The 1,153,433-nt window shown below is 43.5% G+C and overlaps 2 pseudogenes; both read right to left on the bottom strand.

Annotated features, from left to right (window-relative positions):
• Positions 1-714,762: 714,762 nt before the first annotated feature.
• LOC141124184 (small nuclear ribonucleoprotein F pseudogene) lies at positions 714,763-715,029 on the bottom strand (annotated as a pseudogene).
• A 403,907-nt stretch (positions 715,030-1,118,936) lies between these two features.
• Positions 1,118,937-1,119,203, bottom strand: LOC141124185 (small nuclear ribonucleoprotein F pseudogene; annotated as a pseudogene).
• Positions 1,119,204-1,153,433: the final 34,230 nt, after the last annotated feature.

A 1,153,433-nucleotide genomic window follows, 5' to 3' on the forward strand; every position in this document is an offset into this window, starting at 1 on the left:
AAATTGAAGGAAAAATTGCCCCAAATATATGGACAAACCAGACATGCTGAATTTATGAATGCTAAGCAAGGGAAAGAGGAAGCAGCAGGGGCTTATAGGAGGCGGTTAAGTGATATGGCTGAGGAAGCAGGCATTAAAATAGAGAAAGAGAAGGCGGGAGAAACTGCAAGTCCATCTACACAACTGGTGAAACAAAGGTTTCTTGATGGTTTAATACCCCAGTTGAAAGAAAAGTTGTTCACAGCAAGGCCTGAGGCAGGCAATATGTCTATTCGAGACATCCTGCCTATCCTGTTATCCATAGAAAACAGGATTAACCAAAAAGACAGCAAACCCAAGGTAATGTACATGGGGAAGCAGAGAGGAAAAGGAAAAGGAAGAGGAAAAGGCAATTTCAGAAATCATGGCAATCGGGGACCAATTATATGCTACAATTGTGATGGGGAAGGACTCATAGCCAAATTCTGCCATCTTCCTGACCGTAGACTAGAAAAGAGCTTAGAGGCACCTCATGCTGATCCCAGTTCTCTGCCAAAAGCAGTGGATCAGGCATAGGAAAATGGCATGCCAGTATCAATCATGTTAAATAGGGGAGACAATGGTCCCGAGGCCAGAGTAAAAGTATTTTTACAAGAACTCCCCTATCCTTGAGGAGAAACAGAATTAACCTGTTTAATTGATACTGGTGCAAGCCGAAGTGTTTTTAATATGGAGGACTTACCTCCAGGATTATTATCTACAAATGTTATCTCTGGTGTTGGCCTAACCGGGACCTCTACTGATTTGGTTGAGTCCAAGCCACTTAAACTCAGGCTAGGACAGCAAACAGAAATTGTCACTAAAGTGTTAGTTTCAGACACAGTTCCTACCAATCTTTTGGGAGCTGACATTTTGAACCAAATTTTAGCAAACATAGACTACACTCCTACAGGAGTCCAAGTGGTCAGTAGTCTATCAGGAGAAGTTTTAAATTCTGCCTGTGGAGTATTTTTAATCCAAGACTCCACTCTGCCATTTCCACCAGAATTGAAAGTGTTTCCCACTGAATTATGGGCCACCAGCAAATATGATGTAGGTCTGCTGGATTGCACCCCAGTCATGATAAAAATTAAACCAGGAGCCCATCTCCCACAGATTAAACAGTACCCACTGAGTATTGCTCAGACTGAGGGGATAAAGGATCAAATCACTCAACTGAAAGCAGCAGGGGTTGTTGTACCAATTAAGTCCCAGGTCAATACACCCCTGTTCCCAATTGCAAAGAAGCCAGACAAGAAGGGTGGGCAGGTGACATATCGCATGGTGCATGATTTGAGAGCCATTAACAATATAATAGAGGCAGATACCCCGATCGTGCCCAACCCCCGCACTTTACTAAGTGGAATACCTGCCTCCAGCACCTGCTTTACAGTGATTGATCTTGCAAATGCTTTCTTTTCGGTGCCCCTGCACCCAGATTGCTGGCACCTTTTTTCATTTACCCATGATGCCCAAAAGTTAGCATGGACAAGATTGCCCCAAGGCTGTGTGAGTAGCCCCTCTGAATATAATACTGCGTTAAAGCAAGTATTGGACCAATGGTCCCCCTCACACCCAAACACTGTTTTGCTTCAGTACATAGACAATTTGCTTATTTGTTCTGATACAAAGGACATTTGTAGCAGAGAAACAGTAAGCCTTCTCCTGTTTCTCTATAACAGTAACAACAAAGTTAGCAAAGATAAGCTACAATACTGCCAAGAGAAAGTGATCTTCCTGGGTCACTGCATTTCACATGGAATCCGTCACCTAACCCCAGATCGAGTTAAAACTCTACAAAACTTTGAAAAGCCAAGAAATGTCCGGCAACTACGTGCCTTCCTGGGGTTAGTGGGATATTGTAGGGACTGGATTCCAAATGCATCAGAACTTATGGCTCCTCTATATGAGGCTACCACTAGAAACCCTTTCAAACTCACATGGGACAATGAATTGCAGATGAAGGAGCTTATTAAAATTTTGTCTGAAGCTCCCGCCATTGGACTTCCTGACTATACTAAGACTTTCTCGTTGTTCTGTCATGAAGTCAATGGATTTGCTGCAGGTGTACTCACCCAGCTACATGGAGACAAACAGAGGCCTGTGATGTATGTATCAGCCTCATTAGACCCTGTCATCAAAGGCTTCCCCAGTTGTATGCAAGCCATAGCAGCCTGCATTTTGCTGCTAGACAAAGTAACGGAGCTTGTACTAGATTCTGCTCTGATCCTGTATGTGCCACATGCAGTACAGGAAATCATGAATCGAGTAAATACTAGACATGTGTCTGCCAGTAGATTTGACAAGTACCAGTCTGCTCTTTTTGCTCCATCGAATTTAACAATCAAACGATGTGTTACTTTAAATCCGGCTACTCTTCTTCCTATAGTTGATGAGGAAGATGCAACAAATGGTACTGATGTAGAACCTGAGAGTTTTTCTTATGATTGTATGGCTCTTATGGAGGTAAAAAGGGCCTCTGTCACACCAGCAAAAGATGAGCCCTTATCAGATTGTGACACACACTTATTCGTAGATGGTTCCAGATTTTACACTGATGATGGTCAGCCACACACAGGGTTTGCTGTAACCACTACAGACACCATTTTACATCAGGAAGCATTGAAACCCCAGCTGTCAGCACAGGAAGCAGAGTTGTATGCTGTAGTCAAAGCATGCCATCTCCTAGAGAATCAAAGGGGAAATATCTACACTGACAGCAGATATGCATTTGGAATAGCGCACAATTTTGGGCCTATCTGGAAAGCACGGCACTTTCTGACTAGTGCAGGGAAGCCAGTGAGACATGCAAAACTCATAGAGCGGCTATTTGAGGCCTTTCAGAAACCAGCAGAAGTTGCCATCTTGAAGGTAAAAGGGCATGCAAGGGGAAGTGACATGACAGCCAGAGGAAATGCTTTAGCGGACCAAGTGGCAAAGGATGCTGCCCTTATGGTATTTGGAGTCACATCCACTGTAGGGGTCGCCCAGGTAGCGGGGACAGATTCCCCTCATCAAGAGCAGTTGGATGTAGAAACTCTAATTCAGTTGCAGAACCAGGCCCCTGATGAAGAGAAGGATAAGTGGATCAAATGTAATGCTACCCAAAATCAGCAGGGCCTGTGGAGCGCTGACAACAGGTGGTGTCTACCCAGGAGTTTGTACCCAGTTTTAGCACAGCTGGCACATGGCGTCAGTCATCTTGCTAAGGGCGCGATGGTGGCACTTACTGACTGCTATTGGATAGCACCTGGATTTAGTGCATTTGCAGCCAGGTTTTGTGCTTCACGTCTCACTCGTGCTCTGTACAATGCAGGGAGGCCTGTTCATGTTCCCCAAAAGCATTCTCCAAAGCCAGATTTCCCTTTCCAAAGAATTCAAATAGACTACATTCAGATGCCCAGAATAGGCACCTATGAGTTTGCTTTAGTGTGTGTTGACATGTTTTCAGGTTGGCCCGAGAGCTGGCCAGTAGCCAAAGCAAATGCAAAAACAACAGCAAAGAACATTTTGAATGAAATAGTTTGTAGATATGGAGTTCCTGAAACTATTGAGAGTGACAGAGGAACCCATTTTACTGGGGAAGTAATGAAAGAGGTAATGGAAGCACTTCACATACAGCAAGCTTTCCATACACCTTATCATCCACAAAGTAGTGGTAAAGTTGAGAGACTTAATGGAATTTTGAAAAACAGATGTGCAAAAATTAAAGCAAATACAGGAAAAGGATGGTTGGAAGCTTTGCCATTAGCCCTATATTCTGTACGAACTACCCCTAAACAACCACATGGGCTGTCCCCCTATGAGATTTTATTTGGAGGGCCACCCAAAACAGGGCTGTATTTTCCCCAACAGTTGCAGGCTTCTCACTCTAATCTGTTAGAATATGTTCAGATTTTGCAAAGAACATTGAATAAAATACATGAAGGTGTTTATAAATCTATCCCCGACCCAGATTCTGTTTCAGGTATTCACAGAATCCAACCAGGTGACTGGGTGGTGGTCAAGCGACACGTCAGAAAGCCACTAGAACCAAAATTTGACGGACCACATTTGGTGCTTTTGACAACCGGTTCTGCTGTCAAGTTGGAAGGAAAGCCCACCTGGATTCACGCCAGTCACTGCAAGAAAATCCTGCAAGTGATGATATCCTTTGAAAAAAAAAGATGATAATGAGTCTTTTCTTTTTGTTGTTTGTGAGAACTGAGACATGGAAAAATAACCCTTTCATCCAAATGTTAAAATTGTATGCAACCCATAGCAACGCTAGTAACTGCTGGGTGTGTTCTCACTTACATCCCCATACAGGAACAATACCCATGATAGCAATGCCTCTCAATTTCACTGATCTAAACAGGACCAGAATAAATGGCTCATACATAGTCTCCACAGCTAATGAGCACAGATCAGTAACTTTGATGGTTTCGAAACAGATAAACACTCCACAGATTTGTTTAAACATTACATGCCCGTTTAAGATTAAATGTACACGGATGGGCAATTCAGATTGCACCTGAGCAAAAATTACAGTTTATGGAGGAAACTATGGTCAATATTATTATATCCCAGATCCAGAACTAAATAGTACCCTTTATAGTACAAATTGCTCACAGTTTCCAATATGTGAAAATATCGGTTTCCTGAGATTCCATGTTATTGCTTCCAGTTTTTTTAGGAGCAGGCATACCGTCCATACGTAGAGGGTTATATTATATGTGGAAATAAAGCTTACGCCTGGCTTCTTACTAATGTTACAGGTACATGTTATATTGGGAAGTTAGTACCTGCTTTGGCTGTTCGCAAAGATACAGTGCGACCAGATCAAAGTCCAGAATACCCTTTAGTGTTCAAAAGAGAGCTGTTCGGGGGCAGGAGGCGGAGCCTAGCAGAGCAGACATGCATTGTTAGAGCACCACACCGCTGAGGAGAGAAGAGAAGGACAAAGAGGAGCCTGCAGGCTCAAAAGGTATCCATTTGAACCTTTTTACCCCAGGGAACAAACTGTGAAAGTTTGGGCAGGAAATATGGTACTGGGAGGAAGCCGTGGCAGAAATAAAAATCACCTCACAAAGAGCTCACAGGCACTCTCTGCAGCTGAAGCAGCTCCAGTCACCTCACAATATACAGCATCAGGGCGCTCTCACAGACAGAAAATGTCACAGCAAGACTCTCCATTTGAGTCAGATACAGAACAAATCCTCTCACAAACTTCTCCACAAGCCTCCTCAGAATCCCCAGTAATATTATTACAATTTGAAAAGATGCTTCATAAGGCTTTAAAACAAACCTCAGACCAAATAACAAAAAGCCTAACCAAAGAAATAAGAGAGCTGGGAAACCGCACCGCAGCCTTAGAAATAAAAATGGATGAAATTGAAATTACAACCCAAGAAAATATAACAGAATTGGAACAATTAAAAAAAGAGAATTTAATACTTCAAACTAAGCTCGAAGATTACGAAAATAGAGCCAGACGTTCAAACTTGCGCATAAGGGGAATACCTGAAACTGTGACAGACCTGCAATCTACTATTACTGCTCTATTACAAGAACTAAAGCCAGATATCCCTATTGAACGTTTAGAACTGGACAGAGTACACAGAGCCCTCACAGCCAAAAAGAAAGATGGACCCCCACGTGATATAATCACAAAATTTCATTATTACAGAACGAAAGAACAAATACTAATTGCTGCAAGAGAAAAAAACGAACTTAATTTTCAAGGACCCAATTATCAAATTTTTGCTGACCTATCCCAACTTACTATTACTAAAAGACGATCCATGAAACCCCAACTAATGGAACTGCAACGGCACAACATTATGTATCAATGGGGCTTCCCCTTTTCAGTCAGATTTAACTACCAAGGTACAATTTACAGAAGCAGATCAGCAGATGAACTACAACAAACCCTTTTAAAATTAAATCTGACAGAACCCACAAGCAGCAACACTCCCACACGCAGAAGAATGGCGTCATCTTCACCTTCAGGCAGCACCCAGAAAATTTCAGAACAAAATGGAAATCATCATTCTCACAAAAGAGGCCGTTATGCCACATCATCCATGGACCAAGAAGATTCAATGGACTGACATCCTAATTCCTGATACCTCTTCATTTATTATACTAAGAGATGGTTCTCTATAAAAAAACCTATATTTATAACTGAATGTAACTGCATTCTGATAGTCACACACTGTGTGGGATCATGTTACATTCCAGTTATATTTCTTATTACTTCTGATTCATATAGCCTTAGAATATATAAGTGAAATAAGGAAATTCTTGTTCAGTTATATATTATCAGGTAATAAAAATAGATTTATTACTTTTTACGACAAATATGTTCAATAATCCAGAAGTAATGGAAGCTTTTTCTTTCTTTTCTTAAAACAAATATATTATTATCTAACTAGTTCCTAGAATTATGTTTTTGTTTATTCTAATCTGAAGCAATACAACCTCAATTTTATGAGTTAACATATCAAAACAGTTGCATATGAATACAATATGTAATTGTTTACTCTAAAAGGGTTAAAATCCCAAAATAATTCAAACTATCTTCATCAATACCAAAGTTATTAACAGTACCTTTCTAACTGAATTATTTAGCCTAGGGCAAGACTAACCATATACAACCACCCTGGAATAAATAATTTCAACAAAAACTATATTCTGCACTCCAATTAATGAAACATCATTTTGATGTCTTTTGACATAGCACTTCTCTCCTGTAAGCGGAAGATCCGTGTACCCCCATTAGCCCTCCTCATTCTCCCAACCATATTATGTGGGAGTGTGACGAAGGCACTTATTCCCCTGAGAGAGATATTTATTCTCTTTCACGGGTAAATTGTGATTACTTGCAAAAAATAATTTATACAATGTATCATCTAATCTCATATGTTTTTTGTTTACTCTTTACTCCAGAATTCACTGGTTTCTTTTCTATCTATTCATCTCTTCAGTCCACACAGGTTGATCTGCGCAGTCAGCTCTGCATAACAAAAAGTAAGTCAAAACTATTTGATCTATTGCCATGGCACCACTGAATATACTTTCCCTGAATGTTCAGGGAATAAATGTCCCTCAAAAAAGGACCAAAGCCTTCCGTACTTTCCATAACAAGAAGGCTCACATAGTATGCCTCCAAGAAACACACTTCACCAAAGATTCTACTCCAAAATATATTTCTCCTTTTTATCAACAAATTTACACGGCTTCTGCCTGTACCAAGCAAAGGGGAACTCTAATTGCATTTCACCGATCCACACCATTCACCTTATCATCAGAAATTAAAGACCCAGAAGGTAGATACCTGATACTCATGGGTTATATAATGGATACAGCAATCATGGTGATTTCCTACTACGCTCCTAACAAACAACCTACACCATTCCTCTCACATATATTACAAGTGATTAATACACACAAAATAGGAACAGTGATAATGTGTGGGGATTCGAACCAGGTCCTCCTCCCATTTCTAGATAAATCACCTTTTACACCATCCAAAATAACCTCTAGATTACCTTTTTCTCAACTTCTTTCCAAATACAATCTGGTAGATTCATGGAGAGAAAGTAACCCAATGAAAAAGAAATTCACTTATTTCTCGCACCCTCATCAAACCTTCACCAGAATAGATCATATTTTTCTAACAATAGGAATGATACCAGAAATTATTGCATCAGATATAATTCCGATTCCGTGGTCTGACCATAATGCAGTATACACTACTATAGCCTCAGCCATACCAAAAGCGCATGACCCAACGTGGTACTTACCGGACATAATGCTCAAACACCCACTACATCAGATGGCCATTGAACAAGCTTTAAAGGAATACATATCAATTAATAATACAACAGACATCTCCCCAATAACACTGTGGGAAGCTCATAAGCCTGTCTTTCGTGGTACAATACAAAGACAAATGGCACTATTTAAACGGGAACGCAAAAATCTAGCAAAAAAACTAGAACTCAATTTTAATGCAGCCTACATATTATTTCAAGATAATCCATCTCAGAGTACAAAATCTCATCTGGAAAAATCTAGATTGGAATACGATCTATTTCTCACTGAGTCAGTTGATAAATCCCTCAAACGCTCCAAACACAATTTCTACATGAATACAAACAAACCAGGTACATATTTGGCTCGGGCATTAAATTCAACTAACAAATCTTTCAAACCAATACGTTTGAAATTATCAAAAAATGTTTACACTTGTAATCCAGTTAAAATAGTCCATAAATTTCACTCACATCTCGCAACTTTATACAAGACAAACAATGAATTTAATCCTACAGAAGCTGAATCCTTCTTCTCAAAAATAACCTTACCTGAGTTATCTCAGAATCAAAAAAGCAGTTTGGATGAGCCTATAACTATAGATGAAGTTGCTAACGCCATAAAAGACCTAAAACTTAACAAAAGACCAGGCCCAGATGGCTACTCGGCTTTATACTATAAAACATTCTCAGAAATACTCTCTCCCATTCTCACTGAAACTTTTAACAAACTTCTAGATGGACATTCTTTTCGGCAAGAAACACTAATGGCAATTGTTTGTATGATCCCAAAACCCCTTTTTGATGATACTTTCTGTGTGAATTATCGGCCTATCTCTCTGTTAAACCTCGATATTAAATTATTAGCAAAAATAATAGCAAAACGCCTCAATAGCATTATAGGAAAATTAATACATAGAGATCAAGTAGGCTTCATACCAAATAGACAGGCAGGCGATAATATACGCAGGGCAGTGTTATTGGCAGATATTGCTAAAAAACGGAAAATCCCTTTATGTTTTCTATCTCTTGATATTAAGAGGGCATTTGACACAGTATCCTGGCAATATATGCAATATTCATTACAAAAATTGAGTTTTGGACCCCACTTTTTAACATGGATCAAAGCATTATATAATAAACCCAAAACCTATATAAAATATGCTGGATACAAATCTGAAGCCTTTAATATCGAAAGAGGTACCCGACAGGGTTGCCCATTATCTCCCTTATTATTTGCACTTATACTCGAACCCATGGCCGAATACATCAGAACAAACCAAACTATAACTGGCATTGAAGTAGGAGGTATTACACACAAATTATGTATATTTGCAGACGATATATTACTTTTTCTATCATCACCACAGGTCTCTGGTCCTAACTTAATACCAGCTCTTGATGGATTTGCAGCCCTATCCGGCCTTATGATTAATCCTAAGAAATGCCTAGTGCTTAATATTTCACTCACAAACATGGAATTGATCCCGGCTAGGGCTGCACTCCCATTCACATGGGCAGAAAAATCAATCCCATATCTTGGAATTCATTTAACAGCATCTCATTCTGACTTATTCTCAACCAATTATCCTCCTGTATTAAGACAGATCGCAAATCTAATAAAACAATGGTCGCAACTTCCTTTATCCTGGATAGGGAAAATTAATGCAATCAAAATGACTATTCTACCCAAATTGCTTTATCTATTCAGAGTCCTCCCTATTCCAATTCCTTCCTATTTTTTGAGAATAGTACAAAAAAGAGCAACTTCGTTTATATGGGGCTCTTCTAAACCACGTATACCTATACACACACTACATCTTCCCAAAAATAAAGGAGGCCTGGGATACCCTAATTTTACTAACTACTACAGAGCAGCACATTTGGCCAGTCTGTCCAAATACCATGCAAAACAGGAAATCCCATTATGGGTATTCATAGAGGCTTCAGAAAATGACCCTCTATTAATATCAAATTTATTATGGCTTGATCCTAAAGACCGCTTTAAAATTCATAATCCCATAACTAACCACTTCTTATCTCTCTGGGATAAACTAAAAACCAAATATCAGTTACAATCTCCACACAATCCTCTCCTTTCTTTTATCAGAAATCCGGCCTTTTATCCGGCACGGATCTACCCAAATTCTTTTAAAGCTTGGACAACATCAGGCATTCAGACACTAAATGACTTCATAGCATCTAAATCATTCCTTTCATTCCCATCGCTTAGAGAAAAATATGATCTACCAAACTCTGAGATATTTAGATATCTCCAAATTAAAAATTTCTATACACCATTCCTAAAGGAGCATACACCATTATCCCAATTATCCATTTTTGAATCAATCTGTACAAAAGATCCATTTGCTAAAGGTACAATTTCATCACTTTATAATCAATTTTATGGAGTAGTAAATCTTAATAGACCCTCTTACGTTCAGAGGTGGGAGGAGGACCTGGGACGAACTTTAGAAGACACGGACTGGTCTAACATATGGCTCACATCTAAGTCATCTTCACCCAACATCTTGGCACTGGAGACAAATTATAAAGTCCTAACTCGCTGGTACCTTGTACCCGCTAGAGTGGCAAAATATTCACCTAATACCTCAACTCTTTGTTTTCGAGGATGCCCAGAAATAGGCACATATTTACACATATGGTGGACGTGCCCAGTAATCCAAACCTTCTGGAAGGAAGTCTTCGTGATTGCATCTAAAATATTTAAAAAAATAATACAACCAGATCCATATTTAACTTTACTTAATCTAAAACCGGAATGGTTAACACTCTCTCAATTCAAACTTATGATCCAACTAATACGGCTGCAAAACAAACAGTGGCCAAGCCATGGAAATCTCCTACATTGGTACTAGCAGAAACAATTCACAGAATGAATAATACAATGTCCCATGCTAAGATGGTAGCCATCGATCAAAATCAAATTCCAAAATTTGAAAAACTTTGGCATCCTTGGATAAAACAACAGTTCCTGTCAAATTTCAATGACTCTGTCCTGTTGCCATGGTAACAGATTAAATGACTTACAGAGACACCCATTCTAAGGCTTCAAAGAGAACTAAAAAGTATAATAAACTGACGAGCGGGACAACCTTGTGGACCATACCTCTACCTTTCAACCCTTTTTCTTCTTTCTCTTTCCTTTTCTCCACCTTACGATTAAAGTTCATTATCAGAATTTATTTGACCTATATACACTCTACTTGTAAACATTATGTATAGTAGGTATAAATCATTTAAATACCTACAAAAGTAACTAAGGAAATGATATATATCTTTAATTTAGGTTTACGTGAACCCAATGTTTAATATTTGAAATTTCATGATATTTACCTATATAAACCCTACTGTAAAACAATGAGCTTACTTTATAGATCCTTGTAAACTTACTTTATGTATCTTTATGTATCTTTATAACATTGTATACTCAATAAACTTCTTTTGACAAGGAAAAGAGAGCTGTTCACTGAAGGTGACATGGCATGGTCATGGTTCCCTTCCTGGACAGGATGGGGAATTGAAGCAATGAAAAGACTAAATAATTACACTAGAATTGTAGATGAGATTATTAACCTTACTACCACTGATATAGGTTTATTAAATGAAGAAATGGCTCAGCTTAAAAAAGTAGTATTAGAGCACAGATTAACGCTAAATTATCTCACTGCAGCTCAAGGTGGGATGTGTAAGGTATTTTGCACTGACTGTTGTATATATATTTCTGATAATGAGGACATTATTAAAGGGCATCTTGCTAAGATAAGAGAACTACAGAATAAGGCCAGAGATATTGCTAAAGATAGATGGAACCCCTTTCAGGGTTTAGGAGGTTTTGGTGATTTTTTATATGGCATAGCAACATGGTTACAGAAACTAGGAGCTTACATTGTGATGTTCCTATTTCTCATGTTTGTTATTTACTTCCTCATCAGGCTATGCTTCTGTGTGACTACCCGCTGTACCAACAAATGTACCACCAGCCCTGATGAACCCATTATTGTGAGAAAGCTAGGAGAGAGCTGAACAGGACGCCGTCTCTCTGCGCCAATGTAACAGGAGTTACCAGCAATCGGCTGAAGGTAACGCGGAGAAGAATGGTGTCAAATAAACAAAAGGGGGGAAATGACATGGACATTCATTGTACTGTTCATTTAAGCACAAGAGAATCCATTTTGTTCTCACTGTTGAAATGTGTTCTGTAACCTTCACCTAACACACAGACACTTCTCCTACTAAATGCTCTCTACTCCCCCCTCCCTTTTCAAGGTTTTACTTTTGCAATTGTTCTATTCGCTAGTTTTTAATAATATATTTCTATTTGTTAGCTTTTAATAACATATTGCTATTTGTTAGTTTTTAATAACATCTCACACCACCCCTTTCTTATCTATGTATAAAATAACATGTAATAATAAATTTTTCACTGAACGGACATTTTAAACACAGTGATTGAGTCCTGTGAATCTGTTCCTGCAGCTGCAGTATTAACTTTGTTTTAGAGTCCCAATCAGAAATCAGTCATATCACCACGTAATTTGCAAGTGATTTAAAGTATGTTTTGAAGAGAGTGAGGTGTGATGGAGAAAGTACTGTGCTGGCGGAAAGTCTGGAGTGAATGTCATCACCTGAGCTATTGTGAAGTGCTCTGTGGACCAAAAGGGTTGGAGTAGTGGGATTCCCACCATACATAGAAGAGTGTCCCAATGGCTCAATGGCAGCACCAGCAGCCATCGGGTATGGTTAGTTAAATTTGTGCAGCAAGGCAGGCATCCATTACTATCTAGTTTTCCTGAATCAAAACATTAAGGGACACTTGATGTACAGACTCTCAAAGTAGGTAAGAGTCCACGACAATGTAGCTGAATGGTAGAGGGAGTGAAGAAATTGACAAAGTTGGAGGTAGGTCCATGGGGTCAAGTGGACCTCAGGCTATTGGGTGACAATTTGATCATATTTGAGAAGTTTTTCCAGGTGGAATAAGTGGTGTGCACGTACAACAGAGTCTTGCTCTGCACCTGCCAGAAATTTGTTGGCCATCACAGGCAGAAAGTCCGGATTCATTCAGACAGACATCAGGAGTCTGGGAGTCCAGGACACAGTTTAGTGCAGACATCTTGGAAGCATGTCAATATTGGCCCAACAATAAGCGGTGGTCTTACAGGGAGTTGAGGATATGATGTCTTGTGAGCCAAGGAGTGGTGCTTAGAGGTGCATCAAAGAATGAGGCTTCTAAGCACACCCAGTCTTTCGCATGGGATAGGAGACATGCCCAATAGGTGACATGGCCAATAGTTACGTAGATCTGCTAGCCCTATCCCTCTTCTCTCATGGCATGGCCAGCTGCTTGTATCCAATTCTCAAATGACAATGGTGCCACAGAAAGGTAGTATTGAGCCTTTTATAAGAATGCATGAACATTTGGGGTAGTTGGATCAGGACTGCCTGAATGACATACAGTAGTCATGATAGCACATTCATTTTGATAATGACCACTTCTCCAAACCAGGAGAAGAGGGGTTTATTCCATTTTTGAAGGTCATCCATGCTCATGCATAGAATGGGCAAGTAGTTCCTCTCGTTTAGGACAGATAGGCGTGCAAGCAGTTGGATACCAGGGTAGCAGATGACTTCCGACTGCCATGTGAACAGGAAGTTGTTCCGATATCGCATGACCTGGGGCGCTTGTAAAGTAATGTTCAAAGCATGAAATTTACTAAAATTGATTTTGAAGTTTGAGATATACTGGAAGAGATTACATTTTTCAGAAGATAGGGGAATGTGATGTGCTGCTCCAAGAGAACAAGCAGAATGTCATTGGCAAAGTCCTCCAGTTTGTAATGCCACCCTGCTATTGTCTTGCCACGAATTGCCATTCGCACAAAGGCGGTGCAAGAAAGGTTCCAGAGTAAGTATGAAAAGCAATGGGGACAGAGAGTTACACCTTTTCATGTACCATTACAGATGGAGAAGGCATTCAACAGACGGCTGTTGACCTGATTTCACAGTACGGTCGACGTACAGGAACATAATGAAGTGAATCAGGCAATTCGCTAGGCCAGTTATCTGAAGAACTGCCGCTAGATAGTCCTAAGCTAACCTGTTGAATACCTTCGCCGTGTCAAGAGACAGAAAGAAGCCTTGATTTTTTAGACTCATAAGCCAGTGATGGATTTTCAGAGCTCTGGATGTTTAGACCCACCATTTGGTTCCCACAGAGCCCTAACTTAAGGTAAGCTGAAGCTGGGACTCCCAGCCACACTCTTTATATCCAAGCCAGGCATTTTTTATACACACAAAGGACTGTATTAACCACTTGACAACTGTGCACTTAAACCCCCTTCCTAACCAGACCAATTTTCAGCTTTTGGTGCTCTCACATTTTGAATGACAATTACTCAGTCATGCAACACTGTATCTATATGAAATTTTTGTCCTTTTTTTCACACAAATAGAGCTTTCTTTTGGTGGTATTTAATCAGAAAAAAGACCGAAAAATCTGTAAAAAAAAATACATTTTTCTTCATTTCTGTTATAAAATTTTGCAAATTAGTAATTTTTCTTCATATATTTTGGGCAAAATTTATACCGCTACATATCTTTGGTAAAAATAACCCAAATCGGTGGATATTATTTGGTCTTTGTGAAAGTTATAGAGTCCAAAAGCTATGGTGCGAATATCTGAAAATTGATCACACCTGAAGTACTGATGGCCTATCTAATTTCTTGAGACCCTAACATGCCAGAAAAGTTCAAATACCCCCCAAATTACCCCTTTTTGGAAAGAAGACAATCCAAGGTATTTAGAAAGATGCATGGTGAGTTTTTTGAAGTTGTCATTTTTTCCCACAATTCTTTGCAAATAGTTTTTTTTTTACTTTTTTTTTTTTTTTTCACAAAATTGTCATATTAGCAGGTTATTTCTCACACACCGCATATGCATACCACAAATTACACCCAAAAACACATTTTGCTATTACTCCCGAGTAGGGATGAGCCGAACACCCCCCGGTTCGGTTCGCACCAGAACCTGCGAACGGACCGAAAGTTCGCACGAACGTTAGAACCCCATTGACATCTATGGGACTCGAACGTTCGAAATCAAAAGTGCTCATTTTACAGGCTAATTTGCATGGTATTGTCCTAAAAAGGGTTTGGGGACCCGGGTCCTACCCCAGGGGACATGTATCAATGCAAAAAAAACTTTTAAAAACGGACGTTTTTTCGGGAGCAGTGATTTTAATGATGCTTAAAGTAAAAAAAAAAAGTGAAATATTCCTTTAAATATCGTACCTGAGGGGTGTCTATAGTATGCCTGTAAAGTGACGCGTGTTTCCCGTGTTTAGAACAGTCCCTGCACCAAATGTCATTTTTAAAGGAAAAAATCTCATTTAAAACTGCTTGCGGGTTTAATGTAATGTCGGGTCCTGGCAATATGGATGAAAATCAGTGAGACAAACGGCATGGGTACCCCCCAGTCCATTACCAGGCCCTTTGGGTCTTGTATGGATATTAAGGGGAACTCCGCACCCAAATTAAAATAAGGAAAGGTGTGGGGCCACCAGGCCCTATATACTCTGAACAGCAGTATACAGGCGGTGCAAACAAGACAGGGACTGTAGGTTTGTTGTTAAGTAGAATCTCTTTGTAATTTTGAACGGGTACATTTTTAACGTGTTTAGCTCCAGCCAAAAAATCTTTTTTAAGCTTTTTGGAAAACATAGGGAAGGGTTATCACCCCTGTGACATTTGTTTTGCTGTCTTTCCTCCTCTTCAGAAGATTTCACCTCACTTTTTGTCCCAATGGATTGGAAAGCATCAGTGGAAAGGAGAAATGTTTTTCCCATATTAACTCTTACAGGAGAGAATTTCCCTTCCTAGGGGTAGATTTCATCTCACTTCCTGTTGTCTCCTTCCGTTTGCAAGTAGGAGTCGTTTTTATGTTAGTTGTTTGAAAGTAGGGTCCTGCCCTATATACTCAGCAGAAATTTGGGCCTTAGGTGTTGCTGTGGCCACAACACTGTAAGCCCTCACAGGGCCCTGCTGTGAAATATTAGATCAAGAATTGTAATTACATGCCCCTGTTGAACAGGAGCTGAAAAATTAGGCCTTAGGCACTGGTGCTGGTGCCACAACACTGCAACCCCTCACAGACACTCTAGTTGGAACGCAGGAACGAGCCCTGCTGCAAAGTATTGCATCAAAAATTGTAATTACACGCCCCTGTTAAACAAGGGCTGAAAAATTGGGCCTTAGGCACTGGTGCTGGTGCCACAACACTGCAAACCCTCACAGACACTCTAGTTGGAACGCAGGAACGAGCCCTGCTGCAAAGTATTGCATCAAAAATTGTAATTACACGCCCCTGTTAAACAGGGGCAGAAAAAATGGGCCTTAGGCACTGGTGCTGGTGCCACAACACTGCAACCCCTCACAGACACTCTAGTTGGAATGCAGGAACGAGCCCTGCTGCAAAGTATTACATCAAAAAATGTAATTACACGCCCCTGTTAAACAGGGGCTGAAAAATTGTGCCTTAGGCACTGGTGGTGGCGCCCAGAACCAAAAATGTTCTTACAAGCTATCAGCGTGATGATTGAGGAGGAAGAGGATAATTACTCAGGGATAGTCACTCAGCATCAGCATAGGCAGTATTTGAAGGGATCTGAGATTTCAAAAAAAATTATTCGGTTACATCAGCATCAGGTGCTTGGTAGCTGGTGGTGATCCAAGACTGATTCATTTTTATGAAGGTCAGTCGATCGACCGAGTCAGTGGACAGACGCACCCTGTGATCGGTTACCACGCCTCCAGCAGCACTGAATGTGCGTTCTGAAAGAACGCTGGATGCAGGACAGGCCAGTAGCTCAATTGCATACTGTGCAAGCTCTGGCCAGTGATCCATCCTCAAGACCCAGTAACCCAGAGGATTTTCGGTGGGAAAGGTGTCCAAGTCTGATCTTGCCCCTAGGTATTCCTGCACCATGTAAAACAGATGCTGGCGATGGTTGCTGGAACCGATCATACCTTGGGGCTGCGGACCAAAAAATTGTCTGAACGCATCGGTCAGACGGCCACCTTCTCCACCGCTCCTTCTTTGACTGACCGAAGCCTCAGCAACACGTTGTCCAGAAACAGGAGTTTGTAACCTCCCAGTCTCTGGGAACGCGTTGCACAGACCTTTCTGCAAGGCCTCCCGAAGATGTTTCATCCTCTGCTCCCTCTGCGATGGCAAGATAAGGTCAGCAACCTTACCCTTGTAACGTGGATCAAGGAGGGTTGCCAGCCAGTATTGGTCCTTCTCCTTGATACCACGAATACGAGGATCCTTACGCAGGCTTTGCAGGATCAGGGAGGCCATGCAGCGTAGGTTTGCTGAGGCATTCGGTCCGGAGTCCTCTGGGTCACTAAGGACGACATGGTCCGCAGCCACCTCCTCCCAGCCACGTACAAGTCCATGTGTTTTTTGGGACTGGTCCCTTAAAGACTGCTGCTGATGCTGAGTGCCAGGCTCCACCTCCATACTGACACAATCTTCCTCCTCCTCCTCCTCCTCCTCCTCGTCCTCTTCCTGTGTGATCGGCGGGCACGCAGGAACACTGTCTGGATAAAGGGGTCCTTGAGAGCTAAGGAAGTCCTCCTCTTCCTGCCTCTGTTCTGCCTCAAGTGCCCTGTCCATTATTCCACGCAGCGTGTGCTCCAACAGGTGGACAAGGGGGACAGTGTCACTGATGCATGCACTGTCACTGCTCACCATCCTCGTGGCCTCCTCAAATGGTGACAGGACAGTGCATGCATCCCTGATCATGGCCCACTGGCGTGGGGAAAAAAAACAAGCTCCCCTGACCCTGCCCTGGTGCCATAGTCGCACAGGTACTCATTGATGGCCCTCTGCTGCGTGTGCAGCCGCTGCAGCATGGCCAACGTTGAGTTCCACCTGGTGGGCATGTCAGAGATTAGGCGGTTCTTGGGCAGGTTAAACTCCTTTTGGAGGTCCGTCAGCCGAGCACTGGCATTATATGACCTGCGGAAATGCACACAGACTTTCCTGGCCTGCCTCAGGATATCCTGTAAGCCCGGGTACCTGCCCAAGAACCGCTGCACCACCAAGTTAAGGACGTGAGCCAAACAGGGCACATGGGTCATTTGTCCCTGTCGGGGGGCAGAGAGGAGGTTGGTGCCATTGTCGCAAACCACCATTCCTGCCTTAAGTTGGCGTGGCGTCAACCACCTCTGAACCTGCCCCTGCAGAGCTGACAGAATCTCTGCCCCAGTGTGGCTCCTGTCCCCCAAGCACACCAGCTCAAGCACCGCATGACATCTTTTGGCCTGCGTACTTGCGTAGCCCCTTGAACGACTACGGAGCACCGCTGGTTCCGAGGAAGAGGCCATGGAGGAAGAAGAAGAGGAGGGGGTGGAGGAGAGAGGTGTGTCACAATCATTAGCATTTTGGAGGCGTGGTGGCGGAACAACCTCCAACACTACTGCACCTTGTCCTGCATCCTTCCCAGCTGCCAGCAGAGTCACCCAATGCGCCGTGAAACTTAGGTAACATCCCTGTCCATGCCTGCTGGACCATGAGTCAGTGGTAATATGCACCTTACCGCTGACCGCCCTGTCCAGCGAGGCATGGACATTGCCTTCCACATGCTGGTAGAGAGCCGGAATCGCCTTCCGTGAGAAAAAGTGGCGTTTGGGTACCTGCCACTGAGGAACCGCACATTCCACAAACTCACGGAAGGGGGCAGAGTCTACCAACTGAAAAGGCAGCAGTTGAAGTGCTAGCAATTTTGCCAAGGTAGCATTCAACCGCTGGGCATGTGGATGGCTGGGAGCAAACTTCTTTCAGCGGTGCAGCAGCTGGGGCAGGGAAATTTGCCTGGTACAATCTGACGTCGGTGTACCAAAATCAGATTGCCCACAAGTACTTGGCTGTGACACACCTAATTCTACACCTTCATTCCTCTCAGTGCAGGTCTCAGAGAGGACTGAAGGTCTAGTGGGGTTGGAAATCTCAGCTGATGAGGAGCAAGGAGAGGTCCTCTTTGTTCTTTGGTGTGGGTCTTTTAGATACGCTTGCCAACTAACTGCATGGCAGGTCAACATATGTCTGGTCAAGCATGTGGTACCCAAGCGGGAGATGTTTTGGCCACGCGAGATACGCTTGAGACATATGTTGCAAATAGCAGCGGTGCAATCTGATAAACTCGTCTCAAAAAAGGCCCACACCAAAGAACGTTTTGAATAACGCGCAGAGACTGCAGCGCCCTGCACATGTGGAGCTTTGGGGTGTGATGCAGTCAATGTGCTGCCCTTAGGCTGGCCCCTGGAGGGCATCCTGCCTCATTGGTGATGTGCCGCCTCCTCCTCCTCCTCCTCTCTCCTATCAGGCACCCACATTGAGTCAGTGACCTCATCATCCCCTCCCTCCTCATCACTGGAGCAAACCTGGCAGTATGCTGCAGCAGGGGGAGCATGACTGCCAGATTGCTGTCCTTCTTGGGCACCCCCTCTGTCCGTGCTCATGTTACTGCCTTCATCGAGCTCAGTATCATCATCAGAGCCTTCCAAACGCTGGGCATCCTCCTGGAGCATGTACCCAACACTGTGGTCAAACAGTTCGAGGGACTCCTCAGGAGGACATGGTGGGGCTAGAGAAGGAGTCACTGATGACATTGAGCCGAGGGAAGAGGCCGCTGCTTTGCCAGACAAAGTACCCTGGGCATGGGTGAGAGAGGATGAGGAGGATGAGGACGGCTTGGTCATCCACTCGACCAAGTCTTCCGCATGTTGCGGCTCAACATGGCCAGCTGCCGAAAAAAAGGCCAAGCGTGTCCCATGGCCATGTGCTGATGAGGATGCACCGTCTCCACGACCAGCACTAGACACAGAGCCTGCTTGCCCTCTCTTATTGGCTTGTGACTGTCTGCCTCTCCTTCTTGGCCTTCCAGACATACTAATGGCCTGTAGCTGCACTAAGCTGAGATATATATATATATATATATATATATGTACTGATACTGCAGCTAGCAAAATCAACTGCCTGCCTGTAGTATGAGAACACCACCAACCTTCTACAGGTAGCTTTAGCTGAACACTGTGAGGTGGACGCACCCCACTAACTTGTAGGTTTAGCTGAACACTGTGAGCAGGACGCACTGCACTAACTGTAAATAGTCTAGCTGCCTGACTGTGGTACTAATAGGATCAAAAGAACACCAGCAATTTTCTTCAGGTAGCTGTATTTACTGTAACAAGACAAGCCTACCTGTCAGTAAGAAGATAACAGAAACGGATCTAGCTGAACACTGTGAGCAGGACACACCCCACTAGCTTGTAGGTTTAGCTGAACACTGTGAGGTGGACGCACCCCACTAACTTGTAGGTTTAGCTGAACACTGTGAGCAGGACGCACCCCACTAACTTGCAGGTTTAGCAGAACACTGTGAGCAGGACGCACTGCACTAACTGTAAATAGTCTAGCTGCCTGACTGTGGTGCTAATAGGATCAAAAGAACACCAGCAATTTTCTTCAGGTAGCTGTATTTACTGTAACAAGACAAGCCTGCCTGTCAGTAAGAAGATAACAGAAACGGATCTAGCTGAACACTGTGAGCAGGACGCACCCCACTAACTTGTAGGTTTAGCTGAACACTGTGAGGTGGACGCACCCCACTAACTTGTAGGTTTAGCTGAACACTGTGAGCAGGACGCACCCCACTAACTTGCAGGTTTAGCAGAACACTGTGAGCAGGACGCACTGCACTAACTGTAAATAGTCTAGCTGCCTGACTGTGGTACTAATAGGATCAAAAGAACACCAGCAATTTTCTTCAGGTAGCTGTATTTACTGTAACAAGACAAGCCTGCCTGTCAGTAAGAAGATAACAGAAACGGATCTAGCTGAACACTGTGAGCAGGACGCACCCCACTAGCTTGTAGGTTTAGCTGAACACTGTGAGGTGGACGCACCCCACTAACTTGTAGGTTTAGCTGAACACTGTGAGCAGGACGCACCCCACTAACTTGCAGGTTTAGCAGAACACTGTGAGCAGGACGCACTGCACTAACTGTAAATAGTCTAGCTGCCTGACTGTGGTACTAATAGGATCAAAAGAACACCAGTAATTTTCTTCAGGTAGCTGTATTTACTGTAACAAGACAAGCCTGCCTGTCAGTAAGAAGATAACAGAAACGGATCTAGCTGAACACTGTGAGCAGGACGCACCCCACTAACTTGTAGGTTTAGCAGAACACTGTGAGCAGGACGCTCTGCACTAAATGTAAATAGTCTAGCTGCCTGACTGTGGTACTAATAGGATCAAAAGAACACCAGTAATTTTCTTCAAAATACTGTAACAAGACAAGCCTGCCTGTCAGTAAGAAGATAACAGGAACGGATCTAGCTGAACACTGTGAGCAGGACGCACTGCACTAAATGTAAATAGTCTAGCTGCCTGACTGTGGTACTAATAGGATCAAAAGAACACCAGTAATTTTCTTCAAAATACTGTAACAAGACAAGCCTGCCTGTCAGTAGGAATATAACAGGAACGGATCTAGCTGAACACTGTGAGCAGGACGCACTGCACTAAATGTAAATAGTCTAGAAGATAACAGGAACGGATCTAGCTAAACTGAATACAGTGTATATATATATGCAACACCTGGGATGCATATATATACACAATACACTTTAAGTGCAGCTAACTGACTGACTGTCCTGCCTAATCTAGCTAACTCAAATGAAATGACACTGTCTCTCTCTCTCTATTTCTCAGCACACCGGAACACACTGCACAGGGCTGCCGTGTAGGCGGCCTTATATAGTGTGGGGTGTGTACTAAATCCCCTGAGCCATAATTGGCCAAAGCCTCCTTGGCTTTGGCCAATTATGGCTCTCTGTTAAGGCGGCGCTGTGATTGGCCAAGCATGCGGGTCATAGTGCATGCTTGGCCAATCATCAGCAAGCAATGCACTGCGATGCCGCAGTGAATTATGGGCCGTGACGCGCCACACGAATTTGGCGCGAACGGCCCATATCGTTCGTAATTTGACAAACGATCGAACAGCCGATGTTCGAGTCGAACATGGGTTCGACTCGAACACGAAGCTCATCCCTACTCCCGAGTACGACGATACCACATGTGTGAGACTTTTACACAGCGTGGCCACATACAGAGGCCCAACATGCAGGGGAGCACCTTCAGGCGTTCTGGAGTGCCCAGGCCAATTCTGACATTTCTCTCCTACATGTAAAAATCATCATTTATTAGCTAGAAAATTACATAGAAACCCAAAACATTATATATGTTTTTTTAGCAAAGACCCTAGAGAATACAATGGCGGTCGTTGCAACTTTTTATCTCGCACGGTATTTGCGCAGCAATATTTTTAACGCTTTTTTTTGGAAAAAAAACTGTTTTGTGCTTTACAAAAACCAAAACAGTAAAGTTAGCCCAATGTGTTTTGCATAATGTGAAAGATGAAGTTACGCCAAGTAAATTGATACCCAACATGTCACCTTTCAAAACTGCATGCGCTTGTCGAATGGCGCCAAACTTTGCTACTCAAAAATCCCCATAGGCGACCCTTTAAAATTTTTTACTGGTTACATGTTTTGAGTTACAGAGGAGATCTAGGGCCAAAATTATTGCTCTCGCTCTACCGATCGCTGCGATACCTCACATGTGTGGTTTGAACACCGTTTTCATATGTGGGCGGGACTTACATATGCGTTTGCTTCTGCATGCGAGCACACAGGGACAGGGGCGCTTTAAAATTTATTTATTTTTTTTATTGTTCATTTTACTTTATTTATTTTAGTTTGATGCTTTTTTCCCCCAAAACATTTTTTTGACCACTTTTATTCCTATTACAGGGAATGTAAACATCCCTTGTAATAGGAATATGGCATGACAGGTCCTCTTTACAGCGAGATATGGGGTCAATAAGACCCCACATCTCACCTCTAGGCTGGGAAGCCTGAAATTTAAAAAAAAAAACAATCCTGACTTCGATCGTAGCGGTGAGTCGGTAGAAGCATCGGAGGGCGACGGGAGGGGGGGACATCCCCTCTCGCCTCCCGTAAGAATGATCAAGCAGTGGAACAGCCACTATGATCATTCCTATGGTGTAGGGAATCGCCGGCTGAAAAAGCTGATATCTGAATGATGCCTGTAGCTGCAGGCATCATTCAGATATCACCGCACAAAGTCAAGGACGTTGTATGACGGCCGGTGGGCAGGAAGTGGTTAAAACACATTATTTTTTTTTAACACAAAGTTATCCATTTATACAATATTTCTACCACATACCATGTACATACCAAAAATTACACCCCAAAATAGATTCTCCTACTCCTCCTGAGTATGGCGATACCACATGTGTGAGACTTCCACAGCCTGGCCACATAGAGAGGCCGAGTACAGCCGAGTATGGCTCAGCATGGCAGGGTATGGCGGGGTATTGCAGAGTATGGCGGGGTATTGCAGAGTATGGCGGGGTATTGCAGAGTATGGCAGGGTATTGCAGAGTATGGGGGGTATTGCAGAGTATCGCTGAGTATGACTGGGTATGACTGGGTATCACCAAGTATTGCGGGGTATGGCAGAGTACTGCGGGGTATGGCAGAGTACTGCGGGGTATTGCAGAGTATTGCGGGGTATTGCAGAGTACTGTTGGGTATGGCAGAGTACTGCGGGGTATTGCAGAGTATTGCGGGGTATTGCAGAGTATTGCTGGGTATTGCAGAGTACTGCAGGGTATTGCAGAGTACTGCAGGGTATTGCAGAGTACTGCGGGGTATTGCAGAGTACTGTGGGGTATTGCAGAGTAATGTGGGGCATTGCAGAGTATTGTGGGGGTATTGCAGAGTAATGTGGGGCATTGCAGAGTAGTGCACAGCATTGCAGAGTAATGTGGGGCATTGCAGAGTAGTACACAGCATTGCAGAATAATGTGGGGGTATTGCAGAGTAATGGGGGGCATTGCAGAGTATTGTGGGGGTATTGCAGAGTAATGTGGGGCATTGCAGAGTAGTGCACAGCATTGCAGAGTAATGTGGGGCATTGCAGAGTAGTACACAGCATTGCAGAATAATGTGGGGGTATTGCAGAGTAATGGGGGGCATTGCAGAGTATTGTGGGGGTATTGCAGAGTAATGTGGGGCATTGCAGAGTAGTGCACAGCATTGCAGAGTAATGTGGGGCATTGCAGAGTAGTGCACAGCATTGCAGAGCGTTAGGGATGGCTGAGCATGGATGGATGGATGGCTGGATGTCTCTGTGCAGCGCTGTGGGCACTACACATCCAGCCCACAGCGCTGCAGCCATCCATCCATCCCCCTCTCCGCTCACAGTGTACCAATCGGTACACAGGAGGGGAGGAGAGGAACCGGCGTCATCAGATGACGCCGGTCTGTTTACATGTGATCGCGCCGTCATTTGACGGCACGATCACATGGTAAACGGCCGCTATCAGCGGCCATTTACCGGGATCTGTGATGCGGACCCGGCGGTCACGGATGTGTTCGGGTGAGCGCTCCAGCGGGCGCGCGAGAGGGGAATTCTGGGAGGACGTCATAGTACGTCCTCCCAGAGTTATCCAACCGCCCTGCAGCTGTCATTCGGCTATGGGCCGGTTGGTAAGTGGTTAATTTGGTGTGATTTAACCCACCTATTTATTTTTGAGTCACAACTCCGGTTCTGTATATTCACTTTTTTTCTTTATTTTTATTGTAGATCTGTTTTCATTCATAATTTGACTGATACCCTGCAGTGTGAATTGGGGGGGTCCCAGTGTGGACCACTTGGGGCTCTGGGTCTTGAGGCACTCTGCAACATTTGTGGCAAAAGTGAACTCTGCTTTTATACCATTTACAGGTGTGTTATATGCTTCTGTCCATCTTGGATGGTATGTATGCTCTGAACTAGTTTACGATGGAGTTCATACCGTTATGATCTAATTTCTCTATTATGATTATTGTTATGTTTTGTCAGCCATTTACCTTTTCATTTATTTGTTTTTATCACCTATATCCCCTTCCTGCCGAGCGTACGCAGATGTGCGTACTCGGCTTTCCGGGGTTATACTGGGATAATGCCCACAGCTGCAGGTACTGTGTTTTAGAGCTGGCGATCGGCTATCCAGATATAACAACCGGTGCAGCTAAAAGCAGCTCGGCTGTTATACCGGAGGAGTGGGAGGGGATGTCCGTCCCCCCTCCCACCGCCTCCCGCCGCTCTTATCGGGCCTCCCGTTCCATCGGGAGACCCAATGATCAATCGGCCGCCTCCAGCGGCTGGGGACAGACTGGAACGCAGCCGTGAATGGCTTGGCTCCAGCTTCCTAATAGTAAACACGGAAGCGACGTCATGACGTCACTTCCCGTTTACTCGGCTGCCAATGGTTTAAAAAAATTACACAGTATTCAGAATCGCTGTTTTCGGTGATCTGAATACTTTGAAGTGCAAAGGAGGGATCAGGGGTCTTTTCTCGATAAAGAGTACCACCTATTACTGTCACAAGGGATGTTTACATTCCTTGTGACAACAATAAAAGTGATCAATTTTTTCTTTTAAACACAATTAATAAATATAAAAATAAATAAAATAAATACGAAAAAAAAATTAAAGCGCCCCCATCCCCGCGAGCTCGCACAGCAAAGAAAACGGCCATTTACCGGGATCTGTGATGATTACATCATTGGAATCTTTAATATAAGATGGCAGTTGGCACACAAGGGGTTGCAGGCAGTGGTCAATGTACATAGACAAACTATTACTAAAGCTATTCGTGCTTGCTACAATTGGTCTCCCAGGCGGGTCCACCAATGATTTGTGGACCTTTGGGAGATGGTAGAAGTAGGGGGTATTACATTCGGTTGGCAGTAGGAATTGTTTTTCTTTATTGGTAAGTACTCCATTTTGCCAAGCTTCCTGGACCAGCGACCTTAATTCCAGTTGGAACTTAGGGAGAGGATCGGACTGTAGTTTAACCACTTGCCGACCGGGCCATAGCCGAAAGACGGCTGCAGCGCGGTCGGCTACTTCTGGGTGGACGTCCATGGACGTCCTCCCAGAATACTGCTCTCGCACGCCCCCTGGGGCGCACACCCGAGAACTTCCGTGACCGCCGGGTCCTCTGATCACGGTATCACGGATCACGGTAAACGGCTGCTGATCCCGGCCGTTTACCATGTGATCGCTCCGTCATTTGATGACGCCGGTTCGTCCCTCCCCTCTCTGTACCGATCGGTACAGTGTGAGAGGAGAGGGGGAGGGATCGGATGGCAGCACCGCTGTGGGCTGCATGTGTAGTGCCCACAGCGGTGCTCAGTGACAATTGCTGTCACATCCATCCATCCCTCCATGCTCAGCCATCCCTGCAATACTCTGCATAATACTCTGCATAATGCCCTGCAATACTCTGCATAATGCTCTGCATAGTACCCTGCAATACTCTGCATAATACTCTGCATAATACCCTGCAATACTCTGCATAATACTCTGCAATACTCTGCATTATACCCTGCAATACTCTGCATAATACCCTGCATAATACCCTGCAATACTCTGCATAATACTCTGCATAATACCCTGCAATACTCTGCATAATACCCTGCAATACTCTGCATAATACCTGCAATACTCTGCATAATACCCTGCAATACTCTGCAATACTCTGCATAATACCCCGCACTACTCTGCAATATACCCGGCACTACTCTGCAATATACCCCGCAATACTCTGCAATATGCCCAGCAATACCCTGCAATATACCCTGCACTACTCCGCAATACTCTGCAATACTCCGCAATTTTTAACCAGTTCCCGCCCACAGTCATATGACGTCCTTGACTTTGAGCGGGGATATCTGAATAATGCCTGCAGCTACAGGCATCATTCAGATATCAGCTTTTTCAGCCGGGGATTTCCTACACCATAAGAATGATCATAGTGGCTGTTCCACTGCTTGATTGTTCTTATGGGAGGCGAGAGGGGACGCCCCCCCTTCCCGCCACCCTCCGATGCTTCTACCGACTCACCGCTACGATCGAAGCCAAGATTGTTTTTTTTTTTTTTATTTCAGGCTTCCCAGCCTAGAGGTGAGATGTGGGGTCTTATTGACCCCCATATCTCTCTGTAAAGAGGACCTGTCATGCCATATTCCTATTACAAGGATGTTTACATTCCTTGTAATAGAAATAAAAGTGATCAAAAATTTTTTTGGGGGGAAAAAAGTGTCAAACTAAAATAAATAAAGTAAAATAAACAATAAAAAAAAAAAAAAAAAAATTTAAAGCGGCCCTGTCCGTGTGCTCGCATGCAGAAGCGAACACTTACGTAAGTCCCGCCCACATATGAAAACAGTGTTCAAACCACACATATGAGGTATCACTGCGAACGTTGGAGCGAGAGCAATAATTTTGGCCCTAGACCTCCTCTGTAACTCAAAACATGTAACCAGTAAAAAATTTTAAAGCGACACATATGGAGATTTTTAAGTAGCGACGTTTGGCACCATTCCACGAGCGTGTGCAATTTTGAAGGGTGTTAGGTATCTATTTACTCGGCGTAACTTCATCTTTCACATTATGCAAAAACATTGGGCTAACTTTACTGTTTTGTTTTTTTTTAAAGCACAAAACTGTTTTTTTTTCCCCAAAAAACGTGTTCGAAAAATTGCTGCGCAAATACCGTGTGAGATAAAAAGTTGCAACAACCGCCATTGTATTCTCTAGGGTCTTTGCTAAAAAAAATATATATATAATGTTTTGGAGTTCTATGTAATTTTCTAGCAAATAAATTATTATTTTTACATGTAGGAGAGAAATACAAGAATTGGCCGTGCTCCAGAACGCCTGGAGGTGTTCCGTGCATGTTGGGCCTCTGTATGTGGCCACGCTGTGTAAAAGTCTCACACATGTGGTATTGCCATACTCGGGAGTAATAGCAGAATGTGTTTTGGGGTGTCATTTGTTGTATGCATATGTTGTGTGTGAGAAATAACCTTCTAATATGACAATTTTATGGAAAAAAAAAGAAAAAAAAAAATCTTGATTTTGCGAAGAATTGTGGGAAAAGATGACAATTTCAAAAAAACTCACCATGCATCTTTTCAAATACCTTGGAATGTCTTCTTTCCAAATAGGGGTCATTTGGGGGGTATTTGTACTTTTCTGGCATGTTAGGGTCTCAAGAAATTTGATAGGCCGTCAATACTTCAGGCGTGAACAATTTTCAGATATTGGCACCATAGCTTTTGGACTCTCTTACATGCACAAAGACCAAATAATATACACCAATTTGTACTTATTTTTACCAAAGATATGTAGCAGTATAAATTTTGGCCAAACTTTCCGAAGAAAAATTACTAATTTGCTAAATTTTATAACAGAAACAAAGAAAAATTCATTTTTTTACCAAATTTTCAGTCTTTTTTCTTTTATAGCGCAAAAAATAAAAAACCCAACGGTGATTAAATACCACCAAAAAAAAGCTCTATTTGTGTGAAAAAAAGCACAAAAATTTCATATGGGTAAAGTGTTGTATGACTGAGTAATTGTCATTCAAAGTGTGAGAGCACCGAAAGCTGAAAATTGGTCTGGTTAGGAAGGGGGTTTAAGTGCCCAGTGGTCAAGTGGTTAAGATACGTATCCGTGTCTGCTAACAATCTACTGGCCTCTTTGATGTAATTGGTGCGATTTTGTATCACTAGACTACCACCCTTGTCTGCCTGTCTGATGGTGATCTTAGTATTCGACATCAGTTCTTTCAGAGCTACATTCTCACATCTACTTAGGTTCCTATGTTTTCGCCTTTTGGAGTCATCACATAGTGATAAGAAATCTTTGTATACGGCTTGATAATAGGTTTCAATGTAGGGGCCCTTTGAGTTAGTTGGAAAGAAGGTTGATTTGGGTTGGAAGGGGGTATGCGTAACTGGTGGTTCTAGACAAGCGGGGGGTATAAAGCCTTCCATATACCCTTCGGCCCATAAATCTTCTAGGGCCTGTAGTGCAGCTTCGTCAAGTTCTGTTGAAGGTGTACATTCTGGTGTCGGAACCTGTTTAGACGTGGCCTCGTTTCTATCTTTTTTGTGTAAAGCCAGTGGGTTCGGGACATAGTAGCATTTTAGGGTTAATAACCGTATAAAACGATGTAAATCTTTAAAGAGACCAAACTTGTTTGGACCTATAGTGGGAGAAAAACCCAAACCTTTCCAAAGTAACATCTCTTCGGATGGAGTGAGAGTGTGTGAAGATACCAGAATGTACTCCAAAAGGCGGAAACATAGGAACCTAAGTAGATGTGAGAATGTAGCTCTGAAAGAACTGATGTCGAATACTAAGATCACCATCAGACAGGCAGACAAGGGTGGTAGTCTAGTGATACAAAATCGCACCGATTACATCAAAGAGGTCAGTAGATTGTTAGCAGACACGGATACGTATCTTAAACTACAGTCCGATCCTCTCCCTAAGTTCCAACTGGAATTAAGGTTGCTGGTCCAGGAAGCTTGGCAAAATGGAGTACTTACCAATAAAGAAAAACAATTCCTACTGCCAACCGAATGTAGTACCCCCTACTTCTACCATCTCCCAAAGGTCCACAAATAATTGGTGGACCCGCCTGGGAGACCAATTGTAGCAAGCACGAATAGCTTTAGTAATGGTTTGTCTATGTACATTGACCACTGCCTGCAACCCCTTGTGTGCCAACTGCCATCTTATATTAAAGATTCCAATGACGTAATCAAAGCTCTTCAGAGTTATTCTTGGGAAGAAGGCTATTGGTGGGCATCCCTCGATGTGTCTTCTCTTTATACCTCGATACCCCATGAAATAGGTCTGAGAGCTGTTCAACATTTCTTGACCAAGAGCAGGGATTTTAATTAGTTTCAATCACTATTCTTGGTTCAAGCTACTGAATTCTGTCTAAGGCGTAATTATTTTACATTCGGTGAACAATTTTATTTACAGCGCAAAGGAACCGCCATGGGAGCGAACTTTGCTCCGGTCTATAAGAAACAAATAGTTCCGCGCTTAGGCAAAAAAGGAACTGCAGCCCCCCCAGCACAGAATAACACCTAGGTGAAATCCTAAATAATATAAAATACAAAATTGGGGTGATTGGCGCTGTTCTACTGAGTCCCCTCTGATGTACAAAAACACATATGAGTGTAAAAAATCACAATAAAATATTTGTTATATAGGAATGATAAAATATCAAGCGTGTGGGAAAAACATTATTAGTGTATGTGTAAAAAAATATATATATCTACGATAAAGTGCAATGTGTGTTATCACATAAATAATAGAAAAAATAAAAAAATAATAAAAAAAAATAAAAAAATAAAAATAGAGTGATCCAACCTATATTATCCCAAAACAAGGTGAATAAGTGTATATAAAAAAAAAAATGATAAAAATACCAAAAATACTTAAAAAATCCTTAGTGATAAATCCTGTGCTAATGTGTACATCAATGGTACTAAAACATATTAATAAAAATGTTAAATAAAAAACATATATTCATGTGCATATAATAGTGTTTAAACCAAAAATGAATAATCAGTCCATAAAAACAAGTGTCCCCAAAAGAAAAAATCCATAGGAGATTCTTCTGTAAAATGCAATAATGAGTCTCTTCAATTACATAACAATATTCTTGATGGAATAGGTACTCCCAGCCTTCCAAAGAACCCCCCTTTTGTACCCTCACTCAGAATTCACCCCTGCAGGGGTATCGAGCCTATAAATCGTATCCCGCAGCAGTGGTCTGTGGTGACAGTCCTCCATCCTATTCTCCTCTCCTGGTATCCAGATCACCTCCAGTCACTCTCCGACATGAACCTCCATATGTTTACAAAACAAAAAGGAGCCCCATTGCGTGAATCCGATAAAAAAACTCAGCTTTATTGTAAATAAGATTAAAAAAGGGAAGCGAACAGTGCTCCGCTGGCTGATCACAGTCAGAGATGTGTGGAATGCAGCGCAGTGTAGCGTGCGTTCCACCGCCCGTTCCTCCACCCGATAACACACTTTGCTCCAGTCTATGCCAACCTCACGATGGGCTACTGGGAGGAGTACAACATCTGGGCTAACAATCCGTTCGCCGAGCACATTGTCTTTTTTGGATGATACATCAACGACATTGTGATCATATGGAGCGGGGGCCCCGAGTTGTTTTCCTCCTTCGTAGCCCATTGTAATTCCAATGCTCTTGGCTTGGCATTCACCCATGTTATAGACCCTCAGGAACTTGTGTTCCTGGATTTGGTGCTGTTCTATGATCAACACAGGATTCTCACTAGAAATCATGTCAAGTCAACCAGTGGCAACTCCTACCTCCATTTTGGAAGCTGCCATCACCCTTTATGGAAACGCAACATTCCTGGGGGTCAATTTAACAGATTCAGACGTAACTGTACAAGATTGGAGGATTATGTGGAACAGGGAACATTAATGAAAAAGAAATTCCAGGAGAAGGGGTATCCATCCGATCTTATTAATGAGGCCTTTCTGTCTCACCTAAACCCCCCCCCAAGAGACGGGTATCCGAAAAACGAATCAAGTATGAACCAGACAGTTAGATTTATCTCGACTATCAATGAGAATTATAAATTGATTACCAAAATAGTTAGAAAACATTTTGGTATTCTCCGTCTTGATCAACGTCTCGCTCCGGTATTACCTGAGGTCCCACAGGTGACGTTCCGAAAAGCACGCACTATAAAAAATCTGCTAGCACCTAGTAAAATAATAAATAAATCCTCGAAATCTCCTCTTGATATTAGATCTTACTTTCATGATAGAAAGGGCATATTCCAGTGTAAAAAGAGGGGGTGTCTTACGTGCCAATTTATTGCCCACGGCACCAAGACTATTACAACCAACACAGGGAAGCAGTATGAGATTAGACAATTCATCACTTGTTCTACTGACTTTGTTGTATATGTTTTGTGTTGCCCTTGTGGACTGATCTATGTTGGCCGGACCATTCGGGCTCTATGGGCTAGGGTGGGTGATCACCGTAGACTCATTTCCAAGGGGTGTGATGAACACAGTGTACTCCGGTATTTTTCACGTTTCCATGACAGAGACATTAGATTTCTGGAGGTCTTTGTGATTGAAACGATCCCCAAGGGGACGCTAACAAACAATTAAAGATTCTCTTTGTTGTGCAAGCGTGAGGTTTTTTGGATCTACATGGTCGACTCGCTTGCCCCTAAGGGGTTGAATGAAGAACTAGAAACATGCGTTTTTGTATAATTTTAATGAGAGGTGGTTTTCCCTTCAGAATAATAATGAAGATTTTTAACTAATAACTGGTTACTATGTTTACTACATTTTTAAAATTATAAAGGAAGATATGATTTTAAATCAATGGTAATTTCCAACTTAAACGTCTCTTGAGAGATCTTAAAAGGGTTGTATATAAGATTTCTAGGAGATTTCTAGATATTTTATTGAAAAGTATGAAGTGACAATTTCTTGAAAAAAAGTTTTGATATTTTTACGTCACAGTGCGTACTATATGCTCCCTGGACTTTTATTTTATATGTTTTTATATATATATATATATATATGTGTAATATGTTTATCCATAGTTGGGGATGTGGACGACGGGAGATTAACATTGGAGTCCATGTTTCTTTCCCACCCATCCCCACAATGGGTTAAAGTTTTGCCCCTTCCCCCTCCCCTCTCCTTTTTTTTTCCCACCCACCCTGTCCCCTCCTTTAATCCACATTCATCTATTTAAACCCTGTGAGTTGCCTGCACCCTTGACTATGACAAAGCGCTCATGTGCGAAACGCATCGTCAAGGCAACCAGAGGACTAAGGCTTCAGTTAGAGCCTTTCACTGTGAGCCTTCACTCATACATCCACCTTTTCTGTGAAGTCGCCATTTTACCAGCATTTTTTTTTTTGCCCCATCATTTTCACCATCTTATTGGGCTTTGGTACTTCCTGGACTAATTTAATTTATTTTTTTCCTTTTTTATCTTATTTTTATTTTTTATTCTTATTTAATTTTTATTTTTTATTTTTTCCCCATTTTTCATTGCCCATATGGTTTTTTGGTCACTTCATAGGCTGGTCAGGCAGATGTGAGCTCCATCAGCCTGCTGCCAGCCCCAATTTCCCTTTTCCTGACTCTCCAGACTCAGTTAGCACTCTAGTGCAGTGTCACCACACCGCATTCTAGAGGTTTCAGCCCTGTGGAGACACCTTCCAGCAGACCAGTGGCAGGTTCACTTCCATCGATGCTCCAGCGGCTTCCCTGCACTGACGTCATCCGTCTGAGACACGGAGCTCCAGCCAGGCTGCTTCCCGCACGGCGGTGTTATACATCTCTATGCCGTGGTCTCTCCACCACCTGCACGAGTAAGTGAAGCTACTTTCGGCGCGGCAGAGCCGCACACCCCCACACCGCTCTCATCTCACCATCTGACTGTGCAAGTGAACCCCCCCATACATGACGCCGACCTCCCCAAGGAATGAGATAGATTTGAGCCTTCCTTTTGTTTGTGACACTTTTTTTTCATCCCCTTCATCTTGCCTACTGTCATTCGTTTGGAGCCTGTGGTTTATTATTTACCCAGTGTTTCCTGTGGGTCACCAATGAAAGGATCTCCAGTATTAGTCTCTTGCTGTTCACAGCTGACTGTCCTCCTATTTTAGCACATGCTAATGTTAAGTGTAAAATATGTATATTCACCATTTCTACAACTGTGAGAATTTGATTGTTACGTATTAATACTGTATTATTGTGTGGTTTTGCATTTATGTTTTTTATACAACAGTGCTTTTTAACTTGGTTTCACTAGTAGTTACTACTGCTACCCTAGATTATCCTCATGACTGGTTTACCACTGGTCTATTAAAATATTCAATTTTATATGCCTGTTATGTTTTGCTTTTCAACAATATCTGGGGCGCTGGACCATATGTGTTGTTCTTGTGATTATCTGTTTCTACCAGTTACGGTTCGTCTGGCTGCACGGGTTATTTTTTGATAGTCTCCCCTCTCTACATTACATAAGGGCTGTGTGAAATACACCTATCATACATGTTATATAGCACATGTGTTGTTCCAAACTCTCCGGGTGGTCTATCACTGGCGCTGGGTTATTACTCTGTGTCTTTTTTGTTGTTTTTGAAAACACACTGTACTGTTCTACTATTGATACGTATACACTTGGCTTTTCAACCATGTTTCAAGACAAGGAATGGGAGGCATTAATTAAAGCATATTACAAGGGATATGGTAAAAAGGAGTCCCAGGAATCTGAACTCTCCTCCCTATTTTTTCAAATGAGGAGTGCAGTTGAGAAGAAAGCTGTATTTTTTTTGCATGCAGAAAGCTTTAAACAATATATTAAGGAAGAGATAAACCCCTTTGGTCTAAGTATACAAATGTTTCCCCTATTAGAAGAGGTTGATGATATCTTCAAAAAGAGATGGGAGAATAATATACAGCAATGTACAAAAATTGTGATGAAACGCCTTATTGAACAATACCATAAATGCTTTGTTGCACTAGATAAGGATATTGAATCAACTATGCTAAGCTAGAACATTTCAAATGCTCCCCACGATTTAAAGAATATGAGGAGGGGATTAAACCCCATCTTGACCAAGTGATGAGTGACACCTTGGTCATGAAGGAGTGTAAGTTTTGGAGGGATAAAATAGCCTTTCAGGAGAGAAATGCCTATAGATGGCACCATAGAAAACGTCAATCTAACCACAGAAGACGGTGTGTTTCAGCAATGATCAACACTACACTCCAGCACGCTGCTCGGAGACACGGGTCTCACCATTACCACAGAGAGTAGGAGATACCCTGATATTTTCTTTTCATGCCTGGCTGGTCTTATCATTTTTACTGCTTCACATGATTCAATGCTTATTGGCTTTTTGCTTGTTGTAAGTGCAATTATTAAAGGGGTGCTTGTTTTATGAGGAAATAAACACACTTTTTATACAGAATCACACTATAGAATTGTTTCTGTTTTTCCTGTTATGATTGGACACGGATACTTATGTGTATGATCAAAACCCTATAAAGTTGGTCCAAGGATATCAAACACCAAAACGAGTGTTAACCAGTGTCATATATCTGCTTACTATCTTACTGATTCTGGTAAGACTTTTATCCAGAGGGGATGTGAGTACTCCCCTTATCTCACACATGTGGTGGTGTCAGTGAAGGTTTAGCCATCTTTCTCTTAAAGAAACTGCACGTTGGATATCATATGGACTGCTTATAATCCTATTACGGACTTTGTTTTATTTGCATTTTTTATGAAATGTATTTACTCTTTGTATCACATGGTTATTTATGTTTGATATACAGAAGTATTTAGTTTTACACCATTTTTGGTATTTTTGATCACGCTGCCTACATTCATGTGTGTGTTTTTTACTATCTGTCTAAGCCTTGGCAGGCCATAAGGTAGCAGCTGTTTGCCTTAATTGGCCATTTTATTTTTGTATTTTTAATCTCACCCATGAGCGCTTGTTTATATAGAGACTAGGCTTTGATTCCTATATATTTTTAGTAAACTAACCACAGACCTAAAGGGTCAGTGGGAGCAAAAACTGATAGAGGGTCTAACTCTTGTCTTAATTTTTCTATTTTTTCCTCTTCACAGAATCCACACAAATGGTGGAATTCACAAATAAAATGTCTTTCGCCAGGTGATGGATCAACTAACCACAAGAAAAAATCTATGAAACCCACTTTTCCTTTGCACACTATCACTCCTCCCTCCTTCAGATCCTTTGGTACCAAGGGTACAGGTAGACCACATGGTGAGTGATATTAGCTGTCACCCATCTGGGCAATCGGGGAATGGTCGATCTACTTTAGTAGACACTGCCTCACTTCCCCTTGAAGGGGCTTCCCTCATTACCACACTTCCTGATACAGATTTTTTAGATCCTGCTCACAATACTCAACACGAAACATAGAAAATCAAGAAATAATGGGCACTATTCCTGAGATGATGAATTAACTTATCATTATCAATCTCTCTGACTACAAACTCTCCCCAGAGGAAGTCCAAATACTTTCAAAAGGTTTATGTTTCTGCCCAGATTCTGACACGGACAAATTTGAAATCTTACAAGACCTACACCTAATTGCAAGGAAACTCATACTTAAAAGTATGTATACTAAAAACACACAACAAGACCAAACTAGGGCACACCAAGATGAGGCTTTAGATAATCTATTAGCACTCTTGGAGGAACAACATCCTGCCGAACTGATTGATCAGTACGATATTGAATCACTCCTACAAGAACAGTTGGACAGCAAGGTAGATAGTACACCTATCACATCTACATGTAGAAAGAAAAAAAAAATCAGATACATTTCCTTTCCCAAACATCAATCCCAACTTAAGTGCCTTTTTATCCCTGACCACTAACGAGATTTAGAAGCTGAAAACCATTATCCCGTCAGCGAATCTCACGACCCAAGAAAAACAAGCTCTTAATAAATTGATTAATTGTCACTCATTGACTATTAAACCTTCTGATAATGGGGGAAACATTGTGATCATAACAAATATTTAATATAAGTTGATGTGTATGAAAATTAAAAAAAAAAAAAACTGGTACAGACCTATCCCCAAGTCCATGATTTTGTTTTTATCACCTATATCAGTGGATTTATACCTTTTTACATGGATGTAATAAAATGATATATTTTATATAAATTCAGAAGCAGTTTTTTGTGAATTGCCTTTAAAGTCCCATTAAGTACTTGGGGAATACTAACCTCTTTTCCATTTATCTATGGGGATGTTGACAACATAGATAAGGCTTTCTCTGGTGGATCTCCAATACTATATATAAAGTACAAACTACAACATAGAAAATGACTCCATGAATAGAAAATTACTCCATGAGTTACCCCTTTCACTTACAGGTAAATTTGCAAGTATATCATAATATGAAACTAAACAATCCCTACAAATTCTAATTGTAAATCGCCTTAGCAAACAATACAAACAGAAAACAATCAAGTAATGTCTTACTTTGCCTCTTTTCCATAAGATGGGATTACTCAGATTGGTAAGCATTTCAGGCACAAAGTCTGGTCTTATAATGGTAATTTCCTTATAGAAACAATATGTACTGTTAACATAAACCCAGCTTTCTAAAATAAGATCGGTTGGAACTTCTCTTCTTTCATTGAAGTAGATCTTGTCACGAGATGGTTCCATGTAATGAACATTTCTCACATATTTGTGCAGCTGTTCATGGAAGACAGAAATAAAAAGTTTACCATATCACCATAACACCAATTTAAATTAGAAGTTAACTTTTTTTTTTTAAGTTTAACATATTACAGATGCATCGGCCCCAATTTCCCCTGACCCCCATTTTGACAGCTAACAGGGCGTCTTCTCTCCCTGCTAGCTGTCACTATATAAAAAAAGTGGCCGTGCGGGGCTCGGCCTGCCCAGACACATCATTCATTCACAGTATTTTGTGAATGAAAAGACTATAAGTACCGACAGCCTCAGCAGCTGCCAGTACTTTCCAGGCTCCTGGGAAAGAATAAATAAATAAATGCATATTTTTTTACCTGCAAAAACGTGCATTTATCTTTTTATTTATTTTAAATATGAACTTATCCTTTAACTTTCCACTGAACAAATTCAAATTTGTCAAATCTACTAGTGGGATAAAAACAGATATTAACTGCTGTAAGGGAGTATGAGGAGAGGTTAATAACCTCAAAATCTCCCTCTGGTATGTTACCTTTTCATGGTTATTCCAGGGCCAATTTTCAGCTTTCAGCACTCTCACATTTTGAATGAAAATTACTCAGTCATGCAACACTGTACCCAAATTATATTTGTATCACTTTTTTTCCAAACAAAGAAAGCTTTCTTTTGGTGGTATTTAATCACCACTGGGTATTTTTATTTTTTTGCACTATAAATGAAAAAAAAAATCATACATTTTGACCAAGATTTTTACTGCTACATTTCTTTGGTAAAAATAACCCAAACCAGTGCATATTATTTGGTCTGTGTGAAGTTTATAGAGTCTACCAGCTATGGTAACTATCATTGAAAATTAATCAATCCTGATGTACTGACTGCTTATCTCATTTCTTGAGGCCCTAACATGCCAGGACAGTACAAATATGCCCCAAACTTTTGGAAAATAGACAGTCCAAGGTATTTAATAAGAAGCATGGAGAGTTTTTTGAAGTTGTAATTTTTTCACACGATTCTTTGGAAAATTAAGAACATAAATAAAAAGTGTTTTTTTTTTCACAAAAATGTCATACTAACCACTTGCTGATCGGCTCACGCCAATATACGTTGGCAGAATGGCAAGGACAGGCATATTAACGTACCTGTACATCGCCTTTAAGATGCGGCATTGTGGGCTCCGTGAGTGCGATTGCAGGTCCGGCGGACTGGATGTCTGGGGGGATACCCGCGATCATCTCACGGAGAGGAAGAATGGGAAAATGCTGATGTAAACAAGCATTTCCCCATTCTTCCTAGTGACAGGACACTGATCACAGCTCCCTGTGATCGGGAGCAGTGATCAGTGTCATGACGCATGTAGCCCATCCCCCCTGCAGTTAGAACACATCCCTAGGACACACTTGACCCATTCAGTGCCCCCTCCTGGTTAACCCCTTCACTGCCAGTCACATTTACACAGTAATCAATGCATTTTATAGCATTTTTGAAGCACTGATCGCTGTATAAATGGTCCCAAATGGTGAATGGTCCCAAAATAGCACCAAAAGTGTCCGATGTGTCTGCCATAATGTTGCAGTCATGATAAAAATCGCTGATCGCCGCCAAAATAAAATATTAATAAAAATGTCATAAAGCTATTGCCTATTTTGTAGACGCTATAACTTTTGTGCACGGCGTGATGACGTAGCGCGCAATACGCATCATGGAGGGAGAGAGGAGAGTGTGTCCACCAGAGGAAGGGGACGCTCCTAGGAACCCCGCCATGCGCATTCCTGGAACGGTGAGCCGGGTAAAACAAACCATGTACAGCTACAGAAGAGGAGGGAAGTTCCCCGCACGCCGCTGCTGAGTGAACTCGGGAGGAGAGGAGAGGAACGAGAAGCGCGTGCAGCTGACGACGAGCACAGGAGGTTCGGCCGCGATCCCACCCTCTGTCCCTGCACCTCTGTCTAAGCAGGATCGTGGTCAAAACAGAGAGGAATCAGCATTGAATATCCCAGTGTCCAGGAGTGAGTAAAGTAGAAGCATTTTTTACAATACTGTAAAACGGAAGATATGAGGCAATAAGGAGGTGAACGGAGGTTGGCAGGTGAAGTTATTTGATTATTTGATTTGTCTGCTGACTTAAGCAATAGAAACCTGTAAGTCACTATAATGCTGAAATATGGAAAATGCTGAAACGTGCCCTCTACAAATTGGAGATGGGTTATGAGCAGGAGAGGAACACACCGGGCATGCAATTCCTGTCTATTTCATTGTCTTAGAAAAGTAAGGCATTGAAGGGAAAACATACAAATTAAAAGGTTTGCATTAAGCTATGTAATGGAGGACTGTAAAAGGATATACACCTGGAAGGGTTAATAAAGGAGTAAAATGGGGAGTGACTGACCGAAGGTATCTGTAGAGGTGGAGGTGATGAGGAGGGATTCTATTGCTGGACAGAAAATTCCTACCCCCCGGTTTACCACAATTGCAGTGGGCAGAAGAGACAGGCCCGGCCGGTGAATAGGGCCCTGTGTGTCTAAGGGACCCCCTTGTGTTAAATCCACCCCCCTTTCTTTTCTTTCCCCCTTTTTTTTTTTTTGTTGTTGCTCTGCCCCTCTCTGGTGGCTCGCCCCACAGGTGGAGGGAGCAGGATAGATTATAAGCTGGGGAAAAAAAACAGGAGGGTCAAGAAAGAGGGGAACGATGAATAAAGCAGCAGCCAAGTCAGGAAAAGGGGGAGCACTCAAAACCCCGAAGGACAAGAACGCTGGTAGCACGATAAAACAATTTATGTCCCAAGGAGCTAGCCCAAGAAGTGGGGAGCATGAGGATCAAGGAGGATCAAGGATGGAGAGAAAAGGGGGAACCCCAAATAAAGTGGGGGATAAGACGGTTCAGTCAAGAGAGAATTCAATAATGGAAAGTGAGATGGAAATAAGTCGGGTGGAGGAAAGAAGAACAAGTGCCCAGATGCTTTCTAAAGGGGAATTGAGCGATATGCTCCAAAAGATGGAGAAATCAATAAAATCTGAAATAGGCCTGGTGAGAGCAGACCTGGGAAGCCTTTTGGAAAGAGAAACAACGGAGAAAAAAACAGACGAATTAGATCTGGAGCTGAGGAATCTCAAAGAGCAGTTAAAAATTTCTAAACAAAATCAGAAGAAAATTCTCTACAGGATCGAGGATCAAGAAAACCGAGAAAGAAGGCAGAACATAAGACTCCGTTCTGTTCCAGAAAAGAAAGGAGAAGACCTGAGGAATATTGTTTCCATAATCTTTGGCCCACTCCTTGGAGAAGGGGCAGCAGAGTTCCCCAAAATAGAAAGGATCCACCGAGTTGGAAGATTATATAATCCAGAATCCTTGAGGCCTAGAGATGCAAGAATTAGATTTAGATTCTATGAAGAGAAAGCAGCAATCCTATCCAAAATGAGAAGTAAACCCCCTCTAAATTATGAAGGATCAGAGATTCAAGTGTACACGGATCTCGCGCCCGAAACTTTAGCAAGGAGAAGGCTCTTGAAACCTCTGCTAGATCAGATGAGAGATCAAAATATAAAATATAGCTGGGGTTTCCCGGGCTAATGGGCTAATGGGCTAATGGGCTATAAAGATGGAAGGTCAGCAAGACTGAGGTTTCCTGAAGAATTGATGGATTTTTGTGATAGGCTGGACATGCAAGAGCCAAAGCTCCCGGGTTGGGTGGAAGAGTAATTTGGAGTATCCAAAATTATAAAGAGGGGGTGGGGGAGGGGGATGAGGGAGGGGTTGAAGAGGGGTAGGTGGAAGAAAGGGGAGATAAAGGAAAGTTAATAAGGAGGTTCGTTCGGGAGGGGGTCGGGGCAGCGGGGAAAGGTGAGGGAGGAGCCACCATGGATGCCGGCTTATCCCTTCCAGCTAAAACCATCTTGTGGGGGGGTAAGAGGCACACTCGAAGTCTCACCTCAAAATACGAGCAAGAGTAGTGGCAATAAGAATTGCAAAGGGGGTGAATTTTAAAGTTGAAGAGAGATTAACGGATCCAGGAGGAAGGTTTATCTTCCTGAGGGGCTCCCTTGAGGGATGGGAATGTACACTTGCCAATGTGTATGCGCCAAATAAGGAGTCTAGTGGATTCCTAGTGAATACATTGGAAAAATTAATGGAGTTTAGGAGGGGGGGTCTGATTATGATGGGAGATTTAAACCTTTGCATCGAACCGGAGGTGGATAGTACGGGAAGATGAACGTGAAACTGAGAAAGTTAAAACAGAAGCTACATTTTTGTCAACTGGTAGATATATGGAGGATTATGAACCCTTAGTAAGCAAGATTTTACGTTCTACTCCCCAGTGCACGGGACATACTCTAGGATCGATTACATTTGGATAGAGCATTCACTTTTAGATAGAGTTGTAGAATCCAAGATAGAGACCACAACCTTGTCGGACCATGCCCCGGTTAGTATGGAAATGCATGTCTCAAACACCCAAAGAGTCCCAGCAAGTTGGAGATTAAATGAGGATCTTTTACATGATGAAACAAACTTAAGGATAATAGAACAGGAACTAAAACAATATTTTCTAACAAATGATACAGGAGAGATCTTGGGGTTCTCCCTGTGGGAGGCCCATAAGGCTTATATTAGGGGGATTTTAATAAAAATGGGAGCAAGAAGGAAAAGAGAGACATAAGAGGAAATTAAAAAATTAACTGAAGAGAATAATAATTTGGAACAGGAGCACAAGAAAGGATCAGGCCAAGACAAGAGGGTGTATCAAAACTTAATCCTAAAAAGAGAAGAACTAAAAGTTCGAATAGATATAGAAACGAAAAAAGCATTTTATAAGGTGGCAAAAGAAAGATACCAGAATAGGAACAAGAGCAGCCGACTACTAGCCAAAATCCTGTGGAGAAAGAAAGCCAGAAACTATATAGAAAAAATCCAAAATAGCAAAGGAGTTATGGTTCATACAACAAATGAAATAGGGGAATCCTTTAGGAATTATTATAAGGACTTATACTCAGTAGGGAAAAATAGAAGTCAGGACGGAGCACATAAAATGAAGATAGTAGAATTTTTAAAAAAAGCAAATCTCCCCAAGATTACTGAGAACTGTAAGGACAATCTAGAAAGCCCTATAACGGTATAGGAGATTAATAGAGCACTAGGGGAGTCAGCTCCGGGGAAAAGTCCGGGTCCGGACGGATTTACTACTCTTTATTATAAAAAATGTAAAATATATTATCCCCAAGACTTTGCGAATATATGAATGGGTTGGGCACGGAGTTTAAGCTAAGTAGGGAGGCGCTGAAAGCTGAGATTACGGTCATTCCAAAAGAGGGGAAAAACGTAACGATTTGTTCTAGCTATAGGCCAATATCGTTGATCAACACAGATGTGAAACTGTACGCTAGAGTATTAGCAAATCGGCTGAAAGAATGGATGAGTGAATGGATACACCCAGATCAAGTAGGGTTCACTCCAAAAAGAGAAGGGAGGGATAATGGGGTGCGAACCCTCCTTCTACTGCAGAATATCAAGGATAGGGGGCCCCCAGGTCTACTCTTGTCTATAGATGCAGAAAAAGCGTTTGACAGAGTAGACTGGGGGTTCATGTTCCAAACTCTTAAATACTTGGGAGTGGGCCCGAAAATGATTAGCTGGATCTGTGCCTTGTATAATCATCCTACGGCCTTGATAAAAATTAATGGGTCCTCTTTGGCCTTATTCGAAATGGAAAACGGGACAAGACAGGGATGTCCCCTGTCTCCCTTGCTCTTTGTTCTTTCCCTGGAGCCTTTGATCGCTGTGATCAGGGGGGACCCGGATATAAGCGGTTTTTGGGTTGGGGATGAGGAGCATAAGATTGCAGCCTTTGCTGACGATGTGCTGCTCTTCATAACCAACCCGAGAATCACAATGCCAAACATACTGAAAGTTTTGAGACAATATGGAGAAGTGTCAAACTTTAAAATAAATCTGGCAAAATCTGAAATTCTAAATATTAACTTAGATAAAAGGGAGGAAAATAAGCTGAAAAAGGAATTCCAATTTGTGTGGAAAAAAGAAATAAATTATCTGGGTATAAAACTAGCAAACTCATTAGGGAAGATCTACAAACTAAATTTTATCCCATTGCTTGACAAAATAAAAGCTGAGAGTAAAAGGATAATATGTAAACCATTATCGTGGATAGGCCGCATTAATGCTATTAAGATGGCCCTGCTACCAAAAATCATCTACAAGCTACAGATGCTCCCACTGGCAATCCCACAGTTACATGTTAGAAAACTCAAATCGACTTCCGGTTCCGGCGCCACATGGAGTAGCTGCTCTTCTCATCAGCTCCCGCAGCTCGACTCCAAAAAGCAGCATATAAAACCGACAAACCCTCCAAAAAACACCGGCACTTGCCTCACGCTCTCCCCGGTCACAGGATGGACCGGTTTGTGGAGAATAACGGCCCGTGATCGTACGCAGCCGCAACGACGTGGACACCACAGCCGCAAATTGAGGCCCTGGCTTCGGCCTACACGGAGCCTCTCACAGACACAGAGCCTGACATGGAGGTAAGCGGCGCTGCGGCCCCCTCCCCACCTGCTGATGCAGCCACTCAACCCACAGGCACATCCAGCACTGAAAGGATAGCACAGGCTGTGGCAGCCCTCCTCTCTCCAATGATAACAGCCTCTGTGGAGAAGGCTGTCAGTGTAGGCATGCAAGAGCTCCAAGCCCAGCTAGGGGAACATGCCTCCAGGCTGAATGAAGCTGAGCATAGCTAACATTGAGGAAGAACTATACCACTCTCAATCCTCAGAACGGGCCCAAGACAAAACTAACAAATACATTCTTGAAAAGCTGGACGATTTGGAAAATAGATCCAGAAGGAGCAATCTGCGATTTGTGGGCATCCCAGAATCGCTGCAGCCTTCAGCTATCACAGACTTATGCGCCAGACGCATTCCCAAAGCACTAGGCCTGCCAGGCCCCTGCACAGTAGAACATGCACATCGCATGGGAACCTTTAGCTCAGATCGCAAATCGCCCCGTCCCATAATCGCAAAGTACCTCAATTACTCGGATAAAGCTTTCATCCTGCAAAAATTCAGGCAATCTAGATCTCTTCAAATCGACGGCATGAAAATCCTGATTTTCGTGGATTACTCTATTGAGGTGTCCCAAAAGAGAAAAGCCTTCCAACAGGTTTGGTCGGAGTTACATCATCAACAATTCAAATTTACTTTGGCGTTTCCAGCTACCCTCCGACTTAAAGCCCTGAATGGAGACCAACTCTCTTTCCATGACCCAAAAGAAGCTGAGGCTTTCCTACGATCACTAAGCTCAGGCCCCAACCTCAGCCCCTCTCCTAGAGCGGTTCCTGTCAACCGTGCTCTAGACCAAAGTAGCCCACGCAAAGACTCTCCAAAACGGTTTAGAGCCTCTGCACCGGACCACCACCGCTCCATACCTCGCTGAAGACCATCATCACGGTCCCACATTGTTATACCTCACCGCCTCGCCTCTAACGGCTATGGTGGCTCAACTTTTCAATGAGATGTGTTATTCAAGAGAAAAAGTTAAATTTTTTCCCTCAAGCTTGTTCTCTCTTCCTCCTCAGGCAAATCAGCTACTGGTAGGCCAAGCAGTACTCTAATGTTTTACATATTGTTTACATATTGTTGACTGGTTAACTTGATTTTGTTATACCTCAGGTGTTGATTTTCTCCCCTGGCTCTCCTATGTAACCCGCTCCTCCTTTAATATTGCACAACCCAAGCTGCCAATACACATCACCCCCTTGATTATGGGTTTTAAATACAGCAGTCTCTGGGTCTTGCGATGAGAGCTGGCCTACACGGTTGACTCCATGCGGAAAAAAGTGAAGTTTATTGAATATGTTTTGTTGTCTCTCTTCTCTACCCCCCTCCTTCTAGACCCCTCCCTATATTACGCACCCCCATCTTATGGTACATACGCCCTCAGTGGTTATACAAACCCTCGTTCAGACAAACTAAACCCCTCTAGAATCCAGCCTACTCTCACATCACACCACCACATATTAATCTGTGAAGACCATGTAATATCTGCACATACCCCCCCAGTGACCGCCCCTATATGAAACTGGTGTTCTGGAATGTTAAAGGGCTTCGTTCACCTAATAAGAGAATGAAAATCCTCACCTTAAAATACTCAAAACTGACATTGCCCTGCTCCAAGAAACCCACCTTTCCACCTCTGATTTCCACCGCATGAAAAAATTATGGGTAGGCACGGTACTAGGCTCAGATTCCAATGGACACAAAGCAGGAGTCTTGATACTCATACATAAAAACCTCCCATGTGAGGTCCTATCTGTTAAATCAGATTCACAGGGACATCTTATCTCAGCCCACATTAAATTAGGAACCAAGGATATGATAGTCTCAAACATCTATGCGCCCAATAACCCCACAAAGCAATTTTATAGTGAACTTTCAACATGGCTCCTTAATGACCCGACTCTCCCACATATAGTCGGCAGAGACTTTAACTCCACAGTTCACCTGATAGATGACAGATCCACTCCTAAGTGCACATATCTCCCCCCAGATCACGATTCACAAACTTTACTAGCCTCCACGATGGAATCCCTCCACTTACACGACATTTGGCGACTCCGGCACCCAGCTGACAGAGAATTTACTTTTTACTCCAACCCCCCACAACATCTTCACCAGAATTGACTATCTCTTCTGCTCAGACGACCTTCTACCACTGATATCCGACGCGGACATTCACGACATTGCCATATCCGACCACGCACCAATCTCGGCTACGATCGACAACCCTGAATTACACCCGAATCCTAAAATATGCCGTTTCCCATCTTATCTCCACAACAACTCTGACTTCTGACAATATATGGAAAATGCCTGGTCAGAATACACCTCGACCAATGCTGGACACTCTGATAACCCCAATCTATTCTGGGAAGCAGGCAAAGCTTTTCTCAGAGGCTGTGTAATCTCTTATGCTGCATCCTTTAAGATAAACACACTCAAAAAATACAAACAAGCCAGCTCCAGACTGCACCTAGCCCAACGCTCACTATCCATAAACGACTCCACTGACAATAGGAAGGCATGGCAGTCAGCAAAACAATCCTTTGACACTTGGGCCGAAACCCTAGAAAAAACAAAAAAAGCTTACATGGATGCCACCCTCCATAAATTCGGCAATAAGGCAGGTAAACTCCTGGCAAATTTATGTAGGGGACCCTATCGTCCGACACATATCACATCTCTTTGTGACTCTTTGGGTAACATAAAAACCATCCAAAAAGACATAAATGAAACCATGCTACAATACTATTCTTCCCTTTACGCACCAGACCCCATAAATGCTTCGACAGCACAATCTTTTCTTGAAAAGGTAACCCTCTCTCAAGTATCACCTCCACAGTTAGATGCTCTAAACGCCCCTATCTCCCTCCATGAAATTTCTACTGCAATTAAAATCCTAGCTCCTTCTAAAGCCCCAGGCCCTGATGGATTCACGGGAGAATTCTACAAGTCCTTACAACCAATGTTAGAACCCACACTCCACGAAGTATATCAACACATGGTCTGGGGGCGCATACCTACCCACGGGCAACCAAGCCATTATCAAACTGCTAGCCAAGAAAGGTAAAGATCCCCAAGAACCAGGCTCATACAGGCCTATTTCACTTCTAAACCTGGATGTCAAAATCCTTTCCAAAATTATTGCCACAAGAATAGCCGACATCATACCCTCTCTGATACACCCTGCCCAATCTGGGTTCGTGAAAGGCAGAACTGCCACCATGAACATCAGGAAGGTAATGATGGCCCTGGAACATGCCAAATGCAACTCAGAGGGAAACTATCATCACCCTGGATGCGGAGAAAGCCTTCGATAACGTCAGTTTCGAATGGCTTTCTTTGGTCATCTTATAAACACCATGTACACCGCCCCGGCTGCTAGACTGGTGGCGGCAGGCCTCCTATCAGAGGAATCCCGCCTCCATAAAGGAACTCGGCAGGGCTGCCCCCTATTACCACTCCTCTTTAACATTGCATTAGAACCATTATCTAGATATTTATCCCACGTAGCCCCACTAAATGGCATTCCCATTGGCAAACAGGAGCTTCGCACCTCATTTTTCGCGGACAATGTCCTTATATTCTCAGCAAACCCCTCCTCTGACATGCTCATGATTAAACCAATTTTTGACCAATTTAGACTATGCTCGAGCCTTCGCATAAACTATAAGAAAAGTGAAATCCTCCCCCTAGGCACCATGTCCAACCCTTCTTGGACACAGAACTCCATATTCTCGGTAGCACAATCCCACATCACTTACTTAGGCATAAAAATAGGAAAACTACCCTCCTCTCTCTATCACCTTAACTACCCCCCATTACTCAAAAAGATCTCTCAAGAACTAGTAAAGTGGATGGATATGCCTCTTTCGCTACTGGGAAGGTGCCATCTAGTGAAAATGGTCAGCTTCGCCCGCCTACTCTATCCACTACAAACCATTCTAATGTCAGGATCTACAATTTAGCCTGCCTCTTGAGGATAAGTTTAGATTGGGTAGCTCAAACATCTCGTTACTCTAATTTCTACCTGGAAACTGAAATGGTTCACCCATACTCCCTGGTAGCCCTCCTTCATTGCAAGTGGAAATCCATTCCTCCACCCCTTCAACATAACCTCCTACTTCGGGACACAGCAATTGCCTGGAGGGAGATCCAGAAAGGACCAAGACATGCTTCCACCACAAATGGGGAGCTTTTATGATCTCAACACTTACCCCCACGGATATAGTTTACATTGAGACTTTCTCCTTCCTATATCACGATCCCCCCCCACCTTAGATGGAATGCTTCTTCCAAACCAAGGATCTACAACATAAGGATTCCAACTCTCACCAAATACTACAACATAGTACATGACATCTCCGCGCTCTTCAAAACTCCATCTTCCCCCCACTTTGGAAGGTGGTGACCACAATGGCTACAAATGACATTAATGTTATTACCATAAAAACCATAGTTTTTTTACCTGTACTTTCTACCCACAGGCTACATTGTTCATCTAAAACATGAACTCGGTGCTCTTTTTCTCTACTCCCCCCCCCTGATGTATATTTTGTTTTCTTTCTGGATTTCCTCCACTCACCTCCCCCCCACCCCATGTGGGGTACATCCAGTAACATTCTTCTGGCAATCTCAGGGATCCCTCCCCCCCCCACACCTAGAGCCATCCAGTTTATTTCCTCTTTTTCACATAGAAGGTTACCTTATGACCCCACACCCCCAGGCTAATTATTTTTATCAGCTGTTCTGTATCTATACTTCATACCAAGCTGATGTTCTTTTGTTATTTTTGTAAAAAATACAAAATACAATGATACTTTTTTTTTTTATGTTATTACCTGTATGTTACATCTTTCAATAAAATCTATTTAAAAAAAAAAAAAAAAAAAAGAAAACTCAAATCAATCATAATGAAAACAGTTTGGAAAAATAGAAGGGCTAGAGTCTCTTTTGATATTTTAAAACAGAAAAAAAAGGGGGGGGTCTGGCGGTGCCCGACATCCAGGGCTATTATAAGGCAATACTGGTGTCAAGAGCGATCAAGTGGTTTAGAGAGAATAAACAGAAGAGATGGGTGAATATAGAAAATAATTTAAGTAAGGCACATTTAGGACACATAATTTGGAATTCCCCACATTATAGATTATTAGATGGAAATACACACACATTGACATAGGTGGTCCTTAGAGAGTGGGACACAATATATAAACAAATAAATAAGACATTTAATTCCCCCTTAATTTCACTTAGGGAAAATGATTATTTCGCATCGGGAAAAATGAATATAGGAGGTAACTGGATCAGGAATGAAAAGGCACAACTAAGAGACATAATAAAAGAAGGGAAGTTTCATTTCATGAGTTAAAGCACAATAAGGAAGCCTGGGTGATAGATAGATGGAGATACCTCCAGCTAAGTCATTTTGTCAATAGCCTGCCACAGCCAATAAGGTCGGGACAGAAGTTATCAGAGTTGGAAAGGCTGTGTTTGGTGAAAAGTACTAAAGGCATAATATCTAAAATTTATAAAATGGGGTTGACGGTGGGTAGTAGGGAGGTACCTCCATATATCACAAAATGGGAAAGAGAATTAGGATCGCAGATAGATAGTAACACTTTAAGGCAAATATTGGAACTGACACAGTATTGCTGAGATGAATTATAAGATTTTGACTGGTTGGTACGTTACTCCAGACAAAGCCTGTAAATACCAAAGAGTTAAAACATCGGAATGCTTGAGGGGGTGTAAAGGAGTGGGCAATATGGCCCACTTGTGGTGGGATTGCCCTGAAATTAAAAGATACTGGGTAAAAATCTTGGGGTTTATTAAAGAAATAACAAAGACAGAAGTAAAGGCAGACCCCTGGATAGTATTACATCATGGAATAGGAGGAGAGGTCAAAAAATACAAAGATTCCCTGGTGCCACACCTGCTAAATGCGGCTAAAAAAATCATTCCAAAAAAGTGGCAGACGGTAGAGTGCCCATCAACTTGGGAGTGGGTTGATGCAGTGGAAGGTATTCGCTATCTGGAGGAAGGGAGATATGGGAGTGAAGGCGGCAAAGCAGAGGGAAAAAACAACTGGCAGCGTTGGAAGGAATTTAAAAAATGGTGGAGTATTACTGAGGGTCTGAAAACCAGATTTGATTGTAGAGAATAAAAGTTAACCAAGTGTGCACAGATGCCGGGGTGGGGGGTGAGGGAGGGGAGGGGGTGTAGGTGGGAGGGGGAAAGAGGTGGGGGCCATATGGGGTAGTGCTGGGGTAAAAAGAGAAAGTAAGGACCTCTAGTATGAATCTGTATTTTGTATTTGTTAATAAACGATTTATATACCTGCAAACAAAGCTACAATGATGTGAAAATGAGAAGAGACATGGATGACACTGATAAGGTGGATTAAGTCTTTCATAAGAATCACTGAGGTGGCAAAAAAAAAACTTTTGTGCAAAGCAATCAATAAATACTTATTGCGATATTGTTTACCAAAAATATGTAGAAGAATATGTATCGGCCTAAACTGAGGAAAAAAAATGTTTTTTTTATATATTATTATTATAGCAAAAGGTAAAAAATATTGCGTTTTTTTTTTCAAAATTGTCACTATTTTTTTGTTTACAGCGCAAAAAATAAAAACCACAGAGGTGATCAAATACCACCAAAAGAAAGCTCTATTTGTGGGGAAAAAAGGATGTAAATTTTGTTTGGGAGCCACGTCGCATGACCGCGCAATTATCAGTTAAAGCGACGCAGTGCCGAATCGCAGAAAGTGCTCTGGTCTTTGGCCAGCCAAATGTTCCAGGGCTGAAGTGGTTAACAAGTTATTTCTTACACGCGGCATAGGTATACTTGCAACTACACCCCAAAACACATTCTGCTACTCCTCCTATGATGATACCACACGTGTGAGACTTTTTTACAGCCTAGCCACGTAGAGAGATCCAACATCCAAGGAACACCTTCAGGCATTATCCAGGCCTTCTTCTGACACTTTTTTTACAAGTAAAAATCTGTATTTTTGCAGGAAAATCACTTAGAACCTCCAAACATTATACTTTTTTAGTATTTTTTAGCATGTTTCATGATATTTGTGCAGTGGTTTTTCAAACGCAATTTTTTAGGAAAAAATACACTTTAACCATTTGACCACGGGGCACTTAAACCCCCTTCATGACCAGACCAATTTTCAGCTTTTCGGTGCTCTTACATTTTGAATGACAATTACTCAGTCATGCAACACTGTACCTATATGAATTTTTTTGTCCTTTTTTTCACACAAATAGAGCTTTCTTTTGGGGGTATTTAATCACTGCTGGGTTTTTTATTTTTTGCGCTTTTAATCAAAAAAGACTGAAAATTCGATTAAAAAAAATTCTTTGTTTCTGTTAAAATTTATTGCAGAGTATTGGCAAGTATTGGCAGAGTATTGGCGAGTATTGGTAGAGTATTGGCGAGTATTGGTAGAGTTTTGCAGAGTATTGGCAGAGTATTGCAGTATTGCAGAGTATTGGCAGAGTATTGCAGTGTTGCAGAGTATTGGCAGAGTATTGCAGTGTTGCAGAGTATTGCAGTGTTGCAGAATATTGGCAGAGTATTGCACAGTGTTGCAGAGTATTGGCAGAGTATTGCAGTGTTGCAGAATATTGGCAGAGTATTGCACAGTTTTGCAGAGTATTGCACAGTGTTACAGAGTATTGCAGAGTATTGCAGATTATTGACACTGACACTGAGCAGCGCTGTGGGCACTAAACATACAGCCCGCAGCACTGCTGCGATCTCTCCCCCTCTCCCCTCGCACTGTACCCATCGGTACAGAGAGGGGAGGGAGGAACCGGCGTCATGACGGTTTGTTTACAAGTGATCGTTCTGTCATTTGACAGAACAATCACGTGGTAAACGACCGCGATCAGTGGCTATTTACCGTGATCTGTGATGTGTACCTGGCAGTCATGGATTTTCCCGGGTGCAACATTCTGGAATGACGTCCCACGGACATCCACCCAGAATAAGCCGACTGTGCTGTAGCCGTCTTTCGGCTATGACCCAGTCGGCAAGTGGTTAATGAATTTTAATGCACACATACACAATTTAATATCCAATATTTGGTAAGACATATAGTAAGAAAAGGGAAGCAGACGTTGAGGGTTCGGACTTTAAAGGCAAGTTGGACCAACTCTTACACTGGTTGGCCTATGTGACCTATATTCTACAGTTCTACACATATGTGAATATATGTTTTTAAGTCCCATGCTTTGCTTTTGCAAACCTTTTTATATTGTATTTGTATTGTATATATGTAGATTTTTTTATACATTTCATGTGGTCCAAATTGCCTTTAAAGTCCGAACCCTCAATGCCTTCTTCCCTTTTCTTACACTCAAATATTGAGAATGTAGCAATGGAGTGATTTCAATATTTGCAATTGGTAAAACATATAATATGGTGTTGCACCAAGTAAATCAATACCAAACATGTCACACTTTAAAATTGCGCACATTTATGGAATAATGCCAAACTACGGTATTTAAAAATCTCCATAGGCGATGCTTTATAAGCCATTACAGGTTACCAGTTTAGAGTTACAGAAGCGGTCTGGTGCTAGAATTATTGCTCTTGTTCTGCTGTTCACGGCACTATAAAGCAGAAGTAGTAACCGGCAATGCCAACATCCATATAAATATCTATATTTCTTGCACAGGAGCAGATAAAATGCTTACATGTTTCGGCGAGTAGCCTTTGAGGACACTATAACAAGCACAGCACCTGTTTTTGGATTTCATGTGCAATTTACGTATCTGTTCCCCATTGTGAGTGCTGCTTTTCTTCCCTATTCGTTTGTGGCAATACCTCACATTTGTGGTGCGATTGCCTTTTACGTATGTGTATGAGACCAATTCATGAGTTTGCCTTTACACGCGAGCATGAGGGGACAGGGACGCTTTAAATTTTTTCTTTATTTCTTTTTTTTTTTCATTTTTACACTGTCTCTTTTTTATCACTTTCATTGGTGTCACAAGGCATGTAAACAGCACTTTATTCTCTAATAAAATAGGGAGTTGTTGTACACTGGGCACTCAGAACCAATTTATACATTCGGGACAACATGTAGCCCAGCTCTAAAATATATGCACACCATAATTCAAAAGTAGTAAGCGGGTCTGCTGGCTTTATTTGATGCTTCCACTTGTTAAACAAATCCACCAACTTTAACCATTGCTCTAGGGTCTGCATATAGTGCTATCACCTAACCCATCATCCGTTCTCTCAGGCCCATCTCCCTCAAGACTCTGACCATAAACTTCCACCCCACCCTATCAAATGTTTTTTCAGCATCCATTGAAAGTATTACACTTGGGGTCTGATTCGGTCCATTATGTATCCAGTGCAGTACATGAAGGGTCCGAATAGTATTATCTTTAGCCTCTCGGCCCTTCATAAAACCTGTTTGATTGGGGTGAATCAGTTTTACTATATGATCTTGCAATCTAAGGACCAAAATCTTAGCCAGGAGCTTAGTGTCGGAATTAAGGAGGGAGATGGGTCTATAGCAGGCACAACGCTGAGGGTCCTTCCCTGGCTTCGGGAGAACCGTCACATAAGCAAACAATGCCTCTGGGGGCAATGGGTTGTTGGCTGAGATGGAATTAAGATAAAAAGAGGGGCCAGTAAAATTGAGAAAACTTTTTATAATACATATTTGTGAAACCATCTGGTCCCAATCTCTTACCCATTGGCAAGGCAGCCATCACTCCACCCAACTCTTCAACAGAGATTGCTTTTTCCATTTCTTCCAGGGCCGCAGACAGGATGGCCTGCATTTCTGAAGACTTAAGATATTCCTGAATTCTATCTGCACGTCCATCCTCTGCAGCTCCTGTAGACATTGGCTCTATATTATATAGAGTCCTATAAAAGCTGTGTAATTCAGCTACTATTGCTTTAGTGTCCACTATCTGTTTATCATGAGCCTTTAGAGTGTGAACATGGCATAAATCTTGTTGCTTCTTTAATTGTCTAGCCAATAACATCCCACCCTTGTTCCTCTGTTCATAAAAACAGTGGGCAAAATACTTATGCTTATTCTGAACTTTCCGATCGAGAAAGTGCTTCAAGTCAACCCACAATTTCTCCAGTCTCTGCAGATCCCGAGGATCTAAATGGGCCTTATGTTTAATTTCAAACTTATGTATTTCCTCCAAAAGCTCTACCATTTCTTTCTGTGTCTCTTTTCTAATACGTGTACCCAATGAATTCAATTCCCCTCTAATAACCGCTTTATGGGCTTCCCATACCACTTGATCAGACACTTCTTCAGGTGTAGTATTTCAAAATATGATGCTAATGTGCGAGCCAGGGACTCAATACTCTGTTTATAATTAAAAATAGATTCATTAAATCACCATGTTCATTCCATACTACCCACAGATGCAGGACAAATTGTTAAACTTATAGAAGCATGGTCTGATATGGTGATTGACTCAATAGTTGATGAACATACAGAATTCAAATAATTCTGATCTACCATCAATGGATCAATCCTTGAATATGCATTGTGTGTTTTGGATTAATAGCTGAAATCCCTGTCCTGCTGCTTCAGCACCCTCCAACTGTGTACCAAATGCACAGAGTGTAGGAGCTGTTTAAAATGCCTTAAAGCTTTGTGGAACAAAAAGGTTTTCCCCAAAGAGGTATCCAAACTGGGATCCAGAGTGATATTAAAATATCTTCCCCAAAATATCCAGAGTTTTAGATAGAAATTTAACAGTATGGTTGTTGGGGGCATATATAGTAGCGAGGGCATAACACTGGCCCTGGATCTTACCCTTAACAAATAGGGATGAGCTGAACACCCCTCGGTTTGGTTTGCAGCAGAACATGCCAATAGACAAAAAATTTGTGCGAACACCGTTAAAGTCTATGGGAATTGAACATGAAAAATCAAAAGTGCTAATTTTAAAGGCTAATATGCAAGTCATTGTCATAAAAAGTGTTTGGGGACCTGGGTCCTGCCCCAGGGGACATGTATCAATGCAAAAAAAATGTTAAAAACGGACGTTTTTTCGGGAGCAGTGATTTTAATAATGCTTAAAGTGAAACAATAAAAGTGAAATATTCCTTTAAATGTCGTGCATGGGGGGTGACTATAGTATGCCTGTAAAGTGGCACATTTTCCCCATGTTTAGAACAGTCCCTGCACAAAATAACATTTCTAAAGGAATAAAAGTCATTTAAAACTGCTTGCGGCTGTAAGGTAATGTCGGGTCCCAGCAATATAGGTAAAAATCATTGCAAAAAATGGCATGGGTAACCCCCCCCATTACCAGGCCCTTTGGGTCTGGTATGGATATTAAGGGGAAACCCACACCCAAATTACAAAAAAAAAAAAAAAAAAAGACATGGGGCCCCCAGGCCCTATATTCTCTGAACAGCAGTATACAGGCGGTCCCTGGGTTACAAACAAGATAGAGACTGTAGGTTTGTTTTTAAGTTGAATCTGTTTGCAATTTGTAACAGGTACATTTTTTAAGTGTAGCTCTAGCCAAAAGATCTATTTTTAAGCTTTTTGGATAACATAGGGAAGGGTTATCACCCCTGAAACATTTGTTTTGCTGTCTGTGCCCCTGTTCAGAAGATTTCACCTCACTTTCTGTCCCAATGACAATTGGATTTTGAAATTTTTGGGTTATTAGGGAAACAAGGATTGGTGATAAAGCATCAGTGGAGACACCTTTTTCCCATATTAACTCTTACAGGAGAGAATTTACCTTCCTAGGGGTAGATTTCATCTCACTTCCTGTTGTCTCCCTCCGTTTGTTAGTAGGAGTCGTTTGTAAGTCGGATGCTTGAAAATAGGGGACCGCCTGTATATACTATACGGCCTGCCATATATACTCTGTGGAAAATTGGGCCTTAGGTGTTGGTGGTACCAGAACACTGTAAGCCCTCACAGTTACACTTGGTGGGCGCTGGAACGGGCCCTGCTGTCAAATATTATATCAAGAATTGTAATTACATGCCACTGTTAAACAGGGGCAGAAAAATTGGCAATTAGGCGGTGGTGCTGTTCTTGCCACAACACTACAACCCCTCACAGATACTTTTTTTGAGCACAGGAACGAGCCCTGCTGTTAAATATTTAATAAAAAATTGTAATTACACGCCCCTGTTAAACAGGGGCACAAAAATTGGGCCTTAGGCAATGGTGGTGGTGCCACAACACTGCAACCCCTCACAGATACTCTTGTTGATCTCTGGAATGCGCCCTGCTGTTAAATATTTGACAAAAATTGTAATTACACACCCCTGTCTAACAGGGGCAGAAAAATTGGGCTTTAGGCACTGGTGCTACAACACTGCAACCCCTCACAGATACTCTAGTTGAGCGCAGGAACAAGCCCTGCTGCAAAATATTACAGCAAAAAGGGGCAGAAAAATTGGGCCTTAGGTAGTGGTGGTGGTGCCCTGAACCAAAAATATTCTTAGAAGATATCATCATGAAGATTGAGGAGAAATAGGATAGTCACTCAGCATAGAAGGATAGTCACTCAGCATATGCAGTCTTCAAGGGATGCCATATCCATAGAAAAATCAGTTGGTTACATCAGCATCAGGTGCTTGGTAGCTGGTGGTCCAAGACTGATTCATTTTTATGAATGCAGAGTCTGTGGACAGGCGCACTCTGGTCGGTTACAAAGCCTCCAGCAGCACTGAATGTGTGTTCAGAAAGAACGCTGGATGCAGGACGGGCCAGTAGCTCAATTGCATACTGTGCAAGCTCTGGCCAGTGCTCCATCCTCAAGACCCAGTAACCCAGAGGATTTTCTGTTGGAAAGGTCTCTAAGTCTGATCTTGCGCCTAGATATTCCTGCACCATGTAATTCAGATGCTGACAATGATTGCTGGAACAGACCAGACCTTGGAGCTGAGGAGTGAAGAATTGTCTAAAGGCATCGGTCAGACGGCCACCTTCTCCACTGCTTTTTCTGTGACTGAACGAAGCCTCAGCAACACATTGTCCAGCACCAGGACATTGTAACCTCCCAGGCTCTGGAAACAAATTGCACAAACCTTTCTGCAAGGCCTCCCGAAGATGTTTCATCCTCTGCTCCCTCTGCAAAGGCTGGATAAAGTCTGCAAGCTTACCCTTGTAACGTGGATCAAGAAGGATTGCCAGCCAGTAATGATCTCTCTCCTTGATACCACAAATCCTAGAATCCTTTCGCAGGCTTTGCAGGATCAGGGAAGCCATGCAGTGTAAGTTTGCAGAGGCATTCGATCCTGAGCTCTCTGGGTCACTAAGGATCACATGATCCTCAACCACCTCCTCCCAGCCTCGTACAACTCCATGGGTTTCTGGGGACTGAAAACGATCCATTGAAGACTGCTGCTGATGCTGAGTGTTATCCTCCATCTCCATGCTGACACAATCCTCCTCCTCTTCTTCTTGCTGTCTGATCGGCGGGCCCGCAGGTATACTATCTGGATAAAGGGGGCCTTGAGAGGTAAGGAAGTCCTCCTCTTCCTCCCGCTGTTCTGCCTCAAATGCCCTGTCCATTATTCCACAAAACGTGTACTCCAACAGGAAGACAAGTGGGACAATATCACTGATGCATGCACTGTCACTGCTCACCCTCCTCGTGGCCTCCTCAAATGGTGACAGGACAGTGCATGCATCCTTGGTCAGTAGCCATTGGCGTATCGAAAAAAAAGCCAAGCTCCCCTGTCCTGGTGCCATACTCACACCGGTACTCATTAATAGCCCTCTGCTGCATGTGCAGCCACTGCAGCATTGCCAACATTGAGTTCCACCTAGTAGGCATGTCACAAATGAGGCGGTTCTTGGGCAGGTTGCATTCTCCTTGAATGTCAACCAGCCGAGTACTGGCATTATATGACCAGTGGAAATAACCACAGACTTTCCTGGCCTGCCTCAGGAGATCCTGTAAGCTTGGGTACCTGCTCAATAAAGGGTTAATAGATAAAGTGCTGACAGGGAGTGCTGAGAGGGGAGGGGATAGAGAGAAAAGTATGTGGGGGAGTGGTGATATTTAAGAGAGTGGTGGAGCCAGGCTGGGGACAGTGAGCTGATGAAAGAGAAAGGAGGAGGCAGTTTTTCTGACACTGGTCCTCCAACATGGCTGAGATAGATTTCATATCGACATGGCTGCGGGAGGCAGCGCCCAGCAGGGAACCAGAATGGCTGCATAGCCAGGTCGTGGCCCTGATAGAAGACCAAGTGGGTGGGTCAGAGCAGGGAGGTGAGGCATCCCCAAGCGTACGGAGGTCTCGGGCTCTGGCACGTTTTTCCCCAGGGCTTGCATCTAGGCCTGTATGGCATCCCAGGAGCCCTCTGGGGAACCGATCTGCTCCATCAGCAAAACGGAGCCAGCAGACCACCGCAGCGGGGCCCGGGCGGACTACACGCCACCAGCCTAGCTCGGTGGCTCCGCTTTCCCGCCCACGAATCACGGGACTATTGGATTATGGCCCCCCTGCCTTAACTGCTCAGAGGGGGGGAGGCTCGGTGGGGGAGAGTAGCAGGCGCGGCCATAGGGTTATTAACAGACAGGGCCGTCAGCGCCGCGGGTGGGCGTGGCCTACCTCGGCGGCGGGAATTGTGGCAAAATGGCGGAGGATGGAGAGAACAGGCCGGCCAGGGCCCAACATATGAAGGCCGGCGCGGAACCACAGCAGGGGGCGGAGCTTCGGGGCGAGACGGGCCCCACAGCAGAGGGATTCCACAGCCTCCAGGACCTCTTCACCTGGGGGGCTAACAATGCCACCGGTCCCGCTCCAGGATGACAGGTCGGAAGGTGAGGTGTCGCAGGAGGAGGAGCCACATGAATGAGAGCCAGCGAGGGAGGCAAGCGCCGCAGCTGTTGGAAGTGCTCCTGGTCAGCCCGGTAAGTCCACTAATGTTACTACTGTTTCTCTTTCAGATGCTCTGAGTAATTTGTTAGTGGTAGTAAAAGGGGGTGCATCAAGAGCAGCTGTCCCTCCACCGTGGACAGCGGGGGGGATCCCGGCCAGCAACTGGTGGGCAGTGGGCCAGTTCAGGGTCAGGGGCGCAGCTGCTGTATTTGTTGGAGGGCCTGCAGGCTTTGGTAAGCTGTTTTGAAGGGGAAAAGGGGCAGCCCCCTTAAATGGCCCCATGGGCACACACAGAGAGCGTGACCACGGGGGATTTGAAGCAGGAGGTCCGGGATAAGATTTGCAAGGGTGAGTATGTGGAGATCTTCTCGTTATTGCCCTTGAAAAAAGTTAACTTGGATAGGGTCAAACCTGACGACTCCAAGAAAGAGGATGAGAAGAAGAGGAGGTACAGGTTGATCCCGCGTACGTTAACGAACGTTCACTATTATGGTGAGTGTCATTGGTGAGAAGAACCCCAAACATTTTTTGGTGTTGTTCTGTTATATGGATGCTATCGGGGAGGTGCACAGGGTGTACGGGGGTTCTGCTTGGCTAAGGTATGATGAACAGTTTAGACAGTGCAGGGCGGTCTGTCCGTCTCTTCGCTGGGATCATAAAGACATTAGCCTGTGGATGCTGCTTATGTCATCGGCGAGGGCCTCGACTCAGTTTCCTCGGGGGGGGCGGAGGTACACCTGAAAAAAATGGGGGGTGTGTTGGCAGTACGAGGGCTCCTGTAAGTTCGGGGGGTCCTGCCAATTTAAGCACAAGTGTTCAGGGTGTGGGGGAGCCCATACATTGTCCCGGTGCTTCAAGAGAGGGAAGCGTGCCGGCGAGTCTGCTCACAAAAGGGATGACTCCAGTGAGGAGAGTAAGGATACAGCCTTTCCTAAGTAGGTACCCGGATAGGGAAGCGGCTACACTGCTTGCCTCGGGTTTTCAGGACAGTTTTAAGATCCTGTGTTCATTGGCAGCAGTTCCACCGATGGCAAGGAATTTGAAATCGGCATTACAGCATCAAGGGGTGGTTGGGGAAAAATTGGCAAAAGAGGTGGCGCTAGGCTGCATGTGGGGGGGGGGGGCGTTCGTGGTTAAACCTTTGCCGGACCTGGTGGTGTCTCCATTGGGGGTTGTGCCCAAGAAGGAACTGAGCAAGTTCTGCCTCATTCACCACTTATCTTTCCCAAAAGTGGGTTCTGTCAATGATTTCATCGACCCTGACGCATGCACTGTGTCCTATACTTCCTTTGATGCGGCTGTCAGGTGGGTTAGGCACTATGGAAAGGGGGCACTGATGGCAAAATCAGACATAGAATCTGCGTTCCACTTTCTTCCAGTTCTTTTGGATAGCTTCTGGCTGCTGGGATGCTGCTGGCAGGAGCAGTTTTACGTTTAACGATGCTTGCCCATGGGTTGCTCCATTTCCTGTGACATGTTTGAGGCATTCAGTTCTTTTTTAGAATGGATGGTTAGGGACATTTCGGGCCTTGATTCAGTCATACATTACTTGGATGGCTTTCTTTGCATAGGGCCCCCTTCCTCTGGTGTGTGTGTGAGATTCTACTCTCTATGTTGCAGCACATTGCAGGAAGGTTCGGAGTCCCATTGGCAGCCGAAAAAACAGAAGGCCCACCATCAGAACTTAGTTTTTTAGGCATTGTGATCGATTCGGTGGCAGTGGAGTGCCGCCTGCCAAGAGGTAAGTTGCAGGCCTTACAGAAGGAAATTCGGGAGTTCCAGGGAATGCACAAGGTACAGTTGAGGACTTTTCAGTCGTTGCTGGGTAATTTAAATTTTGAAATTAAAATTTTGCATGCAGGATCATTCCGATGGGTAGGCTTTTTTTCTGACGGCTGTCAGCTGCTACAGCGGGGGTTAAGGCCCCGACCATTTACCAGGGAACAGGCTTACCAGGGAACATCGGGAGGATTTGGTATGAGTTTTTGGACTCATACAACGGCAGAGTGGTGTGGATGTCTGGCCCAGTGAGTAATTTTGATGTGGAATTGGTCACGGATGCGGCGGGCTCCACAGGCTATGGGGCTTTCTTTCAAGGATGATGGAGTGCAGAACCTTGGCCCCAGTCCTGGGTGGAAGCGGGGTTCCTTCATAACCTGGTGCTACTGGAACTTTTTCAAGTGGTGCTGGCTATGGAGCTGTGGGGTGAGTCATGTCGGAACTTGAAACTGAGATTGAATTGTGACAACATGGGTGTGGTTCAAGTGGTCAACCGCATGTGCACATCATTACAACCCGTCAAAGAGCTGCTGCATCATTTGGTGGTGCGGTGCTTGCAATTGAACATTTTTCTTTATGCTGTTCATATCCCGGGCATTGACAACACGCTGGCTGACTCCTTGTCGATTTCAGTGGGACAAGTTCAGAGACCTGGCTCCGGCTGCAGAGGAGGAAGGAGTTCCTTGCCCAGGCTGGATCTGGGAGCTGGCGTTGGAGTCGCCGCTGGATGGATTTGTCAGTCAGTGAGTGAGTCCACATGGGTGGCTCACCTGAAGGTATGGAAGGAATGGTTGGTTTTGGTGCAGGAAGATGGGGTTGGCACAGAAGGTTCAGAGGTAAGGTTGCTGGTGTTGTACTTTGTTTCCAGGAACATGGAAAGCGGGGGTGTCGGTGTCTGCCATTGAGTGTAAGCTGGCCAGAGGGGTAAAGGGGTGGATGTGTTGTTGTTCGCATTGCCGGGGTCCAAGGTATGCCCTATGGAAGCGGTAAGGGAATTTCTAAGGGTTAGACCTGCTAGGGGGGCCGTTCCTGCAGCATGAGGATGGGTCCTATTTGTTGAAGTTCCAGTTTATATCGGTGTTCCAGAATGCCTAAAAGGGGCAGCGTTGGATTGGGCTGAATATGCTTTACACTCCTCCTGCATCGGGGTGGCTACTGAAGCTGCCAGATGTGGGTTGGATGAGGCGGCTGTGCGGAGGATTGGTAGGTGCGGAGGATTGGCAGTAAGAGGTAGGTTGGGTACCTCTGGACTACACTGGTCATAGCTCCTGTCCCCTAAGCAGACCAACTCAAGCACAGCATGGCATCTTTTTGACTGAGTGCGTGAATAGCCCCTTGAACGCCTATGTAGCACCGCTGGTTCAGAGGACAAGGCCATAGAGGAAGAAGAAGAGGATTGGGTGGAGGAGAGAGTTGTGGCAGAATCACCACTACTAGCATTTTGGAGGCGTAGTGGCGGAACAAGCTCCAACAATACTGAACCCTGTCCTGTAGCCCAGCTGCCAGCAGAGTTACCCAGTGTGCCGTGAAAGAAAGGTAACATCCCTGTCCATGCCTGCTGGACCATGAGTCAGCGGTAATATGCACCTTACTGCTGACCGCCCTGTCCAACGAGGACAAGACATTGCCTTCCACATGCTGGTAGAGAGCCAGAATGGCCTTCCGTGAAAAGAAATGGCGTTTGGGAACCTGCCACTGAGGTACCGCACATTCCACAAATTCACGAAAGGGGCAGAGTCTACCAGCTGAAAAGGCAGCAGTTGCAGTGCTAGCAATTTGCCCATGGCTGGGACCGAATTTCTTTCAATGGTTTAGCAACTGGGGTAGGGAAATTTGCCTGCTAAAATCGAATGTTGGTGTACCGCTAGCAGATTGGCCGCAAGTACTTGGGACACCTATTTCTACACCTTCATTCCTCTCAGTGCAGGTTTCTGAGAGGACTGGAGGTATAGTGAGGTTGGAGATCCCAGCTGATGAGGAGCAAGGAGAGGCCCGCCTTGTTCTTTGATGTGGGTCTTTTAAATGCTGTTGCCAATGGACTGCATGGGAGGTCAACATATGTTTGGTCAAGCATGTGGTGCCCAAGCGGCTGCTGTTTTGGCCATGCTTTATGCACTTCAGACATATGTTGCAAACAGCAACGGTACGATCTGCTGCACACATGTCAAAAAAGGCCCACACCAAAGAACTTTTCAAAATATGTGGGGAGTCAGCAGCGCCCTGCACCTGCTTAGCTCTGTGGTGTGATGCAATAGGGTGGCTGCCCTTAAGCTGCCCCCTGGAGAGCATCCTGCCTCATTGGAGATGTTCCTCCTCCTCCTCCTCTCTTCTATCAGGCACCCAAGTAGAGTCAGTGACCTCATCATCCCCTCCCTCCTCGTCGCTGGAGCAAGCTTGGCAGTATGCTGCAGCTGGGGGAACGTGACTGCCAGTTTCTTGACCTTCTTGGGCACCTCCTCTCCCCAGGCTCACGTTACTCCCTTCCTCAACCTGGGTACCATCATCGAAGTCTTCAAATCGCTGCGCATCCTCCTGCAGCATGTACCCAATATACTGTGGTTGAATAGTTTGGGGGACTCCTCAGTGCATGATGGTGGGGCTAGGGAAGGAGTGACTGTTGACATGGAGCCAATGGAATAGGAGAATAAGAAAGTGTAGGTGTGGCGCTGTTCCTCTATGCTAGGAAAATATCAAATAAAAAGTGACAAGTGCTATAAATAATATGAAACAATAATTATGGTGCCTCTGGAGCGTGTCTAATTAAAATATTGCTGTGTTAGTACGTTGGTGAAAATGCAATGGATCATAAAGTGCTGTAGGGGGTAAATCCCCTGCTGGTGTGTTTAAGTGGTGTTATTTAATAAAATAGCATAATATCTGTAATCCCACACTTAATTGATATGTACAAATTAACATCCACATTGAACATAGGGTCCACATTTAATATGTTATAACTGTTATTATAAACCAATAATAAAGTGTTAAGTGCTCTCTTATGCAACACTTAATGAATGTGTGCAAATTGACATCCGCATTAACCATAGAGTCCGCACATGAAACTTATTTAAACTTTGTGCTGTTATGAAACAATTATAAAGTGATAGGTGCTCAATAACAAAGTGTCCAGTGCTGGTTATCCAATAGGGATGAGCTTCGTGCGTTTGACTTGAACATCGTGTGTTCTGTCGTTCGCCGAATTCCGAACGATATGGGCCGTTCGCGCCAAATTCGAGTGGGGCGTCACGGCCCATAATTCACAGTGCATTGCTGGCTCATCATTGGCCAAGCATTTACTATGACCCGCATGCTTGGCCAATCACAGCGCCGTCAGGTACCGTGGTACTAATTCGGGGTACTTTGTCGCAGTAAGTGGGCTTAGCACTATATGACCATATAGTGTGACCAAACCCCCGTATTTTTTGAATATGTTCAGGTGTTCAGGTGTTTTTAACTAGCCCTTGCATTGTATGGTGTGCCTCCCAAATATGTTCTTGTATGTTGTAATAGGCCCTGACCAGGTTTTTGGGCTGGAGCACCCCTCCCCCTCCTCATTACCTCCTATTTATTGGCCACCAGTGTTTAGGATGTATCCCTTTTAGTTTTCCCACATAGAGTTCAGCTCCCATGGTTGAGACAAAGGATCTTCCATTCTATTACTAGTGTAGGACCCACTAATTCGGGGTACTTTGTCGCAGTAAGTGGGCTTAGCCTATATGACCATATAGTGTGACCAAACCCCGTATTTTTTGAATATGTTCAGGTGTTTTTAACTAGCCCTGCAGGAAATGTCATTCTTGTATGTGCGCTGTAAAATATTTTGTACTGTTTGTAGGTCTTATAGCAGCACCATCTTGAATTTAAGTGCATTGTATGGTGTGCCCCCCAAATATGTTCTTGTATGTTGTAATAGGCCCTGACCAGGTTTTTGGGCTGGAGCACCCCTCCCCCTCCTCATTACCTCCTATTTAGTGGCCACCAGTGTTTAGGATGTATCCCTTTTAGTTCTCCCACATAGAGGAGTTCAGCTCCCATGGTTGAGACAAAGGATCTTCCATTCTATTACTAGTGTAGGACCCACTAATTTGGGGTACTTTGTCGCAGTAAGTGGGCTTAGCACTATATGACCATATAGTGTGACCAAACCCCCGTATTTTTTGAATATGTTCAGGTGTTTTTAACTAACCCTGCAGGAAATGTCATTCTTGTATGTGTGCGCCATAAAATATTTTGTACTTAGTGACCCAGAGGACTCCAGACCGAATGCTTCAGCAAACCTACGCTGCATGGCCTCCCTGATCCTGCAAAACCTGTGCAAGGATTCTCGTATTCGTGGTATTAAGGAGAGGGATTGTTACTGGCTGGCAACTCTCCTTGATCCACGTTACAAAAGTAAGGTTGCAGACCTTATCTTGCCGTTGCAGAGGGAGCAGAGGATGAAACATCTTTGGGAGGCCTTGCAGAAAGGTCTGTGCAACGTGTCCCCAGAGACTGGGAGGTTACAAACTCCTGTTCCTGGACAACGTGTTGCCGAGGCTTTGGTCAGTCAAAGAAGGAGCGGTGGAGAAGGTGGCCATCTGACCAATGCGTTCAGACAATTTTTTAGTCCGCAGCCCCAAGGTATGATTGCTTCCAGCAACCATCGCCAGCGTCTGTTTTACATGGTGCAGGAATACCCATGGGCAAGATCTGACTTGGACACCTTTCCCACCAAAAATCCTCTGGGTTACTGGGTCTTGAGGATGGATCACTGGCCAGAGCTTGCACAGTATGCAATTGAGCCACTGGCCTGTCCTGCATCCCGCATTCTTTCGGAATGCACATTCAGTGCTGCTGGAGGCTTTGTAACTGATCACAGGGTACGCCTGTCCACCGACTCGGTCGATAGACTGACCTTCATAAAAATGAATCAGTCTTGGATCACCACCAGCTACCAAGCACCTGATGCTGATGTAACCGAATACATTTTTTTGAAATTTCAGATCCCTTCAAGACTGCCTATGCTGATGTGGAGTGACTATCCTGTTATGCTGAGTGACTATCCTTTTCCTCCTCAATGATCATGCTGACAGCTTGTAAGAATTTTTTTTGTTTCTGGGCGTCGCCACCAGTGCCTAAGGCCCAATTTTTCAGCCCCTGTTTAACAGGGGCGTGTAATTACAATTTTTGATGCAATTCTTTGCAGCAGGGCTCGTTCCTGCACTCCAACTAGAGTATCTGTGAGGGGTTGCAGTGTTGTGGCGCGGCCACCAGTGCCTAAGGCCCAATTTTTCAGCCCCTGTTTAACAGGGGCATGTAATTACAATTTTTGATCTAATATTTCACAGCACCAAGAGTAACTGTGGTGACTTACAGTGTTGTGGCACCAGCACCACCATCACCAAAGGCCCAATTTTTCTGCCCCTGTTCAACAGGTGCATGTAATTACAATTCTTGATCTAATATTTCACAGCAGGGCCTGTTCCAGCGCCCACCAAGAGTAACTGTGAGGACTTACAGTGTTGTGGCACCACCACCACCACCAAAGGCCCAATTTTTCGGCCCCTGTTCAACAGGTACATGTAATTACAATTCTTAATCTAATATTTCACAGCAGGGCCCTGTGAGGACTTACAGTGTTGTGGCAACACCAACACCTAAGGCCTAAATTTCTGCTGAGTATATAGGGCAGGCCCCTACTTTCAAACATCCGACTTACAAACGACTCCTACTTGCAAACAGAAGGAGTCAACAGGAAGTGAGATGAAATCTAGGAAGGGAAATTCTCCCCTGTAAGAGTTAATATGGGAAAAACATTTCTCATTTCCACTGATGTTTTATCACCAATCCTTGCTTCACTATAAACCCCAAATTTTCTAAAAACATTTGTCATTGTGACAGAAAGTGAGGTGAAATCTTCTGAAGAGGAGCACAGACAGCAAAACAAATGTCACAGGGGAGTTAACCCTTCCCTGTTTTACAAAAAGCTTAAAATTAGATTTTTGGGCTGTAGCTACACTTTAAAAATGTACTAGTTCAAAATTACAAACAGATTCTACTTAACAACAAACCTACAGTCCCTGTCTTGTTTGCACCGCCTGTATATTGCTGTTCAGAGTATATAGGGCCTGGGGGCCCCATGCCTTTCCTTTTTTTAATTTGGGTGCGGGGTTCCCCTTAATATCCATACAAGACCCAAAGGGCCTGGTAATGGACTGGAGGGGGTTACCCTTTCTATTTGTCTCACTGATTTTCAAGCATATTGTCAGGACCCGACATTACATTAAAACTGCAAGCAGTTTTAAATGACTTTTATTCCTTTAAAAAATGTAATTTTGTGCAGGGACTGTTATAAGCATGGGAAACACGCGCCAATTTACAGGCTTACTATAGACACCCCCCTGGTATGATATTTAAAGGAATATTTCACTTTTTTTCACTTTAAGCATCATTAAAATCACTGCTCCCGAAAAAACAACATTTTTCAAACTTTTTTGCATTAATACATGTCCCCTGGGGCAGGACCCAGGTCCCAAACCCATGCAAATTAGCCTTTAAAATTAGCACTTTTAATTTCAAACGTTCGAGTCCCATAGACTTTTCGGTCCGTTCACAGGTTCTGGTGTGAACCGAACCGGGGTGTGGGGGGGGGGGTGTTCGGCTCATCCCTATTATCCACAAATAAAACTGTTGTATCTACTCCTCTTAATAAAGAGCTTGTAGGGGGGTGATTAATTTGTGCTCTTATTCTGCATGCACTCATCGGATACCTCTTACCCCACCTGGGGTGCTGAGCAGCCACAGTATTTGCCACTGTATAGCACTCTGGGAGATTGGTCCTTATTTGTGGTATTGGCATTCCTCCATGGTTTAGTATGTAAAGAAGAGATAGAGCATTAACGCTTAAAAAACATTTATTATATTCCAAAAAGTGTTGAGATATATTCACATTTCATTAAAAACCATCAAACATGTATTGCTGACACAAATAGCCGAGGAAAAAAAGTCTACGGCCTCAAAACAGAAGCGACCTTAAGACGTACTGTAGCCCCGCGGGGGTGGGGGCGCACGGTACTGTGTACACCAGGGGTCTCAAACTGGCAGCCCTCCAGCTGTTGTGAAACTACAAGTCCTGCAAGGCATTGCAAGGCTGACAGTTAAAAGCATGATTCCCACAGGCAAAGGCATTATGGGACTTGTAGTTCCGCAGCAGCTGGAGAGCCACCAGTTTGAGACCCCTGGTGTACACCAACAGAAATGTAATAACAACTATGGGTGCATTGTATGTACTGTGTACACCACCAGAAAAGTAGTAGCAACTGCACTAGGGGTGGACGGTATTGTGTACACCACCAGAAGTCTAATAACAACTCTGGGTGCACTGTATGTATCATGTGCACCACCAGAAAAGTAGTAGCAACTGCACTAGGGGTGCACAGTATTGTGTACACCACCAGAAATCTAATAGCAACTATGGGTGTGCTGTATGTATTGTGTACTGTGTACACCACCAGAAAAGTAGTAGCAACTGCACTATGGGTGCACGGTACCGTGTACACCAACAGAAGTGTAATGACAACTATGGGTGTACTGTAAGTATTGTGTACTGTATACACCACCAGAAAAGTAGTAGCAACTGCACTATGGGTGCACGGTATTGTGTACACCACCAGAAGTCTAATAACTATGGGTGCACTGTATGTATTGTTTACACCACCAGAAAAGTAGTAGCAACTGCACTAGGGGTGCATGGTATTGTGTACACCACCAGAAGTCTATTAGCAACTATAGGTGCACTGCATGTATTTTGTACTGTGTAAACCACCAGAAAAGTAGTAGCAACTGCACTATGGGTGCATGGTACTGTGTACTGTGTACACCGCCTTAAGTATATTAGAAAAAGTAGACGAGGAATGGCCTGCAGTCAGATATAGCTAAACTGGATGCAGTGAATATATGGACTATATGGACTATACATAGTGGACTTAGTCCCTCTGAGCCATGATTGGCCAAAGGCACCCTGCCTTTGGCCAATTATGGCTCTCTTAGCTGAGGGTGCTGAGATTGGCCAAAGCATGCAGGTCATGATGCATGCTTTGGCCAATCATCATACAGCAATGCACTACGCTCCCGCAGTGCATTATGGGGCGCTTGAATTTGGCGTGAAAGCACCATAATGTTTGGTTTTCGATGTACGGGTGAACAGCCAATGTTCGAGTCGAACTCATGTTCGACGCGAACATAAAGCTCATTAACAAAGAGAAAATGACCTTAAGGGTCTACTCGTATTTATATGTGTACCAAGGGACATGATTTGTGGATAACAGTTGTAACTTCTTTAGATCTTGGAACAGGTGTTGGTGCATGGAACCACTGATTATATGGAAGAAGAGGCATAGGAGGGACCGACCCTGTCACAAAGTGCGTCTCCTGCAGAAACACTATATCTGCCTTCATGTGACGCAGTTCGTGCCAGAGACTTTTACCAGATGAGCAAAAGCTCTCTCACATTATACAATATAATCTTCATTCTACCTGTCATTATTTCAAAACATATAGTTCCATGGATCTCTTATTATACTGTTGCGCTCAATCAAAGTCTGTTCCAACCCTCTGGGTTTCTCCCCTTGGATGCATCTTTTGAGAGGAAAGAGAGGAGAAAAAAAAAAAAGACAAAATAACCCCCCCCCCCCACAAGCCACAACAAAAACTTCCAAAACAAATAACATGATATCCCACCATGTGTGGAACATCCCCTAAGGGAAAGATGAGTTTGGGCAGGGGTGTACCACCCGTGTCCAGAGTCTCCATCCCTTCTGCAATTCGGCAGAAAACAAAGTCCCTTGACTCAGGACCAACCTATTGGGGAAGAGATAGTTAAAAACATGAACAGAGTACCTCGTACTCTCCGAGATTCCTTTTTATTCCTTTACCATTATTAATCCATAAGACTTCAGCAATTTACATCAGCGATTTATTAAGTAGAAGAGAGAGGCAGAGGAAGAGAGATAGAAAAGAGAAAAAAAAATATATATATTTTCTCTCTCTCCTCCTCCCCCCATCCACATCCCTACAATCCACACAAAATCCCCTCTACCCATTCTTACTCTAGGCAGTTAACTCCTTTCCTATTAACCTCAAACCCTATTTGAGCATGTCCTTTTGGGACTAAATTATAATCCTGCCTATCCACATGATTTTTCTGTCGGCCTTTAGCTGGCACCTGTTGCCATTGTTCTGGTCATTGTAGTGATGACTTGCAGTTATTCAATCTCCAATCCGGAAAGTCCACCAAAGGTAGCTCCATTACTTCTATGAAATGTTGCAAGTCATCTTTAGTTTGAAGTGTTGCTGTTTTCCCATTCCTTGTTGCTATAACCCTAAAGGGGTACCCCCAACGATATTTGACATGGACTGCCCGCAGGGCTTTCAGCAGAGGTTTAATTATTCTTTGGTGCATAAGTGTTCTATGTGATAGATCTGGGAAGAAAGCTATTTGTGTGCTCTCAAAATCAACCGTGGGTTTATTGTGGACTGCTTTCATAATGGCTTCTTTCACTGGATACCTATGCATTTTACAAATAACATCTTTTGGTCTCTCTGCATTTTGTGGGGTAGGAGAAGACCATGGTGCACTCTATCTATTTCAATCCTATCCGGTGCAGATGTCCCCAGAATTGACTGAAACAGGCTGATCACTTTTAGGAGCAATTTGGTATGCTGCAGTGTTGCCAACCTACCAAGCTGAAATTTACTGGTGCAACACCCAAAATTTACTGGCACAGCCACCTTTTTACTGGCATTTCAAAAGTTCCAAAATTGCAGTTTTAAGTGCAAATTTCGGTATTTAATCTACAAACAACTACAATATACAGTTAGGCCTCTTTCACACGAGGGATCCGTATGTCCGTTTTTCATCCTTCCATTTTTGGCTGAAAAACGGACATACATGTATCCCTATGGAGCGTCGGATGTCAGCGGTGACATGTCCGCTGACATCCGACCCGCTCCGATCCAAAAAGTGTAACGGAGGAAAAACCTACTTTTTCATCCGATTTCGGATCGGATCGTGTGACGACGGACACTACGGTCCGTCATCATCCGATCCCCCATAGGGGAGAGCGGCGCTCTGACAGGTCCGTCGCTGCACAGTGTGCAGCGATGGACCTGTCATCTTTCTGCTCAGCGGGGATCGGCGGAGCGATTCCCGCTGAGCAAGCGGGTGTTCACGGGGCGGATCATCACTGATCCGCCCCGTGTGAAAGAGCCCTTACTAATGTGATTTCAAAAAAACATTTTTTTATATAGCAAGGCAGGTTATTATAACAGAGAGAGAGAGAGAGAGAGAGAGAGAGAGAGAGAGAGAGACTTTGCCCCCCCCCCCACAGAGACTGCTTTTGCCCCCACTGAGAGACACAGTCTTTGCCCCTCAAAGATAGACACAGCCTTTGCCCCCACACATAGACACAGCCTTTGCCCCCAACAGCAAAAGAGCCTCAGGCTGTAGTGCCCAGCAAACAGACTGCTACCCCTCCCGGGACAGGGAAAACAAGATATGGGCACACATGAAAACAACTGACTCTAACAGCACTTCAGCAGTGCAACACAGATGACTTCCATGAAAATGACAATCACCAGGCAGGCCTGGTCCCCAGCAGCCCACTCTTCCTGGCTCAGGGACAAGAGGGAAAGAATGAGCACACAATGAAGCTGAATTTGACTTGCAGCAGGCAGCACAGATGATAAAAAGCTCACCACCTACAGTGACAGTCTCTCTCCACCTCGGCCCAGGGCTTTGTTTTGAGCTGTGTCTCCACCTGAGAGCTTTGAGTCTGCAGGCTTGCCTTGCTTGTGTGCCTGGTCTGTTCATTGCCGTGGATGGTCCGACATTCTCCGTCCCGCAGACAGCATAATAGTCTGCCAGCCACTGTCTCCACCATGAAGTCCCCTCCGCTCTACTCATTTGGCTGATGGTGCAGGTTGGGGCACAGTGCTGTGGTGGTGGGAATCCCTTACTCCTCACAGTCTCCATCAGCCATAGTGTGGCGAACCAGGTTTCGGTCTCCTGCCCACAGCCTGCTCCACTGGTATATTGCCAAGACGCGCCGCCGTCCACTCAAAAATGGCACCAGATGACGACATTACGTCACTTGCTCATTGCGCATGTGTTCGCCCAGCCGAAAAAGGCTGAGTGTGTACGAGGCAGGCTTCAGAGTGGCAGCGCATGTGCAGTATAATTTTTGGCCCACAGCCATGTTTTTTACGGGCACCGCTGCCCGTAACGGGCACGGACAGCCCAAAAATGGGATGAAAATTACGGGCTGCCTGTAAATTAACGGGTGGTTGGCAACACTGTTGTTTTATTTCAGGCAGGCCCCTTATACGTATGTTCTGCCTACGGTCTCTATTTTCATCATTATTCATCTGATCCAACAAAGAATTCAGCATTTCATCATGATATTTTGTTATATCCTGGATATCAGCCACTACCTGTCTAATATCATCCTGACCTATCACCATTTCTTCCACTCTGTGTCCCACAGCCTGTTTGCAAGATGTTTCAACAGCAGTTATAAGTAACTGGATATCTTTCTTTGTTGGGAGTGCTTTTAAATGCTCTCTTAAATCCCAGTCCACTGTTAACTCTGGCTGAGATATAATTGGTTCAGTATTAATGTCAAAATAAAAGAGTTAACATACTGCACCTGCCCTGTAGGGCTGTCCCAGGTTTAATCACAAATCCTTTGTTGGTCTTTGTAAATTCATTGCTGGGCTTTATATTACTTCTTTTTTCTCTGATATGCACACTTTCCAAGGCTTCAGCTACCCTTCCTGGGGTTCCTTTCACCTCTTGGGGACTCAGATCCACTCCTATATGTTCCCAATCCGAGTCAACGGCTTGACAAGCGTGGACCATAGGATCTCTACCCTCTCCTGGGAGATCCCCTTCTGGGATTCTAAAGCTTTGCTTTTGGCTTAAGGGGGTTTGGCCAGGACTAGATGTTGTATTACCCCTTCCAAAGCCTGCCTCTCCTCGGCCCTGTGCAGAGGGATCGTGTCCGGCCATCATCGGTCCTCCCTTCAAGGTGGGGGAGCCTTGCTTCCTTCCCTCCTGAAATGGCGCCCTCTTTTCCGTACACCCAGGGTCCGCACTCTGCGCAGTGAGGTATGCTCTGAGCCAATTCACATGGCTCTTTCCACCGCTGAGCGGGTGTGCAGCTTTGCAGTGGCGTGTGGACATGCCTCTCTCAGTCCGGAGCCTGCCACACTACCGCTGCCTGTCTTCCTGGAGCCCGGGGATCATGGCATGCTCAGTCAGCGTCTCTGTTCATGCCACGCCCCCTCTACACCAGCTAGGCAGACAGCTATCTCTTTAATTGCACCTAATGTTAAGCCCTTCGTTACCAGTGTTATTAGTACAGAGACAGTGCATATTATATTAGCACTGATCACTGTGTTAGTGTCACTGGTTCCCAAAAAAGTTTCAAAAGTGTCAGTGTCCGATTTGTCCGCCACAATATTGCAGTCCCATTATAGTTTGTAGACACTATAACTTTTGTGCAGACCAATCAATATACACTTTTTTTTCAATACTCTTTATTATAAATTTTCCTTACATATTAATTCACATAATTTAACATTTTGTATCCCTATACAATTCTTCATATATTTCCATTTACCTTCTCTCCTAGCAATCACTCCATTCTCTCTCATCCACTTATGATCACTTTATACTACATTTTCAGGTATTCCTATGTCCATTGTTAAACATGATCTATTCCAAGTCTGCCCCCCCCCGTGCCCACATCTTGTTCATTTTGGTTCAGGCATTCTCCCCATTTTATACAGCCTGTTTGGTGCCAGGTAAGTCTGATGTATAATATTTAACTGAATTATCCTATTATTCATTGCTGGGTATACTTTCAAGTGGGAGGAACAGACTTCATCCCATTCCTGATCACTCATGTCTGGGATAGCTACCTGCCATTTATTCCTTATTCCCAATGGTTCCCCTCCTATTTTGCTCTGTAACAGATGTGAGTAGAGTTTGGCTACTAATCCCTTTGGTCCCTGCAATCTCAAAATACCTATAAGGGGATATTTAGATATTTTGAATTCCTTTCTTCTAAACAGTATCTGTAGCACCTGTCTAAGCTGAATGTATCTATAAAACTGTTTACTTGATAAATTATATTGTTTACATAGATTTTCATAGGGTACTATTATATTTTTATCAAACACCTGGCCAATAATTGTCACCTCATTATGTTTCCAGAATTTACTATCCTCAAATTTTTCCAGGTGCTCAAATGTTGGATTATTCCACAAGGCAGTTTCTGGTGGGATATCAGTAAATCCCGTTAGTTTTTTTGCTTCCTTCCAAATTGCTCTGGCTAGCTTTAGAAGGGGAATTTTTGATCCCACTCTCCTCAAATCCTTTATTTCTAGTCCTACAAGGAGATCTTCTACTTGCATTTTACTTAATAAATAATCCTCAATTCTTGTTTTTTTCTCCTGTCCTACCCAGGATCTTAAATGCTTCAGTTGCCCAGCCAGATAATATAAATATAAATCCAGCAAAGCCAACCCTGCTGCTGTTTTAAATCTTTGTAGCTTATTAAGTTTTAATTTGCATCTACCATATGCCCAAATAAACCTAGTTAATTGCAAATTTAAATTTTTAAATATCTGTTTAGATATTTTTACCGGGGAGTAGGGATGAGCTACGTGTTTGAGTCGAACCCATGTTCGACTCAAACATCGTCTGTTCGCCTGTTCGCTGAATTGCGAACGATATGGGCCATTCACGCCAAATTTGTGTGGAGCGTCACGGCTCATAATTCACTGCGGCATCGCAGTGCATTGCTGGCTGATGATTGACCAAGCATGCACTATGACCCGCATGCTTGGCCAATCACATCGCCGTCTGTAGAGAGAGCTGTAATTAGCCAAAGCCAGGGTGGCTTTGGCCAATTATGGCTCAGGGAGTTTAGTACATGCCCCACACTATATAAGGCCACTTGCACGGCGGCCCTGTGTAGTGTGTGTTCCAGCATTGAGAGACAGAGACAGAGAGACAGTGTTATTTGATTTAATTAAGATAGATTAGGCAGGACAGTCAGTGAGTTAGCTGCACTTTTTGTGTATAGATATGCATACCAGGATACCAGGTGTTGTGTATATATATATATATATATATATATATATATATATATATACACACACACACACACACACACACATACATATACATACATTGTATTCAGTTTAGCTAGATCCGTTCCGGTTATCATCTTCTGACAGGCAGGCTTGTGTTGTTACAATATCTACAGCTACGTGAAGAAAACTGCTGGTGTTCTTCTGATCCTATTAGTACCACAGTCAGGCAGCTAGACTATTTACAGTTAGTGCTGTGCATCCTCCTCACAGTGTTCAGTTAAAGCTACAAGTTAGTTTAGTGTGACCTCTGCACAGTGTTCAGCTAAAGCTACAAGTTAGTGTAATGCAACCTCTGCACAGTGTTCAGCTAAAGCTACAAGTTAGTGTAGTGCGCCCTCCTCACAGTGTTCAGCTAAAGCTACAAGTTAGTGTAGTATGTCCTCTGAACAGTGTTCAGCTAAAGCTACAAGTTAGTGTAGTGCGTCCTCCTCACAGTGTTCAGCTAAAGCTACACGCTAGTGTAGTGTGACCTCTGTACTGTGTTCAGCTAAAGCTACAAGTTAGTGTAGTGCGTCCTCTGAACAGTGTTCAGCTAAAGCTACAAGTTAGTGTAGTGCACAGTATGCAGCTAAAGCTACAAGTTAGTGTAGTGCGTCCTCTGAACAGTGTTCAGCTAAAGCTACAAGTTAGTGTAGTGCGACCTCTGCACAATGTTCAGCTAAAGCTACCTGTAGAAGGTTGGTGGTGTTATCCTGATGTTATCACTACCGCAGGCAGCTACATTATTTACACGTCAGTGTACTGCGACCTCTGCTCAGTGTTCAGCTAAAGCTACAAGTTAGTGTAGTGCGACCTCTGCACAGTGTTCAGCTAAAGCTACCTGTAGAAGGTTGGTGGTGTTTTCCTGATCCTATCACTACTGTAGGCAGCTACATAATTTACACATTAGTCTAGTGTGACCTCTGCACAGTGTTTAGCTAAAGCTACCTGTAGAAGGTTAATGGTGTTTTCCTGATCCTACCACTACCGCAGGCAGCTACACTATTTTAACATTGGTGTAGTGCGTCCTCTGCACAGTGTTTAGCTAAAGCTAAAAGTTAGTGTAGTGCGAGTGTAGTGTAGTTAGTGTATATCACAGCTTAGTGCAGCTACATCTCACTGCAGGCCACCATTAGTATGTCTGGAAGGCCAACAAGGAGAGGCAGACAGTCCCAAGCCCATAAAAGAGGGCAAGCAGGCTCTGTGTCTAGAGGCAACAGTGCTGGTCGTGGAGACGGTGCATCCTCATCAGCACATGGCCGTGGGACACGCTTGGCCTTTTTTTTCGGCAGCTGGCCGTGTTGAGCCGCAACATGTGGAAGACTTGGTCAAGTGGATGACCAAGCCGTCCCCATCCTCCTCATCCTCTCTCACCCATGTTTAGGGTACTTTGTCTGGCAAAGCAGCTGCCAACGCGGCCTCTTCCCTCGGCTCAATGGCATCAGTGACTCCTTCCCCAGCCCCAGCATATCCTCCTGAGGTGTCCCTCAAACTGTTTGACCACAGTGTTGGGTACATTCTCCAGGAGGATGCCCAGCGTTTAGAAGGCTCTGATGATTATACCGAGCTAGATGAAGGCAGTAACGTGAGCACAGACAGAGGGGGTGCCCAAAAAGGACAGCAATCTGGAAGTCATGCTCCCCCTGCTGCAGCATACTGCCAGGTTTGCTCCAGTGATGAGGAGGGAGGGGATGATAAGGTCACTAACTCAATGTGGGTGCCTGATAGGAGAGAGGAGAGAGGAGGAGGAGGAGGAGGAGGAGGAGGAAGCACATCACCAACAAGGCAGGATGCCCTCTGGGGGCCAGCCTAAGGCCAGCACACTGACTGCATCACACCGCAAAGCTCCGCATGTGCAGGGCACTGCTGTCTCTGCACGTTATTCCAAAAGTTCTTTGGTGTAGGCCTTTTTTGAGACAAGTGCATCAGATCGCACCACTGTTATTTGCAACATATGCTTCAAGCGTATCTTGCGTGGCCAAAACATCTCCCGCTTGGGCACCACATGCTTGACCAGACATATGTTGACCTGTCATGCAGTTCATTGGCAAGCATATCTAAAAGACCCACACCAAAGAACAAAGAGGACCTCTCCTTGCTCTTCAATAGCTGAGATCTCCAACCCCACTATACCTTCAGTCCTCTCTGAGACCTGCACTGAGAGGAATGAAGGTGTAGAATTAGGTGTGTCACAGCCAAGTACTTGTGGTCAATCTGCTTTCGGTACCCCAACATCAGATTGTACCAGGCAAATTTCCCTTCCCCAGCTGCTGCACCGCCGAAAGAAGTTCGCTCCCAGCCATCCACATACCCAGCGGTTGAATACTAGCTTGGCAAAATTGCTAGCACTTCAACTGCTACCTTTTCAGTTGGTAGACTCTGCCCCCTTCCGTGAGTTTTTGGAATGTGCGGTTCCTCAGTGGCAGGTAACCAAACGCCACTTTTTCTCACGGAAGGCGATTCCGGCTCTCTACCGGCATGTGGAAGGCAATGTTTTGGCCTCACTGGACATGGCGGTCAGCGGTAAGGTGCATATTATCACTGACTCATGGTCCAGCAGGCATGGACAGGGACGTTACCTAAGTTTCATGGCGCATTGGGTCACTCTGCTGGCAGCTGGGAAGGATATAGGACAAGGTGCAATAGTGTTGGAGGAGGTTGTAACGCCACCACGCCTCCAAAATGCCACTACTAATGATTCTGACACACCTCTCTCCTCCACCTCCTCCTCTTCTTCTTCTTCCATGGCCTCTTCCTGCGCTTTGTCCTCGGAACCAGCGGTGCTCCGTAGGCGTTCATGGGGCTAGGCAAGTATGCAGGTCAAAAGATGCCATGCGGTGCTTGAGCTGGTGTGGTTGGGGACAGGAGCCACACTGGGGCAGAGGTTCTGTCAGCTCTGCAGGGGCAGGTTCAGAGGTGGTTGACGCCACACCAACTTAAGGCAGGAATGGTGGTTTTTGCGACAATGGCACCAACCTCCTCTCTGCCCTCCGACAGGGACAAATGACCCATGTGCCCTGTTTGGCTCATGTACTTAACTTGGTGGTGCAGCGGTTCTTGGTCAGGTACCCGGGCTTGCAGGATGTCCTGAGGCAGGCCAGGAAAGTCTGTGTGCATTTCCGCCGGTTGTATAATGCCAGTGCTAGGCTGGCAGACCTCCAAAAGGAATTTAACCTGCCCAAAAACCACCTAATCTGTGACATGCCCACCAGGTGGAACTCAACTCATACTGCAGTGGCTGCACACGCAGCAGAGGGCCATCAATGAGAACCTGTGCAACTATGGCACCAGGAGAGGGTCAGGGGAGCTTGTTTTTTTTCCCCCATGCCAGTGGGCCATGATCAGGGATGCATGCACTGTCCTGTCACCATTTGAGGAGGCCACGAGGATGGTGAGCAGTGACAGTGCATGCATCAGTGACACTGTCCCCCTTGTCCACCTGTTGGAGCACATGCTGCGTGGAATAATGGACAGGGCAGAACAGAGGCAGGAAGAGGAGGACTTCCTTAGCTCTCAAGGCTCCCTTTATCCAGACAGTGTTCCTGCATGCCTGCTGATCACACCGGAAGAGGAGGAGGATTATGTCAGTATGGAGGTGGAGCCTGGCACTCAGCAGCAGCAGTCTGGATTTAGTATCCACCGGAGTAAATCCATATGTATGGAGAAACAAGCACATTTATTATCTCACGTTTTTTTGATTGCACACATTCACTATTAGCTCATTCCATTTTTTACAATTATATATCGTTTTGATTGATTCATTTAATATATACACATATTCTGTTTGCACTTATATATTTTTGATTCTCACAGTTTATGTCAGAGAAATTACAGAATTCTATGTCTTACATTTAATTAGATTTAATAGTTTTTATGTCACTTGGTCTATTTACATGTATCTTTTATGTCACTGGGCACGTTAGTGGGATTTTAAATGTTGATATATATTTTTCAATGCCACTTTTATCTATTTCTTATATTTCATATGTTTTTCATTAATTTTTTTCACCAATGGTAGTGATTTGCACACCCACATCCCACGTAATACATGCAATGGAATAGCTCGCAGGATTTTAGCAGGAATCTTTCACCTAGTTTGTTGTGGACTTTGGTGTACACCTTACACACATTGTCAATTTTCTTTATTTATTTCTAATATTTTTTCATTCAATTTTTTTTGTTTTTTCTATTCTGTGAACAGCACCATTCCCCTATTAGAATACATATGTTGATGCTGAGTGACAATCCTGTTATACTGAGTAATTATCTTCTTCCTCCTCAATGATCATGATGATAGCTTGTAAGAACATTTTTGGTTCTGGGCGCCGCCAGTCCCGCCACCAGTGCCTAAGGCCCAATTTTTTAGCCCCTGTTTAACAGGGGCATGTAATTACAATTTTTCATGCAATTCTTTGCAGCAGGGCTAGTTCCTGCGCTCCAACTAGAGTATCTGTGAGGGGTTGCAGTGTTGTGGCACCAGCACCAGTGCCTAAGGCTCAATTTTTCAGCCCCTGTTCAACAGGGACATGTAATTAGAATTCTTGAATATTTCACAGCAGGGACCATTTCTGCGCTCACCAAGAGTATCTGTGAGGACTTACAGTGTTGTGGCACCAGCACCACCACCACCAAAGGCCCAATTTTTCTGCCCTTGTTCAACAGGGGCATGTAATTACAATTCTTGATCTAATATTTCACAGCAGGGCCCTGTGAGAGCTTACAGTGTTGTGGCCACAACAACACCTAAAGGCCCAAATTTCTGCTGAGTATATAGAGCAGGCCCCTACTTTCAAACATCCAACTTACAAATGACTCCTACTTGCAAACGGAAGGAGACAACAGGAAGTGAGATGAAATCTACCCCTAGGAAGGGAAATTCTCTCCTGTAAGAGTTAATATGGGAAAAACTTTTCTCCTTTCCACTGATGCTTTATCACCAATCCTTGTTTCACAAAAAAACCCAATTTTTCAAAACATTTGTCATTGGGACAAAAAGTGAGGTGAATTCTTCTGAAGAGGAGCACAGACAGCAAAACAAATGTCACAGGGGTGATAACCCTTCCCTATGTTATCCAAAAAGCTTTAAATAGATTTTTTGGCTGGAGCTAAACACGTTAAAAATGTACCAGGTCAAAATTACAAACAGATTCTACTTAGCAACAAACAAACACTCCCTGTCTTGTTTGCACCGCCTGTATACTGCTGTTCAGAGTATATAGGTCCTGGGGGCCCCACACCTTTCCTTTTTTAATTTGGGTGCGGGGTTCCCCTTAATATCCATACAAGACCCAAAGGGCCTGGTAATGGACTGGGGGTACCCATGCCGTTTGTCTCACTGATTTTCATCCATATTGCTAGGACCAGACATTACATTAAAGACACATTAAAAAAATGACATTTTGTGCAGGGACTGATTTAAGCACGGGAAACACGCACCACTTTACAGGGATATTATAGACACCTCCCAGGTACAATATTTAAATGAATATTTCACTTTTTTTTTTTTTTTACTTTAAGCATCATTAAAATCACTGCTCCCGAAAAAACGTCCGTTTTTAAAAGTTTCTTTTTTTGCATTGATACAAGTCCCCTGGGGCAGTACCCGGGTCCCCAAACCCTTTTTAGGACAATACTATGCAAATTAGCCTTTAAAATGAGCACTTTTGATTTCTAACGTTCCAGTCCCATAGACGTCAAAGGGGTTCTAACATTCTTGCAAATTTTCGGTCCGTTCGCAGGTTCTGGTGCCAACCGAACTCGGGGGGGTTCGGCTCATCTCTACCGGAGAGTGTGCAAAAATGTATAGGCACTTGGGCAATATAATAGATTTATTCAGCTGAATTCTACCTGCCATTGATATTGGTAGTTTTATCCATATTCCCAATTTTATCTTAACATATTCTAGCAAGGGGAGTATATTAACTTTCAGGGCTTCCTCAGGGTCTAAAGTGATGTTTATTCCTAAACATTTAAATACTTCAACTATTTTTAATGGGGTCTGGGCTCTCATTCCATTACCTGGTCCAAGCAACATCAATGCAGATTTCTGCCAGTTTATTTTAAGTCCTGAAAATATCCCATATGTTTCTATTATTTTCATTGCCTCCCTCAAGGAGGTATGCACATCTCCCATGTATAATATGATATCATCTGCATATAAACCTAGGTGTTCTATTTTTCCCCCCACTTTAATCCCTTTGTACTTTTTTGATTATCTAAATCTATTTGCCAGTGCCTCAATTGCCAAGGCAAAAATCTGAGGGGACATTGGACACCCCTGTCTTGTTCCCCTATATAATTTTATTGTGGGAGATAGTATTCCATTTATTAATAGGTTTGAACATGGTTGTTTATAAATTATTCTTACCCATTTTCTAACTTTTTCCCCAAATCCATTTTTTTTCAATACTATCTGTAAGAACTCCCATTCTATGGAATCAAATGCCTTGGCCATATCCAACGACGCCAAGGCACTTGTTTCCGGAATAAACTCTCTCATCTGTACCATAAACTGGGTTCTTCTAATATTGATTGAAGTAGATTTCCCTGGCATAAATCCAGTTTAGTCATCCAACACAATGGATAAAATTACTTCATTAAGCCTTTTGGCAAGTATTTTTGCCAAACCTTTGTAATCTATATTCAATAATGGAATTCTCCCTGAAGAAATATCTCTCTATACATTTTGGTCAGGGCTGGTGCCATAATCTCCACATATCGCTGGTACATTTCCAGCGGTATACCATCCGGTCCTGGAGATTTACCCTTTCCCATAGAGAAGATGGCCTCTCGAACTTACTCTTCCTCTATATCTCTCTCCATCCCCACCTTTTGCTCCTCTGTTAATTTGAGGGAGTCTAAATCCTAAATTCCTCTATCTCTTCTCCTGTACAGGTCAAGGTTGATTTATACATATTAACATAATATTTTTGGAAGCTCATGAGTATCTCCCCTAATGAGTTAACTATCTCCCCTTTCTCGTTTCTCACTTCTGAAAATCGCCAATGATGGGGTCTGTTGTTTTATCAAGAAGTTCAGTATCCTATTAGCTTAGTGTCCTTGCTCAAATTTTTTTTGTTATTGCTGAAATTTCTTATGTTTAGCATTAATTATTAATTGGTTCTTATACTGGTGCTCTAAACCTGCCCATCTTATCTGATTTATATTTGAAGGACCGGTTATGAACTCAGTTTCTGCCCGTGCACACAACTGCTCTAATTCCTCTTCTTCCTATTAGTATGTTTTATATATGATATTGTAGATCTCGTTACACCTCCTATATACGCCTTAAAGGTATCCCAAAGCATACCCCTATTTTTCTATCCCTATGCGCTTCCAGAAACATTTCCAGCTGCTCCGGTATTCTATCATTTAATCCAATCTGGGTTAACCATCGAGATTGAATCCTATAACTCGGACATCTTCCTCTAGGCCCTATTTTCAATCAAAGGTCAATCCGGAGTGGTCAGACACTCCTCTAGGCCTATAAGTGGCATATTGCACCATTATCTCCTTATTCCCCAGAGCCAGGGCTATTCTAGACATGCATCCTCTCCCTGGTGCATGCCACGAATAAGACCTAGCATCTAGGTTTCTAGTCCTCCAAAGATCAGCCCATCCAACTTCCTTTATAAATTTTTCCAGCACCCTCGACCCTACTGTTCCTTTTTGAATATTCCTCCCAAACCTATCCATCTTTGGATTTAACCACTTGACGACCACCTCACGCCGATTTACGTCGGCAAGGTGGCACGGACAGGCAAAATCACGTACATATACGTGATTTGCCTTCCGCGGGTGGGGGGTCCCATCGGACCCCCCCCGGTGCCCGAGGCGGTCGTCTTTTCTCCCACGGCGATCGGAGATGAGGGGGAGGCCATCCGTTCGTGGCCCCCCCCTCGCGATCGCTGCCGGCCAATGAGAACATTCCTTTGCTGCTGTTTAGCATACAGGAAATGATGTCATCTCTCCTCGGCTCGGTAATTTCCGTTCCGGCCCGAGGAGAGAAGACAAGTGAGTGAGTGCACAACACACACACACACAGTAGAACATGCCAGGCAGACAAAACACCCCGATACCCCCCCCGATCGCCCCCCGATCCCCCCCCAATCACCCCCCCCTGTCACAAACTGACACCAGCAGTTTTTTTTTTTTTTTCTGATTACTGCATTGGTGTCAGTTTGTGACAGTTACAGTGTTGGGACAGTTAGTATTACCCCCCTGTAGGTCTAGGATACCCCCCTAACCCCCCCTAATAAAGTTTTAACCCCTTGATCACCCCCTGTCACCAGTGTCACTAAGCGATCATTTTTCTGATCGCTGTATTAGTGTCGCTGGTGACGCTAGTTAGTGAGGTAAATATTTAGGTTCGCCGTCAGCGTTTTATAGCGACAGGGACCCCCATATACTATCTAATAAATGTTTTAACCCCTTGATTGCCCCCTAGTTAATCCTTTCACCACTGATCACCGTATAACTGTTACGGGTGACGCTGGTTAGTTTGTTTATTTTTTATAGTGTCAGGGCACCCGCCGTTTATTACCGAATAAAGGTTTAGCCCCCCGGTCGCCCGGCGGTGATATGCGTCGCCCCAGGCAGCGTCAGATTAGCGCCAGTACCGCTAACACCCACGCACGCAGCATACGCCTCCCTTAGTGGTATAGTATCTGATCGGATCAATATCTGATCTGATCAGATCTATACTAGCGTCCCCAGCAGTTTAGGGTTCCCAAAAACGCAGTGTTAGTGGGATCAGCCCAGATACCTGCTAGCACCTGCGTTTTGTCCCTCCGCCCGGCCCACCCAAGTGCAGTATAGATCGATCACTGTCACTTACAAAACACTAAACGCATAACTGCAGCGTTCGCAGAGTCAGGCCTGATCCCTGCGATTGCTAACAGTTTTTTTGGTAGCATTTTGGTGAGCTGGCAAGCACCAGCCCCAGGCTGCGTCAGATTAGCGCCAGTACCACTGACACCCACGCACGTACCATACACCTCCCTTAGTGGTATAGTATCTGAACGGATCAATATCTGGTCCGATCAGATCTATACTAGCGTCCCCAGCAGTTTAGGGTTCCCAAAAACGCAGTGTTAGTGGGATCAGCCCAGATACCTGCTAGCACCTGCGTTGTGCCCCTCCGCCCGGCCCAGCCCAGCCCAGCCCACCCAAGTGCAGTATCGATCGATCACTGTCACTTACAAGGCACTAAACGCATAACTGCAGCGTTCGCAGAGTCAGGCCTGATCCCTGCGATCGCTAACAGTTTTTTTGGTAGCATTTTGGTGAACTAGCAAGCACCGGCCCCAGGCAGCGTCAGGTTAGCGCCAGTACCACTAACACCCACGCACGCAGCATACGCCTCCTTTAGTGGTATAGTATCTGAACGGATCAATATCTGATCCGATCAGATCTATACTAGCGTCCCCAGCAGTTTAGGGTTCCCAAAAACGCAGTGTTAGCGGGATCAGCCCAGATACCTGCTAGCACCTGCGTTTTGCCCCTCCGCCCGGCCCAGCCCACCCAAGTGCAGTATCGATCGATCACTGTCACTTACAAAACACTAAACGCATAACTGCAGCGTTTGCAGAGTCAGGCCTGATCCCTGCGATCGCTAACAGTTTTTTTGGAAGCTTTTTATTGAACTGGCAAGCACCAGCGGCCTAGTACACCCCGGTCATAGTCAAACCAGCGCTGCAGTAACACTTGGTGACGTGGCGAGTCCCATAAGTGCAGTTCAAGCTGGTGAGGTGGCAAGCACAAGTAGTGTCCCGCTGCCACCAAAAAGACAAACACAGGCCCGTCATGCCCATAGTGCCCTTCCTGCTGCATTCGCCAATCCTAATTGGGAACCCACCGCTTCTGCAGCGCCCGTACTTCCCCCATTCACATCCCCAACCAAATGCAGTCGGCTGCATGAGAGGCATTTTTATGTCCTCCCGAGTACCCCTACCCAACGAACCCCCCCAAAAAGATGTCGTGTCTGCAGCAAGCGCGGATATAGGCGTGACACCCGCTATTATTGTCCCTCCTGTCCTGACAATCCTGGTCTTTGCATTGGTGAATGTTTTGAACGCTACCATGCACTAGTTGAGTATTAGCGTAGGGTACAGCATTCCACAGACTAGGCACACTTTCACAGGGTCTCCCAAGATGCCATCGCATTTTGAGAGACCCGAACCTGGAACCGGTTACCGTTATAAAAGTTAGTTACAAAAAAAGTGTAAAAAAAATATATATATATATAAAATTAAAAAAAATAGTTGTCGTTTTATTGTTCTCTCTCTCTATTCTCTCTCTCTATTGTTCTGCTCTTTTTTTACTGCATTCTATTCTGCAATGTTTTATTGTTATTGTTATTATGTTTTATCATGTTTGTTTTTCAGGTATGTAATTATTTATACTTTACTGTTTACTGTGCTTTATTGTTAACCATTGTTAACCATTTTTTTGTCTTCAGGTACGCCATTCACGACTTTGAATGGTTATACCAGAATGATGCCTGCAGGTTTAGGTATCATCTTGGTATCATTCTTTTCAGCCAGCGGTCGGCTTTCATGGCTTTCATGTAAAAGCAATCCTAGTGGCTAATTAGCCTCTAGACTGCTTTTACAAGCCGTGGGAAGGAATGCCCCCCCCACACCGTCTTCCGTGTTTTTCTCTGGCTCTCCTGTCTCAACAGGGAACCTGAGAATGCAGCCGGTGATTCAGCCAGCTGACCATAGAGCTGATCAGAGACCAGAGTGGCTCCAAACATCTCTATGGCCTAAGAAACCGGAAGCTACGATCATTTTATGACTTAGATTTCGCCGGATGTAAATAGCGCCATTGGGAAATTGGGGAAGCATTTTATCACACCGATCTTGGTGTCATCAGATGCTTTGAGGGCAGAGGAGAGATCTAGGGTCTAATAGACCCCAATTTTTTCAAAAAAGAGTACCTGTCACTACCTATTGCTATCATAGGGGATATTTGCATTCCCCGAGATAACAATAAAAATGATTAAAAAAAAAAAAAAAATGAAAGGAACAGTTTAAAAATAAGATAAAAAAGCAAAAAAATAATATAGAAAAAAAAAAAAAAAAAAAAAAAAGCACCCCTGTCGCCCCCTGCTCTCGCGCTAAGGCGAACGCAAACGGCGGTCTGTCGTCAAACGTAAACAGCAATTGCACCATGCATGTGAGGTATTGCCGCGAAGGTCAGATCGAGGGCAGTAATTTTTGCAGTAGACCTCCTCTGTAAATCTAAAGTGGTAACCTGTAAAGGCTTTTAAAGGCTTTTAAAAATGCATTTATTTTGTTGCCACTGCACGTTTGTGCGCAATTTTAAAGCATGTCATGTTTGGTATCCATGTACTCGGCCTAAGATCATCTTTTTTATTTCATCAAACATTTGGGCAATATAGTGTGTTTTAGTGCATTAAAATTTAAAAAAGTGTGTTTTTTCCCCAAAAAAATGCGTTTGAAAAATCGCTGCGCAAATACTGTGTGAAAAAAAAAAATGAAACACCCACCATTTTAATCTGTAGGGCATTTGCCTTAAAAAAATATATAATGTTTGGGGGTTCAAAGTAATATTTTTGCAAAAAAAAATAACTTTTTCATGTAAACAATGAGTGTCAGAAAGGGCTTTGTCTTCAAGTGGTTAGAAGAGTTGGTGATGTGTGACATAAGCTTCTAAATGTTGTGCATAAAATGCCAGGACAGTTCAAAACCCCCCCAAATGACCCCATTTTAGAAAGTAGACACCCCAAGCTATTTGCTGAGAGGCATGTCGAGTCCATGGAATATTTTATATTGCGACACAAGTTGCGGGAAAGAGACAAATTTTTTTTTTTTTTTGCACTAAATGATATATTTTAATTTTGTCACTAAATGATATATTGCTTAAACATGCCATGGGAATATGTGAAATTACACCCCAAAATACATTCTGCTGCTTCTCCTGAGTACGGGGATACCACATGTGTGAGACTTTTTGGGAGCCTAGCCGCGTACGGGACCCCGAAAACCAAGCACCGCCTTCAGGCTTTCTAAGGGCGTGAATTTTTGATTTCACTCTTCACTGCCTATCACAGTTTCGGAGGCCATGGAAAGCCCAGGTGGCAAAAACCCCCCCCAAATGACCCCATTTTGGAAAGTAGACACCCAAAGCTATTTGCTGAGAGGTATAGTGAGTATTTTGCAGACCTCACTTTTTGTCACAAAGTTTTGAAAATTGAAAAAAGAAAAAAAAAAAGTTTTTTCTTGTCTTTCTTCATTTTCAAAAACAAATGAGAGCTTCAAAATACTCACCATGCCTCTCAGCAAATAGCTTGGGGTGTCTACTTTCCAAAATGGGGTCATTTGGGGGGGGTTTGTGCCACCTGGGCATTCCATGGCCTCCGAAACTGTGATAGGCAGTGAAGAGTGAAATCAAAAATTTTCACCCTTGGAAATCCTGAAGGTGGTGCTTGGTTTTCGGGGCCCCGTACGCGGCTAGGCTCCCAAAAAGTCCCACACATGTGGTATCCCCATACTCAGGAGAAGCAGCTAAATGTATTTTGGGGTGCAATTCCACATATGCCCATGCCCTGTGTGAGCAATATATCATTTAGTGACAACTTTGTGCAAAAAAAAAAAAAAAAAGTGTCACTTTCCCGCAACTTGTGTCAAAATATAAAATATTCCATGGACTCAATATGCCTCTCAGCAAATAGCTTGGGGTGTCTACTTTCCAAAATGGGGTCATTTGGGGGGGTTTTGTGCCACCTGGGCATTCCATGGCCTCTGAAACTGTGATAGGCAGTGAAGAGTGAAATCAAAAATTTACACCCTTAGAAATCCTGAAGGCGGTGCTTGGTTTTCGGGGCCCCGTACGCGGCTAAGCTCCCAAAAAGTCCCACACATGTGGTATCCCCATACTCAGGAGAAGCAGCTGAATGTATTTTGGGGTGCAATAACACATAGGCCCATGGCCTGTGTGAGCAATATATCATTTAGTGACAACTTTTTGTAAATATGTTTTTTTTTTTGTCATTATTCAATCACTTGGGACAAAAAAAATAAATATTCAATGGGTTCAACATGCCTCTCAGCAATTTCCTTGGGGTGTCTACTTTCCAAAATGGGGTCATTTGGGGGGGGTTTGTACTGCCCTGCCATTTTAGCACCTCAAGAAATGACATAGGCAGTCATAAACTAAAAGCTGTGTAAATTACAGAAAATGTACCCTAGTTTGTAGACGCTATAACTTTTGCGCAAACCAATAAATATATGCTTATTGACATTTTTTTTACCAAAGACATGTGGCCGAATACATTTTGGCCTAAATGTATGACTAAAATTTAGTTTATTGGATTTTTTTTATAACAAAAAGTAGAAAATATCATTTTTTTTCAAAATTTTCGGTCTTTTTCCGTTTATAGCGCAAAAAATAAAAACTGCAGAGGTGATCAAATACCATCAAAAGAAATCTCTATTTGTGGGAAGAAAAGGACGCAAATTTCGTTTAGGTACAGCATTGCATGACCGCGCAATTAGCAGTTAAAGCGACGCAGTGCCAAATTGGAAAAAGACCTCTGGTCCTTAGGCAGCATAATGGTCCGGGGCTCAAGTGGTTAAACACATATTAAAATCTCCCATAGAAACGACATGTGCCTCTGGATACTCTGACATAAATAACATTGCTTCCTTCAATACTCCCATCGTAGCAGGTGGGGGATTACCGGTATCTTGTCATTCTGAGTATTAAGGACCTTTGATTAGAATTGTTATAGATATACTGCGACATAATAATGAGACCCTTTCCCAGTGACATGTTTAACAATTTGAATGGTTACGCCCTTCAACCAGGTTGTCTGATTTGCCTTCTGCTAAATCCCACTGTGTGCGTGTATGAGCCTTCAAGTGTCCAGGGGGATCTTGTTGCCATTGCAACTCACCTCTAACTCCTTTTTACTGAAACTGTGTTCAGTTATACCAACCCTGATGGGCTGACCTTGGCTGGTGCAAAACTTTTGTGCATATAGCTCTGTCCTTGGCTACCATGTGTAGCTACTGTACGAGTCCTGCCTTTAGCAGGCTTCAGAAGAGGTAATAACTTTAAGAGGTCTCAGTGCAGATTAGGCAGTGTCTATGCTTTAAGGTTATCTGTGTTTCAAAGTAATTTGCCCAGTCTGGGTCCGCTCCCCCGTCCATGTTTGTGTATTTACCCTAAAATACAAAACTCAAAAACCATTAATAACACCTCACTGTCATGAAAGACGTCCTGCTAGTTCAGCCGTCGGCAGAAGATCGGTTAACAGAACTACTGTCAGTAGAGCAAGAGGACGCGTTCGGAGGTGCGTTGACGCGAACGGACGTATGCGGGTGCGCGCTAATACGAGCGGGTGTACGCGGGTACACGATGAGATGAACGGGCACGTACGATCGGTACTCGGGCGTGCACGTGTGCACGTGGCGCCGCGCAGACGTGCAGTGTGACAGCCATTGGCGCTATTAGGCCTATTTAAGGGTGCCTTTCAGCAGGCTTCCTTGCTGTCCGGTCTACAGCGTTTCCTGTGACCCTAAGCTTCCAGTATACCTGTTTACCTGATTCCTGTTACCCGGCTTGTTCCTGACTTCTCCTGTTTGCTGCCTGTCCCTGACCTCGGCTTGTCTGACGATTCTCCTGCCTCATCCTCCTGCCTGTCTATTGCCGACCCGGTCCGTGCCCTGACTACTCTCCTGATTCCGTTTTGTACCTGCTCTGCTTGCCTGTGTTTGACCCGGCCTGTCTGACTTTCCTAGTGCTTCAGTTGTACTACAGAACACCTCCCTGCTGCCTGCTTGTTCATGGGTTCCTGCTAGCTACAGTGCTTCTCTATCCAGTCAACAGTTCCAGTGTTCCTGCCAAGATTTCCGGTTGTTCTACCAGTTGTTCCAGTGCTTCAGTTGTACTACAGAACACCTCCCTGTTGCCTGTTGTTCCTGAGTTCCTGCCAGTGGATCCAGTGTTCCTGTCAGTCCTCCTGCTGCTGCACCAGAGGTCCGGATCAACTCTACACCTGCCACTTACCAAGCACTTGTGGCCCCCTGCGCTCTTGAGTCCCTGTCTTCTCTATCAGGGGCTCTCGAACCAGAGGCACACGAGAGGCTACTCCTTGCATTCTGGGCTCCACCACCAGGTACGTGACACTCACTCTACTCTAGTTCCTAATGGACTAAACCAGTAGTGGATGCTCGGAACAGACTTTCAGCAGAGATAATGAGTCCATCAACATTAAGTACAGTCAAAAATGTAAAGAACCCACCCACATATCTATACTCTGACAGACAAAAAATTATAGGAAAACTTGGTGGGTTTGTAAGTACTTAATTTTTTACAATTTGACACTGTGCTGCTTAACTGGTAATTGCAATGCTGTACCCAAACAAAATTTGTGTCCTTTTTTTCCCACAAATAGAGCTTTGTTTTGATGGTATTTGATTGCCTCTACAAGTTTAATTTTTTGCGATATAAACAGAAAAAGACCGAATATTTTGAAAAAAATTGATATTTTCTACTTTTTCTTATAAAAAAAAATTCAATAATCTATATTTTAGTCATACATTTAGGCCAAAACTTATTCAGCCACATGTCTTTGGTAAAAAAAAATGCCAATAAGCGTATATTTATTGGTTTGAGCAAAAGTTATAGCGTCTACAAACTAGGGTACATTTTCTGGAATTTACGCAGCTTTTAGTTTATGACTGCCTATCTAATTTCTTGAGGTGCTAAAATGGCAGGACGGTACAAACCCCCCCTCCCCCCCCAAGTAGACACCCCAAGGAAATTGCTGAGAGGCATTTTGAGCCCACTGAATATTTAATTTTTTTGTCACAAGTGATTGAAAAATGACAATAAAAAATTACACAAAGTTGTCACAAAATTATATATTGCTCACCCATGCCATGGTTATATGTGGAATTACACCCCAAAATACATTCTGCTGCTTCTTTTGAGTATGGGGATACCTCATGTGTGAGACTTTTTGGAAGCCTAGCCGCATACAGGACCCCAAAAACCAAGCATCGCTTTCAGGGTTTCTAAGGGTATAAATTTTTGATTTCACTCCTCACTACCTATCACAGTTTTGAAGGCCATAAAATGCCAAGATTGCACAAAAGCCCCCCCAAAGTACCCCATTTTGGAAAGTAGACACCCCAAGCTATTTGATGAGAGGCATGTTGAGTCCATGGAATATTTTATATTTTGCCACAAGTTGCGGGAAAATGACCAATTTTTTTTGCACAAAGTTGTCATTAAATGATATATTGCTCAAACATGCCATGGGTATATGTGAAATGACACCCCAAAATACTTCGCTAGAGTATGGGGATACCAGATGTGTGAAACTTTTGTGAGCCTAGCCATGTACAGGACCCCGAAAACCAATCACCGCCTTCAGGCTTCCTAAGGGCGTAAAATGGTGATTTCCCTTCCTCACTATCTATCACAGTTTTGGAGGCCATGAAATGAAATATAGCACAATCTCCCCCAAATGACCCCATTTTGGAAAGAAGACACTTCAAGCTATTTGCTGAGAGCCATGTTGAGTCCATTGGATATTTTATATTTTGCCACAAGTTTTGAGAAAATTTAATTTATTTATTTTATTTTTTTACAGACAGTTGTCACTAAACGATATAGTTCAAACGTGCATGGTTATATGTGGAACTACACCCCAAAATACATTCTGCTGCTTCTCCTGAGTATGGGGATACCACATGTGTGTGACTTTTTGGCAGTCTAATCACATACAGGACCCCAAAAACCAATCACTGCCTTCAGGCTTTCTAAGGGTGTACATTTTTGATTTCACTCCTCACTGCCTATCACAGTTTCGGAGGCCATGAAATGCCCAGATAGCACAATCCCCCCAAATGACCCCATTTTGGAAAGTAGACACCCCAAGCTATTTGCTGAGAGGTATGTTGAGTATTTTGTAGATCTCACTTTTTGTCACAAAGTTTTGAAAATTTAAATACTTTCTTCTTTCTTTCTAAAAATAAATGAGATCTGAAAAATACTCACCATGCATCTTAGCAAATACCTTGGGGTGTCTACTTTCCAAAATGGGGTCATTTGGGAGGGGGGTTGTGCTATCTGGACATTTCAGGGCCTCCGTAACTGTGATAGGTAGTGAGAAGTAAAGTCACAATTTTACGCCTTTAGAAAGCCGGTGCTTGGTTTTGGGGTCCTGTTAGGGTTGCTACCTCATCCCTTTAAGCCCAAACAACTTTTGAATTACACAGGTTCTGAGGCTAATTAAATGCAGATAAGGCACCAAGTGAGTTTAATTACCACCTTAATCAGCCACAGAACCTGTGTAATGTGTTTGTGTTTAAAGGGATGAGTTGGCAACCCTAGGTCCTGTATGCGGCTAGGCTCCCAAAAAGTCTCACATATGTGAAAACCCCATACTCAGGAGAAGCAGCAGAATGTATTTTGGGGTGTAATTCCACATATAACCATGCCATGTTTGAACAATATATAATTTCGTGACAACTTTGTGTAAACCCCCCCCCCAAAAAAAAAGTGAATTTTTCCTAAAACTTGTGGCAAAATATAAAATATTCCATGGACTCAACATGCCTATCAGCAAATAGCTTGGTGTGTCTACTTTCCAAAAAGGGGTAATTTGTTTTTTTTTAACTGTCCTGGCATTTTATGCACAACATTTAGAAGTTTATGTCACACATCACCCACTCTTCTAACCACTTGAAGACAAAGCCCTTTCTGACACTTTGTTTACATGAAAACATTTTTTTTGCACAAAAATTACTTTGAACCCCCAAGCATTATATTTTTTTAAAGAAAAGGCCCTACAGATTAAAATGGTGGGTGTTGCAATTTTTTTTCACATAGTATTTGCGCAGCGATTTTTCAAACGCAATTTTTGGGGAAAAAACACACTTTAAATTTGAATGCACTAAAACACACTATATTGCCCAAATGTTTGATGAAATAAAAAAGATGATCTTTTGCCAAGTACATGGATACCAAACACGACATACTTCAAAACTGCGCACAAACATGCAGCAGCGATAAATTACATACATTTTTAAAAGCATTTAAACGCCTTTACAGGTTACCACTTTAGATTTACAGAGGAGGTCTACGGCTAAAATTACTGCCCTCCATCTGACCTTTGCGGTGATACCTCACATGCATGGTGCAAGTGCTGTTTACATATGACACCAGACCGACGCTTGCATTTGCCTTTGTGCCTTTTTTTTTTTTTTTATTATTTATTTTGATTTTTTTTTTGTTTTTTGTTTGTTTTTAAACTGTTCTTTTAACTTTTTTTAATCATTTTTATTGTTATCTCAGGGAATGTAAATATCACCTATGATAGCAATAGGTAGTGACAGGTATTCTTTTTTGAAAAAAAATATTGGGGTCTATTAGTGTTAGAATATTAGAATTTATGAATGGTTGAGTTCTCATGATAATGATAATGATAATGATAATGATAATGATAATTGAATTATATATATATATATATATATATATATATATATATATATATATATATCTTCTATGTTGGGAAAAGGTGAAGTTATATAGGTTTTTATACTCATAAAAGTTTACGCTGGTATAGGCTTCGTATGCATTTCTTGGGAGAGATTCATCTCACATATGGATATAATTTAGTGTCGACCATTTCACCTCCCCCATCATAAGAGATAAGATTACAGTCTTTTCCAAAGACACAAAGTTCCAGTATGTTAAGAATAAGCCGTTTCTTTACATTACTATATTTCTTGATTAGGATATTAATAAGAACACTGCATTTTAAATATATGTATACTGGTATGTAGGGTTTTATATGTTTAACCACTTGAGCCCCGGACCATTATGCTGCCTAAGGACCAGAGGTCTTTTTCCAATTTGGCACTGCGTCGCTTTAACTGCTAATTGCGCGTTTATGCAATGCTGTACCCAAACAAAATTTGCGTCCTTTTCTTCCCACAAATAGAGCTTTCTTTTGATGGTATTTGATCACCTCTGCAGTTTTTATTTTTTGCGCTATAAACGGAAAAAGACTGAAAATTTTGAAAAAAAATGATATTTTCTACTTTTTGTTATAAAAAAAATCCAATAAACTCAATTTTAGTCATACATTTAGGCCAAAATGTATTTGGCCACATGTCTTTGGTAAAAAAAATGTCAATAAGCGTATATTTATTGGTTTGCGCAAAAGTTATAGCGTCTACAAACTAGGGTACATTTTCTGGAATTTACACAGCTTTTAGTTTATGACTGCCTATGTCATTTCTTGAGGTGCTAAAATGGCAGGGCAGTACAAAACCCCCCCAAATGACCCCATTTTGGAAAGTAGACACCCCAAGGAAATTGCTTATAGGCATGTTGAACCCATTGAATATTTATTTTTTTTTGTCCCAAGTAAAAAAAAAAAAAAAATATTTACAAAAAGTTGTCACTAAATGATATATTGCTCACACAGGCCATGGGCCTATGTGGAATTGCACCCCAAAATACATTCAGCTACTTCTCCTGAGTATGGGGATACCACATGTGTGGGACTTTTTGGGAGCCTAGCCGCGTACGGGACCCCGAAAACCAATCACCGCCTTCAGGATTTCTAAGGGTGTAAATTTTTGATTTCACTCTTCACTGCCTATCACAGTTTTGGAGGCCATGGAATGCCCAGGTGGCACAACCCCCCCCCCCCAAATGACCCCATTTTGGAAAGTAGACACCCCAAGCTATTTGCTGAGAGGCATATTGAGTCCATGGAATATTTTATATTTTGACACAAGTTGCGGGAAAGTGACACTTTTTTTTTTTTTTTGCACAAAGTTGTCACTAAATGATATATTGCTCACACAGGCCATGGGCCTATGTGGAATTGCACCCCAAAATACATTTAGCTGCTTCTCCTGAGTATGGGGATACCACATGTGTGGGACTTTTTGGGAGCCTAGCCGCGTACGGGTAGGGATGAGCCGAACACCCCCCCCCGGTTCGGTTTGCACCAGAACCTGCGAACGGACCGAAAGTTCGCACGAACGTTAGAACCCCATTGACGTCTATGGGACTCGAACGTTCGAAATCAAAAGTGCTCATTTTAAAGGCTAATTTGCATGGTATTGTCCTAAAAAGGGTTTGGGGACCCGGGTCCTACCCCAGGGGACATGTATCAATGCAAAAAAAACTTTTAAAAACGGACGTTTTTTCGGGAGCAGTGATTTTAATGATGCTTAAAGTAAAAAAAAAAAAAGTGAAATATTCCTTTAAATATCGTACCTGAGGGGTGTCTATAGTATGCCTGTAAAGTGACGCGTGTTTCCCGTGTTTAGAACAGTCCCTGCACCAAATGTCATTTTTAAAGGAAAAAATCTCATTTAAAACTGCTTGCGGGTTTAATGTAATGTCGGGTGCTGACTCCTGGCAATATGGATGAAAATCAGTGAGACAAACGGCATGGGTACCCCCCAGTCCATTACCAGGCCCTTTGGGTCTTGTATGGATATTGAGGGGAACCCCGCACCCAAATTAAAATAAGGAAAGGTGTGGGGCCACCAGGCCCTATATACTCTGAACAGCAGTATACAGGCGGTGCAAACAAGACAGGGACTGCAGGTTTGTTGTTAAGTAGAATCTCTTTGTAATTTTGAACTGGTACATTTTTAACGTGTTTAGCTCCAGCCAAAACATCTATTTTAAGCTTTTTGGAAAACATAGGGAAGGGTTATCACCCCTGTGACATTTGTTTTGCTGTCTTTCCTCCTCTTCAGAAGATTTCACCTCACTTTTTGTCCTAATGACAAATGTTTTTTGAAAATTTGTTTTTTTTTGTGAAACAAGGATTGGTGATAAAGCATCAGTGGAAAGGAAAAAAGTTTTTCCCATATTAACTCTTACAGGAGAGAATTTCCCTTCCTAAGGGTAGATTTATTCTCACTTCCTGTTGTCTCCTTCCGTTTGCAAGTAGGAGTCGTTTGTAAGTTAGTTGTTTGAAAGTAGGTTCCTGCCCTATATACTCAGCAGAAATTTGGGCCTTAGGTGTTGCTGTGGCCACAACACTGTAAGCCCTCACAGGGCTCTGCTGTGAAATATTAGATCAAGAATTGTAATTACATGCCCCTGTTAAACAGGAGCTGAAAAATTAGGCCTTAGGCACTGGTGCTGGTGCCACAACACTGCAACCCCTCACAGACACTCTAGTTGGAATGCAGGAACAAGCCCTGCTGCAAAGTATTGCATCAAAAATTGTAATTACACACCCCTGTTAAACAAGGGCTGAAAAATTGGGCCTTAGGCACTGGTGCTGGTGCCACAACACTGCAACCCCTCATAGACACTCTAGTTGGAATGCAGGAACGAGCCCTGCTGCAAAGTATTGCATCAAAAATTGTAATTACACGCCCCTGTTAAACAGGGGCAGAAAAAATGGGCCTTAGGCACTGGTGCTGGTGCCACAACACTGCAAACCCTCACAGACACTCTAGTTGGAATGCAGGAACGAGCCCTGCTGCAAAGTATTACATCAAAAATTGTAATTACACGCCCCTGTTAAACAGGGGCAGAAAAAATGGGCCTTAGGCACTGGTGCTGGTGCCACAACACTGCAACCCCTCACAGACACTCTAGTTGGAATGCAGGAACGAGCCCTGCTGCAAAGTATTACATCAAAAATTGTAATTACACGCCCCTGTTAAACAGGGGCTGCAAAATTGTGCCTTAGGCACTGGTGGTGGCGCCCAGAACCAAAAATGCTGGTGGTGATCCAAGACTGATTCATTTTTATGAAGGTCAGTCGATCGACCGAGTCAGTGGACAGACGCACCCTGTGATCGGTTACCACGCCTCCAGCAGCACTGAATGTGCGTTCCGAAAGAACGCTGGATGCAGGACAGGCCAGTAGCTCAATTGCATACTGTGCAAGCTCTGGCCAGTGATCCATCCTCAAGACCCAGTAACCCAGAGGATTTTCGGTGGGAAAGGTGTCCAAGTCTGATCTTGCCCCTAGGTATTCCTGCACCATGTAAAACAGACGCTGGCGATGGTTGCTGGAACCGATCATACCTTGGGGCTGCGGACCAAAAAATTGTCTGAACGCATCGGTCAGACGGCCACCTTCTCCACCGCTCCTTCTTTGACTGACCGAAGCCTCAGCAACACGTTGTCCAGAAACAGGAGTTTGTAACCCCCCAGTCTCTGGGAACGCGTTGCACAGACCTTTCTGCAAGGCCTCCCGAAGATGTTTCATCCTCTGCTCCCTCTGCGATGGCAAGATAAGGTCCGCAACCTTACCTTTGTAACGTGGATCAAGGAGGGTTGCCAGCCAGTATTGGTCCTTCTCCTTGATACCACGAATACGAGGATCCTTACGCAGGCTTTGCAGGATCAGGGAGGCCATGCAGCGTAGGTTTGCTGAGGCATTCGGTCCGGAGTCCTCTGGGTCACTAAGGACGACATGGTCCACAGCCACCTCCTCCCAACCACGTACAAGTCCATGTGTTTCTTGGGACTGATCCCTTAAAGACTGCTGCTGATGCTGAGTGCCAGGCTCCACCTCTATACTGACACAATCTTCCTCCTCCTCCTCCTCCTCTTCCTCCTCGTCCTCTTCCTGTGTGATTGGCGGGCACGCAGGAACACTGTCTGGATAAAGGGGGCCTTGAGAGCTAAGGAAGTCCTCCTCTTCCTGCCTCTGTTCTGCCTCAAGTGCCCTGTCCATTATTCCACGCAGCGTGTGCTCCAACAGGTGGACAAGGGGGACAGTGCCACTGATGCATGCACTGTCACTGCTCACCATCCTCGTGGCCTCCTCAAATGGTGACAGGACAGTGCATGCATCCCTGATCATGGCCCACTGGCGTGGGGAAAAAAAACCAAGCTCCCCTGACCCTGTCCTGGTGCCATAGTCGCACAGGTACTCATTGATGGCCCTCTACTGCATGTGCAGCCGCTGCAGCATGGCCAACGTTGAGTTCCACCTGGTGGGCATGTCACAGATTAGGCAGTTCTTGGGCAGGTTAAACTCCTTTTGGAGGTCCGTCAGCCGAGCACTGGCATTATATGACCAGCGGAAATGCACACAGACTTTCCTGGCCTGCCTCAGGACATCCTGTAAGCCCGGGTACCTGCCCAAGAACCGCTGCACCACCAAGTTAAGGACGTGAGCCAAACAGGGCACATGGGTCATTTGTCCCTGTCGGAGGGCAGAGAGGAGGTTGGTGCCATTGTCGCAAACCACCATTCCTGCCTTAAGTTGGCGTGGCGCCAACCACCTCTGAACCTGCCCCTGCAGAGCTGACAGAACCTCTGCCCCAGTGTGGCTCCTGTCCCCCAAGCACACCAGCTCAAGCACCGCATGGCATCTTTTGGCCTGCGTACTTGCGTAGCCCCTTGAACGACTACGGAGCACCGCTAGTTCCGAGGAAGAGGCCATGGAGGAAGAAGAAGAGGAGGGGGTGGAGGAGAGAGGTGTGTCACAATCATTAGCATTTTGGAGGCGTGGTGGCGGAACAACCTCCAACACTACTGCACCTTGTCCTGCATCCTTCCCAGCTGCCAGCAGAGTCACCCAATGCGCCGTGAAACTTAGGTAACGTCCCTGTCCATGCCTGCTGGACCATGAGTCAGCGGTAATATGCACCTTACCGCTGACCGCCCTGTCCAGCGAGGCATGGACATTGCCTTCCACATGCTGGTAGAGAGCCGGAATCGCAGGTACGAGAGCCGGAATGGCCGAGAGCCGGAATGGCAGGTACCCAAACGCCGAAGTGGCGTTTGGGTACCTGCCACTGAGGAACCGCACATTCCACAAACTCACGGAAGGGGGCAGAGTCTACCAACTGAAAAGGCAGCAGTTGAAGTGCTAGCAATTTTGCCAAGCTAGCATTCAACCGCTGGGCATGTGGATGGCTGGGAGCAAACTTCTTTCGGCGGTGCAGCAGCTGGGGCAGAGAAATTTGCCTGGTACAATCTGACGTCGGTGTACCAAAATCAGATTGCCCACAAGTACGTGGCTGTGACACACCTAATTCTACACCTTCATTCCTCTCAGTGCAGGTCTCAGAGAGGACTGAAGGTCTAGTGGTGTTGGAAATCTCAGCTGATGAGGAGCAAGGAGAGGTCCTCTTTGTTCATTGGTGTGGGTCTTTTAGATACGCTTGCCAACGAACTGCATGGCAGGTCAACATATGTCTGGTCAAGCATGTGGTACCCAAGCGGGAGATGTTTTGGCCACGCGAGATACGCTTGAGACATATGTTGCAAATAGCAGCGGTGCGATCTGATGCACTCGTCTCAAAAAAGGCCCACACCAAAGAACTTTTTGAATAACGCGCAGAGACTGCAGCGCCCTGCACATGTGGAGCTTTGGGGTGTGATGCAGTCAATGTGCTGCCCTTAGGCTGGCCCCTGGAGGGCATCCTGCCTCGTTGGTGATGTGCCGCCTCCTCCTCCTCCTCCTCCTCCTCTCTCCTATCAGGCACCCACGTTGAGTCAGTGACCTCATCATCCCCTTCCTCCTCATCACTGGAGCAAACCTGGCAGTATGCTGCAGCAGGGGGAGCATGACTGCCAGATTGCTGTCCTTCTTGGGCACCCCCTCTGTCCGTGCTCGTGTTACTGCCTTCATCAAGCTCAGTATCATCATCAGAGCCTTCCAAACGCTGTGCATCCTCCTGGAGCATGTACCCAACACTGTGGTCAAACAGTTCGAGGGACTCCTCAGGAGGACATGGTGGGGCTAGGGAAGGAGTCCCTGATGACATTGAGCCGAGGGAAGAGGCCGCTGCTTTGCCAGACAAAGTACCCTGGGCATGGGTGAGAGAGGATGAGGAGGATGAGGACGGCTTGGTCATCCACTCGACCAAGTCTTCCGCATGTTGCGGCTCAACATGGCCAGCTGCCGAAAAAAAGGCCAAGCGTGTCCCATGGCCACGTACTGATGAGGATGCACCGTCTCCACGACCAGCACTTGACACAGAGCCTGCTTGCCCTGATTGTACTGATACTGCAGCTAGCAAAATCAACTGCCTGCCTGTAGTATGAGAACACCACCAACCTTCTACAGGTAGCTTTAGCTGAACACTGTGAGCAGGACGCACCCCACTAACTTGTAGGTTTAGCAGAACACTGTGAGCAGGACGCACTGCACTAACTGTAAATAGTCTAGCTGCCTGACTGTGGTACTAATAGGATCAAAAGAACACCAGCAATTTTCTTCAGGTAGCTGTATTTACTGTAACAAGACAAGCCTGCCTGTCAGTAAGAAGATAACAGAAACGGATCTAGCTGAACACTGTGAGCAGGACGCACCCCACTAGCTTGTAGGTTTAGCTGAACACTGTGAGTTGGACGCACCCCACTAACTTGTAGGTTTAGCTGAACACTGTGAGCAGGACGCACCCCACTAACTTGTAGGTTTAGCAGAACACTGTGAGCAGGACGCACTGCACTAACTGTAAATAGTCTAGCTGCCTGACTGTGGTACTAATAGGATCAAAAGAACACCAGCAATTTTCTTCAGGTAGCTGTATTTACTGTAACAAGACAAGCCTGCCTGTCAGTAAGAAGATAACAGAAACGGATCTAGCTGAACACTGTGAGCAGGACGCACCCCACTAGCTTGTAGGTTTAGCTGAATACTGTGAGTTGGACGCACCCCACTAACTTGTAGGTTTAGCTGAACACTGTGAGCAGGACGCACCCCACTAACTTGTAGGTTTAGCAGAACACTGTAAGCAGGACGCACTGCACTAACTGTAAATAGTCTAGCTGCCTGACTGTGGTACTAATAGGATCAAAAGAACACCAGCAATTTTCTTCAGGTAGCTGTATTTACTGTAACAAGACAAGCCTGCCTGTCAGTAAGAAGATAACAGAAACGGATCTAGCTGAACACTGTGAGCAGGACGCACCCCACTAGCTTGTAGGTTTAGCTGAACACTGTGAGGTGGACGCACCCCACTAACTTGTAGGTTTAGCTGAACACTGTGAGCAGGAAGCACCCCACTAACTTGTAGGTTTAGCAGAACACTGTGAGCAGGACGCACTGCACTAACTGTAAATAGTCTAGCTGCCTGACTGTGGTACTAATAGGATCAAAAGAACACCAGCAATTTTCTTCAGGTAGCTGTATTTACTGTAACAAGACAAGCCTGCCTGTCAGCAAGAAGATAACAGGAACGGATCTAGCTGAACACTGTGAGCTGGACGCACCGCACTAACTTGAAGGTTTAGCTGAACACTGAGCAGGACGCACCCCACTAACTTTTGTAGGTTTAGCTGAACACTGTGAGCAGGACGCACTGCACTAACTGTAAATAGTCTAGCTGCCTGACTGTGGTACTAATAGGATCAAAAGAACACGATTAATTTTCTTCAGGTAGCTGTATATACTGTAACAAGACAAGCCTGCCTGTCAGTAAGAAGATAACAGGAACGGATCTAGCTGAACACTGTGAGCAGGACGCACCGCACTAACTTGAAGGTTTAGCTGAACACTGAGCAGGACGCACCCCACTAACTTTTGTAGGTTTAGCTGAACACTGTGAGCAGGACGCACTGCACTAAATGTAAATAGTCTAGAAGATAACAGGAACGGATCTAGCTAAACTGAATACAGTGTATATATATATGCAACACCTGGGATGCATATATATACACAATACACTGTAAGTGCAGCTAACTGACTGACTGTTCTGCCTAATCTATCTAACTCAAATCAAATGTCACTGTCTGTCTCTCTCTCTCTCTTAATGAACGCCGGAACACACACTACACAGGGCCGCCGTGCAGGCGACCTTATATAGTGTGGGGCGTGTACTAGATCCCCTGAGCCATAATTGGCCAAAGCCTCCTTGGCTTTGGCCAATTACGGCTCTCTGTTCAGGCGGCGCTGTGATTGGCCAAGCATGCGGGTCATAGTGCATGCTTGGCCAATCATCAGCCAGCAATGCACTGCGATGCCGCAGTGAATTATGGGCCGTGACGCGCCACACGAATTTGGCGCGAACGGCCCATATCGTTCGCAATTCGGCGAACGGGTGAACAGCCGATGTTCGAGTCGAACATGGGTTCGACTCGAACACGAAGCTCATCCCTATGTACGGGGCCCCGAAAACCAATCACCGCCTTCAGCGTTTTTAAGGGCGTGAATTTTTGATTTTACTCTTCACTGCCTATCACCGTTTCGGAGGCCATGGAATGCCCAGGTGGCACAAACCCCCCCCAAATGACCCCATTTTGGAAAGTAGACACCCCAAGCTATTTGCTGAGAGGCATGGTGAGTATTTTGCAGCTCTCATTTGTTTTTGAAAATGAAGAAAGACAAGAAAAAACTTTTTTTTTTTTTCTTTTTTCAAATTTCAAAACTTTGTGACAAAAAGTGAGGTCTGCAAAATACTCACTATACCTCTCAGTAAATAGCTTGGGGTGTCTACTTTCCAAAATGGGGTCATTTGGGGGGGTTTTGTGCCACCTGGGCATTCCATGGCCTCCGAAACTGTGATAGGCATTGAAGAGTGAAATCAAAAATTCACGCCCTTAGAAAGCCTGAAGGCGGTGCTTGCTTTTCGGGGTCCCGTACGCGGCTAGGCTGCCAAAAAGTCTCACACATGTGGTATCCCCGTACTCAGGAGAAGCAGCAGAATGTATTTTGGGGTGTAATTTCACATATTCCCATGGCATGTTTGAGCAATATATCATTTAGTGACAAGTTTGTGCAAAAAAAAAAAAAAAAATTTGTCTCTTTCCCGCAACTTGTGTCGCAATATAAAATATTCCATGGACTCGACATGCCTCTCAGCAAATAGCTTGGGGTGTCTACTTTCCAAAATGGGGTCATTTGGGGGGGTTTTGAACTGTCCTGGCATTTTATGCACAACATTTAGAAGCTTATGTCACACATCACCCACTCTTCTAACCACTTGAAGACAAAGCCCTTTCTGACACTTATTGTTTACATGAAAAAGTTTTTTTTTTTTGCAAGAAAATTACTTTGAACCCCCAAACATTATATATTTTTTTAAAGCAAATGCCCTATAGATTAAAATGGTGGGTGTTTCATTTTTTTTTTTCACACAGTATTTGCGCAGCGATTTTTCAAACGCATTTTTTGGGGAAAAAACACACTTTTTTACATTTTAATGCACTAAAACACACTATATTGCCCAAATGTTTGATGGAATAAAAAAGATGATCTTAGGCCAAGTACATGGATACCAAACATGACATGCTTTACAATTGCGCACAAACGTGCAGTGGCAACAAAATAAATACATTTTTAAAAGCCTTTAAAAGCCTTTACAGGTTACCACTTTAGATTTGCAGAGGAGGTCTACTGCTAAAATTACTGCCCTCGATCTGACCTTCGCGGTGATACCTCACATGCATGGTGCAATTGCTGTTTACGTTTGACGACATACCACCGCTTGCGTTCGCCTTAGCGCAAGAGCAGGGGGCGACAGGGGTGCTTTTTTTTTTTTTTTTTTTTCTTTATTATTTTTTTTTGCTTTTTTATCTTATTTTTAAACTGTTCCTTTCATTTTTTTTTTTTTAAATCATTTTTATTGTTATCTCAGGAATGTAAATATCCCCTATGATAGCAATAGGTAGTGACAGGTACTCTTTTTTGAAAAAATTGGGGTCTATTAGACCCTAGATCTCTCCTCTGCCCTCAAAGCATCTGACCACACCAAGATCGGTGTGATAAAATGCTTCCCCAATTTCCCAATGGCGCTATTTACATCCGGCGAAATCTAAGTCATAAAATGCTCGTAGCTTCCGGTTTCTTAGGCCATAGAGATGTTTGGAGCCACTCTTGTCTCTGATCAGCTCTATGGTCAGCTGGCTGAATCACCGGCTGCATTCTCAGGTTCCCTGTTGAGACAGGAGAGCCAGAGAAAAACACGGAAGACGTGGGGGGGTATTCCCTCCCACGGCTTGTAAAGGCAGTCTAGAGGCTAATTAGCCGCTAGGATTGCTTTTACATGAAAGCCGACCGCTGGCTGAAAAGAATGATGCCAAGATGATACCTAAACCTGCAGGCATCATTCTGGTATAACCACTCAAAGTTGTGAATGGCGTACCTGAAGACAAAAAAATGGTTAACAATGGTTAACAATAAAGCACAGTAAACAGTAAAGTATAAATAATTACATACCTGAAAAACAAACATGATAAAACATAATAACAATAACAATAAAACATTGCAGAATAGAATACAGTAAAAAAAGAGCAGAACAATAGAGAGAGAGAATAGAGAGAGAGAACAATAAAACAACAACTATTTTTTTTTATTTTATATATATATATATTTTTTTTTTTACACTTTTTTTGTAACTAACTTTTATAACTGTAACCGGTTCCAGGTTCGGGTCTCTCAAAATGCGATGACATCTTGGGAGACCCTGTGAAAGTGTGCCTAGTCTGTGGAATTCTGTACCCTACGCTAATACTCAACTAGTGCATGGTAGCGTTCAAAACATTCACCAATGCAAAGACCAGGATTGTCAGGACAGGAGGGACAATAATAGCGGGTATCACGCCTATATCCGCGCTTGCTGCAGACACGACATCTTTTTGGGGGGGTTCGTTGGGTAGGGGTACTCGGGAGGACATAAAAATGCCTCTCATGCAGCCGACTGCATTTGGTTGGGGATGTGAATGGGGGAAGTACGGGCGCTGCAGAAGCGGTGGGTTCCCAATTAGGATTGGCGAATGCAGCAGGAAGGGCACTATGGGCACGATGGGCCTGTGTTTGTCTTTTTGGTGGCAGCGGGACACTACTTGTGCTTGCCACCTCACCAGCTTGAACTGCACTTATGGGACTCGCCACGTCACCAAGTGTTACTGCAGTGCTGGTTTGACTACAACCTGGGTGTACTAGGCCGCTGGTGCTTGCCAGTTCAATAAAAAGCTTCCAAAAAACTGTTAGCGATCGCAGGGATCAGGCCTGACTCTGCAAACGCTGCAGTTATGCGTTTAGTGTTTTGTAAGTGACAGTGATCGATCGATACTGCACTTGGGTGGGCTGGGCCGGGCGGAGGGGCAAAACGCAGGTGCTAGCAGGTATCTGGGCTGATCCCTCTAACACTGCGTTTTTGGGAACCCTAAACTGCTGGGGATGCTAGTATAGATCTGATCGGATCAGATATTGATCCGTTCAGATACTATACCACTAAAGGAGGCGTATGCTGCGTGCGTGGGTGTTAGTGGTACTGGCACTAACCTGACGCTGCCTGGGGCCGGTGCTTGCTAGTTCACCAAAATGCTACCAAAAAAACTGTTAGCGATCGCAGGAATCAGGCCTGACTCTGCGAACGCTGCAGTTATGCGTTTAGTACCTTGTAAGTGACAGTGATCGATCGATACTGCACTTGGGTGGGCTGGGCCGGGCGGAGGGGCACAACGCAGGTGCTAGCAGGTATCTGGGCTGATCCCGCTAACACTGCGTTTTTGGGAACCCTAAACTGCTGGGGACGCTAGTATAGATCTGATCGGACCAGATATTGATCCGTTCAGATACTATACCACTAAGGGAGGTGTATGCTGCGTGCGTGGGTGTCAGTGGTACTGGCACTAACCTGACGCTGCCTGGGGCTGGTGCTTGCCAGCTCACCAAAATGCTACCAAAAAAACTGTTAGCGATCGCAGGGATCAGGCCTGACTCTGCGAACGCTGCAGTTATGCGTTTAGTGTTTTGTAAGTGACAGTGATCGATCGATACTGCACTTGGGTGGGCCGGGCGGAGGGACAAAACGCAGGTGCTAGCAGGTATCTGGGCTGATCCCGCTAACACTGCGTTTTTGGGAACCCTAAACTGCTGGGGACGCTAGTATAGATCTGATCGGATCAGATATTGATCCGTACAGATACTATACCACTAAGGGAGGCGTATGCTGCGTGCGTGGGTGTTAGCGGTACTGGCGCTAATCTGACGCTGCCTGGGGTGACACATATAACCGCCGGGCGACCGGGGGGCTAAACCTTTATTCGGTAATAAACGGCGGGTGCCCTGACACTATAAAAAATAAACAAACTAACCAGCGTCACCCATAACAGTTATACGGTGATCAGTGGTGAAAGGGTTAACTAGGGGGCCATCAAGGGGTTAAAACATTTATTAGATAGTTTATGGGGGTCCCTGTCGCTATAAAACGCTGACGGCGAACCTAAATATTTACCTCACTAACTAGCGTCACCAGCAACACTAATACAGCGATCAGAAAAATGATCGCTTAGCGACACTGGTGACGGGGGGTGATCAAGGGGTTAAAACTTTATTAGGGGGGGTTAGGGGGGTACCCTAGACCTAAAGGGGGGTAATACTCACTGTCCCAACACTGTAACTGTCACAAACTGACACCAATGCAGTAATCAGAAAAAAAAAAAAAAACTGCTGGTGTCAGTTTGTGACAGGGAGGGGGGGGGTGATTGGGGGGGGATCGGGGGGCGATCGGGGGGGGATCGGGGTGTTTTGTGTGCCTGGCATGTTCTACTGTGTTGTGTAGTGTTGGTGCACTCACAGTGATGTCTTCTCTCCTCGGCGCTGCAACGGAATACCGAGCCGAGGAGAGATGACATCATTTCCTTTGCTGCTGTTTAGCATACAGCAGCAAAGGAAGTAATCTGATTGGCCGGCGGCGATCGCGAGGGGGGGGCCATGAACGGATGGCCTCCCCCTCACCTCCGATCGCCGGGGGACAAAACGGGACCGCCTCGGGCACCGGGGGGGGTCCGATCGGACCCCCCACCCGCGGGAGGCAAATCATGTACATGTACGTGATTTTGCCTGCCCGTGCCGCCTTGCCGACGTAAATCGGCGTGAGACGGTCCTTAAGTGGTTAAAGGAAATGTATATATTGTAAGTTAAATGATTCTTATTTTAGGTATCTTCATATAGTTCATAGCCCCACCCTTAGGAATGTTGGGAGTAATTCAAATTTCCCAGTCTTTTCTATGGGACTATAACGATCCTTTTTTAAGCCAGCCTCTATGGAAAAAGGTGGGGGTTAATTGTAGGAGTACAGACAGGCTGTGGGAAAGGGACACATGCTTTTCAGTTCTCCATGAAGACACACACACAGACACACACACACACAGATCTCAAGACATTGAAGCTTTTACACACAGACATATCTGATTTAAACTTCATTTTAAGAATAATCTATTTTTGTATTCTACATTTTGACATTGTTTTTGTAACATTTTGCTAATTGATCATTAAATCAATTTTGGAGGTTTTACACGAGAACTTAACTGATTTTTCTTGGAACTTTTCTTATCAATATGAATTATTGAAATATAGTTATTAATACAGTAACTACTCTAATTCTACAATTAGACCCTAGATCTCTCCTCTGCCGTTATCTCCCACTGCTTTTAAAAGCAGTCTTGAGGCTAATTAGCCGCTAGCATTGCTTTTATATGAAAGTCGACCAGTGGCTGAAAAGAATGATACCAAGATGATACCTAAACCTGCAGGCATCTTTCTGGTATAACCACTCAAAGTCCAGCAACATACCAGTAAGTAGGGATGAGCCGAACACCCACCCTGTTCGGTTCGCACCAGAACATGCGAACAGGCAAAACATTTGTTCAAACGCGCGAACACCATTAAAGTCAATGGGACTCGAACATGAATAATCAAAAGTGCTAATTTTAAAGGCTTATATGCAAGTTACTGTCATAAAAAGTGTTTGGAGACCTGGGTCCTGCCCCAGGGGACATATATCAATTAAAAAAAAAGATTTAAAAACGGACGTTTTTGGGAGCAGTGACTTTAATAATGCTTAAAGTGAAACAATAAAAGTGTAATATTCCTTTAAATGTCATACCTGGGGGTGTCTATAGTATGCCTGTAAAGGGGTGCATGTTTCCCGTGTTTAGAACAGTCTGACAGCAAAATGACATTTCAAAGGAAAAAAAAAGTCATTTAAAACTACTCGTGGCTATTAATGAATTGTCGTTCCGACAATACACATAAAAAGTTCATTGATAAAAATGGCAGGGGAATTCCCAACAGGGGAACCCCGCACCAAAATTAAAAAAAAAATTGCATGGGGGTCCACCTCAAAATCCATACCAGACCCTTCAGGTCTGGTGTGGATTTTAGGGAGAACTGAGCACCAAAATTTAAAAAAAAAAAAAAAATGGCGTGGGGTCCCCCAAAAATCCATACCAGACCCTTATCCGAGCATGCAACCTGGCAGGCCACAGGAAAAGAGGAGGGGACGAGAGAGCCCCCCCTGAACTGTACCAGGCCATATTTCCTTAACATTGGGAGGGTGCTTTGAGGTAGCCCCCCAAAGCCCCTTGTCCCTATGTTGATGAGGACAAGGGCCTCATCCCCAAAACCCTTGGCCGGTGGTTGTGGGGGTCTGCGGGCGGAGGGCTTATCGGAATCTGGAAGCCCCCTTTAACAAGGGCACCCCCAGATCCTGCCCCCCCGTGTGAAATGGTAATGAGGTACAAAAGTACCCCTACCAATTCACAAAAAAGTGTCAAAAATGTTAAAAAAGACAAGAGGTGGCCTGCCCTCCGTTATTTAAGAAGTGTTAGAAGATGAAAAGCGTCACACAGCGGGAGCCTCCCATGAATGCGGAGTGGCCCGAGAACGAAGCGGGGAAGAAGACGCCGCGGAGGAAGATGTCGGGCGAGAACACCGGAGCAAGAAGCAGAGGATCGGAGGAAGAACCAGAGAAAGAAGAAGATGGAGGAAGAAACCAAAGGAAGAAGGAAGGAAGAAGACCCGAAGAAGATGGAAAGAAGAAGACTTGGGGCGTGGCCAGCCGGGGAAGCAGATGGACGCCTGATTCTATTGCTCTTTAGCCAGGGGAAACAATCCAGTGCCATCGGCCGTCAGCGATACTCCATCTGCACCCATCCTTGCTCCACACATCCAGGAGACAAAGATGATGTCATCTAGGAAAAGATTGACAGATCACAAGCCCCAAAAACTAACAGAATTCGCCTACAAGCCAGCGGGCAGGAAAAACCAAGATGGCGCCGGCCAGGCCGCGCCGTCCATAGCATACACGGACCTCCCGGATGCTCTTACAGGCGAACAACTAGACACAGGTACTGTGGACAACCTCTCCCAAACACCAGAAGGTGACCCTCTCCTTGGCAGCCCGGCAAAAGCTAAGATGCGGCTGGACGCACTGCCACAGTGGTCACAGCACCCGCAAATTGAGGCCCGGGCTCCTATCCCCTTCTCACTAGACTAGGCCCTGCACTCATCCATGTCCTCCTTCCCCACCTCAGGCCAGCCAGTCATGGACACCACTCTGAAGGAAATGCTCATATCCCTGCAGACCTCCCTCATGAATGATCTTTCATCCCTCTTTCACAAGATCACCACTGACATCCACTCACTGGATGATAGAGTGACCAACGCTGAGAGGGGAATATATGCCTGCACCTCCACAGTAAATGACACCATTGAAGCTTATGAAGCTGTTAAAGAGGAACAGGCATGGATGCGTGCCAAGCTGGCCAATTCAGAGGACAGATCTCGCAGGAACAATGTCAAACTGAGGGGTATCCCCGAGACTATACTACCCGCAGACCTGCCACGCTATGCAAAAGAACTGATGCACTTAGTTATCCCTGAAGCTTCACCGCGAGATGTCATTGTTGATAGGATCCACAGAATCGCTAAACCATCTCATCTGGCAGCCTCGGTCCCCAGGTATGTTTTGATGAGAGTCCACTTTTATCACACCAAAGAAAAACTACTCATGGGACTCAGAGCCAAATCGCCCTTACCTTCTCCTTATACAGGGATCCAACTCTTCCCTGACTTGTCAAAATACACCCTCCAACTGAGACGTCAACTGAACCCGATCACCAAAGGCCTGCAAAACCACAAGCTGCAATACAAATGGCGCTACCCCGCCACCATCCTCATCATATGCCATGGGTAAACCCACGCGATAGGGGACTCAGAAAAAGGCCTGAAACTTCTCCACTCCTGGGGTTTAATTCCAGAACCGCCTAACCCTGTTCCTCATGACAGAGGTCCATCCTCATCCCGCAGACAACTGGATCAAAACTTCAACAGAAAGCCACCACCTTCCATGATTCATGTGGCCGATAACAGTTATTATAGCTCCCCTGCGCTATGGCTAACTGCTAATCCTGCCATCTCCTCCCCGCGATAATAACACTCTGTACCCCCAATATAGAGGCTTCTATGGTGCTCAGCACCCCCTCTCAGTTTCTCTCTCTTTTTTTTACTGATATAAATATCATCTACTGTTCCGCAATATCCACCAATGGATCACCATCTAAGAATCTTTTCACTGTTTTCAGTTTTTTTTATATATCCATGGTCTCTGTTTGACTGTCTTTGTCTTGATACCTGACGTATTGCTCTATTCTCAGTCTCCTAGTCCATCCTCACATCAGCTCCTTGGCCAGCCCAGAACCTACTGCTACTGGACCTTCACCCGGAACGCATCAGACCCAAGCCTCGGATCTCCATAAACCTACCTCTCCGTCTCACCCCCAGGTACCTCCAACTCCACACTACAGTGACTAACCGTAAGTGTTGCGCACAACACTCACCAACCTCACACTCACAAGATGCCGTTCATGATACTTTCCCTAAACGCCAATGGGCTTAACCACCCCGCCAAATGACACTTACTCCGGAAAACCACCACGGCTCTCTAGGGTGACATCCTATGTGTCCAGGAAACTCACCTACTAGCCCCCAATACATCACTGTGTAATAACCGTCACTTTCCACATTTCTTCCACGCAACACACTCTACTAAGACAAGAGGAGTCTTGATCGCGATCAAAGATACCATTTGACTTCCAACTACTAGAAGTAGTCCTGGACCCTGAAGGTCGCTTTATTATCCTAGTCTGCACCATCAATAGAGTGACTTACTCTATAATCAACGTCTATGCCCCAAATTCATATCAAATGAAGTTCTTACATAGACTTATACGCACTGTCAAACCCATACGAAAGGGCCACACAATTCTCTGTGGTGACTTCAACCTGGTCCCAGATGTATCTATGGATTCCACCTCATCAACAAAAAGACGTGACTCACCTCTGAAGAAATTCATAATCTCCCAAGAATATACGATGTCTGGCGATGCCACCATAGCGCCAAACGCAATTTCACTTTTTTTCCCTCTAGGCACTGCTCATACTCAAGAATAGACCTGTTCCTAACTGATAAGCATATTTTACAAAAAATATCTCTGATCCACACCACAACATGGTCGGACCACCCCCCACCTCAATTACAATCCAAGATTCCAACCTACAGCAGAATACGTTTCTCTGGAGAGTAAACAACTCCATCATTCAACATGACAAATACACGCCAGAAATTTCAGAACAAATTTCAGATTTTTTCTCATTGAATAAAAGCTTGGTACCCGACCCTGCCGTGGTATGGAGCGCACATAAGGCGTATTTGAGAGGAATGTTAATTAAACTGAGCTCCTATCATAAGCGACAGAGGACACGGCATGTAGATGTATTAACATCTCAAATAGTGGCCCTAGAGATGAAACACAAATCTGACCCTCAAGATCCACAGACAAACCAACTATGATCCCTCAGACAGGAACTTAAAACCCTACTCCTCCACTCCTATGAATTCCTTCAAAGGAAATTGAAAGTGTCTACATACTCCACCTCTAACAAAGCAGGAAAGAAACTAGCTCAACGCCTCAAAGGTAGACGCATTAAAACTAGAATAACTCAACTCAATCACCCCCACACTAACACCCCATTGAGTAACCCATAAGACATTGCCGACACCTTCAGTGCCTACTATGAAGATCTATACAACTTGAAACAAGACCCCCTTACCCCCCAACCCACACAAGATGACACTGACCAATTTCTCCGCAAGGTAAACCTACCTAAATTGACCAATGACCAACTGACCGCCCTGAACGCCCCATTCACTGACCAGGAAATCAAGGCGACTATAGACTAGCTACCTAGTGGTAAAGCACCCCACAACTAATCCCATCCCAGCTGAGCTCTTCAATCATGCTGCCTCCTCTGCTAGCTTCTCGAAAGAGTATTTAAAAGCGTTGGTCATTACAATCCCAAAACCAGGGAAACAGTCAAATGCCCCCCAAAACTTTTGCCCGATCTCTTTACTCAACCTTGACATCAAAATTTACACCAAAAACCATAGCAACGAGACTACTTGACATCATGCCCACTATTATACATCAAGACCAAACAGGATTCACTAAAGGCAGACAATCCTCCGATGCCACCAGAAGAATGATTAATTCAATACATCATAAAACATAATACATCATGCTGAATCCACCGGAACGCCTTCTCTGCTCCTTTCCCTGGATACAGAGAAGGTGTTCAACAGAGTCCACTGGTCCTATCTAAAAGCGGTCCTCCAAAAATGTGGGTTCCAAGGTCAAATTTTAAAAGCCATCATGGCATTGTACTCCAATCCCGTGGCCCAGGTTTTCACAGAGGGCATGCTCTCACGTCCATTCCACATTACAAACGGCACTCGCCAGGAGTGCCCTCTCTCCCCCCTAATTTAATATGCTTATGGAACCCTTAGCGGAACACATATGCTCCCGCCCTAACATCTTGGGCCTTCAAATTGGCCCCTCCCATCACAAAATCAGTCTATTCGCTGATGATGTAATTCTCATTCTTACTGATCCGACTGTTTCCCTGGCAGAAGTACAAAAATTGCTTAACTGGTTTAGCTCGGTCTCATACTATAAAGCCAATGCGACCAAATCCTTCATATTAGATATAAATATAAACGCCACCATGGAAAACCTCTTACAACTACAATACCTATTCAACTGGACAGATACTGACATATCCTATTTAGGCATACAACTCCTCAAACAAATCCAATCAACTTCACAACAAATTGGAAAACATGAACTCTCATGGTCAGGTAGACTTGCGGCCTTTAAAATGATATGCCTCCCCCAAATACTATATTATTTCAGGACCCTACCCATCCCTCTGCCAGTTAGCTTTTTAAAATCTCTCCAAATGATATTCAACAAATTCCTCTGGAATGGAAAAAGACGGAGATGTGCCCACCACAGCCTAATTAAACACAAACTAGTCAGTGGAACAGGTTCTATAGATTTTGGGGATTACTACTTGGCAACAATCCTAGCCCAACTACCCTCCTGGTTCCAAAAATACCCAAACACACTCTGGGGACAAATTGAGAACTCCTCACTCACACAACCTAGTTTGAAAACCTGGCTACTTAGTACACCGCTGGGCACCACAATACCAACATCTCTATCTCCAACCATGAGAGCATCGGCACACGCTTGGATAAAATCACTAGCCCTACTGACATCCACACCCACCAAGCCACAATACTACATACCCTTAAAATCCTTACTACATATAGTACCTGAACTCTCGCTATCAACATGGACCAGCAAAGGCACATGATTCCTACAAGATCTAATACATAACAACCACATTAAAACATTCTCATAACTCCAATTCGAATTCACTCTACCAACAACCGACTACTTCACTTACCTCCGTATGCACCACTACCTGAATACTATTCCTCTTCCTCTCTACAATATTCACCCCAAGACCTGGGATTACCTCACCAACCCAGCCACTAAAACTAGAGTTATCTCCTACTTTTATAACATCCTCCACCAAAGATGTACCTTTTCCAAACTAAATTCACACCACAGTTGGGAAATTGACTTTGCCCATACCTATACCAACACTCAATGGCAACTAGCCCTCAAGGCTACCTATAAGGCCACTAAATGCGCGGCCCTATGGGAACTCACACAGAAAATCCCACTACGCTGGTATCTCACTATAGCCAGAACAACATCCATTAATCCACGAATCCTCAACAATTGCTGGAGATGTCATTCTTCTCCAAGCAACATATTCCATGTTTTCTGGGCATGTACTAAACTACATCAATACTGGGAAAATATCTTTCTCTTAATCTCGAACATAACCCACATCAAGGTTCCTCCCTCGCTGGCAGTTGCGATACTAAACCTAAATATAGAGGCAATCCCTCATCCATCCAGGCTGGTAGTCACTCATATCCTCATGGCAGCAAGGCTTAATATAACCAGACACTGGAAATCCGACACTCCTCTGACACTTGCCCAAGTCACTGACTTGGTAGCCCTCCACTACAGCTACGAGATTACAACAGCTACATACACTGGCCAGGCGACGAAAATGCACAGTAACTGGCAATCATGGACTGACTGGACTAAACACTGTGCAACACACACAATTAAGAACTGAAACATAGATCTTCTTTCTTGACCGAGTAATTCAAATTTCTGTACAAGAGCAATAAGACACATGCAACCGCTAGTACTAACTAGCTCATCTCTATTACCATAGGTCTATAGCAAACAGGTCCCCTTCACTCCTGTGGCACTAGAGTTCCCACATGGGGTGCAACACTAGTGAAGAGGACCAACTATATATATATATATATATATATATGCTATAGATCTCTGTATTTCTAGGACTGATTATGGATATACGTTCACGACTTATATATAATAGAATATATATATATATATATATATATATATATATATATATATATACATATATATATATATATATATATATACATATATATATATATATATATATATATATATATATATATATATATATATATAATAGATATAGATCCCTGTTAGCGGATGTTAATTCATACTTTGTATTATTTACTTTGTATCATTTGTCTAGACGTCGTTGCACGAAGTACAATGCTTAATTGTACATTGTATTTAGTAAGAAGAAGACTTTAAATAAAAAGTATTGTCAAAAACTGTCTCTTGTCATTTTTAACATTTTTGACACTTTTTTGTGAAATGGTAGGGATACTTTTGTACCCCATTACCATTTCACACAGGGGGGGTGGGATCTAGGGGTCCCCTTATTAAAGGGGGCTTCTAGATTCCCATAAGCCCCCCGCCCGCACAACCACTGGCCAAGGGTTGTGGGGATGAGGCCCTTGTCCTCATTAACATGGGGACAAGGAGCTTTGGAGGGGCTACCTCAAAGCACCCTCCTAATGTTGAGGGCATGTGGCTTGGTATGGTTCAGCAGGGGGGCGGGGCACTCTCTCATCCCCCCTCTTTTCCTGTAGCCTGCCAGGTTACATGCTCGGATAAGGGTCTGGTATGGATTTTTGGGGGGACCCCACGCCATTTAAAAAAAAAAAATGTTGTCACGGGGTTCCCCTTAATATCCACCAGACCTGAAGGGCCTGGTATGGAATTTAGGGGGACCCCCACACCATTTTTTTTTTAATTTTGGTTCGGGGTTCACCTGTGGGGAAATCCTATGCCATTTTTATCAATGAACTTTTATGTGTATTGTTGGACCGACAATTCATTAATAGCCACGAGTAGTTTTAAATGACTTTTTTTTCTTTGAAATGTCATTTTGCTGTCAGACTGTTATAAACACGGGAAACATGTGCCCCTTTACAGGCATACTATAGACACCCCCCCCGGTATGAAATTTAAAGGAATATTACACTTTTATTGTTTCACTTTAAGCATTATTAAAATCACTGCTCCCAAAAAAACGGCCATTTTTAAAACTTCTTTTTGCATTGATACATGTCCCCTGAGGCAGGACCCAGGTCCCCAAACACTTTTTATGACAATACCATGCATATAAGCCTTTAAAATTAGCACTTTTGATTTCTCCCATAGACTTTTAAAGGGTGTTCTGTGGCTTTCGAATTTGCCGCAAACACCCCAAATTGTTCGCTGTTCCGCGAACTGGCGAACAGCCGATGTTCGAGTCAAGCATGAGTTTGACTCGAACTCGAAGCTCATCCCTACCAGTAAGTTGCTGGACCTTGTTGGGTGTACATTGTAATGTTCTTTTTTTCATGCAGCCTGTGGGCTGAAGGAAAAAAAAGAAATTGATCGATGGGTATGCCCAACATTAGAATACCTCCCTTCATCCACCCACTTCTAATGATGGGCATGCGTGCATCATTTTTTTTTTAATTGTGGTGGTGAAATCACCTCCTACAGTGCTGGAGTCACTGATTTACGTATTGTGGGAGCAAACGCTGTTGCTGTCAAGATAGCTAAATCAGTGTTGCAGCTGAATGGAATATCTGCTAAGCGAATGATGGTTAACAATAAAACAAAGTAACATTACAGTATAACAGTAAGACATACCATACCTGCAAATCAAATACAATAAAACATAGTCAAAATAAAACATTTTTTAACGCAATCTGTGCCTAAAAATTATATGCCGAAGCATGGGGGAAATCCACCCCTAATGTTAGGGGCAAATCGCCCCTCCACCCCTGCCCCTATGCTTCGACATATATGCTCTTCAGCTGAATGGCGTACCTGAAAACAAAAAAATGGTTAACAATAAAATGGAATAAACAGTAAAGTATAAAAGAATTACATATCTGAAAAGAAAACATGATAAAACGTAGTAGCAATAAAACATTGCATTGTAGAATACAGTAAAAAAGAGCAGAACAATAGAGAGAGAATACAACTATTTTTTTTTTTTACTTTATTTTATTTTTCACTTTTATTAGTGTAACGGTTGTAGTGGTTGTAATGGTTTGGTTCCAGGTTCGGGTCTCCCAAATGCAATGGCATTTGAAAGCAATGTTAAAGAAAGTGTGAAAGCAATGTTAAAGATTAAGCCGGCCGGCTCTCTGTAGCAGCCCATAATTCCGGGACTTCCATGTATTGTGGTGACGTCAGCACGTCGCTCCTCCCTACGCATTTCGTCACACCTGACGTCGTCCTGGGGCACGGATGGCGTGCTGATTCACCACTATATTATATATTACATCCAACAAGGAAAAAACACACCTCACTCTGGGCTTTAGAAGACATCAATCAAAATTGGCCATATTGGAAGTGGGCTGATGCCCACAGTAAGCCGGACATGTTTAAAAGCAAAGGACAAAACCAAAAAATTAACACTTTTTTAATTATAGTATCATCCAACTCAGTATGTGATACTTCAGATGGAAAAAATAAATCAAAAATTGCTGAAGGACACTACAAAAAATAAAGTAAGCTACAGACATGTAAAGGATTTAGGTGGCGACATTATTAGAAACGTAGCCTATCCTTTCCAAGTGTCAAATCCTCCCACAAAGCACATACATTAAGGAATTGGAGTAGTTCTCAATGTTAGCCAAGATCTATGAGTTGAGAATAATCAGTAGACCACGGATATGCTTAAAATTTGCTAACCGGGGACACCAACACACAAGTGTAATAGTGGCCCCCTTGTGGTAGGGAAACAATTATATGTACCTATAATTTAAAAGGTAATAGGCTAAGTAATATCAAAGGCCATCCACCCTTGATCACCAACAGGCACATGACCATCACATAAACTCCACTCAGCCATCAAAGTAGCCCACGCTTCACTCCTAAAGTCTATAGGGCCTGCATTGCATCAAGGCAATGCCAGTCAAAATACCGGACTAGTCTGTGCAGTGCTGTACCCTATGCTTATACACCACTAGTCGGTGGAAGTGTTCAAAACATTCACCAATGCAAAGACCAGGATGGCCAGGAAAGAGGGACAATAATAGCAGGTGTCACGCCTATATCCGTGCTTTCTACAGACACAAAATTTTCTTTGGGGGTCTCGTTGGGTAGGGGTACCAGGGAGGACATACGGAAAATGCCTCTCATGCAGCCGGCTTACTGCATTTGTATTGGAAAGTTGGGCCACAGCACCATCTGGAAACAGAAGGGCTATGATGATCTCTTCCTGGAATTTAAAGAAGGATCCAGTTCTTCCTAAAGCTTTGTATAGCACATAAGCAATCAGCAGAGCCAATTGGAATATACAGACACTTTTTTGTACCAGCATCTGGCCTTACGGGCAACTAGGTACAGTCGAGGGAAAATCAGGGGGTGGAGACGTAATGGCAGTTGCTGCTACTGTCACTTCCCGTCTAAACCCCCCAAGATAAAGATGAGAGGTGGGACTATTCCAGTACTCGATAATACAGTACAGTGATAGATATACAAATGAGTTACAACCTTATAAAAAAATCAATTTTTAATAGTAAACAGTAAAAACAAATACAGACAACATAACTACATACAGTCATAAAAATAAAGGAGATATACCACACTGACTAAGCAAGTGGATGCCGCAGATTTTTAGATAAGGAGTGTATGTAAGGCTTTTAATGTCGACCGGTTTCGCGGTTAATACCGCTTCTTCAGGAGAAGCATATCTAAAACATAATATAAAGTAGCTTTAACATATACAATTGTATCAATACAATTATTGCAGCAAAACCATTCACAAAAATACCAAAACACATAATACAAATAGGGTAAAGATAAGGACAAGCTCACCCGCTCAGGCGGCTTCCGTAGGTATGTAGGACCCAAACAAATCCCCCCGCAGCGGGCACAGGGGATAACAGGCAGACTCTAGTGAGTAAATATTGAATTAAACAGATTGTAAACATCACGGTAATGATGATATAGTTAGGGGGTGTGCAGATTCCATAGAAATACCGTAGACCCCAGGTGGTAGTGTGGAACATACAGGGAAACAAATGGGGGGGGGGAGGTGAGAGGAGAGGGGGGAGGGGAAAAAGAGGGAAAAAAAAGGGGGGGGAGGGGGACATAGGGGAAGAAACAAGAAATAGTAAGAGGGAAGAGGGAGGAGGATTAAGGGGGGGAAAGAACAAGGGAGGAAAACAGAGAGAGGGGGGGGGGGGAGAAGAAGGAGTTTTTTCCTCCCTTGTTGTTCTTTCCCACCCTTCTTCCTCCATTTCTTATATTTTTTTCATGTGGACCTCATGCAATACATTCACTGTGGAACAACGATTGATCCTATTACCCTGGTGTGTGGTAAATAAGCGATTTTTGCCTTGCATGAAAGTGCTGGCAAAATAAGTCGGTGAGTGCAATTCTTGAGGGAGTGGAATCACTGCTCACGAGGGGAGAGGTGGAAGAGACACAGCATCACCTTTGTCTTTATCAAGAGTTATTGTCACCTGTTTTGGACACTTTTCTCATCACGTGTGATGTCACGTCTATCTTTGGACTGATTATTTTGAAGATTTGTTATGTATTACACTTTAGTATAATTTTGTACATACAGTAACTCCACATATTGATCACTGGAGATGTATAGTTATAAGTGTCTATATGTGTGTGTTGAAATACACACTAAGAGGGTCACACCATCACTGTGCTAAGTCCACTTGAACACCTATATGGTTGGTATATGTACACATATTATTATTTATAGTTTATAGATCTGTTCAGAGCCAGATCTGATATTGTGTTAGTGTATAGGACACATGTAGAGGGTCACACCATCATTGTGTTAAAGGCACTTGTACAATTTTTTAAAGCGCCTCTTATTTTTTCCTGGATGCCTGTGGGAGGATTGTGGTAGTTACAGGCATCTTTGATCAAATATTTAGTATATACATCATAAAATTTAAAGGGGCTGCTTTGCACTGATTGTGGAGAGATTATTCACCACACGGTTTATCATATTCACTTTTATCTGTAGAGGATAGGGAGCACGGTGGAGGTGTTTTGGTTTGTTTTGAAGGGCGGTTTATCAATCTAAAATACCATATTATATTTATGAATCCATAAGATGCCACATAGTGCAAAGTAATGTATTATTATGTACTTATCAAGTGTCAGAGTGAATTGAACATCACTCTAAGCCACAGGAAAGGAAAAAGAAACAAAAAACAAAATCCCTACAGTTTCTCCGAGTTACAGGGATTGAGATCTCTGTACACAGGTTATTTATTTGGCGGTATAAATGTAAACTGGTAGCAGTACTGAGCTCATTACAAACGGAAACAAAAATAAAAGCATGAGAGGTTAATGTGATCACATTTCTTATTGATGGCCATCCAACAATGGTGTGTACACACCCCTAAAAAAAAAAAAATCTTTGTTTACACATAGACAGTTCATGCACATCCATCACTCACACACACACACACACACACACACACACACACACACACACACACACACATTCATTTAGATTTTATCCCATATATTCTGGATAGAGAGACCTTTGGTAATTGCAAATGAATTGCTAGGCGTTTCTTGCCACTGGGAGAATACAAAAGAAAGAAAAAAACAATGGAATATTATACTTTACCTTCTGTTAGGTGTGTGTATTTATGCATATGTACAGCTACTATCTACATACAGCTGCTTTATATGTAAATATACATTCAGTAACTCACACCTGAAAAAAGATAACTTGTAGACAACAGATATTACTCTATCCCCTTTTTTTTTTTCTTTAATCTATTTGAAGCAAACAATACAACATTCTTACGTGGATATTGGTAAATGGTCAATGACATTCCCACTTTGATCTAGTGAAAATAAAATGCCGGGGGCCTATAGACCGGCATCCTTCTGCCTCTGACGGCCATGGTCCGCGGAGTGAGCGTGATCCGGACTACGGCAGTGGACTAATCCACCTCCGGAGGGCATCTGGCAGAGTGTTAGCCGAGAGACCGTAAGAGAGACCTCCTATTGCCGATCCCTCCTGCTAGGCAGGCTGGACGTTCTCAGGAGGCCGCCGGTCCCAGCAACAGATCTCCTGGGTTGCAGTGAGTAATACCACCCCCTGGGAGACAATCCTTGAAGTGCCTGTCCTTCTGTGTAACGGCACCTGTCCTTGGCTGGGAGTTTTGGGCCTCAACGGAGCGGATCTTACACACCTTAGGAAAGTCTGCGCCTTCGGCCTACTCCTGGAGGGTGGCGGCCATCTTGGTACTCCAGAGACTCTTAAACTAATTCCTTTTCTAATATTCGGCTGGCCGTTCTTTCATGGAGTTTTAAGTATCACCTGCCCTAATAATCACCCCCTCACAACCCCTACATAGGCCCACAGGACTATTGACCAACGACCCCACCATGTTTGATAGAGCCCTTTCTCTAGTTATGTAAAGCACGGCCTAAGAGGGGCGCATATGCGTGAGCGAAGGCAATGGACGACTGATTCCTCTGCTCCGCGCTGTCTGATACTGTTACCCGGCCTAATCTGACATAGAAGTTATGAGAAGGGGGCCGCTATACCCCACAGGATAGAGGAATTCCTGGAGCCGCAAGCGGTGATGTACCGCTCTACAAAAAACAAGCAAAATCGGCAGAGCGGCACCAAAACCCCAGCCCCAGGCAAGGGCAGATCTAAGATGGTGCCTGAGCCTCCAGAACCTGATGATGATACACAGCTCTCTGATCTGGGACAGGGTTCTCCTGCTGAAAGCCTCCATCTGTTCCCCACGGACCACATAAGTCCTCACCCTGCTGACTCTGATGCTATGCTAGCTAAGTTCCGCAGCATTGTTCGAGATGAGATAATCTCAAAAAATCTAGATCTAGTGGACATATGGCGGGAGTTTCATCCCGTGGGTAGGGACGACACCCACTATTCCCACCCTCACCACTCTCACTCTAGAATCGACCATTCGTTTGTGTTACGGAAACATCTCCCTTTAATAGACTCGGTATTGATCCCAGCAGTCCCGTGGTCAGACCACGATCCGGTTCTAACGGTTTGTCATTCTCTACTGAATAAATGACAACACGCTCCTTGGGTGATGAATGATTCACTTTTATCTTTCAAACCGATCCTCAGTGAACTTAAAGAAGCTTCTGTGGAATACTTTAGACTTAATGCAGGTTTGGTTTTGTCCCCAATAACGTTATGGGAGGCTTATAAGGCGGTCCTCCGAGGTCGTGTTATTCGAATAGCATCTCAACGCAAAAGATAAAGAATTCAGGCCCAACGCAAGGTAGAGCAGAACTTGGAGGACCGCTCGGCGGCCTTTAAATAAACCCACACCCCTGCTAATTGCAGATCTTTGGACAAAGCCCGTACAGACTTGGATCTATGTCTGTCAAATGAAGTGGATCGTACCTTACGTTGGGCCCGCCAGAAATGGTATGCTAAGGCAAACAAACCCAACGTGCAGTTGGCTAACAGACTGCGTACCTTTACCCCAAAATCTACCCCCATAACCTTGCGCACCCACCATAACATCCTCACGGGAAACCCCCAGCGGATTTTGGAAGAATTCTGTTACCGACTTACTAAGCTTTACTCCCCCCAAATCACTTTTCGACACAGGGCCTGAATGCTTTTTAAAGTAAACTATCTTTACCTTCCCTATTGGAATCCCATATTTCACTAATGGACCGAGACATACAGGTCTGAGGTTCTCTAGTGTATTAAGGAACTGAAAGTGGGCAAAAGACCAGGTCTGGATGGTTTCACTGCTTTGTATTATCAAAACTTTGCAGAGGTTCTGGCCCCACACCTAGCAGCTATGTATAATTCGGTCAAGGGGGTCATACATTTACACCAGACTTGCTGACTGCCAACATAGTGATGATCCCTAAGCCAGACAAGGATCATTCTTCCTGGGCAAACTTTTGGCCAACCTCTTTAATGAACATTGACATGAAGATATTGACAAAAGTTCGGGCCAACCGTTTGAATTCCTTTCTACCGCGCCTGATAAAAAAAAGGATCAGGTGGGTTTTGTCCCCAGCAGGCAGGTAGGAGATACCATTAGACAACTCCTTCAAATCCAACATATAGCACATGAAAGGTCCCTGGGGACAATGTTTCTTTCTTTAGATGTTAATAAGGCTTTCGATATTTTATCCTGGCCCTATTTGACACAGGTCCTCACACATTATGGTTTTGGCACCTCCTTTTTGGGTTGGGTCTCAGTCATATATCACTCCCCTCAGTCTAAAGTGCGTTATGGATATGAATCACCCACTTTCCCTATTAAGAGGGGAACCCGCCGGGGATGCCCGCTCTCCCCACTTCTATTTATACTAGCACTCAAACCCCTGGCGGAGGCCATACGCTCTCATTCAGATATATCAAGAGTGGAAATAGCAGGGACTGCACACAAATTGTCTCTGTTTGCAAATTACATTTTATTAACCATTACTAAACCCAGAATCTCCCTCCCCAATTTATTCTCTCTCTTAGACTCCTTCGCCTCATTTTCGGGCCTTTCAGTTAATCCGGCAAAATCTAAAGTGATGTCTATCAACCTTCGGGCCCCGGAATTAGAATCCCTACAATCGGCATTTTTATTTCAGTGGTTAACCTCACTACCCTATCTGGGTATTAAACTTACCCCGAAGTACTTGGGACCTCCCTAAATTGCTTTATTATTTTAGAGTTCTGCCAGTCCAAGTGTCCCACATATCATTCGAATACATCAACGTAAAATTATGCAGTTTATATGGGGCCCCAAGAGACCCAGGATCAAGAGAAAAGTGCTTTACGCGCGCAGGGTCAATGGTGGCCTTTCAGTTCCTAATTTGCAAGCATATTATATAGCTGCAGGTATCGCCCCATTATCTCACCTTCATGAAAAGCAACAAATGCCACTATGGGCCACCATTGATTTAGTCGACGCACACCCAACGCCTCTAGCTTCTCTTCCTTGGCTTCCTAAAGCACATCGCCCCCATACCATAGGTCCCTGTCTAGCTCACTCCCTTAAACTATGGAATGCGGTTAAGTACTCAGCAGGCCTAATTTCTCCTCATCTCCCACTACTTCGTCTCCTCCACTGCCCCTTATTTAAACCAGGTTGTGATAATCCACTGCAGTTTAAATGGTGGTCCGGTAATGGTTTCACAGATGTTCATTCGTTATTCACCCCAACCAAGATCGTCTCTTTCGCGGCTTTACGTTCCTCACACGATATCCCCCTTAGGGAGCATTATAGTTACCTACAAATTAGACATTTTCTCCAACAGCTTACAAAATCCCATTCTGCCCCCTTTACCATGATCCAATTTTAAAGCTTTTGTAGATCGCGACCCCAATCCTCAGGTTTGATTTCCCTAATATATATCGCTATAATTGAGTCTAAGACACCACCATTGAGACCCTACCATCTCCAATGGGAGGCCGAGCTTGGGAAACAATTAGACCCGGAGGATTGGCAAAGTATGACTACTGCGCTATCTAAATGCTCTAAGAATGTTCTCTTTTTGGAGAACGCTTACAAAGTCTTCTATAGATGGTATTATACCCCAGCTAGATTAGCAAGCTTCATTCCATCCTATTCTCCTCTCTGTTTTCGTGGGTGTTCACAGGAGGGCACGATGGCGCATATTTGGTGGACCTGTCCCAGGGTTTGCAGACTATGGGTCAGAGTATATACACTACTACGCAATCTTTTTAATACCAATATAAAGCGGGACCCTTTTGAAGCCCTTTTAAAGGAAAACAATTACATAACTTCTTTGTCCTGAATGCCAATTAGCAGCACATATTTTCACTGCAACTAAATTGACCATAGCAAGGGCCTGAAAAACTCCGAACCTTAGTTTTGAAGCAGTTAAAAACAGTGTGAATGATATCATGTTAAACTAGAAACTTATGGCCATATTGTTGGACACACATGACAAGTTCCTCAGGATATGGCAACCCTGGGTGACTTATAACCGCCCATCAAGATTTGACCTAACGCTCCTTTCCTTATAATGAGCCTCCGTTCCCCCCCACCCCAGGGTCCTTCCTTCCTTCTTTCTACCCCCTTCTTCTCCCACTTTAATTTTCTCTCTCCTTCTCCTCATTCAGGCCCTCAGGCCTAATTCTGCAGAGATTGGATATTTAATATAGCATACGAATTATCACATGCAGAGGTATGTTCTCCTCTTTGAAGTTATACAATTTAAGCTGATTTTATTTTGGTTCTTTTTGTTCCTCATTTTTTTGCATGTAACGTTACATATTGCAACAACATCTTGCTATGTATTTTTTTTAGTTATTCATGTGCGTTTACAAAACGAATACTCCGTGCTGGTATTATATCGCTATGCAAGTAAACGCGAGATGAGGATATGCCTTTGTATGTTGCCTGACCTCGGCTTTGAGTCGCCTGATATTAGGCTTAAATCTTTGATTATTAGCTTACCAGCAGCCATGTACCTGTTCATTTATGATGTATCCATCACTGTTTTGTACTTTTCTGTTGATAAATTTTCAATAAAAACCTTTGTGCAAGAAAATAAAATGCCATAGACCTCTAAAACATAACATATATCTTGTATTTCATTCCCAGTTTTAGTGTATTGATTTGGTTCCCGATGGACAAGTTATTCCCTCCATTTTTCCAATTCAAGGATTCAATAACATTTCTTTTAAAGGACTGGAATTCTTTCACAAACTCATCCCGTTCCTGTTTCATTTGACTAATCTCATACTGTAAAGCCTAATTCTCGGCCTTAATAGTTGAGGGAGGGATGTATGATCTTGTATTTTCATATTTATTACTCCTAGGCCCTTCACCCCAATGTGGTGAGTACACTTCCACGTCATGCCTCTTTGTTGTATATTGATTCTGTTTTAATATCTTTTCACCAGAAGACAAACAAAACCAAGCAAAGTGACCGAATAACCCACAGGTGTAGCATTTAATCCTTTGTAAAGCATTAAAGCGTCTCTTAACAACTGGTGTGGTTTTAGGCTGAGAATATTCAATGGCTAAAACCTGATTAACAACTTTTTCTGTCTTCATACAATCATGCACTTTCAAAAGAGCTCCCACCTTTCAATCAGTTGTTGAAACTAGCCCATACTCCAGATGGAGATAATTTCCTGTTGTATCTAGAAATACTCAAACCGGTTGCATTACAATCTATAGTATGTGGAGAATGCACAAGCTGCCCTGGGCTGGAAGATGTAGACAATTGTTTACATTTATGCCCCGTACACATGATCCGAATATCGTACAAAAAAAGTCATCCGAGGAAGGATCGTGCGATATTCGGATCGTGTGTACACTACTTTCAAGAGCCGATCAAGAACGTTCATCTGATATTATTTGAGCGGACATACCCAGAAATTTTCCTTTAACGATTCCAGATCATACGATTTTTCATTTAGTTAGTATAGTTGTCGTTCGAAAATACAATACAAATACATTACAACACATGACATCACTTCTGATTTTTTTGTCTGTCGTACGAGAATTTTCGTTATTTTACCTATTCAATTTCTACTTGCGACTATTAAGCGAGAACGGCCGTACACTCGATATTCCGATCAGGTGTACGGGGCATTATGGCCCGTACACACGATCCAAATATCGTACAAAAACGGTCGTCCGAGGAAGGATCCTACAATTTTTGGATCGTGTGTACACTACTTTCGACAGCCAATCATGACAGTTCATCCAAACTTATTTGATCGGGCATGCACGAAAATTTTCCTCGTACGATTCCAGATCCTATGATTTTCAGTTAGTCAGTATAGGTGTAGTCTGAAAATTCAATACAAATACATTACAACACATGACATCACTTACGATTCATTTTTCTGTCGTACGTGAATTTTCGTGACTTTATTTAGCTAGTCAATTTTTACTTGTGACTATTAAGCAAAATCGGTCGTACGATATTCGGATCGCGTGTACGGGCCATTACTTTATGCCTCCTTCAGCCCTCGTGCCAGCTGATCAGTTGGTTGCTGGTGGCTAGCATTCAAATTTGTCATAGAAACTCTTATGCTGCGTACATACGGTCGGAATTTCCGACAACAAATGTTCAATGTGAGCTTGTTGTCGGAAATTCCGACCGTGTGTTGGCTCCATCGGACATTTGCTGTTGACATTTCTGACAACAAAAATTTGAGAGCTGGATCTCAAATTTTCTGACAACTAAATCCGTTCTCGTAAATTCCGAGTGTGTGTAGACAATTCTGATGCACAAAATTCCACGCATGCTCTGAATCAAGTACGAGATAGAAGCGCTCGGTCTGGTAAAACTAGCATTTGTAATGCAGATAGCACATTTGTCACACTGGAAATCTCTTAATCTTTTAATGCAGCGCATTCTCTTCTTCTTTATAATGCTAGAATAATGAAGTTTTGCTGCTGATATTCACACAGTTCTGACAAACGGATTTCTTTATAATTTCTTGTGATCTCCTGAATAATCTTTATTTTTTTTTCGCCAGATCTCCAGAATAATATTTAGATTTTTTTATTGTGATCTAATTATTTCTTCTTTTTTTTTTCAAGATCTCCTGATTTTTTTTTTTTCTAGTGATCTCCATAATATTTTTTGTCATTTTGTGTGTCAAGTTACCACACCATTATTATCTTGCATTTTTTAACCTCAAGGAGGTTGGTTGGTGTTAGTGTCCCTTGTTAATTTGACATTGCATTTTAGAAATGTACCTGCCTACTCACAAACAAACTGTCCTTTTTAAAGTAAAACACATAGGCAAGCATTTGTGAAAAAAAAAAAAAATAGACATTTAATAGGGGTCATACCAAAATAAAGAGGAAGGCAACGCTGGATAAACTGCTGAAATTGGCAAAGCCTTTGTACCCCAGGGCACACAAACTATTTGACAGGCAAAATTAGTAGCCTGAGGAGTCAATTTAATAGGGAGCACAATCTGGTCCAGGACTCCAAGAGATCAGAAACAGCAGCAGATGACATATATGTCCTGAGGCTGTGGTCATACAACAGCCTGCATCTTGTCAGACCAGACTGAACCCAGGCCATCACTTTGTCTTCCTTCCACTTTTCCTTCCACTCTTGCTTCCAGGTTGTGGCTCTGGTGTTGGAGTTGTGGCAGGAGGTTTAGGAAGAGGAGGATAGTCAAACTCACAAACATGGCTTTTGCATGTGAGTTTGACCCTCAATTTAGGGCTTGGAAGATTACCTTTCTCACAGAAGAGGCGTTAGCCCACCTCCATTTTCTGCATTTTGCAGGCTGCTATGCAGGCATAGGCCTCTTGAAGATTGGGGGGTTCTGAGGACCGCAGAAGCCTGCCGAATTAACCCAAGTGCTGACTCCTCCACGTTCCTCACCTTCCTGGGCCTTTTTGATTGAAGGTGGAGGGGAGGGACCTGTGAGTCGGTCAGGCTACTGGGCCTGGCCACCTCCTGGCTGCCACTTTCCCACGCCACCTCCCGGCTGCCACTTTCCCCCACCACCTCCTGGCTGAGGCTTTCCCGTGTATAAAAAAAAGGGACATAGTTTTAGTTTTTGTCATCAATCAAATACAATTTTTAGCTCATGACTGTTGCAAATTGAATGTTAAAATAGAAAAGACTATCATTCTGACCCCAGCATTTTTCATTCTTGTCCCAATCATTTTTGGCTACTATTGTCTATTGATATGTAAACCACTTTGTTAAATCATAAATTAGTGATCAATAATAACATCTAGTTAACATCATTAATTTTTTGACAATAAATATGTTGTCCAATGCTATACCTGACACAAGCTGAGCTCATCCACATCTTATTCCTGGGTGGAAGGGCCAGGTTGGACTTTGGAAGCCTCAGCTGGGGTGGAAGGAAGTGCGGAAGGAATAGTGGAAGGAACAGTGGAGAATGATTGCCTGATTTCAGTCTGGTCTGACAGAAAAATTCGTAGTACCACAGCCTAGAGGCATAAACATCATCTGCTGCTGCTCCTTATCTCATGGAATCCTGGATCTTCTTGCGCTCCCTATTATATGTGCTCCTCAGGCCACCAATTTTGGCCTTCAAATAGTTGATGTTTGCCGTGGGGATCACCGGCTTCACCAATTCCAACAGTTGCTCCAGCGCTGCCTGCCTCTTTATTTTATGATTATAAAAGGGGTGTTTCACCTGCCACAGAAAGGGCAGCTCCCTGTACTTATTGATGAAAATGGGGAGGAAGTCGTGATTGTTGAATCAATCAATTTTATCTGCAAGACACAACACAAGACAAACCCTAATGTCAGGCTAAACTCTCCTAATCTTGTCCCAATATAGGCCTCAATCAATAAGCAGTATAGGCCACTGATGCACCAAGTTTAAATTGTACCTTCATTATCACGTTTCAATACTCCTTCCTCCACTGCTTACAGATCGTACATACGACACACGCGTGTTACGCTTTATATACACTGCTCATGCGTGAAACTCTGCCAGCCTGTGACCTTCTTTCTCCTATATTCCCTGCCCCTTCTCTTTTGGCACAGTGGAAGAGCACATGGTGGAGAAAGAGCAAGTGCATGCAGACAGCAGCATCGACGATGAAAGCCCGGAGCCACAAACGCCCCGATCCAGGAGGAGATATACGGCCTCAAATATGTCCTTTGTAGAGATGGTGGAGATGGTGGACATCTTGAAGAGGGCCGACTATGAAGGGAAGTATGGACCGTACCCAAACCCAAATGTGAAAAAGGCCAAGATCATGACTAAAGCTGTGAAAAGTCTGCACAGGAGTTTTGGGGTACGACGATCCAAGGAGCAATTGAGGAAACACTGGTCAAACCTGAAATTGAGGGAGCATGATCAGTATAGAAGGATCAGGAAAGTGCTTCTGAAAAGTAAGTAGTTGTCCTGTGTTCCTATTATTATTATTACTTTTGTGCTGCTCCATGTGCTTTTCTTTACTGTTGTACAGTTTAAAATAGCAACTTTCAGGTTTGTGGGCACAGTAATCGGTTGTAGTAAACATTGTTCGTTAGCCCACTAATACAATGTTTTTGGCAGATCGAGGTTAACTACTTTTGGTCATGCTTATTTGTATTAGAAGTTTATTATATTGTTATATTGTTGTCTAGATGGGTTTGTAACTAGAATGGAATGCAAACTTGAGTCAGTGTAAGGAGAGGACACTCAGCAGCTGTTTACACATCAGAAGGAAAAAAAAAAAAAAGAAGGAAAAAAAAAAAAAGGAAAAAAAAAAAGAAAGGAAAAAAAGAAAGAAAGAAGAAAGAAGGAAGAAAGAAAGAAAGAAAGAAAGAAGGAAAGAAGAAGAAGAAAGAAGAAGAAAGAAGAGCATCACTGATGTTTTAGGCAGAATCTAAAACACAAAAATTATACCGTTTTGTGCAATTTTTGGTTTTAAATCAACTTTTTTTATATAGTATATAAAAGAACAGATATAAAATTGTTACAGAATGCACAACATACTGATAATGAAGACATAATAACAGAAAAGAAAAAGAGATAGAGATATATAAGTAGTAGATACAGATGAACAATGTCCATAAATACAGAGCACAGGGGGTGGTCTGCATAGCTTATCAAAAGTATATAAACTAAACTACTCATAGGTGAATAATAAAACTCAGAACCAGAATGTTTTTTGTAAAGGTAAGAAGAAAACAGAGGTTTTTGTGGAGGGTATATGATAGATGACATAAAATCCAAGAAGGCACCAAGTGGTATACATAGAAATGGAAGGGGGGGGGGGGGATACAATCAAAAATAATGTAATGCTAATATCATTTAAGATGAGGCAGTTGGCATAGGGGTCCCATATTCTGATCGATCCCATGGTTCCCAAACCTTACCAAATTGGGAGATGGAATCATGCACAGAGGCCATCAAAACTCCATCCTCTGAATTTCAGCCACTAGGTGGAGGAATCTGGACCACGAAGGAGGTGTGCTGGACAGCCAGCACAGTGGAATAAGCCTTTTGGCAGCTAGTAAAATATAAGACATTTGCCGATTGACTTCTACCTGGACCGTGATAGGTCGGCACAATAAATGGGATTATCATCTCATATAGTGGTGTGTGGTCTTAGTAAGAGGGGTCGGCTCATGGAGGATACGGTGGATAGAGGATATTAAATGCAGTTGGTGGGGACCCTGAGCGCATAAATATTCAAAAGCAGTTGGTTTCTCAAGAGTCAGGATTAGAGATTTGGAGTGAAAGAAATGTCCAACCTGTAAAAAAAAATGAAAAAGGTGGGAGGGTATATCAAATCTTTCACATAGAGTATCCAAAGCATGTGATCTCCGCATGATAGGATGAACCAAATTCTGGAGCTAAAAAAGGGACATGCTGTCTGGTGTGATTGGCTTAAACAACACATTCACAAGGGGAGGGCAGGGTGAGGCAAGAGAATAACTTTTGAGGCATTTCGCCAAATGGTTAAAGTAAAGGTCATTGGAGCAGTGCATTGACGTTTAAAAATGGAATCCAGGGATGAGAGGGAGCCTCAAACTAAAGAGCATGGGTGAACCGGATATAACACTTTTCAATGGCAGTCCACTGATTCGGTGCATGTAAAGAGGACCATGAAGCAATAGCCCTCAAGTGTGAGGCATAATAATATTTAATAACGTCCGGGGCTCCCAAACCCCCCCTGGATCTTAGGGAAAATACCACTGAGCTCACTATGCGGTGAGCCCTGCCGCCCCATATGAACTTTAGAAAACTCCTCTGAAGTGTTTTTAGTTGAGAGAAAGGCATGGCAATTGGCAATGTTTCAAAGTGGTAAAGTAATCTGGGTAAAATAAATAAATAAAAATGGGTAAAAGACATTTTTAGGACATTAATCCTACCTAACATGGACAGGAGATATTTTGTCTAGGTTGACAGGGATTTGTTAATATCTGGAACCAGAGGTGGTAAGTTAGCAGAAGAGAGGATAGAATAAGAGGGGGTGAGAAGGACACCTAAATATTTGAGGGAGGTACTGCACCATTTATAAGGGTATGATTCTTTAAGCTGAGATAATAGGGATGGCGGGATATGTATGGGAAGAGCTTCAGTTTTGGAAGTGTTGACCTTATAACCGGAGATGGCACTAAAGGAAGCTAGTAATTTATGCAGCAAAGGAAGAGATACTTCAAAACTTGATTTAGGGTATTTTAAAAGCCACGTTTTGAAGATGCACACAGTGTGTCAACATGTGCTATCTGCCATCACGGGATATCAATGTATGTGTTTTGTGGGTGCAACCCCTTCCTCGCAACTCAAGTAGGTGAGAGGAAGGGGTTGCACCCCCAAAACACGTCCATTGATCCCCCATGATGGGAGCTAGCACATGTTGACATTAGGCATGGGATCAGGAGGGAAATCCTCATTTTGACTCCCAATTTGTGTGCATTTTCAAAATCTGGCTTTCACAGGGGTGACATCCCCATCTGATGAAGGCAAGGTAAACACAGTTTTGACATAATAATGTCTGATATTGCCTTCACTTTTTCAAAGTTGCTGAGATGTGTATGTTATGGTTTGAAACATGCCTGTTTAACCAAAAAAATGATATTTCTAATGTCAAACCTAAAAAAAAAAATGCTATACACCAAAGATGTTGATGTTGGTTTATTCAAAAACCCTTTTCTATACTGCACATGTGAATGTGCACAGAGTAAAATGTTTTCTACTCAACAATGTGTGGCTTCTTCTTTCAATGCTCAATACAAGTTTTTGGAGTAAGTTGGTGTTTACAGTGGCAATGGGGGTTATTTACTAAAGGCAAATCCACTTTGCACTATAAGTGCAAAGTGGATTTGCCTTTAGTAAATAACCCCACAGTGCTGTAAAATTTGACCCAATCAGGCCATTTTAGGGACTCAAAACAATTAACTCGTGGTGCTGAAAAGGATGATTATTTTTATCATTAATGCATTACATACATTAACAACAAAAACAATGTGTGTGTGTGTGTGTGTAGCAGACCCACAACATATTAGCTGAAGAAGAGATTGTCACCTCATGTATCAAATAAATTACGTTTGCACTATTGAAGAAAATGGCCAAACGAAAAGCCCATTGGAGAACCTAGGAGACAGCTAAAAGAAACAAGCAGTAAAGCAAATGAAATATTAGTTCAGTTTAATAAAAAGATTTATTTAAAAAAAATGTATCACACATTTGCTGGCATATCAAAGGCCCCCCTACCTGCAAAGTATTCCATATATTTTTGTCACACTTTGCGGGCGCTTTAGGGGGGCAAGCCAGGATGGCCAGCTTCCAGTTTCGTCAGGGTTTCTTGATCTGAAAATCCAGCCTCAGGCCCAACTGAGGCCACATAGTTCGTAGCATTTCTTCTTAGAAAGTTGTGCATAATGCAGCATGCAAGTACTATATGGTTTAGTTTATATTCCGCCATGTGGATTGGCGTCAGGAATAGGCGGAACCGGCTGGCCATTATGCCGAAAGCATTCTCCACCACTCTTCTGGCTCTGGCCAGCCGGTAGTTAAAAACCCTCTGGTCTGGGGTGAGGGTCCTCAAGGGAAATGGCCTCATTAGGTGTTCACCAAGCCCAAATGCTTCATCAGCAATGAAGACAAACGGAAGTCTTGCCACATTGTCTTCCACAGGTGGCAATCCCAAGCCACCAGTCTGGAGCTATCTGTAGAACTCAGTCTGGGCAATGACTCCACCATCTGACATCTGGCCATTCTTCCCCATGTCCATGGGCGGCACAGTGGTGTAGTGGGTAGCACTCTCACCTAGCAGTAAGAAGGGTTGCTGGTTCAAATCCCAACCATGACACTACCTGCCTGGAGTTTGCATGTTCTCCCTGTGCTTGCTTGGGTTTCCTCCGGGTACTCCGTTTCCTCCCACACTCCAAAGACATGCTGGTAGGTTAATTGGATTATGTTTAAAATTGTCCCTAGTATGTATGAATGTGAGTTAGGGACCTTAGATTGTAAGCTCCTTGAGGGTAGGGACTGATGTGAATGCACAATGTATATGTAAAGCGCTGCGTAAATTGATGGCGCTATACAAGTACCTGAAATAAATAAATAAAAAAAATGTCCACCACATACAAAACCTCATATGTCGCCGACACCACCGCCAACATCACTATACTATTAAACCAATTATAGTTGTAATAGTAAGACCCCGAGTTGGGGTTACTAGTGATCATTCTGCCACACCTCTCTCCTCCACCCCCTTCTCTTCTTCTTCCTCCATGGCCTCTTCCTGTGCTGATTTGTCCTCGGAACCAGCGGTTCTCAGTAGGCGTTCAAGGGGCTACGCAAGCATGCAGGCAAAAAGATGCCATGCGGTGCTTGAGCTGGTATGCTTGGGGGATAGGAGCCACACTGGGGCAGAGATTCTGTCAGCTCTGCAGGGGCAGGTTCAGAGGTGATTGACACAACGCCAGCTTATGGCAGGTATGGTGGTTTGCGACAATGGCACCAACCTCCTCTCCACCCTCCGACAGGGACAACTGACCCATGTGCCCCATTTGGCTCACCTCCTTAACTTGATGGTGCAGCGGTTCTTGGGCAGGTACCCGGGCTTACAGGATGTCCTGAGGCTGTCCAGGAAAGTCTGTGTGCATTTCCGCAGGTCATATAATGTCAGTGCTCGGCTGACTGACCTCCAAAAGGAATTTAACCTTCAATAGAACCGCCTAATCTTCGACAAGCCCACCAGATGAAACTCAACATTGGCCATGCTGCAGCAGCTGCACATGCAGCAGAGGGCCATCAATGAGTACCTATGCGACTATGGCACCAGGACAGGGTCAGGGGACCTTGTTTTTTTTCCCACACCAGTGGGCTATGAACAGGGATGCTCATAGCCCACTGGCGTGGTATCAAGGAGAGGGATCAATACTGGCTGGCAACCCTCCTTGATCCACGTTACAAGGATAAGGTTGCGGACCTTATCTTGCCATCGCAGAGGGAGCAGAGGATGAAACATCTTCGGGAGGCCTTGCAGAAAGGTCTGTGCAACGGGTTCCCAGAGACTGGGAGGTTACAAACTCCTGTTTCTGGACAACGTGTTGCTGAGGCTTCGGTCAGTCAAAGAAGGAGCGGTGGAGAAGGTGGCCATCTGCCCAATGCGTTCAGACAATTTTTTAGTCCGCAGCCCCAAGGTATGATTGGTTCCAGCAACCATCGCCAGCGTCTGTTTTACATGGTGCAGGAATACCCAGGGGAAAGATCTGACTTGGACACCTTTCCCACCGAAAATCCTCTGGGTTATTGGGTCTTGAGGATGGATCACTGGCCAGAGCTTGCACAGTATGCAATTGAGCTACTGAGCTGTTCTGCATCCAGCGTTCTTTCAGAATGCACAGAGGCTTTGTAACTGATTACAGGGTGCGCCTGTCCACCGACTCGGTCGATCGACTGACCTTTATAAAAATGAATCAGTCTTGGATCACCACCAGCTATCAAGCACCTGATGCTGATGTAACCGAATAATTTTTTTTGAAATGTCAGATCCCTTCAAGACTGCCTATGCTGAGTGACTATCCTGTTATGCTGAGTGATTATCCTCTTCCTCCTGAATGATCATGCTGTTAGCTTGTAAGAACATTTTTGGTTCTGGGTGCTGCCCGCCACCAGTGGCTAAGGCCCAATTTTTCAGCCCCTGTTTAACAGAGGCGTGTAATTACAATTTTTGGTGCAATATTTTGCAGCAGGGCTCATTTCTGCGCTCCAACTATAGCATCTGTGAGGGATTGCAGTGTTGTGGCATCAGTGCCTAAGGCCCAATTTTTCTGCCCTGTTCAACAGGGACATGTAATTACAATTCTTGATCTAATATTTCACAGCAGGGCCCATTCCTGCACCCACCAAGAGTAACTGAGGGCTTACAGTGTTGTGCCAACATCTATTTCTGCAGAGCATATAGGGCAGGCCCCAACTTTCAAACATCCAACTTACAAACAACTCCTACTTGCAAACGGAAGGAGACAACAGGAAGTGAAATTAAATCTACCCCTAGGAACAGATTCTACTTAACAACAAACCTACAGTCCCTGTCTTGTTTGCACCGCCTGTATACTGCTGTTCAGAGTATATAGGGCCTGAGGGCCCCACGCCTTTCCTTTTTTTAATTTGGGTGTGGGGTTCCCCTTAATATCTATACAAGACCCAAAGGGCCTGGTAATGGACTAGGGTGGGTACCCATGCTGTTTGTCTCACTGTTTTTTATCCATGTTGCCAGGACCCGACATTACATTAAAGCCACAAGCCGTTTTAAATGACTTTTATTCCTTTAAAAATGTAATTTTGTGCAGGGACTGTTCTAAGCATGGGAAACACGCTCCACTTCAGGTACAATATTTAAAGGAATATTTCACTTTTTTTTTCACTTTAAGCATCATTAAAATCACTGCTCCCGAAAAAACGGTAGTTTTTAAAACTTTTTTTTGCATTGAAACATGTCCCCTGGGGCAGGACCCAGGTCCCCAAACCCTATTTAGGACAATACTGTGCATATTAGCCTTTAGAATTAGCACTTTTGATTTTGAACGGTCGAGTCCCTTAGACTTAAATGGGGTTCTAAAGTTTGCGCAAATTTTCGGTCTGTTCTCAGGTTCTGGTAGGAAGCGAACTGGGGGGTGTTCGGCTCATCCCTATTTCCCATCGATTGCCCCTCCGTAGTTGGGAAAGTCGCACCTCTGGGCAAATTGGGAAGCCACAGTCTGCCATTTCTGTGGTGTTGAAGGAAACTGTGGAGTCAAACAAGAAAAAAAAAAAAAAAAAATAGTACTTTTGCACATAACATTGCAAGCAGATTAGACACAAAACATTCTTGGCCAACATCAGTATAACATTTATTTTAAGGAGTATTGAAAGTCAAAATATAAGGTACACTTATCAGATTCCTCACCCCCTCTGATGGCTCTGATCGGCTGCACCGATCAACCCCAACTGTCCTCTCTGTCTTCCTCCTCCTCCAGCGCCTGTGTTCTCCTCCACCCCCCTTTGTGTCCTCCTCATCTGCCCGCTGTGTCTTCCACATCCACCCCCCTTGTCCCCCGCATCTGGCTTACCTCCTCTCCTGCGGGCTGGGGGGGGGAATCTATCAGGATGGGGAGCAGAGAAAGGGGCCGGAATGTCATATACCGGCCCCTTTCTTTTCTGAATGGGACACAGTGAGCGTTCATTACCGATCGCTCCTGTGTCCTGTGATAGCTGAGCAGAGTAACCTGTGTGTTACTCTGCTTCAGTTTATGAATAGAGAGGAGCCTCTGTCTCCTCTCCATTCATCTTCAATGCAGAGAAAAGGACTGGGGAATATGGGAATTTGTGTCCTCTGTCCCTTTCTCTGTCTCAAATGGGAGATGGCAGGGGTCTCAGTTTAGACCCCTGACATGTCACCAGAGCCCCAACAGGGCTGATAAAAAATAAATCAATAAATAATTAAATAAATAAATAAATAAATATTAAAAAATAAAATTGTAGGAGGCGCATGCCCGCCAGCTTCTAAGATGGCCGCGAGTCACTGAAGCTCCACTCCACCACAGCCCTGTACTCACCACCGGAGCAGCCAGAGTGCTTTCCCAAGCCCCACACTGGGATTTTCGAGTGGGGGAGACCCCCGGGAACCTGATAAGGATAGCAGCTCAAGCCCAGAGGAGCCTTACGAGCCAGATGACCGCCGCGGCCGGCCCGGTCAGTTACGCCAAGATGGTGGCGGCTCCACGAGGCAACTGCAGCTATGGGGAGGAAAATGATTTCATCGCTGATCAGGAGGCAAGGTCACCATTCTCACCAGGTACCAATTTTCCCCCGTCTTCCTCTGGGAGCTTCTCCAGCATCTACAGAGTCACTGCTGAGCAGAATGCAAAACGGTCTCCCCTTCACCCCAATGCTAGACCCACACACAGGCCTGCTGTTATCAGTGCCTGAAGAGAACATGGCCTCCACTATTCCCACAGACTTTCCTTCCATGATGGAAGCTTTTTCTCAATTGCTCTCAAGGAGCCTGGCTCAGAACGCTGAACACATTATCTCCTCCATCCATGCTGACTTACAGCAGCTGGGTCAGAGAATAGATGTGATAGAAAAACTATCGGATCAAGCTGTGGCACGCATTAATCAAAATTCTGACAGAATATAAGAACAACTGGAAACAGCTTTTGCCAATATCGACGATCTCGAAAACCGTTTAAGACGTTACAATTTCAGAATACGTGGCCTCCCTGAAACAGAGAAAGATGTGAAAACGGCAGTAACAACCTTGCTGAAGGATCTTATACCGGACATAGCAGAGCATCGATTGGAGTTGGATAGAGCCCACAGAGCCCTGCAACCCCCACGCTCGGATGGTCTCCCAAGAGACATCATTGTAAAACCCCATTTTTTCTCCGTTAAGGAAGAGGTAATGAGGAAGTCCGGGTCTCTGGATAATCTAAAGTTGATGGGTCAAAAAATTCAAATTTTCGCAGACTTATCACCTTACACGGTTCAGAAAAGACGCTCTCTCAAACTGCTGCTACAGCTTTTGACCGAGAAAGCTATCTTATACAGGTGGTCATTCCCACTGAGATTGAACTTCTCATACAGAAATAAAAGTTTTGGCTTCTCCTCATTTGCAGAAGAAGAACGCTTACTACTTCAATTGGGCCTTATGCCACAAGATCCAACACACTCCCAGATGGGAAGAAGTACACCATCATCTACTAAATGCCCACCTCCAGCCTGCCTGGCTCAAGCAGAGTTCTAAATGCTCCAAAGAAAAAACATTCCCCCTTGAAGTCTGAACCCCCTTCGGAAACAAGTTGCAGTTACAGGACTCTGAGTCCCCCTTTGTGCCTTCCTCCTATCTGGTTGGATCTCTCTGGATCATTTCCCTGCCATCGTGATGGAATCACCAAAGAATTCTTTATCTCGTTTGACTGGAGTTCCCAACCCTCAATAGGTCCTCCAACCGATAGTACAAGAGGCTCCCAAATTTATTTTACTTTACCTTACTTCCTTGAGGGTTTGGGGTGGAGAGGGGAGGGTGAACGGGGATATCCCCGAGTTTTGCTCTGGTTCCCTTTCAACCAGTTACTCATTTATGGAAAGTTATCGTTTTTTCCTCAGTCACTTAACTCTCTGCAAATGTGTTGAACTGGGACTTATGGGAGCCAACAAGGTACCTAATATGTTGCGTGTTGTTTAGACAGGTGAAATATAATTCAGTTGCATAGATTTTAAGTTCATCTTAAAATCTTTCTTATTTCATCTTTGCTGGCTATTCCCGGTATCGGGTATTTTTTCTGTAGACAACCTATGAGGAACACCGAATATTAGAGTTTTTTCCTCACATAAAGTTCCCCTTCTCCCAACCCTGGGCCCCTCGCAAATTGGGGGGGAACCGGGATGGGGAGGACATTAACTGAAGAAATCTGGGTTAGTTAATAAGGTTAAGTTTTTTTTAGTGGGGACGTTCTGTGTTAATATCTGATTTAACATTAGTTTGCTATAAAGTAAGCATCACATTTTCAGTTTCATTACATTATAGGTGGCGGAGCCGTGGTGGCTTCAATGCACCTCCAGTTGGTTCCAGGAGCAACAATCTTGCACCTGGTCCATTGGCTGGTTACCCTAATATCAGGGTGCCAGTCCTCTCAGGATAAGGGGCAAGGTATGGCTAGACCATCCTTCCCGGGGAGTTGGGGGGGGGTCTGGGGACCCCCGAGTTTTTGGTTTAAATTGATTTGTTTGCTAGAATATGATACAAGATATTGCTGAATTACTGGTAATTGTAACAATTGCATGTTTTCTATTTCTCTCTTTCACCCCTTTTCTTCTCCTTTTTCTCTCATGGCTTCTGAGTGCTTCCAGGTTCTGGGTAAACCTACGTCTTCTCCGCCCAGGTCTACCAGTCGACATTGCCACATCATCTCATCTGAAAAGCATAATCCCCATCTTTCAGAAAGGTAGGAAACAATTATTTAGGTGCGGACTCACTAAATCACAATATGACTGAGCGGTCCAAGGTGAATCCAACCCTGAGGGTTATCTCGCATAACACACAGGGTTTGAACACCCCCATAAAGCGTAGAAAGATTTTCCAGCTCTATAAATCCATGCACGCTGACATTTTCCTGCAAGAGACCCATTTCCCCATAACTTATCAAACTAGATTCCTTCATCATCAATTCCCTCAATTCTTTCTTTCATCAGCCTCCAACAAAACAAAGGGAGTTGCCATTTGTTTCGCCAGACATGTCAGTCTCTCACAGCCAGAGACAGTATCAGACCCTATGGGTCGTTACATTTTGGTCACCGGGAACATAGATGGGGAACAATACACGTTCATCTCCTATTATGCCCCCAATAAAAGGTCAGAAAGCGTTTTTTGAATGAATGCTAAACAAACTCTGCCCACACCTTAACCACTTGCCGACTGCCTAACGCACATATACGGCGGCAGAATGGCACGGGCAGGCAGAATCACGTACCTGTACGTGATCTGCCTCCCGCGGGCGGGGGGTCCGATCGGACCCCCCCCGGTGCCAGCAGCGGTCGGCATTTGACTGGGAGCATCGGGAGGCGAGGGGGAGACCATCCGATCGTGGCCCCCCCCTCGCGATCGCTCCCAGCCAATGGGAATCCTCCTCTGCCTGTGTGTGGTTTCACACAGGCAGAGGATGTGATTTCATCTCTCCTCGGTCTTGCAGTTTCCGTCCCAGCGCCGAGGAGAGAAGACATGTAAGTGCACAACACACACACACAGTAGAACATGCCAGGCATACCTTACACCCCCGATCCCCCCCCGATCGCCCCCCGATCCCCCCCCAATCACCCCCCCTGTCACAAACTGACATTAGCAGTATTTTTTTTTTTTCTGATTACTGCATAGTGTCAGTTTGTGACAGTTACAGTGTTAGGGCAGTTAGTATTACCCCCCTTTAGGTCTAGGAAACCCCCTTAACCCCCCCTAATAAAGTTTTAACCCCTTGATCACCCCCTGTCACCAGTGTCACTAAGCGATCATTTTTCTGATCGCTGTATTAGTGTCGCTGGTGACGCTAGTTAGGGACGTAAATATTTAGGTTCGCCGTCAGCGTTTTATAGCGACAGGGACCCCCATATACTATCTAATAAAGGTTTTAACCCCTTGATTGCCCCCTAGTTAACCCTTTCACCACTGATCACCGTATAACTGTTACGGGTGACGCTGGTTAGTTCGTTTATTTTTTATAGTGTCAGGGCACCCGCCGTTTATTACCGAATCGAGGTTTAGCCCCCTGATCGCCCGGCGGTGATATGCGTCGCCCCAGGCAGCGTCAGATTAGCGCCAGTACCGCTAACACCCACGCACGCAGCATACGCCTCCCTTAGTGGTATAGTATCTGTACGGATCAATATCTGATCCAATCAGATCTATACTAGCGTCCCCAGCAGTTTAGGGTTCCCGAAAACGCAGTGTTAGCGGGATCAGCCCAGATACCCGCTAGCACCTGCGTTTTGCCCCTCCGCCCGGCCCAGCCCAGCCCACCCAAGTGCAGTATCGATCGATCACTGTCACTTCCAAAACACTAAACGCATAACTGCAGCGTTCGCATAGTCAGGCCTGATCCCTGCGATCGCTAACAGTTTTTTTGGTAGCGTTTTGGTGAACTGGCAAGCACCAGCCCCAGGCAGCATCAGGTTAGCGCCAGTACCGCTAACACCCACGCACGCAGCATACGCCTCCCTTAGTGGTATAGTATCTGAACGGATCAATATCTGATCCGATCAGATCTATACTAGCGTCCCCAGCAGTTTAGGGTTCCCAAAAACACAGTGTTAGTGGGATCAGCCCAGATACCTGCTAGCACCTGCGTTTTGCCCCTCCGCCCGGCCCAGCCCAGCCCACCCAAGTGCAGTATCGATCGATCACTGTCACTTACAAAACACTAACCGCATAACTGCAGCATTCGCAGAGTCAGGCCTGATCCTTGCGATCGCTAACAGTTTTTTTGGTAGCGTTTTGGTGAACTGGCAAGCGCCAGCGGCCTAGTACACCCCGGTCGTAGTCAAACCAGCACTGCAGTAACACTTGGTGACATGGCGAGTCCCATAAGTGCAGTTCAAGCTGGTGAGGTGGCAAGCACAAGTAGTGTCGCGCTGCCACCAAAAAGACAAACACAGGCCGTCGTGCCCATAGTGCCCTTCCTGCTGCATTCGCCAATCCTAATTGGGAACCCACCGCTTCTACAGCGCCCGTACTTCCCCCATTCACATCCCCAACCAAATGCAGTCGGCTGCATGAGAGGCATTTTCTTTATGTCCTCCCGAGTACCCCTACCCAGCGAACCCCCCCAAAAAAGATGTCGTGTCTGCAGCAAGCGCGGATATAGACGTGACACCCGCTATTATTGTCCCTCCTGTCCTGACAATCCTGGTCTTTGCATTGGTGAATATTTTGAACGCTACCATGCACTAGTTGAGTATTAGCGTAGGGTACAGCATTGCACAGACTAGGCACACTTTCACAGGGTCTCCCAAGATGCCATCGCATTTTGAGAGACCCGAACCTGGAACCGGTTACAGTTATAAAAGTTAGTTACAAAAAAAGTGTAAAAAAAAAAAAAAAAACACATACAAAAATATAAAATAAAAAAAAAATAGTTGTCGTTTTATTGTTCTTTCTCTCTCTATTCTCTCTCTCTATTGTTCTGTTCTTTTTTACTGTATTCTATTCTGCAATGTTTTATTGTTATTATGTTTTATCATGTTTGCTTTTCAGGTATGCAATTTTTTATACCTTACCGTTTACTGTGCTTTATTGTTAACCATTTTATTGTCTTCAGGTACGCCATTCACGACTTTGAATGGTTATACCAGAATGATGCCTGCAGGTTTAGGTATCATCTTGGTATCATTCTTTTCAGCCAGCGGTCGGCTTTCATGTAAAAGCAATCCTAGCAGCTAATTAGCCTCTAGACTGCTTTTACAAGCAGTGGGAGGGAATGCCCCTCCCCCCCCAACGTCTTCCGTGTTTTTCTCTGGCTCTCTTGTCTCAACAGGGAACCTGAAAATGCAGCCGGTGATTCAGCCAGCTGACCATAGAGCTGATCAGAGACCAGAGTGGCTCCAAACATCTCTATGGCCTAAGAAACCGGAAGCTACGAGCATTTTATGACTTAGATTTCACCGGATGTAAACAGCGCCATTGGGAAATTGGGAAAGCATTTTATCACACCGATCTTGGTGTGGTCAGATGCTTTGAGGGCAGAGGAGAAATTTAGGGTCTAATAGACCCCAATTTTTGCAAAAAAGAGTACCTGTCACTACCTATTGCTATCATAGGGGATATTTACATTCCCTGAGATAACAATAAAAATGATTAAAAAAAAAAAAAAAATGAAAGGAACAGTTTAAAAATAAGATAATAAAATAACAATAATAAAGAAAAAAAAAAAAAAAACAAAAAACAAAAAAAAAAAAAACACCCCTGTCCCCCCTGCTCTCGCGCTAAGGCGAACGCAAGCGTCGGTCTGGCGTCAAATGTAAACAGCAATTGCACAATGCATGTGAGGTATCGCCGCGAAGGTCAGATCGAGGGCAGTAAGTTTAGCAGTAGACCTCCTCTGTAAATCTAAAGTGGTAACCTGTAAAGGCTTTTAAAGGCTTTTAAAAATGTATTTAGTTTGTCGCCACTGCACGTTTGTGCGCAATTTTAAAGCATGTCATGTTTGGTATCCATGTACTCGGCCTAAGATCATCTTTTTTATTTCATCAAACATTTGGGCAATATAGTGTGTTTTAGTGCATTAAAATTTTAAAAAGTGTGTTTTTTCCCCAAAAAATGCGTTTGAAAAATCGCTGCGCAAATACTGTGTGAAAAAAAAAATGAAACACCCACCATTTTAATCTGTAGGGCATTTGCTTTAAAAAAAATATATAATGTTTGGGGGTTCAAAGTAATTTTCTTGCAAAAAAAAATTATTTTTTTATGTAAACAATAAGTGTCAGAAAGGGCTTTGTCTTCAAGTGGTTAGAAGAGTGGGTGATGTGTGACATAAGCTTCTAGATGTTGTGCATAAAATGCCAGGACAGTTCAAAACCCCCCCAAATGACCCCATTTTGGAAAGTAGACACCCCAAGCTATTTGCTGAGAGTCATGTTGAGTCCATGGAATAATTTATATTGTGACACAAGTTGCGGGAAAGAGACAATTTTTTATTTTTTTTATTTTTTTTTGCGCAAAGTTGTCACTAAATGATATATTGCTCAAACATGCCATGGGAATATGTGAAATTACACCCCAAAATACATTCTGTTGCTTCTCCTGAGTATGGGGATACCACATGTGTGAGACTTTTTGGGAGCCTAGCCGCGTACGGGACCCCGAAAACCAAGCACCGCCTTCAGGCTTTCTAAGGCCGTAAATTTTTGATTTCACTCTTCACTGCCTATCACAGTTTCGGAGGCCATGGAATGCCCAGGTGGCAAAAAAAACCCCCAAATGACCCCATTTTGGAAAGTAGACACCCCAAGCTATTTGATGAGAGGTATAGTGAGTATTTTGCAGACCTCACTTTTTGTCACAAAGTTTTGAAAATTGAAAAAAGAAAAAAAAAAATTTTTTTTTCTCGTCTTTCTTTATTTTCAAAAACAAATGAGAGCTGCAAAATACTCACCATGCCTCTCAGCAAATAGCTTGGGGTGTCTACTTTCCAAAATGGGGTCATTTGTGGGGGGTTTGTGCCACCTGGGCATTCCATGGCCTCCGAAACTGTGATAGGCAGTGAGGAGTAAAATCAAAAATGTACGCCCTTAGAAATCCTGAAGGCAGTGATTGGTTTTCGGGGTCCCGTACGCGGCTAGGCTCCCAAAAAGTCCCACACATGTGGTATCCCCATACTCAGGAGAAGCAGCTAAATGTATTTTGGGGTGCAATTCCACATATGCCCATGGCCTGTGTGAGCAATATATCATTTAGTGACAACTTTTTGTAATTTTTTTTTTTTTTTTGTCATTATTCAATCACTTGGGACAAAAAAAATGAATATTCAATGGGCTCAACATGCCTCTCAGCAAATTCCTTGGGGTGTCTACTTTCCAAAATGGGGTCATTTGTGGGGGTTTTGTACTGCCCTGCCATTTTAGCACCTCAAGAAACGACATAGGCAGTAGGGATGAGCTTCGAGTTCGAGTCGAACTCATGTTCGACTCGAACATTAGCTGTTCGCAAGTTCGCCGAACACCGAACAATTTGGGGTGTTCGCGGCAAATTCGAATGCCGCGGAACACCCTTTAAAAGTCTATGGGAGAAATCAAAAGTGCTAATTTTAAAGGCTTATATGCAAGTTATTGTCATAAAAAGTGTTTGGGGACCCGGGTCCTGCCCCAGGGGACATGTATCAATGCAAAAAAAAGTTTTAAAAACGGACGTTTTTTCAGGAGCAGTGATTTTAATAATGCTTAAAGTCAAACAATAAAAGTGTAATATCCCTTTAAATTTCATACCTGGGGGGTGTCTATAGTATGCCTGTAAAGGGGCGCATGTTTCCCGTGTTTAGAACAGTCTGACAGCAAAATGACATTTGGAAGGAAAAAACACATTTAAAACTACCCGCGGCTATTGCATTGCCGACAATACACATAGAAGTTCATTGATAAAAACGGCATGGGAATTCCCCCCAGGGAAACCCCGAACCAAAATTAAAAAAAAAAAAAAATGACGTGGGGGGTCCCCCTAAATTCCATACCAGGCCCTTCAGGTCTGGTATGGATTTTAAGGGGAACCCCGTGCCAAAAAAAAAAAAAAAAACGGCGTGGGGTTCCCCCAAAAATCCATACCAGACCCTTATCCGAGCACGCAACCTGGCAGGCCGCAGGAAAAAGAGGGGGGGACGAGAGTGCGGCCCCCCCCCTCCTGAACCGTACCAGGCCACATGCCCTCAACATTGGGAGGGTGCTTTGGGGTAGCCCCCCAAAACACCTTGTCCCCATGTTGATGAGGACAAGGGCCTCATCCCCACAACCGTGGCCGGTGGGGTGGTTGTGGGGGTCTGCGGGCGGGGGGCTTATCGGAATCTGGAAGCCCCCTTTAACAAGGGGACCCCCAGATCCCGGCCCCCCCCCTGTGTGAAATGGTAAGGGGGTACTTACCCCTACCATTTCACTAAAAAACTGTCAAAATAGTTAAAAATGACAAGAGACAGTTTTTGACAATTCCTTTATTTAAATGCTTCTTCTATCTTCCTTCATCTTCTTCTGGTTCTTCTGGCTCTTCTGGTTCTTCCTCCGGCGTTCTCGTCCAGCATCTTCTCCGCAGCGTCTTCTGTCTTCTTCTCCTCGGGCCGCTCCGCACCCATGGCATTGGGGGGGAGGCTCCCGCTCTTCTCTTCATCTTCTTCTTCATCCTCTTCTCTTCTTCATCTTCTTCATCTTCATCTTCTCTTCTTTTCTTCTGCGGGCCGCTCCGCATCCATGCATGGAGGGAGGCTCCCGCTGTGTGACGGCGTCTCCTCGTCTGACGGTTCTTAAATAACGGGGGGCGGGGCCACCCGGTGACCCCGCCCCCCTCTGACGCACGGGACATGACGGGACTTCCCTGTGGCATTCCCCGTGACGTCACAGGGAAGTCCCATCAAGTCACCGTGCGTCAGAGGGGGGCGGGGTCACCGGGTGGCCCCGCCCCCCGTTATTTAAGAACCGTCAGACGAGGAGACGCCGTCACACAGCGGGAGCCTCCCTCCATGCATGGATGCGGAGCGGCCCGCAGAAGAAAAGAAGAGAAGATGAAGATGAAGAAGATGAAGAAGAGGATGAAGAAGAAGATGAAGAGAAGAGCGGGAGCCTCCCCCCCAATGCCATGGGTGCGGAGCGGCCCGAGGAGAAGAAGATAGAAGACGCCATGGAGAAGATGCTGGACGAGAACGCCGGAGGAAGAACCAGAAGAGTCAGAAGAACCAGAAGAAGAAGAAGATGAAGGAAGATAGAAGAAGCATTTAAATAAAGGAATTGTCAAAAACTGTCTCTTGTCATTTTTAACTATTTTGACAGTTTTTTAGTGAAATGGTAGGGGTAAGTACCCCCTTACCATTTCACACAGGGGGGGGGGCCGGGATCTGGGGGTCCCCTTGTTAAAGGGGGCTTCCAGATTCCGATAAGCCCCCCGCCCGCAGACCCCCACAACCACCGGCCACGGTTGTGGGGATGAGGCCCTTGTCCTCATCAACATGGGGACAAGGTGTTTTGGGGGGCTACCCCAAAGCACCCTCCCAATGTTGAGGGCATGTGGCCTGGTACGGTTCAGGAGGGGGGGGGGCCGCACTCTCGTCCCCCCCTCTTTTCCTGCGGCCTGCCAGGTTGCGTGCTCGGATAAGGGTCTGGTATGGATTTTTGGGGGGGACCCCACGCCGTTTTTTTTTTAAATTTTGGCCGGGGTTCCCCTTGATATCCATACCAGACCTGAAGGGCCTGGTATGGAATTTAGGGGGACCCCCCCACGTCATTTTTTTTTTTTTTAATTTTGGTTCGGGGTTTCCCTGGGGGGAATTCCCATGCCGTTTTTATCAATGAACTTCTATGTGTATTGTCGGCAATGCAATAGCCGCGAGTAGTTTTAAATGAGTTTTTTCCTTCCAAATGTCATTTTGCTGTCAGACTATTCTAAACACAGGAAACATGCGCCCCTTTACAGGCATACTATAGACACCCCCCAGGTACGAAATTTAAAGGGATATTACACTTTTATTGTTTGACTTTAAGCATTATTAAAATCACTGCTCCTGAAAAAACGGCAGTTTTTAAAACTTTTTTTTGCATTGATCCATGTCCCCTGGGGCAGGACCCAGGTCCCCAAACACTTTTTATGACAATAACTTGCATATAAGCCTTTAAAATTAGCACTTTTTATTATTCATGTTCGTGTCCCATAGACTTTAACGGTGTTTGCGTGTTCGAGCGAACTTTTTTCCTGTTCGCATGTTCTGGTGCGAACCGAACAGGGGGGTGTTCGGCTCATCCCTAATAGGCAGTCATAAATTAAAGGCTGTGTAAATTCCAGAAAATGTACCCTAGTTTGTAGACGCTATAACTTTTGCGCAAACCAATAAATATACACTTATTGACATTTTTTTTACCAAAGACATGTGGCCGAATACATTTTGGCCTAAATGTATGACTAAAATTGAGTTTATTGGATTTTTTTTAGAACAAAAAGTAGAAAATATCATTTTTTTTCAAAATTTTCGGTCTTTTTCCGTGTATAGCGCAAAAAATAAAAACGGCAGAGGTGATCAAATACTATCAAAAGAAAGCTCTATTTGTGGGAAGAAAAGGACGCAAATTTCGTTTGGGTACAGCATTGCATGACCGCGCAATTAGCAGTTAAAGCGACGCAGTGCCGAATTGTAAAAAGTGCTCTGGTCAGGAAGGGGGTAAAACCTTCCGGGGCTGAAGTGGTTAAAGGCACCATTGTGTTCGGGGGAGATACTAACTTGGCATTTTAGATTTTCACAAAATTTCTCATTTCTTTAATTCTATTTGGACTAACAAGACAGAAATCCCTGCCATTACCCCGTAGGACATTGGTGCGCAAATATTTACAACCAAAAAGGAGGCATATCTGTGATCTACTCAGCGATTATGTCGAATCCAGACAAGCCAAGATATGCGAAGACCTGGGAGGAGGACACCAGCGGATCATGGTCCCCAAAGGAATGGTTCAGGGTTTGGTCCCGATCTTACAAAAGGTATTTGGAACATCTCTCTGATGGAGGCCAGCATTAAAATATTGGCAAGATGGTACTATGTGCCCGCCAGATTGGCCGCAATTTATCCTGGACATCTCCACTGTGCTTTAGAGGGTGTGAAATGGAAGGCACAATGTTTCACATATGGTGGTCCTGCCCCCCGTATCAGACCTTTCTGGAGGAAAATATTCCGAACCATAGGTACTATATTGAAAGTTTAGATAGCTCCTAACCCCCACATAGCTTTGTTTAATCACACTATACCCAATTTAGATAAAAGATCTCAAACTCTTGCATTCTTCATATTGCTGGGTGCCAAGCTTACTATAGCTAAAGCATGGAAGAGGCCAACAGTGTCTTTCCAATGCTGTAAGAGAAAAGTATCATGGATAATGTCCCAGGAGAAGATCGTGGCGAAGCCGCTTGATAAATTTGAAAGATTTCTTGCTACCTGGGAACCATGGGCAATCTATTGTAATATCCTGCTCCTACCTGGAATGGAGCCTGGAGCGGACAGAATTATGCTGGGTCCGTGACACTACACCTTCTCCTTTCTGCTCTTCTTTCTTTTAACACGTTTTCTCTCTTTTCCTTCAGGGACGAGCTGGTCCCTTTTACTCTCACAACTCATGTTGTTATGAAACATCTTCTGAGGGATGTTTTGGTGGGAAGGCTGTCGGTTCCACTGTTGGGACCCCAGGGGTCCCCCGGGCGGCACGGACTAGGTGGCCCCTCCATTGCAGTCCCATTGATCCATACAGTACGTAACTGAGGAACGAAATTACTTTTGTTGGGTTATTATTTTTTGACAGTTTTATCTCAACTTGCCTCAAATGGATTCAGACGTACAATGTTAAAGTTGATAGCTTAATAACTAACTATGATTTCTGTATTGACTGTAGTGAGAGGTTGGGGTTAGAAAGCCCCTAAGGTATGTATAATAGCGAACCTGTGGGAGGAGGCTGCGGCTCCCCTCGCTTTGACATAGCTAGTACCCAGTTGGGGTGTCTAGAGGGGGGGCAGCTCTTCCACCACGGAGGATTAATGGGTACACCTCTCCTCACAGAAAGTAGAGTTATATATTTTTCTCTTTCTTTGCTGGTTTTTCCTTTTGAAACTTCGTTCCCTTAAGAGAATTGTGGATTGACAGCCTATCTTTGTATTCTTCAACAATCTGTATTTTATATTTCTGCAAAACTTTATAATAAAAATCTGTAAAAGCTAAAATATAAAATTGTAAATCAAAAGCTACTGACACTACAACTGCCCCCCCCCCCCCTTACCAACACGGTCCAGAGCCCCAAGCCCCCCACCCACAAAAAGGATTGTTAAAAAAAAAAAAATAAGAACAAATTAACTTGTAAAAAGAAAATACATAAAAATAAAACACTACTAACACCGCCCACTGTCCTACTGACACCGACCAGGAACATCCAATACTGACAGAGCAGCAGAAGAAAGGAGTGGGGGGAGGGAATTAAAAAAAAAAGGAATGTCTTAGGCTGTCACTCACAGCAAGGGAAGGATTTGACAAAGTTTTTTTCTGTCAAGATTTATCTCACTAAACAATAAAAGAGGATTGCTCAGAGATGTATTAACTCTGTGTGCCAAGACTGGGCTCAAATGATAGGAAATGTTATACTCTACAGTATGATATAAAAATACATACAATTTTCGAGTTTACATCCAGTTTAAGATGTTTTTACACTATTGGAGGATCTGTCTCAATTTCTATCACCACATGTGGAGAGTGTCTTTATTAACCTGGATGGAGATTGGCATGTATAAGCAGCTCTTCAATAACATCTAATAAGGCAATATTTGCCAGACACATGAGTGAACGGTAACAGCATCTGGTGAGATTTACTATTAAGGGAGTGGAATTGGCACACATCACTTTGGTGAAGGATTTTGGTGAATCATGAAGATTTTGTTTCACTATCTTTTTACTTTAAGTTGGACTGTATTACATTATTGATTTACACATGTTGGAGCATATATATTTATTTATTTTTAAATATGCCATATGGACACTTTTCATTATGTATGGGTGTTTTATGTTGATCATTTCACAATGCTAATATTTAGGAGATTTGTAGATTAATTTAGTGTGCTACTATGGAATTATTTGTCTCTCTTTTTTACATTGACATTTGTTTCATCTCAATTGCAGGTTTATTGAATATTAAGTGGCAGCACAGATGTTTTTTATTAGAGTGGTGGACACACATATATGTACTATGACTGAAGCAGAGCATCAGAGACTAGGAGACCGGGCTTCAGGCAGAATGTGTCTCTTAAGATGGCATAAACAAAGCAATTAGTAAAATACCATCAACCCCACCCCCCATTAAAAAAAAAAAGAAACAACCATTTATTTATCTATATTTAAAACCTGTATAGAGAAATCAAAGATTTTGGGGATTGATGTTTTGCTGATTGCTAATTGGAAATTAGATGGAGGGTGGAGACAACTGTCCATTTACATAATTATTATAACATAGGATCATAGTAATATAAACATGTATTATACAACTTACTCTGTGCTGGAATCTACTTTGTTCAGATTTATTTTTCTTCATGTACATCCAGTGTAGAGCATTGGCCAGAACATATACAGCCCTGTATGCATAGTATGGCAGAGTTGTATAACCATCAAATGCCTTCCAATATTTTACATCTCTACAATGTTTTGCAGAAATGTTATAGAATGATTGAAAAAAGTCATTTTTCCGTGAGTGTGGGGAAAGGCATGAAAACAAATGAATCCAAATATCTTCCAGTATTGGGTCAAGAAGGCAACGAGGGTAGCTGACACCATATTCCGGATTATGGAATTGTACGTTTATTTTTTGTGCCCACACAAATATAAAGCTGCAGTTGATTGCTGTTAAGTCCTCAAATATGTTACTTCTTATCTTACTCCATGAAGGTGGGAAAATAAATGTAATATTTTCTAAAGCAGAGGGTATGAGCTGAGTAAAGTAATAAAAGTGCGATGTGAAAGTTTCACACACTATGACAACTTTAGCCTTTGATTGCCTAATTTTCATCAATCCTTCAGTATGATGTATATTATCTGGTGTCAGTTTAATGATATAATCTACGCAGATTCCATGTTGGCTCAATATTTTACTCAGTTCTTGGGATTCCTCATCACCGCTGCCATCATCTGATAGTATTATTCCAACCCAGTTCCACCAAAAATACTGCAAAAATTTTATAATAGCTGCATAACGGATATGATTGTCTGGTGTCATACGGAACACAGTTGGATACAGTTTTCCATCCCTCAGTCGAGTGTCGGTGACTCGATAACTGACCTGGTTGATATGTTGGGAAATATTTTAATGGGATATTACTATTCAGACAATGAACAAATGAGAAATGCAATTTATAAATGATGGACCAAGGTCTCTTCATCATATTTTTTTTCTGTTCTAATAAAAAAGTAGTACTTGTCAGAATTTAAATCATAGAGATTATTAATTTTTTTTTTCTCTTTATATACAGTGTCTTCCACATTTTGTCATGTTACAACTAAAAGCATAAATGTATTTTATTGGGATTTTATGTGATAGACCAACACAAAGTGGCACATAATTGTGAAGTGAAAGGAAAATGATAAATGTTTTTTTCAAAATGTTTTACAAATAAATAACTGAAAAGTGTTGCGTGCATTCAGCCCCCTTTTCTCTGATAATATAACAAAATGGGAGGGAAGGGAACCAAATAAATTGTGGTGCCAGCAAATACCCACCAATATTGTTCCACACACTTATATTAAAGCAGAGTTCCAGTCATATTTTTTTTTTTTTTTTTTTTTTTTACAGTATTCAGCAGTATTAAATATAAAGAACAACCTGTGGAATCTTTTTTTTTTTTTTTTTTTACTCACCTTTTCAGGTCTGTTGCGAGGGGGTCCCTTGTAATCTGCCTCTTCCTTTCCAAGGCGCCTGGCATCATTTCTCTCGGTGCCCATGCTCGCTAGTGCTCCTGGCAGATGTCTGTCATCATTTCCCAGGAGTCACTGGGCAGCTCCGAGGGCTTCATTGCCATCACAACAGGGGCGGGCACTTCAGACGATGCCGTCCGTTGTGATGGCAACGTCAGAAGTGTACGGCGCCGCACATATGACACATGCGCGAGAACAGGCGGTGCATGCTGGTTGCTCAGCACCAAAGCCCGAAAGATAGTGCTTGTGGGCTTCACATGCCCACAAGCACTATGGAAACTAGCCTTATTAACAAAAGATATGGTTCCTAAAAAAAAAAAAAAAAAAATTTACTGTGGGAACTCCGCTTTAAGCAGGACTTATGCCCCGTACACACGGTCAGATTTTCCGACTGAAAATGTGTGATAGTACCTTGTTGTCGGAAATTCCGTCCCTGTGTAGGCTCCATCACACATTTTCCATCGGATTTTCCGACACAAAGTTTGAGAGCAGGATATAAAATTTTCCGACAAAAAAATCCGTTGTCGGAAATTCCGACGGACAAAGTGACACGCATGCTCAGAATAAATAAAGAGATGAAAGCTATTGGCCACTGCCCCGTTTATAGTCCCGACGTACGTGCTTTACGTCACCACGTTCAGAACGAACGGATTTTCCGACAACTTTGTGTGACCGTGTGTATGCAAGACAAGTTTGAGTCAACATCCGTCGGAAAAAAATCCTAGGATTTTGTTGTCAGAATGTCCGAACAAAGTCCGACCATGTGTACGGGGCATTAGTGACAAAAAAGAGCATTTAGAAAAAAAAAAAAAAAAAAAAATTGTGCCCTGTCAGAAAGATGACTTACTGCAAAGTGTCACACAAAAAAAGTCCTGGGAATCAATTACTGGGCTGAAAATAAAATTGATAAACAAGGTAAAATTAATAAACAATTTAATTTATTGAAATAAGGTCAATAATAAAATTACAGCAGTTCCACACCTAACACTAGTGCCCCGTACACACGGTCAGACATTGATCGGACATTCCGACAACAAAATCCATGGATTTTTTCTGACGGATGTTGGCTCATACACACGGTCGCAAGTTGTCAGAATTTCCGAACGCCAAGAACGCGATTACGTACAACAAGACTATAAAAGGACAGTTCAGTACCAAGCGCAGCACCCTTTGGGCTCCTTTTGCTAATCTCATGTTAGTAAAAGTTTGGTGAGAGATGATTTATGCTTTTTCAGACTCGTGGTTTTCAGATCGTATTTCTGCTGTTCAGTTTGTGCTTGTGGGTTTGTATCTGGTCTTCAGTGCGTGCAGCGAGTTCCCATTGACTTGTCATTGTGTTCTTGTCCATTCATTACTGATTTTCAGGTCGCTCTTCACAGGCCTTGCTGTTCTTCAGCGCATTCTGTTACTTCGTTCTGACCAGCCGACCGTTTGCTAGCCATGTTGCGTATACATACTCCTCGTAGAGTTCGTGCTGTGCAGGGGCTTGGTGTTGGAGTCCTTACTTTGACTTTCTGTCATGCTCCATGAGATCTGTGAGAATAATCCTGACGATTTCAGAAACTTGATCTGGATGACGGACCCCGTATTTCACTGTTTGTTGGCTTTGCTGACCCCTTATATCAGCAGGCAGGATACCTGCATGAGGCAAGCCATCACTCCGGAGCAGAGGCTCATCACCACCCTGCGGTACTTGGCGACGGGGAGAAGTCTGCAGGCCCTCAAGTTCGATAGGCATCTCTCCCCAGGCTCTGGGGATCATTATCCCAGAGACCTGTTCTGCCATCATCCAGGTCCTGCAGAAGGAGTATATTAAGGTAAGATTTTTATCCTTTAACATCACATTTTACTGTATTTAATGTTTGATAATGTATTGTATTTCTTCCCTCATTCCCTAATTACCATGATTGGAATATGCTGTGAATGTCCCCTTTGTTCTCATGTATGCTGGATTTTTATGTAATTTTTTTTGTCCTTCATGCATATTTGCCTTCAATTATCTCCCCAGCATGCTCTCTTGGGCCTATATCCACCTCGCTTAGTCACTTAACAATGTATTTTGTCTGCTCCATAGTAGTGTTTTACCCTAAATACCCTCTAAAATGTGTAATAAAAGTGTGATTTGTGCTTTAAATTCAAACAGAGTGCCAGAGGCTTTTTTTTTGGGTCCCAAAATCATTTGGAACCCTCACCCCCCCCCCCCAACTGCTAACTCAGCTGATACCAATCCTCTATCTGCTGACTTTGCCAAACCCATATACACTATACCCACCTCTTTTGTGGTCAGATTTATGGATGAATTCCCCAAAGCATGTAGTGCAAGGGCCTGCTTGAATACTTTAAAATGGTACTGTTTAAAGTTTTTGTATCCTATTATCTTTATAGATAATAGCAGAATGTAAAAATGTGCTAAAATGTGTACAGTGTTTATTTATATCTTTGTATTATTACACTTTTACTAGGGATGAGCTTCGTGTTCGAATTGAACCCATGTTCGACTCGAACCCATGCTCGCCTCGAACATCAGCTGTTCGATTGTTCGTTGAATTGCGAACGATATGGGCCGTTCATGCCAAATTTGTGTGGCGCGTCACAGCCCATAATTCACTGCGGCATCGCAGTGCATTGCTGGCTGATGATTGGCCAAGCATGCACTATGACCCGCATGCTTGGCCAATCACAGCGCCGTCGGTAGAGAGAGCTGTAATTGGCCAAAGCCAGGGTGGCTTTGGCCAATTATGGCTCAGGGGGTTTAGAATACGCCCCACAATATATAAGGCCGCCTGGACGGCGGCCCTGTGTAGTGTGTTCCGGCATGCTTAGAGAGACAGTGTCACTTCATTTGAGCTAGCTAGATTATGCAGGACAGTCAGTCAGCTGCACTTACAGTATATATATATATATATATATATATACACTGTATCAGTTTAGCTAGATCCATTCCTGTTATCTTCCTACTGACAGGCCGGCTTTTCTTATTACAGTATTTACAGCTACCTGGAGAAAATTGCTGGTGTTCTTTTGATCCTATTAGTACCAGAGTCAGGCAGCTAGACTATTTACAGTTAGTGTAGTGCGTCCTCCTCACAGTGTTCAGTTAAAGCTACAAGTTAGGGTAGTGTGCCCTCCTCACAGTGTTCAGCTAGAAATAAAAGAAAATAGGGAGGAACCAGTGTTTGAGTTTTTCCAGGGGTCTCTGCCACATCCCATATATAAGGAAGAAAGCCAAAAGAGGGTATGTGCCCCAAGGGGGATATTATGGGCAGTACAACACTAGGAAATAATTATATGGTGCAAGAATAGAATACAGTAGTATTGTTTAAAAAGATTATCAAAGTTTTTATTGTTTACAAAATATCTACAAACATAGAATATAACACCAAAGAGATGGAGGAGGCAACAATCAATTGTGATCTAACTGCTATAGTGTTGTAATAGATCATCCCAGTAGACCCAAGGGTCAGCTCACTGGAGTGAAAATAAAACAGCACAGGACACTCTACATGTTTTGGAATAACATAGAAAGACTCGTTTTTTTCTATAGTGTATGTTTCCTTCCTCAGGAATTTCAAAGAAGCAGTTGATGTGTTTCTAAAAAGGGAAAAAAAAAAAAATATATATATATATATATATATATATATACACACACACACACATACATACACTCACAAAACATTTGTCTCTTCATTGTAAACATTGTACGTAGACGTATTGAGAGATGGGCTCCCAAAGCCTTGGGTCCAAGGGGTTAATTAGGTTTTCTAGTTACTGATACAAGCAGTAATTGTTATTGGAGAAGTAAGAAGAGAGATTTTGGGTACTATGCAGAGTTTGGCTTTGGCGTTGACCCCCAAAAAAAGAAAGACGGCAGGCCAGGGCTCACAAGAGCCACCACTGGTGGATGGACTTGGCATGTATCTAAAAAAAAAATCAATAAAAGAAAATACCTAATCAGGGACACTGAGCTTTCAAGATTCCTTCTTCTTATCTTATGATAGAAAGAGAAGGAGAAGGGTTTTGGTTTATAGGCATGTGCCATCTTGCAAAGAAACAAATGTCAAAATAAGGCATGGATATTAAAAAAGGAAAAAGGAAGGGAGATTTGAGTTCAATACCTGACCTTTGGTGGTTCGCTGTAATGACACACACTGCAGGGAAAGCAGGCTCCTCTCAGCTATGTAGCAGAGGAGTGTGTGTGTTAAGTTGGTATTATATACCCTATCTATTACAAGGTGTGTGATCTGCACAGCCAGTCAGTAGCACAGGGGATGAAACAAGCTCAGGTGAGAATAATAGGCTTGACTTGGAAGCAATCAGGGAGATGTTGAGATGTTGAAGACAATCAGCTGTGTGTTTGAATGTAAAAAAAAAAAAAAAAAAATGGCACAGCAGGTGTACAGACATGGGAACTCAGCGCAGAGATGATGGGAGCCCCTCATAATGGGCACAGCAGGTGTGCAGAGCACAGAACCTCTCAAAAAGGACATCGCAGGGTGCAGACCCCTCAAAATGGGTACAGCCAATGTTTAGGCTAAGAAACTCAGCAGAGGCATGGTAGGAACCCCTCATAATGGACACAACAGGTATTTGAGCTCAGAAACTCAGCAGGGGTATGGTAGGAGCCCCTCATAATGGGCACAACAGGTGTGCATACTCAGTAACTCAGCGAAGGATTGGTGGAAACCCCTAATGGACACAGCAGATGTACAGGCTCAGGAACTGCAGTGATCTTACATCACATAGATAGTCTCAGGCGGGATTGTCAGTTTTTGTAAAGTGAAATTCAGAATTCCGGTGGAGCTATGGGCATAAAGGATATATATATATATATATATATATATATATATATAAGGCAATCTGATGCAGCAGACCATTGCAATCGCCCCAGTGGTGTTATATGGTTTTCCCCAACCCCTGTAACTTTCTCTTTTTGCTTGATCTGCATGTAAACGAATAGAAAATAGAAATAATGCAACTATGGCATGCATACAGTATACTGAATACTATTATTACAGGTATTAACCTCATACAGTTACCAGAGTACAATATCTTTTAATATCTTTCCTTATAATAGGCCTTTAGAATGACAGCCAGTAGTTTCCCTTGAAGGGATTGCTAAACAGGTTGCCAGAAAATATTTCCCACCTACCCATCCACCATGTCATCTTCTCATCTGACACTCTCCTGACATATTTATACATAGATGTATAAAAAAAGGGGGCCCACCCATCGTGACTCCTCGGCCTGAGCGGCGTCTGACGCTGGCGCGTCATCAGGCGCGGTGACGTCACACGTCTATGGAGGCCGCCGACACGAAAGGGAAGCAGCCTGGCTGTGTGGAGATAGAAATTCACCCATTGCGCAGGAGCGGGACAGCTCGTCGGGCGCATGTGCAGCAGCACTGCTAGAGGAATGCCTCCGTCCCCAGGATAGGGAATCAGAGGCCTTTCCGTGTCGGGGAACACCGACGAGCCATCCTGGCGAGGACAACATCAGAAGCCACATAGTTTTAGACCCAAATATAAAAAAGTTATAACAAAAGAAGCTTGTATTCAAACGTAATAGAATAAAATGAATTGAGGAAAAGGTTATTAATTACAGAAGCCTGCTCAGTATATCCTGGGCTGTCCGGATGTGGGAGTCTCATCTTTACAGTGGGGGTACAGATGATGATCCCTAAAAAGGAAAAAGCAATCACAAACATATATGATATCTATAGATATTACAATACAGATGTACATTAGAGAGAGACAAATGAATTTGATAAAAATCAAGGTAAGCATATTATGTTCAACAGTATGATAGAGTATTGGATATCTGCTTTATCTAGGAGCATTTTTGTTATATCAAGGATAAACGTCAAATATAGACCCAAATCAAAGCTATTAAATGACATAATAAGAATAAGATTGACTTCCAGTTCCGGCGCCACATGAGGAGGAGGTAGGAACCCTCAGCTCCCGCCGCACTCTCCGTATATACGGCCATAAAAGTCCAGCAAACGCCTCGGGGAGATCCCCCCTTACACTGGGGACCAGAGGAGACACATATGGATTGCTTTGTAGAGCGATCGTATGCTCAAGCAGCATCCTCCTTACTGACACAGACAGGAGGGACAGAGACAGGCGCAGCTAAAATGGCGGCCGTGATTTCTTCAGAGGAACAGCTGCAGCCGCCTCCACTGCCTACACAGCCATCCTCACTGCACCCCTCAGCCCCAGGAACAGTAACCGCCGACCCTGCCTCTCCTGAAGGCATAGCCCAGGCAGTTGTAGCACTGCTGGGACCTACACTTGCTGCCACAGTAGACACAGCAGTGAACAGAGGGCTAGAGCTGCTCCATGTAGAAGTGCAGGCACAAGCACAGAGGATTACACACACAGAGGAACGAATCTCCTCTCTGGAAGATGAAGCTGCTGCTACATCTGCTGCAGTAGCGCGTATGAGCATTGCACACAGAGAGATTTGGGATAAACTCGACGATCTCGAAAATCGTTCGAGACTAAACATTTTAAGGCTAATAGGACTTCCTGGATCAATCACTACTCAACATCTAACAAACATATGTGCAAAGATCATTCCCAAACAACTGGGCCTCCGCATACCATGCATACTGGAAAGAGCGAATCGCATTGGGCAATACTCGAAAACGCATCTCAAACCCTGACATGTTATTGTCAAATATTTGAACTATGCAGATAAGAATGCCATTATGCAAAAGTTTCCCCGCTCCCGCTCACTAACAGTGGATGGAGCAAAACTGCTATTGTTCGCGGATTACTCTGTTGAAGTCATGAATAAATGCAAGGCATTTTCTCCTATATGCTCCATTTTGTACAACAATCAGCTCAGATTCTCCTTGGCCTACCCAGCAACCCTCCGCGTTCAAACACATGATGGGGAACAACTCACTTTCACCACGCCTGACGAAGCGGAAAAATTTGTCTCTACTCTAGGCACGGAAATGGAACATATCAACTCTACAGAGGACTATGCAACAACATCGATGATCCCTCCATCTTCATCCGCTAAGCCCCAACGTAGTCCAACTAAACCCCCATACAAGCGCCTTCATGCTACGCAAAAAGAGAATCGTTCGGGACACCGCTGATGGCCTACAAGGACCGGATGTTGTTACACCTATCTGGGAGATGGGTAGTATTACTCCCCCCACGTGCTCCCTTTCGTCCTTACTTGCGTTATTTTTACAACTTATATACCTTATATGCCTAAGCGAACTGCCGCAGTTAGTATTATAACATGCTGCTATGTTTAGACACAGTTATGTTTGCTCATTGTTTGCTCGGTTAACCATAGATATATGGCTCTGTAAAACTCGCACTATTTATGGGTTTAGTTGTTTGACCACCACAGAGGCTTCACTTACAGATCCGCTCCTCTGATTCCCCCTATTTCTAGTTCTAATTCACAAGATATAGTTCTTTATTGGCGCTGATAATATCCGAACGTGGAGACAAGCTAAGTGCACGTTTGATCTCTGGGTGGAACAACAGGAGGCGGCTAAAATGGCATACTCCAAATTGCATTTTCACAGGTATGGCAACAAGGCAGGCAAGCTCCTGGCTAAACTATGTGCAGGATCGAGACGACCCACTCTAATCTCTACCTTGAGAAATGCGGTTGGATCCCTAACTACATGTACTGATGAAATCAGCAATATAATTATGAAATACTACACAGACTTATATGCCGCTGACCAAACCAATCCAGCCACTACTGAAGCTCTCCTGTCCAAAGTACGTCTACCCAGACTTAAAACTGCACAATTAGAGGCACTCAATGCACCCATCACAACTGACGATATCCGGCGAACTATCAAAACTATGTCATCTAAAAAGGGCCGAGGTCCTGACGGATACACGGCAGAATTTTATAAAATGACCAACCATTTTCTCCCCGACACCCTACAACAGGTATACACAGCCATGTGGGATGGGGGACCATATCTTCCTACAGGGACGCAAGCCCACATCAAACTGATATCTAAAAAAGAAAAGACCCCCAACTGCCAGGTTCTAACCGCCCAATATCCCTAATAAATGTAGATGTCAAAATCCTCTCTAAAATCGTTGCGTCATGCTTGGCCCGTCTTCTCCCTTCCTTACTACACCCAGCCCAATCAGGATTTGTTTCAGGTCGATCAGCCACTTTAAATATACGAAAAGTGCTAATGGCGTTACACTACGCTAAAACACACCCTGATCAAGATGTCGCTATTATATCACTAGATGCCGAAAAAGCTTTCGACAATGTTAGTTTGTCCTGGCTGTTTTGAGTATTACAACAGTTTGGCTTCACAGGTCCTATTTTGAGTTTTCTTCAACAAATGTATGCATCTCCAACAGCATGACTTGTCACTCCTGACTTTGTGTCTGACTCGATCCCTCTGATTAAGGGAACGAGACAGGGCTGCCCACTTTCCCCCTTACTTTTTAACTTAGCCATAGAACCACTATCCAGAATACTCAACTCACAACATGGAGTCAGCGGGATCGAAATAGGAGACCAAGTTCTCAGATCCACTTTATTTGCAGACGACATACTGTTATTCTCCACTAATCCTCTTTCAGATTTTGACAGATTACGAGAACTTTTTGCGGCTTTTCGACTGAGCTCGGGCTTTCGTATCAACTTTGACAAAAGCAAAATTCTACCACTGCACCGATGATTTTCAATTAAATGGAAACATTTATCACCATTTGCTTTGGCAAACCGATATATCACTTATCTAGGCATACACATAGGGCGTGAACCCTCTTCTCTTTATGTACTTAACTACCCTCACTTAATAACTAAGATTGTGCAGGAGTTGGAAGCTTGGGTGGCCCTCCACCTCTCGCTCTTTGGGAGATGCCACTTATTTAAAATGGTGTCGTTTGCACGCTTGCTTTACCCAATGCAGACCATACCTTTATTACTAAAACTCTCAGATGTACAGAAAATTCATAAAGAATTAACAGCTTTTATTTGGTCTCGCAAAAAACCACGTATAGCGCTACAAAAACGATGCCTTCCGAAGACCGAGGGTGGGGCGGGTCTGCCCAATTTACGCTTTTATAATCTGTCTTGTTTGCTTAGGCAGGGTTTGGATTGGCTGAACGAAAAGTCCAAATATTGCAATACTCTCCTTGAAGGTGCAATGACCTCACTTCACGCACTGTCAGCTGTCCTCCACTCCAATCTCAACGCTCTACCACCTCACCTCAAGTCAAATATACTCATCAGAGATACTATAGTTGCCTGGAGAGAAGTACGAAAATTATTGGGGCTCCCATCAAATATTTCGAGACATTTACCCATTCAAGGAAACCCTATGTTTCTTCCATCCACGATGCCAAAGCCTTTGACCAATGGGGATCCAATGGCCTTACGAAAGTAGCCTCCATATACCAAGGCACATCGGGAGAATTTAAACCTTTCCAATCACTAGCAAGCAAATTTTCCCTACCATCAGCACACATCTTCTTCTACTATCAATTGATTGATTATTTGAAGTCCTGCTATGGGCCTAGATCTGATCCCTTCCAGAAATCTTTCATAGACACGGTTCTACAGCAAAATGACTACTCCATCACCAACTTATATTCCTACCTCATCCAACATCAATCAGCAAAATACCACCTCAAACCATTTCAAAAATGGTCTGTTATCCTAGGAGATGATGAACTGTCAGAAAAAATACTTGAAGGATACAGGCAAGTGCACAAACTTACGATATCTGGAGAGAAACCCAATTCAGGATTATACACAGAGCCTACTACCCTTTCTACTTCATCAAAAGAACAATCCAAGTCAAATGAAATGCCCTTGGTGTTCTGAACCATGCCCCACCTTATTGCATCGTCTTTGGGAATGCACAGCCATAACCACATTTTGGAATTCTATCTTAGATCACATTGGCAACATCAGTAAAGCACAAATCCCAAAGGATCAACTATTATGCCTATTTGGATACACGCCCCAATCATCCCCCCCAACAACCAGAGGACCTATGGATATTCCCCAATGGGCACATCTACTCCTTCTAGTGGCCCGCAGAACGATAATGAAACACTGGATTTCAACGACTCCACCTGCCCTACCCGAAGTGAAAAAAGCTATGATGTCACTTTTCTTTTTTTTTTTTTTTAATCCACATCAGCGAAAGTCACTAGAGGGCAGAATCAGATTAACGTTCATTAACTGTTGCCTTCGTCAGTTCACATCATTGTGGTATATATTTTCCTCTTCTGGTTTTATACTTTTTCTTAAATAATTTTGGTGTAAAACACACATACTCAAAGCCTACAACTTACATAAGTTATTTGGATTATTAACTAACAAACACCCTCGTGACTAGATATAGATCCCAATTGCGATAATTTTCACCCTTTCTTCTCCCCCCCTCTATTCCCCTACCCTCCCCACCACTATCATCCACCCATCCCCCTCCCACCCAAAGCCCACCCAGAATTGCCCTCCCCCTCCACCCCCAAATATTAAAATTTCCCGGAATATCATAAGTCCAACTAGTATCTTTCCTGTTCTATTCCCACAATCACATCGATATAATTTATCATCTAGCTTCATCGAAGTTTCAAGGGGGAACACCAAACCAGTCAAGCCATGGGCTCCATATCTTTGCGAATTTACCAAGGCTACCCCTTCTAGTATATGTTGTCTTTTCTATCCACACCAATTTGTTCATTACTTCAACCCAGTCTTCCGGGGTTGGGGGTGTAGCAGAAAGCCAGGACTGGGCTATCAGCTTCCTTGCCTGATAGAGGCACCTTCGCACAGCGATGTTAGTACTATTAGACCCTATGTTTTCGCTTATCAGGCCAAGGATACATACCCTGGCCTCCAATGCTAGTTTGATTTTCCATCTGGTTTCTATGGTCTTTATTATCTCTCTCCAATACCTTGCTAGTTTTGGGCATCTCCACATCATATGAATGAGATCTCCTGTGTCCAGACACCTAGGGCATTTATCGTCTAGCCTGCTACCAAATTTATGTAGTCTTTTTGGGGTATAATAGGCCCTATGTAATAGAAGAAGGTGCGAGGCCTGCTGCGATGGAGAGACAGACACCAACGGACAATACTCCAAGATTTTCCTCCACTGATGGTCCGCGATCTCCCCCACATCTATCTCCCACCTTGCCCTAACTCCCATAGACGACTGTGGGGTTAGTAGCTTTGCAACCAGCTGCCCATATACCTTTGCTATCAAGCCCTTGGTGCTATTTATTTTAGCAATGCTTTCAAGGAGAGAAACCTTACACCACACAGGCGGGCAGTTCCTGAATTGACTATCCAAGGCGTGCCTAACCTGTAAGTAATAGTAGAATGTTTTTTTGGGGACTCCGTATTCAGTCCTAAGCTCGATAAAGGATTTTAGCGTTTTGTTGTCTCCATATAATTGAGCTAGCCTACTAATTCCTTTGAGTTCCCAAAACCTATTTTTTTCCAGGGTCATCAGTTCCTGCAAAAATTTATTGTGCCATATGGGCGAAAATTCAGTGAACCCTCTGTAGTCCATAATCCGTTTAATCGACTGCCAAACTTTGTTTACTAGTCTACTTGTTGGAGGCCCGTCCTGCAATGACCCGGCCTCCAATGCTTCTATCAGGGATTTATGTGGACTATTCTGTAGCATAATTTCTCCACTAGTATATTTCCAGCCCCTAATCGCGCATCCCCTTATATGTTGCAGCTGGGCAGCCAGGAAGTAGTTATATGGTTGGGGAACTACCAGTCCCCCCTCCCTGGTAGGACGCTGTAGTGTCTGCAAGCTAATCCTTGCCTGCCCTTTCCTCCAGATTAGTTCTCTAAACAAGGTATTGATTTTTAAAAACCATTTCTTCCCAATCCAGATTGGCGAATTATGGAGAACATGCAGAAGCTGTGGCAGCCATATCATTTTAATTAGGTTGGTTCTACCTGCCATAGATAGGGGTAGTTTACCCCAAATATCACTTTTTCTTTTGAATCTTTCCAGCAGGGGAACCAAATTATCCTCGATATAATGATGGGGATCACTAGAAACCGTTATTCCCAGATACCTCATTTTCTCTGCCGTTTTTAGCCGGGGGATACAGCCAATCGGGGCACTAGCAGTTGGGTTTATAGGTAAGAGCGTGGACTTGCTCCAGTTCACTACCAGTCCCGATAGGTTCCCAAACCTTTCCACCAGCTGAATCGCTTTTTCTAATGATGGACCAGTATCCTCCAAAAATAATAACACATCATCTGCAAACAACGCTATCCTATCCTCCCCGTTGCTTCTCTTAAACCCCTGCACTCCAGTTGCTGTTCTGACTACCTCTGCCAGCGGCTCCATTGCCAAAGCGAACAACAGGGGTGACAATGGGCACCCCTGTCTTGTCCCTCTCTCAAGGGGGATCCATTCAGAAAGTTCATTATTTATTTTTAGTCTAGCTCTTGGGTAAGAGTATAGAGTTTTCACCCATTTTATAAACGTGGGACCAAACCCGAATCTCTCCAATACCCACCAAAGATAGTCCCATTCCATACTGTCAAACGCCTTGGCTATATCCAAGGATAGTATTGCCCTGGAGGCGTTTTCCCCTGTTGGAGATTGGAGGCACAGGTACGTCCGTCTAATATTTGTGCTAGCGGACCTATTCGAAATAAATCCCGACTGGTCCGAGTGCACCAGGCCTGAAATACATTTGTTTAGTCTAGTTGCCATTATTTTAGCCAGGATTTTGATATCAGAGCAGAGCAATGAAATTGGCCTATATGATGATACGTCAAGAAGGTCTTTCCCCTCTTTCGGTATCAGTATTATATTGGCCTCTAGCATCGAAGAGGGCAGACTTCCTTCCACAATTACCCAGTTCAGAGTTTTCAAAAGAAATGGGAGCAGTACTGCTCCAAAGTGTTTATAGACTTCCAAAGGCAGTCCATTCGGACCTGGAGTTTTTTGGTTAGGCATATCTGCTACTGCTTGCTTTAATTCTTCAAGGGTTATAGGGGATTCCAGTCCAGCCCTATCTGATTCAGAAAGAGTCGGCAGTTTAGCATTCTCTAAGAAGCTTTCCGCTGTCTTTTGATCTAGCCTGCCTTGCGATTTGTATAAGACCTTGTAATAATTAAAAAATACTTCCTTGACTTTCTGGGGGTCAAATGAGTTTTCTCCGTTAGGAGTCCTAATCGTAGGTAGTGATGTCGGGGAAGTGTTGGTATTGATGTCACTTTTCTACATGGAAGGGCTTGACACCATTACACTGAACTTTCGCTCTACTTCGCGCTTCTTCACGAGATGGCGTAAATATATAGAAGCCACATTAACCCAGACAGCTCTACAGGATGTCATGCGCCCATTCCGATACACGGACTGGTACCTGAAAAGAGATATCTCAAACTCTCTGGGCAACCTTAAAATAAAAACTCCTACTCAGACTGATCCCCCAAACTTCCAACCACCATAATTCTTGATAAGGTCATTACAGCTCCTTGACTTCCATGTCTACCGTATCTCTGACACGGTTAACTCTCACAGCTTACATTGTCACTGTCAGAGCATAATGCATCCCTATAAGACATTGTTGTATACACTTTGCTTCCACTCCTGAGGTTATAAAGATACAAGCACCCATTGTAATATGTAAAATGCTAGTTAGCTATTATTCTTTAAGTGAAATTAATCAGCTTGGCATACCCCCCCCTTTTTTTTTTTTTGTTATTTCTTGTTTACAAGTTAGTTTCTTTTTATTTCTACTTTATATATACTGAGAAATATGCATTTATATGTATGTATGTATATGAGCTAACCTGCCTTGTTATTAGAGCACTGTACATGTTTATACTATGTAAACCTCAATAAAAAATTTTTCAAAAAAAAAAAAAAGAATAAGATAATTAGACAAACAATACATGACAAAACCAAAAACCAAAAAGAGGGAGACAAAAAGGAGGAAGAAGGGAAAGGAAGAGAGGAAGGAAAGAAGGAGGGAAGGAAAGAGAACAGATGGCAAGCAATGCAGAAGACTTCTTTATAATTCCTTGTCATAGCCTCCTGTAGAGAAACCCGGAAGAAATGGTTTCAAGTTGAAGGCTTCATTCAGGCCTGGTGGCATTGTCGCGTCAAGTCTAGATATCTAGTGGAGTTCCCGTTGTAGGAGGATCTTATTAAAATCACCCTCACGGGAACTTGGATGCAAACGATCCAATACTAGTACAGAAATTTTGGGACAAATGCCACCATGTACCTGAATTGTTTACAATGAAGAGACAAATGTTTTGTAAGAAACATGTTTGTTCAGATTGAGATCCTATGATGTCCTGGTGCTTTGTTGGAAGTTAACAGTCTCTTAAATTCTCAGATGAATTTTTTTTGGTGACATACACTTACTCATACACATTTATATATATTTTTCCCTTTTTAGAAACACATCAAAACTGCTTCTTTGAAACTCCTGAGGAAGGAAACATACACTATAGAAAGAACTGAGTCTTTCTATGTTATTCCGAAACATGTAGAGTGTCCTGTGCTGTTTTATTTTCACTCCAGTGAGCTGACCCTTGGGTCTACTAGGATGATCTATTACAACACTATAGCAGTTAGATCACAATTGATTGTTGTCTCCTCCATCTCTTTGATCTTATATTGATTCTATGTTTGTAGATATTTTGCATATTTTGTAAACAATAAAAACTTTGTGATAATCTTTTTAAACAATACTACTGTATTCTATTCTTGCACCATATAATTATTTCCTGGTGTTGTACTGCCCATAATATCCCCCTTGGGGCACATACTCTCTTTTCACAGTGTTCAGCTAAAGCTACAAGTTAGTTTAGTGTGACCTCTGCACAGTGTTCAGCTAAAGCTACAAGTTAGTGTAGTGTGTCCTGCTCACAGTGTTCAGCTAAAACTACAAGATAGTGTAGTGCGACCTCTGCACAGTGTTCAGCTAAAGCTACAAGTTAGTGTAGTGCGTCCTCCTCACAATGTTCAGCTAAACTACAAGTTAGCATAGTGAGACCTCTGCACATTGTTCAGCTAAAGCTACAAGTTAGTGTAGTGCGTCCTGCTCACAGTGTTCAGCTAAAACTACAAGTTAGTGTAGTGCGACCTCTGCACAGTGTTCAGTTAAAGCTACAAGTTGGTGTAGTGTGTCCTCCTCACAGTGTTCAGCGAAAACTACAAGTTAGTGTAGTGTGACCTCTGCACAGTGTTCAGCTACAGCTACAAGTTAGTGTAGTGCGTCCTTCTCATAGTGTTCAGCTAAAACTACAAGTAAGTGTAGTGAGAACTCTGCACAGTGTTCAGCTAAAGCTACAAGTTGGTGTAGTGTGTCCTCCTCACAGTGTTCAGTAAAAACTATAAGTTAGTGTAGTGTGACCTCTGCACGGTGTTCAGCTACAGCTACAAGTTAGTGTAGTGTGTCCTCCTCATAGTGTTCAGCTAAAACTACAAGTTAGTGTAGTGAGACCTCTGCACAGTGTTCAGCTAAAGCTACAAGTTAGTGTAGTGCATCCTGCTCACAGTGTTCAGCTAAAACTACAAGATAGTGTAGTACGCCCTCTGCACAGTGTTCAGCTAAAGCTACAAGTTAGTGTAGTGAGACCTCTGCACAGTGTTCAGCTAAAGCTACAAGTTAGTGTAGTGCATCCTCCTCACAGTGTTCAGCTAAAACTACAAGTTAGTGTAGTGTGACCTCTGGACAGTGTTCAGCTAAAGCTACAAGTTAGTGTAGTGCATCCTCCTCTAAAGCTACAAGTTAGGGGTGTGCGTCCTCCTCACAGTGTTCAGCTAAAGCTACAAGTTAGTGTAGTGCATCCTCCTCTAAAGCTACAAGTTAGGGGTGTGCATCCTCCTCACAGTGTTTAGCTAAAGCTACAAGTTGGTGTAGTGTGTCCTCCTCAAAGTGTTCAGCAAAAACTACAAGTTAGTGTAGTGCGACCTCTGCACGGTGTTCAGTTAAAGCTACAAGTTAGTGTAGTGCATCCTCCTCACAGTGTTCAGCTAAAACTACAAGTTAGTGTGGTGAGACATCTGCACAGTGTTCAGCTAAAGCTACAAGTTAGTGTAGTGTGTCCTCCTCTCAGTGTTCAGCTAAAACTACAAGTTAGTATAGTGCGACCTCTTCACGATGTTCAGCTAAAGCTACAAGTTAGTGTAGTGCGTCCTCCTCACAGTGTTCAGCTAAACCTACAAGTTATTTTTTTGCGAGCTCTGCACAGTGTTCAGCTAAAGCTACCTATAGAAGGCTGGTGGTGTTTTCCTGATCCTATCACTACCGCAGGCAGCTAAATAAGCTACAAGTTATTTTTTGGCAAGCTCTGCACAGTGTTTACCTAAAGCTACCTGTAGAAGGTTGGTGGTGTTTTCCCGATCCTATCACTACCGCAGGCAGTTAAATAAGCTACAAGTTATTTTTTGGCGAGCTCTGCACAGTGTTCAGCTAAAGCTACCTGTAGAAGGTTGGTGGTTATCTCATACTACAGGCAGGCAGTTGATTTTGCTAGCTGATATATATATATATATATATATATATATATATATATATATATATATATATATCCCTGCTTAGTTCAGCTACAGGCCATTAGTATGTCTGGAAGGCCAACAAGGAGAGGCAGACAGTCACAAGCCAATAAAAGAGGGCAAGCAGGCTTTGTGTCTAGAGGAAGCTGGCCGTGTTGAGCCGCAACATGCGGAAGACTTGGTCGAGTGGATGACCAAGCTGTCCTCATCTTCCTCATCCTCTCTCACCCATGCTCAGGGTACTTTGTTTGGCAAAGCAGCGGCCTCTTCCCTTGGCTCAATGTCATCAGTGACTCCTTCCCTAGCCCCACCATGTCATCCTGAGGAGTCCCCCAAACTGTTTTACCACAGTGTTGGGTACATGCTCCAGGAGGATGCCCAGCGTTTGGAAGGCTCTGATGATGATACTGAGCTAGATGAAGGCAGTAACGTGGGCATGGACAGAGGGGGTGCCCAAGAAGGACAGCAATCTGGCAGTCATGTTCCCCCTGCTGCAGCATACTGCCAGGTTTCCTCCAGTGATGAGGAGGGAGGGGATGATGAGGTCACTGACTCAACTTGGGTGCCTGATAGGAGAGAGGAGGAGGCACATCACCAACGAGGCAGGATGCCCTCCAGGGGTCAGCCTAAGGGCAGCACACTGACTGCATCACATCCCAAAGCTCCGCATGTACAGGGCGCTGCAGTCTCTGCACGTTATTCAAAAAGTTCTTTGGTGTGGGCCTTTTTTGAGACGAGTGCATCAATCGCACCGCTGCTATTTGCAACATATGTCTCAAGTGTATCTTGCATGGCCAAAAGATCTCCCAATTGGGCACCACATGCTTGACCAGACATATGTTGACCTGCCATGCAGTTTGTTGGCAAGCGTATCTAAAAGACCCACACCGAAGAACAAAGAGGACCTCTCCTTGCTCCTCATCAGCTGAGATCTCCAACCCCACTATACCTTCAGTCCTCTCTGAGACCTGCACTGAGAGGAATGAAGGTGTAGAATTAGGTGTGTCACAGCCAAGTACTTGTGGGCAATCTGCTTTCGGTACACCGACGTCAGATTGTACCAGGCACATTTCCCTGTCCCAGCTGCTGCACCGCCGAAAGAAGTTCGCTCCCAGCCATCCACATGCCCAGTGGTTGAATGCTAGCTTGGCAAAATTGCTAGCACTTCAACTGCTGCCTTTTCAGTTGGTAGACTCTGCTCCCTTCCGTGAGTTTGTGGAATGTGCGGTTCCTCAGTGGCAGGTACCCAAACGCGACTTTTTCTCATGGAAGGCAATTTCGGCTCTCTACCGGCATGTGGAAGGCAATGTCTTGGCCTCGCTGAACAGGGAGGCCAGTGGTAAGGTGCATATTACCGCTGACTCATGGTCCAGCAGGCATGGACAGGGATGTTACCTAAGTTTCACCACACATTGGGTGACTCTGCTGGCAGCTGGGAATGATGCAGGACAAGGTGCAGTAGTTTTGGAGGTTGTTCTGCCACCACGCCTCCAAAATGCCACTACTAATGATTGTGTCACACCTCTCTCCTCCACCCCTTCCTCTTCTTCTTCCTCCGTGGCCTCTTCCTGTGATTTGTCCTTGGAACCAGCGGTGCTCCGTAGGCGTTCAAGGGGCTACGCAAGTACACAGGCCAAAAGATACCATGCGGTGCTTGAGCTGGTGTGCTTGGGGGACAGGAGCCACACTGGATCAGCGGTTCTGTCAGCTCTGCAGGGGCATGTTCAGAGGTGGTTGACGCCACGCCAACTTAAAGCAGGAATGGTGGTTTGCGACAATTCACCAATCTCCTCTCTGCCCTCCGACAGGGACAAATGACCCATGTGCCCTGTTCGGCTCACGTCCTTAACTTGGTGGTGCAGCGGTTCTTGGGCAGGTACTCGGGCTTACAGGATGTCCTGAGACAGGCCAGGAAAGTCTGTGTGCATTTCTTCCGGTCATATAATGCCAGTGCTCGGCTGGCGGACCTCCAAAAGGAGTTTAACCTGCCCAAGAACCACCTAATCTGTGACATGCCCACCAGGTGGAACTCAACGTTGGCCATGCTGCAGCGGCTGCACACACAGCAGAGGGCCATCAATGAGTACCTATGCGACTATGGCACCAGGAAATGGTCAGGGGAGCTTGTTTTTTTTCCCCACGCCAGTGGGCCATGATCAGGGATGCATGCACTGTCCTGTCACCATTTGAGGAGGCCACGAGGATGGTGAGAAGTGACAGTGCATGCATCAGTGACACTGTCCCCCTTGTCCACCTGTTGGAGCACATGCTGCGTGGAATAATGGACAGGGCACTTGAGGCAGAACAGAGGCAGGAAGAGGAGGACTTCCTTAGCTCTCAAGGCCCCCTTTATCCAGACAGTGTTCCTGCGTGCCCGCCGATCACACAGGAAGAGGAGGAGGAGGATTGTGTCAGTATGGAGGTGGAGCCTGGCACTCAGCATCAGCAGCAGTCTTTAAGGGATCAGTCCCAAGAAACACATGGACTTGTACGTGGCTGGGAGGAGGTGGCTGCGGACCATGTCGTCCTTAGTGACCCAGAGGACTTCGGACCGAATGCCTCAGCAAACCTACGCTGAATGGCCTCCCTGATCCTGCAAAGCCTGCGTAAGGATCCTCGTATTCGTGGTATCAAGGAGAAGGACCAATACTGGCTGGCAACCCTCCTTGATCCACGTTACAAGGGTAAAGTTGTGGACCTTATCTTGCCATCGCCGAGGGAGCAGAAGATGAAACATCTTCAGTAGGCCTTGCAGAAAGGTCTGTGCAACACGTTCCCAGAGACTGGGAGGTTACAAACTCCTGTTTCTGGACAACGTGTTGCTGAGGCTTCGGTCAGTCAAAGAAGGAGCGGTGGAGAAGGTGGCCGCCTGACCGATGCGTTCAGACAATTTTTTAGTCCGCAGCCCCAAGGTATGATCGGTTCCAGCAACCATCACCAGCGTCTGTTTTACATGGTGCAGGAATACCTAGGGGCAAGATCTAACTTGGACCTTTCCCACCGAAAATCCTCTGGGTTACTGGGTCTTGAGGATGGATCACTGGCCAGAGCTTGCACAGTATGCAGTTGAGCTACTGGCCTGCCTGCATCCAGCGTTCTTTCAGAACACACATTCAGTGCTGCTGAAGGCTTTGTAATCGATCACAGGGTGCATCTGTCCACCGACTCAGTCGATCGACTGACCTTCATAAAGATGAGTCAGTCTTGGATCACCACCAGCTACCAAGCACCTGATGCAGATGTAATCGAATAATTTTTTTTGAAATCTCAGATTCCTTCAAAGACTGCCTATGCTGATGCTGAGTGACTATCCTGAGTAATTGTCCTCTTCCTCCTCAATGATCACGCTGATAACTTGTAAGAACATTTTTGGTTCTAAGGCCCAATTTTTCAGCCCCTGTTTAACAGGGGTGTGTAATTACAATTTTTGATGCAATACTTTGCAGCAGGGCTCGTTCCTGCGTTCCAACTAGAGTATCGGTGAGGGGTCGCAGCGTTGTGGCACCAGCACCAGTGCCTAAGGCCCAATTTTTCAGCCCCTGTTAAACAGGGGCATGTAATTACAATTCTTGATCTAATATTTCACAGCAGGGCCCGTTTCTGCATCTACCAAGAGCGAGTGAGGACTTACAGTGTTGTGGCACCAGCACCACCACCACCACTAAAGGCCCAATTTTTCTGCCCCTGTTAAACAGGGGCATGTAATTACAATTCTTGATCTAATATTTCACAGCAGGGCCCGTTTCTGGCGCCTACCAAGAGCGAGTGAGGACTAATGCCCCGTACACACGGTCAGACTTTGTTCGGACATTCCGACAACAAAATCCTAGGATTTTTTCCGACGGATGTTGGCTTAAACTTGTCTTGCATACACACAGTCACACAAAGTTGTCGGAAAATCCGATCATTTTAAACGCAGTGACGTAAAACGCGTATGTCGGGACTATAAACGGGGCAGTGGCCAATAGCTTTCATCTCTTTATTTATTCTGAGCATGCGTGGCACTTTTGCCCGTCGGATTTGTGTACACACGATCGGAATTTCCGACAACGGATTTTGTCGAAAAAATTTATAGCCTGCTCTCAAACTTTGTGTGTTGGAAAATCCGATGGAAAATGTGTGATGGAGCCTACACACGGTCGGAATTTCTGACAACAGGATCCTATCACACATTTTCCATTGGAAAATCCGATCGTGTGTACGGGGCATTACAGTGTTGTGGCATCAGCACCACCACCACCAAAGGCCCCATTTTTCTGTCCCTGTTCAACAGGGGCATGTAATTACAATTCTTGATCTAATATTTCACAGCAGGGCCCATTTCTGCGCCCACCAAGAGCGAGTGAGGACTTACAGTGTTATGGCACCAGCACCACCACCAAAGGCCCAATTTTTCAGCCCCTGTTCAACAGGGGCATGTAATTACAATTCTTGATCTAATATTTCACAGCAGGGCCCTGGAAGGGCTTACAGTGTTGTGGCCACAACAACACCTAAGGCCCAAATTTCTGCTGAGTATATAGGGCAGGCCCCTACTTTCAAACATCTAACTTACAAACAACTCCTACTTGTAAACGGAAGAAGACCACAGGTAGTGAGATGAAATCTACCCCTAGGAAGGGAAATTCTCTCCTGTAAGAGTTATGCCCCGTACACACGGTTTGACATTGATCGGACATTCCGACAACAAAATCCTAGGATTTTTTCCGACGGATGTTGGGTCAAACTTGTTTTGCGTACACACGGTCGCACAAAGTTGTCGGAATTTCCGATCACCAAGGCCAGTTCAGAACCAAGCGCGCCACCCTTTGGGCTCCTTTTGCTAATCTCGTGTTAGTAAAAGTTTGGTGAGAGACGACTCGTGCTTTTTCAGACTCGTGGTTTTCAGATCGTTTTCTGCGGTTCAGTTTGTGCTTGTGGGTTTGTATCTGCTCTTCAGTGCGTGCAAGCAAGCTTCGCGTGACTTTCATTAGTCATTGTGTTCTTGTTCATTCGTTGCTGTTTTTCAGGTCGCTCTTCACAGGGCTTGCTGTTCTTCAGTGTGTTCTGTTACTTCGTTCTGAGCAGCCAACCGTTTTCTAGCATGTTGCATATACATACTCCTCGTAGAGTTCGTGCTGTGCGGTGGCTTGGTGTTGGGGTCCTGACCTTGACACAAGTCCAGTCCATGAACAGGGTGGGGAGGAGTTCATGGACCAAGAATTGGTTGCTTCAGCGTGAACAGTTCTGTCATATGCCTTTGCTCCGTGAGATCCGTGAGAATAATCCTGATGATTTCAGGAACTTTCTCCAGATGACGGACCCCATATTTCACCGGTTGTTGGCTTTGATGACCCCTTATATTAGCAGGCAGGATACCTGCATGAGGCAAGCCATCACTCCGGAGCAGAGGCTCATCGCTACCCTGCGGTACTTGGCGATGGGGAGAAGCCTGCAGGACTTGAAGTTCTCGACAGGCATCTCCCCCCAGGCTCTGGGTATCATTATCCCAGAGACCTGTTCTGCTATCATCCAGGTCCTGCAGAAGGAGTATATTAAGGTAAGATTTTTATCCTTTAATATCACATTTTATTATATTTAATGTTTGATAATATATTATATTTCTTTCCTCATTCCCTAATTACCATGATTGGAATATGCTGTGAATGTCTCCTTTGTCCTCATGCATGCTGGATTTTTATGTAATTATTTTTGTTGTCCTTCATACATATTTGCCTTCACTTACCTCCCCAGCATGCTCTCCTGGCCCTATATTCACCTCATGTAGTCACTTAACAATGTATTTTATCAGCTCCATAGTAGTGCTTTACCCAAAACACCCCTAAAATGTTATTAAAAGGTGATTTGTGCTTTAAATTCAGGCAGAGTGCCAGAGGCTTTTTTTTTGTGGTGTCCCCCAAATCATTTGGAACCCTCCCTCCCCCCAACTGCTAACTCAGCTGATAACAATTCTCTATCTATCCTCAATCATCTATCTGCTGACTTTGCCAAACCCATACACACAATGCCCACCTCTTTTGTGGTCAGATGTATGGATGAATTCCCCAAATCATGTAGTGCGAGGGCCTGCCTGTATATTTTCAAATGGTACTGTTTAAGGTTTTTCTATTCTATTATTATCTTGATAGGTAATAGCAGAATGTCCAAATGTGCTCAAATGTGTACAATGTGTATTTATATCTTTGTATTATGACACTTCTTACCTGTCTATTGGGCTGCCAATAGTGTAACTAAGGAGGGGCTGTTCAAAGTAATACACATTATTTAGGCATTCATCTCTCAATGAAGTGGAGAGGGTTACCTGTCCAAAAGTACCCCCCCTATAATGTTAGAAATGGCCCAGGAGAGGGGGGGAGGGGGAATATGATAGGTGTACCTTATATTTTGGTGTTGTAAAATTCCCCTTAATAACTGTTATCTTGATGTTGGCCAAGAATGTTTGTGTCTAATCTGCTTTCCATGTTTTAATGTGCAAAAAGACTCATTTTTATTTTTTTTCCTCAACAGTTTCCTTCCACACCACAGGAATGGCAGACTGTGGCCTCCCACTTTGCCCAGCGGTGGGACTTTCCTAACTGCGGAGGAGCAATTGATGGGAAACACATCCACATCGTCCCACCACCCAACTCGGGGTCGTACTATTATAATTATAAGGGGTTCAATAGTATTGTGATGTTGGCGGTGGTGTCGGCTAATTATGAGTTCCTCTATGTGGACATGGGGAAGAATGGTCGGATGTCCGATGGTGGAGTCATTTCCCAGACGGGGTTCTACAGGCGTCTCCAGAATGGCAGCTTGGACTTGCCACCTCCAGAAGACAGTGTGGAAGGACTCCCATTCGTCTTCGTTGCGGATGAAGCTTTTGCGCTGGGGGACCATCTTATGCGGCCATTCCCTATGAGGACCCTCACCCCGGACCAGAGGGTTTTTAATTACTGGCTGGCCAGAGCCAGAAGAGTGGTGGAGAAAACATTTGGAATCATGGCCAGCCGGTTCCGCCTATTTCTTACACCCATCCATATGGTGGAGTATAAACTGAATCATATAATCCTGGTGTGCTGTGTTCTACATAACTTTTTAGGGCAACATTCTGCCAACTATGCTGGCTCAGTTGGGCCTGAGGCCGGAATTATAAATGAAACAACCCTGACGGCGCTTGAAAGTGGCTGTCCTGGTTTGCCCTCCCTGAGCCCCCGTGATGTCCTTCTAAGATACCTTGAGTTCTTTGCGGGTAGGGGGGCCATCAATATGCCAGACAATTTGTGAAACCTTGATCAAATAAACAAAAAATTAAGACAATCTTTGGTGACATTTACTGCTTGTGTTTGTTTTAGCTGACCCTGACAGAAATGTGGTGAGTCCAGAAAATGGTGTGATTCTGTAACCTTACAAAGCACTGTTGGGTGTTATTTACTAAAGGCAAAGACACTTTGCACTACAAGTGCACTTGAAATTGCACTAAAACTGCACTTGTAGTGCAAAGTGGATTTGCCCTTAGGAAATAACCCCCATTGTCACAGAAAGCAGCAATTACATCACCACAAAAGTGTTGTAGCGTTGAGACAATAATCCACCACATTCTTGATTAATAACAATCTTTTTAATACCAGCACAATCACATGTGCATTTAGAAAAGGTTTGTAAAACAAACCAACATGTTTGTTGTATAACAATTTTTGGGGTGGCATTTTCAAAAATAGAAATGTCCATTTAAGACAAAACAGGCATGTTTCAAAACAACAAGAAAGACACAAATCTTGAACTTACAAAGTTCACATTTGGGAGAACTTGAAGGCAATATCAGACATGAATATTTAGGAACTGTGTTTGATATTGCGTTCAGATGGGGTGAAGTCACCCCAGGAAAAGCCAAATTTTGAAGATGCACACCAATTTACGAATGGCAACATGTGCTAGCTGCCATCATGGGGGATCAAGGGACATGTTTTGGGGGAGCAACCCCTTCCTCTCAGCTACTTTATTATTGAGGAAGGGGTTGCACCCCCAAAACGCGTCCATTGATCTCCCGTGATGGCAGATAGCACATGTTGACACACTGTGTGCATCTTCAAAATTTGGCTTTTCTAAAAATCGCAAAAACATTTTTAACATTGTAACACACCAAAAAACAAAGGGATTTGGAGGGGTTTTAAACTCTCCCCAAAACATCAATGATGTTATTTTTTTTAATAACATCATTGATGTTTTTCTTGAGGTTTTCCAACGCTAAAATTACAACCCATGATCTCCCCGATCAGGATCTGTGCACTTTCTGAGGTGAAATGCCCTGGATCCACAACATCACGATCACCTAAAAAGAGAGAAACCAAAAAAAAACATGTATTAAAAATATGCCGGCATCCATCTCTTACGTGAGCCTGTGGTCACAGACACTCACCTGTTGTGGTGACTAGTTCCACCACATCTTCTTCCTCCTCCTGCTCTGCTTGTGTTTGGGGGATTTCCCCTTCTTCCCGAGGTGGGGGGTCTCTGGTCTCCTCGGATGAGGGATGTCCTCCGAGTCTTTTCTCCTCTATGTGAAAAAAAAATAGGTATACTTAGCACACAGATATTTGATGGCAGAACTATAAATATGAAACATTGCTTGGAAGTGGGGTACAATTGTCTATTTTGGCAGAGTTCCAAGATGTAGAATTTTTATTGTCCATTGTCAAGCTGCAATACTTTACCTGTCTTGTACAAGCTTCACAGATGGAGACCCCCCTATAGTATACACTGGAGCACCTGTGTGCCCCCCCTAGTAAAAATGGTGTTCTTGTGTCCCACACTAGTGCTCCAGTGTCCAGATGTGAAAACAGCTGCTCAGTGTCCTCTCCTTACACAGAATCTAGTTTGCATTTTATTCTAGTAACAAAGCCATCTACACAACCAAATATTTTGCATCCAAGTAGGCCCTACAAAAATGTAGGAAAATGCATATGGCCTAAACAATGGTGTTTTAGAGGCCGAAAAAAAAAAATGTTTGATATGAGCGAATAATGGGCCCATGGATATTAAAATTGACATTTTAAACTGTACAACAAATAAGAAAAGCACATGGAGCAGCACGAACGTAATAAAGACAAAAAGAATAGGAACACAGCACAAATACTTACTTTTTTGCAGCACTCTCTGGATCTTTCAGTACTGCTCGTGTTCTCGTAATTTCAGGTCCAACCACCATTTCCTGAGCTGATCTTTCGATCGTCGTACCCGGTGCAGACTCTTGACCACTTTCGCCATTATCTTGGCCTTTCTGACATTGTGGTTGGGGTAAGGTCCAAACTTTCCATCATAGTCGGCCTTCTTCAGGATGTCGACCATCTCCAACATATCCCCAAAGGACATATTTGATGCCTTAAATCTTCTCCTTCTGGATCCAGCTCCGGGCTTTCCTCCCCCTCCTCCTTGTTGCTCTTCCCCCACTGTGCCGAACGAAAAGGGGCGGTGAATAGACTAGAAAGAACGTCAGGGGCGGGCGGAGTTACACGTATGCGCAGTGTGTATAAAGCGTAACACGCATGCATAGTACGTACGATCTGTGAGCAGAGGAAGGAGTATCGGAGGTGCCGATCATGATAACGAAGGTAAGAGCCAAACTTGGGCCTATACTGCTTCTAGATTGAGGCCTATATTGTAACAAGATTAAGAGAGTTTTGCCTGACATTAGGGTTTGTCTTGTGTTGTGTCTTGCAGTAAAAATGGATATCTTGAAAGATACCGACTTTATGGCAATCTTCATAGATATGTTCAGGGAGCTGCCTTGTCTATGGGAGATAAACCACCCACATTATAAGAACCAAAAAAAGAGGAAGGCAGCACTGGATCAATTGCTGGAATTTGTGAAGACGGTGATCCCCACAGCAGACATCACCTATTTGAAGATCCTAATTGGTGGCCTGAGGAGCACTTATCTAAGGGAGCACACGAAGGTCCAAGATTCCCAGAGATCAGGAGCTGCAGATGACATTTATGTCCCCAGGGTGTGGTACTATGACAGGCTGCATTTTCTGGCAGGTCAGACTGAACCCAGGTCATCACTCTCCAGTCTTCCTTCCACGCTTTCTTCCCCCCAGCTGAGGCTTCTGACGCCCAACCTGGGCCTTCCAGGAAGAAACATGTGGAGGAGCCCAGCTTGAGCCAGGTATAGCATTCCTCTAAATATTTCTGCTTGTCCAATCAATGATGTTAACTAGATGTTAGTTTGGAGTACTAATTTATGATTGTGATTGATGATGCAAAAACTAAAACCATGTCCCTTTTTCATACACAGGGAAGTTACGGCCAGGAGGTGGCCGGGCCGAGCAGGCTGCCTGATATCCAGGTCCCTCCCCTACACCTGCAAAAACAAAGCGGCAGGAAGAGGAGTACCCTGGAGGAGGCTGCCATAGGCCTCTTTTGGAAGGCTACAGAGGCCCTGAGAGCCCCCCACACTGTGGAGGAGGACTTTGCTGGCATAATTGCCTGCAAAATGCATCGGATGGAGGAGGTCCAACGACTACTGTGTGAGTCATTAATTTTGGAAGCTCTCAATAAGGGGTTGAGGGGCCAAATAACATCTGCTACCCACATTTGTGACTTCACACATGGTCCTCCTCCTCCTCCAGGTCCTACTACTCCTCCTCCTCCTCCTCCAGGTCCTACTTGTCCTCCTCCTCCTCCAGGTCCTACTCCTCCTCCTGCCACATCTCCAACAGCAGAGCCACAGCCAGGAAGGAAGCGTGGAATGAAGACCAGAAAGTGATGACCCTGGGTCCAATCTGGTCTGGCCAAAGATGCAGCCTCTTGTATGACCACAGCCTGGGGACACAGATGTCATCTGCTGCTTTCTGGATCTCGGAGACTTCTGGACCAGACTGCACTCCCTTAGATATGGACTCCTCAGGCCACCAATTTTGATGTTAAATAATTGATGTCTGCCCTGGGGGTCCAAGGCTTCGGCAATTTCTGCTGTTTCTCCAGCGTTGCCTCCCTCTTTGTTTGGTTCTGAGCCCTTAATAAAGGAATTTTTGTTTCAATTATACTTGCCTATGTGTTTTTTCCTTCAAAAAGGACAGTTTGTTTGTGTACATTTCAAAAATACAATGTGAAATTAACAAGGGACACCAACACCAAGCAATCTCCTTGAGATTAAATTATACAAGATAATAATGGTGTTGTGGTAACTTGACACACAAAACACACACAAAAATATTCTGGAGTAAAACTAAAAATTAAATAAAACAAAGATCAGCCTTGAAAAAAATACAAACCTAAAAAAAAAAAAAATTCTTCCTTTAAACAAAAAAAAAATAAAACAACCCAAAAATAATTTTGTCAGATGTGACAAATCAAAATATATTGAGGGAATCACGATAAATAATAAAGAAAGAAGTTTGTGAGAAGTCTGTGTGAATATGAGCAGCAAAACTACTTCATTCTTCTCACATTATAAAGAAGAAGAGAGTGCGCTGTATTAAACCATTTTTTACATTGCATCGTGATGAAAGTGCTGTATCCATTGCGAACGCTAATTTTACCAGACTGAGCTGTTCCGTCTCGGAATTTCTTCTGAGCATGCGTAGCACTTTGTGCGTCGGAACTGGCCACACACGGTCGGAATTCACGCAATCGGATTTTGTTGTCGGAAAATTTTATAGCCTGCTCTCAAACTTTGTGTGTCGGAAAATGTCCGATGGAGCCCACACACGGTCGGACATTTTCCATCGGAAAATCCGACCGTGTGTACGGGGCATTAATATGGGAAAAACATTTCTCCTTTCCACTGATGCTTTATCACCAATCCTTGTTTCACAAACAACCCCAAATTTTCAAAAAACATTTGGCTTTGAGACAAAAAGTGAGGTTCAATCTTCTGAAGAGGAGCACAGACAGCAAAACAAATGTCACAGGGGTGATGTTTTCCAAAAAGCTTAAAAAAGATTTTTTGGCTGGAGCTAAACACGTTAAAAATGTACCCATTCAAAATTACAAACAGATTCTACTTAACAACAAACCTACAGTCCCTGTCTTGTTTGCACCGCCTGTATACTGCTGTTCAGAGTATATAGGGCCTGGTGGCCCCACACCTTTCCTTTTTTTAATTTGGGTGCGGGGTTCCCCTTAATATCCATACAAGACCCAAAGGGCCTGGTAATGGATTGGGGGGTACCCATGCCATTTGTCTCACTGATGTTCATCCATATTGCCAGGAACCGAGCAGTTTTAAATGACTTTTTTTCCTTTAAACTGTTCTAAGCCCGGGAAACGCGCGCCACTTTACAGGCATACTATAGACACCCCCCAGGTACGATATTTAAAGGAATATTTCACTTTTTTTTTACTTTAAGCATCATTAGAATCACTGCTCCCAAAAAAACGGCCCTTTTTACAACTTTTTTTGCATTGATACATGTCCCCTGGGGCAGGACCTGGGTCCCCAAACACTTTTTATGACAATACCATGAAAATTAGCCTTTAAAATGAGCACTTTTGATTTTGAACGTTTGAGTCACATAGACATCAATGGGGTTCTAATGTTCGTGCAAATTTTCGTTCCGTTAGCAGGTTCTGGTGCAAACTGAACCGGGGGGGTGTTCGGCTCATCCCTACTTCTTACCTGTCCAGTGGGCTGCCAATAGTGTAAGTAAGGAGGGGCTGACTAAAGTAATACACATTATTTAGGCATTCATCTCTCAATGAAGTGGAGAGGGTTACCTGTCCAAAACATCCCCCCCCCTAAAATTTTTAAAATGGCCCATGAGAGGGTGGGGGGAGGAATCTGATAGGTGGACCTTATACCTTTGTCTTTAAATACTCCCTAAAATCAAATGTTAGACTGATGTTGGCCAAGAATATTTGTGTCTAATCTGCTTTCAATGTTTATGTGCAAAATGATTATTTTTTTTTTATTGTTTGACTCCAAAGTTTCCTTACAACCCACAGGAATGGCAGACTGTGGCCTCCCACTTTGCCCAGCGGTGGGACTTTCCTAACTGCGTTGTGGTAATCGATGTGAAACACGTCCACATCATCCCACCACCCAGCTCGGGGTCATACTATTACAACTACAAGGGGTTCAATAGTATTGTGATGTTGGTGGTGGTGTCGGCTACATACGAGTTCCTGTATGTGGACATGGGGAAGAATGGCCAGATGTCGGATGGTGGAGTCATCGCCCACACGGAGTTATACAGGCATCTCCAGAATGGCAGCTTGGGCTTGCCACCTCCAGAAGACAATGCGGAAGGACTCCCATTCGTCTTTCTTGTGGATGAAGCATTTGCGCTGGGGGACCATCTTATGCGGCCATTCCCTGTGAGGACCCTCACCCCAGACCAGAGGGTTTTTAATTTCCAGCTGGCCAGATCCAGAAGAGTGCTGGAGAACATGTTTGGAATAATAGCCAGCCGGTTCTGCCTATTTCTTACACCGATACACATGGCGGTGCTTGAAGCTGGCCATCCTGGCTTGCCCCCCCAGAGTGCCAGCGAGGTCCGTCTAAGATACATGGAATACTTTGTGGGTAGGGGGGCCATCGATATGCCAGACAATGTCTAAGACATTTTTTAAATAAAACATTTTTTTAAACTGAACAAATATTTGCTTGGATTTACTGCTTGTCTTTCTTTTGCTGACCATGACTGAAATTGGGGAGTCCTAAAAATGGCTTGATTGTGTAAAATTATAAAGCACTGTTGGGTGTTATTTACTATAGGAAAATCCACTTTGTACTACAAGTGCACTTGAGACTGCACTGAAACTGCACTTGTAGTGCAAAGTGGATTTGCCTTTAGGAAATAACCCCATTGTCACCGAAAACAACAACTTTACTCCAAAAGAAGAAGCCACACATTGTTGATTCTCAATCTTTTTAATCAAAGCACAATCACATGTGTATTTAGAAAAGGTTTTTAAAACAAACCAACATGTTTATTGTATATCAATTTTTTGGGTCACATTAAAAGTAGAAATTGCCTTTTAAGGTAAAAAAGGCATGTTTAAAACCAAAAAGAAATACACAACTCTGGAACTTACAAAGTTCAACTTTTATAGAAATTGAAGGCAATATCAGACATTTTGCACCCCCAAAATGTGTACATTGATCTCCCGTGATGGCAATTAGCACATGTTGACACACTGTGTGCATCTTCAAAATTTGGCTTTTCTATAATACTGTATGTCACAACATTTTCACAAAATTGCCAGAAAAACAAAAAACACAACGCACAAATAAGTTAGGGATTTCTAAGGGTTTTAAATTCGCCCTAAAACATCAATGATGTTCTTCATTTTGTTTTGAACATCATTGATGTTTTGCTTGATGTTTTCCAAGTCCCTATTACACCCCATGATCTCCCCGATCAGGATCTGGGCATTTTCACTGGTGAAATGATCTTCTTCCACAACATCACCTAAAATATATAAAAAAAATAAAACCATGTATTATAAATATGCCGGCATCCATCTCTTACCTGAGTCTGTGGTCGCAGACACTCACCTGTTGTGGTGACAATTTCCACCATGTATCCCTCCTCCTCCTCTGGTTGGGTTTGGGGGATTTCCACTTCTTCGTGAGGTGGTGGGTTCCATTGTCTCCACTGATGAGTGGTGTCCTCCGAGTCTTTTCTCCACCTATGTTAAAAAAAATTGGTATACTTAGGACTAGGGATGAGCCGAACACCCCCCGGTTCGGTTTGCACTAGAACCCGCGAACGGACCGAAAATGTGCACGAACGTTAGAACCCCATTGACATCTATGGGACTCGTACGTTCAAAATCAAAAGTGCTCATTTTAAAGGCTAATTTGCATGGTATTGTCCTAAAAAGCGTTTGGGGACCCGGGTCCTGCCCCAGGGGACATGTATCAATGCAAAAAAAGTTTTAAAAACGTCCGTTTTTTCGGGAGCAGTGATTTTAATGATGCTTAAAGTTAAAAAAAAAGTGAAATATTCCTTTAAATATCGTACCTAGGGGGTGTCTATAGTATGTCAGTAAAGTGGCATGTGTTTCCTGTGCTTAGAACAGTCCCTGCACAAAATGACATTTTTAAAGGAAAAAAAGTCATTTAAAACTGCTTGCGGCTTTAATGTAATGTCGGGTCCTGGCAATATGGTTGAAACTCAGTGAGACAAACGGCATGGGTACCCCCAGTCCATTACCAGGCCCTTTGGGTCTTGTATGGATATTAAGGGGAACCCCACACCCAAATTAAAAAAGGAAAAGTGTGGGGCCCCCAGGCCCTATATACTCTGAACAGCAGTATACAGGCGGTTCAAACAAGACAGGGACTGTAGGTTTGTTGTTAACTGGTACATTTTTAACGTGTTTAGCTCAAGCCAAAAAATCTATTTTAAGCTTTTTGGAAGGGTTATCACCCCTGTGACATTTGTTTTGCTGCCTGTGCTACTCTTCAGAAGATTTCACCTCACTCCTAATGACAAATGTTTTTTGAAAATTTGGGGTTTTTAGTGAAACAAGGACTGGTGATAAAGCATCAGTGGAAAGGAGAAAAGTTTTTCCCATATTAACTATTACAGGAGAGAATTTCCCCTCCTATGGGTAGATTTCATCCCACTTCCTGTTGTCTCCTTGTTTTTGCAAGTAGGAGTCATTTGTAAGTTGGATGTTTGAAAGTAGAGGCCTGCCCTATGTACTCAGCAGAAATTTGGGCTTTAGGTGTTGTTGTGTCCACAACATTGTAAGCCCTCACAGGGCCCTGCTGTGAAATATTAGATCAAGAATTCTAATTACATGTCCCTGTTGAACAGGAGCTGAAAAATTGGGCCTTAGGCACTGGTGCCACAACAATGCAACCCCTCATAGATACTCTAGTTGGAGCGCAGGAGCTAGCCCTGCTGCAAAGAATTGCATAAAACATTGTAATTACACGCCCCTGTTACACAGGGGCTGAAAAATTGGGCCTTAGGCACTGGTGCTGGTGCCACAACACTGCAACCCCTCACAGATACTCTAGTTGTAGCGCAGGAACGAGCCCTGCTGCAAATAATTGCATCAAAAATTGTAATTATATGCCCCTGTTAAACAGGGGCTGAAAAACTGGGCCTTAGGCACTGGTTGCGGCGCCCAGAACCAAAAATGTTCTTACAAGCTATCAGCATGATCATTGAGGAGGAAGAGGATAATTACTCAGCATAACAGGATAGTCACTCAGCATCAGCATAGGAAGTCTTTGAAGGGATCTGACATTTCAAAAAAAATTATTTGGTTACATCAGCATCAGGTGCTTGGTAGCTGGTGGTGATCCAAGATTGATTCATTGCTATAAAGGTCAGTCGATCGACCGAGTCGGTGGACAAACGCACCCTGTGATCGATTACAAAGCCACCAGCAGCACTGAATGTGCGTTCCGAAAGAATGCTGGATGCAGGACAGGCCTTCTCCACTCCTTCTTTGACTGACCAAAGCCTCAGCAACACGTTGTCCAGAAACAGGAGTTTGTAACCTCCCAGTCTCTGGGAAAGTGTTGCACAGACCTTTCTGCAAGGCCTCCCAAAGATGTTTCATCATCTGCTCCCTCTGCGACGGCAAGATAAGGTCCCCAACCTTACCCTTTTAACGTGGATCAAGGAGGGTTGCCAGCCAGTATTGTTCCTTCTCCTTGATACCATGAATACGAGGATCCTTCCGCAGCCTTTGCAGGATCAGGAAGGCCATGCAGCGTAGGTTTGCTGAGGCATTCGGTCTGGAGTACTCTGGGTCACTAAGGACGACATGATCCGCAGCCACCTCCTCCCAGCCACGTACAAGTCCATGTGTTTCTTGGGACTGTAAATGATCCCTTAAAGACTGCTGCTGATGCTGAGTGCCAGGCTCCACCTCCACACTGAAACAATCCTCCTCCTCCTCCTCCCCTTCCTATGTGATCGGCGGGCACGCAGGAACACTGTCTGAATAAAGGGGGCCTTGAGAGCTAAGGAAGTCCTCCTCTTTCTGCCTCTGTTCTGCCTCAAGTGCCCTGTCCATTATTCCATGCAGTGTGTGCTCCAACAGGTGGACAAGGGGGACAGATGTCACTGATGCATGCACTGTCACTGCTCACCATCCTCATGGCCTCCTCAAATGGTGACAGGACAGTGCATGCATCCCTGATCATGGCCCACTGGCATGGGGAAAAAAAACAAGGTCCCCTGACCCTGTCCTGGTGCCATAGTCGCACAGGTACTCATTGATGGCCCCCTGCTGAGTGTGCAGCATGGCCAACGTTGAGTTCCACCTGGTGGGCATGTCACAGATTAGGCAGTTCTAGGGCAGGTTAAATTCCTTTTGAAGGTCTGCTAGCCGAGCACTGGCATTATATGACACAGATTTTCCTGGCCTGCCTCAGGACATCCTGTAAGCCCGGGTACCTGCCCAAGAACCGCTGCACCACCAAGTTAAGGATGTGTGCCAAACAGGGCACATAGGTCTGTTGTCCCTGTTGGAGGGCAGAGAGGAGGTTGGTGCCATTGTCACAAACCACCATTCCTGCCTTAAGTTGGCGTGGTGTCAACCACCTCTGAACCTGCCCCTGCAGAGCTGACAGAACCTCTGCCCCAGCATGGCTCCTGTCCCCCAAGCACACCAGCTCAAGCACCGCATGGCATCTTTTGGCCTGCGTACTTGCGTAGCCCCTTGAACGTCTGCGGAGCACCACTGATTCCAAGGACAAAGCCTTCATGGAGGAAGAAGAAGAGGAGGGGGTGGAGGAGAGAGGTGTGTCACAATCATTAGTAGTGGCATTTTGGAGGGATGGTGGTGGAACAACCTCCAACACTACTGCACCTTGTCCTGCATCCTTCCCAGCTGCCAGCAGAGTCACCCAATGCGCCATGAATCTTAGGTAACGTCCCTGTCCATGCCTGTTAGACCATGAGTCAGCGGTAATATACACCTTACCGCTGACCACCCTGTCCAGCGAGGCATGGACATTGCCTTCCACATGCCAGTAGAGAGCCGGAATCGCCTTCTGTGAGAAAAAGTGGCGTTTGGGTACCTGCCACTGAGGAACCACACATTCCACAAGCTCACAGAAGGGGGCAGAGTCTACCAACTGAAAAGGCAGCAGTTGAAGTGCTAGCAATTTTGCTAAGCTAGCATTCAACTGCTGGGCATGTGAATGGCTGGGAACGAACTTCTTTCGGTGGTGCATCAGCTGGGGCAGGGAAATTTGCCTGCTACAATCGGACATCAGTGTACCGAAAGCAGATTGCCCACAAAGACTTGGCTGTGACACAACTAATTCTACACCTTCATTCCTCTCAGTGCAGGTCTCAGAGAGGACTGAAGGTACAGTGGGGTTGGAGATCTCAGCTGATGAGGAGCAAGGAGAGGTCCTCTTTGTTCTTTGGTGTGGGTCTTTTAGGTAGGCTTGTCAACGAACTGCATGGCAGGTCAACATATGTCTGGTCAAGCATGTGGCGCCCAAGAGGGAGATGTTTTGGCCACGCGAGATACGCTTGAGACATATGTTGCAAATAGCAGTGGTGCGATCTGATGCACTCGTCTCAAAAAAGGCCCACACCAAAGAACTTTTGGAATAACGTGCAGAGACAGCAGCGCCCTGCACATGCAGAGCTTTGCAGTGTGATGCAGTCAGTGTGCTGCCCTTAAGCTGGCCCCTAGGGGGCATCCTGCCTCGTTGGTGATGTGCCTCCTCCTCCTGCTCCTCCCTCCTATCAGGCACCCATGTTGAGTCAGTGACCTCATCATCCCCTCCCTCCCCATCACTGGAGCAAACCCAGATTGCTGTCCTTCTTGGGCACCCCCTCTGAGGATGAGGATGGCTTGGTCATCCACTCGACCAAGTCTTCCGCATGTTGCAGCTGAACACGGTCAGCTGCCGAAAAAAAGGCCAATCATGTCCCACGGCCATGTGCTGATGAGGATGCACCGTGTCCACGACCAGCAGTGTTGCCTCTAGACACAGAGCCTGCTTGCCCTCTTTTATTGGCTTGTGACTGTCTGCCTCTCCTTGTTGGCCTTCCAGACATACTAATGGCCTACAGTGAGATGTAGCTGCACTAAGCTAGGATATATATATATATATATATATATATACTGATACTGCAGCTAGCAAAATCAACTGCCTGCCTGTAGTATGAGAACACCACCGACCTTCTACAGTTAGCTTTAGCTGAACACTGTGCAGAGATCGCACTACACTAACTTGTAGCTTTAGTTGAACACTGTGCAGAGGTCGCACTACACTAATTTGTAGCTTTAGCTGAACATTGTGCAGAGGTGTCACTACACTAACTTGTAGCTTTAGCTGAACACTGTGCAGAGGTCGCACTACACTAACTTGTAGCTTTAGCTGAACACTGTGCAGAGGTCACACTGCACTAACTCGTGGCTTTAGCTGAACACCATGCAGAGGTCGCACTACACTAACTTGTAGCTTTAGCTGAACACTGTGCACTACACTAACTTGTAGCTTTAAAGAAAGGACATGTAAAAACGAATGTAATACCATGGGCCCCCTTTTTATTGCAACACCCCATGCAGGGACCAGTTAGACCATTTGTTGGTGACTATGTGCATAGTATCCATAATCGTGTGGTGGATTTGTTCCATGAGGCGGATGGTTTCCATCCTCTATAGCACCTGAGGCCAAAGAACTGACTGAGATCACCAATTTAGGGCTATGGCCCACTGAATAGCACAAAACAGGGTGTTAACCAGTTTCTGGGTAGGGGTAGGAGGGGGTAATTCTGGAATTGGTGTGAATAATAAACATTGGTGCTGTTATGCCCCGTACACACGGTCGGACATTGATTGGACATTCTGACAACAAAATCCTAGGATTTTTTCAGACGGATGTTGGCTCAAACTTTTTTTGCGTACACACGGTCGCACAAAGTTGTCGGAATTTACGATTGCCAACCACACGGTCACGTACACCATGTACGACGAGACTAGAAGAGGCCAGTTCAGAACCAAGCGCGGCAACCTTTGGGCTCCTTTTGCTAATCTCATGTTAGTAAAAGTTTGGTAAGAGACGATTCACACTTTTTCAGACTCGTGGCTTTCAGATCGTTTTCTGCGGTTCAGTTTGTGCTTGCGGGTTTGTATCTGCTCTTCAGTGCATGCAGTAAGTTTGTATTGGAGTTTTCTGTGCGATCTTGCCCGCTCGTTGCTGTTTCTCAGGTCGCTCTTCACAGGCCTTGCTGTTCTTCAGTGCGTTCTGTTACTTCGTTCTGAGCAGCCGACCGTTTTCTAGACATGTTTCGTGTACGTACTCCTCGTAGAGTTCGTGCTGTGCGGGGGCTTGGTGTTGGGGTCCTGACCTTGACACAAGTCCAGTCCATGAACAGGGTGGGGAGGAGTTCATGGACCAAGAATTGGTTGCTTTAGCGTGACCAGTTCTCTCATATGCCTTTGCTCCATGAGATCCGTGAGAATAATCCTGATGATTTCAGGAACTTTCTCAGGATGACAGACCCCGTATTTCACCGTCTGCTGGCTTCGCTGACCCCCTATATCAGCAGGCAGGATACCTGCATGAGGCAAGCTATCACTCCGGAGCAGAGGCTGGTCGCTACCCTGTGGTACTTGGCGACAGGGAGAAGCCTGCAGGACCTCAAGTTCTCGACAGGTATCTCCCCCCAGGCTCTGGGGATCATCATCCAGAGACCTGTTCTGCCATCATCCAGGTCCTGCAGAAGGAGTATATGAAGGTAAGATTTTTATCCTTTAATATCACATTTTATTTTATTGAATGATTGATAATATATTGTATTTCTTTCCTCATTCCCTAATTACCATGATTGGAATATGCTGTGAATGTCCCCTTTGTCCTCATGCAAGCTGGATTTTTATGTAATTATTTTTTAGTCCTTCATACAGATTGGCCTCCAATAACCTCCCCAACATGCTCTCCTGCCCTATATTCACCTGATGTAGTCACTTAACAATGTATTTTATCAGCTCCATAGTAGTGTTTTACCCAAAACATCCCCTAAATGCTTTTAAATGTGATTTTTGCTTTAAATTCATGCAGAGTGGCAGAGGCTTTTTTTTTGTGGTGTCCACAAATCATTTTTCTAAACCCTCCCTCCCCCCAACTGCTAAGTCAGCTGATTCCAATTCTCTATCTATCCTCAATCATCTATCTGCTGACTTTGCCGAACCCATACACACTATACCCATCTCTTTTGTGGTCAGATGTATGGATGAATTCCCCAAAGCATGTAGTGCAAGGGCCTGCCTGTATACTTTCAAATGGTACTGTTTAAACTTTTTATATCCTATTATTATCTTGACAGGTAATAGCAGAATGTCCAAATGTGCTCAAATGTGTACAGTGTGTATTTATATCTTTGTATTATGACACTTCTTACCTGTCCAGTGGGCTGCCAATAGTGTAACTAAGGAGGGGCTGTTCCAAGTAATACCCTGTATTTAGGCTTTCATCTCTCAATGAAGTGGAGAGGGTTACCTGTCCAAGATTTCCCCACCCCCCATAATGTTAGAAATGGCCCATGAGAGGGGGGGGGATATGATAGGTGTACCTTATACTTTGGTGTTGTTAAATTCCCCTTAATAAATGCTATCTGGAGGTTGGCCAAGAATGTTTGTGTCTAATCTGCTTGCCATGTGCAAAAATATTAATTTATTTTTGTTTTCCTCAACAGTTTTCTTCAATGCCACAGGAATGGCAGACTGTGGCCTCCCACTTTGCCGCGCAGTGGGACTTTCCTAACTGTGGAGGGGCAATTGATTGGAAACATGTCCACATCGTCCCACCACCCAACTCGGGGTCATACTATTTCAACTATAAGGGGTTCAATAGTATTGTGATGTTGGCGGTGGTGTCGGCTAATTACGACTTCTTGTATGTGGCCGGATGTCTGATGGTGGAGTCATCACCCAGACGGAGTTCTACAGGCATCTCCAGAATGGCAGCTTGGACTTGCCACCTCCAGAGGACAATGTGGAAGGACTCCCATTCGTGTTCGTTGCTGATGAAGCTTTTGCGCTGGGGGACCATCTTATGTGGCCATTCCCTATGAGGACCCTCACCCAGAGGGTTTTTAATTACTGACTGGCCAGAGCCAGAAGAGTGGTGGAGAACACATTTGGAATCATGGCCAGCCGGTTCCGCCTATTTCTTACACCCATCCATATGGTGGAGTATAAACTGAATCATATAATCCTGGCATGCTGTATTCTCCATAACTTTTTACGCCAACATTCCACCAACTATGCTGGCTCAGTTGGGCCTGAGGCCGGAATGATCCATGATACAACCCTGACGGCGCTTGAAAGTGGCCGTCCTGGCTTGCCCTCCCTGAGTGCCCATGATGTCCGGTTAAGATATCTTGAGTTCTTTGCGGGTAGGGGGGCCATCAATATGCCAGACAATTTGTGAAGCATTTAACAAATAAAAAAAATATTCTTTGGTGACATTTACTGCTTGTGTTTGTTTTAGCTGACCCTGACAGCAATGTGTGGAGTCCTGAAAATGGCGTGATTGTGTAACCTTATACAAAGCACTGTTGGCTGTTATTTACTAAAGGCGTATACACTTTTTATACTACAAGTGCTCTTGAAACTGCAATGAAAATGCTCTTGTAGTGCAAAGAGGATTTGCCCTTAGGAAATAACCACCATTTTCTCAGAAAACAGCAATTACATCACCACAAAAGTGTTGTAGCGTTGAGACAATAATCCACACATTCTTGATTAACAAACTTTTTAATACCTGCACAATCACATGTGCATTTCGAAACGGTTTTTAAAACAAACCAAAATGTTTGTTGTATAACAATTTTTGGGGTGGCATTATCAAAAATAGAAATGTACAGTTACTATAAAACAGGCCTGTGTAAAACCAACAAGAAACACAACAATCTTGAACTTACAAAGTTCACATATGGTAAAACTTGAAGGCAATATCAGACATGAGTATTTAGGAACTGTGTTTGATATTGCGTTCAGATGGGGTGAAGTCACCCCTTGAAAAACCAAATTTGGAAGATGCACACCAATTTATGAATGTCAACATGTGCTAGCTGCCATCACGCAAACCCTTCCTCACCGCTACTTTATTATTGAGGAAGGTTTTGCACCCCCAAAACGCGTCCATTGATCTCCCGTGATGGCAGATAGCACATGTTGGCACACTGTGTGCATCCTCCAAATTTGGCATTTCGAAACAAAGAAGTGCAAAGAAGGGCAACAAAGCTAATAAAGGGTCTGGAGGATCTTAGTTATGAGGAAAGGTTGCGAGCACTGAACTTATTATCTCTGGAGAAGAGACGCTTGAGAGGGGATATGATTTCAATTTACAAATACTGTACAGGTGACCCCACAATAGGGATAAAACTTTTTCGCAGAAGAGAGTTTACTAAGACTCGTGGCCACTCATTACAATTAGAAGAAAAGAGGTTTAACCTTAAACTACGTAGAGGGTTCTTTACTGTAAGAGCGGCAAGGATGTGGAATTCCCTTCCACAGGTGGTGGTCTCAGCGGGGAGCATTGATACCTTCAAGAAACTATTAGATAATCACCTGAATGACCGCAATATACAGGGATATGTAATGTAATACTGACACATAATCACACACATAGGTTGGACTTGATGGACTTGTGTCTTTTTTCAACCTCACCTACTATGTAACTATGTAACTATGAAACATCGCAAAAAAAATTAAAACATTGTACCACACCAAAAATTTTGTGGGGTTTTAAATTCGCCCCAAAACATCAATGATGTTATTATTTTTTTTTAATCACATCATGTTTTCCAATTCTAAATTACACCCCATTATCTCCCCGATCAGGATCTGGGCACTTTCTGATGTGAAAGGATCTCGATCCCTAACCTCACGATCACCTAAAAAGAGAGAAACCAAACAAAAACAGGTGTCAAAAATCTGCCAGCATCCATCTCTTACCTGAGCCTGTGGTCGCAGACACTCACCTGTTGTGGTGCCAATTTCCACCACATCTTCTTCCTCCTCCTGCTCAGCTTGGGTTGGGGGTATTTCATCTTCTTCCAGAGGTGGGGGGTCTGTGGTCTCCTCGGATGAGGGGTGTCCTCCGAATCTTTTCTCCCCTATGTAAAACAAAAATAGTATAATTAGCACACAGATATTTGATGGCAGAACTATAAATAGGAAACATTGCTTGGAAGTGGGGTACAATTGTCAATTTTAGCAGAGTTCCAAGATGTAGCTTTTTTAGTGTCCTTTTTCAATCTGCAATACTTTACCTGTTTGGTACAAGCTTCACAGATGGAGACCCCCCTATAGTATACACTGGAGCACCAGTGTGCCCCCCCTAATAAAAATGGTGTTCTTGTGTCCCACACTAGTGCTCCAGTGTCCAGATGTGAAAACAGCTGCTCAGTGTCCTCTCCTTACACAGAATCTAGTTTGCATTTCATTCTAGTAACAAAGCCATCTACACAACCAAATATTTTGCATCCAAGTAGGCCCTAAAAAATGTAGGAAAATGCATATGGCCTAAACAATGGTGTTTTAGAGGCCGAAAAAAAATGTTTGATGCGAACGAATAATGGGCCCATGGACATTAAAATTGACATTTTAAACTGTACAACAAATAAGAAAAGCACATGGAGCAGCACGAACGTAATAAAGACAAAAAGAATAGGAACACAGCACAAATACTTACTTTTTTGCAGCACTCTCCATATCTTTCGGTACTGCTCAGGCTCTCTTAATTTCAGGTCCGACCACTGCTTCCTGAGCTGATCTTTCGATCGTCGTACCCCGAAATTCCTGTGCAGACTTTTGACCACTTTCACGATGATCTTGGCCTTTCTGATATTGGGATTGGGGTAAGGCCCATACTTTCCATCATAGTTGGCCTTCTTCAGGATGTCCACCATCTCCAACATCTCCCCAAAGGACATATTTGTGGCCTTAAATCTTCTCCTTCTGGATCGGGACGTGTCCGGATCTGGGCTTTCCTCATCCTCCTCCTCGTTCCTGTAATTAGCACGCACCTGCTGTGACTCCGCCATGTGCTCTTCACCCACTGCGCCGAATGAAAAGGGGCGGGGAATAGACTAGAAAGAACATCAGGGACGGGCCGGAGTTACATGCATGCGCAGTGTGTATAAAGTGTAACACACATGTGTATTACGTATGATCTGTGAGCGGAGGAAGGAGCATTGGACGCGCCGATGGTAAGAACAAAGGTAAGAGACATACTTGTGCCTATACTGCTTCTAGATTGAGGCCTATATTGTAACAAGATTAGGAGAGTTTGGTCTGACATTAGGCTTTGTCTTGTGTTGTGTCTTGCAATGAACATAGATATCTTATTACAAGATAATGACCTCATGTCAATATTCATTGACATGTTCAGGGAGCTGCCCTGTTTGTGGGAGATCAACCACCCACATTACAGGAACCAAACAAAGAGGAAGGCAGCGCTGGATCAATTGTTGGAAATTGTGAAGCAGGTGATCCCCATGGCAGACATCACATATTTAAAGATCTTAACTGGTGGCCTGAGGAGCACATATGTAAGGGAGCGCCAGAAAGTCCAGGATTCACAGAGATCCGGAGCAGCAGATGACATCTATGTCCCCAGGATGTGGTACTATGACAGGCTGCATTTTCTGGCAGGCCAGACTGAACCCAGGTCATCACTCTCCAGTCTTCCTTCTATGCTTCCTTCCCCCCCAGCTGAGGCTTCTGACACCCAACCTGGGCCTTCCAGGCAGCAACATGTGGAGGAGCCCAGCTTGAGCCAGGTATAGCATTCCTCTAAATATTTCAGGTTGTCCAATCAATGATGTTAACTAGATGTTAGTTTGGAGTCCTAATTTCTGATTGTGATTGATGAAGCAAAAACTAAAACCATGTCCTTTTTTCATACACAGGGAAGTCTCAGCCCGGAGGTGGTCGGGCCAAGCCGCCTGCCTGATCTGCAGGTCCCTCCCCAACACCTGGAAAGAGAAAGTGGCAGGAGGAGGAGTACCCTAGAGTGCCATAGGCCTCTTTTGGAGGGCTACAGAGGCCCTGGGAGCACCACACACCGTGGAGGAGGACTTTGCTGCCATCATTGCCTCTAAAATGCAGAGGATGGAGGAGGGACAACAACTCATGTGTGAGTCGCTCATATTGGAGGCTCTCAATAAAGGTATGAGGACCCAAATTACATCTGGGACACACCTTTGCGAACTCACACATGGTCCTCCTCCTTCTGCAGGTCCTCCTCCTCCTTCTCCTCCAGGTCCTCCTAGTCCTCCTCCTCCTCCAGGTCCTACTCCTCCTCCTGCCACATCTCCAACAGCACAGCCACAGCCCGGAATGAAGCGTGGAAGGAAGACCAGAAAGTGAGGACCCTGGATCCAGTCTGGTCGGCCAAAAGATGCAGCCTCTTGTGGTACCACAGCCTGGGGACACAGATGTCATCTGCTGCTTTCCGGATCTCTGCGACTTCTGAACCAGACTGCCCTCCATTACATATGGACTCCTCAGGCCACCAATTTTGATGTTCAAGAATTAATGTTTGCCCTGGGGTTCCCGGGCTTCGCTAATTTCTCCTGTTGATCCAGCGTTGCCTCCCTCTTTGTTTGGTTCTGAGCCCTTAATAAAGGATTTTTGTTTTGAATTATACTTGCCTATGTGTGTTTTACTTCAAAAAGGACAGTTGGTTTGTGAGGATTCAGGTACATTGCAAAAAGACAATGTGAAATTAACAAGGGACACCAACAACAAACAATCTCCTTGAGATTAAATAATAAAAGATATCAATGGTGTTGTGGTAACTTGACACACAAAACACACACAAAAATAGTCTGGAGTAAAACTAAAAATAACATTAAACAAAGATCAGCCTTGGAAAAAATACAAACAAAATCTAAACGATAAATGGCTTTAAATAAAAAAAAAAAAAAAATTATGTCAGATGTGACAAATAACAATATATTCAGGGAATCCCAAGAAACAAACAAAAAAATAAGTTTGTGAGAAGTGTGTGTGAATATGAGCAGCAAAACTACTTAATTCTTGTCACATTATAAAGAAGAAGAGAGTGCGCTGTATTAAACCATTTTTAACATTGCAGCGTGACGAAAGTGCTGTATCCATTGCAAACGCTAATTTTTCCTGACCGAGCTGATTTTGTTGTCGGAAAATTTTATCTCCTGCTCTCCAACTTTGTGTGTCGGAAAATCCGATATGGAAAATGTCCGATGGAGCCCACACACTGTCGGAATTTCCGACAACACGCTCCGATCGGACATTTTCCATCGGAAAATCCGACCGTGTGTACAGGGCATTAGTGTGATCATGGATCCAGTAATCTGTGCTACTCTGGAGGCTGCTTGATTCCAAATGTGTTGCAGGTGAGGGCAACTCCAGAAAGTGTGAAGCAAGGTGCTAGAGGTCTGACAACCTCTGAAGCAAGTACCTGGCACACCATGATAGAATTTATGGACTCTGTCTGGAGTGAGATACCACCGTATGTGTAGTTTCACCACAGTCCCTTTCAAAGCTATAGAGCAGGTACGTTTGTGCATGTTTTGTAGCATGTCTAACCAGTCCTTTGTTGAAAATTTTGTGCCCAAGTCCGTTTCCCACCTGGTCATAGCTGATGATTTTTATGGAAAATGTAAGTTGTTAAGGTATTTGTATATAGTAGAGATAATTCATTTCTCTCTAGAGCTATCCTGACATATTGATTCATATTAGGTTATAATGGGAGTGTCAGTGAGCGTGAATAGAAAATCAAAAAAATGTCTGATTTGGAGAAACTTGTAAAACACTTCTCTTGGAATGTCAAACTGCTCCTGGAGTTGAGTGAATGAGTAGAATAATGTGTCATGTGTTAGTACTTTTAGCGTTGTGAGAGACTTTTGTTCCCACCAACGAAACTTTCTAGGTGAATAATAAGTATGTATCCCGTAAATGAAGCCAGGGGGTCTATCAGAACGAAGTTTGTATTTTTGGTGGTATAGCGACCATAGATGAATAGTTTGACCTACAATGTTGTTAATAGGGATGGGCCGAACACCCCCCTGTTCGGTTCGCAGCAGAACATGAGAACAGGCAAAAAATTTGTTCGAACACCTGAACACCATTAAAGTCTATGGGACACAAACATGATTAATCAAAAGTGCTAATTTTAAAGGTTAATATGCAAGTTATTGTCATAAAAAGTGTTTGGGGACCATGTATCAATGCAAAAAAAGTTTGAAAAACAGCTGTTTTTCGGGAGCAGTGATTTTAATAATGCTTAAAGTGAAACAATAAAAGTGAAATATTCCTTTAAATGTCATACCCCTGCTGGGTTGTGTGCTAGTATAAGGGTCTGCTATGGATTTTTAGGGGGACCACCACTCCATTTTTTTTATCTTGGCACAGGGTTTCGCTTAATATCCATACCAGACCTGAAGGGCCTGGTATGGAATTTGGGGGGACCCACACGCATTTTTTTTTTTAAATTTGGTTCGGGGTTCCCCTTAATAATCATACCAGACTCAAAGGGCCTGGTAATGGACTGTGGGGGAATCCCATGCTGTTTTTATCATTAAACTTTTATGTGTATTTTCAGGACCGACAATTCTTTAATAGCTGCCACTAGCGCTAGTACTTTTAAATGACTTTTTTTTTCTTTAGAAATGTCATTTTTCTCTTGGACTGTTCTAAACACAGGAAACATGCTCCACTTTACAGACATACTATAGACACCCCCCAGGTATGAAATTTAAAGGAATATTTCACTTTTATTGTTTCACTTTAAGCATTATTAAAATCACTGCTCCCAAAAAAACGGCCGTTTTTAAAAAAAATTTTTGCATTAATACATGTCCCCTGGGGCAGGACCCAGGTCCCCAAACACTTTTTATGACAATGCTTGCATATTAACCTTTAAAATTAGCACTTTTGATTGCTGATTGATTCCCATAGATTTTTAAAGGGTGTTCCGCGGCTTTCGAAACTCACGTTCGACCCGAACAAACAGCCCATTCCTAGTTGTTAAGTGCTCCAACCTTTCTAGGATTGAGGCCTACCTGCCAAAGAAGCCCCGGGATATAGAAAGGGTGGACAGAAGTGATCTAAAACTGAAGCCAGGGAATCCTATCTGGGGCAGCATGCCATTGGGCTGTCTGTGCTAATCTGGCCGATAAGTAATAGAGCCACATATAGGGTAGACCTAGTCCTCCCCGAGACATGTGCCTGTGTGTAAGTAGTTTGCCATATCTGGGGTGTTTGTTATGCCAAACAAATTTATTGACATCACGTTGGATCAATATTAAGGTTTGGTGGGACACATAAAGGGAAGGGCTCTGAAGAAATACAACAATTTTGGTAGTATGGACATTTTGATGGCTGTAACTCTTTCTAGCAATGAAATAATGAATGAGGACCAGAGACATAACCATTGTTTGACCATAGTAAAAGCCTGTGGGTAATTGGTGTTGTACATTGCTCGGAGTGAGGGGGCCAAGCGTACCCCTAGATATTGGAGGGCGTTATTTGATAGGGAGAAGCCAAATGCATCTTTAAGGCTAGAGGAGACATGTGAAGGGATGTTGATCGGGAAAGCCAAACATTTTGCTAAATTAAAGCCAAAACCTGAGTAAGTGTGAAATGATTTAAGCCTGTTTAGTAAGTTAGGGAGTTAAACAACAGGGTCAGGTAGGAACATCAGCACATCGTCTGCGTATAAACTTAATTTAAATTCTGTATCACCTTTTTGGTATCCTTTGATGTTCATGTTTGTGATGATTGCCCTGGCCAACGGTTCTATAGCCAAGGCAAAAACCAGAGGGGACAGAGGGCAACCCTGACATGTACCCCTGCTGAGGGAAAAGTACTCAGAGGAGCAATCGGGTAGTTTTATTCGGGTATGTGGGTTATGGTAAAGGGCTTTGAAGCTGTTCACAAACTCTCCAGAGAATCCAAACCTAGTAAGGACTGTGTCAATGTATGGCCAGAGGATGCTATCAAAGGCTTTATGTATGTCTAAGCCAAGGATGAGGACCTTGCGGGAAAAGAGATCAGCATCCTGGATAATATCGGTCGCCAGGCAAATATTTTCTGTGATCTGTCTTGTAGGAATAAAGCCAGTCTGTTCAGGGCCTATCAGAGTGGAGATGATAGGGGCTAGTCTATCGGCCAATACTCTGCCTAGGATTTTAATATCGTTATTGAGAACTGAAATTGGTCTGTAATTTTGTGGTAGGGTGTGGTCTTTGTTAAGTTTGAGGGTAAGTGTCATGTTCGCAAAGAGCATGTCGTCTGGAAGTTTATGGCCTTGTAAAATATAATTAATTACTTTGGTCAGTTTAGGAGCTACATGCGTGCAATTTTTTTTATAATATAGAGAGGTGTAACCATCAGGGCCTGGGGCTGTGGATGTTTTTAATGATTTAATGATGGATAGGATCTCTTGCTCTGTGCATGGGGCATCTAGGCTCTGTAATTGTTCCTCTGATAGTGATGGGATGTGCAGTGAGTTAAGCCATGCATCTAGACCATCTTGAGGTGGCGACCCGGGGGGGGGGGGGGGAATAGGAGAGATCGATAAAAGGATCTAAAAATTTGGAGGACCTCTTTAGGATGGGAGACTAGTTGGCCTGATCCATTCTTTAGTTTGTAGACATGGGTGGGTTGGAGTGAGTGGTGTAGTTTGCTTGAGAACATAGCTGATGCAGTATTACTATGTAAGAGGAACCTCGATTTAGACCAGCGGATAGCTTTCTCTGTCCGGTCCGAAAGGATCATGTCCAATTCGAGTCTTTTTTGAGAAATTTGTTGCAATATATCAGGGGAGTGAGTTTGTGGATGTATGTGGTACAATTTGTTTAGTTCTAGAGTAAGGGCCTTGATTGTAGCTGCTTTTTGGCGTTTTTTAATAGAGGCTAATGCTATCAGGTGACCACGGAGTACGGCTTTGTGTGCTGCCCACAGGACAGGGGGATATATTTTCTACGTCATTCAGCCTGAAGTATTCAATTAGATAGTCAGTCACCTGTGAGGCTATCTCCAGGTCTGTTAAGAGGGAGTCATTTAGTTTCTTATATGCATGGTATTGTCATAAAAAGTGTTTGGGGACCTGGGTCCTGCCCCAGGGAATATGGATCAATGCAAAAAAAAGTTTTAAAAATGGACGTTTTTTCGGGAGCAGTGATTTTAATAATGCTTGAAGTGAAACAATAAAAGTGTAATATTCCTTTAAATTTCGTACCTGGGGGGTGTCTATAGGGAATGCCACAGGGAAGCCCCCGTGCGTCAGAGGGGGGCAGGGTCACAGGGTGGCCCTGCCTTCTGTTATTTAAGAACCATCAGAAGAGAAGCGTCACACAGTGGGAGCCTCCCTCCATGCCATCATGGATGCGGAGCGGCCCGGAGAAGAAGATGAAGAGAAGACACCGAAGGGGAGATGCTGGACAAGAACACCAGAGGAAGAACCAGAAGAACCAGAAGAAGAAGAAGAAGATGGAGGAAGAAACCGAAGGAAGATAGAAGAAAGAAGAAGCATTTAAATAAAGGAATTGTCAAAAACTGTCTCTTGTAATTTTTAACATTTTTGACAGTTTTTTTGTGAAATGGTAGGGGTACTCTTGTACCCCATTACCATTTTACACAGGGGGGAGGGCCGGGACCTGGGGATCCCCTTGTTAAATGGGGCTTTCAGATTCCGATAAGCCCCCCGCCCGCAGACCCCCACAACCACCGGGCAAGGGTTGTGGGGATGAGGCCCTTGTCCCCATCAACATGGGGACAAGGTGTTTTGGGGGGCTACCCCAAAGCACCCTCCCAATGTTGAGGGCATGTGGCCTGGTATCGTACAGGAGGAGGGGGGCTGCTCTATCATCCCCCCTCTTTTCCTGCAGCCTGCTAGGTTGCGTGCTCGGATAAGGGTCTGGTATGGACTTTTGGGGGATCCCACGCCAATTTTTTTTAAATTTTGGTGCGGGGTTCCCCTTAAAATCCATACCAGACCCTGTAGGATCTGGTATAGATTTTGAGGGGGACCCCACGCCATTTTTTTTTAAAATTTTGGCCGGGGTTCCCCTTAATATCCATACCAGACCTGAAGGGTCTGGTATGGAATTTAGGGTGACCCCCCACGTCATTTTTTTTTTAAATTTTGGTTCAGGGTTCCCCTGTGGGGAATTCCCATACCGTCTTTATCAATGATGTGTGTTGTCGGACCGGCAATTCATTAATAGTTTTAAATGACTTTTTTTCCTTTGAAATGTCATTTTGCTGTCAGACTGTTCTAAACACGGGAAACATGCGCCTCTTTACAGGCATACTATAGACACCCCCCAGCTACAAAATTTAAAGGGATATTACACTTTTATTGTTTCACTTTAAGCATTATTAAAATCACTGCTCCCGAAAAAACGTCCTGTTTTAAAACTTTTTTTTGCATTGATCCATGTCCCCTGGGGCAGGACCCAGGTCCCCAAACACTTTTTATGACAATACCATGCATATAAGCCTTTAAAATTAGCACTTTTGATTTCTCCCATAGACTTTTAAAGGGTGTTCCGCTGCATTCGAATTTGCCGTGAACACCCCAAATTGTTCGCTGTTCGGCAAACTTGCAAACAGCCTATGTTTGAGTCGAACATGAGTTTGACTAAAACTCGAAGCTCATCCCTAGGGAGTGGTGATGGGGTGGCCCAGAGCAGAGACGGACGAGGAGTGGAGGGAAGTCTCGGAATTTGTTGTGGCTCCAAGAGGCCGAGTTTCACCAATATATCTTTACCTTCGGCAGCCGTGGTGGTAGTATAGGTGGTACCATTGTGAGGGATAATGAGCTTGAACAGGAAGCTCCATCTATAGGGAATCTGCGCTGATTGAAGCACCAAGGTAATCTCCTTCATCCTCCTCCGTTTCTCCAAAGTAGCCGGCCATATGTCCGGGTATATTTGGATTGTGGCTTCATCCAGCTGTATGTACAGGGTGTTGCGGGAGGCACGGAGAATTTCCTCCTTCACCAGGTAGTCCTTGAGGCACATCACAATGTCTCTGGGAGGCTTCTCAGGTGGAGGTTTGGGTCTCAGTGCTCTGTGGAGCCTGTCACAGACAAACAAGACCTCAGGCTGCTCTGGGAGAAGGGAGCGGAACAGTCTTTTGATGGCATCGGATAAATCTGTGACCGTCTCCGGGACCCCACGTACTCTGATGTTATTTCTCCTGTTACAATTGTCCAAATCTTCTGGGTGGTTTTGTAGTTGAAATACCGTATCTGAGAGCAGCTCATGGTCCTTGTGGAGGTCCATGTATGCCAGGTGAAGTTTGACGTGCTTGATCTCCAAAATATCCGTCCGGCCTCCCAGTGCTGCGATCCCCCACGACAGAGTGCTGGTTGACTTGTGAAGTTCTGCCTGAAATTTACAGGCTAGCTTGTCAAACATGGTAGATAGACAATCCTCCTGGTCTGCCTTGGTGAGTTGGGGTGAGCTCTCATTTTGTTCTGAGAAGGCTGTAGGAGAAGCCACTGGGTCAGGGGCTTCTGGCATGGCATGCTTCGTTAAGGTGCCATTTTGAGACATCTCTGTCTGTTCACGGACCCGGAGCAGGTTTTTGTGCGTGTTTTTGTTTGCTCTTCTTTGCCGTCGGCATGCACCACAGGTCCCACAGGGGAGTAGAGCTGTCCAAGCTAAATTTTTAATGTTAATTAGCCCTGGGGAGTGCAATGAAGTCTCCGTTACTCTCGGAGCTCCTACACTTAGCTTCCTGCCAGTTCTTTTTAAGCTGTATTTGTGCAATTCACCAACCTACAACTGAACTCAGCAGCTCCCACATCACGCTTTTATTCACCTCACCAGCTTCTAACCTCAATGGGAGCCTTCTTTCCACTTCAACGATGTAGGAACCCTCACACCTCCATCATCTCTATGGCACCCGATGGCAACAGAGGTCGACCACTATCTTGCCAATAATACTCAGTCAGCACAACTATGTTACCATATTGCAAAACAACCCACATGCCCCTCTTCAGTCATACGATCTATCCATAGTCTGCAAGTTATAGTTCTTTACAAATGTTAGCTACTCACCATTTGATTATTTGTGTCATTATAAGTCCCCTCTGGGTCACTGACCTCACCTGGTGTCACTGCTTCCCCCCAGGAGGTAGGAAATCAGAGCCCCTTCACAATTGCCTTCCCTTTCTCCCTCCTGGTTGGAGCTGAGGAGAGGTGATGTAAAAGGGATTGGAATAATATCTACCGTATATACTCGAGTATAAGTCGAATTTTTCAGCCCTTTTTTTGGGCTGAAAGTGTCCCCTTCGACTTATACTCGAGTCACCGCCGTCTGTCTGCATGATCAGCGTTTCATGCAGGCAGATGGCGGCCGGCTTGTGATGATAGTGTTCGGCGGCTATTCCAGCATTCAAAAGCCGCGCCTCCTGCTCGTCTGTGATAGGCTGAACAGCTGTCAGTGTACAGCCTATCACGGACATTCTCTCATCCTCGTCCATGGTATGAGAATGAGAGAATGTCCGTGATAGGCAGTCAGCAGTCAGCCTATCACAGACGAGGAGGAGGCGCGGCTTTTGAACTGTGGAATGGCCGCCGAACATTATCATCACATGCCGGCCGCCGTTTGAGGATGGAGATCGCCACAGGGAGGCTGCAGACTGCCACAGGGAGGCTGCACAGGACACAGGTAGGCTGCACATTCACACAGGACACATGCACACAGGACATGTACAGGACACATGCACACAAGGACACAGGAACACAGGGACACAGGACACATGTACAGGACACACATGTACAAGACACACATGTACAGGACACAGGACACATGCACAGGGTACAGGTAGGCTGCACAGGACACAGGGAGGCAGGCAGCTGCAGATGGGCATTGTTGACCCTCTGCATTTCTCACTCTCCTCTTATACTCGGGTCAATACATTTTTCCCAGTTTTTTGTGGTAAATTAGGGGCCTCGACTTATACTCGGAACGACTTATACTCGAGTATATATGGTATCCACTCCTTATACTTACTCTGTAAGGTTAATTGCCTATTACCGTATTTATTGGCGTATAACAGGCACAGGCGTATAACACGCACATTCATTTTAAGAGGGAAGTTTCAGGAAAAAAAACTTACATTTTTAATAAGGAACTTTGAAGCAAAATAAGGGTCAGTGCCCATCTGCAGCCTCACCATGCCATCAATGCAGCCTGATCAATGCCCATCTGCAGCCTCACAAGTGCCATCAATGCAGCCTCATTAGTCTACATCAATGCAGCAGCCTCACAAGTGCCATCAATGCAGCCTCATTAGTCTACATCAATGCAGCAGCCTCACCACTGCCATCAATGCAGCAGCCTCACCATTGCCATCAATGCAGCCTGATCATAGCCCATCTGTAGCCTAGAGGGGACAGGGAGGGGGGCGGGACAAGCGCCGACAGATTACATACAGTGAGAATTTCCTATGATAGACAGAACAGTGGTCCAATGGCCCAGGAGACGGGACTTTCTATTACAGAGGCCACCAAGCAAACAGGAGATTCTCACTGTATTTAATCTGACGGCACTCATCCCTGTCCCCTCAGAGGCAGCTAAAATTTAAGTATTGGCGTATAACACGCACACGCTATTTGCACCAGATTTTCATGGTGAAAAAGTGAGTGTTATACGCCAATAAATACAGTAGTTACTTCTTACCTAGTTCTTTCAACTTATATTTCAGAACCTGACCTGAACTTTGGCCTGCGCACGGAACATTAAGATTATTTGATTATCAGATTATCAAATCTTCAGTGTATATCTCCATATGATTTTTCCTGTTCTGTAACTTTATCCTATTCATGTTGGAAAATAAAATAAAGCATTTAAAAAAAAAAGAGCTTTGATGTTGTAAAAGCGACGGATGGTTAGGTTCCTGATGAACCTGTTCACATCTATGAACAAGGCAAAAAATAATTTCCTACAAAAGGAAAAACCTTCCAAATTCCTGACTTTTACACATGTTCCTCCGAATATGTTACATACTGTCTGTCATGCCCATGCAACCTGTTTTACATTGGCCAGGCCATCCGCACCATCAGGAAAAGTTTTGGAGAACACCAAAGGTTTGTGGAGGAGGGAATAGACAAAATCAGTGTACCCAGACACTTCTTCGAGTTTCACAATTAATCCACGGAGGGTCTCAAAGTGTTGGTCATGGAAGCCATCCCCAGAGCTTTCCCAGTGCTGATAGATTCAAGCATTTGTGCAACAGAGAGACTTAATGGATATACATGTTACATACTCTGCCACCAGAAGGCATGAATGAAGATTTTGAGATCCACAGTGTTCTATGATCCCTACCCTCCTCTGGGCCCATCCACTTCCACTAGTGCAAAACTTTACTCTCCTTGGTTGTTCATATTACATAGAACAAGATTTATTCAGCCAGTGGTGGCCAGAGGTAATTTTTTTGGGGGGGCAGCAAATATTATGCCACCGACCACCCCCCGGTCGGTCGGTAGCACTTACCCCATTGCTTCACGGATGGCTTCCCCTGCTTGGCGGAGGCACCTCCCCTTCCCCTTCTCTCTATGGGTCATCACGTTGGAGGTGGCTTCCGTTTCCTCCCTCAACTTTGGTGGCCAATCAGGAGTCTTCTCTTTTCGGCCAATCAGAAATATTAATTTGCTGTTGTAACACTCGGGTGGGCTCCGAGCGCAATGCTCTGCATCCAGAGCCCATCCTATTTTGAAGCCTATTAGAGCCTCTGGCTCTAATGAGGTGCTTTAAAAAAAAAAAAAAGCTACTGTAATTCATGCGCCCAGCATCCTGAAAGGGGTCCGATGCATGAATAGGGGGTGGCGGCCGTAGATATAGGGGGTGGGTGGCAGTTGTGGATAGAGGGTGAGGCGCCCAGGTGCCGCTAATAGACTGGCTGCCACTGTATTTTCCTTCTCTCTGTTGGAGGGTTCCACCACCCCTCCACTCTCATGACCTTGGTCTCCAACACATACAGCAAAAGGATTCATGCTAATATTTTGGTGATTTGTTTTAACTAAGTTGATATATATATATATATATATATATATATATATAATTCATATATTTATTCATATATATACCCTTATACTTCAAAGCCTGCAAAAGGCCCCTAGAATATGTGGCATCAAGGATAAGGATCATTATTGGTTGGCAACCCTCCTTGACTACCGTTACAAGGGGAAAGTCATCCTGCCCTTGCAGAGGGAGCAGAGGATGAAATATCTCGAGGACACCTTAAAGAGGAGTTTATGTACAGTAACACCTTACCAGACTCTGGTAGGTTACAGTCTCATGGAAAAGCTAGTTTTGAGGCTTCTGTTGGTCAAAGAAGGAGCAGTGGAGAAGGGGGCCGCCTCAGTGATGCATTTCAATTTTTTTTTAGTCCTCGGCTCCCAGGGCTTGTCAGCTTCAAGATCTTATCCGCAGCGTCTGCATCATATGGTGGAAGAATATCTAGGGGCAAAACAGACATGGAGAACTTTCCAGTAGAATGTCCACTGGGTTACTGGGTCATGGGAATAGACCGTCTAGCCAGAGCTTGACCTATATGCAATTGAGCTGCTGGGCTGCCCTGCATCCAGCGTACTTTCTGAATTGGCATTCAGTGCTGCCGGAGGTTTTGTGACATATAAAAGAGCACGTCTGTCCACAGACTCCATTGATTGTCTGACATTTGTCAAAATTATTCAGTCCTGGATTAGCAGCAGCTATGAAGTCCCTGCTGATGTTGCTGATTAAGTGTTATTGGGATCTCAACTCTCTGCAAGACTGTCTAGATTGTTTACCTTTGTTGGTGTTGATTTTATCTTGAATTCATTTATTGGTATAGGCATCAACAACACCCAAAGACCACTTTGTCCGCAACTGTTAGACCGGGGCATCACATTTAAATTTTTTACAACAAGGCCAATTCTTGCTCTCATCAAGAGTATTGCTAGAAGGTTACGGGGGGAAGGCACCACCAAAATCCAAAGACCAATTTTTCTGCAACTGTTTGACAGGGACATCAAATTTAATTTTTTTACAGCAAGGTCTATTCTTGCTTTCATCAAGCATACCTCTAGAAGGTTACAGGGTGAAGGCACCATGTCAAGATGCCACTGGTGTAAGCCCACAGGTGAGCAGGTGACATGGAATCCCCCAGGATGTGGAATCTGAGGGCCAGCCGGTATTCTGCCAGGGACCCCATCACAGGAGTTTGGACTGCGTGCTGACCCCAGATCATGACCCCCAGGTTCAAACTGCTCACGGGGAGAGTACCCAAGACACAGTGAAAGCACAGATGGATGGATGCAGCAAAAGGACAGCCAGATAATGAGCCAAGATCAGGGCGGGCAGCAGACAAATGTAATCAGTGGAACTAGCCGAGTCCATACACAAGCAATCGGTCCACTTGAAGTCAAATTAGGAAAGGTTGCATGGAAGGGGCTCAGGAAAAAGTGTTGCTTAAGCAACCAGAAACTGGTCTGAGTGGAATTTAAATAGGGAGACACATGAGAGGCTGGACAGGAAGTAGCAGGAAGGAAGGTATACTAACCATCATGTGAACCTGGCAACACCTATAGCTGCAAGTCAGTGCAGCAAGAGCAGAGCACAAGCTTGTGGAACCACAGGTGCCAGCAGACCTACATCATCAAAAGGTAAAAAATGTATGCAACCAGTAAGACACAGATCAGCTCCGCAGTTGATCTGTGACACACCACCATAACCCAAAGACCAATTTTTTGGCAACTGTTTGACAGAGGCATCAAATTTCAATTTTTTTACAGCTAGCCAATTCTTGCTTTCATCAAGAGTACCTCTAAAAGGTTACGGGGTGAAGGCACCACCAACACCCAAAGCCCAATTTTTCCGCAACTGTTTGACCGAGTCATCAAATTTTATTTTTTTTCAGCAAGGCCAATTCTTGCTTTCCTTAAGCATACCTTTAGAAGGTTATGGGGTGAAGGCACCATCACCCAAAGACCAATTTTTCTGAAACTGTTTGAACGAGGCATCAAATATTTTTTTTGTTTTTTGTTTTTTTTGCAGCTAACCAATTCTTGCTTTCATCAAGAGTATCTATAAAAGGTTACAGGTTGAAGGCACCACCAACAACTAAAGACCAATTTTTCTGCAACTGTTTGATAGGGGTATCAAAATTATTTATTTTTTTTAACATCAGGGCCAATTCTTGCTTTCATCAAGAGTACCTCTAGAAGGTTAGAGGGTGAAGGCACCACCAACACCCAAAGACCAATTTTTCCGCAACTGTTTGACAGAAGCATCAAATTTAATACTTTTACAGCAAGGCCAACTCTTGCTTTTTCATCAATAGTACCTCTATAGGGTTACCGTGTGGAGGCACCACGAACACCCAAAGCCCTATTTTTCTGCACCTGTTACTTCTATTCAAAGTCTGCGAAAGAGACACCAGCCCTAAAAAAAGGTGTTAATGTTGGCCTGAGTGTACTATAATTTGGCTTATTCACACAAGGCTTGCTCACTGTGGTGCAAAACTTTGTTATTCCCATCCAAATCTGCCAAAGAGACACCAGAATGTACCCAAAAAATCTCTAATCTTGTTCCAAGTGCACTAAATTGTGGCCTCATCATACAGACTGGCTCCCCAAGCTGTTGTTTACAAAATAAAGTCATTTTTAATTTAAAATAAATAAAGTTTAGCTGAAGCAGGTTCTATACACTGTACAAATGCACCACTTTCCAGGCAGACTAGGGGGACCCCTCAGTCACTATATTTAAAGGAATTTTTCATTTTTATTGTTTCACTTTACATATCATTAAAATCACTGCTTCTTTAAAAACTATCTTTTTTAAAAGTTTTTTTGCATTGGTACATGTCCCGCAGGGCAGCAGACGAGCCCCCATATCCTTTTTATGGCCAATAACTTGCATACAAGCCTTCAAAATGTGGACTTTTGATTTTTCAAGTTCGGGTCCCATAAACTACAATGGGGTTCACCTTTTGGGTGTGAATTTTTGCAATGTTAAAGGGTTCTGGCACAAACCGAATTAGGGGTGTTCAGCCCATCTCTAGACATCAATTATTTTTGGAGTCAAATTAAAGCGGAGTTCCACACAAAAATGGAACTTCCACTTTTTGGAACCCTCCCCCCCTCCAGTGTCACATTTGGCACCTTTCAGGGGGGAGGGGGGTGCAGATACCTGTCTAAGACAGGTATTTGCACCCACTTCCGGCATAGACTCCCATGGGAGTCTACGCCTCTTCCCGTCCCCACCGCGCTGTCTCCTGGGAACACACAGCTCCCAGGAGAGAGCGGGGACCACTTGGGATGCGCAGCGCGACTCGTGCATGCGCAGTAGGGAACCGGGAAGTGAAGCCGCAACGCTTCACTTCCTGATTCCCTCATCTAGGATGGCGGCGACAGCTGCCGAGAACCGAGCGGGTTCTCGGCGTCCCCTGCCGACATCGCTGGACCCTGGGACAGGTAAGTGGCCATGTATTAAAAGTCAGCAGCTGCAGTATTTGTAGCTGCTGGCTTTTAATTTTTTTTTTTTTTGGCGGTGTGGGTGAACCCCCGCTTTAAACTCCCAGTTCTGTCCCCTGCCCAACTAGAATCTCTGAATCATCCATTTACATATGGTGAAATAGCTCTATCGATAGAAGCTTTGCCTACTGGCAAGTCTCCAGGACCAGATAGTCTCAGTGCTTTGCAAAAATTGTATCCCAGTACATGAAACGACTCTTCTCGGAAGCAGCCACTAAAGCATCTGTTCTTATGAAGATGCTGTCAAGATGTTGTCACCCAATATTGTCACCTTGCCTAAACCTGGCAAGGAACCCACCACTCCTGCTAACTTCAGACTTATTTTGTTGTTGAACACTGTTGTAAAGGTTTACCTCAAACTTTTAGCCAAACACCTTATCAATGTCTTGATTAAGCCTGACAGGCTTTACCAAGGAAAGACAGGCATCAGATGTGATCAGACATGTCCTAAACATACTTAGTAATGCAGAATCAAGTAGAACACCCTCTCTCCTTATAAACATAGATGCAGAGAAGGCATTGTTCACTGGCTGTATGTACAAAGTGTATTGCTTAAATTTGGACTCTCTGGGAGTATTTTTTCAGCTATTATGGCTCTGTACTCCACTTTATCCGCACAAGTTTACTCCTCCAGCCTCCTATCTAATCATTTTCCCATCACTAATGGAACTAGGCAAGGGTGCCACTTACAGTCGGGTCCATAAAAATTGGGACATTGACGCAATTCTAAACTTTTTGGCTCTATACACCACCACAATGGATTTGAAATGAAATGGACATGATGTGCTTTGAATGCAGATTTTCAGCTTTAATTTGAGGGTATTTACATCCAAATCAGGTGAACGGTGTAGGAATTACAACAGTTTGTATATGTGTCTCCCACTTTTTAAGGGACCAAAAGTAAAGGGACAATTGGCTGCTCAGCTGTTCACTGGCCAGGTGTGTGTTATTCCCTCATTATCCCATTTACAAGGAGCAAATAAAAGGTCCAGAGTTAATTTCAAGTGTACTATTTGCATTTGGAATCTGTTGCTGTCAACTCTCAATATGAGATCTAAAGAGCTGTCACTATCAGTGAAGCAAGCCATCATTAGGCTGAAAAAACAAAACAAACCCATCAGAGAGATAGCAAAAACATTAGGTGTGGCCAAATTGACTGCTTGGAACATCCTTAAAAATAAAGAACGCAGAGCTCAGCAACACCAAAACACCCGGAAAACCACGGAAAACTCTATTTGTTGAGGTTTAAGATCAACCTTAGCATCTAAAGCTGTGTAGTGATCAGTAGAGTATCTTGTTGCTTAATGCTGGTATACAATGGCTCAATGTCAATTATTACTAGCAAAGTATCATCTTCAGGGATATCCTTCAAAATATTCATCAGATGTTTGCTATCTCTCAAATACTGTAGACTTATTTTTTAGTCTTGTTACAAGCAGCTCTCAACACATATTTTTTAGAATGGATTTCTTTATCTTTATTTTTATGTTTTATATTTTATTTCATTTTTATTTAGTTAACATTATTTGTGTTTATTTCACATTTATTTTAATATTGAGTATACATTGGTGTGGGGATATTGTATTAAGAAAATATGTGTAGCTATACTCATGATACTCATGAAGCCAACTGTACCCTTTACCCCTAACTCCACAATGCCCAACCAAGAGGGTACATATATAATATAAGAAAAGTTGCGCTACATTAAATATTTCTTATGTAAGAAATAGTGTGAAACAATACCATACAGAAAAACAGGGACACACCTGAATCAAGAGTGCATCCTGAGCATCCTAAACTCCTTCAGGTGACGTATACATAAATGAATTGTGAAATAAACAAAATAGTGACAGCTGAAAAAAATAATGTGCACATCAATCAATAAATGAAAAAACAATGTCCATAAGACCATTAGTGTCCATATTGTAATTACTTTGGTACGGGCACAGATTTTCTCACCTCAGTGTCAGTGCTTGTTGTATAAAAAAAAAAAAAACTTCTCCATCACGTCCTGGATGACTCTTGGGATGTAATCCAGGAAGTGATGGAGAAGTTTTTTTTTTAACAACAAGCACTGACACTGAGGTGAGAAAATCTGTGCCCATACCAAAGTAATTTCAATAGCTCATGAACATGTGAATAGATGATCTATTCAAAATTATCACACGATCAGCTAAAAGCAGTCCCTTTCTGTCTGCTCACTCGTGGCTGGGAGCCCGAGTGTGCTTCTCTTTTCAGATTGGGGACATCCAGCTGCTAAGCATTTACTGCTATCTGGTGAAAAGGCAACCAAAGGACTCAAGATAACAGAGGATTCAAGTGTCCCCACAGAGGGCTATATCTGTTTGCTCATATGACCCCGCTCTTTAGGGGGTCCACCGGTTCCAGGAAGGGTTATCACATACAGAGTTTACATCGAGCTGTCTTTCATTTGTGGACATTTTAAGGCTGAATATCTGGACCTTGATACCTGCTGTAGATTAAACTCGCATATTTTTTCTATCACATCTAAAGAAAACGCTGCTCATTTTATTTTATTTGTATATGGACATTAATGGTCTTATGGACATTGTTTTTTCATTTATTGATTGATGTGCACATGATTTTTTTCAGCTGTCGCTATTTTGTTTATTTCACAATTCATTTATGTATATGTCACCTGTTTAGGATGCTCAGGATGCACTCTTGATTCAGGTGTGTTCCTGTTTTTCTGCATGGTATTGGTTCACACTATTTCTTATATAAGAAATATTTAATGTAGTGCAACTTTTCTTACTTTGACATTTATTAGCACCATTAGGTATTAGATGGTTTATTGTTGCTGCTTTTTTGCTGATTTTGCTTTTGTCTTAGCGCGGTATTTACACTTTATATAATATAATATATAATATAAAATGGTCAGTGGGGCTCTAAAACTGTTACTCTCTGTATTCTGTATGCCCCTAACTTTAAGCGAATATCTTTTTTTATGGGATGTTTTTACTAAGATAGCTACCATTACACAAATGTACCTCCTCATAGGTGGGGATTTTAACCTCTTTTTACCTCTGACTCTGGATAGACTATCCAGGGAGAGTAAACCATTTCCCAGTGACAAACATAGACTGCACTTGAAATTTCAATGTCTTCTTAAAAAAAAAAACACCTCGCTGATGTGCGGAGATCTGTGAATCCCACTGGGAAAAGTTATACCTTCTATTCTCCGGTACACAAAACACACACTAGAATTGACCGCTTGGCTAGCTAATTTCTCCACCTTTCAGCATACTAAATCTTCAAATGTAGCATTTATAATTTATTCGGACCATGAACCCATTTTAATTCATTTAGCTCTCTCTAAACTGCCAATGGTGACTCAATGAATATCACCCTGTGTGTTTTCCAATTTACATTTTTGTTTTTCATTCAGTTTTTGCATCACTAATTTCACTAATTACACTGAATGTCATTGTTGTTGGCATTACAGGATAACTACGCTTCGTGTGTATTGCCTAATGTCTCAATTGTGTGTTTTTTTTCTTCCATCAGCAAGGGTTCCATAGTTCTCTTCCTTCTTATTTGAAAGTCACAGGATTCTGTGAGAAGGGGTTAGGTCCACTCCCATGTCCTGCAATAGTCGCATGTAATTAAACCAGAAGAACACTCACAGTTGTTAATCAACCGATGGAGTGGTAGGGTGGATGGAGATCTCTGCTCCATAGTTTTTTAATTTAATGTGACCCTTTCTTATTGATTTCCCCTGACTTTAATCCATAAGTGGGGCTTCTCTCAGTGACAACATGTATTATTCACATGTACACAGCTGATGACCGCCTAATGCTGTCACTTGATTGGTTAAATTGTGCTATATTTACTTGTACTATTTGGGCATTGCTTCTCAGCACAATAAATGGGTCCCTGTGCTGCCCTGAAATTCCATTCATGCTATGCCTCAGGAAACCAAGATTTTTACTGCAAGTACATTGATGTGCTGGATTCTACTTTATCCTCTGGGATGTGTGATTCCTCTGCTTCTGTCCACTCTTCCCCATATTAATCCTGCAAGTGTGGGATGGACTTTGTTTAAAGCCAAACTGGAAGTGGCCTGTTATACTTACCTGCTCTGTGCAGTGATTTTGCACAGAGCATCCCAGATACTCCTCTTCTTGGGGTCCCTTGCCGGCACTCCTGGCCCATCCCTCCTGCCTAGTGCCCCCACAGCAACCAGCTTGCTATGGGGGCACACAAACCGAGCCGCTGCTCTGTGTGTCCATTTAGACATGGAGCTGCAGCTCTGCCCCACCACCTCTCTCTCCTCATTGGCTCACTGACTTTGATTAATAGCAGCGGGAGGAAATGGTGCCTGCTGTGTGTCGCAGCCAATCAGGAAAAATTCCAGACAGTGGAGTCTCTCATGCAATATTGCTGCATCGGGATGGGGCTCTTGTAAGTATTAGGGGGGCTGATGCATGCAGAAGGTTTTTTATCTTAATGCATAGAATGCATCAAGATAAAAAACATTCTGCCTTTAGAACCACTTTAATTGTGAAGGAAGTCTACCTGACTACACTACTGAGCTAAATGATTTCCTGTACAGATCCAGCACATACAATACAGCGATGTTGGCAGATGTGCAGATACAGTACATACAGTGCTGACCAGTTTGAAGGCACTTAAAGTGTTTGTAACACCCCAAAAGACAATGTTCCCTTAAAGCATGTATAACAGCACAGTGCTTGTGCTGTGTAATTTGGCCCCTTGTTAAACATAAAAAACCTGGCTGATCCTGCCAGTTTTTGCCCTCCTCCTATAAACTGACCACGGTTCATCATGGCTACTGAGCACTGACACTGTGGTCAGTTTATGTGCCTCCATCATCCAGCTTTCCCTGTCCTTTTCTCCCCCTCCCTGCCTCTCACCTAGTCTGTGCCCCTTTCTTTTCTGCTGCTATAATATCTGTATTATAAACATCACATCCTCTCTGTTAGCTAACATCATCTGCCCTTGTGTCTGTGCTGAAAAAAAAGCCTATTTATACCTTATATTGGAGCATCTCTTGGCGCTCACGTGGCTCCTCGGCTTTCTCGTTCTCTCCACCCCTCCTCCCCAGCTGACATCAGCAGGAGTTCCCAGCCCCTCCCACTATAACTGTCAGCTGGGGAGAGGAGAGAGCCGAGGAGTCACGTGAGCACCGGGAGATAATTCTGCTTTATTTTTTTTAAGCACAGACATTGGGCAAATAATGTTAGCTAATAGAGGGGATGGTATGTTTATGATACAGTGGCTTCACAACCACTTTAAAAAATACTTTGTAGCACCCTCTACCTTAGGTAGGTGCTAGAGTCAGATTTTTTGGCCAGTTCAGGTAAATTTAGGCAGGCCTAGCTGAAATCTAGGCCTGTTTGTTTTGATCTGGGAGCTAGGGAGTGGTTTAGTGTAGGCTGGTAAATCATAGGCAGTGTCACTTCTTTTTTACCTCCCTCTGGCTCTCAGAAGATTCTGGAAGCAGAGGAGGGGGAGAGAGGTGGAGCTGTCTAGGGTGTGGTAAGGAGCCCTGACCAATCCCCATCTAGGATTGGCAGGGGGCAGGCCTCCTAAAATACCTTGGGTCAGCCCAGCTGGGGGGGGAGTTGTTCAGGTGGAAGAACTGAGTTTGAGTGTTAGGCTGTCAGGGCCTTGGAGGGAGCCCCCCTGTCTGTGGGGGGTGTCCTTGGTCCAGGACTCGGAGCTATGAGGGAACCCCACACAACCCAAGGGGTGTCCTGAACAGGAGCAGGAGAGGACAGCGGTGAACACTGCCGGGCAAATCTTCAGGGAGGATTTACCTGTTGTTCGGTGAGTGACAGGCACAGTTGGGAGATCCGGGAGAGGCATGCCAGGAGTGGCTGTAAAGCCAGAGGGAGAGACTATGATGTTACTGGAGTTGAAGTTTCCTGCTGCAGCCAGGAGGGCTGGCAGAGTTTGCACAGGACTGACTGAGACCATTAGTCCACCTAGATATAGCTAGCACAAAAAGGACATTTTCTATTGCTATTGGTTGCTACACCAGGGGGCCCAATGGTCCCCTGCCAGCAAATGGCGTATCTACAAAGTTAGGCCTAATTCAGAGTTGCACGTAGCCATATGCTAGCTACAATAGGAACCTAGTATTGCACAGTAGAGGATGTAACAGTTCATGCAAGAAGCGTTGTGCTGGAGGAGTCTGGGGCTTTAGGGACTGTGAACAGAGGTTCCAATCTACATTTTCATTGATTAGATGCTATTGATCTGGGCATCCCATATTCCCTTTACCACATCCAAGTTTAATCCCTCAATAAAACAAAAACAAAGCTGATGGACTGTTCATTGTCTGGAGAGTGACTGTAAGTGAATGCAGGACTGAGCAAGGTGACAGGTGTAACTACTACACTCAGCGGCCCCACAGGGGTACCGCTACATTTCGAGGTCCCACCGAGATCCACCTCATCACGGGTGAATTGCTAGTCATTGCCCCCAGCAACGGAGGCCGGGGAACTCTGTTTTGTTCTGCCATCATTGAGGATTAAACCCAGGGGAAAGGACTTGTGTGCTGGTCTAAATTTAGTGCTTAACAAGTGCCGTTGTCCATAGCAACCAACAAGGACTGTTGTTTAGTTACTGTTCCTGCTACCCAGTTACCCCAACCAGTGCTGGGACAGACTCTTGTACCAATCCTGCAAATCAATGACTGTTTATCATGTGCCGTCACCAGTGGCAACCATGGCAGGCTATTGCGCCCATGGATTACAAATATGTCCAGTGCTCAGTTAGGCTACACTGGATTACAGGAATCTTGAACTTTGCTCCAAGCTCCGGCTTAAAGACAGTAAAGTATGCCTGAGATTGTCTACTGTTGCCCAGGGTGATCGGAAGCAGCTGGTGGGTGCCTGTGGGCGGGAATAGGTTATATCAGTTCTCTACAGGGAGGCATTGGCTACTATCTTTGTTGTTGCTACCAGCAACCACAGGACAATTTAGCTATCATCTGCTTTCAGTTGCTTGGGCACAGCCGGTGCCAAGTGACAAGCCTGGACAAGTCCTGCTAGCATCAGCATGCTTGCAAACTTCAGATTGTCTAATAAGGGGTTACAGCAATGTGACCAGGGAGGAGTGTGCGTATCAGTTCATTTGGCACCAGTCTGCCTGGAAGCGAGGGGGCGGTGCCACGCCCTGGAGGAAAAGTTCCTAGCAGCAGACACAAGGCAAAGCAGCAAAATGACGGAGGTTAATCGGCTGATGCCCACCTTACAGTGGTTGCCTGAAATGCAGAAGCAGGCACTGGTGGACACTGGCGCCCGGCTGGAGACTCACGAAGGGCTTGCCTTGGGAGTTATTGACGAAGTGGAGTGACTCTGCCTGCTCTGTCCTGAGTGCCAGATTCTGACGGCGAAGGTGACTGCTTGGGCCCAGTGCAGCCATTGTGGGATGACACTTACCCGGCTGAGCAGGAGCGACGGTATTACAGCATGTACCTGCTATCAGTACTCTGTACACCCAACCCATGGAAGAACCGGAAGGCCTGAGAGGGCCAAAGATCACACTCTAAAGGCAGAGAGGTGTTGCAGCCTGGCGATCCCTCCTTGAATACCGAGGACAGTAGGCGAGAGACTGCCGAGATCTGTGGCCTGGCCAGGGGCCTGGTAAGCAAAAGTACTATATTACGGAAGCCCGAGGCTTCCCCTAAAGAGCCGTCAGCAGTAAGCCCTTCAGTCTTGTAGTCCGTAAGGAGCCTTTAGTGAGCCGGGTGAAGGGGCGAAGGGCCAGGTCATTGATTGGGGTTCCCCCAGAGTGCAGGCCAAGTTTGTGTCCCTAGAGAGGTTGGCGTAGTGGTCATCCCCTGAGGAAGATACTAATGAGGAGTGGGAGACTGGGGAATCCCATGGCCCTGACAGTGGGGATGGACCAGAGCCAGCATTGGAGCCCTTAACAGCCAGTAGGAACTCCAGTCAGCAGCATGCAGTTCTCAGAATCCAGGCTTTCCACCACCCAGACCAGGGAATTCTCCCATAGGCAGTAGGTCAGTGGGGCCCTTACTGCTTGTGTCCTGCCTGGAAAGTAGAACCCTAAGGAGCTGCCTAGGTTCTCCAGATTTCAGCGGCTGGTGCAGAAGAGAGTGGCCCTGTAGTGGGGCGTGGATTTCCCTTATGTCCTGTCCCAAATCATAGAGGACATCAAGAGCTCCCGGGGAGGATGGGAGGATGATATGATTTGGGACTACCTATGTGTCCCCAAGCCATTGCTGTTGCCAGGCGGTGCAGTCTGGGCTTGGTTCCTGGAGATTAAGGAGGAAGGGCGACTTGGGAGGACCATCTACAAGGACCAGGTGCTGATATGTAAGGCAGGTCGGCTTGCAGAAAGTCATTTGGTTCCCAGGGTGAGAGGAGAAAAGGGTTGGAAGAGACTACCCTTGGTTCTATGATTAAAATGTGGACATTTGAACTATGGGAGAGGCAGATTGTGTTCTTTTCTTTCATGACTCAGCAGGAGCAAATTAAGCCTGCCACCCTATGTGCCTGGCAGAGGCACTGTCTGTTACATAGAGACTTTGAGTGAAGTTGTTCCTGTTTTACCTCTTTGGGAGCCTGTTTGTTCAGGGAGGGGCCCTGCCATCAGGAGTTCTAAAGAGGACTGTTCACCTATTGTACATATGTTTTTTTTTATTGTGCTGTTGGTTATAATCCCCTTCTGACAGAACAAGACAAGGAAAATGTGTGTGCTTTTTTTGCTCAATATTCTCTGCTGAAAGGATGCTAACCCCTTTTCAGTAGAGGTTGTGTACAAATAAATAAATTGTTGTATGTGCCTGCCTAAAAACAACAATGCTCTACGCCTAGTACGATGTATCCAACAGTATATATGCAGCACATAAATAAATAAATAACATAGTGTGATACTGCTAAAACACTTTATTAACACATCCAAATATCCCCCTCAAGTGACATGCGTACCAGAGAATAATTAAAAAAGAGCAAAATAGAAAAGTGCACTGTGCCTGTTGCGTCCACCAATTGGAAAAAATGTCAGGAGCACTCGCTGTGTGTGACTACAGCCACACGCTTCCTGATTCCTCCCTGGTCATTGGAGCACATGCGTCACTTCCGTTGCGTCACGTCCCTGACTTTTCGTCACTTCCTGGACTTCTTCTGAGGGCGTGACACACCAGATGAGTGGCCGGTATTTATGTTTGTGACAGGCGCAGCAACCAATCGCCGGAGACATTAGACCGGGAGAGCCATGAAGCCCCGCCCATGTACCAAGTACCGTCAGCAGTGGGTGAAGCGGCTCACCTCGGCATATCTGCTCCTATGGACCGTGCTAAGCGCGCCAAATACCGGATTTTAGTGGAAGATGACACCATACATATAAACAAGTACCTAAAATACCTATAGTCAGTTAGTATGTATTCCGCGAACGTAAATCCGAAGCATATCTACTGAAGGAGTGAAAACCCCAGGCATTCATTAAAAATTGTATATATATTCACACACATGGTATAATAATTGATAATAATAAAACTGCATAGCAATTTTGCATCATACGATAGATATTTCAGTACAATGACATAATAATGATAGTAAAACTGCATAGCAATTATATGTATATTAAAAACCCCCATGCTGGGTTATATCCATAGACCAAATAGATGATAAATACTTGTACATCTAAATATGACCCAAAGTGGATATAAAAATATAAAAATATATTAAAAAATATATCTAGATAGCATTCAATAAATTACACTCAATGAATATATTTATGAATCAAAGAATGGCCATAAATAGAATAAAGAACAAATTAAAATAAATTAAAAATTGTAAATTAGAAAATTGTTGAGTGAATTCTACCATGGGGTGTAACTATGTATCACTAATGAAACAATTGATATCCAGTTCTATGTTGAGGCCCCTGGGAGAAATCACATCCACAGAATAAATCCAATGGGTTTCACATTTGGATAACTCACGGATGCGATTTATACCTCTCCAATGGGACTGGAGGTGCTCCACCCCCCAAAATTCTAAACCCGTCGGATCCATGTTATGTTTTAATTTAAAATGCAGTGAAACGTTGTGATCCTTATAGCCCATTTTGATATTGTGTATGTGTTCAACGAATCTCACATGCAATAGTCTTTTCATGCGGCCTATATAAATTAGACCGCATGGGCATTTTAATGCATATACCACAAAAGTGCTGTTGCATGTGATGAATTGCTTGATTTCAAAGTTGTGATTATTAACCGGGGAATTAAATCTGTCGATGCCCCTAAGAGGTCTAGACACCTCTCTGCAAGTTTTGCATTTCCTGCATGCAAAGAAGCCATTGCGATCCCAAAATGTCAGAGGGCGCTTAGGGGGGGGTCAATCACTTTTTTTACTACCCTGTCCCCAAAACTCGTGGTTTTCCTGTAAATAAACTGGGGTGCAGGAGGTAGTACAGTGGTGAGTTTCTTGTCCATCAAAAGTATATGCCAATATACCTACTATTATTACTCAAGGCTGATATTGGTTGGATTTCTGGTGAGTGCGTTTTCTTTGGGGTTCCCCGCACGTGGTGTATCACTTGGTGAAAGGAATAACTACCCTCACAGAATACAGCAATACCCACCAGTAGGACTCTAACCACCTGATTCATTGAACTTAATGAACTTAACTGAGAAGTGTGCCCTAGTAAATTTGGGGCATATAGCACTGCTGCAATATTGAAAAACTTTATTTATTTAATTTATTCTTTATTGCCTTGCATTAGAGGTTGTGTACAGTATAAAGTTAGGTGTAAGTGTAGGATGCGTGTTTTTTTGTCCTCTTTTAGGATCCTCATGGGATGGGACGGCTGTCCATCTTCATCTTACTGGAAAAACAAGAACTTCTGTGAATAGAGTATCTTTTCTGAGGAAGATATGCTCTGGCTCAAAAATGTGTATATGTTCTTAGCTGCAGGGACCTGTAGTTAGAAGTGTCTTACTCATTCTGTACAGATGGAAAATACTCATTGAAAATGTATACAGCTATTTTTGTATGTAATTTATTTGTACAGTTCCCCATCCAAGTTGTTTCCCTTTCCCCCATCCAATTTATTTTATGGCATGCCCTTGATCCTGGGCCCTGGAGCTATTTTTTAAATTTTTCTCAGCTGAAGGACCAGCTGATTCGTGGTGGGGGATGAGTGTAGCACCCTCTACCTTAGGTAGGTGCTAGAGTCAGATTTTTTTGGCCAGTGCAGGTAAATTTAGGCAGGCCAAGCTGAAAGGTAGGCCTGTTTGTTTTGATCTGGAAGCTGGGGAGTGGTTCAGTGTAGGCTGGTGACTCACAGGCATTGCCACTTCTTGGTCCGTCTAGCTCTCAGAAGATTCTGGAAGCAGAAGAGGGGAAGAGAGGTGGAGCTGTCTAGGGTGTGGTGGTAAGGAGCCCTGACCAATCCCCAAATAGGATTGGCAGGGGGCAGGCCTCCTTAAATATCTTGGGTCAGCCCGGCTGGGGGGAGTTGTTCAGGTGGATGAACTGAGAGATGGAGTGTTAGGCTGTTGGGGCCTTGGAGGGAGTCCCCCTGTCTGGGGGGATGTCCTTGGGCCGGGGCTCAGAGCTATGAGGGAACCCCACAGAACCCAAGGGGTGCCTAAACAGGAGCAGGAGAGGACAGCAGAGAACACTGCCAAGCAAATCTTCAAGAAGGATTCACCTGTTGTACAGTGAGTAACAGGCACAGTCGGGAGATCAGGGAGAGGCATGCCAGGAGTGGATGTAGAGTCAGAGGGAGAGACTGTGATGTTACTTTAGTTGAAGTCGGGCTGGCAGAGTTTGCAAAGGACTGACTGAGACCAGTAGTCCACCTAGATACAGCTAACACAAAAAGGACATTTTCTATTGCTTGCTACACCAAAGTAGCCTGCGGTCCTCTGCCAGCAAATGGCGTATCTACAAAGTTAGGCCTAATTCAGAGTTGGGCCTAGCCATGTGCTAGCTGCGCAATAGGAACCAAGTATTGCACAGTAGAGGAAGTAACAGTTCATGCAAGAAGCGTTGTGCTGGAGCAGTCTGGGGCTTTAGAGACTGTGAATAGAGGTTCCAATCTACATTTTTAATCGATTAGATGCTATTGATCTGGGCATCCCATATTCCCTTTACCCCATCCAAGTTTAATCCCTCAATAAAACAACAAAAACAAAGCTGACGGACTGAGTGACTGGAAGTTAATGACAGGCTGATCAGGGTGACAGTGGATATAAACAAAGAAAGAAAGAATTTCTCCTGTGCTTGTGAAGGCGCTGCTGGTATAGGGTGGTAGTACTTTCAAAGGCAGTGCATTAGTAGATGATCATGCGTGTCCCACTGCCTAAACTGACCAGGGGTGGTCTGAAGAGAGCCAGGTGAAGGAAAAAGGTGGAATGCGCATGATCTGATGCTTTGATCAAAAATATATACAGTTTATTCACATACAGAAATGATAAAAGCATATAAAAATTATCCACGTATTCATAAAAACAGGTTTGCATTTTTTTTGTATGTATGTATATATATATATATATATATGTATTATGTGTATATATATATATATATATATATATATATATATATATATATATATATATATAAGGATTCCATGAATGTTAATCGATTAAGCCTGTATCCGAGTGTGTAAAAATGTTGCAGCTTCAGAAGGCGGATGCTTCAGTGTGGGTCCTGTATGCTTCTTGTCAGAAAGTTGCCTTGTGCTGCCGAAGGGAGTATAGCTGTTTCAGTCTATGTGAGACATTGGGCATCGCATATTCCCTTTACCCCATCCAAGTTTAAACCCTCAATAAAACAAAAACAAAGCTGATGGATTGTTCATTGTCTGGAGAGTGACTGGAAGTGAATGCCAGGCTGATCAGGGTGACAGGTGGAACTATTACACTCAGCGGCCGCACAGGGGTACCGCTACAACTTCAACAAATGGCACCACTTGTTCTGTTTACCTGAATTATTAAAAGTTCTGTTCATTCTGATCTCTACTCATATTAGAAAAGTAAAGCTAAAAAAAAATCACCTAGACTGTACTTAGTGATCTATTGGACACATCATATTACATACATATAATACATTGAAGTGATCACTTACCTGTGTATACCGATACAGACTAAGTAACTGGGCCATTGCATGACTTGAATGGAAATGACTGTCACCAATAAAACCAGCCACTTCTCCATGTCCCTTACAGTAATAGTTAGGAGCTTCCTTTTCTCCAGACAATATCTTTGTAGCATATCCCAACGTTTTCTTTGGATCAGAACATGTACTAAATATATGATAGCCCAGGGTAACATTCGGCAGAAGATCAGGGTCCTTATTAATTTCCTGAACAACTAATTTCATCAGCAAGATGCTTTTGTACTCTTCAAGGTCAACACTGCAAGATATTGAGAGGTTTTTCAAACAACACCAAATAGTTAATTATGAGATTACAGTTTGGCCACATCCCACAAAACAAACACAAACTGTTTTTCACAGAAAACAAAGGAAAGAGAAAGGAATAGAAATAAATGAAAAACTAAAATTGATAAAGCCACTAAAGTGTGGATGTCCTGGTTTGGAAATCCCATAATGATGTGTCAGTTAAATGTTAGGTTATGGCCCAAAGTAAGGGACAAAGCCCACCTGATCCCCGTGTATCAAATTAGGTAGGTGTGGAAATTTTTGGTTCACTAAGACTTTGGTGTAGACCTTTAAATCAGCATGTAACCACTTTCCACTTGGCTTATTGTAATAATGCGGCTGGGCGGGGGGTTTTAATATTCTTTGCACTTGTACATGCCCCTGGGGGCATGAAGCACCATGATCTGTAATTGTTATATCCTTTGGACAGAGTTTATCACAAATCTAGGTAAAGGGCCAATCTGAGTGGCCCATTACCATGTGATCGCTGTGCCCAAACACAGTGGACCACAAAATGTACACAATGGCCGGTACTTGCTGTTACTAGTTCTCCTTACTCACACAGACCGCATGTGAGAGGAAGAAGAGAGATCTGTACCAGGATCTGTAAGTTTAGCAATTCCATCGTGATTTACTGTGATCTTTAAACTACCCTACATTACACTGTTACACACATAGACCCACCTGACAGTGCCCTGAGTGAAGCCAGTGTACCTGTCATACCAGTGCAGTTGTCATCAGTGCCCTGATCAGCCACATCAGTGCAGCTGTAATCAGTGCCCTGATCAGCCAGTGCACCTGTTCCACCAGTGCAGCCATCAGTTCCATGATCAGCCAGTGTACCTGTCTCACCAGTGCAGCCATCATCAGTGCCCTGATAGGCCAGTGTACTTGTCAGGCCAGTGCAGCCATCATCAGTGCCCTGATCAGTCGGTGTACCTGCCTCATCAGTGTGGCCATCATCAGTGCCCTGATCAGCCAGTGCTCACCAGTGCGGCCATCATCAGTGCCCTTATCAGCCAGTGCTCACCAGTGCGGCCATCATCAGTGCCCTTATCAGCCAGTGTACCTGTTCCACCAGTGTGGCCATCATCAGTGTCATGATCAGCCAGTGTACCTCTCACACTAGTGCAGCCATCATCAGTGCCCTGACTGATTTCAGCCACACCTATTCCAGTGTCACCAGCATACATCATGTCCAAAAACATATTCACCAGCAAAGAGGCCTTCCAATTTCTGGAAGAGAAGGAGAGAGGGGCAGTGTCAATCTAAGTGCAGCAATGATAAGACCAGTTTATTAAGGAAAATAATACACTCACTAGAATGTAGATAACATGGGCACATCAAAAGGTGGCAGCCTTGTGGTTAGCAGAGATCTGGAGAGGTAGCTGGAGAGTGCAGTATCATCGTACCCGATAGCGTCGGTGGTTCCCGGGGTCCCAGGTCAGAAGGAAGGGTACAGAAGGAAGCTGTGTCTGAATGAGAATGAGGCTGTGTCTGTGCACGCATTCAGAGATTGCCTGATGAAGAAGCATGCATGCTCTGAACACGTGCAGCCACGTTCTCATCCAGACACCGTCCTGACAGCTTCCTCCTGTGCCCTTCCTTTCTGACCTGGGACCTCTGGAACCACCGGCGGGTACAATGATATTGCACTCTCCAGCTGCCCCTCCAGATCTCTGCTAACCACAAGGCTGCTACCTTTTGATGTGAGTGTATTACGTTCCTTAATAAACTGGTTGTATCCTTGCTGCACTTAGATTGGTGCTGCCCCCTCTCCTTCTCTTCCAGTGTTTACAGAGTCTTTTCTGCTCTATAGCAGGCTGATAACTATCTGCAAGAGATGTTTATACCTGAGCGGCGGCTCCTAACAGGCATTTCCCCTTTACATGGCTACAATAAGGTCTATTATCTGTTTATATACTTCTGGACTACCAGCACTCTAGTTATTTTTTGAAACCCTCCAGAATATTCCTGGGATTTATATCCCTGCTGGGGGACATTTTTGTTCTAGTGATTTCTTACCCAGGAATCTTTTTAGTGCTGTGCCAGCTTCTAGGAACTGCTTCTATGACACCAACAGGCCCTTTGGTATATACCAGTTACCTCAATGTGTGATCTTTCCTGATTCTTTAGACACTTGGTGTTGTCAGGATTATCATTTTTTTCCTGTTTATCCATTCAATTTAACCCTGTTGCACTTAATATTGCTTCTACTGTTTGTGCAATATCGCCATGTCTACATAAGTCTGTTGATGCTCCTGAAGAAGCGCAAGGCGCACAACATCTAGAGCCCAGGATATTATTATCACCAAAACCTGTTACATAGCCTAACTCTGGAATTAAAACTTGACTATGAAATGAGTGGCCCTTCAATGCCAAGTTTTTACGCTAACTTCCTATGGCTGTGTACAGTATAAATTGTCTAACCTTATTGTATTGACTTTACTAATGCCAATATTTTTTTAATGTATTTTCTATGTATAATAAACTTTTTATGCAGTAATTACCCTTGTGGTCATGCCTAAAAAGTCCAAGCCTTCTATTCCAATTTTTCTGTTTCAAGTTATAGGATGTGGCACTGAGTATTTTAGAAGTATCCACAGGACCACTCTGTGGTGATACTATTAACTTTATTCAATAAGTGTAAGAAAATAATTGCAGTAGGTACAAAGGTGAGCAGTGTTGGGAAAGAGTCACAGGTGGAGGACATGTGAGCAGTGTTGGAAGGATGTTGCCTTCGCATAGGGAACAGAAGTGAGCAGTAGGGGAATAGGGTTGCAGAGAATGTAGAGTTGGTCAGTGTTGGAAGGGAGTGGAAGGGGGTCCAGAAGTGAGCAGTGTTGGAGAAGGGTTTCAGGTGGTGCAAGGGTGAGCAGTGCAGGAAGAGGGTTGCAGAGATGATTTATTTTGGAACAAGGTAGCAGTAGGAATAGTACATTGCCCCACTACTGTATATTACATATATATGTAAATTGCTCTGCATGTTACCCCCTTCTGACTACAAAACAGTACATCACATACTCCTGCTCATTACATTATGTTCATCAAATACTCCTGATCTTTACACTATGTACATCACATACTCCTGATCATTACACTATGTACATCACATACTCCTGATCATTACACTATGTACATCACATACTCCTGATTAGGGATGAGCCGAACATCCCCCCCGGTTCAGTTTGCACCCAGAACATGCGAACAGGCAAAAAATGTGTTAGAACACGCAAACACTTTTAAAGTCTATGGGACACGAACATGAATAATCAAAAGTGTTCATTTTAAAAAGTGTTTGGGGACCCGGGTCCTGCCCCAGGGGACATGTATCAATGCAAAAAGAAGTTTTAAAAATGGACATTTTTTTTCGGGAGCAGTGATTTTAATAATGCTTAAAGTGAAACAATAAAAGTGTAATATTCCTTTAAATTTTGTACCTGGGGGGTGTCTAAAGTATGCCTGTAAAGGGGCGCATGATTCCCATGTTTAGAACAGTCTCACAGCAAAATGACATTTCTAAAGGAAAAAAAGTCATGTAAAACTACTATCGCTAGTGCCGGCTATAATGAATTGTCGGTCCGGCAATGCACACAAAAGTTCATTGATAAAAACGGCATGGAATTTCCCCACAGGGGAACCCTTAACCAAAATATAAAAAAAAAAAAATGTGTGGGGGTCTCCCTAAATTCCATACCAGGCCCTTCAGGTCTGGTATGGATATTAAGGGGAACCTCATGCCAAAATTAAAAAAAAAAATGGCATGGGGTCCCCCTCAAAATCCATACCAGACCCTTATCCGAGCTTGCAACCTGGCAGGCCACAGGTAAAGAGGGGGTGATGAGAGAGGGCCCCCCTCCTGAACTGTACCAGGCCACATGCCCTCAACATTGGGAGGGTGCTTTGGGGTAGCTCCTCAAAGCACCTTGTCCCCATGTTGATGGGAAGAAGGGCCTCATCCCCACAACTCTTGCCCGGTGGTTGTGGGGGTCTGCGGGCGGGGGGGCTTATCGGAATCTGGAAGCCCCCTTTAACAAGGGGACCCCCAGATCCTGGCCCATCCCGTGTGAATTGGTAATGGGGTACAGATGTACCCCTATCATTTCACAAAAAAATTGTCAAAAAGGTTAAAAAACACAAGAGACGGTTTTTGACAAGTCCTTTATTAATTTCTTCTTCCATCTTCTTTCTTCTGGTCTTCCTTCAGTGTTCTTCTTCTTCCTCCACCATCCTCTTCTCCATCTTCTTCTTCCTCCGCTCTTCTCATTACCACTTCTTAGGACTCTCATACAAGATGTATGTCAATCACCATAACGGTCAGCAATACCCAATGAAGAAAGAATGCAGCCAATAAGATCAAATGTAAAAAAATTATTGTAGTAACTTACACTTCAGTTCACAGACAGATGCATCATAAAATCGAACGGCTGCAGTTCTCAGCATGCTAGTGTCAGCCCGCCTGACATGCTTTATCCAACCTGATTTTGTCAGAGGCGTGGCTACTTGACACTAGCAAGCCCATAAATGTCACCATCCAATGACGTCCATCCCGGGAAAGCCAACCACTGGGAGGACACGTCCATCGAAAATGGGGTGAGTGGAGCGCAGCGCACAATACGTCTGCGCTCCACTGACAGAGCCTGGTCATAATTCAGCAACCAATGGTGCGCATCCCAGGATTACCCACATGACGTGGTGTACACCGGAAGTGATGTCAGTGGAGCGCAGAGAGCACATTGCTTGCGCTCCACCGCCAGGAAATCTGATATAGAAGACAACACTTCAACAAGGGGATAAGCGGACATAGTGAATGGCCAGGCAAACCCACTAGAAATTTTAAAAATAAAACAAGTATATGTAATAATAATAATAAAAAAAAAATGACTGACCATTATCCAATACAACCATTAAAACCATTAGTTAATTAGAGGACCATCTAGTGGTAAATCAGAAGAAGAATACCTCATATACTGTAGATATAAAATGCTGATGATAGAACAAAACAAATATATCTAAATAACTAGTTCAGCAGTTATAAGAGTTATTCCAAACCATTAAAAACGCACTAAAAATAACAGTGCCATCGAATGATAAGTCAGAAAAAGATCCCATTATAAATATATAAAACATTAATGGAAACAGAAAACTACTCGTATCTATTGGACTCATTTAGCTATTATTATTAAAGCTGTTCATATCCCAATCGACATTCAACCCATAGGGCATGTAACATTTGAGGTCATAGATCCAGCGAGTTTCTAAACTCAAGATTTCTCTTTTGGTCAAACTTCCTCGCTAACGTGGTGTAAATTGATCTATGGCTATGACGGCAGTCCCTACTGGGTTTTTATTATGACATTCCAAATAATGCCGAGAGACAATATGTTTGGGAAACCCTTTTCGGATGTTTGCCAAATGTTCCTTGATCCTAACATTCATGGCTCTCATTGTGCGGCCTACATATTGTAGGCCGCATTTGTCCATGCAGCCTACATATTGTAGGCTGCATGGACAAATTAACAGATATACCACATTTTTAGATGTACAGGTTATAAAAGTATTGACATCATATACTCTAGCTGTAGTGTGGGATTTAAATTGGCAGATTCTTCTACCTTTATTTTTATTGATGTCACAAACGGCACATTTCTGACAAGGAAAAAAGCCCTTAGAATGTTGGAAAAAAGAGACCCTGTTAGGTGCATCCAAAATATTCGGAGACAATTGAAGTTTCAAGGGTGGCACTCCCCTATAGATCAGCTGTGGATGTTCAGGCAAAATTGGGCCTAGAATTTTATAATTCTTCAGCACTGGCCAATGTTTTTTCACAATCTTCCTGATATCATAATGTTGCTGCGAATATGTAGTAATCATTGAAAAGTTGTGAGCATTTTTCACATTTTGGATTTTCTTCTTACCCTTCAATATAGTGGCCCTATCCAAACTAGCCACCTCTTTTATCACTTCATCCAAATCAGTGGTCATGTAACCTTTCTCTAAAAATCTCCCCTTAAGAATTGAGGCTTGCTCCAGGTAATCCCTCTTCAAGGTGCAATTTTGCCTTAAGCGGACAAACTGGCTCTTGGGTGCAGATTTCAACCAAGTGGGATGACAACAACTCCCCTGACCAATATAGCCATTTCTATCTGTACTCTTGAAGAAAGTAGAAACCTTAAAGCCACCATCTTCTAATTCTATATTTAAATTAAGGAAATAGCCTTTTCTTTACTGGTTTCAACCTGTAGGGCAATACCCAAAGAATTCTCATTGAGCTGTTGCATAAAGGAAGTCAATGATGTCATGTCTCCATCCCATAGGAGAAGGATGTCATCTTTGTACCCCCCCACAGAAGACCAATTTGGGTATTCTGTTGGAGTAGATGACATCCTCCTCCCATTTAGCCATAAACAGGTTTGCCATGCTTGGTGCAAATTTTGCACCCATGGCAACTCCTCTGTTCTGGAGGTAATTCTAGGCCCGGTTTTGCCTGAACATCCACAGCTGATCTTTAGGGGAGTGCCAACCTTGAAACTTCAAGTGACTCCGAATATTTTGGATGCACCTAACAGGGTCTCTTTTTTTCAAAATTCTAAGGGTTTTTTTCCTTGTCGGAAATGTGCTGTTTGTGACATCAATAAAAATAAAGGTAGAAGAATCTGCCAATTTAAATCCCATACTACAGCTACAGTATATGATGTCAATACTTTTATAACCTAAAAATGTGGTATATCTGTTGATTTGTCCATGCGGCCTACAATTTGTAGGCTGCACGATGAGATCCATAAATGTTAGGATTAAGGAACATTTGGCAAACAGTCTCTCTACATTAATTGGAATGTCATAATAAAAACCCAGCAGGGACTACTGTCATAGCCATAGATCGATTTACACCACATTGGTAAGGAAGTTTAACCAAAAGAGAAATCTTAAATTTAGAAACTCGCTGGATCTATGACCTCAAATGATACACGCCCTATGGGTTGAATGTCGATTGGGATGTGAACAGCTTTATTAATAATAGCTAAATGAGTCCAATAGATACGAGTAGTTTTCTGTTTCCATTAATGTTTTATATATTTATAATGGGATCTTTTTCTGACTTATCATTCAATGGCACTGTTATTTTTAATGCATTTTTAATGGTTTGGAATAACTCATATGACTGCTGAACTAGTTCATTTAGATATATTAGTTTTGTTCTATCATCAGCATTATATATCTATATGAGGTATTCTTCAGATTTGCCACTAGATGGCCCTCTTATTAACTAATGGTTTTAATGGCTGTATCGGATAATGGTTAGTGTGGGCGGCCTCCTATATATTAATTATATCCACCTACATCAACTTAATCCAAACTATTTTATGTACAGTATATCTGGATTTGTGTATATACATTTTTTTATTACATATACTTGTTTTATTTTTAACATTTCTAGTGGGTTTGCCTGGCCATTCACTATGTCCACTTTTCCCCTTGTTGACGTGTTATCTTCTATATCAGATTTCTTGTCGGTTGAGCGCAAGCACTGTGCTCTCTGCGCTCCACTGACATCACTTCTGGTGTGCGCCGTGTCACGTGGGTAATCCTGGGATGCACGCCATTGGTTGCTGAATTATGACCAGGCTCTGTCAGTGGAGTGTAGACATGTTGTGCGCTGCGCTCCACTCACCCCATTTCCGATGGACATGTCCTCCCGGTGGTTGGCTCTCCCGGGATAGACATCATTGGATGGTGACATTTAAGGGTGTGCTAGTGTCAAGTAGCCACTCCTCTGACAAAATCCGGTTGGATGAAACATGTCAGGCAGGCTGACACTAGCACTGGTAAGCAGATTGAATTCCCACAAGGTGTGGTGTGCTTTTCTTCACATACTGAAGCTGGTGATGGGTTTTATCTACTCTTCCCCTTGGATTTCTAATTTTAGCGCTGCATGTGGACTTTTATATATTGATAGACTAATGATATTGTGCCAAAATCTCATTAAATATACTGTAAGAAGATTATTCATTATCATTTTTATATATATATTTTCATCATTTTTTTTTTAATATCACCATTTTCATATTATTGGACTACTTATTCAGCACATACTGTTTTATTGCACATTGTTATTTTATCACCATCATTGTTTATAGTTTGCAGCAGCACTATCACATTCCCTTCACATATAATGGTTGATTTACAAAAGGCAAACAGTTGCTCCAGATCTTAGTAAATAGGGTGAAACTTAATTTGCAAAGACCACCCAATCATCTGCAATGAAAATAAAAAATAATTTTTACTTACACATTTGGATGATAGAAGCCAGCAGAGCTTCCCCTCATTTACTAAGCTCTGGAGCAACTGCATTTGCAGAGTGAACTGTTTGTTTGCCTTTAATAAATCCTCTGATTGTCCACATCTATCCATATCTGATGCTCTAAAAGCTGAGCTCCACCCAAAAGGGGAAGCTTTGCTTGTTTGCACCCTCCCCCTCCACTGCCACATTTGGCACTTTTTTTTTGGGGGGGGGGTACCTGGTTTTGACAGGTACCCGCTCCCACGTCTTGGTAAGATCAGCAATTTCCATCATTTCTGACCCCTCCTCCTTCCCCCCACTGCCTTCTGGGACCTGTGTGTGTCCCAAAAGATGACGGGACCATTCAGAAAGTGCAGCCCAAATCGTGCATGTGCAGTAAGAAAACCGGCTGTGAAGCCTGAAGGCCTCACTGCCAGTTTCCCTTACTTGCAATGCTGGCACCTGCACCCACAGCCAATGGACGAATCGGCTTGGGGTGCCGACATTGCGGGATCCCTGGACAGATAACTGTCCTTATATTAAAAGTCAGCAGCTACAGTATTTGTAGCTGCTGACTTTTAATTTTATTTGTACAGGCCTTAACTCCGCTTGAGATGTACCTCTGTACACATCCAGAGCATGTGATTGGGTTTTCTTTGCAAAGTAAAGCTTCCCCTCATTTACTAAGCTCTGGAGCAACTGCACTTGCAAAGTGCACATTCTATTTGCCTTTAGAAAATCAACCCCCATTGCCCAGAAATCAGGTGTAATGAACATACACCCTACATAAATACATACACCCTAGGGCACAGCACCCACTATGATTCATTCATCATCATTGCATTCATAGAACAGCAATATCATGCTGCCTTAGCCTCTGCAACATTTCCAGAATATGCCCCTCTTTAACTAATGACACCACCAAGCTGCTAATTCACACCCTGGTCATCTCTCGCCTCGATTATTGCAACTCCCTCTTCATTGGACTACCTTTACATAGAGAGAAAGCCATAGGGGTGTCCTTGTGCGTCAGGGGGGGGGGCGGACTGGGTGGCCCCGCCCCCCTGATGCTACAGGGAAAGCTTTAGGGATGTCCCCGTGCGTCAAAGGGGTCGTGGTCACCCGTACACATCACTGGGAAACCCCGGTGTTTCCCCTTGTCAGAGGGAGACGGGGTCAGCTACATAAGAGCTGTCAAGCTGGTGCCGCGTCATTGGCTGGGTGCCTTCAGTGGAGGCAGGATCCTGTGCGTGTTCCTCGCTGGAGATCATCCATCGCTGGAGATCGATAATTGGTTTATATCGCTGGAGTGGGACCATGGATTTATTGGATTACATCGCTGGAATCCCTTTTTTATTTTTTTATTTTTAATAAAGGACTTGTCCCAAGCCGTCTCCTGTGGTTTTTAACATTTTGGCACTTTCTTTTTGTAAAATGGTAGGGGTACAATGTTCCCCTATACCAATTCACATGGGGGGGCCGGGATCTGGGTGTCTCCTTTTTTAAAGGGGGCTTCCAGATTCCGATAAGCCTTCCGCCTGCAGACCCCCACAACCACCGGGCAACAGTTGTGGGGGATGAGGCCCTTGTCCCCATCAACATGGGCACATCCTCCCCATGTTGAGGGCATGTGGCCTGGTATGGTTCAGGAGGTCTGGTATGGATTTTGAGGGGGACACCCACACCATTTTTTTTTTAATTTTGGCACGGGGTTTCCCCTAATATCCATACCAGACCCAAAGAGCCTGGTATGGAATTTGGGGGGACCCCCACACATTTTTTTTTTTAATTTTGGTTTGGGGTTTCCCTTAATACTCATACCAGACCCAAGGGGCCTGGTAATGGACTGTGGGAGAATCGGGACCGACAATTCATTAATAGCCGGCGCTAGCGCTAGTACTAGCTTTAAATTACTTTTTTTTCCTTTAAAAATGTAATTTTGCTCTTGGACTGTTCTAAACACGGGAAACATTTAAAGGAATACTATAGGCACCCCCCAGGTACGAAATTTAAAAGAAAATTTCACTTTTATTGTTTCACTTTAAGCATTATAAAAATCATTGCTCCCAAGAAAACGGACGTTTTTAAAACTTTTTTTTGCATTGATACATGTCCCCTGGGGCAGGACCCAGGTCCCCAAACACCACACATTATGGATTGTCACTTGCTGTATCACTTTCCTGCTGTGTCCCAGAGTCAGGCAGCAGATTATCAAGCAGGCAGCAGAGAGATAATGTTATCTCTCTGCTTCCCGTGGCTTACTGCACAGTGAGGGGGGAACTGCACTGCAGGGATGCTCTATGCTCCCCCACCCGCCAGCTCCCTGATTGGCCAGCCCACTCACCCACAAGCCACCCAGCTGTCTCACCAACTGAGCCACCTGACAGCCCGCGGAGCCGCCCGATCTCATCCACGGAGCCGCATGCTCTCACCCACGGAGCCGCCCGTCCTCACCGGGCCCCACTCGGCTGCAGGCCCCATAGCACCTGCATGGGTCGCTATGGCGCTCTCCCTCTTATGCCCACATACATGCACCAATATACATGCACACACTCACATACATGAGGTCAATGGCAGACACTGACACCCTTCCCATGGATGACCCTCTTGATTATTGGGTAACAAAGATGGACCACTGTCCAGATCTTGCCCAATATGCACCTGAGCTGATGGTCTGCCCTATAGCCAGTGTCCTCTATGAACCTACTTTTAGTGCTGTGGGGGTAGGGTTGCCACATCATCCCTTTAATCCAGGACACACATCAATTACACAGGTTCTGTGGCTGATTATGGTGGTAATTAAACTCACTTGATGCCTTTTCTGCATTAAATCAGCCTCAGAACCTGTGGAATTCATATGTGTCCTGGATTAAAGGGATGATGTGGTAACCCTATGTGGGGGGTTATGACAGAAAGACACAATGAGTTCACCTGTCCCCAGACACGGTTGAGCGGCTGAGATTTGTTAAAAAAAATAGGTCGCACACCATGGAAGGAAGAACTTCTGTAGAATAGTTACTTTATTGTCAAGGTGCCAAAGGACGTAGACAGGACGTTACAGGAACATTGGTAGACCAGTTTCACACGGATAACTCGTGCTTGTTCACAACAAAAATGTAGCCCCGAACCTGAGCTATTTAAATGCTCCACCCAAAAGTGATGCAACAAAAAAAGCCTGGTTTGATTGGCTGACCAACATGTATAGCAATTAAACACACCAGATAAAATCATTGAATCACAAAGTGTGTAAAAACTAGACTTGAAAAAACTAACATAATGAAGATAGAATGAAGAGTACAGCATGAGGAGAAGTGTATAAATATAGATACATAATAAAGTACCCCAAGCAGTACCTAAAAAAAACAGGAATAAAACCAAAACCAAATGAATATAAACCAATATACATTGTTTGGTTAGTTAACCCAGAACAGAAAACACAAGAAGCAACCAATGAATCTAAAAGTGAGAACATACGGTATATATATATATATATATATATATATATATTTTTAGAAATTAAAATTAACATTTTAATCAATTGAATTACGTTAAAAATATTAATTTTAAAAGGTTTAAAAATATATGTTTAAAATATGTATGGGTATTTTAATATTAGTATGGTCTGGACTTAAAGATGAATATATATTTTATACTTTTATAATATTTATAATATGGAGACGGTTTCTTGTTACTCTCATACTGAACTTGTGAGATGGCAAATAATATTGAATTTTATACATACTGGATTCAAAACTTAATAATTACTCAAAAAACACTTCAAATCAAATTCTTTATTCAACCCCCCCCCGGGTGACAACAAGCCTAACTGGTGAATCCACCATGATTTATGCTTACTAATATCCCTCACAAAGTTGGATCCTCTCCAGTGGCGTTTTGGTGCCTCAATGCCCCAAAATCGCATACCTTCTGTACTTTTATTGTGAACATCCCTGAAGTGTACAGAGAGGAAATGTTTATCAAATCCCTTCTCGATGTTCCTAACATGTTCCTCCATACGTTTCTTTAATGCTCTTATGGTTCTGCCCACATAGATTAAATTACAAGGACATTTGACTGCATAAACCACGCCCACTGAGTCGCATGAAATAAAGTCCCTGAAGGCATATGTTTGATTTGACTTAGGGTTGGAGAATTCCTTTATTTTCTAATACTAGTGGGGACTCTCACACAGCTGTAACACCGTCCACAGCTGTGAAAACCTTTTATGTCCCAGAACATCTTTGGCTTAGGAGACGGTGGTTCAACCACATTATGTACCAATCTGTCCCGCAAGTTAGGTGCCCTCTTATATACAATTCTGGGTGTTTTTGACAGACTTCCCTTGAGATGGGCATCCTGTTTAACTGGTTCCCGACTGGCGCCAGCCGGGAGCTCCGCCAGTTGGGTTGCGGTTCCCGCAGACTTGATCACCACGGGCATACCAGCGATCGCCTCACGGAGAGGACGAACGGGGAGATGCTGATGTAAACAGCATCTCCCCATTCTGCCTAGTGACAAGTATCACTGATCACTGTCATCGGGAGCAGTGATCAGTCTAGTGACACACATAGCCCAACCCCCCTACAGTTAGAAAACACTCTCCTAGTACTGATTAATCCCTCCCCGCTCCCTAGTGGTTAACCCCTTCACTGCCAGTGTCATTTACACAGTAATCAGTGCATTTTTAATCGCACTGATCGCTGTATAAATGACAATGGTCCCAAAAATGTGTCAACAATGTCTGACATGTCCGCCATAACGTCGCGGTCACAATAAAAATCGCTGATCGCCACCATTACTAGTAAAAAAAAAAAATATTAATAAAAATGTCATAAAACTATCCCCTATTTAGTAAACGCTATAACTTTTGCGCAAACCAATCAATAAACGCTTATTGCGATTTTTTTTTACCAAAAATATGTAGAAGAATACGCATCGGCCTAAACTGAGGGAAAAAATGTTTTTTTATATATTTTTGGGGGATATTTATTATAGCAAAATGTAAAAAATAATGCGTTTTTTTTCAAAATTGTTGCTCTTATTTTGTTTATAGAGCAAAAAATAAAAATCAAAGAGGTGATCAAAGACCACCAAAAGAAAGCTCTATTTGTGGAAAAAAAAGGCCGTCAATTTTGTTTGGGAGCCATGTCGCACGACCGCGCAATTGTCAGTTAAAGCGACGCAGTACCGAATCGCAAAAAGTGCTCTGGTCAGGAAGGGGGTAAATTCTTCCAGGGCTGAAGCGGTTAAGAACATTCCAGTATCTGTGGATAATTCTTTCCACCTCCTTATTTTGTAGATTAAAGTCTAAGATGATGCATGTGCCCATATCTTTATTAGTTCCTTCATTCTTGGTGTTGTTTTTGAGTAGATCTCCTCTATCCATACCTCTGATTTTATTCTTCTCTTTAGTCAGGAAATCATCACGGTAACGCTTTTGTTTGAACATTTTACTTAGCATCTCTGATTGTAGTTCAAAATCAGCATCTTGTGAGCAGTTTTTTCTTATCCTCATATACTGGCCTCAAGGAATATTGTCTAACCAGGGTCTAAAGTGACAACTCATAGTGGGAATATAAAAGAGTTGCGATCTCCAGGTCCAAGAAATGTATAATCTCCTTACTTATGTCCCATGATAAATTAATGTTTTGATCATTGTCATTCATGGTTTGGAGTAATATTTCCAGAGAGGTCTTGCTCCCCTTCCACATAATTAGCAGATCGTCAATGAATTGTCTGTACAATATGATTTTGTGATCTCTGTTACTTAGAACACCTTCAGCTTCCCATTTCGCCATGTAAAGGTTTGCGACACTCGGGGCAAATTTTGCGCCTATTGCAACACCATGTCATCAGTAGCCATCACCAAGTCATCATTAGTGCATTAATTTAATTGCAAGGTATGCTTTGTGTCTTTCAAAAAGGCATTCATGTTCCTTACTAAAGGTTGGAGGTAAATATCGATATATTCTCCTAATCGGGCTGTTAGGGAGTCAATCCCGCTCATAATTGGTCTGCCTGGGTAGTTATCTTAATCCTTATGAATTTTTGGTATGTAATGGATGACTGGAATTCTACTGTTAGTGGGGACCAGATACTTTTCTTCATGTTTGCTCAGTAATTCTCTTTCGGTGCCATAATGAATGATGAATTCCGATTCCTTTTTATATATCTTTGAAGGATCTGATTTTAATATCTGATAGGTGCTCCTGTCCTCCAGAATCCTATTCATCTCTGTTTTATATTGCTCTAGGGGCAACACCACAATCCCCCCTCCCTTATCTGCCGGGCGAATGACAATGTCTTTTCTACTCTCTAAACTTTTGAGGCCCTTCTTGATGTCCTTTTGTTCATACACCTTTTTGATTGGAAGTGTTTACAAGTCTGTTGTTACTAATTTTTTGAAAAGATTCACATATTTGTTGTTCGCTATCTGGTGATTGAACACCGAATTGTTCCTTAATTGAGTGATGTTATTCCCCATTGCTGCTTTCTCCACAGGGTTCTGAGCGTAATACTTTTTCACATTGAGTTTGCGGATGAATTTCTGAATCTCTATGTACATCTCAAACCCTTTTTTGGAGCGAATTTGATGCCTTTATCTAAAGTTAATGTCTCTTCCCTAGTAAGATCAATGTCACTTAGGTTATAGATGCCTTCTCCTAATCTTCCCGCCTTCATTTTTGTTGAAGCCTTCGTCCAGCTTGTCCCCCCCTTTTTCTATGTTTCTTCCATCCTATGTGGGGTCCATCCAGCCTTTCTCTAAAAAAGAGTTTCCATGTGCTGATTCAATCTCATCGTATGGGAGTTGATAACTATTGTGAACAGGTATTTCATATTGATCTGGAGGTGGTCTGTCAAATCTTGCTCTCTGTGGCTTTGGAGAGTAATAATATCCTTCCTCTTGAGTGGGTCCTCTGTAAGGAGGCGGTCCCCCTTGATGCTGATAATCACCTTGTGGTGGGCCTCTATATGGATATTGTGGTCTGCTCCTTTGTGGGGTTCTGTATTGATAATTTTGCAGATGTTGGTTGTACTGGCATGTCTGTGGGTTCTGACCATACTGCTGCGATCCCTTATAATAAGGTGCATTTCCTGTTTGGTTAGGTGTTCTATGTAACAGAGATCCCAACATCATGTTGTACGGACGATTCATTGAAAACCTGCTAATTATATGGAAGGGGAGCAAAGCCTTTCTGGAAATATTACTCCAAACCATGAATGACAATGATTAAAACATTAATTTATTCATGGGAAATAAGTAAGGAGATGATATATTTCTTGGACCCGGAGATCCGAAACACATCACAAGTTATTGAAAAACAAGAACTTATTTTAAAGTGACTGATTCTCTTATATTCCCACTATGAGTTGTCACTTTAGACCCTGGTTAGACAATATTCCTTGAGGCCGTATATGAGGATAAGGAAAAACTGCTCACAAGATGCTGATTTTGAACTACAATCGGAGATGCAAAGTAAAATGTTCAAACAAAAGGGTTACCATGATGATTTCCTGACTAAAGAGAAGAATAAAATCAGAGGCATGGATAGGGGAGATCTATTCAAAGACAACACCAAGAATGATGGAACTAATAAAGATATGGGCACATGCATCATTTTAGACTTTCATCTACAAAATAAGAAGGTGGAAAGAATTATCCACAGATACTGGAATGTTCTTAAACAGGATGCCCATCTCAAAGTCTGTCAGAAACACCCAGAATTGTATATAAGAGGGCACCCAACTTGCGGGACAGATTGGTACATAATGTGGTTGAACCACCGCCTCCTAAGCTAAAGATGTTCTGGGACATAAAAAGTTTTCACAGCTGTGGACGGTGTTACAGCTGTGTGAGAGTCCCCACTAGTATTAGAAAATAAAGGAATTCTCCAACCCTAAGTCAAATCAAACATATGCCTTCAGGGACTTTATTTCATGCGACTCAGTGGGCGTGGTTTATGCAGTCAAATGTCCTTGTAATTTAATCTATGTGGGCAGAACCATAAGAGCATTAAAGGAACGTATGGAGGAACATGTTAGGAACATCGAGTAGGGATTTGATAAACATTTCCTCTCTGTACACTTCAGGGATGTTCACAATAAAAGTACTGAAGGTATGCGATTTTGGGGCATTGAGGCACCAAAACTCCACTGGAGAGGATCCAGCTTTGTGAGGGATATTAGTAAGCATAAATCATGGTGGATTCACCAATTAGGCTCGTTGTCACCCGGGGGGGTTGAATAAAGAATTTGATTTGAAGTGTTTTTTGAGTAATTATTAACCACTTCAGCCCCAGAAGGATTTACCCCCTTCCTGACCAGAGCACTTTTTACAATTTGGCACTGCGTCGCTTTAACTGCTAATTGCGCGGTTATGCAATGCTGTACCCAAACAAAATTTGCATCCTTTTCTTCCCATAAATAGAGCTTTCTTTTGATGGTATTTGATCACCTCTGCGGTTTTTATTTTTTGCGCTATAAATGGAAAAAGACCGAAAATTTTGAAAAAAAATGATAATTTCTACTTTTTGTTATAAAAAAATCCAATAAACTCAATTTTAGTCATAGATTTAGGCCAAAATGTATTCGGCCACATGTCTTTGGTAAAAAAAATGTCAATAAGCGTATATTTATTGGTTTGCGCAAAAGTTATAGCGTCTACAAACTAGGGTACATTTTCTGGAATTTGCACAGCTTTTAGTTTATGACTGCCTATGTCATTTCTTGAGGTGTTAAAATAGCAGGGCGGTACAAAACCCCCCCAAATGATACCATTTTGGAAAGTAGACACCCCAAGGAAATTGCTGAGAGGCATGTTGAGCCCATTGAATATTCATTTTTTTGTCCCAAGTGATTGAATAATGACAAAAAAAAAAATTACAAAAAGTTGTCACTAAATGATATATTGCTCACACAGGCCATGGGCATATGTGGAATTGCACCCCAAAATATATTCAGCTGCTTCTCCTGAGTACGGGGATACCACATGTGTGGGACTTTTTGGGAGCCTAACTGCGTACGGGGCCCCGAAAACCAATCACTGTCTTCAGGATTTTTAAGGGTGTAAATTTTTGATTTTACTCCTCACTTCCTATCACAGTTTTGAAGGCCATAAAATGCCCAGGTGGCACAAAACCCCCCCAAATGACCCCATTTTGGAAAGTAGACACCCCAAGCTATTTGCTTTGAGGCATGTTGAGTCCATGGAATATTTTATATTTTGACACAAGTTGCGGGAAAGTGACAAATTTTTTTTTTTTTTTTTTTGCACAATGTTGTCACTAAATGATATATTGCTCAAACATGCCATGGGAATATGTGAAGTTACACCCCAAAATAAATTCTGTTCCTTCTCCTGAGTATGGGGATACCACATGTGTGAGACTTTTTGGGAGCCTAGCCGCGTACGGGACCCCGAAAACCAAGCACCGCCTTCAGGCTTTCTAAGGGTGTAAATTTTTGATTTCACTCTTCACTGCCTATCACAGTTTCGGAGGCCATGGAATGTCCAGGTGGCACAAACCCCCCCAAATGACCCCATTTTGAAAAGTAGACACCCCAAGCTATTTGCTGAGAGGCATGGTGAGTATTTTGCTGCTCTCATTTGTTTTTGAAAATTAAGAAAGAAAAGAAAAACATTTTTTTTTCTTTTTTCAATTTTCAAAACTTTGTGACAAAAAGTGAGATCTGCAAAATACTCACTATACCTCTCAGCAAATAGCTTGGGGTGTCTACTTTCCAAAATGTAGTCATTTGGGGGGGTTTGTGCCACCTGGACATTCCTTTGCCTCCGAAACTGTGATAGGCAGTGAAGAGTGAAATCAAACATTTACACCCTTAGAAAGCCTGAAGGCGGTGCTTGGTTTTCGGGGTCCCGTACGCGGCTAGGCTCCCAAAAAGTCTCACACATGTGGTATCCCCATACTCAGGAGAAAGAACAGAATTTATTTTGGGGTGTAACATCACATATTCCCATGGCATGTTTGAGCAATATATCATTTAGTGACAACTTTGTACATAAAAAAAAAAAAAAATGTGTCTCTTTCCTGCTACTTGTGTCACAATATAAAATATTCCATGGACTCGATATGCCTCTCAGCAAATAGCTTGGGGTGTCTACTTTCCAAAATGTGGTAATTTGGGGGGGTTTGAACTGTCCTGGCATTTTATGCACAACATTTAGAAGCTTATGTCACACATCACCCACTCTTCTAACCACTTGAAGACAAAGCCCTTTCTGACATTTTTTGTTTACATGAAAAAATTATTTTTTTTTGCAAGAAAATTACTTTGAACCCCCAAACTTTATATATTTTTTTAAAGCAAATGCCCTACAGATTAAAATGGTGGGTGTTTCATTTTTTTTTTTTTTTTCACACAGTATTTGCACAGCGATTTTTCAAACGCATTTTTTGGGGAAAAAACACACTTTTTAAAATTTTAATGCACTAAAACACACTATATTGCCCAAATGTTTGATGAAATAAAAAAGATGATCTTAGGCTGAGTACATGGATACCAAACATGACATGCTTTAAAATTGCGCACAAATGTGCAGTGGCAACAAAATAAATACATTTTTAAAAGCCTTTAAAAGCCTTTACAGGTTACCACTTTAGATTTACAGAGGAGGTCTACTGCTAAAATTACAGCCCTCGATCTGACCTTCGCGGTGATACCTCACATGCATGGTGCAATTGCTGTTTACATTTGACGTCAGACCGACGCGTGCGTTCCCCTTAGCGCAAGAGCAGGGGGGGACAGGAGTGCTTTTTTTAAATTTTTTTTTGCTTTTTTATCTTATTTTTAAACTGTTCCTTACATTTTTTTTAAATCATTTTTATTGTTATCTCAGGGAATGTAAATACCCCCTATGATAGCAATAGATAGTGACAGGTACTCTTTTTTGAAAAAATTGGGGTCTATTAGACCTTAGATCTCTCTTCTGCCCTCAAAGCATCTGACCACACCAAGATCGGTGTGATAAAATGCTTTCCCAATTTCCCAATGGCGCTGTTTACATCTGGCGAAATCTAAGTCATGAAATGCTCGTAGCTTCCGGTTTCTTAGGCCATAGAGATGTTTAGAGCCACTCTGCTCTCTGATCAGCTCTATGGTCAGCTGGCTGAATCACCATCTGCATTCTCAGGTTCCCTGTTGAGACAGGAGAGCCAGAGAAAAACACGGAAGACGGTGGGGGGCATTCCCTCCCACTGCTTGTAAAAGCAGTCTAGAGGCTAATTAGCCACTAGGATTGCTTTTACATGAAAGCTGACCGCTGGCTGAAAAGAATGATACCAAGATGATACCTAAACCTGCAGGCATCATTCTGGTATAACCATTCAAAATTGTGAATTGCGTACCTGAAGACAAAAAAATGGTTAACAATAAAGCACAGTAAACGGTAAAGTATAAAAAATTGTATACCTGAAAAGCAAACATGATAAAACATAATAACAATAAAACTGAGAATAGAGAATAGAGAGAGAGAGAGAACAATAAAACAACAACTATTTTTTTTTAATTTTATATATTTTTTTGTTTTTGTTTTTTTTTACACTTTTTTTGTAACTAACTTTTATAACTGTAACCAGTTCCAGGTTCGGGTCTCTCAAAATGCGATGGCATCTTGGGAGACCCTGTGAAAGTTTGTCTAGTCTGTGCAATGCTGTACCCTACGCTAATAATCAACTAGTGCATGGTAGCGTTCTAAACATTCACCAATGCAAAGACCAGGATTGTCAGGACAGGAGGGACAATAATAGTGGGTGTCACGCCTATATCCATGCTTGCTGCAGACATGACATCTTTTTTGGGGGGGTTCGTTGGGTAGGGGTACTCGGGAGGACATAAAGAAAATGCCTCTCATGCAGCCGACTGCATTTGGTTGGGGATGTGAATGGAGGAAGTACGGGCGCTGCAGAAGTGGTGGGTTCCCAATTAGAATTGGGGAATGCAGCAGGAAGGGCACTATGGGCATGACGGGCCTGTTTGTCTTCTTCTTGGTGGCAGCGGGACACTACTTGTGCTTGCCACCTCACCAGCTTGAACTGCACTTATGGGACTCGCCACATCACCAAGTGTTACTGCAGTGCTGGTTTGACTACGACCGGAGTGTATTAGGCCGATGGTGCTTGCGAGTTCACCAAAACGCTACCAAAAAAACTGTTAGTGATCGAAGGGATCAGGCTTGACTCTGCGAACGCTGCAGTTATGCATTTAGTGTTTTGTGACAGTGATTGATGGATACTGCACTTGGGTGGGCTGGGCTGAGCCGGGCGAAGGGGCAAAACGCAGGTGCTAGCAGGTATCTGGGCTGATCCCGCTAACACTGCGTTTTTGGGAACCCTAAACTGCTGGGGACGCTAGTATAGATCTGATCGGATCAGATATTGATCCGTTCAGATACTATACCACTAAGGGAGGTGTATGGTGCGTGCGTGGGTGTTAGCGGTACTGGCGCTAACCTGACGCTGCCTGGGGCTGGTGCTTGCCAGTTCACCAAAACGCTACCAAAAAAACTGTTAGCGATCGCAGGGATCAGGCCTGACTCTGTGAACACTGCAGTTATGCGTTTAGTGTTTTGTAAGTGTCAGTGATCGATCTATACTTCACTTGGCTGGGCTGGGCCGGGTGGAGGGGCAAAACGCAGGTTCTAGCAGGTATCTGGGCTGATCCCGCTAACACTGCATTTTTGGGAACCCTAAACTGCTGGGGACGCTAGTATAGATCTGATCGGATCAGATATTGATCCGTTCAGATACTATACCACTAAGGGAGGCGTATGCTGCGTGTGTGGGTGTTAGTGGTACTGGCGCTAATCTGACGCTGCCTGGGGCGACGCATATCAAGGCCGTCAGGGGGCTAAACCTTTATTCGGTAATAAACGGCGGGTGCCCTGACACTATAAAAAATAAACGAACTAACCAGCGTCACCCGTAACAGTTATACGGTGATCGGTGGTGAAAGGGTTAACTAGGGGGCAATCAAGGGGTTAAAACATTTAATAGGTATTATATGGGGGTCCCCGTCACTATAAAACACTGACGGCGAACCTAAATATTTACCTCCCTAACTAGCGTCACCAGTGACACTAATACAGCAATCAGAAAAATGATCGCTTAGTGACAGTGGCGACGGGGGGTGATCAAGGGGTTAAAACTTTATTAGGGGGGGTTAGGGGGGGTATCCTAGACCTAAAGGGGGCTAACACTAACTGCCCTACCACGCTAACTGTCACAAACTGACACCATGCAGTAATCAGAAAAAAAAACTGCTTGGTGTCAGTGTGACAGGGGGGAGGGGTGATCGGGGGGTGATTGGGGGGGGAACGGGGGGTAAAGGGGGGTGTAAAGTGTGCCTGGCATGTTCTATTGTGATGTGTGTGTGTTGTGCACTCACATTTCAGTCTTCTCTCCTCGGTGCTGGAACGGAAACTGCCGAGCCGAGGAGAGATGACATCACATCCTCTGCCTCTGTGTACTACACAGAGGCAGGGGAAGATTCCGATCGGCTGGGAGCGATCGCGAGGGGGGGGTGCGAATGGATGGTCTCCCCCTCATCTCTGATCGCTGACAGACCAAAGCCGACCGCCTCGGGCACCGGGGGGGTGGTCCGATCGGACCCCCCCTGCCCGTGCCATTCTGCCGACGTATATCGTCGTTAGGCGGTCGGCAAGTGGTTGAGTTTTGAATCCAGTAGGTATAAAATTCAATATTATTTGCCAGTTCAGTATGAGAGTAACAACAAACCAGTCTCCATATTATAAATATTATAAAAGTATAAAATATATATTCATCTTTAAATCCAGACCATACTAATATTAAAATACCCATACATATGTTAAACATATATTTTTAAACATTTTTAAAATTAATATTTTTAACGTAATTCAATTGATTAAAATTTTAATTAAAATGTATATATATATATATATATATATATATATATATATATATATATATATATATATATATATATATATATATATATATATATATATATATAAATATAAACATTTTAATATATATATATATATATTTTTTTATTTACATTACTCTCTAGATTTATTACATCATTATATCCCTTTTGCATATTTACCATTTCTATATTGATAGGAGGGTTCCTCCTCTTCCGATTTTTATGCAATTTTTATGCAATTTTATAGCAGTTTCTGATACCATTGGATTTATTCGGTTTATATTTTATTATTATGATATTTCCTGTTTCCATTTATTATATTATTTAAGCCGTATATTGTTATTATGGTGAGGTATCAATCAGATGTTGATCATCATAAGGGATGGTATGCAGGTTCCTCCGCGTTCGTCCTTAATATTATCATTTAAAATTTTTATGCTCTGAATGAAGGTGAAACATTTGGGAAATCGTAGGGTGCTGACAACATGGAGGATTTGGAAAGCTACTATTATTGATAGATGTATCCAAGCTGTAAATCTCCATATAATATTGTCTATAATATATTATATATATTATATATATAATATTGTATTAAAAACATTAATCACTAGAGTGTCCATGGGCTACAACAAAATGGCCACAGAGACCCTATATTAACTGACAGGCTAGCTGTCCATTTATTATAATTTCCCCCTGAAGTAGATATGGAAGTTCCCTGTATCCATATGCGTTGGGGAGGGGACAGAACGGACGTTTAGCAGGTGACCTGTCAGGAAAGAACTCCATACCATCCCAATACTGTTTCGGCATCTTTACATGCTGTTTGCTGTTTGCCTGATGTAGAGTGGCGCACTGATGCGCCTATACTATGTGAGTACCCCATAGGGGGGTTTTATGTGATTAATAAACTGTTAAAACGTTATTACTCCATCCAGTCCTTTTTTACTCAACTGAGGTATAGTGCTGACGGGTCCAGGAGTCTGGTTAAAACTGCAGAGCCCCAGAGGTGGTTCACATGCGAGTATAGACTGAGCTTAGGTGCAAAGTCACACTCTCAGAGGTGAACGTTTAATACCTAGGGGGGAGCACCGGAGTGTGATCACTGTGGCTTGTTTTGGATTATCTACACAGCAGTTTCCAAATGGCATGGACATTAGAAGCACTTTTGAATTGAAATAATTGGATGACTCATATGCACATAGAAGCACTTTTTATTCATCTATATCAGGGATCCTCAAACTACGGTCCTCCAGCTATTGCAGAACTACACATCCCATGAGGCATTGTAAAACTCTGACATTCACAGACATGACTAGGCATGATGGGAATTGTAATTCCGGAACACCTTGAAGGCCGCAGTTTGAAGACCCCTGATCTATATGTTTTAGTGGTTTGTGTCCACTATATGATTTTATGAACACTATATGATTTTATGAACAGTAATATTGATACAACCAATCACCATATGGATGCACGTTATAGCACTTAGTACTAGTGTGATTATTTATTTTCATTGATATGTTCATTTTTTTCATAATTATTTGTTGCACTATTGTCACTTTTTACAGTCACTAGTTACTGGATGTATCACTGTGTGTGATTTACACGCATATTTGCACTTTGGTTATCACATATATATAATGTAAAGAGTATATTTTAAAACGCAGTGTATATATTTATTCCATGTTGTATATATCATCACATGCAGACGTCTTAGGGATAGATTCATTAAGCATGTATCCAGTATTCTACTTTTACTTTTAGATAAATGTTTATATGAGTTCAAAAGAGGACTTTTTTCTGTTGTTGGATTTGCGATCTGATTGTATACACGTGTGTGTATATATATTTCTATATGGCTTTTATTTTGTTATGTGGTCTGCCTAACTCGCTCCTTTCGTCACTACAGGAATTAAATAGTTCCTACCTTCTTCCGCCATTGCCATCTTCTGCTCCCATGAACACACCTGGACACCAATAACATATCTTTCTACCACTCCTGGCCTGGCAGTGCTCACATCTACTGCCAGCAGTGTAGGCCTCTCCCCAGTGGCAAGTCATCCATAAGGGGCACAGAGGCGCTGCCCCCCATCCATGCATCTGGCCCCCTAAATTACATGCGGGGCACCGGACGCATGGATTCCAATGGGTTTTTTTTTTCTGAAGCACGTGATTAGATTCAGAGGCTCTAATAGGCTTCAAAAAAGGGTGTACCCGGGACACAGAGCATTGCGCCCCGAGCACACCCACTCGTGTGACAATAGCGAATGAATATTCGCTATTGTCACATTGATTCTCCTCCCGGCCAATCAGGAGACCCATCACCCAATTGGTTGAAAGGACAGGCAATTCTATTGGATACTTAGGAGGAGAAGGGAGGAGATGCATGTCGGAAGCTGCTGTGATGCAGAGAAGGAGGAGGAGGAGGAGATGCGATGGAAGCTTCTGCCCGACCGACCAACAGCCCGGGGGTGGAGGGATTTGGTGTGGGTGACCCGCGGGTGACCAGACCGACATTTTATGTAAATTTTAAGAGAGTCTGTCTGCTCTCTCTTTTCAATTGCCTCCTCTGTAAAATAGTTAGATTCTGTGCAGCTGTTCTGTATGGGTTACATACAGCGGTACCTCAACAGCGTTATATAACAGATAGGATGGTATAAATATAATATAGTGGCTCAGAGATCTGTGTGCTGTTTTAACTTAAATAAAAGCTGGCAATTAAATGTTGTTTGCCCACAATTTAATTTTTTTTTTTTTTTAATCATTTTTCTTAGCAAATGTAGCACACATCCCACAGAAAGAATGTGATTTTTTTTTTTTACTCTGAGGCAGAAAGAAAAATGCATAGCATATCTTAATCTGAGTATGCATCTTGGTTGACCAGGAAAGTGATGAATCCCCCTCCTAAACTATACCATACCTACTATACCAGGACCCCCCCCCCTACCAGGACCCCCCCCCACAAAGCATTTGTCCTGATATTGATGAGGAGAAGAGTCTCTTCCCCACAACCCTTGCCTGATGGTTTTAAGGGTTTGTGAATGAATATGGGGTACATAGTTCCCCCAGTCATTCACAATAAAGGGCAATGTAGTCTGGAAATAAAGACAGTTAAACGGTAAAGAATAGATTGATAGGTTCCCTGCTATATCTCTTCTTTCCTTTCTTTCTCTTTCTCCCTCTTTCTCTTCACAATTTTTATGTGTTTATATGTCTTTTTTACACAGACACCCAGTGCCCATTTTCTTCACCCAGTGATCCCCCCCACCCACACATCTGCTCTCATACTATGACCCCACCTGGGGGGTTCGTTGTGTTGGTCTCGTCCATCGGACCATGCCCCCTCAGTTTCGGGACGGGGCATCTATGGTTGGCGTGGTGCCCTGGGCCGCATCGCTTCCACGCAGACACCACTGTGAGTCCAGAACTACCACCAACAACTTGGTATTCATATCTTACATTTCTCTCTCTGCATTTTTTCACCATTCATTACCGCTATTTTCCCAACCCATAGGTACCACCTCGGTATCGCTCCTGATGAGTGGCTTTAAGGCCCCGAAACGACGTTACGACGTAGAGCTTCTATCTACCGCTAGGTGTACACTATATGAACCCATATGCATATAACGTTCCCATTAATATGTATCCATTGGTTTATTTCTGCTATTTTTTGATACGTTCCTATTAACATGTACCCATTGGTTTATATTTGCCATCTTTGATGCTTTAGTTTTCGAATATATCTTTTAATTTCCAATACTTTAGAGCCGAGTGCCAATATATGCAGAGCCATCTGCCTAATTATGTACTGTATGAATTTGCAAAACTATTTATGTACCATCTTTTATGCTCAATGATGTACTGTATGATCTTTTGTTAAATTTTTCTTATCATTAAAACACAAATTTTATCCAACTTATACCCTTGCTCCCATGTGCCTTGTTTAAAGTCCCACACCTGTTCTTCCTCTTCTTTACCATTTAATTGGGATGGAGGAGGGGTTTCGAATGGCCCCTATATCCTCATGCAAAGTCCCACCCGGTTGTTCTTACTCTTTTCAAAGACAGTTAAACATTATATAACTTCCTTAATAAGGATGAAAATCCCTTTTGTAAATTCATCATTAATCATGATCCTCGCTGACTCATTGAAAAGAAAACCCGACAGACCTACATGAGATGGATCCCGGCGCTACTCTTCACTAAATAACAGCTCCCTGAGCTTTCATCAGCTGTATAGGTGAAAGAGCGGGGATAGTGGTTACATCATTCAACAAATCTGGTCATGGCATGGGCATGTAAGACAATGTCCTGGTAATGTCAACCATTCCTAGGGAAGTGGCAGGTGCCAGCACCCTCTGCTTCTTTAGGAACCATTCACAGCTTGAATCTGTCCTATATAGAAGCTGTAGAAATACAACTTCTATTTGTGATGCTTGGCTCCAGTAGAAGAGGGGGCTAACCAGGCAAAAGTTCGGCCCAAACCTAGATTTCAACTGACCCCTTAGCTCATCCCTAGTGACAGCAAATGGTAAGCATGAGGAAAGAGCCATATTTATAAAGCAGTATGACTTTCACAAATGTTCACTGTTGATGAATCAGTCAACGCCATTTACAGTGCCTTGAAAAAGTATTCATACCCCTTGAAATTTTCCACATTTTGTCATGTTACAACCAAAAACCTAAATGAATTTTATTGGGATTGTATGTGATAGACCAACACAAAGTGGCACATAATTGTGAAGTGGAAGAAAAATGATAAATGGTTTTTCAATTTTTTTTTCAAATAAATATCTGAAAAGTGTGGTGTGCATTTGTATTCAGCCCCCTTTACTCTGATACCCCTGACTAATATCCAGTGGAACCAATTGCCTTCAGAAGTCACATAATTAGTAAATAAAGTCCACCTGTGTGCAATGTAATCTCACTATGAATACAGCTGTTCTGTGAAGTCCTCGGGAGGGTTGTTAGAGAACCTTAGTGAACAAACAGCATCATGAAGGCCAAGGAACCCACCAGCTAGGTCAGGGATAAAGTTGGGAGAAGTTTAATCACTTGCTGACCTGCTCACACAGATATACTGCAGTAGAAAAGGTATTAAATTTAATACCAGAGACTAGAGAGATCTCTACAGGCACCACCTTCCCTAAATATAATCAGAGAAATACCAGGAAACAAAATTGGGGGGTTTGAGGTGCAAAAAAATCAAATCAAATTGATAGTACAAATTTCATGATTTTATTTAACCATACATAGTTAAAAAATCAATAAAGTTTAAAACCAGAACATGAATAATCATGCGGTCACAGTACAAAAGTTGGTTGCCTCTACATGTTTCACCATAATCATGGCTTCTTCTGGAGCTTTTGTAGGACCTTTATAAAATGTCGCTAAGAAAATAAACAATAATTTTAATAAATACAAAGAAAGGGAAAAAGAAGAGAAGGAAAAGACACTAGTACATACAGAGACCGCTATGGAGGAATAATAGGTTAGTGTCAAAATCTTGGCTATGTTCAGCAATAAGCTGAAATCAAACTGCCATAATCTCACACAAGAGCAACTTTTTCACCTTAGATTTCAAATCCTGCAGGTACCATACAGGGTGACTGGCCACAGCACCATTGCCTCCACCCTGAAGTGTTTAAATATCCCCTTAATCCCAGCGGCGTCTGATGTCACCGCCGGGATACATTGGTTGGTTCCAAATCACCACAGCTGCTTCCCATCAAGGAGGAGAAGATGAATCACTAGCAGTGGCGTTCTGCGCATGCACAAACCACGGCCATTTTAGAAATTCCACTTTCCCTTACTACTTTACTCTCTCCCCTTAACTCACGGCTGCATTCCATGCATGCGCGAACCATTTTAGAGTCTCCTTTTTCACCTACTTTGGTTCCCACGCACTTGCAGTAGGATCGGGATCGCATTACAACACCACCCACTGTTCAAACCGGAACTGCAGTGATCTCAAGACCATGAAGGGGAAGAGCAACAATAATGAAGGCAAACTAACTCCTTTTTCTAATCAAACAACCTCCAGATGTTAAAACCACCAGACAGTGGATCCAGGTCCAAATACCTTAACAATTGCATGATGTCAGTGCAGATCACCTGAGGGGAAGAGGAAGAGAGACGGTCTTTTGATAGCGGTTGCATGATGAATATATATAAGACACTGTAATATATATAGACAAGAATAGAAATGGAACAACATCAAATTGGATGTGGTTCAGAAATGGGTATCATAACATAAGCGATTACTGAATTTTCTAAGGGAAAAAAAGAAAACGGAGAAAAAATGGGTATAAAAAAAGGAGATTACCAAAAAAAGAACAGAGGGAAAACAGAAAACAAAACAGCGACGCCCCCTGAAGGCCAGGCCACACACCTAAAGTTGGGTCCCAAGCATCCGGGATGGTGCCCAAGGTGCCCATATGACTACCTACTACCCCAGGCCCAAACCAGGCCACAAAGGGACACCAAGTACCCAAACCACATCAGGAATCAGAGTGACACCATCAGAGCAACTTCACAAAAACAATTAAAAAAATTTGTACATTTGAAATGCAGATTAACCATTGCCTAGGCCCCTTAATTCATAGATATAAGAATGATGGTTGGCAAGGGTAATAGAGAACCGAGACACCTTAGGGCTGTGAATCATTCCAAGGTTCTGGTTGACCCTATAAGAACGGCTTGAAACTTAAAAATCCATTTTGTTTCTCATTGTAGAAGCAACTTGTCTACATCACCCCCTTTCTCGATGCAATCCAAGGCAAAAAAAACTCATCTTAGTAACATCAAATTGGTGGTAAAGTCCAATGTGACAACTTATGGGACTCTCAAATTTCTTTGCATTTACCAATCCCACGTGATCCCTAATTCTGTGGAAAAAAGGTCTCTTGGTCTTTCCAACGTAAAACATACCACATTGGCATTCCATATAGTACATAATGCCTACCGATTGGCAATTAGCAAAAAAATTTGGTCCATACAACCTGCCATTGGGCAACAACATTTCCCGTGCCTCCCAAATATACTGACAGAAGTTGTATTTGCCACATTCGCAGTCCAGGGACCTCGGCTATGGAACTCTCTTCCGGCTCACATCCGCATGGAAGAAAACTATCAGGCCTTCAGGAAAAAACTCAAGACTTACCTCTTTTAAGAAGCTGACAACACAAAATGCATTAGCGCCTTGAGGCGATTCAGTTTGCATTTGCAGTGCTTTACAAATCATTCATTCATTCATTCAATCACATTTGGCAGTACCACCAATTTTGGGAAGTTCTTTCTTCCTAGAGTGTACATGGTGAGTGTGGACCAATTTATCTCTTAGGGATTCATATCTCTTAAATGTAATTTTTGGGTACTCTTTTATATGTTTGGCAACTTTTCTATCTGCCCTCAGAAGGTACCAGAATTTACTTCTTATTTTCCATACTTGACTCTGCTGCCGAGAATAAAGAGTACGGTAATTAATCTTACATTATTATTCTCTACCTTTTATTTTGATCCATGTATCAAGGAGTTTTTATCTTATCTATTGGCCCGCTGATATGCTCTCTTTAGTAGATTCTTTCTGTATCCTCTCTTTTTGAGACATAGTTGTAATGCTTTGGACTCCCTCACAAAATCTTCCTGTTTGGAGCATTTGCGCTTTAAGTGCAAGTATTGACTATATGGTATACTTGATACCAAAGGTGCCGGGTGGGAACTATTCACATTAAGGATAGTATTACCTGATGATGGTTTTGTATAGAAGGTGGAACCCAAACTCCCATTCTCGTTTTTGTAAATCTCGATATCTAAGAAATTAACTGCGTAAGGTCGGCTCTCCTGCGCGAACTGACGTACCTGTATGTCAGTCCGTACAAGGAGGATAGCAGAAGCGTGTCCGCGGGTCCCATGGACTCGATGTCCACCGGCGCCCCATGATCACCTTGTACACAGGCAGAACGGGGAACTGCCTATGTAAACAAGGCATTTCCCTGTTCTGCCTAGTGACATGACAGATCTTCTGTTCCCAGTGATCTGGAACAGTGATCTCTGTCATGTTCCTGATAGCCCATCCCCCTACAATTATAGCACGCTGAGGGAACACACTTAACCCCTTGATCGCCCCCTAGTGTTAACCTCTTCCCTGCCAGTGTCATTTTTACATTGATCAGTGCATTTTTTTAGCACTGATCAATGTAATAATGTCACTGGTCCCCAAAAAGTGTCATTTGGTGTCAGATTTGTCCGCCGTAATGTTGCAGTCCGGCTAAAAACCGCATATCGCTGCCATTACCAGTAAATACTAAGGATGAGACGAACACCCCCCCCCCCCCCGGTTTGGTTCGCAGCAGTACATGCTAACAGGCAAAAAATTCAGACGAACATGTGAACACCGTTAAAGTCTATGGGACACGAACATGAAAAATCAAAAGTGCTAATTTTAAAGGCTTATATGCAAGGCTTATATGCAAGTTATTGCCATTAAATGTGTTTGGGGACCCAGGTCCTGACCAAGGGGACATGGATCAATGCAAAAAAAAGGCCGCAGGAAGAGGGGACGAGAGAGCACCTCCCCTCCTGAACCGTACCAGGCCACATGCCCTCAATATGGGGAGGATGCTTTGGGATCCCCAAAGCACTTTGTCCCCATGTTGATGGGGACAAGGGCCTCATCCCCACAATCCTTGCCCAGTGGTTGTGGGGGTCTGCGGGCGGGGGGCTTATCGGAATTTGGAAGCCCCCTTTAACAAGGGGACCACCAGATCCTGACCTCCCCCCTATGTGAATTGGTAACGGATACACATAAGGGTCTGGTATGGATTTTGGGGGGTCCCTACACCATTTTTTTTTATTTGGCGCAGGGTTCCCCTTAAAATCCATACCAGACCTGAATACCATTAGACCATTTCTAATGGCTTTAGAAATGTCATTTTGCTGCATACTATAGACACCCCCGAGGTACGAAATTTAAAGGAATGTTTCATTTTTATTGTTTCACTTTAAGCATTATTAAAAATCATTGCTCCCAAAAAAAGTCCGTTTTTAAAACTTTTTTTGTGTTGATACATGTCCCCTGGGGCAGGGCCCGGGTCCCCAAACACTTTTTATGGCAATCAATTGCATATAAGCCTTTAAAATGAGCACTTTTGTTTTTTCCATGTTAATGTTCCATAGACTTTAACTGTGTATCGCGGCTTTCGAATTTGCCACGAACATCGCATAATGTTCGCTGTTCTACAAACAGGCGAACACCCGATGTTCGAGTGGAACTTACATTCGACTCAAACATCGGGCTCTTCCTTAGTAAAAACAAAAAAAAAGTCCCTAAATCTATCCCATAGTTTGTAGATGTGATAACATTTTTGCAAACCAATCAATATATGCTTATTGCCATTTTTTTACTAAAAATATGTAGAAGAATATATATCGGCCTAAACAGATGAATACATTTAGTTTTTTTATATAAATTTGTTTTTGGATATGTATTATAGCAAAAAGTAAAACAAATTGTTTTTTTTTTCAAAATAGTCGTCCTTTTTTTGTTTATAGCGCAAAAAATAAAAACCGCAGAGGTGATCCAAATACCACCAAAAGAAAGCTTTATTTGTGGGTAAAAAAGGACGTCAATTTTGTCTGGGTACAGCGTCAGTTAAAGCGTTGCAGTGCCATATCGCAAAAAATGGCATGGTCATTAACCACTTAAGGACTGAGCCTCTTTATGAGATTTGGTGTTTACAGGTTAAAAACATTTTTTTTTTTGCTAGAAAATTACTTAGAACCCCCACACAATATGTTCTTTTTTTTTCACCCTAGAGAATGAAATGGCTGTCATTGCAATACTTTCTGTCAGTACTTGCGCTTCACTTCACTTTTTTTGGAAAAAAATACACTTTTTTAATTAAAAAATAAGACAACTGTAAAGTTAGCCCATTTTTAAAATTTTTTTTATATTGTGAAAGATAATGTTACGCCGAGTAAATTGATACCCAACATGTCACGCTTCAATATTGCGCCCGCTTGTGGAATGGCAACAAATTTTTACCCTTAAAAATCTCCATAGGCGATGTTTAAAAAAATTCTACAGGTTGCATGTTTTGAGTTACAGAAGAGGATGTAAAGAAAGGTCCCCCAAAGAGGGTTGGGACTTTGAAGGCAACTAAATATAGGTAAAAAAAGTAAGGATGGGGAGGCATTTTGTCTACCCTGCCTATCTAGTACACGCCTTACCACCATATATATTTTTTCCAATTATGTGAACTGTTTTTTTTATTTATGTGTCATCTTAAATGGGGTCCTCTTTATAATGGTCTGACAGGTTGAGCTGTCTGTAGTATGGCCGTTAATGCTGACATCTACACTTGTTTTTTGCATATTTATTCATTGCCTGAATTACTGTATGTCCTTTCACTTTATGGCATTTGTGCTTTCTGTTCGGCTGATTTTAGCTTTAAATTATGATATTCCTTGTCATTACTGGCACTTATGCGCAATGTAATGGCAAGATTTGACTGATAGGATTCCTTGCTACCGCGCTCTTGCTCATTAAGCTCCAGCACTGGCATACAGTTGCCAGTCCTGGACAGACGTCAGCTGCTATATCGCTCGTGACGGCGCAGTTGACACTCCCAATTTTTTACCTGCCAAATGTGGTTGTCATGACGCTTTTGCATCGACGCACATGCACAAGGATCGTACTATTCGACACCCTTCTGCCGTGACACACATACCGCCCATCACTCTAATGAATTTACTACAGCTGAAATCAGGTCTGCACTGCACAGTTGCAGGCGTCCTTTCAATCCATATAAAGCTTCCTGTTTTAAATGTTCATCATCACTGCTGTTGCCTGACGGAAGGATGTCCTCACACAATGTTTTTGGCACCCTTAGGTATTTAGGTTGATTCCTTTGATTGAATTCTTTGTTTCCCTTTTTAACAGTCTGTAGTGTTATATAGCTGCTCTGACAGGATCAGAATTGTTATTGTTATATTTCCGCTTGACTTATGCCTAGATGTTGACTAAGCGGTCAGTATTACTATACTTAGTGCAGGACCTTTTGTAATATGGACTTTATTTTTAAGTCTAGATAAGATAGGATACAATAAAGAATATTGGGCAATGGTGGTTTTAACTTTAAGCCCTTACTGGAGGATAATCTTTAGTTGCCTCGAGTCTATATTTCGGTGGCTATTTGTCACCCATGCCACTCTTAATAGCTCATTTTACTTTAATAAATATGGGATTTCAATATAGATTAATTTAATTGCATCACAATTCATTAATTTTGATCCTTTTTTGTTATTTCTTATTGATCGAACAGTCACCACTCTTTCCTCTTTTGAAAAAGTATATGTTTCTTTGTGGGTTTTCCTGCATTAAAACAATTGACTGCCTTTTGGCAGTCAACATTTGAACAGTGTTACCAATCATTGCTTGATTCCACGGGACTGCCCTAATCTGACGTTTGGATTTTACTTTCTTCTACTCTCGGTTGACATCCAGCAGTGGATCTATTTTCCTTTGACACCAGGTTACATTTGTTTTTTATTTTTTTTTTTATTTTTTTGGCGGTTGGAGTGTGTATGTGGGTGGTGGTTTGAATGGTGACTGCTTCCCCGCCCTCAACGATACTCACTTTATGTCACTTGCTTCTATGTTTCACAACTTTAATGTATGTTTTTATTATAGATGTACACTGTTCTAAATAAGGGAATGCCCCTGAAGAAAGGACAAGACGCGTTGGGCCTAATTTCAAATTAGGAGACTATATCAGTGTTACTCTGTACTCTGTTTTTGGTTTGATATTGTTTTTAATTAGTCAATAATAGTGTTATACATACATTGACCTTTTTTATCACAATATTTAATAAATTAAATGGAAATTGTAGAACTCCCAAGGCTCCCCCGACTACAAATACTAAGCGCTCATGAGTGCGGATAAATGAGTGAATAAATAAATAATAAATACATAGATTGTGAAAGATAATCAAATCAAATCGCTGATGAGCGACATATAAAACACAACAAATATAATGCACCAAATTAAACTACGGATCAATATTGAAACGATCTGTAATCAACAGCTGCTGCCAAAAAAAAAACCCTTACTATAAGTAAGCACAGTAAAAATGTTGAAACAGTCACAAACTAAATATTGCAAAGGCAGCACTATTAGTGTTCTTTACACAGGAATCAGTCCGATAGTATCCTTCTGCTGATAAGTTCAAACTGGAATAATTGTCATCTATAATGCATAGTCAAATGATTAAAACATCCTTCCCAGTGTAGGATATGTGGGATCTCTGTGAGTAGATGGAAATACAATGTTAGAACAGTACATGTACGGTCCCTCAGCTTTCAATATATGTATAGATCGCTGTAGATGTACCGTTAGATGGCAGTAGTATATTGAGCTGTACTCTTGCTAGCAATAAGTTGACGGTTCCTTATAACCTCTTTGCACAGTTGATAAATGTTACTGTAAACTTCCGGGAGGTGAACCATAGGATATGTACAACATGTGCTCTGATCTGTGTTTTGTATATTTTTATGTGCAATAAAAACCTTTCTGATTAAAAAAAATATATATATAAAGGGTGAAGTCGTAACGTATAGCCACACCCTCAGATGATGTCCTAGATGAAACGCTTCAGGGTGTGGCTATACGACTGCCTGTGTAACTAATGTGTGAAGCTTGGACGCTATTTGTATGCTGCACGGCTCCGTAATTATTCATCTCCGCTGAGTCTTTTGAGACAGCCAGTGTGCAATATATGCTTGATATGCTCTTTTTATCAACTGTATTATGCTATAGAACCCTTTCTTGTCTTTGCACATGAATGAGCTAATCCGAGAGCAAGACCACCCCACCTGTCATCTTAAATGAACATCAATGGCCGACCGTCAGAGATGACAACTACTTTGGATGATCCTATTGGTCTTGCATGCTGTTTTACCCACCATGGCCTGGTAAGGTTTGAATCTTTAAGGGAATTTTCCAGTGTGCTACCAGCGATCTATACATGTATTGAAAGCTGAGGGACCGTACATGTACTGTTCTAACATTGTATTTCCATCTACTCACAGAGATCCCACGTATCCTACACTGGGAAGGATGTTTTAATCATTTGACTATGCATTATAGATGACAATTATTCCACTTTGAACTTTTCAGCAGAAGGATACTATCGGACTGATTCCTGTGTAAAGAGCACTAATAGCGCTGCCTTTGCAATATTTAGTTTGTGACTGTTTCAACATATTTAATAAATTGTTACCATAAAATAGTTTTTTGTACCTATATTTAGTTGCCTTCAAAGTCCCAACTCTCTTTGGGGGACCTTTCTTTACATATCTATGTATGGGATGGTGGCAATGCCCTAGTTCACTTTTGGTGAAACCTCTTTGAGTTGAGTTCCAGAAGAAGTCTAGGGCTAGAATTATTGCGATATCACATGTGTGTGGTTTGAACACCGTTTTCATATGTGGGCGCTACTGATGTAAGCGTTCACTTCTGCACGCGAGCTCGGCGGGACGGGGCGCGTTTTTAAAAAATTTTTTTTTTTCTTATTTATTTTACCTTTTATTTTTTATTTTTACAATGTTCTTTAAAAAAATGTGTCACTTTTATTCCTATTGCAAGGAATGTAAACATCCCTTGTAATAGAAAAAAAGCATGACAGGACCTCCTAAATATGAGATTTGGGGTCAAAAAGACCTCAGATCTCATATTTACACTAAAATGAAAAAAAAAATGGCCCTTTAAGAGCTATGGGCGAAAGTGATGTTTTGATAGCACTTCTGCCCCTCACTTGTCTCCATGTCTAGCCAGGAGAAGGACCTGATCGCCTCTGCCGCTACCGACAGCTCCGATAAGCGGCAGAGGGCACCGGTAAGCGTCGGAGGGCACTGGAGTGCGGTGGGAGGGGGGGTCCTCTCCCACCGCCAATAAAATTGATCTTGCGGCGCAGAGACCACTTTTATCTTGAAGTGGACTGTCGGCTGAACAAGAGGATACAGGGGTTATGGCAGCTAGCTGCTGCCATAACAACGATAATTCTCTTCAAAGTACCGACGTAAAACTGCGGCGAGCAGTACGTAAGTGGTTAAGGGGGCAAATCCTTCCGGGGCTGAAGTGGTTAAAGCAGGGTTAGGTTACTAAAAAAATGTCACAAGCTTTGAATATCTCACGGAGCACTGTTTAATCCATTGTCTGCAAATGGAAAGAGTATGGCACAACTGCAAACCTACCAAGACATGGCCGTCCACCTAAACCGACAGGCCGGGCAAGGAGAGCATTAATCAGAGAAGCAGCCCATTGTAACTCTGGAGGAGCTGCAGAGATCCACAGCTCAGGTGGGAGAATCTGTCCACAGGACAACTATTAGTCGTGCACTCCACAAATCTGGCCTTTATGGAGGAGTGGCAAGAAAGCCATTGCTGAAAGAAAGCCATAAGAAGTCCCATTTGCAGTTTACAAGAAGCCATGTGGGGGACACAGCAAACATGTGGAAGAAGATGCTTTGGTCAGATGAGACCAAAATTTTACTTTAACTGTCCTAAAAGTAAAATGCTATGTGTGGCAGAAAACAAACACTGCACATCACCCTGAACACACCATCCCCACCAATAAACATGGTGGTGGCAGCATCATGTTGTTAGGTTGCTTTTCTTCAGCAAGGCCAGGGAAGCTGGTCAGAGTTGATAGGAAGGTGGATGGAGCCAAATACAGGGCAATCTTAGAAGAAAACTTGTTATGCCGCGTACACACGGGCGGACTTTGACATACTAGGTCCGGTGGACTTTGACGGACTTTACGACGGACTTTACGATGGTTTTTCCTACACACGATCAAAGTTCGATGGATTTGTACATGATGATGTATGACCGGACTAAAATAAGGAAGTTCATAGCCAGTAGCCAATAGTTGCCCTAGCGTCGGTTTTTGTCCGTCGGACTAGCATACAGATGAGCGGACTTTGACCGGACTCGAGTCCGTCAGAAAGATTGGAAACATGTTTCATTTCTAGGTCCGTCGAACTTTGGGGAAAAAAAAGTCCGCTGGAGCCCACACACGATCGAATTATCCGCCGGACTCCGGTCCGCCGGACCAAGTTTGCCATAAAGTCCGCTCGTGTGTACGCGGCATTATAGTCTGCAAAAGACTTGCAACCGGGGTGGAGGTTTTTTACCCACAAATAGAGCTTTCTTTTGGTGGTATTTGATCACCTATGTTTTTTTATTTTTTGTGCTATAAACAAAAAAAGGCCGACAATTTTAAAAAAAAACAGCATTTTGTTTTACTTTCTGTTATAATACATATCCAAAAAAAAAAAATATATATATATATATATATATATATATAAAATAACAAAATTATTCATCAGTTTAGGCCGATATATATTCTTCTACATATTTTTGGTAAAAAAATTGCAATAAGCGTATATTGATTGGTTTGTGCAAAAGTTATCACATCTACAAACTGCAGGATAGTTTTAGGGACTGTTTTTGTTTTTTTGTTTTTTTTAAAGGTTTTTATTTTTAAATTTTAACCAACAGAAAAGAAACAAACAAAAATAGTACAGACCATTACATGCGCTCGAGGTGCGATTTAGCAGCATAAGTCAGACAATGTATAAAAAGGGTCAATTTAAGCAGTCTGCAAAACCTTAAGTACCCCAAAAATAATAAAACCACACCATTCACATACACACACACACATTCAAACACATAGCACATACGACCAAACATCTGCAATATAATTCCAAAACCCCATATACCTTAGAATTTTATATAAATTGAACTCCATCCATTTTATATAGACATTTACCAAGCAATGATCGCTGAATCACGTTAGCATAACACTCATTGAGAGAGCTGTGACGATAAGACATCCCCCCAGAAGTCCTCTGAAACATCTAGCTATGGTTGCCATATCTTAGTGAACTTTTTAGGGCATGCTCCTTTATATATCAATTTGAATTTGGGGAGGACCCCATGGACAATGCGGAAAAAAGTGTGGGCCGAAAGGGGGCCCACAGCCTTCCAATGTAGTAAAATGGTTTTAAGTGCAAAAATAACAAAATACGCAGCAGAGTCCTGGCATGAGTACGAGGAACGCGGTCATTCAGAACCCCTAAGATTCTAACTTCCGGGGTCTGAGGTATCGGTAGGTGCAATTTGTGGTTGAAAAATAACAAACAATTCTTTCCAGAAGGTTGATAGTCGAGAGCATGTCCAAAACATATGAAAGAAGTCAGCAGCAATTGTGTTACATCTAGTAAATGCAGTATCTCGGCCCAGACCCATTTTGACCAACCTAGCTGGTGTATAGTGCAATTGATGTATAAACTTAAACTGTACTGAAAGATCTGCAGTGCTAATGATATCCTGGAAACAGGTTTCTTTTGCCTCTTCCTAATCCTCATCAGAAAGCTCAGGCATAAACAGCCATTTATGCTGAGAATTCTGGAAGGGATCCGCTCCCATCACCTGAAGACGTCCATAGAAGGTAGTCACCAGCTTGGCAATTTCTGGGAACGACAGTAGGTCTTCAATAGAAGATTCCATGAGCTCTATGGTCAACAACCCAAACTGTGCACGGAAGGCGTGTCTTAGTAAAAGATATTTGAAAAATAATTTGTTGTCGAGACCATATTTTTGTCTTCGAAAGATAGTAGAGTATTCTCCTCAACTATATGGGAGATATGTGTGATTCCAAAACGGGCCCACTATGGCAATTCCGGAATTCAGGATTACGCCACAGAGGAGTCTGTGGCGAGACACCCAATGAGAACTGCGTCAGCGTTTCCCCCCCCCTCCCTCCAGGCCATAAAGCAAACCTCAACAGGGGAGAATCTGGAGCCTTCAGACCTCCTTGATCTATGCAATTCATCCCGTAGTGAGGTAGGGGGTTCAAATAGAGTCAATAGGAAGGCTGTGGCAGGAGTTTGGGTGTCAGAGTGTAGCCAATCATGAATATATGTAAGATGGGAGGTGAGGAAATAATGTCTTAAGTTTGGGCAAGCCAGGCCACCCACTGCCTTTGCCGTTTGTAAGGAGGACTTGGCTATACGGAGGTTGGCAGCCGTTCCATATAAAGGCGGAAAGGGCGGAGTCAAGTTTTGCAAGAAAATTTTTAGTGAGGAAAACCAGGGACCCTCTAAAGCAATAAAGACATTTTGGTAAAAAAAAATCAATTTAAATATATTTATGCGATCAATTAAATTAAGGGGCATCGATGACCAGATACGGAATTTAGCCGTCATTTGGCGAACTATAGGAGCGACATTAAGGTCTTCTTACCAGAGAGGTCAGCATGTATCTGAATACCCAAGTACTTAAAGGAAGATATAGATATTCAACAGGAGAGGGGGGACCAATGTCAAAAGCCTGAGACTTTTCCCAACCCACCTAAAGCCCCGAGACCACACCAAACTCCTCTAAAACCTGTAGTAATTTAGTAAAAGAGCTCTCTCTACCGTCCGCATAGAGAGAGATCTTCTCTTCCAGTGGGCCACATCAGATGCCCCTAATCTCAGATGTCTGCCACACCGCCAGAGCCAGTGGCTCAATGGCCAATGCGAACAGATGTGGAGAGTGGGGTCACCCTTGCGTGGTACCCCTCTTCAAAGAGAATGGTCCAGAGATATCCTTATTCGTTCTGACTCTAGCTTTCGGGTCTGCATATAATAAGCGAGCCCATTGGATAAAGTAAGAACCAAAACCCATCCGTGCCATAGTTTCCCATAGATAGGACCAGACTACAGTGTCAAAGGCTTTTAATATATCCAATGAGAGGAGTAATCCACTGCGCTTTGCGCGTGCTGCATCATGGATGTGCAAATACAATCTACAAATGTTATTGCATGTGCTCCTGCCAGGCATGAAACTGGATTGGTCCAGCGGTATGAGGGATAGAATGACCATCTGAAGTCTTATGCCGCATGCACATGAGGGGAATGTCCAACAGAAAAAGTCTGACAGAGTAGTTTCATTGTATAATCCCCTCATGTGTATCGGACCTTTTTTGTGTTTCGAAAATTCTGGCAGACCTAGAAATAGAACACATTCTAAATCTTTCCGCTGGAACCTATTCCTATCAGGAAAACCGCTCGTCTGTATGCTGTTCCGACGGACCTAAAACGACGCATGCTCTGAAGCAAGTAAGAGATGGAAACTATTGGCTACTGGTGATTGAACTTCCTTTTTCTAGTCCCGTTGTACGTGCTGTACGTCACTGCATTCTGGATGGATGGAGTTGGTGTGATTGTGTGTATGCAAGACTGTTTCAGCGGAATTCCATCGGAACTAGATAGATCGTCAGAGTTTAGTCCAACGGGAAAACCAGTCATGTGTACGCGGCATTAGGGCAAGTATCTTTGCTAGAATTTTTGCATCATTGTTTAGAAGTGAAATGGGATGGTAGGACCCACATTGCAGCTTATCCTTACCAGGTTTGGGAATAGCGACAATGAGTGCTTCGTTCATAGAGTCAGGAAGTTTCCCCAGTTTAAGCGAGTCTTGGAAAGTATTGAGGAGTCTGTGAGCCAGTTCCTCTATATGTGTCTGATGCCACTCTGATGGAAGGCCACCTAGGCCTGGAGTTTTATTGGAAGGTAATAAGTGTATGGTCGTAGTGGCTTCCTCCAGCGCAATGGGTTTATCTAGGAGAGATTGCTGAGAGTTAGTAAGTGCCGAGAGGTCAAGGAATTCGAAGAAGCCCATAAAGTCCGATTCTGAAGGGAGAGCACTCTCCCTGTACAATGTGCCATAGAAATCTGCAAAGGTTTGGTCAATAGTGCGTCAGATGTAGTCGACCCGTCTGGGAGATGAATTGTGGCAGTCGAGGCATCTTGAAAGTCTGCGTGGGCAAGATAGGCAAGGAGCCTACCATTTTCCCCCCCATGCTCATGAATACAAGAAGAGAGGTATAGTTGCTGTTTCCTGGTCAAGTCTACCATGTGAAGCTGTAGCGCCTTATGGGCATCTGTCAGCATGCCACGAGTCTCAGAGAAGGGAGCACCCGCATGATGAGTGCGGGCCTCCTCCAAAGCTTTTTGAAGAGCTTCCTGCGTCACCCGCCCAGCAGATCTGTAGCACTTAATTCATGAGATGTAGGAACCTCTGAACACAGCCTTAAAGGCATCCCAGACAGAACCCACCTCAGCAGAGTCGCATTGAGAGACCAGTAGTTGGCCATGTCAGTCAAGATGGCCTCAGAGATCTCTGGTGTAGAGATCCATAGAGGACTGAGTCTCCAGGTTGGGAACGACGGCCTATGTCCCACTGTCAAACCCACCTGTATCAGAGTGATCAGACTCCGTCTGGGGGAGATATAAAATTGACCAGACGTGGGGTAAAAAATCCCTCGGGGAGAGAGCGCATGCGCGGTAGCTCGCAAGATGGCCGCTGCCTTCTAGAGCTCCGCTCCACCACAGCCCTTTGATAGCCGCCGGAGCCCACTGAACAAACCCGCGAGCCTGTCACCAGGTGGAACGGGTGGGGGAGACACTAGGGAGCCATCCCATGTCCGCAGCACAAGCGAGGAGGAACCTGAGCGATCGGATGTGGGCGGCGGCCGTTCCCCTCAGCTATGCCAAGATGGCGGCGCGAGGCCTACACAGCACGGAGGACCCTGAGGTATCCATTGCGGATCAGGACTTTCCACTTCTACAATCCCCAGGTATCTCCTCTCCACCCCGGAATGGGCTGCTTCCCCTGCTTCAACAGAGTCCCTGTTAAACAGACTGAATGACGGCCTCCCTTCCACACCCATGCTTGATCCACACACAGGCATGCCCCTGTCAGTGAAGGAGGAAATGGCTGCCACCCCCTCTCCAAATGATTTCCCCTCCATAATGACAGCTTTCTCCCTTCTGCTTTCTAAAAGCTTAGCAGCAAACGCAGCCCAAATTACATCAACCATCCATGCTGACCTGCAGCAAATAAGATTGAGAATGGACACTATAGAAAGGAAAGCAGATCAATCAGTTGCGAGGATTAACCAGAACTCAGCCAGAATTCAAGATGTTCAGGACCAGCTAGAAGCGGCATTTGCAAAGATCGATGACCTCGAGAACAGGTCCAGACGTTATAACTTTAGACTCAGGGGGCTCCCTGAGTCTGAAAAGGATGTATGTGCTGCTGTAAAATCCCTGATTCAGGCTCTCATCCCAGGTATTCCTGAACACCGTTTGGAATTGGATAGGGCACACAGAGCCCTACAACCTCCCTGCTCAAATGGTCTCCCTCGGGATATCATTGTGAAGCCACATTTTTATTCGGTGAAGGAGGAGGTCATGAAAAAGTCCAGGCTATCTGAAAATCTAATGCTAATGGGTCATAAAGTCCAGGTGTTTGCAGATTTATCACTATACATGGTACAGAAGAGACATGCACTTAAACCGCTCCTGCAGATTCTGATGGAAAAAGAAATTACATATAGGTGGTCCTTCTCTCTCCGTTTGAATTTCTCCTACAGAAATAAGAACTATGCCTTCTCATCACTTGCCGAAGGGGAACACCTGTTTTTGCACCTGGGCCTAATTGTGCAGGAACCCCCTAGCACCAAGTCAGCCAGGGGATCCACATCATCCTCTAAAAGGCCTCCACCAGCTAGCCCGCTGTAACCCACCTGGCTCCAATCAAGCCACAAGCGATCCAAAGAAAATGCTTCGACATGATTCTCCGGTTATGTTCAGGACCTTTGATACTGACTGGAGACTTTCCGTTCTTCCCCTGTCCAGACACAGATTTCTCTTAGGAATTCCGTGTATCACCCCTCACTAGCTGGCCCACTTTGAACCATTCTCTTCACCAGCTCTGTCTAGGAGGGGAATTTAGTCCACGTTCACATCGGACCGGAAGTTACCTACACCCGTTGGTGTCAGACACTGACGTGGGGAAGGGGTGGGGGTAGTACACTCCTACAGTCTCCTTTAGTTTTCTTTCATTTTTGGTATTTTAGTTTATACATTTGTGATTTTCTATCTCACCTAGACCCGTAAGGGTAGGATTCGAAGTTTCACACATTATGGGACTCCTAAACAGGTTACGAGAGTTCTAAGTTGTTTTATATTTATTTCTATTTTTAATATCCTCTGATTTTCAGCATTTCTGTGGCTCCCGGCTACCCCTTCACGCGGCTGGCGATGGACACATCGCAGGCGGCATGAGAGGTGAGTCCCATGGGATCCAGTCTCCTTTGGCTTTACATTCAGAGCCCAGGATCTCATCTAGCTTGACGTCTGTTGGCTCTCCTGGGTTCCCAGCCTCATTGACTGGGGAAGGGGGCGCCGAACGGACAAGGTTTATCACACACAGTGATTCAAAAGGTTTTGAGTTGTAATCCCTTTTTGTTTGGGTCGTTCAGGGTAGTGTAGGCCTTAGATTGGCCCATAGTTATAAATTTTATACTAGGCTTCGGGGCTGTGGTGGACCCAGCACGCCTCCAGCGGAATCCAGGTTCACAGCAGGTGCACTTGGTTTCCTTTCCAGATCCCCATAGCTGGGGTTTCTGGTCCTCTTAGGATTAGAGGGTTGAGGTGGCAAGTTCACTTCAACCCAGGGGTGAGAAGGGGGTCGAGGACCCCAAGGTTCACTGTTATCAGGGAATATATTGGTTTCATATGTTTCAGACTAATGTAATGTTTTTGTCTCCCTTCCTCTCTTCTTTTCTTCCTCCCTTCTCTACACTTCTCTTTGCTCCTCTGAGCACTCCAAGGTTCCGGGCGGGTTCGTGGCCTCCCACCGCAGGTACGCATTATTTGGCCCAATAGTTCGTTTGGCTGCTTGATTTGATATCTCTGCTCAAAAGGGGTAAGTCAAAGATTCTTAATATAGAAGCACCTCCTCTGGTTCATGGCTGACGCTCATGGTTCTTCCCCCTCCCTTAACATAATATATCATAATACGCAGGGTCTCAATCCCCCCCGTAAAACGTAGGAAATTATTCCAATTATACCACTCCATGAATGCAGATGTCCTACTCATCCAGGAGACCCATTTTCCTTCTACATATTAGCCTTCCTTTCTCCACCAATGCTTCCCACATTTTTTTTTAGCCTCCGGAGATAACAAAACTAAAGGGGTAGCTATCTGCTTTGCCAAACACATTAATATCTCACAATCAGAGGTAATAATTGACCCTCAAGGCCGGTATATTCTGGTGTCTGGCCATATAGACGGGGAACTCTACACTTTTGTTTCCTACTACTCTCCTAATAAGGGACAAAAAACCTTTTTTGAATCACTATTACACAAATTAAAACCCCACCTGCGAGGCATGATCATTGTTGGCGGAGACTCCAACACAGCATTTGACTTTTCCATTGATAAGTCTTCTGGGGATAAGCCGACATCTAGACACCCCTCCAGACAGAGCGTCAAAATTGCGAGGTTGCTTCATGAGGTGGGACTGATTGATATCTGGAGAGAAACTAACCCACATATGAAAGATTACACCCACTTTTCGGCACCGCATAATTCCTATGCCAGGATAGACCACATTTTAACGCGTTCAGCATCAATCCCTCTGGTCAGGAGATCTAGGATAGTAGATACCCCCTTATCCGACCATTCGATGGTGACACTTCTCATGAAGAGGTCGGGGGGCGCTGGGGGCCCACCTCGCTGGCGCTTGCAGGAATCCCTACTGAGTGACCCGGTGCAATGCTCCTTAGTAGAAGAGGCCATCAACAAATACTTCCAAATTAACGCGACCTGTGAGGTTACCCCGGTAACGATCTGGGCAGCCCACAAGTCAATAACTAGAGGGAAACTGATACAAATGTCATCCAAACTTAAAGAAGAACACAGAGTAGACACAATCAGACTTACAGAGGAATTTCATAAAGCTACGAAGGAGCATAAACAAAACCCTACGCCTGAATCCTTGGAAAACTTGGATAAGGCCAGAACCGTCCTAAACCTACAGCTGACTACAGCAGCCGAAAAACACCTTAGATGGACGGGGGCTAAACTTTATTCTCAAAAGGACAAAATAGGGTCTAAACTGGCAGTCAAACTGAGCCCCAAACCCCGCTCTTCGGCATTTCTGAAAATTAGGCTGCCCTCAGGGGACTTGACCCAGAATCCCGAAAAGATCATGGCAGCTTTTCATAAATTTTACTCAGATCTTTACAAACCGAAATTCTCCTCCCCCGAAGTTCGCAGCATTCTTTCCTGGACTCCCTTACACTACCTACTTTGTCACCTGAACACAGGGAGCTCCTGAAGGCTCCCTTCTCAAACCAGGAAATTCTGGACACAATTAAAACATTGAAGGTGGGCTCCTCACCAGGTCCTGACGGCTTTTAAAATGGTTACTATAAGAAGTTTGGCGCTTGTCTAGCCCCCTATCTGATGAAACTCTTTAATACACTTCGGGAGGGGTCTCATCTCGATACTGACCTCAACTCAGCGTACATATCGGTTATACCAAAACCGGGCAAAGACACCAGCGAGGTGGGCAACTACCGCCCCATCTCGCTGATAAATATTGACATCAAAATTATGACTAAGATACTGGCAAATAGAATAGGGAGTTTCATCCCATTATATATACATGGGGATCAGGTGGGATTTATCCCTGGGAGACAGGGCCCAGACCAGATCCGCCGTTACATAGATATTATTTCACGGGGGGGGCGTGGCTTGGTGCCGAACGGGAATGGCTGCCTGAACTCGTCGCTCTGTCCCACGGAGGTCTTGCAAGCTGACTAAAGGAGCCCTTCATCACAGCGAACATGGGGAAACCGAAGGACAAAGCTTCACAGTCCCGGTCCCGATCCCCCAGAGGCACGGACTCGCTCTCTGGACACAGTGTTCCGGAAATGTTCCGGCCACGATCACGCAAGGCCCCGGGTTCAACTCCGGCCTACTCCGGAGCACGCTCCTCCAGCCTCAGCCCTGCCAGGAGAAGCTCTCAGTGCACGGAGAGAGCCCCTCTGCCGCCCGACCACTTAACATGAGTGATCTCAGATCGGTAGCAGCAGACATAAAAGACTCTTTTGCTGCTGCCTTTACAGATCTCAGGAGAGATATCCAATCGATGCATATGTGGATTGATGACCTAGAAACAACCACAACCCACCATGATGCCGCCTTACAACAGTTACAGCACTCATCTCAGATATACAATAGCCAGCTTAGAGACTTACACAGACATATGGAAGATCTGGACAACCGCGGACACCGCCATAATATCCAGGTAAGAGGCATGCCTGAGTCCGTTGAGCAGAACCACATAACACAGGCCACAATCCAGATCTTCAACGATTTGCTGGGCAGACCCCCTGAGACCCCCATCGAATATGAGCGTCTACACAGAGCTCTTAAACCTAGGAGCAGAGACTCAGATCCTCCCAGGGATGTGATATGCTGTCTAATAAATTTCAGATTGAAGGAAGAGATTCTGAGAAGAGCTAGGGAACGCCGCAGCCTGATGTACCAGGGAGCAGAAATCAAGATTTTTCAAGATCTGTCCCCCATAACCCTGCAAAACAGAAGAGACCTGCGCCCGTTGCTCGACCTATTACGCCATAAGGGGATCCAATATCACTGGAAATTTCCCTTTTGCCTCTCTGCATCAAATGCTGGACGCACTGCAAATCTGAAAATCCCGGAGGATCTCAGGGGGTTCTGCAATACACTACAGATACCATTCATTGAACTCCCGGACTGGTATAGAGCTTTTCGTACCCCCCAGCTCCAAAGAACCAACTCCATGGAAGCTATCCTGGTAAGAGATGAATTCCACACTAGAAGGCGCAGATCATCCTCTCCAAGACCACTTCCTCAGAGGGGTCAGCTGGATAGAGATCGACAAAGCCCAGCAGCATCCCTGGCCCACAGGCGGGCCAGGCCAGATCAGTCTTAATGACTCCCGTCCAAATACTTGGGAACAGCACAACTCATGTTCAGAGTTGCCATCTTTTTTAGGTCGCCACCCTCAACACAAGCCCCAGTGCCATCGAATCAGGACAGGACAAGGACCGGCGCCTGAAATCCATCTGGCAACGACCCATATAACACTCGGCTCGGACCTGCCCCTCCATATACAGATAGACACTACTGCAGTTCTACAAGTGTAGAAGCCCCTGAAGATCTCCTTACCAGTGCAACAATAGGACATCCTCACCGGAGAGATAACCCTCGTCCACAGACCCCAACAGAACTCAAAGTACACCTCTAAGAAGCAGAACTTAAGCCGAATCTACCACCAGTGGAACATTAACTGATTGAATAACTGGCTACCACGCGACCCACCAAAACCCTTATTTAACCGACAGCCTCTATTAAGCCTATGATAGATCCCCATCTTCCACACGAACTCCTCCGCTGCTGTTAATAACACCACTTGGGTTTCCTTTGTCCATTTCCTTCCCTCTCCCCCCTCTTCCCTCCCCTTCCCTACCCTCCCTAACCCCCCCACACAACCAGGTACCTTCTTCACACCAAAGATGATACACCAATGAGATGGACTGAGCACCCAAGACAAGTACAAGATAGATGCTTAACTTACGGTACTCCACTGTGCTCCAATGTACATATAGAGTTCTTTCTTTTCAGGGGGGGGGGTGTTGGGGGGGGGTTATACTTCTGAATATACTTGTGCTAAATTACTTGCTATGTATATCAGGAAGAAGGGGGGCTCGTCCCGCATGGAAAATGTTTCTCTCCTTAAACAGCGCATCCCTACCCACTGTACACATACCAGAGATTTCCATGTGAGACGAGCCTCCTATTGATGGACAGGTTCTATTGAACTAGCAACTCTAGGGCTAAAACTGCTGAGTTTTGTACTGGCAACTGAATACTCATAAAAGGCCGCTATTTACCTACTTCATTGATGATTATTAAAGTGAACAGCTATGGACCATTCTTGGGAAGCGCATCCGCTTGAGGTGAGGTTCTGTCTTAACCCACAGCCAAATTACCCCTCTAAATTATAGCGAGCTAACTTTCTTGAAGCTGTCCTACCTCACGCCCCCGTGAACCTCCATTACCAGGCACGAGGTCACAATTTGCACTAAGTCCGACTCATTATTATTATTGTTATTGTTATTAATATCATTATTATTATTAAGATATGTTTATAGACGGTTTAGTATTACAACTCTTCCTGTGCCTTTATACTTGCTGTCAGGGTGGCGACCTCCCCGAGTTTACTAGCATAGCGAGATATTCTCTCGGTACACAGTCTTAAGTTTATTGTTTCAATTGTCTATAATGTTGACTGTTAATGATACCACAAAATCAATCTGAGATCTTTCACCATGTCTTTTCCCTTTGCTATGAAAGCAGGCTCCCTCCATACAAGTTAAATAGACCTACGATGACCTCCCACGGACAGGACATCTCACAAACCTACCTCCGGACACTTTCCACTCCTCCACACAACAGGACAGTGACTATCCTAGTTGACACACACCGGACGCTTCAACCCTTAACAGGGTAAGGTAGCTGGACTACTTTTACCTCCGGTAAGTACATCTTACTCCTCGCTAAAAAACCTCACTTGACTAACTTCTTCCCTTCTTTCTCTCATCCCCCCCTTCCCATACCCCCCCTCCCCTCTCTATATCTGGGTTTTGCCCCCCCTGGTCTCCACCGTAGCATTCTCTACTGTAACGATCGAAATTCTTTTAAGGGCGTATAATTCTCCACAGATCCCATATACCCACACTGGTCACATTTGTAAACTGCGACCCCACCTCGTGACTAATACATCAACCGGGTAATACCCAAATACCATGGCCTCCCAACATTCTAATCCGCAACACAACACTCTCAAAGTGGTCTCTCAAAATGTTAAAGGGCTAAATATCCCTGAGAAGCGTAGTCAAATCCTCAGCATGATGAGTACAGTAAATTGAAAGCAGATTTGGTGTTTCTGCAAGAAAACCCACTTCCGCACGAATGACACCCCTAAACTCGCAAGCCGTATGTACCCTACATCCTTTCACGCCACTAACTCTCTAGCTAAAATGAAGGGAGTCTCGATATTGATCTCTAAAAACCTTCCTTGGCAACTGACAGATTCCCTAGCAGATCCAGAAGGCCGCTATTTATTTCTAAAGGGAGTCATTCATAATCAGACGGTCACTTTAGCAAATATTTACAGCCCCAATACTGTTCAGGTCAGTTTCTTCTGCTCTATCGCAACCACCCTCACAGGCTTTCAATCGGGAATTACGATCCTTTGGGGCGACTTTAATGTGACTCTTCAGCCCATCCTAGACTTCTCATCGGGGTCCTCAACCCTACCTTACAGAGCACTGAGACAAATTAGGATACAAATACAGGAACTCCTTCTACATGACACATGGCATACCCTACACCCGAATGGAAAAGATTACTCTTTCTTCTCCGCACCCCATAACAGGTACTCCAGGCTAGATTACCTCTTTCTCTCCCAAAAAGATCTTCCCTTCTTAAAAACTGCTACCATTGAACCCCTACTCCTCTCAGATCACCACCCGATAACCCTCTCCCTTACCTTCCCGGAAAGAAACTTGGTCACGAAGATATGGCGTCTAGACCCATCTCTCCTCACCTCAGAAATTGACACCAACCACATCTGCACTAGCTTAAGCAACTACTTCAGGGAAAATGACAACTCCGAAACAGCACCTCTTACCCTTTGGGAGGCACACAAGTGTGTCATCTGAGGGAAATTTCTCACGCTTAAGGCCAACCGGAAAAAAGCACAACAAACAACTATACGGGAACTAACCAACAAAATAAAGAGATTAGAACTACTTCACAAGCAGTCGCAGACACAAGGCACGTACCTAGAACTTACACAAACTAGGAAACTTCTCCTGGAAGTCCTCAACCGCAAAACCTGATGCAAATTTATGCTAAATCAAAAGCTATTTTATGAACAGGGAAACAAATGCGGGAGACTACTAGCCAGAGCTATCCAAACTAAGAAAGCTAGCACTAACATCCACACCATAAAAGACCCTTTATTACAGACTTCCTCAAAAAGTTCAGCCCCAAACCCATACCCAGAGAAGATGCCCGCGACTTAGATAACCCCATATCTGAGGAGGAACTCAAGAGAGCGATTAAACAACTAAAAACAGGCAAAAGCCCTGGCCCAGACGGCTTCTCAGCACCTTATTACAAGACATTTGTAGATATACTCTCAGCCCCGTTTCTGAAGACTTTCAACTCCCTAACCTCAACAACATTACCCTTTCACGGATTACTAGAAGCGCATATCATGGTCATCCCGAAGGAGGGGAAGGATGCCACATCAGTCACCAGTTACAGACCAATCTCCCTACTCAATGTAGATCTCAAATTATTTGCAAAAATTTTAGCAAACTGGCTCCTTCCCCTCCTTCCCACAATAATAGGGAAAGACCAGGTTGGATTTGTCCCTGGCAGAGAAGCCAGAGACAACACCATTAAGGCTATTAACTTAAACCATTGGCTAACCTCCCAAAAACAAAGAGGGTTCTTTCTATCCCTGGATGCTGAGAAGGCGTTTGACAGGCTGGCTTGGGACTACCTGGGGGCGGTTTTACGCCACTTAGGTCTACAAAACCGAATGTTCAACCTAATTATGTCCCTATACACCACACCAACAGCAAAAGTCAAAGTCAACGGCCACCTGTCAGATGCCTTCTCCATCCGGAATGGAACGAGGCAAGGATGCCCACTGTCCCCCATCCTTTTTATTTTAACCCTAGAACCCCTACTACGTTGCCTACGATCGAACGAGAATATTAAAGGCATATCCATTGCAGGACATACGTATAAAATAGCGGCCTTCGCCGATGACATCCTGCTATTTTTAAGTGATCCACTTACCTCGATCCCAAACCTGCTCAGAGATTTTGATCTATTTCGACAAATATCCAACTTCTCAAAATCCCATGCCCTCAACATATCTCTCCCGAAAGATCTAGTCTCCCAATGCCAAAATAACTTTCCCTTTGTATGGAAACAGAACGCCATTACATATTTGGGAATCCAACTGACCACGGACCTATACACTAAAAACTTCACCCCGTTGATTCGCACAATCTCAGATGACCTACGTAGATGGGATAAACCCCATTTCTCATGGTTCGGTCGTGCGGCCATCCTGAAGATGAACGTGCTCCCTCGTATCTTATATCTGCTACAAACAATCCCCATCAAACTCCCAGCGGCTTTCTTTCAAACAATTAAACAACAATCCCTGAAATTTCTTTGGAAACACAAGCATCCAAGGATAAGCTTCGCCCAACTCTTGAACCCAAAACTAAAGGGGGTATTGGTCTACCAGACCTGCAAAATTACTCACGTGCATGCCATCTGGGACGAATCGTAGACTGGTCAGTACACGAGGGGGTTAAAGACTGGGTGAGACTGGAAGGCTCTTTTTCCCACTTGTCCATCAGAAACACCCCCTGGATTCTCCCTTGCCATATTCCCAGAACCCTAAAAAAACACCCCCTAATATAAGCCACCCTCAGTAGCTTTAGGGAGGTATGTAAGAAATTCAAAATTTCCTCTAATCCAGGACCCCTTACACCTATCCGACTTAACCCAGCCTTTGTCCCGGGGATGTCCAACACTTTCCTCAAAGATACGTGGCCACACAAAGACATGTCAGCCCAACACTTCTTTAAGGATGGCAAATTTCTAAACCGTACTTCACTTCCAACAAATGCAGGGGGCGAACCCCTCCCGCTATGGAATTACTTCCAGATTCGTCATTTCCTCACAACAACGAACCGAAACACATCCCTATCCAGAGATTTAACCCCATTCGAAAATTTATGCTCCCAAACCACACCGCAACAACACCTGATTGCAAACACCCACTCTATGCTTAATGCCTTGACTTCCCCAAAAGACACTAAAGCTTGCCAGACCTGGGAAAGGGAACTTCAAATAGACCTAACGGAAGAAAACTGGGAACGAATTCTCACAATAGCATACAAAGGCTCCCTCAATGTCACGATACAAGAGAACAACTACAAAACCCTATCCCGGTGGTACCGTACACCTGAATTACTAAATAAATTTAATCCTGAGACGTCAAACAAATGTTGTAGATGCTCCAATGAAACAGGTACATTTCTACACATTTGGTGGTCCTGCCCTCTTCTCCAGACTTTCTGGAAACAGGTTCATGACATTACCTCCCTATTAACCACATTCCCTCTGGATTATACCCCAGCTAGGCTTATTCTCCACCATTCCTCCACTTTGGCCCACACATACAGAAAATCTCTGGGGGTGCATCTGATCAACGCTGCCAAATTATGCATCTCAGCTCACTGGAGATCCCCCCATACTCCAACTATGTCTGAATGGTTCTCTCGTGTGAGCAAAGTGGCTGAAATGGAGGAACTAATCCACATTGCAAAAGATTCGCCATCAAAATACTCCCGAACATGGGCCTGTTGGACCCACTTCTGCACCACAGAGAGATATACTTCCATTATGGGGACAAACCGTCCCGATTCCTCCTACAATGACTGACTGAAATAATCCAAATAACTCCTTTGAGAAACATACTTTCTCAACAAAACCCGCTGACCCGCCCATCCCTGCCCTAATGCGGATTCCGGGGGGAATCCCCTTCAGACAGGAATCTTCCCACGAAAACCTTCATACCCTTGAAGCTCAGTGGAGACTGGGGAAGGGATGCCCCAGTTCCCTCTTTCCCTTCCCCATGTTTGTCTCCCGCTCTATCCCTTACTCCCTCTCACTTCCTTGTCTTTTCCCCTTTCTACATCCCTACTCCAACCGATCAGAGGACGATAACCATTTATCTATCCCCATGACTACCCTAACTCATGTGTATAACTTGTCACTTACTCCTCACATCTTAAAAACGGACGAGACTAACTCCCCATACAGATACACCCTACCTTATAAACCCAATACTTCCACACATGCCCAGAAATAAACAAACGGACTTACATCTAAATTTATACTGCCACTTCTCTAACTAGCCCCTCACTTTTGAAACCATAATCAAAACGACATTTCTGTATTAGACAATTCTGGATCTCAGATGATGAGGTAAACCTCGAGTTCCAGACTGTTTAGCTTCTTTATATTTCTGTTTAATTTCATGATAAACATATACATGACTCGCTATGCTCCAATGAGATAAGTCATGTTAATAAGATTTATGTTGTCTATATACCTATTGTATGTAAAAACTGTGTAACAACATTTTGTTCACAATAAAAACTTTTATGAAAAAAAAAAAAAAAAAAAGAAAAAGATATTTCACTCCTGCAGTCTCAGTGGGACGGGGGAACTCCTCAGAAAGGCTTTCTCCTTTCAATTGACTTAAACAAAGCCGTTGACTCAGTGGACTGGGCTTACCTGTCTGGTATCCTATGGAGATGGGGTTTTGGTACTCATTTTTTGAACTTAATCAATTCACTTTACTCTAACGCTGGCCATAGCGATTAGATTGAATCCCGACATTAAGGGGGTGATGTGTGGGGGGCCAGGAACACAAGTGTGCGCTCTATGCCGATGACCTCCTTCTTTATATTACTTCCCCATTAATCTCTACGCCTATGATTTATAAAACGTTGAAGGAGTTCACAGCGATTTCCGGTTTAGAGGTCAATATGACTAAATCCATGGCTTTAAATATAACAGTACCTAGTGACTCTCTCACACACCTCTCGAACAACTTTGACTTTTCATGGGCACCGGCTGCACTTCCTTACCTAGGAATTAAACTAACATCGGACATAAATAATCTTTTTAAAGCTAATTACCCGCCTATGATTAATAAATGTAGAGCAGAGCTGACTAAGTGGTCTAGAAGTGGTCTATCCTGGCTAGGTAGGGTGCATGCGGTTAAGATGACGCTCCTCCCACGCCTCTTATATCTTTTTCGTTCTCTTCCGATTCCCATCCGGAAACGCTTCCTCAGTAACTTTCAGTCTGACATAATTGGCTTTGTTTGGGGTAATAAGGGTTACAGATGCCCTTCTCGCACTTTAGTACCCCTAAAATCACAGGGTGGACTGGGATTGCCAGACTTGTGGGGTTACTATCAGGCAGCTCAATTAGCATAACTGTCAATAATTTACTCCAGGAACTACAAACCGGATTGGGTTAAAATGGAAAGGAAAGCGATCCCTCTTAATACTATTGATTACCTTTTATGGTCAGACACCAGAAGTAGGCCAGCTATAATGGCCCCCACCTTATCCCACTCTATAGCTTTATGTACCAAGCTTTACACAAATCACTCCTTGATTTCCCAGCTGAAACCATTGGCCCACCTTTTTCATAACCCAAAGTTTCCTCCGGGACTTAATATACAGACGTTCCGCTGGTGGACAGACAAGGGTCTCTACCGCATAGGGCACTTCCTTTCCTCAAAGGGCCCACTTACTCTGGCCCAATGTAAGAAAAATCTAGGTATGCTGGATTCGGAAAGGTTCAGATTCACGCAAATTTCTCACTTTTTACACACTATCTGGTCTACCAGGAAGGACCCTCCCTTTATAACACCTTATGAGCAATGGTGCGCTGACTCTATGGACCAACATTACCAGAGGGTATCTCCCTGATTTATGCAGCACTTCAATCGAACTTGGATAAACCATCCTATGCTCGGGCCTGGGAGGAGGACACGGGCTGCGCCTGGAATGCCTCTGATTGGTTTCGGGTTTCGTTACGCTCATCGAAAGGTATTTGCAACGTATCATTAATTGAAGCCAGCTTAAAAGTTATGAATAGGTGGTATTATGTTCCTTCTAGACTGGAATTAATATACCTGGGAACATCCCCACTTTGCTTTAGAGGATGTGAGTTAGAAGGTTCTATGATTCATGTATGGTGGACTTGCCCTCGCATCAGATCCTTTTGGAAGAAAATTTTCCGCACCATTAGCTCCTTAACAGGAGAAACGATCGCCTTGAATCCTACGATAGCACTGCTTAATCAAAACATACCTAATCTGACTAAATATTTACAAGTGCTTTCTTTCTTCAAACTGGTGGGAGCTAAAATTACCTTGGCAAAAGCCTGGAAGAAGCCTTCGGTCTCCTTTCAGGCTTGCAAAAGGAAAATCTCATGGATTATGGCACAAGAGCTTATAGTAGCAAAACTGACCGATAAAATTGAGAGATTTAATACTACTTGGGAACCATGGGCCACGCTCTGTAATATTTCAATCTCCCCTGGTATGGAGAATACGTCATGAAACCTCTCCCCTCCCCACTGACCTCTACTTCTCTAACTTCACCTTCTTTTTCACACTTTTCCTCTCCTCTCTTTCTGGGCATCCTGCCCGTACCCCAACTGACAAATAGTCATTTCTGAAAGAGCACTACTGAAGTGTTTTTTTTTTTTTTTTTCTATGCGGAGGATGGACAGTCAGGAAGGTGATCTCCCCCTCAGGGATACCCGACTCCTACAGTTTAGGGAGTCGGTGCCTCAGTTCCGAGCCCATGGGAGCTCCCCAGACATCTCCACAGTATAGAGAGATTATAGCACCGGGAAGTAACAATTTAGATTTCTCTGTGATCACTTTCTGTGAGGGGCACCTCCCGACTGTCTCGACTCCCTATTTGATTGTCATTGCCATAGGTGTGCGCAGCCTATTGCATTAGGGTGTGCACCCCAAAGCTCACACACACACTACTCACTACTACTCACATCACTCACCATGTTCATTCAGAAAGGGAAGGGGCTGATAAATACATATTTACCGGCCCCTTCCCTCACTCATCCTAAAACATCTCCGCAGCAACAGCCGGCAGGAGAGGAGAGGAGGGAAGCCAGAAGTGCTGCAGAGGGAAGGAGTGGGGATCCAGGGCAGTAGGGGGAATCTGTGCTGCACAGGGTGATTAGGGTGTGCCTGGGCACACCCGGCACACCCTGTGCGCACACCTATGGTCATTGCTGAGTGACTTATACTTTATTGTGCAAAGTAAACTATGGCAAAACTTGTACATCTACAGTATATAGGTCCTTTGCTATCTGCATAGAAATGGCAATAACTGTTACAGGCTACAGTCTCTGTTAGTTTCCTATATGTTTTGGATTCTTTTTCTTAAATTGTATCCTACTGATTTTCAATAAACTTTTTTTAAAATTAAAAAAAAAAAAAAAAAAATCCCTCGGAGCCAGAGCATAGTCAATTCTGGAGAGGGCTGCATAGGACCTAGACTGTCAGGAGTACACTCTGACACTGGGAAAATTCCAGTGCCACAGATCTACATATCTGTAAGTGCTGCACCACGCACAAAACAGCTTGGACTCAGAAAGGGGCAGTACGTCCTCCTACATGGGTCAGTGCATGAAACCCCCCTCATTTTGGTCACGGTTTATCTCCCCCCCGATCACAGCTGCAGTGTTCTCTGAACTCAGTGTCCATTTTGCCACCTTGCCTAGTTGCCCTATGCTTATCCTTGGGGATTTTAACTCGGTCCTGCAACCAGATTTAGGTTGAAACCCAACCTAAATCTGGTTGCAGGACCGAGTTAAAATCCCCAAGGATAAGCATAGGGCAACTAGGCAAGGTGGCAAAATGGACACTGAGTTCAGAGAACACTGCAGCTGTGATCGGGGGGGAGATAAACCGTGACCAAAATGAGGGGGGTTTCATGCACTGACCCATGTAGGAGGACGTACTGCCCCTTAGGATCAAGCATAACTTGGTGACACACGAAAGGTAAGCCCTTACGGGTTAGGATTGCAACCCCCCCGAGCAAAGTTGGAATAGGTAGATTGGTAGTGATTGGCCACCTAGTATTTTTTGAGGGCCATCACTTTGGAACCCATGAGATGAGTTTCCTGGAGGCACAGGACATGGGGTTTACTATGTTTCAGGGCCTCAAAAACAGATGCTCTCTTAAATTTAGAGTTCAGCCCACGGACGTTCCATGAACAAACCTTTACCTCAGCCATGGGACTAGTGTTAAAAGTACTAGGTCTAGGAGGGGGGGAGGGAGAAGGGGGCCCCAGATAGCTCCCCATCCCCGGTCACAACCATTGAAAAAGATAGGGGTCGCAGTGCTAAATACACAGACATCCACACATACACCATACATACTAGAACACAACTATGTACAACTATGTACAATAACATATTCATTACCCAAGGAGGGCAATAATTCCCCTGCCCAGCTCCAAAAAAGGGGAGTGGGCCTATACCCCAAACTTGTACCATGCACAGGGCGCATGGCCTGCAACAGGAAGCAGGGAAAATGTCAGAACAAAATAGTCAGTGTGCAAAAACAATAGTTCCAAAAAACAAAAAGGGGGCAGGGTGAACCCCAAGGCAGCTCAGGCACGGTAGGGGACCGAAGCCAGGTCCTCTCCCTCTGGAGATAAGTATGATCAGCCATATTCAGCACATATTAGAGCAACAAAATTAAGTTTGAATGGTGAAAAACAAGGGATGAATAAAAAAAAGGAAAAAAAAAAGCCCAGGGGGAGGGAGGAAACTTCAATTTCAGCAGCAGTACCATCAAAATGTGGGGGTCATCATCAGGCAGGGGGCTTAGGAGGATGGGGTAGTGACTTCCACCATGACATGACATCTTGCGGGGACTGGAAGAAATGAGCTTTCCCCTGGTAGGTGACCCGGAGGGTAGCAGGAAAAAGCATGGAATATTGAAGATCCTGCTCCCAAAGCTTCTGCTTGACATGCTGGTAACCGGCTCTACGGTTGCAAACTGTTGCAGAGTAGTCAGGGAAGAGGGACACCACAGCATTGTTGATCAGGAGACTTCCTTTCCTCCTGGCAGCCCCCAAAATGGAATCCCGATTTCTGTAATTGAGGAGAGGGATCACCACAGTACACAGGGAGTGACCTTCAGGAACTCGGTGGGCCCTCTAAATGGCAAAGCAAGGAGATAGCTGCTTGAGGCCAAATTCTTGCTCAAGTCAGCACTCCAGGAAGGCTACAGGGTCAAATCCCTCCACCCGCTCCTGGAGCCCAACCAAGTGCAGGTTATTTCTGCGTAGGTGATTTTCAAGGTCATCGACCTTATCCCTCCAGGGTTGTAATCTTGCCCCCATATGTATTCAGTTTGGGTAGGATGGGAGTAACAGTGTCCTCCAGGTCACTAATACTTTGCTCAGTCTCAGTAACCCGGCCACGTAATTTGTGCATGTCCTGCCACATAATAGATAAGTTAATCTTAAGCCCATCCACCTTCCCCATAAGGTTTGTGTGGTTTACCTTAATGGTTGCAAGGACCTCAGCCAGAGTGGGTTCTTTAGTGACATCCACGACCACCGAGCCCGGGGTCGCTTGCAAGGGCACGTCGACGGGGTCCAGAATCTCTGGGGAAGGTGATGGGGAGACGTCCTGGCCATCTCCAAAGAGATCCGTGGTGGAGACTGGCGATGCGCTAGGCCCATGGACAGTGGTGTGGCGGCCATCTTGGCAGAAGCGCATGATGATGCTCATCTTTGCCGGGGTTGTTTCCTCCCTCACCAGTTTCCCATCCACCAAAACACCCCTGAAGATGCAGGAGACACACCGGAAGGTATTAGGTGAAAAATGAATTGATTGCCGGCTATAGTCGATCGGGATGGAGCAGGATTGCATAAGGAGAGACTGGAGCTACACAGGCACATGTCCGCTCACATCCCGTGGTAGCCCATGCCCCTTTATTGTTTTTACTAGGGATGAGACCGATGTTCAAGTCGAACGTAAGCGTACATTATGTGGTGTTCGCAGTAAATTTGAAAGTTGCGGAATACCGTTAAAATCTATGGGACATTAACATGAAAAAAAGCAAAAGTGATAATTTTAAAGGCTTATATGCAATTTATTGCAATAAAAAGTGTTTGGGGACCCGGGTCCTGCCCCATGGGACATGTATCAATGCAAAAAAAGTTTTAAAAACGAACGTTTTTTCGGGAGCAGTGATTTTAATAATGCTTAAAGTGAAAACAATAAAAATTAAATATTCCTTTAAATATTGTGCCTGGGGGGTGTCTATAGTATGCCTGTAAAGTGGCTAAGTTTTCCTGTGTTTAGAACAGTACCACAGCAAAATTACATTTCTAAAAGCAAAAAGTAATTTAAAAATGATCGCTGCTGTAATGAATTGTCGGGGCTCAGCAATAGATAAAACTCATTGAAAAAAATGGCATGGGTTCCCCCCAGTCCATTACCAGGCCATTTGGGTCTGGTATGAATATAAAGGGGAAGCCCAAACCAAAAATTAAAAAAAAAATTGCTTGGGGGACCCCCAAAATTCATACCCTTCAGGTCTGGTATGGAAATTAAGGGGAACCCTGCACCAAATAAAAAAAAATGGCATAGGGGTCCCCCCAAAATCCATACCAGACCCTTCAGCATGGGGAGGATGCTTTGGGGTCCCCAAAGCACCTTGTCCCCATGTTATAGCGCTGACTCCCTCTACAGGACAAAATTTATAAGACACAAAAATACATTAAAAAAAAAATCACCTATTCCCTACCTATCTGAGGGAACTTATGCGACAAATTACTGTATCCCTCCACACAACCTACCAAAGAGATAATTAAACTAATCTCAATGACAACCCTTTCCTGATCACATCCACATATTCCTAAGTCCTGTATTCTAGAGACTGTTAATGCAGATAGCTACCCCACAGTGCTAGAATATATACAAATAAAAAGAAAAGACACAAAGAAGAATAACAAAAAAAACAAAACAAAAGTAAATCCTTCAGACTGACTTAGACCTCGCACCCATACAGAGGGAGATTGCAGCTGATCGCCCTCTGATCCTACCATACTTTTCCCTCCAATTCCGACACGAGAATAAGGGAGAACACCAACACCATCTAGGGTAGAATAACTGGTCTAAACCTACCTCTGGTTCACTTACCCCCCTCTTTTTTCTCTGTCCCAATAATCCAGAAGGTAAAACTAAAGAAGTTTCAATTTTGATATCTAAACAGACTCCATTACAAGTACTAGATTCTATGCTAGACCCAACGGGAAGATTAATTTTCTTCAAAGGAAAATTAGGGTCAATTTTCCTCAAAGGAAAATTAGGGTCCCATTACTATAGCTAACATATATGTCCCAAACACAAAACAAGTAGCATTTTTTAGCAAGATAAGAGATCTAATCATGTGGGGATTTCAACATTCCCATCATTGACACCTCAAATGGCACATCGAGCCTTCCTTTTAGAGCATTGAAACAAATAAAATTACAATTACAAGGTCTAACGCTACATGACTCCTGGAGAACTCTAAACCCACAAACTAAAGATTATACATATTTCTCTTCTGTCCACCAAAAATACTCTAGGATCGATTACTTCTTCTTGTCACAATCCGACCTCAAATTATTAAAAAATTCAACAATAGAAACCATGACCCTTTCAGATCACCATCCAATTACCATGACACTGATATTCCCAGAAAAGAACATAATAACAAAATCTTGGAGGCTCAATACTACTATCCTTAAAGATCCAATAGACATTCAAAATTTCAATGATGCTTTAAAGGATTATTTCCTCCAAAATGAAAATGACGAGACTTCAATCTCTACCCAATGGGAAGCTCACAAATGTGTCATAAGAGGGGAATTTATAGCCAGGCTAGCAAAACTTTAGAAAGAACACCAATTAAAAATAAACACATTGATTGATCAAATTCACCAACTGAAAAAAAAACATGAACTATTGCACTTTCAACACATAACGAATTAACAAACGTTAGAACACAACTATCAGAAGAAATAAACATGAAAACTAAAAACACAATACATCTTAAGACATAAGATATATTACGAACAAGAATAGCAAGAATAGTGGATTGGAATATTCAAACGGTCAAAGACTGGCTAACTTTAGAACACATACAATTCCCCCAACATGTAAGGTTCCTACCGTGGATACATCCTAAATACCACTCCATTACTGCCAAATCTCACCCTTTATAGGCCCCACACTAGAGATCTTTGCAACACTTTTAAAGTTAATTACTCTTCACCCTGGCTTGGACCACTCATCCCATTAAGAAATAACCCTGATTTTCTCCCAGGACTAGAACAAAATTTTCTTGCAACCACATTGCCCCACAAAGACCTCTTGACCAAACAAATTTTTTTATTTGAAAATTGTTTCATTGAGTTTTATACACAAACAGTAATGTAAATGTACCCATTACATAGTATATGTGAGATACAGGGGTAAGAAAAACCTAATAAACATACATCTAGCTTTCTTGTGGTCATAGAAATTGCAATAAATTTTGTTTCCAGCAGACAAAGTTAAATACCTCCGCGGTGAGTGACTACAGGTGCCTACACTTGCATCCTGTGGAAGGAAGATCTCTCCCCCCCTCGGGCACCCCCTCAGGGTTCTTGCTGTGCCCACCTGGGATGACCAAAGGCTCCCCCCAACCGGATCCTATTCCCTGTATTATCCTTATAGTCACCACACCAATCTTGGTACTAATTAAGACCTAGAACTATGTTATGCTGATAAAGTATGTAAACTCGGAACAAGAGATCCCTGTCTTAACTTTATGTAACCTAAACATTGAATGTACAAAAAAGCATCTTATCTTGTTATGTGTCTCTCCTGTGTGCTCCGTTTTGTATATGTGTCTACTTCGCGTGTCTAGATATTGTCTACGGTATGGAATGATTAATTCATCCCTTCCGAAAAAAAAGGACAGTATGTTACCAGATTTCCAGTAAGCATAACCTATGGAATACCCCATCAGGAATGTGTCTTGATGCATATAACGTAAATAAAGGACCAAGAGAGGCCAGTGCATACCGAAGACCAAACAAATTTTTAAGAAAGGAGCACTACTATCTAGAGATGAAATAAACAAAGACTTCAACCCAAATCCGATCTCACACTGGAACTTCATGCAAATAAACATTTCTTGACCAGAAGAGAAATGGCGCATTCATGGATAAGACCTCCGACAACTCTAGAAGATTTATGTACAAGTCTGCTATTGAGTCTGCTATTAATATTTTTGGTAATTGTCTCCTCTCTCCTATCCAACTGTACATCCCTAGTGAACTGACTTTGCTGAGTCTGCTATTAATATTTTTGGTAATTGTCTCCTATCTCCTATCCAACTGTACATCCCTACTGAACTGACTTTGCTGAGTCTGCTATTAATATTTTTGGTAATTGTCTCCTATCTCCTATCCAACTGTACATCCCTACTGAACTGACTTTGCTGAGTCTGCTATTAATATTTTTGGTAATTGTCTCCTGCTGCCATATCTTTAAACTTCCATATTTACTGCTAGCTCTATAACAAACACACTGCAATAGCAATATTACTGGTGATTGATTCTCAACTCCATGTGGCTTGAGTGATCAAGAGAGGTAATTAGCTTTACGACCCTAGCTTGTGTCTGTAGCTGGCCTGGCCCTGGCCATCTCCTCCCCATATTCAGGTGTCTCACATCAGACCCAATAATGACCAACTGAGAAATGCATCCCAGCTTAGTCTCTCTATAAATTTATGGCAGCTTATGGGGTGGCGCAGACAGGGGCATGGCACAGACATCATGGCTCTGTCCTGAGTGGCTCTGTCATGAATGATGCGCAGTTTCACCAACGCAGTTTAACGAAAGCAGGATAACTAAAGCTGCATGAACAACAGGAACTCTGCTCCACTCTGTAAGACGACAAGCAAACCACCATTGAAATTTATTTTATATATATTCTCTATCCACTAACATGCTCCTTATTATCTTCCTTCTCATATTGATGTCTTCTATCCTCAAATTATCTTTACTCTACCCCTCCTCTCTTCCCTGCAGCATGCACATATCACCCTCACTCCTACCCTCTCCCTACTATGGCACCCATCATCTCCTGCAGTTGCTGCACCCACATGCTGACATAAACACCAGGGCCACTAGAGACGTGCGCTCATGCACATCCCACTCCCACCTTGCCTTCCTCACCCTCCTCCTTCTCCTAGTCTCAGGTGACATTTCTCCTAATCCTGGTCCGCCATTTTTCAAATGCAAGCCACATATCCAATACCCCTCCCCCTCTGGCAACCACCGCAATCCACTCAGTTTAATTTTTATCCCCCTGCTTCCTCAAAGCACCCCACCAATCTCATGTGCCCTTTGGAACACCCGCTCCATCTGTAACAAGCTAACATCTGTACATGACCTCTTCATCTCTCATGGCTTGAACATACTCGCCATAACAGAAACCTGGCTTCAAAATTTTTACTCAGCTTCTCCTGCTGCCCTCTCCCATGGTGGTCTCCATTGGACTCACTCCTCCAGACCCAACAGACAGAAAGGAGGTGGAGTTGGCTTCCTTCTGTCCCCACAAAGCACCTTCCAAGTCCTTCCTGTCCCTCCCTCTCTATCCCTCTCTTCTTTTGAGATGCACTGTATTCGTCTGTTTTCTCCCATTTCTCTGAGGATTGCAGCAATTTATAGGCCTCCAGGACCGGTATTGCGCTTTCTTGATGACTTTGCTGCCTGGCTACCCTACTTTCTCTCCTCTGAAATACCCACAATTATTCTTGGTGACTTTAACATTCCTGTCAATGTTAACAGCCCAACTACAGCTAAACTTCTCAACTTAACCTCATCTTTTGACCTAACGCAATGGATACATACTTCCACTCACTCCAATGGTAATACCCTTGACATTGTATTCTCCCATCTCTGCAACCCTGGCAACCTCACCAACACCCCCTTTCCTCTATCTGATCACAACCTCATTACTTTCACTGTATCCTTGCCTCCAACCACCCATCCCTCCAAGCAGCAAACAATTACTTGCAGAAACCTTCGCCACTTTAACCCTTCTCTTCTCTATTCTGCTACTGACCACCTATATGACATAATCTCTCCACTGTCCTGTCCTGACCTGGCCACTTCTGTCTACAACAGTTCACTCTAATCATCACTAGATGCATTTGCTCCTCTAACCACAAGCAGAATTAGGCCCCGACCGTTACAACCCTGGCAAACTGACAACACTAGAAATCTCAAGAGACATTGCCGTGCTCTTGAACGACTGTGGCTTAAAACCAAATGCCTGCAAGACTTCACCCTATATAAATCTGCCCTTCTAAAATACAATTCATGCCTCCATGCTGCCAAACAGGCCTACTTTGTCTCTCTTATTAATTCCTTGTCATCCAGTCCCCGTTGGCTCTTCTCAACCTTTAACTCTCTGCTTCGTGCACCACCCCCTCTACCCACTAACTCACTCACTGCCCAAGAGATTGCCAATCACTTCAAAGACAAGATCGATGCAATTCGTGAGGACATCTCCACTGTGCGTACATCTTCCCCACCCATCATACCTTGCCCAGCAGCACATTCAACACTCTCCTCTTTTGAATTGGCTACTACGGAAGAGGTTACAAAAATGTTCTCGAATGCCCACTTAACCAATTGTCCCTTGGATCCTGTTCCCTCACAACTACTACGGTCACCCTCTTCTTCTATCCTATGCTCCCTCACCCACATCTTCAATCTCTCCCTTTCTAGTGGCATTTTCCCCTCCCCTCTAAAACATGCGCAGATCACTCCCATTCTTAAAAAGCCCTCACTGGACCCTACCGACCTGAACAACTTAAGTACCATCTCATTACTCCCATTCACCTCTAAACTTCTAGAACGCTTAGTCTACAACCGTCTTAGCTCCTACCTCAATGAAAATAACCTTCTTGACCCCTTACAGTCTGGCTTTCGCTCGCAGCACTCCACGGAAACTACCTTACTAAAACTCACTAACGATTTACTAACTGCTAAAACCAACAGCCAGTACTCCATACTCCTACTACTTGACCTCTCTGCGGCCTTTGATACTGTTGACCACCTGCTCCTTCTCAATAAACTACATTCCCTTGGCCTCCGCGATTCTGCTCTATCCTGGTTCTCTGGCTATTTATCACAGTGCTCCTTCAGTGTCACCTACAACTCTGTCTCCTCCTCTCCATTGCCCCTTTCTGTGGGGGTCCCCCAAGGCTCGGTTCTTGGACCCCTTCTCTTCTCTATCTACACCTCCTCCCTTGGTCACTTAATAACTGCCCACGGCTTCCAATACCACTTATACGCTGATGACACCCAAATCTATCTGTCTACTCCTCACCTCACTCCTTCAGTCTCCTCTCGCATTACTAACTTACTAACTGACATATCAGCATGGATGTCGCACCGCTTTCTTAAACTAAATCTCTCTAAAACTGAGCTATTAATATTCCCCCCCGCCCGTGCCCCCCTCCATGACTTTTCCATCAAAATCAACAATGCAACCATCAGTCCCTCCCCTCACTCCAGGGTACTAGGTGTAATCCTAGACTCTGACTTGTCATTTCAGCCTCAAATCCAATCACTGTCAAAAGTTTGTAGAATTCACCTCCATAACATCTCTAAAATTTGCCCTTTTTTAACAAATGAAACCACCAAGCTCCTCATTCACTCCCTTGTTATCTCTCGCCTTGACTATTGCAACTCCCTTCTCATTGGCCTACCGATCCATAGGCTCCTCCCCTCTTCAGTCTATCATGAATGCTGCTGCCAGACTTATCCACCTTACCAACCGCTCAGTGTCTGCCAACCCTCTACTTCAATCCCTACACTGGCTCCCAATCACCCAGCAAATTAAATTCAAAATTCTAACCACAACATACAAAGCCATTCACAACTCTGCCCCAAGCTACATCACTAATCTTGTCTCCAAATATCACCCAAATCGACCTCTCCGCTCTTCTCAAGACCTCCTGCTTTCAAGCTCTCTCATCTCCTCCTCCCATGCTCGTCTCCAGGATTTCTCCAGAGCCTCTCCCATCCTCTGGAACTCGCTACCTCCATCTATCCAGCTATCCCCTATTCTTGCTACCTTCAGGCAATCCCTGAAAACTCATCTCTTCAGGAAAGCCTATCACGTCTCCAACTAATCTCCTACCACTTCCACCAGCTCATTCCCCACAGTTACAACCTTTTGTACCACCTGCCCCACCCTATTAGATTGTAAGCTCTTCTGAGCAGGGCCCTCTTAATCCTATTGTATTGTATTATAACTGTATTGTCTCCCTTTTATATTGTAAAGCGCTGCGTAAACTGTTGGCGCTATATAAATCCTGAATAATAATAATAATAATAATACAAAAAAAAACCACAAAAGACACATCATTTCCACCCTGTACACGTCATTATACGAGAGTAAAACAGATTTCTCCAGTAAGTCATGTCAAGCTTGGGAACAAGACCTGGATATAAACCAGAAGCTGACTGGGAAACAATATATATGTACTCACACAAAGGCTCTTTGAATGTAGCCACCGAAGAATGCAGCTTCAAGGTTATTACAAGATGGTATAGAACTCCTACTTTACTACATACATTTTCTCCCCAAATTTCTGATAGCTGCTGGAGATGTAAGCAAGAGGAATGCTCCATGTTACATATCTGGTGGTCGTGCCCTTTGATCCAGAGTTTCTGGAAAATGGTACATGAAACTATCTCCTTAGTCACAAAGGATAACTTAAAGCTCATTCCAGCACAATACCTTTTACATCACAACTCAATCCCTAAGAAACAATATCTAAAATCTTTATCTATGTTCATGATAAACGTGGCAAGACATTGTATTCCCCATCACTTGCAATCAAATATTACCCCAACGAAAAAAGAATGGTTCCGCAGAATAAACAACATTGAAAAAATTGAAGAACTCATTAGCATATCACAAAAAATAACCAATTTCACTTACACTTGGTACAACTGGATAGAATTTAAAAACTCTTTTGCCTATAAAGCAGTAAATGTATAATATCAGAACCCATTCCTTATAAACAAAATACTTTAATTCCTTGAGGGAACCATGAACAAAACCTTTCCCTAACCAAGTTTTTTTTTTTTTTATCCCCTATCCATTTTATACTTTTTTTCTGCTCTCCTTATCGAGATATACAGAACTCAATACAAATTAAAAATGAATACTCTGTACAAAAACAATGATATGACCTATTCAATACAAAACTCATAAAATGACATCAGTTCTAACTGTTATAATTATATGCAATAAGTGTATATGTGACTCAGATGTAAAATGTGATACTTTTTCAATGTTACATCAATGTAAATTCTTGACCACTACATTGTTATGTTGAATTATAATATTTGTTTCAATCAATAAAAGTTTTTGTAAAATAAAAAAATAAATAAATAAAAATAATTTGTCATTTTCTTTCCACTTCACAATTATGTGCCACTTTGTGTTGGTCCATCACATAAAATCCCAATAAAATACATTTATGTTTTTGGTTGTAACATGACAAAATGTGGAAAATTTCAAGGAGTATGAATACTTTTTCAAGGCAATGTAAAACACATTTAGCTGAAGTGAATATTCACCTGCATTTAATATTTGTTGAATGTCATATTGTCTACATATACAGTACCCATACGTTTTCACCAGGCTGACCTATTGCTATGCTGTGAATAGTCATTATTGTGAACAGCCATGAATAGTAGAAGATCACACACACAACTATTAAATGACAGCACACCTCCCTCCCTCTCTCCTGGCAGAAACAGAATCATATGGATTTTCAGTTTGCAGGTACTGACTATTTATCTGAAATCCCAGCATGGCCTGAAGACAAATGTTATGGAAGCCCCATGTATTCATTGTATATTGGTGAAACACAGACTGTAATTTAACAATGAGAAAATATATAGCACATCAGTAGAAACATTTGTACATTTTCAAAAAATATTACAGTGAAAATAAAGAATTATATTTCTCTTTGTTGAGTCATACAGAGAGAGCAAAGATGATAAAAAGAGACTTACAAGTCACAAACGGAAAAGCTTACAGGTGAATTAGGCCAACCAAACTTTCTCTTATTTAAAGTTGTATCAAATATGCTGTTCACGTGAGCAGAGACCAATCCTCCGATAATAACATCTCCCTCCTTGTAATATTCATACTCAAATAATGGCTTTTTGATATTAAGTTTACAACTATGTGGTGATCTCCAGGTCAATACCACTCCATAGGATGTGATAGGAATGAATAGTATCAGTAGAAAACAAACAAAGAACATCATAGAGCATTTCATGTCACACAGCTGATCCTCTCAGTCACCGGCAGCTCTGCTCAGGAAGAGACATCATCACCAGAGCTTTATACACATCGAATGACACCGATTTACACTACAGAACAAAAAACAGAATAATAGTAACATCAGTCTGAAAATATAACATCTATATGTGTAACTGATCTAATAAAGTTGGTTTATTCTCCTTTCCATATTCAGTACATTTTCAGTAGTTTAGAATTATATTTATTAATGTTTAAGATATTCTTCTGTAAAAATATAGATTTTTTGTTAATATATCTTTACATCACAGGATGGAAAGTGAATGTCCAATAGGGGTGAATAAGTCAATGCACCCATCAATTCTAAATACTACAGAGCTGCTTAAATAACAGTTCTATGCGCTACTTCTGCATTACCAATTTGGACTCATCTCAACATTTTGAACTACTCTCCTATACCAATCTATAACCTAATCTGGTCCCTCCAAAACTTCACCCTCCTATTGATGACCCTACTCTGCAATTGTCCCTAAAACAGTGGGACTCTACCAAATATTCCAGCAGATTACTATCTCCACATCTTCCACTAGCAGGTTTACTTAATAATCCTTTGTTCCCTCCTGCGCACAAAGATCCTTTAGCTTTTCTCTGGTGGTCGAACAAAGACATAAAATACTTCCGGTTCCGGCGCCGTATGGAGTAGCTGAGCCTCCTCACAGCTTCCACACCACGATCCGATAATCGGCTTACAAATACCTGCCCAATCCCCCCTTGATGCCGGCACTGCTCCGCGGGTGTTCCCTGCTCTCTTGCCGACTTCCAGAGCTCCAGATACCGGCTCCCTACTAGGCCGCGACGACCTCACCCAGCCCGGCCATAAATCGAGGCCCCGGTCTCGGCCTATGCGGCCTTCACGTCATGAATCGGGGCTTTAAAACAACCGCCCACCCCCCTCCTGCTGCCTGCAACCTAATCGAGGACCCCCCACTCCTCTACGGTCTCCATATCTCCAGATACCGGCCTCCTACTAGGCCACAACCACCTCATCCGGCCCGGCCACAAATTGAGGCCCCGGTCTCGGCCTACGCGGCCTTCACGTCCCGAATTAGGGCTTTAAAACAACAGCCCGACCCCCCTCCTGCCGCCTGCAACCTCATCAGGAACCCCTCACTCCCCCACGGTCCGATCATAATCTAACCAAAGGAACGGCCCAGCCCAGCTCCAAGTTGAGGCCCCAGTCTTGGCCTACGCAGCCCTCACGGCACAAGAAAGGGCTCAAATACAGCCGCCTGACCCCCCTCCTGTTGCCTGCCACCTCATAGGGGACCACATTCTCCCTTACGGACCGACTGTTGGCAATCAAAAGAACAGCCTACACTTGCCTGGCCCAGCTGCAAATTGAGGCCCTGGTCTAGGCCTTCATGGTGTTGAGGCACTACAACAGGACTTCAATATCAAGTGCTCACCCCCCTCCTGCTGCCAGAAGTCACACCGAGGCCCCCACAAGCTACCCTATGGACCGATTTGTGGAGAAAACCGGCATGCGCTCTTACGCGGCCGCAACAATGCAACCAGCCCAGATGCAAATCGAGGCCCCGGTCTCGGCCCTCCCGAATACCGCGCCTGACAAACCAGTCATGGAGGTGAGCGGTCCTACAGAACCCCCCTCCTCACTCCAATCTCCTCTCTCCCTGCATCCTGCCTCCTCCTCCCCATACCAGGGGGATAACAATACGGACCGTATAGCTCAAGCTGTCGCAGCCCTCCTATCCCCCATGATAACCGCCTCAGTGGAAAAGGCGGTGGATGCGGGAATGAGGCAAGTCAAGGCACAACTAGGAGAACATTCAACTAGACTTCATGAGGTGGAACACCGCCTTTCAAGCCTGGAAGAAGAAGTATATCAGGCACAAGCTATTATTATTATTATTATTATTATTATTATTATTATACAGGATTTATATAGCGCCTACAGTTTACGCAGCGCTTTACAACATTAGGGCAGACAGTACAAGTACAATACAATTCAATACAGGAGGAATCAGAGGGCCCTGCTCGTTAGAGCTTACAGTCTAGGAGGGAGGGTCAAGTTATACAAAAGGGTAATAGCTGTGGGGGATGAGCTAATGGAGAAAATAGTGCAGTTGTTAGATGGAGGCAGGATAGGCTTCTCTGAAGAGGAAAGTTTTCAGGGATCGCCTAAAAGTGGATAAAGTTGGAGACAGTCTGACAGATTGGGGTAGGGAATTCCAGAGGATGGGCGAGGCTCGGGAGAAGTCCTGGAGGTGGATATGGGAGGAAGTGATGAGGGAGCTAGAGAGCAGGAGGTCTTGGGAGGAACGGAGATGGCGATTAGGTTGGTATTTTGAGACTAGGTTAGTGATGTAGCTGGGGGCAGAGTTGTGGATGGCCTTGTAACTTATTGTTAGTATTTTGAATTTAATTTGTTGGGCGAGTGGTAGCCAATGGAGGGATTGGCAGAGAGGGGTAGCAGACACTGAGCGGTTTGTAAGGTGGGTGAGTCTGGCAGCAGCATTCATGATGGACTGAAAGGGGGATAGTCTGTTTAAAGGTAAGCCAATGAGGAGTGAGTTGCAGTAGTCAAGGCGAGAGATAACCAGGGGGTAAATCAGGAGCTTTGTGGTTTCATTGGTTAGAAAGGGACGTAGTTTAAAGATGTTGCGGAGGTTGAGGCGGCAAGCTTTGGAAAGTGATTGGATGTGGGGCTGAAAGGATAGTTCAGAATCTAGGATAACACCTAGCACCCTGACATGTGGGGACGGGTGGATGGTTTTGCCATTGCTCTTGACAGAGAAGTCAGGGGAAGAGGCACGTGGGGGAGGAAATATTATAAGCTCGGTTTTGGACAAGTTGAGTTTGAGGAAGTGGTGTGACATCCATACAGATATGTCGGTTAGTAAGTTAGTGATGCGTAAGGAGACTGATGGAGTGAGTAGAGGGGTTGAGAGATAGATTTGTGTGTCATCAGCATAGAAATGGTATTGAAAGCCGTGAGAGGCTATCAGCTGGCCCAGGGAAGAGGTGTAGATTGAAAATAAAAGAGGTCCAAGAACAGAACCTTGGGGGACCCTGACAGAGAAGGGAAGAGGAGTGGAGGAAGTAGAATTGTAAGTGACACTGAAGGTGCGTTGGGATAGGTAGGATGAGAGCCACTGAAGAGCACAGTCACAGAGACCGAGGGAGTGAAGTTTTTTGAGGAGGAGGGGGTGGTCAACCATGTCAAAGGCAGCTGAAAGATCCAGAAGTAGGAGTACAGAATAGTGTCCTTTGGTTTTTGCAGTTAGTAGGTCATTTGTGAGTTTTAAAAGAGCAGTTTCTGTGGAGTGTTGAGGGCGAAATCCAGATTGAAGGGGATCAAGAAGGTTGTTTTTAATGAGGTGGTCACTCAGTTGGTTGTAAACCAGGCGTTCAAGGAGTTTAGAGGAAAAGGGGAGCAAGGAGATTGGGCGTAGGTTGTTAAGATTGGCAGGGTCCAAGGACGGCTTTTTGAGTATGGGGGTGACCAGTGCATGTTTTAGAGCATCAGGGAAGATGCCAGAGGTGAGAGAGAGATTGAAGATGTGGGTTAGAGAGTGTAGGATGGGGTCAGAGGGTGACCGTAGCATTTGAGAGGGAATAGGGTCCAGGGGACAGGTGGTTAGGTGGGCGATAGAAAGGAGTTTAGCAACTTCATCTGTAGTAGTAGATTTGAATAGGGGGAGTGTCAGTTGTACCTGTTGACATGGGGTCTTAGCTGGGGGAGATACCTGTAGAATGGAGATTTCATCACAGATTGTATCAATCTTGTTTTTGAAGTGGTTAGCGATTTCCTGGGCAGTGAGTAAGTCAGTGGGTGGAGGCGGTGGAGGACAAAGTAGAGAGTTGAAGGTAGAGAAGAGTTTACAGGGATTGGATGAGAAGGTGTTAATAAGAGTTGTAAAATAGGTTTGCTTGGCAGTGTGGAGGAAAGAATAGTATTTTTGGAGGGTAGATTTGTATTGGTTGAAGTCTTCGAGAGACTTAGTCTTGTGCCACAGACGCTCAAGAGCATGACTACGTTTTTTGAGAATTTTAGTGTCATCTGTTTGCCAGGGTTGTAGGGGTCGAGGCCTGATTCTGCGTGTAGTGAGGGGAGCGAGCTTGTCCAGGGTGGAGGACAGAGATTTATTGTAGATGGACATGGCTTGGTTGGGGCAGGACAGGGGAGAGATTTTGTCATAGAGGTGGTCAGTAGCAGAATAGAGGAGAGAGGAGTTGAAGTTGCGAAAGTTTCTACGGGTGATGGTTAGGCGATTGGAGGGAAAGGTGGTGGAAGACAGGGGGAAAAAGAAACTAATAAGGTGGTGGTCGGAGAGAGGAAAAGGATTGTTTGAGAAGTTGCATGGAGTGCATAGGTAGGAGAATACAAGGTCAAGGGTGTTGCCATCAGAGTGAGTAGAAGCCTGTACCCATTGCTTCAGGTCAAATGAAGAGGTTAGACTAAGAAGTTTAGAAGTAGCAGGAGTTTGTATTAGCAGGGATGTTCAAATCACCAAGAAAGATTGTGGGAATATCCGAAGATAGAAAGTAGGGTAGCCAGGCAGAAAACTCATCAAGGAAAGTCGGTAATGGTCCAGGGGGCCGGTAGATCACAGCAATTCTTAGGGAAATAGGAGAGAATAGACGTATACAGTGGGCTTCGAATGATGAGAGGGAAAAAGAGGGAGGAGGGTGAAAAACCTGGAAGGTGCTCTGGGGGGATAGGAGGAATCCCACTCCACCTCCCTTGTGTCCATTAGGCCTAGGGGAGTGAGTCCAGTGAAGGCCACCCTGGGAGAGGGAAGCAGGAGAAGGGGTGTCATGTTCGTGGAGCCAGGTTTTGGTGAGAGCAAGTAGATGAAAGGAATTAGTGACAAAGAGGTCATGGACAGCAGTGAGTTTGTTGCAGATAGAGCGGGCATTCCAGAGGGCACAGGAGAGAGGGAGGCTGGTGTTGGGAAGAAGAGGAATGGAGACTAAATTGTGTAGATTGCGATTGCTACTGCCAGAAGGTGTAGGGTGATGGTGATGGTGATGGGTGTGTTGGGCACAGTTAAATAAGGAAGGCCCAGAGTTTGGGGAAATATCTCCAGCGATTAGGAGAAGCAGAAGAGTGAGGGAGGTAATATGAGAATATGATTTGTATGAGGGGACATGCTTTAGTATCCTGGGGGGTATGTTAGCAAGTGGGCTTAGAGTTAGAAAGAGGTGATGAGTGTAGTAATAGGGGGAGGGGAGAAGTGAGGGTGATATGTACAGATTGTATGGTGGAGCAGAGGGATGTAGAAAAGAGTGCTTGAGGAGAGAGGCTGCAATTGTGAAGAGGAGGAGAGGTAAAGAGTGCATGTTTCAGAGAAGGTGAGATAATATGAAAATGAGATCACCTGCAATCTGCTATGGTTTGCTTTGTGCAAATCGCTGAAGTGCAAGAGCAGAAGTGCCACTTATTTTAAGAACCCCACTTCTTTGGAAGAACCCCCTGTATGTGCAGCCCCTTGTATGTTCCCCCGTAAAGAAGGCCTTGTTATATACTGTGTTGGGTGTGGATAGAATCTGGCAATTAATCAATTAGGAGGGCATATTAGGAACACAGCAAGCAGGGCATAACTTTCACACCACAATCAAACTGCAAGGGGACTAAAAGGCCAAAATTGTAAAGATAAGGAAACCCATAATTTAGGTAAGACTTAATGGCTAAATAAACATTGAAATAATGTGAGCATAGCTACAGATGTAGTTGAGACAGCGGTGACAAACAGATTTACCAAAAATGTATATAAGGGGTCAGTCAATTTTCAGTTTGCAGGACATGGGAATATAAACGCAGATTACCAAAAATGTATATAAGGGGTCAGTCAATTTTCAGTTTGCAGGACATGGGAATATAAACGCAGATTACCAAAAATGTATATAAGCGGTCAGTCAATTTTCAGTTTGCAGGACATGGGAATATAAACGCAGATTACCAAAAATGTATATAAGCGGTCAGTCAATTTTCGGTTTGCAGGACATGGGAATATAAACGCAGATTGCCTGTGAAGAGAGAAGAAAATGTTCAGATGGATGGTGCAAGAGCAGAAGTGCCACTTATTTTAAGAACCCCACTTCTTTGGAAGAACCCCCTATATGTGCAGCTACCGAACAAGCACAGGAGAAAACCAATCAGTACATACTACAAAAACTAGACGATTTAGAAAACAGATCCAGAAGGAGCAATCGCAAATTCGTGGGGGTCCCAATATCACTACAGTCCTCAGCTATTACAGAATTCTGCGCCAGACGCATCCCAGAGGCATTAGGCCTCCCCTGCCCTTTTACAGTAGAACGGGACCACCGAGTGGGAGCATTCGCCCCTGATCACAAGTCCCCTCGGCCAATCATAGCGAAGTACCTAAACTACAACGACAAGACTGTCATCCTACAAAAGTTTCGGCAAATCAGATCTCTGCAAATTGATGGAATCAAAATCCTGATCTTCGCGGACTATTGCATAGAAGTCTCTAAAAAGAGGAAAGCATTCCAACACATCTGCACAGAGCTACACCAGCGACAGATGAAGTTCACCTTGGCCTTCCCCACAACTCTCCGCCTCAAAGCTCCCAACGGAGACCAGCTTTCCTTTCAGGACACCTCTGAGGCGAAAGCCTTCTTACGTTCACTGCGCGCTGAATCACACTCCGATTCCCCGCTCAAGGCCTCTTCAAGCAATCGACCTCTGGACCAGCGAAGCCCGAGGAAAGATTCACCAAAACGCTTCAGATCCTCCGGGCCTACCCACCGTAATACCCCCCCGCTGACAAGAAGATTTGATACCTTACCATATTTTCTTTAGGAGCTTATGTTTTGCTTGCTCCTCGGTTTTAAAGACTCCAATGTCTGTACACTCAGGTATATGGCTTGTTTAGGTTTGACTGTTTTCTTTTCATTATGGCACAGGTTTTCTTCCTTTTATACTACTTCACCTCCTAAAGCCTCACTTTGTATGGCCTCCTCCTGATCCTGCGCCCATGAGAGGTCCTCCGCCGCGGCCATTGACACCGAGTCATCCAGGGCGCGCACCCACTACAGCGACTGGATCGTTAGGGGAGCTGGCCTGCACAGTGACTCTATGCGGAAAAAAGAGAAGTTCTTCTTGTTATGAGATGTTTTTATTTCTTGCTCCTACCCCTCCTTATCCCTCCCCATTATTTGTACCCAGCAACACCCATCTGTCACTAGACTCTCAGCCACAACTCCTTCCTCATAGCCAGTCCACCCTAGTTAGCACTACCAGTTCAACTCCTCTCCTCAGGTCTACATATATTGTTAACAATTTACCGGCACATAACCTACCTTCAACCTTACTCACATGAAAGTCACCTCTTGGAACGTGAAAGAGCTTAGGTCCCCCGTTAAGAGACTTAAAATTCTTCATCACCTCAAGAGACTAAAAACCGATATTGCCCTGCTCCAGGAAACCCACCTAACCTCCTCTGACCTTGTTAGGTACCTGGTAGTTGAGCCTGACTGGTAGAAGGAGACCTCTCTTAAGCGCTGGTTCAGGAGCCACTGGAAGTGGGAACAGTGGTCTCTTGAGCACAGTGGGTAGGACGGCCTGATGCAGGTTCCAGCAGAAGCAGATAATGGTCTGGAAGGATGTCCCTCAGGGATGGCTGAGCTGCGGATGCAGGTAGGCAGATGCAGGCCGGAAGGCAGGCAGGTAGCTGAGAAGGCAGCGGCAGAATGCTTGGCAAGCAGGCTGGAAGCAGCGTCACAGGACACAGGCAAAGCAAGGTCAGACAGTCCGTTCAGCAGGAGATCAGGAAGGTATGAGCAAAAAGGGATGATCCAAGAATAGTCAGGCAAGCAGGAGTTCGGCAACAGGTAATCAAGATAATCAAGGTCAGACAAGCCGGGTTGGATTGGAGACTGGAGAATGGTCAGACGTAGCCGGGTCACTAGCAAATACAACAAACAGGCGGAATACAGGAACTCAGGTACAGAGCTGCAGACGAACAGCACCTGACAGAAGCACCTGTCATTCTTTTAAAGGGCCCTTGGCGCCAAAACAGCGATAGCGCGAACGGGCGCACGCACGGGCGCGCGCGCGCACTCGCGAACGTGCGTACGGGCACACGCGGGAGCGCTCCGGCGCCCCCTGGTGGGGAATTAAGCGGAATTGTCCTGGAAAGGCTCCTTGTGCACCGGCGGCCACTGATATGCCCCTGACATTGCCCCCTCCCAACGGGCAGCCTCCGGATGCCCAGAATACCCTTCTTTTCAGGATGAGCAGAGAAATAGGCATGAATCAAACGTTTGGCATGAATATTACAGTCAGGTTCCCATGAATTATTTTCCGGACCATACCCCTTCCACTTAATCAAAAACTGTACTTGCCCAGATCTCTTCCTGCAATCAAGGATGGCTTCCACTTCATATTCCTCGTTGCCGTCCACCAGAACCGGTTCAGGGACCCTGGTGCCCCTATCAGGAAAAGGATCATCTACAGCAGGCTTCAAGAGTGACACGTGAAACACAGGGTGGATCTTGAGTGAGTCAGGTAAACACAATTCATAGGATACCTCATTAATCTTCCTTTTCACAGGGAAAGGCCCAATGAACTTAGGAGCAAGCTTTTAGCAGGACAGGTTAATCTAATATTATCGGTAGACAGCCATACCTTGTCACCAATCTGAAGGTTTAGGTCTCCTCTTCTTTTCTGATCAAAGAACCTCTTGTTGTCCGCTTGTGCCTTGGATATCGCTTCCCGTAAGATTCGGTTATTATGACTAAGGAACTGCACTGTGTCCTGGACCGCTGGAACTGAGGATTCTGAAAGAAAATCTGGTAAAAAAGATACATGAAAACCATAGTTGGCAAAGAAAGGGGATTGACCGGTAGCAGAGTGGCTGGCATTGTTATAGGCGAATTCCGCTAGGGGCAGCAGAGATACCCAATCATCTTGCACAAAGGATGTAAAACACCTTATGTATTGCTCCAGTGTCTGATTTGTCCTTTCAGTTTGCCCATTTGTTTGGGGGTGGTATGCTGAGGACAGGGCTAGTTCAATTTTCAGAATTTCACAAAGGGCTCTCCAAAAATGTGAGGTAAACTGCACCCCCCTATCGGACACTATATTTGCGGGGATTCCGTGTAGCCTGACAATCTCCTTAATGAACACACGGGCCGTCTCCACAGCAGAAGGTGTTCCTTTTAGGGGCACAAAGTGGGCCATTTTGGACAGCCGGTCGACGACCACAAAGATCGCTGAACATCCTTCAGAGCAAGGCAGTTCAACTATAAAGTCCATTGCTATCATCCTCCAGGGCCTATCTGGTATAGGCAATGGTCTCAGTAGTCCCCAAGCTCTGTTCCTGGGAGTCTTATTCTGGATGCAGACAGAACATGAGTTGACATATTTCCTGCAGAATTCCTTCAGGTTAGGCCACCAAAAGGTGCGCTGCACCAGCTCAAGGGTCTTACGGACCCCAAAATGTCCTGCAAGTGGGTGATCATGCAAAAGTGTCAGTACCTTGACTTGGGCGCTTTCTGGTACAAAAATTTGACTTCCTCTCCACAATAGTCCATCACGAGGTGTTAAAGAGGATCCCTGGAGACTTGAAGGTTCTGGAGATGCTTCTCTGATCATGGACAGAAGATCTGTTTGAAGAAGAAGGAAGCTATTTGCCGGCAAAATAGTGTCAGGTACAGAAGAGTCTTTGGGGGGCGTGGCCTGGACGTGGCTGAAGATGGCTGCTTAGATCTCTCACTCCGCTACTCCTCGGTCATCTCTTAAGCAAAGAAGGAGAAAACCCGACATCACCATGGGCAAAACTGACAGGGATTCGTCAGCCTCCCGGTCCCGATCGCCCCGGGATCAAGATACGCAGCTCTCAGGCAATATTCCTGAGATATTCAGATCTCGAGCACGAGAACCGGCGCCGCCATCACAGGCCTCCAGAGAGGTAAGCTGCAGCCCCACGAGGCGAACGGGAGCACGCACCAGAGACTCACAATCCCCAGCCACTAGCAGCCTCAGCTTAGAAGACCTTAGATCAGTAGCAGCAGACATTAAGAACACTCTGTCTGCAGCTATATCAGAACTCAGATTAGACATGCAAGCGGTGGCAGGTCGCTTAGAAGAAGTGGAAGACATTACTGACCGCCATGAATCAGCCATTACTGCCGCACAACGCTCCCTGAGTACACATACCACACAGCTACAAGACCTGCAGAGACACGTCGAAGATTTGGATAACAGGGGTCGCCGTCATAACATTAGAATCAGAGGAATCCCGGAATTAATCGAACCAGATCACCTTCTCCAAGCTGTGACAAATGTCTTTAATGACCTCCTGGGACGCCCACCTGAAACACCCATAGATATGGAGCGCCTACACCGCGCACTTCGTCCCAGGGGTAGAGACACAGACCCCCCAAGAGATGTCATAGGCTGTCTCACAAACCTCAGGCTAAAAGAAGAAATCATGAGACAAGCTAGACTTAGGAACCACATTTTATTCCGAGGCACAGAAATTAAACTGTACCATGACTTGTCTCAAATCACACTGAACAAACGCAGAGCCTTACGCCCGATACTAGACGCCCTGAGGGATAGGAATATCCCGTATAGGTGGAAATTCCCTTTTTGCCTACAAGCTGGCTCTGGAGGAAGGACCTCCCTCCTAAGAAACCCAGAAGATGCACTCCTATTCTGTGAGACCCTGGGCATTCCACCAATATCGATCCCGGACTGGCATAGAGAACCGCGAATCGCCACTCCACAGCGGGAGGAACAGATGGAGGTCCATCACCGAGAAAACCCGTCTACAACCAGAAGACGTCGACTTTCTACACGTGTCTCACCTCCGCCAGCCAACCGCCGCTCCCCAAGAGAAGGCAGTGTTCCAGCATCACCGGCTCATAGAAAGGCAAGAAAGGATTAAACATGTCGCGATGACAGATTATTCTCTTCCTCACCCCTAACAGAGATATATGGACATACTATACCCGAAAGAACTCTCGGAGGGGTAAGTCTACCTATATTTTAGGATACACCAATATCAATCTGCAACATGCTGCCGTAGACACGACCTGGGGAAAAAGTTTTGTGACTTCCGTTATGAAGGTACGTTCGCACACCACGGCGCATGGATACGGGTATATGCTTTTCTTGAGAATATGGGACCCCACATAGACATTCTGCCCACAATCATATAGGCAGATCCCATATCCCTTCTCTGCAAGTGTCATGACTCTCCATAAGGCAACCACCTATAAAAAAAAAAAAAAAAAAAAAAAACAGATACTCTAAGCGCACCCCAACATCTGCAAACAAGGCCACTAGAGGCGAAAACAAGTTACTCACCATAGGTCGGACTTGAACAAACCATTTCAGGCAACAGTATTACATTTACCTCTCAGAGACAATGTATTGAGACATACGCCTGTAACTAGATACGCTGTAGATACATCCTGTCCTCCTGCCAGCTCTCAAATCTATTGCCCCCCCCCCTATGTATGGAGATACACAACCCAGAGTTTCTTCCACACCTCTAAAGTAGGTGCCAACAGGATACCTCCAAAGTTCATTTTATAGGGGGACAGGATGTATCTCCAATCTTTTCTCTTACTCAAAACGCAATGGTTTATGCTTAAACATAAGTTGATTATTATCATAAGTATATGTGAGCGGTTTAAACCGCAAAAGCGGTTATCTATAATACTTTAAAAGTTGCTGATGGTTAAAATGTTTAGTTGAATGTTTAGTTCAAGGATTTCAAAAGTTGGCCCCACCCCAACACACCCCCAATAGGGGTATGCACTACAGCATAATTAAAAAAAAAAAAAAAAAAAAAAACAAACGGCTCTACAGCCTAATGTATACACGGAACCACAAAAACACAGCTATTGGTTAACTTCCCAGGTTCTGTCATTAAAGTCGGATTTCCATACACACCATTTGTTCGTATGAGGATCCCCAATCGGAGCAATAATTCTTCCTCCGTCATGTGAATTTTACAACGAAGGTCAATCACACTAGCTCCACAAAGGGGAAACAATATGAAAGGTAAAAGGCATTATGACCTAACAGACAAGCCCGATCACCCTGGATATATAGGCCTGCAATATATATGTATATGTAGATTCTGTTTACTATCGTGTGTACCTTACCATATCACATGACAAATATCCTATCCCCCCCTAACAAATTTTATGACGAAACCCCCAACTCCATGTGATTCTTCACAAGGTCCGTATATCTCTAATTGACACCTATACAGACCCAAAATGTACTCAACCAACTCATTCTGAGACAGCTGCGACAACTAAACACCCCTGTAGATGACATATCTTTACCACTAATAACTCTCCTATCCATACCCTATCTAGCAGGATGACCGTACGAGTAGCCACGAGGTTAAGTACTCATACCTATCGTATATTTGATACAACTATCCTCACCAGTCCTACCATATCCTGCAACAGCACAGCTATAAAACCTGTGCTGACCTTTTCCGACACACTATTACCTAATTAAGGCAGGTTAGCGGGCCTATCCCTGCCGTCGGAACAACCTACACCTATACATACATAAATATCTTCCGCTCAGCAGAACTCTCTGCATCCCCCTGATTTACCCCATACCCCCCCCCCCCGTGCTTCTCTACTCCCAACCTCTTTGTTAGTCAGAAGAGACAAATCATACACCACCTATAACGCACAAACAGTGACACATAACAAACATAAAAATGCCCATAACGAACCAACCGCCCACGAAAAATAAACTCAAGATAGTCTCCCTAAATGCGAAAGGGCTTAATGTTCCAGAGAAAAGAGCACAACTCCTACTATATATGAAAAAAATTAAAGCCGATATAATCCTGCTCCAGGAAACGCACTTCCGAACTGACCAAATACCTAAGCTTTCAAACAGAAATTTTCCAAACACCTTCCACGCTACCAATCCGTCAGCTAAAACGAAAGGAGTATCAATCCTAGTAGCCAAACATATACCTTTAATAGTGACAGACTCACAAATAGATGACTCCGGCCGATATGTTTTTATCAAGGGCACAATATGGAACAGGCCTATCACGATAGCCAACATTTACAGTCCTAACTCGGGTTTTTCGTGAGATAGCTCTAAACCTAGCCCCCTTCCAGTCAGGCATCCTCTTACTCGGAGGAGATTTCAACGTTGCTCTTAACCCACTCGAAGACACATCCTCTGGAACATCTTCCCTTACATTCAAAGCTCTTAAACAGATCAAAGCCCAACTACAAGACTTACTCCTACACGACTCTTGGCGCACCTTACATCCCAGCGACAGAGACTTTACTTTTTACTCCAGACCACATGACCGACACTCCAGAATAGATTATCTGTTTATCACACAAAAAGATCTCCCACTCTTATCTGATGCAACCATCGAACCTACGTTTCTATCTGATCACAACCCCATCACAGCAACCCTAACACTTCCGGAACAAACACGACACACCAATATCTGGAGATTAGACGCATCATTACTCACAAACCCTGTACATATGGCCGACATTGCGACACACATCAAAGATTTCTTTGTAATGAACGACACTCCCGACACGTCATACATGACTCAATGGGAAGCCCACAAATGCGTGGTCAGGGGAGCACTAATCAAACTTGCAGCCATACGTAAACGTTCCCAACAGGAATCAACAAATGCCCTACTAAACAAAATACAGAAACTGGAACAGACACACAAACAGACCAAGGCCCGTTCCACACTACAGGAACTGGAACAAACACGTAACCTCCTCAAAGAAGAACTAGGGAAAAAGACCAGGAAAAACCTTATCCTGTCCCAAAAACTCTTTTATGAACAAAGCAACAAAAATGGTAAACTACTAGCCAGAGCCTTGCAAGCCAAAAAAGCAAACAGCACGATACATAAAATCAGATCGTTCCCTACCACAACGCTATCCAACAGTGACGACATCGCAAACCACTTTGCCCAGTACTACTCAGACTTATACAACCTTCCCCCTGAACAAAAATCGCACTCGGACAACAAAACACGTGAAGATATCATCACAGAATTCCTCATACAGAACAGTCCTAGTCCTATTTCCTCGGAACAAGCAAAACTAATAGATGGCCCCATAACAGGAGAAGAATTTCTCTCTGCTATAAAACAAATGAAGGCAGGTAAAAGTCCGGGCCCAGATGGGTTTTGCATGACATATTATAAAACTTTTTCAAATTCATTAACAGTCCCTTATTTAAGAGCCTTTAACCTGCTATCCCAACCCATTACAACATCCAACACATTGTTCGAAGCACATATATGTGTAATTCCCAAACCTGGCAAAGACAGCGAGTTAGCCTCAAACTACTGACCCATCTCCCTACTGAATTCCGACCTAAAAATTTTTGCAAAAATAATAGCCAATCGCATACTTCCTCTAATCCCAAATCTTATATCGACAGATCAGGTAGGGTTTGTTCCAGGAAGGGAGGCCAGGGACAACACCCTCAAAGCCATAAACATTCATCACTGGCTCTCCACCACTAAAACTCCTGGCTTTTTCCTATCATTAGACGCTGAAAAGGCCTTTGACAGGCTAGCCTGGGACTATCTCATAGCGGTATTACAGAAGCTTGGCTTTAGTGACCGCTTGGTAAACTTTATATCATCCCTATACTTAAACCCAAAAGCGAAGGTCCGAGTAAATGGACTCCTGTCAAAGACCTTCCAAATAAAAAACGGTACACGGCAGGGTTGCCCCCTTTCCCCCATCCTGTTTGTCCTCACACTTGAACCCTTCCTACGTAGAATACGAGATAACCCAGACGTCCATGGCCTTACTATAGCGGGAAAAAATTATAAGCTAGCCGCATTTGCGGATGATATCCTCCTATTCCTATCCAACCCCCTTGTTACTATACCTAATCTCCTAAAAGACTTCAAACTATTCCAATACTTAACCCACTTTAAAATCAACTTCTCGAAATCACACGCTCTCAATATAACCCTAACAAAACAACAGATCTCACAATGCAAGCAAAACTTTCCATTTATCTGGAAATCAGATGCACTGACATATTTGGGAATTCAACTGCCTGCTAGCTTACCAGACCTCTTTCTTAAAAATTTCCTTCCTTTGCTCAGAACTATCACAGATGACCTAAAGAAATGGAACAAATCAAATTTTTCCTGGTTCGGAAGAACGGCCATAATCAAGATGAATATTCTACCGCGCATACTCTACCTTCTTCAAACGATCCCCATTAAACTTCCAACAACGTTCCTGCGATCGATTTCCAAAATTATCAGAACTTTCATTTGGAACCATAAACACCCCAGAATTAGATACAGCCAATTAATAAAACCAAAAGACAAAGGGGGTATAGGCCTACCTGACATACAACATTATTATTGGACATGTCACTTACAACGGATTGTCGACTGGCATACGAACCAAAAGACAAAAGATTGGGTAACATTAGAAAATTCTTTCTCCCATCACCCCATTACTGGGACACCGTGGATCAAACACACCCTTATACCAAAAACCTTCATGGATCACCCAACGATAGGCCCCACGTTGGAATGCTTTGCGCAGTCCAATCGCACATTCAAGTTTACCAACACTCCAGGCCTCCTCACACCAATCCTGTTCAATCCACAATTTGCCCCTGGAATGGAACGCCACCCATTATCCAACACACAACCTGACATAGGCATACGTTTACATCATATCATTCACGAAGGCAAATTACTGACTCGGGAACAAATAGAGACGACCTGGACCACGAACAAATTAAGCATAATACACTACTGGCAACTCAGGCATTTTGTAGACAACATAAAAAGCAAGACAGACCTATACGAAACCCCTACCGAATTTGAAAAAATATGCCTTAGCAACACACCACAACGCCACACTATCTCCCTGATACATAACATGTTCTGGAATAACACCAAGACGGAGGAGGGAATAGCCTGTAAAGCCTGGAACAAGGATCTAAACATAACAATTTCAGGTAATGCTTGGGACACAATATACCGGATAACACACAAAGGCTCTATAAATGTTTCTACCCAAGAGACAAATTACAAAATAATCTCACGTTGGTATCGCACCCCTTCCATCTTACACAGGATTAATATATCCCAATCAAACAAGTGCTGGAGATGCCAGAAGGAAGTAGGTGACCTCCTCCACATTTGGTGGACCTGCCCTAGAATCCAAGTTTTCTGGAGTCAAGTCCATAAACTAATCGAAAAAATTACTACATATAAACTAGACTACTCACCTGCACTATTCCTTCTGCACCTTCAGCAACCAGATGTTACATCATATTTTAGATCTTTAGCTATGATGCTAGTAAATGCAGCAAAAATGTGCATACCACCGCTATGGGGCACTCCCAAAATCCCCTCTATATCAGACTGGTTTATAAGAATAAATAGAATTGCAGAAATGGAAGAACTTATTGCAATAGCCCGAAACATACCACATAAGTTCACCACGATCTGGGCCTGCTGGATCTACTTTAAAACATCTACAGAATACCTGCAAAAGATGCATATCTAAACACATGACCCTTTAATTACGAGAGCCACTAAACCATAAATCTATTCCAAAAACAATTCGACATGCTCAAACCGGACAATATCCTAGAGACGGCTACGGTACGCCAAAACCTCACAGAAGAGAACCCAATTGATTCTCCCTACAAAATCACATACACACAAAGATAAACTAATAGTTACCAATTAAAACCAAAACATTTTCCCAATGTCTTCTGACAACAACACAAACCCATTACCCCCCCCCCCCCCAACTCCTGTTACCCAGTGTCATTTTCCCATCCCCCCCCTCTCCTCTCAATTATCCCACAAACCAGGCTAAAAGTACAGAGTGTGCTGGACACACACATACACATATGAACCAACATACACACATGAGAACTAAAACGAACTAAAAACTCCCTAACTTACCTATATCACAATCGATGCGTACTTACCATCAATCTGGTATCACAAAAAGTCAAACCATCATTGTTAACACTCCTCCAGTTATAAGCTCTTAGTCTGTGAAACATAATCCCTCCCCTCCCAACAAATATCAGATTAATACTCTATACACTCAACTCCTTCACATTATGTCATCAACAGTGTCAATTTAATCCTGGCTTAGATTATTAGTTTGCTGTTGGACTATTCTTTATGTACTGGTTATATACTACTGTAATGATATTATACTTTCCCACTATTGATGATGTATCTGTATGTCTGTAATGTTTCCTTACAGTTAATAAAAATCTTTGGAAAAAAAAAAAAAGAAGAGTCTTTAGGGTTATCAAACATGCGCGACAGCGCGTCTGGTTTTACGTTTTTGGATCCAGGCCGGTAGGTAATGTGGAAACAGAACCGTGTGAAAAATAGAGCCCAATGGGCCTGTCTGGGTTTTAACCTCTTGGCAGATCTTAAATATTCGAGGTTCTTGTGGTCTGTATAAATCAGTACCGGATGGACTGCGCCTTCTAGCAAGTACCTCCATTCCTCCAAAGCTGTCTTGATAGCGAGTAGCTCTCGATCCCCCACATCATAGTTCCACTCAGCCGGTGAAAGTTTCCTAGAAAAGAAACCTACGGGATGCATCAGGTCCTTGTTACCTTGTCGTTGGGAAATAACAGCACCCACGGCCACTTCGGACGCATCAACCTCCAGGATAAAAGGTAAGGATGGATCCGGATGGCTAAGAATCGGAGCTGACGTAAAACGTCTTTTTAATTCTTCAAAGGCCCCCTGGGCTTCCGGGTTCCAATGGAAACGAGAGTTCTGCTTGGTTAGCTGTGTGATGGGGGAGATGATAGCAGAAAACCCCCTAATGAACTTCCTATAAAAGTTTGCAAACCCAATGAAGCATTGTTCGCCCTTTTTGTCCATGGGAGCTGGCCACTCTAATACAGCAGACACCTTCTGAGGGTTCATTTTGATGCCGGTTGGGGAGATCACTAGCCCCAGGAACTGAATCTCCTCCTGTTCAAATTCGCACTTCTCCACCTTAGCATATAGTCTGTGCAAACGGAGTCGGGTCAAGACTTTACGGAATTGTTCCCTATGTTGCTCAAGTGAACTGGAGAAGATTAGAATGTCATCCAGATAGACAATTAAAAAGATGTCCAGGAAATCTCTAAACACATCATTGACCAGATGCTGGAACGTGGCAGGAGCATTGCATAGACCAAAAGCCATGACTAGATATTCATAGTGTCTGAAACGGGTCCGGAAAGCCGTCTTCCACACGTCCCTGGCCCGAATGCGGACCAGATTGTAGGCCCCTCTCAGATCCAGCTTGGTAAAGATTGTAGCAGACCTCAGCTTCTGGAACAGTTCAGGTATCAGTGGCAACGGGTAGCGGTTTTTGACCGTAACTTTGTTTAACTCCCGATAGTCCACACAGGGGCGAAGAGACTCATCTTTCTTGGAGACAAAGAATATTCCGGCACCAGCTGGTGAAGTGGAAGGTCGGATGAAGCCTTTTTCGAGGTTTTCATTTATGTAAACCTTAAGTGCCTCTTGTTCTTTTTCGGACAGCGGAAAAATGCGCCCAAAAGGAATCTCAGCCCCAGGGAGCAGCTCAATTGGGCAATCATAGGGACGATGGGGAGGTAGGGCATCTGCCCCCTTCTTGCTGAACACATCCGCAAATTCCCGATAGACTTCTGGTACATCTTGGAGCAGGTCTGGATCAATGTCCATACAAAGTAAAGTAGCAGCAGGTTTAGAGCGTCCTGGTAGGCAATGTCTTTGGCAATAGGGTGACTGGAACTTGATCTCGCCCGTGGCCCAGTTAACAAGAGGGTTGTGGGCCTGGAGCCAGGGCATGCCCAAAATGATTAGAAATAGCGGAGATGAAATAACATCCAGGGTTAGGATCTCTTGGTGCTGAGATGAACAGGTGGCAGACAGAGGAAGGGTTTCTTGAGAGACCTGTCCAGATCTTATGTGGGACCCATCGGCCAAGAAAACTGAGAGTCTGTGTGTCTTGTTCTTTAAAGGCAGATTTTGTTGGGTGGCAAAAACAGAGACCACAAAACAGCTACATGCCCCAGAATCAACAATGGCGTTGACCTGGATTGTTTTTCCCTGGAGCTGTAATGAGAGAGGGAGAACGAGTTGAGTTGTATTGGCGGTTAAAGCGGATAAACTGGTCGGAGTAGAAGAAAAGCACTACGAGTCTTTACTGGACAGTTGTTCACATAGTGGCCCGTCCCACCACAGTAGAGACAGAGGTTTAACTGGCATCTGCGCGCCCATTCTTCTGGAGTCAGGGTAGCACGCATAAGTCCCAGTTGCATAGGTTCAGGGGCATCGGATGTTTGGGTGACTGGACTCGGGTAGGCAGAAGGTAGGTATCGGGAGGCAGGAACCGGAGCTCTTGCAGTCATCCACATAGGGCGTGTTTGTTGGGAAGAGCGTTCAGACCGGCGCTCACGAAGGCGTCGGTCAATCTGGATGGTAATGGTAATGAGCTCCTCAAGAGTATCAGGCATCTCTACCCGGGCAAGCTCATCCTTAAGACCTTCAGATAGCCCCGTGCGGAACTGGTGACGTAAGGCTGCGTTATTCCATTGAGTGTCCGCGCTCCAGCGTCGAAAGTCCGTAACATAGTCCTCGGCCGGCCTACGGCCTTGCTGGAGCGCGAACAAAGCTGCCTCAGCGGTAGCAGTCCCTTGAGGGTCCTCATAAAGCTGGGCCATGGCTTCAAAGAAGGCGGGCAAGGACTGGACCTGTGTGGCGTTGGTTTCAAGCAGGCGGTGGGCCCAGGTCTGGGGTTCCCCCTGAAGAAGGGATATAACAAATCCCACCTTGGTAGCCTCCAAGGAAAAAGTCCGTGGCTGTAGGGCAAAGTAGAGTTGGCAAGCGCTGCGGAAGGCCAAAAATTTGGTTCGGTCACCAGAAAACTTTTCGGGGGTAGGAACTCTTGGCTCAGGCGGAAGCATGACCACAGAGGGTGGTGCAGCAGCCTGTATTGGAGCGGCTGCAGAAGCAGGGACCACACTACCAGGGCCACTGAGGTTTAGTACTTGACCCTCCAGTCTGTTGTAACTGTCTTGTAAAGTCTGTACTGCCTGGGTGAGTGCAGCTAGGTGCGTACAGATCTCCTTGATGGGAGAGGTCTCTCCTGCAGGCTCAGTCATGGCTGTTCGTACTGTTAGGTACCTGGTAGTTGAGCCTGACTGGTAGAAGGAGACCTCTCTTAAGCGCTGGTTCAGGAGCCACTGGAAGTGGGAACAGTGGTCTCTTGAGCACAGTGGGTAGGAGGGCCTGATGCAGGTTCCAGCAGAAGCAGATAATGGTCTGGAAGGATGTCCCTCAGGGATGGCTGAGCTGCGGATGCAGGTAGGCAGATGCAGGCCGGAAGGCAGGCAGGTAGCTGAGAAGGCAGCGGCAGGATGCTTGGCAAGCAGGCTGGAAGCAGCGTCACAGGACACAGGCAAAGCAAGGTCAGACAGTCCGTTCAGCAGGAGATCAGGCAGGTATGAGCAAAAAGGGATGATCCAAGAATAGTCAGGCAAGCAGGAGTTCGGCAACAGGTAATCAAGATAATCAAGGTCAGACAAGCCGGGTCGGATTGGAGACTGGAGAATGGTCAGACGTAGCCGGGTCACTAGCAAATACAACAAACAGGCGGAATACAGGAACTCAGGTACAGAGCTGCAGATGAACAGCACCTGACAGAAGCACCTGTCATTCTTTTAAAGGGCCCTTGGCGCCAAAACAGCACTAGCGCGCACGGACGCGCGCGCGCACTCGCGAACGCGCGTACGGGCACACGCGGGAGCGCTCCGGCGCCCCCTGGTGGGGAATTAAGCGGAATTGTCCTGGAAAGGCTCCTTGTGCACCTGCGTGCACGCATATTTGCCCGACGGCCACTGATATGCCCCTGACAGACCTTCACCGAATGAAAATGGGTAGGTACTGTCCTAGGCTCAAGTGCACTCAGTCGCAAAGCAGGGGTTATCATATTAATCCACAAAAACCTTCCCTGCGAGGTACTGTCCGTGGAAACTGATAACCAGGGTTGTTTCCTCTCCACACACATAAAACTAGGTAACAGCAATCTAGTGATTTCTAACATATATGCCCCAAGTAATCCCGGCAAAAAATTTCTTAATGAGATGTCCTCCTGGATTCTACGCTCTCCACATCTCCCACATATAGTTGGGGGAGATTTTAACACCATCCTGCACCCAATAGATGACAGATCCTCTTCCAAATGAACGCGTTAATCCCCACGTCATCTGATCTCACACACTTCGCATCCACTATGGAATCTCTCCACCTGCATGACATCTGGCGGCTTTTCCACCCAGCAGATAGAGACTACACCTTTTATTCCAACCCTCACAACATCTTCACTAGAATCGATTACCTCTTCTGCACTGACAGTCTTATCCCCATTATCTCGAATTCTGATATCCATGACATAGCCATATCTGACCATGCCCCCATCTCTATCTCGCTAGATACCCCTGACTTACAACCTACTCCCAAACTCTGGCGTTTCCCCGCTTATCTCCAAAATAACTCAGACTTTCAATGCTACATGGAGAAAGCTTGGTCTGAATTCTCCGAGACTAATTCCCCCCATGCGGACAACACGAACCTTTTCTGGGAAGCTGGGATGGCCTTCCTCAGAGGCCAAATCATATCCTACGCTGCTTCTCACAAGAGAAACACTTTGGCAAATTATAAGATGGCCAGTGCCAACCTGCGCTTGGCACAACGCTCTCTCTATATTAGGGACCCCCCTGACAACAGGCTACACTGGCAGGTAGCAAAAAGGGCTTTTGATACCTGGGCAGATACCCTTGAGCGGACACACAGGGCACATATGGTAGCCACCCTTCATAAATTTGGCAACAAAGCTGGCAAACTGTTAGCAAGACTCTGCAAAGGCCCTTTCCGCCCGACACACATCACCTCCCTTCGGGACACCGCAGGCGACATAAAAACCTCACAACAGGAGATTAACAAAATTATGTTACAATACTATTCCTCGCTATACGCCACCGACCCCATCGACATGAACACAGCCAAATCCTTCCTAGACAGACTGTCTCTACCCACGGTTTCTCCCTCCCAACTTGAAGTCCTCAATGCACCTATCTCCTTACAAGAAATATCTAATGTCATCCGGAACCTAGCTCCCTCTAAAGCCCCAGGCCCAGATGGGTTTACAGGAGAATTCTATAAGGCCCTACAAACTATTACCGAACCCACTCTCTTTGCAGCCTATAATGGTATATGGACTGGCGGCCCATACTTACCGACTGGGAATCAGGCCATCGTCAAACTACTTTCAAAAAAAGGCAAAGACCCCCAAGAACCGGATTCGTACCCACCCATCTCACTCCTAAATTTAGACGTCAAAATTCTCTCAAAAATAGTAGCTTCCAGACTTGCCACCATCATTCCCTCTCTGATTCACCCAGCCCAAACAGGTTTTGTGAAGGGGAGAACAGCCACTATGAACATCCGTAAGGTGATGATGGCTCTGGAACAAGCCAAAATCAGCCCAGGGGGGGACCATGCCATCATCACTCTGGACGCGGAAAAAGCCTTCGATAATGTTAGCTTCGAATGGCTATCACTGGCCCTATCGAAAATGGGTTTTACGGGCCCTTTCCAACACCTCGTACTTGCCATGTATGCCTCCCCCGCGGCCAGATTGGTGGTGGCAGGCCTTCTCTCGGATGAATTCCGCCTTTACAAGGGCACGAGACAAGGCTGCCCCCTATCCCCACTCCTCTTTAACATCGCCTTAGAACCCCTCTCTAGATCCCTTACTCTAGAGTCCCCATTACACGGCATCAAAATAGGATCCCAAGAACTCCGCACGTCACTGTTCGCCGATGACATCCTAATTTTCTCGACCAACCCCTCTTCTGACATGTCCACCATCAAAACAATCTTTGATGAATTTAAACTCTGCTCAGGTCTCCGCATAAATTACATCAAGAGCGAAATTCTCCCCATAGGCACTTTATCTGTCCCTCGCTGGGTGCAACACTCACCCTTTCCAGTAGCCAAGTCACACATAACATATCTAGGCATTAAGATAGGAAGAATGCCCCATTCTATATACCATCTAAACTATCCCCCACTGTTGAAAAAAATGTCTCAAGAATTGGGTAACTGGATGGATCTGCCCCTCTCGCTCCTGGGAAGATGTCACCTAATAAAAATGGTCAGTTTCGCTCGATTACTTTACCCTCTCCAAACGATACCCCTACTTCTTAAACACGTAGATATCAAAAACTTAAACAAAGCCATCTCCAAATTTCTCAGGCGGAACAAAAGACCACGTATAGCCCTTGCTAAATTGTATCTTCCCAGACGCGAAGGTGGGATTAGTCTCCCAAATATCAGAGCAGACAACCTCTCTTGCCTACTCAGGATAGGCCTAGACTGGATATCGCAACTTTCTCGCTGCTCTAATTACTCCATGGAAGCTTTAATGGCCCAACCTTACTCCCTGGTGGCATTACTTTATTGCAGGTGGAAATCTACTCCCCCACCCATACAACACAATCTTCTCCTTAGAGACACAGCCATAGCTTGGAGGGAAGTACGGAAAGCACTGAAACTTTCGCCCTTTATGTCCAGACATCTCCCAATTCAAGGAAATCCCAGCTTCTCACCGGGTTTGGAATACAAACCCTTCACTATTTGGCAACAAAAAGGCCTCACAAATTTTTCCACCCTATGTGATCTGGAAACAGGACGCCCTCATAACTTCTCTGTCATTGCAGAAACTTTCTCCCTCCCTCCCTCAATCTCATGCTTTACACTGTGCACAATGCATCAGATTTATAAAAGACTCATGCAGAGAGGAAAGTAAGAGATTTCAGACATCCATCACAGACCTACTACTCCACAGTGACTCTTATAAAATCTCGGATATCTATAAACCTTTCTTGATAAAGACCACTCCCTCACTTGCTTCCTCATCGGTAGCAAACTGGGGAAAGGACTTTCCTGACTCAGACATAGTGGAAAAGGTTCTTCAAGGGTACAAGAAAACACTTCAGCTGACCCCCAATGAGGTATGGAGAGAAACTCAATTAAAGATTATGCACCGTGCCTACATACCCTTCATCTCGGAAAAACTGTCCAAGGTGCAGCCAATTGCCCCATGTGCCGCCAGCCAAAACCATCACTTTCCCACCGTTTCTGGACATGCCCCTCCATCTCCGCCTTCTGGAACCAAGTCATCTCCTACATCTTCAAAATAACGCTGCTAAAACTACCTAAAGATCCCCTACTCCTCATCTTCGGATACTGGGATGACCAACTGCTCCTGTGGTCCCCAACCACCCACCCTACATATAAGGACTGGGCCTTGATCAGTCTCTTACTGGCTAGAAGACTAATTCTACAAAACTGAACCTCCTCTCCTTGCCCACAGATCTCGCAACTTAAAAGGGAGCTTCTAACCTTGCTTCACAGAGACAAACTCAACACCGACTTCAAAAAAGAACTCTCCAACACACGTTTCTACTCAAGATGGTGGGCCTTCATGCAATCAACTCTGTCCCAAGAGGAACTACAGAACTTCGAAAATACTTCATTCGCTTACTATGACACTCCCATTACCACTCCTGAGGAGGAAGACGCTCCCGTTCTTTTTTTTTCCTGTAACTCTCTCGCTACTTAATACTTCAACCGACTGGTGTATGCTTACACTCCCCCCCCCATTCTATCCACCTCCCCCCCCCCCTTTTTTGTTTTTTGATACCAGTAGCTCCCGAAGGACCCACCCTGTTGATCCATCCAGTTATATCGTCATGATATGTCTATCTAAAAGTCTCACCATATATCCCACCCTGGTTATTTTGGTTCTTCACCCATATATAAATGTGCATAGGCTACTGGTATATATATAAGTATATATATATATATATATATATATGTAAAATGTTCAAAAATTTTGTATACCAACTATTGTGATACCCTGTATTGCACTTTCTTTCAATAAAAATCTATTGAAAAAAAAAAAAAAGACATAAAATATTTATGGTCGGAACCCTCCAACTGAGATAGATGTGAAACCACATAAAGACGCTACAAGACTCACAACATAACATAGACCTGAGTTGTGCTATGGTCAGCTGGTCAGTATGCCAAAAAGGGGCCATACCCAAGATAAGTAATGGTTGATTGTAGAAGAGGGATGTGAAGGAAGTGCCCTGTAAAAGGGATGGCAAGGAGGGTATCACGCAACCAACAAGGAGCACAGATGAGTGGGCTGCTTAAATACTCTCACTCCCGAGCCCCACCCATAAATTCAGGCCTCCATACTGGCCTTCTAATTTATGGTCGGAGCCCTCCAACCAAGATAGACATAAAAAAAGCCACAAGACTCACAACATAGCATAGACCTGAGGTGTGCCCTGGTCAGCTGGTCGGTACGCCAAAAAGGGGGCAAAAATACCAGTATAGGAAAAGCCGTTTTATTCGTATACATGAAATTTATTGGGCAAGCTTGATGAAGGCTTGCGACATCTCAACCTGGGCATTCAGAATGTACTGGGAGGTGACTGAGGCCTCTCCGATCCGGAAGGAGTGCCCAGAAAACTGGTTAGGGTTGAGGCCTATATTAGCCAGGAGGATGCGAACATGTCTGTTGAACTGGCTAGCTGTTATTGGGCTAGAAGGGAAAGGCAAAAAACTGTTACTGGACACTATTCATTGTGGGTCTGGAAGAATTTGATGTCAACCCCGGTACCGGACTGATGAGTTTTGGACACTGTCAGATGTAGGACAAAATGGTCTTGAAGGTGGGCTAGATGTCACCTGCATAGCGCCTGGCAACTGGGGCCACTGTAAGTGAACTCACTGGGCCGTAGGAAGCTGGAGAATGCCAGGTATATAGCTGCTTTGATTACCAGGCTGGGCAGCAACCCAAAAGGGGACCATGACAGGATGGCTGACATGTCCTGGAACGTGGAACTTGATATGGGCAAGCGTTACTACTGGCTGTGGGCTGATGTTTCTGGATGCCACGCAGTAAGGCTTTGACCACATGGGTCGCAAACACAAGTTTTTTTTGAAGGGCCTTGTAGGGAGAGGAAATGCTGGATGCCAGCTAGGTACAGTCTGACAGTGTGAGACAGGCTCAGCTGTGTGTGGCAGTATAACACGAAGGCTAGGAAGTGCTTGATGTTGCCTGTCCCCGAACCCGGGTCATGTGGCTAGAAACCTGCGGTATTTGTTCCAGGTGGCATGTTAGGCCTTCAGCGTGTTGTGAGGCAGTAGGGTTGCGTTGTGAAGATGGTCCTTCAGGCCATAGTCAGCTGCGACCAAGGTGGGATAGGAGAAGAAGTCAGTTTGGCTCTAGGTTTCTGTTGGAAACAGCAAATTAAGGCAGGACAGTGCATCCACTGCAAGATTGCACTTGCCCAGAATGTAGATACAGTGCACATTAAAATTGAAGTGAAGAGTGAAGAGATATCTGCACCAGCCTGGGTAGGAAGGACATGATGGACAGGGACTTGGACTTGTCTAGTTGGTAATTTCAGCCGTGGCTAGGTTGTCTGTGGAGCAGACCCTAGTCTGCCCTAGCTAGGTAGAGGAATGTCTGTCTAAACCCGGGGACCAAAAGGATCTCTTGTGGCCATGTGCCTGCGAACGAATGAGGGCCAAAAATTGTGGCAAAGCCTATGGAGGCTGCTGCATCTGTTACTACGTGAGGTGATGAGGCTGATGCCACTGGGATGAACACGGACAAGCCATTCTAGTTTTTTGAGGAACTTGTTCTACATTGCCAGATCCGCGGTCAGGGCCGGATTAACATAGGGGCTGGTGGAGCTGCAGCTCCAGGCCCCTCCCTCAATATAGGCCCATGCCAGTGACTTATGAATATCTGTGTGCCTTCCTGAAGGAAGAGGAGCCCTCCGTGCACACATGGAGGAGACAAGTGTTAGTCACTGCAGCCGAGTCCTGTCTCTAACAATGCCTGACTCCTATCACAGGATCTGTTCCACTCACACAGATCCTCAGTTTCTGGGAGCTGTCTGGGGGAGGGGCGCTGATGTCCTAACCAGCAGGAGCCCGGGAGGAAGGACATCTCCCGTGCTGTTGTTGAGATAAGGTTAGTACATTTGTTAGGGAGATGTTTTATTGTGCTAGGGGACAGACTGCTGCTTCCCCCCATGTAATGTGCTCTCTTGTGCCCAGTGCCCACCATGTCATGTGCATTGCAGTGCCCCCCATGTAATGTGCTGTGCCCACCATGTCATGTCATGTGTATTGCAGTGCCCCCCATGTAATGTGCTGTGCCCACCATGTCATGTGCATTGCAGTACCCCCCATGTAATGTGCTGTGCCCACCATGTCATGTGCATTGCAGTACCCCCCATGTAATGTGCTGTGCCCACCATGTCATGTGCATTGCAGTACCCCCCATGTAATGTGCAGTGCCCACCATGTCATGTAATTTGCAGTGCCCACCATGTCATGTAATTTGCTGTGCCCACCATGTCATGTGCATTGCAGTGCCCCCATGTAATGTGCTGTGCCCACCATGTCATGTGCATTGCAGTGCCCCCATGTAATGTGCTGTGCCCACCATGTCATGTGCATTGCAGTGCCCTCCATGTAATGTGCTGTGCCCACCATGTCATGTCATGTGTATTGCAGTGCCCCCATGTAATGTGCTGTGCCCACCATGTCATGTGCATTGCAGTACCCCCCATGTAATGTGCTGTGCCCACTATGTCATGTCATGTGTATTGCAGTGCCCCCATGTAATGTGCTGTGCCCACCATGTCATGTGCATTGCAGTGGCCCCCATGTAATGTGCTGTGCCCACCATGTCATGTCATGTGTATTGCAGTGCCCCCCATGTAATGTGCTGTGCCCACCATGTCATGTCATGTGTATTGCAGTGCCCCCATGTAATGTGCTGTGCCCACCATGTCATGTCATGTGTATTGCAGTGCCCCCATGTAATGTGCTGTGCCCACCATGTCATGTGCATTGCAGTGGCCCCATGTAATGTGCTGTGCCCACTATGTCATGTGCTGTGCATTGCAGTGCCCCCCATGTAATGTGCTGTGCCCAGTATGTAATTTGCTGTGCATTGCAGTGCTCACTATGTATTGTGCAGTGCCCACCATGTAATGTGCTGTACATTGCAGTGCCCACCATGTCATGTGCTGTACATTGCAGTGCCCACCATGTAATGTGCAGTGCCCACCATGTAATGTGCTGTGCCATGCAGTGATCCCACCAAGTAATGTACAGTGCCCACCATGTAATGTGATGTGCCATGCAGTGCCCACCATGTCATGTGCTGTGCCCACCCTGCCATGTGTTGTGCCCAGCATGTAGTGTGTTGTGCCCACTATGCAATGTGCTGGGCTGTTCAGCAGTGCCCACCATGTCATGTGCAGTTCCTAACATGTAATGTGCAGTTGCATTGACCACCATGAAATGTGCTATGCCATGCAGTGCCCACCATGTAATGTGTTGTGCCCACCACGTTATGTGCTGTGCCATGCAGTGCCCACCATGTAATGCGCTGTACTCACCACGTTATGTGCTGTGCCATGCAGTGCCCACCATGTAATGCGCTGTACTCACCATGTAATGTGCTGTGCCATGCAGTGCCAACCGTGTCATGTGCAGTGCCCACCATGTAAACTACTGTGCAGTGCCCACCTTGTCGTGCTGTGTTGTGCCCACCATGTCATGTGCTGCGCCATGCAGTGCTTACCATGTAATGTGCTGTACCCAGCATGTAATGTGCTGTACATTGTCCACCATGGCATGTGCCGTGCAGTACCCACAGTGGAATGCGCTATGCAGGGCTCACCATGTCATGTGCAGTGTCCACCAATTAATGTGCTGTGCTCACAATGTAATGTGCTGTGTCATGCAGTGCCCACCATATCATGTGGTGTCATGCAGTGCCCACCTTGTCATGTGCTGTGCAGTGCCCACCATGCCATGTGCAGTACCCACCATATAATATGCTGTGCCCACCATATAATGTGCTGTGCAGTGCCCACTTGTAATGTGCAATGCCCACCATGTAATGTGCTCAGCTGTGCCCGCCATGTCATGTGCTGTGCCCACCATTTAAGGTCCTGTGACCACTGTGTGCATGTGCTGTGTTGTGCCCACCATGCAATGTGCTGTGTTGTGCAGTACAAATCATGTCATGTGCTGTGCCCACCATATAATGTACTGTGCCTACCTTGTAATGTGCTGTACTGGGCAGTGCCAACAGTGTAATGTGCTGTGCCCGCTATGTAATGTGCTGTGCTTCGCCCACCATTAAATGTGCTGTATCCATGTATCCACCATGTAATGTGTAGTGCCAACCATGTAATGTACTGTGCTATTCCCCCCCCCCCCGTGTAATGTACTATGCTGTGCCCCCCACAGACTCACCCCCTCACTCCCACCCCCCCTCTCTCTCTCTTTCACCCCCTCTCTCTCTCATCCCCTCTCTTTCACCCTGTTCTCTCTCTCACCCCCTTCATCCCCCATTCTCTCTCTCTTGCCCCCTTCAACCCCCTCTTTCCTACCACCCTCTCTCTCTTTCACCCTCTCTCTATTCCCCTTTTTCTCACCTCCTCTCTCGTCCCCATCTCTCTCATTCAATGCCTTTCTCTCTCTTTTCCCCTTCCTCTCATCCCCTCTTTTTCAGCCCCCTATCTCGCTATCACCCCCCCCTCTCTCTCTCTCTCTCTCTCTCTCTCTCTCTCAACCACTCTCTCACACTCTCTCTCTTTAATTTAATTCAACAAAAAATTGTTTGCGTTTTCATTTTATTTATTTTCATAAAAAGGCCCACCAAAATCCTTAGCACCAGGCCCATGTTGCTCTTAATCTGGCCCTGTCCGCGGTAGCTACTTGGTCTAGCCTGAGGACTTGCTCGGGGTCCTGTGCCTGAGAAAGGAAAACCAGGAGGCGTGAAATTAAGGAATGCCCCGAGGGACAATGCTCATCACAAAATTGAATGGTGAAGGTGTAAAAAACCAACCTGATCTGGGACAATTTGTTGGGAGGTAGGCTGGCCTGCAAGGAGTGGGTGTCAAGAGTGATGCCTAGGAAGGTGATGGACTGGGCCGGGCCTTCCACTTAATGCTCTGCAGTGGGCACATTGAGGTTGCCAAACTCTACCCTTAATGTGTCTAAATCTGAGGGGGGCTCGCCGAGCCGTTCAATCAGCAGGAAGTCATTAATTTAGTGGATGAATACTGGCACTGCGCTTGGTGAGTTAGGAACCAGATGAGGGACTAAGCAAACATTTTGAAGAGCCGTGAACTTCCCTTAGAGCCGAAGGTCAATTTAGTGGCAAAGTAGAATGAGCCTTCCATTTGATGCCGTGCCATCGCCACAAGGACGGCTCGATGGGTAACAGTTTGAAGGCATGCAAAATGTCCGCTTTGGACAGCCATGTGTCCATGCTTGTGCTGATGAAGCACTGTATGGCTAAGTCGAGGATGTGGAGCAAATGGTATTGGCTGTACGAGGGAGAGCGTAGTTGAAATTGTTGCAAATCTGCGCTTCCCCCAGAGACTGGGCAGGCTGCCCGATTTGTCCAGCTGCGAATGCCGACTGGTGGCAAGCATGCCCTGGGCAGTACAGGAGGTGGAAGGGATAGTCAGGGGATGTCTGGAATCTGCGTTTGAACATTCATCCTATGTGTGGAGGATTGGCAGATGGGACAGAGCAGGGAACATAAGCCCGCAAGTGAAAAGTTTGGAGTCCAAGATGCCCCGATTGGAGCTGAGAGTGTTTGGCTGCTGCTGCATCTGTGAATGACTGATGGTAGTCATAAAAAGCAAAGCCTCCTATCTCTCAGAGACTGAGCATGCCATGCTCAGAATCCACAGGGGGTGTCAGAGGAACGGAGGCAAGATCTACGCTGTCAGTCCATGACATGACATGGACTGGTCAAGCTGAGCCCAACTGACCTGAGAGGGAAAAGACAGACATGTGAATGAGTGGTTGTGAACATGTGCCACTGGTAGATGAGTGGCCATAACCGTGCCACTGATAGACGAGTTCTAATGGCATGCTGCCTCAAACCTTGTGAGGAGGCAGAAAACAAAAGGAAGTAGAGAAACCGGAGCAAGTGTGGGGAGGAACCATGGACCATGCTAGTCATGTATCGTGATCGTATGTTGGTAAATGAGAACGGAATGTGCCGACTTGTGACGGAACTGTGAACCGGAGCATCATATGAGCTGCAAGTGTGTGCGAACATATGAGTGAGTGGCTGGTTGCTTGTGGCAGGTGCCTCGAGGGGGAGGCCGAGCTGTGGAAGCTTGTGATGTGTGTAAGAAAAACGTGTCATCTTGAGCAATAGATTAGAATCGCTGGGATTTGAATTGGCTGATGTATGTGTATGTGTATGTTTAAGAAGAGTCGGAAAGGTAAGAACAAAAGAGGAGAGATGGAGAACAAACATAGATGAGAAAAAGGTGAAGAAGAATAGCAAAGGAACAATAGTCACAGTGAAGCCATTTTGCATTCTGAAGCGTCGAACACTGTTGAGTGGAAATTTATATAACTCAAAAGAATGTGTGACATGAGGTGAGCCAGGAGGTGACTGGCCAGGTGACCAATACTCGGGTGCCTGTCTCCGCTAGGCACAAACCTGTGGACCAGAGCCCCAGGGTGTACTGGGGCGAGAAGCTGAAGTCTGGTACGGCCGAAGTAGGAATGTTGCATTCTGTAGTTTGTGACGTTTGTTCCGCCTGCCAACGCTTGTACTGTCTACAAGCCCAATGTTTAGTGGCCTTGTCTGCGTAGGTGAAGGGAAAACAGAATGTAGTGCAAAGAAACATGTGACACTAGCTGGCGCCTGATAAGCAGCCCAAATCGCGTATGTGAAGTGAACGTGGTGAAAGGATGCTGCAGAGTGATGTGAGGGTGGAACCCGTGTACTACATACCTGACTCAATGCCCTAGTTGTCCTGGTTGAGGCCGAGAAACCTAGTCAACCGAGAATCTGTAGAAAAGGTGACATAAGTGTCCAAGTTTTAACCTGGTATGGAATAAATCCTGACCCACCCCTCACATGTGACTTATCCATCTGAGTGAAGATGCAGACCCTATGTGTGTGTTTTTTTTTTTTTTAAGAACTTTTTTTTTCTTTTTGTGTTTTTTTTAACCACTTCAACACTGAAGAAATGGCTGCACTCCAAGATCCATCAAAATTGTTATTTAATAAACAAACATCAAGTGTTACAAACAGTTCAAATGTTGCAGTAGACACGTTTGACACACTAACAGGTGCACTTATTCATTACCAAACCACTTCAACCCCGGAGGATTAGGCTGCTCAATGACCAGAGCACTTTTTACAATTTGGCACTGCGCTGCTTAACTGGTAATTGCACGGTCATGCAATGCTGTACCCAAACAAAATTTATGTCCTTTTTTTCCCACAAATAGAGCTTTCTTTGATGGTATTTGATTGCCTCTGCGATTTTTTTTTTTTTTTTGCGATATAAACAGAAAAAGACCGAAAATGTTGAAAAAAAAGATATTTTCTACTTTTTGTTATAAAAAAATGCAGTAACTCAATTTTAGTCATATATTTAGGTCACAATGTATTCAGCCACATGTCTTTGGTAAAAAAAATTTCAATTATCATATATTTATTGATTTGCGCAAAAGTTATAGCGTCTACAAACTAGGGTACATTTTCTGGAATTTTCTTTCAATAGATTTTTATTGGTGGTAACACACAAAAAAATTTTTACAGAATGGTTGTATAAGGCATTACATGGTAGGAGGTTACAAAAGTACATAAGGAGCAAATTAATTCGAGGGGATGCCTCTTAATGCAAGATGTAAGAAAAAAAAAAAAAAGGGTCCTGCCTGCAAAAAGCTGTGTTACAGTGTAAAGTGATTCAAAATTATAAAATAAAATTATACAAAGAAGATAGATATGTCTCTGGCACTAGGACAGTAACAAATGAATAGTCTGTCAAACCATAACCCAACAGGGGTCATGTAAAACTCATTTACTAGGTTAAGTAAGGCGTGGTTGTAAAGAGTAAGAGAGACTTAAATCCAATGTTTGCAAGGGATCAGGGATCAGGAGAGACGCCCGCCACCCGCCCCATATGGGAGCTTACTGCGGGTTTGAGGCCACTCCCCCCCCGGATCCCCCACCCACTGGCGATTCTTGCCCATGGAGGGTAAACCAGTCTCAAAAGCTAAATGTAGTAAAGAGTAATGTCCTGTCCCGTTAGTGATTATATACGGATGGTAAAACCAACATAGGACCAAAGATTTCTCCTTAACGGGAGTAATGTAAACAGACGTGCAGCCCCTGGGGCCAGAGGCCCTGGGGTATTTAGGGCATTAACTTATCCATCCAAAAAATGGGCAAAAGGGAGGTGCCTAAATAATCTAACGAAATGCCAGTGGATAACATTTTACAAAGGAGGGCAATCAGAGGGTCAGGGGTACTAAAGGGAGAAGGTAGGGGGAAGATAAATGAGATGAGAAGCAAGGGGGAGGGAGTATTGTCACGCTTGATGAGGAATGGCAGCGGAGTCACTCAGAGAGCCTGTTGCCCTGGATGGGTAATGCCAGGGCGTAATGAAATATGACAGAAATTGGCCCAAGGTTCCCAGGTTAACTCAAATTTATTAACTTTATCTTGGATAATACTAACTATCTTTTCTTGAGCCATAATCCAGGAAATTTTATGCTTCACCGCTGTGAATGGGACTCTGTGTTTTTTCCAGCAAGAGGCTATCGTTATTTTGGTGCCCAGTAGAATGTAGAAGATCAGTTGTTGGGTATATTTATCAACCTTATCTACTTTCAGGTTCAGTAGGGCTATTTCTGGAGTTTGAGGAATCTGGGCGGAGGATATTTTGCGGATGACTGAAAATACTTTGTTCCATAATCCCCTTATCCGTGGACATGTCCATCAAACGTGGAGCAGAGTCCCTGTGTGATTGCAGCCCCGGAAGCACAGCGGGGAAGCATCTGGATATACCTTAGCCAGAAGATAGGGTACCCTGTACCATCTCATGAGCACTTTAATGCTGCCCTCCATGAGGGAAACATTAAGGATACCCTTAAATGAGCGAAGAAAGCAGTAAAACCATTGGTCACTATCCCAGGAGAAATCAAGGTCTTTCTCCCAGGATAAGGCGTATGGAGGCTTGGACACTGCAGAGGCAAGTGATGCATATATGGTGGAGATCCCCCCTCTCTGATCCACTGCACCCGTACACCATGATTCATAGTTAGTTATTGAGGGGGGTTCTGTTTTTTTTGGCCAAATGGAGTGAAGGAAATTGTGGATCTGCATAAAGCGAAAACGTTCGGCCGAGGGCATTTCAAGCTTACTTGTGCAGAACGCCAAAGAGAGTGGGCCTGAGGAGGAGAAATAGTTCCCTATTCTGAGTAAGCCTTTATTCAACCACCAACTGAACGCTAAAATGTTCATTCCAGGTGGGAAGTCCGGGTTATGAAAGATATGTGTCAGGGGTTTAAGGGGGGAAATCAGGGAGGGATTTTTATAAAGTCGGTCACACAGTGCAAGAGAGTGTGATAGTGTGGGGGCTAGAATGGGTGGTTTCAATTTAGAGGGGGGACCAGAGTAAAAAGTCAATCGTGTGATGAGGGACTGCAAATCGTTCCATTGATACCCAATCAGGTTTCTGGCCCTTTGAGTATACAATGGAGATCTGGGCCAATTGGGCTGCCTGATAATACCACCAAATGTTGGGTAGAGCTAGACCCCCTTGTAATTTGGGGCGGAATAGAACATGTTGTGCGCAGCGACTTCCCCTCGTCCCCCAGATAAATTTTACGATTTTGGATTGGGGTAGGTGAACTTGCGATTTATGGATAGGGATGGGCAGAGATCTGAATAAGTAAAGGATAAGGGGCAGGAGGGTCATTTTGACTGCGTTAATACGGCCTAGCCAAGATAAGTTATGATTGTCCCAAATGGATAGGTCCGAAATCAATTTACGAAAGGTGGGAGGGTAGTTGGCTGAGTAGAGAGAGGCTACATTTGCTGTAAGATTGACCCCCAGGTATGGGAGGGAGACCTCGTTCCAGGAAAACGGAAAGTGGTCTTGAAGGTTACTTAGAACATTGGGAGGGACCGAGATGTTCAGGGCAGAAGATTTGGCTACATTAACTCGCAGTCCCGATATCTCCCCGAACTTATTTAGCAAGGCGAAGATATTAGGAGTAGAGATTAGGGGGGAGGTCACGAAAAGCAACAAATCGTCGGCAAAAAGGGCGCATTTGTGCTCGCTTTCACCACATATCACTCCTTTGATGTCAGGGTGAGTTCTAATTGCGATAGCCAAGGATTCCATGGCTATGGCAAACAGGAGGCGGGAGAGCGGGCACCCCTGTCTAGTACCCCTTTCTATAGTAATAGGCTCAGAGTAGTAGCCCTGTAGTCTGACCTGTGCAGTGGGGCCAGAGTACAGGGCTCTAAGGATGTTCATAAAACGTTGACCAAATCCCCAACGTTCTAGTACATGGAATAAATAGGGCCAGGTGACTGTGTCAAAAGCCTTTTGCAAATCTATGGATAACAAATAGCCTTGTTGCGGGGGGCCTCCATCCCACTGAGATTTGAGGAGAGAGATAATGTTAATTGTTCTCCTGATCTGATCAGGTCCTTGTCTCCCCGGGATAAAGCCCACTTGGTCCTTGTTGATATAGGTGGCTATGCAAGAAGCTAACCGATTGGAAAGAACTTTAGTTAATATTTTTAGATCATTGTTGATTAAGGAGATAGGACGGTAGTTGGAGACCATAGTCGTATCTTTGCCAGATTTCGGAATGACCGAAATGAAGGCAAGATTGAGGGCTTTATCCAGGGGAGAGCCGGACCTGAGTGAGTTAAAAAATTTGGTCAAGTACGGTGTTAGGATAGGACTGAATTTTTTGTAATAACCCGCGGAAAAGCCGTCAGGTCCCGGGGCTGAGTTTTGTTTTAGGTGTTTAATCACCCCGAGTACCTCTACTTCTGAAATAGGATCATCCAGAAGGTCTGAATGTTCCGAAGCTAATTTGGGGAGTGATAAGCTATTTAGGAAGTCCGATATAGAATGGTCAGGTGTTGATCGTTCTTGTTTGTAAAGTGAAGTGTAAAAATTGTGGAGTGTTTCCATTATACTTTTAGGATTTTGAGAGAGTACGCCAGATAGAGTGCGGATTTTGGGGAAGGCAGCTGAACGAGGTCTTGGGGATAATTTGGTGGCTAGTTTAGTACCTATCTTGTCAGTCTGGTGGTAAAAGCGTGCACCTGACCACCGGAGCTGTTTCTCAGCTTCGGAGGTGAGGGCCAGGTTCAAAGATGTCCGGGCATTCTCGAGCGCCTCAAGCGAAGCCTTAGTGGGATTCTTCTTATGTGCTCTAGACAAGGAGTGAAATCTTAAGCGAAGATTATCAGTGTCAGCCTTGCGTTCCTTTTTAAGGTTGGAAGAGATTTGAATAATCTTCCCTCTGAGAACCGCCTTATGGGCCGCCCACAGCGTTTCCGGAGAAACTTCTCCCGTGTCATTTAAGCTAAAATATTCCTGAATCTCTTTAGTTATAATCAAGCATTGTATTGGGTCACTAAGGAGCCCTTCATTGAGGCGCCAAATGAATTTGCTTCCCTGGTTAGGAGATTGCTGTAGGTATAGGAGAACCAAAGAGTGGTCTGAAATGGGGGAGTCTCTAATAACTGCTCTTTTAACACTGGGGATATTTTGGGATTGTATAAAAATATGGTCGATTCTGGTGTAGAGGTGATGGGGGGCGGAATAATGGGTAAAGTCTTTGGACCTAGGGTTCATTTCTCTCCATATGTCCACCAGGCCCAGAGAATACAGAGCGGAAGCTATTTTAGTACTTTGCTTTGGGGGTTTTTTGGATCGAGAGGGTCCCGACCCTGATTTATCTAGGGAAATGTCAAAAGGGAGATTCGTGTCTCCTCCCATTATTATCTTCCCCTCGAGTTTTGGGCCTAAAGTGGACAACATGGTGGAGAAAAAGGAAGCCTGGCCTTTGTTTGGGGCATAGTAAGAGATAAAGGAATATAATAAGCCCTCAATCGTCCCTTTTACCAGTAGAAACCTGCCCGCCTGATCTTCAATTACTTCAAAGGAGGAAAATTTAAGGTGTTTTGCAAAACAGATGGCTACCCCCTTAGACTTATTTTCAGCATTGGAAAGAAAAAACTGCGTGTAATAACCGTGCAAAAAGGAGGGGTTATATGAGGCTGGGAAGTGAGTTTCTTGCAATAGGAGAACTGCAATTTTTTGTGATTTATAATGATTAAATAATTTGCGTCGTTTGACAGGGGAGTTCATGCCCTGTACATTATGCGTGGCTATACAGATTTGGGAAGGAGGAACATGTGTGTCAGGGTGCATGGATCAGAGGGGGGGGATGTGCGCTTCACATAGAAGGAGCCTACCTGAGACCTCCAGATTCGTGCTCGTGTCCAAGCCTCTGCTGCCTGAAGGTTTTGGTAACCGGGAAATAGCAAGAAAGTTAGGCCTCTGAGTGACACCGGGAGTAGGTGAGATGGGGAGGGTAGAAAGTTGGGGGGATCGACCCTGAGAAAGAGAGACAAAGCATATTAATAACAATGTAAAAAAGATGATGTAAGCGATCAGAGATTCTTAGTGTAATTAGATAACAAACCAAGAACCCTAACAGGGGGGTTGGCAGACAGCCACCCCCTAGAGAAAAAAAAAAAAAAAAAAGGTTTTCCCAAAAACGGGAACCCCGTAAAGGGGTTATGAAGGTGTTTCTGAGTGGGAGAAAATGCCACTCAGAAACTCGTGGAGGCGAAGTGCAGCCACTCCGGCCAAACCGCCTTAGAGAAAAGCAAAAAATAGAACCACAAAAAAAAGGCAAACTTGTAGGAGTCCTGAGAGAACCGGAGCAACAGAGAACAAAAAGCAAACTGCTCAGCATCAAGACAAGATCTGGCAAAAAGCCAGCCAAAGGAGAACGGGGGCTTGGGAGGTCAGCGTCCCATTGCCAGAAGGTTGACCAGGGAATCCTGGGGAGGAGAAGGCACTGTTGATAGCAGACATTCCGTTAAGGAGGGCGTCCATCTTTGGATCTCTTGGCTTGTTGTTTATGCCATAAGGGTTGGATGGGGCTCGAGGGTGGTGGTCTCTTCGCAGACTGAGGTGTTTTGGAATCCATAGCAGGAGAAGATGTTGGCGAGTGAGATATAAGGCCCAATTGCAGCAGCAAACGTTCCCCCTCTCCGAAATTTGTGAAGCTGTAGGACTTGTTTAGGTGGGCAAAGTTGAGGCGAAAGGGGAATGACCATCTGTAGGCGATCGCTTTTTGCGATAGGATATTCAGAAGAGGCTTTAATGATCTCCGTCTCTGAATCGTGAAGGGAGAAAGGTCCGCAAAAATTTGAATCGGATGTCCCTGGAAGGAGAGATTGTCAGATTCTCTAGCTCTGTGCATGACTTCTTCTTTGACTCTGAAGAAATGGGGTTTAACCACAATGTCTCTGGGTAGGCCGTCTTGGCGTGGAGGTTGCAAAGCCCTATGTGCCCGGTCCAGTTCCAGCCTGTAGGAATTAAATGTTTGATAAAAGAGCGAACGATTTTGTCCGTGTCCTTAAAAGATTCTGGAAGGCCTCTTAGCCTAAAATTGTATCTGCGAGACCTGTTCTCTAGGTCATCGAGTTTTGAGTAAGCCATGTCCAGTTGGTCGTGTAATTCTTGGATCCTATCAGTGTTCTGGTTGGCAACTGCAGCAATTTGATCAGTCTTTGATTCGATTGCTTCAATGCGTGCACCCAGCTGCTGCAGGTCAGCCTGTATGGTAGTGGTGATTTGTGAGGCATTGTGTGCCAAACCTCTTGTCAGCATGTTAGAGAAAGTGTTCATCAGGGCTGCAAAGTCGGCAGGGATGGGAGCAGAGGGATCATTCTGAGGGCTGGGTATGGATATGGGGCCGCTCTCCTCCATCTGGGATAGGAAGGGTACTTCCATGGGGCTACAGCCTAATAAATTCGTGGGGGATCCTGATAATAACCCATCCTGGGAGTTACTCACAGTTTGTTGTTTCATCGTGGCACTGGGGGAGGGCAGGGGTGGAAAGTCTTCCAGGGATGTCTCCGGATTCCCTGAGGAGCCTCGTGTGGCGCCGGCCACCGCCATGTTTGTGGAGGCCGCGGTCCGCGGGCCGGAGTAAAGAAACCGGGAAAGGTCCCGTCTTGCCGAGCCCCCAGTCATGCGAGGGGGTCCCTCAGGACTCCTGACGGTACGGAGAGGGTGCGATGGTCCGGTTCCGCCGCTGTTTATAGCTGTGGCGGGGATCGTAGGCCGGAGTGGAGCAGAGCTCTCAGAACGCGCGACCGTTCATGAGGCTGCCGCGCATGCGCCTCTATTTTCTGGAATTTACGCAGCTTTTAGTTTATGACTGGCCATCTAATTTCTTGAGGTGCTAAAATGGCAGGGCAGAACAAACTCCCCCCCAAATGGAGTAAGCATAACTTTTTTTGTATTTTCCAGGCAAATATAGTATTTTAAATATGAAATGCTGATGGCATACCTTGTCTAGAATAGCTTGTGATTTATTCTGCAAGGCTTTGGTTTAGCTGGAATTATTAATTATATTAGTTCCCCTCTGCAGCTGATTCCAGTCTTCCTGTTAGCGTGACCTGTGCTTGTTATTTCCTCATTGTCCCTGATCACGCCACCTTCTTGCTGCAGTTCAGATTCCCAGTCTGAGCCAATCACTGTTAATCATTATGAATAACACAGCAGGCTGGAGGGGGTGTGTCAGAAAAGAATCTCCAGCTATTGGCTGGCAGTCCCTGGACATGTTCAATCTCTGGCATGCCCCTAATGCATGCATTAACACTTTTCTCATGATGTTATACCTGTTATACCTCCTAGCCTAGACCAGGAGTAGGGATGAGCTTCGAGTTCGAGTCGAACTCATGTTCGACTCGAACATTGGCTGTTCGCAAGTTCACCGAACAGCGAACAATTTGGGGTGTTCACGGCAAATTCGAATGCCGCGGAACACCCTTTAAAAGTCTATGGGAGAAATCAAAAGTGCTAATTTTAAAGGCTAATATGCAAGTTATTGTCATAAAAAGTGTTTGGGGACCTGGGTCCTGCCCCAGGGGACATGGATCAATGCAAAAAAAAGTTTTAAAAACGGCCGTTTTTTCAGGAGCAGTGATTTTAATAATGCTTAAAGTCAATCAATAAAAGTGTAATATCCCTTTAAATTTCGTACCTGGGGGGTGTCTATAGTGTGCCTGTAAAGGGGCGCATGTTTCCTGTGTTTAGAACAGTTTGACAGCAAAATGACATTTTGAAGGAAAAAACTCATTTAAAACTACCCGCGGCTATTGCATTGCCGACAATACACATAGAAGTTCATTGATAAAAACGGCATGGGAATTCCCCAAAGGGGAACCCCGAACCAAAATTAAAAAAAAAAAATGATGTGGGAGTCCCCCTAAATTCCATACCAGGCCCTTCAGGTCTGGTATGGATATTAAGGGGAACCCCGGCCAAAATTAAAAAAAAAAAATGACGTGGGGTTCCCCCTAAATTCCATACCAGACCCTTCAGGTCTGGTATGGATTTTAAGGGGAACCCCGCGCCAAAAAAAAAAAAAAAAAACGGCGTGGGGTCCCCCCAAAAATCCATACCAGACCCTTATCCGAGCACGCAACCTGGCAGGCCGCAGGAAAAGAGGGGGGGACGAGAGTGCGGCCCCCCCTCCCTCCTGAACCGTACCAGGCCACATGCCCTCAACATTGGGAGGGTGCTTTGGGGTAGCCCCCCAAAACACCTTGTCCCCATGTTGATGAGGACAAGGGCCTCATCCCCACAACCCTGGCCGGTGGTTGTGGGGGTCTGCGGGCGGGGGGCTTATCGGAATCTGGAAGCCCCCTTTAACAAGGTGACCCCCAGATCCCGGCCCCCCCCCTGTGTGAAATGGTAAGTGGGTACATAAGTACCCCTACCATTTCACGAAAAAATATCAAAAATGTTAAAAATGACAAGAGACAGTTTTTGACAATTCCTTTATTTAAATGCTTCTTCTTTCTTCTATCTTCCTTCATCTTCTGGTTCTTCTGGCTCTTCTGGTTCTTCCTCCGGCGTTCTCGTCCAGCATCTCCTCCGCGGCGTCTTCTATCTTCTTCTCCTCGGGCCGCTCCGCACCCATGGCATGGGGGGGAGGCTCCCGCTCTTCTCTTCTTCTTTTCCTCTCTTCTTCTCTTCTTCATTTTCTTCTCCGGGCCGCTCCGCAATCCATGCTGGCATGGAGGGAGGCTCCCGCTGTGTGACGGCGCTCCTCGTCTGACAGTTCTTAAATAATGGGGGGCGGGGCCACTCGGTGACCCCGCCCCCCTCTGACGCACAGTGACTTGACGGGACTTCCCTGTGGCATTCCCCGTGACGTCACAGGGAAGTCCCGTCAAGTCACCGTGCGTCAGAGGGGGGCGGGGTCACCGAGTGGCCCCGCCCCCCGTTATTTAAGAACTGTCAGACGAGGAGCGCCGTCACACAGCGGGAGCCTCCCTCCATGCCAGCATGGATTGCGGAGCGGCCCGGAGAAGAAAATGAAGAAGAGTAGAAGAGAAGAAAAGAAGAAGAGAAGAGCGGGAGCCTCCCCCCCATGCCATGGGTGCGGAGCGGCCCGAGGAGAAGAAGATAGAAGACGCCGCGGAGGAGATGCTGGACGAGAACGCCGGAGGAAGAACCAGAAGAGCCAGAAGAACCAGAAGAACCAGAAGATGAAGGAAGATAGAAGAAAGAAGAAGCATTTAAATAAAGGAATTGTCAAAAACTGTCTCTTGTCATTTTTAACATTTTTGACACTTTTTTCGTGAAATGGTAGGGGTACTTATGTACCCCCTTACCATTTCACACAGGGGGGGGGCCGGGATCTGGAGGTCACCTTGTTAAAGGGGGCTTCCAGATTCCGATAAGCCCCCCGCCCGCAGACCCCCACAACCACCGGCCAGGGTTGTGGGGATGAGGCCCTTGTCCTCATCAACATGGGGACAAGGTGTTTTGGGGGGCTACCCCAAAGCACCCTCCCAATGTTGAGGGCATGTGGCCTGGTATGGTTCAGGAGGGAGGGGGGGCCGCACTCTCGTCCCCCCCTCTTTTCCTGCGGCCTGCCAGGTTGCGTGCTCGGATAAGGGTCTGGTATGGATTTTTGGGGGGACCCCACGCCGTTTTTTTTTTTTTTTTGGCGCGGGGTTCCCCTTAAAATCCATACCAGACCTGAAGGGTCTGGTATGGAATTTAGGGGGAACCCCACGTCATTTTTTTTTTTTAATTTTGGCCGGGGTTCCCCTTAATATCCATACCAGACCTGAAGGGCCTGGTATGGAATTTAGGGGGACTCCCACGTCATTTTTTTTTTTTAATTTTGGTTCGGGGTTCCCCTTTGGGGAATTCCCATGCCGTTTTTATCAATGAACTTCTATGTGTATTGTCGGCAATGCAATAGCCGCGGGTAGTTTTAAATGAGTTTTTTCCTTCAAAATGTCATTTTGCTGTCAGACTGTTCTAAACACAGGAAACATGCGCCCCTTTACAGGCATACTATAGACACCCCCCAGGTACGAAATTTAAAGGGATATTACACTTTTATTGTTTGACTTTAAGCATTATTAAAATCACTGCTCCTGAAAAAACGGCCGTTTTTAAAACTTTTTTTTGCATTGATCCATGTCCCCTGGGGCAGGACCCAGGTCCCCAAACACTTTTTATGACAATAACTTGCATATAAGCCTTTAAAATTAGCACTTTTGATTATTCATGTTCGTGTCCCATAGACTTTAACGGTGTTCGCATGTTCGAACGAACTTTTTTCCTGTTCGCATGTTCTGGTGCGAACCGAACAGGGGGGTGTTCGGCTCATCCCTAACCAGGAGTGAGTAACCTACCTAGCCTAGAACAGAAGTGGGGCTTATTCAACAATCAGTGGCCTTACAAAATTATCAACTTTAAAAAGTAGCCTGCTATATTTTTTTAAACAACTTTTTATTAGGTCATCCCAAATGCAATGGCTTGAATGGCTTCTCTTTGGTGAGTGTAATGTTAAAAGCTGGTATAGCTGATATGTTTTTCTGCAAGTGCAACTGATCTTCCATATTTGCCAAAGTCAGTCAGTCTGGATGAGGTAGATTAGTTAGCACTTAGGCGTCCATTACACCTGAAGATTTTCTCCAGCCGCCCGTGCGACCAAGCGGATAAAATCTTTGGGAGATTCCCCTTTACACTGCTTGATGTGTAGAGGGGAATCCCTTTGTACTCTGGCCGGGGAGGACACTCAGCTCCGCCCCGGTCAGAGTACAGTAAAGTAGTACTACACCTTCCTGCACAGCTCTGCAAACTTGGTATGATGCAGCGAATTGACACAGACACCACTATCTCCTACACACAAATTATTGATTAGGTGCATCTCACTAAATATCAAAAATGGAAAACTGGTATGGAAGTGAAAACATCTCAAGATGTTAAAGGATTGTCTACAAGGGCTGGGAGATCTTTGCCTTTACATAATGTTAGTGTGAAGAAGCCATGTGTATTGTATTATCTATCTATCTAATGTATTTTCTTTTCTTCACAGGTGAAGTCGTCATCCTTCAACTGCACCCTGTGGACGAAGGCCTGGACCTGCCCGCGTCTGGTTGGACTGACTGTCCTTCCTCTCCAGTGGTTTCTACAGGGCATGTTCTCCTCCACCCTTCATCAACATCCCCCCACCTGGACAGTGACACACCCATTGGTGCCTCCTCCCCAGTGCATCCTTCTCCACCCGCTCCAGAACAAGTACACATCCCCCACCCTCCAGAGCCACATGTGACTGATTATCTGCGGCGCATTGTGGAGGTCCAAGAGAGACAATATGCCTTAACCCGAAGGCTGTGTCAATCTTTGGCCCTCCACAATCGCCGGCAGCTCCGTCACTATGTGGCTCTGGAGAGGTACCAACGTAGCCTCAGGAGACACCTCGAGGCTATGTGGTACCTTGGTGACCAGTTGGCTGGGATTAATATGTCCCTACAGCGACTGGTCACCAGGTTGGGGGAGAATGTACTTTAATTTTTTTTTTTTTTTTAATTTTTTGTTTGTTTTGTTTATGTTAAAAATAAAAAAAATTGTTCAGAAATAATTGTTTTCTTGAGTTTTGCTTTCCTTGTTAGATTTGTGTGATGTTTATCTAAATGAACTAGTCCATATATTGTTACTAACTTACTAGAGGCCTTATAATTGTAGTTTTTCTACATTTAACCATCAGGCTGAACTTAGAAAATTGATGAGATTTCTCTCTACACTATTTCAATGTGCAAAGGGTAATCTCATGTATTGTGTCCAGTCACGCTGTTCAGCTTTCCCTCCACCAGAATACACAGCAGATAGTTACAGCAGGGGTTACTATACAGTCCTCAACAGTTCACAGGACATAGGTTGCAGGCTTGCAATCATAAGGGCAACAGTTAACCTGACAGAGGTCCACAGGCTAACGCAATCACGAGGGGCAACAGTTCAAAGGGCAGTGTCATGGTTATGCAATAGAGTTTGTCTGTCAGCATACCTGTCTCCATGCATTCATCTCTAGAGACCAGCTGACCCTCACCTGACTGCTTTTGTAAGCTCTCCTCTAGCATGGCTCCACCCCAGCTCCTATCAGGAAACCCTATATTAACCTGTGCACTGCAAGCCAGCAGTGCTGATCAACCATTGTGTGTTAGCTTTCGTGTGTACTGGCTGTGTTTCCTACGTCTGATTCCAGTTAACCGACTTTGGCCTGTTCTCTACTATTCCTGTCTGCTCGTGACCCTGACCTTTGGCGTGTCCCTGACCATCCCTGTTTGCCTGTGACCCTGAACCTTGGCGTGTACTCTGTTGTCCTTGTCTGCTTGTGGCCCTGACCTTGGCTTATCCCTCACTTGCTTGTTGTTCCAGCCTGCTGCCTCTTTCCTCTTCTCCTGTAGTCTACCGTGAGCACGAGCTGTGAGACCCTGGGAGCCGCGACCTGGAGCCAGACTGCAGCGCAGTCCATCCTCACCACTAGAGGCTCTGGTGAACACCTGCTGGCTCTTAGACTCCGCGCCCTGGGGAATCTATGCTCTAGCTCCCAGTGGGATCTGTGTTAGTGATCCAGTAGACCTACTTCCTAAGCCTCCCAGGGTTCAATCCACAGCAGTCAGTCCTAGGGTCCACTACCTAGCGGTGCACTTCCGATTCCTACAGAGTGCATCTGTCACCTAGCCTCAAGGTGACCTGACAGGCAGTCATCATTTCCAGGGCTTGAGTAACATGGCAGCAGGGTAGATTACTCACTCACACTGGTGACTTTGGACAATTGCAGATGGTCATGAACAGGCGGAGGATCAGAGAGGGCCCTGGTGTCCCCAGGGTCAGAGATGGTAAATGGGAGGGGTCCTGGGCATCTGGATGCAGCTCAGCAGTGACCAACTAATCTATCTTGCATAGAATCACGTTTCCAACTGTATGCTTCTTTGTGCTATGTTGTGTTGGTAACATATTCTGATCCTTGAGTTGACAGTCTCTCCATTAAGAGGAACTGTCATGCTGTTGAGGTCATCTTTAATCATTGTCTCTTATTTCCAGACCATCAAACAAAAATGGTTAAATTAGCACATGTTGCTATTTGTATTTACAAAGACAGCGACACATGAGCAGTAGTGCCACGTCAAGGCTTCAACCCTTGCTACTGTCCATTCACACAACATTCATTCATGCAATCACGTACACTCTAGTCACTCTACAAAACATTCATTACAAAAAAGGGTGATGGAAGGAATAAAGGGAAAAATTTGGATTGCTTAAAACAATATAATTCTATTTAAATCTTGGGGTCACACCAAAGTCAAGTAGACAACTGCTATTGTGTCAAGTTGTAAGAAAATACAAAAAAATGATTTTCCTCAACATTTGGATGGTTCCTCTGAGTCCCATCTATCTTCACTGTCCATTCACACAACATTCATTCATTCAATCACGCACACTCAAGTCACTCTAGTCCCATCTATCTTCACATGGTAACAATTATTCAGGTCTCACAAGTTAGGGGTAGGGTAACCCAGCTTGGGGAGGTTAAATTTGAGGAAAGTTATTTGTTCCATCAAATGGGGTGTTAGTTGTGAACGGTGTGGATTAAGGATATTCCCAGTAATAGAGAAAACTCTCACTTTGCACAGTGGTTGGAGGACAGGATAGTAGTTGCTGGGCATCCAGGCAAAGACCAGGCCACAAACTTTTCTTACTACCCCAATAGGCCAAAGGGTCCTCTGTAGGAAGCAAAGGTGCTTCATATAGGTAGGCCCTGACCATTTCAGAGGCACTGCTCTCCTCTCAATTACCTGCTGCTTGACCTGCATCCACCAGATTGTCAAGTGCCTCTACCCAACATGCACATGCTCCACTCTGTTGTTTTTGAGTGATGGTGCCAGGTCTTGGAATAGCCGACATGGCAGGTGAATCTTCCAAACCGGCCTCATCCGTCGTACATCTCTGTTGCTGCAAAGACCCTTTCAATCAATTTTTCTTTCCAGTAGGAGAGGCTGTTGTCTCTGAGTGCCAGTTTACCTTTTATCCAGGGATCACACAGGGAAGCCAGCATGAGTTCAGGGCTTTTGCGGACACGGTCATTTAGCCGATCTTTTAAGTTAGCTTGTAGCTTTCTGATGAAAGACGCTACATCGGCATGAAGTGGGCTGCCACTAACAGGCTCACTGTTTTCTAGGAGCAATTCCATCTTATCTATGAGATAGGTAAACAAGGGTATGACCTGTCCTAGGCTGGCATTGCTCTGACTCGAGTTTTCCGTCACATTCCGAAAGGGTTTTAAGACATAAATGAGCTGCCCAATTATACACCAGTCATCACGTCCCAGTGTGGAATCAATCCCGATGCTGTGGCGGTATGATAGATTGTGGATGGCTGTCTTTTGCTCCAAAATGCGTTCCAGCATTTCCGGGTATAGTTCCACCGGGTGCTGACATCTTGTTTCAGGCGATGAATGGGGAGCCCTGATTGTTCTTGCTCCTCCCTCAACAGTTGACTAGCCCCTACACTGCGGTAGAAATGCCCTGCAATCTTTCTGCAAAGGTCCAAGATTTGAGCAATCTTGTTGTCTTTCTCCACTGGGATTGCACCCTTGACCACTAAATGCAGTATGTGTGCAGAACAGCGCACACCGACAAAAGATCCATCTTGGAGAGCTTTAACCATGTTTGAACCTCCGTCTGTCACAATGAACTCAAGAGAGACATTGGTGACTGCCCGCTCTCCAAACCAATTGGCCAACATTGATCTAATTGCCCACAATATGTTGGCAGAGCTGGACTTCTGTGTGGAGCAGGAAAGCTTGATAACCCTGCTGGTCTTGCGCTGCAGACCTCCTTCCTGATGGAGTTTGAACTCTTACACCAGTGCCACCACCAACAGGCACAGTGGCCTGCCACCAGTGTGCAGTCAAAGACAGGAAAGCGTGTTGACTGCTGGGAGCTGTCCACAAATCAGTCAAATGAATTGTCTGACCCTCGCTTTGGCCATTTTTTCTTTCAATAATCCAACGCACGAGTGGTATAGTGCTGGAATAATCTTTCTGCTGAAAGTTGTTCGTGCAGGAACAATGTATCGTGGAGCAAGGGCATGCATGAGCTGTTTAAACGGCTCCCCTTCAATCATGCGAAAAGAGGCTCCTCCAACAGCAATGAATTGGCCAATGAGGTGGGTGATCTTGTTGGCCTGCTGTTTTGACATGCCCTTGGAACTAAAGCCAACAAAACTATCGAGGGTAGGCTGATGATGTCCTTGGGAGGATGAGGAGCCTGATTGGGTCAGCAGTGGAACTACTGCATGTGGACGGGTTGTATTAATTGAACTCTCTCTATTGCCTCCTGTGCTCTGAGTAAGTGGTGTGCTTGAGGAGGTACCACCAGTACAGTCAGAGTCCATTATGCTGCTTCCTGCGCTACCATCTTCTTTTTCTGCCTCTGCCCGCAGTAGAGTGATGGTAATTTTTAAGGTGTAGGATCATACCAGCATTGGTTAAATGACCTAACTTTTTACCCCTACTTTCTTGCTTCCCACACAATTTACACTTGGCAAAGAACCCGCTTTCCAATGTTTGAAAGTATTACCAAACGTTGCTGCGGTGGGATGCAGCCCCTTGACCCTGTTGATATCTGTTTAGGGCTGATATAGCTGCAGCAGGTAGCACACCAGTGGTGGAAGCTGTTGCCACTACAGTTACACTTGGTGAATTAGAACTAGTGCTGCTAACAGCAGGGGGGCTGGGGACTGGGAGGTCGGTGATATCATCACAGGATTCTTCCATAATAATAGAGGGAGAAGGGGAGTTAGCAGCAGATGAAAAAAGTGGACTGCTACCTGTCCTACGGTACATTTCTGAACTTTACAGCAACTGCAAGTCAGCAAATGGACTGGAGTGGAGATAGGGTATATAGAATCTCAATCTATAAATCACCCCCCACCACAACATGGGCAGCCTCTGAGGCTATCACAACACTAGCAGCAACACTAGTATCACTAGTCTATCAAGTTCACAACACAGATGTAGCTTGCTTCACTACTGTTCTGCTGATGTGCTTAGCTTATGCTCAAACGAAATAGTTCAGGTTCTCTGACAAAGTGACAATTCAAACGGACCAGCTAAGATTGACTGTTCTGAAATGAATCAGCGTGTCTGTCTCTCAGCAGTCTGTTCCCTCAGCTGAGCGGCGTGCGCCTCAGCTGCGCTCCACACTCTCTCTGGCGGAGCTACGTACTTACGTCACACACGGAAGTCGGAGAGAGTGTGGAGCGCAGCTGAGGCGCACGCCACTCAGCTGAGGGAATACATCCACGAGCTCCTCTCCGGGCTTGATTTCCCTAATGCAGTGTGATTGCCAGGCTCCTGTAGCAGGAGTTTGGAATCTTTTATATTTTATTTTTTATTCGTTTTGTGCTGGTTTAACTAGTGTTTTAAATAAAATCATTTTACGGTATCACACTACGGGAGCCCTGTCTCTTTCTTATGAGGACAACCAGGATCTTTGAAGGAGATATCATATCTGGAGGGGAACCCCCGGGGACAACTCTACTGAAATCCCAGATGCCACCCACGGCCTGATACTACATGCCTATTACCCCTGCAGGGGTGTAGGGAGCCGGTGAGTGGGGATCCTTGAGGGGGAGCACCGCAAGTCACTGGATACAAATTGGTGTTATCACGAAAGTCACTATTTACAGGAACCCTATTCATGGTGGAACTTCATGCAACTTTATGCAATTAAATCTATGTTGGAACTTTTTTAATTTGGGACTTTTCACACGATTTTTTCACTAGTATTGCACTTTTTTAATGTGATAGTATTGTATTTTGATTACACTCTCCACCTGTTCAGCCTTACGGGTGCATGTATATTGGTTAGATGGTTATTTTTGGATCAATATTATTTATACACAGGTATTATAATTATGAGAAGGAGGATTTGCATTTAGACATTTATCTATTTACTCCTCTTCACACACTAGAGGGAATGCTTATTGATTGATTTATTTATTAATTTTATTGGATCAATTCACACTTGGGTGGAAGGGTAGCTATTTATGCCCTAGTATCATAAGGCACTGGTCTTGCACACAAGTAGCACAGGATATTAATCCCACTGGGCACACACCCACTTTTATATTTTTATATATATATATTTTTTTTTTTCTTTAAATATTTTTTATTGAACAGTGTACAAGATATGATACATACATTTTTGTTCTGTTATCTTTCGTTCCATAGTACTGTAGCATATTACACATTTTTTCATTATAATAACTGTATGTTACATTATGTTGAGTAGATGCTATAAACCTGTTGTGGTGTTTATTCATGGCCTCTCTGTCTTTGGATTGAGCGATCTCTCAATATGGTCGCATCCTCCAACATGAAGCCATGTTTGCTGCAACTTGTTTTTTAGTGCTTCTAGCGGTTGCAAATACTGTGGCTGTCTACATTAGTAAGTTATCATATGCTTGTTCCCAGGGGCGGACTGACCATCGGGCAATTCGGACGCTGACCGAGGGCCCGTGGCCAGTAGGGGGCCCCATGGCAGCTTCCACTTCGGGACCCGATCTACCCGTCAGCTAGCTGTGATTGACGGGCTGATTGGATCCCTGCTCACTGCTAAGAGACTGCAGTGTATACACACACCTCGTGATGCGCTCCTCCTCCTCCCCGCCGTCCCCTCCTTCCCTCCTGTCCACCCCAGGTGCTTGTATCTGTCATCACCTCGGATGGACAGAAAAGAGGAGGGGCCGGCGAGGAGGAGCGCATCACGAGAGGTCTGTATACAGCCGCTTCCTGCGCTACTCTGCATGTAGGAAGGAAAGTGCAGCAGCTTGTACCACGTGCTGCTATTAGAAAGTTGCTGCACAGCTTCCCACCCATAGTGTCCCCCTGTGCCCCCACCTCCCCACAGTGCCCCCCACCTCCCCACAGTGTCCCCCTGTGCCCCCCACCTCCCCACAGTGTCCCCCTGTGACCCCCACCTCCCCACAGTGTCCCCCTGTGCCCCCCACCTCCCCACAGTGTCCTCCTGTGCCCCCCACCTCCCCACAGTGCCCCCCTGTGTGACCTCCACCCCCACAGTGACCCCCTGTGCCCCCCACCTCCCCACAGTGACCTCCACCTCCCCACAGTGTCCCCCTGTGCCCCCCACCTCCCCACAGTGTCCCCCTGTGCCCCCACAGTGTCCCCCTGTGCCCCCCACCTCCCCACAGTGTCCCCCTGTGCCCCCCACCTCCCCACAGCGTCCCCCTGTGCCCCCCACCTCCCCACAGTGTCCTCCTGTGCCCCCCCACCTCCCCACAGTGTCCTCCTGTGCCCCCCACCTCCCCACAGTGTCCTCCTGTGCCCCCCACCTCCCCACAGTGCCCCCCTGTGTGCCCTCCACCCCCACAGTGACCCCCTGTGCCCCCCACCTCCCCACAGTGACCCCCACCTCCCCACAGTGTCCCCCTGTGCCCCCACAGTGTCTGCCTGTGCCCCCCACCTCCCCACAGTGTCCCCCTGTGCCCCCCACCTCCCCACAGTGCCCCCCTGTGCCCTCCACCCCCCACAGTGACCCCCTGTGCCCCCCACCTCCCCACAGTGACCCCCACCTCCCCACAGTGTCCCCCTTTGCCCCCCACCTCCCCACAGTGACCCCTGTGCCCCCACCTCCCCACAGTGCCCCCTGTGCTCCCCACAGTGCCCTCCACTTCCCCACAGTGTCCCCCTGTACCCCCCACCTCCCCACAGTGTCCCCCTGTGCCCCCCACCTCCCCACAGTGTCCCCCTGTGCCCTCCACAGTGTCCCCCTGTGCCCCCCACCTCCCCACAGTGTCCCCCTGTGCCCTCCACCTCCCCACAGTGCCCCCCTGTGCCCCCCACCTCCCCACAGTGTCCCCCTGTGCCCTCTACCTCCCCACAGTGTCCCCCTGTGCCCCCACCTCCCCACAGTGCCCCCCCACCTCCCCACAGTGACCCCCTGTGCCCCCCACCTCCCCACAGTGTCCCCATGTGCCCCCCACCTCCCCACAGTGTCCTCCTGTGCCCCCCACCTCCCCACAGTGCCCCCCACCTTCCCACACTGACCCCCTGTGCCCCCCACCTCCCCACAGTGTCCCCATGTGCCCCCCACCTCCCCACAGTGCCCCCTTGTGCCCCCCACCTCCCCCCTCCCCACAGTGCCCCCCTGTGCCCTCCACCTCCCCACAGTGTCCCCCTGTGCCCCCCCACCTCCCCAGTGCCCTCACCTCCCCACAGTGCCCCCCTGTGCTCCCCCACCTCCCCACAGTGTCCCCATGTGCCCCCCACAGTGCCCCCCTGTGCCCTCCACCTCCCCACAGTGTCCCCCTGTGCCCCCCACCTTCCCACAGTGTCCCCCTGTGCCCTCCACCTCCCCACAGTGTCCCCCTGTGCACTCCACCTCCCCACAGTGCCCCCCTGTGCCCTCCACCCCCCCACAGTGTCCCCCTGTGCCCTCCACCTCCCCACAGTGTCCCCCTGTGCCCCCACCTCCCCACAGTGTCCCCCTGTGCCCCCCACAGTGCCCTCCACCCCCCCACAGTGTCCCCCACCTCCCCACAGTGTCCCCCTGTGCCCTCCACCTCCCCACAGTATCTCCCTGTGCCCTTCACCCCCCACAGTGTCCCCCTGTGTCTTCCATCCCCCCCCCATGGTGTCTCCCTGTGCCACTCACACACAGTGTCCCCCTGTGCCCTCCACCCACCTACAGTGTCCCCCTGTGCCCTCCAACCCCCCCCCATGGTGTCTCCCTGTGTCCTCCACCCCCACTGTGTCGCCTTCCCCCCTGATGGCTACCCTGAAAGACACTGTGTTAAGTCTGGAGGATCCCAGTGCTCTACTGTGTGCCCTGTGTTTTGGTTTGTGCCCTGCTATTTGCCCTACTGCGTGCCCCATGGCCTGTGATGTGCCCTGCTAGTGTACCCCCTTATGTGCCCTACTCTGTGCCCCTTGCCCTGTGATGTGCCTTGTGATGTGCCCTGCTGTGTACCGCCTGTTGTGCTCTACTGTGTGCCCTGTAATGTGCTTTGTGTGCCCCATGCCCTGGGATGTGTGCTCTGATGTGTACCGCCTGTGTCCTGTTCCCAAGGATGTGCCCTACTGTGTGCCCTGTTGTGTGCCCTACTATTTGCCACATGCCCTGTGATGTGCGGCATGCTCCCTGCTGTGTATCTCCTGATGTGCTCTGTGATGTGCCCCGCTGTGTACCCACTGATGTGCCCTGTACCCTCTGTGATGCACCATGGTGTGCTCAATAATGTGCCCTGATGTGTACAGCATAATAAACCCTGCTGGGTGCCCCATTATGTGTCCTGTGATGTGCCCTACTGTGTGCCCCATGCCCCATGATGTGCCCCGTGCTCTGCTGTGTGCCATGTGATGTGCCTTACTGTGTGCCCCATGTAAGTGGGGCTTTGTGTAGGTGCGGCTTGCATGTGGGCGGAGACACAGGGGGCCCCATGATCTTCTATTGCCCGGGGGCCCCATGAGTTGTCAGTCCGCCCCTGCTTGTACCTTCATATATAGAGTATCTCTAGTCTTAACAATTATTTAAGGTAACATAAAAAGAAAACAAGAAAACAAATACAGTTTGTCCCAACAGTCTAATTGCTTCCCCTGGTTAGATGTCTCAATTTAACTCACTTTTACTTTCAATAATTCAATCGTCTTGAGTACCATGTATTCCATGGTTCCCATAGTTTGGATATCTTCTCATAGTTCCCCATAGCTGATGCATGTAAAACTTCATATGTACCATAATTGTGAACTGTGGTTATTACTTCTGTAATGGATGGGGGCTCTGTATCCTTCCAGTGTCTAAGAATTGTAAGCCTGGTTACCAGCAATATGTGGGAAATTATCGTTCTAACCTGGTTCGGAATAGATTCTAGGTCTATTGATAATATAGCCATTGATGAGCTTAAAGGAGGGGTTTGGTACGAAAAATTTCGTATTATGCTTTCTATTTGCCTCCATAATGGTTTTATTTTAGGGCAATTCCATAGGATGTGGGATAGCGTGCCGCACTCTCCACATAATCTCCAACATTCAGGAGAGGAGTTGTGGTAGATTTTAGATATACGACTGGGTGTGAGGTACCACTTGTGGAATATTTTTTGCTGCATCTCCCTTAGGTTAGTGCTTTTAGTGGAGTTGTATATATTGTTGAAAGTTGATTCCCATTTTTCCACCGGATAATATCGTCCTATTTCCATTTCCCAAGCTGATATGTTTGGGGATTTGGTGCAGACCTTTTTTTCTTGGAGACCCAGATATAGGGTTGATATCCCTTTTAGTTTTGTAGTGGTTTGTGTTAGATATTGGAGTATCTTTGTTGGTAAGTTAGTAAATATGTTGGGGTGTTTTTTCAGGAATTGCGTAATCTGTACGTATTTATAGTATTCTGTGTGTGGTATACCAAATTCCTCCTGTATCATTTTGAATGATTTAATTGAGCTACCCTCTACTAAGTCCTCGATGTGCTGTATACCCCTCGTCTTCCATGTCTTTAAGTTAATATCTGGAATGATATGACTAAGTGCGGAGATCTGGAGCTTAAATGGAACCAATGTGCCCGTCCACTTTGGGTAATTTCTAAGATAACCCCATGCTCTTATTGCTGCAAGTATGGTTGGGGATAGCTTTACATCTAGGGAAAAGTTCATATGGGCTGTCATGAGAAAATCTTTCAGTGATTTATTTTTTATTTGGATTTTTTCTATCTCTGTCCACAGTGTAGACAGATCCTTCTCCGATGTCAACCAGTTTCTTGTTTGTGCTAGTATAGTTGCAAAGTAGTAGTCCTGCATGTGTACGTGTCCTACTCCTCCTGCTGTCCTGTGTTTTATAAGTTTAGTGAAGGCACATCTTGCCTTCTTTCCTTGCCATATATATCTATTTATTATAGGTTGCAGGGAATTAAAGAAAGAGTTTGGTAGTAGGATTGGAAGGGTCCTAAATAGGTAGAGTATCTGTGGCAGAATTTGCATCTTGAAAGCTGCAAGTGTGCCCAGCCACGAGAGTTCGGTTTTGCCAGTTTTTTTAGTTTGTCGGGAAGCTGTTTCAGAAAGGGGATGTAGTTGGCTGTCAATAAATCTCCAGGCTTAGGAGTTAGTGTAATACCCAAGTATTTTATTCCTTCCGTTTTCCATATGTATGGGAATTTTTGTTGTAGCTTGTGACTAACCTGTGGCGATATTCCTAGGTTTAATATATAGGACTTAGATTAGTTTACTTTATAGTACGATATTCTATTGAATGTTTGTAGGGCCTTATGGACTGATGGTAGGGAGGCTTCTGCATTTGTGAGCATCAGTATGATGTCGTCTGCGAATAGACTGATGGTATGGCTTCTTTGGCCTATCTGTACACCGGAAATGCCTGGGTGTGTTCGCAGATGGGTTGCCAATGGTTCCATTAATAAGTAAAAGATCAGGGGGGAAAGAGGGCATCCCTGCCTCGTCCCGTTCGTAATCTGGAACGGGGAGGATAGCGCTCCTGCTATGAGTACTTGTGCTGATGGATGTGTGTATAAGGCCATAATGGCTGAGTATATTGAACCCCCAAACCCAAACCTCTCCAGCACCTGAGAGAGAAACTGCCAATGGATTCTATCAAATGCCTTCTCTGCGTCCAAAGCGAGGAGCAGAGAAGGCGTTTTACTTCTGTCCACAATGTGGATTACGTTGATCAGTCTTCTTGTGGCATCTAAAGTTTGCCTTCCCTTAGTGAACCCTGATTGATCTATGTGAATAATTTCAGGAAGAATATGCATTAACCTATTCGCTAATAATTTTGCATAAGTCTTAATATCCATATTTAACAGGGATATAGGTCTAAAATTTTGTGGGGTATCCGGTGCCTTCCCTGGTTTAGGCAATGCAATTATGGTTGCTTTCAACATCTCAGGAGGGAATGACGAGGAGGCAACAGCAGCACCGAACATCTCTGTCATATGTGGGGTTAGTATATTGTGAAAGGCTTTATAATATTCCCCTGAAAAGCCATCAGGTCCGGGGGATTTGTTTATAGGCAGTGACTGTATGGTAAGACTGACTTCTGATTCTGTAATGGGGGAATTCAGTGTTTGAAGGTGTTCTGCAGTAAGTTTAGGTAAGTGTATATTTTGTAGGAATGTTTCTATATTTTCTATATTGGGTTGCGGTATAGTGGAGTCATTTTTAAGATTATATAAAGAGCCGTAGTAGTGGCTAAAGGCATCGGCTATTTCTTGTAGGTGTTGGTGTTTGATTTGTGTTTTTGGATGCGTAATATATGGTATGTGTGTTTTATGTCTGTGACCTTTTAGTTGATTGGCAAGTAATTTCCCTGCTCTATTACCGCTAGTATAGTATGTCAGTTTTAGCTTCCTGGAGGCCTTTTCAAAGTCCTCCAGTAGAGTTAGTCTCAACTCTGTACGGAGCATATTGAGTTGATCAATCAAGTTTTGAGAAGTAAATGTCATATTTTGCCTCTCCAAAATTTCAATTTGGTTTATGATTCTCGTTGTCTGCTGTTGCCTCATCCTCCTGGTCCTTGCCTCTTGTTGCATCAACACCCCCCTTACAAATGCCTTGTGGGTATTCCACAGGGTGAATGGATCTGAAACCGACCCCTTATTGAGTGAGAAAAACTCCTTCATCTGCTGTTCTATGTACAGCTTGGTCGGGTCATGCTGGAACAGCCTGGGGTTGGCTCTCCATATGGAAGTGTTTTTAATCTTAGAAGGTTTCCCCACTTGTAGCTCCACTGGGGCATGATCCGACCAAGCTATATTGTGTATTTTAGCATTTCTACATTTAAACAGCAACCGTTTATCAACCAAAAATAGGTCTATTCTACTGTAAGATTTATGACAGTGGGAAAAAAAAGAGTAGTCTCTTTCATTAGCATTAAGGCATCTCCATGCATCATACAATGAATACTTGCTAAGTATAGGTTGTAGAGTTGGTGGAGATCTTTTAGGGTTGGATGTTGAGTCCAGAGCAGAGTCAGGCACCATGTTGAAGTCTCCGCATATCACTGTTGCTCCTTGGCGTACTTGTTCAATCTTCTTGAGTACTGAGTGCAGGAATTTGGATTGCCCTGCATTTGGGGCATAAATGTTTGCCAAAGTGAAAGTTTCAGAGTTAATGTCACACACCATAACTATGTAGCGGCCTTGTGGGTCCAATAGGATCTTATGCAGGAGGAATGTTATTGTATCTTTAATTGGGATCATCACCCCTTTCGTTTTAGCTTTTGCGTTTGCGCAGAAAATATGGGGGAATCTCGGATGGGAGCATTTAGGTGGAGAGTCAATGTGGAAGTGGGTTTCTTGTGTGCATAGGATATCAGTGTTTTTTTGTATCGCTTCCTTCCATAAGGACTTTCGCTTGGCCGGATGGTTAAGTCCCTTTGCATTAATGGTCAGGAAATTCACTGCCATGTATTCGGTTTATGTGATGGGGTGTTTGACTTATATTATAAGTGTCACTTACTTCGTCTAGGTGCTTGGCCTGTAGGTTGATTTCTTGCTGGACGTTGAGACCTCCTGGAGATGACTTTTCTTGGTTGGTGCAACATCCTCCCAGGTGTGAAGCAATGGTCTTGACTGTTGGCGTAAGAGAAGAAGAAAAAAAAGGAAAAGGGAAAAAAAAAACTTGTAGGAACTGAGGTTCAACATTTGTGGCTGCATATCAGCTAGCAAGTAGAAACGTTAAAGTGTGACTTTCGGTCACTCAGGCAATAACTTGTGGGTAGTAAGTTTAAATAAACTTAACGGAGCGGTGGTGTGTACTCCAACGCGGGTCGTTGGTGGTGTGGGTTGCCCATGCTGGTGTCAGTAGTGAGTACGGGCATTCCTGCGGTCAACCGTACGCCATTCTGGACTCAGGCTTGCGTTGGGGCTTCTTGATCTAGGGGGTGTCTGATTGTCGGAGATTATCCCCCAAGAGCTGAGTAGTGCTATGCCTTTAGCTAGGGAATCCATCACATACTCCTTGCCTTCTTTTGTTACTATCAATTTGGTTGGAAAGCCCCATTTGTATCCAATCTTGTGGTTTCTGAGTGCTTTAGTTAGGGTCGTCATATTTCTCCTTTTTTGTAGCGTGTATTGTGATAAGTCTGCGTAGAATTGCAGGTTTGAATATGGCAATGGAATCACTTCCCTCTGCCTTGCAGCCGCCATTATTCTTTCCTTGGTGTGGTAGAAGTGAAGGCGCAGGATCACGTCCCGCGGTATGTCTTCTCCTAGGTAGGCGGGTTTAGGTAATCTGTGGATTCTGTACACCGTAAGATCTAATGTTGATAATTCTGGTAAAATGGCTGTGAATAGCTGGGTGGCATAGTCCCTCAAATCTTGTTGTTTAACGGTTTCTGGGACCCCTCTGATCTTCAGGTTATTTCTTCTGGATCTGTCCTCAATGGCCGCCATTTTGGCTTTGATCCCCTCTATATCTTCATCTTTGGCTTCATTAGCATCAACCAAGTTGTTTATTGTTGTAGCGTATTCCCCCATTTTATGTTCTATATGGGTCACTTTATTAGTCACCGATTTGATCTCATTACTAAATTTGTGCATACAGGAGATCATATCTGAGTGTAGTGATCCCCTCAGTGATACTAACATCTCTTTTAGCATAGTATCTATGACAGGCTGGCCGTTTGTAGGGAATGTATCAATGGAGTCAGGCAGCTCCCTGGTGTCATCACCTGAGTCAGGGGGAGAGCTCACCTCAGTGCTGTCATCCATGGCATCCGTCTTGAATCTGGACTTCTCCGGGCTCCCTGTTGATGGGGTGGCTGGGGGAGACCTTGAGTCTTTAGGAGGGCTGCTTCTTTTTTGTGTTTTCGATTGCTTGCAGTTGTTTTTAGCTGCAGATGTCGGCGTGGACGCCGGGCCGGCGCCATCTTGCCTGGCTTCATAGGAGTAAAACTCCATCAGTCTCATCGGCCGGTTCCCCTCCTTTTTCCTCCTGGTCATGGTATGGTTACGTTCCCTGGGTTCGTGCGGACCGGAACGCCGTGGTTTGGGGTCAGGATCGGTCCTGGGCAAGGTGCTGTGAGCCACGTTGTTCCCGCTGGTGATGGAGCTCTGCTCTTACACGTCCATCTTGGACTCCGGCTAGCTCCGCCCCCATATTTTTATATTTTTCTATACAAGCACACATCCAACCAGGTATCCAATACAGGTAGCGCCACTCGCCCCTATCTATAAATCTTGATACTATATCTCACTCCTTTGGGGGTGTGTAAGGGGAGGCTGCAAACCTTTTTTAGTCTGTGAGCGCGGAAACTCTTTTATACTATACTATGGTGGATAGACTATAGAGTTAAGGTTAGGCACATTCGACCACAGGCTCGATAGACACAAATTGTTATTGTTAGCGTCATGTCGAATCTCCTATCTATATCGAACTGTTGTTGCAACGAAAACAAAAATAAATCATTTGTTTATGTCGGATCTTTCGTTTTTTGGAATCTGCGCTTTCGTTATCGTTTGTTAAAACGATAATGAAAATACCTGAAATTCGGACGAAAATGCATTCAGATGAAAACAAATGCACATGTCTACTCTTCACTACTGTACCTTCAATTTGACATTTTGGTCTCTAAATTTACTGGTACACTAGTGAGACTCACAGGAAAAAGAGCTCCTGACTGTCAGTGACTGATTCAAACGCTACCAAAAAAACCTGTTAGCGTTCACAGGGATCAGGCCTGACTCTGCGAACGCTGCAGTTATGAGTGTTGTGTTTTTGTGACAATGATCGATTGATCCTGCACTTGGGTGGGCTGGGCTGGATGGATGTTCTAAACGCAGGTGCTAGCAGGTATCTGGGTTGATTCCGCTAACGCTGCATTTTTGGGAACCCTAAGCTATTGGGGATGCTAATATAGTTCTGATCAGATCAAAGATATTGATCTGTTCAGACACTATTCTACTAAGGGAGGTGTATGGTGCGTGTATGGGTGTTAGCGCTACTGGCACTAATTTGATGCTGCCTGGGGCAAAGCAGACCCTGACTGATGCTAAAACCTAACTGATATCACCCGCCGGGTGATCTGGGGTTAAACCTTTATTGGGTAATATAACTTTGGGTGCTCTGACACTATAAAAAACAAACGAACTATCCAGCATCACCCATAACACTAATACGGTGATCACTGGTGATAGGGGGTGAAAGAGTTAACTAGGGGGGCAATCGGGGTTAAAACCTTTATTAGGTAATATATGGGGGTAGCTGACACTATAATAACCTGACGGTGAAACAAATCAACTAACTGGCTAACTAGCGTCATCCGTGACACAAATACGGCGATCGGAGAAAAGATCTATTAGCGACACTGGCGACAGGGGGTGAAAGGGTTAACTGGGGGGCAATCAAGGGGTAAACCTTTATTAGGGGGGTTTAGGGGGGTACCCTAGACCTAATGGGGCCTACTTCTAACTGCCCTAACACTTATTACAATCACAAATGGCACCAATGCAGTGATCAGTGAAAAATCTGAAAAATGCAATCGACACAGTGACAGGGAGTGAAGGGATTAACTGGGGGGGTGATCGGTGGGTGGGGGTGTACCTGTGTGTACTGGTGTTAGTGTAGTGTTGTGCAACTCACTGTTAGACGTCCTCTCTCTTCTCACTCGAATCGAAAAGACTCCACGAGGAGAGATGACATCACTTCCTCCTGTCTGTGTTTACACTTACACAGACAGGGGAAGGATTTAATTTGTTAGGACCGATCAGCAGGTCCAGACCAGAAAACATTGGCCAGGACTTGAGGACTGATCGGTCCTCTAACAAATCTGACCGCCCCCCGCCTACGAGGAGGGAGGGACGTAATGGTACGCCCGTTTGCCCACCCGTGCCAATCTGCTGACGTACATTGGCGTGCGGCAGTCGGCAACTGGTTAATGAAAGTTTTGGGGTTTTTTTTACATTTTTTCCTTTTTTTTTGAGAAAACAATGTCCAACCTAGTGCAGGATGAACAACCTGAACTTGACTGACCTAATGGAGAAAGAACGAAATGCAGAAAACTTGAGTGGACGAGTTGTTTGCCACTGGAGACGAGCTTGCAACATGTGTTTCAAGAAAGTAGCCCCAAAGGAAGGCGAAAAACAAGCAGTAGCGAAAAATGGAACATGTATGGGGATAACCAAGGCCATGCTAACCAAGTGATGTAAATAAATGTGCAGACACTGAAATGAGGCGTGCTGAAGCATGTTGGCATCTGTGACCTAAGAAGTCATATGAGTGGTAAGTGTGGACGGGTAAATGAGTGGTATAAGTGGCGACAGAGCTTGTGGCAGGAACCTCAAGGGGGGGGCCATGTAGCAGAAGCTCGGGGTGCCTGTAAATGGGTAATGAGTGGTATTAGTGGCGACTGAGAGCATGTGGCAGAGAACCTCGAGGAGACCACGTAGCAGAAGCTCGTGGGACCTGTAAATGGTTAACGAGTGGTATCGCACACTGGACCCGACAAGGAACACAGGTGAGTGGGCTGCCTAAATACTCCCCCGGGCTTGAAGGGAACCACCCTTGAGTTTTAGAGAATTGAAACAAAGTATCATGGGAAACATGATTCACGAAAAGCTTACTTCTTTTCTTAATGATACGCACTTAAAATTCCTTGAAATATGGGCACCTTGGATAACATATAATGATGCTTATGACCTTGATCACCCATTACTTTTTATTTAAATCCTTAGTAACTAAGGGTAAAACAGATGTTAATGCCTGAACACAATTTTGCAACTTTTACATGTGTTAGTAAAATCAAATGTTGCCAAGAGCTGGCTAAATTGCCTGCGTTGTCAGGGGACAATTTACAGCATCTGCCACAGTGGGGCTGTTCCCTCTAGTGCTTAGCCCAGGACCCTGCTTTGTCACATCCTGAATGCAGAGTGAGTGAGAACTTACAGAAGAGCAAATGATCTTGGGATATGTAGTCTAGAGAGCCCAAATCTGCACTAGGGGTGGACCATTGCAGACTACATGTTCCAGCTGGCTGAAGAGGGAGAACAGAATGCTGGAAGAGGGAATAAATGGCTTGGATGGGGAGAAGTCAGTCTCTTGGGAACACAGCCTTCATCTGGAAGCAGTGACCCAGATGATCGGAGGAGAGCAAGTTGTTGCTGCAGCGTAAGCAGCAAGGGAAGCCTCGGCGGGAGTGTGTGGATGCATCAGTCATCAGCAGCTCCAGTCAGTCTGGTGACAATCGGGAAGTTGCCCTCACTGCCCCCAATACAGATCCAGCTGAATCAACATGCTGCAGGGTGTGTGAACAAGCACCCTTCTCTGATTACAGCACCAGCAGGAGCCTGTTTCAGGATTTTCTTGTCATTCCTTTGAGCCTGGTACCATCTGGATTGGTGAGCAGACAGAAGCCCACCCTCTTTGCACCCCAAGAGACACTGCATGAACTCACCTTTACTTTGCTTCTCTCACTAAAGCCCTATTACACTTTACATTTGCTGTTACAACATTGGATGCTCCTTATCCAGGAACTATACTGGGCCCTTGTTTAAACTAGCTGAATATACAGAACACCTGCAATAAAAAGGACTCCTCTGCCCCCCCCCCCCCCGCACCAAAGGGACATTTGTGTACCAGACCTGTCTATACCACTAAGGGACTCTTTTCAGAGACCAGGGTTTATATCTTGTGTATAGTCAGTTGAAACATTCTTGATTAGCTGTGTTTAAAGTGGGGCTGTGGTGTCAGGGGCAAGAAGGGAGTAGTCTGACACAAAATTGGTCATCCTCTTTGCCTTTTTCTTACCTGTGGCGATAGGCCTTATTCAGGTTACTGTTTGCTACTCTATTTCCCCATTGAAACTCTATGTTCATAATGGTTCTGTTTAATTTTACCTAAGCTACTTTTTGTTGATTTGTTTATCTACAGAAGTAAAATAATTACTTGATTACTGTGTGATACTTTGGTGTCTCCATAATTGTACCCAGAAATGTCAGAACCCAGGATGTCAAAGGTGTTGGGAGACTTGCAAGGTCAGGGCAACCATTGGGGTCAAATATCTCTAAGCGCCTTCATGGGGGTAGCACTACATTTGGGGGCTTGTCTGGGATACACCACATGGCTTGCTCTAGCAAATCGTGGGTTGAGTCAAGAGTGAACTGAAGGATGGACTTAGCCACAGCAGCTGTTTAGGGCCAAGAGCAAGGGGGCCGGTTGCAGTTGGGCAAGGTGGTAGAGACACCCGAAGTTGAGTGGACCAAGAGGGAGGTGTGGCAGTTGGTGAGAAAGGTTGTGCCAGAGCAAGGGGCCCATCTTGTGGATATGAGAACTGAGCCTGACCTAAGTTGCACATACTTTCTGTTGGAATGGAGACCAGCTATACCGACTTTTTTTTAAGAAGGATGTTGCGAGTTTGGCGGAAGATCAAGTGATACCATTGCTGTCAGCTGGAGACCTGGATGAGGATTGGGGTCAATAAGCCCAGCATCAGAGGAAACCGAAGTACCCACAGTCCATCTGCCACCTGCTTCTTTCTATGATGACATGAGCAAACTGGTTGAGAGTCTGGAGAAGAATAGTATAGTTTCAGCTCATCAAAGATACAGGAAGCTCCAGTTCTTCTCAGGACTTGAAAGGTGGATGGATCAGGCCATACAAGCAGTGGAAGAGTGGAGTGTTCCAGAGGTGGTAAAAAGAGAGCGTGACAGTGAAAACCACGGTGGATATCATTTGTAGTCTAAGAAGAGGGAAATCAGACTTTGTAGTGATGGATTACATTGAAGCCCTGTGCATGTCGATGGTAGAGTGGTGAAACTTCCTGATCTAATGTACAAGTTTTAACACACCCACCAGTACAAGGGATAGAGACTAAAAAAGGGGATTGATCCCCGCAATGCTGACAAAGTTTGGCTAGAACAAATCCTGCAGGGTGTTAAGCCCAACCATCCAATTGTGTTGAGACTGTTACTGGAAAACACACAAGTGGTTCCTAGTTATCCCAAGTTGGTGAATGTAGTGAGAGAAAAAGAGGTCTTGCTGGATTAAAAATATTAAGGGTATAAAGAACTGTCAAGATCTAATCTCAAGGCGGAGAAGGTGTCAACTTTAACTTTTTTAGAGAAGAGTACTCTTGAGGGGGACAACAATGAAGAAAGAAGGAGGCAGGGGAATACTCCACCTCTCTTATTGTCAAGTCTGTTATTGAAGCAGCCCCGGTTAAGTTACTTACACAGGCTGTTCAAACCCAAGATAAGATGCGGCAAGCTTTGATACGAGCAATGGAAGCCCAGACTCATAGGCAGATGGTGAAGTCAGACTCAAGGAAGTGCTTTAGTTGCAGAGAGCTGGGGCATGTCAAAGCACAATGCCCTCAGAAGTAGACTGAACCAGATGTCATGGTTGAAGTGTTGAAGGTGTTACTGAAACGTCTCTTTGCTCAAAAGGCAGGAAACGTCAAAGAGTCTCAGTGAGGGATCCAACTGCGAAATCCAGCAGAGCCAAGAGCTCCAAAGATGGAAAGAGTAAAAAGATTAAGCTGAGGTGCTGGAAGAGAGCCTCAGGATGTGACCCCAGCAGAAATGGCTGGGAGAGAAGATAACAATAAATCAAGAGAAGAGCTTCCTACTTCCTCTTAAATGTTACATCCTGTGTAGTAGAGAAGAGTCTGAGACCAGCTATCCATGTAAGAGAAGGTATTTTCCCAGAATTATTTTGATGTAGGGTGTGCGAAGAGTGCTCAGCATCAGATTTGGTTGCAGGAAGATAAACCGTTTTGAGAGAGGGCCAGACAAGTACCACTTAGCAATCTGGAAGATCTCAGAGAGCAGCTGGCTGAGCTGAAGAAGTTGGGAGTCATCCAGGAGTAGGGATGAGCCGAACACCCCCCTGTTCGGTTCGCACCAGAACATGCGAACAGGAAAAAAGTTTGTTCGAACATGCGAACACCGTTAAAGTCTATGGGACACGAACATGAATAATCAAAAGTGCTAATTTTAAAGGCTTATATGAAAGTTATTGTCATAAAAAGTGTTTGGGGACCTGGGTCCTGCCCCAGGGGACATGGATCAATGCAAAAAAAAGTTTTAAAAACGGCCGTTTTTTCAGGAGCAGTGATTTTAATAATGCTTAAAGTCAAACAATAAAAGTGTAATATCCCTTTAAATTTCGTAGCTGGGGGGTGTCTATAGTATGCCTGTAAAGGGGCGCATGTTTCCTGTGTTTAGAACAGTCTGACAGCAAAATGACATTTTGAAGGAAAAAACTCATTTAAAACTACTCGCGGCTATTGCATTGCCGACAATACACATAGAAGTTCATTGATAAAAACGGCATGGGAATTCCCCAAAGGGGAACCCCGAACCAAAATTAAAAAAAAAAAATGACGTGGGAGTCCTCCTAAATTCCATACCAGGCCCTTCAGGTCTGGTATGGATTTTAAGGGGAACCCCGCGCCAAAAAAAAAAAAAAAAAAAAAACGGCGTGGGGTCCCCCCAAAAATCCATACCAGACCCTTATCCGAGCACGCAACCTGGCAGGCCGCAGGAAAAGAGGGGGGGACGAGAGTGAGGCCCCCCCTCCCTCCTGAACCGTACCAGGCCACATGCCCTCAACATTGGGAGGGTGCTTTGGGGTAGCCCCCCAAAACACCTTGTCCCCATGTTGATGAGGACAAGGGCCTCATCCCCACAACCCTGGCCGGTGGTTGTGGGGGTCTGCGGGCGGGGGGCTTATCGGAATCTGGAAGCCCCCTTTAACAAGGTGACCCCCAGATCTCGGCCCCCCCCTGTGGGAAATGGTAAGGGGGTACATAAGTACCCCTACCATTTCACGAAGAAAGTGTCAAAAATGTTAAAAATGACAAGAGACAGTTTTTGACAATTCCTTTATTTAAATGCTTCTTCTTTCTTCTATCTTCCTTCATCTTCTGGTTCTTCTGGTTCTTCTGGCTCTTCTGGTTCTTCCTCCGGCGTTCTCGTCCAGCATCTCCTCCGCGGCGTCTTCTGTCTTCTTCTCCTCGGGCCGCTCCGCACCCATGGCATGGGGGGGAGGCTCCCGCTCTTCTCTTCTTCTTTTCTTCTCTTCTTCTCTTCTTCATTTTCTTCTCCGGGCCGCTCCGCAATCCATGCTGGCATGGAGGGAGGCTCCCGCTGTGTGACGGCGCTCCTCGTCTGACAGTTCTTAAATAACGGGGGGGCGGGGCCACCCGGTGACCCCGCCCCCCTCTGACGCACGGTGACTTGACGGGACTTCCCTGTGGCATTCCCCATGACGTCACAGGGAAGTCCCGTCAAGTCACCGTGCGTCAGAGGGGGGCGGGGTCACCGGGTGGCCCCGCCTACCCCCCGTTATTTAAGAACTGTCAGACGAGGAGCGCCGTCACACAGCGGGAGCCTCCCTCCATGCCAGCATGGATTGCGGAGCGGCCCGAAGAAGAAAAGAAGAAAAGAAGAAGAGAAGAAGAGAAGAAGAGAAGAAAAGAAGAAGAGAAGAGCGGGAGCCTCCCCCCATGCCATGGGTGCGGAGCGGCCCGAGGAGAAGAAGATAGAAGACGCCGCGGAGGAGATGCTGGACGAGAACGCCGGAGGAAGAACCAGAAGAGCCAGAAGAACCAGAAGATGAAGGAAGATAGAAGAAAGAAGAAGCATTTAAATAAAGGAATTGTCAAAAACTGTCTCTTGTCATTTTTAACATTTTTGACACTTTTTTCGTGAAATGGTAGGGGTACTTATGTACCCCCTTACCATTTCACACAGGGGGGGGGCCGGGATCTGGGGGTCACCTTGTTAAAGGGGGCTTCCAGATTCCGATAAGCCCTCCGCCCGCAGACCCCCACAACCACCGGCCAGGGTTGTGGGGATGAGGCCCTTGTCCTCATCAACATGGGGACAAGGTGTTTTGGGGGGCTACCCCAAAGCACCCTCCCAATGTTGAGGGCATGTGGCCTGGTACGGTTCAGGAGGGAGGGGGGGCCGCACTCTCGTCCCCCCCTCTTTTCCTGCGGCCTGCCAGGTTGCGTGCTCGGATAAGGGTCTGGTATGGATTTTTGGGGGGACCCCACGCCGTTTTTTTTTTTTTTGGCGCGGGGTTCCCCTTAAAATCCATAGTCTGGTATGGAATTTAGGGGGAACCCCACGTCATTTTTTTTTTTTAATTTTGGCCGGGGTTCCCCTTAATATCCATACCAGACCTGAAGGGCCTGGTATGGAATTTAGGGGGACTCCCACGTCATTTTTTTTTTTTAATTTTGGTTCGGGGTTCCCCTTTGGGGAATTCCCATGCCGTTTTTATCAATGAACTTCTATGTGTATTGTCGGCAATGCAATAGCCGCGAGTAGTTTTAAATGAGTTTTTTCCTTCAAAATGTCATTTTGCTGTCAGACTGTTCTAAACACAGGAAACATGCGCCCCTTTACAGGCACACTATAGACACCCCCCAGGTACGAAATTTAAAGGGATATTACACTTTTATTGATTGACTTTAAGCATTATTAAAATCACTGCTCCTGAAAAAACGGCCGTTTTTAAAACTTTTTTTTGCATTGATCCATGTCCCCTGGGGCAGGACCCAGGTCCCCAAACACTTTTTATGACAATAACTTGCATATTAGCCTTTAAAATTAGCACTTTTGATTTCTCCCATAGACTTTTAAAGGGTGTTCCGCGGCATTCGAATTTGCCGCGAACACCCCAAATTGTTCGCTGTTCGGTGAACTTGCGAACAGCCAATGTTCGAGTCGAACATGAGTTCGACTCGAACTCGAAGCTCATCCCTATCCAGGAGTTCAGAAGTCCTTACACTTCCCCTATTGTGGTAGTGAGAAAGAAGGATGGAACATTGTGGATGTGCATCAACTAACAGACTTGGGGTTCTACAGTTCAACAGGATGCTTTAGGGTTTGTCGGGAGCCCCAGCCATGTTCCAGCAATTGATGGAGCGCACTATGGGAGACATGAACTTGATTGAGGTCTTAGTGTACTTGGACAACATCATTGTCTTTGGGCAAACCTTAGAAGAGCACAAAGCAAGACTTGAGAAGGTATTTGCAAGACTCCATGAAGATGGGTTGAAGCTGTAATTAGAAAAATGTCAGTTCCTTCAGACTTCAATCATCTACTTTGGTCATGTTATCTCTGCAAAGGTCTTCACTGCATACCGTAGAAGTTGGAGGCAGTCACTACTTGGCCTCAACCAAAGACTGTGACAGAGTTGAGATCCTTCCTCAGGTTTTGCTCCTATTTCAGAGGTTTGTGGTGAACTTTGCAAGGATTACCCGACCACCAACGAGTTGCTTCAAATTGAGACAGAGGATGAATAAGGTAGGCCAAGTACTGTGAGACATGGTGTTCGGAAGGCAAGGGAGCCGATACAAGAACAATTGACTTCTCAATGTGAAGAAGCCTTCCAGCTTCTCAAGAGATGCTTCACCCAAGCACCAGTATTTGCTTATACAGATCCAGCCAAGCCTTATGAACTCCATGTAGATGCCAGCCAAGAGGGGTTAAGTGGAGTCTTGTACCAGGAACAGGTTAGTGGGCTCAGACCCATAGCTTATGTGCGTTTCTGTGCTCTTAAAGTGGGCAGTAGTGGACAAGCTAAGAGTTTATATGTATGGGGCCATGTTTGTGGTGAAGACGGATAACAATCCACTGACATACCTACTTTCCTCAGCCAGCTAGATGCCACTGGACACAGATCGCTGGTGGCCTTGTCAGGTTTTCAGTTCAGCCTGAAGTTTCGACCTGGGGCCGAAAATTGAGAAGATGATACCTTGCCCTGAAGGCCTCACAGATCAGTTTGAGAGTAAGAAGATTAGACTTATGTGACATCTGAAGATGCGCAAGCTCTGCATCAGGTCACTGCTCACAGGCTTAAAGGGGCTGTTGGAGTCGACTCTTGGAGCCCACACTTCGGGAGTACCAAGGTGCTATTGTGACTTAACTAAAGTGAGAAGCAAGGAGCTACCTCAGTTATTAAGAAAAACCTGACAGTGGATCAGAGTAAGGATTTGCTGTGTCACTTGATCATAGAAGCATTGACCAAACAAAACCCAGGTCTAATGCTGAAGAGTGCCATTGCTGGTTCCAAAATAGTACACCGGGAATGGAACAGACTACACCTGCAACAAAAAGGACTCCCCCCCAGCCCCACCAAAGGGACATTTGGGTACCATGTTCATACCTGTCTATACCACTAAGGGCCTCTTTTCGGAGACCAGGGTTTATATCTTGTGTATAGTCGGTTGAAACATTCTTGAATATCTGTGTTTAAAGTGGGACTATAGTGTCAGGGGCAAGAAGGGAGTAGTCTGACACAAAATTGGTCATTCTTTCCCTTTTTCTCACCTGTGGCCATAGGCCTTATTCAGGATACTACTCTATTTCCCCATTAAAACCCTATTTAAATAATGATTCTGTTTATTTGTGCTAAGAGTTAATAACTTCATATCTGCCTAAACTACTCTTTGTTGATTTGTTTACCTGCAGAACGCAAAGTAAAATAAATAAAATGAAAGTACTAATGCGCAAACCAAAAAAATTAAAAATGAACAAACTAAGTAGTTGCCAACATAAATGGTGTTCCCACACAGTACTAATAGTAAAGGTGATCAAGTAAAGTTTACTTGCTCCCCTTTAGTATCTTAGGTGATACTATTTGCAGATTTATCACGTTTTTTTTGAGTAAGCGCCACATTATTCATTTTAAGTAAAATAATTACTTGATGGGGGGGCGTGCCGACCAAGCTCCAACATGGCTGCTTAGCACAGGAGCTCCACTCTACCGTCGTGGGAATCAACACCTACGGCGCCCTCCACACACCCACAATCAGCCTTCCCAGGTCCCGGAACGCGGTCACAATGTCCAAGCGCCTCAAGGAGCACACGCAGCTGCAGAAAATGCAGGGATTCTTCCCCATCCGTACAAAAAGATCCACGACAAAATGGCAGCGGTGCCCACACCATGCAAACAGTCTCTGGTAGCCAATAGCGGGACCTCCTCAGGAAACCACAGCCCTTCCACCCAAAGCCCAGCTAAGTCCAAGTCCCGCAGGGACTCTCCTCCCGGACACCATGAGGACACAAGCATGGATGTCAGCAGGCCATGTGCATCCAGGAAAGGTACAGAGCCACCCAGAAACTACCCCATTTGCTGCCTTCCCCACCACAGGCCAGCAAGTATCAGACACCATGTTAAAAGACATGATGCTGTCACTGAGGGTTTCTTTGGTCTCTGACTTAGTGTCAAGTGCAAATCAATGCCATAAAGAAGTACAGGCTCTGGGGGACAGAGTGGACACTATAGAGAATACAATGGGGGATTATTCTGTCTCATTTACCTCCTTAATGGATGCTCACAATGCCCACACAGAGGAAATCACCTGGATTAAGGATAACATTGAAGATTTAGAGGACAGATCCAGGAAACACATTAAAGTCTGAGGGATACCAGAATCTGTACCTCCCCAGCAGCTGCAACAATTTGCCCTGACTCTATTTTTCTCTATGGCCCCCACTCTGTCAGCACAGGACCTTACAATTGACAGAATCCACAGGGTACCAAAACCCTCCTTCTTATCAGCTGAGATACCCAGAGATATTCTTCTGAGAGTACACTTTTATGATGTAAAAGATCTCCTAATGGGCACGTTTAAGAAAGCTGAAGGCCTTCCCGAGCACTACGCCAACATACTGCTGCTCCCTGACCTATCCAAGCACACGCTTCAACATCAACGCAACCTCGCGACCATCACTAAGGCACTTAGAAACCACAACATTCCCAAACTATAACTGGCATTGAAGTAGGAGGTATTACACACAAATTATGTATATTTGCAGACGATATATTACTTTTTCTATCATCATCACAGGTCTCTGGTCCTAACTTAATACCAGCTCTTGATGGATTTGCAGCCCTATCCGGCCTTATGATTAATCCTAAGAAATGCCTAGTGCTTAATATTTCACTCACAAACATGGAATTGATCCCGGCTAGGGCTGCACTCCCATTCACATGGGCAGAAAAATCAATCCCATATCTTGGAATTCATTTAACAGCATCTCATTCTGACTTATTCTCAACCAATTATCCTCCTGTATTAAGACAGATCACAAATCTAATAAAACAATGGTCGCAACTTCCTTTATCCTGGATAGGGAAGATTAATGCAATCAAAATGACTATTCTACCCAAATTGCTTTATCTATTCAGAGTCCTCCCTATTCCAATTCCTTCCTATTTTTTGAGAATAGTACAAAAAAGAGCAACTTCGTTTATATGGGGCTCTTCTAAACCACGTATACCTATACACACACTACATCTTCCCAAAAATAAAGGAGGCCTGGGATACCCTAATTTTACTAACTACTACAGAGCAGCACATTTGGCCAGTCTGTCCAAATACCATGCAAAACAGGAAATCCCATTATGGGTATTTATAGAGGCTTCAGAAAATGACCCTCTATTAATATCAAATTTATTATGGCTTGATCCTAAAGACCGCTTTAAAATTCATAATCCCATAACTAAACACTTCTTATCTCTCTGGGATAAACTAAAAACCAAATATCAGTTACAATCTCCACACAATCCTCTCCTTTCTTTTATCAGAAATCTGGCCTTTTATCCTGCATGGATCTACCCAAATTCTTTTAAAGCTTGGACAACATCAGGCATTCAGACACTAAATGACTTCATAACATCTAAATCATTCCTTTCATTCCCATCGCTTAGAGAAAAATATGATCTACCAAACTCTGAGATATTTAGATATCTCCAAATCAGAAATTTCTATACACCATTCCTAAAGGGGGATACACCATTATCCCAATTATCCATTTTTGAATCAATCTGTACAAAAGATCCATTTGCTAAAGGTACAATTTCATCACTTTATAATCAATTATATGGAGTAGCAAATCTTAATAGACCCTCTTACGTTCAGAGGTGGGAGGAGGACCTGGGACGAACTTTAGAAGACACGGACTGGTCTAACATATGGCTCACATCTAAGTCATCTTCACCCAACATCTTAGCACTGGAGACAAATTATAAAGTCCTAACTCGCTGGTACCTTGTACCCGCTAGAGTGGCAAAATATTCACCTAATACCTCAACTCTTTGTTTTCGAGGATGCCCAGAAATAGGCACATATTTACACATATGGTGGACGTGCCCAGTAATCCAAACCTTCTGAAAGGAAGTCTTTGTGATTGCATCTAAAATATTTAAAAAAATAATACAACCAGATCCATATTTAACTTTACTTAATCTAAAACCGGAATGGTTAACACTCTCTCAATTCAAACTTATCATCCAACTAATAACGGCTGCAAAACAAACAGTGGCCAAGGCATGGAAATCTCCTACATTGATACTAGCAGAAACAATTCACAGAAAGAATAATACAATGTCCCATGCTAAGATGGTAGCCATCAATCAAAATCAAATTCCAAAATTTGAAAAACTTTGGCATCCTTGGATAAAACAACAGTTCCTGTCAAACTTCAATGACTCTGTCCTGTTGCCATGGTAACAGATTAAATGACTTACAGAGACACCCATTCTAAGGCTTCAAAGAGAACTAAAAAGAATAATAAACTGACGAACGGGACAACCTTGTGGACCATACCTCTACCTTTCAACCCTTTTTCTTCTTTCTCTTTCCTTTTCTCCACCTTACGATTAAAGCTCATTATCAGAATTTATTTGACCTATATACACTCTACTTGTAAACAATATGTATAGTAGGTATAAATCATTTAAATACCTACAAAAGTAACTAAGGAAATGATATATAGCTTTAATTTAGGTTTACGTGAACCCAATGTTTAATATTTGAAATTTCATGATATTTACCTATATAAACCCTACTGTAAAACAATGAGCTTACTTTATAGATCCTTGTAAACTTACTTTATGTATCTTTATAACATTGTATACTCAATAAACTTCTTTTGACAAGGAAAAAAAAAAAAAAAGAAACCACAACATTCCACATAAATTCCACCATCTCAATATCATTCTTAGAGGAAGGGATTTCCACTCTACGTAAATGGGGCATCATTCCTGAAACCTCACACGTTTATTCAGTTATCAGCCACCTAGATCCACCAGATCCAGAATGGCAGATGGTGTCACATAAGCGCTCCGCTAAGCAACGTAACAATGGAGGCTCTGGCTCACATCAAGTACCACCCAAATCAATGTAATCCCCAGGTCATGATAAGGGATGTATTCTTACCACAAACCCCAAGATCAAAACAAGCAGCATGATCTGCACTCAGATCTACTGATAGATCCTCGTTTTACAGTTTCTACCTTAATAGTTGCAGGAACTTTTTTTTTTTTTAAATAACTTTTGTTTTGTTGCGCTCTTTGTTTTCCTCTCTTTTGTTCAGTACACAGTACATGAGTTAAGCTACCCAGAAGTTAACACTGGATGAACTATTCTCCACTGAACCATCACGTCATATCAATATATGGGTCAACAGGAGCGTCTACACCTGGTCTGATTTGACGCCCATTACACTACATACCAGGAAACCCACCACCAGCTCCCTGACAACAAAAGTGAGTAACACACTACATTCCACATCGTATCCAATAGAACAAGCACCATGACGATTACATGTCTTTCCCTAAATGCCAGGGGCCTAAATCCCCCCAGCGAAATGCCTCTTTATGTAGTCAGAAGTGACTAATTGCAAATCAGACATTTTGAGCGTACAGGAAAAACCCATTTCCAACTTGGTGCTACTCCCAAATGCTCCCATAATGATTACTCTAACATCTTCTTGGCCTGCAGGCTGCACCCAAGAAAAAAAAAAGAGTACCCCTAGCAATACGCAAATCCCTCGCCTTTCGACTCAAAGACTCCATCTTAGACACGGAAGGGCGTTACATCATTCTCACCTGTGACATTAAAGCTCAACCCTACACACTGGTTGCATTATATGCACCAACTTTTTTCCACAATCTCTTGAATATGATGGCGTCCCAGAAAGGCCGGTCTTGCACGCCCACGGGGGTGTGCAGTGTGGCAATCGAGGCAGCGACGTGTTGCTAGGACATGGCGCGACCCCGATCTCTGTAAAGAGCCACATCCGTGGCTCTTTAACCATGTGATCGGCTGTTTCTAATCACAGCCGCTCACATGTGAACAAGGTACCCCTTGCCTCACACTGTCAGAGTGTGTGGCGAGGAGAGCCAATCAGCAGCATTTCCACGTGGGGGGGGATGTGTAGGAATGTAATCAGAGCACTGATCATAAGTGCCATGATTACAGTATAGTAAAACAGTGTCATCATACAGTGCCCACCAATGCCAGCAATCAGTGCCCACCAGTGGCAGCAATCAGTGCCCACAAGTGCCACCAGTGTCCATTAGTGATGCCAGTCAGTGCTGGCAATCAGTGCCGCCCATCAATGCTGTTGATCAATGCCCATCAATGTTGCCCATCAGTGCCACCCATCAATGCCTATCAGTGCCCATCAGTACCGCCTATCCATGCCACCTATCAGTGCCCACCAGTGCCACCTATCAGTGCCGCCTATTAGTGCCCATCAGTGCCACCTATTAGTGCTCATCAGTGTCTCCTCATCAGTGCCCATAAGTGCTGCCTCACCAGTGCCCATCAGTGCCGCCTCATCTGCACACACCAGTGAAGGTGAAAAATTACTTAGTTACAAAATTTACTGACAAAAAAGTAAAAAACATTTTTTTTTCAAAATGTTTGGTCTTTTTTTGTAAAAAATAAAAAAACCAGCAGTGATTAAATACCACCAAAAGAAAGCTCTACTTGTGTGAAGAAAATTATAAAAAATGTGTTTGGGTACAGTGTAGCATGACCGCGCAATTGTCATTCAAAGTGCGACAGTGCTGAAAGCTGAAAAATGGCTTGGGCAGGAAGGGGGTGTACGTGCCTGGTAGGCAAGTGGTTAAACATATCTCCTATATCAAGTATGGCCACTTGCTAATGTGCGGGAACTTTAACCTGATGGTGGACCCACAAATAGACACCACATTCCCTGCCTCTGGTCACATTTCCTCTCTACGTAACCTGCTCCACTTGGAAGAAGTTTATGATATTTGGAAATGCCAGCATGCCTCAGAGAGAGACTATATGTACTTCTCTGGCAGACACCAAAGCTATTCACGTATAGACCTCTTTGTCACAGACAAATGATTACTACAAGTGTCATGACATCACGTGGTCTGACCATGCTGCCATATCCATAACAATAGAGGAAAAGGGTGTCTCCCCTCCTGTCTCCATCTGGCGTTGCAATATAAGTATATTACAAGACCCCACTAGCTCGCAAAAATAATAAAAAACAAGCTACAGGAATTCTTCCAGACAAATGCTAAAACAATCCCTATGCGGTATGCAATGCGCATAAGGCATTCATACAAGGCTTTTTATCCAACAGGGGGCTCAAATAAAAAATTGCTATAACTCCAAACTTAACATCCTCACATCGGAAATACACAAATTAGAAGCCTTAAACATACATAACCCCACACCAACTATCTCAAATTCTCTTCACAAGCTCAGGGATGACCTCAACATCCTCTTGACAGAACGCTATGACAATCTCCTAAAACATTTAAAAGCATGCACATATGCCAATGCAAACAAAGCTGGCAAACTCTTATGCCGCGTACACACGGGCGGACGTTTAAACCGGACTGTTCCGACGGACTTTCGTCTGACTTTTGACGGACTTCCAATGGACTTTTGAATGAATGGACTTGCATACACACAATCACACCAAAGTCCGACGGATTTGTACGTGATGACGTACGACCGGACTAAAATAAGGAAGTTGATAGCCAGTAGCCAATAGCTGCCCTAGAGTTGATTTTTGTCCTTCGGACTAGCATACAGACGGACGGATTTTTCGAACGGACTCAAGTCCGTCAGAAAGATTTGAAACATATTCCAAATCTAAATTCCGTCAGATTTTCAACCGAAAAAGTCTGCTGCAGGTCCGATGGAGCCCACACATGGTTGGCTTGTCCCCCGGATTCGATCCGTCGGACCAGTCCGGTCAAAAAGTCCACCCGTGTGTACACGGCATTAGCCAACAGAGTTAAAACTGGAAAAGCCAAATCCAGAATAGCTCACCTTATCCACCCTACCCTCAACCACAACCCCTAAGAGATTGCTATCCAATTTGCTGAATATTATGGAGATCTGTACAATCTCTGAAAAGATCCTCATACCCCCCAACCCACTGCAAAGGACATTGAGGAGTTTTTACACAAATTACACCTACCATCCCTATCTGACCTCCAATTACAAGCGCTAAACACCCCATTCACCCCTAAGGAAATAGAGCAAATCATAGCCACTCTTCCAAATGGGAAATCACCCGGTCCGGATGGAATTTCTAACGAATACTACAAATTATTTAGCTCCATCTTATCCATCCATTTGAACAAAGTGTTTACTGAGGCAGCATCTTCCTCCTCTTTTCCCCAGGAAATGCTCAAAGCATATGTCATAACTCTTCCTAAACCTATTACTCCAGCTAACTTTAGACCTATCTAGTCATTTAACTCAGATATCAAAATTTTTGCTAAATTTCTAGCAAAACCTCTAACAGACATTATTCTGTCTTTAACTCAAAAAGACCAGATGGGGTTCATCAAGGGGAGACAGACCTCTGACGCAACAAGAATACTGAATGTTGTGCACTACGCGGAAGGCTCACGAACGCCTTCTCTCCTACTTTCAATAGACGCGGAGAAGGCATTCAATAGGGTGCATTGGAGATATATGTCTATGGTACTATTAAAATTTGGGTTCACAGGTTCCATTCCATCGGCCATCTTAGCACTATATTCCCAACCTTTGGCACAGGTGTATACATCAGGTCTACTGTCCACACCATTCAAGATCTCAAACGGAACTCAGAGTTGTCCCTTATCTCCCACCATATTCGATCTAATGATTGAACCCCTCGCAGAAGCGATCAGGACTCACCCCCTCATCACTGGCTTTGAGTTTAAGTCATGACAACATGCCATCACCCTTTTCGCAGATGATATCATACTTACACTGACCAATCCGCATGACTCCCTCCCTGCAGCCCATCAAATCCTGTCCAAATTTAGTGAAACATTTTATTATAAAGTCAATTTTTCAAAATCCCTAATTCTAAACCTCGGCCTCAGCATTTCATTAAAAAAACTCTCTTTAGAGTGCTCTACCCATTAAATGGAGCACACAAGGCATCCCGTACCTAGGCATCACACTGACTAGTAAAGCCTCTGAACTACCCTCACTAAACCTACTCCCACTTATAAACAAAATCAAAGAGCAACTGAAACAATTCTCAACACGGGAACTATCCCTGGGCGGGTAGGCTGGCCTCCTTTACAATGATGATACTACCCCAAATTCTTTACCTATTCAGATCGTTCCCCATTCCCATACTAAATTACTATCTGAAAGCCCTGTCGAGTATCCTTAGTAGCTACGTGTGGTAGAGTAAAAGAGCCCTACGCTCCCAATCCCACCTGGTTTCCCACAGGTCAGTAGGAGGAGCAGGATGGGTAGATATTCAAGACTATTATCAGGCTGCTCACTTGGACCAACTTAAATTTTGGCTCCGCCACACTGACCTTCCATTGTGGACAGAAATAGAACTAGCCCTAGCTCCTACCACCAGCCTGCTCAACCTCCTCACCTGTGATTCCTGGAAACCATGGGGACATCTCCACTTAACACTACCATCCCAAGCATCGATTTTCCACTGAAAATAAATGGAAGGGACCATGGTTTTACCCCCTTCAAATCCTAGAAAATGTTATTCCGATGATCTCCACTAAATCTCTATGATGCCAAGGTATTGAATCAGTATTTGATATTATGCAAAATAACAAACCCAAAACAGTCAACACCCTTATGGCAGAATCCAAGCTCCCAGGGACTCTTATTTTATGTGCGCACGTATTGTACATTTTTTTTTATCCAAAAACCCTATTCCCACTATCCACCAGCCAACATATGGGACTTTTATTCCTCACAAAAAACAGCACGAAGTGGAATTTCTCTACTATATAATACTTTATAGAACAAAACTTCTTCCGAATAACAAATACGATGATGGTGGGAATCAGATCTTCAAACCCAATTCAATGGCGTACAGCCCTACACTCAATATACAAATCATCATGGTGTGTTGCACATTGGGAAATGACCATTAAAATTACTCACATGTGGTATTATACCCTCATAGATTAGCTACATTATCCACATCAACCTCCCCCCACTGCTGGAGTAATTGTGGCCAAGTAGGAAACCTTCTACACACTCTTTGGGAATGCCCCAACCTGACAAGCTTCTAGTCACAGATCTTTAAACACATAGCATTGGTCACAGGCATTCTAAACCCCCCATGCCCCAACCTAGCACTCCTTAATATTGGAATTGACACATACCCACCTTCCTTCAGAAGTGTGGCTACATATATTTTGCTGGAATCCCACCAGATAGTGCTTCGGAAATTGAGATCTGATTCCTCCCCAAATGCCACTGAAGTGTTATCCTTGGTCCAACAAAACAACAAACACTTATAAACATCTCCTAGCTTTAAACTCCCTTACCGGATATGCGTTTACCAAAAAAATGGGATATATGGCCTAAAACCCATACATGAATCCTTTTGTGTGCTACATCACTACTACTGTTTAGGTTTATGCTTTATGGTTAGGCTTTATTAAAAAGGTGTTAGAATAACCCCCAATCACCCTGTTACCAATCTAGGTACTGAATATGGTTATATCGGCAAAGTGTACCTCACTTCCTTTCCTTCCTACCTTCTTATGTCATTTTGTCTTTCATATTTCTAGTTATCTAATGTTACACCCAAATATATGAATCTCGGTTTCACAATGCATATCATTTCTACTGTACTGAACCAGAAAAAAAATATTAAATAAATGAATAAATAATGACTTGATTACTTTGTCATACTTTGGTGTATCCATAATTGCACCCAGACATGTCAGAACCCAAGGTGTCAGAGGTGTCGGGAGACTTGCAACTATTGGGGTCAAATATCTTTACGCAAGGGAAAACTGTCCCAAAATAGAAAAACATTTTTTTTTTTTAATTTAGCTGTATATTTCTTGCTTCTACCATAAACTACCACCAAAAATAAATTGGCCTGCTCCTGTAATTGCAACGATACCATATACACTATATTACCAAAAGTATTGGGACACCTGCCTTTACACGCACATGAACTGTAGCCTCCCTAATGGTATTCCCGAGTGTGGCTCGGGGTTAAATTTCAGCACCATTAGCGGTAACCCCGAGCCACACTCGGGATTACATCTCAGGATCCTGGTGCAGGTTACTTACCTTGTCCCCAGGATCCTGCGATGTCCCCCTGCGCTGTCTGCGGGCTCTGTCCTCCTCCGAAGCCTCTCTGTGCCGGGCTCCATTCCCTGCGAGCATCCCGATGCACGGGGGCGGAGGCTGGTGGCAAATTAAAAAAAATGTAAAATTCATAACACATAACACATAACACAATCTTACAGATTACAGTACTGTATGAAATCATTTCACTTCCCTTTTGTCCCCAGTGCTTTGGCCCATGCCATGCATGCAGTTTTATGTGATATATACTGTTCTTTCTGCCTGGAAACTTGAAATTGTCCATAGCAACCAAAATGTGTCCATTTACATCAAAAGTGGCTTTAGACCAGCTAGAAAACAGCGATAGTAAATTAGAACACTTTCAGGATTGAGCGATAGTGATTCGTGGGGAAATGTATTTTATTATTATTTTTTTTTTGATTATTTATATTTATTATATTATAATTTATGATTTTGTGTTTCAAACTTTATCATACCCGGGATGTCTACTGGACTCTTGGTGGACAGATTTAAGTGTGTTATTGTTAAGAATGACAGACCTACAATATAAAAACACCAAATTTCTATGCAAAATAATTGTACCGCTTTGAGACGCAAAAATCTGAAATAATCATACCGCCAGGGAGGTTAATGGCATCCCAGTCTTGTTATGCTATTGTTGAATGAAAAATTGATTTATACTGTGATGTGATCATAATGTCTCTTATCCTAATATCTATTATAAATCAGATGATAATATAGATGCATATTGAGTTTCCCTGAAGAAGCAGAGGTACAGCTCTGCAAAACACATCAGCATACTCTATGCACATTAATTAATCTACGTGTTTGCTGAAAATAATGTGTTTTGGCTTATTTTAGCCATGCAAATTATGCACATCAACATGTTTGTACTATATATATGTTTTTATGTTTTGTACAATAAATTAATTTTTAAATATATTTTTGTTAACTGTGTTCACCTTAGTGACAATCTCACACCCTTTAAAGTCCTACTTGTCCTTGGGTAGAGAGTTTTCTCCCATTTATTCCCATTTTTCTTTCTATTTGTATCCAACACAGGATATGGGTGTGAGATACGTCCCTGGAACTGGTTACATTTTATTTTAGTTTGGCATCCCAGTCTTAGTCCGTAGGGTTCAATATTGAGTTGGCCCACCCTTTGCAGCTATAACAGCTTCAACTCTTCTGGGAAGGCTGTCCACAAGGTTTAGGAGTGTGTCTATGGGAATGTTTGACCATTCTTCCAGAAGCACATTTGTGAGGTTAGGCACTGATGTTGAAGGAGACGCTCTAATTCATCCCAAAGGTGTTCTATCCGGTTGAGGTCAGGACTCTGTGCAGGCCAGTAAAGTTGTTCCACCCCATACTCTCTCATCTATGTCTTTATGGACCTAGCTTTCTGTACTGGTCCAAATCATTTGGTGGAGGGGGGATTATGGTGTGGGGTTGTTTTTCAGGGGATTAGCTTGGCCCTTTAGTTCCAGTGAAGGAAACTCTTAAGGTGTCAACATATCAAGACTTTGTGGGAACAGTTTAGGGATGGCCCCTTCCTGTTCCAACATGGGTGTGCACCAGTGCACAAAGCAAGGTCCATAAAGACATGCATGAGCGAGTTTGGTGTGGAAGAACATGACTGGTCTGCACAGAGTCCTGACCTCAACCCAATAGGACATCTTTGGGAAGAATTAGAGTGCAGTGAGCCAGGCCTTCTAATGTGCTTCATGGAAGAATAGTCAAACATTCCCATAGACACACATGTAAACCTCGTAGACAGCCTTCCCAGAAGAGTTGAAGCTGTTATAGCTGCAAAGGGTGGGCCAACTCAATATTGAACCCTACGGACTAAGACTGGGAGACTTTTTGGTTGTACGGGGCTCGAAAACCAATGCTCACTTTCAGGCTTTCAAAGGACGTAATTTCTTTATTTCACTTCCTCACTACCTACCACAGTTTTAGAGACCCTGAAATGCCAGGATAGCATTAACCCCCCATGACCTATTTTTGGAAAGTGGACACTCCAAGGTATTTGCTTAGAGGCATGGTGAGTATTTTGTCATGTATTTTCCCATTTTTTGTCTCAAAGTTTTGAAAAATAAAAAAATAAAAAATACATTTTTGTTTTTTCTTCATTTTCAAAAAACTTGTGGCAACAAATGAGATGTGAAAAATACTCACCATGCCTCTAAGCAAATAGCTTGGAGTGTCTACTTTCCAAAAAGGGGTAATTTGGGGGTGTTTTGTATTATCTCAGGGCTTCCAAAACTGTGATAGGTAGTCAGAAAGTGTAATATATCATTTAAGTGACGACTCTGTGTACAAAAAAAAAAAATGTAACTTTTCAAAACCTTTGGCAAAAAATAAAATCTTCCATGGACTCAACATGCTTTCAGGAAATAGCTTGGGGTGTCCACTTTCTGAAAAGGGGTCATTGGGGGGGGGGGGGTTGTGCTATCCTGGCATTTTATGCCCAACATTAGAAGCTTATGCATAAGAAGCACATTACCTACTTTTCTAACCACTTGAAGACCAAGCCTTTTCTGACACTTTTTTTTTACATGAAAAGATCTGTATTTTTTGCTAGAAAATTACTTTGAACCCCAAACATTATATATTTTTAAAGCAGAGGCCCTAAAAAAATAAAATTGTGGGTGTTGCAATTTTTTTATGTCACACAGTATTTGCACAGCGGGTTTTTTTTTTTTTTTGGAAAAAAAATACACTTTTTTTGAATTTTAATGCACAAAAACATAATATATTGTATGGAAGAGCCCTGGGGCCATCATAAAAAAAAAACTGAATTCTGACTTTGAAACTCAGAATTCTGAGATTGAAATTCAGAATTGTAAGTTTAAAAAAAATACAGAAATCTGAGATTAAAAGTCAGAATTCTGAGTTTCAAAGTCAGAATTCTGAGTTTCAAAGTCAGAATTCTGAGATTAAAAGTCAGAATTCTGAGTTTCAAAGTCAGAATTCTGAGATTAAAAGTCAGAATTCTGAGATTTAAAGTCAGAATTCTGAGATTATAAGTCAGAATTCTGAGTTTATAAATATAGTAGTCTCTATTAGGAAGATTTTAGGACCAATGAGCAATAATGTAGTAACACCCACAGATCATCATTCTGCAGACATACATGTCTTCTGCTCTGTATATGGATATGTAATTCTATCTTATTAACAGCACACAGTATAGGGAAGCAAGCAGTAGCTGAATTCTCTTGTTCCTCTGCTGTCTTATCCTTCTCTGTCATCTGCTCCAACATAAAGAGCCATGCTAAAACATGTGTATTGTGTGTGAGTGGGGGGAGACGACACAGCTTCCATAGATAACAGAACACAATGGCCAGCACAGCACAGCTCTGCACCCCAACTTATATGAAACATTGCACTTTTGCCCCTACATGAGGGAATTGTGAATGGCTAGATGGCAGCAGGACAATGTGTATCTATGATCATAACGGATTGATCATAGCAATTACTTATCTGGACTAATAGAGGTGTTTCACATACAATTAACCTCATATTAAACATAAAAGCAGAGCCAAACCACGACTGAGAGATAGTATAGTCTTTAAAGCAGCAGACTTAAATTGGTGAAGTTGTGGGTTCTAATCCAGGTGAGGGAACTTTTTTATATATATATATTTTAAAATATGAGATAGTGAGGGCTTAAATTGTATTTTATCAATATATCCAAATTGATTTCAAGTTCTATTAACAAAGACACACTGATATACTGAGCACACAGAGTTGTAGTCTATGCTGGCTACTATAAATTAGAGAGTAGAGATTTCAAAGAAAAAAGTGAGAAGACTTATAGTGTTGAAAGTTCTGGTTTGTATCCAGTTCAGAGCATGTTTTTTAATTATATATATATATTTTCAATATATTGATTTTATATTAAATATATTTTAAACTATAAGTTAGTGAGGACTTCAATTGTATTTTATGGATATATCCAAATTTATTTCAAGGCATATTAACAAAGACATATTGATAAAATTGTTGTATATGCTGACTACTATAAATTAGAGAATAGGGATTTTTTTTACAAAATCGGTGTATATATTGGGATGATTTTGGTGACATGGGGCCAGTTCTCAATTTCTGGAGATTGTCCCTGGAAGCTGCATGATAACCATCATGTCTTATAACTCAACCACCGATGCAGGGGCATTTTTTCATCCAATGACACCACCGATGCAGGGTCATTTTTTCCATCCAATGACACCGCTGATGCAGGGTAATTTTTTTCCATCCAGTGACACCACCGATGCAGGGTCATTTTTTTCCATCCAGTGACACCACCGATGCAGGGTCATTTTTCCATCCAGTGACACCACCGATGCAGGGTCATTTTTTCCATCCAATGACACCGCCGATGCAGGGTAAATTTTTTCCATCCAGTGACACCACCGATGCAGGGTCATTTTTTTCCATCCAGTGACACCACCGATGCAGGGTCATTTTTCCATCCAGTGACACCACCGATGCAGGGTCATTTTTTCCATCCAATGACACCGCCGATGCAGGGTAAATTTTTTCCATCCAGTGACACCACCGATGCAGGGTCATTTTTTTTCATCCAGTGACACCACCGATGCAGGGTCATTTTTTTCCATCCAGTGACATCACCGATGCAGGGTCATTTTTTCCATCCAGTGACATCACCGATGCAGGGTCATTTTTTTCCATCCAGTGACACCACTGATGCAGGGTCATTTTTTTCCATCCAATGACATCACCGATGCAGGGTCATTTTTTTCCATCCAGTGACACCACCGATGCAGGGTCATTTTTTCCATCCAGTGACATCACCGATGCAGGGTCATTTTTTTCAATCCAGTGACACCACCTATGCAGGGTCATTTTTCTCCATTCAATGACACCACCGATGCAGGGTCATTTTTTTCCATCCAGTGACATCACCGATGCAGGGTAATTTTTCTTCTTCACTACTGTTAGCCCCTTATGTGTGCTCCAGTTTTAAACTTACATACTGCAGATATATATATATATATATATATATATATATATATATATATATATATATATATATACTGTATATATATATACAGTATTTTGCTCTGCATGCCACTATTTTCCCAGAATCCCACCTTAGAGGGGGGAGAGGCACAGTTTGTAAACTTCCCCCTGGGTACTGGCAGAGGGCGAGGCGCTCAGTGATTGGGGGAGCTGGAGGGTTACGAGAGGAGGGTGGAGTAACAGTCTGGGACACATAGGAAGTCCTGTGCTGCACCTGCTTTCATATAATCGATCCCCATAGCGATACCACTGTTACCCCTGGCCTGGAGGAGGGGCGGCTCTGGCTGCTGCAGTTGACAGCCAGGAGATTGTGCTGCACTCGCGGGTGTCTGTGAGCCCCGCCATCAATTATGGGAGACTTGGGATGTCGGCATTGCCATCATATACTGCTGAATGGACAGAACTGCTATTACACTCTGCTCACTGCCCTGACCTGGCCTGCTCTGCCATTATATACTCTGTATCTGTATATAAATATATATTTGTAGTATGTAAGACCCCTTTCACACCGAGGACGTTTTGCAGGCGCTTTAGCGTTAAAAATAGCGCCTGCAGTCCGCCCTCAAACAGCTGCAGCATTGTCTCCAGTGTGAAAGCCCGAGGGCTTCACATTACTCTACCCGAGGACTTCACATTACTCTACCCGAGGACTTCACATTACTCTACCCAAAGGCTTCACATTACTCTACCCGAGGACTTCACATTACTCTACCCGAGGGCTTCACATTACTCTACCCGAGGACTTCACATTACTCTACCCGAGGACTTCACATTACTCTACCCGAGGGCTTCACATTACTCTATCCGAGGGCTTCACATTACTCTGGACAGCATACTCTAGAACTGGACAGCATACTCTAGGTGCGGCCGGACAAGAGCCTTGTAGAGTGGGAGAATTATCGTTTTATCTCTTGCGTTGATCCCCCTTTTAATGCATGCCAATATTCTGTTTGCTTTATTAGCAGCAGCTTGGCATTGCATGCCATTGCTGAGCCTATCATCTACTAGGACCCCCAGGTCCTTTTCCATCCTAGATTCCCCCAGAGGTTCTCCCCCCAGTCTATAGATTGCATTCATATTTTTGCCACCCAAATGCATTATTTTACATTTTTCTACATTGAACCTCATTTGCCATGTAGTCGCCCACCCCATTAATTTGTTCAGGTCTTTTTGCAAGGTTTCCACATCCTGCGGAGAAGTTATTGCCCTGCTTAGCTTAGTATCGTCTGCAAATACAGAGATTGAACTGTTTATCCCATCCTCCAGGTCGTTTATAAACAAATTAAATAGGATTGGTCCCAGCACAGAACCCTGGGGAACCCCACTACCCACCCCTGACCATTCTGAGTACTCCCCATTTATCACCACCATCTGAACACGCCCTTGTAGCCAGTTTTCAATCCATGTACTCACCCAATGGGCCATGCCAACGGACCTTATTTTGTACAGTAAACGTTTATGGGAAACTGTGTCAAATGCTTTTGCAAAATCCAGATATACCACGTCTATGGGCCATACTTTATCTAGATGGCAACTCACCTCCTCATAGAAGGTTAATAGATTGGTTTGGCAAGACCGATTCTTCATGAATTCATGCTGATTACTGCTAATGATATCGTTCTTATTACTAAAATCTTGTATATAGTCCCTTCTCATCCCCTCCAAGAGTTTACATACTATTGATGTTAGGCTAACTGGTCTGTAATTCCCAGGGATGTTTTTTGGGCCTTTTTTAAATATTGGTGCTACATTGGCTTTTCTCCAATCAGCTGGTACCATTCCAGTCAATAGACTGTCTGTAAAAATTAGGAACAACGGTCTGGCAATCACCTGACTGAGTTCCCTAAGTACCCTCGGATGCAAGCCATCTGATCCCGGTAATTTATTAATGTTAAGTTTCTCAAGTCTAATTTTAATTCTGCCCCCTGTTAACCATGGAGGTGCTTCCTGTGTTGTGTCATGAGGATAAACACTGCAGTTTTGGTTACTTAAGCCCCCCGATTCACTCATGAAGACTGAGGAGAAGAATAAATTCAATACCTTCTCCATCTCCCCATCCTTTGTAACCAGATGTCCTTCCTCATTCTTTATGGGGCCAGTATGGTCTGTCCTCCCTTTTTTACTGTTTACATACTTAAAGAATTTCTTGTGATTTTTTTTGCTCTCCTCCGCTATGTGTCTTTCATGTTCTATCTTAGCCATCCTAATTGCACCCTACATTTCTTGTTGCATTCTTTATAAAGTCTGAATGCTGAGGATGATCCCTCAACCTTGTATTTTTTGAAAGCCTTCTCCTTTGCTTTTATATGCATTTTTACATTGGAGTTAAGCCATCCAGGATTTTTGTTCGCTCTTTTAAATTTATTACCCAATGGGATACATTGGCTAATGCCCTTATTTAATATGCTCTTAAAGCAAACCCATCTCTCCTCCGTATTCTTTGTTCCTAATATTTTATCCCAAATTATGCCTTTTAGCAAGGTTTGTAGTTTAGGGAAGTTGGCACTTTTGAAATTCAGTGTCTTTGTGTTCCCTTCAAGTTTCCTATTTGTGTGCTTTATACTGAAACTAATTGACCTGTGATCACTGTTACCTAAATTGCCCCGTATTTCCACATCCATGATCAGGTCTGTATTGTTGGTAATCAGTAGATCCAGTAATGTTTTATTTCTAGTTGGTGCGTCTAACATCTGACCCATAAAATTGTCCTGCAAGACACTAAGGAACTGGCGAGCCTTAAATGAATGCGCGGTTCCCTCCGCCCAGTCTATGTCTGGATAATTAAAATCCCCCATTATGATAACACTTCCCATCCTTGCTGCTAATCCAATTTGTGATAGGAGATCTGTCTCCACTTCCTCCCTCATGTTAGGGGGCCTATAGCATACTCCCAGTATTATTTTCCCCTTAGCTTCATCCCTTTGGAGCTCTACCGATAAGGATTCCACCTCCTCTCTAGCTCCCTCAGTGACGTCATCTCTCACATTCGTTTGTATATTATTCTTGATATATAGGCATACCCCTCTCCCTTTTTTACCCTCTCTATCCTTGCGGTATAGGGTATACCCTTGAATGTTTGCCAGCCAATCATGAGAGCTGTTGAACCAGGTCTCTGAAATTCCCACAAAATCCAAATCCTCCTTGTACAACATATCTCTAGTTCACCCATCTTGTCCGCCATGCTCCTGGCACTGGTGAACATGCCACATAGTTTAGACCGGTCGCATATTGTCCTCGTATTGGGTGTTTCGAGATTGCAACTAGGACTTGCTACTATACTCACCTTGTGTTTTTGTGCTTCGGTTAACCTACCACTAATCCCCCCAATACTACCCTCTGGAATATCTTCTGCGCTGGCTATCTCTATCTCTGGACCCTCCCCCCATCGCCTAGTTTAAAAACCCCTCTAACTTTTTGGCCATCTTTATTCCCAGCAGATCTGCACCCTCCTCATTTAGGTACAGTCCGTCCCTTCTATAGTACCGGTTACCGACTGAGAAGTAGGCCCAGTCCTCCAGGAACCCAAACCCCTCCTTACTACACCAGCTCTTCAGCCACTTATTTACTTCCCTAATCTCCCTCTGCCTTTCTGGTGTGGCTCGATGTACCGGTAGTATTCCTGAGAATACTACCTTGGAGGTCCTTTTCCTCAATTTAGCTCCTAAATCCCTAAAATCGTTCTTAAGGACACTCCATCTGCCTCTAACTTTTTTATTGGTGCCAACGTGCACCATGACAGCCAGGTCTTCCCCAGCCCCTCCCAGTAATCTGTCCACAAGATCCGTTATGTGCCGAACCCGAGCGCCCGGTAGACAACATACTGTTCGGCGCTTCAGGTCTTGGTTACAGATTTCCCTCTCTGTCCTTCTAAGAATTGAGTCCCCTACCACCAGAATCTGTCTTTCCTTTCCCTTTGCTGCCCCCCCACTCTCACTGGAGAAGTTCTTCCCCTGGCAGCTAGGAGAGTCCCTCATCTCCAGCAGTGCTGGTCCCTGACTAGTTCCACCAATGTCACTCAATGGAGCGTATTTATTGGGATGCTCCAGTCCTGGATCGGCCTCCCTGGCACTTCCCCCTCTACCCCTCCTGACTGTCACCCATCTACTCTTTGCTAGTGCCTGCACCTCTTTGTCTCCACCCGCCTCTGTGCTGGCCCCGGCCGGCACCTGCTGTGTACGTTCCTGGATCTCCTTTAGTATGGAGGGACTTCTCAGTGCTGACAGTTGCTTCCCCAAATTCATAACCCGGGCTTCCAGGGAATCAATGTGCTTACATTTTGCACAGAAGTATTCGTACTCGATCAGATGATCAAGGAACGCATACATGCAGCAAGATGTACAAAGAGTCACCTCTCCACACCCGCTGGGCATCGTACCTATTAAATTTAGTGAGGATTTGGGGATTTTACCTTTTCCAAATTACCAGTTAACAGCTAGCTTCCTGGCACTAATACTCAAGACAATACACAGGTACACAACAAGACAATACACAGGTACTCACAGACCTACGTGCAATCGCAGAACAGTGGCAGACCTACGTGCACTCGCAATACTCAAGTATACAGTACACAATACACAAGTACTAACGATCCACACACACTACTCAAATGGATGGAAAAAAATAACCCTGCATCGGTGGTGTCACTAGATGGAAAAATGACCCTGCATCGGTGGTGTCACTGGATGGAAAAAAATGACCCTGCATCGGTGGTGTCACTGGATGGAAAAATGGCCCTGCATCTGTGGTGTCACTGGATGGAAAAATGACCCTGCATCGGTGGTTTCACTGGATGGAAAAATGACCCTGCATCGGTTTTGTCACTGGATGGAAAAATGACCCTGCATCGGTGATTGAGTTATGACACATGATGGTTATCATGCAGCTTCCAGGGACAATCTCCAGAAAATGAGAACTGACCCCATGTCACCAAAATCATCCCAATATATACAGAGGTTTGTAAAAAAAATCCCTACTCTCTAATTTATAGTAGTCATCATATACAACAATTTTATCAATATGTCTTTGTTAATATGCCTTGAAATCAATTTGGATATATCAATAAAATACAATTTAAGTTCTCAATAACTTATAGTTTAAAATATGTTTAATATAAAATCAATATATTGAAAATACATACATAATTAAAAAACGTGCTCTGAACTGGATAAGAACAAGAACTTTCAATGTTATAAGCCTGGTATTCTACCCACTATACTACCACTTACAGGTTCTAAAGAGCTTCTTTCTATGTTTAATATGAGGTTAATTCTCCGTGAAACAACTGTATTAATCCAGACGAGTGATTTATGATCGATTTGTTATGACCAGTCTCCTGAAAGTGTGAACTGCCCCCCAAGGGAAACTAATGATCCCTAATGATCCCACCTGATCACCCTAATAATATATATACACTTTTTTCTTTGAAATCTCTAATTTATAGTAGCCAGCATATACTACAACTTTGTGTGCTCAGTATATCTCAGTGTGTCTTTGTTAATATACCTTGAAATCAATTTTGGATATATTGATAAAATACATTTTAAGCTCTCACTATCTCATATTTTAAAATACATATATGTAAATTCCTTCACCTTGATTAGAAACCACAAACTTCACCAATATAAGACTGCTGCTTTAACCACTAAGCTATCTCTCAGCAGTTGTTTGGAGCTGATTTTATGTTTAATATGAAGTTAATTGTATGTGAAACACATCTATTAGTCCAGATAAGTAATTGCTATGATCAATCCGTTATGACCATAGACACACATTGTTCTGCTGCTTTCTAGCCATTCACAATTCCCTCATGTAGGGGCAAAAGTGAAATGTTTCCTACAAGTTGTGGTGCAGAGCTGTGCTGTGCTGGCCATTGTGTTCTGTTGGGATCAGTTTGGATATATTGATAAAATACAATTTAAGCCCTCGCTATCTCATATTTTAAAATATATTTATATAAAGACTATTGTCTCACCCAGATTAGAACCCACAACTTCACCAATGTAAGCCTGCTGCTCTAACCACTACACTAAGTCTCATTAGTTGTCCAAATTTGCTTTTATGTTTAATATGAGGTTAATTGTGTGTGAAACACCTCTATTAACCCAGACAAGTAATTGCTATGGTTAATCCGTTATGACCATAGACACACATTGTCCTGCTGCCATCTAGCCATTCACAATTCCCTCATGTAGGGGCAATAGTGCAATGTTTCCTACAAGTTGGGGCCCAGCACTGCCTGCTTCCCTGTACTGTATGCTGTTAATAAGATAGATTTACATATCCATATACAGAGCAGAAGACATGTATGTCTGCAGAATGATGGTCTGTGGGTGTTACTACATTATTGCTCATTGGTCCTAAAATCTTCCTAATAGAGACTACTATATTTATAAACTCGGAATTCTGACTTTGAATCTCAGAATTCTGACTTTGAATCTTAGAATTCAGACTTTGAAACTCAGAATTCTGACTTTTAATCTCAGAATTCTGACTTTTAATCTCAGAATTCTGCAGATTTTTATTTTTTTTTTTAAACTCACTATTCTGACTTTGAATCTCAGAATTCTGAGTTTCAAAGTCAGAATTCTGACTTTGAATCTCAGAATTCTGAATTTCAAACTCAGAATTCTGACTTTCAAACTCAGAATTCTGTAAAAAAAAAAAAATTTTTTTCAAACTCATAATTCTGTATTTTTTTTTTTTTTTTATGATGGCCCCAGGGCTCTTCCATACTTCCATAATATTGCCCACTTGTTTGGTATAGTATGAAAAAAAAATAGATGTTATGCTGGAGAAATCAATATCAAACATAGCATGCTTTAAAATTGCATGTGCAATGGAGACAAACAAAGTACATTTTTAATATCTATGGGTGACACTTTCAAAGCCTTTACAGGTTACTACTTTAGATTTACACAGGAGGTCTAGAGCTAGAATTATTGCCCTTGATCTGACGTTCGTTTGTCTCAGCACGCAAGCACGGGGGGACAGGGGTGCTTTATTTTATTTTTTAAATAATTTATTTTTTTTTATTTTATTTTTACACTGTACCTTCCATATTTTTATCACTCTTATTGTTTTCACAGGGACTGTAAATATCCAATTTGATAGCAATAGGCAGTGACCGTTACTCTTTTCTGAGAAATCTGTGGTATATTAGACTCTAAATCTCTCCTCTGACATTAAAGCATCTGATCACATCAAGATTAGTGTGAGGGACACCAAGATGGCCGCATAAGCCTGGAGCTCCTCACTACCTCAGCCAGTCAGCCGCCCTAGCGCCGTTTCAAAGCCTGCCGCAACCCCGTACATAGCGGGATCTGGTCGGGGAACTAGGCGGCATCTCACCTAATGCCAGGTAGCGTGGTCAAAAGGGATCTGGGACCCCGATTCGAGGCCGGAGGAGAGCAGGCCGAACCAAAGATGGCGGCCGTGCCTCAGACATGAGACACAGTCTCAGGGGGAATACCGGACAACAGGCATGTGATCGCCCCTGCTACATTAGCATTTCCTCCTCCAGCGATCTCTACAGCCCCCCTCAACGCATCCCCCTCAATGCATAGCACAGACACTCTGGATGATCACTCCCTGGCTACCCTCATGTTATCTCCTATGGGACATAACTGAACCCCCCAGCACACTAGCAACAATATGGGAGGCCCAGACCCCGACATGCCCCAGAATGCAGGTGATCTCTTTATTAAATTATCTGAGCTTTTGGAGCGGGGCTTAGCTAACATGGCCCACAAAATTACAAATGACATTCGCTCTGATTTCCAGAACCTGGGCAGCAAAATAGAAGCGATTGAACAGAAACTCGATTTCACAGTCGCAAGGGCCAATCAAAACACTGATCACATTCAGGTCATACAGGAACAGTTGGATGTGGCCTTAAATAGGATTAATGATTTGGAAAACCGATCGAGAAGGGAGAATTTTAGGGTCAGAGGCATTCCAGAATCTTGCACGGATGTCCCTACAGCGGTCCAAGCTGATCAAAACCCTCATTTCTGCTATTCCTACACATAAGCTGGCGTTAGACAGAGCCCACAGATCGCTGGGACCCCCCAGGAAGGATGGGTCCCCCAGAGATGTAGTGGTAAAGCCGCTCTACTATGGGGTGAAAGAGGACATTATGAAGCTTTCCCGTCAGCAAACACACATCTCCTTCCAGGGTCACGATATACAAATATTTGCGGACATTTCGCCTATGACGATCCAAAAGCGCAGAGCCCTCAAGCCACTTTTACTAATCCTGGCACAAAAGGAAATTAGATACTGGTGGTCTTTTCCCTTTGCTCTAAAATTCACCTACAAAGGTAAAACCCACTCATTCACCAATCTGCATAAAGGAGAATGGGTCCTCCTTTCCCTGAAGCTCATTTCTCAGGAATCAGAGACACGTCAAATATACAATCTGGATCCTACAAGAGACCCACACCTACCAGTCCAGTTTCCCCATTATGGAAAAACACCAAGAGCAGACGCTTGAGGGAACCGCTGCCCACCTGATTCTGACAAGTAACTTTTCATTATCATTCCTCATACTCTTCAGGAACAATTCCATGATGCTATTCTCCCTAAGAACACTACTTTCTTATATGGGGCCCCCCCAGACTCCCCCACATGTTTTGTATGACCATTCTATGGATCCCTGAGGGATAATAGAGTCCCCCATCTCCAGCCCACCTAATAACTCTGAGACCTCAGGCCTGAAAGGCTCCACCTATCCACAAGAATGACACTTCACGCAAAGCTAGCACTTCTGCTTGCTCCTTGGACCCTACACAAGCGGGTCGGACTACCATTGGCCCTCCCCCATCTTCAAGAGGATTATCCTATTCTCTATCTCTCAACTTTTCCACATGCCACAGAGAACTGGTACTTTGACCCCCATCCCCCCTTGGAATTATTCAACACCGGCTATTGGAATTGGAGACCGGGAGACGGAAATGAAAGAACATCTGAGGACTTCTAATTCATGCCTCTAACAACCCAGGGCTAGGAATACTTATCCCTTAGTAGCTTTAGATTCATCCATTCTCACAATCCTCCCCTTCATCCATCCCGTTCATCCCCCATTCCCCTCCTCTTACCTCCCCACCTCTCCTTTCACCCTCTTTCTTCCCCCATACCTCTCCATGGCTTCTTAGACCTTTTGTTGGAATAATTCAGCTGGCTGGCTTTGACTCATGCATTTTACAATGTTATAGTTCTTAATTGGTTTTCATCACAAGTTATAGAAAGTATTTTATACAGGATGACCTATTGGGTTGGCGCTGACTGGGGTAGCAGTCATGCACCTCCATCCATGCCACGATAATGGGTTCCCCATTTTCGGGAGATGGACAGTTAGCCCCTTGGGAGGGCTACGATTGTTTATTGTTTGGCGTCATTGGGAGGCACTTTTTGCCCTCCCGCTGCCGCAGGTTCTTTTTGGGCCACTTTGCACTACATCATCCGCTTTCTCTTTCTTTATATTTTTCCTTTCTTCTGTTCTTCTCTTCTAACCTTGTCTTCTTTTGTGCCAGTCCACAGATGATGCTGTTTCACTCCTCTCCTTCAGGTTCCAGGTTCTGCTCCATAACTCGAGAAACAACTCTCCACAACAACCCAGAGGAGGTAAGAAACATTGATCTTCACATGCTTTCCCCCCTCAGTCACCATGTCAAGTAACACAGTGCCCCTAACATCCATTAAATTAACATCACACAATGCCCAAGGTCTGAATTCAGCGGTAAAGAGACGTAAATTATTCCAGTCTTATCATGCCCAAAAAATGGCAGTAGTTATGATTCAAGAAACCCATTTCTCCTCAAGATATAACCCGACTTTTTTAAATGCTCAATATCCCCTATTCTTCCTAGCTAACGCAGAAGATAAAACCAAAGGTGTGGCAATACTATTTGCAAAAACCTGTAAATTCAAGCCCAGTCTGGTACACAGAGACCCAGAGGGTAGATTTATTATGGTAAAGGGTAGGATAGATGAGTGACTCTACTCGTTCATATCATATTACTCTCCCAACAAGGGCCAGACAAAATTCTTTCAAACAATGTTTCAAACTCTAAGCCCTCTATTGGAAGGAACAGTAATATTCGGAGGTGACTCTAATGTCGCTTTCGACCCAGGACTAGATAAATCTAAACCTCTTGCCGCACAACCAATCCGTCCCACGAAAACAAGTTCCAAGATTGCGAAACTAATTTATCAACAAGGCTTAGCCGATATTTGGAGAGAACATAACCCAACAAAGAGGGATTTTACACATTACTCGAATCCACACAGAACATACTCCAGGATTGACCACATCCTCCTTTCAGCGATCCATATCCTTTTTGTGGTCAAGGCCTATATCAAGGACACAGCATTATCAGACCATGCCATGGTGGTCATCACTTTACGAGGCAGTTTTCACAGACCACCCACTACCCAGTGGAGACTCAATGAAACTCTCCTTAATGATCCTATTTCAGGGACAGAGATTGAGAGGGAGTTGAAAGAATATTTTTTGCGGAATAATGTGGAGGGAATCTCGGCGGAGACTCTCTGGGCAGCTCATAAAGCTACCATCTCAACGGAAGAAAGAAAAAATAGTGGAGATAGAGAAACTTGAGAGAGACTTCATGGCCCTATGTAAACAACACAAAAGGGACCCTTCTAAGGTCCAAATAGCACAATTAGACGCAGCTAGAATAGCTTAAAACGTAGCTCACACAGTAGGGGCCGAGAGATCCCTTAAATGGAATAATGAGAAATTCTACTTTCAGAGAGACAAGATGAGTACGCTATTTGCAAGAAAGCTCTCCCCCAAATTCAGTAGCTTCTCACTTCCAAAAATCAGATTACAGGATGGCTCCACAACACTTAATCCTCCAAAAATCCTACAAGCATTTCAGTCCTTTTATTCTAAACTGTAGAATAAAAGGACTCTATACACAAAGACCAGGTAGGTTTTATCCCAGGAAGACAGGGCCCAGATCAAGTTAGAAGGGCGGTTGATATTGTCTCATTACTACAATCGGTTTTGGGATGGAGGCTCACTACTGGAAGGCTTATTATTGTCGTTGGACCTTCAAAAGGCCTTCGACTCCATTTCATGGACTTACTTATTTACAGTCCTGAGACGCTGGGGATTCGGGGAAAAGTTCATAGGTACTCTGACAGCTCTATACTCCACCCCTAGTGCCAAGGTCAAACTACACGGATACTATTTGGATCCCATTCAAATAGCCAGTGGTACCAGACAGGGGTGCCCCCTATCCCCTCTGATTTTTGCATTGGCTATAGAGGTTCTTGCCATTGCAATCAGGTCTAACAAAAACATCAAAGGTGTTAAATGTGGTCCGCACACCATCAAGTGCGCTCTTTTTGCTGATGACATCCTCTTATTTGTCACCTCCCCAACTACCTCCCTACCCAATATACCCAATATCCAACTCCTAAAAACCTTTGGGTCCTTGTCGGGTCTACTAGTCAACATGGACAAATCCCAGGCCTTAAACATTTCACTTCAACCGGTAGAAGTAGACAGGCTCAAGCCTTCATTCAAATTTAAATGGAGCAACTCATCGATCCAATATCTTGGGATAAACCTTACCCCAAGTTTGAGCAGCTTTATCAGGCCAATTTCCCTCCCATGTTCCACAAATTAGAATCTGACCTCCTGTCCTGGTCCCGTTACAATATATCCTGGCTAGGTAGAGTACATTCTACTAAAATGACCTTGTTGCTCAAGCTCCTCTATTTATTTAGATCACTCCCGATAGACATTAGAAAACTCTCAAAACGTTCCAAGGGAAGATTATAAAATTCATATGGGGTAAAAAAGGATACAGGCTAGCCCGAAATATTCTTTATAGTCCCAAAACCAGAGGGGGTCTAGGATTGCCAGACCTATATAGCTATTACCAAGCAGCCAGACTAGCCCAACTCTCACTGGTATATTTCAGAGTTGAGAAACACGATTGGATAAATATTGACAGACAAGCTGTCCCGACACACACCATAGACTACCTCCTCTGGCACCCCATGAAATCAAGGCCCTCGATACTATCTCCGGCATTATCCAAATCCTTTAAAGTATGGGACACCAGGAAACATTTACCAGCACTAACCTCATTCACCCACCCTCTAGAACACATTTTCCATAATCCCCGATTTGGTCCGGGCATGGACATCAAGTCCTTCCACTGGTGGCTGGACAAGGGGCTGTACCGTATTGGCCATTTTTTTTACTCTCTCTGGCCCGATACCGTTAAAACACTGTATTGATAAACTTGAACTCCCAGGCTCAGAGGGATTAAGATTCCTCCAGATTTCTCACTTCCCCTCCTCACTAACGAAGGGACAGGCGCACCCCCTGGAGTTTACACAATATGAGCGCTGGTGCGGCCAAGCCTTAGACATAAAAGGGGGAATATCTCTCATATATGCATCCCTTGTGGAACCCACCACCAAATTTTCTTACATGGAGGCGTGGGAGAGGGACCTGCAGGAGAACTGGAACCCGGAGGAGTGGCATCGGAGGGGAACTAGAGCCTATCAAGGTATTTTAAATATTTCTTTAATAGAAGCTAATCTAAAAGTGTTAATGAGATGGTATCTTGTACCCTCCAGACTGACAACTATGTTTTCTTCTGCCTCTCCGTTATGCTTCAGAGATTATCAAGCCCAGGGCTCCATGCTCCATATCTGGTGGGAATGCCCGAGATTAAGCGGTTTCTGGAACAAAGTGTTCACCATGTCTCGAAAAGTCTTGGACCTTCCTATTACGAAATCTCCCCAGATAGCATTACTCAATGCCCCAATTCCTAGGACAACAAAATATACACAAAAGTTGATAACCTTTATGCTGCTAGGAGCTAAAACTACCATAGCTAAGGCCTGGAAGCAACCCACGGTATCTTTTCAGGCAGCCAAAAGAAAGATTTTGTGGATCATGTCCCAAGAAAAACTAGTCAGTACTAGGGATGAGCTTCGAGTTCGAGTCGAACTCATGTTCGACTCGAACATTGGCTGTTCGCAAGTTCACCGAACAGCGAACAATTTGGGGTGTTCGCGGCAAATTCGAATGCCGCGGAACACCCTTTAAAAGTCTATGGGAGAAATCAAAAGTGCTAATTTTAAAGGCTAATATGCAAGTTATTGTCATAAAAAGTGTTTGGGGACCTGGGTCCTGCCCCAGGGGACATGGATCAATGCAAAAAAAAGTTTTAAAAACGGCCGTTTTTTCAGGAGCAGTGATTTTAATAATACTTAAAGTCAATCAATAAAAGTGTAATATCCCTTTAAATTTCGTACCTGGGGGGTGTCTATAGTGTGCCTGTAAAGGGGCGCATGTTTCCTGTGTTTAGAACAGTTTGACAGCAAAATGACATTTTGAAGGAAAAAACTCATTTAAAACTACCCGCGGCTATTGCATTGCCGACAATACACATAGAAGTTCATTGATAAAAACGGCATGGGAATTCCCCAAAGGGGAACCCCGAACCAAAATTAAAAAAAAAAAAATGACGTGGGGGTCCCCCTAAATTCCATACCAGGCCCTTCAGGTCTGGTATGGATATTAAGGGGAACCCCGGCCAAAATTTAAAAAAAAAAAATGACGTGGGGTTCCCCCTAAATTCCATACCAGACCCTTCAGGTCTGGTATGGATTTTAAGGGGAACCCCGCGCCAAAAAAAAAAAAAAAAAACGGCGTGGGGTCCCCCCAAAAATCCATACCAGACCCTTATCCGAGCACGCAACCTGGCAGGCCGCAGGAAAAGAGGGGGGGACGAGAGTGCGGCCCCCCCTCCCTCCTGAACAGTACCAGGCCACATGCCCTCAACATTGGGAGGGTGCTTTGGGGTAGCCCCCCAAAACACCTTGTCCCCATGTTGATGAGGACAAGGGCCTCATCCCCACAACCCTGGCCGGTGGTTGTGGGGGTCTGCGGGCGGGGGGCTTATCGGAATCTGGAAGCCCCCTTTAACAAGGTGACCCCCAGATCCCGGCCCCCCCCCTGTGTGAAATGGTAAGGGGGTACATAAGTACCCCTACCATTTCACGAAAAAAGTGTCAAAAATGTTAAAAATGACAAGAGACAGTTTTTGACAATTCCTTTATTTAAATGCTTCTTCTTTCTTCTATCTTGCTTCATCTTCTGGTTCTTCTGGCTCTTCTGGTTCTTCTGGTTCTTCCTCCGGCGTTCTCGTCCAGCATCTCCTCCGCGGCGTCTTCTGTCTTCTTCTCCTCGGGCCGCTCCGCACCCATGGCATGGGGGGGAGGCTCCCGCTCTTCTCTTCTTCTCTTCTTCTTTTCTTCTTTTCTTCTTTTCTTCTCTTCTTCTCTTCTTCTTCATTTTCTTCTCCGGGCCGCTCCGCAATCCATGCTGACATGGAGGGAGGCTCCCGCTGTGTGACGGCGCTCCTCGTCTGACAGTTCTTAAATAATGGGGGGGGGCGGGGCCACCCGGTGACCCCGCCCCCCTCTGACGCACGGTGACTTGACGGGACTTCCCTGTGACGTCACGGGGAATGCCACAGGGAAGTCCCGTCAAGTCACCGTGCGTCAGAGGGGGGCCGGGTCACCGGGTGGCCCCGCCCCCCCCGTTATTTAAGAATCATCATCCCCGTATAATCAAATTCCAGCGACGTACCAGTGGTCCTTGTTGGGCATATACAGTATGTAATATTCTTTTTTTTCATGCAGCCTGTAGGCTGAACAAAAAAGAGAACCTAATAGATACCTCCATGGACAAAGATAAATGTGGATAAAGAAATCTCTGCCAAAAAAAGTAAAAAAAAAAATATGTCGAAGCATAGGGGCGAGCCGTCCACTGACCACCCCAGGCCCCAATGCTTGGACATATACATTTTTCCTTTTAATTGTGGATGAAAAATCTCCTCATGCAGCTCTGCACGCACTGACTTATATTCTGAGAGCAACATCCTGTTGCTCTCAGAATAAACAGATTTGTGTCAAATAGGGATGAGCTTCGAGTTCGAGTCAAACTCATGTTCGACTCGAACATTGGCTGTTCGCAAGTTCGCTGAACAGCGAACAATTTGGGGTGTTCGCGGCAAATTCGAATGCCATGGAACACCCTTTAAAAGTCTATGGGAGAAATCAAAAGTGCTAATTTTAAAGGCTAATATGCAAGTTATTACCCTACAAAGTGTTTGGGGACCTGGGTCCTGCCCCAGGGGACATGGATCAATGCAAAAAAAAGTTTTAAAAACGTCCGTTTTTTCAGGAGCAGTGATTTTAATAATGCTTAAAGTCAAACAATAAAAGTGTAATATCCCTTTAAATTTCGTACCTGGGGGGTGTCTATAGTATGCCTGTAAAGGGGCGCATGTTTCCTGTGTTTAGAACAGTCTGACAGCAAAATGACATTTTGAAGGAAAAAACTCATTTAAAACTACCCACGGCTATTGCATTGCCGACAATACACATAGAAGTTCATTGATAAAAACGGCATGGGAATTCCCCACAGGGGAACCCCGAACCAAAATTAAAAAAAAAAAAAATGACGTAGGAGTCCCCCTAAATTCCATACCAGGCCCTTCAGGTCTGATATGGATATTAAGGGGAACCCCGGCCAAAATTTAAAAAAAAAATGACGTGGGGTTCCCCCTAAATTCCATTCCTGAAGGGTCTGGTATGGATTTTAAGGGGAACCCCGCGCAAAAAAAAAAAAAAAAACGGCGTGGGGTCCCCCCAAAAATCCATACCAGACCCTTATCCGAGCACGCAACCTGGCAGGCCGCAGGAAAAGAGGGGGGACGAGAGTGCGGCCCCCCCCTCCTGAACCATACCAGGCCACATGCCCTCAACATTGGGAGGGTGCTTTGGGGTAGCCCCCCAAAACACCTTGTCCCCATGTTGATGAGGACAAGGGCCTCATCCCCACAACCCTGGCCGGTGGTTGTGGGGGTCTGCGGGCGGGGGGGCTTATCGGAATCTGGAAGCCCCCTTTAACAAGGGGACCCCCAGATCCCGCCCCCCCCGTGTGAAATGGTAAGGGGGTACTTACCCCTACCATTTCACTAAAAAAAATGTCAAAAATGTTAAAAATGACAAGAGACAGTTTTTGACAATTCCTTTATTTAAATGCTTCTTCTTTCTTCTATCTTCCTTCATCTTCTGGTTCTTCTGGTTCTTCTGGCTCTTCTGGTTCTTCCTCCGGCATTCTCGCCCAGCATCTCCTCCGCAGCATCTTCTATCTTCTTCTCCTCGGGCCGCTCCGCACCCATGGCACGGGGGGAGGCTCCCGCTCTTCTCTTCTTCTTTTCTTCTCTTCTTCATTTTCTTCTCCGGGCCGCTCCGCACCCATGCCACCCGATGACCCCGCCCCCCTCTGACGCACGGTGACTTGACGGGACTTCCCTGTGACGTCACGGGGAATGCCACAGGAAAGTCCCGTCATGTCCCGTGCGTCAGAGGGGGGCGGGGTCACCGGGTGGCCCCACCCCCCGTTATTTAAGAACTGTCAGACGAGGAGCGCCGTCACACAGCGGGAGCCTCCCTCCATGCCAGAATGGATGCGGAGCGGCCCAGAGAAGAAAATGAAGAAGAGAAGAAGAGAAGAAAAGAAGAAGAGAAGAGCGGGAGCCTCCCCCCATGCCATGGGTGCGGAGCGGCCCGAGGAGAAGAAGATAGAAGACGCCACGGAGGAGATGCTGGACGAGAACGCCGGAGGAAGAACCAGAAGAGCCAGAAGAACCAGAAGAACCAGAAGATGAAGGAAGATAGAAGAAAGAAGAAGTATTTAAATAAAGGAATTGTCAAAAACTGTCTCTTGTCTTTTTTAACATTTTTGACAGTTTTTTAGTGAAATGGTAGGGGTAAGTACCCCCTTACCATTTCACACAGGGGGGGGGCGGGATCTGGGGGTCCCCTTGTTAAAGGGGGCTTCCAGATTCCGATAAGCCCCCCGCCCGCAGACCCCCACAACCACCGGCCAGGGTTGTGGGGATGAGGCCCTTGTCCTCATCAACATGGGGACGAGGTGTTTTGGGGGGCTACCCCAAAGCACCCTCCCAATGTTGAGGGCATGTGACCTGGTACAGTTCAGGAGGGGGGCCACACTCTCGTCCCCCCCTTTTCTTGCGGCCTGCCAGGTTGCGTGCTCGGATAAGGGTCTGGTATGGATTTTTGGGGGGACCCCACGCCGTTTTTTTTCTTTTTTTGGCGCGGGGTTCCCCTTAAAATCCATACCAGACCTGAAGGGTCTGGTATGGAATTTAGGGGGAACCCCATGTCATTTTTTTTTTAATTTTGGCCGGGTTTCCCCTTAATATCCATACCAGACCTGAAGGGCCTGGTATGGAATTTAGGGGGACTCCCACGTCATTTTTTTTTTTTAATTTTGGTTCGGGGTCCCCCTTTGGGGAATTCCCATGCCGTTTTTATCAATGAACTTCTATGTGTATTGTCGGTGTCTTGTCAAATACAGTCCCCTATCATATAGTGTCCGCCCTGTACTGCGCAGGCGCAGTACGGAGGACAAACGAGACGCCGAAAGTCTCCGAAGTTTAACAGCTGATCATAAGCTGTACACGGTGCCTGCGCTTTTATTCTCATCCTATGTCCAGGTTCATTCCCTACTATCCAAGTGGACATAGAGTGAGAATAAATAGTTGCCGAGCGCAGCGAGGCCGTGCCCGAAGCGTGCCGAGCGAAGCCAGCCCACGAGGGGCCCTCTTACACTGCCATCGCTAAGAAGTGCCGAAGCGCCGTGTACAGCTGATGGTCAGCTGATCAACTTCGGACACTTTCGGCATCTCCTTTTGCTCCATACTGCGCAAGCACTGCACCTGCGCAGTACGGAGCGGACACTATCCGATAGGAGGACAGTATATGTCAGAACATCGGCAATGCAATAGCCGCGGGTAGTTTTAAATGAGTTTTTTCCTTCAAAATGTCATTTTGCTGTCAGACTGTTCTAAACACAGGAAACATGCGCCCCTTTACAGGCATACTATAGACACCCCCCAGGTACGAAATTTAAAGGGATATTACACTTTTATTGTTTGACTTTAAGCATTATTAAAATTACTGCTCCTGAAAAAACGGCCATTTTTAAAACTTTTTTTTGCATTGATCCATGTCCCCTGGGGCAGGACCCAGGTCCCCAAACACTTTTTATGACAATAACTTGCATATTAGCCTTTAAAATTAGCACTTTTGATTATTCATGTTCGTGTCCCATAGACTTTAACGGTGTTCGCGTGTTCGAATGAACTTTTTTCCTGTTCGCATGTTCTGGTGCGAACCGAAAAGGGGGGTGTTCGGCTCATCCCTAGTGTCAAAGCTGATTGGCGTTCCTGCAAAGCAAACAACATTGGTTAACAGTAAATCACAGTAACAATAGAACATTAACTCAATAAAACAACAACTCTAAATTTAAATCTTTGCCAGATTCTTCTGTTCACATCGATTGTTGTGGATAAAGAAAACTCTGCCAGAAAAAGTGTGTGGCATGCCCACCATTAGAATATACCATCCTGCATTTACCCACTTCTAATGTTGGTCATACATGTACATTATTTCTTTTCATTCAGCCCATGGGCTGAATGAAAAAAAAGAACCTAAAAGATTCCGCCATTCACATTGATAAATGTGGATAAAGAAATATGTACCAAAAAAATGTAAAATGTATATGCCGAAGCATAGGAGCGATCTGTCCACTAACCATCCCAGGCCCCTAATGCTTGTTCATATACTTTCTTTTTAGAAATCTACCCCCGTAGTGCTGCTGCTGCTGTTAAAATAAACAGATCAGTGCTGCAGCTGATTGGAATTCCTGCAAAGCAAACAACAGTTAACAAGAACACAAGAACACACAGTAATAAATAACATTAACTCAATAAAACAACTTTTTTATTGAAATTTGTGCCAAAAAAAGAAAAGAAAAAATATTTGCTGAAGCAATGACCACCTCAGGCCCCTCATGCTTGGCATATATGTTCTTTTTTTTAACTATGGATGAGAAATCTTCTCCTGTAGTGCTGCATGCACTGGCATATGTATGCTGAGAGCAACATCCTGTTGCTGTCAGAATAAAATAGATCAGTGCTGCAGCTAAATGGTATTCCTGCAAAGCAAACAACAATGGTTAATAATAAAACACAGTATCAATAGAACATTAACTCAATAAAACGGCAACTTTTTTTTTGTAACTTTGAAGGACAGCCTCTGATTTTAGGGTCTCTCAAAATGCCATAGACAGTTTCCTGACTATTTAACATTTTTCAAGACCTTTGTGGAAGAATTGTGAAAATGTGTCCTAGACTGTGCCGTGTTGTACCCTATACTAATACTTCACAGGTGTGTGGTAGCGATGTAAACAGTCCTTGATGCAGCAACAAGGTTGGTCAGGACAGAAGGGACAAAAAAAGCTGGTGTCATGTCTTATTCCATGTCTGCTACAGACATGACTTTTTTTTGGTGTACTCTTTGGGTCGGGGTACCAGAAAGGACATCCAGACAAGGCCTTTCATGCAGCTGGCTCACTGCATCTTGATTTTTCTGGATACAAAAGGGCTGTGATGATTTCTTATTAAAATTTTAGTAAGGATCCACTTTTTTCAGTTGCTTTGTACATTACAAAAAGTGTTATATATACTCAATTAAAATAAATAGACACCTTTTTGTACCTTTTTGTGTTGAACTTTGTGGGAAACTAAGTACAGCTTCATCATCTGGTCATTAAAGTTCACCCCTCCCATATTAAGCCTGTAGTCGTGGACACAGAGGGGTTTCTCAACAATGCCAGATGCTGTGCTAATTTGGACTGTCATATCTGCGTGAATGGAACACATGACAAAAACATCCCAGTTGTCTTTCCACTTCACTGTAAGCAATTCATTATTTCTCAAGCAGGCTTTCTCCCCATTTCTAAGTCGAGTGTTTACAAGCCATTGGGGGAACCCCCGGCGATTATGTCACACAGTGCCACGTGAGCCAATTCCAAGGTTGTATAAATGTCTAAATAGTGGCACGCTTGTATAGAAGTTGTCCACCAATGTTAATTTAGTCAACTAAAACATTTTAGGCGACTAAATGAATACCTAAACAATTAAGATGACTAAAATACGATTAAAACTAAAAGCCATTTTAGTCAAAAGACTAAAATGAGACTAAAACTAAAATGCCATTTTAGTCAAAAGACTGACTAAAACTAAATTGCAACTACTGAAATGTTCCGGGCGATTTTAGTCGACCAAAATGTGGGACATTTTAGTCAACTAAAATGTACTGGAGATTTAGTCGACTAAATACGACTAAAACAATTGCAGAAGACTAAAATGGGACTAAAACTAAAATACCATTTTAGTCCTAAGACCAAAATTAACACTGTTGTCCACATATAAGTAGACGACACCATGTCTCATACTGCCTTGCCACTGCTCTCCATGTAGTCTGGGCAGTCGGGGAGCTCAACTCCACTGCCTTTTCCCTCATAACCCTAAAATGACATGTATAGCCTGTTGTCCTCTCACAGAGCTTACACATTTTGATCCCAGATCTGGCACGCTTGCAAGGGTGGTACTGTTTGAACGCAAGGCGGCCAGTAAAGTGAATGAGAGACTCATTCATGCAGATGTTTTGCTGGGGCATATACACATCTGCAAATTTTTCAGTGAGGTGGTTTATGAGATTTCCGAATTTTGTAGAGCTGGTCATGTTCAGGGTCACTCCGAGGACGACAGAATGTGTTATCACTGAAAGCGCATGAAGCGTGTTATCTCCAGGGCCGCTGATACGATAGTACAACTGGTCCTGTTCTACTGGGCCCAGGCCTCATCAGCTAAACAGGGGGCCCAAGGCAGCTTTATTGTTAATTTTTGCCTAAACGAATAAATAGATTTTACTACACCACACCCCCACTTCTACTTTCTTACCATGACTTAAATTACATTTCCCTGGGCCCTATCACATCAACAGAGGGGCCCAGGAGATGGGAGAAGAGAAGGGACTTGTTTTTTGTTTTCCACGTAGGCGAATAAAGTCCGTGCTGCCATTCTGCTGCACCCCTGGGGGGTGAAGGCGGGGTGGGGTTTCCCATTGGGTAGGCTATACGGGGCCCATGATTTCTAACAGCAGCCCTGATTATCTCATAGCTGTTCCTGGCAATGGCAGCAGAGAACACGAGCATATAATAAATCGTGTCTGTGGACCAATACGACTGCAACTCATTCTTTTTAGTAATGCACATGTTGAGGATTAGGCCCAAAAAAGTTTTAAATTCGGAAACCGAAATAGGTTTCCATGCAAATGGTCTGGAAAGAGCTGAATTTGGGTTGGCGGCGATATATTGTTTCGTATATAAATTACTTTGGCTCATACAAATCTTCAGTGAAAAACTGATCAAAAAAATTAGCAGTTTCCACCTGAATTCCAGGTTGGGCAATGAACTGGGGTATAATGAGCACTGCAGAATCTGTGGGCTGTAAATCAGAACACTATGGGCTCTATACTAGGCTGCTGGTGCTTGTCAGTTCACCAAAAGGTAGTGCGGAACTAGTACTGGCTCCCTGCTGAATATGAGACAATTCATGCATTCCTAGAACTCTAGCTACATAGGGTCGGGTTCTCCATTATCCTAGCTACCTGTTGGGGTGCTGCTGCTCTCTACAGGTTGATATTCTGAGGCGGATTCTGTCAGTGAGGCTTCCCCTTCACTCTCATCTGACATGCTCGGAATCCTGTAGACCTCTTCACTAGAGTACATTTTTGGGTAATTTTGGGCTCTAAATTTATAGGTACCTAGTGCAACTCACGGAAAAAAAAGAGCACCTGGCTGTCAGGGACTGCTTGAACAGCTACCAATAAAATGAATCTGCTAGTGCTAGCAAAGATCAGGCCTAAATAGGCTAATGCTGCAGATTTGTGTGCAATGTATCACATGTGACAGTGATCAGAAATTACACTGACACTGAACTTCTTGTTGGTGCTGGCAGCAAACGGGGCCGATCGTGCTAACACTGAATTTTTGGGACACTAATACTAAGGGGGTACTAGTATAGTTCAGTTTGTGATCAATATATTGATCCATATATTAGTAATGGTGGTGATCAGCAACCTGTCGCTTGAGTCAGATAGTAAGCGGGCAATATTCCTAGCTGACCTTGGCGGGGAGGAGCACTAACTGACCCTGACGCTATCTAACGCTGCTAGTGGCAGTAATGTACTAATGGCACTGGGTACCGGGGTAGATCAAAGGGTTAAAAATAGCAATCAAGAGGTAAAAATGTGTCTAACCTGTGGGTGCAAATGTGCTGCTTTTACTCGCGTGTGATATAGCTTTCTTCTCTCCTTGGAACAAAAAATAGTTCCAGGGAGAGACAATCCAACTAGATTTACAAATACAGGCACAGCTCTGCTTCTCCATTCGTGCTCCTGTGGACACACATCTCCCACCGCAAATAGAAGTACAAGTACTGCGGGTGGTCAGCAAGTGGTTAACTGGTAGATTTTCCCCCTTAATGACAAGGCCATTTTTTTTTTTTTTTGCGATACGGCACTGTGGCGCTTTAGCTGACAATTGCGCAGTTGTGCGACGCTATACCCAAACAAAATTGATGTCCGTTGCCATTTCTACCACTTCTATACATTTATCGTGGAGTAGGGTTTTATGGATGGCTATTTTTTTGCCTGTGGATTACTTAAAAATATCAGCAAAAAAAAGTATATTTTTGTCGTACGATAAACAATATATGCATTACTTTGTTATTACAAAGTTATTGCTGAATCAATAGGTTCATAGAGGAAAGTAAACATTGCTCTGGTCCATAGGTGGTGTACAGGTGTAAGAGCTGAAGTGGTTAAAAGGAAGGTATTTATCCTTGTACTGTAGATGCATTTAGTGAACAAAACTCCCATATTTTATTACATAACCTTTCTTCACAAAGTACATTATTCATAGTATTTATTGTAATTGTTATTGATATTTTATTAAACAGTGCATTTTATCCTTAATTATAATATGCATTTTGTCAATATTTTCCATGCTAATAACAATTACATTTATTTTTTATTTGGATCTGAATTTTAAATATAACATTGTCTGAATATCTAGCAAAAGAAACTACTTATCTTTATAACTTATTTCTCAGCATTGCTGATACTGGAAAGCAGTTCTTTAGTAAAGTATTATTAGACATCTTCTTCAGGGAACAGCCGGAGTTTGTTCTATTGGATGAAAGTTTCTGTACAATCTCTCAGGGGATGGAATCTGAATTTACTGTTCTTTACCTGATCATTGAAGTCACAATTAGAATGTTGTATTTCTTGTGTCTTTTACAGAAAAATCTTTTTATATCACTGTTGTGTTGGATTCCGCTGATAGGTGATATTCTGGAGGATGGTTACCATATGATGACAATATTTCACATTATGCAGCAGAATAGTAAAGCCATTTACTAATAATAATATTTAGTTATACATACAGTATCTTTTATAACTAGCATTATACAAATAACTGATAGGATTGTACGGTGATGGTCAATGTGTACATTGCAGCCCTAGTTTGCTATTGGTGTTGAACATCCAGTTATTGTTGCTTTTATGCCTTTTACCCCCATAAGGTGCCATACATAATAAAGATCAACACACATTACTTCACATAAATTCAAAGAAAAAATAAAATAAATAAAATAATGTGACTGGCTTTCTGTGCAGTAGGATGTTGTGTTTTTTTTGTTGTTGTTGTTTTTTTCTTTTTAAGGAGGAATGAATCTGCCTGGATTTGGTTTGCTGGAGGCTCACGGACTCCAACCTTATTGAAGTCTATGGGAGGTGAATGTTGATACTAAATTCATATCAATCATAAATCAGGAAGAGGGTCTTCTATTTTGACTTTGAACGCATAATTGAAAAGCACAAAACCTTTACATGACATGCTAGTGGGATACCCTAACCACTTATGGACCGCCCGCCATCGTTATATGTCGGTACTTTGAAGAGAAATGTCGTTATTATGGCAGCAGCTAGCTGCCATAACCCCAGTATCCTCTTCTTCAGTTGGTGTCTGCTTTCAGATAAAAGTGGTCTCTGAGGTGATAAACAAATTAAAACATGGTGCTGCGCTCATCCAACAAGAACATAGTACATAGAAATATGAATAAATATAAAACCAAAGTGACAGTGCTAATAGTAAATACACAATCCAATAATCATAAAATGATGCAAAATTACTCTAAAAGTGACAGTGCTTATGATATCATGCTAGTATTAAATGGTAGCTAGTAGCTGTGACATAACAGATAAATCAGCCCACATGTGAACAAAAAACATGTGTAAGATTTAACAGTGAATAAAGGTGCAATTAACAGCCCCAATCCCTAAATGAAATTCAAATGGGTGGACTGAATCTTGAAATGGGCTTGTAAAACAGTGCAAGTAATGTGCATGCCAAGCACACAACAAGCAGACAATAGACAAAGTGACTAGTGCAACCAAACATAAAATCTTTGTGACAAATAACTCAAAATGTCTTAAATAAAGTGCACATATAGCAGTCCTCCTTAAGGGGGTGAGGTAGCTGGAACAAATATACAGTGATATTTCCTCTTTGTGCAACACACCACACACTTATAAGTAGTGGCCCTTTACCTTCAGGTAATGGGGTAACAGCATAAACCAGTATTAGAAATAACGTCCCTTTCTCCCGGTGCAGGGGCTAGGTCCTTCCAGGTGACGGGGTACCAACGTAATACCAGTATTTGGGGGCGACAACCTTTAATCCTATGAATGACAGCCTCATGCGGGAGCTCAGTCCCTCCAGGGATATAGAGGGGGTCACCAATGATAAAAGAACAAAGGAAGGTCCCAAATATTATTATTATTATTATTATTATTATAATACAGGATTTATATAGCGCCAACAGTTTACGTAGCGCTTAACAACATTAGGGAGGACAGCAGTTTACGTAGCGCTTAACAACATTAGGGAGGACAGTACAAGTACAATACAATACAATACAGGAGGAATCAGAGGGCCCTGCTCGAGCTTACAATCTAGGATAGTGTGATATTGTCGGCTAAAAGCTGGGTTTTATTAGCATAAAAAGTACTCACATCAAAAACAAACAGAACGATGCCTTATCTCAAATGAGCGGCGAGCTCGTATCACCAGTCAGCATAGAGTGCCTGTCCCGTCCATACGCGTGATGTCACACACCACGTGACTTCATCAGTGTCTTTATATAGCTCACCAATAGACTGTAATGGGCGGCCATTTTCTTGGAGTCTATAGGTAATAGTGTAGCGGCCATTTTCCCGGAGGTAGACGGCGTGGCCATTTTGTTGGTTGTCAACCAAACAGCCGGGCAATCGTCAGGTGGAACAGAGGGCAGTATTTCATCTGGTCAGCTGAGCATAGGACAACCAATCAGCAATAATAATGACAGGGACTGTCAGCAGACGGGGAAAAACAGTGATGGTAACAGCACTACGCTGTATGTATAATATATTTGGGGAAATTTTTACTATTAAACGTAAAAATGTATACAAGGCAGAGTGCCTAGCTATACATACACAAATGAATTAATATAAATATATTTTTTGTTTAAAAAGTATCTAGACCCGATCGGCAGGGAAAGATATCTGTGCTGACAGGGACGGAAAAAAACAAAAGTAAAAAATATGGCGGTTGGAGGACACATATCTCCCAATCCCCATTACATATTAATGGCATTAGGTCAGGGGCAATCCTATAACCTAATTAGCAGAGTACATAGACAGAGTAAATTAGCAATAATAATCTCATAGGGGAGCATACAACCAGAAAACTGTTGGCAAATGAAAACAATACAAAATGAAATAAAATAAGAGTGGAATAACCCTCTAACTTGTGGGTGAAGGCCATACCGGGTACATCATAATATACATGGGCTTGTGAGCGCTTATAATAAATAAAATTAAAATTGCGGGTAAATACAAATGCTGAGAAAGAGGTGGCCAGACTAGACCAAGGCAATAGAAATATACATATATGGACGGATATACATATATAAAAAAATAAATATATAAAAAATATAGAAAGACTGAAAAATATTAATATTAAAAGTCACTGAGGAAACAATTGAGGTCAAATTCAATGTTCAGGCCTCTTGGCGAGAAAGTGTCTAAGGTAAAGATCCATTTAGATTCCAGCTGGCTGAGGGCCCTAACCTTATGTCCCCCCCGCCAGTGTCTAATGTATGGTTCGATACTCCAAAACTTAAGGTGGGAAGGGTCCTTATTATGACACAGCAGAAAGTGTTTGGATACGCTATGTTTATCATATTTATTTATAATGTTTTGATCATGCTCTTCAATTCGCACCTCCTCTGAGGTGGATTCACAGCGAGATCACTTTTATCGGGGCGGGAGAGGGCCCCCCTCTCGCTGCGCTCCGATGCCCTCCGCCAATAACCGGAGCCGTCAATAGCTGCGGAAGCGATCGGGTTCTTCTCCCTGTTCAGTATGGAGATGAGGAAGGGGAAGATAGGCCCCCACCCTTCTTCATACCATTGCAGGGCAGAAGCCAAGTCAAAACGTCACTTCTGCCCACAGCTCTTAAAGAGACTTTTTTTTTTCAAATGACATCACATTTTTCTTTATTTTATTGCATTTTAGTGTAATTATGAGATCTGAGGTGACCCCCTTTTTGACCCCAGATCTCATATTTAAGAGGTCCTGTCATGCTTTTTTTTCTATTACAAAGGATGTTTACATTCCTTGTAATAGGAATAAAAGTGACACTTTTTTTTAAAGAACAGTGTAAAAATAAAAAATAAAAGAAAATAAATAATAAAAAAAAAATATTTCAACGCGCCCCATCCCGCCAAACTCACGTGCAGAAGCAAACGCATACGTAAGTAGGGCCCGCATATGAAAACGGTGTTCAAACCACACATGTGAGGTATTGCCGTGATCGTTAGAGCGAGAGCAATAATGCTAGCCCTAGACCTCCTCTGTAACTCAAAACATGCAACCTGTAGAATTTTTTAAATGTCGCCTATAGAGATTTTAAAGGGTAAAAGTTTGTTGCCATTCCACGAGCGAGCGCAATTTTGAAGCATGACATGTTGGATATCAATTTACTTGGCAAAACATTATCTTTCAAAATATAAAAAAAAATTAGGCTAACTTTACTGTTGTCTTATTTTTCAATTTAAAAAAAATATATTTTTTCCGAAAAAAAGTGTGCTTGTAAGACCGTTGCGCAAATACGGTGTGATAGAAAGTATTGCAACGACTGCAATTTTATTCTCTAGGGTGTTAGAAAAAAATATATGTAATGTTTGGGGGTTCTAAGTAATTTTCTAGCAAAAAAAATTTAAATTTATCATCAATGCTTACTGTAATTTTCCTTTCCTGATGGACTCCCAGGCAGACTGTGTGGGTTAATCCCACCTCCTCTCCAATGTTATAGGACCCCACTCCCAAAAATTTTAGCTCACCATTAGAGACTGCATTTCGTTACTAGCCAACTCTTTGACCGATGGGTGGGAACTCCGTCTGCCATGGAGTCCATCAGGAAAGGAAAATTACGGTAAGTATTGATAATACATTTGCCATTTTCCTGACAGATTCCATGGCAGACTACGTGTGGGAAATAACTAGCAATCCACACGGGTGGGTATGCTGATCAAAATAAATTTAATTTAGCCCATCAACTGACAGGACTCTTAAACCAAAGTTCACAGAAGATAGAGATGCAGGCTCTATGCAATCATGTGACATAAAAGTATTCATGGAGGCCCATGAGGCTGCTTTACAGATGATGTCTGGAGCTACATGCCGGGCTGCTGCCCATGATGCCGCCATACCCCTGGTGGAATGTGCCCTCACCGCCTCTGGAGCAGTCAAGCCCTTGGTCCTATAGTCTTACTGGATGGACTGGATGATCCAGGACGCAATCATTCTGGACGAAGCTTGCTTCCCTTTGTTACTGCCTGAGTGCAAGATAAACAGGTAACAGGTAGACAGAGTGTCTAAAGGAGGAAGTAACTTGCAGGTACTCCTTCAGTATTTCGCCTACATCCAGAAGATGAACTTCAGAGGACCCGGGGTCCTGAATGTAGGTAGGACAATTTCTTGGTTCTCATGGAACACTGAAGTAACTTTCGGGTTTGAGCCGAGCATAGGGATGAGAACCACCCAGCCTAGAAAGAAAGTCAGGAAAGGTTCATGACCTGATCTCCGAAACCCTTTTGGGCATAGTGATCGCAACTAGGAAGGCAACTTTTGCAGAAAAAATCTTTGATAGAAAGTGGAGCAGATCCTGCTGTACTGAGACCAATCAGCTAGTCAAAAAACAAGAGGAAGATGCCATTTGGGGAATCTTGGTCTTTTGGGGCCTGAGTCTTGTCACCCCATGGAAGAACTGCCGGATTAAAGGGTGAACCGCCCATGATGTTCCGGAGAAGGCTGAGACTTGAACTCTGAGAGAGCTGATGTATAGAGACAGATCTAGGCTGGATTGGAGGAAGCTGAGGATATCCTGGACTCTTGGATCCCTGAACGATGTGCCCGTAGAGGATGAGGATTCGACGAGCTTGGCCCATATCCTCTCAGACTTTATTCGTGCTCACTTTTTTCAAGCTCAGGAGGGTGGAAATCACTCTTGAAGCACACCTGAAAAAGATTCCAGCCTTTCTCTCTATAGAACCAGACCATCAGTCTTAGTTATGCCGGACACAGGTGCAGAACTTCCCCCTAAGAAAGAAGATCCAGCCTGGTAGGAAGAAGCACTGGGTCCTGGAAGCTAAGCTGGGTCAGAAGGGGAAACCATTCGGCCAGTAAGGTGCCATCACTACCACCTCAACTGCTTCCGCTTGGAGTCTCCATAAGAACTTGAGGATGATCGGAAGTGGGGGAAAGGCGTATGCCCTGTTGAAGCTCCACTGATCTGCCAGTGCGTCTGCTCCAAAGGCCTGGCTGCAACAGCCCCTAGTGTAATACTTCTTGATTTTGAAGTTGCAGGGGGATGCAAAAAGGTCTACTTCGTGATTGACTCCCAAGGACAGAATCCGTTCGAACGTTTGCACATGAAGAGACCACTCGTTGTCTAACTGTGTGCGAGACAGGAAGTCTGCTTGGATGTTCTGGACTCCAGGGACAAAGACCGCTGAAATATTGGTCAGAACATGATAGGCTCAACTTCTTGGAGCAGCATGGAGGTCCGAGTACCCCCTTGCCTCTTCACATAAGAGACCACTGTGGTGTTGTCCATTTTCAGTAAAACTGACTCCCCTTTCAGGAAATGAGTGAAAAACTCAAGAGTACATCAGGATGCCTGTAGTTTCAGGGCATTTAAGCCCGGGTTGTGAAGACGTGCATCCTACTTGCCTCGAGCAAGTTTTGACCCGCAAAGGGCTCCCCAACCAGCACCACTGGCATCGGTCGTGACTGTGACCCATGAGAAGGGGGCAATTGAGTGGCAGATGAGCATATTTCTGTGCTGAATGGACTGATTGCTGTCTTCTGAGCTCCACTGACGGAGAAACCCTGTCTGGAAATGACGTAACCTCCACAGGGACCATTTGACCATGGGGTTCGTAGAGACCATCATGCTGATAATTTTTAGGCAATGTAAGGCCTTTAGGCATGAGGAGCTCAAAGCCCATGAGATTCTCCCTCAGATGACTGGAACCTTCTCCACTGGGAGGGAGATGGTGCTTCCCACTGTGTCGAACTGGGCCCCCAGGTATACCAGTCGCTGAACTGGTTCTAGATGGCTTTTCTCTAAGTTTAGAAGCCAACCAAACTCGTGCAGTGTGGTGATAACCTGTTCTCTGTGGATCAAAAGCTGCTTCTTGTCTTGGGACAGTAGCAGGAGGTCGCCAAGATAGTGGTACAAGCATATCCCTTTTGTTCCGATGAAGGCCACTACTGCCAGAAGGACTTTTTGTAAAGACTCTGGGTGAGGTTGTCAACCCAAAAAGGGAGGCAAGTGAACTGTAGATGTTCTTGCCTGACACTGAACCAGGTGTTTGCAGAATTCTTCTGCCACAGGCACATGAAAATAGGCATCTTTTAAGTCGATTGAGATTAGCCAATCGCCTGGCTGTACAGGTTGTTGAATGGTAGATAAAGACTCCATTTTGAATCTTTCATATTTTATAAACTTGTTTAGGTAAATTAGGTTTATCAGGGGGTGCCATGAACCATTTTTCTTCTGCACAAGAAAGGGAGGGGAGTATACCCCTTGAAACTCTTTGCTTTCGGAACAGGCACCGCGGCTCCTTGTACTATCAGTGAATCCACGTAGGACAATAACACCTGTTTCTTTTTTTCTGACCATAGAAGCAGGGTGGAGATAAATCTGGGGGGAGGAGTACTGGTGAAGGACCATGTGTGGCCTATAGAGAACGTCTTGGTGGTCCAGTAGTCTGAGACCGAGGCCACCCAGACGTGCCGGAAGAGAAGCAGACGTGCTCCCACCCGATCTGACTGGGTGGGCCCAATCTCAAAATGACTTAGCCAGCTCTCATCCATTGGAAGTCTGTTTTTAGCAGATTTTGGAAGGATGTTTGACCTCTGCTCCAATTCCTTCTGAAATATCAGCCGGGCCTGTAAGAGCGTGCTTCCCTTGGACTCTCAGTACTGAGTCTTCTGCGCTGAGGCTTATTTTGACCAAACAGACTCCTATTCTGGGGCAGGAAACCCGATTTTCCACCCATGGCTCAGGCTATGGCGCTATCCAGCCTATTACCAAACAATGAGGGCCCCTCAAAGGGGATCCTACACCAGGCCTCCTTAGATGCTGGATCAGTGAGCCAAGAGTGCAACCATAGGGCCCGTTTAGCCGTAACTGAGGATAGCATAGTCTGGGTCAACAGGCAAATCAGATCGATAGAAGCTTCCCCCAGGAAGGCCACTTCCAGTTTCAATTCCTGGACTGCCGAGCCCCTGGCCAGATCTTATGAAATGCCCTTGAGCACGGAGTCTACATTTTCTGTCCAGGCTTCCAAAAGCCTTGGACGTAGCCGCAAGGGCCAAGGCGGGTTTGCAAGCCATACAGGCTAGCCTGTAAATTCTCTTGAGGTCTTGGTCTATTCTCCTCTCAAGCCCGTCCTTGAAGGATACAGTGTCCTCTAAAGGAAGAGTGACAGTCGCATCAATGCTGCATCTACAAGAGGTGCATTTTGCAAATATTTCTGGCTTAAAGAGGTATAATCTGGATATTTTGCTTGACATAGAAGTCTTCTTGTCTATCTTATTCCACTGCTTGCAATGATATCCTTCAATTCGGAAAGGAGCAGGAAGATGGAACGTTCCTTCCCCAGGTGCTTAAAGAACTTTCTTTGCTTAGCCAGTGGAGTGGAAGGATCTTCTCACTTAAGGGTCTCTTTGACCACCTTAATTAGTAGGGAAACAAGGGTGAAGCCGAAGCCACAGCCAAAATCATCTCCCTCCAATTCACTATTTGAAGAGCTGGGGGAGCCATTATAAGGCTGCAATGGGCCCGGATCCTCCTGGGCATCGTCAGCCAGGGAGCCAGATAGAGTGGTGGACTGGCTCTGCGTGCGGGTTGTATCCCATTCCTTTAGGGATTGCTGCACCACACACACCAACAAGGGAGTCCATTTGTTGGCTTTCCATCTCTTTTTCCCCGATCGCCTGGCATAACATGAATCACCCTCCCAGCAGGCTCTGTGATCAGAGCAGCTGTCACAGTGGTGGGTGCGGTGATTGGAGGAGGAATGGGAACATCTCCTCTGCTGGTGGGCCTAGACGGAGAGTCACGTCTGGACCTGGATGAGGAATGTTGACGTTGCGGCCTGGCAAGGTCCCTGTCATTTTGGACAGTAAACTGACGGTCCGACCTGGAAGGGCTAAAAGGAGAAGGGCCAACAAAACATGACATTAGGGGATATGTCCATACCAGTGTGGACCTAGCCCCCCTTCTCACACCCCATGTACCTAGAGCGTGAGGGCTGGCTGCACAGAGGCGGTGACCTGTCAGACAAATAGGTGACGATAGGTGACGATCCTGCAGCTTTGTAGTAACACTCACGCGTCCTAGGAGAAATGAATGCAAAATGTAGTGTAGCTTCCCCTTTAAGAGCCATCTTAAACCCCCCTCAACCTGCACCATAGCCCTAGGCTGGAGCTTACCATCACCTGGAAGCCTGGTGCATGGAGGAGCTGTAGCAAGCCCACAGGAATCCCCAATATGACAGGGGTGGATAGGAATTTAAATTCCCAGCCGAAATGACGTCACGACCCTGCCCGGTCCTCGCCTGCACAACGGCAACCTGCTGTAGAGCGCCTGCGCCACCGCTGGGTCCCCGGCCATACTGCACATGCCTGAAACCAACCCTCGGTTTCGCCCAAGAATCACACATGTGCTGAAAAAAGCACCTGGCTGCAACCCGGAAGAGGGAGCCACGTCCTGGAATGCACCTGCGTTCCAGGTGCCACAGAAGCAAAAAAGCAAAAGAAACAAAATATTGCAGGGGACGTGAGCGGGAGACAGACGATCACATACAAAAACTTTCTGCCATGGAGGAAAGATAAATCTTCAGACCTGCCAGCCGATCCACCGCTTCCTCGCCTGGGCATATAAAAGGCTGTCCCCACCACTGGATATAGGGGCCTAGAGCCGCACACCCGCCCGCAGCGGGCCCTGGGCTATCTTTACACCGCTAGGACGTATACCCGGCAACAACCTTGATCGATTTGGATGTCTGAAAAACGTAAGTGCATTGTTTGCAGGTCCAAAGAGAAGGACAATAAAGGAATGCTTCTCTAGTGGTGAGCTCAAATTTATGGGAGTGGGGTCCTATAGCATTGGAGAGGAGGCGGGGTTAACCCACATGTAGTCTGCCATGGAGTCTGTCAGGAAAACCTGTTAACACCAAATCTCAGAAAGAGAATCGGTCCTTAACTACTTCCCACCCGGCCACTGTACATAAACGGCCGGGTGGGCGCTCTCTCCTTCTGAGTTCAGGAACGTCCCTCAGAAGGAGCGGGATTGCTCACGTGCCCGCGCAGCGGCGTGATCCTGATGCGCTCGAGTCACCCGGACGGCGCATCTCCGATCGGCAGGAGGGCTCTGTGATTGGCCCTCCTGATCACATGACGGCCGTGTCCAATCACAACCGTGATGTAAATACAGAGCCGGTTGTTAGGCAATCGGCTCTTCTCACACAGAAGTTGTCAGTGAGGAGAGGAGAGCGGATAGCTGCAGCCGGCTGGTGATCAGTGAGTATGAGCTGTTTTTTATAGCTTTTTACTCACTGATCACCAGTCTAGTGTCCCCACAGTATAAACACACAAAGTTAACACACTTGTCCCCACATAGTAAAAACACCTGTCCCCCACATATGTAAAAGTAAAATCACATGTCCCAATGATTATCTGCACACATATATCCGTGATCACCTGTGCACATTTGTACATGATCATTTGCGCACATGTGTCCGGGATCACATGAACCAATTATTATACACTTAACAGGATTTTTTTTTACCAAAAACCATGTAGCAGAATACATTTTGGCTTAAATGTATGACAAAATTCGATTTTATTGGATTTCTTTTAAAATAGAAAGAAGAAAATATTGTTTTTTTTTCAAATTTCCGCTCTTTTTTCGCTTATATCGCAAAAAATAAAAAACGGAGTCGTGAATAAATACCACCAAAAGAAAGCTCTATTTGTGTGAACAAAATTATAAAAATTTAATTTGGGTACAGCGTAGCATGACCGCGCAATTGTCATTGAAAGTGTGAGAGCAATGAAAGCTGAAAATTGGTCTGGGAAGGAAGGGGGTGAAAGTGCCCGGTATTGATGTGGTTAAAGCTATATGGAACAGTACCATTTTCATTATTGTATATTTTTATTAATGAATAAAAAGGTAACATGGGTATAATACAAAAGGTTAATATCACCTTACATATGTCATAATGATATAGAAGTATACATATATTGGCTTTGGATTTTTTTTTTTTTTACTGTTAGCTTGGCTCACACACAGTAGTTGCTCTAAAAAATTTAATGAGCTCCCCATTAATCCTCCAACCAGATCCTTATCTAGGCATGCACCCTGGGTGGCCAAAAAAGAGGAGACAGCTAGCGCACAGCCCCCATTTCCTATACCAGATCAGGTCACATACCTTTCAACATTGGGAGACTTTGAAGGGAGGGCAGCAAAGTCCTCTCTCCTTGCAAAGTACCACTTTCCTGATGTTGAGAAACAAGGGCCACTGCCCTACTTAAAGGGACCCCAGAATAAATTGGAGAATATATGTAAAAAAATATAGCTATGTTTTCAAAATTGTGCTCTTTGTTTATATCACAAAAAATACAACCACAGAGGTGATCAAATGCTACAAAATATGTAGAAGAATACATATCGGCCTAAACTGAAAAAAAAAAAAAAGGGGATATTTATTATAGCAAAAAGTACAAAATATTGTGTTTTTTTCAAAATTGATGCTCTTTTTTTGTTTATAGCGCAAAAAATAAAAACCACAGAGGCAATTAAATACCACCAAAAGAAAGCTCTATTTGTGGGGAAAAAAAAGGCGTCGATTTTCTTTGGGTACAACATTGCACGACCGCGCAATTGTCAGTCAAAATGATGCAGTGCCGTATCGCTTGGTCAGGAAGGGGGTAAATCGTTCCGGGGATGAAGTGGTTAAAAAACTGTGTAAGGCCCCCTTCCTTCTCTAAATCCAAATCAGTTTATTGTCAATTTTTTTCTTAATCCCTTCCCTCCAACTGCACACACACATTCGGCCACACAGAAGTGGGCTTTTTTCCCTGGGGCCGCATATATGCAAAACTTCCTTTTCTGCTAGGAGCACACCACACAACATGCTCCAAGCTAGGGATGAGCCGAACACCCCCCAGTTCAGTTCGCACCAGAACCTGTGAACGGATCAAAAATTTGCACGAACGTTAGAACCCCATTGACGTCTATGGGACTCGAACGTTCAAAATTAAAAGTGCTCATTTTAAAGGCTAATTTGCATGATATTGTCCTAAAAAGGGTTTGAGGACCCGGGTCCTGCCCCAGGAGACATGTATCAATGCACAAAAAAGTTTCAAAAACGGCAGTTTTTTCGGGAGCAGTGATTTTAATGATGCTTAAAGTAAAAAAAAAAAAAAAAAAAAAAGTGAAATATTTCTTTAAATATCGTACCTGGGGGGTGTCTATAGTTTGCCTGTAAAGTGGCGCGTGTTTCCTGTGCTTAGAACAGTCCCTGCACAAAATGTCATTTTTAAAGGAATAAAAGTCATTTAAAACTGCTTGCGGCTTTAATGTAATGTCGGGTCCTGGCAATATGGATGAAAATCAGTGAGACAAACAGCATGGGTACCCCCCAGACCATTACCAGGCCCTTTGAGTCTTGTATGGATATTAAGGGGAATCCCGCACCCAAATTAAAAAAGGAAAGGTGTGGGGCCCCCAGGCCCTATATACTCTGAACAGCAGTATACAGGCGGTGCAAACAAGACAGGGACTGTAGGTTTGTTGTTAAGTAGAATCTGTTTGTAATTTTGAACGGGTACATTTTTAACGTGTTTAGCTCCAGCCAAAAAATCTATTTTAAGCTTTTTGGAAAACATAGGGAAGGGTTATCACCCCTGTGACATTTGTTTTACTGTCTGTGCTCCTCTTCAAAAGATTTCACTTCACTTTTTGTCCCAATGACAAATGTTTTTTGAAAATGTGGGGTTTTTAGTGAAACAAGGATTGGTGATAAAGCATCAGTGGAAAGGAAAAAAGTTTTTCCCATATTAACTCTTACAGGAGAGAATTTCCCTTCCTAGGGGTAGATTTCATCTCACTTCCTGTTGTCTCCTTCCATTTGCAAGTAGGAGTCATTTGTAAGTTGGATGTTTGAAAGTAGGGGCCTGCCCTACATACTCTGCAGAAATTTGGGCCTTAGGTGTTTTTGAGGCCACAACACTGTAAGCCCTCACAGGGCCCTGCTGTGAAATATTAGATCAAGAATTGTAATTACATGCACCTGTTGAACAGGGGCAGAAAAATTGGGCCTTAGGCACTGGTGCTGGTGCCACAACACTGCAACCCCTCACAGATACTCTAGTTGGAGCCCAGAACCAAAAATGTTCTTACAAGCTATCAGCATGATCATTGTGGAGGAAGAGGATAATTACTCAGAATAACAGGATAGTCACTCAGCATCAGCATAGGCAGTCTTTGAAGGGATCTGACATTTCAAAAAAATTATTCGGTTACATCAGCATCAGGTGCTTGGTTGCTGGTGGTGATCCAAGACTGATTCATTTTTATGAAGGTCAGTCGATCGACCAAGTCCATGGACTGACGCACCCTGTGATCGGTTACAAAGCCTCCAGCAGCACTGAATGTGCTTTCCGAAAAAATGCTGGATGCAGGACAGGCCAGTAGCTAAATTTCATACTGTGCAAGCTCTGGCCAGTGATCCATCCTCAAGACCCAGTAACCCAGAAGATTTTGGTGGGAAAGGTGTCCAAGTCAGATCTTGCCCCTATTCCTGCACCATGTAAAACAGACGCTGGTGATGGTTGCTGGAACCGATCCTACCTTGGGGCTGCAGACTAAAAAATTGTCTGAACGCAACGGTCAGACGGCCACCTTCTCCACCGCTCCTTCTTTGACTGACCGAAGCCTCAGCAACACGTTGTCCAGAAACAGGAGTTTGTAACCTCCCAGTCTCTGGAAAAGTGTTGTACAGACCTTTCTGCAAGGCCTCCCGAAGATGTTTCATCCTCTGCTCCCTCTGTGACGGCAAGATACGGTCCACAACCTTACCCTTGTAACGTGGATCAAGGAGGGTTGCCAGACAGTATTGATCCCTCTCCTTGATACCATGAATACGAGGATCCTTCCGCAGGCTTTGCAGGATCAGGGAGGCAATGCAGTGTAGGTTTGCTGAGGCATTCGGTCTGGAGTCCTCTGGGTCACTAAGGACGACATGATCCGCAGCCACCTCCTCCCAGCCACGTACAAGTCCATGTGTTTCTTGGGACTGTAAATGATCCCTTAAAGACTGCTGCTGATGCTGAGTGCCAGGCTCCCCCTCCATACTGACACAATCCTCCTCCGCCTTGTCCTCTTCCTGTGTGATCGGCAGGCACGCAGGGACACTGTCTGGATAAAGGGGGCCTTGAAAGCTAAGGAAGTCCTCCTCTTCCTGCCTCTGTTCTGCCTCAAGTGCCCTGTCCATTATTCCATGCAGTGTGTGCTCCAACAGGTGGACAAGGGGGACAGTGTGACTGATGCATGCACTGTCACTGCTCACCATCCTCGTGGCCTCCTCAAATGGTGACAGGACAGTGCATGCATCCCTGAACATGGCCCACTGGCGTGGGGAAAAAAAAGAAGCTCCCCTGACCCTGTCCTGGTACCATAGTCGCACAGGTACTCATTGATGGCCCTCTGCTGTGTATGCAGCCGCTGCAGCACGGCCAACGTTGAGCTCCACCTGGTGGGCATGTCACAGATTAGGCGGTTCTCGGGCAGGTTAAATTACTTTTGGAGGTCTGCCAGCCGAGCACTGGCATTATATGACCAGCGGAAATGCACACAGACTTTCCTTGCCTGCCTCCGGACATCCTGTAAGCCCAGGTACCTGCCCAAGAACCGCTGCACAACCAAGTTAAGGACGTGAGCCAAACAGGGCACATGGGTCATTTGTCCCTGTCGGAGGGCGGAGAGGAGGTTGGTGCCATTGTCGCAAACTACCATTCCTGCCTTAAGTTGGCGTGGCGTCAACCACCTCTGAACCTGCCCCTGCAGAGTTGACAGAACCTTTGCCCCAGTGTGGCTCCTGTCTCCCAAGCGCACAAGCTCATGCACCGCATGGCATCTTTTGGCCTGCGTACATGCGTAGCCCCTTGAACGCTTACGAAGCACTGTTGGTTCCGAGGACAAAGCACAGGAAGAGGCCATGGAGGAAGAAGAAGAGGAGGGGGTGGAAGAGAGGTGTGTCAGAATTATTAGTGGTGGCGGAACAACCTCCAACACTACTGCACCTTGTCCTGCATCCTTCCCAGCTGCCAGCAGAGTCACCCAGTGCATGATGAAACTTAGGTAACGTCCCTGTCCATGCTTGCTGGACCATGAGTCAGCAGTAATATGCACCTTACCGCTGACCGCCCTGTCCAGCGAGGCATGGACATTGCCTTCCACATGCCGTTAGAGAGCCGGAATCGCCTTCCGTGAGAAAAAGTGGCATTTGGGTACCTGCCACTGAGGAACCGCACATTCCACAAACTCACGGAAGGGGGCAGAGTCTACCAACTGAAAAGGTAGCAGTTGAAGTGCTAGCAATTTTGCCAAGCTAGCATTCAACCGCTGGGCATGTGGATGGATGGGAGCGAACTTCTTTCTGCAGTGCAGCAGCTGGGGCAGGGAAATTTGTCTGGTACAATCTGACGTTGGTGTGCCGAAAGCAGATTGCCCACAAGTACTTGGCTGTGATACACACAATTCTACACCTTCATTCCTCTCAGTGCAGGTCTCAGAGAGGACTGAAGGTATAGTGGGGTTGGAGATCTCAGCTGATGAGGAGCAAGGAGAGATCGTCTTTGTTCTTTGGTGTGGGTCTTTTAGGTAGGCTTGCCAACAAACTGCATGGCAGGTCAACATATGTCTGGTCAAGCAGGTGGTGCCCAAGCGGGAGATGTTTTGGCCATGTGAGATACGCTTGAGACATATGTTGCAAATAGCAGTGGTGCAATCTGATGCACTCGTCTCAAAAAAGGCCCACTAGAAAGAACTTTTGGAATAACGCGCAGAGACAGCAGCGCACTGCACATGTGGAGTTTTGCAGTGTGATGCAGTCAGTGTGCTGCCTTAGGCTGGCCCCTGGAGGGCATCCTGCCTCGTTGTTGATGTTCCTCCTCCTCCTCCTCTCTCTTATCAGGCACCCACATTGAGTCAGTGACCTCATCATCCCTCCCTCCTCATCACTGGAGCAAACCTGGCAGTATGCTGCAGTAGGGAGAAATGACTGCCAGATTGCTGTCCTTCTTGGGCAACCCCTCTGTCCATGCTCACGTTACTGCCTTCATCTAGCTCAGTATCATCATCAGAGCCTTCAAAACGCTGGGCATCCTCCTGGAGCATGTACCCAACGCTGTGGTCAAACAGTTCGAGGGACTCCTCAGGAGGACATGGTGGGGCTAGGGAAGGAGTCACTGATGCCATTGAGCCGAGGGAAGAGGCCGCGTTAGCAGCTGCTTTGCCAGACAAAGTACTCTGAGCATGGGTGAAAGAGGATGAGGAGAAAGGGGACGGCTTGGTCATCCACTCGACCAAGTCTTCCGCATGTTGCGGCTCAATACGGCCAGCTGCCGAAAAAAAGGCCAAGCGTGTCCCACGGCCACGTGCTGATGAGGATGCACCGTGTCCACGACCAGCACTGTTGCCTCTAGACACAGAGCCTGCTTGCCCTATTTTATTGGCTTGTGACTGTCTGCCTCTCCTTGTTGGCCTTCCAGACATACTAATGGCCTGCAGTGAGATGTAGCACTGCAGCTAGCAAAATCAACTGCCTGCCTGTAGTATGAGAACACCATCAATCTTCTACAGGTAGCTTTAGCTGAACACTGTACAGAGGTCACACTACACTAACTTGTAGCTTTAGCTGAACACTGTGCAGAGGACGCACTACACTAACGTGTAAATAATGTAGCTGCCTGCAGTAGTTATAGGATCAGGAAAACACCACCAACCTTCAACAGGTAGCTTTAGCTGAACACTGTACACTACACTAACGTGTAGCTTTAGCTGAACACTGTGCAGAAGTCGCACTACACTACTAGTAGATGAAAGGCTCAGCAATGACATGCAATGCCAAGCTGCTGCTAACAAAGCAAACAGAATATTGGCATGCATTAAAAAGGGGATCAACTCCAGAGATAAAACAATAATTCTCCCACTCTACAAGACTCTGGTCCGACCGCACCTGGAGTATGCTGTCCAGTTCTTGGCGCCAGTCCTCAGGAAGGATGTACTGGAAATGGAGCGAGTACAAAGAAGGGCAACAAAGCTAATAAATGGTCTGGAGGATCTTAGTTATGAGGAAAGGTTGCGAGCACTGAACTTATTCTCTCTGGAGAAGAGACGCTTGAGAGTGGATATGATTTTGATATGCAAATACCGTACTGGTGACCCTACAATAGAAATAAAACTTTTTCCCAGAAGAGAGTTTAACAAGACACGCGGCCACTCATTAAAATTAGAAGAAAAGAGGTTTAACCTTAAACTACATAGAGGGTTCTTTACTGTAAGGGCAGCAAGGATGTGGAATTCCCTTCCACAGGCGGTGGTCTCAGCGGGGAGCATCGATAGCTTCAAGAAACTGTTAGATAATCACCTGAATGACCGCAACATACAGAGATATACAATGTAATACTGACACATAATCACACACATAGGTTGGACTTGATGGACTTGTGTATGTATGTACACTAACTTGTAGCTTTAGCTGAACACTGTGCAGAGGTCGCACTACACTAACTGTAAATAGTGTAGCTGCCTGACTGTGGTACTAACAGGATCAGAAGAACACCAGCAATTTTCTTCAGGTAGCTGTAAATACTGTAACACCTGCCTGCCTGTCAGTAGGAAGATAATAACAGAAATGGATCTTGCTAAACTGAATACAGTGTATGTTTTTATACTGGGATGCACATATATATATATATATATATATATATATATATATATATATATATATATATATATATATATATATATATATATATACATACACATACATACATACATATACACACACACACACACACACACACACAATACAATGTAAGTGCAGCTAACTGACTGTCCTGCCTAATCTATCTAACTTAAATCAAATGACACTGTCTCGCTCTCTCAATGCCGGAACACACTACACAGGGCTGCCGTGCAGGCGGCCTTATATAGTGTGGGGCATGTACTAAACCCCCTGAGCCATAATTGGCCAAAGCCACCCTGGCTTTGGCCAATTACAACTCTCTCTACAGATGGCGCTGTGATTGGCCAAGCATGTGGGTCATAGTGCATGTCTGGCCAATCATCAGCCAGCAATGCACTGCAATGCTGCAGTGAATTATGGGCCATGATGCGCCACTCGAATTTGGCGCGAATGGCCCATATCGTTCGCAATTCGGCGAAATATCAAACAGATGATGTTCGAGTCGAACATGGGTTCGACTCGAACACGAAGCTCATCCCTACTCCCAGCACAGGGATTGGCTGGGTCTTGTATGATCAGGACCTGGGACACTCGGTTCCGGTTCACCTGATCACTATGCTAGCCTCTGATTAGCTATCACAATGCTTAGTCACTGTGAACCCGCCCCTGTGCTTTTGAAAAAAGAGGAATATACATTGTATCTTCCTCTCCTTGTAGGAGAGGAAAATGGAAACAAACCAAAGTGTGTAAAAATAAACTTCACTTTCAATAAATTTTTCAAGGGCAACCCTCTCACATCTGTTGCAGAGGTATCCATCCTGGAGCTGTTGCTCCATTGTTGTATACATGTGGCACACTGTGCACTGCACAAAACCTTCAATCTGGCTAACCTAATTTTCCCAGTTATAATATTAATATTACTAACAGGAAATTGCAGATATTACTTACAGGTTTAATGACTCCTGTTATAATCTCCTGTTTTCAACTTTGGTTTTAAACTTACCACTTAGTCCAGTTCCACTTGGTCAGAGTTCCAGCAAGCAAAAAGATGGCAAGCTCAAGGATAAGAAGGCTCAGGAATGAGTTCTACAGAAAGTTATATAGGACCTCAAGCACCTGTGACCAATTAACCAATCCCCTTAATTAGTAGTCTGAAGTAAGGATGAGCTTCGAGTTCAAATTGAACTCATGTTCGACTCGAACATTGGCTGTTCGCAAGTTCACTGAACAGCGAGCAATTTGGGGTGTTCGCGGCAAATTCGAATGCCGCGGAACACCCTTTAAAAGTCTATGGGAGGAATCAAAAGTGCTAATTTTAAAGGCTAATATGCAATTTATTGTCATAAAAAGTGTTTGGGGACCTGGGTCCTGCCCCAGGGGACATGGATCAATGCAAAAAAAAGTTTTAAAAACGTCCGTTTTTTCAGGAGCAGTGATTTTAATAATGCTTAAAGTCAAACAATAAAAGTGTAATATTCCTTTAAATTTCGTAGCTGGGGGGTGTCTATAGTATGCCTGTAAAGGGGCGCATGTTTCCTGTGTTTAGAACAGTCTGACAGCAAAATGACATTTTGAAGGAAAAAACCCATTTAAAACTACTTGCGGCTATTGCATTGCCGACAATACACATAGAAGCTCATTGATAAAAACGGCATGGGAATTCCCCACAAGGGAACCCCGAACCAAAATTAAAAAAAAAAAATGATGTGGGAGTCCCCCTAAATTCCATACCAGGCCCTTCAGGTCTGGTATGGATATTAAGGGAAACCCCGGCCAAAATAAAAAAAAAAATGATGTGGGTTTCCCCCTAAATTCCATACCAGACCCTTCAGGTCTGGTATGGATTTTAAGGGGAACCCCGCACCAAAAAAAAAAAAAAAAAAAAACGGTGTGGGGTCCCCCCAAAAATCCATACCAGACCCTTATCCGAGCACACAACCTGGCAGGCCGCAGGAAGAGAGGGGGGGACGAGAGTGTGGCCCCCCCCTCCTGAACCGTACCAGGCCACATGCCCTCAACATTGGGAGGGTGCTTTGGGGTAGCCCCCAAAACACCTTGTCCCCATGTTGATGAGGACAAGGGCCTCATCCCCACAACCCTGGCCGGTGGTTGTGGGGGTCTGCGGGTGGGGGGCTTATAGGAATCTGGAAGCCCCCTTTAACAAGGGGACCCCCAGATCCCGGCCCCCCCCTGTGTGAAATGGTAAGGGGGTACTTTCCCCTACCATTTCACTAAAAAACTGTCAAAAATGTTAAAAATGACAAGAGACGGTTTTTGACAATTCCTTTATCTTCCTTCATCTTCTTCTTCTGGTTCTTCTGGTTCTTCCTCTGGCATTCACGTCCAGCATCTCCTCCGCGGCATTTTCTATCTTCTTCTCCTCGGGGCCGCTCTGCACCCATGGCATGGGGGGAGGCTTCCGCTCTTCTCTTCATCGTCTTCTTCATGTTCTTCTCTTCTTCCTTCTTCTCTTCTTCTCTTCTTCTCTTCTTCATTTTCTTCATTTCCACTCCGCATCCATGCTGGCATGGAGGGAGGCTCCTGCTGTGTGACTGCGTCTCCTCGTCTGACGGTTCTTAAATAACGGGGGTGGGGCCACCGCCCCCCTCTGACGCACCGGACATGACGGGACTTCCCTGTGGCATTCCCCGTGATGTCACAGGGAAGTCCCGTCAAGTCACTGTGCGTCAGAGGGGGGCAGGGTCACCGGGTGGCCCCGCCCCCCCGTTATTTAAGAACCGTCAGATGAGGAGACGCCGTCACACAGTGGGAGACTCCCTCCATGCCAGCATGGATGCGGAGCGGCCCGGAGAAGAAAATGAAGAAGAGAAGAAGAGAAGAAGGAAGAAGAGAAGAACATGAAGAAGATGAAGAGAAGAGCGGGAGCTTCCCCCAATGCCATGGGTGCGGAGCGGCCCGAGGAGAAGAAGATAGAAGATGAAGGAAGATGCTGGACGAGAACGCCGGAGGAAGAACCAGAAAGACCAGAAGAACCAGAAGAAGAAGATGAAGGAAGATAGAAGAAAGAAGAAGCATTTAAATAAAGGAATTGTCAAAAACAGTCTCTTGTCATTTTTAACATTTTTGACAGTTTTTTAGTGAAATGGTAGGGGTAAGTACCCCCTTACCATTTCACACGGGGGGGACCGGGATCTGGGGGTCCCCTTGTTAAAGGGGGCTTCCAGATTCCGATAAGCCCCCCGCCCGTAGACCCCCACAACCACCGGCCAGGGATGTGTGTGGGGATGAGGCCCTTGTCCTCATCAACATGGGGACAAGGTGTTTTGGGGGGCTACCCCAAAGCACCCTCCCAATGTTGAGGGCATGTGGTCTGGTACGGTTCAGGAGGGGGGGTGCACTCTCGCCCCCCCTCTTTTCCTGCAGCCTTCCAGGTTGCATGCTCGGATAAGGGTCTGGTATGGATTTTTGTGGGGACCCCACGCCGTTTTTTTTTGTTTTTTTTGGCGCGGGGTTCCCCTTAAAATCCATACCAGACTGGAAGGTATAATACTTGAAAGACTAATACTAGCGCTGTCCACCAAAATACGTACCTTAGAAGCTCAGCACAAACACACATTAGCACTCAAAACATCACAAGAACTGAAGGGAAACACTTTTACTAGAAAAACTTTTCAAAAGGGCGCGCCGGCGCAATGTCCTATCCGAAAAACACTTTTTTAAGCAGGGTAACAAACTAGGTAGGTTATTGGCCAGAGCCACTCAGCAGCGTAAACTGGCTTCCACATTCCATCGCATTGTAGACTCAGTCAACACAGCCCCATAGCTCTGTCATCTGATGAATCCCTGGCTTTAGAAGCTCCCTTGACCTCGTAAGAATTCCTAGAGGCACTTAAAACCACAAAACCAGGCAATAGTCCAGGTCCAGATGGTTTTACGGCCCTGTATTATAAAACCTTCACAGACGTCCTAACGCCGAGCTTCCTTAAAGCATTTAATTCACTCTTGTAGCTTGGATAGACTTCTCGAAGCCTCTATATCTGTTATTCCTAAGAAAGGGAAGGACCCTACTAATGTAGCCAGTTATCGTTAAATCTCCCTGCTTAACATGGATGTCAAGCTCTTTGCCAAAGTTTTGGTAAATCGCCTGTCTCACCACGTACCAGCCTGGGTGGGACTAGACCAGGTGAGGTTTGTCCCATGAAGAGAGGCCAGGGGCAACACCATTAAGGCCCATAACTTGCATAACTGGCTTACTACTTCCCGACAGGAGGGCTTTTTCCTGGCAATGGACGCAGAGAAGGCGTTCAACAGGGTGGCCTGGGACTATATGGAAGCAGTCTTGACCTCGCTGGGGCTTAGGCCCTGCATGCGGGCCCTCATCTTTTCATTATATGCTAAACCTAAAGCTAAGGTAAAGGTTAATGGCCATCTGTCGAATCCCTTCTCCATCCATAATGGAACTAGAAAGGGATGCCCCCTCTCTCCTTTGCTGTACATATTTACACTAGAACCCCTCCTCTGTTGCATTCAAGCCAACCCAGATATTAAATGCATAAGGATTCCAGACCGAAAATTTAAGATTGCAGCCTTTGCAGATGACGTACTATTGTTTCTTTCTTCACCACTTACGTCCTTACCCAATCTCCTGCAAATTTTGGAGCATTTCAAACTAATGTCCAACCTATAAATCAATTACTCCAAATCATTTGCATTAAATGTATCCCTACCCACGACACTGGCCAAACATTGTCAACTTAATTTTCCCTTTCAATGGAAAACGGGAGCCATAACCTGGGTATCCAACTTCCTACTGATCTAGCAGAGCTTTACAGCAGAAACTTCCTAACAGGTCTACAGAATATACGTAATGCCCTTGAAAAATGGGATAAATCCCCCATATCCTGGTTTGGGTGTGCGTCCATCATTAAAATGACGATCCTCCCCAGGCTGCTTTACAAACTTCGAACACTACCTATACGCCTACCACCATACCTCCCAACATTTTGAGATGGGAATGAGGGACACCTACTAGCAAAGGTATGTAGGCACAGGACACACCCCCTGCCACACCCCCTTAATGGAGAATTAACAAAAAAAAGTTAATTAAATCCACAAGGGTTTTTTTCTACCACTACTATTCCTTTATATTGGCTTTTAAAATTTACACAGGAAGCAATTTAGAAATTGGATGAAAGGTTTAGCGCTGGGAAATACTTTTTGAAAGATAAAAAGTGCATTTTATATACAACTATATAGATCAGACCAAAATGAGGGACAAATGAGGAGGAAAGAGGGACAGAGGGACATTGCTCCAAATCAGGGGGGGCAGTCCCTCAAAATCAGGGACAGTTGGGAGCTATGCTACCACCTTCCTTTTTTGAACTTTACAAGTCCACATGTAGAAGCTTCCTCTGGTATAATAAACACTCCCGGATAATCTGGAAGAAGCTGGTGCTTCCTAAGGCATGCGGAGGAATAGGCCTACCTGACCTGCAATGCTATTATCGGGCAGTACACTTAGCGCAAATTGTCGACTGGAAGGTGCATAGCAGATGTAAAGATTGGGTGACTGTAGAATACCTAACAGCGAACTCTGACTTATGCCACACCCCTTGGCTCTCAAAGGCGCATGTATCTCCAGTTGCTTTAACCCACCCTCTAATTGGTGTCACCCTTCAAGAGTTTGACAGGGCTTGCGCTGTTCACGCAGTTTTGGCTAAATCGTGCCCCATCACTCTGGTAAGAAACAATCTGGATTTTCCCCCAGGCTTATCCGGAGCCTTTTTAAAATCCGAATGGCCACAAACTGAAATGCTAGACAAACATTTTTTCAAAGGGGCCGCTTTATGCGGCAAGCTGATCTTGCTGAGCGCACTGACACAGGCTCATTCCCATTCTGGCCCTATATCCAACTGAAACACTTCCTAGATGACACGTCCCGCAAAAAGGGTTTCACAAAGACACCTACAGTTTTGGAGTCACTCTGTTCTCACTCCCAAAGTCCCCCAAATTCATGTCATATCCATGCTCTATGCTTCCCTATTCGGGGAGTCCTCTGCACTTTTAAGCTCAGAACGCTCCTATTGGAATTCTGTCTTGGGTGCTGAGATAGAAGAGGAAAGCTGGGACTGCATACACTTATACAAAGGTCCCTGAATGTTTCTGTTCAAGACAATGGGTTTAAACTGAAAACCCGCTGGTACAAAACCCCGGACCTGGTCGATAAATTTTCCCCCTCAGTCTCTGATCAATGCTGGTGCTGTGGCATAGAGTGAGGTACATTTTTCTATATTTGGTGGGATTTCCCAAGGCTCCAACCCTTCTGGCGTAAAGTACACAATTTGACAACAATGGTGTCTTTGCTCCCACTGGAATTTTGCCCAGCACAATATCTTTTACATCTAACTAACATTTCTAAAAAGAGGTACCTTAAGTCGGTTGTAATGCACATGATTAATGCTGCTAGGATGTGCATACCAGTACATTGGCAGTCTTCATCCCAGTCCTCCATGGCTGAATGGGTTACTCAAATTAATTGTGTCGCTGAGATGGAGGAACTGATCTACACTGCTTCAGATAATATTTCTAAATTCACTGCTATTTGGGAAGCCTGGACTACCTTTAAAAGCTCTCAATCGTACCAAGATCTTCTGGATAATGCAAACTAATACCGAACTGGGGCCATATTACCCCAGACTTTATATGCAGAGTCAGGCTCATGCTACTGGCATGACGCACCTTAGTTTTTTAACCACTGGATGCTGGAGAGGGTAGTTGGTGACTTCTGCATCCCGTCTCCTCATTAAGTCTTGTCCCCCCCCCCCACTTTCCCCTCCCCCTTCTTCCCCTCTAACACCCCCCTGCCCTCTTGTCTCCTCCTCCCTTTTATTCCCCCTCCCCCTTTTTTTTCTTTCTTTATTTTTAAACATATTCTATCTTTTATGTTCTGTTGAAATCTACCTGTATAACTTCCTGTTTGGGCTCACTGAATCATTTTTGTTTGCTGATGTTATCTGCAAATTTTTTCAATAAAGTCTTTATGGAAAAAAAAAAAAAAATTTACACATTTCATTTCTTAACCACCTATTACATTTTTGAAGGCCCTGGAGCAGCAGGACAACGGAAACGCTGACAAAATGACCCCATTTTGGAAAGCTAACACCCCATCGCATAATCTATGAGGCATAATGAGGCTTTTGAATGGTTTATTTTTTTCCAGAAGTTTTTGGAAAATGTGGCAAAAAAATGAAAACGCATTTTTTTTACACAACGTTGTCCGTTTATAAGATATTTCCAACACATAGCATTTACATAGCAAAAATGACACCCCAAAATACATTCTGCCACTCCTTCTGAGTATGGCGATACCAAATGTGTGAGAATTTTACACAGTCTGGCCACATACAGAGATCCAACATGCAAGGAACACCATCAGGTGTTCCAGGGACACATAGCATGCACATACCAAGAATTACACCCCAAAATACATTATGCTGAGCAAAGGGTAAACAAAGGATTACCTGTGGTTTTAGTAGTGCAGTTGTCCACAGGAGGATAGCGCTGGTCAAAGCAGCAGGCAGGGACTTGGTCAGCAACAGCGAACACAATTGTCCAGGCAGCAGGCAAGGATCCTGTCCATATACAGTTCAGGGTCAGTGCAGGCAGAGATATTATTATTATTATTATTATTATACGAGATTTATATAGCGCCAACAGTTTACTCAGCGCTTTACAATGTATAAGGGGGACAACACAATTACAGTACAGTTCAATACAAAAGGTACAGGAGGGCCCTGCTCATAGAGCTTACATTCTAAAGGGAGGGGGTGGTGGTACAAAGGTAATAGCTGCAAAGAATGATTTGATGGGGGTGGCTCAGGGACAGTTATGTGGGTGTGGGATAGGCTTCCCTGAATAAATGAGTTTTCAAGGATCTCCTAAAGGTGGACAGGGTAGGGGCTGATCGGACATACTGGGGCAGGGAATTCCAGAGGATGGGAGAGGCTCTGGAGAAGTCCTGAAGGCGAGCATGGGAGGAGGTAACAAGGGAGCTAGAGAGCAGGAGGTCCTGGGAGGAGCGGAGGGGGCGATTTGGGCGATATCTGCAGATGAGGTTGGTGATGTAGATGGGGGCGATGTTGTGAATGGCCTTGTATGTTATGGTTAGCATTTTGAATTTTACACGGTGGGGTAGGGGAAGCCAGTGAAGGGATTGGCAGAGAGGAGCAGCAGTCACGGATCGATTAGTGAGGTGTATTAGTCTAGAAGCAGCATTCATAATAGACTGAAGGGGGGATAGCCTGCTTAAGGGTAGGCCATTAAGCAGAGAGTTGCAATAGTCGAGGCGGGAAATAATCAAGGAGTGAATAAGTTGTTTTGTAGCGTCGTTAGTCAGGAAGGGTCGAATTTTGGAGATGTTGCGGAGGTTAAGGCGGCAGGATTTAGCCAGTGATTGGATATGGGGGCTGAAGGAGAGGTCAGAGTCAAGGATTACTCCCAGGACCCTGGCATGTGTGGAGGGACCAATGGTTGTGTTGTTGATATTAATGGTGAAGTCACAGGAGGGGGACCGTGAAGGAGGAAATATAACAAGCTCAGTTTTAGAAAGATTAAGTTTGAGGAAGTGGTGTGACATCCATACCGATATGTCATTCAGCAAGTTTGAGATCCGTGAGGAGATAGTGGGGGTGAGTTGGGGAGTGGAGAGATAGATCTGTGTGTCATCGGCATAGAGATGGTATTGGAAGCCATGGGAGGTGATCAACTGGCCCAGGGAAGAGGTATAGAGTGAGAAAAGGAGAGGCCCAAGGACAGAGCCTTGGGGTACCCCAACAGAAAGAGGAAGGGGAGCGGAGGAGATGGAGTTGTAAGTGACGCTTAAAGTGCGCTGAGATAGGTAGGAGGAGAACCAGGATAATGCAGAATCACGGAGGCCAAGGGAGTGTAATTTGCTGAGGAGCTATTATATTAATATTAATAGGAGATATTGTCAGCAGTGCCAAAAATATTGGTCCTGGTAGTAGGAAGGAACATGGTCCATGTGCTGTGGTCAGTGCGACAGGCAGACGCATGATGGCAGTAAGTCCTACAGGCAGCAGACAGAAGTAGGGCCTCGTTCAGGACAGAATGGGGACAGGGGTAGAGGCTTCTCCCACCCAAATTTCTTTGAAGCCTCCGAGTCTCCAGATCCTAATCTAAGAATGAGAAAACAAAAAAAAGTTTTATTCATCCAGAAAAACTATTCTGGAGCCCCTCACATATGTGATACCCCTGTTTTGAATCCCACTAGTCCAGTTGCAGGGCACAAGATCAGTCCAAGAGGCATGCAAATAACATGGTCAAACAGTCCAAGGTCAGTTTCAGATCAGGCAGAGGTATGTACAGAATTGTTAGGCAGAAGCATGGTCGAATAACAGTCCAGGGTCAGTTCCAGACCAGGCAGAGGTATGTACAGAATCCGCAGGCAGAAGCATGGTAGAATAACAAGCCAGGGTCAGTTACAGAGCATGGCAGGAACTGAGGCTTACGTTTACCATACTTCACTATTAATTTACTGAAGTATGGTAACGGTGAAAACGGTCACCTATGCAGAGGCCTGGTTGGGAAGGACAATGGGGACAATAATAAGATGTGTCTCTTCTGACTCCTCTACTGGTACACACCCTACATCTTTTTAGTTTTCAATCTTTTTTTTATTGAATAAACAACAAATGATTTACAGAAAAAATAACAATATACACACTTCTATTGTGGTGTATGAATAACAAATAAGTCTTATACGTTATGATTATCTATGTAACCAGTCTGTGTAAGTAAGTAATCCTGTGTAAGGATTAACTTTTGCATTCGGTGTAGAGACCTGTCAGCCGGCGTGGTTCACGAGATCCTTCACAATGGTCTCCCCGACCCCACCAGCCAACCCCCGTCCTATGCATACCTCTTTCGATTTTTTGACCAATCAAATGTTTCAAGATATTGTTGAAGTTTGTATATGATTTAAAGGAATTGGTTAGTTCCAAAGTAGTATTATTAATAACTTTTGTTTAGTAACATATTGAGAAAGTAAGAAAAAGATAAAATAAAAGTGAGGTGGAGAAGAGAAAAAAATAAAATGAAAGTAAAGTAAAGTAGAGTAGTCAGTCAGTTCATATAGTGATACCTCACATTAATGCTTCATTATCATTTTGTTATTCCACTGTTCTCTTGGCATACCATTTGTGCCATGGAGCCCACATTTTAAAAGCCATGTTGAATTTCCCTCTGGCAGAGTAGTGTAACATCTCATAGGTGCCGTGTGTGTTGACACATGTTATTACCTCTGCTATTGTTGGCGTTTCTGTATCTTTCCAATGTCTGAGAATGATAAGTCTAGTAGCTAGAATAATGTGGGATACTATCATTCTATATTGAGGAGGTATGGATTCCAGTTCTAGTGAAAGAATGGCCATTCCTGGTGAAAGCGAAAGGCTTGTTTGAATAATATTTCTTATGATATTTTCTGTTTGAGTCCATATTGTTGTGAGTTTTGGGCAACTCCATAACATATGTATTAGTGTACCAGATTCCCCACATAACCTCCAGCATGTCGGTGAGGTATTCTTAAGGAATTTGGAAATGCGGTTTGGGGTTAAGTACCATCTAAGGAGAATTTTTTGTTGCATTTACAGCAAATTAGTGCTTTTAGTGGATGAGTAGATTAGTTTAAGTGATTTCCTTCATTGGTCCAATGGATATTCCATTCCCATATCTCTTTCCCATGCTGTCATAGAGTCTGTCTTAACGCACGTGTTCTTCTCTTGAAGCCCTGAGTAAAGGATTGATATTCCTTTATGTATTGTTGGGGTATGTGAGTAGTAGATAGTTATTTGTTTGGGTAAGATTGTGAGTATTTGAGGCATTTTTTTAAGGAGTTGTGATAATTGTATATATTTATATTGTTCTGTATTTGGGAGATGGAATTCTGATTGTAGTGCGTGGAATGGTTTAATGGAGGTAGTATCTAATATGTCTTCCAGATAGTGAATCCCTTTGTTTTGCCATGATATTAGGTTAATGTCTGGAATTAGTTGATTGAGAGCAGAAATGGGAAGTTTCAAGGGTAACGTCGTGCCAGACCAGTGTTGATTTTTTCGGAGATGGGCCCAGGCTCGTACGGATGCTAAAATCATGGGGGATAGTTTACTATTTAGAGATGTGTTAAAGTGAGCTGTCATCAGAAAATCTCTTAAAGAGCCTTTTGGTATTTGTGTTTGTTCTATTTCTGACCATAGTGTCTTAGAATCTGGAATTAGCCATTGTTGGAGTTGGGCTAGTACAGTCGCAAAGTAATAATCCTGCAGGTGTACATGACCCATCCCTCCAGCTTTTCTATGTTTTACTAGTTTACTGAATATGCACCTAGCTTTTTTCCCTTGCCATATATACCTGTTCAATATAGGTTGTAAGGTATTAAAATATGAATTTGGTAGAGGTATTGGGAGGGTTCTAAAAAGGTATAATAATTGTGGCAGTATTTGCATTTTAAAAGCTGCTAGTCTACCTAGCCAAGAAAGTTCATTTCTGTTTATAACTTTTAGTTTGTTTTCTAGATATTTCAAGAAGGGAGTGTAGTTAGCAGCTAGAAGGTCTTCTGTTTTAGGGGTTAACGTGATACCTACGTATTTGATTCGTCTGACTTCCAAATGTAAGGGAATTGTTGTGCTAGTTTTTGTTTAGTTTTTTTCTGGGATTCCTAAGTTAAGTATATAGGATTTGGACTCATTTACTTTGTAATATGATACGCTTTTGAAGGTTTTTAACGCCTTATGAACCTCTTCCAATGAGGTATCCGCTTCCGAAATTATCAGTATTATGTCGTCTGCAAATAGACTGATGATATGTTGTATGGATCCTATGTGAATGCCTGTGATAAGTTGGTTTGAGCGTAGGTGTGAGGCTAGTGGTTCCATTAAAAGGTAAAATATCAAAGGGGATAAGGGACACCCCTGCCTAGTCCCGTTGCTTATTGTGAATGGGGTAGAGAATAAGCCTGAGATGAACACCTGAGCTGAAGGTTGGGAGTAGGGGGCCATTATAGCTATGAAGCCTTCGAATCTGAATTTTTGGAGGACCTGTGCCAGGAATTGCCAATGTATTCTGTCAAACGCCTTCTCTGCATCCAGCGCTAGGAGCAGAGAAGGCGTTTTTTGTTTGTTAGCTATATGTATCACATTCACCAGGCATCCGGTAGCATCTGACGTCTGTCTCCCCTTAGTGAAACCTGATTGATCCATATCTATTAATGTAGGTAAGATGTAGATCAATCTGTTAGCAAGTAGTTTTGCGTATATCTTTACATCGTTATTCAATAAAGAGACAGGTCTAAAATTCTGTGGAGATATTGGAGCTTTACCTGGTTTGGGCAAAGCAATGATAGTTGCTTTTAAAACTTCTTGGGGAAAGGAAGAAGAGGCAGCAGCAGCACCAAACGTACTCACCGAGTACGGGGATAGAATTTCACTAAAGGTTTTATAATATTCTCCAGTAAAGCCATCAGGTCCTGGAGATTTATTAAGTGGCATGGAGTTTATTATTTGTCTTACCTCTGGTTCAGTAATGGGTGAATTTAGTGAGAAGAGTTGGTCTTTTGTCAGTTTTGGAAGATTGACTTGTTTTAGAAAAGATTCTATAATGTCAGGTGTTGGTTGGGAAATTGTGGTGTCATCTCTTAGATTGTACAACGAACTGTAGTAATGGCTAAAAGCGTCAGCTATTTCTTGAGGGTGTTGATGTTTTGTTTGTGTCTTAGGGTGAATTATATGCTGAATTTGGGTTTTGTATCTGTATCCTCGCAGTTGCTGGGCTAGTAGTTTACCTGCTCTATTGCCGCATGTGTAGTATGTCAGTTTTAGTTTCCTGGATGCTTTTTCAAAGTCCTCCAGTAGTAGTAGTCTAAGTTCTGTTCGTAGTTGGGTGATTTGGTCAGTTAGTGTATTAGAAGTGCAAGTCATGTTTTGTTTCTCTAATGTCTCAATTTGATTAATAATTTTCGCGGAGTGCTGCTGTCTCATTCTTTTAACCCTCGTCCCCTGTTGTATTAGAATACCTCTGGCAAAAGCCTTGTGAGCATTCCATAAGGAGAATGGATTTGAGACCGAGGACTGATTGATTGTGAAAAATTCTTTGAGCTGCCGTTCAATATATGACCTGGTCGGACCATGTTGGAGGAGGCGAGAATTAGCTCTCCACACAAAAGTGTTTTTATGATTGGGTAACCCCTCAAGTTCCAACTCCACTGGGGCATGATCCGACCATGCAATAGCATGAATTTTGGCAGATTTGCATTTGAACAACAGTTGTTTATCTACTAAAAAGAGATCTATCCTACTATAGGTTTTGTGACAGTGAGAAAAAAAAGAGTAGTCTCTCTCATTCGCATTTAAGCACCTCCAAGCATCAAAAAGTTCATACTTCCGTATTAAAGGTAATAAGTATGGTGGAGGTCTTTTAGGTTTTGCTATAGAGTCACAAGATGGGTCAGGGGTAAGGTTAAAGTCTCCACACAGTAGCAATGAGCCTTTTTGGATGATGCAGATCTTCTTCATTAATTTATGGAAAAATTTGGGTTGTCTGACGTTGGGTGCATATAGGTTTACTATTGTAAACGTGTTGTCGTTGATGTCACACACCAGAATGATGAAGCGTCCTTGAGGATCAATGACGCTTTTGTGTAGTTGAAAGGCCACCGTGTCCCTGATAGCTATCATCACTCCTCTTGACTTTGATAATAGGTAAATGGGAATTTTGGGCGTGAACATTTTGGTGGTGCTGTGGAATGAAAATGTGTCTCTTGGGTGCATAGGATATCGCAGTTCCTCTGTAATGCCTCTCTCCACAAAGACTTGCGCTTGGCTGGATGATTAGGTCCCTTAGAGTTAATGGTTAAAAATTTCGTCGTCATGTGTTAAAGTGAGAAACGATAGATGGAGTCGTGTACAGTTAAAGACACTTACATTGGTTGAGGTTGTTGCAAGTAGACCATGTGAGGTTGAACCTTCCGGAGATTGCAGAAGTCCCAGTATTGAGGCAAGCTTCTTTTGCAATTTCTGTGGAAGTGAGGTATTTGTACTGACTGAAAAAACAACAAAGCAAAAAAAAATTGTGCACAAACATAAAGTCAACAAAGCTATGGCTGGTCGCCAATTAAATTGAAAGAAGAATTAGTGTGACTGGTTGTCACTCATGTTGTAATACACCCACCATGGTGTCAATTATGCAATCGGGCGTTTTTACGATCGACCGTGCGCCATTTCCACTCAGAACTTGCAGAGTAATTTCCCTGGTGAGGGTGTGCTTGAGGTTCTGGGATTATCCCCCAGGTGTTTAACAGTGCCATATCTTTTGCTACTGAGTCGATCACGTATTCTTTATCCTCCCTTGTAATGATCAATTTAGTTGGGAACCCCCATTTATACCCAAGCTTGTTGTTCCTGAGGGTTTTTGTTATGGTATTTACATTTCTGCATTTCTGCAAGGTGTATTGGGATAAATCATTGTAAAATTGGAGATTAGCATAGGATATGGGGATTTGTTCCTTTTGTCTTGCTGCAGACATGAGTCTTTATTTTGTGTGGAAGAAATGAAGTCTCAGGATGACATCACGTGGCACATTATTTGATAAAAAGGAAGGTTTTGGCAACTTGTGGATCCTGTCCACTGTAAAATCCAGTGCTGACAGATCAGGTAGAATTTCGGAAAGGAGCTGGGACACATAGTCCCTCAGATCCTGTTGCTTGACCGACTCAGGGATCCCCCTTATCTTCATGTTATTCCTCCTTGATCTATCCTCTATGTCCGCCATTTTGGCTTTCAGACTTTCTATGTCATCCTCCCTGTCTTCATTGGCATCTACCAAATCATTGATTGTAGTGGCAAACTCCGCCCTTTTTTGTTCCACGTGAGTTACCTTGTCTGATACCGAACGTATTTCAGTGCTGAACTTGTGCATACATGAAATCATGTCAGCATGGAGTGAGCCCCTTAATGATACTAGCATCTCCTTTAGCATTGTATCTAAAACCGGCTGGCCATTAGTGAGGAAAGCATCTATGGAGTCAGGCAGTTCCCTAGTATCATGCCCTGAATCTGTAAGGTAGCTCACCTCATGATTAGCATCCGCTGCATCCGCCTTGAATCTTTTCAGGGCTTCCTGAGGATGGTGTAGATGGAGGAGATTGTGATCCCTTAGGTGGGCTGCCTCTTTTTTGTGTTCTGCCCTGTTGTAATTTGCTAGACTGAGCTGCAGCTGCTGGCGTGGATGAAGAGCCGGCACCATTTTTCCGGGGCTTGAGGGGATAAAACTCCATCATGCGCTTAGGCCTGTTATTGTCCTTCTTTCTCCTCCGCATTTCTAATTTTAGCTCCCCAGATGTTTGGGAGCTGGATCGCCTTGTTTGGAGTAGGTAAGATGGACCTGATGGGTTGATAACCACCGCTGTGTTCCCGCTGGTACCGGAGCTCCACTATTATATGTCCATCTTGGTCTCCGGCTAGCTCCGCCCCTCCCTACATCTTTTTTTACGTCTTTTGCCTGTTGGTTTGGGAGGGATTTTTATCGGGAAAGTGGGGTTCAGAGAGTCCACTAAGAACATTTGATCGGATGTTTTCTGGTGGGCCGTTCGGGAATATAAGGGCAATTGTAAATTGTAACTGTATATGACCAATTGAAAAAAATAAATTGCTACTTTTTTATACCAATGGTATTTCCGTCTTGTGGCAAGGTATGGTTCGAGCATTTGGTTGTTGAAGTCGACTCCTCCCATAAACAAACTGTATTCATGTTTGCATGTTGGTTTTTGGATGGGGCCATTCCTTCTGGGGATTTCCACGTAGACACCCCTTCTATCCCTGCACTTCACTGCCAGAATCTCCTTGTTTCGCAGACTTGCCGTCTCTCCTCTTCTCAACTTCATATTGACAAGTCTTTGAGAAAAGCCCTTCCGGTTCTTTCTTACATGCCACATGCTGGTGAAGGTTGTGGAACAGGGGCAGACTTGTGTAGAAGTTGTCTACATACAAGTGGTATCCTTTGTCTAGTAGGTATATGAGGTCCCAAACAACTTTCCCACTGGATCCCAGTAGTCTGGGCAATTAGGGGGCTGCAGCTGGGTGTCCTTTCCTTTGTACACGTATGAAGGCATATGTGTACCCTGTGGCTCGGTCACATAATTTGTACACCTTCACCCCATAGCGGGCCCTTTTGCTGGGGATAAATTGCTTAATTTTAAGCCTACGGCTAAATTTAACAAGGGACTCATTCATACATATGTGTTGGTCCGGGGTAAAAAACTGGGGAAATATTTCTGAAAAATAATTTAGTATTGGCTGAATTTTGTAAAACCTGTCATAATTTGGGTCATTTCGGGGAGGGCACTGGGTATTATCACTGAAATGTAGGAACCTCATGTTAATCAGATATGTGGTTCTGGGCATTACCGCGGAGAAGATCGGCATGTGGTGGATGGGGTGGGTTGAACAATAGGAACGCAATTCATTTTTTTGGGTGAGTCCCATACAAAATGTGAGGCTCAAAAAAACCTTCAACTCCTCCACTGTTAGGTCTCTCCACTCGTAGGGATGGGCCTAATAGGATGTTGGATTTTTCAAAATAAATTGCTGTGCATACAGGTTGCACTGGGCCACAATTGATGCTAACATATCCTCAGTAAAAATTAAATTTAAAAAATTGATTGGGGAAAAATTCTTCATGTCCACCTGGACTCCTGGCTGGGCAGTGAAAGGGGGAACGTTAGCTTCTCCTGAATTAGGAGGAAGCCACAAGGGGTTCTGAAGGGCATAGGGAAGGCTGGCATGGGTCCTAACCCTTTGGGGCTGAGGTGACACCCCACTGGTACTTGGCCTTTCTTGCCGAGGTACTGCGGTGCTGGTGTATGGCACTGCAGTGCTGGTGGATGGCACTGTGGTGCTGGTGGATGCCACTGCCTCCTCACCAGAACGCCTTTGTTTGGCAGGCAGAATATCTTCTTCTTCTGAGTCTGTTAGTGTTCCACTACTGAGGACTGGCTCATAATTTACGTCAGACTCAGAATCCGAATTTGAAAGGGAATACGAAAAAGAGAGCTCCTTGTTGCTCTTGTCAGCCGTGGAAAGTATTTGGTATGCCTCCTCTGCGGAAAAACATCTTTTGGACATGGTTGCTGATGGTGATGAGACTGCACAGGTGTGCGCTAAGCCTGCATTGATGGGAAATGATGAGGCAGCACTGATAAGCACAGATGTGCACTGATGTGCACTGATTGATGGCACAGATGTGCACTGATGAGGCAGCACAGATGGGCACTGATCACACAGATGTGCACTAATGAGGCGGCACAGACGTGCACTGATTGATTGCACAGATGTGCATTGAGGCAGCACAGATGGGCACTGATGAGGTGGCATAAATATGCACTGATGAGGCTGCACAGATGGGCACTGATGAGGCGGTACAGATGGGCACTGATGAAGAAGCACAGATGTGCACTGATTGATTGCACAGATGTGCACTAATGAGGTGGCACAGATGGGCACAGATATGGAACAGACTATAAAAGGCAAAAAAGGAATCCTACATTATTGGTTAGTGAACCGTAGAGGTAAACTGACCCACCGATTCACCCTTTAGGACGGTATATCTCCCAGAAAGCATGCAGCTTAGGACATAAAAAGGGGAGGGGGTTAAAAGGTAACCCTAAGAAACAATCAAGGGAGATCAGCCACGGTATATGAATTAATTATTAGAAGCTTTATTGGTGAAGTACAAAATTATTAACAGTGTTCCAACCCAGGCGGAACAACCCTACCCTGGTTGGATAATGTTCATGTAATTTGCAAAAAATTCACGAATCACTAATAAAATCACATGGTAATAAAACAATATTGTCACAAATTAAAAAGTGCTAATGCATGACCCTGCTATATCAAGACTAATACCAAAGAGGAAGGATGGACTTGAAAGGAAATGAGTTTCCCAAGGGTGACACCAAAGGTAATTGTAGTAAAGGTGTCTCCAGCTTTCAATTAACTGCAGAGATCTGCTGTTTTCTGTGATTGACCAGTATAGGTCATTAAATATGCATTAGTTGAAGATGATTGACATCCTATTGGCTGATTCAGTCAAGTTTGAAGCTGGAACAAGGGAAACAATATAAGCACCCAAAGGTAAAGATTTTTCCATTTGTGTTTTGTCAAGTGTCCATAGTATATGTGTTTATCAAAATGTATACGGTCTCATGTAGATGACAATTAGACTGTTATCACTACAGCGGAGGAATCATCAATAGTAGAATATGTAGCACTTGGCTCATCTGTGGGCTCCAAAGTATGAATCGTAAAATGGGAATGTAATTGAACGATATTGGCCTGTGTATGGGCATCTTACCCCGATTGTATCCCTTGATTGTTTCTTAGGGTTACCTTTTAACCCCCCCCCTTTTTATGGGCACAGATATGCACTGATGAGATGGCACTGATGAGATGGCACAGATGGGTACTGATGAGGCAGCACAGATGTGCACTGATGAAGCGGCACAGATGTGCACTGATTGCACAGATGCACACTAAGGTGGCATAGATGGGCACAGATAAGCACTGATGGCACAAATGGGCACTGATGGGCATAGGTGGGCACTAGCTATAGATGCTAATTGTCACTATGGTACTGATTGGGTACTGAATGGTCACTGTTTGGGCACACTGTGGTTTTTTTTACTGTAAAATGACTCACAATTTGGCACAGAAGCTCTCCCTCCTCACACTCAATCTCTGTGTGAGGAGGGAGAGCCAGCAATGAGAGATGATCTCATATGTTTACATATTAGATCTCTCTCATTGGCCACACCGATCGAGCTGTAAACGGCTGCAGTGATTGGCCATTTACAGCGATCTGTGATTGGCTGTGTCCAAGGGACACGGCCAACACATATTTTCCCTGATGCGCGCTCACGAGAGCGCACGGGGAGTGAGGAAAGGGGAGGACGTCAATAGCCGTGCTCCCAGCAATGTAGAGCCGCGCTGTAGCCGTCATTCGGCTATAGCACGGATCTGAAGCTGTTAACCAACAGCTGAGCACAGAGCTCTGAGAAGGAAGGGCTGAGCCCAGCCCTGACACATTACTAGTTAACCGCTTGCCGACCAGCCACCTTCATTATACTGCAGCAGGTTGGTAAGGCTGCGCAAACCGTCGTAGGTGTCCATGTGACGCCAGAGCGGATGCACATGGCTGGCAGCCACAATGTCCACTGGTGGCCCGCAATCACTCCTCAGAAAGCCAGAATGGGGATCTGTCAATGTAAACAGACAGATACCCATTCTGACAAGGGAGAAGATAGAGATTTGCTGTTCCTAGTGATCAGGAACAGCGATCTCTCTCTACTCCCAGTCAGTCTACTTCCCCCACAGTTAGAAACACGTGCCCTTGATCGCCCCCTAGTGTTAACCCTTTCCCTGCCAATGACATTTATACAGTAATCAGTGGCTATTATTAGCTCTGATTGCTGTATAAATGTTAGTTATTATTAGTAAAAAAATAATAATAATAAAAATGCCATAAATACATCCCCTATTTTGTAGACGCTATAACTTTTGCACAAACCAATATATACTGTATATACGCTTATTGCAATTTTTTACCAAAAAATATGTAGAAGAATAGATATTGGCCTAAACTGATGATTTTTTTTTTTATTTCTTTTTTGGGATGTTTATTATAGCAAAAAAGTAAAAAAAATATTTTTTTTCTTTCAAAATAGTCGCTCTTTTTTTATTAATAGCACAAAATTAAAAACCGCAGAGGTGATCAAATACCACCAAAAGAAAGCTCTATTTGTAGGAAAAAAAGGACATCAATTGTCAGTTAAAGTAATGCAGTGCCATATAGCAAAAATTGGCCTGGTGGTGAAGGGGGTAACTCTCCTGGAGGTCAAGTGGTTATTCTATCTATGACTAGGGCTGAGTGGAATGTACCCAGGCTCTGTTCAGCATCCAGAATCTGAACCCCATGGGAACCAATTGGAACCAGATTTTAGAAATCAATAATGGCCATTTTCTAGGTTATTAGACACGGATTGTAATACCATGGGCATGGGGAGCTGGGGAGTGGCCTTGAGGGCCAGGCACCAACACGCAAAAAAAACCAAATTATTATTCATCTAGGAAGGTTTTTCAGGTGGCTTGAAGTGTGACACTGAAAATGCAAAAGTCAAGTTACATTCTTTTTTAATTAATATTTTTATTAATACAAAATAAAGCAAATATATTGTAGTACATATAGCTTACAAATTATAGAGACATCAAAGCATCCAAACATACCCCTAAGATTGCATACACTAACAATATTGTTCCTCTCATACACTCAAAACAGACGAACAGACAGAAGCCTTTTGCTTTGAAAACTAAGAAGGTATGAGTATCCTCATATTTCAAATATATAGAATTGAGCAGATTATGGTGAAGCCTTCAATAAATATATATATATATATATATATATAGATAGATAGATAGATAGATAGATAGATAGATAGATAGATAGATAGATAGATAGATAGATAGATAGATAGATAGATAGATATAGATATAGATAGATAGATATAGATCTATCTATCTATAGCTATATCTATAGATATAGCTATAGATAGATAGATTTATCTATCTATCTATCTATCTATCTATCTATCTATCTATCTATCTATCTATCTATCTATCTATCTATCTATCTATCTATCTATCTACATGTATATGATTTGCGACTGCCGCATCTCCTTCCATAGAAAGATAGATAGAGTGCCTTGCAAAAGTATTCACCCCCCCTTGGCATTTTTCGTGTTTTGTTGCCTCGCAGCCTGGAATCAACATGGATTGTTTGAGGATTTACATCATTTAATTTACAGAACATGCCCACAACTTTGAAGATGTTGTTTTTTTTTTTTTTTTTAGTCAATGTGCATAACTATTCACCCCCCTAAAGTCAATACTTTGTAGAGCCACCTTTTGCGGCTATCACAGCTCCAAGTCGCTCTGGATAAGTCTCTATGAGCTTGCCATATCTTACCACTGGGATTTTTGCCCATTCCTCCTTGCAAAACTACTCCAGCTCCTTCAAGTTGGATGGTTTGCGCTTGTGAACAGCAATCTTTGAGTCTGACCACAGATTTTCTATTGGATTGAGATCTGGGCTTTGACTAGACCCTTCCAACACATTTACATGTTTCCCCTTAAACCACTCAAGTGTTGCTTTAGCAGTGTGTTTGGGATCATTGTCTTGCTGGAAGGTGAACCTCCGCCCTAGCCTCAAATCACACACAGAGTGGTAAAGCTTTTGCTCAAGAATATCCCTGTATTTAGCACCATCCATCTTTCCCTCAACTCTGACCAGTTTCCCAGTCCCAACTACTGAAAAACATCCTCACAGCATGATGCTGCCACAACCATGTTTCACTGTGGGGATGATGTTCTTTGGGTGATGTGATGTGTTGGGTTTGTGCCAGACATAGCGTTTACTTTGATGACCAAAAAGTAAAATTTTAGTCTCATCAGACCAGAGCACCTTCCTCCATACATTTTGGGTGTCTCTCACATGCCTTTTTGCAAACCCAAAATGTGCCATTTTGTTTTTTGCTGAAAGTAATGGCTTTCTTCTGGCCACTCTGCCATAAAGCCCAACTCTGGAGAGTACGGCTTATTGTCGTCCTATGTACAGATACTCCAGTCTCTGCTGTGGAACTCTGCAACTCCTCCAGGGTTAACTTAGGTCTCTGTGTTGCCTCTCTGATTAATGCCCTCCTTACCCGGTCCGTGAGTTTTGGTGTGTGGCCGTCTCTTGGGAGGTTTGCTGTTGTGCCATGTTCTTTCCATTTGATTATGATAGATTTGATGGTGCTCCTAGGGATCATCAAAGATTTGGATATTTTTTTATAACCTAACCCTGACTTGTACTTCTCAACAACATTGTCCCTTGCTTGTTTGGAGAGTTCCTTTTTCTTCATGGCAGTGTTTGGTAATTGGTTGCACCAGAGTTTTTTATGGGCTTCATAGCAAAGGTGGTGAATACATACGCTCATGCCAATTATCAGTTTTTTATTTCTAAAAAATAGTTTTTTGTATATATTTTTCTAATTTTACTTCACCAACTTAGACTATTGTGTTCTGATCCATCACATATAATTCAGATTAAAAAAACATTGAACTAAAGGCTGTAATGTAACAAAATAGGTAAAAAGCCAAGGGGAATGAATACTTTTGCAAGGCACTGTAATTGAAAAGATTGGACAGTTTAGGTGAAAAGGTCCCTGCAAATTTCTTATAGTACATACAGTATATCCTCCAGGGCCATAAGCTCCCGGAAGAGATGCTCCACGCCAATATGACATTAATTCCAAAACCTAATAAGGAACCACTCAGTCCCTCAGAATTACAGACCAATATCGGTCCTCAATAATGATCTAAAGATCTTGGGTAGATTGCTGGCAGACCGCCTTGCCCCTATTATCTCCTCACTAGTAGCCCCAGAACAAATGAGATTTATCCCTATCAGGCAGGGACAAATGGGATTTATCCCTAACAGGTAGATCACAGGCAACATCCGACTGGCCTCTAACATCATACAGGATGCGGAATATTGAAAATTGAGCTGAGTCTTGATCTTGGGCCTAGATATTCATAAGGCCTTCGAAAGTGTGCCATACACACATGGGCCATACATGGACAATATCTTAGCTAAATTTTGATTCAGTGGGGAATTTGTACACAGATTTAAGGCCTTATACCACAGCCCCCATACCAGAATCAAGCTTCCTGGTTTCTCCTCCGACTACTTTCCTTTGGGTAGGGGTACAAGGCAAGGTTGTCCCTTGTCCCCCTTAATTTTGGCCTTGGCCATAGAGCCATTGGCAAGGGTGATTGGGACTAACCCAAATAATAAAGGGTTTCTAAAAGGGCAAGAGGAATTGAATTTAAGCATGTACGCTGATGATGTACTCATGTTCCTGCCAGACCTGCTGGTACCCCTCCCTAACCTGGTAACGGTGTTACGAGAGTTCCATAGTATCTCAGGCCTGGGAGTTAATCTGTCCACGTGCTCTGCCCTCCCGATAAATATACCCTATCACATATAGCTAACTTTAAAGACTCCTTTGGCTTCTCTGTAAGTGATAGTACTCTGCAATACTTAGTGGTTCACCTGGCTCCTTCACTAAGAGAGATGTATAATGCTAACTACCTTCAAGAATTTTCAAAAATTAAACAATGGCTGAGATTGTTGTCCATTTTCTCCATTTCCCTTTTGGGCAGAGCTACGGCGATCAAGATATCCATCCTGCCAAAGCTACTATATTACTTTAGAGCCCTGCCAGTCTTTGTTTCCCACCAGACCACTGAACAGATCCAAAGGGAGGTTAATCAATTTATTTGGAGGGGTAAGCGACCTAGATATGGCAAATTAATATCACATAGACCTCTCTCACAAGGAGGTCTAGGCCTTCCAGATATATGGCAGTACTATATGGTGGCCAGACTGGCACAAACGGCACCTCCAGCAAATATATAATATCCCAAGGACAGAAATCTTTAAATATCTCCAGGTCAGACACTTCTATAAATAATTATACCCCCTTAATGTTAGGCCCAGGTTTACGACATATGAATCCATATGTTCTAGTTCTGCCAGAGATAAAGGGATCATGTCACGGATTTACAGTTATCTAAATGGGTTGCACTTACCTGAAAAGTCTTAAGCAATGGTCAGGTGGGAAATGGTCATAGGTCAGGAATTTACATTAGAATAATGGTCAGATAGGCTGCTAAACATGCATAAATGCACTCGCTCCATGTCTATTAAAGAAACGGTAATGAAACTGCACACCAGATGGTACCTGACCCCTAGGAAGGTACACCTGTTCTACCCGACAGTTCCAGACAACTGCTTTAGGGGATGCCAAGATACAGGCTCATTTCTCCATGTCTTTTAGAGGTGTCCTGCCCTCCAACCAATATGGCAGAAGGCCGCCTCTAAAGTGACCCAAATAACAGGTTCCTTTGTCACCTTGACGTTACCAAGGTGCCTTCTTTTTGCGCCAATTCCAGAGGTCATGGCACCTTCCCAAAAATTAGCCCATACACTTTTATGCGCAATCCTATGGGCTATAGCACTGAATTGGTGGTCTCCTATGGTACCATGGCTGCAGATATTACAGAGAATGGAAACAATTAGATTAATGGAGCGAGTGCACCATAATATCATGGATACTATGCATATATTCAACCGCAAATGGACACACTGGGAACCATATGGTGGCTGAGTGGAGTATAGAAAAACGTCACTACAGCAATTTCCCCAATTGCACGGGCTCTTAGCCCTTTATAATACATAGCATATCTTTTTTGTTTTGTTTTTCCTTTTTTTTTTTTTTCTTTTCTCTTCCTCATTCTTTTCACCCTCTTTCTTGTTATAGCTATGATTGAGCTCAACAAGTTACAATATAAATTCCAAAAGTTAGGGATGCAAGCGTTCTGGATACAATTACCCTCTCTGTTTATGTGAATTGAACTACCATATATCTTGGCTAAAGAGACAGGGTACAGTATCTCACAAAAGTTGTAAGTATTTTATTATAACTTTTCAGGTGACAACACTGAAGAAATTACACTTTGCTACAATGTAAAGTAGTGAGTGCACAGCTTGTATAACAGTGTAAATTTGCTGTCCACTCAAAATAACTCAACACGCAGCCATTAATGTCTAAACCTCTGAAAACAAAAGTGAGTACACCCCTAAGTGAAAATGTCAAATGGCCAGTCATGTTCTTCCACACTAAACTCGCTCATCCATGTCTTTATGGACCTTGCTTTGTGCACTGGTGTGCAGTCATGTTGGAACAGGAAGGCGCCATCCCTAAACTGTTCCCACGAAGACTTGGTGTGCTGATGCCTTAAGAGTTTCCTGCACTGGAACTAAGGGGCCAAGCTCATCCCCTGAAAAAGAACCCCACACCATAATCCCCCCTGCGCCAAATGATTTAGACCAGTGCAGAAAGCTAGGTCCACATAGACATAGATGAGCGAGTTTGGGATGGAGGAACTTGACTGGCCTGCAAGGAGTTCTGACCTCATCCTCTGGGATGAATTAGATCATCTTGTTCAACATCAGTGCCTGACCTCACAAATGCGCTTCTGGAAGAATGGTCAAACATTCCCATAGACACACTCCTAAACCTTGGGGACAGCCTTCCCAGAAGAGCTGAACCTGTTATAGCTGCAAAGGGTGGGCCAACTCAATATTGAACCCTACGGACTGTCAGGGCTGGGCTCAGCCCTTCCTTCTCCGCTCAGCTGGCCGCTCAGCTGTTGACTAATTGCCAGCTCCTATCTCTTCACAGTTACTCAGCTATTGATGATATCCTGCTCGTCAGTCCTGCCTACTTAAGCCGTCCAGTCCAGAGGAGCTCTGCCTTCACCTTGGTCAACATCACAAAAACTCTCTCCTGCGATCCTGTTCAAGACTTGCTTTGCTGACATCCCTTCTGGCTCCAGATCCTGCTTGCTGTTCCACTACATTGATCCTTGACTTTTGGCTTGGCTAACTATCCGTTCTGGTTACTGAACTTTGGCTATGTTTTGACTACATTTGTTCTTTTTACTTTTATTATTAAACAAGTGTGATTTAACTGTACTTCTGTCTCTGCCTGATTTCATGGTTTCTGACAGTAGACGAAGGCCATGACTTCAGAGGATGTAGTCAATCCACTTGTTGGTAATATTGTTTCCAGAATGGATGAACTGGATTACCACATGGATCAGTTTACCATGGCGTTACGAACCCTCCTGAATCGCACGGCTTACCGGGAATCTCCCATTGTGGCCGCCCGGTACAACCTATGTTGCAGGCCAACCCGGCTGCTGCTCCAGTCTCTGTGCAGGCACCCGCCTCAAGTATTACCTCTATAACAGGTATGTCTGGTTCCGCTCCGCTTCCCCAGTGATTTGGGGATGATCCAGTCCAATGCAGAGGGTTTCTCAACCAGGTTGAGATATGCTTTGAGATGTTGCTCTAGGCATTTCCCACGGACAGAAGCAAAGTAGGTTTCGTGATATCTTTGCTTTCTGAGAGAGCCTTGGCCTGGGCAAACCTTCTATGGGAAATGCAAAAACCTGTTGTCTTGAGCTACTCCAAGTTTGTGGCTTCGTTTAAAAGTGCATTTGACATTCCCACATGCTCCACTTCTGCTGCCAAGTGCCTCGTGTCCATGGAACAGAGTATGAGAACTGTTGCCGACTACGCCATTGAATTTCGTATTCTGGCAGCAGAGGTTGCGTGGAACAATGAGGCCCTCGTGGCTGCTTTTTCTCATGGTCTTTCGGATACCATCAAGGATGAGATAGCAGCCCAAGATATACCCACTGAGCTGGAGAAGTTGATCACGTTTGCCATCTTCATTGACTCCAGACTCAGAGAAAGACTCTCTATTAAGAAGCGCTTGCAGAAGCCTCCTGTATGCTTGTCTCCGAGCTTTGCAGTCCCACCCGTGTCTCCCTTACCTCCCATGCCTCCTGGTACTGAGTCGGTCAGTGAAGGTGAACCCTTGCACTTGGGTTTCATGTGTCTCTCTGAAGATGAGAGAACCTTTAGGAGGAGGGAGAGATTGTGGCCAGGCAGGTCACTTTTTGAAGTCTTGTCCTACCCGTCCAGGGAACGCATGAACCTTGAGGTCCTGTCACGGACAGACCTTAGGTGGCGTGGTTTCATCCCCAGTTATCCAAAAGGATAAGCCCCTGGTTTCAGTCACCCTTTCTTGGGCTGAGTCGTCCGTCGAGATACAGGCTCTGATCGACTCTGGGGCTGCAGGTCTGTTCATTGATGCTGCCTTTGTATGAAAGCACTCAATTCCGCTGCAGCTACGTGACATTCCACTTGCCATTGAGGCTCTTGACAGAAGACCTCTACATCCTGCCCATGTGACTCATGAGACGGTTCTGTTGTCCATGGTCGTAGGGGCTCTTCTTCATGAGATAATTCAATTCCAAATTATTTCCTCACCTAAGTTTCCGCTGGTTATTGGTCATCCTTGGTTACAGAGGCACAACCCCTCTTTTGATTGGCTCCATCCTGAGGTTCTCTCCTGGTCACCACATTGCAGTGAGACATGCTTCCAGAAGGTAGACAAGGTCCTGTGCACCTCTTCACTCTTCTCTCTGCCGGAAAAGTACAGCGATTTTAGCAATGTCTTTGACAAAGGTCAAGCCGGTAGTTTGTCTCCACACCGGCTGTATGATTGCGCAATTGACCTTCAACCTGGTGCCATATCCCCTCATGGTCGGGTTTACCCTTTGTCGGTCTTGGAGGATAAGACCATGGACGAGTATGTTGCAAACGCACTTTCTCAAGGTTTCATGCACAAATTCTCATCTCCTGCTGATGCTGGTTTCTTCTTTGTGAAGAAGAAGAGTGGTGAACTGAGACCTTGTATTGATTATAGGGGTCTCAATCGTTTCATGATTAAGAATGCCTATCAGATTCCATTGATTACGGAATTATTTGCCCGCCTCAAGGGAGCAACGGTTTTCGCAAAGCTTGAGTTGATAGGGGCCTACAATCTTGTGACGATTAAGGAGGGCGACAAGTGGAAAATTGCACTTAATACCAAAACAGGCCATTATGAGTACCTCGTAAGGCCTTTGGGCCATTGTAACACCCCGGCAGTTTTCCAGGAATTTATTAAGGATGTCCTCCGAGATTTGTTGCAGTTATGTGTGGTGATTTATCTGGGCTCAGCCCTTCCTTCTCTGAGCTGGCCACTCAGCTGTTGGCTAATTGCCAGCTCCTATCTCTCCACAGTTACACAGCTGTTGATGATATCCTCCTCTTCAGTCCTGCCCACTTAAGCCGTCCAGTACAGAGGAGCTCTGCCTTCACCTTGGTCAACATCACAGAAACTCTCTTCTACGATCCTGTTCAAGACTTGCTTTGCTGACATCCCTTCTGGCTCCAGATCCTGCTTGCTTTTCCATTACATTGATCCCTGATTTCTAGCTTGGTTGACTATCCATTCCAGTTACTGAACTTTGGCTATGTTTTGACTACGTTTTTACTTTTATTATTAAACAAGTGTGATTTAACTGTACTTCTGTCTCGGCCTGATTTCATGGTTTCTGACACGGACTAATGCCCCGTACACACGGTCGGACTTTGTTCGGACATTCCGACAACAAAATCCATGGATTTTTTCCGACGGATGTTGGCTCAAACTTGTCTTGCATACACATGGTCACACAAAGTTGTCGGAAAATCCGATCGTTTTAAACGCGGTGACGTAAAACATGTACGTCGGGACTATAAACGGGGCAGTGGCCAATAGCTTTCATCTCTTTATTTATTCTGAGCATGCGTGGCACTTTGTCCGTCGGATTTGTGTACACACGATCGGAATTTCCGACAACGGATTTTGTTGTCGGAAAATTTTATCTCCTGCTGTCCAACTTTGTGTGTCGGAAAATCCGATGGAAAATGTCCGATGGAGCCCACACACGGTCGGAATTTCCGACAACACGCTCCGATCGGACATTTTCCATCGGAAAATCCGACCGTGTGTACGGGGCATAAGACTGGGATGCCATTAAAGTTCAAGTATGTGTAAAGGAAAGTGTCCTAATACTTTTGACAATATAGTGTATACTCAGGGCATAATATACTTAGTAAGGATCCCTAGGACTATTGCCCTAAATGAAAACTAGACCACCCCAACTTCACTAATCTGATGTGGTAATGTCTGATCATTGGAACTTACTGGTGGCGGGTCCTATGAAATATACACAAGGTGTTGGGTATACTTAGACAGCTCTTCCCTTCCATCTGCCTACTACATATATCCACTGTGGTCCCATGGACCAGTGGTGGGAGACAGGATTCCTCTTTATGCCATTGTTATAAATATACAATTAATTTAACTCTTTGACGTCCATACACAGTTTATAAACAGTCTGGGGTTTAAGAGGTTAAAACAAGCTCATGGCTGCAGCTGAATCTGTGAACATTGTATAATTTAGTTCTATCACACAAGGACTTGTTAGCCCCCTTGCAATAGCAATAAAGGTAAATGAAATAGTGCTAAAAATGTATGTCAATAACATATATTTAAAATCAACCTTGTCTCCCTGTGCGCACACGTGAATGCAAACGTATACAGTAAGCATGTGTATGTAAGCAGCAATTGCACCACATAACTTGTATATATAGTCATTAGGGATGAGCCGAACACCCGCCGGTTCGGTTCGCACCGGAACCTGCGAACGGACCAAAAATTCACTTGAACGTTAGAACCCCTTTGACGTCTATGGGACTCGAACATTTGAAATCAAATGTGCTCATTTTAAAGGCTAATTTTCATGATATTGTCCTAAAAAGGGTTTGGGGACCCGGGTCCTGCCCCAGGGGACATGTATCAATGCAAAAAAAACTTTTAAAAACGGCCATTTTTTTTAGGAGCAGTGATTTTAATGATGCTTAAAGTAAAAAAAAAAAAAAAAGTGAAATATTCCTTTAAATATCGTCCCTGGGGGGTGTCTATAGTATGCATGTAAAGTGGCATGTGTTTCCCGTGCTTAGAACAGTCCCTGCACAAAATGTCAGTTTTAAAGGAAAAAAAGTCATTTAAAACTGCTTGTGGCTTTAATGTAATGTCGGGTCCTGGCAATATGGATGAAAATCAGTGAGACAAACGGCATGAGTACCCCCAAGTCCATTACCAGGCCCTTTGGATCTGGTATGGATATTAAGGGGAACACCGCACCCAGATTAAAAAAGCAAACAGCAGTATACAGGCGGTGCAAACCAGACAGGGACTGTAGGTTTGTTGTTAAGTAGAATCTGTTTGTAATTTTGAACTGGTACATTTTTAACGTGTTTAGCTCCAGCCAAAAAATCTATTTTAAGCTTTTTGGAAAACATAGGGAATGGTTATCACCCCTGTTACATTTGTTTTTGCTGTCTGTGCTCCTCTTCAGAAGATTTCACCTCACTTTTTGTCCCAATGACAAATGTTTTTTGAAAATGTGGGTTTTTTTTGTGAAACAAGGATTGGTGATAAAGCATCAGTGGAAAGGAGAAATGTTTTTCCCATATTAACTCTTACAGGAGAGAATTTCCCTTCCTAGGGGTAGATTTCATCTCACTTCCTGTTGTCTCCTTCCGTTGGCAAGTAGGAATCGTTTGTAAGTTAGATGTTTGAAAGTAAGGGCCTGCCCTATATACTCAGCAGAAATTTGGGCCTTAGGTGTTGTTGTGGCCACAACACAGTAAGCCCTCACAGGGCCCTGCTGTGAAATATTAAATCAAGAATTGTAATTACATGCCCCTGTTGAACAGGGGCAGAAAAATTGGGCCTTTGGTGGTGGTGGTGGTGCTGGTGCCACAACACTGTAAGTCCTCACTCGCTCTTGGTGGGCGCAGAAACGGGCCCTGCTTTGAAATATTAGATCAAGAATTGTAATTACATGCCCCTGTTGAACAGGGGCTGAAAAATTGGGCCTTAGGCACTGGTGCTGGTGCCACAACACTGCACCCCCTCACAGATAATCTAGTTGGAACGCAGGAACGAGTCCTGCTGCAAAGTATTGCATCAAAAATTGTAATTACATGCCCCTGTTAAACAGGGGCTGAAAAATTGGGCCTTAGGCACTGGTGGCGCCGCCCAGAACCAAAAATGTTCTTACAAGCTATCAGCGTGATCATTGAGGAGGAAGAGGATAATTACTCAGGACAGTCACTCAGCATCAGCATAGGCTGTCTTTGAAGGGATCTGAGATTTTTAAAAAAAAAATATTCGGTTACATCAGCATCAGGTGCTTGGTAGCTGGTGGTGATCCAAGACTGATTCATTTTTATGAAGGTCAGTCGATCGACCGAGTCGGTGGATAGACGCACCCTGTGATCGGTTACAAAGCCTCCAGCAGCACTGAATGTGCGTTCCGAAAGAACGCTGGATGCAGGACAGGCCAGTAGCTCAACTGCATACTGTGCAAGCTCTGGCCAGTGATCCATCCTCAAGACCCAGTAACCCAGAGGATTTTCAGTGGGAAAGGTGTCCAAGTCAGATCTTGCCCCTAGGTATTCCTGCACCATGTAAAACAGACGCTGGCGATGGTTGCCGGAACCGATCATAGCTTGGGGCTGTGGACTAAAAAATTGTCTGAACGCATCGGTCAGATGGCCACCTTCTTCACCGCTCCTTCTTTGACTGACCGAAGCCTCAGCAACATGTCCAGAAACGGGAGTCTATAACCTCCCATTCTCTGGGAACGCTTTGCACAGACCTTTCTGCAAGGCCTCCCGAAGATGTTTCATCCTCTGCTCCCTCTGCGACGGCAAGATAAGGTCCGCAACCTTACCCTTGTAACGTGGATCAAGGAGGGTTGCCAGCCAGTATTGGTCCTTCTCCTTGATACCACGAATACGAGGATCCTTACGCAGGTTTTGCAAGATCAGGGAGGCCATGCAGCGTAGGTTTGCTGAGGCATTCAGTCCGGAGTCCTCTGGGTCACTAAGGACAACATGGTCCACAGTCACCTCCTCCCAACCACGTACAAGTCCATGTGTTTCTTGGGACTGATCCCTTAAAGACTGCTGCTGATGCTGAGTGCCAGGCTCCACCTCCACACTGACACAATCCTCCTCCTCCTCGTCATCTACCTGTGTGATCGGCGGGCAAGCAGGAACACTGTCTGGATAAAGGGGGCCTTGAGAGCTAAGGAAGTCCTCCTCTTCCAGCCTCTGTTCTGCTTCAAGTGCCCTATCCATTATTCCACGCAGCGTGTGCTCCAACAGGTGAACAAGGAGGACAGTGTCACTGATGCATGCACTGTCACTGCTCACCATCCTCGTGGCCTCCTCAAATGGTGACAGGACAGTGCATGCATCCCTGATCATGGTCCACTGGCGTGGGGAAAAAAAACAAGCTCCCCTGACCCTGTCCTGGTGCCATAGTCGCACAGGTACTCATTGATGGCCCTCTGCTGCATGTGCAGTCGCTGCAGTACAGCCAATATTGAGTTCCACCTGGTGGGCATGTCACAGATTAGGCGGTTCTTGGGCAGGTTAAACTCCTTTTGGAGGTCTGCCAGCCGAGCACTGGCATTATATGACTGGCGCAAATGCACACAGACTTTCCTGGCCTGCCTCAGGACATCCTGTAAGCCTGGGTACCTGCCCAAGAACTGCTGCACCACCAAGTTAAGGACGTGAGCCAAACAGGGCACATGGGTCATTTGTCCCTGTCGGAGGGCAGAGAGGAGGTTGGTGCCACTGTCGCAAACCACCATTCCTGCCTTAAGTTGGCATGGCGTCAACCACCTCTGAACCTGCCCCTGCAGAGCTGACAGAACCTCTGCCCCAGTGTAGCTCCTGTCCATCAAGCACACCAGCTCAAGCACCGCATGGCATCTTTTGGCCTGCATACTTGCGTAGCCCCTTGAACAGCTACGGAGCACCACTGGTTCTGAGGACAAAGCACAGGAAGAGGCCATGGAGGAAGAAGAAGAGGAGGGGGTGGAGGAGAGAGGTGTGTCACAATCATTAGTAGTGGCATTTTGGAGGCGTGGTGGCGGAACAATCTCCAACACTACTGGACCTTGCCCTGCATCCTTCCCAGCTGCCAGCAGAGTCACCCAATGTGCGGTGAAACTTAGGTAATGTCCCTGTCCATGCCTGCTGGACCATGAGTCAGCGCTAATATGCACCTTACCACTGACTGCCCTGTCCAGAGAGGCATGGACATTGCCTTCCACATGCCGGTAGAGCACCGGAATTGCCTTCTGTGAGAAAAAGTGGCATTTGGGTACCTGCCACTGAGGAACCGCACATTCCACAAACTCATGGAAGGGGCAGAGTCTACCAACTGAAAAGACAGCAGTTGAAGTGCTAGCAATTTTTCCAAGCTAGCATTCAACCGCTGGGCATGTGGATGGCTGGGAGCAAACTTCTTTTGGCGGTGCAGCAGCTGGGGCAGGGAAATTTGCCTGGTACAATCTGACGTCGGTGTACTGAAAGCAGATTGCCCACAAGTGCTTGGCTGTGACACACCTAATTTTACACCATAATTTCTCTCAGTGCAGGTCTCAGAGAGGACTGAAGGTATAGTGGGGTTGGAGATCTCAGCTGATGAGGAGCAAGGAGAGGTCCTCTTTGTTCTTTGGTGTGGGTCTTTTAGATACGCTTGCCAATGAACTGCATGGCAGGTCAACATATGTCTGGTCAAGCATGTGGTGCCCAAGTGAGAGATGTTTTGGCCACACGAGATCCGCTTGAGACATATGTTGCAAATAGCAGCGGTATAGAAACTGTATGGCCTTCCAAAGCAATTTCAGATATATCGGTGTAAATGTACCATCATCCAAGTAGTTTGAAAGGAATTATTTGGGAGTGTGGGCCCCACCCCAGACTCGCCAAGAACAAGAAGGCAAGTGGACTATTACGGTACATATAAGATGAGTATAGCCATAAAGTACAAATCATTCATAAAAGCACAGTATTTATTTATACAAAAGTAACAAATAAACAGAACAAACAGGTATATTAAAAGAATTTGGTGTTCTCAGATGACATATAACATTTCAACATGTTTCGTGGATTTACCGCTTCATCAGGATCATACATCTGTAAGTATAGATAAGAATATACAATTACATACCAAATAACAAATTTAGACATAATTGTGGACCGGTGAGAGTGGAATGAGATAATAAAACTCCTTACCTGAGCCCCAGAGTGTGTGGCGGGAGGGCTCTTCGGCCAGGTCTCCCCCGGCGATTGGGAAGGGAGATTATGGCACCCAACAGACTCTAGATGAGATGGTTACAAAAGTATGAACGGAATGATCGGCATAAAGGTAGATAGTACTAGGGCGTGCACCACAACCGTGTTGATCAAGGCATGCTATAGGTGACAAAATCACACCAGCATGACAGGGAAAAGGGAATAGGAAAAAGGGGAGGTAAGAAGGTATGGGAACTAGAAAAGCGACAAGAGAGAGGGAAGGTCAAGTGTGGGTGGGTGAGAAGAGACAGGAAACAACCCGGGGGGGGGGGGGAGGGGGGGAGTATGGGGACATAAGTGACCATAGCCAGATAATTCAAGAACTAGTGAAAACAAACGTGGTGAATGTGAACAAAACAATATATACTGCTGAAAAGTGCACGTGTAGAGAGAGTAAGGTGGTCAACTGAAACCCCAGCCAGTGAAAAGGGAGACTATCAAAGCCAGAGGTAAAAAATACCTGGGTAATAAAGATATTAATATAAGGAGCCCAGGAGTCTATAGTCAAAGAGACATGTGTACCTCATAGGTGTTCCATGAACCTGGGTGAACTGCGTCAAACATGCGAAGCAGCAGACACAGGAACCTTGGGAGCAAAATACAGAATCTAGAAAATGTGTATCTGAATATTAAAACAGAAAAAAACTAAGTTAAAAACAATGCAGTGTTAAAAGTAGCATTGTACATATACAATGCTACTTTCAACACTGCATTGCTTTTTACTTGCACTTTACACGTGCACTTTTCAGCAGTATATATTGTTTTGTTCACATTCGCCACGTTTGTTTTCACTAGTTCTTGAATTATCTGGCTATGGTCACTTACTCATGTCCCCATACTCCCCCCCTTTTTCCCCTCTCTTTCCCTCCCCCCGGGTTGTTTCCTGTCTCTTCTCACCCACCCACACTTGACCTTCCCTCTCTCTTGTCGCTTTTCTAGTTCCCATATGTCACGGAACGTCCCACACTCCGCTTGAGTGCTTCCGTCAATATACCGCTTCCTAAGTTCTGGAACAGAGTCCAATGGATCTGGCTATAGGAACCCCCAAGAACTTGACAACACCAGTCTTGGAGTACATCAGAACTACCTCTTTATTTGAGATCTCACACACATTTATGCACCAGGCTGACTCAAAGCTAACCTAATTAACATGAGCTAATTTACTAAAACATTTACCCAGACCGGATGACAGAATTGTGGGCACCGAGCTTCAAACAGTAGTATAAACACAATAGCTGGAGCTAATTACAATTAACAATACAAACAAAACCTAATTAACCTAATTAACATGAGCTCCAATAGGAGTCGTCCCATCTCCTACATTGTATAGAGGACAATGTGATCAGCTCATTCAATTAACATACATCTTGGGAGATATTGTGGACAAATATTACTGTCCCATTTTAAGTAGTCCAAGATATATTTTCTCACTCACCCTGTGCCAGGATGGCACAGGGTGACTTAGACATAAGATGTATTCTGAGTTCAACGGGCCCTCCCGTCACATCTCTCCCCTTTCGGCAGAAGACTAACACAGGAGGAGACCCCAGATGGGTTGACTCCGAAGTTAGTAAGTAGTTCCAGTCCTCTACTGCCTGTACCCACACAGTACCCCAAATAAATTGTTCCAAACAAAGCATTACTCACCCAGCCAACCTCTGCCTCTCTCAGAGAACATATCTGCCGCTGGGGAGAGGCCTGGACTGGCCCTTCTCCCTGGAGTCCTTTCTGCCGCTGGAGAGAAGACAAGGTGTCTGGGCTCACTCTGTCATGCTGTTGGGGATCTGGGCCCACTGCCCAGCATCCCTGGGGTATACAGGTGGAGACTGAAGTCCCATCCACCTTCACAGGAAATCCATCCTCTGTTAGTTGAGGGCAGAGTTCAGCAGTCCTCGGCCCTGTTGCCAGCCCTTCTGCTGGAAACCCCACACCATCTGTTCCAGCTAACTGTTGGGGAGGGAGGCCAACTGCCCCGCCTCCCTGGAACTCTGTAGTTGTTGCCGGTGCTGGGCAGAGGTTGGTAGCACTCTGCCCTGTTGCCAGCACTTCTGCTGGGGACTCCGCATCCTCCGCTCCAGCTAATCGTTGGGGCAGTAGGCTGGCTTCCTCCACTCCCAAACTGTGTAGCTGCCATTGGGGAGGTGAGCCGGCTACTTTCTTTTCCATTCTCTCATCTGGCTGCTGGGATGACATGTCGATGGTACTGTCTCCCAGGTACACAGATCTTTGCTGGGGAGGAAAGCCCACTTCCTCCACCCTGGCCAACTGTTGGGGAGGGACAACACACACCTCCTCTCCCTTCTCCCCCTGTATCTACTGCTGGGAAGTGATTGCCATCTTCTCACCCTGAGCCTCCACAATTGCTGCAGGTGTGGGGCAGAGGTCTTGGACCCTCTGTCCGGTTGCCAGCACTTCTGCTGGGGGTTTGCCAGGTGGTTCCTCCTCTACAGAAACGTCTATTAAATCCCCAGTCTCTGAAATTGGTAAAAGTGTGGGACAGAGGTCTTGGACCTTCTGTTCAGTTACCAGATCTTCAGCTGGAGAAGTTTGTTTTAACTCCATAGATGCTGCTGGCAGAAAATCACATGTCCCTGTCAGTGTTGTGGGAGAAAGGCTGACTACCTCTTCTCTCAAGAAGGCCAAAGCCACTGTTGGTGCTGGGCAGAACACAGTGAACTTTGGCCCTGATAGCACCTCTTCTGCTGAAGGCTCATCAGGTTGTTCTTCCTCAGCAGAAAAGTCTATCAAATCCCATGTCTCTGCAACTGATGTCTGGGGATAGAGGTTCACCATCTCCTGTCTATGGAACCCAGAAGATGCTATCATTTCTGGGCAGAGGTTAGCAGAGCTCTGCCCTGTTGTCAGCACTTCAGGTTTGGGGACGGCAATCTCCAGATTTTCCACTGCCGATTCTCTGGCATGCTGCTGAACTTGTTCTGGCAGTTTCCTGTATGCCCTTTCCAGATGCTGTTCCTTCCTTAGCAAATGGTCCAGATCAGGTTTGAGCTCTGAGACCCCTGCAAGACAGAGCATAGACTCTCCATATTCTCTCAGGTCCTCAAGGTCAGGTTCCCCTTCATCACCAAACATAAAATGATCTGTAAGGCTCTCCCACAGCAATCCAGGGCCTCCAAAGTCATATCCCTCCGGAGAGCATTCTGTTGTCTCCCCTAAATATCCCTCCTCTGCGTGCCATTGCAGAGCCCGATAACTATTGTCCAGCTCTATCTCCTGCTGGACCAGCCTGTCCAACTCAGTCACCCATTGCTCCTGGGGCCGCTCTCCCAGGAATGCCATCCGCAATGCCTGTTGGTCACTGGCCCATTGCTCTTGGGTTGGAAAGCACTAGCCCTGTTTTATACCAGCGAGCTGAAGGGCTCCAATCCAGAGCTTCACCCGAATCAGTTGCCTGAGCTCCAGGTATTCATCCTTAGACACAGTCCTGGTGTATGTTGAAAGGATGATCCTCAGCAGCCCCGGGAACTCTGATGCCTGGTCAATATTTCCGCTGGGGTGACTGAAGTCTGCTATCCTGATCTTGGATCCAGTTGGAGGTTTGGATGTCCCAGACTGCAGAAAGCTTTCCTGCTGCTTGCCACCAATGTCACGGAACGTCCCACACTCCGCTTGAGTGCTTCCGTCAATATACCGCTTCCTAAGTTCTGGAACAGAGTCCAATGGATCTGGCTATAGGAACCCCCAAGAACTTGACAACACCAGTCTTGATGTACATCAGAACTACCTCTTTATTTGAGATCTCACACACATTTATACACCAGGCTGACTCAAAGCTAACCTAATTAACATGAGCTAATTTACTAAAACATTTACCCAGACCAGATGACAGACTTGTGGGCACCGAGCTTCACACAGTAGTATAAACACAATAGCTGGAGCTAATTACAATTAACAATACAAACAAAACCTAATTAACCTAATTAACATGAGCTCCAATAGGAGTCGTCCCATCTCCTACATTGTATAGAGGACAATGTGATCAGCTCATTCAATTAACATACATCCTGGGAGATATTGTGGACAAATATTACTGTCCCATTTTAAGTAGTCCAAGATATATTTTCTCACTCACCCTGTGCCAGGATGGCACAGGGTGACTTAGACATAAGATGTATTTTGAGTTCCACGGGCCCTCCCGTCACACCTTACCTTCTTTCTTCCCCTTTTTTCTATTCCCTTTTCCCTGTCACACTGGTGTGATTTTGTCACCTATAGCATGCCTTGATCAACACGGTTGTGGTGCACGCCCCAATACTATCCACCTTTATGCTGATCATTCCATTCATACTTTTATAACCATCTCATCTAGAGTCTGGCGGGTGCCATAATTTCCCTTCCCAATCGCCGAGGGAGACCTGGCCAGAGAGCCCTCCCGCCACACACTCTGGGGCTCGGGTAAGGAGTTTTATTATCTCATTCCACTCTCCCCAATCCACAATTATGTCTAAATTTGTTATTTGGTATGTAATTGTATATTCTTATCTATATTTACAGATGTATGATCCTGATGAAGCAGTAAATCCGCGAAACATGTTGAAATGTTATATGTCATCTGAGAACACCAAATTCTTTTAATATACCTGTTTGTTCTGTTTATTTGTTACTTTTGTATAAATAAATACTGTGCTTTTATGAATGATTTGTACTTTATGGCTATACTCATCTTATATGTACCGATAATAGTCCACTTGCCTTCTTGTTCTTGGCGAGTCTGGGGTGGGGCCCACACTCCCAAATAATTCCTTGCAAATAGCAGCGGTGTGATCTGATGCCCTCGTCTCAAAAAAGGCCCATACCAAAGAACTTTTGGAATAACACGCAGAGACAGCAGAGCCCTGCACATACGGAGCTTTGGGGTGTGATGCAATCAGTGTGCTGCCCTTAGGCTGGCCCCTGGAGGGCATCCTGCCTCATTGGTGATGTGCTTCCTGCTCCTCCTCCTCTCTCCTATCAGGCACCCATGTTGAGTCAGTGATCTCATCATCTCCTCCCTCCTCATCACTGGAGCAAACCTGGCAGTATGCTGCAACAGGGGGAGCATGACTGCCAGACTGCTGTCCTTCTTGGGCACCTCTCTGTCCGTGCTCACGTTACTGCCTTCATCTAACTCAGTATTATCATCAGATCCTTCTACACGCTGGGCATCCTCCTGGAGCATGTACCCAACACTGTGGTCACACAGTTCGAGGGTCTCCTCAGGAGGACATGGTGGGGCTAGGTAAGGAGTCACTGATGCCATTGAGCCGAGGGAAGAGGCCGCGTTTGCAGCTGCTTTGCCAGACAAAGTACCCTGAGCATGGGTGAGAGAGGATGAGGAGGATGAGGATGGCTTGGTCATCCACTCTACCAAGTCTTCCGCATGTTGCGGCTCAACGTGGCCAGGTGCCGAAAAAAAGGCCACCTGCTGATGAGGATGAACCGTCTCCACGACCAGCACTGTTGCCTCTAGACACAGAGCCTGCTTGCCCTCTTTTATTGGCTTGTGACTAACTGCTTCTCCTTGTTGGCCTTCCAGACATACTAATGAGCTGTAGCCGCACTAAGCTGGGAGTAGCTAGTAGCTTTAGCTGAACACTGTGCAAACCTCTGCGGTAGTGATAGGATCAGGAAAACACCACCAACCTTCTACAGGTAGCTTTAGGTGAACACCGTGCGGAGCTCGCAAAAAACTAACTTGCAGCCTTTTTAGCTGCCTGCGGTAGTGATAGGATCAATAAAGCACCACCAACCTTCTACAGGTAGCTTTAGGTGAACACTGTGCAGAGCTCGCAAAAAACTAACTTGTAGCTTATTTAGCTGCCTGCGGTAGTGATAGGATCAGGAAAACACCACCAACCTTCTACAGGTAGCTTTAGCCGAAGACTGTGCAGAGCTTGCAAAAAAATGACTTGTAGCTTATTTAGCTGCCTGCGGTAGTGATAGCATCAGGAAAACACCACCAACCTTCTACAGGTAGCTTTAGGTGAACACTGTGCAGAGCTCGCAAAAAATTAACTTGTAGTTTTAGCTGAACACTGTGAGGAGGACGCACTACATTAACTTGTAGCTTTAGCTGAACACTGTTCAGAGGACACACTACACTAACTTGTAGCTTTAGCTGAACACTGTGCAGAGGTCGCACTACACTAACTTTTAGTTTTAGCTGAACACTGTGAGGAGGACGCACTACACTAACTTGTAACTTTAGCTGAACACTGTGCAGAGGTTGCACTACACTAACTTGTAGTTTTAGCTGAACACTGTTCAGAGGACGCACTACACTAACTTGTAGCTTTAGCTGAACACTGTGCAGAGGTCGCACTACACTAACTTGTAGTTTTAGCTGAACACTGTACAGAGCTTGCAAAAAACTAACTTGCAGTTTTAGCTGAACACTGTGAGGAGGCGCACTACACTAACTTGTAGCTTTAGCTGAACACTGTTCAGAGGACGCACTACACTAACTTGTAGCTTTAGCTGAACACCGTGCAGAGGTCGCACTACACTAACTTGTAGTTTTAGTTGAACACTGTGAGGAGGACTCACTACCCTAACTTTTAGCTTTGTAGTGCGTCTTCTGCACAGTGTGCACCTAAAGCTACCTGAAGAAAATTAGTGGCATTCTACTGATCCTACTAGTACCGCAGGCAGCTGCAGTATTTACAAGTTAGTGTAGTGTGTCCTCTGCACAGTGTGCACCTAAAGCTACCAGAAGAAAATTGGTGGTGTTCTTCTGATTCTATTAGTACCACAGGCAGCTGTAGTATTTACAAGGTTGTGTAGTGCGTCCTCTGCACAGTGTGCACCTAAAGCTACCTGTAGAAAATTGGTGGTGCTCTTCTGATCCTATTGGTACCGCAGGCAGCTGTAGTATTTACAAGTTAGTGTAGTGCATCCTCTGCACAGTGTGCACCTAAAGCTACCTGAAGAAATTTGGTGGTGTTCTTCTGATCCTATTAATACCGCAGGCAGCTGCAGTATTTACAAGTTAGTCTAGTGCATCCTCTGCACAGTGTGCACCTAAAGCTACCTGAAGACAATTGGTGGTGTTCATCTGATCCTATTAGTACCGCAGGCAGCTGCAGTATTTACAAGTTAGTGTAGTGCATCCTCTGCACAGTGTGCACCTAAAGCTACCTGAATACCATTGTCATTGTTCTGCTCCTATTAATACCACAGGCAGGCAGCTACAGTATTTACAGTTAGTGTACTGTGTCCTCTGCACACTGTGCACCTAAAGCTATATGAATAAAATTGGTGGTGTTCTTCTGATCCTATATTAATACCACAGGCAGGCAGCTACAGTCTTTACAGTTAGTGTACTGTGTCCTCTGCACAGTGTGCACCTAAAGCTACCTGAATAAAATTGGTGGTGTTCTTCTGATCCTATACCACAGGCAGGCAGCCACAGTATTTACAGTTAGTGTATTGTGTCCTCTGCACAGTATGCACCTAAAGCTACCTGAAGACAATTGCTGTTGTTCTCATACTAATAATACTACAGGCAGGCAGTTGATTCTGCTAACTGCAGTATGAGTATATACAGGGCCGGATTTGCCACAGGGCCACCGAGGCTAGGCCTTGGGGCGGCAGTGGTGCAGGGGCGGCGCCGCTCCTGCAGCGACTTCGCGGCTGCCCCCCCTTTCAGGCTGCCCGTTAATGTCCATCTTTTCTACGGGCACTGGTGCCCATAGAAAAGATGGCCGTGAGCCGCCCACTACTGTGCATGCGCCGCTCCGAAGCCGGCCGGGCTCGGGAAAGCTCGTACGCGCTCGGCTGGGCGGCTCATGCGCAGTAGCGTGATTGCGCCGCCCGGCGCCATTTTTGAAAAGATAGGTCTCCAACCTGTGTGCCGCAGCGCCTTTGCTGCCGCACTGCAGAGGAAACCAGTAATGTCAGCGGGGCGGTGGCGGGGGAGAGAGATGACATCTCTCATTGCCCACACCACTGTTCCGCCCTCCTCCATCTGGTGGCAGCCAGGCAGCGTGGCAAGTGACATCTCCAGCTGGTGGCAGGCATAGTGGCAAGTGACATCTCCATCTGGTGGCAGGCATAGTGGCAAGTGACATCTCTATCTGGTGGCAGGCATAGTGGCAAGTGACATCCCCATCTGGTGGCAGGCAGCGTGGCAAGTGACTTCCCCATCTGGTGGCAGGCAGCGTGGCAAGTGACATCTCCATCTGGTGGCAGGCAGCGTGGCAAGTGACATCTCCATCTGGTAGCAGGCAGCGTGGCAAGTGACATCCCCATCTGGTGGCAGGCAGCGTGGCAAGTGACATCCCTATCTGGTGGCAGGCATAGTGGCAAGTGACATCTCCATCTGGTGGCAGGCATAGTGGCAAGTGACATCTCCACCTGGTGGCAGGCAGCGTGGCAAGTGACATCTCTATCTGGTGGCAGGCATAGTGGCACGTGACATCCCCATCTGGTGGTAGGCAGTATGGCAAGTGACATCCCCATCTGGTGGCAGGCAGCGTGGCAAGTGACATCTCCATCTGGTAGCAGGCAGCGTGGCAAGTGACATCCCCATCTGGTGGCAGGCAGCGTGGCAAGTGACATTTCCATCTGGTAGCAGGCAAGTGAACCCCGAACTGATTGATCACAGTGTTGGCTACATGCTCCAGGAGGATGCCCAGCATTTTGAAGGCTCCGATGATGGTACCCAGCTAGATAAAAGGCAGTAACGTGAGCCCAGAGAGAGGGGTTGCCCAAGAAGGACAGCAATCTGGCAGTCATGTTCCCCCAGCTGCAGCATACTGCCAGCTTTGCTCCAATGATGAGGAGGGAGGGGATGATGAGGTCACTGACTCCACGTTGGTGCCTGATAGGAGAGAGGAGGAGGAGGAGGCACATCTCCAACGAGGCAGGATGCCCTCCAGGGGCCAGATTAAGGGCAACACACCAACTGCATCACACCACAGAGCTCTGCATTTGCAGGGTGCTGCTGTCTCTGCGCCTTATTCCAAAAGTTCTGTGGTGTGGGCCTTTTTTGAGAAGAGTGCATCAGATCCCACCGCTGCTATTTGCAACATATATCTCAAGCGTATCTCGTGTGGCCAAAACATCACCCACTTGGGTACCACATGCTTGACCAGACATATGTCGACCTGCCATGCAGTTCGTTGGCAAGCGTACCTAAAAGACCCACACCAAAGAACAAAGTGGACCTCTCCTTGCTCCTCATCAGCTGGGATCTCCAACCCCACTATACCTTCAGTCCTCTCTGAGACCTGCACTGAGAGAAATTATGGTGTAAAATTAGGTGTGTCACAGCCAAGTACTTGCGGGCAATCTACTATTGGTACACCAATGTCAGATTGTACCAGGCTAATTTCACCGCCCTAGCTGCTGCACCACCGAAAGAAGTTCGCTCCCAGCCATCCAAATGCTCAGCGCTTAACTGCTAGCTTGGCAAAATTGCTAGCACTTCAACTGCTGCTTTTCAGTTGGTAGACTCTGCCCCCTTCCATGAGTTTGTGGAATGTGCAGTTCCTCAGTGGCAGGTTTCCAAATGCCACTTTTTCTCACAGAAGGCGATTCCGGCTCTCTACCGGCATGTGGAAGGCAATGTCTTGGCTTCGCTGGACAGGGTGGTAAGCAGTAAGGTGCATATTACTGATGACTCATGGTCCAGCAGGCATGGACAGGGACATTACCTATGTATCACCGAGCACTGGGTGACTCTTCTGGCAGCTGGGAAGGATGCAGGACAGGGTGCAGAAGTGTTGGAGGTTGTTCCGCCACTACGCCTCCAAAATTCTACTAGTGGTGATTCTGCCACTCCTATCTCCTCCACCCCCTCCTATTCTTTTTCCTCCATGGCCTCTTCCTGTGCTGAGTTGTCCTTGGAACCAGCAGTGCTCTGTAGGCTTTCAAGGGGCTACGCAAGCACGCAGGCAAAATGATGCCATGTGGTGCTTGAGCTGGTGTGCTTGGGGGACAGGAGCCACACTGGGGCAGAGATTCTGTCAGATCTGCAGGGGCAGGTTCAGAGGTGGTTGACGCCATGTAAGCTTAAGGCAGGTATGGTGGTTTGCTACAATGGCACCAACCTCCTCTCCTCCCTCCAAAAGGGACAACTGACCCATGTGCCCTGTTTGGTTCACATCCCTAACTTGGTGGTGCAGCGGTTCTTGGGAAGGTACCCAGGCTTACAGGATGTTCTGAGGCAGGCCAGGAAAGTCTGTGTTCATTTCCACAGGTCATATAATGCCAGTGCTCGGCTGACCTCTAAAAGGAATTTAACCTGCCCAAGAGCCGCCTAATCTGTGACATGCCCACCAGGTGGAACTCAACGTTGGCCATGCTGAGGCGGCTGCACACACAGCAGAGGGCCATCAATGAGTACCTATGCGACTATTGCACCAGGACAGGGTCAGGGGGCTATGATCTGGGATGCATGCGCTGTCCTGTCACCATTTGAGGAGGCCACGAAGATGGTGAGCAATGACAGTGCATGCATCAGTGACACTGTCCCTCTTGTCCACTTAAAGCAGAACAGAGGGAGGAATATGAGGACTTCCTTACCTCTCAAGGCCCCCTTTTTTCAGCGTGCCCGCCAATCACACAGGAAGAGGAGGAGGAGGAGTTGGAAAAGTAGGATTGTCTCAGCATGGAGGTGGAGCCTGGCACTCAGCATCAGCAGCAGTCTTCAAGGGATCATTTACAGTCTGAAGAAACCCATGGACTAGTACATGGCTGGGAGGAGGTGGCTGCGGATCATGTCGTCCTTAATGACCCAGAGGACTCTGGATCGAATGCCTCAGCCAACCTATACTGCATGGCCTCCCTGATCCTGTAAAGCCTGCAGAAGGATCCTCCTATTCGTGGTATCAAGGGGGGGTGATTACTGGCTTGCAACCCTCCTTGATCCACATTACAAGGGTAAGGTTGTGGACCTTATCTTGCCGTCGCAGAGGGGGCAGAGGATGAAACATCTTCGGGAGGCCTTGGAGAAAGGTTTGTGAAACGCGTTTCCAGAGCCTGGGAGGTTACAATTTCCTGGTCCTCCTGGACAACATGTTGCTGAGTAGGGATGAGCTTCGAGTTCGAGTCGAACTCATGTTCGACTCGAACATTGGCTGTTCGCAAGTTCACCGAACAGCGAACAATTTGGGGTGTTCGCGGCAAATTCGAATGCCGCGGAACACCCTTTAAAAGTCTATGGGAGAAATCAAAAGTGCTAATTTTAAAGGCTAATATGCAAGTTATTGTCATAAAAAGTGTTTGGGGACCTGGGTCCTGCCCCAGGGGACATGGATCAATGCAAAAAAAAGTTTTAAAAACGGCCGTTTTTTCAGGAACAGTGATTTTAATAATGCTTAAAGTCAATCAATAAAAGTGTAATATCCCTTTAAATTTCTTACCTGGGGGGTGTCTATAGTGTGCCTGTAAAGGGGCGCATGTTTCCTGTGTTTAGAACAGTCTGACAGCAAAATGACATTTTGAAGGAAAAAAACTCATTTAAAACTATTTAAAGCTATTGCATTGCCGACAATACACATAGAAGTTCATTGATAAAAACGGCATGGGAATTCCCCAAAGGGGAACCCCGAACCAAAATTTTAAAAAAAAAATGACGTGGGAGTCCCCCTAAATTCCATACCAGGCCCTTCAGGTCTGGTATGGATATTAAGGGGAACCCCGGCCAAAATTTTTTAAAAAAAATGACGTGGGGTTCCCCCTAAATTCCATACCAGACCCTTCAGGTCTGGTATGGATTTTAAGGGGAACCCCGCGCCAAAAAAAAAAAAAAAAAAAACGGCGTGGGGTCCCCCCAAAAATCCACACCAGACCCTTATCCGAGCACGCAACCTGGCAGGCCGCAGGAAAAGAGGGGGGGACGAGAGTGCGGCCCCCCTCCCTCCTGAACCGTACCAGGCCACATGCCCTCAACATTGGGAGGGTGCTTTGGGGTAGCCCCCCAAAACACCTTGTCCCCATGTTGATGAGGACAAGGGCCTCATCCCCACAACCCTGGCCGGTGGTTGTGGGGGTCTGCGGGCGGGGGGCTTATCAGAATCTGGAAGCCCCCTTTAACAAGGTGACCCCCAGATCCCGGCCCCCCCCCTGTGTGAAATGGTAAGGGGGTACATAAGTACCCCTACCATTTCACGAAAAAAGTGTCAAAAATGTTAAAAATGACAAGAGACAGTTTTTGACAATTCCTTTATTTAAATGCTTCTTCTTTCTTCTATCTTCCTTCATCTTCTGGTTCTTCTGGTTCTTCTGGCTCTTCTGGTTCTTCCTCCGGCGTTCTCGTCCAGCATCTCCTCCGCGGCGTCTTCTATCTTCTTCTCCTCGGGCCGCTCCGCACCCATGGCATGGGGGGGAGGCTCCCGCTCTTCTCTTCTTCTTTTCTTCTCTTCTTCTCTTCTTCTTTTCTTCTTTTCTTCTCCGGGCCGCTCCGCAATCCATGCTGGCATGGAGGGAGGCTCCTGCTGTGTGACGGCGCTCCTCGTCTGACAGTTCTTAAATAACGGGGGGAGGCCACCCGGTGACCCCGCCCCCCTCTGACGCACGGTGACTTGACGGGACTTCCCTGTGACGTCACGGGGAATGCCACAGGGAAGTCCCGTCAAGTCACCGTGCGTCAGAGGGGGGCGGGGTCACCGGGTGGCCCCGCCCCTCCCGGTTTTTTTAAGAACTGTCAGACGAGGAGCACCGTCACACAGCGGGAGCCTCCCTCCATGCCAGCATGGATTGCGGAGCGGCCCGGAGAAGAAAATGAAGAAGAGAAGAAGAGAAGAAAAGAAGAAGAGAAGAGCGGGAGCCTCCCCCCCATGCCATGGGTGCGGAGCGGCCCGAGGAGAAGAAGACAGAAGACGCCGCGGAGGAGATGCTGGACGAGAACGCCGGAGGAAGAACCAGAAGAGCCAGAAGAACCAGAAGAACCAGAAGATGAAGGAAGATAGAAGAAAGAAGAAGCATTTAAATAAAGGAATTGTCAAAAACTGTCTCTTGTCATTTTTAACATTTTTGACACTTTCTTCGTGAAATGGTAGGGGTACTTATGTACCCCCTTACCATTTCACACAGGGGGGGGCCAGGATCTGGGGGTCACCTTGTTAAAGGGGGCTTCCAGATTCCGATAAGCCCCCCGCCCGCAGACCCCCACAACCACCGGCCAGGGTTGTGGGGATGAGGCCCTTGTCCTCATCAACATGGGGACAAGGTGTTTTGGGGGGCTACCCCAAAGCACCCTCCCAATGTTGAGGGCATGTGGCCTGGTACGGTTCAGGAGGGAGGGGGGGCCGCACTCTCGTCCCCCCCTCTTTTCCTGCGGCCTGCCAGGTTGCGTGCTCGGATAAGGGTCTGGTATGGATTTTTGGGGGGACCCCACGCCGTTTTTTTTTTTTTTTTTGGAGCGGGGTTCCCCTTAAAATCCATACCAGACCTGAAGGGTCTGGTATGGAATTTAGGGGGAACCCCACGTCATTTTTTTTTTTTAATTTTGGCCGAGGTTCCCCTTAATATCCATACCAGACCTGAAGGGCCTGGTATGGAATTTAGGAGGACTCCCACGTCATTTTTTTTTTTTAAATTTTGGTTCGGGGTTCCCCTTTGGGGAATTCCCATGCCGTTTTTATCAATGAACTTCTATGTGTATTGTCGGCAATGCAATAGCCGCGAGTAGTTTTAAATGAGTTTTTTCCTTCAAAATGTCATTTTGCTGTCAGACTGTTCTAAACACAGGAAACATGCGCCCCTTTACAGGCATACTATAGACACCCCCCAGGTACGAAATTTAAAGGGATATTACACTTTTATTGTTTGACTTTAAGCATTATTAAAATCACTGCTCCTGAAAAAACGGCCGTTTTTAAAACTTTTTTTGCATTGATCCATGTCCCCTGGGGCAGGACCCAGGTCCCCAAACACTTTTTATGACAATAACTTTCATATAAGCCTTTAAAATTAGCACTTTTGATTATTCATGTTCGTGTCCCATAGACTTTAACGGTGTTCGCACGTTCGAACAAACTTTTTTCCTGTTCGCATGTTCTGGTGCGAACCGAAGAGGGGGGTGTTCGGCTCATCCCTATTGCTGAGGCTTCGGTCAGTCACAGAAGGAGCGGTAGAGAAGGTGGCCATCTGACCGATGCGTTCAGACAATTTTTTTAGTCCACAGCCCCAAGGTCTGATCGGTTCCAGCAACCATCGCCAGCGTCTGATTCACATGGTGCAAGATCAGACTTGGACACCTTTCCCACCGAAAATCCTTTGGGTTACTGGGTGTTGAGGATGGATCACTGGCCAGAGCCTGCACAGTATGCAATTGAGCTACTGGCCTGTCCTGCATCCAGCGTTCTTTCGGAACGCACATTCAGTGCAGTTGGAGCCTTTGTAACTGATCACAGGCTGCGCCTGTCCACCGAATCAGTCGATTAGCTGACCATCATAAAAATGAATAAGCCTTGGATCACCAGCTACCAAGCACCTGATGCTGATGTAAACAATTGATTTTTTTTAATGTGAGATCCCTTCAAGACTGCCTATGCTGATGCTGAGTGACTACCCTGTTATGCTGAGTCACAATCCTCTTCCTCCTCAATTTTCATGCTGATAGCTTGTAAGAACATTTTTGGTTCTGGGCACCGCCACCAGTGGCCAAGGCCCAATTTTTCTGCCCCTGTTTAACAGGGGCGTGTAATTACAATTTTTGATGCAATACTTTGCAGCAGGGCTCATTCCTGCGCTCCAACCATAGCATCTATGATGGGTTGCAGTGTTGTTCAGTAGTGGCTAAGGCCCAATTTTTCAGCCCCTGTTCAACAGGTGCATGTACTTACAATTTTTGATGCAATACTTTGCAGCAGGGCTCATTCCTGCGTTCCAACTATAGTATCTGTGAGGGGTAGCAGTGTTGTGGCACCAGCACCAGTGACCAAGGCCCAATTTTTCAGTCCCTGTTTAATAGGGGAGTATAATTACAATTTTTGATGCAATACTTTGCAGCAGGGCTCATTCATAGTTACATAGTTACATAGTTACATAGTAGGTGAGGTTGAAAAAAGACACAAGTCCATCAAGTCCAACCTATGTGTGTGATTATGTGTCAGTATTTCATTACATATCCCTGTATGTTGCGGTCATTCAGGTGATTATCTAATAGTTTCTTGAAGCTTTCAATGCTTCCCGCTGAGACCACCGCCTGTGGAAGGGAATTCCACATCCTTGCCGCTCTTACAGTAAAGAACCCTCTACGTAGTTTAAGGTTAAACCTCTTTTCTTCTAATTGTAATGAGTGGCCACAAGTCTTATTAAACTCTCTTCTGCGAAAAAGTTTTATCCCTATTGTGGGGTCACCAATAGGGATGAGCCAAACACCCCCCGGTTCGGTTCGCACCAGAACCTGCGAACGGACCGAAAATTTGCACGAACGTTAGAACCCCATTGACGTCTATGGGACTCGAACGTTTGAAATCAAAAGTGCTCATTTTAAAAACTAATTTGCATGGTATTGTCCTAAAAAGGGTTTGGGGACCCGGGTCCTACCCCAGGGGACATGTATCAATGCAAAAAAAACTTTTAAAAACGGCCGTTTTTTCGGGAGCAGTGATTTTAAGGATGCTTAAAGTAAAAAAAAAAAAAAGTGAAATATTCCTTTAAATATCGTACCTGAGGGGTGTCTATAGTATGCCTGTAAAGTGACGCGTGTTTCCCGTGTTTAGAACAGTCCCTGCACCAAATGTCATTTTTAAAGGAAAAAATCTCATTTAAAACTGCTTGTGGGTTTAATGTAATGTCGGGTCCTGGCAATATGGATGAAAATCAGTGAGACAAATGGCATGGGTACCCCCCAGTCCATTACCAGGCCCTTTGGGTCTTGTATGGATATTAAGGAGAACCCCGCACCCAAATTAAAATAAGGAAAGGTGTGGGGCCACCAGGCCCTATATACTCTGAACAGCAGTATACAGGCGGTGCAAACAAGACAGGGACTGTAGGTTTGTTGTTAAGTAGAAACTCTTTGTAATTTTGAACGGGTACATTTTTAACGTGTTTAGCTCCAGCCAAAAAATCTTTTTTAAGCTTTTTGGAAAACATAGGGAAGGGTTATCACCCCTGTGACATTTGTTTTGCTGTCTTTCCTCCTCTTCAGAAGATTTCACCTCACTTTTTGTCCCAATGGATTGGAAAGCATCAGTGGAAAGGAGAAATGTTTTTCCCATATTAACTCTTACAGGAGAGAATTTCCCTTCCTAGGGGTAGATTTCATCTCACTTCCTGTTGTCTCCTTCCATTTGCAAGTAGGAGTCGATTGTAAGTTAGTTGTTTGAAAGTAGGGTCCTGCCCTATATATATAGCAGAAATTTGGGCCTTAGGTGTTGCTGTGGCCACAACACTGTAAGCCCTCACAGGGCCCTGCTGTGAAATATTAGATCAAGAATTGTAATTACATGCCCTGTTGAACAGGAGCTGAAAAATTAGGCCTTAGGCACTGGTGCTGGTGCCACAACACTGCAACCCTTCACAGACACTCTAGTTGGAACGCAGGAACGAGCCCTGCTGCAAAGTATTGCATCAAAAATTGTAATTACACGCCCCTGTTAAACAAGGGCTGAAAAATTGGGCCTTAGGCACTGGTGCTGGTGCCACAACACTGCAACCCCTCGCAGACACTCTAGTTGGAACGCAAGAACGAGCCCTGCTGCAAAGTATTGCATCAAAAATTGTAATTACAAGCCCCTGTTAGACAGGGGCAGAAAAAATGGGCCTTAGGCACTGGTGCTGGTGCCACAACACTGCAACCCCTCACAAACACTCTAGTTGGAACGCAGGAACGAGCCCTGCTGCAAAGTATTGCATCAAAAATTGTAATTACACGCCCCTGTTAAACAGGGGCAGAAAAAATGGGCCTTAGGCACTGGTGCTGGTGCCACAACACTGCAACCCCTCACAGACACTCTAGTTGGAATGTAGGAACGAGCCCTGCTGCAAAGTATTACATCAAAAATTGTAATTACACGCCCCTGTTAAACAGGGGCTGAAAAATTGTGCCTTAGGCACTGGTGGTGGCGCCCAGAACCAAAAATGTTCTTATAAGCTATCAGCGTGATGATTGAGGAGGAAGAGGATAATTACTCAGGGATAGTCACTCAGCATCAGCATAGGCAGTCTTTGAAGGGATCTGAGATTTCAAAAAAAATTATTCGGTTACATCAGCATCAGGTGCTTGGTAGCTGGTGGTGATCCAAGACTGATTCATTTTTATGAAGGTCAGTCGATCGACCGAGTCAGTGGACAGACGCACCCTGTGATCGGTTACCACGCCTCCAGCAGCACTGAATGTGCGTTCCGAAAGAATGCTGGATGCAGGACAGGCCAGTAGCTCAATTGCATACTGTGCAAGCCCTGGCCAGTGATCCATCCTCAAGACCCAGTAACCCAGAGGATTTTCGGTGGGAAAGGTGTCCAAGTTTGATCTTGCCCCTAGGTATTCCTGCACCATGTAAAACAGACGCTGGCGATGGTTGCTGGAACCGATCATACCTTGGGGCTGCGGACCAAAAAATTGTCTGAACGCATCGGTCAGATGGCCACCTTCTCCACCGCTCCTTCTTTGACTGACCGAAGCCTCAGCAACACGTTGTCCAGAAACAGGAGTTTGTAACCTCCCAGTCTCTGGGAACGCGTTGCACAGACCTTTCTGCAAGGCCTCCCGAAGATGTTTCATCCTCTGCTCCCTCTGCGATGGCAAGATAAGGTCCGCAACCTTACCCTTGTAACGTGGATCAAGGAGGGTTGCCAGCCAGTATTGGTCCTTCTCCTTGATACCACGAATAGGAGGATCCTTACGCAGGCTTTGCAGGATCAGGGAGGCCATGCAGCGTAGGTTTGCTGAGGCATTCCGTCCGGAGTCCTCTGGGTCACTAAGGACGACATGGTCCACAGCCACCTCCTCCCAGCCACGTACAAGTCCATGTGTTTCTTGGGACTGATCCCTTAAAGACTGCTGCTGATGCTAAGTGCCAGGCTCCACCTCCATACTGACACAATCTTCCTCCTCCTCCTCCTCATCCTCTTCCTGTGTGATCGGCGGGCACGCAGGAACACTGTCTGGATAAAGGGGGCCTTGAGAGCTAAGGAAGTCCTCCTCTTCCTGCCTCTGTTCTGCCTCAAGTGCCCTGTCCATTATTCCACGCAGCGTGTGCTCCAACAGGTGGACAAGGGGGACAGTGGCACTGATGCATGCACTGTCACTGCTCATCATCCTCGTGGCCTCCTCAAATGGTGACAGGACAGTGCATGCATCCCTGATCATGGCCCACTGGCGTGGGGAAAAAAAAACCAAGCTCCCCTGACCCTGTCCTGGTGCCATAGTCGCACAGGTACTCATTGATGGCCCTCTGCTGTGTGTGCAGCCGCTGCAGCATGGCCAATGTTGAGTTCCACCTGGTGGGCATGTCACAGATTAGGCGGTTCTTGGGCAGGTTAAACTCCTTTTGGAGGTCTGTCAGCCGAGCACTGGCATTATATGACCGGCAGAAATGCACACAGACTTTCCTGGCCTGCCTCAGGACATCCTGTAAGCCCGGGTACCTGCCCAATAACCGCTGCACCACCAAGTTAAGGACGTGAGCCAAACAGGGCAGATGGGTCATTTGTCCCTGTCGGAGGGCAGAGAGGAGGTTGGTGCCATTGTCGCAAACCACCATTCCTGCCTTAAGTTGCCGTGGTGTCAACCACCTCTGAACCTGCCCCTGCAGAGCTGACAGAACCTCTGCTCCAGTGTGGCTCCTGTCCCCCAAGCACACCAGCTTAAGCACCGCATGGCATCTTTTGGCCTGCGTACTTGCGTAGCCCCTTGAACGACTACGGAGCACCGCTGGTTCCGAGGAAGAGGCCATGGAGGAAGAAGAAGAGGAGGGGGTGGAGGAGAGAGGTGTGTCACAATCATTAGCATTTTGTAGGCGTGGTGGCGGAACAACCTCCAACACTACTGCACCTTGTCCTGCATCCTTCCCAGCTGCCAGCAGAGTCACCCAATGGGCCGTGAAACTTAGGTACCGTCCCTGTCCATGCCTGCTGGACCATGAGTCAGCGGTAATATGCACCTTACCGCTGACCGCCCTGTCCAGCGAGGCATGGACATTGCCTTCCACATGCTGGTAGAGAGCCGGAATCGCCTTCCGTGAGAAAAAGTGGCATTTGGGTACCTGCCACTGAGGAACCGCACATTCCACAAACTCACGGAAGGGGGCAGAGTCTACCAACTGAAAAGGCAGCAGTTGAAGTGCTAGCAATTTTGCCAAGCTAGCATTCAACCGCTGGGCATGTGGATGGCTGGGAGCAAACTTCTTTCGGCGGTGCAGTAGCTGGGGCAGGGAAATTTGCCTGGTACAATCTGACGTTGGTGTACCAAAATCAGATTGCCCACAAGTACTTGGCTGTGACACACCTAATTCTACACCTTCATTCCTCTCAGTGCAGGTCTCAGAGAGGACTGAAGGTCTAGTGGGGTTGGAAATCTCAGCTGATGAGGAGCAAGGAGAGGTCCTCTTTGTTCTTTGGTGTGGGTCTTTTAGATATGCTTGCCAACGAACTGCATGGCAGGTCAACATATGTCTGGTCAAGCATGTGGTACTCAAGCGGGAGATGTTTTGGCCACGCGAGATACGCTTGAGACATATGTTGCAAATAGCAGCGGTGCGATCTGATGCACTCGTCTCAAAAAAGGCCACACCAAAGAACTTTTTGAATAACGCACAGAGACTGCAGCGCCCTGCACATGTGGAGCTTTGGGGTGTGATGCAGTCAATGTGCTGCCCTTAGGCTGGCCCCTGGAGGGCATCCTGCCTCGTTGGTGATGTGCCGCCTCCTCCTCCTCCTCTCTCCTATCAGGCACCCACGTTGAGTCAGTGACCTCATCATCCCCTCCCTCCTCATCACTGGAGCAAACCTGGCAGTATGCTGCAGCAGGGGGAGCATGACTGCCAGATTGCTGTCCTTCTTGGGCACCCCCTCTGTCCGTGCTCATGTTACTGCCTTCATCGAGCTCAGTATCATCATCAGAGCCTTCCAAACGTTGGGCATCCTCCTGGAGCATGTACCCAACACTGTGGTCAAACAGTTCGAGGGACTCCTCAGGAGGACATGGTGGGGCTAGGGAAGGAGTCACTGATGACATTGAGCCGAGGGAAGAGGCCGCTGCTTTGCCAGACAAAGTACCCTGGGCATGGGTGAGACAGGATGAGGAGGATGAGGACGGCTTGGTCATCCACTCGACCAAGTCTTCCGCATGTTGCGGCTCAACATGGCCAGCTGCCGAAAAAAAGGCCAAGCGTGTCCCATGGCCACGTGCTGATGAGGATGCACCGTCTCCACGACCAGCACTAGACACAGAGCCTGCTTGCCCTCTCTTATTGGCTTGTGACTGTCTGCCTCTCCTTCTTGGCCTTCCAGACATACTAATGGCCTGTAGCTGCACTATGCTGGGATATATATATATATATATATATATATATATATATATATATATATATGTACTGATACTGCAGCTAGCAAAATCAACTGCCTGCCTGTAGTATGAGAACACCACCAACCTTCTACAGGTAGCTTTAGCTGAACACTGTGAGGTGGACGCACCCCACTAACTTGTAGGTTTAGCTGAACACTGTGGACAGGATGCACTGCACTAACTGTAAATAGTCTAGCTGCCTGACTGTGGTACTAATAGGATCAAAAGAACACCAGCAATTTTCTTCAGGTAGCTGTATTTACTGTAACAAGACAAGCCTGCCTGTCAGTAAGAAGATAACAGAAACGGATCTAGCTGAACACTGTGAGCAGGACGCACCCCATTAGCTTGTAGGTTTAGCTGAACACTGTGAGGTGGACGCACCCCACTAACTTGTAGGTTTAGCTGAACACTGTGAGCAGGACGCACCCCACTAACTTGTAGGTTTAGCAGAACACTGTGAGCAGGACGCACTGCACTTACTGTAAATAGTCTAGCTGCCTGACTGTGGTACTAATAGGATCAAAAGAACACCAGCAATTTTCTTCAGGTAGCTGTATTTACTGTAACAAGACAAGCCTGCCTGTCAGTAAGAAGATAACAGAAACGGATCTAGCTGAACACTGTGAGCAGGACGCACCCCACTAACTTGTAGGTTTAGCGGAACACTGTGAGCAGGACGCACTGCACTAACTGTAAATAGTCTAGCTGCCTGACTGTGGTACTAATAGGATCAAAAGAACACCAGCAATTTTCTTCAGGTAGCTGTATTTACTGTAACAAGACAAGCCTGCCTGTCAGTAAGAAGATAACAGAAATGGATCTAGCTGAACACTGTGAGCAGGACGCACCCCACTAGCTTGTAGGTTTAGCTGAACACTGTGAGGTGGACGCACCCCACTAACTTGTAGGTTTAGCTGAACACTGTGAGCAGGACGCACCCCACTAACTTGTAGGTTTAGCAGAACACTGTGAACAGGACGCTCTGCACTAAATGTAAATAGTCTAGCTGCCTGACTGTGGTACTAATAGGATCAAAAGAACACCAGTAATTTTCTTCAAAATACTGTAACAAGACAAGCCTGCCTGTCAGTAGGAATATAACAGGAACGGATCTAGCTGAACACTGTGAGCAGGACGCACTGCACTAAATGTAAATAGTCTAGCTGCCTGACTGTAGTACTAATAGGATCAAAAGAACACCAGTAATTTTCTTCAAAATACTGTAACAAGACAAGCCTGCCTGTCAGTAGGAATATAACAGGAACGGATCTAGCTGAACACTGTGAGCAGGACGCACTGCACTAAATGTAAATAGTCTAGAAGATAACAGGAACGGATCTAGCTAAACTGAATACAGTGTATATATATATATATATATATATAAATATATATATATATATATGCAACACCTGGGATGCATACATATACACAATACACTTTAAGTGCAGCTAACTGACTGACTGTCCTGCCTAATCTAGCTAACTCAAATGAAATGACACTGTCTCTCTCTCTCTCTATTTCTCAGCACACCGGAACACACTGCACAGGGCCGCCGTGTAGGCGGCCTTATATAGTGTGGGGCGTGTACTAAATCCCCTGAGCCATAATTGGACCAAAGCCTCCTTGGCTTTGGCCAATTACGGCTCTCTGTTAAGGCGGCGCTGTGATTGGCCAAGCATGCGGGTCATAGTGCATGCTTGGCCAATCATCCCTAGTCACCAGTACAGTATTTGTAAATTTAAATCATATCCCCTCTTAAGCGTCTCTTCTCCAGAGAGAATAAGTTCAGTGCTCGCAACCTTTCCTCATAACTAAGATTCTCCAGACCCTTTATTAGCTTTGTTGCCCTTCTTTGTACTCGCTCCATTTCCAGCACATCCCTCCTGAGGACTGGTGCCCAGAACTGGACAGCATACTCCAGGTGCGGCCGGACCAGAGTCTTGTAGAGCGGGAGAATTATCGTTTTATCTCTGGAGTTGATCCCCCTTTTAAGGCATGCCAATATTCTGTTTGCTTTATTAGCAGAAGCTTGGCATTGCATGCCATTGCTGAGCCTATCATCTACTAGGACCCCCAGGTCCTTTTCCATCCTAGATTCCCCCAGAAGTTCTCCTCCTATTGTATAGATTGCATTCATATTTTTGCCACCCAAATGCATTATTTTACATTTTTCTACATTGAACCTCATTTGCCATGTAGTCACCCACCCCATTAATTTGTTCAGGTTTTTTTGCAAGGTTTCCACATCCTGCGGAGAAGTTATTGCCCTGCTTAGCTTAGTATCGTCTGCAAATACAGAGATTGAACTGTTTATCCCATCCTCCAGGTCGTTTATAAACAAATTAAATAGGATTGGTCCAAGCACAGAACCCTGGGGAACCCCACTACCCACCCCTAACCATTCTGAGTACTCCCCATTTATCACCACCCTCTAAACACGCCCTTGTAGCCAGTTTTCAATCCATGTACTCACCCTATGGTCCATGCCAACGGACCTTATTTTGTACATTAAACGTTTATGGGGAACTGTGTCAAATGCTTTTGCAAAATCCAGATACACCACATCTACGGGCCTTCCTTTATCTAGATGGCAACTCATAGAAGGTTAATAGATTGGTTTGGCAAGAACGATTCTTCATGAATCCATGCTGATTTCTGCTAATGATATCATTTGTATTACTAAAAGCTTGTATAAAGTCCCTTATCATCCCCTCCAAGAGTTTACATACTATTGATGTTAGGCTAACTGGTCTGTAATTCCCAGGGATGTTTTTTGGGCCCTTTTTAAATATTGGTGCTACATTGGCTTTTCTCCAATCAGCTGGTACCATTCCAGTCAATAGACTGTCTGTAAAAATTAGGAACAACAGTCTGGCAATCACCTGACTGAGTTCCCTAAGTACCCTCGGATGCAAGCCATCTGGTCCTGGTGATTTATTAATGTTAAGTTTCTCAAGTCTAATTTTAAGTCCGTCCTCTGTTAACCATGTAGGTGCTTCCTGTGTTGTGTCATGAGGATAAACACTGCAGTTTTGGTTACTGAAGCCCCCCCGATTCACTCGTGAATACTGAGGAGAAGAATAAATTCAATACCTTTGCCATCTCCCCATCCTTTGTAACCAGATGTCCTTCCTCATTCTTTATGGGGCCAATATGGTCTGTCCTCCCTTTTTTACTGTTTACATACTTTTTTTTTTTTGCTCTCCTCCGCTATGTGTCTTTCATGTTCTATCTTAGCCGTCCTAATTGCACCCTTACATTTCTTATTGCATTCTTTATAAAGTCTGAATGCTGAGGATGATCCCTCCACCGTGTATTTTTTGAAGGCCTTCTCCTTTGCTTTTATATGCATTTTTACATTGGAGTTAAGCCATCCAGGATTTTTGTTCGCTCTTTTAAATTTATTACCCAATGGGATACTTTGGCTAATGCCCTTATTTAATATGCTCTTAAAGCAAACCCATCTCTCCTCCGTATTCTTTGTTCCTAATATTTTATCCCAATTTATGCCTTTTAGCAAGGTTTGTAGTTTAGGGAAGTTGGCTCTTTTGAAATTCAGTGTCTTTTTGTTCCCTTCATGTTTCCTATTTGTGTGATTTATACTGAAACTAATAGACCTGTGATCGCTGTTACCTAAATTGCCCCGCATTTCCACATCCGTGATCAGGTCTGTATTGTTGGTAATCAGTAGATCCAGTAATGTTTTATTTCTAGTTGGTGCGTCTACCATCTGACCCATAAAATTGTCCTGCAAGACATTAAGGAACTGGCGAGCCTTAAGTGAATGCACGGTTCCCTCCGCCCAGTCTATGTCTGGATAATTAAAATCCCCCATTATGATAACGCTTCCCATCCTTGCTGCTAATCCAATTTGTGATAGGAGATCTGTCTCCACTTCCTCCCTCAGGTTAGGGGGCCTATAGCATACGCCCAGTATTATTTTCCCCTTAGCTTCATCCCTTTGGAGCTCTACCCATAAGGATTCCACCTCCTCACTAGCTCCCTCAGTGATGTCATCTCTCACATTCACTTGTACATTATTCTTGATATATAGGCATACCCCTCCCCCTTTTTTACCCTCTCTATCCTTGCGGTATAGGGTATACCCTTGAATGTTTGCCAGCCAATCATGAGAGCTGTTGAACCAGGTCTCTGAAATTCCCACAAAATCCAAATCCTCCTTGTACAACAGTATCTCTAGTTCCCCCATCTTGTCCGCCATACTCCTGGCATTGGTGAACATGCCACATAGTTTAGACCGGTCGCATATTGTCCTCGTATTGGGTGTTTCAAGATTGCAACTAGGACTTGCTACTATACTCACCTTGTGTTTTTGTGCTTTGGTTAACCTACCACTAATGCCCCCAATACTACCCTCTGGGATATCTTCCGCGCTGGCTATCACTGTCTCTGGACCCTCCCCCCCATCGCCTAGTTTAAAAACCCCTCTAACTTTTTGGCCATCTTCATTCTCAGCAGATCTGCACCCTCCTCATTTAGGTGCAGTCCGTCCCTTCTATAGTACTGGTTACCGACTGAGAAGTCGGCCCAGTCCTCCAGGAACCCAAACCCCTCCTTATTACACCAGCTCTTCAGCCACTTGTTTACTTCCCTAATCTCCCTCTGCCTTTCTGGTGTGGCTCGATGTACCGGTAGTATTCCTGAGAACACTACCTTGGAGGTCCTTTTCCTCAATTTACCACCTAAGTCCCTAAAATCATTCTTTAGGACACTCCATCTGCCTCCGACTTTGTCATTGGTGCCAACGTGCACCATGACAGCCGGGTCTTCCCCAGCTCCTCCCTCCATTCCTGCGCTCCAACTATAGCATCTGTGAGGGGTTGCAGTGTTGTGGCAATTTTTTAGCCCCTGTTTAACAGGGGCGTATAATTACAATTTTTGATGCAATATTTTGCAGCAGAGCTCATTACTGCACTCCAACTATAGCATCTGTGAGAGGTTGCAGTGTTGTGGAACCTGTGCCTAAGGCCCAATTTTTCTGCCCCTGTTCAACAGGGACATGTAATTACAATTCTTGATCTAATATTTCACAGCAGGGCCCATTCCTGCGCCCACCAAGAGTAACTGTGAGGGCTTACAGTGTTGTGGAAACACCACCACCATCATCACCACCAAAGGCCCAATTTTTCTGCCCCTGTTCAACAGGTGCATGTAATTACAATTCTTGATATAATATTTCACAGCAGGGCCCGTTCCAACGCCCACCAAGAGTAACTGTGAGGATTTACAGTGTTGTGGCAGCAGCACCACCACCAAAGGCCCAATTTTTCTACCACTGTTCAACAATGGCATGTAATTACAATTCTTGATCTAATATTTCAGAGCAGGGCCCGTTCCTCCGCCCACCAAGAGTAACTGTGAGGGCTTACAGTGTTGTGGCAACACCAACACCTAAGGCTCCAATTTCTGCAGAGTATATAGGGCAGGCCCCTACTTTCAAACATCCAACTCACAAACGACTCCTACTTGCAAACAGAAGGAGACAACAGGAAGTGAAATGAAATCTACCCCTAGGAAGGGAAATTCTCTCCTGTAAGAGTTAATATGGGAAAAACATGTCTCCTCTTCACTGATGGTTTATCACCAATCCTTGTTGCACTAAAAACCTCAAATTTTCAAAAAACATTTGTGATTGGGACAGAAAGTGAGGTGAAATCTTCTGAAGAGGTGCACAGACAGCAAAACAAATGTCACAGGGGTGATAACCCTTCCCTATGTTTTCCAAAAAGTTTAAAAATAGATTTTTTGGCTGGAGCTACACTTTAAAAATGTACCAGTTCAAAATTACAAACAAATTCTACTTAACAACAAACCTACAGTCCCTGTCTTGTTTGTACCACCTGTATACTGCTGTTCAGAGTATATAAGGCCTGGGGGCACCACACCTTTCCTTTTTTTAATTTGGATGCGGTGTTCCCCTTAATATCCATACAGGACCCAAAGGGCCTGGTAATGGACTGGGGGGTGGGGGGTACCCATGCCGTTTGTCTCACTGTTTTTCATCCATATTGCCAGGACCCGACTTTACATTAAAGCCACAAGCAGTTTTAAATGACTTTTATTCTTTTAAAAATGTCATTTTGTGCAGGGAATGTTCTAAGCAGGGGAAACACACTCCACTTTACAGGCATACTATAGACACCCCCCCAGCTATGATATTTAAAGGAATATTTCACTTTTTTTTTCACTTTAAGCATCATTAAAATCACTGCTCCCGAAAAAACAGCCATTTTTAAAACTTTGTTTTGCATTGATACATGTCCCCTGGGGCAGGAACCGGGTCCCCAAACCCTTTTTAGGACAATAACTTGCATATTAGCCTTTAAAATTAGCACTTTTGATTTTTAACGTTTAATTCCCATAGACTTTAATTGGGTTCTAAAGTTCACGCAAACTTTCGGTCCGTATGCAGGTTCTGGTGCGAACCGAACCAAGGGGTGTTCGGCTCATCCCTATATACCAGGTTAAAACTTGGACTCTTATGTCACTTTTTCTACAGATTCTCGGTTGACTAGGTTTATCGGCCTCAACCAAGACAACTAGGGCACTGAGTCAGGTGTGTGGTACACGGGTTCCACCCTCACATCACTCTGCAGCATCCTTTCACCACGTTCACTTCACATACGCAATTTGGACTGCTCATCAGGCGCCAGCTACTGTCACATGTTTCTTTGCACTACATTCTGTTTTCCCTTCACCTGCGCAGACAAGGCCACTAAACATTGGGCTTGTAGTCAGTACAAGTGTTGGCAGGCTGAACATACACCATGAACTACTGAACACAAGATTCCTATTTAGGCCATACCAGACTTCAGCTTCTCGTCCCAGTACACCCTGGGGCTCTGGTCCACAGGTTTGTGCTTAACGCAGACAGGCACCCAAGTATTGGTTACCTGGCCAGTCACCTCCTGGCTCACCTCGGTTGCCACGCATTCTTTTGAGTTTTCTAAATTTCCACTCAACAGTGTTCAACACTTCAGAATGCAAAACGGCTTCTTTACTGTGCCCGTTGTTCCTTTGCTATTCTTCTTCACCTTTTTCTCATCTATGTTTATGTTCTCCATCTCTCCTCTTTTGTTCTTACCTTTCCAACTCTTCTTAAAAATACACACTCCACGTCAGCCAATTAGAATCCCAGCAATTCTAATCTATTGCTCAAGATGACACGATTTTCTCCTACACACATCACAAGCTTCCACAGCTCAGCCTTCCCCTCGAGGCCTCCCCCTCGAGGCACCTGCCACAAGTAATCAGTCACTACTCATAGCACTAACTTGTACATTCGCACACACTTGCTGCTCATATGATGCTCCGCTTCACAGTTCCGTCACGAGTTGGCATGTTCCATTCTCATTTACCAACATAAGATCACGATACATGACTAGCATGGTCCCTGGTTCCTCCCCACACTTGCTCTGGTTTCTCTACTTCCTTTTTGTTTTGTGCCCCCTCACAAGGTTCGAGGCAGCACACCATTGCAACTCATCTACCAGTGGCATGGTTATGGCCACTCATCATCTACCAGTGGCACATGTTCACAGCCACTCATTCACATGTCTGTCTTTTCCCTCTCAGGTCAGTTGGGTTCAGCTTGACCAGTCCATGTCATGTCATGGGCCGACAGCATAGATCTTGCCTCCGTCCCTCCGACACCCCCTGTGGATTCTGAGCACGGCACGCTCAGTCTCTGTGGGGTTGGAGGCTTTGCTTTCTATGACTCCCATCAGTCATTCGCAGATGCAGCAGCAGCCAAACACTCTCAGTTCCAAGCAGCCCCAATCGGGGCATTTTGGACTCCAAACTTTTCTGCCACCACTTGGGGGCTTAGGTTCCCTGCTCTGCCCCATCTGCCAATCCTCCACACATAGGAAGAAATGGGTATTCCAACGCGGATTACAGACATCCCCTGACCATCCACTCCACCTCCCGTACAGCCCAGGGCATGCCTGCCACCACTCTGCATTCGCAGCTGGACAAGTCTCTGGGGGAAGTGCAGATCTGCAACAATTTCAGCTACTCTCTCCCTCATACAGCCAATACGTCTGCTCCACATCCTCGACCTAGCCATAGAGCGCTTCATCAGCACAGGCATGGACACAGAGCTGTCCAAAGTGGACATTTTGCACGCCTTCATGGAAGGCTCATACTGCTTCACCACTAAACTGACCTTCGGCTCTAAGGACAGTTCATGCCTCTTCAAAACATTTGCTCGGTCCCTCATCAGGATCCTAACACACAGTGCCAGTATTCATCCACTAAATCAATTACTTCCTGTTGATTGAACGGCTCGGCGAGCCCCCTTCAGATTTAGACAAATTAAGGTAGTGTTTGGCAACCTCAATGTGCCCATAGCGGAGCATTAAGTGGAAGGCCCAGCCCAGTTCATCACCAAGAGTGCTAGGCATCACTCTTGACACCTGCTCCTGGCAGGCCAGCCTACCTCCCAACAAATTGTCCCAGATCAGCTTGGTCTTTCACGCCTTCACCATCTGATTTTATGATGAGGATTGTTCCTCGTGGCATTCCTTAATTTTACTCCTCCTGATTTTCCTTTCTTGGGCACAGGACCCCGAGCAAGTCCTCAGGCTAGACAAAGTAGCTACTGAGGATCTGGCAATGTGGAACAAGTGCCTCGAAAACTAGAATGGCCTGTCCATGTTCATGCCGGTGGCATCAGCCTCATCACCTCAAGTAGTAACAGATGCAGCAGCCTCCACAGGCTTCGCCAAAATTTTTGGCCCTCATTTGTTCACAGGCCCATGGCAACAAGAGATTGTTTTGGTCCCCGGGTTTAGCCAGACATTCTCCTTATTTGAGCTCTACCCCATCATTGCAGCAGCTCAGGTCTGGGGCCACAGCTGGGTAGGGCAGACCATGGTCTTCTCCACAGACAACCTGGCCACGACTGAAATTACCAACTACACAAGTCCAAGTTCCTGTCTATCATGTCCTTCCTACGCAGGCTGGTGCAGATATCTCTTCACCACAAATTCAATGTGCACTGTATCTACATTCCGGGCAAGTGCACTCTCGCATGGATGCACTGTCCTGCCTTAATTTCCTGTTGTTTCCTACAGAAACCCAGAGCCAAACCGACCTCTCCTCCTATCCCACCTTGGTCGCAGCTGACGATGACCTGAAGGACCACCTTCACAATGCAACCCTACTCAAAAACTGCTTACTGTCTCACAACACATTGAAGGCCTACCATGCCACCTGGAACACCTACTGCTGGTTTCTTGCCACTTTCCCGGGGTTAGGGACAGGTGACATCAAGCACGTCATGGCCTTCGTGTTACACTGCTACACACAGCTGAGCCTGTCCCACAACACTGTCAGACTGTACCTAGCTGGCATTGAGCATTTTCTCTCCCTACAAGGCCCTTGGAAACCCTTGTTGTTTGCGACCCATGTGGTCAAAGCCTTGCTGCATGGCATCCAGAAACATCAGCCCATAGCCAGTAGCAAACGCTTGCCCATATGAAGTTCCTTGTTCCAGGACATGTCCGCCATCCTGTCATGGTCCCCTTTTGGGTTGCTTCCCAGCCCGGTCATCGAAGCAGCATCTACCTGACCTTCTCCAGCTCTGGTGAGTTCACTTACAGTGGCCCTGGTTGCCAGGTGCTATGCAGGTGACATCTAGCCCGCCTTCAAGACCATTTTGTCCTACATCTGGAAGTGTCCAAAACTCATCAGTCTGGCACCGGGGTCGATATCAAATTCTTCCAGACCCACAATGAATAGTGTCCAGTAGCAGTTTTTTGCCTTTTTCTTCTAGTCCAATAACAGCTAGCCAGTTCATCAGACATTTTTGTATCCTCCTGACAAATCTAGTCTCAACGCTAACCAGTTTTCCGGGCACTCCTTCCGGATCGGAGCAGCCTCAGCCGCCTCCTGGCACGTGGGAGGCGGGTCATGTCATTAGAAGATTAGGCAGATGGAAATCCTCCTGCTTTACCCGGTACATTCTGAATCCCAGGTTGAGATGTCACAAGCCTTCACCTAGTTTGCCCAATAAATGTAATGTATACCAATAAAACAGCTTTCCCTATACTCGTATTTTTGCCCTCTTTTTGGCGTGCCGACCAGCTGACCAGGGCACACCTGAGGTCTATGTTATGGTGTGAGTCTTGTGGCATTTTTATGTGTCTATCTCGGTTGGAGGGCTCCGACCATAAATTAGAAGGTCAGTATGGTGGCCTTAATTTATGGGTGGGGCCCATTGGGGAGGGTATTTAAGCAGCCCACTGTGCTCCTTGTCGGTTGTGTTATACCCTCCTTCCCATCCCTTTTACAGGGCACTTCCTTCACATCCCTCTTCTACAATCAACCATTACTTATCTTGAGTATGGCCCCTTTTTGGTATACCGACCAGCTGACCATAGCACACCTCAGGTCTATGTTATGTTGTGAGTCTTGTGGCATCTTTATGTGGTTTCGCATCTATCTCAGTTGGAGGGCTCTGACCATAAATATTTTGTCTTTGTTCGACCCCCAGAGAAAAGCTAAATGATCTTTGTGTGCAGGAGGGAACAAAGGATTATTAAGTATACCTGCTAGTAGAAGATATGGAGATATTAATCTGCTGGAATATTTGGTAGAGTCCCACTGTTTTAAGGACAATTGCAGAGTAGGGTCATCAATAGGAGGGTGAAGTTTTGGGGGAACCAGATTAGGTTATAGGAGCAGTTCAAAATGTTGAGATGAGTCCAAATTGGCAACTCACAAGTAGCGTGAAGAACTGCTATTTAAGCAGCCTTGTAGTATTAAGAATTGATGGGTGCATTAACTTATTCAACCCTATTGGACATTCACTTTCCATCCTATGATGTAAAGATATATTAACAAAAAATATATTTTTTACAGAAGAATATCTTGAAAATGATTAAATATAATTCTAAACTACTGAAAGTGTACTGAATATGGAATAAATATGGAATAAAGAATAAACCAACTTTATTAGATCAGTTACACTGATATAGATGTTATATTTTCAGACTGATGTTACTATTATTCTGTTCTTTGTTCTGTAGTGTAAATCAGTGTCAGTCGATGTATATAAAGCTCCGGTGATTGTGTCTCTTCCTGAGCAGAGCTACCGGTGACTGAGAGGATCTGCTGTGTGACATGAAATGTTCTCCAGTGTTCTGTGTCTGTTTTCTGCTGATACTCATCATTCCTATCATATCCTGTGGAGTCGGATTGACCAGGAGATCAACACATCATTGTAGACTTAAACTGATAAAGCCATTGTTTGAGTATGAATATTATAAGGAGGGAGATGTTATTATCGGAGGATTGGTCTCTGCCCACGTGAACAGCATGTTTGATAGAACTTTAAATAACAGAATTTTGGGTCGGCCTAATTCACCTGTAAGCTTTTCCTTTTGTGACTTGTAAGTGTCTTTTTATCATCTTTGCTCACTCTGTATGACTCAACAAAGAGAAATATATTATTTTCACTGTAATATTTTTTGAAAATTTACAAATGTTTCTACTGTTTCTACTGATGTGCTATATATTTTCTCATTGTTAAATTACAGTCTGTGTTTCACCAATATACAATGAATACATGGGGCTTCCATAACATTTGTCTTCCGGTCATGCTGGGATTTCAAATAAATAGTCATGTCAGTACCTGCAAACTGAAAATCCATATAGTTCTGTTTCTGCCAGGAGAGATGGAGGGAGATGTGCTGTCATTTAATAGTTGTGTGTGTGATCTTCTACTATTCATGGCTGTTCAAAATAATGACTATCACAGCATAGCAATAGGTCAGCCTGGTGAAAACTTATGGGCACTGTATATGTAGACAATATGACATTCAACAAATATTAAATGCAGGTAAATATTCACTTCAGCTAAATGTGTTTTACATTGCCTTGAAAAAGTATTCACACCCCTTGACATTTTCCACATTTAGTCATGTTACATCCAAAAACGTAAAGGTATTTTATTGGGATTTTATGTGATAGACCAACACAAAGTGGCACATAATTGTGAAGTGGAAAGAAAATAATAAATGATTTCCAATTTTTTTTTACAAATATTTGAAAAGTGCGGCGTGCATTTGTATTCAGCCCCCCTGAGTCAATACTGTAGAACCACCTTTCACTGCAATTACAGCTTCAAGTCTTTTTGAGTATGTCTCTATCAGCTTTTCATATCTAGAGAGTGCCCTTTTTGCCCATTCTTCTTTGCAAAATAGCTCAAGCTCTGTCAGATTGGATGGAGAGCGTCTGTGAACAGCAACTTTCAAGTCTTGCCACAGATTCTCAATTGGATTTAGGTCTGGACTTTGACTGGGCCATTCTAACACATGAGTATACTTTGATCTAAACCATTCCATTGTAGCGCTGGCTCTATGTTTAGTTGTTGTATGTTTGTTGTTGTGCTGGAAGGTGAACCTTCCCCCCAGTCGGAAGTCTTTTGCAGACTATAACAAGTTTTCTTCTAAGATTGCCCTGTATTTGGCTCAATCCATCTCCCCATCAACTCTGACCAGTTTCCCTGTCCCTGCTGAAGAAAAGCATCCCCACAACATGATGCTGCCACCACCATGTTTCTTGGTGGGGATGGTGTTTTCAGGGTGATGTGCAGTGTTAGTTTTCCACCACACATAACATTTTGCTTTTAGGCCAAAAGTAAAATTTTGGTCTCATCTGACCAAAGCATCTTCTTCCACATGTTTGCTGTGTCCCCCACATGGATTCTTGTAATCTGCAAATGGGACTTCTTATGGCTTTTTTCAACAATGGCTTTCTTCTTGCCACTCTTCCATAAAGGTCGGATTTGTGGAGTGCATGACTAATAGTTGTCCTGTGGACAGATTCTACCACTTGAGCTGAGGATCTCTGCAGCTCCTCCAGAGTTACCATGGGCTGCTTCTCTGATTAATGCTCTCCTTGCCTGGCCTGTTAGTTTAGGTGGATGACCATGTCTTGGTAGGTCTGCAGTTGTGCCATACTCTTTCCATTTGCGGATAATGGATTATGCTCCGTGAGATGTTCAAAGCTTGGGATATTTTTTTAATAACCTAACCATGCTTTAACCACCTCAGCCCCCTTAGGATTTGCCCCCTTAATGATCAGGCCATTTTTTGCGTTATGACACTGCATCACTTTAACTGACGCTGTACCCAGACAAAATTGGCGTCCTTTTTTACCCACAAATAGAGCTTTCTTTTGGTAGTATTTGATCGCCTCTGCGGTTTTTATTTTTTGTGCTATAAACAAAAAAGGACGACAATTTTGAAAAAAAAAAAATTGTTTTACTTTCTGCTATAATACATATCTAAAAAAAAAAAAATATATAAAAAAAAAACAAAGTTATTCATCAGTTTAGGCCGATATATGTTCTTCTACATATTTTTAGTAAACAAATTGCAATAAGCGTATATTGATTGGTTTACGCAAAAGTTATCCCATTTACAAACTACCGGATAGATTTAGGGACTTTTTTTATTGTTTTTACTAGGGAAGTTTGAGTGAATGTAAGTGTTTGCGGCAAATTCGAAAGCGGAACACCATTAAAGTCTATGGGACATTAACATAAAAAACCAAAAGTGCTCATTCTAAAGGCTTATATGCAATTTATTGCCATAAAATGTTTGGGGACCTGGGTCCTGCCCCAGGGGACATGTATCAATGCAAAAAAAGTTTTAAAAACAGCTGTTTTTTCAGGAGCAGTGATTTTATCAATGCTTAAAGTGAAACAATAAAAATAAAATATTCCTTTAAATATCGTGCCTGGGGGGTGACTATAGTATGCCTGTAAAGTGGCACAGTTTTCCCATGTTTAGAACAGTACCACAGCAAAATGACAATTATAAAGGAAAAAAGTCATTTAAAACTGATTGCGGCTGTAATGAATTGTCAGGTCTCGGCAATATAGATGAAACTCATTGAAAAAAACAGCATGGGTTCCCCCCCCTAGTCCATTCAGGTCTGATAGCCCTTTGAGTCTAGTATGAATATTAAGTCCTCTGATGCCACGTGACATCAGATGTAGGTGGGGTCGCCCATTTACATTACTAAGTGGCCCCGCCTTCAGCTATATAACAGCTGTCACCTAGAAGAAGCGCCACTCGGCTGCTGTTGCAGCTTTTTTTTCTGTTTTCGGCTCGTCAGGCGACGTGAGATCGATCTACATCGCGGGACATTTTTATTTATTTATTTATTTAATAAAGGACTTGTCCCAAAGTGTCTCCTGTCTTTTTTACTATTTATGACACTTTTTTTGTGAAATTGTAGGGGTACAATGTACCCATTACCAATTCACATAGGGGGGCGGGATCTGGGAGTCCCCTTGTTAAAGGAGGCTTCCAGATTCTGATAAGTCCCCCACCCGCAGACCCCCACAACCACAAGGCAAGGGTTGTGGGGATGAGGCCCCTAAAAAAACACACAAAGCAACTCATGTCTCGGAACAAACCCCATTTTACTTCCACTATGAAATCCCTCCATTTCATAAACGTGTGACGTCTCTCCCACCCGGTGAACAGAGAATTCACTTTTTATTCCACACCCCACAAAGTTTTCACCAGAATTGACTACCTTTTCTGCACTGATCACATAATCCCAATGATCGCTGAGACAGAAATCCACAAAACAGCCATTTCAAACCATGCCCCAATCTCTATTACACTTGACATAGCAGACTCCAAATTAAACCTTTGCCTATGGCGTTTCCCAGTATACTTACAACAATACCGATTTCCAGTCATACATAGACCTGGCATGGAAAGAGTTTGCTACCACTAATTCTCCCCATACAGACAACTCTAACCTCTGTTGGGAAACAGGGAAGGCCTATGTTCATGGTCGGATCAAATCTTACGCAGTCTCTTATAAGAAAAAGGCCCTATCTAGCTATGAGACAACAAGCACCCGTCTTAGAGAGGCTCAACAATCCCATTCCCCTGAAAACAGAGAGGCGTGGCAAAAAGCAAAAAAAAACACTTTGACACATGGGCAGATGTCCTAGACTGACCAAAAGAGCACACACAGATGCCACTCTATACAGATACAATAACAAAGCAGGAAAGCTTCTTGCGAGACTCTGTAAAGGTCCTCACAATCCCACTCACATTATTGCCTTGGGAGACACGTCAGGTTCAATATACAATATACAAGAACATATTTGGGGGGCACACCATACAATGCGTTTAAATTGAAGATGGTGCTGCTATAAGACCTACAAACAGTACAAAATATTTTACAGCGCATACATACAAGAATGACATTTCCTGCAAGGCTAGTTAAAAACACCCGAACATATTCAAAAATTCGGGGGTTTGGTCACACTATATGGTCATATAGTGCTAAGCCCACTTACTGCGACAAAGTACCCCGAATTAGTGGGTCCTACTCTAGTAATAGAATGGAAGATCCTTTGTCTCAACCATGGGAGCTGAACTCCTCTATGTGGGAGAACTGAAGGGGATACATCCTAAACACTGGTGGCCACTAAAAAGAGGTAATGAGGAGGGGAAGGGGTGCTCCAGCCCAAAAAACCTGGTCAGGGCCTATTAAAATATACAAGAACATATTTGGGGGGCACACCATACAATGCGTTTAAATTCAAGATGATGCTGCTATAAGACCTACAAACAGTACAAAATATTTTACTGCGCACACATACAAGAATGACATTTTCTGCAGGGCTAGTTAAAAACACCTGAACATATTCAAAAAATACGGGGGTTTGGTCACACTGTATGTTCATATAGTGCTAAGCCCACTTACTGCGACAAAGTACCACGAATTAGTGGGTCCTACACTAGTAATAGAATGGAAGATCCTTTGTCTCAAGGGACGGATTAAAAGGGGAGTTCTACAAGACTCTCCAAGAGACAATCGAACCCACCCTATTCCGTGTCTATAATAGCATCTGGCCAGGTGGTTCGTACCTTCCTACAGAAAACCAAGCCATTATTAAATTACTGTCAAAGAAAGGAAAAGACCCCCTTGAATCGGACTCCTACAACCCTATTTCGCTATTAAATCTAGTTGTCAAGATCCTCTCAAAAATTGTAGCCTCCAGACTTGCCAATATTATCACCACATTAATACACCCAGCCCAGTTAGGGTTTGAAAAAGGGAGAACAGCTACCTTGAATATCCATAAGGTGTTAATGGTTTTAGAACATGCTAAAAACCACCCAGGGGGAGATTTGGTGATCATCACTCTTGATGCGGAAAAAACCTTTGACAACGTCAGCTTTGATTGGCTCTTGTTGGTCCTGACCAAGATGGGTTTTACAGGCTCTTTCAACCATCTTGTCAAGTCTATGTACACTTCTCCCGTGGCCAGACTGGGAGTGGCAGGTCTCCTTACCAATGAATTCCGCCTATACAAAGACACGAGACAAGGGTGTCTCCTATCACCCTTGCTCTTCAACCTGGTACTAGAACCCCTTTCTAGGTACCTAAACAACCACGCCCCTCTACACAGAATTCATATAGGTGAACACGGGCTGCGTACAGCCCTTTTCGCAAACGATGTACTAATTTTTTCTGCCAATCCCTCCCTCGATATGATTACAATTAAGAATTCCTTTGGTGATTTCAGACTTTGTTCGGGCTTCCGCATCAACTACAATAAGAGCAAAATCCTTATCTTAGGCTCCTTTGCAAATCCCTTTTGGGCATCACGCTCACCTTTCACTATAGCTCACATTACGTACTTAGAGATCAGGATAGGGGTAACTCCTTCTTCCATGTATATCTTAAACTATCCTCCTTTGATTACCAAAATCACTGAAGAATTAGAAAACTGGATGGATCTGCCTCTTTCGCTTCTGGGAAGATGTCATCTTTTCAAAATGGTCAGCTTCACCCAACTACTCTACCCACTTCAAACTATACCTTTACTACTAAAACATAAAGATATACAGCAATTGAATACAGCCATTTCCAATTATATTTGATGAAAGAAAAGACCACGCATAACTCTAAACTCCATCTTCCTAGAGGCGAAGGGGGCATTAGTCTCTCAAATATTAGAGCTTACAATCTAACCTGCCTACTGAGAATAGGCCTAGACTGGACCATGAAGGCTTCCCACTACTAAAACTTCTCCTCTGAATCTGCAATGGCCCACTCATATTCGTTGGTAGCCCTAATGCACTACAAATGGAGACTACAACTTCTTCGTGATACAGCCATAGCATGTAGGGAAGTTCGCAAGAGCTTAAATGTCTCCCCCTACATTTCCAGACACCTCAATTATTTATTTATTTATTTTTCTTTTTTTTCTTTTCCACTTCAGCGAAAATTTTCTGAGAGACGTTGTATCAACTTTAGAAATCAGATTTATCCCCTCTCATTTTTCACATCATTGTGGATTTATTCAAGATTATCTTTAATAATTTTCCAAGCATATATTTAATTTATTTAATTGCTAAAAATTAAAAATATATAACTACCGCAGTTGATCTATCCCTTCCTTGTCCCTCTATAAGTTATCCCCAACTTCCCACCCTCCCCCCTCTTGTATTTGGTTTGCTTCTTCCCATATTCCATATCATTCTAGCTCAGTGCCTATTCCTTCCTTAATCTTGTCTAAGTATATATCCGAGGTTTTAAATAATTTCCATCCCTCCCAGAGACTATTACACTTTTTATCTCTTCTCTCCCTGTTTCTCAGCAGATCCATTTTACAGTAATAGTCTATTTTTTCGTACCATTCTCTTTCAATTTCTTCCTCTTTCTTCTGCCTTCTTACTTCTTCCTTCCTACCTTCTCTTTCAACCACAGATACTTTATTCACTATTTATTTATTTATTTAATTCTTTGCTCTTGCTCCCCATTTTTTTCCCAGCACTTTTTCACCACTTACTTGTTTTCCTCCCCCTTTTCTTTTCAAGCCAGACCAGAAAAAAATGAGAGCATACTTATCTGTGGAGAGCAGGGGAGATTCAGAGGAGATACGGGAAAAAGTCCATCCACCGACACTTGCCGTTTTCTATCTCGTTGCCTCCTCTGTGTGCTCATTTGGATGTTTCCGAGTCTATTCGGTACCTCTTGGAGCTGCTCGCTGTCTTCTCTCTCTCCCCGTTGATTTCCGACCGCCGAATGCCTCAAATCGCCACGAGCGCCACGTACCCCAGCACAGCTCCACAGCCAGCAGCCGAAGACAGGGACGACGAACGGATAGTCAGCGGCGGTCAGCGCCTCGGGCCACCGCTGACAAGATACGGGATCACCGTCCCCCTCGCTTTCTCTTCAAGAAGGTAGGGACATCCAGGTTGCAGTATGATGGATAGAAGGAAGTTAGTACAGCAAACACTGTAGGGGGGGTAGGCAGGGGAGAGGCTGCTAATTCTCCTTCATCGGCTTGTCTTCCATTGCTGAGGCTGAGGGAGAGACCGTGAACTCCTCATGGCGTGCTGCGCAGCGCCATTACCAGACACCTCCCTCCATCACAACTAAGATTGGGGTGCAGACACCTGAATTAAAGGAAACCCCAGTTTCCCTCCGGGGTTGGAACGCCAAATATACTCCCTGTGGCAATGAATTGGCCTTGCTATGTTTGGCTCCCTCTGTGACATGGAAATGGGAGCACCCTATACCTTCTCAAGTTTAGCTGAAAAATTCTCTCTGCCAAATTCCCTTGCCTTCTACTTCTGGCAATGTGTCAACTTCATCAGCACCACATATAGGGAAAGCGGTAGGATCCAAGTCTACAATAACAGACCGTCTACTCCAAGAAGGTTCTTACACCAGCTCGTATGAGGTTCTTACACCATACTCCAGCTTGTATGATCCATCCAGTTATACTTGGTTCATGGTTACTATGTGTGATGCATTATCGTAGTTATGTCTCTTCTTAGACTTTCTTTTATTTTCGTTTAGTCATTGAACCCCATCCCCCTACCGGTCCCTGTTCATGGGAGGCCAGGGTAGAATAGATATACACCTTATATGTACACTATGATACAGCTTTTTACCACTCATTTACTACTAGCTTATTTCACTTAAGTACCGATGTACACATTCTCTAAAAGTGCTTTGCTGCACCCTTCTGGCAGGGTAATGCTTTTATTGTTGCTAAATTGTTAAAACTTCTAGCACTCTAAAAAAAAGTGTTCAGGTGACATGGAATTCCTCCTGTAACTCTCATTATATATTTGTATTGTTAAATCATCAATAAATTTATTTGAAAAAAAAAAATAAATAAATAATGAGCAGACTGATGATAAAGAATCTCTCATTCATGCAAAAATTATCCAGATTTGCATGGACTTAAAATGAGTCCCAAGCCACCTGCTTCACTAAATAGATGAACTGGTGCAGATTCCGGCTGCGTATACAGTTCTATGATAAGTGTTGGTGTTGTAGGGATGGGACTAATCCATGTCTGTGAGCACAAATAGTGTTGGCATCACTGATAAAGCTTGAAACTCCAATCCCTGTTCACTCTGCTAGGTCCAATCTGTGGAGGGAAGATCCCTCCGTCACCACAGATGGATCTGCTGTAAGGGATTGAGTTAGCTGTGGAGTAGCTCACTGACATGCAGCATGTAATTCATTTGCATACATCTGGTCTCACCACCTCCAGACCAAACCAGAGGGCTCCTCTGTGTGTGCTCCACTCTGTCAGCAATGCAGGCTTCATGTGATCACCGTGTGAGCTGTGCTGCTCAGGCTCAAAGCTGCATGCATAAGCTCACCTCTGCACTATGTGACCACCTGCTTTACTAGGTAAATGGCCTGGTGCAAAGCTCCGCTGTATGTAACCAACACAGATCAGCTGCACATAATCTAACAATTTTACAGAGGAGGCAACAAAGCTAATAAAGGGTCTGGAGGGTATTAGTTATGAGTAGGGATGGGCCGAACAACCCCCGGTTTGGTTCGCATCCAGAACATGCGAACGGACTGAAAGTTCGCGCAAACATTCGAACACCGTTAAAGTCTATGGGACTTGATTGTGAGAAATCAAAAGTGAAATTATATGGATGAAAATCAGTGAGACAAACGGCATGGGTACCCCCTCAGCCCATTACCAGGCCCTTTGGGTTCTGTATGAATATTAAGGGGAACCCCGCACCCAAATTAAAAAAAGAAAAGGTGTTAGGCCCCCAGGCCCTATATGCTCAGAACAGCAGTATACAGGCGGTGCAAACAAGACAGGGACTGTAGGTTTTGTTCGTATGTAGAATCTGTTTGTAATTTGGAACAGGTACTTTTTGTAAGTGTAGCTCCAGCCAAAAAATCTATTTTAAAGCTTTTTGGAAAACATAGGGAAAGGTTATCACCCCTGTAACATTTGTTTTGCTGTCTGTGCCCCTATTCAGAAGATTTCACCTCACTTTCTGTCCCAATGACAATTGGATTTTGAAAATTTGGGGTTTTTGAGGGAAACAAGGATTTAATGATAAATCAGTGGAAGAGACACCTTTTTCCCATATTAACACTTACAGGAGAGAATTTCCCTTCCTAGGGGTAGATTTCCTCTCACTTCCTGTTGTCTCCCTCCGTTTGTAAGTCAGATTTTTGAAAATAGGGGCCTGCCTGTATATATTATAGGGCCTGCCCTATACACTCTGTGGAAAATTGGACCTTAGGTGTTGGTGGTACCAGAACACTGTAAGCCCTCAAAGTTACTCTTGGTGGGTGCTGGAATGGGCCCTGCTGTGAAATATTAGATCAAAAATTGTAATTAAATGCCCCTGTTAAACAGGGGCATAAAAATCGGGAATTAGGCAGTGGTGGTGCTGCCACAACACTGCAACCCCTCACAGATACCTTTGTTGAGCGCAGGAATGAGCCCTGCTGTTAAATATTTGATCAAAAATTGTAATTACACCCTACGCCCTAAAACAGGGGCATAAAAATTGGCCCTTTCAGTAGGGATGAGCGGAACACCCATCCCCCCGCCCCCCCCCCCCCCGGTTCGGGTCGCACCAGAATCTGCGAACAGACTGAAAGTTAGCGCAAACTTTAGAACCCCATTAAAGTCTATTGGACTTGAATGTTCAAAATCAAAAGTGCTAATTTTAAAGGCTAATATGCAAGTTATTGTCCTAAAAAGGGTTTGGGGACCCGGGTGCTGACCCAGGGGACATGCATCAATGGAAATAAATAAATATCCTACCTGGGGGTGTCTATAGTAGTATCTATGAGGGGTTGAAGTGTTGTGGCAGCAGTGGCTAAGGCCAAATTTTTGTGCCCCTGTTCAACAGGTGCATGTAATTACAATTCTTGATATAATATTTCACAGCAGGGCCCGTTCCAGTGCCCACCAAGAGTAACTGTGAGGACTTACAGTGTTGTGGCTCCAGCACCACCACCACCACCAAAGGCCCAATTTTTCTACCACTGTTTGCCTGAGTGCTTGTGTAGCCCCTAGAATGCCTACGGAACACCGCTGGTTCCGAGGACAAATATGCACAGGAAGAGAGACGGAAGAAGAAGAGGAGGGGGCGGAGGAGAGAGGTGTGGCAGACTCACCACTACCAGCATTTTGGAGGCGTGGTGGCAGAACAAACTCCAACAATACTGCACCCTGTCTTGCATGCTTCCCAGCTGCCAGCAGAGTCACCCAATGTGCGGTGAAACTAATGTCCCTGTCCATGCCTGCTGGACCATGAGTCAGTGGTAATATGCACCTTACCGCTGACCGCCCTGTCCAACAAGGCCAAGACATTGCCTTCCACATGTCGGTAGAGAGCTGGAATGGCCTTCCAAGAAAAAATTGGCGTTTGGGAACCTGCCACTGAGGTACCGCACATTCCACAAATTCTCGAAAGGGGGCATAATCTACCAGCTGAAAAGGCAGTAGTTGGAGTGCTAGCAATTTATCCAAATTAGCATTCAGCTGCTGAGCATGTGGATGGCTGGGACTGAATTTCTTTTGCCAGTTTAGCAACTGGGGTAGGGAAATTTTCCTGCTACAATCGGATGTTGGTGTACCACTAGCAGATTGCCCGGAAGTGCTTGGGACACCTAATTCTACACCTTCATTACTCTCAGTACAGGTTTCTGAGAGCACTGAAGTTATAGTGGGGTTGGAGATCCCATCTGATGAGGAGCAAGGAGAGGTCTGCCTTGTTCTTTGGCGTGGGTCTTTTAAGTACTGTTGCCAACGGACTGCATGGGAGCTCGACATATGTCTGGTCAAGCATGTTGTGCCCAAACGGCTGCTGTTTTGGCCACGCTTGATACGCTTCAGACATATGTTGCAAACAGCAATGGTGCGATCTGCTGCACATGTCTCAAAAAAGGCCCACACCAAAGAACTTATGGAAAAACGCGCGTAGTCATCAGCATCCTGCACATGCGGAGCTCTGCGGTGTGATGCAGTCATTTGCATGCCCTTAAGATGGCCCCTGGAGGGCATCCCGCTTCATTGGAGATGTGCCTCCTCCTCTCTTCTATCTGGCACCCACGTAGAGTCAGTGAGTTCATCATCCCCTCTCTCCTCGCCACTGGAGGAAACCTGGCAGTATGCTGCAGCTGGGGGAACATGACTGCCAGTTTCTTGTCCTTCTTGCCTTGGGCACCCCTCTCTTTGGGCTCACGTTACTGCCTTCAACCTGGGTACCATCATCAGAGCCTTCAAAATGCTGCGCATCCTCCTGCAACATGTACCCTACACTGTGGTCGAACATTTCGGGGGACTCCTCAGGGCATGATGGTGGGGCTAGGGAAGGAGTGACTGATGACATTGAGCTGAAGGAAGAGGCTGCTTTGGCAGCTGCATTGGCAGACAAAGTACCCTAAGCCTGGGTGACAGAAGATGAGGAGGATGAGGACGGCTTGGTCACCCACTCTACCAACTCTTCTGCGTGTTGTGGCTCAACACGGCTAGCTGCCGAAAAAAAGGACAAGTGTTCCCCATGGCCACCTGCTGAGGATGCACCATGTCCATGACCAGCACTGTTAGCTGTAGACACAGAGCCTGCTTGCCCTCTTTTAGTGACCCGCGAGCGTCTACCTCTCCTTGGTAGCCTTCCAGACATACTGTACAATTAGATTAGCAAAACAGTGCCTGAAGTGTACTAAAAACAGTACTCCAGGAACGTCCTACAGTCAGATATAGGATTGGTTGGACTACAATGCAGTGAATATATATTTTATTAACTGCAGCTCACTGAGTCACCTGCCTGCCTGCCTGCCTGAAAGTGTCTTTGAACATGCACTTCAAGGAATGGCCTGCAGTCAGGTATAGGCTTGGCTAGACTATATATATATATACAAGTGATTATGCGCAATGGTGTATCAGCACTCAGCTATCATGCTGACAAACATGTGAAAATAAATAATTGTGAATAATAAAGTTCATAAAAATAAAGATCAGAAAAAATGGAATGAGCGAAAAAACAAAGAGACGGTGGGTTTCAAAAAAATATCAATAAAAAAGAAGCAAAAAGAAAAAAGAAAAAATCAATGTGATGGTCCCCTCTTCAATAGATCCAATTCCAAGCTTCAGTCATTTTTTTTTATTTTGGCGTGGGGTTCCCCTTAATATGTATTTTGAGGAGGATCTCCACGCCATTTATTTTTTTAAATTTTGGCACGGGGTTCCCCTTAATATCCATATCAGACCTGAAGGGCCTGGTATGGAATTTAGGGGAACCCCCACGCATTTTTTTTATGAATTTTGGTTTGGGGTTCCCCTGTGGGGAAATTCCATGGCATTTTTCTCAACAAACGTTTATGTGTATTGCCGGACCAACAATTCATTATAGCCGGCAGTAACGCTAGCACTTTTAAATTAATTTTTATTCCTTTAGAAATGTCATTTTGCTGTCAGACTGTTCTAAACACGGGAAACATGCACCACTTTACAGGCATACTATAGACACCCCCCAGGCACAAAATTTAAAGGAATATTACACTTTTATTGTTTCACTTTAAGCATTATTAAAATCACTGCTCCCAAAAAAACGTCCGTTTTTAAAACTTTTTTTGCAGTGATACATGTCCTCTGGTGAAGGACCCGGGTTCCCAAACACTTTTTATGACAATACCATGCATATAAGCTTTTAAAATTAGCACTTTTGATTTTTCATGTTCGTGTCCCATAGACTTTAACGGTGTTCGAACAAAGTATCTATATATATAAATATAATATATATATAATTTAATATTCAGGGTATTTAGTATATATATATATATATATATATATATATATATATATATGTATATATATATATATATATATATATATATATATATATATACATCCCTGCTTTGAATATGAAGTGGTACAGTGGTACCCCCGTAAGGGCTGCTGATTTGGTTATAGCAATCTGCCAATCACCCCCACTGCCATACTCCCCATCACCCATTAAAGCATAAAAAACAGTCAATCTTAGGTTTTCCGTTGTATTTATTTGCAGGATTGAACTTGGCTGGGGAAAGGATAACTTGAGATGCCCTTCTATTTTGATGCATTACATGTGATAACTAGTTGTTCAGTGGCTGTGGCTTTGTAGGAACACTAGATACACTCCTTTCTTCCCAGTTTCTTTTGGCTTGATAACTTTCTCTGCAGATTATTACTCCGACTTACTTCGACTTATATGCTAATCCTTAGTGCAATAACATAATAATGTCCTTTTATTTCCCTTCCAACTGAACAACAAGAGTCACTCTGAATAACTCTTTAGTTGTAGACTTTGATGGGATTATCCCTATGAGCCAAAGGCCAGAAACTGTCCCCGTTTCTTCCTAATGTTCTAGAGGATTAGACACCCACTCAGTCTTTGGAAGGCACTGTCATTATGCTAACCAGGCCAGAGATGACTTGGTATCCCCACACGATGACCTGACACATAACCGTGAATGGACTATTGCTTTTACTTAATCAAAAATTTAAAAAAATCCATACCAGACCCTTATCCGAGCACGCAACCTGGCAGGCCTCAGGAAAAGAGAAAAGAAAAGAGGGGGGGCGAGAGACGCCCTCCCTCTTGCACCGTACCAGGCCACATGCCCTCAACATTGGGAAGGTGCTTTGAGGTAGCAGCCCCCCAAAGCACCTTGTCCCCATGTTGATGGGGAGAAGGGCCTCATCCCCACAACCCTTGCCTGGTGGTTGTGGGGGTCTGCGGGCGGGGGGCCTCCCTGTGTGAATTGGTAATGGGGTACAAATGTGCCCCTACCATTTCACAAAAAAAGTGTAAAAAATGTTAAAAAAGACAAGAGACGGTTTTTGACAATTCCTTTATTAATTTCTTTTTCTTTACCCTTTTCATCTTCCATCTTCTTTCTTCTGGTCTTCCTTCGGTGTTCTTCTTCTTCCTCCATCTTCTTCTTCCCCCGCTTCATCCTCCGCTTCCCTCTCCGGTCTTCTCGTCTGGCATCTTCCTCCTGTTTAAATGGGTGACCCCACCCCCCTCTGACAACACAGGGAAAGCCATAAGGATATCCCCTTGCACCACCCGGTGACCCCGCCCTCCATTATATAAGAACTGTCAATTCAACAGAAGCGTCACACAAAGGAACACTCCCACTGAGGCGGATCATGCGGAGGACGAAGTGGAGAAGAAGCTGGAGGAAGATGCCACAACCACCGGGCAAGGGTTGTGGGGATGAGGCCCCTCTCCCCATCAACATGGAGACAAGGTGCTTTGGGGGGCCGCTACCCCAAAGCACCCTCTCAATGTTGAGGGAATGTGGCCTGGTACGGTTCAGGAGGGGGATGCTCTTTCATCCCCCCCTCTTTTCCTGCGGCCTGCCAGGTTGTGTGCTCAGATAAGGGTTTGGTATGGATTTTTGGGGGGACCCCACGCCATTTTTTTTTTTATTTTGGCACGGGGTTCCCTTTAAAATCCATACCAGACCTGAAGGGTCTGGTATGGATTTTGAGGGGGAGCCCCACGCCATTTTTTAAAAAAATGTTGGCGCGGGGTTCCCCTTAATATCCATGCCAGGCCCTTCAGGTCTGGAATTTAGGGGGACCCCTGGGCATTTTTTTTAAATTTTGGTTTGGGGTTCCCCTGTGGGTAAATTCCATGCCATTTTTATCAATTAGCTTTTATTTGTATTGTCGGGACCGACAAGTGCTGGCGCTCTAGCGCCAGCACTTTTAAATTACTTTTTTTCCTTTAGAAATGTCATTTTGCTGTCAGACTGTTCTAAACATGGGACACATGCGCCATTTTACAGGCATACTATAGACACTCCCCAGGTATGAAATGTAAGGGAATATTACATTTTTATTGTTTCACTTTAAGCATTATTAAAATCACTGCTTCCAAAAAAACGTCCTTTTTTAAAACTTTTTTGCATTGATACATGTGCCCTGGGGCAGGTCTCAGGTCTCCAAACACTTTTTATGACAATAGCTTGCATATAAGCCTTTAAAATTAGCACTTTTCATTTCTCCCATAGACTATTAAAGGGTGTTCCATGGCTTTCGAATTTGCCGCGAACAACCCAAATTGTTCGCTATTCGACGAACGGGCGAACAGCCAATGTTCGAGTCAAACTCATGTTCGACCCGAACATAAAGCCCATCCTTATATATGAAATACACTGCAGCTAACTGAATCAACTGCCGGCTCAAACTAAATGAAATTACACTCTCTCTGCCTCTCTCTGTCTCTCTCTTAACAACGCCACTAACACACTACACACGGCCGACGTGCAGGCAGCCTTATATAGTGTGGGGCATGGACTTAACCCCCTGAGCTATAATTGGCCAAAGGCACCCTGCCTTTGGCCAATTATGGCTCTCTTCGCTGACGGTGCTGTTCTTGGCCAAAGCATGCGGGTCATAGTGCATTTGGCGCGAACGGCCCATAATGTTCGATCTTCATCGAACGATCAAACAGCCGATGTTCGAGTGAAACTCATGTTTGATTTGAACAGCCAGCCCATCCCTAGTTATGAGGAAAGGTTGCGAGCACTAAACTTATTCTCTATGAAGAAGAGACGCTTGAGAGGGGATATGATTTCAATTTACAAGTACCATACTGGTGACCCCACAATAGGGATAAAACGTTTTTGCAGAAGGGAGTTTAACAAGACTCATGGCCACTCATTAAAATTAGAAGAAAAGAGGTTTAACCTTAAACTATGTAGCGGGTTCTTTACTGTAAGAGCAGCAAGGATGTGGAAATCCCTTCCACAGACGGTGGTCTCAGCGGGGGGCATTGACAGTTTCAAGAAACTATTAAATAAGCACCTGAACGACCACAACATATATGGATATACAATGTAATACTGACATATAATCACACATAGGTTGGACTTAATGGACTTTTGTCTTTTTTCAACCTCACCTACTATGTAACTATTTATATATACAAATGATAATGAATAATCATCTTACAGTATATTTAATGAGATTTTGGCACAATAACATTAGTCTATCAATGCATCCATTTTTTTTAAAACAATAAATTCAATTTTAGGTAAAAAAAACAGACTCATAGAAGTGTATTGGCTCTGGACTGTTTTACAACATGTTTACAACAGCCATTAGCAAACTCTGGCTCAGGGCCGGTACAATGGGTGGGCGGGAGGGGCGACTGCCCTGGGCGGTGTCTTAATCTGAGGGGAGGGGGGGCGCACTGGGAGCTTCGGTAGCTGCTCCTGCCTCACTGACAGGAGTGATTGTGTATTCACCGCATATCTACTGATCACCAGACTCCTCCTCTCATCCAACTCTGCCTTATCTCTGCTAATTACTGCTGCTAATAATCACTCTCTCCTCCAGCAAGCCACACTCCCGCCCTCAACTTGCTCTCCTTCCCGGGTCACTTCACCTTCTTCCCTGTTACTCTTACTATGGTCCGGCTCATCTCCGCTCCAACCCGTCTACACCTCTCTACCTTTTCTGCGTGATCACACAGTAAGTCAGCACCGATCCTCCTCCCTCCTCTTGTTCATTTTTTCCCCTTCTCCTTCTCTTATCTGCTGTCCTCTCCATAAATCTTCACTACACATATCATGCAGCCTCCTGTCTCAGCTCATTATTCCACACACAGATCTTAGGCTCCATTCACACTAGCGCGTTTTTTGATGCATTTTGCATTTTGCAGAAATGCACGGGAATTTTTTAACATGGTTTCCTATGGAACATGTTCACATCAATGCCTTTTTGTTTCTCTGCATTTTTGGAAAGGGTCTGGGACTTTTTTTCATGCAAAAATCAGCGTTTTGCATGTAATGGATTTCAATGGACAAGCATCAAAAACGCAAGTGCACCGTTTTTGCAGCGTTTTTGGTGCGTTTTTGGTGCGTTTTTGCCGTTTTTTTTTTTTTTTTTTTTTTTTAAGACTGTAAAAAAAAAAATGAAAAAAAAAAAAAGCAAAACGCAAATCGCGGCAAAAACGCGGCAAAAACACGGCAAAAACGCTACAAAAACGCTGCTCAAAAACGTGGCAAGCATGAAGAAAAAACCTCCAAAAACGCTCAAAAGCAACATGCATAGATGTGAATCGAGCCTTACACCCTTTCCATCCCAGTTTGCTTTTAGCTCTCGTAATTGTCCTATCCACACCATGCAGCCTAGCACAGTCTCTGCTCTCCATCACTTTGCTCTTCATTAGCACATACTTTTACCACCCCAACCTCCTTACTGATTCTCTCTTTTCTTATCTCTTAGCCTCCATTCAAATTGGAGCAATTTGTCATGTGATTTGACAAGTCACATACTATTCCTTGCAATGGCAGTGTTCAAACCAATGTGATGCCGACTTTGTGGTGCCGCATCAATTTGAAAAAGTAGTACATGCACTACTTTTTCAATTTAGGGTGCGACTGCAATAGACATCTGTGCATGAAGCCACACAGATGTCTTCAAAGTCACAACCCAAAGTCGCACTGACATGCAGCTTTGAAATTGTGCGATTTCAGGTGAAGTCGCACAATTTTAAAGACACAGTCAATGTGAACAGGTGTTAATAGCAGGTTCACACTGGTGTGCTGTGGTTTGGCCACAGCGCGATTGTATATGCAGTTTACCAACAGTTTTAGGTGCGCTCCCATTCAATTATATTAGACTGTTTTCATGAAAGCAAATCACAGTTCATCATTGTTGATGCACAATCAGAAAACACACAGTCCAATAGAATTCATCAGGAGCACACCTAAAACTGCAGGCAAATCACACATACAATCGCATTGTGGTCAAACCGCAGCGCACTAGTGGGAACCCGCTATAAGGCTAGGTTCACAAGCTTGCATGTCAGGATCATGCATGAAATTGTGGTTTTCTTGACAAACACAGAAGTGCACTGTCCTTTAGTAGATGCACAGCAGTGCCATTGATAGTTAAAGGCACCCCCACACATCTGTTAATGCACACATTTTCACCCACAACAAACCACATGGTGCCACCAAACCACATGGTGCTGCAGCACCATATGGTTTGGTGCAGGACATTTTTAGAAAAGGGTCATGGACTTCTTTTCCACATTTCCAAATTGATACCACCAACCACTGCCCCATATGTGTGCACCCATTACTTTCAGGTTGCTGCAGTGCAATACTGTAAGTACTATTATAGAGCATGTCACAAACATTACAGACCTTACACTTATATTAGGGTAATTTCATACAGGCGGCCCACCCGACGGACTCCGCTTTGCTCAATGGGGGATCGTTCCACTGAGCCCCGCTGAGCAGGCGAATGACAGGTCAGTCTCCGTGCACTGTGCTTAGATGGACCTGTAAGAGACCCGCTCTTCTCTATGGGGAGATCCGATGAAAATGGACCACCTGGCTGTTTTCATTCAATCGCCAGACAGATGGAAAATAGGGTTTCCATCCATCTGAATTTCACAGACAGGATCGGATAGCAGTGGGTGTCAGCGGACATGTCACCGCTGACATCGGCCACACCAGAGAAGTGAATGGAGGTTCCGATCAGGTCAGCCTGAAAAACTGACAGACAGACCTGATGGGAAAGCCTGTGTGAAAGGGGGGCAGAGGCGCACTTTGCCATCTTTGCCCTGGGGGCTGGATGACCTTGTCCCAGAAGTGATCTGGCTTAATTTACATTTATAATACTCTGATTTGCTTTTAACTTGGAATGTTTTAGTTTTATTTATCATACCTCTGCTTTTTGTTAAACATGTCTTCATCTGTTGTCACTTTCTCTGCTTATGACAATGAGTAATAAAGCTGAGCTGTTATTATCATCACATGCAGGAGTATATGATGTACATAGTGTAATGATCAGGAGTATGTGATGTACATAGTGAATGTTCAGGAGTATGTGATGTACATAGTGAATGTTCAGGAGTATGTGATGTACATGGTGAATGTTCAGAAGTATGTGATGTACATAGTGTAATGATCAGGAGTATGTGATGTACATAGTGTAATGATCAGGAGTATGTGATGTACATAGTGTAATGATCAGGAGTATGTGATGTACATAGTGTAATGATCAGGAGTATGTGATGCACATAGTACAATGATCAGGAGTATGTGATGTACATAGTGTTAGTGTAATGATCAGGAGTATGTGATGTACATAGTGTAATGATCAGGAGTATGTGATGTACATAGTGAATGATCAGGAGTATGTGATGTACATAGTGTAATGATCAGGAACATGTCATGTACAGACAAGTGTAGAGAGTTCTGTGGAGAGAGGGGGGTAACATGCAGAGCAATTTACATATATATGTAATATACAGTAGTGGGGCAATGTACTGTCCCTACTGCTACCCTGTTCCAAAATAAATCATCTCTGCAACCCTCTTCCTGCACTGCTCACCCTTGCACCACCTGAAACCCTTCTCCAACACTGCTCACTTCTGGACCCCCTTCCACTCCTTTCCAACACTGACCAACTCTACATTCTCTGCAACCCTATTCCTGTACTGCTCACTTTTGTTCCCTATGCAAAGGCAACATCCTTTCAACACTGCTCACATGTGCTCCACCTGTAACTCTTTCCCAACAACGCTCCCCTTTGTACAATTATTTTTTCATACTGTTTAGCTCTGCACCTCATTTTTCAGCACTAGTAACCAATGCAATCTCTGCAGCTCTCTTCCAACATTGGTCACCCCTGAGCCCCTCCATCCCTCTTCTAGTGCTGCTCATCTCTGCACATCCTGAAACCCTCCTCCAACATTGCTCACTCCTTCTCCCTCCACACCCCTCTTCCAGCACTGTTTATTACCAAAGACATCAATTAAAAAATCCACTAGAGAATGTCAGTCAACACGTTTTGTCCACGTTTTGTCCACGGCAGGACATCAGATTTCTTCATAGAATAAAAATCCCATATACTGGTGAATTTCATGCAGACATATAAAGGTGGCAGGGAAACAGCATCATGATCTCCAGGATTGCGGGCAGGTGTTGTGAATGAAGGACAGGACATGCACATGTTGCGTATTCCTTTATTTCAGGGCCAAAACTTCTTCATTCTTCAGCTCACTGACCCTCCTCTTAAAGCCTTTTGGCCGCAAGATTTTGTGGGAAGCCTTTAGTAGTTGTTTGTGCTGTACGACATGATAAAGTTTTCTGTAGGTAAAGGTGGTGGAAAAGGGTCAGGCTTGTGTAAATGTTGTCCACATAGAGGAATAATGGCAATGCAAGGTCCCACACAATTTTTCCACTGCTCCCCATATATATTAGGTTGGGTAGTCAGGGTGCTCCAGCTGGCTATCTTTCCCTTCATAAACATTGTAGGCATATATATACCCTTTGGCTCTCATCAAGTTTGTATAGCTTCACCCTGTATCTGGCCCTTTTACTGAGAATGTATTGTTTGATTCCAAGACTACTGTTAAAATGGATGAGGGACTCACCAATGCAAATATGCTTTGAGAAGTATACAACTGAGCACATTTCTGGGGGGAAAACAATAAAAAGTGGGCAAATATTGTAAAGTTTATCAAATCCATGGTGGTATCTGGGAAAGCACAGTGTATTCTCACTAAAATGGAGGAAGCACACAATCATATCAAAGTGTGTCCTTGACATAACAGATGAATATGGTGACATATGATGAATGAGGTTTGAGGATGAGTAAATGTGTACTTCATTTTGTTTGTAAGTCCCATGTTAAGTGTGAGGATCAAAAATATTTTGAATCCATTCACTGTAATAGGTCTCAACTCAAATGTATGGGCATAATATGAATTTGGGTTATTCATGATGTTTTGCTGGGCAAAAAGATTGCTCTGGTCCAAAATTAAATGGAATAAATTATTGGTGCAAAAATAAAGAAAAAAATTCAAATGGTGTAAAATGTTGGGTGTTGGCCTAAATGCCTGGCTATGCAGTAAAATAGGGGGATAGTAGCTGATGCTAGGTTACAAGGAAGCCATAACAGGTTTGTAGGTGCCTCTGGGAGACTTGTATGGGCTCTGATTCTTGGTGGATGATGTAACACCCCACTACTAGTACTATGGCTTTCATCCAGGGGAACTGCATTGCTGGTGGTCACCACTTCACCAGGATGATGTACAGTACTGCTGTTGGTTGCCTGCTCTTCAGAAAGCCTCATCCTTCTTCTAGGCATACTTTCCCCTGATTCAGTTATTGACCCACTGCTCTCCATGGGTTCATATTCCAAATCCAAATCTGACAGTGAGAGCTTCCCACTGTTCACATCTGTCATTGTCAGAAACTGGAAGGTGAGCAAACAATAATTGAAGCTCTAAAATATCTTTTGCTGAAGCAAGTACACCAATGGCTTAAATGGATCAAAGGACCAGGGATGTGGGGATAGGGGCAAGTCCTTATTATGTGTATTGGTCCATTGTTCCTAGGTTGTAACACACTTGGAAAGCAGCCCGCTATAGAACAGAAGAGACTCTGTGAACTCTGGAAGAGAAGGAGAGAGGGGCAGAGCCAATCTAAGTGCATCAAGGATACAACCAGTTTATTAAGGAATGTAATACAGTAACGTACAGTTGATAACATGGGCTCATCAAAAGGTAGCAGCCTTGTGGTTAGCAGAGATCTGGAGGGGCAGCTGGAGAGTGCAGTATCATTGTACCTGCCGGTGGTTTCCGATGTCCCAGGTCAGAAAGGAAGGGTGCAGGAGGAAGCTGTCAGGACGGTGTCCAGATGAGAACGAGGCTGCATGCATTTAGAGCATGCATGCTTCTTCATCAGGCAATCTCTGAACGCATGCATGGACACAGCCTCATTCTCATTTGAACACAGCTTCCTCCTGTGCCCTTCCTTCCGACCTGGGACCCTGGGAACCATCAATGCCATTGGGTACGATGATACTGCACTCTCCAGCTAACTCTCCAGATCTCTGCTAAGCTCAAGGCTACTACCTTTTGATGTGCCCATGTTATCTACGTTCTAGTGAGTGTATTACTTTCCTTAATAAACCGTTTGTATCATTGCTGCACTTTGACACTGCCCCTCTCTCCTGCTCTTTCAGAAACTGGAAGGCCTCTTTGCTGGTATATATTTTTTGGACATGATGTATGCTGGCTCTAGTGACACTGGAATAGGTGTGGCTGCAATCAGGCATACAGTGTATGGCTGCACTGGTGTGGCTAAATCAGGGCACTGATAAAGGCTGCACTAGTGTGAGAGGTACACTGGCTAATCAGGGCGCTGATGATGGCTGCACTGGTGAGACAGGTACACTGGCTGATCAGGGCACTGATGATGGCTGCACTGGTGAAACAGGTACACTGGCTGATCAGGGCACTGATGATGGCTGCACTGGTGGGACAGGTACACTGGCTGATCAAGGCACTGATGATGGCTGCACTGGTGAGGCAGGTACACTGGCTGATCATGGAAGTGATGATGGCTGCACTGGTGAGACAGGTGCAGTGGCTGATCAGGGCACTAATGATGGCTGCACTAGTGAGACAGGTACACTGGCTGATCAGGGCACTGATGGCAGCTGCACTGGTGGGACAGGTACACTGGCTGATCAGGGCACTGATGACGGCTGCACTGGTTGGACAGGTACACTGCCTGATCAGGGCACTGATTATGGCTGCACTGATGTGGCTGATCAGGGCACTAATGACAACTGCACTGGTGTGACAGGTACACATGCTTCACTCAGGGCACTGTCAGGTGGGTCTATGTGTGTAACAGTGTAATGTAGGGTATTGTAAAGGTCACAGTAAATCACAATGGAATTGCTAAACTTACAGATCCTGGTACAGATCTATCTTCTTCCTCTCACATGTGGTCTGTGTGTGAGTAAGGAGAACTAGTAAGAGCAAGTACCGGCCATAGTTTACATCTTGTGGTCCACTGTGTTTGGGTACAGCAATCACATGATAAAGGGCCACTGAGATTGACCCTTTACATAGATCTGTGATAAACTTTGTCCAAAGGATGTAACAATTATAGATCATGGTGCTGCATGCCCCCGGGGGCACGTACAAGTGCAAAGAATAATAAAACCTCCCACCCGGCCATATTATTACAAAAGGCCAAGTGGAAAGTGGTTACTTGCTGATTTAAAGGTCTACACCAAAGTCTTAGTGAACCAAAAATTTCTACACCTACCCAATTTGATACATGGGGATCAGGTGGGCTTTGTCCCTTGCTTTGGGCCATAACCTAATGTCAAATTGACACATCATTATGTAATTTCCAAACCAGGACATCCACACTTTAGTGGCTCTATCAATTTTAGTTTTTCATATTATTTCTACTCCTTTCTCTTTCTTTTATTTTCTGTGAAAAACAGTTTGTGTAATGGCGCCTACACACGAGCGGAATGTCCGACAGAAAAAGTCCGACGGAAGCTTTTCATTGTCTATTCCGACCGTGTGTATGCCTCATCAGACTTTTTTTTTCGAAAATTCTGATGGACCTAGAAATGGAACATGTTCTAAATATTTCCGACAGAACCAATTCCTATCGGGAAAACCGCTTGTCTATATGCTGTTCCGAAAGACCAAAAACAACTCATGCTCTGAAGCAAGTACGAGATGTAAGCTATTGGCTACTGGCTATTGAATGTCCTTTTTTTAGTCCCATCGTACGTGTTGTACGTCACTGCGTTCTGGACAGTCGGACTTTGGTGTGACCGTGTAGGCAAGACTGCTTGAACAGAATTCCGTCGGAGTTCTGTCGGAGAAACCTTCAGAGTTTATTCCAACGGCTTTAGTTTTGTGGGATGTGGCCAAACTGTAATCTCATAATTAACTATTTGGTGTTGTCTAAAAAACCTCTCAATATCTTGCAGCATTGACCTTGAAGAGTACAAAAGCATCTTGCTGATGAAATTAATTGTTAGGGAAATTAACAAGAACTCCGATCTTCTGCCGAATGTTACCCTGGGCTATCATATATTTAGTACATGTTCTGATCCGAAGAAAACCTTGGGATATGTCACAAAAATATTGTCTGGAGAAAAGGAAGCTCCTAACTATTACTGTAAGGAACGTGGAGAAGTGGCTGGTTTTATTGGTGACAGTCATTTCCATTCAAGTCATGCAATGGCCCAGTTACTTAGTCTGTATCGGTATACACAGGTAAGTGATCAATTCAATGTATTATATGTATGTAATATGATGTGTCCAATAGATCACTAAGTACAGTCTAGGTGACTTTTTTTTAGCTTTACTTTTCTAGTATGAGTGCAGATCAGAACGAACAGAACTTTTAATAATTCGGGTATACAGAACAAGTGGTGCCATTTGTTGAAGTTGAGTATAGTAGTTCCACCTGTCACCCTGCTCATGAACAGTCCATCAGTTTTGTTTTTGTTGTTTTATTGAGGGATTAAACTTGGATGGGGTCACACCCTCCCCACTGCCTGGGCTGAATTTGTAGAAACTAACGGGGCCCATCTTTTTACCGCAAATTTGTTCTGGGAGATGGGAAAAGCTTTTCTTAGAGGGTACATAGGGGGTCATTTACGAAAGGCAAACCCACTTTGCACTACAAGTGCACTGCAAGTGCACTTGGAAGTGCAATCACTATAAATCTGAGGGGTGATCTGAAATGAGGGGAAGCTCTGCTGATTTTATCATCCAATCATGTGCAAGCTAAAATGCTGTTTTTTATTTTCCTTGCATGTCCCCCTCGGATTTACAGCAACTGCAATTCCAAGTGCACTTGCAATGCACTTGTAGTGCAAAGTGTATTTGCCTGGCACACTGTGCCTTAACTCTAAACTACACTATAGCCAACTCACTTGCATGGCAAGCAGCCAAGCGTGCCTTTGACCACTGGTCTGTGCAGCAGGACACTATTAGGCAATCTTACTCCGCTCTCCAATTCCATAGATACGGAAATAAGGCAGGAAAGCTCTTGGCGAAGCTGTGCTCGGGACGCCGCTGGCCGACACATATTGGAGCTCTACGCTCCCCTAACGGAGACATTACTAATGCGCCCTCTGAGATTAGTGCCATCCTCACTCAGTACTATACCAGTCTTTACTCGGAAGAACCCATCAACGTAGAGGCGACAAACATATTGCTTTACGGCAATTAAAGTACTTACTAGGGATGAGCCAAACACCCCCCCGTTCGGTTTGCACCAGAACATACGAACAGGCAAAACATTTGTTTGAACACGCGAACACAGTCTATGGGACACGAACATGAAAAATCAAAATTGCTAATTTTAAAGGCTTATAGGCATGGTATTGTCTTAAAAAGTGTTTGGGGACCCGGGTCCTGCCCCAGAGGACATGTATCAATGCAAAAAGAAGTTTTAAAAATGGATGTTTTTTCGGAAGCAGTGATTTTAATAATGCTAAAAGTGTAATATTCCTTAAAATTTCGTACCTGGGGGTGTCTATAGTATGCCTGTAAAGTGGCGCATGTTTCCTGTGTTTAGAACAGTCTGACAGCAAAATTACATTTCTAAAGGGAAAAAAGTAATTTAAAAGTGCTAGAGCTAGTGGCGGCTATAATGAATTGTTGGTCCGGCAATACACATAAAAGTTCATTGATAAAAATGGCGTGGAATTCCCCACAGGGGAACCCTGAACCAAAATTTCAAAAAAAATGCGTGGGGGTCCCCCTAAATTCCATACCAGGCCCTTCAGGTCTGGTATGAATATTAAGGGGACCCCGCACCAAAATAAAAAAAAATAGTGTGGGGTCCCCCAAAAAATCCATACCAGACCCTTATCCGAGCACACAACCTGGCGGGCCGCAGGAAAAGAGGGGGGATGAGAGAGCATCCCCCCCCTGAACCGTACCAGGCCACATGCCCTCAACATTGGGAGGGTGCTTTGGGGTAGCCACCCAAAGCACCTTGTCCCCACGTTGATGGGGAGAAGGGCCTCATCCCCACAACCCTTGCCCGGTGGCTGTGTGGGTCTCTTTGGACGGGGGCTTATCGGAATCTGGAAGCCCCCATTAAAAAGGGAACCCCCAGATCCCAGGCCCCCCCCTTTGTGAATTGGTAATGGTGTACATATGTACCCCTACCATTTCACAAAAAAGTGTCAAAAAGGTTAAAAAACACAGGAGACGGTTTTTGACGAGTCCTTTATTAATTTCTTCTTCTTTCCGCTTCTTCTTCCATCTTCTTTCTTCTGATCTTCCTTTGGTGTTCTTCTTCCTCCATCTTCTTCTTCTTCTCCATCTTCTTCCTTTCCATCTTCTTCTTCCTCCTCTCTTCTCGTCCCACAAATATTAATTTTATTTAGTTTATAGTGGTATTATCTGTGACATGCACCATTGCCAAATATGGGTTACATTCATGCCTTTGGTTTAGCCCAGGGGTCCTCAAACTTTTTAGACAGGGGGCCAGTTCACGGTCCCTCAGACTGTTGGGGGGCCGCACTATAGTTTTAAAAAAATATGAACTAATTCCTATGCACACATCTTATTTGTAGTGCAAAAAAAAAAAACAGGAAAAAAAAAGTACAATATTTAAAATAAAGAACAATTGTAATCAATATGAACTTATCAGTATTTCAGACTCCCCTCATTACAGAACCACTCGCAATCACAGACCCCCCCTCCCCATCACAGACTCACCCCATAACAAAGCCCCCCCATGACAGATCCCCCATCACAAAGCCCCCCAACACAAACTCCTCTCCATCACAAAGCCCCACATAACAGATTCCCCCCATAACAGACTCCCCCATATCGCATACTTCCCCCATCACAGATCTCCCCATATCAGTCCCCCCCCATAGCACAGACTCCCCCATCACAGATCCCCCCATATCACAGATCCCCCATAACAGACTCCGCCATCACAGATCCCCCATAACAGACTCCCCCATCACAGATCCCCCATAACATACTCTCCCATCACAGATCCCCCCATATCAGTCCCCCCCCCATAGCACAGACTCCCCCATCACAGATCCCCCCATATCACAGATCCCTCCATAACAGACTCTTCCATCACAGATCCCTCCATAACAGACTCCCCCATCACAGATCCCCCATAACAGACTCCCCATATCACAGATCTCCCCATCACAGACTCCCCCTATCACAGACTCCCCCTATCACAGACTCCCCCATCACAGATCCCCCATAACAGACTCCGCCATCACAGATCACCCCATAACAGACTCCCCATCACAGATCCCCCATCACAGATCCCCCCCATATCACAGACTCCCCCATATCACAGATCCCCCATCACAGATCCCCCCCATATCACAGACTCCCCCATCACATATCCCCCATCACACAGATCCCCCCATATCACAGATCTCCCCATCACAGATCCCCCATATCACAGACTCCCCCTATCACAGACTCCCCCATATCACAGACTCCCCCATCACAGATCACCCCATAACAGACTCCCCATCACAGATCCCCCCCATATCACAGATCCCCCCATATCACAGATCCCCCATCACAGATTCCCCCCCATATCACAGACTCCCCCTTCACATATCCCCCCCATATCACAGACTCCCCTATATCACAGATCCCCCATCACATATCCCCCCCCATATCACAGACCCACCCATATCACAGATCCACCCATATCACATATCCTCCCCATATCACAGATCCCCCCCCATATCACAGATCCCCCCCATATCACAGATCCCCCATCACAGATCCCTCCATATCACAGATCCCTCCATATCACAGATCCCCCCCATATCACATATCCACCCTATATCACAGATCCCCCCCATATCACAGATCCCCCATCACAGATCCCCCCATATCACAGATCCCCATATCACAGATCCCCCCCATATCACAGATCCCCCATCACAGATCCCCCCATATCACAGACTCCCTTCATCAATATTACACTGCCGCCCCTTGTATAATGTCACAGCACTCCCACTCAGCACTTACCTGTATCACGCAGGACGCGAGGCATGGTAGGTCCGGATGGAGGGCGGGACATTGGAAGTGAGGGGCAGGTGATTGGTTCCTGGGATCGCCCCGATGCCTAGTAACCAATCACCTGCTTCTTAGCACAGAAGGTCCTTTGTCTGGGCCTGTCATGTTTCCCGTCCTGTGTGATGGAGGTAGCAGAGGGCAGGGGGAGTGCTGCGATGTTAAATTGGCAGTCCGCGGGCCGGATAAAAAACGCTGGAGGGCCGGATTCGGCCCACGGGCCGTAGTTTGAGGACCCCTGGTTTAGCCCATTCCATCAGGTCTGTGCAGGGGTTTTCTGTGGCTTTTCCATTCGTCCCCGGGAGCTGCGTCACGCATCGGGTCCTTCCCTTCCTCTCCAGATCTTATTGGACATGGTAGTACGGTCAGGTACTCTGCACGACGATGCCAAGCCCACACGCCACACGAGCAATGTCATGGATGACGCCACATGCTGGCGTGATTTGTTTTCTATCAGCATGTATCATGAGGAAGGTATTAGGCGTGTATTTTAGAGCATTATTTGCTCCGATGTGGGCATCTTCTCTCCAAGCATGCAGCTTGACATCGGTGGGGTCCTGCCGCAGACGTATCGGCTTTCACTATTGCACTTTGATGGACTATACACCTTACTTACCTATTGTCCTCTTGTGACAACTCTACACCTTTTTGGACTATGTTTTTTACTTTTTGTCCCAGGTAATCTTTAGTAGCATTGTTCTCACATTGGGTTTGTTGGGGGTACTTTACTTCCTTATCACTTACTCTGGTGTGACTTTTTACTCTTTCACTCTACACTCGTATTTTCTTTTGGACTACCGTTTCCTCGGTTTATGGCTACTTCCTCCTCTACCCACCACTTATGCTAGTCACCTCATTGACACACTATTATCATTTAATATAATTACAGAAACCCTATGGGCATTCACCTTATATTAGCACTACTAAAGTTGTCGACTGGGGATTTCTTTCCACTACATATCTTTTGACTGCCGGTTCTTGCCATGCTGTTGCCACAGCGCCACTACCTCAGCTCCCTCCCAGGGATCATGTTTCCACAGTACTTCCAGCCGCCAACATGGAGACTATGGTATACAGTGGGGATGGAAAGTATTCATACCCCCTTAAATTTTTCACTCTTTGTTATATTGCAGCCATTTGCTAAAATCAAGTTCATTTTTTCCCTCATTAATGTACACACAGCACCCCATATTGACAGAAAAACACAGAATTGTTGACATTTTTGAAGATTTATTAAAAAAGAAAAACTGAAATATCACATGGTCCTAAGTATTAAGACCCTTTGCTCAGTATTTAGTAGAAGCACCCTTTTGATCTAATACAGCCATGAGTCTTTTTGGGAAAGATGCAACAAGTTTTTCATACCTGGATTTGGGGATCCTCTGCCATTCCTCCTTGCAGATCCTCTCCAGTTCTGTCAGGTTGGATGGTAAATGTTGGTGGACAGCCATTTTTAGGTCTCTCCAGAGAAGCTCAATTGAGTTTAAGTCAGGGCTCTGGCTGGGCCATTCAAGAACAGTCACAGAGTTATTGTGAAGCCACTCCTTCATTATTTTAGCTGTATGCTTAGGGTCACTGTCTTGTTGGAAGATTAACCTCCGGCCCAGTCTGAGGTCCTGAGCACTCTGGAGAAGGTTTTCTTCCATGATATCCCTGTACTTAACCGCATTCATCTTTCCCTCAATTGCAACCAGTCGTCCTGTCCCTGCAGCTGAAAAACACCCCCACAGCATGATGCTGCCACCACCGTGCTTCATTGTTGGGACTGTATTGGACAGGTGATGAGCAGTGCCTGGCTTTCTCCACACATACCACTTAGAATTAAGGCCAAAAAGTTCTATCTTGGTCTCATCAGACCAGAGAATCTTATTACTCACCATCCTGGAGTCCTTCAGGTGTTTTTTAGTAAACTGCATGCAGGCCTTCATATGTCTTGCGCTGAGGAGAGGCTTCCGTCGGGCCACTCTGCCATAAAGCCCCGACTTGTGGAGGGCTGCAGTGATGGTTGACTTTCTACAACTTTCTCCCATCTCCCGACTGCATCTCTGGAGCTCAGCCACAGTGATCTTTGGGTTCTTCTTTACCTCTCTCACCAAGGCTCTTCTCCCCCGATAGCTCAGTTTGGGCAGACGGCCAGCTCTAGGAAGGGTTCTGGTCATTCCAAACGTCTTCCATTCAAGGATTATGGCAGCCACTGTGCTCTCAGTTTTTCTTTTTTAATAAATGTCAACAATTCTGTGTTTTTCTGCCAAAATGGGGTGCTGTGTGTACACTAATGAGGGAAAAAAATGAACTTAAATGACTTTAGCAAATGGCTGCAATATAACAAAGAGTTAAAAATTTAAGGGGGTCTGAATACTTTCTGACCCCACTGTATATGACTAGCCGTCATCTCATTTATAGTCCCAACATTACCTTCTCTTCCAAATGTTATTTTCAGTCCCAACCTTTTCCCTCCTCTTCTCTCCCTTTAATTCCCTCTTTTTTACAACCAACAGGGATGGAGACAATGGTCTATTATTATCTGTCCCCTCATTCAAAGTCCCAACATTATCTTCTTTTTTAAATACTGATCCCAGTCAGTCCTTTGCAAACTCTGCCAGCCCTCCTGGCTGCAGCAGCCCGACTTCAACTAAAGCAACATCACAGTCTCTCCCTCCGTCTCTACATCCACTCCTGGCATGCCTCTCCCAGATCTCCCGACTGTGCCTGTCAATCACTGAACAACAGGTGAATCCCTCCTGAAGATTTGCCCGGCAGTGTTCCCTGTTGTCCTCTCCTGCTCCTGTTCAGGACTAGGGATGGGCTAATGGTTCGGCTCGAGCATTAGTTCGGACCAAACTATGGTTGCTCGGATGTTCGGTGGACAACGAACATTATGCAGTGTTCGCAGCAAATTCGAAAAGCCTCGGAACACTGTTAAAGTCTATGTGACACTAACATGAAAAACCAAAAGTGCTAATTTTAAAGGCTTATATGCAAGTTATTGTCATAAAAAGTGTTTGGGGACCCGGGTCCTGCCCCCGGGGACATGTATCAATGTAAAAAAAGGTTTAAAAATGGATGTTTTTTCGGGAACAGTGATTTTAATAATGCTTAAAGTGAAACAATAAAAATGAAATATTCCTTTAAATATTGTGCCTGGGGCACGTCTATAGTCTGCCTGTAAAGTGGCACAGTTTTCCTGTGTTTAGAACAGTACCACATTAAAATTATATTTTTAAAGGAAAAAAAGTAATTTGAAACTGATCGCGACTGTAATGAATTGTCGGGTTTCGGCAATATAGATAAAATTCACTGAAAAAAATGGCATGGGTTCCACTCCATTACCAGGCCCTTCGAGTCTGGTATGAATATTAAGGGGAACTCCAAACCAAAAATTTAAAAAGAAATTGCGTGGAGGTCCCTCCAAAATCCATGCCAGGCCCTTCAGGTCTGGTTTGGAAATTAAGGGGAACCCTGCACCAAATTAAAAAAAATATGGCATAGGGGTCCCCACAAAATCTTATCCGAGCACCCTTATCTGAGCACCCAACCTGGCAGGCCACAGGAAAAGGGGGGGGACAATGGAGTGCCCCCTCCTGAACCGTACCAGGCCACATGCCCTCAGCATGGGGAGGGTGATTTGGAGTAGCCCCCCAAGCACCTTGTCCCCATGTTGATGGGGACAAGGGCCTCATCCCCACAACCCTTGCCCAGTGGTTGTGGGGGTATGTGGGTGGGGGGCTTATCAGAATCTGGAAACCCCTTTTAACAAGGGGACCCCAGATCCCTCCCATGTGAATTGGTAACAGGTACATTGTACCCCTAATATTTCACAAAAAAGTGTCAAAAATAGTAAAAAAATACAAGAGACACTTAGGGACAAGTCCTTTATTAAAAGATAAAAAAATAAAAAAATCCCACGATGTAGGTCCATCTCACATCACCCGACGAGTCAAAAAAAGGTGAAAAAAGCCACAACAGATCCATGGGAGGCTCCCGCCGAGTGACGCTTCTTTTCGGTGATAGCTGTTATATAGCTGAGAGCGGGGCCACTCGGCATCACTCGCCACCCCCTCTGATAGCACGTGGCCAATCTGTTGCAGGGTTTTTTCTTCTTTTGGCCCGCCTTGCATATCAGTACCCGGTCCTTGTAGGTGGTCCTCCCAAGTCGCCATTCCGCCTTAATCTCCAGGAACCCGGCCCAGACCGCACCATCTGGAAACCGCGATGACTTGGGGACACATAGGTAGTTCCAAATCATATCATCCTCCCATCCTTCTCGGGAGCTCTCGATGTCCTCCATGATTTGGGATGGGACGTAAGGGAAATTCAAGCCCTACTCCAGGGCCACTCGCTTCTACACCAGCCGCTGAAATCTGGAGAACCTTGGCAGCTGCTTAGGGTTCTACTTTCCAGGCAGGACACAAGCAGTAAGGGCCAGACTGACCTACTGCTGATGGGAGAATTCCCTGGTCTGGGTGGTGGAAAGCCTGGATTCTGAGAACTGCTCCCTGCTGACTGAAGTTACTACTGGCTGTTCAGGCTCCAATGCTGGCTCTGGTCCATCCTTACAGTCAGAGCCGTGGGATTCCCCGGTCTCCCACTCCTTATCAGTATCTTCCACAGGGAACGACTACTATGCCAACCTTTCTAGGAACCCAAACTCGGCCTGCACTCTGGGGGAACCCCAATAAATGACCCGACCCTCCGCCCCTTTGCCTGGCTCACCAAAACTTTCTAAAGGCTCCTTACAGACTACAAGGCCAAAGGGCTTACTGCTGACCGGCTCTTTAGGGGAAGCCTCTGGCTTCCGTAATATAGTACTCATGGTTACCAGGCCCCTGGCCAGGCCACATGTCTCGGTAGTCTCTCTCCTGCTGTCCTCAGTATTCACGGAGGGGTGGCCAGGCTGCAACACCTCTCCGCCTTTAGGGTGTTATCTTTGCCCTCTCAGGTCTTCCGGTTCTTCCACTGGTTGGGCGTACAGAGTCCTGATAGCAGGTACACGCTGTAATACAGTGGCTCCTGCTAAACAGATCTCACCCGGGTAAGTGGCTCCTCACAATGGCCGCACTGAGCCCAAGCAGTCACCTCCACCGTCAGAATCCGGTACTCAGGACAGAGCAGGCAGACTCAGTCCACTTTTCAATAACTCCCAAGGCGAGCCCTTCGTGAGGCTCCAGCTGGACACCAGTGTCCACCAGTGCCCACTCCTGCATTTCAGGCAACCACTGTAAGGTGGGCATCAGCTGATTACCCTCTGCCATCTTGCTACTCTACCTCATGTCTGCTGCTAGCAGGAACTTTTTAGTTTCCTCCAGGGCGTGGCACCGCCCCCTCACTTACAAGCAGACTGGCGCCAAACGAACTGATATGCACACTCCTCCCTGGGTACGCTGCTGTAACCCCTTGTTAGACAAACTGAAGTTTGCAAGCATGCTGATGCTAGCAGGACTTGTCAAGACCTGTCACTTAGCATCGGCCATGTCCAAGCAACTGAAAGCAGAGGATAGCAGTACAACAGTGAAGATAGTAGCCAATGCCTCCCTGTAGAGAACTGATATAACCTAGTCCCGCCTGCAGGCACCCATCGACTGCTTCCAATCACCCTGGGCAACAGTGGACAATCTCAGGCATACTTTACTGTCTTTAAGCCAGGGCTTGCACCAAAGTTAAAGATTCCTGTAATCCAGTGTAGAATGTCCAAGCCTAACTGAGCACTGGACATATTTGTAATCCATGGGAGCAATTGCCCACCATGGTTGCCACTGGTGATGGCACATGATAAACATTCACTGAATTGCAGGATTGGTACAAGTGTCCATCCCAGCACTGGTTGGGGTAACTGGGTAGCAGGAACAGTAACTAAACGACAGTCCTTGTTGGTTGCTATGGAAAACGGCACTTCTTAACCATTGAGACTGCCGCACACACATATACATTTATTTGACATATAGGTCAGCAGAATGGCACAGGCAGGCAAATGTACCTGTACGTCCCTTTGAATTTGACGCCTAACGCTCTCCGCAGGAGCATGCTTGCGGGTCCCGTGAACTCCATATTCACCGGCGGCCCACAATGGCGGCGAGGAGAGGCAGAACGGGGAGATGCCTATGTAAACAAGTCATTTCCCTGTTCTGCCTAGCTACATGACAGGGATCTACTGCTCCCTGTCATCGGGAGCAGTGATCTCTTTCATGTTGTAGTGAGCCCACCCCCCCAGTTAGGATCACTCCCTAGGACACACTTAACCCCTTGATCGCCCCCTAGTGTTTAACCCCTTCCCTGCCAGTGTCATTTATACAGTAATCGGTGGATATTTGTAGCTCTGATCACTGTATTAATGACAATTGTCCCAAAATAGTGTCAAAAGTGTCCGATGTGTCTGCCATAATGTTGCAGTCCTGATAAAAATCACAGATCACCGCCATTACTAGTAAAACAAAATTAATAATAAAAATGCCATAAAACTATCCCCTATTTTGTATATGCTATAACTTTTGCGCAAACCAATCAATATACACTTATTGCGATTTTTTTTACCAAAAATATGTAGAAGAATACATATCCACCTAAACTGTGGAAGAATTTTTTTTTTTTATATATATATTTTTGGGGGATATTTATTATAGCAAAAAGTGACAATTTTGAATAAAAAAAACTATATTTTTCACTTTTTTTGTTTATAGCGCAAAAAAAAAGCAGAGGTGATCAAATATCACCAAAAGAAAAAAAGGATGTCAATTTAGCCGAGGACTAAATAAAAAAAAATTGAAATGCATCACTGAGACGGCCCCCTTCTCCACTGCTCCTCCTTTGACCAACAGAAGCCTCAAAACTAGCTTTTGCGTGAGACTGTAACCTACCAGAGTCTGGTAAGGTGTTACTGTACATAAAGCCCTCTTTAAGGTGTTCCCAAGATATTTCATCCTCTGCTCCCTCTGTGAGGGCAGGATGACTTTCCCCTTGTAACGGTAGTCAAGGAGGGTTGCCAACCAATAATGATCCTTATCCTTGATGCCACATATTCTAGGGGCCTTTTGCAGGCTTTGAAGTATAAGGGAGCACTGCAAGTTTGTGGAGGTATTAGGAGTAGAGTCCTCAAGGTCAATGAGGATTATAGTGTCTGGAACTGCCTCCTCCCAGCCACGTACTACTCTTAAGGTTTCTGGGTACTGAAAACTATCTCTTAAGGTTTGACGTATGTCTTCCTCTGCTTCTATGCATTAAAAACTGCCAGAATCCTCCTCCCTCTCCTCTTGTGTGTTCGGTGGCATTGCAAGAATAGTGTCTTCATAAAGTGTGCCTTGAGAGGAAAGGAAGTCCTCCATATCCTACTATTGCTCTGCCTTGAGTGCCCTGTCCATAATGCCACGCAGAGTATGCTCCAGCAGGAACACAAGAGTTAGAGTGTATAACTGATGAATGCATTGTCACAGCTCACAATCCTTGTGGCGTCCTCAAATGGTGACAGTATAGTGTATGCATCCTTTATCAGCAGCCATTGGCATGGGGAAAAAAAGCTGAGCTGCCCTGAGGCTGTGAGGCCATACTCATGCAGGTACTTGTTGACAGCCCTCTGCTACATGTTCAGCTGCTGCAGCATTGTCAAAGTTGAGTTCCACCTGACGGCATGTCACAAATCAGGCAGTTTACAGGCAGGTGGAATTCCTGCTGAATTTCATCCAACCGAACACTGGCTGTGTATGACTGCCTGAAATGGCTACAGACTCTTCTGGCCTACCTTCTTGCAAGCCTGGGTACCTGAAACGCTGCACTACCATATTGAGGGCATGGCACATGTGTCAACTTTCCCTGTCGAAGGGTGGACAGAAGGTTAGTACCATTATTGCAAATCATAATTCATCGCTTAAGCTTCCATGGCAAGAACCACCTCTGGGCCTGCCCCTCGAGCTGAAAGAATCTCTGCTCCAGTGTGGCTCTTGTCCCCTAGACAGACCAGCTGAAGCACTGCATGGCATCTTTTAGCCTGACTAGCTGAATGGCCCCTTGAACACTTAGGGGTTACTGGTGGTTCTTAGGGCAATACAGCAGAGGAGATCATGGAGGAGGAGGAGGGAGTGGAGCTGACAGATTTTGCATCATCACCATCAGCTGTATCGAGACATGGCGGAAAATAAAGCTCCAACACCAAGCCCTGTCCTGCACGCTTCCTAGTTTCAAGCAGAGTTACCCTGTGTGGTGTGAACCAAATATATGTCCCTGACCATGCTTGCTGGACCACGTGTCAGCAGTAATGTGGACCTTGTGGCTGACTGCCTTGCCCAATGATGCCAGAACATTGTCTTCCATGTGGTGGTACAGAACTAGAATGGCCTTACATGCAAAAAAATAGTGACTGGGAACCTGCCATTGTAGTACAGCACATTCAGCAAATTTATGGAAGGGGGCCAACTTCACCAGATGGAAAGGGAGGAGTTTAAAGCCAGCAATTTGGACAAGATGGAATTTAGACACTGGGCATGTGGGTGGCAATTCGTTTTTTTTTTTGCTGCAACAGTCAGGGCAGATAAATTTGCCTGCTATACTCTACAGCTGGTGGTGTGCTTCTGGCAGACATGTTGCAAGGACCTGTGACACCCTTTGCTATACCATCATCCCTGTCAGTGGAGGCTGAGATATTGTGGGGGTAGACATGAAAGGTGAGGAGTGAGGAGGAGAAGAATTTTGCCCCCTTTATGTGACTTTCAGATACTCTTGTGGCTGATGATCTTCCGCACGCAAGCCAAAATTCTGGTCAGGCTCTGAAATATAAGTTGAAAGAACTAAGTAAGCAGAAATAACTAATAGGCAATTAACCTTACAGAGTAAGTATATGGAGTGGATGGATATTATTTCAATCCCTTTTGCATCACCTCTCCTCGGCTCCAAGCAGGAGGGAGAAAGGGAAGGCAATTGTGAAGGGGCTCTGATTTCATACCTCCTGGGAGGGAAGAAGTGACACCAGGTCAGTGAACCAGAGGGGACTTATAATTACACAAATAATCAAATGGTGAGTAGCTAACATTTGTGATGAACTATAACTTGGAGACTATGGATAGATCATATGACTGAAGAGGGGCATGTGGGTTGTTTTGCAATATGGTAACATAGTTGTGCTGACTGAGTATTATTGGCAAGATAGTGGTCGACCTCTGTTGCCATCGGGTGCCATAGAGATGATGGAGGTGTGAGGGTGGGGGTTGACGTAAAGTAGTACCAGTTCATAAGTTGTTGAAGTGAAAAGAAGGCTCCCATTTAGGTAAGAAGCTGGTGAGGTAAATAAAAGGGTGATGTGGGAGCTGCTGAGTCCAGTTGAAGGTTGGTGAGTTCCACAGATAGAGCTTAAAAAAACATAGATCTGCGGGGGGGGGGGGGTTCCAGTGGTTGCAGAAGAGGAGGATAGGGTACCAGGATGGTCAATAGTTGGTAGTGTTGTAGCGATGAAAGGAGACCATTTGCATTGAAAGTGGGGTGTTGGTCCACTCTTGGCTAGACATGTATCATGTTTTTCTTTGTCCAGCAGGGATATGAGTTAATTTTTGGCATCCTGGATTATAGTGGGGCTGGGAGAGGACCATTTTTTGAGTATCGCTCATCTGGCTGACATGAGGCATGTTGACAACCAGGCCTTGTTGTGCCGGTTAATTGCTTGCTGAGTTTAAAGCATTGTGAAGCAGGGGTTTCCAGATTACAAAAAAGCAGAGGGGAAATGTTATTTATGGGGGCATCCTGTGACTTTTAAGGCAAGGTCTTCGACTTGACTCCAGAAGGAAGAGATTTGAGGGCAAAGCCAAAGTCTGTATAATAGAGAAGGTCCTTCATGGCTGCACAGAGTACATTTGTGTTTGTGGGGTTGTTGTGTTGAAGGCAGGAAAGGGATGTATGCACGGTGCATTATTTTGAATTGTTGTTCACGCCATAATTCATTAGTAACAAATTTACAGGTAGAGTTATATCCAATTATAATGCTGCTCACTGCTTCTGAAGAGTTGAGGTCCGACTTCCAAGAAGTGACAGATGTTTCCTGTAGCGGCTTACTGAGGTGGGTATTGAGAGGTTTGTAAACGTTTGAGAGCCTAAATTGTTGCTGTCCAGTAAAGAGTCCAGAAAGGAATTACAGAAGTGTTGAAGATTGTTAGGGCATAGACTTATAACATGTTGTACAGCTTGATGAATGAACAAAAAGTGGTGGTGTGGGAGCTCAAAATATGTCAAGATTTGGGAGATCGGTCTAGCATTGCCTGTATTTGTGTCGAAAAGTTGATTAAAGTGTAGTAGCTTCCTGTGGGCCTAGGTTTTCAATCCAGAGTGAGATGTAGCAGGTGGGAAGGAGGGATTCTCATAAATTGGGAGGTATAGAGAAACCCACGGAGAAAGATGTAATTTGCATCTCACCTCTCGCCAGGCGATCTGAGTAGCAGGTTTTGGCGGTGGTGAGGAGGGATGGGCCACAGTTTTCAGTGAAGGAGAGCCAACAGCCAGTAAGGGGTAGCCAATTGGGTCATAGTTGGCATATCTCGAGGTGTGTGAGATCCAGTCTAGGCATTCTTAGGAGTCAAGATAAATGATACGCTCTAATATTAAGTAGGTTGGCTCCCCCCTCGCTCCTCAGGAGGACTAGTTTGTTAAGTGCAACATGGGGCACCCTCTCTGCCAGAGAAAGTGTGATAAGGCTTTTTGGAACTTTTGAATATCTTTGTGCCGTAGAAGCAGAAGTATTGTTTGAAGAGGAGATAGAAGTCTGGCAAAGCTGACCATTTTAAATAGATGGCACCTCCCGAAGAGCGAGATTATATAGGGATTAAGGAGTTTTTCCAATTTTTATTCCTAGATAGGTAATGTAACTCTTTGCTACAGAAAAGATGGAAGAGGTAGTCCATGAGGGAGTTCTAAAATGAAACAGGAAAGTATCTCACTTTTGACAAAATTGATACATAGACCCGAAAGTCCCCTAAACTCAGTAACAACTTCCTGAATGAGATGCCTGTCAGAAGCAGGGTTAGAGGAGAAAATGAGCATGTCATCTGCAAATAGGGCTTGGCGGAGATCATGTTGACCTATTTGGACACCATGTAAGGAGGGGTGGGAGAGGAGGAAACAGGAAAGTGGTTCGAGGGCCAGATTTAAGAGTAGTGGTGAAAGTCAGCTGCTACTATGTTTGATGATGGGGCAGCATACATTGTATCTCTTAAGTGGAGGAAGGGACCTGAAAAACCTAAATATTGCAGGATGGAGGACAACTAAGGAAAGCTGACATTGTCAAAGGCTTTCTCCGCATCAAGGGAGATTATGGCTATGTCTTTACTGATGTTAGACTTGGCATGTTCATGGGCTGTGAGTACTTTGCAGATATCGGAGTATGCTGATCGGCCTTGGGTGAAGCCAGCTTGAGCCGTGTGGATAAGGGGGGGGCATGATTCTGGCCAATCTATTGGCCATGATTTTGTAAAGGATCTTAGAGTCTAGGTTAAGTGGTGAGATGGGTCTGTAGGAGCTAGGTTCAGAGGGATCTTTACCTTTCTTGGCTATTAGCTTTACGTGTGCTTGATATCCTGATGGGAGATAATCTCCACCCTGGAGAATCATTTGGTAGACCCTCGCCAGGGTTGGGACTGTTATATGTGCTGAGAGCTTGAAGAATTTGCCGGTGTACCCATCTGGGCCTTTCCCATTGGCAAAAGAGCATATTGTTTTGTGAATTTCTGGCTCGGTGATTGGAGAATTTAGTTGATCAAGGAGAGTGGAATCAATTTGGGGAAGATAATTTTTTTGTTAAAAATGTTGTGCGGCGTCTGGGTAAGAGGGGTCTGGGCTATATAGAGTGGTGTAATATTGTTCAAGGGTAATCATTGGGATAGGAGCATAAGTTTCCTTGGGAATCTTTTAGAGAAGTTATGTGTGTGGGGACATGTGCTCCCTTGCACAGCTTCACTAGCAATTTCCCCCGAACTTATGGTAATGAAGGTCAGAATAAGATTTATGTTTACGTTCTTGAGCTTCCGCCCATCGATCAAAGTTTGTTTTGGCTTCTCACCAATTCTTACGGTTTGTGGTGGCTTCTCGACAATTCTTACGGTTTGTGGTGGTACTGCTACATGATAGCTGTCCTTGAGTGAGTCTGAGGCAATTACTGGCTTCACAGAACTTTTTAAGAACCTTCCTTTTGTACATAGTGGCAAAAACGATGATCCTACCACGTAGGATGGTTTTACCTGCATCCCATAACATGTTGGGGTCAGAGCATTGCAGGTCATTAGTCAACTCGTAGTCTGACCAGGGTTTTCTGTAGGTTTTCTGAAGGTCGGGATTTCGGGCCAAGAATTGGGGAAGCGCCATATTCTCCTGGGGCGTAGAGGGCTGAAGTTATGTAATTTTTTCGAAACGGGGCCATGGTCAGAGATTGCAATGTCATGGATAAGAGTTTCTGAGGTGTTGGTCAGTAGCGCAGAATTGCATAAAAGGTAATAAATCCTGGATAGCGTGTGGTGGTGGTGGGTGAGTAATAGGAGTATTCCCTGCCTTCCGGTTGAGCTAAGCGCCATGGATCACTAAGCTGAGGGGCTGTTGCAAAGGAAGTTAGTAGAGTTGTAGTGGATTGAGGGGGAGGTTAAAGGGTTGGTAGTGTCTTGAATTTGTCCTCTTGTGTATCCATCACAGCATTAAATTTGCCTCCTAATAGGAGGGGGTATTGTAGATAGGGGCTAGGTGTGCGGTGATCGCCTGAAAGAAGGGTTTGGTGGGGGAGTTGGATGCATAGATGTTAGTGTTTATGAGGTCTTTGTTGGAAATGCGAAGGTGAAGATCCATTTAAATCATGAATGATTAGGTCTGATGAAGCCAGATCTACATCAAATCCAGATATCAAGAGGGAAGTAAAAAGAAGAGAGAGGAGAAAAGGAGAGGGAGGATGCGGAAAAGGATATAGTTGTGGGACAGTGAATGAGTTTATGATGCTCAGTATGGACTGTTGTGTGTAGGGCCTGGTACAAATATAAAGAGCAATAAGGCATGTACGTGATTTTGGTGGGCATTAGAGAGTTGTGTTTAGTCAAGCTTGTGACATCTCAGGTCATTTATCCAGGGAGACCAGTTTAAGATATTTTTTTGTCTTTATCATTGCTTGATATAATATATAATCATTGTCATGTACTTGGGGTTTGTTTTGGTTTTGTGTTTTCCAATTTTGATTGTAAAATAACAATAAAGAAAATATTTCATAAAAAAAAAAAAAAAGATACATTTTGGAAAGGTTAGGTGAGCTTTAACAAACATGAGTTCCAACTGTGGTTGAATAGATGGGGGAGCAGTATTTTTCCATGATCATGTGATTGATAAGCGAGCCGCAATACTGTAAAGGTGTGTTTTAAAAAAAACATGGAAGAGGTTGGGCCATTCGTCCAGGCCCAGACCCAACAGAGCCAACTGAGGCATGATTCTTTGTGTTATGTCTGTAACACTTTCTATAAACACTTGCACATCTTTCCAGAAGGGTGAAAGAATTGGACAAGTCCACCATATGTGGGTGAATGATCCAATGCCAGATAGCAAGCAATTGTGGTGCAAGTTTGAAAATTACTTGCTAAGCTATTGCTAGACTTGCTAGGCTTCACAAGTTTGTTGCACAATTGCAGCAAGAGTATTCCCATTTCCTCATTGTTGGTAACTTCTGTGGATTAGATGGAGAGATCAGAATCTGATAGAAATGCAAGATTCTTGTGTGGATTGAGAGTGTACTTTCACAGGCCTGAGTAATGGCTGATGTCAATAAGGAATCCGACCATAGGACCGTGCTCATAGCATGTCTTATGTGGAGATACTTAAAAAAGTCCAGATGGGGAATTTTATACTTGGTGTTGCAGAACTTGAAATGTATGTATTCCGCCTTTGTTAATGATGTCTCCGATGGTGTCAATATCTGCAGATGTCCACTTGGAGATGGAATGGTCCTCACAGATCTGTTCTATAGTGGAAAGTGGTAGATGTGTTAGTGTCTGCTTCGATATGCATCTTGCTTGATGTTGGATAGCCCTCCAGACTTTTATGGTGGCAGATGACCACCAATGACTGGCTTCTGTCAATAAAGTGGCTTTGCATTGTGACTTAAAAACTGGTGGGCCTATTCTTCTAAAGCTGGAGTGCATAGAATGGATTGTTCTACTCCAGGGTGTTTGGTTTCCCAGATAAATGTGTTTAAAATTCATTGAAGAGTGGTGAGTAGAGATGGGCCAAACAACCCCATGTTCGGTTCACAGCAGAACTCTCGAACAGGGAATAAGTGCTAACCCGAATGGCGAACCCCGTTAAAGTCTATGAGAGCCGAACATGAAAAATCAAAAGTGACAAATTTTAAGGCTTATATGCAAGTATTGGCCATAAAAGGGGTATGGGGGTCTGGATATTGAACTGGGGGACATGTATCAATGAAAAATAAAAAATAAATAAATAAAACATTTTCAGAAGCAGTGATTTTGATGATGGTTAAAGTGATTCAATAAAAATGAAAAATGGCGTTGAATATATTGTGCCTGGGGGGTCCCCTTAGTCTGCCTGTAAAGTGGTACATCTGTAGTATGCATAGAACATTCTGCAGAAAAAATGACATTTCTAAAGAAAAAAAAACAAGTCAAATCACATTTAAATTGGCTTGCGGTTGTAATTGCCGGCATGCGGCTATTGAAAAAATAAAGACAGAAAAAAACAGCAACACCCCCCCAAACCCATACCAAACCCTTATCCAAGCATACAGCCTGGAAGGTCAGGAAATGTGGGGGTGGGTAGGCGAGTACCCCCCCTCCTGAATCATACCATGTCCTCAACATGAGTGGTGGGTGCTTTGGGGCAGCGGGGGCTCAGTCCCCCCCACCCTAAAGCACCTTCTCCCCATGTTAATGGGGTCAAGGGCCTCATCCTCACACCCGAGGTTGTGGGGGCATGCGAGCAGGGGACTTATCTTTAACAAGGGGGCCCCCAGATCTTGCCCCCCTATGTAAATGAGTATGCAGTACATAGTACCTCTACCTATTCACCAAAAAAGTATCAAAAAGTAATAAAAACAGGGAGATAGTTTTTGATATTTCCTTTATTAAAAAAAGTCCCCTGATGTAAACCAGCATCGGCAATCACTCCACCTGCTGCACCCAAAAAAAAAAAAAAAAATGATCCCGTTGTCCATGGAGGCTGAATGCCTACTGCCTCCTGCGCCATCTGACAGTTCTTATATAGGTAGGTACCACCCCTTGTGATGCCACTGACCAGTTCATGCTGGGTCAGTGATGTCACAAATGGGTGGTGCTACCAGGTGACATCGCCAAGTGGTCCGCCCTTGACTATTGATTAACTGTCAGACAGTGGAAGAGGCAGAAGGCGGTCAGCCTTCATGGATGGAAGGAGCATTTTTTTTCCTTTTTTGGGTATGGCAGGCAGTGTGATTGATGTGATGTGATTGGTGTGCGGGTGGTGTGATTGATGTGATTGATATGGCCGCTCGCTCGTCTGCTCCATTTTCTGACCTGCCGGGCTGCATGCTTGGATAAAGGTCTGGTAAGGATTTGGAGGTTTTTGGGGGGCACGCCTTTTTATTAATGTTTTTTTACTGGCAATTTTTTTTTATTATTCAGCTGTCAGTGTGGAAACCCATTGGCAGTTAATGAATCATTGGTTGTTGAGGATGCCACGGCCAGCTCCTAAACAACCAGCTTTTACTGCACCCTGATTGGGAAAAGCTTTGCCAAATCAGGGCATAGGATGTACTATGCATTGCAGAGTGTTCGGCGAGGCAAACACCATGCAAATTCGGGTGTTCCCCAAATGAGGTGAACAGCCAATGACTGAGCCGAACTCATGTTCAACAACAACCATTCGCCCTGGTCTAGTGGTGAGTTGGGATAAAAGGTCGGCAATCGGAAGGGAGTGAAAAAAATATAAAACATGGTGTAGTAGGAACATTTTTGTTAAAACTATTTTGCTTGCCCATGAGGCACAGATGGAGCATAAGTCATTGGAAAGGACCTGTAGTTTCTTGAGCAAAGTTTCATAATTTAGGCTTAACAAGTTACTAGAAGGAACAACCAGTTGTATCCCTAAGTATTTGAAAAGGGAAGCTGGGGCCCATGCGAAGTGCGAGGAACTTGAGAGGATTTTGTGGGTGTTACAATCTAGGCATATTCCAAGCATGCAGTACTTAGTACAATTAACTTTGTATAGGAGGATTTGACCAAAAAGCTTCAGGAGTCGAAGAGAGATTGGGTGGGGTTAGACATTGCCACAATCACATCATCCAAGTAGAGCCCAATTTTATGTGTGACTGCACCAATCTGTCCTGAAATTAAGGAGGGTACCCATATGGCTTCTGAAAGGGGTTCCATGACAATGGCAAATATTAGTGGGGGAGAGAGGACAGCTCTGACATGTTCCATTGGTAATGTTAAATGGATCAGACAGTATCCCTGAGGACCATACTTTTGCTGAAGGGTGGGAGTAAAGGGTGAGTACAGCATTGAGTATATTATCCGAAAGGCCACATTTTTGGTGCACAGCTCTAAGATAGAACCAGTGCCTTTGTTTTGACCTGTTTTGCCAGGAGAGCTCCTGGTTTGTTCCCAAAAGAGTACCAATTTTAACTTGCTTTTTGATGTGATAGTCAAATGTGGCTTGTAGGTAAGTTTTTAAGTCTTCCCTAAGTTGGCAGAGACGAAAGGTGTCCCTGTCATTGGGGGAGATTTTGTTTTTCCTCTCTAGACTCCGAATTTGGTATAAAAGGAATTGATCCTCTATGTTTGCGTACGCTCCTCTTGCGCCCCGAACTTAATGAAAGAACCACATATACAAGATTCATGTGCATTACATAATAAAGTGTCGCTTGGAACTGAGCCAATATTGTTAGCAAAATAGGTTTCTATATCTAGTTTGATCTTTTGCAGATAGACTGGATGTGTTAATAAAGATGTGTGTTCATACGCCATGAGGTATGCTGTCTGCTGCTTTCTCGCTTAGAAGATAAAAAGATAGAAACCTATCCTATTCAAGCTGTCTCTGAGGCTACTATAGACCAGGTGATGAGGCCTATAGTAGCCTCAGAGACAGCTTATAGGAGATTTATATTCAACAGGAAAAGATCAATCCTAAAAAAGGATTTTTGACATGTAGAATAAAAAGTTTAGTCCCTTACAGATCCATGTATACACTGCCGCGGGTCGTAAAGATCTTCCAGTTGAATAAAGGGAGGAGAGGGCTATGGGTCCTGATCTGCATGGGTCAGATGAGTCAAGGACTTTGTTTGCCACATTGTTGAAGTCCCTGCATATAATTATGCGGTCTGTTCGGTAGTGATCAAGTCTGTTTCGTACAGATCTGTAAAATAATTTGTGATGATTATTGGGTGCATAAATAATGACAAGGACTAAAGGTGAGTCATCCATAAAAGCATCTAGGATGATGTATCTGCCTATTGGGTCCACTTCCACATGTTTGAGCTGGATGGAAAGGAGTTGTGTATGGAAAACATCATGCCCCTGACTTTTTTGAGGGCATTGGTAAAAAATATGTGTGCCTTCCCTTGCATACATTTTTTTTTTTAATGCAAATGATGTCAGCCTTCTGAGAGAGGGCCTCTTTCCTTAGTCTGGAACGTTTGAAAGGGCTGTAAAGCCCCTTCGCGTTAATAGAGGTAATGTGTTATGACATTAGTTTCTGTTTCTGGTGGCGGTGACAGGGAACAGAGAGGGGATGCTACACAAGAATGTGATATGATGGAGCTGGGAAAGCGTAATATAGCAGAAAGGAAGATAAGGGGGATACCTGGATGAGTAAGATGTACAAAGCAATAAAATAAACTGGTAGGAATACTACTGGAAATTATCAATCGTTAACAAAAAGCTAAGAACAATAGAACGTAATGTGCATAGCACAGTGTGTAACTGGGGTGTGCGCACAAAGCCAATAGAAGAAAAAAAAGATCATCAAAATCCCTGATGAGAAAGGTATGAGAAAAAACAATAGAAGGCTACTGTGCTCCACTTCCCGGGTGATTGGTGAGAATTAAGTACCATGTCCCTGGAAATATGGCTTAACATAATGATAGGGAGCAGGACCAGTGATCTGGGTCATTTGAAGATTAGGACCTATCAGTCTGGTCTGGAGTTGGAGGACATTTGTTTGCGTGATTCATTAGATGGAGATGGAGATGTCAAGCCTCAGTTGTGGAGCTGTATGAAGCCCTCCTTTGGGGTCAAGATGGCAACCTGTTGGGTTTGGTGGGTAACCAAGAGCTGAGCGAGGAAGCCCCAGCGATAAATGATGTTATGTTCCCACAGAACAGCGGTGATGGGTGTAAATTAATTTCTTCTCTGAGATGTGGCTGCAGAGAGGTCTTGAGAAAAGAACAACTCCTGCATATTGTGCAGGTAGCAAGTGGGTGGTTCTAGCAGCTCTGAGAAGACACTCTTTGATGTGATAAAAATGTATCCTCGCTAAGACATTTCGGCTACAATGTCAGGGAGGTAAGCCGGTTTGGGAATCCTATGAGCTCTATCCATAAGGAGGTCACAAGGAGTATGAGCTTTAGAAAGAGCTATTTCAGATAGTGAATCAATTTGCTCTGTTTGATCACTTCTTGAATTCCCTTCAGGTTGATATTATTGCTGTGGGAGCGGTCCTCTAAGTCTGCCATCTTACGTTGTAATTTACAGGTATTTTCGGCTTGCTCTTCATGGGCATCTACCATATCATCATGCACCTTTACCATGACTTCTATCTGGGATTCTATGTAGTCTGTATGTTCCTCGACACTTTCAAGCCTGTCTTTGCTCCATCATGTGCTCTCCTCTGTGCGGGTTGCATGAAGTAGTCTGTGCAGTGGCATGGTCCCGATGCCCAGAATTTCTTGCGGGACATATGTGGGCTCCCTGTGTCTTGCACTCCCTGTTGGAGATGTTGCTGAAGGGATTGTCACTGTGAGTCGATAAAGCCACCTGAGAAAGAGGTGGGGATCAGACCTGAGCGGCCATCCCGGTCAGGAGCTAGGACACACCCCTATGCCCTTTGCATTTTTACTTGATGTACAGTAAGTACAATTGTACTCATTTATCTATATCCACTAAATGTATTAAACTATGAGAGGCTCCTCTATCTTTCTCCTTATGTGACTGAAATATATGCAGACTCTCTTAAAGGTGCAGGAGTGCCACTAAGTGCATGATATTGTCCATTTGTCCATGTGTATAGGATTCTACTATCAGATGAAGCAGAATGATGATTTCTATGGCCTGGTGTCAGAGATTGCCATTTGGGGACATATAAAGTGCTTTGAAACTTACTTTGAGTAATAGGGGTCATACATTTCCGGTGAGTGTGCTGTGCACCTGTTTGGTGAAGAGAAAGAGTGCGACTTTCTTTGGTGTCACAATTTTTCATCACCTTTGGTTTTACTTGCACTGAGCACTGTATTTGAACTGTTTCAAGGACAATTAATTCACATTTATATTTTAGTATATATAGAAATGTAAAATTATATTTTAGTATGTTTTGATGGCACTATTTTGTGGGTTTGTGAGAGGGCGGATAGTTCTTTAGTTTTTTTTACACCTGCTTTCTTGCCTATGTGAGAGGTAGCAGAAAATAATCTGGGATAATGCTTAGTAATAACATCTAAATTATCAGTTGATGAATAAAAAGTGACTACAGAGCTCAATCTCAGTCCCGTGAAGACTCACTCATGTGAAAACTGAAATTGAGCTCTGCAGTCACTTTTGCAGTAGTTGTCTTCTTATTCCGGGTTACAATCCAGCGCACTGTTACAGAGGTCCCAGCTAAGCGGGCACAAACAATTTGCCCTCTTTGAAGCTCAGTAAGCTCTGACATGACTCCATTACACTAACAGCACATACAGTGAATGACAAAAGTAAGGCTTCCCACCTGTTAGTTTGGTGTCTCAACACACAGTGGAAGCAAAAGAAAGGAGTTTAACCACTTGACCACTGGGCACTTAAACCCTCTTCCTAACCAGACCAATTTTCAGCTTCCAGTGCTCTCACATTTTGAATGACAATTACTCAGTCATACAACACTGTACCCATATGACATTTTTTTTCCTTTTTTTCACACAAATAGAGCTTTCTTTTGGTGATATTTAATCACTGTTGGGTTTTTTATTTTTTGCGCTATAAAAGAAAAAAGACTGACAATTCTGTAAAAAAATGAATTTTTCTTTGTTTCTGTTATAAAATTTAGCAAATTAGCAATTTTTCTTCATAAATGTTTTCCAAAATTTATACTGCTACATATCTTTGGTAAAAATAATTACAAATTGGTGTATATTATTTGGTCTTGTTAAAGTTATAGAGTCCAAAAGCTATGGTGCCAATATCTGAAAATTGATCACACCTGAAGTACTGACTAATTTCTTGAGATCCTAACATGCCAGAAAAGTACAAATACCCCCCAAATTACCCCTTTTTGGAAATAAGGCATTATAAGGTATTTAGAAAGATGCATAGTGAGTTTTTTTAAGTTGTCATTTTTTCCCACAATTCTTTGAAAAATCAAGATTTGTTTTCTTTTTTTTTTCACAAAATTGTCATATTAGCAGGTTATTTCTCACACACAGCATATGCATACCACAAATTACACACCATATGTGTGAGACATTTACACAGCGTGGCCACATACAGAGGCCCAACATGCAGGGAGCACCTTCAGACGTTCTGGAGCACCCAGGCCAATTCTGACATTTCTCTCTTACATGTAAAAATCATCATTTATTTGCTAGAAAATTACATAGAACCCCAAAACATTATATATATGTTTTGTTAGCAAAGACCCTAGAGATTACAATGGCGGTCATTGCAACTTTTTATTTGCGCAGCAATTTTCCGAACATGTTTTTTTGAAAAAAAAAAAAAACAGTTTTGTGCTTTAAAAAAAAAAAACAGTAAAGTTAGCCCAATGTTTTTGCATAATGTGAAAGAAATTATTTTTTTCGCTCTAACTTTCGCAGCAATACCTCACATGTGTGGTTTGAACACCGTTTTCATATGTGGGCGGGACTTACGTATGCGTGCGCTTCTGCATGCGAAGGGGTGCTTTAAATTTTTTTTATTGTTCATTTTACTTTATTTATTTTAGTTTGACACTTTTTCCCAAAAAAATATTTTTTGATCACTTTTATTTCTATTACAAGAAATGTAAACACCCCTTGTAATAGGAATATGGCATGACAGGTCTGCTTTACAGTGAGATATGGGGTCAATAAGACTCCACATCTCACCTCTAGGCTGGGAAGCCTGAAATAAAAAAAAAAAAAAGGACCCAGGCTTCGATCGTAGCGGTGAGTCAGTAGAAGCACTGGAGGGCGGCGGGAGGGGGGATGCCCCTCTCGCCTCCTGTAAGAACGATCAAGCAGTGGAACAGCCACTATGATCATGCCGTGAGGTCATGGATGTTTTTGGGTGCATGTCACAGGGGGCGCGTGAGAGCATGATTCTGGCAGGACGTCACTGTACGCCCTCCCAGAGTTATCCAACCGCTGTCATTCGGCTATGGGCCTGTTGGTATCTGGTTAACAAGACTCGTGGCCACTCATTAAAATTAGAACAAAAGAGGTTTAACCTTAAAGTATGTAGAGGGTTCTTTACTGTAAGATAGGCAAGGATGTGGAATTCCCTTCCACAGGCGGCGGTCTCAGCGGGGGGCATTGATAGTTTCAAGAAACTATTAGATAATCACCTGAATGACCGCAACATACAGGGATATACAATGTAATACTGACATATAATCACACACATAGGTTGGACTTGATGGACTTGTGTCTTTTTTCAACTCCACCTACTATGTAACTAATGTTACATTACTTCCGCTTTTAACGCGAAACACGTCACTTTCACACCTGCAAATCATGTAGTGTTTCCATATTTTTGTCCAATCCCTGTACAATGCACAAATGGCAAATCCACATAAATTAGGAAGAGAGGGGGGAAGGGTAAAATATGAAAAATGTGGGGCTTGGGAAATAAAGGAAGTCAGGGATGAGGAAAAGAAAGAAAAAAGAAGAAGTTTCCCAAAAGAATAGTGGCCATGTTACAGGAGACATATCGCCATGGTAATGTATGCAATATAAACATCATGGTCATAGGCCTAAGGTATCTGAGAGCTCTAGATAAATCCTTGCATAATTGATATTCTAGCAGCAGGGCAAAAAAAAAATAGTATGCTACTAACGAAATCCTGAGACAGTTGGAGCATATAAAGCTCATCAATTGTAGCATCATTAAAGTAACTCTTTAAGTGGGGGGTAGATAAAGATGAGTGCGGGTGCTTAGTAGAAATTACCTTTTGCAAAACTTGCGGTTCAGGCAGGATAGATGTTAGGGGTTCCCAGCCTGCAAGCTTGGGACAAGGAATGTACAGGTCCTTGTAATAGGAGGGAAGATCTTCAGGAATCCTGAGTATAGATTTTTTACCATCTCTTTGCGATAAGGCTGAATGGGAACCCCAATGGTAAGACATATCAGATTCCCTAAGAATTGCCAATTTTGGTTGCAAAGAGTGACTTTTGCTCAAAGTCAACCAGGAGAGATCCAAATACATTTGAATGGGAGTTCCATCAAATTTCAGGTTGCCCATATTGTGAGCCTTGTGCATAATGTCCTCAATAATGATATAGGAATAAATACTATAGATGACATCTCTTGGCTGTGAAGATAACCCACAGGGAGTAATGATCTATGATCCCCATTGAATTCAATTTTATGGGAAGCTGATTTCCACAGCATGTTATTAAAAATTGCTTCCAGAGTCTTCTTCTGATCCTCAGGGATAGTTGCTTTTAGTAGGCCTTAAAGCCTGATGTTATTTATACGCCCACAATTGTACAAGTCCTCTAGATTACATTGAATGTCTTTAATAGTGGGGTTTTGAGCTGCTATCATGGTATGAAGAGTATGAATCTAGGCATGGACCTCATCCTCTACCGTTTCCACATGATTAGTAAGGCCCTGAAAATTGTCATGCAGAGCAGTGATTTCAGTGTGTCAGGTGTCACATACCTCTTGTATAAGTAAGGGGGGAACAATGGGACTTTAAATGGGACGTGAGGGAAGGTTCACACCCCCATCCCTGGCAACATGAAAATGAAGGGGGAGGTTGGGACTTTAAATGAGGTGTGAAATGGTGGAACCAATCAGATTCACAAAGGTACAAACATGAATATGTTTATTGGTGAACCAATGATCAGCAATTACAACAAACAACGTAGCATAAGCAATGTATAAAAATAGAACAAATAAATAGATGCAACATATTCATGTTTGTACCTTTGTGAATCTGATTGGTTCCACCATTTCACACCTCATTTAAAGTCCCAACCTCCCCCTTCATTTTCAGACCTCTTGTATGAGCATGCTGAAATCTTTTTTTTGTAGGAATAAATAGATGGTTCCTAAGTATATGAATTAGAGATGGAGGACATAGGAGAGTGAAGCGGTGGTGCCCAGGGGATTTTCCACAATGGGGTGGAAGGGCACGATGGAAATTTCCGAGAGAAACTGCAGTGGAAATCAAAGCAGTAGTATGCACATTCTCCCATGGTTCCCACCATTATTCTGAGGGCAGGTCAGCTAATGCAGTCACTCTGAAGAGGTGTAGAAATAATGGTAGGACCCCCTACTTGTGGAGGCACACTAGAGGAGCAGGTGTGCAACTGATATAGTTTACATGTAGGCTGTCTCTGTTGCTTGGATGTATGCTGCAAAAATGTACGGTAGACTCTGCATATGGTAGAGAACATGTGGGAATGGTGGTAGTAGAGGCATGAGGCTGTTAGGGTACCATTGGCGCTGGACCTGGGCGTCGGCGTGCGCCTCTGCGCCGGCGCGCTCCGTTACGCCCTTTTCAGCAAGTCTCTGTTGTTCCCGGGCGTCAGCGCGGCGCTAGGGCGCGCGCGGGTATGCGGCGCTTATGCGCGCACGCGCGCGTGTGAACGTGCGCGCGTACGGGCGTACACGCGTTCGCGATAGCGCCGGTTTGGCGCCAAAGTGCACATAAAAGTCCCCCTGTGCCTCTGGCACATTGCTGCTTCGTCTCAGCTTCGTGATCCTTGTTATCTGAACCTGATTATTTGCTACTCATCTGACCCGGCTTGTCTGACCATCCGCCTTGCTCCAATCCGACCCGGCCTGTCTGACTACTCTTCTGTTGCCTGCCTGATGCCGTTGCCGATCTCTGCCTGCCTACCGACTCTGCCTCTGTCTGCTGTTTTGCCTGTCTCATATCCCTGCTGACCCGGACCGTCTGACCCTGCTTGTGCCTGCTGTTGTCCTTGCTGTTGCACCTTCAGCTTCAGCTCCAGTGATCTCTGCTTCTCCAAGTGTTCCAGCTTGCTGCCTCCAGTCTCACCTGATCTGCAGTCCAGCCATCCCTGTGGGATCTCTCATCACTTCAGCATCAGAGACTCCGCTCTTCAGGCACTCCTACCCCACTGTGCTCAGGAGACCACTGTTCCCACTCCAGTGGCTCCTGAACCAGCGTTGTATGAGAGGTCTTCTCCTACAAGTCAGGCTCTACTACCAGGTACCTAACAGAGGCACAGAATGCAGTGGCTGTTCACCTGCTCCCTGGTGTTCTGTGGCAGGAGAGGGTATGACACAGTCCAGGTGCTGTGAATGCAAGAGAGAGAGAGCTGGGAAGCATAGAGGAGCTGGCAGCTGGCTCTGTCTGTAGATCATGTGGAGAAACAGAAATGAATGCACGATCATGCTACGGGACCAGAGAGATCAAAGGGTGAGGCGCCAATAGAGACGGCAAGAGCTTGCTGGTCAGAGCAGGAAATTGCCAGCGGGTCTGTGGGAGAAGCATGTGGTGCCATCTTGAATATTTTATTGGGATTTTATGTGATAGGCAACACAAAATGGCACATAATTGTGAAGTGAAAGGAAAATGATACATGGTTTTCAACATTTTTTACAAATAAATAAGTGTTACGTGCATTTGTATTCAGCCCCCTTTACGCTGATACCCCTAACTAAAATCTAGTGAAACCAATTGCTTTCAGAGGTCACCTAATTAGTAAATAGAGTCCATCTGTGTGTAATTTTTTCTCAGTATAAAAACAGCTGTTCTGTGAAGCCCCCAGAGGTTTGGTAGAGAAACTTAGTGAACAGACAACATCACGAAGGTCATGAAACACAGCAGACTGGTCAGGGATTAAGTTGTGGAGAAGCTTAATGCAGGGTTAGGTTATAAAAGATATCCCAAGGTTTGAAAATCTCACAGAGCAATGTTCAATCCATCATTTGAAAATGAAAAGAGTATGGCACAACTGCAAACCTACCAAGATATGACCATCCACCTAAACTGACAGGCCGGGCAAGAAGAGCATTCATCAGAGAAGCAGCCAAGAGACCCATGGTAACTCCGGAGGAGCTGCAGTGAACTACAGCTCAGGTGGGAGAATCTATACACAGGACAACTATTATGCCCCGTACACACGGTCGGACTTTGTTCGGACATTCCGACAACAAAATCCTCGGATTTTTTCCGACGGATGTTGGCTCAAACTTGTTTTGCCTACACACGGTCACACAAAGTTGTCGGAATTTCCGATCGCCAACAACGCGGTGACGTACACCACGTACGACGAGACTAGAAAAGGCCAGTTCAGAACCAAGCGCGGCACCCTTTGGGCTCCTTTTGCTAATCTCGTGTTAGTAAAAGTTTGGTGAGAGACGATTCGCGCTTTTTCAGACTCGTGGCTTTCAGATTGTTTTCTGCCGTTCAGTTTGTGCTTGTGGGTTTGTATCTGCTCTTCAGTGCGTGCAGCAAGTTCCGCGTGACTTTAAGTAGTCATTGTATTCTTGTTCGTTCGTTACTGGTTTTCAGGTCGCTCTTCACAGGCCTTGCTGTTCTTCAGTGTGTTCTGTTACTTCGTTCTGAGCAGCCGACCGTTTTCTAGCCATGTTTCGTATGCGTACTCCTCGTAGAGTTCGTGCTGTGCGGGGGCTTGGTGTTGGGGTCCTGACCTTGACACAAGTCCAGTCCATGAACAGGGTGGGGAGGAGTTCATGGACCAAGAATTGGTTGCTTCAGCGTGACCAGTTCTGTCATATGCCTTTGCTCCGTGAGATCCGTGAGAATAATCCTGATGATTTCAGGAACTTTCTCCGGATGACGGATCCCGTATTTCACCGTTTGTTGGCTTCGCTGACCCCCTATATTAGCAGGCAGGATACCTGCATGAGGCAAGCCATCACCCCGGAGCAGAGGCTGGTCGCTACCTTGCGGTATTTGGCCACAGGGAGAAGTCTGCAGGACCTCAAGTTCTCGACAGGCATCTCCCCCCAGGCTCTTCTTTGTGGACATTTACTGCTTGTGTTTGTTTGAGCTGACCCTGACAGAAATGTGTGGAGTGCAGAAAATATCGTGATTGTGTAACCTTAATACAAAGCACTGTTGGCTGTTATTTACTAAATGCAAAGACACTTTTCACTACAAGTGCACTTGCAACTGCACTGAAACTGCACTTGTAGTGCAAAGAGGATTTGCCCTTAGGAAATTACCCCCATTTTCTCATAAAACAACAATTACATCACCCCAAAAGTGTTGTAGCGTTGAGACAATAATCCACACATTCTTGATGAACAATCTTTTTAATACCTGCACAATCACATGTGCATTTACCAAAGGTTTTTCTGACAAACCAACATGTTTGTTGTATAACAATTTTTGTGGTGCCATTATCCAAAATCAAAATGTGCATTTTATAGAAAACAGGCCTGTGTAAAACCCACAAGAAAGACACAAATCTTGATCTTACAAAGTTCACATTTGGTAGAACTGGAAGGCAATATCAGACATGAGTATTTAGGAACTGTGTTTGATATTGCGTTCAGATGGGGGGAAATCACCCCTGGCAAAGCCAAATTTGGAAGATGCACACAAATTTCACAATGTCAACATGTGCTAGCTGCCATCACGGGGGATCAAGGGATGTGTTTTGGGGGAGAAAGCCTTTCCTCACCGCTACTTTATTATTGAGGAAGGGGTTGCACCCCCAAAACGCGTCCATTGATCTCCCGTGATGGCAGATAGCACATGTTGACACACTGTGTGCATCCTACAAATTTGGCTTTGGGAAAAATCACAAAAACATTTAGCACATTGTAGCAGACAAAAGAAGAAAGTGATTTGGAGGGGCTTTAAACTCGCCCCAAAACATCAATGATGTTTTTATATTTTGGAATAACATCATTGATGTTTTGCTTGATGTTTTCCAATTGTAAATTACACCCCATGATCTCCCCGATCACGATCTGGGCACTTTCGGATGTGAAAGGATCTTCATCCACAACCTCACAATCACCTAAAAAGAGAGGAACCCAAAATAAATTAGGTCTAAAAAATATGCCGCCATCCATCTCTTATCTGAGCCTGTGGTTGCAGACACTCACCTGTTGTGGTGACTACTTCCACCACGTCTTCTTCCTCCTCCTGCTCATCTTGTGTTGGGTGGATTTCCCCTTCTTCCAGAGGGGGGGGGGCTCTGGTCTCCTCAGATGAGGGATGTCCTCCGAGTCTTTTCTCCCCTATGTAAAACAAAAATGGTATAATTAGCACACAGATATTTGATGGCAGAACTATAAAGATGAAACATTGCTTGGAAGTGGGGTACAATTATCTATTTTAGCAGAGTTCCAAGATGTAGCTTTTTTAGTGTCCTTTGTCAAGCTTCAATACTTTACCTGTTTAGTACAAGCTTCACAGATGTAGCCCCCCCATAGTATACACTGGAGCACCTGTGTAGCCCCCCTAATAAAAATGGTGTTCTGGGGTCCCACACTAGTGCTCCAGTGTCCAGATGTGAAAACAGCTGCTGAGTGTCCTCTCCTTACACACAATCTAGTTTGCATTTCATTCTAGTAACAAAGCCATCTACACAACCCAATTCTTTGAAGACAAGTATAGGGCCTCAAAATGGTGGCCAAATGCATATGGCCTAAACAATGGTATTTTATAGTCCGCAAAAAAAATGTGTGATCCGAATGAATAATGTGCCCATGAACATGAAAGTTGCCATTTTAAACTGTACAACAGTTCCTAAAAGCACATGGAGCAGCACGAACGTAATAAACACAAAAAAAATAGGAACACAGCACAACTACTTACTTTTTTGCAGCACTCTCCGGATCTTTCTGTACTGCTCATGTTCTCGTAATTTCAGGTCCGACCACCGCTTCCTGAGCTGATCTTTCGATCGTCATACCCCGAATTTCTGGTGCAGACTCCTGACCACTTTTGCCATGATCTTGGCCTTTCGGACATTGGGGTTGGGGTAAGGCCCATACTTTCCATCATAATCGGCCTTCTTCAGGATGTCCACCATCTCCAACATCTCCCCAAAGGACATATTTGAGTCCTTTAATCTCCTTCTGGATCGGGACGTTTCAGGCTCCGGCCTTTCCTCCTCCTCCTCGTTGCTCCAATTATCAGGATCCTGCTGTCTATCCGCCATGTGCTCTTCCTCCACTGCGCCGAACGAAAAGGGGCGGGGAATAGAATAGAAAGAACGCCAGGGGCGGGCGGAGTTATACGCATGCGCAGTGTGTATAAATCGTAACGCGCGCGTCTTACGTACGATCTGTGAGCGGAGGAAGGAGCATCGGAGACGCCGATCGTGCTAACGAAGGTAGGATCTAAACTTGGCCCTATACTGCTTCGAAATTGAAGCCTATATTGTAACAAGATTAGGGGAGTTTGGCCTGACATTAGGGTTTGTCTTGTGTTGTGTCTTGCATAGAAAATGGATGGGTTCAACGACCACAATTTCCTGCCCCTGTTTATTGACAAGTACAGGGAGCTGCCCTGTCTGTGGCAAGTGAGACACCCCCACTATAATCACAAACAGAAGAGGCAGGCAGCGCTGGAGAAACTGCTGGAGTTGGTGAAGCCGGTGGTCCCCACAGCAACCATCCCTTATTTAAAAGCTAAAATTGGTGGCCTGAGGAGCACTTATCTTAGGGAGCGCAAGAAGGTCACAGATTCCCAGAGGTCCGGAGCTGCAGCAGATGACATTTATGTCCCCAGGCTCTGGTACTATGAGAGACTGCGATTTCTGTCAGACCACACTGAAGTCAGGGAATCCCTCTCCACTCTTCCTTCCACTCTTCCTTCCACCACAGCTGAGGCTTCCGATGTCCAACCTGGGCCTTCCAGCCAGGAAGAAGTGGAGGAGCCCAGCTTGAGTCAGGTATAGCATTCTTCTACAGATTTCTGGTCAATAAATAAATGATGTTTATTAGATGTTATTATTGATCACTAATTGCTGATTGAAAAAAGTGTTTTACATATCAATAGACAGTAGTGGGCACCCAAAATTGGGACAAGAATGCAAAATGCTGGGCTCAGAAGGATAGTCTGTTATATGTGTTAACATTCAATTTGCAGCAGTCAGGAGGTGAAAATTGTGTGTGATTGATGAATAAAAAACTAAAACTATGTCCCTTTTTCATACACAGGAAGACCTCAGCCAGGAGGAGGCTGTGGAATGTGGCAGTCAGGAGGAGGCGGGGATTATTAGTGTCAGCCAGGAGGAGGCGGGGATTAGTGGCAGCCAGGAGGAGGCAGGGCTAAGTGTCAGCCAAGAGAAGCCTGGGACCAGTCGCAGCCTGACTGAGTCTCAGGTTCCTCCCCTCCGCCTGCCATACAAAAGGGCCAGGAAGGCCACTCCGAGTCCCGTGCAGGATTCAGCGTACAGGCTGATCCAGGAGGCTTCTGCGTTCCTCCGAGCCTTCCCCAGTCCTGAAGAGGCCTTTGCCTGCATGGCTGCCACGAAATTGCAGGGCATGCAGGAGGGCCAACGCAAGATTTCTGAGGACCTGATTTATAAAGTCCTACGTAAGGGGATAGTGGGGAACTGACACACAAGACAGATGTCATGGAGAGGGACGATCCTCCTCCTCCTCCTGCTGCCACAACTCCACCACCACAGCCAAAGGCTGGAAGGAAGCGTGGAAAGAAGACCAAAGAGTGATTGCCCTGGGTTCAGTCTGGTCTGACAGAAGATGCAGTCTCTCGTATGACCACAGCCTGGGGACACAGATGTCATCTGCTGCTTTCCGGATCTCTGGGACTTCTGGACCAGACTGCCCTCCCTTAGATAAGGACTCCTCAGGCCACCAATTTTACTTTTAAATAATTGATGTCTGCCCTGGGGGTCCAAGGCTTCACCCACTTCTGCAGTTTCTCCAGCGTTGCCTCCCTCTTTGTTTATAGTTGTGAGCCCTTAATAAAATATTTTTAGGTCAATTCTACTCTCCTGTGTGTGTTTTCATCAAAAAAGGACAGTTTGTTGGTGACGATTCAGGTACATTTCTAAAGTACAATGTGAAATTAACAAGAGACAACAACACCAAACAATCTCCTACAGATTAAATAGAACAACATATTAGTGGTGTTGTGGGAACTTGTCACCAAAAACACACACAAACATTTTCGGGAATACAAATCCAAATCACCAAAAAAAAACAAATAAAAAGAGAAACACAAAAAAAGATTCTACATTAAAGTAAAAAAACCTAAAAAAAAAAATATGTTGTCAGATGTGAGAAATCAAAATATATTGAGGGAATCCCGATAAATAGTAACGAAAAAAGTTTGTGAGAAGTGTGTGTGAATATGAGCATCAAAACGACTTAATTCTTGTCACGTTATAAAGAAGAAGAGAGTGCGCTGTATTAAACCATTTTGAACATTGCAGCGTGACGAAAGTGCTTTATCCATTATGAACGCTAAGTTTACCAGAACGAGCTGTCCCGTGTCTGAATTTCTTCTGAGCATGCGTGGCACTTTGTGCGTCGGAACAGGCCACACACGGTCGGAATTGACGCGATCGGATTTTGTTGTCGGAAAATTTTATCTCCTGCTGTCCAACTTTGTGTGTCGGAAAATCCGATGGAAAATGTCCAATGGCGCCCACACACGATCGGAATTTCCGACAACACGCTCCGATCGGACATTGTCCATCGAAAAAACCGACCGTGTGTACGGGGCATTAGTCGTATACTCCGCAAATCTGCCATTTATGGAAGAATGGCAAGAAGAAAGCCATTGTTGAAAGAAAGCCTTAAGAAGTCATGCTTGTAATTTGCAAAAAGCCATGTAGGAACAAAGCAAACACATGGAAGAAGGTGAGACCAAAATTGAACTTTTTTGGCCTAAAAGCAAAATGCTATGTGTGGCAGAAAACTAACACGGCTCATCACCCTGAACACACCATCCAACACACCATGGGAAGATGGATGGAGCCAATTACAGGGCAATCTTAGAAAAAAACCTGTTAGAGTCTGCAAAAGACTTGAGACTGGGGTGGAAGTTCACCTTCCAGCAGGACAATGGAATGGTTTAGATCAAAGCATATTCATGAGTTAGAATGGCCCAGTCAAAGTCCAGACCTAAATCCAATTGAGAATCTGTGGCAAGACTTGAAAATTGCTTTTCACAGACACTCTCCATCCAATCTGACAGAGCTTAAGCTATTTTGCTAAGAAGAATGGGCATACATTTCACGCTCTAGATGTGCAAAGCTGGTAGAGACATAACCAAAAAGACTTAAAAAAAGGCTGTAATTGCAGAGAAAGGTGATTCTACAAAGTATAGACTCAGGGGGGCTGAATACAAATGCACACCACACTTTTCACATGTTTATTTGTAAAAAAATTTGAAAACCATTTATCATCTTTCTTCCACTTCACAATTATGTACCATTTTGCATTGGCCTATCATATAAAATACAAATAAAATACATTTACAATTTTGGTTGTAACATGACAAAATGCGAAAAATTTCAAGGGGTGTGAATACTTTTTGAAGGCACTGTATGCTCCACTTCCCAGCCCAGTTAAGGGCCTGGGAAGCAATTTTGCATTTTTGATGTGTTTGAGGGGGCAGTTTCCAGTTCCTTGTGAGATTTCCTTGACAATCCCTTACCTATAGGTCTAGGAAAATACCATTTAATACATGGCTCACATTGACTTTAATGAGTTTCAGTTTGGCACCAAAATTTCAGCAGTGTTCATTGAACTTGCCTACGACCAAACCCAGTTATATTATGCCTATGCTGACTAGGAGACACTGGGACCATCAGGATTTTGATCTGCTTTGAGGGGTACTAACCTCAACCACCTATCACCTTTGGGATTTGTTTTTCCCACCTTTCTGTAGAGAGATCCCTTAACACCCCAATCCTACCAGGTAGAATGCTTCTCATTTAGTAATATGGTAGTTTTCTTCTTCTGGACATGGGCAAGAAATTATACTACAAGTGATCTTATCCAAAAAGTCCTTGGAGCCAAAATAGCTAGAAGTAAAACCAGAAAATATAATTAATAGTTTGCAATATGTTTCCATTCAATTCATCCCTTTTATGCCCACTGACCAAGTGTACATCCAGGACAACTGATTTACAGGATAGACACAACCCATAGTTATGGAGCCCTTTCTTTCATGTGAATACAGAAATATTAGGATACTTGGCTATCGCAGTGCATGGAAGCAACAGATTTATATAGCAGAGCTGACAGGTTTGTGGGTGGGGCCAGCTGCATGGTACCCAACTCAAGGGAGAAGCACACTCGGGGTCTGAGTCAGTTTCACGGTATTGTATTTAGTTAAATGCAAATCTGAAAATAACACTTCGATTTACAGGGCACCAATGTGAGCACTGGCAGTAATGGTTTACATAGCTTACAGTGGGGGTCATTTACTATAACTCCAGGAAGTACTGGGCACTATGGCAAATAATAGAGCCCATTTTAGCCAAATGGAAACAAAACGGCGAATTTGTGCATGAAAATCAGCGATATAAGCGGAGAACAAACGTTTGTAAATTCTAAAATGCCGCTAATTAGCGCTTCCGCGTATATACAAATGCCAATTCTTATCAAGTTGTTATATAGCACTGTACTGTAGCCATGATCCATGTATGTGAAAGAAACATTTTTTATCAGAGATGTGCTCTAGTTCCGGTGCATCTATTGATTTATATTGCAATTAGTATTCCTAGTTTTTTTTTTCCTTCTTTTGCTAACGAATGCAGTTCTGAATGATTATTACATAGTAATGTCTGCTATTCTGTAAAGTTACATGTATTAATCATTTAGGTTACCTATTTGTTGTATGTTGTTTTTTTCATGTTTTTGATTTATTATTTATTAATTTAGTTGACTATAAAGCAGTAATTATTTATGTTCATTTTTTATTAATACTACACTATTATGCAGGTCTTGTACAATGGCTTAGTGGTCTGCTTCTATATCTCCACACCACTCATGGTATGAGTTCAAACAACAGCCAACCTACCATCCACCAGCTGTGTTTATTTTTTCAGTGCACAAGTGAATTAAAATAAACAAACAAAGAAATGTAAACTGCCCTTTAGCTAGTGTGTGGTGTTTGGAATGTCACATCATAATATAATTGAATACTTACATACCATTGCATGGATTTAAAGAGTTAATACAATAAAAACTTTCATATTAAGCTGCATTGGCTACTTGGCAATCACCTATTTTCAGTAAACATATATACATGTGTATTTGTGTTGCTTTGGCTAATTGGCATTCTCTTTTTCCCACCAATGCAATCTTTTAGGATTTTTCTGTGGGATTTGAACCCATGAGTCTTTCAATACCTGAATGTTTGAAGGTAGAGGTGCTAACTGCTAGCCTATTGGGCTGAGCACAATTATACATACAAAATACTTTTACTAGTGTTTGATGTGTTATATACTATACAATATAGTTTATCAAATGTAAACTGCTTGTTAGCTAGTGTGTGGTGTTTGGAGATTCACACCATAATATTAGTGAATACTTATATACCATTGCAAGCATTTGAAGAGTTAATACAATAATATCAGCCACATTAAAGTGTATTGGCTACTTGGCATTCACTGTATGCTGCTTTGGGTAATAGTAATTCTCCTTTTCTCCACCAATAGTAATCTTTTAGGATTCTTCTGTGGGATTTGAACCCATGAGTCTTTCAATACCTGAATGTTTGAAGGTAGAGGTGCTAACTGCTAGCCTATTGGGCTGAGCACAATTATATATACAAAATACCTTTACTAGTGTTTGATGGTTTATATACCATACAATCAAGTTTATCAAATGTAAACTGCTTGTTAGCTAGTGTATGGAGTTTTGGAGATTCACACCATAATATTAGTGAAGACTTATTTATTTTTATTTAAGGTACTTCTATAGTGCCATCAATTTACACAGTGCTTTACATATACATTATACACTAATATGGGCCCCTACCCTCAAGGAGCTTACAATCTAAGGTCCCTAACTCACATTCATATACTAGGGCCAATTTAGACAGAAGCCAATTAACCTACCAGCATGTCTTTGGAGTGTGGGAGGAAACCGGAGTATGCGGAGGAAACCCACGCAGGCACAGGGAGAACATGCAAACTCCAGGCAGGTAGTCTTGTGGTGTGGTTGGGAATACGAACCAGTGACCCTTTTTACTGCTAGGTAGGGATGAGCAGACCCCCCCCCCGTTCAGTTCGCACCAGAACATGTGAACAGGAAAAAAGTTTGTTCGAGCACGCGAACACCGTTAAAGTCTATGGGGGTCATTTACTATAGTGCCAGGAAGTACTGGGCACTATGGCAAATAATAGCTCCCATTTTAGCCAAATAAAATTTCAACAGGCGAATGTGCGAATGAAAAACTAGCGCTATTAGTGAGAAACACATGTTAGTAAATTCTAGGCTGGCGCTAATTAGCGCTTCCGCGTATATGCAAATGCCAATTCCTACCAAGTTGTTATATAGTACTGCACTGTAATCATGATCCATGTATGTGAAAGAAACATTTTTATGTGAGATGTGCTCTACCTTGTGTGCATCTATTGATGTATGTTGCAATTAGTATTCCTAGTTATTTCCTTATTTTGCTAACTAATGCAGTTATGAATGATTATTACATAGTAATGTCTGCTATTCTGTAAAGTTACATGTATTAAACATTTAGGTTACCTATTTGTTGTGTGTTGCTTTTTATTTTTTTATTTAGGTGACTATAAAGTGGTAATTATTTATATTCATTCTTTAATCATACTACGCTATTATGCAGGTCTCATACTTAGCACAATGGCTTAGTAGTCTGCTCAGATGTCTCCACAGCACTCACAGTACAAGTTCAAATACCAGCCAACCTACCATCCCCCAGCTGTGTTTATTTTTTCAGTGCACAAGCAAATTAAAATGAACAAACAAAAAAATGTAATCTGCCCATTAGTTAGTGTGTGGTGTTTGGAATTTCACACCATAATAGTATTGAATACTTACATATCATTGCATGCATTTGAAGAGTTAATATAATAGAATCAGCCAAATTTAAAGTGCATTGGCTAATTGGCATTCACCTATTTTCATCATATGCTGCTTTGGCTAATTGGCTAATAGTCATTTGCTTTTTTTTCACCAATTCAATCTTTTAGCATTTCTCTGTGGGATTTGAACCCATGAGTTCTTCAAGGTAGAAGTGCTGACCGCTAGCCTATTGGGTGTAGCTCAGTCATACATAGAAAATACATTCACTAGTGTTTGATGTTTCTTCTCCCCGAGCTGTCTCTCCTGCTGCCACCATCTTCTCCCGCTGATGTGTTCTTCAGCGTAGCCGGTTACCCACAAATAATAAAAAAGCCGCTCTTCTTGTGGCGGTCTTCTGTGGCCATCCGATAATGTCACCTGGAGAGTCCGCTCCATGGCTATGTAAGAGACGCCACACAGCGGGTGACAACACAGCGGAGGAAGACCACCATGGAAGAAGAGCAGCTTTTTTTTATTAGCGGGTAACCAGCGGTGCGGAAGAACACAGCAGATGGCGGCAGCAGGAGAGACGGCTCTGGGAGAATACAGCTCGGGTAGAAGATGGAGGAGGGAGAGACAGCGTCTGGAGAAGATGGCTCAGGGAAGAAGACAGCTCGGAGCTATTCTACAATAAAGGACTTGTCAAAAACCGGCTATTAATTTTTTTTACATTTCACTGCTTTTTTTGGTGAATGGGTAGGGGTATAATGTACCCCATACCTATTCACATAGGGGGCAGGATCTGGGAGCCCCCTTGTTAAAGGGGGCTTCCAGATTCTGATAAACCCCCTGCCTGCAGACTGACAACCACCGACCAGTGTTGTCAGGAAGAGGCCCTTGTCCCCATCAACATGGGGAAAAGGTGCTTTGGAGCATGTGACCTGGTAAGGTTCAGAAGGGGAGGGTGCTCACTCATCCCCCTCTATCCTGACCTCCAAGCTGCATGCTCGGATAAGGGTCTGGTATGGATTTTTGGGGCCCCACATCGAATTTATTTTACATTTTGGTGTGGGGTTCCCCTTAAAGTCCATACCGAAGGGCCTGGTATGTACTGGGGGGACCCTACGACATTTTTTTCCTTGAATTTTGGAATTCCATACCATATTATTGAATAAGTACATACCATTGCATGCATTTGAAGAGTTAAAATATGGAATAAAGCAAGCTGATGTGCTTTGGCTAATTATGCTTCTGAGTACAATGCACACTTCCAGGAGGTGATGCTGTCAGTGGGATTTGAATTCATGGCTTGAACTTTTGGGGGCAGCAGGGTATACCGCTATGCTACAGAGCTGAGCACTTACCTACAGAGAAAATACATTTACTAATGTTTGATTCAATACAATAATGTTTTGCATTTCAGGCATTAATATTATAGTAACAACCATGCTCGTGCCAATGTGGCATTGGCTGATAGGCATTTGCCTCTTTTCAGCATATGCTGCTGAGTACAATGCAAGCTTTCAGTAGGTGATACCATCTGTGTGATTTTCAGCCATTTGAGCACAATTATATTGAGAACATATGTTTACTAGTGTTTGATGGTGGGACTACTTTATATTCTAGGTATAAAATAGTACTCAGCACAGTGACTTAGGCACCTTTCACACTTGTGCGACCTGAAAGTTGCGAGATTTTAATGCGACTTTAAGCAATGCCTGTGTAATCTTGAGGTCTATGGACGCAGGAGTCGCAGGGAAAGACACGCAACTTTCCCATGATTTTGTATTAGCAATTTTGCCGCAATTCCAGGGAATGCCTGTGTAAACTTGAGGTCTATGGACCTCAACTCGCATCAAAGTCAGACCAAAGTAGTACAGGGACTACGTTGAAGTCGCAAAGATATGAATGGTACACATTAAAAATCATGGGGTATGACTTGTCATACGACTCTGATGTCCAAAGTCGCACAAGTGTGACGCACACTTTCCTGCACAGATGTCTAGTGAAATCACATAGGTCCCAACTGTTCTTCTTTAAGAAGGTGTCCTATGCCTACCTACTTTTGCTAATAGGTGTCCCTTATACCCATCTCAAAAAGTTGGGAGGTAAGAAATCGCCCCCTGAAGTCGCCCAAAGTAGTGCAGGAACTACTTTTGGGAATCGTTGTGGCGTCGCACCAATTCGGACAGTTCCATTGCCATCAATAGGTGCCGATTTGGCCTACAATGAACATGGGTGAAGTTGCATAGATATTAGAGCTGCACAATTCTGGCCAAAATGAGAATCACAATTTTTTTGCTTAGAATAAAAAGATCACGATTCTCGCAACATAAAATCTTTCACATTATCCCACAAAAAATTGGGCTAACTTTTCTTTTTTTTTTTTTTTTTTTTTTTTTAATTCATTAAAGTACTTTTTTCCAAAAAAAATTGCATTTGAAAGGCGCAAATACAGTGTGACATAAAATATTGTAACAACCACCATTTTATTCTCTAGGGTCTCTACTAAAAAAAATATATATAATGTTGGGGGGGTTTAAGTAATTTTCTAGCAAAAAAAAAAAAAAATGATTTTGACCTGAAACCAACAAATGTCAGAAAAATGTTTAGTGTTTAAGTAGTTAAACTTTCCTCACTTACACAGAATTCTATTTAATTGACAAATTGTTACAAGGTTTCTAGTTAAGTTCACTGATAAAGAATGTTCTAATTCTTGGCAGACTTCCTGGTTTTTCAGCTGTGGCTTCAGAAGAGCAGAGAGAGTTCTTTGCATAGCAAGAATCGTGAAACTCTTTTTTCAAGATCGTAAAGGGGAAAAAAATCACGATGACGGTTAATCGTGCAGCTCTAATAAATATGATTAGAAATCAAGGAGGACAACTTTTCATGTGACTCTGAGGTCCAAAGCTCCATGAAGTCACCCAAGTGTGAAAGTAACCTAATGCGATTAATTGATAACACCTTTGAATAAGGCCCCATTTGCACTTGTGTGACCTTAAAATTGCACAGCTTTGTCATGACTTGAAGCAATGTCTGTGTAATCTTGTGGTGTATGGACCTCAAATTGCATCAAAGTCAAACCAAAGTAGTGCAGGGACGAATTTGCTACACCTTCAGGATGCACAAGTGACAATCGGGCCAAATTCAAAAGGTGTTATCCTTGAATCTCATTCACACTGCTGTGACCTGAAAGTCACACTATTTTGCTGCCACTTTGCCGCTGCAACTTGGCCCCAACTTCTGGGAATGCCTGTGTAATATTGTACCGATATACCTCAAGTCACACCAAAGTAGTACAGGGACTACTTTGAAGTTGGTGCGATTAAAAGTAGCACAGATATGAATGGTTGTCATTGAGAATCATGGGGTACAACTTGTCATGCAACTCAGAGGTCCAAATTTGCTGGAAAATTCGCCCAGCTGTGAAACAAGTCATATATATTTTAATAAAAGGAGCTCTCATTTATACTTGCATAGTCCTTACTGATTTACATCAGCAGAACAAATGCAGGAAGTGATGTGTGCACATGGGACGGAAGCAAATGTGTGGTGATGCCAAACAAATCAATGAACCCCACCCACACCAAATCTAACTATGACATCCACCCCCGCATTGATTAAGTACAAGTACATATCCTACACTTACCCGGCCAAGGAGCAGCACCTCCTCTTTGCTAAAGAGACCTCGCCATGTCCACCTAGATGGAGATCCTGACCAGCACAGAACTTCCGGGTGCATACAATGACTAATTTCCGGGTCAGAAGGTGAAACCACGCTTTTGATTGCAGCTGCGAATATTTGATCTCAACCATGATTAGTATTTTTTTATTTTCAGATATGCAAATCTGTATTTCTACATATATTTGAAGGTAAGCTTAAGGGAGTTTGATAAGAAATGGTGTCCCTGCAGGTGAATTACAAAGGCAAAAGGCCCAGTTTGAGCCCTGGTTCACACTGACAGCAGGAGGAAAGCGTTCAGCTGAATTCCCACAATTTCATTCCTGCATGTCAGTCCCGACTGTGGGGGCAACATCAGAGACATCAGTGCAGGTTTCTGCACCAATATCAATAAAAATCGCACCAATTAGAACAGTGCAATTGCCACCGATTTGACATGTCAAATCACACCAATGTGAACCAGAGCTGACACATTCAAACACTGCCTATCCACAACGGTTAATGATAAAAGGTGGAATCTTTATATATAACTTGCAGTTGTGCAGAAGCCTAGGTTTACATTGGAGCGATTGGTCATGCGATTCGAGAGATCAAATCGCATGACTATTGGCAATGGCACTGTTCCAATCGATGCAACATTTTTTTTGTGGTGCCGCACCAATTTGCTAAAGTAGTTCCTGCACTACTTTTGCCGATTTCAGGTGCGACTTCAATAGACATTTGTGTATGAAGCCACCTGAAATCACGCTGACCTTGCTACTTTGAAATCGTGCTACTTCAAGTGAAGTAGCGCAATTTCAAAGTAGCATGTGAACCAGGGCAAAGAGATTAGTTTTTTGGTGCACAAATACATATTGAAATAAAATCTAAGAGATATTGCACTTTCCCAAAACCACCACCCACAAAAACTAGAGAAAGAAAAGTAGGAGAAAAAAAAACAAAAAAAAAAAAACCACACACACACACACACACACACACACACACACACACACACCAAAAGCTCGATAATGTACTTTTATTTTACCAGCAGAAAAAAAAATAAATTTACATTTACTAGCTTCAAAAAAAATTTGGACAGGATATATGGTACTACATTTAGCAACGGAATTTTAAGGGCCCTGCTCATAGGAGCTTACAATATAAAATTAGACAAAACCTTAGAGTGGACACAGCTTTAATTTCCGTGTATCACGGGCAACACATCACATTGTTATCTGCAAGATTATAGAAACATACTCAACAGTCATTCTTACAAAGCATTCCCACATAATATTACAAAAGACTTATTCAAAACACCCACCACCAGCCCACAATCCACACATACATACATTGATGACCATGTTCTGCTGGAAACTGCATTTCGGTGTACACGATTAAACGAGATCAAAAAGAGTAGGTCAGCAGATGCTTCCAAACGATGTTTGCATGATCAGACAGGAAACAATACACACATAACATTGACAGCATGGCCACATAAACCCACTTTTGATTGAAAAAATGCACAAGAATTTCATCAAATCTCCCAATATCATTCCTTCTCTCCCCCCCCAACAAAAAAACCTGACCTTCTCAGGCCAAACGAACCCCCTACTGCAGGCCTTTATATAAGAGAGGTTGTATTGTTAGCACACTGACACACCCAATAGAAGTACACGCCCACTAGTATCTTTCAATCCATCTCTTCATGTATGTCTAAAGTGATTGCACCTGATGGGCAGGAACACATAATACTATTCACAACTGTGTTAGCCCTTGGCTATGTGCATCAAATCTCCAACTACAGGACAAAGATCAAAGTCCATTTGCATCCACATAAACAAAACAACAGTTTTCTAAGCATATGTACCCGTGCAGTGTAAACCCTAACATTTGAAATGTCCAAGTCTCTGGGCATGATTAGTGCTAATAAACATTAACATCAGTCCCTGGCTGCAATGAGCTTCCAATATAAAGTCCAATATTAACTTTCTTACATTAGAACCTATTTTGACAGGAGACAAATAAGATGCCAGCATGTCTTTGGATTGTGGTGAGAAACCCATACAGGGAGAACATATAAACTTCAACACAAGCATTAGCATGTTGGGGAACTGAACCAACATCCCAGGTGCTGCAGAACTGCTACCCACTTAGCCACCAGGCATTCCCACACAGGTTCTCTGCATCTCTGTAGTGTGAACCAGCCCTAAGTCCATAGCCATGCTCAGCGTCACAAGCAATATACAGTATATTGGCCTAAGTATTGGGATGCCTGCCTTTAAACACACATGAACTGTAATGGCATCCCAGTATTAGTATTGGGTTCAAAACTCATTTGGCCCACCCTTTGCAGCTATAACAGCTTCAACTCTTCTTGTCCACGAGGTTTAGGAGTGTGTCTATGGGAATGTTTGACCATTCTTCCAAGTGCATTTGTGAGGTCAGGCACTGATGTTGGACGAGAAGGCCTGACCTACAGTCTCCTCTCTAATTCATCCCCAAGGTGTTCTGTTGTGTTGAGGTCAGGACTCTGTGCAGGCCAGTCAAGTTCCTCCACCCCAAAATCACTCATCCATGTCTTTATAGACCTTGCTTTGTGCACTGGTCCAAATGATTTGGTGGAGGGGGATTATGGTGCAGGTTGTTTTTCAGGGGTTGGGCTTGGCCTCTTAGTTTCAGATAAGGGAACTCTTAAGGGGTCAGCATACCAAGACATTTTGGACAATTTCATGCTCCCAACTTTGTGGGAACAGTTTGGGGAAAGCCCCTTCCTGTTCCAACATGACTGCAAACCAGTACACAAAGCAAGGTCCATAAAGACATGGATGAGCAAGTTTGGGGTGGAGAAACTTGACTGGCCTGCACAGAGTCCTGGCCTCAACCCGATAGAACACCCTTTGGCTGAATTAGAGTAGAGACTGCGAGCCAGGCCTTCTCATCCAACATCAGTGCCTGGCCTCACAAATGCACTTCTGGAAGAATGATCAAACATCCCCATAGGCAGACTAAACCTTGTGGACAGCCTACCCAGAAGCTGTTCTAGCTGCAAAGGGTGGGCCAAATCAAATTTTAACCCTACGGACTAAGACTGGGCTGCCATTAAAGTTCATGTGTGTGTAAAGGCAGGTGTCCCAATACTTTTGGCTATATAGTGTATCTGGAAAAGACTTACAATGGTGGTGGAACCCTCCTACACAAAACTACTACATTTAGACATAATCATAGGACCTGGGAGATGAGACAACTTCTCTACATGAAGTAACATGGTTGGGATTTGAACCCAGACCCTCAGAGATACTAAGCAGAAGTTCTAACCTCTAAGCCACAGAGCTACCACATTTGAGACCCTCCTACACATAAATACACATAAATACTGCATTTCTATGGACATACAGGTGATGCAAATTATATTACTCAAGAGTTATTCTTCTTGATTTATTCTGTGATATTTGGTGTTTTTTTGTGGGTGAGAGTAGAATATTACCCTCAAATTTTTGGGAATTACATTTTGATTTCTGATGTTGGTACACATATCACATTTTTGGGGCTCAAATTATGAATATTTGGAAATAATAAAAAGCACAAAAAAATGTGATTCATTTTAAATTTGTATCAGCAATGTTATTGTTTGTGGATTGTAAAGACACCTGTGTGAGTTTGGGGTAAAGATTGTTGTGAGATGAAGAGTAACAAGTGAAAGTGACAGAGAAAAATATATTTTATCAAAACATCAAAACATTCCACATTCTAGTATTCTTAAAATCAAAATATTTTAAGTAGAAGCAACAATGTTGCAAAGGAAAATTTATTTCACAGAAAGATACATTTCATCTCAACATTAAAAGGTTTTTTTTGTGAAAGTTAGAATTGTTCCATTAGAATCAATGACTGAAACTTCATTTGGACTAAATTAGAGCAGATTTTAACTCCCAAAAAATGTTCTCTAATTAGCTCTCATTTTGGTATTTACTATACCTCCAGGTAAAAAAGACACTTGAGTTAAAATGAGAGTTATTTTCAGGTCTGAGCATGCTCAGTTGTGTTGGCACCTAATTGTCCAAAACTGGGAATTTTTCACTTCTCAGACTTGTAAAGATATTTCAGTGTAGAAATCACTTTTTCACACAGTTTAAAAGCAGATAATCTTTAAATAATATAACGCATATTTCAGTACTATTTAGGCAATTATATCATGCTCTAAACATTATTTCCATGTGCAATTCTCTAGGTTTTAGCAGAGTAAGGGTTTGGGCGCTATTTAGTTTCAGGGAGCTATAGTAAATTCGATTTTGGGAGTATTTTCTCACCAGCGCGAATTAGCGCCATAGCGCTATAGTAAATGACCCCCAGTATCTCTTGCATCAACAAGCTCAGTAGTGCCAGTAACAGGTTCAGTAGCTCTCAGTAACAGGTTTAAGAACAGGTTCAGTGATCGTCTCAAGAGCCAGTAAGACAACCACTCCATGCAGGCACAACACTGGTCCCAGATGAAGTATAATTATTATTATTATAATTATTATATTCTTAACCACTTGACTACTGGGAACTTAAACCCCCTTCCTAACCAGACCAATTTTCAGCTTTCGGTGCTCTCACATTTTGAATGACAATTACTCAGTCATGCAACATTGTACTTATATGAAATGTTTGTCCTTTTTTTTTTTAAAAAAAAAGAGCTTTCTTTTGGTGGTATTTAATCACCACTGGGTTTTTTATTTTTTTGCGCTATAAAAGAAAAAAGACCAAAAATTCTGTAAAAAAATGAATTTTTCTTTGTTTCTGTTATATAATTTTGCAAATTAGTAATTTTTCTTCATACATTTAGGGCAAAATGTATACTACTACATATCTTTGGTAAAAATAATCCAAATTGATGTAAATTATTTGGTCTTGTGAAAGTTATAGAGTCCACAAGCTATGGTGCCAATCTCTGAAAATTGATCACACCTGATGTACTGGTGGCCTATCTCATTTCTTGAGACCCTAACAAGCCAGGAAAGTACAAATACCCCCCAAATGACCCCTTTTTGGAAAGAAGACATTCCAAGGTATTTAGTAAGAGACATGGTGAGTTTTTTGAAGTTGTAATTTTTTCCCACAATTCTTTGCAAAATCAATTTTTTTTTCTTTTTTTTCACAAAATTGTTATATTAGTGGTTATTTCTCACACACAGCAAATGCATAGCACAAAGTACACCCCAAAACACATTCTACTACTCCGCGTGAGTATGGCGAAACCATATGTGTGAGACTTTTACACAGCATGGCCACATACAGAGGTCCAACATGCAGGGAGCACCGCCAGGCATTCTTGGAGCATAAATTACACATCTAATTTCTTGACTACCTCTAATGCCCCGTACAAAATGTCCGATCGGAGCGTGTTGTCGGAAATTCCGACAGTTTGTGGGCTCCATCAGACATTTTCCATCGGATTTTCCGACACACAAAGTTGGAGAGCAGGAGATAAAATTTTCCGACAACAAAGTACGGTCGCGTCAATTCTGACTGTGTGTGGCCTGTTCCGACGCACAAAGTGCCATGCATGCTCAGAAGAAATTCCGACACGGAACAGCTCGGTCTGGTAAAATTAGCGTTCGCAATGGATACAGCACTTTCGTCACACTGCAATGTTAAAAATGGTTTAATACAGCGCACTCTCTTCTTCTTTATAATGTGACAAGAATTAAGTAGTTTTGCTGCTCATATTCACACACACTTCTCACAAACTTATTTCTTTACTATTTATCGGGATTCCCTCAATATATTTTGATTTGTCACATCTGACAACATTATTTTTTTATTTTTGTTTTTTGGTTTTTAAGGCCGATTATTTTTTTTTGATTTGTCTTTTTTTCAAGGCTTATTTTTTGTTTTTGGGATTTTTAATTGTACTCCTGAAAATTTGTGTGTGTGTTTTTTGTGTCAAGTTACCACAACACCATTGATATGTTGTTCTATTTAATCTTTAGGAGATTGTTTGGTGGTGTTGTCCCTTGTTAATTTCACATTTTATGTTAGAAATGTACCTGAATCGTCAACAACAAACTGTCCTTTTTGGATGAAAGCACACATAGGAGATTATAATTTTCCAAAAAATAACTTTTATTAAGGGCTCACAACTAAACAAAGAGGGAGGCAACGCTGGAGAAACTGCAGAAATTGGTGAAGCCTTGGACCCCCAGGGCAGACATCAACTATTTTCAAGCAAAATTGGTGGCCTGAGGAGTCCTTATCTAAGGGAGGGCAGTCTGGTCCAGAAGTCCCAGAGATCCGGAAAGCAGCAGATGACATCTGTGTCCCCAGGCTGTAGTCATACGAGAGACTGCAGCTTTTGTCAGACCAGACTGAACCCAGGGCCATCACTCTCTTGCCTTCCTTCCACGCTTCCTTGCATGCAGTGGCTCTGGTGGTGGAGTTGTGGCAGCAGGAGGAGGAGTTGGATGGTCCAACTCAATAACGTCGGTCTTGGGTGTTAGTTCCCCACTCACCCCCTTAGTTAGGACTAAATAAGTTGCTCACACAGGAGGCGTTGACCCTCCTGCATGCCCCGCAGTTTGGTGGCAGCCATGCAGGCAAAGGCCTCTTCAGGAGTGGGTAAAGCTCAGAGGGACGCTGAAGCCTCCTGAATGTGCCTGAGTGCTGAATCCTGCATGGGAGTCGTCTTCCTCGCTTTTTTATATGGAAGGCGGAGGGGAGGAACCTGCGATTCAGTCAGGCTGCGACTGGTCCCAGGCTTCTCTTGGCTGACACTTAGCCCCGCCTCCTCCTGACTGCCACATTCTACAACCTCCTCCTCACTGAGGTCTTCCTGTGTATGAAAAAGGGACATAGTTTTAGTTTTTTATTAATCAATCACACACAATTTTCACCTCCTGATTGTTGCAAATTGACTGTTACCAAATATAACAGACTATCCTTCTGAGCCCAGCATTTTTCATTCTTGTCCCAATTATTTTTGCCCACTACTGTCTATTGATATGTAAAACACTTTTTTCAATCAGCAATTAGTGATCAATAATACACTCTAAAAACTAATGCCTTGGCTCAACAAAAAAAATTAACGCAACAGTTTGCATCAAGCTTTTTAAGTTATGACAATGTCAGGTAAAATTAAGTGGAAGCAACAACCTACATTGTGTTGAGGTAATTAGCTTTTCTTCTAGATATAAATGCATTTTTATTTACCACCCACTTAATTACTTGCATTATAAACATATGTTTTTAAGTTGAGTACTCACAAATATTAAGTTGCTCCAATTAGTTTTTCCAGTTTCTTCAATAAATTTTTAAGTCACATGTACTTAATTGCTACAATTATGAGCACACTTTCTTTAGCTTAATAAACAGCTAAAATCAAGTTGGTCCAAAGTTATTTTCTGTATTAGTGTTTACCTTTGTTTTTATACCAGCTTTCACAAATAAATTCATTCAACAACACAATTGTTAAACAATTAACTTTATTATACAAAACAGCTGAATTTTTTTTTTTAACATAAATATTAAAGTTAACATAAATAGAAAAGAAGTTTCAAACATAAAGATTTGTACCATGTATCAGGCCTAATATATTTAAAACCACAGTGCCAAATAAACTTAGGGCCGTCTCACACTGGGAATTGCACAGTAATGCGCTGTATGTTCACATGCGATTCACATACAGTTCTTTGTGGTGCATTTTCAGCCCATTCATTTAGGATGGGCTGAAATTGCACTGCACTAAAAGTCGTGTATCTACAATTGGAAACTCACTGCAACCGGATCACATGGTACTTCTGTACCATGCGATCCAGTGTGGGCAAACACACTGCGTTTGTAATCTGCATTTGGGGTGTCATTAGCTTAATAATGACACCCACTGCAGAACACAGTTGCAGTGCATTTTGAACATGGTGTGGGAAACACTCATGGAACGTGGGTTTCCTGCACTGCATTCTGGTGTGATCTGGCCCCAAAAGTACATATTTAATATTTTTTGTAATCTTTATTTTGTTTTATTAGTATGCAAACAATAAATAATATTATCAACATATACATTTCCATAAAAAGGCAAAAAGGCAAGTCATAATAAAGCAATGTTTGGGTTTTACAAAGCAGGATGGAAAAAGAATACCATCATACATATCAAAAGGAAATGTACAGAGCCCAACATCATATACATAAATGCAAGGGAAAGTAAGTAAGGCTACTTTCACACTGTGGCGCTTTGCAGGCGCTATAGCGCTAAAAATAGTGCCTGCAAAGTGCCCTGAAAGAGCCGCTCAATTCACTCCCTCGGGCTTTCACACTGGAACGGTGCGCTGGCAGGACGGTAAAAAACATCCTGCTAGCTGCATCTTTGAGGCACTGTAGGAGCCGAAAAAGGGTTAAAACTGGCCACAAAGCGCCGCTATAGCATCGCTTTTCCGGCGGAGCAGCACTGCCGGAAAAGCGCTGCTGTAGCGGCGCTTTGCCGTGCTTTGCGGCCAGTTTTAACCCTTTTCCGGCCGCTAGCGGGGGTTAAAAGCGCCCCGCTATGGGGCCGAATAATGCCGCAAAAACAACAGTAAAGATAGAGTAAAAATAGCCTCAGTGTGAAAGCGGCCTTAGGGTAAGTAGGAAGAGGGAAGAGGGGGAGGAGCATAAAAAAATCAAAAAAACCAAAAACAGACAAATAGGAATACCACAATAGTGGCCATAGATTGGAGGGGAGAGAGGAAAACTGTCCCTCCGACTCCAAGGAAAGAATACAATAAACAATCAGCCTATGGGGTTTATTTACTAAAGGCAAATCAACTTTGCACAGCAAGTGCACATGGAAGTGCAGACGCTGTAGATCTGAGGGAAAGATCTGAAAAGAGGGGAAGCTCTGCTGATTTTATCATCCAATCATGTGCAAGCTAAAATGCTGGTTTTTTTTTTTTATTTTCCTTTACTGCAAACACAGAGGGTTTTTTTTCTAAAGGCAAATCCACTTTGCACTACAAGTCCAGTCACTGTAGATCTGAGGGGGGCATGCAAGGAAAATAAAAAACTGCATTTTTGCTTGTACATGTTTGGATGATAAAATCAACAGAGATCCCCCTAATTTCAGATCTACCCCTCAGATCTACAGTGACTGCACTTCCAAGTGTATATGTGCAAAAATCTTTATTTTGACTGAAAAAAACATTTCCAATACAAAATGCCATCAGAGAACAATATGACAATGCTGTGGAATGCATAGGTTCTTCAGAATATACTATGCTTGAGATTCATTACTTTAGAACAGGCTTTCATTCCATCAAGTTCAAGAAACAATTTCTGAAAAACTTCAAACGTGTATTTAAGTTCCTTGGGATAGCAGAGATTCAGAGCATATATTATGCCCATCAGCATAGCACAGCATCTTGGGATGTTATATCTCTCCAGGATTTTGGTTCCCTCAACCAGAATGGTTGCTGTCTTATAGTCATATCCTGAGGTGGGTTGATAACCGATGATAGCAATTTTCATAATTTGCATTTCTAGCTCTGCTTCAAACGTTTCCAAGTCCTTGTAAAAGGAATTAAAACAAAGGTTAGCTTGTTAAAGATAATGAATTGTACAATTACTTCTGACTTTTTAGACTGTTTCACTAAATGACAAGTTGTTCAAATGAAACACCCGTTATTCTATTGTAAGTCTTAAGCCAGCCATAGAAAGTTGAAATCTTGTCCAGTTTAGCAGGAACTGGCTGAGATTCAAATAATCTATGGACAGGCTGAATTTACCAAAGGCAATCCTTCGATCGACCTGAGTAAAACCAGTATGTTGGATTTTTACATGCGATTACTGCCAGCAGTTTTAGCCACTACCAATAATCAGCAGGGACGGTTCCCTGCATCCCCACCAACCATCCCCCTTCCCCACAATAGCTCTGCGGGAGGGAAGCAGGAAAGAAAATGTAATCCTCTAGGGCAGTGACGGTGAACCTTGGCACCACCGATGTTTTGGAACTACATTTCCCATGATGCTCAACTACACTGCAGAGTGCATAAACATCATGGGAAATGTAGTTCCAAAACATGTGGGGTGCCAAGGTTCTCCATCACTGCTCTATGGTCTGCCTTAGACCAGCACACACACACACGCCCAGTTATTCAAATTGGCTAAATGAACAGGTTGCATCAATATATATGTGGGGAAAAAACTGTAATGTCGCGTACACACGAGCGGACTGTCCGGCAGAAAAGGTCAGACGGAACGATTCCACCGGCCATTACGATTGTGTGTGGGCTTCATCGAACCTTCATCTGACCTTTTCTGTCAAATTCCGATGGACATAGAAATAGAACATGTTTCAAATCTTTCCGACGGACTCGAGTCCTATCGAAAAATCCGTTCATCTGTATGCTAGTCCGACGGACGAAAAACGACACTAGGGCAGCTATTGGCTACTGGCTAGTCCAGTTGTACGTCATCACATTCAATTCAGTCGGACTTTGGTGTGATCGTGTGTAGGTAAGTCTGTTTCGTCGGAACTCCGTAGAAAAGTCCTTTGGAGTTCAGTCCGTCAAAGTCCGCTTGTGTGTACGCGGCATAACACAAACTTCAGCTAAGTTGGGGTTGATTTACTAAAACCTGGTGCAGCTCCTCATAGAAACCAATCAGTTTCCATTTTTTAAATCAAAGCTTAATTGAACAAGCTGAAGTTAGAAGCTGATTGGCACAAGATTCTGCCCTCTCCAGTAAATCAACCCCACAAAACTGGATACACACTGATCAAGTGAATGAACTCAGTTTAGTGAATAAGGTGAGACTGGGCTCATTTTATATACCCAATCATGTGCCAGTGAAATAAAAAATGTACAATTTATGCCTGCCTATGATTGGAGTGAGCACAGCTCACTCTCCGGTATTAGTAAATCAACCCCAATGTGCTTAAGCTAATACAGCACAAACAATTATACATTTTCCTGTCTTCATTGAATACTCCCACTAAACAGTCAAAGGTGAAAAATTAAGTGAACCCTTCGATCATCTAATAACTAGTTGAAGCTACCTTGGCATTATTTACGTTAAACAATTTCTTCCAGTATCTGCATATTGTTTATGAAGACCATTCTTCCTCACAGAGCAGCTTCAGCTCAGCCATATTCTTAGGATGTCTGCTGTCAATGGCTCCTTGAAGCCCCTGGAATGCCACAGCTTTTCTGTTGGGTATTAGCTTAAGCACATTGTGTTTGTCTATATTTGTGACTAAAGCTTAGTTTGTACGCACAGATTTTTCACAGGCAAAGCGTCAGACTTTTGTCCGAAGGACCTTGGCCAGGAACCTGTCTTGCATACAAACGGCACACAATTGTCGGCCAACAAACACAAACGTAGTGATGTACTACGTGGGTTTTCAGCTCTTTAGCGCCACCCATTTGGCACCTTCTGCTAATGTTGTGTTTGGTGAGCATTGCTTCCGAGCATACGTGTTTGTACTTTGGACTTTTGTCTGACAGACTTGTGTACACACGATAGGAAAATGCGACAACAGACCGACAAAATGTATAAGCCTGCCATCCAATATTTGTCGGCCGAAAGTTGGACAACAATTGTCTGATGGAGCGTACAAACGGTCAGATGTTAGGCCAACAGTCTGTCATTACACAATTCCCGTCGGAAAAAGATGATCGCATGTACGAGGCTTTAGATGAAGATTGTATTACATTATATGACCTATTTTTGTAGAAAACCAAGCCGTTCCAAATGGTTCTTAAGCCCCATACACACTATTAGAGTTTCTGCAGATATTTGTTTTTAGATTTGGCAAAACCATGTAATGGAAGGGCCGGCCTGATGCATACAAATTGAAACTCTTAAAGTTTGAGCTCATATTATATGGTTTTGGAAAATCTGAAGACAAAAATCTGATAGTGTGTATGGGGTCTCACTTTTGCTTTTGACTGTATGTACTGTGTTTTGATGGTTAATGCCTATAATTTACTCTGCTGACGAGTTCATATCTAAAACACATTTGCATTAAATGAAATTGATGAAATTACCCTGTTGTCCATCTTACCAGGCCCATTTAAAAATCTTAAAAAGGGTCTGCTCTGACACTGGTCGATAGCGGGAGATTGTAGTGATCGCCAATGTCATGGTTATTCCATGACATTGGCGATCACTACAATCTCCATCAGTGAATGAATGGGTAATGGAAATGGATTTTATTGAGAGGATGGAGACCCTCCTGGCACATGAATTGGATATATATGAAAAATGCCGCCAGACATGGGCTCCCTGGAGGATCTTCAGGGAATCAATAGGAAACTTGTAGGTTTAATGGGAACCAGAGTAGAACCTAAACGCAACATAATAAGGTTTTAATATATGATGTCTATGTGTTGCCATCTTTTGCCATCTCCCCCCCCCCCCTTTTTTTTGTTGTTGTTTGATGTTTTGGTCATGTTAGTTTATATAATATATTTGTAAGATGTTTTGATGGTATGATAATACCATTAAAGTATTTATATTCATCTATTTGTACAATAATTCTCCAAGAAAACTGAGATTGAAGAGGAAATGGAATTGATGGTTTATCCCAAAGTCTTAGTTTTGAAGTTTTGCCCATAATTATCATCGGTTGCCAAAAGGTACTCAGGCAACTAAGGGGCCTTCTGAGGTGAAGGGTAACGGGGGACAAAGGTATCCCAAGACTGGGTGGATGCTGCCTTTCTCAGATGGGGTGAACCAAGGGAAAATATGAAAAAGACAAAAATGGAAGGCGCGCACACCTAGTGCATTATCAATGACAATTTAATTTTAAAAAAATCCATAAAAAGTGGGTACTCACAAAGCACAAATCTCAATTGAGCCATAAAAACACACACAGTGTGTAGACATGTGCAGGAACACAACACAGGGTATAGCTGACAGGTTTCGGGGGCACACCCTTTTTCTCAGAGCTAGGCTGAGGAAGGGGGAGTGCCCCTGAAACGCGTCAGCACATGTCTACACACTGTGTTTTTTATGGCTTAATTGAGATTTGTGCTTTGTGAGTACCCACTTTTTATGGATTTTTATTAATTAAATTGTCATTGGTAATGCACTAGGTGTGCGTGCCTTCCATTTTTGTCTTTTTTGTAACTAAAAATTTTTTTTAAGTAATCAATAATTATCAGCTTAAGTTCAATAATTGAATATTTGAATAGATACAGAGACTACTGAGAGCGGTTCTTATACAGCATGTTTCAGTGTTTTCGCAATATGTTCTGTTTACTTACGCTAAACTCCTTGAAAAGGTCTTCCTCCCTCTCTCCAAGGTACACGATAAGGCAGCGGATGGCTACTTCTCTGCGTGTTTCAATTGTATTGTGCTAATGAAGAAAAATGGTGTAAAAAGAATCAGTGAAAAAGCCCTTAAAGTAATTGGACAGCTAAAATGTTTACATTTTTAAAATGCTGTAACAAACATGTTATACTTACCTGCTCTGTACAATGATTTTGCATAGAGTAGCCCCAATCCTCCTCCTCTTCTAGGGTCCCCAGCTGGAGCTACCAGCTCCCCCGCTTCTGAATGCCCCCATAGTAAAACCACTAGCTATGGGGGCACTCATGTGGGCTCGCTCCCAAGCCAGGCTCTTGCTCTGTGCGTCCATTGACACACAACTCGGCCCTGTCCCCGGTCTCTTCTCACTGGCTGTGATTGACAGCAGTGGCAGCCAATGGCTCCAGCTGCTGTCACGGAGCCAGTGAAGAGAGAGATAGAGAGAAGCCATGATGCTCTCACACACAGTGCTGGATCAAAATTGGGCTGAGGTAAGTATTTGGGGGGGGGCTGGACAGGGGATCTCATGCAAAGAAGGTTATTTTGTGCCTTAATGCAGATAATGCAGTAAGGTGAAAAAACCTTCTGTTTTTAAAACTACTTTAATAAATAAAATATGAATGAGTGACAACCAACAACCTTCAAGTAGTAAAGACTATGAAAAAAAAAGTTTCCCTCTGCAAGGCAATATCAAAATATGGTAGTATGTATTGAATACTAGCACATTATGAAAGACTTAACTTAAAACTAAGCCCTCCAGCGACGTGCTGTCAATGCTGCAAATGCTTCCATCCTCACCCGGTCTTCCTTCCTGATTGGCATGCCGTGATGGTATCACTCCCACGCACGTTTAGGAGATATTGATTTTACCTATAGGTAAGCTTTATTATAAGCCTCCTTGTAGGTAAAAATAAACAACAAGCATTTACTAACACTTTCTTTTAAGAGATAAATCTAAACAATTGCCATACCAGAAGAAGCATGTCTTTGATCTGCTTGATTCTCATTCCAGCAGCTCCTCCTCGTGATAATACTATGTTCATCAGTTTTGGGGTGCAATAGTCAAGTTTTGCCATAAAGGTGGACTCAAGGCTTTTGGCCGTAATTCTCTTGAATTCCTCATTTATCTGTTGGGTACAAAAGAGGAATGATTAAATGTTCCAGATCATTTGCTGTACACCACTAATTCATATCACAGCACAAGAGCTAAGGAGAAACTGCCCTTAAAGTGTTACTAAACTCTCTTTTTTATTATTAAAATAACAAACACGTTATACTTACCTGCTCTGTGCAGTGGTATTGCTCAGCATAGCCCTGATCCTCCTCTTCTGGGGTCCCTGGCATCGATCTTGGCTCCTCCTCTTTTTCTGCGGGACTAGCATAGCCAGCCGCTGGCTATGGGGAGAGGTAGTCCTCACACTCCACTTCCTCTGATTGACAGCAGCAAGAGCCAATGGCTCCTGCTGCTGCTCAAATGCAGTGTAAAGAGGAAGTAAGAGGAGAAAAGATGCAGCTGTTTACAGCGCTGATCTCTTCTCCCCTCTCTTCCCCTTCACACAGGGAAACTGAAAACATTTTTTACCTTAATGCAAGCAAGGCATTAAGGTTAAAAATGTTTTTAGGTTTAGTAATAGTTTAAATCTGTGTGAGCTCTTACACAGACTAAGTAGGGAACCAAAATGACGCCTTGTTATTGCCTGGCGAAGAGGTCAACACAGACTTTGACCTACAACCATTTAATTTAAATCTATGCATGCTTAAATATTATTACTTGCATGTATGAGGATTGTTATTACAAAACAAAGAATTATTACAGAACAACTGAAAGCATAAAGACATTAAGTACATTTGTAAACATTTACTGTGATTAATTACTTATCTGTATGTTTGGGTAATTTCAAGCTAATTTAATAAAAGTCTGATTGTGTAAACAATAACTGCCTACGGATGTGGTAATCAATATCAAATTTTAACTCAAAAACAGCAGAACTGTTTTTACCTGGGTAGCATCAAATAATGCAGGCCAGCGTTCCTTGAAATCCTTGATGGCAGGGGCCTCACAAATGACTTCTTGTCTGCGAAGAGAGAAAGTCTTGGCCATCTTCTCAGCAACCACCTGGCAATTACCTCTTTTTGTCACTTCATGTAGGAGGTCCACTCTCTCTCTTTCCAAACTATCAGTGGTTTCTCCTTTTGGATGAGGAGGTAGGTAGTTCACTTCAGCCTTTCTAGGTTTTTTAACATTTTTGGCAGGTGTTCGGTCATGTGCTTGTTTTCTCTTGAGTGAGTTCACCTCAATTTCTGGGCAGCCAAGGCCTCGAAGTTTGTACCTGAAGTTTTTCATTTTGAATTTGAGTCTCTGTATCCATCCATAACATCCATTATAAGATCCTGGTTCTTTAAGGCAGGGATGTATTTTGACCAAAGTCTCTGCTACCTGGCTTAGTTGAGCACTTGAAGGATAGGCAGTGTACTCATAAATTACCTCAGCTAATCTTCCAAGAATGTCTGGCAGTAGTGATATGAGATCTTTGATGCTGAAAAGAGTCCCAGACTTACTAAAGCTTTCATTGCCAGACTGAAGTAGCATCTCTGTACTGTGAGAGAAACGGGGAATTGTAAATTCTAAGGGCCAGCCCTTTAACCGCTGGGCTAGGTTTTCTTTCATTGGTTCTGGAGAAAGAATCAAAGTATCATTGGAGGACACCACTGAGCAGCTATCATCAGAAGCCTGAAGAGAACCCTCAATAATGCTTGAGAAGTAGTCATCTAATACTGTCAAAGTTACTGTAGTGCGTGTCTGGATATACACAACCTTGATAGTGTCCTTATCCTTGATGTCAGTGGTTGAGAGCAAGGAGAAAAAGTCATTACCAAAATCTGCATCCTTAAAATGCAAACAGAAATCGTCAGTGAGTCCAAATGTGTTTCGAACCACTAATTGAAGTTCTCCAACTGTCTCAGGAATTCCAGATGGTAATGTCAGTTTCTGGACATCATGGTCCGAAAGTATTACTCGTAGATGGGCTGGCTGTGACATTGATCAAGCTGTAATGAACAAAATGTTCAAAATATTTTAGTGAGTATCATAACTACAAATGTTGGCAAACCATGCAGAGAAGTATTATCTTATTCATTTAAACACGACTCAGTTTGACACGTCAAGAATTTGTTAACAATCTATGGAACATAAATGAAGTGTTTTAGGGTTACTATGCTTTTTCCACCAACAGTATATGGCGTTAAAGGTAATATATCTGACTGTTCTGTGGGATCTAGAACTTTCACAGTGCACGTTTTCTCTAGGACATAGATCCTGAGATGCTCAGCTGACCAAGCACTTAAGCATTTCACAATGAATGAGTGTCACCATTTTTTTGAGCTACCCTTTCATGCAACATAAAATCAAGGATCTCTTTCTGGTTTAAAACCTAAATGCAGTGACTTCAGGATAGGTACATACTGGAAGCTTCTGTCTTCTTCCTTACTAAATACATACCCTACTGGTTCCACCACAGCAAACTGTTCCTTAAAATACACCCTTCTCTTGTAGGCAGAAGAAAGTGGTCCACCACTGTTCAAGGCAGAGGTAAATGGATTGCCATCACAGAGATGTGTCACTATGTCTGACACAACAGCCTCATCGATCTCACAGTTATGCCTTTACAAACAGGACTGTAGAATATCTTTAATGATGGGACCTGCTGCTGAATGAGAGATAAAATTTAATTCTTCAACCACCTCATCAATGCACCTGTTTGACACATTAAAGATACTCTCCTGTTTTAAAAATAAAGCCAAGTTTTTTCAATGAGATTTGGTAGATCTCTCACATCATTATCATCTTGATCATCAGCAGATAGTTCACAATCCTGAACATCCTTATCACTGCAATCATCTATATTTGAAGAACTTATATACCTTTTTAGAAGGTCTTTAAAATCTTGCAGTGAGTGAGGAGTATACTTCTGTGGGAGGCAAATGTTCCATGAATATTAGTGCTAAAATTGCAGTTCTCATTTTTTTTTAAATGTTGACCAATGTGTTCAAAGAACTCTCTTTCTGTTAATATTGTGCTTGCACCACAACACTTGCAAGTGAAAGAGAGAATTTCAGCAGATTGGACTCTTTCCATACTTTCCTGAGAATGATTTCTGGATAGATGTGATCTAAGACTACCCCATGTTTTGAAGGAAGAAAAACAGTCATGGTAAAGACATGGCAAAGGTTGCCCACCATGATTATGGTGCAGCTTGTAATATTTAGAAGCACTGCTTTTGTAGAAGTTGTAAATGTACATATTTTGCAGCCCCAGCGCATGTTGCTGAATAACAGGACTATTAAAAACCTCTAATCAGACATACCCTCTAAGTGTAGATACATGTAGGGCTGGGAAATCCAATTATATGATATAATAATTCATACCTTCTCCTGTAGCAGTTTTTTTTGTCACAAAAGCAACACTGGAGAAACTAACAAGAGATCTGTGGAAAAATAATTAGTAGTTATTTTATGCATTACACAGATATGTCCAAAATACTATTTGGTCAATAGCACTTTGAGGTTGATTTACTAAAGGCAAATCCACTCTGCACTACAAGTGCACTTGTAAGTGCAGTGGCTGTAAATCTGAGGGGAAGCTCTGAAACGAGGGGAAGCTCTGCTGATTTTAGCTTCCAATCATGTGCAAGCTAAAATGCTGTTTTATTTTCCTTGCATGTCCCCCTCAGATCTGCAGCGACTGCCCTTCCAAGTGCACTTTTAGTGCAAAGTGGATTTGCCTTTAGTAAATAACCCCCTTTGTCTAAATTTTAAAACATGGTAATCTATGTGAATAACAGCAAATTTTAAACAAACCTTGAAGTCTTGAATGTAGTTTGCCATAGAAGCTAAAATCTATAATACACTGATTCCCCTGGCACAAAAAAAAAAAAAAACTTTTTCAAGCTTAGCATATTTCACAAATGGCACACTATCAAATCCTATCCACTGACATGAGGCAATGATGGTTAAACAAGGCTAAATACATCTAGCACTATATTAGGACAAAGCTTGTTCACTGGTGTTGCCTTTTAACCCTTACTTCTCTACCTATAGGCTATAAGGGATTACAAATTGTAATAGTTCAAAATTTCTTTGTAAAGCAAATTATTCTCACCTTTAAAAATGTATTTTATATCTCTGTGCAGCAGGTCTTCCTTCCAACATGCCTCGATTTGTTCTGTGTTAGGTTGGTGGGGGTGGAGACTTGCAATAATGCACTCAAGGTAGAACAATATTGAGTTACCAAGTCCATTTTATTAAGTTACCACAACTTAAATTTCCTTTTACATCAATGAATGCTGAAATGGTACTGTGCATGACACACAAAATTAAGTTGCTTTAATTTCCAACATTATAATATCAAATAAATATAATAATAATATTATTAAAATAAGTTTTCAGTGTAAAAAGTTTATTTAAAACAATAAATTAGAATTTTTACCTTGGAAATATGCATTTAATTAAGTGGTGGCAACAGGTCTCTCGAATTACTTTTTAGAGTGTAACATCTAGTAAACATAATTTATTTATTGACCAGAAATCTGTAGAAGAATGCTATACCTGATTCCAGCTGGGCTCCTCCACTTCTTCCTGGCTGGAAGGCCCAGGTTGGACATCAGAAGCCTCAGCTGGGGTGGAAGGAAGAGTGGAAGGAAGAGTTGAGAGGAATTCCCTGACTTCAGTGTGGTCTGACAGAAATCGCAGTCTCTCATAATACCACAGTCTGGGGACATAAACATCATCTGCTGCAGCTCCGGACCTCTGGGAATCTGTGACTTTCTTACGCTCATTAAGATAAGTGCTCCTCAGGCCACCAATTTTGGTTTTTAAATAGGGGATGGTTGCTGTGGGGACCACCAGCTTCACCAACTTCAGCAGTTTCTACAGCGCTGCCTGCCTCTTTTGTTTATTGTTATAATGGGGATATCTCACCTGCCACAGACAGGGCAGCTCCCTGTATTTGTCTATGAACAGGGGGAGGAAATTGTGGTCGTTGAAGCCATCCATTTTCTCTGCAAGATACAACACAAGACAAACCCTAAGGTCAGGCCAAACTCTCCTAATCTTGTTACAATATAGGCTTCAATTTCAAAACAGTATAGGCCCAAGTTTAGATCTTACCTTCGTTATCACGATCAGCACTTTCGATGCTGCTTCCTCCGCTCACAGATCGTACGTAATACGCACGCGTGTTACGCTTTATACACACTGCACATGCGTGTAACTCCGCCTGCCACTGATGTTCTTTCTAGTCTATTCCCTGCCCCTTTTTGTTCGCGCAGTGGGGGAAGAGCACATGGCGGACACACAGCAGGTGCGTGCTAATTATAGCAGCAAGGAGGAGGAGGAAAGCCCAGAGCCTGAAACGTCACGATCCAGAAGGAGATTTAAGGCCTCAAATATGTCCTTTGGGGAGAAGTTGGAGATGGTGGACATCCTGAAGAGGGCCAACTATGAGGGGAAGTATGGGCCTTACCCCAACCCCAATGTCAGAGAGGCCAAGATCATGGCGAAAGTGGTCAAGAGTCTGCACTGGCATTTCGGGGTACGATGATCGAAAGATCAGCTCAGGAAGCGGTGGTCGGACCTGAAATTAAGAGAACACAAGCAGTACAGAAAGATCTGGAGAGTGCTGCAAAAATATAAGTAGTTGTGCTGTGTTTCTATCCTTTATGTTTATTACGTTCGTGCTGCTCCATGTGCTTTTCTTACAAGTCTACATTTTTACATGGCAAATTTCATGTCCATGGGTACATAATTTGTTCGTATCAAACATTTTTCTTTCGGCCTATAAAACACCATTGTTTAGGCCATATGCATTTGGCCACAATTTTTACGTCCTACTTGTCATAAACTATTTTGGTTGTGTAGATGGCTTTGTTACTAGAATGAAATGCAAACTAGATTCTATGTAAGGAGAGGACACTCAGCAGCTGTTTTCACATCTGGACACTGGAGCACTAGTGTGGGACACAAGAACACCATTTTTATTAGGGGGGACACACAGGTGCTCCAGTGTATACTATAGGGGGGGCTTCATCTGTGAAGCTTGTACCAAACAGGTAAAGTATTGAAGCTTGACAAAGGACACTGAAAATGCCACATTTTGGAACTCTGCCAAAATAGACAATTGTACCCCACTTCCAAGCAATGTTTTATAATTATAGTTCTGCCATCAAATCACTGTGTGCTAAGTACATTTTTGTTTGACATAGGGGAGAAAAGACTCTGAGGACACCCCTCATCCGAGGAGAACACAGACACCCCACCTCTGGAAGAAGGTGAAATCCCACCAACCCAAGAAGAGCAGGAGGAGGAAGAAGATGTGGTGGAAATTGTCACCACAACAGGTGAGTGTCTGCAACCACAGGCTCAGGTAAGAGATGGATGATGGCATTTTTTTGATACCTTTTTTTTGGGTTTCTCTCTTTTTAGGTGATCGTGATGTTGTGGATCCAGATCCTTTCACATCAGAAAGTGCCCAGATCCTGTTCGGGGAGATCATGGGGTGTAATTTAGAATTGGAAAACCTCAATAAAAACATCAATGATGTTATTCAAAAAAATAAAAACATCACTGATGTTTTGGGGCGAGTTTAAAACCCCTCCCAATCCCTTTGTTTTTTTGTGTGCTCCAATGTTCAAAATGTTTGAAAGATTTGTCGAAAAGTCTAATTTGGAGGATGCATACAGTGTGCCAACATGTGCTATCTGCCATCACGGGAGATCAATGGACGCATTTTGGGGGTGCAACCCCTTCCTCAATAATAAAGTAGCTGAGAGGAAGGGGTTGCTCCCCCAAAACACGTCCCTTGATTCCCCGTGATGGCAGCTAGCACATGTTGACATTGGGAAATTTGTGTGCATCTTCCAAATTTGGCTTTTCCTGGGGTGACTTCACCCCATCTGATATCAAATCTGACTTCACCCCAATATCAAACACAGTTCCTAAATACTCATGTCTGATATTGCCTTCAAGTTCTACCAAATGTGAACTTTGTAAGTTCAAGATTTGTGGCTTTCTTGTTGGTTTTACACATGCCTGTTTTAGCTTAAATGGACATTTATCTGTTTGATAATGCTACCCCAAACATTGTTATACCACAAACATGTTGTTTTGTTAGAAAAAAAACTTTTCTAAATGCACATGTGATTGTGCAGGTATTAAAGAGATTGTTAAGCAAGAATGTGTGGATTATTGTGTCAACGCTAAAACACTTTGTTGGTGATGTCATTGCTGTTTTCTGTGAAAATGGGGGTTATTTCCTAAGGGAAAATCCTCTTTCAGTGTCTTTGCCTTTAGTAAATAACACCCAACAGTGCTTTGTATAAGGTTACACAATCACGCCATTTTCTGGACTCAACACATTTCTGTCACGGTCAGCTAAAACAAACACAAGCAGTAAATATCCACAAAGATTTTCTTTTTTTGATTTTTTATTTGATAAAGGCTTCACAAATTTGCTGGCATATTGATGGCCCCCCTACCCACAAAGAACTCCAGGTATCGTAACCGGACATCACGGGCACTCAGGGAGGGCAAGCCAGGACGGCCACTTTCAAGCGCCGTCAGTGTTGTTTCATGGATCATTCTGGCCTCAGGCCCAACTGAGCCAGCATAGTTGGCGGAATGTTTGCGTAAAAAGTTATGGAGAATACAGCACGCCAGGATTATATGATTAAGTTTATACTCCGCCATATGTATGGGTGTCAGAAATAGGCGAAACCGGCTGGCCAGGATTCCAAATGTGTTCTCCACCACTCTTCTGGCTCTGGCCAGCCAGTAATTAAAAACCCTCTGTTCCAGGGTGAGGGTCCTCATAGGGAATGGCCGCATAAGATGGTTCCCCAGCGCAAACGCTTCATCAGCAACGAACACGAATGGGAGTCCTTCCACATTGTCCTCTGGAGGTGGCAAGTCCAAGCTGCCATTCTGGAGACGCCTGTAGAACTCTGTCTGGGCAATGACTCCACCATCGGACATCCGGCCATTCTTCCCCACGTCCACATACAAGAAGTCGTAATTAGCCGACACCACTGCCAACATCACAATACTATTGAACCCCTTATAATTGAAATAGTACGACCCCGAGTTGGGTGGTGGGATGATGTGGACGTGTTTCCCATCAATTGCCCCTCCGCAGTTAGGAAAGTCCCACCGCTCGGCAAAGTGGGAGGCCACAGTCTGCCATTCCTGTGGCGTGGAAGGAAACTTTTGAGGAAAACAAAAATAAATTAATATTTTTGCACATAAACATGGCAAGCAGATTAGACACAAACATTCTTGGCCAACCTCCAGATAGCATTTATTAAGGGGAATTTAACAACACCAAAGTATAAGGTACACCTATCATATTCCCCCTCCCCCCTCTCATGGGCTATTTCTAACATTATGGGGGGTGGGAAAATCTTGGACAGGTAACCCTCTCCACTTCATTGAGAGATGAATGCCTAAATACAGGGTAGTACTTGGAACAGCCCCTCCTTAGTTACACTATTGGCAGCCCACTGGACAGGTAAGAAGTGTCATAATACAAAGATATAAAAACACATTGTACACATTTTAGCACATTTGGACATTCTGCTATTACCTATAAAGATAATAATAGAATACAAAAACTTTAAACAGTACCATTTGAAAGTATACAGGCATGCCCTTGCACTACATGCTTTGGGGAATTCATCCATACATCTGACCAGTAAAGAGATGGGTGTAGTGTGTATGGGTTTGGCAAAGTCAGCAGATAGATGATTGAGGATAGATAGAGAATTGGGATCAGCTGACTTAGCAGTTGGGGGAGGGAGGGTTACTAAAAATGATTTGGGGACACCACAAAAAAAAGGCCTCTGGCACTCTGCCTGAATTTAAAGCAAAAATCACATTTTAAAACATTTTAGGGGGTGTTTGGGGTAAAGCACTACTATGGAGCTGACAAAATACATTGTTAAGTGACTACATGAGGTGAATATAGGGGCAGAAGAACATGCTGGGGAGGTTATTGAAGGGCAATCTGTATGAAGGACCTAAAAAATGAATTACATAAAAATCCAGCTTGTATGAGGACAAAGGGGACATTCACAGCATATTCCAATCATGGTAATTAGGAAATGAGGAAAGAAATACAATATATTATCAATCATTCAATACAATAAAATGTGATATTAAAGGATAAAAATCTTACCTTCATATACTCCTTCTGCAGGACCTGGATGATGGCAGAACAGGTCTCTGAGATAATGATCCCCAGAGCCTGGGGGGAGATGCCTGTCGAGAACTTCAAGTCCTGCAGGCTTCTCCCTGTCGCCAAGTACCGCAGGGTAGCGACGAGCCTCTGCTCCGGAGTGATGGCTTGCCTCATGCAGGTATCCTGTCTGCTGATATAGGGGGTCCGCAAAGCCAGCAGCCGGTGAAATACGGGGTCCGTCATCCTGAGAAAGTTCCTGAAATCATCAGGATTATTCTCACGGATCTCACGGAGCAAAGGCATATGAGAGAACTGGTCACGCTGAAGCAACCAATTCTTGGTCCATGAACTCCTCCCCACCCTGTTCATGGACTGGACTTGTGTTAAGGTCAGGACCCCAACACCAAGCCCCCGCACAGCATGAACTCTACGAGGAGTACGTATATGAAACATGGCTAGAAAATGGTCGGCTGCTCAGAACGAAGTAACAGAATGCACTGAAGAACAGCAAGGCCTGTGAAGAGCGACCTGAAAAACAGTAACGAACGAACAAGAACACAATGACTACTTAAAGTCACGCGGAACTTGCTTGCACGCACTGAAGAGCAGATACAAACCCACAACACAAACTGAATGGCAGAAAACAATCTGAAAGCCACGAGTCTGAAAAAGCACGAATCGTCTCTCACCAAACTTTTACTAACACGAGATTAGCAAAAGGAGCCCAAAGGGTGCCGCGCTTGGTTCTGAACTGGCCTTTTCTAGTCTCGTTGTACGTGCTTGACGTCACAGCGTTCTTGGCGATTGGAAATTCTTACAACTTTGTGCGACCGTGTTTACGCAAAACAAGTTTGAGCCAACATCCATCTGAAAAAATCCTAGGATTTTGTTGTCGGAATGTCCGAACAAAGTCCGACCGTGTGTACGGGGCATAACACTTTTGAAGTCCCTGGAGCACTAGGACAATGGAAACACCAAAAATCTTAATTTTCGTTAAAAATAATTATGTATGAATCATTATTCCCACATAAATCCGCAAGCCCCACTCGACAACATCTGGAATCCATTCATAAACAAAAGATATATCTCGAATTTGCAACAAACGGCCAAGAAAAAAAATAGAAGAAAAAGACGGAAAATCGTGATCAGATGGGGAAGCATTTAAATGGTGCATGGAAAATGTGGGAAAACAAAGAGGGACCCTAAAGAAGTTACGTGAACATCTTTTTAATGGACTAGCTATATGTGCTAAATAACGTAAACTTCAGCCGGTGGTCCAAAATTCATAGAGATCTATAAATATTACCTGGATGGCTCAGGATGATGTGTATATTATATATTATTATATGTGTATGTGTGTGCAGTTACCAAGACATTATTGATAGTGCTGGGAATAGGATCATTGGTATTTCCACATCAATTTCATGTGTATGTTATTTTGCAATTTTGTATAGTTTCAGCATGTTTTACATTTTCATGAATTTTGTTTATCGTCATTTATACACAGGTTTCCTTTGGGATTATTTATCATTTACGATTTGAAAATCAACGTTGTTACTTTGTATTTTGTTATTTTTTAATATTCTTTTAGTATTTATCATGGTCTTTATCCCAAGGTTATGGATGTACACAATGGGAAAAGTTGAATAATGCGCATTGGTTCACTTAATAAACTTTTCTAGTTTGGTGGACCTTTACAGGCATTATTATATTGTCATATTATCTTGTCTTCAATCTTTGATTTAAAATTCAACTTCACATCCCAGGTGTCTCCTATCTCTTGGGTGTTGTTCTAGAGTTTGATTATGTGGGCAGGTCTCTATTTGAGACTGTTTTTGGATTGGCTATCAAAACCTGAAGTCCCTATATATATCCATGATCAAACTTTAATCATTTAGCTATGAATAAGCGCCATGATGGGGCGTGAAACTTGTTAGCTATTTTTCCTGTTCCTCCCTGTACATGAGGTGACTGCATTTGGATTTTATTTCTTCATATCAATAATGATGCCTTCTATGGTGTGCAGCCGTCCAGGATCTTTATCTTTCCTCAAGCTTGTGCAGAGCCAGCACCTGTGAGTTCTTTTAGGGCGGGTTTCTTGTTACGGATTGAGAGATTGGAGCGGCAATCTTTTGCCCAAAATAGATTCTCCTACTCCTCCTGAGTATGGCGATACCACATGTGTGATACTTTTACACAGCCTGGCCACACAGAGAGGCCCAACATGCAGGGAGCACTGTCTGGTGTTCTAGGGGCAGAAGTTTCAAATCTACTTTGACTACCTATTACACTTTTGTGAGGCACTGTAGTGGCATGGGTGTGTGGCATGGATGAGAACTGATGTGGCAATGGATGAACATGAATGGGGATGGATGAGCCGTGGATGGGGATGGCTGAATATGGATGGGATGACTGAGCATGAATGAGTATGGCTGAGTACGGCGGGGTACGACTGAGTACGGCTGGGTATGGCTGAGTATGGATGGGATGGCTGGGTATGGATGGGATGGAAGGGTACTGCTGAGTACGTTTGGGTACGGCTGAGTATGGCTGGGTATGGCTGAGTATTGCTGGGTATGGCTGAGTATGACTGAGTATTGCTGGGTATGGCTGAGTATGGCTGGGTATGGCTGAGTATGGCTGGGTACGGCCAGGTACGGCTGAGTACGGCCGGGTATGGCTTTGTATGGCTGGGTATTGCTGAGTATGGCAGAGTATGGCAGAGTATGGCTGAGTATGGCTGGGTATGGCTGAGTACGGCTGGGTATGGCTGAGTACGGCTGGATATGGCTGAGTATGGCTGGGTATGGCTGAGTATGGCTGGATACGGCTGAGTACGGCTGGATACGGCTGAGTATTGCTGGGTATGGCTGAGTATGGCTGGGTACGGCTGAGTACAGCTGGATACGGCTGAGTACAGCTGGATACGGCTGAGTATTGCTGGGTATGGCTGAGTATTGCTGGGTATGGCTGAGTACGGCTGGGTACGGCTGAGTACAGCTGGATACGGCTGAGTATTGCTGGGTATGGCTGAGTACGGCTGGGTACGGCTGAGTACGGCTGGATACGGCTGGGTATTGCTGGGTATGGCTGAGTATGGCTGGGTATGATTGAGTATTGCTGGGTATGGCCGAGTATGGCTGGGTATTGCTGAGTATGGCAGAGTATGGCAGAGTATGGCTGAGTATGGCTGGGTATGGCTGAGCACGGCTGGGTACGGCTGAGTACGGCTGGATACGGCTGAGTATTGCTGGGTATGGCTGAGTACGGCTGGGTACGGCTGAGTACGGCTGAGTATTGCTGGGTATGGCTGAGTATGGCTGGGTATGATTGAGTATTGCTGGGTATGGCTGAGTATGGCTGGGTATGACTGAGTATTGCTGGGTATGACTGGGTATTTCTGAGTATGGCTGGGTATGGCTGAGTATGGCTGAGTACAGCTGAATATGGATGGATGAACATGGATGAGGATGGATGGATGAGTATGGATGGATGGATGAGTATGTATGGCTAAGTATGGGTGAATGGCTGAGCATGGATGGTATGGATGGCTGAGTATGGGTGAATGGATAAGTATGTATGGCTGAGTATGGATGGATGGATAAGTATGTATAGCTGAGTATGGATGGATGGATGAGTATGTATGGCTGAGTATGGATGGATGGATGAGTATGTATGGCTGAGTATGGATGGATGGATGAGTATGTATGGCTGAGTTTGTATGAATGGCTGAGTATGGATGGTATGGATGGATGGATGAGTGCTGGAGTGGGCACATATAAGCACTGTGGGCACTACACATCCAGCCCACAGCGCTGCAGCACTTGATCTCTCCCCCTCTCCCCTCGCATTGTACAGATCTGTACAGAGAGGGGAGGGAGGAACCAGACGTGATATTGGTTTGTTTACATGTGATCGCTCAATCATTGACAGAGAAGTCATGTGGTAAATGGCTGCTATTAGTGGCCATTTACCATGATCCGTGATGCGCCGGGTCCTCAAGAATGTTCCCGGGTGCGCGCCTCAGGGGGCGCACGAGAGCAAAATTCTGGGAGCATGCCCATGGACGTCCTCCCAGAATAAGCTGACCGCACTGTAGCCATCTTTCGGCAATGGCACGGTCGGCAAGTGGTTAAAGGAGTTGTAAAGGCAGAAGGTTTTATTATCTTAATACATTCTTTGAATCAAGATAAAAAAAGCCTGTCTGTAACAACCTCCATAGCCCCCCTAATTACATACCTGAGCCCCATCTCTCTCCAGCGATGTCCTCTAGTGTCTTAGCCATCCAGGACTCTCCTCCTGATTGGCTGAGACACAGCAACGGTGCCATTGGCTCCTGTGGCTGTCAATCAAAGTAAGTTAGACAATCAGGGGACAGAGGGGGCAGGGCCGGGTCAGTTGGGGCTCCGTTTCTGAATGGACACAGGGAGCTGTGACTCGACTCGGCTGCCCCCAGAGCAAGCTGATGGCTGTAGGGGCACTTGAAAGGAGGGAGGGGCCAGGAACAGCAATGAGGGAGACTAATGTGTATATGCTGGAGGTGGATACTCACTGTTTGATCATTTAAATTTAACACTGGAGCCTTAAAGTGAAATTAGAACACATTACATTATAGAGGAGGATAGGATGTAGAATATAACTTTTATAAAAGTTCTATTTTAGTTGTTTTTTGTTCTGTAGATTTATAAGTACCTCAATTACTTTATATACATACTACAGGACAGTCAGCATCATAATTTCAATAGATTTTTACTGAGTTTTACAATTTACAAAAAGAAAAACAAACAAAATGTTATAAGACATAGCTTAATATTGTAGTCACATTCAGTTCACATCAGGTCGTAAAAGGTATACCACGTTTCTGATTAAACTAAGAACTGCTTCACCCGGTATTGGAGAGGCTAATTGTTAAGCCCACTCATGATTTCTCTTTAGCGGCCAGAGTGGCTGTATGTTAAATATATATATATTTTCTTGTCAATAATGTTCCATCAACTCATGTAACATATGGAAGGAATGTACTACCAATAAAGAAAGAAATGAAACGAAACAGGAGCATAACATACCAGTCACAGTAATAATGGTTACACCACAAAGAATACATGAAAAAAGGAAAACTGTGGGACTTTTAAGGTGTCAGAGAATAAAGAATATAGTGTTTTTTAATCATAAAAAATATACTTTATTTTTGCCAATAAAAACATTTTCATAAAAAATCCCTTGTTGCATAACAAATTCATTTCATATATTTGTACAGACACTAACGCTCTACATGTTTCGCTTCAAGTGAGCTTCTTCAGGATTATTCTAGAGTGCTGTATGAAATGATTTACTAAAGAAAGTAAAACAACAAATTGCTTTACAATTTATCAGTTTATCAAAATAAAGGTGCATGAAAATACATATATATATATATATATATATATATATATATATATATATATATATATATATATATATAATATTAAATATCATTAAAAAATATTTTACAATCAAGCATTAGTTGTTGAAGCATTAAAGGACATACCAGGTATACAAATTTTATACAATACGATGACAAGGCCACATCACAAACATTGCAGAACCTTTCAAGTCATGGGAAGAGGAGCCACATACAGTTATAGAATTATAAAAGACTTTATATACATGAATTCATAAAATAGAGCCTTCCGAGTACCATTTGAGCCACGGTGTCCAACACTGCAAAACTACCTCATATTTCCCAACAGCTGGTGAGAAAATGATCTCATAAGTGCCATCAGTATGGGTTGTTCGGATTACTTCTGCAATCTCTGGGGCTTTTACCCTTTTCCAGTGTCTGAGTATAATTAAGCATGCTGCTAGTAATATATGAGAAATTATGGTTCTATGGGATAAGGGAATAGAACTTAGCTCTAAGGATGGAATTGCCATTCCTGGAGATAGTTCCTGGTTTAGACCTGTAATTATGGTTATAATTTTCCCTATTTGGATCCATAATAGGTAGTAGTTTTGGGCAGGATCACAGGATATGAATTAGGGTGTTAGATGAACCACAGAGCTTCCAGCATTCTGAGAAGGTATGAGGATACATTTTAGATAATCGGTGCGGTGTTAAGTACCATTGCAGTAATATTTTTTTATGCGATTCCCAGAGATTGACACTCTTGGTGGAGGCTTAAATGATATTCAAGATTTTCCTTATACTATAATACTACTACTATATCTGGGTGGCCTTATTGCTTTAGGGTGAGCAACTGGTGTAGATGAATGAAAGTGTTTGTTATCCCAACATTTGATATTCCTGATATGTGTCTGTGGTATCAAGTACTTGTGTTAAAAAGTATCATGTTCTCTTTGTATTGCTTACTTTGTGTTAATTGCCCAGTGATCCTGTCAGTTCCCCTGCTTTCCTATTGAAGCTGACCACGCTAGGCATGAGAGCACATCCAACCCTGTATAGTCAGTTTACCGGTTGTTCTAGGAGATAAGCCTGCCTCTCCTCTAATGCCCAAGACTTGTACTGATACGCTCCCTTGCACAGCTCTGTACTGGGAAGATAGGCATTCTGCTGTATTTCTACCTCTGGCTGACACATCCCCTGCAGCTTCCACCCCCAGCTCTCTAAACTGCTTATGTAGCTGAGAACAGAAGTCATGTGACCACTTACAGTGCCTTGAAAAAGTATTCATACTCCTTTAAATTTTCCACATTTTGTCATGTTACCACCAAAAATGTAAATGTTTTTTGTTTTTTTTTTAATTTTATGTGATAGACCAGCACAAAGTGGCACATAATTGTGAAGTGGAAGGAAAATGATAAATGGTTTTCAAAATGTTTTACAAATAAATATGTGAAAAGTGTGGCGTGCATTTGTATTCAGCCCTCCTGAGTCAATACTTTGTAAAACCTCCTTTCACTGCAATTACAGCTGCAAATCTTTTTGGGGATGTCTCTACCAGCTTTGCACATCTAGAGAGGGACATTTTTGCCCATTCTTCTTTGCAATTTAGCTCAAGATCTGTCAGATTGGATGGGGAGCATCTGTGAACCAGGGGCGGATCCCGGGGGGGCAATGGGGCAATTCCCCCACCGAGACATTAGTGACAGGCAGGTAGGCGGGTGGATCAGTTAGCGGGGCCGGTGGGAGAGCCGGTGGATCAGTTAGTGGGCTGGCATGTGGGTGACTGAACAGGCCAGTCAGCAGGCGAGCGAGCAAGTGGGCAGGGGAGCAGAGAGATGACATCATCTCTCACCGCCCGCCCTGCATCACCGCTCTCCTTCCCTCACTGTGCAGCCACAGGCAGCATAGAGATTACATCATCTCTCTGCTGCCAGCCTTCAAGCTGGGACACAGCAAGTGAGAATCTGCACCATGTAGCTGTAGCAGGCAAGTGACACAGCAAGTGACAATCTGCATCTGGTGGCAAGGTGACATGGCAAGTGACACAGCAAGTGACAATCTGCAACGTATGGCAGGTGACGTGGCAAGTGACACAGCAAGTGACAATCAGAATCTGGTGGCAAGGTGACGTGGCAAGTGACACAGCAAGTGACAATCTGCATCTGGTGGCAAGGTGATGTGGCAAGTGACACAGCAAGTGACAATCTGCAATGTATGGCAGGTGACATGGCAAGTGACAAAGCAAGTGACAATCAGAATCTGGTGGCAAGGTGACGTAGCAAGTGACACAGCAAGTGACAATCTGCATCTGGTGGCAAGTTGATGTGGCAAGTGACACAGCAAGTGACAATCTGCAATGTATGGCAGGTGACATGGCAAGAGGCAATCCGCACCTCATAGCAGGCAAGTGACACAGCAAGTGACAATCCAAAATGTGTGGCAGGTGACGTGGCAAGTGACAATCCACAATGTGTGGCAGGTGACGTGGCAAGTGAAAATCTGCATCAGGTGGGAGGTGAAGTGGCAAGTGACAATCAGCATCTGGTGGCAGGCGATGGTGGCAAGTGACACGCTCAAGGCTCCCACTGATTCTGCATTAGGGTGAGTTGAACTATTTTATTTTATATTTCAATGTAATAATAGAAATAGTGCACTTCAATCATCCTGACACCATGACAACCATGGTGCCAGGATGATTGAAGTGCCAACACCAGCCATTTCCACAATAAATTGCCTGCAAAAAAAAACCTGGCAGTGCTCCTCACGAGACTAGACTCTGGATCCGCCCCTTCTGTGAAAAGCAATATTCAAGTCGTGCCACAGATTCTTAACTGGATTTAGGTCTGGACTTTGACTGGGCCATTCTAAAAAAATGACTGTGCTTTGATCTAAACCATTCCATTTTAGTTCTGGCAGTATGTTTAGGGTCGTTGTCCTACTGGAAGGTGAACCTCCACCCCAGTCTCAAGTCTTTTGCAGACTCTAACAGGTTTTCTTCTATGATTGTACTGTATTTGGCTCCCTCCATGTTGCCATCAATTCTGACCAGCTTCCCTGTCCCTGCTGAAGAAAGCTTTCCCACAATATGATTCTGCCACCACCATGTTTCACGGTGGGGATGGTGTGTTCAGGGTGATGTGCAATGTTAGTTTTCTGCCACACATAGCATTTTGCTTTTAGGTCAAAAAGTTACATTTTGGTCTCATCTGACCAGAGCACCTTCTTCCACATGTTTGCTGTGTCCCTCACATGACTTCTCGCAAACTGCAAATGGGACTCCATATGGCTTTCTTTCAACAATGTCTTTCTTCTTGCCACTCTTCCATAAAGGTCAGATTTGTGGGGTGTACAACTAATAGTTGTCCCGTGGACAGATTATCCCACCTGAGCTGTGGATCTTTGCAGCTCCTTCAGAGTTGCCATGGGTCACTTGGCTGCTTCTCTGATTAATGCTCTCCTTGCCGGGCTTGTCAGTTTAGGTGGACAGTCCTGTCTTGGTAGATTTACAGTTGTGCCATACTCTTTCCATTTTCAGATGATGGATTGAACAGTGCTCCGTGAGATGTTCAAAGCTTGATATATTTTTTTATATCCTAACCCTGCTTTAAACTTCTCCACAACTTAATCCCTGATCTGTCTGATGTGTTCATTGGCCTTCATGATGCTGTTTGTTCACTAAGGTTCTCTAACAAACCTCCGAGGGCTTCACAGAACAGCTGTATTTATACTGAGATTAAATTACACACAGGTGGATTCTATTTGGTTCAATGGTTCCAATAGATTTTAGTTAGGGGTAACAGAGTAAAGGGGGCTCAGTACAACTGTACACCACACTTTTCAGTTATTTATTTGTAAAAAATGTTGAAAACCATTTATCATTTTCCTTTCACTTCACAATTATGTGCCATTTTGTGTTGGTCTATCACATAAAATCCCAATCAAATTTAAGCTTTTAGTTGTAACATGACAAAATGTGGAAGGCACTGTATGTAAAGAAAAAAAAAATATTTAATAATCTCTATGATTTTAATTCTGACAAGTACTACTTTTTTGTTATAACAGAATATGATGAAGAGACCTTGATCCATCATTTATAAATTGCATTTCTCATTTTTTGATTTTCTGAATAATAACATCACATTAAAATATTTCCCAACATGTCAACCAGGTCAGTTATCGAGTCACCGACACTCGTCTGAGAGATGGAAAACTGTATCCAACTTTATTCCACATGACACCAGACAATTGGATCCTTTATGCAGCTATTATAAAATTTTTGCAGTATTTTGGGTGGAACTGGGTTGGAATAATACTATCAAATGATGGCAGCAGTGATGAGGAGTCTGAAGAACTGAGTAAAATATTGAGCCAACATGGGATCTGCGTAGATTATATAATTAAACTGAAACCAGATATTGTACATGATACTGAAGGATTGATGATTATTAGTAAATCAAAAGCTAAAGTTATCATAGCGTGTGAAACTTTCGCATCAGAATTTTATTACTTTTCTCAGCTCATGCCCTCTATTTTAGAAAATATTACATTTATTTTCCCGCCTCCATGGAGTAAGCTACCTAGTTACAAATTTGAGGACTTAACAGCAATCAACTGCAGCTTCATATTTCTGTGGGCACAAAGAATAAACGTACAACTAGAAAATCATGAATATGGTATCAGCTTCTCTCGTTGCTTTACTGACCCAATACTGGAAGATATTTGGATTCATTGGTTTTCATGCCTTTCTCCAAACACACGGAAAAATGACTTTTTTAATTGGTATTATAACATTTCTTCAAAACCTTGTAGAGGTGTAAAATATTGGAAGGCATTTGATGGTTATACATCTCTGCCTGTCTATGCATATAGGGCTGTATATGTTCTGGCCAATGCTCTACACTGGATGTACATGAAGAAAAATAAATCTGAACAAAATGGATTCCAGCACAGAGTAAGTTGGATAATAAGTGTTTATATTACGATGATCCTATCCTATATTATATAATAATTATGTGAATGGACCGCTATCTCCACCCTCCATCTAATTTCCTGGGCAATCAGGTAAACATTAATCCCCAAAATCTTTGATTTCTCTATAGAGGTTTTAACCACTTCCCGACCAGCCGCCGCAGTTTTACTGCAGCAGAATGGCACAGGCAGGCAAATTGCCGTTATGTTACGTCAGTCGCTAGGATCGAATTCAATCCAGAACCGATCAATTCCCAGGCCCAGGCCAATGAAATCTGGCCTGGACCCGGTGATCGCTCCTGGCGAATGAGATCCTTCCCCTGCATGTGTAAGTGTAAACACAGCAGGGGAAGTGATGTCATCTCTCTTCGTGTTGGTCTTTTCCATTCCAGACCGAGGAGAGAGAACATCTCACAGTAAGTGCGCCAAAACTACACTGACACCAGTTCACGTAGGTACACTTGCCACCCCCGATCACCCCCCCAGTTAACCCCTTCACCCCCTGTCACTGTGTCACCCAGTGCAGTGTTCAGATTTTTTCTGATCGCTGTACTGGTGTCATTAGTGACACTAATCAGTGTTAGGGTAATTAGTGGTAGGCCCAGATAGGTCTAGGGACCCCCCTAACCCCCCTAATAAAGGTTTAACCCCTTGATCACCCCCTATCACCAGTGATCACTGTATAAGTGTCACGGGTGACGCTGGTTAGCTAGATTTTTTTTATAGCGTCAGGGCACCCACCGTATATTACCCAATAAAGGTTTAACCCCCTGATCACCCGGCGGGTGACATCAGGTTTTAGAGTCAGTCAGGGTCTGCATCGCCCAGGCAGTCTCAGATTAGTTCCAGTAGCACTAACACCCATGCACACACCATACACCTCCCTTAGTAGTATAGAGTCTGAACAGATCAATATCTGATCTGATCAGAACTATATTAGTGTCCCCAGCAGTTTAGGGATCCCAAAAATGCAGTGTTAGCGGGATCAGCACAGATACCTGCTAGCACCTGCGTTTATTATATAGAACATCCTGTGAGCCTCAACTAACAATAATTGTTCTGTCCACCAGATGTCTTGCTGATGTTTTGTACTGGTTATTTGTACCTGTGTTGTTAAATTTAGATGCAAATGTGTAATTTACTTAAGACAATCATATGTGGTGTGCAGGCTCCATCTAGCGTTCCTTTTTGGTATTGCTGCAGTTCTATTTCTTTTTTTGTATGTGTAACTAAGGAAGTTGTCAGCAAGCAGGGAATTCTGGGTAGAATCTTAGCAGGAAGTGAAACAGCCACCATTTTGTGAGAAGACATTCAGGAAACAACACATATATTTCTCTATCTAACGCCATCACCCCTTAGAGAACTTAAAAAGTAAGTTTTTACTATCCCATCTTGTACTGTATATTGTTGTTTATGCAATGTATGCTGTATTGTATGCAATATTATACTTATTGAGGTCTATTTTTGTTATTTTGTAGTTTCACCTGGCTTGTTCTAATAAAACTGAGATCAAAGAAATATGGTATCTACAGTTATTGGAATGAGAAGGTTTATCTTTCTTCTCCTTGAGACAGAACAGTGAAATTTTTAAGCTGAAGGGAAGATAAGCCGACTTCGGAAGTCTGTACAGCCCGGGGCTACGCAGTATCCATACAGTCAGAAACCTTAAAGATACAGGCCTATGGCAGGCGAAGCAAGGAGCCACGCTACACAGAGACACGATCTGTCAAGCGGCATCGACACTAGAATGGTCTCTATACAGCAAGACAGCTTCTTCTTACATTCACGAGCAAGCTCATCTAAGTCATCTGTCACAAATGCAGCAGCTTTCGCCTATTCAAAAGCCGAAGCAGCAAAAGCCAGGGCCAAATTCGCAGACCAAGAGTTGCAGATGAAAAAAGAAAAGGCCCTCCTGGATGCAGAAAAGGTGAGATGGGAGCAAGAGAGAGAGAAGGAAAGAGTAAGCATTGAACAAAAGAGAGAGCGAGAAAGAGTACGCATGGAACAGGAGAGAGAGCAAGAAAGAGTATACATGGAACAAGAGAAAGAGAAGGAAATATTACACCTGGAAGAAGAGCTAGCCCAGCAGAAAGCATCTCTGAAATTGCAGCAAGCTTTCTTAGAAGCTAAAATGGAGAAGCTGGCAGTAGAAAGAGACGCTGCCGCTGCCATTGCAGAAGCAGAAGCTTTAGAAGCAGCAATCTACGATGAACCAAGAGTAAGCAGCAGCATACCGGGTCTAGAAGAGGACCAACAAGATTCTTCGCAATGCACGTCAGATTATGTCTACCAGCACTGGGACCCAAGCAGCATCCCACAACAAGAAATTAAATATGACGTCAGTGAGTCACATCAAATAAAGCAGCAACAAGACGACCTGGGAACCCAGCGCTACAAGCAAGAAAAATCTGACAGAGTTCCAGACTTTCCAGTTCCAACCAAACTTTCTACTCCACAAGCTACCCAGCCTTCATACAAGCTTTAAACACCAGTCTTCCCTCCAAAAGTCTATGCAACGAGCCAGTACAAACTGCCAACCTTAAGCAAGTTTGAACCCACCGCGCCTAAAGAAAAGACTTTTACCAGGTATGCCTTTACACCGCACCACAATACACCAGCAGCCTACCCCAATGCTAATCAGGCTACTATAGACTTTGCCAAGTTCCTGACCAAAAGAGAGTTAGTTACTCAAGGACTTATCAAATTCAGTGATCGCCCTCAACACTACAGGGCATGGCGATCCGCTTTCCAGAGTGTCATTCAAGGTCTAGATCTATCCTGCAGGGAACAGATAGAACTCCTCCTAAAGTGGCTTGGCAATGATTCTGCTGAACATGCCAAAAGGATCAGAGACATTAACATAAACCACCCTGAGATAGGCCTTGCAAACATCTGAAACAGACTGGATAGATGTTATGGCTCACCAGAGGCTATAGAGAGTACACTGTTTAAAAGGATAGAAGACTTCCCAAAAATACCTAGCAGAGGTTACCAAAGACTCAGAGAATTCAGTGACCTGTGTATGGAGTTACAAGTTGCTAAAGCAGAAGGAGACTTACCTGGCCTTTCTTATCTTGACTCTGCTAGAGGTATTAACTCCTTAGCACAAAAACTTTCTTATGAGTTACACGAAAGATGGATTACTCATGGCTGTAAGTACAAACGAAAAACACAATGTGCCTTTTCCACCCTTTAGTGAGTTTGTGGACAGACAAGCAGGAATGAAAGATGACCCCAGCTTCATTTTTCCAGTGTCTTATACCACTTCTTCTGGCCCTAAACAACTTAGAGCTCCAGTAGCAGTGCACACAACTAACATTTCTTCTCACAGATTTGCAGAGTCTCAGCCAGAGGATCAAGACAGAGACCCTACTAAGTTCTGCCCTCTACATAAGATGCCACATCCTCTTCTGGAATGCAGAGCCTTCAGGACAAAGAACATCCAGGTTCGCAAAGCTTTCCTCAAAAAGAACAACATCTATTACAAGTGCTGCTCTTTATCCACACATTTCGCCAAGGACTGTAAGGTCAGTGTCAAATGTACAGAATGTGACAGCACAGAGCACAACACAGCTCTACACCCAAGGCCTACTCCAAGAACTTTCCCACCTGTTCATAGAGACAAGGAGCAAGGCGGTGAGACCAAAGACTCTAGTACAGATGCCATAGCAATCACTTCACAGTGTACTGAAGTTTGCAAAGGAAGTACAGGTGGCAGGTCCTGCTCTAAAATCTGTCTTGTGAGTGTTTACCCAAAAGGACACAGAGACAAAGCAGTCCAGCTCTACGTCATCTTGGATGATCAGAGTAACAAGTCACTAGCTAGATCTATGTTTTTTGACATTCTAAATCTTAAAGGCCCCAGCAGCCCTTACTCCCTTAGGACTTGTGCAGGTACAGTGGAAACGGCGGGGAAAAGAGCTGACGGTCTACAAATTGAATCTATGGATGGTAAGACATGCCTACCCTTACCAACCATAATGGAGTGCAACCAGATGCCAGACAACAGATCAGACATTCCCACACCAGACGCAACAGCTCACCAAACTCACTTGAATCACATAGCACATCTCATACCGGAACTAGATCAGGCTCAGATAATCTTACTCCTAGGGAGGGATATCTTGCAAGTCCACAAAGTATGAAAACTGATCAACGGTCCTAAAAATGCTCCATATGCCCAAAAACTCGGGTGGGTCATTAGAGGTGATGTTCACCTGGGAGGTGCACACAAACCTGCATCTGTTAATATCCTGCTCACTAGTACCCTCGAGAATGGTCATCCTACTCCTTTCCAACCCTGTCAAAATCACATCCTCATAAAGGAGGTACCACACAACAACCCTGTGCCTCTTCCCTTCCTAAGTCCCCTCTGTGACAGCAGTACCTATGACAATGACCAAAGCAACTTAGGAAGCACAGTGTTCCAGAGAAAAAAGGAAGATAACCAGGTAGCAATGTCTATTGAGGATAGGCTCTTCCTAGAAGTTAGGGAAAGGAGTATGGAGAAAGATGGGACTAATAGCTGGGTTGCACCTCTTCCCTTTAGACCACAAAGATGACGTTTGCCTAACAACAGAGAACTAGCATATAAAAGTCTCACTTCCCTAAGACACAATCTTCAAAGGAAACCAGAGACGAAAGAACATTTCTTTTCCTTAATGGAGAAAATATTCCAGAATGGTCATGCTGAGATAGCCCCAAACCTCAAAGACTCAGAGGAATGCTGGTACTTACCCATATTTGGGGTCTATCACCCTAAGAAGCCAGGACAGATTAGAGTGGTGTTTTATTCCAGCGCCAAACATGAGGGTATCTCTCTAAATGATGTCCTGCTCTCTGGCCCTGATCTTAACAATAGACTATTAGGAGTACTTCTTCGCTTTTGCAAAGATTCAGTCGCATTCATGGCAGACATACAGCAAATGTTCTATTGCTTTCTTGTTAAAGGAGAACACCATAACTTTCTGAGGTTTCTCTGGTTCAGGGACAACAACCCCTCTGGAGACATCACAGAATACCACATGAGGGTGCACATATTTGGCAACAGTCCTTCCTCTACAGTTGCTATATATGGCCTCAGACATTCTGCTAGAGTGGGAGATTCAGAGTATGGGTTAGATGTCAGACAGTTTGTGGACAAGGATTTCTATGTAGACGATTGCTTGAAATCACTACCCACAAATGAAGCCGCAATCAGTCTCCTCAAAAGAACTCAGGCAATGCTTGTGTGTTCCAACTTAAGACTCCACAAGATTGCTTCCAACAGTAAAGAAGTTTTAGAAGCCTTTCCTGTCCAAGATCATTCTAACGAGTTAAAGGACTTAGATCTAGGCACAGACTCACTTCCAATGCAACGCAGTCTTGGTTTGCTTTGGGACTTAAGATCTGACACGTTTACTTTCCAAGTAAACACAGAAGAAAAACCTTTTACCCATAGAGGTGTCCTGTCTACCATAAACAGCCTGTATGATCCCTTATGCTTTGCAGCACCTGTCACAATCCAGGGTAAGGCACTACTGAGAAACTTAACCTGTGAGTCCCTAGATTGGGATCACCCTCTCCCCACTGACAAGAAGAACCTATGGCTAGAGTGGAAGGACTCACTAACAGCTCTATCCAACCTTAAAATTCCACAACCATATGCTCCTCTGTCATCTGCAGACGTTCAGATGCAAAGGCTTTGTGTGTTTTCGGATGCTTCTGTTAAAGCAAGTGCTGCTGTAGCTTACCTGAAAACCATAGATACTAAAGGACAATTCCATATAGGGTTTGCAATGGGGAAACCAAAACTTGCACCACTTCTCAAACACACCATACCCAGGCTGGAAAAGCAAAACTGAACATGGATCTTCAACCCACCTCACTCTTCTCACATGGGAGGTGTTTGGGAGAGGATGATAGGCATAGCCTGCAGAATTCTTGACTCTATCTTCCTACAAGTAGGAACTACAAGGCTTACTCACAAATCTTTAGTGACATTTATGGCAGAGGTTACAGCTATCATTAACGCCAGACCTTTGACATCCATTTCAAGTGACTCTGAAGATCCAGTGGTCCTCACACCTGCCATGTCACTCACGCAAAAGACTAGTCTTGCCAGTGCTCCAGCTGGAGAGTTTTGTGAGAAGGACCTTTACAAACGTCAATGGAGACAAGTACAAATCCTTGCCAATACCTTCTGGAATCGGTGGAGGGAACAATATATATATCTACTCTAGTGGCACACTGAAAACCCTAATCTTAAACCTGGTGATGCTGTGCTCATGAAAGATTGCCAGACACTAAGGAATATGTGGCCTTTAGGTTTGATCACCAAAGTACTGTGAAGCAAGGATAATTGTGTTTGTAAGGTCGAGGTCAAGATCTTTCAACAGAATGAGGTTAAAGTATTCTTGAGACCAGTAACCAAACTTATTCTGTTGCTTTCTACGGAGGACTCGGTTAGTGACATCACTTGATGTCAGGCGGGGAGTGTTCTGTTCACCAGATGTCTTGCTGATGTTTTATACTGGTTATTTGTACCTGTGTTGTTAAATTTACATGCAAATGTGTAATTTACTTAAGACAATCATATGTGGTGTGCAGGCTCCATCTAGCGTTCCTTTTTGGTATTGCTGCAGTTCTAGTTCTTTGTTTATTTGTATGTGTAACTAAGGAAGTTGTCAGCAAGCAGGGAATTCTGGGTAGAATCTTAGCAGGAAGTGAAACAGCCACCATTTTGTGAGAAGACATTCAGGAAACAACACATGTATTTCTCTATCTATCGCCATCACCCCTTAGAGAACTTAAAAAGTAAGTTTGTACTATCCCATCTTGTATTGTATATTGTTGTTTATGCAATGTATGCTGTATTGTATGCAATATTATACTTATTGAGGTCTATTTCTGTTATTTTGTAGTTTCACCTGGCTTGTTCTAATAAAACTGAGATCAAAGAAATATGGTATCTACAATTATTGGGATGAGAAGGTTTAGCTTTTCTGCTCCATGAGACAGAACAATAATAAACCAACAAATCCTCTTTGAATAAGCTGCAAGCAGTAAACATGTCTCATAAACCATGTAAAAGTACAAAAATCGCATTAAAAATGCTGCGCTATCAAAGGTATAAGCAAAAAGCCTCTATACTGAACTGGTAAAAATATATCCTCTACATAATAATAATAATGTATAAAATATATCATGAAAAATATATAAAATGACACGTGCTTAATAGCCAAATAATAAAGTGACAATTGATATAGTGATAAAAATTTTTTTTAAAAGCAAATAAGTCCATAGAAATTTAAATAGATCCAAATACTGGAATTATAAAAGTGCTTAAGTGCACTGTGTAAAGTTCAAATTGATCCAATTTACAGGTGCTCCACACTCCATGCAATTCAGTATGCTGTGAAAGTGATGCAATAATCAGACGCTGTGTTCTCACTCAGGTGCTCCCCCCATGTAATGAAGACTCACCTTAAGGTGTGTGACCTTGCTGTTAAGCTTGGTCAATACACGCTTTGGAACCACTACACGGTTCAACAGTGTGCCCGGGATCCTGGATCAATCGCCAGTGTGCCTCAGTAAATCAATGAAAAAAGGATCTCATAGTGTAGTATGTTTATGCGATTTATTGAACCAAAAATAATGACCCCCTGAGGAAGATACGAAATTCCCTTGTATCGACACATGTAGGGGAAGGGGACAGGATGGCACGCTTAGCAGATCAGCTGTTAGGAGCGATCACCACCATCACCTTACCGGCCGGGTTTCAACCATTCGTTTTTTTGCTTGATGCAGAATGGCGCACTGAAGCATCTGGATATTGTGAGTACCCTGTGCTGGACCTGTTTATTTTTGGTTCAATAAATTGCATCCCATATAACGAAGGAGTGTCTCCACAACAACTTTGTGACTGTTCTTGAATGGCCCAGCCAGAGCCCTGACTTAAACCCAATTGAGCATCTCTGGAGAGACCTAAAAATGGCTGTCCACCAACGTTTACCATCCAACCTGACAGAAATGGAGAGGATCTGCAAGGAGGAATGGCAAAAGATCCCCAAATCCAGGTGTGAAAAACTTGTTGTATCTTTCTCAAAAAGACTCATGGCTGTATTAGATCAAAAGGGTGCTTCTACTAAATACTGAGCAAAGGGTCTGAATACTTAGGACCATGTGATATTTCAGTTTTTCTTTTTTAATAAATCAGCAAAAATGTCAACAATTCTGTGTTTTTCTGTCAATGTGGGGTGCTGTGTGTACATTAATGAGAAAAAAATGAACTTAAATGATTTTAGCAAATGGCTACAATAGAATGAAACAAAGAGTGAAAAATTTAAGGGGGTCTAAATACTTTCCGTCCCCACTGTATATACAACACCTAGGATGCATATATATATACACAATACACTGTAAGTGCAGCTAACTGACTCTCCTGCCTACTCTATCTAACTTAAAACAAATGACACTGTCTCTCTGTCTATCTCTCTCTGCCGCCGCAACACACTACACAAGGCCACCACGCAGGCGGCCTTAAATAGTGTGAGGCATGTACTAATCCCCCTCAGCCATAATTGGCCGAGGCCACCCTGCCTTTGGCCAATTACGGCTCTCTGTACAGACATGATTGGCCAAGCATGCAGGTCATAGTGCATGCTTGGCCAATCATCAGCCAGCAATGCACTGCGATGCTGCAGTGAACTATGGGCCATGACGCACCAGTCGAATTTGGCATGAACGACCCATAACATTCGCAATTCAATGAACAACCGAACAGGCGATGTTCATGGGTTCGACTCGAACTTGAAGCTCATCCCTAATAAATTGAGACAGAGCCTCCAATAGTGTAAAAACGCCTCAAGGTAATCAGTTTATTAAAAGTAATAGCTAGAAATGCATAGCAACATTCACAAATATATACTGTACATCATAAAAGATTCAAAATCACCTTGTTAAAATTCCAAACATTCCAGGTGACTTAGTGTTGCAATATCCTCATAGCTTCCTTCATACATGTGGATTCACCGTCTAAGCGTTGCCATCTAGCCACGCCCCAACGTGTTTTGTCACTTCAGACTTCATCACAGGGTGTGGTAACAAAGTTTAAGTATTCCCCTCCTCATCACTTTAATTTATAGTGAGCAAATTTGGTGGACTTTTAAGTCAATGAACATGGACCACCACAATGTTGTCCATCTGTCCAATTAACTCACCTTCTGCCAGTTAAAATTGTAATTATAAAGGATAAAATATTCACAACCAGCTTCATGGTTAACAGTGGCATGCACGTTACTGTGTCTCACCATACTCCACCAATATAACACACTACTCATGTGGGAATGAAAATGGACTGACCTGATCTTCCAACTGTTCCATTAACCCCACATTGACTAAGAGTTTTGCTGCGTACACACGATTGGATTTTCCGACAACAAATGTTCGATGGGAGCTTGTTCTCGGAAATTCCGACCGTGTGTAGGCTCCATCGGAATTGAGAGCTGGATCTCAAATTTTCCGACAACAAATTCCGTTGTCATAAATTCTGAGTGTGTGTACACAATTCCGACGCACAAAATTCCATGCATGCTCTGAATCAAGTACCAGACGGAAGCGCTCGGTCTGGTAAAACTAGCATTCATAACGGAGATAGCACATTTTTCACGCTGCAAATTTTGAAATCTTTCAATGCAGCGCATTCTCTTCTTCTTTATTATGCTAGAATTATGAATTTGTTTTGCAGCTGATATTCACACAGAGTTCTGACAAACTGATTTCTTTATTACTTCTTGTGATCTCATGAATAAATAAATGATTTTTTTTTGCCAGATCTCCAGAATAATGTTTTTAAATTTTTGTTAATAGTAATCTCCTTTTTTTTAAAATCAAGATCTCCTGTTTTTTATTTTTTGTTCTAGTGATCTCCATAATATTTTTTTTTTTTGTTTTGTGTGTCAAGTTACCACAACACCATTATTATCTTGCATTTTTTAACCTCAAGGAGGTTGGTTGGTATTGTTGTCCCTTGTTAATTTGACATTGCCTTTTTAAAATGTACCTGCCTACTCACAAACAAACTGTCCTTTTTAATTTTAACACATAGCCAATGATTTTAGACAAAAAATATACATTTATTAGGAATCATAACAAAATAAAGAGGAAGGCAACGCTAAAGAGGAAGGCAACGCTGGATAAACTGGTGAAATTGGAGAAGCCCTTGTACCCCAGGGCACACATCAACTATTTGACAGGCAAAATTGGGAGCCTGAGGAGTCCATTTAATAGGGAGCACAATCTGGTCCAGGACTCCAAGAGATCAGGAACAGCAGCAGATGACATATTTGTCCCCAGGCCTTGGTCTTACAACAGCCTGCAACTTTTTACAGACCAGACCAAACTCAGGCCATCACTCTCTTGTCTTCTTTACATGCTTCCTTCCACGCTTGCTTCCAGGCTGTGGCTCTGGTGTTGAAGTTGTGGCAGGAGGTGGAGGAGGAGGATGGTCCAACTCACACAGGTGGGTTTTGCTTGTGAGTTCGCCCCTCAACCCCTTATTTTTTTTTTGCTAAATATTTTTATTCCTCAACACCTTATTTAGGACCATATATATCACTTCCTCACAAAAGAGGCATTGGCCCATCTCCAGTTACTGCATTTTGTTGGCAGCCAGGCAGGCATAGGCCTCAAGAAAACTGGGAGGTTCTGAGGGGCACAGAAGTCTGCCAAATTAACCCAAGTGCTGACTCCTCCATGTTACTCCCCTTCCTGGGCCTTTTTTGTTGAAGGCGGAGGGGAGGGACCCGAGATTTGGTCAGGCTACGGGGCCCGGCCACCTCCTGGCTGCCACTTACCCCTGCCACCTCTTGGCTGCCACTTACCCCCACCACCTCCTTGATGCCACTTTCAGCTGCCACCTCCTGGCTGCCAGTTTCCCCTGCCACCTCCAGGCTGCCACTTTCTACAGCCTCCTCCTGGCTGAGGATTTCCTGTGTATGAAAAAGGGACATAGTTTTAGTTTATTGTTCATCAATCACACACAATTTTGAGAAATATGTTGAACAATGCTATACCTGACTCAAGCTGGGCTCCTCCACATCTTATTCCTGGGTAGAAGGCCCATTTTGGAGGTCGGAAGCCTCAGCTGGGGTGAAAGGAAGAGTGGAAGGAAGGGTTGAGAGTGAATGCCTGATTTCAGTCTGGTCTGACAGAAATTGCAGTCTGTCGTAGTACCAGAGCCTGTGGACATAAATGTCATCTGCTGCTGCTCCTAATCTCTGGGAATCCTGGACCTTCTTGCACTCCCTATTATATGTGCTCCTCAGGCCACTAATTTTGCACTTCAAATAGTTGATGTTTGCCGTGGGGATCTGCGGCTTCACAAATTCCAGCAATTTATCCAGTGCTGCCTTCCTCTTTAGTCGATTTGTATAAAAGCAGTGTTTTGCCTGAAACAGACAGGGCAGTTCTCTGTACAAATCAATTAATTGGGGGAGGAAATCATGATCGTTGAATCGATCTATTTTATCTGCAAGACACAACACAAGACAAACCCTAACCTCAGGCTAAACTCGAATAATTTTGTCCCAATATAGGCCTCAATCTCTAAGCAGTATAGGCCATTGATGCCCCAAGTTCAAATTGTATCTTCGTTAGAACGATAGTCGCTTCCACTACTCCGTCCTCCGCTCACAGATAGTACATACGATGCAAGAGTGTTACGCTTTATATACACTGCGCATGTGTGAAACTCCGCCCGCCCCTGACCTTCTTTATAGTATATTCCCCGTCCCTTGTCTTTCGGCGCAGTGGGAGAGCACATGGTGGAGAAACAAGTGCATGAAGACAGCAGCAACGATGAAAGCCCGGAGCCACGAACGTCCTGATCCTGGAGTGTGGACATCTTGAAGAGGGCCGACTATGATGGGAAGCATGGACCTTACCCAAACCCAAATGTGAGGAAGGCCAAGATCATGACTAAAGTTGTGAAAAGTCTGCACAGGAATTTTGGGATACGGCGATCCAAGGATCAACTGAGGGAACGATGGTCAGACCTCAAATTGAGGGAGCAGGATCAGTACAGAAGAATCAAAAGAGTGCTGCAAAAAAGTAAGTATTTTGTTGTGTGTTCCTATTCTTCTTATTACGTTTGTACTGCTCCACGTGCTTTTCTTTACTGTTGTACAGTTTAAAATGGCAAGTTTCCGGTTCGTGGGCACAGTAATCTTTAGTAGTAAACATCATTTGTTCACCCACTAATACAATGTTTTTGGCAGATGCAGGTTAACTACATTTGTTCAGGCCTATTTGTATTAAAAGAAGTGTAGTACATTGTTGTCTAGATGGGTTTGTAACTAGAACGAAATGCAAACTTGATTCAGTGTAAGAAGAGGACACCCAGCAGCTGTTTACCCATCTGGACGCAGCAGCAATAGTGTGGGACACCAGAACAAACTTTTTTAGGGTGTCCCAAACAGGTGCTCCACTGGATATTAGGGGTGTCTCCATGTGTGAAACTTTACCCAAAAAGATAAGTATTCCAGCTTGAAGAAAGGGAGAAAATCACATCTTCAGCTTTGAACTCTGCCAAAACGGACAATTGTTTGACACTTCAAGATATTTTTCATATTCCTATTTCTTGCCTCAATATCTGTGTGCTAAGTATACCTTTTTTTATTCACATAGGGGAGAAAAGAATCGGGATGTCAGAGGACACCAGGGACCCACAACCTCCTAAAGAAGGGGAAATCACAAAACCAGAACCTGAGGATGTGGAGGAATGACAGGTTTATGAATTGGGTGAAATAGTGACCGCAGCTTCAGGTAATAGATGTATGCCTGCATACTGTATTTATAATACAAGGTGTTTTTTTTATTTTAGGTGATGTGGATGTTGTGGAAGAAGAATCTAATTTCACAAGTGCACGTGCACACGTCCTCATCGGGGAGATCATGGTATGCAATCGGGATTTACAGAAGATTAAGGTAGACATCAATGATGTTGAAAAAAGGCTCAAAAACATCATTGATGTTTTAGGCAGAATATAAAACACACCAAATTTTTTAAATTTATATTAGAACTTTTCTAAAAAATGTTGAAAGCCAAATTTTGAAGATGCACACAGTGTGTCAACATTTGCTATCTGCCATCACGGAATATCAAGGTACGCATTTTGTGGGTGCAACCCTTTCCTCGCAACTCGGTTAGTTGAGAGGAAGGGGTTGTACCCCCGAAACACGTCCATTGATCCCTCATGATGGGAGCTAGCACATGTTGACATTAGGCATGGGATCAGGAATAAAATCCCCATTTTGACTCCCAATTAGTGTGCATCTACAAAATTTGTCTTTCACAGGGGTGACATAACCCCATCTGATGAAGGCAATATCAACACAGTTTGGACATATTAATGTCTGATATTGCCTTCAATTTATCAAAGTTGAACTTTGTAAGTTCCTGAGTTGTGTATTGTTTTATGTTTTGAAAAACATGCCTGTTTACCACAAAAAGGATATTCCTACTGTCACAAAAAAAAAATATATATTACAAAAAATATGTTGGTGTGTTCAAAAACCCTTTTCTAAATGCACGTGAATGTGCACAGAGTAAAATTTTTCTACCCAACAATGTGTGGCTTCTTCTTTCAATGCTCAATAGTAGGGATGGGCCGAACAACCTCCTGTTCAGTTCGCATCCAGAACATGCGAACAGGCAAAAAATTAGTTCGAACACGCAAACACCATTAAAGTCTATGGGATACTGTTGCTTTTACAAACTGAATTATGATTTTATTTTATAGTCTATTTAAAATATCCCTATATCATATATATAATATATATATATATATAATCGTTATCTATAATCGTTATCTATATATAATCGTTATCTATATATAAATCGAGGGTTTGGGCTTGCCACTCCTTGCGCAAAGTGTCATTCTGGCAACAAGTGTTTAACACTTGTACATGGGCACTTCCTCTAACAAGACCACCTTGTCATCTCCATCATCTCCTCACCATGCCTTCTCTGCTCTACTCTTTCAGGTAACTGCATAGACCTTCCCTGCAACACAAAGTCACTCTACCTGTCTGCGATTTCCCACCTGACTCTTCATACCCTCTGGTAACTGCACAGACTCCACTCTTCTCTTATATACTGGACTGCATTGCCGAACTGAACTCTAATAGGGCGTACACACGGTCGGACTTTGTTCGGACATTCTGACAACAAAATCCTAGGATTTTTTCCGACGGATGTTGGCTCAAACTTGTTTTGCCTACACACGGTCGCACAAAGTTGTCGGAATTTCCGATCGACAACCACGCGGTCACGTACACCACGTACGACAAGACTAGAAAAGGCCGGTTCAGAACCAAGCGCGGCACCCTTTGGGCTCCTTTTGCTAATCTCGTGTTAGTAAAAGTTTGGTGAGAGACGATTCGCGCTTTTTCAGACTCGTGGCTTTCAGATCATTTTCTGCCGTTCAGTTTGTGCTTGTGGGTTTGTATCTGCTCTTCAGTGCGTGCAAGCAACTTTAGGTAGTCATTGTATTCTTGTTCGTTCGTTACTGGTTTTCAGGTCGCTCTTCACAGGCCTTGCTGTTCTTCAGTGTGTTCTGTTACTTCGTTCTGAGCAGCCGACCGTTTTCTAGCCATGTTTCGTATGCGTACTCCTCGTAGAGTTCGTGCTGTGCGGGGGCTTGGTGTTGGGGTCCTGACCTTGACACAAGTCCACTCCATGAACAGGGTGGGGAGGAGTTCATGGACCAAGAATTGGTTGCTTCAGCGTGACCAGTTCTGTCATATGCCTTTGCTCTGTGAGATCCGTGAGAATAATCCTGATGATTTCAGGAACTTTCTCAGGATGACGGACCCCGTATTTCACCGTTTGTTGGCTTTGCTGACCCCCTATATCAGCAGGCAGGATACCTGCATGCGGCAAGCCATCACTCCGGAGCAGAGGTTGGTCGCTACCCTGCGGTATTTGGCCACAGGGAGAAGCCTGCAGGACCTCAAGTTCTCGACAGGCATCTCCCCCCAGGCTCTTCTTTGTGGACATTTACTGCTTGTGTTTGTTTTAGCTGACCCTGACAGAAATGTGTGGAGTGCAGAAAATATCGTGATTGTGTAACCTTATACAAAGCACTGTTGGCTGTTATTTACTAAATGCAAAGACACTTTTCACTACAAGTGCACTTGCAACTGCACTGAAACTGCACTTGTAGTGCAAAGAGGATTTGCCCTTAGGAAATTACCCCCATTTTTTCATAAAACAACAATTACATCACCCCAAAAGTGTTGTAGCATTGAGACAATAATCCACACATTCTTGATGAACAATCTTTTTAATACCTGCACAAACACATGTGCATTTACCAAAGGTTTTTCTGACAAACCAACATGTTTGTTGTATAACAATTTTTGTGGTGTCATTATCCAAAATCAAAATGTGCATTTTATAGAAAACAGGCCTGTGTAAAACCCACAAGAAAGACACAAATCTTGATCTTACAAAGTTCACATATGGTAGAACTTGAAGGCAATATCAGACATGAGTATTTAGGAACTGTGTTTGATATAGCGTTCAGATGGGGGGAAATCACCCCTGGAAAAGCCAAATTTGGAAGATGCACACAAATTTCACAATGTCAACATGTGCTAGCTGCCATCACGGGGGATCAAGGGACGTGTTTTGGGGGAGAAAGCCCTTCCTCACCGCTACTTTATTATTGAGGAAGGGGTTGCACCCCCAAAACGCGTCCATTGATCTCCCGTGATGGCAGATAGCACATGTTGACACACTGTGTGCATCCTCCAAATTTGACTTTGGGAAAAATCACAAAAACATTTCGCACATTGTAGCACACAAAAGAAGAAAGTGATTTGGAGGGGCTTTAAACTCGCCCCAAAACATCAATGATGTTTTTATATTTTGGAATAACATCATTGATGTTTTGCTTGATGTTTTCCAATTGTAAATTACACCCCATGATCTCCCCAATCAGGATCTTGGCACTTTCTGATGTGAAAGGATCTTCATCCTCAACCTCACGATCACCTAAAAAGAGAGAAACCCAAAATAAATTAGGTCTAAAAAAAATGCCGCCATCCATCTCTTATCTGAGCCTGTGGTCACAGACACTCACCTGTTGTGGTGACTAGTTCCACCACGTCGTCTTCCTCCTGCTCATCTTGTGTTGGGTGGATTTCCCCTTCTTCCAGAGAGGGGGGGCTCTGGTCTCCTGGGATGAGGGGTGTCCTCCGAGTCTTTTCTCCCCTATGTAAAACAAAAATGGTATAATTAGCACACAGATATTTGATGGCAGAACTATAAAGATGAAACATTGCTTGGAAGTGGGGTACAATGATCTATTTTAGCTGAGTTCCAAGATGTAGCTTTTTTAGTGTCCTTTGTCAAGCTGCAATACTTTACCTGTTTTTTACAAGCTTCACAGATGGAGACCCCCCTATAGTATACACTGGAGCACCTGTGTGGCTCCCCTAATAAAAAGGGTGTTCTGGGGTCCCACACTAGTGCTCCAGTGTCCAGATGTGTAAACAGCTGCTGAGTGTCCTCTCCTTACACACAATCTAGTTTGCATTTCATTCTAGTAACAAAGCCATCTACACAACCCAATTCTTTGAAGACAAGTATAGGGCGTCAAAATGGTGGCCAAATGCATATCGGCTAAACAATGGTATTTTATCGTCCGAAAGAAAAATGTTTGATCCGAGCGAATAATGTGCCCATGAACATGAAAGTTGCCATTTTAAACTGTACAACAGTTCCTAAAAGCACATGGAGCAGCACGAACATAATAAACACAAAAAAATAGGAACACAGCACAACTACTTACTTTTTTGCAGCACTCTCCGGATCTTTCTGTACTGCTCATGTTCTCGTAATTTCAGGTCCAACCACCGCTTCCTGAGCTGATCTTTCGATCGTCGTACCCTGAATTTCCGGTGCAGACTCCTGACCACTTTCGCCATGATCTTGGCCTTTCGGACATTGGGGTTGGGGTAAGGCCCATACTTTCCATCATAGTGGGCCCTCTTCAGGATGTCCACCATCTCCAACATCTCCCCAAAGGACATATTTGAATCCTTTAATCTCCTTCTGGATCGGGACGTTTCAGGCTCCGGCCTTTCCTCCCCCTCCTCCTCCTCGTTGCTGTAATTAGCACGATCCTGCTGTCTATCCGCCATGTGCTCTTCCCCCACTGCGCCGAACGAAAAGGGGAGGGGAATAGAATAGAAAGAACTTCAGGGGCGGGTGGAGTTATACGCATGCGCAGTGTGTATAAATCGTAACTCGTGCGTCTTACGTACGATCTGTGAGCGGAGGAAGGAGCATCGGAGACGCCGATCGTGCTAACGAAGGTAGGATCTAAACTTGGGCCTATACTGCTTCGAAATGGAAGCCTATATTGTAACAAGATTAGGGGAGTTTGGCCTGACATTAGGGTTTGTCTTGTGTTGTGTCTTGCAGAGAAAATGGATGGGTTCAACGACCACAATTTCCTGCCCCTGTTTATTGACAAGTACAGGGAGCTGCCCTGTCTGTGGCAAGTGAGACACCCCCACTATAATCACAAACAGAAGAGGCAGGCAGCGCTGGAGAAACTGCTGGAGTTGGTGAAGCCGGTGGTCCCCACAGCAACCATCCCTTATTTAAAAGCCAAAATTGGTGGCCAGAGGAGCACTTACCTTAGGGAGCGCAAGAAGGTCACAGATTCCCAGAGATACTGGGGCTGCAGCAGATGACGTTTATGTCCCCAGGCTGTGGTACTACGAGAGACTGCGATTTCTGTCAGACCACACTGAAGTCAGGGAATCCCTCTCTACTCTTCCTTCCACCCTTCCTTCCATCCCAGCTGAGGCTTCCGATGTCCAACCTGGGCCTTCCAGCCAGGAAGAAGTGGAGGAGCCCAGCTGGAGTCAGGTATAGCATTCTTCTACAGATTTCTGGGCAATAAATAAACGATGTTTACTAGATGTTATTATTGATGATTAATTGCTGATTAAAAAAAGTGTTTTACATATCAATAGACAGTAGTGGGCACCCAAAATTGGGACAAGAATGCAAAATGCTGGGCTCAGAAGGATAGTCTGTTATATTTGTTAACATTCAATTTGCAACAGTCAGGAGGTGAAAATTGTGTGTGATTGATGAAAACAATACTAAAACTATGTCCCTTTTTCATACACAGGAAGACCTCAGCCAGGAGGAGGTTGTGGAATGTGGCAGCCAGGAGGAGGCGGGGATTAGTGGCAGCCAGGAGGAGGCGGGGCTAAGTGGCAGCCAAGAGAAGCCTGGGACAAGTCGCAGCCTGACTGAGTCTCAGGTTCCTCCCCTCCGCCTGCCACATAAACGAGCCAGGAAGGCCACTCCGAGTCCCATGCAGGATTCAGCGTACAGGCTGATCCAGGAGGCTTCGGCGTCCCTCAGAGCCTTCCCCAGTTCTGAAGAGGCCTTTGCCTGCATGGCTGCCACCAAATTGCTGGGCATGCAGGAGGGCCAACGCAAGATCTCTGAGGACCTGATTTATAAAGTCCTACGTAAGGGGGGAGAGTGGGGAACTGACACCCAAGACGGATGTCATTGAGATCGACGATCCTCCTCCTCCTCCTGCTGCCACAACTCCACCACCACAGCCAAAGGCTGGAAGGAAGCGTGGAAGGAAGACCAAAGAGTGATGGCCCTGGGTTCAGTCTGGTCTGACAAAAGCTGCAGTCTCTCGTATGACCACAGCCTGGGGACACAGATGTCATCTGCTGCTTTCCGGATCTCTGGGACTTCTGGACCAGACTGCCCTCCCTTAGATATGGACTCCTCAGGCCACCAATTTTGCTTTTAAATAATTGATGTCTGCCCTGGGGGTCCAAGGCTTCACCCACTTCTGCAGTTTCTCCAGCGTTGCCTCCCTCTTTGTTTATAGTTGTGACCCCTTAATTAAATATTTTTAGGTAAATTCTACTCTCCTGTGTGAGTTTTCATCCAAAAAGGACAGTTTGTTGGTGACGATTCAGGTACATTTCTAAAGTACAATGTGAAATTAACAAGGGACAACAACACCAAACAATCTCCTACAGATTAAATAGAAGAAAATATCAATGGTGTTGTGGGAACTTGTCACAAAAAACACACAAACATTTTCGGGAGTACTAATCAAAATCACCAAAAAACAAAATTAAAAAAGAGAAAAACAAAAAAAGAATCTACATTAAAGTCCAAAAAAAAAAAAAAAAAATATGTTGTCAGATGTGAGAAATCAAAATATATTGAGGGAATCCCGATAAATAGTAACGAAATAAGTTTGTGAGAAGTGTGTGTGAATATGAGCATCAAAACTACTTAATTCTTGTCACATTATAAAGAAGAAGAGAGTGCGCTGTATTAAACCATTTTTAACATTGCAGCGTGACGAAAGTGCTGTATCCATTGCGAACGCTAAGTTTACCAGACTGAGCTGTCCCGTGTCGGAATTTCTTCTGAGCATGCGTGGCACTTTGTGCGTCGGAACAGGCCACACACGGTCAGAATTGACGCGATCGGATTTTGTTGTCGGGAAATTTTATCTCCTGCTGTCCAACTTTGTGTGTCGGAAAATCCGATGGAAAATGTCCGATGGCGCCCACACACGGTCGGAATTTCCGACAACACGCTCCGATCGGACATTGTCCATCGGAAAATCTGACCGTGTGTACGGGGCATAATTCTGCCTTACTAAGAATTTGAATCTGCTGTCTATACTTGCTTTTTTAGTTTTGAAAGTGTCACTTATTTTGTATTATGCTTCCTTGAACCAGATCAAACATGTAACCCTATCCTGTTGCCCCCCCCCCCCTGCATTGCACTCTGTCCAGGCCAGTTGTAAACCCCACCCACCTACAAGCCTGGTTATATCAGCTCCTAATTGAAAAATTGTGAATCTTCCCCCCACACCATCCCTGTATAAATGTAGTTCATTTCTTGGGACGGCTGGCGAGGGTTTGGGCTGGCCACTCCTTGCGCATAGTGTCACTCTGACGACAAGTGTTTGGCACTTGTACACGGCACTTTGACTAAGGCACTGCTACAAAAAAGTAAGTACAGACATTAGTTCACCCTTAATCCTCTAACTTTCCTCAGCCTTCCTTCTATTCCCATCTCCCCACCCTCCAACATGCTCACACTAATCTTTGCTATAACGTCCTCTCTCCTCAACTCTCATTTCTTTACCCCCCTCTCCAGCCCCCAACCTGTACATATCTCTTCTGCCCATTCAATCCTCCCACACCCAATTCCCACCCCCATAATTGGCTGTCTACCTCCTCCAACAGTAGTGGTAACTCCCACCTTCTCATCCCAATTCCCGATTCCACAAGTCTGCCCCCCTCTTTCATGTGCCCTCTGGAATGCCCACTCAGTCTTCAATAAACTAGGTTCTGTCAATTACCTTTTCCTCTCCAAATCCCTTAATCTATTTGCTATTACCGAAACCTGGCTCCAGGAATTCAACACTACCTCTCCAGCTGCCCTGTCCCCCAGTGGCCTCCTCTGGACTCACTCCACCAGACCCAGTGGATGAAAAGGAGGTGGCGTTGGACTTCTCCTCTTCTCACAATGCACCTTCCTGATTCTTCCCACACCTCCCTCTTTCTTGAAGTGCCCTACATTTGTCTTTTCTCTCCAGCTTGTCTGAGGGTCACTGTAATTTATTGGCCTCCTGGACCAGTGTCACGCTTTCTGGATGACTTCTCTGCATGGCTACCCTACTTTCTCTACTCTGAAGTACCTTTCATCATCCTAGGTGACTTTAACATTCCAATCAATGTTAATACTGCAACCACTTCTCAACTGCTCAACCTGACCTCCTCTTTTAACCTAACACAATGGACACAAACCACCACACATTCCAATGGCAAAACTCTCAACCTCGTATTCTCCCATTGCTGCACTCCCTGCAACCTCTCTAACACCCCCTTTCCTCTCTCTGATCACAACCTTATCTGTTTCACACTCTCCTTGTCTCCTAGCTCCCATGCTGCCAACCCACAAACCACTACCCACAGAAACCTTCTCAACCTCAACCCTTCCCTTCTTCATTCTGCTATTGATGGCCTTTACGACAAAATCCCACCCCTGTCCTGCCCAGACCTATCCACTTCCATCTACATCAACATGCTGTCATTCTCCCTAGATGTACTTGCTCCTCTTTCTGTATGCAGAAGCAGGCCCCATCTGCCACAACCCTGGCAAACAGATGACACCAGAAGTCTCAAGAGACGCAGCCGTGCTCTTGAGCGAGCATGGCGTAAATCTAAGTCCCTGCAAGACTTTACCCTCTACAAATCTGCCCTTCTCAAATACAACTCCTGCCTCCAAACTGCTAAACAAACCTACTACAACACTCTCATCAAAACCCTCTCATCCAAACCTTGTCAACTCTTTTCTACCTTTAATTCCTTACTTCACCCCCCACTGCCCCCACCCACCAACTTGCTTACCACTCAACAGATTGCCAACTATTTCAAAAGCAAAATTGACACTCTCAAGGAGATATCCAGCCTTCAACTTCCTCCCCTACCAACACATCAGGTCCAACACCACACTCAATAATCTCCTCCTTCTGCTCAGTTACCACTGATTAAGTTGATAAACTCCTCTCCATGGCCCACCTCGCCACCTGTCCCCTGGACCCTGTCCCCTCACAATTACTGCGATCACCTTCCCACTCTATCCTAAACTCCCTAACCCACATCTTCAACCTCTCCCTCTCCAGCACCTTTCCTTCCCCGCTTAAACATGCACTGGTTACCCCCATACTTAAAAAACCCTGACTAGACCCCGCCTGTTTGAATAACTTAAGACCCATCTCCCTGCTCCCATTTGCCTCCAAGCTCATCAAACGCCTTGTCCATGACCGAATGAGTCGCTACCTCACGCACAACAACATTCTCGACCCCCTCCATCCCGGCTTCTGTCTACAACATTCCACTGAAACTGCTCTACTAAAACTCACCAATGACATACTAACTGCTAAAACCAATGGCCATTACTCCATACTCATACTCTTAGACCTCTCTGCTGCCTTCGACACAGTTGACCACCTGCTCCTCCTCAGCAATCTACACTCCCTTGGCCCCTGTGATTCTGCTTTATCCTGGTTCTCGTCCTACCTATCTCAGTGTCACTTACAACTCCATCTCCTCCGCTCCTCTTCCTCTCTATATTGAGGTATCCCAAGGCTCTATCCTTGGGTCCCTCCTATTGTCACTCTTTACGTCTTCCCTGAGCAAGTTGATAACCTTCCATGGCTTTCAATACCACCTCTATGCTGATGACACTCAGAATTATCTCTCCACTCCTTAACTGACCCCTCGATCTCCTCACGGATCTCAAACTTACTGAATGACATATCGGTATGGATGTCACACCACTTTCTCAAACTCAATCTTTCTAAAATTGAGCTTGTAATATTTCCTCCTTCCCGGTCCTCCCCCATGACTTTACCATTAAAATCAACAGCACAACCATTGGTCCCTCCACACATGCCAGGGTGCTGGGTGTAATCCTTGACTCTGACCTCTCCTTCAGCCCCCACATCCAACCACTGGCTAAATCCTACCACCTTAACCATCGAAACATATCCAGAATTCGACCCTTCATGACTAATGACACCACAAGGCAACTTATTCACCCCTTGATTATTCCCCACCTTGACTACTGCATTTCTCTCATAAATGGCCTACCCTTACGCAGGCTATCCCCCCTTCAGTCTATTATGAATGCTGCTGCTAGACTAATAAACCTCACTAATCGATCTGTGACTGCTGCCCCTCTCTGCCAATCCCTTCACTGGCTTTCCCTACTACACCGTATAATATTCAAAATGCTAACCACAACATACAAGGCCATCCACAACATCACCCCCAGCTACATCACCAACCTCATCTGCAGATATTGCCCAAATCATCCCCTCCACTCCTCCCAAGACCTCCTGCTCTCTAGCTACCTTGTTACCTCCTCTCATGCTCGCCTTCAGGACTTCTCCAGAGCCTCTCCCATCCCCTGGAATTCCCTGCCCCGATATATCTGATCAGCCCCTAACCTGTCCACCTATAGGAGATCCCTGAAAGTTCACTTATTCAGGGAAGCCTATCCCACACCCGCCTAACAACTGTCCCTGAGCCACCCCCCATCAAATCATTCCCTGCATCTACTTCCTTCTGTACCACCACCCCCTCCCTTGAGAATGTAAGCTCTACGAGCAGGGTCCTTCTGTCCCTTCTGTATTGAACTGTACTGTAATTGTGCTGCCCCCCTCTACATTGTAAAATGCTGTGTAAACTGTTGGCGCTATATTAATAGTGTATAATAATAATAATAATAATATCTCAGCTCCAAAAATAAAGAATAAAAACGAAAAAATATAAAGTATATCCTAAAAAAAATTTTCAAAATATTCAGTTAGAACCTGACTAATAAGTATTAATCATTAATAATCACTAATGAAGCAGTTAATATACAGTTCAATGTTTAACCCCTCAGGGATCATCGTCTGTAATAAATTAATGTACTTTGTTTGCCTTCTGGAGAGGTCTCTAACTCTATTAGAGCCTCTCCATGCAGGGATGACCCTATTCACACCCCAAAATTGGAGAGAAGAGGGGTCTTTTGCATGATAACACCTGTAGTGTTCTGAGACACTATGATATGTATATCCTTTTAATATATTGGTTATGTGTTCACCTACTCTTATTTTCAGAGTTCTTTTTCTATGTCCAATATACATCAGTCTGTATGGGCAGACTAGTGCATGTACGATATGAAGTTTTACATGTTATGAGGTCAGTGATTTCATACTTTCTACCTGTAGGGTTTTGAATAAAATGTGTATTGTTTCTTTACATTGTTTTTTGCAAACTGACATGCTCTACATTTCCTGCAGGCTACAAAATCCTTTCGACCCTGACAGAAAGATAGTTTGGACTGAGGTATATAGATAAAGAAAGGGCCAAGGGGGTACCACATCCATATGAAATTGCTAATAAAAAAAGGGGAAAGTTATAGGTACCAGAAAAGGAATACAAAATCTTATTAGAAAAATAATTAATTTATTAAACATAGATATATAAAATTGACAATATAGCATTAAAATCAGATAGTGTTGGCTTCCAATGGAATAAGCCACATATAGTATGTGTATTGCTCCCTGTTGCTGCTTCAATATGGCAGGTCAACATTTCGCTTTCGCTTCCTCAGGACCTATATGCCTGACACCAAGCAGAGGGATTCTGCATAAGCAAGGCTAAATAATCATATTTCAAATATGGACAATGGGTACAGATATACATATAAAAAGGTGAGATGTCCCAGAAAGACATATGTGTGATGCATAGAGGAAACCACTCACTTAGAACAGCATAACTCCCATAAGCATGACATGCCCCACGCCATCCCCGGGTGCCTGGATGGTACCAAGAATCACAAGGATACCCAGAGGGATCAATCAAAAATCTGCATAATATAAAAACTTGCATACTATAAATAATCCAAAAAACCTTGGTATGGAATTAGAAAAAATAAAAATAATAATAATAAGTAGCCCTAAATTCAGCAAATACTCACTTGGCTATGGAGATGTAAGAGTTTCAATATCAAGCCCAGCGGGTGTACGTGTACCAGACTGGACTCTAGATGAAAGGACAATGCCTGTGGGCTAAAGTGAAAAAAAGGCCGTCAGAATTATAGACGGCTAAAGAACCCCTGTAAGGTCTATCATTAAATAATGAACAGAGGTTACCCCAAAAGAAAATGATGAGGCCTCAGAACATATGCAGGAAAAATATCTCCATAGGACACAGTATGTGACCATCTATAGAGAAATATGACACAATTTAAGATCTCCAACAGGACAAAAGGGTAATATATTAGTAGGAATATGCCTAAATACAGACTCACCAAAGGTCTCCTGGTTAGTATATTCCATGGCCCTGTGCTGATAAGGCACAAACACTCATTAAGAAAATAGCCTGTAGCTCCAGTTAGAGAATCTAAAAAGACCATATATCTAGTGTCAGTTCCATAATGACAGCCTAGTATTGAAACATAAGTAATGAACAGAAGAGGATCCTAAGCAACAATGAAAGATTAATTTCACAAACCCGTCACAAGGAGTCCAACAGAGTTACACCGCTATAGTAGGCAACAGTAACAATGAGCTTTATTTAGTACCTTAAAAGCAGGCCAAATAGCTCCCCAGCAATTATTGCTGACAGCTGAATGGGCGCTACCAAAGAGATCACCAGCAGGGGGAACACACAGAGACAGGACACCAAAGAATAGAAGTGTCAGATTCCCTTTAGGAACAAATAATAAACTGCTCCACCGGCTATCTCAGATACAAATCCAGTCCACGTTAATGTCATAGTCGGAAGTGTGCATCTGCGCACTAGCATGTAATGGATACCTAGAAGCGTAATAGCTTGCTACACATCCAAAAACTGTACTCCTGAATAGATAAGAATGTAAATGTTCCTACCATACATTCAAGCTGAAGGGAAGTAATTTATTGGAAATATTAGTGATTAATCTACTGAGTAAACATACGTCGGCTCAAAATATGGGGGAAGATGTTATCCCCCCGACTCCTACCACCGCATCACCACCACCTAGGCCTTATAGTGACAATTAGTCACACTATAGCCGGACGTTTTCCATGCAGGGGTTCCCCCATTAAAGAGCTGACAAACACCAAACAGGAGACTCAGCACCAGGCCACCACTAGGGGGAGGCATGGGGCACGCCATAACTAATGCATCATATTTCAATCACCCCTGACAATTGTATTATGCAGATATCCATTGTCAAACCTTTCATTTTCCATTATAGAAACAATTCACTGGTATTTAATAAAAATGATGCTATTAAATTTCATAATTAGACCATGTAATTATCCGGGCCGCATACAGTTAAATGGAAAGGAGAGTATCCACAGGAATGTGCATTGGTGTCTTCTGTCCTCATCCATCATAGTTGGGGGAGAGAAGAGTTTTTTATTTGATTGTTTAGCCCAAAAAAAGCTTATAACTTAGAGCTTTGTTTAGGCCTGGAGGAGAGGTGGCATTTAAATTAAATATCCACCTAGCCTCCCATTGTAATAACTTTTTGTCCACATTGCCGCCCCTAGGATCTTCAGTAATTCTTTCCAAGACTGTAAACTATATCATCGAGGTATCTTGTCTATGTTGGAGAGAAACATGCCTGCCAATGGGGGTGTATAGAAGACTCCTCCTAATGTAATAAATATGGTCATAGATCCTCCTCCAAAGATTTCTAAAAGTTTTTCTTATATAAAAGGATCTGCATTTACATTTACAGTGCGATGTAAATTACACATTTAGTTTGTCAGTCCACATACTGTTTAATCCTATGTAAACACCCATTTGGCAGTAATAAAGATTATCCCTTTAAGATCCAGCCACAGTATTCACAGTCATCACATCTGAACATCCCCACCAAATTCTCAGCCTGTCCCCAGGATTCCTGAAAGTGGGTATGTACTATATGGTACTATATGGTCCTTTATTGATCTCCGTTTTTTATGTGTGATCTGGGGGTAGTCTGCAATGTATTTCTTCAGAATTGGGTCCCCTGTAAGGAGGTGCCAGTGTTTCTCCAGAGTTTGTTTCACAATCTCATGATTATTCAAGAAAGTGGTGACTATTCTTACTCTATCTTCCTGTTTGTTTCTTTTAGTACTGAATAATAATTCCTGTCGGCTTAGCCGGCAGGCTTTATTAAAGGCTTTTCTTAGGGTAGTTTTCATGTATCCCCTATCCAATAGCCTCATTCTCAATGCCTTTGCTTCTCTGGAGAAATCATCATCTTTTGAACAGTTCCGTCTGATACACTGATACTGAGAGTATGGTATACTCTTAATTAGAGATTTAGGGTGGGCACTGGAGGCAAGGAGGATAGTGTTTCCAGCCAATGGTTTTCTGTAAAGTGAAGTACCTAGATATCCATCCTCTTGTTTGAAAATATTAATATCCAGGAAAGATATGGGCACTGGATCATCATTAATAGTGAACTTCAAGTTGTAATTATTTTTTGACATTTTGTCCAGAAGTACCAGCAGGTCAGTTTTACTAGAATTCCATATCATAAAGATGTTGTCTATATATCTGGACCAGCATAAAATGCTGGGCAGATATACAGACAAAGAACAGTCAGCAAACAGAGTACACTCCCACCCCCCAGGTATAGGTTGGCATACGATGGGGCACAACAAGTCCCCATCGCAACCCCATGCACCTGGAGGTGGTGGGACCCATCAAAGGTAAAGAAATTTCTGGTAAGTATGTGTTGCAGTAGTTGCAGTATAAAGATGTTTTGAGGTTGTGTCACCCCATCATTCTTCTCAAGAAATTCTTTCACTACAGAAAGTCCACTGGTATGAGGGATACTGCAATACAGTGCCTCCACATCAATGGATACAAGTATATTATCTGCAGTTACAGTGACATTGCAGGGTTTTTAAGAAGTTCCCCAGTATCTTTTATGTATGATGGAAGTTCAAGGACGTGTGGGCATAGGAAAATGTCGACTAAACGACTCCCTTTCTCAGTCTTAGCCCCTATCCCAGATATTATTGGATTTTGCAATGTTTTTATGTGTCTTTGGTAGGGAATATAAAGAAGCCATTCTTAGGAAGGGATTTTTTAGGGCCTCATATATCTCTTTGTCTATTGTTCCCATTGCGAAAGCATTGTGTATCAACGTATCATATTCACGATTGAATTTTTGTGCCTTCTCCAATGATATAGAGGCATACCAATCCCTATTTGAAAGGATGGTCATACACATCTCGTGGTAATCAGTAGTGTTCATTAATACAAAGTTCCCTCCTTTATATTCAATCTTTATGGTTATGTCTCTATTATTTTGTAACTCATTAATGGCTTGCTGCTGACTAAACGTAATATTTTTTGCACTGTCAGCGCTAAAATTTTATTTCCTAATGTCTGCAGTCACCAGAGATAGAAACGTCCATATGTGGGGATTCATTTTCAAAGGTGGGAATTAGGTAGATTATTTTCTGAATCTGGAGTCCACCTCTGGAGCCAGTGGTGCAGGGAGGACCCCCAGATTGGAATCTGGAGGACCTGCCTCGCCAGAGTCTCCAGCAGTGGACTCATTCTCATCCAGCAGATCCATGAGATCCTTCAATGCCATAAAGTCGCTAACAGTAAAGCCCTTCCATTGGTCCTGATCGATATTTTCCTGTGTTTTCCTTTTTCTTTTCTTTATCGTACATATACTTGTTTATTAACTATGTTAGTTTTCTGGCGAACAAACTCATATCCTTAAGGAGTTCAAAACTCAACCCCAAAGGAAGGACCTGTGTCTCAGCCTGGGAGAGTATATCAGTGGATACATTTATGATCTGTAGCTGTTCAATATCTATTTGCTCCGTATACATACCGATCCAGACTGTGCGGGGCCAGCTTTTTGTTGGGCTGGTCCTGTACAGGAGGAAATAATTGAAAATAATTTTCTTTCATGATTTTTGAGACTGCAGGGCAGTTTGGGGGGACATAGTGGTACGATTTGGACATGTCAGGACATCTGACCCACTGGCCCCTCTTTCCTTTACCTGCATATCACCACGTGACCCATCACCAGTTTTAGTTTCAAAGCCTGCCTCTGTATCAGAATATTTATCATGAGCATGGTCTTTAGTTTTCTTTCCTTTACCACCACCAATATAACCGTCACACGTGTTGTGCCTTTTCCTAGATCCATGGGATCTGCCTCTTCCTGATGGCTGTGAAAAATGGGATAGATGTCAAATATTAGAGACATAAGATGAGTCAAAGTCAGTACCCTCTATGGTGTCAATCTCACTTTTGTATAAACCTTTTTTCTGATTGCCTCTACTCTTTTTCCCTCCCTGCTGAGGCCATCTATAGGCAAATTTACCATTGAATGTCATCTTGTCCCTAATGAATGTAATATCTTTTTTTGTATATCAGATCTTTATTAATTTTTTGCAATATGTTCTTTCAGGGATTTATCCTTTTCTTGGAATGTAGGATGGGCACATAGGGCCACATTCTGTCTCTGAAATTCAATAATATCCCTATCTATATTTCTGATATCCTCATTATAATGGCTAATAAGTGCATTCATCATCTTTATTGTGCATTCCTGTAGGTTAGTCTCCCATTGTTTTTTAAACTCTGGGTTAAGCTCCCATAGGTTGGGGAGCACCTGAATCCTCAAACCCTGTGGATTCAAGTCTTCTTTGATATATCTTTCCAAAAATTTGACCTGCCAAAAAAGATTTTATTTTCTCTCCAGTGCCTAAGTTTGTGTATCAAAACCTCAATTTCTAATTCTATCCCATGATCATCTCCACATTCTTTATGAATTTTGGACATCAGTCCTTCCCATTCTGTACCTGTATAGTTCGTCATAGTATCCCAAATATTGGTCAATAGTGCACTCAGAAAGTTTTAAATAGAGAGGGATTTTTCCTTTCTTTCTCACCTATAATAATGGAGAGAGATTTATCCTTTTCCCAGAAAGGAGGGTGGTGTATTATCCGCCTATATAGATATATAGATAAAGAAAGGGCCAAGGGGGTACCCCATCCATATGAAATTGCTAATGAAAAAAAAAAGGGGGAATGTTGGAGCAGACTTTTTTTTTTCAAAGAATTTTATTGAAGAGCAGTACATTACACTTTATGGTACGGAAAAGTCAGACGGTCGCAGCCAACCACTGTGATAAAAAACTTGGAAGGAATAACAGAATAGAATCTGACAATAATCCTATTTCTAACCGTATAAATATAACAAAGAGTCCCCGTAAAATAAATGTGAGCACCTAATGCTAGAAATAGTCTCGACACCCCCGACAGGAGCAAACTGTGTTGAGCTCAAATAGTTGCCATAGCTAAAGAGGTGTGTGTTAGACCTGTCTATGCTATTCGCACCTCCCGGGGGTCTACAGGTACCCGGGCTGTGCGAGGGGACCTTCCCAATTCTTCTCGGGCACGAGGCCAGGAGATCCGGGAAATCCAAAAAAAAAAATGTTTCCGAGGGCTACGATTTGGGCGTTAGCCACCGTGGGATAAGGCAGTATCTGGAGAACCAAAAAGAAAAAGCAAAAACAAGAAAAAAAAGAAAAACAGTCAAAAAACATTCAAAAGCGTAATGTACCTTTACAAGTCATGTGGGAAATATTATTGCTATAGTTAAATAAATTCAACAACTGAAGAAAGAGAGAATAGGGGGATATGGAGAGAAAAGAGAAGCATAAAGTAAGAGAGGATAGGGTATTGGGGGGGTGTCAGACTTCATAATAATAACCGTAAGAATTCTAACTTCTACTCCTGGTATGAGGGATATGCCTACATGCCTTGCCCAGGGTTCCCAGACTGCCACAAAAGCTTTATTAGAGTCCGCTAGTACACTCGCTAGTTTTTCCTGGGACAAGATCCACGAAATCTTTCTCTTAGCTTTTGCTAAAGAAACTCCTGGTTGTTTCCAGGCCTTTGCTATGGAGAGTTTGGCTCCTGTCAGTATAAATGAAATAAGTTTAGCAGATGTTTTGGGTATTTTAGGAATGTGACCGTTTAAGAGAGCTATCTGGGGGGATTTTGGAGAGAGATTTATCCTTTGCCCAGAAAGGAGGGTGGTGTATTATCCGCCTATATAGATATATAGATAAAGAAAGGGCCAAGGGGGTAGCCCATCCATATGAAATTGCTAATGAAAAAAAAAAGGGGGAATGTTGGAGCAGACTTTTTTTTTTTTTTCAAAGAATTTTATTGAAGAGCAGTACATTACACTTTATGGTACGGAATGGTCAGTCGGTCCGTAATTTTTCTTATCAAGTTAAAGATCTTGTTCCAGAACCCCCTGATTTTCGGGCAGTCCCACCAAATGTGTAGCACAGAACCCTGGGCAAGGCAATTTCTGAAACAGAGAGGAGACGAAGATGGATATATATGTGCAAGTTTGGAGGGGACCAGATACCATCTTGTGAGGACTTTCACATTAGCTTCTATTAGCGCGATATTAACCATACCTTTGTAGGCTATCGTTCCCATTTTGTTCCACATCTCCAGGTCCCAAGACTCTCCCAAGTCTCTCTCCCAATCTGTCATGTATGTAAGTTTGGAAAGGGGAGTAGAGAGAGCTTCATAGATCCGCGAGATGCCTCCTTTTTGCTCTGTAGCTTGTCCGCACCATTGTTCATAAGGAGTGAACTCTGGGGGATTTGATTTGTTTTTCCAAATTGTGTGTAGGAAATGGGAAATTTGGGAATATCTAAATTTTTCGGAATCGGGGAGCTCTAATTTTTTGATACATTGTTTTAAGGAAATTGGTCCGGAGGCATAAAAATAGTGTCTGATGCGGTACATCCCCTTGTCTAGCCACCATTGAAAAGATTTGATGTCTAGCCCTGGTTTGAAGAGGGGATTGTGGAATATATGTGAAAGAGGATGTAATTGTGAGATTAAAGAGGGAAGCTGGATCAAGTCATCCCAAAGTTTAAAATAGTGTGAAAGTGTGGGTGCCATAATAGGAGGTCTAGATTTACTGGGAGTCCAAAGAAGAAAATCTAATGTGAAAGTGGGAACCACTTGTTGTTCTATGTGAATCCAGTCAGGTTTTTCCTCCCTGAAATAAATAGATGATAGTTGGGCTAGTCTGGCTGCTTGGTAATATTTGAATAGCTCAGGGAGACCCAATCCTCCCTTCGATTTAGGGGCAAAAAGAGTGTTCCTGGAAAACCTGTACCCCCCCCCCCCCCCCCAGATAAATTTTTTTTTTTTTTTTTTTTTTCCACAAAAAAAGGAGTTTATTGAGAAGTTATCACAATTACAAATATAGACAGTTGAACAGATTTTGACAGGTGCTCCATGACATTTTATACAATAATGATACAAAAAGTAAAACTGTCACTGATGTCATGGGGTGTACAGACATATGGTGGGAAAATAAGAATGCATGAAAGGAGAACCCGCTAGGTACATTGCTATGAGACATTATTTGCATACAAGTCTTATAAAGATCATGAGTACTTTGCGTGGTTTAAGTATAACAGAATCCGGAACATAGTAGGTGGGGGTATGAGACTTGTGTGGAGCTAAAGCGGGAAGGTTTGTCTCTATTAGGTCTCGGACTGTGTTGTATTATCACAGTCTGATATTGCGAGAAGGTTACGTAAGGGCATGGGTAAGAAGGGAATATACTTTGGGTAATATGGGAGTAGTATAAAGGTTTAGAAGGGGAAAGTATGAGGATAGGGAAAAACAGAGGGAGGAAGAGGGAAAAGAGGGAGATAATAGGGGAATGATGTAAATACAGTGTTAGAGTAAGAAAGGGGGGATAGGATAGGGGGTAGAAGGGCCGCCCCCCCCTCCCGGCCAGCCCGTCTCGTTTTCAGGGGTTCCTGAGTATCCTCTCGCCTCCTAAGGGAGGGAGGATGTCAGATTGGGAAGTACGACTTGTAACAATTAGTGGTTTTAAAATGTGACCAGCAGGCCCATGTGTTGGTGAATTTTTGTATGCGATCTTGTGAAATATAGATCAATTCTTCCATCTCCTCAATTTTGGTAATCTTTGTCAGCCATTCTCTGATTGTCGGGGGGCTGGTTGAGCGCCATTTGACAGGAATGCATAGTCTGGCTGCATTTACCATATGCATGGCCAGCGATCTATGGTAAGATCTTTTAGGTAAGGTTGTATGGTGGAGGAGATATTGTGCTGGAGCGAAGTCTAGGGTGTAAGTAGTGACTCTTTGTATTATGTCGTGAACCTCCCTCCAAAAAACCTGAAGGATCGGGCATTCCCACCATATGTGGATCATAGAGCCTACGTCACCATTACATCTCCAGCATGTATTTGGGATCGAGGGCGAGAATTTATGTATGCGAGATGGTGTTCTGTACCATTTGGTAAGTATTTTGTACCCATTCTCTTGGATGGCAACATTTAGTGAGCCTTTGTGGGTATGAATATGTATGGTCTCCCAGTCTTCCTCAGTGAGGTCTAAGTGTAGGTCTTTGTGCCAGGATAAGTGAAAGGATTCAGTTTGAAAGTGGTGTGGTGTTTCTTGGAGGAGAGAGTAGATGGTGGATATTAGATGTCTTTGAGACGTGTTCTGGGTGCATAATGTTTCAAGTGGGGTTAATTTTCTCGTCCATGTGTTATTGGAGGTAGTAGAAGAGAGAAAGTGTGTCAGCTGTCTATATGTCCAAAAAGGAAAGTTTTTTGTAAGGGATAAGGATTTGAGGTTATCATATGTTCGTAGCCGGTCTGCGTGGAAGAAGTGGTGAGCTTGGACTTCTTCATGTGGCCATTCTTGTTTTAAGAATGTGTTTGACAACCCCGGGGGGAAATCTGGATTTCCCCTCAGGGAGGTCAAAGGCCCTGGTCGTGAGGATAGTTGAGAAGTTGTCATGGCAGAGGTGAGGGCGAGCAGTGATGGGTAAATGAGAGGGTGTTTCTTGATTGGTTGTGTCCAGTGTTTGGATGAAATCCAGGGGAGGTAATGTAAATGGCCAGGTACAAAGGAATTTTCCAGGGTCACCCAAGGTTTCCCTGATCTGGTAGTACACCAGTCCACTACTCTGGTTATATGGCAGGCTAAGTAATATTTGTAGAGATCTGGAAGTGCAATCCCACCTTTGGTCTTGCTAAAGGTCAGACGAGAGTATTTGATTCTTGGAGGGCTGCCCCTCCAGATAAAGGACGTACATGCCTTTTTGTAGGAATGAAAAAATGCAGGGAGTAAATGTATTGGGATGGTCTGCATTAAATATAGGAGGCGAGGGAGGACAATCATTTTAATCAAGGCCGAGCGTCCGAACCATGAAACGTTGAGCGTGGCCCACTCTTTTAGATCTGTCTGAATTTTCGAGAGAGCAGGAAGGAAATTCTGGTCATATAGGTCTGTAAGTTGTTTGGTAATTTGAATGCCTAGGTAAGTAATGGCGGTGTTTTTCCACTGAAAGGGAAAGGAGTCTTGGCAGTGAGTGACCACCTGTGGGGGAAGGGATATGTTCAGGGCGTGTGATTTAGGATAATTTATCTTAAGATTCGATAAGACCCCAAAGTGGTTGATGTCTTTCAATAAGTTGGGTAGGGTGATGTGAGGTGATTGGAGTGTTAGCAGGATATTGTCTGCAAAAGCTGCTACCTTAAATTCCCTCCGATTTATAGTTATTCCTTGAATGTCCGTGTTCGCACGCAGTCTATTTAGTCCAAAGATAATATAAAAATAAGAGGGGACAAAGGACACCCCTGACGGGTACCATTGGTTATTGGGAAGGCGTTTGACAGGAGGCCATTTGCTTTTACTTTCGCCGAGGGATTATCGTATAGAGCGGTGATGTAGTTATACATGTGGGGTGGTAGACCAATGCCCTTCAGTACTGCGCGCATATAATCCCAAGCCACCCTGTCAAACGCCTTCTCGGCATCGAGAGATAGTAGGAATCCCTCCGTTCCCGAGGAGGTAAGCCAGTGGTGTATGTTTAAGGTGCGGGTGGTGTTCTCTCTGGCCTCTCGTCCCGGGACAAAACCCACCTGGTCTGCTAAGATCAGGCCAGGAATCAGGGGTAATAATCTATTTGCTAGAATTTTTGCATACAGTTTGATATCCACATTGAGTAATGAGATGGGTCTGTAATTGGCCGCCAGGGATGGATCCTTATCTGCTTTTGGTATGACTGCTATATGGGCTTCAAGCATATTGCCTGGTGAGGTGGAAGGGACCGCTAGGGAATTGAAGGCCTTGAGCATTTGCGGTGAGAGCGTTTCTAGGAAGCTTTTGTAGTAAATTAGTGGTAGGCCGTCTGGGCCTGGGCTTTTGCCTACTTTCATTTGTTTTATTGCCAAACCCAACTCCTCTAAGGTCATGTGTCCTTCTAAATTAGCGGCTTGTTGTGGAGTTATCGGCTTAGGGCAGTATTGGGTTAGAAAGTCATGAATTTGAGATTGGCGAGGAGAGGTGTTGGGTGAGTCTAAATTATGGGATGGCAAATTATATAGTTTAGAGTAAAAGCTTTCGAAATGGGCCGCAATGTCCTCATTTTTAGAAATCACCGCGCCCCTGTCGGTGCGAAGGTGGTGAATTATGGAAGAAGTCTTGGCCGCTTGTATAGTGCGGGCAAGCAATCTTCCGCTTTTGTTGCCGTGTTCGTAGAACACTTTTTGTCTGAGTACATATTGACGCCTCGTGCGTTTTCCTAATTCCTCCAGTAGATTAGTTCTAGCATAAAGGAGGTCCTGTAGTGTGGATTGGGATGTGGATTGCTTGTGTGTTTTTTCGAGTCTATTAATGGTTTCGATGAGGGATGCAATATGGGCTTGTCTGATTTTCTTCTCTTTTGTTGCCAGGGCTATGAGTTTCCCCCTTATGACACATTTGTGGGCTTCCCAGAGCGTGACCGGGGTTGTCTCTGGGGAGGAATTTTCTTGAAAGTACTGTTGAAGTCGGGTGTTTATTTGTCTTATTACGTCAGGGTCTTTAAGGAGGGATGGATTAAGTCTCCATGTTTTGGTTCTAGTGTTGTAGTCCGGGAATGTTAGAGTGATCGTGATGGGGTGATGGTCTGATAGGAACATAGGTTCTATTGTGGCTTGGGAGAGGTGAGTTAAGTCTGTTTGTGATAGAAATATATAGTCAATTCTCGAGTATTTTTGGTGCGGGGAGGAGAAGAATGTATAATCTTTGTCCGTCGGGTGCATGGTACGCCAGGAATCATGGAGTGTCAAGTTCTGTAATTGGAGTTTAATTTGTCGCAGTGCCCGATAGGGGAGCGCAGAGGTTCCCGTGGAGGAATCTAGGTTTGGATTTAGTGGGACATTGAAATCGCCACCAAGAAGTAATATACCCTCTTGAAATGTGGAGAGGAGGTCACAAATTTGTCTGAAGAAAGTTACTTGGTGATCGTTTGGGCAGTACACATTAGCAATTGTAATTGGTTTTAATGCGTAGGTGCCTTTGATAAAAATGTATCTACCCTCTTGGTCAATCAGGGAGTCTTTCAATTGAAAGTCAGCGTGTTTGGAGATAAGGATAGAAACTCCTTTTGTTTTTGCGGTTGGGTTCGTGGAGTGGAGTGCATGTTTATATAAATGGTTCGACAGTTTGGGGATATGTTTTGCGCAGAAATGCGTTTCCTGTAGTAGGAGGAAGTGGGCTTTGTGTTTTGTCAGTGCTGATAATACTTGTGTCCTTTTTTCCGGGATGTTTAAACCTTTTACATTTAGTGATAGGCATTTGAGAGAGAGTTGTTGTGTAGAGGTTGCAGTTCTCTTCGACATTGTGGGTGTCTATAAATTCAAAGGGTACTTAGTTGAGCTAGCTAGTGTCGTGTCTTGCGCACGTATTGTAAGGTGGAACAAAGGGTAGATGAAGGCTGGAGGGGGGGAAGGAGGGGCGGCCCCCGTCTCGTAGAGTAGATGGAAGGTAGAGAAAGTGCAGAATGGACAGGAGGGGTTAGACCCAGTAGAGATAGTGGGGTGAAAAGGAGATGGGAGGGTAGGAGATAGAAGGAGCGGGAGGGGGAGGGGGAAGGGGGTAGGAGAGGAGGCAAAGGAAAGTCAAATTAGGTAGACTTAAAGTCTGGGGGGTGAGGGGACGTACCTCAAAATTAGAATGGGTACGTGAATAGGGTGTACCGGAGGTGGGCGAAGGCTTGCCTATCCACCTATGGGGTAGAAAACCGGATTAGTAGCTCTGGTCCGTGCGGACAGCTGTGTGGGGTAAGTGAGCTGTGGTAGGAATGAGTGCTACAGCACTATGGAGGACGAAACATGCTGAATGATAGTGGCTGGGGGCTTATGGACTTATGCATTAGACTACAGTGCGGGAGTCTATGTATGGGTGGTCAGGGACCATTGGACTGTTGGTTCAGTCCTGTGATTAGTATAAGTTGTGGTACCTTATGTGATGCTTCTGGTAATAATAATAGTATCCCAGGCTTCCTAAGGTTTAACAGTAGAGGGAGAAAGAATTCCCCTTTCAAAGCATAGTAAACATGTAGAAAGTAAACAAGGAACAAGAACAACCGCCTATGATAGCCTGACCTCTTGGGGGGCTCAATCATTAGGAAAGGGAGAGTAAACTGCTACTCATAAACTTCTGTGTCGTGTTGTAGTTAGGTTTGTTCAGTATTCCCTTACATTATGAATTTTTTGTTCCCCTTATCAAGGGGGCATATCTGTTAGTGTGGGAGCCTGGATCTCTGCACCAAGTGTAATAAAAAGCTTAGGTGTTGCAGATCTTAACTCAAAGGGGTGTTCGTATTGGTAAGGGTCTGCTGACAATGGGATGGATTGGCATCATTTCCTTCTGGTTAGTGATTCCGTAGAATTTCAGAGTGCTTAATATAGGTTCATAGGGCATGGATGAGGTAGGAAATATCATTGGGAGGGAGAATTAACTGCATGTCTGGCGAGTATAGATCTCCCCTACCCCATGTTTAAGCAAGAGTAGGGGGTTTAAGGATCCAGGCTCCCACTGTTTGTCTTACACGCACAGTCTTAACCATTTAAAACAAACAAAATAAGCGTTTTTAACATAACTAAAAAGAAATGGAGATACATCCCTTTGCTTTGAGCAAGAGGAAGTGGCCTATTCGGGCAGCAAATGATACACCTAAGGTAAGTGTAGACCTGGCATTAGTGTTAGTGCTGTGACAGAAGAAGATAACAGATCGGTCACCTCTGACTGAGGCGTTACTCACAAGTCCAGATAAGGTGGTGAAGTGGTTGCCAGGATTATGTATATGCGTCTCTTATCCGAGCAAAGGGTTGGCAGTGCTAGTCTTTGAGGAGGCTGGTGTTGCTTCTTCAGCTAAACGGAGAGGAGGATAAAAAAAAAAAAAAAAAGAAAGAAAGAAGAGAAAAAAAAAAGGGGGGGGGGAGGGGGAAAAGAAGTATGTTAGAAGGGAGGAAGAGTTAGAGTTACTGTGTAGAAACAATATGGTTAGTTCAAATGAAGGCGATGTCTTCTAGTGGTTCTGACGAGGAGTGCCTGCCAGGCCTGGGCTGCGTGCTGGGAGTTCACGGCGGGACTGACGATCTCCAGGCGAGGTAGGGTCCAGTCTGCGTCGTCTGGAACGATGTCTTTGGGCTTTGGGAGATGACTCGTATGAGACTGGCTTCCATGGATCCACAGGGAAATAGAAAGCATGCCACTCAGGTATGTCCATCTGAGGAATGTCCATTTGTTCGCAGAAGGCAGGTAGATCTTCCGGGGTTCTAAGAAAGGCAGTGCGACCCCTAGTGGATGCTGACAGGCAGAACGGGAATTTCCATCTATACTGGATGTTATGCGAGCGAAGTACTTCCAGCAGGGGGCGCAGGGTACGTCTGTTTTGTAGAGTGATTTGAGATAAGTCCTGAAACAATTTTACTTCAGTACCATTGAGTAATATGCGGCCTCTATCTCTTGCTTTTTTAAGAATCTCCTCTTTCAGGGGGAAGTTGACAATACAACAGATGATGTCCCTGGGTGGTTCATTGTCGCGGGGAGGGGGTCTTAATGCGCGGTGTATGTGTTCCATCTCTACGGGGGAGTCTGCTGGTCGGCCCAGTAAATCATTAAAGATGGAGCATACTGTGTGTTGTAGTGCGGCCTGGTCAATTCCCTCCGGGACCCCCCTCACTCTCACGTTGTGCCTGCGTCCCCTATTGTCCAGGTCTTCCACTTGTCTGTGGAGCTCAAATAAGTGTGGCAGATGCGCATCATACGTTTTCTGTACTTGCCTGATAGCAGTCGCCTGTGTACGCGTGTTCTCCTCCACTGTTGCGATTCGATCGTTCATTGAGTGAATGTCCGCCTTGAGATCTGAAATCGCCGACATCATGGTATGTTTGATGTCTTGGGCCACCCTCTGGAGGTCTCTTTGTAGGTCAAGTAGGCTTGGCAGCGGAGCTCCAGGGTCGTCTTCGTCCATAGTCGGGTCCGTGCTGCTTCTAATTGAGTCCGGGGATGAGGCCTGTATAGCGTGTGAGGCTCGTGCGGCCTGTGATGCCTCGAGGTGTGCCGTTTGTCTGGTCCGGAAAATCTCTGGGATGTTTCCGCTGATCTGCCTGGTTCTTTTTGTGCACGGGGTGTTGAGGTACTTCTGTTGGGCTTTCCCATCATGGGTGAGCGAAGTTAGAGCCCCAAATAAGGCGTTTGTCGTCCTCCAAGTGCGGGAGCTTCTTGTTTAAGCAGCCATCTCGGTTCCCGTCCAGGCCACGCCCCCCCCCCCAGATAAATTTTATAATCTTCCCCTGGAATCTTTTGAGGTGAGATCTATTGATCGGGATTGGTAGGGCTCTAAATAGGTACAAAATTCTCGGGAAAAGGGTCATTTTAATGGCGTGGATTCTCCCTAGCCACGATAATTTGTGGGATGACCAGGAAAGTAAGTCTTCTTCAAGTCTACGATACATGGGAGGGAAATTGGCTTGATAAAGGGCATCTATTCTGGGCGTTAGGTTTATTCCTAGATAGCGTATTGAAGAATCGCTCCATTTGTAGTTGAAGACCAGTTTTAATCTCTCAACTAAGGCTGGGTTGAGGGAAATGTTTAGTGCATGTGATTTGGCCATGTTGACTCTCAAGCCCGAGACGTCACCAAAGTTTTGAAGCAGGTTGTTGATGTTAGGTAAGGAGGTAGTTGGGGAGGTATTAAATAAAAGGAGGTCGTCCGCAAACAGGGCGCATTTATGTGAAGTCAAGCCGCAGTTAACTCTTTAATATTTGGGTCTGATCTAATTGCTATGGCGAGTGTTTCTATTGTGAGAGCAAACACTATAGATAGGGGGCAACCTTGTCTCGTGCCCCTGGCAATTTTAATGGGGGATGAGAGAAAACCTTGTAATTTAACTTTTGCTTCGGGTTCAGAGTATAATGATTTGAGGATTCCAATAAAGTTGTCGCCGAACCCCCAAAATCTAAGGGAGGCGAATATGAATGGCCAAGTCACAGAATCGAAGGCCTTTTGTAAGTCTAATGAGAGAAAGAGACCCTCCTGAGGTGGGCCTCCGTCCCAACCCGAAAGTAAGATGGATGCAATGTCTATGGCCCTTCTAACCTGGTCTGGGCCCTGTCTGCCATGAATAAAACCAACCTGATCTTTGTGGATGTATTTGTTGATAAATGAATTTAGTCTATTAGCATAAATTTTGGTCATGATTTTTAAATTATTATTTATTAGCGATATGGGTCTGTAATTTTCTACCTGGTCGGGGTTTTTGTCAGGTTTAGGGATGACTGTGATGAAGGCTGCATTCAGATGGGGGTCCATGGGGTCTCCCTTTCGTTTGGAGTTAAACAGTCTAGTTAAGTGTGGAGCCAAAGTCTAGGCAAAAGTCTTGTAATATAGGTTGGAAAGACTGTCAGGGCCTGGGGCTGAGCCCCCTTTAAGGTTTTTTTTTTTCTTTCAATAGTTTTTATTTGTTTTCATTGAAAGGCAGTAACATGTAGTAGCAATAAGTCGTTTAAACAGTTACACAAAGGATTAGAGTACAAGCATAAAGATAACTATGAGACCAGTATTTCAGGTCTAAATACCAGGGGTGGTGCAGGAAAGAACTTACAGAGTTAAGCAAATTCAAGGTTTACTAACAGTAATCGGGGTGTCCACGCTGTGGGCTGGGTCTTCTCTCCCTGGATCCCCATTGGGATCCAGTTTCATTGGAAGAGAGCTCAGCGTATTCATTGCTACCAGGAGTATTAGTAGGAGTCATCATTGGAGAGGGAGTAAACCAGTGTTGAGATACCAAGAGGACCAAGGAGACCATTGAGTAGTGTGGGATTGGACGTGTCCAGAGCTGGTCATCATGATCTGTTCATGTGAGCAGTGTAAATTAATGAGATCTATTACCTCAGAGACTTTTGGGGATATGTGGTTTTTCCAGTGTCTGGTTAGTGTTAATCTTGCCGCTAGAAGTATGTTTATGATGGTGTTGTGAAGTTTAGGAGGGTAGACCTCAATGCCAATGGAAAGTAGAGCGAGTGCTGGGTTAGGTGAAATTTTTGTTTTGGCAATGTCAGATATGATATTGAAAATCTCCAACCAATATTGAAGAATGTTGGGGCATTGCCATAGAACGTGAAGAAGATTACCGGGTAGTCCGCAGTGTCTCCAACACCTATCACTATGAGTTGGATAGAATTTGGAGAGATTAGCAGGAGTGATGTACCATCGCAATGTTATCTTAACAGTGAGTTCCCACAGTGTGGAACATCTAGTGGCTCTCTGAGTTATCTTACACGCCTTCTGCCACTGTAGAAGGGGGAAGTCTTGTTGTAAATCAATTTCCCACTGCCGGTGAGAGATAGATTTGGAGAATGAGGTTTTCTGTTGGAATAAATTGTAGAAAAGGGTGATACCTTTTTTCATAGGCGTACTTGACATTAAAAAATTGCATGCTAGAGTCGGTATAGTGTGATGGATGTTTGTTAGCTTCCTAAGGCAGTGCTTAATTTGCATATATTTGTATAGGTCTTGGTGAGGTATGTGATATTCTTTTTGAATGTCTTGGAATGATTTAAGAGCATTTGATTCATATATGTTGTGTAGGTGCGTGATACCTTTTCTAGTCCAGGTTGCGATAGATAGCTGGGATATGAGGTGGTGGAGAGCTAGTAGGGGAATTTTCAGAAGTGTATTGTGCTCATGTTGTTGAGTACTCCGTATTAGTTTCAGCCAGGTTTTGATTGAGGCAATCATTGTAGGGGAGAAGTGGGATGGTATTTTTGCTCCCAGGTGAGTGCTGTAAAGCCATATGTTCAAGGGGTGATGAGGGCTGTATTCTCTCTCAATGGATCCCCATAGTGTGGTTGGAGGTGTCAAAAACCATTCTTTGAGTTGTGTCAGTATAGAAGCAGAGTAGTAGTCCTGAAAATCTATATAACCTACCCCCCCGGACATTCTATGTTTGATCAGTTTGGCATGAGAGCACCTGGATCTCTTCCCATTCCAAACAAATTTTGATAGTAAGGATTGTAGGGATCTACAGTAGCTGTTTGGGATTGGTATGGGGAGAGATCTGAAGAGATACAGAATTTGTGGAAGTTGTATCATTTTGAAGGCTGTAAGCCTTCCCCACCAAGAAAATTCAAATTTGGCTGTTTTTTGAAGGTCGTTTTGGATTTTGGACCTTAGGGGAATGTAGTTATGTTGAAAGAGGAGGTTGGTGGATTTTGTGAGCTGAATGCCCAAGTAGGTAATACTGGAGTCTGCCCATATATAGGGAAATTGATTTTGTAGGAGGATTCTATTCACAGCATCAACTCCAAGATCTAGTATTTGAGATTTAGTTGTGTTTACCTTATAGTAGGAGACGTTGCTAAACCAGTTTAGGGTGTGTTGGACTGCTGGGAGGGATGATGTAGGATGTGTTAGGATCAAAATCACATCGTCCGCAAATAGGCTAATTTTGTGCGTTGTAGTTCCTATTTTGACGCCTGTTATTTTGGGATTAGAGCCTTTAAGGTTTTTGATGACCTCCATAGTTTCCTCTACTGTGATGGGGACTTCCATGATATCTTTATGGGACTTATGAATAGTGGGGATGGGCAGGTTTTCCAGAAAAGCGTCTATGGCTCGTGTGTCATTTTTATCATTTGTTCTATAGAGCTTTGAGTAGAAGGACTGGAAGGATTCTAGGATTCGTTGGGGATTTTGGGAGGACGACCCGTCCTGTAGTTTAATTTTGGGGAGTGCAAAAAGGCGAGTTTTGGGGGATAGTTTTGAGGCCAGCATCGTGCTCATTTTATCCTGATTAAGGTAAAATTTCACACCGTTCCAACGTAGTGAACCCTCAGCCTGGACCGTGAGTGCCATGTTTAGTTTAACCCGAGCAGCATCAAGCTGGTCAGTTTGAACCAGGGACGGGTTAGCTTTGTGTTTCTTGCGGAGGAGATGAAAATCTCATTCTAGCTTTAGGTTATCCATGGATCTCTCCTTTTTTAATTGGGAGGAAATTTGCATGAGTTTGCCTTGTATCACGGCTTTGTGTGCCGCCCATAAGGTTTTGGCTGAGATATCCTCCACGTTGTTCAAGGTGAAATACTCTTTTAGGGCCTTAGTTAGTATTGCAATCTGAATGGGGTCTTTAATAATGTGATCTTTGATGCGCCATATGGGGGACGGGGGTCTAAGATGTTGACTTTGTAAAGAAAGGAGGACCATGGAGTGATCAGAGAGGGTAGTATCCTTGATTTTAGCTGAGATAGCAGCCGAAATATGCATGGAGGACATTAGAACATGATCAATTCTTGAGTATACTTGATGGGGTATTGAGAAATGGGAATAGTCCCTTGTGGATGGATTGAGTTCTCTCCAGATGTCTGTAAGGCCCTGTTGGTGAATTAGTTTAGCGATTTTGGAACTGATTTTGGTGGGCCTAGAAAGCTGTTTAGCTGGGGGTTTAGATTTGTCTAGGGTTTGATTGAACGCGACATTCGAGCCCCCCCCAAAAATTACCGTTCCTTCCAATAGGGGTCCTAGGGTTTGGAAAAGGGAAGTGAAGAATACATTCTGTTCCTTGTTTGGAGCGTAATAGGAAATAAGAGAATAAATTTGGTCTGCGATCTGACCTTTCACTAGTAAGAACCTGCCCTCAGGATCCAAAAGGGTTTGGCTTACTTTGAATTGACAGTCCTTAGCAAATAGAATCGCTACTCCCCTGGTCTTGTCCCCAGCGTTTGCGAGGAAGAACTGGGGTAAGTGCGCGTGTAGAAATGATGGGGAGTATAGGGGAGGAAAATGCGTTTCCTGGAGCATTACTATTGATGCCCTATGTTTGCGGTAGGATTGGAAAATTTTTCTCCTTTTAATTGGGGAATTTAGGCCTTGGACATTGTGGGAAATAATTTTTATCTGAAAGGGGGGCATTGTGTTGTTAGGCATAATTTATGTGAATTAGGTGTGCTTCTGTAGTTGAGACACTTACCCAAATCTTGTTGAAGAGGAGGAGCATGTGGCGAGCGGAGAATCGAGCTTGGGACCTGGAGATGCTGGATGGGAAGGATCTGCAGCTGGTCTGACAACCCGGGTGGTATGGAGAAAAGGAGAGAAAAACACAGATGGGTTAAAGCAGAAAGACAAGAAGAGAAAGAAAAGAAGAACAAATTGGCCTAAAATAGGCTGGAGACAGAGGCCGTGCTCCAAAAAACATACTAAGGTGGACCAGAAGGAAGACCACCGGTCCATCGAATGATAATGGCAGATCCATTATCATGGGATGGATGAAGTCGCAGGGCAGCTACCACAGCCCAGGCCACCCTTATTACCTGTTACTTGCTGTTGAGCAAATTAAATAGCAAATAAAACAAAAAAATGACTAAAAAATTTAAACATGTGAAATTCAAACAGAACATTTTCTTTTTTTTTTTCTTTTCTTCTTCTTGAAGACTAGGAGCAAAGCCGTCAAATGATAAAGTTGCTACCTTCCGTAGAGACGTCGTGGGACCTACTATGAGGAAAGTGAAGAAGGGGGAGGTGGGGAATAGAAGTCAAACTGTGGACACAGCCGGTCTGCTGTGTGGGGAAATGGGTGTGAAAGCAGGTTGGCTCCTTGGAAAAGCCAATGCATGAGCTTAGGGTCCCCTGGAAGAAACAAGAATGGGGCCTTGTGTTCTTCTGATGCTGGGGGCTCCAGAAGGGATAATGTGGGTGTGTCACTCCGATCTGAGGAAGTCAATCTTGTAGGGGGTTGATGACTGCGACTGTGCGAACCCAAGAACGGTAATATAGGAATTTGACCGGAGAAGCATTAGATCTTAGGGGAATGTTAGAGTGGAACCCCTGGGGTGCCGAACTAGATGCTTGGAACAAAGAGCAAGAGAATGTGTGTTCTCTTGGAGGAACAAATCCTCTTGTTGGGAAATCCGTGCGGGGGAAAGATCATCTGGAGAGAGCCTGGATCCAGCGGCTCATAAAGAGGAAACAATGAGAAGCAAGGTTCTTGCATCTGATATCCTCAGGTTGGCATTTGTTCCCTTAGACGTCTGCTTTTGTTGGATTTCCAGGACGGTGAGATTGGGCTGTTAGGAGTTTGGTGTTTAGATGAGCCCTCATGAGTATTGGTCGCGTCCATCGCAGGGTCTAGTGAGATGAGTTTGAGTGAGAGGAGAACTCGTTCGCCTTCTGAAAAAGTGGTGAATGAGTGAGTTTTGCCTTTAACGGGTAAATTTTAACGCAAAGGGGAATGCCCATCAATATTTGATTTCCCTCTGGGTGAGAATTAGCAGAAGGGGCTTCAATGCTCTACGTTTCTGGATGGTTGTGGGGGATATGTCAGCAAATATTTGGATTTCCTGGCCTTGAAATAGAATGCAGGATTTCTGGCGGGAGATTTTCATTATCTCCTCCTTCACACTGTAGAAGTGCGGCTTCACGACTACATCTCTGGGAGATCCGTCTTTTCTAGGGGGGCCCAAAGATCTGTGTGCTCTGTCCAGCTCAAGTTTAGTGGGAGACAGCTCCGGGATAAGGGATTTAATTAAATCCTGGATTGCTTTGGGGACATCTGTTATTGATTTAGGGATTCCTCTCACTCTGAAGTTGTCCCTTCTTGACCTGTTCTCCAAGTCATCTATTCTGTTCAATGCCACCTCCAGTTGTTCTTGGATAACATGGATGTGCTCAGTGTTCTGGTTAGCTCTGGACACTGTGATGTCTAGTTTGTGTCCTATTGCTTTCATCCTTGCTCCCAGGTTTTGAAAGTCAGATCGTATCTCATTTGTGATTTTTGTGGCTGTGTTTGCCAGCCCCCTGTCTAGGAGGTCAGAAAGCTTGAGGAATAAATCTCCTGCATTGAAGGGGATGTCGCCCTCAGAGTCTCCTCTGGATGTCCCAGCTCCCTGGAGTAGTGGTGTGTTGTTCAGTGGGGACAGAGAGTAGTTCTCAAAGGAGCGCTCTAATAGGGATACTGTGGAGGCCGGGGAGGGAGTCCCCATCGCTTGATTGTGGGGTGCGGGTTGGGGTGTGAAAGCTAGTGTTGCAGGGGCTAGTACTTGCCTTGTGTCCGCGTGTCCCCCTGCATTAGGCTCCTTTGTCTGTGTTGCGGCTGCCATCTTGGGTGAGGCCCGGGAGGCCTCTGCTGTGAACTGCGGTCCCAGGTCCCGGCGGACAGGATTATTTAGCACGGGTCGGTGCTGTGAGGGATCCTGGCTCCGAATCCACGGGTATTGTGCGTCTTAACGGCCTTGCTCCGGCTCTCGGGTGGCTAGCTGGGCTGGGTAGAGCGGAGCTCCCGGCTTACGCGGCCATCTTGGGAATCCAAACGTTTCGTTGGAGCAGACTTTATAGGAACCAGCAAAGGAATAAAAAATATTATTAGAAAAATAATTAATTTATTAAATATAGATATAAAAAAAATGACAATATAGCGTTAAATACAGATAGCCAAGTGAGTATTTGCTGAATTTGGGGCTACTTATTATTATTATTTTTATTTTTTCTAATTCCATACCAAGGTTTTTTGGATTACTTATAGTATGCATATTTTTATATTATGTGGATTTTTGATTGATGCCTCTGGGTATCCTTGTGATTCTTGGTACCATCCAGGCACCCGGGGATGGCATGGGGCATGTCATGCATATGAGTTATGTTGTTCTAAGTGAGTGGTTTCCACTATGCATCACACATATGTCTTTCTGGGACATCTCACCTTTTGATATGTATATCTGTACCCATTGTCCATACTTGAAATATGATTATTTCCCCTTTCTTATGCAGAATCCCTCTGCTTGATGTCAGGCATATAGGTCCTCAGGAAGCAAAAGTGAAACGTCGACCTGCCATATTCAAGCAGCAACAGGGAGCAATACACATACTATGTGTGACTTTTTTCTATTGGAAGCCAACACTATCTGTTTTTAATGCTATATTGTCAATTTTTTATATCTATGTTTAATAAATTAATTATTTTTTTATTCCTTTTCTGGTACCTATAAAGTCCGCTTCAACGTTCCCCTTTTTTCATTAGCAGTTTGGACTGAGGATCTAGAATTTTTTTGAACTACATTGCCACCAAAATTGATTGTTTTTTGCACATCAATGCACAATGGTTTGATAACCACAGTTTTTATACACAGCACCATTTGGCACTTGTCACTTGTCACTTTATATTTTCTAATTAGTAGATTTATATATGTTATGTAATGGTGATGATTTAAAATTTGTGTTACTGCTTGCACACATAGTAGTAAATTCCCTTTATCACTAAATAAGGATTTTTCACTAATATACAGATACATTGATTTTTGGGAGTTTCATATTATAACATATTCCTTCACTTCTAAGAAGCAATTATATTACACACTAGAGCACTTGTTTATTTTACAGCCACACCCTTTGTTCTAACACAGCGCCACTCCCTATACTTTGATTTTCAGTTCACCTTTTTGTTCTCTTGCCCAAGAAATTAATGGTACCAGTGATGTACTGGTAGTCTAATTTAATATTGTTCTTATTATTGTTAAGATGATGCATAAACTGGTGAAGTGATTGTTCAGTGCCCTACCAGATGAATAGCAAATCATCAATGATCCTCTGTTAGAATTGTAATTCCTATCTAGATTCATGAAAAAAAATGATTTTCCCACGCGGCAATGAAAATATTAGCAAGACTAATAAATTAAAAGCAAGAAAAGGAAAATAGAACTTTTAGATGAAAAGATTAAGGATCTTCAATTAAAGTTAGAACCTGTTAAAGGTAAACCACATACTATTGAATTTAATGATACAATAAAAAGAAAATTAGATAAAGTGGATAAGAATAAAAGAATAAGAAAAAAAAAAGAAAAAGAATTAATAGAGACTTGGCAGATTTTAGGACCAACAATGCTTATGGATGGCAGAATATACCACTTATTATGGGAGCAGACCCCAAAGCAGGACAACTCCATTCAGATGGGGAAGAATGTATGGAGGTTTCCTGCACTATTAAACCACTGATACGATCAAATAGCACCATTGTACCTAACAATAAAAATAAAAGTAAGAATAAGAATAACCCCAATAAGGGAAGTGAAGGTATGATTTCACAATATTAAACTCAACGCCCTCTCACCCCAAATTGGAGTGTTCCTAAACATTCCACTGGATGTACATCCAGTCCGGGATGAGATTTTGGATGGCGAGGTCGTCCACAAAGAGGTCATCCTAGAGGATGACCACAAATGGGTCATCTTGGAACCCCTATTGGTGGGGGATATGATTTCCCTGAACCAATACCAACTTATAACTATTACCAACCCCTCTCAGACTATAGAGATCCTAATGATTACCCTAGCCATGACAATCCTTAGTTTTTAGGGAGAGGAAGAACAAGGAACAGACCATTCAATTATGCACATCAAGGAGAAAGAGGGAGAGGAGGAGATATGGGAAGACAAGAAGAGGTTGTAGAGCAGGAGAAAACTGCAATCCAAAAAAAACGCAGAATGGATTAGACAATAAAAATCAAGGTATTTTTAATTTCAGTAAAATTACTCTGACCTCAAAAGAATTACACATACTTGGGATTAAAATGTGCACCAAGGAGACCTATTAATAAGATTAACACTTATATTGATACGCATAAGTTTATTAGGAAAGTTAACCTGAAAAGTATTTACTTAATAATCCTTTAACCACTTCAGCCCCAGAAGATTTGGCTGCTCAATGACCAGAGCATTTTTTGCGATATGGCACTGCGCCGCTTTAACTGACAATTGCGCAGTCGTGCAACACTGTACCCAAACGACACTGTACCCAAACAAAATTGACGTCCTTCTTTTCCCACAAATAGAGCTTTCTTTTGGTGGTATTTGATGCAGTTTTTATTTTTTGTGCTATAAACATAAAAAGAGCGACAATTTTGAAAAAAAAACACAAGATTTTGTACTTTTTGCTATAATAAATATCCCCATTTTTTTAAAAAAAAGCTGATTTTTTTTTTTCAGTTTAGGCTGATAGGTATTCTTCTACATATTTTTGGTAATAAAAATCGTAATAAGCGTATATTTATTGGTTTGCACAAAAGTTATAGCGTCTACAAAATAGGGGATAGATTTATGGTATTTTTATTATATATTTTTTTACTAGTAATGGCGGCGATCTGTGATTTTTATCATGACTGTGACATTATGGCAGACACATCGGACACTTTTGACACATTTTTGGGATGATTGACAATTATACAGCGATCAGTGCTATAAAAATGCACTGATTACTGTATAAATGTCACTGGCAGGGAAGGGGTTAACACTAGGGGGCGATCAAGGGGTTAACTGTGTTCTCTGACTGTGTGTTCTAAGTGAAGGGGGAGGGGACTGACTAGAGGGGATGACAGATCATGGTTCCTAGCTATTAGGAATTCACAATCTCTCTTCACACAGAACAGAACAGGGATTTGTGTGTTTACACACACGTCCTTGTTCTGCCTCTCATGCCCGTGATCGCTTGTGGCTGACGGTCATTGCGACCATCGTCCATGAGCATCGGCACCCCCCGCAGTGCAGCGGGCGTGTGCGCAAGCCTCCGGCGGCACGTGCCTGCTATCTCGCTTAAAGCAGCCGACATATAGCTACGACGGCTCACGGGATCATGCCGACCTGCCGCCGTATAATAATGGTGGCTGGTCGGCAAGCAGTTAAACTCAATTAGTAGGAAAACTATAGACAGTGTAGGTACAGGTAGTGTATTGCGTAATTATTTGATTTCTAATCCACCAGTACCAGGTAATCAGTGTGTGGAGGTGTCTAAAAATTTGGTGTTACATGATCTGGAACAAATTGTACCAAAAAAGGGTGTTAATCAAAGACATATTAGAGAGGGAATTGATTCTCTTGAAAAATGTAAAGAGATTATTTGAGACCTGCAGACAAAGGGGGGGTGTTATTATCCTTGATAAAGAGTTCTACCATCAACAGATTATTATTATTATACATGATTTATATCCAACAGTTTATGCAGCGCTTTACAATGTAGAGGGGGGACAGCACAATTACAGTACAGTTCAATACAGAAGGGACAGGAGGGCCCTGATCGTAGAGCTTACATTGTAAAGGAGGGAGTGGTGGTACAAAATGTAATTGATGCAGGGAATGATTTGATGGGGGGTGGCTCGGGGACAGTTGTTAGGTGGGTGAGGGATAGGACAGAAATGCTTTCTGTTGAATGCTTGTATAACAAATTATGTAAAGATACCACATTAGCTTATAAAGATCAATTGACATGTTTAGTAGAGTATGGTTACGATGGGACTAGCAAAAGGAAGTTCAAGCCCCACTACACCACCCTTTGGGCTCCTTCTGCTAATCTCGTGTTTACCGCGTGTTAGTAGAAGTTTGGTTAGAGGCGATTCATGCTTTTCAGACTTCAGCTTATTTTCGATCATTTTCTGAGGTTCAGTTTGTTCTTCTGAGGTTTGTATCTGGTTTTCAGTGCGTGTTGGCCAGTTCGTAACCTGTATAGCAGGCCGATCTGGTCCGCTCGATCCTGATCTTCAGGTTGCTCTTCATAGGCCTTGCTGTTCTTCAGTGCATTCGTTTAAGTTTGTTTGATCAGCCGACAGTTTTGAAGCCATGGTGCGTGGACGTACTCATTCTTGAGTTTGTGCTGTGTGGGTGCTTGGTGTTGGGGTTCATACTTTGACCTGAGCCCAGTCCCTGAACAGGGCGAGGAGGAGTTCATGGACGAAGAATTGGCTACGCCAGTGTGACCACATGCCTTTGCTCCGTGAGATCCGTGAGAATAATCCTGAGGATTTCAGGAATTATCTCAGGATGATGGACCCCGTTTTTCAATGTCTGCTGGCTATGCTGACCCCTTATATCAGCAGGCAGGATACCTGCATGAGGCAAGCCATCACTGCGGAGCAGAGGCTAGTTATTACGTTACGTTACTTGGCGACTGGGAGAAGCCTTCAGGACCTTCATTTCCCTTTATTCTCCCCAGAGACCTGTTCTGCCATAATTCAGGTCCTGCAGAAGGACTATATGATGGTAAACTTTATCCTTTAACATTACATGATATGTCTTTAATGTTTGCTAATGTATTGTATTAATTTCATCATTACCTAATTACCATGCTTGGAATATGCTGTGAATGTCCCCTTTATCTTCATGCATGCGTGTTTTTTTGTTAAAACGTTGTTTGCCCTACATGCATATTTGCCTTCTCTAACCTCCCCATCATGCAATCCTGGGCCCATATACAACTATAGCCTAGTCCCTTTAACAATGTATATTGTCAGCTCCATTGTACTGATTTACCCTCCCCACCCCCTCAAATGTCTCCAAATGTCATGTGTGGTCTTCTACTAAATTAGAACCCTCCCCCACCCACCCACATACAAATTGATCAATGGGCCGTCAGAGGGGGTGAGTAATCTTATAAGTGGTCCTTATATTTTAGATTTTTTGAAATAATACTTTTAAAAAATGTTATACTGCTGTTGTGCAAGAATGTTTTTGTGTAATCTGCTAGCAAAGGTATGTTTAAAAGTACCTATATATTTTTTTATTGTTTGACTCCACAGTTTCCTTCCATGCCACAGGAATGGCAGACTGTGGCCTCCCAGTTCGCCAACCGTTGGAACGTTCCTAACTGTGTAGGGGTGATCAATGTGAAGCATGTTCGCATTGTGCCACCACCCCTTTCGGGGTCTTACTACTTTAATTATAAGGGGTTTAATAGTGTAGTATTGATGGTGATGGTATTGGTACAATTGGATTTTATGTTTGTGGACGTGGGGAAGAATGGCCAGATGTCGGATGGAGGAGTCTTCGCACAGATCGAGTTGTGCCAGCGTCTCCAGACTGGTGGCCTGGGATTGCCACCTGATGCCGAGAACATTGAGGGACTCCCCTCTGTATTCATCGCAGATGAAGCCTTCGCTCTTGGCGAGCACCTGATGAGGCCGTTCCCCCAAAGGTCCCTGACCCCGGAGAGGAGGGTATTTAACTACCGGCTGGCCAGAGCAAGATGAGTAGTAGGGAATGCCTTTGGGATTATGGCCAGCCCGTTCCGTTTGTTCCTCTCGGCCATCGATATGGCGGACTATAAAATCAATTATCTCATCATGTCTTGTTGCATTCTACATAATTTTTTAAGAAGACATTCACAAACATATCTAACTTCTGTTGGGCCTGAGGCCGGACTTAGTTCCAAATCTGCACTCACAGGCTTGGATCCTGGCCGTACTGGCTTGGTCCCCCAAACCGCCCATCAAGTGCGGGACAGATATGTCAATTATTTTAATGATAGGGGGGCCATTGCAATGCCAGAACATCTTTAAAATTTAAACTAATAAAACATTTTTTTGGATCAAATCTCGTTTTTATTCTTGTTTGATTTTATTTTTGGCTGTCTCCTAGTGCACTTGTAGTGGCAAATGCATTTCCCTTTAGTCAATAAGGCCCTTTGTCACTGTAAACACAAAAAATATTACAAAACTGGTATTGAGTATTGAAAGAAGAAGCCACACACATTGTTGTAGTAAAAACATTTTACTGTGCGCACATTCAAAGGTGCAATTTTTTAAAACGTCATTTACATTTTTATTATTTTTTTAGTTTTTTAATCAATCTAAATTTTTTTTGTTATTTTATGCATATTTTTTTTTTTAAATATTTGTTTATACAACTTTGTTTTTTACAACAGGGTTTTTTTCACACATAATAAAAAAACACAACTCTGGAAATTCAACAAGTCAAAAAATGTGCTGGTGATGTCACCCACGTAAAAGCAAAATTTAGCAGATGCACACGAATTCTGAGTCCAAATGGGTAATGTCAACATGTGCTATCTCCCATCATGGGGGATCAATGGACGTGTTTTGTGTGTGCAATCCCTTCCTCTCACAAACTAGCATTATGAGGAAGGGGTTGCAAACACAAAATGCGTACACTGAGATCTCCTGATGGCAGATAGCTCATGTTGACACACCGTGTGCATCTGCTAAATTTGGCTTTTACTATTTAACAACTTGAAAAACATAAAAAAGATAAAATGTTAAACTGAAATGAAGAACATGATTGATGTTTTAGGCAAAAAGTGATTATATTCTCCCCAAAACATCAATCATGTTCTTCATTTCCTGTTGCATGCTGTCCAGCCAATTTCTCATGCTGCCAATTTGTTTGCGCATTACATCAATTTGGCCATTCCAGGCCATTATCTGCCCAATGAGTCTTTGTGCACTGTCTGTGCTAAATGGCTCCGCCGCTTGGCATTCCACAACCAGAATATCACCTAAAATTTGAGGAGAAAAATGTATTTAGAAATATGCATGCCTATATAGATTACCTCAAGCTGGGGTGTCAGACACTCACTTGGTGGGGTGCAACTCTCGCCCAATTCCTCCACCTCTCCTTCCTCCAGATCCTCGGGTGGGCATGGTCTTGGGCTTGGACTTGGGGTAATTCCTGATTCAGGCTGGTGAGTTTGTGGGCTCCTGGGATCCTCTGACTGTTGTCTGAGTCTTCTCTCCCCTATGAGAATGAAACAAAATGTATACTTAACACAGTGATATTTCAGTCCAGAAATAGAACTATGAAACCTTTTAAGACATGATTCTAATTCCCTTTTAACAAAACTGCAATACTTACAATTTTTGTCCAAGTTTCACAGATGGAGACACCTCAAGAATCCCCTGGAGCCCCTGTGTGGATTACCCTCAAAAATGTTCTCTGGTGTCACACAGTACACTAGTGCTCCTGAGTCCAGATGTGGAAACAGCTGCTGTGTCCTGTCCTTACATTACACTGAATCATTTTTTATTAAGCATTCTAGTTTCAAACACATCTACACAACTAGATCCTAAACTTCTTTTAATACGACAAATTATCAAGACCTAAATGTATGTAGAACCCTGTACCATCGTATTTCTTGCCAAACGAACTACATTTTATTATAATCATATGTAGTTTCAAAAGAACAATCTTTAAGAACGATGCTGTATAAACGAAAAGCATATGGATCAGCATGCAAATTAAGTATCTCAACAGGAACACACGACAAGTACTTACTTTTTTAAGCACCTTCTCAGAAATATCGTTCTGGCTCCCTAGTTTTTAGGTCGGTCCAGCGTTTTCTCAATTGTTCTTTAGCCCGTTTAATTCCAAATTTTTGCTCAATAGTGGTGACAACTGAGGACATTATTTTGTCCTTCCACATATTGGGTCTGGTGTACGGTCCTTTTTTGCCATCATAGTCCTCCCTCCTCAATATGGCCACCATCTCTTCAAAGGCATGTTGGTGGCCTTATATCTCCTCCTGGATCTGGATATTTGTGGCTCCAGGCTTTCCTCCACGCTAATTCCTGATAATCTCTCCACCATCTTTATCTATATACTCCCACTGTGCAGCAAGGAGTGAAGGGATGTGGAAAAATCGTCCTAAAGAACGTCAGGGGTGGGCGACACAGGTGGAGCATGACACATGCGCAGTGTATATAAAGCTAGTACACTGGCCTACGTATGTCCGAACGGAAGTAGCGAGCGTCATAAATGAAGGTAACATTTAAACGTGGGTGTGTGTTTTGTGTATGTGTTTGGTGTGTGTGTGTGCACCCTATATTCTGATAAAAATAATACTGGGAGTTTAAACTGACATTATAGTTTTTATATTGTGTCTTGCCTTTCAGAAAAAATGAATCCCTTTAAGGAGGAGTATTTTTTGAGTAATTTTATTGACCTTTATCAAGAGAACTGAAACCTGTGGGAGGTCAAGCACCCCTTGTATTTCCTTGTTTGTAAAGACTCAAGTCCCCCAGGCAGACATTAAGTTAGTGGAAATAAAATTGGGATCTTGCGGAATATGTACAGGCGGGAACAGAAGAAGATATTGGATTCCCTCAAATCAAGAGCAGCAGCAGACAAGGTTTATGTCCCCAAGCTGTGGTACTACCCCAAACTAAAATTTCTGGAGGACCAGACAGAAGCAAGGCAATTGCTTTCGACCCTTCCCTCCACCCTTCCCCCCACCCCAGCTGAGGCATCCCAGGAAGAACCGGGCCCTTTCATTCTTGATGAAGTGGATGCGCCCAGCTGCAGCCAGGTATACTTTATTGGTAATTTTGAATTGTCTAAATATTAATGATGTAAACTAAAATGTTTGAATTGCTTAATCACAATTATTATTATGTATACATATCACTAGAGAGTAGTGGACAAAAATGTTGTTCAAAGATTGGTGAACAGCTAGAATAATGGTAAAATGATAGCCTTTTCTATTTGTTTAAAATTATATTTGCAAGTCATGAGCTGAAAATTGTGTGTGATTGAGGAAGCAAAAATTACAACTATGTCCCCCAGGATGAGCTCAGCCAGGAGGAGGCCATGCCCAGTGGTAGAGAGGAGGAGGCCTTGCCAGTGGTAGAGAGGAGGAGGCCATGCCCAGTGGCAGGCAGGAGGTGGCTGGGCCCAGTAGAAGCCTCACTGAATGCCAGGTGCCTCCCCTCCACCTTACCACCGATAGGCCCAGGAAGATGACCCAAACAGAGGAGTAATCACTTGCCCTCATTCGGGAAGCCAGCCAAATGCTGAGTAACTCCCCCAATGCTGAAGAGGCCTATGGTACTTATTTGGCCACCAGGTTGATAGAACTTGAGAAGGGGCAATGCCTCCTCTGTGAGGGGATTTTTTATGAGGTCCTTCAGAAGGGGTTGAGGGGCCAGCTTACTCAAACCAGCCATATTTCTGATGAAGCCCCACCTCCTCCACCTTCCACAAGTACACCACAAGAGGCACAGCCTCCAAGGAAGGCTTCAGGGCAGCGTGCAGGGAAGGCTCCACGGAAGAGTCGAAAGTGATTGCCTGGCTTCAGTCTGGTCTGACAGAAGACGCAGATTGTTCTCCCTATTATATGAACTCCGCAAGATCCCAATTTTGATTTCCACTGACTTGATGTGTGCCCTGGGGGACAAAAGGCTTCAGAAATTCCAAAAGTGCCTCCAGTGTTGCCTTCCTCATTTATGTTTTTTCCCAGAATAAATGGCTATTTTATTTACCTAAAATTATTTACTATGTGTTTTTATTCAAAAAGGACATTTTGCTTGTGAGTGGGCAGGTACATGTCAAAAAGACTATGGGGGTTATTTACAAAAGGCAAAATCATTTTGCAATTCAAGTGCAAACTACAAGTGCAAAGTGCACTTTAAACTGCACTGCAAGTGCACTTGTTGGAAGTGCAGTCGCTGTAAATCTGAGGGGAAGATCTGAAATGAGGGGAAGCTCTGCTGATTTTATCATCCAATCATGTGCAAGCTAAAATTATTTTTTTGGGGTTTCCTTGCATATGCCTCTCGGATCCACAGTGACTGCACTTCCAAGTGCTCTTTCAGTGCAATTTCAAGTGCATTTTGCACTTGTAGTGCTAAATGAATTTGCCTTTTAAAAATAACCCCCCTATGTCAAATTAACAAGGGACACCAACCTCCTTAAGGTTACTGAACAATACAATAATGTTATTGTGGTAACTTGAAACTCCTAAAAAAAATGACACATTTAAATCAATAGATTTTTTATAAATTTTCACAAATTGTAAAATATATATTGTTGAAATATAAAAATAAAAAATATGAGTCAAATAAATAATTTTCTACATTATTTATGGAGATCTGGCTTTTAAAAACTATAATATTACTCATGACATGAGGATAAATAATGAAGAAAGTAGTTTGTGAGAACTCTGTATGAATATAAGCAGCAAAACAACTTCAAGGGGTTGTAAAGGTAATTTTTTTTTTTTTTTTAAATAACAAACATGTTATACTTACCTTCACTGTGCAGCTCGTTCTGCACAGAGTGGCCCTGAACCCGCTCTTCTGGGGTCCCTCGGCGGCTGTCTCAGCTCCTTCCCGCAATAACTAACCACCTTAATGCGAGCTCTCTCGCATGGTGGTTAGTTATTGCGGGCGCGCTCCCGTGATACAGCCGGTGGCTATAGCCGCTCGCTGTATCACTCGGCCCCGCCCCCGGCGCACCATGTCATTGGCTGTGATTGACAGCAGCGCGAGCCAATGGCTGCGCTGCTTTCAATCCATCCACTATAGTCAATCAGCGACCAGGCTGATCGGCTGAATGGAGGTCGGGAGCGAGCAGCCGAGTTTCGAGGTGTCAGGTAAGTAAAACGGGGGGGCTGGGGGCGGCGGTATTTTCAAAAGTTTTTTCACCTTAATGCATAGAATGCATTAAGGTGAAAAAATGTATACCTTTACAACCCCTTTCATTCTTCTCGCATTATAAAGAAGAAAAGAATGCGCTGTATTAAAAGATCACAGAATTAGCAGTGTGAGGAATGTGCTAGCTTCAATACGAAGGCTAGTTTTACCAGACCGAGTGCTTCCGTCTTGTACTTGCTTCAGAGCATGCCTCAGTTTTGGTCCTATGGACTAGCACACAGACGAACGGTTTGTATGCTAGAAAGATTTCATGTTCATGCTTCATTTCTAGGTCCGTCGGACTTTTGGGAAACAAAGTCCGCTGGAGCCCACACATGATCAAATTATCCAACGGAGTCTGGTCCACCGGACCAAGTCTGCTGGAAAGTCCGCTCGTGTGTACGCGGCATAAGAATACCCAAAAAAGGTTACTTAGCTCTGCTTATAGAAACTTCACGATCTCCTTGGCAATGAGGACTCTTTGACGATTGCAGGAGATCGGGTGAAAAGCGTCTTCAGATTCTGTCAAAGACCTTCCTTGTTGTCACATCATTAAAAAGTCCTAATAGAGTCCTGTGTTCTTGCCTTTTATTTGGAAAGTTTTAAGAAGGCAATCCCACTTGGCATATCCTTTTCTGCCCCATTACACTGATGTCAAAAATAGCAAAAATTCAAGTTAGATAATTATAGTTGACCGGAACACCTGTATAAACAATGGTAGCAGAGAGGGGATCTTGTGTAAGCACTCCAGGACATCTGTTCAACAAATGTCCCACTACCAGAAAAAGCAAACAGCAAATTTCTTAGTGTGAGACTGGGATAGTCATATATATATATTACATTTTTCACTCTTTGTTATATTGCAGCCATTTGCCATTTTTTTCCTCATTAATGTACACACAGCACCCCACATTGACAGAAAAACACAGAATTGTTGACATTTTTGCAGATTTATTAAAAAACAAAGACTGAAATATTACATGGTCCTAAGTATTCAGATCCTTTGCTCAGTATTTAGTAGACCGTTTAGCACCGTTTTGATCTAATACAGCCATGAGTCTTTTTTGGGGAAGATGCAACAAGTTTTTCACACCTGGATTTGGGGATCCTCTGCCATTCTACCTTGCAGATCCTCTCCAGTTCTGTCAGGTTGGATGGAAAACGTTGGTGGACAGCCATTTTAGGTTTCTCCACAGATGCTAAATAGGGTTTAAGTCAGGGCTCTGGCTGGGCCATTCAAGAACAGTCACGGAGTTGTTGTGAAGCCACTCCTTCATTATTTTAGCTGTGTGCTTGGGGTCATTGTCTTGTTGGAAGGTAAACCTTTGGCCCAGTCCTCAGCACTCTGGAGAAGGTTTTCGTCCAGGATATCCCTGTACTTGGCCGTATTCATCTTTCCCTCGATTGTAACCAGTCGTCCTGTCCCTGCAGCTGAAAAACACCCCCACAGCATTATGCTGCCACCACCATGCTTTATTGTTGGGACTGTATTGGACAGGTGATGAGCAGTGCCTGTTTTTCTCCACACATACTGCTTAGAATTAAGGCCAAAAAGTTCTATCTTGGTCTCATCAGACCAGAGAATCTTATTTCTCACTATCTTGGAGTCCTTCAGGTGTTTTTTTTAGCAAACTCCATGCGGGCTTTCATGTGTTTTACACTGAGGAGAGGCTTCCGTCGGGCCACTCTGCCATAAAGCCTCGACTGGTGGAGGGCTGCAGTGATGGTTGACTTTCTACAACTTTCTTCCATTTTCTGACTGCATGTCTGGAGCTCAGCTACAGTGATCTTTGGCTTCTTATTTACCTCTCTCACCAATCACCCTGTGCTCTACAGTGATAACCTAGCTGTGGTTGTCAACAAAATGTCCTTTTATGGAAGACAACATCAATGTTTTCCCTACAGAGCAGAACTTCACCTCCCTTCCTGGCATCTCACCTTCACTTTGAGCATTTCACCTTACTACAGGTCTACTTCCTCAATGCAGGGATCCACAAAACAGGAGGGGAGGAGAAAAAAAATCTGGGGGGGACAAAGACCACATGCAAAGTGAAACAGCCCCCCATGTAACCCATGAAGAGGCCAAGGGTATTAAACCCCTCAATTTGAAGCTCACAGACATACTGTACTAATAAAATGCAAAGATATGCTGGAAGTGTACCATTGTATCCAACAAGTGGAGACTCTGAGTATAACGGTATGCTCTGCCGACTCGCCTTAAATTCAGATGTGGAGCCCTCTCAAGCCCCTTTTTTCCTGATTTAAAAACGTCACCAAGGGCTAGACACACTAAACTATTGATCCCCCTAAATAACACTCTGGGGTGAATTTAGAAAAGCTGCTGTGCCACTTTTCTGGCGATAATCCCTCTTTCCAAATTCATAAAGTATTTGTGACACTTTTAGCTCTCACAGCGACTCGTGCACCAAATTAAGATAGTTCTAAAATGTGCCACTTTTACATTTCATCACATTTAAATGCACAAAAAGTGGAGTTAATCAAGACAAACTCTCTTTTGGCGTACAAAGAAAAAAAAGTGGAACAGACAGCTAAAGCACTGAATAATTCCAAAATTCTTACTAACATACAGGGCATTAAAAACAAGGATGGAAAATTGGAACATATTACAGAAAAAATAGGCAAATAATTCCAACGTTATTACTATTATTTATAGATTCTACTGATTGTTCCAACTATAAGCCAATTTCATTATTAAACACTTACCTAAAATTGTTGGCAAAAATGTCTAAAACCCTATTTGACTAAACGTAGATCTAGAACAAGTTGGATTTATGGATTTATTTAAAGCACTGAACCTAATCCATCATAAATCTCATGGCACTGATGAAGGCCATCTCCTGTCTACTGTGCAGTCTGGTCAGTAGCCTAGGATTATATGAAAGCCACCTTATCCCATATTGGCATACAGCATAAAACGATGAGTATGATTTTCTCCTTTTACTAACAACCAATGGCAAGAATAAAAATCAATGGCACACTTTCATAACCCGTAATAATAAATAGCAGCATTAGACAGAACACCCAAATTTGCAGGTTGTTTGCTGGGTGTTTCCCTGACGAACACCCTGCAATGCACTGAGCGCTGCACAGTGCATTCTGCACCCATATTGGGCAAAGCTTTGCCGAATCTGGGTGCAGTGCAAGCTGGTTGTTAACCACTTCCCGCCCGGCCTATAGCAGAATGACAGCTGAGCGGTGGTTCAGTTATCCTGACTGGGCGTCATTTGATGTCCTTTGGGATAACAGCCGCCACGCGCCCGTGACACACCGCTACAACGATCTCGGTAAAGAACCTCCCGTGGAGGCTCTTTACCACATGATCAACCATGTCCAATCATGGCTGATCACTATGTAAATAGGAAGAGCCATTGATCGGCTTTTCTTCACTCGTGTCTGACAGACGCAAGTAGAGGAGAGCCGATCGTTCGCTCTCCTGACAGGGGGGGTCTGCACTGATTGTTTATTAGTGCAGCCCCCCTCAGATGACCACATTGGACCACCAGGGATGCCACTAGGACCACAAGGGAAGGGGGCAACATGTGGATGGCCAGGTATGTACCCCATGGCCATCCACATGTTCAAATGAATGCTCAATCTGTGCCAATCAGTGTCCACAAATGGGCACTGATTGGCACCAGTATGTACTAACACATGAGTGATGCCCAGCAATGCCACCCATCAGTATCATCAGTGCCACCCACCAGTGACATCAGTGCAACCCATCAATGCCACCTGTCAGTGCCCATCCATGCCCATCAGTGCCCACCTATCAGTGCCCATCTGTGCTACCTATCATTTCCACCCATAAGTACCCATCAGTGCCGCCTACAAGTGCCCATCAGTGCTGCCTATGAGTGCCCATCAGTGCCACATACCAGTGTCACCTATCAGTGCCCATCAGTGCTGCCTATCAGTGCCCGTCATCAGTGCCCATCAGTGCCACCTCATTGGTGCTACCTCATCGGTGCCCATCAGTGTCGCCTTATCAGTGCCCATCAGTGCAGCCATATCAGTGCCCATCACTGAAGGAGAAAACTTACTTATTTACAAAAAAATTTAACAGAAACAAAGAAAAACTTGTTTTTTTTCAAAATTGTTGGTCTTTTTTTATTTGTTGCACAAAAAATAAAAATCCCAGAGGTGATCAAATACCACCAAAAGAAAGCTCTATTTGTGGGAACAAAGTGATAACAAATTTGTTTGGGTACAGTGTAGCATGACTGCGCAATTGTCATTCAAATTGCGACAGCGCTGAAAGGTGAAAATTGGCCTGGGCAGGAAGGTGTCTAAGTGCCTGGTATTGAAGTGGTTAAGGAACGGGGTCGGAAAGCTGGCTGATGCATCCTTAACAAACGATGAGTCATCAGCTGTGAATGGGTTTCCCCACTGACACCTGAATAAAAAAAAATTAAGCGCTGGTTAAAAAATTAAGTAAAAAAGCGTTGTGGGGTTCCCCCAGTCCATACCAGGCCCTTTGAGATTTGGATTTGGATTTGGATCCTGGTTTGGATTTGGAGGAGAACCCCTTGACAATATAATCTGGGCATGCAGCCTGGCCGGTCAGGAAAGGGGGGGACCAGCAGGCCCTGAGTATCGGAGTATTGGGTAACTGGTACCTCTACTCTTTCACCAAATAAGTGTCAAAAAGTAATAAAAACAGGAGACAAGTTTTTGACACATCCTTCATTAAAAAATAAAAAAATTGTGGGGCAGGGCCCTCCTGCCCCAAAGCACCCAGCCCCCATGTTGAGGGCATGTGACCTGGTATGGTTCAAGAGGGGTGGCGCTGGTTCCCCCCCCTTTCCTAACCTGCCGGGATGCATGCCTGGGTAAGAGTCTGTAGCCAAATCACAGAGCACTAGTAATCACAGCTGTCATGAATGTAATCCGATCATGACAGTATAAAACATTGCTGTTACCACAGTTTTCATTCTAACAGCAAAGAGTAAAAAAATCCCCGATCACCCCCAGAATAATGTTACTATGGAGACACTGGACTGCTCTTATGAAAGTATGTATAAAAATATTTAAAAATATTTTAAAAACATTAAAAATTAAAATGTAAATTATTGAATAAAAATTATTATTAAAATGTATTTTTTTAAACATACTGCCTCCAGCCAGTATCCCTGAACACTGCCATACCGGTTATATGATGATGCTATACTATGCTGGTGATGTTGTATATTGTAATAAAATACATTCCATGTGTGACAACCCCACCCCTCCATCTATCTTGCGCTTTACCAATATTTCATAGCAACTACATGGAAAATGAGGTTTAATGTAGAAAAATGTAAAATAATGCATTTGGGTGGCAAAAATATGAATGCAATCTGGAGGAATCTAGGATGGAAAAGGACCTGGGGGTCCTAGTAGATGATAGGCTCAGCAATGGCATGCAATGCCAAGCTTCTGCTAAAAGCAAACAGAATATTGGCATGCATTAAAAAGGGAATTAACTCCAGAGATAAAACAATAATTCTCCTGCTCTACAAGACTCTGGTCCGGCCGCACCTAGAGTATGCTGTCCAGTTCTGGGCACAAGTCCTCAGGATGGATGTACTGGAAATGGAGCGAGTACAAAGAAGGGCAACAAAACTAATAAAGGGTTTGGAGGATTAGTTATTAAGAAAGGATGCCAGCACTGAACTTATTCTCTCTGGAGGAGAGAACCTTGAGAGGGGATAGGATTTCAATTTGCAAATACTGTACTGGTGACCCCACAATAGGGCTAAAACATTTCCGAGTAAGGGAGCTTAACAAGACACGTGGCCACTCATTAAAATGAGAAGAAAAGAGGTTTAACCTTAAACTACATAGAGGGTTCTTTACTGTAATGCCCCATACACACGGTCGGACTTTGTTCGGACATTCCGACAACAAAATCCTAGGATTTTTTCCAACGGATGTTGGCTCAAACTTGTCTTGCATACACACGGTCACACAAAGTTGTCAGAAAATCTGATCGTTCTAAACGCGGTGACGTAAAACACATACGTCGGGACTATAAATGGGGCAGTGGCCAATAGCTTTCATCTCTTTATTTATTCTGAGCATGCGTGGCACTTTGTCCGTCGAATTTGTGTACACACGATCGGAATTTTGTTGTCGGAAAATTTTATATCCTGCTCTCAAACTTTGTGTGTCAGAAAATCCGATGGAAAATGTGTGATGGAGCCCACACACGGTTGGAATTTCCGACAACAAGGTCCTATCACACATTTTCCGTCGGAAAATCCGACCATGTGTACGGGGCATTAGAGTGGCAAGGTTGTGGAATTCCCTTCCACAGGTGGTGGTCTTTGCGGGGGGACATCAATAGTTTCAAAAAACTATTAGATAAGCTTCTGAACAACCACAACATACAGGGATATACAATGTAATACTGACATATAATCACACTCATAGGTTGGACTTAATGGACTTGTGTCTTTTTTCAACCTCACCTACTATGTAACTATATACGAACCATCAAAGTCGGCCAAAGCACAATAGAGTAGTGAGTGGAAAAAGGATCTTGGTAACTAAATAGGAAGAGTTTGATAGAGACTAGGTATGGGCTGTCTGTTCGAGTCAAACTTGAGTTAGACTCGAACATCGGCTGTTCGATCATTCGATGATGATCAAACGTTATGGGCCATGCGCGCCAAATTTGAGTGGTGTGTCACAGCCCATAATGCAATGCGTCATCGCAGTGCATTGCTGACTATGACCCGCATGCTTTGGCCAATCACAGCATCGTCAGCGAAGAGAGCCATAATTGGCCAAAGGCAGGGTGGTTAGGTCCATGCCCCGCACTATAGAAGGCTGTCTGCACGTCGGCCGTGTGTAGTGTATCGGTGGCATTGTTAAGAGAGAGACAGAGAGAGACAGAGAGGGGTAGAGAGAGTGTCATTTCATTTAGTTTGAACAGGCAGTTGATTCAGTTGCAGTGTAATTCATATATATATATATATATATATATATATATATATATATATATATATATACAGTCAGTCTATATATAGATAGATATAGATCTATATCTAGATAGATAGATAGATAGATAGATAGATAGATAGATAGATAGATAGATAGATATAGATATCCACTGCATACAGTTTAGCTAGATCTCACTGCAGACCGTTCCTGGTGTACTGTTTCTAATACACTTCAGGCAGGCAGTTGATTCAGATAGCTGCAGTGCATTTAATATATATACAGGCTTGTATATATATATATATATATAATCTAGCCAAGCCTACAGTATACCTTACTGTAGGCCATTCCTGGAGTGCATGTTCAAAGACACTTTCAGGCAGGCAGGTAGGTGACTCAGCGAGCTGCAGTTCATAAAATATATATCTACTGCACTGTAGTCCAGCCAAGGCTATACCTGACTGTAGGACATTCCTGGAGTACGTGTTCAAAGACACTTGCAGGCAGGCAGGTGACTCAGTGAGCTGCAGTTCAAAAATATATATCTACTGCACTGTAGTCCAGCCAAGGCTATACCTGACTGTAGGACATTCCTGGAGTACGTGTTCAAAGACACTTGCAGGCAGGCAGGTGACTCAGTGAGCTGCAGTTCATAGAATATATATCTACTGCATTTTAGTCCAGCCAAGCCTATACCTGACTGTAGGCCATTCCTGGAGTACTGTTTTTAGTAAACTTCAGGCGTTGTGTTGCTAATCTAATTGTACAGTATTTCTGGAAGACCACCAAGGAGAGGCAGATGCTCACAGACCACTAAAAGAGGGCAAGCAGGCTCTGTGTCTACAGCCAACAGTGCTGGTCATGGACACGGTGCATCCTCAGCACGTGGCCGTGGGGCACGCTTGTCCATTTTTTCAGCAGCTGGCCATGTTGAGCCACAACATGCATAAGAGTTGGTAGAGTGGATGACCATCTCAGAGTACTTTGTCTGCCAATGCACCCGCCAAAGTGGCCTCTTCCATTGGATCAATGACATCAGTCACTCCTTCCCTAGCCCCACCATCATGCCCTGAGGAGTCCCCGAACTGTTTGACCACAGTGTAGAGTACATGCTGCGGGAGGACGTGCAGCATTTTGAAGGCTCTGATGATGGTACCCAGGTTGAGGATGAAGGCAGTAACGTAAGAGAGGGGGTGTCCAAGAAGGACAAGAAGCTGGCAGTCATGTTCCCCCAGCTGCAGCATGCTGCCAGGTTTGCTCCAGTGGCCGGGAGGGAGGGGATGATGAGGTCACTGACTCTACGTGGGTGCCAGATAGAAGAGAGGAGGAGGAGGAGGAGGCAGGATGCCCTCCAGGGGCCAGCTTAAGGGCAGCCACCTGACTGCATCACACTGCAGAGCTCCGCATGTGCAGGGCGCTGCTGACTCCGTGTATTTTTCCAAAAGTTCTTGGTGTGGGCCTTTTTTGAGACGTGTGCAGCAGATCGCACCATTGCTGTTTGCAACGTATGTCTGAAGCGTATCAAGAGTGGCCAAAACAGCAGTCACTTGGGCACCACATGCTTGACCAGACATATGTCGAGCTCCCATGCAGTTCGTTGGCAACAGTACTTAAAAGACCCACAACAAAGAACAAGGCAGACCTCTCCTTGCTCCTCATAAGCTGGTATCTTCAACCCCACTATAACTTCAGTCCTCTCAGAGACCTGCACTGAGAGGAATGAAGGTGTAGAATTAGGTGTTCAAAGCACTTCTGGGCAATCTGCTAGCGGTACACCAACATCCGATTGTAGCAGGCATATTTCCCTACCCCAGTTGCTAAACCGGCGAAAGAAATTCGGTCCCAGCCATCCACATGCTCAGCAGCTGAATGCTAGTTTGGCTAAATTGCTACCACTCCAACTGCTGCCTTTTCAGCTGGTAAACTCTGCCCCCTTTCGAGAATTTGTGGAATGTGCGGTACCTCAGTGGCAGGTTCCAAAACACCAATTTTTTTCTCGGAAGGCCATTCCAGCTCTGCAATGTCTTGGCCTCATTGGACAGGGTGGTCAGCGGTAAGGTGCATATTACCACTGACTCATGGTCCAGCAGGCATCGACAGGGATGTTACCTTTCTTTCACGGCACACTGGGTAACCCTGCTGGCAGCTGGGAAGGATGCAGGACAGGGTGCAGTATTGTTGGAGCTTGTTCTACCACAATGCCTCCAAAATGCTGGTAGTGATGATTCTGCCACACCTCTCTCGTCTACCCCCTCCTCTTCTTCTTCCTCTATGGCCTCTTCCTGTGCAGATTTGTCCTCTGAAACAGCGGTACTCCGTAGGCGTTCTAGAGGCTACGCAAGCATTCAGGCAAAAAGATGCCATTTGGTGCTTGAGTTGGTCTGCTTAGGGGACAGGAGCCACACTGGGGCCGAAATTCTGTAAGCTCTGCAGGGGCAGGCTCAGATGTGGTTGACGCCACGCCAGCTTCAGCCAGGAACGGTGGTTTGCCACAATGGCACCAACTTCCTCTCAGCCCTCCGACAGGGACACTTCACCTATTGTCATTGGGACAGAAAGTGAGGTGAACTCTTCTGAACAGGGACATAGACAGCAAAACAAATGTTACAGGGGTGATAACCCTTCCCTATGTTTTCCAAAAAGCTTTAAAATAGATTTTTTTGGCCTGAGCTACACTTACAAAATGTACCTGTTGCAAATTACAAACAGATTCTACATAAGAACAAACCTACAGTCCCTGTCTTGTTTGTACTGCCTGTATACTGCTTTTCAGAGTATATAGGGCCTGGGGGCCCAACGCCTTTTCTTTTTTAATTTGGGTGCTCGGTTCCCCTTAATATCCATACAAGACCCAAAGGGCCTGGTAAACACGCGCCACTTGGCAGGCATACTGTTGACACCCACCAGGTAGATCTTTAAAGGAATATTTCACTTTTATTTTTTCACTTTAAGCATTATTAAAATCACTGCTCCCGAAAAAACATCCATTTTTAAAACTTTTTTTCCATTGATACATGTCCCCTGGGGCAGCACCCAGGTCCCCAAACCCTTTTTAGGACAATAACTTGCATATTAGCCTTTAAAATTTGCACTTTTGATTTCTCACGTTTGAGTCCCATAGACTTTAACGGTGTTCGAATGTTCGTGCAAACTTTCGGTCCGTTCGCATGTTCTGGATGCTAACCGAACCGGGGGGTGTTCGTCCCATCCCTAATAGAGACATAAAACATGGGGTAAATACATCTATTTTATAAATTGCCATTCTACCCATCCAGGAATGTTTCCTGGTTAACCATGCCTACCATACCTACAAACAGTAGCATTTAGAGCAGGTAAATAATTCAGTTTGTGGGGGGGCAGAGCTAGCAGCGGACATGTGAGCAGCACTGTACAGGAGCTCCGGTTGGGACATTGTATCCTGCCAACATCCTGAGTGTCAGATACACGAATCCTACACAGCACCGATACCCCCACACTGCCTGGACCTTGCAGATCATCGTGGTATGGTTAAATACGGGTCAGCACTCATGGAACTGGCTGCAGACCGCCTGTCCCGCTATGCATGGGATCCCAAGATGGCGGTGAACACGAGGCAGCAGACCAAGGCCCCAGCAGTACACAGCAGAGCAAAGCTGATAGGTCACCCACACATTCTTGGAAGGTAAGCCTGCTGCCTCGCAGATCCCCAGGAAGGAGAAGAGGCTTGTCCCTAGACAGCATACCCCACAAAGATACAAGGGACATAGCCCTGGCAGAGGGGGAAGAGGAACCTTCACTAAAAAAATCATGGAGGCTATTTACACCTGCCAAACTACTTTGACTGAACACATTGATGGGATGAGGGCTGAAATGTCTTTCCTGAAGCAGGATGTACAGACCATTAGGGAAAGGGCCTCAGAAGCGGAGCAAAGGATTAGTGACCTGAAGGATGTGGTGCGCCCCATGGAAGATAAAGTACAAAATCTGCACAGAGAAGTAAATGCCCATACTGATAAGCTGGAAAACATGGAAGACAGACAAAGGAGGAACAGTGTCCGCTTTGTATGTTACCCTGAAAAGGCAGAGGGTAAACAGCCAGAGAATTTTTTGGAGCTATGGCTTAAGGATAATATGGCTGACACCACCTTTTAACACTTATTCGTCATAGAGCTCACAGGATCCATTCTAAACCCCCTCCTCCTGGAGCACATCTGCACCCAATTATTGCTTGTATTTTGCACTTCAGAGATCGTGAAATCATACTCAGAGCAGCCCGTACAGGGGGTGAACTACAATACAATGGGAACCGCGTTTCCATATGTCCAGATTTCTCTGAAGCCACACAAAAGCAAAGAGCAAGCTTCATTCATGTGAAAAAAGACTCCAAGACTTACAACTAGCCTACAGTATGCTGTACTCAGCAAAATTGAGAGTGGTGAGGGGCGTGGCTTGGCGCATGGAGAGGAAGGATGCCTAGTAGCTCGGCTCCTGCTCCCACCCTGAGAACGGCACACAGCACCTCCACCAGAGCGATCATTGGCCTCCCATATGAGCAGGAGAGGCTGCAGCAACACCCCCTGCACCCTGGGGACCCAGAAATCAGGGGAAATCGGCAGTTATTTCCCCGCGAGGGGACCAGACAGCAAGACCACGCTGGCTTCCAAGATGGCCGCGACCTGCTCAGCGGCAGCACAAGCAGCACACACCCCTCTCTCACTCTGGTCCCCAGAGTCATATACACATCGCCTAAGGAGTCCTTCACACTTCAAAAGCCCCTCTCCTCCTCATCGCAGTCAGGGGGACAGATGGAACATGGAGGCCTACATTAAGGCCCTACCTACAATGCGGGACATTTAATCCTACATCAGCAGGCTGGAGAGATCATACAGGAGAGAGAGATCAGTGATCTCCACAAGGACATAAGCCATCGCATAAAAGATATTGAGTCCACTATAGAGGAATCAGTATCCAGAATCTCAGAGCATGAACACATCTTGCAGGAACACACTAATCAAATCCAACAACTGTTTTATGGTCTGGATGACCAAGAGAACAGAAGCCATCGCAACAATATCCGCATCTGCGGAGTGCCAGAGTTGGTGGAAAACAAAGATTTAGAAATGGTGGCCACCTCTATGTTTAACCAGTTGCTGAATAAGCCCAAAGAGACATCACTTGAAATAGAGAGGATCCACAGATCCCTGGGGCCCCTCAACCCTAACCCAGCTTACCCCAGAGATGTCATTTGCCGCATACATTTTCAATGTGAAATCTGACATTCTGCAGGCAGCTCGTTCCTAGGAATCCATTTCATTCAATGGCACCCCTGTAATGCTCCTGACGGATCTGTCGAGAAAGACCCTGCTCATGCGGAAAGCCCTGAAACCGGTAACCTATACCTTACAAGCTAAGCAAATCAAATACAGGTGGGGGTTCCCTTTCCATCTTTCTGCATCCCATAATGGCAAGTCAGCTACCTTCCATACACTCGGGGACCTGGCTAACTTCCGCAAATCCAGGTTCTAGAATGGCCCCTCAGATCAGCAACTCCAGGCCTCTGGATGGGAAAAGCAATCCAAAAAAGAAACGCTCTCAATCCCGCACTTCCAAATCCCCCTCAGGATGAAATACCACCCTCCCCACTGGTCGGTGGGCATCTTATTCCCTCAAGTTAATCGGGACTTGATTTTTTCTCCCCTGGTTTTTGTTCCTTTTTCCCCCTCTGACCCGGGATCCCGGGTGAGGCGGGTAACCCCCATCGACGGTCGCTCTCTCCAGGAGGGAGGAAGAGATGTCAGCTGTAGTGGCTATTGCAGCTGCACTCAGGGTTTAGTTTAAATGTTCTTAACATGTTATCAGTTACTCGTTTTATATGTTTTATCTGTTTGTTATCATATGCACAGTTATCACATATTTGGTGACCCTGTGAAAACAGTGCTGTGTGAAATATTTGAGCAAAACTAAACACGATTAGGACGGGGCAGTCAGACCAAACATGTTCCCCACAATAGGGTTCACAGAGTCTTTAATGCCGCTGTATCTGATATTTTTTTTTGTTTTAATCTGTAGTGCCCACTATCTTTACCCCAAAATGGACACTAGAGGGAGCAGTCTCCCTATAAATAGCAACAACATGCTTAGTCATAAGCAATATATCAAACTGATGCACTGCTCCCTAAGACCCCTTTCCCAATTCTACTTTGTACTCAACATATACAGAGTATTACCATACTTATTACTGTCTCAGTACACACATCCCATACCTTTCCTTCTTCATTTCTTTACATATTCCCCCTTTTCTCCCCCTCAGCTTTACAGCTCAACATTAGACCCCTTCATCTCAGGACCCACAGACTTTTGCTTCACCGCATTAAATTGTCAAGGATTTAATACGCCCAAAAAACGCAGGCAGATACTACATCACTTTCACAAAGCCAAAATGCAAATATTATTATTACAGGAAACTCATTTTCGTTCAGACACAGTCCCACCACTTCCAGACAAACACTTTACAACATTGTTCCACAGCACTAACCCCATGTCTAGAACGAAAGGGGTTTCAGTGTCCTTCCACAGCCCCTTCACCCCAGAGGTACTCGATACTGACATAGACCCGAAGGGCAGGTTCTTGTTTTTGAAATTGCAATATTTACAGACAGTTTTCACAATTGCCAATGTTTATCTTCCAAATCAGGACCAGCTCCACTTCCTTTCCTCCGTGACAGCCTGCCTGAACATCTGCCATGAACAAATGGGAAACTTTGAAATGCGTGTTGCAAGGGATTTTCATTCAACACGGCTCCAGACTGAAAAAGGCCGCACAGAGGACATATATTGCCTCTTCTTTCAGATTGCTTCCCTCGAAACCACACACAAATGCACCTTAGATCCCCAAACACTAGTGGAACTCTCCAATACAAGGCAGGACCTACTGCATCTTTTTGCAGAAAGGTCTTTGACAGCCTGTAACAAGGGATGTCACGCTTACTATTCCCAAGCTAATACATGTGGGAAACATTTAGCAGGACCAGACGGATATACCCCCAAGTTTTACAAAACGTTTGCGCAACAACTAGCCCCAATCATGGCAAGAGCATTTGAGGAGGTGGGCTAGACATATCCTTTGCCATCACAACTCCTTCAAGCCCAGACAGTGGTACTACCCAAACCCGGAAAAGACCATTCACAATGCAGCAACTATAGGCCCATATCCCTATTGAATATCGATCTAAAGCTCTTCTCCAAAATTATAGCCACACGTCTAGCCCCCCTGCTTTCCTCCATAATCTATAGTGACTAAATAGGTTTTATTTCGGGCTGGGAATCTTGGGATAACACCACGAAAACCCTACACCTCATATCATACGCCAAACACCACAATATCCACACCTGCTTATTAGCGTGTGACGCCGAGAAAGCTTTTGATAATGAGAGTTGGCCCTTCTTACAAGCATTCCTTTAACAAATAGGCATAGGCCCACGGACAATGACCAAAATAATGTCATTATACTCAAACCCTTCAGCAAAAGTATTGGCCAATGGTGAGGCCTCGGAGGCCTTTGGGATAAGAAATGGCACAAGACAGGGATGCCCCTTATCGCCATTATTATTTGGCCCAAGCCATTCGCTGTAACGATTCTATTCACGGAATCCCCACACCCTCATCCCCCTGTAAATTGTCACTCTACACTGACTACACTGACACGGACAACTTGCTTCTATATGTCACCCAACCACAAGTTAGCATCCCTGCCATTCTTATGGAGCTTGACCACTTTGGAACACATAGAAACTTCAAATTAAACATTGCCAAAACAGAAGCCCTGAACATATCTCTGGCACCGAAAGAAGTAGCCCTTATTTGTGGAAAATGTCCTTTCCTTTGGCAATCACGCTCCGTTAAGTATTTGGGGACTGATATCCCTAAAGACTTACAAGACATATACGCCTTGAATTATAGCCCTATGTTGACAAAAATCCAATGCTCTCTGGAATCCTGGCATAATCTCAAGCTTACATGGTGGGGGCGAATGCATGTCCTCAAAATGGACATTATACCTAAATTGCTATACTTATTTCACACATTACCTATACTCCTCCCCAACGCATTTTTCCTCTCGCTTCGCTCCCTGGCGGTCAAGTTCATATGGCAACACCACCCTTCCAGACTCAAGCACAAAATTGTATGTACTCCCAAGATTAGAGGAGGCACTGGCCTCCCGGACTTTCAACTATATCATACATCTGCCATAATCTCGAGACTCCTTGAGTGGTTCCTGAGACCCATAACCAAACCATCCACGATTATAGAGCTAGACATGGCACAGGTTGACCTTCGGGCCCTTCTCTGGGGATCTCACCTTGGCCTCACCTGGTATAGCAAACTTAACAAACTCTCCCTATCCACTGACCCTGGCCCTCTCATCTCCCTATTCGACAACCCATTACTTCCGACCTATGTCTCTAGAGGACAATGTGGCTTATACAAATGGGAACAGTGGCCCACAGCCAGACAATTCGTTCACCCCACCACAGGTCAATTCCAACCGCTATCAGACAGACATTCAGTCAACTACTCTGACCAACAGGCTCTCCACTATATCCCTTACTCAACTTAGCAGGTCACTGCATCTTTCGGGACAGGTCCACAGACCACTCACGACATTTGAGGATATGTGCAGTCTATCTCGGACACACTCTGTTTCTGATATATAAAGACATACAATCCCACATATGTGATTCACTACCAAATTACACACAAAAGTGGTCCAGGGACCTGGGCATTGAGATATCCCCAGAACAATGGTCCATTTCATTCACACTTACACACAAATTGTCCAGATCAGGATTCACACAGGAGAAGAATTACAAATTGTTATCACATTGCTACAGAGATCCAGTCACGGTACACAGGATGTTTCTGGCCACTTCGGATACTTATAAATACAAGTAAATGCCACGCCAACTCCAAGAGAGAGAGAGCAGCCAACACAGCAATAAGACTAATGCCCTGTACACACGACCGGACATTGATTGGACATTCCGACAACAAAATCCATGGATTTTTTCCGATGGATGTTGGCTCAAACTTGTTTTGCATACACACAGTCGCACAAAGTTGTCGGAATTTCCGATCACCAAGAACGCGGTCACGTACACCATGTACGACGAGACTATAAACGGGCAGTTCAGAACCAAGCGCGGCACCCTTTGGGCTCCTTTTGCAAATCTTGTGTTAGTAAAAGTTTGGTGAGAGACGATTCATGCTTTTTCAGACTCGTGGTTTTCAGATCATTTTCTGCTGTTCAGTTGTGCTTGTGGGTTTGTATCTGGTCTTCAGTGTGTGCAGTGAGTTCGTATTTGACTATTCAGTGCGTTCTTGTCCGCTCATTGCTGTTTTTCAGGTCGCTCTTCACAGGCCTTGCTGTTCTTCAGTGCGTTCTGTTACTTCATTCTGAGCAGCCGACCGTTTTGTAACCATGTTGCGTATACGTACTACTTGTAGAGTTCGTGCTGTGTGGGGCCTTGGTGTTGGGGTCCTTACCTTGACACAAGTCCAGTCCATGAACAGGGTGGGGAGGAGTTCATGGACCAAGAAGTAGTTGCTCCAGCTTGACCAGTTCTGTCATATGCCTTTGCTCTGTGAGATCCGTGAGAATAATCCTGATGATTTCAGGAACTTTCTCCGGATGACAGACCCCGTATTTCACCATTTGTTGACTTTGGTGACACCCTATATCAGCAGGCAGGATACCTGCATGAGGCAAACCATCACTCCGGAGCAGAGGCTTGTCGCCACCCTGCAGTACTTGGCGACGGGGAGAAGCCTGCAGGACCTCAAGTTCTCGACAGGCATCTCCCCCCAGGCTCTGGGGATCATTATCTCAGAGACCTGTTCTGCCATCATCCAGGTCCTGCAGAAGGAGTATATGAAGGTAAGATTTTTATCCTTTAATCTCAAATTTTATTGTATTTGATGTTTGTTAATATATTGTATTTCTTTCCTCATTCCTTAATTACCATGATTGTAATATGCTGTGAATGTCCCCTTTGTCCTCATGCATGCTGGAATTTTAGGTTTTATTTTTGTCCTTAATGCATATTTGCCTTCACTTACCTCCCCAGCATGCTCTCCTGGCCCTATATTCATCTCATGTAGTCACTTAACAATGTATTTTGTCAGCTCCTGTCATGGGAATTTAGTAGACCAGACTGTGTGGACTGCATAGAAGGAACCAGAAACACAGGTAAGTGAAAAATAATGATGTTTATTAAATGGGTGACAAATAAACAGAATATAAACAGTGCAAAACAACCATAGACCCACAAACAAATGATATATATAAATGGATGGGAAATACCGTAATCGTAACAAAAGCCAGGCTGGGGTCATACACAAGGAGGTCAGTCAGATGGGAAAGAACGGGGAACCAACAGGACAGGGAGAGGATGGATGGATAGGCTGCAGGGCAGGGATCAGGGAATTCAGGAAACCGGAGGGACAGGTCCAGGATGGGCTCAGGATAGGGATCGGATCAGGTCAGGTCAGGACAGATGCAGGCTCAAGGTCAAGATAACAGGCAGCAAGATCAGGACAGAGGAAGAGAGACACCAAGGCCAGGATATGAGGGCTTGCCGGGTATTTATCAGACTGCAGTGATTTGACCTCACGTTACACCTGAGCACAGAGGGTGCTGTCTGCTCCACACTGCCGGAATACACCCGCTGGTGGACACCGGTACTACGGCCCAAGGATGCAACAGTGCCCTCAGCAGGTGAGTCCTCTTATTACAGGTCTTAAGTGTTGGAAAACACCCGCTGGTGGACACAGGTACTGCGATCCAGGAGACCGATAGCGCCACCAACGGGAGAACCTTTTCATGACAGTACCCCCCTCAAAGGAGCTGCCTCCGGACACTCCAACTAGATGAAATTGTCCAAAGTTCATGGCCTCAAACTGAACAACAGATGAGGGCACGTCAGGCTGGGCATCAGGCACCTTAGACTGGGCAGTGGATACATCAAACCAGACAGCAGGCACATCCGAGCAAACAGCGGGCACATCTGAGCAGACAGCGGGCTCCGGGTCGTCGAGCTGGGCAGCAAGCTCTGGGTCATCAGGCCAAACAGCAAGCACCGTAAGGGCAGGCTGGATCACAAGCACCGGCTCAACAAACTGGGTAATGGGCCCCGGTTCAGCGAGCTGGACACCGGGCACTGGTCCGGCAAGCTGAATAACGGGCACTGGCTTAACGGACTCCGGTTTAGCAGACTGGGTAACGGGCACAGGTTCAGCAGACTGGGTAACGGGCACCGGTTCAGCAGACTGGGTAACGGGCACCGAAACTCCAGGCTGACACACGGGCACCGAAACTCCAGGCTGACACACGGACACCGAAACTTCAGGCTGACACACAGGCACCGAAACTTCAGGCTGACACACGGGCACCGAAACTTCAGGCTGACACACCAATATCAAGACATCTGGCTGGAAGGCAGGCACCGAGACATCAGGCTGGAAGGCGGGCACATCAGACTGGAAAGCGGGAACAGACTAGAAAGTGGGCACATCAGACTGGAAGGCAAGCATCGAGACATCAGGCTGGAAGGTCGGCACATCAGACTGGAAAGCGGGCACAGACTTGGAAGCAGGCACATCAGACTGGAAAGTGGAGACATCAAGCTGGAAGGCAGGCACCGAGACATCAGGATGGAAGGTGGGCACAGACTGGAAAGCGGGCACATCAGACTGGAAGGTGGGCACATCAGACTGGAAAGCGGGCACATCAGACTGGAAAGTGGGCACATCAAGCTGGAAGGCAGGCATCGAGACATCCAGCTGGAAGGCAAGCATCGAGACATCAGGCAGGAAGGTGGGCACATCAGACTGGAAAGCGGGCACAGACTGAAAAGCGGGCACATCTGACTGGAAGGCAGGCATCGAGACATCAGGCTGGAAGGTGGGCACATCAGACTGGAAGGCAGGCATCGAGACATCAGGCTGGAAGATGGGCACATCAGACTGGAAAGTGGGCACAGACTGGGAAGTGGGTACATCAGACTGGAAAGTGGAGACAGCAAGCTGGAAGGCAGGCACCGAGACATCAGGATGGAAGGTGGGCACATCATACTGGAAAGCGGGCACATCAGACTGGGAAGCGGGCACATCAGACTGGAAAGTGGAGACATCAAGCTGGAAGGCAGGCACCGAGACATCCGGCTGGAAGGCAGGCACCAAGACATCAGGCTGGAAGGCAGGCCCTGAGACATCAGGCTGGAAGGCAGGCCCTGAGACATCAGGCTGGAAGGCGGGCACATCAGACTGGAAAGCAGGCACAGACTGAAAAGCGGGCACATCAGACTGGAAGGAAGATACATCAGGCTGGAAGGCAGGCACTGAGACTTTGAGCTGGAAGGCAGGCATTGAGACATCAGACTGGAAAGCGGACATATCTGACTGGAAGCTGGCACATCAGACTGGGAAGCAGACACATCGGACTGGAAGGTAGGCACATCAGGCTGGAAGGCAGGCACATCAGGCTGGAAGGCAGGCACCGAGACTTTGGGCTGGAAGGTAGACAATAAGACATCAGACTGGAAAGCGGGCACATCAGACTGGAAAGCGGACGCATCAGACTGGAAGGTAGGCACATCAGACTGGAAGGCAGGCATATCAGACTGGAAGGCAGGCACCTAGACTTTGGGCTGGAAGGCAGGCATCAAGACATCAGATTGGAAAGCGGGCACATCAGACTGGAAGGTAGGTACATCAGGCTGGAAGGCAGGCACATCAGACTGGATAGCAGGCAAAGGGTTGGCAGGTTTAGGTGGGTCATTAAGTTCAACTGGCATGAACGCAGGCTGGAACAGGTTGGTTGGTGTGGAGGCAGGTTGGGTTACTGTCAAGATGGTGTGGGTCAGGAAGAACTTTCGTTTCTTTTTTGGTTTAGCCACTGCAGCTTTGTACATAGGTGCAGGGTCGTAAGAAAAATATGTAACTGGGCAAAAGGAAGACCAAGGAACAGTGGCTGGAGGAGGGTTCTGTGGGGTTGTTACAGGTGGAGGAGAAGAAACAGGTGGATTAAAGGCAGGATAGGTGCAGCACTTGGAGACTGGGTAGTAGTATTTAGTAGGGAGCTGAGTAAACTGGACTGTAGCTGAGGTTGCCATAGGTGACGGGAGATAGATTTTTGGGAAAGCAGGTGTTTGATGGCAGGGCTGGAATGTTGAGGCTTAGCTAAGTGCAGGAGATCTGACCATGTCCGTAGCACAGGTTGAACAAATGCTGATTCACACCCGGCCTGACTAACCAGGGATTGCACTGAATGGATGCAATCAGACAACACCTGCTGTGAACAAGCACAATAATGTTCCATAAAAAAGGCTGGATCATCTTCTAATAACCATACCAGGGATTCCACTTGGCCATAACTGAAGGGGGGAGAAAAATCATTGCTCCCTTCGGGAATTAATTACAGGGCTGGATTTGCACATAACTGGATCAGGGGCTGAACATCTTCAAATGACATATACCTCTGATCCACTAGGGAATGAGCTGATCGGATAGTTTCCATCAGCTGGTCACTAGTCCACCCTTTTAAAATCTGGCGACAATATTCACCATCATCTTCTGCCAGCAGGGAATAATAACTGATTTCATTGAAATCCATGTTAGCAGAACTAACAACCCGGATGGTTCCTCAGTGCAGCCATGTCTGGTCAGGGATGGCCTTGGTGTACTGTCACAGGAATTTAGTAGACCAGACTGTGTGGACTGCACAGAAGGAACCAGAAACACAGGTAAGTGAAAAATAATGGTGTTTATTAAATGGGTGACAAATAAACGAAGTATAAACAGTGCAAAACAACCATAGACCCACAAACAAATGATATATATAAATGGATGGGAAATACCGTAATCATAACAAAAGCCAGGCCAAGGTCATACACAAGGAGGTCAGTCAGATGGGAAAGGACGGGGAACCAACAGGACAGGGAGAGGATGGATGGATAGGCTGCAGGGCAGGGATCAGGGAAATCAGGAAACCGGAGGGACAGGTCCAGGATGGGCCCAGGATAGGGATTGCATCAGGTCAGGTCAGGACAGATGCAGGCTCAAGGTCAAGATAACAGGCAGGAAGATCAGTGCACAGGAAGAGAGACACCAAGGCCATGATGTGAGGGCTTGCCGGGTATTTATCAGACTGCAGTGATTTGACCTCACGTTACACCTGAGTGCAGAGGGTGCTGTCTGCTCCACACTAACAGTATACACCTGCTGGTGGACACCGGTACTATGGCCCAAGGATGCAACAGTGCCCCCAGCAGGTGAGTCCTCTTATTATAGGTCTTAGGTGTTGAAAGACACCCGCTGGTGGACACTGGTACTGCGATCCAGGAGACCAATAGCACCACCAACAGGTGAACCTTTTCATGACGGCTCCATAGTAGTGCTTTACCCTAAAAACCCCCTAAAAGTTTGAAAATTGTGATGTGTGTTTGAAATTCTGGAAGAGTGCCAGAGGCTTTTTTTTGGTGTCCCAAAATCATTTGGAACCCTCCCTCCCCCCAACTGCTAACTCAGCTGATAACAATCCTCTATCTGCTGACTTTGCCAAACCCATACACACTATACCCACCTCTTTAGTGGTCAGATTTATGGATGTTTTCCCCAAAGCATGTAGTGCAAGGGCCTGCCTGAATACTTTCAAATGGTACTGTTTAAAGTTTTGGTATCCTATTATTATCTTGATAGGTAATAGCAGAATGTAAAAATGTGCTAAAATGTGTACAGTGTGTATTTATCTCTTTGTATTATGACACTTCTTACCTGTCCAGTGGGCTGCCAATAGTGTAAAGTAAGGAGGGGCTGGCCAAAGTAATACCCATTATTTAGGCATTCATCTCTCAATGAAGTGGAGATGGTTACCTGTCCAAAACATCTCCCCCCATAAAATTTAACAAATGGCCCATGAGGGGGGGAGGAGGAATCTGATAGGTGGACCTTATACCTTTGTCTTTAAATACTCCCTAAAAGAAATGTTATACTGATGTTGGCCAAGAATGTTTGTGTCTAATCTGCCTGCAATGTTTCTGTGCAAAATGATTAATTTCTTTTTCTTGTTTGACTCCATAGTTTCCTTCCATGCCACAGGAATGGCAGACTGGCCTCCCACTTTGCCCAGCGGTGGGACTTTCCTAACGGCAATCGATGGGAAACACATCCACATCATCCCACCACCTAACTCTGGGCCATACTATTACAACTACAAGGGGTTCAATAGTATTGTGATGTTGGCGGTGGTGTCGGCTACTTATGAGTTCCTGTATGTGGACGTGGGGAAGAATAGCCGCATGTCCGATGGTGGAGTCATCGCCCAGATGGAGTTCTACAGGCGTCTCCAGAATGGCAGCTTGGACTTGCCACCTCCAGGAGAGGAAGGACTCCCATTCGTCTTTGTTGCGGATGAAGCGTTTGCACTAGGGGACCATCTTATGCGGCCATTCCCGATGTGGACCCTCACCCCGGACCAGAGGGTTTTTAATTACCGGCTGGCCAGAGCCAGAAGAGTGGAGGAGAACACATTTGGAATCATGGCCAGCCGGTTCCACCTATTTCTTACACCCATACACATGGCGGAGTATAAACTGAATCATATCATCCCGGCGTGCTGTGTTCTACACAACTTTTTAGGGTGAAATTCTGCCAACTATGCTGCCTCAGTTGGGCCTGAGGCCGGAATTCAAGTAAATGTACCAACCCTGACGGCGCTTGAGGCTGGCTCTCCTGAGTGCCCGCGAGGTCCGTCTTAGATACCTTGATTACTTTGTGGGTAGGGGGGCCATCAACATGCCAGACAATGTCTGAGATATTTTTCAAATACACAAAAAATTTTAACTACTAAAATCTTTGGTGACATTTACTGCTTGTGTTTCTTTTAGCTGACCTTGACAGAAATGTGGGGAGTCCTGAAAATGGAGTGATTGTGTAACCTTAAAAAGCACTGTTGGGTGTTATTTACTAAAGGAAAATACACTTTGCAGTACAAGTGCACTTGAGACTGCACTGAAACTGCACTTGTAGTACAAAGTGGACTTGCCCTTAGGAAATAACCCCCATTGTCACTGAAAACACCAATTTTACCACAACTAAATTTGAGGAGCAATGAAACAATAATCCACACATTCTTGAGTATCAATCTTTTTAATACCAGCACAATCACATGTGCATTTATAAAAGGTTTTTAAAACAAACCAACATGTTTGTTGTATAACAATTTTTTGGGTCACATTAATAAAAGTAGAAATGTCCCTTTAAGGTAAAACAGGCATGTTTCAAACAAACAAAGACACAAATCTGGACCTTACAAAGTTCAACTTTTGTAGAAATTGAAGGCAATATCAGACATGAGTATTTATAAACTGTGTTTGATATTATGTTCAGATGGGGTGAAGTCACCCCTGGAAAAGCCAAATTTTGAAGATGCACACAATTTGCCAAATGTCAACATGTGCTAGCTGCCATCACGGGGGATCAAGGGACATGTTTTGGGGGTGCAACCCCTTCCTCACAACTACTTTATTATTGAGAAAGCGGTTGCACTCCCAAAACGCATACATTGATCTCCCGTGATGGCAGATAGCACATGTTGACACACTGTGTGCATCTTCAAAATTTGGCTTTTCTCGAATATGTCCAAAAATATGAAAATTTTTCTATTCAAAAAACAAAGAAAGGAAGGGATTTGCAGGTGTTTTAAACTCTCCCTAAAACATCAGTGATGTTCTTCATTTTGTTTTTAACATCATTGATGTTTTTCTAGATGTTTTCCAAGTCCATATTACACCCCATGATCTTCCCGATCAGGATCTGGGCACTCTCACTGGTGAAATGTCCTGCATCCACAACATCACGATCACCTAAAAATATAGAAACAAAAACACACCATGTATTATAAATATGCCAGCATCCATCTCTTACTTGAGCCTGTGGTCGCAGACACTCACCTGTTGTGGTGACTATTTCCACCACATCTCCCTCATCCTCCTGATGGCTTTGCTGGATTTCCACTTCTTCATGAGGTCGGGGGTCTGTGGTCTCCTCGGATGAGGGGTGTCCTCCAAATCTTTTCTCCCCTATGTTAAAAAAGTGGAGGAGCCCAGCTGGAGCCAGGTATAGTATTTTTCTACAGTTTTCTGGTCAATAAATAAATTATGTTTACTAGATGTTATTATTGATCACTAATTGCTGATATAATAAAGTGTTTTACATATCAATAGACAGTAGTGGGCAAAAATAATTTGGACAAGAATGAAAAATTCTGGGTTCAGAATGATAATCTTTTATATTTGTTAACATTCAATTTGCAACAGTCATGAGGTGAAAATTGTGTGTGATTGATGAAGAAAAAACTAAAACAATGTCCCTTTTTTATACACAGGAAGACCTCAGCCAGGACGAGGCTCTGGAATGTGGCACACAGGAGGAGGCTGTGGAATGTGGCAGCCAGGAGGAGGCGGGGATAATTGGCAGCCAGGAGGAGGTGGGGATAATTGGCAGCCAGGAGGAGGTGGGGCTAAGTGGCAGCCAGGAGAAGGTGGGGCCCAGTGGGAGCCTTACCGAATCGCAGGTCCCTCCCCTCCACCTTCCAACCAAAAGACCCAGGAAGGGGAGTAATGTGCAGGATTCAGCACTCAGGCTGATTCAGGAGGCTTCTGCGTCCCTCAGAGCCTTACCCACTCCTGAAGAGGCATTTGCCTGCATGGCTGACACAAAACTAAAGGACATACAGGAGGGTCAACGCCTCCTGTGTAAGGACCTTCTTTACAAAACACTAACTAAGGGGGTGAGGGGCAAAATCACACACAAAACCTACCTGTGTGAGTTGGACCATCCTCCTCCTCCTCCTGCCACAACTCCACCACCAGAGCCACAGCATGGAAGGAAGACCAGAGAGCGATGACCTGGGTTCAGTCTGGTCTGACAAAAGATGCAGCCTCTTGTATGACCACAGCCTGGGGACATGTATGTCATCTGCTGCTGTTCAGGATCTCTTGGACTTCTGGACCAGATTGAACTCCCTTAGATATGGACTCCTTAGGCCACCAATTTTGCAGTAAAATAATTGATGTGTTCCCTGGGGGCCAAAGGCTTCGCCAATTTCTGCTGTTTCTCCAGTGTCGCCTCCCTCTTTGTTTGGTTCTGATCCCTTAATGAAGGTTTTTTTGTTTTAATTATACTTGCCTATGTGTGTTTTCCTTCAAAAAGGACAGTTTGTTTGTGAGGAGGCAGGTACATTTCAAAAATAGAATGTGAAATTAACAAGAGACACCAACACCAAGCAATCTCCTTGAGATTAAATAATACAAGATAATAATTATGTTGTGGTAACTTGACACACAAAACACACCCAAAAATATTCTGGATGTAAAATCAAAAACTAAAAAAAAACTAAAAACACAATCAGGCTTGAAAACAATACAAACCAAAAAAAAAAAAATCTTTTTTGTCAGATGTGACAAATCAAAATATATTGATGAAATCACGATAAATAATAAAGAAAGAAGTTTGTGAGAAGTCTGTGTGAATATCAGCAGCAAAACAATTTAATTCTTCTAGCATTATAAAGAAGAACAGAGTGCGCTGCATTAAGCAATTTTAAACATTGCAACCTGACGAAAGTGCTATATCCATTCCGAACGCTAATTTTACCAGACCGAGCTGTTCCGTCTCGGAATTTCTTCTGAGCATGCGTGGCACTTTGTGCGTCGGAATTGATGCGATCGGATTTTGTTGTCGGAAAATTTCATAGCCTGCTCTCAAACTTTGTGTGTTGGAAAATCCGATAGAAAATGTCCGATGGAGCCCACACACGGTCGGAATTTCCGACAACACGCTCCGATCGCACATTTTCCATCGGAAAATCCGACCGTATGTACAGGGCACAATTGTGAAAAATGAAAAGAACAATATGTGTGGCGCTAGGAAGAGTTGAAATCTGCATATAGAAATGTAGACTCCTAGTGGTAGAGGTGATATACTAAGTGAAGACAATGTGTGAATAACGTGCATACAGTGTATAACCCCTGTAATTGATAATTTATATATCTAGCCAAAACAAAGTGCAAAAGAGAAAAGCAACCACAATATGTAATCGGCAACACAATGAATGGTCTCAAGAATCTCCTTAGACTAATGGTACAAATATAGCTGAAAAAGACAGTATCACATGTCTATAAATAGTAATATATATATAAAAGTGACTTGAAAGGTCCATATAAAATAAAAATAAAAAATGATGATGGTGTTGAAAGTTCCAAACTTTTAAAGATGCTCCTCATAATGAAATCGGGGGCCTGCCAGCATGTAAAGCCAGGTCTTCTCCATACATAAATTCTCCCGATCGAAACTTGATTCAACCATACCGTCTGATGGTACAAGCCTATCTGACTCTCCACCAAAGGCCTGTGAGTCCACCTTTTCCGGTAAGGGCATTTCATTTCCCTTTGCTTATTTTTATGTATGCTCCGATCTCAGTATTGCAACTCAGAAGACCAACCGGAGAGGTGGTAGGAGAATCTCATGAGATTTTAAACACCTTTCTGAACTTTTATGAAACCCTATACCAGACACAGACCCAACATACCAATCAGGAATTAGTATTTTATATAGAGAGTTTAACCCTACCCTCGTTAGAACGGGAAGATAGTGATGTTTTAGAGCAGCCAATATCACAGAAGGAGATAAGTGGTGCAATCTCCTTCTTCAAAACATGGTAAATCACCTGGCCTAGATGGGTCCCCTGTTGACTGGTACCAGCTACATAAAGAGAGATTGGCACCGTCTCTCCAAAAAGTTTTTATAGCAGCATAAAATGAAGGCATACTACCAGACTCTATGTGGGAGACTTTAATTGTAGTGTTCCCCAAACCTGGGAAAGATCCACAAAAATGGGAGTCATACAGGCCAATCTCTCTGATCAATTCTGATGTCAAGATACTGGCCAAAGTCCTGGCCAGTAGACTGATGTCGGTGATCCTTAAATTAATAAATTCTGATCAGACAGGATTTAAACCCAGCCACTCTACCCAAATTCATTTACGCAGATTGTATGTCAATTTACAGATCCAACGTATGAATAAGGGCAAAAGAGTGATAGCGTCTTTAGACACCAAAAAGACGTTCGATTCAGTAGAATGGAATTGTTTATTCTCCCTTCTAGGCAAATTGGGCTTTGGACCAAAATTTATATCCTGGGTTAAACTTTTATACAAGGAACTACGAGCAAGCTTTAGAGTAAATGGGCTCATATCTGACTCATTCCAGATCCATAGGGGAATGAGACAGGGGTGCCCCCTGTCTCCTCTCCTATTTGCTCTGGCCATTAAGCCACTAGCAGCTAAACTCAGGACCCATGACACCATACAAGGATTTCTGGTTGGGGATCTAGAGCTACGTGTATTGCTATACGCGGATGACATGCTCCTATACCTGGGAGACCCTGATGCGTCTTTGACAGCCGCAGTCTCCCTGATTCAGTAATTTAGAGATTTTTCTGGTTTCCGAATCAATTGGACCAAGTCGGTCCTTTTTCCGCTGGTTCCACAGCCAGACATAGCTCTCCCACCCCAATGTCCTTTGGCCATTGTAGCAAAATTTAAATACTTGGTGATAATGATCCAATTACCGATTGATTCATTCATTGAGGCCAATTTATGGCCTATAATTAGAGAGTTTAGTGACAGGATACAGACGTGGAAGGACCTCCCACTTATACTCTATGGTAGAGCTAATTTATTCAAGATGATCTTCCTCACTAAATTTCTTTATGTTCTCTCCAATGCCCCAATCTACATCCCGAAGAAAATATTCAAACACATGAACTCCCTATTGACATCTTTTCTGTGGGGCAATAAGGTGGCTAGAGTCTCTACAACTACCAGTTCTTAGAGGGAGATTGGCAGTACTTGATCTACGCCTATAATACCTAGCCTCCCAATTAGTACATATTGGCGAATGTTCCCACGGCTGAACTATGCTGCAGTTGCAGTTGAAGCAGCAGCAGTAACTTCTTATGAAACCTTACTAAATTTATTTTTTAGAGGAGAGGTGCCTATTGAGGGAGGTAGAGAGATACTCAAATCCACTAGAATCCACGGATCCTGGGGATCTGTATAAAACATATAATGTACACTCCCCTTCACCCATCCCCTAATGCTCCGCTGTGGTTTAACCCATGCTTAAAATAATTTTTTCACTTAGAGGATGGATTTAGATGGGCCAAATTTGGACTCACATACATCAGTTACATGATAATGGTGAACTAAAGTCCTTTGTACAGCTGAAAAGAGAACTGAATGTTCCAGAGACGTGGGAATACCAGTTCACTAGACTGAGACATGCTCCCCCTGCTCAGTTTGGGGCAGGACCAATGTCTGTGGAAAATTCTAAACTGGAAAAACTACTTGCTACTTCACACCACACAAAATTGATATTCACATATTACAATACACTTGCAGAAAGGGCGAATCCAAAGGAAAGGAAACTTAGGGAAAAATGGATGGAGATTATACCAGAAATTACAGAGGAACAATGGGAGGGAGTCCTAACTTCATATTTACCTATGGTTATTTCTGCTATCGACAAACTGATACAACTCAGATACTTACATCAAATGTACTATACCCCTCTTAGGTTATATAAAACAGGGAGGAAAGATAATCCCACATGTCATAAATGCCTGACAGCAGAAGGCTCTTTTATACATATGGTATGGAAAAGTGACAGGATAAGACCGTTATGGTCACAGGTAACTCAATTCATTGCTGACACGCTCGATATACCAAACATATGTAGTCCACTTCTGGGAATGCTAGGAGTTATAGAGGATGAGGTTATGAGTAACAATATGAGGACACTACTAAGACTGCTGTTTTACTACGTAAGAAAACTAATTGCACTTAACTGGATTAGAAGGGACCATCTTACATTGAATGCCTGTAAAGGCTTGGTTAATGCCAGCGTCACCATGTATAAAATGATATATGAGTCCAGGGGATCATCCAAAAAATTCAATAAAGTCTCGGGAAAATGGATTAATTCTGAAGACACTGTACAATCTGACATGTAAATGAGCAAGATAAACATATATCTGAAATGGCAACAGAGAGATCTTGTGGGGAGATGGACAGCAGCACACGGCACAAAAGTTTACGAGGGAGTTTCCCCTAATGTACTTATGTTTAACATAGTTTTTTGGTTCGACAAAAAAAAAGGAAGCTGAATGTACAATAAAAACAAGACATAGAGATGCAGAACAATCTTTATTATATATACACATGCTATAGGATTAGATATATTTCAGATTGTGTCCTATTCGTTTATTGCATTTTGTTATTAACATGTATGAACATTTGATGAATAAAAAACTTAAAAAAAAAAAATTCAGTTTGTACAGTTTGTCAGGGAAGACCAAAAAATGAACCCCTAAATATTTACAGAAATGTGATTCCCAGTAGAAAGGGAAGGAAGATTCCTGAAAAGCCTTCTCACTTTTTGACAAAGTAAGAGACAAAAAAATTACAACTTTAAAAAACTCACCATAAATCTTACTAAATACGTTGGACTGTCTACTCCCTAAAACTAGTTCATTTGGGGGTCATTTGTACCGTCCCGGTGTTTTAAGAGTCTCAAGAAATGGCCGTCTGTACATCAATTTTGAGCAATTTAAATATATGTACCATATACCATAGTTTGTGAACGCTTTATCTTTCACACAAAAATAAATTTTATACACTAATTGGGATTTTTTTTCTGCTTTTCAGTATAAAATTTCAACTTCTCTGGGCCCTCCTACTCTATTAATAATCCTGAATTTCCTCCTGGTATTAATGATCCATCATTCCCCTTAAAATCAAATGATAGTCTTATATTGGCCAAATATTGTATTAATATCAACAAATTTAAAACCAATACGGAACTTGAAGAAGGTTGAACAATACCTAATTGATTCTATTGTCCAAATTCATAACTTTATCGGTAATTATAAAAATAGAGTGTAAATATACTGTATGTACAGTATATATGATTTCTTTAGGAGTATCACTACATTTGAAAATATCTGTGTACAAGTAACCACTTTTACACATTCGATCTCATATACTTCTAGTCTATTTTATATTAAAGATAGGGGATCAGATAAATATAAGAATTTATAGGACGATATTCTACAGGTAACATTTTCTGAAAAACAATGAGAAAGGGCTTGCATTTTAGCACATAAATGCTCTATTAGCACTCAAGAAACGTCTTGTAATGTTCGAACCCTGCAGTATATTACGCCTGCAAAAATTAAAAAATGGCATCCACTGGATTTCTGCTGGAGATATCAGCATGGACATGGCTCTTTATACCATAGTTGGTGGTCTTTCCCAGTGATTGTACAATTTTGGAACTATGTGAAAGAATTTACTTCCACATTCTCTAAAACAAATGTAACACTTACAGCAGAATTATGTTTATTACATATTTCTGATATTCTGTTACATCACTATAAAATTCTTGAACTATCCACCTTCTAAATTAGGCCAAAACATTGATTAATTTACATTGGAAATTAAGTTCAAACCTCTCAGTAAATGATTGGTTGTACAAAATTGATTCTATGCCTTGATTGGGCAAAGCCTTGCAGCTGACCAGCGGTCAGGTGCATTGCTTCATCAAATTAGGGCCCTAGAATGCACTGTGCACGCAATGCATTATGGGGCTCTCAGCAGGCAGACATCATGCTGAGCGCCCCGCAAATTTGGGTGTTCACCAAATGGACGAACAGGCAATGTTCTGCCTGAACTGCTCGCCCAACTCTACCTCTTTCTTGGGGTACACTTTCCCACACCTCTAATTTGTCCTTGATTGTACATTTGTAAATTTTTGACCTTGCTTTACTTATGTCCAGGATGCCCAGGTTGCAATTCCCAAGTTATCAACCATTTTTGACCCCTTCAGCTCCAGAAGATTTACCCCCCTTCCAGACCAGGCCAATTTTTGTGATACAACACTGCATTACTTTAACTGACAATTGTAAAGCAGTAGCAGTAACAGTAAAAATTTTGCTCAAAATGTATGTTTTTTTTTTTTTTTTTTTTACTCATAGTGCAAAAAAATAAAAATACCCAGTGGTGGTTAAATACCAACAAAAAGACAGCTCTATTTGTTTGAAAAAAAGTGATACAAATGTAATTTGGGTACAGTGTTGCACGACTGAGTAATTATTATTCAAAATGTGAGAGTGTTGAAAGCTGAAAATTGGTCTGGGAAGGAAGGGGTATGAATATCCAGTATTGGGGTAATTAAAGAGGTCACATAGAGCATTAAAACAAAAGGGATATAGGATGATCATGATCATGGACAACTTCATAACCATGAAAAGGTAACATATCAGGGGGAATTTTGTGGTTATTAACCTCTCCTCATACTCCCTTACGGCAGTTAATATCTCAGTTTTTATCCCACTAGTAGATTTCACAAGTTTGATTTTGTTCAGTGGAAAGTTAAAGGATAAGTTCATATTTAAAATAAATAAAAAAATAAATACACATGTTTTTGCAGGTAAAAAAATATGCATTTATTTATTTTTTCTTTCCTAGGAGCTTGGAAAGTACCAACAACTGCTGAGGCTGTCGGCACTTATAGTCTTCCCATTTACAAAATACTGTGAATAAATGACACGTCTAGGCAGGCCGAGCCTCGTGCAATCACTTTTTTTTTTTTAAATAGTGACAGCTAGCAGGGAGAGAGGATCCCCCGTTATCTCTCAAAATGGGGGGTCAGGGGAAGCGAAGGCCGGTGCATCTGTATTATGTTAAACTTAAAATAAAGGTTAAATTATTCTTTAAATTGGTGTTATGGTGATATGGTAAACTTTGTATTTTTATCTTCCATGAAAAGCTGCACAAATATATGAGAAATGTTCATTACATGGAACCATCCGGTGTCAAGATCTACTTCAATGAGAGAAAAGCAATTCCAACTGATCTTAGTTTGGAAAGCTGGATTTTTGCAAACAGTACATGTTATTTATATTATACAATTACCATTATAAGACCAGACTTTGTGCCTGAAATGTTTACCAATCTGAGTAATCCCATCTTCTGGAAAAAAGACAAAGTAAGACATTACTTGATTGTTTTCTGTTTGTATTGTTTGCTAAGGAGATTTACAATTATAATTTATAGGGATTGTGTAGTTTCATATTATGATATACTTGCAAATATACCTGTAAGTGAAGGGGTAACTCATGGAGTAATTTTCTATTCATGGAATAATTTTCTATAATGTTGCAGTTTGTATTGTATATATATATAGTATAGGAGAGCCACCCGAGAAAGCCTTATCTGTGTTGTCAACATCCCCATAGATAAATGTAAAAGAGGTTAGTATCCCCACGTACTTAATGGGACTTTAAGGGCAATTTACAAAAAACAGCATCTAAATTTATATAAAACATATAATTTTATTACATCTATGTAAAAGGTATAAAACCATTGATATAGGTGATAAAAACAAAATCATGGACTTGGGGATAGATCTGTACTTTTTTTTTTTTTTTTAGAATTCTCATACACATCGACTTATATTAAATATTTGTCATGATCACAATGTTCCCCCCTTTATCAGAAGGTTCAATAGACAATGAGTGACAATTAATCAATTTATTAACGGCTTGTTTTTCCTGATCAATCAATCAATCAATCAATCAGTTCGGCAGACTGTTGTTCCTCAAAGAGTGCTAATAGATTATCTAAAGCCTCATCTTGGTGTGCCCTAGTTTGGTCTTGTTGTTGTGTGTTTTTAGTATACATACTTTTAAGTATGAGTTTCCTTGCAACTAGGTGTAGGTCTTGTATGATTACAAATTTGTCCGTGTCAGATTCTGGGCAGAAACTTAAACCTTTTGAAATTACTTGGACTTCCTCTGGGGAGAGTTTGTAGTCAGAGAGATTGATAATGTTAAGTTCATTCATCATCTCAGGAATAGTGTCCATTATTTCTCGATTTTCTATGTTTCATGTTGAGTATTGTGAGCAGAATCTAAAAAATATGTTTCAGGAAGTGTTGTAGTGAGGGAAGCCCCTTGAAGGGGAAGTGAGGCAGTGTGTACTAAAGTAGATCGACCATCCCCCAAATGCCCAGATGGGTGACAGCTAATGCCACCATGTGGTTTACCTGTACCCTTGGTACCAAAGGATCCCAAGGAGGGAAGAGTGATAGTGTGCAAAGGAAAAATGGGTTTCATGGATTCTTTTTGTGGTTGGCTGATCCATTGCCTGGTGAAAGACATTTTGTTATTTGTGGATTCCTGCATTTGTGTGGATTCTGTGAAGAGGTAGAAATAAAAGAATTAAGAGAAGAGTTAGACCCTCTATCAGTTTTAGCTCCCATTGACCTTTTAGGTCTGTGGTTAGATTGACATTTTCTATGGTGCCATCTATAGGCATTCCTTAAAGGCTATTTTATCCCTCCAAAACTTAGGCTCCCTGGTGACCAAGGTGTTGCTAATCACTTGGTCAAGATGGAGTTTAGTCCCCTCCTCATATTCTTTAAATTGTTAGGAGCATTTGAAATGTTCTAGCTTAGCATAACGTTGATCAATATCCTTATCTAGTGCAACAAAGCATTTACGGTATTTTTCAATAAGGAGTTTCATCACAATTTTTGTACATTGCTGTATATTATTCTCCCATCTCTTCTTGAAGATATCATCAACCTCTTCTAATAGGGGAAAAATTTGTATACTTAGCCAAAAGCGATCTCTTATACAGCTTTCTTCTCAACTGCACTCCTCCTTTGAAAAAATAGAGAGGAGAGTTCAGATTCCTGGGACTCCTTTTTACCATATCCCTTGTAATATGCTTTCATTAATGCCTCCCATTCCTTCTATTGACACATGGTTGAAAAGCCAAGTGTAGAGGGGGCAGGAGGCAGAGCCTAGCGGAGCAGACATGCATTGTTAGAGCTCCACACCGCTGAGGAGAGAAGAGAAGGACAAAGCGGAGCCTGCAGGCTCAAAAGGTATCCATTTGAACCTTTTTGCCCCAGGGAACAAACTGTGAAAGTTTGGGCAGGAAATATGGTACTGGGAGGAAACCGTGGCAGAAATAAAAATCACCTCACAAAGAGCTCACAGGCACTCACTGCAGCTGAAGCAGCTCCAGTCACCTCACAAGATACAGCATCAGGGCGCTCTCACAGACAGAAAATGTCACAGCAAGACTCTCCATTTGAGTCAGATACAGAACAAATCCTCTCACAAACTTCTCCACAAGCCTCCTCAGTATCCCCAGTAATATTATTACAATTTGAAAAGATGCTTCATAAGGCTTTAAAACAAACCTCAGACCAAATAACAAAAAGCCTAACCAAAGAAATAAGAGAGCTGGGAAACCGCACCGCAGCCTTAGAAATAGAAATGGATGAAATTGAAATTACAACCCAAGAAAATATAACAGAATTGGAACAATTAAAAAAAGAGAATTTAATACTTCAAACTAAGCTCGAAGATTACGAAAATAGAGCCAGACATTCAAACTTGCGCATAAGGGGAATACCTGAAACTCTGACAGATCTGCAATCTACTATTACTGCTCTATTACAAGAACTAAAGCCAGATATCCCTATTGAACGTTTAGAACTGGACAGAGTACACAGAGCCCTCACAGCCAAAAAGAAAGATGGACCCCCACGTGATATAATCACAAAATTTCATTATTACAGAACGAAAGAACAAATACTAATTGCTGCAAGAGAAAAAAAGGAACTTAATTTTCAAGGACACAATTATCAAATTTTTGCTGACCTATCCCAACTTACTATTACTAAAAGATGATCCACGAAACCCCAACTAATGGAACTGCAATGCCACAACATTATGTATCAATGGGGCTTCCCCTTTTCAGTCAGATTTAACTACCAAGGTACAATTTACAGAAGCAGATCAGCAGATGAACTACAACAAACCCTTTTAAAATTAAATCTGACAGAACCCACAAGCAGCAACACTCCCACACGCAGAAGAATGGCATCATCTTCACCTTCAGGCAGCACCCAGAAAATTTCAGAACAAAATGGGAATCATCATTCTCACAAAAGAGGCCGTTATGCCACATCATCCATGGACCAAGAAGATTCAATGGACTGACATCCTAATTCCTGATATCTCTTCATTTATTATACTAAGAGATGGTTCTCTATAAAAAAACCTGTATTTATAACTGAATGTAACTGCATTCTGATAGTCACACACTGTGTGGGATCATGTTACATTCCAGTTATATTTCTTATTACTTCTGATTCATATAGCCTTGGAATATATAAGTGAAATAAGGAAATTCTTGTTCAGTTATATATTATCAGGTAATAACAACAGATTTATTACTTTTTAGGACAAATATGTTCAATAATCCAGAAGTAATGGAAGCTTTTTCTTTCTTTTCTTAAAACAAATATATTATTACCTAACTAGTTCCTAGAATTATGTTTTTGTTTATTCTAATCTGAAGCAATACAACCTCAATTTTATGAGTTAACATATCTAAACAGTTACATATGAATAAAATATGTAATTGTTTACTCTAAAAGGGTTAAAATCCCAAAATAATTCAAACTATCTTCATCAATACCAAAGTTATTAACAGTACCTTTCTAACTGAATTATTTAGCCTAGGGCAAGACTAACCATATACAACCACCCTGGAATAAATAATTTCAACAAAAACTATATTCTGCACTCCAATTATTGAAACATCATTTTGATGTCTTTTGACATAGCACTTCTCTCCTGTAAGCGGAAGATCCGTGTACCCCCATTAGCCCTCCTCATTCTTCCAACCATATTATGTGGGAGTGTGACGAAGGCACTTATTCCCCTGAGAGAGATATTTATTCTCTTTCACGGGTAAATTGTGATTACTTGCAAAAAATAATTTATACAATGTATCATCTAATCTCATATGTTTTTTGTTTACTCTTTACTCCAGAATTCACTGGTTTCTTTTCTATCTATTCATCTCTTCAGTCCACACAGGTTGGTCTGCGCAGTCAGCTCTGCATAACAAAAAGTAAGTCAAAACTATTTGATCTATTGCCATGGCACCACTGAATATACTTTCCCTGAATGTTCAGGGTATGAATGTCCCTCAAAAAAGGACCAAAGCCTTCCGTACTTTCCATAACAAGAAGGCTCACATAGTATGCCTCCAAGAAACACACTTCACCAAAGATTCTACTCCAAAATATATTTCTCCTTCTTATCAGCAAATTTACACGGCTTCTGCCTGTACCAAGCAAAGGGGAACTCTAATTGCATTTCACCGATCCACACCATTCACCTTATCATCAGAAATTAAAGACCCAGAAGGTAGATACCTGATACTCATGGGTTATATAATGGATACAGCAATCACGGTGATTTCCTACTACGCTCCTAACAAACAACCTACACCATTCCTCTCACATATATTACAAGTGATTAATACACACAAAATAGGAACAGTGATAATGTGTGGGGATTCGAACCAGGTCCTCCTCCCATTTCTAGATAAATCACCTTTTACACCATCCAAAATAACCTGTAGATTACCTTTTTCTCAACTTCTTTCCAAATACATTCTGGTAGATTCATGGAGAGAAAGTAACCCAATGAAAAAGAAATTCACTTATTTCTCGCACCCTCATCAAACCTTTACCAGAATAGATCATATTTTTCTAACAATAGGAATGATACCAGAAATTATTGCATCAGATATAATTCCGATTCCGTGTTCTAATCATAATGCAGTATACACTACTATAGCCTCGGCCATACCAAAAGCGCATGACCCAACGTGGTACTTACCGGACATAATGCTCAAACACATTACAAACTGGAGGCCTTTGCCAATGACATTCTGCTTTTTCTCATGGAACAGCACATCACATTCCCCTATCTTCTGAAAAAATGTAATCTCTCCCAGTATATCTCATAATTCAAAATCAATTTTAGTAAATGTTATGCTTTCAACATTACTTTACAAGTGCCACAGGTCATGCTATATCGGAACAACTTCCTGTTCATATGGCAGTCAGATGCCATCTGCTTCCTTGGTATCCAATTGCTTGCACACCTATCTGAACTAAACGAGAGGAACTACTTGCCCATTCTATGCATGAGCGAGGATGACCTTTAAAAATGGAATAAACCCCTCTTCTCCTGGTTTGGAGGAGTGGTCATTCTCAAAATGAATGTGCTATCATAACTACTGTATGTCATGCAGGCAGCCCTGATCCAACTACCCCGAACTTTCCTGCATTCTTATAAAAGGCTCTATACTGGGCTGCACATGAGAATGGCCGCCTGAACACGGAGCTCCGCTCCTCCACAGAGCTACTCAGTGGCATCCAGCGCTTCTACCTAGCCCATCATCTCCCCATAGAGGGGCAGCTGACTCATAGCATCCCCAGGAATATGACCCGCGGACGATCCGACACCCATGGATCTCGGAAACTGCTGGATTTCTACATGAGGGCCGCCAAGACACCAGCCCAAGATGGCGCTGGCTGGGACGGAGCTCCCTCATCACAGACAGCACAGGCAGTGACCGCACAAACTGATGACCCTATCTCAGACATGGAGGAGTCTGTAGAGCAGCAACCACAGCCAGCCTCCTACCAGCAGATAGAGGTAAGAGGTCTGCAAACTCCCCAGTGCACTCTCCCACAAAGCCTCCCCCTGTGAAGAGACAGCATGGTGCTGAGACCTGTAGTGCCATAGCGGCTGATACACCCACAGCATCCCTAACTGCATATACAACAACAGATAATCCGGCCTCAGAACACACAGTAAAAGCAATGCTGCTCTCCCTACAATCTGATATGCAAAGAGAGTATAGATCCTCAATTAATCATCTACTTGATAGAGTGGATGACCTGGAGGACCGTATTGATCATATTGAGCAGCACCTGTCAGCAGCTACCATAGCCCATAATACCACTGTAGACATACAGGATGAACACACAGAGGCTATCCAACAAATGCACCTCAAAATCCCCGACCTTGAAGACCGCTCCAGGTGGAATAATATCAAAATTAGGGGAGTGCCAGAAGCCATAACACCTGCTGAGATAACTCCATACCTACACCAATTATTCAGCAAAATCTTACCGACATTGACACCGCAAGACCTTCTCATTGACAGAGCCCATAGGATTCTCAAACCACAGCACTTACCTGAATCTCTGCCCAGAGATATCCTGGCTCGAGTTCATTTTTTTCATTCTAAGGAACAAATTATGAGAGCAGCAAGATCTTTACGCAAGTTCCCTGAACCATTCTCCAAAATACAACTCTATAATGACATTTCTGCGGACACCTCGCAAGCACGCAAAGCCTTTACTCCAGTTACGTCGATCCTCATGGAACACAAAATCACATATAAATGGGGATTTCCCACCAAACTACTTGTTAATTATCGGCATCAGCAGGTTGCAATTTTGACACCCAAAGATGGAATTAAACAGTTGCATAACTGGGGAATTGTCCCTAATCCGCCTCCAACAACACCTCTAAACAAGCGATCCTCCAGCATTTCCAACAAATGGATGGCGAGGGATAAACTCTAGTTGTCAGATTACATAGGGATAACCTCCCAGGTCGTCCCTAAACTCAGCTGGATATCACTTGCTTTAAAATTGTGGAGGAATACCTCCCCTACTGGTTGACTTACCTCGCCCTACTGCTATAGTGTGCAAAGCACACAGCATTTTCTTAAGTTACTATATTTCTCCTTTTTTTGTTTGTAACAGATTTGTTCAACTAGGTCTATGAATTCTCTATATCAGTTCTGATTACTGTATAGAAGTCAAATTTTTCACTCTCTAGTTACGTAAACAAACAGTAAACACATTACTAATTCCAGAAAGTTTGGTTACATTCTACTCATACCTTTACAGGATAGAATGTTCTAAGTGCCACCTTGACATCTACTAACTGCTACACATGTCACTCAAAATCACCTCCCTTAATGTCAAGGGTTTAAATAGCCCATGCAAATGATCCATGCTATGGAGAGATCTCCCAACGCACCGATATATTATGTATTCAAGAGACACACTTTTCCTCAATCAATCCACCACGCTGCACCCACAAATTATACCCATTTTTTTTCCACTCTCAAACTAATAAAAAAGTAAGAGGAGTAATGATAGTGGTACGTTCTACTGTGTCCCTCTCAGTTTCCAACATAGAACAAGATCCCTCTGGCAGGTACCTAATACTATCGGCTCATTTTAACAACAAACCTCTGATAATAGTTAATCTTTATGCCCCGAACACCCACCAAAAATCCTTTTATAACGCTATTATAAAAAAAATTCAACATTACCCGAGAGACCAAATTATCCTATGTGGCGACTTTAATGATGTACTTGACCACTCACTTGATACTTCCACCTCAAAGAGGAGATGATCCACTGCCCTCTCCTCTATGGTACTCTTAGAAGTGTTCTATGACCCCTGGAGATGTCAACACGGCACTGAGAAAGATTTCACCTTTTACTCCAACACCCAAAGAACCTATTCAAGGATTGACCTGTTCCTGACATCCAAAGTACTACTACAATCTATTACCACCTCCTCTATCGGAATGACATCATGGTCTGACCATGCCCCTGTATCCACCACACTCAACCTATCACCCGCCACCACATCACACAAATTGTGGCGACTAAACACTTCTCTACTTAGTACCAAGGACAATAGGGAGCAGGTTGAATCCGTGATCGATGACTACTTTACCCTAAATGAAGGCTCTGTATCTAATCCTACCAATCTTTGAAATGCTCACAAATCTGTCGTAAGAGGGACTCTACTAAAAATGGGAGCCCAGGAGAAGAAAAAACGCAACGCAACCATTAACACCTTCCTAGACAATATAAGAACCCTAGAAAGACGTAATACACAATCACCCTCAGAGGCCACCCATGATGAACTCCGCAAACTCAGGTCTGATCTAAGCTCATATCTTCAGAGTGGGCATGATTTTTATATGCGGAAACTAAGACTTACCTGGTACTCCCAGGGAAATAAGACAGGAAAGATTTTAGCGCAACAATACAAACGTAAAGCAGCTCAATCCAAAATCCCTTTTCTCATAGACTCTAATGTCATAGTCTTACTAACCCCAAAGACATAGCCTATTGTTTTAGCTCCTTCTACTCTAAATTGTACAACTTAAATAACTCCCCCACTGAGACACAACCCACTGGCACAAATATTTTAAACTTTCTTTCCAAATTGAGTCTCCCCTCCCTAACCCCAACACAAGCAACAGAATTAGCCCAACCCTTCTCGATCCAGGAAGTCCAGAGCACTATTAAGGAGCTACCATCACACAATGCCCCAGGACCAGATGGCTTTGGAAATGAATATTATAAAACATACTGCGAGCAATTAATCCCACATCTTTGCAACTCATTAAATAGATTTCTTGCTACTGGAGAAATTCCAGCCGAAACACTAGAAGCCACCATCTCCACCATCCACAAACCAGGAAAATCCCCCCATGACCCAGCTAATTACCGCCCCATCTCACTTCTTAACACTGACCTCAAGATATATGCCAAATTATTAGCTACGTGTTTATCAGAATACATGCCTTACCTTGTACACCCAGATCAGGTAGGCTTCATCCCCCAATGTCAGGCCTCTGATGGCACCCGTCGCTTTGTGGATCTCATTCACTGAGCTGAACATCACCAAACGCCTTCTCTGCTGATCTCTCTTGACGCAGAGAAGGCGGTTGATAGAGTCCACTGGGGCTATCTGGAAGGGGTGCTGAGAAAATTTGGCATAGAGGACAAATTTCTGCAAGCCATCCTAGGTCTCTATTCCTCACCCAGCACTAAGGTATGGACTTCAGGCATTCTTTCTAATTCCTTCGCAATCACCAATGGTACTCGACAGGGGTGTCCACTCTCGCCCCTGATCTTTGCCTTGGTGATTGAGCCCCTAGCCCAAACCATCCGCACAAACCCCCTCATTTCAGGGATTCTGGTTGGAGACACCCATCACAAATTAGGGCTTTATGCAGACGACGTTATTATCGCACTTACTGACCCTCTAAATTCGCTCCCCATTTTATCTCAAGTACTTGATGATTTTAGTAAGATCTCAATGTATAAACTAAACCACTCCAAGTCATCCATGGTTGGCATTTCAATATCACCCTCAATCAAAATGGAGATTTCCAAGATTTCCCCTTTCTCCTGGGCCCCCGGCTCCTCAATGACATATTTGGGCATCCAACTTGTATCCCCTTCCTCCACGCTCCTTTGCACTAACTTATCTTCCTTTAATCAGAAACTACTAACCATAATTCAGCTATGTCATCCATTACAGCATCATGGGCTGGACGGATAGCCCTGACCAAAATGTTTCTTCTCCTACATGTTCTTCACTACTTTAGGACACTACCATTACCGATATTACCGAAAGAACTATCCAAAATACAACAAATTCCCAACTCCTTTATTTGAGCAGCTCGCAAACCATGACTGAAAGCTTCAATACTCTCCTCTCCTATTACCTGTGCTGGGATGGGTGCACCCAATATCAAATGTTACTATAAAGCAGTTATCTTAGATCAAGTAAAGCAGTGGTGGTCCTCGCACCCTACTACACTGTGGCATCAAATTGAATCAACTGCTATACCAAGTACCCCACAACTAGTATTATCAGCAACCTGGGTGAATTTCCATGCTCTGCGCTCATACCTTCCTACGGTCAATGCCTTTATCGCAACATGGAAATCTGTATGTCACACCTATCAAGGAATACACACAGACACCTTGAAACTACTTCCAATTCTCGTATTGCAGCTCCTATCTCCGAATGTAACTATTCAACATTGGTATAAAGCCAGAATTAAGACAATTGGAGACCTATACCTCCAATTGAACCTCAAAAGTTACCAAAAACTCACCAGGGAATTCAGTTTATCAAGCAAAGATTTTTACATCTATCTCAGGATCCGACATATACTCTCAAAACTGCCTACTTCTACAGAAATGACCTCCAGGGACCTGCTCTCCTACTATGTTCACTCCACCAACAAAGTCAAGGGCATTTCCTATATATACACTCTACTCTCACAAACAGTAACCACACACAAACCAGTGAGTGTGCTATACTGGGAATCAAAATGAAAGCCCTCCTTTCCTACAGAAGAATGGTATTGAACTCTTCACCTCCCGTCTATTTTTTCCAAAAATGTATCCCACCGGGAAACCCTCATGAAGATTTACCATAAATGGTACTACACACCTGCAAGACTGGCATCCTTATTTCCTTCTCAATCTTCAAAATGCTGGAGGAATTGTGATGAAACTGGGGACATGTTTCATATATGGTGGGATTGCCCTATCATAATACCATTTTGGAAACAAGTATCTGCATTAATCATTAACACAACTAACATCTCCCGACAATTGACTCCACAGATGGCTCTCTTTGGTTTAGACTCCCAATCTTGGCCTACAGCCAAAATCCCAATTATTCAACATGTTTTAATAGCAGCGCGTGCAGTCTTAGCCCGCGCCTGGAAAAATCCACTCCCACCAACTATCACTTCTCTCATTAACACGCTTAATGAGCACTGTCATATGGAATATCTTTTTTCCAAAGCTAATCTGACAGGGGACAAATTCCATAGACACTGGTCCCCATGGTTAGCACACACTAGAAGTATAAAACTCACCTGACTAGTACACCGCTATTCGTTAAACTACTACACTCATAAGAAATGGCCCCCAGTATGATCTAGACCGGACAGAGCCAAAATTGAACACCTCTTTTGTGTGTTTCTCTATATAACTGTACAGTCCAAGGCTTACTAACGATTCCTGAATATACATGAGAATGTTTAATCAGCTTTCCTACCCCTGTTTCATTCATACTAACACCTCTCTCTAATCTATCTCTTTAATATGATCTCAACGCTTCCTCCAGGTGAACTCCCTGAGTTCACCTAGTTAGATATCTTAATTGTTTACCATATAATCTTGCTTTCTCAATTATAGGTGTGTGTAGGTATGAGGCTGATGACGCTGTCCTTCCCCATGACACAGTCTGCTCCCAATGGGGTGTATGGGGCAGTCAGGATAGTGTCAAACGCCCTGTACTCAACAAGCAGCTCTTATGCATATGTGTCCTAGTACACTTGTTTCTTCTCTCCTGTAGTCTGTATTCTCAGTTCAACTGTATTTACAAGTTTGATGGTACTCACAATTTTGATTGTACTTGATCTATGCCATCTTATAGCTGATAATGTCTATCACTTGTTTATTCTACTGATGAGCCATAATAAAAATGTTTAAAAATTAAAAAAGTTGAACTAAAAAGAAAAAAAAAAAAAGGCTCTATACTACCTGTCTGTGGCACCATTGTCATTCGAGAATTGGATGCAAGCAGCTGGCCATGCCATGAGAGAAGGGGGGATAGGGCTAGCAGATCTACGTAACTACTATCGGGAATGTCACCTATTGGGCGTGACTCCTATCCCGTGCGAAAGACTGGGTGTGCTTAGAAGCCTAATTCTTTGATGCACCTCTAAGCACAACTCCTTGGCTCACGAGATGTCACATCCCCAACCCCCTGCAAGACCACCTGCTTATTGGGCCGACATTGATATGCTTCTGAGATGTCTGCACTAAACTGTGTCCTCGACTTCCAGACTGCTGTTGTCTGTCTAAATGAATCCGGACTTTCTGCCTGTGATGGCCAACGCATGTTTTACGTGCACACCACTTCTTCCACCTGGGAAAACTTCTCAAATATGAACAAATTGTCACCCAATAGCCTGAGGTCCACTTGACCCCATGAACCTACCTCCAACTTCATCAATTTCATGCACCTGTAGTGTACAGTTGTAGTGTACGTAGTGTGCAGTTGCTAGTGCTACTACTTTTCTGGTGGTGTACACAGTACACAATACATACAGTGCACCCATAGTTGTTATTACACTTCTGTTGGTGTACACAGTACCGTGCACCCCTAGTGCAGTTGCTACTACTTTTTGGTGGTGTACACAGTACACAATACATACAGTACACCCATAGTTGTTATTACACTTCTGTTGGTGTACACAGTACCATGCACTTGCTACTACTTTTCTACACAGTACACAATACAGTGTGGTGTGGTTTTGCTAAACAAAATTTCCAGCATGTCCGGAAGGCCACCAAGGCGAAGCGGATGCTAACAGGCCATTAAAAGATGGCAAGCAGGCTCTGTGTCTACAGTCGACAGTGCTGGTCGTGAACATGGTGCATCCTCAGCACGTGGTCGTGGGGCACGCTTGTCCTTTTTTTCTGCAGCTGGCCATGTTATTGAGCCACAACATGCAGAAGAGTTGGTGGAATTGATAACAAAGCCCTCCTCATCCTGCTCATCCTCTGTCACCCAGGCTCAGAGTAGTTTGTCTGCCAATGCAGCTGTCAAAGCTGCCTATTCCATTGGCTCCATGTCAACAGTCACTCCTTGCCTAGCCCCACCATCATGCAAGAAGGAGTCCCCCGAACTATTAAACCACAGTGTTGGGTACATGCTGCAGGAGGATGCGCAGCGATTTGAAGGCTCCAATGATGGTATCCAGGTTGAGGAAAGGAGTAGCGTTAGCCTAGAGAGAAGGGGTGCCCAAGAAGGTCAAGAAACTGGCAGTCATGTTCCCCGATCTGCAGCATACTGCCAAGTTTGCTCCAGTGATGAGGAGGGAGGGGATGATGAGGTCACTGACTCTACTTGGGTTCCTGATAGAAGAGAGGAGGAGGAGGCACATCTCCAACAAGGCAGGATGCCCTCCAGGGGGCAGCTTAAGGGCAGCCACTCTATTGCATCACACCACAGAGCTAAGCAGGTGCAGGGCACTGCTGACTCCCCACATATTTTGAAAAGTTCTTTGGTGTGGACCTTTTTTGACACGTGTGCAGCAGATCGCACCGTTGCTGTGTGCTGCAAAGATGTGCTTTGTACTGCTGGAACAGGAGATTCCAGAATAATGTTAGGCAGGAAGACAGGATGGAACCCATAGTTCGCAAAGAACGGTGACTGACCTGTGGCTGAATGGCTGGCATTGTTGAAAGCAAATTCCGCTAGAGGCAAAAGTGCTACCCAATCATCTTGGACAAATGAGGTAAAGCAACGGATGTACTGTTCCAGGGTTTGGTTCATCCTTTCAGTTTGTCCCGTAGTCTGGGGGTGGAAAGCAGATGATATGGAAAGTTCAATTTTCAGAATTTGGCATAGTGACCTCCAGAAGTGGGAGGTGAACTGGACTCCCCTGTCAGATACAATGTTGGTTGGTACCCCGTGCAGCCTTACGATCTCCCTGATGAACACCTGGGTGGTTTCCAAAGCAGACGGCGTACTCATTAGGGGTATGAAGTGGGCCATCTTAGACAGACGGTCAACCACTACAAAGATAGCTGTATGTCCTTCAGAAGGGGGTAGTTCCACTACAAAGTCCATGGCAATCATGCTCCAGGGTCTGTCAGGAATTGGTAGTGGTCTGAGGAGGCCCCAGGACTTGGTCCTGGCAGACTTGCTTTGGGTACAGATGACACATGACTTAACATAGTCCTTGCAATCTTCCTCAAGCTTCGGCCACCAAAACATGCACTGGATTAGTTCACGAGTCTTGTGAACCCCAAAATGTCCGGCCAGCGGTTGGTCATGACACAGGCTCAGCACTTCTGTCAGGCAACTTTCTGGCACATAAATTTTGCTGTCCTTCCAAAGCATCCCATCCCTGGGTATCAAGATTGATCCTGGAGGACCGGACACCCCCTCTGAGGCTTGTTTTAGACCGGACATCAGGTCTGTCTGGAAAAGCAGAAAGTTGCCCTCAGATAAGATGGTGTCCGGAATTGAAGTTTCCTTGGGGTCATCGTATATCCGAGAGAGAGCGTCAGGCTTGATGTTCTTTGATCCTGGTCGGTAGGTGAGCCGTGTCACTGTGTGTGCGATCTCCGTGATCAGCACATGCGCATTGGCGCATGCCTGTTCGTTACTGGGAACCTGTTGGTGGGGATGCGCCTGAGCCCTGTTGCAGGTCTGGAAGTAGTATGTCCATGACAGACCTACATCAAAGAACAAGGCGAACCTCTGCTTGCGCCTCATCAGCTGGGATCTCCAACCCCACTTTACCTTCAGTCCTCTCAGAAACCTGCACTGAGAGGAATGAAGGTATAGAAATAGGTGTCCCAAGTACTTGCAGCCAATCTGCTAACGGTACAACAACGTCGGATTTTAGCAGGCAAATTTCCCTACCCCAGTTGCTAAACTGTCAAAAGAAATTCGGTCCCAGCCATCCACATACTCAGCATCTGAATGCTAGCTTGGCCAAATTGCTAGCACTGCAACTGCTGCCTTTTCAGCTGGTAGACTCTGCCCCCTTTCGTGAATTTGTGGAATGTGATGTACCTCAGTGGCAGGTTCCCAAACGTCATTTCTTTTCATGGAAGGCCATTCCGGCTCTCTACTGGAATGTGTAAGGCAATGTTTTGGTCTCGTTGGACAGGGTCGGTCAGCAATAATAGGTGGCACTGGTGGGCACTGAAAGTTGGGGACACTGATAGGGGGCACTGATAGGTGGCACTGATGGGTGGAACTGATTGGGTGGCACTGAAGGGCATTGATAGGTGGCACTGATAGGTGGCACTGATGGGTGGCAGTGATGGGCACTGATGGGTGGCAGTGATGGGCACTGATCGGCACTGATAGGTGACACTGATAGGCAGCATTGCTAGGTGGCACTGATGAGGCACTGATTGGCACCACTGGTGGGCATTGATAGGTGGCACTTGTGGGCACTGATAGGTGGCATTGATGTACTGTGGGCACTGATTGGTGGGCACTAATTCGTGGCATTGATTGCTGGCACTGGCAGGAGGTACTGGTGGGCACAGAGGCTCTTCTTCTTCGGGACCAATGTCCCTTCAAACAGAAGCCGGCAGCCAGCTTTTTTTCTTCTCACGCTGTTAGCGTGAAAAGAAAAAAAAAAGATTACCGATCATCTGTTTGCATCACGTGATCAGCTGTCATTGGCTGACAGCTGATCACATGGTAAGGGGCCGGGATTGGCCCCTTACTCAGATCTGTGATCCCCAGAGTCTCATTGACTCAGGTGATCACAGCGCGCGTGGCCAGCTATGAAAGGGGGGAACATGAATAGACGTACTCCCGGAAAAGCAGATCCGTGCTGTTGCTGCCATTCGCTATAGCACAGATCTTAACAAGTTAAATATTCTATAAGGATGCAGAGAAGCCACCATACCAAATGACTTCTTTTCTTGCTATCCCATATGTGCGTGCATGTTCTTGCAGACCCGCTGCCCTCTGGGATCGGTCAACAATCCGGTCAACCATAAGAATGCAGTGTCAGAGCACACATCCACATATAAGTATCTGACACACTGTATATACAAATCTTAAAACTTTAAGCATGCAGCATATAACACAAGCAATATGTACAGTTACAGTGACATCAATATGTACAGTTATCCAGACATCAGCCGTGCACCATACACAGCACTTGGTGCAGACTCCTGCAAAACTTAGCCTGACTTGACCCTTTAACAAGTGTTAGGCTACTTTCACACTGGGGCGGGCGAGCGTCGGCGGTAAAGTGATACTATTTTTAGCGCCACTTTACCGTTGTTTTAGTGGCACTATTCGGCCACTAGCTGGGTGGTTTTAACCCCCGCTAGCGGCCGAAAACTGGTTAAAACCTGCTGGCGGTTTAGCGGCACTGCCCTATTGTTTTCAATGGGCAGGGGCACTTTAGGAGTGGTGTATACACCACTCCTACAGTGCTGCAAAGATGTGGCTTGCAGGACACTAAAGCGCACTGCTCTAATGTGCAAGCATTCAGGCTTTCACACTGGAGAGACAGGAGAGGCTCTTTACAGGCCCTATGCAGTCGCTATTTTTAGCGCTGTAGCACCTGTAAAGCACCTCAGTGTTAAAGTAGCCTTAATGCAGAGCGCAACCATATTTGTTTACTTGACCTGACCCGTTTACAGGTCAGCGACTTGACCCGTTAACAAGTCTTAATAAATATCTGATCTGTGCTAAAAAAGCTATAAAAAATCTCTGATCTGTACCAAATGAATCCTGGCCCCTTTTAGCCAACCTACTTCTATCCTTTTATTGCAAACTGACCAGAGCTGAAGTGATAGAATGCGCCAAAAATCAGGTACAGATCATTCACCTTAGATGATCTTGTATTCTGCCACCACCACCAAGCTTTTAAGGGACCCCTACCAGACACCTGGATAGTTTCCGCATGAGGCCTCGGTAACACGGATTGACTCCCACCAGTAAATCTCAAAATATGTTCAATTATATTGTGGGCAAATGCCCAAAGGAATAAAAATGGGATGGCTTACAATATATTCAAAACTTGATTACAAAGCAATAGAATAACAATTTCTATCAAAAAGTGTTCTTTCCCATGTGCAGTTTCATCATATTCTGTGTGAGATGGGCAAACATTGAAATGTCATATCAAAATGTTCCAGTATGTTCCAAAACGATATAGCAATTACAGACATTCTAATCTTTTAGTCTATACATATCTTGCAGAAAAACACACTCTTATGCCACGTACACATGATCGGAAATTCCACCAGCAAATCTCTGATGAGAGCTTTTTGTCTAAAAATGCAACTGTGTGTATGCTCCATCGGTCTTTTGCTGGTTAATTTCCAGCCAGCAAAAGATTGAGAGCATGTTCTCTATTTTTCGGTCGGGAAAAGTTCCTATATGGAAATGTGATCGTCTGTACAAATTCATAAGCGCAAATTTCCTACACATGCTCGGAAACAATTCGACGCATGCTCGGAAGTATTGAACTTTATTTTCTCGGCTTGTGTTGTACGTCACTGCATTCTTGACGGTCAAAAGTTCAGAGAACTTTTGTGTGACTATGTGTATGGAAGACAAGCTTGAGTGGAATTCTGTCTGAAGAACCATCCAAGTTTTTTCTGACGGAAAATCTGCGCGTGTGTAAGGGGCATAAGTTAAATTCAGATATTAGAATTATGATAGAATCATGGAAATTTACAGAATGCAGACAGCAGAGTTATCATAAATCCTTCAAGAGGGGAGAAGGGATACCCTTGTCTAGTGCCATTTCATACATGAAATGATTTAGACAACAAAGCTGAGAAGTAGAGTTGAGCAGATGGGCATGAGTACAGAGCCATGATTGCAGAAAAGATGTGGCCCTGGGTACCACATTTTTGCAGGTAATTGCTAAGTATGATCAATGAACTCCAAAGAGAGGAGCAGAGAAGGCATTTGATGTTGCTGTGTGTGAGGGATGATATTAATCATGCAATGTGTGGCGTCTTTGTGAACTCAGACTGGTCAGGGTGTATTAGGCTTGGGAGTAAATCTATCAATTGGTTTGTTATAACTTTATCATACAGCTTTAGGTTGTGATTTAATAGGGAAATCAGGCAAACGTTTTTTGTTTTTTTTTGGGGGGGGGGCTCCTTTCCAGGCTTTGGTAGTGTGATAATTAGGGCTTCCCGAAAAGAAGATGAGGTAGCAGCTGCATTAAAAAGCTGGGTCAGATGATTTAGAAGAATGTGTTTAAAATGTTTAACGTATTCGACCACAAAGCCACCTCGTCCTGGAGATGTATTATTTGAGAGAGAATCAAAAGCATTACTGATTTCTATGTTGTTAAATGGGGAATTAAGGTGCTCTAACTGGGTGGTGGTTAGGCTGGTTAGGCTCAGTAGCTGTACCGCATTAGGAAAGGATTAGGTGGTAGCAAGGTCAGGCTGTGATTAGGATGGTTCCTCTTTTAGATTGTAGAGGGAGCTATAATATGCTATAGATAAAAAAATAATAAAATAAATGCAATAAAAGCATCTGAGGTTGCTTGTGGGTTGGTTAATCAGTCCCTAGTTAATGGATGGTACAAAAAGGAAATGTGGGATTTGAGGCAGTGGCCTTTTATTTGTTGGGCTAAAAGTGTGCCCACCTTGTTACCTGATGCCTAAAAGGTAACTTTTAAGAATTTTTGTAATTTCTCCAATCTGTCAAGTGTTTTGAGCTGTAAACAAAGTCCCAGTTTGGACTTCAGGTCCAGATGTTTTTTTTTTTTTCTTCAGGACGGCTTTCAATGTGCTGCGCCCTCTTCCTCTTTGCTCTTGTACTAAGCTGAATAAATAGACTGTGCATATAGGCTTTATGCACAGCCTACAGTGGTTGGGTCAGTATTTCTATTAGTAATAAAACATTCTTCTACAGTAGGTGTCATCAGAGTTCTTCCATGTATATAGCTTACTGTAGAAGGTGGGTGTTCATTCTCCACTCAATGGAAATACAGACACATGAGTGGTCTGGCCATGTGGTTGCTATATAAATCCTGTATAATAATAATAATAATAATAATGTGGTTGATAATATGTCAGAGGCTAATATTTTCTATAGAAGCCACTGGTCTGTGGGGAAAAAGTCAATGTGAGAATAAAAATTATGGCATGCTGATAGGAATGTGCAGTCCCCCCCCCCCCCCCCCCATGGTGTGTTGGCAGTGCCATGTGCCATGCAATTGAAAGTCCCATAGGAGAGGGTCCATGTGGGGTTTTCCCATTTTGGAAGGAATTGAGCTGTGGCTCTGGGCCAATTTTAAAGTCCTCACACCATGATGCAGCCTTGTTGCACTCCAGTGATCTTTTTATGAATCTTTTGTAAAAAACAAACTTGAAGTGCATTAGGGGTTAACTATTGTATATTGAGAGTTATTTAGGATAATATATTATTCTTCTATGTCTCCAGTACATTTATTAACTTGAAAAGATACTGTATGCTTTGATAGCTAGAAGAACATCTTTCTTTTTGGCTTGGGTGCTCGCTGTGAATATACAGTATGTGGGAAGTTCTTGTTGGTACAGGAAGGTTGGTGAAGTGTGTCTACTGTGCACATAGGACATTGCAATGAACATTCAGAACTAGCTTCCATAATGAAGATCTTTTTTCTGGATGATTGCGTTCTTTGGCGTTTATGGTGAGTATTTTAATGGTCATTGTAGTCGATCTGGTGGCAAAATAGAGCTAAGGGGAAAAGGTTTCACAGAGAGCTGTGAATGTAGGTAGCAAGGAATTGCCTTGCAAATGCCAGATTCCACGTGTGAGCTGTTTTGCAGGTGTACATCTCACAAATATTAAAACTGCTGGTGGAGAGGGCGTACACCGCACAAGTGGTGTGAACGCAGTTAGTGGTTGTTAAGAGTTCAAATAAAAAAAAAGAAAAATAACTTGAAAACCAAAGGTGTGTTGATAACCCACAAAAACTTCCTAGGTTGCTGGCTAGGGATGAGCTTCGTGTTGAACCCATGTTCGACTTGAACATTGTCTGTTCGCCCGCTCGCCGAATTGCGAACGATATGGGCCGTTCGCGCCAAATTCGTGTGGTGCGTCACGGCCAATAATTCACTGTGGCATCGCAGTGCATTGCTGGCTGATGATTGACCAAGCATGCACTATGACCTGCATGCTTGGCCAATCACAGCGCCGTCTGAACAGAGAGCCGTAATTGGCCAAAGCCAAGGAGGCTTTGGCCAATTATGGCTCAGGGGATTTAGCACACGCCCCACACTATATAAAGCCGCCTGCATGGCGGCCCTGTGTAGTGTGTGTTCCGGCGTTCATTGAGAGAGAGAGAGACAGACAGTGACATTTGATTTGAGTTAGATAGATTAGGCAGAACAGTCAGTCAGTTAGCTGCACTTACAGTGTATTGTGTATATATATATGCAGCCCAGGTGTTGCATATATATATATATATATACACTGTATTCAGTTTAGCTAGATCCGTTCCTGTTATCTTCTTACTGACAGGCAGGCTTGTCTTGTTACAGTATTTACAGCTACCTGAAGAAAATTGCTGGTGTTCTTTTGATCCTAATAGTACCACAGTCAGGCAGCTAGACTATTTACAGTTAGTGCAGTGCGTCCTGCTCACAGTGTTCAGCTAAACCTACAAGTTAGTGGGGTGCGTCCACCTCACAGTGTTCAGCTAAACCTACAAGTTAGTGCGGTGCGTCCTGCTCACAGTGTTCAGCTAAACCTACAAGTTAGTGGGGTGCGTCCACCTCACAGTGTTCAGCTAAACCTACAAGTTAGTGCGGTGCGTCCTGCTTTCAGTGTTCAGCTAAAACTACAAGTTAGTGCTGTGCGTCCTCCTCACAGTGTTCAGCTAAACCTACAAGTTAGCGTAGTGAGACCTCTGTACAGTGTTCATCTAAAGCTACAAGTTAGTGCAGTGCGTCCTGCTCACAGTGTTCAGCTAGATCCGTTCCTGTTATCTTCCTACTGACAGGCAGGCTTGTCTTGTTACAGTATTTACAGCTACCTGAAGAAAATTGCTGGTGTTCTTTTGATCCTATTAGTACCACAGTCAGGCAGCTAGACTATTTACAGTTAGTGCAGTGCGTCCTGCTCACAGTGTTCAGCTAAAACTACAAGTTAGTGGGGTACGTCCACCTCACAGTGTTCAGCTAAAACTACAAGTTAGTGCTGTGTGTCCTCCTCACAGTGTTCAGCTAAACCTACAAGTTAGCGTAGTGAGACCTCTGCACAATGTTCATCTAAAACTACAAGTTAGTGCAGTGAGTCCTGCTCACAGTGTTCAGCTAAAACTACAAGTTAGTGTGGTGCGTCCTGCTCACAGTGTTCAGCTAAACCTACAAGTTAGTGCGGTGCGTCCACCTCACAGTGTTCAGCTAAACCTAGAAGTTAGTGCGGTGCGTCCTGCTCACAGTGTTCAGCTAAAACTACAAGTTAGTGCTGTGCGTCCTGCTCACAGTGTTCAGCTAAACTTACAAGTTAGTGTAGTGAGACCTCTGCACAGTGTTCATCTAAAGCTATAAGTTAGTGCAGTGCATCCTGCTCACAGTGTTCAGCTAGATCTGTTCCTGTTATCTTCTTACTGACAGGCAGGCTTGTCTTGTTACAGTATTTACAGCTACCTGAAGAAAATTGCTGGTGTTCTTTTGATCCTATTAGTACCACAGTCAGGCAGCTAGACTATTTACAGTTAGTGCAGTGCGTCCTGCTTACAGTGTTCAGCTAAAACTACAAGTTAGTAGGGTAAGTCCACCTCACAGTGTTCAGCTAAACTAAGAAGTTAGTACAGTGCGTCCTCCTCACTGTGTTCAGCTAAACCTACAAGTTAGTGTAGTGAGACCTCTGCACAATGTTCATCTAAAGCTACAAGTTAGTGCAGTGCGTCCTGCTCACAGTGTTCAGCTAAAACTACAAGTTAGTGTGGTGCGTCCTGCTCACAGTGTTCAGCTAAACCTACAAGTTAGTGTGGTGCGTCCTGCTCACAGTGTTCAGCTAAACCTAGAAGTTAGTGCGGTGCGTCCTGCTCACAGTGTTTAGCTAAAACTACAAGTTAATGCTGTGCGTCCTCCTCACAGTGTTCAGCTAAACCTACAAGTTAGCGTAGTGAGAACTCTGCACAGTGTTCATCTAAAGCTACAAGTTAGTGCAGTGCGTCCTGCTCACAGTGTTCAGCTAGATCCGTTCCTGTTATCTTCTTACTGACAGGCAGGCTTGTCTTGTTACAGTATTTAAAGCTACCAGAAGAAAATTGCTGGTGTTCTTTTGATCCTATTAGTACCTCAGTCAGGCAGCTAGACTATGTACAGTTAGTGCAGTGCGTCCTGCTCACAGTGTTCAGCTAAACCTAAAAGTTAGTGTGGTGCGTCCACCTCACAGTGTTCAGCTAAACCTACAAGTTAGTGCGGTGCATCCTGCTCACAGTATACAGCTAAACCTACAAGTTAGTGCTGTGCGTCCTGCTCACAGTGTTCAGCTAAAACTACAAGTTAGTGCTGTGTGTCCTGCTCACAGTGTTCAGCTAAAGCTACAAGTTAGCGTAGTGAGACCTCTGCACAGTGTTCATCTAAAGCTACAAGTTAGTGCAGTGCGTCCTGCTCACAGTGTTCAGCTAAAACTACAAGTTAGTGCTGTGCGTCCTGCTCACAGTGTTCAGCTAAACTTACAAGTTAGTGTAGTGAGACCTCTGCACAGTGTTCATCTAAAGCTACAAGTTAGTGCAGTGCGTCCTGCTCACAGTGTTCAGCTAGATCCGTTCCTGTTATCTTCTTACTGACAGGCAGGCTTGTTTTGTTACAGTATTTACAGCTACCTGAAGAAAATTGCTGGTGTTCTTTTGATCCTATTACTACCACAGTCAGGCAGCTAGACTATTTACAGTTAGTGCAGTGCGTCCTGCTCACAGTGTTCAGCTAAACCTACAAGTTAGTGTGGTGCGTCCACCTCACAGTGTTCAGCTAAACCTACAAGTTAGTGCGGTGCGTCCTGCTCACAGTGTACAGCTAAACCTACAAGTTAGTGCTGTGCGTCCTGGTCACAGTGTTCAGCTAAAACTACAAGTTAGTGTGGTGCGTCCACCTCACAGTGTTCAGCTAAAACTACAAGTTAGTGCGGTGCATCCACCTCACAGTGTTCAGCTAAACCTACAAGTTAGTGCTGTGCGTCCTGCTCACAGTGTTCAGCTAAAACTACAAGTTAGTGTAGTGCGTCCTCCTCACAGTGTCCAGCTAAACCTACAAGTTAATTTTTTGCGAGCTCTGCACAGTGTTCAGCTAAAGCTACCTGTAGAAGGTTGGTGGTGTTCTCATACTGCAGGCAGGCAGTTGATTTTGCTAGCTGCAGTATCAGTACATATATATATATATCCCAGCTTAGTGCAGCTACAGGCCATTAGTATGTCTGGAAGGCCAAGAAGGAGAGGCAGACAGTCACAAGCCAATAAGAGAGGGCAAGTAGGCTCTGTGTCTAGTGCTGGTCGTGGAGACGATGCATCCTCATCAGCACGTGACCGTGGGACACGCTTGGCCTTTTTTCGGCAGCTGGCTGTGTTGAGCCGCAACATGCGGAAGACTTGGTCGAGTGGATGACCGAGCCGTCCTCATCCTCCTCACCCTCTCTCACCCATGCCCAGGGTACTTTGTCTGGCAAAGCAGCGGCCTCTTCCCTTGGCTCAATGTCATCAGTGACTCCTTCCCTAGCCCCACCATGTCCTCCTGAGGAGTCCCTCGAACTGTTTGACCACAGTGTTGGGTACATACTCCAGGAGGATGCCCAGCGTTTGGAAGGCTCTGATGATGATACTGAGCTCGATGAAGGCAGTAACGTGAGCACGGACAGAGGGGGTGCCCAAGAAGGACAGCAATCTGGCAGTCATGCTCCCCCAGCTGCAGCATACTGCCAGGTTTGCTCCAGTAATTAGGAGGGAGGGGATGATAAGGTCACTGACTCAACGTGGGTGCCTGATAGGAGAGAGGAGGAGGAGGAGGCGGCACATCACCAACGAGGCAGGATGCCCTCCAGGGGCCAGCCTAAGGGCAGCACATTGACTGCATCACACCCCAAAGCTCCACATGTGCAGGGCACTGCAGTCTCTGCGCGTTATTCAAAAAGTTCTTTGGTGTGGGCCTTTTTTGAGACGAGTGCATCAGATCGCACCGCTGCTATTTGCAACATATGTCTCAAGCGTATCTCGCGTGGCCGAAACATCTCCAACTTGGGTACCACATGCTTGACCAGACATATGTTGACCTGCCATGCAGTTCGTTGGCAAGCGTATCTAAAAGACCCACACCAAAGAACAAAGAGGACCTCTCCTTGCTCCTCATCAGCTGAGATCTCCAACCCCACTATACCTTCAGTCCTCTCTGAGACCTACACTGAGAGGAATGAAGGTGTAGAATTAGGTGTGTCACAGCCAAGTACTTGTGGGCAATCTGCTTTTGGTACACCGACATCAGATTGTACTAGGCAAATTTCCCTGTCCCAGCTGCTGCACCGCCAAAAGAAGTTTTTCTCCCAGCCATCCACATGCCCAGCGGTTGAATGCTAGCTTGGCAAAATTGCTAGTACTTCAACTGCTGCCTTTTCAGTTGGTAGACTCTGCCCCCTTCCATGAGTTTGTGGAATGTGCGGTTCCTCAGTGGCAGGTACCCAAACGCCACTTTTTCTCACGGAAGGCGATTCCAGCTCTCTACCGGCATGTGGAAGGCAATGTCCATGCCTCGCTGGACAGGGCGGTCAGCGGTAAGGTGCATATTACTGCTGACTCATGGTCCAGCAGGCATGGACAGGGATGTTACTTAAGTTTCACAGCGCATTGGGTGACTCTGCTTGCAGCTGGGAAGGATGCAGGACAAGGTGCAGTAGTGTTGGAGGTTGTTCCGCCACCACGCCTCCAAAATGTTAATGATTGTGACACACCTCTCTCCTCCACCCCCTCTTCTTCTTCCTCCATGGCCTCTTCCTGTGCTTTGTCCTCGGAACCAGCGGTGGTCCGTAGCCGTTCAAGGGGCTACGCAAGTACGCAGGCCAAAAGATGCCATGCGGTGCTTGAGCTGGTGTGCTTGGGGGACAGGAGCCACACTGGGGCAGAGGTTCTGTCAGCTCTGCAGGGGCAAGTTCAGAGGTGGTTGACGCCACGCCAACTTAAGGCAGGAATGGTGGTTTGTGACAATGGCACCAACCTCCTCTCTGCCCTCCGACAGGGACAAATGACCCATGTGCCCTGTTTGGCTCACGTCCATAACTTGGTGGTGCAGCGGTTCTTGGGCAGGTACCTGGGCTTACAGGATGTCCTGAGGCAGGCCAGGAAAGTCTGTGTGCATTTCCGCCGGTCATATAATGCCAGTGCTCGACTGACGGACCTCCAAAAGGAGTTTCACCTGCCCAAGAACCGCCTAATCTGTGACATGCCCCACAAGGTGGAACTCAACATTGGCCATGCTGCAGCAGCTGCACATGCAGCAGAGGGCCATCAATGAGTACCTGTGCGACTATGGCACCAGGACAGGGTCAGGGGAGCTTGTTTTTTTTTCCCCACACCAGTGGGCCATGATCAGGGATGCATGCACTGTCCTGTCACCATTTGAGGAGGCCACGAGGATGGTGAGCAGTGACAGTGCATGCATCAGTGACACTGTCCCCCTTGTCCACCTGTTGGAGCACACGCTGCGTGGAATAAAGGACAGGGCACTTGAGGCAGAACAGAGGCAGGAAGAGGAGGACTTCTTTAGCTCTCAAGGCCCCCTTTATCCAGACAGTGTTCCTGCATGCCCGCCGATCACACAGGAAGAGGAGGAGGAGGAGGAAGATTGTGTCAGTATGGAGGTGGAGCCTGGCACTCAGCATCAGCAGCAGTCTTTAAGGGATCAGTCCCAAGAAACACATGGACTTGTACGTGGCTGGGAGGAGGTGGCTGCAGACCATGTCGTCCTTAGTGACCCAGAGGACTCCGGACCGAATGCCTCATCAAACCTACACTGCATGGCCTCCCTGATCCTGCAAAGCCTGCGTAAGGATCCTCATATTCGTGGTATCAAGGAGAAGGACCAATACTGGCTGGCAACCCTCCTTGATCCACGTTACAAGGGTAAGGTTGCGGACCTTATCTTGCCATCGCAGAGGGAGCAGAGGATGAAACATCTTTGGGAGGCCTTGCAGAAAGGTCTGTGCAACGCGTTCCCAGAGACTGGGAGGTTACAAACTCCTGTTTCTGGACAACGTGTTGCTGAGGGTTCGGTCAGTCAAAGAAGGAGCGGTGGAGAAGGTGGCCGTCTGACCGATGCGTTCAGACAATTTTTTGGTCCGCAGCCCCAAGGTATGATCTGTTCCAGCAACCATCGCCAGCGTCTGTTTTACATGGTGCAGGAATACCTAGGGGCAAGATCTGACTTGGACACCTTTCCCACCGAATATCTTCTGGGTTACTGGGTCTTGAGGATGGATCACTGGCCAGAGCTTGCACAGTATGCAATTGAGCTACTGGCCTGTCCTGCATCCAGCGTTCTTTCGGAACGCACATTCAGTGCTGCTGGAGGCTTTGTAACCAATCACAGGGTGCGTCTGTCCACCGACTCGGTCGATCGACTGACCTTCATAAAAATGAATCAGTCTTGGATCACCACCAGCTACAAAGCACCTGATGCTGATGTAACCGAATATTTTTTTTTTAAATCTCAGATCCCTTCAAAGACTGGCTATGCTGATGCTGAGTGACTATCCCTGAGTAATTATCCTCTTCCTCCTCAATCATCACGCTGATAGCTTGTAAGAACATTTTTGGTTCTGGGCGCCACCACCAGTGCCTAAGGCCCAATTTTTCAGCCCTTGTTTAACAGGGGCATGTAATTACAATTTTTGATGCAATACTTTGCAGCAGGGCTCGTTTCTGCGTTACAACTAGAGTATCTGTGAGGGGTTGCAGTGTTGTGGCACCAGCACCAGTGCCTAAAGCCCAATTTTTCAGCCCCTGTTTAACAGGGGCATGTAATTACAATTTTTGATGCAATACTTTGCAGCAGGGCTCATTTCTGCGTTCCAACTAGAGTATCTGTGAGAGGTTGCAGTGTTGTGGCACCAGCACCAGTGCCTAAGGCCCAATTTTTCAGCCCTGTTTAACAGGGGCCTGTAATTACAATTTTTGATGCAATACTTTGCAACAGGGCTCATTTCTGCGTTACAACTAGAGTATCTGTGAGGGGTTGCAGTGTTGTGGCACCAGCACCAGTGCCTAAGGCCTAATTTTTCAGCCCCTGTTCAACAGGGGCATGTAATTACAATTCTTGATCTAATATTTCACAGCAGGGCCCATTTCTGCCCCCACCAAGAGCGAGTGAGGACTTACAGTGTTGTGGCACCACCACCACCAAAGGCCCAATTTTTCTGCCCTTGTTCAACAGGGGCATGTACTGTATTTATTGGCATATAACACTCACTTTTTCACCATGAAAATTGGGTGCAAATAGCATGTGCGCGTTATACGCCAATACTTCAATTTTAGCTGCCTCGGAGGGGACAGGGAAGGGGGCAGGACGAGCGCCGTCAGATTACATACAGTGAGAAACTCCTGTTTACTTGGTGGCCTCTATAATAGGAAGTCCTGTCTCCTGGGCCACCATTGAACCACTGTTCTGCATATCATAGGAGATTCTCACTGTATGTAATCTGTCGACGCTCATCCCACCCCTCTCCCTGTCCCCACTAGGCTGCAGATGGGCATCGATCAGGCTGCACTGATGGCAATGGTGAGGCTGCTGCATTGATGTGGAGTGGTAAGGCTGCAGATGGGCATTGATCAGGCTGCATTGAAGGCAATGGCAAGGCTGCAGTTGGGCACTGACCCTTATTTTGCTTCAAAGTTCCTTATTTAAAATTTAGTTTTTTTTCTGAAACTTCCCTCTGAAAATGAATGTGCGTGTTATATGCCTGTGCGTGTTATACGCCGATAAATACGGTAATTACAATTCTTGATCTAATATTTCACAGCAGGGCCCTGTGAGGGCTTACAGTCTTGTGGCCACAACAACACCTAAGGCCCAAATTTCTGCTGAGTATATAGGGCAGGCCCCTACTTTCAAACATCTAACTTACAAACGACTCCTACTTGCAAACGGAAGAAGACAACAGGAAGTGAGATGAAATCTACCCCTAGGAAGGGAAATTCTCTCCTGTAAGAGTTAATATGGGAAAAACATTTCTCCTTTCCACTGATGCTTTCCAATCCTTGTTCCACAAAAAACCCCAAATTTTCAAAAAACATTTGTCATTGGGACAAAAAGTGAGGTGAAATCTTCTGAAGAGGAGGAAAGACAGCAAAACAAATGTAACAGGGGTGATAATCCTTCCCAATGTTTTCCAAAAAGCTTAAAAAAGATTTTTTGGCTGGAGCTAAACACGTTAAAAATGTACCCGTTAAAAATGACAAACAGATTCTACTTAACAACAAACCTACAGTCCCTGTCTTGTTTGCACCTCCTGTATACTGCTGTTCAGAGTATATAGGGCCTGGGGGCCCACACCTTTCCTTATTTTAATTTGGGTGCGGGGTTCCCCTTAGTAGCCATACAAGACCCAAAGGGCCTGGTAATGGTCTGGGGGATACCCATGCCGTTTGTCTCACTGATTTTCATCCATATTGCCAGGACCCGACATTACATTAAACCCGCAAGCAGTTTTAAATGAGATTTTTTCCTTTAAAAATGACATTTTGTGCAGGGACTGTTCTAAACACGGGAAACACGTGCCACTTTACAGGCATACTATAGACACACCCCAGGTACGATATTTAAAGGAATATTTAACTTTTTTTTTTTACTTTGAGCATCATTAAAATCATTGCTCTCGAAAAAACGGCCATTTTTAAAAGTTTTTTTGCATCGACACAAGTCCCCTGGAGTAGGACCCGGGTCCCCAAACCCTTTTTTAGGACAATACCATGCAAATTAGCCTTTAAAATTAGCAATTTTGATTTTGAACGTTCAAGTCCCATAGACCTCAATGGGGTTCTAACGTTCGTGCAAATTTTCGGTCCGTTTGCAGGTTCTGGTGCGAACCGAAGCGGGGGGTGTTTGGCTCATCCCTATTGCTGGCACTCCTTGTGCCAAGTGTAGCGCTACCTTCTTGAGGGCAGCTGTGTTTCTGGGTCCCCCTAAGCTCTGCACAGCCAGGTAACATGCATCTCCTTAATTGCTTCCACAGTCAGTGAACAATCCATGAGCTTTATTTTTGATATTTTATTAAGGGAAAAAAGTTGGATAAGATAATAGGGATCATGGGAATCCCAACTTGACTGAAGCAATGCACGGGAACAACTTCCTTCCTATGTACAGAGAAAGATCCTGGACTGTTCTCCTCCCTGGATATGGTAAGTCTTTATGGATCAGTAGCAAAAGCCCTTCATGGACTAGGGCCTCTCTGGCTCCTTTGAAAGCTAGAAAAGATTGTTGCAGGACTTCCGGTTCCGGCGCCACATGAGGAGGAGGTAAGCGGCTCCAGCTCCCGCACAGCTCCTCACAAAACCGGCATATAAGCCAGCCACAGCACCGGGGAAACCCCCATCGCCTCCGCTTCATCCCAGGCAGGCATGGATCGCTTTGTGGAGCGATCATACGCTCGGGCGCTGTCCTCGCCCCCCTCCACAGCTCCGCCGGCGGGAGACACAGCGGACGAATCAGCCAAGATGGCGGCCGCTCCGAACTTAACAGAGCGGCCTCAGCAGCAGCCACAGCCTCCCCCTGCCCCAGCTGTGACAGAATCCGACCCCGCATCCCCTGCCAACATTGCCCAGGCAGTAGTTCAACTTCTGGGGCCATCCCTTACAGCCACTGTGGACGCAGCGGTACACAGGGGGCTTGAACAGCTGCACATAGAACTCCAGGCCCAGGCCCAGCGCATCTCCCAGACGGAGGAAAGAATTTCAATATTAGAAAATGACTGCACTGCCTCATCTGCAGCACTTGCACGCATAAATGCTTCCCACAGAGACATATGGGACAAATTGGACGATTTGGAAAATCGCTCAAGAAGAAATAATCTGCGCATCATTGGTCTGCCAGAGTCGATCCCAGCTTCCCACCTTACAAACATTTGTGCAAAAACCATCCCAGAACAACTTGGCCTCCGCATACCGTGTACGGTTGAACGAGCACACCGCATGGGCCAATACTCTGACACACGTGCTAAACCCCGGCATGTGATAGTGAAATACTTAAACTACGCCGACAAAAACGCCATAATGCAAAAATTCCGTCGCACACGCTCCCTGGTGGTGGATGGCGCGAAACTGCTACTCTTCGCGGACTATTCCATAGAGGTAATGAAACAACGCAAGGCATTCTCCTCGGTATGCTCCACTCTGCACCACAATCAGATCCGATTCTCCCTAGCCTATCCAGCTGTCCTCCGCGTTCAAACATCTGAAGGGGAGCAACTCACCTTCCATACACCAGAAGAGGCGGAGACCTACCTAACTAACAGAAGCTCCGAAATGGAACACAGTGCCGCAGCAGAGGGGTCACCATCGTCATCTTCACAACATCCCTATGGACCCCCTAAACACCCCCGAAGCCCAACCAAGCCTCCATATAAGCGCAGCCGCTTCACCAACCAGGAAGACCGTTCTGGGAATCGTTGAAGGAACTGATGGTGGACTCCACATCACCACCCTTTTGACATTGTCACCTTAGGACGGGAAGTATCAACCCATCTTTCATATTTTTCTTTTTTTTCCTATAAAAATCTTTATCATTAAGATGAAGATGTTTTTTCTTTTTTTTTTTTTTCTCTTCTCTTTCTGAGGGTTTTATAAACTCCCGTACATGCTCCCTATAGAGCACTACCCCTTCCAGCCTGTGGCTAAAGTTACACAGTTAAGAATTATAACGTTATATTGTTATAGTCATGTTAATCAATGACTGCCATAACCCCCCATTACCTGGGAAACCTTCCCTTACAAAGACACTTGAAATGTTATGTTTGTATGTATTTTCTAATTTTCGGCTACTTAAGCCTAATTTTGAGAGGAGGGCTCTCCCCTATGCTCAGTATACCTCGCCATTGATTACTTTACGCCTGCACTACCTCCTCAGGAGATCCCCCCCCGGACCACCCCCCCTTCCTATCCTACTCCCCCCTCTCCCTATTCCCCCTTCCTCTCCCTCACCTTCCCTATCCCCACCCCCCCGTTGCCACCGCCCTGCCCCTAGCTGAGGAGCTGGCAATCAATGGGAGCTACGCTGGCTAGATAGGTGAGACCTCATGTGGAAAAAAGAGAAGTCCACAACTCGAGATTTGTATTTCCTTACACGATATACTGCCTTACTAATGTTTACTTATTATTGTTGCTTAGAGAAGTTTAAGTTCATGTTTGCCAGCCTAATTCCTATGTCTTCAGGGGTTCCGAGGCGCTTTGGCGGCTCCCAGGAGGTAGATAGTACATCCACTCAGGGGCTTCTATACAAACCCCTAAACCAAAACACTTTCAAATGCCAACTATGTCACAGTCTACACCAGGGAGTCACCTAAAGTTTGTCTCATGGAATGTTAAGGGGCTGCGTTCCCCCAACAAACGTATGTCCATTCTCAGACACCTGCGGCGTCTCCGGGCAGATGTGGCTCTACTTCAGGAGACACATCTGGCTGCAGACGATTTGCAACGTCTACGTAAATTGTGGGTGGGCTCTGTATATGGCTCACCAGCAGTGGGACGTAAAGCAGGGGTTGCTATCCTCCTGCATAAAAATCTACAACACAAAGTCAGAGATATCAAGGTTGACTCAGAGGGAAGAAAAATGACTCTACATCTGACCATAGATGACAAATACATAGCACTTACTAACATTTATGCTCCCAACTCTCCTGACACCTCCTTCTTCCAGGACTTAGTGAAATGGGTGCTGACTACACCAGAGACGTTACACCTATTGGGCGGGGACTTTAACTCAGTCATGTCCCCCCTGGCTGATCGTTCGGGCCCCCCTACACACAGAACACAAACCCGTACTTCCCCATCATGTACAACCACCCTATTGGCACAAACCATTGCCTCCATACAATTTGAGGATGTATGGCGCCTAATGCACCCAACGGAACGGGAATACTCCTTTTTCTCGCCCCCGCACAACACGTTTTCACGTATAGACTATTTTTTTGCCTCCCCATCCCTGAGCTCCATAATCAGTGCACCAGACATACAAGACGCAGTGATCTCAGATCACAGCCCAATCGTGATTCATCTCACCCAAACAGCTCGCTCATCTCCCTCCCCTACTTGGCGTTTCCCCTCCTATTTAAGTGACAATGAAGACTTTAAACATACATTATACTGCGCCTGGGAGGAATACATCTCCACTAATGGAGCACACATTACGGACCCTAACCTGTTCTGGGAAGCAGGCAAGGCCTTCTTAAGAGGTAAAATAATTTCGTACACAGCCCAGTTTAAAAAGAAAGCCAAGCAACAGTATAGTAAATCAAGCGAAGCCCTACGACAGGCTCATGAGCAGCTCACGTTAAATCGCACCATAGAAAACATACAAAAATGGAGACAGGCCAAAAGCACCTTTGACCTGTGGGCAGAACAACACGAAGCGGCCAAAACATCTTACTCCCAATTGCATTTTCATAGATTTGGAAACAAGGCTGGTAGGCTTCTGGCCAAGATGTGCTCAGGCCCCAGACATCCCACCCGTATCTCAGCTCTTAGAGCTAAGACAGGGTCTTTGACCACCTCCCCAGCTGAAATAAGCAACCTACTCGTGGAATACTATACCAATCTATACAAAGCTGACCCGACTGACTTACCTACCACTGACTTACTACTCGACAAAATACGCTTACCCAAACTCCACCACACACAATTAGAGACGATTAATGCCCCCATCACCGTCGATGATATTCGGTTCACGATCAAAAACATGGCCTCGGCCAAAGCCCTGGGACCCGACGGTTATACCGCTGAATTCTATAAAATGACTAGAGAATTCATCCCTGATACTTTAAAACATGTCTACGCAGCTATGTGGGACGGAGGGCCCTATCTTCCTACGGGAACACAGGCTCACATCAAATTAATCTCTAAAAAAGGGAAAGACCCCCTATTACCGGGCTCATACCGACCAATTTCATTAATAAATGTTGATGTCAAAATCTTGTCCAAAATAATTGCGTCACGGCTAGCTCCCTTACTTCCATCTCTATTGCACCCAGCTCAATCTGGCTTTGTCTCGGGCAGATCGGCCACCCTAAACATCCGTAAGGTTTTAATGGCTCTAGAATACGCCAAAACTCACCCCAACCAAGACATTGCCATCATGTCATTAGACGCGGAAAAGGCCTTCGACAACATCAGTTTCTCCTGGCTCTTTAGAGTGATGACACAATTTGGATTCTCAGGACCGATTATGAGATTCTTGCTTCAAATGTATGCATCCCCCACCGCACGTCTAGTCACCCCTGATTTCATTTCGGACACGATTCCATTAACAAAAGGAACGAGACAGGGATGCCCCCTGTCTCCACTCCTGTTCAATCTAGCAATCGAACCCCTGTCCAGAATACTAAATTCGGCTGATGGAATCAGTGGCATCACTCTAGAGAACCACACTCTTCGTTCGGCGCTATTCGCGGACGACATACTGCTATTTTCCACCGACCCTATCACAGACTTTGACAGACTCAAACGACTTTTTTCAGACTTTAGACTCTGCTCGGGAATCAGAATAAATTTTGACAAAAGTGAGATCCTACCATTACACCCCCATCTCTCCAGTAAATGGAAACACCTATCCCCCTTGACCATAGCCAACCAACACATTACATACCTGGGCATTAAAATAGGACGTGAGCCATCCTCCTTATATTCTTTGAACTACCCCCCTTTGATAACCAAAATTGTAAAGGAGTTGGAGGCTTGGGGATCCCTACCTCTCTCGCTCTTTGGGAGATGCCATTTATTCAAAATGGTGTCCTTTGCGCGCCTGCTCTACCCAATGCAGACCATACCTCTCCTGATTAAACATTCAGACATCCAAAAAATCCAGAGGGCCCTAACTACTTTTATATGGTCTCACAAAAAACCTCGCATAGCGCTACAGAAATTATGTCTCCCGAAGGGCGAGGGTGGGGCGGGACTGCCCAATATGCGTTTTTACAACCTGGCATGTTTACTTAGACAGGGCTTAGACTGGCTAACCGGTGGTTCTAGATACTCTAACCTATACTTGGAGGAGGCTATGGTACACCCATATACCCTCTCGGCCATCTTTCATTCTAATCCCAATACACTACCCCCCCACCTCAAAACAAGTGTAATAATTAAAGATACGGTTATTGCATGGAGAGAAGTCAGAAAATTGCTTAAAGTTCCATCCAGCATCTCCAAATACCTCAAAATACAAGGCAATCCTATGTTCCTTCCATCTCTCATTCATAAAGCTTTTGGCCAATGGAAACTTAAAGGCCTCACAGATGTCTCCTCCTGCTACCTCAACAAGCCAGGCAAATTCAAACCATTTCATACCCTAATGCGGGAATATTCCCTACCACCAACACATGCTTTCTTTTATCACCAACTCATCAATTACCTCAAATCATGTTCTGGTCCTCATACCAACCCACTTGAAACATCCTGCATTGATACTCTCATCAAAAGTAATAACTACTCCATCTCCAATATTTACTCCTATCTTATACAACATCAAACACGGAAGTATGCCCTCAAACCCTTTCAAAAGTGGACACACGTCTTGGGTGACGAATCTCTGCCAGAAAAAATCCTTGAGGGATACAAGACAATCCGCAACCTTACTTCTTCTGAATCTTGGAGGGAAACGCAATTCAAGATCATTCACAGAGCTTATTTCCCCTTCCGCTACAACAAGGTAGACCCCACCCAAGCTCAATGTCCCTGGTGCAACATGCCTCGACCCACGTTACTACATAGACTCTGGGACTGCAACAAGATCGATGCTTACTGGACTAAGGTGATCAACTATATCAACGAGGTCCACAAACTTCAGTGCACAAAGGACCGCCTACTATGCCTGTTCAACATACCCCCTTCACCCTCATCACCAACGAGGGTCTCACAAAATATTCCACACTGGGCTCACCTATGTCTTCTAGTGGCCCGCAGGACTATCATGTCTCACTGGATATCAGCTACTCCTCCTTCCCTAACAACGTTCAAAACAGCCTTAACATCACTTTTTAATCTAGAAAGGCTGGACACCATCACCCTTAATTTCCGATCAACTTCCCGTTTCTTCAAAAGATGGAGGAAATACATTGAAGCTACATTCGCTCCGCAGGCTATGGTCGAAATAATGAACCCATTTCGATACTCGAAATGGTACTTAACAAATGATGTCACCAATTCCCTAGGTCGACTCAAAATACCTCCCACCCCAGATTCTTTTATTTTTAACCCACCGTAGGTTATCCATAAATTTATTGTACCCCTTGACATCCACCCTCTTGAGTTTAGTCAGACGCTGCCTCCACACCTGAAGGTACTTAGATGTTAAGATTTTGTGTCTCGAGAAAAATTCTACCCGTAATGTTGAAGGGATGGCAAACATGAACCCCCCCATCTTCCCTTTCCCTTAATTTTTCTTTTTTTTTTTTTTTTTTTTTTTTTTTTTTTCTTATTGTTATATTTATGTTATTTTTGTCTCTCTGCTACTTCTCATCTGATCCAATTGATATGACAAGAGTTTACTTTTACTACCATGGGAAGTTATGCTACTTATAGAATGTACGTTTATTACTCTGTGACTTTTGTAACACTAAGTCCTGTACTTATATATGTCATAAAACCCAATAAATATTTTTCAAAAAAAAAAGAAAAGATTGTTGCAAACTACATGCAGAAGTATCTCCTTTCCCCTGTAGAACTGCTTCCAGCTCCACAGCTTGCAGACACTATTAGCTCTCCTGACTGCTGTAAAGATCTCCCAGGACAAGAATAAAGAGTTAAGCATAGCGCCATGCTTTGAAGGCTCGCTATATATGGCAGTCTCTCCCCTTTTGAATCCCTGGTTGAACTGATGGACTCACTCTGCTCTTCCTAGCTCTCACTGGTCCTAGGCAAGAATCTTGTTTAAACTGTGATGTTGAATGGATCTTCCTGAGCCAGTCTGAGACCAGCCTGGAGGAAAAGACCCCCCTAGAACTAGTGGACCCATCCCAGGGCACTAACAGTCTCCTCAGCACTCCTTCTTCCACACGACTCCTCTGCTGGCCCACCTCTCCCAAATTTATGAGTTAGCTTTGCACACTACTAGGACCTCCAAGCCTGGGATTGGTCAGACTCCCATAAACATGCAGACTTAGGTCTCGACCCCTCCTGTCCACTGGCTTCTGGTACTCCAGAAGGAGGTGGAGGTGATAGAGTCCCAACCTGCTGAATCACCCAGCCTGAACCGCAGTAACACGCTCCGTGGCACTGTTTTAGTGAGGCATGGCCTATTGATGTTGAACTGAGGCAGTGGGCAGTCAGGAGGTGGTTTGGTCTTCTCTTGCTGCATGGATGGAGGAGCAGGAGGCTCTGATAGGATAACCCATGCGTGCAGCTAATGTAGTCCCTCCTGTAGGGAGAATACTGTGTGCTTGGATCCTTGGAATGTAATAATTAGCTTTGCGGAGTTTACCAATTTATATGGGACTTTGTGCTTTTGCAGGGCTTGCGTTAATGTATTAAGTTTCCTGCAACGTTGTAAGTAAATTTGGGACAAACACAACCCGGTTTGGTTTGCACCAGAACGCTCGAGCATCACTAAAATTTGGACCCGAACCTCAGACCCTATTAAAATCTATGGGACCCGAACTTGAAAAATCAACAGTGAAGGATTATATACAAGTTATTGGCCATTAAAAGAGTTGGGCTTTGGGCGTGGCCTGGACGGAGACCGTGATGGCAGCATAAGCTGAGAGCTCCTGTGATCCGGGGACAGATCTTAGCTTGAAGGGGAGCCCACACCTCGATTTCAGCATGAGCAGATCCACCCGGAGCTCCTCAACGTCTCGTACCACATTAGACCCAGGTACGCAACTCAGTAGGAACATTCCTGACATATTTCGTACCCAAAAACTGTCCACACACGCGGCCTCGCAGGCCCAGGCGCCGGCCTCGCCTACTGAACTGCCCGACATGCAGACCATGGGTACTCTTACTCCCACAACCGACACCGGACGAACACACATGCTAAACCTGTTCGACCTGGAAAAAGTAGCATCGGACATTAAAAGCACGGTGACAGCAGCTATTGCTGACCTGAAATCGGACATGCAGGCGATTGCACACCGCATTGACACGGTAGAACAAACAACCCTGACTCACGCAGCAGCCATTCGCCAGGTCCAATCTGCCTATGATTCACAACTCTCCCAAATGTTTGACCTCCACAGGCATGTGGAGGACCTCGATAACCGCGGCCACCGGCACAACATAAGAGTAAGGGGGATACCTGAAAGCATTGATCCAAACTCAGTACAGCAAACACTATGTGCACTATTCAATGATTTAATAGGAAGACCTGCAGACTCACCTATTGATATGGAAAGGGCCCACCGTGCTCTGTGCCCCCAGCCCAGGGAGAACGAACCACCCAGAGATATTGTGTGTTGCCTGGTGAACTTTCCCCTTAAGGAGGAAATCCTACGGAAAGCCAGGGAAAGAGGTCGAGTAATTTTTAATGGGGCTGATATAAAGCTATTCCAGGACTTGTCACAGATTACACTACAAAACAGAAGAGCCCTAAGACCTTTATTGGATGCACTACGTGCTAGGAACATTCAATATCTTTGGAAATTCCCCTTTGCCCTATCTGCGTCCACCAGGGGACGCTCTGCTATCCTCCGCACACCAGATGATCTGAAGAATTTCTGCGATCAGCTCGATCTCCCACGGATCGAGCTTCCGGAATGGTATGACCTCTTCTTCCCCTCGGAACCATGGCATCCGGTTACCCTCAACCCATCTCCGAAAGCACCACGCCAGAGATCACGTAGACGCAAGGCAGGATCGGCATCTCCAAAAGCACACTCATCTCGTCGAGACCTCTACCAACGAAGTCCTGCTCGTGCACCGGCGTCCCCCCCGGGACGCAACTATCCGGAAGATTGACTATACCCACTCAGCCATGTCGCAACATCAGTGAGTTTTTGATTTGACCCCCGATGCACACTGCCCCTTCATTTTATGCTGTGTACTAAGCTATGCACCAAGAATGCAACCACTTGACATCCCCTGGCACTTCTCACCCTCATCTGACTCGTCCCTATCCAGCTTTACCCTTTTGTTATACGCAGGGATTTCCTCATATCCCACAAGCCGGTCAAGCCTGCATCTGGAAAATAACATTCAGGAATCGAAGTACCAGATCCATAATTTTTTCCATGGTACTCCCATCATCTCAAATCGTTTTTTTTATCCTCCCCCCCTTGCCCTCCCCTTTTTTTTTTTTTGTTGTTGTTTGTGTGTTTGGTTCTGCTTTATTTGTGCTTATCTTACTATTTTTTCTAGGGCCTTAAATACCCCTATTGAAGGTTTAGGAACAGCAGATCTTACCTATTTTTTCCATAATTGCCCATACCCCAAAATCACCTTGCCTTAACATCTTAAAGAACAAAATACGATCTGCCTTTCCTCTCCCACTGTAAGATATGGACATGTATTTTCTCTTCACCCACAACTGTAGGTAATGCATGTATGCTATTAACAGTCAGAAACAATGTATAAAGAATGATATCCTTATGGAAAACGATTTTATGTATTTAGCAAAGGCAGACTCCCGGCTATCCTGATCATCAGGGACGTCGTCCTTGCCCGACCCGAGGTGCCCCTCTTGGGGGTTCCACTTTCTTACTTTAGCTCTAATCACCTCCCGCACAACCTGCCCATGGGGTGGGAAGGAGAGATTCCATTAATCCGGACGTCCCTGATCTTCAGTGAGCAAACCACCTATCCCAGGAGCTAGAACACATACAATGCGCCTTATCAGGTTACTGAGGCTCCCGAGGGGGATATTGAACAAGCCATAGCCTCACAACCACATTACTGCACATCATGACCCTTCAGTCTAAATGATGATAATTATTTTACCCTCCCCCCCTCCTTCCCCTTCCCCCTCCTTCCTCCCCCCCTCTTTCCCTCTCCCCCTCCTTCCTGACCTCCCCATCCATCCATTCCCCCCCTCCCTTGCCCTTCTCATTATCCCCCCTCACGGGAGCTGCCATCTCAGTTTTTTTCTCTAAAGATAGTGACTAGCTTTTCATTTAGCAGGAAAAGCTTAAGTTAGATATTTCTCCCACAGTGTGCATCGGACTGTGATTGTCTTTGTTTTGTTAATATTCTTGTATTTGTTTTGGGGGTTTATACTGTTATTTTCTCCCCCTTGTTTGATATGCTTATTACATGGCTGAAACAGTAAGGTATACAGCTTATAGGCTATACCTCCTATTATGTTTATGTTTTTCTGAAAAATGCCAATTGTTCCTATTCTCGGGTTCCTTTACTATGATCCTGGTGGTTCTATAGTAAAGTATAATGTTAAGTGGGCTCCCCACAAAACCACAAAGACACAAAACAACAAAACTACAGCTTACTGTACATCTCTCCGCCTAAGCGGAGTGGCGGGTCTGTCCCCCGGTCCGCATCCGATCAAAGGCCCCCGTCTTTTTTCACTCCCCCACACAGCAAGTCCCTAAGGACACCAGCTGATACTCCAGGACTTTTTTTCCTCCCCTAGGTGAGGCAGATTTTCTAACCTCACCTCTGGTGTATCTTCTTTGCTCGGTTCTTCTCTTCTCTCTTACCCTACCCTGTACTACCTCCCCCTCCCTTCCTCTCCTTCTCTCCTCCCCATCTCCTATTCCCATTTTCCTTCTCTTTTCACTCCTACACCCCAGACTCATTCCTGCTTCATTACTCCTCACTCCTCCTCTCCCCTTCTTCTTTTTCTTTCCCTCCCCTTTTTCTCCTCTTCCTCTTCGCTAATTCTCTTTCTCTCCTGTTCTGCCCCTAGGCTCCGGGGGTTGACTGACCCCGCCCCGCCCCCTCCTTGACAGCCCTCACACATTTTCCACCACTACTTACTGCATTGCACTTTGGTGGGGCTTGATCCCCAGACGCAAACAGAGCGTAACCATGCAATCGAAACCATTAACCGAACTTTCCTTAACGCTAAAATGTATATCCCTAAACCTAAAAGGTCTTAACCTTCCTGAGAAACGCTCCCAGGTCTTGACATCTCTTTCTAAACACAAAGCTCATTTTATTTTTTTGCAAGAGACCCACTTCCGCTCCGACACAACACCTAAACTCGCCAATCACATATATCGTACAGCTCACCATGCCACGAACCCAGATGCCAAAACGAAAGGCGTCTCAATATTAATCTCCAAACATGCAAACTTTCTTCTTACAGACTCATTGATTGACCCGGCAGGCAGATATATCTTCCTCAAAGGGAAGTACGCAAACAAACCAATAACATTGGCAAACGTTTACTGCCCCAATGAACACCAAGTCTCCTTCCTCAGAGATACCTGTGATCGGCTGGCATCCTTCCAGGAGGACCTAGTTCTCCTTGGAGGAGATTTTAACGTTCCCCTAAATCCACTATTAGACTCTTCCTCAGGCTCTTCTGCCCTAACGTACAGGGCTCTACGTCAGATCAAAACCCAATTACAAAACCTGACCCTTCACGATACATGGCGCACATTATCACCCACAGTAAAAGATTACACATTTTTCTCTGCACCACATCAAAAGTATTCTAGAATCGATTATTTTTTCCTCTCTCAATCCGACCTTCCATTTTTAAAACAATCCACGATAGAACCGATGTTTCTATCAGACCATCACCCCATTACGGTTACACTATCCTTTCCCAAAACTCAACCACGAACTAAATTATGGCGATTTAACCCTTCGCTGCTCGGGGATCCGGTTTCCCTAGACCACATACGCACGTGCATCCTCAACTACTTCGCTGAGAATTCGTCACCTGAAATCTCTCCTATCTCCCTCTGGGAGGCTCACAAGTGTGTGGTCCGGGGGGAGCTGATTGCTCTGGCGGCTAAAACCAAAAAACTAAACCAAGAACTTATTAATTCACTTATCGAAACAATTAGATCCCTAGAAAGAACACACAAACGAACACAAGCAGTCGCTACTTTACAAGAGCTATCTCACGCCCGCGCTCTTCTTAAAATAGAATTAGACAAACGCTCTAGCAGGCGTTACATCCTCGCCCACAGGATCTTTTACGAGCAAGGGAACAAATGTGGCCGCTTGCTGGCACGCTCAGTCCAATCTGCTAAAACCTCTACCAGAATACATCACATACGCAATCCCAAGGGAGATCTTCTGGTCAGGAATGAGGAAATCGCTAGAGAATTTGAGACTTTTTACTCAAAACTATACAATCTCCGTCCTGAACAAATGTCTCAGAACGCCCAGAAAACCCGCTCTGGCCTCATTAAATCTTTCCTCTCCAAATATAGCCCCAAGCCAATATCGCCCCAACTTAAACTAGAACTTGATAAACCCATATCTTTAACTGAAATTGAAGTGGCAATTAAACAAATGAAGCTTGGCAAAAGCCCTGGTCCCGACGGTTACACTCTCCAATACTATAAAACATTTTCAGACATTCTTTTCCCTACACTCCTAACTACATTCAACGCCTTAGCTGATGCCCAATTTGATCCTTCCAGAATGTTAGTGGCCCACATCTCGGTCATACCAAAAGAGGGTAAAGACCCTTCATCAGTCGCAAACTACAGGCCAATATCCCTATTAAACGTGGACATCAAATTGTATGCAAAAATTCTTGCTAATAGACTACTCCCCTTAATACCAAACCTCGTATCTCTTGACCAGGTAGGGTTTGTCCCGGGTAGAGAGGCCCGAGACAATGTAATCCGCACATTAAACTTACACCACTGGATTTCGACCACTAAAACCCAGGGATTTCTCCTTTCCCTCGACGCCGAGAAGGCGTTTGACAGGGTGGCCTGGGACTACATGCACGAAGCTCTTTCAGCGATTGGAATCGGAGATGGTATGCTTTCCTCTATTATGGCGTTGTACACTGGTCCCTCCGCTGCAGTTAGAGTTAACGACCTCCTGTCGGGCGCCTTCTCTGGCAGGAATGGCACACGTCAGGGCTGCCCTCTATCACCACTTCTCTATATCCTCACCTTAGAACCCTTCCTCAATAAACTAAGAAACAACCCTGATATTCAGGGCATTGTGGTAAAAGGGAGAGAGTACAAGGTAGCGGCATTTGCCGACGATATTTTGCTCTCACTACAAGCACCCCGTGTCTCGCTCCCAAACCTTCTACATGAGATTGACCTCTTTAACAAAATATCCAACTTAAAAATCAATCACACCAAATGACAGGCCCTGAATATCTCGCTTCCCCCCCAAGAAGTGACTAGTTGTCAAGAATCCTTTCCATTTCAATGGCAAAAAAACGCCCTCACCTACCTAGGGATACAGATCCCACCCCACTTATCAAACCTATATGTATTGAATTTCCAGGTAGCTCTTCTTAAAGCCCAAAATTTTCTCAAAGAATGGAAGACGTTAAATGTTTCCTGGTTTGGGCGAGCAGCCCTGATCAAAATGCTTATCTTACCGCGCCTACTATATCTCATACAAGCAATACCAATAGCTCTGCCAACTAACTTTTTTACAACATACCAAAAAATCTGCTCAACATTTTTATGAAGAGATTCTCCCCCCCGCATTAAATATTCTAGACTCACCTTATCTAAATCCAGGGGCGGAATAGGATTGCCGGATCTGGGCAAATATTATAGCGCATGCCACCTTACGAGGATAGCGGATTGGAATATCCACACCCTCAAGAAATCCTGGATTGCCCTGGAAAATGCCGTATCACATCTTCCTTTACACTTACTCCCGTGGTTATCCCCTAAGCACTGGCCACAACCAATAATGACACATCCACTAATCCATCCGTCCCTATTAGCATTCAGAAAGGCTTCACTTAAGGGAAACTTAGCCTCAATCCCAGGCCCCTTAACTTCGTTAAGAGGAAACCCTGCTTTCTCTCCAGGCTCCCACACCAACTTCCTGCAGAAAGAATGGCCACATGAAGATGTTCTAGTCATGCATTTCTATCAGGATGGGAAAATCATGCCCCTAGAAAAACTCATAGAAATATCCAAAACGTCAGCATTTTCCTTCTGGACCTATAGGCAAATCAGACATTTCCTGGAATCTCACATCAATCAAACAGCTCACTCAGTTTGAAACCCTGTGTCACCGTAAAATCCCACAAAGACACCTCATCTCTCTTTTGTACACTTTGCTTAATGATCCCTTGACACCTACCATTTCATCTTCACAGATTTCATGGAATAGGGACCTTTTGACACCCTTAACAAATGAGGAATGGAATAAGGTCCATGAATACATACACAAGGGTTCATTGAATGTTACTACACAAGAGAACGGGTATAAGATAGCTACCAGATGGTATAGAACCCCCTCAAGACTCCACAAATTTAAGACCTCTATTCCCAACACTTGCTGGCGATGCGGAGTGGAAGTGGGTACTATGCTCCATGTATGGTGGGACTGCGCAATCCTCCAACCCTTTTGGAAGGAGGTTCATAAATTAATAGCACAAATTACCACATTTACTCTCGACTTTACCCCAGCCCAATTTCTTTTACACCATACATCATTATCCAAACAAAACTACTTCAAATCCCTAGCGATGCATCTAGTTAATGCTGCTAGACTATGCGTCCCAAAACATTGGCAATCGACATCTGTTCCATCAATCGGTGAATGGTTTGCAAGAATTTCCAAAACAAAAGACATGGAAGAGCTTATTCATGTTTCTCAGGATAGGGTTCAGAAGTTCACGGCTACATGGTCCTGTTGGATACACTTCACGACCACTGAGGGATACCGCCAGTATCTCCCAAGGGTCTCCCTACAAACATAGCCACTTTCAACCAGGAGGGCTGTTCCTGTCTTTGCTTTCCCCTCAGGTCCTGGGGGGGCGGGCTCGGTTGCACCCCGGAGCCATTCTCTTCTGCTTCCATTAGCCTCACCTCCAAATACTACCCTCCCTACTCCCCTCTCACTTTTACATACACCTCACTTCCCACATTTAACCTTTTCCATTTTCTTTCTTAACTCTTCCTACTCTCTTTAACCCATGATTCACTCTGGACCCCCACATCCATCTTCCTGGTGGTCTACCCATTCTCCCTCTCTGTCACCTCTTCCCTATTATACCCTTTCTCTTTTACCTACCCCTCTCTTTTATTTTTGAGTATTACATCCCCCCCCTTTCCTTTCTTCTCTTTCCCCTTTCCCCCTCCTCCTCCCTTCTTTTTCTTCCTCTTTCCTCCTCTCCTTCCTCTTTAGATCATTCTACTTTCCTCTCCTCTGTCAGCAACCCTTGTATAGTTGTCTCATTTTCTTTATGCCCCAAGATGAGGGTCTCCACTTGTTGAACTCGAAGCTTCAGGACACTCAACATTTGTGCCTGGGGGGGTCTCAACGTCCCTTGAGCCCTAATCCGGGACTGGCCTGGTGCTCAATTCCCCCCTTAATACTCGCCGAAAGATGATGTGAGTGGGGGGAATTTTACACTGGAATTAAACACCCTGTCGTGAAGTTTCATGTTTTTGCTCCCAACATTATCTTAAATAATTTTCCCTACCAACCTTCTACTAGCACTTTGTTGGAAGACTTATGAATACAATGTTGATTGTTCTATAAGCTATGTGATGATTGTACAAGATTGTATGTACGATTTCTGTTTGTGATATATTTTTCCTATACAATAAAATCTTTATGGAAAAAAAAAAAAAGAGTTGGGCTTTGGGAGTTGGTGGTAGCTTTACATTGTAATCCTATAGAGGTACTCCTGAAAAAAAAATCTGTTTATTTTTCTTAACAAAACATACAAAAATAATGTCCAACATTAACCTCAGAAGGGAAGATTCAAAATAAATCTACAAAACGAATTTGGAATTTGCTTTATTCTCTCATTTCGCCATCTTCTTCCTCCTCTTCTACTCCTCGTATATTCAGGTACAAGACATTATCACACCTTATTAGAATTTCTCCAAGATGTCCAGACAATGCTCCATCAATATACTCTTCTGTTTTGGTGAACTGCATGTTCATGTAGCCATCCACAGATACAAGGTATTCCTTGTATTCCATACCCCACTTCAATTTCACCATTACTGGCTTACCAGTAAGGTCATTAAGGAATGGTTTTGAGATTAGTGGCAAACTCATTCAGCTGCTGAAGCCTCTGCTGATCTACAGACCAGTGAAAGGAAGAAGAAATTTCCCTGCAGAATGTTCCAAGAACACACTACAGGAAAAAAACAGGAAATGGCAAGAGGTACTCTTGATGACAGCAAGAATTGGCATTTCTGTATAAAAAAAATGAAATTATATACACCTGTCAGACAGGTGTGGAAAATTTAGGCTTTGGGTGTTGGTGGTGCCTTTACACCATAACCCTATAGAGGTACATTTGATGAACGCAAGAACTGGCCTTGCTGTAAAAACTTGAAATGATGTGAACCTGTCAAACAGGTGTGAACAAAATTGGTCCTTGGGTGTTAATTGTGCCCACGAAGCCTATACCAAACAATTACTTCAATATAAAATCAACACCCACAAAGCTAGGCAGCCTAGACAGTCTTGCACAGATTCCAGATCCTAAAAAACATTTAATCAGTGAGATCAGCATCAGGGGCTTGATAACTGCTGCTAATCCAGGACTGATTCATTTTGACAAATGTCAGGTGGACAACGGAGTCTGTGGACAGACACGCTATTTTATCACTCTTTATACTCACACTATACTTCCACTACACTAGAACTACACTAGCACTGCACTGACACGCTACACTGACACTACACAATACTTACACTATACTCAGACTGCACTAACACTACACTGGCACTCTACACTCAGGGTCACAAGAACACACTAGCTCATTAGTAGAAAATAGAGCCCTACTCTAACTATCTCTACTTCAACAACACACTGAAAAAAGTTCCTGTGGGAAGGAACCTTTTATAGTGTGGGGTGGGACTATGAGCACTGAGCCATGATTGGGCAAAGTCATCGTGACTTTGCCCAATCATGGCTTTGACTGTGCTCTGTGCCTTGATTGGGCAAAGCCTTGCACCTGATCTGCGAGGTGCATTGCTGCATCCAATTAGGGCCCTAAAATGCACTGTGCAGTGTGCAGTGCATTGTGGGGCGCTTGGTGGGTTAACATCCAGCTGAGTGCCCAGCAAATTCAGATGTTCACCGTACGGGGGGAACAGGTGATGTGTGGGACAAAATTTTGCTCAGCCCGAACTGCTTGCCCAACTCTAGTTCTAATGTATGTTGTAGGTGAGCATAGGGTTCAGGTAGAGTCCCTGTGGTTCTAGATTTTGGCTTAAGTTGTTTTTTTGCATGACAGAGAGGGATGCACAGGATAACATCCCTGGGTATGGAGTCAGGCAGGTGTTGAGGTTTAGGGAGCCTGTGAATGCAGTCAATGACCAGCTCAATATTTTTGATCTCTGTCAGAACTTCAGATATCCCCGGATTCTGATGTTATTCCAGCGGGATCTATCTGATAGATCTGCCAACTTGTCTTTGATCCAGTTATTTTCCTTGATGTGTGCATCATGAGTATCAATAAGGTCATTTAAGGTGGATTCATAGTTCCCCATTTTTGTTTCCATATGTGTCACTCCATCCCCTAGGGAGGTAATATTATGATTAAAATACTGCATAAGAGATAGCATAGCTGACTGTGTCTAAGGGACATTAACATATCCTTGAGGGTAGTGTCCAACAATGGTTGATTGTTAGTAGGAAAAAGGCTATGGCATCAGGTTGTGCCCCTTGGAACCCATGAGAGCTATAAGGATGACTTGCCTCATGGATGTCAGTCATGGGAGAATCTATCCCTATCCTTTCTTTATCTGGGCTGCTGGTGACAGGAGTGCCTGGAAGAGATGCAGAAAAGCTTTCAGGGGTAATCTGATTACTGTATAAATGTCACTGGCAGGGAAGAGGTTAAAACTAGAGGTTGATAAAGGGGTTACATTTGTTTCCTGGGAGGTGTTTCTAACTGTGGGGGGGGGGGGACGACTGACTGGGAGTACAGAGAGATTGCTGTTCCTAATCACTAGGAACAGACGATGACTCTAAACTCCCCTGACAGAACGGGGATCTGTTTGTTTACATTGACAGATTCACATTCTGGCTCTCTGTGGAGCGATCGCGGGTGGCTGGCGGACATCACGGCCTCTGGCCACGAGCATTGGCTTCCCTGCTGCACCGCGGGCACGTGCTCCTGATGTAGCTGTTAAAGGGACCACTGTGCAGCTATGGCGATTCAAGCCAACCTGCCACCGTATAATGACAGTGGCTGGTCGGCAAGAGGTTAAGATGCTACAGAGGATACAACAGGATAGTTTTATTAGGAATAATAGGCCTAATCAGTGTATTCCTCACTTTTATTTTAACTAAGGGGTGGGGCTGATGTAAATGTGAGGCATATACTGTGAGGTGGTTTAGGTGCCTTTTATGAATGTAGATTGTCTAGGGGTATTTTTAGACCCTCGATACCTCTGCATAAGGTGTACCTTTCAATCCACACAGGCCTGTGAGATTAGCCCATTGAGACAATGATAAAAAAACAATGACAAAGTCTCTCCAAGCAGAATCTAAATCTTTATTCTGTCTCTGTGAATATAAAGGGGGTATTGTGAGAAAGTACAGCCCTCTGAACGTCATTACAAATTATCCAATCAAATACAAAGACATTTTATGACAAAACCGAAACTCATACAACATCATTTCTGGGAAATCACGTGCTTTACGAGAAAGTGGAAGTATCATATGAGAAACGAAACTGAAATAAGATAACAAGAACAATGAACAATACATGCAAACAGCTGTTTGTACGATGGAGTACAAGAAAGAACACAAAATAGAAACTGATTCTTCTAAAATGGATATAGTTAAGCTAATTATGCCTTCAGTGCCTACTATTCTTATATTTAGTTTATCTTTCTTTAAATTTAAATCTTTCTTTTATCTTTATTTTTAAACATTTAAAGCCCAATCAACGTAATCTAAAAATACCAAAAATAGCAAAAGAAATTCTAAAAAAAACAAAACACCAACTCTGAAATCAAAACACTCCATTTTTAAAGCATAGCCTTCAAATAAAAGAGCAATTTAACCTAAAACAAAGGCCACCATACATTTGAGATAAATAAACACCCAAAGTGAATGAAAACCCCCCAAAATATTGCACCTTGAATGGATTTCAAACCTGCAGAATCCACCTTGAGCCCATGGTAGAGGCAAACCAGAACCTCATTTCTATTTGTAACATTCAGTTGGTATAACCTCATGGGATATGATGGATATTTACATAATAATAATAATAATAATAATAATAATAATAATAATAATATCTGATTTCAGATTCCAGTATCTCGATGTTCAGGTCCCTGTTTACCTGGAAGCAGAAAAAAGTTTGGATCTACAATTTATAAATGTTGCTATGAGTGTGTCCCATGTCCAGAAGGAGAGATATCCAACATTTCTGGTATATTTTATGGTTTCTAGGAAGTTATTAACTGGACAGAAGTTACTACTGTAGTTAAAGTGTATGTCAGGGGAAAAAGAAGAACATATCAGCAAAGTGTGTACATTTCCTCATGTTTTATCCTTCTAAAGAACCTGCAAGTACAGAATGATACCTGTTGATCCTGCCAGAAATGTACTCAGCTCCTAAGTTCTGCTGTGGGCAGGCAACATACAGGAGGTTGGTGTCTGAGATCAAAAGAAATGTTTTCAGCCCCGCCTCATTGTATTTTACTACTTTTACTGCTAGACATGTGCACTGCCAATAAAATCTTTTTTTTTTTCGTTTTTGTTTCATGTGTTTTTTTTTTTTTTTTGTTTTTTTTTTCGTTTTTCAGATCATTCTTTATGATTGATATTCATTATTTCAAATAAATTCAGAGATTCGGATACATTCAAATTCATTAAATTCCATTCGTATAGATGTGGTATTCGTTATTTTGATCATTCATAACTTCTGATCAATTTGTTACATTCCATTCGTTTGCGGTATTCATTTTTCTGAAAATCCAAAAATTAGAAAGAAAAAAAATCTGAAATTCCAAAATCCAAAAAATTGAAAAAAGAAAAATTTGAAAATCCGAAAACAATAACAAAAATCCAAAAAAATACGAAAATAAGAACGAAAATGTGAAAATCCGAAAGAACAAAAAATATTTGAATAATATCTATTATAATTAAAGTATTAAGTTTATTAACCATTATTGTTTTTTTATTATTATTAATTAATAACTAATAATAATAATAAAAGCTATCATTTCCTTTCAAATTTGGCTGTTAGTGAACGCAACAAATACAAATTTATCCAAAGTTATCCGGCATTCCTTATTTTGGATAATTCTTAACTTCAGATAAATTCATATTCATTGCGTTCACTAAGAGAAAAATTTGGCTCGTTCTTATTTTTGGATTTTCGTTCTTTCAGTTTTGGGATTTTCGTTCTTATTTTCGGATTTTCGCTCTTTCTATTCTTCTGATTTTCAAATTTTCTGATTTTCGTTCTTTCGAATTTCAGATTTTAATTCTTTTGAATTTTCGTTCTTTTAGAAAATTTGTTTTAAAAAAAATTCATAAAACGGTCTTTCTTTAAATCGGATGTTTCCTGACATGCCGAATGAATATGCCGAATTTTGACAAAAATTTGACAAAACTAATTGCACATGTATATTTACTTCTATTAACACTGATACTACTGCTACTAAACTACCGAATCGCTCCCCTCTCCTCACTTTTTCGATTGCATCAAAACTTTTTTTTATAAATAATTCCCGATATGTCGCAATGCACAGAAACAGCAACAATTTCTCTAAAGTTCCACATTCATGATTAAAAGTTATACTCAGTCAGTGAGTTTTCCTAGGCTAATGCCCCGTACACACGGTCGGATTTTCTGATGGAAAATGTCCGATCGGAGCGCGTTGTTGGTCATTCCGACCGTGTGTGGGCTCCATCGGACATTTTCCATCGGATTTTCCGACACACAAAACAGGCTACAAAATTTTCCGACAACAAAATCCGATCGTGTCAATTCCGACTGTGTGTGGCCAGTTCCGACGCACAAAGTGCCACGCATGCTAAGAAGAAATTCAGAGATGGAACAGCTCGGTCTGGTAAAATTAGCGTTCGCAATGGATACAGCACTTTCATCACGCTCCAATGTAAAAAATGGTTTAATACAGCGCACTCTCTTCTTCTTTATAATGTGAGAAGAATTAAGTAGTTTTGCTGCTGTTTTTTTTTTGTTTTGTGTGTCAAGTTACCACAACACCATTGATATCTTATATTACTAAATCTCAAGAAGGTTGCTTGGTGTTGGTGTCCCTTGTTAATTTCACATTGTATTTTTGAAATGTACCTGCCTCCTCACAAACAATCCGTCCTTTTTTAAGGAAAACACACATAGGCAAGTATAATTGAAACAAAAAATCCTTTATTGAGTCCGGTAATTAAGTCCTCCTCCACAGTGTGGGGGGTTCTCAGGGCCTCTGTAGCCTTCCAAAAGAGGCCTATGACAGCCTCCTCCAGGTTACTCCTCTTCCTGCCACTTTGTCTTTGAAGGTGTAGGGTAGGGACCTGGGTATCAGGCAGCCTGCTTGGCCCGGCCACCTCCTGGCTGAGACTTCCCTGTGTATGAAAAAGGGACATGGTTTGAGTTTTTGCTTCATCAATCACAATCATAAATTAGCAATCCAAACTAACATCTATTTAACATCATTGATTGGACAACCGGAAATATTTATAGGAATGCTATACCTGGCTCAAGCTGGGCTTCTCCACATGTTGCTGCCTGGAAGGCCCAGGTTGGGCGTCAGAAGCCTCAGCTGGGGTGGAAGGAAGCATGGAAGGAAGACTGGAGAATGCTGGCCTGGGTTCAGTCTGACCTGCCAGAAAATGCAGCCTGTCATAGTGCCATTGACTGGGGACATAGATGTCATCTGCAGCTCCTGATCTCTGGGAATCCTGGACCTTCTTGTGCTCCCTTAGATAAGTGCTCCTCAGGCCACCAATTAGGATCTTCAAATAGGTGATGTCTGCCGTGGGGATCACCATCTTCACAAATTCCAACAAATTATCCAGCACTGCTTTCCTCTTTGTTTGGTTCTTATATTCAGGGTGATTTATCTGCCATAGACAGGGCAGCTCCCTGAACATATCAATGAAGATTGGCATAAAGTCCTGATCTTTCAAGATATCCATTTTCACTGCAAGACACAACACAAGACAAACCCTAATGTCAGCCTAAACTTGTGCAAATACAGGCCTCAATCTAGAAGCAGTATAGGCCCAATGTTAAATCTTACCTTCGTTATCACGATCGGCTCCTCCGTTACTCCTTCCTCCGTTCACAGATCGTACGTACTACGCACACGTGTTACACTTTATAGACATTGCGCATGCATGAAACTCCACCCGCCGCTGATGTTCTTTCTAGTCTATTTCCCACCCTTTTCGTTCAGCACAGTGGGGAAGAGCACATGGCGGAGTCAGAGCAGGTGTCTGATATTTATACCGAGGAGGAGGAGGAGGAAAGCCCGGAGCCTGAAATGTCCCAATCCAGAAGGAGACGATTTAAGGCATCGAATAAGTCCTTTGGGGAGATGTTGGAGATGGTTGACATAATGAAGAGGGCCAACTATGATGGAAAGTGTGGACCTTACCCCAACCCCAATGTCCGAAAGGTCAAGATCATGGCGAAAGTGGTCAAGAGTCTGCACCAGAATTTCAGGGTACGACGATCGAAAGATCAGCTTAGGAAGCGGTGGTCGGACCTGAAATTAAGAGAGCATGAGCAGTACAGAAAGATCCGGAGAGTGCTGCAAAAAAGTAAGTAGTTGTCTTGTGTTCCTATTCTTTATGTTTCTTATGTTCGTGCTGCTTCATGTGCTTTTCTTAACTGTTATCCAGTTTAAAAGGTCAACTTTCATGTTCATGGGCACATTATTCGTTCGTATCAAACATTTTTCTTTCGGCCTATAAAACACCATTGTTTTGGCCATATGCATTTGACCACATTTTTTAGGGCCTACTTGTATGAAAATAATTTGGTTGTGTAGATGGGTTTGTTACTAGAATGAAATGCAAATTAGTGTAAGGAGAGGACACTCAGCAGCAGTTTTCACATCTGGACACTGGAGCACTAGTGTGGGACACAAGAACACCCTTTTTATTAGGGGGCCCACACGGGTGCTCCAGTGTATACTATAGGGGGGGTCTCCATCTGTGAAGCTTGGACAAAACAGGTAAAGTATTGTAGCTTGACAAAGTACACTAAAAATTCTACATCTTGGAACTCTGCCCAAACAGACAAGTGTAACCCACTTCCAAGCAATGTTTCATATTTATAGTTCTGCCATCAAATATCTGTGTGCTAAGTATACCATTTTTTTCACATAGGGGAGAAAAGACTCGGAGGACACCCCTCATCCGAGGAGACCAGAGACCCCCCACCTCTGGAAGAAGGGAAAATCCCCCAAAGACAAGAACAGCAGGAGGAGGAAGACGTGGTGGAACTAGTCACCACAACAGGTGAGTGTCTGCGACCACAGGCTCAGGTAAGAGATGGATGCCGGCATATTTATAATGCATGTTTTTTTGGTTTCTATCTTTTTAGGTGATCGTGATGTTGTGGATCCAGGGCATTTCACCTTGGAAAGTGCACAGATCCCGATTGGGGAGATCATGGGGTGTAATAGGGACTTCATGAAGAAAAGCATCAATGATGTTCTTCAAAAAAATAAGAACATCAATGATGTTTTGGGGAGAGTTTAAAACCCCTACAAAGCCCTTTCTTTTATGGTGTGCTACAATTTAAACATTTTTGTATAATTGGAGAAAAGCCACATTTTGAAGATGCACACAGTGTGTCAACATGTGCTATCTGTCATCACGAGAGATCAATGGACGCATTTTAGGGGTGCAACCCCTTCCTCAATAATAAATTAGCTGTGAGGAAGGGGTGGCTCCGTCAAAACACGTCCCTTGATCCCCCATGATGGCAGCTAGCACATGTTGTCATTCGGCTATATGTGTGCATCTTCAAAATTTGGCTTTTCCGGGGTTGACTTCACCCCATCTGAACGCAATATCAAACACAGTTCCTAAATACTCATGTCTGATATTGCCTTCAAGTTCTACCAAATGTGAACTTTGTAAGTTCAAGATTTGTGTCTTTCTTGTTGGTTTTAAACATGCCTGTTTTATCTTAAATGGACATTTCTACTTTTTCTAATGTGACCCCAAAAATTGTTATACAACAAACATGTTGGTTTGTTTTAAAAACCTTGTCTAAATGCACATGTGATTATTCTGGTATTAAAAAGATTGTTAATCAAGAATGTGTGGATTATTGTCTCAACGCTACAACACTTTTGTTGTGCTCTAATTGGTGTTTGCAGTGACAATGGGTGTTATTTCCTAAGGGCAAATCCACTTTGCACTCCAAGTGCAGTTTCAAGTGCACTTGGAGTGCAAAGTGTCTTTGCCTTTAGTAAATAACACCCAACAATGCTTTGTATAAGGTTACACAATCATGCCATTTTCAGGACTCAACACATTTCTGTCAGCTAAAACAAACACAAGCAGTAAATGTCACCAAAGATTTGCTTAATGTTTTTTTTATTTGATAAAGGTTTCACACATTGTCTGGCATATTGATAGCCCCCCTACCCGCAAAGAATTCAAGGTATCTTAGCCGGACATCACGGGCACCCAGGGAGGGCAAGCCAGGGCGGCCACTTTCAAGCGCCGTCAGGGTTGGTTCACTTAGAATTCCGACCTCAGGCCCAACTGAGCCAGCATAGTTGGCAGAATGTTGCCATAAAAAGTTGTGTAGAACACAGCACGCCAGGATAATATGATTCAGTTTGTACTCCGCCATGTATATGGGTGTAAGAAATAGGCGGAACCGGCTGGCCATGGTTCCAAACGTGTTCTCCACCACTCTTTTGGCTATGGCCAGCCGGTAATTAAAAACCCTCTATGTGTACACCAAAAGTGCATGGTGTTCCTAGAAAAAATGTGTCAAAAAAGGCATTAGTTAAATGTGTAAAAGTGTAAAGGTAATGGGGCAAAAATGTCTATGTGTTCCGCAAGGGGACTACATGAGGGGGTGTATGTGAAATAAAAGCAAGTAATGGGAGAAAAAACAAAACAAAAAACATACCAAAAGAGGATGGCTGATCTCCCAGCAAAGAGGATAGCCTGTGTGTGGGATCAGGATGTGCTTCCTTGTGACTGAATCAAGCAAATAAACCACCAGCTGCTCCAAGGCTACTATATACTCCCATTCCGACAGAGAGGCCCCATTAACATCATGCCTGATTGGCCAGTCCACACAAGAGAGGTGGGGATGGCAATCTCAGCTGCATGTGGAGGAGCCATCAGCAGTGGGTCTCCATCCCTCTCATGTGTGGCTAAGGATGCAATAAAAAAGATGTTAAATAAACGTCAATGACACCGCTGGTTGTGGCATCGAAGCATGATGCCAATGAGCAGGAGGCCAAGTCCCACCCCCACCTAAGGGTATAGGGTGGAGGGTGGAGGGATGAGCTTCTGCACATCATAACCCCAGAGACAGGGAAAACACCCGAACCCCCCGAAACCTAAACTGAACTGGACAAGGGGTTGGGAAGTGGTCTGGAGAGGATAATGGGTCGAAGATAATACATAGGGAAAAGATGACATAGGGATCTATTGGAAATAGGGAAAAAATCTAATAATAAATTGCTGAATAGTGATGAGCTTCGAGTTTGAGTCAAACTCATGTTCAACTCGAACATCGGCTGTTCCCCAGTTCGACGAACAGCGAACAATTTGGGGTGTTCGCGGCAAATTCGAAAGCCACGGAACACCCTTTAAAAGTCTATGGGAGAAATCAAAAGTGCTAATTTTAAAGGCTTATATGCATGGTATTGTCATAAAAAGTGTTTGGGGACCTGGGTCCTGCCCCAGGGGACATGGATCAATGCAAAAAAAGTTTTAAAAATGGCCGTGTTTTCGGGAGCAGTGATTTTAACCACTTCCCTACCTGCCCATAGTCATATGACGTCCTGGGATGGGATCTCCCATCCTGGGTGGACGTCATATGACGTCCTGGGATTCCCGGGCGTCTAGGGGGCACGCGCGCGCCGCGTTCCTCGGGACCCGGTGCGTGTGCCCGGCGGCCGCGATGTCCGGCGGGCACCCGCGATTGCCCGTTAACCATGCCGGCAAACACACAGATCCGCAGCCTGTCAGCTCTGAGGAGAGCGATCTGTGTTCCCAGAACAGAGGAACACGGATCGGTCTCCTCCCCTAGTGCGTCCCCTCCCCCTTCAGTTAGTAATCACTCCCTAGGAAACATATTAACCCCTCCCCGCCCCCTAGTGGTTAACCCCTTCACTGCCTGTCACATTTACACAGTAATCAATGCAATTTTATAGCATTGATCGCTGTATAAATGTGATTGGTCCCAAAAATGTGTCAAAAGTGTCCGATGTGTCCGCCATAATGTCGCAGTCACCAAAAAAAATCGCGATCGCCGCTAAAAAAATAAATTTTTTTTTTTTTTTTTTTTTAAATGCCATAAATCTATCCCATATTTTGTAGACGCTATAACTTTTGCGCAAACTAATCAATATACGCTTATTGCGATTTTTTTTAACAAAAATATGTAGAAGAATACGTATCGGCCAAAACTGAGGAAAAAATGTGTTTTTAAAAAAAAAAATTGGGATATTTACTATAGCAAAAAGTAAAAAATATTGTGTTTTTTTCAAAATTGTTGCTCTTCTTTTGTTTATAGCGCAAAAAATAAAAACCGCAGAGGCAATCAAATACCACCAAAAAAAAGCTCTATTTGTGGTGAAAGAAGGACGTCAATTTTTTTGGGGTACAACGTCGCACGACCGCGCAATTGACGTTTAAAGTGCGAAAGCGCTGAAAACTAAAAATTGGCCTGGGAAGGAAGGGGGTGAAATTGCCCTGTATTGAACCGGTTAATAATGCTTAAAGTGAAACAATAAAAGTGTAATATTCCTTTAAATTTCGTACCTGGGGGGTGTCTATAGTATGCCTGTAAAGGGGCGCATGTTTATGTGTTTAGAACAATCTGACAGCAAAATGACATTTCAAAGGAAAAAAAGTCATTTAAAACTACTCGCGGCTATTAATGAATTGCCGGCTCGACAATACACATAAAAGTTCATTGATAAAAACGGCATGGGAATTCCCCACAGGGGAACCCCGAACCAAAATTTTAAAAAAATGACGTGGGGGTCCCCCTAAATTCCATACCAGGCCCTTCAGGTCTGATATGGATATTAAGGGTAACCCCGGCCAAATTAAAAAAAAATATGGTGTGGGGCCCCCCTCACAATCTATACCAGACCCTTTAGGTCTGGTATGGATTTTAAGGGGAACCCCACACCAAAATAAAAAAAAAATGGCGTGAGGTCCCCCCAAAAATCCATACCAGACCCTTATCCGAGTACGCAACCTGGCAGGCCGGAGGAAAAGAGGGGGGGACGAGAGAGTGCCCCCCCATCCTGAACCGTACCAGGCCACATGCCCTCAACATTGGGAGGGTGCTTTGGGGTAGCCCCCCCAAAACACCTTGTCCCCATGTTGATGGGGACAAGGGCCTCATCCCCACAACCCTTGCCCGGTGGTTGTGGGGGTCTGCGGGCAGGGGCTTATTGGAATCTGGAAGCCCCCTTTAACAAGGGGACCCCCAGATCCCGGCCCTCCCCCCTGTGTGAAATGGTAAGGGGGTACAAAAGTACCCCTACCATTTCACAAAAAAAGTGTCGAAAATGTTCAAAATGACAAGAGACAGTTTTTGACAATGCCTTTATTTAAATGCTTCTTCTTTCTTCTATCTTCTATCTTCTTTCTTCTATCTTCTTTCTTCAATCTCCTATCTTCTATCTTCCTTTGGTTTCTTCCTCCATCTTCTTCTTCTTCTGGTTCCTCTGGTTCTTCCTCCGGTGCTCTCGTCCGGCATCTTCCTCCACGGCGTCTTGTTCCCTTATTCTCCTCAGGCCGCTCCACATACATAATGGCATGATGGGAGGCTCCCACTGTGTGACGCTTCTCCTCTTCTGACGGTTCTTAAATAATGGGGGGCAGGGCCACCTGGTGACCACACCCCCCTCTGACGCATGGGGACTTCACGGGGACTTCCCTGTGGCATTCGCTGTGACATCAGAAGGGGGCGGGGTTACGTAACGGGTGACCCAGCCCCCCTCTGGGGTCACGGGGAATGCCACAGGGAAGTCCCCGTCAAGTCCCCATGCGTCACCAGGTGGCCCCGCCCCCTGTTATTTAAGAACCATCAGAAGAGGAGAAGCGTCACACAGCGGGAGTCTCCCATCATGCCATCATTTATGCGGAGTGGCCTGAGGAGAAGAAGGGAAGAAGAAGCCGTGGAGGAAGATGCCGGACGAAAACACCGGAGAAAGAACCAGAAGAACCAGAAGAAGAAGATGGAGGAAGAAACCAAATGAAGACAGAAGATAGAAGATAGAAGAAAGAAGATAGAAGAAAGAAGAAGCATTTAAGTAAAGGAATTGTCAAAAATTGTCTCTTGTCATTTTTAACATTTTTGACAGTTTTTTTGTGAAATGGTAGGGGTACTTTTGTACCCCCTTACCATTTCACACAGGGGGAGGGCCGGGATCTGGGGGTCCCGTTGTTAAAGGGGGCTTCCAGATTCCGATAAGCCCCCACGCCCGCAGAGGCCCTTGTCCCCATCAACATGCGGACAAGGTGTTTTGGGGGCTACCCCAAAGCACCCTCCCAATGTTGAGGGCATGTGGCCTGATACGGTTCAGGAGGGGGGCGCTCTCTCGTCCCCCCTCTTTTCCTGCTGCCTGTCAGGTTGCGTGCTTGGATAACGGTCTGGTATGGCTTTTTGGGGGGACCCTACACCATTTTTAAAGGTGTTTGCGTGTTCGAACAAAGTTTTTGACTGTTTGCAAGTTCTGGTGTGAACCGAACAGGGGGGTGTTTGGCTCATCCCTATTGCTGAACACTGTTATGGCCCAGTATAAGGGCTATAAACAAAAGTTGATGAAGTGTGTAAGGTGTGACAGGTCACTGTAAATGGGTGTCTTCCACCCAAATTTAATGTCTTTTTTATTCCATCCATAGCCACGCACGAGAGGGGTGGAGAACCACTGCTGATGGCTCCTCCACATGCAGCTGAGAATCCCCTCCCCACCTCTATTGTGTGGACTGGCCAATCAGGCATGACGTTAAAGGGGCCCCTCCGTGGGAATGGAAATATATAGTATCCTTACATAACCTTATGTAAATGGGTGACCCCACCCCCTTCTGCCACCTTCTGCCACCATGGGGAAAGCCATAGGGAAGTCCCTGTGTGTCAGAGGGGGCGGAGTCACCGGGTGGCCCTGCCCTCAGTTATATAAGAGTTGTCAGAAGAACAGAAGCGTCACACAGCGGGAGACTCCCATTGAGGCGGATCGTCCAGAGAGCGAAGTGGGGAAGAATAAGCGGAGGAAGATGTCAGAGGAGAAGACCGGAGAAGATGCCTGGAGGAGAAGATGAGAAGAACAAGCAGAATAAGATAGAGGAAGAAGCGGGGGAAGAACAAGAAGAAACCGAAGGAAGACCAGAAGAAGATGGAAGAAAAAGGGGGAAAGAAGAAGACATTAATAAAGGAATTGTCAAAAACTGGCTATTTTTTTTAAACATTTTTGACAGTCATGAAGCAGAATAGGTGTCATAGAAAGCCTAGCAAACATATCTGGCAATTGGGTGTGTGCACGTAGTACAAAAAATTGTTGGCCTTTCTGTATATGTAGGGAAAAGGGGAAACCCCATCTATATGTAGCACCTTCTTCACGTAATTTGTCTAATAGGGGCTTCATGCTACGGCGCATCTGTAAAGTATATTTTGAAAGGTCCGGCAGAATCTGTATAGTTGCTCCATTAAAATCAATAGTACCCAATGACCATGCCTTCCGGATAATTTCTTCTTTAATAATATAGAAATGTACTCTGCATAGGGTGTCCCTCGGTCTACCATCTGACAAAGGAGCATTGCTTTGTATCAGAAAAACTCTGTCTAGTTCAATATCTGTTAATAGCTGTCGAATCCTTCCCCAGGATTTTATTTAATATGACCGTAACAGTGGGGCGCAGTTCTTTAGCGGACGTGGTCTCAGCGATACCCCAAATTTTTAAGTTATTCCTCCTGCTCCTATTTTCTAAATTGTCCTGTTGAAGACGCACATTGTGTAGATACTGCGACTGTGCCGCTAACTTAACCTCCAGAGTCGCTATTTTTTGTTCTGCTGCGGTCTGGTTTTATTTAATGGTGTCTACCTTGAATGTCAAGCTATGCAATGACTCTTTGACCTCCTTGAACTCTTCTCTAAGTACTTGCTGTAGATTAGCGGTCATTCGGTCCATATCTGCCTTAGTAGATAGTGTAGAAAAAAAGGAATTTGTATCTGAATTGGACGACAGAGATGGCAAAACCGGGATGACAGATCCAGTTGTACCAGTTGTGCCAATTATACCAGATATTTCTTTAGAGGGTGTTGGTGCATACTGACGTATATGCTGGTGTGTAAGCTGATGTATATGCTGGTTAACCTGACCCGAAAGTCCATCAGCTGTTTGCCCCGTCTGCATGTTAATAATTATACTGGTACTTGTAGTATTGTTAGTGCTATTAACCCCCTTTTTGGCTCTTGTGTCCGGTTTGTTTACTGGCGTGTGTTTTCCTTTAGCTTCCTGTATGGGAACCCCAATAGGCACCTCAGTAAACTCCCCAGCAAGCTCACCTGTCTGGGATTCCAGTGCTTGATGATTGACGGTCTGTGTGAAAACCTGTGGATCGCCTTCTGATATCCCCACATTCACAGTTAGAGACTGTAGTGTCTCGAGCGTCCACGCTTGGTGATCAGGATAGCGCAGGTACCCGCTCGGCTTTATTCGGCAGGTCTCGGCTCACAACAGGACTCAGCTCCTGATTACACTCGCAGGGCTTTGAGGGCAGCGGCTCAGGTGACGCCGCCACCGCAGGTATCGTGGAACTCTGAAACACAGAGCCTGCCTGTGATCGCAAGGGATAGTAACTGGTAAGTAGGGCGCTACGTGTAACAGGTCCAGTACCAAGCTCTTTCCTGGCTGCACGGGAGCCTCTGGACATCTCCTTTTGATTATTCATGTTCGTGTCCCATAGACTTTAATGGTGTTCGTGTGTTCGAACAAACTTTTTTCCTGTTCACATGTTCTGGTGCGAACTGAACAGGGGGATGTTCGGCTCATCCCTATTCAATAATATCGGCCTAAAGCTAGAGCACAAAGTTGGGTCCTTCCCTTTTTTACCCAAGAGTGATATGTAGGCCCCCAACGCTTCTTCACGGATTTTCAGGCCTTTCCCAATAGAGTTCATACATAAATGGAGAAAAGGGGTCAGGGTACTTGAAAACTTTTTAAAATGTAAGGATGTGTAGCCATCCGGACCCGGATTTTTACCAGCCTTACTTTTGCTAATTGCCTGCTCGATTTTTTCCTTGGAAATATCTATTCATAATTTACTTACGTCCTCATCTGATAGGGCCGGTAACTTTATCTTCCATAAATACTGTTCTATTTTATTTCCTCTATTTTGTCTAACTTCACTATCTTGGATACCATTTATACCTTTATATAGTGATTGTATTACAAAAAGATTTTACTGATCTCCCTAGTAGAATATTTCATTTCTCCCTTTTTATCTTTCATTTTCACAATATAGTTTACATTCCTTCTAGGTTTGATCACCCCCGCCGACACTCTCCCAGGTCTATTACCGAACTCATACTGCCTTTTCGCTGTTCTAATAAAAGCTTGTTTGGACTCCTGCTCCATCAAATCTCTCAGAGCCTTTTCCTATTAATTCCACCTTTACCTTATTATCATTTAAATTTTGATGTAACTGCTCTAATTCCTGAATTTCTTGTAGGAGGGATCATTTTTGGGCTGTCCATATTTTTTTCCTCTTAACTCCTTTTGCTATCAGTCTCATAAATACTTTGTGGGTTTCCCATAATACAGTTGGTGCAATATTTTCTACGTTGTTCTCTTTAAAAAATAAATTCAAGTCCCTTTCCAAATACTTCACTATGCCCTGATCATATAGGAGTGATTCATCCAGCCTCCAGGATCTTTGCCTATCCAGTATATTCTTTAAATCCAGGCTAACTATAACCGGGACATGATCCAAGAGTGTCAGAGGTTTAATAACCCCTCTAGGAGCAGGTGGTGTAAAAAAAACATAATCAATTCTCGAATAGGAGGAGTGTACCTGAGAATAATATGTGAAGTCCCTCCCTTTTAGGGTACAAGATTCTCCACACTTCCACAAGTTGCTGTTAATGTAGTTTTTGTTTAATTACTTTGAAATATTTGCCCTCTGAACACAGGGAGAGAGGCTGGGTATTCAGGGTTGGATCGAGTGCAAAATTTAAATCCACTGCCATAATTATTTATCTTCTTTAAAATATTCTAATTTATTCATTACCTTTCTCAAAAAGAGGCACAGATGGACATTTGGACAGTCAATGTTAACTAATGTATATTCAATACTAAACAGGGATCCCTTAATAAACATATACCTTCCTTCAGAATCAGTTTCCATTGCTTTTAAATTAAATGGTGTATTTTTATCAAAACCTATTGCTATTTCTTTGGATCTCTTATCAAGGGAATATCCATAAAACCAAAGTGGGAAATTTCTGGAGTTCAATTGAACCCTAGATGACCATTTAAAATGGGTTTCTTGTAAAAAAACAATATTTGATGACAAAATTTTTAATTCCTGCAGTATTTTATGTCGTTTACTAGGGCTATTTAGACCTCTAACGTTATAAGTCACTATCTTCAAGGGCACCATCTCTTAAACCTGTGAGACATAAACAGTCATAGACCCTTATTCATAGGAAGGGAGTGTACAACTTCAAATTTTCCAGAGATAATCCACTTAACTAATACAAAATTTAACAAGATGTAAAAACACAATACAACCCCTTCTAATCTATCCCCAATGTACATCCTCTTATAGGCCCCACCTCCCCCCTCCCCATCCCCCCTCCATTGAATACCAATACCTGGCTGTCGCCCAGTTTATTGGTGCCCAGCCAAGCAGGGCATCCCCTGGGGGTTTCAGTATGCCTGTGTGGACCCCCAGATCTCATCCCAAATTCAGGAATGGCTCTGAGGGGACAGGCAGGCATCGCCGGACCCCCATGCATCCTGGGTGAGTCCTTTCACCTTCTAATCCATTTTACCCTTATTTTCCCTACATTGTTTGTTTATTTAAACCGTTTTTAAACCGTATTATATTCTATTAATAGAACTCTAGACTTTTTTCCATTGCTGACTACTTAACTTCCCCCACTTAGTGGATTTTTTTTTTAAATGTCAAATTAACAAGATATTTCTCACACACTGTAATTGCATGCTTGCAATTACACCTAAAAACACATTCTGCTACTCCTTCTGAGTATGGCAATACCACATGTGTGAGATTTTTTCATAGCCTGGCCACACAGAGATACCTCCAAGGAGTACCTTAAGGCATTTAGGGACATAAATTACATCTAATTTCCTGACTACCTATCACATATCTGAAGGCCTCGGAGCACCAGGACAATGGAATTACCCTCAAAATGACCCCATTTTCGAAAGCAAACACCCCAATGTATATTCTATGAGGCATAATGTGCCTTTTGAACTTGTCATTTTTTGCCAAATGTTTTTAGAAAATGTGGAAAGAAAATGAAACATCATGGACATACTAAGAATTACACCCTGAAATACATTCTTCTACTTCTCTTGAGTATGGAAATATCACATGTGTGAGACTTTTTAACAGCCTAGCCACATATAGAGTAGGGTTGCCACCTAATTCCTTTAAACCCAGACATATATGAATTACACAGGCCCAAAATCTAAGGAGCAACTTCAGGTGTTCTAGGGGCATGTGAACACTGACTGTATCTTATATATTCCAACCACACCATAAAAATAAATACATTTTCATTTAAATAAATAAAGGTGCAGCTGCTTTTTCAAACCAAAAGGTGTAATGCTAGTGTTAAATTAATCCACTTGAGTGTGCTCCTTATGAACAAACAGCACTTGCTAAGTGTAATCCAAACAAATATTAGAGGTAATTATATTCTATACAATAAAGTGACAAGTGCAAATGATTAAATACTGTGCATTTCATGTGTTATAAAAACAGTCTAGGCAAATGCAGACAATGTCCACAATCAGGCGATATAATTCAGTAGGAAAAAATTCTTCCAGGTAAATGAGTTGCCCTGAACCATATGGCCCCGCCAGCTGGTATCAGCATAGACCACAATAAAGACCCACAGGATATAGGTAAAATTCCTACTCACTGGATGTTGTTGACCCTCTCTGCTATACAGCAGGAGTCAAATTAGTGTAATTGTCTCCATGACCGGGAAAGGGGAGAAAAAATGGCCGACCCATCCTCACACTCTCTCCTCACGATCACGACCAGTTCCGGTGGTAAAAACTCCTTCAAATGTGAACAGAAAAAAATGAGGGCCAAAGATCCTCAGTGTAAAAAGTTTCCAAATAGGATTTTGTTTAAAAAACTGCAAATATTGTAAAAAGACGTTTGCATCACAAACCCGCTCTAGGGGCATAAATTACACATTTAATTTCCTGACTACCAATCACATTTATGAAGACCCTGGAGCACCAGGACAATGGAAACACCCACAAAATTACCCTATTTTGAAAAACAAATACCCCAACGTATATTCTATGAGCATAATGAGCCTTTTGAATATGTTGTTTTTTCCAAGTTTATGAAAAATGTGGAAAGAAAATAAAATGTATTTTTTTTACACAAAGTTGTCTATCTTCTACTTCTCCTGAGTAAGGCAATATCAAATGTGTGATACTTTTTCACAGCCTAGCCACATATAGAGTAGGGTTGCCACCTAATTCCTTTAAACCCAGACATATATGAATTACACAGGTTCTGACGCTAATTTAATGAAGATAAGGCACCAAGTGAGTTTAATTACAACCTTAATCAGCCACAGAACCTGTGGAATTCATATGTGTTCGAGTTTAAAGGGATGAGGTGGCAACCCTAATAGAGAGGCCAACATTTAAGGAGCACCTATAGGTGTTTTAGGGGCATAAAATACAAATCTAATTTCCTGATTACCTATCATATTTTTTGAGACCATAGAGCACCAAGACAATAGAAACACCAACAAAATAACCACATTTTGTAAATGAAACACCCACCTGTGGTTTTATTAGTGTGGTTTTTGGCAGAGGATGAGTGGGACTGGTGTCTCATAGGGACATGGTCTATAAACAGGCCAAAGTCAGTAAAGGCAGTAGGCTGACATGCAGGAAGCAGGCAGGAAAATGGTCCATAAGCAACCCAGGGTTATTTCAGGCTGACATCCAGGCAGGAACATGATCCATAAACAGGCACGGTCAGTAAAGGTAGCAGGCAGAGACATGGTCAACACAGCAAAGTATTGCTCCAGGCAGCAGGCAGGAACATGTTCCATAAACAGGCCAGGGTCAGTATATGAATCGGGCTGAGACGTGGTCAGTTTTGGTGGCAGGCAGAGGTATGGTTAATTGATAGGCCAATCAGAAGGACCAATCATAGAGCCCATCTGCAGATCAGTGATGTGCTGTGTCCAATGGACACGAGCATCATTGGAGTGTGCCAATAAATTATATATTTAGGTCATGTATTAGATTATAATTTATATTTTTATTATATTTGTATTATATTTACAGTATATTATATTTATTATATTCTCTTTTCCTTCCCCACAATGCATTGATAGAAATCCCATTGCTAGCTGTGAGACAACACAAGACAATTCATTTTCTCAGAAGCTCTGACCCCAATTTTCATTCTGTTTGTATTGTTCTTTCTGCAGACGGTGAAAACTGCATGAAATGTCCTGATGATGAATGGCCAAATGAGAAGAAGGATCGGTGTGTTCCAAAATTTATGGAATTTCTCTCCTACACTGATGATACCATTGCTGCAGTATTTTTAGCTGTCTCCATCCTCTGTTGTCTTCTTACTGGTTTCATATTGGGGACATTTATACATTACCGAGACACCCCCATTGTTAAAGCTAATAACCGGAACCTGAGCTATCTTCTCCTGGTCTCCATCATGCTGAGCTTCCTCTGTGTCTTCTTGTTCCTCGGCCATCCAGTAGATGTGACCTGCATGTTGCGTGTAACCTCTTTTGGTGTCATCTTCTCAGTTGCCATCTCTACTCTACTTGCCAAAAGTATCATGGTGTGTATTGCTTTTAAAGCCACCAAACCTGGGAGTCCCTGGAGGAAATGGATGGGAGCCAAACTGCCCAATGTTATCATTTGTGTCTTCTCACTGGTTCAAGTCAAAATCTGTGTCACTTGGATGTCTATTTCTCCTCCCTTCCAGGATCGGGACACTCACTCTTATCAGGGAAAGCTCATCATTCAGTGTAATGAGGGTTCAGTTATCGGCTTCTACTCTGTCCTGGGATATATGGGGCTTCTAGCAGCTGTGAGTTTCATTATAGCCTTTTTAGCCAGGACATTACCGGACAGTTTTAACGAGGCCAAGTACATCACCTTCAGCATGCTGGTGTTCTGCAGTGTCTGGATTGCCATGATCCCAGCCTATCTGAGCACCAGAGGGAAATACATGGTGGCTGTGGAGGTTTTTGCTATAATAGCCTCAAGTTCTGGACTTCTTGGCTGTATATTTTTCCCAAAATGTTACATCATTCTGATCAGACCTGATCTGAATAAAAAAACAATTATCCGCTAATATGTATGGATTACCAGTAGTTATAGCATTATCTCTATCATTGGTAATTTTAGTATTTTCCTAGTGTATTGAGAACAATGTTAAATATAAACATGTAATACTTACCTCTCCAATAGATGGTAAATCTAATTTTTGCTCTGCACACCGCTGGTATCGCACACTTTGGGTTTGTTGGAAACCTTGTCTCATGCTGGGAGTAGTGGTTACTCCCACCAGCCGTTACTTCTAGACATGTGAAATGACAAAAAATGTGTTCATTTTCGTTTCATTTGTTTTTTTGCTTTTTTTTGAAATTCGGAAATTCTGAAAAAATGTGAAAATTCTGAAAAAATTCGGAAATTCGAAAATTTGTATTTCAGAAATTGGAAGATTTAAAATTTATGAATTTCAAATTTTCGGATTTCTGAATTTTCGAATTTCCAAATTTCGGATTTTCGGATTTCCGAATTTCGAATTTTCAGATTTCCGAATTTTTGAATTTCCAAATTTCTAATTTTTGGATTTCAGAATTTCTGAATTTTCAGATTTTTAGAATTCAAAAATTTGGAAATTCAAAAATTCGAAAATCCAAAAATTTGAAAATCTGAAAAAAGGAAAATAAATCAGTAAAATTTGAAAAAATAACTATCTATTAAATTATAGGTATTGGAATTTCCTTTCAAACATGACTGTTTGTGAATGTAACAAATACAAATTTACCTGGAGTTACAAATTATCCGAAATAACGAATGCCTCATCTAAACAAAAAAAGGTTTTATTATTATTATTGTTATTTATTATTATTAGATCGGAAATTCCAATACCTATAATTTAATATTTATTATTAATTAGTTATTATTTCAGATGTTCATTCTTTTGAATTTTCAGATTTTCATTCTTATTCTTAGATTTTCAAATTTCCTAATTTAGAATTTTTGAATCTCCTGAATTTTTGAAATTTCGAATTTCCAAACTTCCGAATTTGAATTTCCGACCTTCTAAACTTCCGAATTTGAATTTTCTAGTTTTCAAATTTCCGAAATGTTCCAATTCCTGAAAATCTTTCAATTACTGAAAAATGTGCAATTTCGGGAAATTCGGAAATTCGAATATTCTGAAATTGGAAAATTTCAAATTTAGGAAAATTTCAAATGTCAGAATTTAAAATTTCTGAAATTTAAAATTTCTGAAATTTCAAGTTTACAAAATTTCAAATTTACAAAATTTCAAATTTACAAAATTTCAAATTTACAAAATTTTGAATTTCAGAATTTCCAGAATTTCTAATCTCTGAAAATTCTGAAATTTGAAAATTCTGAAATTTGAAATTCTGAAATTTGAAAATTTGAATTTTGAAAATTCTGAATTTTGAAATTCTGAAATTTGAAAATTCTGAAATTCGAAATACTGAAAGTTGAAATTTCAGAAATTTCAAATTTTCCAATTTCCAAAATTTCAAATTTCTGAATTTCCCAAATTTGCTAAAAATTCGGAAATTTGAAATTTGGAAATTTGAAAATTTGAAAATGTGAACATTTGGAAATTCAGAAATTCAAAATTTTTAAATTTTGAATTTCTGAAATTCAGAATTTGCGAATTTCCAAAATTTCGAATTTCCAAATTTCCAAAATTTTGAATTTCCGAACTTCCAAAATTCCAAATTTATGCATTTCCGAAATTCCAAATTTCAGAAAATTCTGAATTTTAGAATTTTGGAATTTTTAGAAATTCGTAAATTTGAAAATTTGGAATTTTGGAAATTTGGGAATTCGAAATTTGTGATTTCGGAAATTGAAACATTTGGAAATTCAGAAATTTCGGAATTAACAAAGTTTGTTAAAACACGAATTCGGAACTAAACTAATTGCACATGTCTAGTTACTTCACTGCAGAACAATGTAGTCGCTTAGTGAAGAGTAACCACAGTGATCAGATGAGGACAAATTATCCAAATCATCCTCATGTGTCAGATGCCAGAGCCACCCATCACTCTTCAAGAGAGGGAAAATTTCACACACCACCTTCCTGGGAGATAAATATCAAACATGCTCTTTTATAAGCTGCTTGTAATGTATTTTTAGTGTCAGGATCACTTTAAATATATTGTATGTAGATGTATCCACTATATTAATAAATACATTTGCTGGTGTAGTAAAAAAATAAATTCATATTAGTGAAAGCTGTTGAGAGCATCTTCTTAGGAAGTTCACATTTTAAATGATAAGTTGAGTTCATTTTAAAGAATATGTTCTTTATAGGACCTAATAAAAAATCTGTCTGCTTGTATAAATGTCTTTGTAAACTGCTGCCACGAGGTAGTATTCGGCTTCCCCATACAATGCTGCAGAGACAACACTCCTACCCCACACCTTGGCAGATCCTGATATGAAAGCTTTTATAGCTAAAAACAGGTTCCAGGTCCTCATTGATCAATCATAAGATGTATTCTGAAGAAGACATTAAACATTAGAATTATGTTAGCTTAATATGTTTTGAAATTAATGTTCTTACTCATATGGGCCCCATAATAGGGTATTTCCATCATCTCCAAGATCTTCTAGTCAGACGTGTCAAAAAAAAAGATAAACAGATTAGTTAATTACACTCCCCTCAGTCCCTTCCTATAAGTATTCAAATCATACACACTAAGAACAATGCTGCATAAAAAATAAAAAAATACAAATACAAATAAAGCCCATAAATATTATATATTATTAATCAATATTTCTCAAGTAAATATAATCACTTTTACATAAAACCTATTAAATGTGCAAAAATTCCCAAACAGTGTAAGATGAATACATTGATCTCCAATGATTTAGCATACAAAAATTCATCAGACAATAAAAGTGCCAAAGAACGTGCAAAACGAGCAAATTCCCTTAAATTAGGTGCAACATGTGAAAATCTTCAAGCAATCTCTTCATGACCTCCCCAGTCCGTCATTTACTCACCTTATAAGTCTGATCTCTTCAATGGATAAGTTGGTCATAGAGCGTTTGTTGTATATAAAAAATCAGCCGGGGAACTCGGATCCACATAGACAAATGCAGTCAGTCACACATTAACAAAAACACACTTTTCTATAAAGAAGCCCTGCTGCAAAAAAATCAGTTTAACATAAAAGGCCCTATCATCACAAAATAATAATCAATGTACCTACTACCCTCCTCCTGAAACAAGAGCCATAAGAAAGGGAAGCTCTGCAGTAAAAAATATTGATAGTTGTCTGGCAGAGGTGACGGCTTCAAGGAATATTACCTAGGTGAGAGTAGAGAAAGGGGTGTCCCTGATGGCTTACAAAGACAATTTATGAAGGCCACAGGGAACCAGATTTCCATGGATAAACTGAATAGGTGACCCTCTGTGCTATCTGCACATGGGAGAGGCTGGGAGTCCTTAAAAGGACCAAGGCACAGAGTCTAAACACACACACCAGATCTTCACCAAAGACCCTCCAAAAGGCAAAAATATAACCTTTGAAAGTCTGAGAGCCAAACGCTGGTCCAGACTCAGTCATTTTCCCACCCGCCATCACTGTTTTGTTATGGTTTTATTATTTTTAACATTTTTTAAATAATGTTTTTATAATTTATCTTTTTTATATTTTTTTACATTATTTTTACTTATTTCATGTAAGGCTGTTCTTGCCTTGATCAAGCAAACCGTGGCAGGGAAGGCCAGGCTACAATTAAAAGGATTTCAAGTGATCATATCTTTGGATTAGAGAGGGCAAGTATGTACCATTGGCTGGAGGTGACTGGAGGTACTAGACTGCCCTGCTGCACATGTCATGTAAGGGAAAATACCTCAATTAATAAAAAAACAGTAGAATATGTGATGGCAATTGAAGAGTCAGCTATCAGTCAGTTGTTACAGGCAGATATTGGTCCTTAACCGCTTCAGCCCCGGAAGATTTTACCCCCTTCCTGACCAGAGCACTTTTTGCATTTCAGCACTGCATCGCTTTCACTGACAATTGCACGGTCATAATAGAGCTTTCTTTTGGTGGTATTTGATCACCTCTGTGTTTTTATTTTTTGCGCTATAAACAAAAAAAGAGCGGCAATTTTGAAAAAAAAAATTAATTATTTTTTACATTTTGTTATAATAAATATCCCCAAAAATATATATAATTTTTTTCCTTAGTTTAGGCCGATATGTATTCTTCTGCATATTTTTGTAAAAAAAAAAATCACAATAAGCATATTTTGATTGGTATGCGCAAAAGTTATAGCATCTACAAAATAGAGGATAGTTTTATGACATTTAAGAAATTTTTTTTTTGTTAGTAATGGTGGCGATCTGCAATTTTTATCGAGACTTCGACATTATGGCGGACACATCGGACACTTTTGACACTATTTTGGGACCATTGTCATTTATACAGCGATCAGTGCTATAAAAATCCACTGATTATTGTGTAAATGACACTGGCAGTGAAGGATTTAACCACTAGGGGGCGATAAAGGGGTTACTTGTGTCCTAGGGAGTGATTCTAACTGTGGGGGGATGGGCTTCAAGTCACATGACAGGGATCACTGCTTCCGATGACAGGGAGCAGTGATCTCTGTCATGTCACTAGGCAGAACGGGGAAATGCCTTGTTTACATAGGCACTTCCCCATTCTGAGGCCCCGTGACACGATCGCCGGGAGACTGGTGGACATCAAGTCCTCCGGTCCCATGGGCACGATCATGCTGTACGCGGCAGGAGCACACGCCCACTAGCCCCACCAATTAAAGGGGATGTACAGGTATGCCCATTTGCCACCGCTGCCATTGTGCCGATGTATATCTGCGTGCAATGGTCAGAAAGCGGTTAAAGGAGCTGTAAAGGCAGAAGGTTTTTTTATCTTAATGCATTCTATGCATTAAGACAAAAAAACCTTCTGTGTGTAACAGCCTCCATAGCCCCCCTAATTACTTACTTGAGCCCCATCTCTCTCCAGCGATGTCCACTAGTGTCTTAGCCATCCAGGACTCTCCTCCTGATTGGCTGAGACACAGCAGAGATGCCATTGGCTCCTGCAGCTGTCAATCAAAGTCAGTTAGACAATAATGGGAGAGAGGGGGCAGGGCCAGGTCGGTCAGAATCATTTTTATCAGTGCAGGGAATCCATGTCTTAGTTCTCTATGCTTTCAATCTATTAGCGAGGAATTTACCCACCCTATTGTTAAGGGCATAGTAGTTCAATTTCAAATGCCGCAAATATTCGTCATGGCATTCACACAATATCCTTCTTAGATCATATCCTAATCGTGAAAGAGAAGTTGCTGTATCAGTGGATGGAAATGTTTTGTTCAAGGCTTCTTAAGAGTGGATTTCAGAAATGATTGCATCAATTTTGGCATTGTATTGTTTTTTAACCCTAGATTCTAATTGAATTAGGAGGCCTGTGATATAGGTCTTGTTGGTATTCCACAGAATGAACAGGTTGGTGTCAGGAAGGTTATTGTGTGAGAAAAACTCCTGTATGTGTTTGGTAATAGTTTTTTGGAGCTCAGGGTTCTGGATTATAGAATTGTTGCAACGCCACACAAACACAGGCTGGTTGGTGTCCACCTCCACCAAAGATATAAAAATAGCAGCATTGTCAGACCATGTGATATCTGCAATGGTGGAAGAGGACACATTCTATAACAATAATTTGTTAACCAAAAACATATCAATGCAAATGTAGGAATTATGTCATGGAGAAAAATATATGTAAAGTCACGCTCATTTGTGTATTGACAATGCCACACATCATGAATAGGGATGAGCTTCGAGTTCGAGTCGAACTCATGTTCGACTCGAACATTAGCTGTTCGCAAGTTCGCCGAACACCGAACAATTTGGGGTGTTCGCGGCAAATTCGAATGCCGCGGAACACCCTTTAAAAGTCTATGGGAGAAATCAAAAGTGCTAATTTTAAAGGCTTATATGCAAGTTATTGTCATAAAAAAGTGTTTGGGGACCTGGGTCCTGCCCCAGGGGACATGGATCAATGCAAAAAAAAGTTTTAAAAACGGCCGTTTTTTCAGGAGCAGTGATTTTAATAATGCTTAAAGTCAATCAATAAAAGTGTAATATCCCTTTAAATTTCGTACCTGGGGGGTGTCTATAGTATGCCTGTAAAGGGGCGCATGTTTCCCGTGTTTAGAACAGTCTGACAGCAAAATGACATTTGGAAGGAAAAAACACATTTAAAACTACCCGCGGCTATTGCATTGCCGACAATACACATAGAAGTTCATTGATAAAAACGGCATGGGAATTCCCCAAAGGGGAACCCCGAACCAAAATTAAAAAAAAAAAAAATGACGTGGGGGGTCCCCCTAAATTCCATACCAGGCCCTTCAGGTCTGATATGGATATTAAGGAAGGGTCTGGTATGGAATTTAGGGGGAACCCCACGTCATTTTTTTTTTTAATTTTGGCCGGGGTTCCCCTTAATATCCATACCAGACCTGAAGGGCCTGGTATGGAATTTAGGGGGACCCCCCCACGTCATTTTTTTTTTTTTTAATTTTGGTTCGGGGTTTCCCTGGGGGGAATTCCCATGCCGTTTTTATCAATGAACTTCTATGTGTATTGTCGGCAATGCAATAGCCGCGGGTAGTTTTAAATGTGTTTTTTCCTTCCAAATGTCATTTTGCTGTCAGACTGTTCTAAACACAGGAAACATGCGCCCCTTTACAGGCATACTATAGACACCCCCCAGGTACGAAATTTAAAGGGATATTACACTTTTATTGTTTGACTTTAAGCATTATTAAAATCACTGCTCCTGAAAAAACGGCCGTTTTTAAAACTTTTTTTTGCATTGATCCATGTCCCCTGGGGCAGGACCCAGGTCCCCAAACACTTTTTATGACAAAAACTTGCATATTAGCCTTTAAAATTAGCACTTTTGATTATTCATGTTCGTGTCCCATAGACTTTAACGGTGTTCGCGTGTTCGAGCGAACTTTTTTCCTGTTCGCATGTTCTGGTGCGAACCGAACAGGGGGGTGTTCGGCTCATCCCTAATCATGAATGTCTTCTGCATGCAGGAAGCCACCCAGGGAAGGTGACTGTCATTTCATACGTGAGGAGGCATTTATGGTGTGGTCGCCATCTATATTGAAATTCCCGCACACTAACAAATAATCTTGTTGCACCTGTGACGAACGTGGGTGTCAGATCCCTGCCCTCCTTGCTAACTCGCGACAAAGGACCAGCCAACCTCACACCACGCTGTCACTTACGTAACAATGCCACTCTCAGCTGCGCCCAGCACAAAGATTTTCCAGCTTGCGGGACCACAATCTAGGTGCGAGCAGCCTGAGAGTGATTGTCACTGGGCTAATTACACAATTAACCCTTTAACTGCCACCACCCCCGTTTAAAAGACCGAGCTGGGGGAGACTCGTAATTTAGCAATACCAATTATAATTTTAGAATAAGCGTCTGCCACACACACTGCCACCACAGACAGGTCTGCTCAGAGTCTTACTCTACAACAGTAGCGCCCTTCAAGAGGCAGGTTCGTTTATAGCTTGCATTAAGAGCTTTAGAGACAAGGTTAACACTTTTCAACATAAGGGTTTATTATGAAAAGGTCAAAGTTGATGCAAATAAAATATTTACAGAAAAAAGATGTTTCAAAAGATAAAGACAATATACAGCCACAAAGCAATAAGGTAGAATTGGGAAGGAAGAATACTTGCAATTAATGTCCGAGGGTTGATCAGAGTTCGATCGATGAGCTAGGTAATCGGTTCTTGACTTGGCAGATGTTTCTTCTTGGATGGTAAAAGGAGAACTGCCCATTGTCTTGGCATCTCCTCTTTTCTGTCAAATCAAAGGGGGTGTTGACAGCGACCAGTAACCAATCATCTGGTCATCCTGTTTTAGGGGTTGGTTGCTGGGAGGTGTCTACACTCATGACCACGTCCCAGGTAGATTTTGTAATACATACTCATATATCTGCATCTATAGTGTTTACAGACTCCAAATATCCATATTATTATTCAACTTTTTATTATACAATATTTATTATTATACAATATTTATATAGCGCCAACAGTTTACGTAGCGCTTTACAACTTGAGGGTAGACAGTACAAATACAATACAATTTGATACAGTAGGAATCAGAGGGCCCTGCTCACTTAGAGCTTACAATCTAAGAGGGAAGGTTAAGAGATACAAGAGGTAATAGCTGTGGGTGATGTGCTGATTGAGAAGATAAATGTACAGTTGTTAGGTGGGGGCCAGATAGGCTTCTCTGAAGAGATGAGTTTTCAGGGATCGTCTGAAAGTGGATAAGGTAGGAGAAAATCGGACGGATTGGGGAAGAGCATTCCAGAGGATGGGGGAGGCTCTGGAGAAGTCCTGAAGGCGAGCATGGGATGAGGTGACAAGGGAGTTTGAGAGCAGGAGGTCTTGGGAGGAGCGAAGAGAACGATTAGGTTGGTATTTTGTGACTAGGTTAGAGATGTAGCTAGGGGCCAGGTTGTGGATGGCTTTGTAAGTTATAGTTAGTATCTTGAATTTAATTCGGTGACTGAGTGGCAGCCAATGGAGGGATTGGCAGAGGGGTGTAGCAGACGCTGAGCGGTTTGTGTGGTGGATGAGCCTGGCCGCAGCGTTCATGATGGACTGAAGTGGGGATAGCCTATTTAGAGGTAAACCAATGAGGAGGGAGTTGCAGTAGTCAAGGCGGGAGATGACCAGGGAGTGGATTAGAAGCTTTGTGGTGTCATTGGTTAGGAAGGGGCGTATCTTGGAGATGTTGCGAAGACAGAGGCGGCAAGCTTTGGATAGTGATAGAATGTGGGGTCGAAAGGTTAGTTCAGAGTCCAGGATTACACCTAGGACCTTGGCGTGGGGAGATGGGTTGATAGTTGAGCCGTTGATCTTGACAGGGAGATCAGGGGAAGTGGCACCTGAGGGAGGAAATATCATGAGCTCGGTTTTGGATAGGTTGAGTTTGAGAAAGTGATGTGACATCCAGGCTGATATGTCTGCTAATAAGTTGGTAATGCGTGAGGAGACAGATGGAGAGAGCTGGGGGGTGGAGAGATAGATTTGGGTGTGAGATTTCCTTCAAAACAAGTCTAAACATGCCATATCTATAACGTATAGCCTGCTTTGGAGGAATAAGTGGTCCCAGGGGTTTCCCATATGACCTGACATAGGGGTGTCTGGACTTGAAACGTTCCATATTATCTGAGGAAGCTAAATATGTCCAGATTATGGCTGTGCTATTACTAAGTCAGAAGTTATGAAACATGCTGAAATTTCATACTTATTCTAGTGAGGTGTATTCAGACATTTTTACAACCGAGGCCTGTTATGTCTCTGAATGGGGAGGGTGACAGTTTTACGACAGGCCTGAACACTGCCCTTACAACAAATGTTTTCTACTGACCTAACCTGGTTCTGTTTTCTCTGTTGAGATAACCTTTTCTGTTGAACTTAAAAAGCTTTGAATTCCTAAGATGGGGACGGAGAGAGTTCAGAGTTCTCTGTGAGGTTACATGGTTAGCCAAACTGTCATGGCTACTTCCGCACAAGATGGCAGCTAGCTACAGCTTGTCATGTCCCGTACTTGATATCGTTACACCTCCCCCCTTAGGTGGTTGCATGGGAGGGAACTACAATTTCCCTCCTGACGCAATCGACTCCTGCGGGCTCGGCTTGTCGTGACAGCCCATCAGCATTGCCATGGGCGCTGCCTTTCTCATGCTGGATGGTGAAATCGTATTGCTGAAGAATTAGGCTCCACCGAAGTAGTTTGCCATTCTCCCCAGCAACACGATTTAGCCAGCTCAAGGGATTGTGATCCGTGATCACAGTGAAGTGCCGTCCATAAAGGTACGTTTGTAACTTCTGGAGAGCCCACACGATCGCAAGACACTCCTTTTCGATCGTGGCATATGCTACTTCCCTGGGAAGCAGCTTCCTGCTCAGGTAGAGGATGGGATGCTCCTCTCCGGCCTCGTCCACCTGGCTCAGGACTGCACCCAATCCAAAGGCAGAGGCATCCGTCTGCACAAGGAAACGGCGGGTGAAGTCTGGAGCCTGCAGCACAGGTGCGCTGGCCAGCGCCTCCTTCGAGGCCTGAAATGCCTGCTCACATTCTGGTGTCCAAGACACCACCTTGGGCAGTTTCTTTTTGGTTAGGTCAGTCAGAGGTTTGGCCAGGCTACTATAGTTACATACAAATTTCCTATAGTAGCCAGCAGTCCCCAAGAAAGACATAACCTGCTTTTTGGTTTGAGGGGTAGGCCAGGCCAGGATGGCCTCAACCTTCCCTGTCTCGGGTTTCAGGGTACCTCCTCCTACCTGGTGTCCCAAGTACTGCACATCAGTCATGCCAATCTGACACTTACTGGGTTTGACAGTCAGATTGGCAGCTGTCAGTTGGTCTAGGACCTGTGACAGGTGCACCAGGTGTTCTTCCCAGGTAGGGCTGAACACGGCGATGTCATCCAGGTAGGCTACGGCAAAGGTTTCCAGCCCCTCCAGTAAGTCATTCATGACTCTCTGGAAGGTAGCTGGGGCATTCTTCATCCCAAACGGCATGACGGTAAACTCGAACAATCCGAATGGGGTGATGAAGGCCGACTTTTCCCGAGCCTCAGGGGCCAGAGGAATTTGCCAGTACCCCCTGCTCAGATCCATGATTGTTATATAACGGGCGGCCGCCAGCCTATCTAACAACTCATCAATCCGGGGCATGGGGTAGGCATCTGCAGTAGTGATGGCATTCAGCTTCCGGTAGTCCACACAGAACCTGGTCGTCTGGTCCTTTTTGGGAACCAAAACTACTGGAGACGCCCAGGCACTGTGGGACTTCTGAATCACCCCCAGCTGCAGCATTTCCTCCACCTCCCTTTTCATGTCGGCCAGCACCTCCAGGGAGACGCGATAGGCCGACTGTTTAATGGGGGGATTTGCCCCGGTGTCCACCTGGTGGACAGCGAGGTGTGTCCTCCCAGGTTTTCCCGTAAACCTGCTACCATGTACTGCCAGCACTCGCTTCAGTCCAGGTACCTGGGTGGGGGTAAGATTGGAGTTTATCAGGAGTTCTGAGTCTACCTCCCTGGTGTCTGCTAGCAGGTCTAGAAGTGGATCAGCCTCCTCAGGCTCTGGCCTGCTGCAGACCGGCATGACATAGGTCATGCGCTCATGATGGGCTTTGATCATGTTAACATGAATGGCCTTCTGCCGTCTACGTCCTTCTCCCAACCTGACCAAGTAGGTGACATCATTCAGACGCTGGGTGATGGTGTACGGGCCTTCCCATGCTGCTTGGAGTTTGTTCTGCCGCAGGGGAAGCAGAACATACACCTTCTGACCAATGTCATAGGTCCGCTCCCTAGCATTACGGTCATACCACTCTTTCTGCCTAGTCTGGGCCTTGGTCATGTTCTCCCGCACAATTTCCACCAGCGTCTCCATTTTATCTCTGAATTTTAGGACATAATCCACAACAGAGACCTTTGAGTCGGCAATCTTGCCCTCCCAGGTCTCACGGATTAGGTCCAGGGGTCCTCTTACCCTCCGTCCGTACAAAAGTTCAAATGGCGAAAAGCCTGTGGACTCCTGAGGCACCTCTCGGTAAGCAAACAGCAGATGAGGCAGATATCGTTCCCAGTCCTTACCCTGGGAGTGCACAAAGGTGCACAACATTTGTTTCAAGGTTCCATTGAAACGCTCGCACAAACCGTTCGTTTGTGGGTGATAAGGACTGGCCATGATATGCGTCATCTGTATTTTCCGACAGAGAGCTTGCATCAAGTCGGACACAAACTGAGGGCCTTGATCGCTAATGAGCTCAGCCAGGAATCCCACTCTTGTGAAGATTCCCAGCAGAGCATCAGCAACCTTGTCTGCCCGGACGCAGGAGAGAGCCACCGCCTCTGGATAACGCGTGGCATAGTCGACAACTGTAAGGATAAAACGTTTGCCTGAACTGCTAGGGATGGCCAATGGCCCAATGATATCCACTGCCACCCTCTTAAAAGGTTCGTCAATCACAGGCAAAGGTTTTAGCGGAGCCCTGTGTACATCCCCTGCCTTGCCAACTCGCTGGCAGGTAACACAGGACCGACAGTAGTCAGCTATGTCAGCGAGCATTGTAGGCCAATAAAAGTTATGTATCAACCGCCCTCGGGTCTTAGTGATCCCCAAGTGCCCTGCGAGGGGAATCCCATGAGCCACTTTTAGCAGCTGTCCCCTAAATTGACTGGGTACAACCAGCTGCCTGCTACGTAGGTCAGCCTCATTCCCGTCTGCAGGCATATTTTCTCTGTACAGTTTACCTTTGTCCCAATAGACCCTTTGTTTGTCATTCTCTGCAGGAGGGCGATCAGCTAGACTCCTGAGCTGTGCTAGTGTTTGATCTGTCTGCAGTGCTGTTTCAAAGGCGGAACAACAGGTCCCAGCCAGCAGTCCTGTGGCAAACATGGACGGCTGCTGAGGCTCAACAGAGGTGGAGTCCACTGGGTCAGAACAGGGAGAGGGCCCAGAGACTTCCTCCTGCTGTTCTGCGACCAGGGCCTGCACCTCGGCTGCCTTTGCAGCACTGCAAGTGACCACCAATACTGGCAATGCATCATCATCATTATCATCATCATCATCACATTTAACCTTTATCAGTTCAGCATCATTGGAACATACATCAGTTACCTTCACTAGCAAGGGGGCCTCCTCTCCTGTCTCTGAAGAAGGAGGACCTTGCACTTCCACTCCACCCTCCCCCTCCCTCTGTCCATCTACAGGTTGCCCAGATATTACCCCAACATCTGTAAACAGTACCTTGGTAGGTCCAGAGAGATCCGTGGGAGCATCCTGGGTGCTCTTAGCAGGGGCATAGTATGAAACAAGGGTACCTAAATCAGAACCCAACAACACCGCAGTGGGAATCTCCTCCGAGACACCCACCTCTCTCATCCCACTTCCGGCACCCCAATCAATGAAAACATAGGCACGGGGTACACGGGAACGGGTCCCCCCAACTCCAGTGAGGGTAAGGAACTTCTCTGGGATGATGTCTGTTTCTTCTATAACCTCTGGTCTGACCAATGTGACTTCGGCTCCGGTGTCACGAAAGCCTGTTACAGTCCGGTGGCCTACGATGACTGGCTGCAAGTTGGCATTGGTTCTGGGAGGTTTCCCACTGACGAGCAGCACAGCAGAAGGGTTGCTAGCCGGATGGCCAGGTGATGTCGTCTTCTTCTGCTCAGGGCACTGCGTCCTGAGATGTCCGGCTTCCCCACAGTTGTAGCATTTGCGTTTGTCCGTTAGGAAGGCCTTGGCTCCAGGAGTTGCAGGTTCCGGCTGCTGAGGAACTTGTTTGGTAGGCAGAGGAGGGGTTGCCGTGTGCGATTTCCCTCCTTTCCAGTCATTCAGAGGAGCCTTGCGATGGTCAGATACCCGAGAGTGGATATAGGTATCTGCCAGTTCTGCTGCTGCTTTGGCAGAGGCTGGCTTTCGCTCCAGCACAAACTGTCTGACGTCTGTAGGACAGATGTGCAAAAGTTGATCTGCAATCATAAGATCTTCCAGGGATTCAAAAGAATCGGTTTTCAAGCCTTTAGTCCACTGCCGGAATGTGGTACGTAAGCGACCTACCACATCCATGTATGAGTCCCCAGGCCCCTTTTGCAAGGACCTAAAACGCTTCCGGTACACTTCCGGGGTTAGCTGAAACTTTTGGATGATTGCAGCCTTTAGGGCCTCATAATCGTCGCACTGCTCTTCTGACAGTTCGACATAAGCATCCAGGGCCTTGCCTCGTAGCCCTGGCGTCAGGTACCGGGCCCATTGTGCTGGGGGCAGATGGTACTGACGGCAAGTTTTTTCAAATGACAGTAGATACACGTCAATGTCACTGTCCTTTTCCATAACTGGAAATTTGGCTGCCGGGGTCACTGGCAGAGAGGCATCCCTGTGCTCTAGGGATCTGAGGTTCTGAGCCTGTCGCTGCTGCTGGAGCCTAGCCATCTCCAATTCGTGCTGACAATCAGCCTCCCTCTCAGCCTGGCATTCTGCCGCCTCTCACTCAGCCTGGCGTTCTGCCGCCTCTCGCTCAGCCCTGCGTTCCACAGCCTCTCTCTCGGCCGCAGCCTGGTGCTCAAGAAACTGCAGGTACACCACAGGATCCGTCTTCCTGAGGTTTTGTAGAGTTTCTTGCATTTGAAGAGAGTCTATGATGGTTTCAGGCAATCTGATGCTGGCCTGCTCTTGTGATGGCTTAGAGGTAACAATCCGTGGTATTCCAGTGTCAGTCTCTGCTTGCCCATCTGGTGTGGCCGCCTCTGAACCACTGGGCTCTGGAGTAGCGGAAACCCTTTCTGGTCCAGTTTCCTCCAGGTTCTGGTCTGCACGGATATCAAACTCCTGTAAGGCATGTATCAAGCCTTCACGATTTTTGCCACCGACGTCAATTCCTCTTTCTGCGCACTCGACAGTCAGTTCATTCTTGCTTATCTTTTTATATGCTGATAACCCAGACATTTTGCAAGCAGAAAAGATAGAACAGAAAGAAGAGATAGGAAGAAGGTGTAGGAAGGAGCTGTTGCTGTATGTCTCTCTTGAAAAAATAAAAATCAAAAAATATGCACCAGCTTGTCTCTAAGGACTGTTTCCACAGAGGTTACAATCCTTCAGTGCAGAGCTAATTCCTAACAATGCACTGAATGCTCTCAATGCGAAACTATCCCGCTATGCTGCCAGCCAATATGTGACGAACGCGGGTGTCAGATCCCTGCCCTCCTTGCTAACTCGCGACAAAGGACCAGCCAACCTCACACCACGCTGTCACTTACGTAACAATGCCACTCTCAGCTGCGCCCAGCACAAAGATTTTCCAGCTTGCGGGACCACAATCTAGGTGCGAGCAGCCTGAGAGTGATTGTCACTGGGCTAATTACACAATTAACCCTTTAACTGCCACCACCCCCGTTTAAAAGACCGAGCCAGGGGAGACTCGTAATTTAGCAATACCAATTATAATTTTAGAATAAGCGTCTGCCACACACACTACCACCACAGACAGGTCTGCTCAGAGTCTTACTCTACAACAGTAGCGCCCTTCAAGAGGCAGGTTCGTTTATAGCTTGCATTAAGAGCTTTAGAGACAAGGTTAACACTTTTCAACATAAGGGTTTATTATGAAAAGGTCAAAGTTGATGCAAATAAAATATTTACAGAAAAAAGATGTTTCAAAAGATAAAGACAATATACAGCCACAAAGCAATAAGGTAGAATTGGGAAGGAAGAATACTTGCAATTAATGTCCGAGGGTTGATCAGAGTTTGATCGATGAGCTAGGTAATCGGTTCTCGACTTGGCAGATGTTTCTTCTTGGATGGTAAAAGGAGAACTGCCCATTGTCTTGGCATCTCCTCTTTTCTGTCAAATCAAAGGGGGTGTTGACAGCGACCAGTAACCAATCATCTGGTCATCCTGTTTTAGGGGTTGGTTGCTGGGAGGTGTCTACACTCATGACCACGTCCCAGGTAGATTTTGTAATACATACTCATATATCTGCAACTATAGTGTTTACAGACTCCAAATATCCATATTATTATTCAACTTGAGATTTCCTTCAAAACAAGTCTAAACATGCCATATCTATAACGTATAGCCTGCTTTGGAGGAATAAGTGGTCCCAGGGGTTTCCCATATGACCTGACATAGGGGTGTCTGGACTTGAAACGTTCCATATTATCTGAGGAAGCTAAATATGTCCAGATTATGGCTGTGCTATTACTAAGTCAGAAGTTATGAAACATGCTAAAATTTCATACTTATTCTAGTGAGGTGTATTCAGACATTTTTACAACCGAGGCCTGTTATGTCTCTGAATGGGGAGGGTGACAGTTTTACGACAGGCCTGAACACTGCCCTTACAACAAATGTTTTCTACTGACCTAACCTGGTTCTGTTTTCTCTGTTGAGATAACCTTTTCTGTTGAACTTAAAAAGCTTTGAATTCCTAAGATGGGGACGGAGAGAGTTCAGAGTTCTCTGTGAGGTTACATGGTTAGCCAAACTGTCATGGCTACTTCCGCACAAGATGGCAGCTAGCTACAGCTTGTCATGTCCCGTACTTGATATCGTTACAGCACCCTTGAAATATTGGTGAAAAGCCTATTCAAAAATTTCAATTTGTGCGAGTTGGGTGCATAGACATTGAAGTAAACAAATCAATTAGCACAAGAAATACCATAAAACAGCAGCTGAACACTGAGGGCCAAAATATCAAATCTCAATATGTATATATAAGAAAAGCAGTGCAGCGCATAGACAAACAGAACAAATAAATCAAGAAATGATGATAAAAAAAAGTGTGTGATATAAAAGCACCATCAAGTGTCTATAAACGGTGGTCCTATGGATGACAAACAAGGTGATCATGTGACGGCCTCCACCAACAGTGAATCCTAACCGCTCACCTCAAAGTGTGGACCCCTGAGTATATCAGTCAGGTCACACAAGCAGTCCCCTCACAAGGGTATGTATACTGGTCTGCTGGATGGAAGGATCGCTGGAAACAGGTGTGTGCTAGTAACATGAGATCCCCTGTGTCCTGATCATAGACTCTGGTATATTCGTACATAGAATGACAATGGTACAATGTAGTGCTCTCCGTTGGGTATATAAAGTATTTTACCTAATATAAATGATGCCAACCATATAAAACAAATTAGTTACAGCTGCCCCTTCAAGTATGACACACACTAATGCAGTACTATTCAAACATAAAGTAGGCGCTATTTCTCTACATAGATCCTTGAATCCTTTGTGCTTTTATCCATGTGCCTGTGACCTTAAACATACTACAGATGTCATGAACTGCAGTTCTGTGCAATAAATTGTGAAACAATATAAAAACTCTAAAAGAATTATCAAAACCTTCAAAGAGACACTATAAATACTATATCAACAATTCATATAATGATTATGTGAATAAAATTCCCATTGGTGTGTAACAAAATACAAACAAGGAAAAATATTAAAAATATCAAAATATATACAGTTGTGTGAAAAAGTATTTGCCCCCTTTCTGATTTTTTTTTTTTTTTGCATATTTGTCACACTTAAATGACTCAGATCATCAAACTAATTTTATTATTACACAAAGATAACCAGAGTAAATACAAAATGCAGTTTTTAAATTATGGTTTCATCTATTAAGGCAAAAAAGCTGTCCAAACCTACCTGGCTTTATGTGAAAAAGTAATTGCCCCCTAAAGCTAATAACTGGTTGTGCCACCCTTGTCTGCAACAACTGCAATCAAGTGTTTGTGAGAACTGGCAATGAGTCTTTCACATTGCTGTGGAGCAATTTTGGCCAACCCTTCTTTGCAGAATTGTTTAATTCAGCCACATTGGAGGGTTTTCCAGCATGAACTGCCTGTGTAAGGTCATGATACAGCATCTCAATTGGATTTATGTCCAGGCTTGATTAGGCCACTTCAAAACCTACATTTTGCTTTGTTTGAACCATTTGGAGTTGGAATTGTGTTTCGGATAATTGTCCTGCTGCATAACCCAAGTGCACTTGGGCTTGAGGTCACAAACTGATGGCCAGACATTCTCCTTTAGGATTTTCTGGTAGAGCTCAGAATTCATGGTTCCATCGATTATGGTAATTCGCCCAGGTCCTGAAGCTACAAAGCAGCCCCAGACCATTATGCTACCACCACCATGTCTGACTGTTGGTATGATGTTCTTGTTATGAAATGCTGTATTTGTTTTATGCCAGATGTAACAGGATGCACATCTTCCAAAAAGTTACATTTTTGTCTCCTCAGGCCACAGGATATTTGCCTAAAAGTCTTGGGGTAATCAGGATGTTTTTTGGTAAATGTGAGACGAGTCTTTGTTTTCTTTTTGGTCAGCAGTGGCTTTAGCCTTGGAACTCTCCCATGGATGCCATTTTTGCCCAGTCTCTTTCCTATTGTTAAATCATGAACACTGATCTTACATGAGGCAAGTGAGGCCTGCAGTTCTTTAGATGTTGTTTTGGCTTCTTTTATGACCTCCTGCATGAGTCGTCGTCATGCTCTTTAAGTCATTTTTGTAGGCTGGCCACTCCTGGGAAAGTTCACCACTGTTCCAAGTTATCTTCATTTGTGGATAATGGCTCTCCCTGTGGTTCACTGGAGTTCCAAAGCCTTGGAAATGGCTTTGAAACCCTTCCTAGACTGATACGTGTTTGCTTCTAATCTGTTCTTGATTTTTTTTAGATTGGGGTATGATGTGTGGCTTTTTGTGATCTGTTAGCGTGCTTCACTTTGTCAGATAGCTTTTATTTATGTCATTTCTTGACTCAACATGCCTAGCAGTAATCAGGCCTGGATGTGGCAAGTGAAATTTAACTCAGCTTTCCAAAAAATTGTGGTTAATCACAGTTCATTCATGATTCAGCATGGGAGGGGGCAATTACTTTTTCACATAGAGCCAGGCAGGTTTGAACAGCATTTTTCCCTTAATAAATGAAACAATAATTTAAAACCTGCATCTTAGATTTACTCAGGTCATCGTTGTGTAATATTAATATTAATTAATATAATATTAATTAATATTAATAATAATTGTGTAATTCAGAGAGTAGTGGTTAATGATTCTTACTCTGAATGGTCTAAGATTATCAGTGGTGTACCCCAAGGTTCAGTACTGGGACTCTTACTTTTTAATGTCTTTATAAATGATACTGGGTCTGGGATCGAAAGTAACATTTCTGTCTTTGCAGATGACACCAAGCTATGCAGTGGAATAACGTCCTTACAGGATGTCTCCAATTTACAAGCCGACCTCAATACACTGTCTAATTGGGCGACTATGTGGCAGATGAGGTTTAATGTTGAGAAATGTAAAGTTATGCACTTGGGGGCTAAAAATATGCATGCATCATACATGCTAGGGGGAGTACAACTGGGGGAATGGAGAAGGAGCTGGGGGTTTTGGTAGATCATAAGCTCAATAATAGCATGCAATGCCAAGCTGTGGTTTCCAAAGCAAGCAAAGTCCTTTCTTGTATTAAGAGAGGTATGGACTCTAGAGAGAGAGATATAATTTTGCCCCTGTTCAAATCATTAGTAAGACCTCATCTGAAATATGCAGTTCAGTTTTGGGCATCAGTTCTCAAAAAGGATATCGGGGAACTGGAGAAAGTGCAGAAAAGGGCAACCAAACTGATAAGAGGCATGAAGGAGCTCAGCTATGAGGAAAGAATGAATTTATTCACTCTTGAGAAGATGAGAATAAGGGGGGATATGATCAAAATGTTCAAATATATAAGGGGTCCATATAGTGAACTTGGTGTCAAGTTATTATTCTCTTTATGATCAACCCAGAGGACACGGGGGCACTCTTTATGTCTAGAGGAAAAGATATTTAATCTCCATATACGCAAAGGTTTCTTCACAGTAAGAGCTGTGAAAATGTGGAATAGACTCCCGCCAGAGGGGGTTCTGGCCAGCTCAGTAGATTGCTTTAAGAAAGGCCTGGATACTTTCCTAAATGTACATAATATAACTGGGTACTAACATTTATAGGTAAAGTTGATCCAGGGAAAATCCGATTGCCTCTTGGGGGATCAGGAAATAATTTTTTCCCCAGCTGTAGCAAATTGGAGCATGCTCTGCTGGGGTTTTTTGCCTTCCTCTGGGTCAACTGAGGGTATAAAATTGGGTATATTGGATTGTACAATATTTTTTATTTTATTTATTTATTGTTTTTAAGGTTTAACTGGTTGGACTTGTGTCTTTTTTCAACCTGATTAACTATGTAACTATGTAACTATGTAGCAACTGGCATTGTTGACAAACCCCTCTGTGTCCACAACTACAACCTTAATATGGGAGGGGTAGATTTCAATGACCAGATGATGAAGCTGTATTTAGTTTCTCACAAATTTTAACACAAAAAGGTACAACAAGGCGTCTATTTATTTATTTTAATTGGGTATATATAACACTTTTGTAATTTACAAAGCAACTGGAAAAAGTGGATCCTTATTAAAATTTTAGTAAGAATTCATCACAGCCCTTTTGTATCCAGAAGGTGCTGTGACCCAATATAAAAATCCAGATGCAGTGAGCCAGTTTCATGAGAGGCCTTTTCTGGATGTCCTTTCTTGTACCCGACCCAAAGAGCACCCCAAAAAAGATGTCATGTCTGTAGCAGATATGGAATAAGACGTGACACCAGATTTTTTGTCCCTTCTGTCCTGACAAACCTTGTCTCTGCATCAAGGACTGTTTACATCGCTACCACACACTTGTGGAGCATAAGTATAAGGTACAGCATGGCACAGTCTAGGGCACATTTTCACAATTCTTACATAAAGGTCTTGAAAGATGTTAGATAGTCAGGAAACTCTCTATGGCATTTTGAGAGACCCTAAAATCAGAGACTGTCCTTCAAAGTTACAAAAAAAGTTGCCATTTTATTGAGTTAATGTTCTATTTATACTGTGTTAACCGTTGTTTGCTTTACAGAAATACCATTCATGTGCAGCACTGATCTGTTTATTTTGACAGCAACAGGGTGTTGCTCTCAGAATACATATGCTAGTGCATGCAGCACTACAGGAGAGGATTTCTCATCCGCAGTTAAAAAAAGAACGTATGTGCCCAGGCATGAGGGGCCTGAGGTGGTCACTGAGCGGATCACACCTATGCTTCAGCAAATATTTTTTCTTTTCTTTTTTTGGCACAGATTTCATTAAAAAAGTTGTTGTTTTATTGAGTTAGTGTTGTTACTGTGTGTTCTTGTTATCCGTTGTTGTTTGCTTTGCAGGAATGCCAATCAACTGCAGCACTGATCTGTTTATTTTAACAGCAGCAGGGTGTGCTCTCAGAATACATACATCAGGGCTTGCAGCACTGCGGGGGTAGATTTCTCACCTACAGATAAAAAAAATCTATTTATTCTGAGTAGAGATAAAAAATGGGGCAATTGGCGCTACCCTGTAAAACCAAATGAGTGTATAAAAATGGTAGGTAAGGGGGGGCGTGGCTTGGTGCGCGATGCAGTCGGCAGCACACTGAGGGAGCTCCGCTGATCCACACAGCCGTACACAGCCCTACACCCAACCAACAGCTCCCAGATGCCAGGAAAGAGGTTCAACAACACCCCTCACTCTTGCCTGTGCCGCGGATCGGCTGCATATCCAGCCAGGAACATCTCTGAGCTTTTTAAGAACAAATCTGCAGCTCACAGCAGCGTCCTAGGATCCAAAATGGTGCCGACACACCACAAGGAGGAGTATAGTGAAGATTCACAATCTATGCCTGAGGACTCAGGCAGGGGTAAGACAAGATTGGCTCTCCCCCTCACTTACTCTGATATGTCTATGATTGCTGCAGATATCAAATCCACTTTCTTGGCAGTGATCACGGACTTAAAGACAAACCTGTTAGTGCTTAATGAAAAGCTGTTATCTGCAGAGGCTGTGGGGAAACACAGAGATAAGGCCATTGCTAAGTTTGAGAAGATATCAGTTGCACAGGCACAGCATTTCATAGAAATGAACAGGCACATTGAGGATTTGGATAACAGGGGCATTAGATGTAACATAAGAGTAAAAGGGATCCCAGAATCAGTAGAACATGACCAGATTGTACCAGCGCTTCAGAGGGTCTTTAATAGTCTGCTAGAAAGACAAGAGGACACTGAGATAGACTTTGTCAGAGCCCTGCAGCCAAAGGGCCCTGAGAATGCCCCACCGAGGGACATAATCTGCTGTCTTCAAAGTTTCACTCTAAAAGAAAACATCATGCGTAAGGCAAGGAGAAATGACCAAATAGTGTTTAATGGAGAAACTTAAATAGTGCCTTGTCCTATGACCTCCTAGATTTAGCGAACCTGGGTAAACAGTACTCAGGCTCACAATGACTTTGTGCATTAACCTTTCTTTTCCCCCCTATAGGTCGGGTTTACAAAGTTACAAATCCACGGGTGCACAAGTACATATGTTTAATAACCAACTGAATACACGTTCTATATGTGCACTTCTGGATAAGTTTTCATTATTCAATATTAGCATTTATGGTTATGGCTGTGTGTACAATAGCCACTCCCCTAGGTCTCTTAGTTTAATCCTTTTCTAGGACACAAAGCAGGTGGACTGCGGCCGCATCATTAGCTGCCTCCCTTCTACCCTGCAAAGTGACCTAGTGCTCCTGATTACGGACACAAGGAACACTAAGACACAAAAAGGTGCTCTCTCCTGGGCGGAGTGACCCGCTGAGGAGAAGGACCACCGACAAACAACTACTTCTCTTTTCTCTATATTTGAAGCCTTTCTTTTTTCTTTCTTATTTTCTCTCCCCTTACCCACTTTCCCTGCTTATACCGCATGTACACAGGAATAAACATTGCTGGCTTCAATTTAGCTCTAACACAAGTGTTAATCTGCCTCTGTCAGTTTTGTTTCTTGCAGTGGGATCCTTGGAGCGTCTCCTCCTGTGCCGCCTAGATGGCCAACTCATCACAACCCTTCAGTGATTTTGCACAATATCAGAGGGCTGAACATCCCAGAACATCGCTCCACCTTATTATGTGAGCTCAAAAAAGGTAGGCCCCATTTCGTGTTTCTTCAAGAAATGAATTTCAAAACAAACCATGCACCCAAACTTACAAATCAATATTTCACAAGGGCCTTCAATGCCACCAATAGGGACTCCAGGTCAAGGGGAGTCTCAATTTTAGTAAGCAAGGATGCACCGTTTAAATTGTTAGAACAAAAAACTGACCCAGAAGGAAGATTCATATTCCTAAAAGGAACATATGGAAATACACCAGTGACCCTTGCGAACGTGTACTTCCCAAACAAAGCACATGTCACGTTCTGCCAGCACATTACTAGAGAACTTCAGTGGTTCTCCGCAGGCTGCTTAATACTAGGCGGTGACTTAAATGTTCCGCTAAATCCACTGACGGACACCTCAAGCGGCAAATCTTGTCTCACTTACAGAACACTCAAAAAAATAAAATCCATGTTACAATCTCTAAACTTGACTGACACATAGCGCTTTCTTAACCCTGAAGGTTTTGACTTCACACGTTATTCCAATCCCCACTCCAGATATGTCCGCCTAGACTACTTATTTATCACACAAAGGGACCTAATTTCAGTTGAAGCAGCTCATATTGGGATTCAGTCAATCTCAGACCATTCTCCAATATCACTAAAAACTGACATATTGAGCCCCCCTCCCAGACAACCAACATGGAGACTTAATGCATCTCTATTAACAGACCCAACCATACTGCCCTTAATCACCACAGCCTTGAAGGAATTTTTTAGCCATAATTCAACACCAGATGCCAACCCGCTCATGGTATGGGAAGCCCATAAATGTACAATTAGAGGAAAACTGATTAGATGGGGCTCTAAACGCAAAAGAGAGAGGGAGAACAACATCCATAAGCTATTAAAACAAATAAACACATTAGAATCCCGACACAAGCAATCATTTTCAGTACTCTCAGATGAAAAATTACTTGAAGCTAGAAAGGAACTCCAACACATTTGTGACTCTAAAACTAAGCGCAGGCTTTTCTTCAGGAAGAAATTGTATTATGAGTCAGGTATCAAGCCAGGGCAAATTCTTGGCCAGGGCGCTGAAGGATCACACAAGCTCAAACAATATAGCAGGCATAAAAAAAAGAATGGTGAAATAGATGTGTCTACAGAAGCGATAGCAGCACACTTCCACGATTTCTACACTAAGCTGTATAACCTCCCACCCCAACACAAACCACAGGGCTTAGAAAGTGTTAGGACAAAAATCATCCAAGACTATTTAAACAAAAGCAGACTACCAAGACTACAGGACCTAGACTCATCTACATTAGAAACACAGATAACCCAGCTAGAAATTAAACAAGTTATCAAACTACTGAAATCCGGGAAAAGTCCAGGCCCTGACGGCTTCGCCACCATTTATTACAAAATGTTATTATTGAACCGTTCACTGCCACCTTGAACTCCTTGTCGACACCTAGGGAAATAACACCAGGTTTCCTTTCTGCTCACATTGCAGTGATTCCTAAAGCTGGCAAGGATCCCATGGACTGCGCCAGCTATCGTCCTATCTCCTTGTTGAATTTATATGCCAAACTTTTTGCAAAAATTATGGCACTCCGCTTGGGACCCCTTCTTCCAGATCTCATTGGTCTGGAACAGGTGGGTTTTGTTCCAGGTAGGGAGGCAAAAGATAATGTTACCAAAGCCCTGCTTCTCATTCATGCGATGCAGGACGGAGACATCGAGGGCCTTCTCCTCTCCACAGATGCAGAGAAGGTCTTCAATAGGGTAGCATGGGATTTCATAATGGCGATATGCAGTCATGTGGGCTTGGGCCCCCGCATGCTATTGTGGATCTCTGCTCTATACCACAACCCCTCAGCAAGATTAAAAATCAACGGCCCCCTATCTGAGAAGGTCCACATAAGAAATAGCACCTGGCAGGGATGCCCTTTGTCCCCATTGCTGTTCATCTTGACTTTAGAACCCTTCATTAGAATAATAAAACTAAACTAAGCAATTAAAGGTTTCACAGTACAGGGCAGGGAGTTCAAGCTGGCAGCGTACGTTCAAGCTGGCAGCGTACGTTCAAGCTGGCAGCGTACGCAGATGACCTCCTGTTTTTCTTAACAAACCCAACAATTAGCATCCCCAACTTATTAAAAGAATTCACTCACTATGGCTACATTTCTCTTCCAGACAACTTACTAACATTGACCAAATCCAATTCAGATTTTAGATGGGACACCAGATCTATCTGGGTACTTGGTTGACCCCACCATCTTTGAGCACAATTTTCCACACTTATTAAAAAGTTGTGCGGAAGACATCACAAAATGGCAAACGCGATACTTTTCATGGTTTGGGCATTAGTCAAAATGGTAATCTTACCCAAACTGCTTTACCTAATGAGAACCTTACCCATCAAAATACCATCACATTTCTTTAGAACACTCAGTTCAGTTCTACTGAAGTTCCTTTGGAACCAGCAAAAACCTAGAATAAAACTGGACAGGCTGACCAATTCTAAAGAGACGGGTGGGGTAGGGTTATCAAGAATAATTGACTGGCACTGCCATGGTCAGGCGAAGGATTGGATAGCACTGGAGGAATCTTTATATGCAGCCCCACTGAGATTCTCCCCATGGACACCAAGACCCAAACATCCCGTTAATAGCCGCATTCACCCTATTACAGACAAAACCCTGGAAATCATACGTCACATAGCCAACCACAAACTTATTACCTCCCCCTTAGCCCCTTGACACCATTGAAGGACAATCCTGATTTACCCCCAGGCATAGACAATGCAATATTTCAACCTACCCAACGCAACAACCCACTACTAATGGGTGACTGCTACACTAAAGGCAAATATAAAGACCTACCTATATTAAAACTTGAAAGTAACTTACCGCAATTGCGCTGGTGGTCATACTTACAACTAAAAATCTACCTAACTAAGCTGAAACACACGCAAGACTTCTATAGACCCCTAACTGACCTAGAGTCAGTGTGCCATAGTGGCACCCCACTTGCTAAATCAACTTCGATAGCATACTCATGGCTGCAATCTGTCAGGAACACGGACATGGGCGGCCACAGGAGGAGATGGTCGGAGGAGATGCAGGAGGAGATCACGGACAAGCAATGGAGGTATGCTTGCATCCTAGCACATGAAAGTACTATAAGCTTGAAAATACAGTAAACAGGCTACAAAGTGCTAACACATTGGTATAACACACCTGACAAACTCCACAGATCGGATGCCTAAAAGTCAGCACTATGCTGGAGATGCCAGACAAATAGAGGCACACTAATCCACATATGGTGGCAATGCCCCCTGATTATCCCTTACTGGAAAAGCGTCAAAAAGCTGATTAAAAAAATTACGGAGACCACATTGAAATTAAATTCAGCGTGTTGCCTGTTACACATCACTTACTTTACTCTCAAAAAGTACAAAAACTCATTGTCCAAGCACCTCCTTAATGCGGCCAAAACATTGATACCACTATACTGAAGATCTGAACAGGTGCCCTCCATCTCAGAATGGTTAAATAAAGTCAGAGACATATGTGAAATGGAGGACACTCTAGCACAAGACAATGGCAGAACAGAAAGCTTCCAAAAAACCTGGCAACCTTGGTTTGCTTTCCGTTACTCCCAGGACCATGAAGATGCCAAATCCATACATTTCTCATAAAGATTAACATATAAATACTCTTATAAAAGCATGTAATGACTTATTTTATGATTCAACAGTGATTATTGTAACAAACTTTGTTCCAACTTCACCTACTTTTCCATACTCCCCCCCCCCCACCCACCCTACTCGCCACCTTTCTTCTTTTCTTTCAAACAGTACCAATTGCAATATATGATGAGAAATTATGCTGGTTTGTGGTCAGATTTATGGAATAATTATACCACTTTTTTCTTTGTGTTCCCTGACCGATGCCAAAGGCAAACCCACATTCTCGGGACTTACCCCTAGAATATTCAGCAATCATTGCTTGATTCTAGCCTTATACACAGACTAACATTTACTTCTAAGTTTCTTATTATACCCCCTAACCTCATAGGTTCGTTGTAACAATGTTTTGTATACATTATGCAGTTTTATCTGTGACTTGCGTATTGTGCACTTTCTACTTTCTTTTCAATAAAACCAAATGTTATAAAAAAAATGCTAGGTAAGTACCTCTTTGTAGGGATGAGCTTCGTGTTCAAGTCGAACCCATGTTCAACTCGAACATCGTCTGTTCACCCGTTCGCCGAATTGCGAACGATATGGGCCGTTCGCGCCAAATTCGTGTGGTGCGTCACGGCCCATAATTCACTGCGGCATCGCAGTGCATTGATGGCTGATGCTTGGCTAAGCATGCACTATGACCCACATGCTTGGCCAATCACAGCACCATCAGTAGAGAGAGCTGTAATTGGCCAAAGCCAGGGTATCTTTGGCCAATCATGGCTCAGGGGGTTCACACCACAGTCAAACTGCAAGGGGACTAAAAGGCCAAAATTGTAAAGATAAGGGAACCCATAATTTAGGTTCTCAATCAAACTTCCCAACTGAAGATTCAGCTGTTGGAAAACTCTTTGTCGACATACAAGCTTGAAAAACAGCTCATTCAACAAACTCATGAGATTGTAAAAATTCAGTAGAAAAACAGGGGAACCTTTGAGTATCTATCTTGGTACCTTGGAATTGTAACCTGACGAGATTTGTGCTGGGACTGACCCCTTCCGTGGGGCTTGGTGGAATAGTGCCCTCCCCAATTTCCTCTTGGATAAAGGCCCTGACCGGGTAAAAGGTTGCAAGCTTTTAAACATTGCCTTGGGGTAAGCGTGCATTTTATATGGTGTCATCACTGCGGTGCGGTGGAGGATTTGTCTAAAGAATCATCGTATCTAATCATCACTATGAAGATTGTTTTATGGGCTTAAGGCTTTGCACAATTTCAAAGCCAGGGTAGCTTTGGCCAATTATGGCTCAGGAGGTTTAGAACACGCCCCACACTATATGTGGCCACCTGCACGGCGGCCCTGTGTAGTGTGTTCCAGCATGCTTAGAGAGAGAGAGAGAGAGAGACAGTGTAATTTCATTTGAGCTAGCTAGATTAACCACTTGAGCCCCGGACCATTATGCTGCCTAAGGACCAGAGGTCTTTTTCCAATTTGGCACTGCGTCGCTTTAACTGCTAATTGCGCGGTCATGCAATGCTGTACCCAAACGAAATTTGCGTCCTTTTCTTCCCACAAATAGAGCTTTCTTTTGATGGTATTTGATCACCTCTGCAGTTTTTATTTTTTGCGCTATAAACGGAAAAAGACCGAAAATTTTGAAAAAAAATGATATTTTCTACTTTTTGTTATAAAAAAAATCCAATAAACTAAATTTTAGTCATACATTTAGGCCAAAATGTATTCGGCCACATGTCTTTGGTAAAAAAAATGCCAATAAGCGTATATTTATTGGTTTGCGAAAAAGTTATAGCGTCTACAAACTAGGGTACATTTTCTGTAATTTACACAGCTTTTAGTTTATGACTGCCTATGTCATTTCTTGAGGTGCTAAAATGGCAGGGCAGTACAAAACCCCCCCAAATGACCCCATTTTGGAAAGTAGACACCCCAAGGAAATTGCTGAGAGGCATGTTGAACCCATTGAATATTTATTTTTTTTGTCCCAAGTGATTGAATAATGACAAAAAAAAAAAAATATTTACAAAAAGTTGTCACTAAATGATATATTGCTCTCACAGGCCATGGGCCTATGTGGAATTTCACCCCAAAATACATTCAGCTGCTTCTCCTGAGTATGGGGATACCACATGTGTGGGACTTTTTGGGAGCTTAGCCGCGTACGGGGCCCCGAAAACCAAGCACCGCCTTCAGGATTTCTAAGGGTGTAAATTTTTGATTTCACTCTTCACTGCCTATCACAGTTTCGGAGGCCATGGAATGCCCAGGTGGCACAAAACCCCCCCAAATGACCCCATTTTGGAAAGTAGACACCCCAAGCTATTTGCTGAGAGGCATATTGAGTCCATGGAATATTTTATATTTTGACACAAGTTGCGGGAAAGTGACACTTTTTTTTTTTTTTTTTTTTTGCACAAAGTTGTCACTAAATGATATATTGCTCACATAGAGCAAGGGCATATGTGGAATTGCACCCCAAAATACATTTAGCTGCTTCTCCTGAGTATGGGGATACCACATGTGTGGGACTTTTTGGGAGCCTAGCCGCGTACGGGGCCCCGAAAACTAAGCACCGCCTTTCTAAGGGTGAAAATTTTTGATTTCACTCTTCACTGCCTATCACAGTTTCGGAGGCCATGGAATGCCCAGGTGGCACAAAACCCCCCCAAATGACCCCATTTTGGAAAGTAGACACCCCAAGCTATTTGCTGAGAGGCATGGTGAGTATTTTGCAGCTGTCATTTGTTTTTGAAAATGAATAAAGACAAGAAAAAACTTTTTTTTTTTCTTTTTTCAATTTTCAAAACTTTGTGACAAAAAGTGAGGTCTGCAAAATACTCACTATACCTCTCAGCAAATAGCTTTGGGTGTCTACTTTCCAAAATGGGGTCATTTGGGGGGGTTTTGTGCCACCTGGGCTTTCCATGGCCTCCGAAACTGTGATAGGCAGTGAAGAGTGAAATCAAAAATTCACGCCCTTAGAAAGCCTGAAGACGGTGCTTGGTTTTCGGGGTCCCATACGCGGCTAGGCTCCCAAAAAGTCTCACACATGTGGTATCCCCGTACTCAGGAGAAGCAGCAAAATGTATTTTGGGGTGTAATTTCACATATTCCCATGGCATGTTTGAGCAATATATCATTTAGTGACGACTTTGTGCAAAAAAAAAAAAAAAAAAAATTGTCTCTTTCCCGCAACTTGTGTCGCAATATAAAATATTCCATGGACTCGACATGCCTCTCAGCAAATAGCTTGGGGTGTCTACTTTCCAAAATGGGGTCATTTGGGGGGGGTTTGAACTGTCCTGGCATTTTATGCACAACATTTAGAAGCTTATGTCACACATCACCAACTCTTCTAACCACTTGAAGACAAAGCCCTTTCTGACACTCATTGTTTACATGAAAAAGTTATTTTTTTTTTGCAAAAAAATTACTTTTAACCCCCAAACATTATATATTTTTTTAAAGCAAATGCCCTACAGATTAAAATGGTGGGTGTTTCATTTTTTTTTTCACACAGTATTTGCGCAGCGATTTTTCAAACGCATTTTTTGGGGAAAAAACACACTTTTTTAAATTTTAATGCACTAAAACACACTATATTGCCCAAATGTTTGATGAAATAAAAAATATGATCTTAGGCCGAGTACATGGATACCAAACATGACATGCTTTAAAATTGCGCACAAACGTGCAGTGGCAACAAAATAAATGCATTTTTAAAAGCCTTTAAAAGCCTTTACAGGTTACCACTTTAGATTTACAGAGGAGGTCTACTGCAAAAATTACTGCCCTCGATCTGACCTTTGCGGCGATACCTCACATGCATTGTGCAATTGCTGTTTACGTTTGACGACAGACCGCCGTTTGTGTTCGCCTTAGCGCGAGAGCAGGGGGCGACAGGGGTGCTTTTTTTTTTTTTTTTCTTTATTATTTTTTTGCTTTTTTATCTTATCAGGTACTCTTTTTTGAAAAAATTAGATCTCTCCTCTGCCCTCAAAGCATCTGATGACACCAAGATCGGTGTGATAAAATGCTTCCCCAATTTCCCAATGGCGCTATTTACATCCGGCGAAATCTAAGTCATAAAATGCTCGTAGCTTCCGGTTTCTTAGGCCATAGAGATGTTTGGAGCCACTCTGGTCTCTGATCAGCTCTATGGTCAGCTGGCTGAATCACCGGCTGCATTCTCAGGTTCCCTGTTGAGACAGGAGAGCCAGAGAAAAACACGGAAGACGGTGGGGGGGGGCATTCCCTCCCACGGCTTGTAAAAGCAGTCTAGAGGCTAATTAACCACTAGGATTGCTTTTACATGAAAGCCGACCGCTGGCTGAAAAGAATGATACCAAGATGATACCTAAACCTGCAGGCATCATTCTGGTATAACCATTCAAATTCGTGAATGGCGTACCTGAAGACAAAAAAATCGTTAACAATAAAGCACAGTAAACGGTAAAGTATAAAAAAAATTGCATACCTGAAAAGCAAACATGATAAAACATAATAACAATAAAACATTGCAGAATAGAATACAGTAAAAAAGAGCAGAACAAGAGAGAGAGAATAGAGAGAGAGAGAGAACAATAAAACGACAACTATTTTTTTTTATTTTATATATTTTTTTTTTTTTTTACACTTTTTTTGTAACTAACTTTTATAACGGTAACCGGTTCCAGGTTCGGGTCTCTCAAAATGCGATGGCATCTTGGGAGACCCTGTGAAAGTGTGCCTAGTCTGTGCAATGCTGTACCCTACGCTAATACTCAACTAATGAATGGTAGCGTTCAAAACATTCACCAATGCAAAGACCAGGATTGTCAGGACAGGAGGGACAATAATAGCGGGTGTCACGCCTATATTAGCCGTTGCTGCAGACACGACATCTTTTTTGGGGGTTCGTTGGGTAGGGGTACTCGGGAGGACATAAAGAAAATGCCTCTCATGCAGCCGACTGCATTTGGTTGGGGATGTGAATGGGGGAAGTACGGGCGCTGCAGAAGCGGTGGGTTCCCAATTAGGATTGGCGAATGCAGCAGGAAGGGCACTATGGGCTCGACGGGCCTGTGTTCGTCTTCTTGGTGGCAGCGGGACACTACTTGTGCTTGCCACCTCACCAGCTTGAACTGCACTTATGGGACTCGCCACGTCACCAAGTGTTACTGCAGTGCTGGTTTGACTATGACCGGGGTGTACTAGGCCGCTGGTGCTTGCCAGTTCAATAAAAAGCTACCAAAAAAACTGTTAGCGATCGCAGGGATCAGGCCTGACTCTGCAAACGCTGCAGTTATGCGTTTAGTGTTTTGTAAGTGACAGTGATTGATCGATACTGCACTTGGGTGGGCTGGGCCGGGCGGAGGGGCAAAATGCAGGTGCTAGCAGGTATCTGGGCTGATCCCGCTAACACTGCGTTTTTGGGAACCCTAAACTGCTGGGGAGGCCAGTATAGATCTGATCGGATCAGATATTGATCCGTTCAGATACTATACCACTAAAGGAGGTGTACGGTGCGTGCGTGGGTGTTAGCGCTACTGGCGCTAACCTGACGCTGCTTGGGGCTGGTGCTTGCCAGTTCACCAAAATGCTACCAAAAAAACTGTTAGCGATCGCAGGGATCAGGCCTGACTCTGCGAACGCTGCAGTTATGCGTTTAGTGTTTTGTAAGTGACAGTGATCGATTGATACTGCACTTGGGCTGGGCCGGGCGGAGGGGCAAAATGCAGGTGCTAGCAGGTATCTGGGCTGATCCCGCTAACACTGTGTTTTTGGGAACCCTAAACTGCTGGGGACGCTAGTATAGATCTGATCGGATCAGATATTGATCCGATCAGATACTATACCACTAAGGGAGGCGTATGCTGCGTGCGTGGGTGTTAGCGGTACTGGCGCTAATCTGACGCTGCCTGGGGCGACGCATATCACCGCCGGGCGATCAGGGGGCTAAACCTTTATTCGGTAATAAACGGCGGGTGCCCTGACACTATAAAAAATAAACAAACTAACCAGCGTCACCCGTAACAGTTATACGGTGATCAGTGGTGAAAGGGTTAACTAGGGGGCAATCAAGGGGTTAAAACATTTATTAGATAGTATATGGGGGTCCCTGACGCTATAAAACGCTGACGGCGAACCTAAATATTTACCTCCCTAACTAGCGTCACCAGCGACACTAATACAGCGATCAGAAAAATGATCGCTTAGTGACACTGGTGACAGAGGGTGATCAAGGGGTTAAAACTTTATTAGGGGGATTAGGGGGGTATCCTAGACCTACAGGGGGGTAATACTAACTGTCCCAACACTGTAACTGTCACAAACTGACACCAATGCAGTAATCAGAAAAAAAAAAAAACTGCTGGTGACAGGGGGGGGATTGGGGGGGGGGATCGGGGTGTTTAATGTGCCTGGCATGTTCTACTGTGTGTGTGTGTGTTGTGCACTCACATACCTGTCTTCTCTCCTCGGGCCGGAACGGAAATTACTGAGCCGAGGAGAGATGACATCATTTCCTTTGCTGCTGTTTAGCATACAGCAGCAAAGGAATGTTCTCATTGGCCGGCGGCGATCGCGAGGGGGGGGCCACGAACGGATGGCCTCCCCCTCACCTTCGATCGCGGGGGGACAAAAGACGACAGCCTCGGGCACCGGTGGGGGGGCCGATCGGACCCCCCACCCGCGGAAGGCAAATCACGTACCACCTTGCCCGTCCGTGCCACCTTGCCGACGTAAATCGGCGTGAGGCGGTCGTCAAGTGGTTAAGCAGGACAGTCAGTGAGTTAGCTGCACTTACAGTGTAATGTGTATATATATATATATGCATCCCAGGTGTTGTATATATATATATATATATATATATATATATATATATATATATATATATATATATATATATATATATATATATATATATATATATATATATATATATATATATATATATATATATATATATATATATATATATATATATATATATATATATATATATATATATTATATATATATATATATATATATATATATATATATATATATATATATATATATATATATATATATATATATATATATACTATATTCAGTTTAGCTAGATCCGTTCCTGTTAGCTTCCTACTGACAGGCAGGCTTGTCTTGTTACAGTATTTACAGCTACCTGAAGAAAATTGCTGGTGTCCTTTTGATCCTAATAGTACCACAGTCAGGCAGCTAGACTATTTACAGTTAGTGTAGTGCGTCCTGCTCACAGTGTTCAGCTAAAACTACAAGTTAGTGGGGTGCATATTGCCAGGACCCGACATTACATTAAAGCCGCAAGCAGTTTTAAATGACTTTTTTTCCTTTAAAAATGATATTTGGTGCAGGGACTGTTCTATGCACGGGAAACACGTGCCACTTTACAGGCATACTATAGACTCTCCCCAGGTACGATATTTAAAGGAATATTTCACTTTTTGTTTTACTTTAAGCATCATTAAAATCACTGCTCCTGAAAAAGCGTCCATTTTTAAAAGTATTTTTTTGCATTAATACATGTCCCCTGGGGCAGGACCCGGGTCCCCAAACCCTTTTTAGGACAATACCATGCAAATTAGCCTTTAAAATTAGCACTTTTTGATTTTGAACGTTTGAGTCCCACAGGCGTCAATGGGGTTCTAACGTTCGTGCAAATTTTCTTACTTCCGGAAATGATGGGAAAGCGTAGCCCCGCCTTATGCGTTTCATCATTGGATATTCTCAAAGGTGGCCATTGGAACGCAGGTGGAACGCACGCTGCGGACCGGCTCTTATAAAAAAATATTTTTAATTTACTATACTATGGGAGCCCCTCTTTTCTTCCTATGAGGACCCAGCTCTGAGACACTGTGGAGCGATTTGGGAGGTTCTGACCAGAGTGCATAACCCCTGAATTTGTGGGGACAGCTGCAAGAGCCCGATGGAGCAACTGATGGAATAGTGAGTAAGCTGAGGAGGTCCATCCACGTTATCAACTTTCCTATCACCCCTGCAGGAGTAACAACGTTTGGTCAGTGGGGACCCATTGGGGGGAGCACTATGCGTCACCTTACCTGCTGAGCACTGAAGTCATCTGGAAAAGTCACAACTGGCTATTTTGGAATTACACTCAATTTTATTTATCACTTGTGGGACTTGTATTTTGATTCTTTATTTTTATTTTTCACATACACGTTTTGTGTGGGACTATACTTTTATATATAATTTTTATATATACATTCGTCATATATTTTGTATATATATTTTGCTATATATTTTTATATACACATTTGGTTTAGATTTTACCACAAGATATTTGATTTTTATATTCACACTCAAATATATGGTTGGCTATTTTTGGGAAATATATTTGTGCAACACTAAATATTTGTGCAACACTAAATATATATGCGAGGCTGTTAGGCTTAGTTTTGACTTGAGAGTTACATTCATACACCCTTCTCTATATATGATGCAATTTGTTTGATCACTTACACATATTTGGTGTATCTCCCACATACACATTGACTATTTGATTAAGTATTTGTTTGCTTTATCACACTTATACCTAACACTGAAGGTTACACATATACTGTACACACTTTGCCGTATGGGATAAGTCACCCCACCTTTCAGAGAGGTACTTACCTACCATTTTTAAACACTCATTTGGTTTTGCAGGGTAGCGCCAATTACCCCATTTTTTATCTCTATTCATTGTAAGTTCCCACGGAAACCCAATAGGGGGGGCTGCAACCCATTATCATCCTGAGCGCGGAGTTTACTACAAATCTATTTATTCTGAGAGCAATTTTTCATCCAAAATTAAAAGGAAAAATGTATATGTCCAAGCATTGGGGCCTGGGGTGGTCAGTGGACGGATCACCCCTATGCTTCGGCATATATTTTTTTTTTTTTTTTGCCAGAGATTTCTTTATCCACATTTATCTTTGTCAATGGAGGAATCTAGTAGGTTCTCTTTTTTGTTCAGCCTACAGGCTGCATGAAAAAAAAAGAATATTACATATATGCCCAACAAGGACCACTGGTACGTCGCTGAACTTTAAGTGGTTATACGGGGATGATGCCTACAGCCTAATTAGCTGCTGAATTGCTTTTACAAGCAATGAGATGGGACCCCTCCCGCTGCCTCACATGGTCCACCTTTAGCTGCCTTCCATGGCTTTGCTGGCTCTCCTGTCCCACCAGGGAACCCAAGAATGCAGCTGGCAGTTCTGCCTGCTAACCATAGAGCAGATCAGACAATGGAACATCTCTAATCATATCTATGATCTAAAAAACTGGACGTTACAAGCATTTCATCTCTTCAGTTTTGCCAGATATAAACAGCACCATTTTTGATTTGGGAAAGCATCTGATCACACTAATCTTGATGTGATCAGATGCTTTAAGGTCAGAGGAGAGATCAAGAGTCTAATAGACCCCAGATTTCTCAGAAAAGAGTACCAGTCACTGCCTATTGCTATCAAATTGGATATTTACATTTCCTGTGAAAACAATAATGCCCCGTACACACGGTCGGATTTTCCGATGGACAATGTCCGATAGGAGCGTGTTGACGGAAATTCCGACCGTGTGTGGGCGCCATCGGACATTTTCCATCGGATTTTCCGACACACAAAGTTGGAGAGCAGGAGATAAAATTTTCCGACAACAAAATCCGATCGCGTCAATTCCGACCGTGTGTGGCCTGTTCCGACGCACACTCATGCTCAGAAGAAATTCCGAGATGGGACAGCTCGTTCTGGTAAACTTAGCGTTCGCAATGGATACAGCACTTTCGGCACGCTGCAATGTTCAAAATGGTTTAATACAGCGCACTCTCTTCTTCTTTATAATGTGACAAGAATGAAGTAGTTTTGCTGCTCATATTCACACACACTTCTCACAAACTTTTATTTGTGTTTTTTTAGTGGGATTCCCTGAATATATTGTTATTAGTTGTCACATCTGACTTTTTTTTTTGTATTTTCAGCCTTTTTTTTTCTTTAATGTTTGGATTTTTTCCAAGGCTGATCTTTGTTCAATGTTATTTTTATTTTTACTCCAGAATATTTTTGTGTGTGTTTTGTGTGTCAAGTTACCCCAACACCATTGATATCTTTTATTATTTAATCTCAAGGAGATTGTTTGGTGTTGGTGTCCCTTGTTCATTTCACATTGTATATTTGAAATGTACCTGAATCCTCACAAACCAACTGTCATTTTTGAAGTAAAACACATAGGAGAGTATAATTCAAAACAAAAATCCTTTATTAAGGGATCAGAACCAAACAAAGAGGAAGGCAACACTGGATCAACAGGAGAAATTAGCGAAGCCTGGGACCCCCACGGCAGACATCGATTCTTGAACATCAAAATTGGTGGCCTGAGGAGTCCATATGTAAGGGAGGGCAGTCTGGTCCAGAATTCACAGAGATCCGGATAGCAGCAGATGACATCTGTGTCCCCAGGCTGTGGTACCACAAGAGGCTGCATTTTTTGACCGACCAGACTGGATCCAGGGTCCTCACTTTCTGGTCTTCCTTTCACGCTTCCTTCCCGGCTGTGGCTGTGCAGTTGGAGATGTGGCAGGAGGAGGAGTAGGACCTTGAGGAGGACTGGGAGGACCTGGAGGAGAGGGAGGATGAGGAGGAGGACCTGCAGGAGGAGGAGGAGGACCATCACAAAGGTGTGTCTGAGCTGTCATTTGGCCCCTCATACCTTTCTCCAGAGCCTCCGATATGAGGGCCTCACACATTACTTGTTGGCCCTCCTCCATCCTCTGCATTTTATATGCAATGACGGCAGCAATGTCCTCCTCCACGGTCTGTCGTGCTCCCAGGACCTCTGTAGCCCTCCAAAAGAGTCCTCCGGTAGCCTCCTCTAGGGCACTCCTCCTACTGCCACTTTCTCTTTTCGGGGGGTGGAGGGACCTGCACATCAGCCAGCCGGCTCGGCCCGGCCACCTCCTGGCTGAGACTTCCCTGTGTATGAAAAAGGGACATGGTTTTAGTTGTTGCTTCATCAATCCAAATCCTAAATTAGTACTCCCAACTAACATCTAGTTAACATCATTGATTGGACAAGCAGAAATATTTAGAGGAATGCTATACCTGGCTCAATCTGGGCTCCTCCATGTGTTGTTGCCTGGAAGGCCCAGGTTGGGCGTCAGAAGCCTCAGCTGGGGGGGGAAGGAAGCGTGGAAGGAAGACTGGAGAGGGATGGCCTGGGTTCAGTCTGGCCTGCCAGAAAATGCAGCCTGTCGTAGTACAACATCCTGGGGACAGAGATGTCATCTGCTGCTCCTGATCTCTGTGAATCCAGGACTTTCTTGCGCTCCCTTAGATATGTGCTCCTCAGGCAACCAATTAATATCTTTAAATAGGTGATGTCTGCCGTGGGGGTCACCTGCTTCACAAATACCAACAATTGCACCAGTGCTGCCTTCCTCTTTGCTTGGTTCTTTAAATGGGGGTGTTTAATCTCCCACAGACAGGGCAGCTCCCTTAACATATCTACGAATACTGACATGAAGTCATTATCTTTGAGTACCATATCCATGTTCACTGCAAGACACAACACAAGACAAAGCCTAATGTCAGACAAAACTCTCCTAATCTTTTACAATATAGGCCTCAATGTAGAAGCAGTATAGGCACAAGTTTGTCTCTTACCTTCGTTCTTACGATCGGCGCCTCCAATGCTCCTTCCTCCGCTCACAGATCGTACGTAATACGCACGCGTGTTACGCTTTATATACACTGCGCATGCGTGTAACTCCGCCCGCCCCTGACGTTCTTTCTAGTCTATTCCCCGCCCCTTTTCGTTTGGCGCAGTGGGTGAAGAGCACATGGCGGAGTCACAGCAGGTGCGTGATAATTGCAGGAACGAGGAGGAGGAGGAAGAAAGCCCGGATCCAGGCATGTCCAGATCCAGAAGGAGACATTTTAAGGCCACAAATATGTCCTTTGGGGAGATGTTGGAGATGGTCGACATCATGAAGAAGTCCGACTATGACGGAAAATATGGGCCTTACCCCAACCCGAACATCCAAAAGTCCAAGATCATGGCGAAAGTGGTCAGGAGTCTTGAGAGGAATTTCGGGGTCCGAAGATCAAAAGATCAGCTCAGGAAGCGGTGGTCGGACCTGAAGTTGAGAGAGCCAGAGCAGTACCGAAAGATCCGGAGAGTGTTGCAAAAAAGTAAGTAGTTGTGCTGTGTTCCTATTCTTTCTGTCTTTATTCTGTTCGTTCTGCTCCATATGCTTTTAGTAATTGTAACGTTTAAAAGGGCAACTTTAATGTTCATGGGCCCATTATTCGTTCGTATCAAACATTTTTCTTTCGGCCTCGAAAACACCATTGTTTAGGCCATATGCATTTTCCCACATTTTTTTGGGGCCTACTTGGATGCCAAATATTTGTTTGTGTAGATGGGTTTGTTACTAGAATGAAATGCAAACTAGATTGTGTGTAAGGAGAGGACACTGAGCAGCTGTTTTCACATCTGGACACTGGAGCACTAGTGTGGGACCCCAGAACACCCTTTTTATTAGGGGGCCACACAGGTGCTCCAGTGTATACTATAGGGGGGTCTCCATCTGTGAAGCTTGTACTAAACAGGTAAAGTATTGCAGCTTGACAAAGGCCAATAAAAAATATACATCTTGGAACTCTGCTAAAATAGACAATTGTACCCCACTTCCAAGCAATGTTTCCTATTTCTAGTTCTGCCATCAAATATCTGTGTGCTAATTATACCATTTTTGTTTTACATAGGGGAGAAAAGACTCGGAGGACACCCCTCATCCCAGGAGACCAGAGACCCCCCGCCTCTGGAAGAAGGGGAAATACCGCAAACCCAAGAAGAAGAGCAGGAGGAAGAAGAAGATGTGGTGGAGATTGGCACCACAACAGGTGAGTGTCTGCGACCACAGGCTCAGGTTACCGAGATGGATGGTGGCAGATTTTTGATACCTATTTTTGTTTTCTTTATCTCTTTTTAGGTGATCGTGATGTGAGGGAGAGAGAACGCTTTACTTCTGAAAGTGCCCAGATCCTCACCGGGGAGATCAGGGGGTGTAATCTCGAATTGCACAACATACAGCAACAAATCAGTTATGTTATTAAAAAAAATAATAACATCATTGATGTTTTGGGGCGAATTTAAAAGGCCACAAAATCACCTTTTTGGATTGTGGTCCAATCTTTAAAATATTTTTGCAATGTTTTGAAAAGCCAAATTTGGAGGATGCACACAGTGTGCCAACATGTGCTATCTGCCATCACGGGAGATCAATGGACGCGTTTTGGGGGTGCAACACCTTCCTCAATTATAAAGTAGCGGTGAGGAAGGGCTTGCTCCCCCAAAACACGTCCCTTGATCCCCCCTGATGGCAGCTAGCACATGTTGACATTCTGAACTTGGTGTGCATCTTCCAAATTTGGCTTTTCCAGGGGTGATTTCCCCCCATCTGAACGCTATATCAAACACAGTTCCTAAATACTCATGTCTGATATAGCCTTCAGGTTTTACCATATGTGAACTTTGTAAGTTCAATTTTTTTGGCTTTCTTGTTGGTTTTACACAGGCCTGTTTTATCAGAAAAGGACAGACCCCTACCATCACTGGAACTAAGGGGCCAAGCTCATACCCTGAAAAACAACCCCACACCATAATCCTCCCTCTACCAAATGATTTGGACCAGTGCAGAAAACTAGGTCCATAAAGACATAGATGAGCGAGTTTTGGGTGGAGGAACTTGACTGGTCTGCAAGGAGTCCTGACCTCAACTGGATAGAACACCTTTGGGATGAATTACAATGTCTCGTTCAACATCAGTGCCTGACCTCACAAATGCGCACCTCACTCTCTGCAACTAAAGCACTTCCTTGAGTCAGACTTCACCATCTGTCTATGAGTCTAGGGCTTCCATTGCTCGTAGCAAAGTTTGCTGCATCTTATCTTGGGTTTGAACAGCCTGTGTAAGTAACTTAACTCGGGCTGCTTCAGTGACAGACTTGACAAAAAGAGAGGTGTAGTATTCCCCTGCCTCCTTCTCTCTTCATTGTTGTCCCCCACAAGAGTATTCTTCTCTACCTGAGTCACTAGAGTTGACAACTTCTCCGATTGAGATTAGATCTTGACAGTTCTTTAGACTTTTAATACTTTTTATCCAGCAAGGCCTCCTTTTCTCACACTACATTCACTTGGGATAAGTAGGGACCACTTGTTTGTTTTTCAGTAACAGTCTCAACACAATTGGATGGTTTGGCCTAGCACCCTGCAGGATTTGTTCTAATGGAACTTTGTCAGCATTGCAGGGATCAATCCCCTTATTTAGAATGATCTGATGCAAGTTCCAATCTACTCTGGCAATTTAATCGGACAATCTCTATCCCTTGTACTGGCGGGTGTTTTCACACTTGTACAGTAGATCAGGAAGTTTCACCACTCTACCATAGACAGTGCACAGGGCTACAATGTAATCCATCACTACAAAGTCTGATTTCCCCCTTCTTAGGCTACTGATGATATCCACCATGGTTTTCACTTTCACTCTGTCTTTTTACCACCTGTGGAACACTCCACTCTTCCCCTGCTTGTATGGCCTGATCCATCCAGCTTTCAAATCCTTCCTCTCCACGAGGGGTGGGAATGCGTCCTGAGAATAACTGGAGCTTCCTGTATCTTTGATGAGCTGAAACTGTACTATTCTTCTCCAGATTCTCAACCAGCTTGCTCATGTCATCATAGAAAGAAGCAGGTGGCAGATGGGCCATGGGTACTTCGGTTTCCTCTAATGCTGGGCTTATTGACCCAAACTGTGAGCAATCCTCATCCAGGTCTCCAGCTGACAGCAATGGTATCATTTGATCTTCCAGCCCTTCCACCACACTCACAACATCCTTCTTTTAAAAAGTCGGTATAGTTGGTCTCCATTCCAACAGAGAGTATGTGGAACTTAGGTCAGGCTCAGTTCTCATATCCACAAAATGGGCCCCTTGTTCTGGCACAGCCTTTCTCACCAACTTCCACATCTCCCTCTTGGTCAACTCGACTTTGGGTGTCTCTACCACCTTGCACAACTGCAACCTGCCCCCTTGCTCTTAGCCCCAAACAGCTGCTGAAGTCCATCCTTCAGTTTACTCTTGACTCATCACACAATTTGCTAGAGCAAGCCATGAGGGGTATCCCGGACAAGCCCCTAAATGTAGTGCTACCCCCATGAGGGCCGCTTATAGATAGTTGACCCCAATGGTTGCCCTGACCTTGCAAGTCTCCCAACACCTCTGACACCCTGGGTTCAGACATTCCTGGGTCCAATTATGGAGACACCAAAGTATGACACAGTAATTAAGTAATTATTTTACTTCTGTAGATAAACAAATCAACAAAAAGTAGCTTAGGCAAAATTAAACAGAATCGTTATGAACATAGAGTTTCAATGGGGAAATACAGTTGCAAACAGTAACCTGAATAAGGCCTATGACCACAGGTAAGAAAAAGGCAAAGAGGATGACCAATTTTGTGTCAGACTACACCCTTCTTGCCCCTGACGCCACAGCCCCACTTTAAACACAGCTGCTCAAGCATCTATACTATCCAACTATACACAAGATATAAACCCTGGTCTCTGAAAAAGAGTCCCTTAGTGGTATAGACAGGTCTGGTACACAAATGTCCCTTTGGTGCTGGGAGCAGAGGAGTCCTTTTTATTGCAGGTGTTCTGTATATTCAGCTAGCTTAAACATGGGCCCAGTATAGTTCCTGAATAAGGAGCATCCAATGTTGTAACAGCAAATGTAAAGTGTCTCCTTAATAGGGCTTTAGCGAGAGAAGAAAAGAAAAGGTGTATTCATGCAGTGTCTCTTGGGGTGCAAAGAGGGTGGGATTTTGCCTGCTCACCAATCCAGATGATACCAGGCTCAAAGGAATGACAAGAAGATCCCGGAACAGGCTCCTGCGGGTGCTGTAATCAGAGATGGGTGCTCAATCGCACACCCTGCAGTGTGTTGATTCAGCTGGATCTGTATTAGGGGCAGTGATGGCAACTTCCCGATTGTCACCAGACTGACCGGAGAAGCCGGTGACCAATGCATCCACACACCCCCGCCAAGGCTTCCCTTGCTGTCTAGGCTGCAGCAACAACTTGCTCTCCTCCGATCATCGGGGTCACTGCTTCCAGCTGAAGGCTGTGGTCCCAAGAGACTGACTCCTCCCCAACCAAAGCCATTTATTCCCTCTTTCAGCATTCTGTTCTCCCTCTTCAGCCAGCTGGAACTTGCAGTCTGCAATGGTCCACCTCTTGTGCAGATTCGGGCTCTGTAGACTACATATCCCAAGATCGTCCACTCTTCTGTAAGTTCTCACTCACTCTGCATACAGGATGTGACAAAGCAGGGTGCAGGCTAGGCGCTAGAGGGAGCAGCCTAACTGTAAAGTGTCTCCTGACAATGCAGGCAATTTAGCCAGCTCTTGGCTACATCTGATTTTACTAACATATGTCCAAGTTGAAAAATTGTGTTCAGGCATTCACATTTGTTTTACCCTTAGTTACTAAGGATTTATATAAAAAATAATGGGTGATCAAGGTCAAAAGCATCATTATATGTTATCTATGGTGCCCATATTTCAAGGAATTTTAAGTGCGTATTATTAAGAAAAGAAGTAAGCTTTCATGATACTTTGTTTCACTTCTCTAAAACTCAAGGGTGGTTCCCTCCAAGCTGGGGAGGAGGGTATCTAAGCAGCCCACTCACCTGTGTTCCTTTTTGTTTTTCCAGTGTGCAATACCACTTGTTACCCATTAACAGACACCCCAAGTTTGTGCTGCACAGCCTCCCCCTTGGGGTTCCTGCCACAAGCTGTCAGTCGCCACTAGGGATGAGCCGAACACCCCCCAGTTCGGTTCGCACCAGAACCTGTGAACGGACCGAAAATTTGCACGAACGTTAGAACCCCATTGACGTCTATGGGACTCGAACGTTCAAAATCAAAAGTGCTCATTTTAAAGGCTAATTTGCATGGTATTGTCCTAAAAAGGGTTTGGGGACCCGGGTCCTGCCCCAGGGGACATGTATCAATGCAAAAAATATTTTTAAAAAAGGACGTTTTTTCGGGAGCAGTGATTTTTAACGATGCTTAAAAAAAAAAAAAGTGAAATATTCCTTTAAATATCATACCTGGGGAGTGTTTATAGTATGCCTGTAAAGTGGCACATGTTTCCCGTGCTTAGAACAGTCCCTGCACAAAATGTCATTTTTAAAGGAAAAAAAGTCATTTAAAACTGCTTGCGGCTTTAATGTAATGTCGGGTCCTGGCAATATGGATGAAAATCAGTGAGACAAACGGCATGGGTACCCCCAAGTCCATTACCAGGCTCTTTGGGTCTTGTATGGATATTAAGGGGAACCCCGCACCTAAATTAAAAAAGGAAAGGTGTGGGGCCCCCAGGCCCTATATACTCTGAACAGCAGTATACAGGAGGTGCAAACAAGACAGGGACTGTAGGTTTGTTGTTAAGTAGAATCTGTTTGTAATTTCGAACTGGTACATTTTAAACGTGTTTAGCTCCAGCCAAAAAATAAATTTTTAGCTTTTTGGAAAACCTAGGGAAGGGTTATCACCCCTGTGACATTTGTTTTGCAGTCTGTGCTCCTCTTCAGCAGATTTCACCTCAATTATTGTCCCAATGACAAATGTTTTTTGAAAATTTGGGTTTTTTTGTGAAACAAGGATTGGTGATAAAGCATCAGTGGAAAGGAGAACAGTTTTTCCCATATTAACTCTTAAAGGAGAGAATTTCCCTTCCTAGGGGTAAATTTTATCTCACTTCCTGTTGTCTCCTTCCGTTTGCTAGTAGGAGTTGTTTGCAAGTTGGATGTTTGAAAGTAGGTTCCTGCCCTATATACTCAGCAGAAATTTGGGCCTTAGGTATTGTTGTGGCCAGAACACTGTAATACCTCACAGGGCCCTGCTGTGAAATATTAGATCAAGAATTGTAATTACATGCCCCTGTTGAACAGGGGCAGAAAAATTGGGCCTTTGATGGTGGTGGTGGTGCTGGTGCCACAACACTGTAAGTCCTCACAGATACTCTTGGTGGACGCAGAAACGGGCTCTGCTGTGAAATATTAGATCAAGAATTCAAATTACATGTCCCTGTTGAACAGGGGCTGAAAAATTGGGCCTTAGGCACTGGTGCTGGTTAGGGATGAGCTTCGTGTTCGAGTCGAACCCATGTTCGACTCGAACATCGGCTGTTCGCCCATTCGCCGAATTGCGAACGATATGGGCCGTTCGCGCCAAATTCGTGTGGCGCGTCACGGCCCATAATTCACTGCGGCATCGCAGTGCATTGCTGGCTGATGATTGGCCAAGCATGCACTATGACCCGCATGCTTGGCCAATCACAGCGCCGCCTAAAGAGAGAGCCGTAATTGGCCAAAGCCAAGGAGGCTTTGGCCAATTATGGCTTAGGGGATTTAGTACACGCCCCACACTATATAAGGCCGCCTGCACGGCGGCCCTGTGTAGTGTGTGTTCCGGCGTTCATTAAGAGAGAGAGAGAGACAGACAGTGACATTTGATTTGAGTTAGATAGATTAGGCAGAACAGTCAGTCAGTTAGCTGCACTTACAGTGTATTGTGTATATATATGCATCCCAGGTGTTGCATATATATATATACACTGTATTCAGTTTAGCTAGATCCGTTCCTGTTATCTTCTAGACTATTTACATTTAGTGCAGTGCGTCCTGCTCACAGTGTTCAGCTAGATCCGTTCCTGTTATATTCCTACTGACAGGCAGGCTTGTCTTGTTACAGTATTTACAGCTACCTGAAGAAAATTACTGGTGTTCCTTTGATCCTATTAGTACCACAGTCAGGCAGCTAGACTATTTACAGTTAGTGCAGTGCGTCCTGCTCACAGTGTTCAGCTAGATCCATTCCTGTTATCTTCTTACTGACAGGCAGGCTTGTCTTGTTACAGTATATAAAGCTACCTGAAGAAAATTACTGGTGTTCTTTTGATCCTATTAGTACCACAGTCAGGCAGCTAGACTATTTACAGTTAGTACAGTGCGTCCTGCTCACAGTGTTCAGCTAAACCTACAAGTTAGTGGGGTGCGTCCTGCTCACAGTGTTCAGCTAAACCTACAAAAGTTAGTGGGGTGCGTCCTGCTCAGTGTTCAGCTAAACCTTCAAGTTAGTGCGGTGCGTCCTGCTCACAGTGTTCAGCTAGATCCGTTCCTGTTATCTTCTTACTGACAGGCAGTCTTGTCTTGTTACAGTAAATACAGCTACCTGAAGAAAATTGCTGGTGTTCTTTTGATCCTATTAGTACCACAGTCAGGCAGCTAGACTATTTACAGTTAGTGCAGTGCGTCCTGCTCACAGTGTTCTGCTAAACCTACAAGTTAGTGTGGTGCGTCCTGCTCACAGTGTTCAGCTAAACCTACAAGTTAGTGGGGTGCGTCCAACTCACAGTGTTCAGCTAAACCTACAAGCTAGTGGGGTGCGTCCTGCTCACAGTGTTCAGCTAGATCCGTTTCTGTTATCTTCTTACTGACAGGCAGGCTTGTCTTGTTACAGTAAATACAGCTACCTGAAGAAAATTGCTGGTGTTCTTTTGATCCTATTAGTACCACAGTCAGGCAGCTAGACTATTTACAGTTAGTGCAGTGCGTCCTGCTCACAGTGTTCTGCTAAACCTACAAGTTAGTGGGGTGCGTCCTGCTCACAGTGTTCAGCTAAACCTACAAGTTAGTGGGGTGCGTCCAACTCACAGTGTTCAGCTAAACCTACAAGCTAGTGGGGTGCGTCCTGCTCACAGTGTTCAGCTAGATCCGTTTCTGTTATCTTCTTACTGACAGGCAGGCTTGTCTTGTTACAGTAAATACAGCTACCTGAAGAAAATTGCTGGTGTTCTTTTGATCCTATTAGTACCACAGTCAGGCAGCTAGACTATTTACAGTTAGTGCAGTGCGTCCTGCTCACAGTGTTCTGCTAAACCTACAAGTTAGTGGGGTGCGTCCTGCTCACAGTGTTCAGCTAAACCTACAAGTTAGTGGGGTGCGTCCACCTCACAGTGTTCAGCTAAACCTACAAGCTAGTGGGGTGCGTCCTGCTCACAGTGTTCAGCTAGATCCGTTTCTGTTATCTTCTTACTGACAGGCAGGCTTGTCTTGTTACAGTAAATACAGCTACCTGAAGAAAATTGCTGGTGTTCTTTTGATCCTATTAGTACCACAGTCAGGCAGCTAGACTATTTACAGTTAGTGCAGTGCGTCCTGCTCACAGTGTTCTGCTACACCTACAAGTTAGTGTGGTGCGTCCTGCTCACAGTGTTCAGCTAAACCTACAAGTTAGTGGGGTGCGTCCAACTCACAGTGTTCAGCTAAACCTACAAGCTAGTGGGGTGCGTCCTGCTCACAGTGTTCAGCTAGATCCGTTTCTGTTATCTTCTTACTGACAGGCAGGCTTGTCTTGTTACAGTAAATACAGCTACCTGAAGAAAATTGCTGGTGTTCTTTTGATCCTATTAGTACCACAGTCAGGCAGCTAGACTATTTACATTTAGTGCAGTGCGTCCTGCTCACAGTGTTCTCCTAAACCTACAAGTTAGTGGGGTGCGTCCTGCTCACAGTGTTCAGCTAAACCTACAAGTTAGTGGGCTGCGTCCAACTCACAGTGCTCAGCTAAACCTACAAGCTAGTGGGGTGCGTCCTGCTCACAGTGTTCAGCTAGATCCGTTTCTGTTATCTTCTTACTGACAGGCAGGCTTGTCTTGTTACAGTAAATACAGCTACCTGAAGAAAATTGCTGGTGTTCTTTTGATCCTATTAGTACCACAGTCAGGCAGCTAGACTATTTACAGTTAGTGCAGTGCGTCCTGTTCACAGTGTTCTGCTAAACCTACAAGTTAGTGGGGTGCGTCCTGCTCACAGTGTTCAGCTAAAGCTACCTGTAGAAGGTTGGTGGTGTTCTCATACTACAGGCAGGCAGTTGATTTTGCTAGCTGCAGTATCAGTACATATATATATATATATATATATCCCAGCTTAGTGCAGCTACAGGCCATTAGTATGTCTGGAAGGCCAAGAAGGAGAGGCAGACAGTCACAAGCCAATAAGAGAGGGCAAGCAGGCTCTGTGTCAAGTGCTGGTCGTGGAGACGGTGCATCCTCATCAGCACGTGGCCATGGGACACGCTTGGCCTTTTTTTCGGCAGCTGGCCATGTTGAGCCGCAACATGCGGAAGACTTGGTCGAGTGGATGACCAAGCCGTCCTCATCCTCCTCATCCTCTCTCACCCATGCCCAGGGTACTTTGTCTGGCAAAGCAGCGGCCTCTTCCCTTGGCTCAATGTCATCAGTGACTCCTTCCCTAGCCCCACCATGTCCTCCTGAGGAGTCCCTCGAACTGTTTGACCACAGTGTTGGGTACATGCTCCAGGAGGATGCCCAGCGTTTGGAAGGCTCTGATGATGATACTGAGCTCGATGAAGGCAGTAACACGAGCACGGACAGAGGGGGTGCCCAAGAAGGACAGCAATCTGGCAGTCATGCTCCCCCTGCTGCTGCATACTGCCAGGTTTGCTCCAGTGATGAGGAGGGAGGGGATGATAAGGTCACTGACTCAACGTGGGTGCCTGATAGGAGAGAGGAGGAGGAGGAGGAGGAGGCGGCACATCACCAACGAGGCAGGATGCCCTCCAGGGGCCAGCCTAAGGGCAGCACATTGACTGCAGCACACCCCAAAGCTCCACATGTGCAGGGCGCTGCAGTCTCTGCGCGTTATTCAAAAAGTTCTTTGGTGTGGGCCTTTTTTGAGACAAGTGCATCAGATTGCACCGCTGCTATTTGCAACATATGTCTCAAGCGTATCTCACGTGGCCAAAACATCTTCCGCTTGGGTACCACATGCTTGACCAGACATATGTTGACCTGCCATGCAGTTCGTTGGCAAGCGTATCTAAAAGACCCACACCAAAGAACAAAGAGGACCTCTGCTTGCTCCTCATCAGCTGAGATTTCCAACCCCACTAGACGTTCAGTCCTCTCTGAGACCTGCACTGAGAGGAATGAAGGTGTAGAATTAGGTGTGTCACAGCCACGTACTTGTGGGCAATCTGATTTTGGTACACCGACGTCAGATTGTACCAGGCAAATTTCCCTGCCCCAGCTGCTGCACCGCCAAAAGAAGTTTGCTCCCAGCCATCCACATGCCCAGCGGTTGAATGCTAGCTTGGCAAAATTGCTAGCACTTCAACTGCTGCCTTTTCAGTTGGTAGACTCTGCCCCCTTCCGTGAGTTTGTGGAATGTGCGGTTCCTCAGTGGCAGGTACCCAAACGCCACTTTTTCTCACGGAAGGCGATTCCGGCTCTCTACCAGCATGTGGAAGGCAATGTCCATGCCTCGCTGGACAGGGCGGTCAGCGGTAAGGTGCATATTACCGCTGACTCATGGTCCAGCAGGCATGGACAGGGACGTTACCTAAGTTTCACGGCGCATTGGGTGACTCTGCTGGCAGCTGGGAAGGATGCAGGACAAGGTGCAGTAGTGTTGGAGGTTGTTCCACCACCACGCCTCCAAAATGCTAATGATTGTGACACACCTCTCTCCTCCACCCCCTCCTCTTCTTCTTCCTCCATGGCCTCTTCCTCGGAACCAGCGGTGCCCCGTAGTCGTTCAAGGGGCTACGCAAGTACGCAGGCCAAAAGATGCCATGCGGTGCTTGAGCTGGTGTGCTTGGGGGACAGGAGCCACACTGGGGCAGAGGTTCTGTCAGCTCTGCAGGGGCAGGTTCAGAGGTGGTTGACGCCACGCCAACTTAAGGCAGGAATGGTGGTTTGCGACAATGGCACCAACCTCCTCTCTGCCCTCCGACAGGGACAAATGACCCATGTGCCCTGTTTGGCTCACGTCCTTAACTTGGTGGTGCAGCGGTTCTTGGGCAGGTACCCGGGCTTACAGGATGTCCTGAGGCAGGCCAGGAAAGTCTGTGTGCATTTCCGCCGGTCATATAATGCCAGTGCTCGGCTGACAGACCTCCAAAAGGAGTTTAACCTGCCCAAGAACCGCCTAATCTGTGACATGCCCACCAGGTGGAACTCAACGTTGGCCATGCTGCAGCGGCTGCACACGCAGCAGAGGGCCATCAATGAGTACCTGTGCGACTATGGCACCAGGACAGGGTCAGGGGAGCTTGTTTTTTTTTCCCCACGCCAGTGGGCCATGATCAGGGATGCATGCACTGTCCTGTCACCATTTGAGGAGGCCACGAGGATGGTGAGCAGTGACAGTGCATGCATCAGTGACACTGTCCCCCTTGTCCACCTGTTGGAGCACACGCTGCGTGGAATAATGGACAGGGCACTTGAGGCAGAACAGAGGCAGGAAGAGGAGGACTTCCTTAGCTCTCAAGGCCCCCTTTATCCAGACAGTGTTCCTGCGTGCCCGCCGATCACACAGGAAGAGGACGAGGAGGAAGAGTAGGAGGAGGAGGAAGATTGTGTCAGTATGGAGGTGGAGCCTGGCACTCAGCATCAGCAGCAGTCTTTAAGGGATCAGTCCCAAGAAACACATGGACTTGTACGTGGCTGGGAGGAGGTGGCTGCGGACCATGTCGTCCTTAGTGACCCAGAGGACTCCGGACCGAATGCCTCAGCAAACCTACGCTGCATGGCCTCCCTGATCCTGCAAAGCCTGCGTAAGGATCCTCGTATTCGTGGTATCAAGGAGAAGGACCAATACTGGCTGGCAACCCTCCTTGATCCACGTTACAAGGGTAAGGTTGCGGACCTTATCTTGCCATCGCAGAGGGAGCAGAGGATGAAACATCTTCGGGAGGCCTTGCAGAAAGGTCTGTGCAACACGTTCCCAGAGACTGGGAGGTTACAAACTCCTGTTTCTGGACAACGTGTTGCTGAGGCTTCAGTCAGTCAAAGAAGGAGCGGTGGCGAAGGTGGCCGTCTGACCGATGCGTTCAGACAATTTTTTGGTCCGCAGCCCCAAGGTATGATCGGTTCCAGCAACCATCGCCAGCGTCTGTTTTACATGGTGCAGGAATACCTAGGGGCAAGATCAGACTTGGACACCTTTCCCACCGAAAATCCTCTGGGTTACTGGGTCTTGAGGATGGATCACTGGCCAGAGCTTGCACAGTATGCAATTGAGCTACTGGCCTGTCCTGCATCCAGCGTTCTTTCGGAACGCACATTCAGTGCTGCTGGAGGCGTGGTAACCGATCACAGGGTGCGTCTGTCCACTGACTCGGTCGATCGACTGACCTTCATAAAAATGAATGAGTCTTGGATCACCACCAGCTACCAAGCACCTGATGCTGATGTAACCGAATAATTTTTTTTGAAATCTCAGATCCCTTCAAAGACTGCCTATGCTGATGCTGAGTGACTATCCCTGAGTAATTATCCTCTTCCTCCTCAATCATCACGCTGATAGCTTGTAAGAACATTTTTGGTTCTGGGCACCACCACCAGTGCCTAAGGCACAATTTTTCAGCCCCTGTTTAACAGGGGCGTGTAATTACAATTTTTGATGTAATACTTTGCAGCAGGGCTCGTTCCTGCATTCCAACTAGAGTGTCTGTGAGGGTTTGCAGTGTTGTGGCACCAGCACCAGTGCCTAAGGCCCATTTTTTCTGCCCCTGTTTAACAGGGGCGTGTAATTACAATTTTTGATGCAATACTTTGCAGCAGGGCTCATTCCTGCATTCCAACTAGAGTGTCTGTGAGGGGTTGCAGTGTTGTGGCACCAGCACCAGTGCCTAAGGCCCAATTTTTCAGCTCCTGTTTAACAGGGGCATGTAATTACAATTCTTGATCTAATATTTCACAGCAGAGCCCTGTGAGGGCTTACAGTGTTGTGGCCACAGCAACACCAAAGGCCCAAATTTCTGCTGAGTATATAGGGCAGGACCCTACTTTCAAACAACTAACTTACAAACGACTCCTACTTGCAAACGGAAGGAGACAACAGGAAGTGAGAATAAATCTACCCCTAGGAAGGGAAATTCTCTCCTGTAAGAGTTAATATGGGAAAAACTTTTCTCCTTTCCACTGATGCTTTATCACCAATCCTTGTTTCACAAAAAAACCCAAATTTTTTAAAAACATTTGTCATTAGGACAAAAAGTGAGGTGAAATCTTCTGAAGAGGAGCACAGACAGCAAAACAAATGTCACAGGGGTGATAACCCTTCCCTATGTTTTCCAAAAAGCTTAAAATAGATGTTTTGGCTGGAGCTAAACACGTTAAAAATGTACCAGTTCAAAATTACAAACAGATTCTACTTAACAACAAACCTAAAGTCCCTGTCTTGTTTGCACCGCCTGTATACTGCTGTTCAGAGTATATAGGGCCTGGTGGCCCTACACCTTTCCTTATTTTAATTTGGGTGCGGGGTTCCTCTTAATATCCATACAAGACCCAAAGGGCCTGGTAATGGACTGGGGGGTACCCATGCCGTTTGTCTCACTGATTTTCATCCATATTGCCAGGACCCGACATTACATTAAACCCGCAAGCAGTTTTAAATGAGATTTTTTCCTTTAAAAATGACATTTGGTGCAGGGACTGTTCTAAACACGGGAAACACGCGTCACTTTACAGGCATACTATAGACACCCCTCAGGTACGATATTTAAAGGAATATTTCACTTTTTTTTTTTTTACTTTAAGCATCATTAAAATCACTGCTCCCGAAAAAACGGCCGTTTTTAAAAGTTTTTTTTGCATTGATACATGTCCCCTGGGGTAGGACCCGGGTCCTCAAACCCTTTTTAGGACAATACCATGCAAATTAGCCTTTAAAATGAGCACTTTTGATTTCGAACGTTCGAGTCCCATAGACGTCAATGGGGTTCTAACGTTCGTGCGAACTTTCGGTCCGTTCGCAGGTTCTGGTGCGAACCGAACCGGGGGGGTGTTCGGCTCATCCCTAGTGCTGGTGCTACAACACTGCAATCCCTCACAGATACTCTAGTTGGAGTGCAGGAACGAGCCTTGCTGCAAAGTATTGCATTAAAAATTGTAATTACACGCCCCTGTTAAACAGGGGCTGAAAAATTGGGCCTTAGGCACTGGTGCTGGTGCTACAACACTGGAACCCCTCACAGATACTCTAGTTGGAGCACAGGAACTAGCCCTGCTGCAAAGAAATGCATCAAAAATTGTAATTACACGCCCCTGTTAAAAAGGGGCTGAAAAATTGGGCCTTAGGCACTGGTGCTGGTGCCACAACACTGCAACCCCTCACAGATACTCTAGTTGGAGTGCAGGAACGAGCCCTGCTGCAAAGTATTGCATTAAAAATTGTAATTACACGCCCCTGTTAAATAAGGACTGAAAAATTGGGCCTTAGCCACTGGTGGCGGTGCCCAGAACAAAAAATATTCTTACAAGCTATCAGCATGATCATTGAGGAGGAAGAGGATAGTCACTCAGCATAACAGGATAGTCACTCAGCATCAGCATAGGCAGTCTTGAAGGGATCTGACATTTAAATAAAAATTATTTGGTTACATCAGCATCAGGTGCTTGGTAGCTGGTGGTGATCCAAGACTGATTCTGATTTTTATGAAGGTCAGCCAATCGACTGAGTCGGTGGACAGACACACCCTGTGATCGGTTACAAAGCCTCCAGCAGCACTGAATGTGCATTCCGAAAGAACACTGGATGCAGGACAGGCCAGTAGCTCAGTTGCATACTGTGCAAGCTCTGGCCAGTGATCCATCCACAAGACCCAGTAATCCAGAGGATTTTTGGTGGGAAAGGTGTCCAAGTCAGATCTTGCCCCTAGGTATTCCTGCACCACATAAAACAGACGCTGGCAATGGTTGCTGGAACCGATCATACCTTGGGGCTGCGGACTAAAAAATTGTCTGAATGCATTAGTCAGATGGCCATCTTCTCCACTGCTCCTTTTTTGACTGACCGAAGCCTCAGCAACACGTTGTCCAGGAACAGGAGTTTGTAACCTTCCAGTCTCTGGGAACACGTTGCACAGACCTTTCTGCAAGGCCTCCCGAAGATGTTTCATCCTCTGCTCCCTTTGCGACGGCAAGATAAGGTCCGCAACCTTACCCTTGTAACGTGGATCAAGGAGGGTTGCCAGCCAGTATTGATCCATCTCCTTGATTCCACGAATACGAGGATCCTTCCGCAGGCTTTGCAGGATCAGGGAGGCCATGCAGCGTAGGTTTGCTGAGGCATTTGGTCTGGAGTCCTCTGGGTCACTAAGGATGACATGATCCACAGCCACCTCCTCCCAGCCTTGTACAAGTCCATGGGTATCTTGGGACTGTAAATGATCCCTTAAAGACTGCTGATGATGCTGAGTGCCAGGCTAAACCACTATGCTGACACAATCCTCCTCCTCCTCCTCTTCTTCCTGTGTGATTGGCGGGCACGCAGGAACACTGTCTAGATAAAGGGGGCCTTGAGAGCTAAGGAAGTCCTCCTTGTCTTGCCTCTGTTCTGACTCAAATGCCCTGTCCATTATTCCACACAGCATGTGCTCCAACAGGTGGACAAGGGGGATAGTGTCACTGTTGCATGCACTGTCACTGCTCACCATCCTCACGGCCTCCTCAAATGGTGAAAGGACAGTGCATGCATCCCTGATCATGGCCCACTGGCGTGGAGAAAAAAACAAGCTCCCCTGACACTGTCCTGGTGCCATAGTTGCACAGGTAGTCATTGATGGGCCTCTGCTGCATGTGCAGCCACTGCAGCATGGCCAACGTTGAGTTCCACCTGGTGGGCATGTCACAGATTAGGCGGTTCTTGGGCAGGTTAAATTCCTTTTGGAGGTCAGCCAGCCGAGCACTGGCATTATATGACCGGCGGAAATGCACACAGACTTTCCTGGCCTGCCTCAGGACATTCTATAAGCCCGGGTACTTGCCCAAGAACCACTGCATCACCAAGTTAAGGACATGAGTCAAACCGGGCACATGGGTCTGTTGTCCCTGTAGGAGGGTGGAGAGGAGGTTGGTGCCCTTGTCACCAACCACCATTCCTGCCTTAAGCTGGCGTGGTGTCAACCACCTCTGAGCCTGCCCCTGCAAAGCTGACAGAATCTCTGCCCCAACGTGGCTCCTGCCCCCCAAGCACACCAGCTCAAGCACCGCATGGCATCTTTTGGCCTGCGTACTTTCGTATCCCCTTGAATGCCTATGGAGCACCGCTGGTTCCAAGGACAAAGCACAGGAAGAGGCCATGGTGGAAGAAGAAGAGAAAGGGGTGGAGGAGAGAGGAGTGTCAGAATCACCAGTGGTAGCATTTTGAAGGCTTGATGGGGGAACAAAACTAAAACAAGAAAAGGTGACCATAAAATTACTCACACTCCTATGATTTAATAGCCGTTGATTGCTCGCTGCCACTCCTCCGCTTCGGAGGTTCTGGCCGCAGCCTGTAACATATATATATATATATATATAAAAAAGCTATCCCTAGGAAGGTCCACAGGTTGGGCATCCCTGGGATAAAAAGACAGCTACTTATGGTCAGAAAGGGCAGTCAGAGAGATCATATATAAAAATAGATATCAAATTTTATTAATGGTTAACACACCGAAAATTCTGGTATAAAAACACTTTGTTACTTTCTATTAAGGCTTATTGCCTATATATCCTCTGAAACCAAACACAAAATGATACTTCAAATGTATACACTTACAGATGATGTATTGATGTAACAGATGACGAGACTAAGACTGACTGGTGGGGGAACAACCTCCAACACTACTGTATCTTGTCCTGCATCCTTCCCAGCTGCCAGCAGAGTCACCCAATGCGCCGTGAAAGATAGGTAACATCCCTGTCCATGCCTGCTGGACCATGAGTCAGCGGTAATATGCACCTTATCGCTGACCACTCCCTGTCTAGTGTGGCCAAGACACTGCCTTCCACATGCCGGTAGAGAGCTGGAATCACCTTCCATGAGAAAAAGTGGCGTTTGGGAACCTATCACTGAGGAACTGCACACCGCACAACTCACAGAAGGGGGCAGAGTCTACCAACTGAAAAGACAACAGTTGAAGTGCTAGCAATTTAGCCAAGCTAGCATTCAAGTGCTGGAAATGTGGATAGCTGGGAGCAAACTTCTTTTGGTGGTGTAGCAGCTGGGGCGGGGAAATTTGCCTGGTACAATCTGACGTCGGTATACCGACAGCAGATTGCCCGCAAGTACTTGGCTGTGACACAACTAATTCTACACCTTCATTCCTCTCAGTGCAGGTCTCAAAGAGGACTGAAGGTATAGTGAGATTGGAGATCCCAGCTGATGAGAAGCAAGGAGAGGTCCACTTTGTTCTTTGGTATGGGGCTTTTAGTTACACTTGCCAATGAATTGTATGGCAGGTCAACATATGTCTGGTCAAGCATGTGGTACGCAAGTGGGTGATGTTTTGGCCACGCGAGATACGCTTGAGACATATGTTGCAAATAGCAGCGGTGGGATCTGATGCACTTGTCTCAAAAAAGGCTCACACCAAAGAACTTTTTGAATAACGTGCAGAGACAGGAGCGCCCTGCACATGTGGAGCTCTGCGGTGTGATGCAGTCGGTGTGCTGCCCTTAAGCTGGCCCCTGGAGGGCATCCTGCTTCGTTGGTGATGTGCCTCCTCCTCCTCTCTCCTATCAGGCACTCATGTGGAGTCAGTGATCTCTTCATCCACTCCCTCCACATCACTGGAGCATACCTGGCATTATGCTGCAGCTGGGGGAGCAAGACTGCCAGATTGCTGTCCTTCTTGGGCACCCCCTCTGTCTGGGTTCACGTTACTGCCTTCATCTAGCTGAGTACCATCATCGGAGCCTTCAAAACGCTGGGCATCCTCCTGGGGCATGTAACCAACACTGTGGTCAAACAGTTTGGGGGACTCCTCTGGAGGACATGGTGGGGCTAGGGAGTGACTGATGCCATTGAGCCGAGGTAAGAGGCCACATTGGCAGTTGCTTTGCCAGACAAAGTACCCTGAGTCTTGGTGAGAGAGGATGAGGAGGATGAGGACGGCTTGGTCATCCACTCTACCAAGTCTTCTGCATGTTGCGGCTAAACACGGCCAGCTGCTGAATAAAAGGACAAGCGTGTCCCATGGCCACGTGCTGATGAGGATGCACCGTGTCCACGACCAGCACTGTTGCCTCTAGACACAGAGCCTGCTTGCCCTCTTTTATTGGCTTGTGACTGTCTGCCTCTCCTTGTTGGCCTTCCAGACATACTAATGGCCTGCAGTGAGATGTAGCTGCACAAAACTGGGATGTGTGTATATATATATATATATATATATATATATTGAGTATACTGCAGCTAGCAGAATGCCTGCCTATGGTATTAATAGGATCAGAGGAAACACACCTGCACTTATCTTCAGGTAGCTATAGGTGCAACTGTGCAGGGTACACAGTGAACTAACTGTAAATACTTCAAGCTGCCTTCCTGTGGTATTAATAGGATCATAAGAAGTACAACAGCACTTGTCTTCGGGTAGCTATAGGTGCAACTGTGCAGTGTACACAGTACACTAACTGTAAATACTTCAAACTGCCTGCCTGTGGTATTAATAGGATCAGAAGAAGAACACCAGCACTTGTCTTCAGGTAGCCATAGGTGCAACTGTGCAGGGTATACAGTACAATAACTGTAAATACTTCAAACTGCCTGCCTGTGGTATTAATAGGATCAGAAGAAGAACACCAGCATTTGTCTTCAGGTAGCGATAGGTGCAACTGTGCAGGGTACACAGTACACTAACTGTAAATACTTCAAGCTGCCTTCCTGTGGCATTAATAGGATCATAAGAAGTACACCAGCACTTGTCTTCAGGTAGCTAAAGGTGCAACTGTGCAGGGTACACAGTACACTAACTGTAAATACTTCAAGCTGCCTTCCTGTGGTAGTAATAGGATCAGAAGAAGTACAACAGCACTTGTCTTCAAGTAGCTATAAGTGCAACTGTGCAGGGTATACAGTACACTAACTGTAAATACTTCAAGCTGCCTGCCTGTGATATTAATAGGATCAGAAGAAGTACACCAGCACTTGTCTTCAGGTAGCTATAGGTGCAACTGTGTAGGGTACACAGTACACTAACTAAATACTTCAAGCTGCCTGCCTGTGATATTAATAGGATCAGAAGAAGAACAACAGCACTTTTCTTCAATTAGCTATAGGTGCAACTGTACAGGGTAACAGTACACTAACTATAAATACTTCAAGCTGCCTGCCTGTGGTATTAATGGGATCAGAAGAAGAACACCAGCATTTGTCTTCAGGTAGCTATAGGTGCAACTGTGCAGGGTACACAGTACACTAACTGTAAATACTTCAAGCTGCCTTCCTGTGGTATTAACAGGATCAGAAGAAGTACAACAGCACTTGTCTTCAAGTAGCTATAGGTGCAACTGTGCAGGGTATACAGTACACTAACTGTAAATACTTCAAGCTGTCTGCCTGTGATATTAATAGGATCAGAAGAAGAACACCAGCACTTGTCTTCATGTAGCTATAGGTGCAACTGTGCAGGGTACACAGTTCACTAACTGTAAATACTTTAAGCTGCCTTCCTGTGGTATTAGGAAGAGAATAACAGAACGGATCTAGCTAAACTGAATACAGTGTATATATATATATATATATATATATATATATATATATATATATATATATATATATATATATTTTAATCAATTGACACTGTCTCTCTCTCTGTCTAATTCTCTCTGCCACCGCAACACACTACACAGGGCCGCCACGCAGGCGGCCTTATATAGTGTGAGGCGTGTACTAAACCCCCTGAGCCATAATTGGCCAAAGCCACCCTGGCTTTGGCCAGTTATGGCTCTCTGTGCAGACGACGCTCTGATTGGCCAAGCATGCGGGGAAAAATATTAAAAATACAAAAAAGGAAAAATATTAAAAATATCAAAATATATACAGTTGTGTGAAAAAGTATTTGCCCCCTTTCTGATTTTTTTTATTTTTTTGCATATTTATCACACTTAAGTGACTCAAACAAATTTTAGTATTACACAAAGATAAACCGAGTAAATACAAAATGCAGTTTTTAAATTATGGTTTCTTTTATTTAGGCAAAAAGCTGTCCAAACCTACCTGGCTTTATGTGAAAAAGTAATTGCCCCTAAACCTAATAACTGGTTGTGCCATCCTTGGCGACAACAACTGCAATCAAGTGTTTGAGAGAACTGGCAATGAGTCTTTCACATTGCTGTGGAGCAATTTTGGCCAACTCTTCTTTGCAGAATTGTTTAATTCAGCCACATTGGATGGTTTTCCATCATGAACGGCCTGTGTAAGTTCATGATATAGCATCTCAATTGGATTTATGTCCGGGCTTTGACTAGGCCACTCCAAAACCTACATTTTGCTTTGTTTGAACCATTTGGAGTTGGAATTTTGGAATTTAATTGTCCTGCTGCATAATTCAAGTGCACTTGAGCTTGAGGTCACAAACTGATGGCCGGACGTTCTCCTTTAGAATTTTCTGGTAGAGCTCAGAATTCATGTTTCCATCAGTTATGGTAATTCACCTAGGTCGTGAAGCTACAAAGCAGCCCCAGACCATCACGCTACCACCACCATGTCAGACTGTTGGTATGAAGTTCTTGTTATGAAATGATGTATTTGTTTTATGCCAGATGTAACGGGATGCACACTTTCTAAAAAGTTACATTTTTGTCTCCTCAGACCACAGAATATTTGCCTAAAAGTCTTGGGGTAATCAGGATGTTTTTTGGTAAATGTGAGATGAGCCTTTGTGTTCTTTTTGGTCAGCAGTGGCTTTGGCCTTGGAACTCTCCCATGGATGCCTCTGTCTCTTTCCTATTGTTGAATCATGAACACTGATCTTACACGAGGCAAGTGAGGCCTGCAGTTCTTTAGATGTTGTTCTGGGTTCTTTTATGACCTCCTGCATGAGTCGTCGTCATGCTCTTGAAGTCATGTTTGTAGGCCGGCCACTCCTGGGAAAGTTCACCACTGTTCCAAGTTATCTTCATTTGCGGATAATGGCTCTCCCCATGGTTCACTGGAATTCCAAAGCCTTAGAAATGGCTTTGAAACCCTTCCTAGACCAATACATGTTTGTTTCTTATCTGTTCTTGATTTTTTTTAGATTGGGGCATGATGTGTGGCTTTTTGTGATCTGTTAGCATGCTTCACTTTGTCATTCAGCTTCTATTTATGTAATTTCTTGATTCAACAGGTCTGTCAGTAATCAGGTCTGGGTGTGGCAAGTGAAATTTAACTCAGCTTTCCAAAAAATTGTGCTTAATCACAGTTCATTCATGATTCAGCATGGGAGGGAGCAATTACTTTTTCACATGGAGCCAGGCAGGTTTGAACAGCGTTTTTCCCTTAATAAATTAAATAATAATTTAAAAACTGCATCTTAGATTTACTCGGGTTATCTTTGTGTAATATTAAAATTTGTTTGATTATCTGAATCATTTTAGTGTGAGAAATATGCAAAAAAATAAAAAATCAGGAAGGGGGCAAATACTTTTTCACACAACTGTATATAAAAATGAATGTCCTTCCTAAACTTTTTCAACAACAAAAAGTTTTCAGATTCATCCCATCCACCATACTGTTTTAGTGAAGTGATAAACCACAACTTCTAAAAAAAAAGTGCTCCACCACCAGTGATGCTAATAAAGCACTCACCAGAGCACTAAGGCCCACTGGACCACCACGCGTATATTATATAGCCAAGATAACCAACATGGATCTCCAAATCAGTATTTCTTCATCCAACAGGTAATATTCTTTCCTCAAAATGGACGGGATCCAATCACCCAAAAAAGAAAATTACAGGGTAATCGTGCAACACAGTTTTATTAAAAAACTTCTTTTAAAAACAAATCCCCCAATAGTATGTGCTTACACATCAGATTGCCCAGAGCGACACCAGCTCGATCAGCATATCTCTATAGATCTGTGTATTTATTCAGAACGCTCTCGCCAGATAGTGCAGACAAAGCCGCTGCCTGTCTTACCAAATCCCAGCATGCGTACTGAACAGACACGGGTGTATCAAACAGCCATCCGACCTCTATGTATTTCACTGTGTTAGCGTCATCAAGAAGTATTGATGCTAACACAGCAAAATACATAGAGGTTGGATCACTGATTGATATACCCGTGGACCACAGGTGACATCATGTGTGTTCGGTAATGGAACACATGCCAGGATTTGGTAAAAAAGACGGTAAAGACAGTAGAAAATTGAGTACTGTCCATGATACTTTTTTTATTTGCACTAACATACAATTTTTCAGGACAAGCTTTCGGGGTATGTCCCCTTCTTCAAGGTCCAAGTAATACTGATTAACAAATTTTTAAGCAGCATGTTAAAGAAGAAGAAAAAAAAAAAAAAAAAAAGAGAAAACCAAACACATACAAATCAATGGTAATAAATATAGCAGCAGAGTTAGTGATATAAGACAGAGGGAGAGCTATAGAATGCAGGGGGGATACTAGTCACAGAGGGGTCGTAAAACATTAGCATAATGTGTAAGGAAACCAATATCCAAATTCAGGCCGTTACTTTTCTTGTCAAAAAGAAGTATCATTCTTAGTTCAAATGTTTTCCTTTCCTGGATAGTTCTGAAATTCCCTTTAAGAACTAAAACATTGAGGTCTTCTATAGTGTGGTCCTGTTGTGAGAAATGATGTCCCACAGGTGTGCACTAATACGGCTACAATCAAATCAGGTAAAGACAGTAAAAAGACAATAAAAAAGACGGTGCTTTTCTCTGCACTGGCAAGAGCGTTTTGGATTAAATACACAGCTATATACAGATATGCTGATCAAGCGGGTGTCGGTCTTGGCATTTTGATGTGTAAGCGTATACTATAGGGGATATGTTTTAACCACTTAAGCTCCAGAAGGTTTTACCCACTTCCTGACCAGGCCATTTTTTGCGATATGGCCCCTGTTCGCTTTAACTGGCAATTGCATGGACGTACAATTCTGTACCCAAATACAATTTATGTCCTTTTTTCCCACAAATAGAGCATTATTTTGGTGGTATTTGATCGCCTGAGTTTTTTATTTTTGCGCTATAGACAAAAAAAAGACCGACAATTTTGAAAAAAAAAAAAAAAAACAATATTTTTTACTTTCTGCTATAATACATATAAAAAAAATGTAAAAAAAAACAAATTTCTTTATCAGTTTAGGCCAATATGTATTCTTCTACATATTTTTCGAAAAAAAAAATCCCAATAAGCGTATATTAATTGGTTTGCACAAAAGCTATAGTAAAAGCTATAGTATTGGGACTTTTAGGGACTTTTATTTGTTTTTATTTTTTTACTTGTAATGGCAGTGATCTGCAATTTTTAGCAAGTCTGCGACATTGCGGCGGACAAATTTGACACTGAGTGACACTTTTTGGGGACCAGTAACACCAATACAGTGATCAGTGCTATAAAAATGCACTGATTACTGTATAAATGGCACTGGCAGGGAAGGAGTCAACACCAGGGGCGATCAAAGAGTTAAATGTTCCCTAGGAAGGTGCTTACTAACTGTGTGGGACAGTTTCACACTGAAGGAAAAGAGAGGGGTAAGTTTTTGTGGGAGATGGTAGGCAAAGAGTCTTTGTGAAGAGAAGTCTCTTCTATAGCAACCAGATCAGATTTGCTGGAGAGTGCTTCTTTTTCATGAAGAGTGGCGCTTCGCTGAATGATTCAGACCACAAACATTTTAGGGCATAAGCTTAAGTCTCATCTTCTGGTTTCCAAATGATGTAGAAAATTATGTTGCAGATCAAAGGAAAGGAGCTAGGCAAAGTGTAAAAAAGCATGGATGGTGTAATGAGGGGTTCAAAAAACATAGATGCCAGAATATGCTCTTCATAGGAACAGGGTCCACCTGAAAGGTTATGGTGTAAATTGTCCACATTGTATAGCCAGAACGAAATGTTAAGTCGGGTAAGAATCACTGGTATAGCTCTAGAGAGTGAGAGAGCTGAAGAAATATCTGGATAGGCATAGGCAGGGAAATAAATAAACCATTGACAGCATAGGCATTACCTGTCGAAAGAAGATGAGAAAAAAATACCTGCATAAAAAGAAAGGAAAAAGACAACAAATAAAAAATAAGGATCCATGCAGAACTGTAAGCGCAGTACTGCTGAAAATGTGTGGGGTGAAGAGTACAGTGGAAGGTACCCCTTCTGACTCCAAAGTTCCCCATTGGGAAGCGGGCCATGTTGTAGAGAAGGGGCCTCTAGGTGTTTTGTGTGGAAGAGGATGAGAATTTCTTGGACACAGTTTGCCATTCAGAGTATAAATGTTTAGACAGCTGGCGTGAAGGATCATCAGAGTGGATGGACATTTGGGATGATTCCCAGCTTTGGAGGAGTTGAGGTGATCAGGTAAAATTTCCACTTGTAGACAAGTTTGTTGTTCTGCAGTGTTTTGTTGATGGAGTTCAAGTTGCATCAAAGTTGAAGAGTGTACTGGGAAAAGTCTGGAAGGACCCAAAGATTTGCAGCTTGCGCTGGCAGCTGGTCAGTGTGAAGGAAGGCCTCCAATATTTTTTCTTTTACTTAAAAAAAATGTATTCTCAGCAGAACGTTGTGTGGCACTTCTGGAGGGAGGAATGACAGTTTTGGGGTACAATGTATCCTATCGATAGCAAGGTCAATGGACGTAATGTTGGGCAGCACCTATTTGAATAGGCTTTGCACAAAATTGACTTGTTTATACAGATTCCGTAATTCTCCTAATTTTCATATTATTATTAGGCACAGACGCAGACTTCAGCCAAAATGGTGTTGGCCCACTCATCTTCTATCACCTCAGCGGACTCTCACAAACAAAAGGCACAACAGCCAGACTCTCAAGGCGAGTCAGATTCAGAAACTCTCTTTTCACAAGAACTTACTCAAGAATCCTCAGCCCCCCAGCTCTTTTAAAACATTTTAAAAGAATACTACATAAAGCTCTGAAGCAGACATCTGAACGCATCACTAATAGTCTGACCAGAGATATAAGAAAGCTGGGCAGCCGTACAGCAGCCTTAGAGCTCAATTTGGAAGAAATAGAGAATACAGCACAAGATTTTATGACTGAAATGGATAACATAAAAGAAGAGAATTTAATACTACAAACTAGATTTTGAAAACAGAGCCAGACGTTCCAGTTTGCGAATCAGGGGAATCCCAGAAAATGTTACTGACTTTCAATCTACAGTAACCGCATTATTTCAAAAACTCCAACCAGGTATACCAATTGAACGACTTAAAATGGACAAAATTCACAGAGCCCTCATACCGAAAAAAGTTGATGGCCCCCCACGCGATATAATCGCAAAGTTCCATTATTACCGAACAAAAGAACAACTTCTGGCAGCAGCTTGGGATAAAAACCCCCTAACCTTTCAGGGACACAACTATCAGATATTTGCTGACTTGTCCCAATTAGCCATTTCTAAATGGCGTGCAATGAAAACCCAGTTAATGGAACTGCAATGCCATAGCATTACCTACCAATGGGGCTTCCCGTTCTCCATACGTTTTAGTTATAAGGGCTCTAAATATATCTGTAAAACCTCGGAAGAACTTCAATAAACACTTCATGACCTTCATCTGACAGAGGCAGAACCCTCCACCAATGCTTCACGCAGAAGATTAGCATCATCTTGTTCTCCTCATAACTCTTCCCAATCTTTGGGGAAAACTGAAAGCCAGCATTCTCATAAGAGAGGTCGATTTGGCTCCCCTCCTCTGGACCAAAAAGATTACATGGACTGACAGTGAACTGCTCCTTTAAACACTCCTCCATTATCTGACTTTGAGAGAGAGTTTTCTGAAAGCCTATTTCATGACCTACTATGGAAACCCATTTGGGATATGACCCTGATTTAAAGTTTCCAACTTTCAAAGGATTCCATCTATTGGTCTTTTCTAAGCTCTAGATAGTTCCCGTATTGCTCTTACTAGTTATATAAAGTTTGTTTAGTTTGTTCCACATTCAGTGGGCATGTTGCCTGCTGTCACGTACCTGGTGGTGGAGCCCAGAATGCAAGGAGTAGCCTCTTGTGTGCCTCTGGTTCGAGAGCCCCTGATAGAGAAGACAGGGACTCAAGAGCGCAGGGGGCCACAAGTGCTTGGCAAGTGGCAGGTGTAGAGTAGATCCGGACCTCTGGTGCAGCAGCAGGAGGACTGACAGGAACACTGGATCCACTTGGCAGGAACTCAGGAACAACAGGCAACAGGGAGGTGTTCTGTAGTACAACTGGAGCACTGGAACAACTGGTAGATGAACCGGAACTCTTGGCAGGAACACTGGAACTGTTGACTGGATAGAGAGGCACTGTAGCTAGCAGAAACCCACGAACAAGCAGGCAGCAGGGAGGTGTTCTGTAGTACCACTGGAAGCACTAGCAAAGTCAAGACAGGCCGGGTCAAACACAGGCAGGCAGAGCAGGTACAAACGGAATCAGGAGAGTAGTCAGGGCACGGACCGGGTCGGCAACAGACAGGCAGGTAATAACTGAAGGATGAGGCAGGAGAATCGTCAGACAAGCTGAGGTCGGGGACTGGCAGCAAACAGGAGAAGTCAGGAACAAGCCGTGTAACAGGAATCAGGTAAACGGGTATACTGGAAAGCTTAGGGTCACAGGGAACGCTGTAGACCGGACAGCAAGGAAGCATGCTGACAGGCACCCTTAAATAGGCCTAATGGCGCCAAAAGCTGTCAAACTGCACGTCTGCGCGCCGCCGCATGCACACGTGCACACCCGAGTACCGATTGTACGTGCCCGTTCGTATCATCGTGTACCTGCATACACCCGCTCGTATTAGCGCGCACCCGCATGTGTCCGTTTGCGCCAACGCGCCTCTGAACGCGTCCTCTGGCTCTACTGACAGTAGTTCTGTTAACCGATCTTCCGCCGACGGCTGAACTAACAGGACGTCTTTCATGACATTGCCCCCCCCAAGGGGCAGCCTCCAGATGCCCAACTGTGCCATCTTACTTGGATGAGATCTTTTAAAGGCAAGAATCAACCTCCTAGCATGGATGTTGGACTCCAGCTCCCAGGAGTTCTCCTCAGGCCCATACCCCTTCCATTTTACCAAGAACTGGACTTGATTACGTTTCTTCCTACAATCCAGAATAGACTCAACCTCATCTCACGGGTTCAGGGGGATTGACCCTTCAGTTGACAAAAGGATCAGGAACTACAGGTTTGAGTAGAGCAACATGAAAGACTGGGTGAATCCGGAATGATTCTGGTAACTTTAGTTCGTAGGCCACATTATTAATTTTTCTTGTCACTAGAAAAGGACCCACGAACTTGGGACCCAATTTTTTGGAAGGACAAGCCAATCTTAGATTCAAAGTGGATAGCCAAACCAAATCTCCAGGTTTAAGATCAAGCTCCCCCTTCTCTTCTTGTCAAACACCTCTTTGTTGTAGTTCTGGGTCCTTGCCATAGTCTCTTGCAGAAGCTTATTATTTGATTTGAAGAAGTTTAGGTTTTCTTGAACAGCTGGTACTGGACACTGGAATGTTAGTGGACAAGAACAGAGGATGGAACTCCCTCTAACAGGTATCGCCATTCCTCCAGCGCAGCTTTGATCGCTAACAATTCTCGATCACCCACGTCATAGTTCTTTTCTGCTTCCGATAATTTACGGGAAAAAAAAGCGACTGGGTGCAGAAGAGCCCTAGGCCCCTGTCTTTGGGAGAGTATTGCACCGACCGCTATCTCCGAGGCATCCACCTCCAGGATGTAGGGTAACGTGGAATCAGGATGTTTTAAAACTGAGGCTGAGACAAACAGATCCTTCAGTGTAGTAAAGGCCATCTGAGCTTCCGTAGACCAGTGGAACTTGAGGCCCTGTTGGATTAATCTTGTAATGGGAGAAATGTTGGTGGAGAATCCCTTGATGAATTTTCTATAAAAATTCGCAAATCCCACGAAACGTTGAATCCCTTTTTTGTCAGTAGGAGCGGGCCAGTCCAGAATGGCGGAGACCTTCTGAGGGTCCATTTTGATGCCTTCCACAGAAATAATAAGACCAAGGAACTGAATACTCTCCTGCTCGAAGACACATTTCTCAGGCTTGGCGTAAAGGCCGTGCAGGCGAAGTCGGGTCAAAACGTTTCTGACATGTTCACGGTGTTCAACTAGGGAAGAAGAGAAGATTAGAATGTCATCTAGATAAATAACAACAAACAGGTCTAGGTAGTCTCTGAAAATGTTATTTACAAAATGCTGAAATGTAGCAGGAGCATTACAAAGTCCGAAAGGCATGACTAAATATTCGAAGTGCCCAAACCGGGTATGGAAAGCAGTCTTCCATTCGTCTCCCTTGCGAATGCGGACAAGGTTGTAGGCACCACGAAGATCTAACTTAGAAAACACTACTGCAGACCCCAGCCTCTGAAAAAGTTCTGGCACTAATGGTAAGGGATAACGGTTCTTGATCGTGATTTTATTGAGTGCCCGATAATCCACACAAGGGCGCAAGGAATGGTCTTTCTTTTCCACAAAAAAGATTCCTGCTCCTGCCGGGGACGTGGAAGGTTGGATGAAGCCTTTCTTTAGATTGTCGTCAATGTAGGTTTTTAATACTCCTAGTTCTAACTCTAACAAAGGAAATATTCTCCTAAAAGGAATCTCTGCCCCTGGGAGAAGCTCAATCAGACAGTCATATGGCCGGTGGGGAGGAAGGGTCTCGGCCCCTTTTTGACTGAAAATGTCCAGAAAGCTATGGTAGACTTCGGGTACAACTTGACGGGTCTCGGCATCAGTTTCCATGCACAACAGGGCAGAGGGAGCTTGAGTAACTTCTGGTAGACAGTGTTGGTGGCAATAGGAGGAGGGAAACTCAATTTTCCCTGAGGCCCAGTCAACTTGCGGGTTATGGGCCTTGAGCCATGGCATGCCCAATATGATGGGGAATAGAGGAGATTCAATAACATCCAGACAAAGTAGCTCTTGATGAGTCCCAGCAATGGTGGTGAGCATGGGTACTGTTTCCTGGGTTACTGGTCCTGATCTGATGGTAGAACCATCTGCCAGATATACTGAAAGTCCTTTCGCCCTGGGCCGGATGGGAATGTGATGTCTGGAAGCGAAGGACAAGTCTATAAAGCCACTGCAGGCCCCGGAATCAATGATAGCGCTGGTTGGTATATTCCCTCCTGGGAGCTGTAAAAGAAGCGGAACAGCCAGGTGAGACATATTATTCAGTGCAGCTGGGGTAAGAGCAGGAGAGACAGAGAGGCACTTACGAAGCTTGGCCGGGCATGTTCGTACAAAGTGTCCGGGTTCCCCGCAGTATAGGCACAGGTTACCAGCCCGACGGCGTTGACGCTCTTCAGGAGTGAGGGATGGCCGTAAGAGTCCCAGCTGCATTGGTTCCGGTGTATCTGAGGTCATGGTAGTAGAAGCTGGAGGAGCGGAGTGGGGAGAACTAGGCACCCGGGGCAGCATCCAGACAGGACGAGCAGGAGCAAAAGATCGCTCCGTACGTCGTTCTCTCAAGCATCTGTCTATTTGGATGGAAAGGTCTATGAGGTCCTCTAAAGTCTCAGGAATGCCCACTCGGGCTAGTTCATCCTTCAAGGATTCTGAAAGGCCCATACGGAACTGATACCGTAGGGCGGCATTGTTCCAGTTTGTGTCGGATCTCCAGCGTCTGGATTCTGACACATAGTCCTCAACAGGTCTGCGGCCTTGCTGTAGGGTGTGCAAGGCTGCCTCTGCCGTGGCGGTCAGCTGTGGGTCTTCATATAATGATGACGTAGCCCGAAAAAGGGTATCCAGGGTATCAAGTGAGGTATCCTTCTTTTCTAATAAACAATGGGCCCAGGACTGGGGCTCGTCGGTCAGCAGCGAGATCACGAACCCCACCTTGGTGGCCTCCAGGGAGAAAGTCCTTGGTTGAAGGGCAAAAAAGAGCTCACATGAGTTGCGGAAGGACCTGAATTTGCTCCGGTTACCCGAAAATCTTTCAGGCGTGGGGACCCTGGGTTCAGGCGGCAACATAACCACTGATGGTGAAGCAGAAGTCCCGGATACTGGAGGTGTAGAAGCTGCAAGGGCCTGGACTCGGCCTTCCAGCTGGGTGTAGCCTTCTTGTAGGCTCTTTACTGCCTGGGTAAGTCCAGCAAGATGGCGGCAGAGTTCATCCATGGGAGAGGCTCCCTGTGTGGGCTCAGACATGGCTGTCCGGTACTGTCACGTACCTGGTGGTGGAGCCCAGAATGCAAGGAGTATCCTCTCGTGTGCCTCTGGTTCGAGAGCCCCTGATAGAGAAGATAGGGACTCAAGAGCGCAGGGGGCCACAAGTGCTTGGCAAGTGGCAGGTGTAGAGTAGATCCGGACCTCTGGTGCAGCAGCAGGAGGACTGACAGGAACACTGGATCCACTTGGCAGGAACGCAGGAACAACAGGCAACAGGGAGGTGATCTGTAGTACAACTGGAGCACTGGAACAACTGGTAGATGAACCGGAACTCTTGGCAGAAAAAGGGGGTGACCAACTAGTTTAGGAAAGGGAGCCGTGCCACGTCCAATAATCTATAGATACAAGACAAAGGGTTCCCCTGGGTGGACTTTTCCGGCACTTGCAAAGGCAAACAGGTGGGGTATATAAGAAAGTGTAAAGGGCGTTTTTATATGTAATAAAAAAAGATTTAATTTTATTAGTATTGGAAAGTACATTGGATAAATACAAGCAATAAATGTATACAGTAACACAGTAAAACTACATAGTAGCCATGATGAACAAACAAAACACAGTTAATGACGAGAAAGCTCTTCTCAAGCCCGACGCGTTTCGGGGTACTAAGTATCTGTACGGTCCTTCTTCAGGGGCAAGATTGAGAGAGAGAGTTTCATCTAGGCTAATTGGGAAGGGGATGAAAAGGAGAGAGGGTCAGGTGGTTGGCAGGAACACTGGAACTGTTGACTGGATAGAGAGGCACTGTAGCTAGCAGAAACCCACGAACAAGCAGGCAGCAGGGAGGTGTTCTGTAGTACCACTGGAAGCACTAGCAAAGTCAGACAGGCCGGGTCAAACACAGGCAGGCAGAGCAGGTACAAACGGAATCAGGAGAGTAGTCAGGGCACGGACCGGGTCGGCAACAGACAGGCAGGTAATAACTGAAGGATGAGGCAGGAGAATCGTCAGACAAGCCGAGGTCGGGGACTGGCAGCAAATAGGAGAAGTCAGGAACAAGCCGGGTAACAGGAATCAGGTAAACGGGTATACTGGAAAGCTTAGGGTCACAGGGAACGCTGTAGACCGGACAGCAAGGAAGCATGCTGACAGGCACCCTTAAATAGTCCTAATGGCGCCAAAAGCTGTCAAACTGCATGTCTGCGCGCCGCCGCGTGCACACCTGCACGCCCGAGTACCGATCGTACGTGCCCATTCGTATCATCGTGTACCCGCGTACACCCGCTCATATTAGCGCACACCCGCATGCATCCGTTCGCGCCAACGTGCCTCCGAACGCGTCCTCTGGCTCTACTGACAGTAGTTCTGTTAACCGATCTTCCGCCGACGGCTGAACTAACAGGACGTCTTTCATGACACCTGCTCTTCAGTTATCGTATCATAGGCCCCTAATTTTTGATATTCTGATGATCATTAGTTTGGTAATCACATTCCTTATCCTTTCCAGCATAATCATCCTCCCTAACCTTATGTCTTCTTTACAAATAATAGCAGTTTTTCTCCTCTAGAAAGAATATTTTGATATTATTCAGTCAGTTAATTGCATAGTTTCAAGTAACTGCATTTTAGGGGAAATCTCTCCAAATTCCCTTCATCTTAGTTAGATGACTTTCACAGATGAGGGAACCTAAATTTACTCAGGTCGATTTTGCATGAAAGCCTTAATTTATTCTATCCCTGGTTCGTACTTCCCTCCCTTTCCCCTCCTCTCCCCCTTCCATTATCCTCAATGCTCTCCATCCTTAACAAAATGCTCACAGGATATGGACTTCTTAGCAAACCATTTTTTCCCTGATTGTTCAGGGCATCAACATACCGCAGAAGAGATCTAAAGCGTTTTGCTCTTTTCATGCTCGAAAAACACACATAGTGTGCTAACAAGAAACACACTTCATAGTAAACTCCACGCCCAAATTCATGAGTTCTTTTTATCCACATATATTCACAGCCTCAACTACTACCAAACAGCGTGGAACCCTCATAGCTTTCCACCGCTCCTTCCCATTCACACTTCAAACAGAAATTAAAGATCCCCAAGGGCGATACTTAATTCTTACAGGATACATTATGGACACAGCAGTTACCATGGTTTTGTATAAACAACCCACACCTTTCCTCTCACACCTGATGCAGGTAATTTCTGCACATAAGATTGGAACAATTATCATATGTGGCAATTCCAAGCAGGTACTCCACCCATTCCTAGATAAATCACCATACCACCCACCCCAATATCCAAATAAATTGTCTTTTTCTCAGCTTTTCTCTAAACATAAATTATTAGACACTTGGAGAGAAAACAATCCAACTCAAAGAAGATACACGTCTTATCCACACCCTCACCAAACATTTACAAGCATCGATCATATCTGTTTAACCACAGGGATGTTACCAGAAATACTCAATTAGGATATAATCCCCATTACTCGGTCCAATCACAATGCAGTCCTAACCACAATTGCTTCTCCTATCCCTAAAGCTCAAGACCCCACTTGGTACCTCCCAGATACATTACTCAAACATCCATCCCATCGCTTAACCATCGAATAAGCCCTGAAAGATTATTTAACACATAATATTAGCCCTGAAATATCCCCACTAACACTTTGGAAAACACACAAACCAGACTGAATTTAACACTTCCTTTGCATTATTTCAGGATAATCCCACCCCAACGACTAAAACCCAATTAGAAAAAGCCCAACTGGAATACGATTTATTCCTCACAGAATCAGCAGAAAAATCTCTAAACAGATCTAAACATACCTTCTATATGAAATCCAATAAATCAGGCACTTTAATGGCAAGAGCTCTCAAATCATTTAACAAACCATGCAAACCAATAAGAATTAAATTATCAAATAATATCTACACATGTCACCCTGCCAAAATTGTACATGCATTTTGTTCCCACTTAGCCACCTTATAAACGGCAACTAACAATTTTAGTCCTACGGCAGCTGACACCTTCTTTTCCCAAATAAATCTGCCCAAGCTTTCTAGTGACCAAATTGATGAACCCATTTTAGTAGATGATGTAGCTAAAACTATAAAAGAATGAAAAAAGTATAAAAGACCTGGCCCCGCCTTATACTATCAAACCTTTTTAGAAACATTATCAATGTTGGTGGACACCTTTAATACTTTGTTAGAAGGCCACTCCTTCAGACAGGAATCCATAACAGCAACCATCTGCATGATCCCAAAACCCCATTCTGATGACACCTCATGTACAAACTATCTTCCTTCTGAACCTTTACATAATGGCACATCGTCTTAATAAAATCATTGGTAAAATTGTACATCGTGATTAAGTAGAATTTATGCCTACATGCCAAGCTAATGACAATATACTGTACGTCGGGCAGCCCATAAAGCAAAAACTTTTAGCCCATAAAGCAAAAACTCGCCGCATCCCATCTTGCTTTCTCTCCCTCGATATCAAGAAAGCTTTTGATTATGTTTCTCGGCCTTACTTAAATTATTCCCTACAGAAATGGGGTTTTGGTCCACACTTCATGAGATGGATTGCTGCTTTATACTATAACCCTCGAGCATACATAAAATAGGCTGGGTATAAATCAGACTCCTTCAATATAGGGAAGGGCACACGTCAGGGTTGCCCACTTTCCCCTCTCTTGTTTAATTTATTAATAGAATCCCTTGCTCATCTAATTAGATCAGACCCAACTATAACCAGAACAGAAATAGGAGGCTATCAACACAAACTTTGTCTCTTTGCAGACAACATCTTACTATTTCTATCATCCCCACAAGTTTCAGGCCCCAATCTCATACCCATTCTCAACAAGTTTGCTGCCCTCTCAGGTCTCAAAATTAAATCTAAGAAGTGCTTGTTTTTAAATATTTCTCTCACCAGCATGGAATTAGATTCTGCTAATATAGCACTTTCTTTTACCTGGGCTGAGAAATCAATCCCGTATTTACGGATTAATCTTACAGCCTCCATGTCTGATCTTTTCTCAGCCAATTATCCACAAACCTTGAAAAGGGCGACAGACTTGTTGAAACAATGAACTCATCTCCCACTATCATGGTTAGTGTTAGGGATGGGCCGAACACCCCCCTGTTCAGTTTGCATCCAGACCATGCGAACAGGCAAAAAATTTGTTCGAACATGCTAACATCATTAAAGTCTATGGGACACGAACATGAAATATCAAAAGTGCTAATTTTAAAGGTTAATATGCAAGTTATTGTCATAAAAAGTGTTTGGGGACCTGGGTCCTGCCCCAGGGGACATGTATCAATGCAAAAAAAAGTTTTAAAAATGGCAGTTTTTTTGGGAGCAGTGATTTTAATAATGCTTAAAGTGAAACAATAAAAGTGAAATATTCCTTTAAATTCCGTACCTGGGGGGGTGTCTATAGTATGCCTGTAAAGTAGTGCATGTTTCCTGTGTTTATAACAGTCCGAGAGCAAAATTACATTTCTAAAGGAAAAAAAAGTCATGTAAAAGTGCTAGCGCTAGTGCCGGCTATTAATGAATTGTCGGTCCCGACAATACACATAAAAGTCATTGAAAGTCACTGAAAAATAAAAAAAATGCATGGGGGTCCCCCAAAATTCCATTACCAGGCCCTTCAGGTCTGGTATGGATATTAAGGGAAACTCTGCGCCAAAATTTAAAAAAAAAATGGCGTGGTGTTCCCCCAAAAAATCCATACCAGACCTGTCTGGTATGGATTTTAAGGGGAACTCCACGCCACAAAAAAAAATGATGTGGGGTTCCTCCAAAAATCCACACCAGACCCTTATCCAAGCACGCAACCTGGGAGGCTGCAGGAAAAGAGGCGGTGCCCCCGACCCCCTCTGATGCAATGCAGGATTCCCATTGCTTCAGAGGGGGGTGGAGTCACCCGTACTCGTCACCGGGAAACCCCATCGTTTCCCCTTGGCATAGGGGGACGGGGTCATGTGATGGGTGGCCCCGCCCTCAGCTACATAAGAGCTGTCAAGCTAGCACTGCGTCATTGGCTGGGTGCCTCTGGTGGAGGCAGGATCCTGTGTGTGTTCTTTGCTGGAGTCTCCGGAGATCATCCATCGTTGGAGATCGAGAATTGGATTACATTGCTGGAGTAGGAGCATGGATTTATTGGATTACATCACTGGAATCTCTTTTTTATTTTAATTTTTTTTATTTTTAATAAAGGACTTGTCCCAAGCCATCTCCCGTGTTTTTTAACATTTTGACACTTTCTTTTTGTGAAATGGTAGGGGTACAATGTACCTCTTACCAATTCACATGGGGGGTTGGGATCTGGGTGTCCCCTTTGTTAAAGGGGGCTTCCAGATTCAGATAAGCCCCCACCTGCAGACCCCCACAACAACCGGGCAAGGGTTATAGGGATGAGGATGTTAAAGGCATGTGGCCTGGTATGGTTCGGGGGTATGGTATGGTTCGCTCTCTCATTTAAATTTTGCTGCGGAGTTCCCTTAAAATCCATACCAGACCTGAAGGGCCTGGTAATGGAATTTTGGGGGACCCCTATGCATTTTTTTTTGTTTTCCAATGACTTTCAATACTTAGGTGTATTGTCGGGACCGACAATTCATTAATAGCCGGCACTAACGCTAGCACATTTAAATGATTTTTTTTTTCCTTTAGAAATGTAATTTTTCTTTCAGACTGTTATAAACATGGGACACATGCGCTACTTTACAGGCATACTATAGACACCCCCCAGGTACGAAATTTAAAGTAATATTTCACTTTTATTGTTTCACTTTATTGTTTAAGCATTATAAAAATCACTGCTTCCGAAAAAACTGACGTTTTTAAAACTTTTTTTTGCATTGATACATGTCCCCTGGGGCAGGACCCAGGTCCCCAAACACTTTTTATGACAATAACTTGCATATTAATCATTAAAATTATCACTTTAGATTTCTCCCATAGGATTTTAAAGGGTGTTCTGCGGATTTTCAAATTTGCTGCGAACACCCCAAATTGTTTGCTGTTCGGCGAACGGGCGAACAGCCAATGTTCGAGTCAAACTCATGTTCGACTCAAACAGATAGCCCATCCCTAGTTAGTGTTATGGAATTGTTTCTGATTGGGACTCTAAAACAAATAGTAATACTGCAGCTGCAGTATTAACTTTGTTTTAGAGTGCCAATCAGAAATAATTCCATAACAGTTTCTTGTCTCCAGAAGGAACCGTGCTTTGATCAGGATCATCGGGAACGCAGACTTCTAAATGCTTGCTAGGTAAGCTGTCCCTAAGCTTGCTATATTTCTGCCTTTCCTATGTATCCTATCTGTCAGTTCTTAAGGAAACAGACCACTCTCGGACCTTTCTTGTTGGGTAACATGTGTGTGTGTGTGAATGTGTTTGTGTCCCCCTTCACAGGTTGGACTGTGTGTGGATAGGGAGAATCCCCTGTAGTTCCCTGCGTTGACTGCTTGTGGACAACCTGGGTCAGAGGTGCATGGTAGGGTCAGATAAAACTCACAGAGAAGAGAAGAGACGAGGAGGGTCTCTTAATGAGTGTTTTGTCTATTGTCATAAACCCTTCTATCCATATACATAAGTGGAGACTATGCGTATAAACCTGCAGATTTGTTGTACTATTTGTTTTAGAGGCAAGAGGGTATAGGCACAGGTAGAGAAGACTGGCCAGTCATTATGGGCATTAAATTAATTAAGGGAATGAAAGGTGAGAGGCCTTAAGAAAATGCCCAAGGCAAGATGAGCACTAGAGAATATATGAACCAAAGGTACGGTTCCGCCTATACTGAGCCCCTAGATAAATGGGTAGAATGGACAAAGGGAACAGCTAAACCTTTAAAATTTGAAGGGACTTTTGATTTATAAGTATGGCAAACTTTTCTGCACGATTATGGCCCACTACTGTGCAGTGCAGGAACGTGGAGAATGGCTTGTACATGGGAGACAAGCTAAAGTAGCAAATCAAACTGGCTATAAATGTAAAGAATGTGGTGTAGATATAAAAAATCTAGGTAAGATGGTTAGTGGACAGGAGGTTTGTGAGAAATTGAAGGAAAAATTACCCCAAATATACGGACAAACCAGACATGCTGAATTTATGAATGCTAAGCAAGGGAAAGAGGAAGCAGCAGGTGCTTATTGGAGGTGGCTGTGGAAGCAGGCCTTAAAATAGAGGAAGAGGCAGGAGAAACTGCAAGTCCATCTACACAACTGGTGAAACAAAGGTTTCTTGATGGTTTAATACCACAGTTGAAAGAAAAGTTGTTCACAGCAAGGCCTGGGTCAGGCAATATGTCTATTTGAGATGTCCTGCCTATCCTGTCATCCATAGAAAACAGAATTAACCAAAAAGACAGCAAACCCAAGGTTATGTACATGAGGAAGCAGAGAGGAAAAGGAAGAGGCAAAGGCAATTTCAGAAATTATGGCAATCGGGGACCAATTATATGCTACAATTGTAATGGGGAAGGACACATTGCCAAATTCTGCCATCTTCCTGACTGTAGACTGGAAAAGAGCTTAGATGCACCTCATGCTGATCCCAGTTCTCTGCCAAAAGCAGTGGATCAGGCATAGGAAAATGGCATGCCAGTATCAATCATGTTAAATAGGGGAGACAATGGTCCCAAGGCCAGAGTAAAAGTATTTTTACAAGAACTCACCTATCCTGGAGGAGAAACAGAATTAACCTGTTTAATAGATACTGGTGCAAGCCAAAGTGTTTTTAATATAGAGGACTTACCTCCAGGATTATTATCTACAAATGTTATCTCTGGTGTTGGCCTAATTGGGACCTCTACTGATTTGGTTGAGTCCAAGCCACTTAAACTCAGGCTAGGACAGCAAACAGAAATTGTCACTAAAGTGTTAGTTTCAGACACAGTTCCTACTAATCTTTGGGGAGCTGACATTTTGAACCAAATTTTAGCAAATATAGACTACACTACTACTAAGTGGTCAGTAGTCTGTCAAGAGACGTTTTAAATTCTGCTTGTGGAGTATTTTTAATCTAAGACTCCACTCCGCCATTTCCACCAGATTTGAAAATGATTTCCACTGAATTATGGGCCACCAGCATATATGATGTAGGTCTGCTGGATTGCACCCAAGTCATGATAAAAGCAGCATGGGTTGTACTAATTAAGTCCCAAGTCAATACACCCCTGTTCCCAATTGCAAAGCAGCCAGACAAGAAGGGTGGGCAGGTGACATACCGCATGGTGCATGATTTGAGAGCCATTAACAATATAATTGAGGCAGATACCCCAATCGTGTCCAACCCCCGCACTATACTAAATGGAATACCTGGCTCCAGCACCTGCTTTACAGTGATTGATCTTGCAAACGCTTTCTTTTCTGTGCCCCTGCACCCAGATTGCTGGCACCTTTTTTCATTTACCCATGATGCCCAAAAGTTAGCATGGACAAGATTACCCCAAGGCTGTGTGAGTAGCCCCTCTGACAATATAATATTGCATTAAAGCAAGTATTCGACCAATGGCCCCCCTCACACCCAAACACAGTTTTGCTTCAGTACATAGACGATTTGCTTATTTGTTCTGATACAAAGGACATTTGTAGCAGAGAAACAGTAAGCCTTTTCATGTTTCTCTATAACAGTAACAACAAAGTTAGCAAAGATAAGCTACAATACTGCCAAGAGAATGTGATCTTCCTGGGTCACTGCATTTCACATGGAATCCATCACCTAACCCCAAATCGAGTTAAAACTCCACAAAACTTTGAAAAGCCAAGAAATGTACGGCGACTACGTGCCTTTCTGGGGTTAGTGGGATATTGTAGGAACTGGATTCCAAATGCATTAGAACTTATGGCCCCTCTATATGAGGCTACCACTAGAAACCCTTTCAAACTCACATGGGAGAATGAATTGCAGATGAAGGAGCATATTAAAATTTTGTCTGAAGCTCCCGCCATTGGACTTCCTGACTATACAAAGACTTTCTCATTGTTCTGTCATGAAGTCAATGGATTTGCTGCAGGTGTACTCACCCCGTTACATGGAGACAAACAGAGGCCTCTGATGTATGTATCAGCCTCATTAGACCCTGTCATCAAAGGCTCCCCCAGTTGTATGCGAGCCATAGCAGCCTGCATTTTGCTGCTAGACAAAGTAACTGAGCTTGTACTAGATTCTGCTCTGATCCTGTATGTGCCACATGCACTACAGGAAATAATGAATCAAGTAAATACCAGACATGTGTCTGCCAGTAGATTTGACAAGTACCTCCAATGGAGCAAAGTTGCTCCATTGAATTTAACAATCAATGTGTTACTTTAAATCTGGCTACTCTTTTTCCTATAATTGATGAGGAAGATACAACAAATGGTACTGATGTAGAACCTGAGAGTTTTTCCCATGATTGTATGGATCTGATGGATGTATAAAGCGCCTCCTACCTCTGTCACACCAGCAAAAGATGAGCCTTTATCAGATTGTGACACACACTTATTCATAGATGGTTCCAGATTTTACACTGATGATGGTCAGCCACGCACAAGGTTTGCTGTAACCACTACAGACACCATTTTACATTAGGAAGCATTAATACCCCAGATGTTAGCACAGGAAGCAGAGTTGTGTGCTGTAGTTAAAGCATGTCATCTCCTAGAAAATCAAAGAGGAAATGTTTACACTGACAGCAAATATGCATTTGGAATAGCTCAAGATTTTGGGCCTATTTGGAAAGCACAGAACTTTCTGACTAGTGCAGGGAAGCCAGTGAGACATGCAAAACTCATAGAGTGGCTATTTGAGGCCTTTCAGAAACCAGCAGAAGTTGCCATCTTGAAGGTAAAAGGACATGCAAGGGGAAATGACAAGACAGCCAGAGGAAATGCTTTGGTGGACCAAGCGGCAAAGGATGCTGCCCTTATGGCATTTGGAGTCACACCCACTGTAGGAGTCGCCCAGGTAGCGGGGACAGATTCCCCTTATCAAGAACAGTGGGATGTAGAAACTTTAATTCAGTTGCAGAACCAGGCCCCTGATGAAGAGAACAATAAGTGGATCAAATGTAATGCTACCCAAAATCAGCAGGGCCTTTGGAGCGCTGACAACAGATGGTGTCTATCCAGGAGTTTTACCCAATTTTAGCACAATTTGCACATGGCATCAGTCATCTTGCTAAGGGCGCTGCTGCTATTGGATAGCACCTGGATTTAGTGCTTTTGAAGCCAGGTTTTGTGCTTCACGTCTCACTTGTGCTCTATACAATGCAGAGAGGCCTGTCCATGTTCCCCAAAAGCATTCTCCTAAGCCAGATTTCCTTTTCCAAAAAAATCAAATAGACTACATTCAGATGCCCAGAATAGGCACCTATGAGTACACTCTAGTGTGTGTTGACATGTTCTCAAGTTGGCCTGAATGCTGGCCAGTAGCTAAAGCAAATGCAAAAACAACAGCAAAGAAAATTTTTAATGAAATAGTTTGTAGATATGGAGTTACTGAAACTATTGAGTGTCAGAGGAACCCATTTTACTGGGGAAGTAATGAAAGTGGTAATGGAAGCCCTTCACATACAGCAAGCTTTCCATACACCTTATCATCCACAAAGCAGTGGTAAAGTTGAGAGACTTAATGAAATTTTGAAAAACAGATGTGCAAAAATTAAAGCAGATATAGGAAAAGGATGAGTGGAAGCTTTGCCATTGGCCCTATATTCTGTACGAACTACTCCTAAACAACCACATGGGCTGTCCCCCTATGAGATTTTATTTGGAGGGCCACCCAAAACAGGGCTATATTTTCCCCAAAAGTTGCAGGCTTCTCACTCTAGTCTGTTAGAATATGTTCAGATTTTGCAAAAACATTGAATAACACACATGAAGGTGTTTATAAATCTATCCCCGACCCAGATTTTGTTTCAGGTATTCACAAAATCCAACCAGATGACTGCAAGTCACTGCAAGAAAATCCTGAAGTGATGATATCCTTTGAAAAAAATATGATGATGTTTCTTTTCTTTTTGTTGTTTGTGAGAACTGAGACATGGAAAAATAACCCTTTCATCCAAATGTTAAAATTGTATGTAACCCATAGCAACGCTACTAACTGCTGGGTGTGTTCTCACTTACATCCCCAAACAGGAACAATACCCATGATAGAAATGCCTCTCAACTTCACTGAACTAAACAGGACCAGAATAAATGGCTCATACATAGTCTGAACTGATAATACTGAGCTGACCAGAACCACCTCTGGCGGGAGTCTATTCCACATTTTCACAGCTCTTACTGTGAAGAAACCTTTGCGTATTTGGAGAAGAAATCTCTTTTCCTCTAGACGTAAAGAGTGTCCCCGTGTCCTCTGGGTTGACCGTAAAGAGAATAACTCAACACCAAGTTCACTATATGGACCCATTATATATTTAACATGTTGATCATATCCCCCCTTATTCTCCTCTTCTCAAGAGTGAATAAATTCAGTTCCTCTAATCTTTCCTCATAGCCGAGCTCCTCCATGCCTCTTATCAGTTTGGTTGCCCTTCTCTGCACTTTCTCCAGTTCCCCGATATCCTTTTTGAGAACTGGTGGCCAAAACTGAACTGCATATTCCAGATGAGGTCTTACTAATGATTTGAACAGGGGCAAAATTATAACTCTCTCTCTGGAGTCCATACCTCTCTTAATACAAGAAAGGACTTTGCTCGCTTTGGAAACCACAGCTTGGCATTGCATGCTATTATTGAGCTTATGATCTACCAAAACCCCCAGATCCTTCTCCACCACAGATTCCCCCAGTGTACTCCCCCTAGCATGTATGATGCATGCATATTCTTAGCCCCCAAGTGCATAACTTTACATTTCTCAACATCAAACCTCATCTGCCACATAGTCGCCCAATTAGACCGTGCGTTGAGGTCACTTGTAAATTGGAGACATCCTGTAAGGACATTATTCCACTGCATAGCTTGGTGTCATCTGCAAAGACAGAAATGTTGCTTTCAATCCCAGACCCAATATAATTTATAAAGATGTTAAAAAGTAAGGGTCCCAGCACTGAACCTTGGGTTACACCACTGATAACCTTATACCATTCAGAGTAAGAATAATTAACCACTACTCTCTGAATTCTGTCTTTTAGCCAGCTTCTATCCATTTACAAACTGATATTTCCAAGCCTGTAGACTTTACCTTACATATGAGCCGCGTGTGGGGAACTGTGTCGAACGCTTTTGCAAAATCCAAGTATACCACGTCCACAGCCATCCCTTTGTCCAAGATTTTACTTACCTCTTCATAAAAAGAAATCAGGTTTGTCTGGCAACTTCTGTCTTTCATGAATCCATGCTGTCTGTTGCTTAAAATGTTTTTTTCCAGCAAGAACTTGTCTGTGGTCTTTTTACTCAGAATCTCCCATTGTATCCCTGAAGCCCAGGTTTCTGGATGGATGGTGGACTAAGGAGAGGTTTTAATCACTTTTGCAGTTTTACATGTTTGTTATCTCATGTGTGTCTAATATCTTGTTGTTAGGGATGAGCTTCGAGTTCGAGTCAAACTCATGTTCGACTCGAACATTGGCTGTTCGCAAGTTCGCCGAACAGCGAACAATTTGGGGTGTTAGCGGCAACTTCGAATGCCGTGGAACACCCTTTAAAAGTCTATGGGAGAAATCAAAAGGGCTAATTGTAAAGGCTAATATGCAAGTTATTGTCATAAAAAGTGCACTCTCGTCAACCCCTCTTTTCCTGCGGCCTGCCAGGTTGCGTGCTCGGATAAGGGTCTGGTATGGATATTTGGGGAGACCCCACGCCGTTTTTTTTTTTTTTTTGACGCGGGGTTCCCCTTAAAATCCATATCAGACCCTTAGGTCTGGTATGGAATTTAGGGGAACCCCACGTCATTTTTTTTTTTTTAATCTTGGCCGGGGTTCCCCTTAATATCCATATCAGACCTGAAGGGCCTGGTATGGAATTTAGGGGGACTCCCACGTCATTTTTTTTTTTTTATTTTGGTTTGGGGAATTCCCATGCCATTTTTATCAATGAACTTCTATGTGTATTGTCGGCAATGCCTACTATAGACACCCCCCAGGTACGAAATTTAAAGGGATATTACACTTTTATTGTTTGACTTTAAGCATTATTAAAATCACTGCTCCTGAAAAAACAGTCGTTTTTAAAACTTTTTTTTGCATTGATCCATGTCCCCTGGAGCAGGACCCAGGTCCCCAAACACTTTTTATGACAATAACTTGCATATTAGCCTTTAAAATTAGCACTTTTGATTATTCATGTTCGTGTCCCATAGACTTTAACGGTGTTCGCATGTTCGAACAAAATTTTTTCCTGTCCGCATGTTCTGGTGCGAACCGAACAGGGGGGTGTTCGGCTCATCCCTACTTGTTGTTATAATGTAAATAAAATATTTTGTTATACATTTTTAAGTATGTCTATAAAGACCATTCTTTCAAAGCCCTAGTATATGTTATAAAATTAAAGTAGGTAGCATAGCCTGTTCACGCTGTCCACAGCGCCACCCTGTGGTGACAGCTTCTATATACATTGTTCCTAATATGAACAGGACTTCCAACATCCATTTGAAAATCTAAAAATCAAGATTAGAGTTTAAATTAGGCATAAAAAATGCTGCAAAATTTGTTAGCACCTCCATGTGCAGTAATTAAATTGTGTTCACTAGTGCAAATTTTTAACAGGACCCCCAACAGCCATTGTAAAATCTATAAATCAAAATGACAGCATCATTTATTTGAATAAAAACCACCAAAAGAACTGTAGTACCTCAGTGCACAATATTCAGTTATTTATACTAGGGCTACTTCAAACAGGACCCCAATGGATATTTTAATATCTAGAAATCAACATTAGAAAGGCACATTTTGCAAGAAAATAAATTTGTGTGTACATATGCAGCAAAAAATTATTTGAACTAGGTCCCAATTCACACAGGACCCCCAACATCCATTGTAGAATCTAGAAATCATGTTGGAGTGCAATTTATTTACAAAAAAAAGGTCCCAAAGAATTGTATCCCCAATATGAGCAGTGCTATATTTTTGCACTAGGGCCCATTTTAAACGGGACCCACAACCGTAATTTTAACATCTAAAAATCAACATTAGAAAGGCACATTTTGTATAAAAAAATAAATAAAATTCCTCCAAACAATGTAGTGCCTATGTGTTCAGTAATAAATAATATTCTCTAGACCCCCAATATAAACAAGTTCCCCAACATCTCTTTTAGAACCTACAAATTAACATTAAAGTGCCATATATTTGCAGAACAAAATTCCCCACAAGATTATTTTCCATGTGTGCTCAGTATCGGGGTGTCATTTATTCATAGGATACACCCCATTGTACCTACATGTGTGCTCAATATTGGGGTGTCATGTATTCATTGGATATACCCCAATGTACAGTATCTACATGTGTGCTCAGTATTTGGGTGTCATTTATTCATAGGATACACCCCATTGTACCTACATGTGCACTATTCTATTATTTGTACTAGGCTCCAGTTTGAACAGGACCCCCAACATGGGGGGAGATTTACTGAAACTGGAGAGTGCAAAATCTGGTGCAGCTGTTCATGGCGGCCAATCAGCTTCTAACTTCAGCTTGTTCAATTAAGCTTTGACAAAAAACCTTGGAAGCTGATTGGTTTCTATGCAGAGCGGCACCAGATTTTACACTCTCCAGCTTTATTAATCACTTCAGCCCTGGAAGGATTTGCCCTCTTCCTGACTAGGCCATTTTTTGTTATACGGCACTGCGTCGCATTAACTGACAATTGCGCGGTCGTGAGACATTTTTTCCCCACAAATAGAGCTTTCTTTTGGTGGTATTTGATCACCTCTGCGGTTTTTATTTTTTGCGCAATAAACAAAAAAAGAACGACAATTTTGCAAAAAACTTAATATTTTGTAGTTTTTGCTCTAATAAATATCTTTTAGAAAAAAAAACAAATGTTTTCCTCAGTTTAGGCCGATATGTATTGTTCTACATATTTTTTGAAAAAAAAACTTGCAATAAGCGTTTATTGATTGGTTTGCGCAAAAGTTATAGAGTCTACTAAATAGGGGATAGATTTATGTCATTTTTTAATTCTTTTTTTTAATAGTAATGGCAGCGATCTGTGATTTTTATCAGGACTGTGACATTGCGGTGGACATATCGGACACTTTTGACACTATTTTGGGATCGTTGGCATTTATACAGCTAGACTTCTTTTGGTGTCATGGCTAATTTAGTATATACGAGCCAGATACAGGACACCATTAGCAAAAAATAGATACTGACATCCACTACTCACTTCTGTCTACTGTACAACAGGACTGGATCTTCCTCTTAGGGAACATATCTAGCCTCTTGATGGATCCAGATAAACGAGTCTAGTTGTAGGTTCTCTTGTGGCATAATTTTACTTGCATCTGCATTTCTTCTAATCCAAGTCACATATGTCCTTTTTTTTTATTTCATTTAGCCTAAGTATTTTGTTTCAATGGTTTCCTTTTTCCTTTCTTTCCTTAAGCAGCTGTATAGTTTGGATTTTTCGTTTTTCATCTTGCTGCCCTGTGTTTATCTTACACACTGTGTGTTCCAGCACGGCCTCCATCCCTCTCCTTTTTTCCTTTCACTTCGGATGACCCCACACACCCCATTGATGCTGCGGCTATCTTCCGACAGCACAAAGGGGAGTGATGGCAGGTACTCACTGGCGGCGTCCTCCCCTCTCACACACGATGGGGAATGACGTAGGCACGCACCAGCGGTGACTTCTCCTCTACATCTAACACCGCTGTGTGCGGCTGTACGCATGCGCCGGCATCTGATGCCGGCCTATGTAAATGGGGAGCGAGCCATTTATCTCTAGGCATTCATCCAGCTATCACACGCCACACGCCAGATCGCTATATCCGTAGGTAGGTTCTGTACACCCGGGGTATCTATGTCTTTCTCTATCCTACCACCCTCTTATTGCCCATGAGACTGAATGTATTTTTTACATTCATACATTTAGGTTTCATCAGTGGTGGAACATTTGGACACTCATTCCTTGGCTATTTAGCCTAACAGCATTGTTTTCAGTCAGCTGTTTGTTCCACCCACTTGGAAGTGAACCACAGGGGTATATATCTCTTGATAGGTAGGCATTCCTTCCCCCCTTTAAGGGATTGATGTGGATTATTTTTTACCTGTGGGCTCATCTCAGGTGTACTTTCTTGGTAGGGGCTCTGTAGCTAATCGCAGGATCCCCTCCTTCTTTACCACGTGATTCTTCTTTCCTCTGCTCCTTATTTATGGTTCTCGGGTGACCCCTGTCACATTTTATCCATCCATTTCATTTATTTTTATTCCATTTTTACCTATCCTGTTTTATGCCGGGCTTTTTTATGGTCTGGTTATTTTTATTAATTCACCCGCCCAGATCTTAGTGAGTTATTTACCACATACTATTTATGGTTTCCTTTAAGGAACTTATGATAACTTTTCTCTTTTCACTATGCAGATATTGCAGGTATTATGCACCTTGAGAATGTACCCAATACTCACAACACTTACAGGTGGCGAGTTGTGTAATGCCAATATGGACTCATTGGTCCTTAATGCCTATTTTTGACATGGAATCATCACACTGGGTATGTTGGCAGTTTGCCTTTGTATTCTTGATTATTTCCCTGCTGGTTTTCTTGTGTTTGCATATCTTCCATCCAACTATGGTCCCTTTTTTCTCATTTCCCTCTTTGTTCTGATTGTATGTACTATCTGACACATTTACGTTCTGACTGTATGTGTTACCTAACATATCTTTTTGTAATTCTAGAATTTATTTGAATGTTAAAAAACTTTTTGAACCCTCAGCCCCTGAGGAAGGTATTGGAACACCGGAAACGCGTCAGGCATTTGGGCATTCACATTGTATGCTAATTATATGTACAGTAATTGGTTGATTTTTCATGTAGCACATGTTGTGCATCTTTGTCATATGTGGTTTTTATATGTTTTTTATTCCATATCATTAAAGAATACTTTTTACATATTTTTGAGTGGGTGGTCTGTTTAAAGCCCCAATTGAGGGGGTTACTATTTTTGTTTATACAGCGATCAGAGCTAAAAATAGCCATTGATTACTGTGTAAATGTCACTGGCAGGGAAGGGGTTAACACTAGGGGGCGATCAAGGGGTTAAGTGTGTCCTAGGTGTGTTCTAACTGTAGGGGGGATGGGACTGACTAGGGTAGGAGAGAGATCGGTGTTCATACTTAGTAGGAACATACGATCTGTCTCCTCTCCCCTGAGAGAACCTGGATTTGTTTGTTTACACACACAGATTCCAGTTCTTGCTCTGTCACAAGCAATTGCGGGTGCCCATTGGTCATTGCACCCACCAGGCACGCGCATCGGCTCCGGTTACACGTGGTGGGCGCCTGCTGTGACATCTTAAAGGAGCGACGTACAGCTACAGCAATTTGCCCAGCCGAGCCAACCTTCCGCATAATAACTGCGGTGACTGGTCGGCTAGTGGTTAAGTCAACTTTCACAGCACAAATGTGTATGAGGTGCACTGCCCCCCCAAGGTCGCTCTGTAAGGTGCAGTCCTAACTAATATCTGGGAGTCTCCACATTGTAGTATAAATAGCCATGGATGACGAAAAATGTAAAACTTACCATCTATCTCGGGGTTCTTCTACCCGGGCATGTACAGAACTTCTACAGACTGACCTATTCATCACTAACATCCTTCCACAATGTCCCTCATGGAAAGATCTTCCTCTCTTCTCCCTGGGAAGATATCCTCTCATGAAGATGTTCAGTTTTGCTTGGCACTTGTACTCTATGCAAACTATTCCACTCTTCATCTTAAACAAAGACATATAAAGATTATTACCTACCTAATGTTTGGCTGTACAACTTACCTAGTGTATCCCGCCATGTACAGGATTGGGTGAATACTTCCTACTTTACTAACACACTTCTCAAAAGTATGTTAAGCCATGGTCACTGCTTGGAGTATTACATAATACCCCTGGAGGCACCTACCTACCAACTATCTAACCATACTGAACACAACACTCTCCTATGAGACACATTCATTGCATGATGGGAAATGGGTAAGATTCTACAGTTCCCAGATCCCTATCTATACAATAATTCCCCTCACATCTTCCTCAGCTTTTCCCCCGGGATCGGAGTCTCTGGTACTTAAGCAGTGGTAACCAAAGGGAATAAAAAGTATCCAGCAAATTACAGACACCCCAGGCCACCTCATCACCTTCTAATCTATACAACAGAAATATATGGTGCCCCCTACACAATCCCTACAATGTGCCTAGATCATCAAATGTTTTCTTTCCAATAAGATTTTACATCAACAGAATCTCACTCTCCTCCAAAGACTTTACCAGGTCTTAGTGTAATTCTTGGAATAGAGGAATATATCTTATTACATGACAGCCCAGTGCCCAACACCCCATTACCATGGGAGCCCCTAACCAAGGAGGCAACATTCTTTGAACTCTGCGAGGAAGCCTGATGACCGTTCAGCAGAGCCAGCTACACACAGCAATCCATTATAAGAGAATCATGGAGGCAAATATAATCCAATCATATACTCAGGACATACCACAACTTTACTATTCCTTCCAGGTTTCCCCTGATTGGCTATTACCCACAATGCAAACTAGACCACCCCAACTTCACTAATATAATGTGGCAATGTCCAGTCATTGGAAGTTACTGGTGACTGGTCCTATGATATATACACAGGGTCTATTAGGGGTGCCCGGGCACCGACCCCTCTCTCCAAGCCACCCCTCTATATGCAATGGATAGATTCATGCATAGCATGAATCTATCCATGACTGTCGCGGCCACCTCCTATGCATTGGTCCAGCCCTTTTCAGGGCACTGGGTGCATAAATTACAGCGGTGGGGTTTTCTATGAAGCACCTGATTAGAGCCAAAGGCTCTATTAGGCTTCAAAATAGAGTGGGCTTCAGTCTCAGAGAATGCAATCAGAGCCCACCCAGGTGTGCTACAACAGCAAATGAATATTCGCTGTTGAAACACTGATCCTCAATCCGGCCAGTCAGAAGCATGTGTGAGACCTATTTTACAATTGGCTGAAAAGAGAAGACTCCCGATTGGCCGCTGAGGAGGAGGGAAAAAAGGAAGCTGCCGCCATGGACAGCAGGAGAACTGGAGGCCACCGACAGGGGAAGCTGCCAGTGATGAGGTAAGTGCTACTGACTGACCAATTGAGGGGGGTGGCATACTGTTTGCCCCCCCAAAAAAATTTCCACCGGCCGCCACTGGTCTAGGGTATACATAGACAGCTCCACCCTTCCATCTGTCTTCTACCATACATACTGTGTATCTGCTGTGATCACATGGACCGGGGATGGGAGAAAGGATTCCTCTTTATGGAAACATTATAAATACACAATTCCTTTAACCACTTCCCATCCATACATTCGTTATAAACAGCCTTCGTGTAAGAAGATAAAACAATCTCATGGCTGCAGCTGTATCTGTGATCTCAGTATAAGTTTTTCAGCCAGTAACTATTTTTTGGTGCAAATGATCTGTGAGGCTGTAGAGCCATCTGATTACTTTTACTGCACTTGGAAGTGCCCCCCCTCCATTCACAATGGCCTCTGGGCTCTACTGTTCTTCCAGGGAGCTGGGGGCCACAGGACTTTCAGTACCAAATCTCCTCCATGACTAATGAACCCAGAAGCGATGAGCATTTCATTACCCCAGGGGGCGGAGGTGTCATTTCCCGGATTCTATGGCTGGGAAAGGGGCTACTTAAGCATGGTCTGTGCTTTATTAGCTGCAGTGGGGGGCAGGGGAGATATTAGAGGTCTAATAGTCTCCTGATGTCTCACACTGGGACTTGTTAGCCACCTTGTGACAGTAATAAAGGTAAATAAAAAACATTGTTAAACAATTCAAAAGATAATAAAATAAATGTAAAACAATTACAAAGCAGCCCTATCCCCCTGTGCACACATGAGGATGCAAATGTACTGTAAACCTATGGACAGTTTGAGGTTCCATGGCTCTTCACCTTTCTACAAATGCAGTCAGTTTTAAGGGACATGTTTGGTATCTGTTTACTCGATGAAACCCGGTTCTTTATAACGTTTACAAAAAATTGGATATTATATTGGGATATTTTTTGTAAACAAGTACAAGTTTAGTAAGCAATGTGTACTGTCCTTTCAATAGACTGGTTTGAGTTTTGAGAGGACCCTACAGGACCCTACAGGTTTGGATTTTGAGAGGACCCCACATAACCCTACAGGTTTGGATTTGCGAGGACCCCACAGGATCCTACAGGTTTGGATTTTGAGGGGACCCCACAGAACCCTACAGGTTTGGATTTTGAGGGGACCCTACATGTCTGGATTAGGGAGAACCCCACAGAACCCTACAGGTTTGGATTTGAGAGGACCCCACAGGACCCTACAGGTTTGGATTATGAGGGGACCCCACAGAACCCTACATTTTTGGATTTTGAGGGGACCCCACAGAACCCTACAGGTTTGGATTTGAGAGGACCTCAGAGGACCCTACAGGTTTGGGTTTTGAGGGGACCCCACAGGACCCTACAGGTTTGGGTTTTGAGGGGATCAGTTTTTGAGTAGTACAAAGCCAAGTCAGGAAGTTAGAGGTCATTTATCACCAGGAATTATTTTCACTTTTTCAGGAGTGTGTCGCTCTGGTGCACAGCATCACACGCAGTGATAAGACATCCTACAAAAATTTTATTTCTAGAGATTTGTGTCATTATAATTTTGCCCTTTGACCCCTTCATGACTTGGGTTACAACACATCTCATATCTGTGACATGTGTTAGTAAATCTGTACATATCATCGTGACTACTTAGTGTATCCAGGGTAGGGATGAGCTTCGAGTTCGAGTCGAACACATGTTCGACTCGAACATTGGCTGTTCGCAAGTTCGCCGAAGAGCGAACAATTTGGGGTGTTCGCGGCAAATTCGAATGCCGCAGAACACCCTTTAAAAGTCTTTTAAAGGCTTATATGCAAGTTATTGTCATAAAAAGTGTTTGGGGTCCTGCCCCAGGGGACATGGATCAATGCAAAAAAAGTTTTAAAAATGGCCGTTTTTTTCAGGAGCAGTGATTTTAATAATGCTTAAATTCAAACAATAAAAGTGTAATATCCCTTTAAATTTCGTACCTGTGGTGTGTCTATAGTATGCCTGTAAAGGGGCGCATGTTTCCCGTGTTTAGAACAGTCTGACAGCAAAATGACATTTGAAAGGAAAAAAGCCATTTAAAACTACTCGCGGCTATTGCATTGCCGGTCCGACAATACACATAGAAGTTCATTGATAAAAACGGCATGGGAATTCCCCACAGGGGAACCCCGAATCATAATTTTAAAAAAATGACGTGGGGGTCCCCCTAAATTCCATACCAGGCCCTTCAGGTCTGGTATGGATATTAAGGGGAACCCCGGCCAAAATTTAAAAAAAAAAGACATGGGGGTCCCCCTAAATTCCATACCAGACCTAAGGGTCTGGTATGGATTTTAAGGGGAACCCCGTGCCAAAAAAAAAAAAAAAACGGCGTGGGGTCCCCCCAAAGATCCATACCAGACCCTTATCCGAGCAAGCAACCTGGCAGGCCGCAGGAAAAGAGGGGGGATGAGAGAGCGCCCCCCCTCCTGCACCATACCAGGCCACATGCCCTCAACATTGGGAGGGTGCTTTGGGGTAGCCCCCAAAACACCTTGTCCCCATGTTGATGAGGACAAGGGCCTCATCCCCACAACCCTGGCCGGTGGTTGTGGGGGTCTGCGGGCGGGGGGCTTATCAGAATCTGGAAGGCCCCTTTAACAAGGGGACCCCCAGATCCCGCCCCCCCTGTGTGAAATGGTAAGGGGGTACAAGTACCCCTATCATTTCACTAAAAAACTGTCAAAAATGTTAAAAATTACAAGAGACAGTTTTTGACAATTCCTTTATTTAAATGCTTCTTCTTTCTTCTATCTTCCTTCATCTTCTTCTTCTGGTTCTTCTGGCTCTTCTGGTTCTTCCTCCGGTGTTCTCGTCCAGCATCTCCTCCGCGGGGTCTTCTATCTTCTTCTCCTCAGGCCACTCCGCACCCATGGCATGGGGGGAGGCTCCCGTTATTCTCTTCATCCTCTTCTCTTCTTCATCTTCTTCTTTTCTTCTCTTCTTCTCTTCTTCATTTTCTTCTCCGGGCCGCTCCGCACCCATGCTGGCATGGAGGGAGGCTCCTGGTGTGTGACGCGTCTTCTCATCTGACGGTTCTTAAATAACAGGGGCGGGGCCACCCGGTGACCCCGCCCCCGTCTGACGCACGGGACATGACGGGACTTCCCTGTGGCATTCCCCGTGACGTCACAGGGAAGTTCCGTCAAGTCACTGTGCGTCAGAGGGGGGCGGTGTCATCGTTATTTAAAAACCGTCAGACAAGGAGATGCTGTCACACAGCGGCAGCCTCCCTCCATGCCAGCATGGGTGCGGAGCGACCCAGAGAAGAAAATGAAGAAGAGAAAAAGAGAAGAAGAAAGGAAGATGAAGAAGAGAAGAAGATGAAGAGAAGAGCGGGAGCCTCCCCCCATGCCATGGGAGTGGCCCGAGGAGAAGAAGATAGAAGACGCCGCAGAGGAGATGCTGGACGAGAACACCGGAGGAAGAACCAGAAGAGCCAGAACAACCAGAAGAAGAAGATGAAGGAAGATAGAAGAAAGAAGAAAGAAGAAGCATTTAAATAAAGGAATTGTCAAAAACTGTCTCTTGTCATTTTTAACATTTTTGACAGTTTTTTAGTGAAATGGTAGGGGTACAAGTACCCCCTTACCATTTCACACAGGGGGGGTGGGATCTGGGGGTCCCCTTGTTAAAGGGGGCTTCCAGATTCCGATAAGTCCCCCACCCGCAGACTCCCACAACCACTGGCCAGGGTTGTGGGGATGAGGCCCTTGTCCTCATCAACATGGGGACAAGGTGTTTTGGGGGCTACCCAAAGCACCCTCCCAATGTTGAGGGCATGTGGCCTGGTACGGTTCAGGAGGAGGGGCGCTCTCTCGTCCCCCCCTCTTTTCCTGCAGCCTGCCAGGCTGCGTGCTTGGATAAGGGTCTGGTATGGATTTTTGGGGGGACCCCACGCTGTTTTTTTTTTTTTTTTGGTGCGGGGTTCCCCTTAAAATCCATACCAGACCTGAAGGGCCTGGTATGGAATTTAGGGGGACCCCCACATCCTTTTTTTTTTAAATTTTGGCCGGGGTTCCCCTTAATATCCATACCAGACCTGAAGGGCCTGGTATGGAATTTAGGGGGACCCCCACGTCATTTTTTTTTAAATTTTGGTTCGGGGTTCCCCTGTGGGGAATTCCCATGCCGTTTTTATCAATGAACTTCTATGTGTATTGTTGGACCGGCAATGCAATAGCCGCGAGTCGTTTTAAATGGCTTTTTTCCTTTTAAATGTCATTTTGCTGTCAGACTGTTCTAAACACGGGAAACATGCGCCCCTTTACAGGCATACTATAGACACACCCCAGGTACAAAATTTAAAGGGATATTACACTTTTATTGTTTGACTTTAAGCATTATTAAAATCACTGCTCCTGAAAAAATGGCCGTTTTTAAAACTTTTTTTTTGCATTAATCCATGTCCCCTGGGGCAGGACCCAGGTCCCTAAACACTTTTTATGACAATAACTTGCATATAAGCCTTTAAAATTAGCACTTTTGAGATTATTCATGTTCGTGTCCCATAGACTTTAACGGTGTTCGCGTGTTTGAACGAACTTTTTTCCTGTTCGCATGTTCTGGTGCGAACCGAACAGGGGGTGTTCGGCTCATCCCTAATCCAGGGGAATTATACTGCATTTTTATCAGAAAAGATTGATTCATTTGGTGGGAAATGTTAATGGATATCTCCTGATTTTGCTTTAAAATGTAAAAAGAAATACCATAAATAGTAAAAAAGAAAAACTTTTTTTATTGTAGCTGTAAATTTTTATGTCATTACCATGACCCGCCACCCAAGATACCCCCCCCAAAATATGTTTCTACCCCTGATGATCGTGAAAATACCCCAATGTGTACTGTCCTTTCAATGGACTGGTTTGCATTTTGAGAGGATCCTACAGGACCCTACAGGTATTGGATTTTGAGGGGACCCCACAGGACCCTACAGGTTTGGATTTGAGAGGACCCCACAGAACTCTACAGGTTTGGATTTGAGAGGACCCCACAGGACCCTACAGGTTTGGATTTTGAGGGGACCCCATAGAACCCTACAGGTTTGGATTTTGAGGTGACCCCATGGGACCCTACAGGTTTGAATTTGAGAGGACCCCACAGAACCCTACAGGTTTGGATTTGAGAGGACCCTACAGGACCCTACAGGTGTTGGATTTTGAGGGGACCCCACAGAACCCTACAGGTTTGGATTCTGAGGGGATCCCACAGAACCCTACAGGTTTGGATTTTGACTGGACCACACAGGACCCAGCATGTTTGGATTTGAGAGGACCCCACAGGACCCTACAGGTTTGGATTTTGAGGGGATCCCACAGAACCCTACAGGTTTGGTTTTTGAGGGGATCCCACAGAACCCTACGGGTTTGTATTTTGAGTGGACCCCACAGGACCCTACATGTTTGGATTTGAGAGGACCCCACAGAACCCTACAGGTTTGGATTTGAGAGGACCCCAAGGGACCCTACAGGTTTGGATTTTGAGGGGACCCCACAGAACCCTACAAGTTTGGATTTTGAGGTGACCCCATAGGACCCTACAGGTTTGTGTTTTGAGGGGACCCCACAGGACCCTACAGGTTTGGGTTTTGACTGGATCTGTTTTTGAGCAGTACAAAGCCAAGTCAGGAAGTTAGAGGTCATTTATCACCAGGAATTGTTTTCACTTTTTTCAGGAGTGTGTCATCCTGGTGCACAGCCTCACACGCAGTGATAAGACATCCCACAAAAATGTTATTTCCAGAGATTTGTGTCATTATAATTTTGCCCTTTGACCCCTTCATGACTTGGGTTACAACAAATCTCATATCTGTGACATGTATTAGTAAATCTGTACATATCATCGTGACTACTTAGTGTATCCAGGGGAATTATACCGCATTTTTATCAGAAAAGATTGATTCATTTGGTGGGAAATGTTAATGGATTCATTTTGCTTTAAAATGTAAAAAAAAAATACCATAAATAGTAAAAAAGAAAAACTTTTTTTTTATTGTAACTGTAAATTTTTGTCATTACCATGACCCGCCACCCAAAATACCCCCCAAAAAATATGTTTCTACCCCTGATGATCGTGAAAATACCCCAATGTGTACTGTCCTTTTAATGGACTGGTTTGCATTTTGAGAGGACCCTACAGGACCCTACAGGTGTTGGATTTTGAGGGGACCCCACAGGACCCTACAGGTTTGGATTCTGAGGGGATCCCACAGAGCCCTACAGGTTTGGATTTTGACTGGACCACACAGGACCCTGCATGTTTGGATTTGAGAGGACCCCACAGAACCCTACAGGTTTGGATTTGAGAGGACCTCACAGAACCCTGCAAGTTTGGGTTTTGAGGTGAACCCATAGGACCCTACAGGTTTGGGTTTTGAGGGGACTCCACAGGACCCTACAGGTTTGGGTTTTGAGGGGACCCCACAGGACCCTACAGGTTTGGGTTTTGAGGGGATCTGTTTTTGAGCAGTACAAAGCCAAGTCAGAAAGTTAGAGGTCATTTATCACCAGGAATTGTTTTTAAATTTTCAGGAGTGTGTCATCACACACAGTGATTAGGCATCCCACAAAAATGTTATTTCCAGAGATTTGTGTCATTATAATGTTGCCCTTTGACCCCTTCATGGCCCGGGTTACAACAAATCTCATACCTGTGACATGTGTTAGTAAATCTGTACATATCATCGTGACTACTGAGTGTATCCAGGGGGATTATACCACATTTTTATCAGGAAAGATTGATTTATTTGGTGGGAAATGTTAATGGATATCTCCTGATTTTGCTTTAAAATGTAAAAAAAAGTACCATAAATAGTAAAAAAAACCCTTTTTTTTTATTGTAGCTGTATATTTTTATGTCATTACCATGATCCGCCACCCAAAATACCCCAAAAAATAAAGGTTTCTACCCCTGATGATCATGAAAATACCACATATGTGTAGATTATTTGTTGTTTGTATATACAGGCATATCCCACTTTTAAGTACACAATGGGGTTTATTTATTAAAGCTGGAAAGTGCAAAATCAGGCTCACTTCTGCATAGAAACCATTGAGCTTCTAACCACATCTTGTTCAAGTAAGCTTTGGTAATACAACCTGGAAGCTCATTAGTTTGTATGCAGAAGTGAGCCTGATTTTGCACTTTCCAGCTTTAGTAAATAAACCCCATTGTGTACTTAAGAGTGGGGTATGCCTGTATACAGTTTTTTTTATATCCTATCATCATGCTGAAAATTAAATATTTTTTTCCAGAAAAATTTCTCAAAATGAAGCCTGTCTATTGCTAGAGGAGACTGTTTCTCTATGAACCTATTGATTCAGCAATAACATTGTAATAGCAAAGTGATAGACTAAGGGGAGCCCCCAGGCACTATATTGGAAAGAAATTTTCATTTTTATGCTTTCACTTTAAAAATCAAAAAATCACTGCTAGTTTAAAAATGACGTTTTTCACAAACTTTTTTTATTGAAACATGTCCCCCAGGCAGGACCCGGACCCCTATAACCATTGTATGCCCAATTATTTGCATATAAGCCTTCAAAATGGCCACTTTTGATTTTTGACGTTCGGGTCCCATAGACTTTAATGGGGTTCGTTATTCGGGTCCAAACTTTCGCGGTGTTCGAAAGTCAGGCTCACTTCTGCATAGAAACCATTGAGCTTCTAACCACATCTTGTTCAAGTAAGCTTTGGTAATACAACCTGGAAGCTCATTAGTTTGTATGCAGAAGTGAGCCTGATTTTGCACTTTCCAGCTTTAGTAAATAAACCCCATTGTGTTCGGGTCCAAACTTTCGCGGTGTTCGAAAGTACTGGTGCGACCTGAACAGAGGTCCGTTTGGTACATCCCTAGTCACCAGTACGGTATTTGTATATTGAAATCATATCCCCTCTCAAGCGTCTCTTCTCCAGAGGGAATAAGTTCAGTGCTCGCAACATTTCCTCATAGCTAGGGATGAGCTTCGAGTTCGAGTCGAACTCATGTTCGCAAGTTCGCCGAACAGCGAACAATTTGGGGTGTTCGCGGCAAATTCGAATGCCGTGGAACACCCTTTAAAAGTCTATGGGAGAAATCAAAAGTGCCAATTTTAAAGGCTAATATGCAAGTTATTGTCATAAAAAGTGTTTGGGGACCCGGGTCCTGCCCCAGGGGACATGGATCAATGCAAAAAAAAGTTTCAAAAACGGCCGTTTTTTCAGGAGCAGTGATTTTAATAATGCTTAAAGTCAAACAATAAAAGTGTAATATCCCTTTAAATTTCGTACCTGGGGGGTGTCAATAGTATGCCTGTAAAGGGGCGCATGTTTCCTGTGTTTAGAACAGTCTGACAGCAAAATGACATTTTGAAGGAAAAAACTAATTTAAAACTACCCGCGGCTATTGCATTGCCGACAATACAAATAGAAGTTCATTGATAAAAACGGCATGGGAATTCCCCAAAGGGGAACCCCGAACCAAAATTAAAAAAAAAAATGACGTGGGAGTCCCCCTAAATTCCATACCAGGCCCTTCAGGTCTGATATGGATATTAAGGGGAACCCCGGCCAAAATTTAAAAAAAAATGACGTGGGGTTCCCCCTAAATTCCATACCAGACCCTTCAGGTCTGGTATGGATTTTAAGGGGAACCCCGCGCCAAAAAAAAACAAAAAACGGCGTGGGTCCCCCCAAAAATCCATACCAGACCCTTATCCGAGCACGCAACCTGGCAGGCCGCAGGAAAAGAGGGGGGAGACGAGAGTGCGGTCCCCCCCTCCTGAACCATACCAGGCCACATGCCCTCAACATTGGGAGGGTGCTTTGGGGTAGCCCCCCAAAACACCTTGTCCCCATGTTGATGAGGACAAGGGCCTCATCCCCACAACCCTGGCCGGTGGTTGTGGGGGTCTGCGGGCGGGGGGATTATCGGAATCTGGAAGCCCCCTTTAACAAGGGGACCCCCAGATCCCGGCCCCCCCCCTGTGTGAAATGGTAAGGGGGTACTTAACCCTACCATTTCACTAAAAAACTGTCAAAAATGTTAAAATGACAAGAGACAGTTTTTGACAATTCCTTTATTTAAATACTTCTTCTTTCTTCTATCTTCCTTCATTTTCTGGTTCTTCTGGCTCTTCTGGTTCTTCCTCCGGCGTTCTCGTCCAGCATCTCCTCCGCGGCGTCTTCTATCTTCTTCTCCTCGGGCCGCTCCGCACCCATGGCATGGGGGGGAGGCTCCTGCTCTTCTCTTCTTCTTTTCTTCTCTTCTTCTCTTCTTCATTTTCTTCTCCGGGCCGCTCCGCACCCATGCTGGCATGGAGGGAGGCTCCCGCTGTGTGACAGCGCTCCTCGTCTGACAGTTCTTAAATAACGGAGGGCGGGGCCACCCGGTGACCCCGCCCCCCTCTGACGCACGGTGACTTGACGGGACTTCCCTGTGATGTCACGGGGAATGCCACAGGGAAGTCCCATCATGTCCCGTGCGTCAGAGGGGGGCGGGGTCACCTGTTATTTAAGAACTGTCAGACGAGGAGCGCCGTCACACAGCGGGAGCCTCCCTCCATGCCAGCATGGGTGCGGAGCAGCCCGGAGAAGAAAATGAAGAAGAGAAGAAGAGAAGAAGGAAGAAAAGAAGAAGAGAAGAGCGGGAGCCTCCCCCCCATGCCATGGGTGCGGAGTGGCCCGAGGAGAAGAAGATAGAAGACGCCGCGGAGGAGATGCTGGACGAGAACGCTGGAGGAAGAACCAGAAGAGCCAGAAGAACCAGAAGATGAAGGAAGATAGAAGAAAAAAGAAGTATTTAAATAAAGAAATTGTCAAAAACTGTCTCTTGTCATTTTTAACATTTTTGACAGTTTTTTAGTGAAATGGTAGGGGTAAGTACCCCCTTACCATTTCACACAGGGGGGGGCCGGGATCTGGGGGTCCCCTTGTTAAAGGGGGCTTCCATATTCCGATAAGCCCCCCGCCCACAGACCCCCACAACCACCGGCCAGGGTTGTGGGGATGAGTCCCTTGTCCTCATCAACATGGGGACAAGGTGTTTTGGGGGGCTACCCCAAAGCACCCTCCCAATGTTGAGGGCATGTGGCCTGGTACGGTTCAGGAGGGGGGGGCCGCACTCTCGTCCCCCCTTCTATTCCTGCGGCCTGCCAGGTTGCATGCTCAGATAAGGGTCTGGTATGGATTTTTGGGGGGACCCCACGCCGTTTTTTTTTTTTTTTTTTGGCACAGGGTTCCCCTTAAAATCCATACCAGACCTGAAGGGCCTGGTATGGAATTTAGGGGGACCCCCGCGTCATTTTTTTTTTTTATTTTGGTTCGGGGTTCCCTTTGGGGAATTCCCATGCCGTTTTTATCAATGAACTTCTATGTGTATTGTCGGCAATGCAATAGCAATGCAATAGCCGCGGGTAGTTTTAAATGAGTTTTTTCCTTCAAAATGTCATTTTGCTGTCAGACTGTTCCAAACACAGGAAACATGCGCCCCTTTACAGGCATACTATAGACACCCCCCAGGTACGAAATTTAAAGGGATATTACACTTTTATTGTTTGACTTTAAGCATTATTATATCACTGCTCCTGAAAAAACGGCCGTTTTTAAAACTTTTTTTTGCATTGATCCATGTCCCCTGGGGCAGGACCCAGGTCCCCAAACACTTTTTATGACAATAACTTGCATATTAGCCTTTAAAATTAGCACTTTTGATTATTCATGTTCGTGTCCCATAGACTTTAACGGTGTTCGCGTGTTCGAATGAACTTTTTTCCTGTTCGCATGTTCTGGTGCGAACCGAACAGGGGGGTGTTCGGCTCATCCCTACTCATAACTAATATCCTCCAGACCATTTATTAGCTTTGTTGCCCTTCTTTGTACTCGCTCCATTTCCAAGACCAAACCTCTTGCTTTTTTTTTTTGAACCACTTCCCCTCTCACACCTGTATCCCACCTATGGACCAGAGCAACGTTTACATTTCTGTATGAACCTATTGATTCAGCAATAACATTGTAATAGCAAATTGATACATTTATCATTTCTCTTAGAGCAAAACAGTACTTTTATTGCTGATATTTTATTGCTAATATTGCCTTGCAAAAATGTTTTTATTTTGTAAGCAAGCCATAGACAAAAAAGTAGCCAAACTTAAAGCCATGCTCCAGGAAAAAAGTATAGTACTAGTAGAAGTACCACTGTATACCACTGTATATATGATGTTTGGCTCTCACCAAACAGGAGGCTGAATTGGCAAAGGTTTAGACATTTGGACAATTGCCCAAACAGCCACAGGTCAGTCCAAATCTAAGTTCAGACCAAAATGTTGGCTCATCCCTATTCTTCTCCTGTAAGACCATCCCTGCCCCCACCATCATGTGGAAGGTCATATTAATAAGGGTCCACCTGACCACAGACACATTGTCCAGCAAGTCATGGCAGAGATGTTATATATCATTCATCACCCACTGGGAAACTCTAGCAGACAGAAAGGATGCAGGATGGCATCAGTTGGCTACAAACTCTTTTATTTTACTTCAAAAGATCCTATAAGTCAGGGTACCTATCTAGGAATAGATGCACCACTAGGTTGGGGACATGTCCCAGAGAAGGCACATATGGGAACCTACCCTGCTGAAGGGTGGAGTGCCACCTCCGGGCCTGCACCTGCAGAGCTTACAGAATCTATGCCCCAGTGTGGATCCTGCCCCCTAGACATAGCACCTGTTACACTGCATGGTATAATTTTGCCTAAAGCCATTGTATAATCAATTGAACGCTTGTGGGGGGCTGCTGTTTCAGAGGATAACTCACCCAATGCAGTCTGCTCATTCTATGACCAGCATATACTGTAGGAAGCATCAAGGGGCTAAAAATGGGACTTTTAAGGCACAACTGTAATACACTACAAAAAATATGTAAAAAAGTTGAATTTTATTAATAACATACAAAGAACATGGGGAATGGACATGGACATTTAAAAACATAAGATATAGGCATACAACACATGTAATAACACCATTAAGGATCCTATCCTGCAGTCTCCTAAGTGATTCTATATATTCTTATAAATACATTCACTATCCAAATAGGAGAAAAAAGGGTAGACTTCCCCTAGAGAGTTTGAGATTGAGGGAGCGCTGCAGGTCTGGTATTCCAGAGTGGTGTATTCTCCAATTGCTCTACATGTTTCACGTTAACAAAGAACGCTTCTTCAGGAGCTAGAGGTTCTATTAAAAAATACATACAAACAAAAGAAAACATATATCAAAATCACAAAATGAAAATTGTTCTCAGTAGGTAAACTGTAGGAAAAGTGCGAGTAACCGCTTTATTAGAGAAGATAGAAATGTCCACCCCTAGTGGCGAGGCATGGCAAGGGCCCTATAAAAGGTTGAGGTCTCAGATGGAAGGACAGCACAGACCAGCGGTCCAGGACAGCCCATACAAAGGGAAGTCTCTGAGAACATTGGGCATCGTCATTAAAATTAAAATTTGGAAAGATGAGTGAGTAAGCAGGGGGTGATGGTAATGCATGGTCACGGGGTTGGGTACTTAAACGCAAGACTGAAGAGAAAAGAGGAAGAGATAATGACTTAACAGACACGGGGGGAAAAAGAGAGGGGGAGAGGGGGAAAAAAAAAAGGGGGGGGAGGGGGGGGAAGGAAAGGAAATTAGGAAGGAAAGAGTGGAAGGGGAATAAGAAAAGGGGAAAGGAAACAGAGGAAGGGAAGGGGAATGGAGAGAGGGGGGCTGGGTAGGCAAAGTTAATAAACAAGGAATGACTTACCGATTAAATATAAAAGGGAAAAAGTGTATTCACAAAGGTGGACTTGCTTAATAGACCGCTGAAAACTATCAAAAGTAAAGATGTCTCTGAAAAAAAGATTAGACTGGCAGCAAACAGAGACCAAGGCATCCCAGATAGATATCAGATCAGGTAGTTGCAGGTAAGGGGAGAGCTTGTATAGGCTGCAGTTCTGGCATATAAAAGAGACATAGGTACAGATGACGGTCAGAGATCAATACTGAGGGCAATATATGTTTATGTACGGTAACCTTGTCAGAAAAAAAAAAAAGAGCAGCGAGCAGCTTGACTTATCCCACGATAGGTAACAGAGGAGTCTGGGAGTGCACAGCTCAGCTGAGTTGCCGCCTGTTGTATGTCCCACCAAGGTGCAGAAAAACCGCCCCATATATAGGGGTATCCCGACCGAGAGCAGCCGGTCTAATCAGAGCGGCGTCTCCCGGCCCCAAAGCAGCGTGCGCAGAACGGCGCCGCTACCCGGACCGTACGGCGCAGGCGCGGCAATGGGAACTCCGCGCATGCGCCGAAGCAGGGCCCAGGGGGACGAGGCAACGGGAACGCGCAGACTGCAGAGGCGAGGAAGACAGGAACCCGGAAGGGTTCCCATGCCCCCGTCAATCACCGCACATCCGGTCAGAGAATTGAACCGGATGTGCGGCGCTGTGCCATGGAAACCACCAGATGTGGTGGCCAGCCTGTTCCATGCGAGACCAAGCACTAAGGGCGCCATACCATACATTGCCACAAGGGGGCGGAGAAATCAAAAAATATAAACGACACTTTCAAATTATATATACAATAAATTAAACAGGGTTATGGATAAAATAAGATTAGATATTATATGACAAAGGCAAAATTCTGCCAGGATAAACATCAAACATATTTTTGGGGACCATCTAACACATGGACACATTGAACCAAGCAAAAAGGTACCAAATACAGTCCTAATATTTTGTTGTTTTTTGTTCATGCTGCCTGGTACATTGTTTGGCATATGTATATATTTTATGGCTTACAAGCGGCAGAAAACAGATCATGATCAGACACAGGGGGAAGATAAGGGTGAAAGGGGCGGGGGAGAGGGGGGGAAAAGGGGGGAGAGAGGGGGGGGGAGGGGTGGGGGTTTTTTGGGGCAGGCTCAAAGAAAAGGTTTGTATGAGAGGGATTCATTCAAACCAGGCGCTTTGATAGCATTTAAACGTTCTATCCAAAGGGATTCTTTTTGTAAAATGAGCCTATCCCATTCCCCCCCTCTAGGGTTCTTGGGGATGACAGCCAAGACAGAGAAGGAAATGCTGGATGTGTCAAACCGGTGGTAAAGATCGAGGTGTCTGCTCACAGGTGTGAGCATCTTCCCATTTCCGGAATAATAGACATGGTCGTTAATTCTTTGTCTGAGTTGTCTGGCCGTCTTCCCCACATAAAAAACCCCACAAGTACAGGTCATCAGGTATACCACCCCCTGTGTTTGACATGTTGCTGAAAATTTAGGATAATAGGTTTCGCCGTTTGGGAGCAGGATTGGATATTCAGAGGATATCCAGGAACAGAAAGAACAATAGCCGCAGGGCTTGGTGCCCCTTGGTTCTCGAGAAGGAATTGGATTGAAAGTTTTGTATTGGCTGGATACAAGACGGTCCTTAAGGGACACATGCGTCTATAGACTATCCCTGGATGAGGGTTAACATATTTCTTTAGGATAGGATCTTCTGCTAGAAAATGCCAATGCTTTCTAAGAATGCTATGGATGTCTTGGTGATGGGCGGAAAATCGAGTAATCAGTTTAACGGTGGGATCCTGAGGTCGGGCTTTTTTAGTATAGAGTAATTCATTCCGTGATCTGTTTTTAGCTTTATTGAAGGCCTTTTGTAACAATGACCGGCTATACCCTCTGGCTAGCAGGCGGGATCGAAGCAGGTTCGCCTGGTGTTGGAAATCTGTCATATGGGTGCAGTTACGCCGGAGGCGGATATATTGCGCATACGGTATGCTTTTTATCAGGGACGGTGGATGTGCACTTGTGGCATGTAGCAGTGTATTTCCTGCTGTTGTTTTCCGGTATAAGTTGGTGGACAGAGTGTTGTTGGCATCTTTGTATATCTCGAGATCAAGAAAGCTAATGCTTTGTACATCACACTGGAGGGTAAATTTCAAATTAAAGTGGTTTGCACTTAGTATTTGCATGAATTTTTGTAGAGAGTGTTTAGTTCCCGTCCAGATCATAAAAATGTCATCTATGTAGCGTTTCCAAATCAGAATATGGTCTAGATATTCTGAGAGTTGATCTCGAGAAAACAAGTGACGTTCCCACCCCCCCAGGTACAGATTGGCGTAGCCAGGGGCACAAGAGGTGCTCATGGCTACGCTCTGCACCTGGAGGTAGTGGGAACCCATAAATTCAAAAGTATTGTGAGTCAAGATGAAATGGAGTAGCTTAAGGATAAATTTGTTATAGCATATACTGTAGACATGCGCAATTAGTTTCATAACAAATCGAAATTTGGCAGAATTTTGCATCTTTCCGATATTCAGATGCATCCTAATGTCCGAATAAAAAAATAACAAATTTCAAATAATATGAAAGAAATTATAGCGGATATAACGAATGAATTCAACATGATTCGGTCATTCGTTAAAGATCTAATGAAACAAAAGGTCAACTCAAAGTAAATCTTACAGTAAAATCAGCTTATTAATTTTGTGCTGGAGGTTGGATTACTGGCAAAGTGCATTCGTGAGAACTGAGTGAGAAGGGTGTTGTATTGTATTAGAACTTTTTCTGTTTAGCTGGGGGAATGGAGGAGTCTTCCCACTTAAGGGCCTCCTTAATTGCTTTAATTAGTGGCGAAACCATAGAGAAGCCAAAGCCTCTGATGTCCTCTTCGCCTTCCTGTTCATTATCCAAAGAGCCAAGAGAGGCAACGTATTGCTGGGAAGTGCCCAGAGCATAAAGGCCTCGTCAGCCGGAGGGCCAGACATAGAAGTGGACTGGCTCAACATGTGGGGTGTATCCATCTCTCTCAGGAATTGTTGCACCACATGTTTCACAAGAGACTCTAAATGCTGGTTTTCCGTCTCTTTCTCCCCAACTGCATAGCAACGGTCACACAAAGACTCGTGTACCACATCCCCAGCAGGCTCTGCGATCAGAGCGGCTGTCATGGTGGTGGGAGCAGTGTCTGGAGGAGGAATGAGAACATCTCCTCTGGTGGTGAGTTCCAGATGGGGAGTCTCGTCTGGATCTAGATGATAAGTGATATTGTGGCCAGGCAAGGTCTCTGTCATTCTGGACCATGACCTGAGGGTCCGATCTGGAAGGGCTGGAAAAAGAAAACAAAAAGGGGGGAGATATTATATCAGAAATGCAAGTATTTGTGACTGTACCTCAACCCCTCTCCTCACAAGCACATACCTTGTGCGTGAGGGCTGGCCACTTAAAGGCAGTGACTTGTCCATAATCTCTGGACGAGGAACGTCACGATACGGTAGTCTGCAAACAATGGCCTGAAAAAGTCAAGGTACCAGTGAGGAGATTTTGAACAATCTTGCCCCTTTAGTAAATATATATATATATATATATATATATATATATATATTTAAGATAGTTTTATAAATAAAACATTCCTTCTTTTTTTTTTAAGAAGACATAGTTAAGGAATATATACATTTTTCCTATTGACCATTAATATATAACTTAAACATATATATATATGTTTCTGCATAAGGATGATCAGGCACTCACCTGAGCAGAGTACAGACCAGAGCTGGGGGAACCGTCTTGCTTCCTCTCACTGCCAGGGCAAATCCCAATTAGGCAGGAGCTGGAAGCCAAATTTAAATCCCCTGCCCGTGACGTCACCGCCCCCCCCATTTCATGCCTGCGCTGTGGGGAGGCAGCTGTATGCGCATGCCCTAGCCAAGCCTCAACCTCGAGGCAGCCACTGTGCAAGCACGAACAGCGGAGACGGCCGCAACCAGTAAGTGCCGTGGTGAGCTGGAACGCACAAGCGCTCCAGCCTCCACGAGGTGGAAACATACAGTTTAGCCAATATGACACGTTTGTGTGTGGGAAAGACAACAAAACGAAACAAACACAGAGACAACTGCCATGGAAGAGCAAACGAAGATAGTCGCAGACCTTGCCAGCCGTTGGAGCGTCCGTCCGTCCGTTGGGCAAACAGAGGCGACCCTTCCACCGTAGGGGTATTCTCCAGCCTCTTAAAGCTACTTGCCCACCCGTGGCTGGGCTCTGAGCTGCACCGCATAAGGTATGCCAAAAATACTGGATCCATCCGACCAGACACGAACAGCATGTGTAGGTCCATTGGTAGAGGACAAAAAATGAACGCAGTATCTAGCGATGAGTGCTCATTTATGGGAATAGGGTCCTATAGCATTGGAGAGGAGGCGCTGTTAACCCACACGTAGGCTGCCATGGAGTCTGTCAGGAAATTGTTAATTTTTCCCTTTTCAGTCTCTGAATTAAGACACTCATACTTGTTTTTATTTCCAGATGCAATATTCCTACACAGCCACTAAAAATTTGCAATCTCCTCATTAGGGCTTTATATCAATTGTAACATTTTGCCTTGTCAGTCTCCAAATTGACTCACTTTTTTTCCAGATATATTCTTCCTGCCTAACCACTCAGAGAATGCAACCTGTCTATACAGACTTAATATATGTTGTGGTAACGTATAACATTTTTCCATCTTCAGTAGAGTTGGGTGAATAGTTTGGCCCAAGTATGGGTTTGGGCCAAACATTGGCTGTTTGCCCTGCTTGGAGAACACCCACATTTGCAGGGTGTTTGGCATGTGTGCTCTGCATAATGCATTCTTCGCCCTGATTGGGCAATGCTTTGCCCAATCAGGGCACAGTAAAACCTGGTTGTTAAGGAGCAAGCCCAGAAGGCGGTTGCGGCGTCCTTAACAACCAATGATATATCAGCTGGCAATGGGCTTCCCCGCTGACACCTGAATAAAAAAAACATTTCTGGTAAAAAAAATAGTTAACAAAAAAACTGTGTGGGCCCCCCAGTCCATACAATACTCTTATCTGAGCATGCAGCCTGGCAGGTCAGGAAAGGGGGGGACAAGCGAGCGCCCCCCCGAACCATACCAGGCCACATGCCCTCAACGTAGGGGGGATGCTTTGGGGCAGGGGGCTCTGCCCCTCACCACAAAGCACCTTGTTTATGGGGGCAAGGGTCCCTTCCCCACAACCCTGGGCTGTGGTTGTGTGGGTATGTGGGCAGGAGGCTTATCAGAATCTGAAAGCCCCCTTTGACAAGGGGGCACCAGATCCTGCCCCATGTGAATCAAAAGTAATAAAAACACGGAGATTGTTTTTAACAATACCTTTATTAAAAAATTAAAAAGAGTGCCCCCAATACAAATCCATTGTCAATCACACCACCCACCAGAAAAAAAATATCCTGCCGTCCATGAAGGCCGATCACCTACTGCAGGCTCTGCCGTTTGACAATTCTTATATAGGGAAGGGCGGGGCCACCTGGTGATGTCAAATGGTGGCATCACCCCCTTTGTGTCAACACCGATGCAGCATGCACCGGTCCATGATGTCACAAGGGGGGGGCGGTGCCACCAGGTGACATCACAAGGTGGCCTCGCCATTACCTATATAAGACCTGTCAAACGCCAGAGCCTGCAAAGGCGGTTGGCCTTCATGGATGGTGGGAGCATTTTATTTTTATTTTTTCATGTCATGTAACGTGATTGATTATGGATTTACATTGGGGAATTGTCAAGAACTGTCTCAGTGTTTTTATTACTTTTTTTACACTTTTTGGTGAATGGGTAGGGATTCTATGTACCCCATACTCATTCACATAGGGGGGCCATGATCTGGGGACCCCCTTGCTAAAGGGGGCTTCCAGATTCCGATAAGCCCCCTGCCCGCATAACCCCACAACCACAGCACAGGGTTGTGGTAATGAGGCGCTTGTCCCCATCAAGATGGGGACAAGGTGCTTTGGGGCGAAGGGCCAAAGCACCCACCCCCATGTTGAGGGCATGTGCCCTGTATGGTTCAGGAGGGGGCCTTCCCTTGTCCCCCCTTTCCTGACCTGCCAGGCTGCATACTCAGATTAGGGTGTGGTATGGATTTTGGGGAGAGAGGCCCGCAGTTATTTCTTTCTTTTTTTTTTAATAGCTGAGTGCCAGCAACTGCAACCTTGAGTCATTTTAAATGGTATTTGAATAATTATTTTTTCCTGAGCAAAAATGGAAGCCAGTTGCTTAGAAGTGGGCAACTTCTTAAGTGGAATACAATGACACATCTTTGAAAACTGGTCAACCACCATAAGGATAACAGTGTTGCCTTGGGAGTTGGAGGTAACTCCACAATGAAATCCATAGACAGGTGGGTCCAGGGCCTCTCTCCATTGAGTATGGGTTGTAGGAGTCCCACTGGAAGGTGTCGTGGAGTCCTACTCTGAGCACACACGGAACAGGCAGCTATAAAAGCAGTTACATCAACACGTAGACTAGGCCACCAGAATTGTTGGAAAATGGCCCAAACGAGTTGATTCTTCCCAGGGTGGCCAGCTGCCCTGGGAGAATGGTAAGTCTAGAGCACTGCAGTACGGAGACACTCTGGGACAAAGCAGCGGTCACAAGGTTTCTCAGATGGAGCATGGACCTGAGCAAGAATTTTGCCACCCAAAGGAGGAGTGAGACTGGTGTGAACCGTAGCCAGAATACAATCAGGGGAATCACAGAAACTGGAACCGACTTCAACTTGGAAGTGGAGGAAAATCGTTGTGGCAAGGCGTCAGCCCTTGCATTCTTAGTACCGGGTAAGAATGAGACAATTAAAACAAATAAATAATTGCGCTATTACAAGGATAAGATACCAGTGATAGCTGCCAGCATCTAACAATGTGGTGCACAGTGCAAGAAAATATGTAGATACTAGACACATGCAGCGCTAAATAGATGTTAGGAATGTGCGTTTATATCCTATATATACATCACATCATATATCGTGAAAAAAATAACGAAATGATGTGTTCATATCCTACATAAGGTACCGGTATGAGTGGTATTTAGTGGAGTGAACTGCAATCAGTGAACATACACAAATAACTGAAAAATCAAAGAAAGTCCATTCACATGTGATAGAAATATAAAAAAGTTTCTCAATGAGGATGGCAAACGTGATCAACTTCTCCAGCTCAGTGGGTATATCTTGGGCTGCTATCTCATCCTTGATGGGATCCGAGAGAACATGAGGAAAAGCAGCCATGAGGGCCTCATTGTTCCAAGCAACCTCTGCTGACAGAGTACGGAATTCAATGGCGTAGTCGGCAACAGTTCTCATACTTTGTTTGATGGACATGAGGCACTTGGCTGCAGAAGCGGAGCATGTGGGAACGTCAAATACCCTTTTAAAGGAGGCCACAAGCTCAGGGTAACTCAAGACAACAGGTTTTTGTGTCTCCCATATAGGGTTTGCCCAGGCCAAAGCTCTCTCAAAAAGCAAAGATATCACAAAACCTACTTTGCTTCTGTCCATGGGAAACGCCTGGGGCAGCACCTCAAAGTACATCACAAACTGATTGAAAAAACCCTCTGCATTGAACTGGATCACCCCAAATCGCTGGGGAAGCGGAGTGGAATCAGACATACCTCTTATAGAGGTAATACTCAAGGCAGGTGCCTGCACAGAGACTGGCGCAGCAGCAGGGATGGCCTACAACTCAGGTTGTACCGGAACAGCCACAGTGGGTGATTCCAGGTGAGCCATGCGACTGTCTTGTAACGCTATGGCAAACTGATCCATGCGGTGATCTTGCTCATCCAATCTGGAAAAAATATTACCAACAAGTGGATTGACTGTGTCTTCTGAATTATTGGCCTTTGCCTACTGACTGAAACCATGAAATCTGGCCAAGACAGAAGTACAGTTAAATCACACTTGTTTAATAATTAAAGTAAAAAGAACAAACATAGACAAAATATAACCAAAGTTCAGTAACCAGAACGGATAGTCAGCAAAGCCAGAAGTCAGGGATCAAAGTAGTGGCACAGCAAGCAGAATCCAGAGCCAGAGGGGATGTCAGCAAAGCCAGTCTTTAAACAGGAACGCAGGAGATAGTTTCTTGTGATATGACCTAGGCGAAGGCAGAGTTCCTCTGGACTGTAAGGCCTAAGTAGGCAGGACTGACGAGTAGGATAATCAAAAGCTGAGTAACTCTGGAGAGAGATGGGAGCTGGCAATTAGCCGACAGCTGAGCGGCCAGCTCAGAGAAGGAAGGGCTGAGCCCAGCCCTGACAGGACGTCATATGACAGCCTCCCAAAATAACCGATCTTGGTAAAGAGCCTCTGAGGAACGCTCTTTACCACATGATCAGCCATGTCCAATCACGGCTGATCACGATGTAAACAGGAAGAGCCATTGATCAGCTCTTCCTCACTTGCGTCTGAGAGACACGAGTTGATTGGCTGCTCTCCTGACAGGGGGCCCACCCAGGACCACCAGGATGCCGCCAGGACCACCAGGGATTGCCACCACACTGGACCACCAGGTATGCCACCCTAGACCACCAGGGAAATGCCAATCAGTGCCCAGGCAGCTGTCAATCAGTGCCCAACCCCAATGCTTGCCAGTGCCAGTGCCATCAGTGATGCCTATCAATGCTCCATATCAGTGCTCATCAGTGCCACGTATCAGTGCCCAGAAGTGCTGCCTATCAGTGCCCAGCAGTGCTGCCTATCAGTGCCACCCATAAGTACCCATCAGTGCAGCCTTTTAGCACCCATCAGTGTCACCTATCAGTGCCCATCAGTGCCCACCAGTGACACCTGTAAGTGCCCATCATTGCCGCCTATCAATGCCCATCAGTGCTGCATATCAGTGTCAACCATCAGTGCCGCCTACCAGTGCCCATCAGTGCCACCTATCAGTGCCCATCGTCAGTGCCCGTCAGTGCCCATCAGTGCCACCTTATCAGTGCCTGTCAGTTCCACCTTATTAGTGCCCATCAGTGAAAGAGAAGACAGCGTTGAAAGCTGAAAATTGGCTTGGGCAGGAAGGGGGTGTAAGTGCCTGGTATTGAAGTAGTTAATAGACCATTTTTTAGACATAAAATCTGCCTTCTCTGAAATAGCAGATCTTGAAAAAGACTTAAACAATCAGTTTCAACTATAGCCTTGTAAAAACCCTTTTATGGTGTGCAGTGTGTCCATTAAACATTTTCGGATCTTGACTGTGAGATGACATGAATTTTATCGCACTATAACATATGTCTCAATATCTTTAATTTTGGTGGACAAGAACAAATGCTTGTATAATGTGCAGTGAGCCTATAAAATATTTATGGTGTGGCTGGTGCTGGCACTCAGAATCTTATTGTTCTGTAAAACTATTTAAAGCTTTAAAGTATCCCCAAAGCATGCAATTTAAATTTTTTTTAGTATTTTCAAAGTTGCCCTTTAACCCTTTCACTGCCATGTCTGTACTACGTACGGACCTACAGCACTGCTTCTAGCTGGCCAGGTCCGTATGCCATACGGACCTCATTTCTCCTTCTGCTATAAGCTCATAGTCACTTCAGTGAACAACTCTATAACTCTGATCAGTGGATTACAATCCACTGATCAGAGTTATTAACCTCAAATGTGACTGCCCACTTCCCCCATAATTCTGCTTCCCTAATCCAAGCCTCTCCACTTCCCTATTCTTCTAAAACGGCTTCCCCTCTTCTTTCCTATCCCCTTCATCCTCCTTCTTTCCCTCCAGCGCTGATTACCTCCCCCCCCCGCACCCAATTAAACCCCCCTGCAAACCCAATCCCCTGCAGCTACCTTCAGAAGCCAGCTTCCCTTCTCTGCCACTCTCTCTGGCTTCAAGTGCTGCAGGGGCTTAGAGGGGGTCGCAGTGTGCCCCCCGTGACTTTGCCACCCCCCATAATGACCCCTACACCTCCGATCCATCCCTGCTCCAGAGACATCCCTCCTTCCCCTTCTGCCGCCTTCAGCTGCTGTCCGCACTGAGCACCAGCAATCTTCAGCAAGCTGACAGGCTGGAGAGCATGGGGTGGGGGGCCGGTGCGACAGCGGGTGAGGTTGGGGCTTGGTAAACATGTATTTACCAGCCCCCTTCCTCTAGCACAGTGGACACAGGCAGTGATCACTGCATTCCAGTGTCCACTGACAGCTGAACATAGTAAACTGAGTGTTAATTCATGCAATATGCTGCAGAGAAAGGGATTATCTTCAGTCCCTTCCTCTGTCTCAAAAAAGACATATGGGGACCTGTTTAGACCTCTGATATCTCACCAAAGAGCCTATATATATATATATATATATATATATATATATATATATACAGTCCCTGACAATAGTCTTGTTGCTTCTCTATTTTGTAGAAACTCCTGCTATTAACCTGACTTTTAATTAATCAATTGGTATTAGAAATAGCTCATCCCAAATGATGTTTAATGCACTGAATTAAATTAGTTTCACTGAAAAAAGATTTATCATTTAATCTAGACAGACAGGTCAAATTTTGGCAAGACAAAAGTTTTGTCGCCTATACAGAAATTGAACAACTTTACTGAAAATCCAAAAATATGTCAGCAAATTAAGTAGTGGTGCTGTGAGATCCAAATTTAATATCTCTTATATGACTTCCATGAGCTTGAGGGACAGCATCCATGCGGTTTGGCAAGGATTCATACAATGTATTGATGAAGTCATCAGGAATAGAAAAGAAAACAGTCTTGCATGCCTCCCGGAGTTCATCAATATTCTTTGGTTTCATCTTCCATGCTTCATCCTTCATCCTACATCACATATGCTCAATGATGTTCATGTCTGGTGACTGGGCTGGCCAATCCTGGAGCATCTTGATCTTCTTTGCTTTAAGGAACTTTGATGTGGAGATGGAAGTATGCGATGGAGCACCATCCTGCTGCAAAATTTGGTCTTTTATGGTTGGGAATATAAGAGGTAGCTAAGATTTCTTGGTATTTTAGACTATAGATGTTGCCTTCCACCCTGCAGATCCCTTGCCCACCCCCATACTGGATGTAACCCCAGACCATGATTTTGCCTCCACCAAACTTCACTGTTTTCTGGGTAAATCTCGGCTCCATGCGGGTTCCAGTAGGTCTCCTGCAATATTTGCGGTGACTGTGGTGTAATTCAACAGAAGATTAATCTGAAAAGTCCACCTTCTGTCACTTTTCCAGAGTCCATCCTTTTAGCAGGCTGTGGCCCTTGGCAAATGCCTCACGGTTTTTCAATTGTCTTTTGTTTAGTGCTGGCTTCTGGGCACTGATTCGACCATGGAGGCCATTTCAAGACAGAATCCGACAAACTGTTCTGGTTGACACAGGGACTTCAAGTGACCAGGTCTCGTGGAGCTCTGCTGCAGTGGAAAATGGGCTGGGCTTGGATTTTCGAGCCAACAAACGGTCCTCTCGAGCAGTTGTCTTGCGGGGTCGGCCTGACCTGGCCTTGTCCAAAACGTCTCCAGTCTCTTCAAATCTTTTTTTTATCCTCTGAACTTGACGCTGAGACACATTGAAGGTGTCTGCCACATCAGCAGTGGATCTGGTCTTCAGCCTCTTTATAATCAACACTTTAGTCTCCGGGTGAATCTTAGGCATGTTTTCAGAGGTCTAGTTGCAGTTGAAAAGGTCTCAACTGCATTAATAGTCACAGGTAAAGCTCATATAACAAGGCGACAACACTTATGTCTTGGCAAAAATTTACTCAATGGGCTTTACCAAGCTGTGAATATTAAAATACTTTTTGTCAGTTTCGTTTTGCACGGAAACATTATTACAAAAGCTGTTGGGATTAAAATGACCCATTTCTTGTAACAAAATCTTGATTAGAAATATATTTTAGCGGCACTTCAGGTCAATTTGTACACAAGCGACAAGACTTTTGTCAGGGACTGTATATATACATAATTTCAAAAAAAAGTAAAAACATATAAAAAAAATATAAAAAAGGCCCCTTTTACATGGAGTGGACTCTTTCAAGCAGATCCGCCTGCTCAGTGGGAGATGTTGATGCAGCAGGACACAGCCCGCTTTTCTCTATGGGGTGGTCGAATGGAAATGAACTGCCTGTCTATTTCCATCTGATCCAATCTGCTAGATGGATGGGGAATGGAATCGCTGTCCATCTGTTTTTACCAGATTGGATCAGATGCAGGCAGGTGTAAATGAGCACATATTCATTTACATCAGCCTCATCATAAAAAACAATGGGTGGTCCGATCGGGCCAATATAAAAAATGAATAGGCGGACTCAATCAGTCTGCTTGTGTAAAAGGGGACTAAGGCCTTGGTCACACAGGGCATACACAACCTACACCCCTGCAAGGCTGTATTTACATGTACAGGGATAAACAGGTGTTTCCTACATCCCTGTGCAGGCAGTCCCATTGATGTCATTTGGGATGTAACAATTGTGTGAACAGAGCCATTGCTCCCAATTTGACATCCATGTATTTCCGGGTTCATGTCCCTGAGCTCATACTGTCTGCGTTCAGTATCATGTACCCACACCCACACGGATGTCAGAATGGGAGTAGAAGCTATGCCTGTGCATACCAATTGACATAAATTGGACTGCCTGTGTGGGTAAGCATGACCCTCCATAGGTGTACACTTTAGTATGCCACATGTGAATGATGCTTTAATAGCAATTTAGAGGGAATTTTGTAAGTTATGTTGTGTGCACTATTAATGATTTTAGTGTATTTTTAGTGAAAATAGTGATTTGATGAACATTTGCACAATTATTGCGGGGCCCAAAAAAATCAGTAGCACTTTTTTTATTCTACTGGTCATGTGCTCTCAGAAAATGTATGGTTTGGGGGGGGGGGTCTTTCACAAATTCTGAAAGCTGTAAGTGAAAAATGGTTACCTCTGAATTTTTAGAGCAAATTTTTTATATTCACAGTGTTCACCTTTTCACAAAAAGGCGCAATTTAAAATGTACACATATTTGTTATTTATTAACTCATTTATTAATACAGTTTTAACTTTTATGTTTAGTAGGAATTTAGAAGGAATTTTGTACATTTTCCCATGTATGAATCCACTATTAATGATTTAAGTGTATTTTAGTGAAAATATGGTTTGATAAACATTTGCACAAATATTGCAGTGCTTTAAAAGTCAGTAGCACCTTCTTTTTATCCTACTGGCCATGTGCTTTCAGAAAATGAATGGTTTGTGGGGTCTTTTGCAAACTCTGAAAGCTGTAAGTGAAAAAGGAAAACATCCATATTTTTTTTGAGAAATTTTTGTGTAAGTCCAATTTTCACTATTTCTCAAAAAGGCAACATTTTTAATTTACAAAAATTTGTTATTTAATAACTCAATTCAGGTTTAGCTTTTATATTTATTAGGAACTTAGCATGAATGTTGTAAAATGTGCTATGTTTGTATCTGCTAATAATGATTTTAGTGCATTTTTAGCAAAATTATTGTTTTGGTAAACATTTGCACAAATATCGCGGGGCCTTAAAAATCAGTAGCACCTTCCATTTATTCTACTGGTCCTATGCTTTCAGAAAACGTATTTGGGGGGTCATTTACAAATTCTAAAAGCTGTAAGTGAAAATGAAAACCTCCAGATTTTTGGAGAAATTTGGTAATTTATAGTTTTGTCTATGTTCAGTTTTCACCATTTCGTAAATAGGTGCAATTTAAAATTTACAAATATTTATTATTAATTAACTCAATAGAGGTTGCATTTTTAAATTTAGTAGGAATTTAGCAGACATTTTGTAAAATTTGCTGTGTTTCTGCTAATAATTATTTTAGTGTCTTTTTAACAAAAATATTGCTTTGTAAACATTTGCACAAATGTCATTGGTCATTAGAAGTGAAATCAGTAGCCCCTTCCTTTTATTCTACTACTGGTCCTATGCTTTCAGAAAATATATGGTTTGGTGGGTCTTTTACAAACTCTGAAAGCTGTAAAGGAAAATTGAAAACTTCAGATAGTTAGAGAAATGTGGTTATTTACATTTTTGTGTATATGTTAAATTTTCACCATTTTTCAAAAAGCTATAATTTAATATTTACAAATATTTGTTATTTATTAACTCAATACAGGTTTAGCTTTTATATTTAGTAGGAATTTAGCAGGGATTTTTGTAAAATTTGCGGTTTACATCCTCTAATAATGATTTTAGAGAATTTTTACCGAATAGATTGTTATGATAAACAATCGAGCAAATATCAAAAAGCGTTAAAATCAGTAGCACCTTTTATTTATTCTACTTGTCATGTGCTTTCAGAAAATATATGGTTTGGGGGGTCTTTAACAAACTCTGAAAGCTGTATGAGAAAAATTAAACCTCTACATTTTTATAGGGAAATTTGAATATTAACATTTTTGCATATGTTTGATTTTTACCATTTTGCAAAAAATCACAATTTAGTTTAGTTACAAATATTGGTTGTTTATTAAACAGTGAATAATAAAATTTCCTTCGCGCTGGTAGATGTGGGAGAAATTAATAATAACTAAATAGTGTAGAATAATGATGTAAATATTGCAGCAAAATAAAAGTGCTCACACAACCACTTAATAGAATAATATTTAAAATAGATTTTGCGCAATATTAGCAATGGTGATGTGAAATATAGTAGGGTAGGGACAAAAGACTTTATAGATAGTGATATCTGTAATAGTAGTGGTTAGGATCTATGATCTCTGTGTTAAAACATATGTTTATTAACACTATTTAACAGTAAAGTGATGGTGCTGTATTAAAGTGAAAACGTGCAAGTGTCTAAATACCAAAAAAAAATCGATCATAAAGTGCAAGCAAGCTAGGATGCCATAAATGAATTGAAATGAATGAAATAAATACTGGTAAATACAAAATCCTTATTTGAAAATACTTATATAAAGTGAATAATTAGAGTGCAACCCATCAAAAGGATGAATACATTATATGCAGACAAATGCCTAAAGTGAACTATAAAATGGTGCAATCACAATTTAGCTCGATGTGCCTTTAAAAGTAAGGTGACAGCATTGCAGGATTTAAAAATGAAAAGTTCATAAATTCATAGATAGGTGGCGCTGTTGTAGAGGTAAAAATAATCCTTTTATTCAGATCTGTGTGTATCTTGTATGCTGGATAGATTATTCCTATAGTGGTGCCTTCTAGTTCGGTCTCACAGAACTCTCACCTTAAAATAGTAGAAATCAAGCTGTGGTAGTATAATCCTTGAAGTGTGGAAGCACTGTCTGGAAACTTCTCCTCCTAAATGCTTAACTCTCCATATTTTCTCCTTGATGCCTCCGCATATTTTTCTGCCTCTGCAGCAGAAGATTTCAGCTTGTGGACCTTGTCTTGTCCCACTAAACATCAAATAAAAAAAAACAGATCTACAATACCATCTTCTGGATCACAGATTTATTGTCAAAGTAGAAGACACAAACAGTCAGACATCAATATGGAAACCTTGGAGTTTCACATGGAAGGTTTCTATACAGATTTCAAATTGTCAAATTCTCATTAGGAATTAGAATATGGCACAGCAAACAGCAATGTAAAATTGTCCAACAGGAGGATAGTTTAATCAGGGATAATAGGCATAACTGGTGTATGCCAACTTTTATCTTATCAGTTAGGATAGAGGGTTTGGTGAATGATGGTGGTGGTTTAGGTGCTCACTTTTGCACTTATGCCCTGTACACACGGTCGGACTTTGTTCAGACATTCCGACAACAAAATCCTAGGATTTTTTCCGACGGATGTTGGCTCAAACTTGTTTTGCCTACACACGGTCGCACAAAGTTGTCGGAATTTCCGATCGACAACCACGCGGTCACGTACACCACGTACGACGAGATTAGAAAAGGCTGGTTCAGAACCAAGCGTGGCACCCTTTGGGCTCCTTTTGCTAATCTCGTGTTAGTAAAAGTTTGGCGAGAGACAATTCGCGCTTTTTCAGACTCGTGGCTTTCAGATCGTTTTCTGCCGTTCAGTTTGTGCTTGTGGGTTTGTATCTGCTCTTCAGTGCGTGCAGCAAGTTCCGCGTGACTTTAGGTAGTCATTGTATTCTTGTTCGTTCGTTACTGGTTTTCAGGTCGCTCTTCACAGGCTTGCTGTTCTTCAGTGCGTTCTGTTACTTCGTTCTGAGCAGCCGACCGTTTTCTAGCCATGTTTCGTATGCGTACTCCTCGTACAGTTCGTGCTGTGCGGGGGCTTGGTGTTGGGGTCCTGACCTTGACACAAGTCCAGTCCATGAACAGGGTGGGGAGGAGTTCATGGACCAAGAATTGGTTGCTTCAGCGTGACCAGTTCCCTCATATGCCTTTGCTCCGTGAGATCCGTGAGAATAATCCTGATGATTTCAGGAACTTTCTCAGGATGATGGACCCCGTATTTCACCGTTTGTTGGCTTCGCTGACCCCCTATATCAGCAGGCAGGATACCTGCATGAGGCAAGCCATCACTCCGGAGCAGAGGTTGGTCGCTACCCTGCGGTATTTGGCCACAGGGAGAAGCCTGCAGGACCTCAAGTTCTTGACAGGCATCTCCCCCCAGGCTCTTCTTTGTGGACATTTACTGCTTGTGTTTGTTTGAGCTGACCCTGACAGAAATGTGTGGAGTCCAGAAAATGTTGTGATTGTGTAACCTTATACAAAGCACTGTTGGCTGTTATTTACTAAATGCAAAGACACTTTTCACTACAAGTGCACTTGCAACTGCACTGAAACAGCACTTGTAGTGCAAAGTGGATTTTCCCTTAGGAAATAACCCCCATTTTCTCATAAAACAACAATTACATCACCCCAAAAGTGTTGTAGCGTTGAGACAATAATCCACACATTCTTGATGAACAATCTTTTTAATACCTGCACAATCACATGTGCATTTACCAAAGGTTTTTCTGACAAATCAACATGTTTGTTGTATATCAATTTTTGTGGTGTCATTATCCAAAATCAAAATGTGCATTTTATAGAAAACAGGCCTGTGTAAAACCAACAAGAAAGACACAAATCTTGATCTTACAAAGTTCACATTTGGTAGAACTGGAAGGCAATATCAGACATGAGTATTTAGGAACTGTGTTTGATATTGCGTTCAGATGGGGGAAAATCACCCCTGGAAAAGCCAAATTTGGAAGATGCACACAAATTTCCCAATGTCAACATGTGGTATCTGCCATCAGGGGGGATCAAGGGACATGTTTTGGGGGAGAAATCCCTTCCTCAACGCTACTTTATTATTGAGGAAGGGGTTGCACCCCCAAAACGCGTCCATTGATCTCCCGTGATGGCAGATAGCACATGTTGACACACTGTGTGCATCCTCCAAATTTGGCTTTGGGAAAAATCACAAAAACATTTAGCACATTGTAGCACACAAAAGAAGAAAGTGATTTTGAGGGGCTTTAAACTCGCCCCAAAACATCAATGATGTTTTTATATTTTGGAATAACATCATTGATGTTTTGCTTGATGTTTTCCAATTGTAAATTACACCCCATGATCTCCCCGATCAGGATCTGGGCACTTTCGGATGTGAAAGGATCTTCATCCACAACCTCACGATCACCTAAAAAGAGAGGAACCCCAAAATAAATTAGGTTTCCAAAAAAATGCCGCTATCCATCTCTTATCTGAGCCTGTGGTCGCAGACACTCACCTGTTGTGGTGACTAGTTCCACCACGTCTTCTTCCTCCTGCTCAGCTTGTGTTGGGGGGATTTCCCCTTCTTCCAGAGGGGGGGGGCTCTGGTCTCCTCGGATGAGGGGTGTCCTCCGAATCTTTTCTCCCCTATGTAAAACAAAAATGGTATAATTAACACACAGATATTTAATGTCAGAACTATAAAGATGAAACATTGCTTGGAAGTAGGGTACAATGATCTATTTTAGCAGAGTTCCAAGATGTAGCTTTTTTAGTGTCCTTTGTCAAGCTGCAATACTTTACCTGTTTTGTACAAGCTTCACAGATGGAGACCCCCCCTATAGTATACACTGGAGCACCTGTGTGGCCCCCCCTAATAAAAATGGTGTTCTTGTGTCCCACACTAGTGCTCCAGTGTCCAGATGTGAAAACAGCTGCTGAGTGTCCTCTCCTTACACAGAATCTAGTTTGCATTTCATTCTAGTAACAAAGCCATCTACACAACCCAATTCTTTGAAGCCAAGTATAGGGCGTCAAAATGGTGGCCAAATGCATATGGGCTAAACAATGGTATTTTATAGTCCGAAATAAAAATGTGTGATCCGAACGAATAATGTGCCCATGAACATGAAAGTTGACATTTTAAACTGTACAACAGTTCCTAAAAGCACATGGAGCAGCACGAACGTAATAAACCCAAAAAGAATAGGAACACAGCACAACTACTTACTTTTTTGCAGCACTCTCCGGATCTTTCTGTACTGCTCATGTTCTCGTAATTTCAGGTCCGACCACCGCTTCCTGAGCTGATCTTTCGATCGTCGTACCCCAAATTTCTGGTGCAGACTCCTGACCACTTTCGCCATGATCTTGGCCTTTCAGACATTGGGGTTGGGGTAAGGCCCATACTTTCCATCATAGTCGGCCTTCTTCAGGATGTCCACCATCTCCAACATCTCCCCAAAGGACATATTTGAGTCCTTACATCTCCTTCTGGATCGGGACGTTTCAGGCTCCGGCCTTTCCTCCTCCTCCTCCTCCTCGTTGCTACAATTAGCACGATCCTGCTGCCTAACCGCCATGTGCTCTTCCCCCACTGCGCCGAACGAAAAGGGGCGGGGAATAGACTAGAAAGAACGTCAGGGGCGGGCGGAGTTATACGCATGCGCAGTGTGTATAAATCGTAACACGCGCGTCTTACGTACGATCTGTGAGCGGAGGAAGGAGCATCGGAAACGCCGATCGTGATAACGAAGGTAGGAACTAAACTTGGGCCTATACTGCTTTGAAATGGAAGCCTATATTGTAACAAGATTAGGGGAGTTTGGCCTGACATTAGGGTTTGTCTTGTGTTGTGTCTTGCAGAGAAAATGGATGGGTTCAACGACCACAATTTCCTGCCCCTGTTTATTGACAAGTACAGGGAGCTGCCCTGTCTGTGGCAAGTGAGACACCCCCACTATAACCACAAACAGAAGAGGCAGGCAGCGCTGGAGAAACTGCTGGAGTTGGTGAAGCCGGTGGTCCCCACAGCAACCATCCCTTATTTAAAAGCTAAAATTGGTGGCCTGAGGAGCACGTATCTTAGGGAGCGCAAGAAGGTCACAGATTCCCAGAGGTCCGGAGCTGCAGCAGATGACATTTATGTCCCCAGGCTGTGGTACCATGAGAGACTGCGATTTCTGTCAGACCACACTGAAGTCAGGGAATCCCTCTCTACTCTTCCTTCCACACTTCCTTCCATACCAGCTGAGGCTTCTGATGTCCAACCTGGGCCTTCCAGCCAGGAAGAAGTGGAGGAGCCCAGCTGGGGTCAGGTATAGCATTCTTCTACAGATTTCTGGGCAATAAATAAATGATGTTTACTAGATGTTATTATTGATCATTAATTGAAAGTGTTTTACATATCAATAGACAGTAGTGGGCACCCAAAATTGGGACAAGAATGAAAACTGCTGGGCTCAGAAGGATAGTCTGTTATATTTGTTAATTTGTTCAGGAGGTGAAAATTGTGTGTGATTGATGGAAAAAATACTAAAACTATGTCCCTTTTTCATACACAGGAAGACCTCAGCCAGGAGGAGGCTGTGGAATGTGGCAGTCAGGAGGAGGCGGGGATTAGTGGCAGCCAGGAGGAGGCGGGGATTAGTGTCAGCCAGGAGGAGGCGGGGCTAAGTGTCAGCCAAGAGAAGCCTGGGACAAGTCGCAGCCTGACTGAGTCTCAGGTTCCTCCCCTCCACCTGCCATACAAAAGGGCCAGGAAGGCCACTCCCAGTCCTGTGCAGGATTCAGCATACAGGCTGATCCAGGAGGCTTCTGTGTTCCTCAGAGCCTTCTCCAGTCCTGCAGAGGCCTTTGCCTGCATGGCTGCCACCAAATTGCAGGGCATGCAGGAGGGCCAACGCAAGCTCTCTGAGGACCTGATTTATAAAGTCCTATGTAAGGGGGAGAGTGGGGAACTGACACCCAAGACGGATGTCATTGAGATCGACGATCCTCCTCCTCCTCCTGCTGCCACAACTCCACCACCAGAGCCACCACGTGGAAGGAGGCGTGGAAAGAAGACCAAAGAGTGATGGCCCTGGGCTCAGTCTGGTCTGACAGAAGATGCAGTCTCTCGTATGACCACAGCCTGGGGACACAGATGTCATCTGCTGCTTTCCGGATCTCTGGGACTTCTGGACCAGACTGCACTCCCTTAGATATGGACTCCTCAGGCCACCAATTTTGCTTTTAAATAATTGATGTCTGCCCTGGGGGTCCAAGGCTTCACACACTTCTGCAGTTTCTCCAGCGTTGCCTCCCTCTTTGTTTTTTTATAGTTGTGACCCCTTAATAAAATTTTTTTAGGTAAATTCTACTCTCCTGTGTGTGTTTTCATCCAAAAAGGACAGTTTGTTGGTGACGATTCAGGTACATTTCTAACATAAAATGTGAAATTAACAAGAGACAACAACACCAAACAATCTCCTACAGATTAAATAGAACAACATATCAATGGTGTTGTGGGAACTTGTCACAAAAAACACACAAACACTTTCGGGAGTACAAATCAAAATCAACAAAAAAAAAAAAAAAAAAAGGAGAAACACAAAAAAAGATTCTACATTAAAGGCAAAAAAAAAAAAAAATATACAAAAATATGTTGTCAGATGTGAGAAATCAAAATATATTGAGGGAATCCTGATAAATAGTAACGAAAGAAGTTTGTGAGAAGTGTGTGTGAATATGAGCAGCAAAACTACTTAATTCTTGCCACATTATAAAGAAGAAGAGAGTGCGCTGTATTAAACCATTTTGAACATTGCAGCGTGACGAAAGTGCTGTATCCATTGCGAACGCTAAGTTTACCAGAACGAGCTGTCCCGTCTCGGAATTTCTTCTGAGCATGCTTGGCACTTTGTGCGTTGGAACAGGCCACACACGGTCGGAATTGACGCGATCGGATTTTGTTGTCGGAAAATTTTATCTCCTGCTCTCCAACTTTGTGTGTCGGAAAATCCGATGGAAAATGTCCGATGGCGCCCACACACCATCGGAATTTCCGACAACACGCTCCGATCAGACATTGTCCATCGGAAAATCCGACCGTGTGTGCGGGGCATATGTCTTTCAAATGATCCAATTGCATACTTCAAACAAAAGGCAGCTTAAAGGGCAGATTGGCAGTAACATGCTAACATTCTAATTTATGCACCACCATTGGGGACATGTACCGATGAAAAATAAAATAGTAATCTCTTTCTACACAGAATTGTCAGCTGTCCCTAACAACACTGATAATAAAGCTTCTGTAACCCCACCCGTCCATCGATAGGTCACCCATTCCTTCATCCATTCCTTGTGCACCGCATTAGAGGATGTTCTCTATTTTTTGGTGAACCTGGAAATTTTTTGTGATTCCCAAATGTTTTTAATCCCAGAGATTCACCCCAAATCTATGGTAACTGCTGAACCTCATCTCTACACCTATATTTATATTACATTCATTTTATGAATAATAATATTAAAAATAATAATGTACAATATGTCATAATGTATTTTTTTTTTAACCTTCACTTTCTACAGTGCTGACAAATATGGATTCTGTGTTTTTTATGTTTGACATTATTTTCCTACTCTATAAGCAGTTTTATATTCCAGTCCATCAGTAATAAATAACAGAATTATTCTTTATAAACCTGACACTCTCACAGCCTTCAGCTGAGCCATGAAATCAGTGTCAGGATCCTGGGCTGATGTCAGTGATAATGAGGTCGGGAGAAGAGGAAGAAGCCATTGGAGTCTATCAGAGACTCGGCCATGTTGTCTTCAGATATCTACTTAGAATATTGTGGTTGTTGGCTTTGTGTGTGACCCCCTGCACATCTGACACCCAGAATTCTGCTCACCGCTGTGATATGACTATGAGGAATTATACATTTGAGTACAAGTATTCTCAGGATGGAGACATCATTATAGGAGCAATATTTGCTGTACATTCTGGAGTGTCAGTGTGGAGTGAGGAAGAACATTTTATTGAAAATCTCATGTGTTCAGCGTAAGTGAAATATGAAGTGTAAAGCTTCCAATCTGATCTACAGAGCTGTGTCTTCAGGAGATATGTGTAATAATGTGCAGGACTCATTCAGTCTGTTACACTGCATTTATATAAAAATATGTTCATGATCCATTTAAGCGTTCCATTGCTGTGTATTAATTGTCACATTCATTCATTATGAATAGCTGCCAATGCACCACAATGGTGGAAAAAACACACAGTATCTTTTTTTAATAAGGCAGCACACGGCAGTACATGGTATGTGTATTATGGTGCCTAGAGGTTTGTTGTGTGTTGGGATCTACTGTACAATGCATTGGGGTGCAATTCACAATGAATGACACCACATTGCACTGCCCATAGAGAAGGTGCTTTGCCATGCATTGTTATGCGTTACCACAATGCACAAGTATAAATGGGACTTTGAATGACTTTGGCCCTTATTGACTCCATATCTTTTTTTTTTCACTTTCAAATAGATTGGGGAAGGATAAAGAATCCATGTCAGGTTTCTACTGCTATCTGGGGGCTCCATTAGAGAGATTTTCCCTCACTTCCTGTTCTGCAGATAACTTTTTATCATAGAAAGTGAGGGAATCTCTTCAATAGCAGCACAGAAATAAACACATCTTTAGCAAAGTACTGGAAGGCTGGAATCCCTGTCAGACTTGTATTTCTGTCTGTGTCCCTATTGCAGATTTTTCCTCTCTTCCTGTACTGGTAAAACTGTTATCTCCAGGACAAGAAGTGATGGAAAAACTTTCTAATGGAGCCCTGGACAGTGGCTGTCCAAAAGAAAAAAGGTTTTGGTTGGACATGCATTTTAAGGCACCACAATAACATTATATAGTATTTCTGTTTCTGATGGTTGGCATTGCATTTACCTTTTCACTGGCATGCACAATTTTAAGCCTTTACATGTTGGGTTTCTATTTACTCAGAACAACCTCATATTTTATATTTTACCAACATGTTGACTACCACATTTTGTTTGTGTGCAGTAACATTACTTTTAGTGTATTTTTTACTGAAAATATGTGTTTGATAAACAGCTCCACTAATATCACAGGATCTTTGCTTTCAGAAAATATATTGTTTGGAGGGTTTAACTAATCATCGGGTATTTTAATATTTCACACAAATGCGGCTCTGGCAGTGAAAATATTAAAGACAATGCAGTCACAGAAAAATTCCCATTGATCTGTTCCTGTTGAGGACTGACGATACCGTTCTATTTGTCAAATGAAATAACAATGAATGGTGTCAGCCCTGCCAAGTTTCTTTTGCTAAACTAAAGAGTGTCTCCCCTTCTCCTGAACTCTACAACATGGGTGGATTGTTTTGTTGTCAAAGATAAAAAAAAAACTGTGAGTGTGGGTGTGTGTGTGTTTGGGGGTTGATTAGACTCTTTGAGGTAACATAGGCAGAGTTAAAAAAAAGAGGGAAAAAGATAACTAACACGCCTTGGGGATGCCCTGACCCTGCTGGTGAATTGGCACATCAGCATAATGTATACAACCTACTACAGCAACATTAAGATTTACAAATGGAAAAAAATGCTGTTTAATCTGCTGGCAAATTACAGCTTCAGCCACCTACCAAACAGCTGAGGGTTCACCTAATCTATAGCAGAATCTTGTCCCAGGTGAGGGGGTCTGGTATAGATGTTAATGGTGGACCCCACACAAAACAAAAAAGTGCATAATTCCCCCTAAGGATGTATAAATGACCCTTTACACTGATGAGGTTCTGATAAGGATGTCAAGGGGTACCCAAAAAAATGACATATGGCCCACCATAAATATTCATACCAGACTGGTAAGGTCTGGTATTGATTTTAAGGGGAAATTTCAGGCAAAATTTACACTTAAAATCCACATGTGGCATTTACTATATATGATCATGGCCCCTGTCAGGCCAGGAAAAGTGAGAATTCAGCTTCCCCACCTGAACCATAACAGGCCACAAACCCCCAGCATGGGGGGGTACCTTGCCAGGAGGCCGCTGGCAAAGCACCAGAATGATAAGGACAAGAGCCTCTTTCCCACAACCCTGGTCTGGTTGTTGTGGGGGTCTGCATGCTGGGGGGCTTATTGGAAACTGGAAACCTGAGATACAGGCCCTCCCATCTATGTGAATGAGTAAGAGGTACACAGTAGCCATACTCATTCATAGAATAAGTGAAAAAATAAACACACCACAGTTTTGGACAAGTCCTTTTTTTAGCACAAAAAAAAAACCCACAACGTAAATTCATCATCAATCAGTTTGTCCAACATTTCTGGTCCAACCTGCCAACACGAATGAATGAAGGAGCAGACTATGTTGGCGGTTGCCGGTTTCCTAAGAACCAGTCAGAAGGGAAGCAGTCACATTTATCAGAGGTAGTAATACTGATGCCAAATTTATTGCTTTCAGCTGGTGCCGGAGGTTTGACCAGGCCACACTCAAAATTAGTTCAGTCATTTGCCTAACCTCCACACAAGCAAAATTTGGCCAAAACCTGGGTTTATACCAAACCAAAACCTCATCGCTAGCCATTATCCTGGTCACAAGAGCCAATATTATAAGAAAATCAATAACCCAAATCACTCTCTGAAAAACGTTGGGCTTACATTCGCCATATTATTAATGTGTGGAGAGCTGAAAATACTCTGTAGGGAGATACACTTTTTTTATTATTATAGTATTGGTACATGCCCCCCCCCCCCCCCATCATGGCGGTGACAAGTTCCCATGCCTTTTTGTTTGACAATAGTTTGCCTATTAGCTCTAGAATTGGACAGAACTAAAAAACAAGATTCGCCCTCACAAAATTCAGAATTCAGGCAGGATTTGGGAAACTTTTCACAAACTAAACCCAGGTAGATTGTCTTATCTCTGGCCCTGACGTTCTCATATGGCATGACTGTAGGCTCCAACCAGTCCTGTAGCAAGTTTGAAGTCTCTGACCCTTTCCTCTAGTAAGTCTGCATTCTCTGACCTTCTTCTGTAGCATTACATATACTGAATATAATGTGCGGCTACTTGGTGATATCAGGGGCTACAGCTGAGGTCCTCTATGCTTCATAAATAGCCAACCACTGCTATAACTCATATAAGTGCAGGGCTAATTGAATTTCATTATATGTTTCACGGAGCAATACACACGGCGACCAATCCCACATTAGATCTCTAGTTGAAATGTGTTATACATTTTGCCATGAAAAATTTCTGCTTGAATACTTGTACTGTAGACCAATGCAAAACTATCTATTTTCTGCAGTGTTTATAAGAGAGAATACAGACATCTCCTGGCTTTTATATTTGCTATTGATGAGATAAACAGCAGTCCAGATATTCTTCCCAACGTAACTCTGGGATACCATGTGTATGATTCTTGTGGACATGTGAATAAAGCTATAAAAGACATTCTACAGATATTGTCTGGACATACAAAAGAAGCTCCAAATTATTCCTGTATGGAGCGGGGTACCCTGGCTGGTTTCATTGGAGATCTCAATTCTGACACCACTCTCCAAATGGCCCAGCTGCTGAATCTATATGGTTACACTCAGGTAAGAAAAGCTGAATTTTCTATATTACATAAGGTTAGGACAGCTAGTCATCTTATAGAGAGGTGGGTCAAAAGGGTACAAATAATCCTTTGTGCAAAGCGCTGTAAAGTATAAGATTTTTCTAAAAAAACAAGGCAGTGCTGTGTAGGGATGGGCAAATGTTCAGTCCAGACTGTTATGGCATTTGGACAAATGTCTGATCTTTTGCCCATTCAGTACCCTGATGATCATATATACAGTATCTCACAAAGGTGAGTACACCCCTCATATTTTTGTAAATATTTTATAAAATCTTTTCATGTGACAACACTGAAGAAATTACACTTTGCTACAATGTAAAGTAGTGAGTGAACAGCTTGTATAACAGTGTAAATTTGCTGTCCCCTCAAAATAACTCAACACACAGCCATTAATGTCTAAACCACTGGCAACAAAAGTGAGTACACCCCTAAGCGAAAATGTCCAAACTGGGCCCAAAGTGTCAATATTTTGTGTGGCTACTATTATTTTCCAGCATGAAGTGGGCATGAAGTTCACCAGAGCTTCACAGGTTACCACTGGAGTCCTCTTCCACTTCTCCATGACGACATCACAGAGGTGGTGGATGTTAGAGACCTTGCGCTTCTCCACCTTCCGTTTGAGGATGCCCTACAGATGCTCGATAGGGTTTAGGTCTAGATACATGCTTGGCCAGTCCATAACCTTTACCGTCAGCTTCTTTAGCAAGACAGTGGTTATCTTGGAGGTGTATTCAGGGTTGTTATCATGTTAGAATACTGCCCTGTGGCCCAGTCTCTGAGGGGAAGGGATTATGCTCTGCTTCAGTATGTCACAGTACATGTTAACTTTCATGGTTCTCTCAATGAACTGTAGCTCCCCAGTGCCAGCAGCACTCATAGAGCCCCAGACCATGACAATCCCACCACCATGCTTGACTGTAGGCAAGGCACACTTGTCTTTGTACTCCTCACCTGGTTGCCACCACACATGTTTGACACCATCTAAACCAAATACGTTTATCTTGGTCTCATCAGACCACAGGACATAGTTCCAGTAATATAACAAGTGTTTGGCGCAAAGGTTAAAAGCAATAATCCACATAAATGACAATATTATGCATATAAATGATGAACTGGAACAAGGGATAAGAAAAGATAGTAGTATTCCATGATGGTGTGCATAAATTCGATGATAAGGTATAAAGCCAACATTCACGGCAGCCATCCAATGGGATGTCATTGCCCCTCGCCTGGATTGCTGTTTGCCTTCCAAGCCTCATTCTGGTACTCCTCCATCATTGCCGGCCATTGGACACAATGCATCTGAAAGACCAGTCTGATTACACATCCATGGCAGGGATGATCCACCTCACTGACCCCTCAAGTTACATCTAGGACTCTCATATGCCTTTTTAACTCAACACAAATGTGAGTGCAAACTCTGTTGCTGCTCTTTTTATTAAAATTGTTTTTAAGTCTGCACCCAGAGGTGCCTCCTTTCTTTGTTTCTCATAGTTCCAGTAATCCATGTCCTTAGTCTGTCTTCAGCAAACTGTTTGCGGGGTTTCTTGTGCAAAATCTTTAGAAGAGGCTTCCTTCTGGGACAACAGCCATGCAGACCAATTTGATGCAGTGTTTGGCGTATGTTCTCAGCATTGACAGGTTGACCCCCCCACCCCTTCAACTTCTGTAGCAATGTTGGCAGCGCTCGTACATCTATTTCCCAAAGATAACCTCTGGATATGACGCTGAGCATGTGCACTCAACTTACATAGTTACATAGTTACATAGTAGGCGAGGTTGAAAAAAGACACATTGTATATCCCTGTATGTTGTGGTCGTTCAGGTACTTATCTAATAGTTTTTTTAAATTATTGATGCTCCCCACTGAGGCCACCACCTGTGGAAGAGAATTCCACATCCTTGCCGCTCTTATAGTAAAGAACCCTCTACACAGTTTAAGCTTAAACCTCTTTTCTTCTAATTTTAGTGAATGGCCACGTGTCTTATTAAATTTCCTTTTGCAGAAAAATTTTATCCCTATTGTGGGGTCACCAGTATGGTATTTGTACATTGAAATCATATCCCTTCTCAAACGTTTCTTCTCCAGAGAGAATAAGTTCAGTGCTCGTAACCTTTCCTCATAACTAAGGTCCTCCAGTCCCCAGTTTGTTTTGTTGCCCTTCTCTGGACTCGCTCCATTACCAGTACATCCTTCCTGAGGACTGGAGCCCAGAACTGGACGGCATACTCCAGGTGCGACCGGACCAGAGTCTTGTAGAGCGGGAGAATTATCGTTTTATCTCTGGAGTTAATCCCCTTTTTAATGCATGCCAATATTCTGTTTGCTTTGCTTGCAGCAGCCTGGCATTGCATGCCATTGCTGAGCCTATCATCTACTAGGACCTCCAGGTCCCTTTCCATCCTAGATTCCCCCAGAGGTTCTCCCTCCAGTGTATAGATTGCATGCATATTCTTGCCACCCAAATGCATTATTTTACATTTTGCTACATTAAGCCTCATTTTCCATGTAGTTGCCCACCCCATTCATTTGTTCATATCTTCCTGCAAGTTTTTTTCTACATCCTGCAGAGAAGTTATTACCCTGCTTAGCTTAGTATCATCCGCATATACAGAGATTGAGCTGTTTATCCCATCCTCCAGGTCGTTTATGGATAAATTAAATAGGATTGGTCCCAGGACAGAACCCTGGGGACCCCACTTTCTTCTTTGTTCGACCATGGTGAGGCCTGTTCTGAGTGGAACCTGTCCTATTAAACTGCTGTATGGTTTCGGCCAACGTGGTGCAGCTCAGTTTTAGGGTCTTGGCAATCTTCTTATAGCCTAGGCCATCTTTATGTAGAGCAGCAATTCTTTTTTTCAGATCCTCACAGAGTTCTTTGCCATGAGATGCCATGTTGAACTTCCAGTGACCAGTATTAAAGAGTGAGAATGATAACACCAAATTTAACACACCTACTCCCCATTCACACCTGAGACCTTGTAACACTAACAAGTCACATGACACCGGGGAGGGAAAATGGCTAATTGGGCTCAATTTGGACATTTTTACTTAGGGTTGTACTCACTTTTGTTGCCAGCGGTTTAGACATTAATGGCTGGGTGTTGAGTTATTTTGAGAGGACAGCAAATTTACACTGTTATACAAGCTGTACACTCACTACTTTACATTGTAGCAAAGTGTCATTTCTTCAGTGTTGTCACACGAAAAGATAGAATAAAATATTTGCAAAAATGTGAGGTGTGTACTCACTTTTGTAAGATATGTAGAAGTAGTATTTCAGGAAGCTAGGAGTCACCAAAGTCACCAATCTGGGGCAGTTATGCATGGCAACCAATCAGCTTTCATATTTCATCTTCAAAGCTTAACTAAACAAGTTGAAGATAGAGGCTGATTGGTTGCTCCAGATTTTTGCTGCTCCAGTTTTTATAAATTCCCCCTTAATGTCATATTATCAGCTTTCACCGATGACTGTAATCATTTATGAAATAATACATTTACTCTTTATCTGATTGGTCCGGTGAAATAAAAACACCACTAAAACCTGCTTATAGATCTCTTGTAGACAGCTCAGAAGACGTTTGTTGCTCTTAAAAAAAATAAAACATTAAAACATTTTCTAAGGTTTTCGTCTGTCCATTAAGAGTGCCAGATTAATTATACAGACTGTTTTCTTTATTTCTAGATTAGTTATGGAGCCAGAGATACTTTACTAAGTAATAGAAAGATATATCCAAACTTTTTCCGGACAGTTCCGGATGATGAGATGCAATATGTGGCCATAGCAAAGTTACTGGAAAGGTTGAAGTGGAACTGGGTCGGGATCCTTACATCTGATGATGAATACGGAGAGAGGGAGATCCAACAACTCAGCAAACATTTATCTAATCATGGAATTTGTATTGAATTCAAGATTCTGGTGTCTATAAAGAATTATAATAAAATTCCTCCAGAGCTGAAGACCTCAACTACGGAAGTTCTTATTATTTGTGGCTCAGCTAGTATGACCTATTACAAGTTTTTGTATAATAATGTCCCTTATTACACAGAGAAAACATTTATTCTACCAGATTCTTGGTCAATGAGTGAAATGTTTTTTATTCTCAGTAACTGCAGCTTGGTGTTTACATACCCTCATCTCTACATAAAGGGATTGCTGGAATATTTTTATAGTATTTATCCATCCAGCCACCCAAATGACCCACTGATGGAGGATATTCTCATAACTGATTGTAGATGCTTTTCAAAAAACCAAATGAAAAATTTCCTTATTCCACTAACAACTAGATTACCTCTTAGGGAATGCAGTTTGGAGACACGTCCACTTGGTTTATCTTTTCCTGATGAGAAAACATCCTATAAAGTGTATATTGCAGTCTACATTTTGGCTCAAGCATTACATGACATGCATTTCTCTTTTAAAATAAATAACAAAAAAGCTGAAATAAATCCACACACACTAAAGTATAAGGTGAGAGCGTCCAGTGAAAGTTTACTCATATCTTTTTATACTCGGTCAGTTCAGTACTGGAACACAATGTGCCCAGACAAAAATTACACCCAGTTTAGGTTCATGTTTAGTTTAGAGCACACAGGTTATATATGTATTGGGTTTACACTTGATATATTTTTCATGTTTGGTCCCAGGAGAGATACTTCTCACTTTAGGGGTGTAAGACATTCCACCCTAGAACAGCGCCACTTCTACCCTCCTATCTTTACTTATCTTATATATTTCCGCTCAGGTGGATATATTGGTAAAAGATACAAGTTAATTTTAGCCCATACAAATGTAATATATTAAGCAATTATTTGGTAAAATATAAAAGATGAGGTTGCACTGAATAAATATATAGCCAGTATGGCAAGCCTTAAAATGACTGGCACCTCTGAAATGGTGACAAACTTTAGTACCTTCACTTTTCCATAGGCAATGCTTTAAAGGCTAAGTTCACCTTTTGGAACATGTTACATGGTACATCGGTATTTAGGGTCTAAAGTGTTCCAGCACATGTTCCCTCACCCCCCAAACCTCCCATGCCAGTGGGTAGGAGGTTCCTATCCCCCAAAACCTCAGCCACATTTAAAATCATCTCTGCCCACACAGCCATGTCATTTATTTACAAGAATCTGAGAATGAATAAACTACAACTCCTGTCTTCCATTGTGGGAGACAGAATTGTAGTATCAATGGACTGTGATTGTGCTGATCAGTGCACCCATTGTCCATTCACAAGTCCCCCAGCTTTCTAACAAAAAGCCTGTACAGATGTATGGGCAGAAAAGCTGAAGAACGTGTCTGCAGGAGCCTGACATTGCACCCATGATCCACTCATACCAGATAACTGATAACAGGTCTAAAATTATTGTTCTCACTCCAGCATGCATGTTAACAACATGTGCAGAAAAATTTTGTACGCAGGTGCCCCTCCTATCTGTGTTTATTTTTGTATATGCGTGTATGTGGGGTGGGGGGAGTTCATAGTTATGTATTTTGAGGGGTTAAAGTGCTTGGAATTAACTTTATTTTCTTACACTTTATTCTTTATCACATGAGGACACAAGTCCCCTATGTGATACTTTTTTGGGACAGGTTCCCTTTTTTGAGACCCCTGATGTCTACCCTGCCCTCTATTAAATGAATGGAGTGTAGATCACACTCCATTAGCTTCTTCCCAGTGGCGGTAGGGCCCCAAAGTCACATTTTACTGATCACTTCCAGGTTCTTAATAGATAGGGGAGATCAACAAACAGACATTCATTGGTCTCCCTGATGGAGGCTGCCATTGCTGAACTCTCCTTGGAGAATAATAGTTCTTTGGCTGTTCAGATGCTTTTATATCAGAGTTATACAGTAAATATTTCTGGCACTGATTTCCTGAAGTCACACACAGCAAGGTATCTATACATTTTTAGGGTTAAACTTTAAAAACTCAACATGATATAATAATTCTGAGCACATTGAGGGGAAAGTCATCTTGAGGGATCCTACCAGCAGTGGTGCTCTTTTTTGGTTTTCTTTTTTTTCTATTATATCATTTTTAACCCCCTCAAGAATAGGCTGCCCCCCCCCCCCCCACATACCACCGCCACCACTTTCTGGGCCAGGCCATTTTCAGTTTTCAGCACTAGGGATGAGCTTCGAGTTCGAGTCGAACTCATGTTCGACTCGAACATTGGCTGTTCGCAAGTTCACCGAACAGCGAACAATTTGGGGTGTTCGCGGCAAATTCGAATGCCGCGGAACACCCTTTAAAAGTCTATGGGAGAAATCAAAAGTGCTAATTTTAAAGGCTAATATGCAAGTTATTGTCATAAAAAGTGTTTGGGGACCTGGGTCCTGCCCCAGGGGACATGGATCAATGCAAAAAAAAGTTTTAAAAACGGCCGTTTTTTCAGGAGCAGTGATTTTAATAATACTTAAAGTCAATCAATAAAAGTGTAATATCCCTTTAAATTTCGTACCTGGGGGGTGTCTATAGTGTGCCTGTAAAGGGGCGCATGTTTCCTGTGTTTAGAACAGTCTGACAGCAAAATGACATTTTGAAGGAAAAAACTCATTTAAAACTACCCGCGGCTATTGCATTGCCGACAATACACATAGAAGTTCATTGATAAAAACGGCATGGGAATTCCCCAAAGGGGAACCCCGAACCAAAATTAAAAAAAAAAAATGACGTGGGGGTCCCCCTAAATTCCATACCAGGCCCTTCAGGTCTGGTATGGATATTAAGGGGAACCCCGGCCAAAATTTTAAAAAAAAAATGACGTGGGGTTCCCCCTAAATTCCATACCAGACCCTTCAGGTCTGGTATGGATTTTAAGGGGAACCCCGCGCCAAAAAAAAAAAAAAAAAAACGGCGTGGGGTCCCCCCAAAAATCCATACCAGACCCTTATCCGAGCACGCAACCTGGCAGGCCGCAGGAAAAGAGGGGGGGACAAGAGTGCGGCCCCCCCTCCCTCCTGAACCGTACCAGGCCACATGCCCTCAACATTGGGAGGGTGCTTTGGGGTAGCCCCCCAAAACACCTTGTCCCCATGTTGATGAGGACAAGGGCCTCATCCCCACAACCCTGGCCGGTGGTTGTGGGGGTCTGCGGGCGGGGGGCTTATCGGAATCTGGAAGCCCCCTTTAACAAGGTGACCCCCAGATCCCGGCCCCCCCCCTGTGTGAAATGGTAAGGGGGTACATAAGTACCCCTACCATTTCACGAAAAAAGTGTCAAAAATGTTAAAAATGACAAGAGACAGTTTTTGACAATTCCTTTATTTAAATGCTTCTTCTTTCTTCTATCTTGCTTCATCTTCTGGTTCTTCTGGCTCTTCTGGTTCTTCTGGTTCTTCCTCCGGCGTTCTCGTCCAGCATCTCCTCCGCGGCGTCTTCTGTCTTCTTCTCCTCGGGCCGCTCCGCACCCATGGCATGGGGGGGAGGCTCCCGCTCTTCTCTTCTTTTCTTCTTTTCTTCTTTTCTTCTCTTCTTCTCTTCTTCCTATTCATTTTCTTCTCCGGGCCGCTCCGCAATCCATGCTGGCATGGAGGGAGGCTCCCGCTGTGTGACGGCGCTCCTCGTCTGACAGTTCTTAAATAACAGAGGGGGGCGGGGCCACCCGGTGACCCCGCCCCCCTCTGACGCACGGTGACTTGACGGGACTTCCCTGTGGCATTCCCCGTGACGTCACAGGGAAGTCCCGTCAAGTCACCGTGCGTCAGAGGGGGGCGGGGTCACCGGGTGGCCCCGCCCCCCTCTGTTATTTAAGAACTGTCAGACGAGGAGCGCCGTCACACAGCGGGAGCCTCCCTCCATGCCAGCATGGATTGCGGAGCGGCCCGGAGAAGAAAATGAAGAAGAAGAGAAGAAAAGAAGAAAAGAAGAAAAGAAGAAGAGAAGAAGAGAAGAAGAGAAGAGCGGGAGCCTCCCCCCCATGCCATGGGTGCGGAGCGGCCCGAGGAGAAGAAGACAGAAGACGCCGCGGAGGAGATGCTGGACGAGAACGCCGGAGGAAGAACCAGAAGAACCAGAAGAGCCAGAAGAACCAGAAGATGAAGCAAGATAGAAGAAAGAAGAAGCATTTAAATAAAGGAATTGTCAAAAACTGTCTCTTGTCATTTTTAACATTTTTGACACTTTTTTCGTGAAATGGTAGGGGTACTTATGTACCCCCTTACCATTTCACACAGGGGGGGGGCCGGGATCTGGGGGTCACCTTGTTAAAGGGGGCTTCCAGATTCCGATAAGCCCCCCGCCCGCAGACCCCCACAACCACCGGCCAGGGTTGTGGGGATGAGGCCCTTGTCCTCATCAACATGGGGACAAGGTGTTTTGGGGGGCTACCCCAAAGCACCCTCCCAATGTTGAGGGCATGTGGCCTGGTACGGTTCAGGAGGGAGGGGGGCCGCACTCTCGTCCCCCCCTCTTTTCCTGCGGCCTGCCAGGTTGCGTGCTCGGATAAGGGTCTGGTATGGATTTTTGGGGGGACCCCACGCCGTTTTTTTTTTTTTGGCGCGGGGTTCCCCTTAAAATCCATACCAGACCTGAAGGGTCTGGTATGGAATTTAGGGGGAACCCCACGTCATTTTTTTTTTAAATTTTGGCTGGGGTTCCCCTTAATATCCATACCAGACCTGAAGGGCCTGGTATGGAATTTAGGGGGACCCCCACGTCATTTTTTTTTTTTAATTTTGGTTCGGGGTTCCCCTTTGGGGAATTCCCATGCCGTTTTTTATCAATGAACTTCTATGTGTATTGTCGGCAATGCAATAGCCGCGGGTAGTTTTAAATGAGTTTTTTCCTTCAAAATGTCATTTTGCTGTCAGACTGTTCTAAACACAGGAAACATGCGCCCCTTTACAGGCACACTATAGACACCCCCCAGGTACGAAATTTAAAGGGATATTACACTTTTATTGTTTGACTTTAAGCATTATTAAAATCACTGCTCCTGAAAAAACGGCCGTTTTTAAAACTTTTTTTTGCATTGATCCATGTCCCCTGGGGCAGGACCCAGGTCCCCAAACACTTTTTATGACAATAACTTGCATATAAGCCTTGAAAATTAGCACTTTTGATTATTCATGTTCGTGTCCCATAGACTTTAACGGTGTTCGCATGTTCGAACGAACTTTTTTCCTGTTCGCATGTTCTGGTGCGAACCGAACAGGGGGGTGTTCGGCTCATCCCTATTCAGCACTGTAACACTTTAAATGATAATTACTAGTCATGCAACAATGTACCAAAATTAATTTTTATCAACAGCTAAGGATTTATTTTGGTAGGATTTAATCATCACCAAGTTTTTAAGTTTTGCAATATAAATGAGAAAAATCTATTCTGGTTAAAAATGTTGATTATAAAATTTTGAAAAATAAAAAATATTTCTTCATAAATTTAGACAAACATGTACTCTGCTACATTTCTTGGGTAAAAATAACCCAAATCAGTGTATATTATTTAGTCTGTGGTAAAGTCTACACGCTATGGGATATAGATCTGAAAATTGATCAGTCCTGATGTACTGATGGCCTCATTTCTTGAGGCCCTAAAATGACAGGACAATACCCTCCAAATGATCCACATTCTGTTCTAGAAAGCCAGGTGATCGCTGGTAATGTGAAGGATCTGGAGCACCCAGAGGGACACAATGATTCAATACACATAACTTTCCGCATAACTGTGTTTTAAAGAGACAGCGGGGTTGATTTTCTAAAACTAGAGAGTGCAAAATCTGGTGCAGCTGTGCACAGTAGCCAAACAGCTTCTATCTTTAGCTTGTTCAATTAAGCTGCACCAGAATTTGCCCTCTCCAGTTTTAGTAAATCAACCCCATTGTTAAACAGGACCTGGGCCTACTTGCTGAACTTTGTACCCCAAAAATATGTTTTAATTGATTTTCCACAAGCCACAATCTTATAGAGACACATAAACAAAGGTACATAGTTACATATTTGATAAGGTTGAATGAAGACACCAGTCCATCCAGTTCAATCTGTGTGTGCTTATGTCACTACCATAATCTTGTATATTGCATTCACTATGATGTCCATCTCAAAGTTTTATCAACACTCTCTGACACCACAAACCGACACCACAAAGGGAGTTCCACATCCTTACGGATCTAACAGTAAAGAACCCCTTATAGAGTTTAGGGTTAAACCGGTTCTCATCCAACCTCTTTAAGCAGCTGCGTATCTTCTTAAGAAACCTGAGACTGAATATTTTATTCTCTATGTTAGAATCACAATTTAAAAATTGGCATATTGTGATCATATCTGCTCATATGTGCTTCTCCAGGGATAATAGGTTTAATGTGTGTAGTCATTCTTCATAACTGAGGTCCTCCAACCCCTTTATTGGCTTTGTTGCCCTTGTCTGGACTCTCTACAGTCCAGCACATCCTTCCTGAGGACTGGTGACCAGAACTAGACAGCATGCTCCAGATGTGGCCGAACCAGGGTTTTGTAAAGTGGTAGAATTAAAGTCTTATCCCTTGAGTAGATACCCCTTTTAATGCATGCTAATAGTGTGCGAGCCATGCTTGCTGCACCTTGGCATTGCATGAGCCTGTGGTCTACAAAAATATCCAGATCCCTTTCCATCCTCAATTCCTCTAGGGGTTCTCTCACTAATGAGTAACTTGTGTTCATATTTTTTAGCCCCCAAGTGTATTACTTTATATTTTTCAATAATAAACCTCAAACACAAACATGTAAAAACTTGCAACTATACTTTAGCTTTTTTGAAGATAATTTTTCCCCTTATTTTTAAAGGGTCTTCAAGAGCCAGATAAGCCCCCCACTCACAGATTCCCACAACTACTGGGCCATGATTGTGGGCAAGTGGTCCCCCAGGGAAGGTACCCCCATGTTGAGGGCATGTGGCCTGGTATGGTTCAGAATGGGGCAGACAACTGCCCAACCCCCCTCTTCCTAGCCACCCAGGGTGCATGCTTGGATAAGGGTCTGATGTTAAATTTTGAGGAGACAGCATTCTTTTTTTGTGGGGTTCCACTTTAGATTCATACCAGGACTAACAGGCCTGGTATAAATTTTGGGGGGATTCTAAGCCATTTTATTTATCCCTGCTACTGTATATTTTACTATTCACCTGTCAGTCAGGAATCCCTGGAATCCCCGGCTGGCAGCTGAATGTGCTGGAAGGGGATGAGTCACTGGTTGTTAGGATGCCAACAGGTACCAGTTCCTTAACAACCAGGAGGAAGCTGTCACATTTAGCAGTGGTAATAAAAGCGGCCTGCTCCTTTTGGGACTAGCACCTGTAGCAGAGGTAGAAGCTGATTGGACTTTACACACAGTAGGCTTGGAGTGATGCTGTCAGAACTACATGTCCTTGGGTTCTGCATTGTTCGGCTAACAAATTAAAAATGCCAGTTTTCTAGGCTACTAGGCAAGGAGGTGTAAAATAGCATGGTGGGTGGGCACTGCCCTGGGGAACATGTACCATTACAAAAACATTTTTTAAAAATTCCACTTGATCAGGAGCAGTGATTTTTTTAAAAATGCTTAAAGTGGAACAGTAAAAATACTAAATTCCTTTAAATAAACATTCTGGGGGAGAGGGGGTATCCTAATCTTACCTTTAAAGGGGTGCATCTCCATCATGTTCAGAAAGTGCTGAAAGTTTCTGTTTGTTTTTTTTGTTTGTTTTTTTTTTTTTAGAAGCTGATAGTGAAATGTCATTTGCTGGCAATTTAAACTTTTTTTCTGATTTTAAGACAGAACTCAACAAAACAAAACAAAAAAACTTGGGAGGTCTCCCTAAAATTCCATACCAGACCCTTATTCTGGTGTGAGTGTGCAGCCTGGCGGGCCAGGAAGGAGGAGGAATGAGCAGGCACCTCCCCCCTGAATCATACCAGACCACATGCCTTCAACATGGGGCAATGTCTTGTTGATAAGAACAAGAGCCTCTTCACCACAACCCTGGTCGATGATTGTGGGGGTCTGTTGGTGGGTTGGCTTATCAGAATCACAGTGGCTATTTTCTTGTAAATTAAAAATGCTTAAATATGGCCAGTGACCCTATTTGGGCAGTGATGTCAGTACTATCCCCACCCCTTTTCTTATGTGGCTGGCATTTCCAATTATGTCAATGGTTCCAAGGGATGCCTTGGGAGCAAGCATACACTGCTTTCTTAGGAATCACTAACAGCAGGAGGTTGTCTTATGCAGAAGCTGTAGAAATATTGCTTCTATATGTGATTATCGACTCCAATCCAAAAGAAGGTTGGATGGGCAAAAGTTTGGCCACTTGTCTGAATGCCCAAACAGCCAATGTTTATACCAGACCATTGTCTCATCCTGACTGAGCATCCATTTGTTTTTCTGTTCACACAGGATTCTCCATGGACTGTACACAGTGCGTAGGTCTTCCTCATATTATTTCTCCTGCTGGTCCAATGTTCTTAGCCTATAATGTTAGGCCATTTTCTCTATTGGTGATTGGTAACTTTCATGGTCAAATGTTCTCATAAATATTTTTCTCAAATGTTAGAGAATGTTACATTCACCCGGTGACAGGCAACACAGATACCATTACACAGATATATTACAGACATTATGGTATTATTCATTATACTTGCACAAATTTTAAGACATTCATAGTTTATATGGTTTAAAAGATTGAAAAAAAAGACACAGCTCCATCCATTCCATCCTGTGTGTGTCTCTATGTGGGTGTGATTTCTATTCTTTGAAAGTTCCAAAAGCCACATATATTCTGCTTTCAGGGAAGTGAATTGTACTTTTTTACTTCTCTAGCAGTAAAGAACTCTTTCCACAATCTAGGGTTAAGCCTCCTTTCTTCTAACCTCAAATCATGGCTGCATGTCCTCTTTGGGGACCTTACAGTAAACAGTTTATCACAGTTACTGAAGTCAAATATATTTGTACATTGTAATCATGTCCTCTCTTAAAGAGTAACTCCACTTTTGTTGAGAAAAAACCCTCCCCTCTGGGTGATCTATGTACATTGCATGTATTTTACCAAACTTTGTTGCAGATTCCTATCTTTTGTTACTCTAAAGAAATAGCTGTTTGTCTCTTTGTGTCCATGTACTGGGTGAATGTGAATGGGAGCAGTTTAACCACTTGCTTACAGGGCACTTAAACCCCTGTCCTATCCAGACCAATTTTCAGCTTTCAGCGCTGACGCACTTTGAATGACAATTGCGCGGTCTTACAACACTGTACCCAAATGAAATTTTTATCATTTTTTCACCACAAATAGAGCTTTCTTTTGGTGGTATTTGATCACCTCTGCGGTTTTTACTTTTTGTTAAAAAAATGTAAAAAACTGAATTTAAAAAAAAAAAATGTTTTTTTTTTTTTATATTTTGTAATAAAAAATGTAAAACAGGTAATTTTTCTCCTACATTGATGTACGCTGATGAGGCGGCAGTGATGGGCACTGATAGGCGGCAGTGATGGGCACTGATGGGTGGCAGTGATGGGCACTGATGGGTGGCAGTGATGGGCAGCACTGGCAGGTGGCACTGATTGGCACTACAGGTGGGTATTGATAGGTGGCACTTGTGGGCATTGATAGGTGGCACTTGTGGGCACTGTTAGGTGGCACTGTGGGCACTGTTAGGTGGCACTTATAGGTGGCACTGATGAGGCAGATGTGCCTCTTCCACTTGGGGACCGATGTCCCTGGCATCCAAGCCGGTGATCGGCTTTTTTTCTACTCGCACTGTCAGCGTGAGTAAAAAAAAAAAAGATTACCGATCCTTTGTTTACATCATGTGATCAGCTGTCATTGGCTGACAGCTGATCACATAGTAAGGGGCCGGGACCGGCCCCTTACATGGATCGGTGATCAGCCGAGTCTCAGTGACTCTGTGATCACAGCGCGCCTGGCGCACTCCCTGCAGTGCGCGCGCAGGGAGAGTGCACAGGGGAGGCCGTCATATGACGGCCTCCCGGGAATGCAGGTCCGCGCTGTGGCTGTCATCCGGCCATAGCGCGGATAGCAGGTGGTTAATAATTGTAGCACCCTCTAGTGTGCCAGAGTAGGATTTTTGTTGTGTAGGAAAATGTGTTCAGGCTTGGCTGGCAGCCTCTCCCTTCTTCTAGAAACTTGCAGAAGATTCTAGAAGAATGGGAGTGGAGGTGAGGAGGAGCTGCCTGGAGTATTCATGAGGGCCCTGACCAATCCCCAACAGATGGATTGGCAGGGGGCAGGTCCCCTCAAATACTCTGGGTGATCCCAGTTGGGGCAGAGAAGTTTGTGGGGAAGCTGGAGATGGAATGTTTGGCTCTCTGTGGCCCTTGAGGGTGCCCCCTAATCTGGGGGGTGACCTCAGGCCTGGGAACTGGGCTCTTGTGTGAAAGGGACTCTCTTCATGACACACAGGGGTGAACTGACCAGAGACATGGAAACAAGTGGAGGACAGTGGAGGACTGAAGTCAAATATATTTGTACATTGTAATCATGTCCTCTCTTAAAGAGTAACTCCACTTTTGTTGAGAAAAAACCCTCCCCTCTGGGTGATCTATGTACATTGCATGTATTTTACCAAACTTTGTTGCAGATTCCTATCTTTTGTTACTCTAAAGAAATAGCTGTTTGTCTCTCTGTGTCCATGTACTGGGTGAATGTGAATGGGAGCAGTTTAACCACTTGCTTACAGGGCACTTAAACCCCTGTCCTATCCAGACCAATTTTCAGCTTTCAGCGCTGACGCACTTTGAATGACAATTGCGCGGTCTTACAACACTGTACCCAAATGAAATTTTTATCATTTTTTCACCACAAATAGAGCTTTCTTTTGGTGGTATTTGTTCACCTCTGCGGTTTTTACTTTTTGTTAAAAAAATGTAAAAAACTGAATTTAAAAAAAAAAAATGTTTTTTTTTTTTATATTTTGTAATAAAAAATGTAAAACAGGTAATTTTTCTCCTACATTGATGTACGCTGATGAGGCGGCAGTGATGGGCACTGATAGGCGGCAGTGATGGGCACTGATGGGTGGCAGTGATGGGCACTGATGGGTGGCAGTGATGGGCAGCACTGGCAGGTGGCACTGATTGGCACTACAGGTGGGTATTGATAGGTGGCACTTGTGGGCATTGATAGGTGGCACTTGTGGGCACTGTTAGGTGGCACTGTGGGCACTGTTAGGTGGCACTGTGGGCACTGTTAGGTGGCACTTATAGGTGGCACTGATGAGGCAGATGTGCCTCTTCCACTTGGGGACCGATGTCCCTGGCATCCAAGCCGGTGATCGGCTTTTTTTCTACTCGCACTGTCAGCGTGAGTAAAAAAAAAAAAGATTACCGATCCTTTGTTTACATCATGTGATCAGCTGTCATTGGCTGACAGCTGATCACATAGTAAGGGGCCGGGACCGGCCCCTTACATGGATCGGTGATCAGCCGAGTCTCAGTGACTCTGTGATCACAGCGCGCCTGGCGCACTCCCTGCAGTGCACGCGCAGGGAGAGTGCACAGGGGAGGCCGTCATATGACGGCCTCCCGGGAATGCAGGTCCGCACTGTGGCTGTCATCCGGCCATAGCGCGGATAGCAGGTGGTTAATAATTGTAGCACCCTCTAGTGTGCCAGAGTAGGATTTTTGTTGTGTAGGAAAATGTGTTCAGGCTTGGCTGGCAGCCTCTCCCTTCTTCTAGAAACTTGCAGAAGATTCTAGAAGAATGGGAGTGGAGGTGAGGAGGAGCTGCCTGGAGTATTCATGAGGGCCCTGACCAATCCCCAACAGATGGATTGGCAGGGGGCAGGTCCCCTCAAATACTCTGGGTGATCCCAGTTGGGGCAGAGAAGTTTGTGGGGAAGCTGGAGATGGAATGTTTGGCTCTCTGTGGCCCTTGAGGGTGCCCCCTAATCTGGGGGGTGACCTCAGGCCTGGGAACTGGGCTCTTGTGTGAAAGGGACTCTCTTCATGACACACAGGGGTGAACTGACCAGAGACATGGAAACAAGTGGAGGACAGCAGGAGAACACTGCCGGGCAAATCTCCAGGGAGACAGACAGCCAGGTGGGTGGTTGAGTGTTACAATTGGGGAGGACTGAGAGGCATGCCTTAGAGGACTGGGAAAGAGCAGTCTGGGATGGATGCAGAGTCAGCCTGGGAGGACTGTGGAGTTTTGGCCAGGAGGGTTGGAGAAAGGGGAAACTGCAGCCAGGTGGACTGGCAGTGCCTGAAGAGGTGGTGCTGGGATCAGTAGGCACAAGAGGAGGACAGCTAGGCACTAGGACTTTGCTACACAAACAAGGGGCCCATGGTCCCCGCCAGCTGAAGGTAGAGGAGAAGTGTATATACAGACTGTATATAGTTGTGTCTCTGAAGAGTTCTACTGCTTTGCTCAAGTGGGCATCCCATAATATCCCTATTCCAGTTTATTTACCTCAATTAAATTTAAAACAAAGCACTGGACTGTTCTTCAGACGTAAGTGTGCAGTGAAGATGCTGTGTACCTGACGGTGCAGGGTGGGGGATCCCTTTACACTACCCCTCCTTAGGGGTTGCGCTACAAAAATGTCAGTCAGCTGCTGCACCTGCAGGGCTTTAATTGGGAAAGTGGGAGGGTCTGCAGATGTTACATAGTTACATAGTTAGTCAGGTTGAAAAAAGACACAAGTCCATCCAGTTCAACCTTAAAACAATAAATAAATAAAATAAAAAATATCGTACAATCCAATATACCCAATTTTATACCCTCAGTTGATCCAGAGGAAGGCAAAAAACCCCAGCAGAGCATGCTCCAATTTTCTACAGCATGTGATTTCCCTTTGGGAATAACTTACCAAAAATGACATTTTTGTTGCAGGGGATGCACAAAATCTGATTTGTATTTTAATTGTATCTGACTGATTTGTATTTTACTTCTCGAAAATCAGTGAGCCAATCACACAAGCAGGAAATTACATTTCTGGGGGAAGGGCTTTCTGTACACCATCTATGTAAAGAATGCCTTCAGGTGGCCATATTGCATTTTACAGAACATTACAGAGCTGCAGATTGAAAGAAAAGATCATTTTAAATAACATTCAATTACAATAATTGTATACGCTATATTATTTTTTTTATTTGCACATTACTTTTCTCAAGAAAGTGGAATGGCCCTTTAACCACTTCAGCCCCGGAAGAATTTACCCCCTTCCTGACCAAAGCACTTTTTACAATTTGGCATTGCGTCACTTTAACTGGTAAAGCGTCATTCAATGCTGTACCCAAATTAAATTTGTGTCCTTTTTCCCAGAAATAGAGCTTTCTTTTGATATTTGAATGTCTCTGTGATTTTTATTTTTTGCGATATAAACGGAAAAAGACTGCAAAATTTGAAAAAAAAAGATTTTTTTTTGTTATAAAAAAATTAAATAAACTAGGGTACATTTTCTGGAAATTACGCAGCTTTTAGTTTATGACTGCCTAGCTCATTTCTTGAGATGCTAATTTTGCAGGGCAGTACAAATCCCCTCAAATTATGACGTGCCGTGGTTATATGTGGCATTACACCCCAAAATACATTATGCTGCTTCTCCTGAGTATGGGGATACCACATGTGTGAGGTTTTTTGGGAGCCTAGCCACATACAGGACCCAGAAAACCAATCACCGTCTTCAGGATTTCTAAGGGTGTAAATTTTTGATTTCACTCTTCACTACCTATCACAGTTTTGAAGGCCATTTTGGAAAGCAGATACCCCAAGCTATTTGCTGATAGGCATGTTGAGTCCATGGAATATTTTATATTTTGCCATAAGTTGCGTGAAAATTATTTTTTTATTTTGCACAAAGTTGTCACTAAATGATATATTGCTCAAACATGCCATGGGCATATGTAGAATGACACCCCAAAATACATTCTGATGCTTCTCCTGAGTATAAGGGATACCACATGTGTGAGGCTTTTTGGGAGCCTAGCCGTGTACAGGCCCCCGAAAACCAATCACCGTCTTCAGGCTTTCTAAGGGCGTAAAATGGTGATTTCACTTCCTCACTACCTATCACAGTTTTGGAGGCCATGAAATGCCCAGATAGCACAAACCCCCAAATTACCCCATTTTGGAAAGTAGACACCCCAAGCTATTTGCTGATAGGCATGTTAAGTCCATGGATAGTGAAAAAATGTAGCGCGTGTCAAACATACAAAAATACAGTGGTATTAATGTAAACCTAAAAGTCCATATAACCAAAAGTCCATATAAAGGTCAATAAGCTAAATAAGTGACAGGCAAAAATTATTGCCTGTAGCAAAAATGTATGTGATGAAAAGTGTCCAACAATGTGCAAACACAAAAACAGCAACCCAGAAGTGTGGGTCCCAGAGTGTTGGTAATGGATGTGCTGATCCGTCCGTGGGAACAACGTCAAATGGAAACAACATCAATGGCTGAGTAGTAGGTGTATGCTCTTACCAGATCAGGTGGACTCTACTGTCAGTGACATAGAGTCTTAAAGGCAGTGTGCCACACATGGCAGATGTAGAGATATCATAGTGGTTGGGACCTCTGAGACGGACTCCTGGGGAACTCCAAGGACCATACGAGTCAGCCGTCACTTTTAGAACTCGAGACTGGAATCATGTAGGGAGGGTGTACCAGGGCGGGACACCCACTCTCATCAGGATAATATGTGGAGAAAAGAATAATGCTTCCACATAGTGCAGGTAAAAAAGGAGGGGGGGTTTATTTGTAAAAAAACAATTACAATAAGAAGTGATCACAATAAAAAGAGGGGCAACATGGAAAGTGATATAGCATCCCTACGCGTTTCAACCTACGGGTCTTCAACTGGGGCAAAAAAAAGTGTAATTTTCCCGAAACTTGTAGCAAAATATAAAATATTCCATGGACTCAACATGCCTATCAGCAAATAGCTTGGGTTGTCTACTTTCCAAAAAAGGGTTATTGGGGGGGTTTGAACTGTCCTGGAATTTTATGCACAACATTTAGAAGCTTATGTCACACATCACCCACTCGTCTAACCACTTGAAGACATAGCCCTTTCTGACACTTTTTGTTCACATGAAAACGTTTTTTTTTTTTGCAAGAAAATTACTTTGAACCCCCAAGCATTATATATTTTTTAAAGCAAAGGCCCTACAGATTAAAATGGTGGGTGTTGCAATTTTTTTTTTCACACAGTATTTGCGCAGCGATTTTTCAAACAAAATTTTTTGGGAAAAAACACACTTTTTTAGGATTGTGTTTACATGAAAGCCGACCGCTGGCTGAAAAGAATGATACCAAGATGATACCTAAACCCGCAGGCATCATTCTGGTATAACCACTCAAAGTCCAGCAACATACAAATACGTTGCTGGTCCTTGTTGGGCATACATTGTAATGTTCTTTTTTTCATGCAGCCTGTGGGCTGAACAAAAAAAGAGATTGATCGGTGGGTATGCCCACCATTAGAATACCTCCCTTCATCCACCCACTTCTAATGATGGGCATACATGCAACATTTTCTTTTAACTGTGGTGGTGAAATCACCTCCTACAGCACTGGAGTCACTGATTTACGTATCGTGAGAGCAAACTGATAAATAAATCAGTGCTGCAGCTGAATGGCGTACCTGCTAAGCAAATGATGGTTAACAATAAAACAAAGTAACATTACAGTATAACAGTAAGACTTACCACACCTGCAAAGCAAATACAATAAAACATAGCAAAAATAAAACATTTTTTAATGCAATCTGTGCCTAAAAAATATATGCCGAAGCATGGGGGCATCCACCCCTAATGTTAGGAGAAAATCGCTCCTCCACACCTGCCCCCATGCTTCGGTATATATGCTCTTTTTTTAAAAGTGGTGGTGAAATCACCTCCGACTGCGCTGGAGTCACAGCTTTACATATCATGGGAGCAAAAGCTGTTGCTGTCAAGATAGATAAACCTGTGCTGCAGCTGAATGGCGTACCTGAAAACAAAAAAAATGGTTAACAATAAAACACAGTAAACAGTAAAGTATAAAAGAATTACATACCTGAAAAGCAAACATGATAAAACATAGTAACAATAAAACATTGCATTGCAGAATACAGTAAAAAAAGAGCAGAAAAATAGAGAGAGAATAGAGAGAGAGAGAACAATAAAACAACAACTATTTTTGTTTTTATTTTATTTTATATATTTTTTTTTTTGTAACTGTGACGGTTGTAGTGGTTGTAACTGTAACGGTTCCAGGTTCGGGTCTCCCAAAATGCGATGGCATTTTTGGAGACCCTGTATAAGTGTGTCCTAGTCTGTGCAATGCTGTACCCTATGCTAAAATTCCACTAGTGAGTGGTAGCATTCAAAACATTCACCAATGCAAAGACCAGGATGGTCAGGACAGGAGGGACAAAAAAAGCGGGTGTCACACCTATATCTGCTCTTTCTACAGACACAACATTTTCTTTGGGGGGCTCATTGGGTAGGGGTACCAGGGAGAACATACAGAAAATGTCTCTCATACAGCCAGCATACTGCATTTGTGTTGGGAAGTTTTACCGCAGCACCGTCTGGAAACAGAAGGGCTCTGATGATCTCTTCCTGGAATTTAAGGAAAGATCCAGTTCGTCCTGAAGCTTTCTATAGCACAAAAGCATTCAGCAAAGCCAATTGAAATAAATAAACAGACAGTTTTTGTACCAGCATCTGGCCTTACGGGCAATTAGGTATGGCACCAACAACTGGTCGTTGAGGTCAACCCATACATTATTAAAGTTATATTCATGGACACAGAGGGGTTTCTCCACAATGCCAGTCACCATAGGAACTTGGACCGTCTTGTCTTCGTGAAGGGAGGACAGAAGGAAACCATTCTTATTATACCTCCACTTCACAGCAAGCAAGTTATTACACTTCAAGCAGGCTCTCTCCCTCAGCCTAAGATGGGAATCTACAAGCCACCTGGGAAAGCCCCAGCAATCAGATCGGATGGTGCCACATGCTCCAATTTGTTGATCAAACAAGTGACTAAAAAGTGGCACGCTCATGTAATAATTGTCCACATACAAGTGGTACCCCTTTCCGAATAAGGGTGACACCAAGTCCCACACAATCTTACCAGCACTCCCTATGTAATCTGGGCAGTTTGGCGGCTCTAGGTGACTATCTCTTCCCTTGTAAACCATAAAACTATATGTAGCCTGTGGCCCTGTCACAGAGCTTATACATCTTGACCCCATATCTGGCACGCTTGCTGGGAAGATATTGTTTGAAAGACAAGTGGCCAGAAAACTTAATCAGGGACTCATCAATGCAGACAACATGATGGGGAGTAAACAAGGCTGCAAAACGTTGGATGAAGTGGTTTACGAGGGGCCAAATTTTGTAGAGCCGATCCTATCCAGGGTCACCCCGGGACGACAGAGTTCATTGTCGTTGAAGTGCATGAACCGCAAGATCTGCTCGTATCATACCCTGGCCATGGAAGCAGAGAACATGGGCATAAGGTGAATTGGGTCAGTGGACCAATATGACTGCAACTCACTCTTTTTAGTTATGCTCATGAGGAGGGATAGGCCCAGAAAGTTCTTATATTAAGGTCTTAAACTATATGTGGTTTCCATTCTCTGGCAAGGGTCAGCTGGGGATTAGCGGCGATGAATTGACCAGCATACAAATTGCTTTGGTCCACAATAGATCTATAGAGATCTTCGGTGAAAAACAGCAAATAAAAATCAAGTGATGTAAAATCAACTGTTTCCACCTGAATGCCGGGTTGGCCAGTGAATGGGGGAAGTATGGGTGCTGCAGAAGTGGTGGGTTCCCAATTAAGATTGGTGAATGCAGCAGGAAAGGCAGGGGGAGGTTTTCATTCGTTGGGAGTGATCACCAGGGCCAGACCATAAATCACTGGTCTCACCCTGGGGATTGATCGCTCCTCTAATGAACCCGACCACCGCGGGCACGGGGGGGCACTATCGAGCCCCCCGCCCACAGGGAGGGAGGGACGTACAGGTATGCCCATTTTCCCACCCGTGCCATTCTGCTGACGTACATCGACGTGCGTCAGTCGGGAAGGGGTTAAGTGCCTCTTCTCCAGAGTGAATACCTGTAATCTATCAGTTCTCATAGCTGAGATCCTCTGTCCTCCTTGTTCATTTTGTTGCTCTTTGCTGAACTTTCTAATTCATTGACATCTTTCCTGAGGATTGGTGACCAAAACTGAACTGTATATCCAAGATGAGGCTGAGCCAGTGTAAGGGGTAGAATTATTGATTTATCTCTGGAACGCTTGCATTTGTGGGAAAAAAAAGACAACAATTTTGTTTGTGTACAACGTTGCATGACCGCGCAATTGTCAATTAAAGCGACGCAGTGCTGTATCGCAAAAAATGGCCTGGTCATTAAGGGGGCAAATCTTCCGGTCTGGATATACTTCTAACCTATAGTAATTTATGTAATTTTTTAAGCTGTCCCGCTATGTAAAAGAAGTCCAGTACAAGGATCCAAATGGCAAGGTCATGATTTTTAATGATAAAGGAGAACTGCCCAGCTCACTGGACATTGTAAATTGGATTACAAGAATTAAAGGTAGAAATATCACTGATTGGATGCTTGTGGGCAACTTTGATGGGTCCCTTTCAGAGGGTCAGCAACTTACACTAGAACCAGAGCAGATATCATGGAAAGGAGACAAGGTGAGTTACACTGGGGAAGCTGATCCAGAACTTATACAAGAAACATACTAGTTTTGACCCTAAAGCCCATCTCCAGACAATTTTTTTTTTTTTATAACAATAGATTTTTATTGGAGTTCACAATGTACAAAAAGAATGTCAAGCTTCATTTACATTGAGAAGAATACATAGTGGATAGTAAACAATGAACATACTATAGGAGCAATACTATGCATATCCAGGCTACATATCCAATTTCTGCTATTGACCTCAATAGGAGGTTTGGCCTGTCACCCCTGCAATGTATTCGTCCATTGCATCCTGGTCAGTTAGGGCAGAGGTGGAAAAATGTGCGCCTCTGTCTTTCCAAGATTGGGTTGAGAAATTAGGGATCAGATACTCACATGATGCCAATGGGATGTTTAGACTGTGCATTGGCACGTCTGCAAAGTGTTGTCCCACTAAGGAGGCCCATGCCTTAGTAGTGGCCTGGATGCTTGGGTATTGTGGGGTTATAGGCTTGTGATGCATGCAGGTAGCTAAGGCCTATGCTGGGAGGTCGTGACCCGGGGTTATTGTGCGTTCTATGTCTGACCATCTATTGTCTGTTTGACATGAAACCCAGTAATGCATTTGGTCCAGTAATGCGGCATTGTAATATATTTGTGCATTAGGGAGGCCCACACTACCTAGATGTTTGGGTTTGTATAGTTGTGTCAGAGCAATCCAGAGGAATCCTTTTTCCTGCCCATATGTATTTGTTCAAACTCATCGCTAGTTGTGAAAAGAATTTATGGGGGACAGGGATGGGTAGAGTTCTGAAGTGATATAGCAGCTTAGGTAGTACTTGCATTTGTTATGCAGCAATCATCCCCATCCATGTTAGGTGCAGTTTACTGATTTGGTTTAATTCCTCTTCTGTTCTCTTTAATAATGGTGGGTAGTTGCAGGAGTATATTGTGAAGGAAAAGGAGGTTAACTGCACACCAAGGTATGTAATCGAGGGGGAGTCCCAGTTGCAAGGGAATATTTTATGTAGGTTGGACTTCTCTTGTTTAGGAAGATTGAATGTCAAAGCGTAACATTTGCTGGTGTTGACTTTATAAAAGGAGACCTGCCCAAATTTATGTAAAAGTGTTTGTATTGCGGAGATGCAAGATTCTGGCTTAGATGCAGTGAGAATGATATAGTCAGCAAAGAGTCCTATTTTATGATTTTCGGAGCCTACTTTAATACTCTATATGGAATTGTGAGATCATATATATTCTGCTAGAGGTTCTATGACTAGGAAGAAAATGATGGGGGAAAGTGGGCAGCCTTGGCGGGTGACATTAGATAGAGTAAATGGGTCTGACAGTAGACTAGAGGAGTAGACTCTAGCTGTGGGGTGTACAGGGACATAATTGCTGAGTGTATCAGGCCAGATATACCAAATTTACTTAATGTCTTGGAGAGATAGCCCCAGTGGACCCTATCAAATGCTTTCTCTGCATTTAATGCTAGGAATGTACTTGGTTCTTGGGTGGTCTCTGCTAGTCTCAGAAGGTTCAGCATCCTTCTGGTCCCGTCAGAAGCTTGTCTTCCTTTTACAAAGCCCACTTGGTCAAGACTAATAAGAGCAGGAATAGTTTCCATTAGCCTATTCGCTAATACTTTGGCGTAGATTTTTAAATCCGAATTGAGTAAGGAAATGGGCCTGAAATTTTGAGGGCTCGAGGTATCCTTTCCTGGTTTGGGTAAAGTAACTATTACAGCTTGGAGCATTTCTTGTGGGAAGGAGCCTGAAAAGGCTGCAATGTTGAAGGCATTCGTTAGTTTTGGGGCAAGGAGGGTGGAGAATGCCTTGTAATATTCAGCGGAGAAGCCATCTGCACCAGGGGATTTGTGCATGGGGAGGGATCTTATTACTGCTTCAACTTCTGTACATGTAATCGGGGCATTTAATTTTTGGAGTATTGGTGCATCCATGGATGGTGGTTGAATTCCTTGGAGAAATTCATCTATATCTAATTCTGTAGGTTGGTGAGTGAGTGGGTCTATGTTGAGGTTATAGAGGGATTCATAATAGTCCTTGAAAGCATTGGCTATGTCTTTAGAGTTATGAAATGTGGTATTAGTGTTGTGGTGTTTGATGTGCGTGAGATTGGCTCGGGCCTGTCTCTTTTTGAGTTGGGAGGCTAGGAGTTTGCCTGCTCTGTTGTTTTGGGAGTAGAAAGAAAGTTTCATCCTCTTAAAATATGTGTCATAGTCTGCCCTGAGTTCCTGCCGTAATTCCTCATGGCAAGAAGTAAGGTGCTTCAGTATGTCAGCGGATGTTGATGTCTTGTGCAGGGCCTCTAGGTCTGCAATAGTGTTATGAAGTTGTGTCATGAGCTGCGCTTTCTTTTTTTTCTCCCTGGATGCAATTTGAATAATGGTTCCTCTAGCGAAGGTTTTTTGAGCACACCAAGTCATTGCTGGGGAGCAAGTCTCGTTGTCATTGAATTGGAAGTATTCCTTTAGCTTCTATTCTATTTCATCCCTGTTTTAGGGTTGCGACAGAAGGAAGGTGTTATTGCACCATAGTGGTCTGTGGGAGTGGTTGCTGGTGTTCACAATCTCAATGGTCACAGGCGCATGGTCTGACCATGTAATATTGTGGATCTCAGCTGTTGCTACATTTTGAAGAGTGTACATATCGGTAAGAAAAAAATCTATTCTAGAGTAGCTATTGTGCACTGTAGAATAACATGTGTAATCCTTTTCGGTGGTCCTTAGGCAGCGCCACGGATCAAAAAGTCTTTCTTCATGGCACAGAGATCCTAAGGAGTGTCTCCACCTAAAGGCCACGGACGAGGAGTCAAGTTCTTCATTCATAATCAAAATAAAGTCTCCACAAAGTACTAAATTATCCTTCTGCATAGATTTAGCAATCTTGAAGACCTTTCGGACAAACCTCATCGATCTGACATTGGGAGCATATAAGTTTACCAGAGTGTAAACAGTACAGTCCAATTCAGCAACCAGGATAATAAAACGTCCTTGTGAATCAATATGGTCCTGTAACAAAGAAAAGGTTATTGTGTCCTTTATAGCAATCATAACACCTTTTCTCTTGGTAGTGTCATTGGCAGTGAATATGTGCGGGAATTTGGCGTGTGTGCATTTTGGGGGTTTGGCGCTAGAGAAATGTGTTTCTTGTGCACACAAGATGTCACATTTCGTTTCCAATGCAGTTTTCCATAAGGCTATCCATTTGTAAGGACTGTTCAGGCCCCTCACATTAAAAGACATCAATTTAAGGTTCATTCCAAAGGAAAAAAGCGCAGCATTGCCATCTAGTGGTAGGTCTTGGTAGTAGTGATGTTGCAACCATAGTGCTTAATATGTGTAGATCTTGAGGTGAGTTTTTCCATACGATTGAATACACACAGAAAACAACCAAAACAGCCCAACATAGGCTACTTGTTAACTTGAAATAGTCAGGCCGCAGTTTGTGCAGAAACAAGATTGTGCGGTACATCATGCAAATGACGTAGGAGGAGAAACAGAATACGGGCAAGGATGAAGGTAAAGAGTACCACTTGGTATAGCCGAACATCGGGTGGGTTAATTCTAGAACTGACTCATAAGGTCTAGCTGATAGGCACTGGGTGTTCTTCTGGACCTGAGACAAAAAAGGATAACATTAACCAGGTTATCAATATAAATTCCAGTCATAGGACAGCTGATTATTTGTTTCCAAATAATGATAATATATTGGTGCGCTAAGATCAACTTCCCACCCTACTAAGTGGATGATTGGTAAATATACCTCTAGTGGACCAGAATATATATCCAAATAAGTGCTATACAATAAATATAATCTGTGTAAATATGAAAATATAACAAAGATATGGGGGTCAAATACCCCTACATATAAATAAAAATGACCATAACAGTGCACAAGTGAATAGTGGATAGGCAGCAAATCCCTACTAATTTGTAAGCAGGATCAGTCCTATGAAGAAAAAATGTCCAATATCACGTCTTTAAATTTTGAGGACCCCCCCCTTTATCCTCGGGTCTGATCCATATCTTTGTTATATTTTCATATTTACACAGATTATATTTATTTGGATATATATTCTGGTCCACTAGAGGTATATTTACCAATCATCCACTTAGTAGGGTGGGAAGTTGATCTTAGCGCACCAATATATTATCATTATTTGGTTTTCAGTCACAGTGTCACATCACTATCCAATTGGTTGCAGCTTGCATCATTTAGTGATTTCTCACCATCTACACACATCAACATCAGCGCTTTAGTATTTTTTATTATATGTTTAGTTGTTTTGCCTGCTTTGGCGGTTATTGTTGCGCCTATCCTGGATGGGGTCAGGATTTGCTAGGACTCCATTCAAAGGAAGAAGGCGCCACTGGCGGAGGAGTTCCAGTCCTTTTTCCAGTGAAGTGATTGCATGGGATTCATTATGCATGTCCACCAGTAGCTTAGATGGGAACCCTATTTATACAGGATCTTGTGATTACGCAGGATTTTGGTAATAGGAATTAAGTTGTGTCTTGCCGTTAGCGTAGGTCAGCATAGAGCGTGATTCCGGCATAGGGATCAGGGAGGGCAGGGTGCTGTCTGGTGTAGCGCATAAGTTGGTCTTTTACATGAAAAAAGTGGATTCTGGCTATGACATCCCTGGGGATCTTTTCAGGGAGATATGTTGGCTTTGGCAGTCTGTGAACTCTGTCTATAATAATATCTGCAGTGCCCAGGGATGGAAGAGCTGACATCATAAGTTTCTGTAAGTATGCAGTGAGCTCTGCAGGTTTGACAGTTGCAGGGACACCTCTAAACTTGACGTTGTTCCTGCGAGCTCTGTCCTCTATGTCCGCCGTTTTAAGACGCATGACTTGGAGCTCTTCTTCCACTTCAAAGTAGGCATCCACTAATTCATTATGTGCCAGAGTAAACTCCTCCATTTTCTGCTCCACATATTCTACCCTGTTGCTGACCACTGCTACTTCCTGCTTAGTGGTGGTCATAACGCTGCCATCTCGTGCTGGAGGGCCCCCTCAGGGTTTGCAGCATCTCCTTCATGGTAGTGTCTATGATGGGCTGCCCTGAGGTAGGGAAGGCATCTAACTGCTGGCTGTACGTGGAGGATTCCTCCATTTCCTCCGCCGTAGTATCTTGAGCACCCCCTTCTTCCCCAATCCTCCTCTTTTGTTTCACAGGGCTGCTGAAGGGGGAGGATGGTGAGGGATTGCAGTTGGGTTGTGACTCACCTGAGGATGGCAATGGATGGCCAAGTGTGTAGCTTGTGGATGCTGACGAGCGGCTCCCGGCTCCGGTGCCAACCTGGATTTCTTGGCCCGGTGCAGGGGGGAAGAAATCCATTAGTTTTCTCGGTCCTTCTCTTTCTTTGCGCTTGTGCATGGTCACTGCTGTGTTCCTCTTGGTATCCTAGTGCAAATGATACATTTTTTTGCTCCGTGGGTCTGCTGTGAGCCGCTTAAGGACACCCGGTGTGGCAGAGCTCTCCTCTCACACCACCATTAGCTCCACCCCTCTCTCCAGACAAATTCTAACCCCCTCCCCCCATCATGTTCATAGACATCCAACATCTTCCCTGACTCATTCCATGGTGATTAGATGAAGGTGTCACTGCTGGCTGTGTGGATATAAATGCCGGGATATGTTCCCATCACTCATTATAACTGAAGAAGTGGATAAACTACAAAACATCTTCTACATTACAGAACAAGTCCAGCTGAAGGTGACTGACTACTACTATTACCTCCCCCCTCCTCATCACACAGACTGGGACATAGACATTTATAGAAGGACCCTGACTCCTGTGTCAGAATGTAGCAAGGTCTCCGGCCTCCTTTGGTCTAATGAGAACCTCCAGGGCCAGAGATAGCTGACATCCTTCTGCATATGGTGGGTTGTGAGCCATAGTGGGTGCAAAGGTGTTAGATTCATTGGGCGCCAGACACTTCTTGAATGCAAAAGAGATTGTATTTATCTTAACAAAACTTTGGGAGAGAGGGTTAGGGCCAGTACACTCTTAAGATTAATTGGCAGACTCCGAAACTTCTACAGGTAGACAGCCATGCAGGGAAAGGCATCCAACAAGACACCACTTCTGCATGTGTAGGAATGCTGTCTCCTATAACAATAGTCTTTACCAGTTTCTGATACAAGGTTTAACAGTCCCTTCACTTCCACTACAATCACTTCTTGCAGTTCTTCAGCCCACTGAGCTCCCAGTCTCTCTCACTAGACTGATGATTCACTGCCACTGAATCCATTGAGCTCCTCCAATCTTCACTGTAGTATCTTTCTCAAGCGTCACCCCCTCCTCTCTGCTAGGTCCCTAGCTTGGCACTCAAGTTACCTCTCAAGCTTCACCCCACTGGCCTGCTCTGTCCCTGGCTTGACACACAAGGATGCTCTGCAAGCATCACCTCCTCTGGCTGGGTCCCTGGCTTGACACCCGCTGAAGTTTCCTGATTCTTCACCATCCCAGTTGGTGAGAATACTGCTCCAGTACATGCTTCAGCCACTCACTGTGGTCCCTGGTAATAAGATGGCTGGTCCCTTAGTGGCGACAGCTTCCCCTCTACCTCCGACCACGATAGGTCCTCTGGCTGGTAGAACTGTCACCTCTGGCTAGACTGCAAGCCACAATCCCAACCCTATGCTGCTCTCTTGCTTCTGGACAGGCCCTCAGACAGCCCAGCAGCCACATGTGCCCAGGATAGGCCCAAACTCTGGCCTAGCAGCCCAGGCAATACAACACATGTCCAGCCAGACAGCCGTCCAGGTGGCACAGAACACTGATCACCTGTCTCCATCCGAATATATAGGTTCTCCTAGCAGGTCAAGGGATTTATGAAAACCCCTTTCCATTGGCTGGAATACCCCATATACCCACAATCTTACCTTGCATTCCCCTTCTCATATCTAATGCCACCAGGTAGCCGGTCAACTAGCGACAAAAGAGAGAAGTGCAGTAATTACAGACTTATGCCGCGTACACATGATCAGAATTTCCGACAACAAATGTTTGATGGGAGCTTGTTGTCAGAAATTCCGACCATGTGTAGGCTCCATCAGACATTTTTTGTCGGAATTTCCGACAACAAAAATTTGAGAGCTGGTTCTCAAATTTTCCGACAACAAAATCCATTGACAGAAATTCCGAACGTGTGTACACAATTCCGACGCACAAAATTCTATGCATGCTCGAAATCAAGCAGAAGAGCCGCACTGGCTATTGAACTTAATTTTTCTCGGCTCATCGTATGTGTTGTACTTCACCGCGTTCTTGATGTTCGGAATTTCAGACAACATTTGTGTGACCGTGTGTATGCAAGACAAGTTTGAGCCAACATCCGTCGGAAATAAACCCAGGATTTTGTTGTCAGAATGTCCGATCGTGTTTATGCGGCATTAGAGTGAAATGAATTGATCCTAACAATTAGCCAAGGTTGCTATACCTGCCAGGTAAATTTAGGAGCAAACCTGCCTAAACACCAGAGCACTACAGGAAGAAGATAAAAGACTTTGGCGTGGAATGACCACCAGTATTATCCATGGCCAGATTCTACCCAAACCTTCTGAATTCATCTGACTGTAAAAAGAAAAAAAAAAGAAAAAAAAAATGAGTAGTAATTCCCCCGATCAGATATTTGCAGTTACCGAATATACATTACAAAACAAAAAAAAATGGAGCTACCTGGATTTCTGTATCAGAAAATAGGGAAGTGCTTGGATATAGCACTAAAGCGTCGAGGACTATCTTGGTACCCAAGGATTGAACCAGTTTAAAAGAAAAATTTAAACAATTTATTAGAAAATAGACAAAGTTAAAAACAGTTTGTACATAGATACATACACTGTGCATATAGAACCATGCACAGTAATCAGAACAAGTAGTGGACACATAGGTCCAGGTACAAGAAAGCTTGGATGTATATCCTGACAGAGTCCTCTACATGTTTTGTGGTTTCCACCGGTTCTTCAGGAGGGGTCAGTCAAAAACATCTACTGTACAAGAGTAAATAAGGTTTCATAATTGAGCAGTTATACAAATTTCAAAATTAATGAGTTTGAATGTAACAAACTCTTGAGTAACAATTCATAGTAGATCAATTTTGGAAAATCTATAGAACTGTAAGTAGCTTACCAAAGAAGGCCCTGAAGGCACCATGCAGTACCAAAAGAGGCACCCAGTAAAGGGTAGTTCCCCCGGGGTGGACACAGGAGATGCTATGAGCAATAGTAAGGAAAATGGTAAGGTGACAATGGGTCAGTGTTAGGAACTATGAACACAACAGCAGGTGGAAATACACCTCTCTCCTTTTGTATTTTCTCACCTGCTGTTGTGTCCATAGTTCCTAACACTGACCCATTGTCACCTTACCATTTTCCAGTGACTCCTAAAATGTGGTCAAAAAATAAATAAATACAAAAACTAGGAACAAAATATCATTCATAGCTTTTTACATGGTCATATACTGTATACTGTTGATAAACTAGTTGAAGCAATCAAAGTCCTTCAAAGAAAAAAAATGGTATGTCTGAACCTCTTAGATAGTAATTAGACTCTATTAGCCCAATCGTTGAAAAGCTGGAGGTGTGGCTTAATGCTGTGCTGCCCAATTAAAAAGACCAATCAATGGGGGCATGGCCTGACACAGCATGGAGTAGGACGCCTGTCTCTAGAGCTCCGTCCATTACTCCTTAAACTTACTCATCCTGGACTCTCTGTGCTGCTAAGCTGGCTAGATCACATCCCTGAGGCTCTGGCAACATCCTGGGCTCCTTCCCAAATCGATTGGGCGCATGGCGGCCCGAACGGAGCGGCGATCTCCCGCACAGCGGTCAAATTTAAGCAAGACCGCGGCTTCAGCCTACACCTGGAGGCCGCCGTCATCTTGGTCCTCCGCTCCTGCGGCCCTGACTTGAGACATCTGCCAAACAAAGGTATCCAGTTACTGGACAATCCTCCCAGGGAGAGGGACAATGCTAACCCTTAAATATATAGCTTATTTGGCCAGTGGAGACCCCGAGAAAGCCAGCGATTACACCCGGTCCGGATTGCAGCCTAGGCCTACATGAGGTGAACGGTGGCCATTTTGGCACACCTGTCTCTCCTGCCTGTGCACTGTGCATGAGCTACAGCCCTGGTGTCCCCCTTCTGACAGCCTCAATGAGACTCCCTATACCCTGGGGGACACAACCCCAGATTGCCATCAGCTAAAGAGGTGGGGAGAGATTGCACGCTCCTGCTTTGTAAAATAACATCTATCCTTAAACTCTGGGGGTTACAGGGCCTGGGACAGCGCTTGTCTTTACCCAACCAGCAAGTCAGTTTATTATATTAAGCTTGGAGGTTCCCTAGGTGCCACCTGGGACCTTCGCAAAATGTCACCAACTAAGGCACAAAAGGCAGCGGCAGCAAAACTGGATCAGTACCGCCGTCTAGAAAAAGAAGACATGGAGGAGGAGGGAAAAACTGAGAAAGCTGGAGCCGGAGAATGAACTGCGGGTGATACTGACAAACTCCTTGAAGCAATCACCTTCTGTAGAACCTCTCTCACTGCACAAATTGAGTAGGTCAAGATGGATATTTCCCTTATCAGACAGGACTTTCAAAAGCTCAGGGAAAGAGTGAAAGAAACTGAGACCAGACTGGGCGAGGTGGAGGATGCTATTCCACCCTTACAAACATCCTCAGACCGCGTGCAAAGGCAATTACAGCAACTCCTTTTAAAGCAAGATGATATGGAGAATAGGCTGAGAAGATGTAATATACGCCTGATAGGCCTGCCGGAAGGGTCTGAGGGTAAGGACACTTCCACTTTTTTGGAACAACTACTGATCAATACTTATGGAAGAGAATTTTTTTCCTCCATGTTTGCGGTGGAGCGGGCACATCGCATGACAGCAAGACCCCCTCCACAAGGAGCTCCTCCCCGCACGTTCATAGCTAAACTCCTTTACTATAAGGATCGGGACACTGCTTTGAGAATGGCAAGAGAGAAGGGCAATATCCCAGTTGGGAACGTTAAGGTGGCCATTTTCCCAGAATTCTCGGCAGAGGTACAGCACCGTCGTCAGAGCTTTGCGGAGGCCAAACGTAAGCAAAGAAATCTGCAATACAAATACTCCATGCTTTTCCCAGCCCGTCTTAGAGTGGAGCATGAAGGGCGAGCGGTTTTCTTCGAGGACCCAGAGGAAGTGATCTCTTGGTTGGAATGACGAGTTAACCCTCAACAAGCTGATTGATTAAGTCCCAATGATAACGAGCCTGAGACCAGGAAATGTCTCCAACCAGTACAAGTTCAAAGCACAAATCCTGATTATTTACAGCACAAGAGTCAAATTACCCTCCGGGGCTCCGGAGTGAGAAAAAGTCCTACAGCCAACATGCATCGTGCAGCGAGACTTTACCCCACACAGTTCTGGGAAGCAGCACCATGTACATTGGAACTTTATCCGGAACTTAATAGTTGCACCTAAATGGAAACAAGAAGATCGAGAGACCGTACTGCATGCTCTACAAGTGATATGGTTGATACTTCTTATTTTATTTAGTGTCCGGAGACTGAACCAAGTGTTCTACATTACACTGCTCACAAAGAAGTTAGAATGTTTCCCAGATAACAACCAGTTCAGGGATTATGCCCGCACAAGTTTGGGTCAGTGTAGGGCAGGGAGGGGGGAGGGGGTTCAAATGTTTTTGGTTCGGTTAAATTTGAATGTGCATACTTATAATAGAAAACAGGTTATGTTACGTGTACCAGATCTACGGGAATGTACATATGTGCCATATCACAGGTGTTTGAGTCAGATATCTCTGAAAGTTAAAATTCTGTGTGCCTTATACAGAAATAGCAAATTGCTTTATATAAATGCTTTATTAATGGTTAAAAAGTTTGGCCTATGGCATCTTTGAAATTTCTAACATGGAATGTGAGGGGCCTGCGTGAGAAATTTAAGCACGCAGCAGTCTTCGCATTCCTGAAGAAGCAACATGCTGATATAATAGCACTAGTGGAAACACATATTGAGGGAAGTGTTCAGATGGCGCTCCACAGGCCTTGGGTTGGATGGGCGTACCACTCTACCCACACATCACACTCCAGGGGAGTTTCTGTATTAATAGCTAAATCAGTACATTTTGAAATATGCAAACTAACTACTGACCCGAATGGCCGTTATGTATTTATTCATGCCAAAGTATATGGAGAGCCCTTGCTTATAATGGCTTTTTATATACCACCTCCATTTAATGTATCCATGGTCAAGGAAGGTATATCATATATGACCCGTCACCCAAATATAGCAGCGGTCTGGCTAGGGGATTTTAATGTTACTTTGAACCCGGCTCTAGACAGGCTACAGTTGACATCAACGGCTTCCAGTGCTCCCACCGAGACTAGGTTCTCTAAGCTTATCTCCGCCTTCCATCTGATAGATACATGGAGACATAAATTTCCACTGGTTAAGTCATATTCATGCTTCTCGTCATCTCGGGGCTCTATGTCCTGTATAGACCTTATATTTATCTCCCGCAGATTGACCCCAAGATTATCGGAGGTAATGTTTTGCCCTAGAGTACTGTCGGACCATAGTCCTTATTGGATTACATTAAGTATTCCAGTGGCAAAACCACCACGAGCATGGCGCCTGAATCCATTCTGGCTATCTCTTCTACCAGAAGATGACGAGCTTATAGACAAATGGAAATTGTACTTTATCGAAAATGATGAGTCAGCATCACTAACTGCAAGTCTGAGGACTCTTTGAAGCTATTTGCTAGGCATACATTGATAACGGCGATTAATAAAATCAAGATGGACTCTTCTAGTGCCCTCGGCAAGGTGCTGGAGGACTTGTCCTCTGCAGAAAGAGAGTATGCCGACACCCCGACATCAGTAAATGTAGACCAACTTAAACTACAGACTAGAGTGGTTAATCAGCTACAGCACCACAAAGCCAAACAAAAAATATTTTTTTCTAAACAGAAAATGTTTGAACATGGGGAAAAGGCAGGCAAGTTACTTGCATACCTGGTACACAGCAAAGATAGATCTCCAGTGGTTATCACATTACATGGTCCAGGAGGACAAAAAGTCACAGACCCACCCACAGTAACCTCAATGTTTAGGGACTTCTTCGCAGACTTATACACAATGACAGCCCCCACTGAGACCCATCATATGTCTCTTTTTCTTGAAAAGGTGTCATTCCCACAGCTAACAGAAGAACAAGTAGAACTATTTAGACAAAATATCAACTGCCATAGCTAGCTTCGCTAGGTCCAAATCCCCTGGTTCAGATGGACTTCCAATAGAGTTCTATTCCCAATTCAGTGAAATACTAACCCCGAAACTATTAAAATTGTATAATTATTTATTTGAAACTGGGACCTTACCTCCATCTATGACAGAGGCTACAATAGTCCTCATCCCTAAACCCGGTAAAGATCTAGGTTTTCCAGAATCTTATCGGCCGACATCACTCCTACAGGTCGATATCAAAATACTTGCCAAAGTTCTATCGATTAGGTTCAATCAGGTAATATTAACATTAATACACACAGACCAGGCTGGTTTCATGCCTGGACGCAACACCTCGTTTAATTTTAGGAAACTATACATTAACCTACAAGCTACACACAAGGAAGTTGGTACACGGGTTGTTGTGACCTTAGACACAGCGAAAGCCTTTGACTCGGTAGAGTGGAGGTATCTCTGGAGATGCTTGGAGGGCTATGGATTTGGCCCAAAATTTATTAAATGGGTCCAACTTCTATACCAGGCACCCAGGGCTAGGGTGGTGGCTAATGGATGGTCGTCTCAGTTATTCAACCTCAGTAGAGGCACGAGACAGGGTTGCCCCCTATTCCCATTACTATATGCCCTGGCGGCAGAACCACTGGCAATATCCATCTGAGCAAACCCAGAGATCAGGGGACTTAAAATGGGCTCTCTGACTGAAAAAATTAGTATGTATGTAGATGACATGCTATTGTACCTGGCAGACTCAGGCCCATCATTATTACAATGCACTCCACACGATAGAACATTTGGAATATTTTCAAGTCTAAAAATTAATTGGGACAAATCCCAAATTTTACCAATTGATAGTTTTCCACCCCCAGAATCCCAAACCAGGCTCCCACTTCAGAGAGTAGATGTCATCAAATATCTGGGGATTTATATAACCAGATCCCCTGCAGACTACATATCTCTGAATATAACTCCTCTCATTTCCCTAGTTAAAAATAAAATACGGGTCTGGTCCAAATTACCAGGAGTCTGGGGTCGTATAAATTTAATCAAAATGATTCTACTACCCAAAATACTCTATGTTTTATGGCACACCCCTGTTTATTTACCCTTAAAACATTGTGAATCCCTAGAGTCCCTCTTAAAGACATTTGTGTGGGGTAATAATAGGCATAAATTGGCATGGCAAGCCCTTAAAAATCCGACTGATCTAGGCGGCACTGCTCTACCCGATTTTAACCTATACTACATTGCAGCACAGCTATCACAGTTTTTCCATCTAGACAAAACCGACAGTGAGAGATTTCTAGCGCTCATATGTCCTAAATGGGTGCAGTACACCAAAGACCCGATATATGCAATACCGGCAGACATGGGAGGGATGGAACTAGGAGATAGAAGACACACCATACTATACCATTACAGGAAAATATGGAATTTAGCAGCCTCTAGACTTGACATCTCACAGTTTAACGACTATACGCTGTTATGGCATAACAAAAATCTTCAGGAGTTTAATAAAATACAGGACACATCTATATGGTCCACACAAGGAATATTCTACCTGCATCATATATTAAAAGATGGACAACTTAAAACCTTTGACTTACTTAAAGAAGAATTTACAATACAAGACCAGATGTTCTTTAGATTCTTACAAATCCGTCACGCAATACAATCACAATTTCCTGACTCCTGCCCTAGTCCTGCACCTAATGTACTCATCGCCATAATTAAGAGCACAGACTCTCAAAAATTGATCTCGGCATTCTATAACTTGCTCTTAACCCCTGTAGCTGCTAAAATAGCATATGGCCTTAAACCAAGATGGGAGAGGGAGGTGGGACCGGTGGAGGATGAGAAGTGGGGGGGAAGCATTGGAGGCCTGTAAAACTGTATCCCCTAAACTCTCAGATCGTTTGACGCAGCTCTATATTCTCCATAGGGCATATCTCACGCCCCTCAGGGTGGCAAGATACAAGCACACACAAACCACCACATGTCAGATGTGCGGGAGAGAGACAGACACCTTTTTCTATCTTATATGGGCATGCCCTAAGATAAATGGCTTCTGGGAACAAATTGTGGCATTTCTACATGACACAATGGGTTCACCTTTAGCCCTAGACCCTGAACAGTGCCTCTGGGGTATAGTACCAGACTCAACCGACAAATACACTAAAACCTTTTTATACAAAACACTCTTTGCAGCAAGAAAGGTTATAGCCAAAAAGTGGATGAGACAAGAGGCCCCCAAAGTAGTGGAATGGAAGGCGGAGATAAACAATACATTACCATACAAGAAATGTATATATATTAATAGAGGTTGCCCAGCAAAGCACAACAAGATCTGGGATAGATGGCTTCAGGAATCTTTTACCTGTGTCTAATATCATTGCATGATAGTAAAGTGATAAAATGGGTATAAGTATGGATGGACAGTATAACAAAACCAAATATGTACACCCTGAATGTCAAGATACGCCTGATATGTTTGAACTTAATGTTATATGTTTATTTCAATGATAACAATTGCAATACTATTATAGTGTCAACATGACAACGTAACCTTTTATTTTTTCTTTTTGTATGCACTAAATATTCAATAAAACCTTGTTTGATAAAAAAAAAAAAAAAAAGAAAAAAGACCAATCAATGTCTGGCAGAGTCTATTCTACTAAAGAAGGTTCTATTCATTTGACTCAAGCCATAATCAAAAGATGTAGGAGAGGATTTTGGATGAAGAATTGTAAACATACATGAAGACAAAAGGGCCACAAAAGCATATATAAAGGCCTTGATGTTAAAATGAAGATACAGGAAATGTGCTGCAAAGTTCACAGCAAAACATAGGATGTCAGTAAAAGACCAGTAGAGATGGTTTAAAGTATAACTAACGGCAAAACTTTTTTTTTGGATAGAGTGGAGAGGGTTTAGAATGCTTGTCAGTTTTTATTACTGTCTGTGCCCCGTTTAGGGAGATTCCTCCTCTCTATTCGTCCTGTTTACCATTATCATTGAAGTGAAAGTAATAGAAAATCCCACATTTTTGGGTTGTCCCCAGAAAAGTAATAGAGGTGGGATTTTCCAATGTGGACACTGGTTCTGATGACACGGGGTTCCCCAAGGAATTCATTTAATTTGCAGCGATTTTCTTTCAATTACTGTTTGGCTATGAGGCAGGAAGTGAAGGGAAATCTCCACAATGGGACACAGATGGCAAAAAGAAAATATGACAGGGGATAAAACCCTCCCTTACTCAACTCAAAATGAAAAAAAAAAGTTTTGCCTATTCTACTTTAAGAGTAACTTAACAACTGTTCCTAAAGTTTTCAAATGGTCACAATGACCACAGAGCCCTATTCTATGAATTAATGTAATAAAGGACAGTATAATAGAACATGAAATGCTATTTCAAAAAATAAAACGTATCACTACCAAAACTTTTCCCCCTCTGTGAAGCATGGTGGAGGTAATATTTTGGTTCGGGGCTTCTTTCCTGTCTCTGGCCCAAATATGATGATGAAAGCATTTGACCAACAACACCGGAATCCCCATCAACTTGTTGACAATTTAAAACAAGCTGTCACACATTTATCATCTAGTGGTGGTAGTGACACTACCACTAATTCTGTATGTGGTGGTGGTGGGAGGGGGGCAATGTTTCCAGGGATGGAGAGACTGAGCTATTGTAGACAGAATTGGCAAGATCAGGGCAGCATAGGGATAAGCTTTGGTAATAAAAGGTATTCGGTTGCAGAGTAGATAAGAGAAGGGCCAAAGTGGTGAAGATGTCTATGGGTTTGCTGGTAGTAGGGATGCAGGGGTGTACAGGACACCAGGAATGTGTCATGGATAACAGGCATTTTCCTCCAGTATTTGAGTTGTGGTTCTTTTAAAATGGACACTTTGAAGACATTGCTGAGTACTCAGGGGTTCTCATCCATGTTGGGTGAAATGTTCCAGGGTAGTATGGCTAGAGAGGACTGATGTCCTTCACTCTCTGGATTGATAAGTCCTATTTGGGTTATAAAAGTGGTCTGTTGCATTGTAGATAAGAGAAGGGCTAAAGTGGTGAATATTTCTGCAGGTTTGCTTCTAGGAGGGGGATAAAGATATGGTGAGTAATGCCGCGTACACACGAGTGGATTTCTCGTTGGAAAAAGATATGACGGCTTTTCTGACGGGTTTCAGCTCAAGTTTGCCTTGCATACACACAGTCACGCAAAAGTTTGCTGAAATTAAGACCGTCAAAAATGTGGTGACGTACAACACTACGATGAGCCGAGAAAATTACATTCAATGCTTCAAAATGTTTTTTCGAGCATGCGTAGAGATTTTGCACGTTGAAATTGCCACAGATGATCGCATTTTCAGATAGGAACTTTTTCCGACCGAAAAATTGAGAGCATGCTCTCAATCTTTTGCTGGCTGGAATTCCACCAGCAGAAGACCGATGGAGCATACACACGGTCGCATTTTCCGTCGAAAAACTCTCATCTGTATGTTGCGGGCCGAAATTCCGATCGTGTGTACGTGGCATTAGAAACTGATAAGATTATGACCAGAGAGAGGTAAATGGGTGTTTGGGAAGTTGCATGGAGTGCAGAAGTGTGTGTCTATTGCGTTAGTCCAGAGGAAGAGGCCAGGTTGAGGAGTTGGGAGGTAGCTGGAGTATAAACATTATTAGGGATGTTAAAGCCACCAAGAATAATATTGGGCATTTCAAAGAAAAGAAAATAAGGTAGTCGGGCAACTCATCGAGGAAGAGTGACACAAGTCCAAAAGGAAGATAAATCACAGTGCAGAGAACCTGGAGAAAAGAGAGCAATACAGTGAGGTTCAAACGAGGAGAGGGATAGAGAGGGAGGTGCAGGAAGGACTTGAAAAGTGTTTTATGGGAAGAGAAGGTGAAGGACATTGTAGCCATATTAGTGCACTTGCAACAATGCAGTTGAGTACATTTGTTTTTTTGTTTTTTTTGCACAACAGTTACATTTTCAAGCTTTTGGGGGAATCCCTCCCTTCTTTCAATATCCAAGCAGTACAGAGGAGCGGTACATTCAGATCATTACCTTTTCTTCATACTGAATTATTATTCACAGTTTAAAGTTTAAAGGTTTAAAGGTTTTCATTTCCTGAGTATTTTTAAAAAAAGAACCAAAACTTCCAGGTCTTCCATAGAATGGTCTGGTTGTGGGAAATGATGTTCCACAGCTGCACAGTGATCCTGTTCTTTATGTTCTTTTATTGTGTCTATAAAGATTAATTCTGTTTTTGTAACTTCTGTCCTGTCTCACCAATATATGTTCCATGCTTGCACTTGCTGCATTGAATGAAGAACATCCCATTACTGGAGGCCAAGCTGTATGATCCTGTGATACTGAAGGTTCCTTTTTGTTTGTGTGACAATGTTTAATACATTTATGTAGATGCACAGTTTGCAGCATTTATTGTTGCAAGGTTTTGTTCCCTTTTTGAGTCCCTGTCCTCAGAATGAAGCTTCCTGCTGATTAATTGTTGTCTGAGGTTGGTAGTTGCCTGAAGGTCAGCACTGGGGGTTGTTTGAATATTCCTTTCAGGGTTCTGTCATCTGTTATGATGGGTTTCATCCTTTTCATTTTCTCTCTCATCCCTTCTAGTGCTGGATTGTATGTGGTTATTAGAGGAACAAGGCTATTTGTTTTCTCCTCTTTGTATTGTAGGAAAAGTTCTCTTTGGATTTCTAAGGCAGCATTTATACTGCCTTAGAAAGTTTTGTTGCTGTAACCTTTCTCATGAAAGGATTCTGCTAGTACTCCTAGATGTCTATTTCTGTCTTCGGAGTATATTCTGTGGTATCCATACTAATGAAGGGCCACCTTCTGGAATGGTTCATGTGTTTCCACCAAGGTATGCATGCTACATCATTGTACACACCAGAAGCTTGGCTATACTATTATATCTGTAGTTTTGCTCTTGAATAGTTCATATCACTCTATATTGCCTCAGGTCCCAAGGGGTCAATGCTCCGAGGAATGTCTTCCAGGGTTCAGAAAATCCGTAAGAGAAGGATATCACTCATGTTGTTATAATTGTGCTCCATGTTCAGAAGGAGAAGTATCAAATCATTCTGGTAAGCTTTATTTTTTTTTCAAATATAAAATCTGATATTGGATTAGAAAACAAAAATGTTTAAAGTCACTTAAAGTGATTCTGTAACCACTTTACACTTTGCAGGCTGAACACTGTATGAAATTAATGATTACTGATGGTACCTTTCTGATGTTTTTTGGGGAAAAATTGCTACACTTTCATTTTCGGCACGTGCCGAAAATGTAACACTCCCATTGGTTGTGCTCTCAACCAAACTGTCAAACCATCCAATGGCTGGTGTCATAACTGATCTCATGTGCAGCATCATTGCAGTTGTAGATTAAACAGAGACAAAGATGGCAGCTTCCTTGGGTGAAAACGATAGGGGGGGTTTACTTACACTTTAAGCAAGCAACAGGATACTGCCTCCTCCTGCTGTCTGTCTGAGAAAGCCTCCAACAGTTTTGCACTTATCAAAAAGTAATGGTCTGGAAAATGATTACACTGAAGAGGGCAAAACTGTCAAATAGTTGCATTCTTGGTATACTATGCTTAATGCTATTTTCACTTATTTTTACTCTACAGACAGTGAACTCTGCAAGAAGTGTCCTGAAAATGAATGGCCTAACAAAGCTAAAAATATTTGTATTGACAAGGTCAATGAGTATTTATCATATGAGGAGGATATTCTAGTTTTACTTTTTTCTATAACTTCAGTCATATTTGCTACAACATCTCTCTTTATACTTGGACTATTTGTTTGGTTTCGGAGCACTCCCATAGTCAGAGCCAATAACCGGAACCTCAGCTTCATTCTGCTCCTCTCCCTCATACTGAGCTTCCTTTCTGTATTCCTATTCCTTGGCCGTCCTGTGGATATAATCTGTATGCTGCAACAAGTCACCTTTGGAGTTCCGTTCACCATCTCAGCATCTTCTATCCTAGCCAAAACTATCATGGTCTTCATTGCTTTTAGAGCCACCAGACCTGGAAGCTCTTATAGAAAATGGGTGGGAGTCAAACTTCCCAATACAGTCATGTTATTCTGCTCATCCATTCAGGTTATGAATTGCATTCTTTGGTTGTCCATCTCTCCACCATTTCAGGAGTATAACATGGACTCCTATCCTGGGAAGATCATCATTCAGTGTAATGAAGGGTCAGTTATCGGGTTCTACTCTATGTTGGGTTATATGGGGTTTCTGGCAGCTGTGAGTTTTGTTCTGGCTTTCATGGTGAGGACATTACCAGACAGTTTTAATGAGGCCAAGTACATCACCTTCAGCATGCTGGTGTTCTGCAGTGTCTGGATTGCCATGATCCCAGCCTATCTGAGCACTAGAGGCAAATACATGGTGGCTGTAGAGATATTCGCCATATTGACCTCCAGTGCTGCAATATTATTGTGTATGTTTTCTCCAAAACTCTACATTTTACTTTTCAAATCTGAACTGAATACGAAGAAAATAATGCTGGGGAAAAGAATGTTGTAAATGTAACAAATTGATTCAATGTATAATGCTGTAGACCAAATTAAACATATTCAGCCATATTGTTAAATCATCATCATCATCATTATGATTATTTTGTGTATATTACCTGCCTTCTGTCTGCCTATTGTACATAAGTGGATGAAAGGTGGATGTTACAGGGTGGGAAACTATATCACAGCTTAATTTTTTTATGGCTATTACATGCTCCCTAGAATGCACAAGCAACGTAATGTCGCTGCACTGTCCATTGGACGGTGGCGATCACGAAAGTATGCACATGATCATTTAAAGCATCACACAATGTAACCAACACCCTCAGTTAGGAGCTTGCTACCACTTTGCACAAGGGATGATGTTGCGCTATAAATTGAGTATTGTATTGAGTATTGAGTAAATACAATAACATGTGAAACTGAGTGCTAAATAAAGTGAAAAAATAGTGTAACAAAACGTCCAATAAATGTGTGTATTACATGTAGCATACACACAACCAGAGTGGCTGGTGTCTCTTCTTTCAGTTCAGAAAACACACAACCAAAAATGAGTGGATTCTTTCTTCTGTGCAGTGACACCTCTGTGCTCGATGGCCTCTCACCTTACAGCTGTGGATTAACAGCATAAACAGACATAATTGCCGGGCCTCCCATGGCTAAGGTGGACAACTTGGTGGGTCTTGTGACTGTAAAATTCCCAAGCTGTTACTCTTAGCTCCCTCTGGGTAATGGTATTCCTAGATGGGGTCCCTCTACAGGGTGGATATTCCTGAATCTTCTATATAGATAATGTGGACTGGGGTGCCCGCAGGTGACTCCAATGTCATATGTATGAAAGAAAAGGGTACCCAAATAGTGTAGTAACGTTTTAAAATTTTAATCAATAAAAATAGCTGGGTATTACTCACATTAAAACAGCAAAACAGTAGCCAAAACCCCACGAGCGGTGAGCTCGTACTCCCATGTCTTTTCCGGTGTGCCTGTCAGAACCAGTCCCAACGCGTATTGTCGTGGTCACGTGACTTCATCAGGGGGTGGTGGACTAGCACACCGGATGTCCTTAAATACACAAATTGGAACTCATGTATGGTGGCCATTTCCCTTGGCTACTATAGAGATGTGTTGCGGCGGCCATTTTCCTAGGGATTTTCTATTTGTATGCCCCCTAGCATACACAAGCAAAGTACCGTGACTGCATTGTCCATTGGATGGTGTCAATCACAAAAATTTGTGGTGCTAACTAAAGTGCAGAAATGAATCAATATGTATATAAATACTAAATAGAACCGTTCACACACCTGACAAGTAAGAGTGTAGAAGAGAATAGGCAAGTGCAAGTGGAAATAAAAATAACAAATCTTCTCTACTCTTCTCTAGATCACTGGTAAAGTGCATCAATGCCACAGATTCCAAACAGCAATCTAAAATAACATCCAGTGTGTATACAAGGTGCATCAAGTGAAAAAATATATATGACAATCCTAGTCTAATGATATAATGACATACATAAAAAAAAAAGAAATGTGAAAAATAAAAATTTCTGAATAAATCAATTGTTCTCCTGCAGTGTAAAAGGTGAAATTCAAAAAAAGTCCAACTTAATTAATTATTATTATTATTATTATTATAATACATGAATTATATAGCACTTTACATAAGGTCAGACAGTACAATTACAATATAATTCAATACAGGAGGAATCAGAGGGCCCTGCTCATAATAGCTTAAACTCTAAGAGGATGGGTCAAGAGATTCAAAAGGTAATAAATGTACAGTTGTTAGGTGAGGGTGAAGTTTTCAGGGATCATCTGAAAGTGTACAGAGTAGATGATAATCGGACAGATTGGGGTAGAGAGTTGCAAAGGATAGGAGAGGCTCTGGGGAAATCCTGGAGGTGAGTATGAGGATGAGGCAACAAGGAAACTAGAGAGAGCAGGGGGTCTTGGAAGGAATTAAGAGAACAATTTAGTTGGTATTTTGAGACTAGGTTAGTGATGTTGCTTGGGGCTGAGTTGTGGATGCTTTGTAAGTTATTGTTAGTATCTTGAATATAATTTGTTGGGTGAGTGGCAGCCAGGGGAGGGATCAGCAGAGAGGGGTAGCAGACGCTGAGTGGTTCGAAGGGTGGATGAGTCTGGCAGCAGCATTCATGATGGACTGAAGGGGGATAGCCTATTTAAAGGTAAGCCAATAAGGAGGGAGTTGCAGTAGTCAAGGCGAGAGATGACCAGCGAGTGAATTAGAAGCTCTGTGGTGTCATTGGTTAGGAAGGGGATGTCTTGGAGATGTTGCAGAGGTTGAGTTGGCAAGCTATGGATAGTGATTGGATGTGTGGTTGAAAGGAGAGTTCAGAGTCCAGGATTACATCTAGGACCTTGGCATGGGGGATGGGTTGATAGTTGAGCCGTTGCTTTTGACAGTGAAATCAGGGGAAGAGACACGAGGGGGAGGAAATTTTACAAGCTCAGTTTTAGATAGATTGAGTTTGAGGAAGTGGTGTGGCATCCATGCTTATATGTTTGTTAGCAAGTTGGTGAAAAGTGAGGAGACTGATGGAGTGAGCTGAGGGATAGAGAGATAGATTTGGGTGTCATGAGCGTAGAAGTGGTATTTAAAGCCACGGGAGGCAATCAACTGATCCAGGGAGGAGGTATAGATTAAGAAAAGGAGAGGTCCAAGGAATTTTACCCCTCTACAGTATATGTAGGCAATTGTTTTCTTTAAAATAAAATAAAAAGTGTAGCGCTATAAGCCCAAGAGTAAAGTAATAAATGTGTCAAAACCTAATATATTATATAAACATATAGGTCAAACCATCAATCAATAAGTGCATATGGACAATATATAAAAAATCTATCACCACCCTAAATAGCAATAAATATAAATTGCCCCATAGAGTAACACTGTGTTGTGTATCAAAACAATGCAAAGTGAAGAAAAACAAATTGGAAAATCTTAATCATCAAATGTAAGCATTAATAGAGTATAATTGGAAGACCGTAAGGGTCCACTCAATCTAACACCATGAAATATTGTGAATAAAAGTGTCCTGAAACATAAAAAGTCCACAATGTTGGTTTTGTAGAGAAAACATGAAGAAAAAAACCACCACCAAAAGTCTATGGAGGTTAAACGCTAAAGATGATGGATCTGTAGCTCCCAGGGTTCACAAGTAGAAAGAATCAACCGGATCTGACAGGTAGGTGAACTATGGAAGAACCACATGTGGACAGAGGATCTAAAATAGTGCAGGGGCCATCACCGGAGACATCAAGAGGCTTACCGGAACTTTATGACTTGAAAAGACATACGTCATACGAATCAAAAAGGCTTATTGACCAACCGGTCTGGACGATACGTCTCTTCAGACGTAGTGATGTCACTTCCTTTCAGTAATTCAGTACCATCACCTCACTTCCTGTCAGTACCTTCACTTCCTATCAGTACCATCACTTCACTTCCTGTCAGCACCATCACCTCACTTCCTGTCAGTACCATCACTTCACTTCCTGTCAGTACCCTCACCTCACTTCCTGTCAGTATACATATATATATGTGTATATATATATAATAAAATGGAAGAATCACAACAAGGTTGGATGAGGTGGATGACATTTGCATTCACTATACAAGCCTCAAGTGCTCTGGTAAGCCGAGGATCACACAGATGCAGTGCCGTTTGATGCCGGTTTGTAGTGCGATTTCAAGGAACAGCTGCACAGGAATTAACTGTTTTTATTTATGATCACGATTTGCACTTATCATCACTATTGGATACCAGTGACTGTAGGAATTAATTTTATAACAGAGACAATAGTTCCTGATTATGTAGGCTGCATATGCCACTTGCACTATTATTGATTTAAGAATTAATTTTAGATTAGCACATTCACTTGGATGCACTTTATTTTATTATATAATTTTATCATTAGGAGATAGTGGTTATAGCTATTAGCTGCAACAGAGAGACAATTGGTCCTTGCAGTAAAACCACTATTTACCACTATCATTACTATCACTAATTTATTTGTCCTACACTGCATATCTTTCACCATTTAGGTTTTAGAGTATTTATTTTTCATGATATTTATTTTTCATAATATTGCGCAAAATATATCACAATAATTACTGGATTAAGTGTTGGTGTGAACACCCTCATTTTGCTGCAATATTATTATTAGTTATTGTTGTTTATGCAATTTTTTAGTCTTTTTTTTCACAACATTATAGAGAATATTTATTTATTATTCATGGTTATCATCCGACGTGCGCGAAGGACACTTTTCACTAACAATTCTGATACTTTTTCATGCAATTTGATTACAGCTGTGATTACAATCCAGGGGTCTCTCTCTCTCTCTCAGTGGGCATGCTGGAATCGTGTTACTTTAGAACAGATAACGATCTGCCTGCATTTTTCATTCAAGTCTATGGAGCTCAAAATCACACTAAAAAAAGCACAGGACCCGTTTTCAAATTGTATCAGAATCGCACTGCATATATGCGATGGACCTCCACAGAAACTCATGTTATTTCACTTGTCATGTGATTCCATGGGTCTTGGAACACATCCGAAATCACATCAATGTAAGCCAGGGCTAAAAGAACGCAATGTTGTTCCATATTTTAGAGATTGCTAACCTGTCAAAAATCACCATCATGCTAATTTGCACCCTCAACAACCTGACAGTATTGATGATGATCTGGGGAGGAGGGGGGGCTCTCTGTATTAATTATGATTTGTGTGACATGAGATGCCAGTAAACCATAGGTGTGATGACATTGTGATATGTGTGATGTCATTGTTGATCATACAGTGTGCAGCCATTGGATGGGGATTTGTCAGATGACATGGGTGGGGGATGGGGATTGATCAGATGACATGGGTGGGGGATGGGGATGGAAGAGTTTTGACCACATTGTAATTTTGTTTTATGTATGAAATATTCCAACACATCTCCTCCATAAGTCTCATCACCATCGCTTCAAAAAAGAAAAGAGTAAAACCAAAAAAAAAAGAATAGAACATAAATGAAAAGAATAAAATAGAATAGAAAATAAATAAACAGAAGAGAATAAAATAGAATAGAATAGAATAGAAAGAATATAACTATCCTCTGAAATTCAAATTTCAAATAGAATACATTTGAATTGAAATGGAACAGAAAATAGTAGAATGAAATAGAAAGAGAAACAATAGAATAGAATAAAATAGAAAGAATATAACAGTGTACCAAAATTTTAATAGAATTAATTCAAATTAGGATATAATACAAGGAATGGATTAAAATAGAATAAAAAAAACAATAGAAAAGAATAAAATAGAAAGAATATAACCAGTACCTGAAATATGAAATAGAATAGAAAAGAATTGAAAATAAAAATAGAATACAAAATAAAAGAATAGAAAAAAACAATAGAATAGAATAAAATAGAAAGAATATAACTGTTTTCTGAATTTTGAATAGAATAAATTTGAATTCAAATAGGATAAATTCAAGTTTGGATAGAATACAAAAGAATAGAATAGAAAATAATAGAATAGAAAGAATATATTGATTAGAGAAAATACAAAATGGCAGCTTATACTGATGACCCTCTTTTCTATATTACACAACCTCATATATCCATCCCAAACCTAAACAAGTCTTTTCAAAAATGTAAATACTTATCAAATTTCAAAATGAACAATAACAAATCAGAAACAATGGGGCTAACACTTTCAAGGAAGACAGAACAACTTACATTAAGGAACTGTCTATATAAATGGGAAAGAACATCACTGAAATACCTTGGCATCCATCTTACACCCAAACTAGATTCCCTTTTTGAATACAGTTTTCAAGCATTAATAAATAAGATTGGTAAGTATTTGAAATATTGGAAACTCAAACAATTTTCATAGTTTGGCAGGATTTTTGCAAGCAGTGATATGCCCGTAAGGCTTGGCTTGTAAAACCGTCATCCTGAAAATGACAGTTCTGCCAAGATTACTATATTTATTCCGTACACTACCTATAGTACTACCAGAAGCTTTCCTTAAAAAAAAACTGCCCACAATTCAAAGGAATTTTTATATGGGCCAACAAAACTTCATTTTTTACAACTTCCAAAGACAAAAGGCGGAATGGGGCTTCCTGGTTTTAAAAAGTACTATTATGCCACACATTTGACCAGAATTATTGACTGGCACTGCCATGACAAAAGCAAAGACTGGGTGAATCTTGAAAAATCTTGGTCAAATTTAACTATACAATATTTGGGCGAAGGGGGGAGGGTCCAGAGGTAGAGATAGTCAGTGCGGAACATATGCCAGAGGGTACTATTGGGGGCATTAGTGGTTGGTTGACCAAAACACATAAGTCCAAGATAGGTATAGTAGCCAGTCCTAGTTGCAATCTCGGAACACCCAATCAGAGGATAGTATTCCACCGGTCTAAACTATGTGGCGTGTTCACCAATGCCAGGAGCCTGGCGGACAAGATAGGTGAACTAAAGATACTGCTGTACAAGGAGGATTTGGATTTTGTGGGAATTTTAGAGACCTGGTTCAACAGCTCTCATGATTGGTTGGCAACCATTTAAGGGTACACCCTTTATGCCTATATATCAAGAATAATATACAAGTGAATGTGAGAGATGACATCACTAAGGGAGCTAGGAATCCTTATGGGTAGGGATGAAGCTTAGGGGAAAATAATACTGGGAGTATGCTATAGGCCCCCTAACCTGAGTGAGGAAGGGGAGATAGATCTCCTATGACAATTTGGATTAGCAGCAAGGATGGGAAATATTATCATAATGGGTTATTTTAATTATCCAGACTGGGCGGCGGGAACCACGCATTTATCTAAGGCCAGTTCCTAAATGTCTTGCAGGACAATTTTATGGTTCAGATGGTAGACGCACCAACTAAAAATAAAGCGTTACTGGATATACTGATTACCAACAATACAGACCTGATCACGGATATGGAAATACGGGGCAATTTAGGTAACAGCGATCACAGGTCAATTGGCTTCAGTATAAATCACACAAATAGGAAACACAAGGGGAATACAAAGACACTGAATTTCAAAAGAGCCAACTTCCCTAAACTACAAACTTTGCTAGAAGGCATACATTGGGATAAAATTAGCATTAGCCAATGCATCCCATTGGGTAATAAAGGTAAAAGAGGAAACAAAAGTCCTGGATGGCTTAAATGGCTTAACTCCAATGTAAAAATGCATATAAAAGCAAAGGAGAAGGCCGTCAAAAAATACAAGGTTGAGGGATCATCATCAGCATTCAGACTTTATAAAGAATGCAACAAGAAATGTTATGCCCCGTACACATGATCAGACTTTCCGAAAACAAAACTGTGGATTTTTGTTCGAAGGATGTTGGCTCCAACTTGTCTTGTATACACACGGTCACACAAATGTTGGCCAACAATTATGAATGTGGGAACGTGATGATGTACAAGACGTATGACGAGCCAAGAAAAAGGAAGTTCAATAGCCAGTGCGGCTCCTTCTGCTTGATTCCCAGCATGCGTGAACTTTTGTGCGTCGGACTTGTGTACACACGATCAGAAATTCCGACAACAAAGTTTTGTTGGTGGAAAATTTGACAACCTGCTAGCCAACGTTTGTTTGCGGAAAGTCCAACAACAAATGTTCGATGGAGCATACACACGGTTGGACTTTCAGCCAACAAGCTCACATCCAACATTTGTTGTCCGAAAATCCGATTGTGTATACAGGGCATAAGGGTGCAATAAGGATGACTAAGATAGAACATGAAAGACACATAGCGGAGGAGAGCAAAAAAAATCCCAAGAAATTCTTTAACCGCTTCCCGACCAGCTGCCACAGTTATACTGCAGTAGAATGGCATGAGCAGGCAAATTGCCAACATGTTACGACAGCCGCAACGGTCAGATTCGATCCAGAGCCGATCAATTCCCAGGCCCAGGCCAATGAAATCTGGCCTGGACCTGGTGATCGCTCCTGGCAAATGAGATCCTTCCACTGCATGTGTAATGCCCCATACACTCGATCAGAAATTCTGTCAGAAAAAACTTGGATGATTTTTCTGATGGAATTTACTCAAGCTTGGCTTGCATAGACACGGTCACACAAAAGTTCTCTGAACTTTCGACCGTCAAGAATGTGATGATGTACAACACTACAATGAGCCGAGAAAATGAAGTTCAATGCTTCCGAGCATGCATCGAATTGTTTCTGAGCATGCGTAGGAATTTTGCGTGTCGGAATTTGTACAGACGATCAGAATTTCCGATCAGAACTTTTTCCTACAGAAAATTAGAGAACCCGCTCTCAATCTCTTGCTGGCTGGAATTCTGCCAGCAAAAGTCCGATGGAGCATACACATGGTCGGGATTTCTGACCAAAAGCTCACATCCCACTTTTGCTGGCAGAATTTCTGATCGTGTATATGGGGCTTTAAGAGTAAACAAAACACAGCAGGGGAAGAGATGTCATCTCTCCTCGTGTTAGTCTTTTCCGTTCCAGAGGAGAGAGAAAATCTCACAGTAAGTGCACCAACACAACACTGACACCAGTCCACGTAGGTACACTTGCCACACCCCGATCACCCCGCGATCACCCTCCCAGTTAACCCCTTCACCCCCTGTCACTGTGTCACCCAGTACAGCATTCAGATTTTTTTGATCGCTGTACTGGTGTCATTAGTGACAAAAATCAGCATTAGGGTAATTAGTCTTAGGCCCAGATAGGTCTAGGGACCCCCCTAACCCCCTAATAAAGGTTTAACCCCTTGATCACCCCCTGTCACCAGTGATCCCTGCAAATGTTACAGTTTTTTCAGTAGCATTTGAATCAGGCACTGACAGTCAGGAGCTTTTTTTCTGTGAGTCTAACTAGTGTACCAGTAAATTTAGAGAACAAAATGTCAAATCGATGGTACACTGGTGAAGAGGCCTACACGTTTCTGAGCATGACAGATAGTGAAGAGGAAGTCACTCATCTGTCAGATTCAGGCTCAGAATACAAACCAGTAGACAGCAGCGGCACCCTGACAGGTAGCTCTAACGACGGAGTTGTGGTCCCTGCCAAGGTCAGGTGTACCAGATCCCATTCTTCTGCTGTCATTGAGGTGCAAGAACCGCAGGTCCCTCGTATGTAGCAGAGAGCCAGTACTAGTGCCGCTATTCCTTCTGGTGAACTGGCAAGAACCAGCGGCTTAGGACATCCTGGTCGTACATCCAGCACTGCAATAACACTTGGTGACATGGCAAGTCCCATAAGTGCAGTTCAAGGTGGCGAAGTGGCTAGCACGAGTAGTGTCCTGCAGCCACCAAGAGGACAAAGACAGACCCGTCAAGCCCATAGTGCTCTTCCTGCTACATTTGCCAATCCTAATTGGGAACCCACCACTCCTGCAGCACCCGTACTTCCCATTCACTGGCCAACCCAGAATTCAGGTGGAAACAGTTGATTTTACGTCACTTGGTTTTTATTTGCTGTTTTTCACCAAAGATCTCTATAGATTTATTGTGGACCAAAGCAATTTATATGCTGGTCAATTCATTGCTGCTAAACCCCAGCTGACCCTTGAGAGAGAATGGAAACCAATTACGGTTTCTGAATTTAGGACCTTCCTGGGCCTATCCCTCCTCATGGGCATAACTAAAAAGAGTGAGTTGCGGTCATATTGGTCCACTGACCCAACTCACCATATGCCCCTGTTCTCTGCCTCCATGACCAGGGCACAATACGAGCAGATCTTGCGGATCATGCACTTCAATGATAATGAACTCTGTCATCCTCGGGGTCACCCTGAATTTGATCAGCTCTACAAAATTTGGCCCTCAACAACCAACAACCAACAGTTTGCAGATTTGCTTACTCCCCTTCAAGTTGTCTGCATTGACGAGTCCCTGATTAAGTTTTCTGCCCGCTTGTCTTTAAAACAGTATCTTCCCAGCAAGCATGGCAGATATGGGGTCAAGATGTATAAGCTCTGTGACAGGGCCACAGGCTATACACATAGTTTTATGGTTTACGAGGGAAGACATAGTTACATAGAGCCAGAGAACTGCCCAAACTACATAGGGAGAACTGGTAAGATTGTGTGGGACTTGGTGTCACCTTTATTCAGAAAGGGGTACCACTTGTATGTGGAGAATTATTACACGAGCGTGCCACTTTTTAGTCACTTGTTTGATCACGGAACTGGCGCATGTGGCACCATGCGATCTAATTACCGGGGGTTACCCTAGCGGATTGTAGATTCCTGTCTTAGCCTGGGGGAGAGAGCCTGCTTGAGATGTAATAATTTGCTCACTGTGAGGTGGAGGGATGATAAGAATGTTTTTGTTCTGTCCTCCCTTCACACGGACACAATGGTTCAAATTCCTACGGCGACTGATGTTGTTGAGAATCCCCTCTGTGTCCACGAATATAACCTTAATATGGGAGGGGTGAACCTCAATGACCAGTTGTTAGCTCCGTGCCATTTGCCCGTAAGGCCAGAAGCTGGTGCAAAAAAGTGTCTGTATACTTCTTTCAATTGGCTCTGCTGAATGCTTGTGTGCTATAAAAAGCTTCAGGACGAATTGGATCCTTTCTTAAAGTCCAGGAAGAGATCATCACAGCCCTTCTGTTTCCAGACGGTGCTGTGGCCCAACTTCCCAATCCAAATGCAGTTAGCCAGATGCATGAGAGGCATTTTCTGCATGTCCTTTCTGGTACCCCTACCCAAAAAACACCCCGAAGAAGATGTCGTGTCTGTAGAAAGCACGGATATAGGCGTGACACTCTTTGCATTGGTGACTGTTTTGAATGCTACCACACACTAGTGGAGTATTAGCGTAGGGTTCAGCAATGCATAGTCCAAGGCATACTAACACAGGGTCTCGAAAGATGTGACAGCCATCACATTTTGAGAGACCCTAATCTGGAACGTTTACAGTTTATATACTGTAAAAGTGCAAAAAATTAAAATAAATAAAAAACACACAAAAACACAAAAAATAAATAAAAATAAAAAAGCCAAAAATAGTTGTAGTTTTATTTTTCTTCTCTCTATTGTTCTCTCGCTTTTGTTACTGTATTTTAGAACTGTAATGATTTATGTTTACAATGTTTTATTGTATTTTCTGTGCAGGTATGGTATGGTAAGTTTTATAGTAATAAAGGGGTAGTGGCTGCGCTGTAATAGGGGGGAAGGGGGGGGGGGAGTGGGGATCGACAGGGGGGTAGAACTATGCTAAAAAATAGTAAAAATCATGTGACCGTGGTAAAATAAGGCAAACTCAACTATGGGTGTATAATCAAATACAATTAGAATATAAAAATGTAAGCACAAACACAATATCTGTATATATATAAAATAAATATATATATACCAGCAATAATCATATGCAAGGATAGGTGAATCTACTAGGAAAAAGGCATAAATCCAAAGTCTAACGTGATAACATAGGAGATACCTCCAATAACATTGCTAGGACCTTGTCTGTAGCAAAAATATAAAATAATCAACAAATAAATCCACACGTGAAATAATAAATAATGTGAATACAAAGTGAAAGAAAAAGGTGTCCATAAACAGTAGTCCCAGTGATTGGTGTTGGTGTCCCGCCAACACTTGGCGAAAAAAATACCATAAAAATAAAAAATGATAATAGTAAAAAATGACACAAAATGACAGCAGTCCCACCACCAAATTTAACAATCCTGGATGTGAATACGATGTTGAATGAATCAGGGGAAGGGAAGAAACCAGTGTGCTGACAGGTGGGGGCACCTTCGTGTTCCCAGGCCCCTTACCTTACGGCTGTAAGGTATACAGCATATGCCAAAGAAGCTCCACAGGCGGGGGAGTTCAGCAATACCGCAGATAACGTTGATTGATGTTGCCGTGTATCATATATGAAAAAACAAAAAGCGAATGCTACATAGTATGATACCGTTTGGTTTAGAGGCACAGGTGGGAGAGAGGAGAGGGGGGTTTGCACTCACTTTTAGTCAATGAGCGCACGCCTCAACCCACGAACGCCGAGCTCGTATAGTCCCAGGTTCTGGATCATCTGAGGGACTCTCCCCACTTTCAAATCCACCACCCGTTATGCAGAGTTGTTTAGTGCGGTATATAAAAAACAGAAACCGCACATAGCATAATCCCGTCTAACACATACTTTATTAAAATATCTCTAAAACTCGTACACTTACATTTAAAAACAGCTGGGGGGTAAAACATCCACGAGCGCCGAGCTCGTCACGTCCAGCTAGTGTGTGGCAGCGTCCCGTGCTCCTGACGCGTATCGTCACGTCACGTGACTTCTTCAGAGGTAAGTTTTATGCCCTGTACACACGGTCGGATTTTCCGAAGGAGAAAGTGCTATCGGATTGTGTTGTCAGAAATTCTGATCATGTGTGGGCTCCATCTGACTTTTTCCGTCGGAATTTCCAACACACAAAGTTTGAGAGCAGGATATAAAATTTCCCGACAACAAAATCCGATCATTTAAATTCCAATCGTGTGTAGACAAGTTCGATGCACAAAGTGCCACGCATGCTCAGAATAAATTAAGAGACAAAAGCTATTGGCTATTGGCCTGTTTATAGTCTTGACGTACGTGTTTTAAGTCACCGCGTTCAGAACGATCGGATTTTCCGACAACTTTGTGCGACCGTATGTATGCAAGACATGTTTAAGCCAACATCTGTCGGAAAGAATCCGATGGATTTTGTTGTCGGAATGTCTGTTCAATGTCTGATCATGTGTACATGGCATAACTGTTATGCCCCGTACACACGGTCGGATTTTCCGATGGACAATGTCCGATCGGAGCGTGTTGTATGAAATTCCGACCGTGTGTGGGCTCCATCGGACATTTTCCATCGGATTTTCCGACACACAAAGTTGGACAGCAGGAGATAAAATTTTCCGACAACAAAATCCGATCGCGTCAATTCCGACCGTGTGTGGCCTGTTCCGACGCACAAAGTGCCACTCATGCTCAGAAGAAATTCCGACAGGGGACAGCTCGTTCTGGTAAACTTAGCGTTCGCAATGGATACAGCACTTTCGTCACGCTGCAATGTTCAAAATGGTCTAATACAGCGCACTCTCTTCTTCTTTATAATGTGACAAGAATTAAGTAGTTTTGATGCTCATATTCACACACACACTTCTCACAAACTTCTTTCGTTACTATTTATCGGGATTCCCTCAATATATTTTGATTTCTCACATCTGACAACATATTTTTTTTATTTTTTTTGGACTTTAATGTAGATTCTTTTTTTGTGTCTCTTTTTTAATTTTGTTTTTTGGTGATTTTGATTAGTACTCCCGAAAATGTTTGTGTGTTTTTTGTGACAAGTTCCCACAACACCATTGATATGTTGTTCTATTTAATCTGTAGGAGATTGTTTGGTGTTGTTGTCCCTTGTTAATTTCACATTGTACTTTTGAAATGTACCTGAATCGTCACCAACAAACTGTCCTTTTTGGATGAAAACACACACAGGAGAGTAGAATTTACCTAAAAAAATTTTATTAAGGGGTCACAACTATAAACAAAGAGGGAGGCAACGCTGGAGAAACTGCAGAAGTGGGCGAAGCCTTGGACCCCCAGGGCAAACATCAATTATTTAAAAGCAAAATTGGTGGCCTGAGGAGTCCTTATCTAAGGGAGGGCAGTCTGGTCCAGAAGTCCCAGAGATCCGGAAAGCAGCAGATGACATGTGTGTCCCCAGGCTGTGGTCATACGAGAGACTGCAGCTTTTGTCAGACCAGACTGAACCCAGGGCAATCACTCTTTGGTCTTCCTTCCATGCTTCCTTCCAGCCTTTGGCTGTGGTGGTGGAGTTGTGGCAGCAGGAGAAGGAGGAGGAGGAGGATCGTCGATCTTAATGACATCCGTCTTGTGTGTCAGTTCCCCACTCTCCCCCTTATGTAGGACTTTATAAATCAGGTCCTCAGAGATCTTGCGTTGGCCCTCCTGCATGCCCTGCAATTTGGTGGCAGCCATGCAGGCAAAGGCCTCTTCAGGACTGGGGAAGGCTCTGAGGAACGCCGAAGCCTCCTGGATCAGCCTGTACGCTGAATCCTGCACAGGACTGGGAGTCATCTTCCTGGCTCGTTTATGTGGCAGGCGGAGGGGAGGAACCTGAGACTCAATCAGGCTGCGACTTGTCCCAGGCTTCTCTTGGCTGCCACTTAGCCCCGCCTCCTCCTGGCTGCCACTAATCCCCGCCTCCTCCTGGCTGAGGTCTTCCTGTGTTTGAAAAAGGGACATAGTTTTAGTATTGTTTTCATCAATCACACACAATTTTCACCTCCTGACTGCTGCAAATTGAATGTTAACAAATATAACAGACTATCATTCTGAGCTCAGCATTTTGCATTCTTGTCCCAATTTTGGGTGCCCACTACTGTCTATTGATATGTAAAACACTTTTTTAAATCAGCAATTAATGATCAATAATAACATCTAGTAAACATCATTTATTTATTGCCCAGAAATCTGTAGAAGAATGCTATACCTGACTCCAGCTGGGCTCCTCCACTTCTTCCTGGCTGGAAAGCCCAGGTTGGACATCGGAAGCCTCAGCTGGGGTGGAAGGAAGCGTGGAAGGAAGAGTGGAGAGGGATTCCCTGACTTCAGTGTGGTCTGACAGAAATCGCAGTCTCTCGTAGTACCACAGCCTGGGGACATAAACATCATCTGCTGCAGCTCCGGATCTCTGGGAATCTGTGACCTTCTTGCGCTCCCTAAGATAAGTGCTCCTCAGGCCACCAATTTTGGCTTTTAAATAAGGGATGGTTGCTGTGGGGACCACCGGCTTCGCCAACTCCAGCAGTTTCTCCAGCGCTGCCTGCCTCTTCTGTTTGTGGTTATAGTGGTGGTATCTCACCTGCCACAGACAGGGCAGCTCCCTGTATTTGTCAATGAACAGGGGCAGGAAATTGTGGTCGTTGAACCCATCCATTTTCTCTGCAAGACACAACACAAGACAAACCCTAATGTCAGGCCAAACTCCCCTAATCTTGTTACAATATAGGCTTCCATTTCGAAGCAGTATAGGCCCAAGTTTAGATCCTACCTTCATTAGCACGATCGGCGTCTCCGATGCTCCTTCCTCTGCTCACAGATCGTACGTAAGACGCGCGCATTACGATTTATACACACTGCGCATGCGTATAACTCCGCCCGCCCCTGACGTTCTTTCTATTCTATTCCCCGCCCCTTTTCGTTCGGCGCAGTGGAGGAAGAGCACATGGCGGATAGACAGCAGGATCGTGCTAATTACAGCAACAAGGAGGAGGAAAGGCCGGAGCCTGAAACGTCCCGATCCAGAAGGAGATTAAAGGACTCAAATATGTCCTTTGGGGAGATGTTGGAAATGGTGGACATCCTGAAGAAGGCCGACTATGATGGAAAGTATGGGCCTTACCCCAACCCCAATGTCTGAAAGGCCAAGATCATGGCGAAAGTGGTCAGGAGTCTGCACCGGAAATTCGGGGTACGATGATCGAAAGATCAGCTCAGGAAGCGGTGGTCGGACCTGAAATTACGAGAACATGAGCAGTACAGAAAGATCCGGAGAGTGCTGCAAAAAAGTAAGTAGTTGTGCTGTGTTCCTATTTTTTTTGTGTTTATTACGTTCGTGCTGCTCCATGTGCTTTTAGGAACTGTTGTACAGTTTAAAATGGCAACTTTCATGTTCATGGGCACATTATTTGTTCGGATCACACATTTTTATTTCGGACGATAAAATACCATTGTGTAGGCCATATGCATTTGGCCACCATTTTGACGCCCTATACTTGTCTTCAAAGAATTGGGTTGTGTAGATGGCTTTGTTACTAGAATGAAATGCAAACTAGATTCTGTGTAAGGAGAGGACACTCAGCAGCTGTTTTCACATCTGGACACTGGAGCACTAGTGTGGGACCCCAGAACACCATTTTTATTAGGGGGGGCCACACAGGTTCTCCAGTGTATACTATAGGGGGGGCTACATCTGTGAAGCTTGTACTAAACAGGTAAAGTATTGCAGGTTGACAAAGGACACTAAAAAAGCTATATCTTGGAACTCAGCTAAAATAGATAATTGTACCCCACTTCCAAGCAATGTTTCATCTTTCTAGTTCTGCCATCAAATATCTGTGTGCTAATTATACCATTTTTGTTTTACATAGGGGAGAAAAGACTCGGAGGACACCCCTCATCCGAGGAGACCAGAGCCCCCCCCCCCCCTCTGGAAGAAGGGGAAATCCACCTAACACAAGAAGAGCAGGAGGAAGAAGACGTGGTGGAACTAGTCACCACAACAGGTGAGTGTCTGCAACCACAGGCTCCGATAAGAGATGGATGGCAGCATTTTTTTTAGACCTAATTTATTTTGGGTTTCCTGTCTTTTTAGGTGATCGTGAGGTTGTGGATGAAGATCCTTTCACATCAGAAAGTGCCCAGATCCTGATCGGGGAGATCATGGGGTGTAATTTACAATTGGAAAACATCAAGCAAAACATCAATGATGTTATTCCAAAATATAAAAACATCATTGATGTTTTGGGGCGAGTTTAAAACCCCTCCAAATCACTTTCTTCTTTTGTGTGCTACAATGTGCTAAATGTTTTTGTGATTTTTCCCAAAGCCAAATTTGGAGGATGCACACAGTGTGTCAACATGTGCTATCTGCCATCACGGAAGATCAATGGACGCGTTTTGGGGGTGCAACCCCTTCCTCAATAATAAAGTAGTGGTGAGGAAGGGCTTTCTCCCCCAAAACACGTCCCTTGATCCCCCCTGATGGCAGATAGCACATGTTGACATTGTGAAATTCGTGTGCATCTTCCAAATTTGGCTTTTCCTGGGGTGATTTCCCCCCATCTGAACGCATTATCAAACACAGTTCCTAAATACTCATGTCTGATATTGCCTTCAGGTTCTACCAAATGTGAACTTTGTAAGATCAAGATTTGTGTCTTTCTTGTGGGTTTTACACAGGCCTGTTTTCTATAAAATGCACATTTTGATTTTGGATAATGACACCACAAAAATTTTTATACAACATGTTGGTTTGTCAGAAAAACCTTTGGTAAATGCACATGTGATTGTGCAGGTATTAAAAAGATTGTTCATCAAGAATGTGTGGATTATTGTCTCAACACTACAACACTTTTGGGGTGATGTAATTGTTGTTTTATGAGAAAAATGGGGGTAATTTCCTAAAGGCAAATCCTCTTTGCACTACAAGTGCAGTTTCAGTGCAGTTGCAAGTGCACTTGTAGTGAAAAGTGTCTTTGCATTTAGTAAATAACAGCCAACAGTGCTTTGTATAAGGTTACACAATCACGATATTTTCTGGACTCCACACATTTCTGTCAGGGTCAGCTCAAACAAACACAAGCAGTAAATGTCCACAAAGAAGAGCCTGGGGGGAGATGCCTGTCGAGAACTTGAGGTCCTGCAGGCTTCTCCCTGTGGCCAAATACCGCAGGGTAGCGAGCAACCTCTGCTCCGCAGTGATGGCTTGCCTCATGCAGGTATCCTGCCTGCTGATATAGGAGGTCAGCGAAGCCAACAAACTGTGAAACACGGGGTCCGTCATCCTGAGAAAGTTCCTGAAATCATCAGGATTATTCTCACGGATCTCACAGAGCAAAGGCATATGAGAGAACTGGTCACGCTGAAGTAACCAATTCTTGGTCCATGAACTCCTCCCCACCCTGTTCATGGACTGAACTTGTGTCAAGGTCAGGACCCCAACACCAAGCCCCCGCACAGCACAAACTCTACGAGGAGTGCGCATACGAAACATGGCTAGAAAACGGTCGGCTGCTCAGAACGAAGTAACAGAACGCACTGAAAAACAGCAAGGCCTGTGAAGAGCGACCTGAAAACCAGTAACGAACGAACAAGAATACAATGACTACCTAAAGTCACGCAGAACTTGCTTGCACGCACTGAAGAGCAGATACAAACCCACAAGCACAAACTGAATGGCAGAAAACGATCTGAAAGCCACGAGTCTGAAAAAGCGCGAATCGTCTCTCACCAAACTTTTACTAACACGAGATTAGCAAAAGGAGCCCAAAGGGTGCCGCGCTTGGTTCTGAACCGGCCTTTTCTAGTCTTGTCATATGTGGTGTACGTGACCGCGTGGTTGTCGATCAGAAATTCCGACAACTTTGTGCGACCGTGTGTAGGCAAAACAAGTTTGAGCCAACATCCGTTGGAAAAAATCCTAGGATTTTGTTGTCGGAATGTCCGAACAAAGTCCGACCGTGTGTACACCCTATTATACTGTTATTGTTAAGCATCATTTGCTTAGCAGGTACTCGATTCAGCTGCAGCATGGGTTTATTTATTCTGACAGCAACAGGGTTTGCTCCCACGATATATAAAGCCGTGATTCCAGCGCTGTAGGAGGTGATTTCACCACCACAGTTAAAAAAAGAGCATATATGCCGAAGCATGGGGGCAGGGGTGGAGGAGTGCTTTGCTCCTAACGTTAGGGGTGGATGCCCCCATGCTTCGGCATACCGTATTTATCGGCGTATAACACGCGCCAGCGTATAACACGCACCCCAAGTTTAGGAGAGAATTTTAAGGAAAAAAAATTTTTAGGAGGGAAGTTTAAGGAAAAAAAAAACTTACATTAAAATGCCCATCAATGCAGCCTTATCTGTCCATCTGCAGCCTTTTCAGTGTCAGTGCAGCCTTGCCCCAGTGCAGTCTTGTCAGTGCAGCTTTGCCCCAGTGCAGCCTTGTCAGTGCAGCTTTGCCCCAGTGCAGCTTTGTCAGTGCAGCTTTGCCCCAGTGCAGCCTTGTCAGTGCAGCTTTGCCCCAGTGCAGCCTTGTCAGTGAAGCTTTGCCTCTGTGCAGCCTTGCCCCAGTGCAGCTTCGTTAGTGCAGGTCTGCCCCAGTCCAGCCATGTCAGTGCAGCTTTGTGCACTCGGTGTAGATTAAAAAAATGGCGCCGAGACTGCAGGGAGCCGAGATACACATACTCGAGTGTTCTCGGCTTTTTCCGGCGCCGCCGTCACGCCCAGTCCCGCCCCTGGACCTGTGTTATGTCCATCATAGGGCGGGACTGGGCGTGACTGTGAGCGGCGCCGAAAAAAGCCGAGAACACTCGGGTATGTGTATCTCGGCTCTTGTCGGATCCGAGATACACATACCCGAGTGTTCTCTGCTTTTTTCGGCGCCGCTCACAGTCACGCCCAGTCCCGCCCTATGATGGACATAACACAGGTCCAGGGGCGGGACTGGGCGTGACGGCGGCGCCGGAAAAAGCCGAGAACACTCGAGTATGTGTATCTCGGCTCCCTGCAGTCTCTGCGCCATTTTTGAATCTACCCACGGCTGTGTATGTCGGCGGCGACCGCGGCAATTGCCGCGATCGCTCCGATGACACAGAAATCGGCGGGGATCGGCCTATAACACGCACCCACGATTTTCCCCTGATTTTCAGGGGAAAAAAGTGCGTGTTATAGGCCGATAAATACGGTATATTTTTTAGGCACAGATCGCATTAAAAAATGTTTTATGTTGACTATGATTTAGTGTATTTGTTTTGTAGGTATTGTAAGCCCAATGCCGCGTACACGCGAGCGGACTTTACAGCAGACTTTGCTTGGCGGACTTTACGCCGGACTTTGTCGGCTCCTTGCGCCGGACTTAAAAAGGGACGGACATGGACACACACGATCACTGCAAAAGTCCACTGGTTTGGAACGCGGTGACGTGCAGCACGTATGACGGGACTATAAAAAGGAAGTTCAAGCCCCACTACAGCACCCTTTGGGCTCCTTCTGCTAATCTCGTGTTTATCTCGTGTTAGTAGAAGTTTGGTTAGAGACGATTCGCGCTTTTCACACTTCAGCTTATTTCAATCGTTTTCTGCAGTTCAGTTTGTGCTTGTGAGGTTTGTATCTGCTTTTCAGTGCGTGTTGGTCAGTTCGTAACCTGCCTTGCAGGCCGTTCTGGTCCGCTCGTTCCTGATTTTCAGGTCGTTCTTCATAGGCCTTGCTGTTCTTCAGTGCGTTTGTTATAAGTTTGTTTGTTTGACCAGCCGACCGTTTTGAAGCCATGTCACGTGGACATACTCATTCTAGATTTCATGCTGCGTGGGGACTTGGTGTTGGGGTTAATACTTTGACCCGAGTCCAGTCCATGAACAGGGCGAGGAGGAGTTCATGGATGAAGAATTGGTTGCGCCAGCGTGACCAATTCTCGCATATGCCTTTGCTCCGTGAGCTCCGTGAGAATAATCCTGAGGATTTCAGGAATTATCTCCTGATGATGGACCCCGCTTTTGAGCGTCTGCTGGCTATGCCGACCTCCTATATCAGCAGGCAGGATACCTGCATGTGGCAAGCCATCAGTGCGGAGTAGAGGCTAGTTGCCACTTTATGTTACTTGGTGACTGGGAGAAGTCTTCAGGACTTGAAGTTCTCGACAGGCATCTCCCCCCAGGCTCTGGGGATCATAATCCCAGAGACCTGTTCTGCAGGTCCTGCAGAAGGACTATATGAAGGTAAGTTTTATCCTTTAACATTACATGATATGTATTAAATGTTTGCTAATGTATTGTCTAAATGTCCTCCTTACCTAATTACCATGCTTGGAATATGCTGTGAATGTCCCCTTTATCTTCATGCATGCCTGTTTTTGGACATTAATCATTTATTGCCGTACATGCATAATTACATTCAATCCCCACCATGCAATCCTGGGTCCATTTATATCTCTAGCCTATAGTCCCTTGAACAATGTATATTGTCAGCTCCATTGTACTGTTTGACCCTCCCCCACCCCTGCAAATGTATGAAACTGTCAGGTGTGTTTTTGACCCTAATTAGAACCCCTCCCCCAACCTCTCAAATGTTTGAAACTGTCAGGTGTGTTTTTGACCCTGATTAGAACCCCTCCCCCACCCCTCAAATGTTTGAAAATGTCAGGTGTGTTTTTGACCCTAATTAGAACCCCTCCCCCACCCCTCAAATGTTTGAAAATGTCAGGTGTGTTTTTGACCCTAATTAGAACCCCTCCCCCACCCCTCAAATGTTTGAAAATGTCAGGTGTGTTTTTGACCCTAATTAGAACCCCTCCCCCACCCCTAAACTGTTTGAAACTGTCTTGTGTGTTTTTGACCCAAATTAGAACCCCTCCCCCACCCTCTCAAATGTTTGAAACTGTCAGGTGTGTTTATTAACCTAATTAGAACCCCTCCCCCCACATTCAAATTGATCAATGGGCCATCAGAGGGGGTGAGTAATCTTATAAGTGGGCTTTATGTTTTTTCTAATTTAAATTACAAACACACATATTAATAATGTTTGACTGCTGTTGTTCACTAATGTTTTTGTGTAATCTGATATCCAAGTTATGTTTAAAAGTCCTTATCTTAATTTATTTTTTTTTGCACTCCACAGTTTCCTTCCAGTACACAGGAATGGCATACTGTATCCTCCCAGTTTGCTGACCGTTGGGACTTTCCCAACTGTGTCGGGGCGATTGAAGTGGCATGTCCGCATTGTGCCACCACCGCATTCGGGGTCTTATTTCTATAACTACAAGGGGTTTCATAGTGTAGTTTTGATGGCGGTGGTCTCGGCACATTTGGACTTTCTGTTTGTGGATGTGGGGAAGAACGGCCGGATGTCTGACGGAGGAGTGTTTGTACAGACCGAGCTGTGCCAGCGTCTCCAGACTGGTGGCCTAGGATTGCCACCTGATGACCAGAATGTGGATGGACTCCCCTCAGTTTTTATCGCTAATATAGCGTTTGCTCTCAGTGAGCACTTGATGAGGCCGTTCCTCCAAAGAACACTCACTCCTGAGAGGAGGGTATTTAATTACCGGCTGGCCAGAGCAAGAAGAGTTGTGGAGAATGCCTTTGGGATTCTTGCCAGCCGGTTCCGTTTGTTCCTTTCAGCCATAAATCTGGCGGACTATAAAATTAATCACGTCATACTTGCTTGCTGCATACTACATAACTTTTTACGTAGACATTCTGCTACATATATTACCTCTGTTGGGCCTGAGGCCGGACTTGTACAATATGAAACACTGACAGGCCTGGAAATTGGCCGTATTGGCTTGGCCCCCGAACCGCACGTCAAGTGCGTGACCAATATGTGAATTATTTTAATGGTCAGGGGGCCATTGCTATTCAAGAAGAGCTTTAATTTTTCCAAAAAATAAAAAAAAAATTTGGAAAAAATATCTTGTTTTTCTTCTTGTTTGCATTTAGTTTGGTCTGTCTCCTAGTGCACTTGTAGTAGTGGAAAGTGCATTTACCTTTAGTTAATAAGGCCCTTTGTCACTGTAACCACACAAAAATTTGCATATTACATATTATTGAGAAATAATCAGCCACACACATTGTAGTAGTAAAAACATTTTACTGTGTGCACATTGAAAGGTGCATTTTTTGAAACATTTTTTTTTGTATTATTTTTTTTTTTTTTAATTTTTTTTTTTTTTTTTAAACGTTATTAAAGGCATATTTAAACAAAAATAGACCTTGTTTAAAATCTTTAACTTCCCTGGCGGTATGATTATTTCGGATTTTAGGTGCTGAAAGCGGTACCATTATTTTGCATGGAAATTTGGCGTTTTATATTGTAGGTCTGTAAATCTTAACAATAACACACTTAAATCTGTCCAAACCAGAGTCTAGTAGATATCCCGGGTATGATAAAGTTTGAAACACTAAAACATAAATTATAATATAATAAATAAAAATAAATAATTAAAAAAAAAAAAATAGTAATAAAATAAATTTCTCCACAATTCACAATTCTGCAAGTGTTCTAATTTACTATCGCTGTTTTCTAGCTGGTCTAAAGCCACTTTTGACGTAAAGGGACACTTTTTGGTTGCTATGGACACCCTCCAGTTTCCAGGCAGAAAGAACAGTATATATAATATAAAACTGCCCCCAAAGCACTGGGGACAAAAGGGATGTGAAATCATTTCATACAGTACTGTAATCTGTAAGATTACAGTACTGTATGTGTTATGATTTTTACTTTTTTTTTTATTTGCTGCCAGGCTCCGCCCCCGTGCGTCGCGCCGCTTGCAGGGAACGGAGCCTGGCACTGAGAGGCTTCGGAGGAGGACGGAGCCCTCGGACACTGCGGGTGACATCGCAGGATCCCGGGGACAAGGTAAGTAACGCCGCCCCAGGATCCTGCAATGCGATCCCGAGTGTGGCTCGGGGTTACCGCTAATGGTACTGAATTTTAACCCCAATCCACACTCGGGAAAACCGCCAGGGAGGCTACATTCACAACAGTGTTTTGAAAAACATACAAAAAAATCAAAGAACTTACAAAATTCAACATTTTAAGAATGGTGCTGGTGATGTCACCCTTGTAAATCGATAATTTTTAAGATGCTCAAAATTGAGCATTACAAAAGGGTCAAGTCAACATGTGCTATCTCCCATCATGGGTGAGCAATGTTCGTGTTTTGTGTGTGCAATCCCTTTGTTCCTCTCACCACTAAATAATTTTGAGGATGAAGGGGTTGCAAACACAAAACAAATACATTGATATCCCATGATGGAAGATAGCACATGATTGCACGAAAAAAATTTTAACATAAATTTTAAGAAGGAAGAAACTTCACAAGGAAATGAAGAACATGATTGATGTTTTTAGGCAAAACGTTATTATATTCTGCCCAAAACATCAATCACGTTCTTCATTTCCTGTTGCATGGAGTCCAGGCGAAGTTGCATGCTGTGAATTTTGTCATGCATTTTATCAATTTGGCCATTCCACAGCATTATCTGGCCAGTCAATCTTTGGGCACTGTCTGTGGTGAATGGCTCTGCCGCTTGACCTTCCACAACCAGAAGCTCACCTAAAATGTACGAAAAAACAAGAGTTAAAATATGCACGCCTAAATACATTACCTTACGCTGGGGTGTCAGTCACTCACTTGGTGGGGTTGAAAGGTCGCACACTTCCTCCACCTCTCCTTCCTCCAGCTCGTCGGGTGGGCGTGGTCCTGGGCTTGGGCTATCTTCAGCCTCAGGCTGGTGACTTGGGGGGGGTCCTGGGATCCTTGGACTGTTGTCTGAGTCTTTTCTCCCCTATGATAATTCAACAAAAGGTATAGTTAAAACACAGTGATATTTTAGATTTTTTTAAATAATCTGAAACGTTGGTTATGAGTTGTGGACAATTGCCTTTTTTTGTCCTCAAAAATTTAGACGACAGGATGAACATTACCTATGAACAACAATTATAAACAATACACATTTTCATGCTAGTTTCACAGATGCATACACCTCAATGATCTCCTATGTGTATTACCCCTCTAAAATGTCTTTATGGTCACATAGTACACTAGTGCTAGTGAGTCCAGATGTGGAACCAACTGCTGTGTCCTGTCCTTACATTACATAGTTACATAGTTACATAGTTACATAGTAGGTGAGGTTGAAAAAAGACACAAGTCCATCAAGTCCAACCTATGTGTGTGATTATGTGTCAGTATTACATTACATATCCCTGTATATTGCGGTCATTCAGGTGATTATCTAATAGTTTCTTGAAGCTATCAATGCTCCCCGCTGAGACCACCGCCTGTGGAAGGGAATTCCACATCCTTGCCGCTCTTACAGTAAAGAACCCTCTACGTAGTTTAAGGTTAAACCTCTTTTCTTCTAATTGTAATGAGTGGCCACCAGTCTTATTAAACTCTCTTCTGCGAAAAAGTTTTATCCCTATTGTGGGGTCACCAGTACAGTATTTGTAAATTGAAATCATATCCCCTCTCAAGCGTCTCTTCTCCAGAGAGAATAAGTTCAGTGCTCGCAACCTTTCCTCATAACTAAGATCCTCCAGACCCTTTATTAGCTTTGTTGCCCTTCTTTGTACTCGCTCCATTTCCAGTACGTCCCTCCTGAGGACTGGTGCCCAGAACTGGACAGCATACCCCAGGTGCGGGCGGACCAGAGTCTTGTAGAGCGGGAGAATTATCGTTTTATCTCTGCAGTTGATCCCCTTTTAATGCATGCCAATATTCTGTTTGCTTTATTAGCAGCCGCTTGGCATTGCATGCCATTGCTGAGCCTATCATCCACTAGGACCCCCAGGTCCTTTTCCATCCTAGATTCCCCCAGAGGTTCTCCCCCCAGTGTATAGATTGCATTCATATTTTTGCCACCCAAATGCATTATTTTACATTTTTCTACATTGAACCTCATTTGCCATGTAGTCGCCCACCCCATTAATTTGTTCAGGTCTTTTTGCAAGATTTCCACAGCCTGCGGAGAAGTTATTGCCCTGCTTAGCTTAGTATCGTCTGCAAATACAGAGATTGAACTGTTTATCCCATCCTCCAGGTCATTTATGAACAAATTAAATAGGATTGGTCCCAGCACAGAACCCTGGGGAACCCCACTACCCACCCCTGACCATTCTGAGTACTCCCCATTTATCACCACCCTCTGAACACGCCCTTGTAGCCAGTTTTCAATCCATGTACTCACCCTATGGTCCATGCCAACGCACCTTATTTTGTACAGTAAACGTTTATGGGGAACTGTGTCAAATGCTTTTGCAAAATCCAGATACACCACGTCTACGGGCCTTCCTTTATCTAGATGGCAAATCACCTCCTCATAGAAGGTTAATAGATTGGTTTGGCAAGAACGATTCTTCATGAATCCATGCTGATTACTGCTAATGATATCATTCTTATTACTAAAATCTTGTATATAGTCCCTTATCATCCCCTCCAAGAGTTTACATACTATTGATGTTAGGCTAACTGGTCTGTAATTCCCAGGGATGTTTTTTGGGCCCTTTTTAAATATTGGTGCTACATTGGCTTTTCTCCAATCAGCTGGTACCATTCCAGTCAATAGACTGTCTGTAAAAATTAGGAACAACGGTCTGGCAATCACCTGACTGAGTTCCCTAAGTACCCTCGGATGCAAGCCATCTGGTCCCGGTGATTTATTAATGTTAAGTTTCTCAAGTCTAATTTTAATTCCGTCCTCTGTTAACCATGTAGGTGCTTCCTGTGTTGTGTCATGAGGATAAATACTGCAGTTTTGGTTACTGAAGCCCCCCGATTCACTCGTGAAGACTGAGGAGAAGAATAAATTCAATACCTTTGCCATCTCCCCATCCTTTGTAACCAGATGTCCTTCCTCATTCTTTATGGGGCCAATATGGTCTGTCCTCCCTTTTTTACTGTTTACATACTTAAAGAATTTCTTGGGATTTTTTTTGCTCTCCTCCGCTATGTGTCTTTCATGTTCTATCTTAGCCATCCTAATTGCACCCTTACATTTCTTATTGCATTCTTTATAAATTCTGAATGCTGTGGATGATCCCTCAACCTTGTATTTTTTGAAGGCCTTCTCCTTTGCTTTTATATGCATTTTTACATTGGAGTTAAGCCATCCAGGATGTTTGTTCGCTCTTTTAAATTTATTACCCAATGGGATACATTGGCTAATGCCCTTATTTAATATGCTCTTAAAGCAAACCCATCTCTCCTCCGTATTCTTTGTTCCTAATATTTTATCCCAATTTATGCCTTTTAGCAAGGTTTGTAGTTTAGAGAAGTTGGCTCTTTTGAAATTCAGTGTCTTTGTGTTCCCTTCATGTTTCCTATTTGTGTGATTTATACTGAAACTAATTGACCTGTGATCGCTGTTACCTAAATTGCCCCGTATTTCCACATCTGTTATCAGGTCTGTATTGTTGGTAATCAGTAGATCTAGTAAGGTTTTATTTCTAGTTGGTGCGTCTACCATTTGACCCATAAAATTGTCCTGCAAGACACTAAGGAACTGGCGAGCCTTAGATGAATGCGCGGTTCCCTCCGCCCAGTCTATGTCTGGATAATTAAAATCCCCCATTATGATAACACTTCCCATCCTTGCTGCTAATCCAATTTGTGATAGGAGATCCATCTCCACTTCCTCCCTCAGGTTAGGGGGCCTATAGCATACTCCCAGTATTATTTTCCCCTTAGCTTCATCCCTTTGGAGCTCTACCCATAAAGATTCCACCTCCTCCCTAGCCCCCTCAGTGATGTCATCTCTCACATTCACTTGTACATTATTCTTGATATATAGGCATACCCCTCCCCCTTTTTTACCCTCTCTATCCTTGCGGTATAGGGTATACCCTTGAATGTTTGCCAGCCAATCATGAGAGCTGTTGAACCAGGTCTCTGAAATTCCCACAAAATCCAAATCCTCCTTGTACAACAGTATCTCTAGTTCACCCATCTTGTCCGCCAGGCTCCTGGCATTGGTGAACATGCCACATAGTTTAGACCGGTCGCATATTGTCCTCGTATCAAGATTGCAACTAGGACTTGCTACTATACTCACCTTGTGTTTTTGTGCTTTGGTTAACCTACCACTAATGCCCCCAATACTACCCTCTGGAATATCTTCCGCGCTGGCTATCACTGTCTCTGGACCCTCCCCCCCATCGCCTAGTTTAAAAACCCCTCTAACTTACACTGAATCATTTTTGAAGAAGCATTATATTTTCCAACACATCTACACCACATCAACAAATTTTTGGAATACGAAAAATTATCAAGACATAAATGTATATGTCCAACCCTGTACCATTGTATTTGACGAACAAAAACCATCAGTTTCTTTAGTATCATATGTCTTTTACAAAGAACAATCTTTATGAACGATGCTGTATAAACGAAAAAAATATGAATGAGCATGCAAGTTAAATATCTCAATAGGAAAACACAACAAGTACTTACTTTTTTTTAAGCAGCTTCTTTATTCGCCAATATTGTTCTGGCTCCCGACTTTTGATGTCAGACCACCATTTCCTAAATTGTTCTTTTGAACGTTTAGTGCCAAATTTTGTTTCTAGAGCGGTGACAACTGAGGACGTTATTTTGTCTTTCTGCATATTCGGGCGTGTGTACGGTCCTTTTTTGCCATCGTAGTCCTCCCTTCTCAATATGGACACCATCTCCACCATCTCTTCAAAAGCCATGTTGGTGGCCTTATATCTCCTCTGGCATGTGGATGGTTGTGGCTCCGGGCTTTCCTCTGCGCTACTTCCACTGATTGTCTCTGCCATCTTTCTCTATCTACTCCCACTGTGCAACGAAGAATGAAGGGGCGGGGACAAATCGTACTAAAGAATGTCAGGGGGGGCGACGCAGGCGGAGCATGACACATGTGCAGTGTATATGAAGCTATTACAACGGCCTACGTATGTCCGTGCGGAAGTAGCGAGCGTCAGAAACGAAGGTAAAATTAAACGTGGGTGTGTGTGTGTATATGTGTCCCCTAGATTCTTCACAAAATAATCCTGGGAGTTCTGACTGACATTACAGTTTTGATCTTGTGTCTTGTCTTTCAGCAACAATGAATCCTTTTAAAGAGGCAGATTTTTTGTTGAGATTTATCGACTTATATCAGGAAAAGAAAAACCTGTGTAAATGTTATTAATGATGTTAACGTGTCAAAGTGCTTGCTAAAAAATGACTTCATCACAAATATTAATATGTAGACATATCACTAGACAGTAGTGGCCAAAAATATACTACTTCAGATATTGTTGATCAGCTGTAATAATGGTGGTGTCAAATAGATAGCCTTTACTATTTGTTGAGAATTATATTTTCAAGTCATGAGCTGAAAATTGTGTGTGATTGCGTAACACAAAATTACAACTATGTCCCTTTTTTTGACACAGGATGACCTCGGCCAGGAGGAGGCTTTGACCAGTGGGAGAGAGGAGGAGGCCTTGCCCAGTGGGAGAGAGGATGAGGCTGTGGCTGGGCCGAGTAGAAGCCGCACGGAGTGTCAGGTGCCTCCCCATTCTCACCAAAAGGCCCAGGAGAGTGACTCAAACTGAGGAGGAATCCCTAGCCCTCATTCGTGAAGCAAGCCAAATCCACCAAATACACCACCCAATGCAGAGGAGGCGTATGGGACATATATGGACACCAGATTGCTGGAATTGGAAAAGGGGCAACGCCTCCTCTGTGAGGGTTTAATTTTTCAGGCCTATCAGAAGGGCTTGAGATGGGAGCTTACTGCTACAACGTATCTGGCAGATGAAGCCACTCCTCCTCCTGCCCCAAGTACACAACCAGAGGACCAGCCTCCGAGGAAGGCTGCAGAGAAGCGTGGAGGGAAGGCTGCAGAGAAGCGTGCAGGGAAGGCTCCACGGAAGACTCGAAAGTGATTGCCTGGTTTCTGTCTGGTTTGACTGTGCTCCCTGTGCTCCCTAGTCGCAAGATATCAATTTTCTTGTCCTAAAACTTGGTGTCCTGGGGGACGAAAGGCTTCACAGATTCTAGAAGTATCTCCAGTGTTGCCTTCCTAATTTTTTGTTAACCAAAATAAATGGATTTTTTGTTACCTTACATTATTGACTATGTGTTTTGATTCCAAAACGACATTTTGTTTGGGAGTAGGCAGGTACAGGTCAAAAAGACTATGGGGTTGATTTAATAAAAGCAAATAGACTGTGCACTTTGCAGAGTGCAGTTGCCCTCTGCAAGTGCAATTGCTCCAGAGCTTAGTAAATGAGGTAAGGCTTGACTTTGCAAAGAGTACCCAATCCTGTGCAAGGAAAATTCAAAAAACAGCATTTTAGCTTGTACTTGATTGGATGATGGAAGTCAACAGAGCTTCTGCTCATTTACTAAGCTCTGGAGCAACTGCTCTTGCAGAGGGCAACTGCACTTTGCAAAGTGCACAGTCTTTTTCCCTTATAGTAAATCAACCCCTATGTGTGTTTTTGCCAAAAGGCTAAATCATTTCTAAAATCAAGTGCTAAATACTAGTGAAAAGTGTACTTTAGAAAGTGCACTTGTTGGAAGTGCAGTCACTGTAAATCTGAGGGGAAGAGTTGAAATGAGGGGAAGCTCTGCTGATTTTATCATACAATCATGTGCAAGAAAAAGTTTTTTTTTTTTGTGGTTCATTGCATGTGCCCCTCGCATCCACAGCGACGGCACTTCAAAATGCTCTTTCTGTGCAATTCCAAGTAGAATTTGCACTTGTAGTGAAAAATGAATTTGCCTTTGGAAAATAAACCCCCCATGTCTAATTAACAAGGGACACCAACCTCATTAAGGTTAATTAAAACAACACAAAATATTAAGGTTATTGTGGTAACTTGAAACTACAAAAATAAAATTTAAAAAAATGTTTGTATAATTTCGCACACATTGTAAAATAGATAGTGTGGAAATCAATTAAAAAAAAAAAAAAATATGAGTCCAAAATCTAATTTAATACTTTATTTATGGAGATCTGGCTTTTTAAAAATAGCATATTAGTCATGGCATGAGGATAAATCATGAAGAAAGTAGTTTGTGAGAACTCTGGGGGTCATTTACTATAGCGCCACGGCGCAAATTCTCGCAAATTGTCGAATTGGCACTAATTTGCGGCAATTTAGCGCGAATTAGCGCTAATAGCACTAATTCGCGCTAAAACCGTATTCACTATAGCGCTGGTGAGAAAATTCTCCCAAAATCGAATTTACTATAGCTCCCTGAAACTAAATATTGCCCAAACCCTTACTCTGCTAAAACCTAGAGAATTGCACATGGAAATAATGTTTAGAGCATGATATAATTGCCTAAATAGTACTGAAATATGCAGTATATTATTTAAAGATAATCAGCTTTTAAACTGTGTGAAAAGGTGATTTCTACGCTGAAATATCTTTAAAAGTCTGAAAAGTGAAAAATTCCCCATTTTGGACAACTAGGTGCCAACACAACTGAGCATGCTCAGACCTGAATATAAGGCCCCTTTCACACGATCGGACCGTTCAGGTCCGCCTGTCAGTTTTGACGGCGGACCTGAACGGGCGATCCATGTTAGCCTATGGGGCGTCGGATGTCAGCGGAGACATGTCCGCTGACATCCGACCCCGTCCGATCCGCTAAAAGCAGACGTATGGCTCTACGTCCAGATCCGTCGCTGGCGGATCGGATCGGGTGAGATCTGACGAAAACGGACACGCTGTCCGTTTTCGTCCGATCCCTCCATAGGCGGCAGCGGCGCCTGACAAGCCCCTCCCCGCTCAGTGAGCAGAGAGGGACCTGTCATCCGCCGGCTCAGTGGAGATCAACGGACTGATCTCCCGCTGAGCCGGCGGACCGAGGCGGGCTCCGTAGAAACGGAGCCCGCCTCGTGTGAAAGGGGCCTAACTCTCATTTTAACTCAAGTGTCTTTTTTACCAGGAGCTATAGTAAATATCAAAATGAGAGCTAATTAGAGAACACTTTTTGGGAGTTAAAATCTGCTCTATTTTAGTCCAAATGAAGTTTCAGTCATTGATTCTAATGGAACAATTCTAACTTTCACAAAAAAAACCTTTTAATGTTGAGATGAAATGTATCTTTCTGTGAAATAAATTTTCCTTTGTAACATTGTTGCTTCTACTTAAAATATTTTGATTTTAAGAATGCTACAATGTGGAATGTTTTGATGTTTTGGTAAAATATATTTTTCTCCGTCACTTTCACTTGTTACTCTCCATCTCACAACCATCTTTACCCCAAACTCACACAGGTGTCTTTATAATCCACAAACAATACCATTGCTGATGCAAATTTAAAATTAATCACAATTTTTTGTGCTTTTTATTATTTCCAAATATTCATAATTTGAGCCCAAAAAATGTGATATGTGTACCAACATCAGAAATCAAAATGTAATTCCCCAAAATTTGAGGGTAATATTCTACTCTCACCCACAAAAAAACACCAAATATCACAGAATAAATCAAGAAGAATAACTCTTGAGTAATGTAATTCCATCACTTGTATGTCCAAAGAAATGCAGTATTTATGTGTAGTTATGTGTAGGAGGGTCTCACACGTGGCAGCTCTGTGGCTTAGAGGTTAGAACTTCTGCTTTGTATCTCTGAGGGTCTGGGTTCAAATCCCAACCATGTTACTTTATGTAGAGAAGTTGTCTCATCTCCCAGGTCCTATAACTATGTCTAAATGTAGTAGTTATGTATAGGAGGGTTCCACCACCATTGTAAGTCTTTTCCAGATGCACTATTTAGCCAAAAGTATTGGGGCGCCTGCCTTTACACACACATGAACTTTAATGGCAGCCCAGTTTTAGTCTGTAGGGTTAAAATTTGCTTTGTCCCACCATTTGCTGCTAGAACAGCTTCTGGGAAGGCTGTCCACAAGGTTTAGTGTGTCTATGGGAATGTTTGATCATTCTTCCAGAAGTGCATTTGTGAGGCCAGGCACTGATGTTGGATGAGAAGGCCTGGCTCACAGTCTCTACTCTAATTCAGCCAAAGGGTGTTCTATCATGTTGAGGCCAGGACTCTGTGCAGGCCAGTCAAGTTTCTCCACCCCAAACTTGCTTGCTCATCCATGTCTTTATGGACCTTGCTTTGTACACTGGTGTGCAGTCATGCTGGAACAGGAAGGGGCTTTCCCCAAACTGTTCCCACAAAGTTGGGAGCATGAAATTGTCCAAAATGTCTTGGTATGCTGAGGCCTTAAGAGTTCCCTTAACTGGAACTAAGAGGCCAAGCCAAACCCCTGAAAAACAACCCCGCACCATAATCCCCCTCCACCAAATCATTTGGACCAGTGTACAAAGCAAGGTCCATAAAGACATGGATGAGTGATTTTGGGGTGGAGGAACTTGACTGGCCTGCACAGAGTCCTGACCTCAACACAACAGAACACCTCGGGGATGAATTAGAGAGTTTACTGTAGGTCAGGCCTTCTCATCCAACATCAGTGCCTGACCTCACAAATGCACTTGGAAGAATGGTCAAACATTCCCATAGACACACTCCTAAACCTTGTGGACAAGAAGAGTTGAAGCTGTTATAGCTGCAAAGGGTGGGCCAAATGAGTTTTGAACCCAATACTGATACTGGAATGCCATTACAGTTCATGTACATTTAAAGGCAGGCATCCCAATACTTAGGCCAATATATTGTATATTGCTTGTAACACTGAGCATGGCTATGGACTTAGGACTGGTTCACACCACAGAGATGCAGAAAACATGTGCGGGGCTGCCTGGTGGCTAAGTGGGTAGCAGTTCTGTCTAGCAGCACCTGGGATGTTGGTTCAATTCCCCAACTTGCTAATACTTGTGTTAAAATTTATATGTTCTCCCTGTGTGGTTTTCTCACCACAATCCAAAGACATGCTGGCATATTATTTGTCTCCTGTCAAAATAGGTTCTAATGTAAGAAAGTTAATTTTGGACTTTATATTGGAAGCATATTGCAGCCAGGGACTGATGTTAATGTTTATTAGCACTAATCATGCTCAGGGACTTGGACATTTCAAATTTTAGGGTTTACACTGCACAGGTACATATGCTTAGAAAACTGTTGCTTTGTTTATGTGGATGCAAATGGACTTTGATCTTTGTCCTGTAGTTGGAGATTTGATGCACATAGCCAAGGCTAACACAGTTGCAAATAGTATTATGTGTTCCTGCTCATCAGGTGCAATCACTTTAGACATACATGAAGAGACAGGTTGAAAGATACTGGTGGGCGTGTACTTCTAGTGGGCGTGTACTTCTAGTGGGCATGTACTTCTATTGGGTGTGTCAGTGTGCTAACAGTACAACCTCTCTTATATAAAGGCCTGCAGTTGGGGGGTTCATTTGGCCTGAGAAGGTCAGGTTTTTTGCTGTGATTTGTGGTGGGAGAAGGAATGAAATTGGGAGATTTTATGAAATTCTTGTGCAATTTTTTTGGGGTTTATGTGGCCATGCTGTCAATGTTGTGTGTATTGTTCCTGTCTGATCATGCAAACATCATTTGGAAGCATCTGCTGACCTACTCTTTTTGATCTTGTTGTTTAATCGTGTACACCGAAATGCAGCTTCCAGCAGAACATGTTCACCAATGAATGTATGTGTGGATTGTGGGCTGGTGGTGGGTGTTTTGAATAAGTCTTTTGTAATATTATGTGGGAATGCTTTGTAAGAATGACTGTTAAGTATGTTTCTATAATCTTGCAGATAATAATGTGGTGTGTTGCCTGCTATACACTGAAATTAAAGCTGTGTCCACTCTAAGGTTTTGCCTAATTTTAGATTGTAAGCTCCTATGAGCAGGGCCCTTAAAATTATATTGCTAAATGTAGCACCATATATCCTGTCAATTTTTTTGAAGCTAGTAAATGAATGTAAATTTATTTTTTTTCTGCTGGTAAAATAAAAGTACATTATTGAGCTTTTTGTTGTGGTGTTTTTTTTTCTTCTACTTTTCTTTCTCTTTAGTTTTTGTGGGTGGTGGTTTTGGGAAAGTGCAATATCTCTTTTATTTTATTTCAATATGTATTTGTGCACCAAAAAACTAATCTCTTTGCCCTGGTTCACATTGATGCTACTTTGAAATTGCACTACTTCACTTGAAGTAGCACGATTTCAAAGTAGCAAGGTCAGCGTGATTTCAGGTGGCTTCATACAAAAATGTCTATTGAAGTCGCACCTGAAATAGGCAAAAGTATAGTGCAGGAACTACTTTAGCAAATTGGTGCGGCGCCACAAAAAAAGTTGCATCGATTAGAACAATGCCATTGCCAATAGTCATGCGATTTGATCTCTCAAATTGCATGAGCAATCGCTTCACTGTAAACCTAGGCTTCTGCACAATTGCAAGTTAATGATAAAGGTGGAATCTTTATATATAACAGCTGTGGAGAATTGCAGGTAATGACTTCAGCTGGTAGATAGGCAGTGTTTGAATGTGTCAGCTCTGGTTCACATTGGTGTGATTTGACATATCAAATCTGTGGCAATTGCACTGTTCTAATTGGTGCAGAAACCTGCACTGATGTCTCTGATGTTACCCTCACAGTCGGGACTGACATGCAGGAATGAAATTGTAGGAGTTCAGCTGAATGATTTCCTCCCTCTGTCAGTGTGAACCAGGGCTCAAACTGGGCCTTTTGTCTTTGTAATTCACCTGCTGCTAACCCAGGGACACCATTTCCTATCAAACTCCCTTAAGTTTACCTTCAAATATATGTAGAAATTCAGATTTGCATATCTGAAAATAAAAAATACTAATCATAGTTGAGATCAAATATTCGCAACTGCAATCAAAAGCGTGGTTTCACCTTCTGACCTGGAAATTAGTCATTGTATGCACCCGGAAGTTCCTGTGCTGGTCAGGATCTCCATCTAGGTGGACATGGCGAGGTCTCTTTAGCAAAGAGGAGGTGCTGCTCATTGGCCGGGTAAGTGTAGGATATGTACTTGTACTTAATCAATGTGGGGGTGGATGTCATAGTTAGATTTGGTGTGGGTGGAGTTTATTGATTTGTTTGGCATCACCACACATTTGCTTCCGTCCCATGTGCACACATCACTTCCTGCATTTGCTCTGCTGATGCAAATCAGTAAGGACTATGCAAGTATAAATGAGAACTCCTTTTATTAAAATATATATGACTTGTTTCACAGCTGGGTGAATTTTCCAGCAAATTTGGACCTCTGAGTTGCATGACAAGTTGTACCCCATGATTCTCAATGATAACCATTCATATCTGTGCTACTTTAAGTCGCACCAACTTCAAAGTAGTCCCTGTACTACTTTGGTGTGACTTGAGGTATATCGGGTACAATATTACACCGGCATTCAGGTCGCAGCAGTGTGAATGAGATTCAAGGATAACACCTTTGAATTTGGCCCTATTGTCACTTGTGCATCCTGAAAGTGTAGCAAATCCATCCCTGCACTAGCTTGGTTTAACTTTGATGCAATTTGATGTCCATACACCACAAGATTACACAGACATTCAAGTCATGACAAAGCTGTGCAATTTTAAGGTCGCACAAGTGCAAATGGGGCCTTATTCAAAGGTGTTATCAATTAATCGCATTAGGTTACTTTCACACTTGGGTGACTTTTCATGGAGCTTTGGACCTCAGAGTCACATGAAAAGTTGTCCCCCTTGATTTCCATGCATATTTATTAGAGCTGCACGATTAATCGTCATCTTGATTTTTTCCCCTTTACTATCTTGAAAAAAGCGTTTCACGATTCTTGCTATGCAAAGAACTCTTTCTGCTCTTCTGAAGCCACAGCCGAAAAACCAGGAAGTCTGCCAAGAATTAGAACATTCTTTATCAGTGAACTTAACTAGAAACCTTGTAACAATTTGTCAATGAAATAGAATTCTGTGTAAGTGAGGAAAGTTTAACCACTTGCTAAGAAAAAACAAGGAATAGGGGCGCCTCTGAGAAATTATCATAAAACACTTTATTTTAAACAAAATATCCACTCACAGGAAAGTAGAAGTCATGTACAGGAGCATGGTGAGGGCTGAAGAGCTGAAAAACACAGGACTGTAGGCAGAAGCTGTATCAATGTAGCTGAAGCACAATCAAATCCAGGCAGGCAGGGGTGCAGATGGCTAAGCACATACACACACCGGTGTTATACAATGTCCCTGGAAGATGGTGTCAGTAGTCCAGTGGAAGAGGAAAGGATCAGTCCAATGATGGCATGAATGTCTGTAGAAAGAGGGAGAAGGACGTCTGGCTGGATGGCAGAGCTGCGCTGTATCTCCACAGCGATCGCACTGTCCCTGTATGGTAAGGAGAGAGACACGGCCGTGTGTGTGAGATGGAAGCGAGGCTTGGAGAGCAGACCCAGGCCGGAGCCGAGCCGTGACGTCATCAACATGCGACGCGTTTCTGAAATTGCTGGCTATAGATGGATGGAATAGCCGCATTCCTTTTTCAAGCATGGATACACAATACATGGGAAGGTTTAATATAGGCGGAACAAGGGGGGAGCCATAAACATGAATGGAGACACAGACTAATGCAGAGGGGAAGGGGAGGAACCAAGGGAGACAGGAAATGGGACAGAGAATGGGACAGAGAACTGTGAATATAAGAAAAACGATTTAGAAATGGTAAAAAATAATTAAAAATGGTGAAAAAATAATATATAATAAAAAATGATGAAAGAATGAAAAGCTGAAAAGTAAATATAAATATATGAATATAATAAATAATATAAATAAATACATGGTCGGGGAATATAATAGAAATAAAGGATTAATTAATTAAATGAGAGACACTATGTTACAGGAGAGATATATGATATCTAAGGGGAAAAGAATGTATTCTGGAGAAATGAAGAACTAAAAAATAGATATACATATATAAATATAATGAATGGTTATAAATGAATGTATAAATATAATAGATAGATATAAATGAATGTATGATTAGGGAATATGGAGAAAACAAAAAATTACTAGGATGAGAGACACCATGTGATGGGAGGGATATGTAATATGTGGGACTAAAAATTTTAAACTGAATGCCATATTGGAGAAAAAAAAAAAAGTGTGGGGGGGCAATGTAGAGAGAATGTAAGTATATGTATGAATAAAATATTAATATGAGGTGTATATGTGCATATAAATGATTGCAAGAATTACAAAGGAAAAATCAACCTAATGCGATAAGGAAGAAAGGGAAAGAAGAGGAAGGAAAGGGGCAAGAGGGAAAAGAAAGGAGAAGGGGGAAGTATATATATATATATATATATATATATATATATATATATATATACATATACACATAAATATACATATATATATATATACATACATACATACATAGAAAAAGCATCATATTACCTCCTGGGTTACCAATACTTACTGGAGCGAACCCGCCACCCCAAAAAAAATATATAAAACAGGTAGGAAGAAAAAACCTGTGATAAAATGACAAAAATATACCTATAAATATGGACATATAAAATTTCAAAGTACAGTATCATCAGAGTAATCCATAAGAGAAATGTGGGGCGAGAAAGACTATAGTACTGTGGCTATTTCTATACCTTCATTGAGGCCATCGGGCGGGAGGACGTCAAGGCAATATATGCAAATAGTCTCTCTCACACACAGTTTTTTAAAACGTTCAGCTTGAGTCTTAGATTTGGAGATTTGCTCGATGACCCACACTTCGAGACCAACAGTGGATTTTTTGTGATGTTCGGCAAAGTGGCGGGGGACACTATGTAAGTCTTTGCCACCCTCAATGAGTCGTCGATGATGTCCAAATCGTTGCCTCAGGGGGCAGATTCTGGGTCCAACATAGATCAACCCACAAGGGCACTTTAGACCGTATACAACAAACTCAAAATTGATCCAATGAGTATGTTTTACCTTTAGAAACAAAAGATTTTTTTACCATGCTGGACAAACGAGCACGTTTTATAATGGATCTTCTTACATTGAAACATGCCCACTAAGGGTATAAGCTGAGTGGGGTTAGTAGTAGTATGGTCTGACGGAAATTTGCTCGGAGCGATTTTATTTTTCAGAGATGGAGCTTTCCGGTAAGTAATCCTAGGTATGCGTGGGAGAATGGTTTTAAGGAGGGGGTCTTGTTGTAATATGTTCCAATGTTTTTGCAAAATATTTTCCATTTTTTTATATTGAAAATTGAAAGTAGTTAAAAATCTCATCGAGTGGTCTGATGTGGTTTCCCTTTCTTTTTTGGTGGGTTTTCCTTTTGAATAATAATGGCAAGCTTGGTCCACTAACTCTTGGGGATATTCTTTATCAGCAAACTTCTTTTTTAGTAGGATACTCTGGGTGTCGTAGTCAGTGTCTAGGGTACAATTTTATCTAAGGCGACAGAACTGGCCTTTGGGTATGTTATTGGTCCATTTTGGGTAGTGGCAACTCTTATAATGTAAAAAAGAGTTGCCAGATGTGGGTTTGATGTAGTTCTTTGCAATGATACTTTCACCTACATGACTCAATTCGAGGTCCAAAAAGGCCAAGCAATTGGGATCAGAGACATGTGTGAAAGATAAACCATGGGGATTATGGTTGCAGTGATCTACAAATGAAGTAATGGAATCAATAGGACCGTCCCAGATTACGATTAAATCGTCTATGTACCGGCCAAAAAATACAATATGGGATGAATACGGATTGTTATGTGAGATGTAATGTTCTTCCCAATAGCCCATGGCTAAGTTGGCGTATGAAGGAGCGAAATTAGCTCCCATGGCAGTCCCTTGTATTTGTAGGTAGAATTCGCCATCAAAATTGAAATAATTGTGAGTCAAACAGAAGTTGGTAGCCTCCAAGATAAATGCGGCCTGTCTGGGATTCATAAAAGGATCTTGTGCGAGGAAGAATTCTAAAGCTAATAGGCCAAATTAATGGGGAATGGAGGTATAGAGTGAAGTAACGTCTAATGACAACCATATATAGGAAGACTCCCACTTATTGGGGGGTAAGTAATTCTAGGAGGTGTGTACCGTCTCTGATGTAGGAAGGTAACTGTTGGACAATCGGTTGAAGAAATTGGTCAATGTACTGACTGAACCCAGTAGTGACACTGTCCATGGCAGCCACAATGGGTCTGCCAGTAGGAGAGGTAAGGTTTTTATGTACTTTGGGCAAATAATAAAAATATGGGGTCTGGTAGAAACTTTTGGTAAAAAAAGAGGCTTCAGTTTTGTTAATCACTCCGCGTTCAAGAGCTGACTTAACTAAAACATTAACCTCAGTGGTGAAATCTGTAGTGGGATCTTTTTTGAGCTTCCGATATGTAGTCTTATCAGAAAGGAGTCTATTGGCTTCTTTGATGTAGTCCGCTTTGTTAAGCAAAACTATGCCTCCCCCTTTGTCCGCGTATTTGATGATAACATCTGGCGTGTGGATTAGAGAATCTAAGGCCTGAATTTCTGAGGGGGAAAGATTGTGTATTTGGGGTGGTACACGAGATGAAGACTGGCAAAGTTTGAGAAAGTCGGCATAGACTACTCTGTAGAAACTTTCCAGATAGGGCCCTTTGGATTGAGCAGGATAGAAGACAGATTTAGGTTTGAGGGATGAATGTGAAATGGGAGGGGAGGTGGCGAGATGTTGTGTGAAGAGACTGAGTGTGTCTTCTTCTCCAGTGAGAGATTCCAAAACATCAATGATGTCACCATCATATTCAAAAAAATCTGGGGAAGGAATAACGGAAGGAAGATCGGTAGTATTGGTATTGAGTTTGTTCTGTTTGGCAAGGAAAAATCTTTTTAATGTCAGATTCCGAATATACCTATTAAGGTCTTTAAATAAGAGAAAAGGGTTGGGCTTATTAATGGGAGTAAAATTGAGTCCTTTACTAAGTAAGCTGATGTCAGTAGGGGAAAGCTGAAGGGAAGATAGATTGTAAATTTTTACAGTTTGCGGTGTTTTGGTGTGTATGGTCTTGGACTTGTTACGTCCTCCTCTGCAACCTCTCCGGTGAGTTTTCTTTTTTCTCCGGTTGGTTCGAGGAGGACTTGAGGCTAAAAGAACCCCAGGATCCGAGGTAATGGAAGGAGAAGGAGGAGGGAGAGAAGGAACATCTAAACTGTTAGCAGAGGTGGAATCGGATGGTTGAATGGAGATATGTGGTTCTACGGTGTGAATCAAATTGTGGGTCACACTTTGAGAATCCATAGGTTCCATATTAATGGACCTGAAGGTACTGGGATTATGTGTGTTGGGGTCATTGGTTTGACCTCTGATTAGAGAGGAAGAAATAGACGAGGGATTTTTAGTGGAACTATTCTGGGAAGTATTAATCCCAGTATTGGGATCTCGGACCCTTTCTTTATGAGAAGGTCTATTGTAAAATTTGTTGAGATCATTGAGCAAATGTTTAGTCCTGGTAGTTTTGTTCCTATTATGATCTAGACTGGAATGGGGAGTAAAAGTACCTGGGAAATTCTTGCGTGGAGGGAGAATGATGTCCATAAGGGAGGGGAGGGGTTGAGGGGGATGGGGATGTGAAGATGGTAGGAAGAGGGGGGGAGGAAAGGGACAGGAGGATGGGGGGACTGAGGGTCTATTGTCATGGGTAGGGGAAGGATGTGGAGGGAGGGGACGTGTGGGTCTCTGATCTGATGTTGAGCACACAGATTTGGGCTTCCAATTAAAAATTCTGTTGTGATTAAAATCATCAAGGTCTCGTCTAAATTTTCCCAATTTAGTTTTAATCAAATGGTCTTCATCTGATTTGGTGTTCTTTTTGAGAACACCAAGCCAGGAAGAGGGAACAGTAACCCTATGATGAATAATAGCCGTAGCTATGGTACTAGCTTGAAGTCGGAATTTTTCAAAAAGATCTGTTCTGTGTTTAATGAGAATTTCCATCCATTTGGAGGTACAAAATTCTGAAATACTTTCCCATTCTTTTTTGTTGGTGGCGTTCAGAAACGGACATTCTTTGGTAATTCTAAGGCCTCGGGGTGAGGTCTTGGCGCAGATATATTTTTCTAGGAAAAATATATCCCACCAATGTTGATTAGTATGTTTAATTATTCTCTCTAGGTGTTTGAATTTTCCACAAAGGGTGTATCTAATCGTACCAGAGAGTTTGACATCATTGGAAAAAATATTTTGTGGTAGTAAGGTATATAATTCTTCTAAAACGTTGTGTCTATAGGTTTCTATATCTTTTAAGAGGTCCATTGTAAAAAAGAAGGAGAAGGGAACACAGGATGGTAAAAAAAGGGGGGGGACAGGCGCATGCGCGGCGCTCTGTGTGATGGCGGCTTAAACACAGAGCTCTGTCCCGCTCCGTGCCATCCGCGCACCCTGCAGCCGATTGAGTGACTCCCGCGATCCTATACCGGGACCGGAGGACGTGGCATAAACCGGGGCACATATTAATGCAAACGGGGGCGGCGAGGAGAAGCTTAAACCCTCAGTTATCAGCACTCCCTGGAGCGGCTGAATTTTTCAAGATGGCGGCGGAACGGCAGCCCCACGAGGCTCATACAGGGATCCCAGGCTCGTCTCCATGGAGGGACTCACTGCAGGAGGAGGTATGTGGAGGGGTCCCATCACCCACTACAAGCGGAGGCCCACTCTCACCAGCCACCACTGTATCCCTTCTGGATCAGACTCTGGAAGAAATGCTTAGTGCCCCCTCAGGAGCCCGCACTCCTAAGCCTAATATAGTGTACCAGGAGACATCCCAGCACACACATCAGCCCCAGGACATTACACTTATGTTTGCAAAATTTGCAGAAATGCTGGACAGAGGCTTAGCTCAGACTGCATCCCGGATCACATCTGATATTAAAGCGGATCTCCAGATCCTAGGCTCCCGCATTGAAAGCATTGAACACAAAGTTGATGCGACGATCGACCGCATTAATCAAAACACTGATCGCTTTCAGGAAATGCATGACCAACTAGAGGGGGCTATGGCGAAAATCGATGACCTCGAGAACAGGTCCAGAAGGCTTCATTTCAGGATTAGGGGCCTGCCTGAGTCAGTAACAGATGTCACAGACGCAGTACAGTCTCTGATCAAAAACCTCATCCCAGACATCCGGGCCCATAAACTGGAGCTTGACCGTGCCCATAGAGCACTGGGACCCCCCCCGCCAGGACGGCCTGCCACGTGACATCGTAGTTAAACCACACTACTATAGTGTCAAGGAAGAGGTCATGAGGAAAGCACGCAACACCTCACAGCTCCAGCTACTGGGACATCAAATTCAAATTTACGCGGACATCTCGCCCTTCACTATTCAGAAAAGGCGGGAGATGAAGCCCCTTCTGACGGTTCTGCAACAAAAAAATGTCAAGTACTGGTGGCTTTTCCCTTTCAGTCTGAAATTTGATCTCCATGGCAAATCCTTTCGATTTTCCTCTCTCCAGGAAGGAGAACGACTGATGCAAAAACTGGGCCTACTACCTAAAGATCCACCATCCCCCATGCAGTCCTCCAACTCCGGCATGACCAAACGCCCACCTCCATCTAGCCCCATCACTTCCCTCTGGCTAACACCCAGAAACAAGAAAGCTAAAGAAGGACTGCCCCCCTGAGTTGCAGGGACCCCTCACCCTCTTTAGGCAGAATTTTATTTTCTGGGTCGGAAACCTCCTAGGCCCCTGGCACTTATGCCAAACCGAGACCTATCACCAATGTGTCTATTTTTACGGGACTCCCATGACCCAGTTAGTTTTTGCTATGACCTCCATTTGCGTTTGTAGCTATTCCCTCCCCCCCTTTTTTTTTTTTTTGTTTTTGCCAGGATCACCGGCAGGTCTCCACAGACTTCCGGCATAACTCACAGAACTGATCTCCCGGATGGAATTGATCACTCGGATGCCTTCTTTCTGCACCGCAGCTGGAGCCTGGCCTAGAGGCCCCTTCTCTCAATTTCTGGATATTGACTCTCTGGCCTGAGGTCTGTTGGAGTTGCTTTGGAACTCACAGAGGGAACTGCCCAGGATCCTTTCCCCAACACAAGACTGAAGCTGGCTCAGACCCATTAGGCTCATCTCCCCCCACTCCCCTCTCCCTTCTCCCCACCCTTAGCAAGCAATTTCCTCCTCAAAACTGCTTCCCCGAAGCGATCTATGCATAGGATAGACCATATACAGTCCCACATCCTCTTTTTGTACTCCCCTCTCCTTCTACCCAGATTCTACTACATCCCCGGCCCTGGTTACTTCTGTTTTTGCAGCTTATAGGGAACATATTACCTGTTTGTTAAAGTTTTTTTAAAAGAAAAAATGTATTCAATTTTTGTTACGAGCTGATACTTAGGGGTGCGGAGGACAGAGCGGGTCCAATGCACCTACTCTCGTACTCGGAGTTGACAAACGTAGCTGTTTTGCTGCTCCCGGTCGGGAACTCCCTCACTAGTTGGGGGATAACATGAGTATATCTTCGGGTCAGGCGGTCTTGCTACCGTTGCTACCCCGGAGCTCACCTCCACTACTTCTTCATACTGTCTCTTCTTTCTCTCCCCTATCTCTCATGTCTCTAATTCTCATTTCAGTGACGGACGAGGTCTCGCTTCCTGTCAGGATCCTGACGGAGGACAGGGTGCACCTTCCCACAGCATCTGCAATGGAACCAGCCTCTGCGACGAAGGTAGGTGGTCGGGGATCGCCTGCTTTCTCCTCTTTACTGCTCCATGGCTGACCCACCCACACACAGACCGGCCCTATGCATTGCCACCCATAACGTTCAGGGACTCAATTCCCCGGTGAAAAGAAGAAAAATCTTTCAACATTATCATGCCCAAAAAATAGATATACTGTTTTTACAGGAAACACATTTTCCTAAATCATATACCCCTTCATTCATTAACACCAAATTCCCCAAATTCTATTTAGCAAACTTGGACAATAAGACCAAAGGTGTGGGTTTGTTTTTTTCCCGCAACACTCAGTTCTCCCTGGTTTCTGAATTTAAGGACCCGGAGGGCAGATTTTTGCTAGTTAAGGTTCTCATAGAAGAACAACTCTACTCCCTCATTTCTTATTACGCACCTAACAAGGGACAAGCAAAGTTCTTTAGATACCTTTTCCACACCTTGGCACCTTTGACTGAGGGTCTAGTCATATACGGAGGGGACTCCAACCTAGCCTTTGATGTGGGCATAGATAAAACTCGTCTTCCGGGCACAAACAGGGTCCGTCCTACCAGGCAGAGTCTTAATGTGGCCAGACAGATATTCCACCAAGGTTTGGTGGATGTCTGGAGGGAAATGAACCCGAGGGCAAGGGACTACACGCACTACTCGAATCCGCATCAATAATTTTCCAGAATAGACCATTTCTTTCTTCTACAACAACATGTCACACTGGTGAATAAGTCGGATATTAGAGACTCTGCCTGGTCGGACCATTCCCTTCTACTTCTGACATTGAACAGGGGACTGACCCACCGTCCGGGTTTTCACTGGAGACTGAACGCCTCCATTCTTAGCAACCCAACTCATGTATGCGAAATAGAACAACACATTAAGGAATACTTTCGTCTGAATGACATTGACGACATCTCCCCATGCACTCTGTGGGCAGCTCACAAGGCCGCTATTAGGGGTATCCTGATTCAAATTTCCTCTAGATTGCGCAAAGCTCGCAAGCTGGACATTGACAGATTGGAGATGGAGTTCTCCTCCCTCAGCAAACTACACAAGTCTAAACCTACTTCAGACTCTGCTAAGAGGCTGGACTCAGCACGCACTGCCCTGAACCTAGCACTCACAGCGATAGCGGAAAAGGATATCAGATGGGAAGGGGGACGGTTTTACCACCAAAGAGATAAACAAGGCTCTTTGCTGGCGAAACGACTAACCCCTAAATTAAGATCCCATGCACTACCCAAAATAAAATTAAGTGACGGGTCCCTCACACAGAATCATCAAAAAATTATGGAAGCCTTTCATGACTTCTATTGCTCGCTATATGACAAGGTGGGTATAGAACCCTCTCCAGACATCATAGATGCCTTTCTGGGATCAGTAAAGATCCCGAAGATTAGTGGGCAACACAGGGACGAGTTAGAAGCAGACGTAGCACAGACCATCAAGAACCTCAAAAACAACTCCGCCCCTGGCCCTGACGGCTTCTCCGTCCCATATTATAAGCATTTCTCCTCGACACTCTCCCCATATCTAGCCCGATTTTTTAATCATCTCAGGTCCGGAGAGCCCCTCGATAAGGCAGCAAATTCAGCGTTTATTACAGTAATCCCCAAGTCGGGTAAAGACCCCAGTTGCGTTTCCAATTATAGGCCCATATCCTTGATTAACAATGATCTTAAGATTCTAACAAAAATTTTGGCCGATAGGATTTCCAACTTCATAGGCCTTTATATTCATAGGGACCAAGTGGGCTTCATTCCCGGGCGTCAGGGGCCGGACCAGATCAGGAGGGCAATCGACGTAATTTCTCTCTTAGGCTCCGGATGGGATGGGGGACCCCAACAAACGGGTTTCCACCTTTCGTTAGACCTTATGAAGGCATTTGATTCCGTCTCCTGGTCTTTTCTGGTCCCTACCCTTCAAAAATGGGGTTTTGGTGCATCCTTTATGAACATATTAGGAGCTCTCTATTCTACTCCGGAGGCTACAATTAAGATGCAAGGTTATCATTCAAACTCTTTCCCAGTTCGCCGAGGCACAAGACAGGGGTGTCCCCTTTCCCCATTAATCTTTGCCATGATTATCAAGACCCTAGCCATCTCCATCAGGGATAATCCGGACATACATGGAATACAATGCGGATCACAAATCCACAAATGTGGCTTGTTCGCTGATGACGTCTTGCTCTTTATAACGTCCCCTACCATCTCCCTTCCTATTATATCCAGGGCGCTGGATGATTTTGGCAAATTCTTGGGTCTCTCGGTGAATTATTCGAAATCCTTAGCTCTCAATATTAACCTGCCAGCTCACCAGGTTGCTCAACTTCAAAACAATTTTAAATTTGGGTGGACCGAGACAGCACTCCCATACCTAGGGATCAACTTGACCGCCACTATAGACAAACTCTACTCAGCTAATTACCTGGTAATTTTTCGCAAACTGGAGGAAGATCTCTTAACTTGGAACAAATTGGGCCTCTCCTGGCTAGGCAGGGTGTCCTCTGTGAAAATGACCCTACTGCCTCGCATCCTTTATCTCTTCAGATCATTACCGATCCCCATCCCGAAGGACCGTATCTGGACTTTCCAGTCGAAAATCATAAAATTTATCTGGGGAGCCAAAGGGCATAGAATAGCTAAGGGGACTCTCTACCGCAGCAGGGATCAGGGCGGGTTGGGAGTGCCAAACATACTTTGGTACTACCACGCAGCACAACTATCCCAATTATCCACTATATACTCTAAACTAGCTCACCCGGACTGGGTACACATGGAAAGACAGGCCATCCCCCACTACACGCTTGACTTTTTGCTATGGTGCCCAACCAAGACCAGACCGGCCATTCTCGCACCCACCCTCTCTCACTCCTTAACACATTGGGACTCCCTTAAAAACAATCCACACTTGGTCTCCCACTGGCGCCCTCTAGCCCACATTTTCAGAAATCCCTTGTTCCCACCAGGACAGGACATTAAGGCCTTTCGATGGTGGTTAGATAAGGGTCTGTATAGGATCGGTCACTTTGTAAACCCAATGGGGCCTCTTTCCTTTGCCCAATGTACTAACAAACTAGATATGCCGGGGTCGGAGAGGTTTAGACTTCAACAAATATCCCACTTTATCAGATCCCTAGGGCCCTCACTACACAAACCTCTATCTCTCACGGAATATGAACTGTGGTGCGGTCAGGCCATGGAGCAGAGGGGGGGATTTCAGTGATTTACCGGGCACTTGCTAGGGCTGACTCTAAGACGCTTTTTATGCGAGAATGGGAGAATGATCTCCAACAACAGTGGACCACCGTTGAGTGGCACAGAGCTTCTGTCAATGCCTCAAAGGGCATCCTCAATATAGCGTTAGTTGAAGCTAACTTAAAAATTTTAATGAGATGGTATATGGTTCCCTTGCGGATAGCTAAAATCTACCCGAATGCATCCCCATTATGCTTCCGAAACTGTGGACATATTGGTTCCATGCTCCATATCTGGTGGGACTGCCCCAAAATCCGAGACTTATGGAACAAAATATTCCATATTATTAGGAAGATTACGAACGCACCTGTCCCTAAAACCCCACAGTACGCTTTATTGAACTTCTCCTTCCCTGGGGTACAGAAATTAGCCCAAAACCTTATTAGGTTCATCCTCATCGGAAATTAATTAACAATAGCCCGAGCTTGGAAACATCCCACGGTCTCATTTCTGGCAGTTAAAAGAAAGATATCCTGGATTATGGCGCAGGAAAAAAATAGTCAGCATCCTCATGGACACAGTAACCAGAAATGATGCCGTATGGGAACCCTGGGTCAAATACATTTCCGGAGCTCCGGCCCATGCCCCCCCATCTGATTAACGCATGGAGGAGCGAGTACCAAACCGTCAAAAGTCACAGCAGCAACGCCTCTTTCTCTCTCTTTCTCTCTCTCTCTTTCTATTTCCTCCCTATTTTCTTGTCTGTTCTTTCTATCCCTTCATGGTATTTGAGTGCCAATTTGGTACAATATAGTACTAGATGTATCGGAAGTTGCATAAGGCAACAGAGCGGTAGACGAACTTCGGGGGATTAACCCGAAACTATGTTTTGGAACTCTTGAAACGGGTTCTCCCCAAACGAGCGACCACTATTAGACTGCCAGTAACCACGCAATGTACGAGTAATCTGCCTCTGTGGGGGCGGGTCTCCCCTCGGTCCCCAACACAGATAGTTCCCATTAGGGGTGTTGGGGCTGAGCGGTTTTTCCCCCTCCAGACAAAGATAATGATGTCTAGTGGCTGCTACTATGTATCCAGAAACATATATGCTATGACTCTGTTGTCCTTATATATTACAATACACTATTTATAGTGTACCTGTTTGGGAAAAAAAAAATAATAATAATAATAATTTTTTCTCGCTGTACCACAATATTGATATGTTGTTGAAACTTCAATAAAAAAACTATTGAAAAAAAAAAAAAAAGGGGGGGGGGGAGGGAGGATTAAGACATATTAAAAAGATCGGATAACATAAAAAATACAATAAGATAAAAAATACATTCAGGTGCAAATAAAGAATGGCAAATAAGAGTACAGTGCAAGAATCTGGGCATGCAGCACTTATGGCTTCTGACATAAGACACTAAACAAGTAACAAGGCACAATATGCAGATAACTTACAATGTAGTACCCAATTGTCCAGGAATGTGGATGTACAGATGTGTACACTGGTAATATAAAACCGCTGTCTCAGTCAGGGCAGCCACCAAGAAACCAAAAGCGAGTTCCAATAGCTAAGAAAAAACAAGGAATAGGGGCGCCTATGAGAAATTATCATAAAATTTATTTTAAACAAAATATCCACTCACATGAAAGTAGAAGAAGTCATGTACAGGAGCATGGTGAGGGCTGAAGAGCTGAAAAACACAGGAATGTAGGCAGAAGCTGTATCAATGTAGCTGAAGCACAATCAAATCCAGGCAGGCAGGGGTGCAGATGGCTAAGCACATACACACACTGGTGTAATACAATGTCCGTGTCTCTCCCCTTACCATACAGGGACAGTGCGATCGCTGTGGAGATACAGCGCAGCCCTGCCATCCAGCCAGGCGTCCTTCTTTCTCTTTCTACAAACATTCATGCCATCATTGGGCTGATCCTTTCCTCTTCCACTGGACTACTGACACCATCTTCCAGGGACATTGTATTACACCGGTGTGTGTATGTGCTTAGCCATCTGCACCTCTGCCTGCCTGGATTTGATTGTGCTTCAGCTACATTGATACAGCTTCTGCCTACAGTCCTGTGTTTTTCAGCTCTTCAGCCCTCACCATGCTCCTGTACATGACTTCTTCTACTTTCATGTGAGTGGATATTTTGTTTAAAATAAAGTGTTTTATGATAATTTCTCAGAGGCACCCCTATTCCTTGTTTTTTTTAGCTATTGGAACTCGCTTTTGGTTTCTTGGTGGCTGCCCTGACTGAGACAGCGGTTTTATATTACCAGTGTACACATCTGTACATCCACATTCCTGGACAATTGGGTACTACATTGTAAGGTATCTGCATATTGCGCCTTGTTACTTGTTTAGTGTCTTATGTCAGAAGCCATAAGTGCTGCATGCCCAGATTCTTGCACTGTACCCTTATTTGCCATTCTTTATTTGCACTTGAATGTATTTTTTATCTTATTGTATTTTTTATATTATCCGTTCTTTTTAATATGTCTTAATCCTCCCTCCCCCCCACCCTTTTTTTTACCATCCTGTGTTCCCTTCTCCTTCTTTTTTACAATGGACCTCTTAAAAGATATAGAAACCTATAGACACAACGTTTTAGAAGAATTATATACCTTACTACCACAAAATATTTTTTCCAATGATGTCAAACTCTCTGGTACGATTAGATACACCCTTTGTGGAAAATTCAAACACCTAGAGAGAATAATTAAACATACTAATCAACATTGGTGGGATATATTTTTCCTAGAAAAATATATCTGCGCCAAGACCTCACCCCGAGGCCTTAGAATTACCAAAGAATGTCCGTTTCTGAACGCCACCAACAAAAAAGAATGGGAAAGTATTTCAGAATTTTGTACCTCCAAATGGATGGAAATTCTCATTAAACACAGAACAGATCTTTTTGAAAAATTCTGACTTCAAGCTAGTACCATAGCTACGGCTATTATTCATCATAGGGTTACTGTTCCCTCTTCCTGGCTTGGTGTTCTCAAAAAGAACACCAAATCAGATGAAGACCATTTGATTAAAACTAAATTGGGAAAATTTAGACGAGACCTTGATGATTTTAATCACAACAGAATTTTTAATTGGAAGCCCAAATCTGTGTGCTCAACATCAGATCAGAGACCCACACGTCCCCTCCCTCCACATCCTTCCCCTACCCATGACAATAGACCCTCAGTCCCCCCATCCTCCTGTCCCTTTCCTCCCCCCCTCTTCCTACCATCTTCACATCCCCATCCCCCTCAACCCCTCCCCTCCCTTATGGACATCATTCTCCCTCCACGCAAGAATTTCCCAGGTACTTTTACTCCCCATTCCAGTCTAGATCATAATAGGAACAAAACTACCAGGACTAAACATTTGCTCAATGATCTCAACAAATTTTACAATAGACCTTCTCATAAAGAAAGGGTCCGAGATCCCAATACTGGGATTAATACTTCCCAGAATAGTTCCACTAAAAATCCCTCGTCTATTTCTTCCTCTCTAATCAGAGGTCAAACCAATGACCCCAACACACATAATCCCAGTACCTTCAGGTCCATTAATATGGAACCTATGGATTCTCAAAGTGTGACCCACAATTTGATTTACACCGTAGAACCACATATCTCCATTCAACCATCCGATTCCACCTCTGCTAACAGTTTAGATGTTCCTTCTCTCCCTCCTCCTTCTCCTTCCATTACCTCGGATCCTGGGGTTCTTTTAGCCTCAAGTCCTCCTCGAACCAACCAGAGAAAAAAGAAAACTCACCGGAGAGGTTGCAGAGGAGGACGTAACAAGTCCAAGACCATACACACCAAAACTCCGCAAACTGTAAAAATTTACAATCTATCTTCCCTTCAGCTTTCCCCTACTGACATCAGCTTACTTAGTAAAGGACTCAATTTTACTCCCATTAATAAGCCCAACCCTTTTCTCTTATTTAAAGACCTTAATAGGTATATTCGGAATCTGACATTAAAAAGATTTTTCCTTGCCAAACAGAACAAACTCAATACCAATACTACCGATCTTCCTTCCGTTATTCCTTCCCCAGATTTTTTTGAATATGATGGTGACATCATTGATGTTTTGGAATCTCTCACTGGAGAAGAAGACACACTCAGTCTCTTCACACAACATCTCGCCACCTCCCCTCCCATTTCACATTCATCCCTCAAACCTAAATCTGTCTTCTATCCTGCTCAATCCAAAGGGCCCTATCTGGAAAGTTTCTACAGAGTAGTCTATGCCGAGTTTCTCAAACTTTGCCAGTCTTCATCTCATGTACCACCCCACATACACAATCTTTCCCCCTCAGAAATTCAGGCCTTAGATTCTCTAATCCACATGCCAGATGTCATCATCAAATACGCGGACAAAGGGGGAGGCATAGTTTTGCTTAACAAAGCGGACTACATCAAAGAAGCCAATAGACTCCTTTCTGATAAGACTACATATCGGAAGCTCAAAAAAGATCCCACTACAGATTTCACCACTGAGGTTAATGTTTTAGTTAAGTCAGCTCTTGAACGCGGAGTGATTAACAAAACTGAAGCCTCTTTTTTTACCAAAAGTTTCTACCAGACCCCATATTTTTATTATTTGCCCAAAGTACATAAAAACCTTACCTCTCCTACTGGCAGACCCATTGTGGCTGCCATGGACAGTCAGTACATTGACCAATTTCTTCAACCGATTGTCCAACAGTTACCTTCCTACATCAGAGACGGTACACACCTCCTAGAATTACTTACACCCTATAAGTGGGAGTCTTCCTACATATGGTTGTCATTAGACGTTACTTCACTCTATACCTCCATTCCCCATCAATTTGGCCTATTAGCTTTAGAATTCTTCCTCGCACAAGATCCTTTTATGAATCCCAGACAGGCCGCATTTATCTTGGAGGCTACCAACTTCTGTTTGACTCACAATTATTTCAATTTTGATGGCGAATTCTACCTACAAATACAAGGGACTGCCATGGGAGCTAATTTTGCGCCTTCATACACCAACTTAGCCATGGGCTATTGGGAAGAACATTACATCTCACATAACAATCCGTATTCATCCCATATTGTATTTTTTGACCGGTACATAAACGATTTAATCATAATCTGGGATGGTCCTATTGATTCCATTACTTCATTTGTAGATCACTGCAACCATAATCCCCACGGTTTATCTTTCATGATCCCAATTGCTTGGCCTTTTTGGACCTCGAATTGAGTCATGTAGGTGAAAGTATCATTGCAAAGAACTACATCAAACCCACATCTGGCAACTCTTTTTTACATTATAAGAGTTGCCACTACCCAAAATGGACCAATAACATACCCAAAGGCCAGTTCTGTCGCCTTAGACAAAATTGTACCCTAGACACTGACTATGACACCCAGAGTATCCTACTAAAAAAAAGTTTGCTGATAAAGAATATCCTCAAGAGTTAGTGGACCAAGCTTGCCATTATTATTCAAAAGGAAAACCCACCAAAAAAGAAAGGGAAACCACATCAGACCACTCGATGAGATTTTTAACTACTTTCAATTTTCAATATAAAAAAATTGAAAATATTTTGCAAAAACATTGGAACATACTACAACAAAACCCCCTCCTTAAATCCATTCTCCCACGCATACCTAGGATTACTTACCGGAAAGCTCCATCTCTGAAAAATAAAATCGCTCCGAGCAAATTTCCGTCAGACCATACTACTACTAACCCCACTCAGCTTATACCCTTAGTGGGCATGTTTCAATGTAAGAAGATCCGTTGTAAAACTTGCTCATTTGTCAGCATGGTAAAAAATCTTTTGTTTCTAAAGGTAAAACATACTCATTGGATCAATTTTACAACTGCTCATCTGAGTTCGTTGTATATGGTCTAAAGTGCCCTTGTGGGTTGATCTATGTTGGACGCACCATCTTCCCCCTGAGGCAACGGTTTGAACAACATCGACGACTCATTGAGGGTGGCAAAGACTTACATAGTGTCCCCCGCCACTTTGCCGAACATCACAAAAAATCCACCGTTGGTCTCGAAGTGTGGGTCATCGAGCAAATCTCCAAATCTATGACTCAAGCTGAACGTTTTAAAAAACTGTGTGCGAGAGAGACTTTTTGGATATATTGCCTTGACGTCCTCTCGCCCGGTGGCCTCAATGAGGGTATAGAAATAGCCACAGTACTATAGTCTTTCTCGCCCCACATTTCTCTTACGGATTACTCTGATGATACTGTACTTTGAAATTTTATATGTCCATATTTATAGGTATAGTTTTGTCATTTTATCACAGGTTTTTTCTTCCTACCTGTTTTATATATTTTATTGGGGGTGGCGGGTTCGCTCCAGTAAGTATTGGTAACCCAGGAGGTAATATGATGCTTTTTATATGTATATATATATATATATATATATATATATATATATATATGTATGTGTATGTATATATATATGTGTATGTATATATATATATGTATGCTCCCCCCCCTCCCCCCCTTCTCCTTTCTTCTCCCTCTTGCCCCTTTCCTTCCTCTTCTTTCCCTTTCTTCCTTATCGCATTAGGTTGATTTTTCCTTTGTAATTCTTGCAATCATTTCTATGCACATGTACACCTCATATTAATATTTTATTCATACATATACTTACATTCTCTCTACATCCCCCCCCCCTTTTTTTTTTTTTTCCAATATGGCATTCAGTTTAAAATTTTTAGTCCCACATATTACATATCCCTCCCGTCACATGGTGTCTCTCATCCTAGTAATTTTTTGTTTTCTCCATATTCCTTAATTATGCATTCATTTATATCTATCTATTATATTTATACATTCATTTATAACCATTCATTATATTTATATATGTATACCTATTTTTTAGTTTTTCATTTCTCCAGCATACATTCTTTTCCCCATATATATCATATATCTCTCCTGTAACATAGTGTCTCTCATTTAATTAATTAATCCTTTATTTCTATTATATTCCCCGACCATGTATTTATTTATATTATTTATTATATTCATATATTTATATTTACTTTTCAGCTTTTCATTCTTTCATCATTTTTTATTATTTACTATTTTTTCACCATTTTTAATTATTTTTTACCATTTCTAAATCGTTTTTCTTATATTCACAGTTCTCTGTCCCATTCTCTGTCCCATTTCCTGTCTCCCTTGGTTCCTCCCTTTTCCCTCTGCATTAGTCTGTGTCTCCATTCATGTTTATGGCTCCCCCCTTGTTCCGCCTATATTAAACCTTCCCATGTATTGTGTATCCATGTTTGAAAAAGGAATGCGGCTTTTCCATCCATCTATAGCCAGCAATTTCAGAAACGCGTCGCATGTTGATGATGTCACGGCTCGGCGCCGGCCTTTGTCTGCTCTCCAAGCCTCGCTTCCATCTCACACACACAGCTGTGTCTCTCCCCTTACCATACAGGGGCAATACGATCGCTGTGGAGATACAGCGCAGCCCTGCCATCCAGCCAGACGTCCTTCTCCCTCTTTCTTCAGACATTCATGCCATCATTGGACTGATCCTTTCCTCTTCCACTGGACTACTGACACCAACTTCCAGTGACATTGTATTACACCGGTGTGTGTATGTGCTTAGCCATCTGCACTCCTGCCTGCCTGGATTTGATTGTGCTTCAGCTACATTGATACAGCTTCTGCCTACAGTCCTGTGTTTTTCAGCTCTTCAGCCCTCACCATGCTCCTGTACATGACTTCTTCTACTTTCATGTGAGTGGATATTTTGTTTAAAATAAAGTGTTTTATGATAATTTCTCAGAGGCGCCCCTATTCCTTGTTTTTTCTTAGCTATTAGAACTCGCTTTTGGTTTCTTGGTGGCTGCCCTGACTGAGACAGAGGTTTTATATTACCAGTGTACACATCTGTACATCCACATTCCTGGACAATTGGGTACTACATTGTAAGGTATCTGCATATTGCGCCTTGTTACTTGTTTAAAGTTTAACCACTTAAACACTAAACAATTTTCTGACATTTGTTGGTTTCAGGTTAAAATCTTTTTTTTTTTTTTGCTAGAAAATTACTTAAAACCCCCCAACATTATATATATTTTTTTAGTAGAGACCCTAGAGAATAAAATGGTGGTTGTTACAATATTTTATGTCACACTGTATTTGCACCTTTCAAATGCAATTTATTTTGGAAAAATTACTTTAATTATTTAAAAAAAAAAAAAGGAAAGTTAGCCCAATTTTTTGTGGGATAATGTGAAAGATTTTACGTTGCAAGAATCGTGATCTTTTTATTCTAAGCAAAAAAATTGTGATTCTCATTTTGGCCAGAACCGTGCAGCTCTAATATCTATGCAACTTCACCCATGTTCACATAGGTCTGAATTGACATGTCAAATTGTAGGCCAAATCGGCGCATATTGATGGCAATGGAACTGTCCGAATTGGTGCGACGCCACAATGATTCCCAAAAGTAGTTCCTGCACTACTTTGGGCGACTTCAGGGGGCGATTTCTTACCTCCCAACTTTTTGAGATAGGTATAAGGGACACCTATTAGCAAAAGTAGGTAGGCATAGGACACCTTCTTAAAGGAGAACAGTTGGGACCTATGTGATTTCACTAGACATCTGTGCAGGAAAGTGCACTGATGTCTCTGAAATCGCTGACAAAGTCGGGCTGAGTCACACTTGTGCAACTTTGGACATCAGAGTCGCATGACAAGTCATACCCCATGATTTTCAATGTGTACCATTCATATCTGTGCGACTTCAAGTAACACTGACTTCAACGTAGTCCCTGTACTACTTTGGTCTGACTTTGATGCGAGTTGAGGTCCATAGACCTCAAGTTTACACAGGCATTCCCTGGAATTGCGGCAAAATTGCTGATGCAAAATCGTGGGAAAGTTGCGTGTCTTTCCCTGCGACTCCTGCATCCATAGACCTCAAGATTACACAGGCATTGCTTAAAGTCGCATTAAAATCTCGCAACTTTCAGGTCGCACAAGTGTGAAAGGTGCCTAAGTCACTGTGCTGAGTACTATTTTATACCTAGAATATAAAGTAGTCCCACCATCAAACACTAGTAAACGTAGGTTCTCAATATAATCGTGCTCAAATGGCTGAAAATCACACAGATGGTATCACCTACTGAAAGCTTGCATTGTACTCAGCAGCATATGCTGAAAAGAGGCAAATGCCTATTAGCCAATGCCTCATTGGCATGAGCATGGTTGTTACTATAATATTAGTGCCTGAAATGCAAAACATTATTGTATAGAATCAAACATTAGTAAATATATTTTGTCTGTAGGTAAGTGCTCAGCTCTGTAGCGTAGCGGTATACTCTGCTGCCCCCAAAAGTTCAAGCCATGAATTCAAATCCCACTGACAGCATCACCTCCTGGAAGTGTGCATTGTACTCAGAAGCATAATTAGCCAAAGCACATCAGCTTGCTTTATTCCATATTTTAACTCTTCAAATGCATGCAATGGTATGTACTTATTCAATAATATTATGGTATAGAATTCCAAAATTCAAGGAAAAAAATGTCGTAGGGTCCCCCAGTACATACCAGGCCCTTCGGTATGGACTTTAAGGGGAACCCCACACCAAAATGTAAAATAAATTTGATGTGGGGCCCCCCAAAATCCATACCAGACCCTTATCCGAGCATGCAGCCTGGAGGTCAGGATGGGGGGGATGAGTGAGCACCCTCCCCTTCTGACCCTTACCAGGTCACATTCCCCAAAGCACCTTTTTCCCCATGTTGATGGGGACAAGGGCCTCTTCCCGACAACCCTGGTCGGTGGTTGTCGGTATGCAGGCAGGGGGTTTATCAGAATCTGGAAGCCCCCTTTAACAAGGGGGCTCCCAGATCCTGCCCCCTATGTGAATAGGTATGGGGTACATTTTACCTCTACCCATTCACCAAAAAAAGCAGTGAAATGTAAAAAATCAATAGCCGGTTTTTGACAAGTCCTTTATTGTAAAATAGCTCCGAGCTGTCTTCTTCCCTGAGCCATCTTCTCCAGACGCTGTCTCTCCCTCCTCCATCTTCTCCCCGAGCTGTATTCTCCCAGAGCCATCTCTCCTGCCGCCGCCATCTTCTCCATCTGCTGTGTTCTTCCGCACCGCTGGTTACCCGCTAATAAAAAAAAAGCTGCTCTTCTTCCATGGTGGTCTTCCTCCACTGTGTTGTCACTCGCTGTGTGGCGTCTCTTACATAGCCATGGAGTGGACTCTCCGGGTGACATTATCGGATGGCCACAGTGGGTAACCGGCTGCGCTGAAGAACACATCAGCGGGAGAATATGGTGGCAGCAGGAGAGACAGCTCGGGGAGAAGAAACATCAAACACTAGTGAATGTATTTTCTATGTGTTTTCTATGTTTGACTGTGCTACACCCAATAGGCTAGCGGTCAGCACTTCTACCTTGAAGAACTCATGGGTTCAAATCCCACAGAGAAATACTAAAAGAATGAATTGGTGAAAAAAAAGCAAATGACTATTAGCCATTTAGCCAAAGCAGCATATGCTGAAAACAGGTGAATGCCAATGCACTTTAAATTTGGCTGATTCTATTATATTAACTCTTCAAATGCATGCAACGATATGTAAGTATTCAATACTATTATGGTGTGAAATTCCAAACACCACACACTAACTATGGGGCAGATTACATTTTTTTGTTTGTTTATTTTAATTCGCTTGTGCACTGAAAAAATAATCACAGCTGGGGGATGGTAGGTATTTGAACTTGTACCGTGAGTGCTGTGGAGACATCTGAGCAGACCACTAAGCCATTGGGCTAAGTAAGAGACCTGCATAATAGTGTAGTATGATTAAAGAATGAATATGAATAATTACCTCTTTATAGTCACCTAAATAAAAAAAATAAAAAACAACATACAACAAATAGGTAACCTAAATGTTTAATACATGTAACTTTACAGAATAGCAGACATTACTATGTAATAATCATTCATAACTGCATTAGTTAGCAAAAGAAGGAAAAAACTAGGAATACTAATTGCAACATACATCAATAGATGCACACGAGGTAGAGCACATCTCACATAAAAATGTTTCTTTCACATACATGGATCATGGTTACAGTGCAGTACTATATAACAACTTGGTAGGAATTGGCATTTGCATATACGCGGAAGCGCTAATTAGCGCCAGCTTAGAATTTATTAACATGTGTTTCTCACTAATAGCGCAAATTTTTTATTCGCCTGTTGAAATTTTATTTGGCTAAAATGGGAGCTATTATTTGCCATAGTGCCCAGTACTTCCTGCCGCTATAGTAAATGACCCCCATAGACTTTAACGGTGTTCACGTGCTCGAACAAACTTTTTTCCTGTTCACATGTTCTGGTGAGAACCGAACCTAGCAGTAAAAAGGGTCGCTGGTTCATATTCCCAACCACACCACAAGACTACCTGCCAGGAGTTTGCATGTTCTCCCTGTGCCTGCGTCGGTTTCCTCCGGGTGCTTCGGTTTCCTCCCACACGCCAAAGCCATGCTGGTAGGTTAATTGGCTTCTGTCTAAATTGGCCCTAGTATATGAATGTGAGTTAGGGACCTTAGATTGTAAGCTCCTTGAGGGTAGGGGCCCATGTGAGTGAATAATGTATATGTAAAGCACTGCGTAAATTGACGGCACTATAGAAGTACCTTAAATAAAAATAAATAAGTCTTCACTAATATTATGGTGTGAATCTCCAAAACACCATACACTAGCTAACAAGCAGTTTACATTTGATAAACTTTATTGTATGGTATATAAACCATCAAACACTAGTAAACGTATTTTGTATATTTAGTTGTGCTCAGCCCAATAGGCTAGCAGTTGGCACCTCTACCTTCAAAAATTCAGGTATTGAAAGACTCATGGGTTCAAATCCCACAGAAGAATCCTAAAAGATTACTACTGGTGGAGAAAAGGAGAATTACTGTTAGCCAATTAGCCAAAGCAGCATACAGTGAAATGCCAAGTAGCCAATACACTTTAATGTGGTTGATATTATTGTATTAACTCTTCAAATGCTTGCAATGGTATGTAAGTATTCACTAATATTATGGTGTGAATCTCCAAACACCACACACTAGCTAACAAGTAGTTTACATTTGATAAACTTTATTGTATAGTATATAACACATCAAACACTAGTAAAAGTATTTTGTATGTATAATTGTGCTCAGCCCAATAGGCTAGCAGTTAGCACCTCTACCTTCAAACATTCAGGCATTGAAAGACTCATGGGTTCAAATCCCACAGAAAAATCCTAAAAGATTGCATTGGTGGGAAAAGGAGAATGCCAGTTAGCCAATTAGCCAAAGCAACGCAAATGATATATATATATATATTCTGAAAATAGGTGATTGCCAAATAGCCAATGCACTTTAATGTGAATGATTTTATTGTATTAACTCTTTAAATGCATGCAATGGTATGTAAGTATTCAATTATATTATGATGTGACATCCCAAACACCACACACTAGCTAAAGGGCAGTTTACATTTCTTTGTTTGTTTATTTTAATTCACTTGTGCACTGAAAAAATAAACACAGCTGGTGGATGGTAGGTTGGCTGTTGTTTAAACTCATACCATGAGTGGTGTGGAGATATCCAAGCAGACCACTAAGCCATTGTGCTAAGTACAAGACCTGCATAATAGTGTAGTATTATTAAAGAATGAACATAAATGATTACTGCTTTATAGTCAACTAAATTAATAAATAATAAATCAAAAACATGAAAAAAAACAACATACAACAAATAGGTAACCTAAATGATTACATGTAACTTTACAGAATAGCAGACATTACTATGTAATAATCATTTAGAACTGCATTCGTTAGTAAAAGAAGGAAAAAAAACTAGGAATACTAATTGCAATATAAATCAATAGATGCATGGGAACTAGAGCACATCTCTGATAAAAATGTTTCTTTCACATACATGGATCATGGCTACAGTACAGTGCTATATAACAACTTGATAAGAATTGGTATATACGCGGAAGCGCTAATTAGCGACACTATAGAATTTACAAACGGTTGTTCTCCGCTTATATCGCTAATTTTCATGCGCAAATTCGCCGGTTTTGTTCCCATTTGGCTAAAATGGGCGCTATTATTTGCCATAGTGCCCCGTACTTCCTGGAGTTATAGTAAATGACCCCCTCTGTGTGAATATAAAGCAGAAAAACAACTTCATTCCTCTCGCATTATGAATAAAAAAAAGCGTTGTATTAAAAGATCACAGAAGAGGAATCTGCTAGCTTCAATACGAAGGCTAGTTTTACCAGACCAAGCGCTTTCGTCCAAATTAGTTTTTTTTAACAAATTTCGACAAATTCCTTATTTTGGAAATATCCAAATTAATGAAAACTCATTTAACAATTTTTTCCAAACATTCATAAATTTGAATATTCAAAAATTTGTAAATTTGTAAATTCAAAAATTCGGAAATTCGAAAATCAAAAAATCGGAAATAATAACTAACTAATAATAACTTAACTGTCGCTAACTATTAAATTATAGGTATTGGAATTTCCTTTCAAATTTGGCTGTTAGTGAACATAATGAATACGAAGTTATGAATTATCCGAAACAATGAATGGTGTATCTAAACAAATGGAAAGTAACTAATTAATAATAATATATAACAATAATAATAATAAAAACGTTTTATTATTATTATTATTATTATTATTATTATTATTATTCATTATTCATTTGTTCTGTTCCATTTGTTTAGATGCGGCATTCGTTATTTCGGCTAATTCATAACTTTGGATAAATTTGTATTTGTTACATTCACTAACAGCCAAATTTGAAAGGAAATTCAAATACCTATAATTTAATAGTTCGTTATTATTAGTTAGTTAGTTAGTTAGTTAGTTAGTTAGTTAGTTATTCTTTCAAATTTTCAAAATTTCTTTCTTATTTTCAGATTTTCGAATTGCAGAACTTTCAAATGCACGAAGTTTAGAATTTATGAATATATTCGTTTTTTAACTTATGAATTTACAAGTTCAGAACGAATGACCCGAGAAACAAAAACCAAAAATAAACAAATGAAATGAAAACGAAAACAAATACATTTTTGGCAGTCTAGCCAAGACGCCTCCAAACTGTGTAAACAATACAATTAACTTCTGATACATTTGTGGCAACATTACATTTGCACCCCAACAGTGACAGCAGTTGTAAAAAAGGGATACCACCTTTATTTTGGATGCAAAATAGGGGATCAGGACAAAAGTTGGGCTCCTCATTATTGTTGCATAACATGTGCAACATATTTGAGTCATTGGCTAAAAGAAAGAAAAAAAAAATGTCCATACCTTTCATAGTCTCAATGGTGTTGAGGGAACCCACCAATCATAATAGTGACTGCTATTTTTGCATGGTTCCTCTAATTCTAAAAGGAATCTCAAAAAAAAACATCCAAACATTCCATCCGCACTGCGTCTTTTACCCCATGGTGCATAATAGCACATCCTCCTCATAATTGTGAATTATTTTGATGCAATTTTGACCTGAAGCTGTATCTTGGAAACTGGAGTCAATGAATACTCAGGACTTAGTTTTCCTTTATTAGTGACCCAATTCTGGTACATTTTAGCTACTTTCCTTTAATTTCTACTCTTCGCAGACCAGTGTTATTGCAATATGTTTCAAATTCAAATTCATTTGCAAATTTGTATAATTAATTTTGTTATAATTTATTTCAGATTTTCTGATTTGGAAATTCAGATACATCCGAATCTCCAATTAATGAAAAAAATGTTTGAATTTTGATTCTTAACTCAATGAATTGCACATGTCTACTGGCTAGATGGAAGCCTCTCCTCGGTGCAAATCACATAAAGGTCCTCTTGGAGTTTGCAAAAAAGCACCTGAAGAACTATCAGACTGTGAGGACCAAGATTCTCTCATCTGATGAAACCAAAAAGGAAATGTGTGCCCTCAATTCTAAATGTTATGTCTGGAGGAAACCAACCAGGGCTCATTAGACATGTGCAATTTGTTTTGATCTGAATACAAATTCAGAAAAAAATTTTGGTGATTCAGTGATTCAGTTGTATCTGAATCTCTTAATATAATTGTCACAAATAGTAACAAATTTCATTGAAATTCATAAAATTTCATTTTGTTTATTCATTTTGTAATGAATTCCAAATTTTCATAACAATTACAAGTCGGAACAGTCGAAAAATGATCGGCCGATTCAAATTGTGTGTGAAGAATAGCTGGTTGTTAAGTAGCGGGCCGGGAAGCCAGCCACCGTGTCCTTAACAACTGATCACTCATCAGCTGTCAGTGGGCTTTCCAACTGACAGCTGAAATGTAATAAAACAAAATGCCGGCAAAACAAAAATGTCAAAAAAATGGGGGCCCCCCAAAAAAACATACCAGGCCCTTATCTGAGCATGCAGCCCAGCAAGTCAGGAAAGAGGGGGAAGAGCAAGTGTCACACCTCCTGAATCATATACCAGACTACATGCCCTCAATATGGGGGGGGTGATTTGGGGTGGGAGGACTCTGTTTTTGTCCCAATTTAACCTAGCATCATATAGCAATTCATCCTTAACCACTTGCCGACCGGGCCATAGCCGAAAGACGGCTGCAGCGCGGTCGGCTAGTTCTGGGTGGACGTCCGTGGGACGTCCTCCCAGAATACTGCTCTCGCGCGCCCCCTGGGGTGCGCACCCGAGAACTTCCGTGACCGCCGGGTCCAGTGGACCCGGCGCATCACGGATCACGGTAAACGGCCGCTAATCGCGGGCGTTTACCATGTGATCGCTCCGTCATTTGACATGTCACATGTCAACATGACATGACGCCGGTTCCTCCCTCCCCTCTCTGTACCGATCGGTACAGTGAGAGGGGAGAGGGGGAGGGATCGGATGGCAGCACCGCTGTGGGCTGCATGTGTAGTGCCCACAGCGGTGCTCAGTGACAATTGCTGTTACATCCATCCATCCCTCCATGCTCAGCCATCCCTGCAATACTCTGCATAATAGCCTGCAATACTCTGCATTATACCCAGCAATGCTCTGCATTATACCCCGCAATACTCTGCATAATACCCCGCAATACTCTGCATTATACCCCACAATACTCTGCATTATACCCCGCAATACTCTGCATAATACCCTGCACTACTCTTCATAATACCCCGCAATACTCTGCATAATACCCCGCAATACTCTGCATAATACCCCGCAATACTCTGCATAATACCCCGCAATACTCTGCATTATACCCCGCAATACTCTGCATTATACCCCGCAATACTCTGCATAATACCCTGCAATACTCTGCATAATACCCCGCAATAATCTGCATAATACCCCGCAATACTCTGCATAATACCCCGCAATACTCTGCATTATACCCCGCAATACTCTGCATTATACCCCGCAATACTCTGCATAATACCCTGCAATACTCTGCATATAACCCGCAATACTCTGCATAATACCCCGCAATACTCTGCAATATACACGGCACTACTCTGCAATATACCCGGCACTACTCTGCAATATACCCCGCAATACTCTGCAATATGCCCAGCAATACTCTGCAATATACCCAGCAATATACCCTGCAATATACCCTGCACTACTCCGCAATACTCTGCAATACCCCGCAATACTCCGCAATTTTTAACCAGTTCCCGCCCACAGTCATACGACATCCTTGACTTTGAGCGGGGATATCTGAATGATGCCTGCAGCTACACCATAAGATGATCATAGCGGCTGTTCCACTGCTTGATCGTTCTTATGGGAGGTGAGAGGGGACGCCCCCCCCCCTTCCTGCCATCCTCCGGTGCTTCTACCGACTCACCGCTACGATCGAAGCCAAGATCTTTCTTTTTTTTTTTTTTTTTTATTTCAGGCTTCCCAGCCTAGAGGTGAGATGTGGGGTCTTATTGACCCCATATCTCACTGTAAAGAGGACCTGTCATGCCATATTCCTATTACAAGGATGTTTACATTCCTTGTAATAGAAATAAAAGTGATCAAAATATTTTTTGGGGGGGGAAACGTGTCAAACTAAAATAAATAAAGTAAAATAAACAATAAAAAAAAAAAAAAAAATTAAAGCGCCCATGTCCGTGTGCTTGCATTCAGCAGAAGCGAACACATACGCAAGTCCCGCCCACATATGAAAACGGTGTTCAAACCACACATGTGAGGTATCACTGCGAACGTTGGAGCGAGAGCAATAATTTTGGCCCTAGACCTCCTCTGTAACTCAAAACATGTAACCAGTAAAAAATTTTAAATCATCACCTATGGAGATTTTTTAAGTAGCGACGTTTGGCACCATTTCACGAGAGTGTGCAATTTTGAAGGGTGACATGTTAGGTATCTATTTACTCGGCGTAACTTCATCTTTCACATTATGGAAAAACATTGGGCCAACTTTACTTTTTTTGTTTTTTTTTAAAGCACAAAACTGTTTTTTTTCCCAAAAAAAGCGTTCGAAAAATTGCTGCGCAAATACCGTGCGAGATAAAAAGTTGCAACAACCGCCATTGTATTCTCTAGGGTCTTTGCTAAAAAAATATATATATATATAATGTTTTGGGGTTCTATGTAATTTTCTAGCAAATAAATTATTATTTTTACATGTAGGAGAGAAATATAAGAATTGGCCTGGGTGCTCCAGAACGCCTGGAGGTGCTCCGTGCATGTTGGACCTCTGTATGTGGCCACACTGTGTAAAAGTCTCACACATGTGGTATCACCATACTTGGGAGTAATAGCAGAATGTGTTTTGGGGTGTAATTTGTTGTATGCATATGCTGTGTGTGAGAAATAACCTTCTAATATGACAATTTTGTGAAAAAAAAAAAAGAAAAAAAAAATCTTGATTTTGCAAAGAATTGTGGGAAAAGATGACAATTTAAAAAAAACTCACCATGCATCTTTCTAAATACCTTGGAATGTCTTCTTTCCAAATAGGGGTCATTTGGGGGGTGTTTGTACTTTTCTGGCATGTTAGGGTCTCAAGAAATTAGGCTGTCAGTACTTCAGTTGTGATCAATTTTCAGATATTGGCACCATAGCATTTGGACTCTCTAACATTCACAAAGACCAAATAATATACACAAAGTTGTACTTATTTTTACCAAAGATATGTAGCAGTATAAATTTTGGCCAAAATTTACGAAGAAAAATTACTAATTTGCTAAATTTTATAACAGAAACAAAGAAAAATTCATTTTTTTACCAAATTTTCAGTCTTTTTTCTTTTATAGCGCAAAAAATAAAAAACCCAACGGTGATTAAATACCACCAAAAGAAAGCTCTATTTGTGTGAAAAAAAAGGACAAAAATTTCATATGGGTACAGTATTGTATGGCTGAGTAATTGTCATTCAAAGTGTGAGAGCACCGAAAGCTGAAAATTGGTCTGGTTAGGAAGGGGGTTTAAGTGCCCAGTGGTCAAGTGGTTAAATTCCTAATAGAAGCAATATAGCCATTAATCAGGGCTCAGCACTCTACTCTGCCTTCTTCCTGTGTACCTGATCTGTGTTTACATTAGAGATTAGAAGTCTGGCAGGCTGTCAAGCATGGAAGGTGGATCAGAATGAAGCTACTTCTGCTGGAAACATTGATGATTAATGACTCCACAGTGTCTGCACCTACAGAGATGACTAGGGGCTTATCTGAACATCCTGAGCCCATTCACTAGATTTAATCAGGTATGGGCCACCTGACATACTGATCAACATTGAAAAATTATAAATCTAACTTTGTAAAAGAGACAAGGAATGAATCAAGCAGTACAAGGAAACATAGATAGAAATGTTTACAGAAATAATATTCAGAAATGCAAATTCATCAGGAAATTACATTCAACAGATATGCGTAACTGCTTAAGGACCGCCCCACGTACATATACTACTCTGGGAAGACTGTTCACAAGATTTTGGAATGCATCTGTGGGGATTTGTGCCAATTCAACCAAAAGAACCTCAGTGAGGTCAGGTACTGATGTTGGATGAGAAGACCTGACTCACAATCAGGCTGAGGTCAGGACTATGTTCATGACATTTTAGTTCCTTCATGCCAAACATATCAATCCATGTCTTTATAGAGCTGGATTTGTGCCCAGGGGGACAGTCATGCTGGAACAGAAAAGGTTGAAAGAAAACAATGGCCTACATATACTGTAGAGCAGGAGTGTCAAACTCAATTTCATTGTGGGCCGCATCAGTAGTATGGTTTAAAGGGCCAATTGTATCTGGGGTGTGCTATGTACAGAGTTCAGGGTTAAATAATGTGTTACATAGAGAATTCAGAGTTCAGGATTACACAATGTACAGAGTGTAGAATTCAGGAGTGCACTATGTACAGAGTGCAGGGTTCAGGGGAACACTATGCACTGTGTGCAACCTCACCCCCTCTCCAAAGCTTCCTCACATCTCTCTTTCCCCTACCTGGCCTGACTCTAGTACTTCCCTAAGTAGGTGGCTCTGCCTCACCCTGCAGGGAGATATTGTTTTCTCTCTCAGATTCTGGAAATCTGTCCCCACTGTGCCCCACTGTGAGTGCGTACAGGGATCTGTTAGTTCCAGGAACCACTGAGAGCAAAGACGTCCCTTGTAAACATAGAAGGCTTCTGTGTTTACAAGTGACAGTGAGGAGCGGAGGGTGAGAGCTAAAATGGAGTTCCACATTCAAGCGGCAAAACTGAGTTGGAGGATCACATGTCAAGGCCTGGCGAGCCGTATTTAGGCCTTGTGTTTGATATCTGTGCTGTAGTGGGATGAATGATAATAGAAGGAAGACTGAAGCTGTTTCTGGTACTGCTGGTATTGGATTGCTCTTGTACTGGCTGGTGATCTTGAATCTTTCTTTTCTATCACAGTCCAGTCAGTGTGTGAGGGCAAAGTGGGGCAAAGTGGGGGCAAGCTGCTAACTTCAGGTGTTGATTACATTGCGTGATGCTTTGATTGGTCACAGCATTTTTTTGTGATCAGCACTGTCCAATGGACAGTGCAGTCACAGTACTTTGCTTGTGCATGCTAGGGGGCATGTAAGAGCAAGAAAAAATTGAAGCTCTAAAATAGCAAACAATCCTGTAACATCCACCTTCCATCCACTTATGTACAATAGGCAGACAGAAGGCAGTCAATGTACCCAAAAAAAAATCATAATTCTGATGATAATGTCATTTATAATGATGACAATGATGATGGTAGCAATCTGACTAAGCTTGTTTAATCTGATCTACAGCATTATACATTGAATCAATGTGTTACATTTACAACATTCTTTTCCCCAGCATTGTCACTCTTGTGTTCAGCTCAGGTTTAAAAAGCAAAATGTAGAGTTTTGGAGAAAACATACACAATAATATTCCAGCACTGGAGGTCAGTATGGCGAATATCTCCACAGCCACCATGTATTTCCCTCTGGTGCTCAGATAGGCCGGGATCATGGCAATCCAGACACTGCAGAACACCAGCATGCTGAAGGTGATGTACTTGGCCTCATTAAAACTGTCCGGTAATGTCCTCACCATGAAAGCCAGAACAAAACTAACAGCTGCCAGAAACCCCATATAAAACAACATAGAGTAGAACCCAATAACTGACCCTTCATTACACTGAATGAGGATCTTCCCAGGATAGGAGTCCATGTCATACTCCTGAAATGGTGGAGAGATGGATAACCAGAGAATGCAATTCATAACCTGAATGGATGAGCAGAATAACAGGACTGTATTGGGAAGTTTGACTCCCACCCATTTTCTACAAGAGCTTCCAGGTCTTGTGGCTTTAAAAGCAATGAAGACCATGATGGTTTTGGCTAGGATAGAAGATGCTGAGATGGTGAAGGGAATTCCAAAAGTGACTTGTTGCAGTATACAGGTAATATCCACAGGACGGCCAAGGAACAGGAATACAGAAAGGAAGCTCAGTGTGAGGGAGAGGAGCAGAATGAAGCTGAGGTTCCGGTTATTGGCTCTGACTATGGGAGTGCTCCGAAACCAAACAAATAGCCCAAGTATAAAGAGAGATGTTGTAGCAAATATGACTGAAGTTATAGAAAAAAATAAAACTAGAATATCCTCCTCGTATGATAAATACTCATTGTCCTTGTCAACACAAATATTTTTAGCTTTGTTAGGCCATTCATTTTCAGGACACTTCTTGCAGAGTTCACTGTCTGTAGAGTAAAAATAAGTGAAAATATCATTAGGCGTGGTAGCTATTTGACAGTATTAAATATTTTTTTCTGTATTTTCCTTAACCACTTGACCTCCAGAAGATTTACCACCCTTCATGGCCAGGCCACTTTTGGATCACCACTGCGCTTTTTGTTTTTTGCGCTATAAATAAAAAAAGACCAACAATCTTGAAAAAAAATATTTTCTGCTATAAAGCACATTCAATAAAAAAAAAAAATTTAAAAAAAATCACATTTCTTCATAAATTTAAGCCAATATGCATTCTGTTACATGTTTTTGGTAAAAAAAAAAATATATCCCAACAAGTGTATATTGATTGGTTTATGTGAACTGTGGTAAATATTTATGGAATTTTTATCTAATTTTATGTTTTATACTAGTAATGGCGGCGACTTTTACATGTTGTGGCTGACAATCTGACAATAACTGACACTTTTGACACTTTGCGGGAACCAGTGACACTAATACAGTAATCTGTGCTAAAAATATGCACTGTCAATGTACTAATGACACTGACTAGGAAGGGGTTAAACATCAGGGGCGATAAAAGGGATATCTGTTTGTTTAGCCAGTGTTTTTGTGTTATTCTGCGCTTTGCAGGGACACAGAATCCCTCCCTACCCCCTTTTAAGAACAGAGATTTGCCTTTATTACATAGGCAGATCTCGATTCTGTGTGTTTTACTGATGATCAATGGGTGCCAGCAGACATCCAGTACCCAGCACCCGCAGATCGGCTTCTGCTGTGATTAATCACAACAGAAGCAGCCAGCTGGTGGGGCACGTGCACCCCCTGCAGGTGGGAGTGCAGAATCATGTATATACATGATCCTGCACAGGAGGGCCGCTCTGTGGCAGTAAATCTGCTAAAGGGCTGTGCGGAAGTAGTTTGCCTTAAAGTTTTTTGTAGTTAAGATGGTAATAATAAATATGAATTAGAAGCCATACAAAACAAAAAAAAATGTTGGAACACTATACAGTATATGTTGAATATCTCAAGAAAGTTTTAATCATAAATAAAATGTGATGATGCCCTACTGAAAATGAAAGAACCATGACATGGCCATGACACAGTCTATCTGTAACTTGTATGTATGTAACATTGTAATTCCCTTATTTTACCACTTTTGGTCTCTTCAGTGAAATAATTTTCCATATAATTTCTTTTAGATAAGTACAAACATGTCAGAGGCTTTGTCAAACAGACAGGAGGAGGAAGGAGCTTCCAGTTACTTGCTTGAGAAAGCCTCCAACACTCCCAGAAGGGTCAGAGGTGAAGAAAGGTGCAGAAAGGCACCATCAGTAATCATTAATTTCATAATTTCATACCATTTAGGGAGATATTCAGCCTGCAAAGTGTAAAGTGTGTGCAGAATCAATTTAAAGGACTTTAAATGTTTTCATTTTCTAATTCAATATCAGAATTTATACATAAAAAGCATAAAGCTTACCAGAATGGTTTGATATTTCTCCTTCTGAACATGGAGCACAATTATAACAACATGGGTGATATCCTTCTCTTACAGATTTTCTGAACCCTGGAAGACATTCCTTGGAGCATTGACCTCTTGGGACCTGAGACAATATAGAGCTATATGATCTATTCAAGAGCAAAAGTACAGTTTTAATAGTGTAGATAAGCCAAGATTCTGATGTTTAAAATGATGCAGCATGTACAGTATACCTTGGTGGAAACACATGGACCATTCCAGAAGGTGGCCCTTCATTAGTCTGGATACCACAGCATATGCTATGAACCAGAAGATGGAAATGGACATATAGGAGTACTAGCAGAATCCTTTCATTAGAAAGGTTACAGCAACAAAACTATCAATACAAGCATAAATGCTGCTTTATAAATCCAAAGAGGGGGCATGGTCTGCCAGCATCCATGATGGCTGCCTGACAGAGGTGCTTGTCAGACAGGGGAGAACACTGGAGCTACGGCGGCCACATCTGAACCCAAAAACCGGCCATCCAGGACCCCAATCACCCATACACTCCAGCCAGCTTTGTCCAGCAAGTGGAACAGCAAATTCCGCCCGAAGAAACTGATGGCCTTCTTCAACAAGCCACAGCCTAAGGTCAGTCAGACTCAAAATGGCAATGGCCCACCCGCATCCCGTGAGGCATACACAGATCTCCCAGATGAGATCACTGGAACGGGGGGACCCACCCCTAATCCCTTCAGCCCCTAAACACCAAACAGAGGAAAATCCCCATACAGGCAGCCCAGCGAAAAGCCCGAAGCCGCAGCTGCTCACACAAATTGAGGCCCAGGCTTTCAATCCCCTCCAATCTAACCAGGCCCTGTATTCATCAATGGCAACATTCCCCACCACAGGACAACCTGTGATCGATACTACCCTTAAAGATATGTTGCTGTCACTTCAGACTTCACTGATGACTGACCTAGCATCACTTTTCACCAAAATCTCTACCGACATACACGCCATTGATGATATCAACATGGGGACAAGGTGTTTTGGGGGGTACCCCAAAGCACCCTCCCAATGTTGAGGGCACGTGGCCTGGTATGGTTCAGGAGGGGGGGTGCTCTTAAATAAGACCAATCCTATTTAATTTATTCATAAACAACCTTTTGTTTAAACAGCTCAATCTGTAAAAGCAGGGCAATAACTTCTCCGCAGGATGTGGAAACCTTGCAAGAACATCTGAACAAAGTAATGGGTTGGGCAATTACATGGCAAATGAGGTTTAGTGTAGAAAAATGTAAAATAATGCATTTGCTTGGCAAAAATATGAATGCAATATACTCACTGGGGGGGTGAACCTCTGGGAAATCTAGGATGGAAAAGGACCTTGGGGTCCTAATAGATGACTGGCTCAGCCATGGCATGCAAGCAAAGCAAACAGAATATTGGCATGCATTATAAAGGGGGTTAACTCCAGAGATAATAATTCTCTCACTCTACAAAACTCTGGTCCGGCTGCACCTGGAGTATGCCATCCATTTCTGGGCACCAGTCCTCAGGAAGAATGTGCTGGAACTGGAGAGAGTCCAGAGAAGGGCAACAAAACTAATACATGGTCTGGAGGACATTATTTATGAGAAAATGTTAAGAGCACTGAACTTATTCTCTCTGGAGAAGAGACGCTTGAGAGGGGATATGATTTCAATGTACAAATATCATACTGGTGACCCCACAATAGGGATGAAACTTTTCCACGAAAGGGAATTTAATAAGATACACGGCCATTCACTAAAATTAGAAGAAAAGCGTTTTAACCTTAAACTGCGTAGAGGGTTCTTTACTGTTCTTTACTGTTGTGGAATTCCTTGCCACAAGCGGTGGTATCAGCGGGGAGCATCGATAATATTAAAAAACTATTAGATAAGCACCTGAATGACCGCAACATACAGGGATATACAATGTAATACTGACATAAAATCACACACATAGATTGGACTAGATGAACTTTGATTTTTTTCAACCTTGCCTACTATGTAACTATATGTAAAAATCAACCGCATTTTAGGAGTCACTCATACAGAAATCCAGGTAGCTCTAAGTTTTTTTATTTTTAATGTATATACAGTAACTGCAAATTTCTGATCGGGGGAATTACTACTCTAAACTGTTTTTTTTTTTCTTCTTTTTACAGTCTGAGGAATTCAGAAGGTCTGGGTAGAATCTGGCCATGGATAATACTGGCGGTCATTCCACTCCAAAGCCTTTTATCTTCTTCTGTACACAGGATTTGGGGTCCTTTTTTGAGTGTCTATGTTCCACTCTGTGTGATGTGATGAGGAGGGGGTAGCTAGTAGTAGTCAGTCACGTTCAGCTGGACTTTTTCTGTAATATAGAAGATGTTTTGTAGTTTATCAACTTCTTCAGTTATATAAAGTGAGGGGAACATATCCCGGCATTTATATCCACACAATCAGCACTGACACCTTCATCTAATCACCATGGAATGAGTAAGGGCAGATGTTGGCCGTCTATGAACAGTATGGGGGGACAGGGTTAGGATTTGTCTGGAGATGGGCTTTAGGGTCAAAATTAGTATGTATCTTGTATAAGTTCTGGATCAGCTTCCCCAGTGTAACTTACCTTGTCTCCTTTCCATGATATTCGCTCTGGTTCTAGTGTAAGTTGCTGACCCTCTGAAAGGGACCCATCAAAGTGACCCACAATCATCCAATCAGTGATATTTCTACCTTTAATTCTTGTAATCCAATTTACAATTTCCATTGGGCTGGGCAGTTCTCCTTTATCATTAAAAATCATGACCTTGCCATTCGGATCCTTGTACTGGACTTCTTTTACATAGCGGGACAGCTTAGAAAATTACAGAAATGATAATAGGTAACAGTTTTACAGAATGTTTTTTGGACTATATATATTTTTTTTTTCGTTCAAAAAAGGTTTATTAAAGGTAACACATGTTACACATAACACTAGCAAAGAAAAGAAATGAGACAAGGCCTAATGTCACACTTAAACAAGCGCTTAGGAGTAATAAATGTTCTGGAACAGATTGGTACAAATTGATGCAAATAACCCAGATTAGTGGCAACAGCTGCTACCTGAAAAAATATTCCTAAACAAAAGAAATAATACAAATAAATAGTAAAAAAGTCTAGTAGACTCCGGCAGCACTTATAAAAATAATTGATCATAAACCATGAACAATCTAAACAATATATACATTGAATCAAGTCCGTGCACTCATATAATAAAAAATGATGATTTGTACAAAGAAAAGTCAAGTCCTTTGAAAAACCGAATCTTATGGAGCAAGATTCTCAGAGATAGTTGCTGTCACCCAAGCGAGTTCCACATCACACATGCTCAAAATAAAGAGGGGGGGTCTGCAAGAGAGCCCCCTCTAAATAAGACTCTTACCAGATCAAAACTTGATCTTTAGCGTGTATGTTAATCAAAACCAGTGGAATCCTTGCCGGTATCCTCCTTCTGTTGTCCGGATCAAGACAGCTCTCAGGTCATTCAGTGGTTCAGGACATCTTCAAGTTTGCTGCCTGTGTGCAGTCAGTGCAATCCTCTACCGCCTGTGATGATCTCCCATAAGGCCGGCACCACCGTGTAGTGTCAGTGGTGTGCCCCGCTCCTCTGCCCCCTCTCCTCCTCCCCGATCATACTGCCTAGGCAGGAGAAGGCCCTCGATCTTTCGCATTCTGGCCACATAGATTAAGTTCAGTGATTTTGTGACGTTATCCTTTGCTTCTCTGCCGGGCATAAATCCAGCCTGTTCCAGACCAATTAAAGTATGGAGTAGGGGCTTAAGTCTGTTAGCTAGTATTTTGGTTAGAAGCTTCACGTCCAGGTTCAACAATGAAATTGGTCTGTAGATGGGGCATTGCGTAGGGTCTTTATTTGGCTTAGGTATGACAGTTATATGTGCCAAAAGAAATGTCGGAGGGATGTCTCTGGGTGTGGAAAAGGAGTTTAATGCTTTTGTCAGGGGACTAGTCAATATATCCATGAAGGTTTTATAGTAGATGGAGTTAAAGCCACCTGGGCCAGGGCTTTTCCCCGTCTTTAAATCTTTGATCACTAATTGTATTTCAGAATTGTCAATGGGTTGTTCCAGAGCCTCAATGTCTGCCTCTGATAGTTGAGGGAGTCTAGAGGATTTTAGATAGTCTTGAATAATTTGCGACCTGTTTCCCTGCATCTCTGCTGGTTTATGTGGAGCGGGTAAATTATAGAGGTTAGAATAATTGTCATGAAAGTGTTGGGTGATCAGCTCATCAGTCCAGTCCAAAGTCCCTTTTTTATTTTGTATGCCTAGGATTTTATTGTGATGTTGGGGTCCTCTCAGAGCCCTAGCTAGAAATTTGCCTGTTTTGTCTCCATATTCATAAAATATTTTTTTCCTAAAGAATAGGAAACGTTTAGTTGTAGCGTCCACTATTTGCTGTAGGGTTTTCCTGCTTTCGAGTAGTTCAGTCGCTGTTCGCGTTGTCAGTGATTGTTTATGTTGGAATTCCAAGTTTGAGATTTTACCTGTCAGTTTTGTGATTTCTTTTTCCCTGTCTCTCTTTAGCTGAGCCCCCATCCTCATTAATTCCCCCCTGGCAGGGCATTTATGGGCCTCCCATATCATCAGGGGGTCCATCCCTTGAGTTTCATTTTTGAATGAAAAACTCTTTCAAATGTGATGTGATTTTTGGTAACAACACATGGTCTGTCAGAAGTAAGGAATTCAGTCTCCAATTTGGAGCCCTAGTAGAGGAGGTAGTTGAATCCAGCGAAAGCGAGACAGGAGCATGGTCATATATGGATTGGATACCGATGTTAGCTTCCGTTACTGTGTGTAGATCCTTGCGTGATATGAAGTATAGTCTATCCGGGAGTATCTTGCATGTGGGGCAGAGTAAAAGGTAAAATCTCTGACGTCTGGATGCATATAGCGCCATATGTCAATAAGATGTAGAGAATTCAGCAGTGATTTTAAGCTTTTCAGAATTCGGTAGGTTATGTATGATTTGCCAGAAGATGTATCTGTCATACATCCTCTGTCAAGGATTTAAGGGGAGATTGAAATCTCCTCCCAGAATTATACAGCCCGAGCAGAAACCCTCAAGCTCCTTTACCATGCGTCTACAGAGGGTTAAGTGTGATGTATTTGAAAAGTAGATATTAGCTAAGGTTGTTGGAATACGGTTGCGTTTCCCTTTGCTTAAAAAGATATCTCCCTTCTGGGTCAGCCAGTCTGTTGGTCAGTTCAAAGTTGGCGTCTTTGCTAATCAGTATTGTCACCCCTTTAGATTTAGTCAAGGTATTTTTGGCATGGTGTGCCTCAATAAAATAGGAATCAGTGAGCCTGGGTATGCTGTGTGTTTTAAAGTGCGTCTCTTGTAAAAATGCAAAATGAGGACTACCTTTCTTTAATTCCCTTAAGAGGGTCGAACGCTTCTCTGGTACATTCAAGCCTCTGATGTTATGAGACACTACTGTAAGATTATGACCCAGCGAAGAGTATGCTATTGTACAACCATAGACAGATCCAGAGAACTGTGTCCTGTGAACAACACTAGTCAAGTAGAACGTGGGTACAGGTGAATATATCTCCGATAAACGTTTATATGAGAACAAACAGCCACTACTAAGAAAGTGAGTCATCAATCTTTTACCTTTTAAATAGATATACTATTGTTAAGGTCTTATGTAGTGCACTCTCCTGTGGCCAAGGTCACACTGGGAGGCACTTTGTGGGGGAAGTGGGAGGTACTGACCGATATGGATATCGCTGGGCAAAAAAGCCGCTACTCCGCAAGCAAAGTAAACTCACCTAATGGGGACAAGAGGCCCTCAGCCTCGTCATGTAGCCAATGATTGGGTTAAAATCGAATCATTCTGCATCGTAATATGAAGGATATGAGATGCAAAAACAACCACACTAATAAGTTACATAATAGGTAGGGGATACTATTGGCAGTAGATAGTGACCTTATTCCTGTCTCTCAGCCTCATCGGTGTCAGACTTTCTGAGACACAACCGCAACACTGGGGTGCCCATGCCTTCCATACTATATATCCTCATTACAGGAACACTACTAACAACCTAACACTCTAAACCAGTGTTTCTGATATAGGCATAACCAACATCAACTGTGTGTTGAAATTCTGAACTGATGATCCTGTAAAGTAAAGAAATGTTAGGTGTAACCCTGAGATCAGTAGGTAATCACTTATCACCATGGATTAACATATGTCCAACAATGAGAATCAGCTCCTGTTTCCCAATCTCATCCAATAATGTCTTTCAGGATCATAACCGCAATAAGAAGGTACATACTCCAGCTACATCTTGTACTCCAGGCGGTGTTGAGGAGATATCCCATAACATGGCCCACAGAGTCCAGAACGTAAGTTTTGTACATGCAGAGGTTTAAAGCAAAGTCCTCTATTTGCTGAGTATGGGTAAAGTTGCACAAGTTCAGTCCCCATACTGGGTTTAGAGTATCCCATTTCTTGATCAAAATTGAATAAACTCGTAGAAAAAAGCGATCAAGTGATCAAAAAAACAGTTGCTGTAAAGAGAATACAGTGTACACCGCATTTAACATGGCAGTTAGTACATTTAAAGTGGAGAGACATATCATCTTCTAGGTATCATCCAATACTCCTGGCCGGTGCGCTCTGGGGGTGCCAGAAAGTGAACCTTCCTGTCTACCTTGCTTCTTCTTCTTAGATTGGTGCTTATCAGGGGATGCCAGCGGTGAGCAGGGGGGACTTCTGTTCAGAGGAGGAAGAAGAAATTCTCGGTACCAGTCTGGGAGTTCGACTGGACCTAGTTGTAAGGAGTTGCAAAACTCTGGAAGGTCCTCTGGTGAGCGTAAAGAGTATTGTCTGCCATTGTGCGTCACAAGTAGGGCGAACGGGAAGCTCCATGTATATTGTAGGTCCTTCTCGCAGAGCTTGTCTAAGAGGGGTCGCAGAGCCCTGCGATTTTTCAAAGTTATTTGAGACAAGTCCTGGAAAAGCATTATCACCTCTCTATTAAACACAATTTTATCATTGTGGCGCGCCTTTTGCATAATGTCTTCCTTCAGTGTAAAATTCTGTAAACAACATATACAGTGGGGCAAAAAAGTATTTAGTCAGCCACCAATTGTGCAAGTTCTCCCACTTAAAAAGATGAGAGAGGCCTGTAATTGTTACCATAGGCATACCTCAACTATGAGAGACAAAATATGGAAACAAATCCAGACAATCACATTGTCTGATTTTTGAAAGAATTTATTTGCAAATTATGGTGGAAAATAAGTATTTGGTCACCTACAAACAAGCAAGATTTCTGGCTCTCACAGACCTGTATCTTCTTTAAGAGGCTCCTCTGTCCTCCACTCATTACCTGTACTAATGGCACCTGTTTGAACTTATCAGTATAAAAGACACCTGTCCACAACCTCAAACAGTCAAACTCCACTATGGCGAAGACCAAAGAGCTGTCGAAGAACACCAGAAACAAAATTGTAGACCTGCACCAGACTGGGAAGACTGAATCTGCAATAGGCAAGCAGCTTGGTGTGAAGAGATCAACTGTGGGAGCAATAATTAGAAAATGGAAGACATACAAGACCACTGATAATATCCCTCGATCTGGGGCTCCATGCAAGATCTCACCCCGTGGGGTCAAAATGATCACAAGAACGGTGAGCAAAAATCCCAGAACCACACGGGAGGACCTAGTGAATGACCTGCAGAGAGCTGGGACCAACGTAACAAAAGCTACCATCAGTAACACACTACACCACCAGGGACCCAGATCCTGCAGTGACAGACGTGTCCCCCTGCTTAAGCCAGTAAATGTCCGGGCCCGTCTGAGGTTTGCTAGAGAGCATTTGGATGATCCAGAAGAGGACTGGGAGAATGTCATATGGTCAGATGAAACCAAAGTAGAACTGTTTGGTAGAAACACAACTTGTCGTGTTTGGAGGAGAGAGAATGCTGATTTGCAACCAAAGAACACCATACCTACTGTGAAGCATGGGGGTGGCAACATCATGCTTTAGGGCTGTTTCTCTGCAAAGGGAACTGCCCGACTGATCCGTGTACATTAAAGAATAAATGGGGCCATGTATCGTGAGATTTTGAGTGCAAACCTCCTCTCATCAGCAAGGGCATTGAAGATGAAACATGGCTGGGTCTTTCAGCATGACAATGATCCCAAACACACCGCCCGGGCAACGAAGGAGTGGCTTCGTAAGAAGCATTTCAAGGTCCTGGAGTGGCCTGGCCAGTCTCCAGATCTCAACCCCATAGAAAACCTTTGGAGGGAGTTGAAAGTCCGTGTTACCCAGCGACAGCCCCAAAACATTACTGCTCTAGAGGAGATCAGTGTGGAGGAATGGGCCAACATACCAGCAACAGTGTGTGACAACCTTGTGAAGACCTACAGAAAATGTTTGACCTCTGTCATTGCCAACAAAGGATATATAACAAAGTATCAAGATGAACTTTTGATATTGACCAAATACTTATTTTCCACCATAATTTGCAAATAAATTCTTTCCAAATCAGACAATGTGATTGTCCGGATTTGTTTCCACATTTTGTCTCTCATAGTTGAGGTATACCTATGATGACAATTACAGGCCTCTCTCATCTTTTTAAGTGGGAGAACTTGAACAATTGGGGGCTGACTAAATACTTTTTTGCCCCACTGTAATACCACGTGTAGGCATGTTGTCTGGGCCTCGTGTTCTCAGGGCCCTATGTGCTCTCACAAATTTAATGGCAGTATCTTCAGGCCGTTCCAGCAGACTATTAAAAACTCTTTGAAGGGCAGGGATGATTTGATCTTTGTCTACAGTTTCGGGGATCACTCTGACCCATATATTACTCCTCCTCCCCCTATTATCAAGGTCCTCCAAGTGTCTGTTAATTTCTATGAAATGATTAGAGTGTGAAGAAATGATCTTTTCAAGCCTGCAAATAGCTCTCTCCCTCTGTTTTCCATATGCCTCAGCCGAGGCCATTTTCTCAGTGAGCACCAGCAGGTTAGATTTAAGGTCAGTTATTGCTGCTGAGAATGTGGACTTAATGTCTGCTGCGAATATGGACATGTTTGCATAAGTGAGGGGGTGATTAGAGTGTGAAAGACTCTTACCGTTGTCCTCCGCAGCAGACTGTGAATCTTCACTGAAGTCCTCCTCTGTGTGTGTCGGCGCCATCTTAGCTTCAGCCACATTGCTCCGGGACAGAGACTGATTCCAGAAGATTTCAGAGATATTCCTGCAATGAGAAGCTGTCGCCAAACGGCGGGATTGGGTGTGTGGTGTCTGGTTGTTCTGCTTGCTCATTATCAGGAGCTAAGATGCAGAATGACGGGCTTGAGGCTGTGGGTCCTCCGGAGCTCCTCTAACAAGCAGCCATATCCGCCAAGCGCCAAGCCACACCCCCCCAACTATAGATTGTTTATCTAGTTAAATCTCAATCAGAGAATGTCATCAGGACGAGATGACCTGTTTGCTGAGCACTTATAATCAGATACATTTTATTGGGACTATTTATAAACAATTTGCTTTGCGAATGTGAATGTTCCAGAGATAAATCAATAATTCTACCCATTTACAATACACTGGCTCAGCCTCATCTTGAATATACGGTTCAGTTTTGGACACCAATCCTCAGGAAAGATGTCGATGAAATAGAAAGAGTTCACAAATGGCAACAAAATGAACAAGGAGGACAGAGGATCTCAGCTATGAGGACTGATAGATTATAGGTATTCACTCTGGAGAAGAAGCACCTAACCCTTTCACCGCCTGGCCCGTATGTCGAACAGACCTGACAGCGGGAGGTATTGCACACAATTCAGTGGCTGCAGCCACTGGGATTGTGTGTTAAAACTGACAGTCAGCCTCCTGCCTGTCAGGTGAGAGCATTCGGGTGGCTGCACTACTGACAGATTGCTCTCACACCCCCCAGGTACCAGCGCCCCCCGCCATCACACCCCACCAAGCTTACTCTGCTTGCCCATCTGTGGACCTGGGAGCTCCATGGCGGGTGCTGGTGGCTGGAGGGGAAGGAGAATAGTGGACATCACTTCCGGGTCAAGCTCTCTGTGTCCTCAGCTGGGAAATAATGTTTTGCAATGCGATCTGCATTGCAAAACATTTAGTGGAGCACAAGGGAGACGTTGGGTGTCTTTTAGATCCTGCAAATCTCAATAAAGAGAACCTATCACCAAAAAAAAAATCACAGAGGGGACCCTTTGTCCCCTTTGTGATGAAAAAAAAAAGTTGTGCCCTCTTACATCGAATGTACTTGACTTCCTTCATCACCCAATGAGGTAACTTTGGTTGTAATCTATCCCCCCTATATGTATGTAAGGACAAATATATATCTATATATATAGATATATATGAAGAAACTCCTGCGCTGTCAGAAATACCTATGCTAAGGGGCACTGCTGCAACACCTAAATGGCTGATCCAAACAAACAAAAGTGGTGTGAATAAAGTAAGTGGTGATTGCGCTGTGATAAGAGGGGAAGGAAGGAGGAGGAAGGGGCTAGCTCAAATGTATAGAGAGGTGAATGAAAAATGAAAAAAATATACAAAATATAAAGGTATATATATACGCAGGCCTCCATCTCTTTATGCTGTTACATTGTGCTAATTCTGCTCTAACCCTGTCTGTCCCTTCCGGGACCATTAAAACCAGATGCACACTAAATCTAATGTGCCTAATATGTCACATGTCCACTCACATGACTCTGGCTCTTTATGAAACCAACATCAATTTAAACATAACCCTTGCATGTTCAGCATGCTGCACTTTAATATCAATACTATATTCCATGAACACTGGCTCATATATATTCTTCACCACCTTCCAATGCCCTAGAGCTGCATCCAGACTTGTATCATCAATCTCTCTCATTCCCACAATGTGATCTATATGTATATGCCCTTGACAGACTACATCCCGATCGAGTCTCGGCTATATAACTCTAGCTCCAGATCCATCCAATCCACAGGTCTACACTCCGCCCCCCTTTCCCCCAGCCTATCAGCAGACACCAATACCTCCCCTCTCCTCCCCCTCCCCCTCACCTCTCATAAGCCCACTGGATAAGCATGGACGCAAGTCTGATGAAGGAGCCGTGCATGTTCTGAAACACATTACCACCCATCGCCTTCACCTGATGTTACATCGGCCGTCCCAGCTTGGTTCCAGAACCCAGGCTGCCTCATCGCATCCTCACCTCCTCGCTAATCCACATCACCAGGGAATCTGACAGCTGCAGGACGGCTCTCTCTCCCCAGACAGACAAGGATTACAGAGATCCGAATGAGGACTATTCATTATATGCTTCTGACCTTTAATTCTATTGTGCCTGTAATACATCTTTTAACTACTGCACTTAGAGGTGCCTTTCTTTTTTTTATGACCCTCCAGTGATGCTTCTTCTCTAGAAAGCACTGCCTTCAGTGCCATCTCTCCACTACTATTAAGGGCCGGATACCTACCAGGGATCACCAGAGTGCCCTCATCTCTCCCTCTTTTCTAAATAAGATTTTGTGCATCCTCTGCATCAAAAATTTAATTTTTGTTGAGATACTCCCAAAGGGAAATCACATCTAAAGGGATGCAGACCCTACCAGTTTCCACATTAGATCCCTACAGGTGCAGTAGCTTATTGATAATTTTGTAGCGCACCCTCTAAGGAGCTGCAAATGTAAAGGGATCCCCCACCCTGCAAAGCCAGACACACCGCATCTTCACAGAACACTTAAGTCAGAACAGTGCAGTGCTATTTTATTTAATAAACTTGGATAGGCATAGTCATATCATGGAATGCCCACTTGATTAAAGCAGTAGAACTCTTCAGAGACACAACTATATATAGTCTATATATAGTCTGCATATATACTTATCCTCTACCTCCAGCACAAATCTTGCTTGTAGAACTACAACTCCCAGGACCAGCTGGCACAGTTTGGATGATCTGACAAAGCCTCAGTCAGATGACTAGCAAAAACCCTTTACAGGCGGGGACCACAGGCCCCTTGTTTGTGTAGCAAAGTCCTAGTGCCTAGCTGTCCTCCTCCTATTGTGGCTACTGACCTCAACACCACTGCTTCAGGCAATGCCAGCCCACCTGGCTGCAGCTGCCCCTTTCTCCAGCCCTCCTGGCTAGGGATGAGCTTCGAGTTCGAGTCGAACTCATGTTCGACTCGAACATTGGCTGTTCGCAAGTTCGCTGAACAGCGAACAATTTGGGGAGTTCGCGGCAAATTCGAATGCCGCAGAACACCCTTTAAAAGTCTATGGGAGAAATCAAAAGGGCTAATTTTAAAGGCTAATATGCAAGTTATTGTCATAAAAAGTGTTTGGGGACCCAGGTCCTGCCCCAGGGGACATGGATCAATGCAAAAAAAAGTTTTAAAAACGGCCGTTTTTTCAGGAGCAGTGATTTTAATAATGCTTAAAGTCAAACAATAAAAGTGTAATATCCCTTTAAATTTCGTACCTGGGGGGTGTCTATAGTATGCCTGTAAAGGGGCGCATGTTTCCTGTGTTTAGAACAGTCTGACAGCAAAATGACATTTTGAAGGAAAAAACTCATTTAAAACTACCTGCGGCTATTGCATTGCCAACAATACACAAAGAAGTTCATTGATAAAAACGGCATGGGAATTCCCCAAAGGGGAACTCCGAACCAAAATAAAAAAAAAAAAAAATGACGTGGGAGTCTCCCTAAATTCCATACCAGGCCCTTCAGGTCTGATATGAATATTAAGGGGAACCCCGGCCAAAATTTAGAAAAAAAAATGACGTGGGGTTCCCCCTAAATTCCATACCAGACCCTTCAGGTCTGGTATGGATTTTAAGGGGAACCCCGCACCAAAAAAAAAAAAAACGGCGTGGGGTCTCCCCAAAAATCCATACCAGACCCTTATCCGAGCACGCAACCTGGCAGGCCGCAGGAAAAGAGGTGGGGACGAGAGTGCGCCCCCCCGTCCTGAACCGTACCAGGCCACATGCCCTCACATTGGGAGGGTGCTTTGGGGTAGCCCCCAAAACACCTTGTCCCCATGTTGATGAGGACAAGGGCCTCATCCCCACAACCCTGGCCAGTGGTTGTGGGGGTCTGCGGGCGGGGGGCTTATCGAAATCTGGAAGCCCCTTTTAACAAGGGGAACCCCAGATCCCAGCCCCCCCCTGTGTGAAATAGTAAGGGGGTACTTACCCCTACCATTTCACTAAAAAACTGTCAAAAATGTTAAAAATGACAAGAGACAGTTTTTGACAAGTTCGAACAAACTTTTTTCCTGTTCGCATGTTCTGGTGCGAACCGAACAGGGGGGTGTTCGGCTCATCCCTACTCCTGGCCAAGACTGACTCTGCATCCATCCCAGACTGCTCTCTCCCAGTCCTCTCAGACATGCCTCTCAGTCCTCTGACTGTAACACACACCATCCCACCTAGCTGTCCTCCTCCCTGGAGATTTTCCCAGCAGTGTTCTCCTGCTGTCCTCCTCTTGCTCCTGTGCCTCTGGTCAGAACACCTCTGTGTGACAAGAAGAGGGTCCCTTCTCACCCAAGCCCAGGCCCAATGCCACCCTCCAGACTATGGGGTACCCTCAAGGGTCACCGATAGCCTAACACTCTATCTCCAGCTACCACCCGAACTTCTCTGCCCCTGCTGGGATGAACCAGAGTATTTTAGTCGACCTGCCCCATGCCAACCCATCTGTTGGGGATTGTTTAGGGTCATCATGAATACTCCATGCAGCTCCTCCTTACCTCCACTCCCATTCTTCTAGAATCTTCTGCAAGTTTCTAGAAGAGGGGGAGATCTCAGAGATGCTGCCTGTGAGTCAGCCAGCCCTCCCTGAGTCACTCAACTATCCCAGATAAAACAACACAGGCTTGGCTGCTGGCCAAGCCTGAAAATTGTTCCTACACTACAAAAATCCTACTGTAGCACACTACAGGATGCTACAATAATTAAACCGCTCCCATTCACATTCACCCAGTACATGCACATAGAGAAACAAACAGCTATTTATTCAGAGTAACAACAGGTAGAAATATGCAACAATGTTTGGTAAAATCCATCCAATGTATATACAGTGGGGACGGAAAGTATTCAGACCCCCTTCAATTTTTCACTCTTTGTTATATTGCAGCCATTTGCTAAAATCATTTAAGCTCATTTTTTTTCCTCATTAATGTACACATAGCACCCAATATTGACAGAAAAACACAGAATTGTTGACATTTTTGCAGATTTATTAAAAAAGAAAAACTGAAATATCACATGGTGACATAAGTATTCAGACCCTTTGCTGTGAAACTCATATATTTAACTCAGGTGCTGTCCATTTCTTCTGATCATCCTTGAGATGGTTCTACACCTTAATTTGAGTACATCTGTTTGATTATACTGATTGGATTTGATTAGGAAAGCCACACACCTGTCTATATAAGACCTTACAGCTCACAGTGCATGTCAGAGCAAATGAGAATCATGAGGTCAAAGGAACTGCCTGAAGAGCTCAGAGACAGAATTTAGGCAAGGCACAGATCTGGCCAAGGTTACAAAAAAATTTCTGCTGCACTTAAGGTTCCTAAGAACACAGTGGCCTCCATAATCCTTAAATGGAAGACATTTGGGATGACCGGGAACCCTTCCTAGAGCTGACCGTCCGGCCAAACTGAGCTATTGGGGGAGAAGAGCCTTGGTTAGAGAGGTAAAGAAGAACCCAAAGATCACTGTGGCTGAGCTCCAGAGATGCAGTCGGGAGATGGGAGAAAGTTGTAGAAAGTCAACCATCACTGCGGCCCTCCACCAGTCGGGGCTTTGTGGCAGAGTGGCCCGATGGAAGCCTCTCCTCAGTGCAAGACACATGAAAGCCTGTATGGAGTTTGCTAAAAAAAACACCTGAAGGTCTCCAAGATGGTGAGAAATAAGATTCTCTGCTCTGATGAGACCAAGATAGAACTTTTTGGCCTTAATTCTAAGCAGTATGTGTGGAGAAAACCAGGCACTGCTCATCACCTGTCCAATACAGTGCCAACAGTGAAGCATGGTGGTGGCAGCATCATGCTGTGGGGGTGTTTTTCAGCTGCAGGGACAGGACGACTGGTTGCAATCGAGGGAACGATGAATGCGGCCAAGTACGGGGATATCCTGGATGAAAACCTTCTCCAGAGTGCTCAGGACCTCAGACTGGGCCGAAGGTTTACCTTCCAACAAGACAATGACCCTAAGCACACAGCTAAAATAATGAAGGAGTGGCTTCACAACAACTCCATGACTGCTCTTCAATGGCCCAGCCAGAGCCCTGACTTAAACCCAATTGAGCATCTCTGTAGAGACCTAAAAATGGCTGTCCACCAACGTTTACCATCCAACCTGACAGAACTGGAGAGGATCTGCAAAAAGGAATGGCAGAGGATCCCCAAATCCAGGTGTGAAAAACTTGTTGCATCTTTCCCAAAAAGACTCATGGCTGTATTAGATCAAAAGGGTGCTTCTACTAAATACTGAGCAAAGGGTCTGAATACTTAGGACCATGTGATATTTCATTTTTTTATTTTTTAAAAATCTGCAAAAATGTCAACAATTCTGTGTTTTTCTGTCAATATGGGGGGCTGTGTGTACAATAATGAGGAAAAAAATGAACTTAAATGATTTTAGCAAATGGCTGCAATATAACAAAGAGTGAAAAATTGAAGGGGGTCTGAATACTTTCCATCCCCACTGTAGATCACCCAGAGGGGAGGGTATTTTCTCAACAAAATTGGAGTTACTCTTTAAGAGAGGACATGATTACAATGTACAAATATATTTAAAAGTGACTTCAGTAGCTATGATGAACTGTTTACTGTAGGGTCCTGAAGAGGACATGTGTCCATGATTTGAGGTTAGAAGAAAGGTGGCTTAACCTTAGATTGTGGAAAGAGTTCTTTACCGCTAGAGAAGTAAAAATGTGCAATTCTATAAGTGTTGACAACTTCAAAAACTATTTAGATGTCTTTCTCAGAAAGTAGAGTAAATGGGTCAGAATAAAAATCACACACACATACACACACACAGGATGAAATGGATGACCTGTTTTTTTTCAACCTTTTAAACTATATAAACTATGCATGTCTTAACATTTGTGCAAGCGTAATGAATAATACCATAATGTTTGTAATATGTGTGTAATGGTATCTTTTTTGCTTTTCACCTGGCAAATGTAACATGGGGGTTATTTCCTAAGGGCAAATACACTTTGCACTACAAGTGCAGGTTCAGTGCAGTTGCAAGTGCACTTGTAGTGAAATGTGTTTTTGCATTTAGGAAGAACCAGCCAACACTGTTTTTTATAAGGTTACCCAATCACGACATTTTCTGCACTCAACACATTTCTGTCAGGGTCAGCTAAAACAAACACAAGCAGTAAATGTCCACAAAGAATTTCTTTTGGTTGTTTTTTATTTGAAAAAGGTGTCACAGATTGTCTGGCATATTGATAGCCCCCCTACCCGCAAAGAACTCCAGGTAGCGTAACCGGACATCACGGGCATTCAGGGAGGGCAAGCCAGGACGGCCACTTTCAAGCGCCGTCAGTGTTGATGGATTAGGGATTCCGGCCTCAGGCCCAACTGAGCCAGCATAGTTGGCTGAATGTTTTCTTAAAAAATTATGGAGAACACAGCAGGCAAGTATTATATGGTTCAGTTTATACTCCGCCATATGGATGGGTGTCAGAAATAATCGGAACCGGCTGGCCAGGATTCCAAATGTGTTCTCCACCACTCTTCGGGCTCTGGCCAGCCGGTAATTAAAAACCCTCTGTTCCGGGGTGAGGGTCCTCATCGGGAATGGCCGCATCAGGTGGTCCCCCAGCGCAAATGCTTCATCAGCAACGAACACAAATGGGAGACCTTCAACATTGTCCTCTGGAGGTGGCAAGTCCAAGCTGCCATTCTGGAGACGCCTGTAGAACTCCGTCTGGGCGATCACTCCACCATCGGACATCCGGCCATTCTTCCCCACGTCCACATACAAGAACTCGTAATTAGCCGACACCACCGCCAACATCACTATACTATTAAACCCCTTGTAATTATAATAGTACGACCCCGAGTTGGGTGGTGGGATGATGTGGACGTGTTTCCCATCAATTGCCCCTCTGCAGTTAGGAAAGTCCCACCGCTGGGCAAAGTGGGAGGCCACAGTCTGCCATTCCTGTGGCGTTGAAGGAAACTGTTGAGGAAAAAACAATAAACATTACTATTTTTTCAAAGATACATGGCAAGCAGATTATACACAAACATTATGGGGCAACCTCCAGATAGCATTTACTAAGGGGAATTTAACAACAACAAAGTATAAGGTACACCTATCATATTCCCCCTCCCCCCCTCTCATGGGCCATTTCTAACATTATAGGGGGGGGGCTCTTGGACAGGTAACCCTCTTCACTTCATTGAGAGATGAATGCCTAAATAATGGGTATTACTTGGAACAGCCCCTCCTTAGTTACACTATTGGCAGACCACTGGACAGGTAAGAAGTGTCATAATACAAAGATATAAATACACACTGTACACATTTGAGGACATTTGAACATTCTGCTATTACCTATCAAGATAATAATAGGATACAAAAACTTGAAACAGTACCATTGGAAAGTATACAGGCAGGCCCTTGCACTACATGCTTTGGGGAATTCATCCATACATCTGACCAGTAAAGAGGTGGGTATAGTGTGTATGGGTTTGGCAAAGTCAGCAGATAGATGATTGAGGATAGAGAATTGGGATCAGCTGACTTAGCAGTTGGGGGAGGGAGGGTTAAAAAAAATTTGGGGACACCACAAAAAAAACCCTCTGGCACTCTGCCTGAATTTAAATCAAAAATAACATTTTAGGGGGTGTTTGGGGTAAAGCACTACTATAGAGCTGATAAAATACATTGTTAAGTGACTACATGAGGTGAATATAGGCCAGGAAAGACCATGCTGGGGAGGTTATTGAAGGGCAAATATGTATGAAGAACATAAAATAATAATTACCTAAAAATCCAGCATGCATGAGAACAAAGGGGACATTCACAGCATATTACAATCATGGTAATTAGGGAATGAGGGAAGAAATACAATATATTATCAAACATTCAATACAATAAAATGTGATATTAAAGGATAAAAATCTTACCTTCATATACTCCTTCTGCAGGACCTGGATGATGGCAGAACAGGTCTCTGGGATAATGATCCCCAGAGCCTGGGGGGAGATGCCTGTTGAGAACTTGAGGTCCTGCAGGCTTCTCCCTGTGGCCAAATACCGCAAGGTAGCGACCAACCTCTGCTCCAGAGTGATGGCTTGCCTCATGCAGGTATCCTGCCTGCTAATATAGGGGGTCAGCGAAGCCAACAGACGGTGAAACACGGGGTCCGTCATCCTGAGAAAGTTCCTGAAATCATCAGGATTATTCTCACGGATCTCACGGAGCAAAGGCATATGACAGAACTGGTTACGCTGAAGCAACCAATTCTTGGTCCATGAACTCCTCCCCACCCTGTTCATGGACTGGACTTGTGTCAAGGTCAGGACCCCAACACCAAGCCCCCGCACAGCACGAACTCTACGAGGAGTACGCATATGAAACATGGCTAGAAAACGGTCGGCTGCTCAGAACGAAGTAACATAACACACTGAAGAACAGCAAGGCCTGTGAAGAGCGACCTGAAAAACAGCAACGAGCGGGCAAGATCGCACAGAAAACTCTGATACGAACTGACTGCACGCACTGAAGAGCAGATACAAACCCACAAGCACAAACTGAACGGCAGAAAATGATCTGAAAGCCACGAGTCTGAAAAAGCGCGAATCGTCTCTCACCAAACTTTTACTAACACGAGATTAGCAAAAGGAGCCCAAAGGGTGCCGCGCTTGGTTCTGAACCGGCCTTTTCTAGTCCCGTCGTACGTGGTGTACGTCACCGCGTTCTTGGCGATCGGAAATTCCGACAACTTTGTGCGACCGTGTGTAGGCAAAACAAGTTTGAGCCAACATCCGTCGGAAAAAATCATAGGATTTTGTTGTCGGAATGTCCGAACAAAGTCCGACCGTGTGTACGGGGCATAAGAAAATAAAGTTAATTCCAAGCACTTTAACCCCTCAAAATACATAAATATGAACCTACCCCCACCCCCACATACACGCATATACAGAATTAAACACAGATGGGAGGGGCGCCTGTGCACTAAAGCTTTAATTTTTCTGCACATGTTATCAACAGGCATGCTGGAGTGAGAACAATAATTTTAGACCTGTTATCAGTTATCTGGTATGAGTGGATCATGGGTGCAATGTCAGGCTCCTGCAGACAAGTCCTTCAGCTTTTCTGCCCATACATCTGTACAGGCTTTTTGTTAGAAAGCCGGAGGACTTGTAAATGGACTACAAGTGCGCTGATCAGCACAACAATCACAGTCCATTGATATTACAATTCTGTCTGCCACGATGGAAGACAGGACTTGTCATTTATTCATTCACAGATTCTTGTAAATGAATGACATGGCTGTGTGGGCGGAGCTGATTTTAAATGTGGCTGCAGTTTTGGGGGAGAGGAACCTCCTACCCACTGGGACGGGGGGTGAGGGCACATGTACTGGAACATGTTACACCCTAAATACTAATGTGCCATGTAACATGTTCCAAAAGGTGAACTTAAAAGCATTATGCTGCATACACATGAGTGGACTTTCCGGCATACTTGGTCCGGCGGACCAGTGTCCGCCGGACAATCCAATCGTGTGTAGGCTTCGGCGGACTTTTTTTCCCCAACAGTCCGCCGGACCTAGATTTGAAACATTTTTAAAATCTTTCCTTTGGACTCAGTTCCTGATGGAAAGTCAGTTCGTCTGTATGCTGGTCCGACGGAAAGCCCGTTCGTCTGTATGCTGGTCCGACTGACCAGATACGACGCAAGGGCAGGGTATTGCATCTTGCGCTCGCTGCAATAAGAAAAACAAATTTTCCTATTGCGGCGAGCGCGGAGCATACCAGGCCCTTAGGTCTGGTATGGATTATAAAAGGAACCCCCTACGCCAAAAAACGGCGTGGGGTCCCCCCTAAAATCCATACCAGACCCCAATCTAAGCACACAGCCCGGCCGGTCAGGAAAGGGGATGGGGACGAGCGAGCGGCTGCAGGGCCCCCCCACCCCCCACCCTAAAGCACCTTGTACCCATGTTAATGAGGACAAGGGCCTCTTCCCGACGAGCCTGGCCATTGGTTGTCGGGTCTGCGGGCGGGGGGATTATCGGAATCCGGGAGCCCCCTATAATAAGAGGGCCCCCAGATCCCGGCCTCCCACCCTATGTGAATGAGTATGGGGTACTTGGTACCCCTACCCATTTACCTAGGGAAAAAGTGTCAATAATAAAACACACTACACAGGTTTTTAAAATAATTTATTAGACAGCTCCGGGGGGTCTTCCTCTGGCTTCGGGGGTCTTTCTCCAGCTTCGGGGGTCTTCTTCCGGCTTTGGGGGTCTTCTTCTGGCTTTGGGGGTCCCTCTGGTTCCTCTTCTTCCGGTGTCCAGTTGGTTCTTCTCCGCTCTCTCTGGCCTCTTCTCCCGATGTTCCAGTTCTTCTGCTGGCTCCTCCGCTGTCTTCATGCCGCTCTTTTGCCAGTGGAGGCCCGGACTTCTGGCTTCTTGTCTTCTTGGTTTCTTCCCTCTTCTCTTCTCCAGATGTTGACATAATGGTCTCTCCGTTTGGACTGCTCTCTGAGCACTCCGCTGTGACTTATATAGGCGGAAACCCCGCCCCCTTATGCCGTCACAGTCCCTGGGAATGCTGGGACTGTGATGTTTTAGGGGGCGTGGTCAACATCACCCGGTGACCACTCCCCCTAAAACATCACAGTCCCAGCATGCCCAGATTGGAGATGTCAACATCTGGAGAAGAGAAGAGGGAAGAAGTCAAGAAGACAAGGAGCCAGAAGTCCGGGCCTCCGCTGGCAAAAGAGCGGCATGTACACAGCGGAGGAGCCTGCAGAAGAACTGGAACACCAGGAGAAGAGGCCAGAGAGAGCAGAGAAGAACCAACCGACGCCGGGATAAGAGGAACTGGAGGGACCCCCGAAGCTGGAAGAAGACCCCTGAAGCCGGAAGAAGACCCCCGAAGCCGGAGGAAGACCCCCCGGAGCTGTCTAATAAATTATTTTAAAAACCTATGTAGTGTGTTTTATTATTACACTTTTTCCCTAGGTGAATGGGTAGGTGTACCACGTACCCCATACTCATTCACATAGGGTGGGGGCTGGGATCTGGGGGCCCTCTTATTATTCCGATAAGCCCCCCTCCCGCAGACCCCAAGAACCAACTGCCAGGGTTGTCAGGAAGAGGCCCTTGTCCTCATCAACATGGGGACAAGGTGCTTTGGGGGGCCCCACAGGGTGCCCCCCTCCCCCAAAGCACCCACCCCCCATGTTGAGGGCATGTGGCCTGGTACGGTTCAGGAGGGGGGGCACTCGCTCATCCCCACCCCCTTCCCTGACCGGCCGGGCTGCGTGCTCGGATCGGGGTCTGGTATGAATTTTAGGGGGGACCCCATGCCGTTTTTTCAACGTAGGGGGTTCCCTTTATAATCCATACAAGACTTAAGGGCCCGGTATGCCCCGCGACGGGGCTCGCAAGGTGTCAATCTCGCCGATAAAAGCAGCAAGATTGACTTCATTTTCTAGTCCCGTCGTACCCGAGTCACATTCAAAATGAACGGACTTGTCCGTATGTGGGCAAGTCCATTCATTCTCAAAGTCCGCAGTAACTCCGGCAAAAGTCCATCGGAAAGACGGGTGGACTTAGCCTGCCGGAACGTCCGGTCGTGTGTAGGCAAGTCCGTCCGTTCAGGTAGTCCGCCGGAAAGTCCAGCGGAAAGACCGTCGGACCGAGTCTGCTGGAAAGTCCGCTCGTGTGTACGAGGCATTACCTATGGAAAAGTGAAGGTACTAAAGTTTGTCACCATTTCAGAGGTGTGGATCATTTTAAGACTTGACATACTGGCTATCTATTTATTCAGTGCAACCTCATCTTTTATATTTTAACAAATAAGTGGGTAATATATTACATTTGTATGCCCTAATATGAACTTAGTGTATCTTTTACTGAAAACAAAAGATTACATTTGGTAAACCATTACACTAATATCATGTGACAGAAAAAGATGACATAGCAAGCATTGTTTCTCCAGGGTCTCTGCTTTCAGAAAATATACTGTATACTGTTTTGGGGTTCTATATAATCTTCAAGCCTAAAATTATTTTTTTAACATGAGTGCAAAAAAAAAACAGCTCCAGAAGTGAAAGGGTTAACCTCCCTGACGGTATTCCCGAGTGTGGCTCGGGGGTAAATTTCAGTCTCATTAGCAGTAACCCCGAGCCACACTCGGGATTACATTGCAGGATCCTGGAGCGGCGTTACTTACCTTGTCCCCAGGATCCTGTAATGTCCCCACTGTGTCTGCGGGCTCTGTCTCCTCTAAAGCCTCTCCGTGCCAGGCTCTGTTCCCTGCGAGCGTTGCAATGCACGGGGTGGAGCCTGGCGGCAAATTCAAAAAAATGTACAAACCATAACACATACAGTACTGTAATCTTACAGATTACAGTACTGTATGGAATTATTTCACATCCCTTTTGTCCCCAGTGCTTTGGCCCATGCCCTGCATGCAGTTTTATGTTATATATACTGTTCATTCTGCCTGGAACCTGGAGATTGTTTATAGCAACCAAAAAGTGTCCCTTTACATCAAAAGTGGCTTTAGACTAGCTAGAAAACAGCGATAGTAAATTAGAACACTTGCAGAATTGAGCGATAGTGAATCGTGGGGAAATTTATTTTATTATTATTATATTATTTTTTAAAATTATTTAAATTTATTTATTATATTATAATTTATGTTTTTGTGTTTCAAACTTCATCATACCCAGGATATCTACTAGACTCTTGTTTGGAAAGATTTAAGTGTGTTATTGTTAAGAATTACAGACCTACAATATAAAACTCCACATTTCCATGCAAAATAATTGTACCACTTTCAGGACCTAAAATTCAAAATAATCATACCGCCAGGGAGGTTAAACATCTCTAAACTAAACATGAACCTAAACTGGGTGTAATTTTTGTCTGGGCACATTATGTTCCAGTACTGAACTGACCGAGTATAAAAAGATAAACTTTCATTGGACGTTCTCACCTTGTACTTTAGTGCGTGTGGATTTATTTCACCTTTGTTCTTATTTATTTTAAAAGAGAAATCCATGTCATGTAATGCTTGAGCCAAAATGTAGACTGAGATATACACTTTATAGGATGTTTTCTCATCAGGATGATATAAATCAAGTGGAAGTATCTCCAAACTGCAGTTCCTAAGAGGACGTCTAAGTGTGAGTGGAATAAGGACATTTTTTATTTGGTTTTTTGTAACGCATTCATATTCAGATATGAGAATATCCTCTATAAGTGGATCATTTGGGCGGCTGGATAGATAAATACTATAAAAATATTCCAGCAATTCCTTTGTGGAGAGATGAGGGTATGTAAACACCAAGCTGCAGTTACTGAGAGCAAAAAACATTTCACTCATTGACCAAGAATCTGGTAAAATTAATGTTTTCTCCATATAATAAGGAAAATTATTATACAAAAACTTGTAATAAATCAGACTAACTGAGCCACAAATAATAAGGACTTCCGTAGTTGAGGTCTGCAGCTCTGGAGGAATTTTATCATGATTCTTTACAGACACCAGAATCTTGAATTCAATACAAATTCCATGATTAGATAAATGTTTGCTGAGTTGTCGGATCTCCCTCTCTCCGTATTCATCATCAGATGTAAGGATCCCGACCCAGTTCCATTTCAACCTTTCCAGTAACTTTGCTATGGCCACATATTGCATCTCATCATCCTGAACTGTCCGGAAAAAGTTTGGATACATCTTTCTATTACTTAGTAAAGTATCTCTGGCTCCATAACTAATCTAGAAAGAAAGAAAATAGTCTGTATAAATATTTCAGAACTCTTAATATCCAAATGGATAGAATAAAACCTTAGAAAATGTTTTAATGTTTTTTAGAGAGCAACAAACATGTCATCTGAGCTGTCTACAAGAGATCTATGAGCAGATTTTAGTGGTGCTTTTATTTCACCGGACCAATCAGATAAAGACACAAGAATAAATGTATTATTTCATAAATGATTACAGCCATCAGTAAAAGCTGATAATATGATATTAACCACTTAAGGACCAGCCTCGTTTTGGATTTCAGGTGTTTACATGTTTAAAACAGGTTTTTTTGCTAGAAAATTACTTAGAACCCCCAAACATTATATATTGCTTTTTTTCTAACACCCTGGAGAATAAAATGGAGGTCATTGTAATACTTTTTTTCGCACTGTATTTTCGCAGCGGTCTTATAAGCACACTTTTTTTGGAAAAAACTCACCTTTTTGAATAAAAAAATAAGACAACAGTAAAGCTAGCCCAATTTTTTTTATATTGTGAAATATAATGTTATGCCAAGTAAAGTGATACCCAACTTTTCATGCTTCAAAATTGCCCCCGCTCGTGGAATGGCGTCAAACTTTTACCCTTATTTACCCAAATAATGGCATAAAATTGTGATCACAGTTAAAAAAGCTATGTGTAGAGCTTTGGGCTTTGCTTACTGGCTCTCCACATTGCTTTTTTAACTGTGATCATAATTTTATGCCATTATACGCTGGTTTTATGAAAATAAATACCCGATTTGCTTTTGATCTGCACCATCCGCAGCATTTTTTCTCTTTATTCCTTCACCATATACATGCTTATCCCACCCATCCGATCATCACTGGCCCAAGGGCTGATTCCCCTGTGGTGATTCTATTGGAGAAGAGCTGACTCTCGATGATACCTGTGCCTGCTCCAGCCTCCTTGCTGACCATCACCTCCTTGCTGACCATCTCAGGATACTACAAGCTGTTCCTGTCCATGCCTGTTTGATCTGGTGTCGCTGACATCCAGATCCATTGGTTCCAGTAAGAGTACCCATTCATTATTTTTCTTCTGTGATACCTGCTGTTAACATCATACCTAGTGTTCTTGACTGCCTACACGAAGATGCCTTCAACTTGATGTACACCTTCCTTCATTTGTGGTATACACACCACCCTGCTTTTTATTGACTCATTTGAGATTCATCACTCATTGGGACTTGTTTGTTTATTAATCACACTTTGTATATGTGCATTTACATGTTTTCTCATATTTTACCATATTTTGGTCTACTCAGCTGTTTCATACAGTTTCCATTAGCGCTACACTTTCACCCACATCTTGTTTATGAATTTTAGTCACATTCGTATGTAGCTGCTTTACCATCACTTTTTTCATCCATTTTTTTCTTATTTTTCTTGTAATAGCGCAGTATTCTTTTTTGGGCATATATTTGGGGATTGGTTTTACAAGGGAAATTTAATAAAACTGTGTTGCACGATCCCTGTGTTTATCTTCTTTCTGGGTGATTGGTGTATATCCTGCTGAGGGGAATGAGCGTCTGTGAGCTGGAAAGGAGAAAACTTGGAACCCCATGCTGGGAGATTGGAATAATATCATTACACATGCTTTGTGGTCCAGCGGGCCTTTGGGCTCTGGTGAGTGAGCATTTACATTATTGGTGGTGGAGCACATTTTTCTTGGAACATATAAAGATACACGATGGATTGGAATCATTTCATTAAAGTGCAAGGACTTGGAAATGGTCACAGTTAAATAAGGACTTCAACTTGCATATTTTTACAGCACATTTCATTTTTTGATATGTATATGCACTAAGTTATCACTGATGGAACACTGGTATTAATAATTGGAATTTTTTCGCAGCATCTTTGTGGAATTTGTTATGCATTTTTCTGTGGGTTTTGTTGTTTTTGGGTATTGCACAATAGTGATTATCACATCATTTTAATTTTGAATGTATATGTATTAAGTTATCACTGATAGCACACTGGTATTTAATAAAAAAAAGTTTTTTTCACAGCATCTTTGTAAAAAAAAAAAATTGTCAAAATGTGTTGTGCAATTTTTTGTGCATTTTTTGTTTTTATTATTGCACAATAGTGACTATAATGCCTCGAACACACAATCGCACATTCCGACAACAAAATCCATGGATTTTTTCCGACGGATGTTGGCTCATTTGCACTTGCACTTGCAGTTCACTTGTAGTGCAAAGTGGATTTGCCTTTACTAAATGAATCCCAATGCTAACAAAAGTATTAGGATGCCTGTCTTTACATGCTCATGAAGTTTAATGGCATCCCAGTCTTAGTCCGTAGAATTCAATATTGAGTTGGCCCACCCTTGGCAGCTATAACAGCATCAACTGTTCTAGGAAGGCTGTCCACAAGGTTTAGAAGTGTGTCTATGGGAATGTTTGATAATTCTTCCAGAAGCACATTTAGGAGGTCAGGCACTGATGTTGGACAAGAAGGCATGGCTCGCAGTCTCAGCTCTAATTCACCCCAAAGGTGTTCTTTCGGGTTGCGCTCACGCTCCTCCATGTCTTTATGGACCTTGCTTTGTGCACTGATCCAAATCATTTGATAGAGGGAAGATTAGGGTGTGGGGTTGTTTTTCAGGGGTTGGGCTTGGCTCCTTAGTTCCAGTGAAGGGAACTCTTAAGGCGTCACCATACCAAGACATTTTGGACAATTTCATGCTCTCAACTTTGTGGGAACCATTTGGGGATGCCCGCTTCCTGTTCCAACATGACTGCGCACCAGTGCACAAAGCAAGGTCCATAAAGACATGGATGAGCGAGTTTTGGGGTGGAGGAACTTGACTGGCCTGCACAGAGTCCTGACCTCAACTCAATAGAACACCTTTGGGATAAATTAGAGCAGAAACTGTGGGCCAGGCCTTATCCTCCAACATAAGTGCCTGATCTCACAAATGCGCTTCTGGAAAAATGGTCAAACATTCCCATAGACACACTCCTAAACCTTGTGGACAGCCTTCCTAGAAGAGTTGAAGCTGTTATAGCTGCAAAGGATGAGCCAACTCAAAATTAAACCCTACAGAATAAGACTGGGATGCCATTAAAGTTCATGTGCGTGTAAAGGCAGGAGTCCCAGTACTTTTGGTAATATAGGGTATGATCATCAGGGTACAGAATGGGCAAAAGTTTAGGCATTTGTCCAAATACCATAACAGTCAAAGATTGTACAGAACAATTGGCTTATCTCTAGAGAACACTGCCTTCTTTTTTTAGAACAATGTTGTACTTTGCGAAAGACATGTGCACACACTGAAATATTTTGTTTCGGAATTTCGTCTTTGTCTGAAAAATAAATGTATTTAGTTACTCCCGAAATACATTTTTATTTATTTTGTTTTTCGTTAAAAATTGCATTAGTCTGAAAATCCAAACTAAGGTCGAATCTGTAATCGAAGGCTTATGGTGTCTGTCGAATGTTCAAAAAAGATTAGTTGGAGCAGCTAAACTGTACAACGCCGTATAGTTTACCTGCTCCGTCGAATCTTCTTAGAACTTTCAACAGACACCATAAGCCAAAGTACGTGTGTACTTAGTTCTAGCTATTTTACTGCTCCTCCTCTTTGGTTACAATCAGCCAATAACATTCATCATCATCATTATTTTTATTTATCTTTTCTCCGCTACGTTGAATCTTTTCTCCCCTACGTCAAATCTTTTCTACCCTACGTCGAATCTTTTCTCTCTATGTCGAATCTTTTCTCTCTATGTAGAATAATCTTGGACTAATAGAGTTAAGGTTAAGTACATTCCACCACAGGTTTGATGGACACAGATTGTTATTGTCATCATCACGTCGAATCTCCTATCTATATTGAACTGTTGTAGCAACAAAAATGAAAATAAAGCATTTGTTTATGTCGGATCTTTCATTTTTCGGATTCTGCACCTTCGTTATCGCTTGTTAAAACGATAACGAAAATACCTGAAATTCAGACGAAAATGCATTTAAACGGAAACAAATGCACATGTCTACTTTGCGATGCTTTGCCACAAAAATTACTTGTACCTTTTTGACCCACCTCACCATAAGATAACTAGCTGTCCTAACGTTATGTAATATAGAAAATTCTGATTTTCTTACCTGGGTGTAACCATATAGGTTCAGCAGCTGGGCCATTTGGAGAGTGGTGTCAGAATTGAGATCTCCAATGAAACCAGCCAGGGCACCCTGCTCCATACAGGAATAATTTGAAGCTTCCTTGGTATGTCCAGACAATATCTGTAGAACATCTTTTATAGCTTTATTAACATGTCCACAAGAATCATACACATGGTATCTCAGAGTTATGTTGGGCAGAATATCTGGACTGTGATTTATCTCATCAATAGTAAATATGAAAGCCAGGAGATGTCTATATTCTCTGTCATAAACCCTGCAGAAAATGGATAGTTTTGCATTGGTCTACAGTACAAGAATTCAAGCAGAATTTATTTATGCCTAAATGGATAATACATTTCAACTACAGATCTATGGTGGGATTGAAATTCAATCATTCCTGCACTTATATGAGTTATAGGAGTGGTTGGAAATTTAGGAGGTATAGAGGACCTCAGCTGTAGCTCCTGATTAGGGATGAGCTTCGAGTTCGAGTCAAACTCATGTTCGACTTGAACATCGGCTGTTCGCCAGTTCGCCGAACAGCGAACAATTTGGGGTGTTTGCGGCAAATTCAAATGCCGCAGAACACCCTTTAAAAGTCTATGGGAGAAATCAAAAGTGCTAATTTTAAAGGCTTATATTCATGGTATTGTCATAAAAAGTGTTTGGGGACCTGGGTCCTGCCCCAAGGGACATGGATCAATACAAAAAAAAGTTTTAAAAATGGCCGTTTTTTCAGGAGCAGTGATTTTAAGAATGCTTAAAGTCAAACAATAAAAGTGTAATATTCCTTTCAATTTTGTACCTGGGGGGTGTCTATAGTATGCCTGTAAAGGGGCTCATGTTTCCCGTGTTTAGAACAGTCTGACAGCAAAATGACATTTCAAAGGAAAAAAGTCATTTAAAACTACTCGCGGCCTTTTAATGAATTGCCGGTCCGACAATACACATAAAAGTTCATTGATAAAAACGGCATGGGAATTCCCCACAGGGGAACCCCGAACCAAATTTTAAAAAAAAATGACGTGGGGGTCCCCCTAAATTCCATACCAGGCCCTTCAGGTCTCGTATGAATATTAAGGGAAACCCTGGCCAAAATAATTTAAAAAAACGGCGTGGGTTCCCCCCAAAAATCCATAACAGACCCTTATCTGAGCACGCAACCTGGCAGGCCGCAGGAAAAGAGGGGGGACGAGAGAGCACCCCCCTCCTGAACCATACCAGGCCACATGCCCTCAACATTGGGAGGGTTCTTTTGGGTAGCCCCCCAAAATACCTTGTCCCCATGTTGATGGGGACAAGGGCCTCATCCCCACAACCCTTGCCCGGTGGTTGTGGGGGTCTGTGGGTGGGGGGCTCATCTGAATCTGGAAGCCCCTTTAGCAAGGGGACCCCCAGATCCCGGCCCTCCCCCCTGTGTGAAATGGTAAGGGGCCATTTCACAAAAAAACTGTCAAAAATGTTAAAAATGACAAGAGACAGTTTTTGACAATTCCTTTATTTAAATGTTTCTTCTTTCTTGTATCTTCTTTCTTCTTTCTTCTAATTTCTTTCGGTTTCTCATCAACATGGGGACAAGCTGTTTTGGGGGCTACCCCAAAGCACCCTCCCAATGTTGAGGGCATGTGGCCTGGTACGGTTCAGGAGGGGGGGGCGCTCTCTCATCCCCCCTTTTCCTGTGGCCTTCCAGGTTGCATGCTCTGATAAGGGCCTGGTATGGAATTTACGGGGACCCTCCACATCATTTTTTTTTTAAATTTTGGTTCGGGGTTCCCCTGTGGGCAATTCCCATGCCGTTTTTATCAATGAACTTTTATGTGTATTGTCGGACCGGCAATTCATTAATAGCCGCGAGTAGTTTTAAATGACTTTTTTTCCTTTGAAATGTAATTTTGCTGTCAGACTGTTCTAAACACGGGAAACATGTGCCCCTTTACAGGCATACTATAGACACCCCCCAGGTATGAAATTTAAAGGGATATTACACTTTTATTGTTTGACTTTAAGCATTATTAAAATCATTGCTCCCGAAAAAACGTCAGTTTTTAAAACTTTTTTTTGCATTGATACATGTCCCCTGGGGCAGGACCCGGGTCCCCAAACACTTTTTATGACAATAACTTGCATATAAGCCTTTAAAATTAGCACTTTTGGTTTGTCATGTTCGTGTCCCATAGACTTTAACGGTGTTCACGTGTTCGAACAAATTTTTTGCCTGTTCACAAGTTCTGGTGCGAACCGAACAGGGGGGTTTTCAGCTCATCCCTACTCCTGATATCACCAAGTAGCCACACATAATATTCAGTATATGTAATTTTGCAGAAGAAGGTCAGAGAATGCAGACTTACTAGAGGAAAAGGTCAGAGACTTGCTACAGGACTGGTTGGAGCCTGCAGACATGCCGTAGGAGGCAGTAAGGGCCAGAGATAAGACAATCTTCCTGGGTTTAGTTTGTGAAAAGTTTCTCAAATCTTGCTTAAATTCTGAAGTTTGTGAACTGTCAGCAAACCCCATTGAAGTTCATGGGGGAGAATCTTGTTTTTTAGTTCTGTCCATTTCTAGAGCTAATAGGTAAACTATTGTCAAACAAAAGGCATGAGAACTGACCACTGCCATGATGAGGGGGGAGGACATGTACCAATACCATAATAATAAAAAAGTGTCTCTCCCTACACAGTATTTTCAGCTCTTCATAACAGATCCCACACATTAACAATATGACTGATGTAAGCTCACCTTTTGTTCAGAAAATGGGTTGGGTTATTTATTCCCTTATATTATTGGCTCTTGTGACCAGGATAATGACTAGGGATGAGGTTTTGGTTTGGTCTGAACCCAGGTTTGGACCACATTTTTTCTTGTGTGGAGTTTAGGCAAACGGCTGAACTAAATTTGAATGTGTATAAAAAGAAGAAGCAAAAAGTACTCTTGCGCACAGGTGTATTGGCTAAAAAGTCCCGAGGGTTCAAGAAGGACTATGGATTTCGGCCTTGCTGCTCTCAAAGGGTGGGATTGTCCTAGTGTTAAATGAAAAGAAGAAAAAGAGCGCACCAGCCTAGTGCATTATCCTTGACAGATTTATTAATTAAAAACAAGATAAAAACTACTCACAAAGGTTGAAGAAAAAAATCGCATGGTATATGGCACAGAGGCAATTATTCCAGTGGTAGCAGTTTTCCAGGTTCCAGGAAGGAGGCATACGGACTACTGCTGGCTAACGCGTTTCGAAGGTTACCCTTCTTCATCAGAGCCTTAGTAGTGTTGGTCTCATGCTGGCTTTTTATACACATGTCAAACTAAACCAGACTGGTTGGGTTGGTTCTAGGGCTCCTCCCTTAATTGATGGGCGGTCCTCTAGGGAGGGTGGGTCTTGGCATGGTTGTCATTATTAAAGGGCCATAGTATATTGATTGATTTAATTGTTTATTTAATTGGTTTTTATTATTATTATTATTGTTGATGAACTTCGTGGTGTATACTAGAATTTGGGTTATAGTTATAGTTTCTTGTCCCTAATTCTAGCTCTAGTATTAATTTAAAATTGAAATTAAAATTGAACTTTAGTTTTTAAATTTTTTAAGTTTTTTGAGTTTTTAAGTTTTTAAGTTTTGAGTCTTAAATTTCTTCTCAAATATTTTTATATATGCATGTATATGATCTGAAGCACAAACATCCCATAACAGGTAGGCTAAAAGTATAATGCTAATGGTTATCTATAGACAAGCCAAGGCATCCCAGAAAATCTGCTCATCTCCCCTCTCATCAGTACATTACTAATAACAGAGAACGCTGAACACTGTTTAGGAGTTTAAAATCAGGGATGTACCTTATGGTGTATGGATCAAATGGCATCTCCTCTGCTCGAGTGCGTTGTCTCTGTGGGGGCTGTGACTGTGTGGGCTTCCATTGCTGACAGGTCCTGGCCAGTAGCACGTTCCTGTGCCCTGTAGGACCTGGTGAAACGCACGCCGCTACTTTACTTCCGGGTTGCGGTCCACAGGGCGGAAGTGCGGTCGTGATGTCATATCCCGTGTGCCCTTCGGCGCATGAGAATGACTCAATATGGTAAACAGTGGCCTCCATCTTGCCGTAGGCATAGATAGAGGCCAAAGTCAGACAGAAACCGTCTGACTTTAGGCTAGAAGGAGATGAACTGATGAAAATGCATATATGTATACAATACACAAAAATAACAATAATAATGATAATAATAAGAGAATTGAAAGGGACCAGGGCAGGAAAGGATAAACTAGATGGCCCCAATGCTTGACATGGTAGTCTAAAAAGGGACTAAGTGAAAAAATGGGGGGGGGCTGTTAAAAAATCAGGTCTAGAACAGTAGCTAGAAGGTGACAGTGTTCAGACCATATGTATTTAGAAGCCAGCAGGAGATACACTAGAATTGATACTAAAAGGTAGTAATATAAAATACATATATATGTATATATAGAAAAGAAAACCCTATACACATCCATCTCAAATACATATATGTGCGTACAGTGATTATTTAAAAAACAACAATATTGTTAAACTTAAATCCGTATAAAAGTACAAAAATCTATGGACTTTGCCAGTATGATATGACAAGGGGGGGTTTTTTGTTGTAACCTCATATATAAATTACATATAGTGGTTTTGTACATTATTTCGAGTAACCCAGAGGTTATTTGGTAGACATCAACGAACGAGATAATACAAAAGATATATATTGTTATATAGAAATAAAAATAATAATAATAATAGTGATAAAAAAAAAAAAAATTATATAACAATGAAAACAAAAGTGCTATTGGAAATTGTATTTAGGATGTATTAAATATGATATTGAAATTTAATGAAAAATAGATAACGTATACTTAAAAGGATAAAAAGTCGGTCGATAAAAATGAATATTAATGTAGTATATATACGTATATGTACACATGGGTGTACGCATATATACTACCACATGGAGGACCTATATATGCTATGATCTAGTCATAGGGTAAATGTATATTTTTACTTTCATTCTTATTCCTTTTTTTATTTTTATTTATATTTTTATTTTTATTTTTATTCCTATTTCCATCTCTATTGTCACTTGCATTCAAAATGCAAGGTCCAATAGAATGTGCCTTAGACAATAAAAATGTGATATTGAAACCTCTACGAAAAGAGTGATATATAGGGCCAGGTAATATATGACTGTCATAGCAATAGTAGATTTAATCAATTGAATATACATATAATAGAATAAATATATAAAAAATTAATTTAAAAAATTGAATAATTGACTAAAAGATTAGCCCTCCACAATGGCTTAGTGCCAGCATTATACTATTTTATGTACTTCTGGGTCCTCATTTAGGCCTCCTGGAGCGAGACTACCAAGGGTAAAGATCCAGAAGGCTTCTCTTTTGCAAAGCCTCTGGTATCTCCTTCCTGTATCCAGCTCCCTTCCAATCGACTCAATCCCAAATACTTTCATGCCTGCGGGGTCCCCTTGATGGGCCTCTACAAAGTGTCGAGGGACTGGGTATTTGTCTCTTAAGTTTATGACACCGCATTTATGCTCACCAATTCTAACTCGCATTGGGCGTTGTGTACGGCCTACGTATAGACGCCCGCATGGACATACTATACCGTAGATCACATACTCTGTTCCACAGTTAATGAATTGCTTGATTAGGTGAATTCTCCCGTCTCTCCCTACTACAGTTTTTTTCCTATGCCACATGTACATGCATGTGCCACAGTTCTTAATACCGCATTTGTAGCAACCTTTTTGATCAAAAATTGTTGCCCAGCTATTAGTTGGTTTGCTGGTACATATTTTTACCCTACTTGGGGCTATCAGGCTCCTAAGATCTCGGGGTTTCTGGAAAACTATATTAGGGTGATCGGGGAGTGTCTTACCCAAAACAGGGTCGTGCTTCAGAATATTCCAATTTTTTCTGATAACACTCTGGATTTCAAACGCTTTACTTGTGTATTGGGTAGAGAAGCAGGCCTGTTGGATATCAGGGATAGTCTGGTGTCGAGATTTTGTGTTGTTCGAATCACCACTAGGTGGATCGTCGTAGAGGGCCAGATACTTAGAAAAGGCTGATTCTATGTGGTTGGCTTCATACCCTTTCTCACTAAACTTCTGCATAAGAAGTTTGCTCTGTTCTAGATAATCATCTTTCTTGGTACACGTCCTTCTGAGGCGGCAAAATTGGCCAAAGGGGACATTCTGTATCCACCTGGGATGGTGGTTACTTTTAGCGTGTAAGTATGAATTACCCCCACTAGGTTTAAAATGAGTTTTGGAAAAGATGTTACCATCTTGATCACTCTGTAATTCTAAATCTAGAAAAACCAAACATTTCTCATCTAGAACATGAGTGAATTCTATCCCAAATGGATTGTTTTTACAATGTTCTAGGAAATTCTGGAGACTTTGATCCGACCCATCCCAGATGATCAGGATGTCATCAATGTATCTCGCATATAGGACCAGGTTTGCCCCAAAGGGATTATTCTTCCATATGAAGTGTTCTTCCCAAAATCCCATAAAAATATTCGCATAGCTAGGGGCAAACCTGGCTCCCATAGCTGTACCTTTTATTTGCAAATAATGATCACCTAAAAAGGAAAAATAATTGTGTGTGAGGGAAAATTCCACACAGTCCAGTAAGAATTTGGCCTGCCGAGGATTCATCCTGTCATCCTTGAGTAAAAAATGGTTAATGGCTCTTAAGCCAAATGTATGATTTATTGACGTATATAATGAGGCTACATCTAAAGAGAGCCATCTATAGCCGGGTAACCATTTGTAATTTGACAGTATCTCCAGCACATGACCAGAATCTTTGACAAAGGATGGCAGCTCGACCACTATGTCCTGCAGAAAGTGGTCAATATAGCACCCCAAGTTGCTAGAGAGGCTGTCAATCCCAGATATTATGGGTCTACCTGGAGGATTTGAAAGGCTTTTATGTACCTTTGGTATATGGTAGAAATGTGGAGTGGCGGCATGTCTATTAAATAGAAAAAGGTACTCGTTTTTAGTGAGGACTTCTTTGGATAAAGCATCGTCTAGAAGTATTTTGAGCTCCTTAGTGTACTCGAAAGTAGGATCTCTTTTTAGTGTAGCATAGGTTTGGGTGTCACCCAGGAGTCTTCTTGCCTCAGATATGTATTCGTCTCTATTTTGGATGACTAGACTTCCACCTTTATCTGCCTTTCGGATGATCACATCCTTATTTTGTTTAAGGGCATCTATGGGTACAACATTTTGATCTATGTTCATATTGGTACTCATAGGTTTATCAAACTTTGTTTTAAAAGTATTAAAAACCGTATCATAGAAGGTGGATATAAATCTTCCTTTGGCCCAATGGGGAAAGAAAGTGGATTTGGGTCTGAAAGAGGTATGGACAATAGCACTTTCGCATGGGGGGGCAAATTTGGGTTCAGAAATTGTTTGTCCCTCAAAGTGTGCTTCTTGGTAAAGCTCTTCAAGAATGTTAAGTATGGAGTCTTCTTCCATACTAGTGTCGGATGGTAATGGCTCTTCCAACTTCACTCTTGTATTATCAGTGCTATTCTCATTCTTAGCTTCTTTTAGTGTGTAGTATCTTTGTATAGTAAGCTTGCGTATATATTTATTAAGATCTATAAATAATTCAAACAAGTTAGGTACACTGGGTGGGGCGAAATTAAGACCCTTCCTGAGGAGGTCTAGCTCAGTTTCAGAAAAAACAGAGCTAGAAAGATTATAGATCTTAATAGTAGAATGAGTGATTTCTACAGTCTGCCTCTTTTTGTATCTCTTCCCTCCTCTTTTCCCTCTTCGTGTTCCTCTTCTCTTTTCCTTATTTTCTTCCCCGTGGACAGTATGTGTAATGGGGGTCCGGTAAGTGGTTTGTTACAGACCCCCCCAGTGTTGCAACTGCCTGCTCTAAAAAAACCAAAGGAGGTGTGATGTCTGATATGCTTGTATTATTGGCTTCTAGATCGTTAAGAGTGGAAAAAAGGATTATAAGTGGGAATGTCCTTGAACAATTGAAAGTCGGTATCAGGGACGACATTTGCATTCTCAGGTAGACTACCTGGGGTGCAAGGTACGAGTAGAGGTGAAGTACTCCTCCCGTTGGCTGATGGTATGATAGATATTCCTCTTTCTAACTGTGAGTTTTCACTAACATTAGTGATGATTATATTTGTGGGGTCTCTTGTCGTTGGAGGATTCTCTGCTAGTGATTCTCCAGGTAGATTGGCCTTGGTTTCCATGGTATTACTCTTTTTCCTTGTCAAAAGAAGTTTATTGAGTATACAATGTTATAAAGATACATAAAGTAAGTTTACAAGGATCTATAAAGTAAGCTCATTGTTTTACAGTAGGGTTTATATAGGTAAATATCATGAAATTTCAAATATTAAACATTGGGTTCACGTAAACCTAAATTAAAGATATATATCATTTCCTTAGTTACTTTTGTGGGTATTTAAATGATTTATACCTACTATACATATTGTTTACAAGTAGAGTGTATATAGGTCAAATAAATTCTGATAATGAGCTTTAATCGTAAGGTGGAGAAAAGGAAAGAGAAAGAAGAAAAAGGGTTGAAAGGTAGAGGTATGGTCCACAAGGTTGTCCCGCTCGTCAGTTTATTATTCTTTTTAGTTCTCTTTGAAGCCTTAGAATGGGTGTCTCTGTAAGTCATTTAATCTGTTACCATGGCAACAGGACAGAGTCATTGAAGTTTGACAGGAACTGTTGTTTTATCCAAGGATGCCAAAGTTTTTCAAATTTTGGAATTTGATTTTGATCGATGGCTACCATCTTAGCATGGGACATTGTATTATTCATTCTGTGAATTGTTTCTGCTAGTACCAATGTAGGAGATTTCCATGCCTTGGCCACTGTTTGTTTTGCAGCCGTTATTAGTTGGATCATAAGTTTGAATTGAGAGAGTGTTAACCATTCCGGTTTTAGATTAAGTAAAGTTAAATATGGATCTGGTTGTATTATTTTTTTAAATATTTTAGATGCAATCACGAAGACTTCCTTCCAGAAGGTTTGGATTACTGGGCACATCCACCATATGTGTAAATATGTGCCTATTTCTGGGCATCCTCGAAAACAAAGAGCTGAGGTATTAGGTGAATATTTTGCCACTCTAGCGGGTACAAGGTACCAGCGAGTTAGGACTTTATAATTTGTCTCCAGTGCTAAGATGTTGGGTGAAGATGACTTAGATGTGAGCCATATGTTAGACCAGTCCGTGTCTTCTAAAGTTCGTCCCAGGTCCTCCTCCCACCTCTGAACGTAAGAGGGTCTATTAAGATTTGCTACTCCATATAATTGATTATAAAGTGATGAAATTATACCTTTAGCAAATGGATCTTTTGTACAGATTGATTCAAAAATGGATAATTGGGATAATGGTGTATCCCCCTTTAGGAATGGTGTATAGAAATTTTTGATTTGGAGATATCTAAATATCTCAGAGTTTGGTAGATCATATTTTTCTCTAAGCGATGGGAATGAAAGGAATGATTTAGATGCTATGAAGTCATTTAGTGTCTGAATGCCTGATGTTGTCCAAGCTTTAAAAGAATTTGGGTAGATCCATGCCGGATAAAAGGCCGGATTTCTGATAAAAGAAAGGAGAGGATTGTGTGGAGATTGTAACTGATATTTGGTTTTTAGTTTATCCCAGAGAGATAAGAAATGTTTAGTTATGGGATTATGAATTTTAAAGCGGTCTTTAGGATCAAGCCATAATAAATTTGATATCAATAGAGGGTCATTTTCTGAAGCCTCTATAAATACCCATAATGGGATTTCCTGTTTTGCATGGTATTTGGACAGACTGGCCAAATGTGCTGCTCTGTAGTAGTTAGTAAAATTAGGGTATCCCAGGCCTCCTTTATTTTTGGGAAGATGTAGTGTGTGTATAGGTATACGTGGTTTAGAAGAGCCCCATATAAACGAAGTTGCTCTTTTTTGTACTATTCTCAAAAAATAGGAAGGAATTGGAATAGGGAGGACTCTGAATAGATAAAGCAGTTTGGGTAGAATAGTCATTTTGATTGCATTAATCTTCCCTATCCAGGATAAAGGAAGTTGCGACCATTGTTTTATTAGATTTGTGATCTGTCTTAATATAGGAGGATAATTGGTTGAGAATAAGTCAGAATGAGATGCTGTTAAATGAATTCCAAGATATGGGATTGATTTTTCTGCCCATGTGAATGGGAGTGCAGCCCTAGCCGGGATCAATTCCATGTTTGTGAGTGAAATATTAAGCACTAGGCATTTCTTAGGATTAATCATAAGGCCGGATAGGGCTGCAAATCCATCAAGAGCTGGTATTAAGTTAGGACCAGAGACCTGTGGTGATGAGAGAAAAAGTAATATATCGTCTGCAAATATACATAATTTGTGTGTAATACCTCCTACTTCAATGCCAGTTATAGTTTGGTTTGTTCTGATGTATTGGGCCATGGGTTCGAGTATAAGGGCAAATAATAAGGGAGATAATGGGCAACCATGTCGGGTACCTCTTTCAATATTAAAGGCTTCAGATTTGTATCCAGCATATTTTATATAGGCTTTGGGTTTATTATATAATGCTTTGATCCATGTTAAAAAGTGGGGTCCAAAACCCCATTTTTGTAATGAATATTGCATATATTGCCAGGATACTGTGTCAAATGCCCTCTTAATATCGAGAGATAGAAAACATAAAGGGATTTTCCGTTTTTTAGCAATATGTGCCAATAACACTGCCCTGCGTATATTATCGCCTGCCTGTCTATTTGGCATGAAGCCTACTTGATCTCTATGTATTAATTTTCCTATAATGCTATTGAGGCGTTTTGCTATTATTTTTGCTAATAATTTAATATCGAGGTTTAACAGAGAGATAGGCCGATAATTCACACAGGAAGTATCATCAGAAAGGGGTTTTGGGATCATACAAACAATTGCCATTAGTGTTTCTTGCCGAAAAGAATGTCCATCTAGAAGTTTGTTAAAAGTTTCAGTGAGAATGGGAGAGAGTATTTCTGAGAATGTTTTATAGTATAAAGCCGAGTAGCCGTCTGGGCCTGGTCTTTTGTTAAGTTTTAGGTCTTTTATGGCGTTAGCAACTTCATCTATAGTTATAGGCTCATCCAAACTGCTTTTTTGATTCTGAGATAACTCAGGTAAGGTTATTTTTGAGAAGAAGGATTCAGCCTCTGTAGGATTAAATTCATTGTTTGTCTTGTATAAAGTTGCGAGATGTGAGTGAAATTTATGGACTATTTTAACTGGATTACAAGTGTAAACATTTTTTGATAATTTCAAACGTATTGGTTTGAAAGATTTGTTAGTTGAATTTAATGCCCGAGCCAAATATGTACCTGGTTTGTTTGTATTCATGTAGAAATTGTGTTTGGAGCGTTTGAGGGATTTATCAACTGACTCAGTGAGAAATAGATCGTATTCCAATCTAGATTTTTCCAGATGAGATTTTGTACTCTGAGATGGATTATCTTGAAATGATATGTAGGCTGCATTAAAATTGAGTTCTAGTTTTTTTGCTAGATTTTTGCGTTCCCGTTTAAATAGTGCCATTTGTCTTTGTATTGTACCACGCAAGACAGGCTTATGAGCTTCCCACAGTGTTATTGGGGAGATGTCTGTTGTATTATTAATTGATATGTATTCCTTTAAAGCTTGTTCAATGGCCATCTGATGGGTATTACTCTTTTTGATACTATTACATGCAGATGGTCTATTCATAGTGGTTGTAACTGCTCGATTTGGTTTAGTAAGGTTGGGATTTTGTTGATTTTTAGTATTAGAATATTGTTGGTGATGGGGTCTATTGTGTAGATGGCCTTCCCCTGAAGTTGTCTGATTCACAGAGAGATCTTTTTTATATTTAGTTTTATGACTTGTTTTGTTCCTATTTGACTTTGCTTTGGCATTGTTGTTTCTTAGTGTTTCTCTTTGATTTGAAGGTGGATATTTTCTCTGAGATTGTGTGCCATATGTATTATGTCCTGTCGGTTGTTCGTTTGTCACACCATTTCTATTTTTATTTTTATTTTTATTCTTATTCTTATTTTCCATATTGTTGGACCTTTTCCAATTAAATTCTCGATCGTTTAAATAATCCAATCTATCTCATTTGAACTTGCCCGATTTTTTACTTATGAGATTGGTTTCATATTCTGTTATTTGTTTATTCACTTTCTGGTCCCAGCTTTCGAAGGAACTGACGTCAGAGAAAGTGGATAATTCCTCTTGTAGAGTGTGTAAGTCTGCCCGAATCGCAGAGAGATTGTGTTCTCTTTGGGTGATAATAAATTGTAACCATTTCTGATTATACTCGCGCAGACTTAGAATCCACTTCTCTCTGAGGTCTATGTCTAAAAATGTACATATTTTTGTGATTCTTAAACCTCTAGGTATTCTTTTAAATTCTAGATATTTCTGCAGAAGTAGTATATCCCACCACTGCAGCATCTCTCTTTCTAATAAATCTTGAAGTCTGTGAAATAATGATATCATTATATCTTCCCTGGCTGGAGTCTGTTTTCCAGTGGCTACCTCTGTGTTTTCTTCATTTGTAGTCATTTCTAATTCAAAGGTGTTTATGCTGGTTGAAAAACCTTTTGCTAAAGAAGATCTTCTTAATTGTCTTTCTTCGATTGATTTGACCTTCGCCATTTGTACAGTATATGTAGCCTTAACCAATAGGATCGTTGAAGCCCGCACACTTTGCTGCTAGAGTTCCCAGAAATTGTATAAAAAGAAGAAGCAAAAAGTACTCTTGCACACAGGTGTATTGGCTAAAAAGTCCCGAGGGTTCAAGAAGGACTATGGATTTCGGCCTTGCTGCTCTCAAAGGATGGGATTGGATTGTCCTAGTGTAAAATGAAAAGAAGAAAAAGAGCGCACCAGCCTAGTGCATTATCCTTGACAGATTTATTAATTAAAAACAGATAAAAACTACTCACAAAGGTCGAAGAAAAAAATCGCATGGTATATGGCACAGAGGCAATTATTCCAGTGGTAGCAGTTTTCCAGGTCCCAGGAAAGAGACATACGGACTACTGCTGGATAATGCATTTCGAAGGTTACCCTTCTTCATCAGAGCCTTAGTAGTGTTGGTCTCATGCTGGCTTTTTATACACATGTCAAACTAAACCAGACTGGTTGGGTTGGTTCTAGGGCTCCTCCCTTAATTGATGGGCGGTCCTCTAGGGAGGGTGGGTCTTGGCATGGTTGTCATTATTAAAGGGCCATAGTATATTGATTGATTTAATTGTTTATTTAATTGTTTATTATTATTATTATTATTGTTGATGAACTTCGTGGTGTATACTAGAATTTGGGTTATAGTTATAGTTTCTAGTCCCTAATTCTAGCTCTAGTATTAATTTAAAATTGAAATTAAAATTGAACTTTAGTTTTTAAATTTTTTAAGTTTTTTGAGTTTTTAAGTTTTTAAGTTTTGAGTCTTAAATTTCTTCTCAAATATTTTTATATATGCATGTATATGATCTGAAGCACAAACATCCCATAACAGGTAGGCTAAAAGGATAATGCTAATGGTTATCTATAGACAAGCCAAGGCATCCCAGAAAATCTGCTCATCTCCCCTCTCATCAATACATTACTAATAACAGAGAACGCTGAACATTGTTTAGGAGTTTAAAATCAGGGATGTACCTTATGGTGTATGGATCAAATGGCATCTCCTCTGCTCGAGTGCATTGTCTCTGTGGGGGCTGTGACTGTGTGGGCTCCACAGGGCGGAGTGCGTTTCTGTCTGACATTGGCCTCTATCTATGCCTACGGCAAGATGGAGGCCACTGTTTACCATATTGAGTCATTCTCGTGCGCCGAAGGGCACACGGGATATGACATCATGACCGCACTTCCGCCCTGTGGACCGCAACCCGGAAGTAAAGTAGCGGCGTGCGTTTCACCAGGTCCTACAGGGCACAGGAACGTGCTACTGGCCAGGACCTGTCAGCAATGGAAGCCCACACAGTCACAGCCCCCACAGAGACAATGCACTCGAGCAGAGGAGATGCCATTTGATCCATACACCATAAGGTACATCCCTGATTTTAAACTCCTAAACAGTGTTCAGCGTTCTCTGTTATTAGTAATGTATTGATGAGAGGGGAGATGAGCAGATTTTCTGGGATGCCTTGGCTTGTCTATAGATAACCATTAGCATTATCCTTTTAGCCTACCTGTTATGGGATGTTTGTGCTTCAGATCATATACATGCATATATAAAAATATTTGAGAAGAAATTTAAGACTCAAAACTTAAAAACTTAAAAACTCAAAAAACTTAAAAAATTTAAAAACTAAAGTTCAATTTTAATTTCAATTTTAAATTAATACTAGAGCTAGAATTAGGGACTACAAACTATATAACCCAAATTCTAGTATACACCACGAAGTTCATCAACAATAATAATAATAATAAAAACCAATTAAATAAACAATTAAATCAATCAATATACTATGGCCCTTTAATAATGACAACCATGCCAAGACCCACCCTCCCTAGAGGACCGCCCATCAATTAAGGGAGGAGCCCTAGAACCAACCCAACCAGTCTGGTTTAGTTTGACATGTGTATAAAAAGCCAGCATGAGACCAACACTACTAAGGCTCTGATGAAGAAGGGTAACCTTCGAAATGCGTTAGCCAGCAGTAGTCCGTATGCCTCCTTCCTGGGACCTGGAAAACTGCTACCACTGGAATAATTGCCTCTGTGCCATATACCATGCGATTTTTTTCTTCGACCTTTGTGAGTAGTTTTTATCTTGTTTTTAATTAATAAATCTGTCAAGGATAATGCACTAGGCTGGTGCGCTCTTTTTCTTCTTTAAATTTGAATGTGGCCTGGTCAAACCTCCGGCACCAGCTGGAAGTGATATACTCGGCATCAGTATTACGAAATGTGACCACTTCCCTTCTGACTGGTTATTAGGAAAACGGCAAGCGCCAACATAATCTGCTCCTTCGCTCATTCGTGTTGGAAGGTTGGCTCAGAAATGTTGGACAAACTGATTGATGATGGATTTATGTTGTGTAATTTTATTTTTTTGCAAAAAAAAGGACTTGTCAAAAACTGTGGTGTGTTTATTTTTTCACTTATTCTATGAATGCGTAGGGGTACTGTGTACCTCTTACTCATTCACATTGGTGGGAAGGCCTGTATCTGGGGTTTCCAGTTTCCAATAACCCCCCAGCATACAGACCCACACAACCACCAGACCAGGGTTGTGGGAAAGAGGCTCTTTTCTTCATCAATCTGGTGCTTACCAATAGGGCTCTCCTGGCAAGGTACCCCTCAATTCTGAGGGTATGTGGTCTAGTATTGTTCAGGTGGGGAGGCTGAATTCTCACTTCACTTTTCCTGGCCTGACAAGGGGCATGATCATTTACAGTAAGTGTCACAGGTGGATTTTGGGTGGAACCACATGCTTGATTTTTTTGCCAGAAATTTCATCTTAAAATCCCTACTGGTCTGGTATGAATATTTAAGGGGGAGGCCATATGCCATTTTTTGAGTACCCCATTGTCATCTTTATCAGACCCTCATCAGGGATAAGGGTCATTTATGCATCCTTAGGGGGAATTATACACTATTTTGTTTTGTGTGGGGTCCAACATTAACATCTATACCAGACCTTCACCTGGAAAGGGAGTCTGCGATAGACTAGATGAACCCTCAGCTGTTTGGTAGGTGGCAGAAGCTGTAATTTGCCAGCAATTTAAATAGATTTTTTTTTTTCATTAGTAAATGTTAATGTTGCTGTAGTAGGTTGTATACATCATGCAGATGTGCCACTTCACCAGCAGGGTCAGGGCATCCCTAAGGGATGTTACTTATTTTTATTTTTGTTATTTATGTTTACTTTGCCTATGTACTCAAGGGGTCTAATCAACCAATCCCCCCCCCCCCCCCCCGCACAGTTTTTTGGTTTTTATCTTTGACAGCAAAACAACTTTCCCATGTTGTAGAGTTGAGGAGAATGGGAGACATTATTTAGTTTAGCAAAAGAAACTTGGCAGAGCTGATACCATTCCTTGTTATTTCATTTAACAAATAGCACAGTGCTGTCAGCCCACACCAAGAACAGATCAATGGGAATTTTTCTGTGCCTGTATTGTCTTTAATCCTTTCACTGTCACATTTTGTGTGAAATATTAAAATATGTGAAAATTTGGTAAAACCCCCCAAACATTATGGGGGTAATTTACTATAACTCCAGGAAGTACTGGGCACTATGGCAAATAATAGAGCCCATTTTAGCCAAATGGAAACAAAACGGCGAATTTGCGCATGAAAATCAGCGATATAAGTGGAGAACAAACGTTTGTAAATTCCAAATTGCCGCTAATTAGCGCTTCCACGTATATACAAATGCCAATTCTTATCAAGTTGTTATATAGCACTGTACTGTAGCCATGATCCATGTATGTGAAAGAAACATTTTTTTATCAGAGATGTGCTCTAATTCCCGTGCATCTATTGATTTATATTGCAATTAGTATTCCTAGTTTTTTTTTTTTCCTTCTTTTGCTAAGAAATGCAGTTCTGAATGATTATTACATAGTAATGTCTGCTATTCTGTAAAGTTACATGTATTAATCATTTAGGTTACCTATTTGTTGTATGTTGTTTTTTTCATGTTTTTGATTTATTATTTATTAATTTAGTTGACTATAAAGCAGTAATTATTTATGTTCATTCTTTAATAATACTACACTATTATGCAGGTCTTGTACTTAGCACAATGGCTTAGTGGTCTGCTTGGATATCTCTACACCACTCATGGTATGAGTTCAAACAACAGCCAACCTACCATCCACCAGCTGTGTTTATTTTTTCAGTGCACAAGTGAATTAAAATAAACAAACAAAGAAATGTAAACTGCCCTTTAGCTAGTGTGTGGTGTTTGGAATGTCAAATCATAATATAATTGAATACTTACATACCATTGCATGCATTTAAAGAGTTAATACAATAAAAACTTTCACATTAAACTGCATTGGCTACTTGGCAATCACCTATTTTCAGTAAATATATATACACGTATATTTGTGTTGCTTTGGCTAATTGGCTAACTGGCATTCTCCTTTTCCCACCAATGCAATCTTTTAGGATTTTTCTGTGGGATTTGAACCCATGAGTCTTTCAATACCTGAATGTTTGAAGGTAGAGGTGCTAACTGCTAGCCTATTGGGCTGAGCACAATTATACATACAAAATACTTTTACTAGTGTTTGATGTGTTATATACTATACAATAAAGTTTATCAAATGTAAACTGCTTGTTAGCTAGTGTGTGGCGTTTGGAGATTCACACCATAATATTAGTGAATACTTACATACCATTGGAAGCATTTGAAGAGTTAATACAATAATATCAACCACATTAAAGTGTATTGGCTACTTGGCATTCACTGTATGCTGCTTTGGCTAATTGGCTAACAGTAATTCTCCTTTTCTCCACCAATAGCAATCTTTTAGGATTCTAACCCATGAGTCTTTCAATAACTGAATGTTTGAAGGTAGAGGTGCTAACTGCTAGCCTATTGGGCTGAGCACAATTATATATACAAAATACTTTTACTATTGTTTGATGGTTTATATACCATACAATAAAGTTTATCAAATGTAAACTGCTTGTTAGCTAGTGTATGGTGTTTTGGAGATTCACACCATAATATTAGTGAAGACTTATTTATTTTTATTTAAGGTACTTCTATAGTGCCGTCAATTTACGCAGTGCTTTACATATACATTATACACTAATATGGGCCCCTACCCTCAAGGAGCTTACAATCTAAGGTCCCTAACTCACATTCATATACTAGGGCCAATTTAGACAGAAGCCAATTAACCTACCAGCATGTCTTTGGAGTGTGGGAGGAAACCGGAGTACCCAGAGGAAACCCACGCAGGCACAGGGAGAACATGCAAACTCCAGGCAGGTAGTCTTGTGGTGTGGTTGGGAATACGAACCAGCGACCCTTTTTACTACTAGGTAGGAATGAGCAGACCCCCCCCCCCGTTCGGTTCGCACCAGAACATGTGAACAGGAAAAAAGTTTGTTCGAGCATGCGAACACCGTTAAAGTCTATGGGGGTCATTTACTATAGCGCCAGGAAGTACTGGGCACTATGGCAAATAATAGCTCCCATTTTAGCCAAATAAAATTTCAACAGGCGAATGTGCGAATGAAAAACTAGCGCTATTAGTGAGAAACACATGTTAGTAAATTCTAAGCTGGCGCTAATTAGCGCTTCCGCGTATATGCAAATGCCAATTCCTACCAAGTTGTTATATAGTACTGCACTGTAATCATGATCCATGTATGTGAAAGAAACATTTTTATGTGAGATGTGCTCTACCTCGTGTGCATCTATTGATGTATGTTGCAATTAGTATTCCTAGTTTTTGCCTTCTTTTGCTAACTAATGCAGTTATGAATGATTATTACATAGTAATGTCTGCTATTCTGTAAAGTTACATGTATTAAACATTTAGGTTATCTATTTGTTGTATGTTGTTTTTTATTTTTTAATTTAGGTGACTATAAAGCGGTAATTATTTATATTCATTCTTTAATCATACTACACTATTATGCAGGTCTCATACTTAGCACAATAGCTTAGTAGTCTGCTCAGATGTCTCCACAGCACTCATGGTACAAGTTCAAATACCAGCCAACCTACCATCCCCCAACTGTGTTTATTTTTTCAGTGCACAAGCGAATTAAAATGAACAAACAAAAAAAATGTAATCTGCCCATTAGTTAGTGTGTGGTGTTTGGAATTTCACACCATAATAGTATTGAATACTTACATATCATTGCATGCATTTCAAGAGTTAATATAATAGAATCAGCCAAATTTAAAGTGCATTGGCTAATTGGCATTCACCTATTTTCAGCATATGCTGCTTTGACTAATTGGCTAATAGTCATTTGCTTTTTTTTCACCAATTCAATCTTTTAGTATTTCTCTGTGGGATTTGAACCCATGAGTTCTTCAAGGTAGAAGTGTTGACCGCTAGCCTATTGGGTGTAGCACAGTCATACATAGAAAATACATTCACTAGTGTTTGATGTTTCTTCTCCCCGAGCTGTCTCTCCTGCTGCCACCATCTTCTCCCGCTGATGTGTTCTTCAGCGCAGCCGGTTACCCACTAATAAAAAAAAGCCACTCTTCTTGTGGCGGTCTTCTGTGGCCATCCGATAATGTCACCCGGAGAGTCCGCTCCATGGCTATGTAAGAGACACTACACAGCGGGTGACAACACAGCGGAGGAAGACCACCATGGAAGAAGAGCAGCTTTTTTTTATTAGCGGGTAACCAGCGGTGAGGAAGAACACAGCAGATGGCGGCGGCAGGAGAGACGGCTCTGGGAGAATACAGCTCGGGGAGAAGATGGAGGAGGGAGAGACAGCGTCTGGAGAAGATGGCTCAGGGAAAAGGACAGCTCGGAGCTATTCTACAATAAAGGACTTGTCAAAAACCGGCTATTAATTTTTTTACATTTCACTGCTTTTTTTGGTGAATGGGTAGGGGTAAAATGTACCCCATACCTATTCACATAGGGGGCAGGATCTGGGAGCCCCCTTGTTAAAGGGGGCTTCCAGATTCTGATAAACCCCCTGCCTGCAGACCGACAACCACCGACCAGGGTTGTCGGGAAGAGGCCCTTGTCCCCATCAACATGGGAAAAAGGTGCTTTGGGGCATGTGGCCTGGTAAGGTTCAGAAGGGGAGGGTGCTCACTCGTCCCCCCTATCCTGACCTCCAGGCTGCATGCTCAGGTAAGGGTCTGGTATGGATTTTGGGGGCCCCACATCAAATTTATTTTACATTTTGGTGTGGGGTTCCCCTTAAAGTCCATACCGAAGGGCCTGGTATGTACTGGGGGGACCCTACAACATTTTTTTCCTTGAATTTTGGAATTCCATACCATATTATTGAATAAGTACATACCATTGTATGCATTTGAAGAGTTAAAATATGGAATAAAGCAAGCTGATGTGCTTTGCCTAATTATGCTTCTGAGTACAATGCACACTTCTGGGAGGTGATGCTGTCAGTGGGATTTGAATTCATGGCTTGAACTTTTGGGGGCAGCAGGGTATACCGCTATGCTACAGAGCCGAGCACTTACCTACAGAGAAAATACATTTACTAATGCTTGATTCAATACAATAATGTTTTGCATTTCAGGCATTAATATTATAGTAACAACCATGCTCGTGCCAATGTGGCATTGGCTAATAGGCATTTTCCTCTTTTCAGCATATGCTGCTGAGTACAATGCAAACTTTCAGTAGGTGATACCATCTGTGTGATTTTCAGCCATTTGAGCACAATTCTATTGAGAACATATGTTTACTAGTGTTTGATGGTGGGACTACTTTATATTCTAGGTATAAAATAGTACTCAGCACAGTGACTTAGGCACCTTTCACACTTGTGCGACCTGAAAGTTGCGAGATTTTAATGCGACTTTAAGCAATGCCTGTGTAATCTTGAGGTCTATGGACACAGGAGTCGCAGGGAAAGACACGCAACTTTCCCATGATTTTGCATCAGCAATTTTGCCACAATTCCAGGGAATGCCTGTGTAAACTTGAGGTCTATGGACCTCAACTTGCATCAAAGTCAGACCAAAGTAGTACAGGGACTACGTTGAAGTCAGTGTTACTTGAAGTCGCACAGATATGAATGGTACACATTAAAAATCATGGGGTATGACTTGTCATACGACTCTGATATCCAAAGTCGCACAAGTGTGACTCAGCCCGACTTTGTCAGCGATTTCAGAGACATCAGTGCACTTTCCTGCACAGATGTCTAGTGAAATCACATAGGTCCCAACTGTTCTCCTTTAAGAAAGTGTCCTATGCCTACCTACTTTTGCTAATAGGTGTCCCTTATACCCATCTCAAAAAGTTGGGAGGTAAGAAATCGCCCCTTGAAGTCGCCCAAAGTAGTGCAGGAACTACTTTTGGGAATCATTGTGGCGTCGCACCAATTCGGACAGTTCCATTGCCATCAATAGGCGCCGATTTGGCCTACAATTTGACATGTCAATTCAGACCTATGTGAACATGGGTGAAGTTGCATAGATATTAGAGCTGCACGGTTCTGGCCAAAATGAGAATCACAATTTTTTTGCTTAGAATAAAAAGATCACGATTCTCGCGACGTAAAATCTTTCACATTATCCCACAAAAAATTGGGTTAACTTTTCTTTTTTTTTTTTTTAATTCATGAAAGTACTTTTTTCCAAAAAAAATTGCATTTGAAAGGCGCAAATACAGTGTGACATAAAATATTGTAACAACCACCATTTTATTCTCTAGGGTCTCTACTAAAAAAAAATATATATAATGTTGGGGGGGTTTAAGTAATTTTCTAGCAAAAAAAAAAAAGATTTTAACCTGAAACCAACAAATGTCAGAAAAATGTTTAGTGTTTAAGTAGTTAAACTTTCCTCACTTACACAGAATTCTATTTCATTGACAAATTGTTACAAGGTTTCTAGTTAAGTTCACTGATAAAGAATGTTCTAATTCTTGGCAGACTTCCTGGTTTTTTGGCTGTGGCTTCAGAAGAGCAGAGAGAGTTCTTTGCATAGCAAGAATCGTGAAACTCTTTTTTCAAGATCGTAAAGGGGAAAAAAAAATCACGATGACGATTAATCGTGCAGCTTTAATAAATATGCATGGAAATCAAGGGGGACAACTTTTCATGTGACTCTGAGGTCCAAAGCTCCATGAAAAGTCACCCAAGTGTGAAAGTAACCTAATGCGATTAATTGATAACACCTTTGAATAAGGCCCCATTTGCACTTGTGTGACCTTAAAATTGCACAGCTTTGTCATGACTTGAAGCAATGTCTGTGTAATTTTGTGGTGTATGGACCTCAAATTGCATCAAAGTCAAACCAAGGTAGTGCAGGGACGAATTTGCTACACTTTCAGGATGCACAAGTGACAATAGGGCCAAATTCAAAGGTGTTATCCTTGAATCTCATTCACACTGCTGCGACCTGAAAGTCACACTATTTTGCTGCCACTTTGCCGCTGCAACTTGGCCCCAACTTCTGGGAATGCCTGTGTAATATTGTACCCGATATACCTCAAGTCACACCAAAGTAGTACAGGGACTTCTTTGAAGTTGGTGCGACTTAAAGTAGCACAGATATGAATGGTTGTCATTGAGAATCATGGGGTACAAGTTGTCATTCAACTCAGAGGTCCAAATTTGCTGGAAAATTCGCCCAGCTGTGAAACAAGTCATATATATTTTAAGAAAAGGAGCTCTCATTTATACTTGCATAGTCCTTACTGATTTACATCAGCAGAGCAAATGCAGGAAGTGATGTGTGCACATGGGACGGAAGCAAATGTGTGGTGATGCCAAACAAATCATTGAACCCCACCCACACCAAATCTAACTATGACATCCACCCCCGCATTGATTAAGTACAAGTACATATCCTACACTTACCCGGCCAATGAGCAGCACCTCCTCTCTGCTAAAGAGACCTCGCCATGTCCACCTAGATGGAGATCCTGACCAGCACAGGAACTTCCGGGTGCATACAATGAATAATTTCCAGGTCAGAAGGTGAAACCACACTTTTGATTGCAGCTGCGAATAGTTGATCTCAACCATGATTAGTATTTTTTATTTTCAGACATGCAAATCTGTATTTCTACATATATTTGAAGGTAAACTTAAGGGAGTTTGATAAGAAATGGTGTCCCTGGGTTAGCAACAGGTGAATTACAAAGGCAAAAGGCCCAGTTTGAGCCCTGGTTCACACTGACAGAGGGAGGAAAGCGTTCAGCTGAACTCCCACAATTTCATTCCTGCATGTCAGTCCCGACTGTGGGGGCAACATCAGAGACATCAGTGCAGGTTTCTGCACCAATATCAATACAAATCGCACCAATTAGAACAGTGCAATTGCCACAGATTTGACATGTCAAATCACACAAATATGAACAAGAGCTGACACATTCAAACACTGCCTATCCACCAGCTGAATTCATTACCTGCAATTCTCCACAGCTGTTATATATAAAGATTCCACCTTTATCATTAACTTGCAGTTGTGCAGAAGCCTAGGTTTACATTAGAGCGATTGGTCATGCGATTTGAGAGATCAAATCGCATGACTATTGGCAATGGCACTGTTCCAATTGATGCAACATTTTTTTGTGGCACCGCATCAATTTGTTAAAGTAGTTCCTGCACTACTTTTGCCGATTTCAGGTGCGACTTCAATAGACATTTGTGTATGAAGCCACCTGAAATCACGCTGACCTTGCTACTTTGAAATTGTGCTACTTCAAGTGAAGTAGCGCAATTTCAAAGTAGCATGTGAACCAGGGCAAAGAGATTAGTTTTTTGGTGCACAAATACATATTGAAATAAAATATAAAAGATATTGCACTTTCCCAAAACCACCACCCACAAAAACGAAAGAAAAGTAGAAGGGAAACACACACACACACACACACACACCCCAAAAGCTCAATGTACTTTTATTTTACCAGCAGAAAAAAAATTTACATTTACTAGCTTCAAAAAAATTTGGACAGGATATATGGTACTACATTTAGCAACGGAATTTTAAGGGCCCTGCTCATAGGAGCTTACAATCTAAAACTAGACAAAACCTTAGAGTAGACATAACTTTAATTTCAGTGTATTGCGGGCAACACATCACATTATTATCTGCAAGATTATAGAAACATACTTAACAGTCATTCTTACAAAGCATTCCAACATAATATTGCAAAAGACTTATTCAAAACACCCACCACCAGCCCACAATCCACACATACATACATTGGTGACCATGTGCTGCTGGAAGCTGCATTTCGGTGTACACGATTAAACGAGATCAAAAATAGGTCAGCAGATGCTTCCAAACGATGTTTGCATGATCAGACAGGAACAATACACACACAACATTGACAGAATGGCCACATAAACCCACTTTTGATTGAAACAATGCACAAGCATTCCATCAAATCTCCCAATATCATTCCTTCTCCATCACAACAAAAAACCTGACCTTCTCAGGCCAAACAAACCCCCCTACTGCAGGCCTTTATATAAGATAGGTTGTATTGTTAGCACACTGACACACCCAATAGAAGTACACGCCCACCAGTATCTTTCAATCTGTCTCTTCATGTATGTCTAAAGTGATTGCACCTGATGAGCAGGAACACATAATAGTATTCACAACTGTGTTAGCCTTGGCTATGTGCATCAAATCTCCAACTACAGGACAAAGATCAAAGTCCATTTGCATCCACATAAACAAAGCAACAGTTTTCTAAGCATATGTACCTGTACAGTGTAAACCCTAAAATTTGAAATGTCCAAGTCCCTGGGCATGATTAGTGCTAATAAACATTAACATCAGTCCCTGGCTGCAATGAGTTTCCAATATAAAGTCCAAAATTAACTTTCTTACATTAGAACCTATTTCGACAGGAGACAAATAAGATGCCAGCATGTCTTTAGATTGTGGTGAGAAACCCACACAGGGAGATCATATAAACTTCAACACAAGCATTAGCATGTTGGAGAATTGAACCAACATCCCAGGTGCTGCTAGACAGAACTGCTACCCACTTAGCCACCAGGCAGACCCACACATGTTCTCTGCATCTCTGTGGTGTGAACCAGCCCTAAGTCCATAGCCATGCTCAGTGTCACAAGCAATATACAGTATATTGGCGTAAGTATTGGGATGCCTGCCTTTAAACACACATGAACTGTAATGGCATCCCAGTATTAGTATTGGGTTCAAAACTCATTTGGCCCACCCTTTGCAGCTATAACAGCTTCAACTCTTCTTGTCCACAAGGTTTAGGAGTGTGTCTATGGGAATGTTTGACCATTCTTCCAAGTGCATTTGTGAGGTCAGGCACTGATGTTGGACAAGAAGGCCTGACCTACAGTCTCCTCTCTAATTTATCCCCAAGGTGTTCTGTTGTGTTGAGGTCAGGACTCTGTGCAGGCCAGTCAAGTTCCTCCACCCCAAAATCACTCATCCATGTCTTTATGGACCTTGCTTTATGCACTGGTCCAAATGATTTGGTGGGGGGGATTATGGTGCGGGGTTGTTTTTCAGGGGTTGGGCTTGGCCTCTTAGTTTCAGATAAGGGAACTCTTAAGGCGTCAGCATACCAAGACATTTTGGACAATTTCATGCTCCCAACTTTGTGGGGACAGTTTGGGGAAAGCCCCTTCCTGTTCCAACATGACTGCACACCAGTACACAAAGCAAGGTCCATAAAGACATGGATGAGCAAGTTTGGGGTGGAGAAACTTGACTGGCCTGCACAGAGTCCTGGCCTCAACCCGATAGAACACCCTTTGGCTGAATTAGAGTAGAGACTGCAAGCCAGGCCTTCTCATCCAACATCAGTGCCTGGCCTCACAAATGCACTTCTGGAAGAATGATCAAACATTCCCATAGGCAGACTAAACCTTGTGAGCAGCCTTCCCAGAAGCTGTTCTAGCTGCAAAGGGTGGGCCAAATCAAATTTTAACCCTACGGACTAAGACTGGTCTGCCATTAAAGTTCATGTGTGTGTAAAGGCAGGCGTCCCAATACTTTTGGCTATATAGTGTATCTGGAAAAGACTTACAATGGTGGTGGAACCCTCCTACACATAACTACTACAATTAGACATAGTTATAGGACCTGGGAAATGAGACAATTTCTCTACATGAAGTAACATGGTTGGGATTTGAACCCAGACATACTAAGCAGAAGTTCTAACCTCTAAGCCACGGAGCTGCCACGTGTGACACATACACATGACTACACATAAATACACATAAAAACACATAAATACTCCATTTCTATGGACATACAGGTGATGGAATTACATTACTCAAGAGTTATTCTTCTTGATTTATTCTGTGATATTTGGTGTTTTTTGTGGGTGAGATTAGAATATTACCCTCAAATTTTTGGGAATTACATTTTGATTTCTGATGTTGGTACACATATCACATTTTTTGGGCTCAAATTATGAATATTTGGAAATAATAAAAAGCACAAAAAATGGTGATTCATTTTAAATTTTCATCAGCAATGGTATTGTTTGTGGATTGTAAAGACACCTGTGTGAGTTTGGGGTAAAGATTGTTGTGAGATGGAGAGTAAAAAGTGAAAGTGACAGAGAAAAATATATTTTATCAAAACATCAAAACATTCCACATTGTAGAATTCTTAAAATCAAAATATTTTAAGTAGAAGCAACAATGTTGCAAAGGAAAATTTATTTCACAGAAAGATACATTTCATCTCAACATTAAAAGGTTTTTTTGTGAAAGTTAGAATTGTTCCATTAGAATCAATGACTGAAACGTCATTTGGACTAAATTAGAGCAGATTTTAACTCCCAAAAAATGCTCTCTAATTAGCTCTCATTTTGGTATTTACTATAGCTCCAGGTAAAAAAGACACTGGAGATAAAATGAGAGTTATTTTCAGGTCTGAGCATGCTCAGTTGTGTTGGCACCTAGTTGTCCAAAACGGGGAATTTTTCACTTTTCAGACTTTTAAAGATATTTCAGTGTAGAAATCACTTTTTCACACAGTTTAAAAGCAGATAATCTTTAAATAATATACCACATATTTCAGTACCATTTAGGCAATTATATCATGTTCTAAACATTATTTCCATGTGCAATTCTCTAGGTTTTAGCAGAGTAAGGGTTTGGGCGCTATTTAGTTTCAGGGAGCTATAGTAAATTCGATTTTGGGAGTATTTTCTCACCAGCGCTATAGTGAATACCGTTTTAGCGCGAATTAGCACTATTAGCGCTAATCCGCGCTATAGTAAATGACCCCCTATGTAGACAATTGCTTGAAATCACTACCCACAAATGAAGCCGCAATCAGTCTCCTCAAAAGAACTCAAGCAATGCTTGTGTGTTCCAACTTAAGACTCCACAAGATTGCTTCCAACAGTAAAGAAGTTTTAGAAGCCTTTCCTGTCCAAGATCATTCTAACAAGTTAAAGGACTTAGATCTAGGCACAGACTCACTTCCAATGCAACGCAGTCTTGGTTTGCTTTGGGACTTAAGATCTGACACGTTTATTTTCCAAGTAAACACAGAAGAAAAATCTTTTACCCATAGAGGTGTCCTGTCTACCATAAACAGCCTGTATGATCCCTTAGGCTTTGCAGCACCTGTCACAATCCAGGGTAAGGCACTACCGAGAAACTTAACCTGTGAGTTGCTAGATTGGGATCACCCTCTCCCCATCGACAAGAAGAACTTATGACTAGAGTGGAAGGACTCACTAACAGCTCTATCCAACCTTAAAATTCCACAACCATATGCTCCTCTGTCATCTGCAGACATTCAGATGCAAAGGCTTTGTGTGTTTTCGGATGCTTCTGTTAAAGCAAGTGCTGCTGTAGCTTACCTGAAAACCATAGATACTAAAGGACAACGCCATATAGGGTTTGCAGTGGGGAAACCAAAACTTGCACCACTTCTCAAACACACCATACCCAGGCCCATGTAAAAGTACAAAAATCGCATTAAAAACGCTGCGCTATCAAAGGTATAAGCAAAAAGCCTCTGAACTGAACTGGTAAAAATATATCCTCTACACTATGGTAATAATATTAATGTATAAAATATATAATGAAAAATATATAAAATGACATGTGCTTAATAGCCAAATAATAAAGTGACAATGTGCATTTATATAGTGATAAAAAATTTTTTTAAAGCAAATAAGTCCATAGAAATTTAAATAGATCCAAATACTGGAATTATAAAAGTGCTTAAGTGCACTGTGCAAAGTTCAAATTGATCCAATTTACAGGTGCTCCACACTCCATGCAATTCAGTATGCTGTGAAAGTGATGCAATAATCAGACGCTGTGTTCTCACTCAGGTGCTTCCCCCATGTAATGAAGACTCACCTTAAGGTGTGTGACCTTGCTGTTAAGCTTGGTCAATACACGCTTTGGAACCACTACAGGGTTCAACAGTGCGCCCGGGATCCTGGATCAATCGCCAGTGTGCCTCAGTAAATCAATGTAAAAAGGATCTCATAGTGTAGTATGTTTATGCGATTAATTGAACCAAAAATAATCACCCCCTGAGGAAGATATGAAATTCCCTTGTATAGACACATGTAGGGGAAGGGGACAGGATGGCACGCTTAGCAGATCAGCTGTTAGGAGCGATCACCACCATCCCGTTACCGGCCGTTTCAACCATTCGTTTTTTGCTTGATGCAGAATGGCGCACTGAAGCGTCTGGATATTGTGAGTACCCTGTGTGGGACCTGTTTATTTTTGGTTCAATAAATTGCATCCCATATAACGAAGGAGTGGCTTCACAACAACTTTGTGACTGTTCTTGAATGGCCCAGCCAGAGCCCTGACTTAAACTCAATTGAGCATCTCTGGAGAGACCTAAAAATGGCTGTCCACCAACATTTACCATCCAACCTGACAGAACTGGAGAGGATCTGCAAGAAGGAATGGCAGAGGATCCCCAAATCCAGGTGTGAAAAACTTGTTGCATCTTTCCCAAAAAGACTCATGGCTGTATTAGATCAAAAGGGTGCTTCTACTAAATACTGAGCAAAGGGTCTGAATACTTAGGACCATATGATATTTCAGTTTTTCTTTTTTAATAAATCTGCAAAAATGTCAACAGTTCTGTGTTTTTCTGTCAATGGGGGGTGCTGTGTGTACATTAATGAGGAAAAAAATGAACTTAAGTGATTTTAGCAAATGGCTGCAATAGAGTGAAACAAAGAGTGAAAAATTTTAGGGGGTCTGAATACTTTCCGTCCCCACTGAATATACAACACCTAGGATGCATATATATACACAATACACTGTAAGTGCAGCTAACTGACTCTCCTGCCTACTCTATCTAACTTAAATCAAATGACACTGTCTCTCTGTCTATCTCTCTCTGCCGCCGCAACACACTACACAAGGCAGCCACGCAGTCGGCCTTATATAGTGTGGGGCGTGTACTAACCCCCCTCAGCCATAATTGGCCAAAGCCACTCTGGCTTTGGCCAATTACGGCTCTCTGTACAGACATGATTGGCCAAGCATGCAGGTCATAGTGCATGCTTGGCCAATCATCAGCCAGCAATGCACTGCGATGCTGCAGTGAATTATGGGCCATGACGCGCCACTCGAATTTGGCGTTAGCGACCCATAATGTTCGCAATTCAATGAACAACCGAACAGGCGATGTTCATAGGTTCAACTCGAACTTGAAGCTCATCCCTAATAAATTGAGACAGAGCCTCCAATAGTGTAAAAACACCTCAAGGTAATCAGTTTATTAAAAGTAATAGCTAGAAATGCATAGAAACATTCACAAATACAGTATATACTGTACATCATAAAAGATTCAAAATCACCTTGTTAAAATTCCAAACATTCCAGGTGACTTAGTGTTGCAATATCCTCATAGCTTCCTTCATACACGTGGAGTCACCGTCTCAGCATTGCCATCTAGCCACGCCCCAACGTGTTTTGTCACTTCAGACTTCATCACAGGGGGTGGTAACAAAGTTTAAGTATCCCCTCCTCATTATTTTAATTTATAGTGAGCAAATTTGGTGGACTTTTAAGTCAATGGACATGGACCACCACAATGTTGTCCATCTGTCCAATTAACTCACCTTCTGCCAGTTAAAATTGTAATTATAAATGATAAAATATTCACAACCAGCTTTATGGTTAACAGTGGCATGCTCATTACTGTGTCTCACCATACTCCACCATTATAACACACTACTCATGTGGGAATGAAAATGGACTGACCTGATCTTCCAACTGTTCCATTAACCCCACATTGACTAAGAGAGTTTTGCTGCGTACACACGATCCGATTTTCCAACAACAAATGTTCCATGGGAGCTTGTTCTCGGAAATTCCAACTGTGTGTAGGCTCCATCGGAATTGAGAGCTGGATCTCAAATTTTCCGACAACAAAATCCGTTGTCATAAATTCTGAGTGTGTGTACACAATTCCGACGCACAAAATTCCATGCATGCTCTGAATCAAGTACGGAAGACGGAAGACGGAAGCACTCGGTCTGGTAAAACTAGCATTCATAACGGAGATAGCACATTCTTCACTCTGCAAATTTTGAAATCTTTCAATGCAGCGCATTCTCTTCTTCTTTATAATGCTAGAATTATGAAGTTGTTTTGCAGCTGATATTCACACAGAGTTCTGACAAACTGATTTCTTTATTATTTCTTGTGATCTCATGAATACATTTTTTGCCAGATCTCCAGAATAATGTTTTTACATTTTTGTTAATAGTAATCTCCTTTTTTTTTTTTTAAATCAAAATCTCCTGTTTTTTATTTTTTGTTCTAGTGATCTCCATAATTTTTTTTTTTTGTTTTGTGTGTCAAGTTACCACAACACCATTATTATCTTGTATTTTTTAATCTCAAGGAGGTTGGTTGGTGTTGGTGTCCCTTGTTAATTTGACATTGTCTTTTTAAAATGTACCTGCCTACTCACAAACAAACTGTCCTTTTTAATTTTAACACATAGCCAATGATTTTAGACAAAAAATATACATTTATTAGGAATCATAACAAAATAAAGAGGAAGGCAACACTGGATAAACTGGTGAAATTGGAGAAGCCCTTGTACCCCAGGGCACACATCAACTATTTGACAGCCAAAATTGGGAGCCTGAGGAGTCCATTTAATAGGGATCACAATCTGGTCGAGGACTCCAAGAGATCAGGAAAAGCAGCAGATGACATATCTGTCCCCAGGCCTTGGTCTTACAACAGCCTGCGTCTTTTTACAGACCAGACCAAACTCAGGCCATCACTCTCTTGTCTTCCTTCCACGCTTCCTTCCACGCTTGCTTCCAGGCTGTGGCTCTGGTGTTGGAGTTGTGGCAGGAGGTGGAGGAGGAGGATAGTCCAACTCACACAGGTGGGTTTTGCTTCTTAGTTCGCCCCTCAACCCCTTATTTTTTATTTTTTTTGCAAAATATTTTTATTTCTCAACACCTTATTTAGGACCATATATATCACTTCCTCACAAAAGAGGCATTGGCCCACCTCCAGTTACTGCATTTTGTTGGCAGCCAAGCAGGCATAGGCCTCAAGAAGACTGGGGGGTTCTAAGGGGCACAGAAGCCTGCCAAATTAACCCAAGTGCTGACTCCTCCATGTTACTCCCTTTCCTGGGCCTTTTTTGTTGAAGGCGGAGGGGAGGGACCTGAGATTTGGTCAGGCTACTGGGCCCAGCCACCTCCTGGCTGCCACTTTCCCCTGCCACCTCTTGGCTGCCAATTACCCCCACCACCTCCTGGCTGACAGTTTCCCCTGCCACCTCCTGGCTGCCAGTTTCCTCTGCCACGTCCTGGCTGCCACTTTCTACAGCCTCCTCCTGGCTGCGGATTTCCTGTGTATGAAAAAGGGACATAGTTTTAGTTTATTGTTCATCAATCACACACAATTTTGAGAAATATGTTGAACAATTCTATACCTGACTCAAGCTGGGCTCCTCCACATCTTCTTCCTGGGTAGAAGGCCAAGGTTGGAGGTCGGAAGCCTCAGCTGGGGTGGAAGGAAGAGTGGAAGGAAGGGTTGAGAGTGAATGCCTGATTTCAGTCTGGTCTGACAGAAATTGCAGTCTGTCGTAGTACCAGAGCCTGTGGACATAAATGTCATCTGCTGCTGCTCCTAATCTCTGGGAATCCTGGACCTTCTTGCACTCCCTATTATTTGTGCTCCTCAGGCCACCAATTTTGCACTTCAAATTGTTGATGTTTGCCGTGGGGATCTACAGCTTCACAAATTCCAGCAATTTATCCAGTCCTGCCTTCCTCTTTAGTTGATTTGTATAAAAGGGGTGTTTTGCCTGAAACAGACAGGGCAGTTCTCTGTACAAATCAATTAATTGGGGGAGGAAATCATGATCGTTGAATCGATCTATTTTATCTGCAAGACACAACACAAGACAAACCCTAATGTCAGGCTAAACTCGCATAATCTTGTCCCAATATAGGGCTCAATCTCTAAGCAGTATAGGCCACTGATGCCCCAAGTTCAAATTGTATCTTCGTTAGAACGATAGTCGCTTCCGCCACTCCGTCCTCCGCTCACAGATAGTACATACGACGCAAGCGTGTTACGCTTTATATACATTGCGCATGTGTGAAACTCCGCCCGCCCCTGACCTTCTTTATAGTATATTACCAGTCCCTCGTCTTTCGGCACAGTGGGAGAGTGCATGGCGGAGAAACAAGTGCATGAAGACAGCAGCAACGACGAAAGCCCGGAGCCACGAACGTCCCGATCCTGGAGGAGATTTAGGGCCTCTAATATGTCCTTTGTAGAGATGGTGGAGATGGTGGACATCTTGAAGAGGGCCGACTATGATGGGAAGCATGGACCTTACCCAAACCCAAATGTGAGAAAGGCCAAGATCATGACTAAAGTTGTGAAAAGTCTGCACAGGAATTTTGTGATACGGCAATCCAAAGATCAACTGAGGAAACAATGGTCAGACCTCAAATTGAGGGAGCAGGATCAGTACAGAAGAATCAAAAGAGTGCTGCAAAAAAGTAAGTATTTTGTTGTGTGTTCCTATTCTTCTTATTACGTCTGTACTGCTCCATGTGCTTTTCTTTACTGTTGTACAGTTTAAAATGGCAAGTTTCCGGTTCGTGGGCACAGTAATCTTTAGTAGTAAACATCATTTGTTCACCCACTAATACGATGTTTTTGGCAGATGCAGGTTAACTACATTTGTTCAGGCCTATTTGTATTAAAAGAAGTTTAGTACATTGTTGTCTAGATGGGTTTGTAACTAGAACGAAATGCAAACTTGATTCAGTGTAAGAATAGGACACCCAGCAGCTGTTTACACATCTGGACGCAGCAGCACTAGTGTGGGACACCAGAACAAACTTTTTTAGGGTGTCCCAAACAGGTGCTCCACTGGATACTAGGGGGAAACTTTACCCAAAAAGATAAGTATTCCAGCTTGAAGAAAGGGAGAAAATCATGTCTTCAGCTTTGAACTCTGCCAAAACAGACAATTGTTTGACACTTCAAGCTATTTTTTATATTCCTATTTCTTGCCTCAAATATCTGTGTGCTAAGTATACCTTTTTTTATTCACATAGGGGAGAAAAGAATCGGGATGTCAGAGGACACCAGGGACCCAAAACCTCCTAAAGAAGGGGAAATCACAAAACCAGAACCTGAGGATGTGGAGGAAGGACAGGTTTATGAATTGAGTGAAATAGTGACCACAGCTTCAGGTAATAGATGTATGCCTGCATATTTATAATACAAGGTGTTTTTTTATTTTAGGTGATGTGGATGTTGTGGAAGAAGAATCTAATTTCACAAGTGCAAGTGCACACGTCCTCATCGGGGAGATCATGGTGTGCAATCGGGATTTACAGAAGATTAAGGAAGACATCAATGATGTTGAAAAAAGGCTCAAAAACATCATCAATGTTTTAGGCAGAATATAAAACACACCAATTTTTTTTTAATTTTTATTAGAACTTTTCTAAAAAATGTTGAAAGCCAAATTTTGAAGATGCACACAGTGTGTCAACATTTGCTATCTGCCATCATGGAATATCAAGGTACGCGTTTTGTGGGTGCAACCTTTTCCTTGCAACTCGGTTAGTTATGAGGAAGAGGTTGTACCCCCGAAACACGTCCATTGATCCCTCATGATGGGAGCTAGCACATGTTGACATTAGGCATGGGATCAGGAATGAAATCCCCATTTTGACTCCCAATTTGTGTGCATCTACAAAATTTGGCTTTCACAGGGGTGACATCACACCATCTGATGAAGGCAATATCAAAACAGTTTGGACATATTAATGTCTGATATTGCCTTCAATTTATCAAAGTTGAACTTTGTAAGTTCCTGAGTTGTGTATTGTTTTATGTTTTGAAAAACATGCCTGTTTACCACAAAAAAGGATATTTCTACTGTCACAAAAAAAAGATATATTACAAAAAAAATGTTGGTGTGTTCAAAAACTCTTTTCTAAATGCACATGTGAATGTGCACAGAGTAAAAATTTTTCTACCCAACAATGTGTGGCTTCTTCTTTCAATGCTCAATAGTAGGGATGGGCCGAACTACCCCCTGTTCAGTTCGCATCCAGAACATGCAAACAGGCAAAAAATTTGTTCGAACGCGCAAACACCATTAAAGTCTATGGGACACGAACATAAAATATCAAAAGTGCTATTTTTAAAGGTTAATATGCAAGTTATTGTTATAAAAAGTGTTTGGGGACCCGGGTCCTGCCCCAAGGGATATGTATCAATGCAAAAAAAGTTTGAAAAATGGCCATTTTTTCAGGAGCAGTGATTTTAATAATGCTTAAAGTGAAACAATAAAAGTGAAATATTCCTTTAAATTTCGTACCTGGGGGTGTCTATAGTATGCCTATAAAGTAGCGCATGTTTCCCGTGTTTATAACAGTCTGAGAGCAAAATTAAATTTCTAAAGGAAAAAAAAGTCATTTAAAAGTGCTAGCGCTAGTGCTGGCTATTAATTAATTGTCGGTCCTGACAATACACATAAAAGTCATTGAAAGTCATTGAAAAATTAACTAAAAAAAAAAAATGCATGGGGATCCCCCACAATTCCATTACCAGGCCTTTCAGGTCTGGTATGGATATTAAGGGGAACTCCGTGCCAAAATTTTTTAAAAAAATGGTGTGGGGGTCCCCCCAAAAATCCATACCAGACCTGAAAGGTATGGATTTTAAGGGGAACTCTGCGCCAATTTTTTTTTTAAAAATGGCGTGGGGTTCCCCAAAAAATCCACACCAGACCCTTTTCTGAGCATGCAACCTGGCAGGCCACAGGAAAAGAGGGGGGACGAGAGAGCGCCCCCCCCTCCTGAACCGTACCAGGCCACATGCCCTCAACATGGGGAGGATGTCCCCATGTTGATGGGGACAAGGGCCTCATCCCCACAACCCTTGCTCAGTGGTTGTGGGGGTCTGTGGGTGGGGGGGCTTATTGGAATCTGGAAGCCCCCTTTAACAAAGGGGGCACCCAGATCCCGGCCCCCCCTATGTGAATTGGTAAGGGTGTACCCCTACCATTTCACAAAAAGAAAGTGTCAAAATGTTAAAAAAAAAACACAGGAGACGGCTTGGGACAAGACCTTTATTAAAAATAAAAAAATACAAAATTAAAAAAGAGATTCCAGCGATGTAATCCAATAAATCCATGCTCCTACTCCAGCGATGTAATCCAATTCGTGATCTCCAGCAATGGATGATCTCCAGCGACTACAGCGAGGAACACGCACAGGATCCTGCCTCTAACGGAAATACCGAATTGCCACTACCAATATGGAGGAGTGATACTGTTGCTTTTACAAACTGAATTATGATTGTATTTTATAGTCTATATAAAATATCCCTAAATCATATATATAATATGTATATAATCGTTATCTATAATCGTTATCTATATATAATCATTATCTATATATAAATCAAGGGTTTGGGCTTGCCACTCCTTGCGCAAAGTGTCACTCCGGCAACAAGTGTTTAACACTTGTACACGGGCACTTCCTCTAACAAGACCACCTTGTCATCTCCATCATCTCCTCACCATGCCTTCTCTGCTCTACTCTTTCAGGTAACTGCATAGACCTTCCCTGCAACACAAAGTCACTCTACCTGTCTGCGATTTCCCACCTGACTCTTCATACCCTCTGGTAACTGCACAGACTCCACTCTTCTCTTATATACTGGACTGCATTGCCTAACTGAACTCTAATTCTGCCATACTAAGAATTTGAATCTGCTGTCTATACTTGCTTGTTTAGTTTTGAAAGTGTCACTTATTTTGTATTATGCTTCCTTGAACCAGATCAAACATGTAACCTTATCCTGTTGCCCACCCCCCTGAATTGCACTCTGTCCAGGCCAGTTGTAAACCCCACCACCTACAAGCCTGGTTTTATCAGCTCCTAATTGAAAAATTGTGAATCTTCCCCACACCATCCCTGTATAAATGTAGTTCATTTTTTGGGATGGCTGGCGAGGGTTTGGGCTGGCCACTCCTTGCGCATAGTGTCACTCCGACGACAAGTGTTTGGCACTTGTACACGGGCACTTTGACTAAGGAACTGCTACAAAAAAGTAAGTACAGACATTAGTGTTCCACACCTATTTTACACAAAGTTCCCCTTCATCCTCTAACTTTCCTCAGCCTTCCTTCTATTCCCATCTCCCCACCCTCCAACATGCTCACACTAATGTTTGCTATAACGTCCTCTCTCCTCAAACTCTCATTTCTTTACCCCCCTCTCCAGCCCCCAACCTGTACATATCTCTTCTGCCCACTCAATATTACTGCACTTATCACCTCCTGCTCATTCTATGCCCACACAGTATCGCCACTTCCACTCCACTGCCCTCCTATAAATCACACTTCCGCCTTACCACCCTAACCCTCCTACTACTCCTAATGTCTGAGGACATCTCACAAATCCCCGACCCTCCCACACCCAATTCCCACCCCCAAAATTGGCTGTCTACCTCCTCCAACAGTAGTCGTAACTCCCACCTTCTCATCCCAATTCCTGATTTCAAGTCTGTCCCCCTCTTTCATGTGCCCTTTGGAATGTCCACTCAGTCTTCAACAAACTAGCTTCTGTCAATTACCTTTTCCTCTCCAAATCCCTTAATCTATTTGCTATTACCGAAACCTGGCTCCAGGAATTCGACACTACCTCTCCAGCTGCCCTGTCCCCCAGTGGCCTCCTCTGGACTCACTCCACCAGACCCAGTGGATGAAAAGGAGGTGGCGTTGGACTTCTCCTCTTCCCACAATGCACCTTCCTGATTCTTCCCACACCTCCCTCTCTCTTGAAGTGCCCTACATTTGTCTTTTCTCTCCAGCTTGTCTGAGGGTCGCAGTCATTTATTGGCCTCCTGGACCAGTGTCACGCTTTCTGGAAGACTTCTCTGCATGGCTACCCTACTTTTTCTACTCTGAAGTACCTTTCATCATCCTAGGTGACTTTAACATTCCAATCAATGTTAATACTGCAACCACTTCTCAACTGCTCAACCTGACCTCCTCTTTTAACCTAACACAATGGACACAAACCACCACTCACTCTAATGGCAATACTCTCAACCTTGTATTCTCCCATCGCTGCACTCCCTGCAACCTCTCTAACACCCCCTTTCCTCTCTCTGATCACAACCTTATCTGTTTCACACTCTCCTTGTCTCCTACCTCCCATGCTGTCAACCCACAAACCACTACCCACAGAAACCTTCGCAACCTCAACCCTTCCCTTCTTCATTCTGCCATTGATGTCCTTTACGACAAAATCGCACCCCTGTCCTGCCCAGACCTAACCACTTCCATCTACATCAACATGCTGTCATTCTCCCTAGACGTACTTGCTCCTCTTTCTATATGCAGAACTGGGCCCCATCTGCCACAACCCTGGCAAACAGATGACACCAGAAGTCTCAAGAGACGCAGCCGTGCTCTTGAGTGAGCATGGCATAAATCTAAGTCCCTGCAAGACTTTACCCTCTACAAATCTGCCCTTCTCAAATACAACTCCTGCCTCCAAACTGCTAAACAAACCTACTACAACACTTTCATCAAAACCCTCTCATCCAAACCTGTGTCAACTCTTTTCTACCTTTAATTCCTTACTTCACCCCCCACTGCCCCCACCCACCAACTTGCTTACCATTCAACAGATTGCCAACTATTTCAAAAGCAAAATCGACACTCTAAAGGAGATATCCAGCATTCAACTTCCTCCCCTACCAACACATCAGGTCCAACACCACACTCAATAATCTCCTCCTTCTGCTCAGTTACCACTGAAGTTGATAAGCTCCTCTCCATGGCCCACCTCGCCACCTGTCCCCTGGACCCTGTCCCCTCACAATTACTGCGACCACCTTCCCACTCTATCCTAAACTCCCTAACCCACATCTTCAACCTCTCCCTCTCCGGCACCTTTCCTTTCCCGCTCAAACATGCACTGGTTACCCCCATACTTAAAAAACCCTCACTAGACCCCGCCTGTTTGAATAACTTAAGACCCATCTCCCTGCTCCCATTTGCCTCCAAGCTCATCAAATGCCTTGTCCATGATGGAATGAGTCGCTACCTCACGGACAACAACATTCTCGACCCCCTCCATCCCGGCTTCTGTCTACAACATTCCACTAAAAACTGCCCTACTAAAACTCACCAATGACCTACTAACTGCTAAAACCAATGGGCATTACTCCATACTCATACTCTTATAGGGCGTACACACGGTCGGACTTTGTTCGGACATTCCGACAACAAAATCCTAGGATTTTTTCTGACGGATGTTGGCTCAAACTTGTTTTGTCTACACACGGTCGCACAAAGTTGTCGGAATTTCCGATCGCCAACCACGCGGTCATGTACACCACGTACGACGAGACTAGAAAAGGCCGGTTCAGAACCAAGCGCGGCACCCTTTGGGCTCCTTTTGCTAATCTCATGTAAGTAAAAGTTTGGTGAGAGACGATTCACGCTTTTTCAGACTCGTGGCTTTCAGATTGTTTTCTGCCGTTCAGTTTGTGCTTGTGGGTTTGTATCTGTTCTTCAGTGCATGCAAGCAAGTTCCGCGTGACTTAGTCATTGTATTCTTGTTCGTTCGTTACTGTTTTTCAGGTCGCTCTTCACAGGCCTTGCTGTTCTTCAGTGCGTTCTGTTACTTCGTTCTGAGCAGCCAACCGTTTTCTAGCCATGTTGCGTATGCGTACTCCTCATAGAGTTCGTGCTGTGCGGGGGCTTGGTGTTGGGGTCCTGACCTTGACACAAGTCCAGTTCATGAACAGGGTGGGGAGGAGTTCATGGGCCAAGAATTGGTTGCTTCAGCGTGACCAGTTCTCTCATATGCCTTTGCTCCGTGAGATCCGTGAGAATAATCCTGATGATTTCAGGAACTTTCTCAGGATGACGGACCCCGTGTTTCACCGTTTGTTGGCTTTGCTGACCTCTTATATTAGCAGGCAGGATATCTGCATGAGGCAAGCCATCACTCCGGAGCAGAGGCTCGTCGCTACCCTGCGGTATTTGGCGACAGGGAGAAGTCTGCAGGACTTAAAGTTCTCAACAGGCATCTCCCCCCAGGCTCTGGGGATCATTATCCCAGAGACCTGTTCTGCCATCATACAGGTCCTGCAGAAGGAGTATATGAAGGTAAGATTTTTATCCTTTTATATCACATTTTATTGTATTGAATGTTTGCTAATATATTGTATTTCTTTCCTCATTCCCTAATTACCATGATTGGAATATGCTGTGAATGTCCCCTTTGTCCTCATGCATGCTGGATTTTTATGTAATTATTATTTTAGGTCCTTCATACATATTTGCCCTTCAATAACCTCCCCAGCATGGTGTCTCCTGGCCCTATATTCACCTCATGTAGTCACTTAACAATGTATTTTATCAGCTCCATAGTAGTGCTTTATCCCAAACACCCGCTAAAATGTTTAGAAATGTTATTTTTGCTTTAACTTCAGGCAGAGTGGCAGAGGCTTTTTTTTGGTGATGTCCCCAAATCATTTTTAGTAACCCTCCCTCCCCCAACTGCTAAGTCAGCTGATCCCAATTCTCAATCCTCAATCATCTATCTGCTGACTTTGCCAAACCCATACACACTATACCCATCTCTTTAGTGCTCAGATTTATGGATAAATTCCCCAAAGCATGTAGTGCAAGGGACTGCCTGTATACTTTCAAATGGTACTGTTTAAAGTTTTTGGATCCTATTATTATCTTGATAGGTAATAGCAGAATGTCCAAAATGTCCTCAAATGTGTACAATGTGTATTTATATCTTTGTATTATTACACTTCTTACCTGTCCAGTGGGCTGCCAATAGTGTAACTAAGGAGGGGCTGTTCCAAGTAATACCCATTATTTAGGCATTCATCTCTCAATGAAGTGAAGAGGGTTACCTGTCCAAGATTTCCACACACCCCCTATAATGTTAGAAATGGCCCATGAGAGGGGGGGGGGATATGATAGGTGTACCTTATACTTTGGCGTCGTTAAATTTCCCTTAATAAATGCTATCTGGAGGTTGACCCAGAATGTTTGTGTCTAATCTGCTTGCCATGTTTCTGATAAAAAATAGTAATGTTTATTGTTTTTTCCTCAACAGTTTCCTTCCACGCCACAGGAATGGCAGACTGTGGCCTCCCACTTTGCCGAGCGGTGGGACTCTCCTAACTGCGGAGGGGCAATTAATGGGAAACACGTCCACATCGTCCCACCACCCAACTCGGGGTCATACTATTTCAACTATAAGGGGTTCAATAGTATAGTGATGTTGGCGGTGGTGTCGGCTACTTACGACTTCCTGTATGTGGACGTGGGGAAGAATGGCCGGATGTCCGATGGTGGAGTCATCGCCCAGACGGAGTTTTACAGGCGTCTCCAGAATGGCAGCTTGGACTTGCCAGCTCCAGAGGACAATGCGGAAGGACTCCCATTTGTGTTCGTTGCTGATGAAGCGTTTGCGCTGGGGGACCACCTGATGCGGCCATTCCCAATGAGGACCCTCACCCCGGAACAGAGGGTTTTTAATTACCGGCTGGCCAGAGCCCGAAGAGTGGTGGAGAACACATTTGGATTCCTGGCCAGCCGGTTCCGCCTATTTCTGATACCTATCCATATGGCGGAGTATAAACTGAACCATATTATACTTGCGTGCTGTGTTCTCCATAACTTTTTAAGGAAACATTCGGCCAACTATGCTGGCTCAGTTGGGCCTGAGGCCAGAATGATACATCAACCACACTGACGGCGCTTGAAAGCGGGCGTCCTGGCTTGCCCTCCCTGAGTGCCCGTGATGTCCGGTTACGCTACCTGGAGTTCTTTGCGGGTAGGGGGGCTATCAATATGCCAGAAAATCTGTGAAGCCTTTTTATAATAAAACAAAAAAAGAAATTCTTTGTGGACATTTACTGCTTGTGTTTGTTTTAGCTGACCCTGACAGAAATGTGTTGAGTCCAGAAAATGTCGTGATTGTGTAACCTTATTATACAAAGCACTGTTGGCTGTTATTTACTAAAATGCAAAAACACATTTCACTACAAGTGCAACTGCACTTGTAGTGCAAAGTGGATTTGCCCTTAGAAAATAACCCCCATTTTCGCTGAAAACAGCAATTACATCACCCCAAAAGTGTTGTAGTGTTGAGACAATAATCCACACATTTTTGATTAACCAACTTTTTTATACCTGCACAATCACATGTGCATTTACCAAAGGTTTTTAAAACAAACCAACATGTTTGTTGTATAACAATTTTTGGGGTGGCATTATCAAAAATAGAAATGTCCATTTACGATAAAACAGGCCTGTGTAAAACCAACAAGAAAGACAAAAAACTTGAACTTACAAAGTTCACATTAGGTAAAACCTGAAGGCAATATCAGACATCAGTATTTAGGAACTGTGTTTGATATTGCGTTCAGATGGGGGAAAATCACCCCTGGAAAAGCCAAATTTGGAAGATGCACACCAGTTTACGAATGTCAACATGTGCTAGCTGCCATCACGGGGGATCAAGGGACGTGTTTTGGGGGAGCAAGCCCTTCCTCGCAGCTACTTTATAATTGAGGAAGGGGTTGCACCCCCAAAACGCGTCCATTGATCTCCCGTGATGGCAGATAGCACATGTTGGCACACTGTGTGCATCCTCCAAATTTGGCTTTTAAAAACATTGCAAAAATATTTAAAAGATTGGACCACAATAAAACAAGTGATTTTGTTGGGTTTTAAATTCGCCCCAAAACATCAATGATGTTATTATTTTTTTTAATCACATCATTGATTTTTTGCTGTATGTTTTGCAGTTCTACATTACACCCCATGATCTCCCCAATCAGGATCTGGGCACTTACTGATGTGAAAGGATCTGGATCACGATCACCTAAAAAGAGAGAAACAAAACAAAAACAGGTATCAAAAATCTGCCGGCATCCATCTCTTACCTGAGTCTGTGGTCGCAGACACTCACCTGTTGTGGTGCCAATCTCCACCACATCGTCTTCTTCCTCCTGCTCTTCTTGGGTTGGGGGTATTTCACCTTCTTCCATAGGTGGGGGGTCTGTGGTCTACTCGGATGAGGGGTGTCCTCCGAGTCTTTTCTCCCCTATGTAAAACAAAAATGGTATACTTAGCACACAGATATTTGATGGCAGAACTATAAATAGAAACATTCTTTGGAAGTGGTGTACAATTGTCAATTTTAGCCGAGTTCCAAGATGTCTTTTTTTTATTGCCCTTTGTCAAGCTGCAATACTTTACCTGTTTAGTACAAGCTTCACAGATGGAGACCCCCCTATAGTATACACTGGAGCACCTCTGTGGCTCCCCTAATAAAAATGGTGTTCTGGGGTCCCACACTAGTGCTCCAGTGTCCAGATGTGAAAACAGCTGCTCAGTGTCCTCTCCTTACACAGAATCTAGTTTGCATTTCATTCGAGTAACAAACCCATCTACACAAACAAATATTTGGCATCCAAGTAGGCCCAAAAAAAATGTGGGAAAATGTATATGGCCTAAACAATGGTGTTTTAGAGGCCGAAAGAAAAATGTTTGATACGAACGAATAATGGGCCCATGAACATTAAAGTTGCCCTTTTAAACGTTACAATTAAGAAAAGCATATGGAGCAGCACGAACGGAATAAAGACAGAAAGAATAGGAACACAGCACAACTACTTACTTTTTTGCAGCACTCTTTCGGTACTGCTCTGGCTCTCTTAACTTCAGGTCCGACCACCGCTTCCTGAGCTGATCTTTCGATCGGCGTACCCCGAAATTCCTGTGAAGACTTTTGACCACTTTAGCAATGATCTTGGCCTTTCTGATATTGGGGTTGGGGTAAGGCCCATACTTTCCGTCATAGTCGGCCTTCTTCATGATGTCGACCATCTCCAACATCTCCCCAAAGGACATATTTGTGGCCTTAAAACGTCTCCTTCTGGATCGGGACATGTCCGGATCCGGGCTTTCCTCCTCCTCATTCCTGTAATTAGCACGCACCTGCTGTGACTCCGCCATGTGCTCTTCCCCCACTGCGCTGAACGAAAAGGGGCGGGGAATAGAATAGAAAGAACATCAGGGGCGGGTGGAGTTACACGCATGCGCAGTGTATATAAAGCGTAACACGAATGTGTATTACGTACGATCTGTGAGCGGAGGAAGGAGCATTGGACGCGCCGATCGTAAGAACTAAGGTAAGAGACAAACTTGTGCCTATACTGCTTCTACATTGAGGCCTATATTGTAACAAGATTAGGAGAGTTTTATCTGACATTAGGCTTTGTCTTGTGTTGTGTCTTGCAGTGAACATGGATATGCTACTGAAAGACAATGACTTCATGTCAGTATTCCTAGATATGTTAAGGGAGCTGCCATGTCTGTGGGAGATTAAACACCCCCATTACAAGAACCAAGCAAAAAGGAAAGCAGCACTGGAGCAATTGTGGGAAATTGTGAAGCAGGTGATCCCCACGGCAGACATCACCTATTTAAAGATCTTCATTGGTGGCCTGAGGAGCACATATCTAAGGGAGCGCAAGAAAGTACTGGATTCACAGAGATCCGGAGCAGCAGATGACATCTATGTCCCCAGGATGTTGTACTATGACAGGATGCATTTTCTGGCAGGCCAGACTGAACCCAGGCCATCCCTCTCCAGTCTTCCTTCCACGCTTCCTTCCCTCCCGGCTGAGGCTTCTGACGACCAACCTGGGCCTTCTAGGCAGCAACATGTGGAGGAGCCCAGATTGAGCCAGTTATAGCATTCCTCTAAATATTTCTGCTTGTCCAATCAATGATGTTAACTAGATGTTAGTTGGGAGTACTAATTTAGGATTGTGTTTGATGAAGCAAAAACTAAAACCATGTCCCTTTTTCATACACAGGGAAGTCTCAGCCAGGAGGTGGCCTGGCCGAGCAGGCTGGCTGATCTGCAGGTCCCTCCCCTACACTTGGAAAGAGAAAGTGGCAGGAGGAGGAGTGCCCTAGAGGAGGCTGGCAGAGGACTCTTTTGGAGGGCTACAGAGGTCCTGGGAGCACCACACACAGTGGAGGAGGACATTGCTGCCACCATTGCCTATAAAATGCAGAGGATGGAGGAGGGCCAACAAGCCATGTGTGAGTCGCTCATATTGGAGGCTCTTAACAAAGGTATGAGGGGCCAAATTACAGCTCAGACACACCTTTGCGATGGTCCTCCTCCTCCTCCTGCAGGTCCTCCTCCTCCTCCTTCTCCTTCAGGTCCTCCCAGTCCTCCTCCTCCTCCAGGTCCTACTCCTCCTCCTGCCACATCTCCAACAGCACAGCCCGGAAGCAAGCGTGGAAGGAAGACCAGAAAGTGAGGACCCGGGATCCAGTCTGGTCGGCCAAAAAATGCAGCCTCTTGTGGTACCACAGCCTGGGGACACAGATGTCATCTGCTGCTATCTGCATCTCTGCGAATTCTGGACCAGACTGCCCTCCCTTACATATGGACTCCTCAGGCCACCAATTTTGATGTTCAAGAATTGATGTCTGCCGTGGGGGTCCCAGGCTTCGCTAATTTCTCATGTTGCTCCAGTGTTGCCTTCCTCTTTGTTTGGTTCTGATCCCTTAATAAAGGATTTTTGTTTTGAATTATACTCTCCTGTGTGTTTTACTTCAAAAAGGACAGTTTTTTTGTGAGGATTCAGGTACATTTCAAATATACAATGTGAAATGAACAAGGGACACCAACAACAATCTCCTTGAGATTAAATAATAAAAGATATCAATGGTGTTGTGGTAACTTGTGGAAACACACACAAAAATATTCTGGAGTAAAAATAAAAAAAACATTGAACAAAGATCAACCTTTGAAAAAATCCAAACATTAAATTAAAAAAAAGGCTTAAAATCCCCCCCCAAAAAAAAATAAAAAAAAAAACATTCTGTCAGATGTGACAACTAATAACAATATATTCAGGGAATCCCAATAAAAAAACAAAAATAAAACTTTGTGAGAAGTGTGTGTGAATATGAGCAGCAAAACTACTTAATTCTTCTCACATTATAAAGAAGAAGAGAGTGCGCTGTATTAACCACTTGACGACCGCCTCACGCCGATTTACGTCGGCAAGGTGGCACGGACAGGCAAAATCACGTACATATACGTGATTTGCCTTCCGCGGGTGGGGGGTCCGATCGGTCCCCCCCGGTGCCCGAGGCGGTCGCCATTTCTTCCCGGGCGATGAGAGGTAAGGGGGAGGCCATCCATTGTTGGCCACCCCCTCCCGATCGCTCCCGGCGAATGAGAATGCTTCCTTTCCCTCTGTAATGTAAACAGAGGGAAAGGAAGTGATGTCATCCCTCCTCGAGTCGGTCTTTTTGATCCGGCGCCGAGGAGAGAAGACATCAAGTAAGTCTGCACAACACTACACTAACAGTAGAACACTCCAGGCACACTTGTCACCCCCCATCACCCCCCGATCACCCCCCGATCACCCCCCTGTACCCCCTGTCACTCTGACACCAATAGCATTTTTTTTTTTTTTTTGCATTGGTGTCAGTTTGTGTCAGTTACAAGTGTTAGGGCAGTTAGGTTAGCCCCCTTTAGGTCTAGGGTACCCCCCCTTAGGTCCAGGGTACCCCCCTAACCCCCCCTAATAAAATTTAACCCCTTGATTACCCCCCGTCACCAGTGTCGCTAAGCGATCGTTTTTCTGATCGCTGTATTAGTGACACAGGTGACGCTAGTTAGGGAGGTAAGTATATAGGTTCGCTGTCAGTGTTTTATAGCGACAGGGACCCCCATATACTACCTGCTAAAGGTTTTAACCCCCTGATTGCCCCTAGTTAACCCTTTCACCAGCGATCACCGTATAAGTGTTACGGGTGACGCTGGTTAGCTAGTTTGTTTTTTGTGGTTTATCACAGTTTATTACAGTTTATTATAGTTTTAGGGCACCCGCCGTTTATTACCCTATAAAGGTTTAACCCCCTAATTGCCCGGCGGTGATATAAATTACATTTTTAGGGTCAGCTTAGGTCTGCGTCGCCCCAGGCAGCGTCAGGTTAACGCCAGTACCGCTAAAACCCACGCACGCAGCATACACCTCCCTTAGTGCTATAGTATCTGAGCGGATCGATATCTGATCCGATCAGATCTATACTCCCCAGCAGTTTAGGGTTCCCTGAAACGCAGTGTTAGCGGGATCAGCCCATCAGCACCTGCGTTTTGCTCCTCGGCCCAGCCCTGCCCAGCCCACCCAAGTGCAGTATCGATCGATAACTGACACTTACAAAACACTAAGCACACATAACTGCAGCGTTCGCAGAGTCAGGCCTGATCCCTGCGATCGCTAACAGTTTTTTGGTAGCGTTTTGATACAGTCGCTGACAGTCAGGAGCTTTTTTGCCTGTGAGTCTCACTAGTGTACCCCTAAATTTAGAGCCCAAAATGGCAAATCGAAGGTACACTAGTGAAGAGGCCTACACATTTCTGAGTATGACAGATAGTGAAGAGGAAGTCACTCATCTGTCAAGTTCAGGCTCAGAATACGAACCTGTAGAGGACAGCGGCTCCATGACAGATAGCTCTGACGACAGAGTTGTGGTCCCTGCTAAGTTCAGGCGTACCAGACCCCAATCTTCTTCTGTCCTTGAAGTGCAAGAACCGCAGGGCTCTCGTATGGAGCAGAGAAGTACTAGCGCCGCTATTCCTTCTGGTGAACTGGCAAGCACCAGCGGCCTAGTACACCCTGGTCGTACATCCAGCACTGCAGTATCACGCGGTGACGTGGCGAGTCCCATAAGTGCAGTTCAAGCTAGCGAGGTGGCTAGCACTAGTAGTGTCCCGCTGCCACCAAGAAGACAAAGACAGGCCCGTCGTGCCCATAGTGCCCTTCCTGCTGCATTGGCCAATCCGAATTGGGAACCCACCACTTCTGCAGCACCCGTACTTCCCCCTTTCACTGGCCAACCCGGAATTCAGGTGGAAACAGTTGACTTTACGCCACTGGATTTTTATTCACTGTTTTTCACCGAAGATCTCTATAGATCTATTGTGGACCAAAGCAATTTATACACTGGTCAACACATCGCCGCTAATCCCCAGTCCTCCCTTGCCAGAGATTGGAGACCAATTACGGTCTCCGAATTTAAGACCTTTCTGGGCCTTTCCCTCCTCATGGGGTTGAATAAAAAGAGTAAGTTGCGGTCATATTGGTCCACTGACCCAATTTACCATTCACCCTTGTTCTCTGCTTCCATGGCCAGGGCACGATACGAGCAGATTTTGCGGTTCATGCACTTCAACGACAATGAACTCTGTTGTCCTCGTGGAGACCCTGCATACGATCGGCTCTACAAAATTCGGCCCCTCGTAAACCACTTCAACCAACGTTTGCAGACTTGTTTACCCTCCATCAAGTTGTCTGCATTGATGAGTCCCTGATTAAATTTTCTGGCCGCTTGTCATTCAAACAGTACCTTCCCAGCAAGCGTGCCAGATACGGGGTCAAGATGTATAAGCTCTGTGACAGGGCCACAGGCTATACATATAGTTTTATGGTTTACGAGGGCAAAGATAGTCACGTAGAGCCGACAAACTGCCCTGACTACATAGGAAGCGCTGGCAAGATAGTGTGGGACTTGGTGTCACCCTTATTCGGAAAGGGGTACCACTTGTACGTGGACAATTATTATATGAGCGTGCCACTTTTTAGTCACTTGTTTGATCAGCAGATTGGAGCATGTGGCACCGTGCGACCTAATCGCCGGGGCTTTCCCCAGCGGCTTGTAGATTCCCGTCTTAGGCTGGGGGAGAGAGCCTGCTTGAAGTATAATAATTTGCTCGCTATGAAGTGGAGGGATAAGAAGAATGTTTTCGTTCTCACCTCCCTTCATGCAGACACGACGACCCAAATTCCGACGGCGACTGGTGTTGTGGAGAAACCTCTCTGTGTCCACGAATACAACCTTAATATGGGAGGGGTGGACCTCAACGACCAGTTGTTGGCGCCGTACCTAGTTGCCCGTAAGGCCAGACGCTGGTACAAAAAAGTTTATTTATTTCAATTGGCTTTGCTGAACGCTCATGTGCTATACAGAGCTTCAGGACAGACTGGATCCTTCCTTAAATTCCAGGAAGAGATCGTCAGAGCCTTTCTGTTTCCAGACGGTGCTCTACCTCACCTTCCCCAACCAAATGCAGTAAGCCGGCTGCATGAGCGGCATTTTCTTTATGCCATCCCGAGTACCCCTACCCAACGAGCCCCCCAAAAAAGATGTCGTGTCTGCAGCAAGCGCGGATTTAGGCGTGACACCTGGTCTTATTGTCCCTCCTGTCCTGGCAATCCTGGTCTTTGCATGGGTGAATGCTTTGAACGCTACCATACATTAGTTGAGTTTTAGCGTAGGGTTCAGCACTGCACAGACTAGGCACACTAACACAGGGTCTCCCAAGATGCCATTGCATTTTGAGAGACCCAAACCTGGAACGAGTTACAAAAGTTAAAAGTTAATAAAAAAAAGTGTAAAAAAAAAAATAAAAAAAAAATAAAAAAAAATAAAAACACAAAAAAAAATATAAAATAAAAAAACCAAAAATAGTTGTTGTTTTATTGTTCTCTCTCTCTCTATTCTCTCTCTATTGTTCTGCTCTTTTTTACTCTTTTCTATTCTGCAATGTTTTATTGTTATTATGTTTTACCATGTTTGCTTTTCAGATTTTTTATACTTTACCGTTTACTGTGTTTTGTTGGTAACCATTTTATTGTTTTCAGGTACGCCATTCAGTTGCAGCGCGGATTTATTTATCTTGACAGCAACAGCGTTTGCTCCCACGATATATAAAGCCGTGACTCCAGCGCTGTCGGAGGTGATTTCACCACCACAGTTACATACTTCAGCATATATGCCGAAGCGTGGGGGCAGCAGTGGGTGGAGGAGCAATTTGCTCCTGCCTTTTGCGGGAGGATGCCCCCATGCTTCGGCATATATAAATGGTGCATGTATGCCCATCATTAGAAGTGGGTGGATGAAGGGAGGTATTCTAATGGTGGGCATACCCACCGATCAATATCTTTTTTTCGTTCAGCCCACAGGCTGCATGAAAAAAAAGTTTACAATATATGCCTAACAAGGACCAGCAACGTACTGGTATGTTGCTGGACTTTGAGTGGTTATACCAGAATGATGCCTGCAGGTTTAGGTATCATCTTGGTATCATTCTTTTCAGCCAGCGGTCGGCTTTCATGTAAAAGCAATCCTAGCGGCTAATTAGCCTCTAGACTGCTTTTGCAAGCAGTGGGAGGGAATGCCCCCCCCTTCCATGTTTTTCTCTGGCTTTCCTGTCCCAACAGGGAACCTGAAAATGCAGCCGGTGATTCAGCCAGCTGACCATAGAGCTGATCAGAGACCAGAATGGCTCCAAACATCTCTATGGCCTAAGAAACCGGAAGCTACGAGCATTTCATGACTTAGATTTCGCCAAATGTAAACAGCGCCATTGGGAAATTGGGAAAGCATTTTATCACACCTATCTTGGTGTGGTCAGATGCTTTGAGGGCAGAGGAGAGATCTAGGTTCTAATAGAGCCCAATTTTTTAAAAAAAGAGTACCTGTCACTACCTATTGCTATCATAGGGGATATTTACATTCCCTGAGATAACAATAAAATTAATAAAAAAAAAATAAAAATGAAAGGAACAGTTTAAAAATAAGATAAAAAAGCAAAAAAAAATAATAAAGAAAAAAAAAAGCACCCCTGTCCCCCCCTGCTATCGCGCAAAGGCGAACGCAAGCGTCGGTCTGGCGTCAAATGTAAACAGCAATTGCACCATGCATGTGAGGTATCACCGCGAAGGACAGAACGAGGGCAGTAATTTTAGCAGTAGACCTCCTCTGTAAATCTAAAGTGGTAACCTGTAAAGGCTTTTAAAGGCTTTTAAAAATGTATTTATTTTGTCGCCGCTGCGCGTTTGTGCGCAATTTTAAAGCATGTCATGTTTGGTATCCATGTACTCGGCCTAAGATCATCTTTTTTATTTCATCAAACATTTGGGCAATATAGTGTGTTTTAGTGCATTAAAATTTAAAAAAGTGTGTTTTTTCCCCAAAAAATGCGTTTGAAAAATCGCTGCGCAAATACTGTGTGAAAAAAAAAATATGAAACACCCATCATTTCAATCTGTAGGGCATTTGCTTTAAAAAAAATATATAATGTTTGGGGGTTCAAAGTAATTTTCTTGCAATAAAAAAATATTTTTTCATGTAATCAAAAAGTGTCAGAAAGGGCTTTGTCTTCAAGTGGTTAGAAGAGTGGGTGATGTGTGACATAAGCTTCTAAATGTTGTGCATAAAATGCCAGGACAGTTCAAACCCCCCCCAAATGACCCCATTTTGCAAAGTAGACACCCCAAGCCATTTGCTGAGAGGCATGTCGAGTTTTTTTTTTTTTTTGCACAAAGTTGTCACTAAATGATATATTGCTCAAACATGCCATGGGAATATGTGAAATTACACCCCAAAATACATTCCGTTGCTTCTCCTAAGCATGGGGATACCACATGTGTGGGACTTTTTGGGAGCCTAGCCGCACACGGGACCCCGAAAACCAAGCACCGCCTTCAGGCTTTCTAAGGGCGTAAATTTTTGATTTCACTCTTCACTGCCTAGCACAGTTTCGGAGGCCATGGAATGCCCAGATGGCACAACCCCCCCCCCCAAATGACCCCATTTTGGAAAATAGACACCCCAAGCTATTTGCTGAGAGGTATAGTGAGTATTTTGCAGACCTCACTTTTTGTCACAAACTTTCGAAAATTGAAAAAAGAAAAAAAAAAATAAATTTTTCTTGTCTTTCTTCATTTTCAAAAACAAATGAGAGCTGCAAAATACTCACCATGCCTCTCAGCAAATAGCTTGGGGTGTCTACTTTCCAAAATGGGGTCATTTGGGGGGGTTTTGTGCCATCTTGGCATTTTATGGCCTTCAAAACTGTGATAGGTAGTGAGGAGTGGGATCACAACTTAACGCCCTTAGAAATCCTGAAGCCGGTGCTTGGTTTTCGGGGCCCCGTATGCGGCTAGGCTCCCAAAAATTCCCACACATGTGGTATCCCCGTACTCAGGAGAAGCAGCAGAATATATTTTGGGGTGTAATTCCCCATATGCCCATGGCATGTTTGAGCAATATATCATTTAGTGACAACTTTGTGCAAAAAAAAAAAAATTGTCACATTCCCGCAACTTGTGTCAAAATATAAAATATTCCATGGACTCAACATGCCTCTCAGCAAATAGCTTGGGGTGTCTATTTTCCAAAATGGGGTCATTTGGGGGGGTTTTGTGCCATCTTGGCATTTTATGGCCTTCAAAACTGTGATAGGTAGTGAGGAGTGAAATCACAACATTACGCCCTTAGAAATCCTGAAGGCGGTGCTTGGTTTTCGGGGCCCCGTATGCGGCTAGGCTCCCAAAAAGTCCCACACATGTGGTATCCCCGTACTCAGGAGAAGCAGCAGAATATATTTTGGGGTGTAATTCCACATATGCCCATGGCATGTTTGAGCAATATATCATTTAGTGACAACTTTGTGCAAAAAAAAAAAAAAAAAAAAAATTGTCACTTTCCCGCAACTTGTGTCAAAATATAAAATATTCCATGGACTCAACATGCCTCTCAGCAAATAGCTTGGGGTGTCTATTTCCAAAATGGGGTCATTTGGGGGGGTTTTGTGCCATCTTGGCATTTTATGGCCTTCAAAACTGTGATAGGAAGTGAGGAGTGAAATCAAAAATTTATGCCCTTAGAAATCCTGAAGGCGGTGCTTGGTTTTCGGGGCCCCGTACGCGGCTAGGCTCCCAAAAAGTCCTAAACATGTGGTATCTCCGTACTCAGGAGAAGCAGCAGAATGTATTTTTGGGTGTAATTCCACATATGCCCATGGCATGTTTGAGCAATATATCATTTAGTGACAACTTTGTGCAAAAAAAAAAAAAAAAAAAAAAGATTTGTCTCTTTCCCGCAACTTGTGTCAAAATATAAAATATTCCATGGACTCAACATGCCTCTCAGCAAATATTTTGGGGTGTCTACTTTCCAAAATGGGGTCATTTGGGGGGGGTTTGTGCCATCTTGGCATTTTATGGCCTTCAAAACTGTGATAGGTAGTGAGGAGTGAAATCACAACATTACGCCCTTAGAAATCCTGAAGGCGGTGCTTGGTTTTCGGGGCCCCGTACGCGGCTAGGCTCCCAAAAAGTCCCACACATGTGGTATCCCCATACTCAGGAGAAGCAGCTAAATGTATTTTGGGGTACAATTCCACATATGCCCATGGCCTGTGTGAGAAATATATCATTTAGTGACAACTTTGTGCAAAAAAAAAAAAATTGTCACTTTCCCGCAACTTGTGTCAAAAAAGAAAGTATTCCATGGAATCAACATGCCTCTCAGCAAATAGCTTGGGGTGTCTACTTTCCAAAATGGGGTCATTTGGGGGGGTTTTGTGCCATCTGGGCATTTTATGGGCTTCAAAACTGTGATAGGTAGTGAGGAGTGAAATCAAAAATTTATGCCCTTAGAAATCCTGAAGGCGGTGATTGGTTTTCGGGGCCCCGTACGCGGCTAGGCTCCCAAAAAGTCCCACACATGTGGTATCCCCATACTCAGGAGAAGCAGCTGAATGTATTTTGGGGTGCAATTCCACATAGGCCCACGGCCTGTGTGAGCAATATATCATTTAGTGCCAACTTTTTGTAAATATTTTTTTTTTTTTGTCATTATTCAATCACTTGGGACAAAAAAATAAATATTCAATGGGTTCAACATGCCTCTCAGCAATTTCCTTGGGGTGTCTACTTTCCAAAATGGGGTCATTTGGGGGGGTTTTGTACTGCCCTGCCATTTTAGCACCTCAAGAAATGACATAGGCAGTCATAAACTAAAAGCTGTGTAAATTCCAGAAAATGTACCCTAGTTTGTAGACGCTATAACTTTTGCGCAAACCAATAAATATACGCTTATTGACATTTTTTTTACCAAAGACATGTGGCCGAATAAATTTTGGCCTAAATGTATGACTAAAATTGAGTTTATTGGATTTTTTTTATAACAAAAAGTAGAAAACATCATTTTTTTTCAAAATTTTCGGTCTTTTTCCGTTTATAGCGCAAAAAATAAAAACCGCAGAGGTGATCAAATGCCATCAAAAGAAAGCTCTATTTGTGGGAAGAAAAGGACGCAAATTTCGTTTGGGTACAGCATTGCATGACCGCGCAATTAAAAGTTAAAGCGACGCAGTGCCAAATTGGAAAAAGACCTCTGGTCCTTAGGCAGCATAATGGTCCGGGGCTCAAGTGGTTAAACCATTTTTGACATTGCAGCGTGACGAAAGTGCTGTATCCATTGCGAACGCTAAGTTTACCAGAACGAGCTGTTCCGTGCCGGAATTTCTTCTGAGCATGCGTGGTACTTTGTGCGTCGGAACAGGCCACACACGGTCGGAATTGACGCGATCGGATTTTGTTGTCGGAAAATTTTATCTCCTGCTCTCCAACTTTGTGTGTCGGAAAATCCGATGGAAAATGTCCGATGGAGCCCACACTCGGTCGGAATTTCCGACAACACGCTCCGATCGGACATTTTCCATCGGAAAATCCGACCGTGTGTACGGGGCATTAGACCTCTCTGCTGCCTTCGACACAGTTGACCACCTGCTCCTCCTCAGCAAACTACACTCCCTTGGCCCCTGTGATTCTGCTTTATCCTGGTTCTCCTCCTACCTATCTCAGTGCACTTTCAGTGTCACTTACAACTCCATCTCCTCCACTCCTCTTCCTCTCTATGTTGAGCTATCCTTGGGCCCCTCCTATTGTCACTCTTTACCTCTTCCCTGAGCAAGCTGATAACCTCCCATGGCTTCCAATACCACCTCTACGCTGATGACACTCAGAACTATCTCTCCACTCCTTAACTGACCCCTCGATCTCCTCACGGATCTCAAACTTTCTGAATGACATATCGGTATGGATGTCACACCACTTTCTCAAACTCAATCTTTCTAAAATTGAGCTTGTAATATTTCCTCCTTCCCGGTCCTCCCCCATGACTTTACCATTAAAATCAACAGCAGGTCCCTCTCATGCCAGGGTGCTGGGTGTAATCCTTGACTCTGACCTCACCTTCAGCCCCCACATCCAACCACTGGCTAAATCCTACCACCTTAACCATCGAAACATCTCCAGAATTCGACCCTTCATGACTAATGACACCACAAGGCAACTTATTCACCCCTTGATTATTCCCCACCTTGACTACTGCAACTCTCTCATAAATGGCCTACCCTTACGCAGGCTATCCCCCCTTCAGTCTATTATGAATGCTGCATGCTAGACTAATAAACCTCACTAATCGATCTGTGACTGCTGCCCCTCTCTGCCAATCCCTTCACTGGCTTCCCCTACTACACCGTATAATATTCAAAATGCTAACCACAACATACAAGGCCATCCACAACATTTCCCCCAGCTACATCACCAACCTCATCTGCAGATATTGCCCAAATTGTCCCCTCCACTCCTCCCAAGACCTCCTGCTCTAGCTCCCTTGTTACCTCCTCTCATGCTCGCCTTCAGGACTTCTCCAGAGCCTCTCCCATCCCCTTGAATTCCCTGCCCCGATATATCCGATCAGCCCCTAACCTGTCCACGTATAGGAGATCCCTGAAAGCTCACTTATTCAGGGAAGCCTATCCCACACCCTCCTAACAACTGTCCTTGAGCACCCCCCATCAAATCATTCCCTGCATCTACTTCCTTCTGTACCACCACCCCCTCCCTTGAGAATGTAAGCTCTTTGAGCAGGGTCCTCCTGTCCCTTCTGTATTGAACTGTACTGTAATTGTGCTGTCCCCCTCTACATTGTAAAGTGATGTGTAAACTGTTGGCGCTATATTAATAGTGTATTATAATAATAATAATAATAATAATAATAATAATATCTCATCTCCAAAAATAAAGAATAAAAACTAAAATAAGGTATATCCTAAAAAAAATTCTCAAAATATTCAGTTAGAACCCGACTAATAAGTATTAATCATTAATAATCACTAATGAAGCAGTTAATATACAGTTCAATGTTTAACCCCTCAGGGATCATCGTCTGTAATAAATGAATGTACTTTGTTTGCCTTCTGGAGAGGTCTCTAACTCTATTAGAGCCTCTCCATGCAGGGATGACCCTATCCACACCCCAAAATTGGAGAGAAGAGGGGTCTTTTGCATGATAACACCTGTAATGTTCTGAGACACTATAATATTTATATCCTTTTAATATATTGGTTATGTGTTTACCTACTCTTATTTTCAGAGTTCTTTTTGTATGTCCAATATACATCAGTCTGTATGACCAGACTAGTGCATGTACGATATGAGTAGTTTTACATGTTATGAGGTCAGTGATTTCATACTTTCTACCTGTAGGGTTTGAATAAAATGTGTATCGTTTCTTTACATTGTTTTTTGCAAACTGACATGCTCTACATTTCCTGCAGGCTACAAAACCCTTTCGACCCTGACAGAAAGATAGTTTGGACTGAGGTATATAGATAAAGAAAGGGCCAAGGGGGTACCACATCCATATGAAATTGCTAATAAAAAAAGGGGAACGTTATAGGTACCAGAAAAGGAATACAAAATCTTATTAGAAAAATAATTAATTTATTAAACATAGATATAAAAAATTGACAATATAGCATTAAAAACAGATAGTGTTGGCTTCCAATGGAATAAGCCACATATGATATGTGTATTGTTCCCTGTTGCTGCTTCAATATGGCAGGTCGACATTTTGCTTTCGCTTCCTCAGGACCTATATACCTGACACCAAGCAGAGGGATTCTGCATAAGCAAGGGGAAATAATCATATTTCAAATATGGACAATGGGTACAGATATACATATAAACAGGGGAGTGTGATGCATAGAGGAAACCACTCACTTAGAACAGCATAACTCTCATAAGCATGACATGCCCCACGCCATCCCCGGGTGCCTGGATGGTACCAAGGATCACAAGGATACCCAGAGGGATCAATCAAAAATCTACATAATATAAAAACATGCATACTATAGATAATACAAAACACATTGGGATGGAATTAGAAAAAATAAAAATAATAATAAGTAGCCCTAAATTCAGCAAATACTCACTTGGCTATGGAGATGTAAGAGTTTCAATATCAAGCCTAGCAGGTGTACGTGTACCAGACTGGACTCTAGATCAGTGTTTCTCAACTCCAGTCCTCAAGGCGCACCAACTGGTCATGTTTTCAGGATTTCCACTATTTTGCACAGGTGATTTGATCAGTTTCATTGCCTTAGTAATTACCACAGCAGTTTCATCTGAGGGAAATCCTGAAAACATGACCTGTTGATGCGCCTTGAGGACTGGAGTTGAGAAACACTGCTCTAGATGAAAGGACAGTGGCTGTGGGCTAAAATGAAAAAAAGGCTGTCAGAAGTATAGACAGCTAAAGAACCCCTGTAAGGTCTATCATTAAATAATGAACAGAGGTTACCCCAAAAGAAAATGATGAGGCCTCAGAACATATGCAGGAAAAATATCTCCATAGGACACAGTATGTGACCATCTATAGAGAAATATGACACAATTTAAGATCTCCAACAGGACAAAAGGGTAATATATTAGTAGGAATATGCCTAAATACAGACTCACCAAAAGTCTCCTGGTTAGTATATTCCAGGGCCCTGTGCTGATAAGGCACAAACACTCATTAAGAAAATAGCCTGTAGCTCCAGTTAGAGAATCTAAAAAGACCATATATTTAGTGTCAGTTCCATAATGACAGCCTAGTATTGAAACATAAGTAATGAACAGAAGAGGATCCTAAGCAACAATGCAAGATTAATTTCACAAACCCGTCACAAGGAGTCCAACAGAGTTACACCGCTATAGTAGGCAACAGTAACAATGAGCTTTATTTAGTACCTTAAAAGCAGGCCAAATAGCTCCCCAGCAATTATTGCTGACAGCTGAATGGGCGCTACCAAAGTGATCACCAGCAGGGGGAACACAGAGAGACAGTACACCAAAGAATAGAAGTGTCAGATTCCCTTTAGGAACAAATAATAAACTGCTCCACCGGCTATCTCAGATAAAAATCCAGTCCACACTAATGTCAGCATCACCTGCAATAAAAAGAGGGGACGAGAAGTGCACATTAGATAGTTCGGGGCCGATGGACCATTCCATCAGCTCTTCCACATGCGCACTATGGTGCTCGCAAAAGCGCAATCTATCCACAAAGTCAGGACTGAATTGCGGAAGTGTGCATCTGCTCACTAGCATGTAATAGATACCTAGAAGCGTAATAGCTTGCTACACATCCAAAAACTGTACTCGTGAATAGATAAGAATGTAAATGTTTCTACCATACATTCAAGCTGAAGGGAAGTAATTTATTGGAAATATTAGTGATTAATCTACTGAGTAAACATACGTCGGCTCAAAATATGGGGGAAGATGTTATCCCCCCAACTCCTACCACCGCATCACCACCACCTAGGCCTTATAGTGACAATTAGTCACACTATAGCCGGATGTTTTCCATGCAGGGGTTCCCCCATTAGAGAGCTGACAAACACCAAACAGGAGACTCAGCACAAGGCCACCACTAGGGGGGAGGCATAGGGCACGCCATAACTAATGCATCATATTTCAATCACCCCTGACAATTGTATTATGCAGATATCCATTGTCAAACCTTTCATTTTCCATTATAGAAACAATTCACTAGTATTTAATAAAAATGATGCTATTAAATTTCATAATTAGATCATGTAACTATCCGGGCCACATACAGTTAAATGGAAAGGAGAGTATCCACAGGAATGTGCATTGGTGTCTTCTGTCCTCATCCATCATAGTTAGATAAAGTCTAAGGGGAGAGAAGAGTTTTTTATTTAATTGTTTAGCCCAAAAAAAGCTTATAACTTAGAGCTTTGTTTAGGCCTGGAGGAGAGGTGGCATTTAAATTAAATATCCACCTAGCCTCCCGTTGTAATAACTTTTTGTCCACATTGCCACCCCTAGGATCTTCAGTAATTCTTTCCAAGACTGTAAACTATATCATTGAGGTATCTTGTCTATGTTGGAGAGAAACATGCCTGCCAATGGGGGTGTAAAGAAGACTCCTCCTAATGTAATAAATATGGTCATAGATCCTCCTCCAAAGATTTCTAAAAGTTTTTCTTATATAAAAGGATCCGCATTTACATTTACAGTGCGATGTAAATTACACATTTAGTTTGACAGTCCACATACTGTTTAATCCTATGTAAACACCCATTTGGCAGTAAGAAAGATTATCCCTCTAAGATCCAGCCACAGTATTCACAGTCATCACATCTGAACATCCTCACCACATTCTCAGCCTGTCCCCAGGATTCCTGAAAGTGGGTATGTACTATATGGTCCTTTATTAATCTACATTTTTTATGTGTGATCTGGGGGTAGTCTGCAATGTATTTCTTCAGAATTGGGTCCCCTGTAAGGAGGTGCCAGTGTTTCTCCAGAGTTTGTTTCACAATCTCATGATTATTCAAGAAAGTGGTGACTATTCTTACTCTATCTTCCTGTTTGTTTCTTTTAGTATCGAATAATAAATCCTGTCGGCTTAGCCGGGCAGGCTTTATTAAAGGCTTTTCTTAGGGTAGTTTTCATGTATACCCTATCCAATAGCCTCATTCTCAATGTCTTTGCTTCTCTGGAGAAATCATCATCTTTTGAACAGTTCCGTCTGATACACTGATACTGGGAGTATGGTATACTCTTAATTAGAGATTTAGGGTGGGCACTGGAGGCATGGAGGATAGTGTTTCCCACCATTGGTTTTCTGTAAAGTGAAGTACCTAGAAATCCATCCTCTTGTTTGAAAAGATTAATATACAGGAAAGATATGGGCACTGGATCACCATTAATAGTGAACTTCAAGTTATAATTATTTTTTGACATTTTGTCCAGAAGTACCAGCAGGTCAGTTTTACTGGAATTCCATATCATAAAGATGTTGTCTATATATCTGGACCAGCATAAAATGCTGGACAGATATACAGACAAAGAACAGTCAGCAAACAGAGTACGCTCCCACCCCCCAGGTATAGGTTGGCATACGATGGGGCACAACAAGTCCCCATCACAACCCCATGCACCTGGAGGTGGTGGGACCCATCAAAGGTAAAGAAATTTCTGGTAAGTATGTGTTGCAGTAGTTGCAGTATAAAGATGTTTTGAGGTTGTGTCACCCCATCATTCTTCTCAAGAAATTCTTTCACTACAGAAAGTCCACTGGTATGAGGGATACTGCAATACAGTGCCTCCACATCAATGGATACAAGTATACTATCTGCAGTTACAGTGACATTGAAGAGTTTTTTAAGAAGATCCCCAGTATCTTTTATGTATGATGGAAGTTCAAGGACGTGTGGGCGTAGGAAAATGTCGACTAAACGACTCCCTTTCTCAGTCTTAGCCCCTATCCCAGATATTATTGGACGTCCCGGTGATTTTGCAATGTTTTTATGTGTCTTTGGTAGGAAATAGAAATAAGCCATTCTTGGGAAGGGATTTTTTAGGGCCTCGTATATCTCTTTGTCTATTGTTCCCATTGCGAAAGCATTGTGTATCAACGTATCATATTCACGATTGAATTCTTGTGCCTTCTCCAATGATATAGAGGCGTACCAATCCCTATTTGAAAGGATGTTCATACACATCTCGTGGTAATCAGTAGTGTTCATTACCACAACGTTCCCTCCTTTATATTCGATCTTCATGGTTATGTCTCTATTATTTTGTAACTCATTAATGGCGTGCTGCTGACTAAACGTAATATTTTTTGCACTGTCAGCGCTAAAATTCAATTTTTTAATGTCTGCAGTCACCTGAGATAGAAACGTCCATATGTGGGGATTCATTTTCAAAGGTGGGAATTGGGTAGATTTTTTTCAGAATCTGGAGTCCACCTCTGGAGCCCGTGGTGCAGGGAGGACCCCCAGATTGGAATCTGGAGGAACTGCCTCACCAGAGTCTCCAGCAGTGGACTCATTCTCATCCAGCAGATCCATGAGATCCTTCAATGCCATAAAGTCCCTAACAGTAAAGCTCTTCCATTGGTCCTGATCGATATTTTCCTGTGTTTTCCTTTTTCTTTTCTGTATCATACATATACTTATATGTTAGTCTTCTGGTGAACAAACTTATATCCTTAACGAGTTCAAAACTCAACCCCAAAGGAAGGACCTGTGTCTCAGCCTGGGAGAGTATCTCAGTGGATAAATTTATGATCTGTAGCTGTTCAATATCTATTTGCCCCTGTATACATACCGATCCAGACTGTGCAGTGCCAGCTTTTTGTTGGGCTGGTCCTGTACAGGAGGAAATAATTGAAAATCATTTTCTTTCATGATTTTTGAGACCGCAGGGCAGTTTGGGGGGACATAGTGGTATAATTTGGACCTGTCAGGACATCTGACCCACTGGCCCCTCTTTCCTTTACCTGCGTATCACCACATGACCCATCACCAGTTTTAGTTTCAAAGCCCGCCTCTGTATCAGAATATTTATCATGAGCATGGTCTTTAGTTTTCTTTCCCTTACCACCACCAATATAACCGTCACACGTGTTGCGCCTTTAACTAGATCCATGGGATCTGCCTCTTCCTCTTCCTGATGGCTGTGAAAAACAGGATAGATGTGAAATATTAGAGACATAAGATGAGTCAGAGTCAGTACCCTATATGGTGTCAATCTCACTTTTGTATAAAGCTTTTTTCTGATTGCCTCTACTCTTTTTCTCTCACTGCTGAGGCCATCTATAGGCAAATTTACCATTGAATGTCATCTTGTCCCTAATGAATGTAATATCTTTTTTTTTGTATATCAAATCTTTATTACATTTTTGCAATATGTTCTTTCAGGGATTTATCCTTTTCTTGGAATGTAGGATAGGCATATAGGGCCACATTCTGTCTCTGAAATTCAATAATATCCCTATCTATATTTCTGATATCTTCCTTTTAATGGCTAATAAGTGCATTCATCATCTTTACTGTGCATTCCTGTAGGTTAGTCTCCGATTGTTTTTTAAACTCTGGGTTAAGCTCCCATAGGTTGGGGAGCACCTAAATCCTCAAACCCTGTGGATTCAAGTCTTCTTTGATATATCTTTCCAAAAATTTGACCTGCCAAAAAATATTTAATTTTCTCTCCAGTGCCTGTCTAAGTTTGTGTATCAAAACCTCAATTTGCAATTCTATCCCATGATCATCTCAACATTCTTTATGAATTTTGGACATCAGTCCTTCCCATTCTGTACCTGTATAGTTCGTCATAGTATCCCAAATATTGGTCAATAGTGCACTCAGAAAGTTTTAAATAGACAGGGATTTTTCCTTTCTTTTTCATCTATAATAATGGAGAGAGATTTATCCTTTGCCCAGAAAGGAGGGTGGTGTATTATCCGCCTATATAGATATATAGATAAAGAAAGGGCCAAGGGGGTACTACATCCATATGAAATTGCTAATGAAAAAAAAAGGGGGAACGTTGGAGCAGACTTTATAGGTACCAGAAAAGGAATAAAAAATATTATTAGAAAAATAATTAATTTATTAAACATAGATATAAAAAAATGACAATATAGCTTTAAAAACAGATAGCCAAGTGAGTATTTGCTGAATTTAGGGCTACTTATTATTATTATTTTTTCTAATTCCATCCCAAGGTTTTTTGGATTATTTATAGTATGCATATTTTTATATTATGTAGATTTTTGATTGATCCCTCTGGGTATCCTTGTGATTCTTGGTACCCTCCAGGCACCCGGGGATGGCCTGGGGCTTGTCATGCGTATGAGGGTTATGTTGTTCTAAGTGAGTGGTTTCCTCTATGCATCACACATATGTCTTTCTGGGACATCTAACCTTTTGATATGTATATCTGTACCCATTGTCCATACTTGAAATATGATTATTTACCCTTTCTTATGCAGAATCCCTCTGCTTGGTGTCAGGCATATAGGTCCTGAGGAAGCGAAAGTGAAACGTTGACCTTCCATATTCAAGCAGCAACAGGGAGCAATACACATACTATGTGTGGCTTTTTCTATTGGAAGCCAACACTATCTGTTTTTAATGCTATATTGTCATTTTTTTATATCTATGTTTAATACATTAATTATTTTGTATACCTTTTCTGGTACCTATAAAGTCCGCTTCAACGTTCCCCTTTTTTCATTAGCAGTTTGGACTGAGGATCTAGAATTTTTTTGAACTACATTGTCACCAAAATTAGGAGCCCTCCTCTAAATAAAGAAAGGTTTTTTGGGGATTACAGATTTTAATCCCTTATCCTGAGAATATGCCAAGGTCTGCAGAATATGCTCTCAATTTCCTTATAGTGGCAATTAAAATCTGAGATGAAACGCCACTGCTTATTATCATCTTTATTAATATGGATCCTATTCTCCAAGCATTGGTTCCTCAGGATGGCCAATGTCCTCTGGATCTCTTGATCTATCTGTACCTCTGAATATCCCTTCTGTATAAATTTCCTTTTTCTGATATCTGATTGTTCTAGAAACTCACTGTCAAAAGTGCAGTTCCTTCTGATGCGCATTAGCTGACCTTGTGGAATGTTGCGCAACCACATAGGATGATGGCCACTTCTAATTGATAGATAGCTATATCTATCTGTAGTTATAAAATAAACTTGTGTGGCTAAAAAAATCATCTTTCCTATAAATAGTCAGATCCAAGAAATTGATGGTACTATGATGGTTGTTTCACAACATCATTGTTGCTTGGTCATAGTTAAAATGCTTTTTAGCTATGACTAAGCAACAATGATGTTGTGAAACGTGTCAGCTGTTTGTCCTGCTTCTGTTGTCATATGAACGTTGACTATTCATTACAATAAAGGCTTTTATCATAGTGTGGCTGTCCAGAATCCATTTCTTCAATATTGCTCGTGCCGAGCCTGCACCTGGCTTTCACTTTGAGGAGGACGTTTTCTTCAGTACACCACCTGGAGCAGTTCACCCTTTTGTTCTCTTGCTCAAGAAATTAATGGTACAGGTGCTGTACTGGTAGTCTAATCTAATATTGTTCTTATTATTGTTAAGATGATGCATAAACTGGTGAAGTGATTGTTCAGTGCCCTACCAGATGAATAGCAAATTATCAATGAACCTCTGTTAGAATTGTAATTCCTGTCTAGATTCATGAAAAAAAATGAACCTCCCATGCAGCAATAAAAATATTAGCAAGACTAATGAATTAAAAGAAAGAAAAGGAAAATAGGACTTTTAGATGAAAAGATTAAGGATCTTCAATTAAAGTTAGAACCTGTTAAAGATAAAACGCATACTATTGAATTTAATGATACAATAAAAAGAAAATTAGATAAAGTGGATAAGAATACACAAAAAAAAGAAAAATAATTAGTAGAGACTTGGCAGATTTTAGGACCAACAATGCTTATGGTTGGAAGAATATACCACTTATTATGGGAGCAGACCCCAAAGCAGGACAAATCCAATCAGATGGGGAAGACTGTATGGAGGTTTCCTGCACTATTAAACCACTGATACAACCTAATAGCACCATTGTACCTAACAATAAAAATAAAAGTAAGAATAAGAATAACCCCGATAAGGGAAGTAAAGTTATGATTTCACAATACTAAACTCAACGCCCTCTCACCCCAAATTGGAGTGTTCATAAACATTCCACTGGATGTACATCCAGTCCGGGATGAGATTTTGGATGGCGAGGTCATCCACAAATGGGTCATCTTGGAACCCCTACTGGTGGGGGATATGATTTTCCTGAACCAATACCAACTTATTTTATTTATTTCAGGTACTTATATAGCGCTGTCAATTTACGCAGCGCTTTACATATACATTGTACATTCACATCGGTCCCTACCCTCAAGGAGCTTACAATCTAAGGTCCCTAACTCACGTTCATACATACTAGGGGCAATTTACCTACCAGTATGTCTTTGGAGTGTGGGAGGAAACCGGAGTACCCGGAGGAAACCCACGCAGACACAGGGATTACATGCAAACTCCAGGCAGGTAGTGATTTGGTCGGGATTTGAACCAGTGACTCTTCTTACTGCTAGGCGAGAGCGCTACCCACTACACCACTGTGCCACCCCTTATAACTATTACCAACCCCTCTCAGACTATAGAGATCCTAATGATTACCCTAGCCATGACAATCCTTAGTTTTTAGGGAGAGGAAGAACAAGGAACAGACCATTCAATTATGCACATCAAGGAGAAAGAGGGAGAGGAGGAGATATGGGAAGACAAGAAGAGGTTGGAATGGATTAGACAATAAAAATCAAGGTATTTTTAATTTCAGTAAAGTGACTCTGACCTCAAAAGAATTACACATACTTGGGATTAAAATGTGCTCCAAGGAGAGCTATCAATAAGATTAACACTTATATTGATACGAATAAGTTTATAAGGAAAGTTAACTTGAAAAGTAGTTACTTAATAATCCTTTAACCACTTCATCCCCGTAAGATTTGGCTGCTCAATGACCAGAGCATTTTTTGCGATACGGCACTGCGTTGCTTTAACTGACAATTGCGCAGTCGTGCAACGCTGTACCCAAACGACACTGTACCCAAAGAAAATTGACGTCCTTATTTTCCCACAAATAGAGCTTTCTTTTGGTGGTAGTTGATCATCTCTGCAGTTTTTATTTTTTGATGCTATAAACATAAAAAGAGCGACAATTTTGAAAAAAAAAACAATATTTTGTACTTTTTGCTATAATAAATATCTCAATTTTTTAAAAAAAAAGCAAATTTTTTTTCAGTTTAGGCTGATAGGTATTCTTCTACATATTTTTGGTAATAAAAATCGTAATAAGCGTATATTTATTGGTTTGCACAAAAGTTATAGCGTCTACAAAATAGGGGATAGATTTATGGTATTTTTTTAATATATTTTTTTACTAGTAATGGCGGTGATATGCGATTTTTATCATGACTGTGACATTATGGCAGACACATCGGACACTTTTGACACATTTTTGGGACGATTGACAATTATACAGCGATCAGTGCTATAAAAATGCACTGATTACTGTATAAATGTCACTGGCAGGGAAGGGGTTAACACTAGGGGGCGATCAAGGGGTTAACTGTGTTCTCTGACTGTGTGTTCTAAGTGTAGGGGGAGGGGACTGACTAGAGGGGATGACAGATCGTGGTTCCTAGCTATTAGGAACTCACAATCTCTCTTCACACAGAACAGAACAGGGATTTGTGTGTTTACACACACGCCCTTGTTCTGCCTCTCATGCCCGTGATCGCTTGTGGCTGACGGTCATTGTGACCATCGTCCATGAGCATCGGCACCCCCGCAGTGCAGCGGGCGTGTGCGCAAGCTTTCGGCGGCACGTGCACGTGCCTGCTATCTCGCTTAAAGCAGCCGATGTATAGCTACGACGGCTCACGGGATCATGCCGACCTGCTGCCGTATAATAATGGTGGCTGGTCGGCAAGCGGTTAAACTCAATTAGTAGGAAAACTATAGACAATGTAGGTACAGGTAGTGTATTGCGTAATTAGTTGATTTCTAATCCACCAGTACCAGGTAATCAATGTGTGGAGGTGTCTAAAAATTTGGTGTTACATGATCTGGAACAAATTGTACCAAAAAAGGGTGTTAATCAAATACATATTAGAGAGGGAATTGATTCTCTTGAAAAATGTAAAGAGATTATTTGAGATCTGCAGACAAAAGGGGGGTGTTATTATCCTTGATAAAGAGTTCTACCATCAACAGATTATTATTATTATACATGATTTATATCCAACAGTTTATGCAGCGCTTTACAATGTAGAGGGGGGACAGCACAATTACAGTACAGTTCAATACAGAAGGGACAGGAGGGCCCTGCTCGTAGAGCTTACATTCTAAAGGAGGGAGTGGTGGTACAAAAGGTAATAGATGCAGGGAATGATTTGATGGGGGGTGGCTCGGGGACAGTTGTTAGGTGGGTGTGGGATAGGACAGAAATGCTTTCTGTTGAATGCTTGTATAACAAATTATGGAAAGATACCACATTAGCTTATAAAGATCAATTGACATGTTTAGTAAAGTATGGTTATAAAACATATGGATTAAATAAAAAAGGAAGAAAATACTTGATCCCTAGTGTGTGTAGATTCCCTATAATATTGTTATGCTTGCGTCTATCTATTAAAGGTTCTTGCAGTAAAACCAAGAAAACTTAGACCTCTGTGGTATATCAAAGTGTTTTTACTAAACAAAAATGCTTTACATACAAAACTATTACAATATTAGGAATATATCTGTCTGGTCTGTATACAATTATGCTGCGTACACACGAACAGACTTTTCGACGGACTAGGTCCGACGGTCTTTCCGACGGACTTTGTAGCATAGGTCCGCCAGACTTACAAACGGACGGACTTGGACACACACGATCACTCCAAAAGTCCGATGGTTTTGAACGCGGTGACGTACAGCACGTACAATGGGACTAGCAAAAGGAAGTTCAAGCCCCACTACACCACCCTTTGGGCTCCTTCTGCTAATCTCGTGTTTACCGCGTGTTAGTAGAAGTTTGGTTAGAGACGATTCACGCTTTTCAGACTTCAGCTTATTTCAATCATTTTCTGCGGTTCAGTTTGTGCTTCTGAGGTTTGTATGTGGTTTTCAGTGCGTGTTGGCCAGTTCGTAACCTGTATAGCAGGCCGATCTGGTCCGCTCGTTCCTGATCTTCAGGTCGCTCTTCATAGGCCTTGCTGTTCTTCAGTGCGTTCGTTTAAGCTTGTTTGATCAGCCGACAGTTTTGAAGCCATGGTGCGTGGACGTACTCATTCTCGAGTTTGTGCTGCGTGGGTGCTTGGTGTTGGGGTTCATACTTTGACCCGAGCCCAGTCCATGAACAGGGCAAGGAGGAGTTCATGGATGAAGAATTGGCTACGCCAGCGTGACCAATTCTCGCACATGCCTTTGATCCGTGAGATCCGTGAGAATAATCCTGAGAATTTCAGGAATTATCTCAGGATGATGGACCCCGTTTTCAATGTCTGCTGGCTATGCTGACCCCTTATATCAGCAGGCAGGATACCTGCATGAGGCAAGCCATCACTGCGGAGCAGAGGCTAGTTGTCACGTTACGTTACTTGGCGACTGGGAAAAGCCTTCAGGACCTTAATTTCCCTTTATTCTCCCCAGGCTCTGGGGATCATTATCCCAGAGACCTGTTCTGCCATAATTCAGTTCCTGCAGAAGGACTATATGAAGGTAAGCTTTATCCTTTAACATTACATGATACGTCTTTAATGTTTGCTAATGTATTGTATTAATTTCATCATTACCTAATTACCATGCTTGGGATATGCTGTGAATGTCCCCTTTATCTTCATGCATGCATGTTTTTTTGTTAAAACATTGTTTGCCCTACATGCATATTTGCCTTCTCTAACCTCCCCACCATGCAATCCTGGGCCCATATACACCTATAGCCTAGTCCCTTTAACAATGTATATTGTCAGCTCCATGTACTGATTTAACCTCCCCCACCACCTCAAATGTCTCCAAATGTCATGTGTGGTCTTCTATTAAATTAGAACCCTCCCCCACCCACCCACATACAAATTGATCAATGGGCCATCAGAGGGGGTGAGTAATCTTATAAGTGGTCCTTATATTTTAGATTTTTTGAAATAATACTTTTAAAAAATGTTATACTGCTGTTGTGCAAGAATGTTTTTGTGTAATCTGCTAGCAAAGGTATGTTTAAAAGTACCTATATATTTTTTTTATTGTTTGACGCCACAGTTTCCTTCCATGCCACAGGAATGGCAGACTGTGGCCTCCCAGTTCGCCAACCGTTGGGACGTTCCCAACTGTGTAGGGGCGATCAATGGGAAGCATGTTCGCATTGTGCCACCACCCCTTTTGGGGTCTTACTACTTTAATTATAAGGGGTTTAATAGTGTAGTATTGATGGCGATGGTATTGGTACAATTGGATTTTATGTTCATGGACGTGGGGAAGAATGGCCAGCTGTCGGATGGAGGAGTCTTCGCACAGATCGAGTTGTGCCAGCGTCTCCAGACTGGTGGCCTGGGATTGCCATCTGATGCTGAGAACATTGAGGGTCTCTCCTGTGTATTCATCGCAGATGAAGCCTTCGCTCTTGGCGAGCACCTGATGAGGCCGTTCCCCCAAAGGTCCCTCACCCCGGAGAGGAGGGTATTTAACTACCAGCTGGCCAGAGCAAGACGAGTTGTGGAGAATGCCTTCGGGATTATGGCCAGCCCGTTCCGTTTGTTCCTCTCAGCCATCGATATGGCGGACTATAAAATCAATTATCTCATCATGTCTTGTTGCATTCTACATAATTTTTTAAGAAGACATTCACAAACATATCTAACTTCTGTTGGGCCTGAGGCCGGACTTAGTTCCGAATCTGCACTCACAGGCTTGGATCCTGGCCGTACTGGCTTGGTCCACTAAACCGCCCGTCAAGTGCGGGACATATATGTCAATTATTTTAATGATAGGGGGGCCATTGCAATGCCAGAACATCTTTAAAATTTAAACTAATAAAACATTTTTTTGGATCAAATCTCGTTTTTATTCTTGTTTGATTTTATTTTTGGCTGTCTCCTAGTGCACTTGTAGTGGCAAGTGCATTTCCCTTTAGTCAATAAGGCCCTTTGTCACTGTAAACACAAAAAATATTACAAAACGTATTGAGTATTGAAAGAGGAAGCCACACACATTGTTGTAGTAAAAACATTTTACTGTGCGCACATTCAAAGGTGCAATTTTTTAAAACGTCATTTACATTTTTATTATTTTTATTTTTTTTTTAGTTTTTTAATCAATCTAAATTTTTTTTGTTATTTTATGCATATTTTTTTTAAAAATATTTGTTTATACAACTTTGTTTTTTACAACAGGGTTTTTTTCACACATAATAAAAAAATGCAACTCTGGAAATTATAAAGTTCAACATGTCAAAAAATGTACTGGTGATGTCACCTATGTAAAAGCAAAATTTGCAGATGCACACGAATTCTGAGTCCAAATGGGTAATGTCAACATGTGCTATCTCCCATCATGGGGGATCAATGGACGTGTTTTGTGTGTGCAATCCCTTCCTCTCACAAACTAGCATTATGAGGAAGGGGTTGCAAACACAAAATGCGTACACTAAGATCCCCTGATTGCAGATAGCTCATGTTGACACACCGTGTGCATCTGCTAAATTTGGCTTTTACTATTTAACAACTTGAAAAACATAAAAAAGATAAAATGTTAAACTGAAATGAAGAACATGATTGATGTTTTAGGCAAAAAGTGATTATATTCTCCCCAAAACATCAATCATGTTCTTAATTTCCTGTTGCATGCTGTCCATTTCTCATGCTGCCAATTTGTTTGCGCATTGCATCAATTTGGCCATTCCAGGCCATTATCTGCCCAATGAGTCTTTGTACACTGTCTGTGCTAAATGGCTCTGCCGCTTGGCATTCCACAACCAGAATATCACCTAAAATTTGAGGAGAAAAATGTATTTAGAAATATGCACGCCTATATAGATAACCTTAAGCTGGGGTGTCAGACACTCACTTGGTGGGGTGCAAATCTCGCCCTCTTCCTCCACCTCTCCTTCCTCCAGATCCTCGGGAGGGCGTGGTCTTGGGCTTGGACTTGGGGTAATTCCTGATTCAGGCTGGTGAGTTTGTGGGGTCCTGGGATCCTCTGACTGTTGTCTGAGTCTTCTCTCCCCTATGAGAATGAAACAAAATGTATACTTAACACAGTGATATTTCAGTCCATGAATAGAAATATGAAACCTTGCTTTGAAGTGGTGGACAATTTGTCTGTTTGTAAAAAAAACTATTTTAAGACATGATTCTAATTCCCTTTTAACAAAACTGCAATACTTACCATTTTTGTCCAAGTTTCACAGATGGAGATACCTCAAGAATCCCCTGGAGCCCCTGTGTGGATTACCCTCAAAAATGTTCTCTAGTGTCACACAGTACACTAGTGCTCCTGAGTCCAGATGTGGAAACAGCTGCTGTGTCCTGTCCTTACATTACACTGAATCATTTTTTATTAAGCATTCTAGTTTCAAACACATCTACACAACAAGATCCTAAACTTCTTTTAATACGACAAATTATCAAGACCTAAATGTATGTAGAACCCTGTACCATCGTATTTCTTGCCAAACGAACTACATTTTATTATAATCATATGTAGTTTCAAAAGAACGATCTTTAAGAACGATGCTGTATAAACAAAAAGCATATGGATCAGCATGCAAGTTAAGTATCTCAACAGGAACACACGACAAGTACTTACTTTTTTTAAGCACCTTCTTGATTCAGCAATATTGTTCTGGCTCCCTAGTTTTTAGGTCAGACCAGCGTTTTCTCAATTGTTCTTTAGCCTGTTTAATTCCAAATTTTTGCTCAATAGTGGTGACAACTGAGGACATTATTTTGTCTTTCCACATATTGGGTCTGGTGTACGGTCCTTTTTTGCCATCATAGTCCTCCCTCCTCAATATGGCCACCATCTCTTCAAAGGCATGTTGGTGGCCTTATATCTCCTCCTGGATCTGGATATTTGTGGCTCCGGGCTTTCCTCCGCGCTAATTCCTGATAATCTCTCCGCCATCTTTATCTATATACTCCCACTGTGCAGCAAGGAGTGAAGGGATGTAGAAAAATCATCCTAAAGAACGTCAGGGGTGGGCGACACAGGCGGAGCATGACACATGCGCAAGGTATATAAAGCTAGTACACTGGCCTACGTATGTCCGAACGGAAGTAGCGAGCGTCGTAAACGAAGGTAAGATTTAAACGTGGGTGTGTGTTTTGTGTATGTGTTTGGTGTGTGTGTGTGCACCCTATATTCTGATAAAAATAATACTGGGAGTTTGAACTGACATTATAGTTTTTATATTGTATCTTGCCTTTCAGAAAAAATGAATCCCTTTAAGGAGGAGGATTTTTTGAGTAATTTTATTGACCTTTATCAAGAGAACTGAAACCTGTGGGAGGTCAAGCACCCCTTGTATTTCAATAATCAAGCAAGGCAGGCAACACTGGGGAGACTTCTGGAGTTTGTATAGACTCAAGTCCCACAGGCAGACATTAAGTTAGTGGAAAATAAAATTGGGATCTTGCGGAATATGTACAGGCGGGAACAGAAGAAGATATAGGATTCCTCAAATCAAGAGCAGCAGCAGACAAGGTTTATGTCCCCAAGCTGTGGTACTACCCCAAACTAAGATTTCTGGAGGACCAGACAGAAGCAAGGCAATTGCTTTCGACCCTTCCCTCCACCCTTCCCCCCACCCCAGCTGAGGCATCCCAGGAAGAACTGGGCCCTTTCATTCTTGATGAAGTGAATGCGCCCAGCTGCAGCCAAGTATACTTTTTTGGTAATTTTGAATTGTCTAAATATTAATGATGTAAACTAAAATGTTTGAATTGCTTACAAATCAATGATTTAATCACAATTATTATTATGTATACATATCACTAGAGAGTAGTGGCCAAAAATGTTGTTCAAAGATTGGTGAACAGCTAGAATAATGGTGGGGTCAAAATGATAGCCTTTTCTATTTGTTTAAAATTATATTTGCAAGTCATGAGCTGAAAATTGTGTGTGATTGAGGAAGCAAAATTACAACTATGTCCCCCAGGATGAGCTCAGCCAGGAGGAGGCCGTGCCCAGTGGTAGAGAGGAGGAGGCCTTGCCAGTGGTAGAGAGGAGGAGGCCATGCCCAGTGGCAGGCAGGAGGTGGCTGGGCCCAGTAGAAATCTCACTGAATGCCAGGTGCCTCCCCTCCACCTTACCACCGATAGGCCCAGGAAGATGACCCGAACAGAGGAGTAATCACTTGCCCTCATTCGAGAAGCCAGCCAAATGCTGAGTAACTCCCCCAATGCTGAAGAGGCCTATGGTACTTATTTGGCCACCAGGTTGATGGAATTTGAGAAGGGGCAATGCCTCCTCTGTGAGGGGATTTTTTATGAGGCCCTTCAGAAGGGGTTGAGGGGCCAGCTTACTCAAACCAGCCATATTTCTGATGAAGCCCCTCCTCCTCCTTCCACAAGTACACCACAAGAGGCACAGCCTCCAAGGAAGGCTTCAGGGCAGCGTGCAGGGAAGGCTCCACAGAAGAGTCGAAAGTGATTGCCTGGCTTCAGTCTGGTCTGACAAAAGACGCAGATTGTTCTCCCTATTATATGAACTCCGCAAGATACCAATTTTGATTTCCACTGACTTGATGTGTGCCCTGGGGGACAAAAGGCTTCACAAATTCCAAAAGTGCCTCCAGTGTTGCCTTCCTCATTTATGTTTTTCCCAGAAAAAATGGCTATTATTTACTATGTGTTTTTTTTCAAAAAGGACATTTTGCTTGTGAGTGGGCAGGTACATGTCAAAAAGACTATGGGGGTTATTTACAAAAGGCAAAATCATTTCGCAATTCAAGTGCAAACTACAAGTGCAAAGTGCAGTCGCTGTAAATCTGAGGGGAAGATCTGAAATGAGGGGAAGCTCTGCTGATTTTATCATCCAATTATGTGCAAGCTAAAATTATTTTTTTTTGGGTTTCCTTGCATGTGCCTCTCGGATCCACAGTGACTGCACTTCCAATTGCTCTTTCAGTGCAATTTCAAGTGCATTTTGCACTTGTAGTGCTAAATGAATTTGTCTTTTGAAAATAACCCCCCTATGTCAAATTAACAAGGGACACCAACCTCATTAAGGTTATTGAACAATACAAGATAATAATGTTATTGTGGTAACCTGAAACTCCTAAAACAAATTACACATTTAAATCAATAGATTTTTTATAAATTTTCACAAATTGTAAAATATATATTGTTGAAATATAAAAATAAAAAATATGAGTCAAATAAATAATTTTCTACATTATTTATGGAGATCTGACTTTTAAAAACTATAATATTACTCATGACATGAGGATAAATAATGAAGAAAGTAGTTTGTGAGAACTCTGTGTGAATATAAGCAGCAAAACAACTTCATTCTTCTCGCATTATAAAGAAGAAAAGAATGCGCTGTATTAAAAGATCACAGAATTAGCAGTGTGCTAATTAGGAATGTGCTAGCTTCAATACGAAGGCTAGTTTTACCAAACCGAGTGTTTACGTCTTGTACTTGCTTCAGAGCATGCGTCAGTTTTGGTCCGTTGGACTAGCACACAGACGAATGGTTTGTATGCTAGAAAGCCGAGTCCATTGGAAAGATTTCATGTTCATGTTTCATTTCTAGGTCCGTCGGACTTTTGGGAAAAAAAAGTCAGTTGGAGCCCACACATGATCAAATTATCCGACGGAGTCTGGTCCGCCGGACCAAGTCTGCCGGAAAGTCCGCTCGTGTGTACGCGGCATAAGAAAACCCAAAAAAGGTTACTTAGCTCTGCTTATAGAAACTTCATGATCTCCTTGGCAATGAGGACTCTTTGACGATTGCAGGAGATCGGGCGAAAAGTGTCTTCAGATTCTGTCAGAGACCTTCCTTGTTGTCACATCATTACAAAGTCCTAATAGAGTCCTGTGTTCTTGCCTTTTATTTGTAAAGTTTTAAGAAGGCAATCCCACTTGGCATATCCTTTTCTGCCTCATTACACTGATGTCAAAAATAGCAAAAACTCAAGCTAGATAATTATAGTTGACCGGAACTCCTGTATAAACAATGGTAGCAGAGAGGGGATCTTGTGTAAGCACTCCAGGACATCTGTTCAACAAATGTCCCACTACCAGAAAAGCAAACAGCAAATTTCTTAGTGTGAAACTGGGATAGTCATATATATATTACATGTTTCACTCTTTGTTATATTGCAGCCATTTGCTAAAATCATTTAAGTTCATTTTTTTTCCTCATTAATGTACACACAGCACCCCATATTGACAGAAAAACACAGAATTGTTGACATTTTTGCAGATTTATTAAAAAACAAAGACTGAAATATCACATGGTCCTAAGTATTCAGATCCTTTGCTCAGTATTTAGTAGAAGCACCCTTTTGATCTAATACAGCCATGAGTCTTTTTTGGGAAAGATGCAACAAGTTTTTCACACCTGGATTTGGGGATCCTCTGCCATTCCTCCTTGCAGATCCTCTCCAGTTCTGTCAGGTTGGATGGAAAACATTGGTGGATAGCCATTTTAAGGTCTCTCCACAGATGCTCAATTGGGTTTAAGTCAGGGATCTGGCTGGGCCATTCATCAGACCAGAGAATCTTATTTCTCACTATCTTGGAGTCCTTCAGGTGTTTTTTTTAGCAAACACTATTCGGGTTTTCATGTGTCTTGCACTGAGGAGAGGCTTCCGTCGGGCCACTCTGCCATAAAGCATCGACTGGTGGAGGGCTGCAGTGATGGTTGACTTTCTACAACTTTCTCCCATCTCCTGACTGCATGTCTGGAGCTCAGCCACAGTGATCTTTGGCTTCTTATTTACCCCGCTCACCAATCACCCTGTGCTCTACAGTGATAACCTAGCTGTGGTTGTCAACAATATGTCCTTCAATGGAAGACAACATCAATGTTTTCCCTACAGAGCAGAACTTCACCTCCCTTCCTGGCATCTCACCTTCACTTTGAGCATTTCACCTTACTACAGGTCTACTTCCTCAATGCAGGGATCCACAAAACAGGAGTGGAGGAGAAAAAAATCTGGGGGGGACAAAGACCACATGAAAAGTGAAACAGCCCCCCATGTAACCCATGAAGAGGGGTATTAACCCCTCAATTTGAAGCTCACAGACATACTGTACTAATAAAATGCAAAGATATGCTGGAAGTGTACCATTGTATCCAACAAGTGGAGACTCTGAGTTTAACTGTATGCTCAGTCGACTCGCCTTAAATTCAGATGTGGTACCCTCTCAAGCCCTTTTTTTCCTGATTTAAAAACGTCACCAGGGGCTAGACACACTAAACTTTTGATCCCCCTAAATAACACTCTGGGGTGAATTTAGAAAAGCTGCTGTGCCACTTTTCTGGCAATAATCCCTCTTGCCAAATTCATAAAGTATTTGTGACACTTTTAGCTCTCACAGCGACTCGTGCACCAAATTATGATAGTTCTAAAATGTGTCACTTTTACATTTCATCACATTTAAATGCACAAAAAGTGGAGTTAATTAAGACAAACTCTCTTTTGGCGTACAAAGAAAAAAAAGTGGAACAGACAGCAAAAGCACTGAAGAATTCCAAAATTCTTACTAACATACAGGGCATTAAAAACAAGGATGGGAAATTGGAACATATTACAGAAAAAATAGGCAAATAATTCCAACGTTATTACTATTATTTATAGATCCTACTGATTGTTCCAACTATAAGCCAATTTCATTATTAAACACTTACCTAAAATTGTTGGCAAAAATGTATAAAACCCTATTTGACTAAACGTATAGATCTAGAACAAGTTGGATTTATGGATTTATTTAAAGCACTGAACCTAATCCATCATAAATCTCATTGCACTGATGAAGGCCATCTCCTGTCTACTGTGCAGTCTGGTCAGTAGCCTGGGATTATATGAAAGCCACCTTATCCCATATTGGCATACAGCATAAAACGATGAATATGATTTTCTCCTTTTACTAACAACCAATGGCAAGAATAAAAATCAATGGCACACTTTCATAACCCGTAATAATAAATAGCAGCATTAGACAGAAGACCCAAATTTGCAGGTTGTTTGCCGGGTGTTCCCCCTGACGAACACCCTGCAATGCACTGAGCGCTGCACAGTGCATTCTGCACCCATATTGGGCAAAGCTTTGCCGAATCTGGGAGCTGGTTGTTAACCACTTCCCGCCCGGCCTATAGCAGAATGACAGCCGAGCGGTGGTTTAGTTATCCTGACTGGGCGTCATTTGACACACCACTACAACGATCTCGGTAAAGAACCTCCGGTGGAGGCTCTTTACCACGTGATAAACCATGTCCAATCATGGCTGATCACGATGTAAATAGGAAGAGCCATTGATCGGCTTTTCCTCACTAGTGTCCAACAGACGCGAGTAGAGGAGAGCCGATCGGTGGCTCTCCTGACAGGGGGGGTCTGCGCTGATTGTTTATTAGGGATGCCACTAGGACCACAAGGGAAGGGGGCAACATGTGGATGGCCAGGTATGTACCCCATGGCCATCCACATGTTCAAATGAATGCCCAATCTGTGCCAATCAGTGTCCACAAATGGGCACTGATTGGCACCAGTATGTACTAACACATGAGTGATGCCCAGCAATGCCACCCATCAGTATCATCAGTGCCTCCCATCAGTGACATCAGTGCAACCCATCAGTGCCACCTGTCAGTGCCCATCCATGCCCATCAGTGTCCACCTATCAGTGCCCATCTGTGCTACCTATCATTTACACCCATAAGTACCCATCAGTGCCACCCATAAGTACCCATCAGTGCCGCCTACAAGTGCCCATCAGTGCTGCCTATGAGTGCCCATCAGTGCCACATACCAGTGCCACCTATCAATGCCCATCAGTGCTGCCTATCAGTGGCCATCATCAGTGCCCATCAGTGCCACCTCATTGGTGCTACCTCATCGGTGCCCATCAGTGCCGCCTTATCAGTGCCCGTCAGTGCAGCCATATCAGTGCCCATCATTGAAGGAGAAAACTTACTTATTTACAAAAAATTTTAACAGAAACAAAGAAAAACTTGTTTTTTTTCAAAATTTTCGGTCTTTTTTTATTTGTTGCGCAAAAAATAAAAATCCCAGAGGTGATCAAATACCACCAAAAGAAAGCTCTATTTGTGGGAACAAAGTGATAACAAATTTGTTTGGGTACAGTGTAGCATGACTGAGCAATTGTCATTCAAATTGCGACAGCGCTGAAAGGTGAAAATTGGCCTGGGCAGGAAGGTGTCTAAGTGCCTGGTATTGAAGTGGTTAAGGAACGGGGTCGGAAAGCTGGCTGAGGCATCCTTAACAAACAATGAGTCATCAGCTGTGAATGGGTTTCCCCACTGACAGCTGAATAAAAAAAAATTAAGCGCTGGTTAAAAAATGAAGTAAAAAAGCGTTGTAGGGTTCCCCCAGTCCATACCAGGCCCTTTGAGATTTGGATTTGGATCCTGGTTTGGATTTGGAGGAGAACCCCTTGACAAAATAATCTGGGCATGCAGCCTGGCCAGTCAGGAAAGAGGGGGACCAGCAGGCCCTGAGTATTGGAGTATTGGGTAATTGGTACCTCTACTCTTTCACCAAATAAGTGTCAAAAAGTAATAAAAACAGGAGACAAGTTTTTGACATATCCTTCATTAAAAAATAAAAAAATTGTGGGTCAGAGCCCCCCTGCCCCAAAGCACCCAGCCCCCATGTTGAGGGCATGTGACCTGGTATGATTCAAGAGGGGTGGCGCTGGCTCCCCCCCTTTCCTAACCTGCCGGGATGCATGCCTGGATAAGAGTCTGTAGCCAAATCACAGAGCACTAGTAATCACAGCTGTCATGAATGTAATCCGATCATGACAGTATAAAACATTGCTGTTACCACAGTTTTCATTCTAACAGCAAAGTGTAAAAAAATCCCTGATCACCCCCAGAAAAATGTTACTATGGAGACACTGGACTGCTCTTATGAAAGTATGTATAAAAATATTTTAAAATATTTTAAAAACATTAAAAATTAAAATGTAAATTATTGAATAAAAATGATTATTAAAATGTATTTTTTTAAACATGCTGCCTCCAGCCAGTATCCCTGAACACCGCCACACTGGTTATATGATGATGCTATACTATGCTGGTGATGTTGTATATTGTAATACAATTCCATATGTGACAACCCCACCATCTATCTTGCGCTTTACCAATATTTCATAGCAACTACATGGAAAATGAGGTTTAAGGTAGAAAAATGTAAAAATAATGCATTTGGGTGGCAAAAATATGAATGCAATCTGGAGGAATCTAGGATGGAAAAGGACCTGGGGGTCCTAGTAGATGATAGGCTCAGCAATGGCATGCAATGCCAAGCTTCTGCTAAAAGCAAACAGAATATTGGCATGCATTAAAAAGGGAATTAACTCCAGAGATAAAACAATAATTCTCCTGCTCTACAAGACTCTGGTCCGGCCGCACCTAGAGTATGCTGTCCAGTTCTGGGCACAAGTCCTCAGGATGGATGTACTGGAAATGGAGCGAGTGCAAAGAAGGGCAACAAAACTAATAAAGGGTTTGGAGGATATTAGTTATTAAGAAAGGATGCCAGCACTGAACTTATTCTCTCTGGAGGAGAGAACCTTGAGAGGGGATATGATTTCAATTTGCAAATACCATACTGGTGACCCCACAATAGGGCTAAAACATTTCCGAGTAAGGGAGCTTAACAAGACACGTGGCCACTCATTAAATTTAGAAGAAAAGAGGTTTAACCTTAAACTACATAGAGGGTTCTTTACTGTAAGAGCGGCAAGGTTGTGGAATTCCCTTCCACGGGTGGTGGTCTTTGCGGGGGGGCATCAGTAGTTTCAAAAAACTATTAGATAAGCTTCTGAACAACCACAACATACAGGGATATACAATGTAATACTGACATATAATCACACTCATAGGTTGGACTTAATGGACTGGGTATCTTTTTTCAACCTCACCTACTATGTAACTATATACGAACCATCAAAGTCGGCCAAAGCACAATAGAGTAGTGAGTGGAAAAAGGATCTCGGTAACTAAATAGGAAGAGTTTGATAGAGACTAGATATGGGCTGTCTGTTCGAGTCAAACTTGAGTTAGACTCGAACATCGGCTGTTCGATCATTCGATGATGATCAAACTTTATGGGCCATGCGCGCCAAATTTGAGTGGCGTGTCACAGCCCATAATGCACTGCGTCATCGCAGTGCATTGCTGACTATGACCCGCATGCTTTGGCCAATCACAGCATCGTCAGCGAAGAGAGCCATAATTGGCCAAAGGCAGGGTGGTTAGGTCCATGCCCCACACTATAGAAGGCTGCCTGCACGTCGGCTGTGTGTAGTGTATCGGTGGCGTTGTTAAGAGAGAGACAGAGAGAGACAGAGAGGGGTAGAGAGAGTGTCATTTCATTTAGTTTGAACAGGCAGTTGATTCAGTTAGCTGCAGTGTAATTCATATATATATATACAGTCAGTCTAATATATATATATATATCCACTGCATACAGTTTAGCTAGATCTCACTGCAGACCGTTTCTAATACACTTCAGGCAGGCAGTTGATTCAGATAGCTGCAGTGCATTTAATATATATACAGGCTTGTATATATATAGTCTAGCCAAGCCTACAGTATACCTGACTGTAGGCCATTCCTGGAGTGCATGTTCAAAGACACTTTCAGGCAGGCAGGAAGGTGACTCAGTGAGCTGCAGTTCATAAAATATATATCTACTGCACTGTAGTCCAGCCAAGGCTATACCTGACTGTAGGACATTCCTGGAGTACGTGTTCAAGAAAATACTGGCAGGCAGGTGACTCAGTGAGCTGCAGTTCATATAATATATATCTACTGCATTGTAGTCCAGCCAAGCCTATACCTGACTGTAGGCCATTCCTGGAGTACTGTTTTTAGTAAACTTCAGGCGTTGTGTTGCTAATCTAATTGTACAGTATTTCTGGAAGACCACCAAGGAGAGGCAGACGCTCACAGACCACTAAAAAAAAGCAAACAGGCTCTGTGTCTACAGCCAACAGTGCTGGTCATGGACACGGTGCATCCTCAGCACATGGCCGTGGGGCACGCTTGTCCTTTTTTTCAGCAGCTGGCCGTGTTGAGCCACAACATGCATAAGAGTTGGTAGAGTGGATGACCATCTCAGAGTACTTTGTCTGCCAATGCACCCGCCAAAGCGGCCTCTTCCATTGGATCAATGACATCAGTCACTCCTTCCCTAGCCCCACCATCATGCCCTGAGGAGTCCCCCGAACTGTTTGACCACAGTGTAGAGTACATGCTGCGGGAGGATGTGTAGCATTTTGAAGGCTCTGATGATGGTACCCAGGTTGAGGATGAAGGCAGTAACGTAAGAGAGGGGGTGCCCAAGAAGGACAAGAAACTAGCAGTCATGTTCCCCCAGCTGCAGCATACTGCCAGGTTTGCTCCAGTGGTGGGGAGGGAGGGAATGATGAGGTCACTGACTCTACGTGGGTGCCAGATAGAAGAGAGGAGGAGGAGGAGGCAGGATGCCCTCCAGGGGCCAGCTTAAGGGCAGCCACCCGACTGCATCACACTGCAGAGCTCCGCATGTGCAGGACGCTGCTGACTCCGTGTATTTTTCCAAAAGTTCTTGGTGTGGGCCTTTTTTGAGACATGTGCAGCAGATCGCACAGTTGCTGTTTGCAACATATGTCTGAAGCGTATCAAAAGTGGCCAAAACAGCAGTCACTTGGGCACCACATGCTTGACCAGACATATGTCGAGCTCCCATGCAGTTCGTTGGCAACAGTACTTAAAAGACCCACAACAAAGAACAAGGCAGACCTCTCCTTGCTCCTCATAAGCTGGGATCTCCAACCCCACTATAACTTCAGTCCTCTCAGAGACCTGCACTGAGAGGAATGAAGGTGTAGAATTAGGTGTTCCAAGCACTTCTGGGCAATCTGCTAGCGGTACACCAACATCCGATTGTAGCAGGCATATTTCCCTACCCCAGTTGCTAAACCAGCGAAAGAAATTCGGTCCCAGCCATCCACATGTTCAGTGGCTGAATGCTAGTTTGGCTAAATTGCTAGCACTCCAACTGCTGCCTTTTCAGCTGGTAGACTCTGCCCCCTTCCATGAGTTTGTGGAATGTGCGGTTCCTCAGTGGCAGGTTCCCAAATGCCACTTTTTCTCACTGAAGGTGATTCCAGCTCTCTACCGGCATGTGGAAGGCAATGTCTTGGCCTCGCTGGACAGGGTTGTCAGCGGTAAGGTGCATATTACTGCTGACTCATGGTCCAGCAGGCATGGACAGGGACGTTATCTAAGTTTCACGGCGCATTGGGTGACTCTGCTGGAAGCTGGGAAGGATGCAGAACAAGGTGCAGTATTGCCCCCTTTCGAGAATTTGTGGAATGTGCGGTATCTCAGTGGCAGGTTCCAAAACGCCAATTTTTTTCTCGGAAGGCCATTCCAGCTCTGCCATGTCTTGGCCTCATTGGACAGGGTGGTCAGCGGTAAGGTGCATATTACCGCTGACTCATGGTCCAGCAGGCATGGACAGGGACGTTACCTTTCTTTCACGGCGCACTGGGTAACCCTGCTGGCAGCTGGGAAGGATGCAGGACAGGGTGCAGTATTGTTGGAGCTTGTTCTACCACAATGCCTCCAAAATGCTGGTAGTGGTGATTCTGCCACACCTCTCTCCTCCACCCCCTCCTCTTCTTCTTCCTCTATGGCCTCTTCCTGTGCAGATTTGTCCTCTGAACCAGCGGTGCTCCGTAGGCGTTCTAGAGGCTATGCAAGCATTCAGGCAAAAAGATGCCATTCGGTGCTTGAGTTGGTCTGCTTAGGGGACAGGAGCCACACTGGGGCAGAAATTCTGTAAGCTCTGCAGGGGCAGGCTCAGATGTGGTTGACGCCACGCCAGCTTCAGCCAGGAATGGTGGTTTGCCACAATGGCACCAAACTCCTCTCAGCCCTCCGACAGGGACACTTCACCCATTGTCATTGGGACAGAAAGTGAGGTGAAATCTTCTGAACAGGGACATAGACAGCAAAACAAATGTTACAGGGGTGATAACCCTTCCCTATGTTTTCCAAAAAGCTTTAAAATAGATTTTTTTGGCCTGAGCTACACTTACAAAATGTACCTGTTCCAAATTACAAACAGATTCTACATAAGAACAAACCTACAGTCCCTGTCTTGTTTGTACCGCCTGTATACTGCTTTTCAGAGTATATAGGGCCTGGGGGCCCAAAGCCGTTTCTCTTTTTAATTTGGGTGCGGGGTTCCCCTTAATATCCATACAAGACCCAAAGGGCCTAGTAAACACGCGCCACTTTACAGGCATACTGTTGACACCCACCAGGTACGATCTTTAAAGGAATATTTCACTTTTATTTTTTCACTTTAAGCATTATTAAAATCACTGCTCCCGAAAAAACGTCCATTTTTAAAACGTTTTTTTCCATTGATACATGTCCCCTGGGGCAGCACCCAGGTCTCCAAACCCTTTTTAGGACAATAACTTGCATATTAGCCTTTAAAATTTGCACTTTTGATTTCTCACGTTTGAGTCCCATAGACTTTAACGGTGTTCGAATGTTCGTGCAAACTTTCGGTCCGTTCGCATGTTCTGGATGCTAACCGAACCGGGGGGTGTTCGTCCCATCCCTAATAGAGACATAAAACATGGGGTAAATACGTCTATTTTATAAATTGCCATTCTACCCATCCAGGAATGTTTCCTGGTTGACCATGCCTACCATACCTACAAACAGTAGCATTTAGAGCAGGTAAATAATTCAGTTTGTGGAGGGGCGGAGCTAGCAGCGGACATTTAAGCAGCACTGTACAGGAGCTCCGGTTGGGACATCATATCCTGCCAACATCCTGAGTGTCAGAGACACGAATCCTACACAGCACCGATACCCCCACACTGCCTGGACCTTGCAGATCATCGTGGTATTGTTAAATACGGGTCAGCACTCATGGAACCGGCTGTGGACCGCCTGTCATGGGATCCCAAGATGGCGGTGAACACAAGGCAGCAGACCAAGGCCCCAGCAGTACGCAGTGGAGCGAAGCTGATAGGTCACCCACACATTCTTGGAAGGTAAGCCTGCTGCCCCGCAGATCCCCAGGAAGGAGAAGAGGCTTGTCCCTAGACAGCATACCCCACAAAGATACAAGGGACATAACCCTGGCAGAGGGGGAAGAGGAACCTTCACTAAAACAAATCATGGGGGCTATTTACACCTGCCAAACTACTTTGACTGAACACATTGATGGGATGAGGGCTGAAATGTCTTTCCTGAAGCAGGATGTACAGACCATTAGGGAAAAGGCCTCAGAAGCGGAGCAAAGGATTAGTGACCTGGAGGATGTGGTGAGCCCCATGGAAGATAAAGTACAAAATCTGCACAGAGAAGTAAATGCCCATACTGATAAGCTGGAAAACATGGAAGACAGACAAAAGAGGAACAGTATCCGCTTTGTATGTTACCCTGAAAAGGCAGAGGGTAAACAGCCAGAGGATTTTTTGGAGCTATGGCTTAAGGATAATATGGCTGACACCACCTTTTAACACTTATTCACCATAGAAAGAGCTCACAGGATCCCTTCTAAACCCCCTCCTCCTGGAGCACATCTGCACCCAATTATTGCCTGTATTTTGCACTTCAGAGGTCGTGAAAGCATACTCAGAGCAGCCCGTACAGGGGGTGAACTACAATACAATGGGAACCGCGTTTCCATATATCCAGATTTCTCTGAAGCCACACAAAAGCAAAGAGCAAGCTTCATTCATGTGAAAAAAGACTCCAAGACTTACAACTAGCCTACAGTATGCTGTACTCAGCAAAATTGAGAGTGGTGAGGGGCGTGGCTTGGCGCATGGAGAGGAAGGATGCCTAATAGCTCGGCTCCTGCTCCCACCCTGAGAACGGCACACAGCACCTCCACCAGAGCAATCATCGGCCTCCCATATGAGCAGGAGAGGCTGCAGCAACACCCCCCGCACCCCGGGGACCCAGAAATCAGGGGAAATCGGCAGTTATTTCCCCGCGAGGGGACCAGACAGCAAGGCCACGCCGGCGACCTGCTCAGCGGCAGCACAAGCAGCACACACCCCTCTCTCACTCCGGTCCCCAGAGTCAGATACACATTGCCCAAGGAGTCCTTCGCACTCCAGAAGCCCCTCTCCTCCTCATTGCAGTCAGGGGGACAGATGGAACATGGAGCCCTGCATTAAGGCCCTACCTACAATGCGGGACATTTAATCCTACATTAGCAGGCTGGAGAGATCCTACAGAAGAGAGATCAGTGATCTCCACAAGGACATCGCATAAAAGATATTGAGTCCACTATAGAGGAATCAGTATCCAGAATCTCAGAGCATGAACACATCTTTCAGGAACGCACTAATCAAATCCAACAACTGTTTTATGGTCTGGACGACCAAGAGAACAGAAGCCATCGCAACAATATCCGCATCCGCGGATTGCCAGAGTTGGTGGAAAACAAAGATTTAGAAATGGTGGCCACCTCTATGTTTAACCAGTTGCTGAATAAGCCCAAAGAGACATCACTTGAAATAGACAGGATCCACAGATCCCTGGGACCCCTCAACCCTAACCCAGCTTACCCCAGAGATGTCATTTGCTGCATACATTTTTTCAATGTGAAATCTGACATTCTGCAGGCAGCTCGTTCCCAGGAATCCATTTCATTCAATGGCACCCCTGTAATGCTCCTGACGGATCTGTCGAGAAAGACCCTGCTCATGCGGAAAGCCCTGAAACCGGTAACCGATACTTTACAAGCTAAGCAGATCAAATACAGGTGGGGGTTCCCTTTCCATCTTTCTGCATCCCATAATGGCAAGTCATCTACCTTCCGTACACTCAGGGACATGGCTAACTTCCGCAAATCCAGGTTCCAGAATGGCCCCTCAGATCAGCAACTCCAGGCCTCTGGATGGGAAAAGGAATCCAAAAAGAAACACTCTCAATCCCGCACTTCCAAATCCCCCTCAGGATGAAATACCACCCTCCCTACCGGTCGGTGGGCATCTTATTCCCTCAAGTTAATCGGGACTTGATTTTTTCTCCCCTGGTTTTTGTTCCTTTTTCCCCCTCTGACCCGGGATCCCGGGTGAGGCGGGTAACCCCCATCGACGGTCGCTCTCTCCAGGAGGGAGAAAGAGATGGCCACGTCAGCTGTAGTGACTATTGCAGCTGCACTCAGGGTTTAGTTTAAATGTTCTTAACATGTTATCCGTTACTCGTTTTATATGTTTTATCTGTTTGTTATCATATGCACAGTTATCACATATTTGGTGACCCTGTGAAAACAGTGCTGTGTGAAATATTTGAGCAAAACTAAACACGATTAGGACGGGGCGGTCAGACCAAACATGTTCCCCACAATAGGGTTCACAGAGTCTTTAATGCCGCTGTATCTGATATGTTTCTTCAGTTTTAATCTGTAGTGCCCACTATCTTTACCCCAAAATGGACACTAGAGGGAGCAGTCTCCCTATAAATAGCAACAACATGCTTAGTCATAAGCAATATATCAAACTGATGCACTGCCCCCTAAGACCCCTTTCCCAATTTTACTTTGCACTCAACATATACAGAGTATTACCATACTTATTACTGTCTCAGTACACACATCCCATACCTTTCCTTCTTCATTTCTTTACATATTCCCCCTTTTCTCCCCCTCAGCTTTACAACTCAACATTAGACCCCTTCACCTCATGACCCACAGACATTTGCTTCACTACTTCACGATTCTTACACTATGGCGACCACCTTAGAGTTTTAGATATCTACATTAAATTGTCAAGGATTTAATACGCCTGAAAAACGCAGACAGATACTACGTCACTTTCACAAAGCCAAAACGCAAATATTATTATTACAGAAAACTCATTTTCATTCGGACACAGTCCCACCACTGCCTGACGAACACTTTACAACATGGTTCCACAACACTAACTCCATGTCTAGAATGAAAGGGGTTTCAGTGTCCTTCCACAGCCCCTTCACCCCAGAGGTACTCGATACTGAAATAGACCCGAAGGGCAGGTTCTTGTTTTTGAAATTGAAATATTTACAGACAGTTTTCACAATTGCCAATGTTTATCTTCCAAATCAGGACCAGCTCCACTTCCTTTCCTCCCTGACAGCCCGCCTGAACATCTACCATGAACAAATGGGAAACTTTGAAATGCGTGTTGCGAGGGATTTTCATTCAACACGGCTCCAGACTGAAAAAGGCCCACACAGAGGACATATATTGCCTCTTCTTTCGGGTCGCTTCCCTCGAAACCACACACGAACGCACCTTAGATCCCAAAACACTAGTGGAACTCTCCAATACAAGGCAGGACCTACTGCATCTTTTTGCAGAAAGGTCTTTGACAGCCTGTAACAAGGGATGTCACGCTTACTATTCCCAAGCTAATACATGTGGGAAACATTTAGCAAGGGTTATTCACCCTAGACAACAGAGACAAAACATTCCCCACATCATGTCCCCATCCCAACAAAAGAAATACAAGAACTCCGAAATTGTTTTGGAATTCTATTCTTCGCTTTACAACCTCCCCCCTCCCGAGAAACAGACTTCTTTACCCTCATCAGACCTTCACCAATATATACAGGATTTGGCATTACCTAGAATATCTCCTTCGGAGATGGACACTCTGGAACAACCCATAACCTCCTCTGACTTCTTACTCACGATTAAAAGTCTTAAGAATGCCAGGACCAGACGGATATACCCCCAAGTTTTACAAAACGTTTGCGCAACAACTAGCCCCAATCATGGCAAGAGCATTTGAGGAGGTGGACGAGACATATCCTTTGCCATCACAACTCCTTCAAGCCCAGACAGTGGTACTACCCAAACCCGGAAAAGACCATTCACAATGCAGCAACTATAGGCCCATATCCCTATTGAATATCGATCTAAAGCTCTTCTCCAAAATTATAGCCACACGTCTAGCCCCCCTGCTTCCCTCCATAATCTATAGTGACCAAATAGGTTTTATTTCGGGCTGGGAATCTAGGGATAACACCATGAAAACCCTACACCTCATATCATACGCCAAACACCACAATATCCACACCTGCTTATTGGCGTGTGATGCCGAGAAAGCTTTTGATAGAGAGAGTTGGCCCTTCTTACAAGCATCCCTACAACAAATAGGCATAGGCCCATGGACAATGACCAAAATAATGTCATTATACTCAAACCCTTCAGCAAAAGTATTGGCCAATGGTGAGGCCTCGGAGGACTTTGGGATAAGAAATGGCACAAGACAGGGATGCCCCTTATCGCCATTATTATTTGGCCCAAGCCATTCGCTGTAACGATTCTATTCACGGAATCCGCACACCCTCAGCCCCCCGTAAATTGTCACTCTACACTGACAACTTGCTTCTATATGTCACCCAACCACAAGTTAGCATCCCTGCCATTCTTATGGAGCTTGACCGCTTTGGAACACATAGCAACTTCAAATTAAACATTGCCAAAACAGAAGCCCTGAACTTATCTCTGGCACCGAAAGAAGTAGCCCTTATTCGGGGAAAATTTCCTTTCCGTTGGCAATCACGCTCGGTTAAGTATTTGGGGACTGAGATCCCTAAAGACTTACAAGACATATACGCCTTGAATTATAGCCCTATGTTGACAAAAATCCAATGCTCTCTGGAATCCTGGCATAATCTCAAGCTTACATGGTGGGGGCGAATGAATGTCCTCAAAATGGACATTCTACCTAAATTGCTCTATTTATTTCACACATTACCCATACTCCTCCCCAAAGCATTTTTCCTCTCGCTTCACTCCCTGGCGGTCAAGTTCATATGGCAACACCACCCTTCCAGACTCAAGCACAAAATTGTATGTACTCCCAAGATTAGAGGAGGCATTGGCCTCCCGGACTTTCAACTATATCATACATCTGCCATAATCTCGAGACTCCTTGAGTGGTTCCTGAGACCCCTAACCAAACCATCCACGATTATAGAGCAAGACATGGCACAGGTTGACCTTCGGGCCCTTCTCTGGGGATATAACCTCAAATTTCACACAATACACGGGGTTTCCCCAATGACAATGGTAGCTCTCACCTTGGTCTCACCTGGTATAGCAAACTTAACAAACTCTCCCTATCCACTGACCCTGGCCCTCTCATCTCCCTATTTGACAACCCATTACTTCTGACCTATGTCTCTAGAGGACAATGTGGCTTATACAAATGGGAACAGTGGCCCACAGCCAGACAGTTCGTTCACCCCACCACAAGTCAATTCTAACCGCCATCAGACAGTCAGTTAACTACTCTGACCAACAGGCTCGCCACAATATCCCTGACTCAACTTAGCAGGTCACTGCATCTTTCGGGACAGGTCCACAGACCACTCACGACATTTGAGGATATGTGCAGTCTATCTCGGACACACTCTGTTTCTGATATATAAAGACATACATGCCAAAATATGTGATTCACTACCTAATTACACACAAAATTGGTCCAGGGACCTGGGCATTGAGATATCCCCAGAACAATGGTCCACTTCATTCACACTTATACACAAATTGTCCAGATCAGGATTCACACAGGAGAAGAATTACAAATTGTTATCACATTGGTACAGAGATCCAGTCACGGTACACAGGATGTTTCTGGCCACTTCGGATACTTATAAATACAAGTAAATGCCACGCCAACTCCAAGAGAGAGAGAGCAGCCAACACAGCAATAAGACTAATGCCTTGTACACACGATCGGACATTGATCGGATATTCCGACAACAAAATCCATGAATTTTTTCCGATGGATGTTGGCTCAAACTTGTTTTGCATACACACGGTCGCACAAAGTTGTCGGAATTTACGATCACCAAGAACGCGGTCACGTACACCATGTACGACGACACTATAAACGGGCAGTTCAGAACCAAGCGCGGCACCCTTTGGGCTCCTTTTGCAAATCTCGTGTTAGTAAAAGTTTGGTGAGAGACGATCCGCGCTTTTTCAGACTCGTGGTTTTCAGATCATTTTCTGCTGTTCATTTTGTGCTTGTGGGTTTGTATCTGGTCTTCAGTGCATGCAGTGAGTTCATATTTGACTATTCACAGGAATTTAGTAGACCAGACTGTGTGGACTGCACAGAAGGAACCAGAAACACAGGTAAGTGAAAAATAATGGTGTTTATTAAATGGGTGACAAATAAACAAAATATAAACAGTGCAAAACAACCATAGACCCACAAACAAATGATATATATAAATGGATGGGAAATACCGTAATCACAACAAAAGCCAGGCCAAGGTCATACACAAGGAGGTCAGTCAGATGGGAAAGGATGGGAAACCAACAGGACAGGGAGAGGATGGATGGATAGGCTGCAGGGCAGGGATCAGGGAAATCAGGAAACCGGAGGGACAGGTCCAGGATGTGCTCAGGATAGGGATCGCATCAGGTCAGGTCAGGACAGATGCAGGCTCAAGGTCAAGATAACAGGCAGCAAGATCGGGGCACAGGGAGAGAAACACCAAGGCCATGATGTGAGGGCTTGCCGGGTATTTATCAGACAGTAGTCAGTGCAGTGATTTGACCTCACGTTACACCTGAGTGCAGAGGGTGCTGTCTGCTTCACACTGCCAGAATACACCTGCTGGTGGACACCGGTACTACAGCCCAAGGATGCAACAGTGCCCCCAGCAGGTGAGTCCTCTTATTACAGGTCTTAGGTGTTGGAAGACACCCGCTTGTGGACACTGGTACTGCGATCCAGGAGACCGATAGCACCACCAACAGGTGAACCTTTTCATGACGGCTCCATAGTAGTGCTTTACCCTAAAAACCCCCTAAAAGTTTGAAAATTGTGATGTGTGTTTGAAATTCTGGCAGAGTGCCAGAGGCTTTTTTTTGGTGTCCCAAAATCATTTGGAACCCTCCCTCCCCCCAACTGTTAAATCAGCTGATAACAATCCTCTATCTGCTGACTTTGTGTCAGAGAGGATCTCGGTTCAGGACACTTGCTGGGCACTCTGGAGCTGGTTGCCCTATTTAGGTTGCTGGGATGCTGTGCTCGGTGCTGTCCGATTATCAGCTTCCTGTTCCCGTGCTTCCTGTTTCCTGTGTACTGTTTGATCTCTCTGTGACCCGGCTTGTTTACTGGACTCTGCTCTGCTATCCGCCTGCATCTGACTCCTGGTCTGCCTCCAACTTTGAACCTGCCTGACCCCTCTGTACCGTGCCGACCGCCTGCTGCCAAACCTGCTTGTGACCTGGACTTTGTATCTGCCTGCTCCTTTTGTACCGTGCTGACTGCCTGTTGCCAACCTTGCTTGTGTTCGGATCTGCCTGCTCCTGCTCTGCACCTGTAGCTGACCTACAGCCTACCTATCATCTCCTGCCAGCTTGCATCAGGACTTTGGGCCTCATCCCTGCTAACCACCCGCCAGGCTCTCATACCATTCTGTGTTCCCGTGCCTTCTGTGTGCTCTATCAGGGGCCGGGAACCAGATACGTACGGGAGGCCATCCTCTGCTATATCAGGTTCGTCAGTCTGATACAGGTAAGTCTGACACTTTGCCAAACCCATACGCACTATACCCACCTCTTTAGTGGTCAGATTTATGGATGTTTTCCCCAAAGCATGTAGTGCAAGGGCCTGCCTGAATACTTTCAAATGGTACTGTTTGAAGTTTTGGTATCCTATTATTATCTTGATAGGTAATAGTAGAATGTAAAAATGTGCTAAAATGTGTACAGTGTGTATTTATCTCTTTGTATTATGACACTTCTTACCTGTCCAGTGGGCTGCCAATAGTGTAAAAATAAGGAGGGGCTGGCCAAAGTAATACCCATTATTTAGGCATTCATCTCTCAATGAAGTGGAGATGGTTAGCTGTCCAAAACTTCTCCCCCCCATAAAATTTAACAAATGGCCCATGAGGGGGGGAGGAATCTGATAGGTGGACCTTATACCTTTGTCTTTAAATACTCCCTAAAATAAATGTTATACTGATGTTGGCCAGAATGTTTGTGTCTAATCTGCTTGCAATGTTTCTGTGCAAAATGATTCATTTCTTTTTCTTGTTTGACGCCATAGTTTCCTTCCACGCCACAGGAATGGCAGACTGGCCTCCCACTTTGCCCAGCGGTGGGACTTTCCTAACTGCGGAGGGGCAATTGATGAGAAACACATCCACATCGTCCCACCACCTAACTCGGGGTCATACTATTACAACTACAAGGGGTTCAATAGTATTGTGATGTTGGTGGTGGTGTCGACTACTTATGAGTTCCTGTATGTGGACGTGGGGAAGAATAGCCGGATGTCCGATGGTGTAGTCATCTCCCAGATGGAGTTCTACAGGCGTCTCCAGAATGGCAGCTTGGACTTGCCACCTCCAGGAGAGGAAGGACTCCCATTCGTCTTTGTTGCAGATGAAGCGTTTGCGCTGGGGGACCATCTTATGCGACCATTCCCAATGAGGACCCTCACCCCGGACCAGAGGGTTTTTAATTACCGGCTGGCCAGAGCCAGAAGAGTGGTGGAGAACACATTTGGAATCATGGCCAGCCGGTTCCGCCTATTTCTTACACCCATACACATGGCGGAGTATAAACTGAATCATATCATCCCGGCGTGCTGTGTTCTACACAACTTTTCAAGGTGAAATTCTGCCAACTATGCTGCCTCAGTTGGGCCTGAGGCCGGAATTCAAGTAAATGAACCAACCCTGACGGCGCTTGAGGCTGGCTCTCCTGACTTGCCCCCCCTGAGTGCCCACAAGGTCCGTCTTAGATACCTTGATTACTTTGCGGGTGGGGGGGCCATCAATATGCCAGACAATGTCTGAGACATTTTTCAAATAAACAAAAAATTTTAACTACAAAAATCGTTGGTGACATTTAATGCTTGTGTTTCTTTTAGCTGACCCTGACAGAAATGTGGGGAGTCCTGAAAATGGAGTGATTGTGTAACCTTAAAAAGCACTGTTGGGTGTTATTTACTAAAGGAAAATACACTTTGCACTACAAGTGCACTTGAGACTGCACTGAAACTGCACTTGTAGTGCAAAGTGGATTTGCCCTTAGGAAATAACCCCCATTGTCACTGAAAACACCAATTTTACCACAACTAAATTTGAGGAGCAATGAAACAATAATCCACACATTCTTGAGTATCAATCTTTTTAGTACCAGCACAATCACATGTGCATTTATAAAAGGTTTTTAAAACAAACCAACATGTTTGTTGTATAACAATTTTTTGGGTCACATTAATAAAAGTAGAAATGTTCATTTAAGGTAAAACGGGCATGTTTCAAACAAAGACACAAATCTGGAACTTCAACTTTTGTAGAAATTGAAGGCAATATCAGACATGAGTATTTATAAACTGTGTTTGATATTGCGTTCAGATGGGGTGAAGTCCCCCCTGGAAAAGCCAAATTTTGAAGATGCACACAAATTGCCAAATGTCAACATGTGCTAGCTGCCATCATGGGGGATCAAGGGACGTGTTTTGGGGGTGCAACCCCTTCCTCACAGCTACTTTATTATTGAGGAAGGGGTTGCACCCCCAAAACGCATATATTGATCTTCAAAATTTGGCTTTTCTCGAATATGTCCAAAAATCTGAAAATTTTTCTATTCAAAGAACAAAAAAAGAAGGGATTTGGAGGTGTTTTAAACTCTCCCTAAAACATCAGTGATGTTCTTCATTTTGTTTTTAACATCATTGATGTTTTTCTGGATGTTTTCCAAGTCCATATTACACCCCATGATCTTCCCGATCAGGATCTGGGCACTCTCATTGGTGAAATGTCCTGCATCCACAACATCACGATCACCTAAAAATATAGAAACAAAAACACACCATGTATTATACATATGCCAGCATCCATCTCTTACCTGAGCCTGTGGTCGCAGACACTCACCTGTTGTGGTGACTATTTCCACCACATCTCCCTCGTCCTCCTGTTGGCTTTGTTGGATTTCCACTTCTTCATGAGGTCGGGGGTCTGTGGTCTCCTCGGATGAGGGGTGTCCTCCAAATCTTTTCTCCCCTGTGTTAAAAAAGCGGAGGAGCCCAGCTGGAGCCAGGTATAGCATTCTTCTACAGTTTTCTGGTCAATAAATAAATTATGTTTACTAGATGTTATTATTGATCACCTATTGCTGATATAATAAAGTGTTTTACATATCAATAGACAGTAGTGGGCAAAAATAATTTGGACAAGAATGAAAAATTCTGGGCTCAGAATGATAATCTTTTATATTTGTTAACATTCATTTTGCAACAGTCATGAGGTGAAAATTTTGTGTGATTGATGAAGAAAAAACTAAAACGATGTCCCTTTTTCATACACAGGAAGACCTCAGCCAGGACGAGGCTCTGGAATGTGGCACACAGGAGGAGGCTGTGGAATGTGGCAGCCAGGAGGAGGCGGGGTAATTGGCAGCCAGGAGGAGGCGGGGCTAAGTGGCAGCCAGGAGAAGGTGGGGCCCAGTAGGAGCCTTACCGAATCGCAAGTCCCTCCCCTCCACCTTCCAACCAAAAGACCCAGGAAGGGGAGTAATGTGCATGATTCAGCACTCAGGCTGATTCAGGAGGCTTCTGCATCCCTCAGAGCCTTACCCACTCCTGAAGAGGCCTTTGCCTGCATGGCTGCCACAAAACTGAAGGACATACAGGAGGGTCAATGCCTCCTGTGTGAGGACCTTCTTTACAAAACACTAACTAAGGGGGTGAGGGGTGAAATCACACACAAAACCCACCTGTGTGAGTTGGACCATCCTCCTCCTCCTCCACCACCAGAGCCACAGCATGGAAGGAAGCATGGAAGGAAGACCAGAGAGCGATGACCTGGGTTCAGTCTGGTCTGACAAAAGATGCAGCCTCTTGTATGACCACAGCCTGGGGACATGTATGTCATCTGCTGCTGTTCAGGATCTCTTGGACTTCTGGACCAGATTGAACTCCCTTAGATATGGACTCCTCAGGCCACCAATTTTGCAGTAAAATAATTGATTTGTGCCCTGGGGGCCAAAGGCTTCGCCAATTTCTGCTGTTTCTCCAGCGTTGCCTCCCTCTTTGTTTGGTTCTGATCCCTTAATAAAGGATTTTTTGTTTCAATTATACTCGCCTATGTGTGTTTTCCTTCAAAAAGGATAGTTTGTTTGTGAGGAGGCAGGTACATTTCAAAAATACAATGTGAAATTAACAAGAGACACCAACACCAAGCAATCTCCTTGAGATTAAATAATACAAGATAATAATTGTGTTGTGGTAACTTGACACACAAAACACACCCAAAAATATTCTGGATGTAAAATCAAAAACTAAAAAAAAATATATAAACACGATCAGGCTTGAAAACAATACAAACCAAAAAAAAACAAAAAACTTTTTTGTCAGATGTGACAAATCAAAATATATTGATGAAATCACGATAAATACTAAAGAAAGAAGTTTGTGAGAAGTCTGTGTGAATATCAGCAGCAAAACAACTTCATTCTTCTAGCATTATAAAGAAGAACAGAGTGCGCTGCATTAAGCAATTTTAAACATTGCAACCTGATGAAAGTGCTATATCCATTCCGAACGCTAATTTTACCAGACCAAGCTGTTCCGTCTCGGAATTTCTTCTGAGCATGCGTGGCACTTTGTGCGTCAGAATTGACGCGATCGTATTTTGTTGTTGGAAAATTTCATAGCCTGCTCTCAAACTTTGTGTGTCGGAAAATCCGATAGAAAATGTCCGATGGAGCCCACACATGGTCGGAATTTCCGACAACACGTTCCGATCGCACATTTTCCGTCGGAAAATCCGACCGTGTGTACAGGGCACAATTGTGAAAAATGAAAAGAACAATATGTGTGGCGCTAGGAAGAGTTGAAATCTGCATATATAAATGTAGACTCCTAGTGGTAGAGGTGATATACTAAGTGAAGACAATGTGTGAATAACGTGCATACAGTGTATAACCCCTGTAATTGATAATTTATATATCTAGCCAAAACAAAAAAGTGCAAAAGAGAAAAGCAACCACAATATGTAATCAGCAACACAATGAATGGTCTCAAGAATCTCCTTAGACTAATGGTACAAATATAGCTGAAAAAGACAGTATCACATGTCTATAAATAGTAATATATATATAAAAGTGACTTGAAAAGTCCATATAAAATAAAAATAAAAAATGATGAGGGTGTGGAATGTTCCAAACTTTTAAAGATGCTCCTCATAACGAAATCGGGGGCCTGCCAGCATGTAAAGCCAGGTCTTCTCCACACATAAATACAAGCAAAGGGAAATTAAATGCCCCTACCGGAAAAGGTGGACTCACAGGCCTTTGATGGTGAGTCAGATAGGCTTGTACCGTCAGACGGTATGGTTGAATCCAGTTTCGATCGGGAGAAATGCTTGATGGGAGAAAAAATTCCAATATGTGATAAAAAAGGGGTGGTAAAAATATGGCTGAAGGATAGCTAGGATAGCATACAAAAACCCGACGCTTTTCATCCTCTAAGACTTTTTTTTTACACCCCAGCTGAAGTCTTAGAGGACAAAACACGTCAGATTTTTGTATGCTATCCTAGCTATCCTTCGTTGCACTGTTTTTAGTTCAATTGAACCATATTTTTACCGCCCCTTTTTTCATCACATATTGGAATTTTTTATCATATGTTGGAAGAACTGTATGCCAATAAATTTTCCATGTTTATCGGATTTACACCATGTGGAGGCCTTTTCTTCTTATTTTTTTGCTTGGTCCTTGCCATGCTTTGAGGATTTCTGCTGCTTGAGTGGAATTTGGTGGAAGATTTAAGCAGGCTCCCAGGAAACCAGATCAGTAGGAAGGTTGGGTCCATTCCATCTTCTCCGGAGTCAAAATATCTGTGTACAAGTAACCACTTTTAGACACTGAATCTCATATACTTCTAGTCTATTCTATGATATCGAAGATAGGGGATCAGATAAATATAAGAATTTATAGGACGATATTCTACAGGTAACATTTTCTGAAAAACAATGAGAAAGGGCTTGCATTTTAGCACATAAATGCTCTATTAGCACTCAAGAAATGTCTTGTAACGTTCGAACCCTGCAGTATATTACGCCTGCAAAAATTAAAAGATGGCATCCACTGGCATCAGATTTCTGCTGGAGATGTCAGCATGGACATGGCTCTTTATACCATAGTTGGTGGTCTTTTCCAGTGATTGTACAATTTTGGAACTATGTTAAAGAATTGACTTCCACAATCTCTAAAACAAATGTAACACTTACAGCAGAATTATGTTTATTACATATTTCTGATATTCTGTTACATCACTATAAAATTCTTGAACTATCCACCTTCTAAATTAGGCCAAAACATTGATTAATTTACATTGGAAATCAAGTTCAAACCTCTCAGTAAAAGATTGGTTGTACAAAATTAATTCTATATGTGCCATGGAGGAAACTAAAGCCTTATATTCTGATACAGTATCTCATTTTCTCAAACTTTTGCAAAATTGATACCTATTAAAGGATTTACCCGATTATAAAGCGGCTCTAACTGTGGTCTGTGCCTTGATTGGGCAAAGCCTTGCAGCTGACCAGCGGTCAGGTGCATTGCTTCATCAAATTAGGGCCCTAGAATGCACTGTGCGCGCAATGCATTATGGGGCTCTCAGCGGGCAGACATCATGCCGAGCGCCCCGCAAATTTGGGTGTTCACCAAATGGACGAACAGGCAATGTTCTGCCTGAACTGCTCGCCCAACTCTACCTCTTTCTAGGGGTACACTTTCCCACACCTCTAATTTGTCCTTGATTGTACATTTGTACATTTTTGACCTTGCTTTATTTATGTCCAGGATGCCCAGGTTGCAATTCCCAAGTTATCAACCATTTTTTGACCCCTTCAGCTACAGAAGATTTACCCCCCTTCCAGACCAGGCCAATTTTTGTGATACAACACTGCATTACTTTAACTGACAATTGTAAAGCAGTAGCAGTAACAGTAAAAAATGTGCTCAAAATGTATGTTTTTTGTTTTTTTTTACTTATAGTGCAAAAAAATTTAAAAATACCCGGTGGTGGTTAAATACCAACAAAAAGACAGCTCTATTTGTTTGAAAAAAGTGATACAAATGTAGTTTGGGTACAGTGTTGCACGACTAAGTAATTTTTTTTCAAAATGTGAGAGTGTTGAAAGCTGAAAATTGGTCTGGGAAGGAAGGGGGTAAGAATATCCAGTATTGAGGTGATTAAAGAGGTCACATAGAGCATTAAAACAAAAAGGATAAAGGATGGGGAAAATGTACCATGATCATGGACAACTTCATTACCATGAAAAGGTAACATATCAGGGGGAATTTTGTGGTTATTAACCTCTCCTCATACTCCCTTACAGCAGTTAATATCTCAGTTTTTATCCCACTAGTAGATTTCACAAGTTTGATTTTGTTCAGTGGAAAGTTAAAGGATAAGTTCATATTTAAAATAAATAAAAAAATAAATGCACATGTTTTTGCAAGTAAAAAAATATGCATTTATTTTTTTTTCTTTCCTAGGAGCCTGGAAAGTACCGACAGCTGCTGAGGCTGTCAGCACTTATAGTCTTCCCATTCACAAAATACTGTGAATGAATGACACGTCTGGGCAGGCCGAGCCTCGTGCGATCCCTTTTTTTTTTAAATAGTGACAGCTAGCAGGGAGAGAGGATCTCCCGTTATCTCTCAAAATGGGGGGTCAGGGGAATCGGGGGCCGGTGCATCTGTAATATGTTAAACTTAAAATAAAGGTTAAATTATTCTTTAAATTGGTTTTATGGTGATATGGTAAATGTTGTATTTCTGTCTTCCATGAAAAGCTGCACAAATATATGAGAAATGTTCATTACATGGAACCATCCGGTGTCAAGATCTACTTCAATGAGAGAAAAGAAGTTCCAACTGATCTTAGTTTGGAAAGCTGGATTTTTGCAAACAGTACATGTTATTTATATTATACAATTACCATTATAAGACCAGACTTTGTGCCTGAAATGTTTAACCAATCTGAGTAATCCCATCTTCTGGAAAAAAGACAAAGTAAGACATTACTTGATTGTTTTCTGTTTGTATTGTTTGCTAAGGAGATTTACAATTCTAATTTATAGGGATTGTTTAGTTTCATATTATGATATACTTGCAAATATACCTGTAAGTGAAAGGGGTAACTCATGGAGTAATTTTCTATTCATGGAGTCATTTTCTATAATGTTGCAGTTTGTACTGTATATATAGTATAGGAGATCCACCCAAGAAAGTGTTATCTATGTTGTCAACATCCCCATAGATAAATGGAAAAGAGGTTGGTATCCCCATCATACTTAATGGGACTTTAAGGCCAATTTACAAAAACAGCATCTGAATTTATATAAAACATATAATTTTATTACATCTATGTAAAAAGGTATAAAACCATTGATATAGGTGATAAAAACAAAATCATGGACTTGGGGATAGAGCTGTACTTTTTTTTTTTCAGAATTTTCATACACATCGACTTATATTAAATATTTGTCATGGTCACAATGTTCCCCCCTTTATCAGAAGGTTTAATAGTCAATGAGTGACAATTAATCAATTTATTAAGGGCTTGTTTTTCCTGATCGATCAATCAATCAATCAATCAATCAATTCGGCAGACTGTTGTTCCTCCAAGAGTGCTAATAGGTTTTCTAAAGCCTCATCTTGGTGTGCCCTAGTTTGGTCTTGTTATTGTGTGTTTTTAGTATACATACTTTTAAGTATGAGTTTCCTTGCAATTAGGTGTAGGTCTTGTATGATTACAAATTTGTCCGTGTCAGATTCTGGGCAAAAACTTAAACCTTTTGAAATTACTTGGACTTCCTCTGGGGAGAGTTTGTCGTCAGAGAGAATGATAATGTTAAGTTCATTCATCAACTCAGGAATAGTGTCCATTATTTCTCGATTTTGTATGTTTCATGTTGAGTATTGTGAGCAGAATCTAAAAAATATGTATGAGGAAGTGTTGTAGTGAGGGAAGCCCCTTCAAGGCGAAGTGAGGCAGTGTGTAATAAAGTAGATCGACCATCCCCCAAATGCCCAGATGGGTGACAGCTAATACCACCATGTGGTTTACCTGTACCCTTGGTACCAAAGGATCCCAAGGAGGGAGGAGTGATAGTGTGCAAAGGAAAAGTGGGTTTCATAGATTCTTTTTGTGGTTAGCTGATCCATCACCTGATGAAAGACATTTTGTTATTTGTGGATTCCTGCATTTGTGTGGATTCTGTGAAGAGGTACAAATAGAAGAATTAAGAGAAAAGTTAGACCCTCTATCAGTTTTAGCTCCCATTGACCTTTTAGGTCTGTGGTTAGATTGACATTTTCTATGGTGCCATCTATAGGCATTTCTCTCCTTAAAGGCTATTTTATCCCTCCAAAACTTAGGTTTCCTCGTGACCAAGGTATTGCTAATCACTTGGTCAAGATGGAGTTTAGTCCCCTCCTCATATTCTTTAAATTGTTGGGAGCATTTGAAATGTTCTAGCTTAGCATAGCGTTGATCAATATCCTTATCTAGTGCAACAAAGCATTTACAGTATTTACAGCATTTACAGTATTTTGGATTATAATTATAAGGAGTTTCATCACAATTTTTGTACATTACTGTATATTTTTCTCCCATCTCTTCTTGAAGATATCATCAACCTCTTCTAATAGGGGAAAAATTTGTATACTTAGCCAAAAGTGGTTTATCTCTTATACAGCTTTCTTCTCAACTGCACTCCTCCTTTGAAAAAATAGAGAGGAGGGTTCAGATTCCTGGGACTCCTTTTTACCATATCCCTTGTAATATGCTTTCATTAATGCCTCCCATTCCTTCCCTTGAAACATGGTTGAAAAGCCAAGTGTATACGTATCAACAGGAGAACAGTACAGTGTGTTTTCAAAAACAATATTTTCTTACTTATTGTGCATATAAAGGTTGAATATTATGGATTTCTCTGTGATGGAATTATTGTGGGGTTTGGGTATTTGCTACCCTATATATAGTATGGAAGATCCACCAGAGAAAGCCATATCTATGTTGCCAACATCCCCATAGATACATGGAAAAGAGGTTAGTATCCCCTAAGTACTTAATGGGACTTTAAGGGCAACTCACCAAAAATAGCTTATGAATTTATATAAAACATATAATTTTATTACATCAATGTAAAAAGGTATAAAACCATCAATATAGATGATAAAAACAATTAAATGAAAAGGTAAACAGCTGACAAAACATAACAATAATCATAATAGAGAAATGACATCATAACGGTATGAACTCCACTACAAACTATTCAGAGAAATACATATCATACAAGATGGACAGAAACATATAACACAGCTGTAAATGGTATAAACGCAGAGTTCACGTTTGCCACAAATGTTGCAGAGCGCCCCCAGACCCAGGGCCCTCGGGACCCCCCCCCCTAATTCACACTGCAGGGTATTAGTCAAATTATGAATGAAAACAGATCTACTGTAAAAATAAAGAAAAAAGTGAATATACAGGACTGGAGTCGTGACACAAAAATAAATAGGTGGATTAAATAGATTAAATCCAAGCAAAGCCAAAGCTGGTCCTGGGTAGCCATCAAGAGACCACATTACAAAAACTATGCACAGCAAATTAATACAGTCCTTTGTGTGTATAAAAAATGCCTGGCTTGGATATAAAGAGTGTGGCTGGGAGTCCCAGCTTAAGCTTATCTCAAGTTAGGGCCCTGTGGGGACCAAATGGTGGGTCTAAACATCCAAAGCTCTGAACATCCATAACTGGCTTATGAGTCTAAAAAAATCAAGGCTTCTTTCTGTCGATTGACACGGACAAGGTATTTGACAGGTTGGCCTAGGACTATCTAGCGGCAGTTCTTCAGATGATTGGCCTAGCGATTTGCCTGATTCATCTCATTATGTTCCCCTACACCGACCCTACTATGAAAGTTTGGGTCAACAGCCATCTGTTGAATGCCTTACTGGCATCATCCGTAATGGTACATGACAAGGTGTAACTCTCTGTCTCCATTGCTTTTCATACTTACTCTGGAACCTTTCTTGCGCCGCCTTTGTGCGAATGCCAATTTGTGGAAAGACAATAGCAGGATGGCATTACAAACTGGAGGCCTTTGCCAATGACATTCTGCTTTTTCTCATGGAGCAGCACATCACATTCCCCTATCTTCTGAAAAAATGTAATCTCTCCCAGTATATCTCATAATTCAAAATCAATTTTAGTAAATGTTATGCTTTCAACATTACTTTACAAGTGCCCCAGGTCATGCGATATCGGAACAACTTCCTGTTCATATGGCAGTCAGATGCCATCTGCTTCCTTGGTATCCAATTGCTTGCACGCCTATCTGAACTAAACAAGAGGAACTACTTGCCCATTCTATGCATGAGCAAGGATGACCTTCAAAAATGGAATAAACCCCTCTTCTCCTGGTTTGGAGGAGTGGTCATTCTCAAAATGAATGTGCTATCATGACTACTGTATGTCATTCAGGCAGCCCCGATCCAACTACCCCAAACATTCCTGCATTCTTATAAAAGGCTCTATACTGGGCTGCACACGGGAATGGCCACCTGAACACGGAGCTCCGCTCCTCCACAGAACTACTCAGTGGCATCCAGCGCTTCTACCTAGCCCATCATCCCCCCATAGAGGGGCAGCTGACTCCTAGCATCCCCAGGAATATGACCCGCGGACGATCCGACACCCATGGATCATGGAAACTGCTGGATTTCTACATGAGGGCTGCCAAGACACCAGCCCAAGATGGCGCCGGCTGGGACGGAGCTCCCTCATCACAGACAGCACAGGCAGTGACCGCGCAAACTGATGACCCTATCTCAGACATGGAGGAGTCTGTAAAGCAGCAACCACAGCCAGCCTCCTCTCCAGCAGATAGAGGTAAGAGGTCTTACCTCTCCCCAGTGAGGTCTCAAACTCCCCAGTGCACTCTCCCACAAAGCCTCCCCCCTGTGAAGAGACAGCATGGTGCTGAGACCTGTAGTGCCATAGCGGCTGATACGCCCACAGCATCCCTAGCTGCATATACAACAACAGATAATCCGGCCTCAGAACACACACTAAAAGCAATGCTGCTCTCCCTACAATCTGATATGCAAAGAGAGTATAGATCCTCAATTAATCATCTACTTGATAGAGTGGATGACCTGGAGGACAGTATTGATCATATTGAGCAGCACCTGTCAGCAGCTACCATAGCCCATAACACTACTGTAGACATACAGGATGAACACACAGAGGCTATCCAACAAATGCACCTCAAAATTGCCGACCTTGAAGACCGCTCCAGGTGGAATAATATCAAAATTAGGGGAGTGCCAGAAGCCATAACACCTGCTGAGATAACCCCATACCTACACCAATTAGTCCGCAAAATCTTACCGACATTGACGCCGCAAGACCTTCTCATTGACAGAGCCCATAGGATTCTCAAACCACAGCACTTACCTGAATCTCTGCCCAGAGATATCCTGGCTCGAGTCCATTTTTTTAATTCTAAGGAACAAATTATGAAAGCAGCAAGATCTTTACGCAACCTCCCTGAACCATTCTCCAAAATACAACTCTATAATGACATTTCTGCGGCCACCTCGCAAGCACGCAAAGCCTTTACTCCAGTTACGTCGATCCTCATGGAACACAAAATCACATAAAAATGGGGATTTCCCACCAAACTACTTGTTAATTATCAGCATCAGCAGGTCGCAATTTTGACACCCAAAGATGGAATTAAACAGTTGCATAACTGGGGAATTGTCCCCAATCCGCCTCCAACAACACCTCTAAACAAGCGATCCTCCAGGATTTCCAACAAATGGGTGGCGAGGGATAAACTCTAGTTGTCAGATTACATAGGGATAACCTCCCAGGTCGTCCCTAAACTCAGCTGGATATCACTTGCTTTAAAATTGTGGAGGAGTACCTCCGCCTCTAACAACACCTCTAAACAAGCGATCCTCCAGGATTTCCAACAAATGGGTGGCGAGGGATAAACTCTAGTTGTCAGATTACATAGGGATAACCTCCCAGGTCGTCCCTAAACTCAGCTGGATATCACTTGCTTTAAAATTGTGGAGGAGTACCTCCCCTACTGGTTGACTTACCTTGCCCTACTGCTATAGTGTGCAAAGCACACAGCATTTTCTTAAGTTACTATATTTCTCCTTTTTTTGTTTGTAACAGACTTGTTCAACTAAGTCTATGAAATCTCTATATCAGTTCTGATTACTACTTATGTAAACAAACAGTAAACACATTACTAATTCCAGAAAGTTTGGTTACATTCTGTTCATACCTTTACAGGATAGAACGTTCTCAGTGTCACCTTGACATCTACTAACTGCTACACATGTCACTCAAAATCACCTACCTTAATGTCAAAGGTTTAAATAGCCCATGCAAACGATCCATGCTATGGAGAGAAGCGATCTCCCAACGCACCGATGTATTATGTATTCAAGAGACACACTTTTCCTCAATCAATCCACCACGCTGCACCCACAAATTATACCCACATATCTTCCACTCTCAAACTAATAAAAAAGTAAGAGGAGTAATGATAGTGGTACATTCTACCGTGTCCCTCTCAGTTTCCAACATAGAACAAGATCCCTCTGGCAGGTACCTAATACTATCGGCTCATTTTAACAACAAATCTTTATGCCCCGAACACCCACCAAAAATCCTTTTATAACGCTATTATAAAAAAAATTCAACATTACCCGAGAGACCAAATTATACTATGTGGCAACTTTAATGATGTACTTGACCACTCACTTGATACTTCCACCTCAAAGAGGAGACGATCCACTGCCCTTTCCTCTATGGTACTCTTAGAAGAGTTCTATGACCCCTGGAGATGTCAACACGGCACTGGGAAAGATTTCACCTTTTACGCCAACTCCCAAAGAACCTATTCAGGGATTGACCTGTTCCTGACATCCAAAGTACCACTACAATCTATTACCACCTCCTCTATCGGAGTGATATCATGGTCTAACCATGCCCCTGTATCTATCACACTCAACCTATCACCCGCCACCACATCACACAAATTGTGGCGACTAAACACTTCTCTACTTAGTACCAAGGACAATAGGGAGCAGGTTGAATCCGTGATTGATGACTACTTTACCCTAAATGAAGGCTCTGTATCTAATCCTACCACGCTTTGAAATGCTCACAAATCTGTCGTAAGAGGGACTCTACTAAAAATGGGAGCCCAGGAGAAGAAAAAATGCAACGCAACCCTTAACACCTTCCTAGACAATATAAGAACCCTAGAAAGACGTAATATACAATCACCCTCAGAGGCCACCCATGATGAACTCCGCAAACTCAGGTCTGATCTAAGCTCATATCTTCAGAGCGGGCATGATTTTTATATGCGGAAACTAAGACTTACCTGGTACTCCCGGGGAAATAAGACAGGAAAGATTTTAGTGCAACAATACAAACGTAAGGCAGCTCAATCCAAAATCCCTTTTCTCATAGACTCTAATGGTCTTACTAACCCCAAAGACATAGCCGATTGTTTTAGCTCCTTCTACTCTAAATTGTACAACTTATTTCACTCCCCCACTGAGACACAACCCACTGGCACAAATATTTTAAACTTACTTTCCAAATTGAGTCTCCCCTCCCTAACCCCAACACAAGCAACAGAATTAGCCCAACCCTTCTCAATCCAGGAAGTCCGGAGCGCTATTAAGGCGCTACCATCACACAAAGCCCCAAGACCAGATGGCTTTGGAAATTAATATTATAAAACATACTGCGAGCAATTAATCCCACACCTTTGCAACTCATTAAATAGATTTCTTGCTACTGGAGAAATTCCAGCCAAAACACTAGAAGCCACCATCTCCACCATCCACAAACCAGGAAAATCCCCCCATGACCCAGCTAATTACCGCCCCATCTCACTTCTTAACACTGACCTCAAGATATATGCCAAATTATTAGCCACATGTTTATCAAAACACATGCCTTACCTTGCACACCCAGATCAGGTAGGCTTCATCCCCCAACGTCAGGCCTCTGATGGCACCCGTCGCTTTGTGGATCTCATTCACTGGGCTGAACATCACCAAACACTTTCTCTGCTGATCTCTCTTGACACAGAGAAGGCGTTTGATAGAGTCCACTGGGGCTATCTGGAAGGGGTGCTGAGAAAATTTGGCATAGAGGGCAAATTTCTGCAAGCCATCCTAGGTCTCTATTCCTCACCCAGCGCTAAGGTATGGACTTCAGGCATTCTCTCTAATTCCTTTGCAATCACCAATGGTACTCGACAGGGGTGTCCACTCTCGCCCCTGATCTTTGCCTTGGTGATTGAGCCCCTAGCCCAAACCATCCGAACAAACTCCCTCATTTCAGGAATTGTGATTGGAGACACCCATCACAAATTAGGGCTTTATGCAGACAACGTTATTATCGCACTTACTGACCCTCTAAATTCCCTCCCCATTTTATCTCAAGTACTTGATGATTTTAGTAAGAACTCAATGTATAAACTAAACCACTCCAAGTCATCCATGATTGGCATTTCAATATCACCCTCAATCAAAATGGAGTTTTCCAAGGTTTCCCCTTTCTCCTGGGCCCCCGGCTCCTCAATGACATATTTGGGCATCCAACTTGTATCCCCTTCCTCCACGCTCCTTCACACTAACTTATCTTCCCTTAATCAGAAACTACTAACCATAACTTCAGCTATGTCATCCATTTCAGCATCATGGGCTGGATGGCTAGCCCTGACCAAAATGTTTCTTCTCCCACATGTTCTTTACTACTTTAGGACATTACCATTACCGATATTACCGAAAGAACTATCCAAAATACAACAAATTCTCAACTCCTTTATTTGTGCAGCTCGCAAACCACGACTGAAAGCTTCAATACTCTCCTCTCCTACTACCTGTGCTGGGATGGGTGAATCCAATGTCAAATGTTCCTAAAAAGCAGTTATCTTAGATCAAGTAAAGCAGTGGTGGTCCTCGCACCCTACTACACTGTGGCATCTAATTGAATCAACTGCTATACCGAGTACCCCACAACTAGTATTATCAGCAACCTGGATGAACTTCCATGCCACGTGCTCATACCTTCCTACGGTCAATGCCTTTATCGCAACATGGAAAGCTGTATGTCACACCTATCAAGGAATACACACAGACACCTTGAAACTACTTTCAATTCTCGCATTGCAGCTCCTATCTCCGAATTTAACTATTCAACATTGGTATGAAGCTGGAATTAAGACAATTGGAGACCTATACCTCTAATTGAACCTCAAAAGTTACCAACAACTCACCAGGGAATTTGGTTTATCAAGCAAAGATTTTTACATCTATCTCAGGATCCGACATATACTCTCAAAACTGCCTACTTCTACAGAAATGACCTCCAGGGACCTGCTCTCCTACTATGTTCACTCCACCAACAAAGTCAAGGGCATTTCCTACATCTACACTCTACTCTCACAAACAGTAACCACACACAAACCAGCGAGTGTGCTATACTGGCAATCAAAATTAAAGTCGTCCTTTCCTACAGAAGAATGGTACCGAACTCTTCGCCTCCCGTCTATTTTTTCCAAAAATGTATCCCACTGGGAAACCCTCATGAAGATTTACCATAAAAAGGTACTACACACCTGCAAGACTGGCATCCATATTTCCTTCTCAATCTTCAAAATGCTGGAGGAATTGTGATGAAACTGGGGACATGTTTCATATATCTATACTACCTGTCTGTGGCACCATTGTCATTCGAGAATTGGATACAAGCAGCTGGCCATGCCATGAGAGAAGGGGGGATAGGGCTAGCAGATCTACGTAACTACTATCGGGAATGTCACCTATTGGGCGTGACTCCTATCCCGTGCGAAAGACTGGGTGTGCTTAGAAGCCTCATTCTTTGATGCACCTCTAAGTACAACTCCTTGGCTCACGAGATGTCATATCCCCAACCCCCTGCAAGACCACCTGCTTATTGGGCCGACATTGACATGCTTCTGAGATGTCTGCACTAAACTGTGTCCTCGACTTCCAGACTCCTGTTGCCTGTTGTTTTACATGCACACCACTTCTTCCACCTGGGAAAACTTCTCAAATATGAACAAATTGTCACCCAATAGCCTGAGGTCCACTTGACCCCATGAACCTACCTCCAACTTCATCAATTTCTTCACTCCCTCTACCATTCAGCTACATTGTCGTGGACTCTTACCCACTTTGAGAGTCTGTACATAAAGTGTCCCTTAAAGTGGATGTAAACCCAATGTCATCCTTTCTAAACTACTGCCATAGGGGTTAGCTATAAGGATATACAGGCCTCCTGCACGTATCTTTACCTGTCAAATGTCTCCCTTCTGTCTGTTATGAGACCTGAAAAACTGCATATTCTGTGGGTGGGTCTGTTGTCTGGAGCTCGGTGAGTGGAGTCATGATGTCAGTAGACTCCCCGCCCACCTCTACACTCCTTGTCAATATGCATTTTCCCCTGTGTATTTCTAACACTGAACTTCTGCCGAACTTCTGCTATGATCTCTAACATCCAGTGAAAAGACAGAAAAGTAACCACATGAATTCAGCATGCCAAATCATGCTGAGGTGTGGAACAGCCAATCCTTGCAGAGCTGCTGAAGAAAGGAGTGGGGGAGGTAATTAAAAAATAATGCCTGTGACTTAGGCTGTCACTCACAGCAAGAGGGAGTATTTGACAAAGTTTTTCTCAGTTTGTCAAGATTTTTCTCACTGAACAATAAAAGAGGATTGCTCAGAGATGGATTAACTCTGTGTGGCAAGACTGGGCTCAAATGTTAGGAAATCTTATACTCTACAGTATGATATATATAAAAAAAAAAAAAAAAATGTCGGGTTTACATCCACTTTAATGTTTTGATTCAGGAAAACGAGATAATAATGGATGCCTGCCTTGCTGCACAAATTTAACTAAACCATACCCGTCTGCTGCTGCCAATGAGCCATTGGCACACTCTTCCATGTATGGTGGGAAAGCCCACTACTCCAACCCTTTTGGTCCATAGAGCACTTCACAATAGCTCGGCTGACGACATCCACTCCAAGTCTTTCCACCAGCACAATACTTTCTCCATCACACTTCACTCTATTCAAAACATACTTTAAATCACTTGCAATGCAAGTGAGGAACACTGCTAAGATGTGTATACCCGTGCATTGGGGTTCATCCCATACTCCCTCGCTATCAGATTGGCTCACTCACCTGAGCAAGATAGCAGACATGGAATAACTCATTTGCGTAGTGGAAGACTCTCCCTCCAAATGAATATCTACATGGGCATGCTGGCTCCACTTTCAAACATCTGACAACTATCTTCACTTAATGAGCGGGCCTCCCTGAATACACATATGTCCGGACATTTCTGTAGCATGAACAACTCTCAACTCCCCTGGTATGATTTACTTAGTTCACTTGCACCCTACACTGACTGGACGAGGCCAGGGATGCTCCTTCCCCATCAATGCCCAACCTGATCCTCCCAACCCCCTCACACCCCCTTTTTTTTTTTTTTTTCCTTTCTTATCATCCTCTCATTTATTGTCTTTCTTCCTGCTCCTCATCTCCATGTGTTTTCCTGCATGGGCCAATCTGAATCCCACAAGGGGGTAGCTCAACTCTTGGATCAGTCCACTATCAGGAGGATCCCATTGACCATTGTCTAAGTTCAACAGTATGGTGCCACACATATTTTGAGCCCTTGGCATCGTTCAGTTTTTGCTCTTCCCTTTCCAGGGGTGATATACCAACAGCCTTCCTCATTAAGTTGCATTGTCACTGCCTTTTGAATATGCCTACCTCTGATACATCAGGTCTGCAGTGGGCCTAAGCATAGATGATGCAACCCCGAGTTAGGTGCCAAAGATCTGACAATAAATGCACACCATTCTTTCATGACGTTAGCCTACAGTCATCTGCTGTTATGTTCATATGGCAGTTAGATAACAGTTTTCCTGCTTTAAATTTGACATTATCTTGAGATTAATACAATGTACTGTATTTAATGTATTGTTATTGCATTGTAAACCACTTATGTTTTCAATAAAATTTGTTTGGGGAAAAATAAATAAAGGGGCTGGAGGGCCTCACCTTTGAGACATGAATAGAATCATTAAACTTATTCTCTCTGGCAAAGTGATACATAAGAGGAGATATGATCTCAATTTACAAGTATCTAAATTGTGATTCTGTCGTTGGCAGAATATATTTAGTCTCAGGTTGCTTAAGAAGACATGTTGTCACTCAATGAAGTTGGATGAGAAGCGTTTTAAGGTTAAACTGTGTAAGGGATTCAATAAAAACCAATCAAATAGTTGTTCACTGCCACCTAGTGGTAAGGGAAAATAAATAACTAAAAATAGCTGCTGCTATCACCTATGTGTTCCCACATCCACAGCAAATATACAAAATATCTATGTTATAGTGCTGCTAAATGAGACTTCTAAGTGCTTATATCCATAAATAACTAAAAAGACACACAATTCATAATAAAGTGCAAGTACCAATATATAAAGTGCCAAGCAAAAAAATTGTGCAAAAAACTCAAAAATTGTCCATATATAATGAAAAAAAGGAGAATTCTTCTTAAAATAGTGCACAAAAAAATCTTTTGAAGCCGTGCTTTGCAAATAACTACACTCTGTGACTTGTGTCCCCTTCACTGAATGCTGTGCAAGTTCACCTTATTCTTTGACCCACAGTACTGTGCTACCCTAGTGCAGTTGCTACTACTTTTCTGGTGGTGTACACAGCACACAATACATACGGTGCACCCATAGTTGTTATTACACTTCTGATGGTGTACACAGTACCGTGCACCCATAGTGCAGTTGCTACTACTTTTCTGGTGGTATACACAATACAGTACACCCATAGTTGTTATTACACTTCTGTTGGTGTACACAGTACCGTGCACCCCTAGTGCAGTTGCTACTACTTTTCTGGTGGTGTACACAATACAGTAAACCCATAGTTATTACACTTCTTTTGGTGTACACAGTACCATGCACCTGTAGTGTACAGTTGTAGTGTACATAGTGTGCAGTTGCTAGTGCTACTACTTTTCTGGTGGTGTACACAGTGCACAATACATACAGTGCACCCATAGTTGTTATTAAACTTCTGTTGGTGTACACAGTACCGTTCACCCCTAGTGCAGTTGCTACTACTTTTTTGGTGGTGTACACAATACATACAGTGCACCCATAGTTGTTATTACACTTCTGTTGGTGTACACAGTACCGTGCACCCCTAGTGCAGTTGCTACTACTTTTTTGGTGGTGTACACAGTACAGAATACATACAGTACACCCATAGTTGTTATTACACTTCTGTTGGTGTACACAGTACCATGCACTTGCTACTACTTTTCTACACGGTACACAATACAGTGTGGTGTGGTTTTGCTAAACAAAATTTCCAGCATGTCCAGAAGGCCACCAAGGCGAGGCGGACACTCACAGGCCATTAAAAGAGGGCAAGCAGGCTCTGTGTCTACAGTCGACAGTGCTGATCGTGGACATGGTGCATCCTCAGCACATGGCCGTGGGGCACGCTTGTCCTTTTTTTCTGCAGCTGGCCATGTTATTGAGCCACAACATGCAGAAGAGTTGGTGGAATTGATAACAAAGCTCTCCTCATCCTGCTCATCCTCTGTCACCCAGGCTCAGAGTAGTTTGCCTGCCAATGCAGCTGTCAAAGCTGCCTATTCCATCGGCTCCATGTCAACAGTCACTCCTTGCCTAGCCCCACCATCATGCAAGAAGGAGTCCCCCGAACTATTAAACCACAGTGTCAGTACGAGGAAGGGAGTAACGTTAGCCTAGAGAGAGGGGGTGCCCAAGAAGGTCAAGAAACTGGCAGTCATGTTCCCCGATCTGCAGCATATTGCCAAGTTTGCTCCAGTGACGAGGAGAGAGGGGATGATGAGGTCACTGACTCTACTTGGGTGCCTGATAGAAGAGAGGAGGAGGAGGCACATCTCCAATGAGGCAGGATGCCCTCCAGGGGGCAGCTTAAGGGCAGCCACTCTATTGCATCACACCACAGAGCTAAGCAGGTGCAGGGCACTGCTGACTCCCCACATATTTTGAAAAGTTCTTTGGTGTGGGCCTTTTTTGACACGTGTGCAGCAGATCGCACTGTTGCTGTTTGCAACATATGTCTGAAGAGTATCAAGCGTGGCCAAAACAGCAGCCGCTTGGGCACCACATGCTTGACCATACATATGACGACCTCCCATGCAGTCCATTGGCAACAGCACTTAAAAGACCTACATCAAAGAACAAGGCGGACCTCTGCTTGCTCCTCATCAGCTGGGATCTCCAACCCCACTATACCTTCAGTCCTCTCAGAAACCTGCACTGAGAGGAATGAAGGTATAGAAATAGGTGTCCCAAGTACTTGCGGCCAATCTGCTAGCGGTACACCAACGTCGGATTTTAGCAGGCAAATTTCCCTACCCCAGTTGCTAAACCGTCAAAAGAAATTTGGTCCCAGCCATCCACATGCTCAGCATCTGAATGCTAGCTTGGCCAAATTGCTAGCACTGCAACTGCTGCCTTTTCAGCTGGTAGACTTTTCCCCCTTTCGTGAATTTGTGGAATGTGCTGTACCTCAGTGGCAGGTTCCCAAATATCATTTCTTTTCATGGAAGGCCGTTCCGGCTCTCTACCGGAATGTGTAAGGCAATGTTTTGGCCACATTGGAGAGGGTCGGTTAGCAGTAATAGGCGGCACTGGTGGGCACTGATAGTTGGCACTCATGGGCACTGATAGGTGGCACTGATGGGTGGAACTGATTGGGCGGCATTGAAGGGCATTGATAGGTGGCACTGATGGGTGGCAGTGATGGGCACTGATGGGTGGCAGTGATGGGCACTGATCAGCACTGATAGGTGACACTGATAGGCAGCATTGCTAGGTGGCACTGATGAGGCACTGATTGGCACCACTGGTGGGCATTGATAGGTGGCACTTGTGGGCACTGATAGGTGGCACTGATGTACTGTGGGCACTGATTGGTGGGCACTGATTCGTGGCATTGATTGCTGGCACTGGCAGGAGGTACTGGTGGGCACAGAGGCTCTTCTTCGGGACCAATGTCCCTTCAAACAGAAGCTGGTGGCCAGCTTTTTTTCTTCTCACGCTGTTAGCGTGAGAAGAAAAAGAAAAGATTACCGATTCTCTGTTTGCATCACATGATCAGCTGTCATTGGCTGACAGCTGATTACATGGTAAGGGGCCGGGATCAGCCCCTTACTCAGATCTTTGATCCCCAGAGTCTCATTGACTCAGGTGATCACAGCGCGCGCAGCGCGCCCCCTTCAGGGGGGTGTGGCCAGCTATGAAAGGGGAGAACGTGAATAGACGTACTCCTGGCAAAGCAGATCCGTGCTGTAGCTGTCATTCAGCTATAGCACGGATCTTAACAAGTTAAATATTCTATAAGGATGCAGATAAGCCACCATACCAAATGACTTCTTTTCTTGCTATCCCCTATGTGCGTGCATGTTCTTTCAGACCCGCTGCTCTCTGGGATCGGTCAACAATCCGGTCAACCATAAGAATGCAGTGTCAGAGCACACATCCACATATAAGTATCTGACACACTGTATATACAAATCTTAAAACTTTAAGCATGCAGCATATAACACAAGCAATATGTACAGTTACAGTGACATCAGTATGTACAGTTATCCAGACATCAGCCGTGCACCAGACACAGAACTTGGTGCAGACTCCTGCAAAGCTTAGCCTGACTTGACCCTTTAACAAGTGTTAGGCTACTCCCACACTGGGGCGGGCGGGCGTCGGCAGTAAAGTGGTACTATTTTTTGTGCCGCTTTACCGTTGTTTTAGTGGCACTATTCGGCCGCCAGCAGGGTGGTTTTAACCCCCGCTAGCGGCCGAAAACTGGTTAAAACCTGCTGGCGGTTTAGCGGCACTGCCCTATTGTTTTCAATGGCCAGGGGCACTTTAGGAGCGGTGTATACACCGCTCCTATAGTGCTGCAAAGATGTGGCTTGCAGGACTTTTTTTACCATCCTGCAAGCGCACTGCTCCAGTGTGAAAGCATTCAGGCTTTCACACTTGAGAGACAGGAGAGGCTCTTTACAGGCCCTATGCAGACGCTATTTTTAGCACTGTAGTGCCTGTAAAGCACCTCAGTGTTAAAGTAGCCTTAATGCAGAGCGCAACCAAATTTGTTTACTTGACCTGACCCGTTTACAGGTTAGCGACTTGACCCGTTAACAAGTCTTAATAAATATCTGATCTGTGCTAAAAAAAGCTATAAAAAATCTCAGATCCATACCAAATGAATCCTGGCCCCTTTTAGCCAACCTACTTCTATAGTTTTATTGCAAACTGACCAGAGCTGAGATGATAGAATGCGCCAAAAATCAGGTACAGATCATTCACCTTAGATGACCTTGTATTCCGCTGCCACCACCAAGCCTGTAAGGGACACCTATCGGACACCTGGATAGTTTCCACACGAGGCCTTGGTAACACAGATTGACTCCCACCAGTGGATCTCAAAATATGTTCAATTATATTGTGGGCAAATTCCCAAAGGAATAAAAATGGGATGGCTTACAATATATTCAAAACTTAATTACAAAGCAATAGAATAACAATTTCTATCAAAAAGTGCTCTTTTCCATGTGCAATTTCATCGTATTCTGTGTGAGATGGGCAAACATTGAAATGTCATATCAAAATGTTCCAGTATGTTCCAAAACAATATAGCAATTACAGACATTCTAATCTTTTAGTCTAAACATATCTCGCAGAAAAACACACTCTTATGCCGCGTACACATGATCGGAAATTCCACCAGCAAATCTATGATGAGAGCTTTTTGTCTAAAAATGCAACTGTGTGTATGCTCCATCGGTCTTTTGCTGGTTGATTTCCAGCCAGCAAAAGATTGAGAGCATGTTCTCAATCCTATGGCATGCTGATAGGAATGTGTAGTCCCCCTTCCATGGCGTGTTGGCAGTGCCATGTGCCATGCAATTGAAAGTCCCATAGGAGAGGGTCCATGTGGGGTTTTCCCATTTCGGAAGGAATTGAGCTGTGGGTCTGGGCCAATTTTAAAGTCCTCACACCATGAGGCAGCCTTGTTGCACTCCAGTGATCTTTTTATGAATCTTTTGTAAAAAACAAACTTGAAGTGTATTAGGGGTTAACTATTGTATATTGAGAGTTATTTAGGATAATATATTAATCCTCTGTTTCTCCAGTACATTTATTAAGTTGAAAAGATACTGTATGCTTTGATAGCTAGAAGAACATCTTTCTTTTTGGCTTGGGTGCTCGCTGTGAATATACAGTATGTGGGAATTTCTTGTTGGTACAGGAAGATTGGTGAGAAGCATGGAAGTGTGTCTACTGTGCACATAGGATATTGCAATGAACATTCAGAACTAGCTTCCATAATGAAGATCTTTTTTCTGGATGATTGCGTTCTTTGGCATTTATGGTGAGTATTTTAATGGTCATTGTAGTCAATCTGGTGGAAAAATAGATCTGAGGGGAATAGGTTTCACAGAGAGCAGTGAATGTAGGTAGCATTGAATTACCTTGCAGATGTCAGATTCCACAGGTGAGCTGGTTTGCAGGTGTACATCTCACAAATATTAAAACTGCTGGTGGAGAGGGAGTACACCGCACAAGTGGTGTGAACGCAGTTAGTAGTAGTTAAGAGTTCAAATAAAAAAAAAGAAAAATAACTTGAAAACCAAAGGTGTGTTGATAACCCACAAAAACTTCCTGGGTTGCTGGCACTCCTTGTGCCAAGTGTAGCGCTACCTTCTTGAGGCCAGCTGTGTTTCTGGGTCCCCCTAAGCTCTGCACAGCCAGGTAACATGCATTTCCTTAATTGCTTCCACAGTCAGTGAACAATCCATGAGCTTGATTTTTGATATTTTATTAAGGGGAAAAAAACTTGGATAAGATAATAGGGATCATGGGAATCCCAACTTGACTGAAGCAATGCACGGGAACAACTTCCTTCCTATGTACAGAGAAAGATCCTGGACTGTTCTCCTCCCTGGATATGGTCAGTCTTTATGGATCAGTAGCAAAAGCCCTTCATGGACTAGGGCCTCTCTGGCTCCTTGAAAGCTAGAAAAGATTGTTGCAAACTACATGCCTTTGCCCTGTAGAACTGCTTCCAGCTCCACAGCTTGCAGACACTATTAGGTCTCCTGACTGCTGTAAAGATCTCCCAGGACAAGAATAAAGAGTTAAGCACAGAGCCATCCTTTGAAGGCTCGCTATATATGGCAGTCTCTCCCCTTTTGAATCCCTGGTTGAACTGATGGACTCACTCTGCTCTTCCTTGCTCTCACCGGGTCCTAGGCAAGAATCTTGTTTAAACTGTGTTGTTGAATGGATCTTCCTGAGCCAGTCTGAGACCAGTCTGGAGGAAAAGGCCCCCCTAGAACTAGTGGACCCATCCCAGGGCACCAACAGTCTCCTCAGCACTCCTTCTTAGACACGACTCCTCTGCTGGCCCACTTCTCCCAAATTTATGAGTTAGCCTTAGCACACTACTAGGACCTCCAAGCCTGGGATTGGTCAGACTCCCATTAACATGCAGAGTTAGGTCTCGACCCCTCCTGTCCACTGGCTTCTGGTGCTCCAGAACCAGGTGGAGGCGATAGAGTCCCAACCTGCTGAATCACCCAGCCTGAACCGCAGTAACACGCTCCATGGCACTGTTTTAGTGAGGCATGGCCTATTGATGTTGAACTGAGGCAGTGGGCAGTCAGGAGGTGGTTTGGTCTTCTCTTGCTGCATGGATGGAGGAGCAGGAGGCTCCGATAGGATAACCCATGCGTGCAGCTAATGTAGTCCCTCCTGTAGGGAGAATACTGTGTGCTTGGATCCTTGGAATGTAATCATTAGCTTTGCAGGGTTTACCAATTTATATGGGACTTTGTGCTTTTGCAGGGCTTGCGTTAATGTATTAAGTTTCATGTGACCTTGTAAGTAAATTTGGGGACAAACACAACCCAGTTTGGTTTGCACCATAACTCTCGAACATCATTAAAATTCGGACCCGAACCTCAGACCCTGTTAAAATCTATGGGACCCGAACTTGAAAAATCAACAGTGAAGGATTATATACAAATTATTGGCCACTAAAAGAGTTGGGCTTTGGGAATTGGTGGTGGCTTTACATTGTAATCCTATAGAGGTACTCGTGAAAAAAAATCTGTTTATTTTTCTTAACAAAACATACAAAAATAATGTCCAACAATAACCTCAGAAGGGAAGATTCAAAATAAATCTACAAAACTAATTTGGAATTTGCTTTATTCTCTCATCTCGCCATCTTCTTCCTCCTCTTCTACTCCTCGTATATTCAGGTACAAGACATTATCACACCTTATTAGAATTTCTCCAAGATGTCCAGACAATGCTCCATCAATATACTCTTCTGTATTGGTGAACTGCATGTTCATGTAGCCATCCACAGATACCAAGTATTCCTTGTATTCCGTACCCCACTTCAGTTTCACCATTACTGGCTTACCAGTAAGGTCATTAAGAAATGGTTTTGAGATTAGTGGCAAACTCATTCAGCTGCTGAAGCCTCTGCTGATCTACAGACCAGTGAAAGGAAGAAGAAATTTCCCTGCAGAATGTTCCAAGAACACACTACAGGAAAGAACAGGAAATGGCTAGAGGTACTCTTGATGACAGCAAGAATTGGCATTTCTGTAAAAAAAAAAAAAAAATGAAATTATATACACCTGTCAGACAGGTGTGGGAAATATGGGCTTTGGGTGTTGGTGGTGCCTTTACACCATAACCCTATAGAGGTACATTTGATGAAAGCAAGAACTGGCCTTGCTGTAAAAACTTGAAATGATGTGAACCTGTCAAACAGGTGTGAAAAAAATTGGTTCTTGGGTGTTAATTGTGCCCATGAAGCCTATACCAAACAATTACTTCAATATAAAATCAACACCCACAAAGCTAAGCAGCCTAGACAGTCTTACAGAGATTCCTGATCCTAAAATACATTTAATCAGTGACATCAGCATCAGGGGCTTGATAACTGCTGCTAATCCAGGACTGATTCATTTTGGGAAATGTCAGGTGGACAATGGAGTCTGTGGACAGACACGCTATTTTATCACTCTTTATACTCACACTATACTCCCACTACACTAGCACTACACTAGCACTGCACTGACACGCTACACTGACACTACACAATACTTACACTATACTTAGACTGCACTAACACTACACTGACACTCTACACTCAGGGTCACAAGAACACACTAGCTCATTAGTAGAAAATAGAGCCCTGTGCTCTAACTATCTCTACTTCAACAACACACTGAAAAGGGTTCCTGTGGGAAGGAACCTTTTATAGTGTGGGGTGGGACTATGAGCACTGAGCCATGATTGGACAAAGTCATCATGACTTTGCCCAATCATGGCTTTGACTGTGCTCTGTGCCTTGATTGGGCAAAGCCTTGCACCTGATCTGCGAGGTGCATTGCTGCATCCAATTAGGGCCCTAGAATGCATTGTGCAGTGTGCAGTGCATTGTGGGGCGCTCGGCGGGTGAACATCCGGCTGAGCGCCCAGCAAATTAAGATGTTCACCGTACGGGGGAACAGGTGATGTTTGGGACAAAATTTTACTCAGCCCGAACTGCTTGCCCAACTCTAGTTCTAATGTATGTTGTAGGTGAGCATAGGGTTCAGGTAGAGTCCCTGTGGTTCTAGATTTTGGCTTAAGTTGTTTTTTTGCATGACAGAAAGGGATGCACAGGATAACATCCCTGGGTATGGAGTCAGGCAGGTGTTGAGGTTTAGAGAGCCTGTGAATGCAGTCAATGACCAGCTCAATATTTTTGATCTCTGTCAGAACTTCAGATATCCCCGGATTTTGATGTTATTCCAGCGGGACCTATCTGATAGATCTGCCAACTTGTCTTTGATCCAGTTATTTTCCTCGATGTGTGCATCATGAGTATCAATAAGGTCATTTAAAGTGGATTCATAGTCCCCCATTTTTGTTTCCATATGTGTCACTCCATCCCCTAGGGAGGTAATATTATGATTAAATTACTGCATAAGAGAAAGCATAGCTGACTGTGTCTAAGGGACATTAACATATCCTTGAGGGTAGTGTCCGACACTGGTTGATTGTTAGTAGGAAATAGGCTATGGCATCAGGTTGTGCCCCTTGGAACCCATGAGAGCTATAAGGATGACTGGCCTCATGGATGTCAGTCACGGGAGAATCTATCCCCATCATTTCTTTATCTGGGCTGCTGGTGACAGGAGTGCAAAAACAAGAGAGAGGAGGCGCCTCTGGGTGCAGACGTTTAAAACAATTTATTAAAAAGCAGTAACAGCTGGTAATACACTCACATTTATGTGGTGGATATCAAACATAGCAATGTCCCAGGTCAATCCAGGGGGTCCGTGGAGTCATCTCTCTCGGCTGGTAGATGTAGGGGGTCTGGGTAGTTTCAAAGCGCTGGATGTCCTCGGCCGAACAGCGGAGACAGGCACCAGAACGAGGCTTGGGTTACAGCCGATCCTGTCGAGGGATGATGACGTCACATGATGTGCGACGCGTTTCCTAAGCTGGCACGCCGTGAGTGGTATGACGGCGGCGCTCCTTTGTCAAGCTGATTGGCTGGGAGCTAAACAGGATGTTTTTATGTAAGACAATGATGGGGAAGAGAGCGGAAATGGGAATGATGGGAGGGGGAGGGAAGGGGAGGGAGAGGGGGTGGCCAGAGGTCCTGTGTATAGAAGTGTCAGCAGTGGAGGAGTTTGACAGAAAATAATGCAGGATGGGGAAAAAAGGGGGAGGGAGGGGGGAAAAGAAGGAGCGAAGGGGAAAGAGTGAACAAATGATAAATGGAGAGGAGGCAGAATAAATATGATGGATTAAAAAAGTAAAAACATGAGAATGTAAAAAATATATATAAAAATAAAGATAAAAATAAATATAAAGGACGGCTGCAAAGTAAAAAACGGAAGAAATGACATGTGCATAAGAAAAATAGTATAGGGAATTATATATGGGGAAGATGACCATGACTATATGTGTCTTAAAATAGACACAGAGAGAATGTATATGCAGACATATGTATATAGAATATGGAAACGATTGGAAGTGTGCTGCATATCCTGATGGTATATGTTAGCCCATTAATAAGTGGATCAGAATCGATGTATGGCTTACAGAAATTAATATTAAAGGGGAGTTGATAACCGTATAACTAGAGGGCATGTATGATTATGAGTGCATGGTATATAACGTGGGTGGGTAATATATGCATATACTGATGCACCTCCCCACAAATAGTACGAAAAGATACAGAGGCGGGGGAAAAAAAAGGGGGGGAGGGGAGAGAAGATGAAGACGGTATATATGTATATATATACACCTATGTATACACATATGTATGCATACACAAATGCATGGAGGGGGGAAAAAAAGAATACACACACATGTATGTACATATCTGGGGGGAAAAAAGAAAAAGACAACCGGGGGGGGAGGGAGGGAAGAAAAGAGGGGGGGGGGATTAAGGGGGGGGAGGAGAAAAAAATCTATAATGATGAATAAAGAGGGTAATGGTAGTTGGAAGGGAGGGGAAAATGGGAGGCACCTGTATATACCTGCATACAGGATCTATGTCAGAATGAGGTAGGGGTAGCATGTCTACAACATCTACGTCACAAAATAAATTAAAACATTTACTCAAACTAGATAATAATCCTCATTACACACTAAGACGCTAGATAAAAATCTCATGATGGCACTTAACATGAGAACTAATATAAAATCATAATTTAAAATAGGATAATGTGAATGTGTTGAAAGATGGTGGAAGTTTCGATACACACGTTTATTCCTCCAGGCGATAGGACATCTAGACGGTAGATCCAATAGGTCTCCCTCGCACATAATTTTTTAAACCTTTCGGCAGGCGAGAGAGACCTAGGGATCTGTTCTATGACCCAAACTGACAGCCCAAGGGTGGAGCCCTTATGGGCTGCAGCAAAATGTTTCGGTACACTATGGGGGTCAGTGCCCCCCTCAATGTATCTCCTGTGTTCCCCGAACCTTTGTCTCAAAGGCCGAATGGTGCGGCCAACATATATGAGACTGCATGGGCAAATCAACATATAGACTGAACCCTGAAGTGATGCTGTCCATTGAGGCCACGATTGGCCTACCTGGGGGATTATGCTGGTTTTTGTAGATTTTTGGTAGATGGTAAAAGTAAGGGATGGAATAGAATGATTTGCAGAAGAAGAGGCTCTCCACCTTGGAGATGATATTATCCCTGAGGGCAGTCATGATCAGAACTTCAGCTTCTGAAGTGAAATCATTAGTGGGATCTTTGGAGAGTTTTGTGTAAGTGGTATGGTCTGACAGGCGCCTTTCAGCCTCTGCAATATAGTCAGTCTTATTTTGGAGTATGATACCGCCTCCTTTATCAGCAGGCTTGATGATAAGGTCTTCTGCTGAAATGAATTGTTGTAGAGACCTAGTTTCTGATGATGAGAGGTTATGTGATTTGGAGGTGGATGTGGTGTTGCAAAGTTTAGTCATGTCGGAGAATACTACTCTGTAGAAGCTTTCTATATAAGGCCCTTTTGAGTGTGTTGGGAAGAAGATGGATTTGGGCTTCAAATCAGAATGTATAATAGGTGGGGATGTGGCAAGGTGTTGTGTGAGTAACCTGGACAGGTCATTTTCTGTACATGGGTAATCGTCTGTGGTGTGTGTGGTGTCTAAACAGTCATAGTCGTAGATGTCAGAAGTGTTATCGACATCTTCAGGTGAAGGGTGGGACGAGGTAATATTAACCTGTTGGATGGGGGTTAGTAAATCTTTGGCTTTTTGGATGTTATAGTGTCTCTGGAGAGTGAGATTCCTAATGTAGCAATTTAGATCTTTAAAAAGCAAAAAGGGGTTTGGCCTATTAATAGGGGCAAAATTCAAGCCACGGCTGAGGAGTGCCGTGTCGGCAGAGGACATGATATAGTTAGACAGATTGAAGATTTTTACCGTTTTTTCGGATTCTGTGTGTAAAGTAGCTCGTCTGGTTCGTCCCCCTCGGCGGCCTCTTTTGTGAGTTTTCTTTTTCTGGATGTTATTGCCGGAGGGCGACTGGACACTAAAAAAGTATCCTGGGAGGAGGCCTGGGATGCACCAACAGGGGTATGACAACCTGTGAGGTGGGGGGGCAGGGCAAGTGGATCGGTCTGATGATTGACCGATCCACTTGCCCTGCCCCCCCACCTAGGCCTCTACAACAATTCATTTCAGCAGAAGACCTTATCATCAAGCCTGCTGATAAAGGAGGCGGTATCATACTCCAAAATAAAACTGACTATATTGCAGAGGCTGAAAGGCTCCTGTCAGACCATACCACTTACACAAAACTCTCCAAAGATCCCACTAATGATTTCACTTCAGAAGCTGAAGTTCTGATCATGACTGCCCTCAGGGATAATATCATCTCCAAGGTGGAGAGCCTCTTCTTCTGCAAATCATTCTATTCCATCCCTTACTTTTACCATCTACCAAAAATCCACAAAAACCAGCATAATCCCCCAGGTAGGCCAATCGTGGCCTCAATGGACAGCATCACTTCAGGCTTCAGCCTATATGTTGACAGATACTTACAACCCCTAGTACACCAACTTCAGTCCTACATACGAGATGGGACACATCTCATGGAACAACTTTTACCATACAGTTGGGAACCCACTTACTCTTGGCTATCTTTATCCCTGTACACTTCAATTCCCCACGATTTTGGTATTATGGCCCTCGAGTACTTCCTCTCGAAGGATCCACTTATCAATCCCCGCCAGGCTACCTTCATCATAGAAGCCACCAGGTTTTGTCTAACACACAACTACTTCACATTTAACGGTGACTTCTACCTATAGCTACAAGGGACTGCGATGGGGGCAAATTTTGCCCCATCATACGCGAACCTGGCCATGGGGTTTTGGGAACAACATCACATCTACCACAATAACCCCTATTCAGCTAATATCGTCTTTTTCGGCAGATATATTGATGATATCATAATTATCTGGGATGGATCCCTAGACCTCATTCCATTATTCACCACACATTGTAACAATAACAAGTACGGATTATCTTTCACATATGACAGCAATCAGACTTCTCTTGCTTTTCTAGATCTAGAATTACGACATGACAACCAGGAGATATATGCCAAGAACTACACCAAGCCTACTAGTGGCAACTCGTACCTTCATTTTAAGAGTTGCCACTATCCGCCGTGGATTAAAAATATCCCAAAAGGTCAATTTTGTAGGTTGAGAACAAACTGTACCAGACAAGTTGATTATATAGATGCCAGTACTCACCTTAAAAAGAAGTTCCTTGAGAAAGGATACCCAGAAGATTTAGTGGAGACTGCTTACAACCTATATCTTCACGGGAAACCTCCATGCAGTAACACACCCCCCACAAATTGCCCCATCAGATTTATCACTACCTTTCATTCTCAACACAATAGAATGGAGAAGATTCTCCGGAAACATTGGGATATCCTCCAACAAGACCCCCATCTTAGACCCACTCTCCCTACACACCCACAGGTCACCTATCGAAGGGCTCCTAATCTTAAAAACAAAATTGCCCCCAGTAAACTTAAGACTACTCCGGCTTTCCCATCCATTACCCCACTCATCCCCCTAGTAGGGATGTTTCAATGTCGGAAAAAATAGTGTAAGATCTGTCACTTTGTCCACCATGGCCAAAAATCCTTTTCAACCAAAGGCCAGACATACATCCTCAAAGACTTCTACAACTGTTCATCCGACTATGTGGTGTATGGCTTGATTTGCCCATGCGGTCTCATATATGTTGGCCGCACCATTCGGCCTTTGAGACAAAGGTTCGGGGAACACAGGGGATACATTGAGGGGGGCATTGACCCCCATAGTGTACCGAAACATTTCGCTCCAGCCCATAAGGGCTCCACCCTTGGGCTGTCAGTTTGGGTCATAGAACAGATCCCTAGGTCTCTCTCACCTGCCGAAAGGTTTAAAAAATTATGTGCGAGGGAGACCTATTGGATCTACCATCTAGATGTCCTCTCGCCTGGAGGAATAAACGTGTGTATCGAAACTTCCACCATCTTGTGAGATTCATATTACATGGTACCTACCCCCTCATCTTTCAACACATTCACATTATCCTATTTTAAATTATGATTTTATATTAGTTCTCATGTTAAGTGCCATCATGAGATTTTTATCTAGCGTCTTAGTGTGTAACGAGGATTATTATCTAGTTTGAGTAAATGTTTTAATTTATTTTGTGACGTAGATGTTGTAGACATGCTACCCCTACCTCATTCTGACATAGATCCTGTATGCAGGTATATACAGGTGCCTCCCATTTTCCCCTCCCTTCCTTCCAACTACCATTACCCTCTTTATTCATCATTATAGATTTTTTCTCCTCTCCCCCCTTAATCCCCCCCCCTCTTTTCTTCCCCCCTCTTTTCTTCCCCCCTCCTTCCCCCCCCGGTTGTCTTTTTCTTTTTTTCCCCCTCTCCCATGCAGATATGTACACACATGTGTGTGTATTCTTTTTTTCCCCCCTCCATGCATATGTGTACGCATACATATGTGTATACATAGGTGTATATATATACATATATACCGTCTTCATCTACTCTCCCCCCCCCTTTTTTTCCCCCGCCTCTGTATCTTTTCGTACTATTTGTGGGGAGGTGCATCAGTATATGCATATATTACCCACCCACGTTATATACCATGCACTCATAATCATACATGCCCTCTAGTTATACGGTTATCATCTCCCCTTTAATATTAATTTCTGTAAGCCATACATCGATTCTGATCCACTTATTAATGGGCTAACATATACCATCAGGATATGCAGCACACTTCCAATCGTTTCCATATTCTATATACATATGTCTGCATATACATTCTCTCTGTGTCTATTTTAAGACACATATAGTCATGGTCATCTTCCCCATATATAATTCCCTATACTATTTTTCTTATGCACATGTCATTTCTTCCATTTTTTTACTTTGCAGCCGTCCTTTATATTTATTTTTATCTTTATTTTTATATATATTTTTTACATTCTCATGTTTTTACTTTTTTAATCCATCATGTTTATTCTACCTCCTCTCCATTTATCATTTGTTCACTCTTTCCCCTTCGCTCCTTCTTTTCCCCCCTCCCTCCCCCTTTTTTCCCCATCCTGCATTATTTTCTGTCAAACTCCTCCACTGCTGACACTTCTATACACAGGACCTCTGGCCACCCCCTCTCCCTCCCCTTCCCCCCCCCCCCCATCATTCCCATTTCCGCTCTCCTCCCCATCATTGTCTTACATAAAAACATCCTGTTTAGCTCCCAGCCAATCAGCTTGACAAAGGAGCGCCGCCGTCATACCACTCACGGCGTGCCAGCTTAGGAAACGCGTCGCACATCGTGTGACGTCATCATCCCTCGACAGGATCGGCTGTAACCCAAGCCTCGTTCTGGTGCCTGTCTCCGCTGTTCGGCCGAGGACATCCAGCGCTTTGAGACTACCCAGACCCCCTACATCTACCAGCCGAGAGAGATGACTCCACGGACCCCCTGGATTGACCTGGGACATTGCTATGTTTGATATCCACCACATAAATGTGAGTGTATTACCAGCTGTTACTGCTTTTTAATAAATTGTTTTAAACGTCTGCACCCAGAGGCGCCTCCTCTCTCTTGTTTTTGCAGTACTCTTGGGATAAAGGCTTTCACCCCTATCTGAAGGCTGCCCTGAATGTGGACTTCACACAATATTTTTTACCCCCTCCACTTGTAGTGTCACAACACGGACTCATTTTTTAATGTTAATGATAAATTCATTTCTGTACATAACTGTTGATATGGATACAGCTGTCACCATTTTGCGCCGATAACTTGTTACACTGGTGACAGGAGTGCCTGGAAGAGATGCAGAAAAGCTTTCAGGGGTAATCTGATTAATATATAAATGTCACTGGCAGGGAAGAGGTTAACACTAGGGGTTGATAAAGGGGTTAAATTTGTTTCCTGGGAGGTGTTTCTAACTGTGGGGGGGGGGACTGACTGGGAGTACAGAGAGATTGCTGTTCCTAATCACTAGGAACAGACGATGACTCTGAACTCCCCTGACAGAACGGGGATCTGTTTGTTTACATTGACAGATTCACATTCTGGCTCTCTGTGGAGCGATCGTGGGTGGCTGGCTGACATCGCGGCCTCCGGCCACGAGCATTGGCTCCCCTGCTGCACCGCGGGCATGTGCTCCTGATGTAGCTGTTAAAGGGACCAATGTACAGCTATGGCGATTCGTGGGAACGAGCCGACCTGCTGCCGTATAATGACAGCGGCTGGTCGGCAAGAGGTTAAGATGCTACAGAGGATATAACAGGATAGTTTTATTAGGAATAATAGGCCTAATCAGTGTATTCCTCACTTTTATTTTAACTAAGGGGTGGGGCTGATGTAAATGTGAGGCATATACTGTGAGGTGGTTTAGGTGCCTGTTATGAATGTAGATTGTCTAGGGGTATTTTTAGACCCTCGATACCTCTGCATAAGGTGTACCTTCCAATCCCCACAGGCCTGTGAGATTAGCCCATTGAGACAATAATAAAAAAAACAATGACAAAGTCTCTCCGAGCAGAATCTAAATCTTTATTCTGTCTCTGTGAATATAAAGGGGGTATTGTGAGAAAGTACATCCCTCTGAACGTCATTACAAATTATCCAATCAAATACAAAGACATTTTATGACAAAACCGAAACTCATACAACATCATTTCTGGGAAATCACGTGCTTTACGAGAAAGTGGAAGTATCATATGAGAAACGAAACTGAAATAAGATAACAAGAACAATGAACAATACATGCACACAGCTGTTTGTACGATGGAGTAAAAGAAAGAACACAAAATAGAAACTGATTCTTCTAAAATGGATGTAGTTAAGCTAAATATGCCTTCAGTGCCTACTATTCTTATATTTAGTTTGTCTTTCTTTAAATGTAAATCTTTCTTTTATCTTTATTTTTCAACATTTAAAGCCCAATCAACGTAATCTAAAAATCCCAAAAATAGCAAAAGAAATTCTAAAAAAAAACAAAACACCAACCCTGAAACCAAAACCCTCCATTTTTAAAGCATAGCCTTCAAATAAAAGAGCAATTTAACCTAAAACAAAGGCCACCATACATTTGAGATAAATAAACACCCAAAGGGAATGAAAACCCCCCAAAATATTGCACCTTGAATGGATTTCAAACCTGCAGAATCCACCTTGAGCCCATGGTAGAGGCAAACCAGAACCTCATTCCTATTTGTAACATTCAGTTGGTATAACCTCATGGGATATGATGGATATTTACATACTACTACTACTACTACTACTACTAATAATAATAATAATATCTGATTTCAGATTCCGGTATCTCGATGTTCAGATCCCTGTTTACCTGGAAGCAGAAAAAAGTTTGGATCTACAATTTATAAATGTTGCTATGAGTGTGTCCCATGTCCAGAAGGAGAGATATCCAACATTTCTGGTATATTTTGTAGTTGCTAGGAAGTTATTAACTGGACAGAAGTTACTACTGTAGTTAAAGTGTATGTCAGGGGAAAAAAGAAGAACATATCAGAAAAGTGTGTACATTTCCTCATGTTTTATCCTTCTAAAGAACCTGCAAGTACAGAATGATACCTGTTGATCCTGCCAGAAATGTACTCAGCTCCTAAGTTCTGCTGTGGGCAGGCAACATACAGGAGGTTGGTGTCTGAGATCAAAAGAAATGTTTTCAGCCCCGCCTCATTGTATTTTACTACTTTTACCACTAGACATGTGCACTGCCAATAAAATCTTTTTCTTTTCGTTTTTTGTTTTTTTTGGGGTTTTTTTTCGTTTTTCGGATCATTCTTTATGATCGATATTCATTATTTCAAATAAATTCAGAAATTTGGATACATTTAAATTCATTACATTCCATTCGTAGAGATGTGGTATTCGTTATTTTGATCATTCATAACTTCTGATCAATTTGTTACATTTTGCGGTATTCATTTTTCTGAAAATCCAAAAATTGGAAAGAACAAAAATCTGAAATTCCAAAATCCAAAAAATTGAAAGAAGGAAAATTTGAAAATCCGAAAACAATAACAAAAAACCCCAAAAAATCGAAAGAACGAAAATCCGAAAATAAGAACAAAAATGTGAAAATCCGAAAGAACAAAAAATATTTGAATAATATCTATTATAATTAAAGTATTACGTTTATTAACCATTATTTTTTTTATTATTATTAATTAATAACTAATAATAATAATAAAAGCTATCATTTCCTTTCAAATTTGGCTGTTAGTAAACGCAACAAATACAAATTTATCCAAAGTTATTAGGCATTCCTTATTTTGGATAATTCTTAACTTCAGATAAATTCATATTCGTTGCGTTCACTAAGAGACAAATTTGGCTCGTTCTTATTTTTGGATTTTCGTTCTTTCAGTTTTGGGATTTTCATTCTTATTTTCGGATTTTCGCTCTTTGTATTCTTCTGATTTTCGAATTTTCTGATTTTCGTTCTTTCAAATTTCAGATTTTAATTCTTTTGAATTTTCATTCTTTTAGAAAATTTGTTTTAAAAAAAAATCATAAAATGGTCTTTCTTTAAATCGGATGTTTACTGGATTAATGAATATGCCGAATTTTGACAAAAAATTGACAAAACTAATTGCACATGTATATTTAATACTATTAACAATAATAATACTGCTACTAAACTACTGAATCGCTCCCCTCTCCTCACTTTTTCTGACAGCATCAAAACGTATTTTTATATATAATTCCCGATATGTCGCAATGCACAGAAACAGCAACAATTTCTCTAAAGTTCCACATTCATGATTAAAAAGTTATACTCAGTCAGTGACTTTTCCTAGGCTAATGCCCTGTACACATGGTCGTATTTTCTGATGGAAAATGTCCGATCAGAGCGTGTTGTCGGACATTCCAACCATGTGTGGGCTCCATCGGACATTTTCCATCAGATTTTCCGACACACAAAGTTTGAGAGCAGGCTATAAAATTTTCCGACAACAAAATCCGATCGCGTCAATTCCGACTGTGTGTGGCCAGTTCCGACGCACAAAGTGCCACGCATGCTCAGAAGAAATTCAGAGACGGAACAGCTCTGTCTGGTAAAATTAGCGTTCGCAATGGATACAGCACTTTGGTCATGCTGCAATGTAAAAAATGATTTAATACAGCGCAATCTCTTCTTCTTTATAATGTGAGAAGAATGAAGTAGTTTTGCTGCTCATATTCACACAGACTTCTCACAAACTTCTTTCTTTATTATTTATCAGGATTCCCTCAATATATTTTGATTTGTCACATCTGACAAAATTTTTTTTTGGTTGTTTTCTTTTTTATTTTTTTTTAAAGGCTGTTTTTTGTTTTTTTGGGGGGTTTGTATTTTTTTCAAGGCTGATCTTTGTTTTATTTTATTTTTAGTTTTACTCCATAATATTTTTGTGTGTTTTGTGTGTCAAGTTACCACAACACCATTGATATCTTATATTATTTAATCTCAAGAAGGTTGCTTGGTGTTGGTGTCCCTTGTTAATTTCACATTGTATTTTTGAAATGTACCTGCCTCCTCACAAATAAACTGTCCTTTTTTAAGGAAAACACACATAGGCAAGTATAATTGAAACAAAAAATCCTTTATTAAAGGCTCAGAACCAAACAAAGAGGGAGGCAACACTGGAGAAACATCAGAAATTGGCGAAGCCTTGGGCCCCAGGGCAGACATCAATTATTTAACATCAAAATTGGTGGCCTGAGGAGTCCATATCTAAGGTAGTGCAGTCTGGTCCAGAAGTCCCAGAGATCCGGAAAGCAGCATATGACATCTGTGTCCCCAGGCTGTGGTATTACAAGAGGCTGCATCTTTTGCCAGACCAGACTGGACCCAGGGTCATCACTTTCTGGTCTTCTTTCCACGCTTCCTTCCTGGCTGTGGCTCTGGTGTTGGAGATGTGGCAGGAGGAGGAGTCGAACCTGGAGGAGGAGGAGGAGGAGAAGGAGTAGTAGGACCTGGAGGAGGAGGAGGACTATGTGTGAGGTCACAAATGTGGGTAGCAGATGTTATTTGGCCCCTCAACCCCTTATTGAGAGCTTCCAAAATTAAGAACTGACACAGGAGTCGTTGGCCCTCCTCCATCTGCAGCATTTTGCAGGCAGTTATGCAAGCAAAGTCCTCCTCCACAGTGTGGGGGGTTCTCAGGGCCTCTGTAGCCTTCCAAAAGAGGCCTATGGCAGGCTCCTCCAGGTTACTCCTCTTCCTGCCACTTTGTCTTTGAAGGTGTAGGGTAGGGACCTGGGTATCAGGCAGCCTGCTTGGCCCGGCCACCTCCTGGCTGAGACTTCCCTGTGTATGAAAAAGGGACATGGTTTGAGTTTTTGCTTCATCAATCACAATCATAAATTAGCAATCCAAACTAACATCTATTTAACATCATTGATTGGACAACCAGAAATATTTAGAGGAATGCTATACCTGGCTCAAGCTGGGCTCCTCCACATGTTGTTGCCTGGAAGGCCCAGGTTGGGCGTCAGAAGCCTTAGCTGGGGTGGAAGGAAGACTGAAGAGTGCTGGTCTGGGTTCAGTCTGACCTGCCAGAAAATGCAGCCTGTCATAGTACCACAGCCTGGGGACATAGAAGTCATCTGTAGCTCCTGATCTTTGGGAATCCTGGACCTTCTTGTGCTCCCTTAGATAAGTGCTCCTCAGGCCACCAATTATGATCTTCAAATAGGTGATGTCTGCCGTGGGGATCACCGTCTTCACAAATTCCAACAAATTATCCAGTGCTGCCTTCCTCTTTGTTTGGTTCTTATATTCAGGGTGATTTATCTGCCATAGACAGGGCAGCTCCCTGAACATATCAATAAAGATTGGCATAAAGCCTGATCTTTCAAGATATCCATTTTCACTGCAAGACACAACACAAGACAAACCCTAATGTCAGCCTAAAGTCTTCTAAACTTGTGCAAATACAGGCCTCAATCTAGAAGCAGTATAGGCCCAATGTTAAATCTTACCTTCGTTATCACGATCGGTGCCTCCGTTACTCCTTCCCCCGCTCACAGATCGTATGTACTACACATGCGTGTTACACTTTATAGACACTGTGCATGCGTGAAACTCCGCCCGCCCCTGACGTTCTTTCTAGTCTATTCCTTACCCCAACCCCAATGTCCGAAAGGCCAAGATCATGGTGAAAGTGGTCAAGAGTCTGCACCAGAATTTCGGGGTATGACGATCGAAAGATCAGCTTAGGAAGCGGTGGTCGGACCTGAAATTAAGAGAGCATGAGCAGTACAGAAAGATCCGGAGAGTGCTGCAAAAAAGTAAATAGTTGTCCTGTGTTCCTATTCTTTATGTTTCTTACGTTCGTGCTGCTCCATGTGCTTATCTTAACTGTTATCCAGTTTAAAAGGTCAACTTTCATGTTCATGGGCACATTATTCGTTCGTATCAAACATTTTTCTTTCGACCTATAAAACACCATTGTTTTGGCCATGTGCATTTGACCACATTTTTAGGGCCTGCTTGTATGAAAATAATTTGGTTGTGTAGATGGATTTGTTACTAGAATGAAATGCAAACTAGATTCTGTGTAAGGAGAGAACACTCAGCAGCAGTTTTCACATCTGGACACTGGAGCACTAGTGTGGGACACAAGAACACCCTTTTTATTAGGGGGCCCACACAGGTGCTCCAGTGTATACTATAGGGGGGTCTCCATCTGTGAAGCTTGGACAAAACAGGTAAAGTATTGTAGCTTGACAAAGGACACTAAAAATTCTACATCTTGGAACTCTGCCCAAACAGACAATTGTACCCCACTTCCAAGCAATGTTTCATATTTATAGTTCTGCCATCAAATATCTGTGTGCTAAGTATACCATTTTTTTCACATAGGGGAGAAAAGACTCAGAGGACACCCCTCATCTGAGGAGACCAGAGACCCCCCACCTCTGGAAGAAGGGAAAATCCCCCAAAGACAAGAAGAGCAGGAGGAGGAAGACATGGTGGAACTAGTCACCACAACAGGTGAGTGCGATCACAGGCTCAGGTAAGAGATTTTTTTTTTGGTTTCTATCTTTTTAGGTGATCGTGATGTTGTGGATCCAGGGCATTTCACCTTGGAAAGTGCACAGATCCTGATTGGGGAGATCATGGGGTGTAATAGGGACTTGGAAAACATCAAGAAAAGCATCAATGATGTTCTTCAAAAAAATAAGAACATCATTGATGTTTTGGGGAGAGTTTAAACCCCCTACAAAGCCCTTTCTTTTATGGTGTGCTACAATTTAAACATTTTTTGTATAATTGGAGAAAAGCCACATTTTGAAGATGCACACAGTGCATCTGCCATCACGGGAGATCAATGGACGCATTTTGGGGGTGCAACCCCTTCCTCAATAATAAAGTAGCTGTGAGGAAGGGGTGGCTCCCTCAAAACACGTCCCTTGATCCCCCATGATGGCAGCTAGCACATGTTGTCATTCGGCTATTTGTGTGCATCTTAAAAATTTGACTTTTCCGGGGGTGACTTCACCCCATCTGAACGTAATATCAAACACAGTTCCTAAATACTCATGTCTGATATTGCCTTCAAGTTCTACCAAATGTGAACTTTGTAAGTTCAAGATTTGTGTCTTTCTTGTTGGTTTTAAACATGCCTGTTTTATCATAAATGGACATTTCTATTTTTTCTAATGTGACCCCAAAAATTGTTATACAACAAACATGTTGCTTAGTTTTAAAAACCTTGTTTAAATGCACATGTGATTGTGCTGGTATTAAAAAGATTGTTAATCAAGAATGTGTGGATTATTGTCTCAACGCTACAACACTTTTGTTGTGCTCTAATTGGTGTTTGCAGTGACAATGGGTGTTATTTCCTAAGGGCAAATCCACTTTGCACTCCAAGTGCAGTTTCAACTGCACTTGGAGTGCAAAGTGTCTTTGCCTTTAGTAAATAACACCCAACAATGCTTTGTATAAGGTTACACAATCACGCCATTTTCAGGACTCAACACATTTCTGTCAGGGTCAGCTAAAACAAACACAAGCAGTAAATGTCACCAAAGATTTGCTTAATGTTTTTTTTTATTTGATAAAGGTTTCACACATTGTTTGGCATATTGATAGCCCCCCTACCCTCAAAGAATTCAAGGTATCTTAGCCGGACATCACGGGCACCCAGGGAGGGCAAGCCAGGATGGCCACTTTCAAGCGCTGTCAGGGTTGGTTCATTTAGAATTCCGGCCTCAGGCCCAACTGAGCCAGCATAGTTGTCAGAATGTTGCCGTAAAAAGTTGTGTAGAACACAGCACGCCAGGATAATATGATTCAGTTTGTACTCCGCCATGTGTATGGGTGTCAGAAATAGGCGGAACTGGCTGGCCATGATTCCAAACGTGTTCTCCACCACTCTTCTGGCTCTGGCCAGCCGGTAATTAAAAACCCTCTATGTGTACACCAGAAGTGCATGGTGTTCCTAGAAAAAATGTGTCAAAAAAAGGGATTAGTTAAATGCGTAAAAGTGTAAAGGTAATGGGGCAAAAATGTCTATGTGTTCCCGCAAGGGGACTACAGGAGGGGGTGTATGTGAAATAAAAGCAAGTAATGGGAGAAAAAACAAAACAAAAAACATACCAAAAGAGGATGGCTGATCTCCCAGCAAAGAGGATAGCCTGTGTGTGGGATCAGGATGTGCTTCCTTGTGACTGAATCAAGCAAATGAACCACCAGCTGCTCCAAGGCTACTACTATACTCCCATTGACACAGAGGGGCCCCATTAACGTCATGCCTGATTGGCCAGTCCACACAAGAGAGGTGGGAGGGGAATCTGAGCTGCATGTGGAGGAGCCATCAGCAGTGGGTCTCCACCCCTCTCATGTGTGGCTAAGGATGGAATAAAAAAAGATGTTAAATCAACGTCAATGACACCGCTGGTTGTGGCATCAAAGCATGATGCTAATGAGCAGGAGGCCAAGTCCCACCCCCACCTAAGGGTATGGGGTGGAGGGTGGAGGGATGGGCTGCTGCACATCACAACCCCAGAGACAGGGAAAACACCCGAACCCCCCCAAACCTAAACTGAACTGGACAAGGGGTTGGGAAGTGGTCTGGAGAGGATAATGGATCGAAGATAATACATAGGGAAAAGATGACATAGGGAATTCCCATGCCGTTTTTATCAATTAACTTTTATGTGTATTGTCGGACCGGCAATTCAATTTAATAGCCGCGAGTAGTTTTAAATTACTTTTTTCCTTTGAAATGTCATTTTGCTGTCAGACTGTTCTAAACACGGGAAACATGCGCCCCTTTACAGGCATACTATAGACACCCCCCAGGTACAAAATTTAAAAGAATATTACACTTTTATTGTTTCACTTAGCATTATTAAAATCACTGCTTCCGAAAAAACGGCCGTTTTTAAAACTTTTTTTTGCATTGATCCATGTCCCCTGGGGCAGGATCCAGGTCCCCAAACACTTTTTATGACAATATCATGCATATAAACCTTTAAAATTAGCACTTTTGATTATTCATGTTCGTGTCCCTTAGACTTTAATGGTGTTCACGTGTTCGAACAAATTTTTTGCCTATTCGCAAGTTCTGGTGTGAACCGAATAGGGGGGTGTTCGGCTCATCCTTATTGCTGAACACTGTTATGGCCCAGTATAAGGGCCATAAACAGAAGTTGGTGAAGTGTGTAAGGTGTGACAGGTCACTGTAAACGGGTGTCTTCCACCCAAATTTAATGTCTTTTTTATTCCATCCATAGCCACGCGCGAGAGGGGTGGAGAACCACTGCTGATGGCTCCTCCACATGCAGCTGAGAATCCCCTCCCCACCTCTCTTGTGTGGACTGGCCAATCAGGCATGACGTTAAAGGGGCCCCTCTGTGGGAATGGAAATATATAGTATCCTTACGTAACCTTATGTAAACGGGTGACCCCACCCCCTTCTGCCACCTTCTGCCACCATGGGAAAAGCCATAGGGAAGTCCCTGTGCATCAGAGGGGGCGAGGTCACCGGGTGGCCCCACCCTCAGTTATATAAGAGCTGTCAGAAGAACAGAAGCATCACACAGCGGGAGACTCTCATTGAGGTGGATCATCCGGAGAGCGAAGTGAGGAAGAATAAGCTGAGGAAGATGCCGGAGGAGAAGACCGGAGAAGATGCCGGAGGAGAAGACGAGAAGAACAAGCAGAGGAAGATAGAGGAAGAAGCGGGGGAAGAACAAGAAGAAAACCGAAGGAAGACCAGAAGAAGATGGAAGAAAAAGCGGGGAAAGAAGGACATTAATAAAGGAATTGTCAAAAACTGGCTATTGTTTTTTTTTAACGTTTTTGACACTATTTTGTGAAATGGTAGGGGTACATTTGTACCCCATTACCAATTAACACAGGGGGGGCGGGATCTGGAGGTCCCCTTGTTAAAGGGGGGTTCCAGATTCCAATAAGTCCCCCACCCGCATACCCCCACAACCACCAGGCAAGGGTTGTGGGGATGAGGCCCTTGTCCCCATCAACATGGGGACATCCTCCCCATGTTGATGGCATGTGGCCTGGTGCTGTTCAGGAGGGGGGCTCTCTCTCGTCCCCCCTCTTTTCCTGCAGCCTTCCAGGTTGCGTGCTCGGATAAGGGTCTGGTATGGATTTTTGGGGGGATTTTTAAAATTTTGGCGCGGGGGACCCCACACACCATTTTTTTTTAACTTTGGTGCAGGGTTCCCCTTAATATCCATACCAGACCTGAAGGGCCTGGTATAGAATTTAGTGGGACCCCCATGCAATTTTTTTTTAATTTTGGTTCGGGGTTCCCCTTAATATTCATGCCAGACCCAAAGGGCCTGGTAATTGACTGTGGGGGAATCCCATGCAATTTTTTTTAAATGACTTTTATGTGTATTGCAGAGATCCAACAATTCATTTTAGCCGCAAGTAGTTTTAAATGACTTTTTTTCCTTTAGAAATGTAATTTTGCTCTCAGACTGTTCTAAACACAGGAAACATGCACTACTTTACAGGCATACTATAGACACCCCCAGGTACGAAATTTAAAGGAATATTTCACTTTTATTTTTTCACTTTAAGCATTATTAAAATTACTGCTCCCGAAAAAACGGCCTTTTAAAACTTTTTTTGCATTGATACATGTCCTCTGGGGCAGGACCCGGGTCCCCAAACACTTTTTATGACAATAACTTGCATATTAACCTTTAAAATTAGCACTTTTCATTATTCATGTTCGTGTCCCATAGACTTTAACGGTGTTCGCGTGTTCAAACTAATTTTTTGCCTGTTCGCATGTTCTGCTGTGAACCAAATAGGGTGTTCAGCTAATCCCTACTGTGTACCAACAAAAAAAAAAAAAGGGGGAACAGCGGATCACCTAATTACTTCCCATATAGTTCACATAAACCTGTGTTTCTCTAAATTCCAACCAACTCTCCCAGGTACTTACAAATTTTATTTTTGAGTTATTTTGCATATGTATTACTTCTTCCATTAATCTAGTTTTATCTACCTCCCTAAACCAATGCTTTATCATTGGGATTACATTTGATTTCCATTGTTGAATTAATGCCTTTCCTTCATTCAGCAGAAATAGAATAATTGCTGCTCTATATTTCCTCCTTGGCATCCCTGTTGCATGGAACAGGCATTGCCATGGATCAAATCCAATTTCATTCCCATTGATTTTCTTTATCCAGTCCAAAACTTCCCTCCAATAAGGTTTTTTGCTAAACCTCTTCAATGTGGTGGCCCACAATATACCCAATAGTGACTGGCGACTGGACAGAGCCCACAGATCACTGGCCCCCAAACCTCCAGCAGGGGCAAACCCACGAGACATAATTGTATGTTTTCATTACTATGACAGTAAGGAGTCCCTGTCCATGGCAACCTGCAATAACTCCAGGCTTGATTTCAAGGGGTCAAAGATCCAGATCTTCAATGACCTTTCACCCATTACTCTTGCAAAGAGGAGGAATCTACGCCCACTCACATTCCATTTCCAGGCTCATAAAGTTGCATATCGATGGGGCTTTCCCTTTCGCCTCTCTGCCTCTCGAAATGGCACACAACACTCCCTGAATCACCTTCATGAAAGCGATGCCTTCTTACGTAACCTTCCTGCTACACCTAAACCACTGACAGCTCCAAACTGCATCTGGACCCCTGTGAGACAGAAACACCACAAGACCTCCTTCACCCCTCAGAGGCGCCCCCTGTCCAGATTTCCAACCTGAAGACCATAAGCTTATAATCTGGTTTTGTCTCCTGAAATCACCTGGCCCTTCTTTTAACCCACGTAGCCTGTGCCTCCACAATGGAGGCTTTTTTCTCTGCCCCACGCCTATGGGGTATACTGTTCAATGTTTTTGTAACTCCCTGATAACAAACTTTTTTATTTTTGTTTTTTGATGTTGCTTCCCATTCCCATTCCGGAGGATGGTGGGGGACACCTGCCTCCTCCCTCATCTTTGGAGATCCCGCACATCTCTCCTTGGTCCGAGGCTTTGGTCCTGGCTTTCTTGCGGACATCCATCCTCCAGGTTTCTTTTTGACAATTTTTATTTTTTATTTTCTCTTTTTTCAGGTCCTTTTTTCTGACCTGTTGTCACTATTTCATGTGAACGTAATGTATGTATGTTTCAGTTTAACAGTTTCTTTAAATTGCCCTCCCCTCCCTCTTCCATTGTTCCACACACCATGGAACTCCATACCTATTATGTTCAATGCTATATTTCAATTGCTCTTTCAATGGATTAAATTAACATGGCGTTAAAGTTCTTTACATGCAATGTTAAAAGTTTAAACTAAAAGCGATGGTTGGCTTTGAAGGAGTTTAAATAATCAGGGGCTGATGTGATCATGGTGCAGGAGACCCATTTCCGCCCTGAGGGGTCCTTCAAATTTGCTAGTAAATATTTCCCAACTACCTTTACGGCTTCTGATCCTTCTGGGAAAGCAGGAGTGGTGATCTTAATAAAACGTTCCTGTCCATTGAGAATAGAATCCTCTTATTTGGACCCCCAGGGCAGATTTATTATCTGGAACTGTTCTTTCCTCACTCACTTCCTAACTTTGGTGAATGTCTATGCTCCCAACTCTGGTCAAATTCAATTTCTGTCTGCTATGTTTGAAGAACTAGACAAAGTTTCTCAACCCTTTACTGTTATAGGAGGTGACTTTAACATGACCATGTCCCCTGGTAAAGATAGACACTTACTTTTCCCTACCACAACAGCCTCCACAGCCCACCGCCTCTCAACATCTTTCCGCAAACTCATTAGGACACATAATCTCCTTGATGTTTGGAGAATTAAACACCCCACACAAAAACAGTACACATTCTATTCCAATCCCCATAAGCTTTATTCCAGGCTGGACCATTTTTTGTTTCTCCTCCTCTGCTGACATCCACGGTCTTCTCTGAGATAGACCCCAAAAGTCTGACCACTCTTTTGTACATTTAGAGATTGCCCTATCCTCAGCCTTACCTAGAACATTCCACTGGTGGCTCAATGAATCTCTGCTCCGTAACCCGGAGACTAGAGAAAGTCTATCTAATGCTCTATCTGAATTTTTCCTACTTATTGAAAACACGGTTCCTGAGTCCTCCACCTTGTGGGAAGCCCACAAAACTGTCTTCCGGGGCCAGTGTATTTCCATGGGTTCCCACTTGAAAAAAGATACTGCCCTCCAACGTTTCTTTCTCCTAATCAAACTCCGAAAGGCCGATTAGCTCTTAATATCCTCCTCCATGGTGGCTAGACTCTGAACCATCATCTTTCTGCAAAACCAGCTTCGATCTATAGACATGAAAACATTTGATGAGTCTCTTCTTTGGTCCAAGCAGAAGTTCTATGGGGCGTACACACGGTCAGACTTTTTGGCTACAAAAGTCCGACAGCCTGTCCGACAGACTTTCAACAGACTTTCGATGGACTTTTGGCGGACTTTAAATGGACTTTCTAACGACCGGACTTGCCTACACACGATCACACCAAAGTCCGACGGATTTGTATGTGATGACATACACCGGACTAAAATAAGAAAGTTGATAGCCAGTAGCCAATAGCTTTCCTAGGGTCGGTTTTTGTCCGTCGGACTAGCATACAGACGAGCGGATTTCTGGGTCCGGCGAAGTTACTACGTAAAGATTTGAAGCAAGTTCCAAATCTAAAGTTCGTCAGATTTGCAAAAACAGAAAACACTGCGCTAAGCTAGTACATAAAGCAGCTACATACAATGGGACAAACCATGATGAGAAATATAAATATAAAATGTAGCGCATAAATGTGATAAATATTCTTCACAAGACACCTCAATGGTGTGAACCAAGTGTGGTAGATATCTAAACAATTGAAGTGAGGGTGAAGGTAAAGTTCATATGAATGAACTTAACACACAGAAATGTCTCTAAACAAATGTGAACAAGGAAAATCGCTGGCTGTGAAAGTGTTCGTGATGTAAAACTGAAGACTGGGTTGGTCAACACATGGATGCGGCTTCCCCCTAGGACTGCAACAATTCAAAACAGTAGTAAGCTTGGACTCTTACCAGATCCTGTGGACTCCTCTGTCATATGACATGGAGTCATGTAAGCATTTCGCCACTCCGGGCATGTAGATCGATATCCAGATCGTCAAGGGTCATAGATGTAGATTCTCCAGGTCCTCCCGGGGTCATCAGACGAATCCTTGTGATGGATATGAACGGAGTTCTGGCGACTGAGGTATATATAGTATGTAGCAAGGATGGGCTATATTACTCCTCTCCCGATCATATGTAGAAAGAAAAGAAGAGCTTCTCCATAGTGCAGATAAAAATGGTGGTATCTTTTTATTGTAATAAAACAAGATACATAAAAACAGAGTGATCACTAAATAAAAAATTTTGGGGCAACCTGAGAGAAGGTAAAAAGGCGTCAGATTTGCGACTGGAAAGTCCGCTGAAAGTCCGGGGAAGCCCACAAACGATCAGATTGTCCGACGGATTTGGTCCATCGGCATCCGTCGGACTTTTGTAGCCGAAAAGTCCGACCGTGTGGACGCCCCATTATGAATACTCGAACAAACCCCCACAGAATGCTAGTAAATAAATTAAAACCTTGCCCCTTCCACTCATCTCCAGACTTTCTTATGCAAGCTAACGGTACACCTACCTATTGTCCCCTTACCATGTCTAAAGTATTTGGAGAATTTTACCATAAACTATACAATTGTCTAAATACTGATCCCAATCACCTCTGTACGCAAGAAAAATTTGACTCCTTTTTTGAATCCCTACATATGCCCAAAATTTCCTCAACCCATCTTGCCTCTCTGATTTCCACGATCACACCTGAAGAGTTAGCAGAAGTAGTCAAGAACCTCCCAACCCATAAATCCCCAGGCCAGATGGTTTACCTTATTCATATTATAAAACATTTCTACCTATCCTAAGCACACATTTAATATCCTTCTTTACCTCCTTACTGAAGGGAACAATCCCCCATCCTCATTTTCTCCACGCCCACATCTAAGTGATCCCCAAACCCGGTAAAGACTCCTCTCTCCCTGATAATTATAGACTTATATCCCTTCTCAACTCTGATTACAAGATCTTTACCAAAATATTAGCCAACAGATTTTCCCTTATAATCCCTAAGCTTATACATGAGGATCAGGTGGGATTTGTCCCCGCTCGACATGGAGGCGACAACACAAGACGCACCATTGACCTCATTGACCTGCTCAATAGGACGACACGTCCGGCCCTAATCTTGAGCCTAGATGCACAAAAGGCCTTCGACTGACTTAGCTGGCTTTTTATGTTTGATACTCTCACCAAATATGATTTTAAAGGACCCTTTATGGCAGCGTTACACGCCTTATATTCCCAACCCACTTCCCAGGTCAAGCTGTCCTCGTTTCTATCACCATCGTTCCCATTGAGTAATGGCACTAGACAGGGGTGTCTTGGAACCTTTAGCTGAAGCTGTTCGCACCCACCCTGACATCCAAGGGGTCACACTAAAACAGAGAGAATATAAACTTTTTCTGTTCGCAGATGACATCCTATTGACATTGACCAGTCCCCATAACTCCCTCCTGAATCTCCAAATTTTACTAGAAAAATTTGGCTCAATTTCGGGCTATAAAACTAACACAAGCAAAACAGAAGCTCTGCCACTTCATATCCCCCCCTCCACCCTAGCCACACTTCAACAGAATTATTCCTTCCATTGGTGCCCACTCGCCCTTAAATACTTGGGGATATATTTAACCTCCTTGTATCAAACTCTCTATCAGGTAAATTTTCCCCCCTTTTCTGGGATATTGACCGACTTTTGCGTCAATGGGACACCCTCCCTATTTCTCTCTTAGGCCGGATCAATGTCCTTAAAATGTCTGTGATGCCGAGACTCCTCTACCTGTTTGAAACTTTGCCAATTCCCACCCCAATATCACAACTCAAAGCTACACAAAGACTCTTCCTAAATTTTATCTGGCACAATAAAGTACACCACATAGCCAAGTTAGTAATATTAGCCAAACGTTCTAGGGATGGCACTGGAGCCCCAGACCTTATCAAGTATTACTATGCTACACACCTTAAACCGATTATTACTTGGTCCGCCAGAATGGCCTCTAGTAGATGGTTGGAGTTAGAAATGAGTATAGCAAGCCCGGTACATCCCTGCTCCATGATATGGTCCACCCTGCCTACTTCTATTATCCAACTTCGAAGCCTCTGTTTACATCCGATGCTGTTCACACTATCAATATGGAAAAGATGCTCTCATCAATTCTGCCTCTCCGCCACATGCCCACCCCTACTAAACCTACTCTTTAACCCTGATATTCCAGATAGTTTATCCTACACCCGAATGTATCCCTGGACGCAATATGGAATCTTCCAACTCTGCAATATAGTTCACCCCGTCACCTGTATCTTACTATCTTTCACTGAATTACAACAAAAACACCAGATCCCAAAACATCTTTTTTATTCATTTCTGCAATTTAAACAATACTTCCATTCTCAGTCACAGACTCTGACCCTAGAAAAGCCCACTCCATTTGAACTTTTATGTTCCCAAGGCCCACACCAGATCCATCTCATATCAGACATTTATAAATTCCTCCATGATGCCCTGCCATTGACCAATACACACCATTTATATATGCAAAAATGGTCTCAAATTTTACACCGACCTATCTCTCTCCCTCAGTGGCAGAGGATCTGGGAGGCAATCTCCAAGTCATGAAGATGTATTGAACAGAGAGAGACAGCTTACAAAATTTTATTTTTCTGGTATAGGACCCCCAAAGTTTTACATAGAAATGATCATAAGCTCCCTCCAGTGTTCTGGAGATGCCAGAATGAAGTTGGCTCTTTCTTCCACATATTTTGGGATTGCCCTTCTACAAGGCCTCCAAGCACTCCTACAAGGCCTATTCAAAATGGACCTGCCTTTAGATCCGATTCATTACCTCCTGGGCTTACTATTCCCGGATATCTCTAAATACACCCAAAAATTAGCTACCTTCATTCTACTAGCAGCAAAAAGGGCGATCCCTCTAAGAGGGCTATCTACCTCCCCACCCACACTCCTGCAGGTTCTGCAAATACTGGAACAGATCTGTAGAATGGAAAATCTTACTGCAGTAATCCATGATTCACTTCCTCAATTTTCGCTAATTTGGGGTTTATGGGATCACCCTGAGCTTAACCCAGGAGCCATACCCTTAACCTCCTCTGTTTAACGCCTGTTCATGTAATACTGTTTATCTATTCCTCATAAGAAACCATACAGTTAAAATCTCCTATCCATGGTGCCTTTCCCCCTTTCCCCTTCCCTTTGTCCTAATTAAGTCACCTTAGAGTACCCTGGTCTTGCAGTTTAGGTACTCTGAGAATTTTCACTGCTTGCAGATCCAGAGAGCAAAAATTCTTGTTGGTAAGGTATATGTGACCTTTTAGTTAAGTGTGCTCTCTCAATCTTCCCTCCTCCTGCCCCCCCCTCCCTCCCCCTTTTTTTGGACTATTCTACAGTTTTGTAACATATACTGTACTTATGTTATTGTAAGTTTATTCTGTTGTCATCTGTGTACGACCCAATAGTTTCTGATGCTTTAATTATTCAAAAACACCACTGCTTTTATTTTCTGACTGGAATGTTTTATTTTATTATGAAAAAAATGACGTGGGGGTCCCCCTAAATTCCATACCAGACCGGAACCCCGCGCCAAAATTTAAAAAAACGGCGTGGGGTCTCCCCAAAAATCCATACCAGACCCTTATCCGAGCACGCAACCTGGCAGGCTGCAGGAAAAGAGGGGAGACGAGAGAGCGCCCCCCCCTCCTGAACCATACCAGGCCACACGTGCTTTTTCTTACTCAAAGCGATATTTGGACTATACCATTGTACATTCACTTCAAATATTTATGTCAATATCAACTAAAGGACACTTAGCGCAGTTTATTTTTATTATTGATATTTGTGTGGTCACACTGTTCACTGCTGCTTTATTTTATTGCTCCAGCGCGGCATTTTTTACTATATACCAGGCCACATGCTCTCAACATTGGGAGGGTGCTTTGGGGTAGCCCCCCAAAACACCTTGTCCCCATGTTGATGAGGACAAGGGCCTCATCCCCACAACCTTGGCCGGTGGTTGTGGGGGTCTGCGGGCGGGGGCTTATCGGAATCTGGAAGCCCCCTTTAACAAGGGGACCCCCAGATCCCGGCCCTCCCCCCTGTGTGAAATGGTAAGTAGGTACCCCTACTATTTCACTAAAAATCTATCAAAAAGTTAAAAATGAAAAGAGACAGTTTTTGACAATTCCTTTCTTTAAATGCTTCTTCTTTCTTCTTTCTTCTTTCTTCTTTCTTCTATCTTCCTTCATCTTCTTCTTCTTCTTCTGGTTCTTCTGGTCCTTTTGGTTCTTCCTCCGGTGTTCTCATCCAGCATCTCCTACACGGCGTCTTCCCTTCTTCTCCTTGGACCACTCCGCATCCATGGCATGGAGGGACTCTCCCGCTCTTCTCTTCATCTTCTTCTCTTCTTCATCTTCTTCTCTTCTTCATCTTCTTCTCTTCTTCATCTTCTTCTCCGTGTCGCTCTGCATCCATGGCATGGAGGGAGGCTCCCACTGTGTGACGCTTCTCCTCTTCTGATGGTTCTTAAATAACGGGGGGGCGGGGCCACCCGGTGACCCTGCCCCCCTCTGACGCATGGGACATGACGGGACTTCCCTGTGGCATTCCCTGTGATGTCACAGGGAAGTCCCGTCAAGTCCCCATGCGTCAGAGGGGGACAGGGTCACCGGGTGACCCCGCCCCCTGTTATTTAAGAACCGCCAGAAGAGAAGAAGAGTCACACAGTGGGAGCCTCCCTCCATGCCATGGATCCAGAGCAGCCCCGGAGAAGAAGATGAAGAAGAGAAGAAGATGAAGAAGAGAAGAAGATGAAGAGAAGAGCGGGAGCCTCCCTCCATGCCATGGATGCGGAACGGCCCGAGGAGAAGAAGGGAAGAAGACACCATGGAGGAGATGCTGGACGAGAACATTGGAGGAAGAACCAGAAGAGCCAGAAGAGCCAGAAGAAGAAGAAGAAGAAGAGGAAGGAAGATAGAAGAAAGAAGAAAGAAGAAGCATTTAAATAAAGGAATTGTCAAAAACTGTCTCTTGTCATTTTTAACATTTTTGACAGTTTTTTAGTGAAATGGTAGGGGTACCTTACCATTTCACACGGGGGGCAGGATCTGGCTGTCCCCTTGTTAAAGGGGGCTTCCAGATTCCGATAAGCCCCCCACCCGCAGACCCCCACAACCACCGGCCAGGGTTGTGGGGATGAGGCCCTTGTCCTCATCAACATGGGGACAAGGTGTTTTGGGGGCTACCCCAAAGCACCCTCCCAATGTTGAGGGCATGTGGCCTGGTACAGTTCAGGAGGGGGGGCGCTCTCGCGTCCCCCCTCTTTTCCTGCAGCCTGCCAGGTTGCGTGCTCAGATAAGGGTCTGGTATGGATTTTTGGGAGGACCCCACGCCATTTTTTTTTTAACTTTGGCACGGGGTTCCCCTTAAAATCCATTCCAGACCTGAAGGGCCTAGTATGGAATTTAGGGGGACCTCCCACATAATTTTTTTTTTTAATTTTGGTTCGGGGTTCCCCTGTGGGAATTCCCATGCCGTTTTTATCAATGAACTTCCATGTGTATTGTCGGACCGGCAATGCATTAATAGCCGCGAGTAGTTTTAAATGACTTTTTTTCCTTTGAAATGTCATTTTGCTGTCAGACTGTTCTAAACACGGGAAACATGCGCCCTTTTACAGGCATACTATAGAAACCCCCCCAGGTACGAAATTTAAAGGGATATTACACTTTTATTGTTTCACTTTAAGCATTATTAAAATCACTGCTCCGAAAAAAACAGCCCGTTTTTAAAACTTTTTTTGCATTGATCCATGTCCCCTGGGGCAGGACCCAGGTCCCCAAACACTTTTTATGACAATAACTTGCAAATAAGCCTTTAAAATTAGCACTTTTATTAAATTCTATATTTTATTTTTTCAAACACAGAAAAAGAAAAAAAATACATTTTCATATGTATATATATATATATATATATATATATATATATATATATATATATATATATATAAACATATAAAACAAATATCGTTATTGCTGCTTCCAATTTGCAGAGTATAACTTAGCACATTGTGATTCAGTTTTTAGTAGACACATATGACTTATTATCAAAAAAGACAGAAAAAGAAAAAAAAAAAAAACCCCAAATACAAAAATTTCCCTATGGCATTATTTAGGTTCTCTCGCTCTCTCTCCCCCCCCCTCATAATGACCCATCCTGCTCTCCGAGCACATATCCGTATTCCCTGGTGCAGACCAGAAGAGATCACGAATTACATTTTTTATTGAATTTCTCCACCTTACCCTGTGTAATCGCAATGCCTTTTTCCATGGTGTATATATCTGCTACTTTTTTTAACCATAGTGAGATCGAGGGGGGTGATTCTTGCTTCCAAACAGCCGGGATACAGGCCTTTGCCGCATTCAAAAGATGGGCCACCAGAGAATTCCGATATGTACACTTTGAGAGGTCCGAAAGATGAAGAAGATATCTTGCTGGGTCGGACCCCAGGTCATACTCTGTTAATTGTCTTACAGTATCTCATACTTTAGACCAGAAATCTACTAACTTTCGACATGACCAAAAGATGTGGAGCATATTACCCTCTGATTCTCCACATCGCCAGCATTTATTTGTCCGCTCTGGATACATTTTTTGTAGTAATGATGGAACTTTATACCACCTTGTAAGAATTTTGTAGCATAACTCTTGGTATTTGCTGGCAGTTGAGGAGTAATCAGCAAAGTGTAAAATATAGCTCCTTTGCTCTTTGGAGAGTGTAATGTCCAGATCTCTTTCCCATTTCGAAAGAAATCTTGGGACAAAGTCTTCAGGGGGATCTATTAATATTTTATATACCTCTGATACTCCATGTGCAGAAGGCTCTTCCAAAAGGTATACATTTTCTAATGGTGTATTTAAGCGGTCTGATCTTTCCCCCCTATTAAGGGAGGTTAGGAAATGTGTAAGCTGTTGCATCTGCCATGGATCCAGTGGCGGACAGAACAGCGATTGCATTTCCGACCTTGTCTTCAACCTTGATGCTTCAAGAAAATCCCCTAATCGAAATCTGCCATGGCGCATAATTTGCTTAAAACGGCTGTCTGTGTAGCTAGAGGGAAATAGTGAATTTCCCAACACAGGACGGAGCCGAGTGATTTCCCCGTCAAATCTTGAGAAAAAAGTGGCTCTGTTGGATTACTTTTAAAGTTGCCCCTATCAAGGGGTGATGTCTTAAAGTTCCAAGAGTTTTAAGTTGTAACCATGGCAGAGATCGAAGAGGAATCTCCGTACATGATTGTTCAATCGCTATCCAGGTTTTGTGTCCCTCGTCTCTGCACCAAGCAAGTACCCTAGCAAGGTGTACTGCTTTGTAGTATCTTATCGGGTCGGGAAAAGCCATACCTCCTCTAGCCTTTGGCATAGCCAGTAATTTGAAAGATAGTTGCTCGTGCTGTTGGCAACATAATGTTTAATATTTCTGATTTTTGAGTATTCATTTTAAAATTAGAGATTAAGCTATAGCGATCAAACTCATTTACAAGGTTTGGTAACGTGGTTTCTGGTGAGGTGATGAAAAACAATATGTCTTATGCATACGCCGCAGTTTTGTGCTCAGTTTTGTTGATTGAGCTACCCTGTATATCGATATTTTGTCGAACATGTCGCAGAAATGGTTCGAGGGTTAATATTAATATCATTGGGGACAAAGGGCATCCCTGTCTAGTACCGTTGCTCATGTTAAAGTATGAGGAGGTTACCTCATTAATTCTTACCGCCGCAGATGGAACAGAGTATATAGCCTCTATCCATTTACCAAATGCTTTCCCAACTCCAATATGGGTCAACGTCTCCTTCAGAAATGTCCAATCCACCCTGTCAAAGGCTTTCTCAGCATCAGATGATAGCAGATATAGTGGTATTTTACGAGAATGAGCCAGATGAATAATATCTAAAGCCCTAGTGGTATTATCTTTAGCCTCTTTGGTAGGCATAAAGCCTACCTGATCAGGGTGGATGACAGTCTGAAGGAGAGGTTGTAATCTTGTAGCTAATATCCTTGTGAAAATTTTCAAATCATCATTTAATAATGAGATCGGTCTATAGTTCTTACATTGGGTGAGGTCCTTGCCCTCCTTAGGAATGACAGCAATATGTGCCCTAAGAGTGCCAGTCAGTAAGGGTCGATCTTCTAGGAGGGAATTAAATGCTTTTGTAAATCTTTGACCTAAAATGGGAGCAAATACCTTGTAATAGACTACTGTATACCCATCTGGGCTGGGAGCTTTATGTGGCTTTAACGTACTGACTGCGTTCATATATTTGTCAATTGATATCGGCACATTTAGTGCCCCAGAGTCATCGTCGGAGATTGATGGTAAACCTGAGGAGGCAAGGTACTCTCTAATTAATATTGCTTTTGTGCCGTTTGGTCTGACGGGGTATTCGTCTGTAAGTTATATAATGACTGGTAATATTTTTGAAAAACCTCTGCAATTTTATTAGATTTGAAGAAACGGTTCCCTCCGTCAGAGTCTATATGTGGGACATAGTTTCTACGTGAGTTTTCCCTAAGTGAATGTGCCAGGAGTTTGCCTGATTTGTTCCCTTGTTCGTAGTGTACATTTCTAGCTCTTGCTGTCTGTATGCTGGCCTCCTGTTTCATCAAAGAAGAGAGTTTTTCCCGCTGTATCCTGAGATCTACTGCTACGGTTTGTGAAAGTGATTTTTTATGTTTAGGCTCTAACTCTGCTACCAATTTTAATTGATCCTGAAACACTCTTTGTTTTTTTTTACTTATTTCCGTCGCCTTTTTAATCAATATACCTCACATAACGCATTTATGTGTTTCCCATAGAATGAGTGGGGAGATTTCTTCTGAGTCATTTTCATTAAAGATTCTAATCAGTTCACTAGAAAGCTCGTTCCGAAGTTGGCCTTCTTGTAGTAGCGATTCATTAAGTTTCCATGTCCATGGTCTGTTAGCCGGCTTAGACAGCTGAAGATCTAAAGACACTGGAGCATGATCTGATACCGTTAATGTCCTGATGGTCGAGTTGACCACCGCTGGTAGTAAAGATTGAGATATTAACACATAATCGATTCTAGAGTAACTATTGTGTGGCGCCGAATAGAAAGTGTAGTCACGTTCGGCTGGATGCTGGACTCTCCAAACATCTACAAGTCGCATTTTTTTATTCATCTAAGATATTAATAAGATAGATGTATAGCGGATTTAGAAACGTCCAGTAAAGGATCAAGGGCCACATTCAAATCTCCACCCAGTATCAGTCCACCCTCCATAAAAACCTGTAGATTATTAAGAATTCCATTAAGACAACTCAACTGTGCCTGGTTCGGTAAATAGATGGACGCCAAAGTAACTTGACGGCCAGCTAAGTCGCCTTTAAGAAAAAGGTAGCGTCCTTCCTCATCTGGTCGGCGTAGGACCATGGAACCATCCCATAAAGCAAGATATTCGCCCCCCTCGTCTTAGAGTCTGGGGCTGTACTGTGGAAAACATATGGATATCTTTCATCTTTAAATTTTGGTGTCTTCCCGGATTGGAAATGTGTCTCTTGTATGAATACCACTTGAGCGCGCATGCACCAGAGTTCACGTAGGACCACTGTGTGCCTCTCCGGTATATTCAATCCATTGACATTCAGGGAGAGGCAGCGCACACTGGTCATAGCGAAGCCCGATACGGGAAAGAAGAGAGAGCGAGAGAAAAAAAAAAAAACACAAAAAAAACCCCCACTCCCCAACACACCAAAAACACAAAATTGAATACACAACAAACTACTAATAGGGCTCTAATTGAGCCTGCGCGCCCCTGCAATCTCCTCCTAGAATAGTCCATGAGGAGATAGCACTGGGAGGCAAAAAAATTCCTATGTAGAGGAGCTGGAGAGCGACACCAATAGTGGGGATCATTCGGATCACATTAACATATATAGCACGAGTGATTCTTTATCCTAATATCCACAGCTTAGGTTTCATATCAAATCATGTATTCCATGCCCGCCTTAAGAGGGAAAAAAAAAACAAAAACCCCACACAGCTCCTGTATATTTATGACTTATACTCCATTTACATTATCTGTTATTACCCATGCCTACCCCATACCTCCTCCCCTCCCCCCAGACATCTCCCACCCCCAGTATTCTTATTTCTGTAAAGTAACTTTCCACAGTGCCTGCTCTTCATAGTACAGCACTTAAATAGTATCAAGCGGCCCCCGCTGCCACCACCTCCCCCCTCCCACCTACATGGGGGCGGGCAAAAAAAAAAGAGGGAGGGGGGGAGGGGGGGATGGAGGAGGAGGATGGGGGAAGGGAGATTCTAACACCCAGTTCTATTCCGGTCTAACACCTCTAAGGCTCCATTCACACTAATGCGTTTTTTGATGCATTTTGCATTTTGCAGAAATGCATGGGAAATTTTTAACATGGGTTCCTATGGAACATGTTCGCATCAATGCTTCTTTGTACCTCTGCATTTTTGGAAAGGGTCTGGGACTTTTTTCATGCAAAATGCAGCGTTTTGCATGTAATTCAATAGACAAGCATCAAAAATGCAAGTACAACATCTTCACAGGGCCTCCACAGCGCCCCCGCAGTGCTCCCACCGCGCCCCACACCTTTCCCTTTCTTCCTTTTGCACTGTATACAGTATAAAAGAAAACTGTAAAAAAAAAAAATGCAAAAGCGGCAAAAATGCTGCAAAAACGCCGCAAAAACGCTGCTCAAAAACGCAGCAAGCACCACAAAAAACACTGCAGAAACGCTCAAAAGCAACATGCATAAATGTGAACCGAGCCTTAGACATCTATAATGCTCATATAAACAGATAGATAAAGGATTGGCAAATCAGTACTTTGTCAAAGCATTATTTAGAAGTCATTCCTATTTGTAGAGAATAGAATATCTGATAAATTAAGTTCAATCATGCTATATCAAGCCAGTTTCAGTGTCAGTCCAGTCATGAAGCAGAATAGGTGTCATAGACAGCCTAGCGAACATATCTGGCAATTGGGTGTGTGCACGTAGTACAAAAAATTGTTGGCCTTTCTGTATATGCAGGGAAAAGGGGAAACCCCATCTATATGTAGCACCTTCTTCACGTAATTTGTCTAATAGGGGCTTCATGCTACGGCGCATCTGTAAAGTATATTTTGAAAGGTCTGGCAGAATCTGTATAGTTGCTCCATTAAACTCAATAGTACCCAATGACCATGCCTTCCGGATAATTTCTTCTTTAATAATATAGAAATGTACTCTGCATAGGGTGTCCCTCGGTCTACAATCTGACAAAGGAGCATTGCCTTGTATCCGATGAACTCTGTCTAGTTCAATATCTGTTAATAGCTGTCGAATCCCTCCCCAGGATTTTATTTAATATGACCGTAACAGTGGGGCGCAGCTCTTTAGCGGACGTGGTCTCAGGGATACCCCGAATTTTTAAGATATTCCTCCTGCTCCTATTTTCTAAATTGTCCTGTTGAAGTTGCACATTGTGTAGATACTGCGACTGTGTCGCTAACCTCCAGAGTCGCTATTTTTTGTTCTGCTGCGGTCTGGTTTTGTTCAATGGTATCTACCCTGAATGTCAAGCTATGCAATGACTCTTTGACCTCCTTGAACTCTTCTCTAAGTACTTGCTGTAGATTAGCGGTCATTCGGTCCATATCTGCCTTAGTAGATAGTGTAGAAAAAAAGGAATTTGTATCCGAATTGGCCAACAGAGATGGCAAAACCGGGATGGCAGATCCAGTTGTACCAGTTGTGCCAATTATACCAGATATTTCTTTAGAGGGTGTTGGTGCATACTGACGTATATGCTGGTGTGTAAGCTGATGTATATGCTGATTAACCTGACCCAAAAGTCCATCAGCTGTTTGCCCCGTCTGCATGTTAATAATTATACTGGTACTTGTAGTATTGTTAGTGCTATTAACCCCCTTTTTGGCTCTTGTGTCCAT

This window comes from Aquarana catesbeiana, linkage group LG01 (genome assembly GCF_042186555.1).
Source record: "Aquarana catesbeiana isolate 2022-GZ linkage group LG01, ASM4218655v1, whole genome shotgun sequence".
Taxonomy (NCBI): Eukaryota; Metazoa; Chordata; class Amphibia; order Anura; family Ranidae; genus Aquarana; species Aquarana catesbeiana.